This window comes from Eubalaena glacialis, chromosome 2 (assembly GCF_028564815.1).
Source record: "Eubalaena glacialis isolate mEubGla1 chromosome 2, mEubGla1.1.hap2.+ XY, whole genome shotgun sequence".
Taxonomy (NCBI): Eukaryota; Metazoa; Chordata; class Mammalia; order Artiodactyla; family Balaenidae; genus Eubalaena; species Eubalaena glacialis.
Genome location: NC_083717.1, coordinates 106,750,237 through 107,777,990, shown reverse-complemented (window position 1 = coordinate 107,777,990; position 1,027,754 = coordinate 106,750,237). Strand labels below are relative to the sequence as shown.

General features: G+C 40.4%; 22 protein-coding genes, 3 non-coding genes and 3 pseudogenes across 58 annotated transcripts; 13 read left to right on the top strand and 15 right to left on the bottom strand.

Moving 5' to 3' along the window:
- Nucleotides 1-10,003: 10,003 nt before the first annotated feature.
- On the top strand, nucleotides 10,004-10,122 carry LOC133085794 (5S ribosomal RNA; annotated as a pseudogene).
- Nucleotides 10,123-13,735: 3,613 nt separating this feature from the next.
- LOC133086078 (small nucleolar RNA SNORD88) lies at nucleotides 13,736-13,824 on the bottom strand. Its single transcript, XR_009699859.1, has one exon. It is a non-coding gene; the product is annotated as a small nucleolar RNA SNORD88 (small nucleolar RNA).
- An 11,882-nt stretch (nucleotides 13,825-25,706) lies between these two features.
- On the top strand, nucleotides 25,707-40,008 carry MAP1A (microtubule associated protein 1A). 3 transcript variants are annotated; one of them, XM_061180371.1, is made up of 6 exons: nucleotides 25,776-25,784; nucleotides 28,849-28,931; nucleotides 29,210-29,350; nucleotides 29,576-37,673; nucleotides 37,828-38,048; nucleotides 38,384-40,008. In XM_061180371.1, exons 4-6 carry the CDS (start codon nucleotides 29,714-29,716, stop codon nucleotides 38,537-38,539), a joined length of 8,337 nt encoding a protein of 2,778 aa, XP_061036354.1. In that variant the 5' UTR covers nucleotides 25,776-25,784; nucleotides 28,849-28,931; nucleotides 29,210-29,350; nucleotides 29,576-29,713; the 3' UTR covers nucleotides 38,540-40,008. The 3 variants fall into 3 exon arrangements, with proteins under 3 accessions (XP_061036352.1, XP_061036354.1, XP_061036355.1); XM_061180369.1 differs by lacking the exon at nucleotides 28,849-28,931 and having other exon boundaries at nucleotides 25,707-25,784; XM_061180372.1 differs by lacking the exon at nucleotides 29,210-29,350.
- PPIP5K1 (diphosphoinositol pentakisphosphate kinase 1) lies at nucleotides 38,421-92,654 on the bottom strand. Of its 14 annotated transcripts, none has more exons than XR_009699395.1 (33): nucleotides 92,626-92,650; nucleotides 88,967-89,062; nucleotides 88,513-88,687; nucleotides 87,886-88,081; nucleotides 87,349-87,439; nucleotides 87,038-87,123; nucleotides 86,584-86,738; nucleotides 86,350-86,451; nucleotides 85,731-85,892; nucleotides 85,448-85,569; nucleotides 83,394-83,495; nucleotides 83,085-83,171; nucleotides 82,892-82,967; nucleotides 82,639-82,748; nucleotides 82,471-82,553; nucleotides 82,171-82,302; nucleotides 81,894-82,015; nucleotides 81,337-81,519; nucleotides 77,447-77,588; nucleotides 77,034-77,257; nucleotides 76,586-76,713; nucleotides 76,260-76,374; nucleotides 75,983-76,090; nucleotides 75,256-75,372; nucleotides 74,935-75,099; nucleotides 72,955-73,104; nucleotides 72,215-72,305; nucleotides 69,210-69,335; nucleotides 64,744-64,926; nucleotides 63,121-63,258; nucleotides 45,808-45,921; nucleotides 42,001-43,176; nucleotides 38,421-38,520 (listed from the first exon to the last, which is right to left on the bottom strand). XR_009699395.1 is itself a non-coding variant. In XM_061180377.1 (32 exons), exons 3-32 carry the CDS (start codon nucleotides 88,657-88,659, stop codon nucleotides 42,242-42,244), a joined length of 4,572 nt encoding a protein of 1,523 aa, XP_061036360.1. In that variant the 5' UTR covers nucleotides 88,660-88,687; nucleotides 88,967-89,062; nucleotides 92,626-92,650; the 3' UTR covers nucleotides 41,288-42,241. The 14 variants fall into 14 exon arrangements, 12 of the variants coding, with proteins under 12 accessions (XP_061036360.1, XP_061036356.1, XP_061036359.1 ...); XR_009699394.1 differs by having other exon boundaries at nucleotides 38,494-38,520; nucleotides 41,837-43,176; XM_061180377.1 differs by lacking the exons at nucleotides 38,421-38,520; nucleotides 64,744-64,926 and adding an exon at nucleotides 68,431-68,493 and having other exon boundaries at nucleotides 41,288-43,176.
- Nucleotides 60,195-62,650, bottom strand: LOC133085760 (forkhead box protein K2-like; annotated as a pseudogene).
- Nucleotides 92,655-95,744: 3,090 nt separating the features above from the next.
- On the top strand, nucleotides 95,745-101,757 carry LOC133085257 (creatine kinase U-type, mitochondrial). Of its 3 annotated transcripts, none has more exons than XM_061182220.1 (10): nucleotides 95,745-95,863; nucleotides 96,759-97,013; nucleotides 97,652-97,850; nucleotides 98,052-98,147; nucleotides 98,528-98,749; nucleotides 98,895-98,980; nucleotides 99,090-99,213; nucleotides 100,850-100,984; nucleotides 101,190-101,315; nucleotides 101,514-101,757. In XM_061182220.1, the coding sequence occupies exons 2-10, from the start codon at nucleotides 96,865-96,867 to the stop codon at nucleotides 101,625-101,627; spliced, it is 1,251 nt and encodes a 416-aa protein (XP_061038203.1). In that variant the 5' UTR covers nucleotides 95,745-95,863; nucleotides 96,759-96,864; the 3' UTR covers nucleotides 101,628-101,757. The 3 variants fall into 3 exon arrangements, with proteins under 3 accessions (XP_061038203.1, XP_061038201.1, XP_061038202.1); XM_061182218.1 differs by having other exon boundaries at nucleotides 96,705-97,013; XM_061182219.1 differs by having other exon boundaries at nucleotides 95,745-95,956; nucleotides 96,705-97,013.
- A 245-nt stretch (nucleotides 101,758-102,002) lies between these two features.
- Nucleotides 102,003-118,750, bottom strand: STRC (stereocilin). Its single transcript, XM_061180368.1, is given in 29 exon segments — nucleotides 102,003-102,114; nucleotides 102,310-102,457; nucleotides 102,554-102,651; nucleotides 102,876-103,024; nucleotides 103,216-103,358; nucleotides 104,130-104,285; nucleotides 104,922-105,091; nucleotides 105,702-105,858; nucleotides 106,075-106,165; nucleotides 106,360-106,556; nucleotides 106,969-107,104; nucleotides 109,307-109,419; nucleotides 109,533-109,656; nucleotides 110,486-110,544; nucleotides 110,857-110,982; nucleotides 111,444-111,509; nucleotides 111,668-111,835; nucleotides 112,001-112,039; nucleotides 112,323-112,505; nucleotides 112,879-113,011; nucleotides 113,268-113,383; nucleotides 113,500-113,686; nucleotides 113,855-114,021; nucleotides 114,193-114,303; nucleotides 114,413-114,475; nucleotides 115,444-116,698; nucleotides 117,447-117,471; nucleotides 117,561-118,371; nucleotides 118,658-118,750. Coding segments are annotated over 29 exon segments (5,322 nt in total). The 5' UTR covers nucleotides 118,700-118,750; the 3' UTR covers nucleotides 102,003-102,025.
- A 5,528-nt stretch (nucleotides 118,751-124,278) lies between these two features.
- CATSPER2 (cation channel sperm associated 2) lies at nucleotides 124,279-138,670 on the bottom strand. The gene is made up of 13 exons (XM_061180367.1): nucleotides 138,442-138,670; nucleotides 137,804-137,950; nucleotides 137,127-137,300; nucleotides 136,865-136,933; nucleotides 132,655-132,827; nucleotides 131,965-132,120; nucleotides 131,565-131,689; nucleotides 130,138-130,316; nucleotides 129,825-129,924; nucleotides 129,469-129,525; nucleotides 126,631-126,842; nucleotides 126,097-126,264; nucleotides 124,279-124,310 (listed from the first exon to the last, which is right to left on the bottom strand). Exons 2-13 carry the CDS (start codon nucleotides 137,946-137,948, stop codon nucleotides 124,279-124,281), a joined length of 1,590 nt encoding a protein of 529 aa, XP_061036350.1. The 5' UTR covers nucleotides 137,949-137,950; nucleotides 138,442-138,670.
- A 123-nt stretch (nucleotides 138,671-138,793) lies between these two features.
- PDIA3 (protein disulfide isomerase family A member 3) lies at nucleotides 138,794-161,282 on the top strand. Its single transcript, XM_061180365.1, has 13 exons — nucleotides 138,794-139,107; nucleotides 144,783-144,861; nucleotides 146,169-146,286; nucleotides 150,870-150,977; nucleotides 152,164-152,293; nucleotides 156,686-156,802; nucleotides 157,114-157,239; nucleotides 157,831-158,013; nucleotides 158,843-158,951; nucleotides 159,506-159,634; nucleotides 160,197-160,276; nucleotides 160,635-160,692; nucleotides 160,913-161,282. The coding sequence occupies exons 1-13, from the start codon at nucleotides 138,941-138,943 to the stop codon at nucleotides 161,024-161,026; spliced, it is 1,518 nt and encodes a 505-aa protein (XP_061036348.1). The 5' UTR covers nucleotides 138,794-138,940; the 3' UTR covers nucleotides 161,027-161,282.
- Nucleotides 161,283-162,629: 1,347 nt separating this feature from the next.
- Nucleotides 162,630-175,844, bottom strand: ELL3 (elongation factor for RNA polymerase II 3). 2 transcript variants are annotated; one of them, XM_061180358.1, is made up of 12 exons: nucleotides 175,716-175,844; nucleotides 165,822-165,955; nucleotides 165,532-165,567; nucleotides 165,075-165,187; nucleotides 164,733-164,934; nucleotides 164,564-164,643; nucleotides 164,356-164,431; nucleotides 163,989-164,172; nucleotides 163,866-163,908; nucleotides 163,568-163,739; nucleotides 163,293-163,337; nucleotides 162,630-163,216 (listed from the first exon to the last, which is right to left on the bottom strand). In XM_061180358.1, the coding sequence occupies exons 2-12, from the start codon at nucleotides 165,951-165,953 to the stop codon at nucleotides 163,106-163,108; spliced, it is 1,194 nt and encodes a 397-aa protein (XP_061036341.1). In that variant the 5' UTR covers nucleotides 165,954-165,955; nucleotides 175,716-175,844; the 3' UTR covers nucleotides 162,630-163,105. The 2 variants fall into 2 exon arrangements, with proteins under 2 accessions (XP_061036341.1, XP_061036340.1); XM_061180357.1 differs by lacking the exon at nucleotides 175,716-175,844 and having other exon boundaries at nucleotides 165,822-166,025.
- Nucleotides 175,035-179,225, top strand: SERF2 (small EDRK-rich factor 2). Of its 4 annotated transcripts, XM_061180360.1 has the most exons (5): nucleotides 175,035-175,138; nucleotides 175,736-175,844; nucleotides 176,442-176,691; nucleotides 177,047-177,193; nucleotides 178,131-179,225. In XM_061180360.1, exons 1-4 carry the CDS (start codon nucleotides 175,132-175,134, stop codon nucleotides 177,083-177,085), a joined length of 405 nt encoding a protein of 134 aa, XP_061036343.1. In that variant the 5' UTR covers nucleotides 175,035-175,131; the 3' UTR covers nucleotides 177,086-177,193; nucleotides 178,131-179,225. The 4 variants fall into 4 exon arrangements, with proteins under 4 accessions (XP_061036343.1, XP_061036342.1, XP_061036344.1 ...); XM_061180359.1 differs by lacking the exon at nucleotides 178,131-179,225 and having other exon boundaries at nucleotides 177,047-177,315; XM_061180362.1 differs by lacking the exon at nucleotides 178,131-179,225 and having other exon boundaries at nucleotides 175,036-175,138; nucleotides 176,465-176,691; nucleotides 177,047-177,315.
- Nucleotides 177,755-182,292, bottom strand: SERINC4 (serine incorporator 4). Its single transcript, XM_061181451.1, is given in 13 exon segments — nucleotides 177,755-177,874; nucleotides 177,876-177,975; nucleotides 178,169-178,322; nucleotides 178,464-178,509; nucleotides 178,943-179,016; nucleotides 179,424-179,549; nucleotides 179,654-179,749; nucleotides 179,935-180,146; nucleotides 180,403-180,496; nucleotides 180,625-180,707; nucleotides 181,175-181,350; nucleotides 181,523-181,699; nucleotides 182,190-182,292. Coding segments are annotated over 13 exon segments (1,560 nt in total). The 5' UTR covers nucleotide 182,292.
- A 567-nt stretch (nucleotides 182,293-182,859) lies between these two features.
- HYPK (huntingtin interacting protein K) lies at nucleotides 182,860-184,166 on the top strand. Of its 2 annotated transcripts, XM_061180363.1 has the most exons (4): nucleotides 182,860-183,069; nucleotides 183,402-183,457; nucleotides 183,801-183,852; nucleotides 184,004-184,166. In XM_061180363.1, the coding sequence occupies exons 1-4, from the start codon at nucleotides 182,908-182,910 to the stop codon at nucleotides 184,097-184,099; spliced, it is 366 nt and encodes a 121-aa protein (XP_061036346.1). In that variant the 5' UTR covers nucleotides 182,860-182,907; the 3' UTR covers nucleotides 184,100-184,166. The 2 variants fall into 2 exon arrangements, with proteins under 2 accessions (XP_061036346.1, XP_061036347.1); XM_061180364.1 differs by lacking the exons at nucleotides 183,402-183,457; nucleotides 184,004-184,166 and having other exon boundaries at nucleotides 182,883-183,069; nucleotides 183,801-183,860.
- A 1,643-nt stretch (nucleotides 184,167-185,809) lies between these two features.
- MFAP1 (microfibril associated protein 1) lies at nucleotides 185,810-198,452 on the bottom strand. The gene is made up of 10 exons (XM_061182217.1): nucleotides 198,431-198,452; nucleotides 198,209-198,332; nucleotides 194,170-194,389; nucleotides 192,899-193,028; nucleotides 192,192-192,379; nucleotides 191,561-191,669; nucleotides 191,298-191,458; nucleotides 189,474-189,633; nucleotides 186,587-186,676; nucleotides 185,810-186,490 (listed from the first exon to the last, which is right to left on the bottom strand). The coding sequence occupies exons 2-10, from the start codon at nucleotides 198,285-198,287 to the stop codon at nucleotides 186,308-186,310; spliced, it is 1,320 nt and encodes a 439-aa protein (XP_061038200.1). The 5' UTR covers nucleotides 198,288-198,332; nucleotides 198,431-198,452; the 3' UTR covers nucleotides 185,810-186,307.
- Nucleotides 198,453-198,575: 123 nt separating this feature from the next.
- On the top strand, nucleotides 198,576-251,648 carry WDR76 (WD repeat domain 76). Of its 5 annotated transcripts, none has more exons than XM_061182214.1 (15): nucleotides 198,576-198,650; nucleotides 199,927-199,993; nucleotides 200,070-200,481; nucleotides 201,330-201,519; nucleotides 208,271-208,363; nucleotides 209,662-209,717; nucleotides 225,346-225,472; nucleotides 227,094-227,195; nucleotides 227,296-227,339; nucleotides 228,217-228,370; nucleotides 236,586-236,744; nucleotides 241,667-241,884; nucleotides 242,481-242,633; nucleotides 244,250-244,303; nucleotides 250,207-251,648. In XM_061182214.1, the coding sequence occupies exons 4-15, from the start codon at nucleotides 201,349-201,351 to the stop codon at nucleotides 250,460-250,462; spliced, it is 1,587 nt and encodes a 528-aa protein (XP_061038197.1). In that variant the 5' UTR covers nucleotides 198,576-198,650; nucleotides 199,927-199,993; nucleotides 200,070-200,481; nucleotides 201,330-201,348; the 3' UTR covers nucleotides 250,463-251,648. The 5 variants fall into 5 exon arrangements, with proteins under 5 accessions (XP_061038197.1, XP_061038194.1, XP_061038196.1 ...); XM_061182211.1 differs by having other exon boundaries at nucleotides 201,109-201,519; XM_061182213.1 differs by having other exon boundaries at nucleotides 201,109-201,519; nucleotides 242,481-242,593; nucleotides 250,207-250,319.
- A 5,696-nt stretch (nucleotides 251,649-257,344) lies between these two features.
- Nucleotides 257,345-608,128, bottom strand: FRMD5 (FERM domain containing 5). Of its 4 annotated transcripts, none has more exons than XM_061182209.1 (15): nucleotides 608,027-608,128; nucleotides 304,203-304,307; nucleotides 299,119-299,161; nucleotides 298,811-298,889; nucleotides 290,030-290,127; nucleotides 287,718-287,841; nucleotides 284,877-284,964; nucleotides 273,276-273,364; nucleotides 270,180-270,243; nucleotides 269,486-269,577; nucleotides 266,798-266,872; nucleotides 266,168-266,236; nucleotides 265,144-265,250; nucleotides 258,289-258,632; nucleotides 257,345-257,413 (listed from the first exon to the last, which is right to left on the bottom strand). In XM_061182209.1, the coding sequence occupies exons 1-15, from the start codon at nucleotides 608,126-608,128 to the stop codon at nucleotides 257,345-257,347; spliced, it is 1,548 nt and encodes a 515-aa protein (XP_061038192.1). The 4 variants fall into 4 exon arrangements, with proteins under 4 accessions (XP_061038192.1, XP_061038193.1, XP_061038190.1 ...); XM_061182210.1 differs by lacking the exon at nucleotides 257,345-257,413 and adding an exon at nucleotides 257,656-258,109; XM_061182207.1 differs by lacking the exon at nucleotides 257,345-257,413 and having other exon boundaries at nucleotides 257,656-258,632.
- Nucleotides 283,053-284,861, bottom strand: LOC133085758 (large ribosomal subunit protein eL39-like). Its single transcript, XM_061182946.1, has 2 exons — nucleotides 284,807-284,861; nucleotides 283,053-283,221 (listed from the first exon to the last, which is right to left on the bottom strand). Exons 1-2 carry the CDS (start codon nucleotides 284,859-284,861, stop codon nucleotides 283,055-283,057), a joined length of 222 nt encoding a protein of 73 aa, XP_061038929.1. The 3' UTR covers nucleotides 283,053-283,054.
- A 55,217-nt stretch (nucleotides 608,129-663,345) lies between the features above and the next one.
- Nucleotides 663,346-663,873, top strand: LOC133085253 (MORF4 family-associated protein 1-like). Its single transcript, XM_061182205.1, has one exon. The coding sequence runs from the start codon at nucleotides 663,388-663,390 to the stop codon at nucleotides 663,769-663,771; it is 384 nt and encodes a 127-aa protein (XP_061038188.1). The 5' UTR covers nucleotides 663,346-663,387; the 3' UTR covers nucleotides 663,772-663,873.
- Nucleotides 663,874-675,528: 11,655 nt separating this feature from the next.
- GOLM2 (golgi membrane protein 2) lies at nucleotides 675,529-777,886 on the top strand. 2 transcript variants are annotated; one of them, XM_061182203.1, is made up of 10 exons: nucleotides 675,529-676,153; nucleotides 714,343-714,397; nucleotides 720,121-720,223; nucleotides 721,937-722,027; nucleotides 725,992-726,136; nucleotides 726,443-726,523; nucleotides 742,829-742,927; nucleotides 743,870-744,040; nucleotides 769,409-769,576; nucleotides 775,840-777,886. In XM_061182203.1, exons 1-10 carry the CDS (start codon nucleotides 675,827-675,829, stop codon nucleotides 775,908-775,910), a joined length of 1,311 nt encoding a protein of 436 aa, XP_061038186.1. In that variant the 5' UTR covers nucleotides 675,529-675,826; the 3' UTR covers nucleotides 775,911-777,886. The 2 variants fall into 2 exon arrangements, with proteins under 2 accessions (XP_061038186.1, XP_061038187.1); XM_061182204.1 differs by lacking the exon at nucleotides 769,409-769,576 and having other exon boundaries at nucleotides 775,840-777,884.
- Nucleotides 777,887-786,480: 8,594 nt separating this feature from the next.
- On the top strand, nucleotides 786,481-858,314 carry CTDSPL2 (CTD small phosphatase like 2). Of its 3 annotated transcripts, none has more exons than XM_061182200.1 (13): nucleotides 786,481-786,638; nucleotides 808,510-808,719; nucleotides 825,839-825,977; nucleotides 827,507-827,653; nucleotides 833,349-833,564; nucleotides 837,435-837,513; nucleotides 837,810-837,921; nucleotides 840,689-840,775; nucleotides 850,993-851,055; nucleotides 851,160-851,239; nucleotides 854,346-854,472; nucleotides 855,943-856,038; nucleotides 856,697-858,314. In XM_061182200.1, the coding sequence occupies exons 2-13, from the start codon at nucleotides 808,534-808,536 to the stop codon at nucleotides 856,760-856,762; spliced, it is 1,398 nt and encodes a 465-aa protein (XP_061038183.1). In that variant the 5' UTR covers nucleotides 786,481-786,638; nucleotides 808,510-808,533; the 3' UTR covers nucleotides 856,763-858,314. The 3 variants fall into 3 exon arrangements, with proteins under 3 accessions (XP_061038183.1, XP_061038185.1, XP_061038184.1); XM_061182202.1 differs by having other exon boundaries at nucleotides 827,504-827,653; nucleotides 856,697-858,312; XM_061182201.1 differs by lacking the exons at nucleotides 854,346-854,472; nucleotides 855,943-856,038; nucleotides 856,697-858,314 and adding an exon at nucleotides 853,777-854,024 and having other exon boundaries at nucleotides 827,504-827,653.
- Nucleotides 858,315-871,582: 13,268 nt separating this feature from the next.
- Nucleotides 871,583-893,554, top strand: EIF3J (eukaryotic translation initiation factor 3 subunit J). Its single transcript, XM_061180353.1, has 8 exons — nucleotides 871,583-871,725; nucleotides 871,812-871,915; nucleotides 882,077-882,134; nucleotides 882,640-882,731; nucleotides 886,845-886,959; nucleotides 889,490-889,651; nucleotides 891,342-891,415; nucleotides 891,763-893,554. The coding sequence occupies exons 1-8, from the start codon at nucleotides 871,689-871,691 to the stop codon at nucleotides 891,892-891,894; spliced, it is 774 nt and encodes a 257-aa protein (XP_061036336.1). The 5' UTR covers nucleotides 871,583-871,688; the 3' UTR covers nucleotides 891,895-893,554.
- On the bottom strand, nucleotides 893,486-970,122 carry SPG11 (SPG11 vesicle trafficking associated, spatacsin). Of its 2 annotated transcripts, none has more exons than XM_061180354.1 (40): nucleotides 969,881-970,122; nucleotides 967,325-967,509; nucleotides 966,229-966,453; nucleotides 964,583-964,784; nucleotides 959,816-959,953; nucleotides 959,180-959,628; nucleotides 957,956-958,101; nucleotides 952,862-952,994; nucleotides 950,920-951,075; nucleotides 950,338-950,513; nucleotides 948,493-948,669; nucleotides 947,548-947,619; nucleotides 947,131-947,258; nucleotides 946,630-946,811; nucleotides 945,680-945,893; nucleotides 942,162-942,365; nucleotides 940,728-940,834; nucleotides 938,779-938,924; nucleotides 937,439-937,600; nucleotides 935,083-935,149; nucleotides 930,710-930,875; nucleotides 929,352-929,557; nucleotides 928,655-928,763; nucleotides 927,571-927,730; nucleotides 926,925-927,197; nucleotides 926,089-926,289; nucleotides 925,212-925,319; nucleotides 911,982-912,144; nucleotides 909,600-909,814; nucleotides 908,403-909,156; nucleotides 902,629-902,768; nucleotides 901,679-901,877; nucleotides 901,123-901,260; nucleotides 899,063-899,196; nucleotides 898,205-898,312; nucleotides 896,262-896,430; nucleotides 895,715-895,803; nucleotides 895,410-895,565; nucleotides 894,544-894,695; nucleotides 893,486-894,079 (listed from the first exon to the last, which is right to left on the bottom strand). In XM_061180354.1, the coding sequence occupies exons 1-40, from the start codon at nucleotides 970,108-970,110 to the stop codon at nucleotides 893,899-893,901; spliced, it is 7,320 nt and encodes a 2,439-aa protein (XP_061036337.1). In that variant the 5' UTR covers nucleotides 970,111-970,122; the 3' UTR covers nucleotides 893,486-893,898. The 2 variants fall into 2 exon arrangements, with proteins under 2 accessions (XP_061036337.1, XP_061036338.1); XM_061180355.1 differs by having other exon boundaries at nucleotides 908,403-909,012.
- LOC133085981 (U6 spliceosomal RNA) lies at nucleotides 897,097-897,204 on the bottom strand. The gene has a single exon (XR_009699775.1). It is a non-coding gene; the product is annotated as a U6 spliceosomal RNA (small nuclear RNA).
- A 3,223-nt stretch (nucleotides 970,123-973,345) lies between the features above and the next one.
- PATL2 (PAT1 homolog 2) lies at nucleotides 973,346-981,870 on the bottom strand. The gene is made up of 15 exons (XM_061181450.1): nucleotides 981,808-981,870; nucleotides 981,425-981,515; nucleotides 980,590-980,819; nucleotides 979,895-979,975; nucleotides 979,035-979,177; nucleotides 978,454-978,525; nucleotides 978,083-978,224; nucleotides 976,674-976,794; nucleotides 976,479-976,576; nucleotides 976,212-976,265; nucleotides 975,984-976,111; nucleotides 975,685-975,844; nucleotides 974,829-974,969; nucleotides 974,064-974,161; nucleotides 973,346-973,499 (listed from the first exon to the last, which is right to left on the bottom strand). The coding sequence occupies exons 1-15, from the start codon at nucleotides 981,868-981,870 to the stop codon at nucleotides 973,346-973,348; spliced, it is 1,776 nt and encodes a 591-aa protein (XP_061037433.1).
- Nucleotides 981,871-989,536: 7,666 nt separating this feature from the next.
- Nucleotides 989,537-997,710, bottom strand: LOC133084651 (transmembrane emp24 domain-containing protein 5-like; annotated as a pseudogene).
- A 323-nt stretch (nucleotides 997,711-998,033) lies between these two features.
- On the top strand, nucleotides 998,034-1,004,736 carry LOC133084170 (beta-2-microglobulin). The gene is made up of 4 exons (XM_061180352.1): nucleotides 998,034-998,140; nucleotides 1,001,377-1,001,652; nucleotides 1,002,224-1,002,251; nucleotides 1,003,613-1,004,736. The coding sequence occupies exons 1-3, from the start codon at nucleotides 998,074-998,076 to the stop codon at nucleotides 1,002,235-1,002,237; spliced, it is 357 nt and encodes a 118-aa protein (XP_061036335.1). The 5' UTR covers nucleotides 998,034-998,073; the 3' UTR covers nucleotides 1,002,238-1,002,251; nucleotides 1,003,613-1,004,736.
- Nucleotides 1,004,737-1,017,155: 12,419 nt separating this feature from the next.
- On the top strand, nucleotides 1,017,156-1,023,866 carry LOC133085250 (beta-2-microglobulin-like). Its single transcript, XM_061182199.1, has 4 exons — nucleotides 1,017,156-1,017,262; nucleotides 1,020,375-1,020,650; nucleotides 1,021,222-1,021,249; nucleotides 1,023,339-1,023,866. The coding sequence occupies exons 1-3, from the start codon at nucleotides 1,017,196-1,017,198 to the stop codon at nucleotides 1,021,233-1,021,235; spliced, it is 357 nt and encodes a 118-aa protein (XP_061038182.1). The 5' UTR covers nucleotides 1,017,156-1,017,195; the 3' UTR covers nucleotides 1,021,236-1,021,249; nucleotides 1,023,339-1,023,866.
- Nucleotides 1,023,109-1,023,215, bottom strand: LOC133086299 (U6 spliceosomal RNA). The gene has a single exon (XR_009700058.1). It is a non-coding gene; the product is annotated as a U6 spliceosomal RNA (small nuclear RNA).
- Nucleotides 1,023,867-1,027,754: the final 3,888 nt, after the last annotated feature.

Genomic DNA, 1,027,754 nt, shown 5'->3' with positions numbered 1-1,027,754 from the left:
ACAAGAGCTTTAAAAAAACCAAAACTGTGAAGAAAAACTGTGAATTCCTTGTTAAGCAGGATGATAATGAAATTAATCATTAAATTACCCAAAAAGATCAGAAAATGCAGGCAGGATGGTTACCCACTGAGGCTGTGACTGATTAGAGTTAGGTGAGCCAAAGTCCTTTATTGACTCTTAGACTGCAAAGGACCATCAGCATATCTGCCTATCTACAGGTGCATCTTTACTTAGGCCACCTCCGAGAAATCTAATCTACCTCTAAAGCCCTCCAGACGAGAAAATTCCAACAGAAAATTCCATCAGACACTATGTTAACTCACTATGAAGTTTAACAGACCTCATTGCCAGAAAATTTTCTTCTAATTATCTAACCTAAATTCTTTTTTTAAAATATCTTATTCGTTATCTCATTTTTAAAATTTGTATTACATTAGGATCCTCGTTTTTAAATATTCATTTATTTATTTAGACTGTGCCGGGTCTTAGTTTTGGCACGTGGGCTTCTTAGTTGCAGCATGCATGCGGGATCTAGTTCTCCGACCAGGGATCGAACCCGGGCCCCCTGCATTGGGAGCGGAGTCTTAGCCACTGGACCACCAGGGAAGTCCCACTCATATTGTCTTTAATTGGTAAGTTTAAAACCTGGACAAATTCTCCTAAGGCTGGGATCATCTCATCTGTTCTAATAATTCTACCAATCAAACAATGAACATAAATGCTACATACTTAGTTTGATAGTCTTTTTCTAAGGTCTCCTCACAGACTTCTCTAAGCAAAAGAACCCCAGATGGTTTAATGCTACCTCACAGACACTATTCACCAACCTTTACATTTGCTTCATGGTTTTCCTCTGGAAACTCATAGTTTTGAAGCTCAGTGGCAGAGAACTTTACTGAGGATGAGTACTAAATTTAATGATAAACTATCACATATCCCTTTTAAGCTGCAATATTAAAGTATTACAAACTGACTTATATCTAACATAGAATTATTCTGACCCCTAGGCTGCCTTCTGTTGCACTTGGACTTAAACAATCATGCCCAGTCATATACCAATGATATAATTCATTATTAACATGTATTACATTTTTACTATGGGGCAAGTATTGTGCTCTGGGTTTTTTTGTTGGTTTATTTATTTATTTATTTATTTATTTTTGGCTGCGTTGGGTCTTCGTTGCTGCACGCGGGCTTTCTCTAGTTGCGGCAAGCAGGGGTTATTCTTCGTTGTGGTGCGCGGGCTTCTCATTGTGGTGGCTTCTCTTGTTGCAGAGCATGGGCTCTAGGTGCGCGGGCTTCAGTAGTTGTGGCACGTGGCCTTCAGTAGTTGTGGCACGTGGCCTTCAGTAGTTGTAGTTTGCGGGCTCTAGAGTGCAGGCTCAGTAGTTGTGGCTCTCGGGCTTCATTGCTCCGTGGCATGTGGGATCTGCCTGGACCAGGGCTCGAACCCGTGTCCCCTGCATTGGCAGGCGGACTCTCAACCACTGCACCACCAGGGAAGTCCCTATTGTGCTCTGTTTTACATTCATTTTCTTACCTAAAAGCCTCATATCTCTTTGAGGGTTACAGATGAGGACACTAAGGCTTAGAGAGATGACATAATTTGCACGATGTCTCAGAATCTGTGAGAACCCAGTCTCTCTAACTGCAGAGGTTTTATATATCCATGATTGAGGAGGAACAGTGACAAAGAAATGGCAAAACAGTTGATAAAAAACTTTTTTTGTTTTAGAATGTATTTTTATTTGAATACTAAATATGGGTGTCCCTAGTGTTCTAGAAATTCATAATAATTAAAATAATATGAAGAAAACAGAGGAGAAAAATGAAAAGTTGTCAATTCCACATCCTTATGAAGAAGTTAAGTCAACAAAGAGGTGATGACATGATTAAAATGTGAAAACAAATTGCCTAAGGCAGTCAATAATTGCCTATGATACTATACTAGCTTCTTAACACCAGGCTGATATGCTTACTAGGTACCTGCAACCCCTGCAGTGGAAGCAATCCTAACTGGTCTATACCTTACCTCTACAGAGTGTCCTCCTATTAATTTTAAGTAAACTTTTTATTTTGAAAAAAGTTTCAGAGCAACAGAAAATTTACAAAAATAGTATAATAAAAAAAACAGTATAATGATCTCTCATAAACCCTTTCACCTAGATTCACATGTTGTTAACATTTTGCCACATGGCTCCTATTCTTTTTTTTATTGTGGTAAAATATACATAACATGAAATTTACCGCTTTAACCATTTTTAAATGTACAGTTTAGCGACATTAAGTGCATTGACATGCAACCATCACCACCATCCATCTCCAGAACTTTTTTATCCTCCCAAACTAAAACTCGGTACCCATTCAACATTTATTTCCCCATTCCCCTCTCCCTCCAGCCCTTGACAACCACCATTCTACTTTCTGTCTCCATGAATTTGACTACTCTGGGTACCTCATACAAATGGACTCATACAAATTTGTCCTTTTGTGTCTGGCTTATTTCACTTAGCATCATATCCCCAAGGTATATCCATGTTGTAATTTTAATAGCATGTGTTAGAATTTCCTACCTTTTTAAGCCTGAATAATGTTCCATTGTAGGTGTATATCACATTTTGTTTATCATCCTTGTTCAGTTTAACCCACTTTTCAAACATTTCCAGAGCCCCAACTTTGCCACACCAAAATATAGATGAGGCCCTGGAGGCACATTAGCAGAACCCCACCAAGGCAGCACACTGCCACCCCTTCCAGGTTGCTTGATTTTCCAGCCAACCAGTTAGCTGTAGGCCCTCTTATCAACCTGAGTCTCTCAAACACACAACACCAAGCACAATTGTGACTGCAGTATTAGCTGCAGTTTTCTCCCTTCCACCTTTCCAAATGTTTAATCCAAAGAGCTCAACTCCACCAGAAGCTGCTTACCTGGAAAGAGAGAGGTAGAAACAGAAGGTTGTGGTATGAGGGGGGAACAAAATGAAATCCTTGTCTATCTGAATACTGATGGGGCCTGCCATTTTACCTTCTCTGGCTCATTCCCTCTCCTTATAGAACTATTCAAATCTCCACATCCTAGTAGCATCTCCCCTCCACTCCACTTCTTTATCAAGCTCCAGGCCTTCCTTTCTTTCGTTGCCCTCCAAATTCTGCTTTCTCCATACCAGTAACTCCATAATCCTTTGCAATCTAGCTTTAACCTCCATAAATCTAGTGCCTAGAACAAAGCAGTTACTCTAAAAATGTTTGTTAATAACTGATTCTGAAAATTTCTTGTCAAGTCATCTTATTAGCTTTGACCTCTATCATGTTTGATAGTGTTGCTGATTCCCTCCTCTTTAAAATTTTCATCCTGTAAACAAGCTAAGTGCCCATGAACAGATGAATGGATGAAAATAAGATGTGATATATATATATATATATATATATATATGAATACTACTCAACCATTAAAAAAAAGATGAAATCTTGCCGTTTGTGACAACATGGATGGACCTTGAGGGTATTATGCTAAGTGAAGTTAAGTCAGATGGAGACAGACAAATACCATATGATTTCACCCATGTGTGTGTGGAACAAACAAAAAATAAATGAACAAGCCAAACAAAAACAAACACATAGATAAAGAGAACAGAGTAGGGATTACCAAAGGGGAAGGGGTTGGGTAAAGACAAAGTGGCTAAGGGGGTCAACTGTATGGTGACAGATGGAAACTAAACTTTTGGTGGTGAGCACTCGGTAGGGTACACAGAAGTAGAAATATAATGTTGTACACATGAAACTTATGTTGTAAACCAATGTTACCTCAATAAAAAATAAATTAAAAAACAATAAATTTAAAAAATAAAATTCTCATCCTATGACTCCAGAGTTCCTGGCTCTTGTCCTCCCTCTCAGTCTTTCTTTCCAATCCCTAATTTCCTGGAGGCCAGTACTACAGAATAAGAATCGAGAGTGTTACCAACATGCTACAACATGGATGAACCTTAAAAACGTGCTAAGTGAAATAAGCCAGATACAAAAGGACACATATTGTATGATTCCATTTATATTCCATTTATATACCTGGAATAGGCAAATCTACAGAGACAGAAAGTAGAACAGTGGTTTACAAAGGCTGGAGGAAGGGAGGAATACAGAGTTATTGTTTAATAAGCACAGAGTTTCAGTTTGGAAAGATGTAAAAGTTCTGGAGAGGGATGGTGGTGATGGTTGCACAACAGTGTGAATGTACTTAATGCCACTGAACTGTACACTTTAAAATGTTTAAAATGGTAAAGTTTATGTTATGTGTATTTTACTATAATAAAAAAGTTTTTCAATGAGACAAAACTAAATTTTAATAAAGATGTATACCTAAATCATAAAAAAAAATAAAGAAATTATATGATGCAATAAAAGTCAGGCCTAGGGACTTCCCTGGTGGTCCAGTGGGTAAGACTCTGCACACCCAATGCAGGGGGCCCAGGTTCGATCCTTGGTCGGGGAACTAGATCCCACATGCATGCCACAAGTAAGAGTTCACGTGCCGCAACTAAGATCCGGCACAGCCAAAATAAATAAATGATAAATAAATAAATAAATATATATATATTTTTTTAAAGTCAGGCCTAGTGGTTAATTTTAGAGGGTATAAAGAGGTTGTAATTCTTTAGGAGCCAAGTGGGGTGCTTGGAAATTCTATTTTCTTACTAGAGGCATTACACACGTGTACTACAGTTAAGTCTCCTACATATGAACCTTCAAGCTGCAAGCTTTCAAAGATGCGAATGTGCATCTGGTTCCAGCAAGGAACCAGAAACTGTGCCAACAACGTCATGCATGAGGGAAATTGCAGCTTGCCCTCCGTCTCCTATTGCTGACAATTCTTCAGCTCTGCCATCTTCCACCTCCTCTCCCTCCACTAGTCAGTAACTCTTCTTGCCTGTTCACTTGATGCCAGTCCCTGTTTGGCAGCTGGTGTACCGTACTTTTCAAGGTACTATACTGTAAGATTAAAAATGTTTTCTTTATTTTTTGTTTGTTTGTTTTTTATGTATTATTTGTGTGAAAAGTATTATAAACCTATTACAGGACTTCCCTGGTGGCACAGTGGTTAGGAATCTGCCTGCCAATTCAGGGGACACGGGTTCAAGCCCTGGACCGGGAAGATCCCACATGCTGCAGAGCAACTAAGCCCGTGTGCCACAACTATGGAAGCCCGTGAACCTGGAGCCCGTGCTCCACATCAGAAGAGTCCACCACAATGAGAAGCCTGCGCACCGCAGCAAAAAGGGGCCCCTGCTCCCCGCAACTAGAGAAAGCACGCGCGCAGCAATGAAGACCCAACTCAGCCAAAAATAAATAAATAAATAAATAAATAAATAAATAAATTTATTTTTTTAAAAAACCCTATTACAGTACAGTACTATATAGCCAATTGTGTTAGTTGGGTACCTAGGATAACCTTGTTGGACTTAACGAACAAATTGGACTTAACGAACGCGCTCTCGGAATGGAACTCATTCATCTGTAAGGGACTTACTGTATTTATAATTCATACATTTGTACATTTATGTTTCATTCACTTTTTAATGTGTTACAATAAAGATGATTTAAAATAAATAAATATCATTGATACTAAAACTAGTACTGTGCTGGAAAAGGGGGTATTTATATTGTCTCAAACTATCTCCCTAAAATGTACTGAATTATTACAAACAGAAAGTAGTAAATTTGCAGTGAAAAAATCTGGTAACTTAATGAAGTGATCCCAGTAAACATCACTAGTAATGGGACAAAACGTCATCACGTGTCACTTGATATGATACACTGAGAAGGAAACAACATCACTTTAATTGTATTCCTGCCAAAAATTCATAATCTGAATCTGATCATGAGGAAACATCAGATAAGCCCAAATTGGTGGAAGCTCTGCAAATAAGTAGCCCATATTCTTCAAAGAGAGATATACAAATAACTATAATACAAGATACAATAAAAGTGCTGTAGGAGTGCAAAGAAGAAATCAGAAGAAAGAATTTTAATCATGTGGTTATAATGAATATTATTGAGCATTTACTGTGTTCTAAGCTCTGTCTAGTCTCACTCCTTTCTGATCTCATCCGGTCTCATTGCTGTAACTACCATTTATATACCAATGACTCCCAACTTTATATCTCTAGCCCTGACCTCTCTCCCAAATCCTGAACTTATATACCTAACAGCCTATTCAATATCTCCATTTGGATGTCCAATTGACATCTTAAACTCGACATGTTTAAAACTGAACTCATTCTATCAAATCTGCTCCACTTGCAGCCTTCCCCATCTCAGTTGATGGCAACTTCATCCCTCCTGCTGTTTATAACAAAAAGCTTGGAGACATTCTTTTTTAATAGAAAGGAAAAAATAACCCATGTACTTATCATCCAACTTCAACAATTATCAACAAATGCCCAATCTTTTTTAAAAATTTATTTTATTGAAGTATAGTTGATTTACAATGTGGTGTTAATTTCTACTGTACAGCAAAGTGATTCAGCTATACATATACATACATTCTTTTTCATATTCTTTTTCATTATGATTTAATCACAGAACATTAAATATAGTTCCCTCTGCTATACAGTAGGACCTTGTTGTTTATCTGTTCTACATACAATAGTTTGCATCTACTAATCCTAAACTCCCAATCTATCCCTCCCCTTTCCCCTCTTCCCTTTGGCAACCACAAGTCTGTTCTCTATGTCTGTGAGTCTGTTTCTGTTTCGTAGATAAGTTAATGGTATTTGTCTTACTCTATCTGACTTACTTCACTTAATATAATAACCTCTAGGTCCATCTATGTTGCTGCAAATGGCATTATTTCATTCTTTTTTATGGCTGAGTAGTATTCCATTGTGTGTGTGTGTGTGTGTGTGTGTGTGTGTGTATACCACAATTTCTTTATCCATTCATCTGCCGATGGACAGTTAGGTTGCTTCCATGTCTTGGCTATTGTAAATACTGCAGCAGTGAACATTGGGGTGCATGCATCTTTTCAAATTACAGTTTTGTCTGGATATATGCCCAAAAGTGGGATTGCAGGACCATATGGCAACTCTATTTTTAGTTTTTTGAGGAACCTCCATACTGTTTTTCATAGTGGCTATACCACTTTACGTTCCCACCAACAGTGTAGGAGGGTTCCCTTTTCTCCACACCCTCTCCAGCAATAAATGCCCAATCTTGTTTCAACTATATCCCCACCCACTTCCCCCCAACTGATTATTTCTAAGAAAATCCCAGACATCATATCATTTCATCCATAAATGCTTGTATGTGTGTTAAATATAGAGAATCTTTTAAACATAATATCATTAACACACCCAAGGAAAATTAACAGTAATTTTTTAATGTTATCAAATATATAGTGTTCAAGTTTCTGCAATTGTCTCATAATTTTTTTTTTTTTACAGTTCCAAACAAAGTTTACACGTTGCATTTGGATGATACTTACCTTAGGCCTCTTTTAATCTGTGAGTCTTCCTCTTTTTTATTTCCTGCGATTTATTTATTTGTTGATGAAATCAAATCATTTGTTCTGTAAAATTTCCAACTTTGTGGATTTTTCTGATTGCATCCCTGTTGTGTCATTTAAAGTATTTTCCGGACTTCCCTGGTGGCACAGTGGATAAGAATCTGCCTGCCAGTGCAGGGGACATGGGTTCGATCCCTGGTCTGCGAGGATCCCACATGCCACGGAGCAACTGAGCCTGCGCGCCACAGCTGCTGAAGCCCGCGTGCCCTAGAGCCTATGTTCCGCAACAAGAGAAGCCACCGCAAGGAGAAGCCCCGCGCACCGCAACGAAGAGTAGCCCCCGCTCGCCACAACTGGAGAAAGCCCACGCACAGCAAGGAAGACCCAATGCAGCCAAAAATAAATAAATAAAATAAAAATAAAAATAAATAAAGTATTTTCTTTTTTATTTTTTATAAATGAACAGATAGGTATACTTGTTCAGATTTATGTTCCTTTTTTTGGCAAGAATAACTGGTATCATGAACTTCCTATTGCATCTCATCAGGAGGCATATAACATCTGGTTTAATGTATTTTTGTTCTGTTACAATTGATTAATAGGTTCAAATATTACCATCTTTTTACTTGACAGCTTAGCAGTCACAGGTAATCGTTATCTAGCTGCATTATTTCATGAGGGGCTGTAAAAAAGTGATATTCTAATTTTAGAACACTATCTTTATTCATTAGCTGGAATTCTTCTATAAATAAGAACTTTCCCTTCATCAAATATTTGATTACCTAAGGAATGGCAGGATAAATGTTTGATTCTTTCCTTTGATTTACTAGTTTTCAAAATAATGAGTTGAGGTTCTCATGTAATAGAGATAGTTCTCTAAATAATGAAATTCTCCAGCATACTGGATGACTTATGAGACTTTTGTTTTTAGTATCACTATGAACTATGGGTTTTAACAGATTTGGTGTGCTTCAACCCACTGCAATTATTCTTCATTTTGAAATGCATATTGTCCTTTGGGACTTCCCTGGTGGCGCAGTGGCTAAGAATCCACCTGCCAATGTAGGGAACACGCGTTCGATCCCTGATCCAGGAAGATTCCCACATGCCGTGGAGCAACTAAGCCTGCGAGCCACAACTACTGAAGCTGGCATGCTCTAGGGCCTGCGGGCCGCAACTACTGAGCCTGCGTGCTGCAACTACTGGAGCCCATGCACCTAGAGCCTGTGCTCCATGCTCCACAAGAGAAGCCACCGCAATGAGAAGCCCATGCACCGCAATGAAGAGTAGCCCCTGCTTGCCGCAGCTAGAGAAAGCCCACGCGCAGCAACGAAGACCCAATGCAGCTAAAAATAAAAAAAAAAGAGGACCTAAGTACATTTAAAAAAAGAAAAAAGCATATTGTCCCATCTTTGGGCTGTGGAAGTCCTTTCAGATTAGCCCCAGATTTCTCTTGACATGATTCCAGTAGTCTTGGATAGCTTCCTTGCTTTCTGATATAACAAGATGTTCCAGGTTCATCTTGTTTATTTCCTGCCTCAGATCTAGAAACAGATGTTTCTCTAAGAAGTCTTGGTTCATTTAGTAGTAAATGGCATTTAAAGACCACAATTTGGATGGTTGGATGCTTGTTGCTACTGAGTTGGTCATTGTTTGCCTTTTTCTAACTAAATGTAGGATTTCAGGGATTTTATCCAACTTTCTTGATTTTATATTTGTATCTCTTTCTAGTATAATCAACATCTTGGTTCCTGATAACATTAGCACAATTTATTTATTTTCTTTATTCTATTACATATATAAAACGATTTCTGAAAAAAACCGATATTACTAATAAGATGGCTAATGAAAACAGTTTAACATTTTTTGCAGTTCATTTCTTTCCTTTGGGTATATCCCATAAAAATGTACGATTAAGACATATGCTACGGGACTTCCCTGGTGGCGCAGTGGTGAAGAATCCATCTGCCAATGCAGGGGACACGGGTTCGAGCCCTGGTCCGGGAAGATCCCACATGCCGCGGAGCAACTAAGCCCGTGTGCCACAACTACTGAGCCTGAGTGCCACAACTACTGAAGACCGTGCGCCTAGAGCCCATGCTCCACAAGAGAAGGCACTGCAATGGGAAGCCTGTGCACTGCAATGAAGAGTAGCCCCCGCTCACCACAACTAGAGAAAGCCCGTGGGCAGCAACAGGAAGACCCAAAGCAGCCAAAAATAAATAAATAAATTTATTTAAAAAAAAAAAAAAAAAAAAAAAAAAAAAAAAAAGACATATGCTACAACATGGATGAATCTTGAGGACATTATGCTAAGTGAAATAAGACGGCTACAAAAAGACAAATACTGTGTGATTCCACTTATATAAGGTATTTAGAGTAGTCAAAATCATAGAGAAAGTCGAATGGTGGTTACCAGGAACTAGGGGGTAGGGGGGGAATTGGGAGTTATTGTTTAATGAGTATAGAGTTTCAGTTTTATAAGATAAAAAGAAGTATGGTGTCTATGGCCATACCACCCTGAGTGTGCCTGATCTCATCTGATCTCAGAAGCTAAGCAGGGTTGGGCCTGGTTAGCACTTGGATGGGAGACGACCTGGGAACGCTGAGTGCTGCAGGCTTAAAAAAAGGGGGGGTAGGGTATGCAGATGGATGGTGGTTACGGTTCCACAACATTATGAACATATTTAATATCACTAAACTGTACACTTAAAAATGGTTGAAATGGTAAATTTTATGTGTATTTTATTCTATTATTTATTTATTTATTTATTTGGTTGTGCCGAGTCTTAGTTGCGGCAGGCGGGCTCCTTTAGTTGCAGCTCGCGGGCTCCTTAGTTGCAGCTTGAGGGCTCCTTAGTTGTGGCTTGCCTGCTCCTTAGTTGCGGCACGTGGGCTCCTTAGTTGCGGCATGCAGGCTCCTTAGTTGTGGCATGCGAACTCTTAGTTGCGGCATGCATGTGGGATCTAGTACCCTGCCCAGGGATCAAAACCAGGCCCCCTGCATTGGGAGCGCGGAGTCTTAACCACTGCACCGCCAGGGAAGTCCCATATGTGTATTTTATCACAATAAAATTTTTTGAAAAAAATATACAGTTAAACTATTATATTTTAAAGTCATTTGAAAAAATTCTACCAATACATAGGTTAATTTATTTCACTTTGATTTTTATTTTTAGTGACTGCTTTCTTCATTTTGATTTCTTAATTGAGGTAAAATTTAAATACAGTGAAATGCACAGCTCTTAGTTGTATAATTTGATGAGTTTTGATAAATATAAACATCTATTAAACTTGTATACCAGTCAAGATATAAAACATTTTCCTCACTCCAGAGAGTTTTTCATGGCAACTATACTCTTATTTCTATCACTATATATTAGTTTTGCTGTTCAACAATTTTATATAAATGGAATCATGCAGTATGTAGTCTTTTGTATCCATCTTCTTTGCGCAATACAACATTTTTGAGATTCATCCATGTTGTTGCATGTATCAGCTCAGTAGTATTCTTTTGTATACATGTTCCACAATTTATCAATTCACCTATTGATGGATATTTGGGTTGTTTTGGACCATTATAAATAAAGCTCCTATGAATATTCATAAATAAGTCTTTTTGTGAACATACGTTTTCATTTCTCTTGGGCTGATATACAGGAGTGGAACTGCTGGGTCATAGGATAAGTATTTGTTTAACTTTATAAGAAACTGACAAACGGTTTTCCAAAATGGTTGTACAATTTTATACTCCCACTAACAACATATGAGAGTTTCAGGTGCTGCACATCCTCACCAACATTTGGTATTGTTAATGTGAAGTGGTAGTTCATCGTGTTTTTCAGTAAACTTTATACATCATTTATGTACAATAAAATGTGCCTGTTTTAAGTATAGAGTTTGATGAACTCAACAAATGTATATATGTGCGTAACCACTACCATAATCAAGTACAGCACATTTTCATCACCCCAAATTCCCTTGTACCCCTTTGCAATCAATTCCCATCCCCTCCCCAGCCCCAGTAACCACTTATTTGCTTTCTATCACTGTAGATAAGTTTTGCCAATTCTATATAGAATTTCACATAAACTTATTCATGCAGTATGCACTTGTGGTGACCATGAATACGCATCACTGAAATCTTCTTTCAGAGAGTATATTTGGTTGATGACCACACCTGCTGCCACTCTGGACCTACTCCCACATTTGCACCAAAGCCACACTTCGATAGGCTAATCCCAGCCAATGCCAGAGAACAACAGGGCTACAAAGGCAGGCCCAATCCTGTGATAAAAAAGATTCTTCCAACAGGTCCTTTGACTTGAAGACTCTTCATCAGCCTGGCCAAACCTTTTTGGGACCTATGCTGTAGGATAAGACTCTTCCTTTCCAATCCTCATTCCTTTCCTCTCTCTTTTCCACAGATGTCAGACCTGTATCTTGGTCTGAAGCTCTCTCTGCCTTCCCTTGATCTCTCTCTGTGGTGGTTTAAAATATATCCACAAATTCAGTGACACTCCCTTCAAAAGGTAGAGCCAATTTCCTTCCTCTTGAGAGTGGACTAGACTCAGTGACTTGCTTCTAATAAATAAAACAAGGCAGAAGTGATGATGCCTAACTTCCAACGCTATGTCATAAAGAGGCATTATAGCTCCCTCCTTACTTTCTTGGTTCACTTGCTCTGGGAGAAGCCAGCTGTCATGAGGATACTCAAGCAGACCTATGGAGAGTCCTACAAGGTGAGGAGTTGAGGTTTCCTGCCAACAGCCATGTGAATGAGCCATCTTGGAAGCAGATCATACAGCCTCAGTCAAGCCTTCAGATTACCGTAACCCCAACTGACATCATGACTGTAACCTCATGGGAAATCCTAAGTCAAAACCACCCACCTAATTTGCTCCTGGGTTTCAGATCCTTAGAAACTATGTGAGATAATAAATGTTTGTTATTTTAGGCTGCTAAATGTTGGAGTAATGTGTTTCAAAGCAATAGATAACCAATATACTCCCCCAATAAATCTCTTGCACATCTAATCACGTCTTGGTATCTACTTCTCAGGAGACCAAAAAATATTCTTTTGTGTTTTGTTTCTTTTGTTTCAGCATAATGTTTTTTATTTTTCATCTATGTTGTGTATATTTGTAGTTTCTTTTTATAGCTGAGTAGTATTCTATTGCATGAAGGTAACACAATTTGTTTATCCATTTTCCTACTGATGGATGGGTTGTTTCCAGGTTTTGGCTATTATGAATAAAGTTGCTATGAACAACTATCGCAAATCTCTTTGTGGACATACGTGTGTTGATCTTTCTTGGGTAAATGCCTAGGAATGGAATTTCTAGGTCATAGTGTAGATGTTTAGTTTTATAAGAAACTTCCAAATACTTTTATAAAGTCATTATAACATTTTACACTACTATTAGCAGTATATAAGATTCTTAGTTGTCCCACATCCTTGCTCACATTTGGTGTTACTGGTCTTTTAATTTTTGCCATTTTGTGGGTAAGTGATGTTACACTGTGGTTTTATTTTTCATTATTATTATTAATTTTTTGGTTGTGCCACGCGGCTTGTGGGAGCTCAGTTCCCTGATCAGGGATTGAACCCTGGCCATGGAAGTGAAAGCCCCAAATCCTAACTATTAGGCCACCAGGGGACTCCCAACTGTGATTTTAATTTGCATTTCCTTAGGACTAATGATGTTGAACACTTTTTCATGTATTTATTGGTCATTTGTATATCATCTCTTGTGAAAATCCATTCAAATTGCTTGGCCACTTTATAATTGGGTTGTCTTTTTTTATTGATTTGTAGATTTTTCAAAATATATTCTGGGACAGGTTGTTTATCAGATTGGTCATTTTGATTTAATTTTGTTTTATACTTATGTAAAACATTTACATGATTCCAATGTCAAATTTACAAAATAAGATAAACTCAAAAAGTCTACCTTCCATCCCTGGCTGCCTTACAATCTGTTTCTTCTTTCCTCCTATAGATAACTTTTGAAAAGTTTTTCATTTATCTTTGGAGTCACTATTTACTCTCTTTCTCTCTCACTCCCCATTTGGGAGGCAGGAAATCAGATTGTCTCTACCTTTAAAATACTGTGTGTCTAGCATCCCACCATCTCCACTGACATTGCTCTGATCTGAGCTACATCATTGCTCACCAAGATTACTGCAAGTCCCCTGGCTGGTTTCCCACTGTATTATTATTATTTTTAACCAGGGCCCCTCAGACCCCCAGGTGTCAAAGTCTGGCGGGCACTTCATCCTCAGGGGTGATTGGAGTCCAGTGCTGGACATCATGAGAGTGGTTTCCCACTTTAATCCTTACAACATCTACAGTCTATTCTCAATACAGCAGCCAAAGTGATCCTGTAAAAATCTACATCAAACCATACCATTCCTCTGTTCAAATGCCTGCGTATGCTCCCTAATTCACTCAGAGTAAAAACCAAAGTCCTAACAATGCCTACAAGGCCCTATGTAATCTGGCCTCTATTATCTCCAATCTCATCTCCTATTCCTCTTTCTTTCACTCCTCTGCTCCAGCCACAGTGAGCTCCAGCTATACCTTGAATATACCAGGCATACCCCTACCTTAGGGACCTTGTACTGGCTATCCTCTCTGCCTACAAGACTCACTACCAGATACCCAAATGGCCAACCCCCTTACTTCCTTCAAGTCTGCTTAAGTCTCATCTTAATAAGGCTCACCCTGACCAGCCCCTTTAAAATTGCAATCTTTCCTGCCCCTTCACCATTCTTCCCCATCACCACACCCTGCTCCAGCATTCTCAATCACCCTTACCATATTTTTTTCTTTTTTGCCACAGCACTAATCGCTTTCTGACATAATATATACCTATTTATTATTTATTACCTGTCTCCCCCACTAGAACATAAGCTCCACAAGAGCAGGGATCTTTGTGTTTTATTTGCTGGCACACAGTAAGTGCTCAATAAATATTACTGGATGAATGACTTAAAAAATGAAATCTAGGCATTGTTCTAAGCATATTTAAAAGATTATCCCACTTAATTCTCAAAATAATCCTTAAGGTAGGGTGCTATTACTAATAATTTGACAGATGAGAAAACTGAAGCACAGAGAGGATGAGAACTTGCCTAAGTTCACACAGTTGGCAAGTGAGGAAGTCAGTTTCAGAGAGGCAGTTATTTGAGTTAGGCCATACTCCTTAAATTCTTTGTGAGATGAGATGGAACCTTATTCCACAAATAAAGTAAATTATAAAGGTAAAGGTAAATAAATCCCTAGATGAGAATTAAGGGTAACAACACACTCAAGGAAAGAGAGGCAGCCTGAACAGAAAGTTCAAGAATGGGGAGTTCCCTGGTGGCGCAGTGGTTAAGAATCCGCCTGCCAACGCAGGGGACACAGGTTCGAGCCCTGGTCCGGGAAGATCCCACATGCTGTGGAGCAACTAAGCTCGTGCGCCACAACTACTGAGCCCGCGTGCCAGAACTACTGAAGCTCATGTGCCTAGAGCCCGTGTTCAGCAACAAGAGAAGCCAACACAATGAGAAGCCCGTGCACTGCAACAAAGAGTAGCCCCTGCTCGATACAACTAGAGAAAGCTGCACACAGCAACGAAGACCCAACACAGTGAAAAATAAAAATAAATAAATAAATTTATAAAAAAAGAATGGCTGAGGGAAAGGCAAATGGCTCAGATTGACTGAATGAAGGGGTTAATGCAAAGTACTTACAGGAGGTATCATTAGAAAGGGAAGTTAGGACGTATGATGAAGGATCTTCAAGAAAGAACTGATGAGGACTTCCCTGGTGGTCCAGTGGGTAAGATTCCGCGCTCCCGGTGCAGGGGGCCTGGGTTCAATCCCTGGTCGGGGAATTAGATCCTGCATGCATGCCACAACTGAGATCCCACGTGCCGCAACTGGAACCCGGTGCAGCCTAAATAAATAAATAAATAAATAAATAAATATTAGATAGAAAGAAAGAACTGATGAGAAGACAAAGTATCTGTGAGTTTGTAATATTGTAAAGGGAACAAAATTTCTGCAACCCAAGTATACCCTGAAGGAAAGTAACTCTATTATATGAATATCTTGAAAAAAAAAAGATGCAAAATTTAATTCATACACAGGCATGGCCTCCAAACTAAGTTATACATATAGATTCTCTGTACCACCATCCTCTTAACCATCACGTGAAAATCCTTAGCGATCCCTACAGTAAGAGGCAGCTTTATTCAGACTAAAGGAAAAGGTGTTATCAGAGGCCACAGCCAAACACTAACTTTCATTTCAGATGCTAATGGAATGGAAAAGAGAAAATAGTATCCATAAATGTTTCTTTCTCACATTTGGGAATCACTTTCTTAAAAAGAAGAGTGTGGAGAGTGAGGGAGGAAAAAGGGGAAGTTTCTTCATTGTCCTTTGCAATGCTCTGCACAAGGAGGGTAAATCCAGTGCCTTTGCTCTTCCATTACTTAGGGAACAAATAATAATTAGGAAAATTATGCAACAAATGTTTATTGTGGGCTTCCTCTATGCTAGATAGAGTAATAAATGCAGACTTCTTCCCCATCTCAAACTTTTTAGAGATTATTTTACTCTGTGCCCCATTAGAGGTTATTTCACTCAGTGCCTTTGCAGATAAACCAGCTATTCATGCTAAGAAGTGACCCTATGGTTGCTGGTATGTATTATGATCATAGCATTTTCCCCAAAAGCCAAGGATAAGCTTCTGACACATCAATCCTGTAATCCAACACACCTCTCTCTGTGTAAAGAATGCTTTATAGGCAGAACTGAGTACAGGATGGGAATGTGAGCTGCATACACCTCCTTTTGGATATTTTGGTTGATAAGACCATGCAATCCAGCAGAGCAGGCTGGAATTCTGCCAAACGAGCTCATATCCCCAGAAAAACTAATGACATTCATTGGGCTAGCAGGGAGGAGCCAGTATTTTTTCTTTATGAATTATCAGACCTAGCTTAAGTCCTATGGAGACCCTAAGCATTGAAAGGATTATGGTACCTTCCTCTCCCACACATACATAATTCAGAATGAGTGTAATTAATTCCAATAAATTTCTGATTTTCTCATGAGGACTTCAATAATTGAAATACTAAAAATGAAATTATTTCCACAAAAAATTTAGAGATGCCCCTCCTACTTTGTTAAGCAGGTATATGATTTACCTCTTGGGTATTTATCACTATATATTATGAACTGACGAAAGTCTGGGGGCTGAGAATCCCTTAAGTGGCTTAAACTTAGCCAAGGATACCGTTACCTTTCAAACCATTTACGATCCATAATATCTTCTTCCTTGTGCCCACTCCAGTGCATACCCAAGGAAAGAGCCTGTAATACCGTCTTCCTTTTACACCCCCTCTAACTTCCTTTTTCAGTGATGGATCCTTAGAGACCCCTTCCACAATTCAAGCGTCCTTCATCACAAATAGTTTGGAAAGCATTGGTTGTAACTGCTATATCTACCAATGCTGTATGACAAGAGTGTGGAAGAGAATACAGAATAGGAGAGTTCCCAAAAGATCATACCTGGTCAGTTCAAGGGGTAAACAGGAAAATGAAATACTACAGTGGGCTCTATAACCACCACACACTACTGCATGTGCCTCACAATCATGTATATCATAGGTTCTCAAATGGACGGGTCTTTGAATGCTCCTGCCACAGCAAACTATTCCTAAACACAAAATAGGGCTTCATATACTTCTCAATTCATGTATAAATGTATTTCTTTAAAGATTTTATTCAGCTATCGATGCATTGTACGTATGTCCATCAGTGTTTTCTGTCTTCAGTTGTAAAATTCTGGAGCATAGATGCTAACACTCCACAGTTTTCTTTTAGTACTATCATAACCTGTATTTGCAGCTCTAATTATTATTATTATTTTTAAAATTTATTTATTTATTTTTGGCTGCATTGGGTCTTCAGTGCTGCACACGGGCTTTCTCTAGTTGCGGCGAACGGGGGGCTACTCTTTGTTGCAATGCGCAGGCTTCTCATTGCCGTGGCTATTCTTGTTGCGGAGCACAGGCTCTAGGCACGCGGGCTTCAGTAGCTGTGGCACGCGGGCTCAGTAGTTCTGGCTCGCGGGCTCTAGAGCGCAGGCTAAGTAGTTGTGGCGCACGGGCTTAGTTGCTCCGCGGCATGTGGGATCTTCCCGGACCAGGGCTCGAACCCGTGTCCGCTGCACTGGCAGGCGGATTCTTAACCACTGCGCCACCAGGGAAGTCCCCTGCAGCTCTAATTATTTAAAAAGCCAATTCTAGCAGGGTCTGAGATCACAGGCCTGAATTTCTGCCCCTACCATCTGATCATTGTGTGGTCCTTCCCTATACCATTCATATCTATCGTCTAACCTCTTTGTCAGACTTGATGAAAGCAGAGCCTATGGTTAACTGCTGCTGACCATTATACTGAGGCCCTGTGCTAGTTAAAGGTTTCATCTCTACAGTTGCTATGGTAACTATCCCCTTCCTCTCCCTATTCTGGCTCTGTCTGCACGTGGCACTCGTTTCTGATTGCAGAAGAGGAAGCCTGCACATCTCTCTGTGCTCTTTGCCAGATTCAGATCTGCAAATGGTGGGGTGGAGGTGTAGCAGAGCATTGTCTCATGCGTCATATAGGGTGAGACATCCCCACCGTCTTATGTTCTGCCAGTACTATTTCTCCCTCTCTGCTACAAAAAGGATTTTCAGGGCCCTGTCCATTTTTAAAAACTGAGATGTAATTGACATATTATTTTCATTTCAGGGAGGGCCATACCCAAATTGCAGAATGGATTGGATATTTTGCTAAATACATGTTCCATGATAGGAACCAGGACTGCTGTGAGGTACTCAAAATGCAGACACTGTCCAATCCTCCTCAGGGCCTCCAGAGAGGAGGTGGATGAGAACGTGGTTCACATGCAGCCTTGCTGAATCAGTTGCCGTGCTCCTTTCTTCCCTGTACATCCGGAAAGTATAAGGCAAATGGGACCCCAAAAAGTGCTGCTGGAGCTCTAGGGTGAAAGACAGGCTCTGTCTGATACATACACATACAGAATGATTCAGTATCCTGTGTAAAAGAAGACACTGGAGTGCAGAGTAGGTGGTGGAGACACACTGAGGAAAGGGGGAGGATAGACTTACAGCACCACACCATTTTTACAAGGATGTTCCAGTCAGTCATAAAACGGTGCCAGCCTCCTCAGTCCTCTTTCACATCCCCTGGTTTTTCTTTTGTTTTGTTTTGGTTTTAATTTTGGAAGGGCCAACCTCTTCACTGGTTCAAACATTGCCCCTTCTATTTTGAGAATTCCCTGAGGGAAGTAATACCATTGTCTCCCAAGGTTACCCAACTCACTGTGTCACATTACTTGCAGTTGGGTAGGTCTTTCCTGGGTTTTACTCAAACCCCCCTTGCTGCAGTCTGAGCTCATTGCACTCAGCAGAGATGGCGATGAGCCAACCACTATCTTCGGAATAACAACTCACCAGGGACTCAGGGCCGGAAGGTCATTCTGTCCCTCCAATACTGCACAGCCTTCCAGAGCACACCCAGGGCCTGAGGCAATGAGGATAGAAACACCGAGGACGCAATGTAGGACCCTGGCAGGCAGTGACAGAAGGAAAAAAAAAAAAAAAGCTCCAGACAATGATAATACAAACACACTGACAAAGAACGATGCACCCAAACTCAGAGGCAGAGAGGGACAAGATGGCTCCCCTCAGTTCGGGCGAGGCTGCGGAATTGCCAGACAGCACTTATCCGGGAAATATCCTAACTAGAAGCTTCTTCTGGCGCCGAGGCCATAGACTCGCCCCTCCACCCGGCTCTCAGAGCCCCCAACCCTACTCAAGTCGGAGTGGGAGCTCCCTCTGGAAAACGAGTGGGGGCGAAGGGGGACAGCCACGCCCCCGGCCCCCAGGCACAGCGAAACCGCAGAGCCGGAGCACGCGGCCCCAGCCCGGCCCCTGCGGCGCCACTGGCCCGCCCCCCGACAGGCAGCAGCCAATGAGCGGCTCCTGCCGCCGGCCTTTAAGAACCGCGCGCACTCTCCCTGCAGCGGATGCTGCCGGCCTAGCACTCCAACGGAGTTTCCATGGAGACCGAGGCTGTGCCCTGGCGGCCTTTCGACGTTGCCATGGAGACAAGTCCCGGGCTAGGGCTCCGAAGCCCCGGCTCTCTGCTGGCTCAGAACCCAGCGGAGCCGCTGTGCGAGGCCGGAGCCGCGGTGGCGGCGGCACGCTGGGACCTGCGGAAACACTCTTTGCTCATCGTGATCGGCGATATCGGTACAGAGAATCAGCTGAGGGCCGTTCGGGCCCACCTTGAGCAAGGTGAGCTTGCTGTCCTGGCTGCGCTAGGGACATCCTCCATCCCGTGCTTCTCTGCCATGTGCATCCTCCATCCCTAGCGTGCACTTCCTGAGATCTGCGCACCCTGTTAATCTGAATCATCAGCCCCTGTCACCTGCATCTTCTGTGTCACGCGTTCATATCCTCCCAAGCTGCCAACATCTCACATCTCCATCCTTCCCGCACACCCCATGGCGTTCCGCAATCTCCCTGAGGCAGGGGGAAGCGTGGGGGAGGGGGGGGCTGGGCAGTGCCTGGGTGGAGGGCCCTCTGGTTACACCCCTGTCTACCGCAGTGTCTTGGGCCAGAGGTCCTGAAAGTCGTCACCACCCCCTGGAGAGTCCATGTCCCTACCTTAGTTTCTTCTTTAGGGCGTCTGAACAGGAACAGGGTGCGTTTTGAACGCCGCAGACAAATCTCAAATATCCCAGTGCCAGCGGCCAACCTGAGAGAGTGACCTTCGTGGCCACAAGCTCCTCAGTCCTCCACTGCCTGTGGCGCAGTGCTGCGAAGCCACCTGCGGGTGGAGGCATGCCGCGGGGGAGTGGAGGCAAGGAAGGGGCCACAGAAGGAGAGTTTAGAATCCTACTTACCTGTATCGGGAAGGCAGTCCCTAGTATCTGGGAATGGGCCCTTGGGTGTCACTTCTATCACAATTGGGCAACTGCGCAAGAAAATTCCTACATACAAACTCATTAATGACCAAATTTAGCCTAAACTCTGCCCTTCTCCCTCTGGCTCAGCAAAGCCCAAGAAAGGCACAGTATGGGAGCTAGACATAGGCACTAGCCACATTTCTTAAAAACATCAGTGAGGCTGATCACGGCAGCCGTCCTTATCCCCTCCCTCTCCTTACCCCTTCTGTGAGCTTGGAAATGCTCCCACAAGTCCAATCCCTCTGACCTTATCTAGGTCCCTCTTTGTTTCTTTTTCTCTCACAGGGATTCTCTCCTGGAACATTGATTTATCATCCATTGACTTGAACCAACAATTGAGACTCTTCATTACCCGGCACCTAGCTCACTTCTCCTCAGAGGTCAAAGGTTAGGAACCAGTGTCATTTGTCTCAGTCCTTTGGGTGAGGGCTGGTCACAGAAGAGCAGAAGTCCAGTCTCCCTGGCAGAACTGGCCTTGTGGGAAGTTTGGGTCAGGGAGGAGGGAGGGACTCCTGGGCGGAAAGTTGTAAAGCTCTTTAGCTATCCCCACATACCCAGTACACTTCGCAGACAGATGGTATGATGGTGGAGGAAGCCTGGAGAACGTAATTTCTACCTGAGAAGAGGGTGGTTTATGGACAGCCACTGACGTGCAGTAAGGGAATGTGGTACCTCTTGAGTGATCAGTCATCTCCCAAGTTAAAAATCACTTTTTTTGTTTGTTCCCCTTTCTGTATGCCCTGGCCTCCTTGCTTCCCTTTGCAGAGACCCTTGAACCTCCCACTCACCTTCCCAGATCCTTGCTTAGCACTCTCCCTCAGGCTGCACAGCCTATCCTCCACCTTTCAGGGTTTCTGGCTCCTTTGGCTCAGTCAACAGATGTCCAGAGCAGAGCAGAAACCTTGTACTAAAGGCTGATGAGCACCATGAAATCCAGAGTGGAAGCAGGGTTTCCTGGATTTACTGCTGCAAGAACTAGTCATACTTTGAGGTTTGGCACTGAGATCAAAGTTCACAGGATGCAGCTTCCCATTCTGCTGTGTGGGAGAAATGATCAGGAATTTGAGAAAATAATATTTTAGGAGTTATTATTCCACGACAATATCTGTGGGGAGACTGCAGAAAGTCCTACACCCCATTATAAAAGTGCTGGGCATCTGCTCATGTTATTGGTAAATGTTGACAAACCAATTCATACACCAGTGTCTTTACGGAATATAAATCCACCCAACTCAACAGTCACTGCCATCAAATGACTGAATTCGTATCTTATACAGATAATTCTCAATTATCCAGCATAATAGATAGTCACTTCCCTTCTTTTCCTGCTCCTCCTGCTAACTGCCACATGGTTGGTCATTTCCCTGATCACCTACTCCTCTGCTGCTCCTGGAGAGAGAAGACATGGTTAATATGACTAATGCTCCATTATCTTAGGAATATGTGCAGCATTTTTAAAATGTTAGGCTGGCATCTTCTTGATGTGACTGGCTTCCTATGAAGGTAACCAGTCACTGTTTTGAGACTGCCTTCTGTTTAGTATTACTCATTTCATGGCTTCCTCCATTAGCTCTAATAATTTTAAAATCAACAGTCTTACCACTTTATTAATCCTAGGAGCTTTGGTGCAAGGCTGGATAAAGGGACGGCAGCATGAAATTAATGACTGAACTGAAGTTTGGGGAGTATCTGCTGATGTTATTAATTCACACTGAATTCTCCAACCTTGTCCTTTTAGACATGGATGTAAGAGTAGGATGCTTTCTGGAATGATGTAAGAATGAACAGAACTTAAACCAAAACACCTAGCCATTCTTCAGATTAAGATTTGGGGATGCTTGGGAAAACACTTACAGGGAGATGCATAGTTACTCTCAGGGACCTCTCAGAAACATGCACTGATATACAAGCACCTACTAGATCTTTTCAAGCAAAGAGTTTTACCATGGTGTCCTCAATGGGCTTAGGGCCATTATACCCAAGATCAGGGCTTACTTTTGAGTTTTTTTAGGTTTGGACATTTTCATGGTGGCCTGTCTATGTCCCTGGAGAATAGTGGAGAATTTCCTGGAAAACCCCACAAGGCCCAAGACAGCCACAGCCCCACCCCTGCTGGCTCCTCTTTCAGCTGTCCCAGCAGACAACAGCCCAGAGCAGCTGCAGACACTTCCCCTCCCTTCAGCCTCCATTAGTGGGGAGGCAGAAGGAACCAGGCTGCTGGGATGGGCTCAATGGAATATGCTAGTACCTTATGATTTAATCCTTTCTGCCCACCCCATAGGCTGGGCCACCATCCCTCTCACCTCTCCTCAAGCCCTGGGCCAAAATGTTGAAAAGGAGGACAAAAATTTATCTTGCTATGATAGGGAGAGCGTAATCATTCCTGCCACTACCCCCTACACACACACACACACACACACACACACACACACACACACACGCACACACAGAAAAGGAGGGGACCCTTTGATGGAGCGTCAGTGGCCCAGCTCCTTCTAGTGGTCAAATGTGGTAAAGGCTTTCCAAGGTGAATTTGCACCACTTTTGTCTTCAGTGGTGACTTGGAGCTTTCCTTTCTAACACCTGCAAAAAAATCTGGAGCTTCTAAGCATTTTAAAACAAACCCAGAAACGATTAGAACAGTGGGAAACTGAGCTTAAACGACACTCTAATACTACTTCTACTATTGGGCACATATAAGAAAGGGAGAGGGCTTCATAATTTATAATTCATGATGGATATTCTAGGACTAAAAAAACACAGGCTGGAGGACCAGTTTGGAAGCCTTCTGTCTGACTCTGCATCACCACTGATGCACTCACTCAGGAAGTGTTAGTTCCTTTACTTCTGCAAACATGAAGACTATTCTGAATTAATACAACAGCTCATTGGACCCTAGAACTGGGTTTTGCATTGCTGTCAGAAATGGGAAAGGAGGGACGTGAAGAGTATTTTAAGTCCCTGCCTGCAGGGCACCTCCCAGGCACCTGGGTTTACCTGGGAGCTAAGTTACTCTAGAGTTGAGATTCTGGTTTAGGATTTCCCTGATCACCTAGGTGACCTCTCATAAGTCTTCCACAAAAGGGAGACAGACTTCCAGTGGTATGTGTGCATTGCAGGTTTAGGATTCTAGGAATGAAGGACTTTTTCATCTTTTATGTCATTCACTTCTCATAGCATTATTGGAGGACGGTACTAATATTACACTCATTTTATAATTCAGGAAGCAAGCTTTCAGAGGGCTTAAGTGGCTTGTTGAAAAGCATGATTAGTAAAATGGTAGAGAGGGGTCTCAAATCCAGGACTTGCGATCTCACTTTGTGTCTGAGCTCAGGCCTCCCTCTCATCTTTGGCGTCTCACCATTTCATTGCAGCAGAGCCAAGGAAGACAGCGGGTGGAGGTGTGGTTGTGGTGCATGGCTGTTCAGAGGGTGAGGGCTGAAGGAAAACTCCACTGGGAGTTGGAACCTTGCCCAGGGTGTGGCCCTTGGGGGTAACAGCTGAGAATAAGGGTGGGCTCTGTGTTGGGCTGAGAAATGTTATTTTGTTCTCAAGCTACATGTCTACTCAAGTTTCCCTCTTTGCACACTCCAGAAAGCTCCAGAAAGCAGGGAGGAGATGGAAGGTTTGAGGTGGGAGGAAATAAGAACTATGAAATTGCAGAAAGGAAGTGTTTCCCCTTTGTGATGTTCGGAACTCAGCCTGCTTTGTGTTGTATATCTCTGTAGCTGGCCTCCTCTATCCAAGTGGGGCTGTTGCCATGTTGCTGCTTTGCATCCCCGGACCTCAGCAAGGATTCCTCCCCCTCTGGAGTCCCCCTCCCCCCTTGCACTGGTGACTCAGCTCCTCCTCTCCTCTGGTGGCAGTTTAGGGGGGATGGGGATGCTGAGAGCAGAGACTATTTTGGCTTCTCTGACCTTCAAAAGCAGCTCTTGGCAGCCAGGGGCAAGGGTGGGGCTGGTGCTGGGCTAAGAGTGGGTGGATGTCATTGTGAGGAAGGCAATAGCAATCGGCCAGGACTGGGGAGGGTTGATGGAAGGGAAGAGGGCAGGGAAGGACTATGTGGGAACATGAGCATTGCCCTGTTGGAACTAAGTGCTGGAGCTCTCCAGGTCCTCTCTTTGAGTCCTAGAGCATGTGTCACCAAATCTGAGACAGGGGTAGAGACTAAGGGAAACAGGGCCAATATTAGAAGGATTAAGATCCTATAAAATGGAGACATCAAAGAGACATAGCAAAGTGTAGAGACAAGGAGAACAGGGACCCAACACCCTACAAAGTCATTACAAGATCTTTTTAGTCCAAAGAGTACCTTCTGTGACATTTAATAATTGGCCTAGAGTAAGAAAATCTTGTACGCCTGGGGCCCTGGTGATATTCCTTCATCCCTTTAACTATTTCACTGAAAGGCAGAAAGTGCCCTGAATCTTCAGAAAATGCCTCTTCATACCCAGTGACCAAGAATCCCAAGTATCAGTGCCTGTGTGGCTGCTGTGCTGTGCTGCATCGGCACAGAATTGTATGCGGTCTTAGGGCCCCTGTGCCCCACCCCCGATGGGCTAGAGATGGACTAAGGACCATGTGTCCACTCCAGAATTTCAAACTACCCTCCAACCTAAAATGAGACTTATTTTTGCACTCCCACCCCATTTCTACAGCTGTGGCTCAGAAACCAGCAGAGCTCAGCGCAACTCGCTCCCTTCAATCGTCCCCAGCCTTCTCAAGTAGTCCCCCCTCACTCCTACCCCATGCTTTCAGGCCCCCAGCCTCTTTGTCTCCTGCTCCTCCAGGGATTGAAGGTCACTCCCCGAGTCTGAGGGGAGAGGCAGCAGATGGTTCCGGAGAGAAGGGGGAGGGCCCAAGCAGCCCATACCTCCTATGTCCCCCCAGTGTGTAGCACAGGGCTTTGGTCTTTTGGCTGATGCTAAAAGAATATTTCTTAACTAAGCGGGGTTGGGGGAGAAGGGCCCTGTGGGCCATTGGAGACCACCCTGGCTCTGAGCTGCTAGACAACTCCTCAGCTCCCAGCCAAGCAGAAGCACCAGAGCACTGACAATGTGAAGGCAAAGAAACAGTTAAGTCTCCAGTGCCTCGTCATGGACCAGCCCCTCTTCCCCGCCCTGGCGCCGCCCTCACCATCAAGCGCCCCCCCCCCCCACTCCTACCCCTAGTGCCGCAGACTCTTCCCTGAAGCTGCCGGCTGAGGCCGGAGCCACAGCCTCGATGAAGGTCTCTCTCCCACACCCCAGGGTAAGAACCGAACCGAACCAAAGGGCTTGGCGTGGGGCACGGGGGATGCTGTGATAGGGAGGTGGGATGCGGGTAATGGGAAGGGAGTTGATACTTCATCTGGTATGTCTGGAACTAGCCCAGCGGGGGTGGGCAGGGTGGGGGGAACAGAGAGAGGAGATGAACTGGCTGTGGGGCCAGCCTGGACCCAGAACCAGGCGGAGGCCAATGGGGCCGGGACCGTGACAGGCCACCTCGCGGGCTGAGCTGGGCTGAGCTGGGAGCCAGCCGCCTAGGGGCAGCCGCAGAGGGTGGTGTCACTGGCTCTGCCCCGAGGCCTGGGGCTCTGGTGGCGTTTGGGGGCTCTGTCTTTGGTAGGGGCAGAAGAATCTGAGGGGAAGGCGGATGTTATGGGAAGGCACCTGATGGGAGGGTCTCTGGGTGTCAGCTGCTAGATTGCTCAGCTGCTCCTATGCTGGGGGGTGAACGGGACTGCGAGTTTTTGCCAAGTATGGGAAGGTGGGGACACTATGGAAAAGAAGGAAGGAAAGGGTCATTAAGACGTGGCATGCGCCTCCCCACAGACCAACCTATTTGCAGCGTGCTCCCCACACCCATTCCCTGCGACGAGCCTGAAACTTGGGCTGCGAGCCCCCCTTTCTGGCTCCCTCCGGGGATGGAGAGGCCGCTCCGGAGATTGAGAGCACTCCCTCCCCAGCAGCTGCCCCGCATTCCCCGTCCTGTCAACCCCACAGGTTCCCAGTCACGCCCCCCCCCCCCCCCCCCCCCGCAACCTCATCTCTGCTTCCCTTCCCAAGATGGGGGCTCTGAACAGAGAAGCCAGTTTCTTCTCCCTCTCTGCATCCCCCCCTCCCCGCCCCCCGTGTAGAGGCAACCAAGAAAATGACTTGTCATGCTGGGGGGGTGGGGGTGGGGGTGGGGGCGGAGCTGGAGCCTGAGCTCAGCGCGCACACTCACACTCGCTCACACACTGCGGCAGACTGCAGCTGCCCGGGCGCCCCCCCCTCCCCGGCCGCCTCCCTGCGGAGACACCTGCCCTCCCGCCCGCTCAGCCTCCGCACCCGCAGCCCACCCCCCAGCCCCATCTCTGGCAAAGGGACGGGCCCCTGCCTCACCAGGTGTCCTCTCCGAAGAAGGAGGAAAAACAAGTCAATTGCCTTCAGTGGGATTGTGGGGTGCGTAGAAGAGAGAAACAGGGCTTTCCCCCAGGCCTGAAAAGGGGGAGCACAAGGTGTAAACCATGTAGTTGCCAGTCACAATCGGAGAGCACATGGCTGAGGGGTAGGGTCTTGCGCCAAGGCAAGTACTGGGATCAGAGAGGTCTAGTGGTTATAAGCCAGTCTAGGGGACTGCAGGGAATGGTAGACTGGGGAAGGCGGGTAGTAGATACAAAGCAAATCCATCCGTACCCCAGATCTTTCTCTTTCTGGCCCTCCTAGCTCAAATGTGTGACCTTGTGTGTTCGTGGTGTGTGTCGCGAGTGGGTGTTGGGGGAGAGGAACTGCCCTTCTAAGCTAAACTGCTTAGAGCCAGCCTAGGGCCGGCCGCTCCCCGAACCATGGTGTATCCCTCATCCCTCACCTGCCCAAGCCCTGCCCATGCATGTCTCTGAGGTGGTTCTCATCCTCTGAACTGACCTCAAAGTGTCCCTCAACTCCCAAGTTAATAGAAGAGAACGCTTGAACTCCTCATGGGCCCCACCTACCCTGTGCGGGGCTTGGTCTTCTGACACCATCCCTAGTTCATTTCCCCCGCAGCTGCAACTGCAGCCCGGTGCTGCCGGATCTGCCTGATCCTGGCACCATCGCTCTTCCGCTTAACAAAGGCCCTGGCCCCAGGGTCCTCTTGTCTGAGCCCCAGAAAGAGGAGAGAGCGCTGGGTCACAGAAGAGGGTCTGGGGGACAGGTTATATGTCCTCCCACCAATATCCTCCAGACAGCCCACTCCCCAGACCATCTGTTCAACTCCATGTTTGTAAGGTAACTCCACTGTGTGCTGCAGTTGGTAAGGGCAGGAACGGGATGGCAGCATCCTTCTTCAGGATCTCCTGTCTAACCTGGCACTTTTTTTCTTTGCTGCATTGCTTGGTGTTTCATGTGAGCCTGGATAAGGGAAGTAGAGAGGGGATTTGACGGTGTATTATGTTCCTCCATAGCCTGGGGAACACTCTGAACCTCTCCTGCCTTATCTGTTTCTTGTTTGTGAATCCCAGACTCCCCTCTCCATGACAGAAGGCCCACAGGAGAGGTGCAAGGATGAGAGGAGAAACTGTTTGAAAGGGATGGGCTGTGGGGAGTGAACCAGGTCTTTCTGGAGCCTGGGGACATGAAGGTGAGGTGGGAGGGGGAGCTGTGAAACCTTTGGTGGTAGAAACAGTATGATTGTGTGCATGTTTGTGAGTACAGGCTCGGCCTCTGAGGATCCAGAGCACAGGACAAGAGGTCCTATTTCTCCTCTGCATTGTAACCAACCCCCAAGGGTTTAGATAGCGCAGACTTCTCTGAGTCTTTTGGAATGGGACTTCTGGCCTTGGATGGGGGTTTGAAAGGAGGATGAAGAGTCTGTACTCACTGCACAGAAGCGCCCGTCTCCTTATTTCCAGGCACTCTGGCAAGAAAGCCCAGGGCAGAGGCAAGCTAGTGAGGACGGAGCTGAGTGAGGATCATCCTCCGAGAGGCCCTCCCTTCAGCTGAGCCCCCCCATCCCCAGGCAGCACCAGGAGCTTAGTGCTCGAGAGGGACAGACAGGGACAAAAGGTTCTTGTCTCCAGGGCAGTCTGAGGCGGGAGTTCCAGGCAGAGGGGGTGGCAGATGAAGGGAGGGAGAAGACAGCCATTGTGGGAGAGGGGAGGAGGAAACCCTGAAAGGGAAGGGCTGCAGGAGCCAGTCCCTAGACCTTACTCAGCAGTAGCCAGAGTGGCAGGATCTCAGGATAAGCAGGCTTCTCTTTCCCCTAAGTCCCGTTTTCTGACAGCGCATTCTTTCCTCTCCTGCCCTACACAATGCCTCTCCATTTTAGTCTATACCCACTTCCTTCGATACAAATTCCTGCATCTCTCCCTCAGGCCAGAGGACCCTCTGCCACCAGAGTGAGATCCTAGAGACCATCGTCCTGGTAAACCCCAGTGCCGACAGCATCAGCTCCGAGGTAAGGCCAGGGCCTGTGCTTTGCCACGAGGGCCTGCCGAAAGTGCCGTAACCCACCCTTGCCAGTGCTACTGCTGTAAGGCCAGGAATTCCCGGACTTGGCTTTGAGCCATCCTCTCTCTGCCATCTAAGCTGCCTCACAATCCCAGCCCCATCCTGGAGGTGCTGTGGGGCTACCAGTGGGGAGCGTGTCCTTGCAGAACTGAGGGGGACCAGGAACATTCTGTGCCCTTCCCTGGGCTTCCTCTCTCTGTGACCAGTCCTCTCCTTCCACTCTAGGTTCACCACCTCCTTAGCAGCCCATCAGCTCACAAACTACTGATCTTGAGTGGGCAAAGTTTAGAGCCTGGGGGAGACCTTATCCTACAGAGTGGCACCTACTCCTATCAAAACTTTGCCCAGGTCCTTCACAACCCAGAGGTAAGTTCTATGTCTGAGTGTCTAGGAGGAATGGAACATGGGGTAGGACTAGAGCTGCGGGGAGGGATCCAAGGAAGGGAAAATCCCACATTCCTTGACCACCAGGGATGCTGGCAGAATGGTAGGAGATCACCTCAGAGAGAGATGGAGATTAGCAGATTCAGTCTGAGTTGGGTTGCGATAACCCCAATGGCCTGATCAGCCTTCTATCTCCCTTTCATCTAGATTGCCCAATTGCTCAACAATAGAGACCCTGGGATCCAGGCTTTCCTCACTGTGTCCTGCTTAGGGGAGGGTGATTGGAGCCACCTGGGACTATCCAGTTCCCAAGAGACCCTGCACCTCCGGCTAAACCCTGAGCCCATGCTGCCCACCATGGATGGCGTGGCTGAGTTCTCCGAGTACGTCTCTGAGACCGTGGATGTGCCATCCCCCTTTGACCTGCTGGAGCCCCCCACGTCAGGGGGCTTCCTCAAGCTCTCCAAGCCATGCTGCTACATCTTCCCTGGCGGCCGCGGGGACTCTGCCCTCTTTGCCGTTAATGGTTTCAACATCCTGGTGGATGGTGGCTCTGATCGCAAGTCCTGCTTCTGGAAGCTGGTGCGGCACCTGGACCGCATTGACTCCGTGCTGCTCACACACATCGGGGCAGACAACCTGCCAGGCATCAACGGACTCCTGCAGCGCAAAGTGGCAGAACTGGAGGAGGAGCAGTCCCAGGGCTCTAGCAGCTACAGTGACTGGGTGAAGAACCTCATCTCCCCCGAGCTTGGAGTCGTCTTCTTCAACGTGCCCGATAAGCTGCGGCTGCCTGATGCCTCACGGAAGGCCAAGCGCAGCATTGAGGAGGCCTGCCTCACTCTGCAGCACTTAAACCGCCTAGGCATCCAGGCCGAGCCCCTCTACCGTGTGGTCAGCAACACCATCGAGCCGCTGACCCTCTTCCACAAGATGGGTGTGGGCCGCCTGGACATGTACGTCCTCAACCCTGTCAAGGATAGCAAGGAGATGCAGTTCCTCATGCAAAAGTGGGCAGGCAACAGTAAAGCTAAGACAGGCATTGTGCTGGCTAATGGGAAGGAGGCTGAGATCTCGGTGCCCTACCTGACCTCCATCACTGCTCTGGTGGTCTGGCTACCAGCCAACCCCACTGAGAAGATTGTGCGCGTGCTTTTTCCAGGGAATGCTCCCCAGAACAAGATCTTGGAGGGCCTGGAAAAGCTTCGACACCTGGACTTCCTGCGCTACCCCGTGGCCACGCAGAAGGAGCTGGCCACTGGGGCTGTGCCTGCCAACCTCAAACCCAGCAAAATCAAACAGCGGGCTGATAGCAAGGAGAGCCTCAAGGCCACAACCAAGACAGCTGTGGGCAAGCTGGCCAAACGGGAGGAGGTGGCCGAAGAGGGAGCCAAGGAAGCCCGCTCAGAACTGGCCAAGGAGTTAGCCAAGACAGAGAAGAAGGTAAAGGAGTCATCTGAGAAGCCCCCAGAGAAGCCTGCCAAGCCTGAGAGGGTGAGGACAGAGTCGAGTGAGGCACTGAAGGCAGAGAAGCGAAAGCTGATCAAAGACAAGGTGGGGAAGAAGCACCTGAAAGAAAAGATATCAAAGCTGGAAGAGAAAAAAGACAAAGAGAAGAAAGAGATCAAGAAGGAGAGGAAGGAGCTCAAGAAGGATGAAGGAAGGAAGGAGGAAAAGAAGGATGCCAAGAAGGAGGAGAAGAGGAAAGATACCAAACCTGAGGTCAAAAAGATTTCCAAGCCAGACCTGAAGCCCTTTACCCCTGAGGTACGTAAGACCCTCTACAAAGCCAAGGCCCCCGGCAGAGTCAAGACGGAGAAGGGCCGGGCTGCCCGTGGGGAGAAGGAGCTGTCCTCTGAGCCCCGGACACCCCCAGCCCAAAAGGGGGCTGCACCATTCCCAACAAGGGAGCTGGCCTTGTCTTCACCAGAGGATCTCACACAGGACTTTGAGGAGTTGAAGCGTGAGGAGACGGGGTTGCTGGCTGAACAAAGGGACACAGGACTAGGAGAGAAACCACTCCCCCCAGACACTGCAGAGGAGGGACTCCCAAGCACAGCGGCCCCGGGGGCACCACCCTCTGTCCCAGGGCTGGAACCAGAAGAGCCTGTGATAAAGGAGAAAGAGGCTGTCCCAGACATCCCTGAGGAACAAGGCAGCAAGGACAGAGGCCCAGACTCTGGGGCTGAAACAGAGAAAGAGAGAGCTCCCTGGGAGGAAAAGAAGGCAAAGGAATCAGAGGGGCTCCCCGACAGAACAGAAGCCAGAGAGGAAAGTGAACCTGAGGTAAAGGAGGATGTGATAGAGAAGGCCGAGTTAGAGGAAATGGAGGAGCTGCACCCTTCAGACGAGGAGGAAGAGGAAGAGACAAAGGCTGAGGGTTTTTACCAAAAACATATACAAGAAGCCTTGACGGTAACGCCAAGGGGCAGGGAGGCTCTCGGGGGCCAGGAACTAGGACTCCAAGGCAAGGCCCCTGAGAAGGAGACCTCGTCTTTCCTAAGTAGCCTGGCCACCCCTGCAGGAGCCACTGAGCATGTCTCTTACATCCAGGACGAGACAATCCCTGGCTACTCAGAGACCGAGCAGACTATCTCAGATGAGGAGATCCACGATGAGCCGGAGGAGCGCGCAGCTCCACCTAGATTTCCTACAGGTACCTATGACCTCCCTGGGCCTGAAGGGCCTGGCCCCTTTGAGGCTAGCCAGCCTGCAGACAATGCTGTTCCCACCACCTCCAGCAAAGGCTATGGAGCGCCAGAGGCGGAACTCACCTACCCCCCCAACATGGTGGCCGCCCCTCTGGCTGAAGAGGAGCATGTGTCCTCAGCCACCTCAATCACTGAGTGTGACAAGCTTTCTTCCTTTGCCACATCCGTGGCTGAGGACCAGTCCGTGGCTTCACTCACAGCTCCCCAGACAGAGGAGACAGGCAAGAGCTCCCTGCTGCTTGACACGGTCACAAGCATCCCCTCATCCCACACGGAAGCCACTCAAGGCTTGGACTACGTGCCATCAGCTGGTACCATCTCACCCACCTCCTCACTGGAAGAAGACAAAGGTTTCAAATCACCACCCTATGAGGAGTTCTCTGTGACTGGGGAGTCAGAGAAGAGAGGAGAGATTGTACGGAGAGGCTTGTCTGGAGAGAGAGCCGTGGAAGAGGAAGAGGAAGAGGAGGAGACCGCAAATGTACAGATGTCTGAGAAACTTCACGGTCAGTATGAACCCATGATGTTTGCTGCCCCTGGGCACACCCCACATCCAGGGGAACCAGCTGTTGGAGAAGCGGAGGAGCGCTGCCTCAGCCCAGATGACAGCACAGTGAAGATGGCCTCTCCCCCACCATCTGGCCCACCCAGTGCCACGCACACGCCCTTTCATCAGTCCCCAGTGGAAGAAAATTCTGAGCCCCAGGACTTTCAGGAAGCAGACTCCTGGGGAGATACTAAGCGTACACCAGGTGTGGGCAAGGAAGATGCTGCAGAAGGGACAGTCAAGCCAGGGCCTGAAGAGGGCACACCAGAGGAGGAAGGAAAGCTGCCTCGTCCCAGGAGCCCCCAGGCCCAGGAAGCACCCATCAGCATTGTTGGAGGACATGCAGGCTGTACCGTCCAACTGCTGCCAGAACAGGACAAAGCAATAGTCTTTGAGACTGTGGAGGCGGGAGAGCCCACAGGGCCGATTCTGGAAACAGAAGCCCTTCCCAGAGATTTGAGAACATCACACCAAGAACCTGGTGAACCTCAGAAAGATGAGGTGCTCCGGTTTCCTGAGCGAGGCCTCTCCCCTGAAGAGGTGGAGTCCCTCTCTGTCCTCAGCGTGGTCTCCCCAGACATTGCCAGCCAAGAAGCCATCCCTAGATCTCCCTGTGGCCTGACAGAGCAGCACCTACACAAAGACCTTTGGCCACAGGTATCTCCAGAAGACACCCGGTCGCTTTCTCTCTCAGAAGAGAGTCCCAGCAAGGAGACCTCTCTGGATATCTCTTCTAAGCAGCTGTCTCCAGAAAGCCTTGGCACCCTCCAGTTTGGGGAACTAACCCTTGGAAAGGAAGAAAAAGGGCCTCTGATGCAGACTGAGGACACCTCTCACCGCCTAGCCCCTGTGTCTATTCCAGAAGCCCGTGCAGCCACAGTGTCACCTCCCACAGATGGGACCAGTGGATACGCTGCACAGGCAGACGTCACAGATGAGAGCCCTGACGGAAAATTACCTGCCAGCTCCTTCTCTCACTCTACACTGTTGGGAGATGGGAAGCACTCACCTGGAATGATCACAAGCCCTGGTGAACACATTCTGACACCTGATAGCTCCCTCACCAAGAGTCCTGAGTCCTTGCCAAGCCCTGCCATGGAGGATATTGCCATGGAGTGGGAAGGAAAAGTTCCAGAGTTGAAAGACAGACCCCCAGAGCAGAAGGAGAAGGGACCTGAGCCAAAGGATGAAGTCCCACAGCAGAAGGACAGAAGTCTGGAGCAGAAGAAGGATACAGCCATCTGTCGGAAAGATGAGGTTCTGGAAGAAAAGGACAAGGTTGTGGAACAGCAGGATAAGGCTTTCGAACAAAAAGGCAGAGACTTAGAACACAGGGACACAGCCCTGGAACAAAAGGACAAGGCCCTGGAAGGAAAAGACAAAGACTTAGGACCTAAAGACAGAGACTTAGAACCAAAAGACAAGACCTTGGAACAGGAGGACAAGGTCCCAGGAGAGAAAGATGAAATCTTAGAACAAAAAGTCAGAGACTCTGAACATAAAGACAAGGTTCCAGAGGACAAGGTCCCTGAACTGAAGGGCAAGGCCTTAGAACAGAAAGATGAAGCCCCTGAGCAGGACAAGGCCCCGGAACAGAAGGACAAGGCCTTGGAAAAGAAGGACCAGGCTTTAGAACAAAAATACTTGGCCCTAGAACAGAAGGGTGAAGCTCTGGAACAAAACATTAAGGCTGTTGAACAAAAAGACAAGATTCTGGAAGAGAAGGACAAAACTCAGGAGCAGGAGAGTCCTGTGCAGGAGGATGAAACCATGACACTAAAGGAGAAGATCCTAGAGGAAAAATCTCCAGAAAAAGTCAAGGCTGTGGGACAGAAGGAAGAAGCTCTGCTGGAGAAGACCAAAGCTCTGGGGCTGGAAGAGAGCCCAGTGCAGGAGGACAAGGCCCGGGAGCAGGACGAGAAGTGCTGGAAGGAGCAGGACGTGGTCCAGGAGTGGCAAGAAGCATCTCCAGCCAGAGGAGAGCCAGCTGGAGAACAGAAGGAGCCTGCCCGGACATGGGAGGACACATCTCCTGAGCAGGAGGACAGGTACTGGAGGGGCAGGGAGGATGTGGTCCTGGAACAGGACACATACTGGAGGGAGCTGAGCTGTGAGCGGAAGGTCTGGTTCCCTCATGAGCTGGGTGGCCAGGGGGCCCGGCCACGGTTCACAGAAGAGCGGGAGAGCACTTTCCTCGATGAGGGGCTGGATGATGAGCAGGAAGTGCCCCCCTTGGAGCATACACCCAAGAGTCCCTGGGCCTCAGACTTTAAGGGCTTCCAGGAGCCCTCACCACAGAAGGAGCTGGAGGTGGAGCGCTGGCTTGCTGAGTCACCAGTTGGGCTGCCACCAGAGGAAGAGGACAAGCTGACTCGCTCCCCTTTTGAGATCATCTCTCCTCCGGCCTCCCCACCTGAGATGGTTGGACAGAGGGTTCCGCCGGCCACAGGACAAGAGAGCCCTATCCCAGATCCTAAGCCCATGCCACCCATGAGGAATGAGCCCACCACCCCCTCATGGCTGGCTGACATCCCACCATGGGTGCCCAAGGACAGACCCCTGCCCCCTGCACCCCTCTCCCCAGCTCCAGCTCCCCCAACACCTGCCCCACAGCCACTCACTCCTGCGCCCTTCTCTTGGGACACAGCCGAGTATGACAGTGTGGTGGCTGCAGTGCAGGAGGGGGCAGCTGAGTTGGAAGGTGGGCCGTACTCCCCCCTAGGGAAGGACTACCGCAAGGCTGAAGGGGAAAGGGAAGAAGAAGGTGGGGTTGGGGTTCCTGACAGCAGCCCCCGCAGGTCAAAGGTCCCAGAGGCCAGCGAGAGCCATGCCTCTAAGGAGCCCGAGCAGACCGAGCCAGAGCAGAGAGAGCCCACACCCTATCCCGATGAGCGAAGCTTCCAGTACGCAGACATCTATGAGCAGATGATGTTCACTGGGCTGGGCCCTGCATGCCCCACTAGAGAGCCTCCGCTTGGAGCAGCTGGGGATTGGCCCCCACACATCTCAACCAAGGAGGAGGCTGCTGGCCGAAGCACATCTGCAGAGAAGGAGCTTTCGTCTCCTGTCTCACCCCATCGCCTCCAATTCGACACTCCAACCTTCAGCTATGCAGCTCTGGCGGGACCCACCATACCCCCCAAGCAGGAGCCTGAGCCAGGGCCAAGCGTGGATCCCAGCCTCACCCCACCTGCAATACCCCCCCGTGCTCCTATCCCCCAGAGCAAAGGCCCAAGCCCCCCACTTAATGGTAACATCCTGAGCCGTAGCCCAGATAGGAGAACCCCATCCCCCAAGGAACCAGGCCGTGGTCACTGGGATGACAGCACTAGTGACTTGGAGCTGGAGAAGGGGGCTCGGGAGCAGCCTGAGAAAGAGGCCCAGTCCTCAAGTCCCCCACAACCCATGCCTGCAGGCCCCTCCACCTTGTGGCCTGAAAGTGAGGCACATACCAGCCCTTCCTCGGACTCACACCTGGGTCCTGCCCGACCCAGCCTGGACTTCCCTGCATCAGCCTTTGGCTTCTCCTCATTGCAGCCAGCTCCTCCACAGCTGCCCTCTCCAGCGGAACCCCGCTCAGCACCCTGTGGGTCCCTTGCCTTCTCTGGTGACCGAGCTTTGGCTCTGGCTCCAGGGCCCCCCACCAGAGCCCGGCATGATGAGTACCTAGAAGTAACCAAGGCCCCCAGCCTGGACTCTTCACTGCCCCAGCTCCCATCACCCAGCTCTCCTGGGGCCCCTCTCTCCAGTCTGCCGCGACCTGCCTCACCAGCCCTATCTGAAGGCTCCTCTTCTGAGGCCACCACACCTGTGATTTCGAGTGTGGCTGAGCGCTTCCCTCCCGGCCTGGAGGCTGCAGAACAAGGGTGTGTAGAGCTGGTCCCAGGAATGGAACCAGCTGCCCACAGCCTCTGGGACCTCACTCCTCTGAGCCCAGCACCTCCAGCTTCACTGGACTTGGCCCCAGCTCTGGCTCCAAGCCTGCCTGGAGACATGGATGAGGGCACCCTGCCCTGCCGCCTGGAGTGCTCAGGGGCAGCCACCAAGAAGCCAAGCCCCTTACAGGGCCCCTCCAGGGATCGTGCCACCAATGGCCCAACTGAAACCAGCCCCAAGCCCCCAGGCCCTGCCCCAGCTGAGGCTGAGAAAGGAAAGGCTGAGGCCTGCCCCACCTGGGAACGTGGGGCCTGGCCTGAGGGAGCCGAGAGGAGCTCCAGGCCTGACACGCTGCTCTCCCCTGAGCAGCCACTGTGCCCTGGAGGGGCCTCTGGAGACCAACCTAGAAGTGTCTCCCCTGAGATGGAGGCTGGGCCCCAGGGATGTGCTGCTGAGCCCTGGCCCCATCGTGGGGAGCTCTCTCCATCCTTCCTGAACCCACCTCTGCCTCAATCCACGGATGACAGTGACCTCTTAACTGAGGAAGCTCGGCTGGTAGGGAGAGGGGGGCGGCGTCGGGTGGGGGCTGCAGGGGCCACAGGGGGCCCCTGCCCCGTGGCAGATGAGACACCCCCGACGTCAGTCAGCGACTCGGGCTCCTCGCAGTCAGATTCTGACGTTCCACCAGAAACTGAGGAGTGTCCATCCATCACAGCTGAGGCAGCCCTCGACTCAGATGAAGATGGGGACTTCCTGCCTGTGGACAAAGCTGGTGGGTTTAGTGGGACTCACCATCCCAGGCCTGGCCATGACCCACCCCCTATCCCCCAGCCAGACCCTCGCCCATCCCCTCCCCGCCCTGACGTGTGCATGGCTGACCCCGAGGGGCTCAGCTCAGAGTCTGGAAGGGTAGAGAGGCTACGGGAGAAGGAGAAGACACAGGGGAGGGTCGGCCGCAGGGCCCCAGGCAGGGCCAAGCCAGCGTCTCCTGCCCAGCGTCTGGATCTTCGGGGAAAACGCTCACCCACCCCTGGTAAAGGGACTGCAGATCGAGCATCCCGGGTGCCACCCCGACCACGCAGCACTCCAAGCCAGGTCACCCCAGCAGAGGAAAAGGATGGACACAGCCCCATGTCCAAAGGCCTAGTCAATGGACTCAAGGCAGGACCAAGTAAGTATAACATGGAAAGTGGGAGAGATTGTGGTTTGGGGCTGGGTGTGGCTGGTCAAGGGCTCCAGTGGAAGAGGGAGGGTGGGAGGGAAGAAGAAGGTTGCCAAAAGAGTTCTACTTTCCCTCTACAATGAGTCCTGTGTTGTCTCTACAGCGGCCTTGGGTTCCAAGGGCGGCTCTGGCCCCCCTATATATGTGGATCTTGCCTATATCCCGAATCACTGCAGTGGCAAGACTGCTGACCTTGACTTCTTCCGACGAGTGCGTGCATCCTACTATGTGGTCAGTGGGAATGACCCTGCCAATGGCGAGCCGAGCCGGGCTGTGCTGGACGCCCTGCTGGAGGGCAAGGCCCAGTGGGGGGAGAATCTTCAGGTGAGTGGCAAGAAGCACCAAGGAGGTAGTCGGGTCAAACTTGACTCAGAGGCAGCAATGGAACACAGTCTCTATTTATAAAAGGACTGAGGGGCACTTCCCTGGCGGTCCAGTGGTTAAGACTCTGCGCTTCCACTGCAGGGGCGCAGGTTCGATCCCTGGTCGGGGAACTGACATCCTGCGTGTCGCGCAGCGCGGCCAAAAAAATAAATAAAATATAATAAAATAAGAGGACTGAGCTCTTTCTACGGGAGTGGGACTACCTCCTGGACCATCAGGTGCCCCATCCCCCGACTTCACATCCTCACCTCAGGCACGTCTTGTCTCCCACCCAGGTAACTCTGATCCCTACTCACGACACGGAGGTGACTCGTGAGTGGTACCAGCAGACTCACGAGCAGCAGCTACAACTGAACGTTCTGGTCCTGGCGAGCAGCAGCACCGTGGTCATGCAGGATGAGTCCTTCCCAGCCTGCAAGATTGAGTTCTGAAAGAACCACTCTCCCTTCCCCAAGGATCTGCTCCCCCAGCCCCCTTAGAGAATGGCTACTGCTGAGTCCTTTGGGGTTGAGGGACATGGGAGTTGAGGGGAGCGAGGGGGACAGGATGTCTCGTGGGAACTTGGGCTGGGCTAAACGGGAGGGGTTGTCCCTCCCCTTCATCCATGCCTGAAAGGAGTCTCAAAACCAAAGGTAACAGGATTAGGATAGGGGGGAGGGTGCAAAATTAGGATACAAGGTCATCTGATGCCTGAGAACCCTGGAGTGACACCCTCTCTTAGCACTGCCTAATGCTGGTGTTGGGTGGGGAGTGAGGATGGATCTCAGAGAGCAACCTCCTCCCTCATGGAGGGAGATCATATCCCCAACCCCAAGGACCTCTTCATCTTAATCTATGTATTTAGCATCCCAAGGAAGGATTTCCAATAGTAATTTATGTGACCTGGGGGCAGGATACTGTCAGTGAGGTTGCCAGAGCTGCATCCTTTCCTCCATCTCCCATTCCCTTCCCCACCAGAGTCTGGGTCCCAGCAGGGGTCTGGGGGGTATGCTGCTGCTACACTGTCCCACTGCTTCCCTCCGTATCAGAATGTTTCAATCCAAAACTTGAAGCTCTTTTGACCAACAGATTGGTGAGAGAAGAAAGGAGCTTATCCTCCCGGCCCTTGCTTCATACCATTCACATCCCAGAGCTGTGCCCAGACCAGGCCTACTGGGCAGCACAAAGGAGCAAGGAGAGCTCAGCCCCAATCCCAGACTTCTTCCAAGCTCCCTGACCTTATGAAGTTTTCACCCACCCATTCCAACTCTCCTGATCCCTTCTCATACCTGCTTGGCTTATCTGCATGTGGTCACCTGCTGTGGCCTGGTGTGTAATGGGTTAAAAAGCCACTGCCTGACATCCTAACATGTGACACCCCAGCAATGTGTGACTCCCCCAACATTCCACTATGCCATCCTGCAGCTGAAATGGGAACGCTGGCTGCTTTTCCAGCCCCAAACTCTTGGACAGAGGATCTGGGAGGTGGAGGCCATGCCAGAGGACTTGGGGAAAATGAGAGGGAGGAAGGAAAGAGGGAGAGAAAGCTGAGCTAGGTCTTAACTCCTACTGAGTGAGATGAAAACAGGCTGAAAATACCACCCCAGGAGAGGACCTCACCCCAAGCAAGCCAATAAGCAGCCCTGCCAGACTACTGCGGGACTGAGAAATCCAGACGCTCTTCAGGGCTCAGCTTCTCTGCCAAATGACTGTGTGGAAACCAAAACGAGACCGCCTGTGTTCTTCCTAGCTCCCACCCTCTCATGCTGCTGTGCTCTGCTCCCCCCCCCCCCACATGTCCCTGCTACAGTTCCCAGCTGCTGTAACGGAGCCACCTCCAACTCTAACAATAAATCAAGTTCATTACAGACGCTGTAGTGCTGCTTAGGCTTTTTCTGACTCCACACGTTGCTTAGTTGCTGGGCCCTGGCTTCTAACTCTCTGCTTCTACCAGCATGGTCATTTATCTTGATGCCTTTGATGACTGGAAGCAGTTCCAGGACCCAGGGAAGCCAGAGAATATAGGGCGGGTGAAGGGAGAAAATGTTATGGGAAGCCAGCATAATTTCTGAAAATACGTGAGAATGCCCAAGTATGGGTAATAGGAACTGAGGGTGGGGACATACATTTGGTTTGGGGGAGGAAAGAGAGGCAGGGGGCCTCCTGGGAAGGGGAACTGCATACCATGGGGTCAAGAGGTAAGGACCGAATAACCAGCATCAGATACCTTGCATAGGAGAACACCAAAGAGGTAAGGAATTGAGGGGCCCTAAGAGATCCAGAGCCTATTGAGGTTGTAAACAGCTTTCACCTGTGCAGTCAGGATTTCCATGAAGTATTATAAAATGTTGGATTTTCCTCTGCAGTGAAACCCTTTATAGTCCTGGGTATGTCAGGAAAGGCCAAGTTGTGAATGTGAATACATGCGGAGGGGGATATTCCAGCCCTCCTAGTGTTCTAGGCTTTCCCAGTGCAAAGACGTCAAGGGGGTAAAGAAAGCATAACCCGTTTATATCAACTCCTGACACTCCCAAGCATCAGAGTTAAAAATTAAGAGGGTGATTCCAACGATCTGGTGAGAAGTCACTGTACCCTTTGGTGCTTCACAGAGATAGAACCTCTCTTCCCAGTAACACTACTTATTTAAGAAATTTTGGGATTGTAGGCTGATTGCCATAGGGACCTCCTGGAATGCTTAATCTCCAAATTTTTAAGGTCCATTCCTGCTCAACTACAATGGCTTTTGACTGGTTCAGATTAATTCAGTCACAGACATGACTGACCTACAGTCATTCATTCTTTTTTTTTTTTTTAATATTTATTTATTTGGTTGTGCCAGGTCTTAGTTGTGGCTTGCAGACTCCTTAGTTGTGGCACGTGTGCTCCTTAGTTGTGGCCGGCAGCCTCCTTAGTTGTGGCATGCGAACTCTTAGTTGCAGCATGCATGTGGGATCTAGTTCCCTGACCAGGGATTGAACCCCGGCCCCCTGCACTGGGAGCACGGAGTCTTAACCACTGCGCCGCCAGGGAAGTCCCCAGTCATTCATTCTTGAATTCACAAGGACATCATCACCACCATTATTATGGTTGACTATTCTCACTATTTTATATTTATTGAGCACTCATAATGTTCCGGCTCCCAGCTCCAATGACCACATTACCCCTCCTACTCACCCCCATCCCCATCCCCATCCCCAGATCTTTGGGAAAAGCTTCATAATCACACCTGGCCTTAAAGACACAATGATATGAGGACAAATCCTATGGGGACCCTGGAGTATTTGGTCTTTGGCCAGTCTGTCCCTGGCTCGACTACAGAAATATATATATAATCTTTGCTCATGTCTGTACAATACTGATCTCTGCTGATTGCTTAAAATAGAACCTGATTTTTCTCTACTACAATATCTCCTAAGCCATACAGTCCCACAACAAAAGGAGGCCCAGCTTTACAGACTGGCCAAGAACCCCCAGAGCATTTTAAGTAGTTACTCAGAAATTTCCACAGCAATCTAATACTTATTTTTCCCTAGAGCTACTGCCCAGAGGAACAGGACTAGGGCAGAGAGGGCACCTGGGGATGATATGGAAACATCCATAAGCCCAATCTAAAAATTTGTGGCCATGATGGATATTTGTTTGGGAAAGGAACTCTTTTTTCCCAGACATTTCAGACAGCCATCCTGGGCCCACCTGAGGATACTAACAAAGACAAGAGTCCCCTGAATGCACATATGGTCTAAGGGTACCTTGAAAAGTTGTGAATATTTTCCGGAAAAGCAGAGACCTTGGAGTCCCCTTTTGCACTTGCTACCCCCAGATGTTGTCTTCAGCAGTTAAGTGGCAGTTCCTTTACCAATCTGGGATTTCCTGGGATGATCAGAGAAAGTTAGGTAATGATAGACCCATTTACCTCTTGAAGAAAATCATATTCAAGTCTAATGGCTGGGTGAGAAGTCAACAGCTGCTTTAACATGAAGTTGGCTCCTCCCCAAGCCCAGCTCTGGCACAAGTATGCTTCATGCCAAGAGGACTGCTTCCTCAGACACCTCTGGTGAGATCCAAGGCCTTAATGCTGGCAGGTGAGTTAGCCAACAGAAAAATTTGCTAGCTCAAATGTCTGATATAGTGTGACACCACTAATGAGAAAATGATTAATCACATGTTGCTGGCAGAAGGGGTGAGTTCTGGTCACGGGCTAGAGACTGGCTCTGAGGGTTTGCATTGCTAGATGGATACTGGACTTGAAGAACATCCTCTCCAGACAGCTGGTCAATCAACTCAGGGACCACATAGGACTGCTGCTGGTTCATCTCCTCTGGGACCTCCTGGACATACAGATCACCCTCCCCAGGGAACTCTTGGGATGGTTTATCAACCTCTGGGATGTCCTGAGACAACAAAATGATTGCAGAAGCCTCTTGGGCCAGCCTGCCAATGTCCCCAGAGAACTCCTGGCATGGCTGGCTGAGCTCCTCAGGGATCTCTTGGGCTGGTTTGCCGACTTCCACGAGGATTTCCTGGGCCAGACCACCAACCCCTACAGGGAACCCATGGACCAGCCTGCCAACCTCCACAGGGACCCCCTGGTGTGGCTGGTTGACCTCCTCAGAGTTCTCCCGGCAAAGCTCGCAAGCTTCCTCAGAGACTTTCCGGTACAGTTGACTGGCATTCTGGCATGGTTGGCTGATCTGAGGGACCTCCTGGCATGTCTGGTTAACATCATCATGTTTCTCCTTGCATGGTTGGCTGATGTCAGGGACTTCCTGGCATGGCTGGCTGACCTCTTCAGGGATGTCCTGGCATGGTTGGCTGACCTCCTCAGCAACCTTCTGGCATGGCTGGCTGGTTTCCATGGGTGGTTCCTGTGGGGACTGGTTTCGTTCAAAAGGCTCTTGCTCCCCTTCTATGGGGAGCTCTTGTGCTCCATTCCCAATGCTCTCCTGGAGCAGCCCAAGGCCTTGATGTTCTTCAGTCACATGTGAATTTAGGGAAGGGTGATCACTGAAGCCAAAATGGCAGTTACCATCCACTGCAGTAGGGGAGGAAGGACCAGCACTGGACACAGTGCTGGAAGGGCCACTGCTGTCTGCAAAGCAAAGTCAGGAGACCAAGTCAGACAAGCTGGAAGAGTAGGCTCTATGTATGTAGTTCAAATGCCAGAACAGACGGCCTATATTACTCATGTCTTCGGGAAAGAGGGTCTGAATTCTTCTTAAGTTATGCAGAGACTCCTAAGTTAGCTTAGCCCAGGAACTGTTGCTCTGGCCTAAGGTGTACTACAGGAGTGGCACTAAGGGACATCTAAGACTTCAGGAGAGAGTGCTGAGGCCCACTTCATCCAGTTCTTTCATAAATGTACCCCCATTCCAACTCCAAATTCCCATGGCCCCTCATTCTTACTTTGGAGGCATATGAACACTTCATACCAGGGGTTCATAATTAGGGTTACATACCAAAATTATGGGAAATTTTTAAAAAATACGTATTTCCAGGTTCCATCTCCAGAGATTCTAATTCTAGATTTAGGGTAAAGGTGTGGGATGTTGAAACACTCCCAGTTAAATCTGATGTATATCTTTTGTTAAGAATTATTTCTTTAAAGCACACTTCTGGGGCAGAGGTAACCTTTATTTACTGCCCAAGAGACAAGTAAGCAGGAAAATGTAGAAAAACTTTGTGAATCAGAATAATAGGAAGGAAAATGATTTACTCAAAGATGGAAGACTGCCATGAAATCTCTAAACGGCGGCAGTTCTTTTTTTTTTTTTTTAATGGCAGCAGTTCTTAATTAACCTTTCTGGAGGTCACTGACCCCCTTTGAAATTCTAATGAAAGTCATGGACTATCTTCCCAGGAAAATGTACATATGGATATTCCCCCTCATCTTTACATATAATTCCTGGGGTTCATAGACTTTACCCTGAAATCCATCCACAGATCCAGGGTTAAGACCCTCTAAGTCTTGGGACATACAGTGTTACAGGCTTATGATATTATATACATATAAAATATAAAAACTTATTTCCTAGATCTTGACAGTAGTAAATGAAGGCCTTAGAGTCTTCAGTTACACTGTGGGACAACTCCTATCCCAACTTCTACCTCTTCATTAATCTCTAGTAGGGGACTAATCTACTTTTCCCTTTGTAAATATCATATTAATTGATGGTACTGTAGCTTTAAAGCACTCTGATATCAATAATGATAGATTTTGGAACTAGGGGACACCTGAATCGCTTGTCATCAATGAGAACCAGGAAAGTTGGTAAACCTGAGTCTGCAAAGGCTCCAACAGTCATTGAGTTTAAGGAATGCCAGCTATCTCTTTTCTGTAAAGCAGGGGTCCCCAGCCCCCTGTCCAAGGCCTGTTAGGAACCAGGCCGCACAGCAGGTGAGCGGTGGGCTAGCGAGCGAAGCTTCATCTGCCTGCTGCTTACCATCGCTCCCTATCACTCGCATTACCGCCTGAACCATGCCCCTCCCCACTGGTCCGTGGAAAAATTGTCTTCCACGAAACCAGTCCCTGATACCAAAAAGGTTGGGGACCGCTGCTGTAAAGGATCATATGAGGCATGCTTCAAGCAGAAAAAAAAAAAAAAAAAAGAGGAACGTGGTTTGGGGCCAACAAGGCCTATTTAGGGCAGACAGACAGACCCTAAAGAAAATGTTTATCAGTGAGGCTATACATCTGATACTGAGATTTAAAAAAGAAGAAAAAAGGTGTAAGCTGAGTTCACCCAAGGATAGAAGTAGCCTTAATATTCAGCTAGTAGTTTGATTCAGACAAATCAAAGAGTTCAGACAGAAACAGAAGTTGAAGAAAGATAAGATTTCTAGGGCACAGAACCTATTAACACTATTGGACAGAGGTAAAAGGACCAATGGCAAGGTGAGTATAGGATAATCTGAAATTCAGGGGAAGAATTCTTGGTGTCAGGAAGGAAAGTTTCTTCTGCATAGAGGGTGCTAGAAGAAGGGAAAAATTCTACAACTGTTTACCCCAGTGCTAAAAATATGAATCTTTGCTTCAGTTCTATCCAATTAAAATAATGTTTGATTTTAGATAGTCCCCGGAGGTAGGACGAATAAGGAAACGATTCTTCCGTTGCCAGTGTCTCTGGGCCTTATCCCCTGTCTGGTCACCACTGGTATCTCTCCCCCTCTACAATTACCCTAAGAACTCCTTGTGGCTCCACTGTTCACACTATTACCAAGGATAAATAGTGATAGGCTAGAGATTATAAAGAAGAGATGGGAAAAAGCAGCACCTGAACTTGAACTAACAAATGAGAACAGACAACTTGAGAGAAGGGACAGGTAGAAAGTAGTAGCAGATTCTAGTTTCTTTTTCACAGCTTTTCTATATATCCAGGTTTCCTCCCAAGTCATTTTTACTTGAGAAAGCTGTAGAGACCAAATGGGGACTTGAGGAGAATGCAGCCTTCATCTTTTCTTCCCCAAAGGGCCCTCTGGGCCACTATCATTTAGGAGCCCCTCCAAGGAGATAGAGGGGACACGGAGGACAGAGGCGACGGATGAGAGAGAATAAACAGATCTGCCCTTCATCTTGGAAACAGCAAGTGCAACTGCTTCCCTGCCTGGTTACTCCTGGTCCTTCAACCCTCATCTTTGTTTCCCTCCTGCGACGAGTCTCTTATTCACCAATCCCTCCATTCCCTCTTGGCCTTCTCTAAGCAGTTCCAAAACAATTACTTACACCAAGGGGGCTTTTCAGAGCGCTGCCGGAGTTGCAGGGTAGGTGAATGAAGAGTGCGAGGTGGAGAAAACGGGCTATCAGAGGTCTGGTTGCTGTGCATAGAGTCAAAGAGGGCTGGACAGGTGAGGGAGAGAGAGGGAAGAAAAAAAAAAGGCTATGAGGAAGAATTCAAGAACCACAGGTTCTCAAAATAAGTGAAAACCAACTTACACTTCCGCAGGCTGAGAAGTAGCATTTCCTAGGGACCCTTCATACAAACCATTTTTAACATTTTAAACTTTATATTATGAATATTGTCAAACATATTTTTTAAAAAGTAGTTGAGGGACTTCCCTGGTGGCGCAGTGGTTAAGAATCCGCCTGCTGGGACTTCCTTGGTGGTCCAGTAGTTAAGATGCCGTGCTTCCAATGCAGGGGGTGCGGGTTCAAACCCTAGTCAGGGAACTAAGATCCCACATGCTGCGTGGCCAAAAAAAAAAGAAAGAATCCACCTGCCAATGCAGGGGACACGGATTCATCCCTGGTCCGGGAAGATCCCACATGCCGCAGAGCAACTGAGCCCATGTGCCACAACTACTGAACCTGCGCTCTAGAGCCAGTGAGCCACAACTACTGAGCCCAAATGGCACAACTACTGAAGCCCATGCTCCTAGAGCCCACGCTCCGCAACAAGAGAAGCCACTGCAATGAGGAGCCCGCGCACCGCAAGGAAGAGTAGCGCCTGCTTGCAGCAACTAGAGAAAGCCCGCTCGCAGCAACGAAGACCCAGTGCAGCCAAAAATAAATAAATATATTAAAAAAAAAAAGTAGTTGAAAGACTAGTACAATCAATACCTATATATTCATCTCCTATATTTAACATGTTAACATTTTGCCATGTTTGTTTCATCTATTTCTTCATGCTGAAGTTCTTTAAAATAAATGACGAACATTATGAGACATTTCACCTCTAAATACTTCAGTATTCATTTCTAAAATATAAGGAATTTTCCTACATAGCCATACACCATTAATAAACTTAACAAAATTTTAAAATACCCTAACATCATCTTAGTACCCAATCCATATTCAAATTTCCCCCAATTATTCCCAAAATGTCTTTTATAGTAAGATCCAAACATGAACTATGCATTCCATTTTATTATGTCTCCAAAGTCTCTTTTAACACATTTTTGACTGGAGATGTATTATGGCCACAGGTGTTAGCTTCTGCAAAAATCCCCCAGTCAATAATGTGTTAACCTAGAATCGAGCTCCCCCCTATTTTTTTTTCATACTTTTTTAAAAAATAAATTTATTTATTTGTATTTTATTTATTTATTTTTGGCTGCGTTGGATCTTCGTTGCTGCTTGCAGGCTTTCTCTAGTTGCGGCGAACGGGGGCTACTCTTCGTTGCGGTGTGCGGGCTTCTCATTGTGGTGGCTTCTCTTGTTGTGGAGCATGGGCTCTAGGCGTGCAGGCTTCAGTAGTTGTGGCACATGGGCTCAGTAGTTGTGGCTTGCGGGCTCTAGAGCACAGGCTCAGTAGTTGTGGCGCATGGGCTTAGTTGCTCCGTGGTGTGTGGGATCTTCCTGGACTAGGGATCGAACCCGTGTCCCCTACATTGGCAGGTGGATTCTTAACCACTGTGCCACCAGGGAAGTCCCTCATAGTGACTTTTTGAAAAGAACAGGCCAGCTGTCTCACAGAATGTCACATTCCACACTCTGGATTTGTCTGATTGCTTCCTCACAGAAACATTTAACTTGTTTCACTATCCCTTGTATTTCCTATAAACTGACAGATACAAAAGGCTTGATTCAATGATTCAGGTGTTTTTTCTTGTTTGTTTTTAATTTTTTATTTTTGGCTGCGTTGGGTCTTTGTTGCTGCACACGGGCTTTCTCTAGTTGCGGCGAGCAGGGGCTAGTCTTCATTGCAGTGCACGTGCTTCTCATTGCGGTGGCTTCTCTTGTTGTGGAGCACGGGCTCTAGGAGCGTGGGCTTCAGTAGTTGTGGCATGCGGGCTCTGTAGTTGTGACTCACGGGCTCTAGAGCTCAGGCTCAGTAGTTGTGGTGCATGGGCTTAGTTCCTCCACGGCATGTGGGATCTTCCCAGACCAGGAATTGAACCCGTGTCTCCTGCATTGGCAGGCAGACTCTTAACCACTGCACCACCAGGGAAGTCCGATTGAGGTGTTTTTCTTTTTCTTTTTCTTTTTTTTTAGTGTAAAAACAAATGCTTACATTTTTAATATTTTTTTTTAGGTTTTGATGATTTTTTAAAAATTGAAGTATAGTTGATTTATAATGTTAGTTTCAGGTGTATGGCAAAGTGATTCAGTTATGTATATATATATTCTTTTTCAGATTTGTCTCCACTATACATTATTACAAGATATTGAATATAGTTACCTGTGCTATACAGTAGGTCCTTGTTGGCTATCTATTTTATATGTAGTAGTGTATATGTTCATCCCAAATTCCTAATTTATCCCTCTCCCCCCTTTCCCCTTTGGTAACCATAAATTTGTTTTCCATGGCTATGAGTCTATTTCTGTTTTATAAATAAGTTCATTTGTATCATATTTTAGATTCAAAACATAAGTGATATCATATGATATTTATCTTTCTCTGTCTGACTTACTTCACTTAGTATGATAATCTCTAGGTCCATCCATGTTGCTGCAAATGGCATTATTTATTCTTTTTTATGGCTGAGTAATATTCCATTGTATATATGTACCACATCTTCTTTATCCATTCATCTGTCGATCAACATCTATGTTGGTTCCATGTCTTGGCTACTGTAAATAGTGCTGCTATGAACATTGGGGTGCATGTATCTTTTCAAATTATGGTTTTCTCTGGATATATGACCAGGAGTGGGATTGCTGGATCATATGGTAGCTCTAATTTTAGTTTTTTAAGGAACCTCCATAGTGGCTGCACCAGTTTGCATTCCCACCAACAGTGTAGGAGGGCTCCCTTTTCTCCACACCCTCTCTAGCATTTATCATTTGTAGATTTTTTGATGATGGCCGTTCTGACTGGTTCAGTGATTCAGTTTAAATAACTTTGGGACTTCCCTGGTGGTGCAGTAGTTAAGAATCCAATGCAGGGGACACAGGTTCGATCCCTGGTCTCGGAAGATCTCACGCTGTGGAGCAACCAAGCCTGTGCACCACAACTACTGAAGCCTGCACACTCTAGAGCCCGCAAGCCACAACTACTGAGCCCACGCACCTACAGCCTGTACTCCACAACAATAGAAGCCACTGCAATGAGAAGCCTGCGCACCACAGCGAAGAGTAGCCCCCACTTGTTGCAACTAGAGAAAGCCCGTGAGCAGCAATGAAGACCCAACACAGCCCAATAAATAAATAAATAAATAAATAAATAAATAAATAAATAAATAAATAAATAACTTTGGCAAGAATACTTCAAGAGGTGATCCTGTGTACTTTATATTTCATCATATTGGAGGAACATAATGTCTCATTATCCCACTAAGGCTAAGTTTACAAACAAAGTTAAAGTGGGGCCCATGAGATCTCACCATTGTAAAGTTTTCCCCTTCTGATTAGAGGTGATCCTTTGGCACTGTGGAACCTGATCAACATTTCACCTAATTGTGTTAGTATCCATTGATGATCCTTAATTACTTTATTAGGAGTGTCAAGTGGTGATTTTCTAATTCTATCAATTCTGTATTTATTAGCTGGCATATTTTCTGTAAAGAAGAGCTTTCTCTCTTCAACTTGGGGCCATTTGATTACATTAAACTGCAGTTCTTACTGAAAAGGAAGGATAAGTGTTTATTTCCCTTTAATTAGTTTTCAGAAGAAAGAGTTGGTGAAAAGTATTCATCAACAGTGACAGATGATTATTATTTTATTTTATTTTTGTTCTCTTTTTTGTAAGATTCATTATGAGCTTATAGATGTTTACATGTTCAGTGCACTTTAATCAATTACAATAAATTATTCTTTTTAATGCTAAAATATTCCAATTCTGGTCAGTGGGAGCCTCTTCAGGCTTGATTGCTTCCTTGCTTCTGTTACAACATGCCTCAGGATCACCTTGTGCTTTCCTTGCCCTAGATCATGCATCCTCAATAAAACTCGTTCTTGGTGAAAGTGAAAAAACTTAGATATTCCACTGGTTTGTGGTCCATCAAGTGGCTACAATACATAAACAGACATAAAGTATATCTGTGGTATTAAAATTTCAGGTGGCGGGGAGTGATTGGAGGAAAAAAGTCTAAAAAGGCTCTGTAGGAGGGGGTGTGATTTTAGTAAAGAAAACAAAAAAAAAAAAGGTTAAAAAACATGGGCCTAGACCAGGAATCCAACCATGGAATCCTGGTTGCTTTTAGTGGGGAATGATATGTAGAGACCAAAATCTAGGTGCCAAGGGAGCTCATTGATACTCTTTCTAATACATGATATTAGAAAAAGCATTAAAAAATGGAATTCATATTGATATTTTCAATTCAAATCTAACATTACAGCACTTTAAAAATCTTCTGAATTTATATTTGTATCTAATTTATCTTACTTTGAGAATTCTTATTCCTAATAACAGAAACATAATTACTTATTTGCATTACTCCATTATATGTGTGTGTGTGCATATGACATATATGTTTCAAAATAGTATCAATATCACTACTAACAATTAAACCACTGAATGAGGATTAAAATTATTTTATATTTCTTTTTGTTCCACTAAAGGATTTACAGTCAAAGTACAGTATTCCAAAGTTATTTGAAAAATTATTTTCCCTGTGTGATTATGTTACTATTTTGATATAAAGTTAGGGTAATTTCTTTCCATTTTTTTTTTTTCCAATTTTAGGATTCGCTTCTTTTGATTTAGTCTTATATTTTGAGAAACATTTACAGGTTCACAAGTCAAAGGTTTATAAAAAGGCATATTCAGAGGAAGTTGCTTTTTCTTCATGCCCTTCAGCCCCGTTCCTATTGCTCTCCGGTGGTAAACATTTTTATTAGTTTCTGATGTTTACTTTTATCATTTCTTTTTGAAAATATGTATATTTTCCCTTTATTTCCCCTCCTTATAGAATAGGTAACATACTATCAACACTATTCTGCACCTTTTTTTTTCCACTTAACAATATATCCTGGAGATTACTTCATATCAAAACACATAGACCTTCCTCATTAGTTTTAACAGATGCATAGTACTCATTTGAGTGGACATACCACTGTTTATTCAACCACTCCTGTACTGAAGAACTTTGGGGTTGTTTCCAAAAATAATAAATAAACAACATAAATTATGTCACAATAACTGTATACAAATGTTGTTTCAACTTTGTGTACAGTAGCTTCAGAATAGATTCCTAAAATTGTATTATTAGATAAGAGAGTAACTGTATCCGTAATTCTCTGAGATATTACAAAATTTACCTTCATAGGGGTTGTACCATTTTGCACTCCCACCAACAGTGTATGGAATTGCCTCTCTCGTTATAGACTTGTCAAGAGAACGTGTTATCAAACTTTTGGATTTTTTACAATCTAATAGGTGACATACAATATCTCAGTGTTGTTTTATTTATTTATTTATTTTTAAATTTTTAAAAGATTTTATTTATTTATTTATTTTTGGCTGTGTTGGGTCTTCACTGCTGCACGCGGGTTTTCTCCAGTTGCGGCAAGCGGGGGCTACTCTTCGTGGTGGTGTGCCGGCTTCTCATTGTGGTGACTTCTCTTGTTGCGGAGCATGGGCTTCAGTAGTTGTGGCATGCGGGTTCAGTAGTTGTGGTTCGTGGGGTCTAGAGCACAGGCTCAGTGGTGGCGCATGGGCTTAGTTGCTCCGTGGCATGTGGGATCTTCCAGGACCAGAGATCAAACCCGTGTCCCCTGCATTGGCAGGCGGATTCTTAACCACTGCGCCACCAGGGAAGTCCCTCAGTGTGGTTTTAATTTGCATATTTCTTATGCTCGAGGTTGAGCATCATTTCACATGTGTAACAGCCACCTGTATTTCTTTCTTTGTAAACTATCCTTTTTCAAAAATCACACTTTTGGTCTTTTCCTTCCTGATATGTAAATGTTCTCTTTATTTTAGGATGATTAAGCCTATATGTGATATAAATTGCAGAAAAAATTTTTCTTTGCTTATGATGTTGCTATTGGTTTTGCAACATATAAAAAAATGTTTATATGGCTTAGTTTATCAATCTTTTCCTATTGCTTCCCAAATTTGAGTTTGAGTCAGAATTAGGTTCTCCTTACTTTCAGGTGATAAAGGAATTTATCACCATCACCCCTGCTTACTTTTAGTACTTGCATGGTTTATTTTTTTTAATTATTATTATTGAAGGGAAAACCATATAACATAAAGCTAACCATCTTAAAGTGTATAATACTGTGGCATTTAGCACATCAACAATGTTGTGCAACTGCCACCTTATCTAGTTCCAAAACATTTTCCTCACCCCAAAAGAAAACCCCATATCCATTAAGAAGTCACTCCTCATTCTACCCTACCTTCAACCCCTGGAAACCACCAATTTGCTTTCTGTCTCTATTCCAGTTCTTTCATATAAATGGAATCATACAATATGTGACTTTTTCTGTCTTGTTTCTTTCACTTGCCATGTTTTTGAGGTTCATCCATATTGCAACATATATCAGTACTTCATTCATTTTTATAGTTCAGTAACATTCTATTGTATGTATATACCACATTTTGTTTACCCATTCATGTACATTTCAGTTGTTTCCACCTTTTGACTATTGTGAATAGTGTCACCATAAACTTTTGTGTGTAAATATTTGTTAGAGTACCTGTTTTCATTTCTTTTGAATATATACCTGGGAGTGGAATTGCTGGGTCAGATAGTAACTCTATATTTAGCTTTTTGAGGAATTGTCAAACTGTTTTCCACCGGGGCTGTACCATTTTACATTTCCCCCAGCAATGTACAAAAATTCTAATTTGTTCATGCCATTACCGACACTTTTCTGCTTGCTCTTTCTCTCTCTTTTTAAATTATAGCCATCGTAGTGGGTGTGAAGTGGTACCTCATTGTGGCTTTGATTTGCATATCCCTAATGGTTACTGAGGGTGAGCATTATTTCATGTGCTTCTTGGTTATTTGTATATCTTCTTTGAAGAAGTGTCTATTTAAGTCCTTTGCTCACTTTTAAGTTGGGTTGTTTGTCTTTTTGTTGTTGAATTGTTATATTATGGACCTTTATCAGATATATGATTTGCAAATATTTTCTCCCTTTCTATAGGCTGTCTTTTCACTTTCTTTCATGTTCTTTGATGCACAAAAAGTTTATATTTTGGTGAAGTCCAATTTATCTATTTTTTTCCCTTTTGTTGCTTGTGCTTTTGGTCTAAGAATCCATTAGCCAACTCTTAAGGTCATGAAGATTTATCTTATGTCTTGTAAGAGTTGTACAGTTTTAGCTCTTATATTCAGGCCATTGATCCATTTTGAGTTAACTTTTGTACATGGTATGAGGTGGGGGGGGGGTCCATCTTCATTCTTTTGCATGTGGGTATCCAGTTGTTCTAGCACCATTTATTGAAGAGACAATTCTTTCCCCATTAAATGGTCTTAGCAACATTGTTGAAAATCAACTGGCCATGGAAGTATGGGTTTATTTTTGGACTCTTGATTCTATTCCATTGGTCTATATCTTTATCCTTATGGCAATCCCACACTGTTTGGATTACTGTAGCTTTGTAGTAAGTTTTAAAATCAGAAGATGTGAGTACTCCAACTTTTTCTTTTTCAAGATTATTTTGACTATTCAGGTCCCCTTGCAATCCCATATAAACTTGAGGGTCAGCTTTTCCATTTCTGCAAAAAAGTGCATTGGAATTCCAATAGGGATTGCATTTAATCCAGAGATCTCTTTGGGGAGTACTGTCATCCTAAAAATGTTATGTCTTCTACATGAACATGGGATGTCTTACCATTTATTTAGGTCTTTTTAAATTTATTTCAGCAATGTCTTACAGTTTTCAGTGTACAAGTCTTTAAACTTCTTGGTTAAATTTGCTCCCAGGTATTTTATTCTTTTGGATGCTATAATAAATGGTATTGTTTTCTTAATTTCCTCTTTGGATTGTTCATTGCTGGTGTATAGAAACACAACTGATTTTTGTGAGTTGATCTTGTACCCTGTAACACTGCTGAATTTGTTCATTAGTTCTGGTAGTTCTTTTGAGGTTTCTTTTCCATTTTCTCTATATAGGATTATGTCCTCTGTGAATAGCGACAGTTTTACTTCTTCCTTTCCAATTTAGGTCCTTTTTTTTTTTTTCTCCTAACTGTTCTCCCTAAAACTTCCAGTACAATAGCAGTGGTGAAAGTGGGCATCCTTGTCTGCTCCTGATCTTACGGGGAAAACTTTCAGTCGTTCACCACTGAGTATGATTTGTGCTGTGTTTTTTTTGTTTTTGTTTTTGTTTTTTAATATTTATTTATTTATTTGGCTACGCCGGGTCTTAGTTGCAGCACACAGGATCTTCGCTGCCTCATGTGGGATCTTTGATGTGGCATGTGGGATCTTTGCTTGCAGCATTTGGGCTCCTTTAGTTGTGGCATGCAGACTCCTCTAGCTGCGGTATGCGGGATCCCTGACCAGGGATCGAAGCCCGGCCCCTTGCATTGTGACACGGAGTCTTAACCACTGGACCACCAGGGAAGTCCCTAGGGGTTGTTTATAAACGTCCTTTATAGTGTTGAGGAAGTTCCTTTCTGTTCCTAGCTCGGTGAGTGTTGGGTTTTGCCAAATGTTTTTCCACATCAATTGACATGATTGGTTTTATTCTTTGTTCTATTAATGTAATGTATTACATTGACATATTTTCTTACGTTGAATCGCCCTTGCATTCCTGAGATAAATCTCACTTGATCATGGTGTATTATAATTCTTTTAATGTGTACTGTTGGATTTGGTTTGCTAATATTTTGTGGAGAATTTTTGCCTCTCTACTTATAGGGGAAATTGGTCTGTAGTTTTCTTTTCTTTTTAAATTTATTTATTTATTTATTTATTTATGGCTGTGTTGGGTCTTCGTTGCTGCACGGGCTTTCTCTAGCTGCGGCAAGCAGGGGCTACTCTTCATTGTGGTGCACGGGCTTTTCATTGCAGTGGCTTCTCTTGTTGTGGAGCATGGGCTCTAGGCATGCAGGCTTCAGTAGTTGTGGTGCGCAGGCTTCAGCAGTTGTGGCTCATGAGCTTCAGAAGTTGTGGCTCACGGGCTTAGCTGCTCCGCAACTTAGTTGCACATGGGAATCTTCCCAGACCAGGGCTCGAACCTATGTCCCCTGCATTGACAGGCAGATTCTTAACCACTGCACCACCAGGAAAGCCCTGTAGTTTTCTTTTCTTAGGGTGTCTTTGTCTGGCTTTGGTATCAGGGTAATGCTGACTTCATAGGAAGTGTTTCCTCCTCTCATATTTTTTGGAAGAGTGTGAGTAGGAGTGGGGCTAATTATTCTTAAATGTTTAGTAGAATTCACCAGTGAAGCCATCTGGTCTTGGACTTTTCTTCGTTGAGAAATTTCTGCTACTGATTCAGTCTTTTCCCTTGTTATAGGTATGTTCAGATTTTCTATTTCTTCTTGAGTCGGTTTTTAGAGTTTGTTTCTAGGAATTGTCCTTTTCATATATGTTATCTAATTTGTTGGCATACAATTGTTCATGGTACTCTCTTACAATCCTTTTTATTTCTGTAAGGTCAGTAGCAATGATTGAATTGATGGCAATTAGCTTCAATAACATACAAAAACTCTGTTCCTATAAAGCTCAGTCCCCTTGTTATTGTCACAAATTATAATATATCTTTGTACATTGTGTGCCCATTAAAACAGACATAATGATTGGTTTATTCATTTGCGTGTTGTCACATATGAAACAAAAAGACAAAAAGGGGAGCTACAAACCAAAAATACAATAATGCTGGCTCTTATATTTACCAGTGTAGTTACTTTTACCAGAGTTCTTTCTTTTTTTTTGAGTTCTTTATTTTTTGATATGGCTTCAATTTTCTGTTTAGTGTCATTTTAGCCTAAAAGCCTCCTTTCAGCATTTCTTGTAGGGCAGATCTACTACTGACAAAATCCCTCAGCTTAAAGATGTTACTGGAAAACTACTAGAGCTAAACAATGAATTTGGTAAAGTAGCAGGATACAAAATTAATGCACAGAAATCTCTTGCATTCCTATACACTAATGATGAAAAATTTGAAAGTGAAATTAAGAAAACACTCCCATTTACCATTGCAACAAAAAGAATAAAATACCTAGGAATAAACCTACCTAAGGAGACAAAAGACCTGTATGCAGAAACCTATAAGACAATGATAGAAGAAATTAAAGATGATACAAATAGATGGAGAGATATATCATGTTCTTGGATTGGAAGCATCAACATTGTGCAAATGACTATACTACCCAAAGCAATCTACAGATTCAATGCAATCCCTATCAAACTACCAATGGCATTTTTCACAGAACTAGAACAAAAAATTTCACAATTTGTATGGAAACACAAAAGACTCCGAAGAGTCAAAGCAATCTTGAGAAAGAAAAACGGAGGTGGAGGAATCAGGCTCCCTGACTTCAGACTATATTACAAAGTTACAGTAATCAAGACAGTATGGTACTAGCACAAAAACAGAAATATAGATCAATGGAACAGGATAGAAAGCCCAGAGATAAACCCATGCACATATGGTCACCTTATCTTTGATAAAGGAGACAAGAATATTCAATGGAGAAAAGACAGCCTCTTCAATAAGTGGTGCTGGGAAAACTGGACAGCTACATGTGAAAGAATGAAGTTAGAACACTCCCTAACACCATACACAAAAATAAACTCAAAATGGTTTAAAGACCTAAATGTAAGGCCAGACACTATCAAACTCTTGGAGGAAAACATAGGCAGAACACTCTATGACATAAATCACAGCAAGATCCTTTTTTGACCCACCTCCTAGAGAAATGGAAATAAAAACAAAAATAAACAAATGGGACCTAATGAAACTTAAAAGCTTTTGCACAGCAAAGGAAACCATAAACAAGACCAAAAGACAACCCTCAGAATGGGAGAAAATATTTGCAAATGAAGCAACTGACAAAGGATTAATCTCCAAGATTTACAAGCAGCTCATGCAGCTCAATATCAAAAAAACAAAAAACCCAATCCAAAAATGGGCAGAAGACCTAAATAGACATTTCTCCAAAGAAGATATACAGATTGCCAACAAACACATGAAAGAATGCTCAACATCAGTAATCATTAGAGAAATGCAAATCAAAACTACAATGAGATATCATCTCACACCAGTCAGATGGCCATCATCAAAAAATCTACAAACAATAAATGCTGGAGAGGGTGTGGAGAAAAGGGAACCCTCCTGCACTGTTGGTGGGAATGTAAATTGATATAGCCACTATGGAGAACAGCATGGAGGTTCCTTAAAAAACTAAAAATAGAACTACCATACAACCCAGCAGTCCCACTACTGGGCATATACCCTATGAAAACCATAATTCAAAAAGAGTCATGTACCACAATGTTCACTGCAGCTCTATTTACAATAGCCAGGACATGGAAGCAACCTAAGTGTCCATCATCGGATGAATGGATAAAGAAGATGTGGCACATATATACAATGGAATATTACTCAGCCATAAAAAGAAATGAAATGGAGGTATTTGTAATGAGGTGGATGGAGTTAGAGTCTGTCATACAGAGTGAAGTAAGTCAGAAAAAGAAAAACAAATACAGTATGCTAACACATATATATGGAATCTAAGGGAAAAAAAAAAAAAAAAAGGCCATGAAGAACCTAGTGGCAAGATGGGAATAAAGACACAGACCTACTAGAGAATGGACTTGAGGATATGGGGAGGGGGAAGGGTGAGATGTGACGGGGTGAGAGAGTGTCATGGACATATATACACTACCAGATGTACAGTAGATAGCTAGTGGGAAGCAGCCGCATAGCACAGGGAGATCAGCTCGGTGCTTTGTGACCACCTAGAGGGGTGGGATGGGGAGGGCGGGAGGGAGGGAGATGCAAGAGGGAAGAGATATGGGAACATATGTATATGTATAACTGATTCACTTTGTTATAAAGCAGAAACTAACACACCATTGTAAAGCAATTATACTTCAATAAAGATGTTTAAAAAAAAACAAAAAACTAAAAATAGAACTACCATACGACCCAGCAATCCCACTACTGGGCATATACCCTATGAAAACCATAATTCAAAAAGAGTCATGTACCACAATGTTCACTGCAGCTCTATTTACAATAGCCAGGACATGGAAGCAACCTAAGTGACCATCAACAGATGAATGGATAAAGAAGATATAGCACATATATACAATGGAATATTACTCAGCCATAAAAAGAAACAAAATTGAGTTATTTGTAGTGAGGTGGATGGACCTAGAGACTGCCATACAGAGTGAAGTAAGTCAGAAAGAGAAAAACAAATACCGCATGCTAACACATATATATGGAATCTAAAAAAAAAAAAAGTGGTCATGAAGAACCTAGGGGCAAGACGGGAATAAAGACGCAGACCTACTAGAGAATGGACTTGAGGACACGGGGAGGGGGAAGGGTAAGCTGGGACAAAGTGAGAGAGTGGCATGGACATATATACACTACCAAATGTAAAACAGATAGCTAGTGGGAAGCAGCCACATAGCACAGGGAGATCAGCTCGGTGCTTTATGACCACCTAGAGGGGTGGGATAGGGAGGGTGGGAGGGAGGGAGTCACAAGAGGGAAGAGATATGGGGATATATGTATATGTATAACTGATTCACTTTGTTATAAAGCAGAAACTAACACACCATTGTAAAGCAATTATACTCCAATAAAGATGTTTTTTAAAAAAAAATCCCTCAGCTTTTGTTTATTTGGGAATGTCTTAATTTTTCCTTCATTTTTGAACAGTTTCGACAGATATAGAATTCTTGGCTGACGTTTTTTTCTTTTAGCACTTTAAATATGTCACCCCACTAATTTCTGGCCTCTATGGTTTCTGATGAGTGACTTGTTAATCTATTAAATATCCCTGTATGTGACAAGCTGCTTTTCTCTTGCTACTTTCAACATTTTCTCTTTGTCTTTTGACAATTTGATTACAATGTGTCTCAATGTAGATCTCTTTGCATTTATCCTTCTTGAAGTTTGAACTATTTGGACACATAGATTTGTGTCTTTATCAAATTTGAGAAGTTTTCAGCTATTTTTTTCTTCAAAATTTTTTTCTGCCTCTTTCTCTCTCTCTTCTCCTTCTGGGATTTCCATTATACATACAGTGGTATGTTTTATGGTGTCCCACAAGTATCTTTGGCTCTGTTCACTGTTCTTCATTCTTTTTTATTTCTTCTCAGACTGGATACCTTCAACTGACCTATCTTTTTTTTTTTTTTTTTTTTGGCTGGAACACTAATTTTATTATAACATGTTTATACATCTGCAGGTAGAAGAAAAAAGTTTTTACCCTCCATAAAGCAGAATGGCTTACCCCCATCCCCACCCCACCCACATCACTTGATTATGGTTATGGTTCAACAGATGCATTTTTCAAAGGATCATTTACTCATTAAGCCTCAAAGGAATTCTGTAGCCATTCCTGGTTACTTAATAAATTCAAAATTTGTAAATGTATATTTCTTCTCCCTTTTGTTATGCTTTTACTATTCCGTACTTCAAACTTACCCTTTCCCATACTGTCTGAATTAGTGAGGTCCTGCTAAACACCTAGTAAATGGCCACACGTAACACAGACACGCAGAGAAGAAAAACATACACAATGTAGAGGTTTAAAAATTAAACAAATTAAAAAGCTAAACAATGGAAATATTATGCACCGATTTCAAAGTGTCCTCTGACGAGGCCTGGATTCACAGACAGCCTAGGAATAGGCTGGAAGTACAGGTGGACCATTGAAACAGGGCAGCATTGTGTTCATCTGTTTTGTATACTGGCCAACTGGAGGAGGTATCTTTTGAAGAAAGGGTTCCTCAGTAAAACAGTTTGAAAACCATCTCTGTGCAAACTTCAAAAAGCTACGTATGGGCTTCCCTGGTGGCGCAGTGGTTGAGAATCTGCCTGCCAATGCAGAGGACACGGGTTCGAGCCCTGGTCTGGGAGGATCCCACATGCTGTGGAGCAACTAGGCCCGTGAGCCACAACTACTGAGCTTGCGCGTCTGGAGCCTGTGCTCCGCAACAAGAGAGGCCGCGATAGTGAGAGGCCCACACACCACGATGAAGAGTGGCCCCTGCTCGCCACAACTGGAGAAAGCCCTCGCACAGAAACGAAGACCCAACACAGCCAAAAATAAATAAATAAGTAAAAAAAAAAGCTACGTATGTCAGCCTACGTATAGCTGCCAGCCCTTGTCTGCAGTCCTGTAGTAGGGATAGTTTTTCGTGATGTACGAATAAATTCCATTTAGGGTGAGTTGTTTATCAGGAGCCATCGTAAGTGCTTGTACGATTAATTGTGCATAGGAATAAGGTGGCTTTAAATCATCCATTGAGCTGTCTCCACCTGAAGCTTCCTTCTTATTTTCTGGCTGTGAGTTGTCGGCCATTAAATTGAGGTCAGATGGTACCACACGGCCCATTTTGTACCCTGAAGACCCTGCTCCCGGGGGTGCTGGATGGACAGGAGTTAGCAGCACTGATGGTTCCTGTGGGGGAGGGGAGGAGGCTGATGAGGTGGGCCATGGTGTCTGGAATGTTGATGGTCAGCGGAGAGATGTGAGCCTGCACGGGCTTCACCAGGGACTCGGGCGCTTCCTGTTTCTCCCTCTTCTTGTTGGACAGGGCAGTGAACGTGAGTGATCTTGACGTTTGTGCTCGGGAACCTGAACGTGTACACGCGCAGCAGCTGCAGCGGCGGCGCCCCGCACCTTGGGAACACGCCGTCCACGCACACGCCATTCTTGCCGAGGCAGCGCAGATAGAAGTCGCCGCCCGCGTCGGCCCGGGCTGCGCCGACGGCTCCGGGACCGCCCCGCCATGGCTGCCGCCGCCCGGGGGCGTGAAGATCTCGAGGTGGCGCCGCGAGATGAAGCTCGAGTGGCCCAGGCTCACGTCCACCGAGCCCTGCAACGAGTTTCGCCCAATGGTCACCGAGCGCTTCTTCATCAGGTACTCGAACTCACGGCCCTCGAGGCGCTCCACTGCCCAGCCGCCCGGCGGGGACCCGCCGCCCCCGGTGCCGCCGCTCGCGGGAGGCCCACCCGCGCCCGGCAGCGCCGCGGCCGCCGCCATGGGTCTGCAAGTGCCCGGGCCGCTTTCCAACGCTGCCACTGAGCTGAGGGCCGAGCGAGGCCGAGGGCCGAGCGAGGCCGCCGGCCGGCGAGCGACGAGCGGCAGCGAGGGGCGGGATACGCGCAGCGCTCCGGCGCCAGGCCGTGACTGACGGTGGCGCCCGCCTTGACCTATATTTAAGTTTGCTGATTTTTAATTCTGCCTGCTCAAACCTTCTAAGAAATCCTCCAGTAAACTTTTCATTTCTGTTGTTATGCTTTTCAGCCCCAGAATTTCTGTTTGGTTCCTTTTTATATGTATATATATATATATATATATATTTTTTTTTTTTTTTTTAAATAAATTTATTTATTTATTTTTGGCTGCATTGGGTCTTCCTTGCTGTGCCCGGGCTTTCTCTAGTTGCAGTGAGCAGGGGCTACTCTTCGTTGCGGTGCGCAGGCTTCTCATCGCGGTGGCTTCTCTTATTGTGGAGCACGGGGGTCTAAGTGTGTGGGCTTCAGTAGTTGCAGCACACGGGCTCAGTAGTTGTGGCATGCGGGCTCAGCAGTTGTGGCACACGGGCTCAGTAGTTGTGGCTCGCAGGCTGTAGAGCGTAGGCTCAGTTGTGGCGCACGGGCTTAGTTGCTCCGTGGCATGTGGGATCTTCCCGGACCAGGGATCGAATCCGTGTCCCCTGCATTGGCAGGTGGATTCTTAACCACTGTGCCACCAGGGAAGTCCCCCAACTCCTTTTTTTTTTTTTTTTTTTTGAGATGATCACATGGTTTTTATTCTTCAGTTTGTTGATATGGTGTATCACATTGATTGATTTGCGTATATTGAAGAATCCTTGCATCCCTGGGATAAATCCCACTTGATCATGGTGTATGATCCTTTTAATGTGTTGTTGGATTCTGTTTGCTAGTATTTTGTTGAGGATTTTTGCATTTATATTCATCAGTGATATTGGTCTGTAATTTTCTTTTTTTGTAGTATCTTTGTCTGGTTTTGGTATCAGGGTGATGGTGGCCTCATAGAATGAGTTTGGGAGTGTTCCTTCCTCTGCAGTTTTTTTGGAAGAGTTTGAGAAGGATGGGTGTTAGCTCTTCTCTAAATGTTTGATAGAATTCACCTGTGAAGGCATCTGGTCCTGGACTTTTGTTTGTTGGAAGATTTTTAATCACAGTTTCAATTTCATTACTTGTGATTGGTCTGTTCATATTTTCTATTTCTTCCTGGTTCAGTCTTGGAAGGTTATACCTTTCTAAGAATTTGTCCATTTCTTCCAGGTTGTCCATTTTATTGGCATAGAGTTGCTTATAGTAGTCTCTTAGGATGCTCTGTATTTCTGCAGTGTCTGTTGTAACTTCTCCTTTTTCATTTCTAATTTTATTGATTTGAGTCCTCTCCCTCTTTTTCTTGATGAGTCTGGCTAAAGGTTTATCAGTTTTGTTTATCTTCTCAAAGAACCAGCTTTTAGTTTTATTGATCTTTGCTATTGTTTTCTTTGTTTATTTCTGCTCTGATCTTTATGATTTCTTTCCTTCTACTAACTTTCCAACTCCATTTCTTAAAGACTGTCTTTCCCCTAGTATTTTGAAACGCTAACTTCAACTATTTCTGGATTTTCTACTTTGTTTGCTTGGTCTCTGTTTATTCATGTACCAATACTACACTGTTTTTATTACAGAAGTTTTATAAAATGTTTTAAAATCTGGTAGGGCCAGCATGACTTCATTGCTCTTCTTTTCAAGATTTCCTTGGCTATTCTTGCTTGTTTTTTTTTTTAATGACAACTTCAAAATCAATTTGTCTGACTTTAGAAAAACAGTACTATTTTTATTGAGATCACATTAAATTTATAAGTTAACTTTGGAAGGAGTGATAGTTCTATGCTTTTGGGTTAACCTATGCAATTAAACATTTTTTCAAGTCTACTTTTTCAGAGTGCCTATCTTTTTAATTTATTACTCATGTTCTAGGAAGCATGGGAGTGGGGGCAGAGATAGTGGTACAAGATAAGAGTATTCTCCATACCTGCAGATGCCTGTGCTTGGGCATCAGTGTGGCGCTGGCAGACTCTACTCAAGAATTCACTCACTTGACGCAGGGAAAGGGCATTATGCAGTGTTTCCAGGGGGTAAATGGTAGGCACCATGGAGCACCCTTCAAATCCTGTTAGAAAAGAGATGGGCAAAGTCAGTGTTATTCCTGCTGGATATACCCCAACTGGCCAAGGAAGCATGGAGGGTCCCTGAGAAACATCAGGAGTGTCTGTGGCTTTTGGAGTGTGGGGTATCCAAGATTCTCAGGAGAGGGAACTCTTTAGAGCCCCTACAGGAGTCTATTTCTGTCACCTCCAGATTTCCTAAAAAGTCTTCCTGCTAAGGCCTCTGGGTGAATCAAATCACCTCTTATCCTACCTATGGAAAGCCTTCAATATTCCATGGAAAAATCAACAGAATCCCAATAGGGTAAGCACCTACATTCCTCTTGTACTTTCTGGGGGAAATAAAACAAAAGGTCCAGAGGTAAGGGGTGAAATTGTAGGTCTAAATGAGAGGTAGGGAGGTCATGGAGCCGGGAAAAAACAGCAGATTTCAGGGATCATGTACACGAGAACCAGATTAAGGAGGAGGGTTTGGGATCTGAGGAGGGGTTCATGCAGATTTAGGATATGGGTAGAAAGGCTAGAATATTGGAAGCTGAAGGGCATGCAATACACATGAAGCTCAGCTCAGGAAAACCACATGTATGAACAGGTTGGGGGATGGAAGTTCTTTCTTGGTTATTTTCATCACTTCAAAGCTTCTTTCCTCTGCTCTCACTGAAGACCCCAGACTTGCTAGTATTTCTCTATTCCTTCAGGAAAATGAGGCAAACCCCCTAGAAAAAAGAATAAATACTGATTCTCTGCTCTGAACCCAACAATTCCAATGTAGATCTACATTGTAGGGTGAAGGGTAAACCTAAATGTGTAACTCTAATCCCAGGGCCTGTTGATGAAAAAAAAAATGTCCCCATTAGAGGATCAAGAAGCATACATCTCAACCACTTTTTTAGTCCCCAATATTTCCTATGCTTCCTTTATATCTCCTTAAATGGATTAAAGGTAGGCAGGACAGCAATATCTATTCAAGACACAGCCTCCTGTCTGACAATGATTAAAACCTATATAACTCAAAAGGATTATACCTGACCATCTTCTAACCTTCGGCCCTTGTTTTCGTCAAGGATTCAACTGAGACCTCTGTGCCTCAATTTCCCCCTGTACTCTAGTGGCAGGAGGGCAGGAGAGGTACAGTCTCCAGCTTCTCAGAACAGCTAGAAAAACATTTGGATTTGAAGATGGTGGTAGTAGAGGGTCATAGAGATAAGAATAGATTCCAGGGCAAGAGACTACTCCTGTACCGAATAGCACTGGGAATAGGTAACATTAGGAGGCAGTGAGGAAAGAGAACAGGAAGGGGAGGAGCAGCCAACGCTACAGCTACCAGGCAGTCTGGCCCCAATCCCATCCAAGCAACTAAATGCAAGTCACATAACCTTAGAGTAAATAGGAAAAAGGAATAGGTGGGCTCTCCTGCCAAAAGTGCAAGAAGCAAAGCAGTCAGTCCCAGCCAGGGTAGTGGCAGCAGCCAGCTTGGTGGCAGGGGGTACCGTAGAGGCACTCGGGATCATCCTGGCCTGAGCGCAGCCAGTTCCGGAAGAGGCGCAGGTGGTAGGAGCACTGGTGCAGGTGATGCGCCAGCGTGGCATCCAAGGAGACTGGCCGGCCCCCTGTGCAGTCAGAGGAACAACTACGCAGCAACCGGACCACAGGGTGCTGGTCATCCAGCAGCTCTTGGAGGGGTTGGGGGAACCACGACAGGAAGCACAAAGATAAAGAAAGAGAAGAGGGAGAAACAATGAGGGGGGTACTGGATGACATAAGTATTCCTGGGAGGTGGGGCCACTCAGCTCCAAGGTGAGCTAAGAGAGAAGCAGAGATGGTCAGAGCCACGGGACATCTCTTGCAGGGGAGAAGAGTACTGGCATCATGCTAAAAGAAGTCTAAAAGAAGTGAGTCTAGAAGAAGGGGCACGTGAGACCTCATCATACAGCAGGCCCTCCCCTTTCTCGTTGTGCACAATTCAGTCAGTGCTTGCAGACAGCAGTCACATCGTTCTGGATGGGGTGAGCTGGCAGTTCTGTAGCTAGGAACTCCAGTGTCCCCAATCATTCTTGGGCAAACCCTAGTTAGGGCTTGTTTCTTAAACGAATGTATTTATGAGGTTGGGATAGAGATGAAAAGATTTGAAGTCACTCAGAGAAGGGGGTCAAGAGTGGTATAGGTTATCAGGATAAAGTTTGAAGCTAAAAAGCTCCTAAGGACTCAGGCCGGGCTCCCTGGACCAGACTCTAAGATAGCCACAGATAAGGCTTGTGTTAGGTAACTGACATAGATTAGCAGGAAACCAGGTGTCCTTTAAAACAGCATGTAAAAAATGGAATCAATATGTGAAAATGCCAATATTGATTAATCATCCTTCATTCTTGTTCAAATACATAGACTTTTAAAAAAACGTTTGCATAAGTCTTGGGGGACATTGTATCAATTATAGAAGCCAAAAGAGATAATTTTATATTTTCTTCCCACTGCTGGTGAGTTTAACTGCACTTTGTTCAGCTAGATGAGTGGAAAAGCTTTAATCCGAAACTACTTATTATCTTAGCTGGTTGGCAAACTTTGTGGATATATGCGATTCAGCTGCAAACGGTTGAAGGCAGTGAAAGGCATGTGGAAGGGGGTTTAAGAGGAACAGTAGGAAAAAGATCTTGGGGAAAAGGTACGGGGTCTTAACTGATAACAGGAATATGGTACAGAGAAAGTAGGATCAAGGTAGCTGAGGATGACTGCTCAGAACTCCCAGACCAGAATGGGCTCCACAGGGTGATCCCATGAGACTATGGTTTCCAGAGACCTTAGTCTGGATGTCAAGAGAGATTTCTGTACCAATGGTCACACAGTTATGTGGGTCCCTAGAAGAGAATGAGCTTGGCAAATCTGGTGGGTACACTCTGACATTCTGGATGAGGGAGAGACACAGTCTCTTTCCCACTATATTAGTTCACCTTGGTAAGTTCAGCATGCAGTTTACTAATGGGCCATACTTATATACTTGATGTAGTCACAGGATGTGACAGAAGCTTATCAGGAATAGAGGCAGGGATGGGCTGAGGGGTGTTCTCCCATCAAAGCAAGGAAGTAGCACTGCCTTGCCTCCTTTCCAAAGCCAGGTCCAGTTTTTCCAGCTGCTATTTCAAAGCCACACATCATGGCAAAGAGATGGTGGTGATGGACAGTAGGCTGGCACATTGTTGTCACTAATCTGCTGCAAGCAGTTGCAGACAGAGCATCCACTCTGTAATTGCTGGGTCAGTCCAGTAACATTTGGCCATGGGGTAGAGCCCTCATATTGTCCTGAGGGCCAAATTAAATCTAGATAATCTTCAGCAAGAGACATAATAGCTCCAAATCTTTTTCTTCTAGATCCCAGATTCCGGCTTCTCAGGCACTTTAGCCTCCAAGCTCAAGTACAAGAAGAACAAAGGCCAGCAGAGCCCTGAGGTTGTGTGCAGGGTGCTGGAGGAGATCTTGAATTTACTCTCTTGCACTATAATTGTCCAGGTCTTTCTTCCTCTCCCCATTTTGGTAGAATTAATTCTTCTTTACTGGTGAGGCTGCTAACCAAGGCTTCAGGGAACTAGAGATATATAGGTTTGAGGATCTGTTTTAGGAATTTGGATCTTTTCTCACAGAGCCTAAGAGTTAGGAGAGTTGTGATTTAGCTCTGATGTCAGGGGCCCAAGTTCCTAGTACCATCTTCTGTACCCTAAGTAGCAAGTCTCCTAAGTCCAAATCCCAGGCTGTAGTGTTGGGGTTGGTGCCTGAGGGTCTACTCTGGAGATGACTGTGGCATGAAGGCCAGAAGAGCTTGAAGCTAACTGTGCTGGCACAGTCACGCCACTCTGAATGGGAAGCTCCTGTCACCAGCACAAATGGGAGTGCGGGTGGTGGGTAGGGGTATAAACTGAGCAAGTATAAGCTAGTCAACCTAGGGAGATTTCACCAGTGCCTAGTGGAGATGTATGGCCTGACTGGGCTAAAATCTAGCAGATGCCACTGTCTAAGGAGCAGGTGATCAGCACCTAGATTTTTTTCAGCCAGGAAGCCAGGCTAATTTTACCTCCCTCAGAGTCTTAGCTCTTGAACAGAAGAAAATAGTATCTAACAAAACTGGATTTACCTTGAAGACAAGATACAATGCAGAGAGAAACTAAGGATATAAAGGATAAAGCAAGGAGTAAGTCCTGGGTTCCTCTGCCATACCCTACAAAGAGACCACAGCCCTTCAGTTTTGGGTTTACGCAGATCTCTAAACTCTCCCACCTTAGTGTGGGCAGACCCTGTTCTTCAGTATTCTTGAAATATTATTTATTCCTAAGCTCCCCCGGAATCTCCAGTAGACATCTCAACTTTTCACTTCCCCTTCTCGGAAACTGCAGTGCCATAAATAGGCTGGGGCTGCATGGAAACCACATGTAAACCCTCAAGGCACAATTCTTTTTCCTGTACCTACCACCTCCTACTCCTTTTGTTCTTTCTTGTATCCCAAATCAATCTGGACTCCTGTTTTCTAGGCCCAGACCCTAGGTTAGTAGTGACGTAAAGCAGATGTCAGAAGCACAAGAGCCACACAAAATACACACAATGGTAGGAGACAGGAATATGGAGGTGGAAAACAATATACTCAAGACTAATGCCTTTATGGGTAGGCTTGGGAACTGGGAACTGCAGCACTGCTCCAAAAGGGAAGCAAACTAGTCATCCACTCCAACAAAAGAGCTGGTGAAAAAACAGGAAGACCAAAATTACATAAGCTGAGGAGTTGGGGAAACAAAGAGAGAGAAGAAATGGGGATGATATAGGTAATACTATGCTCTTTCTAAGAAGGGGAACCATTATCATGTTTGTACAAAGCCTGGCAGTCATGTGATGGGAAAGGAAGAGGTTTAATTCATGTTTTGGTGATGATGCTGAAAAAAGTGACACAATGGTGATGATGGTGACCATGGAAATAAGACCTTGAGTTGCCCCAGGAATCGGGGAGCCAGGCTGCAGCCAAGGCTAAGGTCTGTCACAACAAGTGATATATCCCAAGAGCGACAATTAGTGAGTGGTTCAGAGACAGCAGGGTGTCAACACAGTGGAGGGAGAGGGAAAGTCAGTGTCAGAACTCAGAGGTTAAGTGTCTGGAGGTGACATGGTGAGGAGGAATGACGTTGAGTCAGAAGCAAACGTACCGTTAGTCGGATGCTTTGCAAACGACACAGAAAATCGTTTTACGGCCGGGACAAACAAGAGCTCTGGGGAGAAAAGACATCACGGGGATTATACCCACCGCTGTCCCCACCCTCTGCTCTGGAATTTGCTCACAATATACTCTGTTCTTTACAGTTAGTATACGACCTGCTCCCACCCCCGCCCCTTAGATTCCTTACTACCACATTTCAATCTTTTCCTTTGGATAATCTCCTCTCAGGAATCCGTATGTCATCTCTACCATAATACGGCCCCACAAACAACCCTAATCTCACCACCACATCCTCTTTCTGGTCATTTACAAAGAAATAAAATCTTTGTAGAAACTTTCATCACTTCCCCCAATCTCTTTCCATATCATTTTTCCTGCCTTGGCTGAACAACTTCCCCATCCCTGATTTCCTAGATTTTAATTGAGGCTCCACTACATTCTTCCTGACCGTGGATCATCCTCCTTGGTCCCTACCCCTACAGGCCAGAATCCAGGAAAGAATACAAAGGTGGAGTAAATTGATGTAGCAGGGCTGTATGTGGCTGATTATGAAGGGATAAGCATAAATAAGTAGTATTTGTATGGCAAGAGGGAATGCAAATGGAGGGGTGGATGGGGTCTTGGTTCCTTCTCCCCTCTATAACTGATGCAGAAAACTTGTCATAAGGCTAGTGTCAGCACCATCTTAAGCATGAATTGTTCTTGAGCTGTGTCCTTGCTGGCGGACAAATGAAGAAAAGAGTTGCCCCCCAAAACCCACCCACATACCATCTCGGTGCTTCAGACTGGCAGGTGGTAGCTTTTTGCCTTGGCTGCGGGCGTAGTCCTGAAGATTCGGGGCGCTGGAGGAGCCGCCCAGCACTGTGGTGCTGAACAGCCCCGTGCACTGTGAGCCTGCAAGGCCGGGAGTGCATTAGTAGCCACGCAAAGCTGCAATTACCACACAGAAGTACGCACAATTTCACATGACAACATCAGGACACACGCACATAACCATTCAGAGCCACCACCACGTGGCCACTTGACATAACCACAAACAGCTTTCACTACTGTCCACAGCCACACTGGGCAAGCAAAGTGAGGATGCTCCTGAAAGTCTACTTGGCAGATACAAGAGGCCACTACAAATACAGGGTTAGTCATATTAGGGGACTCAAAGCTACTGAAAGGGATAAACTGTGCTCTCTAGGTGGCTCTCAGGAATGCTCAAAGAATAGGTAGATTCCTCTAGATCTCCCTAGATTTAATTCAGTGCTCCTTATGCTGGATATAGGGTTTGAAGAACCCAGAAATCAAGTCCCTTATTTGTTTAAAAGGAAAGAAACTTTGACTGAAACTAGAGACTAAGTTTAGAGTACTCAACTCAAATTCGAAGTTCTCATAAGTTCCAGTTCCTCCTAAGTTTTTCATCCAACATTCCCTCCCTTCTGTTTTCCCTTAGACCTTTTTACCTTTCCCAAGAAAGTATGAGACTCACTGAGTTTTCGATGCTGGAATGGATTCAAAGATCATCCAGTTCAGCCTTCTTATTTTAGAGATGAAGAAACTGACATTCAAAAGGGATCTCATTTGTTCAAGGTCATACAGTTTGTTAGGAGCTAAGCTGGACTAGAATCCAGGTCTCCGGACTCAGGATCAACCGTGTTCAGTTAGAAAAGAAATAGTAATTTTTTTCATCAAGAAGAAACAGAGCATTGTTTCTGAAGTGAAAATGGACACAAATTGAAAGGCATGTGAAGGGTCAGGTGATTATATGTAGAACATGCCTACTAACTGCTGAGCACCCTACTCAGGAGAACCTCGTGAACAGAAAACAGCGAAAAAGATGTTTTTTTTCTACTCTTGAAAGTTTATTGCCTTGTAAGTCCTGTGCTCAAAGCCAGATGCCCACACACATAAGTTCAAAGAAAGCAAAGAGAACTCTTGACAGTAAGTGGAGTAAATAAAACTTGAAAAATCCCTGAAGCAAATAAATCAAGCTAGTCACTGTCCCAAGTATCTGATCGACAGTAGGGTTGGGACTCCCATGGTCCCGTCTCCTACTATAGCCCACAAGGAGAGAATGGGCAGGAGGAAACAAGATTAACACTCCAGTTTGTGGGATTTTCTCCTCTACTTCCAAATCCATCTTAGCCAAGACCCTGGGTTTGACTTGGGAACTTAACATTCATAGGGGAAATGGACAGAGTGGAGAGGTCAGTTTCCTTTGAGCCCACAAAGAAGGGATATGGTTTCAGGGGTCCCAGCATTTCAGGGTCACCACATAAATCAAGTAGTTCAGATGGCTGATAATTTCCACCCTGGAATTGAGGACCACTCCTCTGCGCAGCAATTTCTCCTACCTTTCATGTTCAAACAAGCTCAAGAATAGAGTTCCAGAGAGAAATAAGGGTTGCTAAATATGTCTGCTTTTTTCAGAGAAGCTGGAACTAGCTGGCTGTATCCCAGCCCACCCCCAAGCTTTGTTCTACATTTACTTCCTCCACGAAATAATTTTCTGGCGTAGTCCCACCAATCCTGCCGTGTCCAGTCTTGGATCATCTCAGGGGGTAGTCTTTACCTTACCACCACCATCTGTCAACCAGACTCATGCCTCTGCCTTGTTCTTGACAGCACTCCCCCTTAACTGGGCCAGACACACCTATCCTCTTTCCCACCTACCTGAAACCTATTCTCTACTGGGGTTTCTGGGAAAAGAAGTCCATATCACAGATCTAGACATTTGTCATTTATTTTTCATGCACCAAACCATCTACCTCATTTTAGGGATCTAGAAGGCAATCTACTCCCATAAAATTAGCCTGGAAAATTACCAAAAACCTTTCTTCCCATTGCTGGTCCAAATGCTGACCGTTTTGGGGCCAAGAAATTGGGTGCCAAGGAGAAAGGTAACAGAAAAATGAAAGGAGCTAAATGGAGAGAATAATAGGACAAGACAGAAAGAGCCAGGGGACCCAGTCTAGACCCCACACCACTGTCTCTACCTGCCAGTTCTGGTTACTGGCTCACAGGCGCTGTGTTCAAAGATAGTCCCTCCCAAGGACCCCTCCCCACTCCCAAAGAATACAATACCCTCTGAGGCTTGGTCCTTCCTGCAGTCTGTGTTCTTAGGAAAGGTTGAATGATGTTCTCCACCCCTCTCCAGGAATCAAAAAAATCAACAGACATTCCCTCAAAGTCCTGAGAGAAGCCTCTGCCACTACACCAGTCTCAGATTTGTCCCTCAATTTTCAGGAAGGAAGGAAAAAGAATTACAGGATTAGGAGAGGATGAAGGGGAGGGCATGGAGGTAGGAGGGGCCAGAGCAAGGATGTAATAAACACAGGTCTCAAAGGAAGACATGGCACAGTTCTCCAAATGAGGAATATGACCGTTATTGGGGGAAGGGAGCGTCTCACAAGTGCCTCTATTTATAGCTTTGTCTCTGATAACTCTGAAGAGTCAGAGTGTCCATGGACCCTAAATGTCTGGGCTAGACTGAAGGGACAGATAAGGAGTAAGAGGGGAAGCCCGAAAAATGCCCTTCAGCCAGAGAAATGGGGGTTGTGTAGAAAACCAAAAGACAGACAGCTTCCTGGAATGCAAACAATCATCTGGGATCAAAGTTCACACCTACATGTGGCTTCTCCCAATTCATCCTCCCTAGCCCCACCCAACAATTCCACTGACTAGATGACCCCAACTCCCATGACTAAGGTTCCCCACAGTAAAACTCTAAAGAACAGACAGACACCCCTTCCCAACAACAGATGAGAGATGCTGGAAAACCATACCTAGGCCGCTCTGCTTCATCTCTGTTGGTGGCCGTGAAGATGAAAAGAGTCGGTAGCCACCAGGCCTCGAGGATGAAGTCTCAGAAAGCACCTGGAGAAAAGGACTCTATGTTAATTACCATTTTGCCACCTCAACTGAGAAGTCTAAAACCCAGGTCCTGAATTCCTGCCCCTATAAAACCAAGCAGTGTCAGGAAGTTTAAGGATTTTTATGAAGAAGAAGAATGCAAAGTCTACGAGTATACTTTACAGAGGAAACTGTCCAGGGAATCCTTCTATACTAGAAAGCACTTCTATTTCCAAGATGCCTGTCCCTACAGCCCTCTAATCCCAAGTCTGAGAAATCATTATTCAACCATTCTCAGTGCTTAGCAGGGCAGGGTACCTTAATCTTTTATATCCCTCCACAGAACTCAGAAAGCAAATCACAATAGCTCAGCCACAATAAGAAGTCTGGCTACGCTCTCTTCTTTCCATGGGACAGCTGTGGCTATGGCAGCCATACTCAGTTTCTTATCTGAACCAAAAGCCCTCCCCTCCACTCCTGGAGACATGAAATGGATTTCTGAAAAGCCCACAAGGGCTCAATCACACAACCCCCACCACACACACACACACACACACACACACACACACACACACACACACACACACACACACCCCTCAACAGTGTTCTGAGTCCCTAAGTCCCAAAAGGCAAAGACAGAGGCAATAAGGGAAGATGAAGTATGGAGGGACACCTGTGTGCAGGATGCCAGGTGAGTGGTGGACACAGCCCGGGGCTGTAGGCCGATGGATGGGGAAGGCCGGGGGAGGTCCCCTGACCTCCGGCGGCGCCGTCCCCGCAAGGGGATCAGGTCCAGGTTCCCCGTGCACTGCATGTTCATGACCTGCAATCAGACCGGGTGGAAAGCCGGTCACGGCTCCTTACACCCACAGGCTCCCAAAAGCCCTGGGCCCATTGGGCAGAGGCAGTTGTAAGGCTGGAGAGGATGATTGCCTAGGGCACAGCTGCTCTGAAGGTCACAGATTTTGTATTCTAAACCAGTCCAAAAATATAAGATGACAAGAGGAGAAGAAGGGATGGAAAGAAGGGTCGTAGTTGATAAGAATAAGACTACCAATGCCTGTACTTATAGAACACGGAGAGGAAATATTAATATTAAAAGGTTGTATGACCAAAGAGCGGAGAGAAGATTTTCTTGCAAAGCTGAGGAGCATATCTTGGGCAACCATCATCCTGGGTAGCCATGGTATAAGCAGCACTAGTACCTGAGAGGAAGAAATCTGATTACAACAGAAAGCTTCCTATAGGCCTGAAAGAAGTCAATTTCATCAAGTCTGAGAGATGATACACTGAGAGCTCTGCTTTGCCTGTCTCTTGACTGCTTAAATCAGAAGAAAAAAGGGGGTCCAACATAATAGTGCCAGAGACTGGCAGACGATGTGAATGGGGAAGACACTGGATGTGGAGGAGCAGTTTATTAATGGAAGATCATATGTCATTCTGTCCATTTGATCTATTCACATGAGTCTGCAGTGCACTAATGTACTATGGCTACTAAGTTAACTTACACCTCAAAGAAAAAATGATGCATACCCCACCTAAGGAAACTCTGAGTATTCATGACCTCAAGTCCATCTTAAAATAATCAGGAAGAAAAGGATGAGTCTAGAAGAGAGACTGCAGTTTGTCTTCTCAGCATTCTCCAAAATCTGAACCATAAACCTTTGGCTGAACCTATGTAAGCTAGTTATAGATTCTTCTGAGATATTTCAAAATGGAAAGACCGATTCCTTTAAGACAGCAGGCACCAAGCCGAGTGAACTGATTGATCTGTCAAAGCAGGACCCAAAACAGACAGTCATGGTCCCTGAGACAGGGATAAATCATGGGGTCAAAAAAAGTGTCATTGGGCCAAAGAGGGAAAGGATCTCTCCAGGAAAAGACCAAAACTTTGGTTTTTACTCCAGGACACAATGTGAGATTTACAACAGTCCTTTCCTCTAGGCTAGAGAAATAGAACCAGGACTAGGAGAACCCAGGCCCAGACTGATAAACCTCATCAGAACAAAGGGGAGACAGACAGACCTCGAGACTTGATTCCCTTTCTGGGATGAGAGTATAGATAACCCTAAAGGGGTTAAATTAAAGCGCCATTTTTAGTAAAGTGATATTTACTACAATCTGAGCTTTAATATTTACCCAAGACAACAAAGAGATGGAGGGGGCCTGGCCTTCACTATCAACTGTATTGTTATCATTGTTACTGTTTACTAAGCATCTATATGGTGAGTATTACTTATATTTTACAGATGAAAAAAATTTAGGCTTGGAGAAGGTACCTGTCCAAGATCACACAGCGTCTGATTATCAGACTGGGATTTTAGCCCAGAGTACATGCTTTTCTACTATATTTCCTTTTAAAGAACTGCCTTTTCAAATTCATCCAGAGGCCTCCTCCTCAATCTCATCTCTAAAAGTCCTTATCTCTCAGGCACCCCTCACTGGCATCTCTTTAACCTCAGAAGTAGCAACCAGCTTAAAGGAGCTTTCCTGGGAGACCAGCTGTGAAAGAGAGATTAAGTAAAACATATCCATCAGGGGCAGAAAGACTCTGTTTAAGGTCCTAAGAATTCCACTGAGGGGATTCAGAGATTCATGGATATTGTCCTATGAGCACTTCCACCACTTCTTTCTCCCAAGCCCCTCCCATTACCTCCATGGAGCCGGCTTTGCGGTTACGAATGAGGGGTGATCTCTTTGGGAGGCCAGGGCCCTCAGAGGGCTGGGGTGAGGTCTGCAATGCTCGGTCTGGCTCATCTGATGCCTTCCCTGGGCACAGGTCCTCCATGCTGCCTTGGTCTGTTTTCATCTCCTCATTCTACCCAACAACAGGCATAGATAGGAGAGGTGTTAATGGTCTCCAGCCTCCTAATCCAATTCTCCCCAACCCTTTTAACCTCCCTGTACTGTTTCCGAGTTTCCCATCACTTGGTTCCTAAATCCGCCAGTCCCAAATCCCAGCACTCTGACCCACCTCAGAAGAGGCTGGACGGAATCCACAGCCAGTTGGGGCACTGCCTTCTTCCTCGACACCTTTCACTCCAGGGCTGAAGTGCAGCTCCACATGGAACCGCTCCTCTGATAAGGGATCCTTTAGGGCATCACCAGATGAAAGGGCAGTTGGAGAAGCTGGACATGGTGGTGGAAGACCAGGCAGGGACAACAGAGAGGAACTCAAGAGGACACATCCTCCCAGGGCTGAGGTTTCAGTGTCTTACACCCCTCTACAGTAATAGCTCCCTTTAACTACAGTCTAGTGTTACAGGATCCTCATACTCTCAACCTCCACAGGACTTGCCAACTTCCAGTTCTACAACTGTCCCCCTCCCTATCCATCTCCCACAGGAATTCAGCTTTGCTACAGTGCATACAGCAGCACATTTAAAGATACCTTTGTGGAGCCAGATGAAGAAGGTATATGTGTAACAATGTTTGAGAGAAAAAGACTCATTGTAACATTGTTCAAATTCCATACCCTCCCTAATGCCAGAGCTATGTTCTCTGGTATCTCTCTGGCTCAACACCAACCCAAAACATGCTTTCTGTTCCAGGAGGAATCTCCTGGATGTTCTCTATCATGCTGCACCTAGGTACCACACCTAACTGGATTCTACAGATTCTAAGCATAAAAGTTTTTCCCTAAAAGGGGATGGAGAAGAAAGAAGGGGCCCTCTCCTCACCTCCCCCTGTTAGCTCCTCACCCGTGTGTTGTCTTCATAAAGCATGATGACAATCTGGGTCATGTAGTTGAGCTCTGAGATGGCACTAAGATAAGCCAAAGCTCGCTGCCATTGTGCATCCTTGGTCTCCTACCGAACACAAGAAGAGGTAAGCTAATGCCCAAGGACGAGGGAGTCAGGGAATGGGCAGGGAGACGAGGAGAACAGAGGAAGCTTGCGGTAAAAAAGAAGCATGAGGAGGAGAGTAAAAGAACGCTGGGAAAAGATGTTCATAGGCTGAAAGAAAAAGGATCCTTACATCAAGAAGTCCCCCATAACGGAAGACACTGAGTAGGGAGTGGACGTGGCTTTCACTGGTGAAGTACAGACGTGTTCGAACATGGCGGCCTGGGGAGAGCACTCCTCGGGAGTACCTGAGACAGCAGCTAAGTCACTCACACTGTCAGCCAGTCCTCTTCTCGGCCCTCCACAAACTCCCTCCTCCCGCCTCAAAGACTTCCCTCTCTTTTCCATCCCAGGACCGCTTCCGTTCTCGGTTCCCCAAGCTGTCCCAGCCTGGGCTGCCCCAAGAGCTCCCTGACATGCCCCTCCCTCCATCCAGCGCCCCGCCCAGCCCTCCCTCACAGGGGGTGCAGCTTGTTGACAGACTCATCCTCGTGGGTTCTCTGCAGGTCAAGTAGTATCTTCCGCAGCAGTGCAAGACAGAAGCCCACGGCAATTTCCAGTTTCTCCTCCCGACTGATCCCGTACTCCTAGGGGCCACAGGCCAGGAATAAGCACCTCATTGAATCTTGTTTTCCTCTTGCCTCATACTCCCAGGTCCAAGATCATGCTTATCTTCACCTCAGGTCTAGGGCTTCTTCCAAAATCACCACATTCCCCCTCTCCAGGTTTTTCCTCAGTTAGCCTCTTGGGCTTCCTCAGAGCCAGGATTGTAGCTCTAATTGTAACAACTAATTCCTTCTCTAAGTTTCCTTCCCCTGGTTCCCACACCGCCCCTCCTTCCTGCCTTTTCTCTCCTTCCTTCCGCAGTGCCCCTAGCCCCAGGCTCCATCCCTTATGTGAGACACACCTGGGGAATGACCACATCAGCCAGTGCCTTAGAGAGACGGAGCAACTCTGCTGTGCCTTGAAGTCCCAGACTCCCATTGTGCTGCACATCATACTTGACACAGTCATAGATGTCAGGGATCTTACTGATATCATAGCGCCCACTCTTCTGTCGGAAGTCACGCTCCAGCTTGCTCCAACGCTGTAGCATTAGCTCTAGTGTCTCGCTGTGGTAAAGCTGCAGGTCTGGAAGGAAGACAGACAGTCAGACAGAGCCAAAGGCTTCACCTCTAACAAAAGACCCTAGCAAATCTGAAGCAGAACCAGAGAGATGAGAATGACGTGTCTCAGACACTTAGGAGAGGACACAGGATTGCCTGAGGAACCCATCCGTACCCAAAATCTTGAAAGGAAGATAGTAGTATTCAAACCCACCTACAGACTTGGGGTCCTGCATCCGTTCCTGGATCTGGTGAGTGAGGTTTTCAATCAGGGCAAATACCTGATCACAGACCTTCACAGGATTCTGGATTATAGCCATGGAGTTGAGTAGGGAAGTGCTTCCAGTGGGAGCCAGCTGTGGAGAATAGAAAGATGAAAAGCAAGACAGGTTCAGTGCCAGTTGCCTAGATTGCTGTGAGCTTATTACAGAGAGACTGCCTGAAAATAAGCTCTATCTGTTGGCTCACCCAACAAGCATTCTTAGGCTACTGGGAACACTAGCAGTTCAGATGAGGGGACTGCTCTAGCACACAGTCATCTAAGAATGGGTCATCTTAAAAGTCTTGGAGTCAGAGGAAATAAAATAGATCTAGGTTCTTTTCTTGGGGGTTCTAAAATAAGCACAGAAAATGCTGAGGAATACAGATTAAACCAAAATCCCCACAGAATGTTTTCATGAGTGGGTGATAGACATAACTATCTTACTCCTCTAAACAAGATGCTAGCTTGAATCTAGAGTAGAGGTGCTGTCTCAGAACTAAGTTCCAACTCAAGCATTTAGGATGGTCACAGTCAATGAAGAATGGGGAGATTCAATGCAATCCCTATCAAACTACCACTGGCATTTTTCACAGAACTAGAACAAAAAATTTCACAATTTGTATGGAAACACAAAAGACCCCGAATAGCCAAAGCAATCTTGAGAACGAAAAATGGAGCTGGAGGAATCAGGCTCCCTGACTTCAGACTATATTACAAAGCTACAGTAATCAAGACAGTTTGGTACTGGCACAAAAACAGAAATATAGATCAATGGAACAGGATAGAAAGCCCAGAGATAAACCCACACACATATGGTCACCTTATCTTTGATAAAGGAGGCAAGCATATACAGTGGAGAAAAGACAGCCTCTTCAATAAGTGGTGCTGGGAAAATTGGACAGGTACATGTAAAAGTATGAAATTAGAACACTCCCTGACACCATACACAAAAATAAACTCAAAATGGATTAAAGACCTAAGTGTAAGGCCAGACACTATCAAACTCTTGGAGGAAAACATAGGCAGAACACTCTATGACATAAATCACAGCAAGATCCTTTTTGACCCACCTCCTAGAGAAATGGAAATAAAAACACAAATAAACAAATGGGACCTAATGAAACTTAAAAGCTTTTGCACAGCAAAGGAAACCATAAATAAGACCAAAAGACAACCCTCAGAATGGGAGAAAATATTTGCAAATGAAGCAACTGACAAAGGATTAATCTCCAAGATTTACAAGCAGCTCATGCAGCTCAATAACAAAAAAACAAACAACCCAATCCAAAAATGGGCAGAAGACCTAAATAGACATTTCTCCAAAGAAGATATACAGATTGCCAACAAACACATGAAAGAATGCTCAACATCAGTAATCAGTAGAGAAATGCAAATCAAAACTACAATGAGGTATCATCTCACACTGGTCAGAATGGCCATCATCAAAAAATCTAGAAACAATAAATGCTGGAGAGGGTATGGAGAAAAGGGAACACTCTTGCACTGTTGGTGGGAATGTAAATTGATACAGCCACTATGGAGAACAGTATGGAGGTTCCTTAAAAAACTAAAAATAGAACTACCATACGACCCAGCAATCCCACTACTGGGCATATACCCTGAGAAAACCATAATTCAAAAAGAGTCATGTACCACAATGTTCACTGCAGCTCTATTTACAATAGCCAGGACATGGAAGCAACCTAAGTGTCCATCATCGGATGAATGGATAAAGAAGATGTGGCACATATATACAATGGAATATTACTCAGCCATAAAAAGAAATGAAATGGAGGTATTTGTAATGAGGTGGATGGAGTTAGAGTCTGTCATACAGAGTGAAGTAAGTCAGAAAGAGAAAAACAAATACAGTATGCTAACACATATATATGGAATCTAAGGAAAAAAAAAAAAAGGTCATGAAGAACCTAGTGGCAAGACGGGAATAAAGACACAGACCTACTAGAGAATGGACTTGAGGATATGGGGAGGGGGAGGGGTGAGATGTGACGGGGTGAGAGAGTGTCATGGACATATATACACTACCCAATGTAAAATAGATAGCTAGTGGGAAGCAGCCGCATAGCACAGGGAGATCAGCTCGGTGCTTTGTGACCACCTAGAGAGGTGGGATAGGGAGGGTGGGAGGGAGGGAGATGCAAGAGGGAAGAGATATGGGAACATATGTATATGTATAACTGATTCATTTTGTTATAAAGCAGAAACTAACACACCATTGTAAAGCAATTATACTTCAATAAAGATGTTTAAAAAAAAAAAAAAATGAAGAATGGGGAGGGGGAAAGGAGACTGCAGGTTGAATGTACTCATTCTACCTCGGTCCTCACAAGTTCCATTCTTGCTGGCAAAAGGAAGCAAGGAAAAAGGAAAGATACCTTAGCTTTTTTGGATTTGACATTGAGCAATGGATTGGAAAATAAGGCAGCAAGGTCCTGCCCCTTTATCAAGGCCTGCTCAGAGAAGAACACAGAAAATGCCATTCTCTAGTCAATGTGCTCAGCTACTTTGCTTATTTAAGAATCTATCAAAAATGGTTACACAGCAGTTATGAAATGAGGAGCTGTGAGTAGGAGGATGGTAGAAAATCACTGTCTGGCACATGATCCCCAGTCAATCATGGCATGGATACATAGGAAAAAGGATGGCTTGGGTAGTGGCATCCACTGTGATTAATACTGTGAGGCAGTATATTGTAGTGGCTAACAGCCTGGGCTCTCTAGTTAGATTCCTTGGGTGACCTTGGAAAGGCTGCTTAAATTCTTCTGAGCCTAGGCTTCCTCATCTGTAAAGGGGGGGAAAAGTAGTACCGGTCCACAGTTCTTACAGTGGATTAAAGATGGCCATTAATTCTTTGTCACATTCCCCTTCCCTTGAATCTGGGCTGGCCCTGTGACTGCTTAACCAACAGAAAATAACAAAGTTATACTGTGCTAATTCTGGGCCTACACTTTAAAAAAGCTTGAAAGTTTCTGCTATGGGGGAGTCCTAAGATACTATTTAAGAAATCCGTCTGGGGAATTCCCTGATGGTCCAGTGGTTGGACTTCATGCTTCCACTGCCGGGGGCATGGATTTGATCCCTGGTCTGCTAGAAAAACCACATGGGAAAAACACATGGAGAGGAGAGGCTCTGAGACTACAGGGACAGGGACATCACGAGGAGGGAGAGAGCCCAGCCATCCTAGCATCCCAGTTGAGCCTCCAGATGGTTCCAGCCCCAACATCTGGACAGCAGCTGGGCAATTTTAGGGAAGACCCTAAGCAAGACTAGTTGAGCCTAGAGCTGTAAGGTGATAAAATGGTTTTTGTCTTAAGTTACTGAGTTTGGGGGTAGTTTTTTATACAGCAACAGATAAACTGAAACATCCTTTCATTCAAAATCCTCGGGATCAACTGTGTTTTGGAATTGAGAATTCTTGGGACTTTAAGAAGTTAATACGGTGCATATGCCACATGTTAGATAATACCTCCAGCAGGGCCTAGGACATAACCAAACACTTTTCTATTTCTGTAGCAAAATGTATAACTATTTACACTAGATGGGATAAATGGGGATTAGAAAGAGTCTTACCATGTCGGGTTTTGCTGTCAAACGAATCTTGGTGGCAAAGTTATAAAAATCTTTTTCATTTCCAAAACTGTGGATGACAGATTGTGGACCCATACTTATCTCAAACGGTAAGGATTAAATGATACAATACATGGGAGAGCACATAAAACAGTGCCTGGCACATAGTAAGTACCATTACTGATCACTATTATTTAGAATTCTAGGATTTGGGGATTGGGTTGTGTGGGGCACAAAGTCTAGGAGAGCCTGACCTGATCATAATCCTCAGGGCCAAAGGGTGCATCCTGCTGCAAAATGTGGTGCAGCCGAGCCTTCACCCGGTGCTGGCAGCTGCTCAGGGAATCGCCATCACTGTCCAAGAGCCCGTTCATGTTGGCACTCTTCACCATTTGTACCAAAATGGGTGTCAGCTCCCCTTCTAGAGCTAGAAGGCCCTGGAGGGGAAGCACAAAATCTATTAGTTTTCCTTCCAGTCTAGTTTCCCTAGGCCTCGATGGTCCCAGAGATCAAATGAGAGCTGGCTTGGGAGTTGGGGTATAGGTCAAGGGGCCCACCCCACTAATTATTCTCAGCAGTATAGAATGCAGTCAGTACATACAGCTGATTCACTTTGCTGTACAGTAGAAACTAACACAACATTGTAAAGCAACTATACCCCAATTAAAAAAAAAAAAAAAGAATGCAGTCAGACACAAGCAGAAACTTCTCTGAGTTGGCACACAAACACTCTGAAATTTCCAACTTGTTCTCCAAACTCTGCTTCTCTACCTAATGGAAGCTGGGACTGTGGGAGAACTGTAGTGTGCACCTTAGCAAAGGCTGCAGCAGTCATCTGGACACGGCCCTCATCAGAGGCATATATCTTGAGATCATGGCGGAAGGTGCTATGGAGGCGAAGCAGCCCACACCCGGGGAAGCCAGCATAGTCACCTGGGGGCAAAGGGGAAGACCAGGAATGGACGGCTATAAATACCCACGAATGCTCATTTCCCCTTTAACTTCCCTATTGTCTCTGTCCCTTGTTTCCCCAACTTATTCTCTAATCATCTTATCTCAGCCCTGCTAGGTATTTACAAAACACTCACCCTGTCCTCCAGGGTACATGCAGCGGAAAGCTCGCCCCAGCTCCTCAGCCTGAACACGGCCAGCAGGGGTCAGTTCTCCACCCCACTTCAGTACCAGCAATAGGGATGGGGCCAGAGCCTCCCCCTGTGGATCTGTGGGAATAAGGGGCAGTGAACAGGTCTAGATCTAAGGAAAATAGTGGGGACATCTAAATGTTAGGTCTTCTGAGGAGCCCGGAAAGGTAATTTGGGATAGAGGTCATCTAAGGGTTCAAGAATAAAAGATGTGAGTGGTAATGGGAAGGGGGTATTACATCTTACCTTGCCCCTCATTAGAAGCTTTTACTCCATGAGGGTAGTAAGTTAACTGCACCTTCCGGTTGATGCCTGAGAAGTGACCATACCTGCAGGATAAACTCACAGTTTACTTTCTACCCCAGCACCCAATTCTCACTGCTAGTGGCCCCCCTTTCCTATTCCCTTTCTCACATCTCCAGCACAGATTTCAGCTGCTCCAGTTTCCCAGTCTTCTCCTCAATCTCACCACCTGGTTCTTTTTCCAGTTCAGCCAATAGCAGCCTTGTGATGTCCAGCACCTCCTGGAGGAAACAACAGGGTATCCGTGCAGGAGGCCAAGTCCTGGCTGGTTAGGCTTTCATCCTGGTCTCTCACTGAGGCCCCCAATCCCATACCCTCTATCTTTCTGTAGCACTGCTCCTCCCAGCCAGATTCTTCACCTTACCTGTAGCTGCTCGGGCCGCTTCAGTTTTAATTTCCCTGTCTTGTAGCCACCATGTTTTTCAAATAGACTAAAAAACCTGAAGAAATAAGGAGAAGCTTCAGTATGGGCTGAGACAGACAAGAACCTCTAGGAGGTACCCCTCCCCATTTCCCTCACAAAAACCTATTTGTCTAGATTAGGATACTCTGCCCACCTTGGGTGTGTCACTTCCATCTTCATCTTCTGCTTGGGGGTACGATCCCCATGACGGATAATTGCAATGACGCAACGAAGTTCCATCCTAAGATAGGGAATGTTGTTAGAGCCTCTCCCCAATCCCACCCCACACCGCCTCCCATTTCATCCTACCCAACGGGTCAAAGAACAGAGGAAAAACTATCTGAGATTAGGAATAAAGGTAGGCTCCACCAGTCAGATGGCACAGGGTCAGGAAGTAACCACTGGTCTGACACAGATGCCTTAAGTAGGTTACTCCAGATGTTTAACTTTTACTTTTGCTCACATAGTGCCAGATGTGGTAGGGACAATGGGAATGTCCTCAGCCTCTGTGGGGATGGACCATGGGATCTGGAACTGCGGGGCAAGCTCCCGCATTATGGTGTTCCTAGAAGGAGAAATGCAAAGAAGCCATGTGAAAATGAATGAACCAGAACTACATATATGAATGAAGCTCACAAAAACTAACAAGTAGTTGAAAAATACATTAACATAAAATCTAAAAACATGCAAAAAGGGGGCTTCCCTGGTGGCGCAGTGGTTGAGAATCTGCCTGCCAATGCAGGGGACACGGGTTCGAGCCCTGGTCTGGGAAGATCCCACATGCCGCGGAGCAACTGGGCCTGTGAGCCACAGCTACTGAGCCTGCGCGTCTGGAGCCTGTGCTCCGCAACAAGAGAGGCCGCGATAGTGAGAGGCCCGCGCACCACGATGAAGAGTGGCCCCCGCTTGCCACAACTAGAGAAAGCCCTCGCACAGAAACGAAGACCCAACACAGCCAAAAATAAATAAATAAATAAATAAATAATTAAAAAAAAAAATGCAAAAACCACCCCATATATGTAAAAAAAAATATGAATATATAAATGGGAATGACCAAATAAAGGACTGGTTACCTCTGGGGGGTGGGAGGGAAGGGGATATAATTAGTAAGGGGTATGTAGGGGCTTTAACTATACTCTTTTTTTTTTTTAATTTATTTTATTTTTGGCTGCGTTGGGTCTTCGTTGTTTCACGTGGGCTTTCTCTAGCTGCGGCGAGTGGGGGCTACTCTTCCTTGCAGTACGTGGGTTTTCATTGCAGTGGCTTCTCTTGTTGCAGAGCATGGGCTCTAGGCACTGAGGCTTCAGTAGTTGTGGCGCTGGGGCTTAGTTGCTCCGCGGCATGTGGGATCTTCCAGACCAGGGCTTGAACCCGTGTCCCCTGAATTGGCAGGCGGATTCTTAACCACTGCTCCACCAGGGAAGCCCTATATTCTTTTTTTTTTTTTTGGCTGCGCTGTATGGCTTGTAGGATCTTAGTTCCCCGACCAAGGATTGAACCCGTGCCCCCTGCAGGGGAAGCTCAGAGTCCCAACCACTGGACCACCAGGGCATTCCCACCTTTTTCACTTTTAAACCATTTTTACGATATTTAAAATACAGGCATACCTCGGAGATATCGTGAGTTCAGTTCCAGACCACCACAATAAAGTGAATATCGCAATACAGTGAGTCACATGCGTTTTTTAGTTTCGCAGTGCATGTGAAAGTTATGTTTACAGTATACTGTAGTATATTAAGTGTGCAATAGCATTAGGTCTAAAAAAATGTACATATCTTAATTAAAAAATACTTCATTGCTAAAAAATGCTAACCATAGGGATTCCCTGGTGGCACAGTGGTTAAGAATCTGCCTGCCAATGCAGGGGACACGGGTTCGATCCCTGGCCTGGGAAGATCCCACATGTTGTGGAGCAACTAAGCCCATGCGCCACAACTACTGAGCCTGTGCTCTAGAGCCTGTGAGCCACAACGACTGAGCCTGCGCGCCACAGCTACTGAATCCCGCGCGCCTAGAGACCGTGCTCTGAAGCAAGAGAAGCCACCACAGTGAGAAGCCTTTACACCACAACGAAGAGTAGCCCCTGCTTGCCGCAACTAGAGAAAGCCTGCGCACAGCAACGAAGACCCAACACACCCAAAAATAAAAAATAAATAAATAAATTTACTAAAAAAAAAATGCTAACCATCATCTGAGCCTTCAGCAAGTTGTAATCTTTTTGCAATAGTAACATCAAAGATCACTGATCACAGATCACTATGACAAATATGATAGTGAAAACGTTTGAAATATTGTGAGAATTACCAAAATGTCACACAGAGACACGAAGTAAGCAAATGCTGTTGGAAAAATGGCGCCAACAGACTTGCTCGACACAAGGTTGCCACAAACCTTCAATATGTAAAAAAACACAGTATCCGCGAAGCTCAATAAAACAAGGCATGCCTATAACGTAAAAACTTTCCAATTCTCTTCTTTAAGCCCATTCTCCCCAGCTCAGACCACTGTGTCCCTTACCCCAGAATCTTGGCACAGTCATCGTAGTATTTCATCGAATTCTTGACAAAACTGAAGCCATTGACATCACACACAAAGGAGTGACCATTGGCACGAAGGAGGTCAAAACCACAGACTGTTTGCTGCAGGGGATAAAAGCAAGATGAGAACAAGAGAGCCACTCTTCCTTCTCAGCACCCCCCTCATTCCACAGCCCCTCTCCTGCATCCCTCCCCCCACCACGCCCCCCCCCCCCCCACCCCGCACACACACCCTCCCCTTCGCCAAGGGGGACTTCCTCCACCTTAAAAGCTACGCAGACTTTCCTGGCCACCAGCTTTTCCATGGCAGTCAGCATGACTGGATATCGAATTTCTTTCCCCTCACTGTCTCTTTCGACCTTCCCATCCAAAGCTGGAGATTTTCTGGCTTCAGCATGGGCATAGTCTGGTCCCACTGTATACACCTGCAGGTACATAGCATCACTGAGTATGCCCACAGCTCACCCTGCATATGAGAAGACAATATGAGCACTATGTCTGTAGACTAGTTTCACAGTAAACAAAAACAAAAACAAAACAAACAAATCCCCGAGTTTTATGAACAAGGAGACTGACATTTTTCTTACTGAGCTCTAGTATCATTATGAAGGTTTCTCCACAGGACTCCAAAACTATTGCCTAGTCCTTACTAAGGAATAACTTACCAACAGTATTCCATTTTCCATGTCACTCTTGCCCTTGCTCTGATAGTGACAATGTAAATACCTACTTCCCCCACTTCTTACCTTCACCTGCATATGAAAGCCAATCACATTCATACTTTATTTTCTACGACCACTTCCATACACTTCCACTTGCTTCCCAAGCACCCCACCCCACCCAGACATTTATAACCTCTTAAATCCCTGTATCCACCATAACCTTGACATCTGTGCCATCTGTTGGCATAAACTCCTCATAGATGTATGACCCTGTCTTACGGACGCTGCTCTCAGGAGAGTAAACGCTGCTCCGGCTGCCAATCTTCAGGAGAAAAAGGAAGGAAAAAAAAAGTTGCCTCTAACTTGTCCCCAAATCCTCCAGCTTCCCTCCCCACAACCTCATTCTCGCCCTTCTACTTCTCTGCCTCCCCAAATGCCCAAATGTCTCCCATACCTTACGGAAGAGGCGCTGGCTTCCTCCTCCAGCTGAGCTGGGGTAGTAGATGTAAACATTGTGGTCCTCTGCACTCACTGGCTTCTCCACAAAGGGCTTGGGAAAGACGGCTCCATTTACCTCCACCTGGTCTTCACCCTCAATCAGGTTGCACTCTGAAAGGTAGGCGTGTGGTCATTCCTAGGGCCTAAGAATACTTCCAACTCCCACTTCTCTGAGTTGTAATCTCCATAACCCTCAAATTGCTATGACCATATCTTAATAATAGATATGGTAATTAATATCTACATAAGAGGTCCAAGGTTCTGTCCAAAGACCCATGGCTCTAGCTCTACCCATAATCCAGTAACCAAAGCCTCACTGAGCCGGGTGGTACATAGGGGACGTCTAGAGGAACGAGAACTGGGCTAAGTCATAGAAAGCAGGGCAGGACTGGACAAGGCCAGGTACTCACCCTCAGGCCGGGCAGGGTCACGGTTGAGCACAGCATATCGAGGCAGATCAATACCCTCCTCCTGCAGGATCCGGTACACCTCCCTCCTGTCACCCCCGAATAAATTAGCTGGGAGAGGTGGGGGATGGTGACCAGGGGAGAGGCTAGGGATTTCATTCATTCAGGAATTGGGAGACACCCGTGTACAGAACTCAAGAGGGTATGGTACAAAAATTAAGCATGTTTGTTTGACTCTGCCCCTCCCAGAGTGGGTTCTCTAAACAGGCATAATCTCAGGGCCACCCATCCCACCAGTCAACAGAAAGCTATACCTATCCTGGATGTAATACTGCATAGCCAGGTCATTGATAAGAAAAGGGTTTCGAAGCTTGGAGTAAGCAACAGCTTTGTCCAGAGGAAAGCCTGGGATGGAGAAAGGAAATAGAGAGACCAAAGGAAGAAAATGAAAGAGACAGTGAGAAAACAGCAAGAGAAATAGACGTATTAAAGCTATTAGTTGCCACTGAGCTCCACTACCCATCCAACCCAGCACTCATCCTCCTGCCCAACTTCCCAAGTCTAGAATATCCATCAGAAAAAAGTAAAACAGAAATTATTTTTAGGGTCCTTCCAAAGACCAATTCTGTCAGAGACCCTAAGAATCTTAGAGCTGTCCTGAGGTTCAAATATGGGCTTTAATCTACCCCCGGCAACTCCTCCAAGATGTAGGGAGAACAGACCCCTTTGCACTGTTCCCTAGTGTGTCGGGAAGAGCTGACGGCCTCTTTACTACTTGACAGTAAGAGCCTCATTTCCCAGTCCAGCATTCCCGACACCATTCCTTCCCATTTTCCTTCACAGACACCAACCTTTGGAGTGGAAAGAGATGAGGCAGTGGCAGGATGGCCAGTTTTCCACAGGTTCATTGAGGATCACATCTTCTCCCAGGATGATAACAGTCAGGTAGTCAAATCTGCAGAGTCGCTCTAGGATTTGGGTCATTGGCTTGGACTTGGATTTCTTGGTCATGGCACAGATGCCAACAATGATCTGAGGTTCAGGAGGCTACAGAGAGGAAGTGCTGTCAGATACTTCCCACCTAAACCATCCCTATCAGGGAACACTGTCTCATCTCCTTAGGGCACAGAGTTTCTTGCCAGGACTTTGGACCTATGGGGTTAAAGTTATCTCCTAACTTAGGCCTAGATTGGGGTACCTGCAGGTATTCCTACTGCCACAGTAGGAAATGTGTACTCGGGCAGAAGAGTAGGAGAACCAATAATAATGAGACAACAAGAGGAGGGCATAAGGGTAGGGGCTTCAAAGAGAGGCAATCTAACCAATCTCCACTGCCCTTCCCCTTAATCAGAATAGGGCCTGTTTATGACAGGGAGTCTATGCATTTGGGAAGAATGGGGAGAGGTGTCTCCATCCTATGGAATCTCAACTATGACAGGGGTCCCAGAACCAAGTTACATCATTTTCCCTGGTCTTACCACTTCATCCTCCTCATCCTCAAGGAGCTCGCTGTCACTCTCTTCTGTCCTCATGCCTATTCCACGGGTGCCCAGCCCCTCATCTCCAGCTCCAAGGAAGAAGTGGGCTGTGGCGCTCTCGCCCTCACTGGCCGGCAATGACCACATCCCCGCCGGAGCACCCACTCATCCCGCTCTGCAGTGGAGGGTATCCCTGTTAGTTCAGAATCCAAGCCCCATGGCAGTGGGTGGGGATGGGGGATGGGGAATGAGAAAATAAGAGGGAACTACAAGGGGACTAGGGGAAACAGGAAACAAAGCTATGGTGAGAAGGATCAACAGGAAAGGAGGCATGTGGGCTATGACTTGAGATGACTAAAGATCCCTAAGAGAAAAGCGAGGTCTCCCTTTTCCTCCCTGCTCACCCCACCCCCAACCATGAGACTGGTAAGAGGATCAGTAGATTAACCCTTACAGTGCTGGCATGTCCCTGATTCTGCCAGCAGGAAAAACTGTCAACTCCAGCAGCAAATGGGAAAGGCAGTTCCTCATGGAAGGCTACTGTTGATTCCTACCAGAAGAGAAGGTTAGAGTGACAGTTCAACTTTGGATTCATTCCAAAATGTTCCTGGCCCTTCTCCACTTCCCCACAGTAGTGTTGAACTCAGTGATTTAATTCAAGAGCAGAGGAATAAGAGAGTTCATTTGCCTTTGCTCTTAACCCCCATCTTCATTCCTACCAAGGATTAACTCAAAAAAACATTGATTGAGGGCATCCTATGTTCTAAACATTAAATCAGAACATTAAAATCCCCTATGCCCCGTCTCTCCTTCACCTGCTTTACCTTAAAAGAGAGATGCTCAGTTCCAGAAAATCTGTTCAAGGAAAGAGGTCTAGTGCTAGTTGGGAAGTTGAGGATACAGGCATCCATACAACAGGCTCCAACCCATTCTCAAACTGAAATTTCAATTTTCTCTCTACCATCTCAGGGTACAACAGACACAAGGCTGGTCTAGGCCAAGGTCCTTCATACCAGAAGCTACAATGGAAAAAAAAACCCTGCCTAGAGCCATTATCAGTGAGAATATCTTAAGACTTAAAATTGAGTCAGAACAACCTGGCAGTTCCACTTCTGCATACATACACCTGCAGCAGCGGTTCTTAACCAACTGTGATTATACTGTGCAAAGGACATTTGTCAGGAGACACTTTCGGTTGTCACAACTGGGGAGATGCTATTGGCATCTAGTGAGTAGAGCCCAAGGATGCTGCTCAACATTCTAAAATGCACAGGATATACCCCCACAGCAAAGAATTGCCCAGTCCAAAATGTGAGTGGTGCCGAGGTTGAGAAACTCCGCTGTAGAGAAACTCTCCCACATAAGAAGACATTTGCAAGGATGTTCATAACCTTACTGCTGGTAATGGCAAAAACCGAGAACAACTCAGATGTCACAAGTAGAAGAATGGATAAATGTAATGTTGTGTTTACAAATGGTTGACTAACAGCAACTATTAAAAATGAATCGGGGGGGTAAATTAGGAACTTGGGATTAACATATACACACTACTATATATAAAATCGGTAAACAACAAGGACCAACTGTATAGCACAGGGAAATATACTCAATACCTTGTGTGTGTATGTATATATATATATATATATATATATGTGAATCATTTTTCTGTACACCTGAAACTAACACATTGTAAATTAACTATATTTCCATTTTTAAAAAATGAATCAAAGCTATATATAACATGGACAGCTTCCAAATGCAAACTGCAGAAACATACATGCAGGACAATTCCACTTGTACAAATAAAAAATACTACATATGTTTATGGCTGTATACATAATTAGAAGTATAAAAACAGACGGGAAAGAAAGATATCAAATTCATGATAGTGGTTACCTCTGAGCAGAGGGGAAAACAACTGAGAAGGATTCAAATGGAACTTCACAACCTTATCTATAATGTTTATTTCAATTAAGAAAACTCTGAAGCAAATATACAAACAGTTAACATCTGTTAATACTAAATTGTGGGGATATGGGTATCTGTTATTTTTTTCCAAAAATGAAATTGAGTCACATCAGCAATTTTCTACATTCTGCAAAAGTTCTCAGAAATACTGACCAATGGCTCTAATGAAAGCCACAAACTCCTTAAGTAAATGGAGTAATTTAGTCTTACAGGTTTTTAGTCTTCAATATTTACTTTCTGTATTTTTATTTTAAACCCTTCCATTACAAGTGAGTTTGCAGCTTTGATTAGAAAGTTATAGCTAATCTTTATATAGATCTTGACCTTTCTAGTCTTCACCATCTGCTCCGTTGCTCAACCACCGTGAGGGCACAACATTCTCCTTAGGCTTAACATTTTCAGTTGTACACTGCAGGTCGTATACATACACACCCCTCCTGATTATAGCCTGTTTCTTTGAAATCCTTTTTCGTGACCTGACCCAATTTCCATGACTTGTGACATTCCCAAGGTCCCTGTATAGTTTAAGCAAGCAGAATTTTGTTGCACGCTTTATCCTTTCTCTGAAGCAGGAGCTTTCTCTATGTCTAAGATTCCTAACCCTCCACACTTTCTTCCACTAGGTCTTTCCTGGTTTTCTACTGAATGTACACTGTCACATTCTTGAAATTCTATTATAACTCTATAACAGGAGATGATAATTGAATGGCAAAGGAGAATCTGTTCACAAATATGGAGCTGAAGAGAGATGAAAGGTCTAAATTCATAGTTAACAAAGCAGAAATAGAAGCCTGACAGAAATAGCTATGAAATAAGCCAGGATTTATTTAGATGTACCTCTGCGAGAAGCTGGGATTTAATGTGGTGTTCCAAGAGCCATTGCCCTGTTTTCTGTGCTCTTCTCCCCTTCCCCCTCTCCCCTAATACTTTGTTGCAAAAGAAAACTTCAGACTCTACAGTAGGCTAAAGGGCAGTCTTACTGGGGCCTGAATCAATGTGGAAGGGAGTCAGGGAGGGGAGGAAGGAGGAGATAGTATAATTGGTAAGGAGAGAGGGAGGGGCAGGTGGGCAATCTTCTCAGGAACATCTAAGTTAAATCAGATCTAGAGAAGGGACTGAAGGGAGGGTAAACTGTGTAACTTCTTTATCCCTTAGAATTTAGGGCAGCTTTCCTAGTCCTCTAATTTCTTTAACCACCATGCACTTCTCCACTTGATGGAGGGCTCCATCAGTGATGAAAGAGAAAGGTCAGTACAGAGTCAGGCGGGAATACTTCCAACACAGTTAAAACTCCTCAGGCCGCAAACACTATCTCCTTCAACAGTGGACCCCTTCGCTCCTTCTTGATGCAGTTTTTAATGCTTCATACATACCCTTATTCTGCCACTGATGAACTGTGCTGATGCCCTTGTTCTCGGTATCAACTCACTCATACTGCCTTCTTTCCCCAACTTACTAAAAGGACTCTTCATTGACTCCCCTAACTACTGCCCGCTCCTACATCACTAATCAACCCATCCAATCAACAATACAACTAATCCTCTCGCTCATTGACTCCCCAGCCTTAAACAGTCCTTCAAACCCTCAGATGAGTCACCACACTTGGTAACAAATTTATATGGAACCCTCAATGCTCCCCCGCACAGACTGTCTGAGAGCCACTCCTTCCCGACCTGCCTTCCCTCCAGGCTCACCTTCTCTCTCCTCTCTGCAACAACCCCTTCCTCCAGCCGAGCCTCCGGTCTGACTCCACTCCCACGCCTGCTCACACAGACCTGCCCGCCCTGACCCTCTCCCCGGCAGACTCCCCTGGCTCAGCAGGACCCCCTCTTCCTCACGCAGACCTTCACACGCCTATCTCTTCTCTCGCTGACCCCCTCCTCTGCGCTCCCCTCACTCAGCTCCGGGTCACGATTACCACCTCCCATCCCGACTCCTCTAGCCTTTTGCCCGCCCCCGCCTTCCCCGCCTCACTCTCCCTTCGCAGACATTGAGGCCTCTCCGCTGGGTCTCTTTCCAGAGCTGCCCCCAGCCGCTCCTAACCAGGGCCCTCGGCACCGAAGGAGCCCACTCTACCCAGTCCACCCCCTCAGATACCGCCCCCAGCCCCCAGCCACTCCCCCACCGCCCCCGGCCCTCACTCACCCGCCTCCCTGCGCTCGCGCACCCGAACCTGCCGGCAGCGACACCTGACAGCGGCCCAATCAAAGCACGACTTCTCTTCGGCGCCACCAATCAGCGGAGGGCGCGCACCGGCAGCAGAGTCAGGCTGCGTTGGCCGGCGCTTCTGCGCGGAGGATGGTGGCCTCTAGCGGTTCTGGGGAGGAAGTGCAACCTGATGTTCTTTTTCTGATTTCAATTGCGTCGCCACAGTCCAGATGCTTGGTCTAGACAGAGAATTTCCACTGAGACGAAGTGGGGGGAAGCGAGATGTAGCGGAAGAGGCAGAGTCTGTGCCATTGCACCTCCATGAGGACAAAACCAAGTCTTCTGTTCGTTTTGTAAAATAAAACGGGATATGATAGACGTAGAGATCCAGTAAATGTACGTTGCAAATGTTAACGGACTAGAGGAGTGAAAGGGAGGCTAGAGACAAAAACAGAGACAGAAACGAATCAGAAAGTTAAGGGAAGGAAAAGAGACTTACTTATGGAGGAGACAAGACGATGGATGGACTTGGAAGGCTGAACAAGTGGATTCCTATCTCCACACTCTGCTTGCTCTCTTGCCTTTAATAGCTGTGCAGCCTTGGACAAGTCATTGAACTTCCCTCAGCCCCTCTTTTCTCACCTGTGAGAGAGTGGGACTAGAAACCCTAACTCATAGGGTACTGATTATATGAAAGCATTTTGTGTATGTTTGTATTGTTATTATCTTTGCATCCTCACTCAGGTTTCCCTGGTCAAGACTATTGCAAGTTCTGTTACCCAACGCAAGTTCGTGCGCCCAAAGCACAGTGAGGCCAAACAAACAGAAAGGCCGGAGTTTGGAGCAGAGAAAGGTTTATTGCAGGGTCAAGCAAGGAGAACAGGTGGCTCATTCTCAAAAACCCCATTAACTCCCTGATGGTTTTGGGGAAAAAGTTTTTATAGGCAAAATTTGGGGTGAGGGCTGCAAGTGTGTGACTTTCTTCTGATTGGTTGGTGGTGAGGTAACAGGGCGGTGCTCCAGAAATCTGTTATTCAGCCTGAAGTTACCATCTTCCATGTGGCGGGGGTGGGGTTAGTTCCTGCAGAAGAACTCAAGGATATTGTTATGAATATTCCTCTGGGAGGAACCAGGATCCTGCTTTAATTGCTGCACTATAGTTTTTTGATTGTCCCTCCTGTGTTTCTGTATCCCTTCCCTTCCCTGATTAGCAACTGTTTGAACCTGCCCTTGAAACTCTGGAAAGGTCAAGGAGGCTGAATGAAGCCTATTTCCTACAAACAAGAAACGGGGGACACAGAAGGGATTTGTACCTGGGAGGGACCCACAGCGTCCTGCTCCATTTTGTCCCTAGTGTAAGCAGATAGGTTAGGGGGTCACCAGAGAAAGAGAACCAGGAATGGCTTTCTTGATATAAGAGAACCCACTTTGGCCTAAGCCATTTTGTGATATAAGCCTGGCCACAATGCTTGCCCTTGAACAGGTCTCAGTAATTAATGATCTTAAGGGAGGGAATGCAGAAACAAGGGAGGAGCAGTCAAGAAACAACAGTGCAGTCTTGGGGCAGGGCCCTGATTTCTTAAAGGATATACATAATAATTCATCTTTGAGCCCCATAGGGTCCTGCTCAGTTTCACCCCTTCATGAATATGCATGTATCCTTAGCTGAAAACTTCCCAGATTTTGCTGTTCAGGGAGACGCTGCTTTGGGAGAGATCCCTGGTGTTCTCCTTACTTGTGGCAAGTAATAATAAATCCTTCTCCTGATCTTTGGCTTGGTTGTGTCTATTGGCTTGACACCCACCAAAAGGCGAACCCAGTTTTCAGGTAACACAAACTGCAGAACTCCATCTATTCTCTGCTTATTGCTCTCTTACCAGGAGAAAAAGGAACTGATGGACCTGGAAGAGAGGTAATTGGCTACTAAGACTACCCACAAATGAGGAAGAAAGGAAAAGGAGCACTAGGGAAGCCTGAGAGGAATGAATGAAATGAGAGTAAAGGGATGGAGTGGGGTCTCATCAGTGAGGCCAGCGGACAATTTGAAGGGAATTTCTTTTTCTCAGATACTCTCCCTTAAGATTAACAACTATCTTGCTGTCTTGTGGGTACACCAAGGTAATGATACTGAGCAGGGCCCTGTGGGGCTCCTGGGCACAAAGACTTTCTGTGTCCCCCATGTCTTTGATTACAGGAAATAGCCTTCATTCAGCCTCCATGACCTTTCCCTACTTCCAATGGGCAGGTTCAAGCAGTTGTTAATCAGGGAAGTGAGAGGATGCAAGTCAAGACAAGAGAGAAACAGTCAAGAGAAAATAGTGCAGGTCCTGGTTAGGCAAGGTCCTGGTTCCCCAACAACGGACACACACAAAGATATCTTTGAGCTGTTTTGCAGATACTGAAACTCCCTCCAGGTGGGTATGCTGCCCACAGGCACGTAGACCCCAGACCAGCTGGAACCTGAAGGTTGATGTTGCTGACTCCTACTTACCTCACCACCAACCCATCAGAAGAATGCATGCCCAGTCACTGCCTTGATCCTTATCACCTACCCCCACCACGAGCCCTGACTAGAAGACCACTCCCTGTTCCACAGGGAGGGGGGCACAGTTCTTGAGGTGCTAGCCTGCTGTGTTCCCTCCAAGAATAAAGCTACTATTTCTTTCTCCTCCAAAACTCTGTCTCTGTATCTCATTTCGGCATCAGTATACAGAGAGCCAATATTTTGTCATCAATACCTGAAAGAATGGGCTAATGCCACCATGCCTACCCCATCTTAACTGACCCTCCATACTGAAGCCCACATCTCTATTTCAGCTCCAAGCATTCATTCTCCTTCTGCCAGGACAAAGGTCAAGTCATACCCAAGTCACACGTGGAGATATGGGAACAAAGCCCTTTCAAATATGAATATGCACCTTGTGAGAAGAGAGGAGGAGAAGGGACCAGGTGGAAGGCAGAGATTCCTTGGTGACCCTATGCCCTTGGACACCCCTCCTTACAGTCTGGATTAAACGGCATTAGGGAGCCAAGAGAGGAAACACGTGTGGTGGTTGGGGACCTGTGCCTGCCTGTTTCCGTCCTACACCTCGTCATCTCACCACACCCTTCACGTCACCTTACACTCCCCTTCAGCTCAGGAACTGGGAGCTACAGAGAGCGGGGAGAAGGGAGAGGAGGAGAAGAAAGCATAATTCCTTGCCCAACTCCAGCCCCACGCCCAGCCAAACAACAGGTAGGCAAGCCGGCCGAGAATACTCAGAGGGAGTCCTGCGAGCAGCAAACTGGTTGGAGCCTGGAAAAGACTCTGAGAAGTAAAAGATCAAAGGTGAAGTAGGAGATGGGGAGGAGGGCCGAGGAGGGGGAAAAGTGGGGGACCATGAGAAGTGGAGGAAGGACAGAGCAGGGCTTCAGACTCGGGGGCAGGGCGGGGGTGGGCAACACAGCACAGATGGGGTAAGAGTTCATGTTTCCCTGATTTCTCTCCGGGAATCCTTCCACAACCTTATAAGGAGAGCACAGGTGTGACAGGGAGGAGCTTTGGTCCTCTTCCTGGTTCTAAGGAAAAAGGTGACCTTGAGGCAGCTGGTGTCTTTCTCAGTGTCTGCCTGTGTGCTTTCTCTTTGTCTTCCTCTGGTATCTGTGTTTATTCCACGGTTCCCCGAGGCCGCCTCCCCTGGGAAGATGGAGAGGTTGCTGAGGGAGGCCGAAAACACGATAAGAGGTTGGGTAGTGTCACGCTTTCACACCCACAGGGCGACGAAACGGTTTCCTATTAAACCGAGAGGCTTAGGGGAAGGGTGTTCGGGTCTCGCCTGTCCCCTTGGGTGCTGTCCTCTACTTGGTGCTGAAATCTGGGCGACCTCATCTCAGGTGGGCCCGTTCCCTGGCCTAAGGCTGCGAATCTCCAGTCCCCCTAATCTACCTGGTGGGTGGTGCCTGCCCTCTGCCCCCGCACACCTAGGGCCATGGCAGGCGGGAAGGCGGGGCCTGCATGAGCCCCACCCCTGGAGACTGCAGCTCTGCCTCCCTCTCCTGCGCCCGACCGCCGCTAGCTCATTGCGCCTCTCCTGCAGCCCGGTCGCACCGGCTTCCACTCCCGCTCCAGCCTCCTTCCATTTCGGCTCCAGCCTCGCACCCACCTCCGGCTCTCAGTCAGCCTGTTTGCATCCTCCCTCCCGGTTCCTGCCCTGAGCCAGCTCCTACTCCGGGATTCCGTAACCAGACCCTCAAGCCATGGCTGGTCCCTTCTCTCGTCTCCTGTCTGCCCGCCCGGGGCTCAGACTCCTGGCTTTGGCTGGAGCTGGGTCTGTAGCCGCTGGGTTTCTGCTCCGCTCGGAACCTGTTCGAGCCGCCGGCGAACGACGGAGGCTGTATCCCCCGAGGTATCAGTGTCTCAGGCGCCCGGGTGAGGGTGGCGGTGGGGTGGGGGTGGGGGACGGGTAGGTGCTGTTGGGGATGGAGATGGGGACCTGGGCAATAGAGAAGGGCTATAGTCACGAAGGCTCTGGAGTACAGGCGCTGGACAGTCTGAAAACCTCAGTGGGGTGGGGATGGAGGCCAAAACCATAAGGTGAAAGCATTCCTGAGGACTTGGAGCCCGCAGTTCCCACCCCCAAGGCCAGCTCTGGCCCTGTGAGTTCTGGCTGCACCTACTCTGCCCAAATTCCTAATTGAGAGACCAGGAACTATCCTTTCCGCTCTCCTCCATCTCCTTTTCCTGCTGTTCTCTCCCGTTTCCTGAATTCCCCTCCTTAGTCTTTCCCCTCCCCCCATCCCTAGTGTTGTGTCCATGGGAGGAAAGAACTGAGCAGATCTGGGAGAATTGAGCCTCCAGCCAGAGGAAGCTAGAACTCTTGGGAAAGAATAGATCCTGAAAGTCCCTGATGAGATTACCAAGGTTTAGCCTCCCTCTAACCTCCCCTCCCCGCAAGGAACAAAGCCAGACATGCTCCCAGCTGAGTGCACTGGGTCTAGGCCCCCTGTGCCCTCCCTCCATGGTTACTGGGTACCCCCTCCCTAGTGCTGAGTACCCAGACCTCCGAAAGCACAACAACTGCATGGCCAGTCACCTGACCCCAGCAGTCTATGCCCGGCTCTGCGACAAGACCACACCCACTGGTTGGACACTAGATCAATGTATCCAGACTGGCGTGGACAACCCTGGCCACCCCTTCATCAAGACTGTGGGCATGGTAGCTGGTGATGAGGAGACCTATGAGGTAGGGGGCCCCCAGAGTTACCCTGGTGACCCAATTCATCTCCCCAGTAATCCCAGCTCCTTTCCCCTAAAGACCTCACTTTCCCTTAAGACTGGACCATCCATATTCATGTTTTCTCACCCAGTGAAATCAATCCACAACTAAAGCTTGGGAAGGGATTCCCTCTCCTTAACCACCCTCTTCCTCTGAACTCCCCCTCAGGTATTTGCTGAGCTGTTTGACCCTGTGATCCAAGAGCGACACAATGGATATAACCCCCAGATGATGAAACATACCACTGACCTGGATGCCAGCAAGGTAGGTCGAATATTCCACTTCTGACTTGCATTGCCTTATGTACAACATTCTGTTTCTCCAGTCCCTTCAACCATAATTATACCCTGACTCATAGTCATTATACTGCTGAGCTTTTAGTCTCAGTGTGGGGAAAGAATTGTATGTTCAGGAGCAGCCTCTGTGGAGAGGAGAGGGCGGATGAGAATGGCCACACCCCAAGGTGGGCAGGTTTGGGGGAGGGTTTACAATGCCCCTTCAGTTGGAGTGCTTGCCCAATGGGCTTCTCCTTCCAGTGCAGGCAATGAGGACCCCTCTAGTCCTTAAGGTCTCTCCTTCCCAAAGGCCCTCAGCTCCCATCCACTGTGTTTCTGTGACTTACATTAATTTCTCTGATTCCCCAGATCCGTTCTGGCTACTTTGACGAGAGGTATGTATTGTCCTCAAGAGTCAGAACTGGCCGAAGTATCCGGGGACTCAGCCTGCCTCCAGCCTGCACCCGGGCAGAGCGACGAGAGGTGGAGCGTGTTGTGGTGGAGGCACTGAGTGGCCTGAAGGGTGACCTGGCTGGACGCTACTATCGGCTCAGTGAGATGACAGAGGCTGAGCAGCAGCAGCTAATTGATGTGAGGGGCTTTGAGAGCGAGCTGGGCGGGAGGGGCAGATGGAAAGAATAGTCAGGGGAGGCTGGGCCGGATGAGGTAGATGGGCTCTTAGAAGCCCAGGGGCTACTGTGAGGATTCTTACCCCAAGTCCCTTTACTCTCCCCAGGACCACTTCCTGTTTGATAAGCCTGTGTCCCCATTATTGACCGCAGCAGGAATGGCTCGAGACTGGCCAGATGCTCGTGGAATCTGGTATGAGGCTTAGCTTACCCCCTGCCTCTATAAGTGCCCTTTTTTCTCTATCTCCCCCAATTCTTGCCCTGCCTCTTAATCCCTGTCCCTCCCTCTCTCCTACCTTCAGGCACAACAATGAGAAGAGCTTCTTGATCTGGGTGAATGAGGAGGATCATACACGGGTCATCTCCATGGAGAAGGGTGGCAACATGAAGAAAGTGTTTGAAAGATTCTGCCGAGGCCTCAAAGAGGTTGGAGAAGAATGTATAAGGGAACTAGGTGGGAGGACTTGAGGAAAAAACAAATTTAAATAGGTAGATGGACCATATAATTTATCAACCAACCCAGGATACTTTTGATGGTGAAAAGGATCACCACCAATCACTCTAGGACAAGAGGTACAAATCAGAACTGTCCAGGGAAAACCAGGATATGTGGTCACCCTAAGAATAGGAAGAGAGAAAGAATGTCAGGAATCTAAGGAAGTAAATAAAGCAGTTGCCAAATAATGCAAAGAAGGAATAAATGAGATGGTGGCTCAGTGCCTGAGGGGTGTGGTGTGGGATGGTGGGATGTGCAGATAAGGAAAAGGTTTAAGCCTGGATGGATGTAAGGAGTGAGAGATTGGTATGTTCATGATTCTAATGTAACCACCCAGTTGGGAGCCAATGTAGGCCTTAACTCTGGATTCTGTCATTCTTGCTAAAGTACCATGTCTAGATTTTAAGCTGAGAGTAGGAGGGAAACCAGGGAAGGTGGAGGGTGGAATGGCCTAAGTTCCAGAATGCGTTGCTCTGCGTGAGGAGTTGAATTGAATCCTCAGTCCTATACGGATTAGGTCTCCATATTCAATTCTAGATTACAAATCCCCATAAACCCAATCCTTATTTTATGTTCTCATGTATACAGTTCTATTTTGAACTTGTAAAGGGAGAGAGCTCCTCTTCCGTTTAGATCTTGGCTGGGAAGTTTCTATTATTTTTAGCAAGTAATAGGTAACATATTAAATTATATGCCTTAGTATTCTCATCTGTAAAATTGGGAGAGTAAGACTTCCTACATATTAAGTTGTGGGGTTTAAGTGAGATAATGCATGTAAAGTGCGTGGCCCATAGTAAGTGTTCACTAAGTGTTAACTGCTGTTACTATTCTAGATGGAAGAATTTCCCCTTGTTCAACATATACAATATCCCCCTATGCCATGGTTCTTTCTGAACTAGGAACAGCGTCCCCCTTACTCAGGTTAGGTAGTGGTCTTCATGTCCATCAACTCCGGCAGATCTCCAGTCTCTTCAACTCTAATAGTCATCTTCATGATTAGGATGCTTAAGTGAAACAAAGACATGCTTCCCACACTCCTCCCCCAGCCTCCACAACTATGAATCCGGCTCTTCTGCTCCATTTTCACCTTTCTCTTGCTTTCTCACATGTGCTCTTTCCACAGTTAACAGGCTCTCTTGCCTCTTCCTGTTGCAAAGCCTACAACCTCATTTTCTGGCTGAAAGAACCTTCCAAGCTCTAGGCTCATTGGCAAAGTAAAGATGTCAATGCATGCAGAACTCATTGAATAATCAATCTTTTCTCGGTTCAGTTTACCACCTCTGTTCATCTCCCTAGATCATCCTTAATGCATCATTCCCTCAGGTTTCTCTTCTTCCACACAGGATATTTTTGCACAATCTCATCATTATGGGCTTGCAACATCAAAATTATCTTTTATGCATGATAATAATGAGCCATTTCCACCAAAAAAAAAAAAAAATCAGTGTCATTCTTTCACATCCCAAGTCTTTGTCTCTAGACATATTTCTAGAGTTCCTGTGGGTCTAGCTAAGGGAAGGCTTGCATATCCCTGACTTTTCACTAACAGAGCCTTTGTGCACTCAGGTGGAGCGGCTGATCCAGGAGCGTGGCTGGGAGTTCATGTGGAATGAGCGTTTGGGATACATCTTGACCTGTCCGTCTAACCTAGGCACTGGACTTCGGGCAGGAGTGCACATCAAACTGCCCCTGCTAAGCAAAGTAAAGGAGCTGTGGAGTTAGAGGGTTGTGAAGGAGGAAGGTGGCTGTGTATGGGTGGGAGGGATTGGGCATTTTGGAAAGGAGCAGACATAGTGTGTAGCTAAAGAGTCAAGGGAAAGAGCTCTGAGTGGGTTCAGGGCTCTTTCAGGTCGGACCAGTCTCTGCCTCTGTTGACCCTGCCCCCCAATCTCTATCTCCCCTCTAGGATAACCGCTTCCCAAAGATCCTAGAGAACCTAAGACTCCAAAAACGTGGAACTGGAGGAGTGGACACAGCTGCCACAGGCAGCATTGTTGACATCTCTAATTTGGACCGACTGGGCAAGTCAGAGGTGAGATTCTTAGGGATTCGGGATAGGTCTGTGGGGGTTGAGATGTGACAGGGAGTGAGCCTCAGGAATGTAACAGAATCTGAAATGAAATTCAGGTTGAGTGGGGAGGAAATTGGAAACGAGTTCCCAGAGCAGCCAAATCAGTGTGGAAGGGAGTCAGATTGTGGGAAGCAGAGATCAAGGGTTAGTGTCCTTCAGGTGGAGCTGGTGCAGTTGGTCATCGATGGAGTAAACTATTTGATTGACTGTGAACGGCGTCTGGAGAGAGGCCAGGATATCCGCGTCCCTCCACCTCTCCTCAACAAGCATTAACTCCCATCCCCAGCAGATGACTCAAGACTCCCAGGACCTCTGCCATTCTAACAGTGGCCCATTCTCCTTACTCTGGATGCCCCCTTTCCCCCCTCACTCCCTCTGTCCTAGTAAAGACTCCTTGCTACGCTCCAGTTGTGTTATTTCTAATGGTGGGATGAGGAGGAACTAGCCTCCAGAAGAAAAAAAAGGCAGTGGGATTATTTATGATGGAAAGAGACTCCAGATATGGCATGCCAGGAACACTGATTCTCAGGTGGGTGGAAAGCATTAGCATTTTACCCATATTCCTCATCAGCTTCCTGAGGATAATTAGATTGCACTTCCATTTGCACTTTATTCATTATTACTTAAAATGTCTTTCCCAACAATCTCTCTCTTTAACTGCAGAGACAGGCTCATAGCAGGTTGCCAAGGAAGTAGATGGTCAATGCCAGGGCCCAGGAGGGTTGTGACCAGTCCTGGAGACCCCAGGCTGTGCTTCGACCTATAATGAGAGAGAGAATGGAAGGAATATCACAGCTCTGCTCCACAGGAGCCATTGATACTTGGAAACTATCTGCTTGTAGACCCCTTCACTCCAGGATCTCCTTGAAGGGTTCTGTGAGCCAACCAGTACCAAGTTAGGGTTCAGATTGTGGGTCAGGGGTTGGCGGGTCAAGCTGCGCAGTTGGGAACTCACCCTGCTGTTCTGGGGTCTCCTTCCCCTCATACTGGGCCCATGCAACTGCTCGTCGCTGCTCAGGACTCAGAAAGGCCATTTGCTCAGGAGTGACAGCCACAGCCTGAACACTGGTGAGACTAGACAGCTGGGTGGGGCTGAACACCACCTAGGGGTGGAAGCAGGAATCAAGACATCCACTGTAGCCTTTGTTGGGCCCTGGCTCTCTTGTGGTCACCCCAGACCCCACTCCATCAATACTTACAGCAAATTTCGGAGGAGGGATGACAGAAATGGCCAGAGGGGTAAGGCCCTGGATCTGTCCTTGCAGCAGTGCTGAAAGAGCCAGGTCTGGGATTCCAGCTGTTGAAGCAAGTGGGATGGGCATGCAAACGTTATACTGGCCTTCTCCAGCTACTCCCAAGGTATCCTACCATAGACCTTCCCCAACACATCTCCAACCTCTTACCTAAATGCCTTCTCAGACTCCCACCTTAAGAATTCCAGAGCAGTCCTCCACCCAGTCCATCCATGGTATGGAAACCAACCCCTGACAACCAGCAGCAGCAGTGGCCCAGCCTCCCTACCTGCTATTGTACCAATTTCAGTGAAGATCTCAGGCCCCCAGTTACTGACTGGGCCAAAACCACCAGGCAGCACAAGGAGCTGGGCCAGAACCTCCAGTTGCTCCTCAGAACACAGGAGATGCAGGTTGCCCAGGAAGAGAGCTGCTTGGCTGTGGAAGAGTGGGAAGGAAGGGAGAAGGATTCAGCCATGGTGATCAGGGTCCGTGGTCATGAGCTGATGGTAGAAATGGCTTCAGGTGAGATCCCTTCCTCCATGGGACCACTCCTGCATGATCCTTCCCTCCCCAGTGAGCCCACCTTTCCCTCAGCACCACCACCAACACCCTCCTCCACAGGTGACCTAAACTCCCAACTGTTGATATGCTGCAGCTCCTCTGGCCGAAGTCCACAGAGCGTGTAACCCAGTGCAGTCAGGTGGAGGAAGTCCAGGTGGCTCACGTGCTGACCGCTCTGCTTCAGGAAACTGGAGACCACAACCCGGAGCTGGGGTGGGGGTGGAGGCCACAGGATAAGGAGAGAAGTCGTGGGGAAGTCATGGATGGGCAACTGCTTAGGGAAGGGACAAGTGATACTGGATTTTTTTATTATTAAGACCTGAAGATCCGGGCTTCCCTGGTGGCACAGTGGTTAAGAATCCGCCTGCCAATGCAGGGGACACGGGTTCGAGCCCTGGCCCGGGAAGATCCGACATGCCGCGGAGCAACTAAGCCCGTGCGCCACAACTACTGAGCCTGCGCTCTAGAGCCCATGTGCCACAACTACTGAGCCCTCAAGCCAAAACTACTGAAGCCCGCGTGCCTAGAGCCTGTGCTCCGCAACAAGAGAAGCCACCGCAATGAGAAGCCCGCGCACCGCAACGAAGAGTAGCTCCCGCTCGCTGCAACCAGAGAAAGCCCGTGCACAGCAACGAAGACCCAACGCAGCCAAAAATAAATAAATAAAATAAATAAATTTATTTTAAAAAAAAAGACCTGAAGATCCAATGGCCATGGGAAAGGTTGAGGATCCAAAAAAGAGAAGGATGGAAAAAAATAAGGCCAAAGGGAAAGGAGGAAGAAGGAAGTATTATGTGTCCAGGGCCTCAGAGTGAATAAATCACAGAGTTCCTAAGGCTACTCGTATGGGGTATTAGGAAAAGATAGAAAGAATGGCCAGGCAGGATCACAGGAAAGAAATTCCTTGGGCTTTAGATGCCCTAGAGGCCTGGATCTGTGGGATGGGTGTTTGGAAGGTGGTAGAGAGGAGAGATGTTACCTGGATGGAGCTCCAGCCATCTATCTGACCCAGGGTGCTCAGCACACCCCAGTCCACCAGGCTCAGCTCCTGTAGTTCCCTCTCTCCTAGACCTATTAAGAGCCGACCCAGCTGCAGGATCTGCTCAGGACGGAATCCCCAGGGGGGACCCCACAACTAGAGAAAGAGAGGAAGAGTGTGAATGGAAATAGCACTGGATTAAGAGTCAGAATGCTGGGTCTTAGGTTTGCCTCTGACCTTAGCTGTGTAACTCTGGGCAAATCACTTGCCTTCTCTGGGTCTTTAGTTTCTTCAACTTTAAAATGAGAGGACTGGATTAAGGTTCCTCTGACTAAGGTGTTACTGAAAGACTCTAGAGTCTCAGTAGTGAAGAATAGCAGACTCTAGTCCATGAGTTCTAAACTCTTATGTGCACCAGACTCTTGGCGTTTGGGGGCGGGCGGTGACTGTTAAGATGCAGATGCCCAGACCCCATCCTCAGAGATTCTTCTTCGGTGAGTCTAGCATGAGATCCTCGAATAAGCATTTAAAAAACCTGCTCCCTAGATGATTTTGACACACGCTAAAGTTTGGTAACCACTTCTCTAGTCCCTCTACCCATTTCACTAGCCTCCTTCCCTCAGTATTCATCCCCTCTGACTTCCTACTCAGGATCCAAACCCTCTAATTCTTTTATCTCCTATGTCCCCCACCCCTCACCCAGCTATCCATTCCCTTGTGTTCCACATCACACCCAACCGGCTTCCTCATGTTATTCCACCTCCAACCCCAACTGGACTCTCCATCACTAACTTGTTTTGCTTTGCCCATCGCTGCCCGTAGTTCCTCAGGCCCAAGTCCTGGGTCTCCTGCAAACAGTGCTAGGCAGTCCTCAAAGTCTAAAAGCTCCATCTCTGCGATCTGGGTTGCAGACCAGGCTGATGGGAATGTTCCCCGTACATCTGCACAATTTGGCACAGGTTCTAAAGGGGGAAGGCAGGGCCAGGGGGTCAGTGTAGTACTCAAGTATGCCCAGAGAGATAGCTATAGATGGAATGACACCCCCAACCTTTGAAGGACAGGGCAATATGGGCAGGATGGCTCAAGGGATTACTACAGTGTGAGATTTATAGGACTCGATATTAGAACAAGTGACTGGAGAGGACAAGCCCCTCATTGTATAGATGGAAGACCGACAGGGTTGCTCAGGGACTGAATGGCAGATCTAGATTGGAACCCAGGTCCCTAGCCCCACAGTGTCACCTTCCTCCATCCTAAGCGTCTTCCCAGCAGAGAGCTCCACACTTAAGCAAGCCTGGAGCTGAGTCAGCTGTTAACAGGGATAATAGAGCAGAGAAAGGGGAGTCCTGGGCTAAAAATATAGCCAGAAATATAAATTCCCAGAGCTATAGAACCCTAGAACTAGAAGAGACCTTGAAGATCATCCCTCACACCTCTGTGCTTTATAGGTTAGAAAACCCCAGCCTAGAGAGAAGTTATACAAATCTGCTCAAAGGGCACAAGTCTGACTGCACTGTTGGATACTCTTTCCTGTACACCATGCTACATGTATGGGCATGTGGGGAGTTTCACCTGGGAGATCCTCTGCGGTGGGCCGCACAACCCCAGCTACCAGGGCTGCTTTCTTGGCAGTGAGCTGTGGCCCTGCACACAGCTGTCCAGCTCTGCTCTGCTCCCAGCTCTGCTGCTTTTCTAGGAGCCTCTCCAGGGTCTCTGGGCCCAAGGCCTCCTGGGTGAGAAGGTAGATGGAGGGTGGGCAGAGCCGGGCAGTTCAGGGCCAGCTGCTACAGCTGTAATTCCAAGGTCCTGTCTCTTTTTAGCAGTCTCCCCCTGCTAAATTCGGGCTTCACACCCTTTGCCCTCAACTTCCTTGGTCTTAGCTCCCTGGAACCAGCTCCCCAGTCCCCTCTCTGCTCTTACTCCCTCCCTTGTTCCTTCACCTCACCCTGGGGATCAAGGAAATAGCCTCGGGAGACAGAGTGAATACTAGGCGTCCTGCTTGCTCAACTTCATCCTGGCTCCATAACTCTGGTTTCCTGAGGGACAGAAAGAAGATCAGGGGTTGGGATGCTGAGTGAACTGTGAGGAGAAGGAAGAGGAAAGACACGCTGGGACTGGGGACTCAGGGCTCCAAGGACCTCAAGCATATTGAATGGGCTGCCACTGATGAGGGTGGTTGAGAGGGTGGGTGAAGGATGAGTTAGAATCTGAAGTTCCCGGAGGTCCATACCCAAGAACAGGCTCCTGCGACAGCAGCCATCCCAGCTCTGTGGCAAATGGCTCTCCTAGGCAGATGCCCTGCAGCTGACTGAGATGGGTCAGCAGGATCTGTAGGGGGATCCGTCGTGTGCTCTCTATCCCCAGGAATCCAACCAAGGGACCCAGTGTCTCCAGCACTTCCCTTGACACTGTTGTCTCCTTTGGAGCCTGGAGAGGGGCATCAGGCCTTGGGACAATGCACCGCTGGCTCAGAGGACCAGTCTCTTTGATCAAGACACCAAGACCTTTGACCTTGCCTCCCTCCAGCTCCCAACCCAAGACCCTATGAAGTTCATTGCCATTGTTCACTTTTCTAAACAATGAGCCCAAATAGGAGCAGGCAGGAAGACTGGGAGGTGGAATCCAAGGAATTTCTTATACTCCACGGGATATGGACAAGAAACATGAAGCAGACTATCAAAGAATAGAACCCAGAGGTAGATCTAGGGGCTAAGGCCTTGTAGACAAAAACCTGTTTGGCAGCAAAAGTTCAGGTCTGGGCCTAGAAGACAGAGAGCATTGTCTGAGTGGTAAGAATGGCCCAAGCTACAGTTCTGAGTCTGATGGTGTGGACTCTTACCAAGTTTTGTAGTGCCCTTTCTGCCAGGGCTGCCCGGTGGAGTGGGGTCAGTGCCAGCAGCTGCTCTGGAGTGCCTCGTACCAGCTCCACCACCAACATAATGGATTCACTGGACAGTCTGTCCATCAACTGGACCCTATAGCAGTTTGACAGTGGGGGGACTCAGAATTGAGCCAAGTTGAGAAGGGACCACAGAATGCCACATTGCCCAGACAAGAGGTAACACTAGACCAAACCCTGTGGCCCTGGAAAGGAAGCCCCAGATCCAATTCCCACCACAGTGCTTGCAGGGAGAGAATAAAGGGAGTGACATATTTCCAGTCTTCTTGAGAAGAAGTAACAAACAATCCTACCTCATCTAATGGAATCAAAAGCCCCAAATATTAAGTATCACTAAGTCCCCTCCCCCATTTTATTAAACACTGAGGTTCAAAGAGATCAAATGGTGGGGTCTTACTCTCAGTTCCTGTTTTCCACAATACCACCCTTCCTCTACTTATTGTGAGAAGGTCCCCTCTCGTTCGTATAGCACTATACAATTGACAAAGTTCTTTTAGGCATTATCTCATTTGATCCTATGGCAAAACCTGGGGATAAGAGAGGTATTTTCTCATCTCTCTTTCACAAATGAGGAACTCGGGTCTTCCAACTCATGGTCCAGGATCTTTCACCTCATCCAGGTCTTTGGGATTCTAAATTATCTCCAAGAACCAATATATTTAAATAGATTTGAAAGGCATTTTTAAAAAAGCCATTTTGCCAAAAAGTCAGAAGTGACACCATGTACTCTATCTAGGGTTGCCAAGTCTGGAACTGGACCAAGTAGTACAAAAGCCAAAATCTGTGGGAAGGTCTATAAAAATGTAAGGATGGAGTCACCTCCCAGAAAGACCAACGCCAGCTTTTTCCTACTCTGACTTACAGTTCAGTTGGCAATGGGGTGAGCATGGGGGTAAAATGGGAAAAGAAGCCTGTGTGTGAGATACCCATAAACTCCTAGAGTCTCTAGTTTAGGAGCCGCCTTAGGTTCATCTAGTCTTCTCTCTCCTAACGCATACTTGAATCTGCTCTACAACATTCCTGCTATGGGGCCATCCAGACTAGGCTTGAATAGCTCCAGTGGCCAAGAACTCACTACCACAATTTTCCTCATATTGTGTAAAACTCTGATTTTCATTCGCTGGTGCTAGTCATGCCCAGTGGGGCCATTCAGAAACATGCCAATCTATTTTCTATTTGATAGCCCCTGGGGTATTTGAAGGTATTTATCACATGCTTCATACATTTTCTCTTTACCTACTCCTCTGAACATATTGAGAACACAGTGCCCTAAGCAGACTACAGTCCTGTGGGGCAGAATTGAATCATTACCTCCCTCATTTTTTAAATTTTTTTTAAATTTTTGGCCATGCCATGTGGCTTATGGGATCTCAGTTCCCTGACCAGGGATTGAACCCGGGCCACGGCAGTGAAAGCCCGGAATCCTAACCACTAGGCCACCGGGGAACTTCTACCTCCCTCATTTTAAATATTCTACCTCTATTAATGTGGCCTAGGTTATAATAAGATTGCTTGGGGACTTCCCTTGTGGTCCAGTGGCTAAGACTCCATGCACCCAATACAGGGGGCCCGGGTTCAATCCCCGGTCAGGGAACTAGATCCCACATGCTGCAACTAAGAGTTCGCATGCCACAACTAAAGATCCCGCATGCTGCAACTAAAGATCCCCGCACGCGGCAAATGAAGATCCCATGTGCCGCAACTAGGACCCAACACAGCCAAATAAATAAATATTAAAAAAAAAAATATATTGCTTGGCAGCTCACATCACAATGTTGCCACTCTCAGGTGTGCCATGCTGGGGCCTTGTTTGGGGAGCCAGTCAATACCTAGAGCAACTTTGCTTTTCGTTTTTTAAAAAATATGTATTTATTTAGGCTGTGCCAGGTCTTAGTTGCAGCATGCGGGATCTTTGCTGCGGCATGTGGGATCTTTAGTTGTGGCATGCGGTATCTTTAGTTGCTGCATGCAGACTCAGTTGCGGTATGTGGACTTCTTAGTTGCGGCATGCGAACTCTTACTTGCGGCATGCATGCGGGATCTAGTTCCCCTAACAGGGATCGAACCTAGGCCCCCTGCATTGGGAGCATGCAGTCTTACCCACTGGACCACCAGTTCCCCTAGCCCAACTTTGAAAAGAATCCTCTGATTTAGGCTGTAACTGATGTCAGGGAACCACCAGACAGAAAAACACCACCTCTAAGGTATTTCTTAAGGGCAGATCTTCTACCCCAGGTTGAGCCTTCTGAGAATCCAGTATCTCCAACTGTAGCCTTACGGTAAGTCCAGGAGTAGCTTGGTGTCCAGTCCACTCAGTTCTGGCCCCAGGGTTGCCAGCTCTGGCTCTGGCATTGCCATCCTCCTCTGTAGCTCTGCCCAGATACAGGTCCTCTGTAGGACAGGGTAGGGAAGCAGGTTCAGGACAGAGCTGAGCATGGAGGCTGGGTTCTATACCCAGGGTCCCCGCCTCCCTGCTCCCACTAATGCCCAAGCACCCCTCTCACCAGGCTCCCTCGAACCCCAGTGGACAGTTGATAGATCATGTGTACCACTTCAAGGAAGTCTGCCATCAAGTTGATCTGCTGCAGAAACTCACAGGACATGCCCCCTGCCAGAGTACCCAGAGCCCTGTAGATGTGTGAGTGGGTAGATGCTCATTCAACACGTGCCACAGCCTGTCTGCTCCTTGATATCAACATTCTCAACACAAGTACACATGTTCATTTACGGTAATTTACAGTTTGAGAAATATCTTTCCATAGATATTCTCATTGGCTTCCCACAACATCATCACTGTTTATCAGAGAAGAAAATAAAGATTTACAGAGGTCAAGTGACATTCCCAGCATCATTCTACTAGAAATGTGGTAAACTGAGACTAGAGCCACGTCTTCAGAAGCCCATGGTTCTTTTACTGTGGGTGGAAGTGAGGTGATACTTAACTCCTGTTTATTCCTGCTTGGTCAGTGGCTCTGAAGGATTAATTAGCAAATGTCTACCAGAAGCTTACACTGGGCCCGGCACTGTATTAAGTACCTTTTATGCCTTATCTCATTTAATCTTCACAACTACCTATAGGAAGGTACCATTTTATTTATTTATTTTTAAAATTTTTATTGGAGTATAGTTGATTTACAATGCTGTGTTAGTAGGAAGGTACCATTTTAATTCTTATTCTACAGAAGGAAAAATGGAAGCTTAGAGAGGTTAAATGACTTGCCCAAGATCACAAACAGGTGATGGGGCTAGGACCTGAACCCAATCAGGATAGATACTGTGCTATGGAAGGGCAGGAGGGTCAGGGGAGGAGGAGCCAGAAGAAGACCCACAGGCTGAGGCTATGTATCATTGATCCTCATACCCCCACTCCCCCACATATCACATGGTGCCTGGCACATGGTAAGCACTCAAAAAATGTTACTTGAATTAAACTCACAGCTCAACGCAAGTTACTCACTGCAGATTCCTGAGGGTCAGGTTGGTGGGCACCTGCATCTTCTTCCAGAGAAACTGTGCCTACAGGAGAAAGAAAGAGGAGCCACTTCCCAGCAGAGATATTGTCCAAGGACCTATGATGCCTTGGACCCAGTGCTGCCTCTCCACCCTGTGGGTCCCACCAGCCTCCCACTCTCCCAAATGCCCACTGCGGAGACAGAGAGAGAGAGAGAGAGAGAGAGAAATGGGGCAATAGGGAGGAGGGAAAAAGAAAGAGCAAAGCAGGTCACATCATAAGGGATGCTAGGGATAATGTGCCGTATGTCTGAGGGATGGGTGAGGGAGGTGGAAAATATTGAGAGAAGGGAGTTCTGGCGTAGTGGGAAGAATTACCTGCTGCTCAGACCAGGGCAGCTCCCGGTAATGCCTTCGGTCAGCCAGAAGAGCAGCAGACTCCAGCTGTAGCAGCTTTAGTGGGAGCAGAGGCAGCAGGCAGTCTGGCCAGGTGGTGGGGATAGGCTGCTGGTGGGGTGGGTGTAGCAGTGTAGTGATAGGTGAAAGGGTCTGGACTCAGGCCTCAAAGAAGAAGGGGAACCATGGGGGCAGGAAGGGACCAAAACTAGGAGAAGGGTGGAATGGCATGTGCCACTCTAGCTGGGCACACCCAAGAGACCTCACATAAAAGGCGGTTGTGGTCAAGTGTCGCTGTTGATTAGGCACCTGATGGACTAAACTCCCTCAGTCTCTCAGAGCCTTGGTCTCTTTATCTGAAAACAGAATGACTGGCCTGGAAGATTTCTCAGACCCTTGTGGCTTTGACATTCTAGGATGTCATGCTGTCCTGCAACTGGCCCTGGGGAGAGCTATGAATGTCTTGGTGGGCACAGAGCTAACTTGGACTCTCGGGGCCACTGCAGGGAGAGAATGTGGGGCAGCCCTGGGACGTGGAGAGGAGCTCAGTCAGGAGAAACCACACGTACCTGACCAGGGATACACACAGCTGCACTGGCACCTGTTGCACCCATGTTTTTAACTCCATCTTTCACCTGCATGAGAATTGGCTGCGTGTATGTATGTGTGTGTGTGTGTGTGTGTGTGTAAAAGTGGTGAGGTTTGAGGGGCCTTCCCTGGGCACAGGGAAGATGCCCTCCTCCCAACCAGAGCCCTCATCCCTGATTGGCCATCCTCCCTGCTGCTCTCATACCCGGAAGGTCTGCAGCAGTGCTGCGGTCTGGCAGGCTGAGAGGCGTGACAGTTCAGGGGCCAGGCAGGAACAGGCCCCAACCAGAACTCGCCTAGGGATGGCCTGGAATGTCTGGGAGCTGAGGCCTGGAAGCAGAGGGTGCAAGGAGCAGAGTTCCTCCAGGGACAGCTGGGGAGCAAGAGAGACAAGAGGCCTGAAGAAGCCGGGCCAGGTGGTAGGGAAGAGGACAATCACAGTACAGAAAGGCGGCAGGTATGAGGGGAGCTGAGAGGGAGCCAGGGAAAAGGGGGGACAGAGAGCTCCGGGGGATGTTGAGAAGTTTCTGCTACTCACGTCACGCCTAGGGAGGAGCCGTCCAAGCAGTAGGACAGCCTGAGGGAGGATGGGACAGGAAACAACAGCTCTCAGGTCCTGGCAGCCAGGTCCCAAGCAGGTCCCTAGGGCCCGCCCTCCAAAACTTCCGGCTCCCTCTCTACCACCCCAGTGATCAGCCTGGCTCTGGGCTCTTCTTCATCTGAGGAAGGGGGTTGAGGGAGTCCTCCTTGGGACAGAGGAAAAGGAGGCTTCAGGGGGCCCGATGGTATCCTTGAATGTAATTCTCTTGACTGAGGTTCCGCGGGTGGCAAATGGAAGCCAGGGAGTGAGATAGGCCCACCTGGGCAGGTGTGACACTGGTTCCTTGCAGCACAGGAAGCATGGCTCTAAGCTGGGGCTCTGACAGCTCCTGCAGGAAGCGGAGGCCCAGCTGAGGGAAGAGAGGGGCCCAAACTCGAAGCTCCCGGGGGCTCAGCACAGTTCCTCCAGATGAGCGCAACACCCCCAGAAGTTCATATGCTACCTGTAACCAAAGAAAGTCTGGGACTGGAGAGAAAAGACAGGTGAACCTTAAGCCTCCTCTCTAATACCACATCTGGATTTCCCAGGGCCTGGATTATGGCTTGGAACCAGGGATGGGAGAGGAGCAGATTGGGTTCAAGACATCAAAGGATATGTTCGAGATGTCATAGACCAGATAGAGCAGGGTCCCGAAGAGGTGGTAACAGATAAGAATGGCCATGGAGTAAGGAAGTAAGGAATGAAGGTAGCCAAGGTGGGGTAAGGGCTGGCACCAGCTGTGCTCAAGCTTGGTTGAGATGACTGGGCACGTCCTCCACACAGACCATCCCCCACGGGAAGCCTGGAGTCTTGTAGGCCTGTGCCGAGGGGCTCACCCGTCCTTGTGGGCTGAGGGTCCCGTTGGCCGCACATTCCAGCAGCCCCCGTTCTACCGGCCCCATTGGATCGTTCAAGGGTACCAGGCTCTGCAGCTCCTCAGGGCTCAGGAAACAGGCGAGGGGCCCCAGCCTGAAGAAGGCATGAAGCTGGCCTTCACTGAGGCTGGTACTAAGGCAGGGACCATGTGGGTACATGGAGCAAGCACTCCGACCGCTAAACTAGGAAATGTGGATGCCACAGACAGGTCTCTCTCCTGGAGCCCTACAGCACCAGGGGCCACTGCCTACTCTCTTGCCCCTTTCTTTCTAGGACCCCAACCCATCATGGCAGCTGTACCTGCCTCTCCCCTGCTCTGGCCGTGATCACTGGTCCCACAACCACTCACCTGCGCACCTGCTCCTCTCCATCCTGGACACTCTGGTTCACCAGGCTGCGCAGCACATGTCGGGCGTGTCCTGGCCCAAGACCTGCTGCTGGCCAGCTATCCTCCAGGGCCTGGATCTGAGATGGGGAAGGTCAGCTCGTGTTGGGGTCACTGTGGGACTAGGAGACATGCCACTGACTCCCATCCCACCTATCAGAAAACAGCCTAGTCAAATAAAGGATCGTTCTCATACCTGATGAGGGCTGAGTTGCAGAAAGTTCTCCAGAGGCAGATGGGGGAGCAGGGGCAGCGCTGCCCATAGCAGCTCCTGGGGCCAGGCGGGCACTTCCCCAAACAGCTCAGGGGCCAGCAGTCGCCTTGCCAGAGCCTCCTTCTGTTCAGGCCTCATTCCAGGGCTGTAATTCCGGATGGCAGCCAGGCTGGGGAGAGTAATGGGTCTTAGCCCTTGGCCCTGTTCCCTGGCTCTGTGCAGCCCTGCTGTCATGGACAGGAAGGAGACTCCCCAGTTTTAGTCGAAGGGGCTGCTCTAGGTGGGGGGGATTGGCCTGACCCTGACAGGATCAGGAGGAGTGGTACAAGGTCCTTACACACTGTCATTGGCCAACAGGGATGGTGGGAAGCGCATCAGGTCGGAGACAGCCAAGAAGGGGATGAGTGGTGAGAGATCGATGAAGAGCTGGGAGGTGAGGCGCGGGTACCGCTGGAGCAGCAAGGCTGTCAGACGACCCAGGGCCTGCTCCTCAGATGGTGGCACCTGTGGGGGCACAGGAATGAATGCCGGCGCTGGGGATGCCCACTCTTCTGGCCATCTCCCCTGCTGAGTTCCTCCTTCTGCTGGAGCGAGCCCACTGCCTACCTGGTTCCAGGTGCTCTTGATTCCTAGATTTCCCCCGCCACCCTCGTTCCCTTCTCCCTCCGTGCCCACCTGCAGCTGGGCCCATGAACGGTGCATGAGCGTCAGGAAGCCCTGAGCAGCCTCGCTCTCCGCTGAAAGCACCAGCTGCTGGAGATTTTCTGGCGGCATGTGCAGGTATGCCTGGGAGTAGGAGGTCATGGTGGTTATGGCCTCACTGGGCGGGGACCTCAGGCCACAGCTATCACCCAGTCCACCCACATACTGCCCCCCCACCCCCCGCATCTGTTACCTGCACTAGAATCTGCAGGGCCCAAACACTCTTCTCCCTCTGGAGCAGATCCCACAGCACAGGCTGGTGGGGAGACAGACAAGATGCCAAGAGAGCTGTCTCCTCTGTCCCTCCTGCGGCTTCCCCAGGCACTCCAGCTCCACTTGCTAGAATGCTTGTCCTTCATCCGAAGCTAGTATGTGTGTCTGCTCAGATGTTACACTCCTTTAGGTCAGGGACCACGTCTGCTATAGCCTTTCCCAGGCCAGGCCCCTAGTTGGCTCAGTAAATACTTGTAGATATGAACCAAATTATTACATTTCATTGGTCCCAGGACTCGAGAAAGTGGGCCCTAACATGGAGTAATGAATCTTTATATTCCCTACAGAACCTAGCAAAGTGCCTTAAAAATAAGTGGAACTCAATGAATGAACTAAGGTATTCACATATTCCAGCCCCTTCACTCTACAGAGAAGAAACTGAAGCCCAGGAAAACCAAATTAAATTACTCACCTAAAACCACACTTGTGGCATAGTTGAACCTGAAACCCAACTCTTCTGATTTGCAATCACCCTGAATTTTTCTCATTTCTGCCTTATCTTCCTATATTTTGCCAGTTTCCAATTCTCACTCTCTAGGGACAGAATTAGAGCCCTCTAACTTGATCCCTTTCCTTTCCGGAGCAGAAAGGGGGGAAATCAAAAAGTCAAGAAGAATAATGAGATAACATTTATTATATATTGTTTTTATATCATATACTAGTGCTAAGGCCACAGCATGTGTTATCTGATGTAATCCTTACAGCCACCCTAAAAAGAGTGGCACCATTATTCTCCCCGTTCGTTTGCAGATGACAAAAATATTGCTCAGAGAGGTTAAAAACTTGTCCAGGGTTGATCACAGAACTAAGACGTAAACCCAAGCCTGTATGACGCCAGAGCTGTGGGCTTAACCACTGCACTACACTACTGCCTCTCAGTAATATAGTAGAGAATTCCCATGGAGGCCCTTCCCTCTGTTCCAGGAGCTTTCACCTTGGCAGATCACTCACGCTGAAGCAGGCCAGCAGCTCCATCTTGCTTAAACCAGAGCTGGAGCTGGCAGTGGAGTCAAAGTCCAGGGGGGTCGGCTGCTCCTCCTGTTCCAGGTACTCCCCGACTGTCCGCAGCACACTGCGCCGGCCCTCGGGGCGGAAGGCATCCCAGAAGGAGCAGTTGTCTGGGAGACTGGAGAGCATCAGGGCCTTACCCAGCATCCCCTGGGCCTCGTTCCCTCCAGCCCCTGGACCCAGGAGGAAGGTCAGCAGGCGCAGGAGATAGTGTAGGCGTGTGGGGTGGGCAGGGGCCGGCACGGAGGACTGACAGCGTGGCAGCTGGGACAGCATGCCAAGCAGGAAGGGGCCTGGGGCCAGGCAAAGTGGGGACGGTCCCAGTGGGGGCAGAGATGGCAGAAGAGGGCCCAGTAACCCCTCCAGGAAGCAAGTATCATTGCCCCCACGACTTATCCTGCACTGGCCTGCTAGCCAAGGCCAGGAGGGCACCAGGGCCTCGTACATGGTGTCATTGGCACAGACCATCATCAGGAAGCTGCCCCCATCTGGGCAGCGCTCCCCACACGGTCCAATGTGGCAGGGTGGGGAGGCCGTGACATCTGGGGTGGGGCCCTGGCACACATGCTGAACCCAAGCCTGGTTGCTGGGGGGCACAGCCTGCAGACTCGCCTCCCCACACAGCCGCTCAGCCCACAGAGTCTCGTTCTCCAAGAAGCAGCCCCAGAAGATCTCTGGGGTGAGGGGGACAGGGGGCAGGCCTTCAGGGCAGCTGGTGGGGGGTGGGAGCAGGCCCGCACAGAGCCGCTTTACCAAGCGGCGGTTGGAACCCGACAGGGTGGAAAAGGAGAGGTCGCTACAGATTGCCTCCAGGAACTCTTCGGGAAACTGGTCGTGGCAGGCCTGGAGCCAGCCTTGGGCACCTGGTGCCCATGAGACTGCATACCACACAGCTGTCTGGCAGATGGCAGCGGTGCTGGGAGGGGGCTGCGGGGCGACAGGCTTGATGTGCTGGCAGATCACGTGGAGGGAGAAGTTGGAAATGCTGTAGGGCGGTGCTGGGCCTGCGGAGTTCTCGCAGAGGGCCTCCACAGAGATGGCCCGCCGCTGGCGAGGGCTGATGTTGGCTGAGGGCTGGGAAGTCCTGGGCAGAGGCACAGCTGTGCTCAGGCAGTGGAGGAGCGCGGGGGGTGGAGGTGGCGATCCAGACAGAAAGCCCAGCGCCTGCACATCCCAGGAGAGATTGTGCCGGATGCCCCTGATGCAGAGGGAGGAGCAGGCGAGCATCTGATCAGTTTACATTTCCTCAAGTTGAGACTTCTGGCCCCGGCCCAGAGCCCTGCAGGGAGGTTGGCAAGCATAGGCTTTTCCAAAAGTGAGGTCGCTGGGAGTACTGGTGTTACCGGTTTAAATGTTGGAATGGGGGGAAAGGGGAGAGAGATCTGTCCCGCCAAGGCACAAAAATCACCTAGGAGCAGTTGGAGTCCCTTCTGTCCACCCGGCCCCCTTCTTTCTCCTTTCTGCATATGCCTTTAGGCAGCTTAAACACAACCCTTGGTTGGCCTCAGATCAGGAAATCTGCCCAGCAACTGAATATGTCCGCCTGTGCTCTGGCACTGTTGTACTGAAACAGTAAGGGGTGGAGGAAGCCAATTCCGTCCTTTCTTTCCATACCCCATCTTTATTAGTTAACATTTATCAAGCACCATGTGCAAGGCACAGTTCTAAGTGGTTTACACATACAGTATCAACTCATTTAATCCCTTGCAAAAACTCTGAGGCAGTTAATATTATCCATATTTCCCAAGTGGGGAAACTGAGGCATAGAATGAGGCTATAACCTGCCCAAGGTCACATGGCTAGGAAGAGGTAGAGCTGGGACACCAACCTCGATAGTCACACTCAAAAACCAGTAAACTACACCCCTCCCATCAGTTTCCTCTTCCGCTCTGGAGGCTGATGACGTCCCATGCCCAATCCCTCAGAACTCCTCTCCTGTTGCTTACCACAAGAGCAGCTGCTGAAGATTGCCTAGGAGGGAAAGAGTAAGGAAGAGAACTACCCCAGTCTCACCCTTCCTTGCCCTGCCACAGCCCAGCCCCAGACCCGGCAGCACTCACCTCCCTGGCACTGCCCATTGACATCAGGCTCTGGTTGCCCCAGAATGGAAAAGACCTCATCCTGCAGGGAGTCAGTGACTCGGAGCAGCCCCTCCTGGAAGGTAGCATAGAGGGGGGCCCCCACTGTGCGCAGCAGACCTCCCCAAAGAGCTTCCTCAGAGCCCAGCTCCCCCACTGGGGTGAGCAAAGCCAACAGACCCTGCAAAAGGTGGGGGGCTGGCTCCCTCCCATCGAGGCCTGTGGCATTGGCGGGGTCCACGCTGGGCTGCACCTGCACCAGGGCCTGCCAGCGTGTGCCCTCTAACAACAGCAGCAGAGAAGGCAACCAGTCAGCTGCCAGAACACAGTCAGAGGGCCCATCACGGGTGCATGGGGGCCGGGTAGGGTTAGGGGGTCCCCCGGGAACTAAGGCTCCCAGCAGGACCTCTGCAAGTCCACGCAGCACACCTGCCTGGTGCCCCAGGAAGTCCCGGGGGGTCTGCTCCTGTCCCAGCAGTGCCAGCACATCCCCCAGCAGCCCCAGCATTGGCTCCCAGTCTGGGCTGCCTCTCAGCGTCACTAAGAAATCATGGAGCCGGAGGGCAGGGGGCTGGAGAGGTGGAGGCTCTCCCACCGGTCCCTCCCCCATTCTCCCAGGCTCAAAGGAAGAAGAAATGTTGGCCAGGAATGCAGAGAACCGTGAGAGGCTGAGGGACCCCTGGGGAGCCTGATCCAGAACGGAGAGCAATGACTTCAGGAGGGAGAGACCAGGGTCCAGGGACTGAGGCCCAGTAGGGACCAGAGTCACTGTAAGAAAAGAAACCAGAGATCACTGAAGGGGAAAAGCCTGGAACCCAAATTCAGCCCTGCCCTGGAGCCCAGTCCCTGCCTGGATATAAAGATGAGGTGAAAAAGATGGTGAGCTGAGTCCCTTTCAACAACCTACAGTAAGTCTTGGCCTGATTTCTTAACCCTCATTTTCTCCCTTAGCTCCAGTCTCCACCCCTCTTCCTTGCCCCTTTATTTTTTCTCTAACCACTTAATCTCTGCATTCTTAAGTCTCTTTCCAGCAACCATCCCCTTCATCCCCAGCCCATCTCACTGTTCCTCTCACCTGCACAGGACAGCAGCAGCAGCAGGGCCCAGAGGCTCAGAGCCATGTTTCCAGGTAAGCGCTGGTACTAGAGGTGAGTTCTGGTTATTCTCACCTTGTGTGGGATAGCCAGGTGAGGGCAGGGCACTGCAGGCAGCCTGAGTCTCCACTGACACTGTAGTGTGGTCTTTCAGGAAACAATATCCGTAACCTGACAGCAGGTTTGTCACCTGAGCCACTGAATACCTGATCCTTTGGCTTTGGAAAAGGGTGTGCCTCTCAGAGGGACCAATGATAGGGGATCCCAGGGGGCCCTCAGAGGAACCCAAGGATATAACTTCAGTTAGGAGCCAGGATGCAGATAGTAGGCAGACATAGAGATGGAGCAGTTCTGGAGATCAGGAGTGTAATCTGGGAGGGTCTGCAGAAATATAAGAAATATATATAAATAATATTAAATAAACAATAATAGAAATATAAGAAAAAAAGAGGGTCCAAAGGAGCTAAAAAGCAAGTAGAATTTGAGGGAATTGAAGAAGAAAGGGGGCCAGGAGAACGGATCTGGGCAGCCAGGTGTAAACAGAGAAGAGGAATGAAGACAAAGGTCTGGTCCAAGGATGGAGCATTCAGGAAGAGAGGGGCTTTTGATTCAGTACCCAGAGCCACAAAATGCTGAGTTGGGCAGGATTTCAGAGATCACATAGATCAAACCTCTCATCTTATGGATAAGAAAATAGACACAGAGAGGAGTGACTTGCTCATTAGGCCATTCAAGTGTTTGGGTTTGCCCTCTGGCTCTCTTCCTGTGGCCCAGGAGAAAGCCCTTAGAAAATTCTGAGGTGAGAAAAGAAATAAACCAGATTAAATGACTATGCAAGGGGGCTATTCCCCACATGCATACACACACACACACACACACACACACAGAGAGAGAGAAACTGCTCATAGATCAGAGAGATCCATCTCTCTGATCTGGTCAGGGTGAGAAGTCTTTTCTGCCCTCTGTTTATATATCCCCAAGGCCTTTACCTGACACCAGTTCTAAACAGTAATTCAACACAGGCTCCACTCAAACCATATTCTGTCCTTCTTTCCTTAGAACCCTTCTCTGTTCTAAAGCCCAAACCCATACGTTCAAATCCATTATTAATGTGCCTCTGTCCTAGAAAGTCCATTTACGATCATAGAATTTTAGAGCTGGAAAGGACTTGAAGAATCCTCTTGTAAAAACTTCTCGTTTTATAGATGAGGAAATGGAGGCCCAAAGAAATAGAATACCTTGGCCCACGTAATCAAAGGAGGTGAGGGCAGTGCTGGGATTTTCCAAGGTGAGTCAAAAAGTTAGAACCAGTGAAATGATCTATTGCATCACTTTGCCAATATTTTCTCTTTGCTCATCAAATGTACATCTAGTCTGAAAAGCAGAGAGGAGAATCAGAGGAAGAATACGGCCTGGGTTCCCAACAGCTTTCTAGCTCCTGGTTCCAGCCCATTCTGCAATCCACTTGAATTTCCGCCCTTGATTCTATAACAACCCTCTTATAATAAATTCTCCTTTTTGCTAATAGGGTAGCAAAAAATGAGATGGCTGGGTTCAAGTCCTGGCTCTAACATATACTAGCAGTGTGTCCTGGGCAGTTTCTAAACCTCTCTGTGGCACAGTGTTCTTTTCTGTAAAAAGGAGAAATACTAGTATAGAGTTGTCATGAGTATTAAATTTGATAAGGCATTTAAAGTATTTAGCACAGTGCCTGGCATTCATTCAAAAAGAGTAAGCACCCATTATGTGCCAGACACTGGTACAGAATAAACATTCACTAAATGTGACTACTATTATTATTAGACTAGCTCAATATGAATTCTTTTATTTGAAACTAAAGAGTCCTAATTAATACAGAAATTGTCACCAGGAAGTAGTGTCTTGAGTGAAAGACCTTTAGGACAAGTATGGAACTAGCTGAGTCAAGCAGAGAGGGGAACAATGAGGACTCCCTCAACCCAGGAGGGGAAATTCTTGGCACTCCACATGATGATGGAGCAATCAGGTTAAGCAATCCCGTGGCTGCCAAGGATTCAGACTATGTGCCAACTGAGGATGAAGTGCTTCGGGTTTATAGCAAAGATATCAGCCTTATTCAATACAAGCAAGTTACTGCTTATACTATGGTGAGGTTCAACAAAAGCAAGACAAGTTCCAATCCTCAGATGAGCAAATGGAAAGAGAGAAAACCAGAACCAACAAACTGAAATTACGGGGGTCCAGAGCACGATATTAATCATGTGTGTTGCTAAAGTGAAATGGATTAGATTGGTGGGGTGATTGGAATGCTCTGTGATCTGGCAATTGGAATGGAGATACTTGCAAGGAGCCAAAGGAGTTGAGAAATCTGAAGCATCCTCAATCCCCCAAATCAACCACAGGGCACGTTCTGTCTGATTAGAACAGAGGCCTCCCTTTGTAAAGTGCAATTGTTTTTCTCCCTTTTTGGTTTGCCTTTTGTAACTTAAATATAGATATATATTGCTCACTAAGGATCCAAGCAGTCCCCAGACCTCTTGCAGTTAGGTGGGGTCAGGTGATTAGTTTTGGCTAATGGATAGTGAATGACCAAAGAATTTAAGAGCTAGTGAATGATGCTCCAGCAATCTCTTCCCTGTTGGGGTAACCTAGAAACTACACATTGAGATGGCAGTGTCATAAGGCCAACTAGCCTAAAGCTCCAGATTATCACACAGCATTTAGAGTAAATTCTTATTTGTGAGTTCTGTTGTAGATTCCTCCGCTCACTAAAATTTATTTGTGACCCCAAAATCAATACCTATGGCATTTTCACAATCATTCACAGACATCTGCAGTGTGGTAAAAAATTTGAGTCGCCTGATGTGTACATCCCCAGCTGGGTTCAAACAAGGCAATACTCCTCTACAGCCATACCACCCTGAATGTGCCCGATCTCATCTCGGAAGCTAAGCAGGGTTGGGCCTGGTTAGTACTTGGATGGGAAACAAGGCAATACTCCACCTTCTTCTCATACTGTAAATCAGTGTCCTTTTCATGATCTATTTAGTGCCACAATTTTAGCATTTTTGTGCTTTTTGTTGGTGATTTTGCTGTTTAAAATGGCCCCCCAGCTTAGTGCTGAAGTGCTTTCTAGTGTTCCTAAGCACAGGAAGGCTGTGATGCACCTTACAGAGAAAATGTGTGTTTGATAAACTTTATTCAAGCATGAGTTATAGTGCTGTTGACAGAGGTCAATGCTAATGAATCAACAACATATATTAAATAAGTTGTCCTTAAACAGAAACACCTTACATAAAACACCATACATAAAAAAAGTTATGTATCCATCCATTGATATTTGACAATGTGAGTGATAACTGAAGATCAAAGGGGGAAACTATGTTCCAAAATAAAAGCTTAATACAAACCATATGTGAAAAAATTCAATTGTATCACAATATCTAAATCCTAACTTCACTTCCAAAATGCTCCTGAGGAACCTTCATACTTACCTGGCATAGAGCCTGAATCTCTTCCTTGACTTGAGAATACTGGTAAAAGTTACAGCAGGGTTAGTAGGTCAGGGGAAGGATAAAAAGGAAGCTGGAGGAGTAATGGATTCATTGCCAGTGGGGCTTGATCCTCAGACCTTAAAATATTTTTATTTAGTCAGAAAAAAGTTTGGTTTTGTTTTTGAGCAGATGTTATCACATGGCTCTGGGCTGCTGGAAAGATAATTTGGGGGAAAAAATAGAAGGAGGTAAAATCACTGTCTTCATGGAAGTTATTTATTATTTGGGGATCTTATGGGGAGCTAGTTAGAACTGGCAGGGATCTCTGTCTTGTTCATTCATTGACATATCCAAACACCTATAAGAGTGTCTGGAACATAGGAAAAATTCAAATTTGTTGAATAAATTCCATTCCAATAGAATTGAAACCAGATCACTTTTGTTAAGGAAGGAGTTAAAGAATGAGGCAGCATGCACGGGCTATTCATTTGAGAAGGTTAACCATAGAAAGCAGGAAGGGATCAGTCATCACATAGCTATAAAGCAGTGCTTTTTGAAACTTTAATGTGCATATGTAACACCTGATTCAATAGGCCCTGAGGATGGGACCTGAGATTCTGTGCTTCTAACAAGTCAGGTGAAGCCAATTCTACTGGTCCTCAGACCACACTTTGAGCAAAGCTACTCAATGATACTGCTCGATGAGCATTTACTTTGTGGATAGCACATGTAAGATTTATTAAATACTTCCTTATTCTGTTTTATTATATTTATTGTATTCTGATTGCTGGGTTCAATGGATGCTCCAATCCAGATCTTACTGGACCATTCCTTTCTTGAAATTCTAGGGACATTACTCTAGAATGATTATCCTCCTGTCTCTTCAGTTCTTCCCTCTCAGGCTTTTTTCTGGCTCCTCCTCCTCCTATCCCTTAAGTGTTCCCGTTTCTCAGGTTTCTCTCTCCAATCCTCATTTCTTCTATTTGTACTTAATAGAAATTCTTTGTTATCTCTAATTCTATTTGATTCCTTTGGGGTTTCTAGGTATACAATTGTGTCCAAAAATAGTATTTTTTCCAAGTATTTATTTCTTTCCAAGTATTTATTTCTTATTTATTTCTTACTATAAGATTTTAATATTTAATATTATATATTGACATTTATTTTTAAAACATTTTTGTTTTGTCCCACATTTTATGGGGAATGACTAAAATGCTTTTCCTTGAAACATAATGTTGGTTATTGGTTTCAAATAATCTTTTCTTACTTTATTTTAAAAATTGAGATCTAATTCACATAAAATTTACCATTTTAAAGAACACAATTCAGTGTTTCATGTATTCCTCATACATGTGTATGTTCATACATGTTAAGCACTCAATAAGTGATAGAATTTTTAATAATAAACATGTCTAAAGATTTGAGTCATCCAACAATGGAACATGATCCCCTCTAGATAATAAGTCACCAGTAACTAGAAACATTAAAACATTGGATAATCCCCTTTCAGTGACGTTCTATATAAAAGGTGTTTCTACTTTGACAGGAGATAAATTGACTCTAAAAAATCTGTGGGACATACTGATTTGCCCCGCCCCCTACAGAACAGAATCACTGCCCTCAGAAAAGGCAAGGAAATGGAATAAAGGGACGCTCTTTTGGCCCAGAAACAGGTGAAAATGATGTTTGATTGAAGTTAATGGTGCCCAGAAGCAATGTTCTTAGAGTAGCAATGGAAACAACAGTTCTCAATTAGTTACACTCACAGTTCCTGGGGTCTCCTTACCCCCAACCCCCAGGGTCCTGTACCCACCAGTGAGGGAGAAGGTGAAATTAGGACTCTAGCAGGAAGTAGATGCTATAGAAAAGGTGGGGGTTATAGTGACAAAGCCAAGGAAAGAGTGAGACTCAGGAGCTGTGGAAAAGGTAGAAAGCCAAGGACCATGGGCCTCACTGGCATCTGAACTAACTTTCACCTGATCTTATATCTTTCAGTATCCCCTATGTCTCAGAGACAGACCACTGCACAATTATCAGCAGGATTTATTAGATATTTATACTTTGAATTCTCCATTTCCAACACTTCCCTTCATTAATTTTTGCCAAAGATAGCGAAGTCATCCGCTGTCAGCTTTACTTGTCTTCAAAGTTCATCAGTGCCTGCACTGTAAAGAAACAGACTGTGAGGCTGGAGAGCTAAGAATATTCAGAACATACAAATGTTTGGTGAAGACCCTGTTTTTCTGGGTTCTAGGTTTCCACTCAAATTTTTACTAATCTTTACTCTAAATTAAGCCATATGAGTCTGTCCTCTTTGCCACAGATGAATTAATCAGGATTAAAGAAGCCATCTTGCTACCTTCGCCGCCCTTTCACCCTGTTCTCCCCAGAACAAATGGGGAGGCAAGGCTGAGGACATTTGGAAAGAGCAGGATAACAGTGCAACATTCTGAAGTAGGCAAAGCCTGTCTGACATCCTGCTCTAAATTCCATGTTCCAATGTTATAAATTCCTCTTATTGCTCTCCTGTGCCCACCATACACACATTCCTCTTCCCCCATTGGTATCTTCACTTTGGGTTGACTTCAGCTAGGTATTAGAAGGATAACACTAATCCACATTAAATTGTTAAAAAAAAATTGCCCCTAACTCTTCTAGTTTTTGTATTTTTAGAGGGAAAATTCATTGATCAAAATTAATCTCTAGGTGGTGAAATCTCAAATGAGAAATTTAGGGAAAATAATTTTGAGCAGGTAGTTCTCAGCTTAAATCAAACTTTACTATTTTTTTTTTAGAGAATTTTTTAAAAATTAATTTATTTTATTTTTGGCTGTGTTGAGTCTTCACTGCTGCGCGAGGGCTTTCTCTAGTCGCGGCAAGCAGGGACTACTCTTCGTTGTGGTGTGCGGGCTTCTCATTGCGGTGGTTTCTCTTGTTGCAGAGCACGGGCTCTAGGTACGCGGGCTTCAGTAGTTGTGGCACATGGTCTCAGTAGTTGTGGCTCGTGGGCTCTAGAGCACAGGCTCCATAGTTGTGGCGCACGGGTTTAGTTCCTCTGCGGCATGTGGGATTTTCCTGGAACAGGGCTCGAACCCATGTCCCCTGCATTGGCAGGCAGATTCTTAACCTCTGCATCACCAGGGAAGTCCCACTTTACTATTTTTTTAAAACATTTATTTATTTGGCTGTGTCAGGTCTTAGTTGTGGCACACAGGATCTTCCTCGCGGCGCACGGGCTTCTCTCTCTAGCTGTGGCACACGTGCTCAGTAGTTGTGGCGCATGGGCTTAGTTGCCCCATGGCATGTGGAATCTTAGCTCCCCGACCAGGGATCAAACCTGCATCCCCTGCATTGAAAGGTGGTTTCTTAACCACTGGACCACCAGGGAAGTCCTAAACTTTACTATTTTAATCACATATTTTCTCTGCATAGGCTTGACTGTAGAAGGGACTGAAAGGAAGAGGAGTCTGTAATTCATAAACCTCTTGAGGACAGTGGGCACTTGTGGGCTTTCTGCTGACTGTCTAATCCCCATAGCTATTGAACTTGAGCCTGAGGCCCTTACTGTTGAGGTCTGAAAGGTGACCTTCAAAGAGAAGCAACATGTACAAAAGGGGGCAGGCTGCCCAAATAGAGTGAGAGCCCACCTTATCCTAATTTCCAGCAGCTGAAACTGGATACTCTCCTCTTGGGAAATAAGCTCTCAGACCTAACAGGATTTAGGTGTCCCCTACCAGAGAAGCAGGGTTGCCAGGTCCTCACTAGGTTAGAAGAAATCCGGACATATGCCCAGAATGTGACATACCAAACCGTGAATTTGCCTTTTTTAGGTGTGAGGTGGAAATTCAGAGGCTGAGATGCCAAAACAGCAAACACCCTTCTTCTCCCCAGTTATATATGCTACTCCAATGGACTTAACTCCTGGTCTCCATGGCTGCCCTAAATCCATACCTGCAAACTCTTGCAACCGCTTACGCTCCTCTAGGTTGTACTGAAGCTTTTCTAGCAACTCAAAATATCGGAAGAGTGAATCCCTAGGCCAAACAACACGTTCATCCTGATCCATATCCATTAGCCCAGGCAGATTCTGGTGCACACAAGTCTCCCAGTCCAACTGACCTGGCGGGAGAAATGTTTCTCAAAAACATATCTAGATTCGTGGAAGTTGGATAAAAGCTGATAAACTCTGTGGGGGCAGGTGAGGAGAAAGCAGGGATGAAAGAGGATATAGGAAGGAGAGAGAGAAAAGTATGTATCACCAAGACACCACTTTTACAATAAACAAAGAGAGCCACAACCATACTTTTCCAAAGTGCAGCAGAAGCACAGGGGAAATGAAGAAGCGTGAAGAAAGTAACCAAGGCCAGAAAATCGGACTGGTGGAGAAAATTGGGAAATGTGCATAGTGGGAGAGTTCCTATTAAGACTGGGATGTCTCATGGAGAAGAGGAGTCTGAATTCAACTGGGAGAAACCCTTGGCTTACCAACAGGGTCATAATATCTGGAGTCAGAAGAAGAGGAACAGTAGGAAGATGAATATGAGGAGGAAGAGGAAAATGCAGACTTCTTCATTTTTGACAAGGACTTCTTTGGTTTTGACTTAGATGCTCTTGAACTCTCTTTAGTAGCACTGTGTTTGGACTCTTCTTTAGAAGCTACTGTTAAGTCCAAAGATTCCCCTTGTTGATTGGCATCTCTGTAAGTGAAAGGCAAAATTTTATTGCTTCAAATACATTTACACGATATGGCTAGTTCTTTCATTATTCTAATTCTGGCCCTGGCCTAAAGCTAGGACTTAAGGCAATGAAGGCCAAACTGCTCCCAAAACCTAAGTTTAAGCACATCCAACCTAAATTATCCCATGTCATGTATCCCTATTAGTGCCCCTCACCACATAACGTCTGTGCTCAGTCTTACTCGGGCTTCCAAGTTCCACACCCCACCTTATTTTGCAAAGTTTTAGCCCCCCACCCCTTGGCCCTATGCCTATTACACCACAACTATAGCCTCTGCCCCCTCGATTCCATCTCTTAATATTAGAGGGACCTTGGGCTCAGCTCTTTGTATCTTCTCCATCTACAGTTGCTCCTTTGGTGATCTCATCTCCTGAGTTCAAATGCCTACTAGATGCAAATTTAAGCCTCTTGTCCAGACCTCACTCCTTAATCCAGACTTGTATATACAACTTTTACTCACTTAGCACCACTTGAATGTCTAAGGACATCTCAAATTCAATCAAAACTGAACTCTCTGCCCACCAAACCTCTTCCACCCACAGCCCTCCCCATCTCAGCTAATCAACCCTTCCAGTTGCTTGGGTCAGAACTTTCATCCTTAATTCTTCTCTCATACTCCACATCCAATCCATCAAGAAAGCCTGTTGAGGGCTTCCCTGGTGACACAGTGGTTAAGAATCCGCCTGCCAATGCAAGGGACACGGGTTTGAGCCCTGGCCCGGGAAGATCCCACATGCCACGGAGCAACTAAGCCCATGCGCCACAACTACTGAGCCTGAGCTCTAGAGCCCGCTAGCCACAACTACTGAGCCCACGTGCCACAACTACTGAAGCGTGTGCGCCTAGAGCCTGTGCTCTGCAACAAGAGAAGCCACGACAATGAGAAGCCCGCACACTGCAACGAAGAGTAGCCCCGGCTCACCGCAACTAGAGAAAGCCCGTGCACAGCAATGGAGACTCAACACAGCCAAAAATAAAAAATAAAATAAAATAAATAAAAAATTAAAAAAAAAAAAAAAAGAAAGCCTGTTGACTCTACCTTCAAAATATATCTTTTTTCACTAGTACCACTGGTACCACTCTGGTCTGAGCCATCAACGCCTCTTGCCTGTATAGCAGCATAGCCTCCTAACTCATCTCTCTGCTTCTTCATTTATTCTTCCCTCAGTTTATCATCAACACAGCAACCAGACTAATCCTTCTTAAATGTAAGTCACTGCATGTCACTGCTCGGCTGTTCCCCATTTCACCCGAAATCAAAGCCTAAGTCCTCACAATGGTCCCCACAGCCCTACAGGATCAGGTCCCCATTACCTCTCTGACCTCATCTCCTATCATTCTCCCCCCTACTTTCTCTGCTTCAGTCACAGTAGCTTCCTTGCTATTTCTCAAACACACCAGGCATGCTTCTGTTTTAGGACCTTTGTACTAGCTGTTCCGTCTGCCTATAATACTCTTCCCATAGATATCCACATAGTAATCCCCTGACCTCCTCCAAGTCTTTGCTCAAATGTTACCTTTTCAGAGGCCACCATGACTACCTTGTTTAAAATTACAACCCATATGCAACCTCCCCTCTTATACTCCAATCCCCCTTAACCTGTTCTACTTTTTACTTTTTTATAATGCTTATCATATTTTTAAATTTATTTTTTATTGAAGTATAGTTGAGTTACAATGTTGTGTTAATTTCTGCTTATAGCAAAGTGACTCAGTTATACACACATATATACATTCTTTTTATATTCAATGCTTATATTTTAATGTGTTAATTTTCTTATTAATATGATTATTGTTTACTGTCTCTTTCCTCCTACTAGTATATAAGCTCCATGAGAACGGCATTATTGTTTATTTTGTTCGCTGATATACTCTGAGCAACTAATAAGCATTCAATAATTATTTGTTGATGGATTTCTTATTTCTCCTTCTGCTCCCTTGTCCTGAACCCTGCTGAACACTCAGGGTCTTGAATAACATGTTTCATGGAAGGTACTTTTATTAGTTTCCTGTGGCTGCTGTAGGAAATTACCACAAACTTGGTAGCTTAAAACAACAGAAATTTATTCTCTCACAATTCTGGAAGCCGGAAGTCTGAAATCAATGTGTCAACAGGGCCATACTCCCTTTGGAATCTCAAAGGGAGAAGGTTCCTTGCTTCTTCTTGCTTCTGGCAGTTGCCTTGCATCCACTGGCTTCCTTTGGCTTGTGGTTGCATCACTCCAATCTCTATCTCTATCTCGACATCTTCTCCTATTCTCTATGTCTATGTCTTCTCTCCTGTCTCTTAAATCCAGTGACCCTTGTCACTGCATTTATTGCCCACCTGGATAATCCAGAATGATCACATCTCAAGATCCTTAATTTAATTGCATCTGCAAAGACCCTTTTTCCAAATAAGGTCATGTTCACAGGTTCCGGGAGTTAGGACATGGACATATCTTTTTGGATATGCCACCATTCAACCCACTACAATAAATAGTTATTGAATGAATGAATTCTCTCTCAAAGCCAATCTTCACCTTTGGTTTTCTACCCTTTCCTCCTTCATGTGTGTCCATCCCACTTCACATATACACTCCTAACCTGGTATCCATTTTGCTAACACTTGACCTCTGTGCCTCGGGGATTAGGTTTTGTCTCCTGCAAAGCAAAAAACACAAAAGAGTGAAGAGAGTTACACTGAAGCAGGAGTGTAGTAAGGAAAAAAGAATTCTGATCATCCAGTGAGGAGAATAAGTTGTAGTAAAGAAGTGAAAAAGAGTGGGGAAGCCCTGACAGTGGATAAAGAATCAGGCAATATTTTAGAGCTGGGGAATTCTAACTCTGAGGCAAATCTGTCACAAAGGGGAAAATGGCATTGCGGCCAAGGAGCAGAAACAGAGAATGAGATCAGGGCACCCTCAAGAACTAAAGTTGGGTTTGAAAATGGGGAAGCAGACCTCTGGATAATCTGCCGCTTGAATATGTCGGCTTTGTGCTGAACCTCCAGGTGTGTCATCTCCTCGTTCAGCTCATTTCTGATATTCTGGAAGTTAGTAACTGCCCCAAAGGGCCATTAGGAGTTGGGAGATGGTGGTGACTAGACCTGGGGAGAGGGCTTGGGTGGGGAGAAACCAAGTGAAATATCCATTCCAGGCCCTGCACTTTCCTGTTACATCGGGTTCTCTCTCTCTGTAATTCACCAATCCTAGCTTTCGCTCTAATTTCTTCCCAAACACCCCTCTCACCAAGTTTCACCTCTTCTATGCTTACCCATCATGGCTACTATGATGTTTCGAAAGATAATGGAACCAAGTAACAACCAGAGGATGACATAGATGCTGCTGAAGGTGCGGCTGACTTCAGGCACCTTCCAGGTATCCTGAAGCAGTGCATACCAGTGATCCATAGTAAAGAGAATGAACACTGTCACTACGGAATTCAGCAGGTCCCTAAAGAAAAAGGAGGTGTGTGTATAGACAGAGAGAGCTAATTCTCTAAGAAACACTATCATTCTTACTCTCAAAGCAACATAAGAGCATTTTTTTGTAGTTTGCTCTGACTTTAGCTCCTTTTCTACCATACTCAGTTTTTTACCTAATCTTTCTTCAGTTTGAGATTGTTTTATTAGGTTTTCCTTTATCATGAATAATCTATGAATAGCTCTCACCATTCCATCAGTGCCTGGGGCACAGTAGGTATTTAATACATAGGTATTAACTGAATGTTTAAAAATTGAATCACCAACTACACATCATTTTTTTTGTAAGTTAATTCTCCACTGTTCTATGGACTTCGCCTAACGGAAAGTCACTTACAAATTTAGCAAACATCATGCCTACTTAGTTTGTTGGCATGAACTGACAGTCAAGTAAATGGATGGATATGTGACATAAACATGGGATTCCAGATAATGAATGATAATGAATATATCACAAAAGGTCTCAGGAAGATATCTAAATTTTCCTTCTTATTCCTCCATATACAGATTATTGAAAACATCAGAGCCTGAATAGAATGAATTCTAGGACTTCCCCCAAGTCAATACTCTTACAAAACTACCTGTTAGTCTAAGATAGAGACCTGAGAGGTGCTGACAAGATTGGATTCCAATTCACAAATGACATTGTCTCCTCTAAATCCAAATTGACTTTCTACTAGTAATCAGTGTTCTCTAGACAAAAAGCTTATCAGAATTTTACTTTTGAAAGAATTTAAGTGTGTGCATGTGTAATCTCTACATTTAAGAGATTGGGGTAAAACCAGTGACCATGTTTGAGGTCATAGTAACATTTACTGATCACTTACAATGTGTGAAATGCTGTGCTAAATGCTTAAATGAATTACCTCATTTATCCCTACACTCTTATGAAGTAGTACTACTTTTAATCCCATTTTTCAAAAGAGGTAACTGAGACATAGAAACCAGGGCTTAACCACTGGAGTATACTGCTATTTAAAGATGAGGGTAAGTTTGAATTTGCAAAACCCAAAGCAAACCAGGAATACCTGACCTATCCTCAAAATTGGAGCTAATACCACTCACTATTCCTTCGCTTTCTCTTTACCTCTCCTTACTGTGTTCTATTCCCGTTTCTTACAATATACTATACTTTTTTTATTACTGTACTTTGGACTAGCTTCCCAGTCTCATGCCCAAATTCTCTCCCCCAACCCAGGCTTCCCCCAGTCCTGCATACGAGAAGAACATGTGATACTCCAGGTCCTGGCGAGTTGAACGGGTGTAATTCTCGAAGAAGTAGACACCAGCCACGGCAAAAATGTAGAAGAAGATGAGCAGCAACATCAAGAGGAAGGTCATGCTCTAGAGGCCATGACCTTGAGTCAGAGCTGGGCCAGACTAGGCTGATCTCCACCTACAGCCTAGTCAGACCCACCCTGGAAATCCCCCACCAAACCCTCACTTCTAGCCTGAGCCCAGTCATCTCTAGAACACAGCAGCTTGTCCCTAGCCCTTTCTCATCGACAACATTTCACAGGGTCTTTCATTGCCTTCTTTCATCCACCCAGACTGTTTCATGTTAAACCCCCATGTTTATCCACCTTGCCCACTTGATATAGCTGCAGCAGTCAAATCACCTTGAGGGCCCTGACCAGGGCCAAAATAATGACTCGAACTTGACGGAATCGTGCAAAGAGTTTAAGAGACCTTAGCACCCGGCAGATCCTCAGCAACTGGAGCCATACGGAATGGCTTGTTACCCCTACCAGCACCACAACCTCAGGAATCAGGGACTGTAGGAAACACACAGATCATGAGTAAAATATACCCCAAAGCACCCACGCACAGTTGCCCCTTCTTTATCTCTTCATTGTCATAGTTCCTTGGTCATTATCCTTTGAAAAGCATTCTCTTGGGGACTGTTTCCTATTCAGCCTTTCTATAAGAAATTACTTGAACCCTGCACTTCAACTTGCTCAGACATTAAAAGGGGATAAATACAGTGCTTAACTCATTGAGTTGTTGTGGAGCTCAAATTTTAAAAAATGCATGAAAAACAGGATAGTTCCTGACATTTAGTAAGTGGTTAGTAACTGGTAGATGTTATTGCTAGGGTTAATGTTGTGATCAGATTCTTCCTTGCTCCTAATACCAACAACTCCTACCATGCCTGACTTCTAGAGAAAAAAAAAAATCAAAATAACGAGGTTAGGTACATTTCTATTTGTTTCTTCCTGTGCTCTAATTATCTTAACTTTTCTTGTCTTTGATTCACATAGGCACATTTCTCAGCCCAGTAAACTAATCTTCAGGATATCTATCCTTACCAATATGGTGACAACAAAGTCAAAGACATTCCAGGCATTCTTCCAGAAGAGGAAAAAGCTGGACAGCCACATAAGAAGGATCTCCAAGATGAAAATAAGCAAGATGAACCAAGCTGCCACCTCCAGAGTCAGCTTCAGTGGCCACAGTTGGGTATTTGAGGATTCGAGCAATTCTGTGAGAATAGAGCAAAGGATGAGTAAAGGGTAAAGAAGCAGGAAGCTGAATGATAGAGAATGATCAGCAACTGTTAAAAACCACAGTTGTGGGACTTCCCTGGTGGCGCTGTGGTTAAGAATCTGCCTGCCAATGCAGGGGACACGGGTTCGAGCCCTGGTCCGGGAAGATCCCACATGCCGCGGAGCAACTAAGCCTGCGAGCCACAACTACTGAGCCTGCGCTCTAGAGCCTGCAAGCCACAACTACTGAAGCCCGCGTGCCTAGAGCCCGTGCTCCACAACAAGAGAAGCCACCACAATGAGAAGCCTGCGCACCGCAAGGAAGAGTAGCCCCCGCTCGCCGCAACTAGAGAAAGCCCGCGTGCAGCAACAAAGACCCAATGTAGCCAAAAATAAATAAATAAATTTAAAAAAAAAAAAAAAAAAAAAAAAACCACAGTTGTGCCCACTGCTATGCCATTTTTCTTTTGAGTTTCTCTTCTTAATGCCGTTGTTGCTTCAGCCTGTGAAATTCAGAGGAGGACAGAATCGAACATGAAAAATAGCTACAACTCATCTCCTGCTGGTAGTGGTACGTGTAACAGCTGCAAGTTACTGCCTTCCCACGAGGGCCACCAAGGGATTGCTCTCTTTTTTTTTTTAATTAAATGATATTTATTTATTTATTTATTTACTTAACTTACTTACTTACCTATTTATTTATGGCTGCGTTGGGTCTTCGTTTCTGTGCGAGGGCTTTCTCTAGTTGCGGCAAGCGAGGGCCACACAAGCTCCAGACGCACAGGCTCAGTCATTGTGGCTCACGGGCCTAGCCGCTCCACGGCATGTGGGATTCTCCCAGACCAGGGCTCGAACCCGTGTCCCCTGCACCGGCAGGCAGACTCTCAACCACTGCGCCACCAGGGAAGCCCGGGATTGCTCTCTTAACGACCACCAACCCCGTCTGTTCTGTTACCCTGGTACCAAACTTCATGAAGAAGCAATAGGTCTTGAGAAAAGAACGCAAATGTAGGGCCATGATATGGAAAGTGTTTTATAACAGATGTAGGAACAAGAAGCCAGATTCATGGGGCATATTAGGTTACAATAAGAAATTACTTGGTTCTTTGTTACTTTTAAAGCTTCCCCTTCCCACTCTGCCTAAAATTGATTTTATTCTGCAAAGCAAATTGAATCCTATACTTTCTCTCTAGAACCTAATTATTTGCTAACTTCAATTCCTTAACTCATTTGCCTTCATCTTTCAACCCTCTTCACCTCTTCTATACATTTAATAGATGTATATCATGCTGTAGAAAAAAGCATTGAGATCAAAATAAGTTTAAAAGCTAAATAAAATTTTCTCTTTGAAACAGAACAATCTGAGAGCCTCCAAATGCACTATGACTGATATGCCTGGCAGTTAATAGAGACAAGAGAATACTCAATCACCCTGAACAACACAAATTGCTGTGTAGATTTTGACACTTACAGTTTTAAATTGTTATTGCTTTTAGCAATGTTTTGGCTAATTACATTAACGAAGTAAGGAACACTGATGTTGAAATACAACTTAATGAAGAGCAAAAGAATAATTCTGCAAGTTTATCTCAAGACAATCGTCATCAGATTCTATAAATTGCATTCATCTGATAGAAAATTTTATATGGCGCATCAAGATATCTCTAGAACCTCAAAAATCAGTGTTTAAATTATAATAATGTTGTACTCAGTTTTTTGTTGGAAATAAGGACTATTCACACTCACGATGTGTTATTTTCAGAGAAGGGCTTGCAAATGAGCCAAATCTTTTTTCTTTTCTCACTCTCTCACCATTTAGAAACAAAATATGAAAATTATAAAAATAAGCCCATTGATGTTTAAAGTGCAAAGTAGAATTACCAATATCATTGTGGAAGTAGATTTTTTTTCTATTTTTTTATGCCCAAACACATAATTAAATTTCCACCTACACTTTAACATATAACATATATTTAACATACAATACACCATGTTGTAAACCTAAAACTAATATATGTTATATCTAAACTTTTTAAAAGAAACAGAAAATTTAGAAATATAATACATAGGGAATTCCCTGGCAGTCCAGGGTCCAGTGATTCGGACTCAGTGCTTTCACTGCCATGGGCCCGGGTTCAATCCCTGGTCAGGCAACTAAGATCGTGCAAGCCACTTGACACAGACAAAAAAAACCCAAAAAACCATAAATTAAATATATTTGATCCCCAAACTGAACTTAATATATAAGGTCACTTAAAAATTCATTTGTAGACAAATCATATATTTTCTTTAAAAAAAGCATGATCACTTATAAAATGGCAAAAGTAAAAATTTGCTTACATTTTATGATTATTAAAATTATATAATAATAAACACTAAAATACAATATTTAGCAACATGTTAGTCTAAATTATCATTTTTACTTCAACTTCCTTCTCCATATCACAGAAAAAATGTGATAAAATAAAATGATTAAAATTACTATGGAGGTTTTCAAGGTTATATATGTTTTTCTGGGAAACAAAATCATAAGACGAAAAAGATTGGGGAGCTTTGATCTAGAGAAATGTTTGTTCCTTATCTATAACAGCATTCTTTATGATCTGGAAAATTGCTTTTTAAAAGTCTAAACAAAGTCTTAATGTTTGTCACACGAATTAGTCTATTCAAAGAAATCTGCTAGTCACAAATTATTTCCCTTTGCAAAATCCCTGCCTTTCTACCATGAGAATGTACTTAATAAGATACAATTTTCATGAGCTTGCCAGGTGATTCCCACTCAGGCAATCCACCTATCCTCTGGCACAGTGATCATGTTTCATATTCAGCTGTTTTACCAAAAAGAATGGTTAGTGCTATTCTATTTTGATTTCTCTGTTAGATCCAGGGAATCCCATATATTTACTGCTATTTACTTTATTCCAAGGCTGAAATCTATATCCCTAATCCCACAAGGCAAATACTTGCCAATTATCATTATCAACAAAAAATAGGAAACGTGGGTGACTTAATTTAAAACGCTCATCACTGTGGGGAGGAAATAAAACAGTTCAAAGCATATAGTATACCGCAGTTGGTCAATGACACCAAAAACTGTTGTGTATTTAAATGCCTTTGACCTGATTCCATTAAAAGACTATTTTTTTTAAATTTACTTTTTATTTTTATTATTTATTTTTTGGCTGTGTTGGGTCTTCGTTGCTGCACGGGCTTTCTCTAGTTGCGGCGAGTGGGGGCTACTCTTTGTTGCGGTGCACGGGCTTCTCTTAGGGCTCTAGAGTGCAGGCTCAGTCGTTGTGGTGCACAGGCTTAGTTGCTCCGTGGCATGTGGGATCTTCCCGGACCAGGGCTTGAACCCACGTCTCCTGCATTGGCAGGCGGATTCTTAACCACTGCGCCACCAGGGAAGTCCAAAAGACTATTTTTAAAGTGGGAAACTTTCCCAAAATAGTGAGGAAGAAAGAAGGAAGTGAGTACTTCTCCTGTCCTTTCTGAGCAGTTTGTTTGAGATGATAATCAAATGAGGTCATTGATTCTCCACACATTCTTTTGCTTTTAATACATTTCATAAAATTTATGATTGGTTTTAGAGTCATCTACTCATTAAGTCATTTTTTTGGCTCATCTAATATCTTAGTTGTAACTTTACATACATTGTGAGTTTTCTTATTTGTACTTAATCTTTCTAAACATATTTGTAAAAATGTAAATGTTGGATCACTTGCTGATAGGTACCAATATCTCTATTAGAAAAGATTCATTCAAATTATTAGACTAACACAAGAAATGCAACTGGTCTTCCCATCTCCAATTCCTTGTGAGACTACTACACCCCACCTCTAAGTGTCTAGACTACCTTATATCTACTACACTTGAGAGCCCTTCAAATGTTTCTAGGTCTTAGCAGTTGCACAAATCCTACTCCAAGAGACTTAATTGTCCCTATCACAATTCAAATAACATTCAAATGTGTAAAATGATCAACTTAAAAGGAACAATGACTCCCACCCTTTCATTCAATGTGAGTTCTCACCTATTTCAACCATCAGTACAATTGTATTCAGAAAGATGAGGAAGATGATAAAGTTTCTGAAGAGAGGACCTGTTTTCTCTTAAGAAAACATAGAGTGGAGTTCTTTCTGGTTTAGGCAGGTGACATAATTAGGGCAAGAACAGAACCGGTGAGAATGAGAAGAAAATGGAGTTTGGGAAGGGAAAAATAAGTCAATAGGCAGATGATGAGGCTAGAGAGACCGTAAAGCCATGGGATAAAAATGAGTGGCATGAAAGGATACACTCAAGGACCCATCCAGCCCACAAGGAAAGAGGTGGACGCTCGCTGCAGCGCACTCGAAGGGTGCTCATCAGTCTCTGGGCATGTGTAATCCGTTCTACATGACGAGGCTTAATGGAGAAGCGCACAAGCTGGTGTTGATCTCTCAACATAAGTTTCTTCTGACAGGAAGGATCTACACCAAAAATAAAAAAGGGACAGTGGATAAATATAAAAAGAAGTCTTTGGGAGTATCAGGAGCAGGTAGGATTGGGGGCAGGAACACTGGTTACATAATGGGCCCCCTAGTGCAGGGGTTTACCTTGCTGCTCCTTCACACAGCAACTAATACTATTTTGGAGTAAGAGCTAACCTGTTGCTTATGACCAACACTGTCCATGCCCAGAATAAAGGCTGCAGGTTCAACCCTCAAAGTTTTAAGTGTCTTTGGTAGAAACTTCCAAGTCAGCCAGGGCTAATAGTTACCCTAGGCCTAAAAGTGAGTGACACGGGTTCCATCTCCTGGATTCAGAGTTTTATTTATAAAGCCTTTATCAAGTTTGGTGTAACTTCCAAACTAGCAACCAAACCCATCTCCCCTGAATTTTCCACCCTTAAAATTGCTTCTCTGCTTCCTACTGTTTGGAGGGTGTGGATGGGAGTCTTAAATTCATCCTAGTGAAGAAACAGGCTGCTGACCAAGTATCTCTCGAATAGTGTGCCGTGGCACAGCTTGGCTCAAGCCATGCAGATGCTCAAGGAGAGAGAAAGTATCAATGAGTCGGGAACGAATGGCATCAGCCCGGGGCAGTTGCATGTGTCCTACTGGGTGATAAGTGGCCATGTCTGTTAAGAAAATAAAAGAATCGAGTGTCATTTCATTTTTGGGGTTGCACCAAGCCTTAGAGGTTCTCTTCCCTTCCTCCCAACCTCTTTGCCCTTAAGAAGACGAACACATTGTACCCAGACTCAAGGCTTTTTGAAACAAATGAGACAGGAGTCATTACAGAGAATCTGCGTAGTTGACTAAGTGGACAGGCACCTTCACCTGTGTGACAGCATTTCTAGTTAAAAGCAGCAGCCACAAAAAGCAGGAGTCCCAGGGTTGGACAAAGAGGAATTCAGGCACCACCTGGACCTGAGGTATCAGGTAATGCGATGAGGTGGGTCAGTGGGAGGGCTTGGCACTGCCGCCAAAAGAAAAACCAAGTTAAGAGGAACTGGACAAAATGCAACAGCCTGACATTTTGAAAATGTGTCCCGTCCCAAGTGTGTCCACTCCAACGCGCTCCCTCGGGTGCCAGCTCCCTCTCTCAATTCCCACTTCTGGGCCTCACCTTTGCCCAGGCTCTCTCCCGCCCACTCAGCCCTGACTTCACTCCTCCGCCTCCGGCTCTGACGCCCCCTGAGCTCGGCTCTCCCCACGCGGGGCAAGCTCAGGGTCGGCTCCTCGCGCCGCAGCGCCGCACGTCCGGCTCCGCCAGCCCGCCCGCTCCCGGGTTCCGGCTCGCCCCGGGCCCACCCCCAGCACCAGTCCCGGGCGCCAGGACCCTCCCGGCCTCGCTCGCCCCGGCGCCCGTCGCCTCCGCCCAGCCCCGCTCTCCGGCCACTCGGCGGTTACCAGCTGGTCCCGCCCGCCCGACGCAGGCGCCGCACAGCCAATCGGCGGCTGCCACACTGCGGCCCGAGCCAGGCTGGGGGGTTGGGACCTCCGGCTGCCGGGCCGTCTGGGCCAGACGCGCGAGCGCAGGCTGAGGGCTCGTGGTTCCCCGCCCGGCCTCCGCAGTCCGCGCCGAACCCTGACCCTCCTGGCCGCCGCCGCCTCACCTCGTCGCCATGCGCCTCCGCCGCCTAGCGCTGTTCCCGGGCCTGGCGCTGCTCCTCGCCGCGGCCCGCCTCGCCGCTGCCTCTGACGTGCTGGAACTCACGGACGACAACTTCGAGAGTCGCATCTCCGACACGGGCTCTGCAGGCCTCATGCTCGTCGAGTTCTTCGCCCCCTGGTGAGGCCATTTAGCCGGGGCGGGAGAGGGAGGGCCGGGTGGGCAGGGGGCGAAGGCGCGGGGACGGTAGGGCCTACGCAGCGCCGGCGCCCTCCATCATTCCCGCGAGCCCGGCTGCGGCCGGCAGGTTTTTCACCCACCGGGGAGCCGAGCTGCCTGGCGGAGAGCGGAGACGTCGGCCTGGGAGCGAGATCCGAGAAGGAGAAAGCGAAGGCCCCTCTCGCGCAGGGCCACATCCTTACCTCCGTGCTCCTGCGGCACTTCTTATCTGCAGAGGGTTTCACCCCCTGCACCCCACCCTTCCTCGATTGGTATCTTTAGAGTTTCTGGGTGAGTCCGTGTTACTGTTTTCCATTCTATAGACGAGGCATCTCAAGGCCTTATATTGGAAGCCAACGTTTCACCAAGTGCAGAGGCCCTGGGCCCCCAGGATACTTCTTTTCTTCTTGCCCCACGCAGCCGTTGGTTTCTAGCCAAGGTCAGAGTGGCAACAGAATGGTCATAAGTGCTCTCTTAAGGCAGGCAGTTATTTGTCCATCGCCAGGTGCACACTTTCTCCATTAAACTGATCATTTCTTAGCACCAGCAGAATTCCGTTAAAAAGAGTAGGTGAACAGAGTAATTTCGTCAGGATCTGTCTAAATGGTCAGTTTTAATTAGGATTTCTGAAAAATGCCAAAGAAGACCCCAGTGAGAAAGTAATCAGTGTTGGAGAAATACTGCACTTGAGAGTGCTTTAACTGAACTAGGATGTAAATTCCTTAGGATAGAACTAACTGGAAATAAAAAGCTGGGGGTGGGGTGGGGGTGGGGAGAGAGCAAATAGGATTTCTGACCCAGTAAACCTGAGTGTTGGTTTTTGTTTTTTTTAACTCCCACATCTTTACCATAGCAAACAATGATTATCTTAACGCTGGAGACAGCTCAGTATAACCACGCTAATTACAGTACTTAATTTTTCTCCTGCCACAATGACCCTTAATTAAAAACTATTTGTATTCAAAAGTCTCAGTAAAAGAAAGTTAGTGGATAACTTTCACTTGCTTCTAACTCTGGTCTTCACTCTGCAAGGGCTCAGCTGACTCGAGGGTTACACTAAGAGTCCTATAATGAAGACCACCTGAGCCAGTAGGATGTGCTTAGAGGCAGCACATTTTGTTTTCAGCTTCTGACAGGTTTTGCATCCAGGGCATTCCTGCGACTAACTGGCAGTACTGATTACACATCATAGGTGGTCGTTACACATCACTAGAAATCACGTTCTCTTAGAAACAACTCTTCCCAATCATGTAACCATGCTGTTAGCTTTGAGGGAGTGTTACTGTAATTAGAATGGCTGTATGGAGTTGTATCAAAACTGGGAGGTGCCTCTGTGACTACAGGCGTCCACATGAAGTGAATTGCTGGAGAATTGTGGGCTATTAGACTATTAGTTTAAAGCAGATTTTTTTCCCCCTGATTGAAAGTGATCTATGCTACTTTAAATTGTTGCATGTGCTTCCCTAAAAACTACATATCCCATCGTGCACTAAACTATCCCTAAAGTTGGGTGGATCACTGCTGTGGTGTCGCCATGTAATTGGTCTGGAAGGTAAAGTCATCCTCCACAATGCCTACAAGAAGGATCAGTTTTCTGGAAATACTCTCTAACTGCTTTGTACTCCTGTTACAAGTTAGATAGGAACAGTTAAAGAATCCTTATTAAGAGTAAAATGGACCCATTTTGAGCAAGTTGTTTTTCTCATTTGTTTTAGGGTATTTTTTCCACTTTCATTTTACAAGTGAAAGTGAAAGATTTCTTTACAGCTGACTCTGTAGACTAATATTTCCATTATGGAGTCAATCATCTATATAGTTTGTAAGAATGGGAGTATCTGAATTTCTCTGGAAGTAAATAGAACTATTTAAATGTTTGTGATAATTTCTGAATATTTATTAGTCAGTCAATTTCTGAATATTTATTAGTCAGTCTTAAGTCTTCAGCATCTACCTGTGTTGTAGATTTGTGCCCTACCCTCTAGGACAGTAGTATTAATTGATGATATTTGATAACAGGGTTTCTAGAGTATAGAAAAAGACCACGTGGATAGTATAAAATGGAATATTTAATATTTCTTCTTATACATACTGATTCCTTTACTTGGAATTCCCTCCCCTCCCCACCCCCAGTTGATCTTTTCAACAAGATTTAGCTCAAAAGTTATTTCTTCCTTCCCTGGACAACTAACTGGTTGCTCCCTCCTCTCTATTGGGACCTAATAATACTATCACCCCTGCCAGACTGATGTTCCTACAGGGAAAGGACTATATCAGTTTTTCTTCTATCAGAGCCTAAAGTAGCATGAGGCACATGACAGGCATGAAGTAATGATTGTTGGGTGAGTATATGTTGGGAGTCATTACTAACTGCTGGGTGCCATCCCTGAAGGTGAATGGGATTATTTGTGTTTTAGTATTATCTAGTAGTAGGTGAAAGAAGTAGTGGTAAAACTTGATGATCACCTTCAAAATCCACCTAAATTCCATTCCTGGTGAATTTAAAAAGGGCAGTCTCCTCCAGCCTTATTGGAACTTGTTAGACAGGTCCTCCCTTTGGACATTTGATGATTTTGTGGATATTAACAATGCTTAAGGCAATGGTTTTCAGTCCCAGCCTTGCCACTTATACACACTCCCCCTACACCTCTGGTTATCTCCTGGATTCCTAGAGGAATCATTCAGTAAGTCCCAGGGTGGGGCCTAAGCACAGTTGTTTTTTGGTTTGTTTTGTTTTTTAATTTATTTATTTAATTTTATTTATTTTTGGCTGCATTGGGTCTTCGTTGCTGCACGCGGGCTTTCTGTAGTTGCTGCAAGCGGGGGCTCCTCTTCTTTGCGATGCACGAGCTTCTTATTGCGGTGACCTATCTTGTTGTGGAGCATGGGCTCTAGGCGTGTGGGCTTCAGTAGTTGTGGCATGCAGGCTCAGTAGTTGTGGCTCGTGGGCTCTAGAGCTCAGGCTCAGTAGTTGTGACGCATGGGCTTAGTTGATCCGTGGCATGTGGGATCCTCCTGGACCAGGGGAACCCGTGTCCCCTGCATTAGCAGGCGGATTCTCAACCACTGTGCCACCAGGGAAGTCCCTTTTTTTTTTTTTTAAATGCTTAATGGATATTTTTTATATACATCTGTGTTGAGACCCACTGGTCTGGCCTAATTATTTTGTACTATTTTTTTTTCTCTTCAGGTGTTTAAAGGTAGTTGAGGTGAAACTTCTTAAATCTGTTGTCTGTCTTCTTAACAATTACTACATACGTATTCAACAGAAATCTCTTAACACATATAACACATTTATTATCTCTTAACCAAAAAAAAAAAACCTTCATAGTTCTCTGTTTTTTTTAACCAATATTTTGTAATTCTCAGTGTACAGTTCTTATGCCTCTCTTGATAAATTTATTCCTAATTACTTTTCTTTTTCTTTCTTTTTTTGGCTGCACTGGCTCTTCATTGTGGCGCGTGGGCTCCAGAGCGCATGGGCTCAGTAGTTGTGGCACGCGGGCTTAGTTACCCTGCGACATGTGGGATTAGTTCCCCGACCAGGGATCGAACCCACGTCCCCTGCATTGGAAAGCAGATTCTTAACCACTGGACCACCAGGGAAGTCCCCATAGTTCTCTTGAATGCATCATTCTCACTAGTAATTTTAACTTTCCTCTACTATTCCCCTTCTCTAAAATACCCTACCCCATCCTGTCTGAAGCCTTAAATCTTTAAGGCCCAGATCCAATTCTTGCTCTCTTTAACACACATTCATTTTTAACCTTTGCACCCTTATGTTCCCCAAAGCTTAGGTTTATCAGATACATTGGTTATTTTATTAGATCAATTGGAATTTGTGTAGTTTTGTTACAACCCACGTACATGAATTTTTAATTTAATGTGGAATACAGAGGGTATAATGAATATATTTTATGTCTCACAAAGAGAGAAATGCTACCATTGAAACTATGACATGATTGCAAGACACATCCCAATTTCAGATATGGTAAAATGTGCATCTGTGAAACACAGTATAAGGAATACCATTTATTCACCACCCAGTCTAAAAAATAAAGCCAGTACAGTTGAAGTCCCTTGTGTACCCCTTCCCCATCTTACACACTCGCCATCCTGAATTTGGTTTTTATCATTTGGTTCTTTTATACTTTTAGTAAATATGTATGTGACCCTAAGCAACATCTAATATTATAGTCTTTTTTTATATCACTCTTTCAGTTAAGCTTTCTAATGATTATTTTTGAATAGGACTTCTAAAGACCTTGAAGAATATAAGTTCTTAGAATTCTTTGTTTTAAACAAGTTTTGGGGGCAGAATGTTTCCAAGTTACTTATCCATCCATTACTTAACAAAATAGATTTTGAGACTTTTGGCTATGAAATGTCAGCTCAAATTTCTTCTGTGTTTCCTTCCTTCTGTTTTCTAATTCTATATTTGCTGTCTGTGGGGAGGTCACAGAACTACTCACGTTCTCCCAGTGATCCCTCTGCAAACCATTGGCTTTTGAAGAGATGATACATAGCTGGTGCTAGTTGTGTACTGATAAGCCTGTACCCACATTGCATGTACAGTGTGCCTGTGGGACTGTTAGGGCTTTCTGGGCAGAGGAACAGGTGTTTATGATGGCCCTCTGGGAAAATATTCTAATTGGCATAATGCTTTATCTTCAGTAGTTATAGTCAGGTGAACTGTGTAGCTGTAAAAATCAAGCTTGCTGTCTTAAATATGTCATTCTCACGCTATGTTGAAACTCAGCTGAGAAGGAAAAAAGCCTCCATCGAGCTGTTAAAGTATATCAACTGAGCACCTTTTGGGCCTTATTCGACTAACCCCCCTCAAACTGGGTTTCTGGTCAAAGAGTCATATTCAAGGAATGGAGAAAAAGTACTTGATTGTGACTCTTAAAGAGTTAATATCATACTTGGGACCTTATAAGGTTTCAACCACTATATTTTTAAGAACCACAGTGCTGGTTTTCTAAGGAAAAATACGTACCTTCCTTTAGGAAATGCTACCAGGAATGGGATTATTGCTGTCTTGCCCTTTATTTTATCCTCATTAATTCGTCAAAAGGGCTTGAGCCCTTCCCCTCTTTAATGTGGCTTGTACTTCTGACTACAGTTTTCAGGGCTCAATTGTACTTTTTTAATCTTTTTTTTTAATTGAAGTATAGTTAATATACAATGCTGTGTTAGTTTCAGGTGTACAGCAAAGTGATTCAGTTATACATATATATATATATTCTTTTTCAGATTCTTTTCCAGAATAGATTATTACAGGATAGTGAATATAGTTCCCTGTGCTAGGTCCTTGTTTATTTTATATATAGTAATGTGTATATGTTAATCCCAGACTCCTAATTTACCCCCCCATCGCCACCCCATTGCACTTTTGAGAATGTAGATGCTGCTCTGGACTGAGCCAGTCCTGTAGAGTCGACCTCAGGCTAGAGAAGGTAGCTTTACCTCTGAGAGCTCTGGTTTACCTTATCAGTACTGGATGTTGTTCAGGTGATGTTTTTGCTTTTGGAAGCAGCTACTAGTCAAAAGTAGTATTATAATTTGAGATTCTTCCTAGAGAAAATTAACAAACTTATAGGATATATTTGCCTTTTTTCTTTAATATATCTGTATAGGTGCGGACACTGCAAAAAGCTTGCCCCAGAATATGAAGCTGCAGCTACCAGATTAAAAGGAATAGTCCCATTAGCAAAAGTGAGTATAGGTGGATTCTTCATTAAAGGAAATGAGGTATTTTAAATAGTAGTTGGTAAAAATTAACGTTGATTTTCTTTATTCTTATGGTGCTAAGAAGAAGAGGGAACACTAGTTTCTGGGCAAATACACAACTGACTTGTATTAATTACGGTTTCAAAAGATTACAAGTAGTGAAACTAAGGGAAATGCTGGCATAAGAAAGAAGTAAAATATATGGTAAATAAAAATTAAGGGGCAAACATGGAAAGTAAAATTACAATAGTCAAGTTTAGAGGAAAATTATTGAGTAAATGAGTTCCCTAAATTACTATACGCTATTCACAGTGATGGGAATAGGAAGATGACAAGAGGATGTTGATAAGTATTAACTAACTGGTCAACTGTAAACTTAGTATTTGCTTTTACAGTCAAACTAATGCTTCCAGAATTTTATGTAGTAAACCCCTAGTTGCTCCGGTCTAAAAGTTCACATCTCGGCCAGCCTCAGATAAATAGTTCATACATATATAGGACTGTTTTTGAAAACTATTTTTAATCCTGATGTTCTGTGGCAGCTTGCCATAGAAAAAAAGAGTTCAGTCATGATTTTGTTCTTGCTTCATGTAGCTATAGTCTGTGTTACTATAGATGCATTACTTTTCTGAACTTTAGTTTATGTTAAGGCACTGGGATCATACCTCAGAATCTTATGAAGATTAATGAGATAATACATGCAAAGTGCTGATGGCATTACCTAGTTTGGAATAAGTGGCTAAATAGATGGAAGTTGTTTTTCTTCTTCCTGATAGGTCTCAATACATCTGTCATGTTATAGTTTAGCCCAGATTCAGACTAGCTCAGGGAGCATGTTTAAGTATCAGTACCTTTGCTAATAACCATAGGTGACTTGCCAAATCAAATTATATCCCAACTCACCTAAGGGGTATATATCGATACATCCCACTGATGATAATCATTATCAAAGTAAGCCGCTATTACTAATTTAAGTGATTTATCCTTTGCATATTCTGAGGGGCAGGAAAAAGGTGGAGAACACTGCTTTAGACAATAGAGACTCTAAGGGCAGAATTTAAATAGTCTTTTGTGCATTTTGTATGAGGCCCAGGAAACTAAATTTTAGAGTTCCTTAGGTGGTTCTGATGTAGCTAGCCAAGCACCAGTCTGCCTTTAAAATCTAATGTTCTGTAGGATATGTCAAAAATTGCTTGATATTTTGATTTGACCACTCTTAATATTTTGGGAATATAGGAAGAGCCTGCAGCAGGCTTTTGGATAACAAGTGGTTCATGTATTTTAATCTTCAGGTTGATTGTACTGCCAACACAAACACCTGTAATAAGTATGGAGTGAGTGGATATCCAACCCTGAAGATATTTAGAGATGGTGAAGAAGCAGGTGCTTATGATGGGCCTAGGACTGCCGGTAAGGATCCTGGATTACATTCTGGAAACTGGATCTGTTTAAGTACCCTGTTCTTTGTAGTGGGAACATGACATTTTCTATACAAGATACTTTAAGTCTTAAAAATTGCTCACCTAAGAGGTCAGATTGGAAGCTAACAAAAGACTTCTGTAACTGAACAGATTATGTAAGTAATATAGAAAATACTTGAACTTGATTTTATAAGGCTTACTAGGCATTTTTTTATTTGACAAATATTCAGTACTTACTCTGTGCCAGATATTCCAGATACACTAGGTGCCCAGAATTTATTGATAAATAAAACACACAAGGTTCCCACTCTTGTGATGCTTACATTCTGGGAGATGAAGAGAAGAAGGCAACACACAAGTTTAAAAATATATATAGATAACCATCTCACATCCATTAGGATGACTACTATAAAGAAAAAAGAAAAGAACAAGTGTCGGCAAGGATGTGGAGAAATTGGAACCCTTCTGCACTGTTGTTGTGGACTTACATAAAATGGTGCATGCAGCTGCTATGGAAAACAGAATGGTGGATCCTAAAAAAACAAAGATAGAATTACTATATGATCCACCAGTTCCACTTCTGGGTATATAACTAAAAGAATTAAAAGCAGAGTCTGGAAGAGATATTTGTATACCCATGTTTATAGCTGCATTATTGACAATAGCAAAAAGGTGGAAGCAGCCCAAGTGTCCCATCAGTGGATGAATGAATATACAAAATGTAGTATATTAATAATAATTAATTGTATGTAAATTGTATATAATACCATGGAATATTATTCAACCTTAAAGGAAGTTCTGATGTGCTACTACATGGGTGAACCTTGAAGACATGCTAAGTAAGATAAGCCAGTACAAAAAGACAAATACTGTGTCATTCCACTTATATGAGATTCCTAGTCAGTTTCACAGAGACAGAAGTAGAATGTGGTTCCCAAGGGCTGTGGGGAGTTGCTTAATGAATAGAGTTTCAGTTTTGCAAAATGAAAACTACTGGAGATTGGTTGTACAACAATGTGAATGTACTTAATGCCACAGAATTGTATACTTTAAAATGGTTAAGATGGTAAATTTTATGTTATATATATTTTACCACAATTAAAAAATTTTTAATGTCAATAATATATGTGGATAAGATAAATTCAGTTAGTGATAAGAGCATTAAAGGAGAAAAATAAAACTGATGTGATAGTGATTGGGGTTGGGAGTACCACATTATGAGTGATCAGGGAAGTAACCTTTGAGCTGAGACCTGAATGATAGGAAGAAGCTAACCATGAGAAGATGTGGACCAGAGCTTTCCAGGCAGAGGGAAAACAGGTACAGAAAGACCCTAAGGCATAACTGAGCTTGATATGTTCAAGGGACAGAAAGACCTTGTGGCTGGAATATAATTAGCAAGGATGACAGGTGAAGTTTGGGAGGTAAGTGGGCTGGCCATGTACATAGGGCCCATAATTAATGAGAAAATATGTTTTAGACATTTTATCTTGAGTCTATCAAATAATTAGGCATATTTTACCTTTTTATTATGAAAAGGTGAGAGGAAAGGGGTTCGTTCAGTTTGGGCATTTTAGGTGATGTGGAATTTTTTTCAGCATGTATGATTGTTACTCGTATACAAAGCTGTACATAAGATGGCCCCTGTCTAACTCTTAAGACTATTAAGACTTAAGACTATTTCACTTTAGGACCTTTGCCCTAGCTGTGTCCACAGCCTGAAATGATCTTCCCCCATGTTTGCATGGCTTGCTCCTTTTTTTCATTCAGATCCTGGCTTAAATTTCACCTCCCAGGGAATTCCCTGGCGGTCCAGTGGTTAGGACTCGGCGCTTCACTGCAGTGGCCCGGGTTCAATCCCTGGTCATGCAACTAAGATCACACAAGCTGCGCAGCACGGCCCCCCCCAAAAAAAAATTCTTCCAGATGCTTTCCCAGGCCACCAAACCTAAGGTAGCCACCCAGTCATACTCTTACCATCCTCTTAATTCTCTGCATAGCACTGGTTACTATCTGATATTTTAAATTGTTTACTTATTTGAAGATTTATTGTATTATTTATTTGGGGATTTATTTGGAGATTTACTTATATTGTAAGCTCCAGGAGATCAGAGACCTTGTTTGGTGTATTTATTACTCTATCCCCAGTACCTAGTTTCTCCACATGTAGTAGATAATAACTCTTCAATGCATAAGTATTTTGGCCCAACTGAGGTCATTTAGCCAACACTCAAAATTTGATATGTCTAAGAACAAAAGGTAAAATCTTCATTTTTTTTTTTTCCTGATCTTAAAAGCATTAATGAACACATGTTACCATTCAGATTTTATTAGCTCAGGGTAGACTTAGCAGTTAGAATTATTGATATGTTTTTCTCTGGACTTAGGTCTAAACTATATTGTATGTGAACCCAACCAGACTGCTACTAGGCAAATAATCTCACTTGGGCTGTACATAGATTTCTTAAACTCAAGAATTTCTCAGCATCTGACTAGGTGATCAGATGTTTGGCTACTTAAGATGGATTATTTTATTCATGTATTCTAAGAACTATGCTGTTTGCCTTCCTGCTTCAACTGGTTACTCAGCACTCCCATTATACCTTCCAGAGAATTTTAAATACTCAGGGAGAAAAGTAACACTTTTCATCATAGCCCTGAGGTAAAGTTCTTTATAATAATTTATATTGTGATATAGTAATTACAATACCCTTGCAGGCCAAAAAATTCATGTCCGATTTCAATTTACCTATTGACACAACCCCTCCTCTGTGAGGAGTTGAGGAAAACATTTAAGAGGAAAAATCATGAATGGAGAGAGAAGGAAAGAAAAACCTCTAAAAGAAGCAAAATAGACTCAATCATGTTGAAACAGTTAAACAGTACTCTGTCTCAGTCAGTCAGCAAATCCTTAGAGTACTCAGAAGAGAAAGGGGTGGGAGAGGTGGAGTATTACAGAGGAGTAGCACTGAGCCCAGAAGAAAATAGAATAATGGTCTGTCAACTAGACTTAAAAGGCAAAAGATTTTTTGTGTTTTTGTGTGTGATTATTATTTTTAAACAGTTTACTTACCTAGCCCATTTCACCTAAATAGGAAAATGTGATTTTGGTGGATCTGGTTCATGGCATAGTTTGACCTGTATATAGTTAAACCCTGAAACAAGATAGCCAAGGCACTGCATTTTCTGCTTTTAAAATGCAAGGCTACATGTGACTGTGCCACTTAAGAATAAAGGATTTGTTTGTTTAATTCATTTGCAAAGTGGGTATTTCTTGAACTTGATATGTTAGGTATTATTCTTAGAGTTAAGTATATATCAGCAAAACAGACAAAAATAAATAAGGATGGAGTGTTAGATGGGTGAAATGTGCTGTAAGAAAGATAAAGCAGGAGATAAGGGAGTGTTGGGGGTTGAATAGGTTTTAGTTTACAAGGAATGGTTAGGGAAGGCTTCCTTGAGAAGATGACTTTTTAAAAAAAATTTGTTTTTATTTATTTATTTATTTTTGGCTGCATTGGGTCTTTGTTGCTGCGCACGGGCTTTCTCTAGTTGCAATGAGCAGGGGCTACTCTTCGTTGCGGTGTGCAGGCTTCTCATTGCGGTGGCTTCTCTTGTTGTGGAGCATGGGCTCTAGGCGCATGGGCTTCAGTAATTGGCACGTGGGCTCAGTTGTTGTGGCTCGTGGGCTCCAGAGCACAGGGTCAGTAGTTGTGGCTCACGGGCGTAGTTGCTCCGTGGCATGTGGGATCTTCCCGGACCAGGGCTCAAACCTGTGTCCCCTGCATTGGCAGGCTGATTCTTAACCACTGAGCCACAGGGAGGTCCCGAGAAGATGACATTTTGAGTTAAGACCTAAAGGAGGAGGTGAGGAAGGAAGCCAGGTGGATATATGGGGAAAGATTGTTCTAGGCAGAGAACAACATGCACAAAGGTATTACCTGTATTGTTATAAACACTTTAATACATCACTGGCAGGGATATAAATAAGTACAGTCTCTTTGAGGGGGCAGTTAAACAGTTATAAATGCATGTACTCTTTGACCCAGTGAATCCACTTTTAGAAAATTACCCTACAGATGCACTCAGTCATGTGTAAAATGACGTTAGTACAAAGTTGTTTACTGCAGAATCATTTACAGCAGCAAGAAATTGGAAACAAATGTTCATCAGTTGTGGCTGGTTAAATAAATTATGGTACATCCATACAGTGAAACACTATGTGGCTATAAAGAAGATTGAGGTAGCTCATTATGTATATTAACATAAATTATCTCTAAGCTGTGTTAAATGACAAAAACAAAACAGAACAGCATATGTGTGTGCTGCCATTTGAGGAGAAAAGAAAAGAAAAAATGTGGAATTGCTTGTTTGTGAATAATATGTCTGGAAGGATATACAAAAAACTGAAATGTTATCCTGTAGGGAAGAAACTGGGTAACAAGGAAAAGGATAGGAAGAAAACTTCATTGTATATGCTTTTGAACTTATTAAACTTTAAATCATGTGAATGATTACCTTTTCAAAAATTATAAATTTGTGTTGCTATAATCTTTCATCTTGTCTTTTAAGATGGAATTGTCAGCCACCTGAAGAAGCAGGCTGGACCAGCTTCAGTTCCTCTCAGGACTGAGGAAGAATTTGAAAAGTTCATTAGTGATAAAGATGCTTCTGTGGTGGGTGAGTAGCAAATTGCATTATGCCACAAAATCATCAATATGGTTTCAAAAGCCCTCTATGTCTGAGTAAACAATAAAGTTAAAACTGTTTAGGAAACCTTGGGGGCAGCTGAAAAGACAACTCGCAAAATTAGGTCAGCATTACTATAATGTAGAAAAAATTGGTGTTTTATTTGAGTGGCCTGGTATTCTTTCAGGTGTAAAGATTTAATGTCAGTTAGAGAAGATAGGAATAGCTTCAGTTTTTCCTATCACTTCGTAAACTCCTGAGATTTAACTCAAATAATAGGGTACTTAAAACTGAAAATGGGGTTTTAAGGTGGGAGGATATAAGTAAATGATAAACCTCTGTGTCTGCTATTTTCACAGTTGTAGGGGAATTTACAACTTAAGATCAAATTGCTAGGATTTGTGTATGTTTTTACAGCAATCTTTGCTTTCTTGGGTGTTGCAATATCTCATTATTTTTAAAATAACTTGAGCCAATTAAACACATTCTACATCTTGAGTGTTTTTTGTTTTGTTTTGTTTTAAATGTAATGTATAATACATTTGACTAAGAAATAAATTTAAACATACAAGCTTGTGTTCTCTTAATCTCCTAATTACTGTAATAAAACTGACTTTCTGGCAGTAGAGGATGGTTTATCATTTAAGTTTGACTAAAAGTCACTTCTTTTCTGGATATTGATTCTGTATATTTTACAAGGAGTTAACCGTAAGTAGACATTTAATAAACACTTAGGTTTCGGGCACTTTACTAGATTTGAAGTTCTAGAGACAAATAAGACATAGAAAAAAATATGGTGAATTAATTTACAGTTTATTTTGACATACTACCTTATTTAATCCTCTGACACCTGAAATAGTCCCTGAGACTCTAAGGAGTTAGGCAATTTGCTCAAATTTTTCAACTGTGAAAAACTAGTATTAAGACTTGAACCCTGACAAATTCTCTCCCTTGGCTTCCTCAAAAAAGTTTTTTTTTAAGGGTAGAGAAAGAATTCTTATCCTAAATATTTCATCAAATATCCTCAGTAGTCATGGCAAAGCAGACCCAATCCTCCTATCTATCTTGCTTTGCTTATCCATAATAAGATAAAGACTTTGAAAAAATAGAATTTTAAAGTTTTGAATATTTCTCAGCATTTATTGTTTCTTCCTTGTGTTTGACATTTTCTATATAGGTTTTTTCAAGGATTTATTCAGTGACACTCACTCTGAGTTTCTGAAAGCAGCCAGCAACTTGAGGGATAACTACCGATTTGCACACACCAATGTTGAATCTCTGGTGAACAAGTATGATGATGATGGAGAGTAAGTAACTGAGTTAAATGCCCTTGTAAATGCACACTTTGACCAAGTGCTATTGTGTGAACTGGTGGGTTTTTTTTTTTCTTTTTTTTTTTAAGATCAAATTTATAGAGAGAATGTTTTGCTTATTTCTTTTAAATTTTATTTATTTATTATTTATTTTCTTTTTTTTTTAAACATCTTTATTGAAGTATAATTGCTTTACAATGGTGTGTTACTTTCTGCTTTATAACAAAGTGAATCAGTTATACATATACATATGTTCCCATATCTCTTCCCTCTTGCATCTCCCTCCCTCCCACCCTCCCTCCCTATCCCACCCTCCCTCCCTATCCCACCCCTCTAGGTGGTCACAAAGCACCGAGCTGATCTCCCTGTGCTATGCGGCTGCTTCCCACTAGCTATCTATTTTACATTTGGTAGTGTATATATGTCCATGACACTCTCTCACCCTGTCACATCTCACCCCTCCCCCTCCCCATATCCTCAAGTCCATTCTCTAGTAGGTCTGTGTCTTTATTCCCGTCTTGCCACTAGGTTCTTCATGACCTTTTTTTTTTCCTTAGATTCCATATATATGTGTTAGCATACTGTATTTCTTTTTCTCTTTCTGACTTACTTCACTCTGTATGACAGACTCTAACTCCATCCACCTCATTACAAATACCTCCATTTCATTTCTTTTTATGGCTGAGTAATATTCCATTGTATATATGTGCCACATCTTCTTTATCCATTCATCCGATGATGGACACTTAGATTGCTTCCATGTCCTGGCTATTGTAAACAGAGCTGCAATGAATATTTTGGTACATGACTTATTTATTTATTTATGGCTGTGTTGGGTCTTCGTTTCTGTGCGAGGGCTTTCTCCAGTTGTGGCAAGTGGGGGCCACTCTTCATCGCAGTGCGCGGGCCTCTCACTATCGCGGCCTCTCTTGTTGCGGAGCACAGGCTCCAGACGCGCAGGCTCAGTAATTGTGGCTCACGGGCCCAGCTGCCCCCCGCATGTGGGATCTTCCGGGACCAGGGCTCGAACCCGTGTCCCCTGCATTGGCAGGCGGATTCTTAACCACTGCGCCACCAGGGAAGCCCCGAACTGGTGGTTTTTAAGCCTAGTTTTTCCAAGAGCTTTATTGAGCACATACTAAGCAGTAAACTAAGTTCTGGAAACTGTTGCTGCCTTTGAGGGGCATCTAGTAATGGGAGACAGTGAATATATTTAAAAATACAAGTGTAAGTGAGCATTATATGTATTATGGTAGAAATTAGACAGAGTGTACCAGAAGTACAGAGGAGGGAATGATTTTTTTTTCTTTTGGGGTGGGGGAGTAGTATCAAAAAATGTCATAGAGGAGGTGACTTTTGAGGTATATCTTGAAAGATAAGTTTTTCCAGGCAGGTTATGGTGGGGGATAAAGATTATTCCAGATAGAGCAGCAGGAGAGAGGGCCCCGAGATGTGAAACAACCTAAGCGTGTTGGGACCTGTAGTACTGCTGGAGTATTGTTCGTGGATGAGGTCATAGTGAAAGGTAAGCTTGGAGAGGTAAGCAGAGACCAAATTATAGAAAACCTTAAGTGCCATACAGAAAAATTTAGATTTTATCTTTTAGATATTTGAGAGCCATTGAAAGACTTTGAGCTAGACAGTAATGTGATTAATTTTGTGTTTTCAGAGGAAAGGACACTGGCACCCATATAGTGGTGGTTTGAAAGGGGAGGGATGGCAAGGCAGTCAAGAGAGTCTAAACTAAGGGTGACATCTGAGAATCTAAATTAAGGCAGTATTAGGGGCAATGAAGAAGAAGGAGTGTGTGTAAAAAATGTAGACAATAGGATTTGGCCCCTAGCCAGGTGTGAAAAGGGGCAGATCTACAGTAAGTCTAGGTTTCTAAAGACTTGGATAACTGGGCCAATCATCATCAAGCTATGAAGAAGACAAAGAGAAACAAATTTGGGGGGAATGATGATAAGTTCTATTTTGGCACAGTGAATTTGAGTAGTTTTGAGACATCCAGGTGGTGAAGACCCATTGGACAATTGGATAAATGAGACTAAAATTCAGGAAAAGTTCTGAACTGAGATAAAAGATTTATAGGTCAACCACATGTAAGTGGTTATTGAAACCATGGGGCTAGAGGAGATCACTCAAGGTGAGCACATAGAGTAAAAAGAAAAGCGTGACAAGGGTTAGTGTTATTTATTTATATTTAACAAAATATGCACTGTTTACTATGTGTCGTGTACTGTTAACTCTTAATCCTCTTAACAAATTGTTGAGACAGAGCTGTCATTATCTCCATTTTACAGAGGAGAAAGCACAGAAAGAGGTTAAGCTTCACATGCAGAACTGGCAGAACTGGGGTTGAACCTTTGCAGCTAGAAGGTCTAGCTGCACAGTTGTTGGGCTTAACCATGAGGCTCTACTGCCTTTTAGATTAAGAGACACCAGGTCTGTAAATGATGTGGAGCCACTTGTGGCTCATTAAGCACACCACATATCAGCCTGTTACCCTTAGATTTGTTCACTGTGTCTGCCTCTCACACTTGCCATTAAAAGTGGCCTATCAGCGGGACTTCCCTGGTGGTCCAGTGGCTAAGACTCTGCCCTCCCAATGCAGGGGGCCTGGGTTTGATCCCTGGTTGGGGAACTAGATCCCACATGCTGTAACAGAGATCCTGCGTGCTGCAACTAAGACCCGGGGCAGCCAAGTAAATAAATAAATAAATCTTTAAAAAAAAAAAAAAACAACTGGCCTATCAGCCTCTGATCAGAAGTCTTATTTAGAAGACCTTATATGAAGGGTGTCTTAAGTTCTTCATGTGTACCCCAATGCCATAACATCATTAAAGATCACATTTAGAACTGATTTCAATTTTTGACAATAACTGCTCTGAAATTGGTAACTATGCTTTTAAAAAAAATCTGAGACATATTCACCTTCTTGGTTGCCCAGCATGTTTATATTAGGTCCCTTTTTGCTATGTAGTTTCCCTGTATACTATGAAAATGCCTGTGTTTTAACTGACATAAAGTTAATGGTTAGCATTGGAAGAGTTGAGAGAGGGATATAAGGACTTAAAGGTGCTGACACCTAGCCCAAAACAAGTGATAAAATTGTATACAGGTGTGTATAGTGTGGGGAGGAGGAATGAATGGAAGAGAAGCAAGAGGCAAGATATTGATAGTTAGAATAGTGATATTTTCTGGGAACGCTTGTACTAGATATAAACCTGTGACTCAGAACCAAATTGGGGTTCAGTTTTAGCTGAACAAAAGGTTAGAAAGTAAAGAAGGACGCTTCCCTGGTGGCGCAGCAGTTATGAATCTGGCTGCCACTGTAGGGGACACAGGTTCGAGCCCTGGTCCGGGAAGATCCCACATGCCATGGAGCAACTAAGGCCATGCGCCACAACTACTGAGCCCGCGCTCTAGGGCCCGCGAGCCACAACTACTGAGCCCACATGCCTAGAGCCTGAGCTCCGCAACAAGAGAAGCCACCGCAATGAGAAGCCTGCGCATCGCAACGAAGGGTAGCCCCCGCTTGCCACAACTAGAGAAAGCCTGCACGCAGCAACAAAGACCCAATGCAGCCAAAAGTAAATAAATAAATTTATTAAAAGAAAAAAAAAGTAAAGAAGGAATTTCCTTTAAGTGTTCCGGTGGAATGAGGAAAGCTTGGTTTAGGGAGAGAGGCAACGTAGTACCAGCAAGAGAAAACTTTGTAAACTGTGTTTATTCATATAGAGAAATCTAGAACAAAAAAAATTTTAATGAACTCAAGCTAAACATTATCTATAATCATATACCTACCTATAGAATTTTTACAGCTGGGAGGAATCTTAAATATATTTTCTCTAATGAAGTAATTTTCTTACTGTATGGGAGAGTTGAATTTTCAAGGAGACTGGCAGGGCAAGGTACCTTCCAATAAGAGCAAGTTCTGCTTTATTTTATTGTACATATTGGGGCTTTGGGGTAAGTTGGGTTCTGTTTTTTATTGTTTTTAAAGGTTTGGAAATTAATTATCTACTCTAACCCCCTTTTTGTACTGATGTAAAAGCTGAAGCCCAGAAGAATTAAATTGATACCTGGCCCAAGGTCTTTGAAGTTAGTGGTGGAGCAAGAATTAGATAGAACCAAGGTATTCTAACTTTGCAACCCAGGTTTATTAAATCATCATACCCAATTATTGCACTTGAAATTAAGGTGGTTAGCTCCTTAGCGTTGATGAGAAGGTCATGTTGCCAAGGCTGTGGTCCCAGAAAAGAGTCCTTATGTGCTTAAATGGTGATAGTAGAAGTGGCAGCAAGCGTAGATGGTCTGAGCTTTAAATAAAAGGTGAGAGACAGTTCTTTTGCTGTCTACCTACTAAGACTTTTTTTTCTAAAGGGGTATCACCTTGTTTCGTCCGTCACATCTGATGAACAAGTTTGAGGACAGGACTGTGGCATATACAGAACAGAAAATGACCAGTGGAAAGATTAAAAAATTTATTCAGGAAAACATGTGAGTACCTCTTTATACTTTTGGGATTTCTTGGCTTCATTTTAGTTTGTTTATCTCAGTTATTAAGCAGAGCCATGTTTTAGGTTAAATAGCCTCATTCATGGGATTGTAATGATAATAGTTGAGTTTATATTAAAGTAGTAATGTTTGGGTTCTAGAACTCCTATTGTGGTCCTGTAAGTTACATTACTTGGTACTTATCCTATATATTGAAAATTTCTTTCCTTTTTAAGTGCTGTCAGTTACTTTATGATAATTCCATAATATAGCTATAAACCAGCCAAATTTGATAATGGATTGTATCATTTCAGTTTTGGTATCTGCCCTCACATGACAGAAGACAATAAAGATTTGATACAGGGCAAGGACTTACTTATAGCCTACTATGATGTGGACTATGAAAAGAATGCTAAAGGTTCCAACTACTGGAGAAACAGGTAATAAGAATAATTTTTCCCCTTTGTAAACAAGTTTACCCAGTGCATAAACAATTCCTTCTAACTATCCTATTACCATGTGTGATGTGAGAACAGATAAGAAAATGGGATTTGAAGCTGTAAGGATAAATAAACTATTTCCAAAATCTGTTGGGCATATCTTCCATAGGTGTTCCTTTGCCTTGTGACACAGCTGATTCCTGACCTCCCAGTAAAAGATGAAAATGTCATCTAAAATGTCCTTTAACACATTGTGCCTTGTTGCCCATTGAGACTCTCAGTGTATTTTATCCTTATAAATTTTCTTTTTGGGTTAGTTATTATGCCTGCAATATTTTATAGTTATATAATATAGCAGGTTTCAGTGGGAATGGACTATTTGTTTGGGTACCACCAGTTTGGCAGTGAAGTTCAGTAAGACCCTGGAGTACACCATAATCCTATGTCAGTGCCTAAGAACACAAGTTCAGACTGCTTCCAGAGGGATGCAGGGACTATGAAATTTTGCTTTCTAGTCTCTTGCTTCTTGGTTTCAGAAGTGCTTTACCACCCTGGTATAATCTTGGCATAAATATCTCTTGTTTCCTATAGAGTGATGATGGTGGCAAAGAAATTCCTGGATGCTGGGAAGAAACTCAACTTCGCTGTAGCTAGCCGCAAAACCTTTAGCCATGAACTTTCTGATTTTGGCTTGGAAAGCACTACTGGAGAGATTCCTGTTGTTGCTATCAGAACTGCAAAAGGAGAGAAGTTTGTCATGCAGGAGGAGTTCTCGTGAGTCACAAGTTAGCGTGGGTTTGGGATTTGATTCTGCAAAGAAACTATTAAAGCCTTTTACCCTACTGAGGATTTATAAAGAAGAACATTGGAATGTGAAGCTAGGTCTTGTAATGAAGACATGACGGTCACTTTTCTCAATTAATTATAGATACTTTAAGGATCATGATTCTTAATAAATTTTGAAAAGTAACAAAAGGATGGCAGCTTGGAATTCTTACATGATTGTTTCCACCCTGCCATTAAAAATAGTAGATAGAGAACATTAGACAGTCTCTTTGAGATTGATGTAATTTCAGACCAACCCAGTCCCCTCCCATCCCTACAGAATGTCTTTTCTTCTTGGAATACCACATTGGCCTAAAGTAAACTCAGGGAATTGGAAAGATCTTAAGACCCCAGACAGTTTTGACCATCACCTTCTGAGACTTCAGGAGATTAAGACAAGAGAAAATCTTCCTGTGAGTGAAATCAGTTAAAAAAAAAAAAAAAAGATACCATAAATAGGCATTATTCTCCAGAGCAACAAAATAGGACCTGGTTCTTTTGCAGAATTGAATTTCCAGAAGGACCAATGTTTTCTTCCTTCTCTGATCTTTCTAATCCACAAAGAACACACTAGAAATACAAGAAGGTGGTTGCTTTCTTGTTCAGTCTGTAGTTCTGCATATTGAGAAACAAGGGCTCCCTTTTTTTTTTTTTAAACTTCCAGTTACTTCCTAGCCTTGAAATTTAAACTATGTAGAAACTATTCTAAGAAATGGTTTTTAGTTTTCTCAATGGTGGGAGCAAGTTAACAAAACTGATCCTGTTTTTCTAATACCAGGCGCGATGGCAAGGCTCTTGAGAGATTCCTGCAGGATTACTTTGATGGCAACCTGAAGAGATACCTGAAGTCTGAGCCTATCCCAGAGAGCAATGACGGGCCCGTAAAGGTGAGGCGCGCACAACCTCCCCAAGCCTCTACACAGCTGTCTCTCCTCATTTCTTTATTCCCAAAATGCTGGGAAGTGCTAAGTGAAGACCATGTTGGCTACTCAGTTTCTGTTTTTGTTTGTGCTCACCTCCCTCATCATAAAATAAGCATTGTCAGAGTTCATAATGCTTAATAGGGGCAGGAGTACAATTTTCTGATGATATTTGTATTAGGGCTAGGTTACTCTTCAGGGCAGAGCAAGCTAACCCCTAATAGAATAGTTTTAAGAATAGTTTTAATATTGTTGTTCTGAGATTATTTTAAGGAAGAGTTGGGTAGCACTTGTTTCCTGTGACTTCCTGAACTTAGTCTGACAGGTGACAGACATGGGAATGAGTTGATTTCTGGGGAATGGTAATATCTTAATAAAGTCTATAAATGTGAGTTGGGTTTCAGTAACATATTTTTAGTGGCAACACAACAAATTTGAGAGGGATTGGGTTCAGAAACAAATACAGCTCATGAATGTATTCAACTCGCCTTACCAGCTAGAGAATCTTCTGTGTTTCCCAGGTAGTGGTAGCAGAGAATTTTGATGAAATAGTGAATGATGAAAATAAAGATGTGCTGATTGAATTTTATGCTCCTTGGTGTGGTCACTGTAAGAATCTGGAGCCTAAGTATAAAGAACTGGGAGAGAAGGTAAGTCTGAACCATATTCTGAAGTTAAATTTGAGTTGGGAGGTTTACATACATAGTCAGCATTGGCTATTTAGTTACCCTTATTAGTTCAGAACCTAAGAACTGGTAGATTTTTTTTTCAACTCTCTACTGTTTACTCACTTTCTCCTGACTGCCCTCTGAGCCTGTGCAGTGCCTCAGATACCTGCTTTAACTTTCCACTCCTCAGACTCAATCTAGATTGTGGTTAAAAGTATCCTGGCTTCTGAATTTTGGTAATGGCTTATATGAATTCATTATGTTCCTTCATCTTAAATCACTTGGCTTAGCCCTTATAATATCTTATTTAGGCCAGGTAATTTTGAAGGTGTCTGTATATAGAGTCTTAATGTGTAGGAACCAAGAGAGAAAAGGGAAGTTTATGGAAAGTTTGATACTGTGTGCAAGTATCACTACTCTTCCTATCTCAGCAGCAAAACTTATCCAAGCTTTTAAAGAATGAGATTGTTTTAAGTCCTAAATTGACTGTGTCCCTCAGTCACTGAAAACTTGAAATTTAAAGATCTAACCTTTTTTTTAACAGCTCAGAAAAGACCCAAATATTATCATAGCCAAGATGGATGCCACAGCCAATGATGTGCCTTCTCCATATGAAGTCAGAGGGTAAGTAGATTAAAAACTAGTAAAAGTATCTAGGTAACTGATAGGAAAAAATAAGCTTGTAAACTGTTTCTGTATTGCACATAGTTTGGAGAGTCCTCATATTCCAGTTGAGCACAGAACCACCAATGCCTTCCTGGCTTAAACTTCTGCAGCATTGGCCCACATGACTGCCACAGACCTTGTGAGCTTTCATATTTCTGAGTTTTGATAGGATGTAACGTAGCCACCAATGGAAAATAGTATCTGGTCATATTAGAAATCATGAAGAGAAGTTACTCCTAGAAGCAGTTATTAGGGAAGTGTATGTCAGAGTTATTCTGGAATCTGAAATTTGTCAACTCTTTTCTTCTTTTCCCAGTTTTCCTACCATCTACTTCTCTCCAGCCAACAAGAAGCTGAATCCAAAGAAATATGAAGTAAGTGCATTGTCTCATCTCCCCACAAATACATACACACACACATACACACACAGACACATATTCAGTTCTTTGAGTTTATGTAACTGGAAACTCAACTCATGGTCCATATATGTGGTTGCTAATGTGCTTTTAAAAATTCAAGTCTTCCTATTGGGGAAAAAGAAAATCCACAGTTCTTTAAAAGGTTAAATTTTCAGAGTTATCTTTCTGTTTTCAGGGTGGCCGTGAATTAAGTGATTTTATTAGCTATCTAAAGCGAGAGGCTACAAACCCCCCTGTAATTCAAGAAGAAAAACCCAAGAAGAAGAAGAAAGCACAGGAGGATCTCTAAAGCAGCAGCCAAAAACACCACTTTGTAAAAGGACTCTTCCACGAGAGATGGGAAAACTATTGGGGAGGACTGGGACCCATATGGGATTATTACCTCTCAGGGTTGAGAGGACAGAATGGATATAATCTGAATCCTGTTAAATTTTCTCTAAACTGTTTCTTAGCTGCACTGTTTATGAGAATACCAGAACCAGTTTATGTTTGTGGTTTTGGGAAAAATTATTTGTGTTGGGAGGAATGTTGGGGGGGGGAATTGAGGTGGGGGTTATTTTCTAATTTTTTTTGTACATTTGGAACAGTGACAATAAATGCGCCCCCTTTATACTGTCTTTTTTCCACGAGGTGGGGAAGCAGAGGTTCTCTAGACCAGCACTGTCCAGTAGAACTTTCTGCTATGATATAAATGTTCTATAATCTTTATTGCCCAATACCTGTAGCTATTGAGCATTAGAAATGTAGCTAGAAACCATATTTTAAATTTTCATTAAACAGTCACATGTAGGGCTAGTGACTGCCATAATGGTCAATATAGCTGTACTGTACTGGGTCCACAGTTATCACCTGTAATTCCTTTCCAGATTGCATCTCTATCCTCACGTGTTTATTGCACAGGACCCTAGCCTGATGATTAGAACAGGTGAGGGACCTTTCTTGTTGGGCTGTTTCTGGCCTGCCCATGCCCTAAGGATGGATTGCTGTTTATCCTTGCCATGCAGCTGAGCATGTTTATATCTCCCAAGGGCTATTCTCTGCCCAGAAATGCCCTGTGTGGGTGTGGCATCAGGTTGGGGTTCCATCCAAGTTGTTTCAAGAATTGCTGACACTGCCGGGTACAGCTCTCTCCCCCAAAGCTCAGGGTGTGGTCATTAACTTCCTTCTCCAGCGGAATTGGGAAAGGCAGTATCATTCCTTGTTGTGAGTGAAACATCCACTTCTTATGCAACAGTGAGGAACGAAAAGGATACGACTGGTGTGATCTTTGGTTCAAACGAACTGAACCATTTCCCTCTTCCTTTTTGTGGGTCAATCCAAATCCTATCCACAGTTATAGTTTTCAGTTACTGGATAATTCCAGATAGGAGCCCCAGTTGCAGGTGATCCTCAACCTCCATGTTTGGAAAAGGAGAGCTTTATTCCTACTGTATCCTCTAGTTACCAATTTCAACAGGGGTCCCCAACCCCTGGGCCAGTCTGTGGCCTGTTAGGAACCGGGCCGCACAGCAGGAGGTGAGCGGCGGGTGAGTGAGCGAAGCTTCATCTGCCGCTCCCCATCGCCTGCATTACCGCCTGAACCACCGCCGCCCCCCCTCGCCCCAGTGTGTAGAAAAATTGTCTTCCATGAAACCGGTCCCTGGTGCCGAAAAGGTTGGGGACCACTGAATTACAAGATTTGATAGAGCCTCATAGCAAAATATATATCAGGGTCATCCATAGTGCTTTGAAAAAGTAAAGATGCCTAACCATAATCTTGGAGATTCTAATTCATAAGACCTGGGCTGGGATCTGGGGATCTGATTTTTTAGGGAGCCCCAGAACTGGTTCATATACACAGCCATGGGTAAGAGGATTCAAGGAAAACAAACTTGACACAGAAGCAATCAGTTTTAATTTTTTAGCCATGTTTGTAAAAGAATTCACTTTCAGTACATGGGTAACACCCAAGCCCTTTCCCATTATATCCAGTTGTATTACAAGTTCCTTTAGTTCTGTTACCAAAAGTTTTCATTGTTTCTTAAGGGAGGCTACCAAGTAAATTCTGATGTTCTCAAGGTATCTTGTCCTGGAAATGGTATCATTTCTCAGGATTTAAAAATAACTTGGCTGAACTAAAGGTGGAGAAGCCAAGTCTCTGCTACTTTTCCTAGTCTCCTGGGCACAGCTGTGGAGTCTTGGCATTGTGCCCATGCCCTAAAAATTTAAATATGGCAATATGAAAACCAAACCTTAAGAACCTAGAGCAGCTCTCCTACTTCCCACCATGGACTCAGCAATAAGAAGAGCAGACAGCTGTACTCTAGTTAATAGCTGCTTTGTTCCTTCATAGCACACTGGGCAGAGGGTAAAGAGCCCTCTGTCATCTTCAGCTGCCCCTGTTCTTTTCCTCAAACTCCAGGATGAGACCTTTAATGTGGGACAATTTCTGATGCAGGTACTCACAGCGGCGCTTTTCTTCCCTGTAACCTGGGTACCGCTGCAGAGAAAAAGCATCCATGTCAAAAAAAAAGTCAATTCTGCCTTTTTGCTACCATTCCCAGGCCTGGTCTTACCTTCCTGAACTTTTTATATTCCTGGACTATCTTTTCTTCCAGCATCTGAAACAGAAAATGTTAGCACCAAGTTTAACCTTAAGAAAAAAGCTCCAGTTCTCTTAGGGAGTGAAGGAACTTCCCTTCTCATTCTACCAAATTATACAGACTAATTTTTCCCTCAAAACTGGCTTGCTTGTCACGTTGGTCGTTGAACAAACAGGATTATGGGCAGTTAGCCAGGAGTTTACGGCCAGTAGAGCTCAGGAGCCAGCCTGGGCCCATCCAGCCCTTACCTTGTGTTCTGGAGTTCCTCGCTGAGCGCTCTTCATCTCTGCTCCCAGCTCTCTGAACCTTTGGCTTGCAGCCCCAACACGGGCATGCAGGGTGCGGTATTCAGCATAATCTGTCTCAAAGTCCTGCTTGTAAGCATGGTGCTGTTCTGCACTGTGGATGGCCCTGTATTGCCTGCCAGGAGCAGAGTATTGTCACCTTCAATATCATTGCCCCCCAAAGCTTCCAGCTCCCAGGAAGTTTACCTTAATATCTCATATGCACAAGGCTTGATAAAATTGGAAATGGAAGGGGACTCACAGGAGGTAATCTGGTACCTCTTCAGGGCTTGGGGATTCAGAGTCTAGGAAGGAAGCAAGACATGAAGGTGATGATAGGCTTTTTTTCCCCCACTATGGCAGTTTCACCCTCCCATTAACTCACCTGCTTGAACTGAGGGACTGTGCACCAGCCTGGGGCTAATGTCTTCATCTTTATCTTCTTGCTCCCAATCTTCTCCCTCCTGTAGCTCCTGACTAGGCAGCCCTTGTAGGGGACTTGGAGCTAGAGACAGAGCTCTGAGCCTCTTTTCTTTTAGTTTTACAGTAGCTGCAGGTGCTGGACGTTTCTGTTGGAGAAAATATCTTGGTCACATGAACAGTAAGCCAGAAGCCTCCTATTCTGTCCTTCTCTTAAAAATTACTTCCATATAATGAGCTCTGGGACCATGAAAATGATAAGGTCCCAATTTTTAAATTTTAGCCTCATTGGACACAACTCTCTTTGAAAAACACTTGGTATTACAACTTACCTTGTCCACGTGTTTCTGGCTAGCAGAGGAAGGCAGTACCTGATCAGGCTCTCTGTTTGGAAGATGGGTCTGGTTCCTAGGATATTTGAAGAGGGAATGGGAGAGAAGCCAAGGGTAGGGCTAGATCCCTTTTTACAGCATTTAGGGTGGAGATTAGAGAAGACAATACCAGGGCTTCCCAGATTAGTCCCACCCTGCCCCCAAGTACCTCACTTCCCACTGCGCCATGTGTTCCCTCAAGGATCCTGGGAGTAACTGTCCTTGGCTGCTTGCCAGTGGATCTGGCACCTGGCAGGGAAAGTGGTAGGGGCACATGGCTCCCTAGGCTTCAGGCTTTGCCCCACCTTATCCCAACACCCTGCAGTTTCTGGCCTTACCTCTTCTAGTGCCATCTGTGGCTGTGAAATTGTGTCTCCTGCAGAATAGTGTCCCATGTTCTGCCAGCTCTCGTGATCTCTGGCATCTTCAGTCAGGTTGTGACCCTGAACTGAAGATGGGGCTGGGATAGAATCCATGGCTGCCCAAATAGTGAGGCGCTCCCTGAGTGGACCCAGGCAGTGGAGGCGGTTAGGCCCAGATCTGGAAAGAGGTGGTTTAAAACAAAAAACAAACAAAAAACAAACAAAAAACAGGAAGGTGGAGAACTTTGAAGCACCTCTGGATATCCCCTTCCCGGACTTTGCACAAACTCTTTCTTACCTGCTACCTATTCCCCTTACCTGCCTAAATGTTGGCACACAAGGTCCAAGCCACCACCAGGGCCCTCCTGGCCACACTGAGACACTATGAAGGAAAAGAGGCAGGACCAGCCAGGACCTGGGAGCCTCAAATACTGTGGGTGAAAGGAGACCGTAAGCTCTATGAAAGTCAGTTCCTCCTACTATCAATGCCACTCCTCCCTGAGCCAGCCTAAGCCTGAAGATGGGTCCCACGGGGCTTATTAGCACACCAGGTGCAGCTGGGCCTGAGTTCCTCAGGAGGCTAAGACGGCACAGTCTCTTCAACCGCAGCCTCTTGGGACCACAACCCAGCAGCCCCTCGCCCCATTTGGGGTTCAATTCTCGAAACTTCCTCAGACCTTGACTGCCCTCAGCCTCCCGCCCTGACGGTGCCTTTCTGGAGCCCATGTCTGTTCTCCCTGCACTCCACCTCCACACACCCCAGGCCCGCGCTTACCCCTCGGTTGCCTTGGAAAGCAATCACTGGCCGAACCTGCGGGGAGAGCACAGACTTGAGCTAAGAGCAGGTGAAGCAGCGTCCCGGATCCGGCGTCGGGTGCCCGGGGTGGGGGTGGGGTGGGGGTGGGGTGGGGGGACCTGCCTCGCAGGCTTCACTTGGAGAGGTGGGGAGGCCGGAGACTGAGGATGCTGCTTCCCATCCCCAGGCCCCTTCGGCAGGGTCGCCGGCTGAGGCCCTACTTCCCGAGGGGTAGGGGATGGAGAGGATGGGGCCCGGGCCGGCCGTACCTGTTGCCGCTGACACTCTTGCAGCGCCCGCAGCGCCGCGTCGTTGAGCCTGAGCAGCAGGAGGCTGGTCCGGGCAGCGGTGGTGAAGCAGAGCCGGAGCTTCCCACTCAGAAGCTCCTGGGGTCCCTCCATGGCTGCGAGGTTCAGAGCAAATAGGACGGGAGCCACAGACCAGGGCCACTACCACCTCCGCTGTGCAGGGCTAGGCTGGCACACCCGGTAGCCCAGGTAGGCCCCGCCCCCCGCCGGGACCCCACCCCCAGCCAGCCCCACCTCTGGGATTTCCCGCTCGCGTGGGCGGCGCTTCGCTCTCCCCCAGATGTTAGCACCGACCCCAGCGGTTTATTCTTGGATTGGCATGCGCTTTTTGGGCTTTCGGAAGGTGCTCTCCCAGTTCCGGGGAGAAAGTCTGCAGCCAGCTTCAGACCTCTCACCAGTCCCCAGTCCTGCCTCAGTTTTTCCACCTAACCTGAACACTTGAGAGTTTCGGTCTCTAAGTGAAGCTGAACCTGCAACCCCTCGAGGGTTTTAGACGCAGAGGGGCGGGAGACAGCAACAGCGACTGGTTGCTGGGCGGGCCCAGCCCATCACGCCAAGAGCCCCAAGGGACCGGAGGCTGGCGGACCCGAAGGGGGATTCCCGACGCCAACACCTGGCCTAGCGCTTTTGCTTTTCCCTGCCGTACGTACTGCGGCGAACCCGAAGCCGGTTTCTAACTATGAATGGAGAGAAAATCAGGCCCCGTTTTTGGCAGCAGTGAAGCTTGGCTGTCGCAAGCAGATGGGCATCGATGGGCAGAGATGGGGGCCGTGGTTGGTGGCAGGAAAGTTGCAGGGCAGAGGAGAGGGAGAACTCAGTCCCAGGTCTCCCTTCCTGGCCTATACACCTGAGATTGGTGGACACTGGTGTGAAAGGGAGCAGGCTCACTCCCTCAGGAGGACCAAGAGGTGCCATGAAGTTTCCAGACATTCTGGAGGTCCAGATCCTGGTGCAGTGAGACCCCAGGACCAATCTCATGTCGGCCCTTGGTGTCTCCACTTGTCCCTGTTTGGGTATGTCTCCCAAGAGCCCTGGTGTTGTTCTCTTTCCTAGCTAGGATACCTCTGCTAAATCCCTGGACGGGCATAATCCCAGATGACCTTAATGCCCTTCACCCTAAATCAAATTATCTATACATTTGTCAAAACTCATCAAATTGCACACTTAAAATGTATCTATTTTAATGTCTGTAGATTATACCTCAATAAAGTTGATTTTTATTTTTTGGCCACACCCCGCGGCTTCTGAGATCTTAGTTCCCCCACCAGGGATTGAACCCAGGCCACAGCAATGAAAGCACCAAATCCTAACCACTGGAGCTCCAGGGAACTCCCTAAATTTGACTTTTTAAAAAAAATTAGTTAATTAATTTTTGGCTGCATTGGGTCTTCTTGCTTCACGTGGGCTTTCTCTAGTTGCGGGGAGAGGGGGCTACTCTTCGTTGGTGTGCGTGGGCTTCTCATTGCGGTGGCTTCTCTTGTTGCGGAGCACAGGCTCTAGGCGCACGGGCTTTAGCAGCTGCGGCAGGCAGGCTCAGCAGCTGTGGCTCGTGGGCTCCAGAGTGCAGGCTCAGCAGTTGAGGCACACGGGCCCAGTTGGTCCGCAGCATGTGGGATCCTCCTGGACCAGGGCTCAAACCCTTGTCCCCTGCATTGGCAGGTGGATTCTTTTTTTTTTTTTTTTTGGCAGGTGGATTCTTAACCACTGTGCCACCAGGGAAGCCCCATGGTTGGGTTTTCAATTTAGTATTTATTTGTCTTTATGGAAGTTATATATGTACATATAAGTTCCATACAAGACATAATGGAAAATATTTATCCCTTATTCCTTTCTGCTTTCTACTGCTTAAAGGAAGTTAAAACTCTTTTAACTGTTTCTTCTGGCATTTATTGCTTTTTCCAAGTATAATGCTATTTCTGGCTTTTTAAGTGTCAGATATTAGCCATTGGTTTCTATCTTAAAAATGAGCACTTTAACTCTCCCATCCTCTCCATATATATGCATGTACTTTCTCTCTTCATCCTCCTAGTGTAGTAATGTTACTTTTGTTAGATCAATAATGAATGTTTACATTTTATGAGTGTGTAAATATTTACAAGCTGTGACACAGTGCACTGTTTACATTTCCTTTCTTGTATGTTTCCCCCTTGATATTAATAATTATCCCTTTTTTGGTTTGTTTACTTAGTTGTGTATGTACTTATTATTTTTTTTTTGTACTTATTTTTAAAAATTATTTAATTTATTTTATTTTTGGCTGCTTTGGGTCTTCGTTGCTGAGCGCGGGCTTTCTCTAGTTGCGGAGAGTGGGGGCTACTCTTCATTGCAGTGCGCGGGCTTCTCGTTGCAGTGGCTTCTCGTTGCAGAGCATGGGCTCTAGGCACATGGGCTTCAGTAGTTGTGGCACATGGGCTCAGTAGTTGTGGCTTGCAGGCTCTAGAGCGCAGGCTCAGTAATTGTGGCTCACGGGCCCAGCTGCTCTGCGGCATGTGGGATCTTCCGGGACCAGGGCTCGAACCCGTGTCCCCTGCATTGGCAGGCGAATTCTTAACCACTGCACCACCAGGGAAGCCCCTGTATGTACTTATTATCAATTAATTTTTTTTATATCAATTAATTCTAATATGCTCCTCTAGAAGTGGAAATTTCCTCCTCATATATTCAAATATAATCAGTTATATTATCAATTTTATCAGTTATAAAACTTATCAGTTTTATAAATTTCCATTTTTTTCCTTAGATATATACCTCCAGACCCTTTCATTCTCCTGTTCCACTCTGAAATAGTTGCTTCTCTAAGCCTGCTGCAAAGTTATCATCCTGGGGTCTCCCTTCAAACAGCCTGGGGATTTCCTTATCTCCTATATTGGATGCCCTTTTTTCCTGAATTCTACTACTTTTTTCCTTGACTTACCCCCTCATTTTGGTGGAGTACATCTCCAATAGCTTCCTGGAAAGGGTGCATGGTAGATAAGTCCTTTGAAACTGTGTGTCTTTATTCTATTCTACTTAATTGATAGCTTGGCTGGGTAAACAAAATTTGGTTGTTATTTTTCTTCAGATATTTGATGACATCACTCACTGTCTTTTGGATTCCAGTGTTGCTGCTGACAAGTCTGAAGTCATTCTGATTCTTCATCCTTTGTATGTGACCTATTTTGTATCTCAGAAACCTTTAGGATCTTCTCTTTGACTCCAGTGTTCTAGTATGTTGTGGCATCGATCTTTTCTTATTCTTTGTGCTGGGCACTCAGTGGGCCCCCTCTCATTCTTTCCTCTCATTCTGAAACTCATATAATACAGATGTTGGACCTCCTGAACTGATTGCCTAATTTAAAAATTTTTTCCTCTCCATCACTATCTTTTTGCCCAATTTTCTTGACTATTTCTTCAAGTTTTATCTTCCAATGCTTTTATCGTATTTTTAATTTCCAAGAGTTCTTTATTATTCTCTGAATGTTTGTTTTTTATAGCTCCCCTGTTTTTGTTCAATATCCTCTTCATTTCTAAGGGTACTAATTATAGTCCCCCTCCCACTTTCTTTTGTTTCTGGAATTGTTTCTGATCCTCTAAGACCTTATTTTCTGTTTCTGTTTTGTTTTGGCCTATTTTTATGTTAAAAGTGTTTTCTCCAGTGCTTGCTGATCCTCAGCTATCTACTCATCTCTACAAGCAAGGCACTAAAATCTGACTAGAAGCTTAATATGCATGGAGAGGGCTGGTTGCACTTTAAGATAATCTTACTGGATCATTTCATTATGTGATCCCTGTAATTTCTCTAATTATTCAAGCTTTTTCCCATCTCAGGGCCTTGGCATATGCTATTTCTATTGTCTGTGTATTGCTTAAAATGTATCTGGCAGAAGTTACAGAAATCTGACTCAAGGCAGCTTACACAAAAAACAAATACGTATGGTGGTTCTCATAGCAGGAAGCTCAGAGAGAGAACAAATATTACAGTTGATGTATTCAGTGGCCCAAGAGCATCATCAAGGACCAAGTTTCCTCCTGCCACTCACTTTGCTTCAACCTAAGGCTTGTCCTTCAAGGTCATAGAAGCCAAAAGCAGTAAGAGTTATGTGAATCCTTATTCAAGTCAGTGGGAGAGAGCACTGTCTGTCTCCACAATGGAACAAAAGTCCTTCCCTTTGGTCTGATAAGGCCAATTTAGGTCATATGCTAACTCCTAAACCTATAACTGTCACAAGGTGAATATCATGCATGGTTTAGGCAATCCTGAGCCAGTAATGCTAAGAGTGATGAGTTTACTTTGATTGACTTAGCCATTCAGGACCACTCTTGGAATATAGGGAGGGAAAGAATTTCCTAAAACTGTATTGCTCTTCTTTGTTAAAGGAGGGATGTTAGAAATGTTTGGAATTCAACTGCACTGCTGGAGCCTTCTTCTACTTTTCCTACAGGCCTCAGTTTAAAACTCACCACAGGGAATTCCCTGGTGGTCCAGTGGTTAGGACTCCATGCTATCACTGCCAAGGGCCTGGGTTTGATCCCTGGTCGGGGAACTAAGATCCCATGAGCTGCGTTGCGTGGCCAGAACGAAAAAAGTCACCACAGAAGTGGGTCTCTCCCATTATTCTTTGTCCTTGCAATTTTGTTTTTCTTTTAACACTTAACACAAGTTGTAACTTCATACTGTTTGGTTTGGCTACTTGTGAATTGTAAGTCTCCTCCACTAAAGTGTTAACTTCATGAGGTCAGAGACCATGTCAGTTTTGTTCACCACTGTATACCCACTACCTAGAAGTGTCTGGCACTTAATAGGTGTATGCTTAATATTTGATGAAGAACCCAGAAATCAATAGTATCTTCCTCTCTAACTGAATACCCAAAATATATTTTGAAGCTGCACACTTTTGCCATTTCTGCTGCCACCATGTTGGTCCAAGTGGCTATCTTCTGTTCCCTGATGTAATGGACATCTTTTGTTTGATCTGTCTAGCATCCTCCTTTTCTGGGGAACAAACTCCCTTTCTTTGATAAACCTGTTCCTTCCCCATACTATCCATATGGTTCTGGTGGGGGCTGCTCTCATTATATCCTGCCCCACACCACCTCCTCACCACAAAGGTAGGCACCTAAACCATCAGAGCCCTGTCCTGGGGTTTTAAAAACTAAATTTAAAGGAAGAGACTCAGACCCTCTCTCTTGGACACACTGTGATATGTGAGGGCAGGGACCATTGGTGGCCATTTCCTATCATGTCAAGGGATCTGGATCTGAGAAAATAAAGCAAAGAGATGGGGAGGCATCCCCCTGTCATCGGTTTTAGTCATTCACACCCCAGCCCATGCCCCAGTTTGGTTATGTAAGCCAACAAATTCCCCCTTTTGCCCAAATTGGTCTGAACTGCATTTCAATTATCTGTTACCCAATTAGGCCTAGCATCCTGGATGTCTGTGATAGCCTCCTGACTGGTCTCCCCATTTCCATTTACCTGCTCTAATCCACTTTCCTTCCACGGAGTGATCTCTTCAAAATTTACATCTTGCTGCTGAAGAGCAGGGACTGGGTTAAACTCTCAGCCCCACACTTTATTACCTGTGCTTCCTTGGGAAAGTTATTGAACCTGCCTGTGCCAAAGTTTCTAAATAGGTAGAAAGGGAATAATGACACCTCAAAAGGTCATTGTAAGGCCCAAATAAGAAAAGTAAACTTAATATACTTAATAAGCGCTCAATGTTAGCGAGTAGTGGTATTAGCAGTAGTGACTCAGATCATATCACTACCCTCCCTTCTTCCTGACCTAGTTTCATACCATGCTCACTAGGCATTAGTGACTCTCCTACTACCTACCTATCCAGCCTGTTACCTATCCACTAACCTTGTGGCTCCTGATGGGATGGCCTGAGGGAGCAGGACCTTAGGGCCTTCACACATGCTGTTTCCTCTCCTAAAATGTTCTCCCCCGCCTCCCCCCACCCCGTGCCCTGGCTAAATCCTCCTCCTTTTGTCTCAGCTCAGTTATCACTTGCTTCACTTCCCTAATCAAAGTTAGGGTCTACAGATATACTCCCTTCACAGAACGAGCAGTAGTACGATTTCTTACCAGGAGAGATAGAAAAATTGTTCACAGATAGTCTTTATTCAGATTAAACTGACATCTATTTTGATGTATAGGTGCTTATGCTGTGTGCCCTGTTAACTCTTTTGAATATCATCCTTGTGTAAAATCTGTTCATTTCTTTCAAAGCAATTATCACAATTGATTTGCATATATATATATATACACACACACACACAGAAATACCTATATATGTATTATATATATAGAGAGAGCTGTTTCTTCTTCTCTACACTATATGTTCCATGAGTATGGCGATATACATGTTCTGTTCATCACTGTATACCTAATGACTAATACAGTAGTTGGTACATTGTTGGTGCATAACACAATGAATATTTGTTGAAAGAATGAGTGATTTCTTTGGCAATTCCTGGAAAAGTTAGACTGGAGGGAGGTGTGGCAACCAGCCTAGGTTCTGTTAGGATTGGAAGTAGACTCTTGAGCATGGGGGTAGAGTGGGGTGAGTTAATAAGAGGAAACTGGTTACAGGGTTTTTCCACTCTCTCACCCACCTGAGCAGCTGGAGTTGATAAAGAGGTAGCAGGTGCCAAAAGGGAACTTGCTTCCTCATCCTGCACTATTTCACTCATCCCTGGCTAGCTCAGTTTTCTCCATGGGGCTGGTTCTATAGTCTCTCTATATGCAAGGGGACCCATTGGAACCTGGGGGCTAGGAAGCCAGATAGTCCAAATTCTTTTTGTGAACTGTGGTCAGTCTGTTGCTATAGGTCTGCAGATGCTGTCCCCACCCTTGAAGTCCAGTTTCCTCATCTTCTCACTTTATATGTGGGGTCCCTAAATCCTGCCTCACCTCCTTCTCTCAGAGCCTTGGGTCCCTAACTCTCAACCTCGTGCTAAATTAAAGTGGAGGTATTTTCTCTGCCCTCTGGCTGTTGGCCAGTGGCCACAGTTCTTCACCACATGGGCCTCTCCTCCTGACATGGCAGCTGGCTCTCCCTGAGCCAGTGATCCAAGACAGAAAGGAAAGCAGAAGCTGCAATGTCTTTTAGCATCAGAAGTGATATACCATCACTTCTGCCATATTCTATTGGTCACATAGACCAACCCTGATTTAGTGTGGGAGACGATTACACAAGGATGTGAATACCAGAAGGGAGGGATCATTAGGGGCCATTTCAGAGACTGGCTACTACTCAGGAGTTAGAGGAATTTGGAGAAGGAAGAGGAGGTTTTAGGACTTGCCGAAGGGAGATGGAGAGGACATTAACCAAGTGCCTATTATGGGCCAAGTCCTTTATATTAAGTTATCTATATTAATCTTTTCCACAACACTAAGGGGTAGATATTATTCCCATTTTTCATATAAAGGAATTGAAGCATGGAAAAAATGATTGTCCAAAATCAAATCCAGTAAGTGGCAGAGTCAGAATTTGCACATTGTTATGTGTGCCACCAATGTTGATCTATTACATTTGGTATGTACCAAAGGGTGGGATATATGCTACTGGTGATATAAGAAGTAATTTTAATAGTATAGAGACATAGCAGTAAGTAACACTGCAAGTATAAAAATTAAATGCTTTTCAATATTCTGATGACGTCAAGAAAAAGCTTCAGTTTGGAAGACTTATGCCTTATTACCTCTATAACACTTGTTAATTTCTCTCTCTGAGAAAGAGAGGGCAGGCCCCAGGTTCAGTAGCTTTGACAGTGATGTTATTTTGGTAGAATTTAATAATATATTTCCTTTCCATTGTATTTCCTTTTATAGTTACTTTCTCTTTGTGGGCAGGTGATACTGATTTAAAATTTACTAAAGGAATATGAAGTTTGGGTTATATCCTTCATTTGAAACTGATACAGGGAGTTCCCTCGTGGTTTAGTGGTTAGGATTTGGTGTTTTCACTGCGGAGGCCCAGGTTCAATCCCTGGTGGGGGAACTGAGATCCCCACAAGCCACACAGCACAGCCAAAAAAAAAAAAAAAAACCAACCCTGGTAAAAATTTTTAAAGTAATAAATAGTAGTAGTTCAAGTGATACCTGGGTATGGCAAAAATTGTGAGGATGGTAGTGAATGAGGTTTATTGTCTTCCCTCAGCTCTATGTTGAGAAAGAAGCCAGTCTTAAGTGCCAGCCTCAGCTTGGTTCTGATGTGGGCACTAGCTGAAGAGAATCAGAAGTTAAAATTTACAACCAGTCCTTTCCTGTGAGATTTCCTAAGCATTTCTCCTTTATCCTGTGAATTCCTTGGGACTGGTGGGGAGTCTTGTACACAGATTAGTGAAACTGGGAATGAGAGCGATTTTAGTGGGAAATCTAAGCTTCCCGCCCTATTCAATTACGAATTACAAACCAGGTGTGGTTGGTGGAGATGGTGGAGATAGTACAGTACAGTGGGGAAATGCCAGAGGGAGAAATGGACATAGCATGTGGATTTTCCAATCTCTTAGTCCCTGATCCAACTCCATAGTCCGTGATTTTGGGGTCCTCCAATACTTCCAAGCTACATATTTGAAGCTTCTATGGGGTTATGAACAGGACCAAAGTTTTAGGACATATGGGATGTGGATGCGAATTTCTATACTGGAGGAGTTTGGGACGGGGGAACAATGTGGTTAGAAAGCGATTTCTGAAGTTGCGTTTGTACACGATTTTACATAGTATGCAAACTCAAGTGTCCAAACAGGTGGTTGGTTGGGGGGGGGGGAATCCTAGGTAACAGGGGCAAGTTTAGTCCCAGAGTCTTGGTAACAGAGCACCGGCCGGACCATTTCAGCCCCCACGAACCCCCAGCCCTCTGTTCCCCCTACGTTCCCTCTTAGTGAGTCTGTCCGTGTCCCAAACCGTCCCCATATGCGGGCACTCTGCCAGGTCACGTGCCCAAACCCGCGGGAGCGCCACATCGCCACCCGCACCCCTTCCCCCACCCCACTCTGCCCACGTGACCTGGCCTACTTTCTCCCCTCCCGACCTAACGGCTTGCTCGGAAAGCCCCGCCCCACGCAGCGCGCTCGGCCTGCGAACCTCCGCCCCTTATCCGCCCGACCTCCAGCGTGGCTCGCGGACCCCACGTGTTTCTTCCTGTCCAATGGGAATCGGCTCCCGGGCTCGAAGGGGCGGGGAGGAAAAGACAACTTCGTTACGCTTCGAGAAAGGGGCGGGGTCTGCAACGTCGTACTGAACGAGGGGACGCAACGGAGGCAGGCCGGAGCCGCTGCCGTCGCCATGACCCGTGAGCACTGAGACCCCCTCCTCTTGCCCTTTTCTCCTTTTCCATCCTAAACACGACTGCCGAACCTCGGCATTGACCTCGTCTTGGCTACCCCAACGAGACCTTTCTCTAGGAGCGCTGTTTAGCGACCCTCACACTTGGAGCCCGGAAATCGACCCTTTGCCCACCGAGACACTTCTTGAGAACCTCCCCACCTCGTCAGGCAAAGGCCCTCCCCGACGCTCTGCGGTGTGGGAAGAAACCCTGCGCTCCTGTGATAGACCCAGAGCCCCCCATTCCAGATCCCTGCCCATCCCCCACAGAGACCCAGACTGTCTACACATAACCGCCACCCCCTGTCTGGGCCCTCATGCTGCCCCGAAATTTGAAGCACGCTTCTAGCAGGCTCCTCAGGACCGTCCTCCGTCCACTCCCCACTTGACCTGCCCCGTGGCAGCTCCCCCCTCCGCCCAATCTGCAGCCTAGGCCCCGAAAAGGGCCGGTGTCGGCGCCCCGGCAATGAAGTGTTGGACCCTACGAGTGTCCGGTGAGGGGAGAGGGTCGCCGGTGTGTGGCCAGAAAGGCCCTCGCGTCTCACCTTTTATCTTCTTTCTCTAGGCGGTAACCAGCGCGAGCTCGCCCGCCAGAAGAATATGAAAAAGCAGAGCGACTCGGTTAAGGGAAAGCGCCGAGATGACGGGCTTTCTGCTGCCGCCCGCAAGCAGAGGTAGCCCCAGGGAGGGGAGGGGAGGGGTGGGGTGAGACCTGGGTTTAGACCAAGGGTTGTACCTGGAAAGAGAGTTAGCTCAGAGCTTACATCTGGACTAGGCGTGAGGGGCAGAGTGCATTGTTTCCTCTAGGGTTTTATTCCTCTCACCCTCTAAATTGTTAGCTCACAGCCTTATAGGAAGGGACTGGGGCGGGTGCTGCCCTCTGTCTGATTTCTGAGTGCCCCCGGGTCTGACCTTAAGGGCAAGGGCAGGGAGCTTCACATTTCAAATGCAGTAGTGGTTATGACAGCCCAGTACTTTTGGCCCTCCTTGCTGTTCATTTGTTCTCCCTTCTCCCAGCCTTCTCACTGGTGTTGCTGGGTGTGGTACTCAGCGCGGAATAGCCTTGGGCCTGTGTGGCCAGACTTCTGACCCCTTGGGCAATAGCCAGATAGAGACTGATTGCCTTTTGAGCCTCAGCTCTCTTCCTCTTGTTCTCCTAGGGTGGGAATACAGCAGCCACATGCTGAATTTTGTCCCATCCACTTCCATCTTATCCTTTGTGCCCTTCATCCCCCTGCATCTTGTCCTTTTTGCCCTCTGGTACCTCCCAGTGCCCCATCATCTCTACCCCCAGGGACTCGGAGATCATGCAGCAGAAGCAGAAAAAGGCAAACGAGAAGAAGGAGGAACCCAAGTAGCTTTGTGGCTTCGTGTCCAACCCTCTTGCCCTTCGCCTGTGTGCCTGGAGCCAGTCCCACCACGCTCGCGTTTTCTCCTGTAGTGCTCACAGGTCCCAGCACCGATGGCATTCCCTTTGCCCTGAGTCTGCAGCGAGTCCCTTTTGTGCTTCCTTCCCCTCAGGTAGCCTCTCTGCCCCTGGGCCACTCCTGGGGGTGAGGGGGTTACCCCTTCCCAGTGTTTTTTATTCCTGTGGGGCTCACCCCAAAGTATTAAAAGTAGCTTTGTAATTCCTTGAGCGCCTGGTTTGACTGGGGATTTGGGGGGATGGGGATGGAGGAATGGCTGCCCTTTCCCACCAAGAGGGGAGAGAACTTCAGACTCTGAAAGGATGTGGATATGTAGACTAAGTGAAACATCACAGGAAAAAATTCTTTTTTGTACTGCAACAAACAGGTATTCTGGGTATGTGGTAGAGAAATCCTCTAAGAGCCTTAGGGACTTCTTTTCTGTGATTTTTTTTTTGTCCCCCACTCAGACCCTGAACATCATCCTACGGATGGAGTTGAGGTCCTAAGAAGGAAGGCTGCAAGACCTAAATTTATGCCCCTCTTCCTCATCCTTCCTCAGTTTGTTTGCCTGCTTGGAAGTTGGCCCAGATCCTGCTGCTCACTGACTTCCCATGGTTAGCTGCTCTCAAGTGGTCACGTTCTCTTCTGTTCTGTCATTCCTCATGTGAGGGTGGTTTTTGTCGTCCCATTTCCTTTGACCCCAACATCAGGATTAAAACCTAGGGTAATCTCTGTGCTCCTTTCTTCCTGTGTCCTGGTTTGTTCTAGGGTTCTGGGCTTCTTAAATTCCTGTACCCAGGGCTGAATTCCTTATTTTCCTTTTTATCTCCAAGGGCAGAGCCAAGTAAGTCTTCAGTCCCTGTTGGTCTTTCCCTGCCCCCATCTCCACCATGAGAGCCAGGAAGGAGCTGGTGCTGCACTGTCTGCTGGTTCCTGAGCTGCTGACTTGGGAGTCAGGCTCTTGAGCTGGGGTGAATACGTAACGGTAGCTCCAGCGAGTCAGATACTCTGCCCAGGGCATTAGGGTGTGTATGGCCACTTTTTTCAAGTCAGACATACTACTGACTTCAGTCTAAAGGGAGGTAACTACCCATTATGTCCTTGAGGTATTTGTTGGGCTGGACAGCTCCTGTGAGTCAAGACTAGGGGTACAACTTGAAGGGAACCCCAGTTTGTTAAAAGTACCTAGACTGGATATTTGTTATCTGGCAATACTGACGCGATGACAGTGTCGCCTGAAGAGGAGGCTGGGGATCTTGGGTTGGGGACCAACAGAATGGTGCCAGTAGCAAGCCCCAGATAGAGGAGTACACAGGCCCAGCATGAGGCAACCTTGACCCAGAAGGTAGTCCAGCTACCTGTGGTGAAAGTCTTTTCCAGTTCCGCTCCCTCATAGCTGTGGAACCAAAGTCTCTGGTTAGAGAATCTGCAGGGCCTGGACTTTTAGATCTGTCCTACCGCCCCACTGAAGAGTATGGTATATGGTAGACCCAGTGTGTGTCCTGAGAACTCAGGCCTGGCTTTGAATTGCTCTTTCCCTAAAACAACTAGGTTTTCAGAAGAGTGTCCCAGGCCCGCCTCCATCCTACCTGAACCAGTTGGTGAGGGTAACCATGACATAGAGTGATGCAAGGAAGAAGACGAAGTGGAAGCCAGAATAGCTATAGGAGAGCTGCTGGGCTTGCACTGGAGGAGCTGGAGCTGTCTCTTGGTTAGCTGGCCTGGCAGCCCCACCTCTTTGCGCTGGAGAGAGGAAAGGACTGCTGGCAGCAGTGCTGCTGAAACACCTCTTCCCTCCTCCCCCATCTTCTTTTGTGACGGCACTTGAGGGCTCTTTGGCACTCTGCAGAAATCTACACTTACGGATCCTCACTTGACACTCACCTTCCTCTGGCTCCACTGTTTCAGGGCAGCAGAAACAGAGTGAGGGCTTTTGTAAAACAAAAGGCAGCATGTTTTGGAATGACTTTAAAAAGAATGTCTGGGTAACAGTATAGGAAACTCCTCTTCTTTGAAAAGATTGGTGTGGTGTAAAAATGGAGGCACACCTGGGTTCAAATTCTAGCCTCAGTATACAACTGGCTATGGGAACTTTGGTAAGATGTTTAACCTCTGTGCCTCAATTTCTCCATTTGTAAAATGGAGCAAATACCTACCTCACAGGGTTGTTGTGAGGATTAAATTAAATGAGATTATGTATGTAAAGTATCTAGCACAGTACCTAGCACATTGTGGGTACTCAATAAAAGGTAATAGCAGCTAGAATCTGAGCATTCTGGGTAGAGGTTGATAGGATTTGTGTGTGTCTGTGACTATGTGTGAGGGGGGAGGGGTATTGGGGATATTGAGCTCTCCATCCTCACCTGGATCTCACAGCTGTAAACCTTGACAATCCACAAGGGCCCAAATACCTCAGCAAGGTAGGAAGCCTCATTGCTGAGAAGGAAGAGTTGGTTCTCAAGCTGGTCCAGTCAAATAGCAGGAGGATTGCCTGAGGGCATTTACTGCTAGCTGGTTGGTCCATATTAGTAACTCTCAGGAGGGTACTGCGCTCCTGGAGCCCTTTTCCGCCAGAGATTTAGAAATGTTTTCATGTGAGGGCCCTGAAGTCTTTATACATTTAAAAATTCTCAAGTCATTTCCCCTACCCCCTTCATCTCATACAGATCATCTGACAAGTGCTATTCTTAGAAGTTGTTTTTGTTCATGGGGAGCTTTCCTCTTATCTTGCTCTAAAGTTTAAATAAACCGTGGTCCCAGACAGTCTCCTGACCATCGATCGTTCCCTGTCCTTTTGAGCATCCTCCCTTTTCTCACACCTTTCCCTTGACACCTTTATGCATCAAGCAAAAAGCACACAAGCATACATGATGCCAGCACTCAACACTGCCAGAGAAGTATCTGGTGTTTGGGGTTCCATTTTACTCAGGCCAGGCAGGCACAGAGTGTGATTCTGTCCTTGAAGGATTACTGAGAAGGGGCAACAGAAGAGAAAGGTGGTAAGAACAAAGAGTTAGGTATTTGGCAGGAGCAAAAAAGGTTTTAGCATGGGGAAATCCATGTCCTGTCCTTACCACTCTCTGGAGGACGGCTGGACAGCGCAGAGAATGTCAGGTACATGATAGAGCAGCTAATGACAGAGGCTTGTAGAAGGCCAGAGTGGAGCTGCTCTGGGGAGAATGGGAATCCTTGCTTTAGCCTACAGGGTAGTAATTTCCTTTACTTCTACCCTCACTTGTACTTCTGTCCCCCCACCCTTTGGGGGAAGCAGAGAATTGACTGAGGTAGGGAGGCTAATGAAATTTGCTATACTAAAGGTCCCCAAAATCTGGAATGTTGCAAGGCATGTATCCACTGAGGCGGATGCAGGGAGCGATGGAGAGGAAGGAGAGGAGACCACAGCAACAAAAGTGCAGACTAAGCAGCATCTTGTTGAGCAGGCAGCCATCTGGGTGTGTGTAGTAGTGGAACAGAAGCACAGCTGCTACACCTGCCATGCTGTAGAATCCTAGGGTGGTCAGCAGCACAGCTAGGAACCAGGGGCAGTCTTGGGCTGCACCTGTTTGCCTAGGGGTGGGAGATAGGCAATGGCTTGAGGCTCCAACTCTTCTTTTTACCCATTATCAACTATTCCCCCTCTTCCAGAAGACTGGTGAGACTTACCCATCCCACCTGGCCCACAGTCATTTCACATTCCTGAGCTTTTCGATACTGCTTAGTGGGAAGCTCTGGGACCATCAACCTGTCATGTCCTTTGCCCAACCCAACGGGGTCTAGTAATGTCAGACTTCTCAGGAAGCCTTTAGGGTTATGTCCTCCTTACCAGTTCTTGTTCCAGGAATGGGCAAAGGCTGTAATAAGCACCAACTGCAGCAGGATGAATGTGAAGCCTCTACAGATGCCAATGTAATGCCAGGCTGCAAGTGAGGCACCAGTGGGAAAATGTAGCTGATCATATCATTACTCCTGGTCCTCTTCCTACCCTCTTTTTTTCTTAGAAAATCTTTTAGCTTACTTCTGCTGATCAGGATGAGATGGAAGGTACCTGGGAAGAGATGCTCATCAGGCATGCAGAAGGCAACAGCACAGAGACCTAGCAGGAACAGCAGCTTGAGGAGCCAGAAGGTGGTTAAGAGGGAAAGAGAAAACCAGACTCAGAAAAAAAGGCAAAGGAGAGTGAACAGTGCCAATGGAGGAAGGCAAAGGAGAAAGCAGAACTATAGGAAGGGAGAGAAGAGACAACTAAGTATAGGAAGGGAGGAACCAGTCCCATGTGAGAGGGGCTGGAGATAGGCCCATCACAGCCCATTCCAAATTCTGACTTTCAGATACCTAAATAAAAACATCCGGACAATGTTTTAGAGTTGACAAAAGATTTGCATATAGTAACCCCACTGTTATCTCCATTTCAGAAACCAGAATGTCAAAGAGGATAAGTGGCTTGTGGTCACACAGCAAGTATAGTGGAAGCAGGGACTTAAACCTGTTTTCTGTCTTTTTACAGTGCTATTACTTCATCTTGGAATTTCCTTTACTCAGCTTATGTCTACTTCCCTCCTCATCCCCTCCCCACCCAAAGAATACACACACACCTCTTATGCAGCTGTGCTCTCGGGCTGGTGGGGGAGTGGAGGTCGACCAACAGCACAGCCTGCAGCAGGTGGAAGGTGGCAGTTCCTGCACATACTCGGTATACAGCCCCAGAGCCGCTGAGCACTGGGCAGTGAGAGTGGCCAAACAGATGGGCACAAAGCCCTGAGGGCATCTGGATCTGGAGGGAAGGTACATGTGAGAAATGGCTGGGCAAGTCATCATGCATAGAGAAGTACCTTCTTCTTATGGGTATGTCCGCTCATTTGTCCCCTTCCAACCTGAATCTCTTGTTTATCTCAGGGTTTCTCCTTTTATCCTGTCCTGCTGCACCCCAACCTCCTCCCACTTACCCCATGTGCCTTGCCCCAGACTCTTTCCACTACCATCCTTGACAGCAGGAGGCAGCAGACTGCTGAGGTCCCCACATGGAGGAGGATGTAGAACAGGCGGCTACAAGGAGACTCCGTGAGAGGGGGCCACCTAGGATGGCAGCAGCAGGTACAGGGAGCAGGCCCACAGCAGAACACCTGAGGGTAGAGCAGATGCAGGGCAGCAAGGTGATTTGCTGAGGAAAGGCTTACATTAATGTACATGTGAGGTTAACCCAAGAGGCTGAATTCCAAAATTTCCCCCTCCCTTCTCTTCTCTCCTTTCACTCAGGAATTCTCAGACTGTCCGGTTCCAAGCTATTTAGGATTGCCTTCCACTGACATCAAGTAGAGCTTTCATCATAAGAGCTTAACTGCAGGCTTGAGCAGAACTTTCTAAAAGCCTAAGTCACATCTGGCCTCTAATCTTTCCCAGGATCTAAACATCCAGTACCGGGTACATGGGAGGAGAGGTTTAGTGATCAGTAGTCTTAGAGGCAAAGAAGCAGAAGGGCCTCAGAAGTGAAAGGAAGGCCTATCATCTTTATCAGCTCCCATGGGTTTTCCTCCCCAGCTTCAGCCACCATTCCCTTCCACTTTTTCAGATAGCGCTTGCTCCAGGGAGCTCTCTGCCCAAGTACCCTCTCACCTGATAGAAGGGAAGACTCACTATGACACTGCAGACTCCACTGCATTGCTGTGCCAGGCGGAGGGAGGTGCTGGGGCTTGTGACCGCCTTTGCACCCACCATCCTTATCCCAGGGATTAGGCCCAGGTCCACCAGATGGAAGGCAGATGAGAAAGTAGTAGCTTTCTTTTGTCCTCAGCCCATTGGACTCCTGCTGTGCCGGGGCTGGTCACCCAGTTTAAGGCAGAATGGGGAGGGACATCAGGAAAAGAACACCGACCTTCAGGATGTGGTAAATGCAAATGTCCCTGTGAAACTACTTTCTCCCCAGGGTCCTTGGGCCACTCAGTCTGTTCTCCCCAGATTAGGGAGCAGTTTGCATATCTGGCTTGTAGACTAGCATTCTTAATTGGTTTAGGATTAGACGTCATCCATCTTGAACAGAATTCCTTGGGGTGTGTGGGCTGGACCTAGGGAAGAGGAGGTAAGGATGGGAAGGCCTGGACTGGTGACGGGTTAGGTCTGGGGCACGGCCTGGCAGAAAGCAACACTAGAAGCCCGAAAGGAAGTCTGAGAGGCGTACTGGTTTCCTCGCTGAAGCTTCTAGAACCAGAGCACCAAAGAAGGTGTGGCCCAGGGCCGATCCCGCCTCCTCCTCTCCCGGCGGAAGTTGCGAGGCAGTTACCGGAAGTCTTCCTGAGGCGGGGCCTGGCCTCTGGGGCGGCGCGGTGGGATCGACATGGCGACCGAGGGGGACGTGGAGCTAGAGTTGGAGACTGAGACCAGCGGCCCGGAGCGGCCTCCAGAGAAGCCACGGAAACATGACAGTGGGGCGGCAGACCTGGAGCGAGTCACCGACTATGCGGAAGAGAAGGAGATCCAGAGTTCCAATCTGGAGACGGTGAGGTTGGCCGGGATCCTGTCTGGGAGGGATGAGAGCAGAAGGGGCTTGGAGGCTGAAACTGGAAGCCCAGCTCCATGGGTCTCGATTTCCATGGTGGGAGGAGATAAGAGGGAAACTGAACCGTCATTGGAGCCCGCCGCTTGCGAAAAGGAACTTGATGGAGATTGGGTTTAAAATGGATCTCAGGTGCACAGAGTTGAATTAAACGTAGGTCCCGGTTCCTGGTACGCTCGTCATCGTGAATACACACCCACCCGCTTGTTACTGGTATTTTAGATTATTAGGAATTGTGGGTAGCAGAGCAGTAACTAGATCTGTCTTTCCTGTAGGCCATGTCTGTGATTGGGGATAGACGGTCCCGGGAGCAGAAAGCCAAACAGGAGCGGTAAGTCGTTTTACCTACGGGCCCCCCTCTTTCCCCCCAAAAAAGCCATCGTTAGGCCTTTGTACCTTGTACTGTTCTTCAACTCTATCGCCAATTTCTGCAGATCTAAGATGTACAACTTTACTCTTGTTGGTGGAAGGAAAGGCCTCCTGGCAACACCTGCTGCCTGCTGTAAATATTCCAGGGGATGGGATGTTAGGTGAGAGGGTGGGAGTCGTTTTGTATTTTCAGTCAACAGTGTTTACCAAGAGTCATTTATTTGTAAGGCACAGCTGGAAAAAATCCTTTCTGGGAGTTTATGGTGGAGGTAAAGAATGAGGACTAAGTACATGAATATTTGCAGGGAGAAGGAACTGGCAAAAGTCACTATCAAGAAGGAAGATCTGGAGCTGATAGTGAGTAGTAATGTCTAACTAGTGTATGGGTGGGGGAGATTTCTTTGTTTAATTTGGGTTGTTTCCTGAAACAAGTAGAGTCCTCATGTTTTGCTGGCACATTAATGCCCGGGAGGAGACTTAGGTAAAATCATTGATCCTTTTCCTGCAGATGACAGAGATGGAGATCTCGCGAGCAGCAGCAGAACGGAGCTTGAGGGAACACTTGGGGAACGTGGTAGAGGCTCTTATTGCCCTAACCAACTGATTTGTGTTTTCTCAGACCTACCCACTGGATTAACTTACTTCAATAAAGATGTCTTTTTTTTTTCCAAGTTGCAGTTTTATCATTTTGGATCAAGTGCAATGTATATCATATTGTATTTTATTGTGGGAAATTTACATGTTGGAGTATAACCCTTAATGAACCTATGTGAAGGATCAGTGTAGAAGAGTACCTCATGTTCAGATGCAGATGCTATGTGGCAGATCAGGCTCATTCATATGACTAGTTCTCAACAGCATTCAAGGTACACTTAGAGTCTCAGCAAAGTTTACTGTACTCCATGGCATGTGTCTCTAGGGTAGCTTATGAACAGCTGAAAGGCCAGTACCTGCCTAGGAGCCACTGTATATAGTTTTAAGTCACCAATCCAGTTCATAAACCACTGTGAGTTAGAATTTAGGTACTGAGGTGGTAACTACAATAGACGTTATCAAAGGTTATGTCTTATATAGAATTAATTTATGAAAGATTTTGATTTACTATTTTCTGAACCACAACACTTACACCTTGGATTCCATTTTCTAACCTGGAGAGAAAGCAATTTTACTTTAAAAGTTGATCAAATTTTTGATCACCAACTCACCCTTGCTGAGCTTGTTTCCTCAACTATAAAATGATACATAGATATGATAGGTTGTTGTAAGAATTCATGAGCAGGTGAATGTAGCTCTCACTCTCATTTTGGCTCTAGGATAATTCTTAGATTGTATCTCCTTCTGGCACATACAAGTGACTTCATATTATTTGCACTCGTATTTTTATTCTAGGACATTTAAGGATTTATGAGTGATTCTTCTAGTGGGGCATTTAAAGATTGTGAAAAGACCTTGCCTGTCTCATTTTTTTAAAAAAGATATTTATTTCTGGCTGAGTTGGGTCTTCGTTGCTGCGCGCGGGCTTTCCCTAGTTGTGGCGAGCAGGGGCTACTCTTGGTTGCAATGCACAGGCTTCTCATTGCAGTGGCTTCTCTTGTGGAGCACGGGCTCTAGGCGCGCGGGCTTCAGTAGTTGCAGCATGTGGGCTCAGTAGCTGTGGCTCGTGGGCTCTAGAGCGCAGGCTCAGTAGTTGTGGCACACAGGCTTAGTTGCTCCGCAGCATGTGGGATCATCCCGGACCAGGGCTCGAACCCGTGTCCCCTGCATTGGCAGGCGGATTCTTAACCACTGTGCCACCAAGGAAGTCCCCCCTTCTCATTTTTTAATGCAATTTAGAGATAGTCTTCCCACTGGTTAAATGTCATTCCTTATAACCCCTGGGACTCCTAATGCTCTGCCACATGCACAGTGGTCATGTGGTAAATATTAAATGGAAAAATTAAATTTAACTCTGCCAGTGACGTCTAGCATGTTGTCGCTACATTGCAACTCAGCACTGTGCCCTCGATATATGAGCTGGGCAAGGAGAAGATACTAGTATGCTACATGGATTCCTCATTTCATGTGTCCTGTTTTGTTCTATATACAGCTACAGTTTAGACAGCAAGGACAACCACATACACATTTGCTCATGGAATAAATCTAGATGCCACTTACAATACAGCCTGTCTAGCATCTGTGCTGGTTTCTGAGATCAAAGGGGATGATTAAAATGTGAAACATCATTTGCCTGCAATTCCCTGCTGTCTTTTATTTTAGTTAATAGGTAGATAATTGTCAGCCTGCACATTTTATTTCTGGTATGCTAAAAAACCTCTTGGTGTATGATTCTTTTATTTCTTGACACACACACACATAAATGGATCAAAAAGTAATGTTCATCTAGAAAAATTTACCCCAAAAATGCAAAACAGGTTTCAATGAGCTTAGATTTCCTGTACGGTAGAAGTAATGCATTGTCTGCTTACATGCCCATCCATTTTTCTAACCCAAGCTAAGGGCTGGAAAAAGAAACCTGGAAGAGTCCCAAGTGAATATGGGAAGCCAGAGCAGTAATGAAGCTGAAGATTTCTCAGAAATAGTCCTAAGTGGGGAGCCTCTAATCCTACCTGGACAGTGCTTTTCTGCAGGTTTCTCAGCATGAGTCCAAACCTCACAAAGCACCTTCAAAGACTAGGTTTGCCCAGTGTCACAAGTATGGCAGTAGGCTCAGCAGGCTGGATACAGGGGCCATGTAAATAGTAGTAAAAACAAATCAAGGACCAGATGCTGAGATTTCCCCTTGTGTCCCACAGTTGGAAGAATTAGTTGAACTCTAAGTAGTTTTCCGCTTCTTGGCAGATGGCCGCTCAAATACATCTCGTACCCCAGCTGCCTTTTGTTTAAAGAACTTTGTGTTCTGGGCACTCTCTTGGCCCCATGCTGAGTCAAAGGAGGTGGTGTCTTGATCCACGAGGTGGGTGTATTTGGTACGACCAGAGCGTCCAAAGTTCTTGACCTGTTAGGATAGATGATGAGTTATACCACCAGACATATCATGTCACAGCCCTCAATACGTTACTTTTCTCTTTCATGTCATTAAGGTACCCCATACCTGCATGACTTTGGGAAGAATGGTTTTGTTGAAATGATCCTCCAGGGTAGGTGCGCTGAAATCTCTCTTGTATACTTCTTCATCCTCATCCTGTAGAAAAGAGTCTTATCAATCTTGTGGTTTTATTTCTCATATATTCAAACTACACTTTTTTTAGAGATCATTTTTTAAAACCATTTTACTTATTTATTATTTTAATTAATTAATTTTTTTTGGCCGTGCTGTGCTGCATGTGGGATCTTAGTTCCCAGGCCAGGGATCGAACCCGTGCCCCCTGCAGTGGAAGCGCACACTTGTAACCACTGGACCACCAGGGAAGTCCCTCAAACTACAGATTTATTAAATTTTACAACAAGGCATAAAAAGAAAGCAGAGGGTATTGAACCTATTGAACCAAGAGCTTACATCTAGTTGAGGAGATGATAATCTTTTTTTCCTTTGTGTTGTCTTTTTCCTTCCTAAGTGTAGACATTTCCTGAAGGTTGGCTATATTCTTCTCTGCACTCAACATGTTCATTCACTCACATGATTTCAACTTCGTACAGGCCTCTCAAATCTCCAATCCTGATTCATCTACTGCCCAATACACATGTTAGCTTGGGTATTCTGGGATTTCAAACTCACATCTAAGGTGAAAACTGTATCCCTAACCTTTCTAAATCAGCCTCTTCCTGACTTAACTTCTGTTAATAGGACCAACATTCTCTCAATTACCTAGATTCTCATTACCTGGGTTATTATAGTTTTTCCCTGCAATCAATCTTACACATTTCATGGGATTAATGTTTCTAGAACACAACTGTCATTATACCTCTGTTCTGCTCAAAAACTTTCAATGGTTCTCTACTTTATTAAATAAGCACAGTTCCTCTGTGTACTAGTCAAGGCCAAATGCTATGTAGCCTTAATCTACTCCTTGCCTTTACAGATGATACTTTTTGCCTCCATTTCTTGTTCCTTTACATGGAATGTCTTCCTACCCCTGAATGTCAGGAAGTCTATACATCTTAATTTTTTTAAAAAAAAGATTTATTTATTTATTTGGCTGCACTGGGTCTTAGTTGCAGCAGGTGGGATCTTCCTTGCAGCACGCAGGATCCTTAGTTGTGGCATGCAGGATCTTTTTTTTCTTTTAGTTGCAGCATGCGGGATCTAGTTCCCTGACCAGGGGTCAAACCTGAGCCCCCTGCATTGGGAGTGTGGAGCCTTAGCCACTGGACCACCAGGGAAGTTCCAGAAAGTCTATATATCTTAACTGTCACCTCCTTGATGTTACCCTTTTCAATCTTCTACCAAATGTAACACCTCTCTCTTCGGAAGTCCCTTAGTACTTTCACTGTTCCTTATGTTACAGTAGATATTTGCCTTAGCTCTATTATTAGATTGTAAGCCTTCTGAGGGCAAGGATTATATAACCTGTAGCTGTGCTAAACAGTAGTACCCTTCATACAGTAGATGCTCAAAAGGTTTACTTAATGAACTGTATAAAATAACTATAGAGAATAGTTTCAAATCAACATATAAGTAAGACTATAATGTTATGATACAGATCATAAACATATGTGCTGAAAGAATTAAAATAGTACCATTTTGGTTAAGGAAAGTTTCATGGAAGAGCTGAGTCCTTTAACCAAACATACTTTCAGAGTAATCTTTTCCCTTCAGCTATAGAAAGGCCAATTTAAAGGTAGGACAATTAAACAGTTTTCATGAAACCAACTTTTCTCCTTGTTAGAGTCTGAGAGTCCCTCATTTAATCTCAGAAGCCATTTCAACTTCACTCTCCTTGTCCAGATGAGAAGAGTTGATATTTGAGTATGTGCACCAAAAGACTCTCACATAAACCTTTCCTTATGTATCACAGTCAGCAATGCACTGCTTCCTTAAGGAGCTTGATTATTTAAGCTGCTGAAATGCTTAAGCAATGATATTTTATGACTTTGAAGCAGTATAAGAAGTAATTCATAATCTCCACTGACTCCTATCTTGAAAACTACATGGGCTGGAAAACTACATTAATAAGCAAACATTTCCTGCTGAGCAGATAGACTGAAACTGATTTTGGAGGGAGAGGAATAAGGAATCCTCCAGTGAAGTTTTAAAAATTTTCTACAGTGAAAGGCAGGAATTAGCTGCAGTAGGGATATTTAAGGTTTGCTATACAGCATTTGAAAAAGCTAGTCTAGTTTTTGATAAAAACTTCTTTAACATCAGGAAATAGTTTGACAAACCACATGCTATTAGAGTAATAAATGTAACCAATTCTCCCATTCCCTTTCCTGCTCTCTCTCTATTAAGGAATTATCACGAGTGTTAACCCAAATAATTTGGAAGAAGTCCTTTTCACTTTATACAGGGTTAATGGACTGATATTTTGACTTTGGTTTTTATATGAAGAACAAAGATGATGGCATTACACATAATGGTTAGATAATTAACAATTTTTTTGGTTAGACTTAGTCACTTTCTGTCAGCTCAGAATGAAGTAAATTAAACTTATGCCACCCAAACATGAGTTAATGTAAAGCTCTTTGCAGAGCCTGGTTTTCTCATAACCAAAATTTCTCACTCAGCTATGGATAATGATATCTAAGTGATTTGGGGAACCCAAACAGTCTAGTATCTATATAGATCACTCTCTATTTCAGTTCCTCAATTCTTCTATTACATCATTTCCTCCTTCCGAGAGCTGGGGCCAGAAGAGAACAGTTGCTGCTACATCTAAAATCCTGTTGCCAATGCTTTCCTCTATTTGGTTTTATATTCTTCAGAGGCAAAAAGCAAATGAGAAAGTTGACCACTGGCAAGTGGAAGTAACATCCCAGGACCAGGGAAATGGGGAGTTATTCCTACTGCCCCATTTTCCCATTCTCTTTTCACTTCTTACCATGAAGAAGGCACCCCGGTGATAATACTTCTGTAAGAACTTATATTTGCCCTTAACAGCTTTGTTGGTAATGACTTTGCCATTTGCCCGAAGCTCAGCTCGCCTCTCTTCCTCAGTCAGGTTTCGCATGCGTTCAATTTCTGCTTTCTCCTTTTCAAGCCTGTCCAGAGAACAAAACTATTTATTAGTATCATTTTAGCTTCAGAAAGACCCAGTTATCTGAATATGACACAGTCCCACCTCCTTTCAACCATCATTCATCTTCATCAATTCTAGTTATTACCTGTTAGGAATCAAGATCGGGAGCTCAATAAATAAGAGGGTGATGTAGTCTTCATTATGCTCGCATGCTCGCAAGACCAGGTTTTGCAAACTTCTGAAAGCTGATTCTAGCCTTTTTGAGGTTTAGACATACTACCACTGCTTGATTTTATAACATTAGTAATTTCCCTTCCCTAAAAAGCCTTCTTAGTTTAAAAAAAATCAGAATTTAAAATAACTCTGGGGACTTCCCTGGTGGCGCAGTGGTTAAGAATCTGCCTGCCAATGCAGGGGACACGGGTTCGAGCCCTGGTCCGGGAAGATACCACATGCCGCGGAGCAGCTAAGCTCGTGTGCCACCACTACTGAGCCTGCGCTCTAGAGCCCGTGTGCCACAACTACTGAAGCCCGGTGCCTAGAGCCCGTGCTCTGCAACAAGAGAAGCCACCGCAATGAGAAGCCCATGCACCGCAACAAAGAGTAGCCCCCGCTCGCCACAAGTAGAGAAAGCCCACGCGCAGCAATGAAAACCCAACACAGCCAAAAATAAATAAATAAATAAATAAATCTATATATTAAAAAACAAATAACTCTATAAAAGTTTACTGGTATTTCTTTAGTAATGTGCTTATATGCCACAAACCAAGGATCACCCTCATTAATTAAACTGCGTGACTTTAACCTTTTTTTTGGGGTGCAGTCATAGATCCCTTTTCTTAAAAAACTGCAAATAAACACATAATTTTTCATACAATGTTAAAGGGTACATGGACTCCTCGAAGCCCAGGATAAAAACCTTAGAAACTGCAGGCTGAGGACAGAGTCTTCTATTGAGGGATTACAATCTGGGATTACCCTCTCTCATTCCTAGTAATTTTTAGGAATGGGTGATGCAGCTCAGAAATGATTCTGCTCTAACACAGTGATTGTGGTAGATTATTTAAATGCCACAAATTCTTTCCCTCACAGTATGCATGTCCCTTTGCAGAAATGACATGTGAGCTTCAAAAGACCTTGCCAGCTTCCACCTTTGCCCTCTTAGAATGCTGCCCTGAGACCATTATGTAAGGAAACTAGTCTAGCCTACTGAAGAAGAAGTGAGGCATCGTAACTGACAGCGCCAACTACCAGACACATGAGTGAAGCCCAGTCAATCTTCCAGCTGGACGCAACTACATAAGAGAACCCAGGTGAAATCAGCAGAGGAACTGCATAGCCAACCTCCAAAATTGTGCGAATTGTTTCAAGTCACTTACTTTTGGGTTGGGTTGTTATGCAACAACAGATAACTGATTACAGTGAGTAACTTGTGTGTGTCTACTAGGAAACTACTAAAGTGAGTATCAGCTGGCACTCTATCGTGGAGAAACACGGACAAAATGTGTTTCTTTTCCCTGATTTTATTGTAAAAGCCACATTCCAATGTATGGGGAACCCACCCAGTTGCAGGAACCCTAAAGGAAGCTAGAATGGAACTCATAGTAGGTGTGGAGCCTCAGAGCTACCCTACTAGGAACCTGTCCCACCAGTGGTATTAAACTCTAGGCCCATCCTATTACTCACGCTTCTCGATCTTCTCTGTCCCTCTTGATTCTCTTCAGCTCCCGAACTTTCCACGCCTCATATTCCTCCTCATCATTTTCATCGTCAGTGTTGAGTGCATCCAGTGCAGCCAGGGACCGCTTGTTCTCCTCCAGCTCTTTCTTGGTCTCCTCTTCTACAATCTGGATAGGGAGAACAGTTCAAATGTTGGACTTCCTTATTCTCCTCAGACAGACCTAAACACACAACTCCTTGCACTCAATCCTCACAGCTACCCCCAGTACCTTGAGTGTGTACTTGCGCCTCTCCTCAGCCATGCGTTTCGCCTCCTGCTCCAGCTCCTTCTGTTTCAATGCTTCAGCCTCACGTTCCTGAACTGTTACCCGGTCCTTCCTACAGCACAGAGGTCCTGTTAATTACCCAAAGCCCTTATAGTGGAGGTCTTTGTTCCCCTAAATTAAGTCCTATCCAAACCAGACAAAGCCCAACAATCTCTGGCTCTATTATTTGCAAAGAGCCAAAAATGGGAGTCATTCCTGGTTTTCAGAGCATCAAAATTCCATTCATCTTTGAGAATTGCCTGAATAGCAAGAAACCTGCTGGACTGTAGGATTTCTAGCCATTAGGAAAGGAATAGGAATTTGCTCTTCAAGCTTGATTTTGTGTTTAAAAGAATATAAGACCTTGGAAGGTATGTTTCCTTTAAGTGGAAAAGGAGATGTGAAAACAAACTCAGTCTCCCTGCTAACAAGATATTCCTCAGCAAATACCCTGCCGAGTTGGGACACTGGGCAGAAGACTTTTACTTGGTGCTTACATTTCAGAAGAGTGTGAGAGAGAAAAGAGGCTTCCATCTTCAGACCTGGAAAGCAGTAATTATTTCCAGGATTCAGGCCTGGTTTGTGAGATACTTACTTCCGAATGAAAACTGGCTTAAGGCGAGGCTCCATCTCATCTTCACTGTCTGTGTACTCTTCATACTCAGACTCTGATTCTGACTCCTCCCCAGAACGTCCCTCATCTTCCACCTCCATGACTTCCAACTCTTCATTTTTTCTCTCCTGCGCTCGTTGACGCATCATGCCACGGCGCCGTTCTATTTCCTGTCAAGTTACATGTCCAAGCCAGTCAGGTAATTGGCCTGTGCTCTGAGATGTCTTTTTATTTTAACCTCATCAAGCTCAACAAATTCTGATATGAGTAAATGCAACTTAGTACCATTCTATTTCTTTTTTTTTTTTAACATCTTTATTACAGTATAATTGCTTTACAATGGTGTGTTAGTTTCTGCTTTATAACAAAGTGAATCAGTTATACATATACATATGTCCCCATATCTCTTCCCTCTTGCATCTCCCTCCCTCCCACCCTCCCTATCCCACCCCTCTAGGTGGTCAGAAAGCACCGAGCTGATCTCCCTGTGCTATGCGGCTGCTTCCCACTAGCTATCTATTTTATGTTTAGTACCATTCTATTTCAATCCTATCCCCAATAAGCAGGGAACACTGGATCAGACTTCTGCCAAAAGCAGATATCTTGTGCCTTTAAGGCCTCATCAAAGGAGCACAAGCTCTAACTTCTTCTTGTACCCAGAAAGAACTTCCCACTTTCTGAAATTATACCTCATCATCAATCTCTTCCTCTTCTTCTTCACTGCTATCTTCTCGTTCCATGCGCCAAGCATCTCCTTCCACTTCGGAGTCACTTTCTCCAACCACTTCAGGTTCCACTATTTTCCGATGTCGAGCCAATCTGAAAGACAGTGTCCAAGTGTAACACCAACCTCACAAAAACGAAGGGGCATCAACCACATTTCCTTAGTCACAGAGCACCTGGACATTATGTTTGCTTTTATTAGCACTGAAGTCTTGAGATGAGGAAACCGAGGGGCAGATTAAAGAAACCAACTCAAAGTGTTAGAACAAATAGTCAAGTTGGACCCAAAACATTACATGTATGCTGAGGCACCCTGGGGCACTGCAGCAAATGTAGATGGGTGCACTGGGATATATTTTAAAGCTCAAGGTAGTTCACAATTTCAACAGTAGATCACACTATGTTTCCTTTCAATGATATATCTTAGTAAAACTGGGTTTTTTGGGCTGCTGTGATAAAAAGCAAGTACTGCATGAAAGTCAATATGCAACAGGAAATGAGTGACAGTGCCAATGTGACTCTAAGGTTTGAGAAGTTGTCAGTGCCCAAGAGACACGCAAACCCCAGTAGTAAGTAACTGTGGTTATGTAAAAATGAAATAAAAATGTTTTTTCTTTTATACATATTATATTTTTCAAGTGGCTAAGTTGCTAGGACATAAATATTAAATCATTTGGATCTAACTACTTAATAAAATAAACAGAATTGTTTGGGCCCAGGGCTCTGTGAAAAAACTCCTGAGACAATATGAACTGTGGAAGTTTGGGGCCTCTGGCCTCCTCTGTAAGGTAATGTCTCAGTCAATACACAATACACAAAATCCCTCATTGGGAGGCTCGCTTTCTGACATCAGTCCTTTTTTCCTACTTCATCAGTGTCATTTCTCCTCATTGGCCTTTAGAATAAATGCATGGCTAAAATCAAATTTCTCAAATTTTATAAAACATCTTTGTGCTAAAAAGACTCAACAAACCAACCAACGGTCTGTGTTTTCCATCCCCTTAATGAATTATTTTCCTAACCCCACTGTGCCTGTTTGCTCACTTGTAAAAATGGGGATAACACTACCTACCTCATAAGGTTATTATGTGGATTACAAGAATTAGTAAATGTAATATACCTGGAACAGTGCCTGGCACATAGTAAGTACTATTCAAGTATTAGCTATTACTGCTGTTGTTCCTATTAATTAACCTGTAGGGGTTCAGGTCCAGGCAAACATAACCCTAGTCATTACCTCTCCTCCACATCTTCACTAATACGGTTCTGCAAACGCCGTAGCCGAGGGTCGCTAGATGAATCCTCCTCCTGTTCCTCAGGCTCTGCTTCTTGTTCTTTGGCTTTCTTAATGAACTGAAACTCTTCATCCTCCTCATCTGAGGACTCCATAGGGGCATAGTCTGGCCTCTTTCCCGACACATAACGTTTTACCTTCACTTTTTCCATCGAAATCTCACCTGGGTGAGAAAGATAACTTATGTTTCAGTAGGCTCTTTCCCAATGTCCTTCAACCCTTGGCCTTTCCAGGTAGAGCCCTGTATTCCTGGCAAACCAGAGTCCAAGCAGGAGAAGAGAGCCATTACCCAACCATCTACTCATCTAATGCTGTTTTCCTACAAAGGCCAAGTCATGCGAAGGCATTCTTGTGAACACCAACACTAATGATAATGAGGCTTAGCTTGGGTACAATGAAGTGGAGGAAGGTGGGCAGTGAAACGATAGAAAAAGTCCCCCCAAATAGGGAGACTACCTCCAACACAAATTCATGCTATTCCACCTCAACTATGTGCTTAAGCGACTTATTTGTAATAGTGCCCAGCACACAGTAAGGATGACTTAAGTGGGAATATAAAATTAAAATACTGCTCATTCTTTTAGTTCGAGACTTTTCCGTGGCAGCCTTTATAAATTACCATATAACGCAATCTTATAATCTTTATTTCTACCTTCTTTTCTTTTAGCTTATGTGCTACCAAACCTGCAAGAGTAGATTATCTGTGTTTTACAAATACCAACAATTCCAGTGAACAGAAAATCAGTGAAAACTAACCAACAAATTTTATAAGATGAATAACCAAACTGTACAATTCAAGGGAAAATTTTAGGTGGATTTCACTTATGAACATATACAAAAATACTAAATAACATAATAGCAAATGTATTCAGGCAGTGTAAAAACTAACCAAAAAACCTCTCTAAGCTATAGTGACATAACAGGATTTAGCCCAGGACTACAAGCATGGCTTAACCTTAGAAAATTAACAGGGAAAAAAGTAATGTACTATTTAAAGTTTATATATTTATGGGACTTCCCTGGTGGTCCAGTGGTAAAGAATCCACCTTCCAATGCAGGGGACGTGGGTTCAATCCCTGATTGGGGAACTAAGATCCCACATGGTGCAGGGCAACTAAGCCTGCACGCCACAACTACTGAGCTCACGTGCCTCAACGAGAGAGCCCACGTGTCGCAACTAAGACCCGACGCAGCCAAAAAAATAAATAAAATAAATAAATATTAAAAAAAAGAATGAGAAATCACAACAAAATAAAAATTAAAAAAATAAAGTTTATATATTTAAAGTCACATAATCTAACAATAGATACAGCAAACATTATATTTAATGATAAAACATTAGAAGCATTCCTTTAAAAAAAAGTGGGCATCATTAGGTTGTCCCTATCATACCTTCTGATCAACATTATATTATGGTTTTAATTAGTGCAATAAGAAAAGAAAAAGAGATAAAAGGTAAGAATTGAAAAGGAAGAAACTGCCACAATTTACAGACTACATGATTACTTATGTAGAAAATACAAGATAACCAACAGATAAGTTAAAAAAAATTCAAGAAGAATGCTGGATAAACGTTAGATAAAAATAAATGTGCCTGTACATCGGCTACCTATAATTAGATAATACAGTTTAAAAATACTATTTACAATAGCAACTAATCTGTAACATATTAAGGAATAAATCAACAAATGACATAGGCCTTTAGGAGGAAAAATATATAATTGTATTTAAAGATATAAAAGATCAAAATAAACAGAGGAATATATCATGTTCAAGGATGAGAAGTTGGCAACTGTGCCCGAGTTGATCGATAAATGTGTGATCTATAATTTTAATGCAATTTCATTAAAAGCTGTTCCCAGGCTGATTTTAAAATCATATGGAAGAACAGGAGGTCAAAAAGAGCCAAGACAATTCTGAAGAACAAGGTGAGGTAAGAGACTTTAACAGACACCTCAGCAAAGAAGATATAAAGATGGCAAATAAGCATGTGAAAAGATGCTCCACATTATATGTCTTTAGGGAAATGCAAATTAAAAAAAACAATGGGGCTTCCCTGGTGGCGCAGTGGTTAAGAATCTGCCTGCCAATGCAGGGGACACGGGTTCGAGCCCTGGTCTGGGAGGATCCCACATGCCGCGGAGCAACTAAGCCCGTGAGCCACAACTACTGAGCCTGCGCGTCTGGAGCCTGTGCTCCGCAACGGGAGAGGCCGCGACAGTGAGAGGCCTGCGCACCGCGATGAAGAGTGGTCCCCGCTCGCCACAACTGGAGAAAGCCCTCGCACAGAAACGAAGACCCAACACAGCCAAAAATAATAAATAAATAAATAAATTAAAAAAAAACAAAAAAACAGTGAGATACCACTACACACATATTAGGCTGTCCAAAATCCAGAGTTCTGACAATACCAAATGCTGGTGAGAATGTGGAGCAACAGGAACTCTAATTCACTGCTGGTGGGAATGCAAAATGGCACAACCACTTTGAAAGATAGTTTGGTGGTTTCTTACAAAACTAAGCATACTCTTACCATATGATTCAGCAATTGTAATCCTTGGTATTTACCCAAAGGAGCTGAAAACTTATGTCCACACAAAATCCTGCACACGGATATTTATTGCAGCTTTGTTCATAACTGCCAAAACTTGTAAGCAACCAAGATGTCCTTTACCAGGTGAATGGGTAAATAGACCGTGGTACATCCAGATGATGGAATATTACTCAGCAATTAAAAAAAAAAGAGCTATCGAGCCATGAAAAGATATGAAGGAACCTTAAATGCATAGTAAAAATACTGTGTGATGCCATAATGATGAATAAATGTCCCTATACATTTGTCCAAATCTACAGAATGCACAACACCAGAGTGAACCTTAATGTAAACCACCGACTTTGGGTGATAATGATGTGTCAATGTAGGTTCACCCTACCCTAGAGAAATTCTTACACAAGTGCACTAAAGAGACATGTTTAAGCACTGTTTGTAACAAGAGAAAAAGTAACAAAACAACACTGTCCCTCAGCAGGGAGCAAACTGTGGTTTAATTATATAATGGAACTCATACGCAGTTAAAATGAATGAATAAGATCTTCATGTATTCAAAGAATACTTCTCAAAAAAAGATGTTGAGTCAAAAAAAAAAAAAGCAGGTTGCACAAGGATAGGTACCGTATATTAAAAAAAAAAAAAAAGAATTGACAATATTTTTCAAATACTTTACTGAAAAAACTCTAACTTTCAGTCTGACTTCCCAAACAGGTAGAGTTTTCCTTCATCCATCTGCACCTATCCTTTAAGGATCAAGTTAAATACCCCAATCTGAAGAGATTATTCCTTCTCTGCCCTCCCTAAGCACTTCGTTTATATCACCTATGTGACAGGTATTATAGGTGCGAAAGACCGTACACCTGCTTAGAATGTGCCTCTTTTTGCATGTCTCACATCTAGTAGACTATGAGTTCCGAACACCACTGTCTTACACCATTTTGTATTCAATTTAACAAATACAGGCACTGCGTTGGTTGAAGGGATAAAAAGTTTAATAAGATAGAGTTCCTGCCTCAAGGAGGTTATGAGCTTATGATGTAGTAGAGGGAGAGGGACATGTAATTAACAACGATAAGAGTTATAAAAGCATCATAAACAGACTATGGATAACAAAAGAGGGATTGTATCCCACACAACACCTTGCAAACAGCAGGCATTCACTATATTTATTACTCTAACTTATTGGTGGAGGCCAAGGCAACAGGGTGCTTGCTGTAGGAGAGAGCACACAGGCTCTAGTAACAGGATGAGACCGAAGTAGCTTTTTTTCCCCTAAGCAACGCGACTGGATGCCCGTTTGATGGGGAAAGTCGAAGAAATAGGGGGCAAGTTCGTAAGGGTCGGTGGGGTTGACGTGGTGGGCCCGGGGTAGGTTTGGAATATGCTGGGGAAAGAGGTAAGATCCGACTGGAAAGCCGCTCAGCACAGTACCTTTCTCATTGCGAACCGGGACGGCCCCAGCCGTAGACTGAATGGGCGGTTGTTTCATGAGTGAGCTTGGGACCGACATGTTGACGGCAGCGGCAGTGACTCCCAAAACTTGACTGATTCCAAACTGAACAGAACAGAACAACGTCAACGAACAGAAAAAAACCTCTTCCCCGAAGACCACTGTACACTGCTGCGCCACTCACTGATAGAAACACCACTTACGGCTGAGCTAGAAAAACCGGAAATATGCGACCAGAGGATTGTGGGATTGTGGAGGACGTCTGGGCGTCTACGGCTAGAACGTCGAGTCTGTTACTGCGCATGTTCTTAGGCTGCCCTGGCCTCCTCAGTCTCGCAGTATTTGGACGCCCTTTCTGGCGGGAAGTTGCTTCCGCTGGGCTTTGCTGTTGAGACCCTGCGGCGAAGAAAGGCTGAGTGAAAGGTTTCGCTCGTTAGGGCTGGTTTGAAGCTGAGGAAAATCGGGTAGTGAGGGATAAGAAACTGAGGAGATAGTGAAGGGCGGTTTGTCCAGATTGTTGAAAGCTCAGAATTAGAGTTTAATCGGAATAGAAATCCTGTTAATAGCACCTGATTAGCTCAGTTGATGAGGCTGAACGGGTTGTGGTGAGGTATTTTTTGGTCACGTGAGGGCAAGTGGTGGTAATTTAGGCCAGTGGCGGTAATTTAGGCCAGTGGCAAGAAAAAAAAAATCCCCCAAGCGGCTTAGAACAGTGCCTGAAATCCGAACACTCTTCGGCTTTCCAGTTCTTTCCGTTTCTGGAGACTGCCTATTGAAACATATTCCTGGCTGGAATGTTTGTATATAAAAGTCCATAAGTAATTATTAAGCACCGCGCTTAGCTTTCTCTAAGGAGTATGGAATAGTATTGAAAGGCTTGTTTCCTCCAGGAACTTGAATTTCATTTAGTAAGTCTTCAAGGGCTTATAGAAGAGTAACTGAAATAATCCCAATTTACTAGTTGGGTTGTGTAAAAAACATAGGCTAATTGGTAGTCAGAACACAGTCACTGTAGAAAGGATTTTATAACTGCTGTGGTGGGGAGAGAAGGGACAGCCTGAGCAAAGTCTTGAAGTCCAGAAATAGCATGGTATATATCAGACACTATGAAAAGTTTGATTTTATCAGTAATTTTTGAGTCGAGGAGTGTGCAAGTTCCTGAAGGGCTTTTAAGGTGCTGTTAATAGGATTAGTTCTCAAATTATTTCACCTGTATCCTAAAATTGGGCCTCAGCTGGGAGAAGAAGTAAAATTGGGCAAGTCTCGATCAAGGAACAGTGGATAACTCAAGTAACCAACCAAGGGAGCAGTTTTGAGCTATAAAGAAAAGGACTGTAAAAGAGTAGACAGAAATTTGTTATAAATTCATCAGGTCCAAAACTATGCTATCCAGAAGGAGTAAATCTGATGAGAAGGCAGTTGTTTCTACTCGCGGCAACCCAGAAAATAGGAAAAAAAAAAAAAAAAGGTTTAATATAGCAGTGACTATAAGAAATATAGTGCCCTGAAATCTTATTTATGGTGCTTTGTGATACAAAAGTTATTTAAAACTTTTCCCCAGTCTTTGGGCTTTGTAAGGTCATCACTAAATCTTAGTTAACTGGTGGGCGAAATTTAAACCAACTTAGTTAACTGGTGGGTGAAGTTTAAACCAGCTTATCAGCTCGTGAAAAAAAAATCAAAATGCTTCTCTTCCTAGGAAGAAAATACGGTGGCCATTGGGCATAATTTTCTGGTGGTGGGATTACAAGGAACTAGGGGCTGAGGTAAAGGCTGCATATATATTGATTTCATTTCCTTTCTATATCATATGGCATTTAAGTGCTCCTGAATCTTTTCCAGGCTCACGTTGCTAGGCAAGGTGGTTTTTCCTTAGGAGAGGCGCAGGTGTTTTTCAAAGTGAGATCCTGGCATCAGCAGCATCAAAATCACCGGGATCCAAGGTAAAAATGTCGATTCGGTCCCTTCGCTTCCCTGAGGAATTTGAGTTTGCGGTGAGGCTGGCAACCTTGCCTCTTTAAGAGACTAATGTAACGCCCCGTGCCCCCTCCCCCTCCCACCGGCTGGGATCGGAGCCCTCCTCCGCCGCCCTGCCCTCCCCCCGCCCCGGACCCCTCCCCGCCCCTCCCACCTCCACCCATCCCCGCCTCCCGCCGCAATCTTGGCGGGAAGACGCCAGCTGCTAAGCGGAGGGAGGATGTCTGGGTCGCGCGCGGAGGCCGAGGAGAAGGTGGGCTCCAGACAGCGACTCCAGGTGAATGGGAGAAAAGGCTTGTCCCTTTCGGGTGTGTTCCTGCCTCAGTCTTCGTGAGGGGTGTGCCGGGCATAGGCCGAGGAGGGTGGGAGGACTTGCCACCCGGCACCTCCTGACTCCAAAACTTTCCTGCTCGTTGGGGCATCTCTCAGTTTAACGGGTTTTTTGGGGTGTTGCTTTAAAAGATAAGCGGGGATGCCTGTCCTGGTTTTCCTCTGGAAAGTAGACCTTCAGCATTGAGGAAGATGCTTATCAATAACCCCAAAAATAGTGTCAGGCTGGGATCCGGAAGCCTGCATTTGCTTTTGCAGTCGTTATGGTCAGTTTCCCACTCTTGAAACAGTTCCAGTTACTCAGTCTCCTCAGTTACAAATTGTCGTCATTTTTATTATTGGTCTGGCAGACTCATATGGGTAAGAAATGTGTCCACTATAATAAATAATTCTATTCAGGTTAATAAATTAGGTATCTAGATTTTGGAGGGAAAAAGGTTTCCTTACAGGCTATCAGTTTGGCTTTATGTTGTCATTATGAAATAGGAATTAGATTTATTTACGCAGATCTGTAAGAAAAGGCTTAAAACCTGGAATTTTAATACTCTCTGTTTTCCTTTATTGACCTGAATAGGTGAATGAACATAAGGAAAACCAAAACATTGCTTGTGTGTCTCTGAGACCGGTACAGACTACAGTTTTAGGAAAAACAGCTAAGGTGTATCTTGTTCCCTTTTCGCTCAGTAACTACAAGCCAGATCAACTTAAGCGCCCCAAATCCCTATTAGATAAGAATTCTAACAATGAAGTGGCATGTAAGAAATGTAAGAAGGCTGAAATAAAGATAACTTGCAGAAGGATTTTAACCCCAAAGATGGAAGCCACATCTTCCAAGGCAGAATCCACTCTGCAAAAATCATCCTTAGATGTTCATGCTGAAAGTAACAAGTGGCAATACAAGAGCACTTCAGATACAGTGATTCTCAGTGCTGATACAGAAAGCAGCCAGGATGGAGACAGTGATGAAGGTACCACACCAGGCATGGTAAGAATTTAATTACTAGCTTATTCAAATTTTTCATATTTAAAAATATGTTTTTAAGTTCTGATAAGCTAAGGTTATCAAGGGTCTCTTTAGCTCAAACAAATTATTTTATCATCTAATTTATGTTTAACTGAAATTTTATTCTTTAAATGTATAACAGATAACTTCCTTGGGTTAATTTTACTCTTGGTTTCGATTTGTGAAGGAGGGGATTGACTTAATCTTCACTCTGCTTCCCTTTTTCTTCCTCTCAGCTTATTGCATTTATTTTTGAGCTTACTTCTACTTTATGGTGTCATGCTCACCTTTACATATTTATGCACAGTATACCAGAAGAAGTTGAGTTGTGGGACATATAGCATTTGAATGACTCGATGTCAGGGTAGGAAAATCACCATTAATTGATTGCATTCATGTGCTGAATATTTCCTTTAATTATGTAAAGAGACAAATGATGGAGTAGAGAAGATACGTGAGAAACACTAATTCTATTTAAAATAATAGTTCCATCAGTTTAAGGAATTAAGCATCTAATTCTTTTGGCTTCTATTGCCTACCGGGAGTGTTGTACTTCATTTGAAGTGACAAATTTTATGCAAGACAAGATAAAACCCTACCACATGATGAAAAGTTGATGGAACTAGAACAGAAAATGATGGTAGGGAAAGGGAGATGGGATAATTGAGGCGGTGTTGTAATGAACTAGGACCTGTGGTGGGACAGGGTGGGCTAAGTCATAAATGCGTTGGACTGGGGGTTGGAAGCCTGGGTTTTAGGTACGGCGGCTTCTAAGAAACCTTGTACCTTTAAGCAGATCACTTCTATGGTGAGGGAATTGGATAAGATTGGTGGTTCTCAAACTTTAGCCTATATCAGAATTACCTGGGAGGCTTGTTAAAATTCCTTTCCAGGGCTCCACCACCAGTTTCTGATTCAGAAGTTTTGAAGTGGGTATAGAATTTGCATGTCTAAAATGGCTTCCTAGAGACAACGGTCCAGGACTGCACTTTGAGAACCAGTGGATTTGATTATCTCTTTGGCCTCTTAGACTGTAAGATTCTGAGTATATGAGGCTAATATAAAACAGATTTTATTTTGATGTAAGGTAAACAGGGTCAGAAATTAGAACATGAGGTAGGACTGGAGATAGTCAGAGTCATAAATGCTCAGCATATATTTTCTTAGGACAAGCTGAAAGAGCTCACATCTTTTATAGAACATTTCATTCTTTTGTTCTCTTCCCTTCCGTTAATTATCTTTTTGGGGTAAAATGGTTAAGGCTTTGTGGTACCATGCTTTAGGAAAAGTATTTAGTTTATAAGCTTATTTGTTCTCAGATGAAGGATGGCTTCTGTCACATCAGAGACAAGTGCCTGTAAGTCTAGAATTTTATTCTCCTTTTCTGGGAAGTTTGCTAAATTTCATCTCTCAGTCCTTCTATTAAATATTTTAATGTCATGAAGCATTTCTTAACAGTTATTTTAAAAAAAATTTGAGAAAATTTTACGCTTACAGAAGAGCTGCAAAAATAGTAAAGAGAATTCTCCTATATCTTTCACCCGTCTTCATTTTCTGTTAATATCATACATAGCATAGAATGTTTATCGAACTAAGAAATTAACCTTGGTACAGTGCTGTTAACTAACATACAGAATTTATTAGGATTTCACCAGTTTTCCAACTAATATCCTTTTTTCCTCTTCCAGTATCCAGTCCAGGATCATACAGTGGATTTAGTTGTCATGTCTCTGTAGATCTGGAAACAGTTTCTCAATCTTTCATGACCTTGACACTTTAGAATAGTGCTGGGCAGTTATTTTGTATAATTTCCCTCAATTTGGGTTTATCTGCTGTTTTCTCATGATTAGAGTAAGATTTTGCATTTTGGGGAAGCATACCACAGAAATGAAAGTGCCCTCCTCAGTGCATCATATCAGGGTGTACATGATGTTGGTATTTTACTGGTGATGTTGACCTTGATCATTTAGCTAAGGTGGTGTCTGCCAGGATTCTCTAATGTAAACTTACTATTTTTCCCTTTGTAATTACTAAATACTTTGAGGAAGATACTTTGAGACTATGTGAATATCTGGTTTCTGTCATCAAGCATATATTTATTTTTTTATTAAGATAGAATTCACATAACATAAAATTTACTAAATTGTGTAATTCAGTGTTCTTTAGTATACATACATAAGGCTGTGCAGCCATCACCACTATCCAATTTCAGAAATTTTCATCACTCCAAAAAGAAACTACATACCTGTTAGCAGTGACTACAAACCCTATTCCTCCCTCCCTCAGCCCTGGAAACCACTAATCTGCTTTCTGTCTATAGATTTGCCTATTCTGGACATTTCATATAAATGGAATTATACAGTGTATGGCTTTTTTGGTCTGGCTTCACTTAGCCTGTTTTCATCATTCATTCATGTAGCATGTATTGGTACTTCATTCCTTTTTATGGCTGAATAATATTCCATTGTATGGATATACCACATTTTGTTTATGCATTCATCAGTTGATGGACATTTGGGTTGCTTTCACTTTTTTGCTCTTAAGAATAATGCTGCCATGAGCATTTACTTGTGAGATTTTGTGTGATGTTTTCCATTCTCTTGGTATATACCTTGGAGTGAAATTGCTGGGTCAAATGGTAACTGTGTTTAACTTTTTGAGGAATTGTCAAATTGTTTGCCAAAGTGACTGCACCATTTTTACATAACCACTATGAAAAATCCAATTTCTCTATACCCTCAACAATACTTGTTATTGTCTTTTTTAAAAATTAAAATTTTTTAATTGAGGTAAAATACACAATATATAATTTACCATCTTTACGATTTTTAAGTGTACAGTTCAGTAGTGTTATCTACATTTACATAGATGTAAAACGAATGTCCAGAACTCTTTTCATCTTGCAGAACTGAACCTCTATACCCATTAAATAACTCCCCATTCCCCTACCTCCTTTCAGCCCGTGAAAACTACCGTTCTACTTTCTGTCTCTGTGGATTTGATTGTTATAAGTATCTCATATAAGTGGAATCATATAGTATTTGTCTTTTTGTGACTTATTTCACTTAACATAATGTCCTTAATTGTTTTGATTATAGTCATACTAGTGGATGCGAAGTGGTATCTTGTTGTGGTTTTTAAAATTAATTAATTAATTAATTAATTTATTTTTGGCTGTGTTGGGTCTTCGTTGCTGCACGCGGGCTTTCTCTAGTTGCGGCGAGCGGGGGCTACTCTTCCTTGTGGTGCGTGGGCTTCTCACTGCAGTGGCTTCTCTTGTTGCGGATCGCGGGCTCTAGGCGCGCGGGCTTCAGTAGTCGTGGCACGTGGGCTCTAGGCACGTGGGCTCAGTAGTTGTGGCTCGTGGGCCCTAGAGCGGAGGTTCAGTAGTTGTGGTGCATGGGCTTAGTTGCTCTGTGCCATGTGGGATCTTATTGGACCAGGGCTCGAACCCATGTCCCCTGCATTGGCAGGCGGATGTTAACCACTGCGCCACCAGGGAAGTCTCCCCTCATTGTGGTTTTGGTTTGCGTTTTCCTAAAGACTAATGATGTTGAGCGTCTTTACATGTGCATATTTGCACTTTGTACTTTGGAGAACTGTCCTTTCAAGTCCTTTGCCCATTTAGAAAATCGTCTTTTTTTTTTTTTAACATCTTTATTGGAGTATAATTGCTTTATAATGGTGTGTTAGTTTCTGCTTTATAACAAAGTGAATCAGCTATACATAAACATATATCCCCATATCTCCTCCCTCTTGCATTTCCCTCCCACTCTCCCTATCCCACCCCTCTAGGTGGTCACAAAGCACCGAACTGCTCTCCCTGTGCTAAGCGGCTGCTTCCCACTAGCTATTTTACATTTGGTAGTATATATAAGTCCATATCACTCTCTCACTGCATCTCAGCTTACCCTTCCCCGTCCCCATGTCCTCAAGTCCATTCTCTACGTCTGCATTCTTTATTCCTGTCCTGCCCCTAGGTTCTTCATAACCATTTTTTTTTTTTTTTTTAGTTTCCATATATATGTGTTAGCATACGGTATTTTTCTCTTTCTGATTTACTTCACTCTGTATGACAGACTCTGGGTCCATCCACCTCACTACAAATAACTCAATTTCGTTTCTTTTTATGGCTGAGTAATATTCCATTGTATATATGTGCCACATCTTCTTTATCCATTCATCTATCGATGGACACTTCGGTTGCTTCCATGTCCTGGGTATTGTGAGTAGTGCTGCAGTGAACATTGTGGTACATGACTCTTTTTGAATTATGGTTTTCTCAGGGTATATGCCCAGTAGTGGGATTGCTGGGTCATATGGTGGTTCTATTTTTAGTTTTTTAAGGAACCTCCATACTGGTCTCCATAGTGGCTGTATCAATTTACATTCCCACCAACAGTGCAAGAGGGTTCCCTTTTCTCCACACCCTCTCCAGCATTTATTGTTTGTAGATTTTTTGATGATGGCCATTCTGACTGGTGTGAGGTGATACCTCATTGTAGTTTTGATTTGCATTTCTCTAATGATTAGTGATGTTGAGCATTCTTTCATGTGTTTGTTGGCAATCTGTATATCTTCTTTGGAGAAATGTCTATTTAGGTCTTCTGCCCATTTTTGTATTGGGTTGTTTGTTTTTTTGATATTGAGCTGCATGAGCTGCTTCTATATTTTGGAGATTAATCCTTTGTCAGTTGCTTCATTTGCAAATACTTTCTCCCATTCTGAGGGTTGTCTTTTCGTCTTGTTTATGTTTTCCTTTGCTGTGCAAAAGCTTTTAAGTTTCATTAGGTCCCATTTGTTTATTTTTGTTTTTATTTCCATTTCTCTAGGAGGTGGGTCAAAAAGGATCTCACTGTAATTTATGTCATAGAGCCCACTTTGTCTGATATTCTTTGCTCGGTGTTGCAAGTTTTTGAGGGGTGGGTAATGGGTGAGAATAGAATAGTTTGAATTACACATACCTCAAAAAAATGTCTGATGATTTTTCTTAATTTTCTTAATTTTTCCTGTGGTAAGTAGAATCATTTAAATTTGTTTCTTTGATCTCCAAATGCAGCATTTTGAAATAGATTCTTAGGAAGTTCTTGATGATGATGCTGGTGATGTTTTTCTATGAGAAGCAATTTTAAAGGCAATGACAAAATAGCCATACACCTTTGCTGCCACTGTTATTTTATGTGTGTGAGAGAAAAATCTTTATTTTGGTCAAATTGATGCATGTACATACGTGTTTACATCATATAATTCCGTGTGTGTGTATATGTATCTTACATAGAGGTAATTCCATATGTACACACATGTATACACAGGAACAAATCAAAACAGCCAACAATTTTCTGTCACATACCTCTCTATTTGTGGTTGCTGCTCAACAGACAAATTGCACTTTAAGCCATTTTAGCTTTCCTCCCCCACATTATCTATTGACTTACTATGGAAAATGAAGTTTACACATGTGTGCTGTCCCCTTCTCCCCCCACCTCATGTTTTCCCTTCCCAGATCCTTACATATAGTCCAAGCTTTACCTGAGTTGCAAAATTTCTCTCAATGTAAATCAGAGAATTCTAATGGCTTCATGTGTATATATATATTTTATTCATGAAATATTTTCTGGGGCCCTCCATCTTCCTACTTCTTTCTGGACTGTTTTACTCTTTCTTGGCCTTCTTTTTACTGTTTTCCTTTAAATTTCTTTTATCTTTTATCTTTTATCTTTCCTATGTTGGAACTTCTGTAGCCTGGATCCTGTCTTTCTCTTTCTTGGTTTATTCTCTCATTTTGATGAAGTGCAGCTTATAGTAACTTCCTGAAAACAGGTGTATGAGAGATAGTTTGCATGTCTGAAAAAGTCTTTATGCTTTTTATTTGATTGCTGGCTTAACTGGATTTAGAATTGTAAGTTGAAAATAATTTAATTTTTCCTTATCATTTTTAACACATTCTTTCATTGTTTTCTAGCTTCCTCGATATTGAGAAGTTAGTATCATTCTGATTCTTGGTTCTTTGTGGTCTATTTTTCCCTCTGCAAGCTTTTGGGATCTTCTCTTAACTCACCCATCTCAGGAACTGAGAAATTTTGTGATGATGTGCCTAGGCTTGAGTCTTTTTTCATTCATTGTGTTGCATACACGCCAGGCCCTTTTAATCTTGTAACTCATTTATTCGGTTTTGAGAAACTTTCTTGTATTATTTCTCTAATGATTTTCTCTCCTCAATTTTCTCTGCTCCTTTTTTCCCCCTACAACTATTAGTTGGATATTGGACCTCCAAGATTTTCTAGTTCAAAGTTGTCTTTTTTGCCCATGTGTTTCTCTTTCTTTGTTCTCTTTTCTGAATTTCTTTAACCATTTCAATGAATTTAAAAATTTCTGTTATTGAGTTTTTTCTTGTTTTGTTTAATAAAAAGATAACTTTGAGAAATAGTACAATTAACAGCCAGTAGGAAGTAATGTGCTATTAGGTTACACTACCTGACTTCTGACATCAGATCACTTGTTATTTAATTGGGAAGCCATACATATATTCTGTGATTATCCTAAACTCAGACTCTTTATCTCAGTATTCAATGCAGCAAAGATTATGTGCTGTTTGGTAAGATAACATAAAATAATTAGAGTAGGTGCAATTCGAAGGAAAATATACATGCAGAGAATGCAACAACTAGTTTTGCGAGGCACTTTTGCTATGGATTATGTAAAGTAACAGAATCTTTTTGGTGTAATTTCATAGGATGATTTTTCAGGATTGTCACCATACGAAAAAAAGAGACTGAAGAACATATCAGAAAATGCAAACTTTTTTGCTTCTCTTCAGTTGTCTGAGGTTTGTGTGGAGTTTCTAATTAAAACTGAGATACTGTTCCTCTTTCCAGTAGGTTGATAAAATACTCATAGTATCAGGTTTCATAGTGTCAAATGAGGGAGGGTAAAACTAGGAGCAAGATTTTCACTTAATAGAAAGAGGTTACCATATTTTATTGATTCCAAGACATTTTTTTGAAATTGGCATATTAAAACTATAACTGGCAGCTTCCCCTCACCCCTTTTTTGGTGGTACATAAAATAATGGTGTCTTACGAATAGTTGTCTTGGATTCAAAGAAACAGGGTATGTTCCAAGAGGTTGCTTTAACTAAAGGTTAAAGGTGAAGTGGGAGGGATGGGTTAAGGGATGTGTGGTAGAGGAGAGAGAGGACGGCTTTTTTTTTTTTAAACTTTAAGAATAGATGCGAGGAACTTTCCTGGAGGTCCCATGGTTAAGATTCCGAGCTTCCATTGCAGGGGGTGCAGGTTCAATCCCTGGTCAGGGAACTAAGATCCCTCATGCAGTGTGGCAAGGCCAAAAAAAAAAAAAGAATAGATGGGAATATGCTTTGTATAGGAAACTTTAAGGATAAGTGGCCAGAAGTATGGTAATGTTTTATAATCATTATTACTAAAGGTATAATTTACACTGAAGGTCTTCACACTGGGGTAAAATTTCTATGTGTGAGAGAATAGCTGTTTAGGAGGGTGTGTGATGTTTTCCCCCAAAATACATTAAATCCTTGGCTTTATTAAATAACTGTTTGGTTTCTCTGAATATCAGATTCCTAAATATTCAGTGTGTATTTGCATCTTGAGGGGAGGGAGGGCGAGTTGATATAAGGGACTAAATTGTTGAGTCACTAACAGTTGAAAATTCATAAGAAATTTAGACAAAAGTATCTCTGATTTTGATTTTAGTTAACAGAAATTCTGATTTGATTTGTGGAAGTATAACCTGTAACTTTTCTGGAAAACACCAAAGTAGGATTGTCTGTAGTAGAATTTAAACTTTTAAATTTGTAATAGTATATTTGATAAATGTTTAATGTTTAATCATGTAAACTTGTTAGCAACCTGGTCCAAGGTATCAGAATGTCAGTACATTAGATAGTATTATATACTTGTCTTTATTATTGATAGTGTATTTGTCTCATGTCTACTAGAAGAACAGGTATCATATCTCAAGGTTCTTTAGTTCCTATATAGATCTTGGTTTAGTGTGGATACAGTAGCAGATACTTAATATTTTAGAAGGTAAGCTATGTAGTTATAAGATAGTGTTTTTTTACATGTGTATGTTTTGTGCATTTTGCAGTCAGCTGCAAGGCTCCGTGAAATGATAAAGAAGAGACAGCCTCCTGAATCCAAAAGGTAAAAGATTTGGTTTACATTTCCTGTACCATGATATATTGCTGAGTTGTTTTATAATTTGAAAAACTGGTTCAACATAGTAAAATAAATAGCAGATCAGAAACTCTGTAATTTAATGTAATTTAATCTTAATCCTTTATAGGAACTCTGAGGGAATGCTACCTTTTAATAACTCTAAAGTTCTCATCTTCATCAAAGGACTATACAGGAAATAGAATCTTGAGAGCTGAATTTTGTTTATATTTATTATTGCTGCTAATGGAGAGAAATCTTTATTACCACTAAATTGTTCTTATTTTTGCCTGAGAAACTGTTCTTAAGGATTCTTCTACTTTATTTTTCTGGCTATCTTTTTGCTTCTCAATTTGTTTTTTCTTTCCCATTCCTAGAATAAAGGAAGGAAATGAGCATTTGTTGCACATCTATGAAATACAGTGCAGTGACCTAAAATTTTTATACTGCATTATCTCATTTATTTCTGGCAAAAATTTTGTGGGATAGAAAACAGGCTCAAAGAGGTAAAGTACTGATAATTTGCTCAAGGTCAAAGTAGTTCTTAAGTGGAAGCTTCAGGATTTGAACTCCAGGATTCTTTAGGTTTCTCTCCTCTTCATTTTAGCAGGGCTTATGTATAAGTGAAGAAACTGAAAATCTTGGCATCAGTAGACCATTTTTTTAGTGCTAGATGCTAATGAAATGTAGCATCATTTAATTGGTTTGATCCTCATACAGGTCAGCTGACTTGAGAAAAGCTAAACCTTTAATTATGACCAGGTATCTGCGAGTGTGAAAAATTGTTACAGGAGGAACATCATTAACACTGGAAGATAATAGCACCAGTTCTGTTGTCAATTGGTCATTAGCTTATATTTGCATTTTTTATTTATTTATTTATTTATTTATTTATTTATTTATTTTTGGCTGCTTTGGGTCTTAGTTTCTGTGCGAGGGCTTTCTCTAGTTGCGGCGAGCGGGGGCCACTCTTCATCGCGGTGCGCGGGCCTCTCACTATCGTGGCCTCTCTTGCTGCGGAGCACAGGCTCCAGACGTGCAGGCTCAGTAGTTGTGGCTCACGGGCCCAGTTGCTCCGCGGCATGTGGGATCTTCCCAGACCAGGGCTCGAACCCGTGTCCCCTGCATTGGCAGGTGGATTCTCAACCACTGCACCACCAGGGAAGCCCTATTTGCATATTTTTTATTAGCAAAGATTAATGTTTTTTTTCTCACCTAAGTCACAGAATTCCAGCACTTAGTAGTTGTATAAGTATTAGTATCCAGTAGATAGAGCAGAAGTTATATAATATAGAGGAAAGAGCATAGCTTTTGAAATTTGGCAAACATGATTTCAAGTTTCAATTCAGCAACTTATAGCTGTGGTATTAACTTTGGACGATTTACATAATTTTCTTTCCTTATCTGTAAAGTTGGCATTATGCCAATCTAGAGGGGTTTAAGTTTTTAAAAATTACTAAATATATTATACATACAAAGAAGCACATATGAAGTATTTTTTTATTAATCAATTTATTTTTTAAAATATTTATTTATTTATTTTGGGCTGCGTTGGGGCTGTGTTGGGTCTGCGTTGCTGTGCGTGTGGGCTTTCTCTAGTTGCAGCGAGCAGGGGCTACTCTTTGTTGTGGTGCATGGGCTTCTCATTGCAGTGGGTTCTCTTGTTGTGGAGCACTGGCTCTAGGCACACGGGCTTCAGTAGTTGTGGCACGCGGGCTCTAGAGTGCAGGCTCAGTAGTTGTGGCACACGGGCTTAGTTGCTCCGCGGCATGTGGGATCTTCCCGGACCAGGGATCGAACCCGTGTCCCTTGTATTGGCAGGCGGATTCTTAATCACTGTGCCACCAGGGAAGTCCCCACATATGAAGTATTTGTATAGTTGAAAAAATAATAGTAATTCAAGCACCCATCCATGTACTTGCCATCCAGGTCAGTAGAAATTTATAGTACCTCTTAAGGCCCTCCCTCCAGATAACAGTCATTATGTGAATTCTTATTTATTTATTTATTTGGCTGCGTGGGGTCTTAGTTGCGGTGCGTGGGCTTCTCTGTAGTTGCGGTGCGTGGGCTTCTCTGTAGTTGCGGTGCGTGGACTCTAGAGCGTGTGGGCTTAGTTGCCCCGCAGCATGTGGGATCTTAGTTCCCCGACCAAGGATCGAACCCGCATCCCCTGCATTGGAAGGCTGATTCTTAACCACTGGACTGTCAAGGAAGTCCATTATGCTGAATTCTGTGATAATCACTCCTTGCATTTATTTATAGTTTTACCACCTGTGAATGTATATTTAAACAGTATTTTGCTTATTTTGTCCTGTTTTTTATATTGACATATAATGTGCCATTTTTATATTCTGGGATTTTATTTTGCTCATTTTTATATCTTTATGTTTTAAAATTCATTCATGTTGATGTGTACAGCTTTACTTCGTCATGTTTTTTCTTCTGTATGAATGTGCTATGTTGATGGACAGTTGAATTGTTTCTTTTGTCAATATCACACTTTTGCTTATTATGGCTTTAAAGTAAGTTTTGACATTGGGTAGTCAGTCCTCTAACTTTGTTCTTCTCCTTAAATATTGTGTTAGTTCTTCTGTGTCTTTTGCCTCCCTGTATAAACTGTAGAATCAGTTTGTCAATATCCGCAAAATACCTTGCTGGGATTTTGATTGGGATTGCTTTGAATCTATAGATTAAGTTGGGAAGAACTGACATCTTGACAATATGTCTTCTTATCAAAGAACATGGATAATCTCTCCATTTATTTAGTTCTTTGATTTCTATCATCAGAGTTTTGTAGTTTTCCTCATATAAATCTTATAAATATTTTCTTAGATTTATGCCTAAGTATTTCATTTTGTTTTGGTTTATAATTTAAATGGATTGTATTTTAAATTTCAAATTTCACTTGTTTCTTGCTGGTATATAGGAAATCAGTTGACTTTTGTATATTAACCCTGTATCCTACAACCTTGCTATAATCACTTATTACTTCCAAGAATATTTTTATCCATTCTTTAGAGTTTTCTAAATAGACTCTCATGTCATCTGTGAACAAATACAGTTTTACTTCTTTCTTCCCAATGTTTATACCATTTATTTCCTTTTCTTCTATTATTGCATTAGTTAGAACTTTCAGCACAGTGGGGTTTTTTTTTGTTGTTAGTTAGTTAATTAATTAATTAATTTTTGGCTGTGTTGGGTCTTCGTTGCTGCACATGGGCTTTTTCTAGTTTTGGCGAGAGGGGGTTACTCTTCCTTGCGGTATGCGGGCTTTTCATTGTGGTGGCTTCTCTTGTTGTGGAGCATGGGCTCTAGGCGCACGGGCTTCAGTAGTTGTGGCATGTGGGCTCAGTAGTTGTGGCTCACGGGCTCTAGTGTGCAGGCTCAGTAGTTGTGGCGCATGGGCTTAGTTGCTCCGCGGCATGTGGGATCTTCCTGGACCAGGGCTCGAACCCATGTCCCCTGCATTGGCAGGTGGATTCTCAACCACTGCGCCACCAAGGGAGTCCGACAGTGTTGAAAAGGAGTGGTGAGAGAGGACATTCTTGCCTTGTACCTGATCTCAGTGGGAAAGCTTGGCATTTCTCACCACTAAATATTATGTTAGCTATAGGGTTTTTTGTAGATTTTATTTCATTGAGGAAGTTCCCCTCTATTTTCAGTTTACTGAGAATTTTTATTCTGAATGGGTGTTGGGATTTGCCAAATGCTTTTCCTGCATTTATTGATAAGATCGTGCAATTTTTTTTTTCAGCCTGTTGATGGGTGGATTACATTAATTGATTATTGTGTGTTGAGCTAGTGTTGCATACCTGGGATATATTCCAGTTGGTTGTGGTTTATAATACATTTTATACATTGTTGGATTCAATTTACTAATATTCTGTTGAGGGTTTTTGCATCTCGGCTCATGAGAGATATTGATCTGTAGTTTTCTATTCTTGTAATGTCTGTCTGGTTTTGATATCACAGTAATGTTAGCCTCATAGAATGAGTTAGGTAGTATTCCCTCTGCTTCTGTCCTCTGAAAAAGATTGTAGAGAATTGGTTTAATTTTTCCCTTCAATGTGTGGTAGAATTCACTAGTGCACCCATATCAGCCTGGTGCTTTCCGTTTTGGAAGGTTATTAATTACTAGTTCAATTTCTTTAATAAATACAGGCCTATTCAGATTGTTTCTTGTCTGAGTTTTGGCAAATTGTATGTTTCAAGGAATTGGTCCATTTCATCTAGGTTTTCAAATATGTGGGCATTGAGTTGTTCATATTATTCCTTTATTACCTTTTTAATGTCCATAGGATCTGTAGTGAGTCCCCTTTTATTTCTTTTTTTTTTTAATTGGAGTATAATTGCTTTACAGTGTTATGTTAGTTTCTGCTGTACAACGAAGTGACTCAGCTATATGTACACATATATTCCCTCCCTCTTGGACTTCCCTCCCACCCCCCACCTCCCCATCCCACCCATCTAGGTCATCACAGAGCACCGAGCTTAGCTCCCTGTGCTATACAGCAGGTTCCCACTAGCTATCTGTTTTACACATTGTAGTGTATATATGTCAATCCTAATCTCCCAGTTCATCCCACCCTCCCCTCCCACCCCCCCCTCCCCCGCCACGTCCACATGTCCGTTCTCTACGTCTGCGTCTCTGTTCCTGCGCTGGAAATAGGTTCATCTGTAGCATTTTTCTATATTCCACATTTATGCGTTAATATACGATATTTGTTTTTCTCTGACTTACTTCACTCTGTATGACAGACTCTAGGTCCATCCACATCTCTACAAATGACCCAATTTCGTTCCTTTTTATGGTTGAGTAATATTCCATTGTATATATGTACCACATCTTCTTTATCCACTCATCTGTCATTGGACATTTAGGTTGTTTCCATGTCTTGGCTGTTGTAAATAGTGCTGCAGTGAACATTGGGGTACATGTGTCATTTTGAATTATGGTTTTCTCAGGGTATATGCCCAGTAGGGGGATTGCTGGGTCATATGGTAGTTCTGTTTTTAGTTTTTTAAGGAACCTCCATACTGTTCTCCATAGTGGCTGTATCAATTTACATTCTCACCAACAGTGCAAGAGGGTTCCCTTTTGTCTACACCCTCTCCAGCATTTATTGTTTGTAGATTTTTTGATGATGGCCGTTTTCACTGGAATGAGGTGATACCTCATTGTAGTTTTGATTTGCATTTCTCTAATGATTAGTGATGTTGAGCATCTTTTCATGTGCCTCTTGGCCATCTGTATGTTTTCTTTGGAGAAATGTCTATATAGGTCTTACGCCCATTTTTTGATTGGGTCGTTTGTTGTTTTGATATTGAGGTGCATGAGCTGTTTGTATGTTTTGGAGATTAATCCTTTGTCAGTTGCTTCGTTTGCAAATATTTTCTCCCATTCTGAGGGTTGTCTTTTGGTCTTGTTTATGGTTTCCTTTGCTGTGCAAAAGCTTTTACGTTTCATTAGGTCCCATTTGTTTATTTTTGATTTTATTTTCATTACTCTAGGAGGTGAGTCAAAAAAGATCTTGCTGGTTTATGTCAAAGAGTGTTCTTCCTATGTTTTCCTCTAAGAGTTTTATAGTATCTGGTCTTACATTTAGGTCTTTAATCCATTTTGAGTTTATTTTCGTGTATGGTGTTAGGAAGTGTTCTAATTTCATTCTTTTACATGTAGCTGTCCAGTTTTCCCAGCACCACTTATTGAAGAGGCTGTCTTTTCTCCATTGTATATTCTTGCCTCCTTTATCAAAAATAAGGTGATCATATGTGCATGGGTTTATCTCTGAGCTTTCTATCGTGTTCCATTGATCTATATTTCTGTTTTTGTGCCAGTACCATACTGTCTTGATTACTGTAGGTTTGTAGTATAGTGTGAAGTCTGGGAGTCTGATTCCTCCAGCTCCATTTTTCTTCCTCAAGTTTGCTTTGGCTATTCAGGGTCTTCTGTGTGTCCATACAAATTTTAAGATTTTTTGTTCTAGTTCTGTGAACATGCCATTGGTAATTTGATAGGGATTGCATTGAATCTGTAGATTGCTTTGGGTAGAATAGTCATTTTCACAATATTGATTCTTCTGATCCAAGAGCATGGTATATCTCACCATCTCTATGTATAGTATCGTGTCATCTGCAAACAGTGACAGTTTTACTTCTTCTTTTCTGATTTGGATTCCTTTTATTTCTTTTTCTTCTCTGATTGCTGTGGCTAAAACTTTCAGAACTATGTTGAATAATAGTGGTGAGAGTGGACAGTTTTGTCTGGTTCCTGATCTTAGTGGAAATGGTTTCAGTTTTTCACCATTGAGAACGATGTTGGCTGTGGGTTTGTCATATATGGCCTTTATTTTGTTGAGGTAAGTTCCCTCTATGCCTACATTCTGGAGGTTTTTTTATCATAAATGGGTGTTGAATTTTGTCGAAAGCTGTTTCTGCATCTATTGAGATGATCATATGGTTGTTCTCCTTGAATTTGTTAATATGGTTTATTACACTGATTGATTTGTGTATATTGAAGAATCCTTGCCTTCCGGGGATAAAACCCACTTGATCATGGTGTATGATTCTTTTAATGTGCTGTTGAATTCTATTTGCTTGTATTTTTTTTTTTTTTGGAGGAGTGCAAATCAGACATATCAAGTGAAAAAACCAATATGTGTAATTTTCAAGATCCATTTTTCATGTATAGTTAAGAAACTATATGACAAACTATTTGCTAGTATTTTGTTGAGGATTTTTGCATCTATGTTCATCAGTGATATTGGCCTGTAGTTTTCTTTTTTTGTGTCATCCTTGTCTGGTTTTGGTATCAGGGTGATGGTTGCCTCGTAGAATGAGTTTGGGAGTGTTCCTCCCTCTGCTGTATTTTGGAAGAGTTTGAGAAGGACAGATGTAAGCTCTTCTCTAAATGTTTGATAGAATTCGCCTGTGAAGCCATCTGGTCCTGGACCTTTAGTTTGTTTGTTTGTTTATTTATTTATTTATTTTTGGTTGTGTTTGGTCTTCGTTGCTGCGTGTGGGCTTTCTCTAGTTGTGGCGAGTGGGGGCTATCTTCGCTGCGGTGTGCGGGCTTCTCATTGCAGTGGCTTCTTTTGTTGTGGAGCACAGGCTCAAGGTGTGCAGGCACCAGTAGTTGTGGCACGTGGGCTCAGTAGTTGTGGCTCATGGGCTCTAGAGCACAGGCTCAGTAGTTGTGGTGCACGGGCTTAGGTGCTCCGCGGCATGTGGGATCTTCCCGGACCAGGGCTTGAACCTGTGTCCCCTGCATTGGTAGGTGGATTCTTAACCACTGCTCCACCAGTGAAGTCCCTCCTGGGCCTTTATTTGCTGAAAGATTTTTAATCACAGTTTCAATTTCAGTGTTTGTGATTCATCTGTTCATATTTTCTATTTCTTCCTGGTTCAGTCTCGGAAGGTTGTGCTTTTCTAAGAATTTGTCCATTTCTTCCAGGTTGTCCATTTTATTGGCATAGAGTTGCTGGTAGTAATCTCTCATGATCCTTTGTATTTCTGCAGTGTCAGTTGTTACTTCTCCTTTTTCATTTCTAATTCTGTTGATTTGAGTCTTCTCCCTTTTCTTCTTGATATGTCTGGCTAATGGTTTATCAATTTTGTTTATCTTCTCAAAGAGCTTTTAGTTTTATTGATCTTTGTTATTGTTTCCTTCATTTCTTTTTCATTTATTTCTGATCTGATCTTTATGATTTCTTTCCTTCTGCTAACTTTGGGGGGTTTTTTGTTCTTCTTTCTCTAATTGCTTTAGGTGTAAGGTTAAGTTATTTGAGATTTTTGTTTTTTCTTGAGGTGAGATTGAATTGCAATAAACTTCCCTACAGAAGTGCTTTTTTAGTGTCCCATAGGTTTTGGGTCATCGTGTTTTCATTGTCATTTGTTTCTATGTATTCTTTTCTTTCTTCTTTTGATTTCTTCACTCAGACTTGGGGGAGGGAGTGGTACGGAATGTGGGGAGAGCCTGCGGTGGCAGAGACTGGCGTGACGTTGCAACAGCGTGAGGCATGCCATGTGTTCTCCCATGGAAGTTGTCCCTGGATCACGGGACCCTACAGTGGCGGGCTGCACAGGCTCCCAGGAGGGGAGGTATGGATAGTGACCTGTGTTTGCACACAGGCTTCTTGATGGCTGCAGCAGCAGCCTTAGCATTTCATGCCCATCTCTGGTGTCCCTGCTGATAGCCGTGGCTCGCATCTGTCTCTGGAGCTCGTTTAGGTGGTGCTCTGAATCGTCTCTCCTCGCGCACCCTGAAACAATGGTCTCTTGCCTTTTAGGCAGGTCCAGACTTTTTCCCGGACTCCCTTCTGGCTAGCTGTGGTGCACTAGCCCCCTTCAGGCTGTGTTCACACAGCCAACCCCAGTTCTCTCCCTGGGATCTTAACTCTGAAGCCCGAGCCTCAGCTCCCATCTCCCGCCCGCCCCGGCGTGTGAGCAGACAAGCCTCTCAGGCTGGTGAGTGCTGTCAGCACCGATCCTCTTTGCAGGAATCTCTCCGCTTTGCCCTCTCCACCCCTGTTGCTCTGGTCTCCTCCGTAGCTCTGAAGCTTCCCGCCCCTCCCCCCCCCCCCAATCCCCACCAGTGAAGGGGCTTCCTACTGTGTGGAAACTTTTCCTCCTTCACAGCTCCCTCCCAGAGGTACAGGTCCCGTCCCTATTCTTTTGTCTTTGCTTTTCCTTTTTTCTTTTGCCCTACCCAGGTACGTGGGGAGTTTCTTGCCTTTTGGAAAATCTGAGGTCTTCTGCCAGTGTTCAGTATGTATTCTATAGGAACTGTTCCACATGTAGATGTAGTTTTGATGTATTTGTGGGGAGGAAGGTGATCTCCACGTCTTACTCCTCCACCATCTTTCCTCATTTCTTTTTATTTTTTATTTTATTCTGCAGCAGTGATTTCCACCATTCTTTCTTCCAGCTCGCTCATTCTTTCTTCTGCCTCAGTTATTCTGTTGGTGCTTCCTTCTAGTGTATTTTTCATTTCAGTTATTTTATTGTCCATTTTTGTTTGTTTGTTGTTTAGTTCTTCTAGGTCTTCGTTAAACATTTCTTGTATCTTCTGAATCTGTACCTCCATTCTTTTCCTGAGATCTTGGATCATCTATACTATCATTACTCTGAATTCTTTTTCAGGTCGATTGCCTTTCTCCACTTCATTTAATTGTTCTTCTGGGGTTTTATCATGTTCCTTAGTGTGGGATATGTTTCTCTGCTGTCTCATTTTGTCTAACTTCCTGTGATTGCGGTGTTCATTCTGCAGGCTGCAGGGTTGTATTTCTTCTTGCTTCTGCTGCCTGCTCCCTGGTGGATGAGGCTGTCTAAGAGGCTTGTGCAGGCTTTCTGGTGGGAGGGACTGGTTACTGCCCACTGGGGTGTGGAGCTGGGTCTTGTCCCTCTCTTGGGCAGGGCTGGGTCATGCTGTGTGTTTAGTGGGCAGCTTTGTGCTCAGGAATACTTTAAGTAACCTGTCTGCTGATGGGTGGGGCTGTGTCCCGCCCTGTTGGTTGTTTGGCCATGGGGTCCCAGTAATGGAAACTTCAGGTTGTTGGGTGGGGCCAGGTCTTGGTGAGAAATTGGTGGCCTCCAGGAAGGCTCACACTGATGAGTACTCCCCAGAACTACTGCCGCCAGTGTCTTTGTCCCTGCAGTGAGCCACAGCCACTCCTGCCTCCACTGGAGACCCTCCATTATTGGCAGGTAGGTCTGGCACAGTCTCTTTTGAGGTCACTGCTCTTTTCCCTGAGTCCTGGTGCGCATGAGACCTTGTGTGTGCCCTCCAAGAGTGGAATTTCTGTTTCCCCAGTCCTGTGGAATTCCTGCGATCAAACTGGCCTTCAAAGCCAGGTTCTCTGGGGGCTTCTTCTCCCATTGCCAGAAACCCAGGCTGTAGATGCTGATGTGGGGTTCTCCCTCCTGTGGGAGAACTTCTGTGGTATAATTATTTTCCAGTTTGTGAGTAATCCACCTGGCAGGTATGGGATTTGATTTTATTGCGATTGTGCCCCTTGTACCATCTCCTTGTGGCTTCTTCTTTGTCTTTGGATGTAGGGTATCTTTTCGTAGCTTCCAGCGTGTTTTTGTTGATGGTTGTTCAGCAGTTAGTTGTGATTTTGGTGTTTACGTAAGAAGAGGTGAGCTCACTTCCTTCTACTCTGCCATCTTGTCTTTTCGTCTGGAAACTCCAGTCTTAGTGAGACAGGTGTAATCTGGTCAGCAACAACTCCATGAATCTGGGATTATATCTGAGTAAACTGGATGCTTGTTGGTCCTTTTAAGAAAGTGTCCCTGGCAAAGGTGTGAGTAGTAATCACAGAAGGTTCTCAAGAGCACCACTCACCTTGTGCTGTTTATTACAATGGATATGACTCAAGAACAGCCAGATGGGATAGATGCATCAGGCAAGGCATGGGGAAAGGGCACGGAGCTTCCATCTCTCTCTGAGAGCATCACTCTTCTAGCATCTCTCCGTGTTCACTGTCTCAGAAGTTCCCAATTTGCTTTTCCTTTGATGGATAACTTCCCAGGGTACATAATTCTAGGTTGGGTTTTTCTTTTCTCTCAGTGCTCTAAATATTTTCACTCTCTCCTTGCCTGCATGGTTTCTGAGAAGATAGATTTAATTTCTATCTTTGTTCTCTGTAGGTAAAGTGGTTTTTTCCTTCTGGCTCCTTTCAGGATTTTATCTTTGATTTTTCCATAGTTTGGAAATGAATTGCCTAGTTGTAGGTTTTCTTTGTTTGTTTTCATTTTTGTTTTTGCATTTATCTTGCTTGATGTTCTTTGAGCTTTCTAGATCTGTGGTTTGGTGTCTGACACTAATTTGGGGGAATTTTCAGTTATTATTTCAAATATTTCTTCTATTACTTTTTTTCTTCTCTTTCTTGTATTCCCATTATTTATATGTTATACTTTTTTAGTTATCTACGTTCTTGGTTATTCTGTTCTGTTTTTTGTCTTTTTCTCCTTGCTTTTCAGTTTTAGAGATTCCTGTTGAGATATCCCCAAGGTCAGAGATTCTTTCTTCAGCCATGTCCAGTCTATTACTGACCCATCAAAGGCATTCTTCATTTCTATTATAGTGTTTTTGATCTCTGGCATTTCTTTTTGGTTCTTTCTTAGTATTTACATCCCTCTGTTGACATTGCTTATCTGTTCTTTCATGGTGTGTATTTTATCCATTGGAGCCCTTAGCACGTTAATCACAGTTGTTTTAAATTCTTAGTGTGATAATTTCAACATTTCTGCCATGTCTGGTTTTGAAGCTTGCTCTGTTTCTTTAAATTGTGTTTTTTGCTTTTCAGTGTGTCTTGTAATTTTTTCTTGATAACTGGACATAATGTACCAAGAAAAAGTAACTGTTATAAATAGGTCTTTAGCAATGTGGTGGTGAGATGTTGGGGGAGGGGAGCATTCTGTAGCCTTGTTATTAGTTCTCAGTCTCTGACTGAACCTATGTCTTTGGACTGTGAACTTCACAAGTGTTTTAGTTTTTTCGTCTCTCCTTAGGTTGGACAAGATGGCAAGAGTGGGCTGCTGTTGGGTATCTCCCTTCCCCAGGTCAGTTAGCCTCTGACAATACCCTAGCAGGTTAGGCTCTGGTTAACTAATTTCTCCTGAGGGCAGGCCTGTTAAGAAGAACAGAGTGCTCTGGCCTATCTCAAAATTCTTCCTTTTCTCCTCCCCCTGCTAGAAGCATGAGCAGATTTTTCTCTGATATTTACTTTGAGGGCCTGGTCAAGCTCCTGGATATAAATCTTACAAAATTGTGGGGGTGAGGCCCCCTTGAGGTTTCTTTTTTTTTAAGATTTTATTTTTACAGCAGTTTTAGTTTCACAGCAAAATTGAGAGTAAGTTACAGAGATTTCCATCCCCTGCCCGACACATGCATAGCTTCTTCCATTATCAGAATCACTCACCAGAGTGGTACGTTTGTTACCAAGGATGAACCTACCTTGATACATCATAATCACCCCAGATCTGTAGTTTATCTTAGGGTTCCCTCTTGGTGTTGTTCGTTCTTTGGGTTTGTACAAATGTATAGTGACATATATCTATCATTATAATGTACAGAGTATTTCACTGCCCTAAAATCCTCTGTGCTCTGCTTTTTCATCCGTTATCACCCTCACCCCTTGCAATCACTGATCTTTTTTGTCTCCATAGTTTTGCCTTTTCCTGAATGTCAGTCATGTATTTGGAATCGTACAGTATGTAGTCTCATTCAGGTTGGCTGCTTTTTTTAGTAATATGCATTTAAGGTTCCCCCATGTCTTTTCATGGCTTAATAGCTCATTTCTTTTTTAAAAAATATTTTTATTATGGATCTTTTGTTATTTAGATCATTTCAGCAAAAAGATTAAGGCTAAATTACAATGGAACTGCCATTGACTAAGTAATGTGAGAGATCTACTTTTCTCCAACTACCAGTCTTTTTACTTTTTTCAGAGTTCAGTCACCATAGGTCAAATTCTTTTGGAGATAAATGTCAGTTTTAATAATATATGATATCAGGCTTTAGTTCTTTTTACAGTGCTATAAATATCTTTGTGACAAAAGATTTAGAGGACTTTGAAATTGGCACATTACTTATAATATTTTAATACTATAAAAGTTAATAATGAATGTTAAATTTACCAAAGACTTCTGGAGGAATCTTTGGTAAATTTAACCAGTATTTAACCAAGTATATAACAAGTATACTTGGTTTTGTTTTATACCTCATTGTTAAGCTAAAGTGGTAAAATTTAAGTTAAAAGGAACTAGTTACAGTCTTTTTAAGGCCATGGGCCAGAGATCATTTCAAATTTTTGGTCTTCATATTAGGTTTCATAGCAGTACAGTTTAAGTGTAGTTGATTTACAATATTATATTATTTTCAGGTGTACAACATGGTGACTTAAAATTTTTATAGATTATACTCCATTTGTAGTTACTATAAAATGATGGCTGTATTCCCTGTGCTATAAATATATCCTTGTAGCTTATTTATTTTGTACAAAGTGGTTTGTACCTCTTAACCTCCTACCCCTATCTTGCCCCTCCCCTCTTCCCTCTCCCACTGGTAACCACTAGTTTGTTCTCTATATCTGTGAGTCTGTTTCTGTTTTGTTATATTCATTCGTTTTATGCTTTAGATTCCACATGTAGGTGATAACATACAGTATTTGTCTTTTTCTGACTGATTTATTTCACTAAGCATAATAGCCTCCAGTTTCAGTCATGTTGTTGCAAATGGGAAAACTTCACTTTTTTATGGCTATGTAGTATTACATTGTATACATATATATATATATACCACATCTTCTTTATCCATTCATCTGTTGATGAACTTTTAGGTTGCTTCCATATCTTGTCTATTATAAAAAATGCTGCTATGAACATTGGGGTGCATGTTTTTTTTTTTTTTTTTTTTTGGCTGCACTGGGTCTTTGTTGCTGCGTGCAGGCTTTCTCTAGTTGCAGTGAGTGAGGGCTACTCTTTGTTGCGGTGCGTGGGCTTCTCATTGCGGTGGCTTCTCTTGTTGCGGAGCATGGGCTCTAGGTACACGGGCTTTGGTAGTTGCAGCACACTAGCTCAGTAGTTGTGGCACGTGGGCCCTAGAGCATGTGGGCTTCAGTAGGTGTGGTGCATGGGCTCAATACTTGCGGTGCACGGGCTCTAGGGTGCATGGGCTTCAGTAGTTGTGTCGCGCAGGCTCAGTAGTTGTGGCTCACGAGCTCTAGAGTACAAGGTCAGTTGTTGTGGTGCACGGGCTTAGTTGCTCCGTGGCATGTGGGATCTTCCCAGACCAGGGCTCGAACCCATGTCCCTTTCATTGGCAGGCAGATTCTTAACCAGTGCACCACCAGGGAAGTCCTGCATGTGTCTTTTTGAACTAGTGTTTTTCTTTTCTTCGCATCAATTCCCAGGAGTGGAATTGCTGGATAATATGGTAGTTCTAGTTTTAGTTTTTTGAGGAACATTTATACTGTTTTCCACAGTAGCTGCACAAATTTACATTTCCACCAACAGTGTACAGAGGTTCCCTTTTCTCCATATCCTTGCCAATACTTGTTATTTGTGGTCTTTCTGATGATAGCCATTCTTACAGGTGTGAGGTGATATCTCAATGTGGTTTTCATTTGTATTTCCCTGATGATCTAATCTTTTCATTTGTGCTTGTTGGCCATCTCTATGTCTTCTTTGGGTCCTCTGCCCATTGTTTAATCAGATTTTTTTGTTTTTGATGTTGAGTTGTATGAGCTGTTTATATATTTTGGATATTAATCCGTTATTGGACATATCATTTGCACAAATCTTCTTCCCTTCAGTCAGTTGCCTTTTCATTTTGTTGATGGTTTCCTTTGTTTTGCAAAAGCTTTTAAGTTTGATTAGGTCCCATTTGTTTATTTTTTGCTTTTGTTGCTCTCGCCTGAGGAGACACATCCAAAAAATATTGCCAAGACCAATGTCAAAGAGTGTAGTACCTGTGTTTTCTTCTAGGAGTTTTATGGTTTCAGGTCTTACATTAAAGTCTTTAATCCATTTTGAGTCTGTTTTTGTATATGGTGTGAGAAAATATTCTAGTTCCATTCTTTTACATGTAGCTGTCTAGTTTTCCCTGGAGTTTTTAACTCTCAGACTTGTGTACACTGAACCTCCAGCAATTGGTCAATTACAGTTCAGGCTTTCCTACCCTGGTGCTGGTTCCCATGATGGTTTCCATTTCTAAGTCTGCTCCAATAAGCCATGACTTCTTGCATTTGCCTGTCTCTCCAATATTAGGCTCAGCAGTTTCTACTGTGTCCTCATTTCTCTTAAGGATCCTAGAAGAGTTGATTTTTCAGTCTGTTCAGCTTTTTACTTGATAAGACAGTGCAGTGACTTTCAAGCTCTTTAAATTTGGAACTGGAAACTGGAAGTTCTGAACTACTTTTTTAAAATAAAAAAATAATGCATAAAAAATAGGGTATGTATATGATTTTAAAAAGTAAACTATATGGAAGGCCATGCAATGAAACATTTAAGTCTCTTTCCTATCCTGGACCTTAGTTCTCCAGGCCTTTTCCCTAGAGGAAACCACTGTTAATAGTTTCATGTGTATTCTTCCATAGGTAATCTCGGCAATTACAAATGTATGTGTATATATTTTGTAAAAAAGCAAATGGAACCATATTCAACATGTGCTGGACCTTGTTTTTGCTTCTTGTATCTTAGAGTTCATGTCATATCAGCACACAAAAATCTATTTCTTTTTTTATGACTGCATAATATTCTGCTAGATATGTATGTCATAATTTATTTAACACCCCTCACCTCCCCATGATGAACATTTATGATGTTTCCAGGCTTTTAATTAAAATCAGTGTAGGGACTTCACTGGTGGTCCAGTGGGTAAGACTCCGTGCTTCCATGGCAGGGGGCACGGGTTTGATCCTGGGTTGGGAAAGTTCCACATGCTGCACAGTGTGGTGAAGAAAAAAAAAAAAATCAGTGTAGCCATGTATATACATCTTTGCAATGTGTGAATATATCTGTGAGATAGATTACTAGACGTTATTTCCTTGATATTAATAAATACATATAACTTTTATGAGTATAACATGATTTTTTTCCCCCACTCCTTTAGAAAGAAGCCTAAGAAGAAAGAAAATGGGACTGGATGTAGAAGGTCAATGCGATTACTAAAAGTTGATCCTTCAGGAGTTTCATTACCAGCAACTCCAACCCAGCCAATATTAGTAGCAGATGAAAATGTAAGAAAGAGCGCAAATACAATATATTAACCAATAAAATACTCAAAAAATTTGAAGTGTTTGAAAGTAGAGTAAAAAGTCATTAAATTATGTTTAATTTATACTTCATTAATTTAATACTTGGCTGTTGTATGGTTTAATGAGTAAGATTTCAAACTCATAAAAGACTGGCTTGGATTCTATATTTCTGCAGACTTACCCTGTGTGGGATTGTGGGTAAATTCCTTAGTCTTTCTGAGCCCCAGTTTCCCCATTTTTAAAATGGCAACAATAGCAGGAACCTCTCAAAGAGGTGTTGTGAGGGATAAATGAAATAGTATCTATAAAGTTTCTTACATTATATTAAGGACTTAGTAAGCAATAAATGGTAGTTATTAATATTATTAGTAATAAATAATATATGTCAATAGTGATGGGGTTCTCTTACTGTAGTTTAATTTTATGCTATCAGTGAGTGGAAAGAGTTTTATTTACCAAATTTATTGTCTAAATAAGATTATGAGTATATTTTTTATTCAGGAGCACCTACTGTTTTTAATACTTTGTATCTAAATGCTTAATTATAAATTGGAAGATTAGCCTGGTGCTTTGAGAGCGAATTGCAAATTAAGTTGCTAGGGGAAGAGTAGCTTTCAAATTTTTTTGAAGCCTCCATCCATCCATGATAAGAAATACATTTACATGGAACCCATTCCACACACACACACACACACACACACACACACACACAACTGAAACAAAACTTGTGAAATGATACTTATCCTTACTACATGTGATACACTTTTGTATTTCCTAGTCTGTTCTTTTCTCATTCACTAAAACACACTGTTGGTTGTAATGTATTAAAATGATTTCACGACCTATGGGTTACAACCTGTGATTTAAAAAACACTGACATACAGAAAGAGAAAGACAAATATCATATATCACTTAATATGTGGAATCTAAAATATGGCACAAATGAACCTATCTACAAAACAGAAACTCACAGAAATAGAGAACAGACTTGTGGTTGCCAAGGGGGGGGCAGTGGGGGAGGGAAGGACTGGGAGTTTGGGATTAGCAGATGCAAACTATTATATATAGGATGGGTAAACAACAAGGTCCTACTGTATAGCACAGGGAACTATATTCAGTATCCTGTGATAAACCATAATGGAAAAGAATATAAAAAAGAATGTCTATATGTGTATAACTGAGTCGCTTTGCTGTACAGCAGAGATGGACACAACATTGTAAATCAACTATGCTTCAATTTAAAAAATAAAAAACATTGACATAGAGTAATAACTTTGAGGTATGAAACTGAACTGATCTGAATCAATTCCCAGCAACTTCAGGTATTGGCAGTGTAACTTTGGACAAATTAACTTCTCTAAGTTTCATTCCACTGTCTTTATAATGTGATATCTCATTCACTGGATTATTAAGGGGATTAAATGAGATAATACATGTTATTACTTTACAGTATACTTGGCATTCATTCATTGAACAACTGTTTTTGAATGCTAACTATGTGTCACCACTGTTGTTGGTATTGAAAGTAAAGTAGTAAGAAATCTTAAGCTTACATTCTAGGGCAGAGCGACAACCAACTTTTTTTTCTTATTTTTTATAACAGCCTTTGTTACCTCCTGGGCCTTTAGAAATGACTTCTGAAAATCGAGATGATAACAGTGAACTATTTAAAGGATTTCTGCAGACTTGGGCAGAAGTGAGCAAGGTATCACTTGGGAGGGTAAGCCCAAGCTTTTGGAATCATCTGTTAAGCAAATTTTAGTACATATATTAACTTAGTGCTTTGGTTTCTCCCATTGTTTCAGACAAGAAGTAAAAACACTGAGAAGGAGTTATCTAGCATTAAAAGGTGAGTTAAAATTCCTTGCCTTTGTTTTATATTTTCTGAGATCTTTAAAACTTAAAGACTATATACCATTACAGAAAATTTGAAAATGAGGTGAGAAAAATTATCCATCATATTTCTACCCTAACAACTGTTGTTTTTGTATATTTCCTTTCGTGTATCACCATATGCAATACCACTAGGATATAAGCTTCATGAATGCATGGATTTTGTCTCAATAACCAGAAAAGTGCATTTCACATAGTATATATTCATTCAGTGTTTAATAAATGAGTGAAATCACATACATTTTTACTTTGTTATGTTCTAATATATGTACAGTTTTGCATTATGCTTTTCTATTAACATTGTGGTTGCATGTTACTAGAGTCTTTAAATTTATTGAATAATTGCATAATATTTGATTCAGCAGGTAGAATTTACTTAACCTCCTCTTACTCCCTTGGTATTTGGAATTGTTTTCTATTTAGTTTTGAGTGTTTGTATGTGTGTTTGTTGAAGTTTATATTGTGATAGTGGATTATTTCCTTAGGATAGATTACAGAAGTGAGATTAATGTGTCAGATATTATGGACATTTTCATGGCTTTTAGGACATGCCAGATTGTTTTCCAAAATCTTTTAAAAAAATTTCTGAAAATCTTAAATGAATTTACTTCTGCTGTTAGCAATATATATGAATGTATGTTTAACTGCAGCATCCTAGCTTTTATAAGTGAAAAATAGTACCCCATTGTTTAATTTGATTTCCTTGGTTGCCAGGAAGTTGAATATTTTCCCACATTTACTAATTGTGATTTTACTTTTTCGAATCATCTTTTACTTGTTTTGACTACTGAGTTTGGTTTTACTTCTAAAATTTAACTTTTTAATCTTCTCAGCTACAAAGCCAATTTAAATGGCATGATCATTAGTGAAGATACTGTTTATAAAGTTACCAAAGGCCCAATATTCTCAATGGCTCTCCATCCATCAGAAATTAGAACTTTGGTGGCAGCTGGGGCCAGATCTGGACAAGTTGGACTTTGGGATTTGGTAAGTTATTATTAATTGTTTTGAAGATATTAACATTTGAAGCAAATAGTCTGCGAAAGAATAGCCTAGAGCCATGTGTTTCTAGATGTTACTTGAGATTTATAGTTTTGTGCTTTGTGATTCCAAATTTTAGAAACCTAGAGGAATTTAAATTTGCTTTGTAGAACTTTAACATTTTTAGCTTGAATATCTTTAGTCATCTGGGCATAAATTCCTGCCAGGAAAGTTTATTACAACTTTAAATGTGTATATGAAAAGATCATATAAAGTTCTTAGGTTTCTAATTATGTTTAAAATACAGTTTCCAAGCTGGATCAAAATATCTTCCCAAGGATCTGCTTAGGATGATCCTAGTAATTTTTTTTTAAAATTTATTTATTTTTTATTTATTTTTGGCTGCATTGGGTCTTCATTGCTGCGCGTGGGCTTTCTCTAGTTGCAGGGAGCGGGGGCTACTCTTCTTTGCGGTGCGCGGACTTCTTATGGTGGTGGCTTCTCTTGTTGCAGAGCACGGGCTCTAGGCACGCAGGCTCAGTAGTTGTGGCACATGGGCTCAGTAGTTGTGGCTCGTGGGCTCTAGAGCGCAGGCTCAGTAGTTGTGGCACATGGGCTTAGTTGCTCCGCGGCATGTGGGATCTTCCCGGACCAGGGCTCGAACCCATGTCCCCTGCATTGGCAGGCGGATTCTTAACCACTGCGCCACCAGGGAAGCCCCCTAGTCATTTTTTGATGAGTCAGAAACAGATATTGAATTTCATTCATTGTACATATAATAATGCATTGATTGCTTTCAGTGTTTACAAAATTGAAAAAAGCCAAGTTAATGTTCTCTGAATTTATTTTTTAATTGGGGAAGTAGAACAAAGACCTGAAAAATGCCATAAGGACAGTTAATGGAGATGGAGAAATCATGGTGACTTGCAGTGGGTTGGGGTTAATAAATAAAATGGATTTTGTTAAGTGAGAAGAGAAGAAATGAAAACCAAATTCTCTATTATTTTGGGAGCATAGGTTCTCCCTTATTTTGATAAGATGTGAGTGGGGGTAGGAGGTGAAAGGATTTGGTAAAGAAAACAGAAGCAGAGAAGTGGGAAGAGGACCAGAAATAGTATAAGGTTGTATAAGCTAAGAGATGAATTTCAAGCATGGGAGTTTGACAGGGCTTTTTTTTTTAGATGAGTTAAAAAGAATGGGAACAGAAAAAGGGCCATTAGTTTTGAAAATAGGGTATCATAAGTGAGTTGAGAGCTTCAACAATAAGGTAAGAAAGGAACACAGACTTTAGGAGATTAAAAAAAGTATGGGGTGGAAGAAGAAATGGAAGCAATGGATAGACTATTTGTTGAAGAACTTAGAAAAGGAAAAATAGAGAATTAGCATAGTCAAGTGAAGATCTTTTCAGGGTGTGTTGAAGATATGTAGAAAAGTCCCTTTGTCATGTCTTTTCTGGTGACTCCAAAAATCTGTATTATTGGGTCTCTGTAGTCCAATATTTTTATCAACTTTCTAATTTTTCAGGACACCTGGCTATCTCATTAACAGACTGAGCAAGTCTAAAACCATTATCTTGGCTATCCTGTGCTCACTCCGCAACTCCCCGAGTTTTTTAAAAAAAAGTTTAGCTTTATTGAGGTATAATTTATATTTTATAAAATCTACACATTTAAAATGTACAGCTTAATGATTTTTAATAAGTTTATTGAGTTGTGTAAATATCACCATAATTCAGTTTTAGAACATTTTCATCATTCCTATAAGATTCCTCATGACTACTTACATTTAATCCCTGTTTCTACCCTTATCCCCAGGCAAATCTCCACAAATTTGCACTTTTTGGACATTTCATATAAATAGAATCATAAAATATGTGGTCTTTTATATTGGCATTTTTCTTTTAGCATAGTTTTTTAAAAAAATTAATTTATTTTGGCTGCGTTGGGTCTCAGTTGAAGCATGTGGGGTCTTTGTTGAGGCATGCGGGATCTTTTGTTGAGGCGTGCAGGATCTTTCATTGCGGCGTGGGCTCTTTGTTGCGGCGCGCAGGCTTCTCTGTAGTTGTGGCATGTGGGTTTTTCTCTAGTTGTGGTGTGCAGGCTCCAGGGCTCATGGGCTCTGTAGTTGTGGCACATGGACTTAGTTGCCCCGCGGCATGTGGGATCTTAGTTCCCCAACCAGGGATTGAACCCGTGTCCCCTGCATTGGGAGGCGGATTCTTTACCACCAGACCACCAGGGAAGTCCCTCTTTTAGCATAGTTTTAAGGTTTATCTGTCTTATAGCATCTATCAGCACCTCATTCTTTTTTTATTGCTGAATAGTATTCCATTGTTTGATTTTACCACATTTTGTTTATCCATTCATCATTTGATAGACATTTGGGTTGTTTCCACTTTTTGGCTATTCTGAATAATTCTACTATAAAAATTTGTGTACACATTTTTGTGTAGGTCTGTGTTTTCATTTCTCTTGGGTAGTATCTGGGAGTAGAATTGCTAGGTCATATGGTAACTGGTTAACATTTGAGGAACTGCCAAACTGCTTTCCAAAGTGGCTGCATCATTTTCTATTCCTACCAGCAATGTATGAGGGTTCAAATTTTTCTACATGGTCACCAACATTTATTATTATCTGTCTTTTCGATTATAGCCTTTCAAGTGGGTGGTATCTTCCTAATGAAGTTGTATCTCCATGTGGTTTTGATTTGCATTTCTCTAATGACTAATGATGTTGAGAATCTTTTCCTGCCATTTGGATATCTTTGGTGAAATGTCTATTCAAATCTTTTGTCAATTTTTTATTGGGTTGTTTGTCTTCTTGTTGAGTTGTAAGAGTTCTTTGTATATTCTAGATACACATCCTTATCAGATACGTGATTTACAAATATTTCTTCTTTTCATCTTCTTAATGCTATCTTTTGAAGTGCAAATTTTTGAATTTTGATGATGTCCGATTCATCAAACTTTTAATGGACTGTGTTTTTGGTGTCATAGCTAAGAAATCTTTTGTGTAGCCCAAGGTCTTAAAGATTTTCAACTATTTTTTCTAAAAATTTTATAGTTTTAGCTTTCACATTTAGTTCACTGATCCATCTTGAATTTTTTTTTTTTGAATTATTTTTGTATATGCTGTAAGGTAAGGGCCCAAGTTCATCTTTTTGTATGTGTATATCCAGTTGTCCCAGCACTATTTGTTGAAAAGACTTTTACCTCATTGTATTGTCTTGGCAGTCCCTCAGTTTTCCTCTTAACCTTCTGTCAGATTCCTAGTCTCACCTAGAATCAAAAGATGAGCTGTCATTTATTCGGTCACCCCACCCATTCATTCATTCCACAGTTATTGAGTATTTTGTGCTAAGTAGTCTTTTTTTTTTTTAATAAATTTATTTCTATATTTATTTTTTGGCTGTTAGGTCTTTATTTTTTGGCTGTGTTAGGTTAAGCCTGTGCGTGGGCTTTCTCTAGTTGTGGCGAGTGGGGGCTACTATTTGTTGTGGTGTGCGGGCTTCTCATTGCGGTGGCTTCTCTTGTTGTGGAGTATGGGCTCTAGGTGTGTAGTCTTCAATAGTTGTGGCACGCGGGCTCAGTAGTTGTGGCTCACAGGCTCTAGAGCACAGGCTCAGTAGTTGTGGCGCACGGGCTTAGTTGCTCTGCGGCATGTGGGATTTTCCCGGACCAGGGCTCAAACCCGTGTCCCCTGCATTGGCAGGCGGATTCTTAACCACTGCGCCACCAGGGAAGTCCCCTAAGTACTATTCTAATGACTCCCCATCCATATTTGTGAGGAAGGATTTTCTCTGTCCTTATAGAGTTTAGAATTTAGTGGCAAAAGCAGCATGAATGAAATAATTACATGTTTGATAAGTGGAGTGAATTACATACTGTGATTAATGGAGTGGAGGAAAAGTAGTGTTATAAAAACACATAACAGGGGAACTGGCCTGATTTGGAGGATCAGGGAAGCCTTCCCTGAGGAAGTGAGAATTGAGTTGAGATTTGAAAGCTAAGTAGGAGTAAACCAAGCAAAGAAAGGGAAAAGAGCATTTCACACAAGAGGAACAGCATGTCAAGGACCTTAGGCAGGAGGATGCTGGCTTGACACATTTAAGGACCTGAAAGAATGCCTCTGTGGCTAGAGCATAAACAGCAGAGGCATAAACGGAAGGGATGAGTGGAATAGGGGAAAGCTGTAGAGGTGGGTAGAGGTCAGATATATAGCTTTATACATAAAGCCTCTGTAACAACTTCCTGCAAAACAAACGCTGAATACTATTTTCATTTTTCACCTTTTCTCACAAAAGCAAAAATCTTCTTTGGATTCCCTTCAGTCAGCAAAAATAGGTACTAATATAGGTGTTTTGTAAGAGTGAAGTGGCATAAAGCGAACTTTTGAAAAGTGGGGGATACGTGTATTTATTTTTAAATTAATTAAAATAGAAAATTCAGTTCTTCAGTTACACCAGGCACATTTCAAGTGCTTAATAGCCACACATGACTAGTGGATACCATATTGGACAGTGCATACATATAACATTTTTGTCATCTCAGAAAGTTCTTTTGGACAGTGCTGCTGTGGAGCAAGTTAATATCAACATTAATTTGGTAAAATAAGACTCAAAGATAAGGTGATAAAACAACAGAATGAAATGAAAAAGGAGACTGTAGAACTAAAGAAACAAATTGAAGATCAGTGAAATTAATAAATTAGACAAAAGCAAGGAACAGAATAGACATTGCTGAAAATGAAATTACAGATATTAAAGGAAAGATCTGAGGTAATCTCAAACACAGATGAAAAAAGTTTTATGAGAAAAGCCAATAGAAAAGGAAAGCCAGGACTTCCCTGGTGGCGCAGTGGTTAAGAATCCGCCTGCCAGTGCAGGGGACACGGGTTCAATCCCTGGTCCAGGAAGATCCCACATGCCGTGGAGCAACGAAGCCCGTGTGCCACAACTACTGAGCCTGCGCTCTAGAGCCCACGAGCCACAACTACTGAAGCCTGTGTGCCACAACTACTGAAGCCCATGTGCCTAGAGCCTGTGCTCCGCAACAAGAGAAGCCACTGCAATGAGAAGCCCACGCACCACAACGAAGAGTAGCCCCCACTTGCCATGACTAGAGAAAGCCCGTGTGCAGTAGCAAGACCCAAGGCAGCCAAAGATAAATAAACAAACAAACAAATAAATAAATAAATAAATTCATTCATTCATTCATTAAAAAAAAAAAAAAAAGGAAAGGAAAGCCAGTCAAACGTGACCCAACAAATGGAACAGAAAATATATTCAAAGAGAACTTTTCTGAAAAGACAGAATTGGATTGGCAGATTTGAGTGTGTATGCCATGTTCTAGGAAGATTTGGACTTAAAGGATAAAGAATTCTTTAGGCAGGAAAAACAAATTATATTCAAGGGGAAAAGCCAGGTTTGCCTCAGTTTTCTACAGCAACATTTCATGTAATGTCTACAAAGTTCTGAGAGAAGGAAGTGTGGCCTGGAATACATACCCAGCCCAAGATATTATTCTAATGTAAAGACAGCAGGTAGGTCTTTTCACATCTGAAAAAACTCAAGAAATTGAAGACCTATGAGTTCATCTGGAAAAAACTGCTTGATAGCAAATCTTGGCCAGTTGAGAGTAAATCAAAATTAAGGATTCAGGAATGGAGAAGCTTGACAGAAAAATTGATGATGAGTGTTGAGTCCATTTAAATACAGAACTGGGACTTCCCTGGTCCAGTGGTAAAGAATCTGCCTTCCAATGCAGGGGACGTGGGTTTGATCCCTGGTTGGGGAACTAAGATCCCACATGCTGTGGGGCAACTAAGCCCGCGGGCCTCAACTAGAGAGCCCACGTGCCGCAAACTACAGAGCCCACGTGCTCTGGAGCCCACGCACCACAACTAGAGAGAGAAAACCCGCACGCCACAACTAGAGAGAAACCCGCGTGCCACAATGAAGAGCCTGTGTGCTGCAATGAAAGATCCCGCGTGCCGCAATCAAGATCCCATGTGCTGCAACTATGACCTGACGCAGCCAAAAATAAATGAAATAAATAAATAAATATTTAAATACAGAACTAATATTAAGCAGCCATATAAATTATGGTTACAGAACTGGATATGAATGTTGTTAACCTGGAAAAAACAAAAATAACAAAATATAGAGATGGAGAAAGGGGAGATTGGAGGAGGGATGAGAATAATGTTCTCAGTCAATAGAAATTGTCTAAAATTGAGACATACATAGTTAAATAAAAAAGCGTAATGACTAAAACTGCTTTATATTTTATACTTTTTCCTTCTTAGGAGATAGCTCTTGTAAAGAAATACTTGAAGTTCAAAAATTCCTTCAGCTTGATTTTCTTTTATTATTTTAAAGTATAGTTAAACATTTTTTTAATATAAATTTATTTATTTATGGCTGCATTGGGTCTTCGTTGGTGCGCGCGGGCTTTCTCTAGTTGTGGCGAGCGGGGGCTACTCTTCATTGCGGTGCGTGGGCTTCTTATTGTGGTGGCTTCACTTGTTGCAGAGCATGGGCTCTAGGCATGCGGGCTTCAGTAGTTGTCGCACACGGGCTCAGTAGTTGTGGCTTGAGGGCTCTAGAGTGCAGGCTCAGTAGTTCTGGCACATGGGCTTAGTTGCTCCACAGCATGTGGGATCTTCCTGGACCAGGGCTCGAATCCGTGTCCCCTGCATTGGCAAGTGGATTCTTAACCACTGCACCACCAGGGAAGCCCCTAAAGTATAGTTAAATTTAATACTATTTAAAGTGGCCTTTTTTTTTCCTCTAAACTTCTTCTCTGTCCTTCTATCTGTATAAGTAAGTACATGTAAAGACATCTTTAATGATCAGTTAGTATTTTAATGATAATTTTGGTCAATTTTGGGTTTTGAATGATTTTTCAAAACTTTTGTCTTTGTATATTTCTTTGTATATTTGTTTGAGTTCCTTATAACAATGGAGAGTTTTGTTTTTCTAAAAAATACATGCTATAGACAAATATGCCAAAATGTTAACAGTGGTTAACTCTGGGTAGGAGGAGGAGTTTGTGTGATTGTAATTTTTTTCCTTCCTTCTCTTTTCATGTTTCTTTCTTTTCTTTAAATTTTTTTTCTCTTTATTTAAAAACTTAAATAAAAAACACAAAAACAAAAGTGTTTGAGTATTTCAGAGCCGACTAAACTAGATTTAGAGATGAAAGTTGTTCTGGTTCATAATATGACATATGGCATAAGAATATAGCATCAGAATCTGAAAAATGATGATTTCGGAGTTGGTAATCCAGTTGTGGAAAGGATAATCCTTAGAAGTAGTAATATTACTACTGAAATTCAAGTACATGCATTTTTAAAAATATATTTATTTATTTTTGGCTGTTATTTATTTATTTATATTTGGTTGGGTCTTCGTTGCTGTGCGCGGGCTTCTCGTTGCGGTGGCTTCTCTTGTTGTGTAGTACGGGCTCTAGGCTTGTGGACTTCAGTAGTTGTGGCAAGTGGGCTCACTAGTTGTGCCTCGCAGGCTCAGTAGTTGTGGTTCACAGGCTCTAGAGCGCAGGCTCAGTAGTTGTGGCACACGGTCTTAGTTGCTCCGGGGCATGTGGGATCTTCTCAGACCAGGGCTCAAACCCATGTGCCCTGCATTGGCAGGTAGATTCTTAACCACTGTGCCACCAAGGTAGTCCCTCAAGTACATGCATTTTTCATGGGGCATTTAGGGGATAAAATATTTTTAAAACTATCATTTTGTGCCAGGACCAAACACCTTATGAAAATTGAGCTGAGAATGACATACTCATATAGAAGCACACTTAGCAAGCAAAGTGGGAGTGGTATTGATAGAAGTTTTGGTAGTAAGGAATTATCCTGCATGTGAAATAAAAGTAAATTACACATTTCCTGAGAATTTCATGAACTGAAGTCATTATAAGCAGTAGTTTTTTTCCCTCTGTATTATGAAAAACTAGTTGGCTAGTTGCAAAAAGCTGGAAACTATTAAAATAAATGTGACTTAATTTTGTTGGATTGAAAATTAGGAAAAAGTAACTTAGTGAGAGTATAAAGTTTCTAGTTCTGACTTTCTAAATGGGAAGGTGGGTACAATTATAGACTAAGACTGAATATAATACAAACAAATAGTTTAATGACATAATGACGTAGAAAATATTACTGCTTTTCACCAGTTTTTGTCTCTCTCCCCACCCCCAACTCTATTCCAGACTCACCAACCTAAAGAAGATGGAGTTTATATTTTTCAACCCCATAGTCAACCAGTTAGCTGTCTTTACTTCTCGCCTGCCAATCCAGCTCACCTGCTGTCACTGAGCTATGATGGCACATTACGCTGTGGGGATTTTTCCAGAGCTGTTTTTGAAGAGGTAAATGTTAATGTGTTTACATATGGACCTCAGATTATATTCTGGATTCTTTATGAAATGCCACATGAATGATTATTATACCATCAAACTGGGTGAGATGGTATAGAATAGGGACTTTAGAACTACACTGCCTAAATTCAAATCCCATCTGTTACTATTTGTGTGACCTTGGCAAGTTGCTTACCTCTTTGTGCTTCAATTTCCTTAGTTTTGAAATGGAATGGTAATAGTATCTACCTTATAGGATTGTCATGAGGATTAAATGAGTTAATGTAGATAAAGCATTTACTTAAAACAGAGCCTGGCACATAATAAGTTTTTGCTCTTATTTTTTATTTTTGCAGAAAGCTTTTAAATAAAATAACTTATTCTTCTATTTTAAGGCTTAAAACTTGTCCTCTTTTATTCAGGAAAAAATATTGGAATATTATTATACTTTTGTTCATTATTTCTAGCCTTGGCAGATATGAATTTTGTGGGGATGAGTCTTAGATGTGACAAAAAAGACTAGAGAAATTCATCACATAACAGTTCTATAATACATTGTCCAAAACTTTTGGCCAGTAATGTAACACAGAAACTATAAAATTTGGTCTTTTGTCCTCTAGCTAAGATTTATCGTCTCTTATATGCCATGTATAGCTGATGGTAGAGAGATTAGCTCAGCTGTTTTTATCTGGTGAAGTTAGAATGAAAAACTGCCATTCGATGTCATATAACTGTACTCTGGCAAGAAATGGACACCTAGGCGGTTTCATTCAGAACATCTTAGGCCAGGTTTATTCGTAACCACCTGTTGAGGATAAGGTCTTTTCCTGGCCTAGTCTAACCCCTGCAAGGTGAGATTAAGTTGAAGTTTAAGAATAGTTGAAAGATGTTGGTCTCATACTCATGACTGTCCATCCTCCCAGAGATAGTCTACCAAGTTAACCAGACTACGTACCCCTTGGAGGTTTTCAAATCGGTTTGATCTCTGGTTGGGTAGGCCAGAAGCTTCCAAAGGCCTGAGGAATCCTCACAATATTGGATCCCAGTGATTACATTTTGGTCTACTACTTAAATATCTACTACTTAATGTTACAACAAACATATTTCAAGTGAGCTTTCAGATTTGCTTAACCATATCAGATTTCATCATTAAGAGAATTCCTACAAATCAAACTCTTTTTTCATATGGATTTTAATCTTTGTGAAATTTAGGATGGTTTAGATGTAGGTTTTCATTCTTTAGCTTATTTCGAATGGGACTTTTAAAGTTTTTAGAGGTCCTCAGTATAAGAGCATTTTATATGTGATAGACAATGAAGAAAACAGGGTATCATCACTGATTATGGCTTATCATCATAAATACTAATCAATGATCTAATTTTATGCCTTAATTTTTTTATGTAAGCCAGTACTCAAAGTTAATGCATTCTGTCTTTGTAATTATTCTAATACTCTATGTATAGATGATTCATAATTACTTATAAAAGAGTTTTTAACTAATTATTTTAATAGCTATAGTATAATATGTAACTGCTTTTGTTCTTCACTGAACTCCTAAAATGATCTTTCTTACAGTTGGGAAGGCTTTTTCTCTCTTCTTGAGAGCTAATAGTTTTTGGGTTTTCTTTTAAAAATGAAGATGTTTAATTTCTTTTAAGTCTGTTTTTAACCATATGAAAAAAAGACTTTTCAAGACTGTTAATGTGTTGCTGGTCAGACTTGATTTCCTAATTACTGACAATTAGAAGAAACACAGTTTCTTTTTTTACTGGTGTCTTTGCTTTTTTTTTTCTTTTAATTTCTATTTTTACCTTTTTAAAAATAGGTTTTTAAGAGCAACATTGATATTTAAAATCCTTATTGGAAATGGATGGGCTATTAATCATGGATTAAATGAAATAATTTTTGTGAAAAGTCCTCTTTAAACTGTTTAATGGTAGCACTTTGGTTATTAATGCATATCATATAGTTATGTATGCAAGTCACATTCTGTTTTGTATTTGTTTATATTCTTACAGGAAGGTTGGAGTTTGAAATTTGAAGGTACATCTATGTTTTATCAGCCACTTAATAATAACTGATTGTACTTATTTTTTAATACAACTTTGTTGAGATATAATTCACATACCATTCGATTCACCCATTTAAAGTGTAAAATCCAGTGGTTTTTAGTGTATTTATAGGGTTGTGAAACTGTTACCACAATCTAATTTTAGAATACTTATCACCTCCAAAAGAAACCCCTTGCTTATCAAGTACTCCCGATTTCCCCTTTCTCCCTAGAAAACCACTAATCTACTTTCTGTCTCTACAGATTTGCCTGTCCTGGACATTTCATATAAAAGGAATCATACAGTTTATAGTCTTTTGTGACTGGCTTCTATACCTATCGAAATGTTTTCAAGGTTTATGCATGTTGTAGAATATGTCAGTACTTCATTCTTTTTAATGGCTGAATAGTATTCCCTTGTGTGGCTATACCACATTTTACACATCCATTCATTAGTTGATGAACAGTTGGGTTGTTTCTGTTTTTAACTATTACGAATAATGCCATTATGAACATTCATGCACAAGTTTTGTGTGCTTTCATTTCTCTTGGGTATATACCTAGGAGTGTAATTGCTGGGTCATATGGTAACTCTATGTTTAACATTCTGATGAACTGCCAAGCTGTTTCCCAAACCGGCTTCACCGTTGTACATACTCAGCAGCAATATGTGAGGGTTCCCATTTCTCCACATCCTTTCCAGTGCTTGTTGTTGTTGGTGAGTATAGCCAACCTCGTGGGTATGAAGTGGTATCTCATTGTGGTTTTGATTTGCGTTTCCCTAATGATTAATGATGCTGAGCATGTTCATCTGCTTATTGGCCATTTGTAATTATTTAGAGAAATTTGGATCTTTTGCCTATTTTTTAATTGGGTTATCTGTGTTTTCAGTATTGAGTTGTAAGAGTTATCCACTTATTTATTTTTTTAAAAGTCAGGTTTATTGAGGTATACAGTACATATTGTAAAATTTACCTTTGTTAGGTATGCAGTTTTATAAGTTTTGGCAAATTGTGTATACCTGTTTAACCACCACTGCAATCAAGACATAAAAAATTTCCATCACCCGGAAGAATTACCTCATGACCCTTTGTAGTCAGTCCTCTCCCCCTTCCTGAAGCCCCTGGCAACCACTGATGTGATTGCTGTCCCTATAATTTTGCCTGTTCTAGAATGTCAAGTAAATGAAATCAAATGGTGTGTAGCTTTTTTGTGTCTGGCTTTATTTACCTAGCATAATGTTTTTAAGATTCATCCATGATATTGCATGTATCAGTAATTTGCTTCTGATACTACTGATAGAACAATTATCTTCTGTTAGGTACTAACCTGAGTGTGCTTTATATATATTATTAAGCCTAATAACACCCTATGAAATAGGTAATGTTCTCCCCATTTAACAGTTGAAAAAACTGAGGTAAAGAGGTTTATTAGTTTGCTGAAGGACATAAGTGGCAGAACTAGAATTTGCACTTGAGTCTCTCTGACTCCAAATCCCCTGCACTTAACCATTTTAATATAATGACTGAATACTTCAAGTTTCATTTGTGTGTATTGGGCTTTTTTTGGTATAGGGGTTGGGATACCTTTGGTGTATTAATTTGTTAATCTCAGTTTATAGTAATACTTGTTATTAAAACTAAAAGTCAGTAGCAATTCATGATTCAGTGATAAGAATTGTGGTAATTCTTTCTTACTTGAGTACTGACATGTTCTACAACATTTATTTTTTATTCCTTATATGTGTGAGCCCTGAGCCCAAAGTAATAATATTGTGGATTGTAAGTGATTAAAAAGTTATAACAATAATACATGCTCATGATAAAATATTTACAGTAGGGGACTTCTGTGGTGGTCCAGTGATTAAGAATCCGCCTTCCAATGCAGGGGACGTGGGTTTGATCCCTGGTCGGGCAACTAAGATCCCACACGCCGCAGGGCAACTAAACCTGCACGCCGCAACTAGAGAGAAGCCTGCAACGAAGACCCAGTGCAACCAAAAAAACCCCACAAACTTACAGTAAATAGGGTGTGCAAACTAAATCTGCCCTTCCCCCATTCCCACTCTCCCGAAGTAACCTTTGTATTTTTTGTGTATGCCTCCAGAAAGTACACATATACTTACAAGCATATAGATACAGATTTTTTTCTTTGCGCTAATGGGTTCACACTATATACATACTTTTTTGCAACTTGCTTTTTTCATTTACTAGTATATCTTGGACAGTTAATAGTACAAATCTACCTCATTCTTTTTTAGCATTGCATGGTATTTCAAAGTAGAGATGTACCATCATGATTTAACCAGATCTTTTTTGGTGGACATTTAGGTTGCTTTTTATTGCTGTTATAAGCAGTCTGGCAGCAAGCATCCTTATATATATCTTAGTGAAATTACTGGGTCAAAGGGTATGTATAGGCATTAAATATTTTGATAGATGTGTCCTGATTGCTGTAAAAATTTTGTATCTATTTACACTTCCACCAAGAGTAGGTGAGCATTCAAGCCATATACCTTGAACTTAGTTGGCAAAGTTACTTGGTATATTAAGGTATTTCAACTGCGTAAGATTCAGATTCAGTCCATTTCCTAGTAAGTTTCACAGGGTAGATCTGCAACTGAGGTTTATTGGATTTAAGAGATTTGGGATGTAGCCCTGACATGGGTGGATGGGCTGTTTGATTGCAGTCTCACAGCTGATCAGTGCCTTAGTTTCCATCTAAGGGGATTACCATTTTGCCCTATGCTTCTTGTGGGGATCATGGGAGGATAAATGAGGTTATTTGGGTTAAGTGTTTTGTTACTCTTTTAACAAAGAATTTATGCATTGGCTTTCTTTAAAAGAAGAGTGTTACATAAGTTGATTGTTACTTATATCCTTAGGTATATAGAGATGAAGGAAGTAGCTTTTCCTCCTTTGACTTCTTGGCAGAAGATGCCTCCACTTTAATAGTAGGTCACTGGGATGGAAGTATGTCACTAGTGGATAGACGGACGCCTGGAACTTCTTGTGAGAAGCTTATCAATTCTTCTTTGAGCAAAATAAGAACTGTACATGTCCACCCAGTGCATAGACAGTATTTTATCACTGCGGGATTAAGGTATGTCCTTCATGAAATTTTATGATTTAGGCCTTTTAATGTTAGGAATAATGTTTTAGTTTGGTGGTCAAAGACTTCTGACTTTTTTTGTGATACCCACAGACCAAATAATTTTCCTTTCTACACTGATTGAGCATTTTTGTTTTTTTTTTGAACGTGATTTTTTTAAAAATGAGAGATTCTTTTGGATTTAATAAATAGCGCAAGTGTTGAAACAAGTATACATTTTTGTTTTCCTTGGCCTCATGCGTTTACTTCTAGTCTTTTGAGAAGAACATACGTAAAAAATATAAAAGTTCCATGTGACCTATAACTTCTTAGTCTGTGTTAACTTTTTTCTTGGATAGATTAGAAAACCAGCTAGAATCTTGTCTCTCTATACCCACCTGGTTACATATATATGCTATAATTTTGAAATTTTTCTTATTTTTTACTCTATACCAGTGTTTTTAAAATTAATATAGAAGATTAGAGGGTTCTGTCTTAACTGTTCTTCAATGTAGTGAGTATTTGAGTGTCTAATTTATGTTCAGTGCTATTGTAGAGTCTTACTATGTGTACTGTGACAACACTGAGAATTATTCCTCCTGTTACAGGGATATTCATATTTATGATGCAAGGTGCCTGAAACCCAGTAGAAGCCAGCCTTTGATTTCTTTGACTGAACACACAAAGAGCATCGCTTCTGCCTATTTTTCACCTCTTACTGGTAACAGAGTAGTAACCACATGTGCTGATTGTAAGCTGAGGTAAATTGGGAAGACAGAAATCCGTTGTTAAGGAATCTAGAGTCTGTAGTTATTGTGTTAAACAGTAGCTTTGTTGACTACTGCTCCTTATTAAATCACTAGTGTTATTGTTTCATAGTAATGTCTAGGTTCCCAAAGATCAATGACCTGTACTTAATGGCTTTTCAGCAGTTTTGGGATCTGTACATTTTGTTGAGATTGGCAAGGTCTGTAGCTACCCTGGAGAGTGATGTTAGTCTTTGCTTTTAGCACTGAAATCTGATGAAATCAGGCTTGTGATATCTTGGAAGGGAGAAATTTTAGCATAGGGAGAAGCTCTTACTTTGGAGATAGTGGGGTCTACCCCACAAGTGAAGTGCTGAATCGAAGTTGCAGAGCCCCAGGCCATGGGCAGGCAGAAAAGGTAGCAAAAATTGGGCTTCTATACAAACTACTGGATAAAATTTTATGGTTTTAGCTTTGATACCTTTCTATAGCTACTTCCTAAAAATGGATTTTAAAATGTAATATAAACCAATTGAACAAAAATAGAAAATAATGCCAATTAAAAAAGATGTGGAGAATGTTAATGCAATCACAAAGGAAATGATTTTGTTCTCTTCTAAAATCCCTGATTTTGCTTAACATTGCAAGCATTTCTCTGTTTATGAGAGTTTTACCTTAAGTGATTTTGGAATTCGTTCATTATTCATTCAACAAGTATCTGTTAAATGTATACTGTGGGCCAGGCTCTAGAAAGGCACCTAATTTCTGTTTAGACCCATCTATTAGGAAGAACATGGTTTATAGTGTGTGACAGGTACCCAGTTAATTTCTAGTAGAGTGTGTGAGCATTACCAGGTAATACATTAAGAGATTTAGTCACCAGACAGTGGCAGCCCAGGGTTCCCTTTCCACCCATGCAGTTTTCTTTGTCTTAAGGGCTACTTATTTGTCCCATTCCTGTTCATTTGCACTGCAGAGTTTACTCTTGTTACATTAGCCATTAGTTATTTGGCTTTCTATTAATCTAATTAGTTAATAAGCTCTAGTGCCAAGAAATTTCAGTGGAATAGCTAAGCACAAGGAGAAGGGGGAGGTGGTGATGATTTGGTTAGTTTCTGTCTGCCAGGGTACCTAGTGGAGGCTTCTGGATTCCTCCAGTTGCCCCACAAGAACTCCTCCCCTTGGTCACTGGACAGTCTTAGTCTTGTCAGAATCTGGACGTGACACTATCACGCCCTCAACTGATGAGTCTCCCTTGATACATGCATGCACTTTTAGGTTATTTTTGCATTTTCAGACTACATCCCTTATGTATGACCTATATTACTGTGAATCTGAATATAGAGTCTAGATTATCACTTTAGAATGTACATTTAAGTTTGGAGTAATAATGTCTAAATAAGTAATTTCCACACTAAACTATAAGCACTGAATTTTATAATATTCTTTGTAACTTTTGTAAATATATTAGCTGAGGTTTGTTAGAGCCTGATCCTATATATTTTAAGATAACAATCATATTTCATATCATGAACCAGTGAAAAGCTTGTTAAATACACTGATAATATTTCAGAAAATTTTCAAGAAACAATAAAGAGTGTGCTCCTTTATTCTTGCTCTTTATTTTCTAGAATCTTTGACAGCAGCTGTATATCCTCGAAGATTCCTCTTCTCACCACCATCAGGTAGGTTTCCATGTGCCAAATAAAGTAGACCCTGGATTACTATGAGGTCTTTGTTGGAGTGCATACATTGGACATCTGATTGTCAAGGAGATGTAATAGGTCTGATTTTGTATTACATTGTTCCAGTGTTCCAGGTTGCTAGTTCCTATCCTATACAGAAGGGTTCTTGCTTCCAGGTTTCCCGTTTCTGTAAAGAGGTTCAATCTCTTTTAGTCAGTAGCTGTTCTGTGCCTCTGGGTGGTTATTTTTGGTTAAGGTGAGTGACTTTATTCCAACCTGAATTACTCATGTTATCCTATTGAGACTTAGTTGCTGGTGAGGCTAGCTGAAGCTCTGTTTATTTGCACCTGTTTGTTCTGGGCTTGGAGGGCTTCCCCATCTTCCCACTTACTTTGTTTGGTTACCCTTTTTTTGCATCTGCTACTTTTTTTTTAATTAATTAATTTATTTATTTATTTTTGGCTGTGTTGGGTCTTCGTTTATGTGCGAGGGCTTTCTCTAGTTGCGGCGAGCGGGGGCCACTCTTCATCGCGGTGCGCGGGCCTCTCACTATCGCGGCCTCTCTTGCGGAGCACAGGCTCCAGACGCGCAGGCTCAGTAGTTGTGGCTCACGGGCTTAGTTGCTCCACGGCATGTGGGATCCTCCCAGACCAGGGCTCGAACCCGTGTCCCCTGCATTGGCAGGCAGATTCTCAACCACTGCGCCACCAGGGAAGCCTGCATCTGCTACCTTTAATGTATGTATTTTACATCAAACTATGCAATGCCTTCTTCCTAGACATACCTCTTTATTAGTATTTATGAAGTTGGGGACAGGGTGTGCAATGTATGTTGATTGTTGCTTCATGAGTTTTATAGTCTATAGAGGCTATATTTAAGCATGTTTGTTTTCTTTTTCACAGAATTTCCCTCTTCATTTCCTTTTTCAAACTTTATTAATTCTAGTTTATTGGTTTCTAATGCATATTTTAAAAAAATTATCTAGTGTGATGATTCAGAGGTCAGTAGAGATAGGGTCATTGAGTGGCAGAGGGAAATGTGGTTCTCCATTGTTCATACTTCTTTAGTAAGAAAGGGTTGCTAATGGTGTTACAATATAGAGAATAAAAAGGCAGTGCTTTGTTTTTTGCTTTGGAGAGCAGTAAAGAGCCCCAAATATATTAAAAAAATTTTTTTTACTTTATTTTTAGTTGTGGTTATAAACACATAAATTAACCATCTTAACTATTTATATGTATACAGTGCAATAGTGTTAGGTATATTCACATTGTTGTGCAGCAGACTTCTAGAATTTTTTTATCTTGCAAAACTGAAACTGCCCATTAAACATTAATTCCTCTTTCCCCCTTTTCCCAGACCTTGGCAACCATCTTTCTACTTTCCATTTCTATGATTTTGACTACTATAGATACTTCATATGAGTGAAATCATACACTATTTGTCATTTTGTGACTGGTTCATTTCGCTTAGCATAATGTCCTCGATGTTCATCCATATTCTAGCATGTGACAAGATCTCCTCCTGTTTAGTTTAATTTTTTAAAATTAATTTATTTTTGGCTGCGTTGGGTCTTCGTTGCTGCGCCCGGGCTTTCTCTAGTTGAGGCGAGTCGGGGCTACTCTTCATTGCGGTGCACGGGCTTCTTATTGCAGTGGCTTCTCTTGTTGCAGAGCACGGGCTCTAGGCGCACGGGCTTCAGTAGTTGTGTCACACGGGCTCAGTAGTTGTGGCTTGCGGGCTCTACAGCCCGGGCTCAGTGGTTGTGGCACATGGGCTTAGATGCTCCGCAGCATGTGGGATCTTCCTGGACCAGCAATCGAACCCGTGTCCCCTGCATTGGCAGGCGGATTCTAAACCACTGCGCCACCAGGGAAGTCCCTTCCTCTTTTAAAGGCTGCATAATATTCCACTGTATGTATGTGCCACATTTTCTTTTTCCATTCATCTGTTGATGGACATTCTGATTGTTTCTACCTCTTGGCTATTGTGAATAATGCTGCAGTGAACAAATGGGTGTAAAGATATCTCTTTAAGATCCTGCTTTGAATTCTTTTGGATATATACCCAGAAGGGGGACTTTGATGGATCATCTGATAATTCTATTTTTAATTTTTTGAGGAACCTTTGTACTGTTTTTCCATAGCAGCCAAACCATTTTACATTCCAGTAGTGCACCAGGGTTCTAATTTCTCTTTATATGCATCAACACTTACTGTCTGTTCTTTTGTTAGTGATTATCCTAATGAGGTAATATCTCATTGTGGTTTTGATTGCATTTCTCTAATGATTAGTGATGTTAAACATCTTTTCATTTGCTTGTTGGCCATTTGTGTATCTTCGTTGGAGAACTGTCTATTCAAGTCTTTTGCCCTTTTTTTCTTTTTAAATTTTTATTTATTTATTTTTTCTTTTGCCCATTTTTGAATTGCATAAGTTTTGTTGTTGTTGAGTTATAGGAATTCCTTACGTATTCTGCATATTAACCCCTTATCAAATATATGATTCGTGAATATTTTCTACCATTTTGTGGGTTGCCTTTTCACTCTGTTGATTGTTTCCTTTGATGCACAGAGTTTTTAAGTTTGATGTAGATTTGTCTGTTTTTGCTTTTGTTGCCTGTGCTTTTGGTGTCATATCGAAGAAATCATTGCTAAATCCAGTGTCCTGAAACTTTCCCCCTATGTTTTCTTCTCTGTTTTATTAATAGTTTCAAGTCTTATGTTTAGGTCTTTAATCCACTTTGAGTTAATTTTTGTATATAATATAAGATTATTGTCCAACTTTATTCTTTTGAATGTGGATATCCAGTTCTCCCAGCACCATTTGTTGAAGAAACTGTCCTTTTCCCATTTTGTGGTCTTGGCACCCATGTTGAATATCAATTGACCATGTACATGTACATTTATGGGATCTATTCTGTTCTACTAGTCTGTAGTGTCTGTCTTTATACCAGTACCACACCGTCATGATTACTGTCACTTTGTAGTATGTTTTGAAATCCGGAAGTATGAGGCCCCCAACTTGGTTCTTTTTTTTTTTTTTTTGGCTGCACTGGGTCTCCGTTGCTGTGCGTGGACTTTTCTCTAGTTGCGGCAAGCAGGGGCTACTCTTCATTGTGGTGTGTGGGCTTCTCATTGCAGTGGCTTCTCTTTGTCGCGAAGCATGGGCTCTAGGTGCGCGGGCTTCAGTAGTTGCGGCATGCGGGCTCAGTAGTTGTGGCTTGCGGGCTCTAGAGCACAGGCTCAGTAGTTGTGGTGCACGGGCTTAGTTGCTCTGCGGCATGTGGGATCTTCCTGGACCAGGGCTCGAACGCATGTCCCCTGCGTTGGCAGGTGGATTCTTAACCACTGCGCCACCAGGGAGGTCCTCTTCTTCTTTTTAAAGATTATTTTGACTGTTTGTAGTTCCTTGAGTTTCATATCAATTTTAGGATTTTTTTTCTCTCTGTAAGACATGCCATTGGGATTTTCATAGGGATTGCATTGATTGAATTCTATAGATCACTTTGGGTAGTATAGACATTTTAACAATATTAAGTCTTCCAGTCCGCAACCACAATGTCTTTCCATTTATTTGTGTCTTCTTTGGTTTGTTTAAGTAATGTTTTGTAGTTTTCAGTATACAAATCTTTAACATCTTTGGTTAAATTTATTCCTAAATATTTTATTCTTTTTTATGCTATTGTAAATGGGATTGTTTTCTTAATTTCCTTTCTGGATTGGTCATTCTTAGTGTGTAGAAATTCAACTGATTTTTGTGTGTTGATTTTTGTATCCTGTAAATTTGCTGAAATTGTTTAGTTTTTTTGTGTGTTTGTGGAGTCTTTAGTCCTACCCAGTTTTCTAGTCCTACCAAATTTCCAATACTATGTTGAATAGACATGGCAAGAGTAGGCATCCTTGCCTTTTACCACATCTTACAGGAAAAGCTTTCAGTTTTTCATCATTGAGTATTATGTTAGCTGTGGGCCTTTCATATATGGCCTTTATTATGTTGAGATAGTTTTTGTCTATTCCTAGTTTGTTGAGTGTTTATCATGAAAGGGTATTGAATTCTGTCAAATGATTTTTCTGTACTGGTTGAGAGGATCTTATGATTTTTGTCCTTCATTCTGTTAATGTGGTATATCACATTAACTGAGTTTTATATGTTGAACCATCCTTGCATCCCAGGTATAAATTCAACTTGGTCATGGTGTATAATCCTCTTAATGTGCTGTTGAATTTGGTTTGCTGGTATTTTGTTGTGAATTTTTGCATCAGTATTCATCAGGAATATTAGTCTGTAGGCTTTTTTTTTTTTTTTTTCTTTCTTGTAGGTTCCTTGTCTGGCTTTGGTATCAGGGTAGTGTTGGCCTCACAGAATGAATTGGGAAGTGTTCCCTCCTCTTCAACTTTTTGGAAGAGTTTGAGGAGCACTGGTGTTAATTCTTCTTTAAATGTTAGGTAGAAATCTCCAGTGAAGCCATCTGGTCCTGGGATTTTTTTGTTGGGAGGTTTTTGGTTATTATTTTAATCCCTTTACTAGTTATAGTTCTATTTAGATTTTCTATTTCTTCATGATTCAGTCTTGGTAAATTGTATGTGTCTGGGAATTTAAACAAAATAATTTATTTTTTGCCTGTGTCGGGTCTTAGTTGCAGCATGTGGGATCTTCACTGAGGCATGCGGGATCTTTCGTTGAGGTGTGCGGGCTTCTCTCTAGTTGTGGCATGCAGGCTTCTCTCTAGTTGCGGCATGTGGGTTTTCTTTTCTCTAGTTGTGGCGTGCAGACTCCAGAGTGTGTGGGCTCTGTAGTTGTGGTGCGTGGGCTTAGTTGCCCCTCAGCATGTGGGATCTTAGTTCCCCCACCAGGGATCGAACCCGTGTCCCCTGCATTGGAAGGCAGATTCTTTACCACCTGACCACCAGGGAAGTCCTGTGTCTGGGAATTTATTCATTTTTTTCTGGATTGTCCAGTTCATTGCTGTATAATTGTCCATAGTATTATAATCCTTTTAATTTCTGTGACATCAGTTATAATGTCCCATTTTCATTTCTTATTTTAGTGATTTGCATTTCCTCTCTTTTTTTTCTTAATCTAGCTAAGGGCTTGTCAATTTTGTTGATCTTTTCAAAAAACCAACTCCTAGTTTATTTTTTTCTGTTGTTTTTCTATTCTGTAATTCATTTATCTCTGCTCTAATCTTTATTATTTCCTTCCTTCTGCTGTCTTTTGGTTTTGTTTGTTCTTCTTTTTCTAGTTTCTTGAGGTGTAGTTAGATTGTTGATTTTTAGATCTTTCTTCTTTTCTAATGTTTACTGCTATAAATTTCCCTCTTACTATTGCTTTCACAGCATCCCGTAGATTTTGGTAGGTTGTTTTCATTTTTATTTGTCTGCAGATATCTAATTTCCCTTGTGATTTCTTCTTTGAGCTCCAGGTGTATTTTTAACTTTAAGGTTGTATGGAATATAAAATGATTTCAGGGTTTGGTAATTAGGGGAATACAAATATGGGAAATAGCAGATCCTGTTAAAACAGCAAAAACCTAGATTATATATTTCTTTGTTCTAGGTCTTCTTCTGTTTGCATGTGCTAAAAAAAAGGAGGGGAGTCCATTGAGCTAGTAAATAGTGAACAAAAAAGGTGCCATTTCAATAGACATTTAGTGACCATCCACTGAGCACAAACCACTGTACCCAGCACTGGAGATTCAAAAATGCAGAATACATCATCTCTGTCCTGAGTTTCAGTCTTGCATGAAGGATGAGATTAGGTTGTTGGTGACGCAGTAACTTAATGAAAAGAAACTTGGCAGAGAATATCAGCATTTAGGAGCAATGCCATCTTTACCCTCTGCCCATGCTACCTGGAGTTATTTAACACTACTGTCCTTTAAAAAAATCGTTTTTTTTCACTAGGCACAACACCATTACTGGGAGATGGCTGACCAGGTTCCAAGCTGTGTGGGACCCTAAACAAGAAGACTGTATCATAGTCGGCAGCATGGCCCATCCACGGCGAGTGGAAATCTTCCATGAGAGAGGAAAGTGGGTGCACTCTTTTCTTGGTGGAGAATGCCTTGCCTCTGTGTGTTCCATCAACGCTATGCACCCAACTCGGTATATTTTGGCTGGAGGTAACTCCAGTGGGAGGATACATGTTTTTATGAATTAAGAAAGTTGCGGAGTTTTTGGTTTGACAACACCGATTTGTTCAAATTAATCAGTGTCTAAGGAGCCCAGTAATTCACGTGGCTTAGTCTGTTTACTTGGTAATATGTTCTATTTTTAGCAAATATAAAATTGCTTTGTTAATAAGAACTGTGAGCAGAAGGTACTTTTAGTAAGAGAGAAGCCTTGGAGGTTGTTTCTATAGGATGGCGAGGGAATTAAAGGGGAGACTGTGATGCCTTCAGCACTTTTAATCAGGCAGAATGTTGAGAAATTCTAACATAAATTATGAAGCTTTGAGTGATCAGTATTTTGGTTGTTTTTGTGGTTTTGATTCTATAGTGATATATAGATTTGTGGGTTTTTTTATAGTTTGCAGTAAATATTTATTTCTAGACTCATACACTGGAAGGGGTCCTGAAAGGTCATCTAACTCAGTGATTTTGAAACTTTTGAGTTTTTAAACTGAGCACCTTTTTTCCCCCTTGCCTCTAAATTAAATCTTACATGAAATCCCAAGAAATTGCTGAGAAGCTTTGGTTCACTTGGGCAGGGCCTGTGTCTGTGTGTGTTGACCCTTTCCCTCCCGCTCCTCTACATGGCTCCTGAGACACAGCCAAGGAATCCCAGGGCTTGTAGGCACAGGGTTTGGATCTACCTGATTGCTGTAATCCAGTATGAGATTACCTTCAGACCAGTGTTTCCCAGACTGTGGTTTGTAGCTGTTCACATGGAATCAGTTAAGTGGCCATGAACAGTGTTTACAAAAATGAAAAGGAGAGAAATAGTAAAGAATAGCAAACATAATTAGAGTAAGTATTCTTTTGTGAAACTTAGTTCCATATGCATACATATTTGTAGGTATACATGCATACGTATATTCTGACGTAAAATGTATTTCTTTATTACTGTGGTACTGTGGGTCATGGTTAAAGAAGTAAAAGCTCCTGACTTAGAAAGTCATAGACAGCCTTATCTGTCTGTGTCTTTAAACTCTCCAGAGGAGATTCAATAACCTGGGGAAGTGTTATGAAATACCATTTTTGGAATTTCTTCATAAAATTTTTTTTCGGAAGCTGTGGCAATTTGAATGTGTCTGTTGTTGGATATTACTAAATCAGTGACTAATATTACTGTGTGACCTTACCTATCCAACTTTTTCCATTGTTCTTCATTGCCAAACTACTACTGAAAGCCTGTTGTAAATAGCTTCAGCAATATGTTTGATTTCTAAGAGGAAATATTATCTTTTCATAATTGTATATCACAGAAATAAAGTGACGTGTATCATTTCCTTGAACATTTTTTTCTTAAATAATTTCCTTCTCTGTAATTAAAGTCTAAATAAGTTTTGAGGCTTAGTTTATTAATAGGTTGTGGGTGTTTAGAAGGAATAGGATTTCTCTGTTTTCTTGGTGATATGAATACAGGAATTGATAAGCAAGGTGGAAATATTAATTTATGAAATGCAAAAAGTAAGGTTATGTGAGGTTGAGGTATATTTAAACTGTCCTGGAAATAGTAAATGAAACCTTTAGGCTCCCTTTCCCTTTTCCACGCCACTTAATTTTACAGGTTCTAGAGTGGCTAGTTCTGTGGGAGTTGTTCTTTTAAGATGTTGAAAACTACTCTCAATCAAATTAGTACTATCATTTAAGCTTTGAATACTTGGTGGTATACTTGGTGCTAATTGCCTGGCTTCTGCACTAAATGTTAGCAAATTCTTGATGTTTCTCACTTTTCTGGTTTCTTTTGCCACTGTAGCTTCATAAGCTGTGCTATTTATATCCCATTCTACTTAACAGAGTTCTGTCTTCTTGAGGCGGTGCAGGAAGGAGAGTAGGAGAGTGAGTGGGGGACTTGTTTCTTGGTGGTAAGCTCTATAAAGGAGCAGTTGTTTAAATCTAGAAAGCACGTAAAGGACAGTTGCCTCCCTTAGGACATCCTTAAACTGTATTCTGTTGTGAAAGGCACTTCTCCCAGAGACTCGTTTAAAGCTGTGTGGCTTCTGTAATTATGTGTGTATTATGATTGCTCTCTCCCTTCTGGATAAACCTTTTTTGTTAGCTGGCCTTTATAACATCTCATAAGCATGTAAGCTCTGAATTCTCCTGTAGTTATTTTCTTTGAGATGCCTGACCTTTTTTAATGTGACGTTAAGGAGGAAGGAGATGATCTCATTTGGGGTGGATGGAGACTTGGTCAGACTAAGAGGGACTGCAAATGATTAGGAATTGATAGAATCTGAATTGCTTAAGACCCATTTTAGTATTCTGTCCTTTGAGTTAACCTTTGCACGGAGAAGACTTTGCAAAGGTAGTTCTCCAGGAAAGCAGAGAGCTTTAGGGCTGTGGATACAAAGGTTTAAATACTTTCAGCCAGTGTACAGTACATGAGAAGAGGAGGAGGGCAGAAACATGTGCCTTCTGTATCAAACTTGAGAGGAAGAAGTATATGCACTCTGTCTTCAGATTCTGAAAACTTAGGCATCTCGTTTGTTAGGCTGTCCCTTCTGATTTAGTACTTCTGTTTTTCCTTGTTAGTACAGAGTTGATGGCCAGTAATGAGTTTTAGTTTTAAGACAACATAGACCCATAATTCTGGTTCATGTGGCTGTAAATGTTTGACTTTTCAAATGAAAAGGTGGAATTTTGTGAGGAAGATAATATTTAGCACAGTTACACAGAGCAAGGAGTAAAACATCTTAAGGTATGTTTTCCTAAAATGGAAGCTGTGCAAGAGGAAATGTTTTAAAAGTATCTTTTGCACGTTTTACTCCACTCCATCAGCATGTTGTAGGGGTGTGTAGAGGAAGCCTGTTCATGAGCTAAAACCAGAAGTGTGTTCAGGTGCAGAGGGGCTTGGTTGTGGTTGAGGCACCCTAAGCAGGGGCCTTGAAAGGATGTGTGCATAGGTGAGTCGTCATTAGTTATCCAAAGAAGGGCTATAGGGACTTCCCTGGTGGTACAGTGGTTAAGAATCCGCCTGCCAATGCTGGAGACCCGGGTTTGAGCCCCGGTCAGGGAAGCTCCCACATGCCGCGGAGCAACTAAGCCAGGGCGCCACCACTACTGAGCCTGCGTTCTAGAGCCCATGAGCCACAACTATTGAGCCCATGTGCCATGACTACTGAAGCCCGTGTGCCTAGAGCCCGTGCTCCACAACAAGAGAAGCCACTGTAATGAGAAGTCTGCGCACCACCAAGCTTAAAATAAATAAATAAATAAATTTATTAAAAAAAAAAAAGGGCTGTAGCTGTTAAGTCTGTAGGATCATGGGAAACCACTCGCATCCAGTGGTTCTCATGCTTTTTTACTCTTCAGATCACTTTAAGCAGAGACTCCTGTCATTTAAAAAAAAACTTCCCTGGGGACAGGGCACTGGATATCATTTTATTTTTTTTATTAATTAATTAATTTTTGGCTGCATTGGGTCTTCGTTGCTGCACATGGGCTTTCTCTAGTTGCAGCGAGCAGGGGCTACTCTGTTGTGGTGCGCGGGCTTCTCATTGCAGTGGCTTCTCTTGTTGTGGAGCACTGGCTGTAGGCACACGGGCTTCAGTAGTTGTGGCACGCGGGCTCTAGAGCGCAGGCTCAGTAGTTGTGGTGCACGGGCTTAGTTGCTCTGCGGCATGTGGGATCTTCCCGGACCAGGGCTTGAACCCGTGTCCCCTGCATTGGCAGGTGGATTCTTAACCACTGCGCCACCAGGGAGGTCCCTGGATATCATTTTAAAGGTAATAGGAACCTCTTAAAATTTGGAAGTAAGTGACATAACCTGATCGGTGCTTTAGGAAGATGATCTAGTGGCAGAATGGAGGGTTGGAGGGCAGGTAGAACTGAAAATAGGAAGATTAGATAATAAGCTAGTACAGTGGACCCTAGTCTCACCTTTTATCCTCATGGAATTTAGAAGACCATTACCAGTCCATAGCCACAGAGTGATGGTTACAGAATCAGATGAGATAGTGTTAAAGGAATGTATGTTGTTAAGTTGTAAATATGAGGTTTGTAATTGTAGTGGTGATATCATTCTGTTCCCTTCATAGGAAGTGTTTGTTTGCTGTTCTCTCTCTTACTCCAGGCTTACGAACACTGGTGCAGAAGCTGGACCATCTAGATTCTCCTTTGGGCTCTGAGACTGTGTGTAACCTTGGGAAAATCATTTCTTGGTTTTCCTCATCAGAAAAACATGGTCCAATTCATCTCCAAAATTATTCCACACTTACAGCTTCTAAGTTCTTAATAGTATTTATTTTGGGGGGAAGAACAAGGATAATAGATGGCTATAAACAAAATGATTATTTTAAATAATTCCAGTTGCAGACAGCAGTCAGCTATGTAAATCCCACTGGTATCCTTTTATCTATGTGTTGTTAATTTTGAGGAGAAAGTGAGATAGGCTGTAAGTTAAAAAAAAAAAAGAGTCCACTCTTCTATGATATTTAAATATTTATTTACGTTTAAAAATAATTTTCATGGCACCAATGATTTTATGCTAACTACATACTGCATATGTAGAAAAAAGTACATTGCTTTGAAGGAAAATGTAACTTAGAATTTTTGGCACACAAAAGGTTAACAACTATATATTTTTTTTAATGAAACTAAGAAATTCACATTTGTAGGTAGTTTACCTTCTACTGCTTAAAGATGCAGTACACTATTCTTTAGTAAGAGTTTTATTTCCTCTGATAGATGAAGCTGTGGAAACCACTGCTTTTTCTACAATGAGATCAAAACTAATTTTGAGAGAAAATAGGAGACATAGTGGAACACAGTAAAATCAGGTTAAAAACTTGAACAATTTTTAATGATCGGGAGATACCAAAAAAGACTAGTCACCAACAAAGGAAGTTTGTTATTCAAGCACTATTTATTTGAAAAGCAAATTGAAGGAAACTTTTTCTATCTGTATTTTGTGGGATAAGCCCTGGAAAAAAATAACCCAAACGTTTCTGTTCAGAGAGCAAAATCCAGCTGTAGGAAGTGGTATGGAGTACTGTACTGTTAGAACTCTAGACACAAGTATGTACCAGGATATGTAATACTGCATCTGTCTTTAATGTGAATATGAAAGGTCAGAGTCGAGGCTATCACTCACTGCATAGAAACACCATATTCTACAGACTGAGGTAGGAACACTACACTAAAAGGTAATCTGCTATGTTGCATAAGACAGTAGATATCCAGGTTAAAACCAGCCCCCTATTTCCTGACAGCCTTTTCTTCTCTGAGTCTACTTTTTACTCCAATCCTGTGCTAATAAAGCCTTTCCTGTGTAGATGACAAGTGGCAGTGGCTAGTTGGTTCTAAGCGATCCCTGATCTTTACTAGGATCTCCCTCAGTTTTTGTCTTGTCACTTTGAAATTAGATGTTTGTAATTCTGCCCAAATTGTTGCTGGTATGGAAATGATCAGACAGGCCCTCTTCCATGCTTAGATTCTGGCTGCGTTTTAGCATTCCAGCGCTTGATCTTGCTCATCTTGGCATCAGACATCTCTTTGCTGGTTGGTTGTTCGAGCACCCTTTAAACAAGCAACCCCAGTGCCTCTACTGGGAAATGATCCCGGATCTTTAACACATGTCAGGAATTGGAGCAGAGCTGACCCTCTTTCTGCTTACACACTGGTAAGGAGCAGTTTTATTGTCTAGATCGGGGTTGGCAAATTATGGCCTGTGGGCTAAATTCAGCTCACTGTCTGTTTTATAAATAAAAATGTTATTGGAACACAGCTTTGCTCCTTTGTTTATGTATTACCTATGGCTGTTCTGTGCTAAGATGGCAGAGTTGCGTAGTTGCCAAAGAGTATGGCCCACAAAACCTAAATAAAAAAATATTTACTATCTATCTGGCACTTTACAGAAGAAGTTTGCCGACCCCTGGTCTAGATAAAAGGGCAATTAAAATTTCGAAACACAGCACCACCCCCAACCTTAAAAAAGGAAAAACTCCGTTTATTCCACGGCTATTAGATTCTGTATATGGACATGGTTCTGCCGTCTCAGAGGACAAACTAGGGGAAAGCAGATCTACACGTGACTCATTCTCTTCTGCATTTGGGGCTGCCCAGCATCATAGGGTGTCAGCAGCTGCTCCACTGTTAATGTGGGTCCCAGGAATATGTCCACTGACCTTACATAAGTCCTCAGGCCCCAGATGACTTAGAAATCTCTCCCTGAGATGAAAAAAAGATCTTGTGTGTGAGTGGTTGTAAGAGTTGCAGAGCTCGGGCCTCGGACCCCACACTCACCCTCCACATGCTGCGCTTCTGCATGCTTCCACGGCTCCCCTCGGCAAGGATGGCAAGTGCTTTCCTACAACTTTCATTTTCCCAGTGCAGAGGATGACGCTAGGGGGCAGTATTTCTACATCTAAGTCTTGGTCTCTGCCACATTCACCTTCTTTTGTAGGCATCTCTTAGAACTCCTATTTAAAGAGATTCTTTTCCTGGTCCCTTCCCAGGCTGTTTGTTGATCTTGGAATTCTATTTTCTGAAGCTTTTCATTCTCAGGATCAGTTTCTTCCTTGTATCGTTTAAGTGCATCAGGCTCTATTTTTCTTAATCCATAAAGTAAAAACAAAATATGAATTGATAAGAAAATAACATTTTGTTGTTAAAATATAAATTGAAATAGTCTTTTTTTGGGGGGAGGGTGTTGTACAAAATAAGTACTGCTCTGTGATCTCAACAGTCTCTCAGGTACCTTAGCTCTGGTTTCTGTTAACTACACTTAGTCCTGCATTTCTGACAGTTCTATCCCTGGCACCACTGAATTCACCTAATGCTTCTGGAGCACTATAAAAGTCTTGAGGTTCTTCAGAAAAAAACCCCACAGAAGTCTAAGTTCATTATACAAAACTCATGGTGATGCCCACTAGGATCTAGTCTAAGGGGACAGACTTACCCCACCCCTGCTGCTGCTGTAGTGGTGGTCCCTTCAGATGCCCACTCTGCTCAGATTTGAAAGAAATGAAAGGAAAAGAAAATCCAACTCAGACTGTCATAAGAAGCAACTTTCCATTTAATCATTCTACATGGACGTTTACTTTTTTTTAAAAGCTCTGTCTGGGAAGAAAACCTAGACAGTCCCCATTGTCCAGACCCCTGGCCTGCCCCGCTGAGGCTGCAGTGATGAGTCTACTGGAACTGAGTAGGAAAGCTCCTGCAGAATACAGAAGACAACAGCTCTCTAGTCTCCAACTAGTGTCCCATCTACTAGGTGACACTACTGTGAGAATCAGTAATAATAAAATAAATTATTTTTGATATTTTCAAAATAATACACATCTATGAAAAATCAAAATTCAAAACCAAAAATTTTATCCTGCAAATTGGGAGGATGAGAAACAGAGTCGCCGAGCCTTTCTTGAAAGAACTTCTGAAGGAAATGAGTTTTCCCAGTTAGTTTAGACAAGGCATGAGCCTATCCCTTTCTTCTTCTGGGAAACGACCCTCCTAGGCTGTGGACTTTGAGTCATGAGAGGAGGACTTGGTACATGTGCCGATGGTTCCGCGATGGGTCCCATTGCTGGGAATGGGTAGCCGGGCTCCTTGGTCCACCTGACTAGTTATTGGGAGGATTCCTGCCTTCTCAGGTGTCAGTGAGCAGGCTCACCACTGAGCGGATTTTGCAGGCAAACCATCGCCTGAGGGGACAAAAGTATTGATAGTGGAATTGTTCAAACTCGGGGGTCTGGCGGATATCGCGGAAAAAGGCAATGTCAAGGTCAGACTCAGTAAGGATGATCAGGAGGAGGAGCAAAACAAAGAGGAGTCCCATGGTCACAAGGAGCAAACGGAGGACACTTAAAACAAACTTATTCACCTGTTCCTCCTCTGGCCTGCCGTGCCCCTGACACAGGGCCCTCAGCTCTCCCCCAAGGGCCTCCATCTCTGCAGCAGTTGGGGTGCTGGCCTCAGACTCCTTCTCCTCCTCAATGCTGCAGGTGGCCCCATTGATCTGCCGGGAAAGCAGCATCAGCTCCAGGCTGTGCTCGGCCACAGGGGTGGGCAGCACGCTGTCTGCAGGGCTATAGGCCTCATCCGCGATCACGGCGACTCGCTCATTGCTGTCTGCCCGGCTGCTTCTCACGTGAGGCAGGAAAGTGTCCCCGTGGGAGGAGGAACGCACCGGGGTGGAGTGGGCACTGTCCCGTAGGGACTCGAGGCCTGGAAAGGCAAAAGAAAATGAGCAGGCCTTCTGTGTGCTGGCACCCACTTCGCTGTCAGGCGGAGGCAGCACCCATCCTGCTTTATCTGGTCACTAAAATCTTAGGAAGCCCCTTTGCACGCCTCACGTGACCAGCAGCAATGGCCACTGCACTCTGTTTTGATGTATCAAGAATAGGACAAGAGAAGCAGCAGGAACTAGAGTGGCATTGGTTGAAAGTTTCTTTCTTTTTGCTTATAGTTTTGGCCATATTGGTTAAAGATTCTGCCTTTCCTGCCTTTGGTGTCCTGGGCCTGGCTTTAGCCCAATTTGAAAGAGAATCGCAGACTATCCCTGACCCAACCAGAGCCGGGGTCATGGTTCAGGGAGCCGGGGTCATGGTTCAGGGAGCCGAGGGCCTTGAGAGGCAGGAATGTGGAGGAGACTGTGTTTTGCCCAGCTGGGCCTCATCAAATACAGATTCTGGAGCCGAGTGTCCTCCTAACAACCCGGCACACAGCTCCTTGAGCTCATGAGCTCATCTTTTGGATTTCTGCAGTTGCTGTCAGTCTCCTCAGCCTCCCAGTTCTAGCTGTCCTGACTCTGTGGGAGGTAAAAACCTGATCTGCTCTTCCTAAGTGCTCTCCCTCTCTTTTCACCTTAGACTGAGCCGGGTCCAGAACAGGCTGACAGCTCCCCTTGCTTTAGCTGCTCCAGAGTACAGAGTGGTCTCTGAGACGATCTTGTTGGATCAGTGGGAAATTCTCTTACATTAGGAGAAAGGGTCTTCTGCCCCTAAAACTACACATTATCTCTTTACTTTCTTAGATGGAACATCTCTTTCTTTCCAGGGCTCAAAGCTCTAGTAGGGAAGAACAGGAGCTGGTTACTCCCCTCAACCAAACAGCAGCCACCCAAGCCAGAGGATGTCAGAGCTCAGAGTCACCAAGTGTGGCCCATGTCATAGTGCTCCCAAGGAAATGGCTTCTTCTTTCAAGTTCAGTGTCTGTATTTTCTACTCCTGGCCATATTGGTGGTTCCAGAGTGGCTCTCCCTGCTTTTGTGGTCCACATCAAGAGAAGCTTGTCCCCTTCTGTTGCTCTGAAATCGACCCTGACTGCCCCAGATAGCTGGATACCCAGCTAGTAAAGGTAAGACCTAACCAGGGCCGATTACGGAGTTTTCTGGTTCTGGGCTGGCTTCAAAAGCCCCAGGGTCTCTTTTAAAAGGTGCCAGTAACGTTTCAGAAGTAGTGTATCTCATCTTCCTTGGCTTCCTTGGTAGGTAGCCAGTTGCAGCCAGGCCGCCTGCCTGCCCAGCTTGCTGTAGCCCGTCTCGGCATACACACAGTAAAAGATTCTCCATAGGAACGAACCCTGGGTTACGAACGAGTGGCTGGCATGGGCAGGGGAGATGGCAGCCCCCTGCTATCCGCCTCTGCTCCCCACCACCTCACCATTAGTATATTAGCTGCAGCTCTCAGCTCCTGCTTTCAGAAGCTGCACTGTCCTGGCTGTATTTCCTTTGTCCCTATGCTATAAAATACTTAAATTTGTATAATGTTTTAAACTTTTTAAAGCACTTCCATTTTATCTTTAAACAACTTCATGAAGTGGTGAGGGCAAGAGGTTACAGTCATGTCGTTGCTTGTTACTGGCAAAGACAAGGGTAGAATCCAAGCCTCTTTCTATTCCATGGTGCTAATGATCATGCAGTTGGATTCCGGGGAGTGGAACAACAGGCCAGGATGAATTAAGTCAACAGCCTGCACCTGCCTTAGACTTAGGTCCCAATTGCCCAAGAAACTGTTGTGAAATAAGGTGAAATTAAGAGCCTGTCCCTTGTTCCGGAGCCTTTGATGTTCCTCTGCTCTCTGTTTTCCCCAGTGTTCCTCCCTTCTTCCCCCATTTGCATGTGTGTAGCATGAGAAACACGTACCTGGGAGTGTGAAATGGGTTTCTGATAAAAGAAACCTTTCCAGGCTCTGATCTTACATGTTGCTGTTTCAGCTCCTTTCCCAAGTACTCTTCTGGCTCCCTGTTCTCTGGAACCTCAGCCCCGTTGCACAGGGCACCTCACACCCTTTCAAGGGCTGTCCCCTCACAAGGACAGCTCTGACTGCCAGATCTTCCAGTGTATGACCAGCATAGCTGCCGGAAGCCACTTAGTGCAATCATAGCCTGGCCTACAATTCAGCCCTAAGCTTACTGGGGAAGGTGAGAGGCAAAGGCTGTGACATCAGAAAGAACAAATCAGAGGGACACCAGAAGCCACATTATAGTGAGTTGTTGGTGCTCTCAGTAAACAAGATAATGGCTACATATGTATTTCTAAGTAGAGAGCCTGACAAACAAAATTACTCAGTAAATGTTAGTCTTCTGTTCCCCCAACAGACCTCACCTGTAAAGTTAAGGTTATTCCTATGCTAGGTTAGTCCTGTACAGAATTTCAGGTTTCACTAGAAACCACCACTCGCCTCAAACCTGTTATTCTGGGATGGATGGGGTGGGTGCCATGGGTGGGATCTGGGTGAGTGGCACAGCAAAACAGAGGGTGTCTTTTTACCTTGGAGGTGCTCCAGCTGATCGCCTTGCCCAGAGGTGGCTCCCAGTGGGCGGGGGGGCACAGTGGTCAGGAGCCTACCCTGGAGCCGGGGCCCCATCCTCAGGATGCGCACACTCAGGGGCCGAAGGCAGTGATTAGTCAACCGGAGCTGAACTCGGACTCTGGTGTGAATCTTAATCAGACTCTTCCCCATGGTGGCCCAGGAAGGCAGGTACTTCTTCAGTGGAAACCAGCTGATCTCTTCATGGGAACCAGCCAGGCAGGGAAGGTACAGAGGGAAAGGATGGGAAACCAACTGATCTCACACCATGACAGCCCTTTCGCAGTGCCTCCCATGCTGGAGAGAAAAGGTTGGCTCTGAGAGTTTCAGAGCAGACTGAGCTGCAGGGAAAGAGCAGCTCTGAGAGGCCAGCGTTATCAGGGGACTGGATTCAGTCAGAAGGACTTAGAGCTATAAAAGGTAATGCTTTCCCAGCCAGTAGCTGTTTCCCTGAGGCCCGTATAAGGGCCCCAGACCTCTCAGAGGGTGAGGAACAGAGAGGGCAGGGAATAATCCCAGAGAGCAGGGGAAATCGGGACTGTCCCAGAAAATCCAGGATGTGAAGCTACAAAGAAAATGGCTTTGGGTTGGGTGGCTCTGAAGTGTGAGGCGGTGGCTCTGGGGCTGGAAATGGCCTGCGTCCCCTCCTCCACTGGGATCTGCGCTATTTGTCTGGCTGCCCCATGGGGCACAATGGGTGAAAGGAACTGACATACCTGAGCGTCCTCTCTAGGTCAGGCCTGTGCTAATAACATGTGTTATCTTGGCATCCCCGAGAGCAGAGGGCAGGGCCAACCAATGCAGTCTTCTTTTTAAGGGTCTCAGTTCATTGAGATTACATGGTTTCATTCAAACTGTAACGTTACGTTAATGTTTTTGCAATTTTCCCCACTGTTTTTGGAGATAGCAAACAAAGCTTTCCCCTGGAAAAGGCAAATGGTTTCTGTGATATTAATTTATGTGCCATATGGACTATAGGAAAGACAATCCCTGATGGAGCGTGAACCAATTTCAAATGTCCATAACTTCCTGGGAGTTTTGATGGTTTGTGTCCTTCTTCTGAGGTCCCCATCGCATCCCTCTCACCCTTCGCTGCCTGGTTGGGGTGTACAGTGAGGGCCAGCCGTGTTAGGTGCTTTAAAGGCAAAACCCCCTCTTGAGAGATGATGCAGCTGAACTCTCACCTCCTGAAATAATCCATTCTATATTTCCCCAGGCTTGATGATCCCTGCACTGATAGAGCCACTCAACTGCTAAAATCTTGTATTTTTTTTCACATCCAAACCAGATGTCCACCTGCCTCTCCTCACCCTGAATTACATTCTGCCTGTGAGTTTCATTCCTGCCAGGGCAGTTCTGAGCTTCAACCCACGCCCTTCTGAGTCTAATGGGCCCCGAGGGCCATGACCGGGGATGAAGACTGTGTTTGTCTATAGGCACCACTGGGCATGGGGTGTAAGGAGCACGTTGGCTTGGGGAGTAGCACGTGGAGGCCTGCTGTGTTATAATCTGCCAGGTGTGAAGTTCTGAGCCTAAGCTTTTGAGGCCGTGCCCTGGCCCTGGGGTGGGGGTGGGGGTCTCTGCTCTAATAGCTTTCTCAGCGGCCTCTCCCCACTGCAGCCTTCCCTGGCATTTTGTAAGCATGGGTGACAGTTTGGGATGTTGAGGAGCCTACTGCTGCTACAATGGGAGAATACAGGTTCTGGGAGGAGGCTGAAGGCAGCCAGAGCTGGTTGGGAACTGAGGCAGCCTCACAGCTCGTCTTGGGGGAGCTTGAGGATGGTTCTCCCCACCTCTGAGTTGTTTTGCTAACCCTGCTTGGCAGCTACTCCAAATGAGTTATATCCCCACATGGATGGCCTCAGTCTTCCCTCTTCTGGGAATGCTGGTTTTACTGGACATTCTTCCATATGCTGGGGAGCAGCAATGCCTGAGGCTGCTCTCCTATGCGATACCTGCATTAGGGCCAGCTTCCCCCAGGAGGTGGCCTTTTCTCTGGGAGGACAGCTGTCCCGACTTTCTGCAAGAGCCTTGGGATAAACCTGGTGGCTTCAGCCTCAGGACGGACGGGAACAAGGGCCACAGAGAGGGGAGAAAGTTATGTTTCCTCAAAAGAGGAGAAGACAGTCCACTTTCCTGAGATGCACACCCCAAAATAAGAGAGCTGGGCTCACTTCTCCCGCTCAGCCTAAGATAGGAGGGAAAACCAGGGGGCTGTGTCTGATGATGGCCAGACCTCAATAATTCCATACCTTGCATAGCGATTATACTTGGGAGTTTCCAAGGCACCCTCCCCCACCACCCCCCTTTCTACAGTGGGGGCAACAGGCTCATAGAGGTTAAGCAACCTGCCCAGAAAATGTGTGGCAGAGCTCCTATTTTGACCTTATCCTTGACTTCCTGACCAGCGCTCTTTGCATTGTGCTTGCTGCCTGCCCAGTAAATGCTTTCATCTCTTTAAAGTACTTGCACGTACATCAGCTTCCTCGAAACCCATGGAGTTTTACAAATGGAGCAACTAAGGTACTCACATAAATAAGGCCTTTGATGGTGGTTGCCCAGCCAGGGTTCTCAACCCCTAGACTGTTTGTAGTTTTACACCATACTCAGGTGATGCAGAGTCAGTGACACATTGTAAAATCCTAAACACAAACCAGAGATCCTCCCAGAGGAGCAGCAGAGCAATGTCCTTCCTAACCTAAGCGATTCTTCATTTTCATTAACAAGCAGCATTCCCACAGAAAGGGCAGAGGACCTTCCCTCCCCAGCTTCCAGGACAGCGACACATTTGAAGCAGTCCTACTGCTGTGTGCTGCTGCTTGAGATCTTCTGAGGTCCTACAAAACGTTGTCTTCATGGGACTTCCCTGGTGGCGCAGTGGTTAAGAATCCGCCTGCCAATGCAGGGGACATGGGTTCGATCCCTGGTCAGGGAACTAAGATCCCACCTGCCGCGGAGCAGCTAAGCCCATGCACCACAACTACTGAGCCCACGCGCCTAGAGCCCGTGCTCCACAAGAGAAGCCACCGCAATGAGAAGCCCACACACCGCAACAAAGAGTAGCCCCCGCTCGCCACAACTAGAGGAAGCCTGCGCGCAGCAACAAAGACCCAACGCTGCCAAAAATAAATAAATAAAAAATTTAAAAAACCCCAACAAAACAAACAAAATGTTGTCTTTAGGAAGGAAAGCACTCAACTTTATACCTGTATCAAGCCTGTGGGGCAAGCTGGGTCAGTGACAACAGCTGGAGGGCAATCTTCCCAGAGTCTCCTAACAGTATAAACTGCCCAGATACTGGAGAGGTATCAACCCCAGCTACTGGGTCATCTCGTTCAGTGAAAATACACAGACTTTGTCTCTCTTTCCACCTCCACCTCCTCCAGAGCGAGGGAACGGTAGATAGAGAAGGGGCATATTGGATTTCCTGAGACAATGTTAAAGAATTCAGATAGCAAGAGGACAGATTTCTACAACTGAAGTAGAAGGTGGTGGCAGCTACTGGAATGCTTCAGAACCAAGAGTTTTCACTTCTTGGTTAACTGCCTCAGCCACCCTGATCCTTTAAGCTGTGGAAACTGGTTATCAGATCTGGAACACTAGGGAAAGCCTCTGATGGAAATCAGTTTCAGAACTGCATGGAACCTGGTAGCTTCCACATACAAAGTTCTCTCCCAAAGGTTTAGTCTAATACTCTCAGATCTACAAACCCCTCCTGGACCACAGCTCATCAGGGCTGGATGGGGTTACCCTTCACCTGACACCCAGCTGGTGTTCCCATTGACTGGATGAAACATTCTCCCTACCGTTGGAGAAACTTGCTGCTGTCTCTAGTGCAAATTCACTTCTTTTCAAGGTCCCTGCGAGGAACTGGCCCAGGTGACAACTTGGAGGAACCCCAGGTCATCTCCAGAGCTCATGCTCACCTTCCATGATGGAGATGTGAACAGCTCTTCTCCGGGTCCTGGGGACGCTGCTCAGCCTTGGGCCATGGGTTATGGAGGGACAGCTGCGGCTGGGGACCATCCCTGCTCTGAGGTTAAAGAAAAAAAGAACTCTGTTGACTTAGTGCACTGACAGATGTGGTCAGGACTCAGAGTTGAGGACTGGCTACTAGAATTGCCTGAGAATTGCCTGGCTGTGTTAAGTTTTGTTTTGTTTTTAAAAATCTTTAATATCTGCTTTCTGCCTTTAGTCCCTGGATCCCAGTCAGACACTACTTCAAACTTGTCAACCTCCTGATATCCCAGACCCACCCGAACCTTTCTTTAGTGTGGCAATGGTGCCACTGGTCCCTGGGCAGGATTGTCAGAGAGTAGAGCCCCAGGATATGCGGTGCTCCTAAAAATGTGCCTAAGACTGATATGCAACCTCCCCTGACTTTCCACAGAGGCTGCTGGTGGCAGGGGGCTCTGAGTGAAGGCAGGTAGTAATGCTCCCATTCCCAGAGGTCAGGCTGGTTGGCAAACCCCAGACCTCTTGGCCAATCATATTCTCCCTCAGTCTTATCAGTTTTTAGGAGATGGCCTCCTGGACGTGCATGATTTACAGTTATACATAAAGCACGGATCCTGAAACTATTTCAGACCTAGTGTGACTGGCTTCCTGAATGGACTGCTGACAGCCAATGAAATCTTGCTGCTTGGGCATGTCCTCCAAGGTCTATGACCAATTTCAGGACTTGGGATGATGGTAGAGAATTACCCAGGAAGGTGGCTCCTGGGTCTGATGTACTGTCTGCATTAGCCCACCTTCCCTCATTCTCCATCAGGGCTCAGGGAACCAGGGTCATCCTGTTCCCATGCCTTTGGCTGAGATGGGTCTCTTCACCCTGCTGCCCTGTTTGGAAGCCATCATGGCCAGAATCTTCACAGTACTCAAACTGCTGGCTCTTTTAAGATTCTGAGATCTGAGCTGGACCTGGTTTGGGGGTAAGCCCCTGGTGCCTACCTGTGTATTTCTGGTGGCTCCCGTTTGATCTTGGCACTGGACTCCATTACTTCCTTTGCAACTCGGCCACTATAAGTAGTATAAGTAAAACAAGCAGCAAGAAATGAGACAGTGTTCCAGGACTGAGCTCCTCTGTAAGATCTCAGATACTTGGGCTGAATTGGGAAGTGGCCTCTTTGGCCTACCCCTTCCCAATGGTTAGGCCACTGAGTAGGGCTTGCTTGCTGGGGTAAAGAGCTCTAAGGCGTCATGACAGCTCTCTCTCTCTGCAGTCTTTGGGATCTTCCATCCTCATTTAGGAATGATTCCTCATTGTCCAGCGTGTTCCAAAAATATTGCAAAAAAAATGAAATCTTTAGACAGAAATGAAAGGAATCACTCTTACAGTTCTTATTTTGCTGCTTTTGTAAGGGCAGGAGAAGACACACATTTTAACCCCTACAGGCAAACAGCTGCAGGGAAGGAAAGAAACAGTCAAAGGGTTAGGAGACAGGAGAATCGGATGGAAACCTCACACTTCTCTGGAGGTTCCCAGTGTCTTTGTTCTCAGGATAAGGACCACTGGGCCACCCTTCTCCAGAGAAGGGTCTGAAAAAAGGTCCATAACGGTTACTTACTGTCACTATTTACCTGTATCGGAACCGGCTCCCTTTAAAGAATAAATTGCTGCTGGACACTGTGCGGACTTGGCTTGACTTCTCCAGCCTGCAGCAAGGCAAAGTCCAGTGTGAGAGATGGCCTGCAATGCCTTACAGCCTAAGGCTGTGTCCCCAGCTCCTTCCAAAGGCTACTTGAAGAAACCCTTCAGGAAAAGGCCCTTCACAGCCCTGCTTGTCTCCGACTCTCCTTTAGCACCTGAGGGCCGTGTTCACGGTCTCAGTGCTATGGACAGGCATGCTGCAACCCACTTCCACGTTAGGAGAGTGAGGGCTCCCCACGGGGACTGAGAGAGAGGGCTCCCCAGGAGTGCCTCATGGGCTCCCCACGGGGACTGAGAGAATAAATGTTAGGGAAAGAGAATGCCACCTGCTGAATCTCAGCCAGGCCACTGGTTAGCAGTGTGACCCTGGGCAAATTTCTTTTCCTCTCTTAGCCTCAGTCTTCTTATCTATACAATGATGGAGCTGGGACTGCTTGACCTCAGGAGTCCCTTCCAGTCCTAGTATTTGAGAATTCGTGTCCATGTCTGGGTAACTGTGGGTGGAGAAGAGAGTAGTGCCCTTCCTGTTCCATCTCCTTCTTGGAGAGAACCTAAAGTGTATTGTCACATTAGAGACTCTGAGAAGTCGTGAAATGAAGAAACTAGCTGAACTTTAATAAAAGTTCCACCATTTGTTTGAACTTGGAACCATTTGCCCTCCCCCAGAAAGCCCATTAACACCACTTTCAAGGCTGTGAACAGCTGAGGTGGAGACTCTGGAAGTCACCCTTGAGTGACTGCTCTGATCCCTGTACTCCTCTTAGAAAGGGAAGCTTGGGCAGAGCTGCCCAGATTGAATCTCCTAAGACCTGACCCCATCCACAACACGCCCTGGGTGCCTGTAGTGCTAACCCAGCCGGGAACCGAACTGGTCTGAAGCCTTTGTCCTGAGTGGGCAGTGAATATTTAGGGAGTTGTCCCTATAATCCATGAACAGCAGGTGCTGGGGACACCATCCCCACCTGTCTCAGGGCTCCATGAGGCTCTGAGCCTACTTACTCTCCTGTCTGAACACATTCTTTTTTTTTTTTTTTGGTTTAAAATATTTAATACGTGCTAGACACGTAAAGTTATTTTTATCTGAGCACGTTCTTGAGTCTGACCGGCTCCCTTCAAAGCACTAGGCCAAAAGCAGGGCAGGGATCTGCCCATGACAGATACTCCGAGTGAGGCCGAAGTGGCTCCTGCTAGCGACCTGGCATAAATGGGGATCTGACCCAGGCTAGAGGCTTTTAACACCTAATCAGTAGTCATGGAGAACAGTGAAAAGCGGCCTTGGTTTCCAGTGTGGATGTTGGCAATCTGTTAAGGAAAGACTCAGAAACTGAGTTTGGTCACAGGTTCAGAAGCACAATTCTGTTCCCATGGCTCAGACGGAAAAACAAAGGAGGGCCTCCAGAAATGGTGCTGAAATGTTTTCTTGGCGTTCCTTGGACAGCCAGGGACTGAGTAGGAGGGAAATGTGACCACATGAAAGTCTTCCGAGTGTCTTCTCCATGAGAAGAAAGAAGCCCACTCAGGTGAGAATTCAGGCTGCCCATTCAATTCACCCCTGATTCTGGTATCCAATGCATAGACTTTATTATACAACTCAGAAAGCCTGCCCAAGAAACAGCCTCTGGGGGCCAGCATCCCACAGCAGTCAGCAGGTAGCAGAGTCTGTTGAGTGGGGAGGAAGATGGTGCCCTCCCAGCCCAGAGCAATTCTGCTCTGGATCCTTCAGGTTACTGGAGGGAGAACTATGGCCTGTCAGGGGAGAAATATACCACACATTCTGTCTTACGTTGTTCTGATTAAGATGCAGCTTATTAAAGCGTAAGTCATGGCATTCTATTTTAAAAACAAGACCAAGGGTTTTAGTGAAATACACTTCATCTGGCATCACCCCAGTTTCTCAGTGGGCTATTTCTTTGCTCCCTAATGCTTTTATAACAACTTTTTTAATCAAAGAAAACTGGGCACAAAAGCCTCAATATACTTTACAAAATCATTTGGTAAGCTAAGCTCTCTCCTTTGCCCCAAAGCTGCTATCTCAGTAACAGTCAAGTCCTTGCTTCCTCCAGCTACCCCACCCCCAGCTCCTGAGCACTTGGCCTGTCACTGGCAACACCTCTGTCAGTGACACACCAGGAAGGGCTGGTATCAACCCCAGCTCAGCACCAGGCCACCCACTGGGGAGCGGGCCCCAGAGTCTCTCCAAGGCTTAGGGAGCTGCTCTGGGCTGTGCCTGTTCCTTCATGGAGCTATTGTATTCTGGGCTCTGAGTGGCTCCAAGGGGCCAGCTTTATTCAAGTCAGGCACCTATGGGCTTTCTCTGGCCCAAGCCTTCCCCTGAAAAGACCCAGAACTGCTTTGCCACTGGGGGGCTGTCCAACAACATTGCAAGGTAGACGCCTTGGGCAACTCTGCTGACACACATTCCCAGACATCAGCTCTGACCCTCCAGGTGGTACAGACAGCCACCCGGAAAGGGGTCTGAGTTTTATAAGGAAGCCCAGCCTTATCTCATGTCTCCTTTGTCAGAGTTTCTCAAACTTTCCTGCCCATTGTTCCTCTAAAAGTAGCTTCTATGGCTTTGGCCCTGATAAAGGCAGTTCCCATCCCAAGTGTCCACTCACTTGTAGAAGGCTTGGTTCTCTATCCCACATTTCCAGAGGTGCTTGCAGGCTTCTGGAGTTGGAGCAAAATATGTGAGAATAATTTTCTTTTCCTACAAAAAATCCCACATAGAAACAGCTGAGTGCGGATGGCGAAGCAAAGGGTGAAGAGGGCCAGGACACTGAGCTCTGAGCTGTCTGAAGGCTCCCCAGTGCTCTCAGGGAGAGGCTTCAGACGGGGAAGGGGCTGCCTGGCGGGAAGAGAAGCCTGCAGCACCCACAGGACAGAGCTGAGTTCAGTGCAGAAGGGCACACCTGGCAGGTCCAATCAGAGTAAGTCTGCTGGCACCACTTGAACCAAGTGAGCCCTCCCCAGAGAAAGTGGCACTCTCATCTGGAATTTTTATTTTTATTTTTTTGGTATTTATTATCTTCCTGGAATTTTCATATGGAAGCAAAAGAATCTTACTCTGTACTTCCTGGAGGTATGGAACCTCTGAGGGTCACCAGCATCCCTGAGGAAGTCCCTGTGCTCCAGGACCTACAGCCACCTCTCGTCATCTCATGTCTCCTCACCTCCAGCCTTGACCTTGGTCCCGGCTTGGCATGCAGGGGGCTTAGCTCTGCCTGGATGGACCACTTTGGTTCAGCCCTGGCCATCAGGAGCCACCCCAGTGCCCCAGCCCTCCCTGAAGAGAAGGAAGCCAGCACTCACCTCTTTCTGACTTACGTACAAATAAAAAGTCTTTCCTTCAAATTTCAGCTTGGTCACCTCATTCCTAGAAGCACAAAGAGAGCGCCCGTCATCTCACTGTGGGCTGCTTGCTCACAGCTAAGTCTTGTAGATGCACAGCCCACCCCGACTGGAAGGGGCTCCAGGCACAGACACAGTTTTAGCCAAAATTAGAACTGAAACAAGACAGCAGCGCAGGGGCCTTAGAGAACAGTTGTTGAAACAGTTCAATCCACAGTTTTCTGGTCAATCACACTATAATAATAGGGTGATAGGAGGATTTCGGGCTCATCAACAGTGGCTGTAAAAGGGAAACGTTTGCATGGGAAGTGAGTCTAGGTAGAGTAGTCCTGGGCCATTTCAGGATTTGGTTCATAACACAGGTGCATTATCTGGATGGGACTGTCAAATGTAAGATGCCACAGGTAGCTGATGAGGCCAAAGTTCAAGATACAGCAAATAATGAAAAACAATGCGACCAGGTTCTGAGGGAGTTGAGTCCTTCAGGTGACTGTGCCACTGGATGGAAAATGCAGTTTAATGCAGACAAATGTCAAACGATCTCAGGGACGGGGGCAGGGCAACATACCAAAGAGAGAGAACAGATTACATGGAACAGTCATGCAGCGTACTGACCAGGAAAGGGGCTTAGGGGTTTTTGTAGAAAAATCCTTGAAGCCACCAGCCCAGTGAATGGCTGCAGTAAAAGAGGCAAACAGGATACTGGGGTACATCCACCCGCAGGACAGACACAAATCAGAAGAAGTGACATGGTTACTGTACATGGCACGGCTTAGACCTCACCTCCACATACTGCTCTCAGCCTTGGTTACATTTACAAAATGGAAAAATGACTGGGGTCTTAGGTGGATGTCCCTGAGAGCCAGAGAACTAGGCCTCAGCATTGGTCACTCCTCACTTCCCTTCCATTGGCCTGACACAGCTACCCTCTGGAGCCTGAAGGCCCTCCTACCTCACTGGGGGCAGAGTCTTTATTTTTCTACCCAACTGGGACCCCCCAAGGAGGTCTGACCATGCATATCTGCCTCCACTTGGCTTCTTCCTCTTTGCGATTTCTAGGGAGATTTCCTCAATATCCTAGAAAGTAGCAGAAAGGTAGTGAGAACAATGTACCCAGTTTACTACTGGACAAAACTCAGGGGACAGAGGAAGGTCACCTGTTCCCTGGAAATCATGGCTGGGTCAGGATGAGAGCTCACAACTTCTGCACCAGTTCTGAGCTAGTACAAGCCACATGGGATTCCTTCTCTGTTAGATTCCCTCCCAATCAATCAATCTCTCATACACATACAGAATACAATAAATATCAATTGACTGATACATAAACAAGCACACAGATCATCCTAGGCCTTCAATAAGCAAGGTAGGAAAGTAGGAAATTTTCTATTGGAAGTGTGATTAAATTTACGTCTATTACTTTAAAGTTGAGGCATATGAAGAGGCGTCCTGAAGAAATGGGCTGTGAGAGAAGCTATAGAAGGAAAAGGGTCTGGGACAACCCAGTGAGCAGCAGGGCTTCTGGAGGGTAAGGATACTTTAGGGACTACAGGCCCGGGTGTGTCCTACCTGTTTCTAGCTAAAATGCCCCCTACCAGTCACCTCATAAGACAGCTACCCTGGTTGGAGTGTGGCCAGGATCCGGGCCTTCTAAGGAACATCAGACGACCCAGAGGTCTCCAAATAGCAAGTACTCCTCACTGGGAGAGCGGTGGCCTGACCCTGTTCATTGTCTTTTTCTGAAAAATATCTTGTTGGACAGAAGACCCCAAACCCTCACCATCTTCACCGAAGGAGTGCAGTGAGTGGGCCAACTTGAGAAGGGGTAGCAAATGGGCGTGTTGGGGAGCACACCAGTTAGCCCAGTGTGGCAGGCCGCCCTGGAAGGGGTTTTCTGGGAATGGGGCCTGGCCGGGCATGTCTGGGGAGCAGTTTCACAAGCACTCTGGTTGATCATCATGTCACCAAGCTTCACAAGAGCCACAGGGTTGGAAAGGGGGTGTCTGTCCACAAGCTAACAGGGGAGCTGAAGAGGACGTCACAGGAGAGCTGGCCTGCAGCATCCCCCACAGAAAGCTCACCAGGGAGCAGCTCTGTCCTCAGGTTCCCCGCTAGCTCTTCTTGAGAAGGTGGAGGAAACAAGACAGGAGCAGGCTTCCCTGGCTGAGCTCTGCTGGGCCAAGGAAAGACACTGTCCAAGCCCCTGAGAGGAGCTGGCCAGCTTAGACTTGGCAGTCTAAGGCCCAGGAAGGTTCAGAGATCACAGGGGCTTAGTAAAATATGCAACATGAGGCTGCAAGATGTTTGCATGGGCCAGAAAAAGGGTCTCTAGGAGAGCCAAACGTCCATCAACAAACCAGTCTGCTGCATCGGCTCACAGAACCACGCAGCAGAACAGACCCCAACAGATGGGCGGAGAGGAAGCAGTTCCGAGCAGCTGTGGCTGCAGCAGTGGCTCTTGCCTGCTAGAATTGGGAGTGGGAGAGGCAGGGGAGGGAAGAAAGAGCGGGGATGTGACTCTTGGAGGCTGAGGACACCTAAGCCCTGAAGAGGGACAGGAGACAGAGCAGCATCTGTGCTCCTGCATGCAGTGCCCGCCGTGGGCTTTGGTCCGAGGAGGGTGTTTTGCCAGAGCAACAGGTCACTTATATCTGCCCCAGGGGTCACTGCAAGCCCTCCTTCGTTAGGAGAGTGGGTAAGGAGTAAACATCCCTGCAGATGCTATGGTCCTCAGCGGGGGACAGTCCCAAGGACTCAGTTCTCATGGGAACTTTGCTTCCCTAACATTGGCTCCAGCTCTAGATGTCTCATCCTACCCAGAAACCAACTTTCCATACCCTTTCTCTCTCTGGAGAGGCTGTTGGCTCTCAGGAACACCCCTGTGGAAGCATAGGATCCCTAGAAGAGACCACTACCTTCATCAGTTACCATTACGGATGCAAGGCTTTGGAGAGGGCTCAGAACCAGAACTCGCCCAATCACAGACATAGGACATGGGAACCACAGCCCTCCCCAGTTGGTGAGGTATAAAAAGCCTGTTTTGGAAATGAAGATACTCACCATTTAATGAAGTGGACCCTCTTGTTTCCTTGCAGAACAACAAACCCAAAAGGAGTGAAGGCCAGAAATGCAGCATTTCCTGACACGTCCTGTAACACACAAAGATTTCTCATCAGGGTGACGCAGGCATAGAGGTAAAAGGGTGAGAAACACAGTTGTTCACTGGGGATACAGGGTTAATACTTGGCCGTTGGTCACAGAGGGAAGAGCCTGGCATTTGGAAGTAATAGCCAAGTTACTTACCTTTTCTGAGCCTCGGTGGCCTTAACTGTAAGTTGTAGATTATAATACCAATCTTAGAAAGCTGTTGTGAATATCCAAAGAGAACAGCAAACCCACACATTGCTGGTGGGATTGTAAAATGGTGCAGTCACTTTGGAAAGCAGTTTGGAAGTTCTTCAAATTGTTAAACGTAGAGTTATCATATGACCCAGCAATTCCACTCCTAGGTATGTACCCAAGAGAATTGAAAACTATGTTCACACAGAAACTTGTGCATAAATGTTCATAGCAGGATTATTCATACCGGCAGCAAAGTGGAAATAATCCAAATGTCCATCAGCTGATAAGTGAATAAACAAAATGTGGTACATCCACACAATGGAATATTATTCAGCAGTAAAAAGGAATGAAGTACTGATACCTGTAACAACACAAATGAACCTTGAAAACATTATGCTAAGTGAAAGAAGCCAGTTACAAAAGATCACATTGTTGTATGCTTGCATTTATATGAAATATCCAGAACAGGCAAATCCACAGAGACAAAAAGTATACTACTGGTTGCCAGGGGCTGTGGGGAAGAGGAGATAGGGAGTGACAGCTAATAGGTACAGGGTTTCTTTTTGAAGGTGATGAAAATGTTCTAAAATTAGATAGTGGTGATTGTTTCACAAGTTTCACAATTCTGTTAATGGACTAAAAACCATCGAATTGCACACTTTGAAAAGGATGGATTTTTTTGATGTGTGAATTATATTTCGAGAAAGCTGTTCTGTGTGAGTGAGAGAGAGAATAGCAGTTATCATTATCATGATGGCCTGACACACTGGGCTCCCTCAGGAAAGTTTAGCTGAAGAAAATATAAGAAGCAACTGGCCAAGTGGAACAGCTATCGCCAGCCCTGTGGTGCCTGAACCAACAAAGAGGCCTCCTGGTCACCTGTCACTATCAGGTGGTAAACACAAGGCTTGAGGTTCTACTGGGCAAAGAGGGGAGAAGGTGCAGAAGCTGTAGGTCCTGGTTCCATCATGTGGGAAATGAGCTCCAGGAGGCCCAGGTCTTTTCTAGGCTGGGACGGGGCACAGAAAGCTGGGTGACGATTACATTCTCTCAGAGGCGCTTCCTTCCTGATAGTGGCCACAGGTGAGAATCTGCTCTGTCAGGGTGTGTGTTCAGGTGGCCAGAAAATTATGCCAGGCTGCTGATCGAATGGGCATGCAGGCCAGTTGTCTGGGTCACAGCTCAGATAGTGCCATGGGGTCGAGGCCAGGTCCCTGGTGTGATGGGTGCAAGTGCGGGCCGTGGCTGTCAGGCTCTCCTAGTCTCTCCCGCCTTCAAGCTTTGCCTCCCTGGCACAGATCTTCAGCCTAATCAGTCCTAAGAACAGTGGGGCCTCTGCAGGGCCTCATGAGCCTTGCCTCAAGGAAAAGTGCAGTTTTGCCTTAAAGCTATCTCTTAGAGTCAGGGTTGCAGGTGTGAGCATCTGGGCCCAGGGAATAAACTAAATATATATATTTTGCAAACATTTGAATTAATGCATAGTTGTTATTGTCCTTTCCTCAGGGTCTGTCATGACCCCAACACTTGGCTGCAAGCACAGTGTCATTCAACCCATGGGCACAGCAAAATGCTGTTTAAAAATAACCTGAATGGAGATACTTTGAAGCCACGCGGCTGGGCTTCCCCCTGCCTGTCATCAGGGCTTGGTGGTGGGTGCTAACAACTGAGTGCCAGCACTGCACACAAACACTGTCCCTGCCAGGGGGCACTGGCACTAACTGGGCAGGCTGGCCTCGGGGGGGGGGGTGGGTGAGGGAGGGTTCTGCACGCAGGGTTGGAGGGTGGGCACCGGGAGGCCTTCAGCTCAGCGTGCAGGCAGGACCCGAGGAAGGCCTACAACTGCGGGTTTAGACAGAGACTCGAGGGTGGAGGCCTTACCTTATCTGTACTCAGAGAACAGGCCTGCAGGAGACGTTTATCAGGAGAATGTGTGAGGCAGTGAGGTGGGCCAGAGGGACCAGTGTGGCTGCCGGCGGGGGGGGGTGGGAGCCCACACGTGAGCACAACGAGGGGAGGGCACAGTGGGGCAGAGGGGGGACGGTGTCTCCTGCTGCTCGCTGAAGGACAGGCCCAGGAGGAAGAACAGGTGGAAGGATGGAAAGGAAGGGCAGGGCCTGCAGAGGCTTGTGGTTGGATTGTGGATGGTAGAGGAGGGACGGGAAGCAGCGAAGTGGGCAGGGAAGGCCTCCCTCCAGCTCTCGCACTCCAGGCCCCTGTGGGCAACGGTAGAAGAGCACCTGCGCCAGAACCACGGGCGCCGGGTCAGTCGGCCCAGGCCCTGGCTCTGCACTCACCGCCCGTGTGACCTCAGCCAGGTCCCTTCGTTGCCCTGTGTTTCAGGCTCCTCGCTGTCAAGTCAGGGTTGATGATATCATCTGCCTCTTAGGCTGTGCTCAGTAAGCACCCAATACATGCTAATGGTTGTGTTGTTGTTAATAATATTATAGCTGCTACGGATTAGCTGAGTTTATTGAACTCAATACAGAATCTCTTGTAAAAAAAAAGCCTAACATTTTACTATTTTTCCTGATGTTGATGGATTTAAATTTTGCTACTTAGGAAAAGAGGGTGTGGGAAGTTGAGGTAGAAAGGGAGAAGTTACTCATTGTTAGGGACCATGGAGAAGGGGGATGTGGGTGATACATTTGGGATCCGGGGGAAAAGTGAAGTGGGCAGGAGGGGAAGGACGTCTGTGGGAGTCATCGCAGTGACAGGCCTGTCTCTGGCCAGAGCAAAGGGAAGGGCAGGTCCTCCCACGAACTGGGTGGTGCTGGCCATCTGCACCGCCCGGACACCACAGGGCCAGGCTCCAAGTGAAGGCGGGTATTGGAGTTAGAGGGGAACAGTCTCTCCTGACCAGACTGCCTGATTTGGAACAGAGAACAAACTGGGAATAAATCCCTATTAGACGCCAATAAGTATTACTTATTATTCCAATAAGTAATAATAGCACCTTGTGCAATCCCAATCCATCCTCCCATTTGAAGAGAGCAATTATCCAAACTGCTTCCAATGCAATAGTTACAGATGAAGCTGCAAGGCCCTGGCACGTGGGCATCCACAGTGCGGGCAGCTGGGATGTTTGCTACTCGTCTCTGGCACATGAGGCATGGGATTGGAATTACAGCAAGAAACCTCACATCTGGACCAGCATCAGGGAGTTCCCTGGTGGTCCAGTGGTTGGGATTCCACGCTTGCTTTCACTGCTGAGGGCTCAGGTTCAATCCCTGGTTGGGAACTAGGATCCCCCAAGCTGCACAGCGCGGCCAAAAAAAAAAAAGAGAGCATGGACCAGCATGAAAACACAAACAGGCAGCCACAAGTTTCCCAGTTTCTTTCATCTAACAAGCCATTCTCCTTGTGAGCCTGCCCTTTGGATTTGTATGTGGAAGGACAAGTTATGTGACAAAAAGAGAAGGAAATGAGGACGAGGAGAGAAGTGACACAGATGGCAGTAAGCTGTTCCTCAGCTCTTCCATCTTATCAAGCTGGATTCTATCTTTCCTCCCTGTCGCCTACCCATCCCAATGCAATCAGCACCCACAGGACTGAGCCATTAATTATCTGGGAGGTGGAATAAAAACTCAGGTCTTGACAACCCCACAGCAGATATCGCCAGGCCCGCTCTACATCAGGTAACAGTCAAAAGACTTTAGTTTGAGTCTATGGTTGTGAGGTGACAAATCTATTTTCAGTTTTTCATCCTTGTGGAAGGAGCTTCAGCCTTGGCTTAAGAACCCAACTGTGCTTCTTATTTGCTCTGTAACCTACTTGCTTCTCTGGACCTCAGTTTCCTCATCTGTAAGATGAGAACAATAATACATACTCCAAGAAATACTATCGATACTTCCGTCTGATTTTAGGGAGATGGCCTAAATGATGTACTGCCAGGACAAGGCCACTGTGTTCTTCTTGGGGAGGGGATGGATTTGCACAGTCATTCATGTTCATATGGAACCCACCGTCAACCTTGACCTGCATCAATACATCATCATCAAATGTTCACCCTAAGATGATCACTCTGTCTAGAAAAGGATTTTTGGAAATCATAGTACTGACTGGTTCTTGGAAATAGGGACACCTGGCCATCTTTGCCCAGATCTACCTCCGGATACAATGAAGTAGGCTTCTGTCTGCTGCTCCCCAGAGGACATCCTGGATGTGACTGAGTCAGGACCACAGCATTCTTGGTTGTTACGCCTCTCCAAGTCAGCCATCCCCTCTCCGGAGCACGACTGAAACTAATTCAGTCTGGGTGGATGAAGCCTCTATTATTCTTAAAAAACCTGAGAGAAGAAGATTCCATATGCTCTTCCAGACAGTGGTGCCCATTCCTGAAAGAGCTCATAGCTGGGGACCTTCACATTCAATCAATCATGAAAACCACCCAGTTTCAATACACTTAAACACAGCGACAAGAAACCAGAGTGGAAATGAGGAGGAGGAGGCAGGCACCCTGGAAGAGGCTTGGCGTCAACCCATGACAGCTCAGAAATGGAAATCTTGGCAGAAACTTGCCACTTAAGTGGCTTTAGTTCTTCATTTTGGCAGTAAACCTAACACTCTCCCCGCAGTGTAGCCAGGAGGGGCCCACCTGAGGGCGAGGGCAAGTCATCACTGATCCTTCTTGTTCGGCTTCTGTGAGGTCAAGGGCAACGTGTCAAGATGAGGAGCGGGTTTATTTAGAGAGGAGCTTTGGTAGCTGGATTCTGAAAGTAGTGATCCTATTTTAAGAGCAAGGGAATGACACTATCATTTTATTTGTGTGGTTGATCTAGCCTAGACCCTGCTGAAATCTATTTTCTCCTGGTCTATACAAAACAGACATAAAGCCATTTGGTGAATTTACATTACATTTTTCTATGATGATTTCAGTAGTCTCGCAGGGCTTTTGTCCTCTCTTGATCAGAACTGGCAGTGAGTCCCGCTTTGTTCCTAAATAAATGCCATCTCTCCGGATGGAAGGCCATGAATGACAACTGAAAGAGCACAGCACTGAGACTCCACAACTCCAAGTTCGAGTCCCAGTACCGTCCTTGCCAGTAACACTGGACATGTTAGTTCCTCAGAGCTCAGTGTTCTCATCTTAAAAAGAAGACAAGAATGTCTTCTTTTTTTAAAAATAAATTTATTAATTTTACTTATTTATTTTTGGCTGCATTGGGTCTTCGTTGCTGCACGCGGGCTTTCTCTAGTGGCAGCTGGCAGGGGCTACTCTTCGTTGCGGTGCGTGGGCTTCTCATTGCAGTGGCTTCTCTTGTTGTGGAGCACAGGCTCTAGGCGCGCGGGCATCAGTAGTTGCAGCATGCGGGCTCAGCAGTTGTGGCTCATGGGCTCTAGAGCGCAGGCTCAGTAGTTGTGGCACACGGGCTTAGCTGCTCCATGGCATGTGGGATCTTCCCAGACCAGGGCTCAAACCCGTGTCCCCTGCATTGGCAGGCGGATTCTTCTTTTTTTTTTTTTAAACTTCTTTATTGGAGTATAATTGCTTTACAATGTTGTTAGTTGCTGCTGTATAACAAAGTGAATCAGCTATATGTGTACATATATCCCCATATCCCCTCCCTGTTGCATCTGCCTCCCACCCTCCCTATCCCATCCCTCTAGGTGGTCACAAAGCACCGAGCTGATCTCCCTGTGCTATGCGGCTGCTACCCACTAGCTATCTATTTTGCATTTGGTAGTGTATATATGTCAATGATACTCTCTCACTTCGTCCCAGCTTACCCTTCCCCTTCCCTGTGTCCTCAAGTCCATTCTCTACGTCTGCATCTTTATTCCTGTCCTACCCCTAGGTTCTTCAGAACCATTTTTTTTTTTAAGATTCCATATATATGTGTTAGCATATGGTATTTGTTTTTCTCTTTCTGACTTACTTCACTCTGTATGACAGTCTCTAGGTCTATCCACCTCACTACAAATAAGTCAATTTCGTTTCTTCTTATGGCTGAGTAATATTCCATTGTATATATGTGCCACATCTTTTTTTTTTTTTTACTCTTTTTGTTGATTCTTTTTTTTTTTTAAACATCTTTATTGGAGTATAATTGCTTTACAATGGTGTGTTAGTTTCTGCTTTATAACAAAGTGCATCAGCTATGCATATACATATATCCCCATTATCTCCTCCCTCTTGCATCTCCCTCCCATCCTCCCTATCCTACTCGTCTAGGTGGTCACACAGCACCGAGCTGATCTCCCTGTGCTATGTGGCTGCTTCCAACTAGCTAGCTATTTTACATTTGGTAGTGTATATATGTCCATGCCACTCTCTCACTTCATCCGAGCTTACCCTTCCCCCTCCCCGTGTCCTCAAGTCCGTTCTCTACGTTTGCGTCTTTATTCTTGTCCTGCCCCTAGGTTCTTCAGAACCCTTTTTTTTTTTTTTATATTCCATATATACGTGTTAGCATTCGGTGTTTGTTTTTCTCTTTCTGACTTACTTCACTCTGTATGACAGACTCTAGGTCCATCTACCTCACTACAAATAACTCAATTTTGTTTCTTTTTATGGCTGAGTAATATTCCATTGTATATATATGCCACATCTTCTTTATCCATTTGTCTGTCGATAGACACTTAGGTTGCTTCCATGTCCTGGCTATTGTACATAGAGCTGCAGTGAACATTGTGGTACAGGCCTCTTTTTGAATTATGGTTTTCTCAGGGTATATGCCCAGTAGTGGGATTGCTGGGTCGTATGGCAGTTCTAGTTTTAGTTTTTTAAGGAACCTCCATACTGTTCTCCATAGTGGCTGTATCAGTTTACATTCCCACCAATAGTGCGAGAGGGTTCCCTTTTCTCCACACCCTCTCCAGCATTTATTTTTTATTTATTTATTTTTTAAAATCAATGATTTTTTTTAAAACATTTTTCTGCTTCTTAGCCATTATTGGAACACACTACATTTTTTTTTAAATTAATTAATTAATTTATTTATTTATTTATTTTTTGGCTGTGTTGGGTCTTCGTTTCTGTGCGAGGGCTTTCTCTAGTTGCGGCAAGCGGGGGCCACTCTTCATCGCGGTGCGCGGGCCTCTCACTATCGTGGCCTCTCTTGTTGCGGAGCACAGGCTCCAGATGCGCACGCTCAGTAGCTGTGGCTCATGGGCCCAGTTGCTCTGTGGCACGTGGGATCTTCCCAGACCAGGGCTCGAACCCATGTCCCCTGCATTAGCAGGCAGATTCTCAACCACTGCGCCACCAGGGAAGCCCCTCTCCAGCATTTATTGTCTGTAGATTTTTTGATGATGACCATTCTGACCGGTGTGAGGTGATACCTCGTTGTAGTTTTGATTTGCATTTCTCTAATGATTAGTGATGTTGAGCATCCTTTCATGTGTTTGTTGGTAATCTGTATATCTTCTTTGGAGAAATGTCTATTTAGGTCTTCTGGCAGGCGGATTCTTAACCACTGCGCCACCAGGGAAGCCCAAGAATGTCTTCTTGGCAGTGTTGTTGTAAAGATTAAATGAGATTGGGACTTCCCTGGCGGTCCAGTGGTTAAGACTCCATGCTTCCACTGCAGGGGGCACAGGTTCGATCCCTGGTCGGGGAACTAAGATCCCACATGCCATGTGGTGTGGCCAAAAAAAAAAAAAAAAAAAGATTAAATGAGATAGTGTAAGTGGCTGGCATGTGAAGGCTCTCAATAAATGGCACCTTCATGATTCATGATAAGGCTGGGCTCATGTGATGGGTCCGACCACTTCAAATCCTTGACAGGGCAGGAGGCCACAGTCTGGGCCTGCAGGAGACCCAGGGCAAACAACCAGTCCCAGGCTCCCTGGAAGGAACAAGACGGTGAGAGGTTGGAGAGGTGTCAGGGCTGGGGAGTGGATACAACACTGGGCTGTCAGTGGTTTGCTCCACCCTCCTCATCCAGCAGCTGTAGGCTTGGTCTGCTAGGGGCTCCTGCCAGGAGTTGGGGGTCAGGGGAAAGGCAGAGAGCTCAGGACAGCTTGTGCAAGTTCAGAGTTTGGGTATTAGTGTAAGACAGCTAGGTACTGGAGCCCTCTGATTGTCCCACCCAGAGTGGGTAGGATATCCTCCTCCTAGTCCCAGGGCCAGGCAAGGACACTCTGGGCAGAAAGAAACCATCAGTGTGGACAGAAAGAACAGCAGCTTCTTAATCAGTCCAGGAGAACAGAGCCCAACCGAAGCGTTGTTCTGATCTCATTTAATTATCGAAACGATTCCTCTTCTTCTGTCCTCCCTAGGGCTGTGTGCCCCAGATTCCCAGGGCCCAGTAATTGCCTCTCTGTTAATAGAAATCATCAGTATTTATTACACCAAGCACTCCAGCTTATTTCGGCTCTCCTTGTAGCAACATTAAGGCGAGTGCTTGGTAGCCTATCACCAAAGTGAGTCTACTTAATGACAAGAGTAAAGGCTCCCAAACTGTTCTCCTTTCTCAGGAGGGCCGAGGGAATCCTGAGCCAGAGCCTAATGAGATAAGCCGCGGGGTCTGCAGCAGGGCCCTGACGTGGCCCTGGGTGAGCAAGAAGTACGGGGCCCAGGAACAAGGGAGTGGAGTCCCAGCAAGATGACTGCTCCCACCTTCTCCCCAGAGGAAGTCTCCTGGGGGCTTCTGCTCCTTAGAGATACACAGCAACAGGAAGTGACCTTAGTTCATATATTCTTGCTCTGCCACTCAGGGCCTTGTACATTGTGGCCTCCTGGAACCTTCATCTTCTTCATCTTCTTGTCTATAAATCAGGAAGAATAATATCCACCTCCCAGTGCTGGCATGAGGATTAAATAAGAAAACAATGTGAAAGGATTCCAGTGGGCCTGCCAGGGAAGGTGTGCCACAAACCTCTCTTCCTTCCCTCCTTCTAGGAGTGGGTGCTGTGGGCATGAAATGATCTGATATATGGGATTGGGCCTTGTGCAGTGCCTGGTATGAAAGCTGGTTCCTTCCTGTAGCCTCTTCACCTCTGCGTCTGTTGGTGGACAGACTCGTCAAAGACAGGCCTGAGCCAGGACTCCCGCAGTCCTAGGGTGCATGTGGATTTGGGCTGGACACCAAGCTGGCTGCCACTGTAGCTTCCAGACCCCCATAGGCAACAGCAGAGAATCCCCACCCTGCTGAACTCAGTTGTCATGCTCAGGTTCACTGTCAGCCCCCCTCTACGGGCCATCAGGTGACAGCCCTGCCCAGGGACCCATCTCTGAAGAGGTGAGCATTCTGTGTGGCCTCAAGGGGACCGGACAGATGTGGGGTTAAATGCAGAGGTGACCTTGACCTGGCATCTTCTGTTGACCATATCTGTCTTTAGGCAGCTACGTCTTTTTTTTTTTTCTTCTAACAAAAGGTCTCACGTATTTACTACTAAACCAAAGCAGTAGTGCAGAAACACGCAAAGAGAAAAATAATTTTCCCAATAAAACACACCCAGCTGGTCAGACGGTAGTGATGTTCTCAAAGTGATATGGTAAGATGCAAGTGACCTTGACACAGCACAAGTGTGTGCCACTTCATATGCGAGGCTCCTTACAGACCCAGCTTGGTTCTTCTCCAATGTCTTCTCTTGGAGTTGTACCTCATTTTATTACCAGTTTTCATTCGAATCCACTGGGGAACGGGATGATTCTGCTTTTGTTTCTTGGCCAGGAATTGCTTGATCCTGAAAGTCTTGTGAAAAGACAAGACTTGTGAGCCTTGTGAGAAGACATGGAGCAAATCCAGCCACGCATAGGATGGCGGAGAAGAGAAGAAGGCAGCTGTTGTCTTTTCAGGTCCTGAAGTGACTCAGCAGTTCAGGGAGCACAGGTGTGGAGTATCTGCTGAGAACTTTCACACGGATGAGGAAACCGAGGCTCAGGGAAGTCTCTGAAGGCCCCGGTAGGGAGGAGACCAGCCCCGGAGGCAAGGCCAGCTGACTCCAAAGCTCTCTTCAGTCCTCTGCAGCCCCCTGCTGATAGTATCTGAGGAATTTATGCAAGTTAAACTACATCGGTTGTACAGAAGGCATTATTCAGGAAGCTTTGCTAATTCATTTGTAAATATCCATATGTCTTTTTTTTTTTTTGGTATAAAATGGCATGAGTGTGTTTTCTGACAGTGCTGGCCCCCAAGAACACAGGGGTTATCTTCAGTAGGCTGTGCTGGTAGATAGGGAACTGTGGAGCTGGGAGGGTGGCCAGGTTTCTGAGTGCCAGAATGTTCTCAAAGTTCATATTTGAAGTTTCGGCATTAAATCCTATGCAACAAAAAAATCACCATCTCCTCACCAAGGGGCCAAGGGAAACGCAACTCTGCCTCCACATCACTGGGTTCCTCGGTTTCTATTCTATTAATTTTTGTTGGAAACTTACGGTGCCCCTCACTTATTAGGAAGAAGAGGTCAGTGTTTGAGAATCAGTGTTACTTGTGATACTGGGGTCTCTCCAGTAGTGGAAAGAGAGAGGCAAAGATTTGGAGAAACAGAGGCAGAGACCAGAAGTGTCAGAGCAGCTGGCATGAGGAGATGAAGTGCAGGGACCCGGCCACAGAGAGACAGGAAGAGGCTGCGGGTCTCCACTGCTTTCCACAGTCTCGAGTGGCTGCCCGAGCTGTCTCTGAAATGCCAGACTCACGTGAGTAATCACAGAGGTTCCTCTCTGGGCAGAGCCTCCCTGGCCGGTTCCTGTCCCGCCCTCACGCACGCATAATGGAATTAAACGTGACTCCACTGCAGTTCCACGCAGTGACTTAGGCCGCTGCAGTCAATAAAAACCCACTCTTGGAAAGAAACTAGATTACGGGTCAGGGAAGGGTGGGCAGTGGGCTGAGCTGCCTCTGATCATTCCCTGTGGGGGGCCTCCCCCATTCCTCCTCTCTTCACTTCCACCAAATTATCCACTGCTGCCAAAGTGGGGCCCCGGTTTCCAATTTGTTATTTAGATGGACTTTGCCTCAGACCCTCTGACATCGATGGGCACCACAAGATTATGCAGCGTGGAATCCAGAGGAGTTTTCACAATGAGACATTTTCTCTGGCGTCTGTCACTAAAAAAGCCAAACATCCCAATATTGAAGGGGCGGGTGGCACAGGCACGTGGTCCCTCCCTGCCTGTCACCCTCTAGAGCAGCGGTCCCCAACCTTTTTGGCACCAGGGACCAGTTTCGTGGACGGCAATTTTTCCATGGACGGGGGCGGGGGGAGATGGTTCAGGCCATAATGCGAGCGATGGGGAGCGGCAGATGAAGCTTCGCTGGCTTGCCCGCCTGCCGCTCACCTCCTGCTGCGCGGCCCTAACAGGCCACGGACCGGGGACCCCTGCCTAGAGGGGGCAAGGTCAGCGCAGTCTCCGGCCATGGGGGCGGGTCTCACCTTACACGGGTGAGGGTCCACTCCGTATGTCTCCAACGTCTGTGCTTTTCTTAAAAAGTTCAGCTCTGATGTTGCTGGTGTTTGGCCACTGGAATAAAGAAAATGAGATGATTTCAGGATTTCCTGCTCCCATAGGTTCCCCTGAGGTAAATTCAATTAGGAAGTGCTCAGGGTGTCTCACACTCCGATTTTTCCATAGAGTGTGCTCCCTGCTCCGTCCTAGGACCGACTTCAGAGACTCTTATCTAGGGTCAAAACCTTGGAAGTCTTCAGAGTGAGGCAGGCTACATAATGAATGACATGGGCTGAGTGTAACACAATAGGGAGTGGTGGGGACTAGGGCAAACTGGGAGTGCCACCCCGTCTAATGAGGGCAGCTGCTCCTCAGCTCCAAGACTACAGTCTTGGAATGCAGTCTTGGATTGTAGTCACACCAGCACTGCTAGGTGTGATTTTTAAAGAGAATTCACAGATACCGATTTTTATGTGGCATTTCAGTTTTAAGTAATATGGGGGCAGAAAAAAAATACATCTGTAGGCTGGCTGCAGGCCATCTGATCTAGACTGAAACACAAAGAAGGGACCTGTATATCTTGCTGCCTAACCCTCTTCCTTTACCAAATGGGAACACAGGAATGGAGGGTAAAAAGATGCAACAGAAGACAGTGCTGAGCTCCCCAGACTCCACAATAGCTCTGTCTGCCCACAGGGTGATGACTGTGAAAAGGAAACAAGCAGAAAAAAGGAAGAAACCAGTGCTGGCACCAAGCCGTCTGAAGAAGGGGCCTTCAGCATCATTCCCCTCCTGGCTGCCTCTTTAGCAGGGGCGTGGATGAGCTCCACACAGAACCAGTGCAGGATCACCACAGGCTCTCTCAGGGTCCAGTGCCCTGGGAAGCTGACATCCTTCTACAGATGTAGGATTGGCTTCAGTGTGAGGAGGTGTGGGCAGTTTGTCAAGTCAACAACTGACGGCTGGTGGGCAGGACTGAAACTAAGTTCATCATTTGCCTCAAGTAATATGGCAGGGCAGGAAGACAAGCCAGACTGAGGGAGAAGCGGACCAGATTCCCTCTAGTGTCTTTCTGGAGAGGCATCAATCAATCAGCACCTCAGCAGCTTCTGTGCTGCCCCGTATAAAATACATCATAAACTATAGTGCAGTCTGGGCCCTCAAGGAACGCATGTTAGAGTTGGAGAAAGGAAACACAGACATATTTTTACATTATGAAGATGAGGCTGAGCCTGTGTAAGTAGTACCTGTGTAAGAAGGCATTTTGTAGAATGCAGATGTCTACACCCACCAGCGCACCTGAGACACAGGGAAGGTGTTTGGAAAATGCTGGCGCAGCAGGCAAAGGACCGGGCACCAGAGGCAGCTGAGCGCCGCTACCCCTTCCAGGGAGCCTCCTTATTCCCTGTGTGGAGACTGGAAGGCTCCGTGGGCTGCATTCACCCTCAACCCTGTGGGGCCCTCAAAGTGGGCATCATTTCCTGGGGGATCCCCTGACTTCTATGAGGTTTCTGGAGGACTGCCCCCACTGCTCTGACATCTCCTAAAACCCTCCTGGCAGGGCCTCCCGGCAGTCTCAGCACACCCTTGATCTCTCCTTTGAATGAGCCAGGAGCCCTCACACATGTGTTTATTCTGACCTGTACCACAAGGGGCCACTATTCCCTAAGAGTGATGGGAGGAGCTGGGGCAGCACCTGCACAGGGAGAGGGGTGGGAGGCAGCTAGGATTCCACCTCTGGCAGGTGTCTCCATTCCTCTGGAGGGGGGAACCAGTCCAACCATACACAGTGGGCAGGAGGTCTGTTTATAAGGCTAAAGAGGCTTTGGGGACATATTTGTTGGTAAAATCTTTGAGTGAAGGTGAAGATTTTTTGTTTTGGGGGGGCATCAGGTAGGAACTAGTTTAAGGTTAATGTTATTAGAAATATCTTTTTCCCACCCCTTGGACATTGTCCTTCCCCAGAAAGGTAGTTACACAAACATTTGAAAAGATGTTTTAAAAAATTACACTGTATTAATATGATGGCAGGTTTTATTTTACAATGCTGTATTGTATATAAATTTTTTCTTCATAGTATCAGTTTGGGGAATCTATGCTCCAGTGTGCCATACAAAGTAGAGCCTAAACACCCTTTTGTTGCTTTTTAAAAAACCAGCCTTTGCAGAAAACACTATTTCATATGGGTGAGAGGATGCATTGATGCTATTTTATGGGATGTGGCACATTCTGGGTGACCTAGGAGAATCTGAGGACAAGCCTCCTGCTTCCAGCTGCTTCTCCCCTCCTTCTCTCAGTGCAGGGGTGTGGGGTTGAGGGAGCAGTGCTGAAGACACACCCCTGAACGAGGTGCTCTCAAGGCACCCACACCAGCTATGAATCAAGCCAGCCCTGTGCGGTCCCATCCACTGATCCAGAAGCCACCTGTCACTGTCACAGACCGAGGTCGGAGGCTTGCCCATTTTTCACATCCCCACTTAACCCCTCCCTCTCTTCTCTCTTCTGCTGTTTATGTTTTCCTTTTCCTTTTCCCCAGTTCATGCTTCTTCCCTCTGTCTCCTCATTTATCTTAGTGAAGCAAATACCTTTCAGAGGCCAATCCTTCTCCATTTTCCTTACAATATAGCTTCTCTCTTGCCTTTAAGCCTCAGCCTACACCACTGTTCTTGGAGAGGGAGCCTTGAGGTTGTACTGTCAGTGGATCACTGAAAATGGTACATCCTAGAGTCAGGAAGGCTGGGTCTGCAGGAGCAGAGGATGCAGTGCAGAGGCTGTGTGCTCAGGCTGTGAGGGAGACAGTGGCCTGGCCTGAACCGAGTGTCACGCACCTGAGTTCTGTTTTGTGAATCTCAGCAATCTTCCTTTCCAGCTTCTCTGAATGTTTAGGGAAAAACTGGAACTTGGAGCTGTAGCCTTCAGGGTGTTTTCCTGGGTCATAATCCCCAATCTCCGCTTGCAAAAGGAAAGTAGAGGAAAACAATTGTGGAGATAGGTAAATCATCACTGGCAAAGCAACAAGAGATTAACACAGAGAGCAAAAGCCAAAGTCTGTGCCAGATTTGCAAAGAACAGTGGATCCTGAGCACTGGCTGTGAGTCGGGCAGAGGGCGTGTTCCTCAGGAGCAGGCCCACCTTTGTTTTCCCAGGTGTGCACACTGAGTTGATATCAAGGCCAAGTAGAGAAGGTACAGCTGACCCTGCGTTCTGAGGTCACCACATGTAAATTTGCACTAAAAGAGCAGAAGCCTGCACCATGGCCCACAGGCTCCCAGAAGAGAGCCTGGGAGCAATGCTCTTGGTGGCAGCACAGGAAACTGTGAGCTTGATCAGAAAGACAGAAGCTTTTGGGCCTGAGCCACATCCAAAGTCTAAATCTCGTTTTGAGGATTTTAGCAGGGACACAGTAAAATGATGAATGAGCCATGACCCAAACTCAGAACTCAACTCTCAGTCCAAACCAAATCAAATCAAAGCAAGTGAATACATTTGAATAAATATTCACTGAGGGCTGACCAGGTGCCAGGCCCCCTGGAGAGGGCTGCAGAGTGGGAAGACTGGCTGTAAGCAGAAAGTACCGCTGAGTTCAGGAGCACCAGGTCCTAAGGCTGACTTCTCAGTTCCCAGCAGGGGGTGGGGCTTTCTCGTCCTGCAGATTCACAGAGAGAGTCCATCCCCAAAGCTGCTGAGATCTCAGATCTGGGGTGGCCAGTGGGCCCACGCTACTCCCCACAATGTGTTCCCAGGTCAGAATCCAGCCTTCTCCACATGCAGCATTCCACAGGGAACACTGTGTGTGTCAGGAGGATGTTAAGAAGTTCAGCTGCTTTGTTGTTGTCTTTTCTCCTCCCCTAGTGAGAACCACAACCAGTGCAGGTGAGAAGTCTTGAGCGGGGAGTAAATATTAAGAGGAAAATGTGCCCTTTTTTCACAACTGAATATTGTTCTGTGGCACAGGTCTCCTCATCGTGCCTTCCAAACTACTCGGGAATTTCTATCATTTAGCAAGAGACTTTAAAGGCTTCCCTGGGCTTAAAGTCTGAAGTGATCTTGAGCCATGGAGTCATTTATTATGATTTTACTTAGAAAGCTCCAAATGGGAAACATCAATGTTGGATATCAATGACTTCTTTAAATTAAAAAAAAAAAAAAAGAAAATTTCAATATGGTTGTCAGGGTAAAACTAGAGTTTAAAATTTCACTTAGATGGAACCAGGTTTTCCTTTAAAAATGAAAGGAGTATCTTTGGGTACCTTAAAGTTGGCAAGTACCTTCTAGACTTCCGGCTTAGGAGGTTTTTTAAAACAGGAGTCTCAGAAGTCAAAGTTGCAATAGGCTGACTTTTACATTCTTAACGCAGCTGTGATATTTTTTTTTGCTGGAAGAACTTTAGTTTCTTATTGGCAAGCATTTTTTTAGGTTCTGTTCACAAAGTAGCTTCCTGGAGTTCACAGATTTCTGATTATGAATTCAGATTCTTTGATAGAAACGTCATGATTTTAGTGCTATGGTCCAAAATAACCCAGTGACAGCTTCAGGCCAAAGGACTAAGAGAAGTCTACGAACTTAGAAGACTTAGAAGTCACCTGCATTTCATGAAAGGAGAAAGGATCACATACGAAGAGTACATACCTTTCCCACTGTTTTGCAAAAACCGCCGGTCTGGGTATTGGCTGAGTACAACCCCAACTCTGCCTTCTTTGCATGTTAGAAAATGGGTTTGTTACTTGGAAACATTTTTAACTTAGAGCACTCTGAATGGAAAGGTCTCTGAAACAGATACCAGAATTCCAAGGTGCTTCACATCTCTGAGATTTGAATAAAAAGACAGGAAAAAGCTGATTCGGATTACTCTCCAGAGTCTCGATAACTTTATCAACCAAGGGTGCAAGGAAACCCCCCCCGCCCCCCCCCCCCCCGAACAGAGTCTGAAGGGGCTGCCAGAAAGACTTTAGGTACAAACAATTTAAGGTTGCGTGGTCAGAGCTTCCTGGGTCTAGGGAGTCCAGGCAAAGTCCTTTAACTCCGGCTCTGTTTCAAGTTAGACACTGTTTATATCCAAGAAGTAGTCATCTGTGGTAACTGAAATAATGTAATCAGTACTTAGCATGAAAAGCAAATTTATCCTGTCAAAAGTCATTACCTTGAAGGATATAAGCTGCTAACAAGGCAGCATCTGATGTTTTACAGAGGAGGCGGCCGTGGTACAGATCCCTTTTGATCTGCAGGAAGACTAAATACCTGGAGAGAAAACAGAAAATGAACTATAAAGTATTTCTTTGATTGCTTTAAAGACATAAATATGTAATATAAGCCTATCAAAATCTCTGTCAGGACACTTTTACTACATTAAAACAAAAACCTCAAAACATACCACAGAACAAATAACATTTTTCATTTCCCTGAAGACTCTTTCAGGCATTTTGCCCTGAACTGATTTTGAAGTTCAATTCAAAACAACCTGTCAATTTTCTTCTGTAGCTCAAAACAGAAATGGCACCTCCTGGTTAAAAGCATCGTCCCCCAGTGCTGGGATTTGGAAGGAGCTGGCCCCGCTGAATTCAGTGCCGAGAAAGAAACCTGTGTCATAAGAGAGGGGCTGATGGGGCCTCTCTCCGCCTTGGACTCTCGCTGACGTTGCCTCTTAAGAAGCAGAGAGGTGGTGAAGTAACTAGCCCTGGGGAGAGTTCTGCCTCGGCTTGCCAAGTCAATCTGTCCATATGTGGGACGGCCCTCATTATGGGCAGAGGTCAACCAGACCTCTCAGAATTTGAATAAGGTGTAAGAAGAGGCACCGGTGAAGGAAATGCAGAAACTTGTGGCTAATATTTCTTCAACCATAGGAAGCTCTCACCTCAGGTGGAAGCAGGCTATCAAGAACAGCTAATAGTAGCTGATGTGTATTGAGCACTTACTATTTCCCAGTCCAGGACTTACACACTTGACATCAGCATCTCATCTAATTTCTGCATACCATTTTGAGATATATATTGTTATTATCTCCCTTTTTTAAGATAAACAGGCTTAAGTGATTTTCTCATGGGCACATAACTGGTAAGTGGTAGAGCCAGGATTCAAATTCAGGACTGAGGTTGGCTCTTCACCACTGTGTTATTCTACCCTCTTTGCACTCTAACTGCTTTGTAGTTTCACAGGTAATTGGGTGGACTCGGTTGCCATGGAATGGAACTGTTGACGTTCCATCCTGAAAGGTCTTTACAAGGAGTGGGGTCTCTGATGTTCATATCCTCACAGGTGCCCTGAGAAGAGCAGAGGCCAGGGATATCACACCCTGAAGCGAGTCACCTACCACAGTGGCTCCTCGGCAGGGGGCATTTGTGGTGGTTTAAAAATATGTCCAGGGGCTTCCCTGGTGGCGCAGTGGTTGAGAATCTGCCTGCCAATGCAGGGGACACCGGTTCGAGCCCTGGTCTGGGAAGATCCCACATGCCGCGGAGCAACTGGGCCCGTGAGCCACGACTACTGAGCCTGCGCGTCTGGAGCCTGTGCTCCGCAACGAGAGAGGCCGCGATAGTGAGAGGCCCGCGCACCGCAATGAAGAGTGGCCCCCGCTCGCCGCAACTAGAGAAAGCCCTCGCACAGGAATGAAGACCCAACACAGCCACAAAAATAAAATAAATAAATAACTAATGTAAAAACAAACAAACAAACAAACAAAATATGTCCACAGGGAATTCCCTGGCGGTCCAGTGGTTAGGACTCTGCACTTTCACTGCTGAGGTCGTGGGTTCAATCCCTGGCTGGGGAACTAAGATCCCACAAGCTGCGTGGCATGGTTAAAAAAAAAAAAAAAAAAGTTCACAAATTCCTTGATACTCCTCATTTCCAGAGGTAGAGCTTAATTCACTCCATTTGAAATGTGGGTTAGACCCAGTGGCTTGCTTCTAACAAGCAGAATAAAGCAGGAGTGGTAGTTAGTGTCTGACATCTGAGACTAGGTCATAGTGTCCCTGCAGCTTCCTCCTTGTCCTCTCCTTCTCTTGGATCACTCACTCTGCTCGAGGACACTTAAGCAGCCCCATAGAAAGGTCCACGTGGTGAGGAACTGAGGTGTTTTGCCAACAGCTAGCAAGGAACTGAAGCTTTCTGCCAACAGCCTTGTGAGTACACCATCTTGGGAGTGAATCCTCCGGTCAAACCTTCAGATGACCACAGGCCCAGCCAACCTCTTGGCTGCAACCCCAGGAGAGACCCTGAGCCAGAAGCACCCAGCTAAGCCGCTCCTAAATTCCTGACCCACAGACACTCAGAGATGAGAAATACTTTTATTTTAACTGAAGTTTTGTGGCATTTTGTTAAACAGCCATAGATAACTTCAGCATCCTCACAGGAGTAATGTGAATATGGTAAAATTCCCTTAAATTCCATCAGTTTGAACCAAAAAGAAATTGGGCACTCCCTGGACAACTAGAGGTGTTTCTATTGCTTCTGCTTTCAGGCTGAAGAATAAAACAGAGGATTCCATGCCCACTTGATCATGTGAAAATGCTCAAAAGAAAGAGGACCAGTGACAGCACAACTTCTGGGGTGAGGCGGGGCACCAGCACGTGACTCTGAGAGCTCGGGGCTTGGTGATTCAAGTCATTAAACAGAAACGAAGGAGCGATCAAACCTTCTTTTCTCCTAAAGCTTTGCTATTCAAGGTGTGGCCCACATAACAGGGGTATCAGCAGCATCTGGGAGCTTGTTGGAAATGGAGAATTAGGCCCATCTGAGACCTACTGAATTATTTTAACAAGATCCCCAGGTGATCTGTACATAGATTAAAATTTATGAAGCACTGTCCTAAGAAAATTCGCAAGCATCCTTCTAACCACATCAGGATGGACTGCCCTCCTCAAACCAAAGGGAAGGTGACTACTGTGGTCCGGAAGTTAATAAGAACTCCCCTTCTCCCAACCACTCTCACTCGGCCCCAAGGAAAACTGAAGGAAAAAGACATCGTTCAATGAGTAGTAATTTTTTAAGATGGATCTACCAGATCAAGCTTGTCTTCACCCTGCTTCCCACGATGAAATGCCACAGGTGTGTGGAAGGAAGGGGGCAGCGCTTCTCTGCCTCTCACTGCTTCAACTCCCACCTTCCACCGGCTTTGGCAGGATGTAGCAGCAAGCCTTTGGCCTCTTACTTACAGATCACTCCTGGGGCCTGAGTTCATGCATCACTCCTCCCACACCTCTCTGCTTGTCTGTGTCCAAAATTCAGGGACTGCACGTACTGGACTGAAGGAGATATTTCAAAGGCTCTGGATAGTGATCCTTAATGTGGTGGTGAGGAGAACACCTTGCCCTGGGGGGGAGCATGTGAGAGTTTGTGTATGGGTGCTGCTGGGTTTGAAAAGGCTCCTCTAGAGCTTCTGATTTGCCCTCCAAGGGGGGCACGCTCCTCCTCACGGTGAGAACCACGATAGGTGCATGACAGGTGCCTCAGGTGAGGTGGAAAGGAAACAAGGCTTTCCGCTGCTGGGCGGGGTTCCTTCAGACTTCAGAAGGTAGAACAGCTACAGGGAGGTCAAGGGTAAGGCCGTGGGAACACTGTCAAGCAATGGTGCAGCAACTGGAGGGGGAGGGGATGGAGGGGCAAGTCAACATCCTAAAGAAACACACCACAGTCTGCAGAGGACGAGATGAGCTCATGAAAGAATCAACCGACAGCTTCAAGGGAGAGAGTTACACTAGGGGTCCCCCCCTCCCTTTTCTCCCACAGCTGCTTCCATCAAGCTTTGTGTTTTGTTCATTTAAGGAGGTAACCAATGACTCAGTGTTGTTGGTCATGAAAATACATCCCACATGACTCATAGCATCCTTAGACCTATTCCCAAGAGGCCCTGGCGTGTTCTCCCCTGCGACATAAGGGCCTAAGGAAGACTATCTTGTTGCCTGAGGCATTGTCACCAGGGCCACTGTGTTGCCGGGCAAGGGATCAGCCTGCTAGGCTGATAATGAGCAGCTCATAATGAGCAGGCTGGCTGGGCTACCCAGTCTCAGACCCTCATAGTAGGAGTTACAGAGCCTAACTCCCGCATTTTATAGCTAAGGAAACAGAACCCGCATGGTAATTCAGTGAGCTATGGTTAGGGAGAAAAGGGTCCTAAATGAAGTCAGGGGAACTCTTTGTCATCAGAGGGAAATTCTCCCTGGAATGAAAAAAAATCAGCTTTAGACCAGATTTAAGACAAAAAGCTTGCTCTTTAGGACACTTTTTTGGTTAAACTTTGCCCATCTCCTTCTGGCTTCAAAGAGGTTTTACCTCACCTCCATTTTTGTTTAAATGCCAGGTTGTCCTAAATTGATGGAGGACCATCCAAAGGCAGAATGTGTGAGAGCCTAAAAGACGACCAAGGAGGGCTTCCCTGGTGGCGCAGTGGTTGAGAATCCACCCGCCAGTGCAGGGGACACAGGTTCGAGCCCTGGTCCGGGAAGATTCCACATGCCACGGAGCAACTAAGCTGGTGCGCCACAACTACTGAGCCTGCGCTCTGGAGCCCGTGCTCCACAACAAGAGAAGCCACTGCAATGAGAAGCCCGCGCGCCACAATGAAGAGTAGCCCCCGCTCGCTGTAAAGCCCACGCATGGCAACAGAGACCCAATGCAGCCAAAAAAAAAAACATTCTTCAGAGTTTAAAAAAAAAAAAAGATGACCAAGAAAAACCTATGTATTTCTGGAACATGTACATCCAAGGAACTGGCTTTGGCATTCTGATTTCTGATATCAGAGGGTGGGGATGAATCCAGAGATATTTCCACAATTAAAGGTTCTGAACTCTGGAAAGCACTGGAAGCTCCTGAAGAGTTTCTTCCAGAAGACCCTTTGGCCCTGTCTTCCCTTCATTAGATTCTTTGCCCCTGGTTTCCTCTATTTTCTGCCATCCCTTTTCCTAACTATGATCATGTTTAGTATGTCTTCCTCCCCCATACTAGACTGCGGGCTCTTGGAGTTAGAGATTATGTTTTGTCACTTTTAATATTCTTCTAGAGAGCCTATACATCCTGTGCCTATTCACCCTCCCTCCCACCCATCCACCCACTCATTCATCCATCCATCCATCCATTTATCCATCCAACCACCAACCCATCCATCCATTCAGCCATCCATCCATCTGTTCATCCAACCTTCCATCCATCTATCCATCTAGTTCTGAGCACACACATGTGCCAGGCACAGCCACAGGTGCTGGGAATACAGCAGAGAACAAAGCAGAGTTCCTACTCTTATGGAGCTTACATTCCAGTGGAGAGAGACACAATATAGCGGTGATTTACTGAGTGCATGCTGTGTGCCACACACTGTACTGTTCAACACGCACTTTTTCAGCAATTCTATGAGGTGACTACTGTTTTCATCCCTGTCTCATAGATGAGGAAAGGGACTGACCAGAGATATTGTTGCTTGCCTTGTCACATATCTAGTGAAAGAATGACCTGGGATTTGAACTCAGATCTTTTTGATTCCTTCTCCCAGGATTGGCACACTAAACCTGCCACCAGAGTCCCCAGTGAGATAAAATAACATTTTATTGGAACACAGCCATGCTCATTCATGTATGTACTGTCTGTGGCTGCTTTCGCATTACAATGGCAGAACAGATTAGTTGCGACAGAGACCATATGGCCCACAAAGCCTAAAATACTTACTATCTGGTCTTTTACAGAAAAAGTTTGCCAACCCATCTTAGCCTAAGCTAGGCTCAAGTGATGTTCACTGATGGAATACACTACCTATAAACTCTATTAACTTTAAAAAAAAAAAATGACCTGAAAAGTCTATTAACATTTTTTGAGCACCTGCTCAAACATGTGTCAGGCAGTTTGCTTCCTTGGAAGGTGGGGCCCCATGTGCACTCAGTTTCCTTCTATCACTTGATCCTTCAACGAGTTCGAACACCTGCAGCCCTTGTTAAAAGCTAAATCTGGTGCCTAATCCCCATTTTCTCTGCCTTGTCTCTAGCTCAGACAAGAAAATCTATTTATTTATTTAAAAAATGACAAAAGAGATTAATCAGGACTTGGCAACTAAATTTATCATCTGGGAAGAGTCCAAGAGATAAATTGAAGCACAGTTCTTCTTCATCCCCTCCTCTCAGCCTGGCTTTATGGGAGTAGCTGAGACGGCAGCGAAATTTAGGACTGATATTGGCAGGAAAAAACACACTGACAGCTAAATTAGTTTGGCAGGAAGGTGGGGTGGAGAGCTCTAAGCCAGTAATGAATTATGGGTATTGAATGAGGCTGGGGCAGGTACCCACTCTTTTAAGAGCATCAGGGATGTGGATAAGGAGAAAGATGCAGCGAAGCCCGGGGCCTCCACAGAACGCCTCAGGGAGGGGGAGGCACAAAGACTCCAAATCAGGCCCAGGCACCCTGAGGTCCACACACCTGACAACGCTTGGAAAATGCACCCTAGGGAAGGAAGGCTGGTGAGGCAGAGAGCAAGGGGAAAATAGTCGAGGATGGTGGGCACAGTTGCATGCGGAAGGGGCAGGAGCTCACATGCTTGCCAGTGTCTTTGAAGTTTGCTGACTTGGAGAGATGCCTGGCCATGGCTTTCCCAGTCCTCACAAGTTAGCTGCTTAAGTGTTAGGACTCTAGCTAGGACAGAAAAGGAGTGGGGATTATCACATAAACAAGGGAGAAAAGCCAGAACCAACTGTACTTGTGCCCTATGCAGAGCCCCTGAGGCCCACGGACCATGTAATCGACCTGGCAGTAAACAGTGAGCCTTTGCTCAGTGCCAGGCTCCCTGGGGGTGTATTAAGAAGTACAAGACCCCGTGTAGTGGTTAATCCTCCCAACAAAGCTGGGAGGTACTATTACTATCCTCATAAGGATAGTAATAAGGGATCTGAAGGTCAGAGAAGTTAAATATTTTATGTCCAAGGCCACATAGCCAAGAAGTAACAGAAACAGGATCTCAGCCTCCTGGTCTATGCTGCTTCTTGGGTAGGAGGGTCTGTACATTAGTATCATGTAGTGACATTTGTTTTAGAAAATTGTATTGTTAAGACCTCCTCCTGGGACTTCCCTGGCGGTCCAGTGGTTTAGACTTTGCCTTCCAATGCAGGGGGTGTGGGTTTGATCCCTGGTCAGGGAGCTAAGATCCCACATGCCTCACAGCCAAAAAACCAACACATAAAACAGAAGCAATACTGTAACAAAATTAGTAAAGACTTTAAAAATGATTCACACATCAAAAAAATCTTAAAAAAAAAAAAAAGACCTCCTCCTAAGGGCCAAGAGAACTATATATTTTTGTCCTTTAATCAAATCAGAAAGCCGTGTGTCTGTCGTGCTCTCACTGGCAGCCCTCTGAGCTGTTAGACCAAATCCTCTCATCCTCACTGTTGGTCCAGTGAGGTGGAGAAAAGGTGATCCTGATGCGAGGTGTTAGGAGGCTAGGTGCTAGGCTCTCAACAAAGATGTGTTAAATCTGCCCTGACATGTGGATAGGGGTGTGGACTTCTGGGTCTGCCCTGGCACCATCACCTCTTTCGGGAGAGAAAGGCGGGGAGGGAGGGAGGAAAGGAAAGGGGGGAGGGGGAGGGAAACGGGGAAGGAGGGGCAGGTACAGAACTGTGGCAAGCACTCTGGAAGTCATGAGCAGGGCAGGCTAGTGCTTTACCAAAACTCCTCTCCGTTTAAGTTGTTAAACACAGTGGTTCTACCCTCACTCTCCTGCCTAAAGCTACAGGATTGCTCATTAATATGGATGAGCTTGGTTTTCATAGGCAAAGTAGGGGCCACATCCACTTCCACATGGATGAGCAGAGCCTGCAGTTTCCATGTGCCCAGTAAGGAGCACGAGACTTGGTTGTAACTACACACTTCACTGTCCTCAGTGCTTTAAAGTGGGTGGTGGGTGCGCTCAGAGCACCTGGAGGAAACAACCTTCCTGATCCTTTTGATTCCTTCGCAAGATTCCCCTCAGCCTCCACTGGGGCTCATGTGGAGTTCGGGATCTAGAAATAGATCTCGAGGCCTTAGAGTACAAGCAGTCTCTACACTGGCAATGGCCTCGTCCCAATCTTTGCCGTCTCTAAGGCTTTAGGGAGTGGGGGCAGAGCTGGCAGAGCTGTCTCTTCCTCGGCTCTAGGATTCCCTGGCATCATCTCTTCACCTAGGGCTCCACCCTTTACAAGGTAACATCAAGGTTTTGCTAATGTCCAAATTACATCTTTCTAATATAAAAATTAAGGATCCCAGTTCAGAGAGTTCTAAATCTCTGAGGTCAGACTTCTAGAGTGAATTTGGCTTAGATACACAAAACCCTTGGGGGAGCTCTGAAGCTCCAATTCACTGACCCTCTTGTAGGATGGTGTGGGCACAGAGGTTCTTTCTCATCCCCAAGCGGTGCTGGATGAGACAGGATTCATTCCATGTAGCTGCCTGCCACAGAACACGATCCCCACAGTGAAGAGTTTATCACGGGCCTGATGCATCAGCACACGGGAGGTCACCCACTTGGATTTAAAATCTTCAGTGTTTCCCAGCTTGTTTTTCAGTGTCCTGCTTTGCCATTTCCCAAGTACATTAGGCTGCTGGAGTCTATTTCAAGCCCCCAAATAAGCAGCAACACGGCCGTCTCCAAAAACATCCATGGTGGCCACATCATTGGTAAAAGAAAAAGTGCTTTTGATTAATTCATTACTCCAGACCCCTTTGCAGATGACCAGTTTAAGACGAAGTATTCTTGAAGGAAAGAAGCTCACTCCGTTGCCATTCTACTGAGGGGATGAGCAAAGGGAACATGTGGAAATGAAATATAGAAGTGAGGCTATATTTAGGAAGAATTCCTTGCCTATCAGAGTTGGGAGCTTCCAAAGTAGAGGATCTAGGAAGCTACAGTCCCTCTTTCCTATCCTCTCCAACAAGTCTCAGAGGCTGAGGCACAGGGGCTCAGCCTTACCTGGTTATTTCTTCTTTCAGGGCAGCAGGGTCTGCAGGGTAAAACTTCACACGGAAACACATGGTGAATGGAGGCTGGGCTGCAGAGAAAAAGAGGTGCCCATCAGGAAGACCCTCCCAGGAAGACGACTGGGCTCCCCGCCCCACTGGGATGCACAGGTCTCTGAACCATCTGAAGAAAATCCTCACGTGTTTAGGGCCAACTTACACTTAGAACAGTGGAAAATTCCCAAGACTCACTGCAAGTGGGAGGTTTCCTCCCACCCTCCCCAGGGGTGAGGCTTCCGTCTTTTCATGGACAATACTTACATCTCAACTGCTTCACCACAGACTTTGTAAACTCCAACCAATGCTGAAACAGAGAACACAGAACAAGAAAGCCCTAATGAGAAGCAGTGTCAAATATAACTTGTTTTATTCAATTTAAAAAACTAGACAGATTGTAGCCCAGGGTGAAAGCAGCTCAGAAGCTTGTGATATGTAGGCTTGGAGAGTACAGAGTGATATGATTTTCTGAAATAAGCTCCCCATGGAACCAGCTGTGAAGGGGGTAAGAGATCCAGCTTCAGATGCCATTTCTGGGCTTCCCTGGCAATGTCGCCTTCCAACGTAGGGCGCCAGAGTTCCAAGCCATGTTTCTGGCATGCCAGTAGGCACAAATGAATGCACGTATGTGTGATGGGGACAGAGCCCCACCTGGCTTTAGTAGGGAAATACTCCCTTTAATGGGTTGTGTTTGTTTGTGTTATGCAGTGGGGACACGATGACACACAGAGGTTATTGGTAGCAGCTCTAGAAAGCACTGGCAGGTGGAATTTCATAAATGGTGAGAAGGCAGGGATGGCTGGTGTATATTTCATCTTTGTTTGAGCAACACATTGCCAACCCTTGTGTTAGGGAATATGTACTCAGGATTCCTTGGCATCCAGGGATGTTTAAAATCTAAGTCTCACAAGATAACTAACCACAACCAATGTGTAGTATCCTGTTTTCCCTGGATTTTCACAGAGGCAGGACATAGTAGCAATGCATTTTTTCCCATGGTACTTATGTTTGGGAAAGGAAGCAACGAGAACGTTCTATATCAGTTTCCCACTTCTACATGGATGCCTTATAAAATGCACTATTGATGTTTGTTGCTTTCATGATAATCAGGAACCTTGATAATTTGCAGACAGCTAGAATTGCTGATATTTGGGGCTTGATTATCTGGAAGTAGCTTAAAACCACTGCTCTGTGAGGGCAGAAAACTCTGTCTTGTTTACCACTGTATCACTGGTGCCCAGCTCAGTGTTCAATGTGCAGCTGTAGAACAGGAGAAGGAACCAGGTCCACACCTCCCTCTTTTCTGACTACTTCTATTTAGTAAAATGTCTGGCAGAGTCCTCCCTCTGGCAGGAAAGCAGGCAGGGCCACGCAGACGCATCCTGGCCTCCCTCGATGCCCAGCTCTCACCTTCTGGGCTGGGCCGTGGGTCACACAGTTAATGGACCCACCAAGAGCCAGTTCTTCCGTCAGCTCCACACGGATAATCTGGGCTGACATCCTGCTCTCTTGCTTCCTCTGATCTGAGTTCCCACGAGGCTGGCAACTCATTATAGCCACTCAGTGGGGTTAAGAGGTCCTTCTCACATTACACGGCCCACCGCGGCTTGGCTTCACAGGGAAGCAAAGGCAGGAGATGAAACTGCACGGAAACAACTGGGGTTCCAGACCATGCCTATGAAGGCGGAGGAGGCCTGTCTGTGCGGAGCACACCGGACAGTGAGAAGAACACGGCAAGTGTCGGGGACTCAGAAAACTGAATGCCCTGAGGCACTGGACCATCGGTCCATCAAAATAAATAAACGAAGATAGACAGAAGCTAAGTGCAATGATAGATCCATTATCAGCAGAAGGCAGAGAGGCTGAATGACAAAAGGCTATTCCCCTTGGCAATAGCTGGAGAGAAGACTTTAGTTTGTACTGGAGTGAGAGCTCCAGAAAGGAGTGAGGCTGGAGGAGACTGGGAGCAGGTGGAAAGAAGGTGGAAAGCTTGTCCAAGAGAGTCTGGTAGAGAAATCTTGACAGGATCCCCCAAATATGGTGATGGCCAGAGTTACCTTTTGCAGCTGTCTGCCTATATCTGGGTCCCAGAATCACTAGCAAATTGATAACACTGGGTTGGGGAGGAGGGGTCAGGAGAAGAGTAAAAAGAAGGTTCAGAGAGCAGAGCTTCCTCCTGCATTTGGGTGAAGGAGCCAAGGTGGTACAATCTTCAGACTCTGGGGGCTTGAAGGAGAGGCTGAGAATAGTCTGAGACCAGGGCCTGAGTCAGGAACAGGGGAGGGGGAGTGAGGGCAGCTCCTCCAGGAGGGACCAGAGAAATCCCAGACCCCACGGAGACCCCTGCAGAGCAAGCAATGATGGGATGGATGTGAGCGCTGGGTCCTGCCGCCCTGGTGCTCAGGGGAAGAGGTCTGGGGGGGGGGGGCGGTGCCAGGGAGCTCATCTCCTCCATCTCTATCGTGATCAGTATATCTAGGACAATTCTTTACAGGTCCATTCCCCACAGCTCTCAAGGACCCTCTCAAGCCTCCCTGCTCTCCTTAAACCCTCAATAAAAGCACAGAATCATGTCACTTTAGAGGCTAGAGGGTGTGAATTCAGCATGGAACCCCCAGAAACCACACAGGCTCTGGCATCAGGCAGGTCTGAGCAGGAGACAGGCTTCGCCACTTGCCTTGGGCAAGTTACGTAACCTGTCCGAGACCATCCACTCATCTGGAGAATGGATGGTATAACTGTGGATGCTCATCTCATTCGTGGTAAGGATCGAATAATACATGTGAAGCTCTTAGCTTCGTGCCTGATACACCTCATCGCTCAACGTCCATTGGCTGAAAGATCTAGGTTTGTGCCCAGCGTGGAGCCTGGCACATAGGAGTCACGCTGTGAAAGTTTATTTCTCCTTTTCCCCATTTCCTTAGTTTTCTCTGTCTCCTTTGGCTTTTAATCTTTGTCATCTCGACATAATCTCTTAACCTCCTCAAGCACGTGCTGATCCAACTAAAAAATAATGAACAGGATACATTTCACCCTTTTTTCTTCATACGCCACTGTCTTTGGGAGATGAAGAGACCTTGGGGTAACTGGTCTTCCTTCTTAAGGAGAAACAGCTCTGACTCCCAAAAATAAACAAACTACAACAACAAAATCCCTTTGTAAAAACAGTCTAAGAGTCTACCATTACAGAGTGAACGGACACCTAGAGCATGTGAGGACATGTAGCTTCCTGGTGTCGTGGCACTTTGGGGGGTCTTATACTATCGTCCAGAGCTAAGGATAGTATTTATGCCAAGACAGCAGGGCCTTTATAGGGTGAGGGGCTGACCGCAACACTCCTCAAACACTGGTGATGCTCAAAATTCTGCTGAGCCAGGAGGAATGAAACACGGCAGCAAAGTGGGGCAGGGCTTGTCAAAGGGAACAGATTCAGGCTTTGGTTTCTTTCCTATAGCTCAAGTCTTCAGCATAAAACCATAAATGTGACCTGGAGACACAGCGACTCAGAGCATCAAACAACAAAACAACACCTGGGGACTTCTGTGGTGGCGCAGTGGTTAAGAATCCGCCTGCCAATGCAGGGGATGTGGGTTCGATCCCTGGTCCGGGGAGATCCCATATGCCACGGAGCAACTAAACCCGTGAGCCACAACTACTGAGCCTGAGCTCTAGAGCCCGCGAGCCACAGCTACTGAGCCCACATGCTGCAACTACTGAAGCCCGTGCGTCTAGAGCCCGTGCTCCACAACAAGAGAAGCCACTGCAATGAGAAGCCCGCGCACCGCAACGAAGAGTAGCCCCAGCTCACTGCAACTAGAGAAAGCCCGGGAGCAGCAATGAAGACCTGACGCAGCCAGATTAAATAAATAAACAAACAAACAAACAAATAAATAAATAACAAAAAACACCACCTGACTCTGGCCTGGTGAGGGAGTTACCTGTGGCCCTGGGCACTGCTGGGAGGCTGCACCCTCCGGGGCTCCAAGGTCCCCAGCGGTGACAGAGATGAAGCTCATGTTTGGAGCTATGAAAAAAATGAGTGGACCCATGAAAGGGGGGCCTTCTGGGGCCCGTGGTGACAGTGCTTTTGGAGGATGGTAGACGACAGTGGGTGTGGGGAAGGGAGGCAGTGAGGCCTGAATGCTTCTGCATACTTTCCCACTTCGGTGGGGATGCCAGAGAGAACCTCCCCACACCGAGCAAAGGGCTGATGGACGGAAGTTATAGGAACTGCAGGTGTGGGCCTGGAGGGTAGCTGGGCAAGTGGAGGGCAGGAACACGGCACTATAACCCACTAACTCACCCACTCATCATTCCTGCAGCAGATATTTACTGAGCACCCACTGCATTCTAGGCCCTGTGCTAGTTCCACGGGTTACAGTGATGAATGAGATAAACTCCATGCCCTCATGGAACTCGTATTTTTGCAAGGAACACAGGTAATCAAACAGGCGATACCAGCATGGTGTAATAAGTTCTACTCCAATAGGGGTAGAACAGGGCACATGGGGGTACATCAGAGGGACCCCTCAGTCAGAGTAGGGGTTAGGGAAGGCTTCCGGGAAGAAGTCAAAGCCTAAGCTGAGACCTTACATGTGAGAAGGAGTTAGCCAGAAGGACAGCGTGGAGAGTAGAGAAGTGAGGAAAGGGGAAGCGCTGTTCCAGAGGACAACTGTACAGGTGAAGGCTCTGAAGAGGAGAAGACTGACGTGTGTGGAGAGCCACAGTATCGTCTGGCGGGGCCACAGCAGGGTGGAGACGGTCGGGGAGATGACGCTGGAGGGGTAGTCGGGGCCTTGTTCCTGTATCTGTCCGGAATAGCACAGTCCTTGTCAATGCCTTGTGTCTGTAGAGCCGCCCACGTTGTGTAGAGCAGAACAAGACTTGCAGGATTTGCAAAGGCTGAAAAGCCCACGTCAGCTCGGCTCCATCTCTGTCCTGCCCGGATTGGGTTGTTGTGGCACTTAGGTGAGACCCTTCCTAACCAGAACAAGGCGAATCAGCCCATTTACTAGAGAGGGGCAGGAGAGCCTCAGCCTGTGACCTGGGCTCTGAGACCACAACACCTGCCCAGCTGCCCTGACTCTAACTGGGCAGCTTTGGGCAAATCACTTCAGCTCTCGAGGCTGCCATTTCAGCATCTAAAAAACGATGGACCACTCCAGCTGAGCTCTGCTACGGGGTCTTGCAGGTCTCACGATATGATCTGAAGAGATGACACCGAACTGCAGGGTCCGGTTGGTTCCCGACTCCCGAGGCTAAACTCTGAACATGAGTGACAGACAGTTCAGGGCCTCAGGCTTACTGACCGACCCTCTCCTCCATCTGTGCTTTGAATACTGACTTACCCGCTGCTTGTCAGGGTCCACAAAGCGGATCCCAAAGTAGTCTTTCTCAAGCAGATTCAGGTGGTGGCAAAGAAGGTCAAACAGGTATTGGCCTTTGGCATCTCTCTGCAAAGAAAGCAAGCTCCATTGAGAAATGGGCGGGCTTCTTCAGTATAACTTTGTTTTGATGGTCATTAAAAATCATTTGTAACAGTTGCATGAGGATGTGAAAGGGGCACATGTCCATGACTATGCCCTCCATATTGTGATGGATTCAACATTCTCAGGAATTCTGAGGCTTTCAGCACCTGGAAGGAGCCCAAGAACCCTTCCTTCCACAAAGATGTCAGAGAAGGCAGATAGAGTCAGGTAGGCCCAGTTCCCACCTGTAATGCACACAGCTTTCCTCTGGACTGTCGTGTGGCACACACCAAGTCCAGCTGGCTCTGCCTCTAAAGTGCATCATGAATCTCCTGCTTGTCTCCACCCCATCACCAACTCCATAGGTGAAGCCACCACCATCTCTCAGCTGGACCACGGCCAGAGCCTACTAGCCAGTCCTCTGCTTCTGTGCTCACCCTTTCTCCACATGGCAGCCAGGGTGACCACAATTTAGACAAACTGTCTTTTTTTAATGAATAAGTAATACAGGTACATAGTAAGATACTCAAACATACAAAAGAATACACTATGAAGAGTCTCCCTTTTACCTCGCTCACCCTATGCTGCAGTTCCCCACCCCCAGAAGCAAACCCTCACCAGCTTCTTGGGTATCCTTAATGTGGTTATTTTATACGTGGGCAAGCCTATATACATATACATCTCCTGTTTTAAAAAGACATTAGCAGCATATTTTATACTGTATTCTGCTTCTTGGGATTTTTCCCCACGTAGGGTATCTTGTGACTCTTTCTATAGCAGCACATATAGATATGCCTCACAGTTTTTAACTGCAGCGAGCACACAGTGATCTCTAATTACGTTGCCGCTCCTGCGTAACGCTGTCATCAAGGGGCTTCTTTTGCTCTCAGAATAAAATCCAAGCTCTGACCGCGGCCTCCAAGGCCCTGCACGACCTGGCTCCTGCCTCCTCTCTGAACTCACCCCAAATCATTCTTCTCATCACTCTCCAGCCACCGTCTCTCTGTTCTTGAGCATGCCAAGGCTTTTCTGCCTCTGCGTCTTTGTATCCCCTCTGCCTGGGATGCCGTTCCTCCAGCTCTTCATCTCCTTGAGGTCTCAACTCAAATGTCCTTGCTGCAGAGAGGTCTTTCCCTACAGAACAGCCCCCTGTCACTATCTCATTTATTTATCCTGTTTATTTCCTTCATGGCACTGACAACAGTCTGTCATTATCTTGTTGATTTGTTTACTTATTTATCATCTGCTCCCTTTCTACACCATACTTTTCATGAGGGTAGGAGCCCTCCCCCAGAATTTAGCACAGGGCTTGGCATATGGCAGGTATGTCCTCAGTAATTATTTGTTGAATCAATGGATAGAAGGTGGAGGGGTGGCTAAAAGGTTTTACAAAATGTCAAGAAATTAGGCCACTTCTAAACCCATAACCTGCTCCTCAGGGACCTGCCTGGGTATCTCTGACGAGCTGGGAGAATGACTTGCAGGGAAGTGTCAGAACAGCTGGAGCTCTGCAAGACAGCATCTCTGGGCCTGTCCCCAGTGGTCTCCGCAGCTCAGCTAAGATGCTCACCTCTGGTGGATCTGTGTTTAATTCTGCATGCAAATCAAGGTGGTCTTATAAGATCCAAACTATCTCACCTATGACAAGGCCCAAGGCCGTGGGTAATTACAGAAGGACCTGGCCCTGCTCCACGAATGGACAGATCTTTAAGACCACCTCAAAAGGTTTACCCCTCACCTCTGTCCTTTCTGCCAGCTCACCCTATACTTTCCAAGGAGAACTAGGGCAGGATATCAAATCTCTCAGCAAGTATCTTAAGAAGCTTACCCTTGCAGGATTGGAAGGATGAGCGAGTGAACAGCTCAGCTAAGGAAGGTGGTGCCATATGGGCACCTCCCCTCCTCTTCTGCTGGCCTTGCACTCCCACCCACAACATAACCTGGAGGCAGCCGGCCCCGTTCTTACACCCTTCGGTCTCCCACCAGAAAGGGCTACTCGCACGACAGAGCCTTGTTATGAATCACGCTGGGACTTCAGGGCAGTGGGCCACAAACCAGGTCTTTCAAAGGACTCCATCAACAACTGTCACTGTGGGCAGGGGCTGTCAACTCTTTCCTTACTGATGCCCCAGAGTGTGGGAAGAGTTTAAAGTCATTTTTAAGGTTCTTCTGGGAACAGAGAAAATACGCTTAACCCTGTCTCAAGCAGCATGTCCTGTACTGTTATCTCTCTCAAAGCAATTGAAATGGAATACTAAGAGACAGTTGCATATTATGAATATTTTCCTCTACAAATTGACCTTTGCACCAAGCTGGCTACTACAGTGTGATCAGCTGGGGTGAGTTTTTATTTTTTTTAATTGAAGTATAGTTGATTTACATATTATGTTAGTTTCAGGTGCACAGCATAGTGATTCAGTATTTTTGCAGATTATACTTCATTACAGGTTATTACGAGATAATTGGTGTAATTCCCTGAGGTATAGAGTATATCCTTGTTGTTCACCTATTTTATAAATAGTAGTTTGTATCTGTTAATTCCATACCCCTAATTTGTCCCTCCTGGGGTGAGTTTTAATGGCTGAAGAAGTTCGCTTCCTTACATACAACAGCCATATTAGCAGAAGCCTGGGGCAGCCATGGGGAATTGTGCCTCTGTGATAGAAATCACATGGACTTTTGATAAGAATCATGTCTTCCCGCAGACATAGAGAATGGACTTGAGGACATGGGGAGGGGGAAGGGTAAGTTGGGACGAAGTGAGAGAGTGGCATGGACATATATACACTACCAAATGTAAAATAGATAGCTAGTGGGAAGCAGCTGCATAGCACAGGGAGATCAGCTCGGTGCTTTGTGTCCACCTAGAGGGGTGGGATAGGGAGGGTGGGAGGGAGATGCAAGAGGGAGGGGATATGGGGATATATGTGTACGTATAGCTGATTCACTTTGTTATAGAGCAGAAACTAACACAACATTGTAAAGCAATTATACTCCAATAAAGATGTTAAAAAAAAAAAAAGAATCATGTCTTCCACAGAAACAACTCATACTCATGGGTTGGCAGCTCAAATACACTTGTAGGGCTCTTAGATGGTAAGAACATTAAATTCAGCAGATCCAACCTCAGAGTTCTTCCATTTCACAGGAAGAAAAAGGAAGCATGGCTTTTCTCTTCAGGTAGTTGTAAAAAAAAAAAAAAAAAAAAAAAAGACACATCCCATTGTACATTCCCTTTATCAGTGAAAAAGGATCTTTTTATCATTATTTCTCAGCATCTGGTGAAACTCCTGCTCCCCACCATGAAGTCAGAGTTCCCTCAGGTTCCCACTTACCCGTGGTGGAGGCATGGTTTTGAGCTACGAGGCTCTCGTGGAGACTAATGAAGACAAGCATCTTCCCTTGCTGTGTCTCCAAGGCTGGAGGGAAGGAAGGGAGAGAGGTAGGAGCAGAGCTCCTCCTTAGAGCGGAATCCCATGAAGTTTAAAACCCCAGAAGAAACACAAAAGCAGGATCTACTGAGAGCCGCTGGGACACCTTTCACACAGAGCTGCAATCGCCCCTCCCTTGGAGCACCCACGCCTGTGGCTGGTGGAGTGGCCCCAGGCAGTCTTTGGGGGGAAAGTCACATTCAGCTGGACCCTCGTGGTGGGTTCCTACAGCAAGCCTCTGGCAGGGCCTAGGGTTTAGGAATTTAAAACTTCCTGGCCTTGCACTTCCAGATGCCAGCCGTGTCCTAGGACTCCCTCTCCGTGGTCTCCCTGCCTTAAGTTGGGGCTTTCTGGAATATTCTCTGGCAGCCGGCTTTCTCTTTTGGTGGGACGGCAAAGTCCAGTGAGTTCTGTCTCCTTTTCCCTTTGCTGGCAGTTGCCCTGGGGCTATGCTAACCCTGTGTTGTGTGCGTAATGTTGTGCCATTGATTATACTGGAGAAACAGGCACTCACGCTGACAGGTGATTACTGTTTAGTCACAAAGTCGGGGCTCCAAGCCTGAGGCCGTTTATCTTCAGGACAAGCGAGCTGAGGCAGAGCACCCAAATCCAGCTAAACCTCGGAGGTTATTCTCTTCACAAGGACATTAGTGGGTCAAAATAACGTATTAAGCACCCATCTAAAATATAAATTTACATTATGAACCACAATAGCACCTACACACATTTGAAAATAATAGTGCATACACATGCATCCTTTTAATTCTCTCTATATGGTGCCCAGAATGATTCATGAGCCCCTTAGAATCATTTTGAAACTCAGAGGTCAGGAGAATTCATATTGGTGCTCCTTCCTGGAGGGCCTGGCTCTAGTTCTCTATGGTTTGTCTGTTCCTTAGGGAAGGCACTGAGGCAGCAAGCAGTAAGCAGGCTTGGGCCAGTGACCTAAACTCGTCAAGGTTAATTGCATTTTCTGCCTCACAGTCAAAACCCTTGGGTAGGAGAACTGCTTCTTTTTTAACCCATCACAGGGTCAATCCCAGGGACTCTGGCGTGGTGCATCCAGATAAGAGGAGCTAACATGTAGAAAGCTCCCCACTCACTGGGCCTTACCTTATTCAATCCAGCTTACCTGTGAGGCAGGTAGATTATAAGTGCAAACTACCTGAGTCGTGAAGAGGGCATGAGCCATCACAACTTTCTCAGATCCTGGGCCACATGCAGTTAAAGGGGAGCTGGCCATGGTTTCACGGCCCTTCAAGAAGGCAGAGGGGAGATGGAGGGTTGCAGGAGGTGGGCACCTGCCCTCCAAAAGCACAAGAGTCCGGGGGTGCGGAAAGGCCATGCTAGGATGGGGGGTGCCTGGAGGAGGAAGCAAGAGCTGAACAAGTTGTCCTCGGGGGCCTGAGAGGGAGGGACAAGGCACCCAGAACCCTAGGGCTGGGATGGCATCCCAGCCTCTATTCTGTCTTAACCTTACATTTAAACTTCTTGTAGGCCAAAGACTTCCTGGCTTTCCTTATCCGTGTTGTCTAAGGGCATGTGCGTGCAGCCGTCTGCCAGGTTCAGGAGCAGATGCTGTGTAAAAGCACTTTAATGTTGGGACTTCCCTGGTGGCGCAGTGGTTAAGAATCCGCCTGCCCATGCAGGGGACACGGGTTCGAGTCCCGGTCCGGGAAGATCACACATGCCGCAGAGCAACTAAGTCCGCGTGCCACAACTACTGAGCTTGCGGTCTAGAGCCGCGAGCCACAACTACTGAGCCCATGTGCCACAACTACTCAAGCCCGCGCACCTACAGCCCGTGCTCCGCAACAAGAGAAGCCACCACAATGAGAAGCCCGCGCACTGCAACAAAGAGTAGCCCCCACTCGCTGCAACTAGAGAAAGCCCGCGCGCAGCTACGAAGACCCAAAGCAGCCAAAAATAAATAAGTAAATTAAAAAAAAAAAAAAAAAGCACTTTAATGTCACAGAGGAACAGCCACATTAGCTCATCTTCTCAGGGCCAGGGCTCATGAGTACGCTGAGCCGAGAAGTGTGAATCAATCACTGGGGTGCAGTCCTGCCCCTGTGTTTGCACACTACAAGCGGCCTGGCTTTCTGAGGCACAGGGAGGAGAGGGGCACGAATGCTAACAGCAGGGCCCCAGATTTCTTAACCTCTGCACCTTCCATGCCAATTTACATTTTCTTTGAAGGGACAGAACTCCTGCCGAGCTTCTGGCCCAGGAGCCCACTTTTCTTGCTTAGTCATAAACCAACAAAATCTGCCCAGGAACTGCTGAGGCTGCGGCTAGAAAAGCAGCCAGCTCGCTCTGGGAGAAGATGAGGGAGGGTAATTGCAGGGAGAAATGCAGCTGTACTGTCTCGTATAGCGGGTTGCCCCCAGTGCAGCAGGGCCAGAGCTTAGCCCCGTGCAGGCCCTCGCTCCCTACTCTCAGAGAAGATGGACTCCAGAGATCGGCAGTTAGGCTGGGAAGGATGGGGCCCATGCAGGTACTTGGTACCTAGACTGTAGCACCAGGAGGCTGCCCTGGAGCCAGGTGACCATGTGGCTCCTGGGGGAGAGGTCCGGCCCTGAGGAGGGAAGGCAGAGTTCAGAGGGAGAGAGGAACAGTGGTCACCCAGACTCCTGCAGCCACTGGCCCCAGCTAGTCCTTAACAAACACAGCACCTTCTTGCACCAATAACCAGCCATTCTACATGCAAACTGAGGGAACTGGGTGCTTTTCATGATGCAAATAGATATCTGTAGGTTCAGATGCCAGGCATGGGGCCTCAGGGAGCCCCGTTGGCAGTCCTTGCTTGGGTCAGAGAACTGGCTGAGCTCGGCGCCACATGGTGTGGTAGGCAGAGGACATGCACGTGGGGCAGGCAAAACACATTCCGTCTGGAACGTGGAGGTCACTGTGTGCAAGTCAACGGCATGGGAGGGAGGACTACGTGTTCTGTTAGCACAGATGGTCCAAGCCAGACTCAACAAGGGCAGTTAAGACCCTCTGAGCAGATCCTCAAACCTGCTGTTGCAGAGCTTGTAAGAGCGGGGCTAACGAGAGGGCTAGACTTACTGAGATATCAGTGACGATGCTTCAAGAGCCAAGGCGTCCCCATTCCTATGTGGATTCCTTGTACCCGGTGAAGTTACCAGAAGGACAAAAAACCTGAGCTGGGCCTGAAGGAAAGCAAACTCGTGTATCTTTCTCATGGTGAGGCCACTTTTACAGTAAAGTGACACTTAGAAGCGTCACAGTTTCTTGCTATTGATTGAACAAATTTTGGTTGTATTTTTCCAGCCAGTGCTGAATATCTCAGTGGACTAGTCATATCACAGCTATGGAACTACTGAAAACTCAGCCAGGCTTGTTAGAAAAAAACTCAACACTTTGTATTTGTGTGAAGCTCATATTCTCTCTTTCTCACACACAGAAACACACACACACATACACACACACCCTCTCATACAACTATGCCTACAACGTTGCTTCAGATAATTTGTAAAGAAAGCCCAGCATTTTGGGGCAAATAGACAACCCCTTGGAATGTAAACTGGTGCAGCCACTATGGAAAAGAGTATGGAAGTTCCTCAAAAAACTAAAAATAGAGTTGCCATGTGATCCAGCAATCCCACTCCTGGGCATATATCCAGACAAAACTATAATTCAAAAAGATATATGCACCCCTATGTTCATAGCAGCACTATACACAATAGCCAAGACATGGAAACAACCTAAATGTCCATCGACAGATGAATGGATAAAGAAGATATGCTACATATATACAATGGAATATCACTCAGCCATAGAAAGAATGAAATAAGGCCATTTGCAGCAACATGGACAAACCTAGAGATTATCATACTAAGTGAAGTAAGTCAGAAAGAGAAAGACAAATACCATATGATATCACTTATATGTGGAATCTAAAATATGATACAAATGAACTTATCTATGAAACAGGAACAGACTCACAGACATAGAGAACAGACTTGTGGTTGCCGGGGGCAGGGGAGGGTGGGGGGGAGGGAAGGACTGGGAGTTTGGGATTAGCAGATGCAAACTATTATATATAGAATGGATAAAAATGGATAAACAACAAGGTCCTACTGTATAGCACAGGGAACTATATTCAATATCCTGTGATAAACCATAATGGAAAAGAACATGAAAAAGAATGTATATATGTACAACTGAATCTCTATGCTGCACAGCAGAAATTAGCACAACATTGTAAATCAGCTATACTTCAGTAAAATAAATTACTTAAAAAGGAAATACAATAGACATCCCCTTGCACCCAACCCTAAAGACAGTTTGACAACACATTTTATTGACTTTTTTTTTTTTTTGCAAGGGGCAAATGCACATGCTATTTGTCAAGCCTGGGAATTTCTGGGGTTAAGGCGAGTGGCCTGGGTGGCCAGGGTCAGGAGCACCATGTCAAGCTCAGCGTCCTCACTGGTTCTCATAATCCTGCAGCCTTTCCCCCAGTCTCCTTGCCCCTCAGCAGAAAACTGTTTATTGGCCAGTACCAACAAATGTGGTGGGTTCTAGGCTGGACACATCCCATAATGAAGAGGCCAGGATTTCTGAGTCCTGGTGCAGTCTCCTTTTCAATTACCCTATCAGGTCACTCACGTTCCCTCAGAGTTGACGTGGAGGCAGAGAGCAGAGAGGGGAAGGGCCCTGGGAAGGTTCACTGAGGATGAGCCCTGGGCTTGGAGTCAAGGCCCTGCTCTGCCACTTCTCAGCTTGTGACCTCAGACCTGTCCCTTAATCCGTCTGAGCTTCCGTTTCCTTAGCTACAAAACAAGATTAACACTACATCTCTCAAAGGATTATTGTGAGGCTCAAAACAAGAGATGTAATATACATAAAAACCCTGTGTATTTTCCCTACCAACCTCCTCTGCCTCCTGTGACCTCTTCTTCCCTTAGGCTGAACGGACTTGAACACAACACGGCCTCAGCGATGAGGCTGTGCACTCAAGGGACAGAAGCCAGTCCTCCCTGGACAAGAATGGTCAGGTGGGTCCCGGCTACACGTCCACCTGTGCAGTGTCCCCGAGCTTATGGGGTTGGCCACATTTTGGAAATCTGCCCCGCAGGTCTCTCAAGGCACAGATTTGCATCTTCTCCATATCCCAAGGCTATTTTCCCCAGACTAGGTCAGAAGAAAAGTATAAAATATCAAATATATGCCATCAACCCAAACCCCTCAGAGGCCTGGCAGCTGTATTTAATTCCATGGGGACAAAGGCAGAGCTTCTTCTGATACGCTCTTGACATGCTCCTAATACCCGGGAAGGAGTGAGTGAGGTGGAGGATGAGACACGACACAGTTCCAACAGCCACCATACCTTTTAATGCCTTGGCATTAATTAGAATAAAAAGAAAAAAAATTGGAAAAGTGTATTTAAGTTACTCCAGAGCCCCGATCTCTTTCAAAAACCATAATTGGTTCTCTTTGGCGTTAAAGCTACAAGAACGAACTGTGGCTTCAGACTCTTCCCCCTGCAGTCCGCAGGTGACTGCCCATCCTGCTGGCAGGTAAAGGGGGAGGTACGAACAAGTAGAGCTCACAGCTCCTGGACTGGAGTCCCGAGTTCCCCAGAGCTCACTCAGTCACTCACAGCTGCTGGTGTCCCTAGCTAGGACCAGGCAGGTCATTCTCATTGCTTCTCCTGAGAAATACAGCCAGGGCCTCCCTTGAAAAGTCTCTCATCAGAGCAGAGAAGCCTCTGAGGTAGGGTCCAGGGCCTGGCTCTGGGTCTGTGGTCCCACTGATGGTACAAAGCCACACTGATGAATGATCCCCTTCCCACCATTTAAGTGGAGACAACCTCACTGGAACAACAAAACTGGAAGTCCCAGGAGAGGAGTGAGACAGCTGGGGCCAGAAACCAAGCAGGTGGTGGAAAGATGGTTTATGTTACAAATGCTGAGGCCTGGGAAAGCAATAGGGCAAACCCCAGATCTCCCAATAGCAGCTGTCCCAGTGGTGGAGGGGGATGGAGCGGGGAGGTAAGGTAGGAGGCAGTGGCTAGCTCTCTTGAAAATAGTTTCCTTAATAAACAAATTCAGAACCATACCATGCTCTGGACCAGTGGTTCTAACTGGAGCCTGCATTGGAATCACCTGGATAGTTGTTAAAACAGAATGCTGGGCCCCTCTCCCAGAGTATCTGGCTCAGTGGGTCTGGGATGGGGCTTTTAACAAGATCAAGGTGATGCCGATGCTGATGGTCTGGGGATCATGGGACTAGATCCACCCTTCCCTAGCACCTGTTGGTCACTAGCAGCTCTCGGGGCAAGGACTGCAGGGATAAGGGGGAGAAAAAGTGGATATTTGAGCTTCAGGACAAATACCACTCCAGAATTGTGCTCCTGCTTTGTCAGCACAATTCTCACTTTTTTTTTTTAAGTGCTCAGTTTATTTATTTATTTTTTTTAAAGATTTTTTTTTTGATGTGGACCATTTTAAAAGTCTTTATTGAATTTGTTACAATACTGCTTCTGTTTTATGCTTTGGTTTTTTTTGGCCGTGAGGCATGTGGGATATTAGATCCCTGACCAGGGATCGAACCTGCACCCCCTGCACTGGAAGGCGAAGTCTCAACCACTGGACCGCCAGGGAAGTCCCACAACTCTCACTTTTTATTCAGTTTTTCATGTTCTCACATACCAAGAGTACCAACTTCAGAGCACTAGGCTTGTGGGTTCAATACTACAGAGGAATTCTGCTCCTTCCTGCCAGGTTTTCAAGCTCTACCTTTCATGACAGTGGGCAGCTGCCCAGTTCTGGCTGGAAAGTTCAAGTCCCCAGTCACCATTTACTTTCAATGGCTAAGGAGCACAAAATTCACTGCCCTTTTGCCATGAGCTACATCATCAGAAAATAAAGCTGGCAGGTATCATCAAAGCTAATTCAGAGAAAGAGCTCCCTTCTCACCCCAGTTTTGCCATCAGTGGCAGGCAGTCTGTTCCAGAACATTTCCTCTCCTGGCCTCTAGGGTCTCTCGTCTAGGAAGCAGGTGGGCTGGGGGCCGCCCCAGACCCCTGCCTGCTGCTGCCTCCTTCCTGTATCTGTGCTCTTTAAGGTTCTCAGTCAGACTTCCGTCTTGGCTGTCATGACCAGCCTTCTCCTTTCTCTTTCCTGGGCAAGGACCCAGATGTTCCTTCATCAGTGGGTGGGGAAGTAGACGAGTATGGGATAGGTGCCCTGAGGATGTTCCATGCCAGGGAGGAAAGTCTTCTGTATTCAGCTTTGAGCAGGGAGTCTGGGGCAGGAGGGATGTGAGGGAGTAAGGAAAGGCAAATTCTGAGCCCAAGAGAACTTGGGCAAGTCATTTCTTTCTCTGAGTCTCAGTTTCCCTCTGTGTAAATGACCTTGTGTCCCTTTATGCCTTTATGTGCCCAGAGCCTCTGATTCTGTTCTTAGCTGACCAGAGTAATCACACTCCGGGTCCATCTTCTCTCAAGTGAGGGTAAAAAAAAAAGTGGAAAAAAAAACCGAAAAAGGGTAATCAGGTAGCTTTACAAGGTGGATGTTTATTAAGACATTTATCGCTAGTTTAATTAATTTGAAAAACTCAGGGCCATTGCTCAAAGTAAATGGGAAGAGTAACTAAACAGAATTCATTCAGTTCTGGAAACTGCCTCTAGCATGCCTCAGACAGTGAAGACCATTATGTGAAACTATTATCCCACTATGAGTCTGGTCATCTTACATCCCGTTGTGAACTACGGAAAAAATCCTCTTAGATTCTCCAGTGCACACCTCCGGCCTCACACGGAGGGAACTGCTGCAGGATCTTCTCAGGTTGGATGCCGAGGCTGTGTCTCCCTCTGTCCTCCCCAGGCCCACTGTTCCCTAGACTACATCCCAGGCGGCAGTGGGGCTCCTGAATTTCTGTATGAAAGGGCCTTAGGGGTGATAGTCCGGGGTTGGGGAGGGGAATGAAGTTTTCTTTGCATGACCCTGAATATAAGACTGAGAACTCTTCAACCGTCTAATAAAGAAGGGATAGAGAATGACAGAGATGGGAAGGGGCTGATAAGGTGTCCTTTCCAACCTCATCCCACACTATCCTAAATTTGCCCGGAGGCAGAGCCTCTGAACTTGGGCTGAGGTAAAAGTCAAGGATGTGCTTTGAGGTAAGTGCCCTCCCGGTCCCTGAACTTAGTTTCCTGAGGGTTCTTCCAGATATAATACTTCAGTGGCTAAGCAACAACAGGTGCCTCTTGGTCTATGAATAATTCCTGGGCTTGGAAATGTATCTCCTCACATGCACTGGAGGTGGGGTGGGGTGGGGTGACCACCTCCCCAGGACATCAGGTGAAACCACGATCTAGGCCTTGCAGTATGGTGGAGAGAGCAAACAGAGGTGGCAAGACTTGTGGACGTGTGTCAGAGCTCCTTCAGCAGTTCTTCGGCCTGAAGAGTAGGGGTGAATGCAGGAGAGGCGGGAGCCTTGAGCTCAGAGCACTCCCGAGGTCTCTGGCACATCCCTGTCATCTCTGTGCCTCCACACAGCAAGGCCACCAATACTGAGACCAAGAGTCCCCTGAGGGCTGTACGGCAGCGCAGAGAAGTCACCACTGAAAAAAATTTTGCACATCTGCTGCAAACTGAATGTTGTGTCATTTGTAGGCCAAAAAAACGGATGACAAACCACTGGGGAAAATGCTCAACTCAGTATATATCTATCGAGGGCCTCCCATGGGCAAGGCACTGCCTGAGCATTCTCAGGACTGCAGGGACATGGGATTTAGAGACATCTGAAAAAGCGACTTGGGAAAAGCCATCTTCTTTCCTCCAATCTCCTGGCACTCACTTTGTGTACCATGCACCTGTCCTACCGCTGCCTCTCCATGTTCATGTCCCCGTTGCTGTCTGTTACCAGGAGAGGTAGAAGTGTGCTCCCCAGTGTTTGCACTCGTGGTGCACAGCCCAGGGCCCTGTACCTGATCCTCAGGAAGTGTTTGTTGATTAGCTACTAAATGACATGACCAGGCTATTAGCTGAAGATTAGCAGTAGCTCACCTTCCCTGATGAGGTCCTCCTGGGTCTTCAACTCCTAATACCCAGTGAGATCAGTGTAGGAAAGAACAGAGAAGGATCATGTTGGGATAAGACTGCTCCTGGAGATGGAGTCCCTGTCCAAAGCAGAGTCAAACTTAACCCTAGAAATTCTTCCCGGATTGGAGTCCCAAGTATTACCTTTTGTCCGGCCTCCTGATTCTAACTCCACAGGCTGCACCTGAGTGGTACAAGGTGTTCCCAGCCTAAACGCCACCAGGCAACAGAAAGTGGCCTGCAGTACAGCCCGGCTCCAAAATAACTGCTTGGTCACCCACACACAGTCATGGGAAAGGGAAACACAGCTCTGCTTCCAGGAAGGTCTCTAGCTGGGTCCTTGCCATTGAAAGGGGAATTAAAAGTTCGATACTGGAAAAGACTAATCATTACATATGTGTAATTATATTGATGTGAATCTCAGAGACAAGTTCCTTTCAGGAAGTTGATACTGGAAAACACTTTCATGCTCCTGGGATCATGTGGAATAGGATTTAGGATGTTTTTAATTTCTGTAAATTATCAGACACCTTCCCATGGGCAAATTCCACATGTCTCTAGGTATTTCCTCTTTCCCTTACAGTTTTGCCTGTCTTTCTAAATATTTCCCGACACCTGGCCAAGGTGCCCAGGATCCTCTTTGGGCTTCAGATCCACGGGTGATTAATAACATAGGATTGGATACCTGCCTTGTCATTTGTCACAGGTCAGGTTATACAGGAAGTGACTCTGGGATGGAGTTTAGCATGCAGGATTTTTTTTTTTTTTAAATAAATTTATTTATTTATTTATTTTTGCTGTGTTGGGTCTTCATTTCTGTGCGAGGGCTTTCTCTAGTTGCGGCGAGCGGGGGCCACTCTTCATCGCGGTGCGCCGGCCTCTCACTATCGCGGCCTCTGTTGTTGCGGATAACAGGCTCCAGACGCGCAGGCTCAGTAGTTGTGGCTCACGGGCCCAGTTGCTCCGCGGCATGTGGGATCTTCCCAGACCAGGGCTCGAACCCATGTCCCCTGCATTGGCAGGCAGATTCTCAACCACTGCGCCACCAGGGAAGCCCATGCAGGATGTTTTTAAGGAGTGCTCTTGGAATTGACACCCATGGAAAGTTATGAAAGAAAGCTGGAGTGGGCAGAGGGAGAAGGTGAGCTGCGATGCAGGCCTAGTGTCGACCTGGCTGAACCATGGAGCGCTCTGGAGCTAGAATGGTCCTTCAGAGTTATTTCAAGTTGAACCAAAACAGCCAGGCCTTGTATACCCCTGCTTGAGCAGTCACTGGATGTAGACCACTGCCAACAGCACTCCCAGGGGATTGGGTGGGACATGAGAGTCTATCATATCACTCTCAACACAAATCCAAAATCATAACTACCATTTCTTAAGAGAAATGTGCAAAGCATTCCTCAAGCATTCTCTCTGATGCTAACAATTCCATAAGAAAGGTTTCTATTAATCCCATTTTACAAAAGAGGAAACCAAGGCTTAGTGGAGTTAAATGACATATCTAAGACCACACAACTAGTATGTGGGGCTCAAATCCAGGCCTACCTTGCCCCAAAGTTCACATTCCTTCCATTATGCTGAACACCCATCCTTCGATTTTTCTCGTATGTCCCCTGCGGAAGCAACCTACAGCTCCATACTTCTATGCAGCTTTGGGTTGGATTTATAATCCTCCGACTCTATGTCTAAATGCATAGCTAAGCCCGTTGCTTGAATTTTTTTCTGACTCTTTAGATCTCTTAGACCTGGGCACTATTGGCCTGCTTCAAGCAGAAAACCACTCCTGCTGGAAAAAGTGGAGATGCCAGGCTTCTCCATGAGGATACGCAAAGGGGAAGAATCCTCAAAACCTAACAGGAAACCAGTAATTTAGTCGACAATATTTGAAGATGATGAATAAGAAATAAGAAGCATTTAAAGCCAGATTTCTTCTTATTTCTTTTCTTTTAGGTTTTTTTTTGGATCAGAACATTTCCAAATCTTTATATCCAGGAGATTAGAGATCAGCTGGTAACCAATCCCAAATCCCCTAGATGGGGGAGCTGAGGCAAGAGCTGGGTGTAACACGAGAGGTCATATGCACTCTTTCTATACCCCCAAAGGCTGTTATCAATTTTTTTTTTTTTAATTTTTAATTTTGTCTGCGCCGGGTCTTAGTTGCAGCATGCAGGACCTTAGCTGCGGCATGTGGGATCTAGTTCCCTGACCAGGGATCGAACCCGGGCCCCCTGCATTGGGAGCGTGGAGTCTTACCCACTGGACCACCAGGGAAGTCCCTATCTTGTTCTTCCTTTGTACACTCCAGATATCGTTAAACTTTAACATGACATCTATAGGCCAGAGGAAGTCGTCAGCTCATGACAAGAAAAGCTGCTGCCTCAGCAAAACGATGCATCATTGGCAAGTTTACTTGGCCCTGCGGGTCTTTCTCCCCAGGTAGAGTGTCTTATATGTTGTTCTCTGAGGTGCTCTTTTCAATTCATCAAAGGTGCTTACTTAGGAAAGCATGTGACATCAGACTGTGTAAGAGACACAGTCAATGGGATAAGCTCTGGAGCAGCCCCTCAGTGTGTTCAAGTCCTCCCCGAACTTCAAGTAAGAAATCTTTTGAGGCCATATTACTGATACCTATTCTCCCTGCCCAGGAGGACTCCAAAGATGAAGAGTGATGGGGTGATCCCCTCAATTTTCCATTAACTAGAGGTGAACCTTATTTTGGGGAGAGGAAGAATTTCTCACAAATTATGGTGAGGAGATATATGTCATAACAGAGGTATTGTACAAGGTACAGGGAGAGTGTGATGGAATGAGACTACCAGAAAGACCTCGCAAAGGGAGGGATTTACAAACTGAGTCTTGAAGGATGCATAGAGCTTGCCAGGCTACGAGTGGAGAACTGCACAGGGAACAGCATGTCCAGAGCAGGGCATGTTCTAGGAATTTTACCACCTGCCATGGCACAAGGAGGTCTGTTGCAGGAGATCAAGGTGAAATACGGAGAGGCAGACAAGGGCTGGGTGGTGAATGGCCACATATGCCATCCTAAGGGCTTTATTCTGTCAGTGATGGCAAGGGGTGGAAAGATTTTAAGTGGGAATAAGATGTAAGTAGATTTCATGTTGGTGGAGGAGGATTAGAAGACGGTAAGACTAGAAGCAGGAAGACCAGATGGAAAATCATTGTAACAATCCAAATGAGCTTCGATGGACACACAGACTACGATAATGGTGATGAGAATAAAAATGGGATGGATTAAAGAAATATTTAGATGGCAGAATAAACAGTGCTTCAGTGACCAGTTTGAAGAGGGGTGTGAATGAGTAGAAACGGAGGACAATTTCCACAATTTCCGTTCAGCAAGGAGGCTGGGAGAAGAGGTTGAAAAGCTATCTTTAAATTGAGCATTATCACAATGACTTTGGTGAATGGGTCATTAATTACTTCAGGGCTCAGACTATCGAATTAATTAAGGAAATAATTAAGATTTCCTAGATCAGTCATTACATTGATTTATTTTTAGAGCACACTGCTTTTGGCAAATCTTATCTTAAAAAAATATTTGCTAGAATACATTTCCTTCTTATAGGTACCATGATTGAATTCAATTATCAAGGCATGGAAGTCATGTTTGTATAAATAGAGATTTGTACATTTCTTTAAAGTTAGTTTTAGATGCTCTCCTCTGATCTTCCATAGCATTCTGGGCATACCCTCCCTCTCTGTATGTTGTAATGATCTACTAATTTGTCATGGAGGCAGGGTGGGTGGGACAGGGGGGACCTTGTCTTACTTCTTTGATATGCCTAATCCTTGAAACATAGCAGGCACTCAAGGAAATAATCTTGACTGAATAAAAGCTGTAAAAATAGAAGTAGTAAAGTATATCTAACAATCCCATTCCAAGTGCCCTTTCCTTAGACTGGCCAGTAGAATTGAAACTAATTGTGCACAAAAACCTATGTGAATGGTCCTCTTGCCCCAGCAGCTGAGTCTCAGCACTAACTTCAAGTGGTATATTGGTGATCACTTTCACACCAAAGAGAGTCAATTCCAGACATAGCAAACACAATACATCTCAAGATTTAGCCCATCAGCAGGCGTCCTGGAGGCAATATTTTTTTCATCTCTAAGATTCTTATTCAAGAGATATATGAAGAGAATGACGGGCACTTATATTTATTGTCAAATTAGCCATGGCACCTGTACAATGTTTTCACTTTAGGGAGGAGCTTCAAGATGGCAGAAGAGTAAGACGTGGAGATCACCTTCCTCCCCACAAATACATCAGAAATACATCTACATGTGGAACAACTCCTACAGAACACCTACAGAACGCTGGCAGAAGACCTCAGACTTCCCAAAAGGCAAGAAACTCCCCACGTACCTGGGTAGGGCAAAAAAAAAAAGAAAAAACAGAGACAAAAGAATAGGGACGGGACCTGCACCTCTGGGAGGGAGCTGTGAAGGAGGAAAGGTTTCCACACACTAGGAAGGCCCTTCGCGGGCGGAGACCACGGGTGGCGGAGGGGGGGAGCTTCGGAGCCACGGAGGAGAGCGCAGCCACAGGGGTGCAGAGGGCAAAGTGGAGAGATTCCCGCACGGAGGATCGGTGCCGACCAGCACTCACCAGCCCTAGAGGCTTGTCTGCTCACCCGCCGGAGCGGGTGGGGGCTGGGAGCTGAGGCTAGGGCTTCGGAGGTCGGATCCCAGGGAGAGGACTGGGGTTGGGGGCGTGAACACAGCCTGAAGGGGGCTAGTGCGCCACAGCTAGCTGGGAGGGAGTCCGGGAAAAGGTCTGGAACTGCCAAAGAGGCAAGAGACTTTTTCTTGCCTCTTTGTTTCCTGGTGCATGAGGAGAGGGGATTAAGAGCGCCGCGTAAAGGAACTCCAGAGACGGGCGCGAGTTGCAGCTATCAGCGCGGACCCCAGAGACGGGCATGAAACGCTAAGGCTGCTGCTGCTGCCACCAAGAAGCCTGTGTGCAAGCACAGGTCCCTATCCACACCTCCCCTCCCGGGAGCCTGTGCAGCCCACCACTGCCAGGGTTCCGTGATCCAGAGACAACTTCCCCGGGAGAACGCACAGCGCGCCTCATGCTGGTGCAACGTCACACTGGCCTCTGCCACTGCAGGCTCGCCCCGAATCCGTACCCTTCCCTCCCCCTGGCCTGAGTGAGCCAGAGCCCCCTAATCAGCCGCTGCTTTAACCCCGTCCTGTCTGAGCAAAGAACGGACACCCTCAGGTGACCTACACGCAGAGGCGGGTCCAAATCCAAAGCTGAAACCTGGGAGCCGTGCGAACAAAGAAGAGAAAGAGAAATTTCTCCCAGCAGCCTCAGGAGCAGTGGATTAAATCTCCACAATCAACTTGATGTACCTGCATCTGTGGAATACCTGAATAGACAACGAATCATCCCAAATTGAGGAGGTGGACTTTGGAGCAACGATATATATATTTTTGTCCCTTTTTCTCTTTTTGTGAGTGTGTATGTGTATGCTTCTGTGTGTGATTTTGTCTGTATAGCTCTGCTTTCACCATTTGTCCTAGGGTTCTGTCTGTCCGTTCTTTGTTTTTTTTTTTAAGTATAGCTTTTAGCACTTGTTATCATTGGTGGATTTGTTTTTTGGTTTGGTTGCTCTTCTTTCTTTTTTATTACTTTTTAAAAATTCTTTTAAAAAATTATTTATTTTAATAACTTTATTTTATTTTATTTTACCTTCTTTCTTTCTTTTTTTTCTCCCTTTTACTCTGAGCCGTGTGGATGACAGGCTCTTGGTCCTCCAGCCAGGCGTCAGGGCTGTGCCTCTGAGGTGCGAGAGCCAAGTTCAGGACATTGGTCCACAAGAGACCTCCCAGCTCCACGTAATATCAAAAGGCAAAAATCTCCCAGAGATCTCCATCTCAACACCAAGACCGAGCTCCACTCAATGACCAGCAAGCTACAGTGCTGGACACCCTATGCCAAACAACTAGCAAGACAAGAACACAACCCCAGCCATTAGCAGAAAGGCGGCCTAAAATCATAATAAGGCCACAGACACCCCAAAACAACCACCAGACGTGGACCTGCCCAGCAGAAAGACAAGATCCAGCCTCATCCACCAGAACACAGGCACTAGTCTCCTCCACCAGGAAGCCTACACAACCCACTGAACCAACCTTAGCCACTGGGGGCAGACACCAAAAACAACTGGAACTACGAACCTGCAGTGTGCGAAAAGGAGACCCCAAACACAGTAAGTTAAGCAAAATGAGAAGACAGAGAAACACACAGCAGATGAAGGAGCAAGGTAAAAACCCACCAGACCTAACAAATGAAGAGGAAATAGGCAGTCTACCTGAAAAAGAATTCAGAATAATGACAGTAAAGATGACCCAAAATCTTGGAAATAGAATGGAGAAATTACAAGAAACGTTTAACAAGGACCTAGAAGAAATAAAGAGCAAACAAACGGTGATGAACAACACAATAAATGAAATTTAAAATTCTCTAGAACAGATCAATAGCAGAATAACTGAGGCAGAAAAACGGATAAGTGACTTGTAACATAAAATAGTGGAAATAACTACTGCACAGCAGAATAAAGAAAAAAGAATGAAAAGAACTGAAGACAGTCTCAGAGACCTCTGGGACAACATTAAATGCACCAACATTCGAATTATAGGGGTCCCAGAAGAAGAAGAGAGAAAGAAAGGGACTGAGAAAATATTTGAAGAGATTATAGTTGAAAACTTCCCTAATATGGGAAAGGAAATAGTTAATCAAGTCCAGGAAGCACAGAGAGTCCCATACAGGATAAATCCAAGGAGAAACATGCCATGACACATATTAATGAAACTATCAAAAATTAAATACAAAGAAAAATATTAAAAGCAGCAAGGGAAAAGCAACAAATAACATACAAGGGAATCCCCATAAGGTTAACAGCTGATCTTTCAGCAGAAACTCTACAAGCCAGAAGGGAGTGGCAGGACATATTTAAAGTGATGAAGGGGAAAAACCTACAACCAAGATTACTCGACCCAGCAAGGATCTCATTCAGATTTGATGGAGAAATTAAAACCTTTACAGACAAGCAAAAGCTAAGAGAATTCAGCACCACCAAACCAGCTCTACAACAAACGCTAAAGGAACTTCTCTAGGCAGGAAACACAAAAGAAGGAAAAGACCTACAATAACAAACCCAAAACAATTAAGAAAATGGTAATAGGAACATACATATCAATAATTACCTTAAATGTAAATGGATTAAATACTCCAACCCAAAGACATAGACTGGCTGAATGGATACAAAAACAAGACCTGTATATATGCTGTCTACAAGACACCCACTTCAGACCTAGGGACACATACAGACTGAAAGTGAGGGGATGGAAAAAAATATTCCATGCAAATGGAAATCAAAAGAAAGCTGGAGTAGCAATTCTCATATCAGACAAAATAGACTTTAAAACAAAGACTATTACAAGAGACAAAGAAGGACACTACATAATGATCAAGGGATCAATCCAAGAAGAAGATATAACAATTGTAAATATTTATGCACCCAACATAGGAGCACCTCAATACATAAGGCAAATACTAACAGCCATAAAACGGGAAATTGACAGTAACACAATCATAGTAGGGGACTTTAACACCCCACTTTCACCAATGGACAGATCTTCCAAAATGAAAATAAATAAGGAAACACAAGCTTTAAATGACACATTAAACAAGATGGACTTAATTGATATTTATAGGACATTCCATCCAAAAACAACAGAATACACTTTCTTCTCTAGTGTTCATGGAACATTCTCCAGGATAGATCATATCTTGGGTCACATATCAAGCCTTGGTAAATTTAAGAAAATTGAAATCGTATCAAGTATCTTTTCTGATCACAACACTATGAGACTAGATATCAATTACAGGAAAAAATCTGTAAAAAATACAAACACATGGAGGCTAAACAATACACTACTTAATAACCAAGAGATCACTGAAGAAATCAAAGAGGAAATCAACACATACCTAGAAACAAATGACGATGAAAACATGATGACCCAAAACCTATGGGATGCAGCAAAAGCAGTTCTAAAAGGGAAGTTTATAGCAATACAATCCTACCTTAAGAAACACAAAACATCTCAAATAAACAATCTAACCTTACACCTAAAGCAATCAAAGAAAGAAGAACAAAAAAACCCCAAAGTTAGCAGAAGGAAAGAAATCATAAAGATCAGATCAGAAATAAATGAAAAAGAAATGAAGGAAATAGCAAAGATTAATAAAACTAAAAGCTGGTTCTTTGAGAAGATAAACAAAGTTGATAAACCATTAGCCAGACTCATCAAGAAAAAAAGGGAGAAGACTCAAATCAACAGAATTAGAAATGAAAAAGGAGAAGTAACAACTGACACTGCAGAAATACAAAGGATCATGAGAGATTACTACAAGCAACACTATGCCAATAAAATGGACAACCTGGAAGAAATAGACAAATTCTTAGAAATGCAAAACCTTCTGAGACTGAACCAGGAAGAAATAGAAAATATGAACAGACCAATCACAAGCACTGAAATTGAAACTGTGATTAAAAATCTTCCAACAAACAAAAGCCCAGGACCAGATGGCTTCACAGGCGAATTCTATCAAACATTTAGAGAAGAGCTAACACCTATCCTTCTCAAACTCTTCCAAAATATTGCAGAGGGAGGAACACTCCCCAACTCATTCTACAAGGCCACCATCACCCTGATACCACCACCAGACAAAGATGTCACAAAGAAAGAAAACTACAGGCCAATATCACTGATGAACATAGATGCAAAAATCCTCAACAAAATACTAGCACACAGAATCCAGCAGCACATTAAATGGATCACACACCATGATCAAGTGGGGTTTATCCCAGGAATGCAAGGATTCTTCAATATATGCAAATAAGTCAATGTGATACACCATATTAACAAATTGAAGGAGAAAAACCATATGCTCATCTCAATAGATGCAGAGAAAGCTCTCGATAAAATTCAACACCCATTTATGATAAACACCCTCCAGAAAGTAGGCATAGAGGGAACTTTCCTCAACATAATGAAGGCCATATATGACAAACCCACAGCCAACATCATCCTCACTGGTGAAAAACTGAAACCATTTCCACTAAGATCAGGAACAAGACAAGGTTGTCCACTCTTACCACTATTATTCAACATAGTTTTGGAAGTTTTAGCCACAGCAATCAGAGAAGAAAAAGAAATAAAAGGAATCCAAATCGGAAAAGAAGAAGTAAAGCTGTCACTATTTGCAGATGACATGATACTATACATACAGAATCCTAAAGATGCTACCAGAAAACTACTAGACCTAATCAATGAATTTGGTAAAGTAGCAGGATACAAAATTACTGCACAGAAATCTCTTGCATTCCTATGCACTAATGATGAAAAATCTGAAAGTAAAATTAAGAAAACACTCCCATTTACCACTGCAACAAAAAGAATAAAATACCTAGGAATAAACCTACCTAAGGAGACAAAAGACCTGTATGCAGAAAATTATAAGACACTGATGAAAGAAATTAAAGATGATACAAATAGATGGAGAGATATACCATGTTCTTGGATTGGAAGAATCAACATTGTGAAAATGACTCTACTACCCAAAGCAATCTACAGATTCAATGCAATCCCTATCAAACTACCAATGGCATTTTTCACAGAACCAGAACAAAAAATTTCACAATTTGTATGGAAACACAAAAGACCACGAATAGCCAAAGCAATCTTGAGAAAGAAAAACGGAGCTGGAGGAATCAGGCTCCCTGACTTCAGACTATACTACAAAGCTACAGTAATCAAGACAGTATGGTACTGGCACTAAAGCAGAAATATAGATCAATGGAACAGGATAGAAAGCCCAGAGATAAACCCACGCACATATGGTCACCTTATCTTTGATAAAGGAGGCAAGAATATATAATGGAGAAAAGACAGCCTCCTCAATAAGTGGTGCTGGGAAAACTGGACAGCTACATGTAAAAGAATGAAATTAGAACACTCCCTAACACCATACCCAAAAATAAACTCAAAATGGATTAAAGACCTAAATGTAAGGCCAGACACTATCAAACTCTTAGAGGAAAACATAGGCAGAACACTCTATGACATAAATCACAGCAAGATCCTTTTTGACCCATCTCCTAGAGAAATGGAAATAAAAACAAAAATAAAGAAATGGGACCTAATGAAATGTAAAAGCTTTTGCACAGCAAATGAAACCATAAACAAGACCAAAAGACAACCCTCAGAATGGGAGAAAACACTTGCAAATGAAGGAACTGACAAAGGATTAATCTCCAAAATTTACAAGCAGCTCATGCAGCTCAATATCAAAAAAACAACCAACCCCATCCAAAAATGGGCAGAAGACCTAAATAGACATTTGTCCAAAGATATACAGACTGCTAACAAACACATGAAAGAATGCGCAATATCAGTAATCATTAGAGAAATGCAAATCAAAACTACAATGAGATATCATCTCACACCAGTCAGAATCGCCATCATCAAAAAATCTAGAAACAATAAATGCTGGAGAGGGTGTGGAGATAAGGGAACCCTCTTGCACTGTTGGTGGGAATGTAAATTGATACAGCCACTATGGAGAACAGTATGGAGGTTCCTTAAAAAACTAAAACTAGAACTACCATACAACCCAGCAATCCCACTACTGCGCATATACCCTGAGAAAACCATAATTCAAAAAGACGCAAGTACCACAATGTTCATTGCAGCTCTATTTACAATATCCAGGACATGGAAGCAACCTAAGTGTCCATCGACAGTTGAATGGATAAAGAAGATGTGGCACATATATACAATGGAATATTACTCAGCCATAAAAAGAAACGAAATTGAGTTATTTGTAGTGAGGTGGATGGACCTAGAGTCTGTCATACAGAGTGAAGTAAGTCAGAAAGAGAAAAACAAATACCATATGCTAACACATATATATGGAATCTAAAAAACAATCAAAAAAAATAGTCATGAAGAACCTAGGGGCAAGATGGGAATAAAGATGCAGACCTACTAGAGAATGGACTTGAGGACACGGGGAGGGGGAAGGGTAAGCTGGGACAAAGTTAGAGAGTGGCATGGACATATATACACTACCAAACGTAAAATAGATAGCTAGTGGGAAGCAGCTGCGTAGCACAGGGAGATCAACTCGGTGCTTTGTGACCACCTAGAGGGGTGGGATAGGGAGGGTGGGAGGGAGGGAGATGCAAGAAGGAAGAGCTATGGGGATATATGTATATGTATAACTGATTCACCTTGTTATAAAGCAGAAACTAACACACCACTGTAAAGCAATTATACTCCAATAAAGATGTCAAAAAAAAAAAAGTTTTCACTTTAAGTTGTATCTCAAAAGCTTCATTTGAATTTTCTCTAACTCCAGGGATATTGTTAAGACAAAGCCAGGGTGGCTGGCATAGGGGTGGAGGGAGAAAGAGGAAGAGGATGCTTCATCTTTGGTTCTTCTAAATTGAATTAAATATTTTAAATCAGTCATCTCCGATCTGTCATTAGGGGATTTATCCCAATGCTTTTTACAAATTACAGCTGCTAGGAATTTACAATTTAAGAATCTGTGAATGTTAAAAATATGGACTTCCAACTAATATCTGAAATGATAGCCTCAAAGACAAGAGTCCTTTACTGTCCCCTCCCTCTTCTAGAGCATACCAGTACAAGGGCTACTGCTGAGATGCAGACATTTCCAAATGTAGCAACACTGAAACTCATTATAAGTTTTAACAAGTTGCTTTTCAGTCTATGGGGCTTTGACAATCTAAATTTAGGTCTCCTTAATGGAATGGCTTTGCTTTAGAGAACAGATTTTGTCAAGGGCTTTATAACACTATTCTCCGCCAGCTTCATTTGACCTTACTCATTTGGAACAATGGAAGGGGGAAGGGGCCAGGAGAAGGCCAGGATTACTTAGTGGTATCTTAATTTTAAATGTTTACAATAAAAATAAATTGCTGTTACTTCCAATGACGACATATATAAAAGTTAAAATACAGATGAGTCATGAGTAATCAGGTAATCATAGCACACAGTACACTTTCCTGAATAATAGTGTTCCATAAGACAGAGAGTACTTTAATACTTAAGGATTAATTAGACCCAGAACTTAAAGTTCTGCATATTTCACAATACTTTTTATTCCCCTCTGTACTGGGTAGCATAGCGTTCCCCGCCCGCCCCCCCCAAAAGCTCATGTCTACCTAAGAACCTCAGAATGTGACCTTATTTGGAAATAAGGTCTTTGCAGATGTAATTAGTTAAAATGAAGTCATCCTGGATTAGGGTGGGCCCTAAATCCAGTGGATAGTATCCTTTTAAGAAGCCCATGTGGAGACAGACACGCAGACAGAAGAGCCATATGAAAATGGATGCAGGGTTATACCAGTAACCACTAGCAGCTAGGAAGAGGCAAGGAAGGAGTCTTCTGAGCTTTCAGAGGGAGCATCGCCCTGCTGACACCTTAATTTCAAACTTCTAGTCTCTAGAACTGTGAGGAAGTAAAGTTCTGTTGTTTTAAGGCACTCAGTTTGTGACTGTTTGTTATAGCAGCCCTAGGAAACGAATACAACTCTTTCAGGGCAAAGTCCCACTTTGTGTATGGCAGACCTTTGGCACTGAATGTGGCCTTGTGTTATTTAATGTTTTCACATATACATGTGTGTTATGGTTTCATATGTGTATGGAATTTCAACTAGTATCTGAAATGATGGTCTCAAAGTCAAATTTCAACAATATTTAAATTCCCCCAGCACACAGCCACACACCGAACTAAATGCTCAATAAACCAAGAATTTATTTGCATTGTTTAAAAAAGGAGATGCTACCTAGAGAGGATATAAAGTTTCGATTCTTTTAGGCTTAGCTGGGATCCTTGGAGTCTGTCCCAGGTGTGCATAGTCAAGGGTCAGCCAGGGATTTGGGCAGAATTTATGCACAAAATTTGGGGCTCCCTTATCTGCATCTCTCCTTTCTGGGATTTTCCTCTTCACTTTCCAGCTGCTGTGGTTGACCCAAACTCTGACCTCTGTGGGTTTGATAGAAACTGTGGGTTTCTATGAGTTTTAACTGCCTTACATGACACCAAATGGGACATGCCCTCAAGCTAAAAGCCATAAAAGAATGGGAAGCTTGCCCACTGCTGTCTCCTTCTCCCAAGAGTAGACCCTCCTTCAGTTTCTGCTGCTTTCCAATCATGCTCCAGTGGCTTAAAGTGGTCGTGTTTTATATTTTGTCCAGCATTTATAGTTGTTGTCTGTGGAGAGTGGGTTCAATAGGAAGTACTTGGCCATTAAAGGAAGCAGAAACCTCCTTCACTAAAAATTCTGATGCTATTTTTTTTTTTTTAATAAAAATTTTCCTGAACCCAAAGAACTAGAAAGAGTACTACACAAAAGCCAAAGTCGTAGCCACTTGCAAGCAGAGGGGAAGTGATTTAAATTACCACTCAGGAAGTCTCAATTTAATTTCTTAAAAATACGAACTTACATTGGCCTGTAACATTAAACATCAGTAGGAAGGAAGAGGCTGCTGGAACCTGAACCTGTCACACTCCCATTCTGCACCCACCGCAAGGACACTGATACCAAGAACACCTTCAACATCACGTATGCTCAACCACATGCACCCAACTCCAAACATCCTGAAGTGTAACGCAGCCTTTGTGAACATTTCTTAGGGAGTGGAGCAAGGGGTACACAGCACGACAGAGAGTAAAACTTTCCCCCAAGTGACTTTTAAAATGTCTTCCCCCAAGTCTCACTTCCTCAAGCAGCTACTCAAATCCCTCCTCATGGCTCCCTCTCCCTCTTCCAGTCTCGTCCAGCCCCTTCGCTCTCTTCCCTTCTCGCTCTTTTTTGAGGCAAAGCTCTCGACTGCTTCAAATCTGCAGCTCTCTCCAGTTCTCTGCTCATCACAACAAAGACAGTGTAGTCGAGCTGTTCGACAGCAGGATTCTTTTCCTCATCGTGTATATGTGTGTGGGTGTGTAGCACGACTGTAAATAGTTATAAATTAATAGCTTTCTCCTGTCATAGTTGCATATTCATATACATGTGGAAATAACTGGAAGGAAAGGGGAGCATTTCAGGACAGCAGAGTCTGAGCTAACCGTGTGCCAGGCACTGTATTTACACACATTATTTCTAATCCTCTCCATCTTTCAGATGAGGAACTTCAGGCTCAGAGCCACTGTTCATTCTCTTTCGCCCAGCACACAGACTCTGGGATGTTGCTAACATATTAATGTAAAATGCAAAAGAAAACATGAAAGATAGGTCTGGGAGTTACTGGGGAGAGGAAACGGAGTAGAGGCTGGGTTGTCTTGTGCTCGGGAGGGAAGGTCTGGAGGCTGGGATGGTGGAGGGAGAAGGTTGTTTAAAGGAAGGGTCCTGTTAGATGGGGCAGGGGCTCCAGGGGCGGAAGAGGGTCTCGGGCTCATCTTGTTCTCCTCTTTCCCCTCTTTGCCCATATGGTGATCAAACGGCCACCCCTCTGTTCCTCAAACTCTTCCAGCTCATTTTTAAAGATAGAGACCCTCCGAATGGTGACTTGGTTAATTTATGTACTAAAGCTAATTAAAGTAGATACTTTGGAAGTCTCATAGGCAATTTCAGTCTTTAAAACACTGAATGACACCATTTCGAACAGTAAACTACTTATCTTGGTTCACCCATACGCTAAAGAGTACAAGCTTTTAAATTCCTAAACACCTTGTCAATTTGGGGTGAACTGGTCCAAAAGAAAAAAAGGAAGTATCTGTAGAAGTGACTGCTTTTAAAATTATCACTTGAGTAGAATTTAATGAATACTAGAACTTAAGTGACTTCTGTTTTATTGTATGATATCCTTTAAAATCTAAATTTCCTGGCATAAATGTCTTGAATGATTCATTTTTAGCAACCATTACACAGGGATGGCTGCTGGATATTTATCTTGGATCTGAGCGTATGTGTGAAGAATATTTAGCTAGGAAATATACTATTGGTAGATTACAAAAAGCCATGCATGGCTACAAAAATTTCCATTTATACTGTGTTCTAAACTCCATATATTTAGAAGCTGTCATCTCGATTTCATGCTGATAACTTCGAGTTAGGCAAAAATTGACAGTTAAAACTGCCTTCCCATAGAGTTTAGGTGTTGTTTTATAAGAAGCAATTTACAAAAGAAAATCCATTCAAAATTTAAAATTCTGATTTTAAAATGATGGTTTTTATGATCTCTGGTTTTAAGGAGGTTTCAAGGAATAAGGAAGGCATGAAAAACAAAAACAAGAATGAACAAATGATGAAGGAAGATGGGAGATGGAGTCAAGGGAATTGGTGAGTTGAATCACTGACCGAGCGATTCAGAAAGGCAAAGACGGGAGAAACTGCACATCCAGGGAGAAAGCACAGCTGCACATTATGCCAGATAGACAGTGTAGTCCTGGGAAAGTTTAAGTTTTGATAAATTAAATTTTCCTGTTGATGAGGCAGAGGCAGCTGGGATATTTGAAAATTAAGAGACAACTCAAACCCTAACCACATTTCAAACACCTCTAGCACTTAAAACCTTCTACCCCAGCTGTTAGCAAAAGCTAAAAAGTGGCCAGGCTGATGTTTTTTAAATAGCCATCCTTGTGTTTATCCTCCTGCAGGTGGATAAATAAGAGAGGCGGGGAGGGAAGGAGAAAGAAAGCCAATGCTGACTGAGTGCTAGCTATGTGTCAGGCCCCATGTTAAGCGCTCCACTAATGTACTCCTTCATCTTCACGGCAACCTTATGAGACAGGCACTATCATCAAGTCCATTAAACAGACGGGAAAGCTAAAGCACGGGGAAGGTTGATAATGTGATAATTATCACATAGTCAGTCAGTGACTGAGCTGGGCGTTGAAACCAGGCAGTTTAACCATAGAACCCAAATACATAATCACTGTGCCATATGGCATTTTCTAAAATAACCAAAAATTAGTTGACAGGATAAAAGGGGCCGAAAGTGTGTGATACTCAAACACCTGGTTGCTACCTGGGAAATCTGTTCGGACATCGTAGTAGAAGTCCCGAGTCCTCTTGGGTGTTTGTCTCAGACACCCACTATTATTTTTAAGTCAAGGAAGAAAAAGAAACCTACCTGAAGGTATCTTTTTTTCTAAATTCAAACGTGAATAAGTGAAAGAATTTAAAATGTTTGAATTTTTGACATATTCACTTCATTATACTAAAATTTCTACAAAATGTCAAATACTCCTTGAGGGGAACATTTCAGTAATTTGGTGGTTGAATCATGTAGCAATTATAAGCCTAACTTCTAAAGCAGTTTCCAGAAAGAGAGTGCAATTTTTTTTTCAAAGTACGTATAAATACACACACATACCAATACTCTCTCCCTATAAGACATCTTCAAGCCAAGTTTCCATTTCTTTCAGACTCTATTTATATGCAAGCAGTTCTAAGAATTCTCAGAAAAGGACAGGTCCGACACTGTCCCCTCACTAACATCCCTCAGAGCAAGAGTCCTCATCCATTTTTCAGGCATGACCCACTTTAAGGGTTCAGACTCCGTGGTGAGTCACACGCATATCTTCTAAGGACCTGGATGGGCTGCAAATGAGATGAAATGAAAATGACTAAAATGTTCAGAGTCAGCCACCTTAGTCTCTTTCTTATTTGCCATCTGTCCACAGATCATTAGGTTCAAATCACATTTTTGTGAATAAATATCTAGAATTCGGGCACCTCTTTTTGGGACACTTCTCCCACTTCACAGCCATACAGGCCAAAAGCAGCAGATATAGGGCTCCAGTGGTCAGTAGGCGAAGCACGCAGGGCAAGAACTCAAGGAGGCCCACAGCTGGGGGCACTGCAGGCCCACGAGCGAGTTTACCCCCTCCTGTCTGTGTGGATGACTCAGACAGGCCTTGCAAAGCCCCTGTAAGGCTTCTGACACCCCCGCAGTAACTGCAAGCTCCTTACTCCCTGCCTTCCCCTCAGTCCCATCTACTGCCATCTACACTCATGGTCCACACGAGGCCCCCTTCACAATGGCCTTCCATCCCTCTTCTAAATCAGTCTTAAGTCCCTCCTAACTTTCCACTCAGTGCTGTAACTATTCATAAACATATTCTGTTTCTCACTAGACTGTAAGCTCCCTTTAGTAGGGCCCTCATCCAATTCCCCTTTCTGGAACTCATGGAGCCTTGCCCAGTAGATGTTCAACAAATACTGAATTAAACAAATGGTTCTGAAATCCAGTTTCTGAAAACTGAGAAGTCATATGCAGCTCAGTGGAAACCATAGCACTGGATGGGTACCTTTTGAGCCTCAGAATGTTCACTCCTTGTATAACACTGGAGTTGTGGGATTATTCTACACAAGCTGATGGTGTTTTCTGTAGGTCTGCTTTGTATACTTACCAGTGTCCCAAAGGTGAAGCAGTCTGATTACGCAATGACTGTTTAAACACACATTAATCATGCATTAGGAGTCCTAAATTGAATAGCATGATACACAGGAAAATACCTTGGACACAAGGCATCCATTACAGACAGAAGTGATCTCTCACATCCTGCCGTGTACATATTTGGAGAGTAAGTGCACTTTAGGGAGCTCTGCTTACTTAAAAGAAAAAAAGGATGAAAGAAGAAAGACTACATCTGCATGCTGCTTGGAGGCCATGGCTTGGCGCGGAGGCACCTGTCAGGGAGCCAGGGGTTCTGGAACTTGTATTGGCCATCGCAACAATGAGCTGCTCAACACAAGGATGCCTCAGTGTCTCTAACTGCTTCCTTCTTCCTCCTTGGCGTGCAGGAGATCTAGGAGGTTGTCTTACACTCTTGTAAGCCTGCTGCTCAGTGGCCTCAGCCCTCCCAGCAGAGGTAGCAGCAGTTGGTATAGCGCCTGCAGAAACCCACTCAAATCTCTGGTCTAGAGGCCCTGTGTACTTGAAGTGTTTCTGCAGGACAGGGAGGCTGGAGGGGTGAAGCTGGAGGGGTGTGACCAGGGAGATCCTATACCTATTCCCATTCTCCTCAAGAAAAAGGGGAGCAGTGGGGATACTGGCTTCACCCTTTAAAGCCAGATATAGTCTGGGGGGGATATTGGCTTCACGCTTTAAAAGATGCATTCACACAGATGAACATCCATGCCTGAACTACACCAGGATGGAAGCTGATGACAGGTCCCTGGGGATGATGGATCTGTGCCCTCTCTCTCAGCTGTCTCAGGAATGCTTGGGGACGGACACACACACACACACACACACACACACACACTCTTCTCTTGGCAGTGTCACACTGAGAGAGGCATCAACTGTGCTTCTTAACCTCAGTTTTACCTGCAGCTCCTAAATGACGCAGGCAGAGGCCAAGCACTCCCATTCGATGGAGTTGAGTCCCCCGAGTGAGCTCAGCTTGGGACCTGGCATCCTGAGATGATGAAGAGATCTTGCACAACAAGGCACAGCTGGGGCATCCTTACCAGAAACAGCAAACTTCAGATTCTCAAGTGGTTTTCTCCAGCTGCCTTGCCCAGATGTTTTCATAACCAGAGAGGGAAGCTGGGTGCTTAACAGAATGAATGCTCCCCTAACCATCTTTTTGGTACTTTGATTATGAGCAAAGTGACACTGACTTTGAACAAGAGGAATATATACTCTACAATATAATGCTCTTCATATAAACAGAGATTGATTAACCTTGGTTTCTTTCCTTTAAACATGGTATGAGACCAGATAAAATTCAAGTGAGGCAGTCTGGAGACCTACAGAGGAAAAGCACTTAACAATGTAGAGCATTATGATTACACGTACAAGAGTGAATAAGAAAAAAGACTAGAAGGAAATAAGAGCAAATTATAATGTTAGTGTATTAAGATGCTGAGGTTGAGAACTTTTCTCATAATTTCTCAATGTTCCATGATGTGATTTTTTTGTGATGAAAAATATTTAAAGTAAAATAATTTAGACTTCAGGTATTAAATAATTTGTGCTCTGGATAATTAAACATAGATTACTCAATTCTCCACACACCAGATGACATAATGTATGTGAAAGCACCTTATACACAGAAAGGGGTATAAATGTATTGGATATTATTGCCCCTCAGTGCTTTTGAGTATTAGGCTGCCATATCAGAAAACTATTTAGAATGGCTCTTGTTTGTTATGGTGAGTGATATTCAGTAGGGATAATTCACATGCCATCAACCAAAAACATCCTTAACACTAAAAAAGGGCTTGCCCACTATCTATTTAAAAATAAACACTAACCTATGACAAATTCTATCCTGGCCAGGCCTCTCTCCCGTCTTGGGGGGAAGGCTAAACTGTGAATGGGGCACATTCTTCTAGGCTAAAGTCTGTAAATGCATCTGTCTATATGTGTGAGTGGTTCGGAGTTGCCATGTGGTCAGACTGCCATACAGTGTCCCATCCAAGCTGGCTGAGTGGCTCCTCCAGGACGAGTGGGGTCACATAACAATCTGCTCAGCACAGCAAGCAGCTTCCTTCCCAAGTGGGAAAATCTGGAGCTGCCCCATACCGACTTTTTATCACGCTCCACATAAGCAAATGCTGCACTAAATATATATTCCAAATACATTTTATCAGAGCAACACCAGCATTTGTGCTCAGGCTAATGCTCTATTATATGGATTACAGTCAACTGGAATAAAATGAATATTCTCCACCACAACTCAATTGTTCTTTACACAGTTTTTAATGAAATTCCGCCCAGTGTCACAGCAGTACTTATGTAATTACTCTATATAACTCTGCCAGCAAGGAGGGAATGAAATCTCCTTATCAGGGTATTGCAAACCAACAACACCTCAGCAGACTGTCTCTCTCAGTGCACTGCTGCATTTTGGATAGTCTGGGAGCGCGGCCATCATGCAGAGGGAACACTTAGGTGACCCAGGCTTCAGCACCGCAGAATAGCTTTCAGGGATGAGGACTGCACTTTCCTGACATTTCTCAAGAAAATGTTCTATGAAAAGAAAGGGAGCCTGCAACTTCTAAGCTGGGTCCTCTTTAATCAGGATGGTCAAAGGGACACGTGTGCCAGAGTGTACCTCACTCAGAGGCTGCCGAATGCAGTTTTGCTGGAACCTGGGACAATCCATCAGGGAAGGGCAGGGAGCGGGAGAAGTGGATGGAGTTGAAAAATAGTTTATTTGCCTCCTTGAGGAAGACTGTAGGTCAGCAGAAAGCAGCATAAAGAAAGTGCTGCTGAGAAGCATGTTAAATCTGGCCTTGGGAAGTTATCTAAATCAGCAAGATGGGCCTCTGCCTCCTATTGCTGGGGAACCCCAGAAGCCAGGGGCTAGACCCTGAGAAGTTCCACTGAGGCTTTGTCCTGTGGTCTCAGGAATGACTTTGTTCTCTACTTGCAGTTCTGCTTTGGGCCATGAGAGAGAGGACACTGCAGCACAGTCTTGGTTTCTGCTAAAGAATTCTCAGAGCATTCCCAGGGAAGCAAAACTCCACAGAAGCTGCCGAGGTAGAGCGTGGAAGAGGGGACAGGACAGCTGCATTACAAAGTCCCCGCTCCTGCTTTCTGGGCTTCTCTCTGGTAGCATCGCCCCTGCCCCTGTCCAAGCAAGACCCAATTCTTTGTGGTAGAGGCAGGCAGACTTAGGAAGCAAGTAACGCTCCTATTCCACAACCAAAAGAAGATCAACAATGAGAAGGTTTGGTCAGAGAGTAATAGGAAAACACAAATGGAGAATCTCTACTCTTATGGTCTACACTGCCGATTACTTTGTTCTATACGGTTGATGTCACTGATCAACCATAGACCACATTGCTCACTAAGCCTTGCAGATCCTTCTTTGCTCCTTACACACCTGACATTCACACCCACTTCCCTCACATTTCATCTCCAACTTCCCCTGCCAATAACAACGACAGTAACCTCACACCTTAACTACAATTTACACTCCTTGTGTAAAAAGAAAGACTGCTTAGCAAGTTTCCACATTGTACCTTTCATTTGTTACCTGCATGGGTGGTATTATTTGCACTTGTTCTAGTAGAACACTATGGAGGTTCCTTAAAAAACTAAAAATAGAATTACCATATGATCCAGCAATCCCACTACTGGGCATATACCCAGAGAAAACCGTAATTCAAAAAGACACATGCACCCCAATGTTCATTGCAGCACTATTTACAATAGCCAGGTCATGGAAGCAACCTAAATGCCCATCGACAGACGAATGGATAAAGAAGTTGTGGTACATATATACAATGGAATATTACTCAGCCATAAAAAGGAACGAAATCGAGTCATTTGTTGAGACGTGGATGGATCTAGAGACTGTCATACAGAGTGAAGTAAGTCAGAAAGAGAAAAACAAATATCATATATTAACGCATGTATGTGGAACCTAGAAAAATGGTACAGATGAACCGGTTTGCAGGGCAGAAGTTGAGACACAGATGTAGAGAACAAACGTATGGACACCAAGGGGGGAAAACTGCGGTGGGGTGGGGATGGTGATGTGCTGAATTGGGCGATTGGGATTGACATGTATACACTGATGTGTATAAAATTGATGACTGATTAAAAAAAAATAGTAAGACTCTAGTAATCGTAATATTCAGCACATATTTAACCCTTCAAAGGGCATTCTCAGCTATTATGTGATTTTTACAGTCTCATAAAAAATTCACAGAGACTGGCAGGATGGGCATTCTTCCTAATTTATAAATGAAGAAAATGTAATTCGAAGATGTTAAGTGACTTGCCTAAGGTGTATGGCACAATTGAAACCAATTCCCAGGTTTCTTGATCCTCACCCAAGGTCTCGTTCAATGAAAAAGTTCTGTGCTACCTGGGTGGAATGATCATTACAGAAGAAATCTGGCAGAGCTGAGCGGCACGTGATGGGAAGAAAGCTACTCAGCCAAGCCTTGTCAGTGCCCAGATTCAATTAAATATCATCAGGAAGAGGGCTATTCAGTTTGTGCACCTCTCATCCCTTCCTGCTCTCATGCTGTCATAGGGACTGGCACAGAACTGCACAGACTGTGATACAGGACCTTCTGGTCCAGAGACGCCTCTGTCTGTATGCTTACCTAGGAGATGGAGGCCTGCTGGAGGCTGAAGCCCAAAGCAGATGGGCAAGCTCATCAATGCACTTGGCATCGCCCCTGGCTCATCCAGGCACTGTGAGAGACAGTGACTCAAAGGTTATTTTACAGACCCCAAATGATTCAGTTGGCCCTATGTGCTTCCCTACCCCAAATACAGGGCCTGAGCAAGAAGGCAAAGTGAGAATTTGGGGGCCAAAGTAAGATGAGTAATATTAAAGGGTAAGCCAAAGAATGACTCTAAAAGGTGAACGGTGTTGCTTTTTACTCACCCTGATGCCATCCCAAAATATGTAGTAGGTGATAATGTGTGTGGGGAAGGGGAGTTGACTCATCCTGGCTTGCCATATCTGAACAATAACTATGACATTTTATTTTGCGTTTCTGTAGCATCTCTTTCTATTGAGCTTGGCATTGGCCACATCCACCTTCCCTCGGCTTGATGAAATAGCCTTGTCTAGCAGGGGATGAGAGGGTCCCTTTAACAAGACTGTTCCCACCATCCTACAAGGCCTAACATGAAATTTACCTTTCTTCATGAAGTCTTTTCTGATTCCTTCCAATTATCAATGATATTTCCTTCCTTTAAAGCCTCAAAACATTCACCTCTAAACTCATGTCTTTTTTTACAGACATTTGTGCAGTACGCTCATTCCCCTACAAAGAATAATCATTAGACTATGTTCCTTGGGGGTAGAGACTGTGTCTCACTCACTGTTTGCCCACCCCAAGGCCTGGCAGTAATGCCCTATCCATGGTGAGTGCTCCATGAATACTGCTCAAGAGACGTGGATTATTTTCATCTTGTCTAGGCTGGAACCTCTCACAGTACCTCCCTGCTATACTTCCAGGTAGTCTTGACCATACTGAGCGCTCACATCTATGGCAGTAACTAAGCAGAGGCACAGCTTTCCCCTCTCAGGGATGTGCTGTAAGCAAAGCTGGGCAACCTGATCGGGAGTTAGGATTAGGTGATTGCTGAAGTTCCTTCTAGGTCTGAAACAATAATTCTAAAATTTTGGATAAAGGAAAATAGGAGGTTAGTGAATGTGGAGGGGGAATAATTAATACTGAAATAATGAATAAATGAAAAAGGAGTTGGGTATGTTGTAGGCTCAAGGAAAATACAAAATATTCAGGAAAGATATTCTGGGATGACATAATTTAAGATGCTCCACGAAGAATGGGAAGAACATTTCCCAGAAAAAGTGGGGTTTTCTAGTACAACAGGGTCTGGTTTAGGGAATGTCTTGAAATGAGATCAAATGGATATAAAATAGTGTTGAGTAAATCTGACAGGGAGAGTACAGGAAAGGCAATAAGATAGTCTGAAACAAGTGACAATCTGAAAAGACAGTGGACTCAGACACTGTGTGTGTGTGTGTGTGTGTGTGTGTGTGTGTGTGTGTGTGTGTGTGTGTGTAGGTAGATGTGATATATTAAGTATAGGTTTTGGAATCAGATTAGCGTGGAATCCCAGCTGCCATGCTCAGTAGCTGCGTGACAGTGCATAAGTTATTTAACTGAAGTTTCAGTTTCTTTATGTTTATCATGAAGATATATATGCATCTTCATATGAAATTAAATGAGATAAATGATATAAAATGCTAGCACAACACCTAGCACTCATTCATTTAACAAATATTGAGTATCTTGTATGTGCTAGATAGTTTGCTAAGCATTTTTAAAAAATTAATTAATTTATTTTTTGGCTGCGTTGGGTCTTCGTTGCTGCGTGCAGGCTTTCTCTAGTTGCAGTGAGTGGGGGCTACTCTTCGTTGTGGTGCACGGGCTTCTCATTGTGGTGGCAGAGCACGGGGTCTAGGTGTGCGGGCTTCAGTAGTTGTGGCACGTGGGCTCAGCAGTCGTGGCTCGTGGGCTCAGTAGTTGTGGCTCGCGGGCTCCAGAGTGCAGTTCAGTAGTTGCGGCGTACAGGCTTCGTTGCTCCGTGGCATGTGGGATCTTCCTGGACCAGGGCTCGAACCTGTGTCCTCTGTATTGGTAGGTGGATTCTTAACCACTGTGCCACCAGGGAAGTCCAAGTTTGCTAAGCATTTTACATGATAAATCATCAGAAAATGGAAGCTATAATTGTTATTAGCCAAAGGGACTATGCCTCCCCTTCCTGCATCCCCCACTGCAAATTATGTCCCTTTTGATTCTGGAACTTAGAAGAAAAAATGTCATTTTATTGTATATGTGAGTTCACTTATTGGCCTTTGGTATATTTTGCTTACAAAATAAAACAAACCAAAATTTTGTCCTGAGCTTTAAGTGCACTGTAAATACAAATTAAGTAACAAGAATTTTCTTAAAGTCTCAACTTTTTAACACAGTCTCTCCTTTGTGCACAGAGGCATAATCAAAAAGCCAAACACACATCCTTCTCTCCTCTTGGAAAGTCATTTCTTGACATGGTACCCAAAGAAGCATCTTGAAAGAGACATGCATGGTTATGTGTCCCCTCTCCGGGGACAGTCTTCTCCTGTGGATGTGAAACAGGCTTTGGCAGCTGCTCAGTATCATTAGACCAAGGGCAAGTCAACTGCTCTCTCAGGCTTAAAATAAAGTTATCATCTCAAACCAAAAATGCTAAGCATTTGACCAAGAAAAGAAAGCCAATGGAGATTCAGTTATCATGAGGGATTTCTTGTTGATCTTACGAGTTTTCTACAGTGAATGCCTGAAAGTCTGATTTGTATTTTTGTACGTATGTACATACATATGTATGTATATAGGGTATTATGGAAAAATTGCTGAAGGGTACCTGCTTTGCAAAAGGGCTGTTCTTGTGTGTAGATTAGTAAACCATAAAACTTGAGTGAGGTTTATTTTGCTAAGTATACAACTTCTTAATACATTTCACGAGCAATCAATCTCTGGGAAAAATACATTAGTTTTCAATAAAGGAACACATTATTTTTCTATTCTGTACGTTGCTTGTTTTCCAATGGGCCGTATCTACTCTGGTTATAACCAAGAATAAGGTGGCAACTTCAGAGACTGTTTTCTTGAGGTCTTGGCTGTGTGAGAGAACCAAAATGTTTTCAGAATTGCAGATGGATAACTTGGGATTCATTCGGAGTTCATGTATTTTGGTGGGAAGTTCCCGACAAACAAGGCAAAGATATAAGGATAAGTAACTAGTACATGCAAACAAGGAGTTTTTAGAAAATCACTCACAGCTACACTTATTCAAGCCTTGGGTAAGAAGAAAGGAGGGCATACATTCACTATTTCGCTTAATAATTTGAATATGATCCCATCACAGTTAGAGTAGATCCATTTCGAAACTAATGCTTGGTTTTCTCTAATCCCTATTTATTCTTAACTGACACAGTAATCTCTAGCTAGGATAAGGTATTTTCTCTCATAAATTTATAAACCTTTACAAAGGAAATTACTTTGGGGAAATTACTTCAAATGTCAAGTAACTCAAGGGACTTAATCTTGGAATTTATGTTTTCTATTTTTAACGTTTTAATCCAGACACAGTTTTTTCCCCTTAAGTCCCTTCAAGTATTGAAGGGACTAAATCAGCTCTCATACAAAGAGCTCATCAGAAGGGAAATCAGAATTTTCCTCCTCATTTAGTTCTTTCAAATTTAGCTGTTTTGTGAGAAGATGTAAAAAAATAAATAAATAAATGAAATCAAACCAATTAAAATACACATGATGTGAGATGACATATCTTCTGCTCCAAAGTTTTCAACATCTCAGTTACTTAGAAACATCTGCTCCACTAAGAAAAATAGATTGAAGTAATCTCAAAAAGTCATTCAATCTATGATCCCATTCTTGGGTCATATGTCAACTAAAATATCCCTAAATGAAACTGCCTATATTATGGTCTCTGAACCTTAACTTTGCAGCACTCCAAAGCATCAAACAAAATGTATTTCAAACCATTTTCATTTGTTAAAGATGCTATATAGCACTCTTCCCGTGTGTGTGTGTCTCCTTCCAAAAAGGCTGGGAATTATGAGTCTATGAATTTTAGGAAAGGTATAAACAAGGAGGGGATTACTAATGTTCATTCTTGGCCACTGTTTACATAACTTTATATTTAGGCTTTTTTTCTTTTGTCTCTGCAACATTGATTGTACAGTTATCAATTCATTTCTTTCAACTCTACCCTCTATGAAAACAAGAATTACCATCATCTATCCCTTATTTATTCTTTTACTGGTAATATCAGGAGGCAGTTTAGTCAGCCTTTTTTGAGGGGAGTAAATATCTTCCACCATTATCGCCTTAAAAAAGTGATTCATTCAATGTTTTGCAATTTGCAAAGTTGCAAAGCATATTCACAGAAATTATCAGAGATTTAAAAATTATTCTTAATCTTTTTTACAGATGTGAAAGCTAAGTGAGGTTATGTGTTGCCTATTAAAGTATTTGTGATAATTTCTAGTTAGGTGCCTAGAAAATGCTGAGCAGAGGCTCAAATCCATTTTCTCTACCCCAAATCCTTGATTCTCTCCACTGTTCCTTATTTACATTCCAGAAGGCATTCAGGCATTTGTATTACTTAATTTAATTCTTCTCTCAGTGCTTTGAAGTCTTGTAGCCCCAAACTGAAGTAACACTCCAGTGATGTACAGTGAAAGCATGATCACTTAATTTTGAATGCCATGTTCTTGCCAAACACCCTTTTAAAACAGCCTCTTCTCACTGATTATTAATTCAACTACCAGTCTGCCTTGATTCCTTATCATTTCCCCCATGTTTCCTTGTGCTAGCAAGCAAGTAAACATCACTGCCTATTTACTTAGTTTACTTCCCTTTCTAAACTCAGAGACCACTTATTGAGTCCTTACTGTGGGCAAGACACTGTGATAATTTCATTTTACTTAATTCTCATGTAACTCCATGAGGTATGTATTATTATCCTATTTTATAGATGAAGAAACTGAGGCTCAGAGAGATTAAGTATGTGTCACCTATTAAGCTGTTTGTGATAATTTCTAGAATACATCTAACAGAATTTGAATTTTTTTCAGGTTTTTCTTCATCCCATTTATGATACAATGTATGTTCCTTTTTTCTTACATAAATTAAAGAAGCACTAAATGCCATCCCAAAGAATGACTCACTGGTGCATACACTAGACTCAGACTATCAGACTAATACTCATGTAGCCAGATTCATGCTAACATAGTGGCTGGCACATAGATGCTGAATAATGTGGTACCGAGGGCTGCTCATGCCTTGAGTACCATTGATGGACCTAAGTAAAAAGGTAGGGAAAAGTAATCTTGGAAAGAAAAAAAAAAAAAAAGGAAAAGGTGAAAGAAAGAGTAAAAAGAAAGGGGATATGTATTTGCATGTTTCTGTTGCCTCTGACATGATGCTTTTTAAAAGCAGGGTTCGTTGCTTCACATTCTGTTACCAAGTTCTTATTGGTACCACTATTGCTCGAGTGCCTGTTCTTTCCTGTGTGGTGGTCTCTGTGACTAAGAATTTCCAGGATGACAGACCCTGTAGAAACAGAACATCCTAGTGTTGGACTTTGTGCCTCTCTGCTGGCCACTCATGTCAATCCAAATTTCACCTGGCACACCAGCAACACTGCTGTCAACTCCCATCCATTCTATGAACAGAGTAGAAAAGAAGAGTCCTTCCTTACCTTAGTACAAAGCCCAGCCCCCACCATCACAGAAGACGGTGCTTTCTTACAAAGTCAAACAACCTCTAGTGACTAATTACGTAAGAAGTCTCTCTCCTTGGACCTCATAGCTCACTACCTCAATTCCTCTCAAGAGAGCCATCTGTTAGCCAAGGACTCAACACCAAAACATTCTTTGATGAGTCACAATTAATTGACAAGTACAATGTAAGTACTGCCAGAATGATAAATTTAACACTATTCAAATATTCATCATGGACTAAATAAAGAACCTTTTAGGTTTTGAAAACAAAATATTTTAAGGTTTAAAAAACTGCTTGGCTTTAAAAATAAACCAAATACAGTCCTGGCAGTTCCAAGGAAATCGACTGATATTGAGGTAGTGTTAGCAAAGCTGCCATTATGTGCCTGAAAATAATCACAATTGACTTATATTAATTGTTGATATGGAAAACTTTGCAAATAAAGCAGTGAGGTGAGCGCGTGGTGAACTGGGAGATGAGACCCAAGAGTTCTTACTCTGGCTGGGACACCAACTACCTTATGTCTCTTTGGTAATCAGCTGGTCTAGCTGATTACCAAAGTCCCTGCCAGGACTAATACTCCATCATTCTATGGGTGTATGATTTAGATGCACAGACATATGGCTGCCTTTGGATTTCAAGGGGACCTCACTGACAATTATACTGTCTCTGTTGAGATTCCTGGCAATCCTCTGAAATTTTTTCTGGACCTTCTTGCTTGTTAAAAGACCAGCAAATACAATGAGTGGACTTAGTCAATATTTCTCTTCCCTTTTAATGGGTTCTAGTTGGCAAGACCCATTACTTGGTACTAATGAAAGAGCAAGTTATTTACATTCACATACTCACTAAAATTCTTCAATGAGATGATTACTTTTTAAAAAAGAGATCCATATAATGGAAACCAACAGTTCTCCTTCGGTCTGTTTTGCAATCAATAAAAGATAAGTAAAAAACATATCAGTGATAATGCGCAGTAGAAAAACGAATGTAATTTAGAATTTGAGTCCCTTTTTATGACTCAAGGCTGAGTAGCAAAAGTGAACAAATTGAAGTCTAATACTGTGTTTGAAAAAATGTAACCTATATAAAATTGCCCTTTTAAAAGCATTTGTGAATGCAACTTCTGTTATAACCAGAGATTAAGCAAGATGACGATTCACTGGTTATAGATCAACTTTAAACAGATTAGCCACAAGGGCTCCATCTCAGAAATGTCATTCCATACAGTGGGTCAGACTCACTATCAAAAGTCCTTACATATAATAACATGATAATCTTGTGATGTTATTTTCCCTATTCAATTCTTTGATAATTAATGCTTTTATGGCCATTTTCCCTGAACTTTTTATTTCTTTTTCAATCATGAAATAATACAGCATTAAATATTGAAAAAAAATGCCCATAATGACAGAATCCTGATATAACAAGGTTTTTCTATTATGGCATATTAGATTTTGGCCTTTTTCACATACTGATTCTTTTTCTTATGCATAAGCAAGCACATGTCCAGAAGCCTGCCCTCAGTGGAGAGAAAATATTACCTAACGGCCAATTCCAGATGATGATAATTCTCTTTTGACCTTGTATTCTGCTAGTTTCATATCCTCAAGTATTGACAACATTGTGCTTTATGACTGAAGTCTGTCTTTATCATTGCTTTGGGTCTTGTCTAGAAGAAGCAACCTTGGATCACTAAATAAATGAAAACACGATGATTTACAGCCCATGGTTCAGACTCAGAGCTGGCAAACCCCACGTAATTGCAGGTAGAAGAATTCAGGAGAACTAAGTATAATTAGGGTTGCTATGAAATAAAGGAGCAAGGAAAAAAAGAGGGTATGACTGAGCCATGGTTTAGGTTGAGGGGGAGCCTCCAAAGAAGTACTAAGGGACTCACCTGGTACAGAATGGGATGAAAAATGGCCTGGGGACCTAGAACTTTTTAAATTGACCATTAGGGATTCCAGCTATATTTAGCCCATAATCCTTATGGCTAAGGATGCACAAGAGCAAATAGAGAGCACGGAGGCAGGGCTTGGAGAAGCGGGTAGAGGCTTTTCCTGACTCTGTTCTATTATTTGCTGTATCCTAACCCACAAGAGTTAGATAGAACCATGATCCTTCACTTTGACAACCTGTCAAAACCATATGATGTACACTAAGATAATATGTGTCTTTTACTGATCACTGGCCAGGTACTATACATCTATTGTGCCAAACTGTGCAAAGCAAGTATTACTACTGCATTTCCATTATATGATTGAGGAAGATAAGGAATCAGAAGGTCAAGTAAATTGCCAGGATTTTACATAGCTAATGTCTCTAGGTTGGGATTTGAATTTAGATCTGTGTAGCACTTAAGACTGAGCTTTTCCCCCATGATGCCACTCTCTAAGGTATCATGCAAAATTAAAAAAAAAAAGAATTGAGGTCACTTTTAAGATCCAAAGAAATACAAATGAGGGTAGTATTAATATGCTAACTATTGGCCTCACCAGGGACTATGATGGAAGCAGAGGGTAATATTTGAAAATGTTAATCAAAGTACCTGCTATCTGCAAAGCACTGGGCCTTGACGCAGAAAGACACAAAAGTGACAGTTCTTGCCTTCTAAGAGTTTGTAATCTAATAGAAAAGGCCACGAAGGAAGTTAAGGAACAACAGGGATAATTAACTATTTAATATAACAATAAAAGTGATATCATGAAGGAATACACAATTAATTGCCAAATCAAATATATTTAAAACTGAGAAAAAGGAGACATTATATGGTCTGGAAATGTTTAGGAAGACTTCCTGGAGGAAGAAGGATTTAGGCTGATTCTTAGGGATTGATAAACTCTGGGCAGACAGGGAGAAAAAGGGTACTGAATCCCTAGAGGAGAAATGGGGAACAAAGGCACCACAGAGTAAGACTTTGAAAGGGTGTTAAGTAAACTGGATCTAATCCCATGGGCAGTGGGGATCCAGGAATGTTTCTGAGCAAGGAAATCACATGATCCAAGCGGTGTTCTAGGAAGATTTCTCTGGCAGTAGATTGCAGGAAGATTGCAGAAGGCCATAAAGAAGACAGGAAAGTCAGTTAGGAGTTGACTAGAGGAGCAGCTCAGATCTCTGATGGAAGCAGAAGGAAAGAAGAAGAAGATGATACTTCAGTTTTGTTCTGCTGCTATAGATATAGAAAGACGTGAACTTGGTTCTGGCTGGAACTGGTTTAGTTAAGTGTGGGAAAAGTAAAGCACGAACAACTTTGGATAGGTTTATAGTTCAATTAAGAATTATTTAACTTTACAGTTTTGTAGAAATTTACAAGTTACATAGTATTTTCAGAAATATTCATTCATTTATCCTCATGACACCCCATGAGCTAGATAAGTTTGGCATTGTTTCCATTTTTCAGATGTTGAAACTGAGGTTTGAAGACCTGCAGTACCTAATACAGGGCCACACTGTTAGTACATTTTGGGACTGAGACCTGCATATAATGGACTTCTGATTCCATATTCCATATGTCTGCTATTTACCATGCCAATCTCAAAAAAATTTTTTTTTCCATTTTGGAGGATCAATATGTTTCGTTTTTTTTTTTTTAACGGAAAATTTCAAACATACACAAAAGTAGAGAGAACAGTATAATAACTCCTGTGTGCCTATCACCCAGCTTCATCAATGATAAATTCACAGCTAATCTAGTCTCACCTGTACTCTACCTATCTGTACTCTACCTATCCCTGATTATTAGAAGCAAATCCTCCAAATCACATCATGATTCTTTTACATTTAAGGCTCAGCTGATGTTTTAAAGAAGAACTCAAAATCAGTTGTATTCCTTACAAATGGAATATTTTCTATCTTTAGCTTTAATTGCAAAACTGAGGAGGATGTATGCTGCCTTGCAGAGCACTTCTTTTCTTACCAAGATGTGAGAAAGTGAACAGCAAAGCAACTGACCCCTTTCTCAGAAGAATTTCCTGGGAATTTCATTTTTTCAAGCTACCTCTGATACATGAAAAATGAAATATATTTCTTTTGTTCTTCTGACTCCCATTCTGTATGTTTCCTTTTTCCAAGCTGGAATGATGACAGTCCGTTTACTCTACCTGAGGCACTTGTAGCTTTCCTAAAGGTGGTTTTAATAGAATGCTTTGTATCTACGCTATTCTACTGTGTTTGAATGTGTATGGAATATGCAGGGCAATTTTACTGGCTAAAGGAAAACTGTTTTTCTTTCTGTACTCAGAGGGAAAAATATATTCCTATATTTAACAAGCTTTTCCTAAAATTGCAAAAAGATTTCTTTTGCTAAGGGCATGATCATTTCAAAATCATTTTTTCTTTTTTTTTCTTTTTTTTTCCACGATCATTTATTCTTACATTGCTTAGGAAAAAAATTCTATTTAGAATTTTAAAGTTAATAACTGAAAGACACTGAAAAGTCTTTGCTTTCACCCCAAAACCTGTAAGTTGTCTTTTTATTCTGAATTTGTACCTAAAGTAACATTATTTTATGTTACCTGGGGTGAGACAGGACTGTGGGTGAATAAGGACTGATCGATTATATCCAGAGGCCTTAATTCAGATTTAGACGGAAGGATATACTTTGTTACAGACAGCCAAAAAAGAGGTTTAAATTGCCTTGATTCTTTAATTATTCAGAATTTGATAGCCTTGCAGACTCATTCATTCGTTTGATCAACATCTACTGTGCCCAGGTTCTATGTGAGATTCTGAGGATGCAGATGATGAACAAGACAGATATGGTTCTTTCCCCTAGGTGGTATTTCTCCATATAAATTAGTAGGATTTCTACAAATAAACATTGCAATATTTGATTCCTGAAAATTGTCACATATGCTCAAAAACACTGAAAGGTCTTCTTAAAAGGGGCTCATTTTAAATGCCTTAGCAAATAAATAACTGTAACTAGGATCTGAGAGGATTGTATGTGGCCTGTAACCAAATCCATAAAACGTTCCAGATAGAACGTATGCCACTGATAAGCCTGCGCCTGTGGGAACAGGAAGGGCCTCTACTAGTTAACTGGATAGTTTCCTGGTTAAGAAAAGATAAATAAGGGATGTCCCTGGTGGCCAGCAGGTAAGACTCTGCGCTCCCAATGCAGGAGGCCAGGGTTCCATCCCTGGTCGGGGAACTAGATCCCACATGCATGCCACAGCTAAGAATTCGCATGCTGCAACTAAGAGTCTGCATGCCACAACTGAAAAAGAGAAAAAAAAGAGATGAATGACACTAACCCTCTAAGATATTCTGGAGGTAAGAACTATAATGGTTATAAATATGTTTTTGTTGGAGCAATGTAATTTTATTTCTTCTGCTTTCTAATATAAGCACCTCCTCCCTCAGCCGGCGCCTTGCATCATAAAACCTGCCAACTGGCTTTAATTATTGCCAGTTTTTCTGTCCCTTCCCTAGAGTGAGGATCCTTTTTCAGTGGCAGTCTGCAGGAACTTGTGGCAAATCTCTGTCCTGGCAGTGTCTTAGCAATTGGAACACGCCCTTTAGCTGGTGAGGCACCTGGATCATACACAAGAGTGAAGTCAAAGCAGATTGCTGCACACACACACAGTCACATGAGTGTCCTAGCTGAGACACAAACTGCACCTGACAAAATGCAAATCACAAAAGGGAGGGTGGAAGAAAAAGGGGAAATTGGATTCTATGCTTAATTTTCTACAATTACTCCATTGTAATGTGATTGATGAAATAGATAAAGAGAGGTCTAAAATTAAAACAAGAACCAGGTGGAGATTTAAGATAAACCTCTATTCCCAGAAACATCAGAGACACCCTGGGTTGCTGGCCTGATGCTCGTGGCCTATCTGCTGCCAGCAGTTCCGACAATTTACTCTTGCTAACTGCTTCATGCTTCCATTCTTTGTCTTTGAAATGCTCCTCTTCCAGCATTGCACTGGAGACAGAACACAGCTTAGGAGTCGAAAGTACTGCATCAGATGTTTGTTTGCAACTTACACCTTCTCCTGCTTCACATGTATGTAGGGAATCTAGGAAAACTCACTCTTCTTGGATATAGCATTTTACCCCATCTGTTTCTGAAGTTCATTTCCAGGATCAATTCCTCAGTCGATGAGGTGTCTTTTTTCCCCCAAAGATTTTAATTGCACTTTGTTCTGGTAGTATGTGGTAGTAATGCAATCAAAGAATTGAGAATGTAGAAGGTGTGAATCCCATTGGTGAGTAAGCTGCTGACAGGGTGGGAGTATGAATCAAATTCAAATTCTGTTGTGCTACTAGATACTACTATACTTCAACGATCAACCTAGACATACCAGGGGTAACTCACCGAACTGACCCAACCCATTAGCTCAGTATAATAGACAAGTTTGGGTCATGCGAAGTTAAAAAAGAAGAGACCGTTTTTCTTCTTATATCATATGTGGAGACATAAGGTGAAATGAAACATTTAAAATGTATATTTTTTAAGGTGAAGGAAAGATTGTTTTAAAGTATTTGTTTTCTGTTTACAAAATACATAAAACTCACCAATTATTCCATCCCTCAGAGAGTAGATCTCTGTTATTATTTTGTTGTTTTTGATTCAAGAAAATTTCTATGCAGCAGAGTGGATATGATATTATATGTACAATTTTACATCCTGCTTTTAAAAATTTACACTTAAATATAAGGATTTTCAGTGGAAAACATTTTAATGGTGCTTCATCTCCAAAGAAAGATATGACAGGCACTAGATATGCCTCGGATGTAGCAGAACTCACACCTTGTTATTGGGAGAGCTTACTAATAAGCATGGAAGACCACCGAACTCCATCCCTCTCATTCCCTCCTGCACAGCGCAGCAAAGAATGTCATGTGGAAAGAGTTAAGGAGCCCTTCAAATGCATCAATACTTTGAAAAGCATAATTAATTATGCTCTTTTGGGTTAAATGGAATCTGTTTGCTTGGATTTTTTTTTTTTTTTTTTTACTTTATTTTCTTGAACGATAAAAGTTGGCAGGGAGTTACCAGTTACTAATCTGTTCTCTCACCTGATGAGAAAATCTCTCTGTATCTGCTAGACCTGGAGTATCTTTTGGTGAACTATAAAAAGATGCCTCTTCCTCTGGGGGACTGATGCCAGGATGCATGATATAGCTACTGCAGCATTGGCTGGATTTCAGCCTTAGTTGCCCCCTTGGCCAGGTGCCCTGTGTACCAACCAACCTATACAACTATACAGCCCTGATCTCAGGGTGATGGCTTTCCACTCTCCACGTGAGTGACAGAGAGCTCATCAGCTCACATACATACTCCACTGCACCTCTGAATAGTGTTAACTGCGGCAAGTTCTTTTTGACAATGAGAAGAAATGTCTTCCTGTAAGTTCAACCCACTGATCCTAGTTCTGCTTCTAAAGGAAATGAAATATCCTCTACTCAGGCTTCCACAAGATTCCCCTTCAGATACTTGACACTGTACTATACCACGTCTTCCACGTCTTCCCTTCCCCAAACTAAATACCTAATTCTTACAACTGGATCTTCACATGACTTATTTCTAGATCTTGGTCAATATCCTGTGTTATTCTCTGGTTTGCTAACGTTCCTTAACTCAGAAGATCATACTGAACATGATAGTCCAAGTATATTACAGCTTTATGAGATAGTAAAGCTATTAAATCTTTTTTTTTTAAATAAATAGGGGCTTCCCTGGTGGCGCAGTGGTTGACAGTCTGCCTGCCAATGCAGGGGACACGGGTTCGAGCCCTGGTCTGGGAAGATCCCATATGCCGCGGAGCAACTAAGCCCGTGAGCCACAATTGCTGAGCCTGCACGTCTGGAGCCTGTGCTCCGCAACAAGAGAGGCCGCGATAGTGAGAGGTCCGCGCACCGCGATGAAGAGTGGCCCCCACTTGCCACAACTAGAGAAAGCCCTTGCACAGAAACGGAGACCCAACACAGCCAAAAATAAATAAATAAATAAATAAAATAAAATAAAGCTACTTATTAAAAAATAAATAAATAAATTTATTTATTTATTTATTTATTTATGGCTGCGTTGGGTCTTCGTTGCTGCGTGCGGGCTTTCTCCAGTTGTGCTGAGCGGGGGCTACTCTTCCGTTGCGGTGCACGGGCTTCTCATTGCGGTGGCTTCTCTTGTCGCGGAGCAAGGGCTCTAGGCACGTGGGGTTCAGCAGTTGTGGCACGTGGGCTCAGTAGTTGTGGCTCGCGGGCTCTAGAGTGCAGGCTCAGTTGTGGCGCACGGGCTTAGCTGCTCCGCAGCATGTGGGATCTTCCCGGACCAGGGATCGAACCCGTGTCCCCTGCATTGGCAGGCAGATTCTTAACCACTGCACCACCAGGGAAGCCCCAAAGCTATTAAATCTTGATCTGAACATTACAGTTCCCTTAAAAAAACCCTAAACCTGTATTTAGTTTAAGAGAAACTTACATTGTTCAATTTGTGGATATCTAGAACCCCATTTCAAGCATTCCTTTACTAAGCTAGACCTCCACTATCTTCTACTTGTGCAATCAATTGCTAGAACTAAATGTGAGACTTATTATGCTACTACATTTCTTTTTGTTGATGTTAGCCCACTGTTTCAGTATGTTAGGGTCCTGTTAAAACATATCAAATTAACTTCTTGGGAAGTCCCTCCACAGCTAAGCCAGGGAAAGGTCATAGCTATGGCGAATTGACTTTGAACAAGGTACTTCACCAAGTTGGAGAGTCATCTTTTAGGTGAGTTTGATTTACAGCCATTTGAACAACCATTTCTGAAAGGTGTTGCTTAATAGATCAAATAATTCTAGAAGGGAGCTCTATGTCTTAATCCCGTCTTTTTCAGTAGTCCCTTCACTTAGATAACAACAGAAGGCATCAGCCTGATCTGCAAGCACTTTATGGGAGAGACCATAATTCCCAGGACACCTAATACACAACTAGGCACATAATCAATTTTTGATAATTCTTGCCAAGTCTTGAACTTGAACTGTGGAGGAGACTGGGGCCAACAACAGTCAGTAGCATGATGAAAATGAGACACTCCTCCAATTACTGATGCTCTCTAATAGAATGTACCCCTCCAGCTTCAGAGCCCTTAGCCTTATTCTTATATTTGGGTCTTTTCTTTCTCTGGGTTAAACACTCCCCCTCCTCACCCTTCATTTGTTCATCAGTTTGTTCATTTACTTATCAGACACTTCACTGTTTATTCGTTTATTCATCAGATACTTAATGAGTGCCTGACACATGCCTTATACAGTGCTAGACACAACACTGTACAATACAATGGTGAGCAAGATATATCTGTGGTCTACTGGGAGGAGACAGACAAATAAAGAGGCACTTTCAATTCAGTGTGATAAGTGGAACAGTAAGGGCATATGTTATGGTGCTATGAAAGCACATAAGAGGGTCCCCTAGCTGAAATGGGAGATAAGGAGGAAAGCTTTCCCATAGGAAATAAAATCTAAGATGAGTCCTTGAGGATGAGTGGGAGGTGGCCAAATGAAAAGGGTCATGGAAAACATTCTAGGAAGAGAACAGCATGAGCAAGGGTCTGGGAGCACAGAAATCTCTGACTGCCAACTTCTTTCAATATTTCTTTTTGGTCTCCAGTCGTCTAGAAATCACATGTTGCAGGTATTCATTTAATTCCCTAGATCTACTCTTCCTGACCAAGTTTCTATAAGACTGCTTGCTCTTTGTGCCTTAGAATGCCTTTACCTTCCTTTTTCTTTTTCTGAGAAAGCACTGGAGTTAGTTAACCTACATTCTTGTATCTGTAAGCCTTTTAGGGGAAGGACCATGCTGTCTTCACCCTGATAGTGTAGATCCTTGACACACTGCTCGGCATACAGTAGGTACTCAACAAATGTTTGAAGTATTGAAAAGCAAAACGTAATTATTTACAAACTGTAATATCATAAAGAATATTCTGTAAGACATAACCAGATCCATGTAGGACTCTGACTTAGAAATCACAGAAAGCCTCTTTTATAACAGAAATCAAACTTTTCAATTAAAATCAATCAACAGGGACTTCCCTGGTGGTCCAGTGGTTAAGACTCTGTGCTTCCACTGCAGAGGGCACGGGTTCAATCCCTGGTTGGGGGAACTAAGATGCCACGTGGTGCGGCCAAAAAAATAATAATAAATTAATTAATTAAAAAAAGAAACGTGGATCATCAGTAAAATCAATCACCAAATTTTTCTTGAGAAATTGTTATGTGCAGATCCCTTTTGCTGCGCAAAGCAAGTTCACAGAACAATGACTGAGGCTCTTGTGCTTTCTGACAACCATCTCGCAGAGTTGCTGAGCAATCTGCCAAGGTGCCTGCTGCCTCAAAGGTGAGAACCCCAGGCTACCCAAGTTCTGCCCAGTGATGCGGAATTGTCTCTCTCTTTTAATATGCTCAGTTGGAACAGAATCGCAGAATGTCCAGAGCAGTGAACCATGAGGAATGAGCAGATTAGCTGAGCAAAGAGATAAACTAGGCATTGCCCAAGGGACGCTGACAAGTTAAGTGACCTCCTGCTTTGCTTTCAAATCAGAGTTCTCAAAAGTTATCTAAGCTAGAATATCCAGGGCACACAAGAAAGACTGGAACTTCCTACTAGCAGAAAATAGGAGAGGATAAAGTTAATAAGAAATGAAAAGATGTAAAGAGGTATTTGCCCCAAAGTCTAAATTACTATAGCAGAAGAGCTAAACAACAACAAAAAATTCAAGCTAAACAACAACAAAAAATCCGACTATCAATAAAAACAAAAGATAGATGAAAAACAGGAGACCCTAAGAACACCCAAATGGAGATATTCTTGCTAAATAAAATGTAAGGTCAACATGAAAGCAATTCAGGGAAGAGGAAACCTGAAGGGCCAATAATCACTCAAAAGATGCTTGATCTCAGTGGTGATCAGGGACCTCCACTAAAACCTCAATGAGATAACATTTCACATGCAAGTGATTAGCAATTTTAAAAACTCTAACAATTACACTGAAAATCACAAAACATTGCTGAGAGAAATTAAAGAAAACCTAAACAAATGCAGGGATATATTGTGTTCATGGATTTCAAGACTCAGTCTTGTTATGATATCCATTCTCTCCAAACAGATCTATGGATCCGGTGTAATTGCTGTCAAAATCTCAGCAGGCTTTTTCTTTTTTAATAATTTTTTTTTTAAATTTTATTTATTTATTTATTTATGGCTGTGTTGGGTCTTCGTTTCTGTGCGAGGGCCTTCTCTAGTTGCGGCAAGCGGGGGCCACTCTTCATCGCGGTGCGTGGGCCTCTCACTATCGTGGCCTCTCTTGTTGCGGAGCACAGGCTCCAGACGCGCAGGCTCAGTAATTGTGGCTCACGGGCCTAGTTGCTCCGCGGCATGTGGGATCTTCCCAGACCAGGGCTCGAACCCATGTCCCTTGCATTGGCAGGCAGATTCTCAACCACTGCACCACCAGGGAAGCCCTCAGCAGGCTTTTTTTTTGAAGAATAACAAACCAATTCTAAAATTCACGTGGCAATACAAAGGACCTAAAATAGGCAAAACAATATTGCAAAAGAAGAACAAATTTGGAGGACTAATACTGCCTAATTTCAAAATGTATTATAAAGCTACAGTAATCAGGACAGAGTGGTACTGACAGAAAGAAAAAAAGATCAACAAAACAGAATAAAGAGCCCAGAAACAGACCCACACTTTTTTCCTAGGTTGCTTGCTCTAGGCTAGCATCCTCTTGATTCATATACTGTTTGTTCATCACACTCTTTGGAGGGAGAAAGCTAAGTGTGACTTGAGCCCTGTGTAGGTGAAAGAAAATGGTCCTCCTGGCATTGGATATGTGATTAGTTTTACTATGTGAAATTTGTGATTGGGTTGTACAGTGCTGTGGGCCTGTAATGATAAGGTTGATGAACAGGTACATTACATTCTCATCAGTGCCCACAATCTTGCCAGTCAGCAAGGAGTATCTTTTCCTCACCAGGAATCAACTGAGAGAATCCTGGGAGCATGGAAGGAATGGTTTTGGTCTTTTTAGCCATGTCTGTGAGCACCCCTGGCCTTTCCTCATCTCTGTGGATTGACATCATGGACAAATACCTCTGTCTTAAGCATTCTTCCATGTCGGCTTCCAGGATACTATTCTGTCTGATGTGTCTCCTGTTTTATATTTTAGGCTCTTTCTCTTTTCCATCCTTTAAATGTTGGTGTTCCCCAGAGTTTCTTCTTCTAATCTCTTTCCTTATTCTATGAAGTCTGAGATTTCCCATCCACTTCTATAGCTTCAATTGCCCCTGCGAAGAGATGACTCATCTCCCTCCTCCACTCCAATTTAGTTAATACCACCTTGGCAATGTTTTCCTCATACTACACATTCTTTAAAAAGAAAATTAAAATTTTTTCATTATAAAAGTAAAACACATTTACTGTTAAAGGATTAATAAAGAAAATAAAAAGTGTCCACAATTCCCACACATTTCTTTTCATCTTCCTATATCCTCATACATTCTTTTCCAACTCAAAACATTTTTATCATTTTTTCCTTTCTCCTCCTCTCACCCTTCATTCAACTTGTAAATACAAAAATGATCTAAATTATAGCTAATAAGATCTAGTTATATGATGGTTTCAATGAACATGAAAGCAACATGACTTGCAGCAACGATAGATAAAAAATTAGTGAGTTATGTATACAGCCCCTGAAAATGTCCAAAAGCCTGCTTCAAAATCACTGTAAAACTTTCCATCCACTTCCATATTAGCGGACGTCCCTGGTGGCGCAGTGGTTAAGAATCCACCTGCCAATACAGGGGACATGGGTTCGAGCCCTGGTCCGGGAAGATCCCACATGCCGCGGAACAACTAAGCCCGTGTGCCACAACTACTGAGCCTGCGCTCTAGAGCCCGCAAGCCACAACTACTGAGCCTGTGTGCCACAACTACTGAAGCCTGCACACCTAGAGCCCATGCTCCTCAACAAAGACAAGCCACCCCAATGAGAAGCCTGCACACCGCAATGAAGAGTAGCCCCCGCTCGCCGCAACTAGAGAAAGCCCACATGCAGCAATGAAGACCCAACGCAGGCAAAAATAAATAAATAAAATATAGAAAGATATTAAAAAAAACTTCCATATTAGCCTCTGATAATGTGATTTTCATTAGGCACTGCATTCAAACTTTTCAATAACTGTATTATTCAATATTGGGTTTCATTTTTACAACCTGTACTGTACTACTTGTATTTCTGCTGTTTTTCATCACAAAAGTATAGTTCATCAGTCGTCCCATGAGTTCAAAATTTTGTGTGCTAACCTAAAAATTACATCGCCATTTACAATGTTATGTCTCTGGAGAAATATATTATAGGTTTCTATGAACCAATTTAGAATAAAGTTTTGGAATACAATCTATGTGTAAATTGGAAAAGTTCCTGCACTTTCAAAGGGCTGTGGAAAATGATGCTATTTATTATTATATCTAATTTCATTTTAAAACTTTTATGTGGTTCCAACTGAAGTTTTGACTATCCTTTATATCATTAGCCCTATCCAAACTACTCATTTGGTCATATTTATTTCTTCTGTATAATTTATATTGATAATCTCCCTTTGAGATGGGGTATGGGAATGTTTGCAATGATCACATCCTGATTCCTAATTCTATCTTTCATCTACCATTTACTCTTTCTATAAGATTTATGCTTTCTAGAATTCAGAATCTAAGCAAATTGAGAGCTGGTAGGATGCGACACTATCTCCTTTCCCTTCTTCTCTCCTTTTACCCTCACATTGCTACACTAACTAATATACAGCTGAGGATGTATTTCCTTGTCCCTTAAGATTTTCTTCTTCAGGGCTGTCCCTTTTCTTTCTCTTCTTTCCCTTTTTGGAGACAGTCAGTCATACCTACTGGGGAGGCCCTTTACATGCCCATACAAACAAGGCAAGCAAATTGCTTAGGCTATTCTCCATGAATTTCAAAAGTGAGGGTAACACATTTTAGTCCACAAATGCCTTTACTACAATGGGAAAGGTAAGTGGACTTAAGGTATACCTTCTTTTATACAACAGATTTTCCCTAAAAAATTGTAAGTTAATTAGAAATTAATTGAATACTTTAAAATGCATTAAGAAAAATGGACACGAATAAAATAGTGTCTAGGAATGCACATTTGGGTGATAAAATGATAAAAATGTGGGGCAGATGTATGAAAGGAGACAGAGGTCAGCTGGTGCAGAGCCTCGGAGACAATGTTAAGGATCTGAGATATTATCCAAAGAGCAAAAGAAAGCCACTGAAGAGTTTTTAAGCAAAGGAGTGACAATATCAGACTGTGAGTGATCAGAAAGTAACAAGATTATGAGAAGCAGTCTAGTTAGGATGCTCTTTCAATGGCTCTGGCAAAAGATGAGAAGTGGATGGATTTGACAGTTCTTTAGGAAGTAAAATGGGTAGGAAGTGGTGACAGAAAGACCATGAGGGGTGATGGATAGATGGAAGTTCCATTTATTAAGATAGGGCTTGCCTAAGAATACTTCTACAGGGGAATGGAGCTTCAAGATGGCGGAAGAGTAAGACAGAAGAGATCACCTTCCTCCCCACAAATACATCAAAAATACAGCTAAACAACCCCTACAGAACACCTATTGAACGCTGGCAGAAGACCTCAGACTTCCCAAAAGGCAAGAAACTCCCCACGTACCTGGGTAGGGCGAAAGAAAAAAGAAAAAACCAAGACAAAAAAATAGGGACGAGACCTGCACCAGTGGGAGGGAGCTGTGAAGGAGGAAAGGTTTCCACACACGAGGAAGGCCCTTCACGGGTGGAGATCACGGGTGGCGAAAGGGGGAAGCTTTGGAGCCACGGAGGAGAGCTCAGCAACAGGGGTGCGGAGGGCAAAGCGGAGAGATTCCCACACAGAGGATCGGTGCCGACCAGCACTCACCAGCCTGAGAGGCTGGTCTGCTCACCTGCCAGGACGGGCGGGGGCTGGGAGCTGAGGCTCGGGCTTCGGTCGGATCGCAGGGAGAGGACTGGGGTTGGCTGCGTGAACACAGTCTGAAAGGGGCTAGTGCACCACAGCTAGCTGGGAGGGAGTCCGGGAAAATGTCTGGAGCTGCCGAAGAGGCAAGAGACTTTTTCTTGCCTCTTTGTTTCCTGGTGCGTGAGGAGAGGGGATTCAGAGCGCCGCTTAAAGGAGCTCCAGAGACGGGCGCAAGCCGCGGCTATCAGTGCGGACCCCAGAGACGGGCATGGGATGCTAAGGCTGCTGCTGCTGCCACCAAGAAGCCTGTGTGCAAGCACAGGTCACTATCCACACCTCTCCTCCCGGGAGCCTGTGCAGCCCGCCACAGCCAGGGTCCCGTGATCCAGGGACAACTTCCCTGGAAGAACACACGGCGCGCCTCATGGTGGTGCAACGTCACACTGGCCTCTGCCTACGCAGGCTCACCCCGTACTCCGTATCCCACCCTCCCCCCGGCCTGAGTGAGCCAGAGCCCCCGAATCAGCTGCTCCTTTAACCCCGTCCTGTCTGAGCGAAGAACATATGCTCTCAGGCGACCTACATGCAGAGGCGGGGCCAAATCCAAAGCTGAACCCCGGGAGCTGTGTGAACAAAGAAGAGAAAGGGAAATCTCTCCCAGCAGCCTCAGAAGCAGCGGATTAAAGCTCCACAATCAACTTGATGTACCCTGCATCCGTGGAATACCTGAATAGACAACGAATCATCCCAAATTGAGGAGGTGGACTTTGGGAACAACGATATATATATTTTTGCCCCTTTTTCTCTTTTTGTGAGTGTGTATGTGTATGCTTCTGTGTGTGATTTTGTCTGTATAGCTTTGCTTTTACCATATGTCCTTGGGTTCTGTCTGTCCATTTTTTGTTTTTTGTTTTTCTTTAGTATAGTTTTTAGCGCTTGTTATCATTGGTGGATTTGTTTTTTGATTTGGTTGCTCTCTTCTATTTTTTTTATTACCTTAAAATTATTTTTATTTTTAATAATTATTTTTTATCTTAATAACTTTATTTTATTATTATTTTTTTCTTTCTTTCTTTTTTTCTCCCTTTATTCTGAGCCATGTGGATGACAGGGTCTTGGTGCTCTGTTTGGGTGTCAGTCCTGTGCCTCTGAGGTAGGAGAGCCAAGTTCAGGACACTGGTCCACCAGAGACGTCCCAGCACCACGTAATATCAAATGGCGAAAATCTCCCAGAGATCTCCACCTCAATATCAAAACACAGCTCCACTCAACGACCAGCAAGCTACAGTGCTGGACACCCTATGCCAAACAACTAGCAAGACAAGAACACAACCCCACCCATTAGCAGAGAGGCAGCCTAAAATCATAATAAGGTCACAGACACCCCAAAACAAACCACCAGATGCGGACCTGCCCACCAGAAACACAAGATCCAGCCTCATCCACCAGAACAAAGGCACTAGTCCCCTCCACCAGGAAGCCTACACAACCCACTGAACCAACCTTAGCCACTGGGGGCAGACACCAAAAACAACGGAACTACGAACCTGCAGCCTGCAAAAAGGAGACCCCAAACACAGTAAGCTAAGCAAAATGAGAAGACAGCAAAACACACAGCAGATGAAGGAGCAAGGTAAAAACCCACCAGACCTAACAAATGAAGAGGAAATAGGCAGTCTACCTGAAAAAGAATTCAGAATAACGATAGTAAAGATGACCCAAAATCTTGGAAACAGAATGGAGAAAATAAAAGAAACGTTTAACAAGGACGTAGAAGAACTAAAAAGCAAACAAACAATGATGAACAACACAATAAATGAAATTAAAAATTCTCTAGAAGGAATCAATAGCAGAATAACTGAGGCAGAAGAACGGATAAGTGACCTGGAAGATAAAATAGTGGAAATAACTACTGCACAGCAGAATAAACAAAAAAGAATGAAAAGAATTGAGGACAGCCTCGGAGACCTCTGGGACAATATTAAATGCACCAACATTCGAATTATAGGGATCCCAGAAGAAGAAGAGAAAAAGAAAGGGACTGAGAAAATATTGGAAGAGATTATAGTTGAAAAATTCCTTAATATGGCAAAGGAAATAGTTAATCAAGTCCAGGAAGCGCAGAGATTCCCATACAGGATAAATCCAAGGGGAAACACTCCAAGACACATATTAATCAAACTATCAAAAATTAAATACAAAGAAAAAATATTAAAAGCAGCAAGGGAAAAACAACAAATAACATACAAGGGAATCCCCATAAGGTTAACAGCTGATCTTTCAGCAGAAACTCTGCAAGCCAGAAGGGAGTAGCAGGACATATTCAAAGTGATGAAAGGGAAAAACGTACAACCAAGATTACTCTACCCAGCAAGGATCTCATTCAGATTTGACGGAGAAATTAAAACCTTTACAGACAAGCAAAAGCTAAGAGAATTCAGCACCACCAAACCAGCTTTACAACAAATGCTAAAGGAACTTCTCTAGGCAGGAAACACAAGAGAAGGAAAACACCTACAATAACAAACCCAAAACAATTAAGAAAATGGTAAGAGGAACATACATATTGATAATTACCTTAAATGTAAATGGATTAAATGCTCCAACCCAAAGATATAGACTGGCTGAATGGATACAAAAACAAGACCTGTATATATGCTGTCTACAAGACACCCACTGCAGACCTAGGGACACATACAGACTGAAAGTGAGGGGATGGAAAAAAATATTCCATACAAATGGAAATCAAAAGAAAGCTGGAGTAGCAATTCTCATATCAGACAAAATAGACTTTAAAACAAAGACTATTACAAGAGACAAAGAAGGACACTACATAATGATCAAGGGATCAATCCAAGAAGAAGATATAACAATTGTAAATATTTATGCACCCAACATAGGAGCACCTCAAAACATAAGGCAAATACTAACAGCCATAAAATGGGAAATTGACAGTAACACAATCATAGTAGGGGACTTTAACACCTCACTTTCACCAATGGACAGATCTTCCAAAATGAAAATAAATAAGGAAACACAAGCTTTAAATGATACATTAAACAAGATGGACTTAATTGATATTTATAGGACATGCCACCCAAAAACAACAGAATACACTTTTTTCTCTAGTGTTCATGGAACATTCTCCAGGATAGATCATATCTTGGGTCACAAATCAAGCCTTGGTAAATTTAAGAAAATTGAAATCATATCAAGTATCTTTTCTGACCAGAACGCTATGAGACTAGATATCAATTACAGGAAAAAAATCTGTAAAAAATACAAACACATGGATGCTAAACAATACACTACTTAATAACCAAGAGATCACTGAAGAAATCAAAGAGGAAATCAACACATACCTAGAAACAAATGACAATGAAAACACGATGACCCAAAACCTATGGGATGCAGCAAAAGCAGTTCTAAGAGGGAAGTTTATAGCAATACAATCTTACCTTAAGAAACATGAAACATCTCAAATAAACAATCTAAACTTACACCTAAAGCAATCAAAGAAAGAAGAACGAAAAAACCCCAAAGTTAGCAGAAAGAAAGAAATCATAAAGAACAGATCAGAAATAAATGAAAAAGAAACGAAGGAAATAGCAAAGATTAATAAAACTAAAAACTGGTTCTTTGAGAAGATAAACAAAATTGATAAACCATTAGCCAGACTCATCAAGAAAAAAAGGGAGAAGACTCAAATCAACAGAATTAGAAATGAAAAAGAAGTAGCAACTGACACTGCAGAAATACAAAGGATCATGAGAGATTACTACAAGCAACTATATGCCAATAAGATGGACAACCTGGAAGAAATGGACAAATTCTTAGAAATGCACAACCTTCCGAGACTGGACCAGGAAGAAATAGAAAATATGAACAGACCAATCACAAGCACTGAAATTGAAACTGTGATTAAAAATCTTCCAACAAACAAAAGCCCAGGACTAGATGGCTTCACAGGCGAATTCTATCAAACATTTAGAGAAGAGCTAACACCTATCCTTCCCAAACTCTTCCAAAATACAGCAGAGGGAGGAACACTCCCAAACTCATTCTACGAGGCCACCATCACCCTGATACCAAAACCAGACAAAGATGTCACAAGGAAAGAAAACTGCAGGCCAATATCACTGATGAACATAGATGCAAAAATCCTCAACAAAATACTAGGAAACAGAATCCAACAGCATATTAAAAGGATCATACACCATGATCAAGTGGGGTTTATCCCAGGAATGCAAGGATTCTTCAATATACGCAAATCAGTCAATGTGATACACCATATTAACAAATTGAAGGAGAAAAACCATATGATCATCTCAATAGATGCAGAAAAAGCTTTCGACAAAATTCAACACCCATTTATGATAAAAACCCTCTAGAAAGAGGGCATAGAGGGAACTTTCCTCAACACAATGAAGGCCATATATGACAAACCCACAGCCAACATCATCCTCACTGGTGAAAAACTGAAACCATTTCCACTAAGATCAGGAACAAGACAAGGTTGCCCATTCTCATCACTATTATTCAACATTTCTTTGGAAGTTTTAGCCACAGCAATCAGAGAAGAAAAAGAAATAAAAGGAATCCAAAGCGGAAAAGAAGAAGTAAAGCTGTCACTGTTTGCAGATGACATGATACTATACACAGAAAATCCTAAAGATGCTAGCAGAAAACTACTAGAGCTAATCAATGAATTTGGTAAAGTAGCAGGATACAAAATTACTGCACAGAAATCTCTTGCATTCCTATACACTAATGATGAAAAATCTGAAAGAGAAATTAAGGAAACACTCCCATTTACCACTGCAACAAGAAGAATAAAAAACCTAGGAATAAACCTACGTAAGGAGACAAAAGACCTGTATGCAGAAAACTGTAAGACACTGATGAAAGAAATTAAAGATGATACAAACAGATGGAGAGATATACCATGTTCTTGGACTGGAAGAATCAACATTGTGAAAATGACTATACTACCCAAAGCAATCTACAGATTTAATGCAATCCCTATCAAACTACCAATGGCATTTTTCACAGAACTAGAACAAAAAATTTCACAATTTGTATGGAAACACAAAAGACTCCGAAGAGTCAAAGCAATCTTGAGAAAGAAAAACGGAGGTGGAGGAATCAGGCTCCCTGACTTCAGACTATACTACAAAGCTACAGTAATCAAGACAATATGGTACTGGCACAAAAACAGAAATATAGATCAATGGAACAGTATAGAAAGCCCAGAGATAAACCCATGCACATATGGTCAGCTTATTTTTGATAAAGGAGGCAAGAATATACAATGGAGAAAAGACAGCCTCTTCAATAAGTGGTACTGGGAAAACTGGACAGCTACATGTAAAAGAATGAAATTAGGGCTTCCCTGGTGTCGCAGTTGTTGGGAGTCTGCCTGCCAATGCAGGGGACGCGAGTTCGAGCCCTGGTCTGGGAGGATCCCATATGCCGCGGAGCAACTGGGCCCGTGTGCCACAATTACTGAGCCTGCGCGTCTGGAGCCTGTGCTCCGCAATGGGAGGGGCCGTGATAGTGAGGGGCCCGCGCACCGCGATGAAGAGTGGCCCCCACTTGCCGCAACTGGAGAAAGCCCTCGCACAGAAACGAAGACCCAACACAGCCATAAATAAATAAATAAATAAATAAATAAAAGAATGAAATTAGAACACTTCCTAACACCATACACAAAAATAAACTTAAAATGGATTAAAGACCTAAATGTAAGGCCAGACACTATCAAACCCTTAGAGGAAAACATAGGCAGAACACTCTATGACATAAATCACAGCAAGATCCTTTTTGACCCAGCTCCTAGAGAAATGGAAATAAAAACAAAAATGAACAAATGGGACCTAATGAAACTTAAAAGCTTTTGCACAGCAAAGGAAACCATAAACAAGACGAAAAGACAACCCTCAGAATGGGAGAAAATATTTGCAAATGAAGCAACTGACAAAGGATCAATCTCCAAAATTTACAAGCAGCTCATGCAGCTCAGTGTCAAAAAAACAACCAACCCAATCCAAAAATGGGCAGAAGACCTAAATAGACATTTCTCCAAAGAAGATATACAGATTGCCAACAAACACAAGAAAGAATGCTCAACATCAGTAATCATTAGAGAAATGCAAATCAAAACTACAATGAGATATCGTCTCACACCGGTCAGAATGGTCATCATCAAAAAATCTACAAACAACAAATGCTGGAGAGGGTGTGGAGAAAAGGGAACCCTCTTGCACTGTTGGTGGGAATGTAAATTGATACAGCCGCTATGGAGAACAGTATGAAGGTTCCTTAAAAAACTAAAACTAGAACTACCATACCACCCAGCAGTCCCAATACTGGGCATATATCCTGAGAAAACCATAATTCAAAGAGTCATGTACTACAATGTTCATTGCAGCTCTATTTACAGTAGCCAGGACATGGAAGCAACCTACGTGTCCATCGACAGATGAATGGATAAAGAAGATGTAGGACATATATACAATGGAATATTACTCAGCCATAAAAACAAATGAAATTGAGTTATTTGTAGTGAGGTGGATGGACATAGAGTCTGTCATACAGAGTGAAGTAAGTCAGAAAGAGAAAAACAAATACCATATGGTAACACATATATATGGAATGTAAAAAAAAATTAAAAAAAAAATACTTCTACTGGGACTTCCCTGGTGGTGCAGTGGTTAAGAAACCATCTGCCAATGCAGGTGACACAGGTTCGATCCCTGATCTGGGAAGATCCCACCTGCCGCAGAGCCACTAAGCCCGTGAGCCGCAGCTACTGAGCCCACGTGCCACAACTACTGAAGCCTGGGCACCTACAGCCTGTGCTCCACAACAAGAGAAGTCACCGCAATGAGAAGCCTGTGCACCGCAACGAAGAGTAGCACCCACTCGCTGCAACTAGAGAGTGCCCGCACACAGCAACGAAGACCCAACACAGCCAAAAAAAAAAAAGAATACTTCTACAGAGAGGGGGAAAAAGCATATTTTCATTCTAAAGTTTATACAACAAGTCTTAATGAATATTAATCTTCTACATTAATAGTAAGATGGTGTGAGCTCTTAGAATCATCCTGTATTCTGGAGAAGAAAGAGAAAAATATCTCACAGTAGTAGAAAAATTATCTGATAAGGATGTCAGAGAACTTTATAAAATGCCATATAATCTACCTCATGAAAGAAAGCATGGATGGGGGAAAGTGGCGGGGGTGGTGGTGGTGTGATGAACTGGGAGATTGGGATTGCCATGTATACACTAATATGTATAAAATGGATGACTAATAAGAACCTGCTGTATAAAAAAATAAATAAAATTCAAAAAAAAGAGCATGGATCGCAAGAATTTTAAAGTAGTGAAGAAAAGGTTTTACTTATTGCAAAGTTAAACACTTTCATGTAGAATGAAGCCAGGACACTACAGCCTTAAATTTTATTTTTTTCTCATGATGGTTTTTCTTTGGAGAAAATGAAAAAGCAGCACTGGAAGACCTTTAAAGGTATCTTACTTTAAAGCTTCACTGGAAAGGCACCGCTTCCAGGAAAACCCAGTAATATTATCCCTGGTCCTCACGAAATGTTATGAAGAAAGTCTTTGACAGATACCATTTTGAAACTCTTGAAGTAGTGACCAACTAAAAATACCAAATTGAGACTGAATTGGTCTCTGCTTAGGCAAGGTCAAGGACTAGAAAGTGATGGAAAACTTCAGGTATCTAAATATAGTGTGCAGACTGCAGGACTACTGAGAACTATACAGGATTCACAGAATGGGGTGAAGACACCTGGTTCTATATACATACAGGGAACCTGCCGGCAGACTTTACTTTCTGTTCAGAGGACGCAGTTTTCATACTTCACTGGGGGAAAACCGGGACTTCAAGAACCCGACTAAGAAGTTCTTAAAGAACACTTTGACGTTTCACAAATTATACTGAAAAGCTTTAAGAGAAAAAATAGAAAATAAAAAGAAAATTATTACCTAAAATAGACTGCTGGTATAGTTCCCAAAGAACAGAAGGTAATGTTTCTTTGTTTATCAGGGTGTATGACTTGATGTTAAAAATATTTATTAATTTATGCTAACCTTTACTTGGAAAGATAAAGCTGAGCATTCACTTGCCAATTAAATTTCCCCCAGTTTCTTTTTCAAATCTTCTAGCTTTTTAAGATGACTGTTCCCTTCTCATTATCCTGGGATCGGATGCATCTATACATAATCAAAATAGGTGTTTTCTGTACATTTTGGTCTCAGTCTTCAGGGTGAGCCATAACTTAAACAAGTAATGGAACCTTTTCTGCATCTTCTCAGTAGGGCCTGTTAATGTTTTTAAAAGAGTATGCTACTATGAAAGGTCCTCATGGATAATTCTTCATGGTTCCAGTCTGTAGCCCAGATAGGACTGTCTCAATTTCTTAAAAGAACTTTCTGGAAACTTGAGTCATGTAAAAGAATGTGGAAGGTAGGGTCTGCCACCTTAATAGCTTCAGCCTGCAATACTGACTAAGCTGGAAATGTCAGAATAAATCAGAGATGGAACACACCAGGGATGTGGAGGAGATGACACTGCAGAACCGGTTCTTCCAAGAACCAAGCAATCCCAATGGCAGTCTATACAGCGAACCCACTCTCAGGGAAGCCGGGCGTGCTTTTAGAAGCTGAATGGTGTTTATTCATCAGTTCTAGTGAAGCTAGGCAAAGGCAAAAATGATTTAAAAGGGGGAAAATCACCACCACCAAGGAATACTCAATGGGTTCAAATCTGTGATTTGCCTATAAAATCAATCCCAGAAACATTACCTTTGAGGTAAATACCCCTGCCTAGAATCAGCTGGCTAATGAAGAACATCCTTCCTAATGTCCTGTTCACATAAAGACTTTCTTCCTTTACCTCCTGACATTTTAAGCAGACTTATGTTAAAGTTCCTTTCATTGCTCTATTATCTGTAGGTTCTTGGTTCTGTCTGCAAGTGGGTTTTGTTTTTCTCTGTGAGCTCATCTCCAGTGAGAGCTGCCTTTTGTGAGACTCCTTCTGGTGCCCTGAGTTGAAAAGTTATCTCAATGGAGAGGCTGTGAGCATGGCTGGGTTTTTTTGTTTTTTGTCTTCAGTCCTTGGACCAGTTTTCACATTAGTTTCCTTGGCTTGCGGCTTGTGCACTTTGCAAGTAGCCTAACTTTGGGCCCCCGCACCAAGTGAGCAGTCCCTTACCAGAAACTGGACAGTTCCTTTCTGGCCCCTGGTTTTAGGCAAGGAGCCCAGGTCCATCTCCTAGCCACTCGCAGGGACCTACTATCTCAATTCCAGCCACAATGAATACTTTCCAAATTCTATCTTCTATTTAGTAGAAAAGTATTGATCTGACTTCTCCAGCTATAACAATGCAGTCCCATCTCCTCTAAAAGTCTGTCACAGCTACCAAAATTCACAATTGCCAAATCACTAGGATTTCATATTAAAAGAAGTCTGAAAATGTTTTTATGTGCAATACGATGCAGCCATAACCACACTGGCCTGGGAATCAGGAGACCTAAGCTCTAGTCAAGTCCAGCTCCAAACAAGCCGTGTGACTGTAGCCAACTTTGTTGACCACTTGGGGTCTCAGCGGAGAAAGCTAAGAATGTGGAATTGAAACAGAATGCTAATACCTCTTCCAGCTCTAAAATGCCATGATTCAGTGAAATACTACCTTTCATCCTCTGGGGCCTAGCGGGAGGCTGGGATGAGGGCAGCATATGCTTGAGAGAAGGTGGGAAAATTAATAAGGAAGCCCCTGGATTTCAGCTTCTAGGATTATGCAGCTCCTCCTCCTTTAAAATGGCTACTAGACACATTAGCAATTCAAACACCGTTGCCTGTGACAGGGCAGCTCAGAGAGATTAGGAGGTAGACAAATTCTGTTTTTGTTTTTTTCATGCCAGGCTCAGTATGTAAACATTAACTGTTCATACACTCTATTCAGCGTTCCCCACTCATTTTTCATGAACTCATAAAACATATCAAAGGGATATATGCTTGACTCCTTAGTTCTTCTCTCGGAATTACAGACAGACTCATTTTCCCCTGTCAACAAACCTGAAGGCTAGAGTCTTAGTTTGGCTGTAAGAATGTCTGATGGAAATAGAGAAAGCTTCACAGAATAGGACATCCTCACCCCACCCTGCCTTCCTCCTTTCCTGTCAGGCGGTATCTGTAGTTACACAAACAGCCTCTGGAAACAAATGCTGTGCACAACTCAAACAGATATCTAAGCACATCAGAGGCAGCGGCTTGGGCACCAGTGGGCAGACACAGAGCAGGCAGAGAGTAAGCACCAGAGCAGGACTGAATTGAGGCTCCCAGAGCTTCTCCAGGGCCCACAGCACCTATTATGTCAAAAATCTTTGCCTCAACCACTGTCCCATCCGCTACAGAGAACCTTAGTTAAGCATCTCTCCTCAAAAGTTAATGCACAGATACATTCATAACCAGAAAAAAAAAAAAAAGATTGCCATAGCAGAGTTTGAAGATGATAGTCAGTGATTCTGACTGTGACCCAACTGATGGAAATTAGGTAGAAACAGTACTAGATTCAGAGTCTGGAAACATGGGTTCTAGTCTGCACTCTGTCTGTAACTATGAGACCATGGCCAAGTCATCTGGCATCTTTGTGTCTTACTTTTCTCATTTATAAAATGAGTAGGTTTGACAAAATTGATCTCTAATGTATTTGTCAGTTCTAAAGTTCTACTAGTCTATGATAAGGTTACTAAGAACTAGGAAAACATAGTTTATATTACAGACCAAACCTAGCTAATTACAGGGGAGCATTCAAATATATAGATTCCTAGGCCCTTCACCAGTCCCTTACAGGGCCTGGGAAGCTGTTTGTAAAGCTCCTTGGAAGAACCCTATGATGAACCATATCTGGGAACCACTGGCCTTAAGCTAACAGAACTGACTGAACTGTATGACCAAAAGGATTACTCTGAATTGGCTGGGTCAACCTGGGAGGTAATAAGGAACTGACATTCTGTGAGGATAATTAGTATTCACATTAATGAGTGGGGAAATATTTATTTAATTTGCAAACGCTAATAAACTTGGGAGGGGAATCAGTATTCCAAAAAACTTCAGAGACTGAAGGAGTGCTCTCTAGTGGAAACCAAAAGTATAAAATCAAAGAGGAAAGACCTAATGTATCAATAGTACCCCTGGCGAAGAAAGAAATGTCACTAAGATGAAGTTGGCAAGGTTGTATGTCAGAAAAAGACCTAAGTGTTATTAGAGTGGATAACAAACTGACCAGGAACCAGAACATTAGCACCAACCTGGGGGTAGATGTAGGAATTGAATAAGGCCATTCTCATTTTGTGTGGTTCTAAAACGCAAGAATTCCAGTTATAATAGTTTAGCTAAATAACACAAGTCCTCCAAGAACAGGGTTTAAATTTCAGCTGCCACGGGATAGTAGCGTAAGGTACAAATTTCACTGCTAGCTCTTCAGTTCACAAATCACAACATAAATAACAAATGTGCATCATGATCAGTGACAAATCACATCTCTTCTTTCAAAGTCTGTTGGTGATTGGTCACTGTGGGCCTGTTATTCAAGTTCACACACAAACAACAAAGTGTCCGGTGGGGTTGTCTCCTTGTCTCCCAGTGACGAACTTGATAATGGGAAAACAGAATTGGCCAACAAAGACGAACGTGCAGCAAAGAATAAAAAAGTGATAATGCTGGAATGTATACAGAGTTATAGAAGAAAGAGCAAAGTGTGGGATTGTTGACACTGCTACCATTCGAGAGACTAGATATGCACCAGAGGAACTGAGGGAAGGCAAACTAATCAACATAAATGAGGAAAGTGGTTGTGATGAAAAGTAGAAGATGTCCCAGAGGAAGTGAAGCTGGCAAAAAACTACATATTAAAGGAACTCTTGGAGCTATTTCATGACATTGATAGCACAAAGGAAAAAATGTTTGAAGCTGATCCAAATTTAGGAAGGAGTCTAACAAATTGCCAAGACATGGAAAGCATGTGTGCCCAGTATGGTAAGTTACACGACAAGAAGAAGGCAAGCACTATTCGAACAACTCTGGATAAGTTTTTACAAAGAAATAAAACACTTAAATTCTTAATGTTTTAAATTACAGTATACTAATATTAGTTTGACCATGTTTTTTATTTCTCTATACATTTATAACTAACAGGAACAGTGTTTTAAAGATTTTGACACACATTCATGTATCATAATTTTCCCACTGATTATTAAGACCACACTATACAGTCTCAGCCTACATGGTCATTTTTATAGTCTCACACTACTGTGCAAAGCAAAAGCCTCTGGTATTTAGGAATCATGAGGTGATTTTCTCATTATACTAAGTACTTGTCAGATATTCCTACAGTACTGGATCCAGTTGAGATATTACAACCGAAGACTGACATGAAGAACTTGAAGGAGAAGATGAAAGTAATAATAAGTAAAAGACTAAAAAAATAGGCTATAGTAAAATATGTAAGGAAACAGATTTCTGTCACTGAAAAGAAGGTTGAAGTGGTAATTTAACTATGGCGGATCTTCAGGGACTTTTATATAAGGGATACTGACTAGTCATTATACCTCTCCACTAAAGAATGAACAAATAAAAACCAATTTTAACTGCAATATGACTGATTTGGGTTCAATGAAGAATGAACTTACAGTGAAAAAGGTACTATATATCAGAACACGTTCCAAAGGGAGCCGTGTAATTTTCTTTCTGGAAGGCCTAAAACGTAGAATCAGTTCTTATCTACCTGGAATGGTTTCAGTTTTGAAGACAGGCAATGGAAGATGGCCTGTATGACCTTTCAAGGTCTCTGCCAGAGCTAAGATGCTATGATTTTTACCACTGTGGGACTTTATCTTACCCTAAGCTGCCAATTACTTCTGAGCACTGTACTTAAATTGTTCTTTGCTTTGTACATTCAGCTCTCTTTGTCCCAGATCCTCTCTAGTTAAAGGGCGTTAGATTATGAAGTGGAACTCTGATGGGAAAGCAAAGCTGTAGAACAATCCTGTTTTCCACGAGGCTCTATGATGGGGACTGCAGTAGCTTTGATGTATGCAGCTCCTACAGCATCAGTGCATCCATACAAATGAGCCCTGAGTGCCTGGGACAGGTCCTTGCTGCTGCTGCCACTGCTGCATTCTCTGCACTCAGACCAGCACTGCTTCAGAGCCCTGGCTTGGGTTTGAAGCATAGATATTCACAAAAACCTATTGCCAAACCAGGCTTATAAACACCCTCCCAGGACAAAACATTCACAGTAAGGACAAAAATGGACCTTTGGAGCTCTCTTCAGTACTGACAATTCTTGAACTATAATCCAGACAATTGTTGCCATAAGAAACACACAATCTCTTCACCTTTAAGAATGATCGGGGCGACCAAGTGAGGGAATACTTGATATTTTTAAACAGGACACTGAGCTGTTCTCCATTCTCCCATTCTCTGATCTCCATTTATGTATTAGCTCTGCTAAACTTGAGATCTACTCCAATATTCTTCAGGGGATGGCTCGATAATGAAATCTCTAATATACTATAATGTCCTAGCCCCCTGCAGCCTTCTTCCAATTACTAGATTTCCAGGGAGAAAACATGTGATAGACAAAACCCAAACCCTGACTGCCCATAGCGCCCAACAAGATGAAATATGAGAGAGACAGAAGTTCATTAAACTATGAGTTACTTGAAGACAAGGTGTCTTTGATTTTAAAAAATACTACTGGGAGTAGAATATTTGTTTTCTGTTATAAATTTGGATTTAGAAGTAGAGACTACAAATATTCTCCATAAATGAGTGTCACATCAGAATTGAAACTGTTCTTTCAGCAGGCTTCTAATGGGAGGCTTTTCTCAGTTTTCCTTGCTTTTGTTTTGTTTTAATTTGATGTGTAGTTTCAGACTTGAGAATTGTTCCTACAGCAGAAACAATCCAATTTTGGTTGGGCATACCTGAGAATGACCAGTTGTCTATTTGAAGAGGAAGTTGTGAATTCTTAAAAGAAATAATTATAAAATTATAATAAGATTAATTACTTAATTTTTCATTTAAATTTAATGTTGACATTAATATACACATGTCACCAAACACTTTTAGAGTTTAAAAGAGAGATGTTTCAGCCCGCTCCCTATCACACAGGTACAAACCTTGCTTCAACTTCTGATATAAGTATCTCTACTTACAAAGAATGGACAATACTGTTCAACCAATGTGTTCTTTCACAAGCTCACAGAAGATTCTACTAGGAGATGGGAGAACAGGACTCTCTGAAAATAACTATTATAAACTAAAATAAAACAGTAACTACTATTATCCAGCCTCCTTTTAGATGAAATTTGATTTTTTTTTTAACTAAGAGAACAGAATGCAACAGTTTTAGAAATAAGAGAACTTCTCCTTTCAGAATATTTGTTGTACAGAGTTGCTCTAGATTTTTTAGTGCTGGCCAATAGAACTTAGTGTTAATGGAAATGTTCCACATCTGCACTATCTAAGCCACTTGAAATGTGGTTAGTGCAACTGAGAAAGTGAATTTTTTGTCTAATTTAATTTTAATTTAAATACCCACAAGTGGTTAGATGCTAGTACAATGCAGATTTAGAACCAAGGTGCCCAAACCTAGCCACAGAATGGAATCATCAGGGGAGCCTAAAAAATACCCATGCTTGCTGAACCCTATCTCCTATTGATTCTGACTTCATAGGTCTGAGTAGGGACCACTATTGTTCTTTTTTTTTTAAAGTTCACCAGGTGATTTTTACAACTTTTTTTTTTTTTTACAGCAGTTTTAGATTCACAGCAAAATTAAGAGGAAGATACAGAGATTTCCCAAATACCTCCTGCTCTCCAACAAGCATAGACTCACCCATTATCAACAACCCCCAACAGATTAGTACACTGTTACAACTGATGAACTTACATTGATACATCATAATCACCCAAAATCCATAGTTTACATTAGGGTTAGCTGTTGGCATTATACATTCTATGGGTTTGTACAAATGTATAATGACAATGTGGGACTTCCCTGGTGGCCCAGTGGTTAAGACTCCGTGCTCCCAATGCAGGGGGCCCGGGTTCCATTCCTGGTCACGGGACTAGATCCCGCATGCCGCAATTAAAGATCCTGCATGCTGCAGCAAAGATCCCGCATGCGGCAACAAAGATCCTGCGTGCCGCAACTAAGACCTAGCGTGGCCAAATAAATATTTTTAAAAATGTATAATGACATGTATCCATCATTATAGTATCATACAGAGTATTTTCACTGCCCTAAAAATCCTCTGTGCTCTGACTTTTCATCCCTCCATCCACCTAACCCCTGGCAACCACTGATCTTTTAACTGTCTTCGTAGTTTTGCCTTTTCCATAATGTCATATAGTTAGAATCATACAGTATGTAGACTTTTCAGATTGGCTTCTTTCACTTAGTAATATGCATTTAAGTTTCCTTCATGTCTTTTCATGCCTTGCTAGCTCATTTCTTTTCAGCACTGAAGAATATTCCATTGTCTGGTTGTACCACAGTTTATTTATCCACTCACTTCATGAAGGATATCTTGGTTGCTTTTAAGTTTTGGCAATTATGAACAAAGCTGCTACAAATATCTGTGTGCAGGTTTCTGTGTGGACATAAGCTTTCAACTCCTTTGGGTAAAAACCAAGGAGCGCAAATGCTGGATTATATGGTAAGAGTATGTTTCATTTTTATAAGAAACCACCAAATTGTCTTCCAAAGTGGCTGTACCATTTTGCATTCCCACCAGCAATGAATGAGAGTTCCTGTTGCTCCACATCCTTACCAGCATTTGATGTTGTGGTATTTCATTGTTTTTATTTGCATATCCTTGATGACATACAGTGTGGAGCATTTTTTCCCATGCTTATTTGCCATCTGTATATCTTCTTTGATGAGTTGTCTGTCAAGGTCTCTGGACCATTTTAGCAATAGAGTTGCTGTTTTCTTACTGTTGAGTTTTAAGAGTTCTTTGTATATTTTGGTCCTTTATCAGATGTGTTTGATAAGTGTTTTGCAAACATTTTCTCCCAGTCTGTGGCTTATTTTCTCATTCTCTTGACATTGTCTTTCCTAGAGCAAAAGTCTTTCTTTTTAATAAAGTCCAGCTTATTTTTTTCTTTCATGGATCATGCCTTTAGTGTTGTATCTAAAAAGTCATCACCATTCCCAAGGTTATCTAAGTTTTCTTCTATGTTATCTTCCAGGAGTTTTATAGTTTTTTCATTTTACATTTAGGTCTATGATCCTTTTTGAGTTAATCGTTGTGATGGGTGCAAGGTCTGTATCTACACACTTCTTTTTGCATGTGGCTCTCCAGGGTTCCAACCACATTGTTGAAAAGATCTTTGTTCCATTGCCTTGCCTTTGCTCCTTTGTCAAGGATCATTTTATACATTTTTTTAAAATTTTATTTATTTATTTATTTATTTATTTATGGCTGTGTTGGGTCTTCGTTTCTGTGCGAGGGCTTTCTCTAGTTGCGGCAAGTGGGGGCCACTCTTCTTCGCAGTGTGCGGGCCTCTCATTATCACGGCCTCTCCTGTTGCGGAGCACAGGCTCCAGACGCGCAGGCTCAGTAACTGTGGCTCACGTGCCCAGTTGCTCCGCGGCATGTGGGATCTTCCCAGACCAGGGCTCGAACCCATGTCCCCTGCATTGGCAGGCAGATTCTCAACCACTGCGCCACCAGGGAAGCCCCAAGGATCATTTGACTACATTTACGTGAGTTTATTTCTATGTTCTCTGTTCTATCCCATTGATCAATTTGTCTATTCTTTCACCAATACCACACTGTCTTGATTATTGTAGCTTTATAGTAAGTCTTGCTGTGCCAGTCTTCCAACTTTGTTAACTTTGTTCTTCTTCAATATTGAGCTGGCTATTCTAGGCCTTTTGCCTCTCCATATAAACTGTAGAATCAGTTTGTCAACATCAACAAAATAACTTGTTGGGATTTTGATTGGGATTGCATTGAATCTATGGATTAAGTTGGAAAGAATGGACATCTTGACAATTTTGCATCTTCTTAACAATGAATCATGGAATAGCTCTCCATTTATTTAGTTCTCCTTCTATTTTGTTCACCAGAGTTGTATAGTTTACCTCATACAGATCTTGTACATATTTTGTTAGATTTATACCTAAGTATTTCATTTTTGAGATACAAATGTAAATGGGATTGTGTTTTTATTTCAAATTCCACTTGTTCATTGTTGATATATAGAACGATTGACTTTTGTATATTAACCTTATGTCCTGAAACCTTGGTATATTCACTTACTAGTTCCAGAAATTTTTTCATCAATTTTTTTTCAGATTATCTACATAGATGATGATACCATTTGTGAACAAAGACAGTTTTATTTCATCCTTTCCAATCCATACATCTTCTATTTCCTTTTCTTGTCCTTGCATTAGCCAGTACTTCTAGTACAATGTTGAGAGCAGTGATGGGTACAAACTTCCAGTTATAAGATGAATAAGTTCTGGGGATGTAGTGTACAGCAATGTGACTAAAGTTAACAAGACTGTACTGTATATTTGAAAGTTGTTAAGAGAATAGATTTTAAAAGTTTTCACAACACACAAAAAAATTGTCACTATGTGAGGTGATGGACATATTAACTAACCTTACTGTGGCAATCATATTGCAATATATATACATATCAAATCATTACATTGTACATCTTAAAATTACACAATGTTGTATATCAGTTATATCTCAATAAAGCTGGAAAAATTGGTTTTCCTTATGTTCACTGCTCCCACAAAATAAAATATGAAAAAAAAATTTTAAAGGAAAAAGCCTACAAATAATAAATGCTGGAGAGGCTGTGGAGAAAAGAGAACCCTCCTACACTGTTGGTGGGAATGTAAACTGGTGCAGCCATTATGGAGAACAGTATGCAGCTTCCTTAAAAAACTAAAAATAGAGTTAACCATATCATCCAGCAATCCCACTTCTGCGCATATATCTGGAGAAAACTCTAGTTTGAAAAGATACATGCACCCCAATGTTCACAGCAACACTATTTACAATAGCCAAGACAGAGAAGCAACCTAAATGCCCACTGACAGATGAATGGATAAAGAAGATGTGGTATATATATACAATGAAATATTACTCAGCCATAAAAAAGAATGAAATAATGCCATTTGCAGCAACATAGATGGACCTAGAGATTATCATACTAAGTGAAGTCAGACAGAGAAAGACAAATATATGTATAAGATTCCACTTACATGTGGAATCTAAAAAAAAATGATACAAATGAACTTATTTAAAAAATAGAAATAGACTCATAGACATAGAAAACAAACTTATGGTTACCAAAGGGGATAGCAGGGGCAGGGGGGAAAGATAAATTAGGAGTTTGGGATTAAGATATATACACTACTATATATAAAATATATATATATATATCTGGATCACTTTGCTGTACACTTGAAACTAACACAATATTGTAAATGAATTATACTTCAATTAAAAGAAAAAAGAAAAAAGAGAAAAGAAAAGGAATAGTGAGAGGGGATATCCTTCCCTTGACCCTAATCTTAGTAGGAAAGCTTTCAGTTTCTCACCATTAAGCATGACACTAGCTGAAGGTTTTTAGTAGATAGTCTCAATAAGTTGAAAAAGTTCCCCTCTATCCCGAATTTACTGAGAGATTTTATTATAAATGAGTGTTGGATTTTGTCAAGTGCTTTTTATGGATGTATTTATAGGATCACGTGATTTTTCTTTTTTAGCCTGTTGATCTGAAAGATTAATTGATTTTTGAGTGTTGAAACAGCCTTCCAAACCCGGGATAAATCCCACTTGATCATAACATATAATTCTTCTTGTACATTGTTGGATTCAATTTGCTAATATTTTGTTGAGGGTTTCTACATCTATATTCAAGAAAGATACTGGTCTGTAGTTTCTTTTCTTGTAATGTCTTTCTCTGGTTTTGGTATCATGGTAATGCTGGTCCATAGAATGACTTAGGTAGTATTTCCTCTGCTTCTATCCTCTGAAAGAGATTGCAGAAAATTGGTATAATTTCTTCCTTAAATGTTTGGTAGAACTCATCTGAGCCTGGTGCTTTCTGTTTTGGAAGGTTATTATTTATTTATTTAATTTCTTTAATAGATGTAGGCTATTCAGATTGTCTATTTCTTCTTGTGAGAGTTTAGGCTAATCATGTCTTTCAAGGAATTGGTCCATTTCATCTAGGATATGAAATTCGTGGGCATAGAGTTCTTCACAGTATTCCTTTATTATCCTTTTAATGTCCATAAAAGGATTTGGTTTTGCTGATTTTCTCTATTGACTTCTTGTTTTCAATCTCATTGATTTCCATTCTAATTTTTATTATTTCTTTTCTTCTGTTTACTTTGAACTTAACTTGTTTTTTTATTCTAGTTTCCTAAGGTGGAAACTTAGACTACTGATTTTAGATCGTTCCTCTTATCTAATAAGTACATGCAATGTTAAAAATTTCCCTCTAAGCACTGCTTTCATTATATGCCACAAATTTTGATAAGCTGTGTTTCATTTTTATTTAGTTCAAAATGTTTTTAAATTTCTCTGGAGATTTCTTCTTTGACCCATGTGTTATTTAGAAGTGTGTCATTTAATTCCCATATGTTATCAGAGATTTATCTTTCTGTTATTGATTTCTAGTTTAATTCCATGGTGTTCTGAGAGCAGACACTGTATGATTTCTGCTCTTTTAAGGTGTGTTTTACGGCCCAGAATGTGGTCTATTTTGTTGAATGTTCCATGTGAGCTTGAGAATAATGCGTACTCTGTTTTTGATGGGTGAAGTAGTATATAGATGTCCATTCTATATAGTTGATTGATGGTGTTGTTGAGTTCAACTATGTCCTTACTGATTTTCTGCCTGTTGGATCTCTCCATTTCTGATAAAAGGGTGCTGAAATTTCCAACCATAATAATGGAGTTATTTCTCCTTGCACTTCTATTAGTTTTTGCCTTACATAGTTTGGCATTCTGTTGTTAGGTCATACACATTAATGACTGTCATATCTTTTTGAAAAATTGACTCCTTTATCATTATGTAATGCCCTTCTTTATCCCTGATAACCTTCTTGGAAATCTGCTCTGTGTGCCCTGAAGTTAATATAGCCACTCCTGCTTTCTTTTGATTCGAGTTAGCATGGTATATTTTTCTCCATCCATTTACTTTTAGTCTATATGTGTCTTTATATTTAAAGTGGGTTTCTTGTAGACAACATATATTTGGGTGTTGTTTTATGATCCACTCTGACAATCCCTGGTTTTGAATAGGTGCATTTAGACCACTGATGTTCAAAGTGATTATTGATATAGTTGGATTAGTATCTACCATATTTGTTACTGTTTTCTACTTGCCCTTGTTCTTTGTTCGTATTTTTATTTCCACTCTTTTTCTGACTTTCGCAGTTTTAATTGAACATTTCATATGATTCTATTTTCTCTCCTTTCTTAGGATATCAGTTATACTCGACTTTTACTTTTCTTAGTGGTTACCCTAGAGTTTGCAATATACAGTTTTCCCTTGAACAACATGGGGGTTAGGGGCACTGACCCTCTGCACAGTTGAAAATCCACATATAACATACAGTCAGCTCTCTGTATACACGGTTCCTCTGTATCTGCATTTCCTCTGAATCCACATTTTTGCATCTGGGGATTCAACAAACTGTGGATCATGTAGTAGTGTAGTATTTACTATTGAAAAAAATCTGCATATAAGTGGAGCCATGCAGTTCAAATCCATGTTGTTCAAGGGTCAGCTGTAGGACTTCCCTGGTGGCGCAGTGGTTAAGAATCCACCTGCTAATGCAGGGGACACGGGTTTGAGCCCTGGTCCGGGAAGATCCCACATGCCACGGAGCAACTAAGTCCGTGTGCCACAACTACTGAGCCTGCGCTCTAGAGCCCGTGCTCCGCAACAAGAGAAGCCACTGCAATGAGAAGCCCGTGCACTGCAATGAAGAGTAGCCCCCACTCGATGCAACTAGAGAAAGCCGCACACAGCTACAAAGACTCAACGCAACCAAAAATAAATAAATAAATAAAAGGGTCAATTGTACCATGGGCAGTATCTTAAAATAATCCTAATTCCTCCCTCTTGTCTTTTATATCATTGCTGTCATTCATTTCACTTATATATATAAGTATATACAATCAAACACTGTGATCTGTTAGATCAATTAAGAAAAGTTTTTATTTTTACCTTCACTTATTCCTTCTTTGATGGTCTTCCTTTCTTTATGTAGATCCAAATTTCTGACCCATATCATTTTCCTTTTCTGTAAAGAACTTTTAACATTTCTCATAATGCAGGTCTACTGGCAACAAATTCCCTTAATTTTTGTTTGTCTGAGAAAGTCTTTATTTCTACCTCACTTTTGAAGGAAATTTCAGAGCATACAGAATTCTAGGTTGGCGGGGTTTTTTTTTTTCCTGTCAACACTTAAATATTTCATTCCACTCTCTCCTTGTTCTCATGATTTCTGAGAAGTTTATGTAATTCTTTGTTCCTCTATAGGTAAGGCTATTTTTTCTCTGCCTTCTTTCAGGATTGTTTCTTTATCTTTGATTTTTCTGTAATTTGAAAATCATATGCTTAAGTGTAGTTTTTTTGGCATTTATCCTGCTTGGTGTTCTCTGAGCTTCCTGGGTCTATGTTTTGGTGTCTGACATTAATTTGGGAGAAATTTTCAGTCATTATCATTTCAAATATTTCTTCTATTCCTTTCTTCTCCTTTGGTATTACCACTATATATGTTACAACTTTTGTAGTTGTCCCACAGTCCTTGGATATACAGTTCTTTTTTTTTTTTTCAGCCTTTTTTCTCTTTGCTTTTCAGTTTTGGAGGTTTCTATTGAAAAATTCTCAAGCTTATGGCTCCTTAGCCATGTCTAGTCTGCTAATAAACCCTTCAAAGGCATTCTTTATTTCTGTTATAGTGGTTTTTATCTGTAGCATTTCTTTTTGGTTCTTTCTTAGGATTCCTATCTCTCTGCTTTCATTGCCCATCTGTTCTTGCCTGGTGTCCACTTTATCCATTAGAGCCCTTAGCATAGTAATCAGGTGTTTTAAATTCCCAGTATGATCATTCCAACATCCCTACTATGTCTGGTTCTGAAGCTTGCTCTCTCTCTTAAAACTGTGCTTTTTGTCTTTTAGAATGTCTTGTAATTTTTTCTTGATGGCTGGACATGATGTACTGGGTACAGGGAACTGCTGTAAATAAGCCTTTAATAATGTGATGGTAAGGTGTATGGAGGGGGAAGCATACTAAAGTCCTATGATTAGGTGATTACGTCTCAGTCTTTTTGTGAACTTGTGCCTCTGGACTGTGAACTTCAGAAGTATTTCTTAGTTTTGTCCCCCACCCCCCCGCACCTTTAGGTGATAGGATAGCTAGAGTGGGCTGGAGTTGGGTATTTCCTTTCCCTAGGTCAGTTAGGCTCTGAAATTACCTGAGTACGTTAGGCTCTAGTTAACTAGTTTCTCCTAAGGGTCAGCCTTATTAAGAAGAAGAGAGTGCTCTGGTGTATTTTAAAATGGTCCCTCTCCTCACCTCCACTCCCACCCCTCAGTCCCCTCTGCAGGAAACATGAGGGAATTTTTCTCTGACATTTATTGTGTGAACCTGGAGGAGCTCCTGGTGGCAAATCTCACAAAATTGTGGGAGACCTCCTCTGTAATGGGTCCCCTGGAATTTTCAACTCTCACAGTTGTCCATACTGAGCCTCTAGCAATTTGTCAATTATAGTTCAGGTTTTTCTACCAGGACACCGGTTCCCTTGACAGTTTCTGCTCTGGTAAGCTGCGACTCCCTGTATTCACCTGTCTCTCCAGTCTTGGGAGGCAGTAGTCTGCGCTGTATTCTCTCCTCTCTTTAGGATCCAAGAAGAGTTGTTGAATTTTCAGTCTATTCAGCTTCTTACTTTTAGGACAGGATGGTGACTTCCAAGCTCCTTACATGTAGAACGGGATACTAGAAGTCTCTCCTGGTGATCTTACTGTGTGGCCAGAGTTTGAGGACCATTGTTGTAGAATTTTGCTACTCAAAGTGTTCTGTATCACCTGATAGCTTATTAAAAATGCAGAAGCTCAGGCTCTACCCTGGATCTACTGAAATCAGAAACTGCCATTTAACAAGCTCCCCAGATGACTCACTTGCACATCAAAGCTTGAGAATCACTGCTCTTGAACAGTATTTTCTACCTTGGCTACACATTAGAATTATGTACAGAGCTTTTTAAAAAATAATACATACATCAGTATTTTACAGCATCTTTGCTCTATATCTCTAAAACCAGGCATCATTGTTGTCCTGTTCTCTGCCCACTCCTCTCCCCAAACCATACACAAACAGTACTCTTGACATTTCTCAAGAAAACATATTTCTGGTTCTAGGAAAGCAGAATGGATCACACTTAATAGAAATTCCTCATTCTGCAGTAAGGCTGTAAAGGATATACTCCTACCAATGCATTCTCTTGTAGTTCATCACATCCCCTTCAGGGTGCCTACTGGCAACAACCTAGGATGCCAGAACTGCCGATGAAACCTAGTCTTTCTCCACACAAGAAATTGTCTCTTTGCCTATTGTCTTCCTTCCCCCGAGTTTTCTTGATGTAGCTCTATCACCAAAGTGAGCGACTATATTCCTTGGGCTTGTTTTCCAGTGATAAGACTTTATGATAGTGTAGTCTAACAATGATAGGTTTTCTCCCTATAATTTAGAGGCTACTTGCCAATGATGACAAGAAAATATCTCCACTCTTTCAGAAAAACCAGGATGGTCATACACAACACAAGCAACAATCATTTCAGCCCAAATGACTTCTATTATTTCTGAACAACAACAACAAAAGACACATTTCTCAAGATTCATGAGATTGAGACTTCCCATCTGCCTCCAATAGGTCTTTAGAATTTTTTCTCCTCTGTTTTGTGTGAGGTATTTTCTCCATCACATTGGAGAGACTTTATTAGACGATGTGATTAATAAAACTACATTTCCTTAACCGGTTCAATGTGGAAACTTAGATACTTTCTACACCAATTCGTCAGGGAAAAGAGAGTCACAGCTGCTTACCGATGATATGATCTTTAGCTATGTTTCTTTCTCTACAAAATGGGGATAAGACTCTTTTTTAGTTCTGTTGTCAAGATTAAATGAGATAATGGATATACAAGGGCCTGTAAGTTACAAAGTACTCTATGAGATTTAGATATGTTTGTTATTGGTTGGTTAGAAAGAATGATGCTTCTTGGAAGATGAGTATAGAAATAATTTCCAGGGCACAGTGAGGGTATCAAAGGATAGACAGAGGTCCTCTGATAGCAAATCTTTGGACCAGTGAACAAAGGTTTTATTTCTCATTTCTTGTCAAAGATTAGTGCCAACACTACACATTGCCTTTGACATTAGTTTCAAACAAGCAGGCTGATCAGAGGCTGATCAGAGGCAATGCATATGTGATCCAGCATTTGGCGGGGAGGATGTCTGTCATGACTGTTAGGCTCTCTAGTTCACTCACTTTAAGTACAACCCCCCAAATCCCACTGCTGTTCACAATGGCTGACACTAGGGCTTGCACACTAAAGGGGAAACAAGAGGGTGCTCTTTCAGATCTAATTATGGATAGCCAGGGGTTTCTATCCCCGGCAGCACAGCTGCTTTCTACCAGGAAACTGATGAGAGGAGCTTGTGAGATGAGGGCTGATTTTAGCATCCGAAAGTTTGCCTGTGATTTGAATGAAAGACTGTTTGCACTCCGAAGTTCTGCCCTGCTGTGAAATAGGCAGGCCTATTTCTATCCAGCTGCCATCGGCCACGCAAGATGACTTCACTTTCTAGAACACAGATATTCTCTGTGGACAACCTGCTGGCAACTAGGCACCAAAACATCTGGGGGAAAAAATGAGCTGGGGTCATCGAATACTGGAGATAGGAGACACACAGTAATTCCATTCCTCAGCTGTTAACAGTGTTTCTTCTCGCTTCACAACTGGCTTTTAAACAAATCCCAAGTTCTTCATCTTGGACAACTGACTAAAAGTGAAGTAAAGAGCATTATTGAGGGAAATATAAATTAAGTAGTTAACTCTTGCAGGACTCAGTTCTTGATTCTATTCTACCTTAACTTACTCCATTGGTAATCTTGTCAATTCTCATAGCCTTAAACTCCATTTATAATGGAGACCCCCAATTTTTTATCTTCAGCCCAGACTTTTATCTCAAACTCCAGAACATGGTACTGCCTGCGTGACATTTCCATTTAGATGTCTACTAGATATCTCAAACTCCACATGTCCAACAATGAACTCCTTTTTGGAATTTTTTGTTTTCAAATAATTTCAAATTTATAGAAAATTTGCAAGAATAGTACTAAGAAATCCTGTTATTCCCTTCACCCAGATTCCCTAATTGTTAACATTTTTCCATATTTACTTAAGCATACTTTCTCTGCCCATATATGCATGTATATATATTATTGTTTTTCTGAGCCATTTGAGAGTAAGTTGAAAACATAATGGCTCATTACTCCCCCAATGCTTGTGATGTTTCCTAAGAACAAGAACAGTCTTTAACATAACCACAGTGCAATTATCCAAATCAGGAAGGTAATGCTGACACCATATTTTTATCTAATCTACAGGCCTTGTTCATATTTAGCCAATTGTCCCAATATTTTACTATATGTATTTTTTCCCTCCTTATCCAAGGTTCAATCCAGAATCACAAATTGCATTTAGTTGTCATGTCTCTTTAGTCTTCTTTCATCTGGGACAGTTTCACAGTTTGTCTTCGCCTTTCATGATTTACTGAAGATATTTTATAGAATGTTCCTTAATTTTTTGAAGATTTAAAAAAATTGTGGTAAAATACACATAACATAAAGTTTATTATCTTACCCATTTTATTTATTTATTTATTTATTTTAACATCTTTATTGGAGTATAATTGCTTTACAATGGTGTGTTAGTTTCTGTTTTATAACAAAGTGAATTAGCTATACGTGTACATATATCCCCATATCTCCTCCCTCTTGTGTCTCCCTCCCATCCTCCCTATCCCACCCCTCTAGGTGGTCACAAAGCACTGAGCTGATCTCCCTGTGCTATGCAGCTGCTTCCAAATAGCTATCTATTCTACATTTGGTAGTGTATATATGTCCATGCCACTCTCTCACTTCGTCCCAGCTTACCCTTCCCCCTCCCCGTGTCCTCAAGTCCATTCTCTACGTCTGCGTCTTTATTCCTGTCCTGCCCCTAGGTTCTTCAGAACCTTTTTTTTTTTTTTTTTTTTTTAGATTCCATACATATGTGTTAGCATACAGTATCTGTTTTTCTCTTTCTGACTTACTTCACTCTGTATGACAGACTCTAGGTCCATCCACCTCACCACAAATAACTCAATTTTGTTTCTTGTAATGGCTGAGTAATATTCCATTGTATATATGTGCCACATCTTCTTTATCCATTCATCTGTCGATGGACACTTAGGTTGCTTCCATGTCCTGGATATTGTAAATAGAGCTGCAATGAACACTGTGGTACATGACTCTTTTTGAATTATGGTTTTCTCAGGGTATATGCCCAGTAGTGGGATTGCTGGGTCGTATGGTAGTTCTAGTTTTAGTTTTTTAAGGAACCTCCATACTGTTCTCCATAGTGGCTGTAACAGTTTACATTCCCGCCAACAGTGTAAGAGGGTTCCCTTTTCTCCACACCCTCTCCAGCATTTACTGTTTCTAGATTTTTTGATGATGGTCATTCTGACTGGTGTGAGGTGATACCTCATTGTAGTTTTGATCTGCATTTCTCTAATGGTTAGTGATGTTGAGCATCCTTTCATGTGTTTGTTGGCAATCTGTATATCTTCTTTGGAGAAATGTCTATTAAGGTCTTCTGTCCATTTTTGGATTGGGCTGTTTGTTTTTTTGATATAGAGCTATCTTAACCATTTCAAAGTACACACTTCAGTAGTGTTATGCATATTCATATAGTTGTGCAACCAATTTCTATAGAACTCTTTTTATCTTGCAAAACAAACTCCAGATCCATTAAACGACTCTTAATTTGGGTTTGTCTGAGGTTTCTTTGTGAGTAGATCAAGGCTGTGCATTTTTAGCAGGAATTCTACAAAAGTGATGTTATGTCCTTCTCAGTGCACCATATAAGGAGGTCATGATGTTAGTCTGTCCCATTTCTGGTGATATGAATGTTGGTTAGATGATAGCTGCCAGGTTTCTCTACTGTAAATTTACTATTTCCCTTTGCAATAAGTGCTTTGAGGCTATGTAGAGATGCTATTCCTCATCAAATTTTTATCCATTAGTTTAGGACCCATTGATAATTCTTGCATAAATCAATTATTACCTTCATATTTGTCAAATGGTGATTTTTCTAACTTTACCATTCCTTACTCATTTATCATCTGGCATTATACTATAAAGAAGAGCTTTCTTTCTCTCCCATTAATTCACTTATTTATATATCAGTATGGACTCATGGACCTCATTTTATCCTATGAGTGATAATCTATTACTATCACTTTATTTTGATGCTAAAATAGTCCCAGATTTGGCCAGTGGAATCCTTTTAAGTTGGCTCCTGTGTCTTTTTGACATGTCCTTATCATTACTTGAGTACTTTCTTACTTTCTGGCACAGTAAGATGTCCCAGGTTCATCTCATCCTTTCTCTGCCCCAGCCTGGAATGAGCTGTTTCTCCAGGGTACCTGATGTCTTTAGTGGAGAATGATATTTAAAAACCTACATCTAGGTGTTGTGTGCTGTTAGTGGAATGTCATTCCTTTCCAGCCTTTTCAGTGATGGAGTTAAGAAAATATGTTTGAAAGTATATATTTATATCCATTTGTATACCTATGTATCTATATATTAAAAACCATGAATTCACAACGATATCTCTAATTGCAATCCTAATGCAACATCACAAGGTTCATTCTGGTCTTCCCTCTTGCCATACTTGTAACTCCCTTTTCTGACAGTGAGAGACCTGGCTCCTATTATTCTCACTTTACTTATGAGCTAAATCCCAGAGGCACCAAAAGTAGTTTAAGAATTCCCAAGTCATATAACCCTGGGAAGTTAAACTCCTGATCTTTCATTCCAAATGGGCTCCACCCATAGCCTTTTCCATCTCAGGTGATGGCAACTCCATCCTTGTAGTTGTTCAGGACAAAACCTTGCATTCATCCCTGACTCTTCCTCTCTCTCTCTCTCTCTCTCTCTTTCTTATACCCTGTATCTAATCTGTCAGGAAACACTGACATTTCTGCTTTCAAAATACATTCAGGGCCTTGGACATGAATCCGGGGTGCAGACGCCTATCAAGCCCAGGCAGAGTCCCTGGTGCACTGGGCAGTGTGGGCAGCACAGATGACCTGGCTCTGACCCCGAGGACATGAGGCCACCCTGTGTGCCTCAGGCCACCCTGTGTGCCTCAGGCCGCTGCCCTGCCACTCCAGAGGATCCGGGTCCCCATCGCCACACACCACCCAGGCGGTTCCAGGGATTTTGACGTCTGTGTCTTTGAGGGACCATTACTTCACCTGCCACTCGCTTGTGGGATCTTGGTTCCCAGGCCAGAGTTCGGGCCCGAGCTCTTATGGTGGGAGCTCTAAGTCCAAACCACTGGACTAACAGAGAAACTCAGATCCAATGGAATATCAATCGTAGTGAGGCCTCCCGGAAGTCCTCATCTCAGCACGAAGACCCAGCTCTATCCAACTGCCTGAAAACTCCAGTGCTGGACGTCTCAGGCTAAACAACCAGTAAGACAGGAATACAGCACCACAATTCAAAAAAAAAATAAAAATAAAAATAAACGACAAAAAAATATGTTACAGACGAAGGAGGAAGGTAAAAACCTACAAGACCAAATGAATGAAGATGAAATAGGCAATCTACCTGAAAAAGAATGCAGAATAATGATAGTAAAGATGATCCAAAATCTCAGAAACAGAACGGAGAAAATACAAGAAACATTTAACATGGATCTAGAAGAACTAAAGAGCAAACAAACAGTGATGAACAACACAATTACTCAAATTAAAAATACTCTAGAAGGAATCAATAACAGAATAACTGAGGCAGAAGAATGATAAGTGAGCTGGAAGATAAAATGGTGGAAATAACTGCCAGGGAGCACAATAAAGAAAAAAGAATGAAAAGAAATGAGGACAGTCTCAGAGACCTCTGGGACAACATTAAACGCACCAACATTCAAATTATAGGGGTCCCAGAAGAAGAAGAGAAAAAGAAAGGATCTGAGGAAATATTAGAAGAGATTATAGTCGAAAACTTCCCTAACATGGGAAAGGAAATAGTCAATCAAGTCCAGGAAGCAAAGAGAGTACCAGACAGCATAAACCCAAAGAGAAACATGCTGAGACACATACTAATCAAACTAACAAAAATTAATACAAAGAAAAAATATTAAAAGCAGCAAGGGAAAAGCAACAAATAACATACAAGGGAAAACCATAAGGTTAACAACTAATCTTTCAGTAGAAACTCTGCAAGACAGAAGGAAGTGGCAGGACATATTAAAAGTGATGAAAGGGAAAAACCTACAACCAAGATTATGCTACCTGGCAAGGATCTCATTCAGATTCGATGGAGAAATTAAAAACTTTGCAGATAAACAAAATTAAAGAGAATTAAGCACCACCAAACCAGCTTTACAACAAATGCTAAAGGAACTTCTCTAGGCAGGAAACACAAGAGAAAGAAAAGACCTACAAAAACAAACCCAAAACAATTAAGAAAATGGTAATAGGAACATACATATCAATAATTACCTTAAATGTAAATGGATTAAATGCTCCAACCAAAAGACATAGACTGGCTGAATGGATACAAAAACAAGACCCGTATATATGCCGTCTATAAGAGACCCACTTTAGACCTAGGGACACATACAGACTGAAAGTGAGGGGATGGAAAAAAATATTCCATGCAAATGGAAATCAAAAGAAAGCTGGAATAGCAACTCTCATATCAGAAAAAATAGACTTTAAAACAAACACTATTACAAGAGACAAAGAAGGACACTACATAATGATCAAGGGATCAATCCAAGAAGAAGATATAACAATTGTAAATATTTATGCACCCAACATAGGAGCACCTCAATTCATAAGGCAAATGCTAACAGCCATAAAACGGGAAATCGACAGTAACACAATCATATTAGGGGACGTTAACACTCCACTTTCACCAATGAACAGATCATCCAAAATGAAAATAAATAAGGAAACACACGCTTTAAATGATACATTAAACAAGATGGACTTAATTGATATTATAGGACATTCCATCCAAAAACAATAGAATACACTTTCTTCTCACGTGCTCATGGAACATTATCCAGGATAGACCATATCCTGGGTCACAAATCAAACCTTGGAAAATTTAAGAAAATTGAAAACATATCAAGTATCTTTTCCAACCACAACACTATGAGACTAGATATCAATTACAGGAGAAAAACCGTAAAAAATACAAACACATGGAGGCTAAACAATATGCTACCCAATAACCAAGAGATCACTGAAGAAATCAAAGAGGAAATCAAAAAATATCTAGAAACAAATGACAATGAAAACATGATGACCCAAAACCTAAGGGATACAGCAAAAGCAGTTCTAAGAGGGAAGTTTATAGCAATACAATCCTACCTTGGGAGACAAGAATAATCTCAAATAAACAACTTAACCTAACAACTAAAGCAATTACAGAAAGAAGAACAAAAAACCCCCCAAGTTAGCCGAAGGAAAAAAATCATAAAGATCAGATCAGAAATAAATGAAAAAGAAAAGAAGGAAACTACAGCAAAGATCAATAAAACTAAAAGCTGGTTCTTTGAGAAGATAAAAAAACTAATAAACCACTAGCCAGACTCATCAAGAAAAAAAGAGAGAAGACTCAAATCAACAGAATTAGAAATGAAAAAGGAGAAGTAACAATTGACACTGCAAAAATACAAAGGATCATGAGAGATGACTACAAGCATCTGTATGCCAATAAAATGGACAACCTGGAAGAAATGGACAGATTGTTAGAAAAGCACAACCTCCCGAGACTGAACCAGGAAGAAATAGAAAATATAAACAGACCAATCACAACCACTGAAATAGAAATTATGATCAAAAATCTTCCAAAAAACAAAAGCCCAGGACCAGATGGCTTCACAGGTGAATTCTATCAAACATTTAGAAAACAGCTAACACCTACCCTTCTCAAACTCTTCCAATATATAGCAGAGGGAGGAACACTCCCAAACTCGTTCTACAAGACCACCATCATCCTGATACCAAAACCAGACAAAGATGTCACAAAAAAAGAAAACCAAAGGCCAATATCACTGATGAACATAGATGCAAAAATCCTCAACAAAATACTAGAAAACAGAATCCAACAGCACATTAAAAGGATCATACATGATGATCAAGTGGGGTTTATCCCAGGAATGCAAGAATTCTTCAATATATGCAAATCAATCAATGTGATACACCACATTAACAAACTGAAGGAGAAAAACCATATGATAATCTCAACAGATGCAGAAAAAGCTTCTGACAAAATTCAACACCCATTTATGGCATAAATTCTCCAGAAGGTAGGCACAGAGGGAACTTACATCAACATAAAAAGCCATATATGACAAACCCACAGCCAACATCGTTCTCAATGGTGAAAAACTGAAACCATTTCCACTAATTTCAGGAACAAGACAACGGTGCCCACTCTCATCACTATTATTCAACATACTTTTGAAAGTGTAAGCCAGAGCAATCAGAGAAGGAAAAGGAATCCAAATCAGAAAAGAAGTAAAGCTGTCACTGTTTGCAGATGATATGATACTATACATAGAGAATCCTAAAGATGCCCCCAGAAAACTACTAGAGCTAATCAATGAATTTGGTAAAGTAGCAGGATCCAAAATTACTGCACAGAAATCTCTTGCATTCCTATACACTAATGATGAAAAATCTGAAAGAGAAATTAAGGAAACACTCCCATTTACCACTGCAACAAAAAGAATAAAATACGTAGGAATAAACCTACCTGAGGAGACAAAAGACCTGTATGCAGAAAACTATAAGACACTGATGAAAGAAATTAAAGATGATATAAACAGATGGAGAGATATACCATGTTCTTGGGTTGGAAGAATCAACATTGTGAAAATGACTATACTACCCAAAGCAATCTACAGATTCAGGGCCATCCCTATCAAACTACCAATGGCATTTTTCACAGAACTAGAACAAAAAATTTCACAATTTGTGTGGAAACACAAAAGACTCTGAAGAGCCAAAGCAATCTTGAGAAAGAAAAACGGAGTTGGAGGAATCAGACTCCCTGACTTCAGACTATACTACAAAGCTACAGTAATCAAGACAATATGGAACAAAAAACCAGAAATATAGATCAATGGAACAGGATAGAAAGGCCAGAGATAAACCCATGCACATATGGTCACCTTATCTTTGATAAAGGAGGCAAGAATATACAGTGGAGAAAAGACAGCCTCTTCAATAAGTGGTGCTGGGAAAACTGGACAGCTACATGTAAAAGAATGAAATTAGAACACTCCCTAACACCATACACAAAAAAAAACTCAAAATGGATTAAAGATCTAAATGTAAGGCCAGACACCATCAAACTCTTAGAGGAAAACATAGGCAGAACACTCTATGACATAAATCACAGCAAGATCTTTTTTGATCCACCTCCTAGAGAAATGGAAATAAAAACAAAAATAAAGAAACGGGACCTAATGAAACGTAAAAGCTTTTGCACAGCAAAGGAAACCATAAACAAGACGAAAAGACAACCCTCAGAATGGGAGAAAATACTTGCAAATGAAGGAACTGACAAAGGATTAATCTCCAAAATTTACAAGCAGCTCATGCAGCTCAATATCAAAAACACAAACAACCCAATCCAAAAATGGGCAGAAGCCCTAAATAGACATTTCTCCAAAGAAGATATACAGATTGCCAACAAACACATGAAAGGATGGTCAACGTCAATAATCATTAGAGAAATGCAAATCAAAACCACAATGAGGTATCACTTCACACCCGCCAGAATGGCCATCATCAAAAAATCTACAAACAATAAATGCTGGAGAGGGTGTGGAGAAAAGGAACCCTCTTGCACTGTTGGCGGGAATGTAAATTGATACAGCTGCTATGGAGAACAGTATGGAGGTTCCTTAAAAAACTAAAAATAGAATTACCATACAAACCAGCAATCCCACTACTGGGCATATACCCTGAGAAAACCATAATTCAAAAAGAGTCATGTACCACAATGTTCATTGTAGCTCTATTTACAATATCCAGGACATGGAAGCAACCTAAGTGTCCATCGACAGATGAATGGATAAAGAAGATGTGGCACATATATACAATGGAATATTACTCAGCCATAAAAAGAAACAAAATTGAGTTATTTGTAGTGAGGTTGATGGACCTAGAGTCTGTCATACAGAGTGAAATAAGTCAGAAAGAGAAAAACAAATACCGTGTGCTAACACATATATATGGAATCTAAAGGAAGAAAAAATGGTTCTGAAGAACCTAGAGGCAGGACAGGAATAAAGATGCAGATGTAGAGAATGGACTTGAGGGCATGGGGTGGGGGAAGGGTAAGCTGGGACGTAGTGAGAGAGTGGCATGGAGTTATAAACACTACCCAATGTAAAACAGATAGCTAGTGGGAAGCAGCCGCATAGCACATGGAGATCAGCTCGGTACTTTGTGACCACCTAGAGGGGTGGGATAGGGAGGGTGGGAGGGAGACGTAAGAGGGAGGAGATATGGGTATATATGTATATGTATAGCTGATTCACTTTGTTATAAAGTAGAAACTAACATACCATTGTAAAGCAATTATACTCCAATAAAGATGTTTAAAAAAAAAAAAACAAAAAAAATAAGAACCCTGTCCAGGAATAAACAGAGATTTATGAGGTATCTTTTTGGAACCTGAATATATTAGTCAAGGCACAGAGGCTACTCCTCTAATAGCATACCCTGAACTTCTAAGGGATTTTGAAATATTTATTACACAATTTATGCACCATGTTGGCCAAAAGGATTCATTCCTATTTATAAGAGAACTATTCACTAAGATTGATCAGGCTGTGGTTGAGGACAGATTCAGTCTCTGGAATTGGCTGCATCTGTCCTGCTGAGGGAACTTTCTGCTATGGATGGCTTGGCTATGAATTACTCGAAGTACTCCAGAGGGCAGCAAGTCGCCTTCTGTCCCCACTTTACACTCAGCAATAGACCAAAGTGGCTACAGAACACAGTGAGTTGGCCAGAAGTAATCATGACTCAGGTTCTTTAAGGCCACAGTGACAGTGATGGCTAACCTCATAGAAGAAGCCGTACAAGAACCTCTCCCCTAAATCAGATCCCACAAACCATGTTTATGACAGAGACAAGGAAAGAAGCAAAAAAGGGGTAAAGCAAACACGCATACAATGGAGAAATCTTCCATTTACCCTTTATGCTGAGCAAAAGAGCAGTAACTGGGGGCAGGTGTAGTCACGGTCACACTGCATTCTCAGTACTTCTGTGAGTATCTACTAGGCGTTAAAGCACAGTGCTGGGTACAGGGGGGTACTAAGTGAACAAGATGAGAGCCCAAGATCTCTAGTAGTAGAGATAAACATAAATGCTAATAATTGTAATGCAAGTGAGAAAGAGAGATACAGATATACGTATTTAGAAGAGGTAGTGAGAATATTTGCTAGTGGCAGCGGGGTCTGTTGCTTTTGCTTGGTGGATCAAGGAAGGAAGGAAGGAGTGAAGGTTGGGTCCTTGGGTGCCCAGCTAAGGAGGCCTCTTCTCTTTTCTTTCCTCCCTCTCTCCCTCTCTTCATTTCTTTCTTCTTTTATTTTTTTTTAATTAATTAATTTATTTCTTTATTTATGGCTGTGTTGGGTCCTCGTTTCTGTGCGAGGGCTTTCTCCAGTTGCGGCAAGTGGGGGCCACTCTTCATCGCGGTGCGCGGGCCTCTCACTATCGTGGCCTCTCTTGTTGCGGAGCACAGGCTCCAGACGCGCAGGCTCAGCAATTGTGGCTCACGGGCCTAGTCGCTCCGCAGCATGTGGGATCGTCCCAGATCAGGGCTCGAACCCGTGTCCCCTGCATTGGCAGGCAGACTCTCAACCACTGCGCCACCAGGGAAGCCCCATTTCTTTCTTCTTAATACTTTATATCCTTGAAAGTTTTGAACAGAGAATTAAAGATGATCAGAACTATTCTCTGGAGAGATTAATCAGGTAGTAATGAAGTTTGTGGGAATGGAAATTAAGAGACAGAAGCAACGGATATTTAGGACATAAAATCAACAGGTCCAGGCCACTGACTGTTGTGGGGATCAGCAAGAAGGATGAGTCAAAGGTGACTTGGAGAATGCTGATGTCATTCAAGAATAGGGTCCCCAGGAGAGGAACAGGAGGCTTGAGAGAAACATACGATGTGTGGTTTTGGACACACTGAAGTGCTAGTGAAGCTACCTGACAGGCTGTTGGAAATGTGGGACTAAAGCCCTGGGGAGAGGTCTGGATTGCTGAAACCACAGATGAGACAGCGTTCTGCATACAAATGGGAGCTGACACCATGAAAATGCATGAGATCTACAAGGGAGGGAGTTTAGGAGGAGGAGAGAAGAGGGTCAAGGACAGAACCTGAGGGAATGCCTGCATATAGGATGAGAAAAAGGGCCAGACAACAAAACGAAAAGAGTAGTCGTCAGAGCAATAATCTGAGACTCAGCAGACTGTCACAGAAAATAAAGGAGGCAAGAGGCTCAAGAAGGAGTGGGAGGTCACAATGGGAAGTGCCACACAGAGATCAGAGGATGAGACTTAAGGAAATGCTGGTGGGGCTTCGAGGTGCAGTTTCACTAGACTTGTGGTGGGATCACAAATCAGGTTTCAAGTTCAAGGGTTAAAGAAGGAGCGTCGGTTATCTAGTTTACATATAGTACTGTGTGTATGTTAATCCCAAGCTCCTAATTTATGGCCCCCCCCCAAGTTTCCCCTTTGGTAACCATAAATTTGTTTTCGAAATCTGTGAGTCTGTTTGTTCTGTAAATAAGTTCATTTGTATCATTTTTATAACTAGATTCTACGTATGAGTGGACCTTCTGTATAGCACAGGGAACTCTACACCATATTCTGTAATAACCTATATGGGTAAAGAGTCTGAAAAAGAATGAATATATGTATATGTATAACTGAATCACTTTGCTGTACATCTGAAACTAACACACATTGTAAGTCGACAATACTCCAATAAAATTAAAAAAAAAAAGAGGGAATGTATGAATTGTTCAATTCATATTTGTGAGCGTCCATCTGTCTTTACTGCTTGCTTCTTCTTTTTCCTCACTGAACTCACCATCTGTCCACACTCCTCACTGCTATGTGCAAGTTTCTAAAGCCTCTTCCTATTAAGGATTCAATAGACACTGACAAATGTTGACAAAACGAATGAATAAGACCCTCTAGGAAACCCCAGGCTCTTAGAAGGTTATTGCTTATCTAGATTTTGTTCCCCAGGCAAAGATATACTGAAGACAAAGAAATGTAGTTGTTTATTTTCATGGGCTGTGAGTCAGACAGGTCTGGGTTTAAATCCTTGTACCCCTACCACTTCCTAGCTGTGTAATTTCAATGGGTGTCAACTGAAAAAAGGATATAATAATAGTTCTTACTTCACAGAGCTGATGTGAGGACTAAGTGGGATAATGTACATGGTGCCTAATATATAATAAGGGCTCAAAAATTGTATCACTCTTTATTATGTCACTGGACATTATCAAGGGTTACTTACTGAAATAAGTATTTATTATTGATAGAGACAATAAGGAACACAAAAGAAGCATTTGAAATCGTTTCTGAGCTCACAGGAGTTTACAATCTCATTAGAAGAGTCAAGGCTGACATAGATGAGAAAATAAGGGAACAATACCCGACAGGTGCTAGGTGGTGTGGTAATGTCTATACGTGAAACAGGAAATGAAGACAAGGTGGAGATCACTGGAGATTCAAAACACAGGTGGGATGAAGATACTTTTGATAGGCTATTGAGAGAGAGACGGAGAGACAGAAAGTAGTCCAGAGGATTGGTGAATGTGTTAATGCAGAAATGCCTATGCAGGTATTGGGGTCACTTATGACTAGCTTCCTGAACATGGAAGATAAGTGATGAGGAGTAACTACATATGAAACTGGTTATGGCAGGATGTAGCCCGCCAAGACTTTTGTACAACAGTTCTCGGTGTTTGGTGGCTATTGTTGGGAAGTCCGTGCAAGTCTATCTGGAGGTGGGCAGAAAGACCTGGTAGGGAGACTGGCCTCACACGGAAGAACCAGATAGGCAGACTGAAGTCTGATGCTCATGCAAGGGTCCAGAGGACTAAATGCTTTTTTGAATACCAGCCAGGATTGGAAGCAAAAGACTCATTCCAGACTGGATTTGCTCCTAATGAACCAATAAATCTGGATCTTGAGCCTTTAGATAACAGGGAGCATCAGGGGAGCTGGGGCAGAAGTGGGACAGGCAGATATCAGTGCCACAAGTACATATATGTGCACCAGTGAATGAATGGTTATGTGTGTGCATACTTCCAAAGTCTTCCTGGGTATTGCAGAGACTCTAAATCTCCCTAAAGATTGCAGAGAGCATCATTCTTTTGACACCTTTAGGTTTTGCAAAGCTACACAGTCTAATTACATATAGTGACAAACCATCTTAGAACTTAAGTGTATTTAGCCATTTCAAGTCTGTAACAGAAAATAGCATTAAATGATAAAGTTTCCCTACCAAATTAAATACGCCTAACCATTCTATTTATAGATGAAAGAAAAACATAACACAGATATTGCTCTTTCAAATTCAGTGCCCAACTTCCAAAACATCTGCACTGAAAAGATATGATGTTGAGAAGCATTGGGGGAAAGAATCACAGTATTTGCCACTAGTGTCATTCACTGATCTCAATTAATAGGATGTCCACTTGCTGGGTATATAAATTAATCCAGGTTTAACAGGATAATCTTTTGGGTTTACCTAAAACACTACTGGTTACTGGAAAGGTATCATACTTTTAAAAAGTTCATTCTCAAACAAAAGCACACATTGACTTCTGAAAGTCAATATTTTGCAGTTTGCACTTCCAAGTTTTAAATTTTTCTCAAATACCTGAAGTTAAGACTGTCATTACTGGCAATACCTACATTATGAAAGAGGTATCTTCCCAGAGTTCATCAGTGCTTCTTTTCTCATAGATTCAATGCTATAAATAATGCGTTAGGTTCTACGGACCAGCCACGGACTTAATCCAATGGTGGCAATTTGTGTCCCTAGCGCCTTGTATAATACCTGACACATGATGCTCTTTATTTATTTATTTTTAATTAATTAATTAATTAATTAATTTTTGGCTGCGTTGGGTCTTTGTTGCTGCGGGCGGGCTTTCTCTAGTTGCGGCAAGCGGGGGCTACTCTTCGTTGTGGTGCGCAGGCTTCTCATTGCGGTGGCTTCTCCTGTGGAGCACGGGCTCTAGGCGTGCGGGCTCAGTAGTTGTGGCTCGCGGGCTCTCAAGCGCAGGCTCAGTACTTGTGGCACACGGGCTTAGTTGACCCACTGCATGTGGGATCTTCCCGGACCAGGCTCGAACCCGTGTCCCCTGCATTGGCAGGCGGATTCTTAACCACTGCGCCACCAGGGAAGTCCTGCACATGGTGCTCTTTAAAAACTTGCTGAACAAATGATCTAATGAATCAACAAATAAATGAAGTATAGGTCTATGCTGTCCTCAAAGTAAATAACTCATAAAAATGACCTACCATATATAAAAATGTTTCTTTTGGAAAATGTGTTCTGAGTCCCAGCTTAGTCACCATGAACGACCTCTCCTATGGTTCATCCTCTAACTTTGGTAGCCGAATAGGAATTTCTCCCTCAGCTCTGAAAGAAAACTCAAATTAAGTACCAGCTATCCTTGACATTTTCTCACTTCTCACTTTATAGGAAGTCCTATAAAGAAAGGGGGGTGAAAGGAAGGGGATGATGAGAGGAGAGTGATGGGACAGTTTGGGACACATTCAACAGAGACTATCATTAAGGTTGGTCCAGCCTATTTTGTCACTACATGTTCAACATTAGCATGACTGGAGCAGGTGAGGACAGAGACTGGAGTGGGCAGGGGTCAAGGTAGCAAAGAGTCTGCACTTGTGATGGGGGAAAAAAGTCTCAGGCAGGGCTAACACTGAGGAAAGGAATCTTCCTGTGGCAGCCCATCTAAGGCCAAAGCACTATAGCATAGTGGTCAAGTGCAAGGCCCCTGGAGCCAGAATTCCTGGGTTCAAACCACAGCTCCCAACTTATTAGCTTTGTGATGTCAGATGAGGTACTTAACCTCTCTGTATCCCAGTAAAATGGGGATAAGGGTCCCTACCTTAAGAGTTGTAGGAGGATTAAATAAATTCACAGTGCCTGTGATGTACAAGGAGTGTTTAAGTGTTAACTAAACAAACACATTAGGCTCCTAATAAGTTGCTAATTACATGTTATACATGTAATATTAAATGAATATTAAAAACATATTCAACCTCGATAACTATAGGCCTTCCTAAGGATTAAGCAGCAAGAAGAAAAGAAGGTGGGTATTGTTTACTAAATATCAATAAAAAGCATAGTACTATCTTCAGTTGTACTGGGACCACTGTTTTTACCTCAAAAGAAAAAAATTGTGCCAAATCACCACCTAGGAATAGGAATTGTAAAATGGTACTCTGAGGTTCTCAATGAGAACCAAGCAAGTCTTAGACTTATTTTAGGAGTGTATTTTCTTCTGATGATACAGAAGAATATAAATTCAGCTTTTTTTTTTTTTTTTGACAGTGCTGCCCTATGAACAACTATTCAAAATGGGTTCCATTAAACAGTTCATCTCATTTCACTAAGTGAAATAAGGTCATCCTTTTTAATTTCAGAAATGTCTTTGCCCAGCCAAATGACAAACGTCATTTGGACCCTTGGTACATAAATTGCAGTAATTTTTTAGACACAAACTTCAGGGTTGGACTGCCAAGTCCACATGCTTCCTTTCATGGTTTGCCAGCACAGAGAATTACTAGGGGAAACTGTTTGTTAAATGAAAAAGGTTACGTCATATTGAAGGACTGTGTGCTTAGGAACGGTTTCCCTTTGCCCAGTATTCGAAGATCAGAGTAGCTGTCATTTCCTCCTTTACTGCAGGATTATCCTTTTAAGTAAATGAAAGGTTGATTTATATGTGCATTACCCTTATTATCTTGCGAGAGCACAGAGTAAGGTTTAGAATACAATATTCGGGTCTAGGGAGTGACGAGATGTGGTGAAATTCCCTGTCTACAGAGTCTCTAATAGAAAAGACTTAACACCTTGGTTTCCACCAGTTCACAGGACCCAAAGAAGCACTGCTCTCTTTTGCCTCAAAACCAAGCTGCTTATCAGCTATGCTAGCTGTCCCACCATTCTCTCATCCTCTGCAGAGCAATCTCATCAAACAACATCTGCAAACCCAGAGTGATGACAAAACGTGGCAGATCTGATCAGAGAGGGGAAAACACTAAAAATCACTAAAACTGCTTAGAACACTGAGACCAACAAGTACCAAGCCATGTAACAGGAATTTGCTATGCCACTGAAGTGTTTTCCAAGAAACCATCACAGTCTTTATAACATAGTTAATATTTTTATATGCAAATAATGTATTTCTTCCCTATATCCTGGAACAGGTGATAGACATAGCATGGTATTGTGGAAACTGCACAGGCCCTGGAGTGTGATGACTTGGGTTCAAGTGAAGCTCCATTATTTAGAAACAGGGTGGCCTTCGATAAAAAGGGATGATGATAATACCTGCTGTATCGACTTCACAGCATTTTTGAGGGGATCAAATGAGATCATGTATCTCCAAGTACTTTGTAAACAAGGCCTTTCAGATCCAACTCTATTATCATGATTGTATTTGACTGCTTATTTTGTATATTAATCAGTATGGGTCACAGGGTATACTGTAAATCAATCAAGCGCTGATTTTAGCAAGTCACTGATCTAATAGCATGAAGCCTTTGGGAACTTAAACATGGCTCTCAAACCCTGCTGCAGGCTGCAGAACAAGTCTCACTGTCCAGAAGAGGCTAAATGTTCATCCATTTTTGTGTATAAGGAAAGAGCAGTAAGCAAATAGAACCTTGTACATCTATATTAGCATTTAAATCAATATTTTATCTGAGAATATATTAGGCAGCAGGATTATTTAGGTTAATGTTATCTATTTGAAATACTTGTTCAAAGCACAGGCTGCCATCAAAGTATTTAATGTGGTTTAGATGAAGGGATTAGACTTTGAGGCTTAATGGAAATAAATTTCAAAAGGCACTTTTCACAAAAGTTAATATAAATGGAATATATAAATATAAAATATCATTTCTGTCTCAAAGGAACGGTTAAGCTGTAAACACAAATCTGTTCCACGTCTCAGTGGGATTTAGGTTTTTAAAAGGGGGAGGGCCAACTCCTTTAATAAAGTGTGGAGCTACTCTTAATGGCTGTCTTTATAAAGTGATGAGGAACAATTTGATTAAGGTTAGGCATGTGGGTAATTAACCCTCAGCAGGAAAATCTGATTGGGGTCTATGCTTATGGAGCCTTGAAAAGAAAGAATACCACTTTGGGCCATAATTATTAAAAATGTCCTGTCACTAACTTCTCAAACTATGTACTTGTTTAATACCAAGTCCACTGGCACCAGCCCGTGACTGCACCCCTAAGAATTCTAGTCCGATTTTATGGGGCGAGACAAAGTATATAGGGTGGGAAGAGAGGGCCCTAGCTTCCACAGCCCTAATCCTCTCCTTTTCCATTCTTTTTTTCTCATTTAGTTCAAAAGAGCCTTTTGTCCTATAAATCCCAAGCCAGCACTATCCCTTTGTCCCCCATGTCCCTCCCGACATAGACAATTTATTCCGGGAAATAATTTTTGGTAGAGTAAGACAGACTGTTAAGAGGCAGAGAGATGGCTAAGAGTTGCTGTGGATATATATTTCTAACGCCTCTCTGCTTGCCTATTTTTCTTCTCCAACAGGCTGTATTTCACCCAACTTTGTAAATCATAATGTTGACACTCTTATTAGCACAGTGAGTGCACACAGTGATCATCTATTAAATACTTACTAATGATGATCAAACACCACCATCCAAGATGCCCTGGACAAGAAAATCTATGCTACTTTAAAGGCATTAGAAGAAGAGTTTTTATAACCAGAAAGGCTACTCACAATACCTTTGGCATCTCATTAAGAAAAAAAAAATTAAAATCCTTGGCAGAGTAGCAGATCATACACTCTTTCAGTGCAAGGAAAATATTTCTCTGGTATTTTCTAGACCACCTAGAACTGAACCAGGCAAAAGAAAAGACTGCCAAGTATTTAAAGAAATAAAGTGAATATATGTTTTCTTTGGGTGAAGCAAATGATCTATATAAAAGTCCTTATTTCATTAAAGAGTCCTCTAACCAACATATGAAGAAAATATATATTCAATATATGTTATCATATCACATCTTAATAAGACTACTTTACATTTGTTTAGTGCTGCTTGTTTATAAAGCACTTTCATCTTTACTATCACCTTGGCTCTTCCCTCACCCCAGTCTCAAAGGAAGACTGTCCCAGGAAGCAGCTTAGGAACACTGTCCTTAATTTACAGATGAGAAACTGAGACACTGAGAAGTTAAGTGTCTTCATTTGTTCAACAAGCCAGGTACTTTTCTGGGTTCCCTGTTTACAGTGATGAACAAGACTAAGTTCCTGCTCTTATGGAGCTTTATCAGTGGTATATTTATAAATATTTAACAACCAGCTCTTTGAGTGTAGGTTCACCAAGAACTTATGATTTAACATTTTCCTTTACTTTCATAAGACAGAATTGAAATAACAAAGTCATATGTTGGAACTTCACTCATTTCTCAATAGTCTGAGTGACTTCTTTGCTAAATTAATAGTTTTCAAACATTAGAAGAATATTTTCTCAATTTTTTGTGCTATCCACAATATAATAGCAATAGACAATAAATTATTAACATTTTATCCACCATTTTCTTAAATTTAGATCATCAACAAAACAATAAACCAAACGCTGATTTGTAGGTTTGATGATTTCAGTGCTATAAATACTCCTACCATGACCAATTTTATGCTATCAATATGAAGTCAGTGAACTCAGAGTTGGGAAAAAAAGTACAGTAGTACACCACTGTATAGTATTTCCACAATTCAGATGTAATAGATGTAAATACACTGAAGAGCATAGATAATCATAAAATGGTAAGTTTTGAGCATTTATATTTTTCTTTTCTTTTTTTTTTTACCACCTTTATTGGAGTATAATTGCTTTACAATGGTGTGTCAGTTTCTGCTTTATAACAAAGTGAATCAGCTATACATATACATATATCCCCATATCGCCTCCCTCTTGCATCTCCCTCCCACCTATATTTTTAAAATATAACTTTATAATTTAATTTCTAATAATTTCCATGTTTTTTACTAGCTCACAAAAGGCAACTCACAGAATTGTCTTAATGTCACCAAAATTCAGAATTAAAAATGATTAAAATGAAAAACTTTATATTATATATATATATATATATATATATATATAGACACAGTTACAAAAGAGACAGCAGGAAATAAAATAAGGAATATCCTGATGCTTGAATAATTTTTGAAAAGCAAAAGCTGACAATGTTACTGAAAATTTAACAGATTTTGTGAGCCAGGACAAGCTGGCTCCAGCATACCAATGAGCTTGCCTTCCTCCTAATAGAGAGGGAAAAGAGAGACTGGCTCAGGGTCATACACGAAATGGAAGAGCCAGCCCTGACTCTAGATCCTCTAGCGGTCTAGCACTATTTCTACAGCAGCATACTGTTTTCCATATAAGCAAGTAATTATCAGATTGGTATCAGAAAGTTCCGAGGTATATCTGTTTGTTATAGAACGGCTGTATGGGGATCAGAAAAAAATGCCCCAAAGCTTAAACTCTATAAAGATGCTGAATTTGGTAAAAAAGATGCAGCAAGTTCTGGAGAGAATGAAGATGGGAGAGTAGTGTAGGAGGAGCCTGTAGGTCCAATAGCTGTTAGATCTGTAGATATGCAGGAATGTTGCAGTGGGGAGACGGAAGAAGCCCCCTTCTAAATGGGTCCTGATTAAACTTAAAAGCAAAATTTTGTTAAACATCCAAGGAAACCATCAACAAAACAAAAAGACAATCTACAGAATGGGAGAAAATATTTGCAAATGATGGAACTGACAAGGGGCTAGTATCCAAAACATACAAACAGCTCACACAACTCAATATCAAAAAAACAAACAACCCAGATGACTGCAACAGGACAGAAACCCCAGAAAGAAACCCACACACCTATGGTCAATTAATCTACGACAAAGGAGGAAAGAATATACAAGGGAGAAAAGACAGTCTCTTCAATAAGTGATGCTGGGAAAACTGGACAGCTACATGGAAAAGAATGAAATTAGAACATTTTCTAACACCACACACAAAAATAAACTCAAGGGATCAAAGAACTAAATGTTAAGGCCGGTCACTATAAAACTCTTAGAAACTGGGTCTTAGTGTTGAGATGGTATCTCTGGGAGAGCTATCGCTGATTGATATTACGTGGGGATGGAGAGTCTCTGGTAGTCCAAGGTCCTGGACTTGGCTCTTCCATCTTGGAGGCTCAGGCCTGACGCCTGGTCGGAGCACCAAGACCCTGCCAGCCACATGGCTTGGAAGAATCGAAAGAAAGAAAAAAAAAAAAGAACATATAGAACCCCAAACCGAATGGTAAAAGCAAAACTAAACAGACAAAATCACACAAAGAAACAAACACATACACATTCACAAAAAGAGAAAAAAGGGAAAAAAATTTTTTAAAGTAAAGAAAAATAATAATAAAATAAAAATTAAAAAATAAAATAAAAAAGAAGAGAGAAACCAAACCAATAAACAAATCCACCAATGATAACAAGCACTAAAAACTAAACTAAGATAAATATAAAAACCAGAAACAAATCAGATGCAGAAAGCAAACCCAAGTTTACAGTTGCTCCCATAGATCACTGCCTCAATTTTGGGAACATTCATTGTCTATTCAGGTATTCCACAGATGCAGGGTTCATCAAGTTGATTGTGGGGATTTAATCCACTTCTCCTGAGGCTGCACGGAGAAATTTACCTTTCTCTTCTTTGTTCACACAGCTCTTGGGGTTTAGCTTTGGTTCTGACCCTGCCTCTGCATGTAGGCTGCTCTCAGGCATCTGCTCCCTGCCCAGACAGGAGCGGGTTAAAGCAGCTCCACCCAATGGCCAGCAAGCTCCAGTGCTGGACACCCCATGCCAAACAACTAGCAAGACAGGAACACAACCCCAACCATTAGCAGAGAGGCTACCTAAAGTCATACTAAGTTAACAGAAACCCCAAAACACATCACTGGATGTGGTCCTGCCCAACAGAAGGACAAGATCCAGCCCCACCCACCAGAACACAGGCACCAGTCCTCTCCACCAGGAAGCCTACACAAGCCAGTGAACCAACCTCACCCACTGGTGGAAGACACCAAAAACAATGGGAACTATGAACCAGAAGACTGTGAAAAGGAGACAGCAAATGCAGTAACTTAAACAAAATGAGAAGACAGAGAAATATGCAGCAGATGAAGGAGCAAGATAAAAACCAACCAGACCAAACAAATGAAGAGGAAATAGGCAGTCTACCTGAAAAAGAATTCAGAATAATGATAGTAAAGATGATCCAAAATCTGGGAGATAGAATGGGAAAAAAAAGGAAACAATTAACAAGGACCTAGAAGAACTAAAGAGCAAACAAACAATGATGAACAACACAATAAATGAAATTAAAAATTCTCTACAAGGAATCAACAGAATAACTGAGACAGAAGAATGGATAAGTGACGTGGAAGATAAAATAGCGGAAATAACCACTGCAGAGCAGAATAAAGAAAAAAGAATGAAAGGAATTGAGGACAGTCTCAGAGACCTCTGGGACAACATTAAACGCACCAACATTCAAATTATAGGGGTCCCAGAAGAAGAGAAAAAAAAAAAGGGACTGAGAAAATACTGGAAGATATTATAGTTGAAAACTTTCCTAACATGGGAAAGGAAATAGTTAATCCAGTCCAGGAAGCACAGAGAGTCCCATACAGGATAAATCCAAGGAGAAACACTCCAAGACACATATTAATCAAACTATCAAAAATTAAGTACAAAGAAAAAATATTAAAAGCAGCAAGGGAAAAGCAACAAATAACATACAAGGGATCCCCATAAGGTAAACAGCTGATCTTTCAGCAGAAACTCTGCAAGCCACAAGGGAGTCGCAGGACATATTTAAAGTGATGAAAGGGAAAAACCTACAACCAAGATTACTCTACCCAGCAAGGATCTCATTCAGATTCAATGGAAAAATTAAAACCTTTACAGACAAGCAAAAACTAAGAGAATTCAGCACCACCAAACCAGCTTTACAACAAATGCTAAAGGAACTTCTCTAGGCAGGAAACACAAGAGAAAGAAAAGACCCCCAAAAAACCCCCAAAACAATTAAGAAAATGGTAATAGGAACATACATATCAATAATTACCTTAAATGTAAATGGATCAAATGCTCCAACTAAAAGACACAGACTGGCTGAATGGCTACGAAAACAAGACCTGTATATATACTGTCTATAAGAGACCCATTTCAGACTTAGGGACACATACAGACTGAAAGTAAGGGGGTGGAAAAAGATATTCCATGCAAATGGAAATCAAAAGAAAGCTGGAATAGCAACTCTGATATCAGACAAAACAGACTTTAAAATTACGACTACTACAAGAGACAAAGAAGGACACTAAATAACAATCAAGGGATCAATCCAAGAAGAAGATATAACAATTGTAAATATTTATGCACCCAACATAGGAGCACCTCAATAAATAAGGCAAATGCTAACAGCCATAAAGGGGAAATCAACAGTAACACAATAATAGAAGGGGACTTTAACACCCCACTTTTACCAATGGAGAGATCATCCAAAATGAAAATAAATAAGGAAACACAAGCTTTAAATGACACATTAAACAAGATGGACTTAATTGATATTTATAGGACATTCCATCCAAGAACAGCAGATTACACTTTCTTCTCAAGTGCTCATGGAACATTCTCCAGGATAGATCATATCTTGGGTTACAAATCAATCCTCAGTAAATTTAAGAAAACTGAAATCATATCAAGTATCTTTTCCAACCACAATGCTATGAGACTAGATATCAATTACAGGAAAAAAAACTGTAAAAAATACAAACACATGGAGGCTAAATAACCAAGAGATCACTGAAGAAATCAAAGAGGAAATCAAAAATACCTAGAAACAAATGACAATGAAAACACAATGACGCAAAACCTATGAGATGCAGCAAAAGCAGTTCTAAGAGGGAAGTTTATAGTAATACAATCCTATCTCAAAAAACAAGAAAAATCTCAAATAAACAACCTAACCTTACAACTAAAGCAATCAAAGAAAGAAGAACGAAAAAACCCCAAAGTTAGCAGAAGGAAAGAAATCATAAAGATCAGATCAGAAATAAATGAAAAAGAAATGAAGGAAATGATAGCAAAGATCAATAAAACTAAAAGCTGGTTCTTTGAGAAGATAAACAAAATTGATAAACCATTAGCCAGACTCATCAAGAAAAAAAGGGAGAAGACTCAAATCAATAGAATTAGAAATGAAAATGGAGAAGTAACAACTGACACTGCAGAAATACAAAGGATCATGAGAGATTACTACAAGCAACTCTATGCCAATAAAATGGACAACCTGGAAGAAATGGACAAAGTCTTAGAAAAGCACAATCTTCCGAGACTGAATCAGGAAGAAACAGAAAATATGAACAGACCTATCATAAGCACTGAAATTGAAACTGTGATTAAAAATCTTCCAGAAAACAAAAGCCCAGGACCAGATGGCTTCACAGGAGAATTCTATCAAACATTTAGAGAAGAGCTAACACCTATCCTTCTCAAACTCTTCCAAAATACAGCAGAGGGAGGAACACTCCCAAACTCATTCTACGAGGCCACCATCACCCTGATACCAAAACCAGACAAAGATGTCACAAAGAAAGAAAACTACAGGCTAATATCACTGGTGAACATCGATGCAAAAATCCTGAACAAAATACCAGCAAACAGGATCCAACAGCACATTAAAAGGATCATACACCATGATCAAGTAGGGTTTATCCCAGGAATGCAAGGATTCCTCAACATATGCAAATCAATCCATGTGATACACCATATTAACAGAATGAAGGATAAAAACAATACGATAATCTCAATAGATGCAGAAAAAGCTCTCGACAAAATTAAACACCCATTTATGATAAAAACTCTCCAGAAAGTAGGCAGACAGGGAACCTACCTTAACATAGTAAAGGCCATATATGACAAACCAACAGGCAACATCGTTCTCAATGGTGAAAAACTGAAAGCATTTCCTCTAAGATCAGGAACAAGACAAGGTTGCCCACTCTCACCACTATTATTCAACATACATTTGGAAGTGTTAGCCATGGCAATCAGAGAAGAAAAAGAAATAAAAGGAATCCAAATTAGAAAAGAAGAAGTAAAACTGTCACTGTCTGCTGATGACATGATACTGTACATAGAGAATCCTAAAGATGCTACCAGAAAACTACTAGAGCTAATCAATGAATTTGGTAAAGTAGCAGGATACAAAATTAATGCACAGAAATCTCTTGCATTCTTATACACTAATGATGAAAAATCTGAAAGGGAAATTAAGGAAACATTCCCATTTACCATTACAACAAAAAGAATATATATCTAGGAATAAACCTACCTAAGGAGACAAAAGACCTGTATGCAGAAAACTTTAAGACACTGATGAAAGAAATTAAAGATGATACAAACAGATGGAGAGACATACCATGTTCTCGGACTGAAGAATCAACATTGTGAGAATGACTATACTACCCACAGCAATCTACAGATTCAATGCAATCCCTATCAAATTACCAATGGCATTTTTCACAGAACTAGAACAAAAAATTTTACAGTTTGTATGGAAACACAAAAGACCCCGAATAGCCAAAGCAATCTTGAGAAAGAAAAATGGAGCTGGAGGAATCAGGCTCCCTGACTTCAGAGTATACTACAAAGCTACAGTAATCAAGACAGTTTGGTACTGGCACAAAAACAGAAATACAAATCAATGGAACAGAAAGCCCAGAGATAAAGCCATTTCTATCAATGGGATAGAAAGCCCAGAGATAAAGCCATGCACATATGGTCACCTTATCTTTGATAAAGGAGGCAAGAATATACAATGGAGAAAAGACAGCCTCTTCAATACATGGTGCTGGGAAAACTGGACAGCTACATGTGAAAGAATGAAATTAGAACAATTCCTAACACCATACACAAAAATAAACTCAAAATGGATTAAAGACCTAAATGTAAGGCCAGACATTATAAAACTCTTAGAGGAACACATAGGCAGAACACTCTATGACATAAATCACAGCAAGATCCTGTCTGACCCACCTCCTAGAGAAATGGAAATAAAAACAAAAATAAACAAATGGGGCCTAATGAAACTTAAAAGCTTTTGCACAGCAAAGGAAACCATAAACAAGACAAAACCATAAACAACCCTCAGAATGGGAGAAAATATTTTCAAACGAAGCAACTGACAAAGGATTAATCTCCAAAATATGCAAAACAGCTCATGCAGTTCAATATCAAAAAAACAAACAACCCAATCTAAAACTGAGCAGAAGACCTAAACACACGTTTCTCCAAAGAAGATATACAGATTGCCAACAAACACATGAAAGGATGCTCAACATCACTAATCATTAGAGAATTGCAAATCAAAACCACAATGAGGTATCACCTCACACCGGTCAGAATGGCCTTCATCAAAAAATCTACAAACAATAAATGCTGGAGAGGGTGTGGAGAAAAGGGAACCCTCTTGCACTGTTGGTGGGAATGTAAATTGATACAGCCACTATGGAGAATAGTATGAAGGTTCCTTAAAAAACTAAAACTAGAACTACCATACGACCCAGCAATCCCACTACTGGCATATACCCTGAGGAAACCATAATTCAAAAAGAGGCATGTACCACAATGTTCATTGTAGCTCTATTTACAATATCCAGGACATGGAAGCAACCTAAATGTCCATCGACAGATGAATGGATAAAGAAGATGTGGCACATGTATACAATGGAATATACTCAGCCCTAAAAAGAAATGAAATTGAGTTATTTGTAGTGAGGTGGATGGACCTAGAGTCTGTCATACAGAGTGAAGTAAGTCAGAAAGAGAAAAACAAATACCGTTATGCTGACACATATATACGGAACCTAAAAAACAAATGGTTCTGATGAACCTAGGGGCAGGACAGGAATAAAGACGCAGACATAGAGAATGGACTTGAGGAAACAGGGAGGGGGAAGGGTAAGCTGGGACAAAGTGAGAGAGTAGCACTGACATATATACACTACCAAATGTAAAACAGATAGCTAGTGGGAAGCAGCTGCATAGCACAGGGAGACCAGCTCGCTGCTTTGTGACCACCTAGAGGGGTGGGATAGGGAAGGTGGGAGGGAGATGCAAGAGAGAGGGGATATGGGCATATATGTATACATATAGCTGATTCACTTTGTTATACAGCAGAAACTAACACAACATTGTAATGCAATTATACTCCAATAAAGATGTTAAAAAATTAATAAAATAAATAAATAAGATACAGGAATATACTGTACAGTACAAGGAATGTACCAATATTTTATAATACTTTTAAATGGAGTATAATCTATTATATAAATGTTGGATCACTATGTTGTACACCTGAAACTAATATAATTTTGTAAATCAACTATATTTTAATGGAAAAAAATCAACCTAAAAAATAAAATTTTTGTTCAGGTTTTATTTCAAGAAGCTTTAAAAAAAGAAAAAAAGAAGACTCCTGGCAAGGATCTGGGGGCTCTGCACAAGATGAAGACATGAGATGTGGCAATATCCATTGGTTAGAGAAAACCGGGCTCGTGTATTGGGTGCTCAGAGCACCTTTCATGAAGGAGTCAATAACCAAACCGTTTACCTGTTTTTGAAGGATTTGAGAGTCCCCAAAATCCCCTATCCAAAACATCTCAATCCCTGCGTGATCACAGTATGTAAAATCCCACCTTTCCCAATGGTCTTTTAATTTTATGAGGCCATATGTCATTCGGAATCATTTAAACAGAACTGATGTTCAATAAGTATTTGTCAAATTATTTAATTTCTGATTTCCTGATATTTTCCCCTTCTCATCTTCCTATTTTTCTTCTGTTTCTCCCATTTGTCTCTTTCCAAACTTCTTTGTTCCTTTTCCCATTACTCCTAAGTATAAATAATGTGAAACTGAAGCATAATCTTATACTACTTATAATAAATTTATGTTCTTCTCCATGTATTTAAATGTCCATGAATTGTGACTTTGAAAAAAAATTCCAAAACTGAAGTAGATTACTTTCTTCTTCTTGTGATCTTAGATGGTGCTTTTTTTTTCTGTAGTTCAAGTTTTTATCTATAGAAAGTTTTTCCACCATTGACTGAAAACTAGTACAAGCATATGTACTGTGGGTATATAAGACTCTGTATTGGTTCTATGAGTACAAATTAAAATAGCATAATCTCTTAACACACACAAAAAATACATTCTAGTTGAGAACACAAGATATAAATACAATTGTAATTAATGACAAAAAAAACCCCTAAAAATAGAATTACCATATGACACAGCAATCCCACTACTGGGCATATACCCTGAGAAAATCATAATTCAAAAAGAGACATGTACCACAATGCTCATTGCAGCACTATTTACAATAGCCAGGACATGGAAGCAACCTAAGTGTCCATCAACAGATGAATGGATAAAGAAGATGTGGCACATATATACAATGGAATATTACTCAGCCATAAAAAGAAATGAAATTGAGTTATTTGTAGTGAGGTGGATGGACCCACAGTCTGTCATACAAAGTGAAGTAAGTCAGAAAGAGAAAAACAAATACTGTATGCTAACACATATATATGGAATCTAAAAAAAAAACAGTTCTGATGAACCTAGGGGCACGACAGCAATAAAGATGCAGATGTAGAGAATGGACTTGAGGATATGGGGAGGGGAAAGGGTAAGCTGGGACAAAGTGAGAGAGTAACATTGACATATATACACTACCAAATGTAAAATAGATAGCTAGTGGGAAGCAGCTGCATAGCACAGGGAGATCAGCTCGGTGCTGTGTGACCACCTAGAGGGGTGGGATAGGGAGGGTGGGAGGAAGGCTCAAGAGAGAGGGAATATGGGGATATATGTATACATACAGCTGATTCACTTTGTTACACAGCAGAAACTAACACAATATTGTAAAGCAATTATACTCCAACAAAGATGTTAAAATTTTTTTAAATAAAAATAAAACTCTTAGAAAAAAACAAAGGCAGAACACTCTTTGACATAAATTGTAGCAATATCTTTTTGATCCACCTTCTAGAATAATGAAAATAAAATCAAAAATAAACAAATGGCAAAAAAATAAAAAATAAAAAAAATAAACAAATGGCACCTAATTAAACTTAAAAGCTTCTGCACAGCACAGGAAACCATAAACAAAAAGACAACCCTCAGAACAGGAGATAATATTTGCAAACAATGCGACCGACATGGGCTTAATCTCCAAAATATACAAACAACTCATGCAGCTCTATGTCACAAACACAAACAACCCAATCGAAAAACGGGCAGAAGATCTAAATAGACATTTTTCTAAAGAAGACATACAGATGGCCAAAAAGCACATGAAAAGATGCTCAACTTCACTAATTATCAGAGAAATGCAAACCAAAAGCACAATGAGATATCATCTCACAGGAGTCAGAATGGCCATCACCAAAAAGTCTACAAACAATAAATGCTGGAGAGGGTGTGGAGATAAGGGAGCCCTCCTACACTGTTGGTGGGAATGTAGATTGGTACAACCACTGTGGAGAACAGTATGGAGGTTCCTTAATAAACTAAAAAGAGAACTACCATATGATCCAGCAATCACACTCCTGGGCATATATCTGGAGAAAACCATAATCTGAAAAGATACATGCACCCCAATGTTCACTGGAGCACTATTTACAATAGCCAAGACATGGAAGCAACATAAATGTCCATTAACAGAGGAATGGACAAAGAAGATGTGGTACATATATACAATGGAATATTACTCAGCCATAAAAAAGAATGAAATAATGCCATTGCAGCAACATGGATGGACCTACAGATTATCATACTAAGTGAAGTAAGTCAGACAGAGAAAGACAAATATTATATGGTATCACTTATTTGTGGAATCTAGTTTTTTAAAAAATAATACAAATGAACTTAGTCACAGAACAGAAACAGACTTAACAGATATTGAAAACAAACTTATGGCTACCAAAGGGGAAATGTGAGGGGGAAGGATAAATCAGCAGCTTACTGATAAATCAGTAGTGTGTGAACATTCACATGCTACTATATATAAGATAGATAACCAACAAGGACCTACTGTATAGCAGAGGGAACTCTACTCAATATTCTGTGATAATCTATATGAGAAGAGAACCTAAAAAAGAATGAATATATGTATACGTACAACTGAATCACTTTGCTGTACACCTGAAACTTACACAACATTGTAACTCAACTATACTCCAATTTAAAAAACAGAAAAAAAAAAAAAAACCAAACAGCCCAATTAAAAACTGGGCAGAAGACCTGAATAAATATTTTTCCAAAAAAGACATACAGATGGCTAACAGGCACATGAAAAGATCCTCAACATCACTAATTATTAGAGAAATGCAAATCAAAACTACAATGAGGAATCACCTCATACCTGTCAGAATGGCCATCATCAAAAAGTCAACAAATAACAAATGTTTGAGAGGATGTGAAGAAAAGGGAACCCTCCTGCACTGTTGGTGGGAATGTAAATTGACGCAGCCATTATGGAAAACAGTATGGACGTTCTTTAAAAAACTAAACATATAACTACCATATGATCCAGCAATTCCACTCCTGGGTATATATCCAGAAAAAATGAAAACACTAATTTGAAAAGATATATGCACCCCAATGTTCACAGCAGCACTATATACAATACCCAAGACATGGAAGCAACCCAAGTGCCCCCTCAACAGATGACTGGATGAAGAAGATGTTTTACACACACACACAAACACACACACTGGAATATTACTCAGCCATAAAAAAGAATAAAATTCTGCCATTTGTAGCAATGTGGATGAATCTAGAGAATATTATGCTAAGTGAAATAAGTCAGAGAAAGACAAATACTGTATGATATCACATATGTGGAATCTAAAAAATAATACAAATGAATATATATGCAAAACAGAAACAGACTCACAGATACAGAAAACAAACTTGTGGTTACCAGAGGGGAGAGGAAAGGGGGAGGGACAAATTAGGGGTATGGAACTGACAGATACAAACTACTATATATAATAGAAAAGCAACAGAGGTTTATTGTATAGCACAGGGAATTATACCCATTATCTTTTAATAACCAGTAATGGAGTAAAATCTGCAAAAATACTGAATCACTATGCTGTACACCTGAAACTAAAACAATATTGTAAATCAACTATACTTCAATTTAAAAAAAAGTCCCCTTCTTTGGGCCTCACCAATTATGTACACTCCTAGGTTGTGATCAAGGGTCTCTGAGAGATGTCCCTGCCTTGTAAATGTACCTACCACCTTGACAACAGATATCCAAGGATATCTTCATCTCTCCTAAATTTCCCCAGATCCTCTAGTACCTCCCATCTAGAGGTTGTCTTAGGAATTGCTACAAATGAGGCATTACCAGTGATAGCCTGACAAAGGAGTCCTAAGCTATGATGTTGAGAAAAACATTTTATTCAGAGAAAATGGCATGTACAATGGCTCAGACGCAAGAATAAGAAAGCCAAGGGCTTTGGATAGAAAACAGCTTTGCCAGAACAGGGAGGTTAGCAACAGGCAGACCACTGCAAACCATCCTGAACCCTGTGATGAGGAACATGTCTCACTGTGAGAAAGATGCTGTTTTAGCACAACACCTTTTCGTCTATTTTTGTTTTTTCAGAAATAAGTTCTTCCCTCAACATTTGTTTACATCTAGGCTTTAAAACTGTAGAGTGAATTTTTAAAGCCCCTTTTAAAGGAAGTCGGACTTATTTATGGTTCTCGTGCTGCCAACAAAGCAGAGATCCTTCCAAGGGTCTAAAAATGAAATTATAAGGGGAATTAGCAAATGTGAAAGTCTTTGAGAACATTTATAGTATTTGAATTTCATTTTTACTAATATTAAACTAGACTCTTCTGAGAGATCAAGTTATTTCCTGATTGTAAGATATGGAGCATTGATGCTTTCAAGATACAAAGGTAATACTTCGTGGATTTCTGAGAATCAGCACGATCAAGAAAGAAGAAATACTTTACCTCCCTGGGCCTCATTTTCCTCATTTAATAGCTGGTCTAACAATTCCTGCATTGCAGGGTTGTTGTGGGAAAAAGAAGAAAAGAGTGTGAGGTACATACAGCACCTAGGAATAAGTAAGCATTCAGTATACTATGACTGCTGTTAACATCGTGCACACAAATGTTTAATTCAATAAACAATCATTAAGTGTTACAATATACAAAACATGGTCTAAAATCTAGGTTTTGTTTCATCTTTTAAGTTATAAGATATTTCAGTCACAGAAAAAATACAGGGAAAAAACCCCAGATGTCTGGCAGATCATTTAACTCCCTATGATTTCCTTTATGAAAATACCACGGTTTATCCATTCCCCAAATAATACCAGCACTGAACCTGCCTCCTGGGAGAATTTCTCTAGGGCATATATCTAGAAGTGGAATTGCTGGTCACAGGGCATGATAATCTTCCCATCACAAATTGTTCTCCAGATTGGAACATCATTTTCTTTTGCACCCGACATTGTAGGAGCATTCTCATTCACCAACACTAGATGTCAGGTGTTTTAATTTTGCCAACGCTATGGGTATGAAATGGTATCTCATTGTTTTAACTTATATTTCCCTAATTACTAAATAGGTTGAGTATCATTTCATGTGTTTTTGTCTATTATAGGTTTCTCCTGCAGTAAACTTCCTGTTCATGTCTTCTGCTCATTTTTTAAATTGGGAAATCGTTCTTTTCCTTATTGATTATATTTTGGCTCTCAATCTTTTCCCGGTTACATGTACTATAAATATCTTCTCAAAGTCTATTCCTTGTCTTTTCAAATTTTGTTTACAGTGAACTATAATCATCTGAAAATGGAAAAGACAGCATTACCTCACATGACAAATAATGTACCTGAAAGCTCCTACTCAAGCATCAGGCACAGATTAGATATTCAGTAAATGTATTTTGCTCCATTCCCTCTCAACTCCCAACCTTAAGAAGTTCATAACTCAGTAACAGAGGAGTGATTAAAAGCATTGGTTCTGGAGTTGAACAGACTTTACTATATTTAGCTCTATGACCTTGGCTCACCTTGCTTAAGCTCTTTTAGCCTCAATTTCCTCATTTGTAGAAATGGGATAATAATACTTAACTCACAGAGTTATTGTGAGGTACAAAGTGTTTAGCCCAGGGGCTGGTAAACAGAAAGGTCTTAAAATATGGTAGCTGCTATCACCATCAACATTATCAGGAGAGATACACAATGTATACAAATAACTATAACATAGACCCAAATATCATTAACATTCCCTATGAGAAAAATAGTAATTCAATGCTATCAGAATGCAGAGATGAGAGTGATAACATCCAGCTGGGGTCCAGAGGGAGTGAGGGAGGCTTCATGGAGGAATGAAGTGCGAATGGGCCTTGGAGGAAGATAGAAACAAAGGAGAAGGACATTCTAGGAAACAAAGCAGAGGCGTGGAGATTAGATACATCTATCTCCAGTCTGCCAAGGTATAGGGACAACTGAATAAATCAGACTCAGGAAGTGAGCATTCATTTTTCAGGTTATCAGAGTATTCTATGCACTAAAAGGTAACTCATGGATTAATTAGCATTCTGAGTATAAATATGGAATACTGTTGGCTTTGGAATAAAATTTGGTGCACAGGACTCAGTGGAAGAATTACTCAGAGAAAGGTGCATTAGGAGAATAGGAGATAGAACATCTGACAAGTACAGGTAAAGCAAATAGATGTAGATGCCAAATGAGTGACGGGTAAGGGGCCTGCTGCTCTGAAGAGCCAGGTTTGGTGGCTGCTCACTTACTGACTTTCTGGGGATCAGCAGGTATGATTTTCTTTCTTAAACAAGATGAGTTCTGAAATCTGACCCAGAAAAAAAACACAGCCTTTTCTCATTGCCTCATTGCCTTTGCTTATATAGGCCCAGGCAATCATTGTCAGTCTAATTTTTTCTTTGTTGAATGAAACAAATTTCATTATGTTTTGTCTTGAACAAAATGTGCTCCACTTATTATCTACTTTTATCTACTTAAATTTAAAATAGCATTTGACTGTACTAGAATATACTAAAATATCTATTTCTATATTTCTCATGAGCTAGTTTGTTTCTTTCCAAATTCATAGTATGTGATCAATTACTTTAAAAACAATTAGGCCTTATGTTACTGTTTTCTTAACAGTTTATAATTTATGTACTCATGAGAGAACTGACCTATAAACCTGTTATCAGATCCAGCTGTAAACTTTGTCCATCACGACAAAGTATCTGAAGTTGGACTTCAATAACAGTAGGACTGTTATTTTTGTTGTTGAACCCAAGTTCATGTGCCTGATGCATAGTGAGACCAAACAAACAGAAATGTTGGAGTCTGGAGCAGAGGAAGGTTTACTGCAAGGGCCAAGCAAGGAGAATGGGTGGCTCATGTTCAAAAGACTCCGAATTCTTTTGGGGAAGAGTTTTCAAAGGCAAAATTTGGGGTGAGTGCTGCAGGGTGTGTGACTCTCTTCTGATTGGTTGATGGTGAGGTAACAGGGTGATGTCTCCAGAATCTCAACCTTCTGGTTCCAACCTGTCTGGGGTCTACGTGCTTGTGGTCAGCATGCAGTCATCATCCTCCAACTGGGTGGGGGGTCTTAGTTTCTGCAGAATAACTCAAAGATATGCATCAGATTGTTATCTATAGCTCTTCAGGAGGAACTAGGAGTCCTGTGACTCTGCTGTCCTATTAACTGCTTGAGTGGGCTCTCTGGAACTCAGGGAAGGCCTAGGAGAAAGCCTTTTTAAATTTTTTTCTACAAAGAAGAAAACAGGGAACGAAGAGGGGTTTTTGTACCTAGGAGGGCCCCACGGGGTCCTGCTCGGTTTCACTTTTTTTCTTAGAAAATCCCAGGTTTGAGCATGGCGAAATGCTTTTTCTCGAACAGAAAATAGTGGGCAGTTCTGTATACAAAACCAGAAATGAACCACAGTAACAGGGAAATTCCGATCACTCAAATCCAGCAGAACCCTAGGCATTTCTAAAGGAAAAAGCTACTATGTTTTACTACCTTTTCCAAAATTTATCTGCTCATGGTGACTAGTGTGTGTGCACAGATGTAGCTAAAATAATCACTGTGGGACCAACAGTTCTTTCCTCATTGTTTTCCAGTTCTTTTGTTTGCCTCTGGAATAAGTAAACAAACAGCAGGTGTATTCACCACTAAATAAGTCTTACCTGCTTGCAAATCCCTAAAATACAACAGAATGAAAAATGGCAAGAAGAATCCTTGCTGTCTGTTGTAATTTGAACTCAATCATGTGCATAAGGACAGAAGGGATCCTGTGGTTGGTCACAAACTATGGACCACAACTCTGAGATCACAGCCCAGAATTTACCTGCCACTGTATGAGGTTAGCACCCTCTTCTACATGTTACGTCTCTGTAACAATACCATAACCTCAAAATGTTACTTTCTATCCTTTAATAACCACTTTCTAATTGTCACCTAGATGTGCTGTATGCATAGCATATACCACCATGTATTTATACAATGGTGATTACTTCTTTCTTTTGGAGCAAACAACCCAAAAGCAAAACACACACAAATCAAAAACAAACAAAACCAAAAAATCACAGTTTGTTTTCCATATGAAGTTCCTCTCTTTATGCATGTAACCTGGCAATATTTTGAAAAGAATTAAGATGCTTTATTCTTTTGCCTTTCTGAATGCATAACCTTCACCCTGTCTAGCTCAAGGCATCCATCTGCTTGGGGAGAGATTACAATTTATTAGAGAAGGAATATAAATAGAAAGAAGGAAGTGACATTTGGCTTTTGATATGCAAAATATTATGGCGTATATTAGTCAGCTTTGTTATAGTAACAAATAACCCCAAATCTCAGTGGCTTATAGCAACAAAATTTTATTTCTTACTCACATTAGAGCTTGGCCACATCCAGTGTCAGCTCATCTTGTGATGCAGGCTGACAAAGAAGCCCCTGTTTTGGGCATGCCACCCTCATGGCAGAAGGAATAGAACAAGAGGGCTGGTGGAAACCTGCACTGACTCTCAAAGCTTCTGCTCAGATGTGGTCTCTATTATATCCGCTCACATGCCATTGACCAATGAAAATCACTTGTCTCAGCCCCACTTCAATGGGGCAAGGATGTGTACTCGTCTCACAGGAGGTGCTACAAGTCACATGGCAACAGGAACAGAGAATGAACAACTGCACACAACGACAGAATCTACAACGTGCCTGAAGACAGCAGCCTGGCAAGCCAAGTTGTCTTGCGAGAGGATTTTCCAAAATTCTTTACCTCTCCCTTTGCTATATCAACAAGTCTACATAAAAGAGAATGTGGAGAAGATATTCCATCCAGCTATTCAGCCACATTAGGTCTATGGAAGGAGGAGGATATAATGTCAGAGAAAGCCCAGTCCTTCCAGACCCTGAGAGACCGGGGAAGGACACCAAAGCAGCTCTCATTTCCTCTGCCTGCAGAGTCTATTAAGAGAGGATGAAACCAAAGGCTGAGTGCCTGCTCTCTCTTCTTGTTTGTTTGAGACTCCAGGACAAGATCAACTCTCCGGTGGCCTCCACCACCACATGGGGCACAGACACAGTGACTCAGTGTTGCAGCAGGGCTGGCAGAGAAGAGCCTGAGGTTCAGGTGTCCTGAGCTCCCATAGGTCATATAAGGCACGGACCCTGAAAGATTACAAGAGGAGAGAGGACGGCAGATGCAGCACAGACTCAGGGATGTGCAACCAGTAGAAGCTAAGGTGAAGCCCAGCCAACAAGAGTGCTACCGGGTTCTGATCAGGCAGCCTACAGCCATATTTCAGCCGTAGTGGCAGCAAAGCAAGCAGCACTCAGGTGGATGAGGGACATTGCCCCTGAGACCCAGACACTGACAGGCCTGTCATTTGTGATACTACCTCAAGGGACTGTTTGAATCACTGCATCAGCTTAAGCTTTAAACGAGATTGGATATTTAGGTAATCTGTCTTCCCTGCTAATCAGCGGGTAGAAGCTCAGGAGAAAGGACACTGTGATACTGACAAAATTATGAAGCTATATATTCTCTTGGGAAGGCTCAAAGAAATAAGTAGAACCACTTCTATTTTGTTCACCACTATATCTGCAGCCCTAACACAGTGCCTGACGTAAGTATTCAATAAATATTCACTGAATGAAGGAATGAATGAGAGGCCGTGAGAGGAAATTAATCAACAGGTAATGCTATATCAACCAGGCAGACTGAATTAAGAAGACAATGCCGGGGCTTCCCTGGTGGCGCAGTGGTTAAGAATCTGCCTGCCAACGCAGGTGACACGGATTCGAGCCCTGGTCCGGGAAGATCCCACGTGCCGTGGAGCAGCTAAGCCCGTGCACCACAACTACTGAGCCCACGTGCCACAGCTACTGAAGCCTGCGTGCCTAGAGCCCGTGCTCCGCAACAAAAGAAGCCACCGCAATGAGAAGCCCGCGCACCGCAACGAACAGTAGCCCCCACTCACCACAACTAAAGAAAGCCCACGGGCAGCAACGAAGACCCAACGCAGCCAAAAATTAATTAATTAATTAATTACCAAAAAAAAAAAGAGAAGAAGATAATGCCAGTATCTTCTTGGTATCAAGCCAACACAGTCCCCACTTCATTCCTAAAACAAGCTTATAATCTTTATGACATGGCTCCTACCACCATATTTAACTTACATCTGGTTTCCCATTTCAAAGCCCTTTGGATAACTGCAGTATCCTCTTGCCTCAAGAGAAAAACATGAAGAGCTGTGCAGAATTCAACCTTGCAGTCACAACAGGAAAGCAGTGAGTGTTATGGAACCAGAATGGGTGATGTCTGAACCAATAAACTAACTATGGCATTTAGTGGCAATTTGATTTTACCTGTCCCAAGACAATTTCAGTGTTGGAGCTACGGAGCCTGTCGGCATTACAGTGGCTAGGATTCATAACACAGAACATCACAAGGAATGACAGAGAAAACATGGTAAATAAAATACAAGGTTATACAGGATTGAGGTGGAGGTGTGTGCTGACTGAAACAATGAACTTCCACAATGAACTATGCTTCTCAGCATCCTAGCTGTACACCAGAATCATCTGTGAAGCTTCAAAATAGAACAGATGCCTGGCAGTTCTAAGTAGGGTGGGGCCTGAGCAATACTAATTTTTAAAAGCTCTGCAGGTCATTCTGATGCATAGCCAGAGTGCTCTGCAAGTGAGAACACCTGAGGACATAATCAGCAAGTATTGAATGATTCAATGAATGAAAAAGCTCCTTGGGATTATAAATTCTTCATGCGTATGGACTATGTCTTATTCATTTTTGTATGCTAGCCTCCAATGTTTCCTGTAATGAATGACTAAATGGATGAATGAGTCATGAATACTCCGCCTTGGGTAGCCTGATCTCTCAGGGAGTTTTGAACATGGGAAACAAATGAAAAAGTTGATAACTGATGTTTGTTGTATATACTTCCTTAACAGAATTTCTGGCATAATTTTAGACAGACTAAATGAGAACATGTGTGGTCATTACAACACTAATTTTTAAAAAATTAAATGAAATTAATTTTTGTTGAAATTGGGGGGGGTCTAAGGGAGGGGGACAGAGGAAATTGGTGCTATGATAAGATTTGCATAATGAAATCCTACACCCAGGATACGAAAAAGAGCAGAATCACAAAGCCGCCTCATTCTGCCCTCTACTATTTGTTTATTTCTATATTTACTTCTCCTTGAGCAGGAGTATAAGGTACAGCTGAAAATACCTACTGTTACTGATATGATTTATGATAAAATGCAGCACTGCTTTATAGAAATGTTTAATGTGTTAATGACTCCAAAGCCCTGGATGAGTGAAGCAAACACGGATGGGCTCAGTGAAGTTTCTAGCTCCCTGTAAGCTTCACGCTCAAGCTTTGCGGTAACAGAACCTATGCTGGGGAAAAGCGAGCATGTTTCACTTCCTAGTTAAATGCTAGATCACAGGCAACTCCGCCTTGCTAGCAAAGCTCAGCTACACCACAGATCCCACTCCGTTTCCCCAAAAAGAGGAGGTGAAGGAGGAGGCTGAGGAGAGGCTGGAATGGTCTGACTCTGTGGAGAGTCTGAAGGAGGTCCTGCAGTCTCCTGTCACACTGACACTGGAGCTTACATGGAAGGGAGAGGGATGGAAGTGCTGGACGAGGGATACTGAACAAAAGAATGTGAAGTCTGAGGCAGGCAGGAGAGAGAAGAATGGCTTGGAACTAAAGATGGTCATTTGTAGAGACGTGGGTGGACCTAGAGAGTGTCATACAGAGTGAAGTAAGTCAGAAAGAGAAAAGCAAATATCGTATAATAACGCATATATGTGGAATCTAGAAAAATGGTATAGATGATCTTATTTACAAAGCAGAACAGAGACACAAACGTAGAGAACGAATGTATAGATACCAAGGGGGAAAGGGGTGTTCAGGGAGGAATTGGGAGACTGGGATTGGCACACATACATTATTGATACTATGTATAAGACGGACAACTGATGGGAATATGCTGTATAGCACAGGGAACTCACCTAGTGCACTGTGGCAACCTAAATGGGAGGGAAGTCCAAAAGGGAGGGGATGTCTGTATGTGTATGGCTGATTCATTTTGTTGTGCAGTGGAGGCTAACACAACATTGTAAAGCAACCATACTCCAATAAAAATTAATTTAAAAAAAATCTAATCTCAGGAAAAAAAATAATACAAAAAATAAAGAGGGAGAAGAGATCTATTCTCTGTTAAAACGATAAGAGCTTTCTTACGAGTAGTTTTCCAAAAAGGGCCAGTGTAAAGAGGGAAGGAAGAAGAAGACCTGAGCATGCAGGAGAGCTGTTAGTTTGACTGAGTGTCCTAATCAGAAGGCCTGGCAGAGTGATTAGACACCCACGTGCTTGGCAGCAGAGCTCTGGGCCCTGCCCACCTGGTGGATGCGGCCACACACACGGCTACCTTGCCCTGGCTGACAAAAGCAATTATATGAGACAGTGCAAATGAAGGTTGTCTTTGAATTTCTTGAAATAAGCAAGAACATAAAGTCTGTCCAGGGCCGCTCATCTGCAAGAAGTTAAAAAACAAAACAAAACTGTGGATATTATAGCGATCCCATTATTTCCCAATGAAAATATAAAAACAAAATTAATAATGTTAATGCTCTTTTGTTCTATTTTGTGTACTCCGGTATTTGGTGGCTATTTCTATGGTATTCCTCAATCACCATACACCTTCTTCTGCCTTCACTTTTTTTTTTTTGGCCGTGGCATGGCATGTGGGATCTCAGTTCCCCGACCAGGGATCGAACTCGTGCCCCCTGTAGTGGAAGCTCAGAGTCTTAACCACTGGACCGTCAGGGAAGTCCCCGCCTTAACTTTAAGATTACCTGAATGTTACAAAGACATTAGAGAAACTAAAGACAGGGACAACTTTTGTATTTCTCAAATGATTACTCTGTCCCTGTTCTACAGATTATACGGCCAGAAGCAGGTCACATACTGACCAGGTCCCTTGGAAGCTTTTTAAATATTGCAGCAGGCCAGAAAATAGACTATTAAAGCTTTTCAAACGATGATAAAGGACAAATTCTCTTTTAAGAGGCGTCTCCACAAATATCACAAATGACCGTTTTTCCACAAGCCCCTTTCTTGATATGGCATTAGTGAGCTCTATGCTTAATATTTTCATGTGTTATAATTTGCACTGTGTATATTCAATAGAGGCTTTCATTTATCCCCTTATTTCCTTTTGTTTTGTAAGATTTTTTTCTTCAGGAAACTACATAGGTAAACATTTCTAATATATAAAAAATGGTTTTAGTTCTGACTTAGTTTCAAAAGTGGAGAGGAAAGGCAATAGAATATAATGATTAAAATCACAGGCATTGCAGTCAAACTCCTTGAGTTCAAATTCTGGCTCTTTTACTAACTTGGTGACTTTGGGCAAGTTATTTGATCTAAGTCTAGCTTTCTCTATAAAATAGGGAAAATAGTTTGTCCCTAAAGATTTACAAAAATTAAATAAGATCATTCATGTTTGGGGCTTAGCACAGTGTCTGATATCTAATAAGTGTTCAGTAAATGGTGATTATGATTCATTTGTACCTACTTGATCTAGAGCATAAATTTTCCCGTGCAGCACTCACAACATACAGGAAAACACAACAGGTCACAGACACAGCATATCTAAAACTGGTGGTTAGAAAGATTTCAGGAGTTTGCCTGGTCACACAGCGTTCTGGAATTTAGCCAGGCTGCAGAGTTGAAGTTGTTGCTCTTGCTTCCTTGGCAATAGTCTGGGCGTGAAAAAGATCCCAATTTCGATAATGAAAATAAACTTTTCAGGCAGGTATCTAATTGAATCTGGCTTCCTTGAAAAGAACAGTGATATAATTTGCCACAGTAGGATCTTAAGGGTCACCAATCACGCAGGGATGACTTCTGTTCATTCAACCCTCCTTTTCCAGCAAGGTAGTTTAGTTTTTCAGGCCTTCTAGTTAGAATGATCTGACTAGTTACTTAAATGCTTCGTTCCCCTGACCTAATAAAGTCTGTGTATTTTCCTTGAAGGCCCACTTGGCCTACACTCAAGTTCACAGACTTCTACAGACCGGTAAACTGAGTCACATTCCCCTCATTTACCACCTGCATTAGCACCTGTTTCTGCATCAATTTCACAGTAAGGGATTATAGAGAGAAAGCTGTGTTCCCTTTCTTACTCCTTTGAGAGTTAATGGGCTTATCTGTCTATCTCAGGGAAAATATATCCCCCTTACTTAGCATTGCTTGGGGCAGGGAGATGTAGGGCTTGCCTACTTCCCTGTCCCTCCACCCGGGCCCCAACCTCCAAACCAAATCCTCAGAGACGTCAGCTATTTCAAATTTAGCTCTTTCTCTAGGCTTTAGGGCAGTCTGAAACTTGGGAGCTGAAAGGGAAGAGATTTAAGAAGCCCTAGTCCAATACTGATGAGTTCTGTTATCAGGCTCAGTCTAGCTCTAACCTAGCAATTGGTTGCTTGTAATTAGGAGTCTACTTTCCCTGTACCCAGGTTAGAGAACTGTATCTCCCCCTTGTTCTCTTATGTATCTATCCCCTCTTTTGGTGATCTCAGACCTGGAAGATGACGCCCTGAAACACTGAATGATGCTTACTCCAAGAGTCCCCATTTCCACTGGTTTCTTGCTGGAATCCTCCTTTTCTCCATTTCCATATTTGCCAAAGACCTTGTCCTACAACTAGAATTGCCAAATTCCTCCCAGCACACGCAGCAGGTTCCAGACTTCAGTCCAAGACCTGGCCTTCCCTGGTGGCACAGTGGTTAGGAATCCACCTGCCAACGCAGGGGACACGGGTTCGAGCCCTGGTCTGGGAGGATCCCACGTGCCCCGGAGCAACTAAGCCCGTGCACCACGACTGCTGAGCCTGCGCTCTAGAGCCCACATGCCACAACTACTGAGCCCACGTGCCACAACTACTGAAGCCCACGCACCTGGAGCCCGTGCTCCGCAATGGGAGAGGCTGCCGTAATGAGAAGCCCGCGCACCACAACGAACAGTGGCCCCCGCTCGCCACAACTGGAGAAAGTGGCCTTCGCGCGCAGCAATGAAGACCCAACGCAGCCAAATATAAATAAATAAAATAAATAAAATTTTTAAAAATGTTACTCTTCCAACACTGGTCATGTTCTATACAAACTGCCATTATATAAAAAAAAAAATTGCCGCCACAGGTGGCTCTTCCAGAGCTGGCTGAGTTACAAGATACAGTACCCATACCCAGAGGATACTCTACATAAATCCACAGTTTAAATTTTTTGTTGTCTTGCCATGGCATGCTGACAAAAGGCCATAGAGTCTCTTAAGAAATTTATAATCACTAAGCAATGAAATCAACCATGGAATAAGTTTACACCACTTAGGCTTGGTCTGAGTTCAAATTTTGAACACATACACCTGGAGCATTATCCTAAGTGCTACTCTGATGGTGTAAAGAAGTACCCCTTAATCTTTACATGTGCCTGACTGGCTGTGAGCCAAGCACCCAGCATCCTGGCTGACTGAGACTCTGGCATTTGCTGCAATGTCTTTTGCCAAATTCTTCTGGCGTTTGTTTGAAGGTGTCAAAATGTGTTTTATTTCCTAAAGAATATTTTACTTTCTTATCCAAAGAATGTCTGTTGATTATTATCTGCCTACTAGTGTTGTCAGTATACCACAGACGTAACAGAATTTGGAGACACCTTTGGATCTATACCATCAGTGATGTGCAATTATGTGGATGCTTCTCTTGTTAGAGGTTGGTACCTTGCTATATTTTCCTTTGAACCAATTGTTCCTTTGCCAATTGAACAATTCTGATCCTATATTGAAAAATCTATCTGCTGTTTATATATCACAAACCTGAGCAGCCCTGTGCTATTCTCAGGCATCTCAGGAAGGTGAGGTCAGTCCAGCACTTTTTATTCATCAGCTGAGAGGCTCTTATTCTGTCCTGGAGCCAACTAAATAGAATGACTCAAAATGTCACATGTGTGTTCCTGACAGACCTTCCCCATAGTAAACTCTCTCTAAAGGCACTGCTTGGATGAAATAAGTGAGAAATGTGTGCTGACCTAAGAGAAGCTGCTGGCGAGAGAAACTGCGCCACATGTCACAAAAATCAAAGGAATAGCTCCTAATACATCCTATTACATCCAGTCAGACAGCACTTGTCAAGGGGATAGAACACCACCAGAAATGCCTTACTCCAAACTCTGCAGTCTCTTTCAGACATAACCACTCTTGAACTAGTGTCAGAGGAGGAGGCGTCCTTTCTCCGACCAAGGTTGAATGTGTCCTGAGGGTTTTTTTAATCTCGTTCTTTTTTGTCTCCTTCAGACCTAAGTTTCATTAATCAGCCGCTCTCATCCTCATCACTCACACACTCGCTCAACATTCACCTATCTTTAAACTAAAAAAACAAACAAACAGAAAAACTCTCCTTGTATCCTGGGTCTCTTCTAACTACTCTGTCCCTGTCTTTGAAGACAGTAGAGAGCAGTGGTTAAGAGTGTGGGTCCTTGAAGCCGCACTGCCTGGGCTTAAGTCCTCTTACCCACATGGCTGTGTGACTGTGCTAGTTGCTTAACCTTTCTGTACCACAATTTCCTTACCAATAGAATGGGGATGATCACTGTACTTCATTGTAGTTACTAAGAGGAATAAACAAGATAATACATGCCAAGCACCTGAAGAAAAATCAAATTCTGATTTTTATATATTCTTGTACCCAGTAGTTTGTAGATTCTCTTGGATTTTTCTAATAGAAAATTTTTAAAAAACCATATCATCTGTAACAACATTACTTTTGTTTCTTTCTAAGCCTTACACTTTTTTGTTTGTTTTGCTTTATTCGTGGGCTTCCAGTACAATAGTGAGTAGAAGCAGTGCTGGTCAGCATCCTTATCATCTTCTATTTTAATGAGGACCCCTGCCCCAGGATGTCACTAGAAGGCTCTGACAAAGGCCATTAACGACCTCCTTGTTGTTGAATCCAACAGGCACATCTCAATCATCATGTTCCCTGTTAAGCACCATTGAACATTAATGACTACAGCTTTTTTTTTTTTAAACTCTTGCTTCCTTTACTTCCCACTAACACATGCCCTGTGTTTATCTCCTACCTCTGAACATTCTGTCTCAAGCTCCTTTGATGACTACACTTCCTCTGACCACCCCTTAAACATAACTGCGACACCTAACAGCTCACACTACGACTCAGATGTGGAAAGAAAAATAAAATCCCTTTATTTTGTTTAGAACTACTCTGACTTTCCTTCCAAACCTATATTCACTGGTTAGTGGGAAAAATTAGTTAACTATCCAATTCAGCTTAAAGTACAGTCTTATCCAATAATTTATAAAATCCTATTAGGTGGAATTCAGTCTCTCTTGGATTAGACAGTCAGATGCGTCCAGGAAGGCAATCGTTCTCCTCCAAGATGATTACAAGTGACATTACTGAATAATTAGCAAATTCCACCATTTTTCCTAGATATTTTTCAATTTAACCTTAGATTTTTAGATATGGCATTTACGGCAAGGACTCATTCTCCTGTCATGCTGTCTTTTCTAACATGAGAGAAATGGCTAACATGTTATGACAGATTCACTTCCCCCTCTGGTGTATATCTTGTATTCTGACTATGCTTAAATGATTCATACCAAAAGACTACTCAACCCACATCAACCATAGTTAAAACAACTTAAAATGGCAAAAAGAGAATGGGAAAATGGAATAAAAAGTTGACTATGCCTAGGTAAATATTTGTGCATACATGTACATATGTCCCTTAAGCTCAACATGGAAAACCAGACGATTTGTTAAGGAATATCAGTGACACTAAAATTAGTAATAAAGACTATTATTCAACAGAGAGTAATATGGAAGGAGGAGAAATAAAATTGAGATAAGAATGGTCAGAAAGGACATTTAGAAGTATAAGAAAAGGGCAGAAGGAGAAGAGTAGAAAGGAGAAATATAGTATTTGTCATCCACTCTCTTTGATATGTGAATACAATGCTATTATATCCTGAATATGAGAACAGCTGGCTTTAACATCAGGTCAAAGCACTATCTCACCCCTGGGAAATACAGTCATTCTTCAGCTCATGATTAGGGCCTGAACAAGGTCTGTTGCCATTTGTCACTCTGTCACAGAGCGTTCAATGGAATTATCTATTTCTTCTTACCTACAACAGTATCGTCTCTTTGCTGCTACCATCATTCATAGCACTGTGATGTTAACATTAAAATGTACTTCAGAGCTCAGCTTCGCAGTAATCTCCTTGATTATTTTAGAAAAACCCACAACCTTGCCTAATGTCTTGCACAGAGTAGACACTCAATAAACAATTCCTGAATGAATGAATGAGGATCTCCTTTCATTGAAGAAGGGAGGGAGGTGTCTCATTCGTCCCTTTACAAATATTCCACAAAAGGAAAAGATTTTGGCATGTTTAACTTAGCTCTGGGGCTTCCCTGGTGGCACAGTGGTTGGGAGTCCACTTGCCACGCGGGGGAAACGGGTTTGAGCCCTGGTCTGGGAGGATCCCACATGCTGTGGAGCAACTGGGCCCATGCGGCGCAGCTGCTGAGGCCTGCGCGCCTGGAGCCCGTGCTCTGCAACAGGAGAGGCCACCGCAATGAGAGGCCCGGGCACTGCAGCGAGGAGTGGCCCCTGCTCTCTGCAACTAGAGAGAGCCCACGCGCAGTGGCAAAGACCCAATACAGTCAAAAATAAATAATTAATTTTTTAAAAAAGAGAGAGAAAAGAATCAAAATAAAATAAAATAAAATTTAGCTCTGAATAGAGACCAAGTAGGAGAGAAGTCAATGAAAATAAAAAGGGGAAAAAATAATAAATAGCTACAAATGTGCTATTACATTACATTAAGAATGGAAGTAGACAAATCACACATGCAGAAAAAATAATGTTTGAAGACAAATGATGGAAAATGTATTATGAGCTTTATTGCTACAAGGTCTTTTCCATATAGTACACATTTCCATCTGTTTCCTTAATTCAACATCTAATTACCAAAGCCAATTCAAGGCAAACAGAAAAGTACAATGGACCACACACAAAAGTACTGACTCAAGAGGCTAATATTAATTTAATTTCCCAATTTTCCTCCCTAGCAGCTTTCCTAGTGTTTGCAAGGTTACTTTGACACAGTTTCTGTTGGCTCTGGAATTGAAATACAGTGTTGGTGTAATTGCTTTTCTAAGAATAGCAATGGTCACTACAATTTTTCTAAGCAGTTCCTAACCTTTCCACATTTTTGGAGTTTGCTAATTCTTGGAAACAACAAAATGTATAAATTTAATACATTTGAAAGCTATATTAAGGTTAGCCAAATTCAATTTCCCTTAATTCTAAAATTCAAGAAGTAGGGCATCCATGCAGTCTGAGAAAAGATTACCCTATAACTTTTCCACACCAATACTGGATGCAACCTTTCTTACGACATTTAGATTTAGCTGTAGGTGTCTAGCATGCCAGTACTGTCTCTACTGTGAGGACAACAGCTTTATTAAGATAGATGCACTTCACATACTTTACAATTCACCATTTAAAGTATACAATTCAGTGGTGTTTAGTATATTCACAAGGTTGTGCAACCATCATCAGGATCTAATTTTAGAACATTTTTGTCTCCCCTAAAAGAAACCATTAACAGCTAATTCTCATTCCTCCCAACACCTACCAGCCCCTGGTAACCACTAATCTACTTTCAATCTCTATGGATGTGCCTGTCCTGGACATTTCATATAAATGGAATCATACAACACATGACCTTTGGGGGTCTGGCTTCTTTCACTTAGCATGTTTTCAATGTTCATCTGTGTTGTAGCATGTATCGGTACTTTCTTTTTATTCACAAACAATATTCTATTGTAGGGATATACCATATTTTGTTTATCCACTTCTCAGTTGATAGACATTTGGGTTGTTTCCAATTACTGTGTACAAGTTTTTGTGTGGACATATGTTTTCATTTCACTTGGGCATATACCTATGAGTTGTATTGCTGGATCATATGGTAACTCTCTATATATTTAACTTTTTGAGGAACTGTCAGACTGTTTTCCAAAGTGGCTGTCCCATTTTATATTCTCACCAATCATATATGACGGTTCCAGTTTCTCCACACCCTCACAAGGCTTGTATTATCTACTTTTATTATAGCTATCCTAGGGAGTGTGAAGCAGTATCTCATTCTGGCTTTGGTTTGATTTTAATTTCCCTAAGAACTAATGATATTGAGCACTTTTTCATGTGCTTATTGGCCATTTGTATATCTTATTTGGAGAAATGTGTGTTCAAATCCTTTACCCATTTTTTATTAGGTTGTCTTTTTATTATTGAGTTGTAAGAGTTTTTATATATTCTGGATGCAAGTCCCTTATTAAACAACTTGCAAATATTCTCCTCCATTATGTGGACAGTCTTTTCACTTTCTTGAGGGTATCATTTGCACCACAAAAGTTTCTTATTTTAATAAAGTCTAATGTATCTATTTTTTATTTTGTCACTTATGATTTTGGCGTCATATCTATGCTAGTTTTTATTATAGCTGTATCCCTAGAAACCCACTGTTAAAGCACTTTGTATTTCTTGAAGGAAAGGCAGCATGCATTATTGCTATTACCTGTAGATAAAAAACTTGGGTCACTTAAAAAACCAAATTACAATAGCGCAACCAACAGGGAAACCCTCCTAAAAATGGCTGAGATATGCTATCAGCTACCTCTTAATAATCCATAGAAATGAGAGAAAGAACCCACATAACTGAAATCCACAGATGATATGCAATATTTATTTTAGATATAGTTTTAACCTCCTTTACCAGAACCCTGACCAGAGTTGCTAAGAAGTAGATGACTCATTTGATTTTTATTTCTTCTCCCTGAATTTGTACCAGTATCTGGTAGAGAGTTCCACAAGCCTTAAAGTAGCCCAAAGAAGAAAGGCAAATGAAAGTATAAGCTGCCTGAATAAATCTCAACTTGGACAGTGGACTCCTAAAAAATAGAGCCCCCTTATTGAACAGAGGACTGGCTCTGCTCCTTCATTCCATATTCTAGCCATTGGAAAGTCACTGTAAAAAGCCTTTGTAAATAATGTATTCATAAATAATGTATTTGTTGAGATGCAGAAATGGAAAGTGACAGAATCAAACTAACTAATTTATCAACTAAATAATCAACGAGGCAAAGAAAAAATACGATACACAGAGACTTTAGTCTTATATCACATTGCTAGAAGCAATAGGTAGGACTATAATGTCTTTCCTTCCTCCCATCTCTGCATTTACAAATTCTTCAGTCATCCAACAAATGTTATTTAATATCTACTATGTGCTAAAGGTACACAAATTAATAATACATAAACTCTGCCTTAGTGGAGTCTGCAATTATTTAAGACCAAGTCAGACTACTATTTCCTTCATGAGCCCTCCAATTTGGAGTAACCTTCTCCACTAATCATCTTGGATAGCACTTTATCTACACCTTTATTGGAAAGTTACAACCCGCTACTTTATAGTATATTTGTTTATAAACATGTCATGTCTCCAGCACTAAACTATAAACTCTTTGTGGGCAGGATCTGTGTACAAGTCACCTTCCTGATCACCATATCACCCTGTACATGAACACACAATCAATTTTAGTTGAGTGAACGGAGTTTTTAAAATATCAAATTTAGAAACACCAGTAGAAGATTAATATAAAGCATAACCTTCACAAAAAATTACATCCATGAATTGTTAATGCCGAAGCTTATTACTTTAGTCTGGAATACCAGCTATTCTAGTTTCCATATAAATGGTTTTTTCTCAACTTCAGCAGAGTGCCAAAAAGGGGGTGGTTACATTTTTAGAATTTTTCAGCTCAAGTGAAAGAAAAAAACGCTAGAAACAAAAAATTATGGGAAAGTTATACTTGAGGGGTACCTGATGAATAAAGAGTATTTTCCTTTAAGAAAAACTTTCCCCAAATCTACCCCAAATGGGCAATAGATAAACCTACAAAGCAAACAATTAGATCCTAAATTGACGATTTCTTAATTGACCCTGAAATTCAGAGTGTTCTTTAACTTTTCCCCATCTTTCATCTCCTAATTAGTTTATATATTCAGCTACATTTTTAAAGAACATTTAAATAATTTAAAACATTTTTAGAACAGTTTGAGATACAGAAATTTGCAAAGATAGTACGTTTATCCCATACCCAGTTTCTTCTCCTATTAAAACATTTTACATTAGTATGGCACATTTGTCACAATTAATGAACTAATATTGATATATTATTTTTAACCAAAATCTATACTTTATTCATATTTTCTTAGTTTTAACCTAATGTCCTTTTTCTGTTCCAGAACCCCATCCGAGGAACCATTTTACATTTTGTAGTCATGTCTCCTGAAGCTTCTCTTGGTTGTGACTGTTTTTCAGATTTTCCTTGTTTTTTATGATCTTGCCAGTTTTGAGGAATATTAGTCAGGTATTTTGCAGAATGTCTCTCCATTGGGATTTGTCTAAAGTCTTCCTCATGATCACACTGGGGTTATGGGTTTGGGGGAGGAAAACCACAGAGGTAAAGTGCCATTCTCATCATATCATATCAAGGGTGTGTATTATGAACACTACCTGTCACTGTGGATATTAACCTTTATCACCTGGCAAAGGTAGTGTCTGTCAGGGTTCTACATTGTCAAGTTACTCTTTCCCTCCTCCCTTTTCCATGCTGTATGCTTTTGAAGGAAGTCACTATGTACAGCACACGCTCCACCTCCTTGACAGCAAAGTAGCTACATAAATTATTTGGGTTCTCCTGTATGGGAGATTTGTCTTTTCATCACCATTTATTTTTTTACAGATTTTTCTATTTTCTCCCATTTATTAATTTATTCATTTATTTGTATCCGTATAGACTCATGTATATTTATTTCATACTTTGGGTTATGATACAACACTACTTTATTTTGTTGCTCAAACTGTTGCAGCTTTGACCATTAGGAACTCGTTCAGTTGGCTACTGTGTCCCTTTAACATATCCCACCATATGAGTTTCTTTTGAGCGCTTCCTTACTCTCTGGCACTAAAAGATGCTCTACGCTCATCTTGTATACTTCCTGCCCCAGTCCTGGAATCAGCCATTTCTCCAAGGATCTTGGGTTCCTTTTACTGGAGAAAGGTATTAGCATCCAAAAAACTGTGTGCTAGCTCTACTTGTTGCTACTTGAGTGTCATTGCTTCTACAGCCGCTTCTTTTTATACAGTATTTCTCTCCATTTCCAGAATCAAAATGTTGTTCAGGCCACCCTGTGATAGAGCCTAGGAAGGATATTAGAGACCAGTAAGCCTTCTGCTCTGATCTCTGGGAAGCCCCACTCTCATGGATCAGTTTCCATCTCAACAAAAGACATTGTTACCATTTCTCACAAAGAGTGAACAATTAGACTCCATTCAATACTTACCTAGTGGTATACTTCTCTGCCTCTTACAGAATCATAGAATGTTAGGACCAGAAAAGGCTTTAGAGGATATCAAATTCATTTGTTCACTCATTCATAAACACACATTGAGGGCCTACTATGTGCTGGGTACAATCCTAGATGATACGGTTGTAACAGTACACAAAACCAGACACAGTCCCTGATATCATGAAGCTCATGGTCTTGTGAGAATGATGAATATTAATTTTAAAATATCACAGCAATGCAAGTGTGCTAAGTGCATAAGAAGAGGTAAAAGACAACATGAGAGAGTACTGCAGGGAGTTTAGATTTGTTGTGGATTAGGATTCAGGGAGCTAAAATCAGGTAGAGTAGCAGGTAACTAGGTAAAAGGCAGAAGGAAGACAATTCCAAACAAAGGGAAAGCATGTGCAATGGGCAGTGGCTGGAGGGAACATGGTGTATTAAAAAGCTCAGAGAAGAGAGCTCAGGAACCTGGCAAAAGATGAGGATGGAAGGGAAGCAGGGACTAGAACACAAGTCCTTGCCAAATAAAGATGTTGCCTCTATCTTAAGAGCAATGGGAAGTTCCTGAAGTAAAACTCATTGAGGTTTTAAGCAGGGTGGAAGTAGGTAGAGACATCTTGAGATTTGTGTTTTGTAAAGATCATTCTGGATGTTGTGTGGAGAATGGATTATGGGTGGGCGAAAAGCTCCAGTATGAGGTGACCAATCACAAAGCTACTGGAGCAGGATAAAGAGATGATGCTGGAGAGCTTGGATTGGAGTGGTGGCAGTGGAGATGCAGAGAAGTGGGCAGATTTGAGGACTACATAGGAGGCAAAATTGAGGGAACTCTGACATTTTGGGTATGAGGCAAGAGAAAGAACAGTTTAAGGGCAAGAACTGAGTTTCTGGTTTTGCACAATTGGATGGTGGATGGCGATGTCATTCACTAATAAGGAAAACACTGGAAGAGAACCAAGTTTGACAGGGAGGCCATGAGTTCAGTTTTGGATCTGTTGAATGTGAGGTATTCATGAGACATCCAAATGGAGAGGCCAAAAATATCACTGGATTAAAAAAATCTAGAGCTCAGGGTTAGTGATAAAAATCTGATATAGTTAGGTGATAACTGAAGCCATGAACACAGATAAAATAGCGTAAGAAAGGATACAGCATGGAAGAGAAGTGGCACTGGAGAAGTCAAGTTACCCACAAAATGAGATTAATAATAATTCCTATTTCACAGAGTTGTAGTCAGGATTAAATGTCATCACATATGTGAAAGCAAGTGGCAAACTGTAAGCACCAACTATGTTAGTTACTACTATTAAAATTGTGCGTTTTATAAAAAACACTCCAATGGGATGTATGTATGGTTGTTTGCCTTCTTGTGTTCAACCACTTAACAGAACATAATGTGTATACTATTACTCATTATTTGAAAAACACAAAATCTCTAGTAGTTACAGTAAAGGACTAACAGCTATTAATGATATGAAGAACAAGATTGGCTTAATGTTATCTCATTTTCCCACTTATTGGCCCATAGGTGGAAAATGAGGCACTGAGAGAAGAAAGAATTTAGGTGCAGGAACAGCCCGCATCCTGGCCTCCATCCTATTACCTTCCCTGCAATTGTGTGCTCTCCAAAGCCATTTGGAACCACAAAAATCTGAAACACTGTAACTTGGAAAAATCTGCCAGATTTTACCAAGACTCTCTTCAAATACACATTAACTAATTAAACATAAGTGACAAAGTAACATCTTCATTACAGAAACTGATTTGAATGAATGAGGAAACATTTAATACAAAGAATTATTTATTTAATAGATTGTGACCATCAGCTAAATGCTATTTTCACAGGGGTGTCCTCCAGAAAATGAAATTAGCTTCTTCATAGAGAACTGGATATACTTTTAAAAATTAGATTCTACCCATATTTTAAACAGATGCAAACTCTTTAGGATACAATTTTAATATGTCAGTTTTCATAATGGTAATCCCAGAATCACAAAGGTGAAAGGTACACAAGGATCTGCCTCCAAAAATGTTGAGCTGTCTCCTAAGATTTCACAGTTTGTGAATTGCCCCAGGCACTTGGCCATGGGGGTCTGAAATTCAGCCCACATTCCTCTCATAAAGTCTTGTGACCAGGAGCAGGGTTAGGATAGCTTGGATAAAGACAGGGGATGGGGAGTGGATTTTATTTTGTTTGGCCCAGAATTGGCACCGTTGGCACCAATATGTTATAGTAGCACTGCAGAAGGATCATACAAGAGCAACTGTTTGAACTCCAGACAAACACTGGACTCTTTTAAGATCTGATTTGGGTTTATATGTGGTCTTGAAAGGAAGCTTATGACAAAAGCAACCATTAAAATGCTTTTATTAAACTATTAATACTATCCTCAGCTACGAAGATGGTTTGATTTTCTTGTTGAAGCCCTTCACCTGACACTACACTGTCAGTGTGAAGTCATTACATAAACTCTAAGCTTTAATACCAAATGTATTTGGAAACATTAAAAGTAAATAAAAACTCAGGTACGTTTAATTTTACCAAGTACAGTGGTAAAGAGAAAAAAAAAACACCAAATAGTAAAAATAATTCTGTAGAAGCTTTTCAGGAAAAGAAGTACGGAACATTCTTATAGTAGATGTGGTACTTTGTGGTACAAAGCAGGTATGGAACAACCACCTGACTGAAAACCTCAGTTCAAAAACTTGGATCTGAAGCTGTGGTTTGGCCTTAAGTCACTCAACCTCTTTCAGCCTCAGTTTCTTCACTTGTACGAAGTGGATTGAACTAAATTATATCTAGAGCCTCCTCCAGCTCTGACATTCTCTTACTCTACTAATGTCATTGTTACAAATCCCCTTTTCTTTGTGTGATCTTCATTTTCTGTACCATAGTTATCATTTAACCACTGTTTTTGCCCTTCTTGTTCTGGTATTTCTTACCATTTGTCCCCACAATGAAATAACCTCCTCTCTTATTCATTAACTAATATATGATCCTCTCTCATCTTCAAACCTTTTCAAACTCACTAAATTTTTCATTAGCCATTATTCACTGAAAAGCTTAAAGACTTAATCATCTCTTTGTCCACTGTCCAGATTCTGCTGGACAGCTTAGCCTAAACCCAATACTCAAACCCATGTTTGGACAGTCAACAAGCATTCATAGTTCTAGCCAGTGGGAGGATTTACAAAAAGTAAAGGACATTCAAATTAGCATAGAATCAAACTAGGAGAGAATAATTCTGAAGTGATATGTAAATGAGAGAGAGTAGGGTAAATACAGGGAAAGCAAACTTTAAGAGGTCAGAGCAGGAGAAATCTCAATATAGGCTGGAGAAGAATAAGAATTTAACTGGCAGAGGAAATCTCTCCATGTGGGGCAAACAATACAGAAACCTAGGTACTGAGCAATTATAATTATGAAAAGCCTTTCCAGATGTTCTCTTTATTGTAGAGAAGAGAGGTGGTCAAGAGAACAAGTTTCCTAACTCAAGGTTTTCGTTACAGGTTTCTAAATATTCAGTACTCTGAAGAGTCTCAACCACGACAATGTGAAAAAATATCGTTAGAACAAAGACTGTTACTGTCAATCTAAATAAATCCTTCAGATATATTAGCTCATAAATGACTTCAGAAACCTAGGCTAGGAAGGATACTATCTTGCCAAGACATCAAACATAGCTTCTGCACCTCCTCAATTCCCCTCCAGACCATTATTTCATTGTCCCTGAAGCCAACCAGGGACACCGTGGGTGAGGGGGCGATCCCTTATATTGACGGCTAGTTAGCCATATACCCTGAGTTTCCAGATTCTCCTGTTACTTCCAAACTTGGATAAAATCCTACACCAGGGCATGGAATCTGGCTTTCCAAGTGACCACTGGTGAAGCAAGATGACACAACTCAGAACTATGAATTAACTCACCACAGGGTGACGTTTGATAATCGGAAACAGCAGGCAGAAAGGGTCCAGGCAGATACATTTCCTCTCCCTCCCTGCTCCCACGAACTGTTCATCTATCCTATCTGGAGACACCACATGAGGTCAAGTATATGCACTTGCTGAACAACCAGCTTAATCCCTTTGAGGATCATCATAACACAGTCACGGCAATCCAATCACTTAACTTTGTTTCTCATAGCTTCTTGCTTCTCATCTCTTTCCCCTCACTCTCAGTGTTCTGGGATTGTACCTCCAAATAAATCTTCATTTAATTCCTGCCCTCAGGCTCTGGCTTCTAGAGAACCCAGGCTAAAACAGCAATCAGACCAAAAAGAAGTAAAGGAAAGAAGCTTGGATTAGTAATTGAGATACACTGGTTCTAATCTTGCTATGACTGGCTCTATTAATTGGCTATTTGACCTTCTGGGATCTGTAACATTCTGAGATCTGTGAAATGGGATAGGAGTTAGAGAAAGAGAGATTAAGCCAAATGACTGCTGGGTTGCTTCCAGCTCCAATGCTTTATGATCCTTAGGAATTATACAATCCAAAGCCTCACATAACCCATAAGAAGATGGGTCAGTGTGAAAACCATGGAGTCCTATTATATCCCAATTCATTTGATCACAGCAATAGTTTGGACAGCCTTATGAAATATAACTTTAACTGAATCTTGCGCAAAATTCTCTTGGCTCTGAAACAGGGCCATTTTCAATACCATCAGCAGCCAGTGTTATTTGATGTGTGACAGTATATTTTGCAACTTAACCAAATATCACAAATCCAATAAAAGTAGGCCACAGAAGGAGTTATGAGAGTTATAAGGCCACATCTGTTCTGTAGAAAGTTATAAATATAACAGTATTTTTAAAAATCAGTAGTATCAAGTGAAAAAGGTCAGTCACAAAGACCACATATGGTATGATTCCATTTATATGAAATGTCCAGCAAAGGCAAATCTATAGAGATAGAAAGTAGATTCATGATTGCCTGGGACTGGAAGTTGGGGAAATGGAGACTGACTGATAATGGGCAGGGGATTTCTTTTGGGGATGATAAAAATATCCTAAAATTAGTTTATGGGGATGGTTGCGCAACTCTGTGAACATACTAAAAAACACTGAATTATATACTTTAAATGTGTGAATTGTATAATATGTGAATTATACCTCAATAAAGCTATTTAAAAAGTAGTGGGCCTATTTTATTGTGGGGAGTGAACTGGCTCAGAGACAAAAAAAAATGTGTGAAGAACAAACGAGCATTTATCCCTAAGGACAGAGAATTGTAAAGAACTTATTTATATCTTTAAAAAGGCTGTAGAAGAGGACTTACATAGTAACTTTATCTGGTTTCTGTTTGACACTAAATTCCCCTAAGCAGCAAACAGCCAGACTCTTTGGGGACAGACTATCAGAAGAATTTAGGAATTTGGGCAACTGGCAGAGGAGATTCAGTGTGACCAAGTGCAAAATGACACAAATGGGAGAGGCCTTCAACTAGCATCAGTCACAAACTACAAAAGGGATCTGGGAGAGACAGTGGGTTATTCAATTCAACAGAACATTTTTGGGACAACTATTATATACAAGGTACTGTTTTAAGAGCAGTAGTAAAGAAGGAAATTCAAAAATGACACCAATATATACCCACTCCCTCCTCTACTCCAAAGAGCCCCTAACGTGGTAAGAGATAACATGCATACTGAGAGGCCAGGTGAATAAATGCTGTGATAGAGTCTGAACAGGTACTAGGAAGGTTAAGGAAGACTTCATGGAAGAGCTGGCCTTTTCTCTGGGCCTCAAACATTTGAGAATATCAATTAAATATGCTGCCATACCCTGGAAAACTAAACAAATAATGGGATCCATTCAAGAAGAGTAAGAAATATAAACACTAAATTAGTCTACCTTATGTAAACAAGAAATACACTCTAGGATGACTACACTTCACAAGAGGTAGAATAAAACGTCATTTATATAGAGACAAGTCTCGACAAGTCCTTGGCTTCAAATTCAGAAGCACCTTTTTTCTTAAAGTATTCAACGTTCAGAGTCAGCCCCTGAACACTTGGCTACAAAAACAGCCCAAAGTGTTAAAGAGCTGCAGACTGATCAGATGGCTATTTGTAGGAAAAGCCTTCCTCAGATTTGCTGATAATGTCCATGAGCACAAAGGAGAAGAGAAAGGATAGAAAAAGATAAGAAGGGAAGGGGAGAGAGCTGTCAGACAGCAACGGAGACCGGAAGCAGAAGCAGAGATTACAAACAATGACAGGGTAGGTGGCAAGGCTGCAAGTGGCAGACACTGGCACAGAAGAAAGCGGCAAGGTTGCAAGTGGCAGACACTGGCACAGAAGAAAGCCAGTTACAAAAGAGGCAGAAAAGAAACTCATTCTACAGTCTAAACCAACAACGAGTTACCAGCTCACCAACAGCCCTGGAAGGCAGGGGAGAAACAGAAAGCAAAAGGTGCTTAAGGACACGCACATCCACCCAGAAGCCTGCCAGCCAAGGCAGTTCAAGGGCCCCTGGGGAGAAGGGGCCGTCCACGGTGCAGAGCTACGTAGCTGCAAACTACATCAATCAGCTCCATGTCCCCATGCCATATATATGCACAGCACAAAATACTAACATTCCTAAACATGACCCTGAGTCAAGAAGAGATCAAGCCAAGATAAACATTCTCTGTTTAGGGACTTTCCTGGTGGTCCAGTGGGTAAGACTCCAAGCTTCCACTGCAGGGGGCACAGATTCAATCCCTGGTTGGGAACTAAGATCCCACATGCCTTGTGGCCAAAAAAAAAAAAAAAAAAAAAATCTCTGTTTAAAAAGGCACCTCTTCAGAAATAGACACACAGATGTAGAGAACAAACGTATGGACACCAAGGGGGGAAAGGGGGAGTGGGATGAATTGGGAGATTGGGATTGACAATATATACACTAATATGTATTAAACAGATAATGAGAACTTGCTATATAGCACAGGGAACTCCACTACGCTGTACAGTAGAAACTAATACAACACTGTAAAACAACTATACCCCAATAATAATAATAATAATAAAGGCACCTCTTAAAACAAGTTCATTCAAAATTAAAGTAGGGCTTCCCTGGTGGCGCAGTGGTTAGGAATCTGCCTGCCAATGCAGGGGACACAGGTTCGTGCCCCGGTCCAGGAAGATCCCACATGCCACAGAGCGGCTAGGCCCGTGAGCCACAACTACTGAGCCTGCGCGTCTGGAGCCTGTGCTCCGCAACGGGAGAGGCCGCGACAGTGAGAGGCCCGCGCACCGCGATGAAGAGAGGTCCCCGCTTGCCGCAACTGGAGAAAGCCCTTGCACAGAAACGAAGACCCAACACAGCCAAAAATAAATAATAATAAAAAAAAACAAAACAAAAAAAAACAAAATTAAAGTAAAAAATTGGGAACATAAATCATCAAATCCTCAACTATATGGAAAACTTATTTTTTTAGTCCTCAAATGCCTTATTCCCTAATGACTTGGCACAATAGAAATTTCATTCCATAATGGAATAAGAAGATAGAAATGACAATTCTATAAGGGCGATCTAAAAGAAGATAAGGTCAGAAGCCATTTAATTACATAAAATAAGAAAAAAATCCCTGTCATACTAACTTATTCTCCAAATCTGAATCTAAGAATACTTGGCTTAAGGGCCTGTGCTCTAGAGAGTAAATGAGACAGGACCCTATGTGAAAACATTTTAAATCCCTTTAAAAATATAAACTCAATGAAGGAAGGAACTATTTGATGTTTCTCTCTCTATCCTCCATAGCCCTTGGACATAATGTCTCACATGCAATATAACTTTCCAAACTGCCACATTCTTCCCTGCATTTCACAACTGAAGCTTTCACTATGTACTAGTTGCCGCTTTTGATCAGGTCAGAAGAGTACAACAGTATCCTCCCACATTTTTCAGCTCCTGACACAAAGATACAACAATGGGGAAATCCTACATCTTTCACCTCTCTACTCCATGTGCCTTACAAGTGTGATTTTATCATTATGTTTTCTTTTCTCTCAACTCCCACAACCTAGACATGCCAGCTCCTCTCAATATCATAGTTACTTAACTCTGAATCCTTCCCAGTCAAACTCTAGGGGCAGATTTTTGCGAGAGGTTTCAAGCATTTGGGAGAGATCATCGTATCAGTCTGGGATCAAAGAAGGCAAACTGTAATGCCCACGGATACTCCCAGAGGCTCAGTCCTAAGCAAAAGTTGCGGGGTACTCCCAGGCTTGACCAAGATAAAAAGCAGTAAAGGAGGCGGAGTCAAGATGGCAGTGTGGGAAGATGCAGAGTTAACGTCTCCCCACAACTAGGGCCCCTGCCAGCCACCGGTGGGGGACTCTGACACCCAAGGAGACAAGAGGAACCCCAAAGTGAACCGGCGGCTTGTGGGATCTTGGTTCCCGAGCCCAGGGTTGGGCCAAAGCTCCTGCAGTGGGAGCTCTGAGTCCAAACCACTGGACTAACAGAGAACCTCAGACCCCAGGGAATATTCTTCAGAGTGAGGTCTCACGGAGTTCCTCATCTCAGCACCAAGACTCAGCTCTACTGAGTAGCCTACAAACCCCAGTGTTGGAAGCCTCAGGTCAAACAACCAGTAAGACAGGAACACGTTCCCACTCATTTAAAAAAAAAAAAATGAGATGGCAAAAAAATATGTCACAGATGAAGGAGCAAGATAAAAACTTATAAGACCAAATAAATGAAGAGGAAATCAGCAATCTACCTGAAAAAGAATTCAGAGTAATGATAGTAAAGATGATCCAGAATCTTGGAAATAGAATGGAGGCACAGATTGAGAAAACACAAGAAATCCTTAACAAAGATTTAGAAGAACTAAAGAACAAGCAGAGATGAACAACACAATAACTGCAATGAAAAATACACCAGAAGGAGTCAATAACAGAATAACTGAGGCAGAAAAACCAATAAGTGAGCTGGAAGACAAAATGGTAGAAATAACTGCTGAGGAGGAGATAAAGAAAAAAGAATGAAAATAATTGAAGACAATCTCAGAGACCTCTGGGACAACACTAAATGCACCAACATTCGAATTATAGGGGTCCCAGAAGAAGAAGAGAAAAAGAAAGGGTCTGAGAAAATATTTGAAGAGATTATAGTTGAAAACTTCCCTAACATGGGACAGGAAATAGTCACCCAAGTCCAGGAAGCACAGAGAGTCCCATACAGGATAAACCCTAGGAAAAAAACACCAGACACATATTGATCAAGCTAACAAAAATTAAATTCAAAGAAAAAATATTACAAGCAGCAAGGGAAAAACAAAAAATAACATACAAAGGAATCCCCATAAGGTTATCAGCTGATTTTTCAGCAGAAACTCTGCAGACCAGAAGGGAATGGCAGAATATACTTACAGTGATGAAACAGAAAAACCTACAACCAAGACTATTCTCCCCAGCAAGGATCTCATTCAGATTTGACAGAGAAGTCAAAAGCTTTTCAGACAAGCAAAAGCTAAGAGAATTCAGCACCACCAAACCAGCTTTACAACAAATGCTAAAGAAACTTCTCTAAGAGGGAAACACAAGAGAAGAAAAAGTGCTAGAAAAACAAACCCAAAACAATTAAGAAAATGGTAATAGGAACATACATATCAATAATAACCTTGAATATAAATGGATTAAATGCCCCAACCAAAAGACACAGACTGGCTGAATGGATACAAAAACAAGACCAATATATATGCTATCTACAAGAGACTCACTTCAGATCTAGGGACACATACAGACTGAAAGTGAAGGGATGGAAAAAGATATTCCATGCAAATGGAAATCAAAAGAAAGCTGGAATAGCAATACTCATATCAGATAAAATAGACTTTAAAATAAAGACTATTACAAGAGATAAGGAGGGACACTACATAATGATCAAAGGATCAATCCAAGAAGAAGGTATAACAATTATAAATATTTATGCACCCAACATAGGAGCACCTCAATACATAAGGCAAATGCTAACAACCATGAAAGGAGAAATCAACAGTAACACAATAAGAGTGGCGGACTTTAACACCCCTCTTTCACCAATGGACAGATCATCCAAAATGAAAATAAATAAGGAAACACAAGTTTTAAATGACACAATAGACCAGATAGATATAATTGATACTTATATAACATTCCACCCAAAAGAGGCAGAATACACTTTCTTCTCAAGTGCACATGGAACATTCTCCAGGATAGATCACATCTTGGGTCACAAATCAAGCCTCAGAAAATTTAAGAAAATTGAAATTGTATCAAGCATCTTTTCTGACCACAACACTATGAGACTGGAAATCAAGTACAGGAAAAAAACTGTAAAAAACACAAATACATGGAGGCTAAACAGTGTGCTACTAAATAACCAAGAAGTCACTGAAGAAATCAAAGAAGAAATTTAAAAATACATAGAAACAAATGACAACGAAAACACAATGACCCAAAACCTATGGGACGCAGAAAAAGCAGTTCTAAGAGGGAATTTTATAGCAATACAATCTCACCTCAAGAAACAAGAAAAATCTCAAACAATCTAACCCTACACTTAAAACAACCAGAGAAAGAAGAACAAAGAAAACCCAAAGTCAGTAGAAGGAAAGAAATCATAAAGATCAGAGCAGAAATAAATGAAATAGAAACGAAGAAAACAATAGCAAACATCAATAAAACTAAAAGCTGGTTCTTTGAGAAGATAAAATTGATAAACACTTAGCCAGATTCATCAAGAAAAAAGGGAGAGGACGCAAATCATTAAAATTAGAAATGAAAAAGGAGAAATCACAACTGACACTGCGGAAATACAAAGGATTATAAGAGACTACTACAAACAACTATACACCAATAAAATGGACAAAGAATTGGAAAGCACAAAGAAATGGACAGTTCTTGGAAGGGTACAATTTTCCATGACTGGACCAAGAAGAATTAGAAAATATAAACAGACCTATCACAAGTAATGAAATTGAAACCATAATTAAAAATCTTCCACAATCAAAAGTCCAGGACCAGAAGGCTTCACAGGTGAATTCTATCAAACATTTAGAGAAGAGCTAACACCAATCCTTCTCAAACTCTTCCAAAAAATTGCAGAGGGAGAAACACTCCAAAATTCATTCTACAAAGCCACCATCACCCTGATACCAAAACCAGAAAAAGATATCACACACACAAAAAATTATAGACCAATATCACTGATGAACATAGATGCAAAAATCCTCAACAAAATACTAGCAAACAGAATCCAACAGCACGTTAAAAGGATCATACACCATAATCAAGTGGGATTTATCCAAGGGATGCAAGGATTCTTCAATATACACAAACCAATCAACATGACACACCACAGTAACAAATTAAGGAATAAAAACCATATGATCATCTCAAGAGATGCAGAAAGAGCTTTTGACAAAATTCAACACCCATTTATGATAAAAACTCTCCAGAAACTGGGCAACATTTACATTTATTGGCATTTACATAAAAAGTTAGTAGCTGCACATACAGAGGAGTCGAACAAATAAGTAAATGAGTGGTAGATGGTGGAAGCCAGTTTTCTTACTGTTAGAGAGGAAGCAAGGGAAGAAGGCCAGAATAAGCCATGTAGTACTGGGTTAGAGTTAAAGATGTTATTAGAGTCAAAGACATGAATATAAACTCATGTTCAGCTTAATATATGTATGAAGATAGATGCAGAAATAATTATAGATATGTGCTTTTACATGGGTTTGCATGGAGACATTTCCTGGCTCTGTCTGCTGAGAGAGACTAGAAGCAGTCACACTCTAGTAGCAGTGAGCACACCCAGATCTTGGTTTCTAAATACCATTCTACAATAAAAGAAACCAGGGTTCCTTGGATAAATGAATGATCCTAAGGCTGGGGAAAAATGCAAGATAAGCCTGGAGCAAACAGTAGTGCCACAAGGTAAGGAAGTACTAAAAAATCAAAAGGATGGGAGCATGTCAAAGGAATTTAGAGCCAACCTGAAAGAATGGCTAAAGCTGAAACAGTCTGAGCAATAAAATAAATAACATAGTTTGGTTTACAACACAAAGTAGAAAATAAATAAGCATGAGTTCATGCTGATATAAATAGATTATTGAGTAAATAAATGAATGGGGGAGAAAAGATAAATCTTCCTTTATAAAAGAACTCCAAATAATTTATGTAGATACTGCCGCTCCCACTGCAGGAGGGAGAGCTTAATTCTTCCCTCCTCCCTCTTGAGTGTGAGCTGGACTTAGTGACTTGCTTCCAAAGAAGTATAGCAAATAGTATGGTGGTAGGCTGGGGGTGGGTATGGGTAACTGTACAGTGTAGAAATTGGGCAAACACTGCTTTGGCCAGGTGACAAGGTTTACATCACCAGTGATAAGTCATGCTGATAGCATGTATACCCTTTTATGTTATTTAATGAGAACACTTCATTTCTGGGGGTCTTCCCCCTCCCCAGCTTTACTGAGATATTACTGACATATAACATATGTAAGTTTAGGGTATACATTGCAATGATTTATATATATATATATAATGAAATGATTACCATAATAAAGTTATGGTAATACATCCATCCCCTCACATAATTACTTGTGTGTGTGTATGTGTGGTGATAACATTTAAGATCCACTCTCTTTAACGACTTTCAACTATATAATACAGTATTGTTAATTAGTCACCATGCTCTTCATTAAGTCCCCAGAACTTATTCATCTTATAGGTGGAAGTATGTATATTTTGACTAACATCTCCCTATTTCCCCCTCACCCAAGCCCCTGGCAACCACCATTCTACTCTCTGAATTTAGCTTTTTCAGATTCCACATGTAAGTAAAAACATACAGTATTTGTCTTTCTCTGACTTATTTCACTTAGCGTAATACTCTCCAGGGTACATCCATGTTGTCACAAAAGGCAGGATATTTTTTTTAATGACTGAATACATGTCTGGTATTCTTTCCTAAAACCATAACTCCTGTTGAATCATGAGAAAAACGTCAAACAAATCCAAACTGAGGGATATTTCACAAAATACCTGACCAATACTCCTTAAAACTGTCAAGGTCATAAAAGTCAAGGAAAGGCTGAGCAACTGCCACAGACCAGAAGAAACTGAGGAGACAGGATGCAGTGTGGTACCCTGAATTGGATCCTTGGAAAGAAAGAGAAGGTTAGTGGAAAAACAGGTGAAATCCAAACAATGTTTGGTTAAGATAACAGTAATGTAGCAACAGTGGTTTCTTAATTTTGACAAATGTACCATGGAAATATAAGCTGTAAACAACAGGAAAAACTAGGTGAGGGATAAGTGAGAACTCTCTGTACTATCTTTGGAACTTTTCTGTAAATCTAAAATTATTCCAAAATTAAAAGTTTATTTTTAATACAATGTTATATGTAAATTATACCTCAACAAAAGTTAGTAGTGGACTTCCTCGGTGGCACAGTGGTTAAGAATCCGCCTGCCAATGCAGGGGACCCGGGTTCGAGCCCTGGTCCAGGAAGATCCCACATGACACAGAGCAACTAAGCCTGCGAGCCACAACTACTGAGCCCACGTGTCACAACTACTGAAGCCCGCGTGCCTAGAGCCCATGCTCCGCAACAAGAGAAGCCACCGCAATAAGAAGCTTGAGCACCGCAACGAAGAGTAGCCCCCACTCACCGCAACTAGAGGAAGCCCGCGCACAGCAAAGAAGACCCAATGCAGCCAAAAATAAATAAATAAATAAATAAATTTATAAAATAATAATAATATTGAAGTATATATAGTTCAATGAGTTTTGACTCACTGTGTACAATCATGTAAAAATCACCACAATTAAGACATAAAGTATTCATATCACTCCAAAAAGTTCTCCTGTATCCTTTGCAGTCAATCCCCTCACCGCTCTCCAGCCCTGGCAACCACCGATGTGTTCTGTGTCCCTATGGTTTTGCCTTTTCTAGAATTTCACATAAATTGGATAGTAGAGTATATAATCCTTTGTTTCTGGCTTCTTTCATTTATCATAATGCTTTTGCAATTCATCCATACTGTAGCCTGTATCAGAAGTTTCTGCCTTTGTACTGCTGAGTAGCATTCCATTATATGAATTTACTGCAGTTTACCTGCTGAAAAACATTTGGACTATTTCCACTTTGGGGCTTTCATGAATAAAGCTGATACGCACATTTACATACAAATCTTTATGTGGACATACGTTAGGAGTGGGACTGCAGGGTCATATTCTTAGTGTATGTTTACCTTTATAAGAAATGGCCAAACTGCTTTCCAAAGAGGGTGTATCATACTGCATTCCTGCCAGTAGTATACAATAACTCTACTTCCTCCAGATTCTCAACAACACTTGATATTATAAACCTTTAATTATAGTCATTCTAGTGGGTGTGTATTGCTATACCATTGTGGTTTTAATGTGCATTTGCCTGATGACTAACAGTGTTGAGGTTCTTTTCAAGTGGTTATTGACCATTTGTATATTTCCACTGGTGAAGTGTTGAAATCTTCTGCATATTTTAAAAACTGAGTTTATTACTTAATGATTTGTGATATTTATATATTCTGGACATAAGTCCTTTATGAACCTATTCTATGTTCTTTGCACTTCCATATGATTTTTAGCATCAGTTTGTCAGTTTCTTTTTAAAAAAGCCACCCAGGAAGAGTTTGTATACGACTGTAAAATTTATTAGTATATCTATCTAGGACTAGAGTTTTTGTTTGTTTGTTTTGGTTTCAAGGTTTTTAACTATCAGCTGACTTACTTTAAAAGATATGGGGCTACTCCAGTTATCTATTTCTTCCTGAGTGAGCTTTGGTTGTGTCTTTCAAGAAATTTGTCATCTCATCTAAGCTGTCAAACTTACTGGCATGAATTTATTCATGTACTTATATATTTTAATATAAAAACAAAAGTGAAAATATTCTCCATTTAATAGAATTTGTTCTGAGTTTATCAAGTACCTCAGCATCTTAGAGGAAGTATTTTTTTCAATTAATAATATTATGGTTTATATAGAAGAGTCAATAATGTCACATTTATGACCCATAACATGTAACTGTGAAGACAACTGAGCAATTTTGTAAAAATACTAAAAACAGTAAGTTCATTTCAAAATATATTCTTCAGAAAAAGACCAGTGACATGCTAATACATACAGACATAGTTAAGAAAATGATTAGAGTATGTGATTATGCCAAGAATAACTGTTCTGATTGTTATTTCTGAAAGTTCAGATAATCAATATACAGTTTTTAAAAAAATTTGTTTTAATGTATATGTGTGTATGTGTTTTAGAAAAAAATATTTCAGGAAAATAGTTTTTGAACAGGCTATTTTACAGTCCACTAATATAATAAAACCATTTTTCAGTCAAGAAATACTTTAAAAATTATGTATTTTAATTATCTTAAGAATCCACTTTCATTCTCAAAAGTGAATTAGGATGATAAATTATATTGTCAACTCAGGCGTAACCCACTGCTCATATCAGAATTAGGATGACTTTCTAAGCTTTTCCTATCATTTTACTGACCTTGAAAGCCTATCTTCAACAATCCTGGAAAAAAAAGTAAGAAACAGATATGGTCCTGGGCATAAGATAGAGGAAAGATTTCAAAGAATCAGGGAAAGTATGGACTGTTCAATAAATGGGTGAGACAACAGGCTTTTCATTTGGAAACACACATGCAAAATTATATGTATTACAACTAGATCTCTACCTCACATTCTACACAAAAATAAACACCAAATAGATGGAAGGACTAAATTTGAGGTGTAAAACTTTAAAACTAGTACAAGAAAATCTTTATTCAGCAAAAATTCCTTAATGGGGATAGCCTCATCCACCAGAGGGCAGACAGCAGAAGCAAGAAGAACTACAATCCTGCAGCCTGTGGAACAAAAACCACATTCACAGAAAGATAGACAAGATGAAAAGGCAGAGGGCTATGTACCAGATGAAGGAACAAGATAAAACCCCAGAAAAACAACTAAATGAAGTGGAGATAGGCAACCTTCCAGAAAAAGAATTCAGAATAATGATAGCGAAGATGATCCAGGACCTCGGAAAAAGAATGGAGGCAAAGATGGAGAAGATGCAAGAAATGTTTAACAAAGACCTAGAAGAATTAAAGAACAAACAAACAGAGATAAACAATACAATAACTGAAATGAAAACTACACTAGAAGGAACCAATAGCAGAATAACTGAGGCAAAAGAACGGATAAGTGACCTGGAAGACAGAATGGTAGAATTCACTGCTGCGGAATAGACTAAAGAAAAAAGAATGAAAAGAAATGAAGACAGCCTAAGAGACCTCTGGGACAACATTAAATGCAACAACATTTGCATTATAGGGGTCCCAGAAGGAGAAGAGAGAGAGACAGGACCAGAGAAAATATTTGAAGAGATTATAGTCAAAAACTTCCCTAACGTGGGAAAGGAAATAGCCACCCAAGTCCAGGAAGCACAGCAAGTCCCATACAGGATAAACCCAAGGAGAAACGCGCTGAGACACATAGTAATCAAACTGGCAAAAATTAAAAACAAAGAAAAATTATTGAAAGCAGCAAGGGAAAAACGACAAATAACATATAAGGGAACTCCCATAAGGTTAACAGCTGATTTCTCAGCAGAAACTCTACAAGCCAGAAGGGAGTGGCATGATATACTTCAAGTGATGAAAGGGAAGAACCTACAACCAAGATTACTCTACCCAGTAAGGATCTCATTCAGATTCGATGGAGAAATCAAAAGCTTTACGGACAAGCAAAGGCTAAGAGAATTCAGCATCACCAAACTAGCTCTACAACAAATACTAAAGGAACTTCTCTAAGTGGGAAACACAAGAGAAGAAAAGGACCTACAAAAACAAACCCCAAACAATTAAGAAAATGGTTATAGGAACATACATATCAATAATTACCTTAAACGTGAATGGATTAAATGCTCCAACCAAAAGACACAGGGGCTTGCTGAATGGATACAAAAGCAAGACCATATATATGCTGTCTACAAGAGACCCACTTCAGACCTAGGGACACATACAGACTGAAAGTGAGGGGATGGAAAAAGATATTCCATGCAAATGGAAATCAAAAGAAAGCTGAAGTAGCAATACTCATATCAGATAAAATAGACTTTAAAATAAAGAATGTTACAAGACACAAGGAAGGACACTACATAATGATCAAGGGATCAACCCAAGAAGTAGATAGAACAATTATAAATACATATGCACCCAACATAGGAGCACCTCAATACATAAGGCAGCTGCTAACAGCTCTAAAAGAGGAAATCGACAGTAACACAATAATAGTGGGGGACTTTAACACCTCACTTACACCAATGGACAGATCATCTAAAATGAAAATAAATAAGGAAACAGAAGCTTTAAATGACACAATAGACCAGATAGATTTAATTTATAGGATATTTATAGGACATTCCATTCAAAACAGCAGATTACAATTTCTTCTCAAGTGCGCACGGAAAATTCTCCAGGATAGATCATATCTTGGGTCACAAATCAAGCCTCAGTAAATTTAAGAAAATTGAAATCATATCAAGCATCTTTTCTGACCACAACGCTATGAGATTAGAAATCAATTACAGGGAAAAGAACGTAAAAAACACAAACCCATGGAGGTTAAACAATACGTTACTAAATAACCAAGACATCACTGAAGAAATCAAAGAGGAAATCAAAAAATACCTAAAGACAAATGACAATGGAAACACGATCATCCAAAACCTATGGGATGCAGCAAAAGCAGTTCTAAGAGGGAAGTTTATAGCTATACAAGCCTACCTCAAGAAACAAGAAAAATCTCAAAAAAACAATCTAACCTTACATCTAAAGGAACTAGAGAAAGAAGAACAAACAAAACCCAAAGATAGCAGAAGGAAAGAAATCATAAAGATCAGAGCAGAAATAAATGAAATAGAAACAAAGAAAACAGTAGCAAAGATCAATAAAACTAAAAGCTGTTTCTCTGAGAAGATAAACAAAATTGATAAACCATTAGCCAGACTCATCAAGAAAAAGAGGGAGAGGACTCAAATCAATAAAATTAGAAATGAAAAAGGAGAAGATACAACAGACACCGCAGAAATACAAAGCATCCTAAGAGACTACTATAAGCAACTGTATGCCAATAAAATGGACAACCTGGAAGAAATGGACAAATTCTTAGAAAGGTATAACCTTCCAAGACCGAACCAGGAAGAAATAGAAAATATGAACAGACCAATCACAAGTAATGAAATTGAAACTGTGATTAAAAATCTTCCAACAAACAAAAGTCCAGGACCAGATGGCTTCACAGGTGAATTCTATCAAACATTTAGAGAAGAGCTAACACCTATCCTTCTCAAACTCTTCCAAAAAACTGCAGAGGAAGGAACACTCCAAAACTCATTCTATGAGGCCACCATCACTCTGATACCAAAACCAGACAAAGATACCACAAAAAAAGAAAATTACAGACTAATATCACTGATGAATACAGATGCAAAAATCCTCAACAAAATAGTAGCAAACAGAATCCAACAACACATTAAAAGGATCATACACCATGAGCAAGTGGGATTTATCCCAGGAATGCAAGGATTCTTCAATATACGCAAATCAATCAATGTGATACACCATATTAACAAACTGAAGAATAAAAACCATATGATCATCTCGATAGATGCAGAAAAAGCTTTTGACAAAATTCAACACCCATTTATGATTAAAAACTCTCCAGAAAGTGGGGATAGAGGGAACATAATAAAGGCCATATATGAAAAACCCACAGCAAACATCATTCTCAATGGTGAAAAACTGGAAGCATTTCCTCTAAGATCAGGAACAAGACAAGGATGTCCACTCTCACCACTATTATTCAACATAGTTTTGGAAGTCCTAGCCATGGCAATCAGAGAAGAAAAAGAAATAAAAGGAATACAAATTGGAAAAGAAGAAGTAAAACTGTCACTGTTTGCAGATGACATGATACTATACATAGAGAATCCTAAAAATGCCACCAGAAAACTACTAGAGCTAATCAATGAATTTGGTAAAGTTGCAGGATACAAAATTAATGCACAGAAATCTCTTGCATTCCTATACACTAATGATGAAAAATCTGAAAGAGAATTTAAGGAAACACTCCCATTTACCACTGCAACAAAAAGAATAAAATACCTAGGAATAAACCTACCTAGGGAGACAAAAGACCTGTATGCAGAAAACTATAAGATACTGATGAAAGAAATTAAAGATGGTACCAACAGATGGAGAGATATACCATGTTCTTCGATTGTTAGAATCAATACTGTGAAAATGACTATACTACCCAAAGCAATCTACAGATTCAATGCAATCCCTATCAAATTACCAATGGCCTTTTTTATGGAACTAGGACAAATCATCCTAAAATTTGTATGGAGACACAAAAGACCCCGAATAGCCAAAGCAGTCTTGAGGGAAAAAAACGGAGCTGGAGGAATCAGACTCCCTGACTTCAGACTATACTACAAAGCTGCAGTAATCAAGATAATATGGTACTGGCACAAAAACAGAAACATAGATCAATGGAACAAGGTAGAAAGCCCAGAGATAAACCCAGGCACCTATGGTCAACTAATCTATGACAAAGGAGGCAAGGATATACAATGGAGACAAGACAGTCTCTTCAATAAGTGGTGCTGGGATAACTGGACAGCTACATGTAAAAGAATGAAATTAGAACACTCCGTAACACCATACACAAAAATAAACTCAAAATTGATTCGAGACCTAAATTTAAGACTGGACACTATAAAACTCTTAGAGGAAAGCATAGGAAGAACACTCTTTGACATAAATCACAGCAAGATCTTTTTTGATCCATCTCCTAGAGTAATGGAAATAAAAACAAAAATAAACAAATGGGACCTAATGAAACTTCAAAGCTTTTGCACAGCAAAGGAAACCATGAACAAGACAAAAAGACAACCCTCAGAATGGGAGAAAATATTTGCAAATGAATCAAGGGACAAAGGATTAATCTCCAAAATATATAAACAGCTCATGCAGCTCAATATTAAAGAAACAAACAACCCAATCCAAAAATGGTCAGAAGACCTAAATAGACATTTCTCCAAAGAAGACATACAGATGGCCAAGAAGCACATGAAAAGCTGCTCAACATCACTAATTATTAGAGAAGTGAAAATCAAAACTACAATGAGGTATCACCTCACACCAGTTAGAATGGGCATCATCAGAAAATCTACAAACAACAAATGCTGCAGAGGGTGTGGAGAAAAGGGAACCCTCTTCCACTGTTGGTGGGAATGTAAATTGATACAGCCACTATGGAGAACAGTATGGAGGTTCCTTAAAAAACTAAAAATAGAATTACCATATGACCCAGCAATCCCACTACTGGGCATATACCCAGAGAAAAACATAATTCAAAAAGACACATGCACCCCAATGTTCATTGCAGCACTATTTACAATAGCCAGGTCATGGAAGCAACCTAAATGCCCATCGACAGACGAATGGATAAAGAAGTTGTGGTACATATATACGATAGAATATTACTCAGCCATAAAAAGGAATGAAATTGGGTCATTTGTTGAGACGTGGGTGGATCTAGAGACTGTCATACAGAGTGAAGTAAGTCAGAAAGAGAAAAACAAATATCGTATATTAAGGCATGTATGTGGAACCTAGAAAAATGGTACAGATGAACCGGTTTGCAGGGCAGAAGTTGAGACACAGATGTAGAGAACAAACGTATGGACACCAAGGGGGGAAAGCCGTGGGGGGGTGGGGATGGCGGTGTAATGAATTGGGTGATTGGGATTGACATGTGTACACTGATGTGTATAAAATCAATGACTAATAAGAACCTGCTGTATAAAAAAATAAATAAAATAAAATTCAAAAATTAAATAAAAAGAAAGAAAGAAAGAAAAAGTGAGAGAAAGAAAGGAAAGAAGGAAGGGAGGAAGAAAGAAAGAGAGAAAGAAAGAAAGCATGAGTCCATGTTTCTGGGGGTAGGTCCTGGGCATTAGTTGGTTTTTGTTTTTTTTTTGCGCGGGGGGGAAGAAAAAAAAAAAAAAAAGAAATGTAAACCAAACCATACATGTAATTCAAAATGTTTCAGCAGCCAAAGTAAAGTAAAAGAAATAGGGAAAATTAATTTTAATAATATATTTTCTTTAACTCAATACATTTCACAATAGTATCATTTCAATATGAAATTTATAATCAATGTGTAATAATATAAAAATACAAATGAGATATGTTATTTTCATACTAAAAGTGTGTATTTTATACTTACAACACGTCTCAATTCAGACTAACCTCATTTCAAGCGTTCAATAGCCATGTGTGGTTAGTGGTTATCATACTGGACAACACAGCAATAGAGCTTTGTTACTCAAAGCATTAGCACTACCTAAAACACAGAATCCCAGACCCAACCCCAGAACTACAGAATCAAAATCTCCATTTTAACACGATCACATTTAAAAGTTTGAGATTTGCAGCAACATGGATGGACCTAGAGATTGTCATAACTGAGTGAAGTAAGTCATACAGAGAAAGACAAATATCATATGATATCACTTTTATGTGGAATCTAAAAAAATGGTACAAATGAACTTATTTACAAAACAGAAATAGAGTCACAGATGTAAAAAACAAGCTTATGGCTATCAGGGGGGAAAGGGGGGGATAAATTGGGAGACTGGAATTGACATATACACATTACTATATATAAAATAGATAACTAATAAGGACCTAATGTATAGCACAGGGAGCTCTACTCAATACTCTTTAATGACCTATATGGGAAAAGGATCTAAAAAAGAGTGGATATATGTATGTGTATAACTGATTCACTTTGCTGTACAGCTGAAACTAACACAACAGCGTAAATCAACTATACTCCAATAAAAATTTTTTAATAAAATAAAAGTTTGAGAGACAAGGCCCAAGAGCAGAATTTCTCAAAAGGTGTGATGTGGCAAGATGGTCCTGGTGTGCTTAAATAATGACTCCTTCAGCCCTCAGGATGGCAGTGGGGCTTAGCCAGAGACCCTGCCATTTACCTCTCATCTGTTTACCACAGTCTGCCATGCAAAAATCCTTTTCTGTCTTTGACTTAGACAAAAAGTTTGGGAAGCCCTGCCCTAGAAAACCTCTCACACAGGTACGTAAAGAGACATGTACAGGGATGTCCATTGAAGAACCATCCATAAGAGAAAAAAAAATATGGGAAGAACCCAAGTATCCACCTGTGGAAGGTGACATAAATTGTGATATATTCATATTACTGGATACAATATATATTCCTCCCTCAGTATCTGTGGGGGATTGATTCCAGGACCACATGGATACCAAAATCTGTGGATGCTCATTTCCCTTATATAAAATGACGTAGTATTTGCATATAATCTACGCACACCCTTTCGTATACTTTACATCATCTCTAGATTACTTGTAATACCTAATACAATGTAAATGATATACAAATAGTTGTAAATACACTGTAAGTGCTATGTCAATAGTTGCTGGCACGAGGTAAATTCAAGTTTTACTTTTTGAAACTTTCTGGAATTCCCCCCTCCCCCCCCCCCCTTTTTTTTTTTTTTTTTTTTTTTTTGGCCATGTTGCATGGCTTGCGGGATCTCAGTTCCCTGACCAGGGATTGAACCCAGGCCACAGCAGTGAAAGTCCAGAATTCTAACCACTAGGCCACCAGGGGACTCCCCCCAAATATTTTTGATCTGCAGTTGGTTGAATGTGCACATATGAAACCCACAGATATGGAGGGCCCACTGTAGTACTAAAAATGTTTGAACTAGATCTGAAGATATTGACATGGCCCGATATTGATGCTAGTTACTGACCTCAGGGAGGGAAATAAAGGAATAGAATTGGGAAGAGAATACAGGTGATTTCAACTATATAATTTTAATTTTAAAAAATTTCTACAGCAAATATTTTAAAAAGTACATTTCTTCATTTTGGGTGATTGGTGCATGGGAGTATGTTTTATTATCTTTGTACTTTTTTGTATTTAGGAAGTTATTTTTCAAGAAAAACAAACCCAACCCAACCCAACCAAAACAGAAATAAAAGCACATATAATTTTAAATAAAACAGAAATATGTAGAATAAAAAGTCCTACTTCATTCCTTCCCTCAATCTCAATCTTTTCCCCAGAGTTAACCATAGTTGAGAGCTTGTTGTATATTATTCCAAATAATTTTCTATACATTTACAAATATATCTTCTATATATTAATAGGCTCTTAAGGGGGAGAATACTGAATATATTTCTGGGACTTGCTCTTTTTACACAATATATTGTGGACATCTTTCCTTGTGAAAACATATCTAATTGCTACATAGTATTTCACTGTATGGATACTCATAATGTACTTAAAAGTAGCAGTCGAAAATTGGAAAGCACTCTTACCTGAAGATAAAGCAAAGGTTCCTTAAAAGTCTTTAAAATTATATTTATTTTTTCTCTCATCCAATAAATTTGATATAAAGAAAATCTGAAAGTTACCTCTACCTCTCCCTTTAGAGAGGCATAAGTAGATAAATAACTTATAATAAATAAAAGTGAAAAAATCCTACTGAAATATCAGAAAGCACACTGTACCATTACTTCCATTTCAAATCCAACTTTTAGAAAAAGAAAAAAAAAACTATTTTGGGTCTCCAAATAACAAATATCTTTTAAGCCCCAGAATTTAAAGATAACTGAATAATGAAAATTATGTAATGCCTTCTACCCAGGATGCTCTGGAAATTATTTTTGAATTCCCACACCATTATCATTAATGGATACTAGCTGTGGGCTCACAGTATCCTGGGTACATTACACAATAAAAACATAGACAGGATGTCACTGCACATATGCCACGTGCACAGCTTGGTTCTAACTAGCATCACTGTGGATACATATTTATTGAGGAAAATGGTGCAGTGGTTGGAAGCACAGATCCTGGAGTCAAACTGCCTGGGTTCCAATCTTGGCTCACCCACCTATGTAATGTGTGACCTTGAGCAAACTATTGAAGAATCATTTTCTCCTTTGAAAAGAGAGGAAAGTATCTCACAAACTTGCCGTGAGAATTAAAAGGAATAATAAATATACATTGTTTAGGAAAGTGTCTACCCCTTAGTAAGCACTCAATAGATAAAAGGGATTATCATGATTAGCATTATTGAATAATGGCAATACTAAAGGGGTTCTGTTAGGACTAGAGGTTACAAAAAAATATGGAATAGTTTCCTGGCTTTCAATAGCTTAAAATTTAGAAATAAATTTGAATATCCCAAAACAGATAAAGAAGAGTATCGTGTTCCTATTCAGACCTAAAAATGTAAACAAAATCACTTCTCAATCATCCTACCCAAACAGGTAAATATTTAATCAATTTACATTATTTGAATACCTAATAGATACTATTAGGTACCTAATACTATGCATATAATAGAGGTGTGAATACAATCTAGTGTATGGGTTGACCTAAAGTTTTTCAATATGAAAATTTGAGGCCGGGTTTATCCGTGAGTACACATTGATTTTGATCATGATATTGATTTCATGACCCAACAATCATTAAGAGTTGCTTCAAGAGGCAGCTGAGAGACCACCACTACCCACCAACTAGTAGCATATAAATTGACCCACACTTTGTAGGAAGTATTTTTAAACTTTTAAAGGTCAATTTATATGCACTACTTTACAGGTTACAAAGTTCCTGCAATTCGCTACTTCCTTTCTCCATAATTGGGAGATGAACATAACATCCTTACTAACAATTCTAGGGCCATGATTCTGAACAGATTATTCAACTTGTCACATAAAGTGACTCTACATCATTTTACTCAACTGGTTCTGCTACATATATATATATATGTGTGTGTGTGTGTGCATATTTATATATGCACATATATATATGGTTTTTTACCCTTGTGTTTTGAAAATAAAGAATACATCTGCTATGCAATGATCAGTTTTAAAACTGACATTCAGAAAAATGAGGTTTTGAGCTTATATTCTGATTCACTGTAAAGCTAAAGCATAAGTTACTTGCTCAGCTTCACCAATCCCTGTCTACCTCATGTTTTCTGCCTTATCTTTTCCAGATTTTTCTCCAAGGATGTGGGGTGCCCTGGTTCTCGTTTTCAATTCAAATTTCATCAATTCAAGAGATACTCAGTACCTACAGATCTAAAGCCCTGTCTGGTTACTAGAGAAGGTCCAGAGACGGACAAGCTATTAGTCTCTGCCTTCAGAGAGCTTACAATCTATTTTAAAGAGCTATAATACAAGGCAGAATAATAAGGGCCACATAGAAGTTTGCAATGTGGTAGGGATATACAGATTAGACAGTGCCCTCTGGTGGAAGGGGGAGGAGATGGTGAAAAAGACCGGGGCCTCTGAGTAAAGACAGAATTTTCCTAGGAAAAGAGTAAGGAAAACAGGCATTCTGGGGAGCAGACATTAGGCAGGAAGCTAAGGGGCTGTGTTCAGGGCAGAGTGAGTTGTCCAGATGTGTCAGAGTTGAGAGGATGTTATAAAGACTTTGAATTAAATTAGTCTGGGGAGTCCTGTAGATAACTTGGTATTAAATGAGTCTTCAAAAGTTTTTAGGCTGGAGAGTTAGGTGATTAAGAACTTCATTTTGGGAAGATTTATCTGATGGAAAATGCGTAAGATGAGTCAAAGTGCGAGACTGGGGACTTGGAGACCATTGAGAAGGTTACTGCAATATTTTAGATGAGGTGAAACATCTCCTTCAAGATTAAAAGTAAAGGGAAACGTCAAAGAGGTTGTTAGGTTAAAGGAAAAATAAAACTGGGGAATGTCCCCCCCCCCTTATTTTTCTTTAAAGGGGAAACAGAGACCTGAGATTATATGAAGGCAGAAAAGAAAGAAGAGTAGAGAAGGAGAGATTATTGATGCTAGGAGGGAGAGAGAGTCCAATCATTGAATCAAAGTCTGAGAGGAGGGGATGAAATAGCCCAAGTGGAGGTGTTCATCTTAACAAGGAAAAGCAAAACTTTGTATTTCACAGGAGGATGTGACAAGAGAAGGAGAGTGAAAATACATAGAAACTTATGAAGTTAAGACATAGGAAGTTGGGGAAATTATGGCAAATAATCACAGCCTTCTCAGAAAGAAGGAGGCAAGTTCATCTGCGTAAAGTAGAGGAACTAGGGGGACAGGGTACTTGCTGTGAATGGGGGGCACTTGGAAAAGATCAAAGGGGCCATAATAAAGAGTAAAAGAACATAGTTTAAAAATTGCTAAGATACCTAAAAGCAAAAGCAACCAAAGGAGAAATAGTTAAAATGGTCTTATTCCAAATTAACAACCTTTGTGCTTCAAAGGACACCATTAAGAAAGTGAAAATACAGGCCACAGAATGGGAGAAAATATTTGCAAATCCTATATCTGATAAAGGTCTCGCATCCAAAATATATAAAAAAACACTCTTACAACTCAACAATTTAAAAATGGGCAAACGATGTGAATAGACATTTCTCCAAAGAAATACGAATAGCCAATAAGCCTATGTGAAAATACGCAACATCACTAGTCATTAGGGAAATGCAAATCACAATGTGGTATCATCTCACACCCACTAGAATGATCATAATCAAAAACAAATGGCTGTAATAAAAATAACAAGTGTTGGTGAAGGTGTAGAGAATTTGGAACTCTCATACATTGCTGGTGGGAATGTCAAATGGTGCAGCCATTTTGAGTTTGGCATTTTCTCAAACAGTTAAACATAGGGTTACCATATGACATAGCACTTTCATTCCTAGGTATATCTCAAAAGAAATGAAATTGTATGTCCACACAAAAACTTGTACACAAATGCCCACAGCAGCATTCTTCATAATAGCTGACAAGTGGAAATAAATATCTATTAACTGATGAACGGATAAACAAAATGTGGGATGTATCCATAGATTATTATTCAGTCCTGAAAAGGAATGAAGTACTGATACCTGCTACAACATGGATGAACCTTAAAAATGAACCTGGAAAACATTATGCTAATTGAGAGAAGCCAGACACAAAGGGCACATACTGTATGATTCAATTTATATTAAATGTCCAGAACACGTAAATCCACAGGGTCAGAGAGTAGATTAGTGGTTTCCAGGGACTGGAGGAAAGGGGGAATGGGGAAATTCAGAGTGACTGCTAACAGAAACAAGGTTTCTTTTTTGCAGTGATGAAAATGTTCTGGAATTACACAGTGTGATAGTTGTACAACTTTGTGAATATACTAGAAATCAATGATTTGTACAACTTAAACAGGTGAATTTTATGACATGTGAATTATATCTAATAAAAAAAGATTGTTAGGCAGCTGTAAGTTCAGACAACCTGTATTTTGTTCTACATCTATTCAGAACGGAATCACAACTTTTCCAGGCTATAAGAAGTCACACAAGTCAGACTATGGGAGTTACCCTGAGCAGGGTATTGGCAAGGCAGGTATGACAGAGGTAATGAAGAGCACATTGTTGAAATGGATATCTATAAAAGTTCAGGCTCTTTCAAAACCTAACAGTAAAAATGCAAACAATCCAATGAGGACACGGGCAAAAAAGAACAGACATTTCACTGAAGAGAATACACATGTGGCAAATAAGCATATGAAAGGATGTTCAACATCATTAGCCACCAGGGAAACGTAAATTAAAACCACAATGAGATATCACTACACATCTCTCAGAATAAAATAAAAAATAATGACAACACCAAATGCTGGTGAGGATGCAAAGAAACTGGGTTATTTATACACTGTTGGTAGGATTGTAAAATGGTACAGCCACTCTAAGAAACAGTTTGGCAGTTTCTTATAAAACTAAACACCAACCTACCATATAACCTAGCAATTTCACTCCTGGACATTTATCTCAGAGAAATGAAAACCTTTGTTCACACAAAAACCTTTACACAAATGTTTATAACAGCTTTATTCATAGTAACTGAAAACTGGAAACCCAGATGTCCTTTAACAGGTAATGGTTAAACAAACTGCGTTACACCATGGATATTTCTGGGCAATAAAAAGAAAACTATTGTTAACTACAACAACCTAGATGAATCTCTAAGGAATTATGCTGAGTGAAGAGAAACAATCCCAAAAGGTTATATGCGGTATGATTTCATTTATATGAGATTCTTAAAATGACAAAAATTATAAACATGGAGAATAGATTAGTGGTCGTCAGGGTGAGGGATAGGAGGGTGGACGAGAGGAAGGTGGCAATAAAGGGGCAATAAGAGGGATCCCCGTGGTAATGGAAATGTTCTGTATCTTGACTGTATCCATGTCAATATCCTCCTTGTGATATTGTGCTATAGGTTCGCAAAGTATTATTGGGGGAAATTGGATAACGAGTACACTGGATAGCTCTGTATTAATTCTTAAAACTGCATGTGAATCTACAATTATCTCAAAATAAAAAGTTCAATTAAAAAATACTTCAGTTTGGGCTGGAGTCAGGTTGATCAAAATCTAACATACAGTTTTCACATTTATAATACAGGGATTAGAATACCTACTAAGGAGAATTTTTTAAAATATATGTAAAGTGAGTAGATTTGGGAACACAAGGTCTCTTAATGATAAATGGTAGTTTAATGTAACTTCTACCATTACGGAAATGGCTCAGGAACTGCAAATGGCTGGCTGTTTCCAGAGGATTTATTATCAAGGACTGTGAATGCACACAGGCTTGCAGGGCACATTCATGACACTAAATCCCATAAGAAACCAGACCCCCGAATGCAAGCTGGGCCCTCTCATTGAGAGATTCTTTCTGTTCAAAAATGTTGTAAGTCATGAAAGAAAGGATCTAAATAAATCTAATATATATTTATGTGAGTCAGAGAACTGCAGTTAAGGGTCAGCTGCAGCACAGAAATTACCAAAACTGGCTCTGGAGCCCAACTGCCTGGATTTGAATCCCACCTCATCAATTACTAACCATGTGACCATAGACAAAAACAAGTGGTTCTCTGGGCCTCAGCCTCCTCATGGATCATCAATATTGTAAGACTCAACGAGATAATACATATACACTACTTTAGCATAGCAATCCATAAGTACTCAATAAATGTTAGCTCTTATTAGCAATTAAAAGGGGCTATAATAATAAACTAGTGTAATCCAACCTTTCCTGCACAGAAGGAATCACCTCAACAACATTCTCAGCCTTTACTTGAACATATCCAGTGATGGGCAGCTCACTGCTTTTCAAGGCAATCTATTCCAATTTTAGGCAGCTGTAATCACTAGGAAGTTGTTGCTTCTATTTTTATTTCAAATATTTCCTTCAACTTCCAAACATTAGTCTTAGTTCCCCTTTTCAAGCTATGAAAGACATCTGGGCCCTCTTCCACACAGCATGTCACATATTTGGCACCTGCTCTCTCATCATGTAGCACTTTTGGAAACTAGTCTGCTCCTGTCTTGTCCTGTGACTCAGGACACAGCTCTCTGAACCAGTTTCCTCAGGTCAAAAGTAAGAGTTCCAGATTAAATAATCTCTAAGGTTTCTTTCCCCAGAGGCAAGAACTATGATTTTACTTATGCTTTCCCCCAGTTACTCTGCTTCGGTCTCTCGGGAACTTTTCAGTCCCCTCATTACATTGCCACCATCTGTCCAGTATGCCTCAGTTGGTTGACATCCTTCTTAAAATGTAACCCCCAGAAGGGAACACAAAACTAAAGTTCTGGCAACAATAGTCAAGTGTACTGTAAAACTCTCTCCTCCCTATTAGATGCAACTTAATATAAGTATTTGGGGCTACTGTCTTACCACTTTGCTTTAGGTGAGCTTATACTTAACTAAAATCTTTGGGGTTTTTGCCATAAAATGCTATCGTCTCCATCTTGTATACACAGAGTTGACTTTTGGAATTTAAGTTCAGGATTTTATATTTACTTGTTTAATGTCATCTCTTTAAGCTTTGTTCCATCATTTCAGGACATAAAGCTTTATTTGAATCTTAATTGTGTCATTCATTATCTTAATGAAGGTACACTAATCATATTCTTAACAATTAGGAAAACATTTTTTAAAAATCTTTTCATATTCCACTACACACACAAGTGCTTATATGCAAAAACTGCTTCCTTACTATTAATGCTGGATTTTCTTTTTAACTTTAAGATATTTCTTAAGAGTTCTTATTGTACAAACAGATAGAAAACATGTTTTGGACCTATCGACCTCATCAGTTCTCTTTTAATAATTCTAAAACCTAGCAGTTCTATGTGTGACATAAAACACTCAAAACAAAGAGCAGGGTATGCCTCTTATGTGTTGTGACTGCCTGGTGGAAGAGGAGACCAATCCACACCACCTTGCAAATGTTTGCACCTTCCTGCTACTTGTCTGTCACAATAGTGCCTGCATGATTCTCCTTTGTTAACTAAATAAGGGATTTTGAAACATCTCTAGACTATCTTGCCCTTCAGAAGTGAAAAAGGTAAAAATTATTACAGAAACGTTGTCATAGACAATTTAATCAACTTCAGAATTGGTTACTGCTTACCTCCATTATAAAAGCTTCCAGTGACAAGCACTCATTATTTTTGCTTTTGTAGGGCTCCAGAATTTGCTGTGTTATATTCCTTTATGTCATACTAACGTCAAAATGACTGTGTTCAGGTTGGAAGAGGTTCATTCCATTAATTGGACTATGATTCTGGATGCTAGATACTGCCTCTTTCAAAGATAAAACTGTCCCAAATTTTTGCTAGCAAAAAAAAAAAATAATAATAATCTGTGCTTTTTATTATCTATAAATTATACCTCAATAACATTTTAAAACATGAAAATTGTAAAGAGTTCATCTTTCAGGTAAATTCTGGTATTTCTCTCCCCATTGTATGACTTCCTCATATTCTCTACATGAATAGGGACTTGTGATTAATAATTTTGACACTCAAACTTAACTGACCATCTATTATCATGTTGACATGTTAATAACAGCAAAAATGCAAAACATCATAGACACTAGAATCTTGACCCACTTCAAATCCTTGACCTTGCTTCGCTGCATAGTTTCACCCCTGGTTTTCTCTGTAGGCTTTACAAAGGTTGATGCCACTGTTCTCAAAAGTCAATCTGTTGTGGCTGCCATTGGCCTGATCTCAAGTTGATGACATGTACGCTCAAGCAATTCCCTCTCCTGGAGCCATAAGGAGGGTGTTCCCACATCCTTCTTGGACAAAATGGGTCCTCTATGACAGGGGTCTCCAACTCTCGGTACTGGTCTGTGGCCTGTTAGGAACCGGGCCACACAGCAGGAGGTGAGTGGTGGGTGAGCGAATGAAGTTTCATCTGTATTTACAGCTGCTCCCCATTGCTTGCATTACCACCTGAGCTCCACCTCCTGTCAGATCAGTGGCAGCTTTAGATTCTCATAGGAGCTCGAGCCCTACTGTGAACTACACATGCGAGGGATCTAGGAGCTGAGGCGGTGATGCTAGCGCTGGGCAGTGGCTGCAAATACAGATTATCATTAGCAGAGAGGTTTGACTGAACAGAGACCATAATAAATCAATTGCTTGCAGACTCATATCAAAACCCTATCAGTGGGTGGCAAGTGACAATTAAGCCGCATCTTACGGAGTAGACTGGACATAAGCAACACACTTCGGGTGTCACTGTCTCCCATCACCCCCAGATCGGACCATCTAGTTGCAGGAAAACAAGCTCAGGGCTCGCACTGATCCTGCATTATGGTGAGTTGTATAATTATTTCATTATATATTACAATGTAATAATAATAGAAATAAAGTGCACAATAAATGTAATGTGCTTGAATCATCCCGAAACCATCCCTCCCCCTGGTCTGTAGAAAAATTGTCTTTCATGAAACCAGTCCCTGATGCCAAAAAGGTTGGGCACCGCTGCTCTATGACATCTATTCATATGAATTATTTCAACCTGGTAGAATTTTGTGATCCATAACAATCAAACATTAGTATGAACTATGAGCTAGATCAATGAAATATGCAATTATATTATATGTAACTAGATGTGAGATAATAAAGTGTGTATTAAAATGGGATTCTATCTGTAACCTATTTTAATCAGCACAATCCAAAAAGTATTCATAAAAAAGAGCCAAGTGTAGTGGGAAGCAGCTGCATAGCACAGGGAGATCAGCTCGGTGCTTTGTGACCACCTGGAGGGGTGGGATATGGAGGATGGGAGGGAGACGCAAGAGGGAGGAGATATTGGGATAAATGTATATGTACAGCTGATTCACTTTGTTATAAAGCAGAAACTAACACAACAATGTAAAGCAATTATACTCCAATAAAGATGTTAAAAAAAAAAAAAAAGAGCCAGGTGCTTAAGGCCTCATTCTAAATATCCTCTCTAAGCCCTAGCCTATATACCCATCTTAACTAGACTCTTTAAACTAGGAAATGGGAATCAATTAGTCTGGCTTTACCAATAAATCATTTCACCCTAACTCCTTACACTTTAGCAAGTTTATCTATAAAATGAGTAGGTTAGACTAAATCATTAATTTTCAGTCTGCATGCTCAGACTCATAGGAGACTTCCAAAAAGTAATACTGGGCTGGAAGTTACTTTTATTTCAAAAAGCTTATTTGTTACATCATCTAACTAAAACGTCAAATTTCTTTTTTTCTGAGCTGGAATTACAGTCCTAACTAACCATGATTTTCTCACGTTGACCAGAAATCCTGGTTGGCTTTGGTCAATAAAATTAGAAAACAAATAAATTATTACCTAATGCAGAGCAGGAAATCTTTCAAAATTTGGAGGCCATGGGAAACAAAATTAATTTAAAAGATCTTTGGCAAAGAAAAAAGTGCAAATCACAGAGCTAGGCCACTGAATTATTCTTTCAGCTAATATTTACTGTTTATTTACCTGTGCCAGGTTTTCCTCTAGGCCTTAGTATTACAAGGATAACATTGAGAAGCCCACGGCCACAGTCCAATAAAGGGGATGATCTATTAGGTGCCTTCCAATTGCGGTATGGGAAGTCTGTTTATTTGTTAATGGGGAAGTTGGTTGTTGGTGGTGTGGTGTTTTAATTTATGATTTCCCCCTTAACTGTAGTTAGGATATAAGAAATTTTAAACTTCCTCACAAAGGGCACAATACCTCCTGCCCACTTTTCATAATGATGTCAGCTTTTATGCCATCACCAGGAATTCCTCGGTGTACATTTCAGAAATTTAGAACTTATACCTCAAACACCAAGGAAATGGAGTATTGGGGTCCCTCATGAGGCTGCAGGCTACAAGCTAAAGCAAGGACTGGGGCAGTTCAGGATGACAAAGAGCCAGGTTTTCTCTGTCTAGGCCTCAGTGCAAGTGAATCCTGAGGGAAAAAAGTGATTCTTAGGTCCTAAATAGTATAATATAGAACATGCTTGTTTCTTCCCTCTATATAATAAATCTCTAAAAAACCACACAGGCCTTGGAAGGTTACTAGACATTGCTGGTTTGGTACAGAGCCATCATACACAGGCCCAGAAAACATCATTTCCCTGGCTTGGAGAGCAACAATTTTAAAGTATAGGATAGAAATGAGGTCTTAGACAAGTAGACCTCAAACTGCAAATTCTAAGTGGTGTCAGTTTCAATGGAAAATAAATTGCTTCCAACAGATGCTGTTCAACCCTTGAATAGTTGTAGTTTATTACATATATTAAAGGATATAAGTTTCTTAATCCTCTATTTCCAAATATAGAGTTTAAGCATCATAAAAGAACAAGTGTTTCCCCTCTTAATTTAAGTGAGCTCTGACCCAATCTGTTTTTTGAAACTTATAATAAAAAAACATTCAGGGCTTCCCTGGTGGTGCAGTGGTTGAGAATCCGCTTGCCAGTGCAGGGGACATGGGCTCGAACCCTGGTCCAGGAAGATCCTGCATGCCGCAGTGCAGCTAAGCCCATGCGCCACAACTACAGAGCCTGAGCTCTAGAGCCCACGAGCCACAACTACTGAGCCCATGTGCCACAACTACTGAAGCCCACGTGCCTAGAGCCCATGCTCTGCAACAAGGGAAGCCACCACAATGAGAAGCCCGTGCACCGCAACGAAGAGTAGCCCCCACTTGTCACAACCAGAGAAAAGCCCGCACGCAGCAACGAAGACCCAATGCAGCCAGAAACAATATATAAATAAAATAATAAAATAAATAAATTTATTTTAAAAAACATTCAATGATAAATACTCAAATGATGATATGACTATAGAACACTATCCTCTTATTTTAGACAGTACTTTCCTTTTACATAGGTTCTAACATATCAAAGAAAACAAATATGTATGTATCCATGTAAGCATTCAGAGTTGCTTCCCCTGCGTGTCCTCTATTTGACCCATTTCTTCTATGGAAGTTCCATATGGAAAGTATTGGTCCAACTCAAAAACCAACTATCTAAATTCAATTATTCCCTCCCCTGGTGTGAGGGCAGGAATTTGTGAGAACACAAGTCCTGACAGGCAGAGGGAAACACTCAGAAAAATGAAAAGCTCTATGAATAAGAATAGAAGTTTCCTGGTCTCTGGGTGTAAAACAATCCCTCCTCCAGTCATCTCTCGGTCTGAAACATCCAGAAAGGGGTATCTGATAGAGGCCCATAGTTGTCACCAGAAATCTTAATTCCAGCCATCACATATATTCAGAAATGCCAGATTCATCTGCTTGGCTGGCATAGATTTGCTCTTGGATATAGACTGCTAGAGGGAAAAATTGTGACGTCTGAAATCACAATGCTCTTGCCCTGATTCTTTCCCCAGAAAACATTTCTTTTGCTCACTGTCCTGCAACATTTCCCCTGGGGAGATCTATAAGCCAAGGATGACAGGTTATAGCATATCCATGTCAATGGTAACTGCATGCAGTTTAGGAGTAAACTGTCATTACCTATCATGGCTTAATGTTCATGTAAATCAAAGAAGCTACCTTTCACTTAACACACACACAAACAATGATTTTTCCTTTTCTTCTCAGGAACTATGGTGTACCACTCTGGGACAGGAGATATTACTAGAGCAGCTGAGGTTTTGTTTGAGAAACATCATTACAAAGAAATGGGAATTTCTTTAAAATATTCTTAAATATAGGAGGAAAATATTCAATTGCACTACAGTAAAAAATATGAATCAAAACTATAAGAGATTATAAAAAGAAATAACAAAAGACCATTTTGATGTATTAGATTGGCAAAGTTTAGAAAGCCAATACTGTTCTTGGGACAACTTTTATATTGGGCATTTTGGCTATATGTGCCCAAAACTTTATAAAGCTCATAACCTCTGACTCAGTAATTCTACTTAGGGGCGTTTACTATAAAGAAAGAATCAGATACATACACAAAGATTTATAAACACAAATGTTCATCTGAAAGATTTTTATAATAGAAAAATCTTTCTATTTTTTATAGGGATAGGGATTTGGCTAAATAAACTGTGGTACATCCATAAGAGAATATTATGCAACTATTTTTTTTTAAAAGGATACATTCTACCATATCCAATAGCATTAAAAAAATCTTTACTAAACAGTTACTATCTGCCAGACTTACATTGTGTACACACACACACAAATATATATTACATACATAAGGAAAAGACTACAATGCAATACACTAATAATGTTATCAATGACTATCACTGTCATAGTGTGATATGGTAATTTAAAGTTTCTTCTTGATAGCATTTCCAAAATTTCCAAAAGAAGACATATTCCTTTTATATGTAGAAGAAACAATGAATCATAATAGTAACAAATGCCATATTTGATTACTCACTTTGTGCCAGATTGAACAAATAAACACTTTTCAGTAATAATCTCATTTAATTCTCACTGTAATTTTATGAGACAATTATCCCCATTTTGAAACTACATTAGTGGCAGAGTTGGGACGTGAACACAGGTCTCACTCCAAAGCTTGTGCCCATTAATCACTAAGAGACACCATATTTCTGAGTTAACTTTCCTGGAACCAAGTTTTCCAAGAAGCACTATCACATCCAGTCTCCACTGGAAAGAGAAAACTAGCAAATAAAGAATTTCTGGAATTACTCTGTGCTAAAAGGACAAGGAATCTTTTATGATTCTACTCGCAGCCTAAATTTTGGTAGCCTATTATTTCTATAAGCCCATGATAAGACTGACACTAGCTGTCTAACTTCACCAAGCAACTCAGAGGAGTGGTCCAGGAATCTCTAGAGTACAGAGTCTCTATGCACTTAGTTCTCTAATACTATCACGTGTTATTGATGCTAAATAAATGGTAATTGGTGGCAATGATGATAAAGCAAATTTCAGTGACACAAACCATAGTTCAGTTGGATTTTGCTAAAATTGGAAAATGTCCATGAGGATTTGACCAAGCCTCAAGCAGTGACAGCCCAGTCAGTGTGCACTCAGCAGGTCCTTCAGGCTTCTGATTTGGGGGAAAGAACATGTTTTTACATGGATGAACCATTCTTGGATATCTAAACTACACATATATTAGAGACTATCAAACATATTTTGAAGGAGGCATTCATGTCTTTAAAAAATCTACACACTGATTTTTCATCGAATGTTTAAAAAAAACTTCTTAAATACATTCATGTGAAGTATTTAAACATGTGCCTTTTCATTAATATTTTGTTTCTTGTATTCAGATCATAGCTTTATAGAGTGATAAAATGAATCATTTCCCATTAATTTTTAAAAATTTTTTAAAAATAAATTTATTTATTTTATTTATTTATTTTTGTCTGTGTTGGGTCTTTGTTGCTGCGCACGGGCTTTCTCTAATTGCGGCGAGCAGGGGCTACTCTTTGTTGTGGTGTGTGGGCTTCTCATTGTGGTGGCTTCTCTTGTTGTGGAGCACGGGCTCTAGGCACACGGGCTTCAACAGTTGCAGCACGCGGCCTCAGTAGTTGTGGCTCACGGGCTCTAGAGCACAGGCTCAGTAGTTGTGACGCACGGGCTTAGTTGCTCCGCAGCATGTGGGATCTTCCTGGACCAGGACTCGAACCCATGTCTCCTGCATTGGCAGGTGGATTCTTAACCACTGCGCCACCAGGGAAGCCTCCCACTAATTTTTGCTGTTTTCCACTACTGTTGTAGACAAGCTAGATCAACCATGCATGAGACCATCAACTATTCTGCAATAACTCATTATAACTGAAAAAATTCAAATGGCCAAATTGGAGTTTACAGATAACAACCTGTCTTAAATATATGAATTAGACAGTATCTATTAAATATCTACACAGGTTTGAACTTACTGGAAACTAATCAGGTAAAATTGATGTGGTTGCTGCCTTTCATGAGCAAATGAAATTCTGCAGTATTTTGGTGACTAACTTTGAATGCTGGCAATACCTCTACAAACTCTAACTGTGGGTGAGAGATATGTGGATGGTCAGGCTTAATCCAAAGGAGGACACCATGACCTGAATGGAAGAGGAGATACTCAGATCCAGTAGAAAGGGTAGAGGTGCTCCAGGTGTATACTAACACTCTAGGATTTCCCCAGGAGAGATCTGATTTTACTCTACCTGCTGAAGGGGATGCAAAGAACTTCTTACACATATTACAAAGTAAATGATCAGATAAGTAACTGCAAGACTTAAAAAAAAAAGACCTGCAGCATGCTGAAGTTCAAAGCCAAAAGAAATTTGACAATTCAAATAAATTGATGGGAAAATATTAACGTCTCACTTTTTAACCAAAATGATTAAACAGAGTCCAGACTATTCAAAAATGTGATCATCACCAGCAAATTGACTAAGTATTTTTCCTTTGAATAGAGAAGGGAGAAAACTAAGTGACAAGACATACTGAGTAACTTAAGTCAAAAAGTTCCTTCAAATACTGCCTATTATTGGACAGGATAAAATAGACGTGATATTTTTAAAAATTTCATTAAAAACAATTATCAAACATCTGCTTTGGAAAATAACTATGTAGACTTCATGAAGGTTATGAAGATGAGAGGAACTTATCTAAAAGCTATCATGATTTATTTATTCTTAAACAACAAAAGGTAGCCCTAAAGATTTAGGTAATTTTTCATAGCTTGCATATTACATGCATGTGTTACAGACTGTGGTAAATCCCCCAAGCTTATCCATTTGCAAAGTAAAAAAATAAGATTATTGAGAAAACAGGGGTGGGGGGAAGGGAGCAAATCTAAACTCTTCTCTAAGGACAAATGCTAAATATTTTCAAGCTAGATTTTTTTTTTTTAAGTCAAAAGGCATGTTAACTTTTTTTTTAATGTGTTTTTTCTCCCTTTTTCTCTAGAAAGGAAATATCTTTTCCAAATCCTATATCCTGTAACCCTTTTCTTCTAAGCATTTAAAGAATACCATGTAGCCCTACATTGGCTTAAATAAGTAGACCCTGCCATATTCTGAACTCAGATGAGCTGGAGAGGATTACCTCAAAAGGAAATCTGTATAAAAATGTCCAAAAAGACTTTCTATAAAATATTTCAAAGACCATAAGTAAAAGCATGTCACAGTCCTAAAACACACATGGAATCTCAAGGGACCTGAAATAGCCAAAACAATCTTAAAAGAGAAGGAAAAGTTGAAGGCTCCACATTTCCAAATTTAAAAACTTACTACAAAGCTACAGTAATCAAAACAGTGTGGTACTTGCATAAGGGCAGATATATAGACCAATGGAATAGAGCGCCCAGAAATAAACCCTCCCGTATATGGTAAAATGATTTACAACAAAAGTGCCAAGACCATTCAGTGGGAAAAGGATGATCTTTTCAATAAATGGTGTTGAGATATTTGTGTGTAAAAGAATGGCACTGGACCCTTATACCATATACAAAAATAACTAAAAATGAATCAAAGACCTAAGCATAAGAGCTAAAACTATAAAACTCTTAGAAGAAAACATAGGGGAAAAGTTTCATGACATTGGATTTGGCAATGATTTCTTGGATATGACATCAAAAGTTCAGGCAACAAAAGCAAAAATACATAAATTTGACTTCATCAAAATTAAAAACTTTTGTGCATCAAAAACCACTATCAATAGATTGAAAAGGTAACCTACAAAATGGGAGAAAATATTTGCAAATCATATCTGATAAAGGATTAATACCCAGAATGTATAAAGAACTCCTACAACAAAAAATAACACAATTTAAAAATGGGAAAAAGACTTGAATAGACATTTCTCCAAAGAAAATAAACAGATGGCCCATAAGAACATGAAAAGATGCTTAACAACACTAATCACTGGGGAAATGCAAATCAAAACCACGATGAGATATCACTTCAAACCCATTAAAATGGCTATTATTCAAAAATCAGAAAATAAAAAGCGGTGGCAAGAATATCGGAACCCTTTACATTGATCATGGGAATGCAAAATGGGCAGTCACTGTGAAAAACAGTATGGCACTTCCTAAAAAAAATTAAACACAGAATTACCATATGATCCACTAATTCTACTTCTAGGTATATACCCAAAGGAATTAAAACCAGGGACTCAAACAGATATTTGTATGCTCACGTTCACATCAGCATTGTTCAAAATAGCCAAAAGGTGGAAACAAACCAAATGTCCATAAACAGATGAATGGATAAACAAAATGTGGTATATACATACAAGGGAATATGATTCTGACACAATCTACAACATAGACGAACTTATCCTCAATGAAATAAGCCAATAACAAAAGGACAAATACTGTATGGTTCTACTTATATGAGGTACTTAGAGGAGTCAAATTCACAGAGACAGAAAACAGAATGGAGAATTATTATTTAATAGAGAGTTTCAGTTTGTGAAGGTGAAAAAGTTCTGAAGATGGATAGTGGTGATGTTAGCACAGTGTGAAGGTACTTAATGAAACTGAGCTGTACACCGAAAAATGATTAAAATGTCATGTATGTTTTACCAAAATTTAAAAAAGAAATTTAAAGCATGTATCTTAGTATGTTCAGACTGCTATAACAAAATACCATTAACTAAACAATACAATACAAATTTATTCCTCACAGTTTTGGAGACTAGGAAGTCCAAGATCAAGGTGTCAGCAGATTTGGTGTCTGGTGAGGGCCTGATTCCTGATTCACAGACTACTGCCTTCTCTCTGCATCCTCACATGGCAGAAGGGGCAAGGGAGCTCCCTGGGGTGTCTTTTGTAAAGGCACTAATCCCATTCATGAAGACTCCACTCTCATGACTTAATCACCTCCCAAAGTTCCTACCTCTAAATACCGTCACATTGGGGATTAGGTTTCAACATAAGAATTTAGGGAGGACACAAACATTCAGTCTATAATAGCATGTCTTTGAGATCACAGATAAATAAAATTTTGTAAATCCTTTATAAAATTTTGTATGAACTTCCAAACCCAACTTTTAAATGAAGAGTTCATATATGCATTCTTTATCTTCCAAAATTTGACAGTACTGTATTTTAGCAGGTTTGTCCTCTTCATAAAGGATTTGTATGTATCAATATATGGGATTGTGTATGTATATTTAATAAATATCATTTCCCATAGATTCCTAAAAGTTCTAAATTCTACATTTGCTACCCAAATAAATGAGAGCTTTGAGGAAACAAACCATTTTTGTGTGTTTGTGTGCCTAGGTTTCTAACTCTACCTCTGAAGTAATCAAAAAATGAAAGTTTACATTTCTTTCCCTACTCAAAAGTTGATGGAATCCACAGATGAATGGCTAAGTAAAACGTGGTGTATATATATATACAACAGAATATTATTCAGTCTTAATAAGGAAGGAAATTCTGACACATGCTATGAACATGGATGAACCTTGAGGACATTATGCTAAGTGAAATAAGCCAGTCACAAAAAGACAAATACTGTATGATTTCACTCATATGAGGTACTTAGAATAGTCAAATTCACAGAGACAGAAAGTAGAATGGTGGTTGCCAGGGCTTGGGGGAGGAAAATAGAAAGTTATTGTTTAGTGGGAACAGTTTCAGTTTTACAAGATGAAAAGTGGTATGGAGATGGATGGTGGTGATGGTTGTATAATATTATCAATGTATTTAATACTACTACACTGTACACTTAAAAATGGTGAAGATGGTAAGTTTTAAGTTGTGTATATTTTACCACAATTTTTTAAATTGGGGGAAAAAGTTGAAGGGAGAAGTCCAACAGGCAGTGGACTTTTCAGATCTGGGGCTCAAGAAAGAAGATAGAACTAGAGACAAATATTTAGGAGTCTTCTGACACTGGAGTATCATTTTGTACCTCTGCTTGTTATGCTGTGTACTTGTCTCATCCACCATAATAGATTATAAGCTCTTAAAGGGCAATGGAATGAATGTCTTGCTCAGCTATTTGTCCCATTCAGCATTAGCACATCACCTCTAATAGAAAAGCTGTTCAATAAATATTTTTAAAAACAACTGAATCTGAGCAGTAGACAGAACCTTCAGTCTTTCTCCATCTGGCCTACTTACACCTGAAATATACAGATTTCTTCTAAATCCTGGCTAATCATGTTGGCTCATTTGTAAATGGAAGGTCAGAGGTTTACAGCTGGACCATAAAGTCTATATTTCAGAACCCATTTTACTGCATGAATATCATTCAATAAAAACTACAAGCCAGGAATTTCCCCTTTTTTGGTTCACTCAGCTCCAGACTCTCCTTGTACATCCACCCCTTCTTGAGAATCCTGGCACAGAGTTTCACAGCCAAAAATAAGGCACAAGGTCAAGCAGTGCTCCTTTTGCAGAGAGGATATTCCCTCCCTTCCTTTTGGAAACACTTCAACTAACCTTGTTTTAGTTTGGCTGCTTTGCCTCATTTCAAAAATATTTCATTATACTCCATAGCCCTTCCCTTGATGCCCTAGTTAATTAAGTTTACATAATTTCCTACTGATTAGTTTTGAACAGCTTGTTCTGGATTTTCTCTCCTTTAATTTTCTGCCTTCACTGACTGCTTAAAATCCTCAACTACGAACTTGGGAAAGGATGTATAACCTCGAAATTCACTGTTCTACACATCAAAAGGCAAGTCAGTATTGTGATTCTTTAAGAGATCTGAGATCATCTGTTCCAGGAAACAAAGAGATTGTTAGGTGGAATCAAGCAATAAGCCAGTAATAATAAACACAAAGAAGTCACTAGTTATATTCTTTCACATACAAAAATGAACTATGGTCATTCCTTTACTTATAATGTATTTCACATTTACTAAGATCGTTTGAGATTCTTTCTCTTTGCTTAGGAACTCAGAGGATTAACAAAAAAATTATTAGTATTGCTCACACTGATTTATATCCCTTCTCAAATAAAATTCTGAACTGACATTTTGTCCATCTGTTGGTGCCATAATTGAATGGCTTATAAGGCATTGAAAAATCCATTAATTTTGGCCATCTTAGTGGCTGATGTGAATTGCAGCACAACCAATGAAAGTTTCCAATAATGAATATGGTCAAAATTAATAGGTCAGCTGTGCCACAATCTGGTCCATCTGCTGCATATATACAGCCTCAGAGGACAATGAGGAAGGAAAGTGAACCCAAAACATCAACACCAATATCCTAAGGTCTTTCATGATCTGCAAAATGGCAGTAGGCTTTGAAATTACTCTAAAACCTGCTTTTCCCATGAATTCTTTCATTTTCTTGGTACTATGGGGACAATAAAACTATTCATTTTCATAAATGGTCATTCTTAAGACTGATCAAAGTTTCATCCAGTTTTCTCTTGTTCATGTTAACTCTATAAAACAAAGTCAAGGGCCCCTTCCTCCATGAGCCCACATCAGAACAGAGGCAAGGAAAGTGACTTTCAAGGTTGCAGCAAATCTCCTTCAAATATACTCTATCCACCAATCAAGAATAAGTCTGAAATGGCAAAACCAAACAAGTGCATTTTTTAAAAGTACTCTCGGGTGGATCAGCTCGGTGCTTTGTGTCCACCTAGAGGGGTGGGAGAGGGAGGGTGAGAGGGAGACACAAGAGGGAGAGGATATAGGGATATATGTATATGTATAGCTGATTCACTTTGTTATAAAGCAGAAACTAACACACCATTGTAAAACAATTATACTCCAGTAAAGATGTTAACAAAAAAAATGGTGAGATTCCCTCACTGAACCATGCTGGGTCAGCCAGGATTCTTGCTGTGTAACAATCAGTCCTCCTCCCTGGAGGGATCAGTGCTTTTATCTCTGGTGATTTTGTCCATAACTGACAGCTAAATGTGCTGACTTTTCAGAAACATGCTTTGCACAAATCTCATTCCAGTGTTCTTTTATTTCTGTTGAAGATTATGTCGTTTCATATGAAAAGAAACACTGTAAGATGGGAGGTTTCTGTAAAAAATTTTTTAAAAAAATCAGTTTCCACATACAGCCTGCAGATTTTTTTTTACCCAGACATAAATAATCACTTCCTGAAAGCATAGCTGAAGGTCATATTATGCAGTGATGAGATGTCTAGCAAAGGAATACACACTTTTCAATTTACAAGCTCACAGATAAGTGTCGGTACTTGGAGGGAAAAAATTCATAGGTGTGGGAATGAAAGATAAGATATGGAACACTGGCTAATTGGCTAATTCAAAAGGAGAGCTTCTCCTTGGAACAAGTGTAATCCCCATTATGATAAGCACTTTGCAGGTGTGCTGAAAGGAGGAGAGAGAAAGTTTGGCAATTAAGTTCGTGTTTTCCCCAGTAAATACTGACTCCAACAGGGGTATCAAAGGAGTGTGATGCAATTATGAAACTAAATTTCACAGGATTTGGTGGCTGAAGATAGTGTGTCAATGACTTACTGAAAATGCTCATAATTCAAAACAGGCTTCTCAAACACTTTCTGATCATATGCTTTAAAAGACGGATTAAAATGCCCTTCTTTTACCTTTGGGCCTCAGTGGACATGTATAAGTATCACAGGATATTTCCTGTGATAACAAACAGTGAAAAGAGACCTGGAAATATGCAAACTATCCTAATACTCTCTTTAGGATGCTATGGGAAAGACTAGGACATGAAATCCCACAGGGAAGAGCAGAAGGGAATCAAGATGTCCCCAGTACCCTAAACAGCATCCATTTTAAGGAAGAAAATTTATTTGATAAACTCCTCTTAAAATATTCCAAAAAATGATCAAGATTAGATTTTATTTCTCATGCCAGTCTTACAAGGTTACTAATTGTTACAATACTTTCAGGCTATGTGCTTAAAGTTGGGGGGGACAGAACTGCTGTCTATCCATAGTCTGGCACATCTACGTGTAACCTGACCACCTCAGTGGTCCTGCACAGGCCTCATAACTGGCTGGCATGCTCCTAGCAGGGCTTCAGCTGAGCCCAAGATTTTTTCCCCATTGTTTTTATTTCATTGTTCTTGAATGCTTTACTGTTATCAATGTTAGAAGTTTTGAATCCTTTGCTGTTTAATGCATTTGTTGTGCATGTTACACATTCAAGACACTCAGATAAAGGTGAACCTGGAATAAAACAAGATTGGTGGGATCAAACTAGGAAAACAATAGAACATTCAAAAACAATGATAAAGGCAAAGACAGAAAAAACACAAAGACATAGAACACAGTTTAAAGGGCCATACTGTGTCATATCAATGGTTCATTCAGTTCAATATCTTCTCTCTGACAGCGGCACCAGGGTGAGTTTTGTGGTAAAGCTTGTCATTCACTCTTTGATCTTGTCCTCAAAAGGTTAGAAAGACACCCTGAACATACCTAGCTTTCATTAATAATACATTAAGGATCTTGTCATAATCTAGTCTTGGATTTGTCGGTATTTCTATCCAGTAAGTTATTTGTGTTTTCTTTTAATTGTTGAAATGAATAATTCTCTCATTTATTTTATTATTTTTTAATTAAAAAATTTTTATTTATTTTAAAACAATATGGATTCTAGTCCAGACTCTGCCAATAATTGAGTATTTGACCATGGGTGTGGTGAATAATCTCTGTATCTGTATCCCCATCTATATAATAAGGGGGCATAACCAAAGTGATCAATGAGGTCCTTCACTGCTCTAAAATTTTATGATTTGGCTACCAAATTCCAAGAGAATGATAATATACCCATCTTTACCTTATACTTGCCCACCGTTTTCCAGGCTGTAGTTAACTTCCTCTACCTTTGTTTTCTCTAGACATCAAAGAACCAGTTTCTCTTGGTTGAAATGAACCTCAAAAATCATCTAAGACAACCCACAGGATGCTGAATCACCATTACAGAATTCCCTACTAGCAGTCATCGTGCTCCTGTTTGGATACTATTATTGATGGAGAATTGCAAGAACTCCCAAGGCGGCCCAATTCATTTGCAATTAACTCCAATTGTCAGAAATTATTCTGATATGAATTCAGATATAAATGTTGGAATAAATCTATCTCCTTGAAACTTCCTGCTTCTTCCCTCTGGGGCAAGATAGCACAGCTCTAAACCTTTTTCCAAATGTTTCACATGATAGATCTTCTAATCTGAAAGAAGCTAACACATTCTTTTTTTTTTTTTTTTTTTTTTTTATAATGACCTTTATTGAGGACTGAACGGTGTTCCTGACCCCCCAGCACTTCAGAATTTTTTTTCTTGTTGTTCTTGTTGTTTTTGGCCACGCCGTGTGGCTTGTGGGATTTTAGTTCCCCAACCAGGGAATGAACCCAGGCCCTTGGCACTGAGAGCGCAGAGCCCTAACCACTGGACCGCCAGGGAATTCCCATAGCTATCATGTTCTTGTAAGTCTTCTCTCTTCTCCAGGCCAATCACTGGAGAATATAGCCTTTATTCCTATATCATAGTGTTGAAGCCTTTCATTGGCTGCTCTTCTCTGAACAAACTCCAGGTTGACAGTACCTGTCTTAATGTATGTCATCCCAGATGGAAACTAACATTTTAGCCATGGGACAGTTAAGTGCTAAGGACAAAAGGATTATATCTTCCCTTGTTTCAAACACGTATTTGGATGTTTCTATTAACATAACTAAGATCATATTAACTTATGAGATTTATACTTTTTAATATTTTTAATGCATTGCTATCCAGCTCTATTTCCCCCACCTTATATTTACAGCCAGATACAGATAGCAGCTGAGAAACTCAAAGAGAAAGATGGCCACTACAGGTGTTAGAAGACATGACTCTTATTAGCTGTGTGACCTTTGGCAAACAAGTTCAATTTCCTGTGCCCCGGTTTTCTCATTTCTAAAATGGAGAGGAGAACAATTTTTTTAAATATCTAAGATATTATAAAGATAAATCAGTAGATGTACTTATTATTTTCTTAAGTTAAAAGACCTATGAAAAACAGTCGGGCAGCTCCTAAAATGGTTAAACAAAGAGGTATCATATGACCCAGCAATTCCATTCCCAAGTATATACACAAGAGAAATGAAAATATATATCCACACACAGAAAGAAAACTTTACACAAATGTTCACAGCAGCATTATTTATATGAGCTAAAAAGTAGAAACAAGGACTTCCTTGGTGGCACAGTGGTTAAGAATCCGTCTGCCAATGCAGGGGACATGGGTTCGATCCCTGGTCCAGGAAGATCCCACCAGCCATGGAGCAACAAAGCCCGTGAACCACAACTACTGAGCCTGCGCTCTAGAGCCCCCGAGCCACAACTGCTGAGCCCCTGAGCCACAACGACTGAAGCCCACTCACTTAGAGCCCATGCTCCATGACAAGAGAAGCCACCATAATGAGAAGCCCCCGCACCGCAACGAAGAGTAGCCCCCGCTCGCCTCAACTACAGAAAGCCCACACGCAGCACTTAAGACCCAACGCAGCCAAAATTTAAAGATGTAAAAAAATAAAAAGTAGAAACAACTTAAATAGCCATTAATGGATGAATGGATAAACAAAATGTGGAATATTCATACAGTGGAATATTATTTAGCCTCAAAAATGAACTGATACATGCTACAACATGGATGACTCTTTCAAACATGCTAAGTAAAAGAAGCCAGACACAAAAAGCCACATTTTGCATGAATTCATTTCTATGAAATGTCCACAATAGGCAAATACAGACAGGAAGTAGATTAGTGGTTTCCAGGCTGAGGGAAGAAGAGACTGGGAAGAGACTAAAGATAGGTACAAGGATTCTTTTCGGGGGGGGGCATAAAAATGTTCTAAAATTGCTTGTGGTGATGGCTGCACAACTCAGTGAACATACTAAAAGACACTGAATGGTACACTTTAAATGCGTGAATTGTATGATATCTGTTATACCTCTATAAAGTTTTTTAGAAGAACTATAGAAACGTGAGACATTAATTGTTGTTATGTCCCTCGTGAATAACTGATAGCAACACTAAGAATACTTCCATGAGTTATAAAACTCAGAGGCTGTCACTCACATAAGAATTACAAATATAATTCTGCTAAAAGAGTGTGACTACAGTACACAATCTGGGGAAGTGGCATGTGTAAACCACGTCCCAGGATCAGGATACATAAATGCCTGTGATCTGAGTAGGAAGACATTTACCCTTCGAAATCTAATACAGCCACTGGGAAATGTTCCCATATGCACAAACTTCACTTAGCAGCTGGCATTTATGTAGATCATTATTTAACAACTGCAGCCATTAGTTTGTTGTGAATTTTTAAAAGTGAACAAGTCTTCCAAATAAACATTGTAGCCTGGAGAATACACATTAATTCACTAAAGAGATATTATATAACCACTGTGTCCCAGACCCTAGGCATATAAAGATGAATTAACCCCAGTTCTAGTCCCAGAGGAGTCCTGTATGAAGGCAAATGGGAGAGACAGGAGATGAGACTAGAACTATTAAAAGGACTTTTTATTTACGACAATAGGGTGAACCTGAAAAGCTTCCTCCAACATAGCTCAATGAAACTCAGAATAAAATTTAGCAAAGATACTTTTAAATATATAGCTAAGTTTTCAAGAAAATAAGGAAACTCCTCAGAGACCAAAATAGAACATTAAGTAAAAAAAGCAGAAGAGTAAATAAATGATCTGTTGCTGTGGAAACCCTGTGGATGGCAGGTGTGCAGACAATAGTCTTGAAAATATAAGGGTCCACACAGGACAGGAGAAGCCAAATAATAGGGTCTTTAATCAAGCTAAGGAGTCTGGACTTTATCTTGTAGACAAAGAGAGATGTGACATAAAGTAATATTTATCAATTATACCTCAATAAAGCTGAAAATAGCAGGGAAGCGACATGATCAAATTTGCATTTTAGGAAAATTATTCTGGCAACAATATGGCTAATGGATCTGAGGAAACCAAACTTGAGGAAGAGAGACAAGTCAGAAGACTACTGATAATAGCTACCATTCACTGAGTCCTCATGTGACAGCATAAAGAGCTTTATATGTATTATCTCAATTATTATAACTCTATATAGAGATTATTCCACATTTCATCAATAATGAAACTGAGACAGAGAGGATAAATAACTTGCTCAAGTCACACAATCATCAGTTGGTTTGGTAAGATACATTAAGAGTCTGACGGCTTAAGTGAAGTTGAGAAAAGGAGTTTCAGAGGTAGAACTGAAAGGACCTGCTGACCAATTAGCTCTAGGAAAGAAAGGGAGGTGTTTAATTATAATACAAGTAACAATATCTTTATGGGTTATACAATATCTGTAACATGACTAAAGGGATACTGAAGGTTCCTCAATAAACTAAATATAACATTACCATATGACACAGCAATTCCACTCCTAGGTGTATACGCAAATGAACTAAAAAGAGGTGTTCCAACAAATACTTGTGCATGAATGCTCATAGTCACAAGAGCCAAAATGTGGAAAGGATCCAAATGCCTATCAATAGATAAATGGATAAACAAAATGTGGTATATTCATATAATGGCATATTATTCAGCTATAAAAAGGAACGATGTACTAATACATGCTATAATGTGGATGAGTCTTGAAAACATTATGCAAAGTGAAAGATGCCAGATACCAAAGGTTACATATTGTATGATTCCATTATATGAAATACCCAGGATGGGTGAATCCATAGAGACAGAAAGCAGACTAGTGGTTGCCTGGGTAGGAGAGAACAGGGAGTGACTGCTTAATGAATACGGAGTGTCCTTCTGGGGGTGATGAAAATGTTCTAGAACTAGATAGTGTTGGTGGTTGCACAACACTGTAAATGTACTTAATGCCACTGAATTGTACATTTGAAAATGATTACAGAGTGTCATGCGCAGCACTTCCTCACACACCCGCTGACCTGAGGTGCCAGGCGCAGCCGTTTTGTACAAGGAACTCTGGTCTGAAGCGCTGGGTCCGAGCCCTCTACGTTGCACCCTATGAGCAAGTGAAACTAGATGAAGCAGGAAGGAAAAGGAAAATAAAAGGTTTCTTCTGAGCCGTGTGGCTGACAGGGTCTTGGTGCTCCGGCCGGGTGTCAGGCCTGAGCCTCTGAGGTGGGAGAGACGAGTTCAGGACATTGGACCACCAGACACCTCCCAGCCCCATGTAATATCAATCAGCGAGAGCTCTCCCAGAGATCTCCATCTCAACGCTAAGACCCAGCTCCATCCAATGGCCAGTAAGCTACAGTGCTGGACACCCTATGCCAAACAACTAGCAAGTCAGGAATGCAACCCCACCCATTAGCAGAGAGGCTGCCTAAAATCATACTAAGCTCACAGACACCCCCAAACACACCACCGGACGAGGCCCTGTGCACCAGGAAGACAAGATCCAGCCTCATCCACCAGAACACAGGCACCAGTCCCCTCCACCAGGAAGCCTACACAAGCCACTGAACCAACCTCACCCACTGGGGTCAGAACCAAAAACAACGGGAACTACGAACCTGCAGCCTGCGAAAAGGAGACCCCAAACACAGTAAGTTAAAAAAAAATGAGAAGACAGAGAAATATGCAGCAGATGAAGAAGCAAGGTAAAAACCCACCAGACCAAACAAATGAAGAGGAAATAGGCAGTCTACCTGAAAAAGAATTCAGAGTAATGATAGTAAAGATGATCCAAAATCTTGGAAATACAATGGAGAAAATACAAGAAACCCTTAACAAGGACCTAGAAGAACTAAAGAGCAAACAAACAATGATGAACAACACAATAAATGAAATTAAAAATTCTCTAGAAGGAATCAATAGCAGAATAACTGAGGCAGAAGAAAGGATAAATGACCTGGAAGATAAAATAGTGGAAATAACTACCACAGAGCAGAATAAAGAAAAAAGAATGAAAAGAATTGAGGACAGTCTGAGACCTCTGGGACAACATTAAACACACTAACACTTGAATTATGGAGGTCCCAGAAGAAGAAGAGAAAAAGAAAGGGTCTGAGAAAATATTTGAAGAGATTATAGTTGAAAACTTCCCTAACATGGGAAAAGTAATAGTCAATCAAGTCCAGGAAGCACAGAGAGTCTCACACAGGATAAATCTAAGGAGAAACACGCCAAGACACATATTAATCAAACTATCAAAAACTAAATACAAAGAAAAAAATATTAAAAGCAGCAAGGGAAAAGCAACAAATAACATACAAGGGAATCCCCATAAGGTTAACAGCTGACCTTTCAGCAGAAACTCTGCAAGCCACAAGGGAGCGGCAGGACATATTTAAAGTGACGAAAGGGAAAAACCTACAACCAAGATTACTCTATCCAGCAAGGACCTCATTCAGATTTGACAGAGAAATTAAAACCTTTACAGACAAGCAAAAGTTAAGAGAATTCAGCACCACCAAACCAGCTTTACAACAAATGCTAAAGGAACTTCTCTAGGCAGGAAACACAAGAGAAGGAAAAGACCTACAATAACAAACCCAGAACAATTAAGAAAAAGGTAATAGGAACATACATATCAATAATTACCTTAAATGTAAAAGGATTAAATGCTCCAACCAAAAGACACAGACTGGTTGAATGGATACAAAAACAAGACCTGTATATATGCTGTCTACAAGAGAACCACTTCAGACCTAGGGACACAGACTGAAAGTGAGGGGATGGAAAAAGATATTCCATGCAAATGGAAATCAAAAGAAAGCTGGAGTAGCAATTCTCATATCAGACAAAATAGACTTTATTTTTTTTAACATCTTTAATGGAGTATAATTGCTTTACAATGGTGTGTTAGTTTCTCCTTTATAACAAAGTGAATCAGCTATACATATACATACATCCCCATACCTCCTCCCTCTTGCGTCTCCCTCCCACCCTCCCTATCCCACCCCTCTAGGTGGTCACAAAGCACCAAGCTGATCTCCCTGTGCCATGCAGCTGCTTCCCACTAGCTATTTTACATTTGGTAGTGTATATATGTCAACGCTATTCTCTCACTTCGTCCCAGCTTACCCTTCCCCCTCTCCGTGTCCTCAAGTCCATTCTCTACTTAAGTGCAGGTTTTGGAGCTACACTGAACTTTGGCTCTGCTATCTACTACCTGTATGACCTTTCAAGTTGCTTTTCCTCAATTTCCCCACCTGAACTTGAATTCTAGTTGACAAAACAGGCAAGAATCTAACAATTTCTTAAACAAATTTATTGAGATACAATTCACATACCATACAATTAATTCTAAAGTATACAATTCAATGATTTTTAGTGTATTCACAGAGTTGTGCAATTATCACCATAATCAATTCTAGAATATTTTTCATCACCCCAAAAAGAAACCTTGCGCCCACTAGCAGTCATTCCCCACTTCCCTCTAACCCTCTCCCCACCAGCCCTAAGCAACTCCTCAGCTACTTTGTCTCTACAGATTTGTCTATTCTGGACATTTCATATAAGTGGAATCATAAATACGTGGTAAGAATTCAATCATTTTAAGGCCACTCCAGGATAAGTATAATACTCCCTTACCTAAGTATTTTTCGGTTCAATATTGGGACTTGAAAGAGAGAAATGATGCCCTGATTCTTCTTCCACAAGTCTGATTCTACTTGCACACCTCTGAGTGGCACCAACTATTCCAGGTCATCCCTTCTAGCTTGTTATCTTCTTCCTTTCTTCAAAACCTATGTGTCCAGAGAGGTACTGAGGACTAGAGTTAAGGAGGGAAAATGACTCTAACAGCTACCATTTATTCATTCCATATCACATGCCAGGCACTATGACAGGTACTTTACATGCATGATCTTTCATTGTTACAGAAACTCTGGGAAACAAGATCTACTATTATCTTTGTTTTACAAAAGAGAAACCTGAGGTTCAGAAAGGTTAACTAGCTTCCCTGAAGTCACACAGGCAGTAGTGTCAGAGGTGGGATTTGAATCCTGTTTGGTCTGACTTCAAGGCCCTACCCCTTTAAACCATTAAGCTCTACCACTCACTAGAGTAGTGGTTTTCTCCTGAAAATGGCCAATCAAAATGGCTTATTCAAGGAATCCCTTAGTGTAAAAAAGCAAATGGATACTTGATCCATTTGATATTGTAGATAAACTTTCATATTAATTCTATTTTTATATGTATATTTATAATAAAAACTCAGAGACAGAATTCTAGAGAAAATAAAAGCTGGCTGTCTGATATAACAGAAAGAATGTATAAACAAGGAAAAGAAAGGCAGTGCCTCTGGGACTCCAGATCTACCTATATTTCCCACATTTATTTTTGCCCTCAGCTAACCTACTTCACAATTTCAGACATGCTTTGAAATGTTTCTCTGTGGGTCCATTCTTCTATGTAAAATAAGAAAGAAAAAAGCCGACATAAAGCTATTACAACGGTTATAAGTTTATATGTAATGTGGAACTGACCATTCCTTGTCAATACCAGAGATCCCAGGAGATAAACAGGCATGCCCTTGTTTGTCCTTTAAAAAGTTGATCACTTCCTAACAGGTGGCATTTTATTGGGGTGGCTTTCAGCAGTCAGAGCAAGCAGAAGGAAAATAACTGGGATGTAAGGAATAGCAACACTTTCATTGGAGGATGTCCACAGTGCATGCAGCCAGCTAAGTCAAGACATCAGAAGTGCATATTATAAGTCTACAGAGATGAGAAAGTAGCTGATTAGACCTAAGGGCCTAATGAAATTGTGTCTTCCACCCTTCTTCCTTTCATCTTAAAGAGAGAGTACAGCAAAGACCGTCAACACTGTCCCTCAGCAGTGTACGCATGAGTGTGTGTGTGCATGCACACAGGCTCACATGCACACAGGCTCACATGCACACTCACCTCCATCACTTACTTTACTTGAACTAAATTTGTGAGTTAGGGAACTACTCCAGTCTCCACATTAAACTCGGCTATTCTGGAGTTAAAGCCAGAGGCAGACTATGGCAATGCCAGGAATCTGAAAATCTGTGGTATTGGTGAACGTCAGACACACCAGTGGACACTTTTAGATCCCACCTCTGAGCTGCAAGGCCATAAGCAAGTTAACACCTCTCTTAGAGCTTCAGAAGGCTCACCTGTAAAATTACTGAGACGACATAAAAAAAAAAAATACCTATGAGTACTTCTCACTTTAGATGCCCCACATGTGTTACCAACTTTAATTATGTGTATCATAGCCAGATTTTGCATTTTGACGTGTAACTATATTTCAGCACATAGAATATTTAGCCACAACAGCCAGCTCAGCCTGCTCAAGATACTTTTTTACCAAAGACAAAATGCGGTGGAAGCCTTCTCTGAATTACCAGAGAGATGAATAACTGCAATTTTCCCCTGAAGATGTGCGTCTTTAAGTCTTATTGTACTCATTTCCAAAGAAAGTGCTATATTTTAATCACTCTACCCTCCTTGTTTTGAATTTTTAAAAACAGCACTATGAATCCCTAGCAGAACTACTAAATTCTTTCCATTGCTGCAGACTGCAAATATGCAAACTGAGAAAATGGACAATTTGACACTATCTAACACAACCAGCTCCGGAACCTTGCACAAAGAGCACTGTAACTATGGAAACACTTGGCAATGGAGTTACAACATAAATCAAAGAACCTGTTTCATTATTCAAGTACCAAGCAATTGAGATCAATTTACAGCAACGGTAAGCTATTAATGATTGTATTCTATTTAATTTGTCAAACATGATTTTCTCTCTCAATGAGATCTTTAGGAAATCCTTAGGTGTTTTCCTTAAGAAGAAGAAAATGATAAATTAAATCCACTTAAGTGGTGCGGTGTACCTGACTGGTGGTTCTGATCCATTTATGAGGCAAACAGTATGAAATCAGGCTTATTTGGCACTTAGTATATGCTTTGTAATACTATTTACTTCATATATATATATATATATATATATATATTTTTTTTTTTTTTTTTTTCCTGTTTCCTTAACCAGGGTTATAAATTCCTCAACTGCAAGAAACCGGAACAACTGACTCCTCATCACCACTACCTAGCAGAGGGCTTACGATACAATCCTTAATGAATGCTTTTCTTAGTCATTTACCTCCTCCTTCCTAAACACAAGTGGCTCTGGAAGAAGATAAATCACAGCACATGAATGTGAACAAGACTTTAAGAGGGGGAAAAAATGGGAATAGGTGACTGAAAGCGCCCTACAGCGCTAAGCTCCAGAAGGGTATCTTTAGGAAGTTTACAACTTCTACCCCTATAAAAAGGGTGGCTGTTTCATTAAAGACTCATTTTTCCACAAACTTTGTTGTTGTTGTTGGAGAAAGGAAACCCTAGGCCAGCTCCAACTTAATTTCCTTCTGCCCACAGGAAGTGCAGTTTTTGTGTTGTTTTTCTTTAGAACAGTGTGCTGCCTGAGCCCCTCCTCCCCTCTCTCCTGTTCCCCCTCAGTCAACAGGAGAAGGGGAAAATACAAAGAGGGTCCATGTATGAAAGATTTTTAGGATAAAGTTCAGGCCTCCTCCATGCAACATCAACAGAGAGCCACACTGTATGACGACACAAGGACGGGAAAGAAGCAGACCTTGAAGTGTATAGTTTTTAAAAATCGCTTCTGATGGATCTAGGTTTAATGTTCTCAACTTTTAATTTAAAAAGTCAGGTGAATAAAATATTTCATATTTTTCTCTCATAAAACAGTAATATGTAGGTTTTGTGTGGTCCTCAATCTCTTTAGGAATCCAGTCCCTTAATTGAAAGGGTCTCTTCCCTCTGGTGTGTATCTCTGGTCCTTCAGATTCTACCTCCACAGTATCTTACAGGAAGCCTCCATCCTTTCTGTTCTAGCTGAGAGGTCTTCATTCATTCTCATCCAAACTACTTTATTCACCTCCAAACTGCTCCTGCAGTTCCCAGTCTTCCCCTATAACTCCATCTGGTACTGCTAGATTAATGCTGCTAAAATATGGTTCTGATCATTCATGTAGTCACAAATGTTTATTAAGCACACATTCTCTGTGTCAGATACAATGCTAGACTCCAAAGATTCAGAGAAAAAGGCACACAGGTTTTTGACCTCACATATTCTAATGATGTAATTCTTCTGTCCAAAATCTGTCAATGGCTCCCCATTGCCCAAAAAAGGAAACCCTTTCTAAGTGACCCTTTCTAGATTACTCTCCTAATGCACCTTTATCCTCCGTTCTAGTGAAATGAGCTTTGCACACCTTGAATTTTGCTACATCTATGCTCCTGTTTATTCTGACCTCTGTACCTAGAATCCTCTCTCTCCTGCCACCTCAACCTCCAGCAAGTCAACTTGTATTTCAAGGCCTGTCTCAAGTGAAATCTCCTTCATAAAGTCTTTCATTTACCCTATATCCTAATGTTATCTCCTCCTATATTGTTCTTCTGGAACTTCCATTTTGCTTCATGTTATAGTAATTGTGTATTACTTGTAGCCCTGTCTTGCTCTCTTTTATCAGCACAGAAACTTGTACAAATTAGATAGGAAGTACAGGGCTTAGGGCTCATTTTCAAGGATATGTACATTTTCTAAACTCTTTTTCCTTTCCTCCTTCAGGCCAAAAATACTTTATCTCATCAGGGATAAGGGAAGGGAGGGGCATACAGAAGCAAGGAAAACTGACTGATGAGTCCCTCTCCTGAAAAGAGTTATGTAATATGAAAGTTGAACATGAATAGGGGTCAGTCAGGTGAAGAAGGGCAGGAATGACTAAATCTGTTAGCGTATGCAAAAGCACAGAAGAGAAGCAATACCTTGGTGGTAAAACACTGCCACCATGCTGATATTTTAATGGAGCAATATAATCCAGCCCCACTGGGAAAAAAAAATCACAGAAATCTTCAACAATATATATGGCAGTAGTTGTGTTTTGGGGTGAGCAGTTCACCTCACAAGGATCTTCCTTTCTCAGGGATCGCATCTCCACATTCCATTCCATATTTCCAGAGATATATGGACTCTGGCAGCCTTGGATTGTACCATGAGCTCCGGGATGCACACTGACTCAGGCCAGGCTAATCAGATTTCCTCTCCTGAGACTCTGGAGTAAGAACCATGAGAAAGTCAAGGAAGGTCTCCATGAGGCTGGAACTGTAACAGGGATAATATAGTAACTTGGGTTCTATCAGGTAGTCCTTTTTCTACCAAATGGACAGTGGTGCAGAGAAATTAGGTCTATACATAGATAAGAAAGAAGCAGATGTGCAAATAAAAGCATAGGAAGAAGGAACACAAGAACCCCTTAGGTCTGTGCTGGCTTCCTATTTGTTCCCTAGTTGCAATATCTGCTCTCTTGTTCTTGGGTCTTCCAACCCCTATATCCTTATAATAAACCCCTCTTTCTGCTAAGGCTAGCTCAAGTTTCTTTCAGACACCTATAGCCAGCTAGTCCTAACTAAGACATTAACATTGTACTGAGCCACAAAATTCCCACTTACCAGTGTGTTGGAAACCCTCCAGTGTTAATCAAGCTCCTACAACTCACAAGTTGTCCACCATCAGTGTACAGAACGCTAAGAGGTTTACTTTCCATTCTATTTCACATTTTATTTTGACTATAGCACAAATTATTTTAGGCTACACATATTTAGAAGTTTTATGTCCATGATGTAAATCTGAAGCCTATGATTCCTGTTTCATTTTACAGCTAGTATTCACTCTGAGTTGCTGATATATGGACATGAATATTCCGAAAGACATTTTGGAACATGAAGGGGCCATGAGTTCAGAGAAGCCAATTTTCCTGTCTTTAATCAGACCAAGTTCATCTAACAAATTTCAAGTGGGCTGATAAACAGTTCTAGGAAAATTCATTGAGGGACACATTGAAATGGCCTCTTTAGAAAGCATCAATGGAATTATCACATCCACAGATTTCATATTACCATGATGCAGTGATTCACTGTTCATCACTCATCGGACCCTTGAGGAGCCAGCCAGAGCAGCCATCTAACAAAATGAATGTAGTCTAGCTGCAGAGTGTTTCCCCAAATTACCCAATCATAAGACTCACCTGGAGCACTGGTAAACACAGATTCCAGGAGCCCATCTCAGACCTACTGAGTCAGAATCTCTGAGAAACAGGCCTAGGACTCTGTATAATGAGCATCCCCAGAGGACTCAGTTTCCCCAAACAGTTTAGCAAGACTTTAAGAACGACCCCTGAGGTTCATCTTCAAGGAATTCATAGAAAAGACTCTGACAAGTACAGGTTTCTGGTAACTGTACTGCTGAACTGAATGAATAAGCATTTTCAGAACTCTAATGAAAAACTGATGAACTCATAAAAGTGCTAACAAAAGATCAAGATGAAAAAAAAAAATTAATTACATGGGACTGAGTGAACTGATGAGGATGATTATAATTTTTGTGACTTTCTGTTTGAATTAAAAAAAAAAAAATCCCACAAGGACTCAGAGGCAAAGAATAGACAAATCAATTTTCACTGCAAAGTAAAGGAGCTGTTACAGTGGAGGATTACTGGACTGAATGTCAATATTATGACATAGTATGAGTGTGTTTCGTGTTTGGTAATTGCAATCATTGTTGCTTTTGTGTGGTCATCCATTTACAATGCTTGGTGTCAGTCTATTTATCTCTTGTAAAAATAAAATACAGTGTGTGTCTGTGGAAAAAAAAAAAAAAAAAAAAAGACCCCTGAGCTTCACACTCAAGAGGAAGGCCCTGTCAGATGTTGCTGAACCAGGCTTTGACTCCGCTTTGTACTTCATCGTCTCTCTGGCTCACATTTTCTGACCTTCATTAAACTCTCTGGCTCCTCTCCAAATGCACCCTCCTGCAACAAGGCTCTGGAGCTTTCCCAGAGTTCAGCTACCTTGTTCCTCCTGGCATAGCTGACTGGAAACCCATAATAAAGGACCTGCCCCTTTAGGTTCTCCCCTTCTTGCCCTAGCCCTTCCAACTGTATGCTGCCCTCAGAAGCAGCCCTGACGGGGTATGGCCCGGCCTTGATAGCCCACCTCAACCCAAAGCAGACCCCAGGAAGGCTGACCAACATGCCATCCATAAATGTGAGAGTAAATCATGTCCATGATTCCAATTCAAGGTGATCTATTTGATCACATATGCAGCACTTTTCCTGTATGTACACTTTAAAAATACTGAAGCAGATTCCCCAGCATACTACTGAAGAATTAAATAGTAGTATATTTCTTTGAAATAAATTTTGTAGAAGGGAGTTTTCAAAAGGGCAGTCCTTGACCAGCCCATTTCATAAACCACAAATGTGCTTAAGGTCACTGTGCAAACAGTCAGCACTGTGTTTTCCACATGTCCACTACTCCCTGGGAAACGTCAGAAGCAAGAAAAGAGGCAGTAAGAAGGAGGGATGATAGTGAGTGACCCTTGTCAAATCTTGTGATTATGGGGCTCCAGACCACAAAGTGTGGGGTCTGCTTTGGAAGGTACAAAAAAACGTGATAGTGAGTCAGTCGCCAAAAAGTAAAGGACGGATGTAAAGAGGAGTTTATTCACAGACTTACTGATAATCGTTAATTAAATCACGGACAATTTTATGCAAAATTATAATGCTATCATTTTAGTTTATGGAACACAGGATTTTTTTTTCTCTCCACAAAAGCTAGTGAGAGAACAAGAAGTCCAATAAAACCATCATCTTCTCTACAATAAATGGATACTTCTGATGGCAAAATCCACTTTGCCAAGGTTGATGAGTGAGAATACAGTAAACCTAAGGGGAGAAAAGGAATAGGGCCATAAGACTTACTCGAGGTCAGATCTGAACTGCTGGAATGACATGGCTATGAAAGTGTCCAGGTCAGGCAGACGAGAAGCAGAGCACCCAGCAGCCTGACACGTGTACTCACCCTGGAAGAAGTATAAGGTGCTGCAAGTGTCAACTACAAGGAGGCTCTCTGAAGAAAGCAAGGCAGCCCAGGGGAGGCTCTGCTTTCAACGCTACATATAAAGATAATATACAAGCGTGTGTACACACAAATACACATATGGGAATGATCTATGTATGTCCTGGAGATTCAGACCAGTAACTTGTCTAATGTGTGCAAATTCCTTCTGTGGACAGAAGGACTGCTACTGTGCACCCAGCTGAGTACACGGACAAATTATGTTTGCCCAACTTCAGAGAAACCATGCCAAATATTCCTCCCAAACAACTGATTCTAGCTTGTTCTTGTTTTCCTCCAACCACAGCCTAACAAACTGTTTCAGACAGGCATTTGACTTTTCAAATACTTGCATACAACCATGGCAAACTCAGTGAGTCTTTGTGTTCCAGGAGCTGCGGCATGGCCTTTGAATGACATGTATACTGCATCCTGATGTAAAATGTCATGTTCTTAAAGTACAGGAGAAAGGCCCTGCAGCAGTATAGACCTGGCCTGACCCTGTGGTATGTGCATCAGCGGGAGCCAGATGCCTAAAGCAGCCAAAAAAAGAGACGTCACACTACCAAAAGTTCAGAGTAACAAAAAAAACAGACAAAATAAAAAGTCTAAGCTTCAATGCCAATGTGTGTGACTCTCCCTGGTCACTTGACTCTTCACTGAACAGAAAGCATATTCTCTACAAAAGGAGACACCAACAGAAAAACAATCCAGGAGGTAGCTTCTGCCAGAGCCTTGGGTCTCCCTTCACTCACAGAGTTGGATGACTGTGAACCCCAACTGCAAATGTGCCACGTCCTCACCCACGGTCATCTGATATTTCTGATGCCTCATAGAGACCCAGTCACAACTGTGACTTAAAGGGAGACCCTACTCCATACCTTACTGCTTACATTTTTGTACATTCATTTCATGTCTTTAAAAATCACATATTAGAGTAATTAGACATAAGTATCAGGCATAATTAGACAAAGCCACCTTTTCCCAACAAGTCTACAAACCATGCGAAACAAAACTTTACATAAGATATGGGGATATATGTATATGTATAGCTGATTCACTGTGTTATACTGCAGAAACTAACACACTATCGTAAAGCAATTATACTCCAATAAAGATGTTAAAAAATTATCTTTTGAGTTTCTAAATCAACTATTTGCTATTTATAGTAAAGGTGCTTCCTTTGCAGATGAAAACAAGTGGACTGCTTTCCACCTCCTCGATGTATCTATCAAAGTAGAGCAGGACAGTAGTCAGATATCAAAAATATGATGTTATTACAACAAATGCTAAAGGAACATCTCTAGGCAGGAAACACAAGAGAAGGAAAAGACCTACAATAACAAACCCAAAACAATTAAGAATATGGTAATAGGAACATACATATCGATAATTACCTTAAATGTAAATGGATTAAATGCTCCAACCAAAAGACATAGACTGGCTGAATGGATATAAAAACAAGACCCGTATATATGCTGTCTACAAGAGACCCACTTCAGACCTAGGGATACATACAGACTGAAAGTGAGGGGATGGAAAAAGATATTCCATGCAATGGAAATCAAAAGAAAACTGGAGTAGCAATTCTCATATCAGACAAAATAGACTTTAAAACATAGACTATTACAAGAGACAAAGAAGGACAATAAATAATGATCAAGGGATCAATCCAAGAAGAAGATATAACAATTGTAAATATTTATGCACCCAACATAGGAGCACCTCAATACATAAGGCAAATACTAACAGCCATAAAAGGGGAAATCGACAGTAACACAATCATAGTAGGGGACTTTAACACCCCACTTTCACCAATGGACAGATCATCCAAAATGAAAATAAAGAAGGAAACACAACCTTTAAATGACACATTAAACAGGATGGACTTAATTGATATTTATAGGACATTCCACCCAAAAACAACAGAATACACATTCTTCGCAAGTGTTCATGGAACATTCTCCAGGATAGATCTTACCTTGGGTCACAAATCAAGCCTTGGTAAATTTAAGAAAATTGAAATCGTATCAAGTATCTTTTCTGACCACAACGCTATGAGACTAGATATTAATTACAGGAAAAAACCTGTAAAAAATACAAACACATCGAGGCTAAACAATACACTACTTAATAACCAAGACATCACTGAGAAAATCAAAGAGGAAATAAAAAAATACCTAGAAACAAATGATAATGAAAACACGACGACCCAAAACCTATGGGATGCAGCAAAAGCAGTTCTAAGAGGGAAGTTTACAGCAATACAATCCTACCTTAAGAAACAAGAAACATCTCAAATAAACAACCTAACCTTACACCTAAAGCAATTAGAGAAAAAAGAACAAAAAAACCCCAAAGTTAGCAGAAGGAAAGAAATCATAAAGATCACATCAGAAATAAATGAAAAAGAAATGAAGGAAACGACAGCAAAGATCAATAAAACTAAAAGCTGGTTCTTTAAGAAGATAAACAAAATTGATAAACCATTAGCCAGACTCATCAAGAAAAAAAGGGAGAAGACTTAGATCAATAGAATTAGAAATAAAAAAGGAGAAGTAACAACTGACACTGCAGAAATACAAAGGATCATGAGAGATTACTACAAGCAACTCTATGCCAATAAAATGGACAACCTGGAAGAAATGGACAAATTCTTAGAAATGCACAACCTGCCGAGACTGAACCAGGAAGAAATAGAAAATATGAACACACCAATCACAAGCACTGAAATTGAAACTGTGATTAAAAATCTTCCAACACACAAAAGCCCAGGACCAGATGGCTTCACAGGAGAATTCTATCAAACATTTAGAGAAGAGCTAACACCTATCCTTCTCAAACTCTTCCAAAATATAGCAGAGGGAGGAACACTCCCAAACTCATTCTAAGAGGCCACCATCACCCTGATACCACCACCAGACAAAGATGTCACAAAGAAAGAAAACTACAGGCCAATATCACTGATGAACATAGATGCAAAAATCCTCAACAAAATACTAGCAAACAGAATCCAACAGCACATTAAAAGGATCATACACCATGATCAAGAGGGGTTTATTCCAGGAATGCAAGGGTTCTTCAATATACACAAATCAATCGATGTGATACACCATATTAACAAATTGAAGGAGAAAAACCATATGATCATCTCAATAGATGCAGAGAAAGCTTTTGACAAAATTCAACACCCATTTATGATAAAAGCCCTGCAGAAAGTAGGCATAGAGGGAACTTTCCTCAACATAACAAAGGCCATATATGACAAACCCACAGCCAACATCGTCCTCAATGGTGAAAAACTGAAACCATTTCCACTAAGATCAGGAACAAGACAAGGTTGCCCACTCTCACCACTATTATTCAACATAGTTTTGGAAGTGTTAGCCACAGCAATCAGAGAAGAAAAAGAAATAAAAGGAGTCCAAATCGGAAAAGAAGAAGTAAAGCTGTCACTGTTTGCAGATGACATGATACTATATATAGAGAATCCTAAGGATGCTACCAGAAAACTACTAGAGCTAATCAATGAATTTGGTAAAGTAGCAGGATACAAAATTAATGCACAGAAATCTCTTGCATTCCTATACACTAATGATGAAAAATCTGAAAGTGAAATTAAGAAAACACTCCCATTTACCACTGCAACAAAAAGAATAAAATATCTAGGAATAAACCTACCTAAGGAGACAAAAGACCTGTATGCAGAAAATTATAGGACACTGATGAAAGAAATTAAAGATGATACAAATAGATGGAGAGATATACCATGTTCTTGGATTGGAAGAATCAACATTGTGAAAATGACTATACTGCTCAAAGCAATCTACAGATTCAATGGAATCCCTATCATACTACCACTGGCATTTTTCACAGAAATAGAACAAAAAATCTCACAATTTGTATGGAAACACAAAAGACCCCGAATAGCCAAAGCAATCTTGAGAAAGAGAAATGGAGCTGGAGGAATCAGGCGCCCTGACTTCAGACTATACTACAGCGCTACAGTAATCAAGACAGTATGGTACTGGCACAAAAACAGAAATATGGATCAATGGAACAGGATAGAAGGCCCAGAGATAAACCCACGCATATATGGTCACCTTATCTTTGATAAAGGAGGCAAGAATATACAGTGGAGAAAAGACAGCCTCTTCGATAAGTGGTTCTGGGAAAACTGGATAGCTACATGTAAAAGAATGAAATTAGAACACTCCCTAACACCATACACAAACATAAACTCAAAATGGATTAAAGACCTAAATGTAAGGCCAGACACTATCAAACTCTTAGAGGAAAACATAGGCAGAACACTCTATGACATACATCACAGCAAGATCTTTTTGGACCCACCTCCTACAGAAATGGAAATAAAAACAAAAATAAACAAATGGGACCTAATGAAACTTAAAAACTTTTGCACAGCAAAGGAAACCATAAACAAGATGAAAAGACACCCCTCAGAATGGGAGAAAATATTTGCAAATGAAGCAACTGACGAAGGATTAATCTCCAAAATTTACAAGCAGCTCATGCAGCTCAATATCAAAAAAATCAAACAACCCAATCCAAAAATGGGCAGAAGACCTAAATAGACATTTCTCCAAAGAAGATATACAGATTGCCAACAAACACATGAAAGGATGCTCAACATCACTAATCATTAGAGAAATGCAAATCAAAACTACAATGAGATATCACCTCACACCGGTCAGAATGGCCTTCATCAAAAAATCTACAAACAATAAATGCTGGAGAGGGTGTGGAGAAAAGGGAACCCTCTTGCACTCTTGGTAGGAATGTAAACTGATACAGCCACTATGGAGAACAGTATGGAGGTTCCTTAAAAAACTAAAACTAGAACTACCATACGACCCAGCAATCCCACTACTGGGCATATACCCTGAGAAAACCATAATTCAAGAAGGGTCATGTACCACAATGTTCATTGCAGCACTATTTACAATATCCAGGACATGGAAGCAACCTAAGTGTCCATCGACAGATGAATGGATAAAGAAGATGTGGCACATATATACAATGGAATATTACTCAGCCATAAAAAGAAACGAAATTGAGTTATTTGTAGTGAGGTGGATGGACCTAGAGTCTGTCATACAGAGTGAAGTAAGTCAGAAAGAGAAAAGCAAATACCGTATGCTAACACATATATATGGAATCTAAAAAAACAAAAAACAAAAAACAGTCATGAAGAACCTAGGGGCAAGATGGCAATAAAGACGCAGACCTACTAGAGAATGGACTTGAGGATACAGGGAGGGGGAAGGGTAAGCTGGGACAAAGTGAGAGAGTGGCATGGATATATATACACTACCAAACATAAAATAGATAGCTAGTGGGAAGCAGCCACATAGCACAGGGAGATCAGCTAGGTGCTTTGTGACCACCTAGAGGGGTGGGATAGGGAGGGTGGGAGGGAGGGAGACGCAAGAGGGAAGAGATATGGGGACATATGTATATGTATAACTGATTCATTTTGTTATAAAACAGAAACTAACACACTATTGTAAAGCAATTATACTCTAATAAAGATGTTAAAAAAGTATATATGACGTTATCCTTCGGGTTCCCAAGTTAAGGTAAATACCATCAAAAACTGTTTATGTTGGGTGTTACATGGCTTCTGTATGGAAGCCAATCACCCCCACATATAAACACCTCCCTCATATCAATATGTTGCAGTTCTAGTAAGTTCTGGCAAGTTCAAAGATATTTTAATGATCAAAAGAGTTTGGAAAATAGTGTGTTCATTACCAGTAAAATAAATAATAGCCATAATTCCCTATGCCAGTGCTTCTCAAACTTTAACATACATTAATATACAGATTCTGATTCAGTAGGTCTGGGAAGGGGCTTGAGATTACAGAGTATAACAAGTTCACACGTGATGCTGGTGCTGCTGATGTATGGACCACATTTTGAGTACAAACCAAGGCCTTCTACCATACCCCCTCTTGGGAGACCAACGTAATTTCTCTGACCCACATGAATTTCAATCATGTGGGGGGGAAAATAAGACACTGTTAAAACAAAGTGCAGTCCTCAGTTCTAGAGAATGGAATAAAGAAGCAAAGTTGGGACTTTTGGCCCCTATTTTGACTCATACCGTCATTCGATTCTCCTTTCCTCAAAATTGGCTCGATAGCCTAACTCCCTTAGGAGAGATGGAGATTATTTGTTGTCAAGGCTCACCAGTATCCAAGATACAAAAGCATTATCTTTTGTTGTCTACTTGCAACTACTACAAAGAGGCCAGCCCTGGGATGGTTTCAGGCTTGCCATGGAAGCAGCCATAAGACTACCTCTGGGGTTAAAAAACCCCACCTAAACAACCCCAAATTCTCTATAAAGAATCACAGAGTTCTACAACATTTAAAAAGATAACCTTGGGGCTTCCCTGGTGGCACAGTGGTTGAGAATCTGCCTGCCAATGCAGGGGACACGGGTTCGATCCCTTGTCTGGGAAGATCCCACATGCCGCGGAGCAACTAGGCCCATGAGCCACAATTACTGAGCCTGCGCGTCTGGAGCCTGTGCTCCACAACAAGAGAGGCTGCGATAGTTAGGGGCCCGCGCATCGTGATGAAGAGTGGCCCCTGCTTGCCGCAACTGGAGAAAGCCCTCGCACAGGAACTAAGCCAACACAGCCATAAATAAATAAATAAAATTAAAAAAAAAAAAAGATAACCTTGTGTGAGTTTAACCAAACTATTGTGATTAAGCAATTTTTGCTGGTTTTGCCTCTTGGTGGTTTAATTTAGAGTATTTAACACTGAAACACCCCTCCTCCCCTGCCGCAAACTCTGAGTCTAGCCACAGTAGGAACACAACATTAGCGTATATCCAAAAGTCTCATTTTAAAAGATGGAGGACTGAGGGGAAAAGTTTAAATTTTATTCACTAGAGCTGAAATCCAGTTACGCCAACTATATCTGATGCCTCCTTAATTACTATTTTGCATCCCAAACATCCACATTGTCACCTAGCAGCAAATGCAATCCAGAGTACCAGAAATAATTAGGGTACATCAAAGCACTCACAGATGCATGGAAGTCACTAATAATGAAGCACATACCCTATGGATACAATATACTTCCTCCTAGTACAACATTTAAAAATACAAGCTGTTCTATTCACAATAGCCAGGACATGGAAGCAACCTAAGTGTCCATTGACAGATGAATGGATAAAGAAGATGTGGCACGTATATACAATGGAATATTACTCAGCCATAAAAAGAAACGAAATTGAGTTATTTGTAGTGAGGTGGATGGACCTAGAGTCTGTCATACAGAGTGAAGTAAGTCAGAAAGAGAAAAACAAGTACCGTATGCTAGCACATATATATGGAATCAAAAAAAAAAAAAAGTTTCTGAAGAACCTAGGGGCAGGACAGGAATAAAGATGCAGACGTAGAGAATGGACTTCAGGACACGGGGAGGGGGAAGGGTAAGCTGGGACGAAGTGAGAGAGTAGCACTGACATATATACACTACCAAATGTAAAATAGATAGCTAGTGGGAAGCAGCCGCATAGCACAGGGAGATCGGCTCGGTGCTTTGTGACCACCTAGAGGGGTGGGATAGGGAGGATGGGAGGGAGATGCAAGAGGGAGGAGATATGGAGATGTGTGTACATGTATAGCTGATTCACTTTGTTATACAGCAGAAACTAACACACCATTGTAAAGCAATTATTCTCCAATAAAGATGTTAAAAAATAAAATAAACTAAAAATAATAAAAATACAAGCTGTTGACAAGTTGCTCCTCTGAACTAAAAACCACTCCTACATTATTCATCTTAGTGACCTCACACCACACCCAAGGTCTCTTGTAACAAAAGAAAGTGACAACCATGTCAATGAGACACCACGTGAGGAGCTCTTATCTCCTAAGGCAGATGTGAACCACAGGCAGTTTGACTTCTGAGGTTGAGAGTCTACCTCCCAAAGAATTTGCTGAAGGGACAGAACCCTGATATTTCTGGATTCTTTCTACTTGTTAGACTAAAGGGTCTAGACCAGAGAACTAGTTCCTGCAGCTATAAATAAACTAGTCCTTCAGGCCTTGCAATGCCAAGCTGGAGAAGCCAGCTTTGCGACCAAGCAGCTATACATATAAACCCGTGGGGCTTTCCCCCAGGAAGGGGAGCACAGAGAAAGCTTGTACATAGCGGGCAGTGTAGGAAATCAAACCAAATCAAGTCAGAATGTTAGAGGATATACATGTTTTCCCCCAAATATAGGCATAGTGGAGTATCTTAAACGATGTGAAACAACACTAACACCATAACCTCATTAACTAACCTACTTACTATATATTTCTTGTTGCTAATTCTCTTGGGTGCTTCTGGATTCCAGGCCTTTTACAGATGATTCTGAAACTCCTGTGAAGGTAGAAATAGACTGATAGAACTGGTATGCCTGCTTCCTTTAGATCTTCACTATAAAGAATGGCAATGAATGTACTTGTTCCCAGGGTGAGGATGAACAAATATAAGGTGGTGAGTACTGTGTTATTTCAGAAATAGATATATTCCAGGTCCTAGGCAACTTATACCATATTTTGCAAATTACTATTAGTTCCTCCTTATTCTCTAGGGATGTAGCCTATAACTAAAGGAAAGGGGATTGTGGCATTGCTTGTTCTGAGAATGATGAATGGAACGACTGCATCAGAATCATTTGGATGCTTTTTTAAAAAATGCAGATTCCTGGGAGCCACTTCAAGAGAGCATGAATCACAGGTTTGGAGCGGGTCCGGAATTCTATTTTAAACCATTACCCTTAATGATTCTGAGCTCTCTAAAGTCTAGAGAACCCTGGCTTAAGGTACTTCAGGGCTGAAAAGCTTTGCGATACTGACTTGCTGAAAAGCCTTGTTAATCGATCTTTATAGTGCTTGCCACATCACACTCAATGGAAGAAGCAGTCCACTTGGCACCATTATCCATTCTTTGCAGGTACCTTTAACCTGTTGGACACACCCACTACCCTGGATCACAAGGTCTAGATTTAAACCAGATGCAGTTGGTCATGCACCCACATGTAGAGCCTTAAGAGAATACTCCTGTTAGGGGATGAGAGAAATACACAGTTCATTGCAAGAGACAAAGATGGATCAGCTGAAAAGTAAGAAGTAAGCCTCGATGCTTCAGTGTGAGAAAATGTTACTGAATCCAATAAGCATCAGTTGAGTTCCAGTCAAAGGAAGAGAGAGTTCTGAGAAGGAGGGAGTGGTCTGGATGTTATCACTAATGTCAAGTAGAATGCAGATTGGGGATTTTGGCGTGAAGGAGGTCCTCAATTTATAAGAATGTTAGAGGTCCTCAATTTATAAGAATGTTATTTCTGGTAAACAGATCTAGCAAATCAATAGAAATAAAAGCTAAATTGAAAGAGCCATGGAGAAATCAGGGTAAGAAAATGAAGACTACTCTTTGATAGGAAAAGGAAAGGAAGAAATTTACCTACCTTGAAATGAAATGTAGTTTTTATTTATTTGCTTGTTTGTTTGAAGATAAGAGACTTTCCAGAAACTCCCAAGCAAACTTTCATTCTGTCTTGAGGACAAAAAAGAATTTAAAGGTACTTTGTAAGAGTTGAAAAGCTTTTCCAGTCCACAGCCTACCCACCCCACTAATCACATGGATGGTTAGAGTTGGACTTAAGGGCTCACTGACTCACTTGGGGATCACTTAGACAAGCAACAGGACAGAGAACCTGGCTGGGCTCCCAGCTGTCCACTGTGTGTGCCTGAAAGAGTGAACAAGTCAGAAAGCTCATCAATCACAATCTTTTGGTCCAAGGCTTGGAGACCTAAAAGGAATGAAGGGAAATGGACAAAAGGAGATGACGACTTTGGAACAAATGCTGTGCTTACCCTCACACCCTGGGACACTGGGAGAGGGACAGAAGAGAATCCCAGCAGTTATGGTTGGGAGGCTTTCCTTCTGTTGTCCAAGAAAGAGAGACCTGGCTAGGACAAGAAGACACATATGGTCACTCAGAAAGAAAAACCTCTCTGTGGCTGATATATTGCATTCATTGTCCGCATGTCATTTGCCCAAACGTCAGTACAGCCTTAGGAAAAGAGCCAGCTCGGGTATCCACTGCTGCAACAGTGCTAGTCTCTGAGACCTTGTCAGATCAATATAGACCTGTCAGAGTCCAAAGTTTCTCCAGAAAGAGAGAAAATAGGAATTAAATAGTAATAAAATGACCACAAGATATAGGGGTTTTTTACCTTCCAAGGGGAAAAACGTCCTTCTATTCAAATTATGAAGCAGTTTTATGGAATAATTTTGATTAGACATATTCTGTACTTTATAGTCTGTGGCTTTTTACCTCCCCTTACAACATGCATTTTCAAACTTTTCCGTCTTCAAGTTATCGCTCTAACTGTTGAGATAGAGATAGACAGATCAAACAGCTTTATTTAGATATAACTCAGACTAATTCACTCATTTAAAGTATATATAATTCAATGGGTTTAAGTATATACACAGGGTTGTGCAACCTTTGCCACCATCAGTTTTAGAACATTTTCATCATCCCAAGAATAAGCCCCACACCCATCAGCAGTCATACCCATTTCCCAGCTCCACTCTCCCTCAGCCCCAGACAACCATTAATCTACTTCCTGTCTCCATGGATTTGCCTATACTGGACATTTCATACAAATGGAATCATACAGTATGTAGTCTTTTGTGACTGGTTTCTCTCATTTAGCATGATGCTTTCAAGGCTCATCCATGTTGCAACGTATATTTCTTTATATTGCCAAATAGTACTCCACTGTATGGATATGCCACATTTTATTTACCCAGTTTCTCAGTTGATGGACATTCAGGTTGTTTCTACTTTTTGGCTATTATGAATAATGTTGCTAAAACATTCATATCAATACCACTATTACTACCATATACAGTAGGCAAGAGCCTATCACTCAAATTATTTCAAAGGTCTCAAAAGCAAAATGTCTTAAAAAACAAATGTGCTAGTTGTAAGAAACTGTTAAGAGTTAGATTTAAATGGCTGCAAAAAGAAAAAAAAGATGCAGATTTGCTAACATGTTTTGTCGTTTATTACTGAGTTGAGGAATTTAAGATTGGTTCATTTTTCCACTATTTACGTGTCGCCTGTCATTCTGCTTTCCTGGCTATCCTACTTAGCTCTAGCAGTTCTCAATTTAGCCTTTCAAAAAATGGAAATACTTTTTACATTCATTAGCTTTAACAAGAAAATATATTATCATTACTGCCCATTAGAGCTAAATGGATGGTGAATATTTACCACACAATTCCTTCCTATTAAGCTTATTACTGTGTTTTTAAAGTTATGGTTAAATTTGTTCCACAGAAAAATAAAGTTAAGTGCTTGCCAAAGAAAGACAATAAACTTGCAAAAATGTTTTTCAATTTGGAGTAAAACAAGTAGGTACTAAAGCTTATTTTTCCGCCTATTGTTTCAAGGTATCACAGAGCCTATGAGAAACCAATATTTACAAGCAAACATCAAAAGACATTAGCCCTTGATTTTAAAGCAAAAACATAAATCCATATATGGACAACACAAAGCAGAGAATGCACTGGAAGGTTAGTAGCATAAAAGTAAGCAGAAAGACAAACTCACAATATGGAACAAGCTTATTTCATACACATTCACTGCAGAAACCTTTGAATTTCCACATATAACCAAGTAGGGGCTGTGACCCAATTTACACATATACCTCATAACCTGCATTTGAAGCTCCCAAGGGGTTATTTTCACAGAAGCCTATTAAGATCCCATTTGCTAAATGTCTATCAACAAATGTTAATAAAAGGGCTTTATTATTAGAATATAAGCCAGAGACTTATTATCTGAGTTGTATCTACAAAAGCTCTATGCATCTCAACATAAGGATCTTCCTTTATTGAGATATAACTCACACAACTATAAATTTCACCCCTTCAAATTGCACACTTCAGTAGTTTTTAGCACATTCGCAGAGCTAGTTTTCATTTTTGAGAACAGTTTTGTAACCAGCTGTTCACCTCTCAGAACTTTACCCTTTCTCCTTTTCTTTTATACAAGAGGTGCTATAGCATACCGGTGAAGAGTGCTGATTCTGGAGCAAGGCTGCCTGGACTTAAATTTATCATTTCACCCTCTAGGTGGCTATGTATCCTTAACCTCTTTGAGCTTTCATTTTCTCATATGTAAAATGAGGATGACTGTAAAGTGTTGATATATGTGAAATATTCAGAAGTTAACCTGACACTCAATAATTAACTAATATTGTTCTAATAAACCAAACTCTTCAAGTATAGAAAGAAGCATTAAAACTGAGTATGTGCTTAAAAAAATTAAAAAGGTCCTTTCCTTCTAAAGATGGAATCCAAACTCCTAACAGGCCAAAAATGGCTAAGATCTCTCTAGCCTCTAGCTGCCACCTCCAGCCTCAGCTCCACTCCTCCCTGAGACCCACCCGACACACAATAACACAGACTGGCTGTGTTTGCCTGCACACACTGCCCTCTTCTTTGTTTCCATTCCTTGGCTCCTGCTACTTCCTTGAGAATGCCTATCACAGTCCTCCACCTAGCTAACTCATTCTGATTTTTAAAATCAGTGGTTTAGTGGTCAACTCCTCTGGGAAGGCTTAACAGATATGGTTCCAGCTTCTCACTGATCCCTTCTACAACCATCACCATAATTATGATTAGTTAAGTGTCCTTCCCTCTGGATTCCCATGATATGTGATTATCTCTGCACTTACTGCCTCCAACTATACTTATTCTTTGAGGAGTCTGTCTTCTCCACTAAACTGTGGGGTGTTTTTTTTTTCAGCTTCACTGAAGTATAACAGATATATAAAATTGTAAGATATTTAAAGTGTACATAGGATTGGTTTGATATACATATACATTATGAAAGGATGCCCCCACCTAATTAATTAACATATCCACCACCTCACTTTTTGAGTGTGTATGAGAGAGAAAATGTAAGTACTACTCTCTTAGCAAATTTAATTATACAATACAGTGTTATCAACTATAGTCACCATGTTTTGCATTAGATCTTCAGACCTTATTCATCTTTTTTTATTAATTAATTTATTACTTATTTTTGGCTGCGTAGGGTCTTTGTTGCTGCGCGCAGGCTTTCTCTAGTTGCGGTGAGCAGGGGCTACTCTTTGTTGCGGTGTGCAGGTTTCTCATTGTAGTGGCTTCTCATGTTGAGGAGCACGGGCTCTAGGCGTGCGGGCTTCAGTAGTTGTGGCTTGCAAGCTCAGCAGTTGTGGCTCGCGGGCTCCAGAGAGCAGGCTCAGTAGTTGTGGCACGCAGGCTTAGTTGCTCCATGGCATGTGGGATCTTCCCGGACCAGGGCTTGAACCCGTGTCCCCTGCATTGACAGGCGGATTCTTAACCACTGCCCCAGGAGGGAAGTCCTTCATCTTATACATGAAAGTTTGTACCCTTTTACCAACCTCTCCCTTTTTAAACTGTGAGATGTTTGAGGGAAAGTTCTGCCACTTATTCCAAGGGACTAGAACTCTGCCTGAAAATACAAAGGTGCTTAATCAACGTTTGCTGATAGGATAGGATACATCAGCCATTCTCAAACTTTTTGGTCTCAGGATGCCTTTACACTGCTAAAAATAATTAAGGATTTTAAAAGCTTTTGTTTATATGGGATATCAATAAATATCTACCATATTAGAAATTAAAACTGATAAACTTGTAATAAAACATGTATTAATTCAAGAAAGTTAGAAAGGTAAATAGCTCTTAGCATTATTATGAAAATAGCTGTGACTGCAAGGACTCTCTGAAAGGGTCTCAGGGACCCCCAAGGGCCCCAGACCACAATATATGGTATAGTGGAGTTTTCATTTGTTTCTTAAATTATAAAATGTATTTTCACTCATAAAAGAGTTAAAGTATTTGGGAAGGGTGAGGGGCAAATGAAAAGATCTAAGACGGGAAGGGAGATACAACCTTGCCATAGCTAGAGAAAACTGCTGGAGACAGGAAGGTAGAGAAAAGGAAGAGTGGTAATAAAGTGCATCAGCACCAGTCTTAGGAGAAATAATAAAGAAGCTACAAGTAACTGCACAAACAAAACCAAAAACAAGAATGACACTGAAGGCCAAAAGTTGAACAAAATCTTAAATAGAAATTGATCTTTTAGGTATGAAGTGCACCATTTTGACAATTCTATCCCACCCCATTCCCACCTTTTTTGACATTCTCAATCCTCATGTGCTCTTTTTTTACAGGACTCTCCTCTGTGGAACTCTATTCTCTCTTGTCTTATAATCATTGGCTGAAAAAAGCTGCTCAAATGTTATGTGATTAGAGAAGAAAAAAAAAAAGTGACAGCTCTGATGAAGCTGCATGATTGGAATCCAACTGATAAAAATTTTAACATTCTATTAGATCATAAAAAATGATAAGATTTTAAAAATAGGAATGCTGAAGTTATTTTTACGTGCTGAAAATACATTAAAAGTTAGTGTCCTTAAAATATGCTGCACGAAGGCCAGGATTGGAAAGTAATATGGACTTGGTTATAGTGCTAGGGTGGTAGATGATTTAAATTATTTCATTAATGTTGTGATATTATCCTTTCTACAGCCACAAAAGCCATGGAAATATGACAATTAATTTTCAACTTACATTTGGCTTTGATCTTTTCTACAAACTTTTCAGGGATATACAACTGGTTTGAATTTTGTTAAGTAATCATATGTGCTGGGTCAAAAACTCAACGTCAAGACCAGGCGTAGGCAAACTACAGGCCAAGGCCAAATTCAGCCTGCAGACCCTTTTTGTATAGTCCTCAGGCTAAGAATAGTTTTTACACTTTAAAAAGTATGTAAAAACAAAACCAAACCATCAAACAAACCAAAAAACTAAGAGTAATATGCAAAAGAAAGTGTATGTGGCCTGCAAAGCCAAAAATATTTACTATCCCTTACAAAAAAGTGTTTGCCAATGCATTCGTCATAGTGTTGGGTCCATAACATATACTAAATAAATGTTAGCTACTGTTGTTATTAATTTTGATATTATTATTCCTGTATGTGATTATCCTTAATGATTATGCTCCTTGAATAATTTTAATTTCTAAACTCTGAGGACATGGCTTGAACCTTGTCTAATCACATTAACTATGAAGTATTGCTGTCACTATTTTTTTTCATTCTTTTCATCCTGATTATTCTTGAAAAATCTTGATTTCCTCTTTTTTCTTATACTGTGGTAAAATATACATAACAAAGAAGTTATCTTTTTTACCCTTTTCTAACTTTTATTTAATTGTGGTAAGAACACTCAACATGAAATCTACCCTCTTAAGTTATTTTTTTTAACTACCCTCACATTTTTAAGTGTACAATATTGTTGACCACAGGTACAATGTTGTTCAAAAGATCTCTAACACGTATTCATCTTGCTTAATGCAACTGTATGTCCGTTGATTAGTAACTCCCCAAGCCTCCTTTCTCTCAGTCACTGGCAACCACCATTCCATTCTTTGTTTCTATGAATTTTACTATTTTAAATATCTCATATAAGTGTAATCTTGCAGTATTTGTCTTTCTGTCACTGGCTTATTTCACTCAGCATAATGTCCTCAAGATTCATCCATGTTGTTGCATATTGCAGAATTTCCTCGTTTTTAAAGTCTGAATAATAATTCATTGTACGTATATAATACATTTTCTTTATCCATTCATCTGTTGATGGATATTTAGATTGTACCACAGCTACTGGAAATAGTGCCGTAATGAACATAGGAGTGCTAACAGTTCTTTGAAATCCTGATTTCAATTCTTCTGAATAAATACCCGGAAGTGGGACTGTTAAATAATACAGTAGTTCTATTTCTAATTTTTCAAAGAACCTCCGTATTGTTTTCCATAGTGACTGCACCATTTTGCATTCCCACCAACAGTGCACAAGGGTTCCAATTTTTTTCACAGTCTCACCAGCACTTGTTGTCTTTTGTTTTTTTTATAATATCCATCCTGACAGGTGTGAAGTGATATATTATGGTTTCGATTTGCATTTCTCTGATAATTAGTGATGGTGTACATTTTTTCATGTATCTGTTAGCCATTTGTATGTCTTCTTCGGAGCAATGTCTATTTAAGTCCTTAACTAATATTTTTTTTTTTTATAAATTTTATTTATTTATTTATTTTTGGCTGCACTGGGTCTTTGTTGATGCGCACAGTCTTTCTCTAGTTGCGGCAAGCGGGGGCTGCTCTTCGTTGCAGTGGCTTCTCTTGTTGCAGAGCATGGGCTCTAGGCGTGCAGGCTTCAGTGCAGGCACATGGGCTTAGTTGCTCCGCGGCATGTGGGATCTTCCCAGACCAGGGCTCGAACCCGTGTCCCCTGCATTGGCAGGCGGATTCGTAACCATTGCGCCACCAGGGAAGCCCCTTAACTGATTTTTAATTGGGTTATTAGGTGGGGTTTTGTTTGTTTGTTTGTTTTGCTATTGAGTTGTAGGAGTTTCTTACATATTTTGGAGATTAAACTCTTATCAGATATATGGTTTGCAAATATTTTCTGCCATTCCATAGGTTTCCTTTTCAATATGTTGATTGTTTCGTTTGTCATGCAGAAGCTTTTTTTTTAAGTTTGATATAGTTCCACTTGTCTATTTTTGCTTTTGCTGCCTGTGCTCTTGGTGTCATATCCATGCAATCATTGCCAAGACCAATGTCATAAAATTTTTCCCCTATGTTTTTTTCTAGGAGTTTTACAGTTTCAGATCTTATGTTTAAGACTTTAAACCATTTTGTGTTCTATTTGCATAAGGGTGTTGAATTTCGTTAAATGCTTTTTCTGCATCTATTGAGATGTATTCTGTTAATGTACTGCATCACATTGATTTTTGTACGTTGAACCATCCTGGCATCCCAGGGATAAATCCCACTTGTTCATGCTGTATGATCCTTTTAATGTACTGTTGGATTTAGTTTGCTGGTATTTTGTTGAGGATTTTCCTCCTATATTCATGAGGGATATTGGCCTGTAGTTTTTTCTTATGGTGTCTTTGTCTGGCTGTGGTATCAGGGTAATACTGGTCTCATAAAATGAGTTTGGAAATATTCTCTCCTCTTCAATTTTTTGGAAAAGTTTGAAAAGGCTTGGCATTAATTCTTCTTTAATTTGGTAGAATTCACCAGTGAAGGCATCTGATCCTAGGCTTTTCTTTGTTGGGAGGTTTTTGATTCCTGATTCAATCTCCATACTAGTTATAGGCTTGTTCAGACTTTCTACGTCTTCATGATTTAGTCTTGATAGGTTGCATGTTTCTAGGAATTTATCCAATTATTCTAGGTTACCTGGGTTTTTTGGCATATAGTTTTTCATAGGAATCTCTTACTATTCTTTTTATTTCTGTGGCATCAATTGTAATGTCTCCTCTTTCATTTCTGATTTTATTAATTTACCCTTCTCTTTTTTCTTAGCTAGCTAAGTGTTTGTTAATTTTTTTTTTTTTTTAAAAAAAACAACTCTTGGTTTCACTGATTGTTTTCTATTGTTTTTCTGTTTTCTATTTCATTTATTTCTGCTCTAATCTGTATAATTTTCTTCCTTCTGCTAACTTTGAGTTTAGTCTGTTCTAAAGACTAAGGAGTCTAAGGAGTTTTCTAGCTCCATAATAAGGTGTAAAGTTGCATTGTTTGAGATCTTTCTTCTTTTTTAATGTAGGCATGTATCACAATAAATTTCCCTCTTAGTACTGCTTTTGCTGCATCCAATAAGTTTTGGTATGTTGCGTTTTGTTTTCATTTGTATTGGGATATTTTCTAATTTCCTTTTTAGATTTTTTCTTCACCCTTTGGTTGTTGAAGAGTATGTTGTTTAATTTCCACATATTTGTGAATTTTCCAGTTTTCCTTCTGCTATTGATTTCCAGTTTCATTCCATTTGATCAGAACTCGGTATGATTTCAGTCTTCTTAAGTTTTTTGAGACTTGATTTGTAACCTAACATGTGATCTATCCTGGAGAAAGTTCTGTGCACACTTGATAAGAATGTGTATTCTGCTGCTGCTGGATGGAATGCTCTGTATATGACTTTAGTTCCATTTGGTCTAAAGTATAATCCAAGTCCAACGTTTCCTTATTGATTTTCTGTCTGGATATTCTGTCCATTATTGAAAGTGGAGTACTGAATCTTCCACTATTTTTGTATTGTTGTCTATTTCTCCCTTCAGTTCTGTCAATGTTTGCTTTATATATTTAGGTGCTCTGATGTTATTAGGTGCATAAACAATTGTTCTATCTTCCTAAATGACTGACCCTTTATCATTATTTAATATCCTTCTTTGTTTCTTGTGTCAGTTTTTCACTTAAAGTCTATTCTGAATTGACAGACTTTTTTTTTCTTTCAGCACTTCAAAGATGTTATTCATTGTCTTTTGGCTTGCCAGGTTTCTGACTAGAAGTCTGCTCTAATTAATATCTCTGCTTCTGTATATAATGTGCCTTTTTTCTTTGGCTGCCTTCAAGAGTTTCACTTCATCTTTGGTTTTCAGAAATTTGAATATGATATGGCTACGTAGGATATGTGTATTGTGTTTGGCATTTATCCTACTTGGGATTTCTGAGCTTTTTGGATCCGTGGTTTAACGTCCTCCATTTCACCAGTTGTGGAAAACTCTCAATCATGTGCCTTCCAATATTTCTTCTGCCCATTCTTTCTGTCTTTGTTTTCTGGGATTCCAATTATATGGTACATTAGAATGTTAGACCATGTGATATTGCCCCTGAGCTCCTGGATGCTCTGTTCTGTTTTGGAGTGGTTTTTTCCCGTTCTTTTTTCTCTTGGTGTTTTTGGTTTGGGTAATTTCTATTGATTATCTTCAAGGTCACTGATTCTTTCCTCAGCTGTGGCAAGTCTACTGATGAGCTCACGAAAAGCATTCTTCATTACTATTACTGTGTTTTTTATGTTTACCATTGCCATTTGATTCTTTCTTGAAGTTTCCATCTCTCTGCTGAAACCCCCTGCTTGTTCATGTACATTGTCCATATTTTCCACTAGATCCTTTAACATACTAATCGTAGTTGTTTTAAATTCCCTCTATAAGTATTCCAACATCTTGCTCATCTCTATGTCTTGTGTTGTTTATTGCTTTGTCTCTTGACAGTGGGCTGTTTTTTTCTTGCTTTTTTGTGTGTTTCATAATATTTTTTATTGAATACATCATGTAGGAGACCTTTAATGGTCTGGGCCCCAGACGGTTTCCCCTTATTCCCCCACAGGTAGAGGGTACTTTATTTCCTTTTTCCCCAGCCACAGTAGGTTTATACATGTCCCCTGGGGTGCAACAGGGTTTGCTGTTTTTCTCCAAACAAATGAAGGCTTTTTTTTTTCTTAGAGAAGGGTATGGGTAGAGCTTTGTATCTTTTCCACTGCAGCAACTACTCCCCTCCCCAGTCCTGCAGAACTGAGGGAGGATTTTCCTGGTCTCCCACCCCTGTTCCAAAACTTTCCAAAGAATATAGAGCAGAAGACCTTGGATATGAACTACAAGTAGGTACAAATACCCTTTGCATCTGCAACTCTTAGGCGTTCTATACTCTCATCCTAGCCCACACTCCACCTTTAATAATTTGTTAAAATTTATTGCTGAGTTCTTATTCTCTTATGTGGTGGTCCCATCTTCCTCCCATGCTCTGCCACAGGTAAGACAGTGGTTGCATCCTGTATCTCCTTGGAGGTACCTATATATTCCTAGCTTTTAGGCTAGTTGATTGCCTTGCAACCTCAGCTCTCTGATAGGTTCAAGAAAAGTTATGTTTTTTTATATTATCTTTTTCTTGTTGGCGTTATAAGAGTAACACTCTATCCAGTTTTCTACATACTAGGCATAAGTCTGTCCCATCCTGACTATTCTAGAATACTCCAGTTATGAATAGCTCATAGACATTTCATAATTACCTTCATTCTTCTAATCTATTTTATAGATATGCCTGATGTCATCATGTACCAAGAACAAATCTGCACCATAGAATACACATCCTATTGCAATAATAAGCAGGTATTTATCCATTATGATGCCCCAAGCTATTTTTAAGATGCTACCATTGTTACCCAGGCAAAACAAATTCTTTCCTGTTAGCTACGTTTTGCAGAATTTCATATATTTTACAACTATAGTACAGACAGTCCTCAATTTACTGCCATTCAGCAAAGTAAATCACTCATACAACCCTCTGGCAAAGACATCCCATTATTGCTTTCAATTCAGCAAAAGCACAGAGCACGCCTTCTTTTCCATTATAATCCATCTAGCCTCAATTTTTCTCATTGCTCTTTATATCTCTATCCCTGAAACTCTCAAGGAATAAGCATTTTCTAATCCCTTTAATGAATCCATGCTGTAGTACTTCCTCGCCCTATGATCTTCCTCAGATTACTGAATCTCTCCAAACTTTACTTTCCTCATTTGCAAAATGAAGGTAACAATGTGAGAAATTAAATGAGAAAATATATTATCTTTGAAAAGTGCTTGGCTATTATTATGCTTTTCTATCATTAATAGCTGATTATATATTAGAGTTATAGCCAATTGTATAGAGACTTAGGTATCTCTCCTCTAGTCAAGAATATAACCCCTGGGCTTCCCTGGTGGCGCAGTGGTTGAGAATCTGCCTGCTAATGCAGGGGACACGGGTTCGAGCCCTGGTCTGGGAAGATCCCACATGCCGCAGAGCAACTGGGCCCATGAGCCACAACTGCTGAGCCTGCGCGTCTGGAGCCTGTGCCCCACAACGGGAGGGGCCGCGATAGTGAGAGGCCCGCGCACCGCGATGAAGAGTGGCCCCTGCACCACGATGAAGAGTGGCCCCCGCTTGCCGCAACTAGAGAAAGCCCTCGCACGAAACGAAGACCCAACACAACTAAAACTGGCACAACTAAACACAACTAAAATTAAATAAATAAAGTAGCTTAAAAAAAAAAAAAGAATATAACCCCTATAATAATGTTACTTTAAAAGGAAAACCAAATTAAAATTAAAAATCATTTCCAGGGGGAGGGGCAAGATGGCGGAAGAGTAAGACGCGGAGATCACCTTCCTCCCCACAGATACATGAGAAATACATCTACACGTGGAACTGCTCCTACAGAACACCCACTGAACGCTGGCAGAAGACGTCAGACCTCCCAAAAGGCAAGAAAATCCCCACGTACTTGGGTAGGGCAAAAGAAAAAAGAAATAACAGAGACAAAAGAATAGGGACGGGACCTGCACCAGTGGGAGGGAGCTGTGAAGGAGGAAAGGTTTCCACACACTAGGAAGCCCCTTCGTGGGCAGAGACTGCGGGTAGCAGAGGGGGGAAGCTTCGGAGCCACGGAGGAGAGCGCAGCCACATTGGTGCGGAGGGCAAAGCGGAGATTCCCGCACAGAGGAGCGGTGCCGACCAGCACTCACCAGCCCGAGAGGCTTGTCTGCTCAGCCGCCGGGGCGGGCGGGGGCTGGGAGCTGAGGCTCGGGCTTCGGTGCTAGCCGGGAGGGAGTCCGGGAAAAAGACTGCAGCTGCCAAAGAGGCAAGAGAATTTTTCTTGCCTCTTTGTTTCGCGGCGCGCAAGGAGAGGGGATTCAGAGCGCTGCCTAAACGAGCTCCAGAGACGGGCGCGAGCCGCGGCTATCAGCGCGGATCCCACAGCAACAGGGACGCAGAGGGAAAAACGGAGAGATTCCCGCACAGAGGCTCGGCGCCGAGCAGCACTCACCAGCCCGAGAGGCTTGTCTGCTCACCCGCCGGGGCGGGCGGGGGCTGGGAGCTGAGGCGCGGGCTTCGGTCGGATCCCAGGGAGAGGACTGGGGTTGGCTGCGTGAACACAGCCTGAAGGGTCTAGCGCACCACAACTAGCCGGGAGGGTGCACGAGAAAAAGTCTGCAGCTGCCGAAGAGGCAGGAGACTTTTTCTTGCCTCTTTGTTTCGCGGCGTGCAAGGAGAGGGGGTTCAGAGCGCCACTTAAACGAACTCCAGAGACGGGCGCGAGCCGCGGCTATCAGCGCGGACCCCAGAGACGGGCATGAGACGCTAAGGCTGCTGCTGCCGCCACCAAACAGCCTGTGGGCAAGCACAGGTCATTCTCCACACCGCCCCTCCCGGGAGCCTGTGCAGCCCGCCACGGCCAGGCTCCCGTAATCCGGGGACAACTTCCCCGGGAGAGCGCACGGCGCGCCTCAGGCTGCTGCAACGTCACGCCGGCTTCTGCCGCCGCAGGCTCGCCCCGCCTCCTCCATACCGCTCCCTCCCCCCGGCCTGACTGAGCCAGAGCCCCCGAATCAGCTGCTCCTTTAACCCCGTTTTGTCTGGGCGGGGAACAGACGCCCTCAGGGGACCTACATGCAGAGGCGGGTCCAAATCCAAAGCTGAACCCCGGGAGCTGTACGAACAAAGAAGAGAAAGGGAAATCTCTCCCAGCAGCCTCAGAAGCAGCGGATTAAAGCTCCACAAACAACTTGATGTGCCTGCATCTGTTGAATACCTGAATAGACAACGAATCATCCCAAATTTAGGAGATGGACTTTGGGAGCAGGATATATTAACTTTTCCCCTTTTCCTTTTTTTTGTGAGTGTAGATGTGTATGCTTCTGGGTGAGATTTTGTCTGTATAGCTTTGCTCTCACCGTTAGTCCTAGGGTTAGGTCCGTCCGTTTTTTTTTTTTTTTTTTTTTTTTTTTGGCTTAAAAATTTTTTTTTCTCCCTAATAAATGTTTTCTTAATAATTTTTTCCTTATTTTCTATTTTTAAAAAAATTTTTAATAAGTTTTTTCATATTTTTTATTTTAAAAAATTAAAAAATTTTTTTTCTTAATAAATTTTTTCTAAATAATTTTTTTCTTATTTTTAGTATAAAAAATTAATAAATCTATTTTTAAAAATTAAAAAAAATTTTTTTTTCTTAATAAATTTACTCTTAATAATTTTTTTTCTTATTTTTTATTATAATTGCTTTATTTTATTTTATTTTACCCTCTTTTTTTCTTTCTTTCCATTTTTTCTCCCTTTTATTCTGAGCCGTGTGGATGAAAGGCTCTTGGTGCTCCAGCCAGGCATCAGGGCTGTGCCTCTGAGGTGGGAGAGCCAACTTCAGGACACTGGTCCACAAGAGACCTCCCAGCTCCACGTAATACCAAACGGTGAAAATCTCTCACAGATCTCCATCTCAACATCAAGACCCAGCTTCACTCAACGACCAGCAAGCTACAGTGCTGGACACCCTATGCCAAACAACTAGCAAGAGAGGAACACAGCCCCATCCATTAACAGAGAGGCTGCCTAAAATCATAATAAGGCCACAGACACCCCAAAACACACCACCAGACGTGGACGAACCCACCAGAAAGACAACATCCAGCCTCATCCACCAGAACACAGGCACTAGTTCCCTCCACCAGGAAACCTACACAACCCACTGAACCAACCTTAGCCACTGGGGACAGATACCAAAAACAACGGGAACTACGAACCTGCAGCCTGTGAAAAGGAGACCCCAAACACAGTAAGATAAGCAAAATGAGAAGACAGAAAAACACACAGCAGATGAAGGAGCAGGGTCAAAACACACCAGACCTAACAAATGAAGAGGAAATAGGTAGTCTACCTGAAAAAGAATTCAGAATAATGATAGTAAGGATGATCCAAAGTCTTGGAAATAGAATAGACAAAATGCAAGAAACATTTAACAAGGACGTAGAAGAACTAAACAGGAACCAAGAAACGATGAAAAACACAATAAATGAAATTAAAAATACTCTAGATGGGATCAATAGCAGAATAACTGAGGCAGAAGAACGGATAAGTGACCTGGAAGATAAAATGGTGGAAATAACTACTGCAGACCAGAATAAAGAAAAAAGAATGAAAAGAACTGAGGACAGTCTCAGAGACCTCTGGGACAACATTAAACGCACCAACATTCGAATTATAGGGGTCCCAGAAGAAGAAGAGAAAAAGAAAGGGACTGAGAAAATATTTGAAGAGATTATAGTCGAAAACTTCCCTAATATGGGAAAGGAAATAGTTAATCAAGTCCTGGAAGCACAGAGAGTCCCATACAGGATAAATCCAAGGAGAAACACACCAAGACACATATTAATCAAACTATCAAAAATTAAATATAAAGAAAACATATTAAAAGCAGCAAGGGAAAAACAACAGATAACACACAAGGGCATCCCCATAAGGTTAACAGCTGATCTTTCAGCAGAAACGCTGCAAGCCAGAAGGGAGTGGCAGGATATACTTAAAGTGATGAAGGAGAAAAACCTACAACCAAGATTACTCTACCCAGCAAGGATCTCATTCAGATTTGATGGAGAAATTAAAACCTTTACAGACAAGCAAAAGCTGAGAGAGTTCAGCACCACCAAACCAGCTTTACAACAAATGCTAAAGGAACTTCTCTAGGCAAGAAACACAAGAGAAGGAAAACACCTACAATAACAAACCCAAAACATTTAAGAAAATGGCAATAGGAACATACATATCGATAATTACCTTAAATGTAAATGGATTAAATGCTCCCACCAAAAGACACAGACTGGCTGAATGGATACAAAAACAAGACCCATATATATGCTGTCTACAAGAGACCCACTTCAGACCTAGAGACACATACAGACTGAAAGTGAGGGGATGGAAAAAGATATTCCATGCAAATGGAAATCAAAAGAAAGCTGGAGTAGCAATTCTCATATCAGACAAAATAGACTTTAAAATAAAGACAATTACAAGAGACAAAGACGGACACTATATAATGATCAAGGGATCGATCCAAGAGGAAGGTATAACAATTGTAAATATTTATGCACCCAACATAGGAGCACCTCAATACATAAGGCAAATACTAACAGCCATAAAAGGGGAAATCGACAGTAACACAATCATAGTAGGGGACTTTAACACCCCACTTTCACCAATGGACAGATCATCCAAAATGAAAATAAATAAGGAAACACAAGCTTTAAATGATACATTAAACAAGATGGACTTAATTGATATTTATAGGACATTCCACCCAAAAACAACAGAATACACATTTTTCTCAAGTGCTCATGGAACATTCTCCAGGATAGATCATATCTTGGGTCACAAATCAAGCCTTGGTAAATTTAAAAAAATTGAAATCGTATCAAGTATCTTTTCCGACCACAACGCTATGAGACTAGATATCAATTACAGGAAAAGATCTGTAAAAAATACAAACACATGGAGGCTACACAATACACTACTTAATAACGAAGTGATCACTGAAGAAATCAAAGGGGAAATCAAAAAATACCTAGAAACAAATGACAATGGAGACACGACGATCCAAAACCTATGGGATGCAGCAAAAGCAGTTCTAAGAGGGAAGTTTATAGCAATACAAGCCTACCTCAAGAAACAGGAAACATCTCGAATAAACAACCTAACCTTGCACCTAAAGCAATTAGAGAAAGAAGAACAAAAAAACCCCAAAGCTAGCAGAAGGAAAGAAATCATAAAGATCAGATCAGAAATAAATGAAAAAGAAATGAAGGAAACAATAGCAAAAATCAATGAAACTAAAAGCTGGTTCTTTGAGAAGATAAACAAAATTGATAAACCATTAGCCAGACTCATCAAGAGAAAAAAGGAGAAGACTCAAATTAATAGAATTAGAAATGAAAAAGGAGAAGTAACCACTGACACTGCAGAAATACAAACGATCATAAGAGATTACTACAAGCAACTCTATGCTAATAAAATGGACAACCTGGAAGAAATGGACAGATTCTTAGAAATGCACAACCTGCCAAGACTGAACCAGGAAGAAATAGAAAATATGAACAGACCAATCACAAGCACTGAAATTGAAACTGTGATTAAAAATCTTCCAACACACAAAAGCCCAGGACCAGATGGCTTCACAGGCGAATTCTATCAAACATTTAGAGAAGAGCTAACACCTATCCTTCTCAAACTCTTCCAAAATATTGCAGAGGGAGGAACACTCCCCAACTCATTCTACGAGGCCACCATCACCCTGATACCAAAACCAGGCAAAGATGTCACAAAGAAAGAAAACTACAGGCCAATATCACTGATGAACATAGATGCAAAAATCCTCAACAAAATACTAGCAAACAGAATCCAACAGCACATTAAAAGGATCATACACCATGATCAAGTGGGGTTTATTCCAGGAATGCAAGGATTCTTCAATATACGCAAATCAATCAACGTGATACATCATATTAACAAATTGAAGGAGAAAAACCATATGATCATCTCAATAGATGCAGAGAAAGCTTTCGACAAAATTCAACACCCATTTATGATAAAAGTCCTGCAGAAAGTAGGCATAGAGGGAACTTTCCTCAACATAATAAAGGCCGTATATGACAAACCCACAGCCAACATTGTCCTCAATGGTGAAAAACTGAAACCATTTCCACTAAGATCAGGAACAAGACAAGGTTGCCCACTCTCACCACTATTATTCAACATAGTTTTGGAAGTGTTAGCCACAGCAATCAGAGACGAAAAAGAAATAAAAGGAATCCAAATCGGAAAAGAAGAAGTAAAGCTGTCACTGTTTGCAGATGACATGATACTATACATAGAGAATCCAAAAGATGCTACCAGAAAACTACTAGAGCTAATCAATGAATTTGGTAAAGTAGCAGGATACAAAATTAATGCACAGAAATCTCTTGCATTCCTGTATACTAATGATGAAAAATCTGAAAGTGAAATTAAGAAAACACTCCCGTTTACCATTGCAACAAAAAGAATAAAATACCTAGGAATAAACCTACCTAAGGAGACAAAAGACCTGTATGCAGAAAATTATAGGACATTGATGAAAGAAATTAAAGATGATACAAATAGATGGAGAGATATACCATGTTCTTGGATTGGAAGAATAAACATTGTGAAAATGACTCTACTACCCAAAGCAATCTACAGATTCAATGCAATCCCTATCAAACTACCACTGGCATTTTTCACAGAACTAGAACAAAAAATTTCACAATTTGTATGGAAACACAAAAGACCCCGAATAGCCAAAGCAATCTTGAGAACGAAAAATGGAGCTGGAGGAATCAGGCTCCCTGACTTCAGACTATATTACAAAGCTACAGTAATCAAGACAGTTTGGTACTGGCACAAAAACAGAAATATAGATCAATGGAACAGGATAGAAAGCCCAGAGATAAGCCCACGCACATATGGTCACCTTATCTTTGATAAAGGAGGCAAGCATATACAGTGGAGAAAAGACAGCCTCTTCAATAAGTGGTGCTGGGAAAATTGGACAGGTACATGTAAAAGTATGAAATTAGAACACTCCCTAACACCATACACAAAAATAAACTCAAAATGGATTAAAGACCTAAGTGTAAGGCCAGACACTATCAAACTCTTAGAGGAAAACATAGGCAGAACACTGTATGACATAAATCACAGCAAGATCCTTTTTGACCCAGGTCCTAGAGAAATGGAAATAAAAACACAAATAAACAAATGGGACCTAATGAAACTTAAAAGCTTTTGCACAGCAAAGGAAACCATAAACAAGACCAAAAGACAACCCTCAGAATGGGAGAAAATATTTGCAAATGAAGCAACGGACAAAGGATTAATCTCCAAGATTTACAAGCAGCTCATGCAGCTCAATAACAAAAAAACAAACAACCCAATCCAAAAATGGGCAGAAGACCTAAATAGACATTTCTCCAAAGAAGAGATACAGATTGCCAACAGACACATGAAAGAATGCTCAACATCATTAATCATTAGAGAAATGCAAATCAAAACTACAATGAGGTATCATCTCACACCGGTCAGAATGGCCATCATCAAAAAATCTAGAAACAATAAATGCTGGAGAGGGTGTGGAGAAAAGGGAACACTCTTGCACTGTTGGTGGGAATGTAAATTGATACAGCCACTATGGAGAACAGTATGGAGGTTCCTTAAAAAACTAAAAATAGAACTACCATATGACCCAGCAATCCCACTACTGGGCATATACCCTGAGAAAACCATAATTCAGAAAGAGTCATGTACCAAAATATTCATTGCAGCTCTGTTTACAATAGCCAGGACATGGAAGCAACCTAGGTGTCCATCATCGGATGAATGGATAAAGAAGATGTGGCACATATATACAATGGAATATTACTCAGCCATAAAAAGAAATGAAATGGAGGTGTTTGTAATGAGGTGGATGGAGTTAGAGTCTGTCATACAGAGTGAAGTAAGTCAGAAAGAGAAAAACAAATACAGTATGCTAACACATATATATGGAATCTAAGGGAAAAAAAAAAAAAAAAAGAGGTCATGAAGAACCTAGTGGCAAGATGGGAATAAAGACACAGACCTACTAGAGAATGGACTTGAGGATATGGGGAGGGGGAGGGGTGAGATGTGACAGGGTGAGAGAGTGTCATGGACATATATACACTACCAAATGTAAAATAGATAACTAGTGGGAAGCAGCCGCATAGCACAGGGAGATCAGCTCGGTGCTTTGTGACCACCTAGAGGGGTGGGATAGGGAGGGTGGGAGGGAGGGAGATGCAAGAGGGAAGAGATATGGCAACATATGTATATGTGTAACTGATTCACTTTGTTGTAAAGCAGAAGCTAGCACACCATTGTAAAGCAATTATACTTCAATAAAGATGTTTAAAAAAAAAATAAAATAAAATATTTCAAATCATAAAAAAAAAAAAAAAAAAAAAAAAAAAAAATCATTTCCACTTAGAATGCCTTTTCCAGGAATGCAACCCACTGAAAATATAAGGTCTTGCTATGCACTACAAAATATCTTTTCTTTCTTATTTTAACTCTCATGTACACACACACACACATATATATATATATATATATATATATATATATATGTAGCATATATGTGTGTATGTATGTGCATGTGTTTCTATATATATGAGCCTGATGATTGGCGACTGACTGCCCCTGCTCATCTGGCCTTCCATCTGCAACAGGGACAGGGCCAGGCACAGTGCTTAGCTCATTTTTTCTTGGACAGACTCCATTACCCAGTCACATATTTCACTGACTCTACAAGAACCAAGCAAATGATCTGATGGTTTTGGTAATTAAAAAACTTCCAGCCAGCATGCATTTTCAGAAACTGCCAAAGGTATTGCAGAGTGATAAATTGCTCCTGCAAGGGCCTGATTAATTTATTTCTCTTGATCTTCAGGTTTTATCCTGTCAATAAACAAAATCCCTAAGAATATTTTGATGCAGCTGCTAGCAGTATCCTTGAGATACTGACTGTGTATGCATCCTTTCATGATAGTTACCCTAAGGCTAAAAAAGACTCATAGGAAGAAGACCTCTAGATCTAAAAATATAAAGAATTTTTAATGTCCATAGGGCACTTCTTATTTATGAAGACATGTCTGTTTGTCTTGGTAGCATTTGGAAATGCATTTGGTACCATTTGCAGATCATGTGAAGGTTTCTTCCCTTAGAATAACTTGCATGTTGAAAAGTTCCATAGGTTGGAAGGTAGTCTCAAATTTTTACTAAAGCTAAATACAAATCTAGTAATCACTTCAGACTTCATGGAAAACAATTTTTCATCCCTACAAAGGTTTCAACCACCAAGATTAGAATGATGATTTTGCTGCAATAGAGATTAGTTGAGTTCTAATTATGATTTATATATGCTCTGAATATAAACTAATTCAGCTAAAATGTACAGATACATTTGAAAGATTTCAAAAACATACCATTCAATAGAGACATATGGTTTCCTTAAGCTTCTTTGTAAATCTCAAGGTCACTAGGCCTACAGGAGCTAGATTCCAACTTTCTTTCAACTCTAAAGCATTTAGAGTTGTTCTTAATCACATATTCTGAACATTTTGAAGAAGTAGGACAAAAGCATCTTGTTTCTAATCTCTACAAAAGAAATGGATGCACTTCATCCCCCCCGGCTCCTTTCTCAGTCATTTGGGGTGTAATAACAAGGTAGGAAATATATTCACCAACTTGGAAACCCATATGCCAGAAAAATGATTTGTTGAATACTTCTCCCTCCCTCTTCATATGAAAATGTCAGAGGTCCCTGGAGACAGAAATAGATCTCATTTTTATATTTAACAGTTTTGCTGTAATGACTATCTTAAGTGTACGGGAATTAGAATGAACTTATAATAAAATTAGTTTCATACAAAAATCTATTATATGCTTTTAGAAATAATTTTAAGAGAATAAAAGCCTAAAGGGAATATAGGAATTCCTTATATTAGGCATTTTGTTCATTATTTTAAAATTCATAACTCAATCTTCTCAGTATCTTGAAAAAATATTGAAAAAAAACTTAATGAGCAAAGAATCCCCTATCTACCATCCCACCCTCTCTGATTTTTCCCTTCTGTCTTATCTCTAAATCATCTTTTAAAATAAAAATGCTTCAGGGACAAATTAAGCTTTACTAGCGAGTATCTTTGTGTCTAGCCAGATGAGAAGAGGGACTTTCTAGGAATGGTTCTTTAAGAAAATCTCTCTTCAGCTTTTGCCCTGCAGCTGCCCCGACAGGACCAAAGGGTACCAAATTTGCAGGACTCTCACAAACAGGCTGCAACTTCCTCCCTGAGAAACCCTCTTGTAGAGTTCTCCACCACTTATATCCAGACAACCCTGCTGTCACAGCAGGAGCACAAAAGACCTTCAAATGAACAATCTGCACCTTAGGATCATGCCTCCTTCTAGTTTCTGAACCACTGAGGTCACTGTCGGGTTCTACTTGATCTCCTGGACTCCAGACTACTGCTTACTTTGGAAACAGGGACTTGAAGTCAGAAAATCATGGTTTAATTCTCAACTCCATTACATACTATCTTTTTGACCTTAAGCAAGTCACTTACATGCTCTGATCATCAGTTTCTTCATTTTCAAAAATAGGGATCATGATACTCTGTCTCAGAGGACTGACAAAGGGACTGAAAGGGATAAAATAATATATGTGAACTTTATTTGGGGAACTGTGAAGTATTAAACAAATGCCGGTTTAAAGATTACCCAAAGCTTGGAAGATAAAACTGAACATGAATCTACAAAGGGTAAACATAATGGATGGCATTAGTTCTCTGTAAAAGTCATCGATCATAAAAAGGCCATTTGGGTTCCTCTACCCCAAGTCCAATAAGATGATTTGGTGTCTCAGCAAAAACAATTTATTTAAAATAAAGTTGTAACCTAATGTTATTGAAATTTATATGAAGCAAGAATGTGTTAAAAGAAGATAACAGTATAAGTGGATTTTTTAGAAAGGTGAGGAAGGTGTTACAAAGAAGAATTTGGTGCTATTTACCCTGCTGTGTCCAAGGGAAATGGATACTGACTCAGCAGGCATTGTGATTTTGAGAGACAGATGTTCTGTATTATAAAGCAATTTTAACATATCAGTCTCCACTGAAGTAAAATGAAACGTACTTTCAAGACTACTTGGGGACTCACAGACTTCAAAAACAAACTTATGGCTACCAAAGGGGAAAGGCAGTGGGGAGGGATAAATTAGGAGTTTGGGATTAACGTATACTATATATACATATATAAATGAGGGAACTCTATTCAATACTCTGTAATAACCTATATGGGAAAAGAATCTTAAAAAGAGTGGATATATGTATATGTATAACTGAATCACTTTGCTGTACCCCTGAAACTAACATGACATTGTAAATCAACTATACCCCAATATAAAATAAAAATCAAATTTAAAAAAGAAGACTACTTGGAGCCCTTTATTCTGATTCTATGTTCATCAAGCCATCATTTGATTACTAACTGGATCAACAAAAGTAAAAACCAGAACTAAACTGATGTGATCCCCACCAGGACAGTGTGGGTAGGAAGCCAGCCTTAGCGATCTTTACTGAGGAGGTACTTGCATATTTATCAAGAACCATATAACTGTTCTCATTTTTCTGAATCTATACTTCTGTATCTGGGGTATAACGCCAATGTGGAAAAATATGTTCACAAGGTTGAAAATCACAGAATTATATACACTTTAAAAAAAAAAGGAAACTGATCATTATAATAGTATACTTACTCTATAGATATTTCATAATAATTTAAAACAATAGTTATAAAGACTACACAGAGCAGGGGTCACAAACTCATATGCCCACAGGATCAGGAGAGAAAGAATAAAGATAGAAGCAGACTGGTTTAAGAGACAACAGGGAATGATGACGACTATGGTGAACTCCTAGCCAACAAGGGCAGCCACTACTCAGCTCCAGTCATTTACTGCCATGGGGGAAGGTGGACCCAGTGCTGCCAAATCTTCTGATTTTTCAAAAGCATCTGGAAGTCAGGATCTCTTTGTGAAATATTTTGACATTCACACATTGGCAATTAATTCAATCTAAAACAACAACACCACCACCGAGTGAGCCAATATTATGAGAGTCAAACAAAACATGAGTATAGCCTGGATTTGGCCTGGAGTCTGCCAGTTTGAACTCTGCTCTGCAACTCTGAAAAATGCTTGTGTTATACTGTTTAAAAACAAAAAATACTGGGACATAAGTCAAATTATACAAATGCAATGCACTCTTATCATATCAGAGCTCTATCAAAACTGTCCACGAGTCACATGTAATATAAAGCAGTAAGAAAGTTTGTTATCAATGTCAACTTTTATCTCCATGAAAATAGTAGTCATTTGTATTACTCACACATTTATGCACTTTATTCTCTTAAATTTGGGATTGACTTACAAAATCAACTTAACATATTCTATACATTTTAATATGCTTGAGCTGGAAATGTGTTTCTTTCTAGCAAAGAAAACCATAAATAATGTTCAGATTTTTAATAATGTTTTGAGTCAATCACACATAGAAGGGTGACGTTAAGCAAAACCACAGAAATATATGTAAAATAATAGAAACTAAGACTGGATCGAGATGATAGACTTTACACACTTCCAAACACCTTTCTATCCTAAATCCAATGAGATGAAAGAAAATACTTTAAAAGAATAAATTCAGAATTTCAGTGAAAGCAAGGAAGAGTGCTAAGCAGATCATAAATTTTGAGAATTTCTCAAAGGATAAGAAGCAGGTGGATTCCGATCAGAGAAAAACTGAGTTCTAAACACTTGTAGGAAAAAAACTGCTGTGAAGAAGGTAGGTGCAGTTTCAGGGGGCTTCAAATTTAGAGTCAACTGAATGAGAAGCAGATGGAGGTTCTGAGGCGATCATCAGGATGAAAAGGTTCACCAGGTACAGTAAGACAGGGTCATTCCTTCTCCAGATTATGATAATAAGATGACTGATCAAAGCAGCTAATATGAGCATAGGAGTCTAAGCTATCCCTTGTTGACAATTCAGGCCCTCTCCCATCACCCCTATCTGATGGCTAGCCTTCTCCAATATGACAGCATCTTATAATATGTGCTAACCAGAGGAAGTGGAAGGCATAAGGAAGAGAAGGAAAGATGATTTATTTGGGGATATGGAAGAATGTTTCAGGATATATAGATATATACAGAGTAGATATAGATATAGATTTGTTTTTTGCTTAACAACTGGCAGAACCTCCACCCTGACTATGAGGCTATAACAGCCAGAGGATCTGAATGTGCCAGTTAGACGTGATGCTGCCAGCATAAAAGACTTCCATTAAACAGCTAAAGGGTTAAAGAAGGAATCTGTTGCTTGCAACTGAGTAAGGTTGGGAGAGAGGGAGAACAGGTCAGCATTATCTCCTTTATGCTCCCCCCTCCCCTGCTGCTGGTTACTGCTCTCTTCTTTTCTGTCTGCATCCTTGCTCCCTTGGACCCAGAAAATAGAATTCCGGGATCCTCAAAGCAAACTTATATGACCACAACAAGATTTATTAAAGTGTGAATGTACTCCTCTTCGGAGAAGGAGGAGAAAACTAAAGTGCATTTTGTCTCCACACATTCAACTTGCCCCTAACCCCTTTCACAGCCCTCTAAGGAAAGTTCTATTTTGTACTGCCCAGTTTCCCAGGACTTATTGTGGTTCAGAATCCAGAGAATGGACAGAGAAGGGCAGAACTAGAGAGGGAAGAAGGAAGAATTCCTGCTTATTCTGTCAGTTTCTGGATTCACCTTTGTTGCAGACAATGTAATATTAGAGAATGTAATATAATGGGCAAGGAATGGAGAAAAATAATTAAAGAAGCCAGAAAGACTAAGTTTGCCCATCTAATAAAGAGTTGGAGAGAGTAGCTGAGAACAAAAAAAATCAGGTTGAGGTGCTAGAAATAGCTCAGTCTTTTAGTGAGGGAGGGGTGTCTGAGCAGCCCTAAGGTAAAGAATCTGGAGAAAAGAATAAAGGGGATTGTGAGAAACATAACTAGATTTTTATTTCATATTCTTTGAGAGAGGCAAGTCAAGACTGAGATCCCTTTTAAATTCCTCCTGGTTGTTGGATTGTGCTTCTCTGTATGCAACTCTGTAGAGATGATCCAGCAGGGCCTTAGTATTTCATGAAGGTGAGGGACTTGGGGTGGCCAGGAGAGGTGGAAGGGAACAGGGTGTAGGTATAGTCAGGGGTTCTAGCAGCTATGTGTACTTCTTCCCTTGTCTAAGATACTTATGTTCCAAACATTAAAAGGCATTTCTAAATATAGCAGCAGCTTTCAATCACTAATATGTCTTCTACCCTCTCTCTAAAACATACACACAGCCTTAACAGTCTGCTTTGAGGAATTAGAGGAAGGAATAAATAAAAATTAGTTAACCTGGATTCCATTTCATTTTTTGTCACTGTTCTTTGCAGAAACAAATATCTCAAAGATTAACGAAGTTTGCTAGGCGTAGTGATGGAGGCAGGTTCATATATTCTAGTAATTCTCCACTTGTGATTTAGAAGAAAACTATGAGGAAGAAACTAAAGAAGCAATTATGAAAAATCTGGTACCTAAACTTCTTTAATAGGTCCCAGGTAACTCCATATTAGTACATAACTCCAAGGCAGCATCTACTCTAAGCCAAATTTCAAAGCAGACCAAGTTAATTTATAGAGAGCAAAAGGTGTTTTTCTTTCTACACACATTTGCATTGCACAAAGTCAGAGACATCTTTAAAAGAATGTTCAGCCTAGTAAATGGAAAATATACTTTAGGGCAGAGGGAGATGTCTTTCTGGTGCTCCTAAAACTCCAAAACATGTTGATGGTCTCCTCCTCTGACCACTACAAGGCCAACCTTGCTTAATACTCTTTATTATTTTATCATAGGAACCCCATTTACCATTTCTGCAATATCTTAGATCCATATTCAATCACTTTTGCCCCTCCCCATATTCACTTTTCCAAGAACCTATCTGTTCTTCCTTTCCTACCCTTATATTTTTCACTTCACTGAATTCTTACCTCAATTTATCAGATTATTTACTTCTCTCATTCAAAATCCAATTCAAACCCAAGCCCCAAGCAGATAATCTTCATAAACTAGGCAGTCACAAACTCAGATTCAATCAGATCCCCAACATGATTCACAAAGGTGTTAGAGAACTTTGTATAGAGCCTGTCCTCTAGGAATAGTTTTAAATTATTATCATTGATTTATTATCATTTATTAGATTTATATGGCACTTTTCCTCCAAAATGGCTCACCAACCTTCCCAAGATCCAAGAAAAGGAAGTAAACAGTATTTTTCTCCCTAGCTGACAACTAGGGATAAAAAAATAGTATGAATGGGCTCAAGGTTCCTCATGAAATCGTCACAATGTTAAAAACTGAAGGCCACTGACTTCAGACTCAGAGTGACTACCCACTATAACCTAACTGGTTCTATTTCAGGATGCCTTTTTCTTTCTTTCTTTCTCTTTTTTTCAGTTTTAACAGTATTGAAAAATGCAGATTGCTCCAAAATTTAAACTTGATCTTAAGCAATTTGATGCAAGCCTAAGGTTTCTCTGGCCTTGTGGAATGGAATATCTCTGAGAGGGATAATACTTTAAACTCTCATTTTTACCTTCTATAAAAGGAATAAATTTAAGTTCCTTTCATGAGAACAGGTTTTGATAATAGATGAGAGAGAGGGCAATTTTTATGCATGAGCAGTGATGCCATCTCCAGGGAAGGATATGAGAAGAAAGGCCCTTGATAGAAACGCCAGCATCACAGAGACTAACTTCATCTACTTCATACTGAATTTAAGAAAAAATTTTTTAAAAAAAGAGTAAGGCACTGTGAGAGGAGTAAGGCACTGTGAGAGGGCAAAGGCACCTAACCCAGTTCTAGTTCTACTAGAATGTAAAGCTCCATGAGGGCAGAGATTCCTCTCTGTTTTGGGGGGTTTTTTATAAGTTTTTGTTTTGTTTTGTTTTTTGGCTGTGTTGGGTCTCCACTGCTGCGCGTGGGCTTTCTGTAGTTGCGGCGAATGGGGGCTACTCTTCGCTGCGGTGCGTGGGCTTCTCATTGCAGTGGCTTCTCTCGTTGCAGAGCACAGGCTCTAGGCACGTGGGCTTCAGTAGTTGTGGCTCGCGGGCTCTAGAGCGCAGGCTCAGTCGTTGTGGCACACGGGCTTAGTCGCTCTGTGGCATGTGGGATGTTCCGGGGCCAGGGCTCGAACCTGTGTCCCCTGCATTGGCAGTCGGACTCTTAACCACTGCACCACCAGGGAAGTCCCCTCCTCTCTGTTTTATTTATTACTATCTCTGGCATTTAGAACAGTACTTTACACATAGCAGGTAGTAAAAAGTATTTATTGAATGAATGAGTGAGGCTCTCAAAGGATGTGACTAAGTAAAGAAGAGGGAACATATCTCAAGGGAACAGAATGTGCAAACACAAAGTAGGAATGGTCAAGAGATGCAGAGATAATTCAATATGGCCGGAGCATAGAACACCTGTCAGGGAAGGTCAGGACATAATGTGGACAGGTGCAGAGGACTCAGATCATAAAGGAACCTATAGATCATGCTAAGGAGTCTGGGCTTTATTCTGACAATAATGAAACCATTAAAGGATTCCAAGAAAAAGAATGGCATAAGCATACTGAGTTTTAGAAAGATCTCTCTGTAATCATTGCACAGGTTAATTAGGAAAGAACTGTCTAGAGGCAAGGAGCCTAGGTAAGAGGCCACTGTAGTTTGGGCAAGAATAATGAAGACCTGAAATAAGATAGTGGCAGAGGAGGTGGGGTGGGAGGGCCAGATTTAAGAGAGATTTTGAAGATGAAACTGACAAAATGTGGTAACAGATTGATGCATAAGTGAGACAGAAGAAGGATTATAGGATAAGTAATAGATTTGGCTTAGGTAACTAGATGGACAATAAAGACACTGCCTCAAAATAGGGATTATGTCAGAGCAGAGGATTTTGGAGGTATGATGATGAGTTCAATTCGGACGTGCTGAGTTTGAGTGTACATGCCTTATGCTTGAGAACACAGCCTGAACTCAGTCAACATATAGGTTCGGCAGTCATCAGTGTCTTAAGTGGTACTGGAAACTGAGGCCAAGGGTAAGATTACCCAGAAAGAAAGTATAGAGTGAGAAACAGAAATTCAAGTATAGACCTCTGTGAATCCCCAGCACGTAGGAAGGAAAAAGAACTTGCAAAAAACTCAGAGAAGTGGAAAAGAGTGAACAGAAGAAGAGAAAGAAATATTTAGATTGATTTAAAGGAAAGCATCACAGAAGAAATGGTTAGCTGTGTCAAATGTTGCAAAAAGGCCAATTAAGATAAGGGCTAAAAAGCATCTCCAGCATCTAGTAGTTAGAAGATCACTAGCGACATTAACTACAGCATTTCAGTAGGGTGGGAGCAAAAGCCAAATTCTGGTGAGTGTGAAGTGAATAAATGCCAAGGAAGTAAAAACAGCAAGAGAAGGTGGTATCTTTCAAGGTGGTTGGCTATGGAAGAAAGAGAGTAACAAACAACTATCAGAGGGAGAAAAGGACTTTCACAAAGTGAGAAAGACCACTAAAAAGGTACTGCCACACTAGTGTTGAACTATTGACCTGGTTTCAATCTTTAAGCCAATGATCATTGGTCTAAATGTAGTAAAACTAAGACCGGGAGTCTCTAATAGGTAGACAAGAGTCCGATCACCAAACCTCTAAGGCTTATTTCTTGACTTCTATTCCCTCCCCTCTTCGCCTTCTGTCAGACCCTTTCTTGGTAAATTCTATAACTTGCTGTACCTTTCCTGGGTATTTCCAGGCTTCATGGGAGAACTTTTAAAAAAAGATTCCTTATATGATGGTTAAAATAGTCTAGTCAATACCATACTTCTCACTATAAGATATAAATTTATTCAAATTGCATTCCTAAATTATAGTGACATGTAACTATTAATAGAAGATGTAATGAAAAATAAAAATTCATTAACAAAAGGTAAAAAACCTTGAAATAGACATTATTTTAACAAAATTTAAGACATTTATTTAAGGAAAGAGACTTAATGGTAGAATAAAAGAAGACATTAATTAATAAAAAGCTATACTTCAAGCTGATAAGACTAATAAGTATTGTAAAGATAAAACTCCTAAAGTAAAAATAAGTTTAATTTAATACCAGTTAAAATATTTTTGTATTTTCATTGATTATCAGCCTGATGAAACATGGAAAATAAGATGGCAAGAATTATTTATGGAAAAAAAGATTTATGGATACAATAAAATGAACATTAATCAAAATTGTATGACACAGACTTGAGAATAAGTGACCCACGGAATGGGATTTATTTGGTATTGTTTATTTAATACATAGCAAGTGAGAAATCAGTAGCAACCCAACATTTGGGGGAAGGACTCACCACTTAAGAAATGTTGAAATAACTGAATATTAGTACAAAAAATTTATTTGGGTCCATACCTTGTCTAGTATACCTGTATATGTGTATGACTGAATATTTTAAAAAATAATAAACCAGAAAATTAACCTTTTGTGGTGATTAAGAAGATATCTCACAGAAAAAAAAATTAAAACATCAGTTTACTAAACTGTAATAAAGAAAAACAAAAAGGAATACAAATTCAGAAAATTTGATATACATTTGTTGTCCAAAAATGTAAAAGAAGTATACAATTATATAAGGACAACATCTAAAAATCACTCACAAGTGGTCAAAGGAAAAAATTTTGAAAAAGAAAATACAAATGAGAAAGTAATCATGTGGGAAAATACACCATTAGAAATTAAAGAAATGCTAATTAAAATTGGTTTTAAGTACTACTGCTTAACTAACAAAATAGAAATTATAAAATCTGATGTTGAATGAACTGTATTTTGACTTAGTGACATTATTAGTCAATTCAATCTTTCTGAAAAATAATCAGTAATGTGTAATCAGTAAGAACTATAAAATTGTTCATATTTTTTGATTCAGTAATTCCAGCTGGCAATATAAGGAATGTAAAGAAATATTCAGTACCCTAAAAAAAGAAAGAAGGGAGGAAGAAAAGAGGGAAGGAAGGAAGAAGGGAAGAAGAAAGAAAAATACAGTTGGCTCTCCAGATCCACAGATGTGGAACCCACAGAAACAGAGGGTCGACTGTACTATGTCATTTAATACAAGGTAGTTGAGCATCACGGATTGTGGTGTCACAGGGATCTTGGAACCAATCCCCTGTGGATACTAAGGGATGACTGTAATCTATATAGAGATGTTCTTAGATGTGCTATTTAGAATAGTGAAAAACTAGAAATCACACAAGTACCCCTCAGTAGTAGAATGGTTATAAAAACTACAATATATCAGTAAGACACAGAAATTAAAAATACATCTGGTGACAAAGGACAGCAATTAATTTGGAAAAATCTAAATAAATTTTTGTTTTTACTGTATTCTTTTTTTCTGTGCAGTTTCTTACACTCATGAAAGGGTGCTTTCTAGTTTGTCAATGAAAATGTCTCATGAGTCAGAATCGAAAGCTTACTGAAATTAAGAAACAGTAACTAGGGCTTCCCTGGTGGCACAGTGGTTAGGAATCCACCTGCCAATGCAGGAGACACGGGTTGGAGCCCTGGTCCGGGAAGATCCCACATGCCGCGGAGCAACTGAGCCTGTGCGCCACAACTACTGAGCCTGCGCTCCAGAGCCCGCAAGCCACAACTACTGAGCCCACATGCCACAACTACTGAAGCCCATGTGCCTAGAATCTGTGCTCCACAACAGAAGCCTGCGCACCACAACTAGAGAAAGCCCGCGTGCAGCAACGAAGACCCAACGCAGCCAAAAATAAAGTAAATAAATAAATTTATAAAAAAAAAAAAAAAGAAAGAGTAACTATTTCATCCTTGTCTATGGGTCTTTCATTCTGTTATAGAACAGGAAATGGATCTGACATGACTGATTTTCACAGAGTCATTTTGATTACTGCCCTAGTACCTTGTGCTCTTGTAAGTGATACCAAGGTAGATGATAGATGATTTGTTCAGTTTCTCTCTAAATGCTGAGGTTAAGCTGATTTTTTTAAATTAATTAATTTATTTATTATTTATTTTTGGCTGCGTTGGGTCTTCGTTACTGTGCGCGGGCTTTCTCTAGTTGTGGCGAGCGGGGGCTACTCTTTGTTGTGGTGCGCGGGCTTCTCATTGCGGTGGCTTCTCTTGTTGCAGAGCACAGGCTCTAGGCGCGTGGGCTTCAGTAGTTGCGGCTCACGGGCTCTAGAGTGCAGACTCAGTAGTTGTGGTGCACGGGCTTGGTTGCTCCATGGCATATGGGATCTTCCCGGACCAGGGCTTGAACCTGTGTCCCCTGCATTAGCAGCCGGATTCTTAACCACTGCGCCACCAGGAAAGCCCCTAAGCTGATTTTTAAATTCCTTTATTTTACCTCGAGGCCTTTGGAATAGAGGATAAAGCTTCAGCTACAACTTCTGAGATCCTGAAATTCTTAGATGTTAGAAGGGAGAAGGGTGGTCTGATGAATACTAACTACTTTTGATTTGACATTCAGAAGAAATAAAAGCTCTTTTCTTCTACAGAAAGAAAAAGAATATGAAGACGATAAAATCTCACTCTTTCTCATCAATCTTCAAAATTCCACCATCATTTTTATGACCTCTTTTGAGTGTCAATAATCACTGAATAAAGCACCAGCACCAATCTTGCCATAGTAGTCCTCTTTTTGCTGTCATTTTGAATTGACTCACTGCTACAGTGCCACCACTGACTATGGGGTAAGCACAACATTAACAGTGAAGCCTAGGACATCTTGGCCTTTCCTGAGTGTATCTAAAAGCAATAAGAAGCTTTTTAAAATGTAAGTGGTCTTATCAGTAAGTTCCATAAATTACCTTTCACTTGAAGAAATTCCCACAGAGTTGCAATCAGATGCTATCAAAAAACCAATATAAGTCAGGTCAGCTACTTCAATGATTTTGTGGGACAAATGTATCATAAGTACACCAAAGTATCATTAAAAGTTCACCTCTCTGAACCTTCTCCCAAGTGATAATCAGTACGAGGATCATTTTGTCCTTCTATCTGATATATATGTTACCATATTAAAATGACACAATCCAGCTAGGTCAGTTTAAAAAAAAAAAAATCTCAAGAAATATGGCTCCAACTGACAGCTTTGAAATCCAGGCTGAGTGTTAGAGATACTAGCATTCCCCTATGACGGGTTTTACTTTCTACAAATTTTGATTTAACCTTCTTCTTAAACCTCATGATAAAAAACTAAAATGCATAAATTGATATAATAAATCTATAAAATAATCTAAGTTTGTATGTGATCTGTATTAGAGCATGCTATCTGAGACTAAATGCCACAGTTCTAGAGACTATGATATATTCAAGTAAGTGTCATACAGCTCCTAATAAAATGTGGGAGTCTAAAAAAACACAGATTCTTTTCCCTCTGCACTGGTGAGATCCCTTCACAAACTTCTGCAGGAACATTACATTATCCTATTGACTAGGAACCAACTCCTTAATCTGAGTTTCACACTCCTGTCACTGCACTTCAAGGACCCTCAGCTCTTCTTATTCTCCTATAGACTCTTTCCTCATTAGAATGTTTCTAATCCTCTTTCTCTTTGCCAGCCCATCATTCTATCCTGTCTCTTGGCAGTCTCACACACTGTGTCCCTACTACTCTCAGCCAACCAATCCTTCAACCTGCCATTACTTAAATCATTGTGGAACTCAGTCTTCTTTACAAAAATGTTCCTAAGTAACAAGAAGTGAAGGGAACATCCAGCCACTGGATTGTTAAATTAAACTAATAAAATTCCCTCATACCAATCACTGGGGACTATTGCATTCACACATTATAAGCACTTCAAGTATCTGTTTGATGTTTGATCCTAGTGAGTGTTCATTCTGTGATTGTTCACTTTAAATCACAAACAACCAGAAAGGAGCACTCTCTCTATATAGCACAAAACAGAACATGTTTCACACAGAGTCATTTAATAAATGCTTTTTTATTATGGAAGTCATAAGAGAGAAATATCCAAATCTCAATCTGGAGTGGTCAGTGATCATTCCAGAAATGGAAAAGCACTGACTAACCACTACCACCCCCCCTTTCCATGACTACTAAACAATCCCAACTTTGTTGTTGTTGGCTCTTTTTTCCCTAATGATACCTGTTAATAAAAATAACCCACCAGATGTTATTGTCATTGTAAGAGAACAAGCTTTTAGTACTATGAAGGAGGCAGCCGGAGGAATCTGGCTTTTCCCACTCTGCCTCCATTTTTACTTATACTTCCATGTTTGATTAATTTCTTCAGCAGCTGTACCAAGGAACAGAAAAGGTAAAAATTTCACCCCCAGCGTACAGATGGGATCCTGGCAGTCATATTTTAATGAGTCTCCTGAGAAAAAAAGGGTACTCATCAAAAAATGTCCAAGATGGGCAACTATTCTTATGTCTGTATTATTTAGTACTAAAGAGTTAAGAAATTAAGTTTCACAAAGAAGTATCAGTGAAAAAGGAACAGGATTATGAAGTTGATTAAGATATAGAAGCAGAATGTTAGTCGAGATCTAACACTCCTACAGAAACAAAAGTCAACAGTATTGGGCATAAAATATTTCTACATTATAAGATCTCAAACAAGTTTTACTTTGAAAAAGATAACACAACTGAGACCACAGGCTAACCCTAATCCAAATAGCCCTTACGGATCAAAGTCAGTTATACTGGAAAAATGTTCAAGATGCTCTTATTTTTCCCCAATCTAAAAGGAACAAAGAGATACCTACTTACATGCCATTTTTAAAAGTCAATTCAAGAAACTCCATGTAGTAAAAAGGAATTTTGCCTCTAAAGTCAAAACCCCAATTTTTGTGCACTTTAATTACCATTTCATACACTTGGAATCTGACCATTCTGATTTACCATAAGTCAGACTTCGCAAGTGCAAGAAGCACTGTCCCAAAAATGTAATAAGCAAAGGAATCACAGACATTATCCCCAGGGCTATGGAACTATAGCAACAACTTTGTGCTGTGAATGAAGAATCCAGTGAGGAGTGACAGCAATTCCTGTAATTGTGTCTTTACCCTGCCATCCATACCTCAAAGGCATTTTTTTATTTAAAATAAACAAAAAGTGAAAGTAATCCTTAGAGATTCCCTGCAGTCCCCAGATGACAATATAACTCAATTTCCGCTTCAATATCCCATTAGCTCCAAACAAGAAGAGACAGCTTAAAGTCATTTCCAAGGACATCAAGAGATTCTGCAGGATAAGCTTTAAGAATAAAGCTCCTCACAACAGTCCACACCACAAAAATAGACTTAAGTAGAGCCAAGAACAGAAGGAAGAACCTTTTCCTGTCCGATTTTCACAGCACTGTTCTTCCTCCAGCAGGAAGGTCAGTCTAGAAGCTTTGACTTGCAGTATTTCCCCAGGTTAGTGACTAGGACCCTTCTCGTGGTTGACTTCTGGCAAGGAACAAATGAGCCACGGGTGACGCAAATGACTCAGGTAACTTTTATAATAGGTGTTCCTTAAGGAACCCCAGCTTGGGGAGCTCAACCAAGGATCCTCAATGTCAATATCCACAATGTCAGCTAAGATATCCCTTACTTGATGCTCTCTCCCACACAAATCCCTCCCTTCCCCTTGAAAGATGATGGGATGGCTTGAGCCTTGCTTGGTGATTAGTAAAATCACCCCTCCTGCAGCCAATGGCACTACCTCCAAGTGGGCTACACTACTACCAGAACCATCCTCTCCCCTGTAAATCCATCATGCCCCAGCAGGTTGCTACCACTTGTCATCATTACCACATCTGTGCCCCCGTGCAAAGTGAGACCCATGAGAGACTGGCATCCCCGTCAATCCCTGGAGGCAACAGGACTTGCCCACTGGACCTAAATGGCTCTGCTTCATCTTCGTAGCCTTCTTTCCCACACAGGCAATGCAGATTAGATCCCTCCCTCAGGACCCTGATTACATTCTTGTCTAGCTCTTTTTCCAAGGATTATACTTCAGTCTTACTACTCCAAGGTAGTTCCAAGTGAGACTTATATACCACCCACAAAGGGAAAGCTCTTCTCAGGTGACTCTGGGAAACTAAAAAGAAAAGGGGTAAGTCTGGTGCAGTCCAGGCAAAGTGAACCTTGTTCAAAATTCCAGCAAATGACTCTAGAAGAAATCTTTCCATAATATATATGTATTATCTGTTAGAGTTGTGAAGCCTATTTGGGAATTTGTAAGATTAGCACTTCAGAAGGTACCTATTTCTTCCAAACTTTGAGTAGCTAACACAAGTTATAGGATAGAAACTGGTTTATAATTGTATGGATCCACTGAGGATAAAAAGGGAGAGAACGACTACTGGGCATATACCCTGAGAAAACCATAATTCAAAAAGAGGCATGTACCACAATGTTCACTGCACGTCTATTTACAATAGCCAGGACATGGAAGCAACCTAAGTGTCCATCGACAGATGAATGCATAAAGAAGATGTGGCACATATATACAATGGAATATTACTCAGCCATAAAAGGAAACGAAATTGAGTTATTTGTAGTCAGGTGGATGGACCTACAGTCTGTCATACAGAGTGAAGTAAGTCAGAAAGAGAAAAACAAATACAGTATGCTAACACATATATATGGAATTAAAAAAAAAAAAAGGTTCTGAAGAACCTAGGGGCAGGACAGGAATAAAGACGCAGACATAGAGAAGGGACTTGAGGACACGGGGAAGGGGAAGGGTAAGCTTCCAGTGAGAGAGTGGCATGGACTTATATATACTACCAAATGTAAAATAGATAGCTAGTGGGAAGCAGCCGCATAGCACAGAGAGATCAGCTTGGTGCTTTGTGACCACCTAGAGCGGTGGGATAGGGAGGGTGGGAGGGAGACGCAAGAGGGAGGAGATATGGGGATATATGTATATGTATAGCTGATTCACTTTGTTATACAGCAGAAACTAACACACCACTGTAAAGCAATTATACTCCAATAAAGATGTTAAAAAATAAATAAATAAATAAAATAAAAGGGAGAGAACGTAGCATCTCTTGTGTAGCTTTTCATTATTAGAACTTCGAAGCACAGGGTACACAGATATACAGATTTACTTACAACCTAGACTCAGGCAAGCAGGAAACCAGTTGGCATAAACTTGTTGGTGTTAACATTGAAAAGAAATTCTTATTTCTATGCTACAAATTTCACAGTAATGTCACTACCAGAAAGTAAGTAAGTAAATAAATAAATAAATAGGGCTTTGTTTCTTTGGCACAGATGACCTCTACTGACCAAAGGATGAACGCAAGCCAGGTTTTAGCCTTAAAGTTAACCAAACTTTCTGTCTATCCAAAAAGCTATCTGGTCTAATGTTTCTAACCTCACTTCTTGTTGCTCTTTCCCTTGCTCCCTCATTCTATAGTCACAGAAGCCTTCTTGCTGTTTCTCACTTAGGCATCCTGCCAACTCAGGACCTTTGCATTTGTTGTTGCTTCAGGCTGCAGGGCCTCTCCCCCATAGCCCGGACCCTCATCTCAGTCAAGTCTCTGCTCAAATGCCATCTCAGAAAGGCCTTCAGTGATTATCTAAAGAGTATTTCTATCCTCTTACCCTGCTTTATTTTTCTTTAAAGTATTATCACTACTGAATATTATATTCTATATTTATTTGTTTGTTGTCTATCTACTCCACTAGAACAAAAGTACTATGAGGGCAAAGATTCTGTCTGCTTTGTTCACCGTTACATGCTCAGTGCCTGGATCAAAACCCGGGACACAGTAGGTGCTCGATGAATGAAGTGCTCCCTTACCAAATATATGGAATTTATTACCTGCGTTTGTTTAATTTCTTTCTAATCAAGGTTTTTCTATCCTTGCCAAGTAGAGTTTCAATCTGGATAAAGAAAGAGACAAACAGGAACTGAGAACTTCTTTTTTCTCTGCCTCATACAGTGGTCCTTTCCTTCCCTTATTCCCCCTACTTTCTATGCATCTAAGAAGAGCTATCGGAACTCCAGAACAGAGATAATTGTGGCTAAATGAGCCTGAGTCCCCAAGTCTATATAAATGACATCTCGGAATATCGAAAAAAATGTAGATATGTTGTTCACACAACTACTCTCAATAATTTTTTACAATTGACAAAAAAGAGTGCCAGAAGCCTAGAGATAAATGTTTTCCTAGTTTTCAAAAATGGAGGAGAGGAAAGGCAGATTGCAGAAACTAGGAGTCAAAACAAGCCTACTCTGAACAAAACAAGCCCTCTAGAATGCATCATCTCTTTCCAATTTTTTTCATATTTCTTTCCAGTCCTTGGTCCTATGCATAAATAATTTTTCAAAGTTGTAATTATAATGTAGACATGTTTTTAAGGCCTAATTGTTTTAGATTTCACTGTATTATAAACATTTCTCTGTGTTGTGAGTCTGGCATAATTTTTTAAATAACTGCAAATGAAAGGGAACAATGAGACATGTTTGTAGATGAGGCATAACATTTTAAAGATACTTCTGTCTATTTCCTGGACTGGAGTCACAATATTATTTAAAATGCAAACCTGATACAGGTAAGTTTTGGTAACCACAAAGTCATGCCAGGAAAATTATGAAATAGAAGATTTCCTATCAAATGCAAATAACATTTTAATAAAAACAGAATGTCAGAAATCCCAGAACCCTTTCACAAAGATGGCTAGAGTGAATATTTATTTTTATTCTATAAATCCTAGAGAAGAGTTTTATTTCTCTAGGTATATAACTAGCAGTCTGGCTATGATAAAATATAAAAGTAGAAAGAAAACAGGGAGAGTAAGATTTAGTTATTCCTATATGGTGTTTTCTAACTTTTTGGTCATATTAATTCATCATAGTCTTCAAAGAGCATAACCTTTCATTACCTTCCAGTGGTAGAAAAATGTGTTACATCTTCTAAGTTTCTTTAGGCCAATCAGACTGTATTGGAATCTTGAATACATACTGTCTTCTTTCTCCTTAGGGGTAACAAATACCATTTTATTTCAGTTTCATAATATTATGGTTCAGACAACTATACAAATCAAAAGAGTTTTACATGTTGAGGACCTAAAAGAAAGTGCTTGAAATTGAAAAACAATATTAGAGACAGAGAGTCTGAATAAGACAGTTGTGTAAGTTCACACTTTGAGGCCACTCTGCTCCCTACTCCCCCACCTCCCCGACCCCTGCATTACTGCACTACTCATATAACAGCAATACACAAAAAATAAAAAGTAAAAAATGTAAAATCCTAGCTGCTGTATTAGTTAGGGTTCAGTTGCAGGTATGAAAATCTTCTAGTATTTTAAGCAGAATCAGATTTAATACTTAGATGCTAACACAATATATTGGGAGGGTTGGAAGAATAGCCTCTATACTAAACCTTAAGGAACAAGTCTCAGAATCCACACAGAACTGGCCTGCCAAGGGAACTGCCACCTCTGCCACCATCAGAAAGTTAAGGAAGCAGGGTGCTCCTGTGCCGAGTGCTGGCCCAGATTACACCCCCTTAGCCACAGTCCAGGAATTAGGCAGCCACCAATGTGATTGTTGGCTCTAAGAACACAACGCCTTAGCTTCAGTTAGGGATCAGGAAGTTGCTGCCAGAAATGCTGGCTCTAACAAACTAAGGGCTGCAACTTGGGGACCAAAAATAGCCACAAAATTTAAGCCACTGGATCTGCTCCAGCAAAAGTGATGCCACGTGTACTATACCCTAACCCTATACTATATACCACACTTGAATTCAGCTCTGAATTCAAGTCTCATAGAAGTGAATATGATTAGTGCAATCTGAATCACATCAGGAACCCTAGATGTAAGGAAACCTATGTGGTAATTTTTACTTTTCAGTCTCTGTGGTAAAGGAAGGCAGACTAGAAGGAGGTTCAAACAGACACTCAGTTATTCCACCTACCATAAATGCCAAAGCCATACCCAAGGAGATGACAGTAAATCATATTAATTCTATTGTAATACATTAGTTAAAACAAATATTTCCAGGGACTACAAATGGAACAGAAACATAAAGCAGTGAGTGAGGCCTAATGAGCTCCAGGTCTGGAATCAAGCAAAGAGGGCCAGGAATTCAGCTTCTGTAGGTTAATGAGAATTAAAAGTGCCTCACTTAAGGCATGGAACTGGAGCCAGGCTCATTGCTTAAAACCAGGGAGTGGGCAGAACTCCAGAAATGAGACTGAAAAAATCAGTTTATGTGAAACTGTACACCAAAAGAGGCAGGATCCAAGCCAACCACTTGCTAGCTCAATGGCTGGATGTGCATTATCATGAGTATTATGAAGATCAGGAATCCTGAGTTACCTAGTGGAACGAGATGGAGGCAACCACAAAACTGTTAGGCAAGACTGGGTAAGGTGAGATAGGTAATAATTCTCACTCAAGTTAAGCTCTCAAACCAAAATTCCAAAATACATGAAGAAAACTGACACCACAATTACCAAAAAAATCAACTACTGAGAAATCAATTCACTCAAGACAAAATGAAAATAATAGAACAATCTGAAATGACCTTAAAATAAATGTGTTTAGGATCCTCAAAGAGATAAAGGAAAAACAGCCATAAAACACAGACATTCAAAGTGCAGTCTCAGTACTAATCGGGATAAATACAAATAAATCCACACCGAGACATATAATTGTGAAACTGCAGAACATCAAGGTGCCATAAAAAATATTACCTACCCAAAAAATAACAATTAGACTGACAGCAGATACTTTATCAACAATAATAGATGCCTTGAAGGTAATGGAATTAGATTGTTCAATATGTTCAAAGTGTTAAGAGAAAAGAACTGTCAAGCCAGAATTCAATGCCCAGTTAAGCTTCATATGAATGAGGACAAAATAAAGACATTTTAAGACCTACAAAGACTCTGAGTTTTCCACTAACAGATTCTCAGTAAGGAATTGATATATTTTAGGATGAACTTCAGAAAGAAGAGCTCAAAAAAGGAATCAAGATATACTGATGCTCCCACAAACTGATAAAATGTATTACCGGGACTTCCCTAGTGGTCCACTGGTAAAGAATCTGCCTTCCAGTGCAGGGGACACCGGTTCGATCCCTGGTCGGGGAACTAAGAGCCCACATGCTGCGGGGCAACTAAGCCCGCGCGCCACAACTACTGAGCTCGCGTGCCGCAACAAGAGAGCCTGTGTGCCGCAAACTACAGAGCCCATGCGCTCTGGAGCCCGCGTGCCACAACTAGAGAAAGAAAACTCGCACACCACAACTAGAGAGAAGCCCGCGCACAGCAACAAAAGATACCACATGCTGCAACTAAGACCCCGACGCAGACAAAAATAAAGAAACAGAAGAAAATGTATTATCAAATGTACCTAATTATAGACTATAAATAAAATAACTAATTTTTCACGATTAAAAGAAAAGTGGTAACATGAATGAACCTTTGAAAACATTATGCTAAGTGGAAAGAAGCCAGTAACAAACAAAACCACATATTATATAATTCCATCTATATGAAATATTCAGAATAGGCAAATCTAAAGAGAAAGTAGGTTAGTGGTTGCCTGGACTGGGAGGAGGAGAGGGAATGGGGAGTAGGCCAGACACTGTTTAAGGGTACAGAATTTCTTTTAAGGGGGACAGAAATGTTAGAAAATTAGATTGTGGAGATGGTTGCATAACCCTATGAGCAAACTGAAAAACACTGAATTGTGCATTTAAATGTATGAATTGTAAGGTATGCAAATTATATCTTAATAAAGCAGTTTTTACAAGTGGAGCTAGAAAAGAAGAAGGGGATGTTCAAGTATACCAAGATCCTTTTAAACTCTGATATAAAATTCTATAGTTGTGTGAATATTAAAAACTTAGGAACAACCATTATAAGAACAGAAATGCTATCTATGGCTTCTAAAATCAGTGGAGGAACCAAAAAAAAATGATACTGACAATTTTATCAATCTAAATTACAAGAGTAATATAAAAGAAAATAAAGAGAAAGTAAAAATGGCAAAAACGAGTTCAATTCTCTCTCTCTCTCTCTACACACACACACACACACAAACACACACACACTCATCTATTAAAAGACAGTCTATCAGACTAGTTAACAAATCCAATTAATGACACATCTAAAGCAAAATGATCCAGAAAATTTGAAAATAGATGGTGAAAAAATTTATCAGGTAAATATTAAACAAAGGAAAGCTGGCAAAGCAATATTAACAGACAAAATAGAACTTAAGATATAAAACAAAAATAAGAACAAAAAAGACATTATATAATGATAAAAGAACACTACAAAGAAGATATAATGAACTTATACAATTAATAATATAGGCTCTCAAATGTATAGGAAACAAAAACATATGCAATTAACAAAGAGAAAGTAACAAAACTACAATTGTGGTGAGAGATTTTAACATTCTGCTATCAGAAACTGACAAATCAAGCAGACAAAAATTCCCTAAGGATATAGCAAATTTAACACAACACTAAGTTTGATGTTATACATAGACATTCACACACACACAAAAAACCCAATACCAAACAGAAAAAGAATAAACACTGGTTTTAAGCATACATAAGACATTTATAATATTGACTACATATTAGGTCTCAAAGGTAGCATCAACTAATTTCTAAGAATAAATCCCATACTAATCACATTCCTCAAGCACAATACAGATAATCAGAAATCAACAATAAAAAGTAAATAGAGAACAAACAATCATATGTTTAGAAATTTTTAAATGTACTCAAAAATAACTCATAGGGATGAAATCAAAATAGAAATTATGAAATACTAGAACCGAACAATAATGAAAGCAATATATATCAAACATTGTAAAAATGTAACTAAAGTGGTAAAGAGGGATAGTCAAGAATAGAATGATGATATCCACCATCACCACTTCTAGTCAACATTGTTTTGGAGGTCCCAGACAGTATAATGAAGTAAGAAAAAAATAAAGATAAAAGAATTTAAAAGGACATATCAAAACTGTCATTATTTGCATGTTATCATTACTCTCATAAAAAATCCAAGGGAATCTACAATCAGAATTAATAAAGAGAATTCAGCAAGGTTGCTGGATATAAGATCAACTTATAAAAATTGACAGTGTTCTTAAGTACCAGTAGTAACCAATTCAAAATGTCATTTAAAAAAAGAAATCAAGTATAAGCAACAAACACTATAAGGTAACTGGAAATAAATTCAACAAATTATGTGTAAGAATCTGTTAGAGAAAAGTATAAAACTGTATTAAAAATTCAAAGAGGAGTTAAAGATAGAAATATATCATGTTCATAAACAGGAATACTTGATGGAATAATTATATCAATTTTCCTCAAATTACTCCATTTAAAAAAATCAACACAATTCCAGTAAAAATTCAATAAGGAATTTTAATAGAACTCACCAAGCTCGTTCTAAAATTCACATAGAAGGGACTTCCCTGGTGGCGCAGTGGATAAGGCTCCGTGCTCTCAACGCAGGGGGCCTGGGTTCAATCCTGGTCAGGGAACTAGATCCCACATGCATGTCACAACTAAGAGTTCGCATGCCACAATTAAGGAGCCCACGAGCCGCAACTAAGGAACCCTCCTGCCGCAACTAAGTAGCCCACCTGCCACAACTAAGACCTGGCGCAACCAAATGAATAAATAAATAAATAAATATTTAAAATTCACAAAGAAGAATAAAAAGCCAAGAATAGCCAAGATAATTTTGAAGAAAATGGTAAAATAATTAAAATCATGAGATACTGGCCCAAGGCTAGACAAACAAACCAATGAAAAGACAGTCAAGTGCACATACAGAAACTGGATATTGGACACTGGTGACACTCCAAACTGAGGGGGGAAATAGACTATTCAATAAAAGTTGGTGGGATACTTGGCTATGTACATGGCAAATTAGATACCCACCATACAGCCAAGTAAAACTGATGGGAGAAGAAAAAAAAAAAAAAAAACCCTAAATGTGAAAGCAAAACTGTAGAAGTTTCCAAAGGAATTATAACAGTGTGGTTCCTTTGACTTTCTTTCTTGATTCAGTTTCTAGGCTCTAAACAATCCTAATTGTTCTCCTCAAGGGCACTCTGTACTCAAACTGAATTCTCCTTGTAATTTGGAAGCTGTAGAGTGGGAGCATCACTTTCCCAGTCCTGTTATTAGACTTCTGGTAACACAGTCTACCTAAGCCCACATTAGCTTTACTTGGTCACTACAATATAGGACTGATGAACACTGTACGCACCATCTATTAAATCTCTAAGTCATTTTCATGCCTGCTACACTTAAGCAAGTCTCTCATATCCTGGGCTCATTTGTATAGGGTTTTTTTGTTTCCTCCATGTGCAGGGCCTTATTCTTAAATCTATTTAATGATATCATTAAATTAAGCCAGTTGTCTTTATCCTTGGGGACCGTTTCCATATCTTCCTACGTCATCAAATATATTCATTACCCCTTCCCACACTATGTCATTCACAAAATCAATAAGCATGCCTTTGATAGAAGGCTTCATCTGAAGAATTGATAAAAATGTTGATCAAGAAGTTCTAAACAGAGAACTCTAGAGGTATGATAACAGAAAATTTCTTCCATTGATTCATTAATACTAATCTACCTAATTATATTAGCAGTTAGTCCATATTTTTCCATCTGGCCTTCAAAAATATTATGACATGTGGGTAAATGTCCTACTGAGTTTTAGCTAAACTTTGCCTTTTGCATTTCCATGATCAGTCAGTCTACTAAACCTTTCCAAGAAGAAGTGAGATGAGTCCGACATAACTTGGTTTTGGTGAATCCATGGTAGCATCAAATAACTTGTGCTTCTTCTCTTAGATGCTCACAACAATTTATTAAGAATTTTATAAGTATATTTATTAGAAATTAGCATAAATTACAAAAGACCAAATTATGAGGACTCCACACAGTTATAACATAATTACTATAATCTCTATGGGGGACTTACAATTATGAAAATATGTATATACATCTCCACAATGTGTAGGCCAGAAATTTTCTTTAAAATCTATCATTCTCGTAATGATAACTCTAAACTGATAACTCTAAGAAATGGAGCCCCTCAGGAAAGGAAAAGAGTATGGGGAGGGTGATAAATATAAAAGGTTAACTGAATTAATAAGAATTACTTTGATTATTTAAATTAGGAGAAGGTGTACTGGAATACAACGGGACAAATTCTGTACTTCTTCCTTAGTGGAGGGTAAACAATGTGTTCCAAATCCAGAAAGAGTTATAAAACTCAGCTCCAAGATAACAGGAGGTGCCCTGCCTGACCACAAAGAAAGTATCATGCACAGTACACCCCAAACACTGAAACTGGAGATTAGAAAATACTCTGCCATCCTCACACGGCCAACTTTGAAACAGTTCTCATTTGATCTTCATGTTGAATTCACACATGAGCACTTACAAGATTTACTTCCATCTAGCTTTCTTAGTGTCTCACAAATACAGACTGTTCACTCTGGGACTGAGAAATCAGCTGTCTCTAAAGATACTGTGTATACAGAGAGGGACACACAGCCCAAAATTTTCACTAACCATATAGAACCATGAGCTAGAATAAACATTTTGCTACTTAAAGCACCTTTCCAAGGGTTCCATTAATAAGCAAGATATTATTAACTGTAAAAACTAATCCTGGAGACCAAAGAAACATGATATTTCCCAACAAACTACATGAGAGGGGTCCGGTGCAATACTGGATAACAGACAGTATTAACTTTGCCTGAAGCTCTTTTTCTTGATTGTAAATGAGAAATGGAAACACAGAACTCCTAAACCTAAACACTATAGCCAGCTACTATGTGTGACTATGAAAGTCTCCCAGAGCCTATTAGTGTCTAATACAGTAGGTGTTCATAATTTTGTATTTTGTCTGCTTCTGTGCAGTGATTTCCTTTACACCAGGAGCCTTGCAAAGAAGACTGAATCACTTAGATGTTAGGATTACCATTCAATACCTATTTCCCTGGAGATATCAGTAGAATCTGAGAGCTGAAGGATAATCTAGAAGCCACCTAATGCAACCACCTAAACTTTAAACATTAAAGAGGAAAAAATAGACCCAAAGAGTTCAAGAGCCCGAAGTCTCACGATTACTTCATAGTGAAACTGGAACCAGAACCAGGCCATGAGGCTCCACTATCACAGTTTTCTAAGGTCTCACTCTTCTAAGTAGGACTCATTCTTTTTCATCCTCCTCAAGCTTCACTGGCCATCATCAGACACTGCAATGGCATTTCACAAAAGCCTTACAACTCTAGGAAGGTGTAGAACACACTGGGCCCTATGGTCATAGTATTCAGGAAGTGGAAAAGTCCTTAGATTGTCCCTTCACATCTCTGCCTCTTACACGTGCACAAACAGAGGTTAGGGGTTGGCACAAGCTCCCAATGTGGAGCACAAAGTCAGAATTAAGAACTCACTGTACTGATTCCCAAGCCAGTGTTCTTCACACGTCATTGCAGGGCTTCTCTTCTCTTTGTTTCCCTTAAAAAAAAAAAAAAAAAAAAGGCAAAACAAAACCAAAAAAACCCAAAAAACATAGCTTCTGTTTAAGAACAGGAGCTTTGTAAGTTGAGGATATCTATAGAGTAGATGTTGTTTTTATAAATTTTTTTTTTTTTTAGGTAAAATCCCTCTGGAAAAGGAACTTGTAAATAAACAAGGCCCACTCAGCCTCTGATTCTATCAGCCTTTGGGCTGACTGCTCACTGCCTCTTATCCAACTAGACATGGGCAGGGCTGAGACACAGGAGACAGAAAGGCCTGGCAATGAATCAGTGAGCAGAGGAAAGAATGCACTTAGGAGTCTCCACTGCTTCACTCATGGGACTTCGTGTGATGCAAAGCTTTAAGCTATCAAGTGTCTTGGGCCCAGAGGACTTGGTGGTTCAGGCACCCTAAAGGATCCTAGATGATAACAACTTCTCTTCACAGGTACAACCTGAGCTAAATGGTTTCTGTGGACTAGATTGAAAACATAACCACCATTTAGCACAAATCTATTTCAAACACATCTTCCCATAAGCAACTGACTTTCTTTTCTTTTTTTGGCTGTGTTGGGTCTTCGTTGCTGCGCACGAGCTTTCTCTAGCTGCGGTGAGCGGGGGCTACTCTTCGTTGCGGTGCGTGGGCTTCTCATTGCAGTGGCTTCTCTTGTTGCGGAGCACGGGCTCTAGGCGTGCAGGCTTCAGTAGTTGCGGCACGTGGGCTCAGTAGTTGTGGCTCGCGGGCTCTAGAGAGCAGGCTCAGTAGTTGTGGCGCGTTGGGCTTAGTTGCTCCGTGGCATGTGGGATCTTCCCAGACCAGGGCTCGAACCCGTGTGCCCTGCGTTGGCAGGGGGATTCTCAACCGCTGCGCCACCAGGGAAGTCCCCAGCAACTGACATTTGAATGCTTGCATAATTCATAAATATTCCACTGTTATATTTAAGACATTCCATTCATTTTCTCCAAACAAAATCCTTTTAGAAGGGGGAAGTTGCAACAGAGTGAGTCAAGTTCATATGACATCCAAGCTTTCCAAACTGTGAGAAGACTGAGGAAGCCCATGCTTGTTCCCTTACTGTGGCAGGCTGCAAAGAAAGCTGATCTTTTTTGGAAAGCAAGAGAGGAAGAGAGTTCTGGTTGAAACCTGAAGAGAGTCACACCATCACAGACTGATGAATTTATCCCAATAAGTTGTTCTGGAGGCAGAAAACTCTTACTCTTTTCAGTTTATTAAGATTTACGGAGGCCCTAGGGGAAGATGGCGGAAGAGTAAGACGCGGAGACCACCTTCTTCCCACAGATACATGAGAAATACATCTACACGGGGAACTGCTCCTACAGAACACCCACTGAACGCTGGCAGAAGACGTCAGACCGCCCAAAAGGCAAGAAACTCCCCACGTACTTGGGTAGGGCAAAAGAAAAAAGAAATAACAGAGACAAAAGAATAGGGACGGGACCTGCACCAGTGGGAGGGAGCCGTGAAGGAGGAAAGGTTTCCACACACTAGGAAGCCCCTTTGCGGGCAGAGACTGCGTGTGGCAGAGGGGGCAAGCTTCGGAGCTATGGAGGAGAGCGCAGCCACAGTGGTGCGGAGGGCAAAGCAGAGAGATTCCCGCACAGAGGATCGGTGCCGACTAGCACTCACCAGCCCGAGAGGCTTGTCTGCTCAGCCGCCGGGGCAGGCGGGGGCTGGGAGCTGAGGCTCGGGCTTCGGTCGGATCGCAGGGAGAGGACTGGGGTTGACGGCGTGAACACAGCCTGAAGGGGTTAGCGCACCACAGCTAGCTGGGAGGGAGTCCGGGAAAAAGTCTGCAGCTGCCGAACAGGCAAGAGACTTTTTCTTCCCTCTTTGTTTCCTGGTGCGTGAGGAGAGGGGATTCAGAGCGCCGCCTAAACGAGCTCCAGAGACGGGCGCGAGACACGGCTATCAGCGTGGACCCCACAGCAACAGGGGCACAGAGGGCAAAGCAGAGAGATTCCTGCACAGAGGAGCGGTGCCGACCAGCACTCACCAGCCCGGGAGGCTTGTCTGCTCAGCCGCCAGGGTGGGCGGGGGCTGGGAGCTGAGGCTCGGGCTTCGGTCGGATCGCAGGGAGAGGACTGGGGTTGACGGCGTGAACACAGCCTGAAGGGGTTAGCGCACCACAGCTAGCCGGGAGGGAGTCCGGGAAAGAGTCTGCAGCTGCCGAAGAGGCAAGAGACTTTTTCTTGCCTCTTTGTTTCGCGGCGCGCAAGGAGAGGGGATTCAGAGCGCCGCCTAAACGAACTCCAGAGACGGGCGCGAGCCGCGGCTATCAGCGCGGACCCCAGGAAACGCTAAGGCTGCTGCTGCCGCCACCAAAAAGCCTGTGTGCGAGCACAGGTCACTCTCCACACCGCCCCTCCCGGGAGCCGGTGCAGCCTGCCACTGCCAGGCTCCCGTGATCCGGGGGCAACTTCCCTGGGAGAATGCACGGTGCGCCTTGGGCTGGTGCAACGTCACGCCAGCCTCTGCCGCCGCAGGCTCCCCCCGCATCCATACCCTTCCCTCCCCCACCCCGCCTGAGTGAGCCAGAGCCCCCGAAGCAGCTGCACCTTTAACCCCGTTCTGTCTGGGCGGGGAACAGACGCCCTCAGGCGACCTACACGCAGAGGTGGGTCCAAATCCAAAGCTGAACCCCGGGAGCTGTGTGAACTAAGAAGAGAAAGGGAAATCTCTCCCAACAGCCTCAGAAGCAGCGGATTAAAACTCCACAAACAACTTGATGTGCCTGCATCTGTTGAATACCTGAATAGACAACGAATCATCCCAAATTCAGGAGGTGGACTTTGGGAGCAGGATATATTAATTTTTCCCCTTTTCCTTTTTTTGTGAGTGTATATGTGTATGCTTCTGGGTGAGATTTGGTCTGTATAGCTTTGCTTTATAATAGCTTTATTTTATTTCATTTTATTTTACCCTCTTTCTTTCTTTCTACTTTTTCTCCCTTTTACTCTGAGCCGTGTGGATGAAAGGCTCTTGGTGCTCCAGCCAGGCATCAGGGCTGTGCCTCTGAGGTGGGAGAGCCAACTTCAGGACACTGGTCCACAAGAGACCTCCCAGCTCCACGTAATACCAAACAGCGAAAATCTCTCAGAGATCTCCATCTCAACATCAAGACCCAGCTTCACGCAACGACCAGCAAGCTACAGTGCTGGACACCCTATGCCAAACAACTAGCAAGACAGGAACACAGCCCCATCCATTAGCAGAGAGGCTGCCTAAAATCATAATAAGGCCACAGACACCCCAAAACACACCACCAGACATGGACGTGCCCACCAGAAAGACAAGATCCAGCCTCATCCACCAGAACACAGGCACTAGTTCCCTCCACCAGGAAGCCTACACAACCCACTGAACCAACCTTAGCCACTGGGGACAGATACCAAAAACAATGGGAACTACGAACCTGCAGCCTGTGAAATGGAGACCCCAAACACAGTAAGATAAGCAAAATGAGAAGACAGAAAAACACACAGCAGATGAAGGAGCAGGGTCAAAACACACCAGACCTAACAAATGAAGAGGAAATAGGTAGTCTACCTGAAAAAGAATTCAGAATAATGATAGTAAGGATGATCCAAAATCTTGTAAATAGAATAGACAAAATGCAAGAAACATTTAACAAGGACATAGAAGAACTAAAGAGGAACCAAGCAACAATGAAAAACACAATAAATGAAATTAAAAATACTCTAGATGGGATCAATAGCAGAATAACTGAGGCAGAAAAACGGATAAGTGACCTGGAAGATAAAATGGTGGAAATAACTATTGCAGAGGAGAATAAAGAAAAAAGAATGAAAAGAACTGAAGACAGTCTCAGAGACCTCTGGGACATTAAACACACCAACATTCGAATTATAGGGGTCCCAGAAGAAGAAGAGAAAAAGAAAGGGACTGAGAAAATATTTGAAGAGATTATAATTGAAAACTTCCCTAATATGGGAAAGGAAATAGTTAATCAAGTCCTGGAAGCACAGAGAGTTCCATACAGGATAAATCCAAGGAGAAACACACCAAGACACATATTAATCAAACTATCAAAAATTAAATATAAAGAAAACATATTAAAAGCAGCAAGGGAAAAACAACAAATAACACACAAGGGAATCCCCATAAGGTTAACAGCTGATCCTTCAGCAGAAACTCTGCAAGCCAGAAGGGAGTGGCAGGATATACTTAAAGTGATGAAGGAGAAGAACCTACAACCAAGATTACTCTACCCAGCAAGGATCTCATTCAGATTTGATGGAGAAATTAAAACCTTTACAGACAAGCAAAAGCTCAGAGAGTTCAGCACCACCAAACCAGCTTTACAACAAATGCTAAAGGAACTTCTCTAGGCAAGAAACACAAGAGAAGGAAAACACCTACAATAACAAACCCAAAACATTTAAGAAAATGGCAATAGGAACATACATATTGATAATTACCTTAAATGTAAATGGATTAAATGCTCCCACCAAAAGACACAGACTGCCTGAATGGATACAAAAACAAGACCCGTATATATGCTGTCTACAAGAGACCCACTTCAGACCTAGAGACACATACAGACTGAAAGTGAGGGGATGGAAAAAGATATTCCATGCAATGGAAATCAAAAGAAAGCTGGAGTAGCAATTCTCATATCAGACAAAATAGACTTTAAAATAAAGACTATTACAAGAGACAAAGAAGGACACTATATAATGATCAAGGGATCGATCCAAGAGGAAGGTATAACAATTGTAAATATTTATGCACCCAACATAGGAGCACCTCAATACATAAGGCAAATACTAACAGCCATAAAAGGGGAAATCGACAGCAACACAATCATAGTAGGGGACTTTAACACCCCACTTTCACCAATGGACAGATCATCCAAAATGAAAATAAATAAGGAAACACAAGCTTTAAATGATACATTAAACAAGATGGACTTAATTGATATTTATAGGACATTCCACCCAAAAACAACAGAATACACATTTTTCTCAAGTGCTCATGGAACATTCTCCAGGATAGATCATAACTTGGGTCACAAATCAAGCCTTGGTAAATTTAAGAAAACTGAAATCGTATCAAGTATCTTTTCTGACCACAACGCTATGAGACTAGATATCAATTACAGAAAAAGATCTGTAAAAAATACAAACACATGGGGGCTACACAATACACTACTTAATAACGAAGTGATCACTGAAGAAATCAAAGGGGAAATCAAAAAATACCTAGAAACAAATGACAATGGAGACACGACGACCCAAAACCTATGGGATACAGCAAAAGCAGTGCTAAGAGGGAAGTTTATAGCAGTACAAGCCTACCTCAAGAGACAGGAAACATCTCGAATAAACAACCTAACCTTGCACCTAAAGCAATTAGAGAAAGAAGAACAAAAAAACCCCAAAGCTAGCAGAAGGAAAGAAATCATGAAGATCAGATCAGAAATAAATGAAAAAGAAATGAAGGAAACAATAGCAAAAATCAATGAAACTAAAAGCTGGTTCTTTGAGAAGATAAACAAAATTGATAAACCATTAGCCAGACTCATCAAGAGAAAAGGGAGAAGACTCAAATCAATAGAATTAGAAATGAAAAAGGAGAAGTAACCACTGACACTGCAGAAATACAAAGGATCATGAGAGATTACTACAAGCAACTCTATGCCAATAAAATGGACAACCTAGAAGAAATGGACAGATTCTTAGAAATGCACAACCTGCCGAGACTGAACCAGGAAGAAAGAGAAAATATGAACAGACCAATCACAAGCACTGAAATTGAAACTGTGATTAAAAATCTTCCAACAAACAAAAGCCCAGGACTAGATGGCTTCACAGGCGAATTCTATCAAACATTTAGAGAAGAGCTAACACCTATCCTTCTCAAACTCTTCCAAAATATTGCAGAGAGAGGAACACTCCTCAACTCATTCTACGAGGCCACCATCACCCTGATACCAAAACCAGACAAAGATGTCACAAAGAAAGAAAACTACAGGCCAATATCACTGATGAACATACATGCAAAAATCCTCACCAAAATACTAGGAAACAGAATCCAACAGCACATTAAAAGGATTATACACCATGATCAAGTGGGGTTTATTCCAGGAATGCAAGGATTCTTCAATATACGCAAATCAATCAACGTGATACATCATATTAACAAATTGAAGGAGAAAAACCATATGATCATCTCAATAGATGCAGAGAAAGCTTTTGACAAAATTCAACACCCATTTATGATAAAAGCCCTGCAGAAAGTAGGCATAGAGCGAACTTTCCTCAACATAATAAAGGCCATATATAACAAACCCACAGCCAACATTGTCTTCAATGGTGAAAAACTGAAAGCATTTCCACTAAGATCAAGAACAAGACAAGGTTGCCCACTCTCACCACTATTATTCAACATAGTTTTGGAAGTGTTAGCCACAGCAATCAGAGAAGAAAAAGAAATAAAAGGAATCCAAATCGGAAAAGAAGAAGTAAAGCTGTCACTGTTTGCAGATGACATGATACTATACATAGAGAATCCTAAAGATGCTACCAGAAAACTACTAGAGCTAATCAATGAATCTGGAAAAGTAGCAGGATACAAAATTAATGCACAGAAATCTCTTGCATTCCTATATACTAATGATGAAAAATCTGAAAGTGAAATTAAGAAAACACTCCCATTTACCATTGCAACAAAAAGAATAAAATATCTAGGAATAAACCTACCTAAGGAGACAAAAGACCTGTATGCAGAAAATTATAGGACACTGATGAAAGAAATTAGAGATGATACAAATAGATGCAGAGATATACCATGTTCTTTCATTGGAAGAATCAACATTGTGAAAATGACTCTACTACCCAAAGCAATCTACAGATTCAATGCAATCCCTATCAAACTACCACTGGCATTTTTCACAGAACTAGAACAAAAAATTTCACAATTTGTATGGAAACACAAAAGACCCCGAATAGCCAAAGCAATCTTGAGAACGAAAAATGGAGCTGGAGGAATCAGGCTCCTTGACTTCAGACTATATTACAAAGCTACAGTAATCAAGACAGTTTGGTACTGGCACAAAAACAGAAATATAGATCAATGGAACAGGATAGAAAGCCCAGAGATAAGCCCATGCACATATGGTCACCTTATCTTTGATAAAGGAGGCAAGCATATACAGTGGAGAAAAGACAGCCTCTTCAATAAGTGGTGCTGGGAAAACTGGACAGGTACATGTAAAAGTATGAAATTAGAACACTCCCTGACACCATACACAAAAATAAACTCAAAATGGATTAAAGACCTAAGTGTAAGGCCAGACACTATCAAACTCTTAGAGGAAAACATAGGCAGAACACTCTATGACATAAATCACAGCAAGATCCTTTTTGACCCAGCTCCTAGAGAAATGGAAATAAAAACACAAATAAACAAATGGGACCTAATGAAACTTAAAAGCTTTTGCACAGCAAAGGAAACCATAAACAAGACCAAAAGACAACCCTCAGAATGGGAGAAAATACTTGCAAATGAAGCAACTGACAAAGGATTAATCTCCAAGATTTACAAGCAACTCATGCAGCTCAATAACAAAAAAAACAAACAACCCAATCCAAAAATGGGCAGAAGACCTAAATAGACATTTCTCCAAAGAAGATATACAGATTGCCAACAGACACATGAAAGAATGCTCAACATCATTAATCATTAGAGAAATGCAAATCAAAACTTCAATGAGGTATCATCTCACACCGGTCAGAATGGCCATCATCAAAAAATCTAGAAACAATAAATGCTGGAGAGGGTGTGGAGAAAAGGGAACACTCTTGCACTGTTGGTGGGAATGTAAATTGATACAGCCACTATGGAGAACAGTATGGAGGTTCCTTTAAAAACTACAAATAGAACTACCATACGACCCAGCAATCCCACTACTGGGCATATACCCTGAGAAAACCATAATTCAAAAAGAGTCATGTACCAAAATATTCATTGCAGCTCTGTTTACAATAGCCAGGACATGGAAGCAACCTAGGTATCCATCATCGGATGAATGGATAAAGAAGATGTGGCACATATATACAATGGAATATTACGCAGCCATAAAAAGAAATGAAATGGAGGTATTTGTAATGAGGTGGATGGAGTTAGAGTCTGTCATACAGAGTGAAGTAAGTCAGAAAGAGAAAAACAAATACAGTATGCTAACACATATATATGGAATCTAAGGAAAAAAAAAAAAAAAGGTCATGAAGAACCTAGTGGCAAGACGGGAATAAAGACACAGACCTACTAGAGAATGGACTTGAGGATATGGGGAGGGGGAGGGGTGAGATGTGACAGGGTGAGAGAGTGTCATGGACATATATACACTACCCAATGTAAAATAGATAGCTAGTGGGAAGCAGCCGCATAGCACAGGGAGATCAGCTCGGTGCTTTGTGACCACCTAGAGGGGTGGGATAGGGAGGGTGGGAGGGAGGGAGATGCAAGAGGGAAGAGATATGGGAACATATGTATATGTATAACTGATTCACTTTGTTATAAAGCAGAAACTAACACACCATTGTAAAGCAATTATACTTCAATAAAGATGTTTAAAAAAAAAAAGAAATTAGGAAGAGTAAAAAAAAAAATTAAAAAAAAAAAAGATTTACAATAAAAAATGTCTGGAGTAGACTCCCACGAAGATATATAAACTACAGCAGTTTACTTCTCTGTTTGTGCTGCTTCACTACTGATTCTGGTTCATAGACCTACCCATAAAGGCCTCCTGCAAACATCTGTCCTGCGGTCCTAATGCTCCAGGCCATCAGAGAGCTGGCAGATGGCAAAGCTGTACAGAACTGAGCACACCAACTACTCACCATAGGCTAAAGTGGGAATGAGAAATGATCATCCGTTATGGCACCATCACCTTCTGTGCCCATTAACACTTAACTCTGTAAAATCCAGCATCTCTTTAAAATCGCTGTTTCAATTAGTATATTACTTTTCACTATTGTATTTGCTAGAACAAGAGTTTCATAAATGTGGTGTTCTTATATCACTAAAACTACCAGGGCTTAATTGCTGGTAAGAGTTTAGAATAAGGTTTGGCAGGAAAGGTAAGTGAAAACATAGATGAAACATACACTATAAAACACAAAATTTGGGAGTGAAATCCATTTCAGTGTAAAACTTATCTGAACAGGACTCCAGTTCTAAGAAACCCAACCCTAAAAGTCACTACTGAGAGTCTGGGATTCGTCAGCATGTTACTCACAGTTACAGCTCTGACCACACACTAGGTCCAATTATGTTTAATAAGCTGCAGGGACACATGGTTACCAAGGATAATTCTGCCAAACTGAATGAGAAAGTTCAACATTTAACACATGGAATTTAGTGAACACATTTGGCCACTAAGAAAATATAATTGGCCCCTTGTCTTTCATTTTAATCATCTTTATTAGAAAAAAAATACATCATACTAAAGAAGTTTACCATACGGAAACGGCAACTTAAAATTTAATGGTCTATTACCATGTAACGAATTAATACATTATGATTTTGCACAATGAGAATGGAACTGAACTTTCACTGTGATGTGAACTTAACTTGAAATAACTTTGTCTTTTAACATGACTTAGAAAACAGGTGTTAAGAACAGACCAACCAATACAGTACACAAGTTTTTAGTTTTCCCTGATAACCATGTTACTTCTTTATCTGCTTATGTGTTTGGTTACTTAGGGAACCAAAGCTTTTTCTTTGAGATTAATTTGGATTTTAATCATACTCAATAGTGTAAAGCAGTATTTATGATTTATAATCAGAGCAGATTTATAAGATGCTTCTGAGTGAAAATTGCTTGGTACATACCGCTAATTAAGTTTTAGTGAACTGTTTTCATTGCAAAACAGGCAACACTTTACGGATAAAGCCTTTATTGCAACCACTATATAATGTCTTTTCTATCTGACATTGAAATTCTGATAATTCATACTCTGATGCATTATAGAAAGGGCCTGTATGAAGCAAATTCTATAAATTTATGACAACTTTGAAAGACGAAAAGCCCTAAATACCTCACAGAAAAATTCTAGAAATCACACAGCTCTTTCCTAATTGTTTTAAAAGGCTGTTTCTTAGATCTTCTGGACTCTATAAAATCCTTATTTACCCTCTATCCCATTCCAAGAGAAGATAATAACACACAGTATTGACTACGGTTCCTTCAACAATGAAATCCAAACTAAAATATCTTGTGAAATGAGAATCCAATACTTGGTACTTATTACTCTCTGATTCCTGGCTCACACCCTTGTTGTCCTCACATCCCATCATACTGAAGAGCACGACCACTTAGAAATCTTTCTCAAGCTGTGCTCCTTGGAACAATGGTATTCCACAAAAATGTGTGTTCAACATAATAGATGTTAGCAATGTTTATTTTTAAATTTATTTTAAATATATACCTAGGCAAAACGGTAAACACCTTTACACAGTTACTGTCGTACACAAATCTTTAAGAAATAATGCACAACCCAAGAGAAATAAAAACATATGCTAGCACACAAAAACTTATACACAAATGTTCATGGCAGCATTACTCATAATTATGCCAAAAGGTAGAAACAACCAAAATGCCCATCTTCTGATGAAAGTGTAAATAAAATGTCGCATAACCATACAACAGAATATTATTCAGTAATAAAACTGAATGAAGTACCGGATACATGCTGAAATATGGATGAACCTTGAAATCATTATGTTAAGTGAAAGAAGCCAGTCACAAAGGACTTCATATTGTATGATTCCATTTAGATGAAATGTCCAGAATAGGCAAATCTATAGAGACAGAAAGTAGATTAGTGGTTGCCACGGGCCCAGTGGGTCAGGGAGGAGAGTCGTGAGAGGAGGGGTTGGGTGGTGACAGCAAAGGAGAGCAATTATTTTTCGCACAATGAAAACATTCTAAAATTGATGTGGTGATGGATATACAACTCTGTGAATATACTAAAAGCCACTGAATTGTACACTTTAAATGTGTGAATAGTGCAGTATGTGAATTATGCCTCAGTAAAGCCATATGTAAACAGAAAAATAGGTATTTGAACAGATTCTTCACTAAAAAGACATCCATAAACATATGAAAAGATGCCCAATTTTATTAGGTATCAGAGAAATATAAAATTAACACGAACATGAGACACCACCACAGACCTACCAGAACAACTAAAATAAAAGATGGATAATAACATGTGTTGGTGAGAATGTAGTATAGCAGACATACACCACTGAAAAGAACTTAAGTTGTAAAGCCACATAGGAAAGCTTTGGTAGGATCTATTAAAGTTGAATATAAATATACTGTATGACCTAGGAATTCTACTCCTAAATATATATACCATGTATACACACCAAAAAACATGTATAAGAATATTCATAGCAGGATTATTTGTAATAGCTCTAAACCGAGAATATCCCAAAAGTCCATAAAAAACTATGGTATATTTATATGCTGCAATACAACACAGTAATTAAGATAAACTACTGATATATACAACATAGATAAATTGGACTAACATTACATTGAGGATAAAAACAGATACAAAAGAACACATAATAAAATAATTTATAATGGGCAAAAGTGACGTGTTATTAGAAATTATGATAGTGATTACCTTTTGGTAGGAAAAAAAAGGCAGTAATGGGGGAGAAGGATGAGTCATGAGGAAGGCTTCTCAGGGTACTGGTAATATTTTATTTCTTGATCTGGGTGCTAGTTACATGGATATGTTTACTTTGTGATAACTCATCTAGTTATATATTTATTATTTGTATTTTCCTATATAAATATGTATGTATAAAAAATACTGTACTTTGGTTTAAAAGTTTATTTTTAAAAAGTGAGGGAAAAGGGCTTCCCTGGTGGCGCAGTGGTTGAGAATCTGCCTGCCAATGCAGGGGACACAGGTTCGAGCCCTGGTCTGGGAAGATACCACATGCTGCGGAGCAACTGGGCCCGTGAGCCACAACTACTGAGCCTGCACGTCTGGAGCCTGTGCTCCGCAACAAGAGAGGCCGCGATAGTGAGAGGCCCGCGCACCGCGATGAAGAGTGGCCCCCGCTTGCTGCAACTAGAGAAAGCCCTCGCACAGAAACGAAGACCCAACACAGCCAAAAATAAATAAATAAAGCCAGAAAAATCTTAAAAAAAAAAAAAAGTGAGGGAAAAAAAGAAATGGTACACAATAGCAAAATACCTGACAATGCCAAGAAAGTTTGACCTGTCATTTACCCAGAGTATTTTCCAACAAACAGTTACACAGAACATGTATTGCCAATTAAATAAATGCTGGTCTATGTTGTGAATCCTGTCATTTTGTTTCAGCATATATTTGTGATATTTTATTTATTACATTGAATATTTATACCACTCTTAGTTATTCCCCATAGACCTATGGCTAATTCATAATCCATACATGATGACACAAGCGAGCAAAAAGCCAGACCCCTTCAATGTGAAAATAATAATCATAGCACTTGGTTTCTAAAAAATTGGAAGGTGAGCTGTCCAACATGAAACAATTTATGATTTTCAGAGCTGCATACTTCGAAAGCAGTAGATGACTGTAAACCTGCAGTTCATGTTCTCCCCTTTGTTATAAAAATCTTTTCTGAAATGGGCTTATGCTGTAAGAAAACACTCTTGGGACTTCCCTGGTGGTCCAGTGGTAAAGAATCCGCCTTCCAATGAAGGGGACGCGGGTTCGATCCCTGGTCGGGGAACTAAGATCCCACATGCCACGGGACAACTAAGCCTGCGCGCCACAACTACTGAAGTCACACGCCTCAACGAGAGAGCCCGCGTGTCACAAACTACAGAGCCCACACTCCCTGGAGCCCGCGCGCCACAACTAGAGAGAAAAACACCCGTGCACCACAACTAGAGAGAAGCCCGCATGCCTCAATGAAGACCCCGCGTGCTGCAACTAAGATTCCCACAAAAAATAAAAGAAAATAAATTCTAAAAAAAGAAAACACTCCCAACAAAATTAATGAATAGGTTTGATGCTACATCTGCTATGAGGATCAGACTGAGCAACATGGTTCCTAAGAGTAAACAGTGGACATGTATAAAATACAAAAATACTGTTTTCATTTTTAATGTGGTTTTTAGGTTGTATTTCAAAACCAAAAAAAAACTATAAAATATTTTTATCTTGCAATTTTTAAATTCTTTTTGTTTTTAATTAAATTTTTTGATTGTGGATTAACACTATATATTTATAACAAAAAAAAACAGCAAAAGATTCAAATTCTGATCATTTCTTGCAATAACTAACTCCTCCGTAAAATAGTTTTGCTATATGTCAATCCATGCATTAATTATACATCTCATATATTTCATTTTTACATTTTAAAATGTTCCATGGTCAACATGTTTGGGAAACTCTGACCTAGAATTATCTTCTCAATTTAAAAATATCCCTAAACCTGCATCCACAATAACATTCTACGGTCTCAAAAGGTTAAATTTTTAAAATTCACTAACTTAAACCCTCCCCCACTTTTTTACAGTGACCATTGTTTAGATGCAGTAAGGAGTATAATGAAATATGCAGAAAGTTCTCCAAAGGAAAGCAGAAAAAAAGAGTTGATAGTAATGATAAACAGTATAGTATCATAAAGGCACAACCACTGAGGCAAAGATGAAAACCTTAAGTGTACTGGAAAAGACCATGTTTTGTCTCAATGGACAAAAGCCAGTCAACTAAATGCCCAATTGCAAAAACAAAACAAAACAAAAAGTACATGTACAAATAATTTTGTAAACTGTAAATATGGGTCATCAAAGATTGTTCTTTAAAAAGTAAGCACAAAGTTCTGGATTTTGTAGTAGCTTTGGCACTCAAACTTTCCTTTGAGGTTCACATATTTGACTTTTATATGTGTTTCCAGTAACACATAATGTATGAAAGTTGAAGAATACCTATATGCCCCAGGTAGGCCCTTGCTTCTGAAGCTAAGTCACATCCTTCCTCTGCTATTTGGAAATACGAAAATGGGATTTTGTTTGGCACTGTGATAAACACTGGGAAAACATCTTTTAAACTGACACTTCTAGATATGCAAGAAACTAGTAACATTAGTTGCCACTGAGAAAGCAAGGTGGGAGACTAGAGGTCAGGGATGGGACAGAGATCAACTTTTCATTCTATTCTCAAATTTTAAAATGTCATTATGATTACATCTTCTACATCATGTTAAACATACACAATAATTTTTGCACACATTAATTATTTTTATGTTGAGCTGAATTCAAATGCCTTCAGATACGTTTCATTCCTAAGGCTCTGCATGAAGCCTCCTTTCTTCAGAAGTCCCCATCCTCAACCTCTATTTATAAAGCACAGTTCATGTCAACAAACACTTAAAGGATCCAAAGCACTCCCCACTGGCCAAATGTTCAAGAATAATCCATCAGCATCAGTGTAAGACATATTCTATATTTGTGATCTATGAGGTTCCCTCACATTAAGGACTAAATCTTCAGAATTACTCCTCTTTAAATAACTGTGGATCATTTGAGTATATCAAAGTCCTAATAGATGTTTAAATTATTAGTACCACTATAGTACCCTGCAGGCAGTAGTGCCTACGTGCTTTCTTTCTTGAAAAGCATTTCGTCTAAATTATACACACTTTTAGATAAATAAATCAACAAAATTACATCAGCTTTGTTCAGAAAATATAGAACATCCTTAAACTAAATGCTTTTGCTAAGCATGCTAGAAGAAAGGATCCATGTTGAACACCCTTCTTCTGAGTTGTTACTTACTTTTTAAATGACATATTTGGGGAGCAAAAGACATTCAGTTACATCAATGCACAATGTGGCCCTAAATTACTAGTGGGTGAATTAGGCTAAATTCTTAGACGCAGGCATTTTACAACGACAATCAGGTTGTTTTATCGGTATTTAAGTTAGAGAGCTAAAAAAGAAAAAAAGAAAAAAAAAGAATCTAAGTAACAATGATGACTTAAAAAGTCCTAAACAGGTAAATCACACTACCAAGCCACTACTTTTTCAATGTGCTGAAACAGAAATTTCTAAATGTATTGTGTGAAAAACAACTACTGCAAAGTCATTTATATCATAAATTGTAAATCCAAAATACCACTAGTTCTACAATATGCAAATGTACCATATAATTTCACTTTAAATTACTCTCACTTCCTTTTTCCACTGGACTCCAAACAGGAAAGAAAATGAAAGAGTACAATTCAAGAGTTGAAAGAAAGAGAAAACGCAGGAACCTCAATCAGATCTGCATGACTCATGTTGTGTCAATTGCAAATTTCTGATTTCAAGCCTTTAAAAAAAAGAAACTTCAAGGACCCTGCAAATTATGTTCAAGTCAGATGCTTGATTAGACAATTGAATCACTTTACTGGACTTCATTTTTTTTTCTTGATTCAGATCTCTTCTCTTGCTGCCACAAATAAGTTTGTTCAGTGTAAATGGAGTGATGAAGATTGACCTTTCTAGCTGAGCAGCTGGCTGAACAGGATTTTAAATGGTATGCTTAGCATTTTACTCCACTCAATTTAAGGCAAAAGGAAGTGAAATAAAAGTGCATGAATGATAGATCCACATATCTAAGTTTTATTCTAGGAATTATGGAGCCTCTGTCCCACTCCTTCTGACAAAGCATCTCACATCAGGGTGAAGTATAACCAGAAGTGAAACGTTGAACTACTACCATGAGAAGTTAGGGACGCCAAAATAGAATTAGTAGCTGCTGTGTCTTTTAAGAATTGTCCCTATCTATTTTCCTGTTCTCAGAAAAAAAAATTGGACAGAAGGAAAAAAAGAAATTGCTGGGCCCTTAAACCCTGCCTAGTACCTTGACTCATTCCAATGTCTTTTCTCTGATTTTCCATCCAATAGCACCAAAATAAGACATCCATTTCCTTCTTTTATACCTCATAACCTGACAAAAAGCAGTTCTGGAAACTCACTACTCTGGATATTGAAGACCACATATATTATACTTTCAGCATTTTGTAATATTTTTACTCTCCCTAATTCTCATCCCCCCTTACCCAGTTACTGTATACTCCTAACTCAACCCATCACTCACCCATTAAACTCATAAGTATAGGAGACTATGTGTAACTGCCTGAGAAATTACATACTCAAAGCAGCCCTCAAAAACAAATTTCCATGAATATCTAATGGAAAGGAGAAAGAGCCTATATTTATGAAATTTCTTTTAGACCTGCTACCTGATTTTCATTCAATGCTAGCATGTGAGCAAGTGCTAATTTGCCTAGCTGATAGGAAGCTGAGTCCAATCATTTATTCACAGCAGGCACAATGCTAGAAGCTAAGGATGCAGAGATAAAAGACTCTTTATTCAAAGTCAGACTTTTCATTCAAAGACCTCAAAGTCTAGTGGAAAAGAGCCTCATAAGCCAACAATCATAATATCGTAGATGTGTCATGATAGGTGTATGTCCAGAGTGGCATGGGAAGACAAAAAAGCATACACTAAACTCAAGTCTAAAGAATTGTGGAAAGTTTCTCAGACAAGGTGGCATTAGATTCAAGTCTGGAGAGATCCTTAGGAGGAACAGGGGTGGGAGTGGGGGGACAGGGCATTCTATTTAGAGGAAGCAGCATGTAAAAGACACAGCAGCTCAGGGAATTCTCTGGTGGTGCCATGGTTAGGACTTCACGTTTCCACTGCAGGGGGCACGGGTTCCATGCCTGGTCGGGGAACTAAGATCCCGCGTGCCATGCAGTGAGGCAAAAAAGACACAGCAGTTCTGTTTGGGACGATGAAAAAGTTCTGGAAATAGACAGTGGTGATGGTTACACAATATTGTGAATGTACTTAATGCCACTGAATTGTACATTTTAAAATGGTAAATTTTATGTTATATATATTTTATTACAATTTTTAAAAAAGACACAGATGTCTGAGAGAGTAGAAACACCAAATAAGGTATCTATAGAGAGACTGAGTGGCAGGGAAAAGGATGGAGCTGTATCAAGGCTAGACCATAAAGGGCTATGTGTTCCATGCTAATGGAGTGTGGAAGCTAACTCATAAGAGGAGAAAGACTTGGAAGCTTCATGAATGATTAGGAGGCTATTAATATAATCCAGATGAGAAATGAAGGTCTGAACTCTGGAGAGGCAGTGGAGACAAAAAGAATTAACAGATTTCCAAGACTGAAAGACAAAAGAATAAAGAAAACTTGGAGGCTAAACGTGAGGGATCGGGAGGAGTCTGAATGCCTCAGGTTTCTGGCTAGAACAAGGAGGCAGATGATGATGCCATTCACCCAGAGAGTGAAAGCAGGTGGACTGGGGAACACGGTAACTTCTGCTGTGATCTTCCAAGTTTGAACCCTTGTGAATAAAGGATGAAGACCAGCAGTTAGAGGAATTGCAGGATTTCTTAAGTGGGTCTGTGGACTTTTGCAACAAAGCCCAGCTCTGTGGAGGAAGCCACTTTTCCCCTGCACACCAGAATTAAGGGATTTGATAGACTCATGCTGAATAGAGGCAGCTTCTCTGTCAAGGCCCTGAGGTTCTCAGCAGTACCTTCAGTGAGGCTCATCAAGGATAGCATCTGTCAACAAGGGTGAGCCAAAGACAAATAATATGGCACATTTAGGACTCTCAGAAATAACTGGGAGGTATTACAGGATAGACCAGAATCTGACAGGTTGGTAAGAAGGAAAGGGCAAGATGGGTTATTATCATTTGGAGAACATAAAAAGGACCTATTTTATTCTTCCAGGCTACTGAGGCCTGGAGCTTACCAGTTAATACACATTTTAGAAAAGTGATACCATGTTATTCACTAACCCACTTGTAGACCACTCTTGGACATTTAGCAACATGGTGAGCATCTATGTCATAACATTCTTCCATAACTTCATACTTAAGACTAAATAGTATCTGAGAATATACCATGATTTATTCAATCAGTCCCCTATTGTTGGACATTTAGGTTTGAATGGAGCTTTTCAAACTATTAAATATTAAATCCATCATCACCAATTAAGCACATTTTCATGACAACTAGGAATATCTAAGCATTTTGTTTGAAGATTCCTTGTCCATAAAATTCTCTTTGGATTTTTGTTTAAAAAAAAAAAACTTGTAAAAAAAACCCCTATATAACCAGCTAAAAGAATACAAAGCAATTTACTAGCCCTGATTTTATAAGAAGAAAGCAAATTGCTCACTTGTGGAGGGGGTGTTAATTTTATCAAGCCACTAGCGTACCATATTGCACAATGGAAGAGGCAGGTAATTCGCTAAAGGACACCCTGGTGGCACAAAAGAATAAATATATCTCCAGTAAGTAAACCATGTGCTCTTTGTCAGCAGGATCAAATGTATTGTTTTTTATCTCCTTTACCATCCCATGGATGTTTATTGGTCCCTTCCTGAGTTGGCAACACATGTAGGCAAAGACGCCTCTACCTGTGCCCATGCTGGTCCTTCTACCTGTAATGTCCCATGGCTCCCCCAATTTCTTTTTTTTTCATTTTAATTTATTTATTTATTTTTGGCTGTGTTGGGTCTTCGTTTCTGCACCTGTGCTTTCTCTAGTTGCGGCGAGTGGGGGCTACTCTTCGCTGTGGTGCGCGGGCTTCTCATTGTGGTGGCATCTGTTGTTGCAGAGCACAGGCTCTAGGCCCACGGGCTTCAGTAGTTGTGGCACGCAGGCTCAGTAGTTGTGGCTCGCGGGCTCTAGAGCACAGGCTCAGTAGTTGTGGTGCACGGGCTTAGCTGCTCCGCAGCATGTGAGATCTTCCCGGACCAGGGCTTGAACCCGTGTCCCCTGCATTGGCAGGCAGATTCTTAACCACTGGGCCACCAGGGAAGCCCTCCCCCAATTTCTGTGCCCAAACAGCTCCTACTTATTATTCAAGACAGTTCAACTGTTACTTCCTCTAGAAAGCCTACCCTGACCACTCTCATCCTGAGCCAAGTGTCCCAAAGTATCCTGTCTATACCTCTGAATACTTAGCACAGTTTATTATGGTGATTTGATATTCACCCACCTAATCATAAGCCTGTTTAGGCTAAGACCTTGGCTTTCACTGTAACACCCTCAGGGTCTAGCACATTGCTTCATTAAATGATTGCCGAAAAAAATGTTATGACTTAAAGAGCACCACAAAGTCTCACCTGCATATCAATACTCTTACCCACCAGTAATGCTTTCTATTGAGAGTAATTGAGCAACACGCCTAACTACAAAGGTTATGTACAGTTTTCTAATAAAATAAAACACAACAATAATTTGACAGTGCATAATCATTGTTGTGATGCATGGTCATTAAGCAAACAATAAGTGATTGTATAAATGACTACCACTGGTAATTTCCAGGAAGGCACTGGGATGGCATACGGTGATCAACTTCTTTCTCCATCAGAGATGGGACTGATCTTAACTAGTTCTGCTTCTATTTAAATGTCCCAAACTCCAAAACTGCCCTCTACTCCACCATACCTTCCCCTCCTTCTACACACTCTTCACTACAATGATTATTTTCTCTGGAAATGGGATTCAGCTGAGAGACTTCTTTCTCTGATTTTGTAATGAACTGTCTGTCACCTTTACGAGCCTCACGTTCTGCCATTCCTTCCTGGGATTGTTAGGTAGAGGCACTTTCTTAAAGGGTTATAAGAACCTCAGACTCCTCTTTTCCTTCCCTACTTGAAGTGTCTTTTTTTAGTAAATAGGTGCAATAGGTTGAGTGGTATGAATGAAGAAAACCTGTCCTGCCTCAAAATCTCTCCCTTAGATTACAAAGCATTTCCATCATTTACACCTTCATTTAAGTGAACAAATAAACACATACACACACACCTCCTGCCACCAAAAGCAAACAAACTAAGCAAAACAGGTTTATTGGTCACTTAGGTGGTTGAAAGAAGCTGACAATTAATCATACTAGGGGAGAGTTTCGAGGGAAAGTGAGGAAGAGCAGGAGCAGTGGAACTCGTGTAACGAGGCGGCAAGAGAGCTCTGGCGATGAGAGAACAAGGGATGACAACAGAAAGAGGAAGGAAACTGTGTGGAGCCCAAAGATTAACTTCGCATTTCAGTCTACAGCTGCCCAAGCATCCCTCCTTTCTTTCCCTCTTTTCTAAAAGCCAACTTCCAGGAATTCCCTGGTGGTCCAGTGGTTAGGACTCTGCACTTCCACTGCAGGGGGCACAGGTTCGATCCCCGGTTGGGGAGCTAAGATCCCACATGCTGCATGGCACGGCCAAAAAAAAAAAAAAAACCAGAAAGAAAATGGGGACAATACCACCTGCTCTCAGACCAAGAGAAGTTAGGTGACTGCCCAGGAATACATTAACATTACCTCATCAGTCTAAGAGATGCACTTAAAATACAAGTCCAAAGTTCAATCTTCTTCACCATGATTGAAATATTTCAGATTGAAAGTAAATTCTGGTACACAAATGTTCATAGCAGAACATAACAGCCAAAAAGTGGAAACGATCCAGTGTCCGCCAAATGATGAGTAGATGAACAAAATGTAGTATATCCATACAATGGAATATTATTCAGCAATAAAAAGGAATGAAGTACAACAATGTGAATGTACCTAATGCCACAGAACTGTACACTTAAAAATTGTTAAGATGATAAAATTTGTATTTTGTATGTTTTACTACAATTTTTTTTTAAAGAAATGAAGTACTGATACATGCTACAAGCAGGTGAACTTTGGAAACATTTTGCTAGTAAAAGAAGTCATTCACAAAAGGCCATATACTACATGATTCCATTTGTATGAAATTTCCCAAACAGGCAAACTCATAGAGATGGAAAGTAGATAAGTGGTTGCCAGGAGCTGGTGATAGGAGGGAATGGGGAGTGACTGCTAATAGGTAAAGGGTTTCTTTTGGGGGTGGTGAAAATAAAAATATAAAGTGGAAATAGACACACAACTTTGTGAATATTCTAAAAACCAGTGAACTGTACTCTGTAAAAGGGTGAATTGTATGGTAACTAAATTATGTCTTTTATATTTCACTTTTTAAAAGGCAAATGCTAGTAAACAAAGTGTGCTGATATATATCTGGGACATTTAAGAACATTTAGAAAGTCAGGATTAAGGTAAGACCTCAGAAAGTGCATAAATGATCTATTCGTATATGGGAAAACAGCAATAAGTTACAAAGCACAAACACGACCACCATCATGAAGCTAACAACAAACACATTGTTCAGAAAAAAAGTAGATGCTAACTAAATTCACATGAAGTGAAACGTCCAAGTGTTCATTCTTAACCAGATCTGAAAGAGAAGAAAGTGAATGTCTCATGAATGACAACTTTTGCAGGGTCTCACGTTAGGGTCAAAAGCTGCTGTCTCCCTCTCCTCTCCACTGTGCTAAGATTTTTAACAAGGCCTCTTCTCCTGTTGCATGGGGTGAGTGTGCAGCTGATTAGAGGCCCTGAAGGTTGCCTAGTCAAGTGCCTCCACTTCATGTCATAAGAGCCAAATTAAATGTCGACAGACATCATTATCCATTTTTAACCCCACATTCTCTCTCTCTGCCTTCCTTCTAGCAAGAAGTCTTTCAAATCTGCATGCTGCATTTTATGCTGCTCCTTAACCTCCGCACCGTCTCTTAGGAAAGCAAGACAAGAGGCTTCTCTATCTTCTGCTCCTCACTATCCTCTCCACCTTTCATTTCTACAGCCTCACTTCCTTCCAAACAATGTCTACCCACCCCCACCATGTTTTCTTTGGTTTGCCTGAACATCCTTCCTTACTAGTGCATGTATGTGGTGGTCATCTTAGCATATTGCGAGAAGACAAGTCCAAGATTTTTCTCATTTCATCTTCTGATATAATAGTCTATTAATGCACTTCCAAATGATGATCTAGCCTGAGATTCCAGCACTTGATCATGGTACAATCTCTTTGTGTACTGATTATTTTTGTGTTTTTAAGCACATTTTTTTGGTTATAGAAAAATATACTTTTTCTAACTTTTATGGATTTGTTTAACAACATTTACTGACTATTCACCATGTTTGAAGCACATATTATTGGTCATTCTTTGCAGATTCAGAATTATTCTTTAAACTAAAATCAGCCTACATTATCGAAAAAGCAAGAAATAAGTGCTGGTGAGGATGTGGAGAAAAGGGAATGTCCCTTCATGCACTGTTGGTGGGAATGTAAACTGAAGTAGCCACTATGGAAAACAATATGGAGATTCCACAAAAAATTAAGAATAGAACTACCATATGACCCAGCTATTCCACTTCTGGATATTTATCTGAAGAATACAAAAAAATATTCAAAAATATGCACCCCTATGTTCATGGCAGCATTATTTACAATAGCCAAGATATGGAAACAACCATATGAATGGATAAATTTATCCATTTATGATGGATAAATAAGATGTGGTATATATCAATGGAATATTACTCAGCCATAAAAAGGAACGAAACTGAGTTATTTGTAGTGAGGTGGATGGACCTAGAGACTGTCATACAGAGTGAAGTAAGTCAGAAAGAGAAAAACAAATACCGTATGCTAACACATATATATGGAATCTAAAAAAAAAAAAAAAAAGGTCATAAAGAACCTAGGCACAAGATGGGAATAAAGATGCAGACTTACTAGAGAATGGACTTGAGGATATGGGGAGGGGGAAGGGTAAGCTGGGACAAAGTGGGAGAGTGGCATGGACATATATACACTTCCAAACGTAAAATAGATAGCTAGTGGGAAGCAGCCACATAGCACAGGGAGATCAGCTCAGTGCTTTGTGACCACCTAGAGGGGTGGGATAGGGAGGGTGGGAGGGAGGGAGACACAAGAGGGAAGAAATATGGGGACATATGTATATGTATAACTGATTCACTTTGTTATAAAGCAGAAACTAACACACCATTGTAAAGCAATTATACTCCAATAAAGATGTTATGTAAATGTATGGAAATATGTTAATATAAATGTTTCAGACATTACATGAAATTTCTAAAAATCTTATATGTTCTGGTATAATGTTATAAGTCATAATCCTAGTTATTACTTTAAAATGTATATCTCAGAAATAACTAATTTTCTTGTCAACTGCATTATTATGAACTTTCATCAAATCTTTAACCGTGGTCATTTTTAAGTCTTTTGTCATTTACAGACAGTTCTGGGTGTACTCTGATGCTTTTGTTAATATGTTCCTATAAAAGGGTTTCATCTTCAGGAAATTCATGGAAAAGACTCTGACAAGTACAGGTTTCTGGTACCTGACTGTACTGCTGAACTGAATGAATAAGCATTTTCAGAACTCTAATGAAAAACTGATGAACTCATAAAAGTGCTAACAAAAGATCAAGATGAAAAAAAAAAATTAATTACATGGGACTGAGTGAACTGATGAGGATGAGTATAATTTTTGTGACTTTCTGGTTGAATTTAAAAAAAGAAAAAATCCCACAAGAACTCAGAGGCAAAGAATATACAAATCAATTTTCACTGCAAAGTAAAGGAGCTGTTGCAGTGGAGGATTACTGGACTGAATGTCAATATTATGACATAGTATGAGTGTGTTTCATGTTTGGTAATTGCAATCATTGTTGCTTTTGTTGTGGTCATCCATGTACAATGCTTGGTGTCAGTCTATTTATCTCTTGTAAAAATAAAATACAGTGTGTGTGAAAAAAAAAAAAAAGATGTGGTATATATATACAATAGAATACTACTCAGCCATAAAAAAGATAAAATCTTGCCACTTGTGACAATATGAATAAAGCTTGAGGTTATTATGCTGAGAGAAGTCAGATGGAAAAAGACAAATATCATGTGATTTCACTTGTACATGGAATATAAAAAACAAACAAATAAATGAAAATAAGTGAACAAACAAAAACAAACACATAGATACAGAGAACAGAGTAGTGGTTACCAGAGGGGAAGGGAGGTGAGGGGGTGAGAGAAATGGGTAAAGGGGATCAACAGTATGGTGACAGATGGAAACTAAACTTTTGGTGGTAGGCATGCTGTAGTGTTGAACTATAATGTTGCAAACCAATGTTGCCTCAATAAATAAAATTTTAAAAGAAAAAAAAGCAGCCTTAATAATGGAGAAAGCTATGCATGTGTATGGGAAATCCCTCTACCTTCCCCTCAATCTTGCTATAAATCTAAAACTGCTCTAAGAAAAAAAGAAAAGTCTTTCAAAAATTAGCCTAAAGATCAGAGATCGTATATGAAACTGGATTGTGACAATCATAAACAGCATCATACAATAATAAAAATACAATAATAAAATAAAAATTAACAGAATGCTAGCCTATTCACTAGCAGGATAAGGGCTACAGAAAGTAAAGTTTAAAATATAGTTCATATTTTGATGGATGCATAGATATAATGGATTTGTCTGCCCAGCATAACTGCCTTCTAACTTTGTGAGTCTTGGTGGGAGATACTGTAGAAACTGAAAACATCAGATACTCACTTTCCTAGCCTTCCTTGCAGCTGGAATACAGCAAATGACTTTGGCTGAAGTCCAAAGTGAAGAAGGAGGGACCAAGGAGAATACATGCTGGTGGCAGACACAGGCAGCTAAAACACTTGCAGCACCAATATCAAGTGTACAGGGGCAGAAGTGGCAGGAATGTGACACTGGTACCTAGTTTCCAGTATCCTTGGTGACAGTGGGGCAAGTTGTGGCATCAGAGACAGAGACAGCAGTGTCTTCTCCAGACAGGCTCTACAGTGTTATTCTTGGTTCTGGGTGCTCTCTAGCCTCCCTTGCTGTTGTCCATTTTCCAAACCTGCTTTGTATCCTCCCTATAAGTTTTCTGAGCTGTCTAATGTCTTTTCAATAAATTTCTCTTCTGTTAAAATCAGCCAAAGTCAGTTCTGTTGCTTGCAAGTAAGAACTCTGATACAATGGGCTAATGGCTGGCAGGTAGCAGATATTAATCTAATACCTGTAAATTAATATTTGTTGAGGACCCTCTCAGTATACCTTACTCTTTTTTGGTCAGATTTAGTGGAGTACAATTTACAATAAGTAAAATTCACCTTTTTTAAGTAATGTGTTTTGACAAATGTTACAATCATATAACCACTACCACAATGAACATACAGAATGTTTCCACCATCTAGAAAAGTTGCCTTGTACATTTTTAGTCAATTCCTTCTCCCAGGCCCCAGCCCCTGGTAATCACTGATGTGATTTCTGTCCCTATATTTTTGCTTTCTCCAGAATGTCGTATCATAGAATTATATAGTCCATAACCCTTTCGTGTCTGGCTTCTATTACTTAGCAAAATGCATTTGAAATTCATCATGTTGTTACATAAATCAATGGTTTGTTCCTTTCTATTGCTGAGTACTATTCCATTTTATGGCTGTTCCACAGGTTGTTTATCCATTCACCAGTGATGGATATTTGAGCTCTCTCCTACAGCAACCTTTTTTGAAACATAGAAATTTATCAAAATAGTTATACTCTACCTTCTGGAAGCTTAAATGGTGGGAATCTTAGGACAAAACAGAGGAAATACGGTATTTTCTCTAGCATAGAACATTCTATTTTTAAAACTGATATATGCTCAGATGTATATATTTTTCTTCAAATATCTCCTTTTGGCACATTTATGAAAATAAAGACAGCATCCCTCCCAATTTCCAAGAAAATTTTAAGAAAAATTCTTCAGGGGAAAAAATTCAAGAAATATATATATGTACATTTTTGTTTCTCCTTTGCCTAGCAGTATCATTATAGCAGGATGCAATAAAAAGCAGAATGCTACTTCAGTAACACCTTCTCTCTTAAATTAACTAGGTTCCTAACTCGACAGCAATTCCAAGGCTGTTTCCATCTTGTGGTAATTCATCCTATAGGAGAAAAATCATTCTCATAACCTATTTTCATGACTCTCAAGTTTATGAACATATGGTCTAAGGCTGTTACAATCCATTTGACCTCTAAGCATTAAAACAGATACAGTTAATATACGTTTCAATATGTAGAAGACATACTGGCTCAGAAAAAAAAATCTTAACACTTCTATGTGAAACACAGAATTCTAACACTAATTCTGCTGATACGGTTTGGGCATACAGGCTGACCTCTCCACTTCTACTTCCCTCTGGTCATACTAAAAATAAGCATCCTTGTCAAGTCCTGTCAAGATTCTAATATGTCTTAGAAGGCGTTTTGAGATTTTCAAAATTATAGATTTGCTTAACCCTATTATTTTGTGGTCATTTTACAAGCATATTTCCCAAGCACATGGATTCCAGTCAAAGACATTGATCATAATTAAATGTAATTTAAGGTTAAAAATAATAAAATTAAAATCCCCAGGCAATCAGGGTACATATTTATACCCATACTAAGGAAAGTCAATTTATTTCACTTAAAATAACTAGTACTGGTGAAATAATACTATTCTGGATAAATTATGGAGATATTATCCAATATGTATAAAATCAGGGAAAGCTAGATACTGCAGCATACAATAAACTGCAGAAGTGAGATCTTGAACTTGGTTATATCACACTTACTGTTTGAGGCAGGAAATCTTCCTGACATGTTACAATTCTACTGTAAAATGTAACATGTATTTGCTATATTTTGTTTTATATTTGTTATATGTGACTTATCAAAGGCCACCTTGACCTTTAACAAAACAAAGTAAACTAAGGAATTGAAATCCACTCTCTACCCCACAAGCTAACCATTTTTTATATAGTCTCAAACCTAATATTCAAGTTCCCCCTCATTTTCTTTACTTCTTAAAGAAAGGACTTGGGGAATTCAAAGGAGTAGAGAATAACAGGGTTTCATAATAGTAGCAACTGCAGCAATGTTAGTGATAGAAATCTTCAACTGGATGGGAATAATTTCAACCTTCCAGCAACCTGGGGTACCCAACTCCAGCATGGCTCTGGAAATGAATGAAGATACCTTCAAGAACTACCAAATTTGAGCAGAAATGAACAGATGAGATCTTATTTGCACCTACAGTTATAAACACAGCTAAGCTTTCTTGTCTTTACATCTTAAAATTTCACCACATTGCTATCTGTCCATCAAAATGAAATGGAACACTTGCTTCTTTCTAAAGTTAGAAGACAGTTTAAGCAAAGTAGAAAGTGAGTTGAAGATGAAAGGTAGATTGGGGTAGCTAATAATATAAAAACAAATTCTGAATGATGTCCAAAAGTTAAAGGACACAAAAGCAGAGATGGTTTTATCAAAGATGATGGAGGAATTTACAAGTTTAACTTTTGATTCAATGATTAATTTTGTAGATAATAGTCATACTACACTTCCCTAAGAAAGAGAAGAATAACTTAAAATATTTATTTAAAATATTTTAAGAAATAAATTCTAAGGGCGCTCCCAACCCAGAGTTCTCAGAACATTTAGGAACAAAGATGTTCATTAAAGCCACTACCAGTAAAGAGAATAATAGTGATAATCTATGAGGTATTTTCAATATTTCAAAGAGCCCAGTTAAAATTCTATATTGACTCAAGATTTCTTTGTATTTGGCTATTCATAATGATCAGAAATTCTAGTTGGCATGTATATATGTCCTTCATTAATTAAAATGGGAAAATTTAATTATTAGTAAATATAGTTTAGTGGTTAAAAGTCTTTGAAAAGCAATCCATAGGAGGACAAATAATAATGGAGTTCTGTTTATCTGTCCTGATAGGGTACAACTTCTAAATCAAATAACCATCATAAAACTGAAGGGGAAAAAAGTCATATTTTTAATGTTTTAAATCCCTTCTGAACCTCCAAGCAGAGTGACCTGATAGTCAAAGATTTCAAAAAGGTTTAAATCATATCTGATACAGTTTAAGAGAAGCTCATGGAGTTAATATTACTTCCCTGAGTCTTCCTGGAAGACAAGGATATAAGATATAAAATTTAAATCCTCCATAATCACAACACCCAGAGATAATAACCATCAAAATTTTGATGTATAACCTTCTGTAATAGGCTGAATAATTGCCCCCAAAGATATCATTTCTAATCCCTGAAAATGTTACTTTATTTGGAATAGGTATTTATAAGTTTGATTAAGTGAAATTAAATTCAGGAGATCATTCTGAATTATCCAAGTGGGCCCTAAATGCAATCACAAGTGTCTTTATACAACAGAGGTAGAGGGAGGTTACACACAGAAGAGAAGGCAGCGTAACTGAGACTGTAGTGATGCAGTCACAAGCTAAGGAATGCCTGTAGCCTCAAGAAGCTGGCAGAGGCAAGGAACAGATTCTCCCCTAGAGCCTCTGGAGGGAGATACAGCCTTGCCAACACCTTGATTTCAGCCCAGTGATACTAATTTTGGACCTCTGGCCTCCAGAACTATGAGAGAATAAATGCTTGTTGTTTTAAACCACCAAGTTTGTGGTAACAACAGCAGTCACAGGAAATTAGTATATCTTTTGATATTTTTCTATGACATTTTCTATAGTTCAGATTATAATACACATTTAAATTTTTATAAAATCATCTTTCAAATTATCAGATCCCTGTATACATGATTAACTCTATTATTCTATCTTCTGACATACCATAATTTACTTAACCATTCTTCTATTTTATATATAAGTTTAATTTTTTCACTCTTATAAATAATGTTCTAATGAACACCTTAGTATAAATATTATTTCCCTGTATTTTTAATCATTTCCTTGGGAGAGTGTCCTAGGAATAAACTTGCCAATCCTTTCAAAAAAGACTGTACCAATTTAAACTTTTACTCAGTGTATTCTTACCATAATTGAGAATTATTTTTTAGTTTTTGCTAACTTAAATCATAATACCTGGCATCTCATTTTAATTTATAGTTTTTTGCTTATGAATGAGGGTGAAGTAAACATTTTTCACATGTTTATTAGCCAACTGTAATTCTCAACTGTATTGTCCACTTTGTGGCATTTTCCCCATTGAGCTATTGGGTTATTTTTTAGTGTTTATATATGGAGTTTTTATTACTATTACTAAGGATATTAATCTTTTACCATATTAGCTACAAAGTTTTCTCCTGAATTTTTGCTTACCTTTTAGCTTCTGTTTTTGATGTTTCTGACATGAAGAAATTTTTAATTTTCATGTGATATATCTTTTGATCTCTTTCTTTTTGATTTCTTCCATTATCTTTATGCTTAGAAAGCTCTCCCCATGCGAAGATTAAACAAATATTTCTAATTTCTTCTAGTGATTCCTATTACTGCTAATTTAGAAATTAAAGTTTTTCCAAAGTGAGAAATTGCCTTCTGAGTTTGCTTTTATCTAAACTCAGATGATATTTCTGAACGTCAATGAATCATTCCAACTGAAGCAAAGACCAAAGGTTTAATATCTTTCGGCATTTTTCAATCCAACTAACTCCTTAATTTGTCATTTTTTCCTAATAAATCTGTCTTTACCAGTTGGACTTTTCAATATAATAATAAGTAGACAAACGGGCCGACAGGTTTCACTGCCAAGCAACTGGTATGGACTGCCTAGGTGCACTGGATTAAGAAAAATGCTCAGCAGAGAAGAGTATCTGCATTACTGACAATGGTCCAAGAAGGAGAGTACAGCAACAATGCTCTCTTCCCCAGACGCCTGGATCCTGGTGGCCCTGACTTTCTTCTTCATTCTTCATCCTCTGTACTTTGCCTAGTGCCTAGCATATAAGAGATATTTATTGAGTATTTTATGGGTGACTGAATGATATCCATTCCAAGTCCCCTCTCTCTGAGGCATTCTAAGCACTTTAATGAGGCATAGTACTAATAAAATTTAACTTCAAATTTGTAGTAAAGTCACTGAAAGTCCGTGTTCAACAAAGCAGAACACTGATCCTATTTATCCTCTGTTCTAAGAAATCTGATGCTAATATCAATTAACAGTTCAATCTTCTAATCAAGTAAAGTGACTAGAAACTCTATTGCCAATCAATAATAGATAAGCAACCCTTCATTAAAAAGGGGGAATAATTTACTTAACTACTAGGACAACTGTTAGAATAAATTAAATTGTTTGCACTGAGAAAGCACACCTCTTGCAGCAAGAGAATGAATGCACTAAACAGAATGGACCATGACATAGTTTATACAGCTGTTTAAACATAAGTCTCATGCTGTCTGAGTGATTTCTCAATTAAGAGGAAATTAATGTTATAATGCAATTAATATCTTTTTTTTTTAATCTCTAAAACTTTGAAGTCCACACTGTGTATGAGGATCCTTCTGAGTTTAAAGTTCTTTCACACATAGACGATCACTCATTTGATTAAGTTCTCACAAGGACTAGTGGGAAAAAATCACATGTATACAGACTTGCTCACTGCCAAATTAAAAGGAATTTCAGAATTCTTGTGTTTGATTTTTGTATGTTAGAGCCAGTTTTATTTTTGGTGGCAAACACAACGGAAACTATAATAGTAATGACAAGAACAGTTAATTTGGTGTAAAACCTTTTTTTTTTAAACAGCTCCACTATCTGAAAGTGAGCATAAACTGTATCTTTACTGCCCAATCAGAATCCAAGAATCAATTCAAATGTATATGGGAGTTAAGAGTTCAAATTGTAGGTGCAATTATATTTAGAGGCTGGGACAATGCAAAGAATTGGAATTGACTGATTTCCCCAAGATAGTTCATGTTTGATAGTCCAGATTTTACATTTACTCCACCTCTACCCACCCTTTTTCTGATTCTCTCCTAGGTGCTGATCTTAATGCCCTAGTTCCTCTACTGCCAAGCCGACTAAATAAGTGCTACTCCATCATACACTCACCTGCTGCTACAGGCCTCCTTTACTTCAAAGGTTTCTCCTCTCCCTGTTGTTCCTTGATCGATACCATTTCAGGATCTCCTAGGCTGCTCCTCCCTATCACTTACTACTTCAAATTGCTCTATTTGATCTCTCCTGTGCTCACATGTAATCACTGGCCAGAGAACTCACGTGGAAAATGCATAAGCCCTGGATGAGGCAGCTTTCATTTTATTCAATAGAAATTGACAAGTATAAAACATATGTACCTAATAAACCACTTACTTCTGTGTTACACTTGAATTTACTCTCTTCATCTCCAATTACTCCAGGCTTCCTGAAAGGCTTTAATCATCTCTTATACTCACCTTGCATGTACTCCTTCAGGACACTCTACATCCTTTGTCTTCCATCAAGAAAATATAAAATGGTCCCCTAGATTCTCCTCCATTCCTCCAGACCCTACAGGAAGATTACCTTTAACCAAATGATTCCTTTGGAACTAGAATCCCAAAAAAATATTTTGAGTAGAAAAGACCCCTTTTTTAAAAAATCCCTGAGACCTAAGATCATCATGTAGAAGGGGGAGTTGAGAGAAATGAAGTTCCTAAGAAAATAGAGTTGAAAGGAGGGAAAGGGACTGGCAGAGAGCTGCTGAGAACAGTTATCCTGAAAATATTCAAGCACACATCTCCTCCAAGTAAACGTAGGTGTAATATGAAGCCACTCCAGGACCTGCTGTGTCAGATTTTATAGGGTTTTACTTGACAGCAGCAGATTTCTGGAGACCCTTGCTTGAGACAACTCATCAAAATATGTGAGTTCCAATAACACAATGACAAAATGAGGAATTTTTTTAGCCAAAAATATGGTAACTATTTGTATATAATTTCTGATAATACCAAATTTAGACTATCTGAATATACTTTTTAAAAATATGGTAACTATAGCTATTTCCCTATTTATATATAGTATTAATACTCCTTTCATGTTATAGAAAAATAATACTATCATTACTGAAACACATGCAGAGGTAGAATATAACATTCAGTCTTTTGCCTATTGCCTTGTATATAGCAGCTACATGCCCTTTTATGCCTGGAGAGAATACAGGATTAGTGTATAAATTTTTCCTTCTGATTTTTAAATATTACTTTTGGAGGTTTTCTTCTCAAATTCAGATTTCCCAAAACTTACTTTTCCCACCATTTTTTAAAACTACCTAATTGTTCTCAGCTGTCTCTTTTAACATGGAAATAAATCTCCATTTTCCCAAGATTTTTCCCTTTCAGTAGAGTTGAGAGTCCTTACATTTACCATTAGTCTCTTTTTGGCCCCAAAAGCATTTTGAGGCCCAGGACCTCTTGCAAACAAAGCAGGTCGTGTCTTTGACCCCTGTCAGCAACTTCTGATGGAGCTTATGCCCTTAGATAAACCACTGGCTTTTGTCTGCTATTCCAGAAAGAGTTATCTTACCTAGCTGGTTATACAACACCTTTACCATGAAAACTAGGTTATGTATTACTTTATATATGATTTTTCATTTAACAACAGGATTTGCTATAGATTTTCATGAATAGTTCATTTAAAAACACTTCCATTTACAATCAATTTTTTTAGAAAGTCATCTATTCTGTGACTCAAGATATACCTATACTACTCTAGCTGATAATGCTTTAATTGACATATCTTATTTATGTTGCTATGTTTAAAACATACACACACAAGTATTAAAATCTACAGTACTCACAGCTTGGTCAGGAGATACATGCCTACAATCAGAAATTTTTAAGAGCCCACAAAGATGCCCTACAGCCCTAAGCAGAAGAACTTGCTCTTCTTAAAATACATTAATGCACATTTTTTTGTGTAAAACATCTAAATACAAAATACACTGTTATCACAAAATTGTGACACTTTTAGAATGCGATTTAATGTATACATTAGTGAAAAATATGAAAGCTGCATTATAATTCCCACCATAATTAAGTCTGATAAGTGATATTTTAGAGAAGTCATTCTACCGGCAGCCAAATTACTGATCAAGCTGTTCAAACTGCCCGATTTTGCTGGTTATGAATTTCTCTGATCTACTTAGTATTCAACACTGTAAGCTTTTGGTTATAATCGCAAGGCTGTATTTAGGGACCCAGCATTTCTGTTTTTGTTTTTAATATACTATGGAGCATACAATAATGCACACTGAAAATGCTGGCCCTGTAGTATTTTTAGAAATTAGATTTCTCTGGGCCAAGATATGATTTTCCCCTACATATGAATGATTAAAGCATATGCCAACCTTTGAATTCTCAATGAGGAATTCAACTGGCACGGGCACCTTCATCTACTCCATCCCAGGCTCTCTTTTCCCAACCCTCAGGAAAGACTGCCATGAACAAAATGACCCTAGAGGGGCTTCCCTGGTGGCGCAGTGGTTGAGAATCTGCCTGCTAATGCAGGGGACACGGGTTCGAGCCCTGGTCTGGGAAGATCCCACATGCCGCGGAGCAACTGGGCCCGTGAGCCACAACCGCTGAGCCTGCGCGTCTGGAGCCTGTGCTCCGCAACAAGAGAGGCCGTGATAGAGAGAGGCCCGCGCATCGCGATGAAGAGCGGCCCCCGCTTGCCACAACTAGAGAAAGCCCTCGCACAGAAACGAAGACCCAACATGTTCAAAAATAAATAAATAAATAAATAAATTTTTTTAAAATGACCCTAGAACATCATCACTGAAAAGAATATTCCTTAAATGACTATCTGTTGCCTTTTAACACAGTATCCCTATATATCATTTTTCTTTTTACTGAAATATAGTTGATTTACAATGTTGTGTTAGTTTCAGGTATACAGCAAAGTGATTTAGTTTCATGTCCATCTATACTTTCTCAAACTTTTTTCCATTATAGCTTTTTACAAGATATTGAATATAGTTCCCTGTACTATAAAGTAGGTCCTTGTTGTTTATCTATTTTAAATATAGTAGTGTGTATCTGTTAATCTCAAACTTGTAACCTATATATCCTTTTTATTTAAGTACACAAATGGTGTTTTCTAAAATACAAAGTATAACGTAACCCAGTAGTAACTCTAAATAAATCATGAACACACCAGTATTTCTATTCCTTTGCTTTAATTCAGAATTAAATTCAGTGACTTTTAAAAAACTAGCCTCTAATTTTAAAAAATGAAATGTGTTGTTACTTTAAAAATATTACTCCAAATGATGAAGGCAAGCTTAACAAAAATCATAAATAAATCTCCTAACAATGAAACAGTATTTCATGCCAGATATGATTGTTCTCCAAGATATTCATTTGTATCAGTAATATTTAAAATATACAACTTTTTAAAAATTAACTTGAATAAAAAGAAATAAGACAGACAGTGGCCACGCAAAATGACTTTGAAAACCCTCTGGTAAAATTCTGTTCTTCTCTTAACCAGGAAGAAAAAGAAACAACACTACAATTGACAACTTCATCAGCTTCAGATATCAGAAACAGAAAATACTTCCATTTCACCAACACAGAAGAAAGTTGTTTCCAGTGTCTACGGTTTCTGAAGACTGACAAAGACCCTTAACTCCATCTAAGACACAGGAGTCAGATCAGCAAATGAAATCTCTTCTTGTCAGTATTGGGGGAGTTGAGACATATGATTCCACCATTCATGTCCACAAAGTAAATCTTTATAAGGTATCATGAATTCTATTACAAACCAACAAACGGGCATGACCAAGGTAAAAGTATATTTGGTGTCAAACACACCTAAAGGAAGCGGAGAGCCCAGAGAAAAGTCAGTAGTACAAGAAACTCTACAACCATGAGGAAGGGAAATTCAATACCAAATAAGAAAACCTACATGCAGCTTATAGCTTTAACACTTCAGCAAGGCTTCTTAAGCTAAATATCTGTACACAATTAAAAAAACCAACTCATCTTTTCCTTAAGAAAAAACTAACACAGTCATCTTTTCTAATAGACAGCAGTGAGAAAGGGTCACCTATTTGAAAGAAAAAGACTAAGGACAGAGCAGAACTTCCCCCAGAAACTAGAGACATGTGACAGAGGCAAAAAGAATGCAAGTTATAAACAAATGGGGCCTAATTAAACTTAAAAGCGTTTGCACAGCAAAGGAAACCATAAACAAAATGAAAAGACAACCTATGGAATGGGAGAAAATATTTGCGAACGATGTGACCAACACGGGATTAATTCCCAAAACATACAAACAGCTCATACAGCGTAATATCAAAACAAAAAACAAAATAACCAACAAAAACCCAATCCAAAAATGGGCAGAAGACCTAAATAGACATTTCTCCAAAGAAGACATACAAATGGCCAACAGGCACATGAAAAGATATTCAACATCACTGATTATTAGAGAAATGCAAATCAAAACTACAGTGAGGTAACCCCTCACACCAATCAGAATGACCATCATTAAAAAGTCTACAAATAATAAATGCTGGAGAGGGTGTGGAGGAAAGGTAACCCTCTTACACTGTTGGTGGGAATGTAAATTGGTGCAGAAACTATGGAAAACATTATGGAGGTTCCTTTAAAAACTAAAAATAGAGCTACCATATGATCCAGCAATCCTACTCCTGGGCATATATCTGGAAAAGATGAAAACTCTGATTCGAAAAGATACACGCACCCATATGTTCATAATAGCACTATTTACAATAGCCAAGACATGGAAGCAACCTAAATGTCCATGGACAGATGAATGGATAAAGATGTGGTACATATATACAATGGAATATTACTCAGTCATAAAAAAGAATGAAATAATGCAGCAACATGGATGGACCTAGAGATTATCATACTAAGTGAAGTAAGTTAGAGAAAGACAAATATCATATGTTATCACTTATATGTGGAACCTTTAAAAATGACACAAATGAACTTATTTACAAAATAGAAATAGATTCACAGGCACATAAAACAAACTTATGGTTACCAAAGGGGAAGGGGGGTGGCGGGATAAGTTAGGAGTTTGGGATTAACAGATACATACTACTATATATAAAATAGGTAAACAACAAGGACCTCCTGTATAGCACAGGGAACTATATTTAATATCTTATAATAACCTGTAAGTGAAAGAATCTGAAAAAGAATAGATATATATGAAACTGAATCACTTGGCTGTACATCTGAAACACATTATAAAACAACTATACCTCAATTAAAAAAAAAGAATGCAAGTAAATTGTGGCCAAATATCAGGAAGAAAAACCACTTTAAAAACCTTGTATATCACAATTCTAAAAATTATTATTTATAATAATACTACAGCTGAGCAATACTTTAAAATTTACAAAGTACCTTATATGTTTTTCTTATTTTTTTCTCTCCTCATATGACTCTGGGAAGTAGCCTGGGCAGATATCACTGTCATCCTTTCTAATTGAATTTTTTTGAAAAATGAAAAAGTAACAGAAGTGACTCATTCAAGGTCACAGAGGTAGTACGAAGCAGAACTAAGATTTGACTTTAAGTTTCCTGAATCCAAATATGATGCACCTTTCACAATACCATTATTAAATAAAACTTCTACTCAAATCCACCAAAGGCATTCTAATAAAATTCTGCTCAATCTAACCATGCACTGCTTACTCATCAGTCCTGCAGCCAATCTCAGAACTGTCAATAGAGAATTGCTTTCACACTCTAGTAATTTCTAGAAAAACCTCAATAAAGGAAGGATTTCAGAACTGAATGCTTCTTATAAAATATAACTTATTCTAACCATTATGATTGCGCCTAATGAATTCAATTTTACCCTTTCAACATTGATGAGCCATTGCCGGTGTTTGTCAAAACTGATAAGAAAATATAATGTCTGTTTCCCCAAGGCAAATCCCTGCTTGTTCCCTCACCTATTTCCATAATGTATTGCCATTTATAACCTCTGACAGTTGTGCCACATTTTCTACACCACTTAGAAACCAAGCACATAATTTTAAAAGGTTTTGTACTAGAAATTGGTTTCCTAAAGAAAAAAAACACTTCCTTAGTCAGTGCAGCTAACTCATGAAAGATGACTTAGTTTCTATGTACTATTTTTCAGCATAAAAGAAACTTGTTTTTTTAAATATTTATGATTTTAACAAATCTTGATGACGCTTTTTATCATAATTCTTCCTTGGGCCAGCAAATACTAGAATTTTAGTTATGACAAGATAATATAATGTAGAATAAAGATCACTGGAGTAGGGTCTGGGCAAGATGGCGGAAGAGTAAGACGCGGAGATCACCTTCCTTCCCACAGATACATTAGAAATGCATCTACACGTGGAACTGCTCCTACAGAACACCCACTGAACGCTGGCAGAAGACGTCAGACCTCCCAAAAGGAGAGGGGATTCAGAGCGCCGCCTAAACGAGCTCCAGAGACGGGCGCGAGCCGCGGCTATCAGCGCGGACCCCAGAGACGGGCATGAGACGCTAAGGCTGCTGCTGCCACCACCAAGAAGCCTGTGTGCGAGCACAGGTCACTATCCACACCGCCCCTCCCGGGAGCCTGTGCAGCCCGCCACTGCCAGGCTCCCGTGATCCAGGGACAACTTCCCCGGGAGAACGCACGGCGCGCCTGGGCTGCTGCAACGTCACGCCGGCCTCTGCCACCGCAGGCTCACCCTGCATCCGTACCCTTCCCTCCCCCCGCCTGAGTGAGCCAGAGACCCCGAACCAGCTGCTCCTTTAACCTCGTCCTGTGTGAGCGAAGAACAGACACCCTCAGGCGACCTACACGCAGAGGCGGGTCCAAATCCAAAGCTGAACCCCGGGAGCTATACGAACAAAGAAGAGAAAGGGAAATTTCTCCCAGCAGCCTCAGAAGCAGCGGATTAAAGCTCCACAAACAACTTGATGTACCTGCATCTGTTGAATACCTGAAGAGACAATGAATCATCCCAAATTCAGGAGGTGGACTTTGGGAGCAGGATATATTAATTTTTCCCCTTTTCCTCTTTTTGTGAGTGTATATGTGTATGCTTCTGGGTGAGATTTGGTCTGTATAGCTTTGCTTTCACCATTTGTCCTAGGGTTCGGTCTGTCCGTTTTTGTTTTTTTTTTACTTAAAAATTTTTTTTTCTTAATAAATTTTTTCCTTATTTTTTATTATAAAAAATTAATAAATTTATTTCTAAAAATTAAAAAAATTTTTTTTCTTAATAATTTTTTTTATTATAATAGCTTTATTTTATTTTATTTTATCATCTTTCTTTCTTTTTTTCTCTTTTTTCTCCCTTTTATTCTGAGCCGTGTAGATGAAAGGCTCTTGGTGCCCCAACCAGGCATCAGGGCTGTGCCTCTGAGGTGGGAGAGCCAACTTCAGGACACTGGTCCACAAGAGACCTCCCAGCTCCACGTAATACCAAATGGCAAAAATCTCTCAGAGATCTCCATTTCAACACCAAGACCCAGCTTCACTCAATGACCAGCAAGCTACAGTGCTGGACACCCTATGCCAAACAACTAGCAAGACAGGAACACAGCCCCATCCATTAGCAGAGAGGCTGCCTAAAATCATAATAAGGCCACAGACACCCCAAAACACACCACCAGATGTGGACGTGCCCACCAGAAAGACAAGATCCAGCCTCATCCACCAGAACACAGGCACAAGTCCCCTCCACCAGGAAGCCTACACAACCCACTGAACTAACCTTAGCCACTGGGGACAGATACCAAAAACAATGGGAACTACAAACCTGCAGCCTGTGAAAAGGAAACCCCAAACACAGTAAGATAAGCAAAATGAGAAGACAGAAAAACACACAGCAGATGAAGGAGGAGGGTCAAAACACACCAGACCTAACAAATGAAGAGGAAATAGGTAGTCTACCTGAAAAAGAATTCAGAATAATGATAGTAAGGATGATCCAAAATCTTGGAAACAGAATAGACAAAATGCAAGAAACATTTAAAAAGGACGTACAAGAACTAAAGAGGAACCAAGCAATGATGAAAAACACAATAAATGAAATTAAAAATACTCTAGAAGGGATCAATAGCAGAATAACTGAGGCAGAAGAACGGATAAGTGACCTGGAAGATAAAATAGTGGAAATAACTACTGCACAGCAGAATAAACAAAAAAGAATGAAAAGAACTGAGGACAGTCTCAGAGACCTCTGGGACAACATTAAACACACCATGATTCGAATTATAGGCGTCCCAGTAGAAGAAGAGAAAAAGAAAGGGACTGAGAAAATATTTGAAGAGACTATAGTTGAAAACTTCCCTAATATGGGAAAGGAAATAGTTAATCAAGCCCTGGAGGCACAGAGAGTCCCATACAGGATAAATCCAAGGAGAAACACGCCAAGACACATATTAATCAAACTATCAAAAATTAAATATAAAGAAAACATATTAAAAGCAGCAAGGGAAAAACAACAAATAACACACAAGGGAATCCCCATAAGGTTAACAGCTGATCCTTCAGCAGAAACTCTGCAAGCCAGAAGGGAGTGGCAGGATATACTTAAAGTGATGAAGGAGAAAAACCTACAACCAAGATTACTCTACCCAGCAAGGATCTCATTCAGATTTGATGGAGAAATTAAAACCTTTACAGACAAGCAAAAGCTCAGAGAGTTCAGCACCACCAAACCAGCTTTACAACAAATGCTAAAGGAACTTCTCCTGGCAAGAAACACAAGAGAAGGAAAACACCTACAATAACAAACCCAAAACATTTAAGAAAAAGGCAATAGGAACATACATATCAATAATTACCTTAAATGTAAATGGATTAAATGCTCCCACCAAAAGACACAGACTGGCTGAATGGATACAAAAACAAGACCCGTATATACGCTGTCTACAGGAGACCCACTTCAGACCTAGGGACACATACAGACTGAAAGTGAGGGGATGGAAAAAGATATTCCATGCAAATGGAAATCAAAAGAAAGCTGGAGTAGCAATTCTCATATCAGACAAAATAGACTTTAAAATAAAGACTATTACAAGAGACAAAGAAGGACACTATATGATGATCAAGGGATCGATCCAAGAAGAAGGTATAACAATTGTAAATATTTATGCACCCAACATAGGAGCACCTCAATACATAAGGCAAATACTAACAGCCATAAAAGGGGAAATCGACAGCAACACAATCATAGTTGGGGACTTTAACACCCCACTTTCACCAATGGACAGATCATCCAAAATGAAAATAAATAAGGAAACACAAGCTTTAAATGATACATTAAACAAGATGGGCTTAATTGATATTTATAGGACATTCCACCCAAAAACAACAGAATACACATTTTTCTCAAGTGCTCATGGAACATTCTCCAGGATAGATCATAACTTGGGTCACAAATCAAGCCTTGGTAAATTTAAGAAAATTGAAATCGTATCAAGTATCTTTTCCGACCACAACGCTATGACACTAGATATCAATTACAAGGAAAGGTTCTGTAAAAAATACAAACACATGGAGGCTACACAATACACTACTTAATAACGAAGTGATCACTGAAGAAATCAAAGGGGAAATCAAAAAATACCTAGAAACAAATGACAATGGAGACACGACGACCCAAAACCTATGGGATGCAGCAAAAGCAGTTCTAAGAGGGAAGTTTATAGCAATACAAGCCTACATCAAGAAACAGGAAACATCTCAAATAAACAACCTAACCATGTACCTAAAGCAATTAGAAGAAGAACAAAAAAACCCCAAAGCTAGCAGAAGGAAAGAAATCATAAAGATTAGATCAGAAATAAATGAAAAAGAAATAAAGGAAACAATAGCAAAGATCAATAAAACTAAAAGCTGGTTCTTTGAGAAGATAAACAAAATTGATAAACCATTAGCCAGACTCATCAAGAGAAAAAGGGAGAAGACTCAAATCAATAGAATTAGAAATGAAAAAGGAGAAGTAACCACTGACACTGCAGAAATACAAAGGATCATGAGAGATTACTACAAGCAACTCTATGCCAATAAAATGGACAACCTGGAAGAAATGGACAGATTCTTAGAAATGCACAACCTGCCGAGACTGAACCAGGAAGAAAGAGAAAATATGAACACACCAATCACAAGCACTGAAATTGAAACTGTGATTAAAAATCTTCCAACAAACAAAAGCCCAGAACCAGATGGCTTCACAGGCGAATTCTATCAAACATTTAGAGAAGAGCTAACACCTATCCTTCTCAAACTCTTCCAAAATATAGCAGAGGGAGGAACACTCCTCAACTCATTCTATGAGGCCACCATCACCCTGATACCAAAACCAGACAAAGATGTCACAAAGAAAGAAAACTACAGGCCAATATCACTGGTGAACACAGATGCAAAAATCCTCAACAAAATACTAGCAAACAGAATCAAACAGCACATTAAAAGGATCATACACCATGATCAAGAGGGGTTTATCCCAGGAATGCAAGGGTTCTTCAATATACACAAATCAATCGATGTGATACACCATATTAACAAATTGAAGGAGAAAAACCACATGATCATCTCAATAGATGCAGAGAAAGCTTTCGACAAAATTCAACACCCATTTATGATAAAAACCCTCTAGAAAGTAGGCATAGAGGGAACTTTCCTCAACATAATAAAGGCCATATATGACAAACCCACAGCCAACATTGTCCTCAATGGTGAAAAACTGAAACCATTTCCACCAAGATCAGGAACAAGACAAGGTTGCCCACTCTCACCACTCTTATTCAACATAGTTTTGGAAGTTTTAGCCACAGCAATCAGAGAAGAAAAAGAAATAAAAGGAATCCAAATGGAAAAGAAGAAGTAAAGCTGTCACTGTTTGCAGATGACATGATACTATACATAGAGAATCCTAAAGATGCTAGCAGAAAACTACTAGAGCTAATCAATGAATTTGGTAAAGTAGCAGGATACAAAATTAATGCACAGAAATCTCTTGCATTCCTATACACTAATGATGAAAAATCTGAAAGAGAAATTAAGAAAACACTCCCGTTTACCATTGCAACAAAAAGAATAAAATATCTAGGAATAAACCTACCTAAGGAGACAAAAGACCTGTATGCAGAAAATTATAAGACACTGATGAAAGAAATTAAAGATGATACAAATAGATGGAGAGATATACCATGTTCTTGGATTGGAAGAATTAACATTGTGAAAATGACTCTACTACCCAAAGCAATCTACAGATTCAATGCAATCCCTATCAAACTACCAATGGCATTTTTCACAGAACTAGAACAAAAAATTTCACAATTTGTATGGAAACACAAAAGACCCCGAAGAGCCAAAGCAATCTTGAGAACGAAAAATGGAGCTGGAGGAATCAGGCTCCCTGACTTCAGACTATATTACAAAGCTACAGTAATCAAGACAGTTTGGTACTGGCACAAAAACAGAAACATAGATCAATGGAACAGGATAGAAAGCCCAGAGATAAACCCTCGCACATATGGTCACCTTATCTTTGATAAAGGAGGCAAGCATATACAGTGGAGAAAAGACAGCCTCTTCAATAAGTGGTGCTGGGAAAACTGGACAGGTACATGTAAAAGTATGAAATTAGAACACTCCCTAACACCATACACAAAAATAAACTCAAAATGGATTAAAGACCTAAATGTAAGGCCAGACACTATCAAACTCTTAGAGGAACACATAGGCAGAACACTCTATGACATAAATCACAGCAAGATCCTTTTTGACCCTACTCCTAGAGAAATGGAAATAAAAACACAAATAAACAAATGGGACCTAATGAAACTTAAAAGCTTTTGCACAGCAAAGGAAACCATAAACAAGACCAAAGGACAACCCTCAGAATGGGAGAAAATATTTGCAAATGAAGCAACGGACAAAGGATTAATCTCCAAGATTTACAAGCAGCTCATGCAGCTCAATAACAAAAAAACAAACAACCCAATCCAAAAATGGGCAGGAGACCTAAATAGACATTTCTCCAAAGAAGATATACAGATTGCCAACAAACACATGAAAGAATGCTCAACATCATTAATCATTAGAAAAATGCAAATCAAAACTACAATGAGATATCATCTCACACCGGTCAGAATGGCCATCATCAAAAAATCTAGAAACAATAAATGCTGGAGAGGGTGTGGAGAAAAGGGAACCCTCTTGCACTGTTGGTGGGAATGTAAATTGATACAGACACTATGGAGAAGAGTATGGAGGTTCCTTAAAAAACTACAAATAGAACTACTATACGACCCAGCAATCCCACTACTGGGCATATGCCCTGAGAAAACCATAATTCAAAAAGAGTCATGTACCAAAATGTTCATTGCAGCTCTATTTACAATAGCCAGGACATGGAAGCAACCTAAGTGTCCATCAACAGATGAATGGATAAAGAAGATGTGGCACATATATACAATGGAATATTACTCAGCCATAAAAAGAAACGAAATTGAGGTATTTGTAGTGAGGTGGATGGACCTAGAGTCTGTCATACAGAGTGAAGTAAGTCAGAAAGAGAAAAACAAATACTGTATGCTAACACATATATATGGAATCTAAGGGGAAAAAAAAAAAAGGTCATGAAGAACCTAGGGGTAAGATGGGAATAAAGACATAGACCTACTAGAGAATGGACTTGAGGATATGGGGAGGGGGAAGGGTAAGCTGTGACAAAGTGAGAGAGTGGCATGGACATATATACACTACCAAACGTAAAATAGATAGCTAGTGGGAAGTAGCCGCATAGCACAGGGAGATCAGCTAGATGGTTTGTGACCACCTAGAGGGGTGGGATAGGTGGTTTGTGACCACCTAGAGGGGTGGGATAGGGAGGGTGGGAGGGAGGGAGACGCAAGAGAGAAGAGATATGGAAACATATGTATATGTATAACTGATTCACTGTTATAAAGCAGAAACTAACACACCATTGTAAAGCAATTATACTCCAATAAAGATGTTAAAAAAAGAAAAAAGGCACAAGGGAAACGTATGGGTTGGTGGAAATATTCTACACATGTTGGTTATATAACTTGTATATATTTGTCAAAATTCAAAGAACTATACACCTATGAAAGAGTGAATTTTTACTCTATGTAAATCAAGTACTGACTTTTTTTTTTTTTTTAATTTATTTATTTTTGGCTGTGTTGGGTCTTCGTTTCTGTGCGAGTGCCTTCTCCAGTTGCGGCAAGCGGGGGCCACTCTTCATCGCTGTGCGCGGGCCTCTCACTATCGCGGCCTCTCTTGTTGCGGAGCACAGGCTCCAGACGCGCAGGCTCAGTAGTTGTGGCTCACGGGCCTAGTTGCTCCGCAGCATGTGGGATCCTCCCAGACCAGGGCTCGAACCTGTGTCCCCTGCATTGGCAGGCAGAATCTCAACCACTGCGCCACCAGGGAAGCCCAAGTACTGACTTTTAAAAAAGGCAAGTTTACATTATAGAAAATGCAGAAAACACTATTTGGAAACTTGAGAGCAAAAAAATAGTGGAAACCTTTAAAATACATTCCATAGCATATGTAGAGCATGCCTCCTATTGATGTCATCAAGATAATACTGTCTATGATAGAGTGATATATGAGGACTATGGCAGAACCCACCTTAAAATTTGATATCAAAGTTTAAAAAAAGGCCTCCCTCTGAAAGACAGACAAAATTAAAGAAAGTTCTCTGGACAAGTCCACTAACTTAGGGGGGGAAATGGCATTTCAAGTAGAGTCCTGAGAAACACCTAAGCCTAATCAAAGTAAACAGAGTATCCTCTAGACTGGATATAACTTTAAAAAAAAAAAGAAAAAGAAAATTTGAAGATGTATTATTAACATATGTACATGTTAATGTATAATCTGCATGAAGTGGGGGAGGGCTAAAGAGAAGACTTTATCAGCATTTAGTAAGTACTTCTCAAGGGAGATAGAAAAACTGATTCTGGTAGATACATCATTACTAGAACTCTAGTATGGAGCAGAGATAGTTTATAAGGCGTTTACACAAGCTAGAAGAATATCCCTCAAAACCATTTGATTTTCCTTGCCTTCCAAAAAAGCTTTTAATTTGGTTTTCCAAAGTCTCTGATGCTAAAAGAAGTGCCTACAATGACAGAAACTAGTATTCAGTACCCTACTATATAATTAACAAACAGATTCTTGATTACAAAAAAAAAAATTCTTATGACTTTGATTAGCATGAGTCAATCCCCCAGAATCTAATGTGTTGAATGAGTAGATAAAACTATATTTTGTGTTCTGCAAAGCCTAGGGCCAGATCATAGACTGAAGCAGTCACCAACCTCTTTTTTTGACATCTCTTTCTTTAAAAGGAATATTTGCATTTATAAAGAATATTCTTCACAGAGGGAACACAAAGAAAAACACTATTGAGCCATGGACAAATGTCTGTGCTAAAAGAGACTTGAGGGGTCTTCTATTTGAGCCTCCTCATTTTGCAGATGAGAGGCTAAGTTGCATCTTAAAGCTTAAGTTACCTGCTCAAGGCCTCAAAGTTAACCAGTCAGAGTCAGGCATTTAACACAGGTCCCCTGACTCCCCAACATCAGTGTTTTCCCCATTGGACTATACTGCCTGCTTCATCACAGAGCAGTGTGTAAGAACAACTCTGAGGTCAGAGACCTATGTTCAAATGTTTTCCCCATTGGACTATACTGCCTGCTTCATCACAGAGCAGTGTGTAAGAACAACTCTGAGGTCAGAGACCTACGTTCAAATCCCAGCTCCCACACTGACTAGCTGTGTAACATTGGGGGAGCTATTTAACATCTCTAAGCCTTATTGTACTCATCTGTAACTAGGGGCAATAATATTTTCTATTAAAGAGGTAGGATTAAATGAAAGAATGCATATAAAGTGCTTATCACAGAGCCCAGAAACACAGTTAAGTACTCAATAAATTTTTAAATGGATCAATTAACACATATTACAATTAAGATACATAATATGGTCATTACATAACTCTCTAACACATAAGAATGGCACCATGTTATGATATGCATAATTTGTCAGTACATTCATTTTAATTGTAATTATGTCAGGGAAACATTATAAGGAGAGGAACAGAAAATCATAGGAAAAAGGGATGCAAAAAAGACTACTGAGATATTTCTAAACCCTTAATTTATCTTATTAGAATATAATTGAACTTACTGTATTTTCAAGTATCATATGTCAAAATGTATCTATCTACTTATAAATAATCCTACATAATTTTGTAAAGTAACTGGATCCTAATCAAGTAAGAAAACTTTCTATAGTCATCCTAAACCATAAATCCTAACTAAATAATAAACATATTTGCTCAGGAAAACTAATTTAATCACTCTTTAAAACTTTTTATTATAATAAGAGAAAAATTGTAAAGATAGTTTAAAGATGTCGCATGTGTCCTTCGCCCAGCTTCCCCCAGTGGTGACTTATATAACTACAGTACATTGTCAAAACCAAGAAATTGACGTGTGAATTGAGATAAAATTCACAACATAAGATTACCATTTTAAAGTGTACAATTCAGAGGTTTTTAGTATATTCCTAGAGTTGTGCAACCATCACCACTAAATCACCACCTTTTGAAGTCACCATAACGTATCTCTAAAGACCGGAAAATCTGATATGTTCTTTTTTTTTAAAATAAATTTATTTGTTTATTTTATTTTTGGCTGCGTTGGGTCTTCATTGCTGTGTGCGGGCTTTCTCTAGTTGTGGCGAGTGGGGGCTACTCTTCTTTGTGGTGCACGGGCTTCTCATTGTGGTGGCTTCTCTTGTTGAGAAGCACAGGCTCTAGGCCCACAGGCTTCAGCAGTTACAGCACGCGGGCTCAGCAATTGTGGCTCACGGGCTCCAGAGCACAGGCTAAGTAGTTGCAGCGCACGAGCTCAGTTTCTCTCTGCCACAGGTGGGATCTTCCCGGACCAGGGCTCACCCCCGAGTCCCCTGCGTTGGCAGGCAGATTCTTAACCACTGCACCACCAGGGAAATTCCTGTTCATTTTTAAAAATCTATTTAGTTCAAGTCAGAGGTAACCTTACGGTTGCATTATTAATAATCCCCTTTATCAGAGATAACATTTTCATTCATGCACATCTATTATCAACATTTGCTGGGCCCCAACATGAGACCTTACCTACTAACTGTACAAAGATATAATCTGTGCCCTTCCAACAGTTCACAGTCTAGTGAGAGGAAGACATGTGAGTGAACATTTACATTTCAATGTGGTAAGTGCTACAATAAGGTCCCCCAACGCACTGCCCAGCAACACTGGGGAGTGAGTCTACCCTGGAATAAGGAGGTAATGAGAGGCTGATGATTCATGCAGCAGGAGAAAATGCATATGGAGGATGATAGGAGACAAGGCTGGAAAGGAGGCAGCAGAGATGATGGAAGACCTCCTATGCCAAGCTGAAAGGCTGTAAGCCAGTAGGCAATGGGAAAAGCTTGAAGGATTTTAAAAAGAAAATGATCAGAGTTGCATTTTGGAAGCATGAGAAAGGTCGGAATTGGTTCACCACTCCGCAGGAGGGTAAAACTTAGACCTTTAGGACCCCATATCTGGCAAGCACAAATGGAGAGCCAGGGAAGGCAAGGTAGGAGCTCTGATTCCTGCCATCACTGAGGCTAGAGTCCAAAGAGGAATACTGAACTCATCCAGATCCCTATCTTACCTCAGAAACACCTGAGCTCTTGTGGCCTCTTGGACGTTCCCATCTCATCCCACCTAACAGAAGAAGCCTGAGGGAGTGAGGAGTGAATTCAGCTTGGTGTGCTATCGATAAGACCATGCCGGTCATTAAAATGTTGAAATCTCTCTCTATCAGTTGGCAAATAGCCTCTGCCCTGACAGGCTTCTCCCTTCTTCCCTGGGACCAACCCCAACCCCACCTCCCATGATTCAGCACTAAATATTTAGTGTCTGGCGCAGCAGAGGGCGCTAGACCCAACTTCAGTGCTCTCTGGCAGAGTCTTGGTCAGTGAGGTAGGTATTCACCATGACTCATTGATTGTTGAATATTTTAAACATCACCCCCACATGGGGGCCAAGCCCAGAGGCCTCCTTTAAACCATTAAGCCTCTTCTATCACATTCAGCTGCAACAACAAATAATATCGGGTTGGCCAAAAAGTTCGTTTGGGTTTTTCCGTAAGAGGTTACAGAAAAAACCCGAACGAACTTTTTGGCCAACCCACAGATCTTCAATATTCTTTCATTATCCCCAACTTTCTTCTCCAGATTCTCCCTCCAAATTCTGACCAGATATTTCTGCTTAAGGCTCATCTTGTTCTATCCCGACTGTTTCTCTGGTTTTAATCTTTTGTTTCTTCCTTTAGTCAACTATTTTAACTCTCCATCCAGTTTCACTGACTTTAGCTGTCCAGGGTAAAGACTTTCCTGGTCATGGGCAGCCCTACCATGTCCAACCAGTCCCTAAGAACCAGACCTGAAGTCACAGTAGACATAGAGTCTCATTAGGTCTATTAATCTATTAAGTATAAAAAACTGCAAAAAAGTTAATAGAAAACTCTAAACATATAATACTCAGCCCAGCCTCAAGATACCATTTTATACAATACAGACTTTCATTTGTTTGTATTGTCTCAAATTCCAATTAACTAAAATATACAACACTTTTGTGTTAAATAATGAAATTAAAGGATATGGATCACATTATGCCTCAGTGTATATATACATACACTACGATTGTATCTTTTTTTAACACCTCCCCCCACCAACACAAGGTGTGGCCACCACACAAAGAATCTGACCATAAGCAAAGGTATAACTTGGCAGTGATGCCAATTAGAAGTGGTGATAAGAGACTATATTAAATCAATGGCCCAAAGTATAAATCAGCATAAAACAGAGGACATAACAAGAGATGGACAGAAGAGGTATCATGTCAGAAAAGATGGTAGGAAATAAAATTGTGGAAACCAAGAAGAGAAAGTAAAGTTTTTCTACTTCTTTTGTCATTTTCTTTTGACCAGAAGCTAAAGGTATCTTATATGAGAAACATTATTAGTAGGAATAGTCCATAATATTTTATAGTGACACACTAAAAGATCTAATTTGCAGCAAGACAATATAATAGCATTCTATCTGTCTCCTTAGAATAATCAGACTGTCTAGTATACCCAAAATCAAAAATTGGAATACAGGTAATATGTGTTCTCCTTTACCATAAAAATTATTAGAAGACAATTCCTAGATGTGCTTTCTGTACTATGGGTATTCATTTAAACAAGCTTGTCTAAATTATCCAAGGTGTATTTAAAAATAAGCAAAGAAAGTGTTGATTAGCTATTCTGCTTATAAAATCTGACATTACAATAGTTAGCTCAGTAACTTATGTCCTACAGCTATACCAAGCAAACTCTCATTCACTTTTGTTTTTAACCTACTTCACATGTACCAGAACCTGAAACTGGACATAGATTGAAGAAGCTGCACTGTAGTACTGGAACTACCTTCTGTTTTGATCAGATTTTTATCTCTCAACAGCCAAATTTCCTGAGTGGCCTCCCAAAGAGCTGATGGGATATTTTGTTGTACAGATGAGTGCATACTGTGAAATTGTAGGTTCAACATGTCTTATAACATCCCACGCATCATTGCCAGTCCATAGGTCCTCTGGACCAAAAACCTCCAATTCCGTAATAACTCCAGGGGCTTTTAGATTTTTCTAGAGGCAAAAATCTGAAAGAGGGCAGGCTGGATGCCTTCTCCAGCCTCAACTATCCCCTAGAAGTACTTGAGATCCTTAGGTGAATTGATTAATTCTGCTTCCTTGTGTTGTGATCAATGTTCTTACCTGCTTGGCTCATGTTTGACAAAACAAGAATCTTAGTAGCACCTACTCACTAGAGTATCTGGAATCCTCTGGGACTCCTGAAGCCAACTCTTCCACTTAGGTGTCCTCAGAATTAGGCTAGGATCCAGACTAGAGGCCCTTGAGTTAAATCAAGCTATAGAGAAATAAGGCTGTGCACCTGCCTAGAGGCAAGGGATAATTTGCCTGATTATGCAGTGCCTGGATGGAGTACCAGACTGAGAAGATTCCTAATGATTTGGCTTTTTCCTACCACAAATTCAATGAAAGTGGCCAGACATTTGAGTGTGCCCTAGGGCATGCTGTTTTGAGGTACCACTATTTCTTTCAGGCCTTGGGCCTGTGGGCCTTTGCTAATTTAACTGGCTCCCATAATACCATTTCACAGCAAGCCTCCTTAAACTTGCCAACAAAATGGAGTGCTTGTATTGTCAGTCATTCCCCTATTCATCAGTCTTTAGACTATCCTTCCTTATTCTCCTCTTCCAGAGCAAAATAACCTATTAGCATTGGCATTCTGCCGAACACTGATTGCCCAAATGCCAAACAGTGCTTTCTTGGAGGTTCCCATCCCCAAAGCTCCAGCCTGGCACTGTGTTGAGTGCTAAAAGTGCACCCTGTGTAGGGCTGGGAACTTTGGAGCCAGCAGGCAGCGGCTCACAGGAGAATCCAGGGAAGCACTCCTCTGTCCTCCAGAAAAGCTATTTTGGGTGGCCACTTAGGTTTGGGAATAGAGATGCTGAAAAGTGCCTTTTAGGGCTCCATGGGTTACATTTCCTAACTGTTAATGCACAATCTAGGCTACACTGTTATCAGTCAAAGGATTTTCAAACAACAGCTGAATGTTGGAATTTGATACTCTCTTTTTTTGTCAGATAACTAAACTGATGCCAGACATGACGTCTCTTGAAAATAAAATTCATACTTAGTTGCTGCAGTCACAGAATTAAGATTGATATCCCAATCTACTTTTTCTTTATATGATGCCATTGCTTTGTGAAGAATCTTAATTTGTGTTACACAGTTTTGGAATTAGATTTAATTCATTGCCAGCTTTATGCATTTATTTTTAGTTTAGACTGATTCCTCTGAGCGCGTCAAGAATGATTGAAATTTTCTGACAGTAATTTTTCCTAGGCAAGTAGATTTCTGTCGTTTGACTCAACTGTACCAGAGTAAGTCAAATCAACATAGTAAAGAAAAGACTAAGTATACTTGGCTTTACATTTTTAGCTTTTCTACCTAGAAGTAACCTGCTGTTACCTTAGCCTGGAATGCCCTTTACCCATCCGCACAGCCCATTTTCTGCTTTTGGCAATCTTTCATGACCTAGTTCAAATCTCACCTCCTTTGAGAAATATTTAATTTCAAGTCCCCCACATGTGCACTGCCACAGCATATCACCTTGTCCTAGCCCTGAATTCTGTGATGTTTTATAGTTTGTTATTTACATGTTTATAATCCCTCTCTAGGTTGTAAGTCCTTGGACGACAGGGAGCTTTACTCCTCCTATCCCCCCAGTGCTTTAAGTTGTGAAGATTTCTTTGAAAAACAGTATACAAATATGAAATAATCATATTGTTTGTAGGTCAGGAAAGACAAAAAATAAAACTAACCAATAAATATAAGAGCATCAAATTGGAATTATGAACCATCTTTAGAATCCTGCCCACTTGAAGACAGATATGCATATCTGCAAATAACTTTTTACCTTTTAAGGGTAGAGAATCAGTTAAGGCCATTCAGAAATAAATCAAAAGTTAGAAATATGAGATTCACTCTTGGCTTCTCCTTCTCCCTCATTTTTTATATCCAGTCAATCAACAATACTCATCAATGTTATCTACTAAATATCTGTGTGACCAAGTAGTAGCTATTCTCAAACCTCAGCAAGCATAAGACTCAGCTGAAAGACTTAAACTGATGAGTTCCAGGCCCCAACTTCCTGATTTGCTAGGTCTGCAGTGGGGACCAGAAACTGCATTTCTAACGAGTACCCAGGTGAAACTAATGCTGCTCATCCAGGAACCACACTTTTAAACCACTGAGAAGGTTTAACCCACCCACTCTATTCTCCTAGCTTTTAACAAGGTTCACAATTTCTACAAAAGGAAGAAAACCCCTGAGTTGTGACACAGTAAGATGGCTCAAATAAGGCATAAGAATAGCTAGGTTTGGTCCTGATCCTGAATGGCTTCCCCTGGTGGGCAGTGGTTGCCTAACTTGAAATGATCTTTAACATACAAGAACAAGTCCTAAAGCATTTCTGGAGTGGTCCAGAGTGCCTCTAAATACAGACCAACAGATGAGGTCATGGTAATGCAGGGAGTCAGAAGTAGAGGAGGGGGATGAAAGCTATAATCACTGTCAAAGGGGTGTTTTCTGTAGACAAGTGAATGGAGCTATTGTACACAAACTCAGTGGTTGCCAAGCATGTGGCCCAATTATTTTGCCTGTATGAGCATGGCACGGAAGGATCTCCTTAGAGGACTTGATTCACACAAGTTGATGTTTACTCTGACAGTAGCAAGCAAAAGCCTAGAGAATTTGATCCTAAGATTCCTTACAAGTTCCTACCTTCCAAATCTAGGATATGATGCAATTAAGCTGGAAAGACCACAGAGTAAAACACCATCCTTAGAAACAGTACAGTAATTATAATTGGTGAAAGACCAATACAGGGGCCTATCTTGTTCAAAATATTGACAACAGTAATGAGCGTCACGTGATGGCCTTGGGAGGCAAGAGGTCCATAATTTAAATCTGGGGATCATCCTCCCAGAGAAACTGCTCTCCCTAGTCTATCTTTGGCTCTACTATATGTAAAATGTTTGTAAAAGCTTCAAAAAGGTTATATTGGCCACCAGGGCCTAGGGTCTTAAAGGAACAGAAGGCCTGCTTCAATGGCTAGGATGGACGTATGACAAGGTGTTTTGCTTTCTTAGGGGAAATACCACTCACTGTACAGCATAGGATGGAGATGCTTCAGTACTCTCCAAATTTCTCAGCTGCATAAGAAGACCATTCAGGTGGTTGGCTTGAGCCCCAAGGATCAAGGCCATAAAACAAAGGGGCAACAACTGCCACTGGGCCTCCTGGAGAGCAGCACCCTCCTCCCTGAGCACCATGTAGGTGAGATACAGAAGCTATAAGCTTGTTGCCAATCCTCCATGATATTCACATCTCTTGTAGAAGCTCTGGCTAGGCACAGCTGAGGAACAGTGACCCACAGGAGGCTGCTCCAAGAAACAGGATCTGCAGAGTCCAACAGAAAGTTACAGATGAGGCTATCAGAGAGAAGATGAATTCAACTTAAAATAGACATATGGCTTCCCTGGTGGCACAGTGGTTAAGAATCCACCTGCCATGATTTGTGACCACTAGAGGGGTGGGATAGGGAGGGTGGGAGAGAGACGCAAGAGGGAGGGGATATGGGGATATATGTATATGTATAGCTGATTCACTTTGTTATACAGCAGAAACTAACACACCATTGTAAAGCAATTATACTCCAATAAAGATGTTTAAAAAAAAGAAAGAAAGAATCCATCTGCCAATGCAGGGGACACAGGTTCAATCCCTGGCCCGGGAAGATCCCACACGCCGTGGAGCAACTAAGCCCGTGAGCCACAACTACTGAAGCCCCCGCGCCTAGAGCCCGTGAGCCACAATTACTGAGCCTGCACTCTAGAGCCCGCGAGCCACAACTACTGAAGCCCGTGCACCTAGAGCCCGTGAGCCACAACAAGAGAAGCCACCGCAATAAGAAGCCTGTGCACCACAACGAAGAGTAGCCCCCGCTCTCCACAGCTAGAGAAAGCCCAAGCACAGCAATGAAGACCCAACACAGCCAAAAATAAAAACAAATAAATAAATAAATTTATTTTAAAAAATAATAAAATAAAATAGACATAATTAGAAACAGATTGGGAAGCATGGTTCACTTCCTGTCCAGACAACAGGTTAGAAAATGAGGCTGTGAGTAGGCTGCTTTATGTAGTACTGACTTGGAGGAAAGGAGTGCAGGAGGGTTCTGTGGCTGTGGTGAACCGTATGCTCAATACCCTAATTTTGCCAGACCTCCAACGCTCCATGAAGCCCTGTACTACACAGGATTCACTTGCTGTAAGCCTTCTAAACCTGCAGAGATGGGGGAAGTGAGGACACCTGAAAGGCTTGAAATCCTAACAGACAAACGAAAAAAATCATAGGCACTGTGGGCTGAAGCTCCACTAATTCAACAAAGGATAACTGCAAAAAGTTAGCAGGTTTCATAAAATACCACATTTACATACTGTACTTCTCACCAGAGAGAGGGGCTACACAGCAAAATGGTTTGAAATGGGATGGGATGAAACTACAAAAAGGGTTATACAATAGTTACAAAATGTTTATTGTTTTCAGGCAGAAGAAATTTTAAAGTGTTGTAGTTAACACAGCAATCATGTAGCACAAACAAATCAGAAAAAATATTTGCTGAACTATGTAAGGCACTGAACTAGGTGCTGTAGTTCTTAGGGTTTAAGATTTATAGCTTCCTCTTACTCTCTCCTTTATAAATTCTAAAGTATAATCTATCAGAAAATAAAGTTCTTAAAATAATCCAAAATATTTTAATATAGTAATTATTATATCATTGGTAAATTGCCTCTAAAGCTAATGCCTTGCTACTTATTTTGGATTACACATTTTAAGAATTATACATAAACCACTACAAGCATATGAAAAATGACTGTTTTTTGCCTTCAGGTTGTCTGATTTTATTTTGGCAAACATTTCCTTTTTTAAATATGATATTAATATCACAGACGTGATACACGAGTCTCTGGACAATGTATAAACAGAGGACTCAAAATCACATGCTCTGTACACTATGTTGAATTGCCTCATCTAGCATATTCATTCCAAGCATTTAACAGAATGCAAATTCATACAAATACCCTTGAGTAAAATCTGCTGTAGTGATTGCGTCTAGGTTTCTCTTGGATGTCACTGACACTTCTTAAACAGGACTTCTTCAAAAAGAAAAAGAATGAAAGCATAAATACACATCTAGAATTTACCTTCTGTACTGAAAAGACTGATTTGCATTAGTTTTATACAATAAATGTTTTAATATACAAATTAAGAAACAGAATACTAGTGCTTTTAGGATCCTAGAAGGCTAATTTTGGAACTTAGTTTTAAGAATTAGATTCTAACTGACTTGCTATTGTAACAGAGATCCTGAGACAGCATAATTACTTTTTAAAATAAAGTTTTTAAAAACCAATATTCATGAAAATACAACAGCCTTGTGTTTTTCTCTGTGAATAAAATTATACTAATTCTCTAAGAACATCCTTTTTGCATTAATGAAACCAAGGATTCCACTTACCAAGAAGCAGAAGTTCTTAGAAAAGACAAACCACGGTCCAAGCAATAAATGCCTCTCTAAAGCCAAAGACTTGGTAGAATAGAAGGAAAGCAAACCTGAACTCTTGATTTTAAAGAAGAGTTCTAATAAAGATTTCAGTTATGCCAGTCTTGGATTTCACAATTTTACTGAAATTAATCAGAAATCATTTTATGGGGACTTACAGCTTAAGTTCAATTATTTTTATAAAAAAGTAAAACATTTCTCAATTCTATTTCTGAACTGAATAGAATAAGGCACAATGTAAGTACAGTATATTAGAGTATTTAAATGTTCCTTATTATTTGTAGTGATATCGCCAAATAACTTTCTCTTTACTGCGAAATAAGTATTAAATTTCCATTTTATAGACAAGGAAATTAAGGTAGAGACAGGTGAAGTAACTTAAGGAGTCAGAATGGATAGAGGGAACAAAGGTGGGATTTAGAGACAAAAGGGGTGGGGTTTAAATACAGTACAGCCACCTACTAGCTTTGAGCAAGTTCCTTCATCTGGGACTATCTTTCATCTGTAAAATGAGGATAATACCACCTACCTCTCAACGGCTGATGTAAGGTATAAGCAAAGCACCTAGCACAAAGCCTAGTACATAGTTAGCCATTCAACAAATATAGGCTCTCCCACCAATCCACAATCCCACTTTCTTTAGCTGGTACAATGGGTATAAAATCAATCCATAACACTGATGTGAGGTAAATGAGATAATAATACAGGCGAAGTGCCTGGCAGGTGCAAGGATCAATACATTTGTTCTCTCCCTCAATATTCTCTCCCTTACTCCATGTCCCACAGTTACTAAATGGCTGAGCCACAATCAAATCCACATCTTGGTTCCACTTTAGAACTGCCTCTGCACACACATTCCATTTATGGTTGTACCTTATTTAACTGCAAAAACTAATCTAACCTAGCTGCTTAATCAGTTGTTATTTTAATGTGTTCCCAGTAAAATCAAATTCATTTCTAGGGTAGCTTTACTTTTCAGCAATAACCAAAAAAAAGTGATTAATATTCTCATTTGGCAATATATATTTTTCAATACATATTTCTACTGGCATTTCTGCAATATATTCTTAATATTTTATAAGTTGTTATAACCTGAAAGATAGTTAAAAATCTATTCTTTAGATATTACACGCCTAAGCACCTAAATGACTCCATTCGGAGAGTTCAAAGATAGTAGGTAGCCTTTTCATTTTTCCTATTTTCTCCCAAATAAAATAACAAAGTAAGGTAGTAAATGTGATAAGTAAATAAATATGTGCTTAAATGAAACAGATGTGTGAAAAATATGGACCAGATCTGCATTTATGAGGCAATGACCTTCAAAACTGGCAGGGAGCTGTTAACAATGTTCTTCACAGGGGAGCAATTATACTACAACCCTCCTATGTATACTTTCATTTCTCATGGTCTACAACTACATGTGCATATCAGAAAGAATAAAATAGTCTGGTAACTGTGGCAACCTTCATTGAGAAGATATAAGGCATTTTCATTACCTTAATAATCACATCCCAAATGCCAGATCAGTATAACTGCTGCAATATGAAAGGCTAGACCAACACTTTGACAGAATTTCCTACAACTGAAATTTACCAAATGTAGCTATTATGACTCTAACCCAGTGATACATTTCTGATTCTGTAATACCCTAAGTGGTCTCTGATGATCTCAAGAAGCACTGAAATTTTTCTAAAATAAATACCTTATTTAAAGAAAAATATGCCATACAATACTTTTAGGAAAAGGAGGTCAAATTATCACCAGTTTTTTTAATATACAGTACTGCAATTCCTAAATGTTGTAAATAGTGCTTTAACCCAATAAGTAGCTCACATACTGATTTAAAAGACCCTGTGCCCAGTGTCCGACAAATAAGCGCATATGTGCTAGCTCTCCCTCTCTCTCTCTCTCTCCCCCCCCCCCCACACACACAATAGAAATATACAAGAGGGAAAAGTTGCTAAGAAAAGCTCAATCTCTAATGCTCAAAAAAAGGTGTATGCACAAAATATTAATTTCACATAAAATATTGTCTTATCTTCCACATTTCCTCACATGGGTAAAAACAAAAGCAATTCACAATAGTAGTGCCAAAGAATGACAATATTACATATACTTTAGAATTCCTGTGTTCATGCAAGAATCACAATGCACAATCATTAACATATCTATATAGTGAACACTTACTACAGTATGGTCATATTACACCAAGCTTAATTTTTTTAAGTGGCCTAAATTTTTATAACATATTAAATTGTAATAATGTAAAATAAGACCAGCAGGAAAATACATACAACCATAGTAGCATATAGCAAGCATAAATCCAATAAGTCCTGCTCAACTTAAAAATATTTTTCTCAACAGTAACCACCCACAAGTATAATACCAATAAGCCAACTGGGTTTTCCACTATCTGGGAAAAATAACTAGTTGCCTTGCTGTGATACCTTAAAACCACAAGGTTATCACTAAATGGAGAGGTGACATGAATTGTTTCATTTGTACTTTATATCTTGGCAAAAGTTAATGATCTGTCCCAGAAATTTTATTTCACCATATACCCCAAAAGTATTTTTAGGACTCATGAAGTCTAAATCTCACACTGCCCCTGATATGCTATTGTGTAAATGCTTTAAATTTTAAAACAAAAGAATAAAGACTTTAAAAGCTCTGCACAATGTATTCAAATGGTAAGGATGTCTACTCAATCCATGTTTTCTCCGAGCCCTCCACCAAAAAACAAAAAAAACTGTACATGACACATAAAGATACAATAGAAACAAAAAGCAGCATGACACTCATTCAGTAAGGAAATAATACACAACAATCTCTATATCATATTCAACTACAAAAATCCTTTCACTTGATGGCTAGCATCTTTATGACTGCTTAATCTGTATTTAAGTGGCCTGAAAAAGAGATTTTGTTCTCTTTCTCTACCCTCATAGATCTTTGGCAGCAGTCAGCACTCATGCCCAGAGCTGGTTTTGGAGGTGGGAGAATAAGGAAAGTGGAGAGAAGGTTGACCTGAGCACGGAGTCAGCAGAGAGCAGCTGCTCTCATATACTACCCAGCGTCTTTCTCACCTACCGCTATTTTCCACTATTGGGCATTGTCAGCGAAAAAAATTAATGGGGGAGGGGGACGGGGAAAGAGACAAAGAGAGTAGGACCCCGGCCGACAGTTTTTGTCTGCTACATCTGAGGTTAGAAGCCCTCTCGGGTTTCTTGCTGCAAAGGCAAGGGATCAGGTGAGACCCTCCGGGTCCAGCTCAATTTGCTTCTCCAGAAAGCAGTTTTCGGCAGTGAGCGCAGGATCCTCCTGGCTGGTGAACTAAACACCGGAGCATTGTTAATGTTTTCTACCTCTTACTTTATAAAGGAGGAAGAGGGCTGTGACTGCATTCCTGGGAAAGACTACTACTCCTGACGTGCCACACAACGAGAGGTTGTAAAAATCCCTTCAAAAATACCAGGTTCTGAAGAAATGCTGTGCAGCCTTATCGTATTGTTGGCGTTTTTTTGTAAGTCGCCGATTCTCACCAACGCCAATCCTCAAATCGCTGGGACTTGTTGCTAAATCTTTACCTCACGCCCCCCAGAATTGCCCAACTGAATAAGATTTGGGGAGCGAAAGGGCAGAGGGGGGCCTAAGTCTTTAAAGCCCGGAGGGCTGGTCTCCCTTCAATAGGCCACTCTGCATGGGCTACGCGTTCAATTCTACCTTCTGAGAGCTCTGACTCACAAATGCTGGGCGGGGGGAGCAAATTATGGCATACACCATTATCCTTCCAGCCAAAGAGATGTAAGAAAAGCCGCCAGCCGTCCTTGCCGGGCCGGAGAGTCAAAGCCTGCGCCCCACGACGGGGCGGCCGGGGAAAGAGCCTCCCTCCCGACGCCCGAGGAAGGTGCTCCCCACACCGGCGGGTTCGAGGAGCCAGGATAGAGCGTCCTCACCTCAGGAGAGGGCAGGGGACGAGGTGGGGGTCCAGGACGCGAGGACTCGCCTCTCAGCAGCGCCGAGCTCCGAGTGCCCAGCCCCGGACTGGGGCTCAGGCAGAGGCGCCCTGCACCGGGGCTGTCCGCCGCAACCAGGGGTGGACAAAGCGCTGGGGTCTGGAGCGACGCGCGGGCGCGGGCCAAGTTGGCCAGACTCGGGGGACGAGGGCGTCCCGCGGGCGGGGCGGCGCGGCACTGACCTGGATGGTGCAGGTGTACTCGCTGTCGTCCAGCAGCCGCACGGTGCAGCTGTACTCGCGCTCCAGGCTCCTGCTGCTGCCGCTCATCAACCTGCTCAGCATCTTCCCGCCCGCCCGCCCGCCGCCGGGAGAGACGCGGCGGCGCTGCGGACCCCGGACCAGGCGCCCCTCAGCCGGGCAGCTCCGCACCGACCCCAAGCACCTGCACCATCACCCCAGCACGGACGCCGCCGCTGCCTCCTGCTGACCCAGCTCCTCCTCCTTCTCCGCCACCGCCTCCCCACAGCCCAGAACAAGCACCCGGCTCTCTTTCCTCCGCGCCCCACTGCCCGTGTCCTGCTCGTGGGGCGGGGCCTCGGCCGAAGGGGCCCAATGGAGGTCAGCGCGGCGGAACCGAGTGGCAGACAGTAGAGCCAATAGAAATAGGTCACTGCGATGATGGACAAGCTGGGGAAGCAATCACGGGAAAGCAGTCGGACCGAGCCAAGCCGGACCAGCCCTCTGGCGTCCCAAACGAGGGGCTCCTTTTCTCCCTGCGGTTCCTGTAGATGCTACTTCCCCGCCCCCGCGCCAGGTGTGGGCACCCGGCTCGATCAATGTCAGCTGTTTGGAATACATTTGGCCTCTGCTTCAGGGGCCAAGTCCCACACTCTGCAACGCCTCGGTTCTCGCCTCTCGGGAGCCGGAGCGGTGAGAGCTCACAATCCCTGCACCTGCAGAATGCAAGCACCTTCGGCTCTGGACCAGGCGGCTGCCCCCACCTGCGCTGTATCCCAAGGCAGCCCGACGGTCTCCTCTGCTCCACCCCTCTTATTTTGGAGAACATCTGTTTTACAGGAGCTACTTAAGGAAAACTTAAGGGTTTAACCCCTAGAAAACCCCCCACTCAAACACCCTTTGCCTCCTTCCTTTTATTTTCAGAAGACAAAAGGAAGAGACTGAGACGTGCGCCTTCAGCCGGTATAATACAGAGGAAACGATCAATTCTTTCCTTACACCTTTAGAACTAGAATTATCGTGTCTTCATACTTCCTCAACAAAACGCCAGAGTATGTAAGGAGGTATACATCACAAAGAAAAAAAAATTGTCTCCTGCCTTCTCTGACCTCATATCTAAAGACTTCATGTTCTTTATAAAAATTTCACTAAGAGACAGTATTCTCCCTCAAAAAATTTTGATGGAAGGAAATGTTACAAAAGGATCAAATCAACAAAGAACGTTAATGCTGTAATAAATATATTAATTGAAAATAATGAAATACACATAATTTCCTGTTATTTTCATTTACACTGTTGTTTGTAGGTATAACATAACAAAAATAAAACCCAATGTTAACCGAGAAAAAAAGCCCGACCATTAAAGTATGCTCCTTCCCTAGTGTCTTTGGACTCCAGAATTTATCCTTTTTTTTTGCATGTGACCCACCCTGCTCCCCTTTGTATCTTGGATTGCTTATCACCTCAGTAACCTGGATTGCTCTCCTCATTAGTTACGTTCTCCCTTATGGCATTCAGGAGCCATAAGAGGAGTTTCTTCTTCTCAGTGCAATCCTGGATGAATTAGTTTAGAAACTAGAAGCAGTGAGCCAAGTATTCTAGCCACAAAACCAGATGTGAGCTCCTCTATTTCGTAGCTCCAGCAGGTAGCCTGGTGCCTGCAACATAATACTCAATAAATGCTTTTTAAATGAAGTAAATGGAATTGATAGATATTGTACAGCATCTAAACCCCAAGAGAAGAAACTAAGAGAATTTCAGGAAGGTCTTAGAGACAAGTACAATTATTAATGTGTCAAAGTGATATTCTACAGAGTTCAGCTTTGTTGTGTAGTTGGGAGAAGATGATGAAAGATTTCAGACAGGCAGAACTTTTGTTGAAGGAAAAGTTGCTATTTGATGTAAAATCTAAGAGAGCAAGAAAAAATATCCAAAAAGCTAGAGGAAAGCCAGTAATGTGATGATAGGGAGGCCTCTTTAACAAGTTATGCAAATAATCAGCTGTCAGAATAAAAAGACAAAGCACCATGAATCCAGAAAAGTTCTACAGAACTGAATGCAGCCTTTTTTCAAAGTATGACCATAAATACAATCAACAGGGATAAGATTGTGGCTGCTTTGCCAATGCATCAAGTAACATTCCTGCTCAGCCTAAGAAAATCATGTCAGCTTAGGTGTTCTCCTCATTGAAAGACCAGTCAGATACTCATCCATGCTTATGCATAATATCCAGAAAAAACTTAAAACTCTCCCTTACTCTCTGAAACAGAACACTTTGTAAAGAAAACAGAGGATGGACAAATAATGGAAGAAAAGCAAGAATCCATCAGTTTCTGGTTTCTTGTATGCCTCTACAGTAAGACTTGAGAACAGAGGCCTAAGGGGAACTAAAAAGAAAGGGTTCATATAAAATCAAATGGAGGAATACTTTGTTTACCTTTGGTTTTCTCAAGTCTAATGAACAGGATGCCCAAGATGGAAAGGATTTGTTCAATAAAAGGCCTCATATGCCCTTGAGAATCAGAGTGTCATAGCATTCAAGTTTTTGACTATAAAGGAGGTCATATTTAAAATAAAATCCCCCCCCCAAAAAAAACCCAACTACAATACTTCTGAGTTCCCATCTTCCAAATTATCAGGATGTCAGCCAGCCCCCTTTAGAGTTTCCCTCCCTTCTCTACTATGGAGGAGTCCCCAGGAGAGGTGCTGTCACCCACATATTCCTGAAATAACTGAACTATTCCTGCCTCTGCTTCAGATGTCCCATACCCTGATGTTCTGGGACACTGAGCTCTCTCCAGCCAATGCAATCTTCAGCATTGCCTTGGAATTTGGCAGGAAGGGGCAGTGCCCTCTCTTCCCCAGGACATCACAAACATAAGAATGACATGGCTACTCTCAAAGCCCTTATAGACTAGATCAGGCCTGCCTTATTGTTGAGTTTCCAGCCTGGGTCCATATGTCTGGGTCCATACATCTCCTCTCTCAATCAAGAGTTCCCCTAACCATGTCTTGAGCATCCAGGCCCAACCACTGTAAAGCTCAGAGAAGAAAACAACTCTCCTCACCCAGTTAAAGGTCCACTTTCAAAGTCCTATTTTCTGTCCCAGGTGCAGCTTCTCCCTAGGATGACTGACCATGGGAATATCTACTCCTTCAGAGGAAACCCCACCCTCCATCCCCAGGGGTGTGACCTTGATCTCTGACCCAACTGGGCTATCACCTTAGAACATAACAGTCCAACAGCAGCACATTTCTCACAAAGATTTAGTTATTCAGTCTTTACATGTAGGTCCTCAGTCTTTACAGGTGGAACCTCATCAAAGCCAGTTCAGTACCTTTGCATAATTGTTTCTCCAGGAAACAGTAAGGATCATGCCTGTCTTTGCTTTCCTATATCCTTTAGATCTCAGCATCTGTTCTCCTAAGGGCATGGGCTCAAACAAGGATATCCACATCTCTACAGAAACAACAATATATTGACACATACATGGTCTAAATCAACAGAGAGAAAAGAAACAGTTCTGTTCTCTTCTGCATCAATGTCTGGGAAGCCATGCTCCTGCTCTACACACAAAGATTTACATATCCAAATGGAGCACTGCTTCTCAGCCTAAAGCATCTACATTCAGGTTAATGGTTACTTTATAGTTTTCCAAGAGTAATACATGTATACTTGCTTTAATTTGAGGAACTAAACAATTCACAGAGTTTTCCCAGAGCAGTCTACCTCTGAAGACTTCTCTTTTATCAGGACAGAAAACCACAGTTTAAGAGACAGATTTTCTACCTTCTACCAACCCTTAGGATTTTCAGTTTAGCCCTCATTACTTAAAAGAATTATTTTTATATGGAAATATAAGAAATGCATGTGGTTTTTAAATTCCAAACTACAAACATTTATCTAACATTTACTATGTGTCAGGCACATACTCCGTGACAGTTTTCTAGAATACATAAGACACAGCCCAAAGAATATGGGAAAAGGAAATGTACAAACCAAGAAGTTCACAGTCTAGGAGAGTGTGTTCAATATATGTACAATTAGGTATAATATGATACATGGAGCATGAGCGAATTACCGCAGAAGAACAACAAATGGTACAATTATTTACGCATGGGAGACAGCAAAGCCTAACAGAGAAAGCAATGGAGTTGGGTCCTAAGGAATGGAGTAGTGTCATGATGGTTGCAGACAGGAGGAGAAGAGAAGGATATGGGATGAGAAGTGACATTTTAAGTAGAGGAAACAGCATGAGCAAAGATATAGAAGCACAAATGTGTATAGCATGTTCCCAAAATTGCAAGTACCCCTGGATGGATAACATGTGAGGTGAATTGGCTGGAAAGAGATGGACTGAGGCCAGATCATATAGGACCTTCAATGCCATGCTTAGGAATTTGGATTCTGTTTTTCAGACAGTAGGGGAGCATGGGAGGTTTTTAAGGAGAGAAGTGACAGGATCAGATCTACGTTTGGAAACGATCATTCCTATAGCTGTATGAATGATTAAATTAGAGCAAACGGAGATTATTTACTGGGGGGAAAATGCATTCTGAAAACAATAGAATGTCTTTAATGAAGCATCAGAAGCGTTTATAATAGGTCTCTCGGATGTGGGTGACAGGCTTTATCTTATTCTCCAATTATAGTTCATTTTTCTTATATTTCCAGCCAGCCATTGTTCTAGCAACAAAATGTATATGAAACAAAGCATATTAATTCATTTATTCAAAAAAATTTACTAGTGATCTACAATATGCAAGTCCCTATGCCAGGTACTGAGAGAATTCAAAGATGAATAAAACATATTCTCCATCCTCATAGAATTTACAGTCCCATGCAGTCTGCAAAATTACTTCAGCAACATTTATTAAGTATTCAGTTTATGTAGATTAATATTCAATGCACATTGGTTTAAAAAAAAGATATAAAGGGGAATGGCAGCAAAGATATGAGAAATAGCCCAAAAATATGGGCAAAGAAAATATATAAACAAGAAGAAATCAGAATAGCCCATATCTCTTGATTAATAGTGTCAATTGACTACTTGCTCAGAAAATGAAATAATTAACATTATTATACTTCCTCCCACCCTCTGTACTCCAACATCCAATTTTTGTGGCTTATATTATTTCTTTTTTGTCAGGGTTTAACAACTTTTGGCAACCATATTTACTCTAGTTGTTTAGTCTCACTTCTGTATTCAAATGGATTCAGTGCTTACCACCAATCCTTTTATCCTAGCATCGTCATTCTGGGTTTTTTATTTTTATTCACATCCTGATAGCTGGGATTTCTTTGCTAAGTAGTTTGTTCAAGAGTGCTTAATGGTCACATTCCCTGAGTTCTTTTTTTGTCTGCCTGTTGCCTTGAACAAATACTTGAACAGAAATACTACTTGTGGCTCACATTTTGTTCACGTTCCTTCTCTCAGAATTTTGTAGCCATGGCTCCTATGTCTTTTTCTTTCCTGACATTGGCTATGGAGAAGTCTGAGTTGAGTCAAAATTTTTCCACTATAGGTGATTTTCTTTTCTTCTAAGATGGCTGAAAGCTCTATATAGTTAACCCTGAAGTTCAAGAACTTAATCAGAATATACCTCTATGTTAATTGTTCTAAATCAATTTTCCCTGGTGTAAGGTGGTGGGTTTTTTGGTACAATAGCTCTTATTATTTTTTAATTTGTTGAGTTCTCTTCCTCTGGGACACCAATTAGTCCAATATTGGATTATATTTGACTGTATCTTTCATTTCTTTTAAATTCTTAAATCTCTATGCCTTTTCCCTCTTTATTCATTGTGATTGTCCCAAATCTTTCCTCCATGCTATTAACCTGATATTCAGCCAATTTTATTTTGTTCCTTGCTGTTGAAATTTATTTATATGATCTGCAATGATATTATTTTGGTTCTCAATCATTCTATTGTTTAACATCTCATCTTGGACCTCTTATTGTATTGAATATTATTTCTTACTGAGTCTTTGGAACACAATAGTCTTAAGGAATATGCTTCTTTTCTCTGGGTTATAACAAAGAGTCTGTCCTTGACCAAACTTTAGTCTGGCCCCTATGGATCCCCTTCCTAACCAGGCCTCAACTTTTGGACTTTTTTCCATCTTTTGGACTTTTTTCCATCTTTTGGACTTTTGTCTGTCTTTGTATACCTAATTTTAGCAAGAATCCTGTTAAGTCGGTTTAGTCAGAATCCCCCAAACTCAATATCCAATCATCCTCAACATCTTACCAAATTTCTCATAACCTATCATCCCCCAGATAATGTCTGATCACCTTGGCCTGCCTTCAGCAAGAATATTGTTAGGTTGGTTTAGCTGGAATCCCCCCTTATGCCTGATGCTTCCTCTTAGTAGTTTCTCATTCACTGACCCCCAACTCCACCCCCCAATCCCCATCCTGCTCCTTAGCTATAAATTCCCACTTTTCCTTGCTGTATTCAGAATTGAGCCCAGTTCTATACTGAGGACTCTTTTCCTTTATTACAATAGTTTTTCTGAATGAAATCTGTTTTTAAACACTTTAACTACCATCCAGCTCTGGTTTTTTTCTTTAACAGCTGTTTTCATCTAAACTAGATTCTTCACCTCTCTTTCAAAAATCATGTTTCTTTCTACCATGCTTGAATAGTAGTCATGTCCTTATATTTCATCCAGTTCATGCTCAGCATGGACAGACTCTTCAGACTTTCAATTTGCTCTGATATGTGCCTGTATTTCTTCCCCCAGTTTCGAGTTGTTTTCTAGTCAATTTGCTCTAACATGAAGATGCAGGATAAGGGGAAGAAAAGAGGGAAGTTGGTGCTGAGTGTTGCCCTTATTTTTCTGCTCTCTTGTGAGAGTCAGTAAATGGCTAAACCCAGCCCAATCTAACCAGCCAGGGATATATTACACTCTTGTGTAATTTGTATCAGTCCCTGTGCTCAGCCCGGTGAGCTGGAAAGTGGAAAGAGGAAGTGGAAAGCTCTGGAGGCCCTTATTGTCACTGCTGAGGTCCCATGGTGGTTTATGGTGGCTTCCATTCTAAAACAGTTTTCTTAGATTCCCCCATTTCTCCACCTTCCCCAAGGTTGCTTATCTACACCCTAAGAGTTCTTCTTCACACATTAGTGAAGGCATGAGGGAGAACCTCAGAATGTTGTCAAATCCCCCACCCTTGGGTGGAAGGATAAATTGGGAGATTGGGATTGACATATACACACTACTATATATAAAATAGATAACTAATAAGAACTAACCGTATAGCACGGGGAACTCTATTCAGTACTCTGTAATGACCTATATGGGAAAAGAATCTAAAAAAGAGTGGGTATATGTATATGTATAACTGATTCACTTTGCTGTACAGCAGAAACTAATACAACATTGTAAATCAACTATACTCCAATAAAAAAAAATAATAAAAAAATCCCCCACTCTTTTTTCCTCTCATTCTGCTTCTGAGGAATAGGGGCAGGGTGAGTAGCCACACCTGACTGAACCAGCATACTGTTTCTCTTATCGGTCACGTTTAAAATTTTTTTCATTTATGTGTAAGGTTTCATTCTTTACCTTGTTTTAGCTGCTGGTGAATTTTGGACTTTGTAAATGCATTTTTTGTTGTTATTGTTAATTAGGTTGATGGATAGTATATCTGTGACCCTGCCTAATTCTTCTGTCCTTACTCAGAAATTGTCATCCAAGCTCAACTAGTTTTGGAGTAGTTACTAATCAAAGATGTTTTCATAAAGAGGTTCAAATACAAGAGAAAGGAAGAATAAACATTCCACAGTGCACATGCTAATTATTCAGTAAATGTCTGCAGAATTAATTTAAAAGTTTCCCTGAACATAGTTCAGTTAATTAAAACTGCAAATCATTATTATATCTTATCATTTCAATTTTTCCATTATAGTAATAAGGGAGCACTTACTATATGCCAGAAGCTCTGCTGGGTACTTTACTTGTATTATCTAATTGAATCCTCACAACACTATGGTGAGGTTGTGCTATTGATATCATCCCCATTCTATAAATGAGGAATTTTCATTGTAGTGAGACTAAACAATTTGTCAAAAGAATACAGCTATGAAGAAGCAAAACCTGGACTCATACCCAGGTCTCTGGTGCCAAAGACTGTGCTTTTAACAACTACATTATACAACCTTCTTTTTTAGGAATTTAGTGGAAAGAGCGTTGAACTTGGAGTCAAAAGTCCAGAATGAATACAAGCCCTAGATCTAGCATTATATGCTGTGTAATCCTGACAAGTCATCTGAATTCTGTTTCTCATTTATAAAATGGGGATGATAATGTCTTCCCTGGTTGTTCTCAGAGTCATAAGACTTTTGCTTAAAAATAGCAGGTTGAACACATGCATTTACCTCTACTTTTGCTCCAAATTTCTTAAAACTACAGTAAGGGATTTTTAAAAAACATAAACCTACATGACCAATGTGAATGAAGAGGAACCACAGTAATAACATTTTGGGAGCCAGAAAGCATATGGGTGAGTAATAATTGAGCAGACCCAGGAAAGTTGAATCCATATCCAGCAAAGGAGAAAGCTGAGAAGCAATCTTATTTGCATGTAGAACCCACAAAATATTTAGAAATTGATGCAACAGGTGATTTAGGAAGTGGAGACAGAACTGAAAACAGGAAAATTGTTTGAAAGTCCATTTAACAAACAGTTCCCTTCCCTGACTCTAAGCAGCCAAGAGACTTCTTTTGTCTATTTATTGGAACATAATTCTCTGGAGAGAGCAAAGTAGAGTTGCTGAACTGGGGGTGGCGTCACCAGAAATTTAAGGAGTTTAAGTAATTCCTCTAACATAAAATGTAGAGACCAAAACGAAAAGGAAACAGGCAACTTGAAGGATGAAAAGACTAAGCAGGAAAAAGAAAATGTTCAAAAAGCAAATTATTAGTAAATATCCTAATAGAGATAGGAGAAGATAAGGCATTCCTGAAATAAGTACCAAATGCCATTTAGGAAAAAAACACATTCAGATAATTACAAAGAACCTTTATAAATATAAAATAAAATAGGAGACATGAAAAATAAACATGAATAGAAATAAGGAAAAAAAGATGGAAGGCAGGAAATTATCAAAGGCATAATTCAAGAAAATTTTCTAAACTGAAAGACATGAATTTCCAAATTTAGAGGGTCTACCAACTATCCAGCACAATATATGGAAACAAATCCACACCATGACACACCACTGTGAAATTTCAGAACTTTAGGAACAAAAATAAACTTTCAGAAGGGAAAAAAGTTATACACAAGCATTAGGATTACATTGGACTTCTCAACAGCAACACTGGAATCAAGAAGTAAATTCTGAGGAAAAATAATTTAAATCTAGGATTCTATATCTAAATTAGCTGTCAATTGGGTAAAAAGACATTTTAGAAATACACGATCTCAACAAATTTAACTCTTATGCACCCTTCCTCAGGAAGCTACTGGAGGATGGTTCTCCAAAAATGTTGGAGCAAACCAAGAAATAGGAACACATAGTAGATTGTGTTATGTGTTTAAAAAATTCCCTGCCCTTCTCTATCAGGGTTATAATTTTACTTCCTATCCCAGTGACATCAAACTTGGCTATTGGTTTGCTTTGAACAATTAAAAGTAAGTGGAAATGATGGATATCATTGCTCTTTTCTCTCCCAAAAGATTGGTGTGGGCCAGATCAGGACTGCTCCTGGGTCCTGAGAAGAAGCCAACATGGAGCAGAGCTGCAGCCAACCTACAGAGGATATCTAATGAAAGTGAGAAATAAATCTTTTTTGTTGTTAGCCACTGAAATTTTGGAATCATTATTGAAGAAGAAAAAAAAAAAAGAAAGAAGATAAAAGAAAGAAAAAAGTATCAAAAGCTGATTAAGATGGAGGATTCTGGAAATGAGATCTAACACAAGAAAGAGACGTGTAATTCTCAGAATAGTGGTCAAGTTTGATCCCAGAATGACAGCTGTGAAGCGAGTCTACTCGAAGAATCAAAGTTGAAATGGATGGGACTTCCCTGGTGGCGCAGTGGTTAAGAATCCGCCTGCTAATGCAGGGAACACGGGTTCGAGCCCTGGTCTGGGAAGATCCCACATGCCGCGGAGCAACTAAGCCCATGTGCCACAACTACTGAGCCTGTGCTCTAGAGCCCACTAGCCACAGCTACTGAAGCCCATGCACCTAGAGCCTGTGCTCTGCAACAAGAGAAAGCCCATGCACAACAATGAAGACCCAATGCAGCCAAAAATAAATAAATAAATTTATTTTTTAAAAAATCAAAATGGAAAAAATCAGAAGGCTCTCAGATGTTTCAAAGAAGGTGAAATTTATAGACTACCGAATGTGTCTGACTATATTGAAAAGAAATACACCTTTGGGGGAGAATTTGGTTATGAGGTAGTGATAATTATAATAAAACAAAGTAAGTAAAAAATAAAAACAAAGCAGGTATAACTCCATGAAAAACAAAAAAGAAAAGTAATCGTAGTATGTAGGCATTTACATAGTCATAATAACATAAATATTGATTTAACTTAACCAACATAATGATATAACTATATTGAAAGAATGGATAGGAAAGTGTGTAGGTGTGTGATTGGGGTAGGCTGGGGTTGAGGTAGTTGAAAGATATCTTTCATAAAACACCTAATTTTAAAAAAATCAACAAGTAGCAATATAAGCATATTATTTAGAAATACCGAGACAAATACCAAAAGAAACAGCAGAAATAGCTGACAGCTATTGCCTCTGGGGGAGGCGACTGAGAAAATTGGGGCCTAGGAAATTGCTGTTTTCTTTAATAGGCCTTATAGAATGTTTTTACTGCAAAACATTGCAACACGGGGCATCTTGAGGCTTAAGAACTCAAAAGATGCAAGAAGAAAATTAATATAATAACCAAAGTAGTACACATTTACACATACCAAAAAAAAGGATGAAGGAAGGGAGGGAGGGAAGGAAACATTTGTAAACTATAAAGCACTGGGAACACTTACAATGACTGGAAACAAGTTAGAAGTCCGAGTAGCGTGGAAGTAGGAGAATGTAATGGGTAAGAGCATGTCTCTAGTTTCAGACAGCCCATGGTTCAAATTCTAGCTCTGCTCCATACTAGCTCTGTGACCTTGGGACTATTGCTAGGCCTCGGTTTCCTCATTTGTAAAACAGGGATAATAGACCCTCTCTTATAGAGTTGCTGTGAGAATGAAATGAAGAAAACATTGGCAAAGTTTTAGCTAACATTAATCTCTTTTGTTCCCTCATCTTCCCTGTGGATTAATAGCCATTAAATGGATGACTAAAGGGCAATCGGTAGAAGGGAACATCTGAAGCAAAAACCTGAGGTGATATACAAACTGGAGAACTAGCCTTTGAATAATTGAAAACAGTGTATTGTAGTCGCTTCAGCAGCAGTAATTTGTAAGCCAGCTGCCATAGGGTTACAGCTGTGTCTTGCCTTTCTCTGTCCCTTTCCCTTTCCTTTTCCTCCTTTATTCCTAGCCATTGTCATCATCATTATCTTGTAATGCACACTGAGCATCTCATTCATTCTGAAATGTAAATTGAATACCAAATGCTCTTCTTTTAGTCTCTGATTTCCATGTGCTTGGTTTCTACCTACATAATTTAGGCAACAGGTTATGTTTGTAGTTATGAAAAGGAATTCTTTTCTGCAACAAGAAGTAGTTATGATCAATGATAGTTAGGGAGGCTTATTAACTCAAGAGCAACCACAAGGATATTTGCGCAGCATCCAACTCTCATAGAAGATCATTTTCCTTTGCAACTAGTGCAATTCTGATTCCAAAAGCCATTGTGCTTCCCTAATCTGGTAATCAAAAAATATGAATTTTCAAAGATTTTTATGTCATGCTAAATAAGCCTAGTTCTTCCTTGCATGCTAGGAAGCAGGTATTTTAAGGACATAAGAGAAAGGGAGAGAGAGAGAGAGGGAAACTTCCAGTCTCTTAGAGTTTATTGCCAGGAGAAGCCTAGTAATTCTGTAGGGAACATAGTTCTTTTTATTTTTTTCTCCTACCCGTTACTCAGAGATGTTGCCCAGACTGATGTAAGGCATTCTTAAAGACCACCATTCCTTAAATGAGAAAATGTCCAGAAGATCAATGGTGCTTTCTGTGACTCAAAGTTTAGAAGACAAAAGAAACTACCTAAAGGACTCCCTCACTCCTTCATAAACATCCTGGTGTTCTTTTCTCCCTCCGCCTTCCAGCCTTTTTTATCCTTATCCATACGGGTAGACCCATTGGACATGAAGGTTCTACCCAAACCACCCCTAGGACCATCCTAACCAATCTTTATCCCAACATCCAGTGTAATTTGCCATTGCTGCTATGGTTCCAGTCACACGCTCCAATTCTGACACAGAGTTCTGTCTGATTGGTGAGTTCTGGACCCTGCTTCTGGTATCTCAATTCCCTTATGGCTCCTTTAATTAGCTCCCTCATCTTGATACACCGAAAAATCACAGTCCCTCTGAGAAAGGGTTTAATGTATTCTTAATAGTCCCTCCCATTCCAGATGCTGCTATCTGCAAACAGCCCTGATTCAAACAGCAGGCTGCTAGTGGGAAGCAGCTGCATAGCACAGGGAGATCAGCTCAGTGCTTTGTGTCCACCTAGAGGGGTCGGATAGGGAGGGTGGGAGGGAGACGCAAGAGGGAGGAGATATGGGGATATATGTATATGTATAGCTGATTCATTTTGTTACACAGCAGAAACTAACACACCATTGTAAAGCAATTATACGCCAATAAAGATGTTAAAAAAAAAAAGACAAACAGCAGGCTGTCTGTCTAGATCTCTGAATAGTCCCTCTCCTGTATTACCTAGCACTGTGATATCCAACTCAGAAAAACTCTCTAACATCGAGTTATTTCTCCTTATTATCAACCGCTTCCCCAAGATACCCTCACTTCCTTATTTCCACGCCCTTCTGATGTGTATCAGTGAGGCAAGGATTTCCTCCCAGAATCTGCAGTTGGGTCCACCTTGTACCTATCTTGACCCAGTGTACCTTGTCTACTTACCATTAACCAGAACATGCTGGCCCTGTCTGAAGATAAGACAGTCATCCAGCCAACCTACTGGGAAGAATGTGTTTCTCATAAGGAAGTAGGAAGCCTGATCTTTGAGATCAAGGCAGCTTATACATGCATGACTCTATACCCCTCCTTACCCACACTGGTCTGCCTGTAAAAAGGCAAACATATGTCTATTTCCCTACTTTTGAGTCACTAACTGGGTTTGAAAGGATATTGCACTAATCGGAATAATTAGTTCCACTGGCTGAAATTTTAGGAAAATATAAGATTTTGCATTTGGGGTTACAATAATGACTAATAACACTTACTGTATGCTAGGCACTGTATTAAGTGCTTCATATAAACTAACTCACTTAATCCTCACAGCTACTCAATGAAGTAGGCACTGTTTTATCCCCACTTCACAAATGAGAAAATTAAAGCACATAGAGGTTGAATAACTTACCAAAGGTCACATAGCTAGTAGAATTGGGTGTTGAACCCAAGCAATCCTCAAGGACCATTAAGCTATACTGCCCCTAGGAAACTAAGACAGGTTAGGTAAGGGCTCTAATTTAGATCTTCCTTCAAAATGGACTTTGTAATCCTTAAAATAAAGTCCAAAATGATTTCTCTCTGTGAATCAAGCAACTCCTAGCACATTTGGCTTCATCTTCATAATTCATTTGCTAATGTAAACAGGAAAGTAGCCAATTACTACTAAAGTGTGTTTTGTATTTATTAAACAGTACTATAAAATTCTGATGAAAACCCCTATTGTAATTCAGACTTGAGGTTTTTTGTTGGTGTTCAGAAACTGGTCCAGCTGTTTCTCCAGCTGCCTGGTAATTCCACAGGAAGAAAATCAGTGAATTGGTTCAAATTCTAAATTTTGAAAAGGACAGTGCATTTCCTTTTGTCTTCATAAGACACCTACATTTAAATTACAATGCAAAAGAACCAGGCACTGTGTGAGCAAATTTGCATAATTGGTGTCAGGGGTCTAAAGCAGAAGCAAAAGGGGGCTAGAAATTAATGGAACTGATAGAGCTGATTATTCTATCCATCTTAGCATCTTTTCAAACCCTTTATAATGGAGACATTAAATTGCTATGCATATCTCCTTTAAATCTAGCTATATTATTAAGAGCTTAATTAGGTTGGAGAAGGAAAAATGCAACCATAAGGTTTTGCATGTTTGGATCTTTGCCTTTTTGTTTAGAACATGTATGGTAAAACATGTGCCCATTGTTCCAAAGATTTCATGGCATTCAGCATTTCTTTCTGACCCATTTGCTCACAAAGCCTGCCACATCCGTTATACTAAACAGCCAGTTCATCCATCAGAAGACTAATGTGGATAATTCAAGCAAAATTTTAAGAAGCTGAACGTCTGCAGTAAATGTGGCCTATATCTTTCATAGATTTTAGCTGTTCTTTGTGGAGAAGAACACTGTCGTAATCAGGAATAATTGCTTGCAAGGAACAGAAACCCACTCTAACTCAAGCACAGGGGGTGATGCTTATTAAAAGGATACAGGAGTATCTAGTGGAACCAAAGCCGGTGGCACAGCCAGGTCTTGACATGGAACTTCACATGCCAAGGGACTTGACATGGAACTTGAAAGTCAGGAACTAAAGGTATTCTTTTCATCTCTTCTAAGCTCAGTAATATCTTTTTTCTTTGAAGATTGGCTTTCTCTGCTTCAGCATCCCCTTGGTAGAAAATGGCAGTCTAGCCCCAGCTCTTTATCACCTACTAGCTCCATTGCCCAAGAAAAACTAGCTAGAGATTGCGTCCCAATTCCAAATATCTAGGAGAGAGAATGTAATTAGCCCAACCTCAGGTCACATGTCTACTCCTTGTCCAATCAGCTATGGCTAGGGGAGCAGCATCATATGACACTGAGAGGCTCTCCCCCCTTTAGTAAGTGGAGCCGGTAGGCATTTTGAAAGGGACTCATTACAACACATTGTTGCCATTCTTCAGAATCAGATGATGATGAACTACAGATCAGTTAGCATTTAAACCTTCTTGGATCCACATTTTATCCATCTCTGCATCTCAAATCCATCCTTGTCTCTACAGGTAACCTTAAACACTTGATTTTCTCTTTTCTGCCTGTGCCAAAATCATCAACAAAGTGTTGACAAGCTAGTTGTGAGCATTTGTCAACTTGTACAACTGATGCTGACTCTCTCCTTCTCATGAAGAATTTCCTAGAAATTTTATTTTCCAGCTGCAAGAAATTTCACAAGAAATGCCTGCAAATATCTCCACCCTTGCCCTTATACTAGGTACTCAGTGACCAAAAATAACATCAAGAAAGACAATCTACACCTTTTAGTTAGAACCTCCAAATAAATGAGAACAATGTAAACATCTCCTGTGAAGATGTGTAAAAGGAAAATATAAAGTCATATACTTGCTAATCAACACATTATAATTTTGACTTCCTGGCTGGAAATGGAGTCACTTCATTAAAATACAGCCATATCATTGTCAATTCCAAGTGACATTTCAGGAAAGAATAAGTGATGATACATCTAATGACCAAATTCAGCCATGATAATCCTTCGTCACTGTCATTTAGCCACCAAGACCCCTTTCTAAGAAGGAGAAAGTGCTTTATCTTCTTAATTTTTAAAAAAAGTTAATTTAAGTTTTAATTTTCACAATCTATGCAAAAGTGTCCCCCTGGCATCTAGAGTTTCCTTAGTTATAGAGGATAAAGAAGATTCCATGCTGAATAGCTTTTAACTCAGTAAGAATTTTAAATTTTAGGAGCTGAAGATAGAGATGATTTCCAAATTGCATCTGTGCAGAAAATGCTGACTATGGGTACTAGGCCAGGAATAACTACAGCCATATTTTTTCCCTTCTTATGTTTTCCAAATGAGTCATAAAGGACCCTCTGCATTCAAATAGTGCATCATGAAATGGGAAAGATAAAATACAGAAATTGGACATTGCTGTCTCTTCTTGATGAATCCGGCTTTTTGTTACCTGGTGTGAGGCCAGAATAGCCCTTCTAAAATAGAAGTGAGTTGTACTCCATGCCAGCCATTTCCAGTGCACTGTGCTATTTCTTTGCTATTTGTGTGGCACCTCTCCCAGGGGAAGCAATGCTGCATTGTCTTCAAGAATGTCTGGTCCAGTGGTTCTTAACCCTGTTTGCAAATTAGAATTACCTGGGAGCTTTAAAAAAAATACCAATGTGTGGATTCTACCAATTAAATTAGAATCTCTGAGAACCACACGTGGGTATCAGTGTTTTTAAAAAGCTCTCCAGGGACTTCCCTGGTGGCACAGAGGTTAAGAATCCACCTGCCGATGCAGGGGACATGGGTTCGATCCCTGGTCCAGGAAGATCCCACATGCCACGGAGCACCTAAGCCCATGCGCCACAACTACTGAGCCTGCGCTCTAGAGCCCACAAGCCACAGTTCCTGAAGCCCACGTGCTCTAGGACCCGCGTGCCACAACTACTGAGCCCGCGTGCTGCAACTACTGAAGCCCACGTGCCTAGAGCCCATGCTCTGCAGCAAGAGAAGCCACTGCAATGAGAAGCCTGCACACCGCAATGAAGAGTAGTCCCTACTCGCCGCAACTAGAGAAAGCCTGTGCGCAGCAGCAAAGACGCAGTGCAGCCAAAAATAAACAAAATAATAATAATAAAATGTAATAAATAAAAAGCTCTCCAGGAGCTTCAAACGTGCCACCAGAGTTGAGAACCTCTGGATTAGACTTTATAAAGACAGGCTGACCATTACTTTTTGCCTTAAAGACCAATGTTTCTCAACCATTATTTCATTATTGCCTCCTAATGAGCCTTTTTAGACATTTTTTTCCCTAGGTCTCCCCCACCCCCAGCCCCATGAAAATTTAATACCACAGATATATTGTATACTTGTTACTGCATGTATATCTGTGCTTTATACACAAGAAGAGTAAGGCTCTTTTGCCCTCTAAGAACCAATTTTTGCCCCTTGGAGGCAGTAGTATTCCCACTGAGAATGTATGTAATAGACTGAACAAATCAATGAAGTTGGATGGGTCAGTTGTGCTGCAGTGACAAACAACCCAAAATCTCAGTGGCTTAAAACAAAAAAAGTATACACCTTGCTTGCAACAACATGTGCATTAGAAACCAGGAAAGGAGCCCAGCTCTACATCATGATCTTTACTCCAGCACCCAGGCTGCTGGAGCAACTTCTATCTGGAATATTACCAGTAATCATGGCAGAGGAAAGAGGGAACATTTTAAAAAAAGCATGCTCTGGCTCTTAAAACTTATGCCATGATTGCAGATTAGTCTATGCTCATTTAAAGAAAAGATGGACACTATTTTAAAGTGATCTTTAATATATATATATATATTTTTTTTTTTTTGGTTGCATTGGGTCTGTTGCTGCGCACGGGCTTTCTCTAGTTGCGGCAAGCGGAGTCTACTCTTCGTTGCGGTGCGCAGGCTTCTCATTGCGGTGGCTTCTCTTGTTGCGGAGCACGGGCTCTAGGCGCGTGGGCTTCAGTAGTTGTGGCACATGGGCTCAGTAGTTGTGGCTCGCGGGCTCCAGAGCACAGGCTCAGTAGTTGTGGCACACGGGCTTAGTTGCTCCACGGCATGTGGGATCTTCCCGGACCAGGGCTCGAACCCGTGTCCCCTACATTGGCAGGCAGATTCTTAGCCACTGTGCCACCGGGGAAGTTCCTAATGTGTTTTTATATAAACAAATTTGAAATACAGTTTACTTTGGTTGTTTTTATAGATCAAGTCCCATAAGTCTTGTATTTGTTTCTCATAAGTGTAACCCTGGACCATGACTTAATGTTATCTTTGTTTTGTCTTTTGGGTGGCCTAACCTACATTAACATGAAGGCTGAACATTTTTAGATGGTTTTTCCAAAAAGCATAGTAATGATTACTTTATTAATAAAGGAAGTCCTGTATTTGAAAAAAAAACAACAACAAACTTATGCCAGAGGAACCCCCAAAGCCTCCACTCACATTTCAATGGCCAGAGTAAGTCACATGGTGACACCTGAGCTCATCAGACTGTAATCCTCCCACAAGAAGGGGAACCAGATATTGATGAGCAATATACCAAGCAGGAAATTCTCTCAGACAATAAGAAAGTGTTACACACGCTCTTATTGATCACTAAGAGCATCTTTCCTGGTTACCATGCACCTGGTTTCAGGGCAAGGAAGGGCATGGCATGGCACTGGCAATGCTATTCCCTTCTTGGTTTTTACATCTATCTTTTACTTGAATTAAGGTGAAATTAAAAGAACTCAGTGGTCATTTTTAAAAATATTTTTTCATGGTTCTACTAACTCCGTAGCAACGATCATGGCATTCTGCTTGCGTTATTGTCGAGAATCCTTTTAGTGGATACCCCTAATTGTCTTTTGGAGCACATCAGGTTTTCCTCACTGGCTTTTGATCAGGTTTCATATTTCCAGTTTGAGGTTTGGGAGTACTCATTAACTACATTATATACCCTGTGCAAAACTTACTGTAGCTTCAAACCCAGAAAATGCAGGTCAACATCTCACTTCTTTTGTTTATCAATCAAATTTCCGCCAGGACTATATAAGATTTCCAAGCCTCATGAAGGAAATGGTCAGAATTACAAACCATGATGGCTGGACACATTGCCAAGTGCCCTAATCTAGAATTAAGTTTGGATACAGTGAAACAAACAAACAAACAAAACAAAAACAAAACAAAAAAGAATATAACTTCATAATTAAAATCAGGCATATCATTTAGATATAGCTAGGGGGCCCTGAAAGGAATAATGCCTGTGGAAAGTAAGGATTTTAACTTGAATTGACATTATGACGAGGAATATTTAACATGATGTCTGTCTTGTTTCTTGTTGCGATTAGGCACGCCAACTGCCATTGGTTACCAAAAGACCTTTTGAACTACAAGTTGGTCTAAGAGTTTGGACGGTTTTAGAGAGTCCTTTGATTAGGAAAAATAAAAACCGAGTTCTCGGTCCTTGCTCTATGTTCTGTGTTGGAGAATAAACCCTTTACTCCAAAGGATCCCAAATAGATCACTATAGATCTGAAGTTATTAGAGCTTTATCTTGCAAATTCCGTCATGTGCTTCCCACATATCTCTTTCTCTTTGGTTTGTCTGGATTCACCTTGGGGACAGAGCTTCCCTCCCATAACCCGTTCTCTCTCATAGTCCGTTCCTTGCCCCAGGCCCCATCCCTGCCTCAACAATCTCAAGGCTTTGAGGACATTAGAAAGAGTTTTCCTGGGACTTCCCTGGTGGTCCAGTGGTTAAGACTCCACACTCCTAATGCAGGGAGTTGGGGTTTGATCCCTGGTCAAGGAACTAGATCCCGCATGTCACAAGTAAAAAGATCCCACATACTGCAACAAAGACCCGGCAAAGCCAAATAAAGAAACACTTTTTTAAAAAAATAAAGAGTTTTTCTTCCTAAGATCTAATCATTTTATGACTTTCTTCAGTTCTGTCCCCTGCTAGGTCATGGAGAAGCCTATTCCTGAACATCACAAAGAAGGGTCATTGTCTTAGGTTCCCAAAGATAGCACCAGTAATAAACTTTTTATTCTAGTAGATACATTATACCACATAGAAAGTCTAAAAACCATTCTCCTTACATCATATGTCTCTAGAAGTTAATGACAAAAACCAGAGCATCTGTGATTTTTATCACCTGTTCCTGGCTGGGAATCTACCAGGTTTGGGAAACCCAAACATGATCCCCTCAGCACTTTTTACAAGGACACTGTCAAAAGATCCAGGCTTTTTCCTAGTAGCCCACAGACTCCTGGAGCTGTAGGGATACCATAGAAGCCCTTGACTGGGTCCTACAGCCTCAGACCAGTTTGTTGTAAAGGGAAAATTTTGTGCATGACAGAGTTGGATGCACATTTTCACAAAACTGGACCCCAGCCCTTTTACTACCTCCACAGAGAGAGGCAACTGGTAGGTTTCCAGACAGCACCTTGCCCTGTGCTTCCACTTGTTTCCTCAGTCCCTGATCTATTCCTAATGTTTCTCCACACAGTTACAGCTCTGTCCGGTGCAGTTCTTTGCTCACATCTGCATTTCACTGTGAATCAGGAATCTGGCTTTGATGTGGCATTTTAGTACCAGGGCCTGATTCTGTCTCTGGGAGGATTTGAGTCTTCATAGCCCACCCTGGACAATTAGGAAAGTATCAGGCCTTCAGGGAGATTGTTGAAGAGTAAGCAATACTGCCGCCTTGTGGAAGGTAATGGTTATACTCTTCGTGGAGAAATTATTTTTTAAAAAGTAACTTTGAAAGATTTGAAGTGGGTTTGGAGATTTGCTTTCCATTTTATATCTTTGTGCATTGTTTGAATTTTTGTCATTTGCATAATGTATCTTATTTTAAAGTAAGTTTAGTCCATTAGTAAATAAATTAAATTTCTAAAAGTAAAAAGAAGCATTTAGGATATTTTAAAATATCCTGTTGTTTGCCATGTAAAGTTTTTCCTGGCTCTATAACTAACTGTGTAACCTTAATCATTTGAGTATGTTTCATCATTAGTAAAATGTGGGATTTGGATTTGATGACACTTAAATTATAATTGTTCTCTATTATATTTCAGTTAAATTTTTTCCCAGTCTTCATTTTACCAGATATAGCAATTAATATGTATGGAACTCACATAACAGAAAAATGGAAATTTTTTAGTATTGAAAGCTAAATCAAGGCAGTCATTCTAACCTGGTGGTTCTCAAACCTAGCTGCATATTAGAATCCTTCTGGGAAACTTTAAAAATTCCAATACCTGGACCACACTCCAGACCAATTATATTAGAATCTCTGAGAGTAGGGTCTTGGCAATAGGCATCTTTTAAAAAGCTTCTCAAATGATTCCAATGTGCAACTAAGTTTGAGAACTACTGCTAGTTAAATTGTTACCTGACCTAAAAAAATCTCCTTTACAGAGTTTAAAATTCCACTACCAAGACACAAGTAAGATTAATGACTGTCCTCTTTTCAAAATTAAATATACTCATAAAGACTAAATTAACCAAATGCTTTGATTCAAATTAGCTTAGTAAGAGTACTTTCTTCCTAACACTTAGCTAAAGTCAGCCCCATGAAGAGGTTGAGAGTTTAAATAAGGTTAGGGGAAAAGATAACTCGTTTTGGAATATATCATGAAATACCTTGGGAGTGGTTAGGTATGAAAAGGCTGCAGAAGGAAGCAATGAGCAACCGGAAATCATCATGAGGACACCAGGAATATGGAAGAGGATGAACCAGGGAGTAGCAGAGGAATGAAAAGGAGCAGACAAGTGAACCAAAGACTAATTGCAACTACTTAAAAATTTGTCTAGGTCAAAGGGTACAAACTTACAGTTGTAAGATGAATAAGTTCTGGGGATCTAATGTACAGCATGGTGATTATAGTTAATAATGCTATATTTTATACCTGAAAGTTGCTAAGAGAGTAGATCTTAAATGTTCTCACCAGAAAAAAGAAATGGTAATTATGTGATGTGAGGATACTTTTGGCTAAAGCTAAGGTGATAATCATTTTGCAATATATACATGTATCAATCAACACATGTACACCTTAAACTCATGCACAATATTATATATCAATTATATTTCAATAAAGCCAGAAAATTTTTGTCTAAAAATTTCCATTAATCCAATCTGTAATGTAATCATTCCTAATAATATCAAATCTTTCAGGTTGAGTAGAAGAGACTAGTTATGCAGAGCATCTTGGTATGATTTCTATATATTATTTCATTAATCAAATATTTTATGTACTTTTAAAATACAACATTTAAAAATTTTAATCCTTTCAATTTCATGAAGTACATATTATTATCCCCATTTTACAGATAAGAACACTGGGTTTGAAGGAGGGATTAACTTTTTTTGTTTTGTCACAATGAAAAGAAACTTAATCAAAAGGTAATTATATTGAAATGCTAGAGAGGGTGTGGAGAAAAGGGAACCCTCTTGTATTGTTGGTGGGAATATAAATCAATACAGCCACTATGGAGAACAGTATAGAGGTTCCTCAAAAAGCTAAAAATAGAATTATCATATGACCCTGCAATCCCACTACTGGGCATATAACCTGAGAAAACCATAATTCAAAAAGACACATGCACCCCAGTGTTCACTGCAGCACTATTTACAATAGCCAGGTCATGGAAGCAACCTAAATGTCCACCGACAGATGAACAGATAAAGAAGATGTGGTACATATATACGATGGAATATTACTCAGCCATGAAACGGAACGAAACTGGGTCATTTGTAGAGACGTGGATGGACCTAGGGACTGTCATACAGAGTGAAGTAAGTCAGAAAGAGAAAAACAAATATTATATATTAACGCATATATGTGGAATCTAGAAAAATTGTGCAGATGAACCGGTTTGCAAGGCAGAAATGGAGACACAGATGTAGAGAACAAATGCATGGACACCAAGTGGGGAACGGGGGGGTGGGAGGAGTTGAGAGATTGGGATTGACATATATACACTAATATGTGTAACATAGATAACTAATGAGAACCTGCTGCATAGCACAGGGAACTCCACTTTGCTGTACAGTAGAAACTAACACAACATTGTAAAACAACTATACCCCAATAAAAAAAAATTATATTGTAATATTTGGTATCTGAAAGCATATAGATATAGGTATAGGTATATCTCCCAGCTGCCCTGAATAATTATGCCTTAGATAACTGGCTATTGTCCTCTGATATCTGTTCATCTGATCTTTTCTTTTTAAAAAATATTTAAAATATTTTCTAATATGTTATAATTATGTTCATTTCAAGGTAAAAATGTAACAAAAAAGAATTATCCTTTACTTTTCTTCTTGAATCACACCTATGCATACCCATACACGCTTCCCTTTTTGGTGATAAATGGTTATCTTGAAATTTAAAAAAAAATTACTAAGCATAAAAAATCTCTGACACAAGATAATCAAATATCACACCTGGACTGATCTTCTAACTTCACAAAAGATTAAAAGCATAAGCTGTTGTTTTTATGCAGTAAGCTAAGGGAGAGATTTTATTTGCATATTTTGAAACATTAGCAACCAAAGCAAGAGCCAGCTAATGAGAAAGTATGAGCTTCCTTCCTCGAAGCTGAAAGGAATGTCATTTCCACCAATACTTAACAAGTGACCTTTGCAGGGAAGTTTCCCTTAAAATATGGCTGGCAGTAGTTTAAGCTACAGCATCTTCTTCCTGATACAGAATCTCCAGGAGTCACCTAAGAAGGAATGGTTTGCTCTGGGCTGATCGGACCTGGGGCTCACAGACCTGAGGAGGTCATCTGGAGAAGAATGCGCAACTGTTTGAAATGCCTTCCTGACACTGTCTTGTGGTTTATATGTGATGTGTCAATTAATTTACTTCAGTTCAAGAAACATTTCTTAACTATACTGGAAACAAGCACTTGTATTCAATATTGTAGGACATAAAAAGATCTAATAATCTAAGTCACCATTGTCTCTTGCCTGGATTATTACAAAAAACAAACAAATAAAACCAGTCCCAACCTCTCCCTTCCCCCCCAAAAAACAAAACAAAAACAAAAAACTGCCCTTCCGGGGCTTCCCTGGTAGCGCAGTGGTTAAGAATCCGCCTGCCAATGCAGGGGACACAGGTTCGAGCCCTGGTCCAGGAAGATCCCACATGCCCCGGAGCAACTAAGCCCGGGCGCCACAACTACTGAGCTTGCGCTCTAGAGCCCACGAGCCACAACTACTGAGTCGGTGTGCCACAACTACTGAAGCTCGCGAGCCTAGAGCCCATGCTCCACAACAAGAGAAGCCACCGCAATAAGAAGCCCGTGCAGTGCAACGAAGAGTAGCCCCCGCTCACTGCAACTAGAGAAAGCCGCGCACAGCAACAAAGACCCAATGCAGCCAAAAATAAATAATAACTAAATAAATTAAATTTAAAAAAAAACTGGCCTTCTCCCATCTACTCGTGTGTCTCCAATCTATTCTTCATATTGCAGCCAAGTGTGCTTCTTTTTTTATTGGAGTATAATTGCTTTACAACGTTGTGTTAGTTTCTGCCACATAGCGAAGTGAATCAGCCATATGCATACACATGTCCCCTCCCTTTTGGACTTCCCTCCCCCAATCCATCCCACCCAACTAGGCAATCACAGAGCACCGAGCTGAGCTCGCTATGCTATATGGCAGGTTCCCACTAGCTATTTTACACATGGTAGTGTATTTATGTCAAACCTAATCTCCCAATTCATCCCACCCTCCCCTTCCCTCCCTGTGTCCACACGTCCGTTCTCTACATCTGCCTTTCTATTCCTGTCCTGCAAGTAGGTTCATCTGTCCCATTTTTCTAGATTCCACATATATGCGTTAATATACGATATTTGTTTTTCTCTTTCTGACTTACTTCACTCTGCATGACAGACTCTAGGTCCATCCACATCTCTACAAATGACCCAATTATTTTTATGGCTGAGTAATATTCCATTATATATATGTACCACATCTTCTTTACCCATTCATCTGTCAATGGACATTTAGGTTGTTTCCATGTCCTGGCTATTGTAAATAGTGCTGCAGTGAACACTGGGGTGCATGTGTCTTTTTGAATTATGGTTTTCTCAGGGTATATGCCCAGTAGTGGGATTGCTGGTTCATATGGTAGTTCTATTTTTAGTTTTTTAAGGAACCTCCATACTGTTCTCCACAGTGGCTGTATCAATTTACATTCCCGCTAACAGTGCAAGAGGGTTCCCTTTTCTCCACACCCTCTCCAGCATTTATTGTTTGTAGATTTTCTGATGATGGCCATTCTGACCGGTGTGAGGTGATACTTCATTGCAGTTTTGATTTACATTTCTCTGATAATTAGTGCTGTAGAGCATCTTTTCATGTGCCTCTTGGCCATCTGTATGTCTTCTTTGCTGAAATGTTTATTTAGATCTTCTGCCCATTTTTTGATTAGGTTGTTTGGTTTTTTAATATTGAGCTGCGTGAGCTGTTTGTACATTTTGGAGATTAATCCTTTGTCTGTTGCTTCATTTGCAAATATTTTCTCCCATTCTGTGGGTTGTCTTTTCGTCTTGTTTATGGTTTCCTTTGCTGTGCAAAAGCTTTTAACTTTAATTAGGTCCCATTCGCTTATTTTTGTTTTTATTTTCATTACTCTAGGATGTGGGTCATGAAAGATCTTGCTGTGATTTATGTCAAAGAGTGTTTTTCCTATGTTTTCCTCTAAGAGTTTTATATTATCCGGCCTTACATTTAGGTCTTTGCAGATGACATGATACTATACATAGAAAATCCTAAAGATGTCACCAGAAAACTACTAGAACTAATCAATGAATTTGGTAAGGTTGCAGGATACAAAATTAATGAACAGAAATCTCTTGCATTCCTACACACTAACAACAAAAGATCAGAAAGAGAAATTAAGGAAACAATCCCATTTACCATCACAACAAAAAGAATAAAATACCTAGGAGTAAACCTACTTAAGGAGGCAAAAGACCTGTACTCAGAAATCTATAAAACACTGATAAAGGAAATCAAAGATGACACAAACAGATGGAGAGATATACTATGCTCCTGGATTGGAAGAATCAATATTGTGAAAATGACTATACTACCCAAAGCAATCTATAGGTTTAATGCAATCCCTATCAAATTACCAATGGCATTTTTCACAGAATTAGAACAAAAAAATTATACAATTTTTATGGAAACACAGAAGACCCCGAATAGCCAAAGCAATCTTGAGAAAGAAAAACAGAGCTGGAGGAATCAGGCTCCCTGACTTCAGACTATACTACAAAGCTACAGTAATCAAGACAGTATGGTACTAGCACAAAAACAGAAATGGTACAAGATAGAAAGCCCAGAGATAAACCCACACACCTATGGTCACCTAATCTGTGACAAAGGAGGAAAGAATATACAATGGAGACAAGACAGTCTCTTCAATAAGTGGTGCTGGGAAAACTGGACAGCTACATATAAAGAATGAAATTAGAACACTACCTAACACCATACACAGAAATAAACTCAAAATGGATTAAAGGCCAAGTGCACTTTTAACAACATAATTCTGACCTCATTCCCCTTATTAAAAACTCCAATTATTTCCTACGCCCCCCAGGATAAAATAATAAATTATTAGGACTGCATGATGAAGCCCCTGCCTACTTCAGTCAGCCTCATGACATGCCACACTCCCCCTCATTCATCAAATCTCCATAACCCTGACTTTTTTCAGTACTTAGAACGCATCGTTATTTCTGAAATCTTAGATACTGTTCCCGTCTACTTTTTCAATTCCCTTCTCACTTTCACCTAGCTATTTCCTACTCTCCATTAGAATTCACTTTAAACATTACTTCTTCCAGGAAGCATTCCCTAATTCCCCAGACTAAATTATGTCCCCTTATTGTATGCTCCTGTTAAAACCTGCATTTCTCCATCATTATACTGAACACACTTATAATTATTGGTTAACGTCTGACTTTTCTTTTTCTTTCTTTTTTTTTTTTTAATTTTTGGCTGTGTTGGGTCTTTGGTGCAGCGAGAAGAGGCTACTCCTTGTTGCAGTGCGCAGGCTTCTCATTGCGGTGGCTTCTCTTGTTGTGAAGCATGGGCTCTAGGTGCACAGGCTTCAGTAGTTGCAGCATGCGGGCTCAGTAGTTGCAGCACACAGGCCCTAGAGTGTGCGGGCTTCAGTAGTCGTGGTGCACAGGCTCAGTAGTTGTGGCACATGGGCTTAGTTGCTCCACAGCATGTAGGATCTTCCCAGACCAGGGATCAAACCCATGTCCCCTGCATTGGCAGGCGGATTCTCAACGACTGTGCCACAAGGGAAGTCCCAATGTCTGACTTTTCTGATTGACCAGAAGTTTCATTAGTGCATTTAAGACAGTGGCTACCTCCATTCATTATTGAATGAATAAAATTAATTAAAAATTTGTTCACTGCCCTCAGAAGAACCACAGTCTAGTTGAGCAAACATACACACACACACACACACACACACCACTTTTAATTTTAATACAAGATAAACTAAGTGTAGGAGGGACACGACATGCAATGAGTGATAGGAAAATAAGGAAGGGAGACATTAACTCTTAGTAAGAGGATATAAAATAGCACTACTTGAGCTGAGCCATGATGGATGGGAAGAACTCCAACAGGAAGAATGGTGGGAAAGGATTCCACAAGGAAGGAGGAGCCAAGGTATGCAGAGAAGAGACTACAGGTAGATTTGGGCAAAGGCAAGTACTCCACTGTGACTGAGGTATGGCATGTTTGGAAGGGGGCGGTGCAAGACAAAGCTGGAAAGGTAGGCTGGCTTTATCAAAATGAATATCAGACTGAGGTATTTGTGTGTTATTCCGCAGGCAGGAGGATCAGATCTGGCTTTAGAGGATATTCTCCATCATATAGAATTAAATAAAAGAGAAGGAGAAAAGAGGAAGAGAGATCACTTAGGGACTGTTTAGAGATCTAGTTCCAGTAGATAGCAGTCTCTCCACACTCTCAATATGTCTGTAAGCATTTTAAACACACAAGCAATAAAGAAACCTCTGTCCTGCTGCACATAAGCATTTCCAAGGGAATGCAGGTTATCCTATGGATACTACAGATGATAATTCCAGGAGAAGAAAGGATCTATTCAGCTAAATTTATGCTGAGAGGTGCAAGTTCCAAAGTTCGAGTGGTTTTCTCAGGTTTTTATTTTTTTCAGCTTTATTGAGGTATAATTGACAAAATTGTAAGATTTAAAGTTTACATTGTGATGATTTGATATATGTGTATATATTGTGAAAGAATTCCCCCCAAAGAGTTAACTGACACATCCATCACCTCACATGTTTGTCTTTTCTTTTTTTCTTTTTCTTTTTCTCTTTTGTGTGTGTGTGTGTGTGTGTGAGAACATCTAAGTTGTACGCTTTTAGCGAATTTCAATTGTACAATAGTGTTATCAACTATAGTCACTATGCTATACGTTAGCTCCTCAGGCCTTATTCATCTTATAACTGAAAGCTTGTACCCTTTTACCAACCTTTCCCTGTTTCCCCCATCCCAAAGACCCTGGCAACAACTTTTCTACTCTCACTTTCTGAGTTTGACTTCTTTTTGGATTCTTCATATAAGTGATACCATGCAGTATTTGAAACAGATTTTTATCAGGGCTGAATAACACTATCTCCAGTAACAGTGCTGCTCTTTCATTTAAAGAACAAAATGCCTCAATTATGTAAAGAAAAGAAGGTGATCTGGCTTTTTTAAATTATTATTTATTTATTTATGGCTGCATCGGGTCTTCATTGCTGCGCGTGGGCTTTCTCTTGTTGAGGCGAGTGGGGGCTACTCTTCCTTACGGTGCACGGGCTTCTCATTGTGGTGGCTTCTCTTGTTACGTAACACAGGCTCTAGGCGCGCAGGCTTCAGTAGTTGTGGTGCGTGGGCTTAGTTACTCCACAGCATGTGGGATCTTCCAGGGCCAGAGCTCAAACCCATGTCCCCTGCATTGGCAGGTGGATTCTTAACCACTGCACCACCAGGGAAGTCCCACTGATCTGGCTTTTGAGTACAAAAATAATAGTAGAAAGTTGAATAATTAAAAACTCTTCCCCTATTTCAGGAAAATGAATTTTCATACACAGCTGGTATAACCACAATCTACCTAAAAAACCAATCTGACAATTAGATTCCTACAAGCAAAAGATGGTTGATAATATTTCTATTTTCTATGGCACAGTGCCTTATGCATGAATTCGTAACACAAGCCTCTCACAACTTTGAAATTTCTTACATCTTTTCTAAAGAATTTGACTTTTTTTTTCTTATTTTCAGGTGCTTTGTTTGGCGTATGATGGGCATTCCTTTTGCATGCATCTCAGTAACAGAATGTACGCAGTTTCATATATTCGTGGGTATCTTTCTTTCCTAGGTCCTATATAAAGTATTTGCAAGAAACTATGGAATTGTAATTCCTCCAAGGATGAATATTGCTCCATTTATATAAAATGTATGTTTCACTGCTGTTTCTGTGCATTTCTGCAGACTTAATAAGCTTTTATTTCAGTTCTGAATCACGATGTAATTATGATTAATTTTAAATGGCAATTAAACTTAATATATGTATTTCAAGTAATACCTATAATTAAAACATCAGTAATATGAATGGTATGACGAAGGTCATGGCCGCATGCACAGGCATTGACAACTATGTTAAGGCTGCCGTTTGGCTGAGAACAATTTTACGACACTACCCTGATTTCAGAGATACATCCTGATTTCAGAGATGCTAATATGTGGGTAAAGGAAATACATCACAGAGTCAATGAAATATGGTAAGTCCTGCCTCCGCAACTAGATTATAAGTCTTTGAAAGTTGGAACCTGCATCCAAGTAGGATGTTCTCTGTAAATAATCTCACCTTGATTCAAACTGACCTAATAAGAAAGTATATTGGCTCACAAAACTGGAAAGCCAGAGTGATGTGGGAGAAACTTTCAGGGTTGGTTAACCCAGTGGAAAAATTATGTGATCAAGAACTCAAGTTCTGGGCTTCCCTGATGGCGCAGTTGTTAAGAATCCGCCTGCCAATGCAGGGGACACAAGTTCGAGTCCTGGTCTGGGAAGATCCCACGTGCCGCGGAGCAACTAAGCCCGTACGCCACAGCTACTGCGCTCTGGAGCCCGCGAGCCACAACTACTGAGCCCGCGTGCCACAGCTACTGAAGCCCGTGTGCCTAGAGCCCGTGCTCCGCAACAAGAGAAGCCACTGCAATGAGAAGCCCGCCCACCGCAACAAAGAGTAGCCCCTGCTCAAACCCATGAGAAAGCCCGCACACAGCAACAAAGACCCAACGCAGCCAAAAATAAATAAAAATAAATAAATTTATTTTAAAAAAAACACTCAAGTTTTTTACATCTATCTGCTTGTCTTCCTTAATATCAGCTTCATTCTGAGGCTATCCTTTCCTCTTCCTCAGTGGTCTTAAGATAGTTGTCAATAGCTATCGAGGCTACATCCTACCTCTTAACATCCAACCAGAATAAATGTCTTTTTCCAGAAGCTTCCAACAAACATCTATGACTTGTTAGAATTGGTTCACATACCTCTTTTTAAGCCAGTTACATGAAAAGGGGAGGGATTATCCTGATCAGTTTAGATTAATCAAGTATCCAATATAGAATTGGATTTGTTTCTCCTGAGGCATATGGAAGGGTGAACTCTTGGTCAAAATCAGAGTTCTGTTAGTAAGGAAAAACAGAATAATAATTTCTGCCTACTCCAGAATCCTCCTGAATACTTTTTCAACTCCACTAGTCCCTAGCACATGACACACTAATGGTAATTTCATTAAGACCAAGGATTGTGCCTTACTTTTCTTTTCTACTATCTTTAATTTCCTGCACATAGTTGATGCTTAATAAATATATTATTATTGTGTATAATAGTGGTTGTGTTCTTTGCCAAAAGAATCTCAAAATGACCTATAGTTTTCTTCCTTTATTCAGAGGTGAGGCCCCGTAACAATAGAAAGAAAACAAAAATTTTGCTTGAAAAAATCAGCCCAGTAAAATTCTTGATATTCTGAAGAATTTCATGGACATAGCAGCTTATCCATGAAAGCAAAGTTGAAGGTGTGTAATAGATGAATAGTGAAACTTTTTTTTTTTAAGAAACAAGATATATTAAACAAAGCTGTTTATCAAGAACTTTCGAAAAGATTCAGGGACAAGAGAAGGTAACCTTATGTCCATATCAAAAGATTGCTCTTTGTGGAACTCTACTCCAAGGAAGACAGAAAAGGTAGCGAGTCTAGCTTTTTATTTTCTTCTTATTCTGATTCTCTTCCAATATGAATCACTTCTTGTTCTAAACTATTCTGATTTCCTTTCCTTTGAGCCCCAAGGTCTGAAGACTAAAAAATACACAAGATCTGTTTGGCTAGCTAATCCTTTTCTCCTAAGTAGTCAGAGCTTCATGCCTTAGAGACTTTTTTTCTCCTATTCTTCCCACTGTAAATGTCTCAAGGGCACCAGAACGTGAGCTCCACAAAGGCAGGGACTTTGTCTTGTTCCTGTATCCACAGTTCCTACTACTGTCTGGCCCAAAGAAGGTGTTCACTAATTTTTTAAAAATGCAATAAATGAATGAGAAGAATGTCATTAAGAAGAAGAAATGATGTTACTATATAGTGAATTGTGGAATATTAATACTGTATTGTATTTTCCACCTAGAAAATTCTTTTAGAGTTTTAATGAGACGTGCTTGGAAAATGTACAATTTAAAATTTCATGGTAATTATTTCCCTATAGAAAATTGATATCTTCAAGGCACAGATCTGGAAAAACCTCAAATCTTGATTTTCAACAAAGTAGAAATGTATAACTCAGTTTTACATGTGGTTTATAAAAAGATCTTAGAATTAAATTAACAAAATGTCTTGCACAGAGAAGGCATTTCAGTGATTAATTTAATTTCATTGTCATAAATTGTCAAGAGTTGAAAAGACAAGTAGATGATTTGTGAAAAGACACTGCCATGCTGAACTGGAGAGTTTTCCTATTCAAATGCCTTTGGTTACTTTTCCACCATATACAGATAATGCCCCAAAATCCCTAGAAGGATTACTATGTGTGTGGCACTTAGCACTTAGATAACAGATAGCAAATAGAGGGGGAAAGTGTTGGAAGAGGACACATCCCTTTCATTATTCAATAAAATTGAATTATAATTTTAGGAAAAAGGCTGGATACTTAATATTCCCAAAGTGATTTCTGGACTCTGGGAATGGCAGTCTATCAGATGCTCTATACGCATAATCTCATACACCCTCCTACACCCACAGGAGGAAAATGTCTGCTTCTGTGCTGCTTATTATGTATGCTTGAAGGAAGCTTTTGAAAGAGGGTGACCAACTCCTTTCAGTTTGCCAGGACCTTCCCAATTATACAAGTCATATGTCCTAGGAAATCCCCCAGTCTCAGGAAAACTAGGACAGTTGATCATCCTACTTCGAAAACTCCTTTTAAAAAATAATAGAGGGCTTCCCTGGTGGCTCAGTGGTTGAGAGTCTGCCTGCCAATGCAGGGGACACGGGTTCGAGCCCTGGTCTGGGAGGATCCCACATGCCGCGGAGCAGCTGGGCCCGTGGGCCACAGTTACTGAGCCTGCGCGTCTGGAGCCTGTGGTCCGCAACAGGTAGGCCGCGGTGGTGAGAGGCCTGCGCGCCGCGATGAAGAGTGGCCCCCGCTTGCCGCAACTGGAGAGAGCCCTCGCATACAAACGAAGACCCAACACAGCCATAAAATAAAAATAAATTAAAAAAAAAAAAAAAGTTAATGTGCCTCAGCTTACCTTAAAAAAAAAAAAAAAAGAAAAAAAAAGGTCATGAAGAACCTAGGGGTAAGACAGGAATAAAGACACAGACCTACTAGAGAATGGACTTGAGGATATGGGGAGGGGGAAGGGTAAGCTGTGACAAAGTGAGAGAGTGGCATGGACATATATACACTACCAAACGTAAAATAGATAGCTAGTGGGAAGCAGCTGCATAGCACAGGGAGATCAGCTCGGTGCTTTGTGACCACCTAGAGGGGTGGGATAGGGAGGGTGGGAGGGAGGGAGACGCAAGAGGGAAGAGATATGGGAACATATGTATATGTATAACTGATTCACTTTGTTATAAAGCAGAAACTAACACACCATTGTAAAGCAATTATACTCCAATAAAGATGTTAAAAAAACCCCCAAAAAACAAAAAAAACAAGTCACTGATGGGGCCAACTTTTACAAACATGGACTTGTATTCCTACTTGGTCAGCATCAATTTGTAACTCAGAAAGTCTTTGTTAAATATTGAAATTAAAATGGCTTTCCTGTGGGGTTAAAAAATAATAATAATAATAATAGAAAACTTACTTGGACCTACCCAGGTTTCCTAATGCACTTCTTTTCTCCTTCCTGTCTTTTCCCAATTGCTCTATTACAATTCAAAAATGTTTCTCTCTTGTACCTCTACTGACTTGTTTCCCTTCCGCTTGTAGTGGACTTACAAGCCAAGGTTTGGTTTATAGCTTAATATTGATTATATTTGTTAACTTCTAAGTAGGTAAATGACCTCCATGAATTTTATCTGAGTTTTCAGAAAAGGTGATGTAGGTACATTGAAAGGCCTTCTTTTTTTAGCCCTTTGTAATGAGGGATCCTAGAATAAAAATGAAAACTAACAAAATTGTGTTTACAGATTTGAAAATAGAAGTGTATGACAGTCTTTGACAGCATAAGGATACCTCTTTTTTGGGATTCTCCCTCAGTTTTTTAAAAAAGTGATTCAATTTAAATTTTCTTCTAGTCTAGTGTATCCCAAGCTGGGGCATGCTGGAGATAATTTTAAATGATATGCAGTGATGACATCATAACTAACTTGGGCAATGAGAAAATTATTTTCCTTTCACTTTTCTTTTAGTAACATTGATTTTGGCACGAACAAAAATTTCATTTTAACATCAATATGTCTTTTTTTAATATTTATTTATTTATTTTGGCTGCGCCGGGTCTTAGTTGCAGTACATGGGCTCTTTAGTTGCGGCATGCGAACTCTTAGTTGTGGCATGCATGTGGGATCTAGTTTCCTGACCAGGGATCAAACCCAGGCCCCCTGCATTGGGAATGCAGAGTCTTAGCCGCTGGACCACCAGGGAAGTCCCATCAATATGTGTTAACACCTCTCTAAGATCTACTAATCTTCCTTTGTAACAAAGAGTGAGTCAAGTCTTGGGCTCAGAGACCAAAAGTGTCTAGCTGGTCTGTTTACAATAGCCAGGACATGGAAGCAACCTAGGTGTCCATCATCGGATGAATGGATAAAGAAGATGTGGCACATATATACAATGGAATATTACTCAGACATAAAAAGAAATGAAATGGAGGTATTTGTAATGAGGTGGATGGAGTTAGAGTCTGTCATACAGAGTGAAGTAAGTCAGAAAGAGAAAAAGAAATATAGTATGCTAACACATATATATGGAATCTAAGGAAAAAAAAAAAAAAACGTCATGAAGAACCTAGTGGCAAGATGGGAATAAAGACACAGACCTACTAGAGAATGGACTTGAGGATATGGGGAGGGGGAGGGGTGAGATGTGACAGGGTGAGAGAGTGTCATGGACATATATACACTACCAAATGTAAAATAGATAGCTAGTGGGAAGCAGCCGCATAGCACAGGGAGATCAGCTCGGTGCTTTGTGACCACCTAGAGGAGTGGGATAGGGAGGGTGGGAGGGAGGGAGATGCAAGAGGGAAGAGATATGGGAACATATGTATATGTATAACTGATTCACTTTGTTATAAAGCAGAAGCTAACACACCATTGTAAAGCAATTATACTTCAATAAAGATGTTTAAAAAAAAAAAGTGTCTAGCTGGAATTTGATGAAAAGGTTTTGTTTTTGTTACATTTATCTTCATGGTTACATTCTACTTATGAAAATAGAAACCGTTTTTTTATTTTCAGGAGTGATATAGATACATTCTTCTTTTAAGGTAAATGTACGTAAATAAAAATAATCAATTTAAAGGAAAAATAGTTGGTGAAAACCATGAAGGTGAGATAAGGATTACTTAAGCACAGGAAACCTTGCCCAGGTAATTTCCACATACTCAAGGAGAGATAGAGGATAGACTGAAAGAGGATAGCATCTAAAGCTCCCCCTTTCCCTACACAAATACATGCACTATTTCCCTAAAGCATAACTGAATAAAACAGTGTAGCACACTATGTCAAGACACAGAACCTCAGATTTCTACCAGGATTTAAAAGGAAAACACTTCATAGTCTCTGTTTTTCTTTCTCATAGCAGAATGCCCTTCTTAGCATTCAACAAAAACCACAACTAGCACTGTGGTTGGACTTAACAGATTCCTTTAAATTCTAACGTCTCGGCATGTCCAGAACCTGGATGCATTACGTGGGAGAGCAGCCATGAGCTCTCCATGGTATTAGTGTTGGAAGGATTGAAATGAACATCCTTGAGTTTACTTGTTGAGCTGGCATTTAGAAACAGATACTTTAAATGGTGTTTGGTTTCTGTAATTTCTCATTCCCTTTTATGAAACATTTTTTAGGTATCACATTCATACAAAAGAGGATAAATCTGTGAGAGAGCTTTCATCAATGGCAAACTTTGTTTTTATTAAAATAAATGATACCATGACATTTTACCTTCTAGTCAATATTAGAGACAATATAATTTGACATTTGATTAAATTATTTGGAAACATCACAGATCTTATCTTGGATTAAGATTTGAGAAAGCTGTGTTTCCCAAAATACCAACTTCATCAGATTAGCTTCTACAATATTAATCAACCAAGTGTTTTTGAGCTTCTACTATATACTCAGCTCACGTAGACACAGAAGAACACACAAAGACTTATAACTCATGTATTCTTCTCTTAACAGATGTATGATACAAATAGGCAGACCCTGCTAACTAACCCACGTAAAATAATTATATAGTAATAAATTGGAGTAAATACTTATATGGTAAATAGGATAATAAAGATTTTATATGGAAGTTATGTAAGTTTACAAGGGACTTATATGAAGAAGACAGAAATAAATGAAGGTTACGACAGTCCAAGAAAGTTTTGTGATGGGATCCTGTTTTCTTTTTAAAAGATGGATAAATTTTGAAGTAAAAATTAAAAAAAGATAAAGGTGTTTAATGATTGAGATGTTGATTAAAGCAGGATTTGGCATGATATCAGGAGGGGGTGTGAAGGAAAATATGTAGAACTAGTGCTATCAGCTTGGGATGGAGCATGGAGTTTGTGAGGGGTATTGGTGAGAGAAAATACTGGCATAAGTAGAGTGAGACCAAACTGCGGAAGACCTTGAAAACTAGCCTCAGAGGATAAGCTGATTCCACAAACAGTAGAGAAACCATCTTCATAGGGTTGTTGTGAGAATTAAATGTGGTAATATTTGTGCATAGAAATGGTATTTTAGGAATATTTGTATAGCAGTAACAGGTAAACTATATTAAAATCAAAGAAGAAAATTAGAAAGCCAGATAGAAAGCTATTTCAATATTCTGGACAGAGTCAGTGAGGGTCTGGACTAGGGTGGTATCATTAGAGATAAAGAAAAGAGGCAAACCTAAAACATATAAAATTAAAATCTAGTAATTTTTATTCAATCATCATTCAACATTTATTGAGCAAGTACTATGTGTTAGGCACTGAGCCAGGCACATGCAGAATTAATGGAACTCAGGAAGATTCTGTACATAAGAAATTCATGAGCGGTGTCAAAGATTTCTGAACTAGGAGATTAGAAATAAAGGTGGTTCTTGGGAACTCCCTGGCAGTCCAGTGGTTAGGACTCGGCCCTTCCACTGCCGGCGGCCCAGTTTCAATCCAAGTTGTTCTTAACAGAGAGTCAGGGGAACTGCAATGGGGAGTGGATAATCAGCTCCAATTTGGCATTTGAAATTTGACGAGAATACAGATTGTCCATCACAATTTATTTACCAAACACTGGGCTAGATGCTAAAGCTACAGGAGGTGTAAGACAAGGTCCCTATCTTCAAAGAGCTTACACTTAAACCAGGAAGAGAAGACATATTAACAAAATGGTAAATGACAATATACAGTGAAATAAGCTAACTGTCAAATAAGTGGGACAGATAACAAATGCTACAAACATTCAGAAGCAGGAGGTAAGCACTGTGGGTGGAGCACTGAGGCTGCTTTGTGGAAGATGTAGCATTTGTGCTAAATGCAGAAGATCTGCATGGACAGATGGAATAACTACTATTTGTTAATTGTTTACTTTGTTTATATCATCTTATTCACATATACTACCTCATTTAATCCTCACAGCAATCCTATGATATAGATACAGATGAGGAGATGGCTTGGAGAGATGAAGTATGTTACAGGAGGCCATATGGTTGGTAAGAAGTAGACTAACCCCCATGTTTGACTCAAATGACCATACTCTTAGCCACTTCTCTACAAGGAGAAGAAAGAAGCTGTAGAATTGAAAGTAAGAAATAGATTCAAGGGGCATGCAAGTGGAGATGTACAAAGAGCAGATTAAAAAATTGATCTAGAACATAATAATAATGATAGTTAATACTTATATAGTAGTTACTATGTAACAGGCACTATTCTTTGCGTATCACAGGAGCCTACTTAATCCTCCAATCCAAAGAAGTTAAGTTCTATTATTATCCCCATTTTACAGATAGGGAAATTAGGTGACACTGCTAGTAAGTGGCAGAGCCAGGATTTGAACTCAGACATTCTGACACCAGAATCCATGCTTTTAACCTGCATACTATCATGCCTTTTGAATTAAGCAGAGGTTAAAGTTAAGTCTTAGAATTTGGGAGGGGAAGATATAGAAGACTAGGAGGGCATAAAAATGAGCAAGAGAATGAATATAAAGCCAGGCCAAGGACACTGCTTTAGGGGCACACACAAGTGGGGACAAAAGGGGGAAGGCATGCTGACAAAGGAAATAGAGTGATGAACCACCAAAAGACACTAAAGAGAGGTTTGTCCATCAGAGAGCGTGGTCATCAGAATAAATGTTTCTGAAAAGAGAATATGGAAACTTCCCTGGCGGTCCAGTGGTTAAGACTCTGAGCTGCCAATGTAGGGGGCATGGGTTCAATCCCTGGTCAGGGAACTAAGATCCTGTATGCTGCACAGCATGGCCAAAAAAAAAAAAGGAGAGAGAGAGAATATGAACTAAATAAAACCGACAGAAAAAAATAACACTGGTTTTCTTATAGAAAGCACTCTTAGGGATGGAAGTCAAAGTCCAGGAAGTTACTAAGAGAACGGGAGAGGAGGAGGTAGGGACAGTGACTATGGACCACACACTTTAGGAGATTGACAGTGAAAGGAGAGAGAGAAAGGGCCTGAGCTAATAGTGTTAGCAGGGTCACTTCTCTTTGCTGCCCTTAGGGACTTGGCCATAGACAGTTACTCCACTCCCTCCAACCGTAAGTTGGAAGAGAATGTCCACAGAAGTTCCTCCTTTAATAAGTCAAATGGAAATTATGCATTAGTAAATGGACAAACAGGATCTCATTGTGAGTTCTTGTGGTGCCTTTCAGGGCAAGTCTGTTCTGTACTACTTGTTCTAGCTCTTCTTTATAGTCTCTTTTGAGTTGTAGCTTAGATATTGCTACCAGTAGTCTGTTTCATGCCTCTGAGCTTTTCCACTTTGTTGTCTGTTTATATTCTGCAAGGTTCGACTCAAATGCCACAGTCTTTTCGAGGCTTTCTCTGACCCCAGTCTGAGTGAGACTATATCCCCACAGAACCCCGTTCCCACCCTGTCATAGCACCTGCTTCATTCCCCTACAACTGTTAGCAATTTTATTGGTCTCCACGCATAGATGACAATCTCTTGTGGAAAGAGAGTAAGGTTTTCATTGCTGGCTTCGCAATGCCAAACACAAGCCTGACATAAAGTAGGCACTTGTAAGTGTTCATTGAACAAAGGTGTAAATAAAGGAAAGTAGGATTAGAAAGCATCAGGTAGCACTTCATTTGTCCATTCAGTCCATCAGTCATCCTGTAAGGACAAGCTCAGGACTGGGCTTCCAATAGTCACTTGACTTTATTTATTAATTTTTAATTTAATTTAATTTTTTACTGAAGTATAGTTGATTTACAATATTATATTAGTTCCAAGTATACAACATAGTGATTCAATATTTTTATAGATAATACCTCATTTAAAGTTTTTATAAAATATTGGCTATGTTCCCTGTGCTGTACAATATATCCTGGTAGCTTATTTATCTTATTTACTACTATTTTATACAAAGTAGTTTGTACCTCTTAATCCCTTACCTCTATCTTGCCCCCTCTCCCTTTCCCCCACTCATAACCACTAATTTGTTCTCTGTATCTGCAAGTCTCTTTCTGTTTTGTTATATTCATTCGTTTGTTTTATTTTTTAGATTCCACATGCATTTGACTTTTATTTTTTTATTTTATTTATTTATTTATTTTTGGCTGTGTTGGGTCCTCGTTTCTGTGCGAGGGCTTTCTCCAGTTGCAGCAAGCGGGGGCCACTCTTCATCGCGATGCGCGGGCCCCTCACTATCGCGGCCTCTCTTTTTGCGGAGCACAGGCTCCAGATGCGCAGGCTCAGTAATTGTGGCTCACGGGCCTAATTGCTCCGCGGCATGTGGGATCTTCCCAGACCAGGGCTCGAACCCGTGTCCCCTGCATCAGCAGGCAGATTCTCAACCACTGCGCCACCAGGGAAGCCCACATTTGACTTTTTTAAATTAATTTTTATTGGAGTATAGTTGCTTTACAATGCTGTGCTAGTTTCTGCTGTACAGTAAAGCGAATCAGCCATACATATACATATATCCCCTCTTTTTCGGATTTCCTTCCCATTTAGGTCCCACAGAGAATTGAGTAGAGTTCCCTGTGCTACACAGTAGGTTCTCATTAGTTATCTGTTTTATACTTAGTAGTGTATATTTGTCAGTCCCAATCTCCCAGTTCATCCCACCCCCCAGATTCCACATGCATTTGACTTTAATGTGGCATATCACACCAAGTTCCTCACCCATAAGATAAAGTCTGCTTATAATAATAAAATTTTTTTTAAAAAAAGATAAAGTCTGCTTAGTCTCCAGAAGCTGAAAAATAGGGATTTTTAAACCTTGTAACCCCATTTCACCGTATCCTTAAACAGAAGTGGAAGTGGGAATAAGCATTCTTATTCCTTTTCACAGACAAGGAAACTAAGGCAGAAAGCAGAAGAATAATTGCAAGAAGCTCATCTCTTTTATACTTAGGCTCTCAGGGTCTCTCAAGAATTAAATGGTTGCTCAGTCTGTGCCAAGTTTCTAGATGAGATTGGCCTGTGACTCTTTCTATACTCCATCAGTCACCTACAGATACTCATCACCCCAGGACAGGCTCCCACTCTCACAACCCAGTAGTCTGCCCTGGACAAATCTGTCCCTGTGCCAAATACATAGTTACTTGCAAAAGCATTACCCAAACACTATCACAAATCTTCCTATTAGCCAGGGCTCTTCCCCAAATGGGCCCATTCTAGTCATGCAGATCAGAATCTGAACCACCAAAGGCTAGCCCCCTGTCTTGCAGAAGCTTGTAGCAAAGGGTAGAAGGTGTGGGAATCATGAGGTATGAACAAGTTGGTTAGTTGGTATTTATTTGATCCATTTTCTTTAATCCACGTGAGATGAGCTAAACAAATTGTTTACCTGGTGTCTGTCCCCTGAGGCCTGAGCATTCAAATACACTAAACAGATGATTCACCATAAAACTCCAGTTCTGTCCATTTGTCAACCCCCAGCAAAGTCAGGTTTTCAGGTTGAGGGGGCTGTGCTCTTTGCTGATTTGTAAGTTTTAAGGCAGTTGGATGTCTGGCTCCACTTAGTGCCGAAATGTCATAGTGCAGCCTGGTTCTGTTTTTCCACAGCCATAAAGATCAAGGAAGGGGTGAACTATCGACCACTTTTCTGTTTTAGGCAGATATGTAGCAATCATGTTCAATTCGAGAAGTTTGAAGTTCAAATCCTTCAGTGTTTGTGCTGAAAATAATAAAAAATGCAGGCAAGAAATATGAGGCCAGAGCTGCAGTCAAGAGGAGACCCTCTGGCTACTCTGTGGTAAACCAGTTTGGGTTCTTGGTCTGTGTTCTTTGCTTTCTAGATAATGCTGCAGATCCTTTCAAAATCACTGTCCTCATGCCATTCCTAAGACTTCATGGGAGAGGGAATAGGGCCCAAAGTGAGGCTAGAATCAGAAGCTGGAGGTTTTCAATAGCATCACTGTATGAGCCCCAATTTTTAGTTTACCACATACAAAAGATTAGATGGTATATTACTGGGTTATTTTAGATTTACTAAACCATCAGGGGGCACTGTGTGCTTCTAATAAACATTTTTAAAGGATTAATAATGTTCTATGTTGAATTTCTTTCAAACATTGCACCATAAAAAACTTATTTGATCTTCAGTGTCATTCTCTGTCCATCAAGAATTTGGTCAAGTCAGGGGCTTCCCTGGTGGCGCAGTGGTTAAGAATCCGCCTGCCAGTGCAGGGGACGCAGGTTCGAGCCCTGGTCCGGGAAGATCCCACATGCCGCGAAACAACTAAGCCCGTGCGCCACAACTACTGAGCCCGCGCCCTAGAGCCCATGCTCCGCAACAAGGGAAGCCACTGCAATGAGAAAACCGCGCACCGCAACAAAGAGGAGACCCCGCTCGCCGCAACTAGAGAAAGCCCGCGCACAGCAATGAAGACCCAATGCAGTCTTTATTTATTTATTTAAAAATTAATTAATTAATTAAAAAAAAATCTCACTGACTGATGAACAGGTGGGTGATAGCTCTGAGCAAACAACCAGACTCCACAACTTGAATTGCTTCCGTATGATGTTTTATATTGGTTGAGGAAACATATTGCATGGCTTTGGAAAAAAAATAATTTGATCCTGACATAGTTTTATTTTAATAAGGACAAAGGCTTCATTTTATGTCTGAAAGACAGAGGGGTCATGCTTATTACTAGTATAATCCTCGGGTTTTCCGAATGAATAGAGTTATAGAAATGAGATTGCATCTGAGTAAATACATTAATCTGGTTCCAGGCACATTTTTTTTTTTTGGCTAGTACAATTTCAATTGTCCATTATTCTCACTTGAATGGACCTCTCTGTGTAATCATAAAAACATTTTCTTAACAACCAGTACCAAATAATTAAAAGGATAGGATACAGTGCCCTTGTGCTATGATACAGAGATAACTCTATAACCTTTATATAAAACTTTATAAATAACAAGGTACTTTTTTATCTTAAGACCCAACTCATCTAGATACTTATTTATTTATTTAGGCTGCACCAGAATCTTCGTTGTGGCATGTGGGATCTAGTTCCCCGACCAGGGATCGAACCGTGGTCCCCTGCATTGGGAGCGCAGAGTCTCACCCACTGGACCACCAGGGAAGTCCTGACACTTAACTCATCTAATCTTTATGACTCTGCAAAGTAAATATTAGTACTATCATCACCATTTTATAGCTGAGTAAACTGAGACTTAGAGAGGTTGGGCAACTTGCCCACGACCGTAAATAAAGGAAGGAATGGGAAAGCAAGCCCTGTCCACATAGATCTCACCCTCTTTCCCTTCTCAGTGTATTTTCCACACCTTGACCTTTCAGTGTAATTTGGGATATTCATAATGTTTGAATGATAAGAGTAAGGAAAGAAAAAAAGTTAAAATGTCAACCAAGGAAGAAATTAATAAGTACTTAACAAAAAGATAGCCTCCTAAATGACAGTGTCTATTAGGTTTACATAAAAATTGCATACACAGTGCCAGAAAGTAAGGAAGGGCTCCCCCACAAAAAAGAAAAAAAGATAGGAGCATGTCAAAAGGACACAGAAGTGACCTGAAAGAGCTTCCAGTGGCCAGAGCTGGAAGAATTTGATCAAACAAAATAAATAATAATAGCATTATATTATAACCTGAAGAAGAGAATAAATATCCATGAGTCCACACTGATATAAATAAATGATTAAATAAGTAAATAAACAAATAAATGGGGGAGAAGGAACAATTCTTCCTCACAGAAGAATTCCAATTAATGATGTAGAAAAAATGAGGCAAATAGAAAGTCACCATTAGAACACCACAGTAACAATTGCTACAGGCAAGATCAATCATATGTTAAAATCATTGAGTGAAACAGTAAAATCCAAATAAAGTATGGAGTTCAGTCAATAGTAATGTATCAATGTTGGCTCAATAGCTGTGACAAATGTATATGTAAGATGTTAACAATAGGGGGAAATGGGTATACGGGAACCCTATGTACTATCTTTGCAATCTTCCTGTAAATTTAAAACTACTCTTAAATATTTGTGGAATATTACAAAGACAAAATTCCAATTCTCAATTACAATGAGAAAAAAATAGTAACATTGCAGTGGAGAAACCTGGCAGACAGCACCTTAACCGAATGATCAAGGTTAATATCACCAGTAATTAGACATGTCAATATCACGTACCCCTGATAAAGGATGTGCTGAGGACATTGTCTCTGTGAAATTTTTCTCAAAAATTTATAACCTCAATCTAATAATGAGAAAACATCAGACAAACCTAAATTGAGGGACAGTTTACAAATTTCCTGATCTGTAATGTAATACTTAAAAGTGTCAAGGTCATGAAAGACAAGGAAGGATTGAAGAACTATCAGAGATTAGAGGAGACTAAAAGAGACATGACAGCTTAATGCAATGTAGGAGCCTAGATCAGATCCTGGAACAGAAAAAGGGTATTAGTGAAAAACTGCTGATATCCAAATTAAGTCTATGTTTAGTTAATAGTATGTACCAATGTTAATTTCCCAGTTTTGATAAATGTACCATGGCTACATGCCAACATTAGAGGAACCTAGGAAAAGGGTATATAGGAATTCTTATATAGGTGTATAGGAAGGGTGTAAGGAATATAGATTTGTGCTATCTTTGCAACTCTTCTGTAAGCGTAAAATTATTTTGTATTTAATTTAAAAAGTAAAAGCTGTATGTAAATAATACACAAATTAGTTCTCTTCTGCTTCCTATGGCTGAAGGAAAGTCCTATTAAGTTTTAATACTCTGTGTGGTATAACTTAACAAACACAATCACTACGTATGAAATCTTCCCTTCAGAAAGACAAATACTATTAGATCATAAGCTCCTTGAGAACAGGGACCATATTTTATTCATCCTGCATCCTTGATGCCTGGCACATAGTAAGTACTTAATAAATGCCTACTGAACTGAACTATGCTATATAGATGCATGTATAGATGTATATTACATATACACATACACACACAGATACACATGCATATATCAAGGTAAGGGGGAAGCAAAAGATTACAATCATAAAGACATGTGTTCCTGAAACTGAAGAGCCAAATTCAAAAATAAAACATCCCATGAATTAATTGAGCATGTTGTATAAGCTCAGATGCTATAAACACATCAGTCTTTTCCTCTCTGATAAGCTTTTGGGCTATTTGACAGAACATGTTTACCTTTGCCACCTGGCGACAGGATGGCAATAATAGCAGCGGCTGGCAGCCTCTCCACTTTTCTCCTATGAGACACCTCCCACAAAATGTTCAGAGTTCCCTGCATAACCATAAAAGAGAGTCTCTTGACGGTTTCTGTCAGCTGACAGCAGCATGGCATGACTGAAAAGGGAAATCATGCAGTGGGAAATAACAGACTGTCTTTTTGCACACCCACTTTGTCTCCCACCCAGCATGAATAAGAGAATAGGGACTAAAAGAAGGAAACGAGTACAAGACTGAACATTTTGCCCAATTTTTCAGTGATAGATAGAAAGGGCAGATGGTAGCTGGATCAGATAAGAGTTGTTTTTATCTTGTTTTTTCTAGATCCTTTTCTTTGTGTGTGTCTGAATACATATGTGTGTGAGAAAGAGAAAGAGAGAGAGATACAGAGAAAGGGGGGAGACTGGGATTCATTTCTGAATGTGTGTAAGAGGCCATATGCAGCCACAGTTACACACAGACACTTAGAGGTGTAGATAGAATTGGAGACAAAACTGCCTGCCTGCCAATTTTTCTAAATAAATATGTTCACAGATTTCATAGCATTAATGAACTGAAAAATAACCACATATTGAAGCTGGATGCAGCTGTCTACACTAAGTTTGAGAATATTTTAAGTGAATATTAAACTAATAAGAGAGACTTCCCTGGCGGTCCAGTGGTTAAGACTCCGCGCTTCCACTGCAGGGGGCGAGGGTTCCATCCCTGGTGGGGGAACTGAGATCCTGCGTACCACGCAGTGCAGCCAGACAAATAGAAATAAAATAAAAAGGAAGTCTTCATTTAAAATAAACAAATATATAAATAAACTAATAACAGAAATTAGAGAGGCCAAGTTCTCAAAGATGCTTGAGTAAGCAGCCAGTTAACATAATAGAGGAGGAGTACATAGTTTGGATATCAGATGTTAGATTCATGGGTATTCATCATAACTTTATAATTTCAATATATGATATATATGTCTTGTGAGTCAAAATGTATGTCCTGGGAGTATGGTAAAAAGAGAATATGAAAAACATTTTAATTGGTTTATAAGCAACTACAAATGTTTAAATTTAAAAAGTCGAGGCAGAAGCTACAGTTATGATACATGAGTAATGATGCTCAGAGTTGACTGATACGATGTCTGCAGCATTGTTGTGATAGCTTTGACACATTCCTGAGCTGGGCTGAGAAATATTTATCATGATGTCAACAAACCTGTGCAGTGTTGAATTTTAATAGTAATTTTAGTAATAAAGATGTTTTTGTTACTCTGAACTACAAATAACAGATGGTTGATCAAGACAGACAAAAACTAGCCCAAACCCTTCTAATGGTCCAACTAAGAAAGAGTGGCAGGGATAAAGTCCAGCTCAAGTCAGACTCCACAGCCCATGTTTTTTCCACTATATCATATCCTTTCAAAGTGCTAGTGCCAGTAAAGCTCTAACTAAACATCATCCCAGAGAAACTTAGCTGAAAGTCAGCCTTATGAGAGAAATGAAAGCGCCACTTGACACACTGATTCTAAAAGATATATAGAAAGGCAAAGTAGCAAAAACAGCCAAGGCCCTTGTGAAGAACCAGAAAAGAGAATTTAATCTCCTAGATATAAAGACACAGTATAAAACTTTAGGAATTAAGACAGTGTGGTGTTGGTGCGAGGATAGACAAATAGAATGGAATATAGAGCTCATGCATTGATCAACATTTGATTTTAACAAAGGTGCTACTGCAGAGCAGTGCAGAAAGAACAGTCTTTTCAATAAATGATGCTTGACTCTTGGGGAGAAAAAAAGAAACTTAACCTTTAACTCATACCATACATAAAAATTAATTCAAGGTGGATTGTAGATCTAAATTTAAAAGTCAAAAAATGTTTCTAGAGAATAATACAGAACATTTTCATGATTTTGGTGTAAGGAAACACCAAAAACAAGACACATAAATTTAAAAGTTGATAAATTTGACTCAAATTAAAATTAAGAACTTCTGTTCATCAAAAGACATTATTAAGAGAATGAAAAAACAATCGGCAAAAAGAAAAAGAACTTTACAATGTATATAACTGACAGAGGGCTTGTATCCAGAGTACATAAAGGACTACTAGAAATCAATAAGAAAATGGTAAACAATCCAGTTGAAAAGTACGCAGGAGATTTGAGCAGGCATTTCACAAAAGAGGATATCAAATAGCCAATAAACATACTAAATTTGCCCAACCTCATTAGTAATCAGGGAAATGCAAATTAAAACTGCAATTGGATAATACTACATATTCACTAGAATAGCTAAACTTAAATAGACTGACCATAACAACTGTTGGCAAGGAGGTGAAGCTCTAAGAACTCTCATACTCTGTTGGCAGAAGTGATACAACCACAATTTGACTTTACTAAAGTTAAGGACATATCCCATGACCCAGCAATTCAACACTCTGATACCCAATAGAAATGTGTGCACATATATACCAAAGAGACATGTACATAAATGTTCATGCAAGTATTATTTGTAACCTCCCCAAACTGGAAACAACCCAAACATGACATCAGCAGTGGAATGGATAAAAATGTAATGTGATATATTTGTACAATGGAATGATATACAGCAAATGAAAACGAACAGACTATACCTATGTTAAGGATAAATCTCACAAACATAAGGATGAGTAAAAGAAACTAGATACCAAAGAATACATAATGTGTTATTCCATTTGTAGAAAGTTTGAAAAAAACAGGCAAGACTGAACAACAGTGTTTTAGAGCACATGCTTAGAGAAGTCAAGAAAATGGTTACCTTTGGGAGAACAAAGAAGGTAGTAATTGAGAGAGAGTTGCTGGTGATGTTCTTTTTCTCGAGCTGGGCAGTGGTTACATGGGTGTTTATTTTGGGATAATTTGCTGAGCTATTCATTTTTGTATTGTGCACTTTGCTAAATGAGAGTTCTATTTCACAACAAAAAAGGTTTTTAAAAAAAGCAGGATCTTTTTAATCCCCGTTATATTCCACAGAGGGGAGAAAAGTATTGACCGCTTATATGTTAGGTTTGGTGCTCCTTTTCTGAAGCCAAGGGAAGAATGGCATACAAAGATGCATGTCATGATTCCTGCCCTTAAGAAGCTTATAATCTTATAAGGATGAGAGATACATAAAGTATTACAAGGTAGGATTAAATGAGCAGCAAATAAAGACACCATTCTGCCATTTGCATTAGTTGGGTTCCTACTAAATGTTATATTATCTAAAAAGTGCATTATAAAAGTGATTGTCTCCACTCCTGGGTATATAACTGAAAAACACTAAGTTGAAAAGATACATGTACCCCAGTGTTCATAGCAGCATTATTTACAATTGCCAAGATAGGGAAGCAATCTAAGTGTCTATCAACAGATGAATGGACAAAGAAGATGTGGTATATATACATATGTATATACACACACACACACACACACACACAATGGAATACTACTCAGCCATAGAAAAGAATGAAATTTTGCCATTTGCAGCAACATGGATGGACTTGGAGGGTATTATGCTAAGTGAAATAAGTCAGACAGAGAAAGACAAATACTGTATGATACCACTTCTATGTGGTATCTAAAAAATACAACAAACTAGTGAATATAACAAAAAAGAAGCAGACTCACAGATACAGAGGACAAACTAGTGGTTACCAGTGGGGAGAGGGAAGGGAGAAGGGGCTATATAGGGGTAGGGGATTAAGAGGTACAAACTATTATGTATAAAATAAGCTACAAGGATGTATTGTACCATATGGGGAATATAGCCAATATTTTATAATAACTATAAATGGAGTAAAACCTTTAAAAATTATGAATCACTATATTGTACACCTGTAACATATAATACTGTACATCAACTATATTTCAATAAAAAATTTTAAGTGATTGTCTCAATGGGAAGAATTGAGATATAACAAAGAAAAATAATAAAATTATTTTTCTTCAGTATTTTCAGCAATGGAGATGTTTTTGTTATTGTGGCCTAAAAATAACAGATCGGTTGATCAAAACAGACAAAAACAAGCCTGAACCTTTCTCATGGCCCTTTAACTTCACACACGGAAGCTTTTCCATTTCTGTTATCATCTTTGGCCCTGAAATTTTCCAAGCACTTATGTTCCAGAAAGATAATTTTTAAAATCTTATTAACATTTACTCTAATGATATGAAATCCAGCAGCTCTAATGACATTGCATATCTTTTCAAAGAATTTATTACCCTTGACTTTTGCATAAGTCATGGCCTTTATTTTCCTAGCTCTACACAATATTATCATTAACCAGGACTTCTTATACACACTGTTATCACCTTTATTACCCATTGTAATGAAAGATATGAGACACAAGTGAAATAAGATGCAAAATAAATTCCAGCCCAGTTCACAAAATGAGCCACCAGCCATTCATTCAGCCTTACGTTTCTATAGCAACAAGCAGCAGCAGTTCCATAGCACCATCATGTTATAGAACCTGCAGCCAGTCTAGGCACTGCAATTCATGTTCTCTATGTATTTAATTACATCCAGTTTGCAATATGAAAACCAACTGTAGGTGAAATGCCTGTGTATGTAAGTTGCTATGGAAATATGGAGAGGGAAATGTTTAATTCCTTCTTGGAGGGAAATTGAAGTTCAGGGAAGGTTTCACATTTGATCTGTGTTTTAAGTAAAGAGAAGGTGTCCGCAGGTGTTGAAGAGGGGGAGGCACCTCCAGGTCAGGATGCAGTGAGAACAAAGCCAGGAAACACTGCTGCGAAAGCCCGGAGAACAGAAATTAAACTGCATGGTTGAAATAGGGTTTTTTGAAAGTGAGTCTTCAAAATCTTTTAAAACACTGCAAATGTATATCCATCTCACTGTGTAGAACTAGTATATCTTATTTCCTCAGAACAGAAGCTGTTGCTCCTCAGTCACTTCTCAATGACATATTTAGATGATTTCACTCCAGTTAATCTGCATTCATTTTCTTCCCATTAGACACTTTCCCCCTTTATAAAAATGACTATAATTCACAAAAGGCACTGGCAGTCTCCGATAAAAATATATCTCTATGGACAGGCTTTAGAGTGATTTGGCAACATGAATACTGAACTCTAAGCAGGATATCTCGGTCCTGATCCTTCAAGGAGCATGTCCTTCAAGGAGCTCCGTGATCCTGCTTAAGTTACTGAACCTGTTTTGACCTCAAATTTATTTACCTGTAAAACAAGATGATCTCCAAGATCCCTTCTATTATAATGGTCCTTTCAGATGGTGAACCATAAGCTAATCAGCAGCCTAATGTCCTAATCTGATGCTAGGAGATCTGCCTCAGATACCTGGCACAAAACAGATATTAAAATATTTGCTTCCTAAGAAATGGGCTTTCAGATAGAGTTCCTCAGACAACGCTAAGGCAAGGGAAAGAACCTCAATCTACGTACGTGACAAACTATACTATAATGCTCATCTGTCATTAAAGTTTAGTTCAATTAGATTCAGAAATCTCTATACTTGACCAATGCTATGCTTTTTTAAAATATCGTAGTAAAATATGCATAACATGAAGTTCACCTTTTTAACCATTTTTAAGTGAACAATTCAGTGGCATGATATACATTATCAGTGTTGAATAACCTTCACAGCTATTTATTAATGCTATGCTTTTGTGTTTTGCTTTCTCCCCCAGAGTTTCCTTAGAAAATTTTATTTTAATTACATTTTCTCTTTCTCTCAGCTGAATTAAAAGGTAAAGGGCATTTCACACCTCTATCACAGTGGTTCTCAAATTGGGGGCCATCTTCCCCCCTCAGGGGATATTTGGCAATGTCTGGAGACATTTTTGGTTGTCACAACTGAGGGGATGCTATTGACATCTAGCAGGTACAGGCTAGGAATACTGCTAAACATCCCACAGTGCACAGGACAGCCCCCCACACAGACTTAACTGCCCCAAAATGTCATTAGGGTCACTTTTAAGAATCCTTGCTCTTTCAGAATCAATATGGGACTCAATGTCTCTCACTCTCAGCAGTGGAGACGCGTGGTAGCAGCAAGATTGGGAAAGTTTTGAAACCTAACGAAAAACAGCAAGGCTTGAGCAGATAAAGTGTAGAAACCAAATAAGGATGAGCTGTGAACATTTCCACGTGGTGATGCCCTCACTGTTCTGCTCTCTGATTCTGTGGTAATGGTCATTTAATAACCCTTCCTGTAGTACAAGGTTTATCAGTGGTACAAGTATAATATTTAAAAGGCCAGTCCAAAAGGCAAGAGGTCTAAACTGAGAAAGGCAGTGTTTAATTACTTCTTCCTTTGGGATGAGTTCTTTCTAAGAGGCAATCTCTCCTTGAAATCTGGCTTCTATTGCACCTCGATTACTCCCATCTCATCTCATCCTTAATTAACTGGAAATATGTCTGGCTCTGATTTTGACTTGTTTGAGATCTTTTTTCAAAGAGGACTACTAGCTTGGTTAAACCCAGCTGAGCTCCCTACCAGAAAAAGTAAGTAGTAGTTCCTTTTATAACCTCATTGCATTCTAATATGTTTTCATGAATTGGAAATAAAGGGATAGAATTGCAGCTTGTCTGGCAATTGCAGATAACCCTAGAAGACTGTCACATCAGTGATCATCATCCTTCATGTGTGCCAAAGAACAACAACAACGAAAAAGATGAGAACAATTGGCTTATTAGAAAAATTTAGCAGTGTTGTAAACGAAACATAATTAGAAAGGTAAATTTGCTATAGTAAAGAATATGCGGGGGCTTCCCTGGTGGCGCAGTGGTTGAGAATCTGCCTGCCAATGCAGGGGACACAGGTTCAAGCCCTGCTCTGGGAAGATCCCACATGCCGCGGAGCAACTAGGCCCATGAGCCACAACTACTGAGCCTGCGCGTCTGGAGCCTGTGCTCCGCAACAAGAGAGGCCGCGATAGTAAGAGGCCCGCGCACCGTGATGAAGAGTGGCCCCCACTTGCTGCAACTAGAGGAAGCCCACGCACAGAAACGAAGACCCAAACACAGCCAAAAATAAAAAAAATTTAAAAATTAAAAAAATAAAAAAGTAAAAAAAAAGAATATGCATTGTAATCAGCTTTCAATAGTATTATATGACCTGCTTTTAGAATTTATATCCCTGTTCTCTTTTAGAAAAGATATGATTTAAAGTAATCTAACCTCTGGAGTTTATAGCTCTACTTTGGCCACCGTGTACACTGTCAGTTCAGTTCAGCCACATTTCCTTTAAGAGTGATCTGTTAGATCAGTTTTTAAATTTCAGGACTTTGACTACTCATTTAAAGAGCATAAATCATTTTGACCCTAGGTAGGTATACATTAGAAATTAACTGAACTGTCTTAGGACACAAATATAGGGAAATGGCCAGGTTGTTAGGTTCTGTATTTGATGTTTTATGAAGACTCAAATGATTGTTGTTGGGAAAAGATCACAGCTTTTGACCCAAAGAGAAGTGATTAGCTCATGGAATGATGTTAAAAACAGAGGTAACTAGAGCAGCATTTCCTAAGGTATGCTCCATGGGACATTAATTCCAAGGAAGTTGGCGATTGATATGGCAAAAAAAAGAGGAGGATTTTTAAACCAAGACCCAAATTAATTAGTAGGTTCAGTAAGTGAAAATGTCAGTTCTCGAAGAGGCAGGCATCAGTTAAAATGATTTTTAAACATAGCTCCCCGATTTTTTTTTTACTCAAGAGAGCATTAAGTAATAACTGGATATTACCCACACTGGTTTTTTAGCCACCTGCTCCTGGTGATCTTTGTCCTGGAAAGCAGAGCTAGAGATTGACCCCACGTTTTCCTTAAGACATGACCTGGTTACTGCAGCCTCCCAGGTGACCTGCCTTCTTCTCTTTTAATCAAGATTGACAGTGAAGACATCCAACCACTACTTCTTCCTTCTCATTTGGAGCACTAAAAGATAGGTTTCCTGTCTTCTCTACTAGAAATATTATAAAGTGGTAAGCATGCAAACATTTTTGTAACATTATAGTACATCTGATATATTCTTTCCTTCCCTTTGATATAATTTATATACATTATTTTGTGGAAGAAGAACAACCTAAGCCTAAGCTAATACAATATTTTCCCAGTGACAGCTTAGCTCATCAAATGACAGTTTATGATGTCTAAATACTCACAGGCATATGGCTACAGTCTCATCTTGCTATTCAACACATGCAAAGTTAATAGGTTTCCTTGTACATGAATGTTTATAGCAGCATTATTTGTAAATAATAAATAAAAAATAATGAAGTACTGATGCAGGCTACAAACATGTATGAACCTCAAACCTTATGTTAAGAAGACAGCTAAGAAAGAAGACAGCTAGGACTTCCCAGGTGGCACAGTGGTTAAGAATCCACCTGCCAATGCAGGGGACACAGGTTTGAGCCCTGGTCTGGGAAGATCCCACATGTCGCGGACAAACTAAGCCCGTGCACCACAACTACTGAGTCTGCGCTCTAGAGTCCGCAAGCCACAACTACTGAGCCCACACATCGCAACTACTGAAGCCCGCGCGCCTAGAGCCCATGTTCTGCAACAAGAGAAGCCACCGCAATGAGAAGCCTGCGCACCACAACAGAGTGTAGCCCCCACTCGCTGCAACTAGATAAAGCCCACATGCAGCAACGAAGACCCAACACAGCCAAAAAAATTTAAAAAAAGAAGACAGCTAAGTGAACCTTAGGCTAAGTGAAAGAAGACAGTCACAAAGGACCACATACTGTATGAGTCCCTCTATATGAAATGCCCAGAAAAGGCAAACCTGTAGAAAAAGAAAATAACCCTAGACCTTGTGGGGCAGGAGGATGGGGAGTGACATCTTATGCGTTTCTTTTGAGATAATGAAAATGATCTGAAATTAGTGGTGATGGTTGCAAAACTCTGAAAATACACCAAAATCATTGAATTATACATTTTAAATGGGTGAACTTTATGGTAAGTAAATTGTATCTCAATGAAACTGTTTAAAAAGTTAATAGGTTTCTTTATTATAAAACTTCTCAGGACTTTAATATCTTGATGTAATTTGTGAATCTTCAAGAGGAAGGTTGAGAATGAAGTGCTTACCAAAATAATTTGCCCCATGGACCCATGCTCCCCAACCCCATCTACTTTTTGAGCATTCCCATGGAATTGGTGTTTCTATGTATCCATTAAGAAAACTCTAATCTAGGACATATAAACAATCTTTAAAGAAGTTCTAAGCAAGAGGTAAATACTTGTTAATCCTTGGATAATGATTTGAAGGAATAATTCAATGGATTTAGGTGAGATGGGTCAGGTCTTGCTACTTTAGCCAAAGTTATATGTAAATAATACTATAGCTAAGACTTATATTCTACTCTTGATCTTACCCCAAGGGCAGAGAAGCAATAAAACATTTATTCTAACAAGCAGTGTTTCAAGTTAGTAAATTCTTAGACTTAATTTGCTCCCATTCAAAAATTACCCCTCAGTGGAAGAGGAAAAGGAAGAAAGGCAGTGGAGAGAGGTCTCCTGCTGCAAGCATGATGGAGAACTGGCCATCAGTCTTGCTCGTATAGGTCCTGCTTGGGGAATAAAAGGCAGATGCGAGGAGCACCAGGAATAATGAAACTTTCCAGGTGGCTACCTACTGTTCCCCTCCTGGACTAAGGGAATTTTTTGTCTTGTTAACTAAGCTAGCTGACTAAACCAGAAACCTTGTTTCCTTCTCCTGTGGAATTCATTTCTCAAAGCCTCAGTCAGCCATCCCTAATATTTCCTAGAAGTGAAGAACAGCCTGGACAGATGTTTCCTCCAAAACAGCCTCCCAGAGAGTGAAAAAAAAAGAAGAAGAAGAAGAAATAAGGGGGCACAGGGATGACCACACTTTATGAGTTCATTATCAGAAGAAAATTTTAGTACTTTTTCTTATGTATCTCTTACACACTGGCAGGAAGAGGTGAAAGGTATGACATGGTATTCAGTCAAGAAAATTGATTTCATTATGATAGAGGATAAAGCCAGAGGAGTGAAAGTGAGATTCACAGCTTAAAACTGAAGACAACTACAACCCCATACAGCTCTTGCATAGATTTGAGAAAATAGAAAGACCTGAGGTTGTCAGGTGGCGATCTTCAAGGAGGTAGTGAAGTGATGTGCAGTTTTTCTCTACAGCTGAAAAAATTTCTGCAGCTATAAAAATGGCTATAAGTTAATTTACAAAGAAACTTCTGACCATTTCTCCAGGGTTCCCTATTTCAGTGAATGGCCCAGGAGTGATCCAGTTGCCGAAATTAAAAACTGTTTCCCTGACTCTATCATTTCTCACCTGAATTATTGCAACAGTCTCCTAACTGGCCCTCTATATACCGTCTATATACTTGAGGCACAATCACATTTGGCTGGAAAAGTCTTTCTAAATCATAAATCTGATTGCATCACTCTCTCTTAAAACTTTTTCATGGCTTCTTATTACTCTTAGGTAAAAATCCAGACGCCTTAATATGAACTTCTCCATAATCTGGCCCTCACTAATCTCTTCATCTTCATCTCTTGCCACTTCTTTTTCTAGTCTCTACACCAGGGGATCCAAAGTGGAGTGAGTGTACAAGACCATCCTTTGGGTGTGGGATGAAAATGTTTGAACTTCTACAGATTGAGAAGCAGGAACAGAAGCTGAAGAAATGGCATACATTAAGAGTCTGGAGTGAGCCAAGCCATAACTACGTGCCAGTGGAAGTTTAGAGGAAGCAAACACTCTGAGGAAGAAGGGACTATTAGGGAATTATGGGGAAAAGAAAGATAGAGGCACCAGAAAGAGAAGGTGGTTCCTAGAGCTCTATTCCTGATAGATGCACTTCTGGTTCTACTTCCAATCTATATACATCCTTATAATACACCCTCCTTTTCCTTGAGAAAAGGTTCTTATTTATATTTTTAAAATGTCTTGGAAGAGTGGTATTTGTTCCATGCAACCATAAGAATCTACCTAAAAAACTTGGTGTCCATCTATAGGGGTTGGTTAAAGAAAATAAAATATATCTTTCTATGCATTTACCAAAAGTGAATATGTAGGTCCTCTGCTTCTTTGCGCCCGACTTGCATCCTGCGGTTCCGGAATAGCGGGGGAAGATGCGGTCCTTGGACATCGCGGAGCTGGCACAGCCGGAGGAGGTGGAGGTGATGGAGCCCGAGGAGGACTTTGAGCAGTTCCTGCTCCCGGTCATCAACGAGATGCGCGAAGACATTGTGGCGCTCACCCGCAAGCACGGGAGAGCCTACCTGCAGAACGGGAGCAAGCTGTGGGAGATGGACAGTATGTTCGTCCAGATCAAGACTCAGGTGGAGGCCTCAGAACAGAGCGCGCTCAACCATCTGCAGAATGCAGACAACGGAGTCGAGGGCAGAGGGACCAAATGGTGCAAGAAGACGGAGGAGAAGGCCAAGGAGATCGCGAAGATAGCAGAGATGCTGCTGGAGCTGCTCTGGGGGATAGAGAAGAGAGAGTCATCCTGAAGGAGGGTCAGCGGTTTACAGCCAATGGATTCTGGTCAACTGATGGAGATTGGCTGACACCCTGGAGAAGCTGAAACCAGAGAGCCTTTTGTTTTCTCTTTTTTTCTCTGTCTACGCTCTGTCCTCACTTACACCACGTTTCTGCTATGGTCTGTGGTTAATGACCTCAATGTGAGTTTTGACTGTTAAATGTTTTTCTTTGGGGAGGTAACTTTTATTTGGAAAATGCTCTCACAAGAATTAGGGCCTAGATTGTAAGCTCTTGCAGCAGTCACATTTGTTCCTGGGCTTTCGTTATTCCTAAATTTTTGAGGTGCTTTGCTCTTTCTTGTGTGACCTGATAGCTCCCTGGAACTTTGGGTCTGTGTGTAACAGATGAGACTCAGAGTTGGAGTTCTCCAGCTCTGAAGGTGCTGAAGGAGCTGCATTATTTCTAGAAGACGACTCCATGAAGCGATTGCTAAAGAAGCTGAAGAAGGGACCAGACTTCAACTGGGAATGTGAATGGGGCTGATCTGGCTAGGACTGATGAATCAGAAGAAGGGCTGCAGGATGGTATTGTATTTGGGGACTTTAATTTCTCTGTGAGACCAAAGGAGGAGAGATGTATTTTGTTCAAATTTTAAGTTTTATGCGGCACACTGATGTAACCTGTCTGGCCATATTGTTTGACAACCTAACTTAGCTTTATGTGACATGGAACCTAGAATAAGAGACAAGATAGATCTTGGTATTCTGTGTAATCGATGTAATACCCTGATGCATTTCAGGGGATTCTGGACATAAAATGAAAGAGATATTTGCAAAGGCCCTTGAGGGTCTGGGGAAGAAAAGCAAGGGCTGTCTGTTTTGGACCCTAAACTGAACAGGGACGAGGTATCTTCAAGATTCATAAGTTGTCTAGCTGTAAGTTCATTTCAGTAGCAGACCTGACAAGTATTTGAGGTCAAGACCCTACTGTGTGTTTAAAAAAAATTTTACCATGTTAATAAAAGTATTCATTTGCTTAAAAAGACAAGACCTAAAAAAAAAAAAAAAGTGAATATGTAGTGCCAATTTGATTAACATGGAAAGTTGCTTCCAAGGTATTTTTAAGTGAAAAAGCAGGTCACAAAAATTTTGTTTAATATTTTGTGTTGTATATGTATGTAGACAGAAAAAAATCAGGAAAGATCTATACTAAAATGTTAGTAGTGGTTACATTTGGATGGGTGGAATTGTGGGCAATTTTCACTTTTTGTTTTTCCTTTCTGATTATCTGATTTGTTGTTGTTTTGAGCATGCATTAGTTTCAGAAACATGAAGGTAAACTATTAAATTTTTTTCATTTCTATGAAGAGAAAATATTAAATTATTTCCATTCTTTAAAAAAAACAAGAAAAATTTAGACTTTTAGGATTCTCCTTATATGTGGTAGAGTGACTAAGGATGAACCAACTACATCCAGAGGGAATAAATCTTTTTCATTCATTCATTAAACATAATATATGTGAGACACAGCACTAGATGATGGAAAGATAAATCGGACAAAATTCTCATCTTTAAGGATCTCACAGTCTAACAAGATGATAAATATGTAAACTAATAGCTGTAATACAGGTATAATAAGTGTAATATCATGTAAGTTAGGTGTAGCAGGACACAAGGAAGAAATCGTTGGGGAAGAGACATTCAAACAGGATCACAAAAGGCTTAGAGAATGAGAAGGGAGTGCTTTCAAGGGAAGAGAATGAGAAGGGTGTGCGTTCAAGGCACGAAGGCATGAAATAGCACAGGGTACACAGGGCGTCATCTAATCACATATCATTTGACATAAGTTACTTGGCTATGGAAATGAACAGATTTTCTTTAAAATACCAATGATTTTTAATATAGATTTTAAATAACCCTAATAACGCCCAGATGTCAAAGGAAAGAACATTGTGTACACTGATATAATGTTAATAAGAAAGTGTTCACAGACATATTTCAAAACATATTAGTATTTCAAAGTTACTATACTACTCTGCTGAAAAATGTGTTCTTTTGCAAACACTGGCTTCTGTTCTGTCTTGGGATGTCATGTGCTACCTCTCCAAGATACTGACAAATCAAAATAGTACCTGGACAGGAAGAGTGAAGTGAGTTCAATCCATCATCATGTTTACTTGATATCGATCAGGGGACTGCACTGCTGAAAACAACACAAACAACATGCTGAAACTAACAGATTCAGTGAAAAATTATGTAGGTTAAAAAAAAAAGCTTTTAGCTTCTACTTAAAGCTCAGACAATGGATAAACAAGGATCCCTTAAAGGTCACTATATGACACATGACTAGCTCTCCTCACAGCTGTGTCTTCTGCCTGAACATCAGTGCAAGAGGATTTATTGTGGTGCCATACTAGCATCAGCAGCAAGTACACTGTTTCAGGGAACCAAAATTTACAAATAAAGGTTTGGAAAATTACAGGATGATCACTTGAAATTAGCCCCACATAAAGTTCCACTACATTAAATGGGGCCATATTTAATTGGGTCATTACAGAACAATGTCTAGCAGAGAAAGCCACCAAGAGCTAGAAGATTAGATGAAATGCAGTACAAACAAAAAAAAAATAGGGCAGAAACCTTGGGTTTTCTGCCAAGTCCAGAAAAAAATACATTGCCGCAGACTGTGCAGAGGCATGACCGTCTTTTCATTGGTTACCGAGAATCTAAGTCTGGTTTTTAAAGCTTACAAAGGAAATAGAAGCGAAATGTTAAGGAACAAGACCCACTATATTTTGGAAAGGTATGTGAGAAGTAGTGATTAATTAGTAAAAATATTTACTGAATTCCTACTATGTGTCTACTATCTACTGTGCTACCTGCTAAGAAGAGAGAAAATAAAAGTGACACAAAGTGTGCTTTTTGGAGTTCATAGCTAACTGGCCAGGCAAGATACACCAATGTGAAAGAGTAGAGTAACAATGTAAGGTTAAATGATTATTGCCAAAGTGATGCAGTTTGTGGACAATTAGTGCATAATTCAGAAGAGCAAGACATGAGCTGAGCTGGAACTTGAAGATCTCAGAGCGAGAGAGAGAGAAGATTTATACTAGATCTTGAAGAAAGCTTGGATTCTAATCCGAGGTTGGTCTTTAACCATTAGAATGATTTTGAGCAAGTCACACTATTTCTCTGGATTTTCATCTTCACTTATAAACTGGACGTTTTAAATCAGGCAGTCTCTAAAATCTCTTCCTATTCTAAAATTCCATAATTCCAGAACATTTTTTTAAAAGGTGAAATGGTTAAGAGAGTATTCAGAAAGTATTTTAGACAAATCCAAAGAAACTGGGAAGAAAGAAGTGAGCAGTCATTGGAGAAGGGGAAGAAAGTCTAATGATGTGAGGTCAAAACAAAATCACAGCCTACTCCATACTATCAGTTAATATGGTCCTTCAGAAAAACACCTACTAAAAGTCTAGTGGGAGGCAGATATGTCACAGAAAAATAAACTGCTATGGTAGAAATCTAAAGAACATCGTGGATGCACAATAAGATAGTGGTCATTTCTACTTGGGAGCAGCAAGGCATGGGAGGTGTCAAAAGGACGTGTTTTAAAGGAGGTAGACTGAGTAGTTTCCTTGTTGCGTATTGGTAAAGGAAGAAGAGACTGAAAGATTCAGGAGGACATTTCTGTCTCTGCTGTATGCTCTGCAACTCCTCCTACCTGCAACAATATCTGGTACACAGCAGGCACTCAAATAATATCTAATTAATTAATTAGTCAATTTTAATTAATGCACACTTTATGATATAAAGCCTTGAACAAAGTAGGATTCCAATAACATAGTGCCACAATAGTGAAGTTTTAAATTTTTCATTTAATTCCAGGCTCTTGGATTAGGAAGAATTAATATTGTTAAAATAGCCATACTGGGACTTCCCTGGTGGTGCAGTGATTAAGAATCCGCCTGCCAATGCAGGGGACACGGGTTCAGGCTCTGGTCCGGGAAGACCCCACATGACGTGGAGCAACTAAGCCCGTGCACCACAACTACTGAGCCTGCACTCTACAGCCCGCAAACCACAACTACTGAGCCCACATGCCACAACTACTGAAGCCTGTGTGCCTAGAGCCTGCACAAGAGAAGCCACTGCAATGAGAAGCATGCACACTGCAACGAAGAAGCCCCCACTCTCCACAACTAGAGAAAGCCCGTGTGCAGCAGTGAAGACCCAACGCAGCCAAAAAAAAAAAAAAAAAGCCATACTACCCAAAGCAACCTACAGATTTAATGCAATCCCTATCAAAATACCCATGACATTTTTCACAGAACTGGAACAAACAATCCTAAAATTTATATGGAACTACAAAAGGCCCAGAATTGCCAAAGCAATCCTAAGGAAAAAGAACAAAGCTGGAGGGATAACCCTTCTAGACTTTAGACTATACTACAAAGCTGCAGTAATCAAAACAGTGTGGTATTGGCACAAAAAACAGATATATGGATCAATGGAACAGAATAGAAGGCCTAGAAATAAACCTATGCACCTATGGTCAATTAATCTATGACAAAGGAGGCAAGAATATACAATGGAGAAAAGACCATCTCTTCAACAAGTGGTGTTGGAAAAGCTGGATAGCTGCATGTAAATCAATTAAATTAGAACACTTCTTCAGACCATATACAAAAATAAACTCAAAATGGTTTAAAGACCAAAATATAAGACATGACATCATAAAACTCCTAGAAGAGAACATAGGCAAAACATTCTCTGATGCAAATCATAGAAATATTTTCTTAGATCAGTCTCCCAGAGCAAATAAATAAATAAATAAATAAATAAATAAATAAAAGCAAAAATAACAAATGGGGCCTATTCAAAATTTAAAGCTTTTGTACAGCAAAGGAAACCATCAACAAAATGAAAAGACAACCTACAGTATTGGAAAAAATTTTTGCAAATGATGCAACTGACAAGAGGTTAATATCCAAAATATACAAACACCTCATACAACTCAATATCGAAAAAACAAACAACCCAATCAAAAACTAGGCAGAAGATCTAAATAGACACTTTTCCAAAGAAGACATACAGATGGCCAACAGGCACATGAAAAGATGCTCAACTTTGCTAATTATTAGAGAAATACAAATCAAAACCACAATGAGGTATGACCTCACACCAGTCAAAATGGCTATCATCAAAAAGTCTACAAATAATAAATGCTGGAGAGGGTGTGGAGAAAGAGAACCCTTGTATACTGTTGGTGGGAATGTAAATTGGTGCAGCCACTATGGAAAATAGTATGAAGTTCCTTAAAAAACTAAAAATAGAGCTACTGTATGATCCAGCAATCCCACCCCTGGATATATATCTGGAAAAAATAAAAACTCTAATTTGAAAAGAAATGCGCACCCCAGTGTTCACAGCAGCACTATTTACAATAGCCAAGACATGGAATCAAACCAAGTGCCCATCAACAGATGATTGGCTTAAGAAGATGTGGTATATATATGTGTATGCATACAATGGAATATTACTCAGTCATAAAAAATGAAATATTGCCATTTGCAGCAACATGGATGGACCTAGGGAATATTATACTTAGTGAAGTCGGACAGAGAAAGACAAACACTATATGATATCATTTATATGTGGAATCTAAAAAATAATACAAATGAATCTATATATAAAATAAAGACTTATAGAAAGCAAATTTATGGTTACCAAAGTGGAGAGGAAAGGAGGGACAAATTAGGAGCATGGGATTAATAGATACAAACTACTATACACGAAATAAATAAGCAATAAGGATTTACTGTATAACACAGGGAATTACATTCAATATCTTGTAATAACCTATAATGTAATATAATCTGAAATACATATATTGATATAATTGAATCACTTTGCTGTGCACCTTAAACCAACACAATACTGTAAATCAACTATACTTCAATTAAAAAAAACAAGCATTACTCACTTCATAATAAACTTTTCAATTAAGTATTTTCTCAATCAACTATTATAGTAATAATATAATTGTGATCACATGGGTATCTGAGATATTTGTAACGTTATTAATAATGAAGAAATTAATGAATAAATGGTAGTGAAAAAAGAAAGTTAGGGAAGCTTTCCAATATGGAATAGTCAAACAAAGCATCAGAGACATAAGATAGCCTGAAAAACAGGATATCCTTAGAGCTAGGGCATGAGATATAGGGGAAAAAATAAGGCTGGAAAGGCTGATAGATGCTGGGTTGCAGTCCTACCAAAACCATGGCCCTTTAGTCCCAAAATTACCAATATTTTGACTCTAAGAACTTCTTTTTTAATGTCAGAAACTGTACAGATACTCATGTGACAGTAATTATACTTTCAGTGTCCACTGATTAAGAAAATATATAATGGAAAAGGTTATGAAGTCACTAGTAATTTAAGGTAAGTTTTTATTTTATTCATCACAATAGCATCTCAGATTTTTTTTAAAAAAGTAGTGAGATTTTGTAGAAATTATTTATTCAATATACAGACAAAGGTTAGTGAACATATAGATTCGTTCATGCCCCCACCACAAACTGAGAACCACTGTTATAGTAACAGCAGCAGTAGTAGCCACATTTATTGAATACTTGCTAAATGCCTGTTCTAAGCACTGCACATGTATTAACTCATTTAATTCACACAACAACCATATGAGATAAGCATTATGATTACCCCCCTTTGTGACAGAGTTTGTTTTTGCTTCCTTATACTTTTTCTTCCCTTTTCCTTCACTAAAAGACCTTAATTTTCAAATGAGGACATTGCTGCTGTAAGATATATTTCCTTGCCTCCTTGGTCTCAGGGTGGTGACTGTGTGACTAGCTTCAGAGCAATGAGAAGTGGAAATGTACATTTGGAGAAGTCTTCTTAATAGTTGGAGAAGGGCATACCCTTTCTCCTTTCCTGGACCAAGAATGTCATGTCTGGAAGTGAAGATGAGGTCCATACTGTAGGGATGACAGAGCAGTGAGCTGGAAAGAGCCTGCCATACCAGTCCCGGATGGCCTGCTTCTCAATTTATTTTATGTGAGAAAGGAGAAAACCCTATCTTGTTTATTATTTTTTCCCCTTATATGGAGCCAAACTTTATCCTAACTGATAGGCCATTTTGGAAATAAGAACACTGAGGTTCTGAGTTTAAGTAGCTGGCTTGATGTTACAAACTTATTAAGAGGCAAAGAGAGACTTTTAATTCACACATTCTTACTCCAGAGCCCACATTACCCCTTACAGCATACTGCCTCTTGCTATACAACTGTAGGAAATAGGTTTGATGTAGGGAAGTAACTTAACAACTTTGTTTTCTCTTGACTAGTACTGGCTGCCATGGGAAGGGGGCATTCTCTTCACAAGGTAACCCTTTTCAGCTGAGGTAATTCTGAAGGTGGCTGATAGCTGAGGGCTATCTGTTGACAGCACTCCCAGCAGCTGGGGAAAAAAGTCCTTCATTCCTGAAATGGGATCTGAGTGGCACATCATAGCATCCATCTCCATGCATGACATCATACCCCTTCCTGTGACTGTGACTTTTCCCCCTAGCCATCCAAAACCTGGTTGATCTGGGGATATAAAGGTCTGGACCCCTCCAATGCAGGACAGCTCTGAAGGGACATCCCAGCTTCAGAGCTCTTCAGGGAGTTGGCTGAGGCTTTCACTGAGACTTTATAGCAGCCCAACTTCTCCCTCTGCCCATCCTGTTTTCCTCCCTTCCCTTCCCTTCTCTTCTGTGGGTGGTGATCCCAGGAACACTCCCTTAAAAAAACCTTCCTAACTTCCATCTCAGAGTTTGTTTCCTGGGGAACCCAACCTGTGACACTGTCTTTATTCAGTCACTGACTGTTCTTAATTGGAAGGGAGGTAATACATGTCAAGAAAAAGAAAACTGTGGGAATTCCCTGGTGGCCCATTGGTTAGGACCCCGTGTTTTCACTGCCAGGGCCCCGGGTTCAATCCCTGGTTGGGGAACTAAGATCCCACAAGCCATGACATTATTTATTTAGTTCTACCCAACACTCTTTCTGTTTCTTGGTATCAGACTGCCCACTGGCAATAGAGGAGTGTCCTATGTTGGGCCAATCATAACCCCTCAACTCCCTGGGCACAGTGATAGGTACAAGTGGCGTGCACACGATCAGGCTTGGACAACCAGAATCTTTCCTTGGTCATTTTTGTACTGACAGCTAGAAAACTGAACTCCTTTGCTTCTCAGATCATGGAACTGGCAGGATGTGTCCCTATGGATGCTGGGGCCACATTTCCCGTCTACAAGGAAAAGGGCCATCTGAAGCAGGAGAGAATAAAGCCAAGAAGAGGGCGGAAACAGAAAGACCCCAGTTCCTGGTGCTCTTCCAATAGTACTGTAAATTACCCTAGTATCTATCTATCTATGCACCCACCCACCCACACATATATATATGTATATAATTTTACTTATTTATTTATTGCTGAAACCAGTTTGTTTTTTTTTTTTCATTTACAATGGAAAGAACTTGCCTACACATCTGTGTATTTTCTATTTCTACAAGCTGCTACCTTCTCTAACCTAGTCCTACTCAATGTCCTAAATATTGAAGAATAAGCTATAAAATAACTACTCCTCTGCTCAAATCCAGGAAGTCAAATTTTTTATGAGTCAACATATATTGAAGACAATATATGCCAAACAGTATTTTGAGCTCAAGAAAATGAGCTCCATATAAAAGCAAAATTCCTATGATTTAACCTCACTTGCCACTGGGTAACAGATTCTTACGCTTCAATTAAATCTTTTTTTTTTTTTTAGAAAGGGTTTTTTTTTTTTTTTTTTTTTGGCTGCATTGGGTCTTCATCGCCGCGCGCTGGCTTTCTCTAGTTGTGGCGAGCGGGAGCTACTCTTTGTTGTGGTGCGCAAGCTTCTCATTGCAGTGGCTTCTCTTGCTGCAGAGCACGGGCTCTAGGCACAGGGGCTTCAATAGTTGTGGCAAGCGGGCTCAGTAGTTGTGGCTCACAGGCTCTACAGCGCAGGCTCAGTAGTTGTGGTGCACAGGCTTAGTTGCTCCACGGCATGTGGGATCTTCCCAGACAGGGGCTCGAACCCATGTCCTCTACATTGTTAGGTGGATTCTTAACCACTGTGCCACCAGGGACGTCCTCTATTAAATCTTAAAACATTATTTATCTGTGATTATACTGCCTTTCCAATTATATGAATATATTTATATCCATACTTGATATCATAAAAGATATCCCCCCAAATAGGAACTTTTATAACTAATTTTTAAAATTTTAGAAGTTTTAGAAATACAGAAAACCTGTAAAAATACTACAGAGTTCCTATATACCCTACATCTAGTCTCCCTCATTACTAACATCCTAGCTTAGCGTGGTACCTTTGTGACAATCAATCAGTAATAAAAACATTATTATTAATTCAAGTCCAAGTTTATTCAAATTTCCTTAGTTTTTACCTAATGTCCTTTTTCCGTTCTAGGATCCTATCTAGGATACCACATTATTCTTTTGGCTGTGAAAAATTTTCAGACTTTCCTTGTTTTTGAGAACCTTGATAGTGTGTAGGATTACTGTTCAGGCATTTTGTAGAATGTCCCTCAATTGGGATTTGTCTGATGTTTTCCTCATGATTAGACAGGGTTATGAGTTTTGGGGAGGAAAACCACAGAGTGCTACTTCCATCACATCCTATCAAAGGTACATGCTAACAACATGACCAACCACTGTTGTTGTTAACCTCGATCATCTGATTTAAGGAATTGACTTTTACCTCAATTAGTTTAAAGCCTAATCCAGAACCATCCATAGAAGAACACTTATACACTGTCTTCATGATATCTGGATTGGGTTTCTTAGTAGAGGGAAGAACTCGAAGAGGTAACCATCAAAACAGATAAAAAAAATTTTCTCCCCGGGGGAAGAGTGGAAGGAGGATTGTTTTTCAAGCTTCAGCCCTGCCACTTACTAGATGTATAACTTTGGGCAAGTTACTTCCACATCTGTAAAATGGAATAATGGTACCAAATAGTTCTTTTAAGCATCTGATGAAACAAATGTATGTGAATGTGTTTTGTACAATAATATTATACTTCTACATGCTAGAATCCCACATAAAAATGAAAACACTTTTGGAAAGATCATCTGAAACATCTTAAGCAGTTTAACGTCACTTTATAGTTTCAACTGCTGGCTAAGCAAAGCAAAGTCAATATGAAATTGAGGAAAGGATAGGTGGATTCATTATAGACGAGGATTTCCCATTTTTGCCTTGCTCCCTTTTGCCAAGGTCTGCTTGTCCTTTGAGACTAGAGGGGATTTCTTAGATCTTATGAAGCCAGAGCAAAGGGCTCAAGTTTGATGTGGACTAAATATTAATAATTTTGGTGGTTTTTTTCTGTATTTGTAAGAGAGAAATCATCACTCTTTCAGGATGCAATAATTCTTCCAGGCTACTCTAGGACTACTAGGCAAGAAACTTTATTTTTGAAATGGACAGGAAACATAGAATAATTATTCAAAGATAACAAGTCTTCTTACTTCAAAATCATACCACTCTGATTTGAATGAAAATACCAAAGTTTTTGCGTTTGGTTGGTTTATGTTCATTCTTGAACCTGAGGTCTGAAAAATAAAGCAACTCCATCTTCTCCTTAAACAGGATAGAGCCAAATAACTTTTAAAACTTCTATGCGAAAGATGTTAAAAAAAAAAACTTTTATGCGAGGACAAATGAAATATGCAGAAAACACAAAAGAGGTGAAGGCTTTTTCTGCATCACTGTAATTAATGCCGAACATATAGCAACAGTTAGCCTGGTATAATGCAAAGAGCAATGATGTTAGAGACCAATGACCCGAATTCAAGCCTAATTCTGTCTCAAACAAGATATGGGACTTTGAGAAAGTTTCTAGTACATCTTTGTGTCTTGGATTCCTCATCTGTAAAACTGTGTTGCTGAGGGGATAATATGAGACTAAGTATGCAAAAACAATTTGTAAGGGATCTACTATATCTAACCCAGACCGTGCTTGCTGTCAGTAACAGCATAAGTTATCATTCATTGTGGGCAGCTTCTGGACTTTCTACTTGGAAGCCCAGTTCAAGGCAAAAGCAGCAGTGAGTTTAGGAACAGGGGCTCATACATTCTGAAGTTCTTTCCATTAGTGAAAGCAGTAACCTTGGAAACCAGGCTGGCACCACCTCTTTCAGTCATAAAGCTTAGTTGCTCTTGCTTTCCTCCGTAATGTTTGGGGCACCACAATTTCATGGTCGTTTTCTTTCTGGTTATTGTTTTCTCTCCACATCGTTAGCACAAGCAAGAAAACCTACTGAAGCAAATACAAAATCTTTCTAGTCGCCCCTTCTGCCCGCAGCTCACCTAAGTTTTCCTTACATAGCGGTCGCAACCTCAGATGTCCTCAAAAACAAAAACTCTCACGAGGGCCATGGCATGGTAGGCACTCCCTAGACCGTGGGTCAAGGGGCTTGAGCAGGTAAAAGCCGAAGGGGCTCCGGTTCAGGTATACAAGAGCTTACCCAGACCGCCAAAATCACAACACTCTTCCGTACAGAGATAACCCTCGCGAGATAAGACTGCGAAGAGCGAGAGAAGCCCACTTTCTCGCGAGAAGAGGGGGTGTTGGCGGAAACTAGGAAATGACCCCCTTGGCGACCCAGACCCAGCCAATGGGCGGGGCCAGATTTAAATCCACCCCCTTCCGGCTCTTTTCCCCGCCCCCTAACCCTGAAGTATTGGACCTGGGGTTTGGGCAGCTGGGTTCTCCTGGTTCTGCCCAGCTGGTGCGGGGTCTAGTTCAGCGCCTGCGGAACGCGCTGTGGCAGGATTTGAGGGGGGGGGCGGGGAGGGGCCTGCGGCTTGCGGCCCCGCCCCCTTCTCCGGCTCGCGGGCGGGCGAATCGGCCCGCCTCCGGCTTCAGCCGGCCCTGGGGCCGCGTCCCCCAGGCAATTCAGCCACCTCTGCCTGAGCGTCTGCCCGCAGGCGTCGGCGCCGAGGCACCGGGGTACAGCCTGGTTCGGCCCCATGGTGGGTTTCGGGGCGAACAGGCGGGCCGGCCGCCTGCCCTCCTTCGTGTTGGTGGTCCTGCTGGTGGTGATCGCGGTCCTCGCCTTCAACTACTGGAGCATCTCCTCCCGCCACGTCCTGCTTCAGGAGGAGGTGGCCGAGCTGCAGGGCCAGGTCCAGCGCACCGAGGTGGCTCGCGGGCGCCTGGAGAAGCGCAATTCGGACCTCCTGCTCTTGGTGGACTCGCACAAGAAACAGATTGACCAGAAAGAGGCCGATTACGGCCGGCTCAGCAGCCGGCTGCAGGCCAGGGAGGGCCTGGGGAAAAGATGCGAGGATGACAAGGTAAGGACGAGCCCTCTCCCCTCAACCCCCATAGTTTTTTTCAGCTCCGCCGTGGGGGTGTTCGCCCAGCCGTGGCTGCCTTATGCCTTCCAGAATTGCAGCCTCGGAGGCTCCCCTTACCGCTAACACCCTGTTTCTGTCGGACTTTAACCGGTTTAATCACTGCCACATTTTCCAGTCCCTGCCAGATGAAACTGGCTGTAAGTTTTGGTTCTCAAGAGTGGCCTGTGTGTGGATGCCGCCTCTTCTCCAAGCTCAGCTGCTGAGCTGGCAGTAGTAATCATCTGGCCTATGTGGTCGGCCGCCTTACGTTTACAGATACACAAATCTGGAGGCTGCCGGATTTGGTGTGTTTACCTTATCCTTTATTCCGTGCACACTGATTATTATTTATTTATTTAAAGAATGGGGCCTCCTCTAACTCCTCTACTTATGGTGGTCACCATATATTTTTTAAAGCAGTCTGAGTTTTCTTACATCTCTATAGGGCTATGTATTAAGCAAAGAGTCGGATATTACTGCCTTTTTTGTGATGAAAATGTTATGATAGATGGGCTCTGGAGCCATATATGAGCCACTTGTGACTTGGACATAGATAATGCAAAATTATGTACTCAGTTTGAATGGTTAGTGAAATAGCCGAAAAGGTAGAACCTAGAAATAAGTTCTAAGCAACAGAATCTCATGTCATTGTCCTCATTGATCTTGAAAGGAAATAAAAATGAAATTTTGTATGCTTAACTATTAGGGTTGGTGTTGGAAAGCCATACTAAGTTTAAATTTTAAAAGTTTAAAGCTAGACTGTAACTAGACCCGCCGCTGAATAGTCTTTGTTCTCACCAGCATATTGGGAACTGTGTTATTAACTTATGACCTATGCAACTTCTGTTGATTTACTGCAGTAAATTTCTGGGTGGGATAAGTAGATGCCTTTCTTTTTGGACCCTCTTTTGGTAGTCTTCACTCTTTTTTTGTGTGTGTTCCTATTATAAGTTTTTATTTTGTATATTAAAATTATTTGTAGTAAGTCATTATAAATTAAAATCTCCTGAGCTCCCAACTTCCTTATTGTCACCAACCTCTACCTTGTTTCTTATTTCATGAAGATTGAAGCCCTCAGGTAAGTGCTTTTCTATAATCTACACCTTCACCATAACATAGACAGCTTCTGAGAGGAGCAAGAGTTCAGCAAACTTACAAACATACTACATACTGAACTCTATAGACTGAAAAATTCTCTTGGGTGGAACAGGCAGAAATCCATGAAATTTTGTAGTATTAAAACAAGGTCTTCAGTCTTGGAATGGTTAGGCATACTATTCAAATTCTCTCCAATCTGGAAAGAAAGATAAGTCTTTTTTAGTAATTTATACTCAGGATTCCATTTCTTCCATCTACTGGACTGTAATTATCAGTTTCTTTCAGTAGGTTTTCACTTTTACCTTCAACCATATGTAGGTGTTCGCTGTTCTAAAATTTTTTTATTCTTCCATATACTCCCTTCTCCCAATCAACCAATGTCTTTTTAAATTTTCACTGCTAAACTCCGGTTATGGGTGGTCTATAAATGTTTCATCTATTTCTTTTTTCATCCCCATCCTAATTTTTTTTATTCTGTATGCCATCCTTCTTTCCTCCTCTTTTCTGAAGCTATTCTCTTGAAGGTCACAGGTGTCAGTCTTCCTGGTCAAATCCAAAAAAACATTTTTATTCTCATTCTATTTAATTTCTCAGTAATTGATTGTCTCTAGCTTTTTGGAAACTATCTTCTTTCTCGCTTCTGTATCATTGAACTCTCCGGATTTGCTTCCTGCCTTCTTCACTATATTCTTGGCTGGATTTTTTTTTCCCCCTCCAACAGCCTAACAGTAATGGACTTTATTCTTGGGCCTTTGCTTTCCCCTTACAGCAGTATTTCTCAAGATGGTGTTAAACAGAATGCTGTCCTAGAAATTGTTTGTAGATGGTCAGGAGAAAAGAGGAAAACCTTCTTTTTGGAGGGAAATGTTAAATAGTATAAGCAGTATATCCTCCTCTTGGAATTCATAATGCCTGCTAGCATATAAAGGCTCTGAGAAATGTATTAGTAAAGAAGCCTATTTAATTTTGTTTAACTTAATCTCTGTCAGTTAATTTGATCACCGACTACTGTTTTCATGGCCTACTTGTTACCATGGTACAGAAGAGTGTAGCAAAGCACACTAGTTTGGGAAATGTTGCCCCAGGTATCTTAACTATTGTTTGGCTAATATTCTATGCAGCTGGCTCACAAATCTATACCTCTTCTTTGCATGTCAATTTTATATTTTGAACTAGCTATAGCATCTTTGTTGGACAGCTTGTGAGTGTATGTTCCTGGGGTTAATGAGGAGGCTTTGAGTTGCTAATAGAAAGGGTTGTCTTGGTCTAGATGAACTATAGGTGAAATTTGTCTTTCAGAGGTGTTTCCTTTATTCCTGCTACTCCCTCAATAGATGAGAGGAGGGATTTAATTTCTATAAATGATCTAAAATCCCTTTGGGTGGTGATAGTGTTGAAGTAAAATTGACAATTAAAAGTGTCTTCCATTTTAAAATAGACTTGTTTTAATGTTTAATCATATTAATGTAGTCTCTTTAAAGTAAAGGCTCTCTCTGCCTTTCAGGGTTTTTACCTATAGTACACACTGGTGCTGGCCCCTTCAATAATCATTTATACCCCCTTTGTTTGGTATATATCCTTCTCTGTGACTCAGGGCTAAGTCCTGATTGGTTTAAACTGATTATGGTAATTTCATTATTCCCAGTGATTAGTTTAGGAAGGGGCTGGCTAGTGAGTTGTGAAGGGAAGTTTCCTTGCTCCTTAAAAGAGTCATACTTGCTCCTCTGTGGTTATCTTACCCCAAATCAAAAATCTCCAGTCTAATCATAAGAAAGCATCAGACAAACTCATATTCAGGGACATTCTACAAAGTACCTGAGCAGTACTCTTCAAAATGAAGAGATGGTCTCTTCTGCCAGATACTGTTGCTTCTGCATGTGATACCTGAAATTGAGGCAACCGGAGTGCCGGGAGAGTTAGCTAAGAAATGGCTGAGGCACTGAAGATGGCAGAGTGGAGTGTTACAATAGAATATTGGCACTCGTTATGTGAGATAAAAAAATTTCCGTATTGTTTAAGCCAGTCAAGTTGAGAGTTCCTTAGTTGCAGTCTAAGTAAGGTATCCTGACTGTTAATATTCGCATTGTCACCGTAGTGTCTGAGATGTAGGTTAAATCTTATATGTCCCCAGGGCAATGTGGGCAGTGACCTCAAATCTGCACGTGGTTTTGGGGTTCCTCAAGGGTCTTTATCTTAAGTATCAACAGTGGTGTTTGGACGCCTGACTAGGTACTTGCTTCACAGTTTTTTGGAGACCAGGATCTTATGGCAGCATCACCTCCCTATATACGCTTCCCCACTCCACTCCATAGATGTTCCACACCAAAAATCCCTTTGCCCTGATGAGCTAGCTGCCTTAGGTATGATGTGTTTTGAGGGGGTGTTGGCAAGGCAGTCCTTGCTCCGGCTACCATTTTTTTTTTAACTGTTATTTTAGAACATTTTAGATCTATGGAATTATTGCAAAGATAGTACAAACAGTTTCCTCATACCCCACACCTAATTTCCCCTGTTATTAACATCTTACATTAATATGGTACATTTGTCATAATTAATGAATCCCTATTGATACATTATTAATAACTGAAGTCCATACTTCATTTTGATTTTCTCAGTTTTTCTCTAATGCCCTTTTTCTGTTCCAGGATCCCATCCAGGGTTCCACAGTACATTTAGTTGTCATGTCTCTTTAGTCTTCTTTTAGTTTTTTCAGACTTTGTTTTTTATGATATTGAAAGTTTTGAGCATCACTGGTCAGGTGTTTTGTAGAATGTCCCTCAGTTGGGATTTGTTTGATGCTTTTCTCAGGATTAGACTCAGGTAATGGTTTTGGGGAGGAAGACCACAGAGATAAAGTGCCATACTCATCGTATCAAGGGAACATCTCCCAAAATGACTTATCACTAGATGTTAACCTTGATCACCTGGCTTGAGGTAGTGTTTATCAGGTTTCTCCACTGTAAAGTTACTCTCTTTTTCTCCTTTTCCATGCCGTACTCTTTGGAAGGAAGTTACTATGTGCAGCCAACACTTAATGAATTGGGAGTTAGGTTCTATCTCCTTAAGGGCAGAGTATCTATATAAATTACTTGGAATTCTTCTGCATACAAATTACTTGGACCTTTATCTCTTCTCCCTTATTTACTCAGTCATTTATTTATATCAGTATGGATTCATGGATATTTATTTTATACTTTAGGTTATAATCCAATGCTACTTTATTTTGCTGCTCAAATCGTTCCAACTTTGGCCATTGGGAGCTCTTTCATTTGCCTCCTGTATCCCTCTGACATAATACCCCATCATTGTGATAAACCCCTACTTTCTGGCACTACAAGATGCTTCTGGCTTATCTTGTATACTTCCTGCCCCAGTCCTAGACTCCTTCTCCACGGATCTCTAGTTCCTTTTATTGGAAAATGGTATTAGAGACCAAAGTCTAGGTGCTAGATGTATTCATTGCAACTGTCAGGCTATCTTTGGGAATCTAGGAATCCCTGCTCCACAAGAATCGGAAAGGTGACATTGGACATCTTCTAATTTATTATTCTATCCTGCCATTTTCAATCTGTTATCTGGGCTGTTAGAACACAGAAATTCTTTAAGGGAGCTTGAAATTGTCCATGGAAGTGAGAAACAAGCTCCACTTCTTTGGGATTCCCCCCACATTTACCTTATTTTTTTGCCTTCCTCCCTAAGGAGTTTCAGCCTAGAGGGGTGTATTAGTTGGTTACGGCTGCCGTACAAAATACCACAGACTGGTTGGCTAAAAACAACAGAAATTTATGTTCTGATGTAACATAAACTCTGATGGAGTCTAGAAGTCCAAGGTTGAAGTACCAGCAGGTTGGTTTCTTCTGGAGCCTTTCTCCTTGGCTTGCAGATGGCCACCTTCTTGCTGCTTTTTCATCTCATGGTTGTCCTTCTGTGCTCCTGCATCCCTGGGGTCTCTTCCTCTTCTTATAAGGACCCCAGTCGTATTGGATTAGGGTCCCACCCTAATGGCCTCATTTTAACTTAATTACCTCTTTAAAGACCTTATTTCCAAATAGGTTTCATTCTGAGGTACTGGGCGTTGAGACTTCAGTATATGGGTTTTGGAGGAATACAGTTCAGCCCATAACAAGGGGGAATCTGTGACACACACACTGCTTTTTCTTTCTTCTTTCTGTGAGAAAGACCCTTTCTTCTATTTCCTAGGTGTTGGTTATTTCTCTTATCCTAACTTGAATTCTTCCTGCCTGTATCTTGTACCAAAGTTATGTGATCCAGGTGGGCCAAGTCAAGCTCTTGAGAAATAAAAGAAGCTGTTAGAATGTAGAAAAAGACCTTCCCAAAACTGTTGTTTTATTACAGATGAAAAAAAAAAGTCAGTTTTTAGGTTTGAAGCTGAACAGTAAATGACCTCTTTTTCCCTTTAACAACCATAATCCTCCTTGATGGCAGTAATATATTGTACCTTTGCTTGAATAGGGGAAAGGTCATCTGCCAGAAAGGAGGGTGGGTAACATATTACTCTTTTTTCCCAAAAAAATCATTGTTGCGTTTGTGTGTGTACACAACACTCATACACATACCAAGTAAGTATATGTAAAAACCCTGGCACAGAGTAGATGTTCATTACCATGGTCTCAAATCCTGGCCTGCCATTTGCTATGTGTAGAACCCCGGGCAAATCACTTAACTTCTCTGTGCCTTGGTTCCGCATCTGTAAAATAAGGACAGTAATAGTTAGTTCTCTCACTCTTGTGAAGTTTAAGTGAATAAATTCATTTAAATGCTTAGAACAATGCCTACCACATAGTAAAAAAAAAGAAATGTTTAATAAGTGTTATGTTAGCTATTATTATTCCACAACCTCTTCCTTATTTCTGTCCTGCCTTCTTTCCAGGATGGGATTCTGTCCGGGTTCCTGCTTAAGATCCGTCCCAGCTCTAGCCAACCTGCCTCACCCTTTGCTCCTGGTTGTCTGACTCCACCCCTGCCACCTTTCCTGGTCCACTTCTAATTAGGCTTAGTTAACTCCTCTCATACTTGTCTCAGCTGACTCCCTGAAGCCTGCCTATCCCTCTGTAATTTGAAGATCAGCCTTGTACAGTTCTTTAATATACTGCACATGAAAATTCCTGCCTTTGCCTCTGCCTCCCCCCTCATAATCTGGCCAAATTCTAGCTGTTGTTTAATTGCTACCTCAAATTATTCATAAGCCATACAAAACTCATACCTCCTCTCCAAACTATATATCCCTTTCCTACCTTCTTGGTCCTTATAAAGCTCATGCAACTATTATTAAGATGGAGGTTAGAAATTTTGGTGTCATCTTTGATTCCTTCAGCATCTCATATTCAGTGAAGGTGCAGAGGAGTTACTTGATCAAATTGAGTTTAAAAAAACATCACTCTGGTTGCAGAATAGAGAATTGATTGGAAAGGAAGCAGGAGCTTCCTAACTAGCCTCCTTGCCCTGGACTCTATTTCTTTCAGTTAGTTCTCCCCCTTAAGCAAACCTGATCTTCCTCAAACCTTACTTTCAGAGTAGTTGTATCACTCACTGTGTCAAATCAGAATTCTGCTGTCTAACCTTTAAGGTCTTCCATGGAGTGCCTCCATCTACCTTCGTCTCCCACTGCCTCCTGACCCAAACTGTGTTCCAGACGTGTTGCTTTGCTTACCTTTGTCTCCCCACCTGCCTTTCTGTGTCATGTTAATTTCTGTTTCTGTACCTTTGTTCCTGTTAATGACTCTTACCTCTTGCCTCTTTTCTGTTTCTCTGTTATACTAATCTTTTGGTACTTCGACCATGAAGCCCTCTGGGACTTCTGACCTGGAGTATGCTTTTTTTTCTTTGTACACAAGTAACATTTATTGTTTGAGCCACACTAATTTATTTTGTTTTTCATTTTTCACTAATAGTTTCTTAGGTGTTGACTTTGTCTTCTCAACAAAATTTTAAGTTGCTTGAGGAAGGACCATATTTAAAAATTTTTCCAATGAGTTCTTGATAGTCCTTAGTGCTGATACAAAGTGTTATGGGTTACTGGATTAGAGTGGACCCTAATCCAATTTCTTGTGTACTTATAAGAAGAGGAAATTTGGATACATAAAGAAATACAGGGAAGAAGACCATGTGGAGATGGAGGCCTTGATTGGAGTGATGCATTTATAAGTCAAGGAATGCCAAGGATTGTCAGCAACTACTAGAAGCTAAGAAAGACGCAAGGAAGGATCCTCCTTTAGGGCCTTCAAATAGAAAGCATGGCCCTACAGACAACTTAATTTTGGACTTTTAGCCTCCAGAATTGTGAGAGAAAATTTTTGGTTGTTTTAGTCACTGGGTTTGTGGTACGTTGTTATAATGGCTCTAGAACAGCGGTCCCCAACCTTTTTGGCACCAGGGACCACATTCGTGGAAGACAGTTTTTCCACAGATGGGAGGGGGGCAGGGTACGGTTCAGGCGGTAATGTGAGCGATGCGGAGCAGGAGATGAAGCTTCGCTTGCTCGCCCGCTGCTCACCTGCTGTGTGGCCTGGTTCCTAACAGGCCGTGGACCAGTAATGGTCCGTGCCCCGGGGGTTGGGGACCCCTGCTGTAGAAAACTGATATAAGATTCAATAAAAACTCTGGCGGGCTTTTAAAAGTTATTTTATTTTTTTGTAGAAACTGACAAGCTGTTTCTAAAATGTATATGGAAATGCAAATAACCTAGAATAGCCAAAACAATTTTAAAAAGAACAAAGTAGGAGGACTTATACTCCCTGATTTCATGACTTATTATAAAGATATAGTAATCAAGACAGTGTGGAATTATTGAAAAAAAATAGGCATATAAATCACTGGAACGGAATAGAGTGCAGAAATAGACCCACAGATATATGGTCAATTGATTTTTGGCAAAAGTGCCAAGACAATTTAATGGGGAAACATTTCAATGAAAGATGTTAAAGCAACTGGATATCTTTACGGTGGTGGGGTGGGTGGTGGTGTTGTATACTGTTGTGCTGCTTCACAACATATACAGAATTAACTTGAAATGAATCATGGACCTAAACGTAAAAGGTGAAACTATAAATCTTATAGAAGACAACACAGGAGAATATTTGTGACTTTGGATAGGCATGGATTTTGAGGGCACAAAAAGCATGAACCATACAGAAAAAAACAGATAAATTTGATTATCAAAATTAAAAACTTTCCTCCTCCAAAGGCACTATTTAAAAAAGGAAAGAAAGAAAAAGCAAGTCATGGGTTGGAAGAAATATTCACGATACATTTATCTGATAGAAGAATTGTATCAAGGCAGTCTCCTGTACCAGGACCCAGCCCACCCACCAACAGGGCAACACCAGCCCTAATACCCCCTTGGCCCCAACCCTGCCCACCAGCAGGCCAACACCAGCTCCAAGACCCCCAAGGCCCTACAACCAGAGACCCGGGAACTCCACTCAGCCCACTAGCAAGTCAGCACCAGCCCCCGGGACCCCCTGGGCCCCAAACCCACCCACCAGCAGGCTGATACCACCTTGGACCCCTTAGCCAGCTACCCCAGGATCCAGCCCCACTCACCAGTGGGCCAACACCAGCTTTGGGACACCCTGGACCCTGCAGCCAGCTGTGTCAGGAACTGGCCCCACCCACCAGTGGGCCAACACTAGTCCTAGGACCCCAGGGCCCTCAGCTAGTAGCCTGTGATCCAGCCTCACCAACCAGTGGCCAGCAGCCTGCACACAAGGCACAGCCTGGTAGCCAACAGGGCTGGGGGCCAGCTACACCTACCAGACTGCCTGCAGTAGACAGACCGCCACAACAGAAGGGCCCATGTAGCCCACATAGGGGACACCCCTAGAGCATATAGCTCTGGTGACCAGAGGGGAGTGTGCTGCTGGGACGCATAGGACATCTACAAAAGTCCACTTTTCCGAGGTTGGGAAATGAAACCAACCTACCAGATACTTAGAAATAAAAACAGTAAATTAGGCAAAATGAGGCAACAGAGGAATATCTTCCAAATGAAGGAACAAGATAAAACCCCAAAAGAGATAAGTGAAGTGGAGATAGGCAATCTGCCCAACAGAGTTCAAGGTAATGATTGTAAAGATGTTCAAAGAACTTGGGAGAAGATTGGATGAGCAGATGTTTGAAGTTTTTAACAAGACTTAGAAAATATAAAGAAGAACCAAACAAAGATGAAGAATACAATAACTGAAATGAAAAATGCACTGGAAGGAATGAACAGTAGATTAGATGATACAGAGGTATGGATCAGTGAGCTGGAAGACAGAGTAGTGAAAATTACTGAAGCTGAACAGAAAAAAGAAAAAAAAAGAAATGAGGACAGTTTAAGAGACCTCTGAGACAACATCAAGCATACTAACAGTCACGTTGTGTGGGTCCCAGAAGGAGAAGAGAGAGAGAAGGGGACAGAAAACATAATTGAAGACATTATAGCTGAAAACTTCCCTAACCTGGGAAAGGAAACAGACATCCAGGTCCAGTAAGCACAGAGAGTCCCAAACAGGATCAACCCAATGAGGACCACACCAAAACACATTGTAATTAAAGTGGCAAAAATTAAAGATAAAGAAAGAATATTAAAAGCAGCAAGGGACACACCAGTCAGAATGGCCATCATCAAAAAATCTACAAACAATAAATGCTGGAGAGGGTGTGGAGAAAAGGGAACCCTCTTGCACTGTTGGTGGGAATGTAAATTGATACAGCCACTATGGAGATCAGTATGGAGGTTCCTTAAAAAACTAAAAATAGAACTACCATACGACCCAGCAATCCCACTACTGGGCATATACCCAGAGAAAACCATAATTCAAAAAGACACATGCACCCCAATGTTCATTGCAGCACTGTTTACAATAGCCAGGTCATGGAAGCAACCTAAATGCCCATCGACAGACGAATGGATAAAGAAGTTATGGTACATATATACAATGGAATATTACTCAGCCATAAAAAGGAATGAAATTGGGTCATTTGTAGAGACGTGGATGCATCTAGAGACTGTCATACAGAGTGAAGTAAGTCAGAAAGAGAAAAACAAATATCGTATATTAACACATATATGTGGAACCTAGAAAATGTTACAGATGAACCGGTTTGCAGGGCAGAAATTGAGACACAGATGTAGAGAAAAAATGTATGGACACCAAGGGGGGAAAGCGGCGGGGGTGGGGGGGTGATGAATTGGGAGATTGGGATTGACATGTATACACTGATGTGTATAAAATGGATGACTAATAAGAACCTGCTGTATAAAAAAATAAATTAAATTAAAAAAAATAATAATGCTTATGCAGTGAAACCTTAATTAAAAACTCTGAACAGTGAAGTTCAGGGAGGTTCCTCATTGATGAATATACTGATGTACTGGAGGGCACCCTGACTCCACAGGGATGGATGCTCTTGCACCCTCCTCTCCCCCATCCTGTTGCCCTAAGTACCTCTTCATCTGGCTATTCATTTGGATCCTCTATAATAAAAAGGCAATCACAAGTGTACTGCTTTTCTTGAGTTCTGTGAGGTATTCTAAAAAATTTCTGAACCTGAGGAGGTCATGCAAATCCCCCAATTTGTAGACGGCCAGGCAGAAGTGTGGGTTTCTTGGAGATACCTGAAAATTGTGGCTGGGGTCTGATATGGGAAGGGGTAATCCTGTGGGACTGTGTCCTTAACTTGTGGGGACTGTGTTAACTCTGAGTAGTTGGGTAGTTAGTGTCAGAACTGAATCAACCCAGTCAGCATCAGAGAATTGGTGTTGAAATGTAATCACACATTCCAGCCTTCCCCACCCACCCATGTCACCAAGGATACAGTACACCTCACAACTGGCCTGAGTTCAGTTCTGTCCAACAAAGCTTTCTTGAACACCCAGACATACCAGGAGCTGGGAGGCATGCTGAAAATAAAAAGATTAATCAGCCACAGTTCCTGCCCTTAAGGAGCTCATGGCCTAGCGTGAGAGAAGACAAAATGTAATTTCAATATAAGTAAAGTCATAGGGTATGGGTAGAAGAGTGCAATGTATGGGGCTATAGAGATACATCTCTAAAAAGCACAGCTAGCAATTTAAAAATGGGCCAAGGAGCTTAACAGACACCTTACTAAAAAAGATACACAGATGACAAATAAGCATATGAAAAGATGCTCCATATCACATGTCATCAGGAAACACAAAACAACAATGAGATACCACTACATACCTATTAGAATGGCCAAAATCTGGAACACTGATAACACCAAATGCTGGTGAGGACATGGAGCAACAGAAACTCTCATTCATTGCTGCTGGAATCCAAAATGGTACAGATACTTTGGAAGACAGTTTGGAGGTTTCTTACATTTGTACCATCGTACCATCCCAGCAATCGTGTTCCTTGCTATTTACCAAGAGGAGTTGAAAACTTATGCCCAGACAAAAACCTGCACACATACATTTATATCATTTCACTCATAATTGCCACAACTTGGAAGCAAACAAGATGTCCTTAAGTAGGTAAATGGATAAATAAACCATGGTACATTTAGACAATGGAAGAATATTAATCAATTAAAAAGAAATGAAACTTAAATGCACATTACTAAGTGAAAGAAACCAATCTGTAAAGGATGCATACTATATGATTCCACCATATGATATTCTAAAAAAGGCAAGACTACAGAGAGAATAAAAAGATCAGTGGTTCAATATTCATTGCAGCACTATTTATAATAGCCAGGGCATGGAAGCAACCTAAGTGTCCATCAACAGATGAATGGATAAAGAAGATGTGGCACGTATATACAGTGGAATATTACTCAGACATAAAAAGAAACAAAATTGAGTTATTTGTAGTGAGGTGGATGGACCTAGAGTCTGTCATACAGAGTGAATAAGTCAGAAAGAGAAAAACAAATACCGTATGCTAACGCACATATATGGAATCTAAAAAAAAATGGTTCTGATGAACCTAGGGGCAGGGCAGGAATGAAGACGCAGATGTAGAGAATGGACTTGAGGACACGGGGTGGGGGGAAGGATAAGATGGGATGAAGTTAGAGAGTAGCAGTGACATATATACACTGCCAAATGTAAAATAGATAGCTAGTGGGAAGCAGCTGCATAGCACAGGGAGATCAGCTCGGTGCTTTGAGACCACCTAAAGGGGTAGGATAGGGAAGGTGGGAGGGAGACGCAAGAGGGAGGAGATATGGGGATATATGTATATGTATAGCTGATTCACTTTGTTGTAAAGCAGAAACTAACACACCATTGTAAAGCAATTATACTCCAATAAAGATGTTAAAAAAAAAGAATAAAAAAAAAAAGAGGGAGGGGATATGGGGATATATGTATAGCTGATTCACTTTGCTGTACAGCAGAAACTAACACAACATTGTAAAGCAATTATACTCCAATAAAGGTGTTAAAAAAAAAGAATTAAGAAAAAAAGAGGGAGGGGATATGGGGATATATGTTTACGTATAGCTGATTCACTTTGTTGTACAGCAGAAACTGGCACAACATAGTAAAGCAATTATACTCCAATAAAGATGCTAAAAAAAAAAAAAGGTCATGAAGAACCTAGGGGCAGGATGGGAATAAAGACGCAGACCTACTAGAGGATGGACTTGAGGACACGGGGAGGGGGAAGGGTAAGCTGGGACAAAGTGAGAGAGTGGCATGGACATACACTACCAAATGTAAAACCGATAGCTAGTGGGAAGCAGCCGCATAGCACAGGGAGATCACCTCCGTGCTTTGTGACCACCTAGAGGGGTGGGATAGGGAGGGTGGAAGGGATGGAGATGCAAGAGGGAAGAGATGTGGGGATATATGTATATGTATAGCTGATTCACTTTGTTATAAAGCAGAAACTATCACACCATTGTAAAGCCATTATACTCCAGTAAAGATGTTAAAAAATAAAATAAAAGCAACAGGGGAAAAGCAACAAGTTATATACAAGGGAATGCCCATAAGAGCTGACTTTTCAGCAGAAACTCTGCAGGCCAGAAGGCAGTGGCATGATATATTTAAAGTGATGAAAGGGAAGGACGTACAACCAAGAATACTCTCTCTGGCAAGGCTTTCATTCAGATTTGATGAAGAGATCAGAAGTTTTACAGACAAGAAGAAGCCTTGAAGAGTTCAGTACCACCAAACTAGCTTTACAGAAAAGTGTTAAAGGGACTTCTCTAAGTGAAAAAAGACCACCACTAGAAACTTGAAAACTACAAAAGGAGAAGTCTCTTTATAGAGGCAAATATACCATAATGGTAGTAAATCAGTCATGTATGAAGCTAGTAGGAAGGTTAAAAGACAAAAGTAGTAAAATCATATATATCTGTAATAAGCAGTTTAAGGGATACACAAAAGACAAAGATGTAAAATATGATGTCAAAACCAGTGAATGTTGGGGGCAGGGAGTAAAAATGCTGGGTTGTTAAAATGCGTTTGAACTTAAGAGATCAGCAACTTAAAATAATCATATCTATACATAGATATAGATTGCTATGTACAGTTTGGAGAATATAGTAAATAACTATGTGTTTCTTTGTATGGTGACATATTCTAAGTAGCCTTATTGTGGTGATCATTTTGAAATGTATAGAAATGCCACATCACTATGTTGTGCAACAGGAGCTAACATAGTGTTGTAGGTCATTTATACTTCAAAAACAAGCAAACAAACTCATAGTAAAAGAGATCAGATTTGTGGTTACCAGACGGCGGGGGTGGGGGGAGGGGAAATTGGATGAAGGTGGTCAAAAGATCAAAATTAACTTCCAGGTATAATATAAATATGTACTAGGGATGTAATGTATAACATGATAAATATCAGTAACACTGCTCTATGTTATATATATGAACATTGTTAAGAGAGTAAATACTAAGTTCTCATCACGAAAAAATTTTTTTTCTATTTCTTTCATTTTATATCTATATGAGATGATGGATACTCACTAACTTATTGTGATAATCACTTCGTGATGTATGTAAGTCAAATCATGCTGTACACCTTAAACTTATACAGTGCTGTATGTCAATTATATCTCACTAAAACTGGAAGAAAAAAATTGTACCAGAGTATATAAAAAGCCTTTACAACTCAATAATAAGACAACCCAATTTTTTAAAATGAGAAGAAATTTGAACAGACGTTTCATCAAAGATTTATGAATAGCAAATAAGCACATGAAAAGATGCTCAATAAAATTAGTCATCAAGAAAATGCAAAGTAAAGCTGCAATGAGACACCACTACATACCCATTAAAATGACTAATACAAAAAGACTGACAATACCAAGTGTTAGTGTGGACGTAGAGTAGCTACAGCTCTCATATACTGCTGGTGGGAGTATAAAATGGTGCAACGACTTTAACAAACTACTTAGCAGTTCCTTATAAAGTTAAATATAACGTTAACGTTAAGTATTTATGTTATAAATATGACCCAGCCATTTCACTCCTAGGTATTTGCCAAAGAGAAATGAAAACATATGACCACACGAAGACTTATACACAAATACCCATAGTCGCTATGTTCACAAAAACCAAAAACTGGAAAAACCCAAATGTTCATCAGCAGGTGAATGGATAAACAAATTGTGATAAATTCATACAGCAGAATATTACTCAACAATAAAAAGGAATGAATTATTGATACACTCAGCAACATAGATGAATCTCAAAACATTATGCTGAGTGAAAGAAGACCAATGTAAAAGAGTACATACTTGTGATTCCATTTATATAATTGTGTAGAAAAAGCAAACTAATCCATAATAGTAGAAAATAGAACAGTTGTTGCTTGAGGCCAGAGGTGGAGGGAGGGAAGACAAAGGGGCAAGAGGAAACTTTGAGGGGGTGGTAAAAATGTGCTATATCTTGATTGTAGTGGTGTTTACACAGATGTATAAAGTTATCAAAAGCCATCAAATTGCATACTTTAAATAGATGCAGTCTATTGTATGTAAATTATACAACTAAGTTGTTAAAAAATAAAAATTAAAACATGCAGTAGAACTGTGGGTAAGCCAATCAATGGCTTCCTATTGCCCTTAACATAGCTCACAAATATTTTCACAGTATGACTTCAGCCTTGAAGTCCAGTATCAAATATTATTATTCTTTTAGCTCCCTCCACACCACATACTGAATTTTCAGATCCTCAAACTTTCCATGCTTTTCCCTATTCTGTGCTTTGAAACATAGTGCCCTACACTCAGAACCCTCTTCTCATCTCTCCCAAGCTCCTTATTCCTTCAAACCTCTCACTAATTCTTTACCTCACTAAAGCCTAATCTTTTTTAGGACTCAACTAAAACTCTCTTTCTCAGAAATGTCTTCCCCAACCCCTTAAGCGATATTAGGACCTCCCCTCATATTCCCTGCTGGATTGTAAATTCCATAGGTATACTGTATCTGTCTCATTCACTTGGTCACTGCTGTATCCACAGCATGTAGCATACGAACTGACCCCAAATAGAGGCTCAGACATATCTGATGAATAAAGAAATGAAATTGGGGTTAAAAATGGAAGCACAGGGTATATAAATATTGAGTGGGAGAGGGATCAGATGAGAGGAAATGGGTGTTATTGAAGCTAAGGAGAAAAGTTTCAAGAAGGAGGGACCGGAGAGATCAACTGTACAAAATGCTAAAGATAGTCAAGTTTAAGAGTGGAAAATGTTAGTGGATTAGGCCTTTGTTAATCATCAAATGAGAAGAATTTTTGTCCCAAGTTGATTTAAATTAGATATGTAGGTTTGAAATTGTAAAGAGAAAATAAATTATTTCATATTAAATAGAAAAGTCTTCCTAGAGATAAGTTTTGAAGTCATCCTTAGGGGAAGGACATAGTTTGGCAGAGAGGAAGAATGGGACGTGGAAGGCAACTGATCAAAATCTCTGAGGAAACATTGTTCAAAAGGAGCTACCTGGCCAAGAAAAAATAAAGCAAGAAAGTTAGATAAAGTTTTAAGAATCAGAAAGAGAAAATTGAAGCACTGTGAGAAACTAAAATTACTACATGCCTTGCCTGTGCCAAGATGGACAAAAACTTTAGTCAAAGGGAGCGTTAATTCTCTTCCAAGTAAGAAGCCAAAATGCGGAAACCTTAGGTCTTCATTCACAAAAAACAGTTTTTGCTTTATGAAGTCACAGTTAAACAAGCACTCCCTGTTGCTTCAGAGGACATATACTATATTGCCACATTATAGAATATGAATTGTTTCTTTTCCTCTATGCAGTGGGTGGAAGGAATCTCCTTGAATGTTCTTTTAGGTTTTCTCTGCATAACTGAATCCTAGCCAACATTTTTCAAGAATCAGTTAGTTTTATGATCTCCATGAAACCTCCTGGGATTACTCTGACCCTTATCATGGGAACAAGAAAAGGCAGAGAAATATGGAAATAAGAAAAGAAGCCAAAAAAATAAAAGTGGGGACATGTTTCTAAGAACTTTGTAGTACAGAGTACATTATGTGATCAATATATTTTTGTCAGTTAATATATTAGGGTTTTAATACAAGACCAAGGAATTCCCTGGCAATCCAGTGGTTAGGACAACATGCTTCCACTGAAGGGGGCACGGGTTCCATCCCTGGTTGGGGAACTAAGATCCTGCAAGCTGCGTGGCGTGGCCAAAAAAAAAAAAAAAGACCAAATTTCTTCAAGATTAACTATACCAATGCACCCAGGAAATAAAGGAACTAACATTATTAAATGTCAAAATCTGTACTAGAGGGCTTCCCTGGTGACGCAGTGGTTAAGAATCCGCCTGCCAATGCAGGGGACATGGGTTCGAGCCCTGGTCTGGGGAGATCCCACATGCTGTGGAGCAACTAAGCCTGTGCGCCACAACTACTGAAGCCCGCGTGCCTAGAGCCCGTGCTCCGCAACAAGAAGAGCCACCACAATGAGAAGCCCGCGCACCGCAACGAAGAGTAGCCCCCGCTCTCCGCAACTAGAGAAAGCCCGCGCGCAGCAACAAAGACCCAACGCAACCAAAAATAAATAAATTTATTAAAAAAAAAAATCTGTACTGGACAGGCTTTTATGTATTTCCATTAATCCTTCTCATTTTATGGTTGAAGAAACAGGCAGGTGAGAGAATGGCAGAATTCTAAACTCAAAGGTCTGTTTGATTCCCAAAGTCCTTTCCAATAAACTGTATTGCCACACATTTGTACCTATATCTATATTGTTTTAAAATATATAAAATTATATATTATTATAAAAGAGTAGTTATCTTGCCGACAAATCAGATAACTTTTGAGTATTCACTATGTGTATTAGTTGCCTAGGGTTGCGGTAACAAAGCACCACAAACTGGATAGCTTAAAATAATAGAAATTTATTATCTCACAGTTTTGGAGAGTAGAAGTCCAAAATTAAGGTGTTGGCAGGGCTGTGCTCTCACTGGAGCCTCTAGGAGAAGATTCTTATAGCTTCTGATAACTGCAAACGTTCTTTGGCTTATGGCTGCATAACTTCAGTCTCTGTTTCCATCTTCCATGGCTGTCTTCCCAACACGTCTGTGTGTCTTTGTCTCTACACATGGTGTTCTCTTCCCTAATTCTGTTTTCTTTTCTAATAAGGATACTGGTCATATTGGATTAAGGCCTACCCTAATCCAATGTGACTTCATTTTAACTTGATTACATCTGCAGTGACACTATTTCTAAGTAAGGTCACATTCACAGGTATTGGCGGGGTAGGACTCAAACATATCTTTTGGAGGATACAACTCAACCCATAATAAGTCTATAAATCAATTTGGAGTGAACTGAATCTTAACCATATTGAATCTTCCAATTCATGAACGTGGTATATCTATGTTTACGTCTTCTTTAAATTCTTGCAGCAACATTTTATAATTTTCAGTGTTCCAGACTCACATATTTTATTATGTTTATCCCCAAGTATTTCATGTATTTGATGCTATCAAAAATGGAATTGTGTCTTTTATTCCATTTTCCACTTCTTCTTTGCAGGTGTATAGAAGTGCTATTAATTTTTATATATTGGTCATTTCCTTGCACTAGAACTTATTAGTTCTAGCACTAATGGAATCTAAGGAATTCTAAGGATTCTACAAAAAGCCATTAGAACTCATTAGTAGTAGCTTTTTTGGTAGATACTTTAAAATTATTTCTGGACAGGATCATGTCATCTGCAAATAAAGACAGTTTTTTCCCTCTTTCCAGTTGGATGCTTTTTATTTTATTTTTCCTTGCCTTATTGTACTGGCTAGGACCTCCAGTACAATGTTAAATAGAAGTAGGATTGGATATCCTTGCAGAGAGAGCATTTAACAAAATTTAACACTCATTCATGATAAAAACTCTCAGCAGAATAGGAATAGAAGGAAACTTCCTCATATTCATCAGGGATGTCTATCAAAACCCCACAGCTAACATTATATTTAATGGCAAAAGACTAAATGCTTTCTCCTAAGATCAGAAACATTGAAGGATTTTAAGTAGAGGAATTACTTGAGCAAATTGAGCTTAAAACACTACTCTGGCTGCAGAATAGAGAATTGATTAGAAGGGAGAAAAAGTAAATGTAAGGAAAATAAATAAAAGATTTTTATTAAAGAATTTTTTTTAGTAGTACAGATGAGAGATAATGGAGTCTTCAGGTAAGCACAGTATAATTCTTAACTTGGGCAATACCAGCCTCAGGAGGCATTTTTGTTAGTACTGATGACTGGGGAGTGTTAATGGCATTTAGGTGTGGAGCCAGGAATGCTAGATGTTCTGTATTGCAGAAGAGAGCCCTAACAGTGAAGGACTGTTTCACTCCAAATGCCAGTGGCACCTTGATGGAGAAATACTGGGTCATTAAGGCACAGAAATGGAGAGAAATAGAATTAACAGAATTTTGTAATACATTTGTTGTGTGATGGGGAGGCAAAGATGAATCCTGTGATACTGGTGATACTGGTGGTGGTGCCATGACCTGAGGTAGGAACCTTAGATTAGAAGTTAGTTTGAGAACAGTGCAATTTTTGGTTAGTCGAGTTTGAGGAATCTATGAAATATCTAGTAGGCAGTTGAAAATACACTTCTGGAACTCAGTAGAAAGGACAAGCTAGGAAAAGATTTTGGTTGTTGAAGTCATAGGAATGGTCTAGGTTATAGAGTGAGATGATGAATATGTAAGACAGAGCTTTGCAGCATATAAGGGTATAGTAGAGGAGGAGCAGGTTTAAATGACTGAGAAAGAGTAGCCAGAGAGAGGAAGAAAAAGCTGGATACTGTGGTGGCTTGTAGGTCAAGGGAAAGAGTTTTGAGGAAGAGTCACCAGTGTTAATTGCTGTAATTGTTTACTTATGATTGTCTCTCCATAACTAGATTGTGGGCCAAATAGGGCTGTATGTTTTGTTCATCTTTGTATTCCCACAGTCCCTGTCATAACATTCCTTAATAAATGTTTAAGATTCTTGAGGAAGAGTCCATATTTCTTAATCTGCATATGTTTTAAGTACCTGGTTTATACCCAGTTAATAAATAACTGTTGAGTGAATAACCATATCTGAACATTTATACTGGATCTGTTTTTTCATGTCTTCCAATTTTATATTGTGAATTTCTTGACTACAAAAATCTAGTCTAAACTTTGTAAACACTTAACATATTTGATACTATGCCCTATGTGTGGACTCAGTAAATATTTGATGATTGATTCAGCAGTTTGCACTGGCTCTTAAACTTACTTTTTAAAAAAAAATTTTTTAGCTGCATTGGGTCTTCGTTGCTGTACGCGAGCTTTCTCTAGTTGTGGCGAACAGGGGCTACTCTTCGTTGCGGTGCGCGGGCTTCTTATTGAGGTGGCTTCTCGTTGCAGAGCACGGGCTCTAGGCGCGCGGGCTTCAGTAGTTGCAGCACGCAGGCTCAGTAGTTGCGGCACACAGGCCGTAAAGCGCATGGGCTTCAGTAGTTGTGGCTCGCAGGCTTCAGTAGTTGTGGCTCGCGGGCTCTAGAGTGCAGGCTCAGTAGTTGTGGTGCATGGGGCTCAGTTGCTCCGCAGCATGTGGGATCTTCCCGGACCAGGGCTTGAACCTGTGTCCCCTGCATTGGCAGGCGGATTCTTAACCACTGCGCAACCAGGGAAGCCCCTGCACTGACTCTTAAAACACGCGTAAATATGTGCTGAGGCTACCACGGATATTATCCACATATCTGATTACACTACTTTTCTGGAAGACATAATCAAAATATTCTGATGTAAAGACACTCATTATCAACTCATTATCTTTCTGGCATACATAGAATGTATCCTTTTTTGAAACATATGATAGTACATCTAGATTAGTATTTTGTTCATTTAGAAACTCAAAAATATTCTCCTGGTTCAATTTAGCATTTATATGAAGAGAAGAAAACCTAATGGGAGCATAATGAAAAATATTGAGTTGTCTTATATACTGCATATCATCAGGGACTTGTTACATAAACTGGAAACTAACTTAAAATAAATTCACAAAGGGTAAAATGAAATAAGTCCTTTTCCTGATATAGTTCTTTGTGATTTTTCAAAGCACATTATATGCATAAGTCATTTATATGGGAAAGTTGAGTATTTACCATGTGCTAGGTGCTAGGGATAGAAAAATAAGATTCAATACTAGTCCTCAACAGTGGATATGTAAATCAGCTATACTTCAATTTAAAAAAAAGAATATTAAAAAAAATTACTAGTCCTCAAGGAACTTTATCTAATGGGGGAGATACACATAGAGAAATAATTCATAATGCATGATTAAATGCCACAGTAGAACTGTTTACAAAGGGATTTGAAAGTATTAAGGAACAATTGATTAACTGCTTCAGGAAGTCAGGAAAGAAAGGATTCACTGAAGATGAATCCTAATAGTTGAAGAGTAGTTCACCAAACTTAGAAAGGGGTAAGGACAGAAGGAACATAAATGAAGCCAGGAAAGCTTGAAAGTATGTTGTACCTTCACAGGTTAAGCAGTTTAATAGGAGAGTGGAATGCAAGGTACATGTTGGTGAGAAGGAAGGGAATTTGTGGCTGCAGATAAAGCTGTTTAGGGCCAGACTCTTTATTATTAATTTTTTTATTGTGGTAAAATTTACGTAACATAAAATTTACTGTTTTAACCATTTTTAAGTTTACAGTTTAGTGGCATTCACAACATTGTATAATCATCACCACTATCTATTTCCAGAACTTTTTCACCATCCCAAGGAGAAACTCTGCACCCATTAAACAATAACTGCCCCCCTCTCCCAGCCCCTGGTAACCTCTATTTTACTTTTTGTCTCTATGAATTTGTCTATTCTGGATACGTCATATAAATGGAATCATACCACATTTGTCCTTTGTATATGGCTTATTGCACTTAGCATAATGTTTTCAAGGTTTATCTATGTTGTAGCATGTATCAGAGCTTCATTCCTCTTTACGATTGAATAACATTCCATTGTATGTATATACCACATTCTGTTTTCCAGCCTTCTGTTGATAGACACTTGAGTTGTTTCCACCTTTTAGCTATTGTGAATAATACTTCTTTGAACACTGGTGTATAAGTCTGTCTGAATCTCTGTTTTCTGTTCTTTTGGGTATATACCTAGGAGTGAAACGCTTGGGTCATATGGTAATTCAATGTTTAACTTTTTGAGAAAGCACCAAACTGTTTTCCACAGTGGCTGCACCATTTTACACTCCCACCAGCAATGCACAGGGGTTCCAGTTTCTCCATAGCCTTGTCAACACATGTTATTTTCCCTTTTTTAAAAAAATAATAGCCCATCCTGGTGGTATCCCATTGGTGGTTTTGATTTGCATTTCTCTAACGGCTAATGATGTTTAATATTTTTTCATGTGTTTCTTGGCCATTTTTATCTTCTTTGCAGAAATCTCTATTCAAGTCCTTTGCTCATTTTTGATGTGTTTTCTGTTGAGTTGTAGGAGTTCTTTATGTAGTCTTGATATTAAATCCTTGTCAGATATATGATTTGCAAATATTTTCTCCTTTCTGTGGGTTGTCTTTTCACTCTGTTGATAGTGTCCTTTGATGTACAAAAGTTTTAAATTTTGATAAAGTATAGTTTTATTTTTTTCTTTTGTTCCCTGTGCTTTTTGTGTCATATTTTAAAAACCATTACCAAATCGAAGATCATGAAGATTTTCCCCTATGTTTTCTTCTAAGAGTTTTATAGTTTTAGCTCTTGAATTTAGGTTTTTGATCCATTTGAGTTAATCTTCCTGTATGGTGCAAGGTAAGGGTCCAACTTCATTCTTTTGCATGTGGTTATCTAGTTGTCTCAGCAGCATTTGTTGAAGAGACTCTTCTTTCCCATTAAATGGTCTTAGCATTGAAAATTCAGTTGACCAAATGACGTAAATACACTACCATGTGTGAAATAGCTAGCTAGTGGGAACCTGCTATAGAGCACAGGGAGCTCAGCTCGGTGCTCTGTGATGATATAGATGGGTGGGATGGGGGGGAGGGATGTCCAAGAGGGAGGGGATATATGTATACATATAGCTGATTCACTTCATTGTACAGCAGAAACTAACACAACATAGTAAAGCAATTATACTCCAATAAAAAAATAAGTATCTTGCACCATAAAAAAGAAAATCAGTTGACCATATATGTGGGGGTTTATTTCTGGGCTGTCTACAGTCAGACTCTTAGAATCTTTATATGCCATACTAAGGAGTTTAATTTCACCCTCTTGGCGATGGGGAACAATATAATCAAATTTGTATTTTGAAAATATAATTATGGGCATAGTATGGAGAATAATTGTAGAGAAAAGAAATTGAAGTCAAGATCAGTTAGGAAATATGTTACTGCAGAATTTTAGGCAAGAACTATGGGCCTAAATTTAAAACAATGGCAGCAAGAATAGAGAATAATAGATCTGAAAGGCTGGTTAATTTGATATTTACAATGAAATCATAAGGTAGATAGGGCTTGCATTTCCCATTTTATAGATAAAACTAAAGCTTTTAAAAGTGATTTACCTCTGGTCTCATACCTAATGTTGGAGTTAAAACCTAGGTCTTCTGATTTCTAATCCAGTATTTTTTCCACTGTACCATGGTTACTTTCTCGGAGAATAATAAACGGTGGAGGACAAGAGATCATTTTTGCGACTGGTCATATTTAACATTTTTAATGAATGATTTAGAAAAAGTTCACAGTGTACAGATGGTACTATTGAAGGGGATAAACCACAGAAAGATCATTAACTATGCATTGGGGGAAAAAATTGAAGCTTCAGTGGGAGCATTTAGGAGAAAATAATCCACAGTGTACTTACTTATAGGATAATTAGCTCTGAGCTATCAAAAAAAGGAAGTGGGAATAAAGTAATATATTGGGAAATTCTGTGAAATTTCCATATACTACTTTAGACAAAAAGGCTAAATTTTGGGGACTGCCATGCTAGGTCCTGGGAACAGTAAAGAAGACATTCTACTCTTTTACATAATAATAATAGCTAACATTTATGAAGAACTTACTACGTGCGGGGGGGAGGAGGAGATATTGTAAACATTTGTTTGTCTCCGATGAGGCAGATAATATTCTCATTTTACAGATGAGGAAACTGAAGCGCAGAGAAGTTAAGCAGTACGTCTAAGGTAATAGAGCCAATAAGTCATGGATTCAGAATTCAGACTCAGGCAATTTAACCTTAGAGCTTGTTCTTTTAAGCAATATGCTATTAGGCCTCGGTATAATCACAGTCTTTCCTTAACTGCAAAACTTTGTTCAGTATTCATTACATGATTTAAGTTTTAAGAAAGATCCAGAGAAGAGCAACTAAAACCAAGGGATGAAAGAGAGTTCCAACTAAAAAGACCTGGGAAAAAACTTGAAAGACTGTATGACTAAAGAATATAGATATAAACTTTCATACAAAATTCTGCAAGGTAGTTTAGTACTTATACATATTCTGCTTATAAATAACCCATTCTTATAGCTTATGCTGCTGCCCTAATGCCATACAGTATCTCTTACTTTAACTGGAGGAAAGGAGGAAACTATATTACAGCTTAGTGAGAAAAGTTTCTTAACAGGTTTTGCTTCCTTAAATGGTGCCCCTCCCCCAAACAAAACACATTTTACTCCTCAAATATTGTTCTGGTACCTGCAATGCCTCCAGTTAGAGATTTATTTGACAGCAGGATATGATGTCTGTAAAAGAATTTTTTAATTGTGATTTAAAAACCCCACATAATATAAAATTTACCATCTTAATCATTTTTAAGTGCACAGTAATGTTAGCTATATGCACATTGTTGTGCAACAGATCCCTAGAATTTTTTCATCTTGCAGAACTGAAATGCTATACCCAATGAACAAAACTCCCCTTTTCCCCTTGTCCCAGCCCCCTGGCTGAAAATGAATTTCTTTTTTTTTTTAAAGGAACTCCTTTAATTTACTTATTTATTTATTTATTTATTTTTGGCTGTGTTGGGTCTTCGTTTCTGTGCGAGGGCTTTCTCCAGTTGCGGCACGCGGGGGCCACTCTTCAGCACGGTGCGCGGGCCTCTCACTATCGCGGCCTCTCTTGTTGCGGAGCACAGGCTCCAGACGCGCAGGCTCAGTAGTTGTGGCTCACGGGCCCAGTTGCTCCGCGGCATGTGGGATCTTCCCACACCCGGGCTCGAACCCATGTCCACTGCATTGGCAGGCAGATTCTCAACCACTGTGCCACCAGGGAAACCCCTTTTTTTAAAAAATAAATTTATTTATTTTATTTATTTAATTTTGGCTGTGTTGGGTCTTTGTTGCGGCACGTGGCTTCTCTTGTTATGGAGCACGGGCTCTAGAGCGCAGGCTCAGTAGTTGTGGCGCGTGGGCTTAGTTGCTCCGCGGCATGTGGGATCTTCCTGGACAAGGGCTCCAACCCATGTCTCCTGCATTGGCAGGGGGGACTCTTAACCACTGTGCCACGAGGAAAGTCCCCTAATTTCTTTTTTATTTGAGAAAAAATTTTCATATGAAAACTCTTATAGTGGCATAAAATTAAATCATGTTTAATTGCACATGTAAAGAATCCCCTTCATTAACAGGGCAAAATTATATTAAATTGGAACCTTTAGAAAATCAAAGATATATACTCACTCTAGGTGCTAAGAACTGAAGTGAGCTTTCTAATACAGTTATTTCTGGAAAAATTTGTTTCAGAGGACCAAGGACTAACTCCACCATCGAAGTTTTTACTTGAAAGTAATGAGTATGATCAACTGAGGTAACTTTCACAGAAAGTGAGCTGAAACCCTATTGGCCTTCTGCTAAGTAGAAGGGTTATTGGTGGAAGTAAATTCCTCTGGTAGCCTATGCTGGAAACAGCTTAAATACATTCCCCTTAAATCCACTCTAATCAGGCTTTTGCCCCTGCCATAGCACCAGTGTCCTTTTCAAGGTACCAGTGATTTCCGTGTTGCTAAATCCACTTGTTAATTTATAGTCATCATCTTAACTTCACCTATGAGCAGCATTTGATAAGTTGGTTACTCCCTCCTTCTCCTCCTCCTTGAAACAGGCTTTCCGGAAATCCAGCTTTCCTTCTGCCTTCTAGCCATTCCTTCTCATCCTTTTTTCTGGTTCCTCCTCAAAGGAAGTGCCCTACAGCTTAGTTCTTGGACCTCTTCCTTATCTATACTCAGTTTCTTGGAGAGCTCCTACTAACACTTACTTAAGTACCACCTATATACTGTTGATTTCCAAATTTATATCTCTTATCCAAACTGTTCTCTTGAATTCTCGGCTTGATATCCCTACTCATCTTGAACTCCTTACCTATTATTTCCTCTTGGATGGCAAGTATAGTTTTGGACTTAACCTGTCCAAAGCCAAACCCCTGATCTTTCCCGTACCCCAGATCTTCTACTCACAGCCATCCCCAGCGAAGTTGATGGCAACTCCTTCCTTTATCAGGCCAGAAACTTTGGAGTTTTTCTTGACTCCTTCTTTTTCACCCCCACTTCCAACTTACCAGCAAATTCTGTTGGCCCAGGTTACAACACATATATCCAGAATCCAAACACTTCTCCCTACCCCCATTACTACCACCCCAGTCTGAATTACCATTATCTCTTGCCTAGAGTATTGGTGATGGCTTATCTGGCCTCCTTCTCTCCTTGCTTCCACTTCAATGCATTTTCAACACAGTATCATGTTAAAATGTCAATTAGATCATGCTCCTTATCTGCCCAAGATGCTTCCAGTGGCTTCCATCTCAATTGCAGAAAAAGCCCAAGTCTTTACAGTGGTCCACAGGCCCCATACCATCTGCTTTGCTCACAGTTCTCTGACCTTGTCTCTTACTACCCTTCTTGTTGCCTCTTACTACCCTTCTTGTTGCTCACAACATTCACACCACACTGGCCCTTTTGTTGTTCTGTGAAATAGAAATCATTCTCCTGTGATAGGGCTTCGTACCCTCTGCCTAGGACACTCTTTCTCCAGAGAACTACATGGTAATTCTCACTCTTGCAAGTCTTTGTTCAAATAACACCATTTTGTTGAGGCCTTCCCCCCTCTTCTCCATCTCTAATGTATTTCTTCCACAGCAGTTATCAGTTTCTAATGTGTTGTGTAACTTCTTTGTTTATTGTAGCCACCCCCATCAACAAGAGCAGGAATTTTTTTCTATTTTTGATTTGCTGTATCCCCAGTGCTTAGAACAGTGACTTACACAAAATAGGTACTCAATAAATATATACTGAATAATCAACATAGGAAGAAATTAAATGTGCCCTCAAGACCTAAAACAGGATTTGGCAACAGTAGTGGGTAGTCTTGGCAGGAGGTAGCTGGACATGACTAAATTAGAGGGGACCTGGAAGTGGAAGGTATGAATAGGGCCTAATAGCATAAAAAATTGGGAGCTTGTTGGAAGGATGGGGGACAGTGAATGTAATGACATTTTTATCTGTAAAAATTAACATCATGCTACTGTAGAATCAATTTAAGTTTTGGTTCTGATTTTAAAGGAGGCAATGTAATTTGTAGTAGTAAAAAGGAAAGGGAAGGACACTCCATTTGCTGATGATAAATGGGCATAGGAAAGAGGAATTTAATTATTAGAGATGGTTAAAACTAACTTGACTATGTCAAAGTGACCATTTCTGATAACTGGCTAGAGAAAGTGGTGCCCACCTTATGGAAGGCATTAAATCCTCAGTAGAAGAATTTTATAGTCTATGCTAGGGTCAGTAGTATTCTATTGTTAGATCTTGACTAGAAGAAAGATGATGGAAAACAAAGTTTTTCCAAAGATGTTTCTCACTATGGTTAGGAAATAAATAAAAGTGGGAAAAGACAAGTGATAGATTAGATATCTTCATTTATTTATTCAGTAATAATGTTGAGTGCCTGCAGTATTCCAGGGGATACAGGGGTGACCAAACAAGTAAGTTCTCTGCTCTTATGGGAGCTTATATTCTAGTGCAGCTAGTTGAGAATACTCCGTGTAGGTGGTTGCCATGAACACAGAATAAGTTAAGGGTCAGATCTGAGAGAAACTGCAGAAGAATTGGCAGGACTTGGTGATAGCTTTTATTTATTTTATTTATTTATTTATTTTGGCCATGCCGCACAGGCTTGTGGGATCTTAGTTCCCCGACCCGGGCCCACAGCAGTGAAAGTGCTGAGTCTTAACCACTGGACCGCCAGGGAATTCCCCCGACTTGGTAATAGCTTGTGCAGCATATGAAGGCATGTAGTTGTAGGCACTAATGGACTGGTGAATAGGATGAGAAGAGGTAAGAGGCAGGAGAACCAAAAGGATGATGATGCCACTGAAAGTAATGGGAAAGTTGAGAAAGGGTGCTAATTTGTGGAGAAACTCTTTTGATTTTTTTACATTTCAAGTTTCAGGGATTAGTGGATGTGCAAATGGAAATGTCTTATGGGCTGAATATGGCAGGTGGGGAGGAGACTCTTGCTTTCATACTTTCCAGGTCTGCCTTGCTTTCCCTTCCAAATCTGCCTTTATTTCCCTACCTATCTCTCATTCTCTCCTTCCCTTTCATAGTCCTCCATCTGCATCCTCTTATGTGGCTTAAAATTGATCACTCATTCATCATGCCCTTTGTGGGTCTACTGGAGGCATTGCTCTGTGTCTGTCCTTTTACGACCCTAGAGGACTGAGCAGCCACCATCTGAAACATTGGTGGCTTTGGTAGAATGAGAGAGTAGTGAACTGTGCTCCCTATAATTGCTTATGCCTGGAAACGATTCCTGTCATTTTGCTCACATTTCATTGCCCCTCCCTTAACCCAATTTCAGAAGAATGGGGAGGAGCAATCCTACAAAGTGCCTGGGATGAGAGCTAGAAATATTTGCCAACATTAATGACTACCAAAGGCCTTGATTATTAATTCATTGTAACATGAACCTGACATAAGATTTCAAATCCTTGAAACTGAAAGTTTGTGAACCTCAAATATGCATATTCTTGGGAGAATATATTAAAAAAAAAAAAAGGATTAGAACTGCCGAACAAACTATACTTGTTTTCCAACTTCACCTAGACTGCTGATCCTTTTCTTCTTCCTTTCCAGTATCCCTGTTCATTCTTTACTTTCCTCTCTATCCAGCTAAGATTCAATGGTCTATTGTTTTAGTTTCTTGCCATTATTCTTTTACATGACTATTTCAAGTGCAGCTGGAGAAATTCATATAACCAGACTGGTACTTACAGAAATTTATGATCAGCTACCCCAACTGGGTTTTCAGCAGCACCTTACAAATTACATATGTCTAGTCAACACACTCATTCCAACAACTTTCAAACTTCTACCCTCCTCAGACCCTGCCTCCCTTTAAACTCCTCTTCTCCTTGAGCTCAACAGGTGATCTTGTTTTCTGCTTGACCAAGAATTGAACAGGAACTACTACACTACCAAATCTGCAGGCATACCTACATCTCCACCCGTATGTCTTTCCTCCTTGTTAGAATAAAGAAGGATTCATCCTTTCTCCAGGACCAGCCTCTCCACCTGTTCTCGGGGTCCAATCTCCTCTATCTTTTCAAAGACCTCATCCTGTTATTAATCCAGTCTCCCTCTTATATTCAATCCCTTTATCTATACTTGCTCCTCAGCACTTAAAATATACTTGAGTCTTTCTTCCCCTGCCCAGTCACATTTCTTGAACAGAGAATTGTCTTTGTTCACATTTGCATTTTTCTCTCCCTATTCCTAATTTCTCAGCATCTTTTTACCTAGCACTGTGCTCCTGGCTTCCATCATGCTAGACTCTCCCGTTTTTCTTCTCTCAGTTCTTAGTTTCCCTTACTGGCTTCCCTCCTATTCATCATTAAGTGTTATAGTTCATAGTTTTCTATTTGAGATCCTCTTCTCATTCTACTCTCTTCCTAAGTAATCATAATCACTCAGAAAACTTCACTTACGCTGATGACTCCAAAATGTGTATCCTTTATCCAGACCTCTCTCCTGTTTCTTGTATATTGCTGTATTTCTAGGCCTTCTGCACTGTCTTTCACTTAGTAGGTGTTCGATTAATGCTTTCCTTATGACTGGCTGACAGAATGAATGAATGAATAAACAAACTTTAGTGATTTTTTGTGACTCTTCTTAACAGACCAAAACCAAATACTTCGTATCCTCAGGCCTAGCACATAGTGCATATTCAGTAAATGCATTATAAATGACTTACAAAAAAAAAAAAAAAAAAAGAATGAGTGAATAAAAAACCTTTGTAGTGATTCATTGTAGCCAACCAAGACCAAAGACCTTGCTTATCTTATTCTCTTTAAAAATGTAACTGGGTATAGCTTAAACTAAAACTTGCTTCAAGAGAGACTAATTCTTTGACAGATCAACTAAAAGTTGCAAGTGTGTTTGGAATGTTGACTGAATTATATATGTGCAATGTATGAGGAATAAGAAAAAAAGGTTATAGACACCTACTAACTACTGATCTAGTATATGCATGGTGGTCATGAGCACAGACTTTGGTCTGGGACTACTTGGGAGAATATCCAGAATCTACCATAGGCATATGATATAGAGCACGGTTTCCTCATCTGTGAAATGGAGAGTCCATCTCAGAGGTGGTTGTGGGGACTAAATGCAATAATACTTGATTAGCACGTAGCACAAGGCCTGGCACAGAATAAGCATTTAATACTTAGTTATTATTAATGATACTCCATTTTTTTTTAATATTAATTAATTTATTTATTTAGGCTGTGTTAGGTCTTCGTTTCTGTGCGAGGGCTTTTTCTAGTTGCGGCAAGTGGGGGCCACTCTTCATCACAGTGTGCGGGCCTGTCACTATCGCGGCCTCTCTTGTTGCGGAGCACAGGCTCCAGACGCACAGGCTCAGTAATTGTGGCTCACGGGCCTAGCCGCTCCGCGGCATGTGGGATCTTCCCAGACCAGGGCTCGAACCCGTGTCCCCTGCATTGGCAGGCAGATTCTCAACCACTGCGCCACCAGGGAAGCCCAATGATACTCCATTTTGATCCAGCTGGTATAGGTGCCAGCCAGAGACATACTATAGATGAGTAATTGCTAAACATGGCTGCTTATCAGAATCACTTTAGCTTTTTAGAAAAAAAGATTCCTGGACTCATCCCCAGACTGCTGAATTGGACTGGAGTGGGGTTGGGGAGGCAAGGATATATATTTCTTAAAGCTCCCCAGGTGATTCTGAGCATCAGCCAGGTTTGGCAATTATATTACAGAAAATAGAATTGTTTCCAGAGATCATCTGAGTATGAGATATAATCAGGAAAAATGTTTCTAGTGTGGAGAAAAAGGAGCCAGAAATGACATCTCTAAAAAGCCAATTGTATATAATCTTTGGGATCAGTGGTCATAGTTGTGCTGATTGCCTGAGAACAGGTCATAATGAAAGTGAAGCGTGCACAGCTGAGCCATTTTCAAGGTCCCAGAATGAAAAGAAAAGCAGAGCAAGTGAGCTGGTAACAGCTGCCAAACTTAATTCACAGTAGCCGTGTGGGATGGGGAAAGCATTAAGAGAGCTTCAGAAAGAGGGGGTAGAAATATAAAGATTAAGTTTTAGGTATTAGAGGAACAAAGATTAGAGGAAAATAGATGAAGTAGCTGAGAGTGAGCTCTAAGAAGTGCTATAGGAAAATATCAGGAGAGGATAATTCTTACTGAAAAAAAGAGATAAAGAACACATGCCTCAGAAGAAGAAGGAAAAAAGAGGTTGCAGGAAGGATCATAAACACATTTTGAGAGATTAACATGGAAAAGGCCAAAAGAAGCATGGATAATCGGCCTATTATAGATGGACTCCAAATCCCGGAGAAACAAGTATTACAGAAGGAGAGAGGGAATGTAAAGCCTAACTACAGCAGTGAAGTTGATAACAAAGGGAAATAAATGAGGGAGTTCAGAAGTATTGAAGGATAATTAGAATTATACAAATAGGGATAAAGTACAGCTTCAGGTGGGAGAGCATGTAGTACAAAGAATATGGAACACAAAAGTCTAAGGAGCCATTCAACAAACACTTATTGAGTGTTTATTGCAGTCAGGCGGTATGCCGGACACTGGACACAGGGATGAACGAGAGACAGTTTCTGTTCTCATGGAATTCTCATTTCTGATAAACCTTGGGTGTAGAAAAGAGACAAAGTGACGTTCTGGTTGGAAATAGGGCTGCATGTGATAAAAAAAATGTTTTGTTTTTGAAAGGACTGAATATGAGCTTTCCCCAGTAGACTCTGAAGCCAGGCAAAGCATTTTGAGCATTGCGGGGGTTTGGAGGATATATTCGAATCTGGGTTGGAGTCTGTCTGACCATAGATGTAAATTAGGCAAAGAGATGGGGCTGTGTTTGTGAATGTATGTGTGTGTGTCTGTCTGTCTAAACACATCTATCTCTCATCCCCAAAGAAATTTAAAAATAAAATGATTATTTGGTGTCTTTCTTGCATATTATAAATAAGGATATTATGGGAAAAGTCTGAAAGTAACCAAGAAGGCACCTAAGAAGCCAATGAGAATCCATTTATAAAATAAGGATTAAATAATACTTCTTAGGGCTTATATACTGTTACTTGTCTGTAATATACTTAGAAAGAAAAGAAAGTATAGTTGTCCCTCGGGACCGAAGGGATTGGTTCCAGGAGCCCCTGTGCAGAGATGTATGCTTAAGTTCCTTATATAAAATGGTGGGTGCAGAGGACCATCTGTATTTTGTAGCATTGCCAGTTCAACAGAGCATATATGTGGTAAAGTGAAATACCTTTTTTCCAATCATGCAGTAGTGAGAACTCAAATTAATTTCTCAACAGCTCAGAAGTTTTGATAGAGTAATTTAGAACATAAGCAAATTCCTGGTAGAACACAAGGAAATTAAAACTATGAGGAGGAATGATCAGCTTCCTTTTGAAGGCGAGGAGGTGGTGGAAGTATTAAAAGAAATGAAGGATCTCAGAGGGTTAAACCCAAAGAAGTTAAAGAACTAAAGAGACCTATCTATATGCAGAAATGATTAATGAAAAGCATAAAAGTAAAGAAAAACAGATTGAAGACATTGAAGGAAACATTAAAAATCAGGAACCAAGTGGAAGAAGTCTTTAAACAGATCCAAGATGGTAGAAAACATAAGATTAAAGCCAAAATTAAGTCATTGCTTTACATTCTTAGATTTTGCAAAAATACAAGGGAGTGCCATGGTAGGTAAAAACACATTCAGATTGCCTTAAAAGGATAAGATTGAAAGAGGAATTCTTTGTCAAACTGTTTTAGGAGCTAGATAAGAATTTGGGGGATTGGGTTGTATATGTGGAGAGAAGAGATATCAGATGCCTGTAATATTGCAGTGTCAAAAAGATGAACAGATAATTTAGTAGTAGACATCTGATTCTAAAACTGAGCAACATAATAAAATTATTGTAGAAGGAAGAGAACTTCTGGGTTTAATGATCTACCAGAGATCTATGAGCAAATCCGTGGTGCCTCTGTTCAAAGGCATATGGAAGTTGAGATAACCAGCGCAATGAAACTGGTGTTAATAGGAAGTGAGAGAAATTGGGAACTGGTACCTGCTGATAATACTGAACACCGAATATAAGATTTTTGTGCGAAGAAAGACTGACAGGAATAATAGAGAACATGAGATGCCAAGGAAACAATATGCCATAAAGTGGGTCTGAGAAGCTAACTGGAAAATCCTTGCATGGCAAAAGAATGAGGTGGGAAATAAATTCATTCTATTTGGATTAAGAAAGGCTTTTATTTAAACAAGCTGTGATTTTCTCTTTAATACCATGTAAAATATATTGTTCCAGAGCAGCTTTTGAAATGTGAGGACTTTATATGAGCCATTGGGATCAGCGTCTCCATTCTCAATTAAAAAGATTGAGGAGAAAATTAAAGTGATAAGAATAAAGTAGTACTGCTCATAATATCCTTTACTATTTTTGTAGTCTGTAGATTCAACTCCCCCTCCTCCATTAAAAAATTTTTTTAAGAGTATAAGGATATAGGGGACTTCCCTGGTGGTCCGGTGGCTAAGATGCCATGCTCCCAATGCAGGGGGCCCGGGTTCAATCCCTGGTTAGGGAACTAGATCCCACATGCATGCTGCAACTAACAGTTCGCATGCCAAGACTAAAGATCTCGCATGCCGCAACTAAGACCCAGCACAGCCAAAATTAATTAATTAATTAATAATTAAAAAAAAGAAAAAGAATAGCATCTCTAGCTTTTTCAAAAGTAAATTTAAAATAGAGTACAGGAAGCTGGAAGAGCATCATAAAAATGGATAAAAAACAAAGTAATGCGAACTTGTTGAAAACAAAAATAAAGGATGGCTATGTTCTTTGGAGGGGCAAAAAATGCAAAAAGAAATTGGATCATGAAAATACAATAATCCCCCCTTATCCACGGGGGATGCATACCAAGACCCCCAGTTTATACCTGAAACCATGGATAGCACTAAACCCTATATATACTATGTTTTTTACATACATATATACATACCTACGATAAAGTTTAATTTCTAAATAAGGCACAGTAAGAGATTAACAACAATAATAAAATAGAACAATTATAACAATATACTATAATCAAAGTTACATGAATGTGGTCTCTCTCTCTCTCAAAATATAATATCTTGTACTTTACTCACCCTTCTTTTGAGGATGTGAGATGATAAAATGCCTACGTGGTGAGATGAAATGAGATGAATGACGTAGCATTAAACTACTATTGACTTTTTTGGTGATAGGTTAGAAGGAGGATCACTTGCTTTGGGTGATCTTGGATCATCGAGCCATGGTGGTTGGATGTTAGAAGCAGGTGATGTTGATGGTTAGGGATCCCAGGCAGGATGGAGCATGTCACCCCAGATTTCATCACGTTACTCGTAACAGCACGCAATTTAAAACTTATGAATTGTTTATTTCTGGAATTTTCAGACTGCTGGTAACTGAAACCACAGAAAGCAAAACCACGGATTGGGGTGGGTGGGGGACTACTGTAAAAGAAACAGGAAAGAAAATAGACATAGGCTAATTAGAAGTTATTAGAGACCAGTTCTTAGTAGTCAGCAGATCACATAGCTGTTGGTATCAGTTTTTCCTGCTGCCTCTTGCAGCTTTTCATCAGTGATCTCATTCCCATGGCTTTAATCGCCATCTGTATGCGAATAACTCTCAAATCATCTATGCCCAAGCTCTAAACCCATATGTCCAACTTCCTACTAAAGATATCTTGGCTGTGTCACAAGTGCCTCAAATTCAGTAGGTCCAAATCTGAAAAAGGATCATGTCCCCACTTCTCCCTCCCATCCCAAGTCTGTTTCTCCTGTGTTTCCCTATTGTGGAGTATTGCAGTCTTACCTTAGTCCCCTTACTCTAGAAATTTAAACATCATCCTTAATGTTTCTTCTTTTACTCCTCTATCTAATCAATCAGTTAGACTATTCATTGTTCCCCTTTAATATCTCTCACATAATATTTATCTCTCTGTTCTCGTTCTGTTAGTTTGGACCAGGGATTGGCAAACTTTTTCTATAAAGGGCCAGATAGTAAATACTTTAGGCTTTGCAGTCCATATGATCTTTTTTGCAATCACTGCAGCTCCAAAGCAGCCATAGACAATATGGAAATGAATGGGTGGGGCTATTTCCCATAAAACTTTATTTATAGACACTGAAATTTGAATTTCCTATAATTCATGAAATATTCTTTTGGCTTTTCTCTCCAACCATTTAAAAATGTAAAAACCATCCTTTGTTTGCCATCCATACAAAAGCAGGCAGCAGGCCAGATTTGGCTCACAGGCCATAATTTGCCCACCCCTGGCTTAAAGGAACATTTTCTCTCACTTGAAAAACAACAGTAGTCCCCCATTCTCCTACTATCTTACCTGGTCTCTCTAGTCTTGTCTCTCTGGTCCACTCATCATACTGAAGCCAGACTGACTTTTAAAAATGCAAATTGGTTTCATTACGTTGTTTGAAGTCCTTTAAAATTTGACCATAGCCAGTGGAATGTATCCCCATTCCTTGGCAAGGCGCTTCGTAATGTGGACCTTGCTTATCTTTCTAGACATACTTCTTGTTATTTCCCCCTAACTCTTGCAGTTTCTGTGATGTGCAGTGTTTTTCACTTCTAAGTTTTGACACATGTTTCCTTACCCTCTCCCTACTTCCACCTGGCTAACCACTATTCTTCCTGCTGGACTTATTTCAGTTATCATCATCTCCAGAAACCTCCTCTCATTCCCCCAAGGCTGGGTTTAAATGCTTTTACTAAGTTCTGCCATCTGTAGAATCCAATAATAGCACTTATTTTACTATAATTGCCTGTTTACTTGACTGTGTCTTCTAAATAGTAAACTTGAGTGCCTAGTGTTTATCCATTATTTTATCCCCAGTTTCCTATACGGTGCCCCATAGTACCCTCAGCATTTTTATTTTTATTTTTTGCATTAAAATATTGATATAATTCAAAGACCATGAAATTTGCCCTTTTTAAGTGTGCGATTCAGCGGTTTTTAGTATACTCACAAAGTTGTGCAGCCATCTCCCTATTTAATTCCAGAACATTTTTATCACCCCAAAAAGAAACGCCACGCCCATTAGGAGGTCACCCTTCATTCCTCCTCCCTTCAGCCCCTGGCAGCCACTAATTACTTTTTGTCTCTATAGATTTGCCTAGTCTGGACATTTCATGTCAGTGGAAGGGCCCTCCAGTCTTTTTCCCCAACCTTCTTCATTATTATAGTTTTCCCTATATCATGTGCTTTAGCCAAACAGTGCTTTGGTGGGGTCTTCATATATGTCTCATGCTTTCTTATATCTGTACCTTTTCTTATGCCACCTCCTCTATCTGAAATGCTTTTTTCTACTTATTTAGAGTTTCACCTAGCCTTCAATGCCTAATTCGGATAAGACCCCTTCCAAGAAACTTTCCTGATCATATTAGGTAGGAATCATCTCTGAAATCCTACAGTAATTATACTAGTTTAGGTGCTACCTTGCCTACTGATTCTTTGAGACTGCTGTCATGTTTTCTAATTGTTTTATACTCTCCCATCCAGTACCTTGGCACAATAAGTTCTTAGAACGTAGTTGAAAATGTCATGGACACTCTGGAAAATAGCATGACAGTTTCTTTAAAAACTAAACATAGACTTACCATACAACCCAGCAGTCTCACTCCTGGGCATTTATTCCAGAGAAATAAAAACTAATATTCATGTAAAAATCTGTACACAATTTTTCATAGCAGCTGTATTTGTGATAGCCAAAAACTAGAAACCACCAAAATGTTCTAAAGTAGTTGAATGCTTAAACAAACAATTGTACATTCATATCGGAATACTACTCAGCAATAAAAAGGAATGAACTATTGATGTATACAACTATGCATTATGCTGATTGAAAAAAATCTCAAAAGGTCACATACTATATGATTCCATTTATATAACATTCTTGAAATGACAAAATTACAGAGTGGAGAACAAATTAGTGGTTACCAGGGATCAGGTATAGTGGGGAAGGAGGATAGGTTTGACTATAAAGGATAGCATGAGGGAGATATTTGTGACGATGGAATAGTTCTGTATCTTGATTTTGATGGTGTTTACATGAATCTGTACATATGATAAAATGGCATAGAACTATATACATACACATTGTACCAATGTCAGTTTCCTGATTTTGATGTCATATAGTTGTAAAAGATGTACCCATTGGGGGAAATTGTGTGAAGGGTATATGGGATTCATCTGTGTTATCTTTGCAATTTCCTATGAACCTATAATTATTTCAAGATGAAAAGTTAAAGTTTTTTTCTTTAGAGATTGAAGTGGTATTTAGCATAATCATTTTGCCACTCATGGTGCTGCTTTTGATCAGTATGAATCAGTCTGCACCTTTCAAAATAATGTTACTCTTGAGGTTGACAAGAGAACCTGTTTGTAGTGACATTTTAGTTGCATTTTACAATTAGGTGAAACCTGTTTAAGCAAGAACTGAGACACAGTAGTTCTTTGGTATCCTGGCTATCCAAGGCCTTGTCTTACTTTTTAAATTAAGTGGTAAGCCTTAAATTGAGTCATATTTTGGTACACGTTTAAGTTCCTGGTGCTCTTGTATGCTGGCTCCTAGAGGACAGTAACTACAGCAATGGGTCCTGTGTAGTATCTGTCATCCTGTGGGAACTTGATAAACAGTAATTATTTTTGACTTGGCATTAATTGATTCAGACAATTCTTTTCTTAATATAGAGTTGAAAATCTTCCGGTAAGATTTCGAAAAACCATACTATTAAGCAATATTCAACTCAAACTTAAAAACTTTTGAAAATTGTTATACTATATATTAAGTAAAATGAATATTCTTGTGCAAATTTAAAATGCGTATTACAAAATCAGAACTTATTTCTAATTCTTTTTGGAAAGTGGTGTGGTATGCATAACTTAAGGATTTTTCTTTTGTACTTATGATCAAGCGCAAAGTGAATATGAGGGAAAAAAGTAAATATGAGCAAAACTACATATTCTTTAGTAAAATGAAAATGATTTTTTTTTTCAGGTTAAACTGCAGAACAACATATCATATCAGATGGCAGACATACATCATTTAAAGGGTAAGAAACTTAATTACAGATTAAAGATAAAGGTCACTAAATGTCTAAAATCCTGAAGAATTAAGAAATCCTCAAGTTAAACAGCTAAATGAAATAGAATTTTTGAACAAAGCTCCTCTGATGGCAAAACATTTATCCTTTTGTCTTAAGATATAATGAAAAATTTTTAATGTTGCTTTATATATAATAAGTGCAAGTTAATATTTGAGGTCTGCGTTTTAATCTTGTGCTGTAGACAGAGTTCATGCAATGAAATGTTAGAAGAATCCTCAAAGAAAATTGAGGTGTAGCTTTGGAGACTGTCAGATTTCTAAAGAAAAAGTTAGGGATGATTCCTCTGTACTGTGTCCAATCTGCTAAAATAATCCATTCAGATCTAGGGATGCTTTGGACAGATCCTCCAAACTTAATGTTTTAGATACCCTGGGATCAAAGAAACCTGCAACAAAAACTGGGAAGAAACCTGGAGACAGATTTGATAGATAAGTAGGTAGGTAGATAGGTAGGTAGATAGACAGAAAGAAAGTAAGAAGACAGATTTTTTTCACTTAGATGAAGTGATAGGAGATGACTAAAGCTCTTATGAAAAATAATAGGTAAAGAGAACAAGCTCTATCGTCTGCTTACATTACTGCACACTATCACTGGCCTTTGGAGTTTGGGGTCTGAGGACTATCCCGCTTCTCCCTCATACCCTTTGATTACAACACTATATATTTTAAAACTTTGCATGCAGTGACTCTAAGTTTATATATGTGGGTAATACTTGCTCTCTAATTTCATAAATATATCTTTATAACCATTTTAAACCTATTTAGATAGAATTAGGTAATATATACATATATTTTTAAATTTTATTTATTTATTTATTTATTGGCTGCATTGGGTCTTCGTTGCTGCACGCGGGCTTTCTCTAGTTGCCATGAGCGGGGGCTACTCTTCTTTGCAGTGTGTGGGCTTCTCATTGCGGTGGCTTCTCTTGTGGAGCATGAGCTCTAGGCACGCGGACTTCAGTAGTTGCAGCACACGGGCTCAGTAGTTACAGCATGTGGGCCCTAGAGTTCACGGGCTTCAGTAGTTGGAGCACACGGGATCAGTAGTTGTGGCTTGCGGGATCTAGAGCGCAGGCTCAGTAGTTGTGGCGCACGGGCTTAGTTGCTCCGCGGCATGTGAGATCTTCCCGGACCAGGGATCGAACCTGTGCCCCCTGTATTGGCAGGCAGGTTCTTAACCACTGCACCACCAGGGAAATCCCAGGTAATACATTTTTAACATCCTCTTGAAGAAGCCAACCTAAGTTGACTTTGTAATTTATGTAAGTTTTGCTTCTCACCTAGCAAATCCATTAGGAAGTATCATTTGTGTGTTATAACCCAAACATAGGAATTATTAATTTTTTACTATCTATGATTTAGGACAGCTTTGATTTTCTGTTAAAAATTTACTTTCTGGTTGGCCACATTTATTTTTGCATTTGTGTCCATATTCTACTCTTTTTGACTCACAGGAGTGCACAGGATGACACAGAAGATGGCACACTGTCAGTGCTGCTTCCAGCTTGCAATTTTTACAAATGATTTTGCTTGTCATCAAAGTATATTTCTTATTAAATAGTAATAGATCAGTTGAATAAGAAGTCCTATGGCTTTTGCTAGTACATGTCAGAGAAAATGACAGCCTATGTTACTGAGTAAAAATCTTTATTTTGCTGTATGTGTTGAAGTAGATCTTGAGATGTTTTGAAATTTTGATGATAATCTTTAGCAGAGAAAAAAGCTTTGATTTGAACTCATACCGTGCAACTTTTGGTTTTAGTGCAGTTACTGAAGCTTGGATGCTTGAGATTGAATTTCATTAATGTGACTTTTGCACCCTGGGAACTATTTCTACTGAAACAAACTTCTTGACAAGTTGACAGTAAAATCTGTATTTGACTATTTTCATTGACATTAATGTCGGATACAATGGAATTAATACACATCAAGATCCTAAAAAAAATCTTTTAATATTTTCTTGGAAATAAAAGGATTAGGGTTGGTTTTTAATGCCTGAGAAAGTAAATTAACATTCTAGTATACACTGATTTATTTTGAATAGCTTACCTTATTTTTATTCCTATTACTGAAAGAAAATTTGCAATAAAAAATTTCCAGAAGTAAACTTTTTTTTTCGGCCTTAAAAGATCATCCTAGAAGTTAAATTGAGAGATTATGGCCATATCTTTCTATAGCATACCCTGATATTACTGTCAGAGCTAGACTACCCTGCACAATCGACCTTGGACCTGATCTCATATTAAGTTACTCTGGGGACTTTCCTGGTGGTGCAGTGGTTAAGAGTCCCCCTGCCAATTCAGGGGACACAGGTTTGATCCCTGGTCCGGGAAGATCCCACATGCTGCAGAGCAACTAAGCCCGTGCACCACAACTACTGAGCCTGCGCTCTAGAGCACGCGAGCCACAACTACTGAGCCCACGTGCCACAACTACTGAAGCCTGCAAGCCTAGACCCCATGCTCCGCAACAAGAGAAGCTACCACAATGAAAAGCCTGTGCACTGCAACGAAGAGTAGCCCTCGCACGCGGCAACTAGAGACAGCCTGCGTGCAGCAACGAAGACCCAATGCAGCCAAAAATTAAAAAAAAAAAAAGTTACTCTGAGCATCCTGCTGTGGTGACCTAGAGCAGCCACACTAGACACAGAGTATCTTTGGGTTCAAAATGAAGAAAACACATGGCAATCAGTTGAAAGTAAAATTGTGATATAGGAAAATTTTTTCCTTAGTTTTGCTTTCTGATCTGTTTACTCCCCTCGCCCCCGTTTTTTTGGCCACGCCACACGGCTTGCGGGATCTCAATTTCCCGACCAGGGATTGAACCCTGGCCACTGCAGTGAAAGCACTGAATCCTAAACACTATACCACCAGAGAACTCTACTTGTCCCCTTTCAAGTCTTTATTTTGGCCCACTCAAAGCACCAGTCTGCTGCACGCTTTATAATCCTTTCCCTGTATTCAAATAGGTTAGAATCTGATATTTTACATGGACTCGAACTCACTCATACTGATGTTTTATTTTTCTGTCAATTGAATTTTAAGCCTTTTATCTCCATTTAAAAATGAAAACTTTATTTCCTGATAAAGGTATTTCAAATATTGTTAGTGAGAAACTTTGTGGGGAGGCAGAGAAGCCATCCCAAATCTTAAAATCGTACTAAGCCTCAGGTTCATTCTGAAGGTAAACTTAGCTGCTTCAGTTAGTTTACTGTGTAGGAAAAAGAAGCCTGAATGAGTCCTGACCACCAGTTGAGGTCCATTCCCTAGTAGCTACTAGGTAGTGCTGATTTGATTTTTCTTTTTTTTTTTTTTTAATTGTAGTAACTTTCAGTTCTAAAATATTTCCTTCTTGAGTACAGCTTCAGGGAACTGGCTAACACTGTCTGTAAACTACAAGGCTTTTTGTCACTGCCTCCTGCTGGGATCTCATTGTTTCTGTAGACTCAACATCCATAGCTGAGGCCAGAGTTCTGCTACCTCTAACCCTCTATTTCTTAGTAGATGGGACCAGGGATCAGGTAGCAAGCTGAATGTGTTATTCAGGGATACCTGACCTCAGATTTGTTACTTTTATCTAGGGTGGGAGTAATGTGAAAAACTACAGAAATCAACCGTGTTTGTATATTGGAGAATTAATAGAGTAAGAAGAGAAATTTAAAATGTGACTTGACTAAACTCATAGACACAGAGAGTAGAATGGTGGTTACCAGGGGCTGGGAGGTGTGTGGGGAAAATGAGATGTTGGTCAAAGGGTACAAACTGTTATAAGATGAATAAGTTTTGGTGATCTATATACAGCATGGTGATTATAGTTAACAAGACTATATTATATACTTGAAAGTTGCTAGGACAGTAGATCTTAAATGTTCTCACCACAAAAAAAGTGGTAATTATGTGAGATGGTGGACATGTTGGCTAATGCTATGATGGTAATCATTTCACAATACGTGAGTGAATCAAATCAACATGTTGTACACCTTGAACTTACACAATGTTATATCTCAATTAAAATAAAAATAGTAGGGCTTCCCTGGTGGCGCAGTGGTTAAGAATCCACCTGCCAATGCAGGGGACACGGGTTTGAGCCCTGGTCTGGGAAGATCCCACATGCCGCAGAGCAACTAAGCCCACGTGCCACAACTACTGAGCCTGTGCTCTAGGGCCCGTGTGCCACAACTACTGAGCCCACATGCCACAGCTACTGAAGCCCGTGTGCCTAGAGCCTGTGCTCCGCAACAAGAGACGCCACCGCAGTGAGAAGCCCGTGCACCGCAACGAAGAGTAGCTACCACTCGCCACAACTAGAGAAAGACCGCGTGTAGCAAGGAAGACCCAGCACAGCCATAAATAAATAAATAAATAAATAAAATTTTAAAAATAAATTTAAAAAATAATAATAAAAATGTGGCTTGAATAGGCAAGCATATTTATTACCTATAAGCATTTTATGTAAATCATTTACTTTTCATATTTGGTTATTAATACTATACAATAGCTATTGTTATGCGTATTGTTAAACTTTATATACTTCAGCAAACGTTCATGTGACTTTAACATTTTTACTTTTTGTCCTCACCATAGTTATGATTCCCCAATAAAATTTAGAAAGTAGAGAAAAAAATATGCTCAGAATCCCACCACTAAGTGTAATGACTGGTAGCATTTTGATATATTTTTATTCTCATCTGTTTTTTTAATATGGATATATTTTATATTATAAATATATGTTTATATCTGCTTTTTAAAAACTTACATCACAAGCATTTTTTGAGTGCCTTTAAAGTAACAAGATTAATTCTGTAAGCCCTCTATGAAAAGTAGATGTTATGTTATAGTTATAATATTGTACATTATGGTTAGATATTATACTTTAGTCTTAATAAGTAGTTATTGCTTATACAGAATAGACCTCTGTTCCCATTTATAAAAATTAAAACTTTCTTAACTATTACTTTTGCTTAACTGCTAAGGCTGTTGGCTAATTTTTTAATCCTCTCTCCAAGAAACTGACATTTCTCTTCTCTGGCTGAATTTCTTTTATTTGTAGGGTTGATGAAGAGGGAGTGACTAGAAAATGTGGGGCCAGTGATTATGGATTAAAGGTTCCCAAAGCGGATCTGGTCCAGCTTTTAATTTACTATCCAGTTTGAAATTTCATGTTATTCATTACAGCTAAAACTTTTAGCTCTAGTCTGGAGGTTATAAGCTTTGAAAATGGAATTTTGGTATATGTGGACCTAAACCTCAGTAGCAGAACTAGAAATGAGATCTAAAATGATTGGTACCTAATTTGGGAATCAAGTATGATTTAGAATGAATTGAATTCTGTACCTATAGCCAATACATCTAAAAAATATGATTTTTTCCCTACTTTTATAAAGCAGTAAGGTTTAGAGAGATAGGTAGTTCTTTTTGTACTATTTCCACAACTTAGCATACTGTCTACCTAATGTGAAAAGATGTGTAATTTTTTAATATTTCTGATTTATGTGAAAGCCACTGAGGCTATCTTGTTTTATTGCCCATGCATGTGTATGAAAGGCAATTAAATGTGGTACTAATTATATAAATTTAACTTCCTGTATATAATTTTTGAAAATCCCATACCTTCTCAATGGGAAGCAGTAAAGTAAACTTCATTCCTTTGATTTTTACCTTCTGTGGATAGAGCAACTCGCTGAGCTTCGTCAGGAGTTTCTTCGACAGGAAGACCAGCTCCAGGACTATAGGAAGAACAATACTTACCTTGTGAAGAGGTTAGAATATGAGAGGTAAGATGCTACATGCAACAAATATTTATGAATCTTGAATATTTGTCCAACTTTCAATTCATTTCTTCCTTTCTGGCTTCTGTTTTTCTTCTCTTCTTTCATTTCACTAGGTCTTTTAAATTCCTTTTCTGTTATCTTTCTATGCCTCTTTGAAATCACTCTCTTTTATTTTGATATGTTGAACAACATGAAAATATCTCTTACAAGGCATGTTGAATCTACCCATGTAGTGGAGTTCATTGTGAGACAGAAAATCTTTCAAGGTCTGAGTTTTATTGAATTAGATGTGGCAAAGACTGAAAGAAGATTCTGTGGTTCTTTTCGAGGGTCAATCCAGAAGATAAAGCTGGCACTGGAAGATGTCCCCAGAATAGCTGAGGGACTAAGCACCAGCTACTTCTCCTGTTCTGCACTTCAGTCCCCTTGCTTACACCTCTGCACTGTTGGTGATGCGGTTGGGAAACCTCTTAGGGGCCTTTCTAGAATTACTCTTTAAAAGGGTTTATTGTGTATTAAATCAGTTTTACAGTTAAAGGTATTTTTGGGTCTACATACCAAAAATTAGAAAGATTCACTGTATTTTAAACTGTTTATTCATTTCTGACTTCTTACTATTGTAGGTTATCAATATGCATCTACTTACATATATGTATTTTAATCTAATAGTATTCAGTAATTTTACATATATCTTTAGGATTAAATAAATATTATTCCAGCAGGTTAGTGTACCAAAGCTTGTTTAATCTCTCCCAACTGCTGGACCATTGTAGGAGTTTTCCTTTTCTCACTGTTAAGACTATCAACTATAAAAATCTTTGTGCAAAAAGCATTTTCTCCCTCTTACATTATTTCACTGGTTATATTCTCAAATATAGAACTTCTGAGGTGGAATGTTTTATTGATTTTGTTGCTCTTATCACGTATATGAAAGATTGCTTTGTAAAATGACTATACTAATTTATAATGTAGATGTTTCCCTGGAGCCCCACCAACATTGGCTTTTATAATTCTAACTTAATTTTGCTAGTATAGTAATAAGATAGTACTATATATACATGTAAGAAGTTTAATTTGCATTTTAAATGGTGGAAGATAACATTTTTCTGTGTATGTATTCTTTGTTTCTTTTTGCATGAATGATCTATTTGTTTTTGACTACTTGTCCAGTGGAAATTCACAATCTTTATGTGTTTTGTTCCTTCACATTTTCTCTTGCTGGTTGCATTCTCTCTTCTTTATTAGTTTTTTCCATTCTTGCTCTTCTTATGGTTTAGGCTTTTATTATTGTGTTGAAAGTACTAACTATTTGATGAATCATCTGCTGCCACTCCTTATCAACTCTTATAATTCTAGCTTTTCTTATCTATTACTATATATTGGTCTTACAGTTTTCTCTTTTAAAGTGTTTTTCTCTTCTATGATTGAAGTTGACTTTGACAGTTGTTTCTTTATAAATACAACTTATAAAAATAAATTTTCATCTTTCTAATTTCTGTTTTTTAATTAGTTTTATCAATATTTTTATCCTCTAATAAAGATTCAAATATTGTAAGAATTTTGACTGTGAGCTATTTTTATGTCTGCTCTTTGTCCTTCCCTACCCACTCCCCTGCTAACTGAATGCTTTATCCTTATAAATGTATGTTTTCAACTTCTAGACATCTTTGAGAATCAATCCAAAATAATAGTCTAAAAGAATGACTTGTAATTTAGTTTTCAGTGTGGACAACAGATCAAGGAATTAAGAGCACAGCATGAAGAAAATATTAAAAAGTTAGCAGACCAGTTTTTGCAGGAACAAAAGGTAAATTTTAAAAATACTTAAAATATGTTCTTGTTATAAATCTTAAAATTTAGAAGTCAAAATTTGTATTTTTGTTATAAAACATTATATTTTTAAGTATTTTAGCCTGCCAATTTTAAAAGTGACTTGCAGTGGCTTTACTGCTGAGTAAATTAGACATTTACAAAAGTATAACCTCAACTCTTAAAACTAATTTTGAGCTAAATATCTTTTACCTGACTTTTAAAAATAATTTTTGCTATTTATTTCTCAGGTTGTAAAGTGGATGATCATTTTACTGGAAAATCAATTATTTCCTATTTTATGCTTTTGAGAAATAGAAAAAAATTGAGAAAAATTTTCCATAATTATCAGTCTTTGTTATTCTGAATTCCTTTCTTAAAACACAGAAATGAAACACTAGCCACTATTTTGATTCATATTTTGGGGGTGGCAAATTCTTTTAGTTCATACAATTCCAGTTGATATATATTATGAAAGTCCTGCTAGAAATGGAGGGAATTTGTCTGAAGTTTACTAGTCATTAGGACATTCATTTTTTATACACTATAATCTAATCTGACTAGCTGTGGTTTGTATAAAGTCTTGTGATTTAGAGTTAAGAGAGATTGAATAGTGAAAAATATTTTTCTTGGTCTTCGGCAGCATCTCATCTAAAGGACTAGAAGTTAAGGAAACCAGGTTTTCATTCTTCGCTCTTTCACTATTTTGCAGCATGATATTGAGGGCATCATTGTTTGAATCTATAAAGTGGAATGGCTGCTGCCTATCTGCAGTCTTCCTTGAAGAGACATGGGGATAGATTGCTGGAAGATGGCAGGCCTGAGTGAGCTACCTTGGTGGCATTGAGGGCAGTCAGAAGGTATTATTGAAACACTGGATGGTTAGAGGAGCATAGTAGAACATGGAAGGAAGGGGACAAGAGGCTTGCTGTTGCAATTGTGTTATTACAAGCCCAGTATATAAATAATGGGATGAATTTGCTCTCTTCTCTTCTCCCAAGAAGCACGTGTATAAGCTTTTTCCTTTTTCCTGCCTAGTGTAGTTCTCCCTTTCTGCTCTTCTGTATTAGGCTATTTTTATATTATTAATTAGCTAATATCTACTCCAGTTCTTCTTTGCACTTATCCTGCCCTAAATAGAGCAAGGTGGGGAGGAATGGAGATGCTTAAGAGAATTTCTCCTTTCTAGAGTGACATACCAACTGCCTAATTCTACTCCTCATCCTCATTCTCTGTTCTTCAACTACTATAACTAGTTGATTCTGTGAAATTTCAGTTGTTTTTCATAGGAACAAATCCATTGTAAGCTATATGAAACAAGCATAAGTTGTATTGAGGGATTATTATTTTTTTTTAACTAAGTACATTCCTGTCTTGGAAATTACTCTGGGGAAGGGGTCAGCAAACTAAATCCAACCTCCTGCCTGTTTTTAACTGCCCATCAGCAAAAAACGGTCATTACATTTAAAAATGTATAACTGATTCACTTTGTTGTAAAGCAGAAACTAACACACCATTGTAAAGCAATTATACTTCAATAAAGATGTTTAAAAAAAAAATGGTTAAAAACTCAAAAGAATATTTTATGACATGGGAAAGTTGTAAGAAATTCAAATCTTAGTGTCTACAAATACAATTTTATTAGAACACAGCCACACTCATTTGTTTATTGCTTTCATGCTACAAAGGTAAATTGTTATAAACCAGAGGAGACTAAGAAGACCTGAGTACTTAAATGCAATGTAGTAAAAAATTAAATAAATTAAAAAAATAAAATAAATGCAGTGTAGTATCCTGGATTGGATCCTGGAACAGAAAAAGGTCTTAATGGAAAAAGTGGTGAAATCTAAGTAAAGTCTGGAGTTCAGTTAATGTACTAATGTTGGTTTCTTAGTTTTGCAAATGTACTGTGCTAATGTGATGTTAACATTAAGGGAAATTGAGAGATGGGTAATTACTTTTCTATAAATCTAAATTATTTTAGAGTAAGAAGTTTATTTAAAAAACAATTAGGGGGACTTCCCTGGTGGTGCAGTGGTTAAGAATCCGCCTGTCAGTGCAGGGGACATGGGTTAGAGCCCTGGTCTGGGAAGATCCCATATGCCGCGGACCAACTAAGCCCGTGTGCCACAGCTACTGAGCCTGCACTCTAGAGCCAGCGAGCCACAACTACTGAAGCCCGTGCATCTAGAGCCCACACTCTGCAACAAGAGAAGCCACTGCAATGAGAAGCCCGCGCACCGCAACGAAGAGTAGCCCCCACTCTCCGCAACTAGAGAAAAGCCCTCACGCAGCGATGAAGACCCAACACAGCCAAAAATAAAATAAATAAATTTTTTAAAAAACAAAAAAACAATTAGGTGGTCCCCTTACCAAATCAACAATACTGTGTTTAGAAAGCCATCTTATTTTGTTAATAGTATTTAATATTGTCCATTCACATAAAGGTATTGCCGTTAATCATCAAAGGGACAACATCTTTATTAACTGTTTGAAATGGAAAAGTATTTTTGACCAGTAGTTTGTTGACTTTTAAGTTTTGTTTATTATTGTTTGTTTTATCCACATCAAAAAGCAGTGGAATATTATGGAAGTAGCCTTATGATGTAGCATTATAGCAAAAATGCACAGAGATGCAGGATGGCTGCTCAGGTTGTACCTCATCGATTTTCTCACCTTTGGCCTTCATACTGACATGTTCAGAAATTTCAGTTTATCGTTTCACTCATCAGCAATTAAGCTCTCAGAATTGGCTATCGCTTACCAAGTTCCCAAAAACTGTGGGAATGAGAAAGACTGTGGTTTGAATCCCTTTTCCACACTTCTCTAGCTTTGTAATCTTGAACAAGCTGCTTAAACTTCTTTAAGCCTCAGTTTTATTTTGTTTATCCCAAAACTGTTCATTTGTCTCCACTAAAGGATAGACTTGAAAACAATTTGTAAACTATGAAACATGGTGCAAATGTTTGTTGTTGATTTTATCTGCCAGGTACACTGGAATACCTACACCTGATTGTCAAAGCACCCTTTCTTCTTTATCGTGACAAATTCTTACAATTTGGCTCCTATTTTTCTAGATTTTCTGTAGATTTTTTAGTACTATTGTTTTTTATAATGTTACCAATGATTGCATTGCATAGTGCTTTAGAGTTGACAGAACATTTAATGTTAATATTATTATGCATTAAATATTAATATGGCAACCCAAGCATGTGTACTTGACTCCTTGCCTCTCCCAGTTTTCCACCGAGGCAACTCAACCAATATAAAAGAGAAAACTGGCCCCCCCACAGAATTGAGTCAGACCTAATCATAAACCTGAAGATTCAAGTTTCCAAGGAGGAGATATGGTTAGTTGAAGCAGGTTACAGGGAGCACTGACTTGTGCATTGTTCTGCCATTCCTTCCTATGCTTGAGTGGCCAGTGCACCTGGGAAGAAGTTTGCCTGTTTTCCACCCTTGCTGTTTCTACTTGGGGAAAAGCCTGACAATGTCAGTAGCCACCTATCACACTTGAGGGGGCACCTGTGTGCCAACCTCCTGCTCTCTGCTATCCTGCTCAATTACAACATATGCCTATACAGAACCCACTCTGCCCACAGCACCCAGGACTGTGCCAAACTGTAGGCCTCCACAGCAACCTACAGTGCTCAGCAAGACTGTCTTCTCACAGAATCACCAAAGAGAATTATCAGCATAGCCAAAGAGAATTATCTCTGCCTAAAATTTTAGGCCATTTATGATAGGGATTTAAAAAATATTACTTATTCTCTGACTTCATATCAGGTATAAAAACTGAACAGAAAATTATATATCCCACATCTCTAAGTGTTTAGAATTTAGACCCATGGTATGTATTTCAAAAAAATGAACTGTTTCAGAATATTAAGTTAATAGTTGTGTCAATAGTTTCACATTTTGAACTGAAAAATACTTACTGTTACCAAATCTTAATCTAACAGCAAGAGGCCCACAAGTTTGAATCAAAAGATGGAAATGAATTGGATATAAACCATCATGCAGTACCTAAAAACATTCCAAAAGTTGCTGAGAATGCTGCAGGCAAGCATGAAGAACCCTCGAGCAATCATATTCCACATGGGAAAGGTATTACTATTAATTTTGTGTTAATAGGATATTGACTTTTCTCATTTTGAAGTGGACATTTTCAGTCATAAAGAATATTGTTTGATTTTACTTCCGTTATGATTAGGTGTCTGTTTCAAATTTGGATCCTTTAATAGAGAAGAAAAAACAGTAAGTTTATAGAGTTACAACTATGTCCAAAGCAAGATATAAAGATATTCATTTGATATAGCCTGTTGCTCTACAAACTGATTGTTACATTCCTTCAAAATATTTTCAATTTATGTAATGAAAACTATATAATTATATTTTTTGTTACTTGGGCAGAACAAATCAAACGAGGTGGTGATGCGGGAATGCCTGGAATAGAAGAGAATGACCTTGCAAAAGCTGAAGATCTTCCCATTGGTAAGTAAAAGTTATTAGACTATTTAACTGAAGTGATCATGTTATTTTTCATGTGACTCTATTGTTTGTTTGTTTTTTAATAAATTTATTTATTTATTTATTTATTTTTGGCTGCGTTGGGTCTTCGTTGCCACGCGTGGGCTTTCTCTAGTTGTGGCGAGTTGGGGCTACTCTTTGTTGCAGTGCATGGACTTCTTATTGCGGTGGCTTCTCTTGTTGCAGAGCACGGGCTCTAGGCACACGGGCTTCAGTAGTTGTGGCACATGGGCTCAGTAGTTGTGGCTCGCGGGCTCTAGAGCGCAGGCTCAGTAGTTGTGGTGCACGGGCTTAGTTGCTCCATGGCATGTGGGATCTTCCCGGAACAGGGCTCGAACCCGTGTCCCCTGCACTGGCAGGCAGATTCTTAACCACTGCACCACCAGGGAAGCCCATCATGTGACTATTGTTTTTTTGAGTAACACCTGAGAAAAGTCACAGATATCTGGATGATTGATATTTCCAGTTAACTAACTCCCCATTAGTTGCCAAGATATAATTGTTTTGGGTATATTTTTATGAAAAATTTTGCTAAAATGTATAAAGTACTTGTTTTTGCCTTAACAGTCAAGCATAAAGCAAAAAAAGTGTCAAACATATTTGAACTTTTTCTTGATGACTCAGAGTTATTTATCATGACAGTTATGCTATGTTACAGCTATTTATGTTTACTAAAAGTGTGTGGCTTATTTCTTTCAGGCTAAATGTTCCTAGATTGCTGTGTTGTTGATGTGCCTTAATATGGCATAGTAATACCCTTATATAGGTTTTTACGACTTGGCGTTTCTTTTCAGTTAATCACCCTACACTTTAAATAGCTTATTCACTTTTTTCCCTTGTTTTATGGCTACTTCTGTTCAGTGTATATCTTTTTCTCCATTAATGTGTCTACTTCTTACCCATTTCCACTTGGTCTGTATCACTGCTGCTATCCTAATCACATTCAGTTTTTTTCTATTTTTCTTGGCTATCATAGGTACCCCTCCCTACTGACTGCAATATATTATGGTGGAAAATAGAAAGAAACAGCACATCTTTGGTCCTTCTTAGCTGTTTTTATTCCTTTTCAATCTCTGTGATCACTTCTGTGGTTATAGCTCATTGTATGTGGCTGAAATTGCTGAGTGTCTGAGGTCCAAATGCATGAAGTATTAGTCCTTTCATTTGTATAGTTTTTTTATCTTCTCACATTCTTTTGTATCTATTATATTCTATTGAGTTTCCAATTCACAGTATATTCCCTTGAAATAAAGGCCAGGACAAGAGCAAGAACATGAGTGTAAAATGAAAGAGTAAGGATGAGCATGATTTGTTTATAAGGCAATGAAATTATCCAGTGATTCTTAAAGTGTGGTCCTTGGACTAGCAGTATCAGCATTACCCAGGAGCTTGTTAGAAACACGAATTCTTAGGTCCCATTCCAGACCTGCTGCATAAGAAATTCTTGAGATATAGCCCAGCAGTTCGTGTTTTAACAAGCTCTCCAGGTGATTTTGATCTTTGCTAAATAAAGTTTTAGAACCACTGGCTTAGATGTAAATTTAAAGAAATGTTGAAAGCAAGGACCATGTATTCTGAATTTTTGCAGTACTTACTCTAGTCCTAGGCTCACCAAGTTTTAGATTGATTTTTCTCTTTATGTTGTGCTTACTTTTTCTAACTGAATGAAAGATTCTTTAAATTCTGTAGTGCTTCACAATTTTCAAAAGTTTCACACACATGATTTCATATAATCCCATAATAACCCCTTTTTTTCCCCCTACCCTTATATCGCTCCTCCCCTCTCCCCTCTCCCCACGGGTAACCACTTGTTTGTTCTCTATATCTGTGAGTCTGCTTCTTTTTTGTTTTATTCACTAGTTTGTTGTATATTTTAGATTCCACATGTAAGTGATATCATATAGTATTTGTCTTTCTCTGTCTGACTTATTTCATTTAGCATAATTCCCTCCAAGTCCATACACGTTGATACAAATGGCAAAAGTTCACTCTTTTTTATGACTGAGTAGTATTCTATCTCTGTACTTATATTGCCTATACCACATCTTCTTTATCCATTCATCTGTTGATGGACACTTAGGTTGCTTCCATATCTTGGTAATTGTAAATAATGCTGCTAGGAACATTGGGGTACGTGTATCTTTTCAAATTAGTGGTATTTTTTTTTTGGATACTTACACTGGAGTGGAATTGTTGGATCATATGGTAGCTCTGTTTTTAGTTTTTTGAGAAACCTCCATACTGTTTTCCACAGTGGCTGCACCAATTTACATTCCCGCCAACAGTGTACAAGTGGATTAATTTTTTTTATCTTTGATTTTCTGTAATTTGAAAATGATATACTGTGAAGCAGTTTTTTTGTTTATTTTTTGTTTGTTTGTTTTGGCATTTATCCTGCTTGGTGTTCCCTGAGCTTCCTTGATCTGTAGTTTGGGGTTTGACATTAATTTGGGGAAATTCTCAGTCATTATTATTTCAAATATTTCTTCTGTTCTTTTCTCTCTTCTCCTTCTGGTATTCTCATTATGCATATGTTACACCTTTTGTACTTGTCTTAGGTATTTGGTTCTGTTTTTTTCCAGTCTTTGTCCTCTTTGCTTTTCAGTTTTTGAGGATACTATTGATATATCCTTTAGCTCAGAGCTTCTTTCCTCAGCCTTCTCCAGTCTACTAATAAACCCATCAAAGGCACTCTTCATTTCTGTTACAGTGTTTTTGATCTCTAGTATTTCTTTTTGATTCTTTCTAGGATTTCTGTCTCTGTACTTATATTGCCTATCTATTCTTTTTTTTTTTTTTTTTTAATTTTTATTTATTTATTTATTTATTTTTGGCTACGTTGGGTCTTTGTTGCTGCCTGCAGGCTTTCTCCAGTTGCGGCGAGCGGGGGCTACTCTTCGTTGTGGTGCGCGGGCTTCTCATTGTGGTGGCTTCTCTTGCTGAGGAGCACGGGCTCTAGGCGTGCAGGCTTCAGTAGTTGTGGCACGTGGGCTTAGTAGTTGTGGCTCGCGGGCTTAGTTGCTCCACGGCATGTGGGATCTTCCTGGGCCAGGGCTCGAACCCGTGTCCCCTGCATTGGCAGGCGGATCCTTAACCACTGAGCCACCAGGGAAGCCCCTGCCTATCTATTCTTGCATGCTGTCTGCTTTATCCATTAGAGTTCTTAACATATTAATTACAGTTTTAAATTCCTGGTCTCTTAATTGCAACATTTCTGCTGTGTGTGGTTCTGAAGCTTACTCTCTCTTTTCAAATTGCTTTTTTCGCCTTTCAGTGTGCCTTGTAATTTTTCCTTGATACCTTAACATGATATACCAGGGAAAAGAAACTGTTGTAAATAGGTCTTTAGTAATGTGGTGGTGAGGTGTGGGGGAGGGAAAGCATTCTGTAGTCCTATGTTAGGTCTCAGGCTTTTAGCGAGCCTGTGTCTCTGGACTCTGAACTTCACAAGTGTTTCTCAGTTTTTTTCCTCCCCCCTTAGGTGAGACAGGGTGGCTAGAGTGGGCTGGAGTTGGGTATTTCCCTTCCCCAGGTCACTTAGACTCTGATAATGCCCTAGCAGGTTAGGCGCTGTTTAACTATTTTCTGCGGAGGGCAGACAGAGAACTGAGTGCTTTGGTGTATTTCAAAAATGGTTCCTTTTGCCCTCCCGCTGCCCGAGGGGATGTTTCTCCGGTATTTACTATGGGAACCTAGTTGAGCTCCTGGAGATAAATTTCACAGCTTTGCGGGAGCCCCCTCTGTGACTGGATCCCCCTAGAGTTTTAACTATGAGTTGCCCATACTGAGCCTCTGGCAATTAACTAGTTACGGTTCAGGTTTTGGTACCCTGGCACTGCCTTCTATGGCAGTTTCTGTTCCTTAGTCTCTCCTGTAAGCCAAGACTCCCATATTTGCCTGTCTCTCTAATCATGGTGGTAGTAGTTTGCCCTGTGTCCTACTCTTTCTTATGGGCCCAAGAAGAGTTGTTGATTTTTCAGACTGTTTAGCTTTTTTCTTGTTGTTAGGATAGAGTGGCAACTTCTGAGCTCCTTATATGCAGAACCAGAAACCAGAAGTCCTCTGGATTAATTTTTGAACCTCTTTGAACTGTTGGTGCTTTGCTTTGAAAATCATTGTTCATAACAGTTATCCTTAATTATTTAGAGAAGTGTTTTGAGTATAAAAATTATTTTGATATAGTCACTGGTGAAAAGAAACTTTGAGCTGTAGAGTCTAGTTAGATGCAAACACAAAGGAAAGCCATGTTGTATCTTCGTACCTTGAGCTCCCAGTGTGGTCATGCCTTGCACATGGCAAGGTCCCAGTAAATGTGTATGGTCAAATTACCAGAATATCTTTAGCAGGGGGGCAATGGTCTCTAGAATCAAACTGGTGGATTCAAGCCCTTGGCTCTATCTTTTAACAGGCATGGGATCATTTATTTGCCCTTATCCTTATCAGTGAAATAGGATAACAGTTTCAACCTCATAGGGTGGATGTGAGGTTTAAATGTAAAGCACCAAGAACAGTGCCTGGCATATAGCCCGTGCTATATAAATCTTAGCTGCCGTTGTTATTACCATGATTATTTTATATTATTAGAAACATATTTTTAATCTCCTTGTCACTCCTTTTACTGAGTATTGTCTTTTCTCCCTGAAGTAATCTATGTCATAATTCTTAATGCCAGTACAAGTTCTGGTGTGTATGCGGAGTCCCTAATGACTATAGAGGCAATAATCCCACAGAGGAAGTAGAGGGAAGAACACATCCTTGTATTTTTTTTTCCATCCTTGTAATTTAAAAACAGACCCTTATGTGTTAATAGCAGTTTTGTTTACGATAGCCAAGACTGTACTAGAAACTATAGCAGAGCAGTGCTGAACTATCTTAAAATACAGCTCTGAAACAGTCAAGGGGTATATAGCATGCGCCTATGGTTAGCATGATGCTTCAGCTTCTCAGCTTCCAAAGCCATAGAGCTAAACCTTAATGGGTTTTGTTTGTTTTTAATGTTGATTTGGAGCTAGCCACAAGATTTTACAGGAGTCTTGTAGTTTAACCCATTACCTTCTTGACCTGGATATTTTAGGCACCTGTGATGTTAGGCAGTTACATATTTATATAACTAGTTTTTAAACTTTTTTAGATTTAGAAACATTACAAACTTACAGAAAAAGATAGAAAATAACATAATGAATAGTCAAGTATCCACTGCCCTTTAAAAAAAACACACAAAAATAATGTAACATTTTGCCACGTTAGTTTCAGATATTTCTGTTATTGATGTTATTGTTAAAGAAATAAAACATTACTGATAAACTGAAGCCTCCCTGTGTACCCTCCAGATCTCAATCCTGTCTCTTCTTCCCCAGAGGTAACTACTGTGCTGAGATTGGTGTGTATCAATTTCCATACATGTTTTTCGACTTTTACTGCACTTGTAAACATCTGTAAAACTGTAAAGTATTGTTTTGTTTGCTTTCTTAAACTTTAAATAAATGATGTCTTATTATGTATTATGTATTAATGTATTATGCTTTTGAGACTTACCTGCGTTATACCTGTGGCTTTTTAACAGTTATAATTATTTCACTGTATAAATATACCATAATTTATCTATTCATATATAATAAACAATTAGGCCACTTCCAGGTGTTTTTTGTTGTTGTTATTTCAAACAAATACTACAGTGGACATTCTCATATATATCTTCTTGTGCACCTGAGAGTCTCTGGATACTTCTAGTATTTGATTAGTACATTGAGATTAAAAGGTGAGCTTGTTGCTGACTAGAGGACAGGCCTAGAGATCTAGCTGTCCCAAGTCCTACCCAGTCACTGAGGGTTGAGGAGACCAATAGCTCAACACACTGGTAATCTGTAAACAATTCCCAGCGCAGTGGTTGCAAAGCTATGCACAAGGATATGAACTTAAAAGTAGAATTCTTGCATTATAGAGTATCTTCAGCTTTACTATACTTGTATCAGTTTACACTTTTGCTAGTAATATATGACAGTTTTTGTTTATCCACATCCTCAACTAATATTTGGGTTTGCTATACTTTAAACTTTTTGCCAATCTGAAATGGTACCTTAAATTTGCCTTGGTATGAGTGACGTTAAACATCTCTTCATATGTTTATTGGCCATTTTTGTTGCCTTCTTCTGTGATTTGCCTGGTAATCATTTTTGCCCATTTTTCTATTGGATTGTTGGTATTTTCCTTATTGATTTTTAAGAGTTCCTTAATAGTATGTAATGCAAATACCTTTTCCATATCATGCATATCAACAGAGAGGAAAATCTTATTTCTTACTTGGAAACTTCTTTCTAGTTTTAAGATCTAGTCAATCTCAGTAAAAATTGCCTCTAATGATTTACTTTGGGGAAAACTTCATAAAGATTTTTATGTACCTAAGCAGTCAAAAGTTCTTTTATAATTAGTAATTTATAAAGAAAAACTTTTTGGTTTTCTAAAAGTTTGGTTTTCTTTCTAGGTAGAGCTACTCTATTTATAAGATACTTAATTTTCTAGAACAGAAGATTTCTACCTTGGCCATATATTGGAATCACTGGGAAGTTAAAAAAAAAAAAAAAAAAAACCGATGCCTGAGTCCCACTCCAGAGATTTTTATATATTTGATCTGAGTTGCGGCTAGGGCTCTGAATGTTTAAATGCTTCTTAAGTGATTGTATTATGTAGCCAACCTAGAAAACCACTGCTCTCAGAGGATTCTCTAGATCTGCACTGCCTAATATCAATATATTAGCCGCTGGTCACATGTAGCTATTTAAATTCGTTAAACTTAAATAAAACTAAAATTTCAGTTCCTTGGTCAAACTAGCCACACTTCAAGGGCTTAATAGTCACCGTGGCTACTGGCTGTTGTATTGGACAGCACAGATATAGAACGTTTCCATCATTGCAGAAAGTCCTATTGGATAGTGCTGCTCTAATTGAAACTGGTAATAGGGTTTGTTTCTGGGGAAGAAGACTGAGGATAGAGATGAAAAGGGGACTTTTCATTATATAACCTTTTGAATGTTGGTTTCAAAATTTTATAAGGTAATTTTATTAAATACCTATTCAAAAATAAATATTTTTTAAAAAATTAAAGAGAGATCATTACAGTGATATTTGAGAGGAGAAAAAAGAAGATTATGTTTTAAAGAAGCAGTGTAGTTAATCTTTTTTGGGGGGGCAAAGATTCTTTAAAGTTTAGAGCTTTTAGAGGAAAAATTATCTAAATTTATAAAAATAAACATTAAAATACTTTAACAAATTAAATCATTGTAAATAGACTTTTAGGCATCTTGTAAAACAGAAATTGGCAAACTACAGCTTGGTTGCCTGTTTTAATAAATAGTTTTACTGAAACATTACCATGCTCATTTGTTGTGTATTGTCAATGACTGCTTTTGTGCCAGAACAGCAGAGTTGAGTATGGACTACAAGCTTAAAATATTCACTATCTAGCCCTTTAAGAAAAAGTTTTCAAAGATCCCTGTTATAGGAGAAACAAATCAGGTAAAATTGGGCATTTTTATTGTTGTTGTAGGGGAGAAATACTAGCACAATATCAAATTGTACATATTCCTGGAAACTGCTACTAAAGGTACATAATTACATAAACTTCTAATGATACATTTGGTTTATAATTGAAAGACATTTCTTTCACTGTCATATTTTATGGGGCCACAATTAAGAAAAAAGGAATCAAAATAGTCTTGAACCAGCAAGTATCATCCAGGGAGAATAGGATAGAATAGGACTCAGTGAGTTTGAGGGTTTAATTGGTGCCTGTTTCTCTCACTTTTTAAAAACTATACTTCTAAAATATTGTGTTTTAGTGGTTATTTTAGGGATTACTATATGCATCCTATATGTATCATGGTATACTTAGAAATAGTATTGTACTACTTCATGTAAAATGTTAGAACCTTACAGAGATATAATTCCATTTACTTTGCCTCATTCTTTGTGCGGTTGTTATCATATATATTTCTATATGTTAAAAATCCCAGTGTTTTCATTATTACTTTGGTTTAAAAAAACCTTTTAAGGGCTTCCCTGGTGGTGCAGTGGTTAAGAATCTGCCTGCCAATGCAGGGGACATGGGTTCGAGCCCTGGTCCGGGAAGATCCCACACGCCGCGGAGCAACTAAGCCCGTGCACAACAACTACTGAGCCTGTGCTCTAGAGCCCGCGAGCCACAACTACTGAAACCCGCATGCCTAGAGCCCTTGCTCTGCAACAAGAGAAGCCACCGCAATGAGAAACCCGCGCACCGCAACAAAGAGTAGCCCCCACTCGCCGCAACTAGAGAAAAGCCCGCGCGCAGCAACAAAGACCTAAGCAGCCAAAATTATAAATAAATAAATTAAAAAAAAAAAACCTTTTAAGAAAATGGGAGAAGAAAATATTATGGTCTCTTATATTTACCACATACATACTTTCTTTATATGCTTAGTAACTTTATCGTGACTGTATGAATGGATTTTGTTGTCTTCTTTTAAAGGGTGCTGAGTTTTGTTCTTGCAGACAGTTAAATTACTAGTGGATCTTCTTGATTCTGTTAGGCTTGGTTTTATACTTTGTTTGGGCAGGTCAATGTTGATTTTGTTCTTAGTCTGAGGACATGGCCCTTAACTCTAAGGTGTGATCCCTACTTTTAAAGTAGAGTTTTAGCATTTCATTTGAATGCCCAAGATGCTCAGTGAAGATTCTGTACTGTGGGCCAGAGATCCAGTTGTCTCCAAGTGCTACATGACCTCTGTTTTTTTTTGATCAGCTCTCAGCCCTGCAGCAGGTGCTGTGTGTGTGTTAGGCCCCACAGAGCCTCATCCTATGTATACACAGCCCAGGTCTTGGCCAGAGACCCAAGGGGAATATCCATGCAGATTTCTGTCCCCCATTTCACACAGCTCCTTTTTCTATAGTATTCTGTCCTACAAATTCCAGCCACCTCAGCAGCCCAATCTGCTTCCTCTGCTCACTGAGACTGTTCATCTCATGTATATCGCTTCTTTCAAGAATTGGTCCTGTACTCTGGTTGTCCAATGCTTTATCTATTTTGTCCATATTAAAAATTGTTTAGGATGTGAGAGAGGGTAAGTCCAGTACTGGTTATTATGTCATGGCTAGCATTGGAAGTCCATGTTATTCTTTTTAAATTATGTAAATGGATTTTTAAGTATGAAGGAATTTCAGTTCACAGACCAGGTCTTAGGAGCCATATGAGAACATCATTTTAATAGTCTCTATAGACATGTACCTATATTTCTTAGAGGGCTGAGATGGCTCCACTGGTCAATATTTGAGCAGCTACAAGCATGTTACATCTGTTTATGTACGCAGAACAAAATAACATAAGAACGTTACATCATTGTTTTGTATTGAGTGTTCATGCTTCTGAATGATTACTATTTTAATGGGTAATTACTGATCAGAGTTTCGTGAACTTCCAAAAACATTACTATAAGTAAACATTCATCAGGATTCCTAAGTGTGAGCAAACTGTGTAATCAGGAGGCTCAATAAATTGGTTAGGGCTGGTAGTTTTACATTTAAATGTTTTTGTTTCCTCAACCTGAATCTTGGATTCTTTTTTCATTTTAGTGATATATGCTTAACTTTGACAACTCTAAATACTTAGTATATGTTGAACACCTACTATTTTCTAGGCATCTATCATAACCTATTAGCAAATATTCTCACTTATTCCCCACATTGATCATGCAGGGCAGATGGCATTATCCCTGTTTTTCAGATGAAGACTGAGGCTTCAAGAAATTAGACACTAAAGTCTTACAGTTAATAAATTACAGAGCCATGATTTGAGCCCTGGTCTAACTCTAAAGCCCATGGTTTTTATTGTCTTTAATTCTCTTAGCTGTGCAACAGAACCCACCTTTGGAGCTTTTAATAAATACAGATACCTAGGTACCATCCCGATATTCAGTATGTCTGGGGTGGTATCTGTAAAACTGAAGTGTTGCCAGATTTGAGCACCACTGTTTACTAGTGCCATATTCCTTCTCCATCGTCACAGGCACTGGATTGTGAAGCCCTGTAAGGCAGAAAACTAGGAATGTGAACATTTTAAAGATTGTAGCTGTCACTGAAATAAGAAAATGAGAGTGAAAGGCAAGGATACTTCTTTTTTGGTTCTCAGGGTAAAGGCTGCAGCTGAGAGCTAATAGAGAAGTTGAGGAGGATTAACCCTAAACTTCCTATTACCTTTTGTAAGCATATCAGCCAGGTTTTCCAGAAATGACTACTTTGAATTTTTAAGTCAAGTGAGAGGTATGTCTCATCTCTACTGTCATGAGTTTCAGTTCCTCATCTGTGAAAGGGGATATCTATCTCAGATAGATTTGAGAGTGACATGAGATTATTGCCTGGTTCATACTAAGTGTTCAGAAAGTGGGAGCTACTATTATTATAATTAGTACTATTACTGCTTCCTTTGGAATTACCAGTTTAGTACCATCCCTCAGCCCCCTAACTACCTATCCTAACATTTTTTATTGTTCATTGTCTCTAATATGGCCCCTTCTCTCCTCTCTGACTTCATTTCTATGCTTTCCCCTCACTGCTTTCTTTGCATTTCCTCAGATATGCTGTGCATGTTCCTGTCTCAAGACTTTTGTACTTACTGGTCTCTGCCTGAATAGGCTTCCTCCACGTTTCATTCATACCTCTGCTCAAATATGTCTTCTTCAGAAATGCCTCCCCTGACCAACCAACTAAAATAGAATGTCCCACTACTCTCTATCACACGTCCCTGTTTTACTTTATGCATAACATTTTCACTCTGACATTTATATTATATTCTGTACATTTTTTTAAAGTAGAATTTAATTAATTAATTTATTTATTGAAGTGTGGTTGATTTACAATATTATATTAGTTTCAAGTGTAAAGTAGCATTTTAATACAATAGAAATAAATCAAGGGCTGATTGGATCTGGTGAATATAGTTAAAAATGTATTGCCTTTAACATGAAAAGATGCTCAACATCACCAATCATTAGAGAAATGCAAATCAAAACCACAATGAGGTATCACCTCACACTGGTCAGAACGGCCATCATCAAAAAGTCTACAAACAACAAACGCTGGAGAAGGTGTGGAGAAAAGGGAACCCTCCTATGCTGTTGGTGGGAATGTAAATTGGTACAGCCACTATGGAGAACAGTATGGAGGTTCCCCCAAAAACCAAAACTAGAGCTACCATACGATCCAGCAATCCCACTCCTGGGCACACACCCAGAGAAAAACATGGTTCGAAAGGATACATGCACCCCAGTATTCACTGCAGTGCCGTTCACAATAGCCAAGACATGGAAGCAACCCAAATGTCCACTGACAGACGAATGGACAAAGAAGATGCGGTACATACCAATGGAATATTATTCAGCCATTAAAAAGAAAGAAATAATACCATTTGCAGTAACATGGATGGACCCGGAGACTATCATACTAAGTGAAGCAACTCAGGCACAGAGAGACAAATATCATATATCGCTTATATATGGAATCTGCTAGTGTTGGAGGGTCTCCTGCAGAGGTGGGGGGCCGCCGTGGCTCACTGTGAGGACAAGGAAACCGGCAGCAGAAGTTCCGGGAAGCACCCCCTGGCGTGAGCCCTCCCAGAGTCCGCCATCAGCCCCACCAAAGAGCCCAGGCAGGCTCCAGTGTTGGGTCACCCCATGTACATACTTTTTAATTTACTTGTTGTTATATAACTTGGTCTGTTTTGTCCACCGCTGAATCTCCAGCTTTTTAGAACAGTGCTTAGCATATAGTACGCACTTAATAAGTATTGCTGAAAGATTGAATTTCCAAATTTGATAGCTCTCCTTAATAAAAAAGACAAAACCCAGTATCCTAGTGGTAGGATAAAAGCTATGTGCTCTAGTGTATCCGGTATTTTGTCTTTATGTTAAATAGGTTTTACCATTTTATGTTTGGCAATTTTCCTTAATAATGGCTTTATCAATGATATATATTTTAACAGCCTAGTTATTAATGATATTATCTGATAGCAGCATGCTATTCTCTGTTGGCTTGTATGTTTTCCCCTGGCTCTCAGTGGTCGTCAATGGAGAGGACCTGAGTAAAATATATCACAAATCATAACTTTAATATCATATATAATTGTTTGCATTCTTTTCAGTGTCTAATTCTTTCCCAGACTTCAGTTGTCTTTGAGCTCACATTTATTTAGTTTCTCTTAATTTGTTTAAGAAGTACACATAGTCATTGACCTAGTGTTTAGTACTTCCCTGAGAATTCATTCTATCGTGTAGTTACAAAAATGCTCACCATAAAATTATTTATAATGATAAATTGAAAACCATATAAATGTTATAGGTAAGCTTATTAGTTCATTAAATGTGTTCTATTCATAAATGTGATATGTAGTCATTAAAAAAGATAGTGTTGAGCTGTTTTTATTAACATATACATATATCTATGATTTTTTTTTTTTTTGGCCGCGCCATGTGGCTTGTGGGATCTTAGTTCCCCAACCAGGGATTGAACCTGGGCCCTCGGCAATGAAAGTGCAGAGTCCTAACCACTGGGCTGCCAGGGAATTCCCAATATACCTATGATTTTTTTAATGAAAAAAAGCAGGTTACAAGGAAGCACGTACAATATAATCTCATTTTTGTGGAGGAAAAATTAGATACTTGTATGTGTATAGAAAAAATGTCTGAAGAATCCTATCCAAAATTGGAGAGCAAGATTAGCAGTCTTAGTTTGTGTCCAAGTCCACTAGTAATTTTCCGGATCTTCATTTTTTGGTACCACTAACTGTAACTATTAATTCTGGCTCCTGGGAAAGCCTCTGTCTTGTCCTGGATATAAATAAATCACCTCTCCCCTTAATTCAACAAAAAAAAAAGGCTGGAGTTTTTTTTTAAAGGAAATTTTCTAGGAAAATAAACAAAAAAGTCACAATGAAAGCACAGAAACCAAAGTGTTTACAGAACACACATTACTTTTTCCTAAGTAGTAAAAGTCTATCCACCAGCTAGCTTAGCTGATGCAGTTTATGGCACTCTAAAGTCCTTGTGGCAATTCTTTACCCAGATCTTTCTAGCCAAACCTAGTAAGTTGGAAGTTTTGATTCAGTACTACCACTTAGGAATGTGGTAGAAGAAAATGGGATGGCATAGAAAAATGTATATAAAATATTAAGTAAAAAATCAGATTATAAAATAGTATATATGATGGTATCCTAATTTTGTTTAAGGTATATGGTGTAATGTACAGAAAAAAACAAACAAAACAGATAATCTTGAAATGGTAGCAGTGGTTATCTTTAAGTGGTGGAATTACAGCTCATTTTAAATTTCTTTCTGCTTCTCTATTTTTCTGAATTTTTACAGAAATGTAGTAATTCACGTCAAACTTATAAGGCTCCATATTACCACAGTCACGTCCTCAGGTTCCTCCTTGGTGGATTCAGCCAGCCTCAGATTGTATACTATATTTGCACTCCGTGGTTGTTTGAATCCTCAGATGCAGAACCATGGATAAGGAGGACTGACTAGGGGACTTGAGCATGGGGGTGGGGTGGGGTGTCCTGGAACCAGTCCCCCATGGATGTCAAGGCTTGACTGTATAGTTTCTACTACAGACACGCCGTGTTTTATTGTGCTTAGCTTTACAGTACTTTACAGATCGTGTTTTTTACAAATTGAAGGTTCGTGGCAATCCTGTGTCAAGCAAATCTATCAGTGCCATTTTCCCAACAACATTTGCTCTTTTCATTGTCTCTGTGTCACATTTCGGTAATTCTGGCAATATTTCAAACCTTCCACCAGCAAAAAGATTACGACTTGCTAAAGGCTCAGGTAATGTTTAGTATTTTTTAACAGTGAAGTATTTTTAAATTAAGGTGTATACATGGTTTTTTTTAGACATAATTCTACTATACATTTAATAGACTACTGTATAGTGTAAACATAACTTTTATATGCACTGGGAAACCAAAAAAATGCATGCAACTCGCTTTATCGTGATATTCACTTTATTGCAGTGGTCTAGAACTGAACCTGCAATATCAAAGGTATGCCTGTATATCAGTTCTAAACTCCTCTGGATGTTTTATAAAGGCTCTTTCATTTTTTCTTTTTGGCTGCACCACATGGCATGTGGGATCTTAGTTGCCCAACCAGGGATTGAACCTGTATATAAAGGCTCTTTTTAATCCAGCTTTTTCTACCTATCTAAATCTTCATAGTTTTGCCTCTGAATAGTCACCTTGTTCTCGGGCAGGAGGCATTATTAAATAAAGCTAAGAACATGTATGATCTCTTCTTTTTTTTTTTTTTTTTTAAATTATAAAGACAGCTTTCCACCTTTTTTTAAATTTATTTTTTGTTTATTTTTTTATTTTTATTTTATGGCTGTGTTGGGTCTTCGTTTCTGTGCGAGGGCTTTCTCTAGTTGTGGCCACTCTTCATCGCGGTGCGCGGGCCTCTCACTATCGCGGCCTCTCTTGTTGCGGAACACAGGCTCCAGACGCGCAGGCTCAGCAATTGTGGCTCACGGGCCTAGTCGCTCCGCGGCATGTGGGATCTTCCCAGACCAGGGCTCGAACCCGTGTCCCCTGCATTGGCAGGCAGATTCTCAACCACTGTGCCACCAGGGAAGCCCTGATCACTTCTTGTTTAGTATTGAAAGTACCCTCTCTTGTCTTTTGGTTTATATAGTACTGGAGCCAGCTAGGGTCCAACAGTGATCCACAAATTTGTACATTGTGACTGACTTCTCTTTCCAGTATATCTACCAGATGCTTAGTTGTCCTCAGAGTCTGTTAGCAAATCAAAATGGTGTTAAACCTGGGAAAGTACTGCTCTTTAAAGATGTTAGCTGATTGTTGTTATTTAGCTGTCTTATGTGCAGTGGTGGGTGTTGGGCATTGCAGCTGGCAATACGAACAAGGAAATGGGGGAACACAGTAAGATATAGAAAACTTCAACTTTCTGTAAATTTGAATGGGTTGCTTTCTTACTGTGAATTTTAAAGTTCTTGGGTCCTTAAGTTTAGAAATCTATATAATAATAAATGAAATACAGTCACCGAAATAAACTTTGAGGATTATAAAAATAACCCAAGTATACTAGTTAGGACTGACGAGGCTGTTATGTATTAACAAATAATCCCCAAATTGCAATTGCTTAAAGCAATAAAGTTTCATTTATTGTTCACATTACAGACTGATGCAGGTTGCATGATTCTCTTTGCAGCTCTCTCTAAGCAGTGTCCTCTTCCATTATTTGATGCCACCATCTTCATATGTAGCCTCCTAATTTGTGACAGAAGGGAAGAGAGATTGTAGGTGATTTGCACAGAAGATTTTATTGGCCTAGTTGGAAGTGGCTCATTCAGTTTCACTTACATTCTTATGGTTAGAACCCAGTTTCGTGGCACATAAAAGTAAGGAAGGCTGATCTTCCTCTGTGCCTAGGAAAAATATAATGAAATGGGGTCACAAAGCATCGTGTCTGCCACACCAAAGTTTTAGAAGAATAAAATGTGCCACTAACCATATCTTATAGATGGGCTCTCTGTTTTTTTTCTCTTTATCTGTTTGCCTTCTCTCTAGTTTCCTTCTTGCTCTCTGCCTTTCTGTCACATTAAGCTGCCCAAGGTTGCAGTGGAGTGAGTGAAAAATGATCTCTTTCCCTATTGCCTTTATTTCTTAAGGGAGAAGAAAGTCCCAACTCTAAGTAAGTACATCTTGCTAGTAAAGCTTTTTGTACAAAACTTTAAAATTCCCTCTTCAAAAATAAAATCTGAACTTGTTGAATCAATCATATTTAGTTTTTATTTAAAATCTGAGCAACTTAGAGTAGCATATTCTCATAGCTTTGCCTAATCTATAAATGTCAATTTTTATTTATACTATCCATATAAAAAGGTCTCACTGTATCTGAAGAGATTCATTTATTTATTCATTCATCAAATTTTAGTTGAGCTCCTGTTATATGCCAAGCACTATTCTAGGTATTGGGGATATAGTGATGAACAAGACAGAATTCCTATCTTGTATTCTGGTCAGATTTATTGATCATCAAAATCTGTGATGGATGGTGCAATGTATCAATTAGTAACCATAAATTAATTAGTTAACATACCAACTATAAGGATTACAAAATTAGAGTAAGCATCATAGGATTAGTGCAATGTAAATAGATTCATGGTGGTTGGTATTTAGAAACCATAATATCACGGGGAATAATATGGATCTGTTTTTTCTTTTAGCTTTAAAGAAACCCCCTGTTTCCTTTTCTCAATATGAAAGTCATCAGGTAATCTCCCATCTTCCAACTGGACAACCTCTCTCCCCAAATATGGTTCCAGGTATGAAGTCTTATTCTTAAAATTCCATTTGAAAATCAATTTTCTGGTCATGTATTGTTACATAATGAATAAAACATGTCATTTAGCAGTACAGTGAAGTATCATTCATTATTCTAGTTAACTTTGTATATTATCAAATGACTGATAAAAGCTCAGGGGGAAATCATTACAAAATGAACTTTGTCTAATGGACTATTAAGAGTAGAAGAATTATTTGTTCTGCCACTCTGGACTACGTTCCCTTTCATCACTACCAGTATATATGTATTTACCTTCTCCAAAATGTGTTCAAGTTTATCTCACAGAGGTCTTCTATAAAATGAGATCCGCCTGTATTAAACTCCCTACTCTGTACTTATCTGTGTGTTTTCTACTGAATACCTACTCAATTTTACAGAAATGTTCCCCTAAAATGAGAATTGATGTGATTAAAATTAATTGTAATAAAGATCTAAATCGAGGCTTTGATGAGTTAAAAAGGGAGGTGGGGGAAAGAAAAGTTATATCCAGGAGATACTAATAAGAAAGAATCAAGAGTTAACAGTTGTGTCGCTGTGTAGATGAAAATGACTTCAAGATTAGAAATTCTAAAAGCCTTATTGGATTTTGGAGATTTCAGACAGCAATATAGAATTTGGAGGGAAGAAAAGTTACAGGTATCACTGCCATTTTAATCTTCGGGTTTCTACTATTGATATATATTCCATTGATGAATAGGTTTATAATCAATACTAAAGATACCCACCTGGGAATGATTAGTAAACTTCACACAACTAAAATCACATTGGTTATAAGATTTGATTAAAGAAATAAAATAAAGCTTTAAAAAAAAGCTACCTGACTACCCAGTATCAGATAACAGTGTGTCTTACCTTTTCTCAAGTAGGTCTTATGAAATTCTTCTGCAAAATATGACCTTAATTTGATGTTTTTATGCCATAGATTCTCATGTAAACCACAACGGAAACCCCAGAACTTCAAAACAGAACCCTTCCAATCCTCTTCAACATTTAATTCCAGGCCCTAACTTGGAGAGTGAACCCAGAATTCAAGCAGATATTCTAAAGCAGGCTACCAAGGATCGAGCCGGTGATCTCCATAAATTGAAGCAAAGTAAGAATCAGTTGATGAATATTATGCTGAAAAGATTTCTTTAAATATATTTATTTACAAGTCTCAATTAGGGTCTTCATTATTATAATCTCTAAGTAATGGATGTATAGTGAAGTTATATACATATAAAGAGAAAGTATGACAGTTGTAAAATTTAAAAGAAAAGTAGGTTTTAAATAGATAGAGATATTTTAAAGAACACTTTCAAAAACTTCTCTTGTTCTCCAGTGTTAAAAAATAAATTTCAGGTGAGTTGATTTTTAAAAATGCTGTTAGTTCTTATGAATGTAAAATTTTTCTGAGAAGTGAGAGAAGATATATTTTGTTAGGCTAACATATGAAAACTTTGATTAGAAAGGAGGGAAGATAAAGAGTTTTGAAAAATGAGTTCTGGAAGAAATAAAGACTGCCATGGTAGAAAGTTCAATGCTGTTTCCTTTTCCATTCCCTCCAATTGCAATTTGCTTCATTTAGGGGTTAGAAGTGAAAGAAATTGAACAAATTCATAGTACTGTGTAATAATGTTTGACTGCTTAATTGTTTCAGAGGTACTGATTATTATAAATGGACAATACCTGTTAATCTGCATAATTTTCTAATTGGTAGATTTTCAAGATGTATAAGAAAAAATTCTGGTAGTAGACAGAATTGGGGACAGGACAGCAGCTCTTAGATCAGCTCTCTTAAACTGTACTTTTCACTGCTTCTGCTTTTTAAGGCTTCTTCTCTTCAACTTCTGAATAGACAGAATGTTTGAAAGCTCCAGTTTGCTTTTGTTTACTTTTAATGATGGCTTCTATGGCAACAACTCTTCAGAGCAGTGTTTAGGCATTTACTTGTACACAGGTTGTTTGTACTGTGATAACTGCACAGTGTTACATTTTTAAATTGGTCTTATGACAGTTATTCATATTTCTGCATCTATATGAATGTATAGTTTGTGTACATTTAGTTGACTTTCCTTCATTGACATCTTAAAGCATATCCATGTATCTTGACTGAAGTATTATATAAAAAATGTTTTTATTTACAAGAATATGGTTAACATTTTAAATACAGTGAAAAAATATTTCCTCCAAATCTTGTTGGGGAATTGGCTTCAAAACCTTTATCTCAACAAAAAGAGGTTTATAGTAAGGTCAGAATCTTACTAAGATAAAGTATCTTAATTTGATCACAAGATTTTCTTCTACGTATAGTTTATTCTATAAAAATTGTTATTGTTGTCTTACCTCTCTTTTTTTTAACCAGTCTTTGGGTAAAGAATGTGATTGGAAAATGATCACCAGGAAATTATTACTTTACACAATTTTTTGTTGTTTTTGGCTGTGCCGTGTGGCATGTAGGTTCCTAGTTCCCCAACCAGGGATCAAACCCGTGCCCCCTGCAGTGGGAGCATGGAGTCCTAACCACTGGACCACCAGGGAATTCCCTACAATTTATTTTTAAAAGAGCCTATTGAGTTTTAAAATCTTACTCCGAATTCTTTTCAATGTATATATAGAGTTGAAATCAATGTGAGCACTATTTTGTGATTTACTTTGGCATTATTTCTTACATGCATTTTAACCTATCAAATAGTTATGTAGTTGTCATTTAAAAATATGCATATATACATATACACACACGTAGACATATGCATATATTCCATTGTGTTTAGGCAATAATAGTAGTTCATTTAGCTCTACTCTTTGATTATTTAAATTATTTCGTATTTTCTTATGTTAGATGTCATGATTATGAATATCTTTTTTTCAAATTATTTCCTGCTTCTCCTACTTTGGGTATTCCTTTAAAAGTGTAGTCCCCTAACTGAATTTATTAGGTCAAAGTACTTGACTAACTTTATAGCTCCTGTTACATAATGTCAGATTGTTCTCTAGGACAGTTTCACAATGTCACTAGAGATGTTTACATTTATTTATTTCCCTAAGGCCTGGCCACATTTGCTTTTTAACTCTTTTGTAAGGCATTTAGAATATAATGATTCCTTAAGGGTGTTTTAATAGGCATTTACTTTCTGGTGGCCTGTCCATTTTTATGTGAGGAATTATACTATAATTATATCTTGGTATATAATCTGTGCATCAGTTTTGACCACTGAGCCTGATAACTTTGGAGATCGATCCTCTACCTTTCTGTCAAATCTTTATCAATAATTTAGATGCTAACCTTTGATAAATTAACTTCACTACAGTTTCCTCTTCTGCCTTTTGTGATATGAGACTTTATTATATCATGCAAATGATTTTTTAAAAATTAAAAATAAGTTTAAAATTGTGGTAAAATACATATAAAATTCACCAAAGTGCACAATTCAGCGGTATTTAGTACATTTATGATGTTGTGCAATCATTACAACTGTCTAGTTCCAGAAAGTATTCATCACTACAAAAGAAAACCCTGTACCCATTAAGCAGTCGCTCCCCATTTTCTCCTACCTACAGTCCTTGGCAATGACTAACCTATTTCCTGACTCTATGGATTCACCTGGAATCCTGGATATTTCATGTAAATGGAATCATACAATATGTAGCCTTTTGTGTCTGGCTTCTTTTTCTTAGCGTACTGTTTTCAGAGTTCAGCCATGTTGTCGCAGGTATCAGTACTTTATTCCTCTTTTGGCTGGATAATATTCAGTTGTATGAATACATTTTGTTTATCCATTCATCTGTAGATGGGCATTTGGATTGTTTCCACTTTTTGGCTATTGTGAATAGTGCTGTGATGAACATTCATTTACAAGCTTTTGTTGAACACTTGTTTTCAATTCTTTAAGTGTGTACCTAGATGTAGAATTGCTGGGTTATATGGTAATTCTATGTTTAGCTTTATAGGAAAGTGCCAAACTATTTTCCACAGCAGCTGCACCATTTTACGGTTCCATCAGCAATGCACGAGAGTTCCAGTTTCTCGACATCCCTGTCAACACTATCAGTATTTTCCACTGTTGCTTTTGTTTTTACTGTTGCCATCCTAGCGCGTGTGAAGTGGTATCTCGTGATTTTCATTTGCATTTCCCTAATGACTAATGACATTGAGCATCTTTTCATGTACTTGTTGGCCATTTGTATATCTTCTTTAGAGAAATGTATATTCAAGTCCTTTGCCCATTTTAAAATTGGGTTGTTTGTCTTTGCTGTTGAGTTTTAAGCATTATTTATGTATTCTGAATACTAGACCCTCATCAGATGTATGATATGCAAATATTTTTACCCATTCTATCATTTGTTTTTTCACTCTCTGATAGTGTCCGATGATGCACAAAGTTTTCAATTTTGATGAAGTCCAATTTATCTATTTTTCTTTTGTTGTTCATGCTTTTGGTGTCATATCTAAGAAACCTTTGCCAAATCAAAAAGGTCATGTTTTCTTCTAAGAACCTCATAGTTTTCGCTCTTTTTTTAACTAGAGGTGTAATTGATTAAAATATTATATTAGTTTCAGGTGTACAACATGATGATTCAATGTTTGTATACATTGCAAAATGGTCACAACAATAATAGTTTTAGCTCTTATATGTAAGTTTTTGATCTATTTTAAGTTAATATTTATATACGGTATGAGGTAAGGATCCAACTATGTTCTTCTGTGCATCGGTATTCAGTTGTCCTAGCACTATTTGTTGAAGACACCTTCTTTCTCCATTGAACAGTCTTGGTATCCTTGTTGCAAATCAGTTGACCACACATGTGTGGGTTTATTCTGGATTCTTAATTCTGTTCTATTGAGACCAGATGCCAGGAGCACACTGTTTTGATTACTGTTACTTTGTAGTAAGTTTTGAAATTGGGAAGTGTGAGTCTTCCAACTTTGCCCTTCTTTATAAGATTATTTTGACTGTTTGGCATCTCTTACAATTCCATGTGAACTTTAGGATCTGCTTGTCTATTTCTACTAAAGAGACAGTTGGGATTTTAATAGGAATTACATTAAATCTGTAGATTGCTTTGGGGAGTATTATCATTTGAACAATATTAGGTCTTCCAATGCATGAAGATGGGATGTCTTTCCATTTATTTAGGGTATCTTTAATTTTCTTCAGCAGTTTTTGTAGTTTTCAGTGTACAAGTCTTTCGCCTCCTTGGTTAAATTTATTCCTAAACATTTAATTATTTTTTATGTTATTGTAAATCAAATTGTTCTCTTAATTTCCTTTTCAGATTGTTCATTGCTAGTGCATAGAAATATGACTGATTTATTTGTTTCCTTGGCTTTTGGTTTTAAAAATTTTAATGCAAATTTCTAAGAATATGCTAATATTTGGGTTCATCTTAGAATGGTATTTTATTTTCACTCTTAGAAATAATAGTGTTTTTAAATATACTGTAAAAATATACCTATGTCATATACATTAGCATATACATAAACATATGTGTATATATATATAAAAAGTCAATATTTTGAATATGATTCAAAAATTTTATGAGTATTTTACATCAACTACATTTTTTTTTCTTTTTACCTTTTGACGTCCCTTCACCCATTTCTCCCATGTCCCCACCCCCAACCTCTGCCAACCACCAATCTGTTCTCTGTATCTATGAGCTTGATTTTTTTTTTTTTTTTTCTTTTTGGCTGCATTGGGTCTTCGTTGCTGTGAGCTTTCTCTAATTGTGGCAAGCGGGGGCTACTCTTCGTTGCGGCATGCGGGCTTCTCATTGCAGTGGCTTCTCTTGTTGCAGACCACGGGCTCTAGACACACGAGCTTCAGTAGTTGCAGCACATGGGCTCAGTAGTTGCGGCACGTGGGCCCTAGAGCACGCAGGATTCAGTAGTTGTGGTGCGTGGACTCAGTAGTTGTGGCACGCGGGCTCGTGGGCTGGGCTCTAGGGCATGCGGGCTTCAGTAGTTGTGGCTTGCGGGCTCTAGAGCACAAGCTCAGTAGTTGTGGCTCACGGGCTTAGTTGCTCCATGGCATATGGGATCTTCCCGGACCAGGGATCAAACCTGTGTCCCCTGCATTGGCAGGCGGATTCTTAACCACTGTGCCACCAGGGAAGTCCCTATGAGCTTGATTTTTATTTGTTTGTTTTACTTTTTCTTAGATTCTACATATAAAAGAGATCATATGGTACTTACTTATTTCACTTGGCATAATACCATCAAGATTCAACCATGTTGTTGCAAATAGCAAGATTTCATTCTTTTTTGTTGCTAAATAATATTTCATTGCATATATATACCACACTTTCTTTGTCCATTCATCCACCAATGGACACTTAGGTTGTTTCCATATCTTGGCTATTGTAAATAATGCTGCAGTGAACATGGGGGTGCCTGTTTCAAGTTAGTGTTTTCATTTTCTTCACATAAATATCCAAAATGGAATTTCTGGATCATATGGTAATTACGTTTTTAATTTTTTGAGGAACCTTCATACTGTTTTCTGTAGTGGTTGCACCAATTTACATTCCTACCGAGAGCATAAGGATTCCCTTTCCTCCACATTTCTCCAATTATGACTGATTTTTGTTTGTTGATCTTGTATCCTGCAACTTAGCTGAATTTAACACAATAGGTTTTTATTTGTGTATATTCCAGCATATCCATCTTGAATCTTATGACAACTTTCATTTCTTTTATTGAAAATCATCTGTCCTTTTTCTGGCCGTAAATATACTACTCAATTTTCATTTATTTTTTTTACCACGAATGGATTATTTGACCTCTTTGGAATATTCAGTGATCCAAATTTAGTTTTCTCTATCTTGATAACCATTTGTCCCAGGATTATTATTTATTTTCCCTTTGTGATATTTACTTCTGGTTTATCTTGTACACACATAAACTCACATTAAATTATTTCACTATTTTTATCTCTCTCTAGAATTTCCATTTTTTCCCATTTGTTGTCTTCATCTGTAGCATATGGTACGATTCTGATACCAATTCCAATGTGTGTGGGTTTTTCCCACACCACTAAGCAATTCTCTAACACCAGCTGGGTATCTACAGTTTAACTCAATTCTGACACTATCTACCTGGAGATAGCCTCAGATCTCACAGGTTAAGGGCTCAGTCCTCCCCCACTTCAGATGCCAATTACAAGTCCAGATTGTTGCCTATATTTCTGACTGACTGGATGAAGATCTAAGGTACCAACAGCCCCTTCCTTGGGTGCAGTTAATTTGCTGGAGCAGCTTGCAGGACTCGGAGAAACGTTTTACTTACTAGATTACCAGCTTATAAAAAATATAACTCAGGAGGAGCCATATGGAAGAGTTGCATAGGACAGCACAGAGCTTCCATGCCTGTTCCAAGCATGCCAATCTCCCCAAATCTCCATGGGTTTTTATGGAGGCTTCATTACATAGGCAATACACATTCATTACATTGCTTTATAATAATCTGAACCTATCTTAAAATTTTTAAAAAACTAAACTTTTCTCTGTTCTTCCAGAAGAATTTCACTGTCAGTTTATCAAGTTCTATGACTAGCCTCAAATGTAGTTTTAATTACAATTTTATCCTTTTTTTTAATCCTTACTGTTTTCTTCTTTGGTTTTATCCTCCTCAAAATCATATTTGCCTAAAAGTTTCTATATAGTAGAAGAATTATTTAAAATAAACATTTGGGACTTCCCTGGCAGTCCAGCAGTTAAGACTCCGTGCTTCCACTGCAGGGGGTGCGGGTTCCATCCCTGGTCGGGGAACTAAGATTCTGCATGCTGCGCAGAGTGACCAAAAAGGAAAAATAAAATAGAATAGAATAGAAAACAAATATTTAAGGTATATACAAGGAACTGTTACCAGAAGGGGGACCCCTTCCGGGGCCCTAGAGTGGGCTCTTGTCTAACACTTGGAAATGAATTGTCCATGGAGATGCATTTACTGACAAAGCAAAAGACTTTATTGGAAAGGAGCGCTCGAGCGGAGAGCAGCAAAGTAAGGGAACCCAGGATAACTGCTCTGCCACATGGCTTGCAGTCTCAGGTTTTATGGTAATAGGGTTAGCTTTCTGGGTTGTCTCTGGCCAATCATCTTGCCTGTGCCCATATTTGGTCCTATCAAGGCCCTTCCTGATGGCGTGTGCATCTCTCAGTCAAGATGGTTTCCAGCAGGAGGGTTTCTGGAAGGTTGGCAGGACATATTATGGACTGGTGTCTCCTCCCTTCTTTGGGAACCAAATTCTCCTGGTTGGTTTGTGGTGGCAGCACTATGTTCATTATCAGGACCTCCTGTTGTGAGACTACTCATGCGGGTGGTTATTATCATGTCTGGCCAAGGTGGGTGGTTTTGGTCAATGGTTTCCTAACAGAACCATTAGAGATAATCTAATGCCCTATTACTCACTACTCTGGACTAGCAGCATCCACATCACCTGTGATTGTTAAGAAGATTTCAGACCCTACCCTAGACCTTATTTATATTTACATTAAAGTTTGAGACTCCACTATTATGTGATTTCTTCATTTTACAGACAAGAAAATTTAGATCCAGAGTGTTTAATTTACTTGAGGCAAATAGTGGAACAACCAGGACTATTATCTAGGTCCCTTATCTTCAGGTTCACTGCTTTTTCACTGTATCACACTACCTCCTCTATACTTTTAAAGTTTTGGAAAAATTCTTTAATAGTTCCTTTTCTTGTTCTATTTCTGGCAAACTCCTAATCGTACTTTAAAGCTGTGCTCTGCTGGCATCTATTTGATAAAGCCCTTCTCATATCCCTACTGTCTTGACCAAATCAATCATTCCCTTCTCAGTGTATAGTTGACCCTTGAACAACATGGATTTGAACTGCATGGGTCCACTTATATGTGGATTTTTTCACTAGTAAATACTACAGTACTACGCAGTCTGCAGTTGATTGAATCTGAGGATGTGGTTGCTGCATGTATGGAGGTGCAACTTTAAATTATATGTAGATCTTTGACTTTGTGGAGGGTCAGTACCCCTAACCCCCATGTTGTTCAAGGGTCAACTGTACTTCAATCCATTGAACATATTATCATTAGTGTATATACCACATCATTTTGTAATTAACTGTTGAAGGGGAGGAAAAAATTTTCCATGACCTTTTTAGGATCCCTGGCTGGGTCTGAAAATTAAACTGAGAAAGATTAACAGGAAAAAAAACCCTACAAATTTATTTAACATGACACAGGGCCCTTCATAAGGAAAAGGAGACCCAAATAAATGGTTAAACCTGAATTTTTATTTTTAAAAAAATTTAAACAGTAAGTATATATGCGAAATAATTACTGTAGTCGTACAGAAAATTTATCTAATCATTTTACATTATAAAAATGATTTATGCAGAAGTTGTTTAGTTTAGAGAAATTGGCATTATTATTACTGACATCATTTGGATATAACTGAGAAAAAATATAAGATGAATACAAAGTTTTTGGAACATGATATCCAAGAAAGTTTTTAATCTTCGTTTTGTTTTCAGTGAGTGTCAAGGTGACTCTCTCCAGGTCATTGTGCAATAAGCTATTGGTACAAACCAAAACATGATTATGGAAATACTGTATGAGTTTACCCACCCTTTTACTGAGAATTTCCTCTCTATTGTCTCCTCCCCTTAGTGAAATAACTTCAAATTCCCTAATTTCAACATATTCCATAATAATATGTCTAACTATAAAATTATATATTTACATAATATATATATGTAAAATATATATACATACACACAACACTTAATACTTATGCAAATATTAGAGAAAAGTAAGAGATTCTTTAAGATACATTTTTAAAGGCAGGAAAAAAGAGGCAGAGGGAGAGATATCCATTCAGTTTAAACAGAGAAAGGCAGAAGACAGATCACATATTTCATTGAATCTGAAAGTCATTAATTTTAAGTTCAACACTTTTTTTTTTTTTTTTGGCCACGCCGTATGGCTTGCAGGATCTTAGTTCCCTGACCAGGGATCAAACCCGTGTCCCCTGCAAAGGAAGAGTGGAGTCTTAACCACGGGACCGCCAGGGAAGTCCCAACACATTTTTTTTTTTTTTACCACCAAGAAAGGAAAAAAGTTGCTGCCAGTTACACTATGACACATCACTGATTTGAAGATGTATCCTGATGTTAGCAGTATTAAATGTGAAAAAGTCCATCTTAGAATCAATGAAATGTATATGTAGTATTTTTTGTCTTTTTTCTCTTTTGAGTGATATCTTCTTTCTTAAAAATCCATTTTCAAGATTAATATTTTAGATTAACATTAGGGTAAGTTTTACCTCCAAGTAACTGAAATGGTAAATGAGAATGTCAGTATGCTACAAAAGTTTCCTTTTTTCATGAATTATCTCTGAAGTCTAAAACGTGTTGAGTGACCCGTTCATAAAGAAAAGGTTTCCTTTGCCAATAAACAAGTTATAGATTTGATACAAATGAGTGATCATTATTCATGTCTGGAACTTCATGGGCTCAGCCCTCCTAGTTAATAATTAATGCAGAATTGGGAACATATTTGCCTACTTTTTGTTTCTTCTAGATTAGTGTTCGAAGTGCAAATCTATATTATTAGGCTAATTTCCCCTTCCAATTTATTATTTTTTTTAATTAATTTTTATTGGAGTGTAATTTCTTTACAGTGTCGTGTTAGTTTCTACCATGCAGCAAAATGAATCAGCTATACGTATACATATATGTCCTCTTTTTTGGATTTCCTTCCCGTTTAGTTCACCACAGAGCACTGAGTAGAGTTCCCTGTGCTATACGGTAGGTTCTCATTAGTTATCTATTTTATACATAGTATCAATAGTGTATATAAGTCAATCCCAATCTCCCAATTCCTCCTACCTCTCCCTTCCCCCTTGGTATCCATACATTTGTTCTCTATGTCTGTGTCTATTTCTGCTTTGCAAATAAGGTCGTCTATACCATTTTTCTAGATTCCACATATATGCGTTAATATACGATACTTGTTTTTCTCTTTCTGACTTACTTCACTCTGTATGACAGTCTCTAGGTCCATCCATGTCTCTACAAATGACCCATTTTCGTTCCTTTTTATGGCTGAGTAATATTCCATTTCCCCCTCCACTTGAGAACCCTTCAACAAATTTGTTATTCAGTCTTCAAAAGAAATGTATTTATCTTGCCCAAATTAATGGGAGTCTTAGACAGGTGAATATTCCTTCCAAATTCTTAGTTTGTTTTTTTTTTTATTAGCTGTTACATAATTAAATAGTGCAATCTGGTATCTCACTATGGTACAGACAGATTTTAGGACCAACTATTCCTTTTCCAATCAATGCTAAATACTTAGCATTGAATGTTTTTATAATAGGCTTGATGAAGAGTGGAAAGATATGATAGGACAAAGGATATGAAGTAAGTGTAGTAAACTAGGAGAAATTTAGCAAGGCTCATTTGTTCAGATTCTTCTTGATGTTCTTCTGTCTTGGATATAAGGATATTCCTTTACTCCAGGTATAGGGAGGGTACCACTCACATGAGGGTTTTATGACCTGCTTCAGGGGAAGGTCAGAAAGTCCTTTCTGCACGTGCCATTTCTCAAATTCCTTCAGCTTGAAATATTTAATATTTCAAGGTGCTATATTTTCAGGTTGCATGTCCTGAAACCTGTCATTCCCCTGTCTGAAACTTCCATATGAAGTTTCACAATCCAGAAACTGAGTTGTTAGCTTGCTCCATAACCCATTGAACTAGTCTCAGTCCTGGGTATTTCAAGGGAAACATAAGAAAAACAAAGGTTAATGGTTGGTACAAACTGTAAACTCGGTTTTTTAGTCCAGAAGACAGTCAATCAAGAAGATTTTCTAGATGTTGGACTTGAAGCATCTTCAGATGCTTCATATTGCATTGGCAATATGACAGCTTTTCCTTGAATATCTGGTGATGTCATCAGGTGATCTGTTGAACTTTCTAAGTGGCCTAAATGGCAACAGGCACAAAGGTTGTCCATACATGAACTGTTGTGGTGATTTCTCTGAAGTTTATGTCAAACTGTCCATCTTCAGCTTGCAAGGCTTTGGGAAAAGGACAGTTTTAAGTTTTAATGATTCAAAGTTAGAAGGGGTGAGAAAAATTGGAAACTTTAATTTGGAGAGTTGCAGCCAGATATTGAAGGAAACTAAAAGGATTCAGCATCTAGTCTAGTTTGCAGGTAGGTAACAAGATCTTAAAGACAATAAATAGGACTAGTATTTAATAGCCACAAGGGTTAGTGTCCTTTTCTATTGAAGCATCATTTTTCTCTCTATACGCACCCCATTTCTATCAAAGATAATCAAAGACTATTTTTCAAAATAAGTCTAGTCTCATTAAACTTGGCCTGATTATTTATGTGAGTGCAAGAATAGTGATTGACCACATAGGTCTTTTGAGTTTTCCTTGCTGGAACTTTTCATAAGGATTCTCAGATTGGATCTTTAAAAGCCTCTGGAGGCGAGGAAGCCAAGCCAGAGACTCGCCTTCAGACTTCGCCTACAGTACCTAGAGACAATTCCTATCTTCTTGAGGTTCACAAGATATCCTGAAGTTCCTGGGCCTGCCAGGAAGTGACCTTCCTTATTCATCTGTAAGGCTGGGAACTTTGTATACCAGGTATAAGCTGGTTTTTTTCGAGGGAGGATGGGGGCACTTTATAAGTATTGACACTTTAATCTCAGCCCTAGTTCCATGAAGCTGTCTGGTCATATCTGATTTAATGCATCATTCTCAAATATGACATTCTAGTCAGAGCCTTGGTAATATAGCCAAAGTTTCCAACTATGTTCTATTACAAGGAGAGCAGATTCTTACTGAACTTAAAATAACTATATTGCCATGAAAACAAGCTTTCTGACTAAGAGTTCCTGCATTCTGGAGGGATTAGGTAGGGAGAAAAAGTAGTTGTTTTATCTTTATTCACAAAAGTATACTTTTGTGAATAAAAATAAATAACACCAAATTGCTGTGTTATAGATAGTTTAAGAGAGAAGAGGAAAAGGTTTCCTTAAATCTGGAAAACAAAAGATTAAAGGACCTCAATGTTGGGTAGTGTGTCCTGAATCCTATAACTGTTTGTATACATGTCGTCTCTGTTAGAGTGGTAACTCACAAGGGCAGGAACTGTGTCTTATTCTTTTTTATTTTCCCAGCCTTGCATGTACATAGTAAACATTTGTTAAACTTACTGCATTACTTTTGGAATTTTATATTTCTGTAGTTAGTCACACAATCAAAATGATTACTTGGTCATAAATTATATAATACATGAGAAGTTCCCTACTCTTAATTTCTTTATTCTAAAATTCTTAGTCCTGAAACTTTTATAGTCTCTCTCTTTTTTTAAATTGTAGTTTATGGATTGTTTAAATTTTTTTTATTTTCAAAAAACCCAACTACTAATTTTGCCACTTTTTAATTTTCAATCTGCCTTTTATTTTATTCTTTGCTATTTGTGACTTGTCACTTTATTCCCCTTTTAAGTTTTTGGACAGATACTTAATTCTTCACACTTAATTCTTTCTTACTAATATATTAACTTATAAACAAACTTTTATCAAACACCTGTTAGGCAAAACACTATGCATTTGTAAACACAATTTTTCCTCTGTTGTTTCGTTGTGTGTATTAAGTTTTTATATACTAAATTTCCATTTCTATTGTCTTTTAAAAAATTTTGCCATTTTATTCTGACTTTATTCTTCATGAATAAGCATTAAGGGCATTTTTTTTCTCTATAGTTTTAATTGTTTTTGTTTGTTTGTTTGGCCATGCTGTGTGGCTTGCAGAATCTTAGTGCCCCAACCAGGGATTGAACCTGGGCCCTCAGCAGTGAAAGCATGGAGTTCTAACCACTGGACTGCCAGGGAATTCCCTCTATAGTTTTAATTGTTAACTTCACTTTTCCATCTGCATTCAAAATAGGTAAAAGAGAACGTTTAGAATAGCAGATGAGGGATAAGTGTATTTGTTCATTAGGGAGATTAAGGCTTATAGGAATGGCCAGGCTTTAGTGAAATTTGCAGAAAGTGATCTTGTGTTAGGCTAGATCTATATGTTCTGTTTCCAAAACTTTGTTAAATAGCAAAAATAATTCTCTGCAGAGATTGAAAACTGATGACACTTCACCATATCCAGCTAGCATATTAGTTTTGTTCAGTCCACACAGTGATTTTTAAAAATCTGAAATAGTTTCCAGTATTTAAAAGTCAAGAGATTTCATGTAAAATTCCCAGTCTCTAATTCTCTTAAACCAGATTGTTTGACATAATCACTGGAACTGATTATGACTATTCTGCTTAGAATGAGACTTGCCTTGTCCCATTTCTCGTAATCGCACTTTGACATATTACATCCAATTATCTTGCTTGTCTGATACTTGGAGGCATTTGAGTTTGTGGCCCCTTTCTATAACATGAGAATATAGAATAGAAACCTTGTAGTTGATCCAGGGCAGGGGCTTAGCTGTTAGGAATCCATGACAGTATAGAAAGGTACATGAGGTTAGACTGGGCTTGAGAGGGAAGTATTACCTGAAAGTTAGCGAGCAAGGGGCATTAGACTGAGAAGTAATATTGAAAAATGGTAAATGAGGAGATGGTAGTCTCAAGAAAAAAGGTACTGCATTGAAAATGCCAGAGACAGAACACTGTTATCATAATGAGGCCTTATTGATAAATGGAAAGTACGAAGTAGGAGTAGGAAGAAAGTGTCTGAGTATGTGAAGAAATCTCTTTTTCTGTCCTGACTCCTTTTGCATCATGGAGACAGTTACAATCTCAGTCCATATCGTCATCTAATTTTACTTCATCTAGAGACCAAAGGTATATAGAGAGACCAATAAGTACAAATAATAGAAGTGTAAATAGGTAATGAATATAAAAGTATTTGATTCTGTAGGTACTAAATGATATGCTGTTAGAACAAGTTGAAAATTTTGTTGAAACTGACTACTGGACGTGGGGGGGGGAAATCTTAGATTTTATACAATGACCACGACAATTTTTTTGACAGTTTTAAATTTAGTATATTTTATAACTTAATATATCATACTTATATTGATACATTTTTTGTAAATTTAATTTTGTCTTGCCACATCATGCAAAAATAGCTAGGTAATTTGTTGGCACATTTTGCCATTATTTAGAAAATATATTTGGGTTGGTTTAATTTAAAATGTAGAATGTAGTGTATATGGTGACACAAAATATAGTTTAGGGGATACTTCAGAGTATCCTGGAGGCACACTTCAAAGAAATAGTCAGACATCCTCCAAAGTAGTTGAAATGGAGAATTCATGGAAGACCCACCTGTTTGCCAATTAGGAGGGCTGTACTCTATATATTTAGATGCCTTGAATTGAGAAAACAGTTCATTTCAAATGTCAGCCCTGTACTGAAAGTCACAAGGACTTTCAAAACGGTAGGTGGTGATTGTTGATCAATATGGGCTTTTCTGTATGCTTGCTCCAGGGTGAGTAGCAGCAGAAATTCATTTATTTAACTTGGTTAATGATTCCCCTGAACAACTTGGTGAGACAAGCTAGTGTATCAGAGAGTACATGATTTTATGTATGGATTTTTTTAAAAGTATTTTTCAACCTCTGATCTAGATGGCTTAGTGGGTTTATCACCTTTGAGATATCCACTCTGCTCACACAGATAACAATAGATAAAATGTAAAAAGAGAGAACTAAAAGGATATTGATAATCTCAAAAACATGTTAAAAATTACTGTGGTCAAGAAATGAAACAAAAATACACGATGATGAAAGGAAACGAATGATTTAGACCTATTAGGTTCCAGGTCTGGAAATGAGGCTTCAAGGAATTTGACTCTTAAGAGCAAAAGAATATAATGGGAGCCAGGCTTATTGCTTAATGCCAGGATTTAAATAAGGCCCCATCTTCCTTGGCAGAGGAAGCAGAAAATAAATGTTGCTGACTGCCATCAAGAACTACAGTGTTTAGCAACCTGAAGGCTTATGGAGCCAGAAACCTGCAGATGCAGCCTTATGACCATGCTGCATCGTCATACCACATCACTATTAGTTCTGTAATGAATCTGTGCTATCCCAAATAGCATCATGGTATAGAAACTCTGAAATGTGATTTAAAAATCTTATCCTAGACTGGGGAACTGGGACATCTCTAAAATGAATACATAATAAAATAAAATAATTTTATTTTAAATAAAATAAAATAAAATGAATAGATAATATAAGTGAACACAGAAAGGGTAGAAGAGAAAAAACACAAATACCCCGCCCCCCATACACACATCCACACTGAAAATTAATCAGCAAACCAAAACCCCCAAATATATGAAAAATGTTAATGCTAAGAGAGCCAACATATCAGCAATTGAAACATGAAGATTATTTTTGTGTTTAAGGGTCCTCAAAGAGAGATGAAGAATAACTTATTCAAAGAAAGAAGAGATTAAGAAACAGGCAGAAATAAAACAAAAACAGCTAGCTATAAAAACCAGTTATACATTTTAGAAATGAAAAGTATAATCATTGAAATAAAAAATCAGCTTATGAGATAGACCATGAACATAGTTGACTGACTGATTAGGAATCTTGTACTGAGATATTCAACAAGAATGTAGCACAGAGTAGCAAAGACATAGATATAGAGATAAGTATATATCATATGTATATGTGACAGAGATGTTAAGAGAGACAGAAGATATATGTGTGTCTAATAGGAGTTTTGAATAGAGAATAGAGTAAATGGTAGATAATCAATACTTGAAAAGAAATTTGAAAACTTTAAAGTGCTCAGAATTTTCTGAGGTTGAAGAAAGACATGAATTGTTAGATCAGATATGCCTGGGATAAATGAAGAAAGTCTTTGCTTTTAGGCATTGTAGGAAAACCTCAGAGTATCTAAAAATAAAGGGAAAAATCTTAAATGATACCAGAAAATATAGATTATTTCCAGGGAATGACAATTATATTGACAGCAGATTTTTCATCAGCAAATTAAATGCCAGACAATAATAGAATAGTATCTTCATTGTGATGAGTAGAAGATAACTACCAACATAGAATATTATACCAGCTAATGAGGACAGCAAGGACAAAATGAAGACATACTCAGTGGGTAGAGGAGGAATAGGAGATAATATTGAAAGAAAGGAAGAAGGAAATTCAAAGAAAGGCGTCTAAACAGTAAAATCAAAGAAATAAGATCAAATACTACAAAAGCCATGATAAATATAAACAGATTAAAGTTACCTGTTATAAGAGATGATAAAAGGATATGCAAATCAAATCCAGCTATATATAGTGTTTACAACTAAATCTTAAACACAAACACGTAGAAAACATGAAAATAAAAAGACTATAAAAGAGGCTTCTCACTTCTGGGTATATACCCAAAAGAATTGAAAACAGGGACTTGAACAGGTATTTGTACATTCATATTCATAACAGCATTATTCACAATAGCCAAAAGGTGGAAGCAACCCAAGTATTTCAACAAATGAATGGATAAACAAAATATGGCATATATGTACAATGGAATATTATTCAGCTTTAAAAAGGAATGAAATTCTGACACATGCTACAACATAGATGAACCTTCAAAACGTTATGATAAGTGAAATAAGCCAGTCACAAAAGGCAAATACTGTTGTGAATCCACTTATATGAGGTACCTAGAGTAGTAAAATTTCATAGAAGCAGAATGGTGGTTGCCAGGGGCTGGGTGGAGAAGGGGGTATTGTTTAATGCATACAAAGTTTCAGTTTGGGAAGATGAAAAAAGTTCTGAACATAGATGGTGGTGATGGTTATAGTAAACACTGTCAATGTATTTAATGACCACAACACTGTCAATGTATTTAATGCCACTGAACTATACACTTAAAAATGGTTAAGATGGTAAATTTTATGTAATGTGTATTTTACTATAATGTAAGAAAAAAAGATATTCCTTGGAGAAATAATAATCAAAAGAAAGCTGATGTAAAGTATTAGCAAATAACAATAGATTTTAAGGAAAAAAGAAAAATTAAAGGATACTCCATAGTAACAAGAGGAACAATCTCCTAAAAAGAGGGAATCCTCATCTAAATACATAGCCGGGAAATAAGAAGACAAAAAACTGATGCAATTTCAAGGAGTAATTGATGACTACATAATTAATGGGAAATGTTTTAATATACTTCTTTCAAAACTTATAAATCACCAAGACTATAGAAATTTTGAAGCAAAAACTATCATTTATTCAAATATATATAAATGTATACAGATCCCATTGCTTAATGAAGAGAAAAACATTTTTCAAGTACTCATGGAATAATTACAGAGGTTGCCTAGATACTAGGTCATAGGGAGTCTTAATAAATGTCACACAATTTATATCATGAATATTATTTTAAAACTCCTGTATTATAAACTATAAAGAGTCAATCCTCAACTCTATTTTGGGGGGATTTGTAATGGGCATTTCAAATTTTACAGAACTGAATGATAAAATAATATAAGTACCACACATATCAAAATGTGAGGGATACATCTGAAATAGTATTTACAGCTAAATTTATGGCCTCAAAAGCATTAAGGAAAAAAAACTAAAAATTAAATGAGTTGAATTCAACCCCAAAACAGTAGTAGTAATAGTAGTAGTGGTGGTAGTAAGTGTACTTCTACTGTTATAATGATGGTGGTACTAAGTTCCCTGACCAAGGATCGAACCCATGCCCCCTGCAGTGGAAGCGCAGAGTCTTAACCACTGGACCACCAAGGAAGTCCCACAAAGAAGTTTCATAACACTTTCAAGACTACTTAGCTAGTAAGTAGCTAAGTTGGGGGTTAGCTAAGTTTATTTTCAATACTTAGCTAGTAAGTAGCTAAGTTGGGGTTAGAAACTAAGCAAATCTAGCTCAGAGAAAGAGGGAGCAAAAAAATCACAAAGGAAACCTAAAGAATGTAGAAGGGAGGAAAAAATAAAAGACAAGAGCAGTTATAAATGAAATGGAAAATGAAGACTAATTAGGAGCAAAAAGGAAAACCACAAAAAACTTAAGATAAACATACTCCTACTAATATTAATGAAGAAAAATAGAGGAGATAAAATAAATAATATTCTAAAAACTTTGACAATGAATTTGAAAACTTAGATCAAATGAATAGTTTCCTGGAAAATTAATTACAAAAATTAGCTCAAGAAGGTTTGAAAATTTTAGTAAACCAGTAACTATTAAATAAGTTGAATAGGTAATCAAAAGTCTCACCACATCCCAAAAGAGATGCTGCTTTAAATAATAAGAAAGTTTAGCTAGACTACTAAACTCAGGATCACTGTATAAAATTGATAATTAAATCAACAAAACCAAGAACTGCTTCTTTGAAAAGACTAGTAAAAATAAGACCCCTAGCACAGATCAAGACAGAAAGAGATGGCACAAATTAACAATATCAGGAATGAAAAAGAGAGTATCAATATAGAGCCTACAAATAACAATATTAGAAGATATTTAGTGAAGTAATATGAATTAGTGTTTGAAACACTAATTGAAAATGAAACATTTGAAAATTTAGAAGAAATGGACAATATCCTAGAAGAACACCTGTATACAAAACTAGCTCAAGAAGGTAAGGAAAATCTGAATAGTCCCATGTCTATTTAAAATATTGAATCTGTAATTTAAAACTTTCCCTTAATGAAATTTTCATGCCCATATGGTTTCACTGGTGAATTCTTCCAAACATTTAAGGAAGAAATGCAACCAATCTAACATGAACTCTTTCAGAGAATTGAAAAGGTGGACACGCTTCCCAACTCATTTTATGAAGCTAGCCATAAGTTGGATAGCAAAACTCAGGATGCTATGAAAAAAGAAAATTATGCGACAGTCCCTCTTATTGACATAGATATAAAAAATCTTAAAAAAATGTTAGTAAATCAAGTCCAAAGATAGATAAAAATTATATACATAATGCCCATGTTGGATTTATTCTCAAAATGCAAGGTTATTTAATATTTGAAAAACAGTCTATGTAATTTACCACATTCACCAAATATGAGAAAAATCAAATAATCATCTCAATACATGCAAAGAAAGCATTCGAGGAAATTCAACATATATTCCTTAAAAACAGCAAACTCTAAGCAAAGTAGGATTAGAAGGTAATTTTCTTAATCTGATAAAGAGTATCTGCCAAGATCCTATCACAAACATCATACTTAATGGTGAACTATCAAAAACTTTCCCCTGAAATCCAGAAGAAGCCTAGGATAACCATTATCACTTTTATTCAGCTTTTCACTGTAGATCCTAGTCAATGAAATAAAGTACAAGAAAAGAAAATAAACAGTGTAGAGATTAGAAAGGAAGAAATAAAACTGACAAACTGATATTAAGATGATTTTTTATATAGAAAATTCAAAAACAATTTACAAACTATTAAATAAATATATTTAGCAAAGTTATTAGATATAGGATTAATATAAAAATTAATTGCATTTATATGTCAGCAGTAAACATATAAAATGAAATTTTTAAAAAGAAACTTTTTTTTAGCTTTTTGCAGGTAACTTTTTTTCTTTGACGTATAGTTGATTTACAGTGTTGTGTTACTTTCAGGTATACAGCAAAGTGATTCAGCTATACATATATATGTCTTGCTAAGAATAGCCAAGACAATCTATAAGGAGAACAAAACTTATTGATGTCCACTACCAGATATCAAGACTTATTATAAAAACTGTTATTGATAAAGTAATTCAGACAGTGTGGTATTTGCACAAGAATGGACAAATGGACCAATGGAACAGAACAGAGAATACGGGAACTGACTACATATATATGATCACTTGATTTATGACAGAGTTGATACTGCAGTGCAATGGGGGGAAGGATAGTCTTTTCAATAAATAGTACTGGGTCAGTTGGATAGCCGAATGGAAAAATAATAACCTTGGCTCCCCTATCTCACATAATACACAGAATTAAATTCAAGATAAATTGCAGATTTAAAATTTTAAGCTAATAAAACTTCTGGAGGAAAACAAGAGAATATATATTCATGATGTGGAGTAGGCAAAGATTTCTAAAACCAGGTAAGCCCCCAAAAAAGCTAACCATAAATGAAAAAGATGATAAATTGGGCTTTATTAAAATTAAGAATTTTGTTAATCAAAAGATCAATCGTAAGAGTGAGAAGATGTACATACCATGCAATTTAGCACCTAATATGTTACCTACAAACGTTTTTATATATAAGGAGGCATGTACAAGAATATTTATTGTTTATTACATTGAAAATTGAAAACAAATACTCATCAGTATGATAATATCAAGGTGTATGTACCAGACATACAGTGGAATCACATAGGAGTTAAAATAAATGAATAAAGCTACATTTATCAACATGGATAAATCTCAAAAGCATAATGTGGAAGGAATACAGCAAGTTGCAGAACAGATATATTAAGATGCTTTGTTGGGAGTCCCCCAAGACCACCCTGAGGCTTGATGATTCAATAGAAGAGTTCACAGGACCCAGAGGGGTTATAATACTCAACAGTTATAGTTTAGTACAGCAGAAGGACAGAGATTAAAATTGGTAAATGGAAAGGCTCATGGAGCGAGGTCCAGGAAAAAGCAGATGTAAGCTTCCAGGTGTCTCCTTCCAGTCTCCAGCAAAGAAGTGTGACAAAACACATGTGAAGTGTTGCCAACCAGGGAAACTCATGTGATCCTTGGTGTCCAGGGTTTTTATTGGGGGTCATTCATGTAGTATCCTCATGTAGTCATGTAGTGCCCACGTGACTGAGGTCAGCTATTCAGACTCTAGACCTGCCTGCCTCCACCTAGCAAAAACAAATATTCACCATGAATCACTTCATTAGGATAAATTTGTCCAATCAAGCTGGTAAGCATGGCTCAAGGGCTCAGAAGTTATCTCCCACAATCAAGCCAAGGACCAGTCCTGAAGACAAGCCTTTCTTTGCAATGTACAATGACCTTATGAAGTAGATATAGGAAGCCTTTTAAAATCTCTGACTTTAAAGGTCTTCCATAATTATTCCCAATTCAAACTTCATCTTTCAAACTTCATCTTTCTGCTTTCTAATATAAATCCAGTCAAATTAATCTCTTTACTATCTCCTGAATACTCCATCTTCGTTCTTATTTGAATGCTCCTTTCCTTCTCTCTGTCATGGTCCAATATATTTGCCTCTTTTTTGTGAGGCAAACATGATAACCACTACACTATAGAAACCTGATTGCCTCTTTTTTGAAACCTTCCTTTCTAGCTCTAACCCACACTGATTTCTCCCTTGTATAATATTTTGCAAATATGATGCCTAATAATTATATAATTTAGCAGTCTGTTATACTGATCAGCATCATGCATTTTATTTATATAGCCATATTCATTCACTGTCTACTGTGAAGTTTGATATCCCCAACTTGACTGGCAATTTTATGTAGTTGGCTCTGTTTTTTGTCTCTTGTTGTCTATTGTACTGTATGAATTACTATTGTGATCATCCATTCTTGTTAGTGATTTTCTTATTATCTCTGTAGGTCACTGTAATTGTAGTATGGAAATTTTATGACTGAATTCAGGCTAGTCAGAACACCAAACACCTTTAAAAAAAAGAGAAGAAACTTTGTAAATTGTTCTGTTGGAATATTATAATAGGTACAGGTCGACCATTTCTTTGATTAATATACCATGTCTTATAATATTAGTTAAATTAACTATATTTTGCAATAACTTTTTTAGACTAATTTTTTGGTCTTCTATATTTCATAATTCTCATAAAAAATGAAGGTATTTTCTTGGAGGAAATAGTGTATCTTGAGAAACTCACTAGTAACTACCATATTAAAATGTTTATATATTTAAAACAGCAATTTCACATTGCATAAAGATGATTTAACTGCTCCAGGTATTTTGTCCATAATATTGCATATTAAAAAAAGAAAATATAGATTTCTGTAAATCTCCCTTTTTTCTTTTTACATTGGCATCAGTTATTTTATCATAAGAGAAACATAATAATGACACCAAAATGTTTTGTTTTGTATTACTATCATTAGGAGACAGGGTCTTTCTCACAAATAGCTTACCTATTCTTCTCTTGTTACTCTTTTTCCTTCTTAACTCTTGTACATCCATTTCTTTTCTCTAACTCTGTTTTATCAACTTTTCCATTTACTTATTGTACATACCCAACTCTATTCTAGAATAGATTTAAGATGACTTTATGCTCTTTTTTATTATCCCCATTTACTTCAGTCTCCTGTTGTAAACTGCCCCCCTGCCAAAAAAAAGCCTATGTGAGTATGATTTGTTCTTTAACTATTTTCCTGATTGACTATTTTTTTATTGCAGTATAGCTGATTTACAATATTACATTATTTTCAGGTATACAACATGGTTATTCAAAATTTTTATAGATTATGCTCCATTTAACGTTATTATAAAATGTTGGCTCTATTCCTGCTGTTGGACAATATATCCTTATAGCTTATTTATTCTATATATAGTACTTTGTACTTCTTAATCCCCTACCCCTATCTTGCACCTCCCCCCTTTTCTCTCCCCACTGGTAACCACTAGTTTGTTTGTTTGGGTTTTTTTAATTAATTAATTTATTTTTGGCTGTGTTGGGTCTTCGTTGTTGCTAGTTTGTTCTTTGTATCTGCAAGTCTGTTTCTGTTTTGTTATATTCATTAGTTTGTTTTATTTTTTAGATTCCACGTATAAGTGATAACATACAGTATGTGTCTTTCTCTGTCTGACTTATTTCACTAAGCATAATACCCTCTCTGTCCATCCATGTTGTTGCAAATGGCAAAATTTTCATTCTTTTTTATGGTTAAGTAGTATTCCATTGTATATATATACCACATCTTCTTTATCCATTCATCTATTGATGGACACTTAGATTGCTTCCGTATCTTGGCTATTGTAAATAATACTGCTATGAACATTGGGGGGTACATGTATCTTTTTGAATTAGTATTTGCATTTTCTTCAGATATATACCCAAGACTGAAATTGCTGGATTATATGCTAGTTTTTTTTTTTTTTTTTTTAAGGCCACACCGTGCCAAATGTGGGATCTTAGTTCCCTGACCAGGGATCAAACCTGTGCCCCCTGCATTGGGAGTGCAGGATCTTAACCACTGGACTGCCAGGGAAGTCCCTATTTTTAGGGGGGTTTTTTGTTTTGTTTTATTTTTTAAATTTATTTTAGGCTGCCTTGGGTCTTCGTTGCTGCGCGCGGGCTTTCTCTAGTTGCGGTGAGTGGGGGCTACTCTTCATTGCGGTGTGCAGGCTTCTCAGTGCGGTGGCGTCTCTTGTTGCAGAGCACGGGCTCTAGGTGCGCAGGCTTCAGTAGTTGTGGCACGTGGGCTCAGTAGTTGTGGCTCGTGGGCTCTAGAGCGCAGGCTCAGTAGCTGTGGCGCACGGGCTTAGTTGCTCCACGGCATGTGGGATCTTCCAGGACCAGGGCTTGAACCCGTGTCCCCTGCATTGGCAGGCAGATTCTTAACCACTGTGCCACCAGGGAAGCCCTATTTTTAGTTTTTAGGTTTTTTAATTTATATATTTATTTTATTTTATTTATTTTTCACTGTGTTGGGTCTTTGTTGGCTGCACACAGGCTTTCTCTAGTTGTGGTGAGCGGGGGCTAGTCTTCATTGTGGTGCACGGGCTTCTCATTGTGGCTTCTCTTGTTGCGGAGCACGGGCTCTAGGCGCGCGGGCTTCAGTAGTTGCAGCATGCTGGCTCAGTAGTTGTGGCTCGTGGGCTCTAGAGTGCAGGCTCAGTAGTTGTGGCGCACGGGCTTAGTTGCTCCGCGGCATGTGGGATCTTCCCGGACCAGGGCTCGAACCCGTGTCCCCTGCATTGGCACGTGGATTCTTAACCACTGTGCCACCAGGGAAGCCCTATTTTTAGTTTTTTAAGGAACTTCCATGCTGTTTTCCACAGTGGCTGCACCAATTTACATTCCCACCAACAGTGCACAACAATTCCCTTTTCTCCACACCCTTTCCAGCATTTATTATTGATAGACTTTTTGATGATAGCCATTCTGATCGGTGTGAGGTAATACCTCATTGTGGTTTTGATTTACATTTCTCTAATAATTAGCATTGTTGAGCATCTTTTCATGTGCCTGTTGGCCATCTGTATGTTTTCTTTGGAAAAATGTTTATTCAGCCCATTTTTTAATCAGGTTGTTTGTGTTTTTGATATTGAGTTGTATAAGCTGTGTATGTATTTTGATATTTCCTGAATGACTCTTTACGCAGCAATTAGAAATATATTGGCCTGATGATGTGGTGAGCCATCTGTAGAATTGACCAATACCTCCATAATTCTTTCTCTTTGTACTTAACTTTTCTTTCCAAGCAGAGGAAGTTTGTCTCATTGCAATGTGAATTTTAAAAATATAATTTCAAAAATTTTAAACCTATCATAGAAAGTGTTTATAATTTCTAAAAAAGTCTTAAATTCTTACATCATCAGTAAGTTAATGTTATTCATATTTTAGGGATTTACTAAAATTTACATAAAATTTACTTTTTTGCCACTTCAGTGTCAAAGTAGTTTAACTTGGTGTTGTGAGTCACACCTTAGTTTGCCTAGCATTTTTATTTTCAATGTCTGTTTGTTGAATAGCTTTCTACAGTAGGTGTTATGTCTGTTGCTCTTCTTGATTTCTAATTGCTATGAATGTGTATAATATAACAGCCTCATGTCGCTCAACTTTCTTAAGCTTCCTCTGTCATTGACTTTTAGAAATATGGTTCAGGAAATGAGAAAGAATAAATCAGAATTACTTGGGATGTTTTTCAAAACACATACCACTAGGGATTCTGATAGTTTACTCTCTTTGCCATCCCTCCTTGGTAATCCATGACTATAGTGAATCACTGTTAGTGAAGAAACTTAAAGTAGCCCTCCAGTATGTTAGTTTGTCTTATTTTCCAAAAAGAAACTAGCCTACACGGTACTCATTTATGCTGATAAGAAAAGTTATCAAAATTATTCGTGGAAAGTGATATTTCACAAAGCAGTAAATGACTACAGATTTCAAATATGTATTGTATCTAGTAATAAAATTATTTATTCTTCTCCTAAAGTGTTAAATTAGACAAATAATTCTATCAGAAAAGTTGTTGGTCATTAGGAAAACAATTCTGAAAATTGTGCCCTTTTCTTTAAGAAAACATTCAAACCTTAAGCAGCAAGTACTGGAATTAACACAAAAGAGAAATTCTTAAATAAAATTATTTTCTGTCTTCATTCTTATTTCCTTTTATCTTGGATAACCTTCAGAAAATGTATCTTTTTTTTATAACCAGTATCCTGAAAATTGCCAGGTTTCACTTGTCTACTTTCTGGTCTACCTCCAGTATAGGTCCCTTCTTTTCTTCTCTCTTCACTCTTGAATTAATCCTCTACCTACTTCACAGGCCGATTCTTTGATGAGAATGAATCCCCTGTTGATCCGCAGCATGGCTCTAAACTGGCGGATTATAATGGGGATGATGGTAACGTAGGTGAGTATGAGGCAGACAAGCAGGCTGAGCTGGCTTACAATGAGGAAGAAGATGGTGATGGTGGAGAGGAAGACGTCCAAGGTGAGCGTGGGCCTGGCCTCCATGCTGTGACCGTGAAACCCACCTCTAAGTTTTTTGGTTGAATTTGTGTAGAATTTTCCCCACTTAATAGCAGTACAGTCTTAATACAGAGAGGTTCTGTGCAGTTTTTCAATTTTATTTTGAAAACAATTTTATGATAGTAGTATTTGTAGACCTTTAAATAAATCATTTTAATTTTTTTCATTTTTATTTATTATGTGATATGTATTAGTGTTTATAGTTACAATTTGAAACTCAGACTCTTCAGAAATTTTAGAATTAAATTGTTTAAAATGGCTCTAGACTTTACCTAAGGCAAATACTCCCAGAAAAAAATCTTTTCCAATTTCTCATCTGAAAGCATTTCCTCATTCTAAGTACAGATATTAACCAGACAGCCACAAAGGGAATGGTCTTGTCCACACTGAAGATAAGATTATTTCACTAATGATTCAGCATAGGTAGGCTGTTTTTGAAATTTGTTCTGAGAGGCTTAAAATTTATACTAAACAATCAGTTTGTGAAGATTTGTCTGTTTTGTGTTTAATACACAGATTCAACATATTTTCCTTGTTAACTGTGTTCCTTCTGAACTTTTAACTTAGTGAAAGTTCAGAATCTACTTGTGTGCATGCACCCCTACCCACGCATGCATATCAGAGTATGTTGCTTTATTGCAAGTTCTTAGGCCTGTTTTCTGCCTGCTTATATCATTTAGTAGCATTTATGGAGCTTTTTCTCTTTTCTATAAAAATTGATTATGAACTTAATGTGTGAAGTATTCAATTTTATAATACGTTGCATGAAATATTTTTCAATGTAACCTGTCTTGATTTCTTCCTTAACTCTTTTTAACGTAATTAAATTTTATTTAGGTTCCTGACAAGAATTGTTTCTGTAAAACTCAGAAGAAAATATAGTTGTCCTAGAATACTACATAGTTAATAGAAAAAGGAAAACTAGAGACTCTGACTTCCACCTAGGCATTATTTTGTTAGTACATTCTAGTTTTGGAAGAATGGTTATTGGATTAGAAAGAGATTAATAAATGCTAGGAGTTATATATGGATATGTTAATGAGAAATTCTCAAACCCTCTTTGGTATCAATGAAAAAATTGTACTCATCCGTTTTTCTACAATCTCATCCATTTTTCATAAATCTTACCATTTCTTTCTCATTGCTTTTATAATTTGTTTGGATTATATTTATTTGCAATTATTTATAACTTAGTTTTAAGGCTGTTTCATGCATGCATATCGTATCACCAATTAGATTGTAAGCTCTTGGAGGGCAGGAATTTTCATTTATTTTGCCTTCTATTTTGTTTGTATCCTTTTCTGCCTTCATATTCAGCCCCCACCCCCGCAGTAGTCCTTAGCGTACCTAGGGCCCTCGATAAATACTGTTAACTGATCATTTTTTGCCTTTCTCATTGAGTTTTTATTCTTGTGACTAGGTTAATAACCCATTAACTTCTGGTCTTATAATCTTGCTTGGTTTACACTTTAAACATTCTCTGTTTTTCTTTCATAGAAGCTTCTATCATCTCATTGGATAATTTTGAGGTTTTTATTAGAACAATTAATTTCAATGATATTGAAAATTATTTCTTATATTTTGGCTATCTTAATGTTGATGACTTTTATCACAAAATTCTCATTTGATATTTTTATGATTTTTATCCATAATAGATACATTTATCTTCAGTGCCTTCTCTCTCTCTTTCCTATGCTCTTCTCCCTCTCCCACCCCTAGTTCTCATTGCCACTTTCTACTTTAGGTCCCCAGTACCCTCATGCAACCCCTCCTTTTCCTTTCACAAGAGAATAAATCCATTGATTCTAAGGAATATAAGGAAATGACCTAAGATGATATTCTCAATGATGTAGGGAGGGGATGGTTAAATTTGGGGGTTTCCTCATTTGCAAGTGAATCTTACTTGAGCTGGAAGTTGCCATTTAACATTTTTTAATCTCATTTTGAGGTTCACTAGATGATAGCAGCAGAAGGATAGTGCAGCTACCAAGGGACTCCTTTATCATAGGGAACAGAAAGATGTAAGAACATCTGCTCCAGCAAATACAGAGAGAGAAGTTTGGGTGAACTGACTAAAAAGGAATAGTGGAGACTTGGATATTTAATACCAAATAATTTTAAACATGTTTTCAGAGATTCTTTAGGTATAGTATTAACTGTCTAAAAAGTGGGGAGGGAGAATTATGGTTCTTCCCTAGTTTATCAACAATATGTATTCCAAATGTTTATTATTAAGTTAGAGTATTTAAAAGCATTTCTTCATAGCTTCAGTGTAAAAATACTGGTTGGGTTCCTAGGTTAGTTTGCACTTGCAGCCAAAGCAGGCAGTAGAGTGGAAAAAACCATTAGCCTTAGAATTAGGAGACCAGCTGTGTATTGCTTTTCTAGTCACTTATACTCTCTGGGCCACCATTTCTTCATCTGTAATGTAAGGGTGTTGAACTAGAATACATAGATGATCCTTCTTAGTTCTAAAATTTTGTGGTCACATTCATAGTGGATTCACTGTAACACAAGTATTAGGGACAAATGTGTTTCATATTTCAGCATGCCTAAAATAACATCTTCCCCCAAACCCTAGAAAGAAAAGTGGAAACTTTATGCTCCCATTGAAACTCTGCAGCCAGAGATTTCAAAAATTGAAGCATGCACTTCAGAAGCACTTTAATGTTTCTACCAGTAGGGGCTCTGCTCTGCTCTCCCTGGTATTAGAAGCAGTTGTGTTTTTTTGTTTTGTTTTGTTTTTTCTCAAGCTGTTGGGTCCCTAGTATTAGGCATTCCAACTGCAGGACTGAGGTTCTAGCTTCAGCTAAAGACACTGACTTTGGTTTCTGAAATTCTGGATTATGAAATGGAGGCTTTGACAGTATTTCTGCCAATAGGGAGCTAAAGAATTCCAGCTTTATCTCTGATGCCTGTTTGTGCATATTGATCATTTGGGTCAGTACTGCCTGCAGAGTGTTTTCTGTAGAATTAAGTGAAGCCTGTTTTTCCTGTGTTTACAATCCTGGTTTATTTTGATTTTTAATTCCTGGTTTCCTGAAGCATCCTAAAAGAAATATTATTTTATTTACATTGGTGTAAACATTTTTTCCCTGACTTCTGCTAGTGATCCAATGAAAAGGTTAACTAAAAGATTAACTCTGGAAACACTACACATCTCATAGATATATCTTTTAATTCATTCTTTATTATAAAAAGGATATGGATGTTTACAGATTCCCTTTACTCTTATCTTTAATCCCATAGAAGTTCCAAGTTTGTTTAATAGAATATGAAATGCACATTACTAAGTACACCTATGGAAGGAAGTTTAGCATAGTGCCTAAGTGCTTGGATTCTGGAGCCAGACTGCCTAGATTTTAATCCTAGCTCCACCACTTACTAGCTCTGTGACTTTGTGAATTACCTATACCTCTATGCCTTGAAATCCTCATCTGTAAAATAGGGATAAATATAGTTACCTAACTCAACAATTGTTATGTGGATTATATGATTTAAATATTTATTCAGCACTTAGAACAGGATCTTTCACACTGTAAGCACTGTGTAAGTGTTGAATAAAATAATTTTTTAAAAAGTAAAAGCAAGTATAGAGTTTTCTCCCTGGGTTGCCTGCTTTAGAGGACAGTTGCACTTTGGCCTGTGGATTAATTTGTACATTTTAATGGAGGCTCACTGCCTTATTTCCCCAAGGCATTCTTGCTTGGTAGAGCTTGCTTTATGGAGGTGGTCCTTTCTTGACTTAAGAGGGAATTTAGAAATTATTTGATAAATTATAAATATCTTTATATTTAATAGTCACTTTATGTTGATGAGTTATTTACAGATTTTGCTTCTTTGTAAAATGAAATAAAATATTAGTCCATATAACTGTATTTAGTGGCTGTTATTGTATATCAGATTTGGTTAGGTAATTTTGTCATAGATAAATGTAAAGAGGTTGTTGGTAGAAACTTGTATTCTGTTTAGAATAGTTACACTGAAAGTGGACTCTAGTTAATGTAAATGATAGCTCAATGTAAGAAAAAGGCAATCAGAAGTCCTATGAAATTATGAAAAAGCAATGTGAAGGCACCATATTAAAACTTTGCTAAAGAGCATAAATTAATAAAACCAACAAACTCCTCCTTATATTTATAGAGGACTTTGGAAGTAAAGACTGCCTTCCTATGCATTAATTTACTTTGAAGTTGGAAAAATAGTTGTTACCCTAGTCTACCGAGAAGGTAATTAGAAGTCTAAAGAGATTTAGGAACTAGATCATGTTTGTTAAGTGCCTGAGCCAGGACTAGGGTTCTGTTTTTCTGTTCCTAGACCTTTGCTGTTATCTTGTTTTCTCTTTACAATTATTTATTTAAAAATCTCAAAAAGTAACATCATTTTTTCCTTTGAATAACTTTCCTGTTAAATTTCTAGAAATTCTCCTTTATATAGTAGCTTTTCCCACCGCTCCATGGTGATTGTCTTCATTTAATTATTAAAGTCCTAAAAGATGTGTTTATAACCATATGGTGAGGTCCCATAACATGGGTCCTAAGGAGAGCTTTCTGGAGAGGTGCCAGTGGTTATTTTCCTTTTTAAAACCAAGATAATTTTTTAAAGTATGAAGAGTTCTTTGATAAAAGAATGATTAGTATATTTTCGAAATACAAATGTGATTATGGATGTAATTTCAGCCTTTGCACCTAACAGATTTGGGGTTATCATTGCTATTGAATTACAGTGTTAAAAATATGAGATCAATTTGCTAGAATATGAAGAATGATTGCGTGCAATTCTAAAAGAGAATTTCTATAAATTTAACAGGAAAGTTATTGAAAGATGAGAGAAAGTTGGTTTGTTTGGCATTTCTAATAACTAAATGTAAAGAAGAAATAAGAACACGTCATTATGGAAAGTTAATACATAGTACATACACTACATGGTACATACAAATACACGTACAGAGTACATACACCACATGGCATCTTTCTTGAACAAAATGTTACCATAGAATATACTAGAGAAGCTGAGAGTGGAAAACCTATCAAACCTAAAAGAATAGATTGGAGATAGCTATAGTATACATATGAATTTGGAATCCAACCCCTCTTTAAAATATATACCCAGACACTTATGATAGTAATACTTCAATCTATCAAAAACTAACCTATTGGGTAATTGTAACTGTGAACCAGAAAGTAACAAAAGTTATTTTTAAGGCTGTGGAGGAGCCAAAAGATGTCATTAAAAACCATGTACTAAAAAGGGAGCCTCTTAAGCTCTAATTAAAATACTAATTTTAATACTCTGAGCAGTCTTATTTCAAAACTTGAAGATAGAAATAACTATAAAATTAGAAAGGAAGAGAAGAATTGTTGTTGGTAGTTAAGCTGAGAGTAGTGAAGTGACAGGTGATAGCCAAGAAGGACCCAGAAAAACCTGTCAATAGCCAAAGAAGTCGAACTCTGAAGCACTATATGGAGTCGTTTAGCATAGCTACTCAAAGTGACTTTCAGGATGTTAGTGTCTAATAATATTGTGTGATAGTTTTTTTCTTTTCAGTAAAGAAAAGGTTCTTTTTTAACATACTCCATTTAGGAAGTTGCTGGTAAGCTATTTGCAGAATAGCAAAGAAATTCACTAAAACGCTAAATTTGGGGATCATGAGTAACTTTTATTTTTCTTTTATTTTCTAATTTTTACTTGATGACTATGGATTAATTTTACTATTAGAAAAATGTTTGGTTTTTAAAGGCATGAAAATGTATAAAGAACGATTTCTACCAAAGCTTTAATTTAAAGGACTAACTTTCATCTATATAGAAATAATATATTTACATAAAAGGATCAATTCCTCAGTGCTTGTGGAATTCTAAAGCTTTGCTAACTATCTAGCTCTACTTGTTTCTTTCATCCTCTTTTCTTTTCCCTTCTTCCTTTCTTTCTTCTTTCCTTTCTCTCTCTCCCCCCCCTTTCTTCTTTTCTTCCTTCCCGTCTTTCTTTCTTCTCTATCATCAAAAGATTTGTTAAAATTAAGTGATTTTCCAAAACAGTTACAGACTTTTCACTCATTTGCCAAGGAACTAAGAAACAGAACAGCATTTACAGAAGGTGTAAGATAACGAGTAGAAAACTACATTAAGGCTGAAGGAAAAAAAAAAGAGAGAGAGATTATTTGATTGGATTTCTGTAAATGATTTTAAAAATAATATTCTTGATACCTGATTATTTTCCTTACAGATGATGAAGAACAAGAACTTCAAATGGATCCTGCAGACTATGGAAAGCAACGTTTCAATGATGCCCTTTAAGCCATAAAGGAAAACTTCAGAAAACCTAAAGTGCTGTAAAATGGAATCATTTCTACTTTGTCGATTTTGACTTTTGTTGTAAAGATCAGTTGTATCAGTTGTAAAGATACATTGAGATAGATTTAAGGAAAATTTTAAATGAAAGAATGTACCCATGTACATATGTGAACTTTTCATATTGTATTATTAAAGCAGAGACTTTGGGGTTATGTTACAGCTGAGCCAAAAGCAAAGTAAGCAAAACTGTAATCTTTGCATTTAAAGCAAACTAATGTATATTTTACATTTTATTGAGCCTAATTCTTTCCACAAATAGACAAACAGGAAAAATGATTGTACAGTTTATATGTTGCACATAGCATAACCACAATGAGAACAATTATTCAACTGGAAAACGTTTTATACACTAATATATGCTTGTTAGCCCAACAGGTGTTCTGTTCTATCCACCCCTCATCTCATGCTGTTCAAGGAATCATACCTAGAATAGTTGCATGAAAGAGAGGGGAACCTGGAAGCCAAACACTGGGCAGCAATGTGCAAATTCACTTCCCTACTCTTTTTATTTCACATGAGTAATGATGTGTTTTGGCAGATAAGCTTTCAGCTGAGGCCTGATGGAAGCTGAGATAACCTGCAAAGACATAACAATATTTATGAGTTATACCTTACTTAGTTCATGAAATTGTGAAATGCATGATTGATGATGTATTTTCAATTTTTATTTTTTCAGGTAATACCAGTACTGTTTAACCGTTACTGGCTAAAATTTTTATATTTTCAGAGTTAAAGTTGGTGAAGATATTAATGATTTAAATGCCAGATTCTGAGAGAGGCTAAATCAACCTTGAAATGAATTTGCAATCAGTATTTCAAAGCGTCTCTGGTAGTTTTAGTGATCTTATTTGACTAGACTTTTTCAGAAGTATTAAATAAGCAATTTTAACAGATTTTTATTAATGCACAGATAAGTAGAAGTACAGTGAGATCTACAGCCATTTTATTAAAATAGCTTAAAAGTTTGTAATAAAGATGAAGAACCTTTGTATTTACTTAATATGTTAGTTAAGAACCCATAAACCTCATATTTGCTAGACTTACAAAATTATTTTAAATGCATTTGTCTTTTTTGACACTCTTCAGTAGAACGTGTAAGCTAGCTAATCCTTGTTTTCTGATTGAAAGAACTTTTAAATCTTATCCCCCTCCCCCCAAATAAAAGGTTTTGATCATGAGAAATTTAAGCTTGTTAACTCTGTGTTTCAGAAGGGCTACTGTTAATTGCACATGAACATGAGATGCTTTTTTCCCCCCTGTACTCAGGTTCTAGTCAAAATTCAAACTTACAGAGATTAAAAAAAAAAAAAAGAAGGTTGTTCACTTATTGGAGGTGCAAAAATTCTTAGACTTCAGTTTAAAATTATTTAGCAACCCAGAAAAGATGTAGTGATTTACTAAAATTGTTTTTTCTGCCATATCAAAGTTAGTAATTCATGGTTTTGCTGTGAGTAGAGTCAGGCCTATAATGAATAGGTATGATAGTTCACAGAATTTTTTTAAGTGGAGTTAAAGGGAATTGATGTACACCTTTTGGAAGTTAGGGTGGGAAGATGAATCTAAAACAAATTCCTAGTAATACTTTATATTTAATACTGTAAAATCTTTACAAATGAAAACCATGAAATTTCCTGCCTTAGTTCCTTTGTCATAAAAACAATCACTTGGTTATATGGTAGCTATTACTTACACAGCAAAATTTCTTCAATTAGCAGTCTAGACATTTTATAAACTGAGAAATCTTGGATCAATTGATAATATTTTTGACTGTATTAACATTTTAGTGCTATAAAATACTATGTGAATCTCTTAAAATTCTGACATTCTACGGTCTGTATTAGACATGCTGGTTTTATAACGTTTTACTTCTGCCTTAAGATTTACGTTTTTTAAATGTATTTTTGCCCTGAATTAAGTGTTAATTTGATGGAAACTCTGCTTTTAAAACCATCACTTACTGGGTTCTAATAAATTAAAAATTAAACTTGTTTTACTATTTTGCTGATTCTGATACATATACACACATCACACTCATGTGATGCAAATAGTTAGATTTTAACACTAAAATTTGAGTAAATTTAGAATTCATTTTAAGCTAAGCTAAACTAGAATGGCAGAAATTTTTACACTAGCACTGTTTACTGTAATGCTAGTTTATTCAACCAATTTTTAGTGCTTCCTATGTGCCCAGCGTTGTTCTAAGTAGTAAAAATACTGTAGTAAATAAGGTAGACCAGGTTTCTGTTCTCATGGAGCTTACATTCAAGTGGGAGCAGTCAGACAATATACAGGTAAATACATGAATCAGATAATTTTAAATAGTGATAAGTGCTATTATAAATAAAACAAAGTTCCAAGGTTCCAAGGTCTATAATGTTCCAAATAATCAGGTTTTCACATAACTGAAACATTGTAGTTGTGAGGCTAGGGTGTCATGAGCAAGGAGAAGAGAAATGAGGCTAAAGAGGTATGGAAGGGGTAAGATTAGGGAGAACCTCATAAGTTTAGGTTATTTGTTACTGACCCATAAAGAGAATATGCAGAATATAAAATATACATGGGAAGATGGTTCCAGGGAAAATGTGAGTATGACTTCAAAGTCATTTCTCAAACATATCCCTTTATTTAAAAAAATAAGATTGTGTGACTTTTGACTTCTCATTTGTATCATCCTGTAACAACAAAATTTGCTAGAATATGAGGGCAGAGAATGTTAAAAAAAAAAAACAAACATGAGGGAGGTAGTCACTTCCCATAATGGCTGACCTTGGAAACTTCCGTTCTTTCACATGTCTTACCGTATGGTTTTAATAAGACAAACAGTGTGACACGAATACATTTCCAAAGTTTAGGTTACTGAGTCTTAACATCACATGTGGGCCATCAACATTCAGTTCTAATTGGACTACATCTAGTTCCTTTTAAAAGATTCTCCTCGCTAAGGGTTCCAGATGAAAATTAAACCAGCTATCCCAGAAAAAAGGGGGGAATTTAATGGTCCATGTAAGCAAACTGCATATAGGGCAGGTGTCTCCTGGACTTGAGGACAATTGAAACAAGGACTTGAATGCTGCCAACTTGTTTCACCGACTCCCATTTCTGCTTCCCTCTACTTGTTCTTCATTCTCTCAGACCAGCTCCCCTGCTCAAACTCTAACCAAGATTTCTAGCAGGTCATGTTTTCCTAGTTTTGCCACCTGAGGGGGGCTGCTCCTCTTTCCTTAGTTCCACTTCAGAAAATCTGAGGGAAGGGAGACTTCTGCTTCTGGCTATGATTTAGTAACTTACCTAGCCCTCCTGGATTAGGAGCAACTATAAAACTGGACAAGATGTATTAAGCAACTGTTTTCAGGTAGCACAAAACTGAAATTTCTGAGATAAGGGAAACTTAAGCAGTTGAGCCCCACAATCACCCTGCTTCCTGTGGTGTAAAGAGGCTGGAGTGCTAAGCCAGGAAGATAGAGATCACAGTGGGGAGCAGCTGAAATATTGGAAATTATGGGATGGGGCATCAAGAGAAGGAAGCAATTCAGAGAGGTGGCCCCAGAAATCCATATAGGGGTCCCCACAAGTCCATGGCTGAGGACAGGCTGTATATAACCATAGCAAAACCACCTGATGCGTACCGAATAGCAGTTGCGACAAACTTGAGAATGGAACAGATACCAGAGGTCAAGCAGTGTTGGCATAAAAACAGTGCTAAGGGACATTGGGTGTCTGGGCCTGCCAAGATGGAAATCTCCTTAACAACTGTAGCATCCAGTTGAAACACTAGAAAGGCTGCACCTTAGGAGTAAAGACCATGCCCTAGAGTAAGACCTACTGTAGACTGCCCTAACATGCTCCGACACCATTGACATGGGAGACAGAGTATGGAGATTTGAGTCCTGCCAAGTTAGAACTTATGAAACTCCTTGGGCTTTCCACAGATATGAACTAACAAAGCATAAAACCAAGCCCACACTAGTTTAAGGTGACCACTCAGTAAATGAAGTACCTGCTAAAACAAGAATCATCACTTTTCAGAAGAAAACACAATTCAGAATTTCTACAAGATATACACAATATCTGGTATTCAATGGAAAACTACTAGAAGTACAAAGACACAAGAAATTGTGATCCATATTTAGAAAAATTGAGCTGGCCTTGGTATTAAAACTATGTTCAAAGATTAAATGAAAATATGAGTGAACAGATAATCTCAGCACAGAAACAAAAGTTACAAAAAATGTAATGGGAATTCTATTGTGTGTGTGTGTGTGTGTGTGTGTTTATCTTTTTTTTTTTTTTTTTTTTTTGGCCGCTTGGCTTACAGGAGTTCCCCGACCTTAATGGGAATTCTAGAACTGCAAAGTACTATAACTGAAATGAAAAATTTATTGGATGGGTTTAATAGAAGATTGGAGATGGCAATAGAATGAACTTAAAGAAATACAAATGTAGTTGTTCTGTAAGTGTTTGGAAATGGAGTGCTGAAATGCTGAAAGACCCCGAAATGTGGATTTGGGATTCACTCTTCAAATATTAAGTACTCAAGATGCTGTCCACTCCATTCCCTAACACATAAGCCTAAAGAGTCCATCATGAAAGAACATGGATCATGTTTTCAATTACTTATTAAGTAGAGAACTGTTCTGAGTACTTGGGGATACAGCACTGACAAAGTCACTGCCTTCATGGAGCTTATATGCCAGAGGGAGAGATAGATAATTATTTTCTATACTCATAGTGATAAATGCTATGAGAAAAATAGATCTGAATAAATAGCGATGGAAGAGTGCTATTTTAGATAGGATAATCAGGGAGGGCCTTTCTGAAGAGGTGGTGTGAGAACAAGCCATTTGAATAACCTGTGCAAAACTACTTAATAGAAATAATGCAAGTCACCTATGTAATTTAAAATTTTCTAGTAGCCACCTTTAAAAAGCAGGTGAAATTCTGATATTTAACCAAAAATATTACCATTTCAACATATAATCAATAGAAAATACTACTGAGATATTTTACATTCTTTCTTTTGTACTAAATCTGAAATCTAGTGTATATTTTGTACTTACAGTACATCTCATTTTGGACACTAAATTGCCACTGAAAATACTTGATTGGTATTTAGAGTTCATTAAACTTATAGTTGAATAAGTATATTTACATACTCAGGTTCCAAGCATACTTAAAATAGACTTTACTTTTTAGGGCAGTTTTAGCTTGACAGCAAAATGGAATAGAAAGCAAAGTCACCACATACCCTATTCCTGCGCGCGCGCGCACCCCCCCCCCCCCCACGCACACACAGCTTTCCCCACCAACATCCTGCACCAGTGTAAAATTGTTACAATTCATAAACCAGCACTGACACATCATTATCAGCCAAAGTCCTTAGTTTATGTTAGGATTAACACTTGAACATTCTATGGATTTGGACAAATGTATAATGACATGTATCCATCGTTATAGTATCATAATCGTTTCACTGCCCTAAAAATCCCTTATGTTCCACTTATTCCTCCTCCCTTACCCCTAAACCCCTGGAAACCACTTATCTTTTTACTGTCTCCAAAGTTTTGAGTTTTCCATAAAGTCATATAATTGGAGTCATACAGTATATATAATTGGAGTCATACAGTATATAGCCTTTTCAGATTGGCTTCTTTCACTTAGTAATATGCATTTAAGATTCGTCCATGTCCTTTCATGGCTTGATAGCTCATTTCTTTTTAGCTGAATAATATTCCATAGTATGGATGTACCACCGTTTTTTTACACAGTCACCTACTGAAGGACATCTTGGTTGCTCCAAGTTTTGGCGATTATGAATAAAGCTACTGTAAATATTTGTGTGCAGGTTTTGTGTGGACCTAAGTTTTCAGCTCCTTGTAGTAAAAAACACATAAAATTTACTGTTGCACATTTACATTTAAAATGTACAATTTAGTGGCATTAAGTAAATTCACAGTGTTGTGCAGCCATCACCACTATCTAGTTCCAGAACTTGTTCATCACCCTAAATGTAAACACTGTTAAGCAGTCACTCAAGTATTAATTTTGAAATTTAATTAAAATTAAGTAAAATTAAAAATTAACTTACTCCACCACCCTAGCCACATTTCAAGTGCTCAGTAGCCACATGTGGTTAGTGGCTATTGAATAGCACAGGTCTGGGGGAAGAGAATTAGAGGCAGAGGAAACAACAGATACAAAGCCCTTTATGCAAGAATACACTTTTTCAAAGAACAGTTAGTTGGCTAATATGACTGGAGTACAAAGAGCAAGAGGTAGCGAATGTGATCAATGAGGTAGCCAAGAGTCAGCTAATGGTTTTGCATGTCATAGTAAAGACGTTAGATTTTATTTTAAGGGTGATGGAAAATTTATAAAGACTTTTAAAATGATCACTCTGACTACTGTGTTGGAAAGATTGAAGGAGGTTAAAGAATGAAGCAGGAAGACTTTAAAGACCGTTACAGGTGAGCGATGTTACAGTATTCCAGGTGAGCGGTGATGGTTCTTGAACTAGGGAGGTAGCTGAGGTGATCAAAAGTGTTTAGGTTCAGGATATATTTCAAAGGTTTAGATTATTGCATTTACAATGGATTGGATGTTAGACATAAGAAAGAAAAACTGTATTCTGTAAATTGGAGAACACTGAGAGAGAAACAGGTTTGAGAGAAAATTAAATTTAGTTTTGACCATGTTATGTTTTAGATGGTCATTGCCATCAAGTGATTGCAAAATTGGAGCTAGATGACAGCTCTGATATTTTAATATTTATTATAAATATTACTTTCTTAGTGAGTTGCTATAAGAGTGATAAAAAACATATAACTCATAGAGATAGAATTAATTAGAATGGATTCTGAAGTGCACATGCCTTATATATCAGGTAAAAGGTAAATATATATTCCATATATTCTGGAATAAGGGATCTACTGAAAGACTGTTGAAGATTCAAGATACTTGTATTACATTACTTAGTGATTAAATAATAAATAGGATTATTTTTAATGTTTTCATATAGCATAGTTTTGAACAGTTTAAACAGATACACACCCAAAGAAGACATACAGATGGCCAAGAGGCACGTGAAAAGCTGCTCAACATCACTAATTATTAGAGAAATGCAAATCAAAACTACAACGAGGTATCATCTCACACCGGTTAGAATGGGCATCATCAGAAAATCTACAAACAACAAATGCTGGAGAGGGTGTGGAACCCTCTTGCACTGTTAGTGGGAATGTAAATTGATACAGCCACTATGGAGAACAGTATGGAGGTTCCTTAAAAAGCTAAAAACAGAATTACCATATGACACAGCAATCGCACTACTGGGCAAATACCCAGAGAAAACCATAATTCAAAAAGACACATGCACCCCAATGTTCATTGCAGCACTGTTTACAATAGCCAGGTCATGGAAGCAACCTAAATGCCCATCGACAGACGAATGGATAAAGAAGTTGTGGTACATATATACAATGGAATATTACTCAGCCATAAAAAGGAACAAAATTGGGTCATTTGTAGAGACATGGATGGACCTAGAGACTGTCATACAGAGTGAAGTAAGTCAGAAAGAGAAAAACAAATATCGTATATTAATGCATATATGTGGAATCTAGAAAAATGGTACAGATGAACTGGTTTGCAAGGGAGAAATAGAGACACAGATGTAGAAAACAAACGTATGGACACCAAGGGGGGAAAGTGGGGGGTGGGGTGGGATGAATTGGGAGATTGGGATTGACATGTATACACTGATGTGTATAAAATGGATGACTAACAAGAACCTGCTGTATAAAAAAATAAATTAAATTAAATTAAAAAAAAAAAACAGGGGTTTTCCTGGTGGCACAGTGGTTGGGAATCCGCCTGCCAATGCAGGGGACACGGGTTCGAGCCCTGGTCCGGGAAGAACCCACATGCCGTGGAGCAACTAAGCCCGTGCACCACAACTACTGAGCCTGTGCTCTAGAGCCCACGAGCCACAACTACTGAAGCCCGTGTGCCTAGAGCCTGTGCTCCGCAACAAGAGAAGCCACTGCAATGAGAAGCCTGCACACCGCAACAAAGAGTAGCCCCCGCTCGCCACAACTAGAGAAAAGCCCACGTGCAGCAACGAAGACCCAACGCAGCCAAAAATAAATAAATAAATTTATTAAAAAAAACAAAAAACAGATACATGCCACTAGTTTTTTGCATTATTTTTTTCCCTATGGTTAATGCTTTGCATCTAAATATACTTCACACTTTTTTTAAAGTCCATATTTTTAAACCTTTATTTTATTCTAAAATCTCGGACAGGGTTGTTATTGAAGCTTAATGACATTAACAACTACCATTTAAGGAGAAAGGAAAACACCATAAATAATCTCATTTGATCTTTAGATGCTGCAGAAAAAAAGGCTAGCAGAAAGTGACCGCTGGGTGTAAACGGTGTTAAAATGTTAAATAAATTGCAAAAGCATTTAGGCTTACTACCAGTAACCTTTCTAAACTTAACATCTAACAATAGTAACACCGTCATAGGACACAGTAGGATGTGATGTAATGAGCAGGAGGAGGACTTAAATCCTGATTGTATTTCTTACTAGCTGACTGCACTTGTCTTTGGATAAGGTATCTGTTTTTCCCTTTAAAAAAATTTTCAGTGTCTTCAGCTAAAGAATGGGGGGACTAATATCACCTACCTATCTCTCAGAGTTGTTGGAAGAATCAAAATGCATATAAAAGCGCTTTGTAAATAGTATATTTTACTTAAGTTTTAGGAATGAAGGTTTGAAACAATTACTACTTGAATTTTTTCTTCAGAAATATTTCCAATTTCAACCTGATTTAATAATTATTTTAGTAATCAATTGGGGTAATTGTTTACTTTATATTCTATTGCTTTCCATAATACATACTGGATAATTAGTAATTATCTGTTGATTTTCAATTAGTTTTACAGTAACCTATTATTTTGTGGACTGTTGCCAGTTCTGCATGCTGTATACCACGGGCTCTCAATAAATGTCACATTCAGAGCATTCTTGTAGCAGGAAGATTTAGGATCCAAATGAATTCTGAGCTCTGACAGACAGGATCTGTAGAATATAAGGCTTTCAGAAGACAACCCACCTGCTCCACACTTTGAAACAGCAACAACCAGATTCACAAGGTTCTCTGCCTACCTCTCAGCCTCATCTCTCTCCACTGTCTTCCCCTCAACTTCTCCATCCCCGGTGCACAGAACAACTTCCCCAAATGCTCAACGCAATCTCATATTTGGACTTTTCCATCTCTTGTTTCCTTTACCTAGGCACTCTTCTTTTGTAACATCAACTCTTTCTGTCTCACTTAGATGTCATCTCATGAAAGCCTTTCCAGACCTCCTGTGCTCTTACAAAGGCCTGTCAAGAACTCATTCTTGTAGTCATCTTATCACACGGTATTTAAATCCTGTTTACTTGTCTGTCTTCTTCAATAAACTGTGAACTCTGGGAAGGCAGTGTCTGTGTCTGCCTTGTTCACTGTTATATCCCTTGCATGTAGTATGGTCCTAACCCATTATGGTTTTACCATAAATATTTCTTGATTGAATAACGAGAGTGGTCCGGAGTTTTAGTAGACAGATAATGCTCTTCCAATCACTACGCTTGGTTTTCTGCCATTCAGCTAGGACTGGACGCTCCGGATTGATACATTTTCACCTCGTGGGGTTGGCAGCCCTTCGACCAGGCCTGCAGGTAGGAACCCATTTATCTGAACGATCTGACTTAGCAGCACCACCGCCGACACGCGTGGCGTGGGTCTCTATGACCCACGAGCAACTGCTATGCCCTCTAGGTAGCGAGGTGGAAAGAGGATCTTCAGGGGCCACCAGGATCCCAGGAAAGACGAAAGATCCGTCTTAACCTGGCCTCTGGCAGCACTGTCTACACACTACCTCCTCCTGCGCGCCAAGCCGTTAGTACCACCCGGTCCCACTCGGCTCCACCCACCTGGCGAGCCCGGGTTACTAAACCCTAGCCGCCAGGTTGCGCTAGGCGTTCCTAAGCCCCGCCCCCGGGGCAAGGGCGCCCTCCCCCTCCCAGCTCTGCCTAAGCAGTTCCGTTAGCAGCGGGAGGAAAAACCGTCCTTCGGGTCCCCGCCTCTCCACTCCCAACGCTTTACTCCCTACTCCCCTTGCGACCACTACACACAGCTACGGAGGCCCCTAAAGTACAAATATCCCCCAGGGACGGGCATAGCCTGATAGATTTTGTCCTTGTTACTCCATCCCGTCCCAGGGCCCTGCGTTCTGCTTTTGTCAGGAATTCGAGCTCCTGAGTTTCTTCCGGCGGCAGGAACTCTAACGCTTTTCACGGAAGTAAAGTTGTTTTTTGGGCTTTTTTTGCGGGGCGGGGGGAGGTGGCTTTTTTTTTTGGCCGCTGGGGCTGCCTGCATTCCTTCCCTCCCACCTCGCGGAATTGTGGCGGGAGGGGGAGGAGAAAGTCAAAGCGCCTGCGCGGAGAGGCCGCTTTCCATCCGGGTCCCCGTCCGTGCGGTGCAGCAGGTCGGTAGGCGGGAAATGGCGACTGGCTGAAGGAGCTGGTTCTGTTGCTGCTGCGGGCTAAGCGGGAAAGACACCACGCGTTGCGCAGTCGGGACCATCGCCGGAGCCTGAGGACACTTCTCTGTCGTCACAGTTAGGTAATCCTACTCGTCCAGACGCTGCCGCTGCTCCCAGTCTTAGTCCTCCTCTTCCAGGGCCGTCTGCCGGGATCTCCTCCCCTTCTTAACCGGGTTCTCCAGCGGCTGTGGCGCCTTGGTAGGCACGCACTGTTGGCGCCTCGTACGTCCGCTGTGTGGAGCCGCTCTTCTCTGGACTTTCCCCTGGGAACAGAAAGGGAGCTCACTTCCCGCCAGCTTCGGCTCTCAGGCTGCGGCCTGTGTTGTGATTTCTGGGGTTAGATTTCACTTTGCTACCCACCCCCATCCCGATCTCACGTCCGTAGTCCCAAAACCTGTGGTCCCTCCCGGTAATTGGGTTAGATCAGCTTTTCTAACCTTGACCCCTCTGACGTTTTCGGTATTTCATTCTTTCTAGTAGGGTGCTTTTGCGGGGGGAGGGCGTTGCTCTATCTCAGTTTTTATAAATACCTTTTGAGGATCTGGAAGAAGAGATTTCACTACGTTCTGTTTGTCTACTGTTAAAATGTTGAGTTGACATTGTTAACTTTTTCAAATTAAGAGTGGTGGTAAAGAACAGCCCATGTGGAAGGCCTCTGGTTTCTGTAGTGGTCAATTAAGGGTGAATCTTACTGTACTTCGTATTCTGCACTTTCTTTGGGTATCAAATGCCTGTATAGATGCTTATTTTTGTATTCTTGACTAGAATTCCATGGTAAATAATTGTGTAAGTAGATCGTCTGTATTTACTTCTCACTTCAGTGGTGACTGGAGGTGTGAAGGATGTTAAGCACTTTAGAGTACCTTAGGGAAAGCTACAGAGATACTGCTCGTAAACTGCACTAAGATCCTGAAATGAAATGTACTTAGTAGATGTTCCTCCAAGGCAGGGATTTACCTTTCCAATGTTAATAAGACAATACCAGGATTACTGCCTAACATAGGTATACAATTAGTGACTTAAAAGATAGATTTATCTTCGTAATTTTCAGGTTGTAGATTTCTTTATATACTGTCTCCCCATTCTTTGCCAAGTTTTAAGTTTTCGTTTGTTGTCCAGCTGTTATCCTTATAAAAGCAAGGAAATGGCTAGTTAAAGCTACTTTTATTCCTCCTTCTTTTTCTTTTCCAGATTGCAGACCAGTTGTCCATAAAGAGAAGTAATAGGGAGACTGTTGGTGTTTTTCAGAATTTGGTTTTAAATCTTGTTGAATTTGGGGCCTTTGTAGTTGTTTTTTTTTTTAAACTAGTCAAATTAAGTTTTGAAAATGTGGTTCACATTACACATCATTTGATGTTTGTAACTCAAAGGCTTTCAGCTCTCTAGGTTCAGTTTAAAAGACTTCACTATTGTTTGCATATTAGGGTTAAATTTCATTAATAAACAGGAACACACAAACATTATTACAATTGTCATTTAGTAGATTCCCCCCCCCCCAAGGTCATAAAGAAAGTCAAGGCAAAATGTAGCTCTTAGGTGAAGCAGTCTTTTAGGATTGAGTTGAACTTCATACTTATCTTCAAAACCAAAAGAACAGGGGGTGGGGAGTGGAGGTGAGGGCATACTGGATACTTGCTGAGTCAATTTGTTTAAAAAATAGGGCCAAATATGTGACTTAAAAGGATGTAAAATAAATGATTGGTCTAGTGTAGGTTTTATCTGTACTTTAATGATCTTTTTGGGTAGTTTATGAAGCATTAATGTTTTAAATAAAATTTGTTTTACGGATAGCTGAGTGAGCACTGTATGTAGACATTGTCTTCAAGAACTCTTCTAAATTGTTTTAATTCTTCATTCATTTGATTCTTTTAATATTCTTCCCAGTATACGTTGAAAGGCTGTGAAAGCTCTAAGTGGTATAGTCTTTAACCTTTGTGGACTTGTAGCTGTACAGAAGTTCTAAGTAGGATTGCATAGAAAAACCAAATAGAATTGGTGGGTTTTACAATATTCTACGTAGTGTCTCTTGGACATTTCATTTGAGCTAGTAAGGTTATTCTTTTCTCACTGTTAAGAAATTAAGAATTAGGGGTGTTTTATCTTTCCGAAATTCATCTAGCTGATCCAATGTTTTGAGATTTCTGGTTAAGAGGATTCTTCACAATATTATTATATAGCAGAATCCATCCAATTCTGATTTTTAAAAAACCTTGGCTCTGTTGTTCAGAAAGGATGTTCTAGACTCTAGACTTGTAACTATAGGATTAATTGCAGATTGAATAAAATGGTATAAATTTATCTCATTCATAGGAGATTTTTGGATTAATGCGATAAAGAAAAAGTGGTTTGTCCAAATAAACAATATCTAACTAAATTTGTAATTTACCGAGTTGTTGTGAAAGCATAAAGTAGAAAAGACACTTTAAGTCATAAATACCGAATGTGCTAAGAAGACCTCATATATGATATGCTCTAAGTAATTCTTCTGGGTAGGTTACCTGACTATTTTAACTGGATTGGCTACAGGGGTCATTTGCTCTACTTTGAAGATGAGAAGATTTAACAGAGATGGGACTTAAGATAAAACCATACAACTTTTAGTTTCCACTTTACATTTGCCATGAGACATATATCTAAGCCAGACATATATTCACTCCTGGTTTATGACTACATTAATTTTTAATTTAAATTGTATTAAATTATAATTGGATCTACATTACAAATAGGTGGACTAGGTGGTTGACTGTGTGGTATAATCTGAGAATTGCCAATGCCAAACTTTATTTGTGTCTCTCCTTTGTGTTATGGAATTCTTTCTAAAATGTTTCATTTAAAATTACAAATTCTCTGGAAGAAAAACTTTAAACTGTTGCCTTTTATTGGCAATATTAGCACAGATTAGTTTATCAAATAAATTTGCTGATACCACAAACAGGTGAGGGTTCAGAGGCAGTGGAACACAGAAGTAAGCTTCTTTGCATTGGCTGTGATCAGGAGAGGTGTGGCATGTAGGAACATTGTCTGAGGGAGAAAGGCATGGTGAGAGTAGAGTTTATAGTGAGAAGCTTGGGCCTCTTGGGGTCCTTTGGGAATCTTGTGAATCTGACTGACAGTAATGAGGAGTGAGACTAAGTGTGGTCCCAAAAAGAATTGTAGGACCTTAAGGACAAACGTGGTTTATAGCTTTGGCCTGCCCTTTTGTTTATTTACCTCATCTGCAAGTCCCCATTTAGTATGGTATTTTTAGAAAAGAGTGAAGGAAAACACTAAAATGCCATTGAAAAAAAAAAGTGTTGTAAAATATTTACATAAAAAGTCTTTTAACTTTAATATAAGGTCACAGTAGGCCAGTTAACTATATTAGGTACCCCAGGTTTTATGGTACTTATAGGCTCTCCTGTATTCATTTAGAGAAATTATAGAAAAGGAAGTTTATCTAGATTAAACATGAATCATCAACTGTGCTTTGACTTGAGGTTCTAGCAGTCAGGTTTCCATAATAGCTATAATAATTTTAGGACAAGGAAATGTGTTTATTACTTTGATTAAAGAAACGTAAAATTGTACTAATAGAAGGCACTTGAATACTTCAGAAGTAATTGGGATTATACTTAGTAATAGTGGCTTATATATAGTTTAGGAAGAATGTTTTCTTTCTTTGGACTAAATACTTCTATATGGAGAAATTGGAAACTAAAAAGGCAGAGTCGTTGCTAAAAATAAATAAGAAAGGGATATTAAGACTCTGTTAGCATCATGACATGATATTTTAAGTTTCTTATGTTGACCAGTTAAAGTAATGTTTAAGTAGGAATTCAAAATATATTTTATTAAAAGAAGAGTATATTATTTGTTAAAGAAAAATACACAGAACCAATAAGTATCTTTTCAGTTGAGAACAACTATGATTATTTGTTTCAGTAATAATTGCTTTCTTCCTCATATTCCCCAAATATATATGATTATTCTATTGAGTTGAAATTGATTACCTTCTCACTGACTTTACAAGTACCTGCTTTAGTGTATTTTGTTAAATAAGATAATTATACAGTACAATCCTTTAATTTTCTGATGTACTGATAAAAATTATTTGAAAAATACAATCACATTTCAAACAATCATGCATTTTTCCCTCATTGGTAATATACCATTTTACTTTATTTTATTTTACTTTTTTAGTAGTAGCAAACAAGAGGGCACTTCTGTTAGAGAATTATGATCTTACCTCATCTTTGACTAGTAATTTAGATAAAAGTTCTTCTTAAAACTCTTCTTAAAACTTTTTGTCTTCGGTTTATCTCAATCATAATGATCAGTTTTTCTTTGGTAGGTAGTATTAATAAGAATAGTAGGAAATTATTTCAGGTACTCAAAGATTTTTAATTAATAACTATTTTTCCTTTTTGCCAACATCTCATTGATTTCTTTTCTTATTATCAAATTAATGTGTTCTGAGAGTTTCATATTTCTACTGGCCTGAGAGTAAGTTGAATATAAAATTAATTTTCTTTAAATAGAGGCTTTTATTGAAGGAGTAGTTATATCTCTCCCCTTGCCCAATTTTGGTGAGAACTACTTAAATAAAAAGCATTCTTAGGAAAATTCTGCCAAAATTAACTTCACTTTTTTATTCTTCAAATTTTCTTTAATGTATCCAATAAGTACATTGTAACTTGCATGTATACAGGTTACTCCTGTAAATTTTAAAAATTGCATGTATTGGAATATATATATTCCATAGAAAGGATAGTAATATGATGAAAAGTGACACACTGGAGTGACAGGTTTCCCGTGTGCTTTCTTTTTTTAAATCTCATTAATAGCTTTTTAATATGATTTTTAAAAGTTTATTTATTATTTCTTTTTGGTTGCATTGGGTCTTTGTTGCATTGTGCGGGCTTTCTCTAGTTGCGGCGAGTGGCGGCTACTCTTCACTGTGCTTCTCTTCACGTGGGCTTCTCATCGCGGTGGCTTCTCTTGTTGTGGAGCACGGGCTCTAGGCTCACGGGCTTCAGTAGTTGTGGCTCTCGGGCTCTGGAGCGCAGGCTCAGTAGTTGTGGCGCACAGGCTGAGTTGCTCCGCGGCGTGTGGGATCTTGCTGGACCAGGGCTCGAACCCGTGTCTCCTGCATTGGCAGGTGGATTCTTAACCACTGCGCCACCAGGGAAGCCCTCCCATGTGCTTTTGACAAGTTTCTAATGAATATTATAATACTCAATTCTTATGAACTCATAACTATATTTTTTCTAAAATAGCACATTTTGTTATAAAGTTTTATTGGTATGAATTTCTTTCATGCTGTGTAATAGAATGCTTCTTTTTACAAGATGTGTAAATTATACTTACTGCAGTTAGTTAAAATTAGAACAATCTCCAAATTACTGTTGCCTTAAAGCTTAGGTGAGAGAAATACAAGTCTGTCCTCAGCAGAAGTACATACTGTCTCATTCGGTACATAACAAATACTGATTTTGCCCTAATGGTATTTCTTCTGAGTACATGCAAAGTTTTAAGTTGGGGTCCTAATAATAGTATTTTAATTATTTTATTTTTTTAATTTATGGTTGTGTTGGGTCTTCGTTTCTGTGCGAGGGCTTTCTCTAGTTGCGGCAAGTGGGGGCCACTCTTCATCGCGGTGCGCAGACCTCTCACTACGGCAGCCTCTCTTGTTGCGGAGCACAGGCTCCAGATGTGCAGGCTCAGTAACTGTGGCTCACGGGCCCAGTTGCTCCGTGGCATGTGGGATCTTCCCAGACCAGGGCTCGAACCCGTGTCCCCTGCATTGGCAGGCAGATTCTCAACCACTGCGCCACCAGGGAAGCCCTAATAATAGTATTTTAAAACATGTATGTGAGTGGCTGTATTTTCAGTGATCAACAAACTGAACAATGCCATCTTTAAAAAATCATTTCATATTTTCATTGAGCATTTAGTCATCAATAATCTAACAACCCAGAGAAAATTAATTGATCATGGTTTTAGAAAAAACTTTTTTTTTTTTTGGTTGTTGTTCATTGAAGAAAACTTTAAGAGGAAAAAGAGCCATAATTTTATCAACCCAACTCAGCAGCTGTTTTTTTTTTTTCCAAATATTTTTGATTATGTTTATATTTAGTAGTTTTTGAAGAATTCCATTATCTAGTTTAAAAAAGGAGAGAAAGTTATGTATCGCATAATAATAACCTAAAAAGACCACTTTATCACACACTTTGTTGGGCAGGGTTCAGGGAAAAGAATCTACCTGTCTTGGAGTTGATGCTTTATATAATCCTCCTCTACTTAATCCTCCTGCCCTAGTTGACTTTTGACTTTTATTAGGTGATAAGTGGGAGGGACCAAGAAATCTCTTCTTTCTGTAAAGTCATTTAATGAAGGGCTTGGGAAGGTAGTAAAGGAAGGAGAGTAAAAGTGGACAGTGGTAGTATCTGAACCTGTTGATTTCAGATTATTCAACTGGAAATATAGATAGTGAAAACAGATACTGATACTTTTGTCATTTGGTGTCAACTAAGGCAGTGATTTTTAGCTTTTTCTTTCATGAGTGTAAATTGAGTAGTGGTACCATTTGTAATAGAGTATAAATTAACAAACTCAGAAATTTAGAGCTAGAGGAGACTAAAAGGGTCGTCTAGTCTTTGTTTCCTTAATGATGAACCATCTGAAGACTTTTTAACATGTAGTAAGTGTTGGTCTTAATTAGGGTGCTTCTAGATAAGTTGTATGTGATAGAAGGATGAAAACAGCTCAGATTAATTAATGACTCATCTGTTTTGACAGCTCTTTTTTTAGGTAAAATTTACATGTAGTAAAATGCATAGATCTGATGTCCAATAACTTCTTTTGCTGTTGAGGAAATGAAATGCTAGAATGATTGCATGACTTAATTAGTGTCTAATCAGTGTTACAGCTAACTAGTGATAGATTCAGGACTGATACCTCCCAGTCCAGGGGCTCTTCCTCTAGTAACTCCCTCAGGAGCCTACTCCAGAACTTTGCATGCATATTTTCTTTATATAGGCAATTTATAAATTATATATACCTAAATTTTATGGGGAAACCCAGACTGTGTTGCCTTTAAAGTTTGATTTGTGATCTTTTTACAATTTTCTTATTCATATTTTTTTGCCCACTTTTGTTTCCCTTTTCTCTCTTTTATTCAGCAAAAATTTGTTTGAAAGAATGCACATTAGATTAGTCCTAGATAATTTGTTAAGAATCTTTCATATGCAGTGTGCTGTCTTGTTGTTTTGATAGAAATTTGTGTACTCAAGACCTCAAAAGCGAATTATCAACTGAGTTTATGCTTGTATCATTATTATAATCTTGTTAACACAAGACAATTTGCAGCCATAATTGTTGGCATCAAATATTGCTTGGGGTCAGGGATTTTGTGAAAAGGAAGGAAATCTTATGAGGAAGGAATATTTTTAGTTTTATTTGTAGGCCTCTTTTTGTGAGCAAGAATTGATTACTGCAGTGAGGATTTTGTGTTTCAGTGACATATTTTTTTTCCCTATTCTCTTGTCTCTTTGAGGGAAATGAGAAAAATTATAGTTCAGTTCAACAAAGGTTGAGCTTTCATGTGTACCGGGTTGTTGGAGTTACAGATAAGATCTCTGCCTTCAACACTCTTACAGTTTAGTGCAGTTAAAGATATATAAATAGATTATTTCAGTATGATTTGTTAAGAGCTAAGGAGAGATAATCACCAGTTTACACAGGCATGGGCATGTGGGGGTGGTTACTTATTGGGGTGCATGATACTTGGGCTGAGCTTTAAATGATGAGGATAAGAATTAGTTGAAAGGAAGGAATGTTTGAGGTAAAGAGAAAAGCAGAAGCATGATACAGCACAGTGTGGGCAAGAAACTTATTACTGGAGTGCAAAGAGTGAGGCAGCAAATAGCAGTGAAAAAAGACTTGGAGAGGTAGATCTTGGAGGGTTTTATATATATTGCTAGAGTTTAGTCTTTATTTTGAAGGGAGTTCGTGGGAACAGGCAGATTTGTAGAGTGCAGAGGATGGATTTAAAGGGGGCAGACTGAGAAATATTTTAGAGGTAGAATCATGAGGATTTGGTGATTGACTTTAGGGGACAAAGGAGAGGAAAAATGACTAGGTGTTTAGGATGGTTTCTGGCTTGATTGATTAGGCAGATTACTTGTGATTAAGAATATAGTAGGGGGGGCTTCCCTGGTGGCACAGTGGTTAAGAATCCGCCTGCCAATGCAGGGGACATGGGTTCGAGCCCTGGTCCGGGAAAATCCCACATGCCGCTGAGCAACTAAGCCCGTGTGCCACAACTGCTGAGCCTGCACTCTAGAGCCCACGAGCCTCAACTACTGAGCCTGCGTGCCACAACTACTGAAGCCCACGCACCTAGAGCCTGTGCTCCACAATGAGAGAAGCCCCCGCAGTGAGAAGCCCGCGTACCGCAACGAAGAGTAGCCCCCCACTCGCCGCAGCTAGAGAAAGCCCGCGCGCAGCAACGAAGACCCAATGCAGCCAAAAAAAAAAAAAAAAAGCTGAGCTCATTTTATAAAAAAAAAAAAAAAAGAATAGAGTAGGGGGACTACCTTGGTGGTCCAGTGGTTAAGACTCCACAATTCCAATGCAGGAGGCTCGGGTTCCATCCCTGCTCAGGGAACTAAAATCCCACATGCTGCGCGGTGCGGCCAAAAAAAAAAAAGAATACAGCAGGAAATATACAAAAGGAAGAGCAGGTTTGGGAATAGGGGTGGGATAGGAAAGGTGAGTTCAGCCTTGGGTAAATTGAATTTGAGGTTCAGAGTGAAAGTGTTGAGAAAGCTGTTGGATGAGAGTCTGAAATTTATAGATGATACAGAAGCTAGAAGAATTAATGTTGCAATTTGGAAGAGGCCCCCACCCCCAATCTTTTTAGCTGGGTTGCAGATACATAGAAAGTAAACTTAATTGCTTGGTTTTAGATTGCTGAACAATCAGCTTTTTCTATTCCTGAGATGAGATCTGGTTCAAATGTTGAAAAAGTGGAAATGTTTTACCTTATATACTCTCCCCCCAATGTCATGAGTTCTTAAGCTTAAAATGTTGTTGCACCCATTGCTATGTTTGTTTGTGATGTAATCTACTTAAATTGTATCTATTTCATTCATTAGTAGTAGATTTATTTCCCTGATGTACTCATTTCCCAATCTTTACTTGTATTATTCTATTTTTACTGGTAATAGAAAAGAATTTATCTAGTAATGGAGCGCTAAAGAACCTAGAGGATGGTTAATTTCTAACATAAATAGTAGAGTTACCAAGATGAGGCTGTATGTGTATGTGTAAAACTCTTCCTTTTATATTTTATGTTTAGGTAATAAAATTAGACTATTGCAGATATTGTGTAGGCAATTTCTGATCAGTACTTGGCCCAATTGATATGTATTGTTTTTGGTTTTGGTCGGGTAATGCTGGCCTCATAAAATAAGTTGGGAAGTGTTCCCTTCTGTTTTCTGGAAGAGTTTGTTGTTTGTTTTGTTTTTTATTAAGGTGTTTGGTAGGATTCTCCAGTGAAGTCATCTGGGTCTGGAATTCTCTATGTTGGAGACTTTTCCTGCGATTTAAATTTTTTTAAATATGGGGCTGATCAGGTTATCTTTTTTTTTTTTTTTTTTTTTGGTTATACATTTATTTATTTATTTATTTATTTATTTATTTTTGGCTGCATTGGGTCTTCGTTGCTGCACGTAGCCTTTCTCTAGTTGTGGCGAGGGGGGCTGTGCATGGGCTTCTCATTGTGGTGGCTTCTCGTTGTGGGCTCTAGGCGCATGGGATTCAGTACTTGTGGCACGTGGGCTCAGTACTTGTGGCTCTAGGGCTCTAGGGCTCAGGCTCAGTAGTTGTGGCTCACGGGCTTAGTTGCTCCACAGCATGTGGGATCTTCCCGGACCAGGGATCGAACCCATGTCCCCTGCATTGGCAGGCGGCCACCAGGTAAGTCCCTTTACAGGTTATTTTTGTTGGATATAAAATCCTTGGTTTACATGTTCTTTTTTTTGGGCGGGGGAGGGGGCTGCATTGGGTCTTAGTTGCTGCATGTGGGCTTTCTCTAGTTGCAGCGAATGGGGTCTACTCTTCGTTGTGATGTGCAGTCTTCTCATTGTGGTGGCTTCTCGTTGCGGAGCATGGGCTCTAGGCACGCGGGCTCAGTAGTTGTGGCTCGCAGGCTCTAGAGCGCCGGCTCAGTAGTTGCGGCACACGGGCTTAGTTGCTCTGCAGCATGTGGGATCTTCCTGGACCAGGGCTTGAACCCGTGTCCCCTGCATTGGCAGGCAGATTCTTAACCACTGCGCCACCAGGGAAGGCCGGTTTACATGTTCTTTCCTTGATTATTTTATTTTAAATATGTTACTCCATTTTTTTCTGGCATAAAGCGTTGCTATTGAAAAATTTAGAATAGTCTCATATTCTGTCCATTATAAAGTCACTTAGTGCATGCCTAAATCAGGGGTCTGCGAACTACTGCCCATGGGCTGACTGCCTGTGCTTGTAAACCCTTTTTTTGTTTTTCGTTTTTGTTTTTGTACACAGCTATGTCTATTCATTTACATATTGTCTTTGGCTGCTTATGCTATGCAGTGCCATAGACAATATGGAAACCAGTGAGCATGGCTGTGGACACTGGACATTGATATTTGAATTTCATATAACTTTCACCCTATGGTTTTTTTGTAAGCCTAAAATATTTACTCTCTGATTCTGTAAGAAAAAGTTTGCCTATGTCTGTCTTGCCTATATGTCCAAAGAATTTTTCCCCCATTTCTTAAAATTCAGTAATTTAAAGTTGTAGTAACTCATACTAGACTGTCTTGGTATTTGTCTTTCTGGGTTGCTATTCTCATGTCTGTGTCTTTCAATACATGGTTTCAAACTTCTGTTTCTGGAAAGTTTTCTTGTTATACTTTTGAGTGTCTGATCTTTGACTCTCTTCAATATTTGATCAGTTTTTCTTGAATCTGCATTTTTTTTCCTTTTTTTTGAAACTCTCTAGGAGTTAAGCCAGCATTTTTATTTATTTATTTATTTTTGGCTGTTTGGGGTCTTCGTTTCTGTGCGAGGGCTTTCTCTAGTTGCGGCAAGCGGGGCCACTCTTCGTTGCGGTGCGCAGGCCTTTCACCGCCGCGGCCTCTCTTGTTGTGGGGCACAGGCTCCAGACGCGCAGGCTCAGTATTTGTGGCTTACGGGCCCAGTTGCTCCGCGGCATATGGGATCCTCCCAGACCAGGGCGCGAACCTGCGTCCCCTGCATTGGCAGGCAGACTCTCAACCACTGCGCCATCAGGGAAGCCCCTGCATTTTTTTTTTTATTTTTAAATTTATTTTATTTATTTATTTGGCTGTGTTGGGTCTTCATTTCTGTGTGAGGGCTTTCTCCAGTTGCAGCGAGCGGGGGCCACTCTTCATCGCGGTGCGCGGGCCCCTCACTGTCGTGGCCTCTCTTGTTGCGGAGCACAGGCTCCAGATGCGCAGTCTCAGTAGCTGTGGCTCACGGGCCCAGTTGCTCCGCGGCATGTGGGATCCTCCCAGACCAGGGCTCGAACCCGTGTCCCCCGCATTGGCAGGCAGACTCTCAACCACTGCGCCACCAGGGAAGGCCCTGCATTTTTTTTAATGTTTAGAAATATTTCTTCTTTTTTCTATCTGTTGTGTTCATTTACTTCTTTGTTCTTTTTTCTTTAGTCTTCATTTTTGAAATAATTTTTTTTTTTACTTTTTAATTTTTTTCTGACTTCTGTCACTTCCTCCCCACCCCCCTGAATTCCAGTTAAATTTGTTCTTATATTAGTGGTTTTAACCTTTCCTTGGAAGCGGTTTATAGTTGTGATCTGTTTTTATGGGGTTACTTTTTGTAATTTTATTGTTTATAGGAAATTAGGGATTTTATTCTGCTTCTCTTTTTTTTCTTCTTCTTCTTATGATAGCTATTTGGGCTCTGGTCTGATTTCTGTTACTTTTTAATGTGAAATTTGTTTTCCTAAACTTTTAGAAGGAGCTTTGGTTAAAGATAGGTTTTGGCTTAAGTGGAACTTTCTGTTGTTTTCTTACAGTGTTTGAAAATATGGAGGACTGCTCTCTGGAGATTGCTTAGTTTATGTTCCTCTTTCCCTCTTTTTCTAGTATTCTCTTTGCTTTTCTCATTTGATCCTGTCCTACTCTGTTTTGACTTTATTCGGCAGTTTCCTCATATTGAACCCTGTCATTAGCTCTCATAGTCAGGATTTTTGTTGTTCTTATTTTTTAATGGAAAATATCAAACATATGCACAAAGTAAACAATGAATCTCCATATAACCATCACTCAGTTTTAGTAGTTATTAACATTTTGTCTGTCTTCTTTGATCTATACCTCCACCCACTCCTACCTGGTTGGTTGTTATTCATAAGAACTTTTTACAGGTGTTTATTTAGGTAAATTTTATATACTTTGAAATACATAGATCTTAGCTGTAAGTTTTGACAAATCTACACCCATATCACAATATAGGACATTTCCTTTCCTCAAGGCAACTTTTATTCTGATTTTTTTTTTTCTCCTTAGATTATTTTTGCCTCTGCCTTTTTAATGCATCACCAAATGCATACTCTTTTGTGTCTGTCATTGCTCAGTGTCTGTGAGATTCTTTCATGTTGTTGATGATATTAGTAATTGTTGCTTTCTGTTTCTGATTATTATTCCACTGTAAAAAACAAAACAAAACCCACAATATTCATCTTTCTGTTGCTGAGCATTTTCATTGTTCCCAGTTTGGGGCTATTGTAAATAAAGCTGCCAGGAACATTTTGGTAAAAGTACCTTGTGGACATGTTTATATTTCTCTTGTTTAAAAACTTAGAAGTGAAATTATTGGATCAGAGGGCTATGTGTTGTTTATTAGAAATTGCTCAACTTTTACCAAAATTACATTCCCATCAGCAAAATATGAGAGTCCTCATTGTTCCACATCCTTGCTACCATTTATTGTTGTCAGTCTTTTTACAATACTTTTTGCAATTCAAGTAGGTGCAGATTAGTATGCTATTATGTTTCTAACTTACACTTATGATGATAAATAATATTGAGTATCATTTCATATGCTTGTGGCAAGTTATCTAGCTGTTATGAAGTATCTTCTCAAATCTTTTGCTCATTTTTTTCTGTTGGTTTGTTTGTCTTCGTTATGTTTTAGGATTTCTTTGTATTCTGCATACAAGTGCTTTACAAGATACATGTTTTATGAATATTGCGTCAGTTTGTTGCTTGCCTTTTGATTTTTTTTACTGGTGTCTTGGTGAACAGAAAATTTTTAATTTTTATGAAGCCTAGTTTATTCAGTTTTTCCTTTTATGGTTTTTGCTTTTATAGTTATTTGTATAAGAGCATGTCATCTACAAGGAGATAGTTTTATTTTTCCTTTCTAACATGGGTTTCTTTTTCTTGCTTAATTGACTAGAACCTCCAGTAAAATGTTGAATCGAAGTAGTGAGAATAGACATCCTTGTCTTATTTTTGATCATAGGAGGATGGCATTTAGCTTTTCACTATGAAGTATGAGCTCTGGGGCTTTTGTAGATGCCTTTTATTGGGTAAGAATTCCCTTCTACTCCTGGTTTGTTGAGTATTTTTATTGTAAAAGGACGTTGGGTTTGGTCAGATACTTTTTCTGTATCAACTGAGATGATTGTGTGGAGTTTTTCCTTTATTCTTTTAATATGGTGTATTAGATTGATTAGTTTTCATATTAAACCACCCTTGTATTCCTGAGAGAAATACCACTTGGTCATGGTGTGTAATCCTTCTATTAAGCTGCTGGATTTCGTTTGCTAGTATTTCGTTGAGGATATTCCTGTCTATGTTCCTAAGGGATATTGATGTGTAGTTTTCTTGTAGTGTCTTTGTTTGACTTTGGTATCAGGGTAATGCTGGCCTCATAGATTGAGTTGGGAGGTGTTCCTCAATTTTTTGGAAGAATTTGAGAAAGGTTGGTGTTACTTCTTCTTTAAACATTATGTAAAATTTACCAGTGAAGCCACCTGGTCTTGGACTTTTCTTTGTGGCAAGTATTTTTTATTATTAATTAAATCTCTTTACTTGTTATGAGTCTTTTTCTGTTTTTTCTTGAGTCATTTTAGTTGTGTCTTCTTAAAAATGTGTCCATTGAATCTAGGTTATCTAATTTGTTGGTGTACAGTTTTTCGTAGTATTTTCTCATAATCCATTTTATTTCTGTGAAGTTGGTATTAATGTCACTTCTTTCATTGACGATTTTAGTAGGTTTAGTCTTCTCTTTTTTTCTTGTCTAGTTCTAAAGATTTGTGAATTTTGTTGCTCTTTTCAAAGAACCAACTTTAGGCTTCATTGTTTTTTAAAAAATTATCTGTTTGATGTATTTCTGTTCTATTTCTTTATTATTTTCTTTCTTCTGCTTGCTTTAGATTTAGTTTGCTTTTCTCTTTCTAGTTTTTTAAGCTAGAAGGCTTTTTTATTGATTGGAGGTCTTTTTAAAAATATTAGCATTCACGCTGTAAGTTGTCTTCTGAGCACTGCTTTTAGGGGCATGCTGTGAGTTTTGGTGTGTTGTGTTTTTGTTTTCATTCATTGTGAAGTATTTTCTAATTCCGCTTGTGATTTCTTCTTTGACACAGTGGTTATTTAGGAGTTTGTTGTTTAATTTTTGCACATTTGTTAATTTCTCAACCTTCCTTCCTTGTGATTTCTAATTTAATTCCAATGTGGTTGGAGATCATATACTTGTATGATTTCAGTTATTTTATTTATTTTATAAATTTATTTATTTTATTTATTTTATTTTTGGCTGTGTTGGGTCTTCATTGCTGTGTGCAGGCTTTCCCTAGTTGCAGCGACTGGGGGCTACTCTTCGTCGTGGTGTGCGGGCTTCTCATTGTGGTGGCTTCTCTTGTTGCAGAGCATGGGCTCTAGGCGCGCGGTCTTCAGTAGTTGTAGCACGCGGGCTCTAGAGTGCAGGCTCAGTAGTTGTGGCACATGGGCTTAGTTGCTCTGCAGCATGTGGGATCTTCCCGGACCAGGGCTTGAACCCATGTCCCCTGCATTGGCAGGCTGATTCTTAACCACTGTGCCACCAGGGAGGCCCGATTTCAGTTCTTTTAAAGGTGAGACTTGTTTTGTGTCTTAACATGTAGTCTTTCTTGGAGAATATTCCATTTGTAAGTTGAGAAGAATGTGTATTCTGTTGTTGGATGGAGTGTTCTATGTATATGACTCTTAGGTCTCGAGAATTGTTCAGATCTTCTGTTTCATTATTGATCTTCTGTCTAGTTATTCTATCCATTTTTGAAAGTGGAGTATTAAAGCCTCCAACTCTTGTTGAATTGCCTGTTTTTCACTTAGATTGACAATTTTAACTTTATATATTTGGGGACTCTGTTGTTAGGTACGTGTATGTTTATAATTTCCCTCTAAGTGCTGCTTATTACATCCCAGAAATTTTGATGTGCTCTCTTTTTGTTAATTTTCATTTCAAAATATTTTGTATTTCCCTTGTGAATTCTTTTTTGACTCATGATTTATTTATAAATTAAAAAAATTTCAAGTATATGGTACCATTTAAGATTTGTTTTTGATTTATAATTGTGGTCAAAGAACATACTTTGTAAGATTTTAGTCTTGATGGTCAGTTTCGAAAGTTCATGAGGGCTTGCCTGCTCCAGCCCTTTTAGAACTATTAAGTATACCTTTTACAACTCATTACTGGAATGGACTAAAACCCTCTACATTCCAGCCTCCTTCTTTAAATGCTCTTGTCTTTCTTTCCAGTGACTGGTTAGTTTTAAGTTCAAAGGACCTTTCTCCTAAGCTTTCCTAAAATCTTCTTCACTCTCTCCATGAAGAGTGATCTAGCATTTTGTATATACACTATGATGTGTATCTATACTTAACCTGTTAGACTTTTTGATTCTCATGGGAAGAGTTATCATTTTTGTCCTTTTATTACCATACTGGTAGCAGGTGACCAATAAATATTTAAATTTTAATGAGCTGAACTCCTTGGACTGAACTAGCTATATGTGTTTAGTCTTTTAAGACCTACTTTATATGAAGATATTATTTCATAAAATTTTTAAATTTCCATTAAAGATTCTGGGTTTAAGATAGGTTCACCCATAGGTATTTTTGAAAATATTTTTTAAAAATTTTTACAGATTTTTACAGAAATTGAATACAAATAACTTTCTTTTTGAAAAATTCCCCCATGCATTTGCTTTATGGGAACTTTCCTTTTCTAAGGAGTGCTGTGCTGAAGAACAAAGGAATTAAGACAAAATTTATACACTGTAAATAAAGTTATTTAAGTAAATAATACATGCCTCGAGTAAATCCCTTTAGAAGGTAACATTGACTCTTTAGGAGAAAAGGCAGTATTTGTTTTATTTGGGGATGACAACTTAAAACTGAGCACTATTTGGTGATGAAAAATGGTTGTTTGGAAAGATATTTTAGGACTCCTCTGGTGAAGCCTTTGAGGTTGGGACTTTTTTGTTGAAGTAGATTGTGTGTGTGTTTGTGTGTGTGTGTGTAGTTTCTATATGTTAAAAAAGGGAGGGGTCCTAACTTTTTTTCTGTGACTGTTGTGTTGCATTACTAAAGACACGACTTTTTGTCTGTTTGTTTTTTGTTTTTGGCTCTGTTGGGTCTTCATTGCTGCACGCAGGCTTTCTCTAGTTGCGGCGGGCAGGGGCTACTCTTCGTTGAAGTGCGCAGGCTTCTCACGGTGGCTTCTCTTGTTGCGGAGCACGGGCTCTAGGCGTGCAGGCTCTAGAGCGCAGGTTCAGTAGTTGTGGTGCACGGGCTTAGTTGCTCCATGGCATGTGAGATCTTCCCGGACCAGGGCTCGAACCCGTGTCCCCTGCATTGGCAGGCAGATTCTTAACCACTGCGCCACCAGGGAAGCCCAAGACATGACTTCTTAAGTTTCCTAATTTGTCTGTGAAGACCCTACTCTTTGCCAAGAATTTCTTCACCTTTAGGAGTTTAGAGTGCTTAACTGGTTAGACTTTTTTGCTAATGCATTCACTGTTGTGAGTAGTTTTACTCTTCTCTGCACTTTATAGCTTTTCTAATTTCTTTTTCATTTTGAGCGTCAAGATGGTAAGATGAATAATGTATTCATCATACAGGTGAAAAAATAGTTAAGTGGCTATAGCTTAGCTATGATTGAAGTAGGATTAGACCTAATTAACATCTCTTAATTATTAGTGTAGTAGTTTTTGTATTCTATTTCACAGATTATAATTCAGGGAATGTTCTCAACTACTTCTAAGTCTTGGGACAATTTTTGCCAGCCATTAATTTTCTCATCAGTGAAATGAGAGAGTTCAAATTGATGGCCTCATATTTTCTTTCTGATGTGAATTTGGTATTTAATTTTTTTTTTTTTTTTTTTTGGCTGTGTTGGGTCTTCGTTTCTGTGCGAGGGCTTTCTCTAGTCGTGGCAAGCGGGGGCCACTCTTCATCGCGGTGCGCGGGCCTCTCACTATCGCGGCCTCTCTTGTTGCGGAGCACAGGCTCCAGACGCGCAGGCTCAGTAATTGTGGCTCACGGGGCCCAGCTGTTCTGCGGCATGTGGGATCTTCCCAGACCAGGGCTCGAACCCGTGTCCCCTGCATTGGCAGGCGAATTCTCAACCACTGCGCCACCAGGGAAGCCCCGTGAATTTGGTATTTAAAGGATCATTACAAACAAATGGCCAACAGGCACAGGAAAAGATGCTCAACATCATTAGCCATTAGGAAATGCAAATCAAAGCCACAATGAGATACCACTTCACCCCCACTAAAATGGCTATAATAAAAAAATAAACAAGTAACAAGTGTTGGTGAGGATATGGAAAAAGTGAAAACCTTATACATTGCTGGTGGGAATATAAAATGGTGCCGCTGCTGTGGAAAACAGCAGTTCCTCAGTATGTTAAACATAAAATCACCACATGAACCAACAATTCCACTCCTGGTTACATACCCAAGAGAACTCAAAACAGGTGGTCAAAAAGAAACTTGTACATGAACGTTCGCTCCAGCACTATTCACACTTAACCAAAAGGTAGAAACAACACAAATGTCCATCAGTAGATGAATGGATAAACAAAATGTAGTCTTACCCATTCAATGGAACATTACTCAGCCGTGAATGGGAATAGTGTACTGATACATGCTACAACATGGATGAACCTTGAAAACATTATCCTAAGTGAAAGAAACAGTTATACAGGACCATATATTGTGTGATTCCACTTATATGAAGTGTCCAGAATAGGGAAATCCATAGAGACAGAAAAGAGATTAGTGGTTGCTTAGGGCTAAGGGCAGGGGAAAATGGGGAGTGACTGCCAATAGGTATGGGGTCTCCTCTGGGGGTGATTGAAAATGTTCTGAAAATAGATAATGGTGATGGTTGGGCAACACCGCAAATGTAATAAATGTCACTGAATTGAACACTTTAAAAAAAAAAAAAGATCATTACATATGGTAACATCAAATACCACGAAATGATCCAGTCATTCTTGTTATATTGATACATGTATACTTGTTGATATTTAGAATTGTGCTCATGGAATTAATTCATTCATTGACTAAGGGTTTTTTCCACTACATTGTAAGCTCCAGAGGGTAAAAACCTTCTCTATCTTGTTTAACTAGGCACTTACCTAGCCCAGTGCCTAGAATGTGGTAAGTGCCCAGTAAATACTTGTTGAATGAATGAATGAGTGATTAAATGAATGATAATGTCAGCATGGGTGGAGGCAGCATAGTGCTCTGGAAGGAACATGCACGCTCTGTTAGATCATAGGATATAATATTTCAGAAGTTGTGGGAAGGTTATTTGGGAGAATGTAATAAAATTCAAAGCACTACGCGTTTCAATTAAAAGGTTAGTTTCTTGGGAATTCCCTGGTGGCCCAATGGTTAGGACTCCGCGATCTCACTGCCAAGGGCCCGGGTTCAACCCCTGGTCGGGGAACTAAGATCCCGCAAGTCATGTGTGGTATGGCCAAAATAAATAAATAAAATGTCAATTTCTTATTTCAATCCCTTATAGACCTGGACTTTTTTTTTTTTTTACTCATTGTTTAATCTATTGTACATTGAATGATTATACATTCTTTTTTTTTTAACATCTTTATTGGAGTATAATTGCTTTACAATGGTGTGTTACTTTCTGCTTTATAACAAAGTGAATCAGTTTTACATATACATATGTTCCCATATCTCTTCCCTCTTGCATCTCCCTCCCTCCCACCCTCCCTATCCCACCCCTCTAGGTGGTCACACAGTACAGAGCTGATCTCCCTGTGCTATGCGGTTGCTTCCCACTAGCTATCTATTTTACGTTTGGTAGTGTATATATGTCCATGCCACTCTCTCCCTTTGTCACATCTTACCCTTCCCCCTCCCCATATCCTCAAGTCCATTCTCTAGTAGGTCTGTGTCTTTATTCCCATCTTGCCACTAGGTTCTTCATGACCTTTTTTTTCTTTTTTTTTTTCCTTAGATTCCATATATATGTGTTAGCATACTGTATTTGTTTTTCTCTTTCTGACTTACTTCACTCCGTATGACAGACTCTAACTCCATCCACCTCACTACAAATAACTCAATTTCGTTTCTTTTTATGGCTGAGTAATATTCCATTGTATATATGTGCCACATCTTTATCCATTCATCCGATGATGGACACTTAGGTTGCTTCCATGTCCTGGCTATTGTAAATAGAGCTGCAATTTCCATCCCCTCACTTTCAGTCTGTATGTGTCCCTAGGTCTGAAGTGGGTCTCTTGTAGACAACATATATACGGGTCTTGTTTTTGTATCCATTCAGCCAGTCTGTGTCTTTTGGTGGGAGCATTTAATCCATTTACATTTAAGGTAATTATCGATATGTATGTTCCTATTCCCATTTTCTTAAATGTTTTGGGTTTGTTATTGTAGGTGTTTTCCTTCTCTTGTGTTTCTTGCCTAGAGAAGTTCCTTTAGCATTTGTTGTAAAGCTGGTTTGGTGGTGCTGAACTCTCTGAGCTTTTGCTTGTCTGTAAAGGTTTTAATTTCTCCATCAAATCTGAATGAGATCCTTGCTGGGTAGAGTAATCTTGGTTGTAGGTTTTTCTCCTTCATCACTTTAAATATGGCCTGCCACTCCCTTCTGGCTTGTAGAGTTTCTGCTGAAAGATCAGCTGTTAACCTTATGGGGATTCCCTTGTGTGTTATTTGTTGTTTTTCCCTTGCTGCTTTTAATATGTTTTCTTTATATTTAATTTTTGATAGTTTGATTAATATGTGTCTTGGCATGTTTCTCCTTGGATTTATCCTGTACGGGACTCTCTGTGCTTCCAGGACTTGATTAACTATTTTCTTTCCCATATTAGGGAAGTTTTCAACTATAATCTCTTCAAATATTTTCTCAGTCCCTTTCTTTTTCTCTTCTTCTTCTGGGACCCCTATAATTTGAATCAGGGTGCGTTTAACGTTGTCCCAGAGGTCTCTGAGACTGTCCTCAGTTCTTTTCATTCTTTTTTCTTTATTCTGCTCTGCAGTAGTTATTTCCACTATTTTATCTTCCAGGTCACTTATCTGTTCTTCTGCCTCAGTTATTCTGCTATTGATCCCTTCTAGAGTATTTTTAATTTCATTTATTGTGTTGTTCATCATTGCTTGGTTCCTCTTTAGTTCTTCTGTGTCCTTTTTAAATGTTTCTTGCATTTTGTCTATTCTATTTCCAAGATTTTGGATCATCTTTACTATCATTATTCTGAATTCTTTTTCAGGTAGACTGCCTATTTCCTCTTCATTTGTTAGGTCTGGTGGGTTTTTACCTTGCTCCTTCATCTGCTGTGTGTTTTGCTGTCTTCTCATTTTGCTTATCTTACTGTGTTTGGGGTCTCCTTTTCGCAGGCTGCAGGTTCATAGTTCCTGTTGTTTTTGGTATCTGTCCCCATTGGCTAAGGTTAGTTCAGTGGGTTGTGTAGGCTTCCTGGTGGAGGGGACTAGTGCCTGTGTTCTGGTGGATGAGGCTGGATCTTGTCTTTCTGGTGGGCAGGTCCACGTCTGGTGGTGTGTTTTGGGGTGTCTGTGGATTATGATTTTAGGCAGCCTCTCTGCTAATGGATGGGGCTGTGCTCCTGTCTTGCTAGTTGTTTGGCATAGGGTGTCCAGCACTGTAGCTTGCTGGTCGTTGAGTGAAGCTGGGTCTTGGTGTTGAGATGGAGATCTCTGGGAGATTTTCGCCATTTGGTATTACGTGGAGCTGGGAGGTCTCTTGTGGACCAGTGTCCTGAAGTTGGCTCTCCACAACCTCAGAGGCACAGCCCTGATGCCTGGCTGGAGCACCAAGAGCCTTTCATCCACACGGCTCAGAATTAAAGGGAGAAAAAATAGAAAGAAAGAAAGAGGATAAAATAAAATAAAGTAAGGTAAAATAAAGTTATTAAAATAAAAAATAATTATTAAGAAAAAAAATTTTTTAAGTAAAAAAAAACAAAAAAACCCCAGACAGACAGAACCCTAGGGCAAATGGTGAAAGCAAAGCTATACAGACAAAATCTCACCCAGAAGCATACACGTACACACTCACAAAAAGAGGAAATGGGGAGAAAATAATATATCTTGCTCCCAAAGTCCCCCTCCTCAATTTGGGATGATTCGTTGTCTATTCAGGTATTCCACAGATGCAGGTACATCAAGTTGTTTGTGGAGCTTTAATCCGCTGCTTCTGAGGCTGCTGGGAGAAATTTCCCTTTCTCTTCTTTGTTCACACAGCTCCCGGGGTTCAGCTTTGGATTTGGACCCGCCTCTGCGTGTAGGTCGCCTGAGGGCGTCTCTGGACTTCTTTTTAATCAAGATATTTTTATTATATAAGCTGGGCACATATAGGTATGCTAGGTTTAATTTTAATAACCTGTATTTTTTTTCTCTTATAGTTTTACATGTGGCACCCATAAAAGATGAGGCTGAGAACACGGAAAGCTTCTCAGCAATCAAATCAAATCCAAACACAACGCACTGTCAGAGCAAAGAGGAAATATTCAGAGGTTGATGATAGCCTGCCTTCAGGAGGAGAAAAACCACCGAAGAATGAAACTGGCTTGTTGTCTTCAATTAAAAAATTCATTAAAGGAAGCACACCCAAAGTAATGGTTTTACCTTTTAATTATATCATTAAAAATGAAGTTTAGGTTGTTTTCTTTAAGCATGTAAAGTTGAGAAATCTAATATTGCTAGAGCCCTATTTAAGGGAATGTGTCTACACTTTGGTGTTAAGAGTATTGACATGTAAAATATTTAATGGTCGGTCAAGAAAACATTATTCTACTTAACTGATCCACTTAACCTTCTGTTTTCTCAACTTAGAATTATGGGAAGTAAAAGAAATGTTTTCTTATTCATTTACTTGAATTATTTCTTTTACTTCCATTTTTTTTCATTTCAAAGATAAGTTAAAGTTTCTTGTTAATATTAATACATTGTCTAATTAGGGAGATGATTTATCTATCTGAATTCTAACATTTGTACAATGAAAATATATTATTCATTGAAGAGAAAACAAAAGTTATTAAAGAAAGAATGGGGAATTCCCTGGCGGTCCAGTGGTTAGGACTTGGCACTTTCACTGCCATGGGCCCGGGTTCAATCCCTGGTCGGGGTGCTAAGATCCCGCAAGCCATGTGGCGCAGCCAAAAAAAAAAAGAAAGAAAGAATGGACACTGACCAGGAGTCATATGCTCCAGATTCATACTTCATACTCTGGACCAACTTGAATGATCTGAGGAAAGTCATTTGCCCCTCTTAGCCTCAGGAAGACAGTAAAATGGGACTAATACTAACTGCTTTGTCTGCCTCAGAGTTGTTTTCAGATTAGATGGCAAACAGGTGGAAAAGCATTTTGAGAAATTTTAATGCATTAATGATAATGTTATTATCATTCATTGTATGTAGATTTTGTTATCACTGTTGCCTACTCTTATGTTCTTTCTTGGGATTATTATATATATGATAAATTTCTTATTATAATGTAAGTTTGTCACTTTGATAAGTAGAAAAATAGATCAATGTGACGGTTTATTCATAGTGATAGATTTTTGTCATCATAGAACTAACAGAGCCTAGTTACTGTGAACCATTGGCCAAGATTTAGAAGTATTCTGTGTTAGAATTTTCCTTTTTGTTTTGGTGGTTTTATTTTGTTTTGTTTTTCTAATAATATAAGTAAAATTTCTTTTGTTAATTTTAAATGTAATTTTTAAAAGTTTGTTTGAGTTAATTTACATGAGTCTAGAAGTATTCTAGTATTATTGTATAACAACGATAAAATTCCTTCCAGAAACATGAATTCCTGAATCTTTAAATTCCGTATGGGTTATCATTAGCCCCTGTTGATGAAAACATCACTGTATGTCAGTTCATTCTCTGAACACTTCTAAATGTTGTAAAGTTCTTCCTCATCTTGAAGAAAATATACCTACCCTTTACTTTTTCATAGGTTCTTTTTCTTCATGTGCAAGTACAAACCCTCAGTGACTGTCCTCGCTAACTATTTCTAGTTTTCATTATATGACATATATGATGTAGATCACCATCTTGGTCACCCTTTTCTGTTGTTCATGAAAGGTAACAACCAGAAGCGAACATAGGTTTTTCCTATGTCTTCTGACTTCTGTTCATATTTATTTCCGTTGATTTGGACATTCTTCTACTAATGTGGCATTATATTATATTGTATCATATATCATGTCATGCTTTCTTTTTTCTCCTTTAGTAGTTTTAGATCTTCTTTGTTGGTCAGCAAATTTTTGCCCATGTCAATTAAAACACTCAGGGTTTTTCTATAGTAATTGTTGTCAATTATTTAACAATATGCACTACTGCCTTTCCAATAAGTGACAATGCTGGGATTTAACCCAGGTACTATTTGACTCTGATATCTGTGCTGTTTTTCCTATACCATTCTGTCTCAAAGTAGCTAGATAATATCTTTATAGCATCACCTGTCTTGTGTAAGGATTGAAAATTTTCTCGATGAAAGTAAATAAGAATTGAGTCTTTCTATGCTGCTGATTTTGTCATTTATTTATATTCTATCATCAGCTCAAAGCTTGGAGCTTATTCTTCTAGGACATTTTTTTTTCCCTAGTATTTTTTGCATGTATCATCATCCTCTGTCTTCAGTCTTTCTGACTGGATGACAGACTGCTTCTCTTATTTCTACAAGTGTCCTTTTAAAATCTAAGTTAGTTAGATAACTCCCTATGCAGCCACTGGTTTCTTTGGTACCTTTCCTTTCTCTTCTTTTGGACTTTTAAAGTTATGTGGTTAGAATTGAACTTTATAGACAAGTCTTCTTGCTTTCTCTTTTGAGTTGTCTTTCTTCTAAGGTGTCTGACATTGCTCTCATGCCTGTCTTATGAGTCTGGCTTTTTGAAACTTGGTCTCTGCATATGGGCCAACTTTTTTGCTCTTCTTTACTGTATGATTTCCAGTTTGAATGGCTGCTGGTATTCTTGCCAGTTTACTGTCACTGACCCATTTTTATTTTCCTAATAAGTTTTGTCTGTATTCTAGTCCTAACTTGGCATAAATTAGCCATGAGAGTATTTAGATAATTTAAACATATGTTGTTTATCTAAGAGGTGTGTATTAGTTTACTAGGGTATGTAATAGTCTGCCATAACAAAATATCACAGATTGGGTAGCTTAAACAACAGAAATTTATTTTCTCACAGTTCTGGCAGTTTGAAATCTAAGATGAGGTGTTGCCAGGTTGGTTTTTTCTGAGGCTTCGCTCCTTGACTTCAGATGGTCACCTTCTTGCCGTGTCGTCATATGGTTGCCACTTGGTGTATGTGTTGTCTGTTTTGTAATCTCCTCTTCTTGTAAGGACACTAGTCATATTTGGATTAGGGCCCATCCTAATGATCCCACTTTAATTACTTCTTTAAAGGCCCTATCTCCAAGTATGACTACGTTCTCAGGCTTTTGGGGTTAGAGCGCCAACAAAGGAATTTTAGGGGACACAACTCAGACTGTAACAGAATGAATGAAATCTCTAATCTCTTTCAGATCTAGATTTTATGATTCAAGGATCTACCACTTCTCTCATTTCAGAATTATGTAATTGTCAGTAAGAGTACTCAGGAAGTGTCATACTCAGTCTTTCTGCTTTTAGCATGATGAGATTCCTAATATATATTTGAAGTGAAAGAAGACCTCACAACTAAAATGTATTTGCTTTATACCAGTTATCTCTCTATTCCTTTCTAAATAGGTGGTTTCTAGAGTTTTCCCATAACAAAATGGTCTTTTTCTCTGTTACCTAAATACTGTTACACTGTCATAGTTAGGGTTCATCAGTTTCCTGTTACATTAAATCAGTGTTTTTAGATCTTTTAACTATGATCCACAGAAAGAAATAACATCTTATATACTACATTCATACATATGAAACAAAACTCACGCTTAACATACTTGATGTGTTCTGATTTTTCTTTTCTATTCTGTTGTTTCTTATTCTCCTTTTAAAGGTGATTTTCATGTTTTAAATTGATTTTATGATCCACTGATGGGTTGTGCTCCTTAGCGTGAAAAACATGATTAGATGAAAACTTTGTTCTCTTTAACCTTTGTATTACTAAGCTTCATAGTTATATTTGGGAATTTTCTTCCTTCCAAAGTTAAATCTCATTTGTTTGTGTAAAAGAACATCTTTCTAGATGAGTTCTTTAACAACTAGATTAATTTACCGTTTATTTTTATTTTTAATTAACTTATTTATTTTTGGCCACGCTGGGTCTTCGTTGCTGCACAAGGACTTTCTCTAGTTGCAGTGAGCGGAGGCTACTCTTCATTGTGATGTGCGGGCTTCTTATTGTGGTGGCTTCTCTTGTTGCAGAGCACAGGCTCTAGGCGTGTGGGCTTCAGTAGTTGTGGCTCGTGGGCTCTAGAGCTCAGGCTTAGGAGTTGCGGTGCACGGGTTTAGTTGCTCCACAGCACGTGGATTCTTCCCGGACCAGGGCTCCAACCCGTGTCCCCTGCACTGGCAGGTGGATTCTTAACCACTGCACCACCAAGGAAGTCCTACCATTTATTATGGAATGAAAAAAATTAGCTCAGGCTGACTGGTTGAATTTAATGGAGGGAAAGATAATTGGTTTTAAGATTCATTCATATTCTTATTTTCTCCCTTCTTTCCTTCCCTCCCCTCCATCCCTTTGCCTACACACACACACACACACACACATACACACACCCTATGCATATATTCATCTATTTCCTTCCTTGATCTGCTGAACTGTGTGCACCTATCACCCAGATCTTAGTTTCTAAATAACATCTTCCACAAAAAGAACCAGGGTTCCTTGAAGAAATGTCTCATTCTAAGGCTTTGGTAGTAACAGATTGTAACCTCTAGGATGAAATAACCCATGAGACATAATAACTACATAGATGAATGAATGAATGAGAGGAAAGGAAAAGTTCTTCCTCCTTTCTCTTCCTCCCTGTGGCTATCTAGTCAACATTTGTTAGAGACTTTCCTTATCACATTAGATTAATTGGTATCTTGCTTGAAACTCAGAGGCTATTTATGTTTGGATCTATTTCTGAAATGTATTCTGTTCCATTGATCTGTATATCTGTTTTTACACTTATATGATACTGTCTTTATTACTGCAGCTTTTATAGTGAGTCTTGAAACGAGATAGTATGTCTTCCAACTTTGTTCTAAGTTTGCTTTACTACTTTAGATCCTTTATACTTACATGTAAATTTTATTTTATTATTATTTTTTTAATTAATTTATTTATTTTTGGCTGTGTTGGGTCTTCATTGCTGCTCAAGAGCTTTCTCTAGTTGGCTGCGGGCGGGGGCTACTCTTCGTTGCAGCGTGCAGGCTTCTCACTGAGGTGGCTTCTCTTGTTGCAGAGCACGGGCTCTAGGTGTGTGGGTTTCAGTAGTTGTGGCTCACAGGCTCTAGAGCGCAGGCTTAGTAGTTGTGGTACACGGGCCTAGCTGCTCCGCGGCATGTGGGATCCTCCCAGACCAGGGCTCGAACCTGTGTCTCCTGCATAGGCAGGTGGATTCCCAACCACTGCACCACCAGGGAAGTCCCCTTGCATGTAAATTTTAGAATTAGCTTGTCTGTTTCTCCAGAAAAGCCTACTGGAATTATAATAGAGATTGTATCACATATGTAGATCATTTAGTGAGACTGGACATCTTAACAATATTGAGTCTGCCACTTCATGATCGTGATATATCTCTATGTTAATATAGGTGTTCTTAATTTTTTCCTGCCAATATCAAGGTCTTACACACCTTTCATTAGTTTTATTCTTAGATATTTGATGTTTTACAATGCTGTTTTAAATGATGTAATACATGAAAGTTTTTACTTTCTGTTTGTTGCTAATATATATAAATATAATTTATTTTTCTATATTGACCAGGCATTATGTGAAATTGCTAGATTCACTTAATCATTCTATTCTTTAAGATTTCATAGGGTTTTGTACATACATAATCATATACCAGATAACTATAATTTTCTTGTTCTCTTCTGATTTCTAGGCCTTTTATTTCTTTTTCTTCATTTATTGCATTGGTTAGGACCTCTAGTACATTGTTCAGTAGAAGTGGTGAGAGCAAACACTTGTTACTGATCTTAGGGGAAGAGAGTTTGTTTACATTAGCTAAATGTTTTCCATAGTTATCTTTTATCAGTTTGAGGAAGTTCCCTTCTGTTCCTAGTTTGCTATAAGATTTTATTATGTTGTTGAGTTTTATCAAAGACTTTTCTGTGTCTGTTGAGATATTCTTCAGATTTTCCTCTTTTAATGTGGAGTAGAACATAAATTTTTTTGAATGGAAAACCAAACTTGTATGGCTGGATTTGATTTGCTGCTGGGTTTTTTGTTTTTAAGGATTTTTACATCTGTGTTCATGAGGGTTTTGGTCTGTAGTTTTGATTTGTAATACTTTAAGATTTTGGGATCAGGATTATTCTGGTATCATAAAACAAGTCAAGGGGCTTCCCTGGTGGCGCAGTGGTTGAGAGTCTGCCTGCTAATGCAGGGGACACGGGTTCGAGCCCTGGTCTGGGAAGATCCCACATGCTCGCAGAGCGACTAGGCCCGTGAGCCACAACTACTGAGCCTGCGCGTCTGGAGCCTGTGCTCCGCAACAAGAGAGGCCGCGATAGTGAGAGGCCCGCGCACTGCGATGAAGAGTGGCCCCTGCTTGCCACAACTAGAGAAAGCCCTTGCACAGAAACGAAGACCCAACACAGCCAAAAATAAAATAAATTAATTAAAAAAAAAAAAAAAAAAAAAAACAAGTCAAGAACTGTTCCTCTGCTGCTTTTTTTTTCTAAAAGAGCTTGTGTTGACTAAGTATTATCTCATCATTAAATTATGAGTAGAATGCACTGGTGAATTCTGGAGAGGGATTTCTGGAATGTGACTGGGATTTCTTTATGGAATAGCTTTTATTATAAATTTGATTTCTTTAATATATATGGGGTTGTTTAGCTTTTCTATTTCTTCTTCAGTTTTGGTCATGTGTTTTCCAAGGAATTTGTCTATTCATCAAAGTTGTCAAATTATTAGGTGTAAAGTCTTTGCAGTATTTCTGCATTAACCTAATAATGTCTGCAGCATCTGTAATGATATGTTTCTCTTTTCACACCTGATATGAATAATTTATGATTTATCTTTGTTTTGATCCATCTTGCTCCTAGAGCTTTATCAGTTTCATTACTTTTTCAAAGAACCAACATCTGTCTTTGTTCATTTTCTCTTTCCAGTGTCTGTTTAATTGATTTCTACTTTTTATTTTTAATATTTTCTTCTACTTTCTATCTGGTTTACTTCTACTTTTCTAACTCATAGAAGTGGGAGCTTAGAATAGGAATTAGTAAACTTCTCCTGTGAATATTTCAGATAAGTGATATTTAAGGCTTTGCAGACTATATTGTCTGTAATTGCAGTTACTACTCAACTCTTCCATTGTAGACAATACATAAATGAATGAGCATGACTTTGTATACTGATATTTGATTTTCATCATAATTTTCATGAGTCATAAAATATTATCGTTCTTTTCATCCCCCCCCCCCAACCATTTAAAAATATAAAAACTACTCTTGGCTTGCTGGCCGTACAAAAGCAATGTGCTGGACTTGGCGTTTGGACTGTAGTTTGCCAGCCCCTTGCTTAGGTCATTAATACTACACTTTAATTTTTTTCTAATTCAAGTATTTAAAGCTATGATTTTCAAAGTACTGCTTTCCCACACATTCTGATTTTATATATGTGTGTGTGTGTGTGTGTGTGTGTGTGTGTGTGTGTGTGTATTTTTTTTTTTTTTTTTTTTTTTTTGGGCTGTGTCATGCAGTGGATCTTAGTTCCCCGACCAGGGTTCAAACCCGAGCCCCCTGCATTGGGAACACGGAATCCTAACCACTGGACCACCAGGGAAGTCCTCTGACTATATTTTTATTAACCTTATTTGTAATTTATTCTTTGACCCATAGATTATGTAGAAATATGTTATTTAATTTCCAGATCAGATATTTGGGCATTTCTTAGATATCTTCTAGTTGTTTATTTCTAATCTAATATTATTGTTATCCAAGAATATACTCTGTATGATTTCATTTCTTTGGTGTCTTGATATTTTGTAGCATATAGACTATTTTGGTGAATGTCTTATGTATTTGGAAAAAGTATGCATATTCTGGAATTGGTTAGTGCAGTTCTATAAATATCAGGTCAAGTTAGTTGATAATATTCCAGTTTTCTGTGTCTTATTTTAAATCTCCAACTCTTAATTGTGAATTTGTCTACCTTGTCTTTCAGTTCTGTCAGTTTTGCTACATGTGTTTCAAAGCTCTGTTGTTAGGTGCATACACATTTATGATTGTTGGGTGTAAATTGTTCTTGTTACCACTGTGAAATGTCCCTCATTATCTCTAGTAATATTATTTGCCTTGAGGTTTACTTGGCCTAATATTAATAAAGCCACACAGTTTTCTTGCTTACCATTTGCATGATACACCTTTTTCCACCCTGTGTATTTATATTTAAATTGGCATGGTTAGTCTATTTACATTTAATGTAGTTATTAATATGGTTGAGTTTAAAGTCTCCCATCTTGATATTTATTCTGTATTATCCCATTTGTTATTTGTTACTCTGTTCTTGTCCTGCCTTCTTTTTGATGAACTAGTTATCTTTTAGAATTCCACATTTCTCCTCTGTTGACTTTTTAAAAATTAACTTTATGGGGTATAATGAAACACAGTAAGACACACTGATTTAAAGTATATGTTTTCATGAATTTTAACAGAATTATACACCCATTACCAAAAAGTACCCTTGGAGTTTTTGCAGACAGTCTCACAGCATCACCCTAAACAACCATTGATCTGCTTTCTATCATTATAGATTGTATAAATCTTTTCTAGAGTGACCTATGAATATAACATGTCTTGCTTCCTTCACTCAACATAAAGTTTTTGGATTCATCTATGTTACTGCATGTATCCGTAATTTATCCCCTCCCTCTCCTGTACCCCAGGTAGTATTCTATTGTATGAGTATACCACATGTCATAATTTGTTATCCACTTGGATTATTTCTGGTTTTTGGCTATCATGAATGAAGTTGCTATGAATATTTCTGTCTTGAATCCATGTGTGGGCATATATTTAGGTTAAACGTGGGTAAATAACTAAGATTGGCATCACTGGATTATATGATATATGTGTGTTTTTTTATGGTAGCTTTATTGAGATACAATTCACATACCATAAAACTCACCCATTTAAGGTATAAATTCAGTTGCTTTTAGTATATGCACAAAGTTACGCAGACATTACCACAGTCAATTTTAGACCACTTTTATCATTCCCCAAAGAAACTCTGGGCCCTTTGGCTATCACTTGTCAGCTCCACCTTCCAGCTCAAATTTTTTTCCCATTTGTTGGGGGTGACTTTTAAAATTTTCTCTTGTGATTTCATTAGTAGTCCCTCTTGAGCAAGTGGTTCTTAAACTTTTTGAACTTCGGATCCTTTACCTTCTTACAAATGATTAGAAACCCTAAAGAACATTTGTTTATGTGGGTTATATCTGTCAATATATCTCATTAGATATTAAAACTGAGGAATTTTGAAAATATCAAAATTATAATTCTAAACCCATTACATGTTGATACAAATAATATTTTAACTTTTCTAAAGACAAAAAGGAAATTAGTGGGAAACACGACATTACAGTTTTATAAACCTCTTTAATCGAAACTTCATAGAAGGTAGTTTGTTGTCATTGAAGCATATAAAGAAAATCATACATGTATTTAGAAAAGGGAAGAGTATTTTAATATTCTTTGTAGATAATTGCAGATATTATACCAAAACTTGACAAATTGTGTAGTATCTTAAGTTCTTGTTCCAAGATTGAATTTGAGAGCACTACAATGATCTTTTCATTGGTCTGTCTTATGCTTGGAATGAATCTTTTACCTATATATGATTTTGTAACATCATGCACTGGTTATTTGGAAAATATTGGTTCACTGAATTATGTAGCTCTTCCACATATGTGCCCACATTGACATAGTTCATTATTTAATATTTAAAAATCACATTTCTGAAAAACCCCACTGATCTCAACAGAACAATCTTTAAGTATTGGGAAACTGTCAGTCTCATGGTGCTTTGTCCAAGTTTTCTAAAATCTCAGTTTTTGCTTGAATGCTTAAATTTTATTGTTGGCAGCAAAAAGTATCAGTTTTTCTTGAAGTGACAGACTTGCTTTGTTCACTTTTCAGAAAATAATCTACTTCAAGTAAAGATAGTTTTCTATCAGAAAAAGTGGTCTAATTCAGCTTACAGCTCAGTCACGCAAATGCTTTTTCTTGACAGTTGTGGAAACACAGTTTGCAGCAGAAACGCTTTGTGTGTACTTCCCATCTTGTCATATAGAATTTAACACATATTTAAGGGTTGAGATTTAATTAATTTTACAGCTTCATCAAGGACCTTCCTAAGTAGAGCTGGCTTTTTTTCCCCCATGCAAGTGCATGGCAGTGAAAAATAAAATAACTATTGGGTGTCAGTGCCTTGATTTGTGCTAAGGTGGCAGTAGTTATGAACCATTTTTTTTGCACAGTCATCGCAAATTTTGGCACAAGTTATTCTAGGATAAATTGAGATGTAAAAAAATAATTCACCACTTGTGTTTGTTACCATGCATTCACAGTAAAGAAGATTTTTGATGATTAGTTGATACTAGTATCAGACAAGTACAGTCAAAACAGAAAGTCCAACCACATTAGTAAGGCTAAAGTACAATTCAACATACCAGATTTTAACTCATTTTCTGTATTTACAGTTAAGTCTTTAATTCAGTGATTTACTTTATCATTAGAAAGCGGAAGTGCCTGTTTCTTTTATTGACTTTTTTTTTTTAAACATGCACACACTCATCTGGAAGGTAAGACCTTCCAGATTCATAATTTATATATTTATTTATTTATGGCTGTGTTGGGTCTTTGTTGCTGCACGCGGGTTCTCTCTAGTTGTGGCGAGTGGGGGCTACTCTTTGTTGCAGCACGGGGTCTTCTCATTGCAGTGGCTTCTCTTGTTATGGAGCACGGGCCCTAGGCACGTGGGCTTCAGTAGTTGTGGCACGTGGGCTCAGTAGTTGTGGCTCATGGGCTCTAGAGCACAGGCTCAGTAGTTATGGCGCACAGGCTTAGTTGTTCCGCAGCACGTGGGATCTTCCCGGACCAGGTCTTGAACCTGTGTCCCCTGCATTGGCAGGCGGATTCTTAATCACTGCACCACCAGGGAAGTCCCTCTTTTATCGACTTTTATTGAGCAGGCTTCAGCACAAACTACTGTGCAAGAGTTTATAAGTCTCTCATAAGTTATGTACACTTCTTCGACCAATGCAATATGATAACTTTTTAAGATATCTCATTGGGTTTTGTAATTTAAGTTTGAAAAGCTATAACTTTTTGGCTTTTAAAGATCTCATCATGTGTACATTTAAAATATTGAGTTTCTTTTTTTAAAATGGAATGATTGTTCTCAAATGCACCTGAATTGGCACCATAATTCTATTTGAATATGTTCTATTGCATAAGACAACTTAATTTTACAGCCAAAGGGACATTAGTTTTATCATATTTTCATTTGTGATTTACAGTTTCGTTCAGTTTCCTTGGAGTACATTCCCCCCTTTCATGAGTTAGAGAATTCTATGTCGGTTTCTTTTCATCACTTGCAGTAATGGATTGAATTCACAAGTCGCCCAGCTCCCTTTTTCAATCCAACAATCCATTCTTAGTTATAAATTATAAATTTTCTTTTATTTAAAAAGAGTTACTAAATTCTAAACTGTTTTAGGTGAAATTTTTTTTTTAAACGTGAAAGCCTTCTTTTTTTTTTTAATTAATTAATTTATTTATTTATGGCTGTGTTGTGTCTTCGTTTCTGTGCGAGGGCTTTCTCCAGTTGTGGCAAGCGGGGGCCACTCTTCATCGCGGTGCGCGGGTCTCTCTCACTATCGCGGCCTCTCTTATTGCGGAGCACAGGCTCCAGACGCGCAGGCTCAGTAATTGTGGCTCACGGGCCCAGTTGCTCCGCGGCATTTGGGATCTTCCCAGACCAGGGCTCGAACCCGTGTCACCTGCATCGGCAGGCAGATTCTCAACCACTGCGCCACCAGGGAAGCCCTTAGGTGAAATTTTAAAAACCAAATTTAATAATATTGCAAAGCAAAACAAGAGTACTCTTACTATGTTTCCGTATATACATAGAGAGAGAGAAAAAAAAATAAAACTTTGAGACTTAAGAATAGTTTATTGGATCATAATGAGACTACAGAGATTATAGCAGGTATTAGTGTTGCAGACAGTAAAGGCACAGTGGAAATATTGAACACAAAGATCTTTTGTATTTACTCATAGATTTGCCTTAGTGGTATTCATTCCTTATTGCAGATTTAGGATCCCATCTGGTATTATTTATTTTATGCCTAAAGAACTTCATTTGTTATTTCTTGTGGAGATCAGCTGGAAATGAATTCTGTCAGCTTTTCTGTCTCAGAATGTTTTTAAAGTGAACAGTTTAAAAAATTTATATATTGACTATCTCTTGCCAATTTTTCTTACAGTTTATATATTCTGAGCCTGTAGCCATTACCTACTATCTTTTAATCTTCATTTATCTTACACAGGTTCTACATGTGTTCTGTATGTTTAATGCTTATCCTCAGTCCTCTAGTTATGGTCTGTAGTCATTTTTGTTGTCGAAAGCTCATTTTCTGGTAGATGCCACACGAAGCGCTCATGGGCACTATTATCTGAGTTCTGTGCTTAAAAATCAGTTTTACTGAATATGAAATCCTTGTCTCACAGTTTCTCTTCTTGATTTTTTAAAATGTTATTCCATTTTCTTCCAGCGTAAAAAGCATTGCTTTCAAAGTTTGATGGTACTCTAATTTTCCCTGTGTGGTAGATAAATGGATTTTGCCTTGTTCTCCAAAGGATTTTTTTTCTTTAAATTCTGTTAAGTTTAGGATCTTGGTAGTTGTTTTTCTGGGTTGATAGTTTTAGTTAAACAGTATACTCTGGGAATTTCCTGGTGGTCCAGTGGTTAGGACTCCAAACTTTCACTGCCGAGGGCCCGGGTTCAGTTTCTTGTTGGGGAACTAAGATTGCACAAGCTGCGCAGTGGTTGCAGCCAAAAAAAAAAAAAACTAGTGTACTCTTTCAGTATGTAATTTCAGATATTTTATTTGAGGAAAACTTTCTGATATGGTCTTGTTTTGGCTTCTGTCTCAGGGCCTACTGTTTTCTGTCTGTTGGATCTTCTTTGTCCATATTCAGTGCTTGTCACATTTTGATGTCTTAAAATCCAGCCTCCCTCCCCCATTTTACCTTCTCTTTCTCTTAAAGGCATAATCTATTCTATTTACTCACTTTTATGTCTGTTCTAGTTTAGTCTTTATTTACAAAATTTTTTCTCTTATTTCTAATTATTTTGTTCTGTTACTGAGTTTTTTCTAACTCTGATGTATGTGTCATATCACTTTCTTAACTTTTTTTGTCTTTTTTGAAATAAAGGTATAATTTTTGTCTGTTCTCTTGGGCTTTTTTTTTTTTTTTTTTTGGCCATGCTGCGAGGCACGTGGGATCTTAGTTCCCCAATCGAATCCACACCCCCTGCAGTGGAAGCGCAGAGTCTTAACCACTGGACCACCAGGAAAGTCCCTCTTATTTCATCTGCTGTCATTAAATTGGCCTGCCATGCTTTCAGTTGAATATCTACCTGTTAGCTATTTGGGGCTTCTCCTGTTCTCAGATGTGTCACATGCCATGTTGCATTCCTTTGCTTTCTTTTGCACTGGTACAGATGTTATGGCTGTTGGTTTGTTCTCATCTGCTTGCAGTTTGGGGGAGAAACCTTGTTTCCTGCTTTTGTTGTAAATTGGCTTTTGGGGTTTTGTTGCCTCTTTAGTTCTCTGTATTTTTCCTTTGGGATTCAGAGATTTAAGAATACCACCTTCCCAAGATTTTCCCTTTAAAAGCCTATCTTAGAGACAACTTTTAAAAATACAAATTCCAGACAAGACATTGTAGGGTTATTAAATTTTTAAAAATAACCTGTACAGTAATGTAGAAATCTTGTTTTTCCTAGTTCCTCTTCTAAAAATCATATTATATCCAAAAATGTCCCCAAATTATATACTTGAATGTTTAAGGAAGAGTAGGATTTGGTGACACGTTTCAGAATTAGAGCATCATCAGACATTTGAATGCATTATTCTGAAGGATAGAATTTTACTGTCAATGACTGCAGACCTTTAATCCTGATCTTAACAGCTTCCTCTTTCTCTTTAGAGATGTAAGCTCAAGTATTTGAATATATTCTCAATTGACCACAGTATAACCTTTTCTGTTATATGTGGTACCTCCATATTATTAGTTAGCTTATATACTATTGGTAAATAGGGAAGTAGTTTCAGTATAACATGGCTGGGTTTTGGTTTATACATGATTTTTTCTAAACTGGACAAGGGGATCCTGAATAATGGGGGTAGAATTTTATACTGCACACAGAGTTTTTAATTAAAAGTGGTAAGCTGTGTCAGGGGTTCCGTCTCAGAGAGGTACACCCTGGTCTAGCAGGGACTCTTCTTTTCATATGGCAGTTTGCATTTCCTCTTGTGTCCATTTTAGCAGTCTTCCTGGCTTAAAGCTCCACTTCTCAGCTCCCATAAACCCTTGTTTCTACTTCTTTGTTTTTAATACCTTTTATTAAGCTCTGAGGAAGCATTTCAGCTGCTCTTAGCTGCTTAACTGGGGTGTGCAAGTTATCTCTGGAGGTCCCAATCATTGGTTTTCTTAGTGCTGTGGTTACAGAGTTACAGGGGCATTGGCTGATCTGCCCCAATGTACCCCTCTCTACCCTTCTGGACCCATTTTTTTCCCCATAAGCCTTGTTATTTTTAGGGTTGCAGAGTGCAAAGTTTCCAGGAATGTATGTATGTATTTACATTATACCAGATGTACTAAGAGACTTCAAGAAAATGCTGGAGCTTAGTGTAGTGAGGCTTTACAGCATTGTTTCTGTTCTTGAAGGACTTTATAAAAAGAGCCCCTATAATTCTCCTGTAATAAAGATCCAGTGTTTGAGATTTGAGGCTTCCTATTCATCATTTTTAAATGCAGGGGAATAATAAACAGTAAAAATTTGAGGAATTATGTTGTGGATCACTGAGGCTTTATTTTGTGCTAATGAGATTGTTTTGATGACCCTACCTAAAATTAGAGAAACTGATGAGTAAAAGTAAAATTCTGTATTGGATGATACTTACAGTATTATCTTTTTTCTATTTTGATCCTGGTAGGGAATTGTAATTTTGGCCATTTACAATACCAAGGTTTGTTTCAGAAATAATAATATTCAACTTACAGAAAATGCATAGTAGTATACTGTATTATTATTTGTTGTGGAAAAATCTAATCCTTATCAAAAGATTTCAGGTACTTTCATTAAAACAGCAAGGAATTATAGGCCAGTATTACAGTAATGGAAGAAGATTGCTCATGTGATGGATGAAAAAATTGTACTCTAGAAAAATTGTACAGATGAGGAAGATGGATGTATAAATGGAGAAAAATCAGGTTATTGCATGGAGTATAACATTTTAGTTAAGTCCTGATAAACCCATTGTAAGTTGAAAATGTTTTAAGCTGAAAATGCACTTAAGACACTTAACCTACTGGATGGACATCATAGCTTAGCCCAACCTACCTTAAACATGCTCAGAACACTTACATTAGCTTACAGTTGGGCAAAATCACAAGTGTTGAATATCTTATGTAATTGATTGAATACTGAAAGCGAAAAACAATAGTTGCATGGATACAGAATGGTTATAAGTGTGTCAGTTATTTACCCTCATGATCAAGTGGCTGACTTTGAGCTGTGGCTCACTGTGGCTCACTGCTGCCGCTGCCCAGCATCACAAGAGAGTGTAGTACCTGCAAATGGCTAGCCCGAGAAAAGACCAAACTTCAAAATTCTAAGTACAGTTTCTACTGAATACGTATTGCTTTCACATCACTGTAAAGTCTATATTGCATAAGTGTATAAGTCTATAAGTCTATATTGCATAAGTCTATATTGCAAAAATAGTGTATAAGTCTATATTGCAAAAATAGTGTAAACTGGTCATGTGGATTTGCCCCATATAAGGAAATGAATAGAGAGCTTTGTTAAGGAGTAGACTCCTTAGTGTTGATTTGGACATTTTGAGAATTGACGTTAGGTGTGTGGCAGTGGCAGGCCCTATTAATTTTGTGTCATTTTTGGTACTATGTGATAATGCCAGCAAATTCCAGTGGGGTTTGCTCAAGGAAATGACCCCTGTTCTTTTGAGTAATTCTAAAAGTAAGGAAAATTGCTGGAAACTTAGACCACATTGTGAGATTCAGTATTTCAGTAGCATGAAAATTTAATGGACCCTGAGGAAAGAATCTGAATTGTGAGGATGCTGTAATTATATTTGTGTATTGTAATAACGTTAATAAATACTCTTACGACTGTCAGATTTTTTCTGTGTTTTCTTCTACTGTTAGGTATTAATTCTGTTTGTTTCTCCTGGATATGAAAAAAGAAGAGAAAGCATATTACAACATATTTTATCTTTTTAAAAATCTGAGCATAGTTGACATACAACATTATATTAGTTTCAGGTATATAGCATGATTCAATTTGTTTTTTGGTTGCGCCACACGGTATGTGGAATCTTAGCTCCCCGACCGGGGATTGAACCTGCACCCCTGCAGTGGAAACGCGGAGTCTTAACCACTGGACCGCCGGGGAAGTCTGATTCAGTATTTTTATATATTGCAAAATGATTACCACAATAAGTCAAGTTAAAATCTGTCAGCATACGTAGTTACAGAATTTTTTCTCTGATAACTTTTAAGATTTACTCTCACAGCAATTTTCATATATGCAATACAGTATTATTAACTATAGTCACCATGCTGTACGTTATATCACTGCAACTTATTTATTTTATAACCTTTTGTACCTTTTGACGCCTATCACCCATTTCACTCCTCCCCACCTCCCTGCCTCTGGCAACCACCAGTCTGTTCCTCTGTATCTGTGAACTTGCTGTTTTTGTTTTTTGTTTGTTTTTGTTTTTTAATTCCACATGTAAGTGAGATCATATGGTATTTGTCTTTCTCTGTCTGACTTTTTTCACTTAGTGTAATGCCCTTTAGGTTCATCCATGTTGTTGCAAGTGGCAAGAGTTGATTCTTTTTTATGGCTGAATAATATTCCATTGTTTATGTATGTATGTATACGTGTGTGTGTGTTATATGCATATATATATATATTCACTGCATTATTTACAGTAGCCAAGATATGGAAACGACCGTATCTAAGTGTCCATCAATTGATAATGGATAAAATTGGCTATTGTAAATAATGCAGTGAACATGGGGGTGCATGTCATATTTTATCATTTTAAAAGTGTAACCTGTAGGGAATTCCCTGGCGGTTCAGTGGTTAGGACTTGGTGCTTTCACTGCCATGGGCCCGGGTTAAGTCCCTGGTTGGGGAACTAAGATCTCACAAGCTGCGTGGTGTGGCAAAAAAAAAAAAGGGTAACCTGTAAAGCAGAATTACTCTGTTCAATGCATGTTTTTCCCTCTTATATCTTAAGGAAGAGAGAGAAAATCCTTCAAAACGGAGTAGAATTGAACGTGATATAGATAATAATTTGATCACATCAACACCAAGAGCAGGAGAAAAGCCTAACAAACAGATATCTCGAGTAAGACGGAAAAGTCAAGTAAATGGAGGTTTGTTAATGTTTACGTATTGCTTTATTAGGTGTAAGCAGAGTTCTCACTTGACATGTTTGTGTTCTGTTTTTAAAAATCTACTTTGAGCAATTTCTGCCTTATTTTTGTAATCTCCTTTGTATTAAATATTAGTGGCATGAAGTAAATAAAAATTTACCTTCCTAATGTAAATCTACTTTGATGAATTAAAGTGACAAAGGCAGAGCAACTAGCTTTATACTGTTTAGCATGAAAATGTATATGAAACTCATTTGTTAAAGCGGTAATAATTGTGACTTAATTTATTTGAAACATGTACAAAGAATTTGTTTCTGGATTATGGAATTTCAGAGCTATAGGGGGGGCTTGGAGCTCTCAGGTCCATGGTTCTCAACTAGGGGTGTTTCTGTCCCCTAGCGGACACTTTTCAGTGTCTGGAGACCTTTTTGGTTTGTCACAACCTGTGGAGGGATTGCTACTTGCATTTGGCAGGTGAAGGTCAAGGGCACTGCTAAACATCCTACAATGCACAGGACATCCTCCCATAACAAAGAATTATCCAGCCCAAAAGCCAATAGTGTTGCTGTTTATAAATCCTGTTCTAGATCAGTACCTTATTGTATTGCTGACAAGCTCCTCAAAGTCAAAAAGGAGAAAAAAAAGATGGACAAGCAGAGAAACCTATACAGAATGGCACTTTAGAGCATGGAGTGCTACCTTTTAACCAATACTATTTTAAACACAGCAGTGATAATAATTCCCTGCCTCTTTCCTCTTAATGCAGTGATGTATCTCCATTGTTAGAATTGACCATAAGGGAGAAAAGGGATAAACAAGTTAAAAGAGCTCTAACAAAGAAGAAAAGAAATGTGCTAAAGTTGTGGAGGGTCAAGGATGATTTATTAAGACATTTGTATTTTATATTTTCCCAAAACCCATTAAATTTTTTTTATTTATAAGAAACTTAAAAAAAAAAACTGGTTATTCTTCCTAACTACTCTGAAATGGTGCCTCAATATCCATAAGTAGTTTTTGACACTGCTGTATATATAGTCTTCTGCTTCAGTAGAACTAGTTGCCTCTATTTATTTAGCTGTTACTCATTAGAAATAGATTGGGAGGTAAGTTTTGTGAAGTAGGCAGCATCCCAAAATGTAAATAAACAAAGACAAAATCTTGCATTTGTGTTTTTCATATTGTAACTTGCATGCTTTACTTACAAAGAGTTTATTTCATTTTCTGTTACACTGTGTTGATTTGAAGACTTTCAGTCTGTGTAATTCCAGATATAAATCTACTTTGTAAAAATTCAGTAAATTTTAGCATTTATAAACCATTATAAATAAATTTGTTATAAAGATCATTTGATTTACAAGTGATTTACCTCAGGATTTCTTGAAATAATAAGCTTTTTAACATTAATGTTCATCAGTTTTCCTTATGTATTCTGAGGGAAAAAGTTATTTTTATAATGAATGGTTTAGAACACATTTATGAAAGTCATGTTTTCTAGATTGCAACTATTTTTGTTGTTTCTTTCTTAGAAGCTGGTAGTTATGAAATGACAAATCAACATGTAAAACAAAATGGAAAATTGGAAGATAATCCTTCCTCTGGCAGTCCTCCAAGGACTACATTGTTGGGGACCATATTTTCTCCTGTCTTCAACTTTTTTTCACCAGCAAATAAAAATGGTAAATATAAGTCATTAACCATAATTTGGGTTTAAAAGAGTAATTGTTTTCTGCCTTTTTAAAAGATCTGTTTGATTTTTTTGGCATATTTTTGTTAGCATCTTATGTTTGTTTTCAGCCTCGTTAAAAATACACAGCCCTTTTTTTTTTTTTAAAGAATATATTTTCTTTCTTTTAAATTTATTTATTTATTTATGGCTGCATTGTGTCTTAGTTGCGGTACACGGGATCTTTCATTGTGGTGTGTGGGCTCCTCATTGCGGCACGTGGGCTTCTCTCCAGTTGTGGCATGTGGGCTCTGTAGTTGTAGCACACGGGCTTAGTTGCCTCGCGGCAGGTGGGATCTTAGTTCCCCGACCAGAGATTGAACCCAAGTCCCCTGCATTGGAAGGTGGATTCTTAACCACTGGACCACCAGGGAAGTCCCCAAAATACACAGCTTCTAAAAGGCTTTTTTTTTTTTTTTTTTAAGTGACTGAAATAAATGTAGGTTATGTGTAATTAACTATCTGAAAAGCTAGATGATAAACTTTGGGCTGGAGGGAAAGTATTATTTTTTCTGTGTTGGGATGATTTCTGCATCTTTAGAGTGTGTACAGGAGAGAATTGAGAAGCATTTTCAATATTCTAGATCAGTAAAGTAGAATTTATTGAATATTTTGAGTGAGTTGAAACCAGATTTTTTTTTGTAATACAATTTATTTTTATTATCATTTGCTTGTTTTTTTCCCCCTGTAGGGAATCTTCAGTTTAGACAAATAGTAAAACTACCCTAATTCACATGAATTGAAGGTTCCCGTTGTATGCCTTTGCAAAAAAATAAAAAATGGCCTCTTAACATATTTTTTAAAAATTAGCTGGTGTACTATTTTTTCTGATAATTAATGTCTAATTTCATACATAATAATTTAGTCTGTAGATTATTTGAGGGTAAGAGGTCATGTCTTTATTTTTGCATCTGCCATGTTGTTTGATACAGTATTGGGCACATGGGAAATAGCCATTAAATACCTGTTGCCTGATTTCTGGATGATAAAGCAATTTTTAAAAGGCAGAATGGTGCACTGTAAAATCAAGATGATGTAGGGGCAGAAATAATGTATATTAACACATTAAAGGACTGTGAAGTCCTAGAATAGAAACAAAAAACTACCTTTAACTTTGTTTAACCCAGTATTCCCTAGACATATCTGACCAAGTACTCTTCTATGGAACATCTGTTAACATCTTAACATCTTTTAGAACTAGTGCCTCCTAAAACATCTTTGGAAATGCTGGTATAGTGGGAAAAGAACAGGCTTTGGAGTTAGATAAACTTGTTTTAAATTTGTTCCCAGCTGCCACTGTTTACTTATGTTACGCTGGACCAGTTCTTTAAACTCTTGAGCCTCTTAATCCATGAGAAAGGGTAATTATACTTAAACATGAGGAGTGAAGATTCCAGTTCACTCAACAAATATTGAGCATCTACTATGTTCCAGCCATTGTGATAAGTATAATAAATTTTTATAGGTGCCTTGAGAGAGGTATGGAACAGTAGAGTATTCAAAGAATGGAATGGTCCTGTATTCTGGGTGGTGGCTCACAAAAGGCTTCATAGAAAAGCTGAATCTTGAAAGATGGTAAAGGGCATTCCATGTAGAAGGAGCAGTGTAAGCAAAGGTACAGTGTATTTCAGAAACAAATTAGTTTGTCACAGATGGAGCATCAGATTTGAGGAGTGCACAGGAAGGGATAAGATAGGAGAATTATAAAGAAGTCAGATTATAGAGCCAATTTTGCAGGTTTTTTGAACTTTATCCTTAGTCATGGGGGGATGATCGAAAGGTTTTAAACTGTGAGTAATATGAACAGATTTGTGTTTTTTTTTTTTTTTAAGTTTACAGATTTTATTTTTTTAATTTATTTATTTATTTTTGGCTGTGTTGGGTCTTCATTGCTGCATGTGGGCTTTCTCTAGTTGCAGCAGGCGGGGGCTACTCTTTGTTGCAGTGTGCGGGCTTCTCATTGCGGTGGCTTCTCTTGTTGCGGAGCCTGGGCTCTAGGCGCGCGGGCTTCAGTAGTTGTGGCTCGCAGGCTCAGTAGTTGTGGCTCACGGGCTCTAGAGCGCAGGCTCAGTATTTGTGGTGCACAGGCTTAGTTGCTCCGCGGCATGTGGGAGCTTCCCGGACCAGGGCTTGAACCCGTGTCTCCTGCATTGGCAGGTGGATTCTTAACCACTGTGCCACCAGGGAAGCCCAGGTTTGTGTTTTCTGAAGATCTATTTGGCAGTAGCATGTAGCCTAAATTCTAAAGAGGCTGGATGCAGGGAGAACATTAGTAGACTTGTAGTCCATGTGAGACTTCATACAACCTTACTTGTGGTATTAGAGAAGAAAAGAAGGATCAAAGATATAGAATGGACAAATTTGGGGAACAGATTGGAGGTGAAAGAAGAGAGAGAGTAAGGTGTACACATTAGATTTTCAAGAGAGAAAAGTAAGTTCCTGGGAGATAGATAATTGAATTTAATTTGGGCCATGCTGAGCCTGAGCTGCCTTGAAACAACCAAATAAAAATGTCTACTAACAATTTGTCATTCAGGTATGGGGCTTAGAAATCTGGATAAGCAGTAGAGCATGGTATTATCAGCTTATAAATATTAATTGAAACCAGTGGAGTAAATGGTCCATTTGGTTCATCAAACTAAGACCAGAATCTTGGGGGAAGACATTTAAGGACTGGACAAAGTTAAAGAAGCCAACAAACGAGAAATGGAGGAAACCAGGAGAAACTGAGTCATAGAAGCCAAAAGAAGATACTCTCAAAACCCAGGGTCAAACAATTGTAAAGATAGAAGGAAAGGAAATGAGCATTGAAAAGGTATCATTAAACCTGGTAATTAACTGGTCATTGGTTTCGTTTGCCAGAAGAGTTTCAGAGGAGTGATTGTAGTTGGCAGCCTAATCCATGGGTTAAAAGAGTTAAATGGAGAGTAAGAAAGGGATCAGCACATATAGATTACTGTTATGAGGAACTTGAATATGAAAAAAACTAGAGAGGTCACGAAGCCTCAAGGGATGTTTTGTATTTGTGAGAAGCAAGCATGTTTTTAAGCCTCAGGGAAGGGTCTAATAGGTTGAACATAAGGGAAAAAGAAAAACTAATGAAGAAAGTTTCTAGGATCTACTGATAGGGATGGGATCAAGAGAACAGGTAGAAGGATTAGAATTGAAACAAGGAGAATAGACATTTTTCTCTGATGCTGGAGGAAAGAACGTTTGGGCAGCAGTAGTTCATGTTTGATAGAATTTTTTCTTTGAAGGAGGACATGGTATCATTTTGCTGAGATGGTCCTGGTGGCAGGGATTGAAGAGAATGAAGGTTTAGAATGTTTGCTATTGGGTATAAGTAAAAGAAGCTGAATGACTCACACACAGAAATACTGAGCAGCATGCTATAGGCATAGCTAAGATTAGAGGATTTTATTTGGAGTACAACCAGTCTTTATAATTGTATTGTTTTCTTTATTACCTGGGTCTAGTACCTGAGAAGCCTGTTAGTTAGATTGATTCAAGAGGGATTTCTATGATGAATGACAGTGGAAAGACAAGGAAGCAAGGACAGTGAGGCTGCTGGCTTGAGAGTGGTTTAAATAATACACCATGAAGTCTGACTAGATGAGGAGGGTGGAGAAGAAGCCATTGAGGGATGTGTTTGGATAAAAGAGATTGGCTTTTATCGAACGTGAAGATCACATGTAATAGAAATATTGGATAGATAGATAGCTAATTAGAAGATTAGGAGGTTGTGGTAGGAGATTAATTATTTGAATTTTAGGTTTCAGAGGTGAACAGTTTCTCTGTGATAGTGTCCAGGTTGTAGCCATGGTAATAACTACTAAAGAGCATTACGAATGTAGATGGAGCTAAAGAGGGCAAGACCTTTGAGGGTTAGTTATTAGATGAGTCATTGACATCACCTGTAATAACTATATAGGCATTTAATAGAGCAGTAAACTGGTAGCTAGGTGTTAAATTCCTCTGAGATTGAGAGAGGATGCTGGCAATAGATGGTAGGTGACAGCAGAGGGCATAAGTGAAGAATTGTATAGCTAGGTGACAGCAATCTCAAAGGAGCAAACATTTTTACACATTAGTGGAAAACCAATGATCTGATGGCGGCAATGGAGGTAAATGAATTCTGATTGAGTAACAAGTATGGGAGAATAAAACAGCTTTGAGGGAAGGGTATCAGGAAAAGAGATGTCTTTTGGAAAGAGGTTAAATGTAAGGCAATGAGGGAGAAAGAATATTCTGTGAGGAAGTTGAGAGTTATTGGAGGTTGATTTTGTTGTTGACAATGACATTCGGAGGATTTCATAAAGAAATGGAGACTTGGGGTCAGTCCATAGTGGAAGAAAAATTGGGCAGCGGATTCATCTAGGGGATGGTTGAATATAATGAGGAAACTAGCTTCTGTCTTTGTTATTGAGACGGAATCTTGTTGAGAAATTGTTCTTGTGTCTTTGAATAAAAAGGTTCTCATGGTTAGGGGAACAGTTAGCTCATTTTTAGAGAACTATCTCTGGTTTAACAATTACAACTGCACAAAATGGCTAGGATGCTTAGTACTAGAAAGATCAGGAGCTGTTTGAGGATAATGGAAAATTGTGTGTGTGTGTGTTTGTGTATTGCTCAGCACATAGTAAGCACTTAATAAATGATATTTGCTTTAATGAAGAGAAGTTCTGTGGTCAACAATACTGTATGACAGTTGACCCAACAACAACATGGGTTTGAACTGCACAGGTCCACTTATACAAGGATTTTTTTCAATAAATACTATAGTATACAGTCTGTGGTTGGTTGAATCTGAGGATGTGGAACTGTGGATATGGAGGGCTGACTGTAAAGTTATTCTCAGATTTCTGACTGCATGGGGGTCAGTGCCCCTAACCCCTGTGTTGTTCAAGGGTCAACTGTATATACTTCAGAGTTCCTAAGAGACTGGATCTTAAATGTTCTCACCACAAAAAAGAAATAATTATGTGGCAGGATAGAGGTGTTAGCTAATGCTTAGTTGGTAATCATATTGCAGTATATAAAGTATTAAATCAATACATACACCTGGAACTTACACAATGTTAATTATATCTCAAAAAATTTTTAAAGTTCTAAATTGACTTGTTTGACTATAAATGGGTGTTTCTAAGCTATTTGAACACTCTTAAGAAAAACTTTGTTCACAAATATTACTCTAGCTTATAATAGTCTTTATTCCTTATTTTTGAAATGTCTAGTAAAGACTCATTAAATAATGGTTATCCTCAGCTTTGTTTCTGTTCCATTTAGTTTTTCTAAATATTTATGAATTTTTATTGAATATATTTGACATATAAACATAGTATAAATTTAAAGTGTACAACATGTTGATTTGATAATTTATATATTGTAATATGATCATCATCGTAGTGATAATTAGCATGTGCTCTCTATCATGTTATATAATTATTCTTTCTTTCTAGTGGTTGGAGTAATTAAGTACTAGCCTCTTAGCAGGTTTGATGATTATAATACAATGTTGTCTGTATTCACTATACTGTGCATTAGATCTCTAAGGCTTATTTATTACTTGTTTTAAGTTTGTTCCCATCTTTCCCCACCCACTATGAGCTTTTAAGTGATGATTAATGTACAATTAATCATGATTTCAGGAACATCAGGATCCGATTCCCCAGGACAGGCTGTGGAAGCTGAAGAGATAGTAAAACAGCTTGATATGGAACAGGTGGATGAGATCACTACCAGTACTACTACATCAACTAATGGAGCAGCTTACTCAAATCAAGCAGTTCAAGTGAGGTCATCAATAAATAATGGTTTAGAAGAAGCAGAAGAAACAGTTAATCGTGATATCCCACCCCTTACAGGTAAAAAAGATTCCTTTTTTTCTTATACATTTTCATGAATAGTTTGTAAAAATACTACTGTATTTTTTCTTAAATAGGCAGATTAAATGCATAAGTTTTTCTTCCTTGAAGTTAATAAAATTAAAACTGGAAATAAAACTTTTCCCCCAAATCCAGTCATTTTGAAATTGAATTTTTTTAAGGTTATTTTGACTGCATATTAGTCACTTTACAGTTTAATTATGTGTACCAATCTTACCACTTAGAGAAATTTAACACAGCTAACAAAATAATATGCTTACATTTATGAACATATTTATTATAATTGCATGAGTCTTAGATCCTTAAGGTCTGAAGTCCCTACATAGAGGTAGTCTCATACCTTCAGATTTGTTTCATATACAGATGACATTCCCAAAGAAGAAGCTTCTGTTCTTGGGTCTCTCCTATATACAAACTTTGCAGCCTAATCCTAGATGCTTTTAAAGGCCTAACATAATTGTTAGGTCCCTGAGCCAGTTGTTATGGAAATGTAGAAACATGTGAGGTCAGCATTTGTTACCTCTGAGGGTTGTGGTAGATAGACATATAAGGCTAGAAGATGAAATTGTATTGCATTATGATTAAAAGCAGAAATAAAACTGAGGATGGACATCTTTTCCCAGAAGGAGAAGATCTTAGACTTTTATTTTAGATTTGTTTGTTTTTCCTTGTGGTGCCAGATATTTGAGAGAGCCGAGTACATATATATTGGTTGAGAAATAAGTTTGGCATAAGGAAGCAAAATGATGATCTCTCTGATAGAAAGGGGAAACTTGAAAAAAAAAATCATTGAAACAGCATGATACATTTAAAGAAAAAATGCATACAATTATGAAACTTCTATACAGTGCAACCCTATCAGTATGAAGAGAAAAGCAGCATAATAGAGTTAAGGTTTATTTTATTTTATTTATTTTTTAAATTTTATTTATTTTTGGCTGCATTGGGTCTTCGTTGCTGTGCACGGGCTTTCTGTAGTTGCAGTGAGTGGGGGCTACTGTTCGTTGCGGTGCGCGGGCTTCTCATTGCGGTGGCTTCTCTTGTTGCGGAGCACGGGCCCTAGAGCGTGCAGGCTTCAGTAGTTGCGGCGCGTGGGCTCAGTAGTTGCAGTGCGTGGGCTCTAGGGCGCGTGGGCTTCAGCAGTTGTGTCACGTGGGCTCAGTAGTTGTGGCGCATGGGCTTAGTTACTCCAAGGCATGTGGGATCTTCCCGGACCAGGTCTCGAACCCATGTCCCCTGCATTGGCAGGCAGATTCTTAACCACTGCGCCACCAGGGAAGTCCAAGGTTTATTTTAAATTTGTCAAATAAGGAATTCCCTGGGCATCCAGTGGTTAGGACTCTGTGCTCTCACTGCTGAGGGCCCGGGTTCAGTCCCTGGTCGGTGAACTGTTGGGTTGGCCAGAAAGTTTGTTTGGGTTTTTCTGTAAGATCTTAAGGGAAAAACCCGAACAAACTTTTTGGCCAACCCAATAAAATCCCACAAGCCGTGTGGTGTGGCACTCAATCAATCAATAACAAATAAAATGTTAGTATTGATAATGTTAAATTATAATGTTATAATTTAAGAATAATACTGAACCTAACGAGCAAATCTAATGCTGATTACTTTGCCTGGTGTTACAGACTAGTGAATGATAAGGTATAGACTGAAGCCAGGACTTTTGACTTCTTTGATGTTTTTTCTGTTTTTGTGCTTCTATATAAACCTTTGTACTCATTTTTTCTGACAACTGTGCCTACCGGGAAGGGATTTCTATAACTTTAGTTTCTAGAGGGGAATAGTAAGATTTACTCCATTTGTCTCATTCATTCGTTTTTCTAACATTTAATTGAACACCTACTTTTGTGATGGGCACTATTTATAAAGATGACTAAGATGTGCTCATTGACCCTGAAGAGTATATGATCTAATTGATGAGCCAAGTATACACAAAAATTACTGTACATTGTGGTGAGTGCTGTTACAAATAAATGAGCAAAATACTGAGGTGGCACATGGCAGTTACTCTGGGAGGATCATGAAAGGAAGAAGTAAAAGTTTTGCTGATCTTAAAATATGAGTATGAGTGACAAAAGTGGTACTTTTCCCCAACTTCAAGAACGTAGCCAAAGAGAACAAGAAGGAAGGAGGCTGGCTTTACCATTTACTTAGCTGTGTGACTTTAGATAACTTATTTAAGCTCTCTGAGACAGTTTTCTTAGCTTTAAAATGGTAATAATAATTTAGAGCTTTGAGGACTAAATGAGATTAAATATGAAAAATGCTTAGCATGGAGGTGCTCGAATACTAATTACTTCCTGTCCCCCTTTCTCTGAGATTAATAGGAATTTGAAACAGTAAAGTGGTAGGAAGATATATTTTTCCATTTGTCCCCTTGCACTAACGAACTGTTACTGGCATAAAGTTGTTAGAAATGAACAAAAATTCTGCTTTACATCTGTTGTCATTTATTGAACGTACACACTGTATTGGCTCTGTCTCAGAAGGTATTAATACATGGTAATAGCAAAAAACGTAAGTTTTTATCCTGAAAGACTACTATCCACCAGTATTCCATTCCTATAGACGGATTACAGCAATTTTTATTGAGGTCCACTGTCTTAGTCCTTTCAGGCTACTGTAAAAAACTACCATTAGACTAGGTGACATATAAACAATAGAAATTTATTTCTCATAGTTCAGGAGTCTAGGAAATCTGAGATCAGAGCCCCAACAGATTCAGTGTCTGGTGAAGATCTGCTCTCTGGTTCATAGATAGCTGTCTTCTTACTGTGTCCTCATATGCCAGAAGCTATGCAAGCTCTTTGGGGATCTTTTTTTAAGAGCATTAATCTCATTCATGAGGGCTCCACCCTCATGACCTAATGACCTCATGACCTCCCAAAGACTCCATCTCCAGACACCATCACATTGGAGATTAGGTTTCAATATATGAATTTTGGGGCAACACAAACATTCAGTCTCTAGCATCTACCTTAAACTTTCATCTCCAAGACATTACCTGTTTAGCTTGTAAGTTATCTTTGTCTCATTGAATTTAAGTTGTAAATATTGTCTTAGAAAATTCCCAACATAATTTCTGAAGCTTTATCAATTGATCAAATTTTAATTCAAACTTAGAATGGACTATGTGTCATGGAATATAGAATTGTTTCTTGATTATTTTTAAGTTGCTTGTAAATGAGAAGTAAAATAATGGGTCTTCTAAAGCACTGATTTCTATACACAGCATAATTTCTTAACTTTTAAGATCATAGACAACCTTGAGATTCCTGTAAAAATGTACATAAAACATTTTTTCATAAGTCTTTAGGGGTTTGTAGACCTCTTAAAGCCTGTTCATGGATCTTAGGTTTAAAACTACCTTCGGGATCTGTTGTCAGCACACATATATTGACTGCCTGTATGTACTGTGCACTTTGTGAAGTATTACTGCTATGAGCACCATGAAATTTTTATGGTTATACATACAAACATCATCCAGTTAGAAATGGAAATTTTGTGGAGTGTTTTTTCCTAATAATACACTCCACAGTGTAAGTAGTAAATAGGAGGAAATAGTGTAAGTAGTAAATTTTCTCTTAGCTGTTAGGGATTTAAATTTTGCTAGCCATGATATAGCTTGCCGCTTTGTCTGTAATGGTAAATTTTTCCTTTGGATCCAGAGTTAGATCTATGTGTTTATAAATTTACTTTTAAATACTGTTTACAAATTATTTCTGTCTTATCTTTAACCTAATATACACAGGGCTTCAGGAAGATCTTAATAAAAGCAGTAAAAATGTATACTTCATGGAAGCATTAAGTGAGTAAAAGCAACATTTTGTTTTTCACTTTGTTAAATAGCACCAGTAACTCCAGATAGTGGTTATTCATCAGCCCACGCAGAGGCCACCTATGAAGAAGACTGGGAAGTATTTGACCCGTGAGTTTTTTTTTTCCCCCTTTCTCTCTTTGAATGGAATGAAAGTACATGTGTAGAGGGGTGGCTGAATGGTATATTGCAAAGAGCATTTGACCTGTAGGTATTAATACTTTGCTGAGTTACTGAAATACTAATTTGTATATTTTCAGTTTTACTTATGTGTTTTATAAGTTTGGTTTACTAGGTTAAATATGCATTATTTAATTAAAAACTTAAAGATGGGCTAAATTTAGTAATATGTTTTATATTTACAAAAAAGTAGAAATGTTGAAATTTTCTTAAAATTTGATTTATAGCTATTATTTCATCAAACATGTTCCACCACTGACAGAAGAACAACTAAATAGGAAACCTGCCCTTCCATTGAAGACAAGAAGCACACCAGAATTCTCCCTAGTTTTAGACTTGGTAAGTATATTATCTGTAGAGTTAGGGAAAATAAAGGCGTTAAATTCTTTTTTAAAAATACTAGCCCAAAATACCTAAAAGAATACAAGTGAATGAATAGCCTTACACATACATTTACTATAAAAACATGTCTTAGGTGTTCTGAAATGTTTTTATTTTAAGCACAGTCTAATGCCAGGGCCTCCCCAATTTGTTGGTTTCCAGTACCCTTTGAAAATAAATTAGGCTTTCTTTTTCTTTTTCTCCCCCCCAACCCCCGCTATTTCACTATTTTTCTATTTAAATTAATTATTGCCTCCATACTCCTATACCCTTTGTTTTGTTTTTTAATCTCCCAATAAATTCTAATTTCATGGCTAGATTTCAACCTTTTTTGGGGGTGGGGGGGGGTCACAGTCATGTTCCCCTGAAGGACCTAGGTCTCAATGAGTTAACCTCATGCAAGACCATACTCCTTTTCTTGTTCCTTTTTGGGGAGAGGGGCAATCTATGTAATACTTAATACTAAGTATTAGTATTATCTAATACTAATATCTTTATTAATAGACTCTCAAAAGCATGACTTCTTAATGCTGACTAATAAAACCTTTAATATGCTCTCTTGGTGTGAATTTTAAAATTTATATTTTTTTAGGGTACCAGAAGAGCTTTGAAAACTGAATATCTCTTATCTTTTCCTAACCAAATTTAATATATGGTCACCATTATTTACCATCTGCCGGCAATTTCTTGATATTAGCAAAAATATGTATCTATTATATAATACTGGAAAACATTTTACTATTTAAAAGCCTTTGTTACTATTAACCTATAATTGGAGATGTGGTTTAGTTCTTATTAAAAAAATTTTTTTATCTTGAGGAAAAGCATATTTTTTAAATCTTAACTAGCATATATAGTTGTTTTGAGAGTTCAGCACCTTAGCCTTTGCCTAGCCAAAGAGATATAAGATAGGTATCCAGAAGGCCTAAGTATTTAAGGTGTTTATTAGAGGATAAGTAGGAAAAAAAGAAAAATTTTGAAACTGATTATGAGTAGTTTAGATTTGATGTACAGAAACTGAAAAAGATTTTGCTAGATTTTTATGTTAGCAGTTGATGTCATGATAGCAAGTTTGGCCATATAATTTTTAATCCAATGTGGAGGTAAATAGAGAGGGAAAGATAAGAATTGGTGAGCATAAATGAGTAATTTTACAGAATTGGGTAAAGAAGAATGATCAAAATTTAGATAGGCTGTAGATGAAGAAAGCAGAATTAGTTATTCAATTATAAGAAAGAGAATACCTTTTTTAAAGATACTAAGGGAATACCTTGAATTGTGTACTCTGATCTGCTATTAAAAGAAAATGTGGGTGGACCTAGAATCTGTCATACAGAGTGAAGTAAGTCAGAAAGAGAAAAACAAATACCATATGCTACCACATATATATGGAATCGAAAAAAAATGGTTCTGATGAACCTAGTGGCAGGACAGGTATAAAGACGCAGACGTAGAGAATGGACTTGAGGACATGGCGGGGTGGGGAAGATGGGACGAAGTGAGCTTTGACATATATACACTACCAAATGTAAAATAGATAGCTAGTGGGAAGCAGCCGCATAGCACAGGGAGATCAGCTCCGTGCTTTGTGACCACCTAGAAGGGTGGGATAGGGAGGGTGGGAGGGAGGCTCAAGAGGGAGGGGATATGGGGATATATGTATACATATAGCTGATTCACTTTGTTATACCGCAGAAACTAACACAACATTGTGAAGCAATTATACTCCAATAAGATGTTAAAAAAAAAAAGAAAAAGAAAAGAAAGTGAGGCATATCTAGAGTATTTTTTGCTCTTTGCCTCCCCAGAGTTTAACTTTAGGTTAAAAGAAACACTCCAGCTAATAAGATGTGGAATCACAAGGTATGAGCATTTGTGTTTCATTTTAATTCATCTTAAACACATTGAAAAATTTGGGGGATAGTCACTAGCAGCTTTATTTTTTTTAAGTGTTGTCACTTTCTACAAATGGAAGCCTTCTTTTTTTTTAGCCTTCAGGATTTGAGAAATATACATATTTGCACATACCTTACATTGAATGATCCTTACCTTCTTTTCCTCATGAGAAAACAGGGCTTGGTAATCAAAGATGAGAAAGAAGTCTTGATTGACTGCTAATTTAGTTAAACAATGTTTATGTCTATGAAACATATTCAACAGATACTGGAAGATCCATTTTCTAAAATAAAATTCTTTATAAAAGGTTTAAGAATAAAGAGCTATATATAAATAGAAGATATATATTTTTTAATAGTTAGATACTAAACTTCCATTGGCAAATTGTAAAAAAAAAAATTAAGAAAGTATATATGTGGTTTACTTAACAGAAAGTTGGCAACTGCAGGACTCAGAACAGTGGTTGCCAAACTTGCGTATGCATCCTAATCACCTAAAAGGCTTATTGAAACATAGATTGCTGAGCTCCTCTCTACTCCTTGCTGAGTTTGAATGATCAGAAATGGAGCTGGAGGTTTTGCATTTCTAACTAGTAGTTTCCAGACGATGCTGATGTTGCTTGCTGTTCTAGCAGCCACACGTGAGAACCAGTGACTTAGAAAATTCTATCCCAGATTGCTATGCCACACACAAGAATGTATTTTAAATATAAAATTCCATGTATGAATGGGTGCTTTAGTAAATGTTTTTGGTGATCATGAATACATAAAATTATCAATTGAAATGTCTTAATATCTTGGTTCATTCAATATGTCCTTTTTATTTTAAGGATGAAACACTAGTACACTGTAGTTTAAATGAGCTAGAAGATGCAGCACTTACGTTTCCAGTCCTTTTCCAAGATGTCATTTATCAGGTAATTAAAATTTTTTAACTTGAGTTTTGGCCTGTTAGATATTTTGAACCAAGAAATCTTTTGTAAATTTTTTTTTTTTTTGGTGAAATTTAATGTGTTTATTCCTAATGGATTTCATCTGTATTTTAATGATTTAGTAACACAAAGTAGCATCATGCTAAATAAATAACTACATAAAACAACATTAATGTTACCAAAAAAATGTGAACTTTTTTTACCCATTGCTCTCTGCTAGTTTCATAACCTGTTTGCCAGCAGGTGGAGGCAGGAACACTGACATCTTAGGTCCCCGAGAACTTGCCAGGTTAACACTTGGCGTTGTTGTTGTTTTTCCAAAACCCAATTAATAGGAAGAAACCTTATTCCTTGTTGGTCATTTTTATTGCCTTTTGTAGTAATATGGTGTGTAGGTTGCAGTGTAGTAGATCTACTTTATTTTAATCACAGAATTCCAGGACACTCTTCTAGTTACTGCTTTACTTAAAAAATTAGAGTATAAGTATTTCTCCCTCCTCTGTGTCGATGGACAGGTAACAGTGCAAAATACAAATACCATTTACATTTCACTGCAAATTATGTGTGTTGACCATAGGTTTTACTTTATGTTTCAGATTTTCCTGTCATAAAATTTGAATTAATATATGTGAATACACTTCAAAAACTACAAAGTGCCTTTCTGTCATGGAGGTTGTTATTGAACTAGCATTACCTTCTTATATACCAGTTGTTGAAGGATTGGGAAAGGGTCAAAAACTTTGTTGTTTGTCAGGTGGAAGCCAACCCAAGGATTAACTAAATAAAGTCACAGAACATTTACCATGTGAACAATGGAAAGGTGTTTATGGTTGTTTATGTGCTCTTAATAGGCAGTTAGAATATGTGTATAGTTTTCTTGGCACATGATAGTTATTATAGCTCGGGAATCATAAAATTTTAGACTTAAATAGTTTGTGGTTCAGGATCTACTTTACCTACCTTATCTTGCAATCAGTCATAAGAGGATTTATTTAAGCAGTTATTCTCAGTTCTGGTTTAACCTAGAAAGGTACTGTAGGTATGGTAATATCTGGATACTATCAATATATTTATTTCCCTTTTATGTAAACTGATTTTAGTTCTGATGTAGATCAGAGGATGAGCAAAATATACATAAAAATGAGGGATTTTAGGTTTTTGAATTCCTTTTTAACTGTATATTACTTGTTTAAGGTAAATCTTTTTCTTAAGACATTTTCTGCCGAATAGGTTGTTCTTGTTTAGTGTAATTCAAGGACAGGAGTCTTGTGGCAAATATAAATAGCATGGCAATATGTTCTCTCTTTTTAGCTTGATAACCTTGTTTTTAATATTCAAAATTGCCCTTAAAAACAATAGCTTTCAGGCTTTTGAATTTGGAAAAGAAAACTGTTACTGAAAACTATAAATAATTATTTTGATGTGATTTCTTAAGCTTCCAGATTTGAAATTTATTTCTGATAGATGGTTTTGGTCTGTTTACATAATTTTTAGTAGTGAAATAAGAAACTTGGAGAGTAGATGAGTTTGATTTCCCTTTCATGAGTATTTCTTTTCAGTGTGACCATAAAATTGAATTTTTTTCTTATTGCTTCCACCATTTCTTCTTTAGTTCTCTTCTTTATAAAATTCTTACTGTTTCATGTGGATCCGGACAGTTGTCTTATTTTGAATAAAAGGCTCCTAGCAGTGCATATGACTAATATAAAAAAAACTTCATATGTACTGCATCTACCTCTGTGGAATTCAAAGAACTCTTTTTCTTATATATCTGAGTTACACTTCCTGAAACAGGAAAATTAGAGCTAACCTAAATCAGGAGCAATGAGCAGGAAGTTTGAATCTTAAAAATTATAGAGATGATTGTATTTTAAAATGATTTAGTTACTACATCATGTACAGAGTTTAGATCCCTTTCAGTAAGTTTTGAGGATGTCCATAGTTAATATTGGATTTCTAGTTTTGGCATAGCCATTCTGTCTGCTTTTTAAAAAATAACTTTGAAGAAATCTTGGGCTAGGGTTCCCCCAGTTTTCAGACCAGCAAGCTCCCTTTAAACAGGGAATGATGTCTTTTAAACTTTCAGTGGTGTTGTCTCCATCTACTGGCAAAGAAGAAATATACACAAGGGTCTGGGATGATCTAAGAGATTTTGGAGAAACCACATTATTAGGTAAGATGTAACTTACATGTTTAACCACTACAGTATAATGTGGCCCACTTAAAGGTAGAAACCTGTAAAATACTGTATATACTCTTAAAAAAATAATTTGTTGAGATGAAATTCACAACATAAAATTAACCATTTTTAAGGGAACAGTTTCATGGCATTTATATACTCTTGAATATGTCAATTCCATAACATTTATGTATATACTCTTAAAAATAAAATGGTAATGTTAAGATAGGATCAAATTCTTCATCTGAATCAAAGCCAGATAAAGTTTCCTCTTGGGACTTCTGTTACTTTTGCTTTTTGTTTATGGTAAGTTTGTTATAGTAGAACCATATCTAATGTTAATTCTATTTGTTATTCTCTTTCTTTCAAAACAATTTAAAATATAAATTGTCTTATGTATGTTTTAATAATGGTCTGTATCAGGGGTTGGCAAACTTTTTCCTTTAAAGGGCCAGTTGTTAATATTTTAGGTTTTGCAGCCTGTGTTACAACTACTTTTTCTGCCATTGTAGCATGAAAGTAGTCCTAAACAATACATAATGAATAAGCATGACTGCATCCCATTAAAACTTTATTTACAGAAATAAGTGATGATCTGGATTTGGCCCAAAGGCCATAGTTTGCTGACCCTTGGTCTAATAATTATGAGAGTATATGCAGTAAATTTACATATTCAAATTCTAAGTGGAAGTAAGTAATCAAATGTTCATCAAAATTCTTGTTAATATATAGAGAGATTTAAAAATAGATCCACTGTAACCTGGTTATGGGCTTTCTTAGGTTTTTTCAGATGAAAGTTTGAGGGAAATTTAAGGTGGTCACTACTCACGTTTAAAGATTGCCTTACTTCATGATATACACTCTTCTTTTGATTGATAAGTAGGACTCAACTTAGTTAATGCAAGACTTAGAATATATGAGGAGGTAGATTATTCAAGCCTCAATTAGTACCTTGAGTGTATTTGAATTTCCATTTCTCTAGGAGATAAACCTAAAAGATCCAACTCAAATTAAAATTTTGATATATGTTACCACTGACACTATACGGATAGACAGATCATAGTTTGTGTATATGGAGAAAAAGTCATTTGAAAGAAGAACTGAGTTTTTAAAGTGAGGGTGTGGCATTCACAAAGGCAAAGTATATGGATTTTTGTTTGAATGGGTCTTTTCCTCTCCCTTAATTGGTAGTTTTTCCATGAATTGTTTTACAGTTAGATATTGGGAAACGTATTTATTCATAGAATGGTACAAATGCATTTGATATCTGGAAAAACGAGTGCGTGATCAGTTCCAATGCACATGTTTTAATTTTTATATTTAGCTTATATTGACACATTGTCAGGAAATCCATCTCGTGGTGTTACTCAGTTAAGAGGTCTCCACTGTATTTAGTTTCTGTTCCTGCAGATCCACCAATTCAAGACTCTAGGTCATCTCACTCCCTCTTCCATCCAGAAGATGACTTCTATCCACAAGCAGGACTGAATCAAAAGACAGATTTTTCACTTAGCTCTTGAGCTGAACCACCTCCTCAATGACCTTCCTCTGTCTCCATCAAGAACTGGAGCTCAGTTTTTTGAAGATGTAATAGAGCTACTCAGCCCAAACGTGGCTAATTGAAGACAAAAAGAAGATGCCTCATATGTTTCACTACAGTGCAACCAAACGTAACTGTGTTGTCCAACTCCTCATTCTGTAAAGTATGGCAGGGGCATCTGATTTTTGACTCTGTTCACCAATAAGACTTTAGCCAGTCAGTGGCTTTCTGAAGATCAGTAAAATCAACAAACTTTGGGTCAGCTGTCCAGAAATCAGATTGTGGTAAGCACTCAAGGAGAGATAGGATCCTGTAGGGAGCTACTTGCTAAAGGATGCTTTGTTTTAATAGTAGAGGTTGCTTTTATGGGAAAAGTTGGGGGGAGAGGTGGGTGGGAAACCCCATGTTTAGCAAAGCTCAGCCTCTTCCTCATTATTATAGTTTGTTTTCTTGGGAAACTTACAACCTAGGATAATTTTCATAAGGATCTCAAATATTTTATACCACAGAAAAATAGAAGTAGAGGGTCAGTGGCATCTATCTCTTTTCCACAGTCTAGGAAGAAAAGTCAGCATTATTTTTGCTTCACGAAGAAAAAAGCAATCGTTTAAATGAAGAATTTTGTTAGTAAACACCTAATCATTAAGTTTTTCCTCCCCTCAAGCTCTGACTTAAATTGATACTAAACAAGAGGCATTTTGTTTTGACATTCATAAAGCATAATTTTATTGTACAAAAGTAGTATGTATTTTGTTCCTTAAAACATCTGGGGTCATGGACACAGTATTGAGGATAAAAGTAATATTTTATATCTGGTAGGGAAGAATATTTTGATAACTAATTGTAAGTCAATATTTAAAATAATTTTAAAGTAATTTTTCCATCCTTATTAATAAGTATGGCTAGTCATTGGCACTAATTTTTTCATCATGGTTTGTATTCTTTATAAATGTATCTTAAAATTAGAAGAAGTTCATTTAAAAATACAGAAAATTCTTGTTCAGTAACTAAAAATATTCTGCAAATATAGGAGATGTGACAGTTGATTACTAAGCATATTAAATTGGAGGCTTCAAAATTTAGAATTTGTTTTTAAAGGCAACATTTTGTGGGGGTTTTTTTTTTTTTTTGCTTTTAAAATGAGTAAACTTGACTTTAAGATAAACACATTAATATTTTATATATATACACAAATATGTGTACATACATATTTAAATTCAAAAATTATATATGTATATTATATATATATTATATATGTATGTAAATGGCCATGACTTGAAAAGTATGCTTCATTGCTAATTTTTAATATACCTTCTGTATGAATACATTAAGCACTTTATCCCATTTGGACTCCATAAGAAAATATCTTTTCAAATTTATTTCTATTTAATACAGTGTAAGGTTTTGCAGAAGGTTTTAGTTTGGGGGTTTTGTTTGTTTTTATTTTTATTGGTTCTGATGTTTTAGTATTTACCTATTCATCCTCAGATTGATCCACCTACAAATACTATCCCCAGCAGCCTCTTATTGGAACTGTGTGAAGCAAAAGGTGACTTGTAAAATCACCCAGTGGGTTATGAAGTTGAGGCCTCCACAAGGCCTATCTGAGCAACCCTCTTTCTATGGAGAAGGTTTGGGTTTTGTCTCTATGATCTGGTATTGATGCTAAGACAATGTTAACTAAGTTAAATAGTTAAGTAATCAATTGACTTACTTTACGTGTTCTAAAAGTATAGATATGGCTTTCTCTTTGAGTTGAGGTTGCCCAGTTCTGCCCCCATAAAATCCTACTCATTCCAGCTATTCTCCTTATGGCTGATTACTTTTAAATAATAAAGTGGATAGTAATAATAGCTATTAGGAGTCTCAGTGTGCTGGCACTGTTCTTGGTGCTTTATATGTATTAACTTATTTAATAAACAACTCTATATAGGTACTGTTATTATACCCATTTTATAGATAAAGACACTGAAGTGTACAGAAGGGTTAAAAAAAATGGTGGAGCCCCTTGTATACCTGTGGTATCTGCTAATACCTGTAGCATCTCTTCTTCACATTGTTCAGTGTTGTTAGTTTTCTACTGTTTTAAATTCTTACTGCTGATTAAATAGATAGCATCCACCAATCATCTTTTTATTTAAAGGTGCCATACTCTTAAGTAGGTGAATACCACCAAATTTATCTTTTTTTTTCCTTCCTGCAACAGTGTAGCAATAAGTTCAAAGGATTTCATGGAAAAACTATTAAAGATACTTCTTTTTGAATATGTTAGGGTCATATTATCTGTGCTTAAAACTATTTAGAAATATTTTTCCTAAAAAGATCCACATGTAAAATTTTTTTTTCAATTTTGCCCACAAATTGAAATTGCTTATCTTTTGGATGTTTTCTCCCCCCACCCCCTTTTTTTGGTCATGCTCATAAAGTTATCTAGATAACTTAGATAATGGTTTGGTAAACTAATAGTCAGGAATTAGTGTATATAACTTGACATTGCATACTTAGACATGAATTTGAATTTAGGCAGACTGTCAGAAAATATTTATAATTAATTTATAACTGGCTTGCTATTTTAATGACTATTTTTATTAAATCTAGTTCCATTAACCATTTATTGCCTGTTATGATCATCTTACATGCACAGTTATAGGACATTCTCTTGTACTAAAGAAAGTACAGGCTGACTGTCAGATATTGTTCAAATCAAGTAGTGTTAGTGTACTGTTAATGTAATGTTATTTTTCTATAATATATTTATCATTTTTCTATATAAAATTTAAGTTTTGGTAAAATCAGCCCACAATATATTATACAAGATTAGTTCCATTATCACTATTTTGCAGACATTATTCAAGTAGATTTTGTTTTAAAAGTTTACATCATGAACATATAATGAAGTAAGTGAGGGAGATTAAGAGGTACAAACTTCCAGTTACAAAATAGAGTCATGAGCTTGAAATGTACAAAAATTTTACATAATAAACATTTCATAACATGAACATCTTTGGGTAGTAGGCAGTCTTATTTAAGACATGTTTTGGGTATGGTATGCTTGTATAACAATTGTTCATTATTATAGTATTATGCATTATTTTGAAACATTGACTTTTTCAGAATATATTTGGTTTAGTGATAGATTAAAACTATTTGTTGTGTAGATAGAATAATTGCTGTATATTTGGAGGAATATATGTATACCAGCCTGAAATGAAACTTATGGCCTAGCCTTACATTTGAGAGACTACATCATTTTGAATTGCAGGTTTGAAGAAGGATGGTTTCTGAAGTACTAAGTAGTGGAAGAATGTAGAAAATAGGAAGTAGGCAGCTTGGGACAGCAATCTTTGTTACGAGAAGGTTAGGAGAAGAAAAATGGAGTTAAGAGCATCTGTGGAATAGATTTCGAAGCATTTGGAGGCATGTCTATGTGTGTATCTGTATGTTTGTGTATCTCTGACCTAATACAATAAGTGATGGTAGTCTCACTGTATTATACATACCTTAAAATTGTTCTTACTTATTTCCTACTGGACAGTGCTTAGTGCTTCTTAACTTCTATATATTTCTGCTTTAATATATCCATCCAAATGAGTTAGACCCTGTTGGCCTTATGTCTCTATTTCTTTTTTTTTATTATAAATTTTTTATTTTATTTATTTATTTTGGCTGTGTTGTGTCTTTGTTGCTGAGCGCGGGCTTTCTCTAGTTGCAGCGAGTGGGGGCTACTCTTTGTTGCGGTGCATGGGCTTCTCATTGTGGTGGCTTCTCTTGTTGTGGAGCACGGGCTCTAGGCACGCGGGCTTCAGTGGCTGTGGCACACGGGCTCAGTAGTTGTGGCATACGGGCCCTAGAGCACAAGCTCAGTAGTTGTGGCACATGGGCTTAGTTGCTCCGCAGCATGTGGGATCTTCTCGGACCAGGGCTTGAACCCGTGTTCCCTGCATTGGCAGGCGGATTCTTAACCACTGCGTCACCAGGGAAGCCCTATGTCTCTATTTCTACTTTTCTTTCTGAGATTTTGCCTTTTCAGCACATGGCAGAACCTCCTGTGGTCCCAACCACATCCCGGCTTGCTGTTACTTTGTACCTTTCTACATTCCTTTTTTTTCCCCCGCTAACCATCTCAGTTTCTGCCTGTGTCTTTTAATCCTGAAACACCTTCCTGTGTTTCAAATGGTGAATCTGTTCTGAGAATAGGAACATTTACAGTCAACAGTTATTCTATTCTCATGGTAAGGAAACACTCTAGCATTATATTCCCCTATCTCAGTGCCACCTTTCATCCCCAGTGAACAGGTACATTATGAAAGTAATATCAAATTTTAAGATGTGTTTTATATTTAAGTATAGTCAAAGTAGTAGAATGCATAATGAAGTTATAGTTTTGACATAATCTGGAAGTCACTGTGTAAGAAGTTGGAAAATGTCACCTTTGTACAGTGCTCCACTTATTATGCTTAGATAATACTGTTTAAGTAGAAGTATTCCTTTACAGTGGAAGTATTTTAGTGTTCAAAGGAGACAAATCCCAAATTGTAGAGGCCCTGCTTATTTTACTTTACAATATGGAGCAAGTGATAGCAGGGATATTGAAAGCAAATGAAAACATTTATACATATGCAAAAATGAAGTATTTTTGGTTATTAAATGCATTTAACTGATAAGCCTTCTTAGCAATAAACAGAAGGTTCTGATGGTTCATGGTTTATCATCCTCCATGAGATAAGGGAATTGAAAAAAGGTATTGACCGAATTGTGGGTTTTTGTCAGTTAAGGTAGTAATATATCTAAATCTATCAGTTACTTGGATTACCAGACAAATAAGGTGTGTTGAAAACTAAACCAAACTATATCAAATATTTCACGATGTAAATGTTAAAATTAATTAGAAGCGCAACTCTAGTTAAAAATTTTGTACTTCATCCTAAATGATAGGGATTGGATACTAAGGATTTCGTCATATTTATTTGCTAGGGGTGGGGGTGTGTGGCTTACTTGGTTTTTGATTAGTCAAGATACTGAGGTAAACTGCCTAATAGGCTTAAAAATGAGTACACCTTTATTATTCTAGCCTGTAGGCAGGGATAGAGTGATATATTAGCTATTAATGTTTGAAATTTGTCTTCCACAAGTGATCAGTTCTTAAGGAAATTCAGTAGTTGTCCCTGTGTAGTATGTAGTCTTGCCTCTCTTTCTCTATTTTGTTTATATTGCTTAACTTCAGGCAATTATATTTAATTTACTTAACAGATTTTTATCATGTACTTACTATATATTTGGCATTGTCTTATGCCCTTTGGGCTTTAGAACTTACAAAGACTGGTAGTACATAGTCCCTACCTCCTAAAATCCTTTGCCTGATTTCCCTGTTCTAGTTCTACATTCCTAGAACTAGATTTTTATGATAAGGGCATTTTTGTTTAGATGTGTATTGACAACAAAACTAAATTCCATGAAGCCTAAATTTTGAATTTGTTGCCACCACAGCTTTTTAAAAAAGATCTGAATCAAGTGAATCTGGTGCATAGGCATTCTATAAGTATTTGTTGTTCATGTTTTTTGATGTTAATAATCACCTTTGAGTAGAGTACAAACTTTTCTTTTTATAAATTTTTGTCACAAAATAAATACAATTTAAAGGAGTCAAATTCTTTTGTAAATCAGTTTTAGTGGTTGCTCATGGCTTATATTTCTGTGCTTTTTGAATATTGAGTATATTACAAGAGCTACATTAAATGTAGGCAAAAAGACAGAAATAAGAAAATAATGTATTTAAGTCAGTTCTTTGGGTACTGTAGTCTTTCCTGATATTGTCAGTTGATTTTGATAACTGGTGTGTTTGACTGTTATATTTTCAATCTCAAGTGGCCCAGTAGTGCTAATTTAGATACCACATCTGAATCAGTAAGTATAGAACAAGATTGATTTCTGAAAAATTCCAGTTATTTAAACCCACCAATCCAGACATCTCTTTCTTGAACATTATTTACCTTAATAGAAATTTAAAATAAAGGTACTCTTAGCAGGTGATTGTTAAGAAGAAATTCTGAGTAATTATTGAGGAAGGTCATTGAGACAGGTCAGCTAGAGGTGGATATACAGCCTGCCTAATAATTGGATGGATGCTACCTGGCTGGAAGATGGAGCTGATTGGTGGATCAAAATCTCAGAGGGAAACCTGCCATTTTTAGTTTAAGTGTTTATTAAAATTATATTCCATGAAGTACTATTATATTATATGCTGCTATTTAACTATTAAAAAGTGAAATGATCACCAACGATTATTATTACCCTACCAAAAGATTGTTTTAAGTAACTTTTGGTATATGTGAAGTATATTTGGTTGAGTGGTACTTAGTAAACTTTTGTATTACTTTAACATATGAACTTTTAAATTATATCCAAAGTTAGAACATATCTTATAAATAAGTTGTTTCTGTTTTATATGTCTGTTTGCTGAAGCCTATCTTTGCATTTTTTCAGGTTTACGTGAGATTAAGACCGTTCTTCAGGGAATTCCTGGAACGAATGTCTCAGATGTATGAGGTAAATATACTTAAGCTAATTATATAAGTATTTTTATTTTATTCAATGTAGTACCCATATTTAGATCATGTATAATGATTACTTCTTTTCCCCTGAATTTGTAGATCATTCTTTTTACTGCTTCTAAGAAGGTGTATGCAGACAAGTTACTGAACATACTAGACCCTAAAAAGCAACTGGTCAGGTAAATTTAATTAAGAAATAGTGGAAATGTCTGTCACACTGATCTATGAAATTACTATGATTCTACTTAATTTTGATAGCCATTTTCAGTTGGCTGCATATATAGAGATTTGTGTGTTAAATGGGGAAAATAAGTGAATTTTTTTTTAAGCCCCAAAAGTCTTTAAGAGTTCCTAATTATTTAACTCCAGACAGACGTTCTTTAAAGGATACAAAGATCAAATGTATTTATTCACTTGTACATCTGTATCCTCACTTCTTTGGGGATTGGGGGGAGATTGGGGGTATGTGGAATTTTTCACTGTGTGCATGATGTTTTCACTTCCTTCTGTCTCTGAGATAATGCATGTGTTGTCATCTTTTTAATGGCTTAGAGAAATAAAAGTTAATTTTAACAAAAAGGATCAAATTAAACTCTTTTGCTTTTTTCAAGAGCAAATTTATCTTCCATGGAAAGAAAATGTTACATGAAATCTAATTGGAAATTGCAGTTGGTTTAGTCACTCGGGTTATCCTGATCTGGACTCAGTTCCTTGTGTGTGTCCTGAGCCAGCAGATGCAGTGTGTTCCTGGTTAGGTGGGAGTGCCTTGGGTAACTTAAAACAATTTGAAAATTAGTTTCATTATTTCTGTCAACTGAAGTGAGATACCAAGACTCAGCAATCTTGCTGCATCCTCTAAGGTATAGGAGTTAATGTTTGAGTTTTGATCAAGAGCTGAGAGAGGTGCCACAAAAGGCTCCTAAAAGCTTTAATAGCTGGGTATTCATTGTCTTGAATACTTTCTCCCATATTGTCTTAGTGGAAAATCCTAAACTTAATTTCTACTGTTAATAGTACCTGTATTATTGAGTGGTTTCAGCTATGGTGAAAGGCTTTTCCTAATGTCCACATTTAGGAGATTTTTCCCTTGTAAATAGAATGTGATTTTTTTTTTTAATCTAAAGGATCAAAATGTGTCCTGTAGTCAGTTTCCATTTTATCTTCCATATAAGCAAGCTTCAGACACACAAATGAAAATGGTATTTTCTTTTCATAAAAGTATATTATAATTTATGCTCATTTTACCTAACTTTAATAAAAGCATACAAGTGATTTTGCTCTGATGACTTCATTCATTCTGAAGATTTCTATTCAGCACCTCCAATGTTCCAGGGAACAGTGGTGAGCAACACAAGCCCTTCCCTCTTGGAGCTTTCATTTTTACTAGGGGACAAATCATAGTCACACAATTATGTTACAAATTAAAACCCCTCTTTTAAACTAGTTTTATAAATTCTACATATTTGGGAGTTTAAACTTGTTTTATCTAGTTGTATTTTGAAAAAGTTAAAACAGGAAAAACTTTTTGAACAGTATATTGAATGCGTTAGAGTGCTTTAGGGAATCATCTATGTTGGTGACAAGGTAGACTCAGAAATTCCTATGATCTCTGAATCCCATGAGTCCGAATGCAAATTTGATGACTAGCAAAAGTAGTTTCTTTCTAAAACTGCAAATACATGCTATTGACCCTCAGATTCCTGAATAACTGGAAGGGGTTTAGTATAATTTAATTAAAATAATCGTTAGTATCCATATATATATATTCAGCTGTCTCCTGTGTCTGGTGAATTTGCTGCTATTGGAGAAGAGTTATCAATAGTGATTTGCAGGTATGTGCTGTACCTGCCTCTCCAATTTCCTCGTATCTAAATGTTTATACAAATAAAATATGGAATCTTATTTAGGTCCAACCAGGACTTAAATTCTTTTGTCTAGTCTTATTTTGTTCAAAGTAGGACTGTCTTTAAACCTTTCAGAGGTAGATGATCTTTTAACTCATGAACATTTAATTAAAAGCATTCTTTGTAATAAGGGAAAAAGAACTGTTTATACTACATTTTGTCTGGTTTTAAAATTCTTCAGCTTTTCCATCACCATTGGCCCTGATTAAAATATCAGTTTTGTTGTTGTTAGAGCTATGACAGATTTTTTTGGTAGAAAATGCCCCTTTCTTGAAATTGGATAATTCAAAATATAGGTATGTGTAAGCCCTAGCTCCTGAAAAATTGTATAGTGGGATTAAGACACAAGGAAGCCAAACTACCAAATTAATTAATGTATGCAAGTGGAGTATTTCAAGGTGATCTGTATCAGTTATTAGTAATATTCAGAAACTAATATTCTGAGTGCTAAATGGAGATTAATTATTACAAGTATATAAATATTATTATAAAACCTTAATAGCTTTTTAAAATGATATAGCATTTTTCAGTTTCATTGGTGAAAGATCAGTTTACATTTGTAATACTTAAATCTGAATTCATCTTTTCATTCAATCCTTGTTTTTTAAATGATCTCTCACCCCCCCCACACACACACCCCCACACAAACGCACGCAATTAAAATAAAGATGGGTGTTTGGGAAAAGTTGAAATGATGGAATGTTTTGGCCTCTGCACCTTTCCTCAAAAACTATAAGAGAAACTAAAAACATTTTTTTTAAATGCCAACACGGAAACATTCCTTCTTATATTTTCTATTCTGGCATGTGCAGGGATAGGGAGGCTGTGTGGTCTTCTGGTTAGAGCAAAGGACTGGGAGCCAGGAGGATCCTGGGTTCCAATGCGGGGCTAACCACTGACTTACTGTGTGACCTTGGGCAAGTCACTTGACCTCCTTGTGCCTCAGTCAACCATCTGGAAAATTGGTTAAAAAGCAGGACCTCGATGACAACCAGATGCTGCATCTGAACTGAGCTTTCCTGGGTAAATAAATTACAAAACCAATTTACAGAGTTTTTAATCCCTCTTTATCATTTAATATAACATTTTGGGATAAAACAAAGTTCTTTAAGGCATGGTAATATTTGGTTGTAAGGTTTCAATAATTGCTAAGAATTTTTATAATAAGACTGTAGCCCAAAGCTTAGGCCCACACTTGTATTTGAATTTCCTTTGTGAGAGAAAATGATAAGGCTTAACTTGTAAAGCCTATGGTATGTGTATTGTATATATGTTTCAGTATATGTTGTGCTTTTTACAGAGAGAGAGAGATATATATATATATATATATATTTTTTTTTTTTTTTTTTTTTAGTTAATTTGTTTTTACTTTTATGTTTAGGCACCGGCTTTTCCGCGAACATTGTGTTTGTGTACAAGGAAACTATATAAAGGACTTAAATATCCTTGGAAGAGATCTTTCAAAAACTATAATAATTGACAACTCACCACAAGCCTTTGCATATCAGGTAGGAAGAGGGCTGCTAAACAAACTCAGACAAATGCTGCCAAAAGATATGATGGGACAACAGAATTTTCACTGGTGGAATTTCCCTGTTTAGTGTCATCTTTTAGAATTAGGAATTCCAAATTAGTATATTCCTTGTGGAAATTTTTCTTTTAAATGAAGTACAACATACATAAAAATCTGAGTAGTAAATCTGAAGTAGTAAATCCCTAAGAAGGGACTATAAGATATATATCATTTAATAGCATTCTTATCTATTGTTAAATCAGTAATTTAATTATAAACATGTGTCAGAATTACGAATAGCTTAACCATGTTCTTCTGGTCTGTTTGATTTGGCATTTCAAAATATTTTCTTAGACTATTTTGTCAATATGTTTGTACCCTTTGTCAATGATTCTTAGAAATATAAATTCAACTAGAGGGAATTCCCTGGCAGTCCGGTGGTTAGGACTCAGCACCTACACCTGCTGAGGGCCCGGGTTCCATCCCTGGTCAGGGAACTAGGATCCCGTAGGCCACACAGCACGGCATATGATAGATAGACAGATAGATAGATAGCAGACAGACAAGAGATGAGCCATCCTTGCAAGATACATTTTACATTATGAGTATGTTCATGTGATATGGCTGAGATTTTCTTCAGAATAAATCAGTGCAGAATTGGAATGGTGGAAAGTGGGTTGGGTGTAGATGAAACAAGATTTGCCCTTAACTTTTCTGTTTCAAAAATGTCCATAATAAAATTTCAAAAAGAATACAAGGGGAAAAATTGCATATGGTATTGAAGTATGTTCAGTTTAGGTCACTACTTTTATTCACTTGCATTTTGAAATAATGTTTTTAGGAATTGGTTCGTAAATAAAATAATTTCAGTTATCCTCCATCTCAAACACAGTGTTCTGCGTAAATGTTAAAAGATATTTTATCCTAGAGAATATTTACTATAAAACAAATATGGTTTGTATTTTTGTTTTTAGACCAATGAAATACCATTGAGTCAATTTGTTATGTTCCTACTATGTTTCAGGTTATCTTGCTAGTTGCTGGGAATAAAATAATGGGACACAGTCCCTGTGTAAGAGTATATGCTTTCTAATAGTGTTCTCTGTTGAGATTGGCAAAATTCCTTTATTCAAAATGCCTAGCATTGACTAATAATATTTCTTGAATGAATAATGTTTTTAGTTATGTTAATGCAAAACTTGTTTTAATGAATATTTCTTAAGTTTTATATACACTAAGAATAAATTACTCTGAAAAACCAATTATGTTTCAGTTCATTCCTTAACATCTGTCTCTTGCACTATTAAGTTGTCAAAGAATATGACAGGCATAAACTCTGATTGCATTCCTTTTTCAAAAGAACTTACTGATTAATGTTTACTAAAATCTGTTTTTTTTTTTTTAAGCTTTTCCAAAGTAGGCAAAATGTAAATGAAAAGAGTTAATTACTTATTTTTCACTTTAGCTATCTAATGGAATCCCTATAGAAAGCTGGTTTATGGATAAAAATGACAATGAACTTCTAAAATTGATTCCATTTCTGGAGAAGCTAGTAGAACTGGTAAGTATATCTTATCATTTATCTTTTTGTTAGGTTTTTGTTGCTTTAACTCTATTGAAATAAATCTTTTCAGTTGCTTTATGTGTACTAACTTTAAGTCAACATGGTGGGACATTAGGGCAGAGATTGAAAAAAGATTACAAGCATTTTTGAAACTTATAAATTATATTAAAATTATGTTTATCAGTATTTTAAAATTTATATATCAAATGTTTTATTTTACCAGACTTCCTCTTGCTAACTAGTTGTCACTAACTAGTTGTGTTAAATTGATTTTGTAGTTCAGGTCTAGAATTAATGCTTATGGTACTGAAACTTTATTCTGGGAATTTTTTCCTCTATGTCCATGGATTAATTTTAAAACTACTATATAAAGTAGAATTCATTGGCTTAATGCTTTGCCTATCTTTTGGTTTGACCTCTTATTGCATAATTGTTCTTACAAAATTAATACATTAATGACAGGCTTTTTTTTTTTTTTAATCTGAATTTAACTGCTTCTATGTATATCTTTTTATTTGGCAAACAAAATAATGTAAATTATAAAATATTGATAAATGGTGGTATAGTTTCTTTGCAAAGTAAGAATGTTCATAATGTTATGAGGATCATGTCTTTGAAATTACGTGGCTTTTAAAATGTCTATTTCTCCACACAGAATGAAGATGTTCGACCTCACATCAGAGACCGATTTCGCTTGCATGATTTGCTGCCCCCAGATTAAGTACAAAGACTTGTCAAATCACTGAAGGGGGAGAGAATGCAGGACGCTTTTGGACTAAGACAAAAACATTGCCATTACTGTTGAAATTTTGCATTTTTGTACCCCGTCTTGCTTTTCTTATCTTGGTGCCCAATAATAATCAAGGGTTACAGAAAGAGACTTTATCTCAGATTGAATACATACAGTAGGTAGGCTAAAACAGAAGAGTCTTTAGAACTAGTGCAACTTCCAGTGAAATTTTTTTATGTACAGGACATCTGCAGTTTATAAAGAATTCTGTTTCTGCCACCAGCAGTTTGACCTGTAGTCACACAGGATTTTATGATAATAACAGAGATGAAAATGGACTTTTATTTTCTCTCTGTTTGGTGCTCTAAGTGGGTTTGTAGCCACTGTTCTGTTACTTTAAAATTCTCATTTCAACAGGAATGGCCAGTAAAAGTTGTTTTATTTTTCCTGTTAAGGTTTATAACCTTTTTACATTTTTGACCTGTATTAGATTAGAATTTCATTATGCATTCCTTTTAGTTGAGGCGCTTCATAGTTTTCTGGAAATAGTCAATTTTTAGTTTTTTATTATACATTTGAATGGCCGTTTTCCTGCTTTGTCTGCCTGCATATTGTATATTTGTTTAAAAATATTCTCTACTTTTAGTCCATGTAAGTTTCATTTAGAACATGCATTTATATTTTGTTTCTGTAATAGTCTACTGTAGGTGAAATCTTTTCAAAAATCAAGAGACTGAGTAGATAAGAATATATGAATGACTAATATTCAAAAGATTTAAACCATTGTGATGGCATGTGTTCCCAAGTGGTAATATCTTGCAGTGGCACACAGATTTGATGGATAAAAGGTATACCTCAGACTTCACTGTGCTCACCAATCTTTGAGGAGAATGAGTTTGGTCACCTGTTGGGCTTGATTTGGTTACTGATGCCTTTGGTTTTCTCCAGGAATGAAGTATTCAGCACAGTGATTCAGTATTTTTAGTTACTTTGCATGGGCTGGTAGTACCTCTGTTATGCTCTCAGTTACAATCAATTAAAACTCTGTGTAACAGTCTTGGTACCTTACAGTAGCTATGCATAATCCTGTGGCACAGTAAACTCCCAAGCCACCAATGCAGTTAATATGTTCTCATAGTGGTTTTCTATGCTATATGAAAATAGTCTTCAAGCCTTGGTTCTCTAATGCAGCTACCACAAGAGGTTGATATTTTTATAGTGGCGTGTAATCTCTTTTTCGGGAGGCTTTTTATGGAAGGTAGAATTTGTAAAAGTTAGTATGCTTTGCCTCTCAACTGCATTATCATGCCACAGGCTCAGACTGTTTTTGTGTAAAGGATGTCAAAGAACGGCACTTTTTCTAAAGAGAAGTTTGATATTTTGTATGCTTGTTAAGAAAGTACAGTATTGGAAATTAAAGGTGGACAACTGATAATTGAGGAGTATGTCACTTAATTTTTTATGTATATTTACCTGTTTACTTGTACAACTTATTGTACAAATTACATGCAGCTTCATTTTCAAATGAATCCTTAAAATAAGGAAATCTTTTTAGGAAAACATTTAATTTTTGTATTTTTGATTTTAAAGGCATGAGTTATGTCAGTTTTCAGTGTATTAATGAAGATTTTAACTTTTCATCAGGTTGAGTGTTTTCTTACTATATTATCTGTTGTGTATGTAGTTAGCATATTGTGTCACTGAACTGTTTAAAAATCTAGCATGTAGAGCAAGCCTGTTTTGTGGAAAATCCTTATTCATTAAAAAAATAATCATGGCAGATTTTCTGCAAAAAAAAAAAAAAAGCAAAAGCATTTGCAATTCAGAATACTGGGGTTTTTTTTGTTTGTTTGTTTGTTTTTAATTTAAAGAAAGGTATTTTGCTTGCAGGAAAAAAATACTACAGATTCATTTTAATGAGAATCTTTGAAATGTATTTATCTTTAGGGCATCTGGGCATCTTTATGCTGTTTGTCTTCTGTCTTTCTTGAAATAAAATGTACATATGTTACCTTTACATATGCTCTTGCTCAAAATTGTGAACCTGGTTACATTTCTCCTTGCTCCCTTTTTATGTTCAAACAGCAAAACCCAAAACCTATACAGGATCTAAACTTTCAGCTTGCATTATAATTGCTGAAAGCTTTTCTGATTAAGTAAATACAGTCTCAACGGGCTTTCCCACAACTAAAAGGGAAATGTAAGCACCTATATATACCACTGTGCCTATAGGCACTTTAAAAACAACTTTTAATCATCTTTTATTGGTAAAGCTGTTTTTGATCCCCTGCTAGGAGAGCTCCTTTAAGTTGACTGACAAATGAATCAAGCCTAACAAGATTCTGTAAAGAAATAAACTAAGGGAGAATTTTATATGGCCTGAGAAAATTTCTTGAGATCAATTCAATCTATTTTTCTTCATTACTTGATTTGAGTCATTTTAAATTTGTTATTAATACAAAATTTAAAATAAGTTATAGAGACAGTTATCCAGCTTCCTCCACTTTAAAATGTGTTATCTTATTACCCCTTCTTTCCTTTATCTGTTGGTAGATATTACCTTAAACATTTCCATTAGTTAAATGGAGGTGTTTATGAATTGAGATGTGCCCAGCCCCTTCAGTTCACACAGAAAACATGAACTCTTAAAAACTGACTGTAGTAAATGCAGGAGAGATGGATACCTGATAAGACACAGCAAAAGTGACCTATATACACATTACGACTCTGAAGTACATATTATAATTGTGATATTTCCAGTGGTAAATGTCTGACTTTTAAAGACATTCTTTTAAATATTTGTATTATTGTTAGGATGTTTTAATCAGTTGTGTTTTTTAATTCCATGTAATATATGTAGCCCTAATCAGATTTATAGCACCATATTTCTCCTTGGGTCTTAAAAGAGAGTTGACAACAATTTAAAAGCATAAATTGTTTTATATTAGCTAGTATGTATATTTATTTACCCGATGGCTTTATCTTGTTTCCCAAAATTTTGGGGGGATTTGTTGAAAGCATTGTAACTTCTATAAATGGCTATTTTCTTGTAACTGTCAGTGAAAATGGATGTGTACGTTGTGTTTTTATATTACTTTGGTTTTCCTGGTTTGTTTGTTTTTTGGGTTTTGGGGGGGGATGGTTAAACATAGAATCATTTTTTTAAAGTTATCTTTGGCCAATGACTTTTTCAACTAGATATTACTTTCATTCAACCATCTAAAGAAGTTTGTTTTTCACTGTTTTGTTCAGTCAACTTGCTGAAAAACAGAGACTTCATCTCATCAATGAAGAAAGCATTTCATTATTCCTACAAATCTTTGCAGCGAGCACAGACTTCTTCATAAGGACCAGATCTTTTCCACGTCTTGTGTCAATCACATAAAGCTGAAATGTAAAGGACACTGAAGCCTTCATTTAATTGTTCTAACATGATGGTGTTATATACTACATCATTAGCTAGTTAAGGTTTTCTGACCTGACTTCTCTTTGTCTTCCTAGGTATTTATTTGTTATCTCTTTTAATCTTGTGTATCTAAATTAACTTAGTGTTAATAGTCACCCACCAAATAACTATGCCAAGTAACTAGGAAAGAATGTTTATTTTATTTCCCCTTATAGGGGAAGAGTGGACTGGGAACAAAAATGTATGGGCCAAAAGGCCTTAGGTTGTCATTCATTCACTTTCTTATTCCTCTCATGAGCTGTTTTTGAGTATAGTATTTTTTCAGTGCTTATGTGCTTGAATAAATATGTCATTACTTTTCATGTCGTCCCCTGAGTTAAAAGCGTGCTAGGAACCTGTATAAAATACATTTTAAAATTTCAGAATAAGAACCACAGAACTCAGTATCTTATATTTAAATGCTACTTAAATTATTATTGGAATCCAAGTCTCACTCACTAGGATACATTTTTATAAAATGTTTCTCTGTATCTTGAATTGAAATTACTTGCCTGGAGGCAAGAGTTCCGGGGTTCTGTGTTTTGAGAAATTTTTAAAAGGGGAGATGAAAGCAACAAGTTTATACTTACTTTATGGTTTTTATATTAGTTATTAGTATTTTAAAATATATCACTGGTTCCCAAACCTGACTCTTCATTAGAATTACTCTGTGGAGCTTTTGAAATACAGATTCTTGAGACCTGACCTCTGCCAAATTGTCTCACTGGGTCTAGAGTGGGGCCTGAGAGTTCTGTATTTTTTAAAAGCTCTCAAGTGATTCTCATAGATTTGGGAAATCACTGCTTTACTTAATGTGACAGTGGTTTGAGAGTTGAGAGTAGGCAACAAAATTAAGTTTACCAGACATCTCTTTGTGGTAGAGTTTTCTTTTTTCTTTTTTTAACTGGGACCAGATTTCACAGAACTTATTCAAGATGCATAGAGGAATAATAAAGAAGATTGAGGTTACTGCTTATTATCATTCATGTCTTTCATACTTTTTAAGAGTTTGCATTTTCTAGCACTTGGAATAGTTGATCATATACACAGCTGAAGGACATATCCCTGAATGAGACCATTATATATATTAACTGTAAAATATTTCACTATTTTTTTATTTTATAAATCTTTGTAGAAATAAGCAATGAAATACTACTTTCATCTTTTGAAATGGGATTTTTCAAGGCAGTGTCCTTTTGGCATTAAGGTAGGGGGGAGTTAATATTCTCTCTGCCTTTTTCCACATGAATCAATATAAAGTCATGGACATTTAAAATATTCAATTTAATTTCTACATATTTACTATGCAGTATAGCCGTGAACAAGTAATGTAGATTTAGTTTTCTCATCTTCAAATGCCCTGATCACCCTACCTCACAGGGTTGTTGTGGGGATAAATAAAACTTTTATGGAAGCACTTTTCTCTGGTGATATTTTTCAGCCATTAGAAACAATATAATATCTAACAACTTGTATAGTGCTTTGTTTACAAGTACACAATTTTTTCACATTGCTTTCTCTTTTGATGATCTATAAGGAACGTAGAGCAGGTTACAGATACGGAAAAAACAGATAAGGAAACAAGCTCAGAGAGGGCTGTGACCCAAGACCTCACAGCTGTTCTAGGAGACTTGAATTCAAGTATTGTTACGACAGGCTATTTCCCAAGGCGTTGGCATTTTTGTATAATCATGTTTGTACATAAATACAAAGCTTTCCCTAGTTTATAAAATGAATGTAGCCAACAAAATGTTCTTATAAAAGAATATATTAACTCAGTGCAAAAGCTTGTGGTACAAACTAGGCCCTAGAATTTAACAATCCAATTTTTAAACTAGAAGGAAATTCCATCTTCTAAGTGTACATCTTTATTTTACAGATGTAAAATGTGTCTAGAAAAGTGTCTTCCCAAGATCACAAAGCTGGGATTAGAATCTAGCTCTCTTAATTACCATTACTCAAAGTAATGACTTTAGGAGGAATAACATTCTTAATTTCTGGAACTACCAGAAGTGCAGAAGTTGCATAAAACCTGAATAAAGTGGTTAGCTTTAAAAAGTAGAGATAAAATGGCAAGAAAGAACCAGATTATGGTGAGCTAAAATGAAATTATACTTGATGTAATGGGCTAAATAACTTGAACCAGTATAACAACAAAATAGCAAGCTGGTCCCACCCCAATCTCTGTGATGAGACTTAAATACAGTATTGTTAACTATAGTCACCATACTATACGTTAGGTCCTTGGAACATTAGATCCTCAAACCACTAGAAGTCTGTACGCTTTGACCAACATCTCTTCATTTTCCTCACCGCCCCTCCCCCCCCCCCCCCCCCCCAGTTCCTGGCTGGGATGAGACTTGATAACTACTTTCCCTAAGCTTCAAAGGAGTGTAATGCACACAGACTGGTTTGAGTGTCGCTGCAGTAGGCCTTTAGAAATAAATGACTGGACTTGGGAATAGCTGACTTAGGAGTATGGTTAATAAAAAGGAAAATAAAGTTCAGAGTCAAAAGACCTGAATTCAAGAACTTAAGAACTCATCCACTTAACTAGATAAAGGAGTTCTCTCTGATCCTTAATTTGTTCATCTGTAAAATGGGTGGTGAAACATGTATACAGATAACTACCAGAACTGAAATGTTAAAGCAGCTAATTTTCTTGAGGGTATGTGAGATATATACAGGGTGTTGGGAGATGTCTGAAGCTAGAGGGGGCAGAAATGAGCAGTAGAATCAGGTTATTGTAATACCACAGATGTCAGGGAGATTTTTTAAGAAAGACATGAGCAGCAAGCAGTCTGGAAAGAAAGACTAGAGAAGTGGTAATGGAGAGGTCACCTATGATTGTTAAGAACAGCGGTCCCCTACCTTTTTGGCACCAGAGACCAGTTTTGTGGAAGACGATTTTAACACGGCCTGGTGGGGGCGGGGGGGATGGTTTCGGGATGATTCAAGCGCATTACATTTATTGTGCACTTTATTTCTATTATTATTACATTGTAATAGATAATGAAATAGTTACACAACTCACCATAATGCTGACAGGAGGCGGAGCTCAGGCGGTAATGCGAGCGACGACGGGAAGTATGAAAGATGAAGCTTCGCTTTCCCACCCGCTGCTCACCTCCTGCTGTGTGGCTCGGTTCCTAACGGGCCACCGACCGGTACCCGTCCGCGGCCCGGGGGTTGGGGACCCCTGGTTAAGAACATTTTGGATGAAAATAATGCTAACTGTGAAGGAAGAAATGGAAGATGAGGAAATTAAAGAGTGAGTATTAAATGGTTTGAGAAGTAAGTAGTTGGAGTAGCAGGCTCATGTAAATGACTTGCCGAGTTAGAAGTCTCTTAGTAATCAGTGAACCAAATGAACTAGAGCTTTTAGTGGCTCCCATATACTGAGCTTTAATGTTATAGTTGATGTATGACAATTGTTGAAGGTAGCTGTAGGTAGCCTTCCTGATGACAGTAAAAGTCGTTTAAAAACACTGCCTTACTATGCTAGGCTCTGTGGATGGCAGAAGAAAGCAAACCTGACACTGCTCTCAAGCTAACAGGCTAGCAGTGGAGACTGACATTTGCTGGGAAAAGGAACATGAACGAAAAGACTGGCTTTGAGGGCTAATAACACAATCTAATCTGAAGTCAGGCTTGGATTGGCTGAAGAAGTATTAAGTTGAGATCTGTAGAACATTTATTGAAAGAATATTAAGCCAGGCTTGGTTGGGGGAGGGGGTAAAGTTAAGCAAGGGGGGTAAATAATCAGATTTGTTTTAAAAAGATCACTTTGACTGCTGAATAGGGAATAGATTGAGTGAGTGGGAGACCAGTTTGAAGAAATATAGACGTTGACCTAATTCGTTCCACACAAAGAATTTCCTTTCTCCACGATAATACGGTTAATGTATTGGGTGCTAGCATCGTAATGGACAATCTGAGGTCGGAGATTGGTAAAGTTCTAGGGAAAGCATGGCTTGCCCAGCTTAATGATAGAAATGGGAAGGTACTCTAGGATTTTATGGCACCATATAAAAGTTAAGTACAGAAAAATGTATAGGAGTTGAAAGGAGACAGATGCTGTCATTGCACGTCTTGGGTAGGTTCTTTAGGGGAGGAGGGTTAAAATTGAAAAAGTCATTAGTTGTTTCTACATCAAATCATGTAAATCAAATCAGTGATTTTGGTATTTTATAAATTAGTGTTTTTTGGGGGTTTTTTGGCCAAGCGGGGCAGCATGTGAGATCTTAGTTCCCCAACCAGGGATGGAACCCACACCCCCTGCACTGGAAGTGCGGAGTCTTAACCACTGGACCGCCAGGGAAGTCCCTATAAATGAATTTTAATCTGGTGCTATTTGCAATTAAAACCGCCTCCTCAGCCTTGCCTTATTTTATCTTTATGAGATTTTGAGACTGGTGCTTAAGGCACTTCACTTAAAAATAAGCCATAAGCAGCCCTGCTTCTTTTCTGCTGGCATTTACTCTCCTATGGCTTTAATGATGAAGCTTCTTGAAGGCAGAGGTTTTAATGTTAATTTGTTCAACAAACACTGATCAGTTACTCTGCTCATCTGTAAGATGGGAATAGTGTTATGTGTGATTATAGGGTTTCCCTAGAGATTAGTGTGTGGATCACAGATTAGTTTTAAGGAATAATCGAAGTCTCCAGCACAGAGTTCTTGACAATTGTCTCCCGGCTTCTTTATTTCAAAAACCAGCATGCACAATTCTGTGAATAAATTCTATTCTCAATTTCTGCTTCAAAAATTTATCATTGAAGCATACATATAGCCCATGTATTTTTTCCATAGCACCTCCAACTCTCACACCCTATTTTCAATTGCATGTGGTTTAATACCTTGAAGTTAATACCCCAGAACCTAGAATAGTACTTGGTACAGGGTAGGCCGTCAATAATTATTGTTGAATACATGACATAATGAATGAGCTCATATTTCAAAGTCTGGACTTCAATTTATAAGTCCAGAAAATTGATTCTGAATGTGCAACTCAGAATTGATGAAATTCAGAGGAATTGGTTCACACTAATTAAACTCACAAAACACTAATTTTTAGGCCAAATATCAATTCCATTCATTTACCTCCTTATGAAACTAAATCACAATCAGATGCCAGCTTAGTAAGGGTAGAACCAGAGAGAAGGTCTACTGAAAGAGAATCGTAATGGCTAATATCAAGTCAACAGGATGCCCTCATCTTCATCTCTACTAGGTATCTGCCAGAAGTCTGCAGGTCAGCTTAGCCTTTTCTCTGGGGACAGTCAAAATCTTGTTCTTTGGCCTCACCTCCCTTATATTTCACCTTCTTTCTGTTAACATTTTTTGTTTGTTTGAAGATACATTGTCTTAGAACATCTTCAGGCAAGTAAATACATATGACTGTATTACCACTTCAGAAATACACAGTCTTGCTTTCCTGAGTCTTCACCTTGGGATATTTGAATCTGGCACCTTCTTAGCCAATTATTTACTATTTCCTAGTTCAGGTCATTGCTATAATGCTGTGGGCTTACTAGTAATATATTAAAAAAGCAGCTTTCTTTGGGGTGCAGCTGTATTAATTTTCTTTTGAGACTACCTTTCATGAGGAGAAACAATGGCCTGATGGGCGAGTTTTTCTTTGAGAAAAAACCCAGTTTTGCCTAGAAATTTATTCATGCAGTCATTCAACAGTTATTAAGTGCCCACTATGTGCCAAACAGACTTAAGTATAGCAGAGCTTAGCCTCTCAAGATTTCTTATCTGCAGATAAGACTACTAAGATGTATTTGTTAAAAATTTTAGCTGAGGCCAATAATGGAATTTACTGGAAAGATACTGGGGTACCTCATGGCATTTAAGGAAGAGCTGGACAACTGGACCTCAAGGGAAGGCAAGAGGAAGTAAGGTGGCTTGGGAAATCATCACTTCATCAGGAGGTCTTTCCTTCAGGCTGCTGTCATCTGCCACCAACTCCCAGGCCCTGAGAGTCTTGAGTTCCAAATTCTAAAGTCCTAGGAAAGAGAATCTTTCCGTTATCACTATATAACAATTCACCTCAAGACTTAAGAGGCTTAAGATATCTCTCACAGATCTGTGGGCTGACTGGGCTCAACTGGACAGCTCTTGCTTGGGGTCTTCTGTGGTTGCAATCAAATGGTAGTTGTGGATTGCAAATTCCCTGGTGGTCCAGTGGTTAGGACTCCAAGCTTCTACTGCACGGGGCCCGGGTTTGATCCCTGGTCGGGGAACTAGGATGCCACAAGCTGCATGGCAAAAAAAAAAAGAGGTGGCTGTGGATGGAATCATCTGACGGTTCAACTAGACTGGATGTCCAAGATGACTTCTTTACTCCCGTGTCTGGCATCTCTGCTGGGATAATCTGGAACAGCCAGGGGCTGGCTGAATACTTCTCTCTCCCTAAACAGGCTCTCCATAAGGTTATCTTGAAACAGCATGGCAATCTTAGGGTAGTAAGACTTCTTAAATGGCGGCTGGCTTCTACCAGAGTGAGCATTCCAAAAGGCACAGGTGGAAGCTGCAAGGCTTGTTATAGCCTAGTCTTGCGTGTCACTTCTGTCCTATTCTACTGGTTAAATATGAATCATACGGCTACCCCAGACTCAAAAATTACATAAGGGCTTGGATACTATTCATTAAAGGGCCATCTTTGGAGACTAGCTACCAGATAATTTGATGGTTCCACTGGGTTATTTATATCCCACCTAGGGGCAGATTCAGATTTTATACAGTTTGAAGCAAATACAATTTGGAGGGCTTTCTTGAAGAATGGAAGGGGCCTATGCAATGAGGGGCCCTGAAGCTACAGCTTCATTAGATTCATATTTAATCTGCTTCTGACCCCCCTTCCCAAATCAGCTATGGTAAGGGAGTAGAATGGCTTGGGGAGCCCACCTACTCTTGTATACTAGGACGATTTCCAGAAAAGGAGAAATCATTGTGAGCTTTCCCCACTCCTCACCATAAGTGTCCAGTGTTCAGTTCAATATAATCTGATCATTTGAATGATTAGAACTCAGGTCTCCTGACTTACAACAGTGAATTTTCAAATATACTATATTCCATAGTATTTTAAAATTTGTATTTAAAAAATGTAGTAGAATTGGAAGGATACAAAATTTTTTTTTAACTTACTATCCTATATATACCTTTTTCCCCTGGCTACTTTTAAATGTTGATGTCCTTCAAGGTTTCTCATTCTACCCTATCTTCAGATGGCCTCTACTTCAGGTGATTCCATCCAACCCCCATCATCAGATAACTCCTAATCCTCTATCTGTGGCTCAGACCTCTCTAGTTCCAAATGTATACTAGACATTTCTATTTGGATGCCTCAGAGGAATGTCAAGATCTGTGTGGCCAAAACTTAACCTATCCTCATTCCTTATTATGATGAGAAACACCATTCAGGCATCTTCAGAAACATTTACGGAGCATTTACTACATGCTAGGCACTGGGAATACAGTAGCAAAGAACACAGACAAGATACCTGTGCTCCAAACAGATATTAAATAAGGAAACAAGGTCATTAGAAATTGTGATAAATGCTATGACAAAACCAGAGTGACAAGATGAGTAACTGGGCGAGGCCCCTTGCTGGAGGGAGATCAGGGAAGAACTTTCTACAAAGGTAACATCTGAATTTTGGAGGAAGAAAAGCCAACAATGTAAAGGTGTGGAAAGAGCACTGTAGACAGAAAGAATAGCAAGCACAAAGTCCAAAAATAGGAAAAGGCTTAGTAGCCTCAGAGGGCCAGTAACAATGATGTTAATGAGAGGGAATGGCATCATAAGGGGGTTGGTGGGAGGTAGGAGTCAGATTACGCAGAGCCTTGTAGGCCCATAAGGAGTTGAATTTAAATCCAAAACAAACAAACAAACAAACACCAAGAAGCCACTAAAGGGATTTCAACTAGGAGGAAGGGGTGTGATGATCTAATTTACATTTTTAAAATAAACTGCCTGGTGTGTAGTAAATGGACTGTGGAGAGGGAAGAGTAGAAGAAGGAAAACCAATTGAAAGCATATTATAGTAGAACAGCCTAGAGAAAGCTTGGATTAAGGTGGTAGCAAGAGACATGGATTCGAGATTAATATTGGAAGTAATTCACAGACCTTGGTGATGGACTGAATTTAAGGGGTAAGTGAGAGGAAGAAAGCAAGGATAGCTCCCAGGTTTTTGACTTGAGCACCTATAGATGGGTGTTACTTCCACTCAATCTCCAAAGGCATTATCCTCTACTGCTCCCTTCCCCTCCTCCTCCATATCCAGTCAGTCACTGTGTTAGTCAGGGTTATTCAGAGAAACAGAACCAGTAGCATGTATATATATAGAGAGAAAGATTTATTTTAAGAAATGGCTCACAGGGAATTCCCTGGCTGTCCAATGGTTAGGACTTGGCACTTTCACTGCTGAGGGCCCGGGTTCAATCCTTGGTTGAGGAACTAAGATCCCACAAGCTGTGCAGCGCAGCAAAAGAAAGAAAGAAAGAAAGAAAGAAAGAAAGAAAGAAGAAAGAAAGAAAAGAAAGAAATTGGCTCACGTAATTGTGGGAGCTGGCAAGTCTCAAATCTGCAGGGCAGGTCAGCAGGCTGGAGACCCACGGAAGAGCTGATGCTGCAGAGTCCAAAGGCAGTCTGTAGGCAGAATCCCTTTTTCCTCAGTGTGTTTTCTTTCCTTTTTTAAAATAATTAATTAATTAATTAAGTTTTTGGTTTTTGTTGCTGGGCATGGGCTTTCTCTAGTTGTGGAGAGCGGGGGCTACTCTTCATTGCGGTGCATGGGCTTCTCATTGTGGTGGCTTCTCTTGTTGCGGAGCGCGGGCTCTAGGTGCAGGGGCTTCAGCAGTTGTGGCACACGGCTCAGCAGCTGTGGCTCACAGGCTCAGCAGCTGTGGCTCACAGGCTCTAGAGCACAGGCTCAGTAGTTGTGGTGCATTGGGCTTAGTTGCTCCGCGGCATGTGGGATCTTCCCGGACCAGGGCTCGAACCCGTGTCTCCTGCATTGGCAGGCGGATTCCCAACCACGGTGCCACCAGGGAAGTCCCTCAGTGTGTTTTCTTTTCTTTTAAATTAATTAATTTATTTATTTATTTTTGGCCGTGTTGGGTCTTCATTGCTGCGTGTGGGCTTTCTCTGGTTGCGGCGAGCGGGGGCTACTCTTCGCTGCGGTGTGCGGGCTTCTCATTGCGGTGGCTTCTCTTGTTGCGGAGCACGGGCTCTAGGCATGCAGGCTTCAGTAGTTGTGGCACACGGGCTCAGGTGTTGTGGCATACGGGCTTAGTTGCTCCACGGCATGTGGGATCTTCCCGGACCAGGGCTCGAACCCGTGTCCCCTGCATTGGCAGGCGGATTCTTAACCACTGCGCCACAAGGGAAGCCCTCGGTGTGTTTTCTTAATGCCTTCAATTCATTGGATAAGACCCATCCACATTATGGAGGGTAATCTGTTTTACTCAAAATCTGTGTCTTAAAGGTTAATCATAAACAAAAAATACATTCACAGCAACAACTAGACTAGTGATTAACCAAAAACTGGGTACCATGGCCTAGCCAAGATGACACATAAAATTAATCATCACAGTCACTAAATTCTGTTGATTCTGACCCTTAACTATTTCTCTGATTGGTTCCTTCCTCTTTTGCCACTGCCTTGCTTTAGGATGGTGTTCTTCTCTATTAATTCATAAAATATTTACTTATGTATTAGATACTGTGCCAAATGCTGGAGATATAACTGTTAATAAAAGACAGATTGTGCCCTAGGGACCTTACGTTCTAGTCTTTCCTTGCCTTCTGTCTTGCCTCCTTCCAATCCCTCTTTATAAATGGATGGCTGTATAGCATTGCCTCTCACACTTTAACATACAATCATCTGAGGATCTTGTTAAAAGGCAGATTCTGATTCTGGGATGGGGTCTGAGATTCTACATTTCTGACAAGCTCCCAGGTGTTGCTGATCAGGAGCAAACTTTGAGTAAGTGGGCTGTAGGATATCTTTTGGAAGACCATCTTTTATAAAATGTGTACTATTTGTAGACTCTGAAAAGGTACACAAGAAGTGGGAAACAATAGTTGCCACCAGAAAAAATAGAATGGCTGATCACTGTGTATACCCTTTTATAACCTGAACGTTGTACCAAGTACGTGTTACATATTCAAAAATAAATTAAGAAAACAACAAAAACAAAATAAAAATATCTGAAACTGCACGCCTCTGAAAATCCTGCAGTGGAGCCCAATGGCCCAAAGGACAGAGTGACGGTTAACCCATCTTAAACCCTTTATTACGATCAGTTTACCTGTTCAGCTTATCTCCAATTGCGCCATTCAGTCAGATCAGGGATCACATGCAATCTTTCTACTGGAAATGCACTGGAGCAAATTTCACTCGGTCTTTAAAACTCGTTACTGCAGTGCTTACCCTCCCGAAGCCTTTCATGTAGCCTACAGCTCCCCGCCCGCCCCCCGCGGTTAATGTTACCCTTTTACATTTAACCTCGCAATGCTTCTTTTTGTTGCGGTCATCGCACTGCGTCGAAATTTGTTTACATGTCTATTTTTGCTACTTGATTGTGCCCTCCTTTAGGGCAAGGCTAGAGTTTATGCTTAGCGCAGACCGAGTTCCGAAATTATTCTGCGAAAGAATGAATCATGTATTGGCGTCAAGGAGCTCAAAGGAAGGGAAAATCCTTGAGCACTGGGGGCTGCCTTCGATCCCTTCGTGACGAACTGGAGGCAAGTGTGCCAGGAGCTGACTCTGAGCACCCTGGCTGGGAAGGCTGCCAGGAGCTCAGCCCTCTCCGCTCGCTTCTTCCCGGGAGCCCTGCGTACCCCGGCTTCCAGAGGGACCCCACCTCGCCCAGCGCAACCGCGCCCTCCAGGGATCTGGGAGGCCAATCCACCGCCCCCACAGGTGGGCGTGGAGTTCAGAGCCCGCTTCTGAGTGCGGCGTGGAGAGGCTGTGGGTCTCCTAGGTATCAGCCAGCGGCAGCGAGTGGCGATCCGTGTGACCAGAGGAAGGGCGCATCCGACTGGTTGGGGCGCGGATGGGGTTGGCAGGGGAGGGGTGGAGAGGGCAGGCGAGAGCCCAGCGCCAGGCAAGGTACCGCCCTGCTAACTTCCCCGCACTTACATTTCCTTCCCAGGGCCCAGGATTGGGTGCCTTCCCTCTGCCGCTTCCTCTCTCCCCACCCCACTAGCCCACAGGACCTCCCCGGGGCGTGGAGTACAGGACGCTCCGCCTCGCCCGCCGCATTCCGCGCCCCCTTCCGGCCCGCGCGCACGTCGCCGCAGCAGCCGCCAGAAGGGGCGGGGCCTGGGCCCTGGCGTTCAGTCAGCCAAGGTCCCAGTGTGCCCTGCGCCGGCCAACGAGAGCAGATCCAGTGAGTCACCTCCGCCGCGCTAACTCTTTGCTCGCTCTCTACTCGCACACGCTTACACCCGGCTCGAGATGGCGGCGGCAGCGGCGGGGGACTCCGACTCCTGGGGTGAGGAGAAGTTCCGGGGGCAGGGCCCGGGCCGGCGCTGGCCCCACGCCCAGGCAGGCATTAACGTGGCTCGCTTTCTTCCGTAGACGCGGACACGTTCTCCGTGGAAGACCCGGTGCGGAAGGTGGGGGGCGGCGGCACCGCCGGCGGGGACCGCTGGGAAGGCGAGGACGAGGACGAGGACGTCAAGGTGGGTGCGGGCCGGGGCTCCGAGCAATGTTGGAGCGGGCAGGCGCCGTCGCGGGCAGAGTTGCCCGCCGACGGGCGGGCGGACGGACTGTGGGCCCAGGGGCGCCGCCCGGGCCTGCGGGCCGTGGGTCTAGGCGGGAGCGTAGGGCCTGGCGGTGCCCTGTTCCCCTCCTTTCGCCGGCCATATGGGCCGGAGGCGGGCAGCGTGGTCTGTTGAACTTCCATGGCGAGTCGCCGGCCCCAGCCCTAGCCTTAGTCCTGGGCCCAGCCCTTCTTTGAAGGTCTGCGCTCCGGCCTGGAACCCACCCGCCAACTGGGGACGGGAGGTGACAGCAGGGGCTGGACCGGCCCACGTGCAAACTTCGCGGTCCGGAGTTGCTCGCGGGGATGAGACGGGGAAGCTGAGAATGGAGCCCCTGGCTTATCCCATATGGAAAGTCTTGCAACCCACCTGCCCTTTCAAGCTCAGGTCTCCCCGGGGCCAATAACTCATTTATATCCCCGAAGGCCCATTTGTAGAGTTTGTTCGAGGTGTTAGATGAGTGAAATATTGTGGTTTAATTTCAGCCACTTTTTTTTTTTTCCCCACACAAGTGCAATAATTTTTAGCCTCCCTTCTCGCATCCTGTGGTAAAAGGATGAACTGAGTACTGAGATAGCTAGCAATTAGTGATGAGAAACCTGGGTAGTCCACACAGCGACCTATTATTCATCTACACACGAACGCGTAAGGGAATAGTGAAGATTTGGTGGTTGGAGAAGACGAGGGAGTCAGTGTTTTGTGTTTTTTTGGTGGTTGTTTGTTTTTCCTATGCCTTGTAGATTTGAACCTGATTTACCGTCTTCGTTTGTTTTTGAGAACTCCTGGGGGCTTCAGATGCAGCTTCAGATGACATTATGACTACTGCATTCGTTTTTGTTTTTCAGGTAGCTACAAAAGTCTCAAGCACAGAATGTTAAGACTCTTATTAACAAACTTCTCAAAATCTTTTTATTTTTGTGAAGATAAAGTTTAGTATGAGTTGGAAAATGGTTTTTTATGGTTTCGATTCATTTAGTGAATGTTTTACTCTTCTAACTTCTACCCTTCAGCTCATGCTAACAACCCTACACATCCTTCTGCTTGGGTTGAAAAAAATTTAAGCTAGGTCATGACTCTGAATTTTGTGTTAATACTGCTTTTGTTACATTTTACCCATTTTACCTGAGTCTGATGAGGTGGATGTCCAATTCATTGAACAGCCTGAGGTTCAGGGATGACCTGAGCTTTGCAAATCTTGGGGTTAATAAATGAGCAATACTATTGTGAAGATACTTAAATGCTTCATTTAAATGTTGTATAGACATGGGAATGGATTGTGTTATCAGCCTCATTGCAAGATATTAGTTACCTCCCTACATTGTAGCAGATTTTCTGTTTTGAGCCTTTAGTTCAGATTTGTCCTTTCACTTTTTCTGTGCAGAGTGGATGTAGGAGTTAAGACATCTGTTATGAAAATTGGGAATAAGTGAGAAGAAACGACTAGAGAAATCAGAAAAGAATTACCAGAAAATGAAGTTTGAATGAAGTAGTCTAGACTGATATCATGAAGAAGCCTGACTGAAACTATTGTATCTAAATGGTGTCAATCCTGATAAATATAATTCTTACCACTTGGAACTAATTTTGGAGATTTATAAGTTGTAAATCTTATTTACAAAAAGGTAAATCTTATGTACCCTAAAGGTCATCTCGCCTCTTTGCACTCTTTTAGTGCGGAATTTCTTTCTTTTATACAAGTAGCTTATTTCTTTTACATAAACTTTGAAGTTGATATTGGAGTAGAAAGCTGAACTTGTCCATTTTATTTCCATGTTGAAATGCTGGTTTATTTCTGTTGAGTTTCTCCAAGATTTCCAAGATAAGGTGTTCATGGAGTAGTTTGATTCCTAGTAGTTTGGAATAGACAGACCTGGATCTATATTTTTGCCTTGACATTTTCTGTTTGTGGTCATGAACCAGTTTTTTAATCCTTTTTTTTTTTTCTCTTCCATTTCCCAATCTTGTCATTACAGAAGCTACCTCAGAGGATTATTTTGCACTTTAAATGAGATAATATGTCAGGCATTAAGCAGAGTTACCTGGCACTTGGTAGGCACTCAGTAAATGTTAATTCTCTCTCTCTGCAAGAGAGAATATTTTTCTGGCTAATGGAAAATATCTTTAGGCTGTTTAGATCGAGTAGCTGGGGTTATTTTTGTGCCACATTTTTTTGTGCTTTCTTAAGCTCAGTAGGAGTAAGTTCTCTTCACGGTGGCTGTTTACTATGAATTTTTTGTTTTGAACTGAATGACCATGGTTATCAAGCAAGTTTTTGCTTGCTCAGAGGTTACCAATCTAGAGTTGAAATTTGTCACCTTGAATGGTAGTGAGTACAGGTTTTCCCTGCTATCCGAAAGTAGAGCATTCCTATGAAACCTTCCCTAAGCTGAAAGAAGCAATTGCCTTAGGACACATCTTGCTAACAAATGCACAAGATGAATCGAGGTAAAGCACAGATGCTCGCAGACACAGTTCAAAGCTATGGTAGCTTGATGCTGAGATGCTGAGCAGCTTGGTGGAGAAGGAGCTTGGCCTTGGCGGTGCCACTCTTGCTGCTTGGGTGCACGCTGCCTCTATAATGGCTCAGTGCAAAAACAAATGCTATTTTCACTTGTAATAAAAGCGAAAATCCTCTTTGGATTTCTTTTACTTAGCGAGCACAGTTATTAATGAAGGTCATTCGAAAAAGCGAAGTGGCATAAAGTGAACTTTAAAAAGTGAGGGATACCTATAATACCAAATTTCTGATTTCTAATGTTTTAGCGTTTAATCCTTTTGTAAGGAGATGCTAACAAGGTTTAGTTTCCATGAGATCGAATAATCGTAGTCCTTAAATAATACAGTATGTGAATTTTTGAAAAGTCCTTCAAAAGTAAGGTATGTAGAAACAGTAAGTTCTTCAGTTTATGTCAGCATCTAGTGTTTAACCTTTAAGAGTATAGGTTTAATGTCATTTGTAGTGCCCTGAGAAATGAAAGGAAAACTGAGGTCTTCGTTACAGTAACTTGCTTCAGTAGTTTACTGTCTTTCAGTAGATATAGCATTTTGCTGCCCTTGACTTTTCAAATAGCTATCTGAAAGTGGCAGTGCATTTAGGTGAAACTGTAGAATTTTTAATATTCATGGCGGGGGGGGGAGTCTATTCTTCTTCCCAGTGAAAAGGTGAGAACTAGGGAGCGTACTTTCATGTCACATTAGCTTTATATTCCCTTTCTGTACTATCCTGATGTTATGCAGAGGCAGTGGGAGGAATTGTTTGCTTGGCATATATCTCTGGACTCCTTCCCCATTGCTGGAATGATGTGTAGGCTGTGTTGATTAAGAAGGCACAGACTTCCCTGGTGGTGCAGTGGTTAAGAGTCCGCCTGCCAGTGCAGGGGACACGGGTTCGATCCTGGTCCGGGAAGATCCCACATGCTGCGGAGCAACTAAGCTCGTGTGCCACAACTACTGAGCCTGCTCTCTAGAGCCCACGTGCCACAACTACTGAAGCCTGTGCGCCTAGAGCCCGTGCACTGCAACAAAGAGTAGCCCCCGCTTGCCACAACTAGAGAAAAGCCGTGCGCAGTAGCGAAGACCCAACGCAGCCAAATAGATACATAGAAAAAAAGAAAGAAGGCAGTGAGTACCTACCCACTGCAAGCTGGAACAGTACAACTTTTACTCCATTTTACTAGTATCCCATCATTTCAGTAAAACAGATTAGAAGCTAGATTTATTCAAAGGGTGTAGAGTTTGTTTTGAGAAAACTTCTGGCTGTGATCAAGCATCTCAGACATTTGCTTCTGTAATGTTATTACAGAATTTCTTTAAAAGATCCTAGAGAGCTGACTTAGTTGAAAACTGCCTGCCTTATCATGCCCATTCAACTGTCTGTTAGGATCCTATCCTGGTTAATAGTTTAAATCTACCAGAGTAAGGACATTTTTAAGCGTTGGAAACATTACTTCTGAAGTAGGGGATCTGTATTTCAAAGAAATTGGAGATTGCTGGGAAGTTCTCAGAAGGTGGCATTTTGCTAGGAAATGGGTATCTGGAAGTGTGTGTGTGTGTAACTTATGAGAAGTTCTAAACACATACAGAAGTGGAAAGAAAAGTTTAATAAACCCGTGACCAGGGACTTCCCTGGTGGTCCAGTGGTAGAGAATCTGCCTTCCAATGCAGGGGACGCAGGTTCGATCCCTGGTCAGAGCACTAACATCCCACATGCCACGGGGCAACTAAGACTGCGTGCCACAACTACTGAGCCCACACGCCTCAACTAGAGAGCCCATGTGCTGCAAATTACAGAGCCCACCTACTCTGGAGCCTACGCGCCACAACTAGAGAGAGAACCTGCACACCACAGCTAGAGAGAAGCCTGCGTGCCACAACTAAGACCCGACACAGCCAAAAAATAAAGAAAAATAAAATTTTAAGAAACCATGACCAGTCTTTTATCTTCTGTATCCCCACTTACTGCTGTCCTCCCCCAACCAGATTATTTTGAAGAAAATACCAATTATATCATTTCAATACCCTGACAGTTTTTTTAATAAACTAGTAAGTTTTTAGTTAGGAAGCATGTTTAGTTAGGACGGTTATTTTTACAATAAGGCATCCATTACCCCCTCCGGGCCCCCTACCCAGTTCGCCATAATTAAACTCGGCTACCTTGTTTCTGTCGAGTAAACTCCTCCTCCACTTGTGCCTCTGTATTCTCCTTTGTTTTGCAATTTGAATCTCCTTTTACCTTTTTTGTTTTGTTTTTGTTTTTTCCTTTTTTAAAGAAAAACACAATAAATGACATCTTAAGAATTTAAAAGGCAGGAAAAAAAATACTGAAAAATGTTTACCTAATATGTTTGTCATGCTGGACCATTGAAAATAAATAAGCCACTTGTTTAGAGTTCAGTGTCTTGTTCTTGATCTAGCTTAGCCAGGAATTTAAAGTAGAATTGATAACAGTTCCAAATATGAGACAGGTCGGCATTCAGATGGAATTTAGCAGAGTGCTGAGCCATAGTAGGGTGTTAAAAACTTAATGAATTGAATTAAGTGAAGTAGAATTTATTGAGGCAGGTACCTTGGCTTCCAGAGACCATCATAGTTTTGAGGTGATGAAAGAATATTTGGGCTTTTTTTAAAAACTAAACTTTCCTGGCAGGTCTAGCCATGGCAGGAGCTCACTACAGAGTTCTGAGGCTTCTCAGAGCAGGTTGGTACAGCTTACAGAACACCAGTAAATGACTCTTACTGCAAGAGATTATGCTTTATCTAAACCAAACTAAAGAAGAAAGGGGGAGGAGTATATGTTAGTTAATGGGCTATTGCTATGGGACAGAAGAAATTTACTGCTCATTTGAAGCTACTTCTATTTGACGATCTATAAATATATCTTGCTTAAGTTGGAAAACATTTTCAACCCTAAATGTGTTCTCTCATTGCATGTGACATTCTGTAGTTGTACATTATAAAAATGACAGACTGGCCAACTACTGGCTGCATTATTAAGAATAAAAAGAAAGCAGGGTTTAAATTTTTTATGTTATGTTTTCAATTCTTAGTCATATTTGATTGGGAAGCAGGTTTTAAACTTGAAAAGCAGCCATCTCTCAGAGAAGTGGCTCAAATGATGCTGGGTGTGTGTCTGTAGAACATGAGTATAGATTAAGCGAGTAGTTTATCAACAGCCTTTCTTCTAAGGAAGCTGGCCACTTTAGGAGAGCAGCCTGGTTAATACTTTTGGAGATAGATTGGATATTATAGTTGGAAGAGTTATTGGCTACCAATGATAATTGGGTAAAGAATGTAACTGGATATTTATAGGTAATCTTTTGAACCAAAAACAACTATGTAGGGCTTACTAAATTATAGACTTAACTCCCTATTTTAAGTGTTCATTTTAGGTGTTTCTCTTGGAACCCTTCTTACATTTTATCTGAATTTATTGTCAGCATTTACAAAGTCCTGATGTTTATGGAAAATTGGGCAGATGTAGACATTCGTCTACTTTTATACATTTACTTTTATAACTAAGGATGCAAAAACTCTAAGTTCTGGGGGAAAGCTACCTGGCCTTCTGCTTTTGGGATTGCATCTATTTGGAAGTATGGCCAGTCTCTTTTTGCTGACATCACTATGCTCCTTCTTTAGGAACTTGTCCTCAGTATAGGAATAACTTCAGGGCAGTTATTACTGTTTCAAGCAGTCTGGGGTGAGGGTGCCTTTCATGGTCCTTTTATGAACTGAGGAGCAGATGTCATGGCTGTTTCCAGGACTTATTGATAGGAACCACTGTTTTTGCTACTAAAATCCATTCTGTGGTGGAATTCTAGGTAGCCTTGTTATGCTTGCACTGATGGGACAATGTAATGACTGTCTGGAATAAGGTTTATTCTTTGATAGGGAAACCAGGGCGGGGTAGGGGTGGGGCATAGAGTTAGTGCTAATGAGATACTGAAGGAGCAGTGATATGGGTGGGGTGGTGTTTTACTGGTAAAGGGAACTGAGGCACATCAGCATTGAACAGAAATGTTACTCTGTTGTGCTGTTTCTCTATGTTGGAGTTACTGGGATGGAGCTGCTCATTTTCAGCTATACCTCTCCCTTCTTGGCCTCCTAGTACCAGAGGCTGCTAGACTCATTTGTTAAAATTAGTGGAAATCTAGCGCAGGCAATTTGAGATGAATAATTGACATAGTTGTAGCTGGGCATATCTTAGTATGTACTGTAACCCTTCTCTTTGATATGGGGTTCCTTGAAATTCCAGGGGACCTCATTCCAGAACTAATTGAAAGAACAAATTTTGGTGTGGAGGGACCTAGTTCCCAGACATTTATTTTATACTTCAGCACTCAGTTAAGAAGTCATGTTTAATATGACGCTTTAAAGGAACTTTGGCCTGTTCAAAACAGGTTCCTTCATTATTTTTTCCATTCAGATTGTGGGACAGCTATCTCTGGGCCTTAGTGTACTTATATGTAAAGTAGGGATAACACCACTTTACTTACAGAACTTTTGTGAGGGTTAACTGTTACTATATGTAAAGTCCTTTGGGGAATTCCCTGGCTTTCCAATGGTTAGGACTCCGTGCTCTCACTGCCAAGGGCCCAGGTTCAATCCCTGGCTGGGGAACTAAAATCCCACAAGCCTCTCTGTGCAGCCAAAATTTAAAAAGTAAAAATAAAACATAAAGTACGTTGCACAGTGCTTGGTGCAAAGTAAGCCCTCAGTAAATGCTGTCTATTGTTATTATTATCATCATCACTGTTATTAGTAGGGAGTTATAAATAAACATCCCCTGGAAGTAAGCAGATGGTCCTTTTATCTGAAGCACCATCTAAGCAGCACATCACTCACAGACCCAGCTTTCCTGTGTTCTGTGAAGATTAAAATGACAAAAAACTCCTGGTAGTAGTTAACTTTTATATTTAGCTCTCTGGTTCCTTTTGTACTATGGTGTATTGATACAAGCACTTAAGCAAACCAGCAGGGTAATATAAACATTTGCTGTCTAATTTCTAATCTAGTGTCTTAGATGTTCAAACGATGACTAGCTGGTTTGCTTTCATTCTTTTTGTTAACTATGAACTAAGGGTTAAATTGCGAAGGTAAAGTTATAAAAATGCTTTTGTACAAAGTTCTTCCCACTGCTTGCAGACCCCATGGCAGCCTTAATCAGGATTTTTTATTTCTTTGGATTTACAGATTTTTATTAAGAATCAAGGCTTGGTTAGTTTATATACCTAGACTGATTCAGATTTATGACCTGTCTTGTTAAAAACCAGAAGCTTGATGTCATAGTTATGGCACATTAGTCAGCCTCTGCCTCTTCCAGTAGCGTCAGGGCCTCCTGCTTTGCACCTGCCATGCTGTGGCTCAGCTTCCAGTGACGTGTCCTGGTGTGCCTGGCGGTTGTTGAGACAGTGGTCAGGCTACCTATAGATTAAAGCCTATTTAAACACAGGGCTGTGTCTTTCTCTATTAAACTTAAACCTTCTAACTTCTGTGGAGCCTTTAGAAGATTGTTTGATAATTGGTTTATATTTAGCCCAGTGACTGTGCTGGGCATAGAAAAGACAGTATAGAACCACCTTAAAGTGCCCCACCCAATTTAGGGAGTGGGTTCCATGAAGCTGTTGATCAGCTCTTGACTTTTCTAATACTGGGATTAACTTTTTTTTTAATTTAATTTTTTAAAATTGAAATATAGTTGATTTATAGTGTTGGGCTTAAATTTTTATAAAGATTTAATTCATTAACCAGGGTTGTGTTGTATGGAATATTGCTTGAAATAATCAAGCCATTAGCTAGAATGTTGGATGCTTTTACATTTGGGGAAGTAAGAAGTATAAAGACTGCTCAATTTTTCATTTAAAACAACTGTGAATTATTTAAGAGAGGCTGTTAGTTTTGGCTTGGTTGTCTTGTGTTTTAATTGTTAATGGAGAAGCTTTTTTGTGGAGTTAGACAAGTTGATATAAGAGTTCATATGGAAAAACAAATGTGCAAGAATGGCCAGGAAAACAGTAAAAAAAAACCTGAAAACCTGCAAGGGGTGACTAGCCCCAGCTTACATACGATAAAGCCTCTAATCAAAACAGTAGGTACTGGTACGTGAAGAGACAACAGACCAGTGGGATAGAATAGAAAACAGAAATAGACCAGGTACCTAAGAAAATTTAGTATATGGTAAATCACAGGGCAAAGATGGACTTTTTTTAAAATTGAGATATAGCTGATTTACAATATTATAAGTTTCAGGTGTACAACATAGTGGTTCACAATTTTTAGAGATTATACTCCATTTATAGTTAGAAAATATTGGAAAGGTGGACTTTTCAATAGATGGTGCTGTGACAGTGGGTAACCATTTGGAAAAAGATAAAATTAGATCCATACTTGACACCATACAAAAGAAAAACCTCTAGTGGATCAGAGATCTAAATGAAAAAACAATGAAAGCATACATGTTCTAGGAGAAAATTCCTTGCTTTAAGAAAAGACTTTCTGGGCTTCCCTGGTGGCGTAGTGGTTAAGAATCCACCTGCCAATGCAGGGGACACAGGTTCGAGCCCTGGTCCGGGAAGATCCCACATGCCGCGGAGCAACTAAGGCTGTGCGCCACAACTACTGAGCCTGCGCTCTAGAGCCCGCGAGCCACAACTACTGAAGCTCGCGCGGCTAGAGCCCGTGCTCCGCAACAAGACAAGCCACCGCAGTGAGAAGCCTGCATACCTCAACGTAGACTAGCCCCCGCTCGCCGCAACTAGAGAAAGCCCGCGTGCAGCAACGAAGACCTAACACAGCCAAAAATAAATAAATAAAATAAATAAATTAAAAAAAAAAAAGACTTTCTAATTGACTTGGAATCCAGAGGGAATAAAAGAAAAGATTAAATTTTACTGCATAAATGTGGTGGGGTACATAGCACTTAATGGGGAAAACACTAGAGGCATTTCCATTAAGAGAAGAACAAAGCAATGATGCCCATTTTCTCTGCCACTGTTCATTCACACTGTACTAGAGGTTTTGCCAGTGCAGTTAGAGAAATCAATTGTGGAGGCACACGAATTGGTAAAGAAGGAATAAAGCTATCTCTTGTTTGCAGATGATATGGTAGTATACCTGGGAAAACCCTAGAGAATCAATGATGGAACTAACTTAAGTGAAATGAATTTAGTAAGGTAGCAAGATATAAAATTAACATACAAAAACCAATAGGTTTTCTATACTAAAATAGTAACTGGTTAGAGGACATAAAAGGAAAAAAAAAACCTATTTACAATGGCAACAGAGATGATGAAATACTTAGGAATAAACCTAAAGAGAAATGCGCAAAACCTCTAAGAGAAACTTTAAAACACTCCTTGAAAGATACAGAGGTAGCCTTGAACAGATGGAAAGATAGCCCTTTTTCTTGGCTAGGGCAGTTCAACATTATAAGATGTCAGTTCTCCCAAAATTAATTTATAAATTTAATGCAACACCAAAAAAACCCCCAACAAACTTGTTTCTGTGGAGTTAGACAAGCTGATAATAAAGATCACATGGAAAAGTAAACATGCAAGAATTATTAACGGAGGTCCTTTTCTTTAGGATAACTGGGATGATGATGATGATGATGAAAAAAAAGAAGAAGCAGAAGTAAAACCAGGTGAGCCATTGGGGTTCTTCCATTTTTGGTTTTATATCTTAGTGAACATCTGATGCTTATGTTAAGACAAATGAGAAAATGCCTACAAAATCGGAAATTTTGGTTATTTTTAGAAACCAAACATCCTTCCATTCCCACTTCATTCTCTTCTCCCTGTATCTCTTCTCTCTCCTCAAAACATAATCAGATTAGATACCTGCCAAATTTCTATTTGAGTGCTTTTGTTAAAGGAGAGAGTAAAAGATAAGGCATCATAGTTGAATGATCTAAATCCTGCCTAAAGGACTGTAGGGAAATAAGAAGGGAGATGTTTGGATCTTAGGGGTCAAATTAGAGAGGAGAAAGGAAGAGTCCCAGAACTTTCCTATTCTTATGTGCCAGGAAATCACCATACGAAATTGGAGCTGGGTGAGGTTTGGTCTCTTGAAGTATATAAGTATCATGTCTGTCTCATTCATAAACTGGAAAGTATTCAAGATAACTGTGATTAAAACATTACTTTCAGAAGTAAAAATTTCAGAAAAGAAAAAAACAGCAGAGAAGATAAAAGAGAAAGAACGGCAGCAGAAGAAAAGGCAAGAAGAAATTAAAAAGAGGGTAAGTACTATTTATTTTCTAAAATACAGAATTCTCACATCAGTAGTGGTGCAGCATCTTAACAGGCAGTATTACCTAATATTACCTAATAAATAGTAAGTACTATTTATTTTCTAAAATATAGAATTCTCACGTCAGTAGCGGTGCAGTATCTTAATAGGCAATATTACCTAATCATTTGAAGGGCTTTGTAAGGACTATAAATGGATACCGTCAGATAAGATGATCCCAAACAAACTGAATTTGTGGTTTTTGCGAAAACCAAACCCAGAAGCTTTATGTATTAGAATGCCTTTTTAAGTTTTCACAGACATTTGGGAACATGACTGTGCTGTGACCATAGTCAGTGATTTTTGTCAGTGCCTGCAGTTCTCTCTAGCTGTGATTAGTCTTTTTTTTTTTTGCAGTGTACATTTTGAGTGAATACAGAAAGTGTCCATTTCTCTGCCATGTGCTGTATAAATGTTTTTGTTCTTGATTATTTGGAGCAAGATCAGGAATTTTGTGTTAATTTACTTGCTTTTTGAATAGAAAACACATTTACATGATTCAAAAATCAGAATGGTATTAAGAAGCACTCCCAACTCTTCACTCATTTGTCCTGTTTCTCTCCCTCTATCCCATAAGTAAATATTGGTTTATGATGTCTCCAAGGTGACTTTGTACATTTGTATACAACTGTATAGTCATATTCCTCCCAATTTTTATAGTTTTCACCTTGCTTTATTTAATATATCATGGAAATCTTGCCATAGATCATGGCGAGCTTTCTTATTTTATTTTTAACCTGGGCCCCTGCAGTGAAAATGCCCAGTCCTAACCACTGGACCACCAGAGAATTCCCTTGACTTTTCATTAAGAAAAATTTCAAGCAAATAGCATGATGGATAATCATACAAATTACCTAAATTTAACAGTTGTTAATATTTTACCATACTTCATCTGTTCTTTTTTTGCTAAAATATAATCAAATGACAAATATTATGCATTTTACCTTTAAATACTTCAGTATACATCTCTGAAAAAGCAAGAATATTTCTCACGATTACTTTCCTAATGTAATGAACAATAATTTTTTAACATCATCTAATACTCAGTTTATATACATTTCTTTAATTGTCCCAAAATGTCTTTACATATGGTTTGTTCAGACAAGGACCTTGCATTTACTTTGTTGTTAATGTATCCTAAGTCTCCTAGAGTGTCTGTCTTTCTCTTTAAAATGATATTGACTTACTGAAGAGAGCAGGGCAGTTGTCTTGTAGAACACCCCACCTTCTAGATTTGTCTTATTGCTTCCTTGTAGTTACAATTTCCTGTAACTTGGCGGTGAAGTCTGAAAGTTTGATTGGATTCAGATTAAACATTTTTGGTTGGAATACTTCAGAGGTAATGCTGTATGCTTCATATTGCATCACACACATCAGGAGTCATGTAATGTCTGTCCTATTATTAGTGATGCTAAAATTGATTACTGGGTTAAGTTGGTGACAGTCTGATCCTTCTGCTGTAAAATTAATATTTCTTCTTACAGGTAATCCAGTTTCACATCAACTTGTCACCCAATAGTTTTAGTGTCATTGATGATCATTGCCTAATTATTTCTTAAGGGATTGCAGAATGGTGGTTTTTCATTCTATGACTTTTCTTCCATTTTTTTATTGGCTGGTTTTTTTTCTTTTTTGCTATTTGGTTACTTTGGATATGGTTTGTATTAGAAAATGTAAAAGCTTCTTTTCTTTTAATTGCCAATTTTCAGAGTAAGGAGGGGGTGTAATAACTTTAAGTGGTGAAAAATGAGGAATTTTGTGGGTTTTAATTTTTTCTTTTTGAGTAAATTTATGGACTTACAGGTTTTTATACATTTCATTCAGATACAGTGATTATTTTTGATGCTGAAATTGTCCCAGCATTGGACAGTAGGGGTCCCTCTAAGCTGTTCCTATCTTCATCCTTTTGACAGAACTCCATTAGTCTTTGAAAGGTTCCTTGTTTTCTGGCACAATAAGTAATGCCTGGGGCTTCCCTGGTGGCACAGTGATTAAGAATCCGCCTGCCAGTGCAGGGGACACGGGTTCGAGTCCTGGTCTGGGAAGATCCCACATGCTGCAGAGCAACTAAGCCCATGCGCCACAACTACTGAGCCTGCGCTCTAGAGCCCATAAGCCACAACTACTGAAGCCCGCACACGTAGAGCCCGTGCTCCGCAATAAGAGAAGCCACCGCAATGAGAGCCCGCGCACTGCAACGAAGAGTAGCCCCCGCTCACCGCAACTAGAGAAAGCCCGCGTGCAGCAACAAAGACCCAATGCAGCTAAAAATAAATAAAAATTAAAAGAAAAAAAAAATGTAATGCCCAGCTTATCTGGTAAACTCCCTTAGGCCTGGAATCAGCTACTAAAATTCCTTTTTAGTAGCAAATTGTCATGGCCAACAGTGTGTGAGAATGTCTGTTTCCCCCAAGTCAGGAACATTTTAGATTCTTTTTAACAATTTGTATATCTAAAAATACCTACATGTGTGTTTTTTAATTAATTAATTAATTATTGGCTGCGTTGGGTCTTTGTTGCTGCGTGAGGGCTTTCTCTAGTTGCGGCGAGCGGGGGCTACTCTTCACTGCAGTGTGCAAGCTTCTCATTGTGGTGGCTTCTCTTGTTGTGGAGCATGGTCTCTAGGCACGCAGGCTTCAGTAGTTGTGGCACGTGGGCTCAGTAGTTGTGGCTCGCGGGCTCTAGAGCGCAGGCTCAGTAGTTGTGGCACACGGGCTTAGTTGCTGTGCAGCATGTGGGATCTTGCCAGACCAGGGATCGAACCCATGTCTCCTGCACTGGCAGGCGGATTCTTAACCACTGCACCACCAGGGAAGTCCCTACATGTGTGTTTATATGATCAGAACAAGCAATGGATTCTTATAGCTCAGTCTAAGAAGTTGTATTGATTTGATCTTTCTTGGTCATTGAAGTTAGAATTATACTTATTTTGTTGTATCTTGATATTAGTCTCCAACATAAAGAAACCTTAGTTTGAGTAAATTAATTTTATCTTAGGTCAAGTATTGAGTTAAGATATATTCAATTTTGATGCAGGAAATACTTAATGATGTTCAGGTCTACTAAGGCAATTGAGATATTTCCCTTTTTCTTTCGAGAAAGTGTTCTGAGATTTCCTAACTTGGCATCATGACCTTTCTTGTTTCATCTTCTCCATGAGAAATAAAATGTGGTCTATTTCAGAAGTGGACTTCTGAATCAAACTCGTCGAACTGCACAGGCATGGATAACCATGAATGGCACAAATTCCCTTCATCTTTTTCCCACTTTGATAAATATTATCAAAGATAGCCCCTTGTAGTAACATATCTGTTGTAGAAAATTATATCACAGTATATAGAAAGGATATAAACTAAACTGTTAACTGTCATCTCAGAGAAGTGGAACAAAAAGATAAATAGGGGGGAAATGTTTTTCTGATTCTTTGAAAAAAATTTTTTTTCTGTCTACATTGTATTGTCATATGGATGTGCCATATACTTTATTTAACCATTCTATTGTGGAACATTTAGGTCACCTCTAAATTTATTTGATATTATGAATAATACCCCATTTGACCTCCTTTTGGTTAAATATTTGTATGCAGCTTTGGTTTCTTAAGCTGCAAGAATACCTACAAGTGGAATTATTTGATTAAAGCATATAAGAATATTTTTAAGACTTGATAAATATTACCAAGTTACCCTAGAAAGGTTGTTTCAATATACAATCTTAGCCACAGTATGTGAGAGTGCCATTTTCAACTTGTCTGCAATCTCAATTCCTTAATTTAAAAAAATTACCATAAAATAAACCCAGTCTTCAAATCTGAACTCTGTCACATGACCACCTGAGTTAACCTTCTGTTACCATGGGCAGGTTGCTTACCCTCTCTGTGCCTCAGGTTTTTTTCCTGTAAAATTGGGATAAGAATATCTAAAAGAATGCCTGAAATACAGTAAACACTTTATAAGTGTTTGCTATTATTTATATGTGTCTAGAAAAAAAATTCATACAATACAGAAATGTTCTGAGTCCATTATAATCCCAGCCCTTTTAAAACTTCATTGCTGTCTCATTTTAGTTAGAAGAACCTGAAGAATCTAAAGTGCTAACAACAGACGAACAATTAGCAGATAAACTGCGGCTAAAGAAATTACAGGAAGAGTCAGACCTCGAATTAGCGAAAGAAACTTTTGGTAAGTGGGGGTGTGATAACAGTGCAGTATTGAAGTTTCAAGTGAATACTGTGGAAGTCTTACTAGTTACGAAAATTCAGAAAACACCTTTTTTGAAGAAACATGATACTGGCTAATTTAGATAGTAGAAAGCAGTTTTTAATCTCTTTTGTTTATATTTGAGATTTCATTACTTAAGGTAGAGTGAGATACATGTTCAGATTTTTGAATAATTTATTTTGAGTATTGTATAAAAGATGATTAAGATAAAAAGTCATTGTGGAAGCAACCTAAGTGTCCATTGACAGATGAATGGATAAAGAAGATGTGGCACATATATACAATGGAATATTACTGAACCATAAAAAGAAACGAAATTGAGTTATTTGTAGTGAGGTGGATGGACCTAGAGTCTGTCATACAGAGTGAAGTAAGTCAGAAAGAGAAAAACAAATACTGTATGCTAACACATATATATGGAATCTAAAAAAAAAAATGGTTCTGAAGAACCTAGGGGCAGGACAGGAATAAAGACGCAGGCGTAGAGAATGGACTTGAGGACACGGGAAGGGGGAAGGGTAAGATGGGATGAAGTAAGAGAGTGGCATGGACACGTATACACTACCAAATGTAAAATAGATAGCTAGTGGGAAGCAGCTGCATAGCACAGGGAGATCAGCTCGGTGCTTTGTGACCACCTAGAGGGGTGGGATAGGGAGGGTGGGAGGGAGACGCAAGAGGGAGGAGATATGGGGATATATGTGTATGTATAGCTTATTCACTTTGTTATAGAGCAAAAACTAGCACACCATTTTGAAGCAATTATACTCCAATAAAGATGTTAAAAAAAAAAAAGATAAAAAGTCATTGGACCCAAATAAAGTATACTGCTGCTTTAAATGTATGTATCAGCTGGATGAAATTTGGGTGAAATGTGAAGTCTGTAGCTTTGAGACTTAAATATTTAACTGACTGTAGGACTGTCCTGTTGTCTTATGTCTGGATAAGATTTAGACAATAGTATGCTGGTCCCAGTGGGGCATTCAGCTTTGGTTGTGCCTTCTTGTGCTCAGGGTCCTTTCTTTCTGTACCCCTTCTTGGCCTTCACCATGCCCTATCTTTAGAGGACTTCCATTTCTGTGTGCCGTGCCTGCAGCTGTGGTTAGTGTGTAAGATAAAAGATATGTTCAGGATTCTGTAAATAGATAATAAGTTCAGAGTGTTCCAGGGGGATAGTTACATGGCACAGAGGGTAATGTAAGAAACATGGTCAGAGAAATAATTAAAGTTCTCACTTCATTTAACCAAGTTTGTCGTTGTCTATTGAGTGCTTTTCAGAGTAGAATGTTGTGTTGAAACAGTTAAATAACTTTTTTTTTTTTCAGTATTTATTTGCTTGTGCTGGGTCATAGTTGCGGCACACGGGCTCCTTAGTTGTGGCATGCAAACTCTTAGTTGCGGCATGCCTGTGGGATCTAGTTCCCTGACCAGGTATTGAACCCGGGCCCCCTGCATTGGGAGTGCAGAGTCTCAACCACTGTGCCACCAGGGAAGTCCTGAAACAGTTAAATAACTTTTAAATGAAACCTAGAGCCAAGAAGGATCTAGTTATTTTGATTCCCCCCCCCCCACCCTTCTTCTTTAAAATGGATCAAGCAGGCTGACTGTAGCGATCATTCTCCTTTTCCCTGGAAGTATGACCTTATCTCTCAGTGGGTCTTTAGCAATCTCAAGAGTTGCTATGGATGCTCCACTGGCGAGTGCTTGGCATGTCTTAACCACACTCATCTCATTACAGAGAGCACTTGGCCACTATCCTGTCTTTGTAGCATGGTAAAAGCCACCCATGTGTTTATTAAAGAGAAGGGTTTATGTGGTAATAAATTCTAAGATGGGACACCAATTATAGATTAAAAGGCAAAAATATGTATTCATACAGTGATCATTTGGTTAATAGGATTTTAATGTTGTGTTTCTCATACTAAAGTACTGGATCAATGTTAACAACTAATTTACTTGATAATTGAGGAGTATACAGAAGCATAGTGTCTAATCGCCTAGAATCCTTTTAGGCCAGATTAATTTTTCTATTGGGATTTAACACATAGTTTGCTCTTATTTAGCTTCTGTAGTTAGCTGGATAGTTTCACAGGAACCATCTTCGTTTGCTTTGCTTTTTTCTTTCTCTCCCAACTTTTCTGTGGGCTGTTCTTGGACAGATGCTTTAAGAGCATCGCTTTTGTGCCAGGGACTCCTTTGGCAGTCTGGTGAAGCCTTTGGGCCCCTTCTTAATATACTGTTTTTAAATGCATAAAATACACAGGATTTTACTTACAAAGGAAACCTGTTATATTGAAATAGGTATCAAAATATTGAAATAACCTGTGATACAGTAATTATGTACAGACCATTTGAATTCTGTCCAAGGATTTCAGTAGACTCAGGTTAAGAACCTCTGTTTTAGAATGAAATAACAGGGTTATTCAGGTATCTAATTAGTTTCTAAACTTTAAAAAAATCTTTCTTTTTCTGTGTCCCCTTTCTCCTACAGGTGTTATTAATACAGTTTATGGAATAGATGCTATGAACCCATCTTCAAGGGATGACTTCACAGAGTTTGGAAAGTTACTAAAAGATAAAATTACACAATATGAAAAATCACTATATTATGCCAGTTTTTTGGAAGCCTTAGTTCGAGATGTGTGTATTTCATGTAAGTAATTCTAATCTCTGGCCTCTGTGAATGGATTTAAGTAGGGGCACATCATACTTAGGAGGATAGAGATTGACTTTTGAGGGGAGGGGATGCTCTAATATATTTAAGATTTGCTTTTTAGCGGTTAGCTTGGGAGTGTTGTTCTGCAGATATACATTGAGTTTGAGTGGTTTTGTTTTTGTTTTTTGAGCGTGCCTTCTGAGTGTTTTTACAGTGGCTTCCCAAAGAGACATCTGTGCTTGTTGGCACAACAGCTAATAAAACACTAGTTTCTTATTTTATCTAATTATACATTGGAGGCAGCGGCTAGCGAAGTGTCTTTTGGGGAAAATCATACAGAATTTTAGAGCTGAGTGAGACCACAGTGAGTGAGTGTTCATTTTATAAATGAGGAAGCCCATGACCAGATGCAAGTTGCTCAACAGAGCTGGCACCCATTCTCTGGGTCCATGGGTTTGGTTTCATGCTCTGAGTCATATATTTCAGGGGCAGGGGATATGGGAGTGACAACCCGGGGTGGTATAGCACTAAGGTGGGAAGGATGCTTTTGCTAGTGTTCGCTGTTTTTAAGATTGAGAAAAATAAATTCTACACAATGAGTTTTTTTTTTTTTCTTAATTAATTAATCTGGTTGCATTGGGTCTTCATTGCTGCACGCGCGCTTTCTCTAGTTGCCTCAAGCGGGGGCTACTCTTCCTTGCGGTGCACGGGCTTCTCATTGTGGTGGTTTGTCTTGTTGCGGAGCTCAGGCTTTAGGCGCACGGGCTTCAGTAGTTGTGGCACGTGGGCTCAGTAGTTGTGGCGTATGGGCTCAGTTGCTCCACGGCATGTGGGATCTTCCCGGACCAGGGCTTGAATCTGTGTCCCCTGCATTGGTAGGCAGATTCTTAACTACTGCGCCACTAGGGAAGTCCCTACACAATGAATTTTAAGTTAGGTTTTCTTTGGGAAATTATTACTAAACTGAAGGTTCTGAATTTGATCAGTGATATACCCATAGTTGGTATTTTATTTTCCATATACTATTTTTACTGTTTTTGAAGGTGCTCTCTAACGAGACAACACTTTTTTGGGTAGCTAAAAACTCATGTCTGTTTCCAGCTTTATATTTTTATAAGGATGGAAGGATGTGTTGTCCACTAAACGGGCTTATTTCCTGGTGGGGCACTTAGATTTCTGAGATAACTACCATTTTCATTCTCGTTCCTATGCTAGAAAATGGAGACCCCAAGGGGTGGGGAGTTATCATCTGTAGGTTTAAGAATTGTCGTTACATATTCATTCAGATACTCCTCACTGAGCATCAAGGATGTTTATTTCCATAAGTCATGGTTATTCTCTGCGTATTTAGACCGGATAAGGAAAAATGGTAGGGAGCACTGTGAGCTATAAAGACATTTCTAGTTTCTCTCTGGTTGAGCAGTGTCATTATAATTACAGTTTATTATAAATTTTTGTTGCTGAGTTTGCCATTTTACTTTAAACAGTTCTGATCTGTGAGCCTAGCCATAGACTGAATGATTCTCCATTGTGTTATGTTAAACAGGAGAACTTAATAGCCTTTCCAAGTTACCGAAGTTAATGATGGACAAATTAGATTTCTCATAACACTGTGGAAGAATGTATATTTTGCTTTTACTTATTCTCCAAAATGCTTAAAAATTACTGGTATTTTTTTTTTTTTTAGTGGAAATTGATGACTTGAAAAAGATTACCAATTCATTGACTGTACTTTGCAGTGAAAAACAGAAGCAAGAAAAGGTAAGAGCTAGCTGCGTGGGAAATGTGTATTACACAAGGATCGGGGTATAGGCATAATATTCTCAACAAGTGTAGTAGGAGCCTGAGAAGTCAAGCAATTCACCAATACCATTTATATTGGAATAGAACAGGAGTATGAGTGCCATTACCATCCTTTTGTTTACAGACATGTTCCATGTTTTTCTGAATTAATAATAGAAATTTCTCTGGGTCAGGTGCGGGATCTCCCTTAGAGAACTAAGGTTTTTCTGGAAGCAGAGCTTTGTTGACTCTATGAGGGTTGCTGTACCATATAAGATGCCCATAGTAGATAAAATCTCATGAATTAATTCTCTTTTTATCTTCAGCAAAGCAAAGCCAAAAAGAAGAAGAAAGGTGTGGTTCCCGGAGGGGGATTAAAGGCTACCATGAAAGATGATCTGGCAGATTATGGTGGTTATGATGGAGGATATGTACAAGATTTTGAAGACTTCATGTGACGTTTTATCTTCTCCTGGTGTCTTCTTTCTGTTGCCCACAATCCCTTCAACATGTAGCACAACTTCCTTTCCTTTCAGTTCTGCCAAATGCTACAATCAGAAGTGCAGTATCTTTTGTGCTGGTTATTAACCCCTTGACACTTAGGTGCTAATGTGCAAATGAGGGAACTTGGATCTTGCTGCCAAGGGGTTAAAATTGGGAACCTCCATTGCTACTAAATCATAGTTTAAAAAAACAGACCTAATAATGCTGTTGTTGCTATCTGATTCCATAGCAGCAGTCACTAAATTGGAAACAAAGGTTGCAACATGACAAAAAATTGTGTAGTATTTACCAGCACCATTCAGTAATACAGCCTTAACCATACCTCCTTGAACTACTTCATAACTTGTCAAGAAAAGCAGTCTGCTGCAAGGGCATGTGGTGTGCACCTAGTATTAAAGTTGCTTTGTCTTAAAATTGAGCGTGAGGATATTAAAAATACATTGTGAAGAAGACTGCTTATCTCAGAGTGAACGGCGGCTGAAAAGCACTAGTTTGATACTTAAAAATTAAATGACCAAAACCCTCCAACTTTGAAGCTGAAGAAGGTAAACCTCTCCATTATTGCATTACCAAGTTGTGGAATCTCTTGAATGCATAGACTGTCTAGTTTCTATTTATCAGACTATTCTGCTGATGGAGTGCTTCAGATGGGGGAGGGAAACTCCTTACCTATTATTTTATTTGTCTAAGTGTCTGAGAAACAAATCTCCTTTGTTCTCTGAGGCTGCAGTGGATCAGCTTTAACAGGGTTTTGGCATTTCCTTTATAAAACGTGTTCAGCAAACTGCGCCACTTAACTATACAGTTTGGTAAATTGTTATGTTAACAATTATGACATCTGCAATGTTTTATAAAGCAACTAATTTAATAAAGTCACTATTGTGAGGACTTAAATTTTGTGTTACCTCCCAAGAGAGATTTTTGGAGAGTAAAGAACAAAGCTCTTGGGACTACAGTTCTCTGTATACTTATAAAGCTTAATAAGTGCTTGATGAGTAGATGTAGTTTTAAAACAAAAATGATTTGTGAGGTCCTTAATAGTGTCACCCTAGAGCAACAAAGGCATAGAGCTGCCTGCCTTTTCTTATTTATTTGGGGAAATTGTTTGGTTGTTTAGATACTAAGGCCTAATTAAGTACCTAGAAGAACTATTTATTTGGAGTAATTGAACTTATAACTCAGGTTGTGGCTGTAAGCAGAGATAGGGTGATCGTCTCTATTATATATTTTCTTTTAAGCAATTTAACCAAATCTGTGGTTGGAGTCTTTTTTTGAAACTGCCACAGAATCAAAAGTAGGGACAGAGCAAAAAATATTTTAAATTTCTCTTACACCGGAAGTAGGAGCCTCAATCAAAGCTCTGTAGACCACTAAGTGGAAGACAGGACCATCTAAATGATTTGAGGAATTAACAGAAAGCAGTGACTACACAGCAATAATTACAGCCAATAAAGATTGTTTTAAGGCAGACAAGGGCTAAGATTTCCTTAGCAGTGATAATGACATACACTGAATTTAAAATTATTTTATTATAGAGATCAGTTTCTAATAAATGGAAATGTATCATCTGTTCCTTAACTGTGTAAATAATATTAAATTCCTTTGAAACTGGAATCTGCAGGCACAGGTATTCTTTACTAAATATTGTATCATCTCCTAAAGTAGAAGCTATCCTGAGGAAGATGGAGCTTTTGATCTTAATACCAATATCTATATAAAATGGTATAGATGAATAATTATTTTCAAATAGGAATTTCCTTGTGAAAATTCTCCTTCTTCACCCACTATTCACAAAGGACTGGTATGGTCAGTCCTGGGGTTTTACAATCAGACATCAAAGATCCCCATGGCATTTCTCTAGTCTGACCACAAACATCTGTCAGTACCTCATTTCAGTATAAGAAAACAGGCATGTATGAATTCTTGGCAGTAACCATCCTCATGTCATCTGAATCCAGCTAACCTGCTAGCATGTCCTTTAGACAGCAACCTGTCTGAGGGTCCTTCAGAAGCACATTTACAACGTCATAAAATTTGTGTTCATATGCCAGCTTGTAATACAAGTAGACATCTTCACAATATGTGAGTAACTTCTTCAGGTTTTTCACAACTAAGTCAGTAGGCTGATGATGTTTACATCTAGACAAACAAGAACGTACAGGTTAAGATACTGTATCTTGAACGAGGGCTATCAGCTCTGATACTTATCACTGTCTATAGAGGAGAAGGTGCTTGAATCTGAGAAATCATTCAGACTATTAGGGAGTGCTTGATAGACAATGAAATTATTTCATTAAAAATGAATATCTTAATGCTGGCCTTAATTAGAATAATTTCAGTACTCCAAAGGGGACCTCTGATGTTTAGTGTTTTTGGCACCTCAGACAAGCTGAGTAGCTCTCCTCCCATTTTAAGTACAGAGCACCATAAGCCAACTATTCTCATTCATCTGTTTGCATAAATTTGTTAAAAGATTGTCTTTCTGGGTATTCTTGACATCTCTTTGCCATCTCAAGCAGAGGGGTAGCCTATAGGCATGTTATACGTAGTCATAAAATTCTTACCTGTGCCTGATCTCAAAGCTGAGGCATTTTAATACTTACTTTATTGAAATTTCTTCAAATATACTGGATCTTAATAACCTTTGCTGCTTAAATTCTTCCAAGTAATTAAAGTCTCCTTTAAGAATCACTTGTTGGTATAGAATTTCAGCCCAATCAGGAACAAAGTCATAGGCCTCAGCCACAATAGAAGCCTTAAAAGGATGGAGGGGAAGGAGGACACCATTAGAGCCTATTTGATGTAAAACTGAAGGCAAACTGCTCTAGAAAATGACTTCATATTCACTCTATGAGTGTACAGTATTATCATCACCAATAATGTTAGAAGGCTCTACGTATCAGGATTGGTGAAAAGTTTGCTATTTCCCCTTCCCTGACACCCCAAACACCTTCCTTCAGTGTTTTTAATCTTCCTCACAATGGGTTAAAAGAACTGCTGATGAATATTTTTCTCACTAACTCAACTCTCTAAGGAACAGTGAAAGGGCTGATTCCCTGAAAACCGTCCCTCCTTGTTAAAGGGCTAGAACCAGCCTCCCAGAAGCCCTGACTTTTTATGCTAACCCAAGTGCACTGTTCTGGAAATGCTGGGGCTAAGAGATGCTTGCAGGACCACTGGCAGGGATGTTCCCCTGAACCTCAACTGTCTTAAGTGCAAAGATGTCTGCCTCTCTGCTGGCTTAATAGTGTGGGGAAAGGAGACAGTATGTCTCACTGTTCTCCAACCTCTGCCCAAACAATATGCTGGTAAGAAATACTACTATGGAAAGGCAGCTGGAGAGCTGGACTGTCCTGGTTCTGTCACTAGCCCCGAGACCTTAGGTAAACCACTCAGTTTCTGGGTCCCATGACAGGGACAGCAGGAGAGGATGCTGGCAGCACTGGCTAGGTTTTTCTTCCTTGCTCACCTGGTAGAACCGAGGTAGGGCCATGATACAGTCCATCAGCCTGTGGCGGCCCAGGTTGATGAGCATTGTGTTCTGGCCGGTGTTCAGAAAGTGAATCTGCAGTGTTATCAGCTTGGTGAGCCGGTGACAGTGCAGGGCCTGTCGCACGCAGGAGTCCTGAAGGATGAGGGTGGCAGTAGGCACAGATAAAGACTTTGTTGCCGTCATCTCCCCCGTAAACCCTCCAGCAATGGAACAAAATAAAATTATTCCTACTGCAGACACCAAGCCCCAAGTCCACTCTGGAATAAGACTCTCATGGTTACCTTGGCATAACTCTCTGCTGCATCCAGCATCAGAGTCAGGGCCTTTAGCAGCAGCTGCTTCAGGTGGTGCCCATCCTTGAGGCTGTCCTCTGCAGGGGAGTAAAAGGAAACGTGGGTGTGTCTGACTCCCAAGGCTGGCTACTCTCATCCCATTCAGTAGTAGGGTGGACTACAGAAACAAGCCAGCTCATGTTCACAGGGAGGCAGGTATGTCTCACTCAGGTAAAGGCTATTGGGCCAAAAGTACACACACACACTGGAGTAGGATTCGCTGCCCCATCTAGTTCAATTTCTCTCTGAAACATCAAGGCAGGCTTACACGGCATCAACATACATTGGTTCTTGATAGATGACACCCCTGGATGCACTGGCTACAAGAGGGGTAAAATGCCTTCCAACCCCCCTTCTGTCTCCTTTCTGCCCCCTGGGGCCCCGCTGAATAAATGTTAGAAGTTGAGGTGGGTATTAGTCTCATGGACTCTTGCCCTGCTCAGCCCTGAGAACCTTCCCTGGCCGGCAGCACTGCCCTGCTGTGACCTCTGCTCACCCCAGGGCTGAGACTCAATCAATTTCAGTTGGATGCAGGCAGCTGCCTCATGGTTCTCCCCAATCTCCCGGCACATGCTGAAACACAGAGCAATCATGTTGTGCTTCTCACTGTCCCCAGGGCGGCAGCGTTTGATGTAGTCCAGTAGGGCCGTCTTCAGGGTACCACTCTGCCCAGAAAAAAGGGGGGGATACCAAGGTCTCAGCCATGTATTGCAAGGTAGGCAGGACTGGCCTAGTCCTTTGATTCTGAAAGTTCCTCAAAAACTCCCAAGGAAAAGGAAAAGATAAGCAAAAATGAATACAAAAGTTTATACTATCCTGAGTATAAGGAAACAGCCACAGCCTCTCTGCTGGTGGGAGTGTAAATGGTAAGACCTGTCAGAGGCGAGAAGCCTTACAAATGTACACACGTGCATTAGTCTAACGATTCTACTTCTAGGACTCTATCCCTAAAGACTTCTAGGACTCTATCCGTAAAGAAGTAAGCAGAGAAAAGTGCTAAGATGGATGTAACAAGGATATTTAATAGCAAACAATTAGAAATAATCCAGATGTCCAGAATAAGATCTAAGAGAACACCATGTAGCCATTAAAACCGATGTTGACTTGAAAATTATTCATGCTATTGTTAACTGAGAAAAGCAGGCTATTTCCTATCTGCACAGCATGACAGAAGTTTGATAAAAATATGTGAACATGTATGTATATATGTTTGTGGGTATATGTGCAAAGAAAGGGCCTATACCAAATTGTTAGCAGTGGCTGTCTGCAGACAGTAGCTAGACACACACGGCTTTTTTTCGTGTTCTGTTTTCCAGGTGTCTTTTTTTTTTTTAAATATGGAACGCTTCACGAATTTGCGTGTCATCCTTGCGTAGGGGCCACGCTAGTCTTCTCTGTATCGTTCCAATTTTTAGCATATGTGCTGCCGAAGCGAGCACCCAAGTGTCTTAACATTGAATATTCATTACTTTTGTAATCAGAAACAAAGTTATTAAAAGAATATTTAAATGCAGGAACAAAAATGCCTCAAAAACAATTTTAAAAATCCTGAAGGTATCCCTATGTCCAGGACTTGCTCCTTTCCTTACAACCGGACTGGTCTGTCCTGAAACTAGCCCAGCACTGAGGAGAGTTTTTCTGCTTTGTCTCTTAATCCTGCTTGGCTGGGCCCAAGTTCCCAGATGTCAAAAGTGCACCTGGGTTTTTATTTATTTATTTATTTATTGACTGCGCCACACAGCATGTGGGATCTTAGTTCCCCGAAGCGCAGAGTCTTAACCACTGGACCGCCAGGGAAGTCCCATAGGTTTTTAAATCTTTAGAGGTGAAAACAATGAATTAGCCAATGAATAACTTGAAAACAGAGGCTCTGTGAGTGCATGCCTGGTGTCACATAGTATGCTGAGGACAGACAAGCGCCCAGAGACCAAAGGCCTGGCAAGTCAGGCTTTTGCTTCCCAGCCTCCTTCCTGGTCATCATCATAAATAGCTCCACAGCTTTCTAGACCCAGACCTTGGCATTCACTTCTGAATAGCTCTCGGCAACACACTTTTTCATGGTCCCCTGAAAACTCTCCACTCTAAAAGGCCCCAGGACACAGCCTTCCAAGCTGGTCAATCCATTCCCACCTGGCTCTCAGGAAGGGTTTTTGCCCCTGCCAAAGCAGGCACTGGGACGGTAAGGCAGGAGACAGAGACAGGTGGAAGCGCACAAACTCTTTTTCTTCATTATTTAGCATCTATCAGCGTAACTGTGACCTGGTCTGAGCTCTGTAACCTTAAGCTACTGGTTACAGTATATGTCTTAGGGAGGTCCTTAATGCCCTCCCTCTATATTCTGGGAGTCCATCCTGATTGGGATTATTCCTGAGAAAACCTGAGACTCCCAAGTATCAATAGTACATGTCATACTGCAGCTCAAAAATACTGTACACCTACCGGGTCCAACTTCTTCCTCATCAGCACTTCAAAGTAGTGTTTTTTATGCAGCAAATCAAATATGTATGTCATCTCATTGTACCTTCCAATGCCAGTGAGGAGACGCACCTACAAAGGGAGAGGGCAGCTTGCATCAGCATTGCTTGGAGTTCTCTGAGCCAGACCACTACCCCAACAGTTTGGTTGCTTTCAAATACCAAACTCTGGCGGGAAGAAGGGTTAATGGCCAGGCTGCCATGCTTAACTCCTTTCCTCCTTGCCTGTCTCCCCACTTCCCATCCCATGTACCCAACAGGGGCCTTCTCTGGAGGATTCAGAAATGCTAAGTCATTGGGAAACCACTGGCTGTCCCCTCCTCTGTTGTCTCTAAACATGACTATCAAGTGCTGAAGTGCCATCCTCCTGGGCAGGCACTCTTCCTCTTCCCACCACTCCTTATTACAGCACCCAATGGCTTGCTCAGACACTGGGTCAGTTTCAAGCCTAGAGAATTTGGGGGGAGGTACAGGAAGCTTGAGTTGTCAGCTCATTTCAATTCAGATATAAGAGGCCGGTCTGAACCTTGTTTTGCGGGGGAAGTAACTGCCGTCTTAACCCTCTAGAAAAGCTAACTGCTTGGTAAGGGGGTATGGTAGGGATCCTCTTTGATTTCTATTCCTTTGGCGCAATCTCTGATTTGGACAGAAATCATAACCTGGAGCAGAGGGTTCAACTGCCCAGCCAGCTACCAAGTAGGTAGTGGTATCCAGATAGGCAAATTCCCTAAGACCACATCAGCTCTAAGCTGATAGTCTCCAGCCTATCTGTTCTATCAAAGGTTTCCTCAGGATGGAGGGTGAAGGTGAGGGGGTGACTTACCACCAGTCCATACTCCTCACTGGGGGCCAAGTGGTTGTCTGTGAGCAGCCGGGCGGCCTGCAGGACTCGGATGATGCCCTCCATGTGGCATGTCAGTGTGAAGCAGTGATGAGCCAGGATCAGCAGCTCTGTGGCTGGGTGGGTTGGGCACTGGTAAGACAGGACTGTCAACCCTGGCTAACCCCTGTCTAGCTCTGTGCCTGGCAGGAGGGTCAAGGGGCCTGGGACAGCTGGGCCTGTCTGGAGAAGGCTCTCTCACCAGTCCTCTGAGATCCCTGACCTCACCAGTTCTAGCTCTGGGACGGCCCCCTGATGAAGTCAGTTCTTCTCTCAGTGACAGCACAGGGATTAACTCTCTCCTCAAAGACAGTCTGCATATAGTGACAGCATTTCCAAAAGGCTCAAAAAAGAACAAAGAACGCTAGCTTTCTAAAGATGGAGAAACTTTCTGCAGACAAACTGATGGAGTACCTGTCAATACAAGTCCGAGGGCATGCTCTGTAGCTGAGTGGAGAGTCCTAGGGCCTTATCAAGTGCTATTTGATGCTCTGCACTTCTATAGGCTTTCTAGATTGAGATGTGACACACACAAATTTAAAACTACTATACACAATCACTATGAGCACAATTAAAAGGCAAACTGGGAAAAATATCTGGAATGCTGGAAGACAGAAGAGGGGTTCTCAGCCTTAATACATGCTGTGCCCTCTGGGCCTCTGCACCTGTGGGGCCCTCCCCAAACCTACTGGCTACTAATGCTTCTGGTCTTGGTTTGCACATTTCCTCCCAAAACCTTTGTTGGCCCCATCAGTATGCTTACTGTGAATTACACCCCTAGTCTGTGAGCTCCAGGACTGCTGCTTAACTTGTTCACCATACCCCTGTTTTTAGAGTGCCTGGTACACAGTCAGTACTCAGTAGATGTTGCTGAACTGGACTGAGAAGAGATACAGAAGGCTATTTTATTTATTTATGTTTTGGCCGCGCTGCACGGCTTGTGGGATCCTAGTTCCCTGACCAGGGATCGAACCCGGGCACACAGCAGTGAAACTGCCGAGTCCTAACCACTGGACCGCCAGGGAATTCCCAGAAGGCTGTTTTAAAAATAAACCTATTCAACCTCTTAAAATCTCACGTGTTCACTAAACATCAGTAAAATGCCTTTTTCACATCAAATTTGCAGAGTATAATGGGCACCAGGAAATGATACTCTCACACACTGCTTAAGAGGGAGTGAGAAGTGAATTTTTTTCCTGAAGTAAATTTGGCAATATATATATAAAACCTTAAAAATGGGCATACTCCTGAATCAGGAATTTGTCTTAGGGAAATAACCATGGATGTGCACACAGATTTGCCTATAAGCATGTCTATCACAATGTTTAAAACAGCAGAAAATTGGAAGCAATCTATAGGTCCTACAATAGGGTATACATTTTTAAATTACATATAAGAGAAATATTATGTAATGACTAAAAAATATAAAAAATTATATAGAATAGTCAGTGTCATGGAAGGATATTAATGACAGCATATTGGTAATTATAAACAGTATACACAGTATAATGCTATTTTTGAAAAATAAAAACCTATGGACTTGCATAGAAAAAGATGAGAGGGACACATACTACTGAATGCATACAGCAACACTGTGAAAAGTGAGCAGGCTTTGAAATCACACAAACAGGGTTCAAATGCCAGCTCTGCCACTTAATAGTTATAAATCAACTTTTCTAAAGCTTCAGTTTCCTTCTTCTAAAATGGGGACAATAATAGCCATTTTTCAGGGTAATGTAAGAATAAAATAAGCTAAATATGCCAAATGTTAAAAGGTTACCTTTTTGTGTGATTTTAAATTTGGGGCTGCTTTGCCATATATATTTTCTAACTTTTCTTCAATGAACTTATGGCTTTCTACTAAGAACTTATAAACAATCCTGGAGTAGGGATCCAGAGGAGGAACAAGGATCCAAATTGAGTTTTGAAAAGACTTAACCTCAGAAGACTTCTTAGAGACCTGCTTGGGCCCAAAACATGTAAGAAAGTGGCCGAGAACTTACTGCAAAACAATTCCCCATGGGGAACGGAGGAAATCTTATCCAACAACTTCATGCCTACCAAGGTGCGGTCTTGACACAGAGCGGTCAGCTGAAGAAACGTCTGGCTTTCCTCTGTTGGGGTGAATGTCTGCTTATGTCCTATACAGAAAGATGTGGAGAAAGGTGCTAGTTTTACCTTGAGAGAGATGAAAGGAAGACAAGAGCCCCAGGGCAGGAGGCCCACCCTGCCCAGGCCTGGGCACCAGGAGGTAATGATGAAGATGCTCCGGGGCAGCTCTCCTCTTGCTGGGGTCAAATATCTCAGGTGAGATGCCATCTTACAGGACAGCAGGAGCTCATTAGCTCAGAGAAAGGCACAGTTACTCTAAATATAATCATAAAACAATAAACAAAAAGCAATAATAACAAAATAAATGCAATGTGTTCTCTTACAAGTGCAACCTGGCAACTTGAAAGGACAGCATAAAAGATATATATGAGCATAACATCAAATCCTTAATGCTGGGAACTTAAGAATGTGGTCTGAAAGGCTGGGGAGGCCTGAAAGGTAGGGCACCTGTTCCCTCTGATGGGGTCAGCAGCTCCCGGGTCACCTCTTCAGCCACAAGTTCAGCCACTGTGTCTGGCTTGAGGCCCTGGGTGCTGATGAAGGCTTGAGCTCGCTTGCATCGGTCAGGCTGCTGAGAGGCCAAGATTACCCGGAGAATGGCCTCACCATCCTGGACAGCGACATCTGTGTAGGAACAGCCCAACTCCTGAGAGGAAGGCAGAGCCAATCCAAGCCATCATTAGGAACCAGGAAAAAGCTAGCAGAAGACAGCCTTTCCTGAAATCTGATGTGGACAGACGCCATGGTTTTCTGAGCTTAAAGATCCCTCATCCTGAGCAGGAACCTTAGAAGAAGCAAACACCGTTATCTAGCCCTTTCTATTGCTTTGCCAATGAGGTGAATCCAAGCAAGAGAAAGGCTTGTCTTCAGAAAACATCAGGTGACTGATCTCTCACTGAACACTGAGCTTTTCAAATGTTATGAAACCTAAGGAAGTTGAATAAAAGGCAGAGCCCCTTCTTTATGGTTCCCATGGCAGCAGGAAACCCTCAATTTCCAAAGAAGTCTCTGAGCCTTGTTGTCCAAGGAAGGGCTTTTAGTGCTCGGCTTGCTTTCTCTCATGCTCTTCCATTGCACTTAGAATCTACTCTTTTTCTCCCTCAATCAGCACAAAGCCAAAACAATTCCTGGCTGCTCTGGCTCCTGTTTTATAGTCATTACATTCCATTTAATTTTATTTTAAAACTTATTTTGGGCTCTTTCCCATATGGAAAGCTCACCACTATTCCCCAGGGATGGATTTATAGGGGCCAACGTCCCGACAAGAGCTCTACTCCCAGGTCATGATTATAATCTGAAGGGCTGACTGAGGGCAATGTCCAAAATCCACCTTCACCTTCTCCCTTCCCTCCCTCTCAGAGGGAGCTCCTGTGGAGACCCAGCCCTTTGGCACGTACCTTGGCAAGTGCATAGAGACAGAGGACCTGCCGGCAATAATTCTTCCCATGGAGGCATTTGCTTGTCAGGGTTTCCAGAGTAGTCACCACTTCATCACTGGGGGGCAGCATCACAAATGACTGACTATCCAAACTTGAAGCTGGAAGCAAATACAGGTCTGAGGGGGGCTTTAAGGGGCTTTTAAGGTCTCTCCTCAGCCCCCTATGACTCTACCTCTCTGCTCACAGCTTCCTTCACTGCACCCTGTTGACTCCCCCTGGGTCTGGGACCACTTCTAACAGGGCTCACACCCCACTTAAACTTCTTTCATTGCCTTCTTCTAGGAAATCCCCAGCCCAGGATACTTCAAAGACTCAAAGCCACCTAATGAACACTCTAGAGATCATCACCAAAGATGCCTGCCAGACTCTCCTCCACATACACTGCCTCCCAATTTCCCCTTATGTCAAATAATCACCAGGTCTACCTGACTGTATCTCCAAAACATCCCTCCAGTCACCACCTTACTTCCAGCCTTTATCACCCTGCATCTAAGAGGTGTTACTGTCTCCTGCCGCCAGCCTCCCTTCTTCCCCAACTCAATCTTCCACACACTCAGCATTCTTCACATTCTAAAATGCAAATCACAAAAATCAAGGATCATCTGACAGATACCTTAAAGGCACAGTAAAATTAGAATCCATTCCTGATTTTTTAAAAAAAGCTCTTAGCCTAAAATAAAACTTTCTTAATTTGAGAAAGGGTTTCTGTTAGTGGAAAAAAGTAGAAAAGAATATTTATATAACACTTTTTCTAATAGCAAAAACAAAATTGAAAAATTTTAAACGTGTATCAGTAAATCATTGTTAAAAAAATCATAGTACATGACCTAACTGAGAAGGAAATCCAAAAAAGAGGGGATATATGTATACATATAGTTTATACTGTATAGAAAAGTGAATCAGCTAACACAATATTGTAAAGCAACCATACTCCAATTAAAAAAAAAAATAGTACATTCATATAGTAGAATACCCTGCAGTTATTAAAAGAATGAGGTCAATCTATCTGTACTGACAGGGAAAAATGTTGCAGAACAATATAACCGTATTTTTGTAGAAAATAAATATTTGTGTGTGTGTTTGTGTGCGCACGTGCACACACCCGCACACATGTGCGAGCCCACACGTAGAAAATAATGCACGCCAAGCAAGTAAAAGATGTTATTCTGGGGAATTTGGTGGGCGTGGTGTTCAACAGATAAATAACTTTCACTTTTTACTTTATGCACTTCTGTATTGTGTGATTTATTACATTAAGCATGTAATACTTTTGCTTTTAAGACATTACTCTTTTAAAAATATGCTTTAAACACAAAAACATAAAAAGCAACTCAGACCATGTTATTCCCCTGCTTAAAATCCTTCATTAGAGTTTTCAGTTCTAGGTCTCTCCCACTGACCTCAATATAAAACCTGGACACAGCGCATGCAGTGCTATATGAGGACTCTGAAGAGCAAATAGTAGCAGATGGATCGAAGGTAACCTGCATTACCATTTTCTCCCCTCTAGGAATCTCCAGAGTGAATGCAACGCTGCCCGAAACCCAGAACCAAGCACTACAGCTCACAAAGAGAGTGGGCTCCAGGAGACGTCCTCCAGAACAGGCTCAAGGAGCAGAAAGGGAACTCCCACAGCCCATTCTCTCTGGTCCTAGCTCCTAAGCAACCACTCGGCTGTGGTGGGAGGGGCTGCAGCAGCAGCTGGCAAGAGCCAAAACTCAGAGAGGGACCTTCTTTTCGGATCAGAGGTGCTCTGGTCCTAAGGGGGCAGAGTGAATCCCTGTTCCTTTTTGTATTATCCTCCTGTCAGCTGGCCCTAGATGCGGGCAGTCAGGAAAGTACATGACAGGATGGGGTAACTAAACCTCCAGCTTTGGCCAGAAGACTGAAAAGGGAAGCCTCGGGTAACCAGAAAGTACTTGGAAGAGAGATTCAGGAAAGCAACACAATAAAGTTGTTTATAAACATTAGGGCTCATTCCTGGGCTTTGCATGTATGGATCTGATCCCGACCAACATATCAAAGACTTTGAGAACTAAGTAAACAGACAGACCACTATGCAGGTTGCGGACTGACCACAGGATGGCACATACAGGATGGATCTGAACAGCACCACAAAGAATTTGAAAACTGAACGGATGTTAGAACCACAGCCCACAGAAAGTACATTGGAACGTGTAGTCTGAACATAGCCAGGTCAATTGCCTGCTAAAAACATATCAACGTTCTTCATAGGATTTAAACAAGATGCAGCATCCCATAACACACTATTCGAAATGTCCAAGATACAACATGAAGTTATTCAGCATACAAAAATACAGGAAGATCTCAACTCATATAAGACAAAGGAAAGACAAACGATGAAACCTAGCACTAAAATGACATAAATGTTGAAATTATCTGAAAAAGACTTTAAAGCAGCTATTACAAATGTTCCAACAAGCAATTATGAACGCTCTTAAGATAAACAGAAAAACAGAAAGTCTTAGCAAAGAAATTAAAGGTATAAAGAAGAATAAAATGGAAGTTTTAGAACTGAAATTTAAAAATCACAGAAATTTAAAAAAAAAATCTTAATAGCAGAATGGAAATGACAGAGGAAAGAGTGAAATGAAGATAGATAAATAGAAATTATCCAATCTGAACAACAGAGAAAGATTGAAAAAGACTGAACAAAGCTTCAGGCACTTGTGAAACAATAACTTTTGTTTTTGTTTCATTGGAGTCATTGGAGTCCCATAAGGAGAGGAGTAAGAGTATGGTGCTGGAAAAATATTTGAAAAAAATGATGTCTGAAAACTACCTAAATTTGATAAAGCTACATATTTAAGAAACTCAATGAACCCCAAATAGCATAAGCCCCCCAAAATACATGTCCAGTCATGCTATAACCAAACTGCTGAAGACAAAAGACAGGAAAAAATCTTGAAAGCAACAGGAGAAAAATGCATTATCTACAGGGGAACAATGATTCGAATGACTGCAGATTATTCATCAAATACCACGGAAGTCAAAAGGAAGTGTCAGAACATTTTTAAGTGTGGAAAGAAAATAATAAATATTCTATATCCAGCAAAAATCATCCTTCAGGAATGAAGGTGCAATAGAGACATTCTCAGATAAAGTAAAACTAAGAGAATCTGTTTCCAGCAGACAACTCTGAAAGAATTACTAAAGGAAGTCCTTCACACAGAAGGAAAAAGAAACTAGAAGGAAACTTGGAACATCAGGAATGAAGGAAGAGCAACAAAAATTGTAAATATCTGAGTAAATATAATAAACTACTCTCCTCTTGAGTTTGTTAAAATATATTTTTCGGTTGAAAACAAAAAATTAGCATTGTTTGATGAGATTTTCAGTGTATGTAGGTGTAATATAATAAGGCAACTAAGACATAAAGGGAAAGAAGTAACCTACATGATGGTAAGGTTTCTACCCTTAAAATATAATTTTAAGTAGACTGTGAAAAGTTACAAATGTATAATGTAACCCATAAAGCAACCAATTAAAAAAGCTATGCAAAGCTATACAGTCAAAATCACAAATTAGGGCTTCCCTGGTGGCGCGGTGGTTGAGAATCTGCCTGCTAATGCAGGGGACACGGGTTCGAGCCCTGGTCTGGGAGGATCCTGCATGCCGCAGAGCAGCTAGGCCCGTGAGCCACAAATACTGAGCCTGCGCGTCTGGAGCCTGTGCTCCGCAACAAGAGAGGCCACGATAGTGAGAGGCCCGCGCACCGCGATGAAGAGTGGCCCCTGCTTGCCGCAACTAGAGGAAGCCCTCGCACAGAAACGAAGACCCAACACAGCCAAAAATAAATAAATAAATAAATAAATAATAATTAAAGGTGCTAATAATTTTTTTAAAAAAAATCACAAATTAAAATGGATGACTAAAAAATGTGCAAATAACCCAAAGGCAAGAAAAGGTTTCCTCAAAAACCGCAAACTACCAAAACTCACCTGAGATGAAAAAGATAACCTGATTAGTCATATAACTATGAAATAAATTTGTAGTTAAAAATCTTCCAGGGCTTCCCTGGTGCCGCAGTGGTTAAGAATCCGCCTGCCAATGCAGGGGACACGGGTTCAAGCCCTGGTCCAGGAAGATCCCACATGCCGCGGAGCAACTAAGCCGGTGTGCCACAACTACTGAGCCTGCGCTCTAGAGCCCGCGTGCCACAACTACTGAAGCCCGTGTGCCTAGAGCCTGTGCTCTGCAACAAGAGAAGCCACCACAATGAGAAGCCTGCACACTGCAATGAAGAGTAGACCCCACACACCCCAACTAGAGAAAGCCTGCGTGCAGCAACGAAGACCCAACACAGCCAAAAGTAAATAAATAAAATAAATTAAAAAAAAAATCTTCCAAAACAAAAATCTCCAGGTTTAGATGGTTTTACTGGTAAATTCTACTGAACATTTAAAGAAGAAATAACACCAATTCCACGTAATGTTTTCCAGAAACGCATTAAACTAGCATTACCCTGATGCAAAAACCAAAGACGGTATTAAAATAAAAGTACAGATCAATATTCTTCATGAACATAAATGTAAGAATTCTCAACAAAATAGCAAGTTGATTCCAGTAATATATCAAAAAGAATAATGCACCATAACCAAGTGAGGTTTTTCCTGGGAATACAAAAGCTGGTTCAATGTATTAAAAGATCAATTAATGTAATCTACTGTATTACTAGTCTAAACAAGAAAAAAAAAACAAAACACGATCATATCAATGGATGCAGAAAAAACAGGAAAAAATTCAACATTGATCCATGATAAAAACTCTCAGCAAATAGGGAACTTCCTCAACATGACAAAGGGTATCTTCAAAAAACCTACAGCTAATAGCACAGTTAATGATGAAAGATTGAATGCTTCCTCCCTAAGATCAGTAACAAGGCAAGGATGTCCACTCTCACCACCCCTATCCAACATCATGCCGGAAGTCCTTGCTAGAGCAGTAAAGCAAGAAAAATAAATAAGGCAAACAGATTGGAAAGGAGGAAACAGAACTGCCTCTATTCACAGATATGATTATCTCCATAGAAAATCCCAAGGAATCTATAAGAAAACTCCTAGGATAAGTGAGTTTAGCAAGATCACAGGATTAAAGGTTAACATAAAAAATCAATCATATTTCTATATGTGATCATGTACAATTGGAAACATGATTATTTACATAGGATAAATTTCAGTGAACTAGCCACAAGTCAGATAGATTCCCTCTAACTTTGCTACTTAGCTAGTTAAAAGACCTAGGTGGGACTTCCCTGGTGGTCCAGTGGCTAAGACTCCGCGCTCCCAATGCAGAGGGCCCGGGTTCGATCCCTGGTCAGGGAACTAGATCCCACATGCTACAACTAAGAGTTCGCATGCCACAACTAACGGTTCTGCATACCACATCTAAAAGATCACACATGCTGCAACTAAAGATCCCACATGCCACAATTAAAGATCTCGCATGCTGCAATGAAGATCCCGTGTGCCACAACTAAGACCCAATGCAGCCAAATAAATAAATAAATAAATAAGTGCGATAAACTAGAGCTCTAGGTTTAAAAAAAAAAAAAGACATAGGTGTTTCTACTTTATTGACTAGCTAATTACCTAGTTTATGAATTACCCTTAACTTAGTGTAACTGGTACGCCAAAAGGGACCCTTTCTTCCTGGAGAGAATGCCAACAGCACCTCACAGGACTCAGGGCAATTTGATCTCCTTCACTTACTGCTTTGGACTTTCCTTAGAGGAACGCCAGGTTCTTCTTCTTCCTCAAGCAGCTCAGCACTTTGTAAGAGAGCATGGATCTCTGGGTGCAGGTCATCTATACTAGCTTCCCCTGAAGCTAGTGCTCTGCAATGCAACACCAAGGCAACATCTTGGTTATAGAAATGAAAATATCGGCATACTCTACTTGCTTCATGCACACAGCCATCATCCAATAGGCGCCCAATCAAAAAGTTTAGGGACTCCTGCTCCTTCCAATTCAGTTTGTTCTCACAAGTGTCTTTGGATGGAAGGTCATTAAATTCTAAGTATTTTGATGTGTTCAGAGCAGCCAACTTAGAGAATGAAAACTCACTGGCTAAGCTTTCAAAGGAAAGTTCACCACTAGTTGAAATCTGTTGAGAACATCTGGGGTCTATTTCCTCCTGGTTTCCCCTGAGGGTGTGCTGGGTGATGCGGCAGAGCCAGATCTGCTTCTCTAGCTCCTCCAGCTCCTCCAAAGGCACCAGGGGCTCCTGGGCAAGCCAGTGTCCTGCCAGAGTGAGCAGCAGATGGCGCTCCTCAGTGCTGCTTGGTCCCTCTTCAGCTGGGCACTCACATGCCGTAAGAGCCTGGGCTGAGAAAAAGGAAGAAGCTGCTTTGCTGGAAATGGAATTTTTCTTAAAATTCTCATGACATTTTTTCCAGAAGTCAATTCTTGCTTGTTTCAGGGACCACTGGTCAATGTGTTTTAAGGTCTGCATTTCCTGTGTTATCTGTGAAATTGAACACAGCAATTTTTAGCCTTTCCTGGATAAAGAAATATCATAAATGCTAATGCGCCCTCGGTATACCATACTTGTTAAAACCCAAATCAAGTTAGAGAACATGGGACTTGGCTACAGATGATCCTGGATATTTTATCTGGAAAGTTAAGGTATGAAAAACAACTCTAAATTTATCTAATTGAATGAGGTTCAAGAGGAAGCCACCTTATATTTAATTCTGTTCAAAGTAAAATAGTTGTAGCATGTCCTGTAAGCTAACCTTATATTAAAGCAAACATTCCTCAAAAATGGGCATTCTAGGCTCATCCATTTCTGAAAGTAATGTCTGTGTCAAAAACGAAAAAGTATCATCACTGGTAAATCACATTTAGTTCTGTTTAATGCTGGTTCAAAAAGCTAAGATTTTAAATAACTTAAAAGACTAATGATACCTCTTCAATAACCAAGTTGTCCACAGGTAGCTCAGCTAGTTCTGCTACCCTCCTGGCCAAAGCAAAGTATCCATCTGTCTCCAGTTTTTCCAAAATTGATCTACATTCATGCTGAAAATTCTCAAGGCTGTAGCTGGTAATAATTACACGATTAATGGCTATGGACGTATCCTTCAAAATTTGGCTAAGGACACACAGCTTCTTCACATCTGGACCTGTGCCAAAGAGAAGCAGATATAAGCATTTAATCAGTAAAATACTGCTATGGCATTTCAAGAGTAACTAAATATGAGGGGAGAATATTTATATTTAACATAATAATGTAGTTAAAGGGAAAATAAAAACCTATTTTTCTACTCTGGTTGGCTGGCAGAGGAAGCCAAAGGCAGCTCCTATATAGTAAGAACTATTAAGATTAGCACATGGACTCCATCTATAAATCTGGCTTTATATACCAGGCAGAAGTTGGTGGCCTACCATGTAGTAGCAATTCAGTTAACCTTGGGAAGATTTGGCCATTCATTCAGGTTAGTTCCATCTTTTTCCAGATTTTTCTCCTACCTTGAACAAATTTGTTTTTATGATTGTTCACTCATTCATTCACTGCAGGCATCATGTGGATCAAGACACAGAACTTCCAGGACAGTTGAAACCGCAGGTGGTCAACAGCCAAAGCCCTAACGTGGTACACTGTATTCAGAATGGAGCACCACTTGCTCCTCCAGATATCTATCTAACTTAACCCAGGGAGACCCAGCTAAGCACTTCCTGATGTCCCCAGGAAAGTCTCTCTCTCTTTTTTTAATCAAAGTGTAATATAAGTGACTTAACAATATTATATCAGTTTCAGGTGTACAACATAGTGATTTGATATTTTTGAACATTACAAAATGATCACCATGATACATCTAGTTACTGTCACCATACAAAGTTATTACAATTTTATTGACTATATTCCCTATGGTATATTACATCCTTGTGACTTACTTATTTTATAACTGGGAGTTTGTACCTCTTAATCCCCTTCACTTATTTTGCCCATCCCCTCACCCTCCTCCTCTCTGGCAACCACCAGTTTGTTCCTGGTATCTATGAGTTTGTTTCTGTTTGTTCATTCGTTCTTTAGATTCCACATATAAGTGAAATCAAACAAATTCTTATCCTTAGTAACATTAGGAATTCTCTGCCAATAATTTATGTGGCTGGGTTTGCTCCTACTCCCAAATATAGTATGCATACAGCCTACGTATACCATAAAGGAGGGGCATGAAAAACATTCTATAGGAGCCTGCTCCCAATGCCACCTGCTGAGCTGTGGTCTGATTTACGCAGTTCCAGGGACAGTGAGACACCTCGCACAATAACCACCAGTGTGAGCATACTGGGTTTCTTTGCAGGCATGATATAAAACATAAGTCTTTTAAAAAACCTTTCTTTTCTCTAAGCACATACATGATATACACATACAACTATTCTATACAAACAGAAATAATTATGTGAAAAAAAGCATTATAGTAATGGTTAACAATGTAGACAATCCTTGTAATTTTTTAAGGATAGGGTTAACTCTGGCAAGAGAACAGGAAATTTATTTCTTAAGAAAATTAAAGTTACTAGAGACCAATGAAAGTACCTTATATTAAAAGGACCTACTGTCTGGTCTACGTAGTAACTGACAGTAGCTTACATACACTGCATTTTGGAAACACCCCCCTTCCCTTCTAGTCACCAGCCCCACAGCCTACAACATCATGAAGCCCAGGCATTCTGCGCCTCTTCTGTGCAAATGTGAGCTTTCCAGTTGAACATCTGTGAGTTTAAATGTGATAAAATAACCCTGGTAGTGAAAAATACCAGAATCTAGCGTAAAAGAACATTATCACTCAACAAAAACTTGAAATTATCAGACAAGTAGAAAAGAGGGTAAGGCAATATTGGTTTCATTCAATCAGCAACAAGCTTAGAGACTGCCAATGTCTGGAGGAATCTGCAAAAAATCGACACAATTTGTCTCTTAAAACCTTCAAAATGAATTAGGCATTCCTGAAAAAAGTCTGTGACCTTGAACAATGATGACATGTTAAGGTTACTTGTCAAAGAAAACAATAATAGTGACAGGGTAGTATAGAGGCTAGCCAGAGGAAATTTGGCTATTTGCTTAGAATTAGTAGATAGTTGTATTACTTGTGTTATATCCTGTTGTGCTGTTGTAAATGCTTTAACCATGACTGAAGTTTCCTGTAACCTCTTCTTCACACCCTGTTCTGGACTATAATGTCTTATATCCTATGCATTTTAATTTCCTGAATGCCCTTCTAAAATATTTTCAGGATTAGGTAAGCTAACTTCTTAACAGCAACTTACCTGTAAGTATTGTCTTACCGTCAGAGAAGAGATGCTCTATTCCAACAAACAGCTGTAAAAGCTTCCCCAGCTCATACTGGGTCCTACACTGCTGCAGCATAAGCTTCAAAAGAAAATACACATGCTCCTTCAGCCATGGGGCAGGAATGATAGCGTGGACCCTTGTGGCTGCCGTTTCAAGCTATGAAAAAAAAGAAAGGGTCAGGGAAAGTGGTTTCTCAGGAACAGCAAATCAAAACCTCTGAACTTGGGAATGTCTAAGAAAGCCAAGGTACCATCAAAGGCATCTCCTATTACAAAGGAGGATGCTTATTCAGGTCCTTTTCAAACAGCAGTAATTCGTAGTGCAGCTCAGAGGAGTAGCAAAAATAAGCCCTCTTTGGCAGCTTTGCAGTTTGTCTCTTTGTGGGACATCCTGTTGTAGAGAGCTGTGTGTGTGAAAGTCAAAAATGGGAAAGAGACCTAAAGACTGAATGGAGTGAAGCAATGCAAATACCGCCAAGTTAGGGACTGCCAAAGTAACAGTCCTGTGAGTGGCTGTGAAATTAACCAGACATGTTTCACTTAGCAGCTTCTTTAGAGAGGGGTCTAGTCCTGCCCTGAGTCCAGAAGATTTGAAATTCACATACGAAGACCTCTTAAAAAGACTTGCTTAACATTGCTGAGCTGGTTCTATTAGTTTGCTTGTAGTTTATACTATCATTAGAGAAGGATCTCAATTAGTAAGCCTGAACTTTTGTCATTTCAATCAAATGCTAAAAATATTAATAGGAAGATGACCCCAAGAAGCAGCCACATCAAGCTTGAATCAGAGCATTAGTTCTTTTTTAAAAAATTTATTTATTTAATTTATTTATTTTTGGCTGCGTTGAGTCTTCGTTGCTACACGCAGGCTTTCTCTAGTTGCGGTGAGCGGGGGCTACTCTTCATTGCAGTGCGCGGGCTTCTCATTGCAGTGGCTTCTCTTATTGCAGAGCATGGGCTCTAGAGTGCAAGCTCAGTAGTTGTGGCACACGGCATGTGGGATCTTCCTGGACCAGGGCTCGAACCCGGTCCCCTGCATTGGCAGGCGGATTCCTAACCACTGCGCCACCAAGGAAGCCCCCAGAGCATTAGTTCTTAGTCTTTATTTACTTGTTTCCCTACCTCTATTGCTCTAAGAAGAGGGTCTATGGCAGACAGACGATGGAACTGGTTAAAGCAAAAAATATATGGAAGTAAAGAGCTCAGGTAACGATGGAGCAGCTGCACTGCCCCTTGGTTGGGGGCTGGAGCAGGGGCAGACAAGCAAGAATAAGAGACCTGGAAGGACCTAAATGTAAAATGCAAAACTATAAAACTCCTAGGAGATAACATGGGAGGAAACTTAGGTGACCTTGGGTATGGTGATGGCTTTTTTAGATAAAATACCAAAGAAAGAATTCATGAAGGAAATAACTGATAAGCTGGACTTCATTAAAACTAAAAACTGCCCTACAAAAGACAATGTCAAGAGAATCAGATGACAAGCCACAGACTGGGAGAAAATATTTGCAAAATACACACCTGATAAAGGACTGTTATCTAAAATATACAAAGAACTCGTAAAACTAAACAATAAGAAGACAAACAACACTATTTAAAAAACAGGCCAAAGAGTTTAATAGATACCTGACCAAACAACATACACAGATGGCAAATAAGCATATGAGAAGAAGATCCATACCATATGTCATCAGGGAAATGCAAATTAAGACAATGACATATCACAACATACCTATTAGAACGGCCAAAATCTGAAACTCTGACAACACCAAAGGTTAGCAAGGATATGGAGACACAGGAACTCTCATTCATTGCTGGTGGGAATGCAAAACAGTACAGCCATTTTGGAAGACAGTTTGGTGGTCTCTTCCAAAACTAACATACTCTCACCATATGATCGAGTACTCCTTGGTATTGATATTTACCCAAATGAGTTGAAAACTTATGTCCACAGAAAAACCTGCACACGGATGTTTAGAGCAGCTTTATTCATAATTGCCAAAACTTGGAAGCAACCAAGATGTCCTGCAGTAGGTGAATGGATAAATAGACTGGTATATCCAGACAATGTAGTATTATTCAGCACTAAAAAGAAATGAGCTATCAAGCCATGAAAAAGACATGAAAGAAACTTAAATGCAGGGTGTGGAGTCAAGATGGTGGAGTAGGAGGACGTAGAGTTCATGTCTCCTCACATCTAGGGCATCAACCAGGCGCTGGTAAGGGACCTTGGACACCTAAGGGGATGGGAGGAATCTCTGTGTGACCAGGTTCTTGGTTCCCAGGCCAGGAGTCAGGCCTGAGCTCCTGTGGTGGGAGTGCTGAGTCCAAACCACCGGACTAACAGAGAACCTCAGACCACAGGGAATATTAATCGGTGTGAGCTTTCCCATCGGTCCTCATCTCAGCACCAAGACCCGGCTCCACCCAACTGCCTGCAAACTCCAGTGCTGGATGCCTCAGGCCAAACAACCAGCAAGACAGGAACACGGCCCCACCCATCAAAAAAAATGAGACGACAAAAAAATATGGTACAGACGAAGAAACAAGGTAAAAACCTACAAGACCAAATAAATGAAGAGGAAATCGGCAACCTACCTGAAAAATAATTCAGAGTACTGATAGTGAAGATGATACAAAATCTCATAAATAGAATGGAGGCACAGATCAAAAAAATACAAGAATGTTTAACAAGGACCTAGAAGAACTAAAGAACAAACAAACAGTGATGAACAACACAATAACTGAAATGAAAAATACACTAGAAGGAATCAATAACAGAACTGAAGGAGAAAAACAAATAAGTGAGCTGGAAGATAGAATGGTAGAAATAACAGCCAAGGAGCAGAATAAAGAAAAAAGAATGAAAGAAATAAGGACAGTCTCAGAGACCTCTGGGACAACATTAAATGCACCAACATTTGAATTATAGGGGTCCCAGAAGAAGAAGAGAAAGAGAAAGGGTCTGAGAAAATATTTGAAGAGATTATAGTCGAAAAATCCCCTAACATGGGAAAGGAAATAGTCAATCAAGTCCAGGAAGCACAGAGAGTCCCATACAGGATAAATCCAAGGAGAAACATGCCAAGACACACATTAATCAAACTAACAAAAATTAAATTCAAAGAAAAAATATTAAAAGCAACAAGGGAAAAGCAACAAATAACCTACAAGGGAATCCCCATAAGGTTATCAGCTGATTTTTCAGCAGAAACTCTGCAGGCCAGAAGGGAGTGGCAGGATATTTAAAGTGATGAAAGGGAAAAACCTACAAGCAAGATTACTCTACGAAGCAAGGAGCTCATTCAGATTCAACAGAGAAATCAAAAGCTTTACAGACAAGCAAAAGCTAAGAGAATTCAGCTCCACCAAACCAGCTTTACAACAAATGCTAAAGGAACTTCTCTAGGTGGGAAACACAAGAGAAAAAAAGATCCACAAAAACAAACCCAAAACAATTAAGAAAACAGTAACAGGAACATACATATTGATAATTACCTTGAATGTAAATGGATTAAATGCTCCAACCAAAAGACACAAACTGGTTGAATGGATACAAACACAAGACCCATATATATGCTGTCTACAAGAGACCACTTCAGACCTAGGGACACATACAGACTGAAAGTGAGGGGATGGAAAAAGATATTCCATGCAAATGGAAATCAAAAGAAAGCTGGAGTAGCAATGCTCATATCAGATAAAATAGACTTTAAAATAAAGACTGTTACAAGAGACAAGGAAGGTCACTACATAATGATCAAGGGATCAATCCAAGAAGAAGATATAACAATTATAAATAGTTATGCACTCAACATAGGAGCACCTCAATACATAAAGCAAATGCTAACAACCATAAAAGGGGAAATCCACAGTAACACAATAATAGTGGGGGACTTTAACACTCCACATACACCAATGGACAGATCATCCAGATAGAAAATAAATAAGGAAACACAGCTTTAAATGACACAGTAGACCAGATAGACTTAATTGATATTTATAGGACGTTCCACTCGAAAGCGGCAGAATACACTTTCTTCTCAAGAGCACACAGAACATTTTCCAGGATAGAGCACATCTTGGGTCACAAATCAAGCCTCGGTAAATTTAAGAAAGTTGAAATCGTATCAAGCATCTTTTCTGACCACAACACTATGAGATTAGAAATCAATTACAGGAAGGACTTCCCTGGTGGTCCAGCGGTTAAGAATCTGCCTTCCAATGCAGGGGACACAGGTTCGATCCCTGGTCAGGGAACTAAGATCCCATATGCCGCGGGGCAACTAAGTCTGTGCGCCACAACTACTGAGCCCACGTGCTCTAGAGCCCCTGTGCCACAACTAGAGACCCCACATGTCACAACTACTGAGCCCACGTGCTCTGGATCCTGCACGCCACAACTAGAGAGCCTGTGTGCTCTGGAGCCAGCGCAACACAACTAGAGAGCCTGTGCACCACAACTACTGGGCCTGCGTGCTCTGGAGCCCATGCGCCACAACTAGAGAGCCCACACACTGCAATAAAGAGCCCGCACGCTGCACCTAAGACCTGACGCAGCCAAATAAATAAATAAATAAATAAATATTTTAAAAAAAGAAATCAATTACAGGAAAAAAACTATAAAAAACACAAACACACAAACACATGGAGGCTAAACAATACGCTACTAAATAACCAAGAGATCACTGAAGAAATCAAAGAGGAAATAAAAAAATACATAGAAACAAATGACAATGAAAACACAACAACCCAAAACCTATGGGACACAGCAAAAGCAGTTCTAAAAGGGAAGTTTATAGCAATTCAATCTCACCTGAAGAAACAACAAAAATCTCAAATAAACAATCTAACCTTACATCTAAAGCAAATGCAGAAAGAAGAACAAAAAAACCCTAGAGTTAGTAGAAGGAAAGAAATCATAAAGATCAGAGCAGAAATAAATGCAATAGAAACAAAGAAAACAATAGCAAAGATCAATAAAACTAAAAGTTGGTTCTTTGAGAAGATAAACAAAATTGATAAACCTTAAGCCAGACTCATCAAGAAAAAAAGGGAGGAACTTCCCTGGTGGTGCAGTGGTTAAGACTCCACGTTCCCAATGCAGGGGGCCCAGCTTCGATCCCTGGTCAGGGAACTAGATCCCACATGCATGCTGCAACCAAGAGTTTGCATGCCACAACTAAGGAGCCGGCTAGCTGCAACTAAGGAGCCCATGAGCTGCAACAAAGGAGCCCATGTGCTGCAACCATGGAGCTGGTGAGCCATAACTAAGGAGCCCTCAAGCAGCAACTAAGGAGCCCACATGCCACAACTAAGGAGCCCACCAGCTGCAATTAAGACCCGGTGCAACCAAATAAATAAATATTTTTAAAAAAGGGAGAGGATTCAAATCAGTAAAATTAGAAATGAAAAAAGGAGAAATTACAACTGACACTGCAGAAGTACAAAGGATCATAAGAGACTACTTACTACAAGCAACTATATGCCAATAAAATGGACAACCTGGAAGAAATGGACAAATTCTTAGAAAGGTATAAACTTCCAAGACTGAACCAGGAAGAAATAGAAAATATGAACAGACCAATCACAAGTAATGAAATTGAAACTGTGATTAAAAATCTTCCAACAAACAAAAGTCCAGGACCAGATGGCTTCACAGGTGAATTCTATCAAACATTTAGAGAAGAGCTAACACCCATCCTTCTCAAACTCTTCCAAAAAACTGCGGAGGAAGGAACACTCCCAAACTCATTCTATGAGGCTACCATCACCCTGATACCAAAACCAGAAAAAGATACTACAAAAAAAGGAAATTACAGACCAATATCACTCATGAATATAGATGCAAAAATCCTCAACAAAATACTAGCAAACAGAATCCAACAACACATTAAAAGGATCATACAACATGATCAAGTGGGATTTATCACCAGATGCAAGGATTCTTCAATATATGCAAATCAATCAATGTGATACACCATATAAACAAATTGAAGACTAAAAACCATATGATCATCTCAATAGATGCAGAAAAAGCTTTTGACAAAATTCAACACCCATTTATGATAAAAACTCTCCAGAAAGTGGGCATAGAGGGAACCTACCTCAACATAATAAAGGCCACATATGACAAACCCACAGCAAACATCATTCTCAATGGTGAAAAACTGAAAGCATTTCCTCTAAGATCAGGAACAAGACAAGGATGTCCACTCTCACCACTATTATTCAACATAGTTTTGGAAGTCCTAGCCACGGCAATCAGAGAAGAAAAAGAAATACAAATTGGAAAAGAAGAAGTAAAACTGTCACTGTTTGCAGATAACATGATACTATACATAGAGAATCCTAAAGACGCCACCAGAAAACTACTAGAGCTAATCAATGAATTTGGTAAAGTTGCAGGATACAAAATTAATGCACAGAAATCTCTTGCATTCCTATACACTAATGATGAAAAAATCTGAAAGAGAAATTAAGGAAACACTCCCATTTACCATTGCAACAAAAAGAATAAAATACCTAGGAATAAAGCTACCTAGGGAGACAAAAGACCTGTATGCAGAAAACTATAAGACACTGATGAAAGAAATTAAAGATGATACAAACAGATGGAGAGATATACCATGTTCTTGGATTGGAAGAATCAATATTGTGAAAATGACTATATTACCCAAAGCAATCTACAGATTCAATGCAATCCCTATCAAATTACCAATGGCATTTTTTACAGAACTAGGACAAAAAATCTTAAAATTTGTATGGAGTCACAAAAGACCCCGAATAGCCAAAGTGGTCTTGAGGGAAAAAAACGGAGCTGGAGGAATGAGGCTGCCTGACTTCAGACTATACTACAAAGCTACAGTAATCAAGACACTATGATACTGGCACAAAAACAGAAATATAGATCAATGGTACAGGATAGAAAGCCCAGAGATTAACCCACGTACCTATGGTCACCTAATCTATGCCAAAGGAGGCAAGAATATACAGTGGAGAAAAGACAGTCTCTTCAATAAGTGGTGCTGGGAAAACTGGACAGCTACATGTAAAAGAATGAAATTAGAACACTACCTAACACCACACATAAAAATAAACTGAAAATGGATTAAAGGCCTAAATGTAATACTGGACATTATGAAACTCTTAGAGGATAACATAGGAAAAATACTTTTTGACATAAATCACAGCAAGATCTTTTTTGACTCACCTCCTAGAGAAATGGAAATAAAAACAAAAATAAACAAATGGGACCTAATGAAACTTAAAAGCTTCTGCACAGCAAAGGAAACCATAAACAAGACGAAAAGACAACCCTCAAAATGGGAGAAAATATTTGCAAATGAAGCAACTGACAAAGGATTAATCTCCAAAATATACAAACAGCTCATGCAGCTCAATATCAAAACAACAAACCCAATCAAAAAATGGGCAGAAGACCTAAACAGACATTTCTCCAAAGAACACATACAGATGGCCAAGAGGCACATGAAAAGATGCTCAACATTACTAATTATTAGAGAAATGCAAATCAAAACTACAGTGAGGTATCACCTCCCAATCAGAATGGCCATCATCAAAAAATCTACAAACAATAAATGCTGGAGAGGGTGTGGAGAAAAGGGAACCCTCCTGCACTGCTGGTGGGAATGTAAACTGATACAGCCACTATGGAGAACAGTATGGAGTTTCCTTAAAAAACTGAAATTAGAACTACCATTTTTTAGCAATAAAGTGTTTTTAAATTAAGGTATGTATATATATATATATTTAGACATAATACTATTGCACCCTTAACAGACTACAGTATAGTGTAAACATAACTTTTATATGCACCGGGAAACCAAAAAATCCATGTGACTCACTTTATTGCGATATTCACTTTACTGTGGTGGTCTGGAACTGAACCTGCAATATCTCAAAGGTATGCCGGTACTCTGCTTACAATAATGGACAGAATAACCTGACAGGAGACAAGTAAGAAAATAGAGGACTTCACACAATAAACCAACTAGATCTAACAGACATACACAGAACACACTACCTAACAACAATAAAAAACACATTCTTCTCGAGTTCACATGGCATATCTTCCAGGAGAGAACATATGTTAACTGCAATTAAGTCTCATAGATTTTAAAAGACAGATATCATATGAAGTATCTTCTCTGACTACAATGGGATGATGTTAGAAGTCAATAACAAAAGGAAAACTGGAAAACTGACACAATTGTGGAAATTAAACAACACATTTTTAAAGAAAGAAGACTCAAATTACTAAATCAGAAATGAAAGTGGGGACATTACTACCTATTCTACAGAAATAAAAAGGATTATAAGAGAGTACTATGAACAACTGTATGCCAAAAAGTTGGATGACCTAGATGAAATGGACAGATTCCTTGAAACACAAAATCTACCAAGACTAAATCACAAAGAAATAGATAATCTGAATAGACCAAATCTCCTAGCAAGGAGATTTAATCAGTAGTCAAAAATCTCCCAACCAAAAAAGCAAAACAAAACCAAAACCGATTCCTAAAAGAAAAGCCATGGACCTGATGGGTTTACTGGTGAATTCTACCAAACATTTAAAGAACTAATACCAATCTTTCTCAAACTTTTCCGAAAAACTGGAGCGGCAAGAACACTTCGCTACTTATTCTATGAAACCAGCATAATCTTGATACCAAAGACAGGTAAAGACACTACAATAAAACTACCGACCAATATCCTTTATGAACACTGATGCAAAAGTCCTCAACACAAGACTGGCAATCTGAATTCAGCAGCATAATAAAAGGATTATATACCATAACCAAATGGGATTTATTCCTGGAATGCAAGAATGGTTCAACATACAAAATTCAATATATACATCAGTTTTCTTCAACAGAATGAAGAAAAAAAAAAAAACCCACACGATCATCTTAATTGATGCAGAAAAAGTATCTGACAAAATTAAACACCACCGCATGATAAAAAAACACTCAACAAACTAGGAATAGAAGGAAACTACCTCCACATAATAAAAGCCTTATGTGAAAAACCCACAACAAACATCATACTCAACGGAGCAAGACTGAGAGCATTCCTCTAAGATCAGGAACAAGGCAAAGATGCCTGCTTTCACCACTTCTATTCAACACAGTTCTGTAAGTTCTAGCCAGAGTGTTTAGGCAAGAAAAAGAGATAAAACGCATCCAAGTTGGAAAGGAAGAAATAAAATGATCTCTGTTTGCAGGTGTGATCTTATATAGAAAACCCTAAAGATTCCACCATAAAATTTAAGGGTAAATGAACTGACCAAAGTAGCAGGATACAAAGTCAACACACAAAAATCAGTTGCATTTCTATACACAATGAGCAATCTGAAAAGGAAATTATAAAATGTTTCCATTTCCAATAGCATCAAAAAGAATAGGACTTGGGCTTCCCTGGTGGCGCAGTGGTTGAGAATCTGCCTGCCAATGCAGCGGACACGGGTTCGAGCCCCGGTATGGGAGGATCCCATATGCCGCGGAGCAACTAGGCCCGTGAGCCACAATTACTGAGCCTGCGCGTCTGGAGCCTGTGCTCCGCAACAAGAGAGGCCGCGATAATGAGAGGCCCGCGCACCGCGATGAAGAGTGGCCCCCACTTGCCGCAACTAGAGAAAGCCCTCGCACAGAAACAAAGACCCAACACAGCCATAAATAATAAATAAAAAAAGAATAGGACTTCCCTGGCAGTACAGCGTTTAAGACTCTGTGCTTCCACTGCAGGGGATGGGGGTTCAATCCCTGGTCAGGGAGATAGGATCCCACATGCCACATGGTGCAGCCAAAAAAAAAAAAAAAAAAAAAGAATAAAGTACTTAGGAATTAACTTAACCAATGAGGTAAAAGACTTGTACAATGAAAACTACAAAACACTGCTAAAAGAAACTAAAGACATAAGTAAATGGAAACACATTCCATGTTTATGAATTGGAAGTCTTACTATAGTTAAAATCTCATTACTATCCCAAAAATCTACAGATTCAATGCAATCCCTATCAAAATCCCCATGACATTTTGTTTTCACAGAAAATTCTAAAATCATATGGAATCTCAAGGGACCCCGAATAGCCAAAACAATCTTGAAAAAAACTAAAAAAACTAGAGGACTCACTCTTCCTGATTTCAAAACTTACTACAAAGCTACTACAGTAATCAAAATAGCCAAATGAAGACAGACATATAGACCAATGGCTAAGAACAGAAAGCCCAGAAATAAACCCTCATATACATGGTCAAATGATATTTGACAAGGGTGCCAAGACCATTCAATGAGGAAAGAACAGTCTTTTCAACAAATGGTGCTGGGAAAACTGGATATCCACATGCAAAAAAATGAAGTTGGACCCTTACCTAACAACATACACAAAAATTAACTCAAAATGGACCAAGGACCTAAATATGTAAGACCTGAAACAATATAACTCTTAGAAGAAAACATAGGACAAGAGCTTCACAACACTGGATTTGGCAATAATTTCTTGGCTAGGATACCACAGGCACAGGTAGCAAAAAAAAAAATATGCAAATTGGACTTCATGAAAATTTAAACAATTTTGTGCATCAAAGGACACCATCAACAGAGTAAAAAGGCAACCCACAGAATGGGAGAAAATATTTACAAATCATATGTATGACATGGGATTAATATCCAGAATATATAGAGAATTCCTAAAATTCAACAACCAAAAAAACAAGCAACTCAATTCAAAAATGGGCAAAGGACTTGAATAGACATTTCTCCAAAGAAGATATACGAATGGCCAATACGCACATGAAAAGATGCTCAACATCACTCATCATTAGGGAAATGCAAATCAAAAATACAATGAGATACCATCTCACACCCATTAGGATGACTACTATCAAAAATACAGAAAACAAGTGCTGAAGAGGATGTGGAAAATTGGAAGCCTGTGTACTGTTAGTGGGAATAGTATAGCTGCTATGGAAAACAGTATGGCAGTTCCTCAAAATATCAGAAATAGAATTACCATGTCATCCAGCAATTTCACTTCTAGGTAGATACCCAAACAAATTGAAAGCAAGGTCTATATATATTCATACACAATGTTCATAGCAGTATTATTTGCAAAAGCTAAAAAATAGAAGCAACCCAAATGTCCATTGATGGATGAATGGACAGGCAAAATGTGGTATATAAATACAATGGAATATTATTCAGCACTACAAAGGGAGGAAATTCTGACACATGTTACAACATGGATGAATCTTGAGGACATTATGTTAAGTGAAATAAACCAGTCACAAGAAGAAAAATACTGTATGATTCCACTTCTGCGAGGTACTTAGTCAAAGTCATAAAGACAGAAAGTAGAATGGTGATTGACAGGGGCTAGTGGGAGGGGAGAATGGAGAATTATTGTTTAATGGCTATAGAATTTCAGCTTTACAAGATGAAAAGAGAGTTATGGGGAAAAAAAAAAAGAGAGTTATGGGGATGGATGGTGGTGCTGATGGTTGCACAACAATGTGAATGTACTTAATGCCACTGAACTATGTACTTAAAAATGGTTAAGATGGTATAGGGCTTCCCTGGTGCTGCAGTGATTAAGAATCCGCCTGCCAATGCAGAGGAAAATGGGTTTGAGCCCTGGCCCGGGAAGATCCCACATGCCGCGGAGCAACTAAGCCCATGCCCCACAACTACTGAGCCTGCGCTCTAGAGCCCACGAGCCACAACTACTGAGCCCGCATGCCACAACTTCTGAAGCCCACGCACCTAGAGCCCGTGCTCTGCAACAAAAGAAGCTACCGCAATGAGAAGCCCGTGCACCGCAACGAAGAGTAGCCCCCACTTGCCACAACTAGAGAAAGCCCACGTGCAGCAACGAAGACCCAACACAGCCAAAAATAAATAAATAAAATAAATTAAAATTAAAAAAAGAGACGCCTGTTTCTTTAAGAAAAAAAGGTTAAGATGGTAAATGTTATGTGTATTTTATCACAATTTTTTTTTTAAGTTTTAAATTAATCATTTATTTATTTTTGGCTGTGTTGGGTCTTTGTTTCTGTGTGAGGGCTTCCTCTAGCTGCGGCAAGCGGGGGCCACTCTTCATGGCAGTGCACGGGCCTCTCACTATCGCGGCCTCTCTTGTTGCGGAGCACAGGCTCCAGACGCGCAGGCTCAGTAGTTGTGGCTCACGGGCCTAGTTGCTCCGCGGCATGTGGGATCTTCCCAGACCAGGGCCCGAACCCGTGTCCCCTGCATTGGCAGGCAGATTCTCAACCACTGCGCCACCAAGGAAGCCCCCGACAATTTTTAAAAATAATTAAAAAAAAAAAGAAAATACTGTATGGCTCTAGCTATGGAGAGTGACAGATGAAGGAAATGAATGTCCCTATTTTCTGTGATTTAGGAACTTCAGGCATATTTGAATAACTGATTCAGTATTTTCAAATAATAAAACTTTAAAATCTTCATTACAGTTAAGACGAATGTGATTGAGAGGAAAATCATATACACAGGTTCCACTGTGATGTATTTGTTGGGTAAAAGCAGTATATGGTTTTGTCTCTTTATCATAAAGCTTTTTTGGGATAGAGAGGGCAAAAGTGCTGAAACCCCAAGCAGGACTAAGGCGTATTTTCCTTTTTTACAGCTTCCTCTTTTTTCCATAGGGTTAATTAGCTCCACATGTTAATAGGTCTGAAACAAGCATCAGAATAGGTAAAGCCTGAAATTGACCATAAGGCTCAGCATCATTTGGACAGAGACCACAAGGAGTGTTGATGGAAAAAACCATTATTTTCTGTCACAGTGAATAAAGCAGCATTAAACACCCTTCACTCTCAATGCTCTTGGAGTTATTTTGGATTGGCAAAACACGGCCCATGTACCACCACACTCCTCTGTAGCATCCATAGTGGATACCATTATTCCCTTTCCCACTGAGCTTGGCTGCAGCATCAGGATACTGATCAGAGTTCATTAGCACACTGGATGAAACCTCTCTGTCATCCATGGCAACTGATGTGCTGTAAGCAAGGTCACTGCAACTCCTGTCCTGCCTCTCCATCTCTGGAACAATACAAATGATTCAGTTTGCATTATGCCACGTAACAGCTATTCAGCTGCTGCCATATCCTGACTACGAGCAGACAAGAGGCCACTTGAGCCAATTTCAGATCAGCGAGAAAGAGCACTATAATTCCAACTTACAGTTTCAAGGCTCTTCTGGAACTCCAGAAGTTTAGCTTCGGCTTCCTCATAATTCTTGAAGAACATACACAGTTCATACATCTCCATCATGAATAGTAATGGGGACTCCTTTGAGGAAGAGTTTGAATGAAGTTAAAAATCCTGAAACTCAATCAATACTATATTCTCAATGAGTAATGCCAATATAAGAGAGGTTAAAGTAAAAAACAAAACAAAACTATTAATAACAGCTTTGTAGTAGAATGAAATCATATATATTAGAAAGAAAGGAAATTAAATTTATATTTCCTTTTGGAAAAAAGATACTCAGGCCAGGTACACCTACTCAACAGTCCATACTCCAGTCTATACTTGGTCCACTACACATGAGCAGGAGATGTTCCATTAGACGCTGCTAAGACACCTCTACATACACTCCTGGGTAATGGGCTCCACTGATCTGTTAACCTACTGCTTGTTTGTGGCATTAATCCATACATTTCCATCACTTTGGTGGGAGCTTTTTGGTCAGAGGATAGGAGTTTTAGAATTAGAGATTATGGATCTGAACCGTAAGTAAACCACTTACTAAAGTACTTTGAGACCCTGGGCATGTTACTTAAGTTCTGTGAGCCTTGGTATATCACTCTGAGGATAAAATGAGGATAATATCACTTCATAACATTCTTCTAAAATATTACTTTATATAGGATTATTGTTAGAATCGACTAAAATAATATATATAAAGCACTTTGCTAAATAAATGATAGTTCTAATATCGTTATCTGTTGTTGGCTTAAAAAAAAAAAATCCCAGAGATAGGAATAATTTTAAAAGCCAACAGGGGATATTCTGAAGTAACCCTTTTAAACTGAGGAAAGAAATGAACTAACACTACCTTAAAGAAAAGCTGGAAACCTCTGATGAGAGTTTTGCTCTTCTGCCGTGTTAATAATGTCCTCCAGATGACTGAGAGGTCCTCAAGGTCCCAGGTGTGGCCCTCCAGTGAGTCCTGAATGTGTCCCATTGCTTCAGCTGCAACACTGTGCTCCACAGAAGTGATGATCCAAACACAGAGACAAGGAATAGCACTGGCGTCCTGCCAGTGGATAAGAACTTTTCAAAATAAGATAATGACTGCACATGGATTACTTGACTGCAGAAGCTTCCAGCAATGCTACAACTACAGATGGATATTTCCTGTTTAGAACAAGTCACCTCACTAAATTGGTTAAAATGACTTGAAAATCCTTCAAACATGAAACAAACTCTAATGAACAACCAAGGGACTGTTATAAACTGTCCTGCAGAGTATAGTAGGTCAAAAGGCCAAGAAACCAAGGGGATATATGTGGAGGTCAGGAAAGTACTAAGTATAAGAAAACAAGACTGTCCTCTACAGAACTGCTGATCAAGGGACTGTTCGGAGCATCCCTCCTTCCCTGCTCAAGACACAGAGGTGGTCGGTCCACCAAAGCATCCTTCTCTATGACTGCCAACCGGAAGCCAAGGCTCTGATCACTTAAGTCACTGAACATTAAGGCGCAAGGAAATGCACTAGATGGCCTGAAGCCTAAGCTGGGGAAGCACAAAAAGTGGCAGTGACCTTGGAAACACATGCTAGGGCCTCACTGTCATCACCTCACATCCTCCCTGATTATCAGCCTTCCCTGTCTCTTCCCACTTTTTCTACTGCCCTCTGAGTCCCTAATGTAGGCTTCTCAAGATTCTCACCTGGACACATGAGGCCAGGACACTAAGGATTGGGGCCTGTTGTTTCACTGCTTCTTCCAGGAGCCAGCACCAGGAGTTTGGCACCTCTGAGCACTGAAGCAGAATTTCAAAGAAGTCAGTCATCTCTACTTTGTTTCTTTGGAGTTCCTGCGGGGACTTGTTGCAGACTTGATCAGTGTCCATTCTAGACTTGGACACTGAGGGCAAGTTCTCAAAAGCCAGTCTTAAGTGGTCTTGAAGAACAGGGCTGAAATACTGGAGAAGAGATTTCACCTAGAAAACATATTAGATGAGTGGTGATCAAAAAAGACAACCAACTTCCAATTTCAGCTGGAGCTGAAAATGCTGGAGAAAAGCATAGGCAAAGTTGTTCTTTCTCACCCTGAACTGCGTCAGAGGTGACCATATAATTTTACATAGTCGTTGTGTTTGAGTGAGTTTCCATATTCAATCTGGAGTCACAAAAACTCTTCCTTTAGCTCTTTAGTAGTAATGACTAGTCCTTTGAAGCCAACCCACTGAAATCTTAGTAAAAATAATAGTATCATAGCAAACAAAAGCCTATGTATACACAACAGAAAGAACACTGTCTTCTGAGAAGTGTTCCAATTTCCGCTTCTTGAATAACTGGCAACAATCGGCTTACCTCCTCTGGGTGGTAATTATGGAGTTGGCTGTGAATAATAAACTGTAACCAATCATTTGCTTTGGCACATTCTCTAAGGTAAGATGTGCTCAGTTTCAGATTGTGGAGCCTGCAGAATTGTACCACTAATGCCCACTGGCTGCTGGATTCACTGGATAACCTATAATTGGGAGTGGGGGTGGGAGGTAAGAGGAAAAAAACTTGTTAAAATATAGCTTTAAACTGGAAACTTAGTAAAAAATAAACTACAGTATATTCTCTAAAAAGCCTTTCAACAAATACCAAATATTTATTAGACTGCTTTGGAAAAAAAAAAAGGACTCTTTCACCCATAATGTACAATAACTTTCTTAGCATACTGGCAAAATTCATTCCTCTTTTTTATCGACCAAATATCTATCAAACCAGCTATGCACCATCGTTAGGAGAACTGAGAAAAACAGTCACTCAGAAATTGTCTGAGTGCTTAATTCTCTTGCATGATTCACTTTAGAGTATCAGAGCCCTGACAGGTGCCTGGGCTTCCTTGCTAAGGGTACCTGCTGAGAAGGAAACTGTTGAGAACAGTCAGTGACAGGAGGTACATGAGAATGGTGCATTCCCAGGGTCGGGGTAGCTGGGTCAGCCCCAGCGGATAATAGCACAGAGGAAAGATGACATGAATGTATAAGGAGAGGGGCTTTTGTGGACAGATGGTCACCTCACCTTCCATTATCAACTGACATATATTAGCAAGAAAAAAATCAAGGACATCACTTAGAGTCAAATTTTGTGAGATCTATCCTGCTCCTTCTGAAATGATTTCAACATGTAACACTTAAGAGACTTCTCAGACCAGCAGCACAGTGGAGGAGACAAAGCTCTTCTCCACCTCTTGGAAACTCTATCTGTAAAGAGGGAATCATTATCTTCACCCTCCTTTTACTGATGGCAAGATGCAATTGAAATCTGTTATGTGCTCAATGAGTAAGAAGATAAGGTCTAGGGGGACTGGTGAAAACATGTGTTGGAAGAAAGACTAGGCAAACAGAGATTGGAACAATAAAGCTTACTAGAAAAGAGGCTGGGATCACAACTCACAAACCTCTTTATTTCCTGCTGCTGAATGCTGTCCCATATACCTTCTTCTAAGAGAACAAGCAATTCTTCTATGGTTGACTTTTCACCCATAGCCAGTTTAGATAGTTTTTCAGCTATAAGAAATATAAACAACAAAATATGGTCAAGAGGGCTTCCTTGGTGGCGCAGTGGTTGAGAGTCTGCCTGCCAATGCAGGGGACACGGGTTTGGGGCCTGGTCTGGGAAGATCCCACATGCCGCGGAGCAACTAGGCCCGTGAGCCACAACTACTGAGCCTGCGCGTCTGGAGCTTGTGCTCCGCAACAAGAGAGGCCGCGACTGTGAGAGGCCCGCGCACCGCAATGAAGAGTGGCCCCAGCTCGCCGCAACTAGAGAAAGCCCTCGCACAGAAACGAAGACCCAACACAGCCAAAAACAAATAAATAAATAAATAAACAGCGTTCCCTTTAAAAAAAAAAAAATACATATATGGTCAAGAGAAAAGGTCAGGAACTAGGCAGTTCTGTTTGAAAAATGTGGCCCAGAGACATTTCAGAAACCCATTAAAGGGCCCAATAATGTGAGATAAAGTGCAAAAAATTCTGCAGAAAAAGGATGAAACAGAAGATAACTGTTTCCTCCCCAACCACTCACAATTCAATGCCTTAGACCTATTTGTCCCTTGTCCTCTCAACAAAACAAATGACATAAAGGTGCTGTACCTAGAGACTCTCTGATAAAGTTGTACTGAGCATCTTCATTTCTACACGTGTAGCTCAAAATTATATTGGCCACTTTCATATCAACTCTGAGCTTGAGGCTGTCGAGGCCAAGCAGTTCTAAGAAACAAACACAGGCAGCTCCTATTGAAGGTATGTGGAAGGAGGAGAGCCCTAAAACATAGGCTTCATTGCCTACTTGCTGGATCCTGAAAAAGAAAGGAATCAAAATCACATGAGCATGTGAACATTTTTTCTCACCAGGAAAAGCAGATTGAACTACATCAGTGATACCTGGAGCATCAGACGCATGCGATTTTTGACTTCCTCCCCCTTCCCTTTTTCACCCCTTGTATACATCCATTTAGGTTCTTGGTAGCTTTTAATCACCTTCTGGCTCCATAGCCCCCTATTCCCTTGTATTTTACCTTCTCCTAAAACGCCTACTCATAGTCCAAATTATTTTTGCTTCCAACTTTATTCAGGGAACATGGAATAGAACTTATGAAAGACTACCAACTTATGATCTTATTGTATGTACACGAACTACCAAGAAAATTAATGCCACCTAAAATTTGACATCATAAAGCACATACATTTTAAATGACTCATATATGTACTTTTACATGAACAGAAAAATTTCGAGGAAAGATGCACAAGAAATTAACCATGTTTATATACTATGTAGAATGAAGATGAGAGAATGAGGGACTTTTCTCTTTCATTTTTCACCCTTCTGACCTACTTAAATATTTTAACATAAAGATGCATTACTTTGTTAACTATAAAACAATAAATAAAATAAATCTGTATTTAGCTGCTGATTATATCAAATACTCCTCCCAATTCTGTGCTTTATAAAAGTGAATTATAAAAGACCAAGATCTTAAATACAGAATTCACATCTCACTATAGAATTCCCTCTTTATAACAATTGCTAACATTTGGCAAGCTCCTGGATCATTTTTTAAAAACATGGTTTTCAGATATATTTATTATCTTATTTAAAATATATTTTAATCTTTTTTCCCTGGCGGTTCAGTGGTTAGGACTCCATGCTTCCACTGCAGGGGGCACGGGTTCAATCCCTGGTGGGGGAACTAAGATCCCGCAAGCTGCATGGCGTGGGCCAAAATACAAACAAACAAACAAAAAACACAAAAGACAAGCTAAATGCCAAAAACCTGGGATATACAGAAAAGCACAAATGAAAAAATACATATATATATAATTCCCCAGTCAAATATAATTACTAACTGTGGTATGTTTCCAATAGGTTTTTTATATGCATTTATATGCATGTGTAAAAGTACACAGATATGCCTTTTATTAAGAGTACAAATTATGTCTTAAATACTCACAGCTGCTTGGGGGTCTTGCTCTTGGTTAATTCCTGAACCAGAAAAGTACCAAACGCAAATGATGGTCGTCCATGATGTAAATAATAAGCAAAATTCAGATGTTCTACTATAGCATATTTATTAACCAGGTCAGGGCTAGAGAAATGTGGGAGCTGACTCGCTGCATCTGGGGGGAAAGTGAAGCAGTATTAATCCTCTGCACCTCACCGTGATTAATTTCAGATCTGCATGTGGAAAACTTTACTCTGCAATGGTAAAAGAAAACTGGTTGCTATAATGATTTTGTACCACTGTGTATCACTTTGAACCACCAAGATGTAATAATTTTATTTTAATGTGTGGAGGTAGCCCTCATTTTATACAAAAATGTGTACCTGAGAAGTTGCATAAAAACTTATAAACTATGCTTTTCCCCTACTGAACTTACTTGTTATATTAGATGCTTTAATTTTATATCTGATGATCCATTAAGTTCACAGTGGCAATAACCCTGTAACTACAAAATCTCTGCTAATGATTTGCAAATGTAGCTTTTTAATTCATTCATGCAGCTCATTACACAATGAAATCTCTTCGTCTCTTATTTATATGAATCCTCTATTCACCAAGGCCAACTCACTGTACCTTTCTCCAACAAATACTTTGAGAAGAACATCCTTTTCTCCATATTAATACCCTCCTAATAAACTTTTGTTATCACTACCTGTACTTTCTGATGTTGGATTCATAGAGCACCTTATTATCTACATCATGATACCATCTTTCCAAGACCAGCAGAGTAGTTCAAAGTTCCTCTGTGCCCACGAAAAAAGCAGAAAAAAATTTTTTTTGTCTTTTTAGAAAAATACGAAGTCAAAAGATATTTGGATGTGAAAAGTTGGTATGAAATAAAGTTAGGGCTTGATAGGAACAGTTAACTGCTTCTTAACCGCTTACTACCTATTAAAAAAATGAGACAAAACAACATTTTGAACTGTTAACAGTGTATCTGCTCTTATTTCCAAAGTTCAAAGCTTATTTCTGAAATAAAGTTGTATCCCTCCCATGGAATTCCAAGGATTTTTTATATTGTGACTTAGCTCTTATTAAAAAAACAGGACTTGAAGACTTTAGAGGAGTCTGTCATCTTACAAAGCTATTACTTAGAAGTATACTTCCTTTGAGATTAAAAAACTGTCACACGCCTTATCTGTATTCTTTGTAAGATCAGAGTGACTCTGGTAACTTACAATTACATATAAAACCATTCATTCATTCAATATTTGCTGAGTTCATATAAAGCTGAATGAACAAACTTGAGTTTTTATTCAAATAAGACCCTGATTAGTGGTTTGGTGGCTAGTATGGAGATTTTGTATAAGAGAAAATTCTACCTGAAGAGAAATTTTTCTCTGGCCTGCTGCAGAAGCCAAATCACCACACAGGTGCCTTGTGGCCACTTTCAGTGGTAAAACCATATGATAAAAGAAGTCAACATTCTAATTAAATACAACTCCCCAATTTAAAAAATCCGTATTATGTCTTCATGATAATTGTTTCATTTAATTTGTGCTTTATTTCCTCAAATATGTTTTAAACTTCTAAAAATCAGGCAGGGAACATGCCTTCAACTTCCTCTGTGTACCCAGTAGAGAGCTCCATCTCCATCAGGGCCTCAGGACTCTGGCTAACTGATGGAGTTGGAGCCATTAGAACAGTACAGGGGATTCTGTCTACTCTCCAGTAACCTCACTGAGATTAGAATGAGTATTTTCACTTGAAAATGCAATAAGCACTACTTTATCCTGCACTGAACAAATATTGATTGCATATCTATTATAGGCCCGGCACTGCACTAGGCACTAGGTAAATTCAATATATTGAAATTTGAACTTACAAAACTGACACATTAGAAAATGCACTTTCACATAAGTCAATAAATATTTACAGGGTATATATTACAGGGTATATATTATGTGAAAAGTACTAATTTGAAGCCTCCTTTAGAGTAATATAGGCAGAGGCACCACAGGTAATATGATATTAAAGGCTAATTCAAAATGAATAAGTAAAAAGGAAATAGAAAAAGCAGAGTTTAAGAACAGCACAAAAAAAAATCCGGGGAAGTTTTATGGTCTAGAGAGGATGGCAGTGTGTGCGCATCTGGTGCTTACCACGTGTCAGGAACTGCAAGAGCTTTTTAGATGCCTTGTCTCCTTTCATTCTCATGTAACATGTGAGGTGGACACTGTCACTTACCTCATTTTATAGAAAACTGAAGAGAAGTTAAATCAGTTACCCAAGGTCATACAGCTATTACATGGTAGAGCCAGGATTTGTCTAATGCCAACACCTATGCTCTTAACCTTTATAATACTATAGTGCAAGTGAACAAGGATTTTTGGAAAGGGAGAAATTTAAGCAGGTCTATATTACATTCCCCAGCAAGTAAAGCACTAGTGACCTCATACAATGACTTTTAACTCACAGTATGTTTTCAATTCAGCTTCCTAGAAAATGTTTTCCATCAAAACTACCATGAGGTATCACCTTACTATGGTCAGAATGGCCATCATAAAAAGTCTAAAAATAATAAATGCTGGAGAGGGTGTGGAGAAAAAGGAACCCTTCTACACTGTTGGGGAGAATGTAAATTGGTACAGCCACTATGGAAAACAGTATGGAGGTTCCTTAAAAAACTAAAAATAGAGCTACTATATGATCCAGCAATCCCACTCCTGGGCATATATCCAGAGAAAGCCATAATTCGAAAAGATACATGCACCCCAATGGTCACTGCAGCACTATTTACAATAGCCAGGACATGGAAGCAACCTAAATGTCCATCAACGGAGGACTGGATAAAGAAGATGTGGTACATATATATATAATGGAATATTACTCAGCCATAAAAAAGAATGAAATAATGCCATTTGCAGCAACATGGATGGACCCAGAGATTGTCATACTGAGTGAAGTAAGTCAGACAGAGAAAAACAAATATCATATGATATTGCTTATATGTGGAATCTTAAAAAAAGGGTATAAACGAACTTATCTACAAAACAGAAATAGAGTTACAGATGTAGAAAACAAACTTATGGTTACCAGGGGGTAATTGGCAGGGGAGGGCGGGGAGGGATAAATCGGAAGATTGGGATTGACATATACACACTACTATATATAAAATAGGTAACTAAGAAGGACCTACTGTATAGCACAGGGAACTCCACTCAATACTCTGTAATGGCCTATATGGGAAAAGAATCTAAGAAAGAGTGGATATATGTATATGTATAATAGATTTACTTTGCTGTACACCCGAAACTAACACAACATTGTAAATCAACTATACCACAAATTTAAAAAAAAAAAAAAAAAGGCCGGGTGGAGGGTACATTGTTGTTCATTTTATTATTTTTACCATACATTTACATTATATACACCCTTCTATATATGTTTCAGAATGTAAAAGCCAACCTAAGGAAGGGCATCATATATCCAGTGAGAGCTTTGTGCTTTTTTAAATTTTTATATCCTCCATAGCTGATTCAACATAGAGAGTGTCTTGATATTATTTATGAGAATAAAGGATAAATATAAGTGGGGAAAAAAAAAAAGATCCAGCAATCCCACTCCTGGGCATATATCCGGAGAAAACTATAATCAGAAAAGATACAAGCACCCCAAAGTTCACTGCAGCACTATTTACAATAGCCAAGACATGGAAGCAACCTAGATGTCCATCAGCAGATAAATGAATAAAGAAGATGTGATATATATGTATATATATATATATATATATATATATATAATTATACTGAGCCATAAAAAAGAAATAATGCCATCTGCAGCAACAGGGATGGACCTAGAGATTATCATACTAAGTGAAATAAGTCAAAGACAAATATCATATGATATAGCTTATATGTGGAATCTAAATAAATGATACAAATGAACTTATTTACAAAACAGAAAGAGACTCACAGACACAGAAAACAAACTTATGGTTATCAAAGGGGAAAGGGTGGGGAAGGATAAGTTAGGAGGTTGGGATTAACATATACATACTATTACATATAAAACGGATAACCAACAATGACCTACTGTATAGCACAGGGCACTATATTCAATACTTTGTAATAACCTATAAGGGAAAAGAATCAGAGAAAGAATATATATACAACTGAATCACTGTGCTGTACACCTGAAACTAACACAATACTATAAATCAACTATACTTCAATTAAAAAAAAAGAAAATGTTTTCCAGTGGAATGTGCCTTTATTTTTAAAATAGAAAGCAGGGGGGAAACTAGGTTGGCTTTACATAAATGAACTTCTGTCAACACTGCTGAAATGCTTCTAAAGCAAGAAGAATCCATAATGACTTACCTCCTATAGTCAGTGTGTTGGCAGACTGCCAGCCAAACAATCTGCTAGGATCAAAGGGCAATAATGACTGAAAAAGGGGAAAAGTCAAATCAGAGTTAAAAGTTAATTGATTCTAAAGCGAAGTAAACAAAACCATATGAAAGAGCTTCACAGGCAGTCTGCTTCCCTTCTTCAGGGCAATTAAAAACTTATCTTTCTAGACATAAATTCTTTGAACACAGAGCATATGAGATATTTTCTACTTTAATAAAAATAGAACTGGCTATGTTCCTTTTAAAGACTCTCCGCACTTCAAACTATGTCTGCAAAATATACTCTCTTTTGGTAGAACCAGCATCAATTATAATGTAAAAAATGGGCTTTAGAAGTCCTTTGGAATCAAAAGACAAGAGGACTAAGAGGCTAGAAAATGTTACCACGTAAATACAACAAGGTGTGCTGAGGCAGGTCAGGAAAGAGTGAGACAACTAGATCAAGGGTTAAAGGAATGTGATGACCAAACCATCAATAACAACAGCAAAGAAAAAACAGCCAACTAAGATCAGGTCAGTCAGAAAAGGTTTGAGAGCAAGGAGCGCTGGCTGTTTTGAAATCTGTAGGCCAAAGGTTTAGCAAAGACAGTAAGTAGATGGTGGGAGGGATATAGGAGACGACAGAACTCTTAGGCCAAGATCTGGATGGCTAAGAAAAGAGCAGCTTTAATTTTATTTATGTATTTATGTATGCATGTATGTATGTATGTATGTATTTACTTATTTATTCTTAGTTCCCAGACCAGGGATTGAACCTGGGCCATGGCAGTGAAAGTGCCAAGTCCTAACCACTGGACGGCCATGGAATTCCAAAGCAGCTTTAATTTTAAATTAAGGGAGAATCTTGTGGTCTATTAAGGAAGGAATACTTTTCCTAAAATAACAGGACTAAAAAATTGCATCAGTCAACCTGAAAACAGAACAAAGAACAACCTGAAACTGCTTATGTTTTAGGCTGATTGAATCCACTTTAGGTAGTAAAACTATGTTTTTATATAATCTACTTATATCTAGTTTATATACCAATGTTACTCAAAGTGCTGATCTGCAATGAGATAAGAAGCTTGTGATAAATATAAATCTAGCTTACTGCTTCCTTCTTTGAGAAAGTCTTGCTACATAAAAACAAAACAAAACAAAACAAACGAACCAAAAAAAAAAAACCAACCCTGCTGACACATACCAGCAACAAGCAGTTCACGGACTGGCACCTGCCTGGGGACCACATTTTTAAGTAGCACCAGTGTGTACCCTAAAAAATTTCACATTAGAGTAAGAGAGGTTTTGTACCTTTATAGGATTATAGAGTTTAGATTGAACTGAAGACACGATAGGAATATTTGTACCCAGGAAAAAAAGCAAAAGGCTTTTGAAATGAGAAATGAGCAAAAGAAGGTGTCCTTAATTGAGGATCCCTGGATAGGTTTCAGGGAATCTGTGAATTCCTCTGAAATATAAGCAAAATTATGTGCAACTTTTCTGGGTAGAGGGTTCATAGCTCTCTCACATTTTTTTTTTTTAATTTATTGGTTTTGACTGCATCAGGTCTTGGTTGCGGCACGTGGGCTCTCTAGTTGTGGCACATGGGCTGCTCTCTACTTGAGGCGCACGGGCTCTGTAGTTGTGTCACACGGGCTTAGCTGACCGTGCGGCATGTGGAATCTTAGTTCCCTGACCAGGGATCAAACCCGCATCTCCTGCATTGGAAGGCGGATTCTTAACCACTTAAATAAATAAACAGCCTTATTCACTGAGAAGAGACAGAAATTATCAGTGGTAGAAGGAAGCAGCTTTCAATGAAAGTAGCAGACAAGTATGCTGGCCAACTATCTGTCTACTCTCAGTTCCATTTCTACCTTTCCCATGTTCTGCCCTGAATTGCAGAGAACTGCATTTCCCAAACTCACTTGCCCTCTGGCTACCAGATAGGTTTAGCCATGAGAGACAACATGGGAGATTAAAGGTGGGAAGAGGGGAGAAACCAAGATATTTTCCCCTTCTTTGTTTTCTAGGGCATCTCTTGCATGGTTCCAGCCCTACCCTCTCGTCCCAGCTCCCAGTAGGTAGCCCGGTTGTGATTTTAGCTCCCAGAGAGGCTCCAGCTGTTGGGTTCAGACACCACCACTTTCTTGCAGCCTTAGGGGGTGTTGACTGCTTCCTTCTTTGTTAATTTTTGGGTTGTCTCATCATCACACGTTTGGTTTCTCCATTTTGCTATCATTCTGTGTAAGTAATTCCCTATATTAAATGGCTTCCATTTGGAAGACCCACAGTGGTTCCTGTTTTCCTGGCTGAACACTGACTGATACGTCTAAATACTGTACCTGAATCAGGTGGTAGAGTGTAATATCTGGTGGCAGGACACTAGGGGCAGTGTACTGTGGGAAGAGAGCAGTTTTAAGCTTGGGGTAAGGAGTTAATGCCATCTTCAGTAGCTGGGGATCTACTTTCTTCACACAGTTCTCATTTTCTTCATTCTGAACAACCTAAATAAAAAGATAACATGGTATAGAATAATGTTTTTCTCTTCTCCAAATTTAAGTCCTTTTTTCATAAGTAGCCTGTGAAACAAGATTAGCTTGATATAATAGGTGGTAGTGAAAACAGCACTGGACAAGGGGTCAGTAGCCAACAGTCTAGTTCTGGTTCTAAGACAAATTAGCTGTATGACCTTGGGCTAGATATTTAATATCAGGCAGGCTTCAGTTTCCTCATCTACAGAATTAGAAAGTTCAGCTAGATCAGTGGTTTTCAAACTGCATAAGGAAAAGCTGTTTGAAAAAAGGCTCTGCTACTACAATATTTTAAAATTTTAGATATTAAATAGTAAATATTTTACAAGAAAAAAACCTATTAGACTAGATGACTCTTAGGTCCTTTCCTCTCAGGTCTCAAGTTATTCTGACTGATTTCTGACACGTGATCAAAAACAGAAGAATAAATAACCATGAAGTTAAGGTATACTGCAACAATCTAAAAGAGGTGGTATTAAATTAAGCTAGCATCAGTAACAAATTTTTGTAGATTAGATGTTTAACAGCATTCTTAAGTTCCCTCTAACCAGCCACACTATACTTTCAAAAAAGCAGAGATGGGCAACTTTTCACTGGATTCCTCAAAAGAGTTTTTAAGGGTAGCTAAAAATTATGATTTCCTTTTTAACTCTCAAAGAGGTCAAATAACAGAGAATAATTCCCAAGTCACAGATTTAAAGTATACTTACTCCAAGGAGCAATTAGATCTTGATTCTATCCTGAAAACAAACCTGGAGTATTAGAGAACAAATAAACGGGAAAAAAATCGCTATACAACATACAGTTGCCCCTTGGTATCCACAGGCGATTGGTTCCAAGACCCCCACAGATGCCAAAATCCGAGGATGTTCAAGTCCCTCATATAAAATACTGTAGTACAGTCAGCCCTCCATATCTGTGGATGCAGAACCCCCGAATATGGAGGGCTGACTATAGCAGTCTCCTTTCAACTTGAGAGGATATGATATAAAGTTTAAAAATTCACCCTTGTTTTATGCTCTTTAATCTAATGAAATACTTGTAAGTGGTCATATTTTAATATCAACTGAGATCTAGAAAATCCACCAATATTTCTGCTAAATTTAAAATCAGTCCTATTTTGCCATAACAGGTAGAAGTGCTGTCCATACCTGGCTGACGCCCCCAGGGGCATACATTGTAGTAGCAAGGGCCAGGAGGGTATGTCCTTCCAATAGCATACTGCTTACACTGGCCTGGTTGCTGGGAATAAGTATCTGAGCATTTGCAAGGCTAGCCTGGAAGATCAGTTTGGGATCTGAAAAATAAGAGAGTACATTTTTCTCCTTGAGAGAGAGAAATACTAAACTAAGGATTACATAATTCTGAGAAAGAAAATTAATTTTTAACTCTATCCACAGTAAGAAGGATTTTCTAAGTTTAAGAGCAATGGGAAAACGTCACAAAGGGAAAAAAAGAAAGATTTGTCCACATAAAAATAAAAACTTCCATTCAAACAAAGAAAATTGAAAGGTAGTAATGAACAAGGGGAAAAATCAACAACAGATGACAACCTAACAATTAATGCCTTCAACAAAGAGCTCATATCAATACAAAAGCCCAAAATACTGACTGTAACAGATAAATGGACAAAAGAAATAACCATTTTACAAACAAGGAAATATAAATGTCTGACACATAAAAATACATAATTCATTAGCAATAAAGAAATGCAAATTAAAATAGTAATTAGATGCTATACATCACCTATCAAATCAGCAATGATTTTTTAAAATATTCATCCTCAAGCACAGAGCTGGTCAGTGTGCACACAGAAGCTGGGACTTACAGAAAAGAATGGTATAACCCTCCTGGAAAGCAATCTAGCCTTATATCAAGAACCTTCATAATGCATATAACCCCAGACCCAGGAATTTTATATCCAGGAACCTATCTGTACTAATGAAATAATCTGAAACAAGGACAAAAATTTTATGTTCAAATATACTCGATTATTATTTATAATAGGAAAAATTGAAAACAGCCTTAATGTCAAAAAATGAGAGGATAGTAAATTAAATAAGACTTTCTATACAATGAAATATTATGTAGACATAAAATGGTCATTGTCTCTAAGAACATAGGAAAATTCTTATGTTATAATTACTATATGAAAAAACACAATATACAAATACATAGATGTTTCTGGTTATATCCCTAGCACTTACAGACTGTCACAAGGTAGGGAATAAATAAATATTTGTTCAATGAATGAAATACAATACTGACTAGGTTTAAAAAAAGTATAGAGAAAATAACCAGAACAAAATATATTAAAATATATCAAGAGTTCCCTATGGATAGTTATCTTCCTGTTCACTTAGGCTATCTACCTATTGAGGTGTTATCGTGATAGTTGTCTGTGGCTTCCTTTTTTATATTATTATTTTTTAACAATGAAACATGTTACCTTATGATCACCAGAAAAATAAAACAAAACCAAAAAAACCTCAACCCACATTATGAAAAAAATTATTCATTAGGAAAGAAACCGGGCATTACATAAAAGTGAAAGATTGGCTGTTCACATTCCTTGCCTATGTTGCGGCTTGGCCTGTCCCCTTTCCTGAACCTCTAGAATAACACCCACTAAGCCCTCAGGGGTCACAGGGTTTTTCTACCTGATTATAACCAGAGCAAGGCTCTCCATCATTGGCTCCACTAGGGAAGACACAACAATCCCACATATACGATGATTTCTTCTCACTCCAATTGGAGTTCCTTACTAAAAGACTCAGGGCAGCCATTTGGAAGACAGACCACCTCCTCATGGAAACAGGGTGTCAGTCTACCAAAGAGCAGGAACCTGTGATGAACTGGTAGGATAAGAGATGACCAACATAACCACACATGCTATCTGCTCCGAGTCTGGTTTTCTTCACTGTCAAGAGGCTAACATTTTTGGTCTTTTGCTTTTTAAATAAAGCTTGAGTCTAGACTACGGTCAAATATTTGTCTACAGCTAGACAGTTTATTCAAAGAGTTTGCAATTTAAATTCCATTCAACAGACCAGTTATTTATCCAAAGCAAGTTTTGTTATTTAATACAATACACCCATACCTGTTAAATTACTGGAAACTTGTCGACACTGAACTAAAAATTCAAACCAAGGGTGAGCTTCATGTAATTCTTTTTTTTCCAAAAAGGGACAATTTGGAGGACTAAGTCTGTATATAAAACAAACAAACAAAAAAACTATCTGATTAACACAGAGGATAAGACAGACAATTACAACCATGTTTGCTCAGGTGATAACTAGCATTAAAAAAAAAAGAACTTTGTAATTAAAAAGTAAATATAACACAATATAATCCCAGTCTTGTGTTGTGTTTTACATATGCCTTATGATCTGGAAATAGAGAACTTTAGAGACAGGGATAATATCACTTAAAATGTATTTCCTACCATGATGAAATTTTACCAACTCTGTATAAGATTACCAGATATCTTTGCACTTGAAGATACGCTGTATTGTTTTGTTTTTTTTTTTAACAACAAAAGCTCTTTAGTTTTTTCAAACTTAAGAGGTTTTTGAAAACCTTTACATAACTACAAGAGAAGCTGGGACTAAGCAATTAAGGCTCATAACAGGTCCTCTAAAAATACAGCTTTTAAACTTTCACTTGCCAGTAGCTTTGAGGAAAACATTTCTGTGTCCAAGTAAGTCTTAATGATATGAACAAGAAATACACCCTTTGCTTGACTTCCTAGTCTTTACTACACAAAATAAAATAAAAATGTTCTCATTAGCACATGAATGTGGGTTCTGGAATCAAACATAAGTATAATTAAATCTAGCTTTACCAATTACTAGCTGTATGCCTTAAATAGGGCACTTAGTCTCTTTCAAAGCTTCAGTTTCCTCATCTGTGAAATGGAGGTGTAAGTAACCACCTCACAGGGTTTTCTGAAGATTAAAAGAGATAATGCATGTAAAGTACTAAGGCTAGTGTCAAGAACACTGTAAGCACTCATATGTTAGAGACTACTACTATTTTTATTATTACTGACCCAATAGCAGTTAACATTGGCCACAGATACGATTCTGCAGGTTGACCTTAGACATCAATATATATTGATGTCTGTCTATCTAACTATAAACTTTAGAGCATTTCTAAGATACCTTGCAGTGGCAATGAATTTAAAGTTTTTAACATTTGCTTGGTAATGAAAATATCAAAGAAGTCCAAGTTAACCTTTAGAATCCTCCCTCTTTTAAACTTGTAAAGCATTTCTTTCTAATTTCTAGTTATTTAAGAGGTTAACAGAGATGTTACAGAATTAACATCACCAAAAAACACATAATAAGCATTTAGTTGAATGCAGTATTGAACTAAAAGATGTACCAAATGTTAGAGTGGGAGGAACTACTTCAAAAAGATCAGTATTCCTCACGACAATGCTTAATATTTTCCTAAAAGTCACATTCAGAAGTAGTATGGAAAGAGGGAACGTGAAGGCCTGCTCAAGGACAAGTTAATTCTTAGTACTCACTTGTAATAGTCAAGAAAGACATAAAGAAGATACTGCAGACTGTGTTCCAAACAATAGAGAATGAAGTGAGAATGGAAATCCCAACCATCTTTGGACCTATAGTTTTGAACAGGGAGGGTATCTTGCATCACGCCCCCAATACGGTTCAGTCTTTTGAGAAAGAGTTCAAAGTCTTCTAGTTCAGATGTAATAAAAATTCCATTCCTATTGGGCAGGTTTAAATAAAAGACGGCAAGTTAAAAAGTTGCTATATTCAGAGCAGACCAAATCATTTCCATTGTTAAGTAGTCTCAACTAGTTAAAAGTAAGTATTTACAAATTAATACTTAACAATTCTTACCCCATAAATATGTTCCGACACACATATTTTGCTAGTTTCCAATAAAGGTTTCTGCACCACTGCAGTATTTTAAGGTAGTAATGACAGTCTCGAGTTATATTAAATATTTCAAAAACCTAAACTAAGCTACCTCCATTACTTTGTTTTTACGGAAACTGTACAACCCAGTGTGGCAACAGTGGTTAACTCTTGAAGCTAGATGCTCTACACATTGAGGAATTCACCAAAATATCCAAACAAAATCATTAAGAAATTAAAGCAGAATAATTTAAATAGACCAACAATTAAAGAACAGAAATTTGCATTTAAATATTTTTTATAAGTTTACTGATAAATACATCATACATACCATTAAAGGAGTATAGAGAACATATTATGTGGAGTTTAGAGAAACACTGCATAGCCACCACCCAGATTACAGAACATTGTACCTAGAAGTCCTTTGTGTATTCCTCCCCCTTTACATGTGCTTTGCCCTCAGAGGTAACCACTATCCTGACTTTCATGAAAACTATTCCCTTACTTTTATTCACCCATATAGTTTTACCACCCATGTGTGTAACCCCAAATAATATAAGGTTTGGTTTTGCCTATTTCAAACTTTATATAAGAAGGGAACATCCTACATATATTGTTGTCTTGTTTCTTCTACTCACCATTGTGTGATTTATCCATGTTGATACCTATGGCTATAGTTTTTTAGTTTTCATTGTTATATAGTGTTCCACTGTACGATTATACTACATTTTACTTATCTGCTCTAACTTTGATGGTCATTGTTCCTAGATTTTTGGTAAAATAAATTTCCATTTCCATGATTACAAATGAGGAGGAACATCTCCTCATATGTTTATTGGCCATTTGTGCTTCCTCTTTTGTGAAATGTCTATGTGTGCTGGTATCTTTCCCCTCCAGATCCAAGCTCTACTCTCCTGCTCTGTGTCCCTGGAGGCTCGCCTGTATGGGTTGCTCTAGAAGACTCCTGTGCCCTCAGGTTTCTGTTTTGGTTTCGTCTCCTGTGGGAGACTCCCATCGGGAGATAAGAATTAGAGAAAAAGGGAGGATAGGGATACCTTGGTGCTCTCTGTGAGGTGAGAGCAGGTTGGCTGACATTCTCCACTAAGAGACACAACTCCTGCCAGGCAGCTCCCTTGGTCTCAGTAACTGTTGTCTTCCTTTGCCCCGTCAGGCCTTTTAGAAAGCACACCCTACTCCCAAGGTCATGAAGATATTCTTCCCTACCTTCTAAAAGCATTACAATTTTTACATTTTACATTTAGGTTTTAAAATCTACCTGGAATTGATTTTATGCATGATATAAGGCAGAGAGTCCAATTTCATTTCCCCCATATAGCTATCTAGTTATCCCAACCCCATTTGTTGAAAAGACTATTGTTTCCTCCAAAAAGACTGTTCTGCAGTGGCACCTCTGTCATATATAAGGTGAGCATACATATGTAAGTCTGTTTCAGGGCTTCCCCGGTGGCACAGTGGTTAAGAATCCGCCTGCCAATGCAGGGGACATGGGTTCGATCCCTGGTCTGGGAAGATCCCACATGCCACGGAGCAACTAAGCCCGTGCACCACAACTACTGAGCCCACATGCCACAACTACTGAAGCTCGCACGCCTAGAGCCTGTGCTCCGCAACAAAAGAAGCCACCGCAATGAGAAGCCTGCACACCGCAATGAAGAGTAGCCCCTGCTCACCACAACTAAAGAAAGCCGGTGCGCAGCAACGAAGACCCAATGCAGCCAAAAATAAATAAATAAATAAATAAAAATAATTAAAAAAAAAAAAAGTCTGTTTCTATGCTCACTATTCTGTCTTAATTGCTATAGCTTTAGAGTAAGTTTTAATATCTGGTAGGGCAAGTTCTTCTTTTTCAGGGTTGTTCTTGACCCTCTGAATTTACATATAAATATTTATAATCAGCTTGTCAAATCCATTGCTGGGATTTTTATTGAGATTGCACTATATCTAAAGATCAACTTGGGAAGAATTGATAGCAGGCTTGTCTTGTTCCAAATCTAAAGAGAATGCTTGTGATGTTTCACCATTAAGTATAATATTAGCTAGAAGATTTCTTTTTTAACATCTCTTTAAAGTTAAGGAAGTTTGCAGCTATTCTTAGTTTGCTAATAGGTTTTATTATAAATAGATGTTGAATTTTATCAAATGCTTTTCTGTATCTATCAGGGTGGTATGATTTTTTCCCTTTAATCTGTTAATATAGTAGATCTCACTAATTCGTTATTGTCATAATTCATGTTAAAACACATACATATTATCTTTCTAAACAATCAAGTATTAAGCAAAATATTTGATAAGCATACAAGTTATACAAAAGTCTACTTTTAGCAAACAAGAAGAAAAGGATTTAGTGCAATGAAAAGAACAGTGACTAGAAAGTCAGGGGTAAAATGATTGAAGCCTGTAAGTAACTGGGTTAGGCAAAGCTCTTAACTTCTTTAGATCTCCCTCTCCACATCTTTAAGTTGGGTAGGACAGTACAGCTATACTTCCCCAGTAAGTATAAATATAAAAGAATACATGGGAAATAATTTTAAGAAACTTAAAAATTAACAAATATGTTAAGTCTCATATTATTTTGACAGCTTAGGGAGATAGGGTGAGCTCTATGAAATTGCTGATGTTCAACCATTTTTGACCTCTACAAACGGCAAGTTCACATGGTTCAAGCTAACAATTATTTTTAGAAATGAATTAAAAGTTTAAAGTCTTCAGTTATCACTTCAAGAGATACTTCCCCTCACTGTTTTCTTAATTGAGCAGTCCTCTTTAGTTAAAGGCCATACATGGCGTACGGGTGCAGTGATAGTACTGAGAACAGTGGGAAACATTACAGGATACTAAGGTATCCTCATCTCAGCTCTTGTCACTTGGTCCTTGTAGCCCCATGGATAGCTTACCATTTCTACACCAAAGCATATACAGTGTTTTGGGAAGAACCTTCATCTAGAATTTGAGGGCCTATTCACTACCTAATGTTAAATGCATGTGATTTTAAAACCTCAATATACAATAATGCCCTTTCAATTTTAAAATATCAATATTATGAAACAATGTTGCATTGGATTTATGGCACTTCAAAGGAAAAGTTGCACCACTGTATTTTATTGTTCTTCCTTTTACACATCCCCACAGTTTACAGTACCTGGCCAGCGTATCTAAAATTTCATTCCTCATGTAGATGTTGCAGAGGGTATTCTGATCAACAACGTCAACAGTCAGAGGGGGCCATTTGTTCTGCTGAAGTGAGGCATAACTATTCCGGGTCTGAAATTCTCCAATCCACAAGATAATGTTGAACCAATCATGGCGAGCTGTGAGGTATCTCCAGAGGGCTTCGGGAGAATATGATTTGTACTCTACATTAAGAACAAAATACATTTTAAAATAGCAATGAATGATGATTACTGACACAAAACTCAACACTAATTGAATAAATATGATGATCTGGACAAATATTTATATTAACAGATGAATTATTCAGGCCCTCTGCTTCTTTTACTATTTTCCTCTTTTGTGGTGTTGTTCATTTTATAATCGATATATCAGCTGGAGGAAGAGCTAAATGTTTCTTCTCATTACTACAGTGGTTAAATGAAACTTGGGAATTATCTGTGTGTTTCATTTACCTTTTCAGCCCTCTTTTTCCCTTTTCTTGTCCTTAATATAAATAAAAACTCTGGCTGTAATAATAAACACGAATTTGACACCCTATCAATTACCACTGTTTGCCAGTGTTAGTTTTTCCCCAGAGCCCTGGTATGATACAGATCCTCAGTTTAAATAAGAAGAAACCAAAGACTATTTGGAAAAACAAAGAATGTCACTCTGAGGCTGGAAAGAGAGCTCTTAGCCTTGAAATCTCAATTCACTGAACCACGTGACTTTTCTCTTTCACTATCACATTATAAATCCCTTACAAAAACCTCAAGATAAGAAAAAGGGCTCAATGTAATGACTTACATTTTAAAGTAACTGAATATATTTTTTCCCCAAAAGGAATTCTAAAATGAGGACACACCAAAATATTCAAATACCAATGCCTAATTTAATCCTCATTCACTATGTTCAGATTTTAGGCTCTTTCACACTTGCCTTCTGGACTTATCCTGGGGAGAAGGATGGATTCTTGTGTTAGTTGATTCCACCACTGAGCCCAAGTTAACACAATTCTGTGATCTTGCTTGTTAAGTTTATCTGTATCTTTATGATCATATTTCAGGAATGAGTCCAAAACAGACTTGTGCTTGAAAAAATCTTGTTCCTTTATCAAATACCTAAAAGAGTGATATGAAATTTTTTTAATTTTGGAGGAAAAAGCATCATTCCTTTTTCTCTGCTCAAGAAGTTCTACTCTTTTGGGGAACACAAAACTCAATACTCTTAATTTTGTATTTATTATCTTAAAAATATATATCTGATTATGCACATACTGAAATGACAGGGAATTCCTAAGTCCCTTCTAGATGATACAAGTTTTATCTTCATAAGGAATGTAAGCTCAGTTCCACATAAGAAGTCCATGCTAACAATTATAAGCTAAGCTTTGTCTACAATATTCTTTTCATGTTATAAAAAGGGGGCTAATGAGACTACCTGGGAAAAGACTGGATCTGCATATTTTCTTGGAAATGTCCTGAATAAAACTTCTCAACTTGATGCACGAAGTCTATAGTTCTTTTTTCTTCTTCAGAAAAATAATTTTTTTCTTTTAAAATTTCAACCTTGAATAAAAAGTAATTAAAGCAGTGACCTCACAAAAATCAAGAACATTTGCAAAACAAACGTCATGATATTAAATATCATTTAAGAATTGTGTTTTGAATTTTTGAGGCAATGTATGTATGTGCACAAATTTTCCTTTACCACAAATGCAAAATGATCATTTAAAAAGACAAAAGAATTGTCATACTTTTACTTACTGGGCATTAGTTGAATATTAAAATAATTCGTTTTGAAGTTTCACCAACATTTACTAGAAAATGTAAACTATTTAGTCTCACCTTTACCTACCAAAAAGTCCCGTATGTTTTTATCAGTTGTATAGAAACATATCTTGAGCAACTGGTCTTTTACGTTAAAGCCCTGAAGTAAACACAGAAAATCAAGAAAACTTACATTTTGTAATGGAGCTATTTTGAACATAAATATATGTTAAATACAGAAGTACTCTATTATAGACATATGCCTTGTTAGAATTCCACAACTTTTCAGCTCTTGTAAACATTCATTTTCTACATTTATCATGCATATTTACTGCCTATCCCTAAAGTCCTTACGGCACTTTGTTTGCCAGAAGAAAGGCAGCACATAGAACAATTTAGGGTAATGCCAGGCGACCATAGTATCAAAACTACAGCTATCTGCTATGATGATTCACTTAAAGACAAAAGTTTGTGTAAATAAAAACCTTTACATAGTTTCACTCCTCTGAACTTCCAGAAAGTTACCGTGGGCAAGACCTCAACCACGCAGATGAGGCCCAGATCTCAGCTTAGTCCAAGAACCCCACCTCTAGGACATTCCCTTCTCAAATGAAGTAAAACCATGGAACACAAAGCAAAGGTAAAAGCCACTGGAAAGTTCAAATGGAGATATAAGAGGCCACATAAACAATAAAGCATGTCCCCCAACAAATAATGAGGTCCTGTGCATGCTCTGACATGTGTGAAACCTTTTATGAGAAACACTGTCTCCTTCTAACCAAAGTACCAAATCTAACAGAGAACAAATGATGGAAATTCCAATCAAAAATCTCTTCAAGAAAGTTCTTAGTACCAAAGAATGTTTCCCAGTATTACTGTCATAATTTCCTAGTAAAAGTTACACAAATTTCTTAGTTTGTGACACATCTGTGAATACAAATCAATTTTTATATCAACCAGAAATTATATTAAATACATAAGAGAACTTCTCTTACATTAGAGATTTTATGATCAAACAGATTATGCCACTTACCATATTCTTCAAAAGCTCAGAGGCTTCCTTTATATTATTCTTTTTCAAATTGTCAAAGACCAAATCTAGGCCTATTCTAATCAACTCCTCGAGTCTTTGAGCAGAATGACTGTTAATCCTGAAGAAAGTTTGTGCCTCTGGTATTTTGTTGTTTAAAATGGCATTGGCAATAACTTCCTAGGAAAGATGGAAAGAAGAAAAATATTTGCTTTTTGAGTTCCTTTTTATTACCTTATTATGATTATCAACATGGGACTTATACATTTACTGAGTACCTCAATAAGGGACTTTTACTGAAAACCTTCTACTAGATTTGGGGCTTTGCACAGGGGACATGAATTGACCAAAAGATGGACTCTGCTCTCTAGGAGGTTTTAGACTAGTAGAAGAAATGCAAATAAAGCACTGATTATAGTACTGTATGATAAGGGTGATGATATAGGTATCCCAGGGTTCCAGAGAGGAGGGTCCAGAAAAGGAACATCTAAATAAGAGAGATGAAAAAAAAAAGAAAAGGTTTCCTAGTAGAGATGACTGATGAAGTAAAAGTTTTAAAGACAAGTATGTGTTACATACGTTTATTGAAAAAAGAACATGTGTTCCAAAAAAGAGAGAATATTATATGCAGAGGCATAAAGGCAAGAAACAGTATCAAGCATTCAGAGAACTCCAAATTACTTAATATAACTGAATAAAAAGCTGAAGAGAGTAGCAGGCGAGACTTGAAAGAAAAGCAAAGGCTCCATCATAAAGGGCATTGTGTGTGTGAGATGGATTTTATCCTGAAACTTGTGCAGAGCCACTGAAGGATCTTAAAAGCAAGGGTGATATAATCATATATATATTTTAGGAAGATACATGTATTTTAAAAAGAACATGCATTCATATGCATGTTTTTGGAGACAGCATCCACAGCTTTCATCAAAGTGGACTGTGACCTCCCCCAAAATTAGAAATCAATGATTATGAGTAAAAAGAGCAGAAGACCACGGATGAAGCCATGAAGCACATTAAAAGAGAGGAAAACAGGAAATGAAACCTGCGAAGGAGACGGGAAGAGAGACGCCCAAAAGAGTGGAAGGAAAATCAAGTAATTTTTGGCTAGAGAATGATTAAGAGACAGAAAATGCAGTCACAGCAGGTCCTTCCCTACCCTTCCACCCCAAGAAGAGCAGTCTTGTGAACCTGGCAGCATCTCAACCGTATCAACTTTCAAACCCTATCAATTCTGATCCTCTGGGTTAAGCTATTCTGGCCTTTGTCTTTCCAATGCCAACACTCTCCAAGAGGTTAGAGGAATTCTTCCAGTCCCTAGTCAGAAAAAAGCATCAGAGTTTGGCTGTATTAACTTATACTATAAGAAGAAAGGCAAGTTGATAAATACAGGAAACTTAATTTACAAAATATCTTAACTAGAATCTGAGATAGGACTCGAATATACTTCTAAGCAATAATGTCATAAAATAAAATTTTCCTAAGATAGAATCAACAGCAGCAATTTGATTTATTCAAGGGTCAGGCAGAATGCATAAGTCCAAAGTGCCAGGTCCTAGACATTGAAGGAGTGACAGTTCACAATGAGTTTGGGGTTGGGTGTTTGTCCCTGGATCCAAATGGGCAGATCTGGCATAAAGAGGGAGCCTATCTGTGTTCTGAATTAAATAAATGAAACTTGTAGACATAAATTTGAAGTTGTGCCCAGAGATCCAAAAATCTATAAAACCTAAAACCCTTGCCAAAGATCCTGAATCACAAGTGTACAGATTCTAAATTCTGTTTCTTCTATTGTTTTCTCAGATCCTCTAAATCTGGCAAATAAAAGAAGTGATAATTACTCATATTTACCTCAATGCTGAGCTTCTCCCATATATTGCTCTCCTTTACTTTGGGGACATTTTCATTTACATCATATTCATCTATAGCATCTGTTAGCTTCCAAGGAAACTTTATCATGAAGGTTCGAAGTTCATTAATGTAGCTGGTCAAAATGTTCACTGCTTTCTGTAGATGTTCATCTAGCCCTATGGAAAACACCAATGTGCCAATTTCATGTACATAAATGTGTGTGTGTGTGTGCGTGCGCACAGACAGAATAAACCATGAGCTATTATAATTATAAAGAAGTTTACAAAATGGGAAAATTCAAACTCAGCGTTTTCATGTCAAAAAAATCTCTGAGCTTTCTCCTATTTACAAGTACGTCCATGTTTTAATATAACCCTTTTCACCCTCTTCACAATGATTAGTTCTTTCTGCCAAATTTCCCAGTATTAAAACCCAATTCACTCACTCAGTTACACACTGACTTTACCCAACCTAAGCAAATGGCACTCCCCAGCTTATGCTCTCTCACGCAATAGGAGCACTTATATCTCTGTCCTGACATAAGAATGGGCTAATTATCCCCTTCTTTGCTGCTGTTCTTACCTTCATTGTGAATAAAAAGCTCCTTTATTTGTTTGTTAAGGAAAGACAGTGTAAGATTAAGCAATTGTTCTGAAAAGTGTTTGCTCTGGGTTTCAGAATCATTTTCTCTAATTGCTGAGCAAAGTAAATCCAATGCTGGTGTCAGCTCTTCCACATCTGAGGAAAAACCAAAGAAAGGAACATGAAGAACACCAGGATACTCCCAGTAAAATTAACCTATCCAGAAATACCATGCTGCAATATCTTAAAACATAAGACAAAGACTGATGTCTTATTCTCAAAAAGCTCAAAAAACTTTCATGAAGTCTCATTAGTTGCAAACTTTAGTTACTCTACTTACTACTAGTCATCATTTACTGGTACTACTAGTAACTACGATTTTGCTGACCAACTACTATATTTTAAATACTGTACTTGGTGTTTTATAAATGCTATCTCATTTATTCCATTTAACAACCTGAGAGGTAGGCATTATAGCCCCCTTTCGACAGATGAGGAAACTGAGGTTTAGAGCGGATAAATAACTTGTCCAAGCTAATTTGAAAGTAAGTGGCACAAAATTTGAATTTAAGCCTGTCTGATTCCAAAACCATTCTCTTAAACACACAGGTGAAAGCAAGGCCCCTGAATCCCCTATTTGCCAGCTGCAAATAAATAAAATGATTCCTGTTTATCTTAGCATTGGCCCCACCTCTAGAATTGCACCTGTGTGAGAATGATGGGAAACATGGATTTTACCCTGAGAAAGCAGGTAAAGTTAGTCCTATGCTTCTTGTTTCCAGATCCATCCCCACCCTTTAAGGAAAAGCAGTGCACCTGAGAGTGGAGTAAGGAGTAATCACTGACCACCCAACAGCAGAAGTGAGTAATGACCATATAATCGTTGATGGAGTCCCCCTCAATACCACAAACCAGGCCTTTCTCTATAAATTCAAGCAGACTTAAAAAAAACAATGGAGCATTAAAAAGTTAGCAATTCAAGAGGGAGGACACCAAACTCTGCACGCAAAACAAAAGAGAATGTTTTTAAAAAGAAAATTTCTAATCCACATTGTCAGTAAGGACTAACGTTAAATTGATAGAAAAAGTAGGTTGTCATTTTCTCCACTTAAGAGTACAAATTGGTGAAACTTTTCTGGAGGATAATTTACAAAAAAATTTAAGAATGTAAATTGTGTATCTCTTTGACCTGTGAATTCCACATCTAGAAATTAATCCCAATAATTGTACATATGTGAAATTATACAAACACACAGCATTTATAGCACATTGCCAATAATAGTAAAAATTAGAATCAACCTAAATGTGTAATAGGAGTTTGGTTGGATAAATTATGGTACAGCCCATACAATGAAATTCTATGCCACCATAAATAATAGGTATATCTATCATTATCAAGAAAGATGTCTGTAACATATTATCAAGTGAAAAAAAAAAAGACTATAAAACTTTATGTACAAGAGAAAACACACTTTATTACCCTGTCCCTCTAAAGAGAGGATTTACATGACTACCTGGTCCAAGAAGAAAAGTAGAGCTCCCGTTCATTAAAAGTCAGGCTGAAAAGTCTTATAACAAGTCCCAGTCCCCAATTCAGCCAGCTGCACTGCCACTATACATCAATATCTCAGACAATTGCCAAGAGTGGGAAATTTGTGCAAATGAATTTTATTCTCTTTTGAATAAAATTCTCTTGAATTTGAAAGATCATCTCTTCTTTACATACCAAAAATACAAAGCACAGTACAGGATATGAATAATAACACCCAACATATGATAAGAACATTTATAGATTCTCACAACTATCTCAAGATTCCAGAAAGTAAATAAAATGTTATGACTGACTCCTGGCAAATAAATAAGTCATCAGAAAACACAACAATAATTTGAAAGTGATTAAAAAGGAAAAATGATAAATACAAATGTAGAAGTCTCTACTTACGTTTTAAATATAAATGGGATGGAAAGTGATCAAACTGATCAGGTACAGAAGATTTTGAGGATGGACTCAAAAGATTTTCCTTGCTCTTCAAAAAGAAATCTACTGTGTCCAGCTGACGATTTTCTATTCCTGCCTGAGGTGAGAGAAAATCAGAAAAAAATTACAATAGGAAAAAAAATTGGGATACAGATTTTTTAAACTTTACAACTTAATGTACTAACACAAAGAGACACAGGCTATCTTTTTTTTTTTAAAGATTTTTATTTATTTATTTATTTTTGGCTGCGTCAGGTCTTTAGTTGCAGCACGCGGGATCTTCATTGAGGCATGCAGGATCTTTCATCGCGGCGCACAGGCTCTTCGTTGCAGCGCACAGGCTTCTCTCTAGTTGGGGCATGTGGGTTTTCTCTCTCTAGTTGTGGTGTGCAGGCTCCAGGGCGCGTGGGCTCTGTAGTTGTGGTGTGCGGGTTCCAGAGCACGTGGGCTCTGTAGTTTGTGGCATGCAGGCTCTCTAGTTGAGGCACGTGAGCTCAGTAGTTGTGGCGTGCGGGCTTAGTTGCCCCGCAGCATGTGGGATCTTAGTTCCCTGATCAGGGATCGAATCTGCGCCCTCTGCATTGGAAGGCAGGTTCCTTACCACTGGACCACCAGGGAAGTCCCCACAAGGCTATCTTTATCTTGCAAGAGTACCTGAGTTCTAGTGAGGATTCTGACAATGACCATGTGACTTGGGGCAAGTCTCTGTAACCTTTCTGAACATCAGTTCTGCTTTAGCTCTACCATTCTGTAATTCTAACACCATTCAAAGCTAGGTACTCAGGGATCACCCTCACAGTTATCGTCTATTTGAATTAAAATGTTAAAGCAGTACGATACAAAGTTAAACTGAAAAAGCAGGCTAAATACAGACTCCCATTTCTAAAGTAGGCATCTGAGGAAAGTTTTCTATAAAGAACACGTAAAAATCACAGATTTAAAAATATATATACAGTTGACCCTTGAACAACTCAGGAGTTAGGGACGCTGACCCTCCCGTGCAGTGGAAAACCCATGTATAACTCTACAGTCATCACTCTGAATCAGAGGTTCCACATCCATGTATTCAACCAACCTTGGATTGTGCAGTACTGTAGTACTCACTATTGAAAAAAGTCATCATACAAGCAGACCTGCGCAGCTCAAACCCATGTTGTTCACGGGTCAATTATGTGTGTGTGTTTATAAAATATACCTTTAAATGCTCAGTTGAACTGGAAAGAAAGAGAAAAATCCTCAGAGAGTACAAACAAATCTCTGATGGCCTAAATAAAGCAGGGGCTGAAAAACAGGGCCCACCAACCAAATTCAAGTCCTGTCTGTCTTTGTAAATGAAGTTTTATGGGAACATGGCCACATCCATTCATTTACCTATTGTCAATGGCTATAATGACATATCTGAGTGTTTGTAACAGAAATCTTCCTGGAAAGCCTAAAATATTTATTCTCTGGTCCTTGACAGAAAAACTTTCCCATGCCTAGCCTAAAGCACTGTGCCTAAGAATCACCTGGAGAGCTTGTTAAAATGTGGATTGCTGAGCCCTTTCCCCAGAGATTCTGATTCCCTAAGTCTGGGGTGGGGCCTGAAAATTTACATTTCTAATAAATCTGCAGGAGATGGTGATGCTGCTGGTCTGGGGACCACACTGAGAATCAACGGGCTGAAGTTCTGGGTGCTAGGCCAGGCAGGCCAGGTGAGAGGTACTGGTGAAAGTTATGTGTGAAGGAAGAAAAGAGAGGATAAACCTAGGGTCTATGCACAGTGACAATCTCCAAGAGAAGATGAACTAGAAAAATTACTCCACCAGAGGGAGACCATAAACAAACCATGCCTTTGCACTAGGTAGTGAACGGAAAAACTATATTATGTATGGTTAAATAAGAACATTATTGCTCTTAGGAGATATATGTTAAAGTACTTAGAATGAAAAGTTATTAAGTTTGCAACTTTCAAATAGTTCAGCAAAAATAAGAAGTACACATACAGTCAAAACAAATGTGGCAAAATGTTAACAGTCGGTAAATGGGAAAGAGGTAAATGGATGCTCATTTTACTATTTTTATAATTTTTCTATAAATTTGAAAATTTTCAAAATAACACATTTAAAAAAAATGACCAAATAGTAATTCTAGAAATAAAAAAAATAAAAATTGAAACTAGATACTTAGTGGATGTATTTAATACCAGATTAGATATAGCTGAAAAGAGAAGTAACGAGCTGAAAGAGTGATATAAAGGGGGGCTTCCCTGGTGGCGCAGTGGTTGACAGTCTGCCTGCCAATGCAGGGGACACGGGTTCGAGCCCTGGTCTGGGAAGATCCCACATGCCGCGGAGCAACTGGGCCCGTGAGCCACAACTACTGAGCCTGCGCGTCTGGAGCCTGTGCTCCGCAACAACAGAGGCCGCGATAGTGAGAGGCCCGCGCACCGCGATGAAAAGTGGCCCCTGCTCGCCGCAACTGGAGAAAGCCCTCGCACAGAAAACGAAGACCCAACACAGCAAAAATAAATAAATAAATAAATTTATAAAGAGTGATATAAAGGAATTATTCAAAGACATGAGTTAAGAGAGGTTAAGAGAAACTGAGGAAAGTATGAAAATTCTAACTACTTCTGATTGAAGTACCATTGTGACAACTGGAAAATGCACATTCAATTTTCACACACATGGAACATTTATGAAACTGAGTACTTACTAGGCTATACCTGAGTCTCAACAAATTCACTCGTTTGTATGTGGGGGGGAGACTAAGGCCAAAACAATGCTGTAATACCACATCATCCTAATTAAACTCACTACATGGACACACTATGTATAAAGACAGAGGCTTTACAGTCACACTGCCTGGGGTCAAACCCTGGTGCAACTGCTTAGTGTCCAAGTATATCTGTATTAGAATTCACAACCTCTCTGTGTTCCCTCACCTATAAAATGGAAATAATAAACAATATTTATCTATAGATAAGAAAATTAATGAGCTAGCATCTGACTATTAACATTAATATTTAGGAAAAATAACTATAGGAAATAACCTAAGAGTAAACACTATTCCTTCTGAATAACAGATTTATAAGAGACTAATTTTCTTTTTTCTCCCATTCTCAAATTTTCTACAATAAATATTTTGTAGTATATAAAGGTAAGTTTTTCAACAAATGGTGCTGGACTATTGAATATCCACATGCAAAAGAATGAGGCTGGGTCCCTTCCACTGACCGTACACAAAAATTAATCAAAATGCATCAAAGACCTAAACGTAAGAACTAAAACTATAAAACTCTTATAAGAGTAAATCTTCATGACCTCAGAATAGGCACTGGTTCCTTAGATATGACACCAAAAGCCCAAGTGACCAAAAAAACAAAAAAAAAAATCCAAAAAAACAAAAAAAAAGGTAAACTAACTTCATCAAAATTAAAAACTTTTGTGTTTCAAAGGACACCATCAAGAAGGTGAAAAGACAACCCATAAAACAGGAGAAAATATTTACAAATCATATATCTCATAAAGGTCTAGAATATAGAAAGAACTCTTAGAATTCAAAAAAAAAACAAATAACTCAATTACAAAATGAACAAAGGATTTAAGTAGACATTTCTCCAAAGAGACACACACATGGCCAATAAGCATTTGAAAACATGTTCAACACATTAGTCATTAGGAAATGCAAGTCAAAACCACAACAAGATACCACTTCACTTTGACCTCACAGCTAGTAGGATGGCTATGATAATAAAAAATTGGACAATAACAAGTTTTGGTGAGAATGGAGAGCTACAGGAACTCCCATACATTGCTGGTGGGAACGTAATATAGTGTAACCACTGTGAAACTGTGAAACTGTGAAAACAGTTTGGTGGTTCTTCAGAAAGTTAAATGACTTCATAATTCCACTGCCAGGTGGAAGAGAAATAAACACACATGACGACACAAAAACTAGTACACCACCTTTCATCGCAGGATAATTCTTAATAGCCAAAAAGGAAAAACCACCTAAATGTCCATCGACTGATGAATGGATAAAAAATATCTGCTTTATCCACATAATGGAATGTTATTCAGCCATAAAAACGAATGAAGTACTGACACATGCGACATGGATGAGCCTTGAAAACATGCCAAATGAAAGAAGCCAGTCATGAAAGGCCACATTTTTTATAATTCCATTTATATGAAATTGTCAGAATAGGCAAATCCAGAGACAGAAACGAGATTAAGTGTTTGGAAATTAGGGTTTGTGAGGAATTGGGAGTGACTGCTAATGGGTATGCTGTTTCTCTTTGGGGTGACGAAAATGTTCTGGAATTACACAGGATGGTTGTATAACTCTGAATATACTAAAACCCACTGAATTGTACATTAGATAGGTGAATTTTATGGTATGTGAATTATATCTCAATAAAGCTGCCACTAAAAAAACAGTCTGGTACATAACATTATTAACTTCCAGTTTTCGACCTTGCTGGGCTGTGTGGTACAGTAGAAAGTGCCCTGATTTTGATTCTAGACCCTGCCTTATTAGTATGGCTATGGGCCACTCACTCAACCCTTCTGAGCCTTACGTTTTTCATCTGTAAAATGAAATGAATAAAAACTACCCAACCCGTCGCATGTGGTTATTTTAGCACAATTTAGAGAATTCATAAAAAAGAGTGTTTGTGAACTATAAAATGCTACATAAATTCAGGTATGTCACTACCACAGCTGAATTAGAGGATTAGGGGCTATAGAGTAGGAATAAGAGATCACTCCTGCTCGAGCTTTCCATAGCTTGTTTCCACTTCATTTATTCTCATCAGCTTATTGTTGCCTCCAACTCTCGTAACTTTTTCTTTCTTAAATAGTGTTTATTATAATCTTTTATCTTTTAAAGCCAAAAAGGGTAAACTGCTAAGCAAAATTAGGGTAAAAAAACAGCCAAAACTAACCAAATGGATGGGTAGAGGCTACAGATCCTTTGCTGCTAGGTTAAATTAATCTCCGAAATTGTTAGTCAAATAAGGGTAGATGACAGAAAATAACCAAGCAAAGTTCTACAGACATTTAATTCTGTTACCTCTAGTGCATGTATGGGAATGGAGCACCTCCCCCAACCATTGAGATGGCAAAGAGAGTCCACAGTGCTGGCACTTCCATGGATCATTAGCCTATTTAAAAATTCCTCTTGAGTCAAACCAAACAAAATCAGAGAGAGTCCACCTTCTATAAGAAAAAAAGTTAGCTTTAATAAATTATTAGGAGTTAGGTTTTAGGATTATGACAGGAATTTCTAATTACTCAATACTTCAGCATTGTAATTACAAATAGATTTATTGGGTACTAGTAACTAATGACCTGAAGTAATAAATTCATCATGATTTTTCAAAGAATGTTATTTTTTAAAACAGTAACTGCAAGACAAATTCTCATAAGAACAATGCATCCTATGATATAACATTGAACCTCCCTTTTCTACGTTGTACTATATTGCACAATCAATACCTGGAACCTTTAACTATTTACCGAGATGTCACATTTCTGGTTTACTAAAATAAAACAATTAATAGCATGCTCCTGACACAAAGAAATACATGATTACCAAAACTGAGATACTGAAGAAGAAACACATGGTTAGTTCAATGAGAACACTCAGTAGCTTTATAGGAGGTTATGGCATAAATGCTGAATCAATGTATATCTGACACACCAAACCCAAATGCCTATGGGACCAAACAGGTGGGGAGAAGAAATGCAAGAAAACCTAACCTGAAAGAAACTAACCCATCTAAGAGCACTGAAATTTGGCTCCAATCCATAAATTACTATGAGGGATGAGGGGCAGTGTGGCAGATCTTTTAATTTTTCAGTAACAACTGAAATTCCAGATTTCGTGTGAAACCCTCTAATTTTACATGTTTATAATAAATAAAATATTTTTTAAAAAACCTAGGTAGTGTAGGCCAAACAAAATGAATCTGAGTTCATGCATGGCCCACGAGCTAACAGCTTGCAACCTTTGCCTGTACAGACTGAAGTCCCATGAACGACTCGCTGGGTTAAAACCAACCTTTCTTACTCTTAAACTCTTCCTGACTCAGTCCTAGCATTTAGCTGAGCAGAAATAACCTTAATTAAAAATCAAACACATGAGACAACATTACTGAGAGTAACACCAAATTTTCTCCATCAAAGCCTAGGCTTAGAGGAGTAGGCACCACCACCACCACCTGGGCAGCAGAAGTAAAATAGATAAGAGAGCACCTCTCAGCATGGATTTCAACCTGATACAAGACATTCTCACCTGTCAAAACAAGGCACAGTTGCTGGTCTCCACCACTGTCTACAGGAATACACTTCTTGCCCAGCGAAAAACACTGCATGCTCTGGGTCTCCAAATCCCACAGGACAATGGTACAGCCCGTCCTTTCAACTGCCCAAGTAAACAGCGCAGTGAAGCCTGTCACAGACATACATGTAAGCTCAAGGGGTTCCTCCTGTTCACTGATGTGTATTCTTTTCCATGATCTTCCTGAATCACTGGTCTTGGCAGGACCTTTCTGTGGAAAACTATACTGGCTGCACATTACATCCTGTGGAGTGAAGGCCCAGTTTGGCACACTGGTACTGTGGTTACCAGATTCAGCGGGCTCCAAATGCAAAATATCCTGGAACCACGGAGCACAACAGGTACCTTCCAGCTTGGAGTTCTTCATTGTTTCATTCAGTGATGACAGCTGGGCTTTCCAAGACCTGGAAGATAGGGCAGAACTTACATCTGTGACAGTGAAAGGCACAAAGTAAAGCACTAAACCAAGCAAAGATGCACTTAGGAAAATAAAAGTGTCTACCTCTGTAAAGACTTTTAGTGAAAAGGTACAGTATCAGCATGACAAAAAATGGAAATAATAAAGTAAATCCAAAAAGGAGGTTTCTGTACCGATCAACTTGGAAGGAAAACTTGGTCAGTTTCATGTTGTAGTCAGAATTAACAGGATCATCTTCATCTATCCCCTTAGGGCCTTCAATAGGAATGTCTTCTAGTGTTCTTTCACATAGTAGGTGTCCTGGGTATTGCCTATGTTTTAAAAACAATAGTCATGGTAAAAAAATGATGATCAAACAAAATCTGTGTTATTATTGCTCCTGTTTAAAATGGAAGGGCGGGGGAAGGGGGGAACTTCCCTGGTGGTCCAGTGGTTAAGAATCCACCTTCCAATGCAGGGGATGCGGGTTTGATCCCTGGTCAGGGAACTAAGATCCCACATACTGCGGGGCGACTAAGCCCGCACGCCACAACTAGAGAGCCTGCGTGCTGCAACTACAGAGCCCATGCGCTCTGGAGCCTGCGCACCACAACTACAGAGCCTATGTGCGCTGGAGCCTGTGCGCCACAACTAGAGAGAAGCCTGCACGCTGCAACTAAGGCCCAAACGCAGCCAAAAATGAAATAAATAAATATATATTAAAAAAAAAATGGAAGGAGGTATGGGGTGGAGGTGTTACAGAGTAGAAAGAGTATAGACAATAAGTTTCCTTTACCCAGACTCCTTACCTCCATTGCTTAAGGCAGATTGATAAAGTCAGCCTTAAAAATTTGACCCACTTGTAACTATGTGTGAAGATAGATGTCAACTAGATTGATTGTGGTGATCATTTCACAATATACATATATATATGTTGTGTATTTGAAACTAATATAATGTTTATGTCAATTAAAAAAAATTTGACCCTTAAGGAAAGTTAGCTTTATGTAGATAAAAGCATGGATTATCTGCTACATTGTAGATGTTGTGCTAAAAACTTTACCTAAACTAAGGTATTTGAGCCTTTCAACAACCCTATGAGGTAAATAGAAGCCAGTTTTGTAGATACAGAAAGTAAGGCTCAAACAGTGGAGCTGGATTTGAACCAGGTGAATGTGACCATAAGCCCAGGTTTTTAATCAGTCACCATACCGCCACCACAAATTAAGACTTAGGCTGAGACCTGGGGAATACATAAAAAAATTAAGACTTAGGCTGAGACCCGGGGAACACATAAAAGCTAGGAAAGCAAAGTATGAGTGCAGGTGTGGATGGAGAGTGTATGTGGAAAGAGGGCTGTCACATTGCAGAAGGACAAAGAAGGCTACAGTGGTTAAAGTATAGTGAATGAGAAGCAAGGTGGTGTGAGATGAGGCTGGAGAGCTTGGCAAGAGCCAGATGGGGTCAGGTTTTATGGGCTACTAAGGATTCTTAGCTTCTATCTTGGGGTCGGGGGCGGGGGGCGGGAAGAAGCTAAATAAGGGTTTTACGCAGAGAAGCCATATGATCAGACACAGAGGAGTAGCTGTGGGGAGAATGGGATGCATGTAGACCCCCTGAACACTTAAATTATTAACCCTTTCAACAATTTGAAGGTAACAGCTTGATATACATTTGTCAAGGAGATGATGTTAGAGAAGGCAGGGTGACAGTGAGAAAATATGATCCATGGAGAAGGTAGTTCCTGCACCAACAAAAGATACATACCCTGCCCCAGACGTTCATACCTGGCTATACTCTGATAAGACATGCATTGTAACACCACCACTCTGGCTACTCCGTAGACGATGGATTTGAGGGGGGAAGAACAGATATGGGGAGACCAATTACGAGGCTGGTAAGCTAGTTCAGGTAAGTGATGACAGCGGAATAGATCATAATGATGACAGAGGAGTTAAGACAAGTGGGCAGATTCAAGACACACTCAGGAGCTAGAATGGCTAGGACCTGGTGATTAGCTGGATGTGGATCTAATACTTAAAAGAGGCTAGAGATCTAGAAAAGAGAGGAAACAGAAAACGGTCCCTGAGAAGGAGGGAAGGAATGGGGTCCAGAGTACACACAGAAGGACTGGCCTTCATAGGAGGAGGGAATCCCTCCATTGTAACAGGATGCAAGATGGAGAAGACGAGTGCAGGAAAGTGGGTTTGCAATTTAATGTGAGAAACTGAAGGAGCTCCCATTAGATGGGTTCTACTTCCTTTATAAAGTTGGAGGTAAAGTCATCCAAGAACAGTTGGGGGTAAAGAGATGAATAAAGGTTTGAGGAAAATGGAGGTTTAAAACATTGTTGTAAAGAATGGACTCATGAAAAATCATTGTAAAATTTCCAGGCAACATGAGAGACCACAGAAGGCACTGAATGTGAACTTATAGTGGTATCAATTTTCCTCTGTGGTTTTCTCACAAGTGCTCAGTTTACTTGAGTGCAGGGAATGAGAAGACAGAATAAAAAAAAAAGATCAAGTGCTACCACAGGGCAGGAGCAAGAGTTTAGGGCTCATTCAAGAAAGTGACTGAAATGACAGGTCATAGAATCTGTGCTGTAAAGGGAGGGCAGTGAAGACAGAGGGGGCTCCTGTCTTCACTTGTGAAGTCAGCATATTAGAAATTCCAGTGAGGTCAGATGAGAGAAGTGGGGGTACTTGAGTAAGCAAGCTGTACAGTTTGGCAAGTTGTGCTCAGACTAGGATGTGTAGAAGAGGGATTTGGGGGAGGAGCCGTGTCATATAATGACAAAGCCCTGGGTATGACTATGGGAATGGACAGCTAAGGTAAACTGGAAGAAAAAGTCATTGACAGTGAATTGAATGAACAAACCATGAGGAGCTTACATGGAGCTTACAAACTCTGTAGGCAACACAAAAAAATTAGAGAAATAATACAAGAGTATACACAATTAAGTGCTAAACTGTAGTTCAAAGCAAAAGTGCTACAGAAGTTCAAAGGAGAGAAAAATTATAAAATGAGTAGAAATTTACAAGTGGAAGGGATTTTAGTAAGGAGTGACTTCATGAAAGAGGTGGATCTCAAAGCATGAATAGGACTTGATAAAATGAAAAGGGGTGGCTGACTTTCTGTATGGCAGGAAAGAACAACTAGGGTCAGGAGGCAGGAATGGTAAAAAACACTGTTAGATTTCAGAGTACACTCAGAAAATAAACATGCAGTCAACTTCCTCAAGAAATTATACTAGGGCTTCCCTGGTGGCGCAGTGGTTGAGAATCTGCCTGCCAATGCAAGGGACGAGGGTTCGAGCCCTGGTCTGGGAAGATCCCACATGCCGCGGAGCAACTCGGCCCGTGAGCCACAATTACTGAGCCTGCGCGTCTGGAGCCTGTGCTCGGTAACGAGAGGCCGCGAAGGTGAGAGGCCCGCGCACCGCGAGGAAGAGTGGCCCCCGCACCGCGATGAAGAGTGGCCCCCGCTTGCCACAACTAGAGAAAGCCCTCGCACAGAAACGAAGACCCAACACAGCCATACACACATACATACATACATACATAAAAAGAATGTAAGCAGACAAGAATAGCATTAAAAAAATAAATAAATAAATAAAAATTAAAAAAAGAAAAAGAAATTATACTAATTAAAGAGCACTCATGTAAATAATTAACAAATAGAGATCACTCATTTAGTTGGACAGGACAGATCCCTAAATTGACTATAGGGAACAGAACAGCAGCTCTTCACTGGCTGATGTTACAGTGGCTGAGTTCAATGAAATTTGTTCAAAGGAATGTGCCTGGTGCCCACTTCAGTGTTCTTCTCTTGGGGTGCTGCCAAAACATCCAGAGGAACAGAACCCTACACTCAAGGATCAGAGTAGCTGAGTGGGCTTTCCTTCCCCCCTCACCTGTCAAATTATTTTCCAAGGAAGTTGATTAGAAGGTAACTCTACACATACAGGATATATTTCAGTCAGTGAAAATGGCCTACTGATACACAAGCACACAGTCTGAAAATGTCATAATCATCCCTGCTCAAAGATTAAAAAAAAAAAAGTATTAAAAGGCCATTGAAAACAAATGAAAAAATCACAGTAGTAAGAAGTTCTGGCTGATATGTGAAGATGAAATTAACCCTTTTTTGTACTCCAAACAATGAGCAATAAACCCATCAAAGTACATTCCCAATTTCTCAAGGATATGTTTATTTCATTCATATTAAGTTAGGACCAAAAATCCTAATGGTTTGAAATGTCCCTTAATACTGAAAGTCATAAATGTGGATTACCCTACTTGCAAGTTTCAATAAACAGGGTGCTGTGTGTGTGTGTGTGTATGCATACACACATATTCCTTTCAAACATTATAAAATTGGAAGCAATTAGAATTTCTAAATCAAAAAGCTACACAAAGAAATACTCAATTTTCACTAATATATTTAGGAAGTGTGTGGGCCCTCCAAGGGAAACACCTGAGGAAATCCTAAAATGGAGAAAGCACAGTTAATACATCTTGTCAAAGTCCTTAAGTGAAAAGTGATCCCCTAGGCAGTCAGGACCCTAACCCACATAACATACAATTCTAACACAGGGTAAATCCCATTTTTCTTCTACTCTAATGTTGAGAAGAAGTGAGTAGATAATGTATAATAGCTAAGGGCTTTTAAAATTGTGCTTGGTTACTTTTTACGTATGATGATATAAGCCATATATAATAATAAATATAAATCAAAATCAAACTTGGATATGTATCCAGAAATAAAAAGGTAGCCAGTGGTCACTTGTACATATTTTTATATAGTAACAAGCTCATTAGGTAGTAGCTAGAACGTGATCAAGCAAATAGAGGAAGAAAACTGGTTAAAAGAAAAAAAAAGAAGCTAACAAGTACATTTTTAACCTCTTATGGCTCTAATTATTTACCTGAAATCAGAGAAGGAAGTAATCTACATACCTGAAATACAAATTTAAGTTAAGAGCAATTGCAGTGTTGGAGGAGCTGACAATCACTACAACATCTAGGTCTTGAGACACTTTCAATGAAGTAAAGGAAGAACTCTTGGCTGGCTCTTGTTGCTGCTCATTATACATATCTTCTTGAGGAAGTGCTAAATCCACATGAGCTACATGTCTACCATCCACAGTGTCAAAAATGTCTTCGAGTTAGAGTTAAAGAAAATGTCAGTCTTAAGTATGCCTAACCATTTAAAACACAGGACGAAATAGAGTTATAGACTTCACTGCTCCAACCTTGTAGGAATAATAATAGAAGGAAGACGGACACTAAAAATCCCATCATATTAACCAGGTGACTATGAAGTTGGGGACCCATAAACAACCTGATAGAGAGTTCACTCAACAATACTTGCTGAATCTCCACTCTGTGCCAGGCCCTGAAAAAACAATATCTTCCACTAGTGTTCTACAACAGTGCTGTCCAAAAGAAACAATGCGAGGCACATTTGTCACTGTAAATTTTCTAGCAGCCTTATTAAAAAAGTAAAAAGAAACCAGTGAACCTAATTTTAAGAATATATTTCATTTAACCTAGTATATCCAAAATATTATCTCTGTATGTAATCAATACAAAAAAATTGAGATATTTTACATCTTTTTTCACCTAAGTGTTCAAACCTAGTTATTTTATACTTATAGCACATCTCAATTTGGACAATTAAATTTTCATTGGAAATATCTGGTCTGTATTTAGACTTCAAAAATTTATATTTAAGAACTTGGAACAGCCAGAGTTGTTTCAAACATACTCAAAAGTTCTCCAATAACTGAATCAAGTATCAGACTTTAAATCTAAAGTAATTAAATACAATTAAGAATTCAGTTCCTCAGTCACACTAGCCAAAAAATTTCAAGTGTTCAACAGCCACATATGCTTACTGCCTACCACATCGGACAGCTCAGTTCTGTAACCTGGCAGCAAAAATGAAGTTAATCCAATATTCTATAACATTTTTTACAAAATAAATTTTAACACAGGCTATGATACATGTAAAATAGAAAAATTACTCCTTTAATGCAGAAATGAAAGTTCCAAAAACACATAACGGGTCGTTCTTCAAATAATCTTCAAAATAATTTTGCTGGTGACCTATGAATCTGCTAAAGACAAAAAATCTGTGATAGTTTTCCAACAACAAATTTCAAACAGTTATACAAACCATCTGATTCCCTAATATGATGGAATCATCATCAGAGATGATAAGAGATAGGTTATAATCATACATGAAAATGTGTGTATCATATCATAAGCAGTCATCTAAATCTCTCCTGGAACAAGCACAAAGTAGATATTTAATAAGTATATTTTAAATAAATGGGTAATGCAGAACATATACAATTTAAAAACAACATAAATAAGTTGGCCAACATGATTGATTTATAAACTGAAAAATATTTGAATGGAATATAAAGCAATGTAGTTGAGTATTTTAAGTTCATGAAGATCTTTTTCCCTGAAAGTTTTACTGAAAAATTAATCTTTCTACCTACAGCCCAGTACCTAAAACTAAAAGCCTATAAAAAGGCTCATTTTTCTACGTATTCTCCTCCCCCACACATCAACATCTTTACCAACAAGGATACAGATCCAGCCTAAACGACTCAAAACAAAAAGAATTCCTCTGCAGAGCTGTGTGTCAATAATCCTGTCCACTGCCTGTGCAGGCAAGGATAATGTGAAACAGTTGAGTACCCTAATCTCAGCATCTCTTTCAGGAAATATAATGTGCAGGACGATATATTCATTGATGAACAATAATGATGTGTTACTGTGAAATGACAGAATTCTCAAAGATAATAAGGAAATACCTATAAAACAAAAGGATATTATGTCAAACTCGCTGGTCACAATTTTACAACTGGTAAATTTGATTCTGTTAACATAACACAAACAGGTAAAACAAAAAAAACAGCATTTAACTTAGTCCAACTCTAGACAATTATTGGTCAAACTCACCTAAGCAAGTGGAAGGTAAGTAAGGAACTGAATAAAGATGGCCTACAATGTCTCTATGCCTTCTGTTTACAGCCAGAGTGTGACAACACACCAGAAGATGATCAAAAAAGCCTACTTACCCATGAAACCCAACAAGAATAATCACAGACTCTTTTTTTTAAAAGGAAAAGAAGGAACCTTATAATCAGGGTAGCGAGAATGCAACTGCCTTAAAGATAGAAGCCTGAGTGCTTTGATTTCTGCTCCCTGCAGCCCTCAGGATGGGACATAGCAAACAGGTCTGTAACCAGTCTAGATCAGCACATTATCCAATAGAAATATAATGTCAGTCACAAAAGTGAGCCACACATGGAATTTTAAATTTTCTAGTAGCTGCACTGAAAAAAGAAAACAGGTGAAACTAATTTTATTATATATTATTTACCTCATATTCAAAATATCATTATCAACATGTAATACAAAAACTATTCGTGAGATATTTTACTTTTTTAGTACCAAGTCTTCAAATCTGGAATGTATCAATATTTGACATTTAAAGGACATATTAATTCATATTAACCACATTAAGGGCTTAATAGCCTCACGTGGCTAGTGCTCACTATACTGGACAGGGCAAATATCCCTCCCTGACTTCACCTCTATAAGAACTTTTCCTGAAATACATAAAATTACATAGTAATACACAAATTCAAACATGCTAAAAGACCACCTGCAAATACTTACTGATAATTTGATCTTCAATGAGCTTTTGCAATGTCTCCTCAGTACAGCTATATGAAATGGTTGCATCACATCTTCCATCTTTCAAATTAAATTCACAGATGAGCAGTTCATTATTTTCACTAAGAGCAAGCAGTCTGGGCTTGTCTGTTGGTGTCCCACCGTTATGAGAGTCCTCCCATACAAACCTAAGGAAAAAGTTTAGACTATTTATTATATTCTATATCCACAATAATACTTACCCACAATGGTGAAGGTAGAAGGACAGAAAAAGTAGAGAACAACTCTTTGGTTCACCTAATAGCATTACTTCTATATACAACCTAAGGGAATGTAAACTGCTCTAGAACTTCCAGCCCCTTCCCCCATCTCCTTCCCCTTCCTCACTTCTTTCCCCTCAGCCCCCTTCAGGGCAACACAAGAATATAGGAGTCATTCGTGAAAAGGGGGCAAAGAGCAAGAAATGGTGGCTGTTTTTTTCCTTCATCCTAAATCTGGACTGATGCTATGTATAAAGGAACTGTCATGATCAAGGATATGTTTCAACAACCAAATATGTCTATAATTTATAAGAGATGGTCTTCACAATTAACAAAATACGTTTTGCTAACATAAATGCTTTCAATAACTTAAAAAAAAGAAACTGATTATTTGCATTTATAGACTTAGAAGACTCTAAAGTGGCATATTATAAAATAGCTCTGTCCAATGGAACTTTCCATGAGATGCAAGTGTTCTACACACCTGCAAAGTCCAATACAGTAGCCAACAACCTCATGTGGCTACTGAGCACCTGAAATGTGGGTAGTGCAACTGAGGAACTAAATTTTCAATTTTAAGTGCAGTTATAGAATATTTAAAGCAGTGTAAAGTCAACATACCAACATGACTAACAAGGATGGAAAGAGGCTAATGATGCTACAGCTTCAAATTAAATAATAAAATTAAGTTACATTAAAAGAGAAAAAAAAGAGCCCCAATTCTGAAAACAGTGCAATGGAATGAGATGAGGTTACCATGCTGATAAAGTTTCATCTTTTAAAAAAAGCTTTTTTCTACAGAAGTAGTAAGTTTTATATCTAAAAACAATGGACTTGGTGCTACTATGTTATTATTAGAAAAAAACATTGACATTTTATATCTCTGTCTTTATACCTAGAATGATGTTTCATAAACAGCCAATTCCTGACTGTTCACACTGAAATCTGATGTCAAATATGGAAAAGGTTAAACAAATTAAGATATATTTAAAAGGCTGAATACTGTGAAACCAGTAACATCATTAGCACATGGGACTATACTGCCACGTGGTAAGAGAATTTTCAGTGAATATAATATAGAATGTACAGTGATTTCAACAATATACAAAGGACCATACATACTTTGAGAAAAGGAGGAAGCAAATTTTGTACACTATAAGCTTGTCCTTATTTTTACCCTACGAATTATTTTAATTGAATTAATTCAATTCAACTAAAAAAACTAAAAAGTAGCCCTTCTTGATCCTCTCCCACTAATTTCATGCAATAGCTTACAAAAGCCCCCATTATTTTATGTCTGTTCTGCTTATCTTCTGTGAGGTTCTCTCTCTGCCTCATTCCTTTCCTTACATGGCTGTGTTCATAGGTACTTAATACTGTTCAATCAACTAACTTGTGGTAAGGAGAGATTCCTTTCCCTAGCAACTAGAGATCAGGAATAAAGAAGACAAACATAAAACAGGTTAAAACATTCAGTGATTGAACAAACGAATCTCTACTGTGAGGCACTTTTACAGGACCTGGAGATTCCAGAACTTCTCTGTGGCTACTCAAAATCGTAACATTTCTAAAATGTTTTGTTATGAAAGAGTCCAAAGTGTCGGAAGTCACTCTCAAACTTAATGATGTAAACTGTAAGAGTTACATATGTAGAAAGTAATACATGATTGAAATTGTTTCTTTTCTGTCTTCCCAACCATACAACCTCACATGTAAGAACTGTCTCATTAAACCTTCTAGGCACTGCTCCTAGGTAACGAACAGAAAGCGCATAATAAATATTTGTTGAGTGACTACATGAATAAGAGAGTAGAAAAAGTAGGCTCTGTCCTTGAAAGGGGGTGGAGGGGAGGGGAAGCCCAAATGTGAATGAAACAGCTACTTGTATCAGAGATAAGGAAAAGGTAACAGGATGATTCAAATGAGAGATGATGCCCCTCAGCTGGCATCTTTAACAGATTTAACTGAAGAAAATGGGCGTGGGGCACGGCACAGTGACGATTAATCAACCTGCGTTAAATGAATTAAAAAAGCGTCCAAGCTAGGATTCATTACAGGTTCTCCACGTCCGGAGAGGATCTGGATACTGTCTCCACCCACCCGGAACGGGAAAGAATGGGTGCAGGGACGCGACAAACCGAGGAAAATGTTCCGAGAAGGAACAGGGCCTGCCTCTGAGGCGTTGCCCTCCACCGTCATCCCTCTCCCGCTACCTCCAAGGTAGGAGGGGAGCAGAGGCGCCAGCCAAGCTAAGGCTGCGGACTCCCTCCACAAGGCCAAGCCCGGCCACAGCACTTACTGCCGAAAACGGCCTTCCAGGCGGCAGCCGCCCCCGCCCCGGCCGCCGGGCGCCAAGGGAAGCACGTGAAGGCTGCCTGCAGCCGTCAGGCTCCCCAGAACCTCCTGCTCCCTGTGCAACTGCGCCCGGGATCCCAGCCGCCCTGTTGCCTCGGCGGGGACCGGCACCAACAACACGGGGAGAACCCGTTCCACGGCTTCAGCACTTCCAGCCCCCTTGTCTGCAGCCATCCCGCTCGCACCGGTCCTTCCGGTCCGTACGGCCCGCTGCGTCCTGCGCGTGCGCTGTGTAGCCGACCCGCCCTCGGCCTCGTGACTCCCGCGGGGAGAGATACGCTGACGTAGTCTGCCCGGTGACGTAGTCTGCCCGGTTACGTTCTCCGCACCACCCACTCCAGCAAAGCCGCATCTGCCTTTGTTTCGAGCCCACGGTTTGCTGAGAGAGTTGAGGGCCTCCATTAGCGGCCTAAGGTGGCTGTAGCAGCTGTTCTCACTCAGTGGCATTACCCTTTGCTTTCTTACCCTTGCTGCCTTCTATCTATTGGAGGCCTGTGCCTGCCACTCTTTGCTTTTATTTGGCTGTTATTTTTGCTTACAGGCCCTGAGTGGTGCAATGTCCTGGTATTTGACCAGATCCATGATGAGGAAGCTGACTTGATGCTGACATCAAATAATATCCGTTGTAACAGCCAGGGGAATAGGGTGGGTGGAAGTGGTAGAGTTCCTGTTTCCTACTCCTCTTTCCTCTGGGAGGTATGATCCAAGATCGGCAGCAGAGGGGGCGAGAAGAGGTGGGGAGTAGGCATTTTGGAATGGTCTCCTAAAGGACAGCAGTGCCTTTCTTAACACATTCTCTTCCACAATCAGATGGGGTCACACAGCTATCAAAGGTCACCTCCTTTGTGCTTTGATTCCCATCCTCCTCCTGTTGTAGGACTTTGTAAACTTTTTTCGCCTTCATTACTCACCACCCTTCCCTGCCCCGGCCACGTTATTGGAGTGCTTTCATTATCATGCAGGCATGCTGTAATATCACTCTTTAAAAGAAAAGCGTTCCTTAACCTACATAGACTACTACCTACTGTCCAATTGCTCTGCTACCCTTTCAGAAGATTCCAAATTGACTTTTTCTGTAGTCAGTGCCTCCCTCCTCCGTCACGTCTCTCTCATTTCACACTCTTTTTTAAAAAATAAATTTAATTTTTGGCTGCGTGGGTCTTTGTTGCTGCGCGTGGGCTTTCTTTAGTTGCGGTGAGCCGGGTCTTCTCACTGAAGTGGCTTCTCTTGCTGCGGAGCACCGGCTCTAGGCATGCGGGCTTCAGTAGTTGTGGCACGCAGGCTCAGTAGCTGTGGCTTGCGGGCTCTAGAGCGCAGGCTCAGTAGTTGTGGCCCATGGGCTTGGCTGCTCTGCTGCGTGTGGGATCTTCCCGGACCAGAGCTCGAACCCGTGTCCCCTGCCTTGGCAGGTGGATTCTTAACCACTGCGCCACCAGGGAAGCCCATACACGCCTTTCTTAAAGTACTTTCTTTCCAACTTTGGTAGCACCACTTCCGTAATCTTCAACCTATTTTTTTCAGATAACTCCTCCTCAGTCCCCTATGTTGGCTTTTCTTCCTACATCATCTCTTCCTCACTCCTAACTTGTAATACATCTGTGTGCTGATACTCCCACTTTTGTGTCTTTATCCCTGACCTTTTCCTTCACCTCCAGACTGCTCTTTACCCACTTGATATATCTACTTGGATTTCTAACAGGACATATTAAAGTGTCTACAATGTTGATTATAACCCTTCCCAATGCATTTTTCCTCATGTTTTCCCCACGTTAGTCTAGGGCACCCACCATTCACTCTGCCTGGGAGTCATCCTGGATTCTTCACCACCACCCTTATCCAGCCCATCAGCAATGTCTGTCAACTCTTCCAAAACCTTTTCCCAACTTCTTCTCTTTCTGTCCCTAAAGCTCTTCACTTCTTGCCCCAGCTTTGGAAAAAAAACTTCTGAACATTTTTTTCTCTGCTTTCTATCCTGTTCCCCTAACAATCAGCAGTCAGAGTGATCTTCTTCAAACAAAATCACGTCATGTCACTTCCCTGTTTAAAATTCTGACTTCCCAGCAGTTAAAAATCCAGACTTTAAAAAATAATCATGGCTTACAGATGTGTACTCTGCTTATCACCCTCCCCCCCCACCCCTTACCTGTATACTTCAGCCACACTGTCCTTCTTTCTTTTCCTGAAACACACCAAGTTCATTCTCACTTTGGGGGCTTTGTGCTCACTAGTGCCTCTGCATGGAATACTTGTTATTGATTCCAGCTTAATTGTAGCCTCTACTGACAGGCCTTCCATTCCACTCCAGTCACTCATCCCCCAATTTTGTTTTCACCATGGTATTTATCACTATTTGATGTCTTCTGTCAGTCCCTGTCCAATCAGAATGTAAGCTTCAGAAGAGCAGGGGCTTTTCCTTGGTCACCACTGTTTCTCGACCACCTAAAATGGTTCCTGGTTCATAAAAGGGACTCGTGTTTTTTTGATGAGTGCATGACCTTGTTTGTCAAAGTAAACCAAACTTCCCATATCTCAAAGGAGATATTTATATAAAACGCTCTTAGCTCAGCTAGGGCTACTTATAAAAAATGGCAACAGCGGAACAGTTTCCAAGGTCAGTCTATTGTTAGACATGACAAGGACTTGTCCCTTACATTAAGGACACTTGAAGCTTCACACATAGGAGGTATAATGAAAGCCATTTTCTTAACTTACAAACAAACTGCAACACTTCATTCTATTATCTTTTTAATTATACCTCATTTTGCCATGCCTTTTTAGGCACATAGTTCAACTTTTTGAAGCATAAGAAAAGGTTTTGGGCAGGGTTCACCAATACATCAAGGCATACAACTGTCTTCAGACTCTCTGGATCGCTTTAGGCAAAATCCATACACAACTAGTGTCTGATCATTAAACTCTTCCCACATATACGTATTCCGGAACAACCTGATCAGTAGATCAAGGCAAACCTACAAAGAGAAGAGGTGTTAACTCCAAACAACTTCCCTTTAAAATATTGTGTGATGTGATTAATATGTCTCTTTCCAGCAGATGGTAAGTTCTGAGAGATGACCTACATGTTGTTTGTGTGTTTACATCTTATTTACGTTTGAGTTGTCCCTCAAATACTTCTTTAATGAACAGTTCATCTTCTCAAACTAGTTCTTACCCTCAGATAGCTTAGCATGATAAATAATCAAAGTTCCTGGGAATAAATGGAAAGGTTTGGCTGAAGAAACAGGCCCCACGACCCTAACTTGGAGCAGACTGGTTACTCAGTAAGTACCACTGTCTAGAAATACTTCTAAAAGCAAGTTATCCTCCATACTCTTGGTTTAAAAGTAGTAGAGAAGTGACAGAACCTAGTCTGGGCTTGAACAGGGGACTATGACCTTGTTTCCACAGTCACTTACTCCATCCTAGCCTCCAGCTGCTGTACCAGTTGTTTGTCCACATGGTGACAGAACAGAGGAAGAAGGTTGCTGGGGAAGGCCAGGGGTTCTGCCAGAGAGGCTGTGGGCATTTGAGCTATCTCCCAGGCAGTGAGAACTACCATGTCTGTCCTGGAGGGCAGAGAAGTAATACATCAGCATCTTTGTATGCATGCAGGAAATAGGCTCAGGGCCCAGGTTTCTTATTATCTTTCTACCACCACTATCACCCTCTGTACCTCCAGCAACTAAGAGAGAACATTTGCACGTTTGGTATGTGCCAGGCAACGTTTAGTGCTTTACACATCTTCCATCTCATTTAATCTTTAGGTCTCTAACTGGTTAGTACCCTTTATCCTTAGATCCCTAGTTTATAGATGAGGAAACAGGCTAAGGAAAGTAAAATAGTGTGCCCCAATGTTATGTTCCTGATACGTGACAGAAGCAGAATTCATACCTAGGTCTGTGAGTAATTAAAGGGACAAGCTTTAGAGTCTTTCTTACACTGCCTTCCATGGGGGACAACGCTCTAGGGCACTATAGAAAAAAAAAAAAGGGCAGAATAGCTACAACTCTGTTTCTCTGTCCAACCTCCTCCCTGGTGCTTGCATAAACCACTCAGGAAACATCTCATCTGGCTCAGCCTATACATCCCAGGGGTACTGAAATAGTATTTACAGGCTTTTATGATCTTACCAAGCTGTGTGGTCACTGTTGGGTTCCTCGAGGGAAGAATCCAGGGATATCAGCTGCTCCCCATGACTTAGCAGGGCATAGAGCAAAGATATTCCAAACTGCAAGTGATAAAGTATCCAGAGTAAAATGAGTTTACCCTAGGCATTCAGTGCTTCCCTGGCTCTGCTATTTCCCAACTAAAAGGGCAAGTTCACAGGTACAAATGGAGTCCAACACCCATAAACCCATCAAGTTTTATACTGGCTGGCCAAGAACTCTGAGCCCTTTCCAAGGAAACCACTGCTCTGAATATTCCAAAAGATTCCTCTGGGGAGCTGATTAAATGCACACTTGTGGGCTCCGCCCCCGGAATCAGAGACTGCAGATCAGGAACGGACCCAGGAATCTGACGCATGTAGGCTGTGGACCCCTTTTTAAGAGGCATCGCTTTAGGCAAAGATCTTCAGAGGGGTTCACAAGATAATCCACTAGGATATTAGAAGATATGAGATCTTTCACATCTAGAGTCTCATCTTGTATTTATTATGTACCTAAGGTAAGTATAGTGTTCCACGTACATGATTTATAAACACACACAGGTGGTATAGTTCAGCATTTTTTTGGTAAAATGGATTCACTATCAAAAATGTTTGGTGACTTCTGATCTAGAGGTGATAGCAGCACCACCATCAGGGAGCTTGTTAAAAAAGCAGCCCCACCCTGGGTCCATTCCAGATAGCACCTGGAGCCACCTGTGGAAAGACAAAAGCCTCCCACGCGTGTTACCTGATTCTGCAGCACCACAGTGACTGGCCGCTCTGAGGAGCCAGGTGGTTGCAGCATGAGTCCCTGAAGTCCTTGGAGGAGTTCATGGAAGGTCAAGTGGCTGATACATTTGCCCAGAGGTTCGAATAACGTTTGCAGGGCCTGCAAGAAGGTCAGTAAGGGCCTCTCTCTGACTCCTCGACAACTTCACCTCCGGTCTCTTTCCTTGCTCACCTGGCCCTTTCTGGTCAGGTCAGACCTACCAGGCCTATCACCACTCAGGTGTCTCCATCCCTAACACTGGTCCTTCAATACCCACTTGTCTAGGATGCCTTCCCTAAGCAAAGTAGCTATGGGGCTCACCACTTATCAGGGAGTCCTGAGCTTCTCAACCTCCAGAGCACATTCACACCTGTGTAACCATAGGCCTGTGGGTTTTCCTCTCTTCATTTGCCTGAAGATGATCAGCTGTTCCTGTGGTAGTTTGTTCTGAAACCCCCTCACCTGAGGGTGGCAGGGTCCACACTCCTCACTGCCCAGCACCTTCTCTGGCTTCTCTGGGGGTGGGGATCGGAAGGAGGAGGAGGAGGAAGGGGAAGAGGAGGAGGAAGGGGAAGAGGAGGAGGAAGGGGAAGAGGAGGAGGAAGGGGACGAGGAGGAGGAAGGGGACGAGGAGGAGGAAGGGGACGAGGAGGAGGAAGGGGACGAGGAGGAGGAAGGGGACGAGGAGGAGGAAGGGGACGAGGAGGAGGAAGGGGACGAGGAGGAGGAAGAGGAGGAAGAAGGGGAAGAGGAGGAGGTAGGGGAAGAGGAGGAGGAATAAACATTCCTAACCCATCCACAAAACCGTCCTCTCCTCCACTCAATGCCACAGTACCTGATCAGCCACATCCCTCTTGACAAGGAGGGGCAGATGGCGGGTGATGGCCAGAAGAAGGCTGACAGTTCGATCTCGGGGCAGAAAGGGGAGCAGCCGGGCCACTAGGGCTTTTCCCTTCCTCACGGAGAGCACCTGCAGGAAGCCATCCGCTGCCTCCCTACAGGTGACATAGGAGAGCATTGCAGGGATCTGCATAGAGCAAAGGACCACAGGCCAGAAAGGAGAGGCAGAAGCTAAGCCACTGTCTTTGCTGAGCCGTCCCTTCCTGGGCTGAGGTGTGACCCTCCCACACTCACTCCAGATTATTCTGTTCCTGGGTCTTTAAGGCCTGGAAGAGCTTCTCAAGCTGGCTGCTCTGCTGCTCACAGGGCTGTGCGGGCCCGTCCTTCTGGCCCTCCTCTATCTCTAGTAACTGAAGGAACAGCTGGGAATGTGAGGGTGGGGAGAGAGGAAGAAGGGGTCAATGTGAGTATATCCTGTTCTCAAGGGAGGTAAGGAATTCACTGCTAAGGCTGATGTCTCACCTTCTCAATCCGGTACAACACCTGAAGCCTCTGACTGCTTGCAGCTCCTGTCTCCTAGAGAAAGAGTCCCTGGCTGTCAGCCAGACCTCCACAGCAGCAGCCCAAGCCTAGGTGAGCTAGAACGTGATCTGGAAAGGCTAGACCACAAAGCCCCATCACTCTTGTTCCTCACTCTTAGGTCCCAACCTGAACTCAAGCATGAGAGTGTTCCAGACCTTTCTCCGAAACAGGGGAGAGAAAAAGGCTGTAGGAAGATAACGCTCCTACCTGCTCTTGAGTTCCATGGGGCACAGCATCAATAGCTCGGCGAGGGCTAAAACACGTTGATACAGCTACCTGGCCCAGGGAACCCTCGATTCGAACCACTGCATGGAAGGAGTCAGACAGGCACGTGCCCCTCTGTGTTCCACCTGTGTCAACCCGGATGTCCACCCCAACCCAGGAGGTCAGCCCTGGTCCTACCTGACTCATAAGCCTCCGCCTTCTGAATGTAAGGTGTGACCAGCTTGAAAGACTCAAACCTGCTCCTTCGCCCAAGCAGCTCTTCATCTGCCTGCTTCTTCTCTAGTTTCTGATAATATTCCTGAGAGTCCATGGATTAGTCAAATGTATACTCATTGGCTGAACTTAGAGTTAGGGCTCTGCAACGCAACCTTTTAATATACCCTTGCCTACAGCATTCATTCCAGAAATGCTCCTGGCACCTTAGGGCCTTATAGTAGCCACTATAATGCATCTTAAAGCACCCTAGCCCTCATGCCACCTGTTTTAGGGTCCCCATCCTAAGGACTTGAAGAGCTAGTACCACCACCAGATCTGATGGAAAGGCAGAGAGCAAGGCAGAGAGCAAAGCAGAGAGCCAGGAAGCAAACGTGTCCCAGGGTCTGCAACCTTCCTGCAATCTTTATTCCAGGTTACACATGGGACACCGCTATCCTTCCCCCTCCCCATTTTAATTTGGTGATCCTACCTGTGATCTCCAAAATCAGAGTTATCTGATGGTACGAAGACCAATCAGCAGCTTGAAGCACAGAGAGAACACTACTTCAATTGGCCTCTAGGCCAGTCCTACGCTTGTGAGGATTTGTGCAGCAGCTCTAATATCTTCTTAAGGAAGACTGTGAAATCCAGAACTAAAATAAAGCCACTGACTGAGAGACAAACAAGGATTTAAATACAGCTCCTTCATTGAGGAGCAATGTCTAAAAGTCAAGAGTGGAAGATGATCACATTCAAGGAATCCTGGCAGAAGGCAGAGGGTTTTGAAGCTGGTGGGAAGAAAGGAAGAAAGTAATGTCAATAGGAAGGAGATAAAGGTGGAAACCTCGGTAGGGGTCTCATGGAGGTTGAAGAGAAATTGAAATACAACTTAGACAACCCAAAACTCATGGACAAAGGGCAGACAGGAAGCAGACAGAAAGGAGTCCAAAAGTCTGCCAGCATTTGTTCAATTCAAGAAATTGAATCCCATGACTTATAAAAGTTCCCTGTGTTTTAGATCTTAAAAAGTAAAAAGTAAGTAGATGAATGTTTATAACAAGTCATTTCTGAGCGAAACCAAAGTGTACAAAGATGAGAGAGTCCTCATTTGCCGACTGAATAGGAGAAACTCTCGGCAAAGGACGGAGACAGAAACCTCAGAGTGTGTTTGGGGAATCATAACTAATCCCATGTTGCTGAAATTTAGGAGAAGAAGGGGAAGGAGAGTTTGGATGTCAAGTGTAGAAATATGACCCCCATCCTTTAGCAATCGTTCCTCCCACCTGAAGGGACATGGCCACTGTGAGGGGAAGGGAGAATCTCAGAGGACCCACAGGGTCAGGCCCATTTGACACCAAGGTCAGAGGCGGGGCAGAGCCCCTGGGGCTCACCTGGTAGTAATAGTCATCCAGGCGGGGGTTCTCACTCTGCAGCTGAACCATCTGCACTTTCACCACCCAGTCCTTCTCTTTTCGGGTCATGAGGTTAGCATAGGGGTCTGGCTGCTGAGACCAAGGCTTCTTGGCTGGGGGACTTCAAGCCAGGAGGAGTGTCCCTTTAGACCTACCCACCCCTGCCGCAGAGAACTCCCCCAAGGAGTGGAGAGCTCGGAGCGGGATGTCGGGGGAGGACAGCAGAGTGCAGAGGTGGGCCAGGGTGTGAGAGGCTTAACTGGTGGGGCTTTGGGGGAGGTGCTCTGTCACAAGGGAAACCCCAGCATGCAGGGGGCTCCCCTTAATCCTGCTTCTCCTCTCGGTTTTACCTTGGTGGTCGACCATGCTGCTGCTGTTGCTTCAAGATCCGCTGGTGCTGAGGGTGGAGCTGGGTCAGATGACTGGGAAGACGTAGAAAGAAACTTGGGCTGGGTGGGAGCAAGCTCTCAGCCCCCCGCGCCCATTCCTTTAGCCTCTGGGAACCTCAGCCAGACATCTAAGGGACGCTACCTGCTTATGACCCTGCCCAAGCATCAGCCACATGAAGCATCACTATCCTAGCTCAGCAGGGCTTACCTCCCCTCCAGGATATGCTTTTCCCTGAAACTTGGCTGCAGGAAATCCTGACACAATATAAAACCATTTGGCCTGGTTGTCAGGACTTCTGAGTCCTACTCTCAGTTCTGCCATGCTGGCTGACCTCAGATAGTCCCTGGGCCTCCATTTCCTTACCTGTGAGGGGAAGGAATTGCACTCTACCACATCCTTCTCTTAGTGAGTTTCTCTAAGTATTTTCTGTGGCAGCTGGTAGAGGGGCAGCCATGCCTCCTCAGCCACTACGTCCTGAGACTTCTGGAGAAGAGCTCAGCCTGTCCTGGACCCTGGGACCCTGGGCACTATGAACCAGTACCTGAGCCTAAGGGGCCATGAGGTTGACGGGCTGCAGAGGACAGATGGGTCTGGCGAGGGCAGTCGAGGTCCGAAGTGTGGGGCTGCAGTGCTGGTGCTGGGAAAGGCAGGCCGGAAAGGAAGTGGTGCCAGGTAGTCCAGGGTCTGGGAGAGGAATTTCAGGGTCTGGGAGAAGGGCATCTCCACCAACAGAACCCTGCTTTTGCTGTTGATTGCCTTTCTGCCTCTATGGTCTCACCTGCCTTTTCCTTCAAGAACCTCACTCAACATTTTGCCATCTTGGGGCCCCTCGAGCCAGTTGTGAGGACACCAGACTGTGGATCCCGTTCTTGTTTCCAACAGGTTTGTCACCTCCTAGGGAGCAACTCAACGGTCCCTGACAATGGGGAGGCCTGTGCTTTCCCCACTGTGTGTGAGTCAAGTTCCTGCCCTTTCTTCTCTGAGCGTTCACTCAGATCTTGTCTTCAGCCACTGGGGCCATTCTTAGCGCTTTTTGGACACCTCTGAAGCCCTCCTTAGTCTGCAATTCCCTTCTCTTCTCCCTGCTGGATTTCTGGCAATTGCTCTACCCCAGACCATATGCTCTTTCTAGCACTAGGCTCAGTGCTGCTTATATTCTGTAAGATGGAATAGTTTGTCCTTTTCATAGGAAGGCCAGTTGTCCCAGTACCACCTCTGTTGTTTACCAAGCTACCCCGCATAAGGGGCGTTTCCCCCTTCCTACCCACACTTCACTTTGGGCGCTGCATCTCCAGAGCAAGGTCAAGGGCACAGTGAACATAAGGGAAATAAGGGACAGGCGGCATGCTGCTTCTCAACACCCTGCCTATTTCTCACAGGATGGAGACTGGAGTGACTCACCTGCCACAGAAAGTGCAAGGAAGCAGGCGACATCCCCAGCACACCAGGGGCCTTGATTCCAGGGGAGCTGAGAAGACCTTTCTGGAATGAGAGGGAGGAAACCCCAGGCTGGAATGAGCCCCTGTAGCATCATCTACATTCACCTGTGTTAATGGGGGGAGGGGAGCAGCAGGCCCAACCATTTCCAATACCCAGGACAGTGGCAGCCTGGCCCTCCCTCAATTTCAAAGTCAATACAATCAGGACCCCTCTCCTTCCACTGAAGGGAAGCCAGACTGGCATCTTAGGAGTTAAGCTGAAGCAGGGTCTGAGTAACTTCATTTCTACATGGCACTCCTTTGTGTCTCTCCACCTGCTGGGGGAATCCAAGGGAATAAAGACCAGGGATGGACTGGGAAGACACAGGGGCCCAGGGTCAAAGATGACTCACTTTCACCACCAGGAGCAGGGCCAGCATCTCTAGGTGATGCACAGCCCTGCTAGGACCTGGATTCAGGTGAGGGCAGCATCAGAAACTAAGTAGGAGACAGAAGAAAGGAGGGAAGGAAGGAGAGAGTCTTTACTGGGGTTCAAGCCTGAAATAGAAAGTGTTAGCCCATGTAGAAAGGGGTGAAGAAGAGAGAGATGTGTAGCAACAGCCTGTGAGATGCAGACCGTTCAGGACAACCCTCCCCCACATCTTCCTGCTCTGGTACCTGGATGTTACGGACAGCACTGAGGACAGCTGGATCCCCGAGATCATTCTCTTCCTCCTCTTCTTCCTGTTCCTCCTCCTCCTCCAGGTCAGGGGCTAAATCTGGGTCCACCTCCTTCTCCCTCTCTTCTTCATTTTGTTCCTCTTCCTCCAACTGGGAGGCACACACCAGCACTTCCTTAAGAGCCAAGGGGTCATAGGACTTGCCTGGGCTTTGGTTTAAGTGGGTGCCTGAGGAGGAAGTAGACAGGGGTTCAGCTGTGAAGGGTCTGGTCTAGAGAGGATGCTTCTCTGTAGCACTTCTGTTCACAAGCCATCTCCAGCACCATCTTCAAACATCTTCTCTTGTTCTGTGAGTTCAACTCAGCCTCACTACCCCAGGGCGCCCCTAACCATCCCCACTAGAGCAAACAGAACCTGGCAGGTGCCAGTCACTTTCAGTTTCTTCATCCCCTCTTCCATTGCCTCATTAGTCCCAGCACAGGCTTCTCCACCTGCTCACCCCCTCTGACAGCCCTTTCTGTGCCTCTTTAATCAACCAAGTTCCAGCTGCCCTGACTCATGACAATTTAACCCTAGTGTGCCAGGGATTTTACATCTATCTGTTCATTTAATTCTCACAACAACCATACAAGGCCGGTATTGATCATTTTTCTCTAAAGGTGAGGAAAATACAGGGCCCATAAAAGTTATCTCAGTCACCGTCATGACGTCGCTGGGAATCACTCCCAGCAATTCTGGACATCCAAACCCATGTCTATCCCCTGAACCAGACCATCAAACTGCCGCACTCCCAGGCCTTTTATCAGATACCACAGACCACTTGGTGATACTACCTTGAAGGCGTTTCATCTCTTCGGGCTGGCAGACTTGCTCCATGGCTGTTTCCTCTGGTGAGAGAGCACTGTCAGCCTCTGGAAGGTAAACCTGGGAAAAGGAAGAGACCCAGAGACCCTGTCCTGGGGAAGGATGGCGTGGCACCCAAACAGCCAAGGTCTCCCCCCAGCAAGGTTGTCAGAAAAGTTTTGACCCAGATCTCAAGGAGCAGGACCCTGGGCTCTCAGACTGCCCTAAACCTCCACCCTCTGACCTCACTAGCCCAGCTCTAGGGAGCTGTCCTGCAAAGGGACAGAAAGGAGGAGCAAGGCTAGGAATTGGAGGGGAAGCACTTCTACACAGTCACCACCAGCCTCGGTCTGTGCACAGGGAGGGGGCTCACAGCTGCCTGGGTGGCGACACCCACCCCAGGACCGTGGCTGTCCGTCCTGCTTAGCTTAGCCATGGCAGCCTGGGCCAGGCAGGCTCTCGACCCCTGGCTTTAAGATTCCCAGCCCCTCCCCTGCTCCCCCGTTAAAGGGCCAGCATCCCCAACCACTGCATCCTGGTAGAAATGTCAGAACACAAACTCATGAGAAAGAAAACCCTTGAAAGGGCAAGAGAATTAAAGTGCATTTTTATCCATCCATGGTTGTGAGTACAGTTTATTGGGATCGCTATTTGGGAGCAGATATTTTAAAAGAGGATCCCTGTTTTCCACACCCTTAATAGGAATTTTGTGAGGTTCTGTTCTCTTCAATCCCTAAGCTTTGCTCCATTAAATTGGATAGGAAATCCCTGGGTGGATCTTGAGGCAATTACTGAGCAGCCAAATTCTCAGTGCTTCAGGGCAGGGTGCTTGTGGATCCCTAAGGTCCACCTGGTGATGCTTGCCCTTCACTGTGTCCTTGAGTCCGCTTGAGCTTGAGTCTACTAAGCACTCCTGCTGACGAGGGACCCCTGTGAATATAGAAGCCAGATCTTCGAGGTAAAAACACTTTTGCATGAGTTACACAGATAATCCCATATCTTCTTGGCTGCTGTAAATGGAAAACTGGTTCAGAAGCTCAGGACTAAAAAGAAAAGGAAACAACAACAAAAACAAGCACCTCGGGACTGCTGGTGGCAAAACCTGAGACCCATCTGCGCCTCATCTAGCCCCTCAGTGATTCTGGGTTCTGTGCCCACATCCTGTGTTCAGCTGAAGCACACAGGCTTTACAGAACTTCTGAATAAAACTAAAAATGAAGCTAATTCTCTACATTAAAAATGCAAGTTAGGGCCCTATTGTCATGGTTATAGGGCCATGATTCTTGGTGCCTCTAAAGAAAAACATTCTTTTCAAAAGTTTTGCTGTAGGTAGAACCATATGGGTGAGGGAAAAAATTTAAATAGCTTGAAAGTTATTGAAATTATTTTCAAATATCTAATTGGGTTCAGGCCTTTTTGGTAATGCTATTCAGCTGTTTCTCTCAATAACTCCCTAATCATTTACCCTGGTATTATTATCAAAAGGGCCAAATGGTGGGCTTCCCTGGTGGCACAGTGGTTAAGAATCTGTCTGCCAATGCAGGAGACACGGGTTCGAGCTCTGGTCTGGGAAGATCCCGCATGCCACGGAGCAACTAAGCCTGTGCGCCACAACTACTGAGCCTGCGCTTTAGAGACCGTGAGGCACAACTACTGTGCCCGTGTGCTACAGCTACTGAAGCCTGCGTGCCTAGAGCCCGTGCTCTGCAACAAGAGAAGCCACCGCAGTGAGAAGCCTGCGGCACCACAAAGTAGAGTAGCCCCCGCTCGCCGCAACTAGAGGAAGCCTGCGCGCAGCAAAGAAGACCCAACACAGCCAAAAATAAAAATAAATTAATAAATTAATTTTTTTAAAAAGGGCCAAATGGTGACTTTCAGGGTTCCAGAAGTGATTTATCGGGTTGTTATAGAGACCAGGTGTTGGGGGAGACTCACTTGCTGTATGCAGAACTTCATTTTGAAGGTACTTCCTTGTACCAACTAGTACCAGAGCAGGTGGACTAGGGGTAGTCTGCAAGATTACAGCCCTCTCTTGGCTGTCTGAAGTTTCACTTGGGACCTAGAGCCTTTTGTAAAGGTCCCCTCCCCTTTTGAAGTCTTATATCTACTGATCCTTTAGATTTTCTAGCTTTCTGCCATAGTTTGTGCTAAGTTTAAGCCAAGCCTGTGCTAGCCTTGAGGCATAGGCAGTGAATGAGGTAATGCTACCCATGGACTCTTAGAACTTCCCATAATAGAATAAGAAGTACAGACAGCTTAACAGGACTTTTGGATCAGACAAAACATATATTAGAACTGTATAGCACAGGGAACTATATGCAGTATCCTGTGATAAACCATAATGGAAAAGAATATAAAAAATGTGTGTGTGTGTGTGTGTGTGTGTGTGTATATATAGAACTGAATCACTTTGCTGTTCAGAAGAAATTAACACAACATTATAAATCAACTATAGTTCAATTTAAAAAAAAGATACATTACAAAGGTTGGGACTTCCCTGGTGGCACAGTGGGTAAGACTCTGTGCTCCCAATGCAGGGGGCCTGGGTTCAATCCCTGGTCAGGGAACTAGATCCCACATGCATGCCGCAACTGAGAGTTCACATGCCAAAACTAAGGAGCCTGCATGCCACAATTAAGGAGCCGGCGAGCCGCAACTGAGCCCGTTTGCCACAACTAAGATCCCACGCAACTAACTAAATAAGTAAATATTAAAAAAAGGAAATGTTTACATTTGCTGAATAAAACACCTAAAGACTACTCCACTTTTATGGGGAGATTTTTAATCCGTTATTTCAGTTCCTTTAATGGTTGTCAGTCCATTCTGGTTTTCAATTTCTTCTTGAAGCTGTCTTGTTCAATTATATATCTTCTAGGAATTTGTCCATTCCTTGTAAGTTTTCAAATTTATTGGCATAAAGTCGGTCATAGTATAAGAGTATCTTTCAAATCCATGCTATACCTGTACTTTGTCCCCCTTTTAACTTCTAACATTATTTATATATTATCCCCTCCTTTTTTCTTCTTTCCAGAGTCTATATATTTTATTAGTCTTCTCAAAACATCACACATAAGTCAGGGTTTCTGCAGGGAAAAATAGGACACTGAAATTGGATAATTTTAATAAAATTAAATTTATTAAGATATAGACTTTTAATGAAAGGATATTTATAAATGTATAGAAAGAATACAGTGCAATCATAAGGAACAGTACAGTCCCCTGGGACTAGTAACAGTTGGTAGTAACCACTTTAGGCAAGAGAATGGAGTGGTTACCAGAACCTGGAGACAGAGGAGGCTGCCTGGCTGGCAGATAACTTCAACATCTGCGTCCAGTGGGCTCCAGTGTGGCAGCCCTCTCCTAAACAATATCCCTTCTCTTTGAGATCTGGGATCCTCTCTCTCCTCTTGCCTCGTGAGGCCTCAGTGTGGTAAAGGCTCTCCACTCTTGCTAGCCCCTGGGGGCTTCACTATTCTTTATGCATTTCCCTTAACCGTGCTCACAGCTTGGTAAATATTCCCTTCCCCAAACTCTCCTCAGTTACCCCACTTGAATGTACTGTTTGCTTCCTGTCAGGACCCTGACTGACACCATCTCCATCACCAGCTTGCTGAGCCATTCTTTCCTTGTTCTTGTTCAGCTTCCTCTCCCATCTGTCAATCATCAGGGATTCTAAAACAAAACCATTGGCCTCAGGGCCTCTACACAATCTCATCTCTTGACTCTCAGCAGTCAACCTCGCCCCTTGTGTTAATGACAAAATAGAGGCCATTTGGGCTGATCTACTTAAATTTATACTTGAAGGAAATGTATACGCACCACAGGCCTCCTCACCTCATTCTGCCTGGTGGGGTGTCCCTCCTCCTTTCTAAGTCCAGCCTCTCTTCTGGGATTCTGTGCACTCCAGACACTGCAGGCCTGCTTCTCTCCTCTGTGTATTCAGCCTCTCCATCTTCCTTCATTCTTCTTCTTTTTTTTTTTTTTAAGTTTTATTTTTATTTATTTATTTTATTTGTTTGTTTTTTTTGGCTGCGCTGCGTTGGGTCTTCGTTGCAGCGCGCGAGCTTTCTCCAGTTGCGGCGGGTGAGGGCTACTCTTCGTTGCGGTGCGTGGGCTTCTCATCTCTGTTGCTTCTTTTGTTGCAGAGCACGTGCTCTAGGCGCGCGGGCTTCAGTAGTTGTGGCACGTGGGCTCAGTAGTTGTGGCTCGCGGGCTCTAGAGCGCAGGCTCAGTAGCTGTGGTGCATGGGTTTAGTTGCTCCGCGGCATGTGGGATCTTCCTGTACCAGGGCTCGAACCCATGTCCCCTGCGTTGGCAGGTGGATTCTTGACCACTGCGCCACCAGGGAAGCCCTCCTTCATTCTTCTTATAGGAAAGCACAGAAATATCAGGACGTGTTCATTCATAGAAACAAAGTTACTTTCTCCTTTTTGTTTCTTATGTTAACTGCCCCTTATCGGGCTCCTATTCAACAAACCAAGCTTCTCCATTTCCTCAGCTCACATCATTCCTTCAGCCATTGCTCCCTGGCTTCTGACTCCATCATATTGGGGGCCCTAGGGGATGGATGAACTTAATTCCACATGCCCCTCAACCCTCTTTATGGACAATTCACAGTTTTTCAACTTTATGTTAGTACTCTGCAAACACACCATCAAGACAAGACCCCTACCCTCATTTCTACCCATATGCCACCCCTAAACACTTCTCGGGTTAAAAAAAATAAACCTGGAACTATCATTACCCATCACTCCTCAGAAACTATTCTCAATACTATTCTGAATCACCAGTGATTTCTTAACTAAGTGCAAAAGACGTGTTTCGGTCCTTACCTCAGCGGAAGTCTCTACAGCACGTGACACTGTCCTCTTTACATCTCTATTCTCCCACAGCTTTCTGACACTTCAGTCTCCTGGTTCTTGGCTTCTTGGGTCACCTCTCATTGGCCCCTTTCCTGCTCTGCTCATTTTCTTCCCATCCTTCAAATATCCTCTTCCTCAAGCCTCTTCCCTTTCCCCTCTGTGTCAAATATTCTTAATCAGAGGGTCCCCTGAAATTGTATAGATGTTTGTGTGATTTTTAACATGTGCATTTTTCTGGAGAGACAGTCCAGACCTTTCATCACATTCTCAAAGAGATCAAGAATCCCTCTAAAGGTTAAGTCCTCTGTAACTTGGTATCTCTGGGCAACCTCATCTACTCACATTTTCCTACCAGCCACACTCTGATGATTTCCAAGTCCTTTTGACAGATCTGACACCTCCCAACTTAAAGCATCTCAGTGGTTTTCATCTCCCGTGCTTTACGTAAGGCATTAGACTCTCTACAGTTGCACCCTGACTGCCTCTCCAGCCTCCTGTTTTCAAGTTCCCTGATCTCAAGTTTGTGTTTCAGAAATAGTGAACTGCTTTTAGTTGTGTGGGAAGAGTGGGACTCCAATGGAGCCCTCTCTAATTATCACTCTGCACCAGGATGTCTCTCCCTACCCTGGGGACCCCTCACCCTTGGTCTGGGAGTTATATTTAATTGTTATTAAAGAAGCTACCTGTATATCTTAGCAGGTAATATGCTGTTCACTATGTCACATCAGCAAAATGAATTTGTGAAGGAAGAGTTATTTTAATTGGAAAGCGATTTCAGATGCTTGATTGAATTGTCTTATACTAATATTCTAAATATTCAAATGGAGAACAACTCAGCTCAGGCCTTATCTCCTCCAGGAAGCCTTCTCAGACACCCTCCTCCCTTCCAGGTTGGATGAGGTGCCCTTATGTGTGCTCTTTGGCCCTTACAGTTTTTTCTTCATTGTACCTACCACACTGAGTTGTAATTCTGCTTCTGTATTTGCCACTCCCAGTTGAGAACAGAGATGTGTCTTCTCCATCTTTGTGCCTCCAGCACTTAACACAATATCTACAACAGAGTAGGTTCTCAGTAAATGTTAAATGAGCTGAACTTAAATGAAAAATAATGGTCCTTCCCTGCAAAGACTTCTTCAGATGGGGTTTCTTGCCTGTCCCCTGGATGTGTCCTACTCTGGCCCACTGTCCACATTGCTCCCAAGAAATGTAATTCTATGAAAACAAACCTCATGATACCTAAGCCAGAAATCATAAAAGAAAAGACATACAGATTTGACTGTTAGCCTTCCATACTGAAGACATATTTATGCCAAAGTAAATTCCTATGGAGCAAAGTTTTAAATATTAAAAAAAAAATTAAACCTCAAAAATATACAAAGAAAATAGTGTAAAAAAATTTTTTTAAATGTGGAGTGAGTAGAGAAGGCCCTTCTAACCATGACCCCAAACCATAAGCCATGAAGGGTGACTGATAAATTTGCCTACATAAAAATGTCCAGCTTCTGAGTGTCAAAAAATAAAGCCATAAACAAAGAGCCATAAACAAAGTCAAAAGAACTTTATTTTGATCTGGTAATCTTATACTTACCTTTAAAAATTATTTAAAAGAACTTTTAGATGAAGATTCTCTGTAATGTTTCTGAATTTTGAGGACTCAGAAAAAGAGATATTTATGTTAAACCCAGATCCTTTTATCCATATTTCCTTCACAACTGCTGGTAATCAATATTATCCTATCAGCACCCATGTCAAAATTAACATAACACTGTTGATGGATAATATAAAAATAAGATAGCTATTTTCTCTCACATTTACTTTTAAAGTCTTATCCTTAATTATGTGCTGAATATCTTGTAACAGAACATTGCATCCTGTGGAAACTGAGAAATCTTTTACCATGTTCTCACTTCTTCAAAAGAAAAATTCGTCCTAATTTAAATAAATATGACTTTGTATTTTTAATTAATTATCGAAATGTGTCTTAATCCATTTGAGCCACTATAACCAAATACCAGAGACTGGGTAGCTTATAAACAACAGAAACTTATTTCTCACAGTTCCGGGAGGCTAGAAGTTCAAAATCAAGGTGCCAGCAGATTTGGTGTCTGGTGAGAACCCACTTTCTGGTTCACAGATGGTGCCTTCTCACCGTATCCACACATGGTAAGAGGGACGGGCAAGGGAACTCTCTGGGGTTTCTTTTATAAGGGTACTGATCCGATTCATGAGGGCTCCACCCTCATGACATAACCACCTCCCAGAGGCCCCCTCCTCCTAATACCATCACCTTGGGGGATAGGATTTCAACATATGAATTTGGGGGGGGACACAGATATTTAGTCCAAAGCCATGACCTTTGAGGAATATAGGCTAAGGATATAAAACTACTATTTTTTAACTGATATTTTATGTTGAATTACAATATTTGGTTATAAAAATCTCAAAAATGATATTGTTTCCCAAAACTATGCCTCTATTTACATTATAGGACAGGTGCATATGTAGACAGAGAAAAGTTGAGACTTTGTTTTCCAAATCTATATTCAATCTATAATCATTTTCTGTGATTCAATTTCTGTGATTAACCTGTAATTGTCACATTTATAAAGAAACTCCTGGTTAAGAGAAACTTTTAAAAAGAGACTGTTTGATGCTGCATTTAGTCTCAATGTTTGTTTATTAAAATTTTTACTTTCTTCATTTCAATGTTCATTCATTTATTTTATTTTTTTTAATATTTATTTATTTGGTTGCGCTCAGTCTTAATTGCGGCAGGTGGGCTGGCTCCTTAGTTGCGGCATGCAAACTCTTAGTTGCAGCATGCATGTGGGATCTAGTTCCCTGACTAGGGATTGAACTCAGGCCCCCTGCATTGGGAGCGTGGAGACTTATCCACTATGTCACCAGGGAAGTCTCAATGTTAATTCATTTAAATCACCTATAATATTTGGAAAATTTTTTCACCTTAGGAAAGTGCAGTTTAGGGTTTCATTGAATTATACCTAAGCTCTAAAATATTTCTGTTACACAAAACTGAATGAATTACAATTGAATAAATAAGATTACATAAACAGACAAAAGTGAAGATTTTCCTTTCACATTTAAATTATATTTGTTTTACACGTAAGACTGCCTGAAAACAAGTTGGAAGAGACTATTAATGACAGTGACAGTGACAGTTTATTGTATTTTTCAGCATCTTTTTTTTTTTTTCATGTTAAATAGTTGGGAGTACTAAGTTCAACTTTTCTGCTTACTTTCAAAAAGATGGATTAGCATAAAACCTGAATGGCTGACACTACTACCATGACCATTAAATTGTTCATGGATCAGAACTCAACTCTATCAAAGTTGCTTCCTTGTAAATTTTGATCATGAGCTTTAAATGCTCTAAGCAGAATGTGGATATGACTACATTTGCCTAACCCTGATTTGATGCTGAAGATGGTTCCAGGATGTCTTTTGGTTTCATATCCAATTCATCTGTGCCTATAATATATTTCCTCCTATGCTTGGTCCTGTTCCCCCATACTATCCAGGATTAATTCAGAGGAAGTTACCTTTCAGAAATGGTGCTGAATGTATAGTCACCAACCTTAGTGTCCACCATGTGTACTCTACCTGATTTTCTCTGTTCAAAAACTGAGGTTTTCATTCCTGGAGAGGCATGATGAAAATCAATATCTTTTCCTGCTTTATCTGAAACGTGGTAGTTGATCTCCACTGAGGTGAAAGTCACTGTACAAAAGAGCTGAGGCTAGCTCAGGAGCAGGCTGGCTCTTGTCAGCCATCCTGTTGGAAGAGGTGGACTCATCCAAGTTGGCTGAGAACCTCCAGATAGCAGTGTCAATCGTCCTCAGAGCTGGGAGCATGGTCAGAGAACGGGAGAGATCCAGGTTGGGCTGCAATCACTTTCTGAACAATTGTGGGCCTCTGTGTCCTCAGTACCCTCTTCCTCCTAGTGTTTTATTTTGAAAATTTTCAGTCCTACAAAAAGTTGAGAGGATAATAAAATTAACTTCTGTGTATCCTTTACTTAGCAGTTGATAACATTTTGCTTAGCAATATTCTTTATTTTTTTATTTTTTAAAATTAATTAATTAATTTATTTTTGGCTGTATGGGTCTTCATTGCAGCCCGTGGGCTTTCTCTAGTTGCATGGAGCGGGGGCTACTCTTTGTTGCGGTGTGCGGGCTTTTCATTGAGGTAGCTTCTCTTGTTGCAGAGCATGGGCTTCAGTAGTTGGGACATGCAGGTTCAGTAGTTGTGGCTCGTGGGCTCTAGAGCGCAGGCTCAGTAGTTGTGCCGCATGGCCTTAGTTGCTCTGCAGCATGTGGGATCTTCGCAAACCAGGACTCGAACCCGTGTTCTTTGCACTGGCAGGAGGATTCTTAACCACTGCGCCACCAGGGAAGTCCTGCAATATTCTTTAAATAAACTCCTTCTCTGCTACATCAGGCAGTGTCTGTCCCGAGTGATCAGGGACTTTGGCTGACAGACTACGAACAGGAAATTCACAGGAGAAAAACAAATAACAAGTAAACATATGAAACATCTTAAACATTTCCTCCTTGAGAAAATAATTTCCCCAGATGAGCCCAGTGCCCAGCACCTAGCAAGGTGATAGTAAAGGTTTGTAGAACCTGAATGATTGCTGTGAACACTGAGGCCTGATGGATAGGTTGGGGCCAGGCTAAGAAGAAAGAAGCCAAAGTTTTGGGGCACCTTTGTCCTGGGGACTAGAGGGCTCCTCTTCTTACTCTCCTTCCCTGTTCAGCACTGGCAACGGCAGGTACAGCAGGAGTGGTTTGGCCCACTGGGCACGTGCTGTCAGAGAAATAGTCCAGAAATGGCAGGGCCAGCTGGGCCCACATCACTGGGGATGACCCAGCTCAGTCGGGGCAGGGTAGGAGGGGGAGGACCAAGGCTCCTGACCAAGCCAGGCTACAGCAAAACTCCTTCCCCCTCAGCTGTTGAGCTGATGATAGCCCTCCCTCACACGAGAGTACCCAAAATGCGCTGTGTGGCCAGATCTGGTTAACCGACAGGTAAAGACAACATTGAAAAGGCAAATATTTACACTGAGCTAGGCTCCTGGCAACCAAGGCCTCACACTGTATGATTCTGGAGCAGTACGAATGGGGTTTGTTTTTTTTTTTCATGCTGCTGTTATACATTACCACAAACCTGATGGCTTAAAACAACACACTTTATCATCCTACAGTTCTGTAAGTCAGAGGTCCAACACAAGTCTCCTGGGCTTAACATTAAGGCAGGGCTGCTTTCCTTTCTGCAGACTATGGGAGATTCCATGTCCTTACCTTTCCCACCTTCCAGAAGTTGCCTACATTCCTTGACTCATGGTCCCTTCTTCATCTGCAAAACCAGCACGCTGCACCTCTCTGATCATACTTCCGTAGTCACATCTCCCTCTGACCACAGTCAGGAAAGTTCTCTGCTTTGTTTTTTTTGCCACTCAGTGAGGCATGCAGGATCCTAGTTCCCCCACCATGGATCAAACTGGTGCCCCCTGCAGTGGAAGCTCAGAGTCCTAACCACTGGACCATCAGGGAATTCCCTATAGTTTTTTATTGTTCCAGTTTTCTATCATATGCATATACAGGGAAGTCCCAAAGTTCTCTGCTGTTAAGTCCTATGTGGTTATACTGGGCTGACCCCAGTCATTTCTGATAATCTCCCCATCTCAAGGTCCCTAACCTTAATCACACCTGCAAAGCCCTTTATGCCATGTAAGGTAACATATTCACAGGTTCCAGGAATTAGGCTATGAACATCTTTTTTTAATTTTATACCAGGTGTGTATGATTTTCCCAATAAAATCACCCAGGGATTTTATTAGTCTCCCTACCACAAGGTATGGTAAGGAGAAAAGTATAATATTGTTAACGATAAGTAGGCAGCTCTGTATATAACGACATGGATAGTATCGATGATATATTATGAAATGGAAATAAGCAAGTTCAGTAAGTATTTATAGAATGATCCAAATTTGGGGAATCTCCCTTGCCCCCAGTAAATGCTGAATGAATTCTCTCTGAGCCGCACCCCACCGTTCATAGCCTGGCTTCTTCGGGGAGATGGTGGAGCCCACCTCACCCACTCAACCCTCAAGGCACTGGTTTCTTCACAGTCCTCTTTTAGGAGAAGAGTTTAGAAAGGTCCAAGACACCAGAGAGTAGAGAGGAAAGGATCTGATGCAGGTTCAACATAGCAGGGGACAGCCAGAAAGGACCACACACTGTAATTGGCCAGTGGCAAGCGTCAGCCAAGCAATGTGGAAAGTGAGAAGGTGAGGCTTACAGGAATTTGCCAAAAAGGAAAAAGGGCATTTGAAGGAGAGTCTTCATTTTTAATAGTGCTGAATAGAATCCAAGGCAGGATAGAAAGTCCAAGCAGGAATTCTGCAGTTTTAAGTAGGTTCTGAGATGCAGACCCAAAGACCTATGAGAGGAAAACACCCATGAAAGGAGGCTGTGCCAGTAACTTAGTCACTGGGTGTAGCATTCCCCAGGGACGGCGCCCAATCCTTGGCTCCTGGGATTGTCCTGTTGTCCCCACAGTGTCAGGGGGTCTTGGCTTCAGCATTTCCCTAACCCTCTCCATCCAAGCTGAGGACCGATGCTACCTCTAACTCCCTTTATGCTTTTAGTGGGCATTGAGTTCTTAACACATAATAATAGCAGTCTCTGTAGTTATAATTTTAAAATTCCTCACCTTCCAAACTATATACAATATATATCCATGAAGGGATAGGCACCAAAGCTTAACAATGTTTCCTGAGGAGAGGACAGTGAGATGGGAAGAGACACAGGAGGGCAACTTTCACTTTCACTCAGTAGACCTCTGACTGTTTGTATTTTTGCAACAGACATACATTCATGTATCAGAATTGTAATTAAAAATAAAAAGTGCGGGCTTCCCTGGTGGCGCAGTGGTTGGGAGTCTGCCTGCCAATGCAGGGGACACAGGTTCGAGCCCTGGTCTGGGAAGATCCCACATGCCTCGGAGCGACTAAGCCCGTGAGCCACAACCACTGAGCCTGCGCGTCTGGAGCCTGTGCTCCGCAGCGCAGCGGGAGACGCCCGCGCGCCGCGATGAAGAGCGGCCCCTGCTCGCCGCAACTAGAGAAAGCCCTCGCACAGAAACGAAGACCCAACACAGCCAAAAGATAAATATAAATAAATAAATAAATTTATAAAAAATAAATAAAAAGTGCTTGAAACACTGTGGTTACTACTGTTTATAGTTCTGTACTGCTTGATTTATTTTATACCAGGTCTGTATGATTTTCCCAATAAAATCACCCTGGCAATTGGAAGAGCGTGGTGGTTACACACAAGCCTGTGAGGCAGAGATTCCTCACCAATGAGATACTTCACCTGTCTCAACTTTAGGCTTCCCACATACTCTCCCTCAATTAGTGAGATTAGTACTTGCCTTCCCGGGATCTTGTGAGGTTTTTTTCCCTCCTTTGTATGGCGTCTGACTTCATAACTATCAGGAAACAAAACAGCTCCCCTCTGTGTCCCATTTCCTTTGGGTCTGTTGCCTGTTATGTAACAGCACAAATCTGAGAATTCAGTCGGCATGAACACCTTAGGTGGCTGCTAATAAATTAATTATTGGGCTGATTTGAACTCTAGACTGGATTCTCCTGGTTGGCAGTCTGGTATCTTCTGATTTATCCTTACAGTATTTCCATTTGTCACAAAGCCTGCACTCAACTGACATTGGCTGTATTCAATGGAATTTAACATAGAAGACTGAGGATTGCCAGCCCCAAAACAGATCTAACCGGGATTGACTTTTTTGTTAATTCTATTTTTCTAATTGAAGTATAGCTGATTTACAACACTGTGCCAATCTCTGCTGCACAGCAAAGTGACTCAGTTATACACATAGAGACATGCTTTCAGGATGGACTTCTGAGCAGGCAACCACCTTCAGACTCATTAAATTAAACCATTTAACGATAGTTCTCTCTGGGTTGGAGGGTCACTGTGGTTTTAATTTTCCTCTTTATAGTTTTTCTTATTTTTAATCTTTTAAAAAAATTTATTTTGGTCACACTGCGCAGCTTGTGGGATCTTAGTTCCCCAACCAGGGATCAAACCCCGGGGCCCCTGTAGTGGAAGCTCAGAGTTCTAACCACTGGACCATCAGGGAATTCCCTATAAGTTTTTGATTGTTCCAGTTTTCTATCATATGCATATATTATTTTTGTGGGCAGACAAAAACAACTGTGAGTTAAATAAAAACTACCATACATTGTCTTACTTGTTCCTGCTTCTCTGCACCTTCTCATATGCTTTTAATCCTTGCCCTCATCCAAGCCACCCAATGAACCGTTTCCCTTGAACCCCTTCTCAGAAGTGGTTGTCAAGTGGACATTATGAGGCCTTTCAAATCACATGGACCAGCATTGGAATCATAGCTCAGAGCTAACGTGGACAAGCACCTTAATTCTCTGAAACTGTCTCTATCTGTAGAAGAAAGTAAGACCTACCTTCTGGATTGTTGTGTAGTTTGGGTCAGCAGCTTCACAAACTTTAATGTGTATATGAGTCACCTGGGGTGTTGTTAAAATGCAGGCTCTGATTTAGTAGGTCTAGGATGGGCCCGAGTGTCTCCATTTCTAAGAGCTCCTAGGTGTTGCTGATGTTGTGATGCATGTACCACACTTTGATTAGTGACATAACATTTGAAAGAGCCCAGGCACAAATGTCCTACATGTGCTTGTTCCTCTCCTTCCAGGGGGCCTGGATTTTCTGGCTGTTTGATGAGTTCACCTCAAAAAAGTGCTGACTGAGATCCACTGAGGTGCAACCCAACTCATTTGAGCTTTAACCTATTCCTATTTTCTCCCCACTTCAATATCCTTCTTTTTCTTTCTGTTCAAGGACTTCATTCTTCCTTGGCCTAACAAATACACAGGTACCTGTGCTTTTAGGTTATTTTGTTTTTTTTGATTTGTTGTTGGCCGCACACCGCGGCCTGTGGAACTTCCCTGCCCAGGGATTGAACCCATGCCCACTGCACTGGAAGCGCGGAGTCTTATTACGTTATTTCTTTTTAAAAGGAGCTTTACTGAGGTATAATTGACATATGATAAATTACACTTAAAGTATACACTTTAATAAGTTCTACTACATGTGTACACTTGAGAAACCATCATCATACTCAAGATAATGGATCAAGTGTCCTTAGCCTCCTGATGCTCCCTCCACCCTCTGGAAACCAACCATCTGCTTCTGTTACATAGATTACTCTGCTTTTTCTAGAGCTTTAAATAAAAAGAATCATACAGCACATACTCTTTTTTTGTCTTGCTTTTTTCCTTCAGCCTCATTATTTCATCCATTAATCTGTGTACCAATAGTTCATGCCTTGTTTATTGCTGATAGTATTCTATTGTATGCCTGTTGATGGAAGTTTGGATTGTTTCCAATTTCTGGCTGTTACCAATAAAGCTGCTTTGAACAGTTTTGTACAAGTCCTCATCATGAAAATACACTTTCATTTTCTCTTGGGTAAATACCTAGAGTGGAGTGGTTGGGTCATATGGCCAGCATATGTTTAACTTTTTTAAAAACTGTGACACTGTTTTCCAAAGTAGTTGTACCATTTTCCATTCCCAGCACGAGTGTATGAAGTCCCAGTTCTTCCACATTCAGAAAATATTTACTATTATGAATAACATTTATTGTAAAAAATTTTTTTAGAAAAGTCATTAGGCCAAAAAAAAAAATTCCGTCATTCATTCCACTAATGGGAGATAACACTGTTAAAAGGCCATGTTTGTACATTTCCAGAAGTTTGCCCTCCTAGGCAAACAGTGGTCTCCTTTAAAAAAAAAACAAAAAACTGAAAACATATAATTTTCTCTGTCTTCACTGTTTTTTTTAAAAAGTGTTTTTAAAACTGGTTTTCCAAGTGAATAGATCAGATTCTATCTTTTAAGAATTTTAAGTACTCCAGTATTTGTCTGTGATGTGGTAAACAAGGAATATAGAGGTGACCACTAGCCCTGTCTCTTCCTATACTCCCAAGGCACTAGAAAACAATTCAACACTGACATTCCAGGCGTTTAGACCCTTAAATGAGTTAACAACAAACAAACAAACAAACAAAAGGGAGGGGCAGGAGTGTCTTTACTCATCACTTTATGCCTAACAATTATTCTTTCATTTCGAGAGCGTTATAGAGAGCTGGTAGAAAAAATAGGTAACTAGCATCAATAATCATAGTACACTTCTTAATCATTACTGAACGCTCCCTCTGTGCTCCCTGGGGCTCTCTCTGTGCATTATCTCCTTTCATTAGGTCTGCGGAGAGTATCCTACTTTTTCTAGTTTAGACACAACCACCACAGTAGGGACAGCTGAAACGTCTAAAAACATGTAAAAGAAATCCAGATGACATTTGTTGTGCTCTTTGGGGAAGCACCACCCAACTCCCTTCAAGTGCAAACTAGGGTGATTTCCAAGATCTCTGCCCCTCCCCGCCCCCATGGTTCACTTCCTCTTCTGAGTGTTCCACTCAGAAAAGATCCCTGGACTCAGCCACCAGGTGATGTCAGCATCTTTTTATGGTATCTCTGGAGTGGAGGTTTCCTTAAGGAGTCTAACACTGACACGGTCTTAGAGTCAGTAGGCCTAACTTCTTTGGCTGGGCCCACAGCAGATGCAACCCAAATTCTCACTAAAATTGTCCAGTCCTCTATCTTCCCAGTGTCTGAAGCACGAATGACAAATGAATCAGGCCCGTCTGAAACCTATGTTTTCCTATCCATAAAAATGTAACGGGGTAATTCCTACATCCTAATGTTTACTCACGTATTCCCTCGCATGTTCGTTCGTTCCTTCATTCGTAGGTTCATCCATCCATCCATCCATTCACTCATTCAGTCAGTTTACCAAGTATTTACTCCATGCCAAGCACCATTCTAGTGTGGTAATTCGCAGGGAATGATGTTCCTCAAGGGGTCGGTAAAGTCTAACGCTCTAAGCACTTACTGCTTTTACCTTTTACTATCAGGGGTCATTTCCCCACAAATCAACAAAACAAAGAAAATTACCTAAACTACAGCGGCAAGATACAGGCCACACTTTCTCCGCACAGGGTTTTCCCTGAAGGGACTCAGGAGAAAGAAGGTCCTCCTTCACTCTGCACGGTTCTCTGAGCTGTCCTCATGAGGCCTCGAGGTTTCTGGACGACTTTTCTTGCCCAAAGAATCCAGGAGCCCTACAGCGTATTTCCGGGCTGTAATTGTGAACCCAAGTTCTGATTCTGCCCAGTACCATTCAATCTCTGTCCTTACGCTTATTAATTTTTCTGGGCTTCAGTTTTCCCGATCGAAAACCAGGTTCTAGGCTCCTAACTCGCTGGGGCATGCTTGGGGAGCAAGTGCCTTAGCGTTTCTGGTGCTGTTGCGAAAAGCGAAGCTTCCTCCAGACTGAAGTTCTCGGGTGGGCGGCCCGCGCCCCAAGCTTGGGCGCGCACCCCTGATAAGAGGGCGCCGATGTACAGGCAGCGAATCCACCCGGTTCAACCCTGCCTTCCTAAGCATCACGGGACTTATCAGAAAATGAAACTGAAAACCGGCAAGTCCCTCTTTCTAACCTGCCCGGGCCTCGCTCGCTAGGAGACCGGTGACGTCCCGGCGGGCAGGGTTCTGATTGGCGGCCTGGGCGTGCACTATAAGTGCGGGCGCGGGACCGGGCCCTCACTTCGCTACCCGGCCTGCTCCTGTAGCGATGGCTCCTGTCGTGACCTTGGTCCTGCTCGGGCTGCTCTCGCTGTCTGGCCTGGACGCCGTCCAGCGTGAGTGTCCCCTCCTCCCTTTCCCTCTTCCACCAGCCCGTCCTGTTCCGCTCGCAGCCACTGGGCACTAACTTCGTACCCCTCGGTCGCGCTCCCAAGTTTTCCTTCCCGGCTCGGTGGAGTAGCACGCGGCTTCCTCTCGGGCTGTGGAGGCGGTGAGGGGGTGGGGAGTGGGGAGGGGTTGCGAGCCCAGGACGCCGGCTTCTCCGGGATGGGGGAGGGGGACCTCTGGCACGCCCGCACCGGGTGGGTCGGGACAGAGCGACCGAGGTGGGGGAGGGGTTCTCTTCCGCTGGTTCGCGGGGCCTTTGGCTCCCCCCGCGCAGCGGGAGCGGAGGGCGGGCTGGCGGGTCCCAAAGGGCTGGGTTGGGGGCTGCGAGTGGGTGGAGACCACGCGTGGGCTTTGGGGGAGTCGCCGCCAGGGTGTTATCAGTCCGCTGGGAGCCCGAGGGCCTCGAGCTTCCTCCAGGCGCCCGCCAGGTTCAGCTGACGCTCCGCACTTTCCCCAAATACGCGACGACCAAACCACGGCGAGGAAGTTGCACGCGACTTTTGTGGAATGTCCTGAGGTGTTTACATACCGTTTCACGTCGTTCATTCTCTTGTTCCCGCTACCTGTCACTCTTAGTAATAATCATAGAGCTACCCGTTGGCGGCTCACTGACCTACGCTATGTGCTGTCATTTAATTGTGAAATGCGCCTGCGATGTAAACAGGATGCCTTTATCATCAGCTTGTCACGGATGAGGAAAGGGAGGCTCGAAGAGCTTTAGTAACTTAATCACGCAGGGGATTAATGGCAGACAGTAGAGCCTGACCAGAGCATTTGGCGGGTCGTGAGCCCTTTGCCTGTAATCCGTGCGTTTTTCACAACCTTCTGGGGTGAGATTCTCGGGAGCAAGCTGGGCGGACATGGGCCTCTGTTGCCTTTCTTCACAGAGGGCCCCTCCTTTGGCTCCTTGCCTGGTTCTTTCCAAGATGAGCTGAGTCTCTACTTTCAGTTTTGAGTAAGTGAAGGTTTATCATTCAGAAAGGTTGTAAAACTAGGGATAAGAGTAATCAACATGCTTACCCAAGCTGTCTGTCAGGGACACCACGGATACTGAGTACCTTCTAAATACCCTGCAATATACCGGACCCTCAGATTTTTCTCTCTCACAAAAGGCTCTGTGAAGCGGGTTTTTTTGTTTGTTTGTGTGTTTGTTGTTCATGAGAAAAAGGAAGTTTAAAATTTATTTACAAAATAAAGCATAATGTCTGTATCATCACTATTATTGATATTTGGTGATGACTGTGTCTTTCGAAAAACTTAATGTCAGCAAGCTGACATTAAGACTATCTTAATTTGAAAATTTCCGAAGTAATGCCTGGAAGATACACAAGACCATCTCTGGAAGATATACAAGAAATGTGTAATTGCGATTGCCTCTAGGGGGTGTATTTTCTGCTCTTTCCCCTGTGTGGGTTTTATTTCACTGTGGGCATAAATTAACTTTTCAACTAAGTTACAGAAGCTCAAATAACTCTCCCAAAGTCACAGAGCCAGTAGTGGCTGAGGCCAGATTCTGATACTCCTCCCACTCTTGGAAGAGATTATTGTGATGTTCTTACAGAAACCTCCCTGGCTCCCTCAATGAGTGAATACCAGGCAGGATGAACCTATGCTCTGACTCCTGTGGCATTTATTATGTCCTGATTATTAGAAGTTCAAATGTGAAGAGCTTTCTGATTTATCTTCACTTTTAAATTTATTTTTTAAAAATCAGCGTTCATGGGAATTCCCTGGTGTTCCAGTCGTTTCAGTGCCAAGCACACGGGTTCAATCCCCGGTCGGGTAACTAAGGTCCCACAAACCCCGAAGCACAGCCAAACAAAAAAAAAAGTAAAATTGATTAAAAAAAAAAATCAGCGTTCATTAGGATTCTCAGTACAGCTCTTGGTGGGACTAGGAACCTTTTCTTTGATGATAGGATGTTTCTAGACAGATACGTCTGGTCAGAATAGCCTGGTTCTCCTCCTTACCCCACCACCTTCTGGACATGAAGGATGAGCTGACCTTTATAATCACGTACCCTGAATGTATTTGTATTTAAAGGTGGATTATTAACATGTATTAGTGTCAGTCTGTATATTTAGTAGCAGTAACACTTCACTTTGGAAGAAAAATATAGAAATCGAGTTTATAATATTTTCTTTACATCCCCATGGAGGGTCTAGTCATGCATCCCATTTTGGAAACCACTGTCCTGTAGCATTATGCAGTATTCCCAACCTGGCAGATTATGGCAATCACTTGAGCATGCTAATTAAAAATGCAAAGTCCATTCCCATGTGCATTATTCCACTTGGTTTTCTAATGGTGAGAGTATGTTCTCTCGCATGTGCCACAGTCCTCACCCTTCCCTATTGTTCTTACCCAGCCCAACTACCTCATTTAAGGTATCTGCCATCTTCTGCAGGCATTTTAGTTTTGTTTCTTTGTTTTAAAGCTCATGAAATCACATATAAAATCAGGTAGAGGTTTGGTGTGTAAACTTGGGGTAGGATGAAGAGGTTGTGTTTTGCAGGAACATACTTTGGGTTGAATCAGGTCTCAGAGCAAGAAGGTAACAATAATTACACCTGCCACTTACAGAGCAATTGCTGTGTGCCAGGCACTGTACTAGGCACATATTGAGAAGTCAGATCGGTCTGGATCTAGGCAGGAGGCAAAAAAAAAAAAAAAAAAAAGGAGTAAACATAAGGGAAAAAAATTGACTGGGTTGAAACAGCGTACAATAACGGGAATTTTTGATGTGGCTAATCTGAAGGGAGTGTGAAGTGAGAAACGAAGCTTGATAAGTAGATTAGGGCCAAATCATGTAGACTCTTGAATGATAAGGAATTCTGTGGGTGCTGAGGAGCCGTGAAAAGTTCTTGAGATTCTCCACAGAGAGATTATTAAAGATACAGCACAATCTCCACTGACAGAAGAAGATGTTAAGAGAAATCTGCTAGAAAAAGCCCTGAAGGCATGTGTAGGGGAATTATGTGGGAAAGATACTAAGTCATGGTTTATCCCAGAAAATGGAGGTTGCCTTTTGGAAAAATGGAAGCTCATTTGGCATGAGGGGAAATGGAATTGGGAGAAATGGAGGATCAAATATAAACACTTGGGGCCTGATCTAGCTTTAGACCAAGGTAGCCCCAAGTGAAATACTCTGCAATTTTATCTGTCTTTCCCTGCTGCTCCTCAGGTCCTCCGAAGGTTCAGGTTTACTCACGACACCCCGCAGAGAATGGAAAACCAAATTACCTGAACTGCTATGTGTCTGGGTTCCATCCACCCCAGATTGAGATTGATTTGCTGAAGAATGGGGAGAAGATGGAAGTGGAGCAGTCAGACCTGTCTTTCAGCAAGGACTGGTCTTTCTACCTTCTGGTCCACACTGCGTTCACTCCCAACGCAGTGGATCAGTATAGCTGCCGCGTGAAACACGTTACTCTCAGCGAGCCCAAGATAGTTAAGTGGGGTAAGTTTCCTTCCTTAGCTGCTGACAGTTGTATCTGAACATAGCTACAGCATAAAGCTGCTTTGATATAAAAACATCTGCATACTGGGATTATCAGGGAATGTTATTAAAGCTCTGATTAGTGGCACCTTCTGAGAGATCTCTGCACAGCGTGGTCACTGAGACAGTGGTTTCCGTGTAGTGAGAGCAGGGGGCAGTAGCAGCGCTTCCACAAGTGCACAGGCACTGCCAATGGTTCTTCCCTACTGGCTCCCTTGGGCCTTCCTGACAGCCTCAGGGATACTCAGGACCAAGGAGAGTCTCAGGAAGGCACCGGCCTTGTCTGTAAGCCCTGCTGTGGTCGTGCCCTCCAATCCTAGACTCCTGCAGTTCTCTGGCTGGCTTGGGATCTAAGGCTAGTAGGCAAGGTGGGCACCTCCTGGGTTTTTCTTAACAAGGCACTCACGGTGAGGGACAGTGGGCTCTTCTGCCAGCTTTATTTATAACAGTTTTAGACATTTGTTAGTACATAGTATTTCAAAAGTGAAACTTAACTGTTTTTCTTTTTCTTTCTCCATTTTCTTTTCCATAGATCGAGACCACTAACCAGCATCATGGAGGTGGGTTTCTAATCTTAAGAAAATCTTTCTTTTATAAATTTATTTATTTATTTTTGGCTGTGTTGGGTGTTTGTTGCTGCACGCGGGCTTTGTCTAGTTGCGGCGAGCAGGGGCTACTCTTTGTTGTGGTGGGCTGGCTTCTTACTGTGGTGGCTTCTCTTGTTGCGGAGCACGGGCCTAAGCGCGCAGGCTTCAGTCGTTGTGGCATGTGGGCTCAGTAGTTGTGGCCCGCGGGCTCTAGAGCGCAGGCTCAGTAGTTGTGGTGCATGGGTTTAGTTGCGCGGCATGTGGGATCTTCCCGGACCAAGGCTCGAACCCATGTCCCCTGCATTGGCAGGTGGATTCTTAACCACTGCGCCACCAGGGAAGCCCCAGAAAATCTTTTTTTAATGTCACTATCCTGGAGACTGTTATAGACAGCTCTAATATGATAACCCTCACCGTCTGGAGGACATTAATCAGGGTAGCAATTTAGCAGGCAGAGAAGAACCCCATGGGGTCACATTCCCTTCTCCTGTGGGGTGGCATGAGGAAGGCATGTGGCCCTGGGTGGGGCTCTGCCAGCATCACTGACCCTCTAAAGGGAGGACAGAAGAGCTGCAGGTGTGCTGTGACAGGACAGAGGCAGCGGTTACCCACAGCACCTGCAACGGTTTGCTCTTTCTTCTGCCATTTCTGCCTTGGGCATCTCTGGGCCTTCAAAAGTGAGCCGTCCCTTCCTTTGCATGGCAGTTACTTTGTTATTTAGCCAGAAAGGAAGAGTGACATGGTTCTGCAGACGCACCATTCCTAAGTGTGTGGGCACTGTGGTTGCCTTTAGAAGCTCCCAGTCCAATAGAGGAAAGAAATGGAAACAGATTGTTGTAACCTAATGTAAAGCTACTATAACAGACGTATCTTGCAAGTATCTGTAGCAGCATGAAACAGGGAGCAATTGGACTTCTCTGCATCTTCAGTTGGAGGCCAGAGGCAGATAATCCAGCTTTTCTGGGAAATTTTACTCCACAGGGTATCTTGGCACTGAAAACCTATTCAAATTTCCTGTTACATTGTAGGACAGGGAAGGTAATTTTCGAGAGCATGAGAGTTTGGGTGACCTGCCCAGAGTCACACAGTTACTAAATGGTAGAGCCAGAATCTGAACTATAGTACCAGCATTCTTTCCTCTAAGGTCGTGGGGAAACCAGTGGGATAAACTAGTAGGATATGCTTTTTAATGGATCTGGAAAATCACCTGCACCTACTACTTTTACCAACAGTGATTTATTTATACAGCACAAGTTACGTAAGTTTGGTGGTGCTATCTGTAATCCAGATAAAATAAATGTATTTGCTAATATTCCATTTTTTCTTTTTTTCAGGTTTGAAGATGCCTCATTTGGATTGGACTAATTCCAAATTCTGTTGTCTTGCTTTTTATTTTTAATTTTCTTTTTTATTTTCTTTTTTTAAAATTTATTTTATTGAAGTATAGTTGATTTATAATATTGTGTTAACTTCTGCTATATAGCAAAGTGATTCAGTTATTGTTGTCTTGCTTTTTAATGCTGATATGCTTTTATGCTTTATGCATATAAATCAGAAGTTGTATTGATGTTACTGCAAATATCATCTTCTTTATAATTCTATCTAGGGCGCCACGTCTCCATGTTTGACCTGTCTTGGCAGGTAGCTGTTGTGGGGGCTCTGGCAGCCTAGAGGTGGGGAAGACGGAATTTCAGGTTTAACATCAACATCTTGGTCAAATCTGAACTCTTCAGTCTCTTCTGCATACAAAACTGGATAATAAGATAGTATGCATGTTTAGAGTAAACCTCCAATTTGTAATTTTTCTTAGAATTTTGGAAAAATTATGGAAATTTGTTATAGTGGATAAAACATTTTGCCATATAAAATTCATATTTACCTCTTACATCTGTTAGAGAGAGACTTGGTTGTACCTATTTTGTTTGTTTCACTAATTAAAACAATGGTAAAACATTGTGTTCAGCTTCTCAAAGGAACAACAGCTGACTTCTCAATGTCAGTGGGATCCAGAACATAGCAGAAAGTAATCATGAATGTAGTAAAACAACTGCCTACCTAGAATTCCATACACAACAAAAATATCTTTTAAAAAATGACAGCAAAGTAAACATTGTTAGATAAAAAGTCAGATTTCAGTACCCTTTAGATACTCACTAAAGGAGATTCTAAATGATACACTTCAGGCAGAGAGAAGGCCTAAAATGTGAGAAGAAAGGAAGAGCAAAGGAAATGTATCAGTTTTGTGTAAAAAGAAATCAGCCTAAATAAGCACATAAACTGAATATTTAATATCTAACTAGTAGAGGGCACAGGAGCTTATGGAGTGCTAGTAATGTTTTATTTCTTGACAAGGATGGTGGTTACAAGAGATTTTGCTTTGTAATTTTTTGTTAAATGTACATATATTCTGCACATTTTAAAGGAATGTTATATTTCACATTAAAAATCATAAAATTGATTAATGTGCTTTATTACAGTAACAGATTAAAGGAGATGATTTATATGCTTATTTCAAAGATTCAGAATAAGTGTTCAATTAAATTTCAACACTCAATGAGTTGATGATAAAAAACTCATAGCTGGAGGAAAAACAGGCTAATTTACTTAGACTTATAAGGGTTTTCTTAACACACATAAACAGACACATACACACATTAATAGAGAGATATCGGTATTTTACAGGTAAAATCAGAGATAAGATAAGGAGGCCCAATGCTACTTCTGAGTGTTATTATACTAGAGGTCCCAGCAGCAAATTAAGACAAGGAAAAAAAGTAAAATGAATAAGGATTTGAAGAGAAGAAACAAAATTATATTATTTTGATGTTATATATAGATTAACTATAGAAATGTCAATAAGGTATAAAAGATGAATTATTAGGATTAATAAGAGAATTTTGTAACAAATTTGCTGGACACAAAAATCAACATAAAAAATGCATTTATACTGGTAACAAAATGTAAATTAAAAATATTTAATTTATAATAGCAATATACATAGTACTTAAGTATATATAAATATATATGCTATATATGTTCAAATAACAGTATTTAAATTTAAATACACACACATTTAAATATATACAGTGTTTAAATATAAATGCATACACCAATATAAAGCTAACAAAAGATGTTAATGGAAGCTCTTAATGGAAAAATTGTAGTAATTGTTTTATTGGAGGAAATTAATGAAAACTTAAAAAAATGGGGAGAGAGAGTATGTTTATGTATAGGAAGATTAAATATCCTAAAGATATCACTTCTTCCCAACTTGATATATAGATTTAATATAATTATTAACAAAATTTTAATAGTTTTTCATGAAACTTGACAAACTGATCCTAAAATATGGAAGAGGGTTAATGGAGGAAGAAAGACAAAGACACACCTGAAGAATAATAAAGTGAGAGATTTATAATTAAAACAGGATGGTATTGGCCCAGGGATGGACAAAGACCAATGGAATAGAAAAGAGCCCAGAAACAAACTCATGCATCTATGGAAACTTGACATACAAGACATTTCAGATCAATGGTAAAAGGAAGGACTTCTGAAAAAACAAAACGGTGCTGAGACAAATGGTTATCAATATGTGGGGGGAAAATAGGTCCCTACCTCACACTATGCACAAATGTAAGTTCCATCGGAAAAGGACTTAGATGCAAGATTCAAAAATTTTAAACATAGGAAAAAAATATAAAACCATTTTTCTGACCTCAACATAGAAGTCACAAATTACATGCATATAGCAAGACTGATTGATTAATCTCATTAAAATTTAGAACTACATTAAAATTAGAGACCCCACGAAAAAAGTAAAAAGTCAAGCCACAGATCTGAATATATTCACCACACCTATAACAAAGATTGGTATCTAGAATATATCAAACACTACAAACCACTAAGAAAAAGGCAACACCCCAAGAGAAAAATCGGCAAAAGACTTGAATAGTCATTTTACAAAAAACTCCACACCATATATATATGGTGTTTAACATTAATGCAAATTAAAACCCATCATACCATCAGATAGGCAAAAGTTTTAAAAATCTGGATATGCTAAGTGTTGGCAAAGACATACCCCAATGAGAACTTATTACATTGCTGTTGAGAGCATAAACTGATAAAACAACTTTGAAAAACTAGAGTATTATGTAGTAAAATTAAAGATGCACATGCCCTATGACCCAGCAATTCTACTACCAACATAGAGAAACTCTTGCACACGGGCTGCAATAGATGTATAAAATGTGTATGCATATGGCTGATTCGCTTTGTTGTACAACAGAAACTGACACAGTATTGTGAAGTAATTATACTCCAATAAAGATCTATTTAAAAAAAAAACCTGTTTACTGCAACACTGTTTCTAACAGCAAACAATGGAAACAATCTAAAGTTGGATAAAGATATATTCAGACAATGGAATGCTATGCAGGGGTGAAAATGAATGAATTGTTGTTATAAAAATTAACATGGATGAATCACAATAAATGTTGAGTGAAGAAAAACCCAGCAAGTCCCCCCAAAATATATACAGTGATTCCATTTTATATAAAACTCAACAGTAGCCAAAACTAAATAGCATTATTTGGGTATATATTTATATGGAGTAAGATAAAGAAAAACAGGGAATGGTAGAAAATTTCAGAATGGTAGTTCACTCTGAGGTAGTTAAAATTTCAGAATGGTGGTTAACTCTGAGGCTGGCAAGGTAAGGGAATAGAATGGGGATGGGCACACACATTCAACAGGAGGGGCACACATTTAAAGATATTGGAGATACCTGAGTTCTTGCCTGGATGGTGGGAACAAGAGTATGTGTTTTGTTATTGTTGTTATCAATTAAATCATACATATTCACTCATTTGTATGTAGGGGGAGACTAAGGCTAGAACAATGCTGTAATACCACAAAATAATAATTTAACTCACACACGCCTGCACATTGTATAAGTGCAGAGGCTCTGCAGTCACACTGCCTGGGTTCAAATCCTGGCACTACCACTTACTGCCCAAGTACATCTGAATTAGAATTCCTAATCTCTCTGTGTTCCCTCATCTGTAAAATGGAAATAATAACAGTACTTACCTATAAAATTGATAAGATTAACTAGATAACACCTGATTGTTAACATTAATATTTAAGAAAAAACAACTATAAGGAAATAATCCTAATAGTAAACAAGATCACTTTGAGTAATAGATTTATAAGTGACAAATTTCCTTTTTTCCTCTATTACTCAAATGTTCTACAGCGATATTCTGTAGTATATAAAGGTAAGTTTTTCAACAAATGGTGCTGGAAAAATGGAATATCCACATGCAAAAGAATGACGTTGGGTCTGTTAGTCATACCATACACAAAAAATAATCAAAATCCATCAAAGACCTAAATGTGAGAGCTAAAACTATAAAACTCTTGTAAAAAAATCTTCATGATCTCAGATTAGGCAATGGTTTCTTAGACGTGACACCAAAAGCACAAGTGACCCGAAAAAGGTAAAAACTGACTTTTAAAAACTTTTGAGTTTCATAGGACACCATCGAGAAGGTGAAAAGACAACCCATAGAAGAGCAGAAAATATTTACAAATCATATACCTCAGAAAGGTCTAGAATATATAAAGAACTCTTAGAACTCAACAATAAAAACAAATAACTCAATTACAAAGTGAACAAAGGATTTAAGTAGACATTTCTCCAAAGTCATATATAAATGGCCAATAAGCACTTGAAAACATATTCAACACATTAGTCATTAGGAAAATACAAGTCAGGGCTTCCCTGATGGCCCAGTGGTTAAGAATCTGCCTGCCAACGCAGGGGCCACAGGTTCGACCCCTGGTCCAGGAAGATCCCACATGCCGTGGAGCAACGAAGCCTGTGCGCCAGAACTACTGAAGCCCACGTGCCCTAGAGCCCACGAGCCACAACTACTGAGCCCATGCACCGCAATACTGAAGCCCGCCTGCCTAGAGCCCGTGCTCCGCAACAAAAGAAGCCACCGCTATAAGAAGCTTGCGCATTGCAACGCTGCAGCTAGACAAAAGCCCGCGCGCAGCAACAAGACCCAATGCAGCCAAGAAATAAATAAAATTTAAACAAACAAGAAAACAAAATACATCCTCTTTTAAAAAAAAAAAAAAAGATTCCCAGCCCCTCCCCTGCTTCCCTGTTAAAGCGCCAGCATCCCCAACCACTGCATCCTGGTAGAAATGTCAGAACACAAACTCATGAGAAAACCCTTGAAAAGGCAAGAGAATTAAAGTGCATTTTTAACCATCCATGGTTGTGAGTACAGTTTGTTGGGATCACTATTGGGGAGCAGATATTTAAAAAGAGGATCCCTGTTTTCCACACCCTTAATAGGAACTGTGTGAAGTTATGGTCTCTAAATCCTTAAGCTTTGCTCCATTAAATTGGATAGGAAATCCCTGGGTGGATCTTGAGGTGATTACTGAGCAGCCAAGTTCTCAGTGCTTCAGGGCAGGGTGCTTGTGGACCCCTAAGGTCCACCTGGTGATGCTTGCCCTTCACTGGGTCCCGTGAGCTTGAGTTGGCTACCCACTCATGGGTACTACACTCAGAATGTAGAAGCCAGATGTTCAAGTTAAAAACACTTCTGCATGAGTTACACAGATAATCCCATATCTTCTTGGCTGCTGTAAATGGAAAACTGGTTCAGAAGCTCAGGAGTAAAAAGAAAAAGAAACAACAAAAACAAGCACCTTGGGCTTCCCTGGTGGCACAGTGGTTGAGAATCTGCCTGCCAATGCAGGGGACACGGGTTCGAGCCCTAGTCTGGGAAGATCCCACATGCCACAGAGCAACTGGGCCCGTGAGCCACAATTACTGAGCCTGCGTGTCTGGAGCCTGTGCTCCGCAACAAGAGAGGCCGCAATAGTGAGAGGCCCGTGCACCGCGATGAAGCGTGGCCCCCGCTCGCCGCAACTAGAGAAAGCCCTCGCACAGAAACGAAGACCCAACACAGCCAAAAATAAATAAATAAATAAATAAATAAATAAATTTATTTAAAAAAACAAGCACCTCGGGACTGCTGGTGGCAAAACCTGAGACCCATCTGCGCCTCATCTAGCCCCTCAGCGATTCTGGGTTCTGTGCCCACATCCTGTGTTCAGCTGAAACACACAGGCATTACAGAACTTCTGAATAAAACTAAAAGTGAAGCTAATTCTCTACACTAAAAATGCAAGTTAGAGCTCTTTTGTCATGGTTATAAGACTATTAATAATCTCTACTGTGACAGTTTATTGCATTTCAGCCCCCTTTATAAAATGTTAAATAGATTGGAGTAAGTTCTACTTTTCTGCTTACTTTCAAATAGATGGATTAGCATAAAACCTGAATGGCTGACACCACTACCATGACCATTAAATAGTTCATGGTCCAAAGGGCAGTTTCATAGTGTGCAGCATGAGTTATAATAGAAAAAAACTGGAACCATCCCCAATACAGGATTGGATAAAAATATGGAATATTCATATAATGAAATGCTATGAAAGTATGAAAAAACTATGTACATCTTTTATTATAGAAAGAGATATATTTTCATGACACATTAAATAAAAAAGCTGTTGCAAAGGAATATGGGCAGAATGATTACATCTTTCCAAACGTATATATCCATGCTTATATCTGTATATGAATAGACAAAGTCTGGGAACAAACATCAATTCATTAGCAGTGGATATTTTTGGATGGAGGGTTAACAGGTGATTTAAATTTTTATCTTTATTCTTACCTATATTATGTGAACTTTTCATAATGGATATGAATTTTATAATTGGAAAAAAATTAAGCTAAGTGGAAAAGTTTTTTAAAATATCAAACAAAAAATGCTCAAAAGAAAACCACAAGGAAAAAACAAAAACAAAACCCCAGCTCCACTGGCACCAGCATCATGGTCTAAAGGTTAAGTCCACGTTATTTTTCTTGGCTCCAAAGTCGATCACAGGCTCTTTGACCCCTCCATGTGGAATAAGCTGCTTCCCTGGAATCATAATCTATTAAAGGTATATAAACCAGAGTCCATGAATTCTTTGAGGAAAGAGTTTTCCCCAGACCAGCCCAGTGCCCAGCACCTAGCAAGGTGATAGTAAAGGTTTGTAGAACCTGAATGATTGCTGTGAACACTGAGGCCTGATGGATAGGTTGGGGCCAGGCTAAGAAGAAAGAAGCCAAAGCTTTGGGGCACCTTTGTCCTGGGGACTAGAGGGCTCCTCTTCTTACTCTCCTTCCCTGTTCAGCACTGGCAACGGCAGGTACAGCAGGAGTGGTTTGGCCCACTGGGCACGTGCTGTCGGAGAAATAGTCCAGAAATGGCAGGGCCAGCTGGGCCCACATCACTGGGGATGACCCAGCTCAGTCGGGGCAGGGTAGGAGGGGGAGGACCAAGGCTCCTGACCAAGCCAGGCTACAACAAAACTCCTCCCCCCTCAGCTGTTGAGCTGATGATAGCCCTCCCTCACACGAGAGTACCCAAAATGCGCTGTGTGGCCAGATCTGGTTAACCGACAGGTAAAGACAACATTGAAAAGGCAAATATTTACACTGAGCTAGGCTCCTGGCAACCAACGCCCAAAACAGTATGATTCTGGAGCAGTACGAATGGGGTTTGTTTCTTTTTTTTCATGCTGCTGTTATAAATTACCACAAACCTGATGGCTTAAAACAACACACTTTATCATCCTACAGTTCTGTAAGTCAGAGGTCCAACACAAGTCTCCTGGGCTTAACATTAAGGCAGGGCTGCTTTCCTTTCTGCAGACTATGGGAGATTCCATGTCCTTACCTTTCCCACCTTCTAGTAGTTGCCTACATTCCTTGACTCATGGTCCCTTCTTCATCTGCAAAACCAGCACGCTGCACCTCTCTGATCATACTTCCGTAGTCACATCTCCCTCTGACCACAGTCAGGAAAGTTCTCTGCGTTTTTGTTTTTTTTTGCCACTCAGCGAGGCATGCAGGATCCTAGTTCCCCCACCATGGATCAAACTGGTGCCCCCTGCAGTGGAAGCTCGGAGTCCTAACCACTGGACCACCAGGGAAGTCCCAAAGTTCTCTGCTGTTAAGTCCTATGTGGTTACACTGGGCTGACCCCAATCATCTCTGATAATCTCCCCATCTCAAGGTCCCTAACCTTAACCACACCTGCAAAGCCCTTTATGCCATGTAAGGTAACATATTCACAGGTTCCAGGAATTAGGCTATGAACATCTTTTTTTAATTTTATACCAGGTGTGTATGATTTTCCCAATAAAATCACCCAGGGATTTTATTAGTCTCCCTACCACAAGGTATGGTAAGGAGAAAAGTATAATATTGTTAATGATAAGTAGGCAGCTCTGTACATTAACGACATGGATAGTATCGATGATATATTATGAAATGGAAATAAGCAAGTTCAGTAAGTATTTTTACAATGATCCAAATTTTGTGGAATCTCCCTTGCCCCCAGTAAATGCTGAATGAATTCTCTCTGAGCCACACCCCACCGTTCATAGCCTGGCTTCTTTGGGGAGATGGTGGAGCCCACCTCACCCACTCAACCCTCAAGGCACTGGTTTCTTCACAGTCCTCTTTTAGGAGAAGAGTTTAGAAAGGTCCAAGACACCAGAGAGTAGAGAGGAAAGGATCTGATGCAGGTTCAACATAGCAGGGGACAGCCAGAAAGGACCACACACTGTAATTGGCCAGAGGCAAGCGTCAGCCAAGCAATGTGGAAAGTGAGAAGGTGAGGCTTACAGGAATTTGCCAAAAGGGAAAAAGGGCATTTGAAGGAGAGTCTTCATTTTTAATAGTGCTGAATAGAATCCAAGGCAGGATAGAAAGTCCAAGCAGGAATTCTGCAGTTTTAAGTAGGTTCTGAGATGCAGACCCAAGGACCTATGAGAGGAAAACACCCATGAAAGGAGGCTGTGCCAGTAACTTAGTCACTGGGCGTAGCATTCCCCAGGGACGGCGCCCAATCCTTGGCTCCTGGGATTGTCCTGTTGTCCCCACAGTGTCAGGGGGTCTTGGCTTCAGCATTTCCCTAACCCTCTCTTCATCCAAGCTGAGGACTGGTGCTACCTCTAACTCCCTTTATGCTTTTAGTGGGCACTGAGTTCTTAACACATAATAATAGCAGTCTCTGTAGTTATAATTTTAAAATTCCTCACCTTCCAAACTATATACAATATATATCCATGAAGGGATAGGCACCAAAGCTTAACAATGTTTCCTGAGGAGAGGACAGTGAGATGGGAAGAGACACAGGAGGGCAACTTTCACTTTCACTCAGCAGACCTCTGACTGTATTTTTGCAACAGACATACATTCATGTATCAGAATTGTAATTAAAAATAAAAAGTGCTTGAAACACTGTGGGTACTACTGTTTATAGTTCTGTACTGCTTGATTTATTTTATACCAAGTCTGTGTGGTTTTCCCAATAAAATCACCCTGGCAATTGGAAGAGCGTGGTGGTTACACACAAGCCTGTGAGGCAGAGATTCCTCACCAACGAGATACTTCACCTGTCTCAACTTTAGGCTTCCCACATACTCTCCCTCAATTAGTGAGAATAGTACTTGCGTTCCCGGGATCTTGTGAGGTTTTTCCCCTCCTTTGTATGGCATCTGACTTCGTAACTATCAGGAAACAAAACAGCTCCCCTGTGTCCCATTTCCTTTGGGTCCGTTGCCTGTTATGTAACAGCACAAATCTGAGAATTCAGTCGGCATGAACAACTTAGGTGGCTGCTAATAAATTAATTATTGGGCTGATTTGAACTCTAGATTGGATTCTCCTGGTTGGCGGTCTGGCATCCTGATTTATCCTTACAGTATTTGCATATGCCACAAAGCCTGCATTCAGCTGACATTGGCTGTATTCAATGGAATTTAACATAGAAGACTGAGGATTGCCAGCCCCAAAACAGATCTAACCAGGATTGACTTTTTTGTTAATTCTATTTTTCTAATTGAAGTATAGCTGATTTACAACACTGTGCCAATCTCTGCTGCACAGCAAAGTGACTCAGTTATACACATAGAGACATGCTTTCAGGATGGACTTCTGAGCAGGCAACCACCTTCAGACTCATTAAATTAAACCATTTAACGATAGTTCTCTCTGGGTTGGAGGGTCACTGTGGTTTTAATTTTCCTCTGTATAGTTTTTCTTATTTTTAATCTTTTAAAAATTTTATTTATTTATTTTGGTCACACTGCACAGCTTGTGGGAGCTTAGTTCCCCAACCAGGGATCAAACCCCGGGGCCCCTGTAGTGGAAGCTCAGAGTTCTAACCACTGGACCATCAGGGAATTCCCTATAAGTTTTTGATTGTTCCAGTTTTCTATCATATGCATATATTATTTTTGTGGGCAGACAAAAACAACTGTGAGTTAAATAAAAACTACCATACACTGTCTTACTTGTTCCTGCTTCTCTGCACCTTCTCATATGCTTTTAATCCTTGCCCTCATCCAAGCCACCCAATGAACCGTTTCCCGTGAACCCCTTCTCAGAAGTGGTTGTCAAGTGGACATTATGAGGCCTTTCGAATCACATGGACCAGCATTGGAATCATAGCTCAGAGCTAACGTGGACAAGCACCTTAATTCTCTGAAACTGTCTCTTTATCTGTAGAAGAAAGTAAGACCTACCTTCTGGATTGTTGTGTAGTTTGGGTCAGCAGCTTCACAAACTTTAATGTGTATATGAATCACCTGGGGTGTTGTTAAAATGCAGGCTCTGATTTAGTAGGTCTAGGATGGGCCCGAGTGTCTCCATTTCTAAGAGCTCCTAGGTGTTGCTGATGTTGTGATGCATGTACCACACTTTGATTAGTGACATAACATTTGAAAGAGCCCAGGCACAAATGTCCTACATGTGCTTATTCCTCTCCTTCCAGGGGGCCTGGATTTTCTGGCTGTTTGATGAGTTCACCTCAGAAAAGTGCTGACTGAGATCCACTGAGGTGCAACCCAACTCATTTGAGCTTTAACCTATTCCTATTTTCTCCCCACTTCAATATCCTTCTTTTTCTTTCTGTTCAAGGACTTCATTCTTCCTTGGCCTAACAAATACACAGGTACCTGTGCTTTTAGGTTTTTTTGGGTTTTTTTTGTTTTTGGCTGCACCACACGGCATGTAGAACTTCCCTGCCCAGGGATTGAACCCATGCCCACTGCACTGGAAGCGCGGAGTCTTATTACGTTATTTCTTTTTAAAAGGAGCTTTACTGAGGTATAATTGACGTATGATAAATTACACTTAAAATATACACTTTAATAAGTTCTACTACATGTATACACTTGAGAAACCATCATCATACTCAAGATAATGGATCAAGTGTCCTTAGCCTCCTGATGCTCCCTCCACCCTCTGGAAACCAACCATCTGCTTCTGTTACATAGATTACTCTGCTTTTTCTAGAGCTTTAAATAAAAAGAATCATACAGCACATACTCTTTTTTTGTCTTGCTTTTTTCCTTCAGCCTCATTATTTCATCCATTAATCTGTGTACCAATAGTTCATGCCTTGTTTATTGCTGATAGTATTCTATTGTATGCCTGTTGATGGAAGTTTGGATTGTTTCCAATTTCTGGCTGTTACCAATAAAGCTGCTTTGAACAGTTTTGTACAAGTCCTCATCATGAAAATACACTTTCATTTTCTCTTGGGTAAATACCTAGAGTGGAGTGGTTGGGTCATATGGCCAGCATATGTTTAACTTTTTTAAAAACTGTGACACTGTTTTCCAAAGTAGTTGTACCATTTTCCATTCCCAACAAGAGTGTATGAAGTCTCAGTTCTTCCACATTCAGAAAATATTTACTATTATGAATAACATTTATTGTAAAAAATTTTTTTAGAAAAGTCATTAGGCCAAAAAAAAAAAAATTCCGTCATTCATCCCACTAATGGAAGATAACACTGTTAAAAGGCCATGTTTGTACATTTCCAGAAGTCTGCCCTCCTAGGCAAACAGTGGTCTCCTTTTTAAAAAACAAAAAACTGAAAAAATATAATTTTCTCTGTCTTCACTGTTTTTTTTAAAAAGTGTTTTTAAAACTGGTTTTCCAAGTGAATAGATCAGATTCTATCTTTTAAGAATTTTAAGTACTCCAGTATTTGTCTGTGATGTGGTAAACAAGGAATATAGAGGTGACCACTAGCCCTGTCTCTTCCTATACTCCCAAGGCACTAGAAAACAATTCAACACTGACATTCCAGGCGTTTAGACCCTTAAATGAGTTAACAACAAACAAACAAACAAACAAAAGGGAGGGGCAGGAGTGTCTTTACTCATCACTTTATGCCTAACAATTATTCTTTCATTTCGAGAGCGTTATAGAGAGCTGGTAGAAAAAATAGGTAACTAGCATCAATAATCATAGTACACTTCTTAATCATTACTGAACGCTCCCTCTGTGCTCCCTGGGGCTCTCTCTGTGCATTATCTCCTTTCATTAGGTCTGCGGAGAGTATCCTACTTTTTCTAGTTTAGACACAACCACCACAGTAGGGACAGCTGAAACGTCTAAAAACATGTAAAAGAAATCCAGATGACATTTGTTGTGCTCTTTGGGGAAGCACCACCCAACTCCCTTCAAGTGCAAACTAGGGTGATTTCCAAGATCTCTGCCCCTCCCCGCCCCCATGGTTCACTTCCTCTTCTGAGTGTTCCACTCAGAAAAGATCCCTGGACTCAGCCACCAGGTGATGTCAGCATCTTTTTATGGTATCTCTGGAGTGGAGGTTTCCTTAAGGAGTCTAACACTGACACGGTCTTAGAGTCAGTAGGCCTAACTTCTTTGGCTGGGCCCACAGCAGATGCAACCCAAATTCTCACTAAAATTGTCCAGTCCTCTATCTTCCCAGTGTCTGAAGCACGAATGACAAATGAATCAGGCCCGTCTGAAACCTACGTTTTCCTATCCATAAAAATGTAACGGGGTAATTCCTACATCCTAATGTTTACTCACGTATTCCCTCGCATGTTCGTTCGTTCCTTCATTCGTAGGTTCATCCATCCATCCATCCATTCACTCATTCAGTCAGTTTACCAAGTATTTACTCCATGCCAAGCACCATTCTAGTGTGGTAATTCGCAGGGAATGATGTTCCTCAAGGGGTCGGTAAAGTCTAACGCTCTAAGCACTTACTGCTTTTACCTTTTACTATCAGGGGTCATTTCCCCACAAATCAACAAAACAAAGAAAATTACCTAAACTACAGCGGCAAGATACAGGCCACACTTTCTCCGCACAGGGTTTTCCCTGAAGGGACTCAGGAGAAAGAAGGTCCTCCTTCACTCTGCACGGTTCTCTGAGCTGTCCTCATGAGGCCTCGAGGTTTCTGGACGACTTTTCTTGCCCAAAGAATCCAGGAGCCCTACAGCGTATTTCCGGGCTGTAATTGTGAACCCAAGTTCTGATTCTGCCCAGTACCATTCAATCTCTGTCCTTACGCTTATTAATTTTTCTGGGCTTCAGTTTTCCCGATCGAAAACCAGGTTCTAGGCTCCTAACTCGCTGGGGCATGCTTGGGGAGCAAGTGCCTTAGCGTTTCTGGTGCTGTTGCGAAAAGCGAAGCTTCCTCCAGACTGAAGTTCTCGGGTGGGCGGCCCGCGCCCCAAGCTTGGGCGCGCACCCCTGATAAGAGGGCGCCGATGTACAGACAGCGAATCCACCCGGTTCAACCCTGCCTTCCTAAGCATCACGCGACTTATCAGAAAATGAAACTGAAAACCGGCAAGTCCCTCTTTCTAACCTGCCCGGGCCTCGCTCGCTAGGAGACCGGTGACGTCCCGGCGGGCAGGGTTCTGATTGGCGGCCTGGGCGTGCACTATAAGTGCGGGCGCGGGACCGGGCCCTCACTTCGCTACCCGGCCTGCTCCTGTAGCGATGGCTCCTGTCGTGACCTTGGTCCTGCTCGGGCTGCTCTCGCTGTCTGGCCTGGACGCCGTCCAGCGTGAGTGTCCCCTCCTCCCTTTCCCTCTTCCACCAGCCCGTCCTGTTCCGCTCGCAGCCACTGGGCACTAACTTCGTACCCCTCGGTCGCGCTCCCAAGTTTTCCTTCCCGGCTCGGTGGAGTAGCACGCGGCTTCCTCTCGGGCTGTGGAGGCGGTGGGGGGGTGGGGAGTGGGGAGGGGTTGCAAGCCCAGGACGCCGGCTTCTCCGGGGTGGGGGAGGGGGACCTCTGGCACGCCCGCACCGGGTGGGTCGGGACAGAGCGACCGAGGTGGGGGAGGGGTTCTCTTCCGCTGGTTCGCGGGGCCTTTGGCTCCCCCCGCGCAGCGGGAGCGGAGGGCGGGCTGGCGGGTCCCAAAGGGCTGGGTTGGGGGCTGCGAGTGGGTGGAGACCACGCGTGGGCTTTGGGGGAGTCGCCGCCAGGGTGTTATCAGTCCGCTGGGAGCCCGAGGGCCTCGAGCTTCCTCCAGGCGCCCGCCAGGTTCAGCTGACGCTCCGCACTTTCCCCAAATACGCGACGACCAAACCACGGCGAGGAAGTTGCACGCGACTTTTGTGGAATGTCCTGAGGTGTTTACATACCGGTTCACGTCGTTCATTCTCTTGTTCCCGCTACCTGTCACTCTTAGTAATAATCATAGAGCTACCCGTTGGCGGCTCACTGACCTACGCTATGTGCTGCCATTTAATTGTGAAATGCGCCTGCGATGTAAACAGGATGCCTTTATCATCAGCTTGTCACGGATGAGGAAAGAGAGGCTCGAAGAGCTTTAGTAACTTAATCACGCAGGGGATTAATGGCAGACAGTAGAGCCTGACCAGAGCATTTGGCGGGTCGTGAGCCCTTTGCCTGTAATCCATGCGTTTTTCACAACCTTCTGGGGTGAGATTCTGGGGAGGAAGCTGGGCGGACATGGGCCCCTGTTGCCTTTCTTCACAGAGGGCCCCTCCTTTGGCTCCTTGCCTGGTTCTTTCCAAGATGAGCTGAGTCTCTACTTTCAGTTTTGAGTAAGTGAAGGTTTATCATTCAGAAAGGTTGTAAAACTAGGGATAAGAGTAATCAACATGCTTACCCAAGCTGTCTGTCAGCGACACCATGGATACTGAGTACCTTCTAAATACCCTGCAATATACCGGACCCTCAGATTTTTCTCTCTCACAAAAGGCTCTGTGAAGCGGGGTTTTTTTTGTGTGTGTGTTTGTTTGTTGTTGTTCATGAGAAAAAGGAAGTTAGTTTAAAATTTATTTACAAAAGAAGCATAATGTCTGTATTATCACTATTATTGATATTTGTGGTGGCATATAGCTTTAGAAAAATAGCAAGCCGACATTAAAAACTATCTGAATTTGAAAATTTCCTAAGTAGTACATGCCTGGAAGATATACAAGGCCATTTGCGGAACGTATACAAGAAACATGTAATTGTGATTCCCTCTGGGGGATCTATTTTCTGCTCTTTCCCCTGTGTGGGTTTTATTTCACTCTGGGTGTGGATAATTTTTCGATTAAACTACAGAAACTCAAATAACTCTCCCCAAAACCCTGAGCCAGTAAGTGGTTGAGGGCAGATTCAAACCCAGGCCTGTCTGATACACCTTCTCCTCTTAGAAGCCACTATTGTGATATTCTTCCAAAAAAAAAAAAAAACCCACAAACTGCCTAGCTCCCTCAGAGAGAGAATTCCAGGTGGGATGAACCTGTGCTCTCACTACTGTAGCACCTACTATGCTCTAATTATTAGAAGCTCAAATGCAAAGAGGTTTCTGAATTATCTTCACTTTGAACTATGAAAAAATATCGGGGCTTCATGGTATTTACAGTCTAGCTCTTGGTGGGCCTAGGGGCCTTTTCTTTGATGATGGGACATTTCTAGACAGATACATCTGTTCAGAGTGGCCTGGTACTCCACCTTCTCTCTACCACTGGACATGGAGGATGAGCTGACCTTTATAATCATGTACCCTGAGTGTATTTGTATTTAAGTGGTTATATATATATATTTATATCAGTCTGTATATTCAGTAGCAGTTAACACTTCACTTTGGAAGAAAAATATAGAAATAGAGTTTATAATATTTTCTTTACACATCCCCATGAAGGGTCTAGACATGCATCCCATTTTGGAAGCCACTGTTCTGTAGCATTATGCAATATTCCCAACCTGGCAGATTATGGCAATCACTTGAGCATGCTAATTAAAAATACAAATTCCACTGTCACATGCATTACTCCACCTGGTCCTAATGGAGAGTATGTTCTCTCCCATTTGCCATAGTCCTCACCCTTCCCTGTTGTTCTTACCCAGCCCAACTACTTCATTTAAGGTATTTGCCAGCTCCTGTAGGTGTTTGTTTTTGTTTCTTTGTTTTCTAGCTCATGAAATCAGATACAGATTCAGATAGAGATTTGTCATATAAACTCTGGACATGATGAAGAGGTTGTGTTTTGTAGAAATATACTTTCGGTTGACTCTGTTAGGAATCTGAGCAAGGAGGTAAAATAACTACACCTGCCACTTACAGAGCAATTGCTGTGTGCCAGGCACTGTACTAGGCACATATTGAGAAGTCTGATCGGTCTGGATCTAGGCAGGAGGCAAAAAAAAAAAAAGGAGTAAACATAGGGGAAAAAAATTGACTGGGTTGAAACAGCATACGATAACGGGAATTTTTGATGTGGCTAATCTGAAGGGAGTGTGAAGTGAGAAACGAAGCTTGATAAGTAGATTAGGGCCAAATCATGTAGACTCTTGAATGATAAGGAATTCTGTGGGTGCTGAGGAGCCGTGAAAAGTTCTTGAGATTCTCCACAGAGAGATTATTAAAGATACAGCACAATCTCCACTGACAGAAGATGTTAAGAGAAATCTGCTAGAAAAAGCCCTGAAGGCATGTGTAGGGGAATTATGTGGGAAAGATACTAAGTCATGGTTTATCCCAGAAAATGGAGGTTGCCTTTTGGAAAAATGGAAGCTCATTTGGCATGAGGGGAAATGGAATTGGGAGAAATGGAGGATCAAATATAAACACTTGGGGCCTGATCTAGCTTTAGACCAAGGTAGCCCCAAGTGAAATACTCTGCAATTTCATCTGTCTTTCCCTGCTGCTCCTCAGGTCCTCCGAAGGTTCAGGTTTACTCACGACACCCCGCAGAGAATGGAAAACCAAATTACCTGAACTGCTATGTGTCTGGGTTCCATCCACCCCAGATTGAGATTGATTTGCTGAAGAATGGGGAGAAGATGGAAGTGGAGCAGTCAGACCTGTCTTTCAGCAAGGACTGGTCTTTCTACCTTCTGGTCCACACCGAGTTCACTCCCAACGCAGTGGATCAGTATAGCTGCCGCGTGAAACACGTTACTCTCAGCGAGCCCAAGACAGTTAAGTGGGGTAAGTTTCCTTCCTTAGCTGCTGACAGTTGTATCTGAACATAGCCACAGCATAAAGCTGCTTTGATATAAAAACATCTGCATACTGGGATTATCAGGGAATGTTATTAAAGCTCTGATTAGTGGCACCTTCTGAGAGATCTCTGCACAGCGTGGTCACTGAGACAGTGGTTTCCGTGTAGTGAGAGCAGGGGGCAGTAGCAGCGCTTCCACAAGTGCACAGGCACTGCCAATGGTTCTTCCCTACTGGCTCCCTTGGGCCTTCCTGACAGCCTCAGGGATACTCAGGACCAAGGAGAGTCTCAGGAAGGCACCGGCCTTGTCTGTAAGCCCTGCTGTGGTCGTGCCCTCCAATCCTAGACTCCTGCAGTTCTCTGGCTGGCTTGGGATCTAAGGCTAGTAGGCAAGGTGGGCACCTCCTGGGTTTTTCTTAACAAGGCACTCACGGTGAGGGACAGTGGGCTCTTCTGCCAGCTTTATTTATAACAGTTTTAGACGTTTGTTAGTACATAGTATTTCAAAAGTGAAACTTAACTGTTTCTCTTTTTCTTTCTCCATTTTCTTTTCCATAGATCGAGACCACTAACCAGCATCATGGAGGTGGGTTTCTAATCTTAAGAAAATCTTTCTTTTATAAATTTATTTATTTATTTTTGGCTGTGTTGGGTGTTTGTTGCTGCACGCGGGCTTTGTCTAGTTGCGGCGAGCAGGGGCTACTCTTCGTTGTAGTGGGCTGGCTTCTTACTGTGGTGGCTTCTCTTGTTGCGGAGCACGGGCCTAGGCGCGCGGGCTTCAGTAGTTGTGGCATGTGGGCTCAGTAGTTGTGGCTCGCGGGCTCTAGAGCGCAGGCTCAATAGCTGTGGTGCATGGGTTTAGTTGCTGCGCGGCATGTGGGATCTTCCTGGACCAGAGCTTGAACCCGTGTCCCCTGCATTGGCAGGCGGATTCTTAACCACTGCGCCACCAGGGAAGCCCCAGAAAATCTTTTTTTAATGTCACTATCCCGGGACTGTTATAGACAGCTCTAATATGATAACCCTCACTGTCTGGAGGACATTAATCAGGGTAGCAATTTAGCAGGCAGAGAAGAACCCCATGGGGTCACATTCCCTTCTCCTGTGGGGTGGCATGAGGAAGGCATGTGGCCCTGGGTGGGGCTCTGCCAGCATCACTGACCCTCTAAAGGGAGGACAGAAGAGCTGCAGGTGTGCTGTGACAGGACAGAGGCAGCGGTTACCCACAGCACCTGCAACGGTTTGCTCTTTCTTCTGCCATTTCTGCCTTGGGCATCTCTGGGCCTTCAAAAGTGAACCGTCCCTTCCTTTGCATGGTAGTTGCTTTGTTATTTAGCCAGAAAGGAAGAGTGACATGGTTCTGCAGACACACCATTCCTAAGTGTGTGGGTACTGTGGTTGCCTCTAGAAGCTCCCAGTCCAATGGAGGAAAGAAATGGAAACAGATTGTTGTAACCTAATGTAAAGCTGCTATAACAGACGTATCTTTTTTTTTTTTTAACATCTTTATTGCAGTATAATTGCTTTACAATGCTGTGTTAGTTTCTGCTGTATAACAAAGTGAATCAGCTATACGTATACATATATCCCCATATCCCTTCCCTCTTGCATCTCCCTCCCACCCTCCCTTATCCCACCCCTCTAGGTGGACACAAAGCACAGAGCTGATCTCCCTGTGCTATGCGGCTGCTTCCCACTAGCTATCTATTTTACATTTGGTAGTGTATATATGTCAATGCCACTCTCTCACTTCATAACAGACGTATCTTGCAAGTATCTGTAGCAGCATGAAACAGGGAGCAACTGGACTTCTCTGCATCTTCAGTTGGAGGCCAAAGGCAGATTATCCGGCTTTTCTGGGAAATTTTACTCCACAGGGTATCTTGGCACTGAAAACCTATTCAAATTTCCTGTTACATTGTAGGACAGGGAAGGTAATTTTCGAGAGCATGAGAGAGTTTGGGTGACCTGCCCAGAGTCACACAGTTACTAAATGGTAGAGCCAGGATCTGAACTGTAATACCAGCATTCTTTCCTCTAAGACTGTGGGAGAACCAATGGGATAAACTAGTAGGATATCCTCTTTTAATGAGTCTGGAAAATTGTCTGCAGCTATTACTTTTTTTTTTTTTTTTTTTTTTTTAAACATCTTTATTGAAGTATAATTGCTTTACAATGGTGTGCTAGCTTCTGCTTTACAACAAAGTGAATCAGTTACACATATACATACGTTGCCATATCTCTTCCCTCTTGCATCTCCCTCCCTCCCACCCTCCCTATCCCACCCCTCTAGGTGGTCACAAAGCACCGAGCTGATCTCCCTGTGCTATGCGGCTGCTTCCCACTAGTTATCTATTTTACATTTGGTAGTGTATATATGTCCATGACACTCTCTCACCCTGTCACATCTCACCCCTCCCCCTCCCCATATCCTCAAGTCCATTCAAAAATATGGAACGCTTCACGAATTTGCGTGTCATCCTTGCGCAGGGGCCATGCTAATCTTCTCTGTATCGTTCCAATTTTAGTATATGTGCTGCCGAAGCGAGCACTGCAGCTATTACTTTTACCAACAGTGATTTATATAGCATAGGTTAGGTAACGTTTGGTAGTGCTATCTGTAATCCAAATAAAATAAATGTATTTGCTAATAACCGTTTTTTTCTTTTTTTCAGGTTTGAAGATGTCTCATTTGGATCGGACTAATTCCAAATTCTGTTTTCTTGCTTTTTAATACTGATATGCTTTTATGCTTTATGGACATAAATCAGAAGTTATATTGATGTTACCACAAATATCATCTTCTTTATAATTTTTCTTTGTGCATTACGTCTCCACGTTTGACCTGTCTTGGCAGGTAGCTGTAGTTGGGGCGCTGGCAGCTTAGAGGTGGGGAGGAAAGAACTCTCATGTTCAGCATCAACATCTTGGTCAAATTTAAAGTCTTTATTGTCTTTTGCACACAAAACTAGGTAGCAAGATAACTATGCATATTTAGAGTAAACCTCCAATTTGTAATGTTTCTTAGAATTTTGGAAAATTTTTGGAAAGATAATTGTCAGAATTATTGGAAATTTGTTATAGCGGATGACATTTTGTCATATGAAATCATATTTACTTCTTGACATCTGTTAGTATGAGACATGGTTGTGCCTGTTTTTATTTTATTTTGTTTCACTAATTAAAATGCTGGTAAAACTTGATGTGTTTAGTACTTATATATCACTCCTCTTCTAACCCCTTTGTTCAAACAGGGAAATGATCTTCCAGTATCACTTGGAGGAGAGTGGGAACTGATGTATAGGGTTTGGCTCACAGTGGAAGGGGCATCAGCGATCTGCATTTTCCAAATGAGGAACAGCATCCCCAAGAAGTTAAAAGACTTAGGGTGACACAGCTATCTGCTGGAAGACCTGGCTTCTGTCTTTTAACCAGAATTCTGTTCCCTGGGCTAAGAAATGAGGACTGTGCGGACTTTAAGAGGGAGCAAAAGTATCTGGAGGATTTCCTATTTTAGCAAGCAATATACCTAAATGAAAAATACTAGATTAAAAAATTTCAAGGCATACTGGCATACTTGATGACCAGCTTTGTGCATTTAAAAAAATTTGAGCATGAATTTGAGTGAGTTAGTGCCAGGTACTGACGAGATGAATAAGACACAACACTGCTCTCAGATTGCCTTAGTGGAGGGGTAGTACATGCACTTGAACAAGTAAAATATATCCTGATAAAGAGTATAGCATAGTTGTGCCCAAAGAACTAGGTGATAGGAAAATGTGTTCAGGGAACAAAAATCCTTAGGTAGATTGTACGGTAGCTCTGTTTTTATTTCTTAAGGAGCTTCCATACTGTTTGCCATAGTGGCTGTAGCAATTTACATTCCCACCAACTGTGCACCAACTGTGTTCCCTTTTCTCCAATATTTATCTATATTTCTGCCTAACTAACTAACTAACTTCCAATATGCAAAAACAAAAACTTTAGGTAAGTGTTAAGGAAGGCATTTGCTTGTGCTGAGACTTACTGGGTAGTGGTTCTTCCAAATGGTAAACGGGGCCTGAGGTAAGGAGGTAAAATTATAAGACATATAGAGGTGTGACAGGTGTGGATAATTCCAACCAGTGGAGCAAGGGTACCTGGGTGAAGACTCGTAGGAACTCAGCTGAGCAGATTGAGGGGTGCCTTATTTAGACTGGTAACTCTCCACCCTCGATGCACATTAGAATCACCTGTGGAACTTAATAAACAATACCAGCTCTAAAAAATAAAGTCTATGAAAAAAAAAAACCCAGCTTTCCAGGCACCAATCCAAACCACCTAAATCACAGTCTGTAAGTATGGAGCCCAGATATCAGTATTATTATTACTGGTTTTTTTTCTTTTAATTAAGACCTTATGTTTTTAGAGCAGTTTTAGGTTCACAGCAGAATTGAGGGGAAGGTGCAGGTATTTCCCATATACCCCCTGCTCCCACACATGCATAGCCTCCCCCATTATCAACATTCCCCCACCAGAGTGGTACATGTGTTACAACTGATGAACCTACACTGACACATCATAATCAACAAGGTCCATAATTTAAGGTTGCTCTTGGTGTTTTGTTCTGTAGGTATATACTATGTATAATGACACGTATCCATCATTATACTGCCCTAAAATTCCTATGTGCTCGGCCTATTAATTTCTCCCACCCCTGGCAATCACTGATCTTTTTACTGTCTCCATAGTTTTCCTTACCCAGAATCATACAGTATGTAGCTTTTTCATACTGACTTTTTTAATTTTTTAAAAATTTTATTTTTAAAAAATTTATTTATTTATTTATTTATTGGCTGCATTGGGTCTTCGTTGCTGTGCGCAGGCATTCTCTAGTTGTGGCAAGGGGGGGCTACTCTTCATTGAGGTGCGTGGGCTTTTCATTGTGATGGCTTCTCTCGCGGAGCACGGGCTCTAGGCACGCGGGCTTCGGTAGTTGTGGCACATGGGCTTAGTTGCTCCACGGTATGTGGGATCTTCCCAGACCAGGGCTCAAACCCGTGTCCCCTGTATTGGCAGGTGGATTCCTAACCACTGCACCACCAGGGAAGTCCCTCATATTGACTTCTTTCACGTAGTTATATGCATTTAAAGTTGCTCCATGTCTTTTCATGACTTTATAACTCATTTTTTAGCTGGATGTACCACAGTCTATTTATCCATTCACCTACTGAAGTACATCTTGGTTTGTTCCAAATTTTGTCAATTATGGATAAAGCTGCTATAAATGGCATGTGCAGATTTTTGTTTAATTTTTGTTTTGACATAAGTTTTCACAGTATTCTTTGTTTAAATTTCTGAGCTGCACATAAGAACGATTCAATGTAATGCCCCTTTGGAGCATGGCTTAGTCCCCCATTTCAGAAGAAGGGATTGATCAAAGAGGAAAAATATTGCAGCTTAATTAAGCTTATTAAATATAACTGTGCAATGCAAATTAAAAAGTCTCAATTTCAGTAATAAAGAATTAGATCTTATATAGTGACATGGAAGAAGAACCATGCTATATTGCTGAAACAAAAAGCAGTTTCTAGAAAATATATACTGGAAGCCATTATATACAAGCATATGCATTTTATATTTGTATCACACACCATAGCAGGTCTGGTAGGTAATGCCCTGAATAGTTGTTACTCAAGGCATGGATGAGGGGTAAATAAAGAAGAGAAAGCTGACTAGTATGTTGGAAAATCAATTTGCTAAAATCCATTTTCCTTGGTGTCAGTTGGTGTTTTTCTGAAACTGTATGTATTGGGGGGAAGGAGGAGGGATTTTGGGGTGGGATGAGAGTGGAGGAGTAGAGGGGAAATGGCAGGGTCAGACCCTGAACAGTGGTCTTTCCCTCCTGCTCACCATGGCCAACAATAGAGCCTGTGTCTTGCTCTTCTAAACACTGGGGGATGTGGCAGCTGAGCCAACCACCACCTACCATGGCCTGGCCAGAGGGAAGGAGGGTGGAACCCACAATACTCCGCCATTCTCCCAGGCAGAGGGCTGGTCTCACCCCAGGCTGTGCTGATGAAAGGTCCCAAAGAAGCTGTCTCTCAGTTTGGGGCAAATTGATTATTTGAAGAATTATTTGGCTAATTGATACATAACATTTTTCTTTTAGGAAATTGATTTTATAATTGTTCTAAAATTGTCCCCCTCATCATCAAATACTGAAAATAAAGAAAAAAATATCATGAACTCCTGTAATCTCTTATAACAGGATTACCACCTTTTGGATTCCACTGGATTCTCTCAATGTTTACCCATCACTCTCCATTTTATGTTATGGCTATTTTTAAAATTTAACCTTTGGTAAATAGTTCTCCTTGCATTTCCTTATAATTCCCCATTTAGAAGAACTTAGAAAGATCCAAGAAACTAGAGAAAGACAGCATATGATCGGATGCAGGTTTTAGAACTGCAGGGACAGCCTGAGGGGACCCCCTACCTTAATTGACCATAGCAAGCAATAGTGAGAAAAAGCTTTAGGGAGGGACCCATGGCTTAAGGCAATTCACCGAGGTAAAGGGAGAAAAAACACACCTGGAAGAGAGAGTCTAAAGAAATACAGAAATGTGAGTTAGGATTCATCAGTTTTAACCTGGAACTGCTCTGTTGATCCAAAGACCTACAAGGAAACATCAAGAGATGAGACTGTGACTGTAACTTAGTGGTTTGTGTATTCCTCAAGAATATTCCTCAAGAATGGTGCTCAGGGGCTTCCCTGGTGGCGCAGTGGTTGAGAATCTGCCTGCCAATGCAGGGGATACAGGTTCAAGCCCTGGTCTGGGAAGATCCTACATGCCGCAAAGCAACTGGGCCCGTGAGCCACAGCTACTGAGACTGCGCGTCTGGAGCCTGTGCTCTGCAACAAGAGAGGCCGCGACAGTGAGAGGCCTGCGCACCGCGATGAAGAGTGGCCCCCGCTCGCCACAACTAGAGAAAGCCCTCGCACAGAAACGAAGACCCAACACAGCCAAAAAAAAAAAAAAAATTAAAAAAATTAAAAATAAATAAATAAATTAAAAAAAAAAAAAAAGAATGGTGCTCAGATCTTGGCA

Bases quoted from the DNA above. Each gene is read 5' to 3' on its own strand.
- MAP1A (XM_061180369.1), top strand. From the start codon at position 25,758: ATGAAGGTCTCTCTCCCACACCCCAGG. The intron at 37,674-37,827 runs GTAAGTATAACA...TTGTCTCTACAG, and splicing joins TGGACTCAAGGCAGGACCAA to CGGCCTTGGGTTCCAAGGGC. The intron at 38,049-38,383 runs GTGAGTGGCAAG...TCTCCCACCCAG, and splicing joins AGTGGGGGGAGAATCTTCAG to GTAACTCTGATCCCTACTCA.
- PPIP5K1 (XM_061180374.1), bottom strand. From the start codon at position 88,659: ATGTGGTCATTGCCGGCCAGTGAGGGCGAGAGCGCCACAGCCCACTTC. The intron at 77,589-81,336 runs GTCAGGCTCTCC...TATTCTCCACAG, and splicing joins GCCCTGAGGATTATGATCAG to CTGGCTCCCACTGGAAGCAC. The intron at 72,306-72,954 runs GTGTCCCTCCAT...CCTTTTCTCCAG, and splicing joins ACCTGGCATCCTGCACACAG to GTGCTTTCTGAGACTTCATC.
- LOC133085257 (XM_061182220.1), top strand. From the start codon at position 96,865: ATGGCTGGTCCCTTCTCTCGTCTCCTGTCTGCCCGCCCGGGGCTCAGA. The intron at 97,014-97,651 runs GTATCAGTGTCT...CCCCCTCCCTAG, and splicing joins CGGAGGCTGTATCCCCCGAG to TGCTGAGTACCCAGACCTCC. The intron at 101,316-101,513 runs GTGAGATTCTTA...AGTGTCCTTCAG, and splicing joins ACCGACTGGGCAAGTCAGAG to GTGGAGCTGGTGCAGTTGGT.
- CATSPER2 (XM_061180367.1), bottom strand. From the start codon at position 137,948: ATGGCCACTTATCACCCAGTAGGACACATGCAACTGCCCCGGGCTGAT. The intron at 129,526-129,824 runs GTCTGCTTCCCC...TTTGCTTTGCAG, and splicing joins AAGCGGCAGATTATCCAGAG to GAGACAAAACCTAATCCCCG. The intron at 124,311-126,096 runs GTATGGATTTAG...GTTTCTTTACAG, and splicing joins GCGGTTGCAAGAGTTTGCAG to TGCAGGCACTGATGAACTTT.
- PDIA3 (XM_061180365.1), top strand. From the start codon at position 138,941: ATGCGCCTCCGCCGCCTAGCGCTGTTCCCGGGCCTGGCGCTGCTCCTC. The intron at 152,294-156,685 runs GTAAGTAACTGA...TTTTTTCTAAAG, and splicing joins AAGTATGATGATGATGGAGA to GGGTATCACCTTGTTTCGTC. The intron at 159,635-160,196 runs GTAAGTCTGAAC...TTTTTTTAACAG, and splicing joins ATAAAGAACTGGGAGAGAAG to CTCAGAAAAGACCCAAATAT.
- ELL3 (XM_061180358.1), bottom strand. From the start codon at position 165,953: ATGGAGGGACCCCAGGAGCTTCTGAGTGGGAAGCTCCGGCTCTGCTTC. The intron at 164,432-164,563 runs GTACTTGGGGGC...CAAATATCCTAG, and splicing joins ATGGCGCAGTGGGAAGTGAG to GAACCAGACCCATCTTCCAA. The intron at 163,217-163,292 runs GTAAGACCAGGC...TTTTCTCTGCAG, and splicing joins AATATAAAAAGTTCAGGAAG to CGGTACCCAGGTTACAGGGA.
- SERF2 (XM_061180360.1), top strand. The intron at 175,845-176,441 runs GTAGCCCCAGGG...GGTACCTCCCAG, and splicing joins GCTGCCGCCCGCAAGCAGAG to TGCCCCATCATCTCTACCCC. The intron at 176,692-177,046 runs GTAGCCTCTCTG...TCCCCCACTCAG, and splicing joins TTGTGCTTCCTTCCCCTCAG to ACCCTGAACATCATCCTACG.
- HYPK (XM_061180363.1), top strand. From the start codon at position 182,908: ATGGCGACCGAGGGGGACGTGGAGCTAGAGTTGGAGACTGAGACCAGC. The intron at 183,070-183,401 runs GTGAGGTTGGCC...TCTTTCCTGTAG, and splicing joins AGAGTTCCAATCTGGAGACG to GCCATGTCTGTGATTGGGGA. The intron at 183,853-184,003 runs GTGAGTAGTAAT...CTTTTCCTGCAG, and splicing joins AGGAAGATCTGGAGCTGATA to ATGACAGAGATGGAGATCTC.
- MFAP1 (XM_061182217.1), bottom strand. From the start codon at position 198,287: ATGTCGGTCCCAAGCTCACTCATGAAACAACCGCCCATTCAGTCTACG. The intron at 194,390-198,208 runs GTACTGTGCTGA...TTTCTCACCCAG, and splicing joins CCCGGTTCGCAATGAGAAAG to GTGAGATTTCGATGGAAAAA. The intron at 191,670-192,191 runs GTAAGTATCTCA...TCTGTGCTGTAG, and splicing joins AAGCCAGTTTTCATTCGGAA to GAAGGACCGGGTAACAGTTC.
- WDR76 (XM_061182212.1), top strand. From the start codon at position 200,425: ATGTCTGGGTCGCGCGCGGAGGCCGAGGAGAAGGTGGGCTCCAGACAG. The intron at 227,340-228,216 runs GTGAGTTAAAAT...TAATCTTCTCAG, and splicing joins GAGTTATCTAGCATTAAAAG to CTACAAAGCCAATTTAAATG. The intron at 244,304-250,206 runs GTAGGTTTCCAT...TTTTTTCACTAG, and splicing joins CCTCTTCTCACCACCATCAG to GCACAACACCATTACTGGGA.
- LOC133085758 (XM_061182946.1), bottom strand. From the start codon at position 284,861: ATGGCCGGAGACTGCGCTGACCTTGCCCCCTCTAGGCAGGGGTCCCCG. The intron at 283,222-284,806 runs GCCTGTTAGGGC...TCTTCTCACAAG, and splicing joins GCAGGGGTCCCCGGTCCGTG to GCTCACAAGTCTTGTCTTTT.
- FRMD5 (XM_061182207.1), bottom strand. From the start codon at position 608,128: ATGCTGAGCAGGTTGATGAGCGGCAGCAGCAGGAGCCTGGAGCGCGAG. The intron at 269,578-270,179 runs GTGAGTGCTGGC...GATTTTTTGTAG, and splicing joins TGTACGTAAGTCAGAAAGAG to GAAAAGAAAATTATTCTCAC. The intron at 258,633-265,143 runs GTGAGCATGAGC...TTGCCTTTCCAG, and splicing joins TCACATCTCCATCATGGAAG to GCCTCGAGTCCCTACGGGAC.
- LOC133085253 (XM_061182205.1), top strand. From the start codon at position 663,388: ATGCGGTCCTTGGACATCGCGGAGCTGGCACAGCCGGAGGAGGTGGAG.
- GOLM2 (XM_061182203.1), top strand. From the start codon at position 675,827: ATGGTGGGTTTCGGGGCGAACAGGCGGGCCGGCCGCCTGCCCTCCTTC. The intron at 720,224-721,936 runs GTAAGATGCTAC...CTTGTAATTTAG, and splicing joins AAGAGGTTAGAATATGAGAG to TTTTCAGTGTGGACAACAGA. The intron at 722,028-725,991 runs GTAAATTTTAAA...TTAATCTAACAG, and splicing joins AGTTTTTGCAGGAACAAAAG to CAAGAGGCCCACAAGTTTGA.
- CTDSPL2 (XM_061182202.1), top strand. From the start codon at position 808,534: ATGAGGCTGAGAACACGGAAAGCTTCTCAGCAATCAAATCAAATCCAA. The intron at 837,514-837,809 runs GTGAGTTTTTTT...TTTGATTTATAG, and splicing joins GACTGGGAAGTATTTGACCC to CTATTATTTCATCAAACATG. The intron at 851,240-854,345 runs GTAAATTTAATT...TTTTATGTTTAG, and splicing joins CCTAAAAAGCAACTGGTCAG to GCACCGGCTTTTCCGCGAAC.
- EIF3J (XM_061180353.1), top strand. From the start codon at position 871,689: ATGGCGGCGGCAGCGGCGGGGGACTCCGACTCCTGGG. The intron at 871,726-871,811 runs GTGAGGAGAAGT...TTTCTTCCGTAG, and splicing joins GGGGGACTCCGACTCCTGGG to ACGCGGACACGTTCTCCGTG. The intron at 871,916-882,076 runs GTGGGTGCGGGC...CCTTTTCTTTAG, and splicing joins ACGAGGACGAGGACGTCAAG to GATAACTGGGATGATGATGA.
- SPG11 (XM_061180354.1), bottom strand. From the start codon at position 970,110: ATGGCTGCAGACAAGGGGGCTGGAAGTGCTGAAGCCGTGGAACGGGTT. The intron at 902,769-908,402 runs GTAAGTGAAGGA...ATTTGCTTCCAG, and splicing joins TCTAAGGAAAGTCCAAAGCA to CTTCAAGTTTGGATAGTCAG. The intron at 896,431-898,204 runs GTAGGTGTACAG...TTTTCTGGGCAG, and splicing joins TGAGGAAGAAGTTGGACCCG to AGTGGTACCCTGAAGACGGC.
- PATL2 (XM_061181450.1), bottom strand. From the start codon at position 981,870: ATGGCTAAGCTAAGCAGGACGGACAGCCACGGTCCTGGGGTGGGTGTC. The intron at 976,266-976,478 runs GTAGGAGCGTTA...CTCTTTCTCTAG, and splicing joins CCCATGGAACTCAAGAGCAG to GAGACAGGAGCTGCAAGCAG. The intron at 975,845-975,983 runs GTGAGTGTGGGA...TGTCACCTGTAG, and splicing joins CAGGAACAGAATAATCTGGA to GGAGGCAGCGGATGGCTTCC.
- LOC133084170 (XM_061180352.1), top strand. From the start codon at position 998,074: ATGGCTCCTGTCGTGACCTTGGTCCTGCTCGGGCTGCTCTCGCTGTCT. The intron at 998,141-1,001,376 runs GTGAGTGTCCCC...GCTGCTCCTCAG, and splicing joins TGGCCTGGACGCCGTCCAGC to GTCCTCCGAAGGTTCAGGTT.
- LOC133085250 (XM_061182199.1), top strand. From the start codon at position 1,017,196: ATGGCTCCTGTCGTGACCTTGGTCCTGCTCGGGCTGCTCTCGCTGTCT. The intron at 1,017,263-1,020,374 runs GTGAGTGTCCCC...GCTGCTCCTCAG, and splicing joins TGGCCTGGACGCCGTCCAGC to GTCCTCCGAAGGTTCAGGTT.